The 985,039-nt window shown below is 40.4% G+C and overlaps 3 protein-coding genes and 2 long non-coding RNA genes across 10 annotated transcripts; 4 read left to right on the forward strand and 1 right to left on the reverse strand.

Annotated features, from left to right (window-relative positions):
- The first annotated feature begins 12,420 nt into the window (after nucleotides 1-12,420).
- LOC120756363 (BEN domain-containing protein 5-like) lies at nucleotides 12,421-900,069 on the forward strand. Of its 5 annotated transcripts, none has more exons than XM_040072626.2 (13): nucleotides 12,421-12,490; nucleotides 29,918-30,040; nucleotides 59,404-59,528; nucleotides 230,555-230,649; nucleotides 365,993-366,209; nucleotides 481,086-481,125; nucleotides 689,600-689,689; nucleotides 718,325-718,439; nucleotides 753,430-753,541; nucleotides 805,077-805,229; nucleotides 819,572-819,734; nucleotides 888,479-888,575; nucleotides 899,926-900,069. In XM_040072626.2, exons 2-13 carry the CDS (start codon nucleotides 29,926-29,928, stop codon nucleotides 900,047-900,049), a joined length of 1,446 nt encoding a protein of 481 aa, XP_039928560.1. In that variant the 5' UTR covers nucleotides 12,421-12,490; nucleotides 29,918-29,925; the 3' UTR covers nucleotides 900,050-900,069. The 5 variants fall into 5 exon arrangements, with proteins under 5 accessions (XP_039928560.1, XP_039928558.1, XP_039928559.1 ...); XM_040072624.2 differs by lacking the exon at nucleotides 12,421-12,490 and adding an exon at nucleotides 12,878-12,914; XM_040072625.2 differs by lacking the exon at nucleotides 12,421-12,490 and adding an exon at nucleotides 12,878-12,914 and having other exon boundaries at nucleotides 481,089-481,125.
- On the forward strand, nucleotides 121,647-126,336 carry LOC120756364 (uncharacterized). Its single transcript, XR_005702132.2, has 3 exons — nucleotides 121,647-121,796; nucleotides 122,083-122,111; nucleotides 125,962-126,336. It is a non-coding gene; the product is annotated as an uncharacterized LOC120756364 (long non-coding RNA).
- On the forward strand, nucleotides 576,000-611,179 carry LOC120756365 (uncharacterized). 2 transcript variants are annotated; one of them, XR_005702133.2, is made up of 3 exons: nucleotides 576,000-576,106; nucleotides 576,598-576,697; nucleotides 610,964-611,179. It is a non-coding gene; the product is annotated as an uncharacterized LOC120756365 (long non-coding RNA). The 2 variants fall into 2 exon arrangements; XR_005702134.2 differs by lacking the exon at nucleotides 576,000-576,106 and adding an exon at nucleotides 576,329-576,504.
- Nucleotides 900,070-923,918: 23,849 nt separating the features above from the next.
- On the forward strand, nucleotides 923,919-965,774 carry SPATA6 (spermatogenesis associated 6). The gene is made up of 13 exons (XM_040073037.2): nucleotides 923,919-924,051; nucleotides 928,660-928,797; nucleotides 930,145-930,193; nucleotides 930,937-930,978; nucleotides 932,334-932,458; nucleotides 936,612-936,692; nucleotides 938,524-938,802; nucleotides 940,402-940,489; nucleotides 942,065-942,105; nucleotides 943,199-943,374; nucleotides 952,476-952,575; nucleotides 956,069-956,136; nucleotides 959,753-965,774. Exons 1-13 carry the CDS (start codon nucleotides 924,004-924,006, stop codon nucleotides 959,931-959,933), a joined length of 1,416 nt encoding a protein of 471 aa, XP_039928971.1. The 5' UTR covers nucleotides 923,919-924,003; the 3' UTR covers nucleotides 959,934-965,774.
- Nucleotides 965,775-971,492: 5,718 nt separating this feature from the next.
- SLC5A9 (solute carrier family 5 member 9) lies at nucleotides 971,493-984,765 on the reverse strand. The gene is made up of 10 exons (XM_040073038.1): nucleotides 984,627-984,765; nucleotides 983,973-984,053; nucleotides 982,998-983,203; nucleotides 982,048-982,183; nucleotides 981,097-981,204; nucleotides 980,766-980,916; nucleotides 979,549-979,717; nucleotides 978,807-979,022; nucleotides 973,185-973,332; nucleotides 971,493-971,701 (listed from the first exon to the last, which is right to left on the reverse strand). Exons 1-10 carry the CDS (start codon nucleotides 984,763-984,765, stop codon nucleotides 971,493-971,495), a joined length of 1,563 nt encoding a protein of 520 aa, XP_039928972.1.
- Between the last annotated feature and the right edge of the window lie 274 nt (nucleotides 984,766-985,039).

Below are 985,039 nucleotides of genomic sequence, written 5' to 3' on the forward strand. Positions count from 1 at the left end.
CAATTATTGATCTCCACATGCTACTGGGGAAGTTTTCCAAGATTAGTGACAGCTGGGAAATCACTGGCATTTTAAAATTATATATCAGTGATTCACTTTTTTGGCATTTAGTATTGCATTATGGCAATGAACAGGCTAGATGTGTATTTAAAAAACCAAAATGCTTTTAGAATTTTAGTATTTTTTGACTGAGCTACATTACAGATGAAAATTTCTTGATACAATTCAAAATAATGGGTTTGTTTATTAAAGATATATACCCATTAAAAAGTTAGAATGAGGAAAATGGTTGTTTGTTTGAATATAATTCTGCTTTCTCATCAACAGCATCTCCTGAGTTTCTTTGATTCATACCTGATTACTTTAATGACTAAACTAGGTTTATCATTAGTGATACAGCTCTCAGTTACATTTTATTCTGGAATTATTTGCAAGAGAGAGGTTTGGTTTCAAGTCATTGTCCTGTATAAGATTGCCAAAACCTCTGGTCAGTCACTGAACTGTCATAATTTGGGAGGGGAAGCTGGGTGCTTGCCCACAAAAGGGCACAGGTACGTGGAAGGAAAATGTTCATAATGTATTAGATAACACAATGCTAAAATACCTCTTTGCTGGAGAATAAAAAGCGTGTGGTGATTCCAAGCTTCTTCTGTGCTGCTGGGCAGGAAGGACTTCATATTAACACAGTGATTCCTCTGGCTGATGAGGGATCTGCTCTGACGCATTCTGAAGGATGTTGCATATGCCTTGGCTGGGAAAATGATGTTTTCTTTGTACTGGTCGAGGATAGAAAAGAAGGGGAAATGGTGGGAGTGGTGACTCGGGTGATCTTTAGAGGAAAAAAATAATGCAAATAGGAATTGAAGATGAGCTCTGCATACTTCCAGGTTTGAAAATAGTCATAGTTTGTAGTCCACTGTCTCAGGTTTCTGCACTGCAAAAATATGTTTTAATATAGATTTTAAAAACTGCCTAATGAGATTAGCTGGCTAATGTTTTGATGTAAAAAGTATGTCATAGAAAATGACAATCTGAATTGGGAGAGAAAAACAAACATAACAAACAATAAGCTGATTTGAGCTAAGAACTTTGAGCACAGACTAAATTGTTTAAGATATAGCTGATTTTATTTTAATTCCATGACAGCATCATTTCATCCACTGTCTGTCTTGACATGAGTCCTGTAAAGGTTTGTATTTTGCCTTCTCAGCATCTTTTAGGGAATGATTTGTGATTAGGAGTGCAGACTATTTCAAATGCCTCTTAAAATATGTGGTATTGCAAACAACGGATATAAAATGAGATTCACACACATAGCTTTGCTGGTGGCCAAGAACTGCGTTGCAATATGCCGGAAATCCAAACATCCTCCTACTCCCAGAGCCTTGCTGACAGATCTACAACAACTTCTTTCTCTTGAAAAAGCTACTTACAGAATCAGAATAAGAAAGAGAGAAGCCTGCTTATTCTGAGAAAGTAAAGTGAAATGGGAGTTTAAAGATTCCTCATCAATATGAAAATCACATTTCTTCTTGAAAATTTTACAGTTTCAAGTAACATCTAGACTATCTAAAATCCTCCCAAAAACTAGAGAGGGGAATATCATGTCTGAAAAGCAACAACAGCAAGCTCTTAGGATTTAGTGTCATTGTTGTCTAGTGTAGCCTTCTAGGCCAACAAATCATTGGGCTTCTGCCTTAGTCTAGGGGTGTGTATCAATGGAACTTGGTGCAGCTCAGCAGATCCTCCTTTCTTGAAAAACCATTTAAGAAGGCAAACACAGGGGAATACAAAAACAAGTAACTTTTCCAGGGATGTGTATTTTAAACAGCATATTTTGCAAGAAAAGCTGTTGTTAGATGCTACATATTTTAATTAGCTGTTTAGAAAATCAAGTTTGCAGTGTTCATTAATTAGTAGACATTGACTTATTCCACATGTATTATGGCACAGTGAATCTTATTAAGATAAATGTTTCTCTCTGAAGAGATGACAAAAAAATCCACTATCATTTGTTTGCTTACCAGATTGCTGACCATCAATATGGCTGCTATTTAAAATGATGAATTTTAGTCACATATTTAATTAGCTAATAGCTGATCTCACTGTAGGGTCTTGATCCTCCTTACATGTGTTCTTTCATCCTGAAAAAGTCTTTGGTTATATATTGTTTTTGAAGTTTTCGTTTGAAATTGTCCTTGCTACTTTCAAACCTAAAATGCAATAAATTAAATTATTAAAAGTAAAAATTCTTGTGAAAACATTTAAGGTTTTCAGTATAGTTTTAAGCTTACTGCTCATTTTAATATATTGCTAGAGCCTATGAATGTAAAAAAAAATTACATGTTTTTAACGCTAGGTTTTCCACTTGCTGCAGGTGTTTAGTTTGTGAGAAAATTATGCGCACTTTAAAAGGCTATAAACTAACTTAAGATGTCAGTGCATTTGTCTGTCACTGCTCAGCCTGCAGCCTTCTCACAGAATTCACATTATTTGAGGGCCATGGTTTGAAAGTGTAGCAAATGCACTGTAGCCTATACTGTGTCATGATAACCATTTAAAAAAAAAAAAAAAAAAAAAAAAAAAGAAGAGCTTTAAAGGTGTTCACATAAAAGACAAAGCTCCTGTGGGTGTCACTGGTTTGGAAGAGGGCTCTTCATGGGAGAGTCTCTGTTTCAGTTGTTCATCATATGTGACAAATGGTGCTTCTTAATCCCACAGATTATGTTAGTGCCTGGAATGGCATTCAAGGGCAAACATGCCTCTCTCTTCACAGAAGATGACATTCTGAGTCACATGGATTGGGAGTCATACAAAGAGCAGGGATTTGGCCTCAATGATCCTTATGGTACCTTCCAACTTGAGATGTCCTATGGTTCTGTATGATTTCCCTCTAAACCTCACATTTTCCTTCCCATTTTGCAGCATTAAGTCATTCCAACAGTACAAGGATGATAAGGAAGAAGGAAGATAATAAATCAGAATTTTCTTTGTTATGGAGACTGTCTTTGAAGGGATTGCAATGGCAGGTATTGTGCTGCCAAGGAGAAAGGATGCTGGAAATTCTGCAGAAGGCTCAGGCTTGTCTGTGAATAACCTGGAGGCAACCTGGGGAGGTGAGGTAAAGCCAGGCTGTGGCCATTGCAGAAGGTCTGAAGAAGTTCTGCAATATGATTTTGTAGCTACACAGATGTGTACCTGCCATGGAATTTGCATTAGTTCAAACTATATATGTAACTATCACCAAAACTTGTGAGTGAGCTTTCTTCGAAAGGACATTTTGAAATAATACATGGTCAATGATACGAGTTCCTAGAGGAACTCTTATGGGCCAGATGGCTCAAAATCAAGAGAATTTGTTCGCTGAAACGAAAGAGCATGAGGGTGCCTAGAGCTTGGTGGTGGAGGGTCACATAAGACACCACCAGACAGGGTGGGATACCCATCAGGCTGGTTTTGCCACTGCCGGTTTCCTCACAAACACTGAACAGCAATCAAGCATCAATCTCTATCAAAAAATGGCTATGTTACTTAAAGACAAAGTATTCTCTGACCTCTGGAGTATGTAATTACAAAAAGAAGGGCATAATTGACTTTTTGGATATGCAATTATTTGTTCTCGCAGTTGTCCCATAACAGCGTGGATTACATCAACCTTACATTTTAGGCAGGAAAACTCAGTTACCTTAGCCCTGCTGTTTAATTAGTGTTTACAGCTGGACATTGCTTGTATCCCAGTAAATGTTGCCTAAGTGAAGACTTCCCCTTAACTAGTTATACCGGATGCTTTTCTGTGAAGGTCCTAATTAAATATCATCTTATGTTTCCTTTAGTTGTGCCTCTTGTGTGGATCTCTGTCAGAGTGCCATGCCACGCTGGGACACTTTACCCACATTTCTGTTGCTTTCTGGTTCGCTGGCTGGCTGCAGCTGCTTCCCATAAAAGCTCTCGCTTTCTGTATGGGAGGAAGGTCGTGATGGGCAAGGCTGGGACTTGGGAATCCAAATCAGTTTCTTGCGCTATAGCAGAATCCTTAAGTGATTGCTAAGTCACACATGACCCCATCAGGATGGTGTAACTTGAGCTGGCTGATGGGGTCACTGCTATAGTGTCCAATCCTGCAGACTCCACCACAGAATTTTAAGCAAAGCTGGAATTTACTTGGAAGCCCTCCACTACAGACATTGTCAAGGTGCAGACACTGTGCCTGGTTTATGAGCAGCTCTGCCCCTAATTACAATTTTTGCTCAGTTTCAGGAATGGTCAAGATTAGTTGTCCTGGCCAGTGCTGTGCCCTCTCCTTAGTGTGACCCTCAGTACTGAGTTTCCCTTCTCCCATATAATGGAACATTACTTTCTGGCAGGTAAGATTTTAAGCACTTTTCTGTTCCAGGTACTTGTTCTAAGATCTGAGTCTTAAGTTGTCACTACTTTTATGTGTGCTCAAAATATGAAATGAAAATCAGCTTCCTTTCTCTGGTACAGCAGCCGCCCTCCTAAATGAGTCAATGAGTTCCCAAATGTAGTATTTCAATGCCACATGAAAAAGTATGGAGTGAGAGATGTATTAGTGGGAACACTGTCTCAGTGCCAATCCTTATGGGTCAGAGGATTATGAAATAAAGTAGCCCATCTGTGCTTCACCAAATATCTTCATTTAGAAGATAAACATGGTAATGTAACCACATTTCTTACTGTGTACTTTCTTCATCCAAACTTCAAGTGATTCTAATTTCATATTAGTGTCTTAATTTTTAAATTGTCCTTGATTTCAAGATGGATTAGTTAGTAATTACATTAAATTATTTCTGCAGATTCTGATCAGATACATATATACCCATTCATGTCCTTAAGATCTTAATTTGAAGAGTTTTTTAACATCTGTAGGGTCAGGTTGCAGTGAGGAGCAGAAAGTTTGCAGGCTGGAAGGGTCACTGAAGCTTTAGAATGCAGAAAATATTATGGATACAAACCTTAAAAAGTTCATGTAATTTTTTCGACAGACTCAAGGTTCAAGGTTGGGGACAGATAATTGGCTGTGATTATGTCTTACTGGATATTCACTTCTCAGCACTGCTATTATAACAAGGGAAACAATTTTGGTAATCATGGTGTTCAGGAATATCCAGAATTTTGCATTACTTGGACAAAATGGAGAGATTAAAGAAAAGATGCAGCGTGTTTCATGTCTCCAAACACACAAGATAATGATTTTAAAATGTTACTGTGAATGTGGCTTTGGTGTAATGATTCCCTAGCACCACTAAAGCCAGGTCTCTGCCTATCTCACCATAGTCAGGCTGGTGGGGAACACTAGTGGACCATCATCAGAAATGCCATTGTCCTTAGGAGCATAATGATATTTTTCTCTTGAATTCTCATTATTTTGCCATAGCAGGTATTACTTAGGATTAGATTCACTGAACAACTCTATGTTTTGTATTCTTGAGGGAAGGTTGTTTGCCTTGGTAGGTCCCATATTTTGCTTTATTCTGTATGCTGGATTCCACAGAGAATGGGTCTGACATGTTCTTATCCCTTTCCTAAGCTGATGGAGTGCTGCTATGGGCTTGAGTTTTCCTTCTTGTACTATTATTAAAGGCAAATGTTGATAACATTTTGCATTACAAGGACTTGTTTTGGTGGCACTGAAGGGCTTATGGAGTAAGGGCAGCAATGTTCTAGTGAAGGCGAAAGGTGAACCAGGACCTCAAGGGCTGACAGTCTCGAGCCATTAAGTGCATTGGACTCAAGCCCTCACAACAACTTAGCCACCAAAGGCAATCAGCCTGCAGCCCCTGAGTTCGTTCCTTGGATTCCTAAAAGGAATAAATCCATCATGGTTCATCCACGTGGATAACATTGGCATAGCTCTCCTCCACTCCTGTCTGAGTACTTGTAGGACTTGTAGATGATAGGAGCAAAAGAGAGTTCCTTGCCACTTAGTGTGAGAAAAAAATGCTAGGGAAGACAAGTGCATATTAGGGTGAGCCAACTGTTTACCATGATCTGCTAACAAATGTGAAAACTAAAAATGGCCTTTCTGCACTGGGATTTTATCGTGTATTAGTTGCCATGTGTTAGTGAACATAAGCTTATTGCAGTCTCAAGTAAATTCCTGCCATTTCAGTTTACCTCCTCTCTCCCAGCTGCTACATCTAGTGATTGTCTCTCAGAGATTTGCTGCTCCTTTTTCTGTGCCACTGGAACCTTGAAAAATCATGGATTTATTTTATAAGTATGGAATTTAGCACGGTTTCTAAATTCATTTTGAATTCTCCTTTTCTCTGAAGAATTAAATTTCAGTTGAGGGCCAAGTAATCCTTTCAAGACAGCAAACAATTGTCAATCTGAAATTAAGTTCTCACTCTCTCATTTCTCCAGATATTCATTGGCTACATTAAAATAATTTTATCAGAGTAGATACTGAAAAGGATTAAAAGATAGCAGAGAACTGTAAAGTTTATAGATTATAAAAATGCAATGCATAAAAAAAAGACATGGGACTGAGTCTGGACAATGTCCATAATAATATTGAAATAAAAAGCTAATACCTGTATATTAAATATTTCCAGTAAGTATATTAAAGCATCACACAAGCATATATTTTAATTTCTGAGTTTAGGTGTAGTAATCTTTGCCACCAGGGCTGGATCAGGATCCTGTAGACCCTTTGGGAATGCCTGTCAAGTTACAGACCTTGTTTAGCAGCTACACAATTAGAACCCCCTGGAAAGCGCTTACCCCACTGAGGGCTTCCAGGGAATTCCAGGGTTCCGGTGTAGAAGAACTCTTTGGGCTCCTCTAAGTGGCACAGAATTCTAGCTTAGCATTATTCTTTGGGTTTGAAATTCTAAACTGTCTTGATCACATGCTCAAATCCCAGAACTGACTTAGCCCTTCACCTTTCCCAGATAAAGTGCACTTTTATCATGTATGTGTGTATACCTTTCTGATGGGAACTTAAAAATGAAGGTTATTTCCTGAAAAGAATTTCAAAGCCTCAGTTTTTTAATAGCAAGGGTTTATTCATGGCCTTGGGTAACATTTCTTTTTCCATTCTGCACCCAGGTGGCTGGCACTGACCTTCCTTCCCTTTCCTAGTCAAACGCAGGGTGGAAGTGCACTCTGGCAGCCAAGCCCGTGTCAGCCCTGCCTGGCTTAGAGGAACACTGAAAGAGCAGGGATGTGCACCTCTTGGTGATCCTCAGCTTTTACAAGCCCAGAAGTGCTTGTGGAAGAGCGGAAAAGCAAGGTAGCGTTCCAGACCCCGGAGGCACAAGTTCTTCACCTTCCCTACAGTTGTTGTTTTCAGCCTGGGTTTCTTTGGGTCGACAGTGTCTCTGTAATTACACAATATTGATGCACATCTGTGAGAACAAACCGTTAGAAACAAACAGTTCAAAATATCTATAAGATATAGAATTAAAAAAAATATTTTCAGATGTGAAGTGAGATGATGCTTCGCCTGCATGGGCACAAATTGATCCAACTTTTGTGATGATAGTGTAACTGGTTTCGTATCAGTTATCTCAGCATAACTTTTTGATTATTTCTGAAATCATGCACAGAATGAGGGGAGATTCAGTTTGACCTTTCCAGACTTGCTGCATTTTAATTTTTCCTATGCTTAGAAGTAATAAAGAAAAAAACCTCAGCAGGTAATATTATTTTTGTATAAAGCTCTCTAATTATACTAGGCATGTTCAGAATACATTAAAGATACTGTCCTGACACAAAAAAATTTACAGTGTGCTTTTAGATATTACATAACTAATGAGAGCAATAAATGCTAGGAGAACGAATGGATCAAGGTTACAATAATAAGATTATAGGATTCCTCCACTTTGTGTGCATAGTTTAAAATTCACTTCAATTTTGCTACCTCAGTCTGGGCTTTGGTTTTTCATTTTGGCTTTTTCTTTCTTTATCTGATTTAATTTTCTCTCTGAATCCACCAGACCATAACAACCTGGCTAAAAAACTCTGACCAGACTTTTGATTTTCTTTCTTTTTTTCCCTTCTTTTTAAATTTGGATTGTGCCTGCTCTGCTTGCACAGCCACCATTAATGCCCTGTTTGTATCAGAACCATTTTTATGGCCTTCTCTTTGACAGCAGTCACAGTTGAAATGTACTTGAATGCTTCCACTACTTTATACATGGGGAAAGGGATGCAAAAAAAGAGTAATTATGTGATTTCTACATGATTACACCTGGATTCTTAGATCCCCACGTGTAAGACCCACGACATGCACCATGCATGTGGTGTGTGAAATGCATGCAAAACTCGTGCTAATGCTCCATCATCTCCTTCTCATCCCGCCTAAAGAGTCACTTACAAACGATTTGTGAAAAATCAATAATGCACCTTACTGGCGTTTTTGTAATGTATAAGAAAGGGCATTTTTTTGCCAATTTTTTAAACACTGAAAATATCAGGATTGTAAAATTGGATTTTTATTGATTTTCTTGGAAGATCTTTGGGGTTTCAACAGACATGTATTGACAGCAGCCACCTCTAGCTGAATCAGAAGTATTGAAAGTATAACACAAATCATTCGATCTTCAACATATTTGAATTATCCTCAGATTAAAAAAAAACCAAAAAAAACCCACAAAAGACCAGGAATCTTTTTTCCTTTCAAGTCTTTGCTCTTGTGTTATGCTCTTTCCTATGTTCTTTAATCACCACAGCCTTGCAGGCTGCAAACTAAAGATAAACAAACAATAGAATATCTAATGTTTCAAATACAAGCACAGATTAAAAAAGTAAAGCATACTCCTCAAGTCCTTATAGATTATAAATAAGTAGAGAAATGGCATAAATCTGTATTTAGAAAAAGAATTCATTTCTCAATATTTGTAATGAAGGGAGTTGTCAGTCACATTAATTTTTATGTAAATTTACCTAAGCTGATGAATCATAACTGAAATATTGTCTAATCTTCCTGGTTTTGGCCAGCATTTCCATTTCTATTTCGATTGCCTCAATTTATTTTTGTTTGCTTACATAACGAGTTTTAAGGGCCCATCCCAGGACCCATAATGAGCAGAGTGAAAAGAGGGGCTGCTTCAAGGCACTGCCAGTCCCACACGAGCAGTGGCTGCCCAACGCATCAGACCAGTCCCCATGACAGACACTCAGCTTGGCACACAGCTGACGATTCATTATCATTCCTTCAGTAGACATCACAGCGGAGGAGATTTTTAGGGAGGGGTTTGAAGAAGGAAAATTAGCTGAGTGGGAGTGCGAAGCAGCAGCGAGGGAAAGCATGAAGGTGCTGGTTTGAAAATGTAACAAGTAGAGAGTTATTACTGAATGAAATGTGTGGGGGGAAGCCGTTGGTTTCTCCATAGGCTATTAAAAGATGATGGGGTGGGAATAAGCTGCAAAGAGCCACAGAAGTGAGGCAGCTTTTGCTTGCCAAGATTGCAGAAGGGGGCGGGGAATGCGCTGGAAGAAGGAATGGGGCTGAAGCAGCAAATGTGAGGATAATCGGGGCACCAGTGTCTTGTAAAAGTGTTCTGCTATTCTTTGTTGTTTTGTAATGTCCAAAATCAGATTGTTGAGGCCAAAGGCCTCTGTACCAATGACCACCCCAACATGTTCTCAGGTGCTCTAAAAATGCACAAATACAAATAAGCAACTGCTTTTCCTGAAAACCATTTCCCTTATTCTTCAGCCCTGATTTGAGTTATACCATTCAGTTATCTCTCCATTTCCGAAAGAACTTTCTATATGAACTTTCTAGTTCTCTCTTGTCAAATTATCTTACTGTTTTTGGAAAGGCTGCATATCATCTATATTTAACGCCACTTCAGCTTGGTGAGGTGACTATAACATAGCATTAAACTCAGACTAAAAAAATGCATGTGGCATTTCTAGGTTTTTCAAGTGTGTTAACTCAGAAGAGAAAATTTGACTGGAAAAAGTGCTTTCCCCCAAACGTCTCTGATTTCAATAGAACTTCTTACAGGTATTTGAGTTGAGTTAATCGGCTGGCAATTCAATGCAAAAGGCCTTTGGATTCGTATTTGTGGTCACCATAGAAGCGAGTCTCAGAGAAATGTGAATAAAGAGGTCACCCGAAGAACAGATATGGAAGGTCTCTCCACAGGCACTTAATTCTTAGAAATTTACAGATGAAAAATGCTATATGGGTATTAATAGATAGGAATGAAATATGGATGAGGGGACACTAAAGCTGGAATAGCAAGTAGAACAAAGGGAATAAGGGGATGTCGGGACATGGTAAGAAACCAGACTAGAGCTGCAAACTTGGACAGAAGTGTTTAAGATCTAAAAAAAGATAAAAAAAAGAAATATCAAATAAAGGAATGAAGAGATCAGTACTATGAGAAATTATTTGAAGGAGAGTTGGGATGGGACATGGCTACCAGGGAACATAAAGAAGAGAAAGATCAGAGTATATGTGACATATTCTCAAGAGGGAAGTCCCAGGATCATTTGCCCAGCAGTAAATAAGGAAGAGCAGAAAGCCTGGGTGATTTGCTGGCCTGGAGCAAGGCTGTAAGGGAAAGAACGTGTCTGTGGGGGTGTGTGCACTTAGTGTAGCTCACTGTCAGCAGCGAGACAAATCCACCTTTTTAGTATGCGAGTGACCACCTATAGTTTATAAAGACTGCAGAGGGGAAAGTCTAGAAAACATTTTAACAGAGCTTGGATCTAGATGGCCTCCCACATTCTTCTGTGCAAGGGTGTATCTTCTAACCCCATCACAAAGCCTCCTTGGTATACCACTTCAGACAGGTTATTTCATCATGGAACAGGACTGTGGCAAAGTAACATTCAATTGTCTTATATAATACTAAAGTAAGATACTGAGAGCGAAGAGAAATAGATAAAGGAAAGAAGCCTAAGTGCCACTGAAAGAGAAAGGAAACAGTAAAGGAAGTGAAACCATGAAAATAAATGCTGCAAAAATAACCAGAGAACTAACAACTGAAAGAAGAATGAACAAGGCTGCAAAAAGGAGCAGGCTTTCTCTTTTCCAGGGAGAAAGGAAGCAACTGACCCCAGAGAGAAATCTAAGCATGTAGAACCTGTAGGTATTATCCCTGTGAGTGTTGTTAAGAGGAGCTGAACTGGACCAGAAAAGGCACATACTAAGTAGGAAGACAAAGAAGTAAAGTGATGTTTAAATAACAGAACTTAGATGGAGAAAGATACAATTTTACATGCCTTAATTTTTAATCCTGGATTGTTTCCCTGACTAGTCACTGGTCACTAGGAATTAATTACATTAATTTCCTAGATCTAAGGAAGCAAACAGCTGAGTGTGTGCATAACCATAAACACAGTCCTGCCTGTTCCCATTGCTTAGCATTGCTTGTGTACTCCCTGTTTCAGAGTTTTAACAGCCACCTGGTTCGGGGTGCATTCAGCCCCACGTCTGCCTGTGTATGCACATAAACACGAGTCTTGATGCTTGTGCTTGTAACATTGTGCTCTTCCCGTGGTCAGCCCCGCTTCCGAGAGGCTGGAGTTGTCTGCGCAGAGGATGCACAATGGAGCTTGCGCCTCAGCGTTAGTGAGACACACACGATCACACCCCCAGCCTGCCGGGTCCCCCGGGACCCACACACATAATTAGCCCCTGTGCAGCAGAGCCTTCATCGCCGTGTTTGCCACATGGTGAGTGTCACCCAGCGGGCCCGCGAACACGCGCACACAGAAGCCCTCCCGTCCCCAGCACTGCATTTGCCATATGGTCAGGCTCACCTGCTGGGGCTGGGGCAAGGAGACAGACGGGCAACACTCACACACATAATGAAGCTCCCCACTGGGCTGCCTTAAGAAATTAAAAAAAATATATAAAATAAAAGTTGACATAACTGCCACATGACCAGACTCACCTGCTGAGTCTTGGGGCAGGGTGGGGCAGTCACGCACACATGAATTGCCATCTCTGCTAGTGCTGCACCTCAGTGCATGAGGCTGGAATTGGAGCAGGAGCGATGTGCTCCTGGGGCGACAGAGACCCTGAACCCCACAGGCTGCCGGCCCCTCTGCCCCTGCTGAGCTATGTGGAGGGGGACACACACCTCCGTTAACACCTATCGGACAATAGGAAGAATTTCTTCACAGAAAGGATGGTTAGACGTGGGAATGGACCGCACAGGGAGGCGATGGAGTCGCCGTCCCTGAAGGTGTTAAACGAGACTGGACGTGGCACTTGGTGCCGTGGTCTAGTTGACATAGTGGTGTTTGCCCTTAGATTGGACTCGATGATCTCCAAAGTTTTTTTTCCAACCTGATATTCTGTGATAACGAGCCTCTCCTCCTCAGCGCCCTGTGAGCACCTCAGGCTCACACCGACTCCCACGGGCAGGCACGAGCCCCGGGAGGAGCTCCGGTACCGGCACAGCCCCATCCTCCGGGGCGCAGTGACGGCAATTTGCCAAGGTGGCGGGCAGCCACCAGGGAGCGGAAAACGAGCCCTCCTTTCCCCGTCCGTGCAGCGCCGGTAAACAGCGGCCGCGGGAGGCGGGGTGGGGCGGGACGGGCGCGGCTGTGCGGGAGGGAGCCGTGCTGCGTGAGGGGCGGGCGGCCGGCGCCGCTCCCCTCACGCCCCGCCCGCCACCGCCGCGGCGGCCGCGGGGCTGGGCGAGGATGGGAGCGGACGCCGCTTCTCGCGCAGGCTGTCCCCGGGCAGACGCTCCCGGGCAGAGCTCTCTCCGGGCAGGATGAGCCCGGGCAGCCGCTCGCAGGGAAGGCTCTCCCCGGGCAGGCTGTCCCCGGGGAGGACCGTCAGCCTCGCCGCCATGTCGGGGGGGCGCGGGGCTCCCCCATGGCCGTGACGCGCGTTGCCATGGCGACGGCCGGGCGGCGTTGGGGGGGTGGCGGGATGACAACAAATATGGCGGAGAGGAGCAGGACGGCAGAGACGGGTCAGTGCCAGCCGCAGTCGCCTGGGCGGGGGGAGAGGGGAAGCCCCCCTTCTCCAGGGGCTTCTGGCGGTAGAGGGGTCCTGGCTCGCAGCGGACTGCGGAGACAGAGCCCTTCTCCTAGGGGAGACGGGGGGGAGCACCTCTGGCCGAGAGCACTGAGGTGATGAAGGGACCGCGGCAGAGGCTCCTGCCCGGGGAGCTGTGACGAAGGGCAAAGCCCCTTCCCTTGGGGGATGACGAGAGTCTTCCCAGGGACAAGGTGGTTGTGGGGAAAGCTCCTTCAGGCAGGTAGAGAGGGAAGAGCCCCCCGCGTTCCAGGCCTGCCTGAGCGGGACTCACTGACCGCTGTGGGGTGGAAGGTGTGAGGGCCAGAGGCCGGCTCACCCGGCCGGCGCTGCGGGGCTGAGCGCCGGCGGGGCAGAGGAGGAGGCAGATGGTGGGGCAGCCTGCACCGTGCTCCATCCTCCCGCACAGGGGCAAAGGTGGCGGTGGCCAAGAGCAGAGCAAACCGGAGGCGCAGAGGAGCTCCCCTTACACAAGAAAGAACCTCCTGCGTGAATTAACATGAAAAAGTAATACGTGAAGACACAGGTCTGGAACTGAAACTGCAGCACAAGGCTGGTAGCTTGCGGGTTGACCTGCAGGTGCTGATTGACCTGTCTGGGAGGTGTAAGGTACCCGGAGGCTGCAGAGGGACAGCTGGCAGCACACCTGACAGCTCCCATCCCTTACACTGTTACTGAGGATTTCTTTAAGGAAGGTGCCAAATGTTATTCTTCCTGTTCAGGATGTATTAACAATGGCTTTTACTGTGTATGTGTGATAAGTTTGTGAAACTGAAGTTTTATGTCTCCTCATAAATGATAAGGACCCTCTAGGTATAGTGGTCTTTCCTGTTGTAACAAAACACTGTTAAGGCCTTTTCCAATCCATGTGAAAATGAAAGCCCTCAAAATATATTATAAAAATTAGAGATGCAAATATTTGGAAGATAGAACAAAGGTGACAGTATTCCTGAATATTTAATCTCCCGCAGTACCATACATAAATTATCTGGGTTCCTGAACCAGGAGTTCATTTTCCAAGCCTGCTGTGTTAGCTGCTGCACCTCTGCTTTTCAGCCTCAGAAGTGGCTCCAAATAAATATGCATTACCCATAGAACTTGATCTTAGATTTTTGGGCCAGTTAAGGGGAAGAAAAGGGATAAGTATGTCAAACGCTGTTGTGTTCTGGGAAATGATACTACAGAGTCTAAATCTAAATGGATTGTCCATGTGATTCTTGAACTCCCTTTGTTCACCCACACTGTTTAGGAACCCATGGAAAAACACTATGAAGTTTATAGTGTGTTGAACTTGTCCATGAGGCAGGTGATTACTTTCATCCTCTGCACTCTGTAACACTGCTAACACAGGTGATCAGCTCTGCCTGAGGTGTGAATCAGGAACAAATCTCCAGTGGCCGTTGGACTTGGTCAACTTTCCTGCCTACCCCCTGTGCCTGTGCCTTTGTCAGTAACTTCAACATGGAATGCAACTTTCATACTATTTCCAGATTACCCTCCATTGTGTTCTCTGCTGTGTTAGTTAAACGTGCAACTTCACAGTATTTACTTTTGAATTTTAACCTTACCCAGAACTTCTTCCACTTCTGACCTTTGCAGCTGACTAATCAATGATTTTCTCATAAATGTGTTTCAGCTTCTACCGAATTCATGTTTAGTTGCATGTCTTAGTACATGTCTGCTTGAGTTATACAATGTTTGTCTGGCCATTTTGCAAGTTTAATTTGCAGGTCCTGCTGTTTTGGAGAAAGCAGAAAAGGAATTAAAAACACAAAGATAGGGAAAAGACCCAGAACCATCAGAGAAGAGGAAGCAAGCTTGTGGTCTTGGCCCACTTTAAAGAAAGGTCATGGAAACTGGGCTGTGGGAAAAAAAAATGGGGTGATTTGGATTTTTTCTGACTGTCAGCTGACACTAAGTCGACAGTCAGGTTCTTTCCATGGGAAATCCCTCAGAGAATCTTTTTTCCTTCCCTTTACTGCTGGGTGATGCTGACACTGTTGTTGAGCACATCACTGGGGAATGTTCGTGCTGCATCCTCACTGCTTAGTGTGTGAGCAGTCTTTGGGAGATATAGGAATGTAGGTCTGGAACCTGCATTTTGCACAAATGCAAGGAGCATAAAGCCATGACAGAAGGACTGAACGTTGTTCAAACCATATAAATCAAATTAGCCTGTATGAGTATGTTATACTTGCTGGATTTTTTTTTTTTTTTTTTTTAAAAACAACAAAATCATGTTTTTAGTCATGGACCAGAAAACACAAGTAATAACTCTCATCATCATATCTTCCCATCTTGAAATACTGATTGTTATTTGCAATTTTTGCATAAGGAAACTGTGTTACAGAGAAGCTGAAGGTAACTTATTCATGCTTTATAGCAGCACAGATTGCTGTGATGGACCATTCTTTACTGATTTAGTTCAGAACCCAGGTTTGACAGGAGTCAATGTCAGAAAAAAAGCCAGTGTGCACTTAGAGATAAGGGATTAGAAAAATTAGGTTTCTTCCTAAAAGTTATCTGACAGTGAATTTTGCACATCTAGGATGCTTATGACCGCTGTAAACTCTTAGATTTGAAAATACACCGTGTCAAGACATTTTCTAAATTAATTATACTTTATGGAAAATACATCTTTTTATAGTGCAAGATTTTTTTCATTTCAGTTTTATTAGCATCTCTTTCTATTATAGCGAAGTAAATATCTTAATATGTCTTATACTGTAATTATTCTTACTCTTTCCCTACATATTTTCATATTCCATTCCTTTTCTCTGTAGAAGGCTTTTTTCTGTTTTGGCAAGTTTTTAACCTTTTAAGGTTTTTTTTTTTTTTTTTTTTTAATTATTATTATTATTAGGGAGGGGGATTAGGACACACAGAATTGCACAAAGCATTTCAGAAGAGGGGTTTCCATCAGCTTTTATTCTGCTGTTAGGATCAGCATTATTCTCTACATCATGGTTTCAGCCAATCTCTATTTCATGTAAAATTGAGACTTAATATGGAAGGTAGATTATCTCACACCTGTCTAGTACCGAGTTCTTATTCTGCTGCTATCCTCACTGGACTAGGCAGACATCTGCTCTAATCCATTAAAATAGTTTCTGTATTCTGATGTTTGGTTCGAGTGCTGCAAATCAGCTCACTTTACTCTGAATTAATAATTTTCCCATTGTAGTTGGCTCCTTAGTACTACCTGCTTTCTTGAAAGTGTTTAAATCTGCTTTTTTCAGCAAACTCTGAATTTGTGTGCCTCCTGTTTGGTTTTCCAGGCTGAAACCTGCATGTCTCAAGCTGGGAATCCAACTCAAAAGCAATGTAAATCTCCACAAATGAAGTCTGCAGGAGGATGAAAGTGATTGAGTCTAGTTGGTTACTCTCAGGTGCTTCTTGCTTTGACTTCCAGTTGTTCTACTCAGCTGACCTTGCTGTCATAAACCTCTGGAAGATACAGTATACAGGAAAACAACCAGTTTAGTTAAGTTTCATGAAAACCAGATGAATGTTGTTTTTCCAGTTCTGTAGCAAAGAGGACATTTTAGCTTCACTAAAGGTTTAGGAGAAGGTCGTAGTAAGTACAGAGTGCCCGTATTTGCTAAGTTTTTTGACCCATGAACCAGATGAAAGTGTTTTCCAATTTATGATTTCACTAGTTATCTCATTTTCCCCAGGTTTCTTTTCAAGGCATCTGTATTACCTTCAGAGGACTTGGATCTGGAGACCTGAATTATCGAAGGGTGCAGGTTATCTCTGAGTTCTGTAACAGTTTTCTATCTGAGGCAACTGCATATTAGCCTGGATTGACAGTTCTAATATGTGTTATTCCACAGTTGCTAGTCATTTTGTGAATATTAGTATTTCTGGTATTTCATTGTGTCATCATCACTAAAACCATAGTGAAAGCAAGAAGAGGCATTTACTCACAGTTCTGGACAGGATATAAATAAATATCTTCAGACCAAAAATCCTGGTTATCGGAATGAACAGGCTTCCCAGCTGAATGTGGAGTTTTTAATGTTTATTTACAAGTCACAGTCGGTACCTTGCAGAGTGGTGTTGAGTCACCTTTTATGGTAAGAATGGTTGGAATGTTCAAAGTGTTCACAGCCCTGCTGTGACCTGGCTTCAGGGAGGAAATCTGCAAAATTCTGTTGAATGCTCAAGCCCCACCCAAAGTTTGTCTAGTAATTAGTGTTCCTAAAACACTTAGTGTTGAGCTCATTATTTCAGAGATCTGCACGTGAAGGGGCCAGTAGAACAGCTGTGTAAATTCGGCAGTGCTTTCTAATTGATTTTAATATGATAGTGCTGAGCTGGATTGTTTTGAAGATAGCTTTTCATTATTCTTTCAAAAAGGAATAGTTATTATTTTAAAAATATTTAATCACATATGGTATGACAACATTCTAGTGTCGGGAACATAACTGCTTTCTTTTCAGTGGCCTTAATTGTTAAATAAAAAACTAAATAAGAACATAATTTACTTGTCTTTATGTATAGGCTTTTTTGATAACAAATTCATCAGCTTTATCATGAGGAAATTTAAAATAGGAGAGATCAGCTAATTACTTTAATAATATTATTATTTAATCTTGGTCATTAAAATAACACTGCACATCAGTGGTACTTCTGATTCTCCAGGTAAACTTAATTTCTTCAATTGAATTAATTTTTCCTAAATGATTTTTGAATTTTAAAGTGTATACAAACAACAGAGCTTATTTTGTAATATGCACAACTAACCTGTAAGCATAGCAGTATTCCAGTGTTTGGGTAGAGACATTGCAGCCTTCGTGCTGAAAGGGATGGGCCCACTGTATCCTCCTGTCAACACGAGAGGCTTCCAGCATCAGTGGAAAACTGTGTGGGGCTGGGCCCAGCCTTGCAGATGTTCACACAGCAGAAAGAGCTGTTTGCAGTTGTTTATAAAATGGTGCAGGATGGATTTGTAAACAAATCTAAAACGGGGTTTGTTCAATAAAGGTATTTGCCAGAACTTAGCAATTCCATTGGTACATTTCAGCCAAAGCAATTGGAAGTCCAGGGGACATTAGAGAAAGGTTTCTTAGTAATTCTGAGTCCCTTTGTAAGACTATTTCAGTTTTAACTGTGTAAGTTGAAATATTAATTTAAGTGGTATACAGAAATTAACTCTACTTGCTGCAGAAAGATACTGTATTGATCATTAGACTCTGTTGCCAGTAGGCTGCTATTCAAGAAATTTCCAACATGTTTCAGTTATCCAGTGGAAAAAAAATCTCCACTAGAAAAATTCATCGAAGAAGAGCTGCTAATATATTTTTGGTACTTAAAGCTTTGATCATATTTTTGTTACATAATTTGCCATATAAGGAGACCTGAGAAATACTAATGAAGGCTTTATACAGCCAGAAGATATAATTTCAGAAAAAGAAAGAAACAGGAATGTGTTGGGTGTTGCAGTTGCCATTTTTAAATGGTTTACCATTTCCTAGCCATATTTCATACATTTTTTTCTTTGACGAATAATCAAAGCTTTGAAAAGTTACTTACCTCAAGCCTCCCAACATTTTTTCTTTCAGTGAAGTTCAAAGCACCCTATTAATTACTAGCGCTTGTGAGAGGAGGCTTTTGAATTTGTAAAAAGTAAAATGAGACATATTGAGAATTTTAATAGGTTTTATACTGAAATTTGTAAAACAGAAGTTTCTGCAAGTTTCTGTAGTGTGGCTGTCATTGCTTTTAGTAGGCAAAAGTCTCATGCAAAAGACCAGATTAACCTCAGAATGCATTTATGTGGCCTACATAGCGTTTTTGTTTTTTTAAGTGGAGCTATATAGACTTAATGCTCAATAAAATAGGTTTTTAAAATCATCTCCCTGTATTACAATGAAACCAGCTTGATCTCCACATGGGGCCACAAACAGGAGTGGGACACTCAGATCTGCAGCACCAGCCCGTCCTCCAGATGAGACACCTCACACAATGGCTGTCAGCTGCCACAGAAGAGATGGACAACTTGTCTACACTGGGAAATTTTCCTTCTTCCTCTTCCTCTTTCCTCCACAACACCTGTTTAGGGCCAGAAGTCACAGAGAAAAATGGCTGAATAGTCATCATTACCTTTTTTTAACTTTTTAAATGAAGATGTCTGGTAACTTGGTAACAGAAAGCAGCAACCCCTGGATAAAAGAAGTGCTGGGGGACACAGAGGGGAGTTTGTGCAGCTATTTCCTGCTGATGCCGCTGAGATGCAGCCGTGCTGCTTTTCTCACAGCAGTGCTGCTGGATGTAGAGCAGCTCCAGCACAGCCACCTAGGTGTGTGCATGGGGCTACATCACTCCTGTTTCTGGAGGATTGATCGTGCTGCCCTTTTCCAGAATGGTAGGAATCTACAGAAACCAGCTTAGATTTCTCAAGTGATCCCCCAAGGTAGTTGGCATGCAGAGCCTTGATGCAGAATTGCCATGTTTAGGTTGCATTCTACCTGAGATAATAAGTTCTTCTGGGCTCAAGCTGTGTCTGCCATTAATCTATAATAGAAGTAAACCAATTTACAATTAATTGAAGTTGGTTATGGGTACACATCAATGTATCCCATATCCCAGCTTCCTTGTCGCATTGTCCCCACAACTCATTTTCTTGACTTTGCCACAGAGGCGAAGCCTGCCATTTAAGAAGTGCTGTATTTGTTAACTTTGGATTTTCACATATTTTTTGAAGTAATTTTACTATTTGTGTGTTGAAATGGTTTGGAAAACTGCTCTACCAAAATAGTAATGACTTCCATTTCATTTTGTCACAGACTTTCAAACTCAGGATATGGACTTCAGTATTAAATCCAGGGCTCTCATTCTGCAAAAATTTGGCAATGAATTTGATGCATTTTTGTATAGTAAATGATTTTTGTGATTGGTTCTGTTTTAGGATAAGTAATGTATAAAGGTTAGAGACTAAAATTTACATGTTCTGATACATATATTTTCTAATATACGTATGTATGCCTGTTCTATCAGTATGGTAAACTAGCTGATTTCATAGTTTCATTATGTCAAAAATCAAACAGAGAAAAGGGGATGGAGGAAAAAGTCATTGTCTTATATTATTAGTGTTAGATGATTAAGCTCTCTAATGATTCCATTTACCTACTAATTCACAGAGCTGTTTATTTAGCAGTGGATCTCAGAATCATGAGTGAAAACTGGCAAGATTTTCCTTTTACATTTTACTTCATAAGCACCTTGAAAAATGTGTTGAATTTCAATCTCCACAAAAGCAAGTGGAACATCAGTTCCCGTGAATCACCTGAGCAGAGCAGCAGGAATCCATTGCAGAGAGCCCTTTTGGATTCATTGCAGCTCTGCTGATGTGTTTTCATTTGCAATAAGCAGCAGAGTCACTTTGTGATTGCAGACAACTTCAGTGCTGGGAAGCCTGGCAATGACCATCAGGTTTCATGCATATAAAATGCAGATGAGGTAGTACGATGTGTTTGATTAATGAAAAATTCCTCAAACAACCTATACAAATCTAAAAGCAGCAGCATTATTTCATGGAACTGTCCATGTGAAATGGGATTGTGAGATAAACTTGCCTCTGTACTACTTATTTACACCCAAAGCCTGTGGTGCTCCAGAATTGCAGATGTTTTGTAACTAGGCACAATACCACTATATCTGCTGGTTATTTTATTTCTGAATGGTACAAATAAACAGTAATTTGATCTCAGAGCTTTCCCTGTGTAAACCTTCTTGAGGGTGGAATTTTTGGCTTGTGTTCTGAATATTTGAAATATTTTGTATGCATTTCATATTCCCATAAATATTGTATCAACTTAGTATTTGTGTAGTTAAAAAACCTGCTGAATATGCTGTATTAGTTAATAGCATTCTGTGTAGTTTTATTCTTGTTATGTTGCTGATGCAAGACAGTTAATAGATCGTTTGTTTTTGCTGACATTTTTATGTTGGAAAATGGGCATTTTGAAACAATATTTAAATACTTTTTTGCTATATGATACTTTGTGAATAAAATAAAACTGCAGTGATCTAATTGTTTGAAAAGAAATACTAGATTATGTTATTAAATAAAGGGGATATGAGTGGACAGTGCTTGGATCAAAGAAATTCACAGTGGTTTAAAATACTACTTTTTGGAATAGACTGTTTTGGAAAGTAGGGGGAAATGCTATTCTAAATGAAGAAGTTAAAGGAGTTGTTTCAATGAGTAATTATAACTATGGCAGTAATTAATAGTGTAATTGTTTTCAACAACCTGGGGGAACAAATTATTTTAGAAGTAGTACTAAAATCCCCGTATTATTTTAAATATGCAATAGTGAAGAAGAGCGTAACTCAAAAGTAAAGAAACTGTGGCTGAAAGTACTGCTGGCTTAACTGGCAGAAGACATCCCTACATCCCTAAACAACAGGTGAATAGGAAGCAAGAGCCAAGGAAAATAACAGTTTAACCCAAAGAAGGATACATGAATGGTATGTAATAACCATCATGGAAATTTTCTGTGTGCTGAGCTTGCCCAGTGTGCTGTTATCTCACTCATGATGAAAGCCCAAGCAGCTGCAGTGACCACCTTTCTTCCAGTCACTTGGGAAATACAAGATCTTGAGGAGAGAGATGGTGCTGTGTAAAGCTGCTGGTGTGTTTCCCCACAGGATTTCGTACCTGCCCTGGAGTCTTCATGGAAGGCCCAGTTTCCCATGGATCAAGATTCACTACCACCATAATTATGTTAGTGGTTGAGTCAGAAATTGAAGTCTCCTGAACACTTGAATGAATGATACTTACAAAAATATATATATTTTAAATTGGACAGGTGCATCTGCAAGAAATTTACAGCAGTTGCACTTATGACAAAATTAAAATAGTTGTTAATAGTGGGTTTGGTGTAGTGCCACAGCAGACCTGTGTTGAGGCTCACCAGGATGATTGCTTGTGAAGGAAAACTGAGAATGAGATAAAAGCCCTATCCAAATTAGAAAGCACGGCTGTATTCCCTCAGTGCTAACCCTGGAATAACATCAGTGATCCAGCTTGCTAGCTCAGCATCACAGCTATGCTGTCTCCCTTTGGCCGTCCTGGGATTCAGCAGATAAGCTCATGCTTCCACACTATGGCATAGACAGCTCTTTAAATATAAATTTGGAAAGTTCCTGTTCAATCAGCATAGTTAGACATGAAAAGTGCTAGGAATCTGGCATGACTAGACTAATTTTCATAAACAGAAAAAGTGCATTTTATATGTTCCATACTTGTCCTTGCTGATATTCTTGAAAGACTTCCATGGTACTTCATATGCTATTTTTAGGAGTTGTCTTTTGTGGATGAACATTTTGAATGTGATAGTCAAGACTGAGGAGTCTGAAAATTAGGACAAGAAATAAACCTTTGGCCTTTTGCAAAAGCTGAAATCAACCTACTTCTCTGTTATATCAAGAATATTTATTACCTAGTGAGTCTTTTTCAGTTTCCCAGTGGAGAATCAGTTGGTCCTCAAGAAAGGAGATGCACAAAGTTGTCAACTTAGAGAGATTAAACTTTGTTAGTCACCAAAGGCTGTATAATCTTGGGTCAGGGTCATTGCATCGGTTGCTACGTATAAGATGCTTTAGTTGTATTTAGCTTGGCTCAATGTGAGTTATCTTTAGTTTAGAAATTTATTTTGTCATGACTTCTTCCAGTTATGCTGTCAAGTTTAAGTGGGATAACGTGCTTTTGTTAAATCAGTTCCTCACTCCCAGGGCAGCTGTTGAAAAATGGGTACATACATATTATCCAGGAGTATATATGGATGTGTACACAGCATATATCCATGAATCTCTCCCTTTCCTTCCACTTCTATCCTCCCTCACATATAACACAAACCCAGGCATATAAAAGCTGATTTGTTTCAGTATTAAATAGCATGGGAAATATTTACAGCATTTTAGGGTGGCACCAGCAAATACTAGTAACTTCAACCACTACTGTCTTTTTCCAGTGTTGTGAGTAATATTAGCTTTTACCCTTACCTGAAATTTCCTCCACTACAATTCAAACCCTGCAATTGCCTTCCTGCTTGACTCGGTATTTTTTGCAGATCACATGCCCTCCTTGTCTTTGGGAAATCAGTTGCATACAAATTTCAGAAAGATATGGGATGCTATTGGAAGAGTTTCACTTCTCAAAGTTCTGTAGTACCACACAAGGGATCAGCTTTAAGTCTTCAGTTCTCTTCCTCCCTCAGAATCCCTAGACACGGAATTTCCCCTGGAATGGTAGGAACAGCCCCCCAATTTTTTTTCTCGACCCAGAACTTGAATTCCCATGTGCTCTTCAACTGGTGTTTCCAGCATCTCCTCTCATTCACATGCAGACCTGATTCTCTGAGCCGTCCCTTATTTCCCAGAAAGGGTGGACTTGCTGATACTTTTTTGCAGATGCAAGTCTGAGGACTAGGTCAACTTAATAGCTATTCTCTTTTCTCTGCTAGCTGGGGTTTCATATTATGTACTATATTTTTGTTTACAGTTTATATGTTTTATGCTTTTGTTTGATGTGTTTTTTTTTTACTTAAGTATTGCTACTATAGCAACTGTTGCATCCTGTGATACCTTTGATGTTATTGAGATACCAAATACTTGTTAAAAAATAAATCTATATATCATGAAATTCACTGATCCTTACAATGTTTTTAAATAAACATAATTTCAGTCAATTTATTTGATACATCTGTATTTTCCATTCTTTTTATTTTTTATTTGTGGTAGAATTTTAGTTTAGAGCTCATAAGTGCAGTAAAAAGAGTAATGATTTTTTTTTTTCTTGCTTACTGAGTTCAAAGCATTAATTGCTTTTAAAAATTTCATTAGAAAAATCTGTTCATAGCTTGTTGGACACTTTGGATTTCACTAAAGTGATACAAAAAAAATTTCCATTGCCATTTGTCTCTAATGTGATCTTTTGGAATAGCCCACACTGACATAATAAATGAATAATCTTGAAGTAAAGCTTTTAGGTTGAAGATTGGAAACAAATACGACATATGAAACAAGTGCAAGTCCACACAAGCTGACTTTTCTTCTTTTTCTATAAACTCATAAGACAATGCCAGCCCCTGAGAGTGAGGAGTTATGGTGCAGAGCAGTATCCATCTGCCAGGTATCTTCAGTTGAATGTTCTTTGCTGGATTTTGAGCAGGAGCTATAATTGACCTTGTGTTGATAGTTATATCTGTGTGTGGATCTGGTGTTTTTGAAAGGACCATATAGTGGAGATTTCTCATCACCTTTTCATGCTTGACCAGCCTGGTGGTCAATGCTTTGTTTTGGGCTAAGGCACCTCATGTACATTTTCGTCCCTACTTGCCCTGGGCTTTCTGCTTAGTATGTTGCAGGCAAAGTCCTCTTTGTGGTACCACTGAGCCTTTTGTAGTCACCCCACGTGTCACCAGCTTTAGTGCTCATTTTGCTTTACATTTTTGCATACAAAAACAAGATTTTCCACCCTGAGCTTTGACTCAGACACGTATTCCACACCTTCTGCTAGAGTAAAGGAGTTTGGTTATGTGCATCTAAAGAGGCATGAGGTATTTAGATCTACTTCTGCTTCTAACCCAAAATAAAATTAATGGTGGATTAACTAAGGAGTTGTGTTAGGAAGAGTGAGAAGTAATATTGTCTGGTAGCCTCTGAAGAAACAGAAACGTGTGCAATAAAATTAAAGACCCACACCATAAATTTTGTTTCCTTCCTATTGTGCAACCAACCCCAAGCTCTTTCAAGTCCATGGCAGTAAGATTGCAGTTTATTTCTCCTGACTATTTTCACAACCTATGCAAATCTCAGAATCTGCCTGATAATCTCTGCTAAACTACAGTTCATCTTTACTTTGCTTGTTTTCTTGAATATGAATATCATCTTACGCTTTGGAGACAGACTTAGCAAGCGGTCTGTTGGTCAAACCGTGGGAGGAAAATAATTGAAGAGACAATTGCTGTAAAGCTGCTTTATCTCAAATTTGGTTTTTAAATGACAACAGATTGTTACTATTTTTTAGAACTAGACCAAGCTATAGGACAATGCCTTCTTGTGGTAACCAACATTTTCCTTGTTTTGCTGGACCTTTGAGATAGGTAATGGTGACGGAATGGGCACAGTATGTGAAGCAGCAGGTGTGGCTGCTGCCATGCTGGGTATTGTCTCAAACCCTGGGATTTACAGTCTAAACATATTTTTTCCCTCTCTTTTCAGATCACAGTGCCTGTGATTTAAGTATATTTCAGATTGACAGCACTCTGCACTCTGGGTCATGCCCAAGCCTTGCTTCGGGATACATGGCTGTGAAGATCAAAATGACAGTTGTGTTTTCTTCTTTTTCTTAGCATTTTTAAGTCAGTGGAGCTGGAATTCCAAGTTCCTGTAGGATTTATAAGATGGCTACGGAGTATTCAGAAGTCATAGCAGAAATAGCTTCTCTTCCTGAATATCAGTGTTTCTGAAGTTTCTGAAGCCTCAGGACAATGATATACAAGTTTTTATTTAAAAAAAAAAAAAAAAAAAAAAAAAAAAAAAGAAAAAAGGAAAAAAAAAGAAAAGTCAAAGAATAAGAGAACGTAATCAGCTAGTGAGACTATAGACTTGTGCTAAATGCTATAATTTAAAAGAATTTTGCTAAAATGACATTGTTTTCAGATTTGTGGAACAGACACTGTTATTGGCATAACTTCTATAAGTGCTACTTAGCCAAAGTGTGAGTTGAGCAGTGTTCATCTGGAGATTTGGTATGTTTTGGAGCTAACAGGAGTTGCTGTTGGTCATCTGAATGATTTTTTTTTTTTTTTTTTTTTTTTTTTTTTTTTTTTTTTTTTTCTGCAAACTGTACTGACAGTTCAGATTCACTTCTTTGTGTGGGTTTCTTGAAGCTTTTCTAAGATACCTGGAAACTTTTCCTGGCCCCTGGATGATAGGAATCTGGTGATTAGATTGTTATACCATAGCTGTTTCCAGCAGCAAAATGTATCCTAGTTTCATTCTAGAATGAGGATTTCATAAGAGAATGCAGGGTATCTTGATGACATTTGTAATTAAAGAAAGATTTCTACAAAGTTGCCTTGCAGTTGTTGTAGATTTTGGTGTTCCGTCACCTTTCTAATTGGCTGTCATTGTTAGGCAGTAAGTGTGATTAGAAGAATTATGCAGGCAAATTCCTGCTATATTTTTCCATGTCTGTTTTAATGTAGCTGTGCTCTCCTACCTAATGTAGCATGAGGGTAGCTGCAGGCTGCTAACTCCGTGGGTTTTCATGTTTGGCACTTCTGGAAGATGTGCTCATTGTTTACACAATTCTAAGAGTCACTGTTACTTTCTAAAGAGGTACCTTCCTCTAGAAACTACTGTGTTTAAAGAAAATGTACTTAAATTAACATGAAGTTTATTGTAGCAAATATTGATTTCATCTTTTCCTAAATGAAAAAAACTGTTGGCTTTACTCTTTGAATTTAAGAAGGGCAAAGAAACTCTGGAAATTTCCAAACTCTCCCTCCCATGAATCCCAGTCTTCTGGAACTGATTCTATTCATTTTCACTTGTTTGATGTGAAATATATCCACAATGACAATAGTGATGAATGCAGATACCAGAAGACTCTGTCCAGGTTTTATTTTAAAGCCTTATATACTTGCAGAGATTTCAGGCACCTACAGATTTTATACCTGATAGAAAATTACCATTAAAGTTTAATACTGCAGTAAAAGTAAATCCTAGGGATTTGCTGGAGCCTCCTGTAGTCTAAGCTATGAAGAATTAGAATAAAATAGCTATGTGTCTTACAACCCATAAGAAAAATAATTGACAAAATAAGAAGTACATTCTGTGACAATTTCTTTTCTAGGTTTTGCCTTTGCTTGTTTTATCTAACCTTTTTTTCAAAGGAGAATCTGGTCTCCTTAAGTGGAATGTGCAGGATGTACTTCAGTTAATTCTCTTCTTTCCCTTTCAGTTTGTTTCTGATTGAAGAACTATTTTCCTTCCCCACAAGGTTCTGTCATACATCTTTGCCTCCAGCCAGGAAAATCTGCTTAGGGCTCCCCAGTTGAGAGGACAGGATCTCTTTACTGGCTGGAGGACTGGAGCCCAGGGTAGCTGTTTTCTCCATCCAAGGGTGGTGATGTATTCCCAGCACCACTCTGCATCTGCTGAACAGACAGACATGAAGCCATGTTTTATAATGAACTCACACAGGCTCCTTTTCGGGCAGTGGTCTCGCCTTTTCTTTATCACCCAAGGGGAGCATGCCAGAAGGGACATGTGGTGCTGTTGTGCTATTTAATGTGAAGTTCAAAGACAGCAGTTTTGCATGTTTAGAGATTAAAGATAATATACCTCAAAATATAGCGTCAGTGTGTTCTGAATATTCTAAGTACTGTGGAATAAAGAACACGCTAGGAGAGAAATACTGTTAAATGACTATGAATTACAGGCTATTTGATGATTTTATTCTCATTTCTGGAGGGCTACATTAGGTCAGGAGGAGCAGATGGAAAGTTTTTGCTGGGACACAGTTACTTGACAGCTTCCTTCTGCATTGTGTAAAGACTCCATTGGCAGATTTTCTAAATTGCCAGGGAGATGTAACTCTCTCTTCTGCCTGCTTTTTCTCCACTGTTTTATGGTAGCAGTGCTACAAATGTATTCCTTTCTAGTTTCTTCATCTTTAAGTGGTGTTTCCCAGTTCTCTTTTACAATTTCTAAGAGTCCTATTCCTTTTAGCTGAGACATGAAAGGAAACGTTTACCAAGATGAGTTCGGTCTTCAAACAGCTCTGCTCAGGTGACTCCCTGCATCCCATTCTTTCACTTTGGTCCCTGGCAGCTCAGGCACTCATGATGATTTGCAGGTTTTCCACTAATTTTTCTTTGTATCCTTGATTCCACAACGTTTGATTACAAGTGACCAACTTGACTAATCTTAACTGCAAAAAGTAATTATTAATCCAACTCAGGTAAAACTGAGCAAGTGGTTTTCCTCTGGCAGCTTGCACAATGCAGAGGGGTGAATTTTAGCAACGGGCAGGATCACAGCCGTGCAGATGCACAGATGCCCCATCCAGGCCTCAGTTTGCCTCTGATGTTCCCAGGCTTTAAGCAAATTGTATCAGGATGTGGTGAAAAACATCCAGCTACAATATCCTAAGTAGCAATTATACACTTAAAGAAAACAATTTAAATGCCACATAATGGTGTCTGTGGGTAATTATTCAGTCTAAAACAAATAACCCAGAGGTTACAAATAATAATTTTGCTAAAGAAATACTATCATGCATTATTCAAAATCTACATTTTTATATTTTGATAAAGTAAGAAAAGGTCTAAATTCTGTTTGTTCTGCTGTACTACTTCCCAAACAGAGTAAGCTTCAAGTTTCTTTCTGGGAAAGACTGGGGATTCATATGCCAAATATTCACCTGGATTTGCATATTTTTTAATGTGGGATTTATGTACCTGGGAAAATATGGGGTATATGATAGAAAGCCTGACAGACCCTTTAACTATGGTGTCACTAATACATTGCTATAATTTGTTACCTCAGCTAAGGTGTTTTGCCTCAAGAGGTGGAATACTTTTATGTATGGAAAGGTCACTTTTAATTAATAAGCTGTTTTCATCATTCAGGGACAATATGAATTGCTTGTAAAATTTGTGCGAAATAGTTTTCAATATAAAAATAAAACAAATTGAGCTTTATGTCACATTTATCATCCCCCACAACCCATTTAAATGTCAAAAAAATCAGTACAGACCAAAAGTCTATTTCTAGAAGCCTTAGTAGCCCTATTTATCAGAGTGAAATAAGATATTATCATCCCATTATCCCATCACATGCCTTCTGCACTTGAAGCCATACCATTTCTTCATTTTCTATAATACAGAAGATAGTTTTTCTCTTGTTAAATATTTCTTGTCCAAGCTGTAAGGAGTGAAGAAAGTGTTGAGTGCTTCTTTCACTATAATATAAATGTATAATATAATAAACAATTATTTATTTGCTTTCTTGTACATGTCTCAAATAAAAAAAATCCCTATTTGGAAACATATTTTGCAGACTGCAGTTTTTTATTATAATTTTACTGTAAGGATAAAGCTTTCAATGTATTCACTACTGATTTATTTTGACAAAAATCATGCCATTGTGTGGAAAAATTATTTTCTTACGTATTTTACCCTGAAATGAATGCTGCATTAAAAAACCAACAACAAACAAACAAACAAACAAAAAACCCAAACCAAACCAACAACCCCCCCCCCCCCCCCCCCAAAAAAAAAAACCTCTATTCAAGTTTTTTTTCTGAGTTTTGTTTCCTAACAAGGAGGGCTCAGATAATCACATGGCTCTATGAGTGTTTGTCTCTTCCTTATAATAATTTTAAAATTTCAGATATGAGTGGGATTGAACAGTCTCAAAGGTTCTAAGTTCATATAAGTTGCATGAAAATAGGCAGCAGGATAGAGGAAAAAGATCCCATTAATGCTGATAGAGAGGAAAATGTTTCTGAGGGTTGTGATAAAGAAGCTGATGAGGAGTTCAATTTTGCGGAATCCAGCAAGATCTAGAGCTAGAGAGTTCCTGTTGAAAGAAGTAGATTTGGCTAAATATCAGACTAATGCATTTCAGAGGGTTCAGCCACCGGTCATAAACATGCAAGAAACCAGGCTGGGTGGTTTGTTCCATGGAGAGGCTTTAACAGATGATGCCATTATTATATCCAAATTCTTATATACACTTTGAAAAGAAAGAATTCATTTACTGGTGCAGATGTTAAATGGTGCCAATTTTACTTTGTGTAGGAATGCATGGGGGAGTAGCCTTCTACTTTTTTTAAAATATATATATATATATATATTTTTTTTTTTTGTGCTCATTTTTTTTTTTTTTTTCCCCCCACTTTTACTGCAACAGGCAGTGCCATGGGGAGCGATGATATCATAGCAGGGAACGTGAGCAAGTACATTGTTCTCCCAGCTGGTTACTGTGGACAGCCTAAAAAAGGACATCTTATATTTGATGCCTGTTTTGAAAGTGGTGAGTATTTTCAGCATTATGGTGACCTAGTTGCCAATATATTAACACTTTCAACTCTATCACTCATCTTTTTATAAATTGTCTTAATTCTAAGGAAGACTTAAATTAAATACTACTTAAATTTAGCTGATTCCCTTCAGTCTCAGTATGACTTCAAATCAGACCTCAAATGTCAAAAAGGTTGCTGTTGCTTACAATAAGAATTTCATCAGGTCCGTCTTTAACCACGTGTGGATACATAACTGGATTTTATTCTGTCGTAATTTATGTGGTAGTATTTATGTATTTATGATGTAGTATATAAAATATGTTATTTAATAATTTAATTTAGAAGTTTACCGGGGCAGTTAACCCAGTAAAGTGCCAAGCCCATCCTCGCATGATTAGACAATTTTAAAAATGTGTATGTGCTGTGTTTAAATATATTACTTTGGGTTTCTTGAAGCCTGATCCTGCATTGCTGAGGTTAATGTAAGTTTTGCCTCTGATGTCAATAGGAAAACTAAACTTCAGGAAGCTACTGGAAATGGAAAGAGAAAGTATTTTTTACAGGAGTTATACAAGACATTAATTTAAAGAGTAGTTTTAATTGCTTATATGTATGTGGAATATGTAAGTAGATATATCCATGAAAATATAGCATTGTTTAAATTTTTGTGTTACACATGTGTGTCATATCAGTTTTTTAGCTTAATTCTATTATTACTGGCTTTCAGACCTAAAGAGCACTGCTAAACACCATATGTAGGAAAGACATTTGGCAGGATAAACTACAGTGTTCAGCATGGTTTATGTGAGAGGTGCTGGTAATGCCAAAACTGCTCCAGTGTCTTGTAAAATGAGCTTTTTATGAAGAGTTACATCCCTTAGGGTAGAATACTGGCTGCCAGTTCCTGGATAAATATTAAATTGAGTTCTTTAAATCCTGTGATTACATTAGGTAAAAAATGCAAATGATGCAGTGAATAATAAAGAGTATTTTTTAAGGTGTGTCTCTGAAGGTTCAGACAATAGTTCTGTATTTTTAAAAATACTTTGGGTGCTATTTCATAATAGTTATGTGGGTTTTTTTGCATTTTTGTATAAGAAAATGGCTTACAAAATGAATCATGGCCAAGCTGGGAAATTTACTTTATTGTGCTAAACTTCTCTGCAATGAAAAAGATCAGTAGCAGTCATCAAATTATTTGTGAAGTATTGTGAGTCATTGCGTGATGGTTTAATTCCAGTTTTTGAACAATGGAATTAATTATATTTTAAAATTAAAACATTTATTCAGTTCAAAGGTAATGTTCATACTTTGAATACTGTGGTAATAATAGAATGTGATAGAAGCAGGTGCTATTTGAAATACTGTGTTTATTTACATTGTAGCATGATGAGGCTGTGATGTTGCTTTGCATATTCAGACACTTCCAAAGCACAAATATGAATGAAATTAATACCTTCATTTACTTTCTCATGATGACAATGTATTAGCAAGAATGAGAGTAATCTTGTGTACACTTCATATGTAAATTCACTTTATCTTTTGTTCTGTGTCAGCCAAGTAATTGCTTAGAGTACCTTTACTGGTCAAAGCAAATTAACTGATATTGAATAACTTATGAAGCTGTTATTAATGTTGAAATCTACCCTATCCTAAAGTCCAAATGGTAGGATACAACATTTGTAAGATTGGTAAAACTGACCCCGCTTGCAGAACTGCCCCCATCTCTGGGGTCCCCACAACAAGAAATACATGGAGCTGCTGGGAGGGTCCAGAGGAGACCACAAACACGCTCTGAGTGGTGGAGCACCTCTCCTATGGAGACAGGCTGGGAATACTGGGCTTGTCTGTTCTGGAGAAAGCTCTGTGATCTTTTTGTGGCCTCTCATTATGTAAAGGGGGCCTGTAAAAAAGGTGGAGAGAGTCTTTTCCCCAAGGCCTGTGGGGACAGGGCAGGGAGAAAGGAGTTTAAACTCCTGCTGTAAGAGAGGGTAGATTTGGTTGGCTATGAGGAAGAAATTGTTTACAATGAGGCTGGCGAGGCACAGGGTGCCCGGAGGAGCTGTGGCTGCCCCATCCCTGCAAGTGTTCAAGGCCAGGTTGGACTCTGAGAAACCTGGGACAGTGGAAGGTGGCTCTGCCCCAGGCAGGGGAGGTGGAACTAAATGATATTTATGATCCATTCCAACCCAAGGCATTCTATGATTCTAAAATAGAAATTGTGTTAAATGTAATTCCATAAGTGGCTTTTCTTCCTTTGGCTGCATTCTTTATTTTCTTGAAAGGTCTGGTAGATAGAACTGAATGTTTCCTACTAGACTTATTTTTCAATGACTGTTTTATATTGTGGAAATGGAAGTAAACTGATGTCAGAACAGAGAAAGGGTATTAAAGTTGTAGAAATCAGGAAAAATATTTATACATGCAGAATATATGCTATTTAATGCAGTTTCATTTTTGTAATTGCTATCATTATTGTATTAAATAGCATTGAAAAGTATGAATTTTTCTGAGAGAGAGGTGTGTTTTTATGTAGTCTGAAAACCAATGTCCAGCTTGCTGTTTTGAAGTGCCGTGCTTTCAGAAAATCATAAAAATAGAATGGGGCATTGGGGTTTCTTTTTAGCCCATTCTGTTTTAGAGAGGCAAAATAAACTATTTTTCCATTCCTGACAGATGTTTATCTTTTTCAGAAACTTTCAGTGAGTTTCAATGAGAAAGCAGCAATCCATTCTAACACTGCAATTTACTCAATAGAAGAAACATTTTCTTTCTATGTAGAAATGTTCTTACCAAAAAGGCATTAATTCTTGTCCAGTCCTACAGGCACAGAAAGCAGATTATTCCTTTCTTCTTTGACTTAATAGAAAGCTGCTATCATATCTTTCCTTGGCCTTTCCCTCCTCAGGTTAAATAACTGCTATTTTTTTCAATGGTTCCTTAGTGCTCACATTTTCTAAATTTTCTCTCATTCTTTATTTCCTCTGGCCTATCTCCAGCTGTTTTGTGCCTTTCTTGATTGGCAGTGGTCCAAGGTGAGCATGATACTCAGATAAGCTGGTGCCAGTCCTATGTAGAGTTTATTACATGGCATGCCTTGTGATCTATTTACTTCTGCAATGTGACAGTGCAATCTTTTTCACAAAAGCATGGTACTGTTGACTTCTATAAAACTTGGGAACCCTTATACTGTCCTGGTCCTTTTCAGAAGGAGCTAAACAAGCTGGTGGCTTGCACTTTACTTACCCCTAATGAATCTATTACTAGGGAAAAAAATCATTGCTGTAAAATTAATGCAATTACTGAAAATGAAGAATGGTGCCTGAGCCCTTTATCATATGGATAAATGGATGGAGGAGTAAAGAGGAGGGAGAATTATCAACTTGTAAGTATGTCAGGAATTTGTGTTTCCTATAGTTCAAGCTAGTGTTCTGCTTGGAATCTTCCTTGTTATCTTTATTAATATTTAAAAAAATATATGCAGCCAAAAGAAACTTCTTACATTGATTTATCATTAGCATAAAATAAAATGATGAAAATTCAGCTTTCTTGCGTATCACACCATACTTTTTGGATAATTTCAGTTTTTGTAAGAAACATGAGTTAGTTTCAGGGAAGAATGGAAGCACAGCTACCTATGCACAGTACAAATTTAAAGGGAATAAATGCCACATCTGAAATGTACACATTTGGTCAGTTGTAATTCTGTTTCCTAATATTCATTAATGCATTAAATTGCTAACACAGTTTCAGTTTAGCAGCAATGCACAACTGTACAAGTGTTCACCTCTCATCCTTCCTACCCCTAAATGGGAATTTTGCAGAATATAATGCTCTGGGTAAAAGGATGTATACGTTTCTGCTATGCAAAGAAGTCCTTCTTGATTGAGAAAGGCCCAGGTTTTGATATTAACATATTCTTCAGGGAATCTGGCATTTCATACTCAAGGTGAGTTGGTATTACAGCCATTTTATCTAAATTACTTCAGAGTTTAGTTTAGCCAGCTGCTCCTGCTGTCTCCTGTTGCCTTAGTGCCTGTGATTTCTGATGGCATCCATTAAGTCAGCAGCCTATTTTGCATTGTGGCTACGAGCTGATTTATCTGCTTAGTCATTTTAACTGTAAGAGCTCTTTTTGGAGATGATACCTCCAGTGCTGGAAGCCAGTTGTTTTTCTGGGAGCTTACAAATCTGCAGTAGCCTTGCTTCTGCATGAGGTCACAGATTTTTAGTTAATTTAACGTGATACATGAGAAGCTTTTTACATGTATTTTGCAAAGTGAACAAAGGAAACATAAATCAAATGACTCAGCCCTTAAAAAAGCTCCCACATTTTTTCTCATTGTGCAAAGGCTGTCTCCTTGTTGTAGCCACAAGTTGCCTTCCTGGCTCCATCACCTTGGAGTGATTCCGAGGTGGGCTCTGGTTGTTCTCCAACTTTTGCCTCCCTGGGCACTCCATGAAGAGAACTGACAGATGAAAAACTTGGGCTGACACTGCCAGGTGTGGCTTTGATGCAGAAAAATGCTGGGGAAGTTGAAATGTTGTTCCTTTTTCCTGGTGTCACTGGGTTGCCACTCCCCAGGGATGTGTGGGTTGGTGGCTCTGGGCTGTGCATGCTCCAGGGTGCATCCCAGTCCTTCTGCCTGACCTGGGATGTCACAGGGAAAAATGAGAGGGAGCTGAAGCCAGGCTGCAGACTGTGATGTGTTGTGGGGATGGTTAAAAACCCCAAGCTCAACAGTTTCTGCTGCTTGTGGCTCAAATTGCTTGTTTTATAATTACTTTTGAGAATTGAAGGAGCAGTGTTGGCTCACAGAGGTTCGTAAATTTCAGCATTCACACTGTTAAACACAGGGGCTTTTAATAAGGCTTTGAAAATATATATTTTGGCTTGTTAGTCAAATATAATGCTGTTTAACTGTTAAAAAATACTGTGTTTTTTGAAATTAGAAATGAAGCTGCTGTCTGCTTTTATTCTCATTTCAACCAAAAAGTGGAACTCCGCCAAGAGTCATTAAATCTTCTATCCTTTGGATGAATTCTTATTTTTTATGAAAAAATGTTATGATTGGGTAATTTCTGTATTGTGGTTTATGTTCAAAAGGTTGTAATTAAAGTTTTGTAAAATTTTAGATTCAATCTCAATTACTGTAAGCCTCAAATTATGTTAACTGCTGTACCACCACCTTGCACTGAAAATGATTCGCAAACATTAGTTTGTCTTTTCCTACAGCAGGTTTGTAAAATATTTTGCATTAGAAACCTGATAAAAAATTCAGTGCTGATGGGTTGCAAATGATATTAATCAGCTGGAAAAAGTTAAAACTTACAATGTATTAAGAGATCTCATATGACTGAGAAGCACCCTCATATCATTTTAGTTAAGGTTTTAAATATCTTTCTATATTTCAAAAATAGGATAATGTACTTATAAAACACTTTGCACAACACTCAAAATTGCAATAAGTGATTGTAATTCCGCTGATCTCATTGTAACCACTTACAGGCGTGAAATAGGCCATTGAGCTTTACCATGAAAGATATCTTCTGAACAAAAGCACAGATTATATAGGATGGATTGCCCTTTGGGGGTGCTTGTGTCCCAGTTGTTGAGACTTGACATGTAACTCTAGACAGCTAAAATTAGGGGTGATTAATCTTAGCTGTGATTAGTAAAATAATGTAAAATTTGATTTACAAAGTATTTTCTGAAATGGACGTTTTTGTTTGCAAAAAGTTTAAAAATGAAAACTAAGACAACACAGATGATGATAGTGTTACGTATCTTGTTCAAAGAAAAACTGAAATCCAACCAAGGATATAGTTGTATTTTTGCTGTCTAACATAGGATGGTAATGTGCTTCCAAAATTATTAAACAATCTGACCCTCTGTGTGTTTATGTTTAAGTGAACAGAAAAACCCTTCTTCTCTTTGATTTCAGTAGCCCTGTAATGATATCCTGGAACAGGAATAAAGCAATACAGGCAAGTGTCATAATGGCACATCAGTAGAAACAGAAAGTGCAAAAATTGTGTAAGGATACTTCCTTTCAGTGCAAACACTTTTAGTAGTAGGCAAAACTGTGTTTTGGAGCAAAAACTAGCTGATATTCCAAATTTCCTATATTATAATCTCTCATGTATATCTGGAATCACTAAGTCAGGTGAAACTGTTTCAGCTTTCACTTCTACAAGGATGCCCATCTGTAAAGTAGAAACAAAGGAATTGAAAGTCACTGTTATTTCAGTAATGATGTCTGTTTTCAGCCAGCTTTTGGGGCTTCAAGGTGTTTCTGATTAATGAAACATTTTGGTTATTTCCTTATTTTTTGACAGTAGTTTATGCCACATTTCACAGGAAGACATGAAGTGGTTATTGCTGCCAGTAGGGATAATTTAGCAAATGTTTCCCATTTCTGAACATATCTGTTCCCAATTCAGAGCAGTGTATCAGAGTATCAATACCTTTCGTCTACTGCAAGTTAAAAGTCAGAAAGAAAGTAAGAGAAAAAGATTGATTTTAATTTTTTTTGTGTTTTAATGATGACACTAGGCATAGATTAATGGATGTAGCATGCACAGAGTGCTATCAGTTAACATATATGACATTACTCAGATGTCTCAAACTCCGGAAAAAGCACGTGAATGATTTATGGAATTGATATTAATCTCTTTCCAGTAAATGCATTACTAAAGTTACATGGGAAATTGATGTTACTGCTGTGATGCCAAATGAATTTCTTTCTTGCTAGGTCAGCATTGCAAATGGAACTAAATATTAACCTTTTAAATATCTAAACAGATACAGTATGGAAGACATTTTTACAAATGGGGAGTGCTTGGTGTCAATGTGATACCAGCCAACACATATGGCATTAGTCTGATAGCTTGAGGGAAGTAGATATTAACGACCTATGGAACTAATGAAAATGCAGGAAGTATCACTGTAACAATGAGAGTAAAGAATTAGGATGTTAATTGCAGTTGTTGTGCCGATTATGATTTTCACTGTCAGTTTACCATATGATTCTCACACTACCTTCTTCAGGACCAATTCTTTCCTCCCTCTTACCACGTGTTTGCATTTCCTCAGCTGGTATTAAAGCACATGTGTTGATTTGCTCTTTGACTGACCCAAAAAGGACCAGAATAAGCAACTGGAAACAAAAGCAGCAATGTCTGTGATCAGATATTGTAAGCTCACAGCAGATTTTCAACAGCCTCAGTACAAGAAACAGCTGAATACAGTATGGATCCCTAGTATGGAAAAGAGGCAGCTGAGGAATTAAATATTAAAGGTCTGTAAAATCATGATATCTTGTTAAAATAGTGTTTCCCTGTCTGTTCTCTTTGTACTAAAACTAAGGGCCATCAAAGGAAACTAGCAGTTAATATGTTGAAAGCAAACAAGGGAGAATGGTTCCTTACATGTTGTTTAATTAAACTGTGGAACTTCTTCCTGCAGGACATCCTGGTTGCTAAAGCTTGACATGTGTCACGCTTTCAATAAAAAAACTGACTGACAAGCCCAGGAAAGAGGAATCAGTTGAGAGCTACTAAACACTGGCACCATTTCTGGCTCAGAAGGTTCATAAACTGTGCATTGTAAATTAGGGAATTACACTGGGAGATGTCTTCAAATGATTTTTTTTTCTTATACTCTTCTTGGGGATCTATTTCTGGCAGTTACTGAGCTGGACCTTGATCTCACCTGATAGATACATTAAATGGTTAATTGCTTAGTACATTTAATAATATTCTAATATTTTCTAAAAACAGATTAGGGGTTATAGTTGCAAGCCATGAACATAGTGCAAAACTATACTTTGATCAAATAATAGGAAGGAAAATCTTAACAGTTCTTGTCTCCATTCATACTATTTTCTTAGGAGGACTGTGGCTGAAGATGATATTGTTGAGAAACAGACCTGATGCAGATCCATTCTTAAGATTTTGCACATTCATGGTACTTAATTTCCATCAGATTTAAAAGTTTTCATAGGCTTTCATAAGCTTCTTCTGTGACAGAGAAAAAAGAATTAAAAAAGACCCTCAACAACAATGATGCTTTATATAAAGATGGCTAAGAAATTTTTGAGAATAAGCAAAAGGATTTTCCTTCATATCAGGTTCTGAGATAAATTTCCCAGTTTCCATTTTTCTGGCTCTGTTCAAAATTTTCCATCTGGAAAAATGATAGAGGGAAATACAAGAAAGAATAGCAATGTCCCTGCCAGTGTGAAGGAACATTACATTACACTGAACAAATATCCTTATCTGAATGTACAATCACTGAAATAAATGCAGCTGTGTTTATTTCAGCATAATCAGATATATTTGAATATAAAATCATTGACATAAATGCAGCTGTGTTTATTTCAAACTGCACATGTTAATATGAACATGAATGTGACATCAGTTAATCACTCGGGAATGTATAGAGGTATGTATATATAGTGACACAATGGAAGCGTGGGACAGTTGAAAGTATGAAGGAAAAAATGCCTAGATGAGTTTGCACTGTTCCTAAAGAATTTTTAACACCATTGGAAGTAACTAATGAGGAGATGCAAAATTCTTCTTGTGTACCATCCCTGGATTTGAATAAATCTGTGGTTAATCTACAGAATAACAGGTGACCTCTGCCTCAGTTACTGACTAAGGAAATAATTGCTTTGAATAATTGCTTCTTAAAATAGAGAACTGTGTTAGTTTTAAGTGATTGGTAGGTCCAGGTCAATCTCTTATGATGGGCACAGTGCAGACCTTAACTGTACCTTTGGTTTTTATCTGATTTTGAGCCTTTGAAAGAGCTGCCAACCACCCTTCCCAAATTTCATCTTGCCGGGTTCTCAAACCCAGAGAAAATACAGTGTAGAGTGGTGCCAGTGGAAAAATTTTGGTATTGTTTATTTCAGGAATGCTATTCCTGAAAGTAGTACTCTGTTCACTGTCCTGTTTATATGCTTAGCCTCTGTCTTTTGAAATCAGAGCCCTTCAGAACTAGAAGAAATTGAAGAAATTGAAGGGTTCTTTACTCTGCTTATGCAGATGGTGCTATAGAGACTATCACAAGGAGTGGCTGTACTCAGAATAAAAGAGTATGTGGCATCAGAACAGTAAATATTTTGGAGCTAAGAGGTATTGGAAAGGCTTTATTTTCATCTTGGGAGAACGCTGGAATATTCTGCTTGACTAAAGAGTGTTATTTTGTTCAGTTAGTTCAGTAACCTGTAATATTATCCCTGTTTTGCAGAAGACAGGAACACAAAGGCCCTGGTTCTTGACTGCCTAGTGCCTTTTGTAGTGAATTTCAGCTGTGTGAAATGAGTACAAAATGGCTGAGGAACGTTAGGAGCGCTTTGCATCAGATCCTCGTGAGCCAAATTCAGACTGAAATGTAGGAAATTTCATATCTTGTACTATGTCTACTAGATTTGATCAAATAGGGATGCTATGAAGATTAGGGGAACAGAAGGAAAGGGACTAAAGCAGAGAAGAACCATTGGAAATGTTCATGTGAGCCCCTGCCCTGAAAGGGCCACTGGCTATGGGCACAGTGGTGCTGAGCTGCTGCTTCTCTGTCACTGTGTGACCACAACATGTGCTGCTGTTGGCTCAGGACAGGGCTCAGGAAGCCCCACCTGTGAGAACAATGTTCCTTGTACTTCCCTCCCAGCCTCAGATACAGGAATACCTTCCACAGAATCACAGGATGGTTGGAAGGGACCACAGTGGGTTGCCTTGTCCCACCTTCCTGCTCAAGCACGTGGCACAGGGTTGTGTGCACACAGTTCTGGAATATTTCCAGTGAGGGAGATTCCACACCCTGTCTGGGCATTCTGTTCCAATGCTCAGTCACTGCACAGGAAAACTCTTCCTGGTGTCTGGGTGGAATTTCCTGGGCATCAGTTTCTGCCCATTCCTCTGGTGCCATTGCTGGGCACCGCCCAGCAGAGCCTGGTGCTTGCTCTGATCCCTCCCTGCAGACACTGGCTGACCGGGATGAGGGCCCCTCTCAGCCATCTCTTCCTAGGAGTGAACAGGCCCACCTTCCTTGCTCTTTCCTCTTAAATCCTGTCCTTTTTGTGGTCATGTTTGATTTTTTTTCCCAGTGGGCTGAAGACACTGGCACTGGCTGTCCAGAGGGGCTGTGGAGTCTCCATCCACAGAGGTGTTCAAATCCTAGGTGGATGCAGTTCAGAGCAGCCTCCTCCTGCTGACCCTCTTCTAGGACTAGACAATCTCCAGAAATCCCTAAGAGATCACTAAAAGATAACCACTTTATCTTTTTTTTTTTTTTTTTTTTTTTTCTTTCCCTGAAATTAGAATACACTTCAGATAGATTCTGTTCTTGTTGTTCTTTAAATCACTTAAAAATTCTCAACTGCCTGCTGTTCCAAAGTTAACAAGCCAAATTAAGATCTTTGCTTGTTTGAGCTGCCACTCTAATGCAAGAAGAGACAAAACGCTGTGAAATAAACAGTGGTCTGTACTTTTGAAAGAATACTGGCTGGAAAACATACTTCAGAAGAGGTGTTTCATAAACAAAAAGTATTTTTATTCTTGGATGGATACTATCTGATTTCAGGAGGGAATATTTTAGAGTTTTCTGCTGAGCCTAACAGGAATTTGGATACGTTATTAGGTGGGAAGCAGAATATTTTGGATGCATGCAGAGCTTCATTTTGCATTTATCGATGCTATTTAGTAACCTAATTGCCTTCTAGGTTCACCCTTTAGCATGCTAATTTTGATTTAGTGTTTGTATTTTTGAAAACAAACTGGGAACAAACCATAAATTATCACCGTGTGTTCTTTAGACAGCTACTGGAATTCCAGTATCTTCTACAATAACATAATGTGAAGGTAAACTACCATAATATATTAAGGGTTATTATTATATTCAAACAGTTTCTGGTTGAATCACATCTCTTTCTCTCTCATCGGAAACTGTAGCTTTTCCATAAGAAGGATAATTTATTCTGTTTTGTTTTTTTTTTTTTTTTTAATCAGTTTGAATTTTTTTGCTGCTACTGTACTATGTTATGAAGAATTCATTTTTAGTAGCCTTTTTTAAGATTGTAAGTGAATGTCATATTTCTGATGTGAAAAACTTTTAAACCTTTATCATGGATGCAATATAAAATATGGAGAGCTAAGAAACAGTACATCTAGGGTTTTTCCTTTTAGCATTTTGGTGGTCAGCTTAAAAAATTATGTTCACAGTGAGTTTTTTGAATGATTGACTAAGAATTTTTTTGTCACTTGCGTTCCTTTTTGGTCTTTCTTCCTTGAAGTTTTTATTATATTAGGATCCAATTATATAAGACTTTACATATATATTTCATATTACTGTTAAGTTGTATAATGAAACATCTTCAATGCAACATAAAACTGCCCATGTACCTGCACTGGGCTAATGGCCTCTTGTGTAGTTACAGTTAAATTAGATTGTTCAGCAGTGTTAGCACAACCCCAAATGTCTTGAGATTGGATGAATACTGGGAGGGTGATTTTGCTCTGGAGTTTTGTGCTATTACAGCTGCATTGCTGTCAGAATACCAGATTGTTGTGCCTGAGCTTGCTGGGGTGCTGGATTGTAGATGTGCTCCTTACTAAAAGTGAAGTTAAGACAAGGAATAGGGCAGTAATGCTATAATTAATTTGTGCTTTCATCTGAAAAATAAAAGCTGATGGCAAGTTGGAACTTGACTTCTGGTTATCACTGCATGCATTTTTGGTGACCCTTCTGTTTCAGAATCTTCAGGATGATTCTCACTCATCCTAGACGCTTCTTATCCTCTTATTTGATTATCTCTATGCTATCCTGCCTGTTATTTCTCTTTCCTCCCTGCATTTGTGTAAATGTTATTGCTAATGTATCTTCTTTTCTATGTTGACAGAATGTTGAGCCTCACTTCTTGAGCCTGTACATTAACTGCTGTATCAAATTAAACCTTGCTATTATCATCTCTAGGACTCCATGTTATTGGTCTCTCATTAGCATTTGTTTTGTTTTTCCATTATTCCCGTCTGTGTGCTCTTCTTTATCCTTTTAGATTTAGTGATCAATTTATTTCCTTCCCTCATATTTGCGTTTCATTTTCATCAGTAAACATTTTGTCCATTTTATTTTAGTCAAGGTTTCCCATTTTCATGACTTCCTCTACCAATATCCCTCCTTGAAAGATATTTGTAAATCTGCCTTTCCAAAATGCTTCCTATTTTTTTTTGTTGTTTTAAAATGTTTTAATTTGTATTTATATATATTTAACATTTAAAGGAACTGGGATCCAGAGCTGTTGTCCTGATGTTTGGTTTTTATTTGTCCTTATTCAGTCTTCATGCTCTTTTGGACAAGAAATGTTTCTTGCCCAAAACTCTGACTTCAGCCCTGCACTCTAAATATTCTCTCTAGCACGGGGGATCTGTGTTGACAGATGCCAAATCTTCAGTGCCTGGTCCAGGCCAGAAATCAGTGGAAAAATTTCTGCATAACTACAATTTCTGTTGGTTTTGGGTCAGACCATAAGCTTGTGAAACTTTCTATGAATGGTCATGTGGCAAGTGGACAAATGCTCTGTCACTCAGAAGGTCAGTGAGAGTGAATGCCAGAGGAATCAGAACTGATTAGATTGCAGGAAAAGAAGAACATTCTCAGTGATTATGAGGAGTTTCAATTAGAAGTGTCTGTCCCATATATCTGCAGGGTCACAATGACACCTAGATACTTCTTAGGATGTGAATACATGACTTCCAAGACCTCTGATTTTATTTTCTATTTAGAATGTTAGCCTGGTTAATCATAGTTTATACTTATAGTCCTTTACTGCAGGAGATCACTGTGTACTTTACAAGGTACTTTTGTTTTCATTTTAGAGTTCCAGAAATCTAAGGCTCCCAGAAGTTCAGAGCTTCAGTGGTACACAGTAGAATCACCATTTGAAGCATTTTGACATTATCTTCTTTGAAGCACACTAATTGGATTTAAGCCCACACCTTTGATTACTCTTTAAGACTGAACAAAGTGTGTGTCATCCTGAATCACGGTGGATAAGAAGGACTTGCCTTTGTAGGGATGCTATTTTATAGCCCGCCATGCTTCAACAGATATTAGGAATAATAGATACTATTTCAGATAGAATGTAACAATAACTGATATTATTTCAGCAATACAGGGAAACTTAAATACTGTTGGAAAAATTGTGTTAGGTTATCTCCTCTGACTCAGACTAATGAAGAATGAACCAGCTGAGTAAAGAAAGAGAAGGAAGAACAAGCATTATCTTTTGCAACCTATTCAGTTTTGGCTGATTTAACCTAGATGAGGAGAAAAGCAATATTGTGTTCTTTGACAGTACTGTAACAAGCTTTGCTAACTGATAATAATAACTGGAAGACATATGTTAGATTGTTGGTTCTTCTGAGAAAGGAAGAATGCTGAAATCAGAAAGTTCTATTATTGTAATTTGATAATTGTGATTTGGTCTCTTTTATCCATGACTTCATAGTGAGAGCAAATATAGGCTACTGTATTTTAACAAAATAAAATTCCTTAGGGTATGAACTAGAAAATGTGGAGAAAATTCAGTGTTGGCTAATTAATATGCAATCCAAAGTAATTTTACTGTGGATGTTACACTGAAAAGATAATGTTTGCAAATTGTTTCCATTCTTGCTGAAAGATTTCAACACCAAGAAAATATAACCAAATAAAATAAACTTCTTTATTAGCAGGGTTCTTAATTAACCTGTCTAGTCCTATAAAATTATCTTACCCCCTAAAAATTATTAGCTAATCATTCCTCCATGATTATTAATATTGTTTGCTGGGTGATATTGGAGGAATGTCCTGGTGTGGTTTGGTGTCAAATGCCTTGCAGAGGAAGGTGGGGGCTCAGTTCCCTGTGAGAGCAGTGGGCAGTGTCACTGTCCTGTGGTGTGACACCCTTGCAATGCAGCGTGCTCTAGGTGAGGTCTGGGGGTGTGGGTTCCATTCCAGGGTGTTCTAGGCATTGATGAGCAGCAAAATGCAGCAGCAAATGCAAAAATAACGAGAGAAAGGGGAAAATAGAGACGCAAATATCCATGTGACTCTGGAATCCCTGGTTCTGTACACCGAGGCCAGCTGCCTCAGCCTGTATAGAACTGACTTTTGCAGGTGAAGTTTTATATGAACTTAAAAAAAAAAAAAAATTACTTTGCTGTCAAAAAAACCCTTTTTTTTTTTTTTTTTTAAATGAAAAGCTGCTAGCCCTTTTTGTTTCCTGATGTCCCCTATTTATATACTTCTTTGTAGAAGAGTTTATAAACTGATATTTACAATATCCCTGCTGTCCTAGTAATTGTAAAAAGCTGCCCACCTCTTTGGAGTTGGAAGTCTTTTAAATTCTAATTATAATTCCCCAAGTATGAGCTATTTCCATCTTTAGAGGGGACAGTGAGACTGCCATGTTTCTTGTGAGTCTGGAATGTTCTAAAGCCAAAGGTCCTGCTGTTGCTGACTGCCTTTCACATCAGCAGTGTGACAGAAAGTCATCTTTCAGTCACAGGGATAATGTTTTCCTGTCAGTGTGGTAAAAAATATGAAAATGAATAGACAGACTTTATAAAAGTTCCTGGTTTTGAAGACTGACTTTTGAAAAAGCAGGTCTATTTGGATAAAAATAGTGACATTTGTTAACTTCTTTAAGTGAAAATTTTCATTATGGATAGTAACATGTAAAAATTTTTTTACTAACATATTAAATATCTTATTTTTTACTTCCAAGCAAATAAACGAAAGAAATGCAGGTTATTGAGGTCAACGTACTACAATATTATTAAAATTAGGAACCACAAATAATTACTTGCTTCTTAAGGTGATAATTGTTTTGTTATACAAGTCCTTGTCCAGCGTTTCATAATGTATTAAGACTTTCCAATGCATTTAATAAGAAGAAGATTTTTGTGTGTTATAATGAGTGAATGTGTTGTAAAGCTCATACATATAGATTCAAACTGAAAATTAGAATTAGCCATATTATTTAAAGAAATAATTTTCATTAACCCCTTTATTTACTAGTTAATGTGCATTATGTTCTAAAGAGCTCATATCAGCAGCTTCTTACATTGTCAGGGTATACTATTAGAAGCAAAACATAATATGAAACAAAAGTAGCATGTTTTGTTATTTTTAATGGGAAAGTTTTTATATTTCTTTAAATTGAAGAATTTGAAGAAATAAATTCTTATGTAGAAGTAAATTAGCACCCCTCTTTAGAAATTCAGCCTAATCTTGAATAGAAATAGTACTGCAGTGTGTGTATGTCCCTGCCTTTGAAGAGGCAAAGCAACATTGGATCTGTATAATTGATGAAGGTCACTTCATGCCCATGAGACACAATAATACAGCTCAACAATCACTCTAAGGTTATTTAGGTACTAATTGCTTTAGAAAGACTGATTTGTTTTCTGGGTTCATATAATAATTCACGAGAAAATTTTGTCTATTTTGAAAATCTTCATATTTCCTTATTTTTAGATTTCTTTTTTTTCTCTCTTTCTGGAAAAATATGTTCCTACCAAACACAAACCCAGTGAGAAAAAAAATTGAGATAAAGTCAAATAAAAGAAAATTTGATTTTAATCCGCTTAATTGGAATCCTAAATCAAGCTTAAGTGGGCGTCTTGGTAGGCCAGGAACTTGTGCATATCAAAGGAATATTAGAAGAGCAGAAAAAGTGAGTATGTGATTTGCTTTAAAATCATAGTTTCCTCCACATTTTGTGAGATTCAGATAAAGGTGAAAAGTAATAGCAGAAGCACAGTGGGCAGGGGAGTTCTGTTTTGATTTTTGTTCCTTCATTCTTTGTCATTTTGAGTTTTCTGTATTTAAAAGCCAATTAATCTAGTTTATTATATAGCAAAAAAAGCCTGCTTTTTGTTTAAAAGCTTTATTGGCTTTTTGGAATACTCACTTATAAGAAAAAGATCTAGGCAGTTCAATTTCAATAATATGTCTGACTCAGATTCTCATCCCATCCATCTTAAATCAATTTTCTTTCTCTAATCACCTGCACGCCCTCGTCACAGCTCTCAGGTTTGCTTTGCTTGTATGGGAGTTTGCAAATTGCACTTTTTAGATACCTGTATGTCTGAAATACAAGGGAAATTACATTTCTTTTGTGCCTCAGGCACAGGGGGCTGTGTCCAGGAGGAAACTTGACTGCTCCCTACCTGAACCAATGTGAGAAGCTCGATGTTAGTGAACAAAATTGTGAGATTGTAGGAGGATGGAGAAAAGCAATGCTCTCTCTTGGTCACACTGGTGCTCTTCAGCCTGTTGCTTAGCAGACCAATTCCACATGTCTCCAAATATGTGGAACTGAATTACTTCTGATCATTATATCATTATTGCAACGTGAAATTTTGGGAACATGTGACAGATGTGCAAACAACCACACCCTCCAAACAACCCTCCAAACATTCCTTTGAAAGTAGTTTGGTGTTTGCATGGTTCGGGACAGGATGTTAACAGCTTGGCTCTGCAGAGAAAATATTCTTAAAACCCAAAATCTCATAAAGGAAAGTTTCGCAATTTTAATGGACATAGCGATGTATTTGAAGGTAGAGATATACAAATACAAATGTCTACACATACATGTGTACTTTATAGATGTGAATGTGAATTTTCATGAAAGTTCCTGTTTGTATGGATGTAACTACTTTAAAAGTACTCTCATCTGATTAAGATTAGCATTTAATGTTAATACAGGGAATTGTAAAAGGTGCATCTATTGTAGAATACAAATTTTCATTGCTGGCTGCCACTTTATAGCAGTCTTCCCTTCAACTTCCTACCTTGCCCTCTCCTTGCCCTTCTCTCTCCCCATGTTTTAGGCATCATTTTCTGATGAAATCCTCATTTTTTGTTAACATGGGGAGTAAAATAATATGTTGATGGCTTGGATATCTGTTGGTGTTCTGATGATCCGTGAATAGAGAGTGATGTGCTGTCACTCTCTCCATAACTGTCCAAGGTTGAGAATTCTATTACATCTTTCAAAATGTCTCTTTTCACTTTCATCTGAAAATGAAAATAAGTTGAATAAAATCCAGTTTACATTTAAGCTGGGCTGCATAGGCACTTCTGTGTATAAAATCAAACTTGATTTCCTGAGGACTTTTTTCTGTTAATACAACTTTTTTTCCCCTGCTTTATGACAATTATCATATATGGGCGCCTTTTTTTTTTTTTATTATTTTTTTTTATTTTTTTTTTTTTTTTAATTTAACTGCCACCGTTTGAAGTGAGAGCATTAAGTTAAATTAATTTGACTTTGCTTGGCAAACGGCGATAGTAGCACTTTAACAGCTGTTTGCTTTCCTGGATTGTCCTTGGTGCTGAAATTGCTTTTGTATCTAAACAGCAAAATGTGTTTATAGGGCTACAGAATATGGAGATAAATTTAGCCTGTCAAACAGATATTATTGGGGCTTTTTTTGTGCTGTTTTTTGGGAGTGGATCCTGACTACAGTGCTTTAATTCCAAGCTGTGTGTGCCTTTGGACATCTTACAGGACTGTTGTGGAGCTTTTCTCTTTGATTTATGACCTTGCCTGTATGGACTTCTGATCAGATTTTATTCTCATTTAGTGCAAGAGGGGCTAATTATGAAAGTGACAAAGATTCTTTCATTGTGCTAAAGCTTTTTGAATGACAAAAGGGGGCTTTAAATTAAAATGAACTTTAACAAGGCATTTTCACATTGAAGTAATACACACTTCTACCACTGATAGAGTAATTCATTTTCAACTCTTTCTGATTCTATAAACACATTGTCTCACAAGATCAGTAATTTTTTACCTCTCAGGCTAATGAAGAGTGGATGGTAGACCAATGAATTCTCTTTTTGCAGAACTGTTTTGACATTCTTAATTTTTTCTTAAATATCAAAGAAAGGACAAAGAGCTGTGATTTTATTGCATTAATATTAATAATCATTTATCTGCCAGAAAAACATTTAAATATCACTTGACATTTGCAGAGAAAGATTAATGTTTAATTTACTACAAACATAGAAATACTTTGAAGGAAAAGGAAATGCTTCTCAATTCAGCAAAATAAAATATAAAAAAAAAACCCAACACCAAACCCCCAACAAAATTAAGAGAGACATTCAGATATAAAAGACCATTGTAACCATAGCAGTAATCAAAAACATATTGGTGCCATCTAAAATGTCAATATTTAAATTATCACTTCTGATTGAAAAAAATAACATCAACGAGCTAGTTTTTCAAGGTCTAATTTAAGCTTTAACTAAACAAGGATAAATGAGGGTAAGCAGTTTTCTGTTACACCCATGTGGGTACAGTTACAAAGGCGTGTATAAATTCTAGCAGCATTATAAAAACAAACCAACATAATGTAGTTATGATATGAATAGTAGTGGCATTTCATAAACATTGGTGAATCTGAAAGTCAAGGGGGGTTTCCAGAACAGGCTGATATCTGGAGGAAAGGAAAATAGCAAGACACAGGTGTCAGAAAATTAAATAAGTGAAAATACAGGAGCAAGTTCCATTACCTACAGAAGGATCAAAATGCTGTGTAATAAAGAGAAGAGTAGAGAAATCACCTTGTTCTACAAAAGGCTGTCAGAGTGGGAGCTACAGAGAAGGAGGAGATGAGCAGAAAAGTTGTGTATCAGTCTGATGAAATGGCTAAAAATGTACCCAGGCTGCAGGAAAGTCTATCTGTAAATTTTATCATGGAGATTATATGGTAAGATACCACTTTTAGGCAATGAAATGATGGGATTAATGTATTGAAGGGAATAAAATTTCTAGCCCCCAAACTGTTTTTGTGACTGGATTGATAATGGCATAGAGAATCAAATTCAGTTTTATAATAAACTAAAATAAGACTGATTTTTCTGCAAAAGCTGTATGTAGAACATGTTATTCACATTCAGTATTTGTATGGAAAGTCTATCCTTGCAGTACCTTTTTCCAAGGATTTTTTTTTTAATAAGATAAAGAAAGTTTTGGCTATAAACCCAATAATTTATTAGTTAAAGAAGGTTCTTATCCAGGATCCATCTCATAAAGCAGGAGTCTTTTTTCAGGCAATACCTAGAGCTTTTCCATTAATACTCTTTAATAAAGAAACTTCTGTTTTTATTTACAACTCTGGTGACTTTTGAGAGGTGCTTGATAATATAATAAATATAATATAATATAATATAATATAATATAATATAATATAATATAATATAATATAATATAATATAATATAATATAATATAATATAACTATAGGTCTCTGATTAAGGTTTCCATATATTAATTTTTTATTCAGGTGCCAGTGTGTAGTTATACTTTGGAAGGCTTCCCCTGGAAAAAATGGTGATTCTGTGTATAAGGCACCAAACTAGGCCAAATGCAGAATTACAGCATTACTGTGCAATAGTAAATCAATAAGAATATCCTCTCTTGTAGGATGAAAGCACTTCCTTGTCCTTTGCATGACAAGAATTCTCAGGGTCTTTGCAAAATGATGAATATATTGAGTAGGAAGCATTACATAAGGAGGACTACTGTGATGCGCTAAAGAATAAAGAAAATGCAGCTTTTAATTTTTTGAGCCATTTTTAATCCTTTTTTTGCACACCTTTGCTGTTAGGCAAAGTCGGGCAAAAAAATGTGGATGTTTTACATCGGAGGTTGTGGGAGAGCAACAGATTTCAGTGGTGTACACTGAGCCTCACCCCTAACCGAGTCAGTATTTGGAAGATGTTTCTGTCTGTGACACAGCAGTGATGGTACATCCCACAGTGGTACCGCAGTTCCTCTCCCCTCATCTGCCTTGGCTGGTGGTTGCTTCCGTGGTTAAGGCTGCAGACGTGGTGATAATTTATTTATTAACTTATCAATTATTTATTTAGGATAGCACCCATTATATGCTAAGTGACTTCCAAACAGAAATTTCCCCAAATGCTTTTCCTTTAAGAGCTCTGCTCTGAAAGATGTGGCACAAGCGCAACCGTGAGAGACCCATTTTGGGAGCACACGCTTTGTTAGAGAAAGCTGAGTTTCGTGACACTAATGCAAAACCTCTTTGTATTCTGATTTTCCTTTAACAAAGGTTCGCTGCTGTGGATAAATAACTGCCCATCTGTCATTGGAGGCCTTTGGGGAATTGATAAAGAAGGAGCAGAGAAATCTGTTTTTCTGGGGATTTGGTGGATTTGGTGTAGTGGGTGTGTGATGGCCATCTTAGGGCACAGACCCCTGATTTTTAAACACTCTTGACACTCCCTATTAAGTTGCTGCTTTACCACTGCCAGTTTGTGTGCTTACATGATTTTGTGACTTTTTGGAGCATTTGTCCTGCAGTCTTGGGCTCTGCTGATATTTCTGTAATTTATGAGGGTCACAGATGTAGGAGAAGGAGTCAAGAGACTGACTCCATTTTATTCATCCTTTACAATTTCCCTACACAGTGAACATTGACATTTTATTCTTTCCAGCACTAGGTTTTTTAGGTCCTTTAACTGAAAGCATTAATTTTTATTGAAAAGGGCAATTTTGAAATAAGGCTCTTTGGCTGCAAGTGATTAAATATCAATCTCATTTGATCAAAGCTATCGAATTCTTTCAGCAAGATTGTATTGTATAATTTCTTAATACATATGTAAGCCTGCTGTTTGCACAATGGTCTTTGTAGTATTTTGGGATATCTGTTACTTGTATATTGTGCTATTTTGCTCATAGTGGTTGTTGAGAAATCATGATCACTAAATATTCAGGAATACTTGTTGCTGCTTTTCACTGTGCATCACCATTAAGACTGCTCTACTTAATGAACATAAAAAGTCAGAAAATGAACAGAAAAAGACAGTTCTAGCTGCTTGTGTTGTTTTTCTAAATGGTATTGTTTACTCTTCTGGACTCTAAAAGAAAGTTGCTAGTGATGTCGTTAGGTGGCCTTTGGGATTAACACATGCTAGAACTTTATAGTTACTTATAATGTGACATCTCTGTAACTGTATCCTCATTGCAGGAGGAACCTCAAGCCTACTTAATAAATTTTAATCCCTCTATTCCCCTTTCCCCTTTGCCCAGACATCATTCAAACACCTGTGACCAAGAGAAGTATTTTTTTCAGACTGGAAAAACTCATCCCAAAGCTATCCATTGGCAGCACTGTCTAGACTCCTAGACTATGAGAATCTTTTTGTAACTTTTTAGTAAAATAAATCATGGCATTGGCCACCTCAACCTCCTTCTTTTAAATTCAACAAATAGATTTAAGGTTGATTATGATTCTCTCATTTTTCAACCAGTTCTTCTTTCTTAAAGGTTTTCAATTCCCTTAATTTTCTGTGTGGAAGACAATTCTGCCTCCTACTCCAATTCAGATAAAAGTTTTAATTTATAAAACTCCTGTGGGTGTTTTAGACTAGGCCACACATCATTAATATTTCTGCAATTCAACTCAATACAAAGGAATTAAAGATTTGCTCATTACACTTGTTTCGGACCACTGAGAAGTAGTAACTGTGCTCCCCAAGCCTATGGGCAGAGTTCCCCCAGGAAATGGATCCAGTGCACCTTACTTATGTCACTTGGGAGGAAAAGTATTGGAGAGAGAACTCTGACTGTGATCCTGAAAAGGTGTGGAAAATCAGACCAGGCTCTCATTGTTATAAATTAAGATCAACACCAAAAGAAACCAATAAACCAATAGAGATCCATAACTTATATACCTCCCAACCCAAATCCATACAATTTATTTTAATGCTTTTTACATAGATAAACAGGAAAAGTGTAAAGCTAGAATTTCCATGTGCTCTCAGTCACAATTAGATTTTTTCCCACTGTCTGCTTACAATAAAAGCTCAATCAGAATTTCTCGGCTACATCCTGATCTACCATTTGCAGAGATGGAACCTGGCCTTTTACCAGCTGCTTTTACCAGTCATTGTTCCCATACAATCTTTTTCTCAAAAACTACTGATTTACTGTTATTTGGAGGTCACTATTGATAGAAACTTAAACCATTATGGAAAAAAAACCTACTTAACAGAGGAGGCAAGATAGAAAAGAGACTGCAAATCAGTTCTGAAGCATTAAGCTTTTGGAACCATGTACTTTTGAAATGCTTTGCCTATTTGATATTCTTGACCATTTTTCGAAGGGAATCTGGATTTTGACCAAAAGTGGAGTCATGAGCATTGATATGATTTTAACTGAAACATCAGGTTTTTAAAAGAATGCTATATTTCTGAAGAGTACTGAGAGATTTTCTGCAGAACAATGATTTAACTGTGATAGCAAAGATATTACTTTGTGTTGCAGAGTTTGATATGTGCAATTTTAATAATTTACCCTATAATTTACAGATGTTGTATGTGTGGTTTTTATGGAATTGTCTTATTTTTTCAAATCATGCTTTGTAGTTTCAGGTATCTTGAGCTGACATATGCTCTGGGCACGAATCTAGGAGATGATGCAAAAACTGTCATGGGTTTTCAGAGATCATCCCTATTTCATTTGATTTTTTTTTCCTATTTAGAAATCAAATACTATTTAGAAGTTCTTTAGGACTTATTGCCAAACTATTTTTTATGAATTCTTTTTACAGGCAAAGACCATAAAGCAAGTGGGAATTTACATCTGATATTCCTAGATGCGCTCCTTTCAGAAGATATCTAATCTTTCACTCGAGAGAAGTTTTTACTGATTTCAGTCCCTGTAGTTCCTGTTCCATTTAGAACATATCGATAAAATTTCTTTGCATTATCATCTCAATGTGTTTTATCATCTATAAGGATGAATTCCATCGAGATTATTCCATATTCAACATTTTACCTTATTTTGGGAAATATAGAGTTGCATGAAATATAGATTAATACTGTTTGGCTATCTTGGACTTGATCCCAGGTTCTACTGCTGAAAATGATGTATATTCCAATCTGTTCCTTGGTTGTTTTTGTTTAAAGAATTTGTATAGATTGAAATGCAGCTGAAAGTGTATTAGTGATTTTCTATTGCTTACTTGTCAAGATTTTTATTGTGTGGATGAAAAATAGCATTTCAAAACCTGGCAGCATATTGACAAAAACAGAAGAGCACTTTGTGTAATTCTCATTTGAAAAACTACCTCTTTTAGAGACAGAGATTGCCTCAGCTACTTCCATTCATATGTATCTTGATCAATAGATTTATTGATAGCTTTTAGCCAAGATTTAATTCTTTTTTTTTCTCAGTTCACCGTGGTGCTCACTTTTTTGAATTAAGAAACTAGAATTAGGCTCCTAAGAGCAAGGCATACAATATGCAAGTGCTCTAGGTGTAAAAGGAGGCATTTGACCTTTTGTTGCTAATCTGTGACAGGTGCAGGCTATTTTCTTCCAAATGGTGTTAATTTTCATGTGCAAATCCACCCCCTGAAACCTGCATTCTATATATCCACCACAGGGGAATTGGTGGTCATCATGAGTACTGTAATGGACAGCTGAGAGGGATAATCACTGATATTTCAGCACATTTACGCTCGCGACTCAGTCGGGTTTAGTGCACTTCTGTTTTCACTGCTTATTAGGGAGGCTGAAGTTAGTTATTCATGGCCGGACAAAAAAAAAAAGTGTCTGAGAAAGTTCATGTGCCGGGAACAGCACATTGTTACAAATTAGTTTCCTTTACCATTTCTGGCAAACTCATTACAAAGTAATCGCGCCCTGCGCTGAAGTGCACTTCCTCGGGGACCAATAACTGTAAATAAGCAGGGCTGCAAGCTGGCTGATAAGTTGTTGTTCTGAAGATAACGCTCCTTTTTAGCAGAGTATTTGACCTTTTTCTTTATATTGCCTCAGGCTTGTCTAAGACCCTCAAGGTCTGTTTTTCATCTTAAAAATTCTCTGTAGGCAAGCACAATGTGCGGTTTAAGAAGATTTTAGGATTGGTTAACATATCTATATTTTCTTTTCGAGCATTTTTATGATAATTGTTAGAATGTTTAGTAACTTTAGCTAGCACTTTCTTAAGCAGGTTTTCTTTCTTTGTGTAAAGTACACTTTTTATTGATGTAGGAAGCAATATACATTAATATTTTATGAGTACTAAGTGTATGTTGCATGATTAATAAATTGTATCATTGGGCTTTTTTCTGACTTTTAAAGAAACTTGAAACATGCTATTGACCCCTTCCAATTCACATTTTGAGAGCATTGCACTAAACATTACTCTGTAAAGCAATTTAAGCAAATATAATTAAGAATTTCAGCTTGAATGATTAAAGGAAAGTATGTCTCCTCTTTTCTCAGTATGCTAAGAGTATTGAACAGAACTGTGACTGAAAATTGAGCGTGTCTTAAAAACAAACCCCAAGGCTAAGTGAAAGTCAGTTTATAGACATTTGGGAATTTGATTTCTTACCATCAGTTTAAAAAGATCTGTGCTAATATCTCTGTAAAGTAAAATAATAATAGAAAAAAACTCCATAACTAATTTCAGAGTGCATAGGAGAGAAAATCCAAAATGTTTTGCAAGGTGCTAGCTACCGTAATAAATTACTTGTTTTAAGATATATTCAGAAAGTAATCTGACATCCAGATGTGCACCCAAATTATTAAAAATAAATTAAACAAGAATTGTCTTAGAGTGCCAGCCAGTTCAGATTTTATTGCTCATAATGTTGTTGGGCTTTTTCCCCCTTGCAGGTCACGTTACTCAATCAGTTCATTAATCACACATGTACCTTAAATAACATTAGTATCTTCTGTTTTATAATGTTAACCCCCAAAGATAATGCTAATCACAAGATATGGAGAGATGACGCTCTGGAGAATGCTGTATTCCCTCATATATACAACTTCTGTGTTTATGGAATGGAGTGGTGATGAGTTCATGTGGACATGAACTCCAAGTGAAGTAAAGGAAAACTGACGTTTTAGTGGTGTGAGGCTTTTTTCCTCTGATTTTAGAAGAATATGCTTAACCAATGAGGTTGTGAACAGACTCTCTTACTGATATCACAAATGACCAGACTAACAATGTACACAGAACGAGAATTGTGCACATGAAGGGTCATACAGTAGTTGTACCATGACTGAAAACTGTTGGTAGGTACATTACACAAAATTGGTGCTATCTGGCTTCCTCTTACATTTGTCACAATTTCCGCAGAAACTGTTGGCTGCAGGTACTGCTAAGTACAGTGTATGCATTGTGGAATTGCACAGAAATCCCTGGGATACAGGAGGAACTTGCTGCCTACCCACTTATTAAATAGTTTTTTCTCTTGCTATATATTTAGCAAAAAGGCAAGAAAAAAATTTATGGAACCTTTTACAGATATAAAAAAAATCAGTTTAGAGGTGGTTTGCACTTAAGAAAAAATTATTTGCAGTGTTAAAATGGATTAATATGTAAATGGAATGGTGTAATCAATGTTTTCATTCCTGTTCTATAGTTTCTAATGCATGTCACTCTGATATCTGTGGTATTGGAATAGAATTCTCATCCATTAGAATAAATGATTTCCCATGATTACAGCATTTTGAAGGCAGGACAAAAAGCTGTTCAGTTTATTTATGAGATTAACATTGGGAAGTTTATATCCTTTCTTGGACACCAAGAAATGTTTTTTGCTGGCATTATCAGTTTTTCTACAAAGCATCTCTTAAAGCGAGGAGGTGTTTTGTTCCTACAGTTCCTGGCTTCTTTGTACCAAAACTGCTGTCTTGTTTAATGACATTGCTATGTGGGCTGAAATTAGGCTGACAGATTGTGAGCAAAGGCTGTGATATTACAAACAATAGTCTATTGAGCATGAGGAACTTGTTGAATTAGTTACCGAAGGCATTAGTGCTCAGTCCAGCCTCTTTAGCATCTGGAAGACAGAGAAGAAATAGTGGGCTAATGAAATGGCCAAATGACACCAAACTGCAAAGGGCTGCAGGTGACAATGGCAGCTGATGTGTGCCTGTTAAGAGGCAAAATCTAATAATAAACTGATAAACTCACAAAAGGAAAAGTAGTGCATTAGGAGAAATGGGAGCATTCAAATCAAGAGAGAAAATCATGTTGGGGTTCCTGAGGAATCAAGCACACAAATGATTAAATTTTAAGGTCTCTCCTGGACTTGAGATGGGTTTTCCAGAGCAGACTGGGTGGTAGTGGCTTCAGCACACCAGCTCTTCACCATCCATGATTCCTTTGACATCAGTACAATTCTCCAGTGCTAGTTTAGGGATCCTGAGGATTCTGGGTGGGTCATCTGTTCGCCATCCAGTTCAGGTTAGCTTGATGTTGAAAAAGAAACTGAAATGTGCAAAAGGTCAAAGTCAAGGTCTCATTTTGCTCTGTTTTAATTATTCACTTAATAATCTTTTCGTTTCTTATGCCTTGCAGTACAAGTTTTTGATGGTCTTTGAACTTTAAATATGAATTTAATTGCTTCTGTGTCCTTCTTTGGGAGTAATTCCATCAAAATTTGCACCTCTGCTCTGTGCTGCTGATAACTTAATCCATATCTGGAATTGCTGGGATTGCTGGGAGGCATGTATGTTAGTTTATTAGTTTACAAGATGGACCTAGCCCACCATCTGTGTTCATCCAGCCAGCTGCCTTAACCCTAGAGAATCTGCCAGGATGTGCACAGCTCAGACTGAAGTGAACCCACACACCAGACTTCGTCCAGAGAGATCTAAATCTGTGACCTGTGATGCAGCTGGAATCTAAACTTTTGGGATGTATACCTTGGACTACCTAAATCCTGAAACATCCAAGGAATATTATTATCCCAGCTATGTCATTTATGCATGACATTTAATAAAAAACCCAGCAAAACAAAGTCACTTAATTAAAGGTCTTACAATGCAATAGCTTGGTTTTACCATTCTTATTTACTTTGGAGAATTATCTGTAGGAAATTGTAGTTTATGTTAAGGTTTGGGTTCATTTGTTAGTAAGGGATGGGTCTGACCCCTGTGGCAGAATATGCACTTAGATGTGTCAGGGACTTCAGCTAAAGCCAGGAGTTGTGGGAAGCTGCCTTTGCCCACTCAGTGCTCTCTCAGCCACGCTCCTCACCACGACAGAGGTGAAAATAAGATGAAAAAGCTCATGGGTCCAGGTGCAGACAGGGAGGGTGCTCACCAATGGCCTGCAAAACACTCTGCTGTGGGGAGATTAATTTATTGCCATAGTAAAAATCAGAGAAATGAAAACAATGCCTTCTCCCTGCCCTTCCCTGTTTCCCAGGATCAACTTCCCCATGCAAATGGGGGAAGTTGAGTGGTGCAAGGGGCTGAAGGCTGATCCTTCCTTGCTCCCCTGCTCCACCCTGGCCCTTTCCCTTCCCAGGGCCACAGTCCTGTCAGGAGCACCTGCTCCACCCTGGGTCCTCTGTGGGTCACTGCTCCTCCAGGAGACACCAACCTGCTCCACCCTGGGTCCTCTGTGGGTCACTGCTCCTCCAAGGGGCACCAACCTGCTCCACCCTGGATCCTCTGTGAGTCAATGCTCCTCCAGAAGACATCCACCTGCTCCAGCCTCTCCCCACAGGACACAGAGGCGTCTCTGTCCTGGCTCCCAGAGCACCCCCTTCCCTCCTCCTCCTCGTTCTTCGGTTCTCCTCAGGCTGCCTCGCCCCTCTGTCTGTGTAGGGTTTTGCCCTTCACTGGACACATTTTCACCACCTGGGCTGAGGGGCTGGGCTGTGCCATGGGTAGGGCCATCCTGGAGCCATCTGTGAGTGTCAGGAACAGGCTGGAATGGGCAGGGGCAGCGCGGCCTCTCCAAGAGCCGGGCCTGCGGCCCCACTGCCAGCACCTGGGCACCGACACCCGCCACGGCAGGTGACATTATTTATGTTTGGCAGAGGCGTTCTGGCTTTGCAATAGAGCTGGTTTTCAAATATTTCCGATGCCAAATGTCTCCTTGAGGCGAGCCCTCAGGAACAGATTGAGAGCGTGGAGCAGATTTCTGCAGAGGGAAGCAGCGGAGAGAATTTTCTTCTGAAAAGAAGGATGTGGGTAGAAAGTAGAGGATAACATTAAAAATCGAGAAGATTAAATATGTTCCATTAGTAAAGCCAGAAACAATTTAGGATAAGGTAGAAATTCTGGAACTTTATTGATAAACAGAATTAAAAATGTCTTTTTCCTCCTGCTTTTCCAGCCCAGAGCAGCAGATCAGCTGAAATTTGCTGCTCATGCTGGTATTGAGCAACGTGTTGCCAGAGAACAGTCCTATTGACTGCAGAGGGACTTGCTGATGAGGGAATTGTTTAGCTCAAATATCCTTATAAATACACATTAGAACCCAACAGTATATTCTCAACCCAAAAATACATATCTAACCCCCAAAATATATTTGAAACCATAAACACAGGTTTTCAGTGCTACTTTTTGTAAAGAAAAATAATTTAGCATGTGAGCTAAAGCATGGTCCTGTCTTACAAGACCTGATGAGATGGGTTTTGGATAGATAAGGAAAATTTAAAGTCTTATTTTTGTAATATATAAATGAAATGGACAGTCTAAACCCTGTATCTAAAAATCTTGGCACACTTCAAAGGAAAAATGCCATTTTAGCAATTTAAAAGCACTTAGTGAGTTTTCCCAGTGCTGAACTTCATTTCTATAGCCAGTGTGGTTGCCTGCTGAATAATGCCATAGGGGACAATGTAGCTCTGACTATATTTAAAAATACTATTCCATGAAATTCACTAGGAAAAAGCTGAAGCAAAAATCTCATTTGTGTCTTTGGAAGGAGGTGATAGTGGCTGTAAATGTTGAAGGAAAAGGATTGAGATGGTTTTTGAATCACAGAGGAGATGAAGGCTGGACCATCTGTGGGGAGAGAGGGATGCTTAGAGCAACAGCCAGGGAGGCCAGGGGGAAATCTGGGGACTCTTTAATGTTACAGGGATTTGAACAAGAGCAGCAATTGGAAAGAAAGAAATCCTAACAGGTGGGGACTAAAAGATGTGCAGAGACATCATTAGAAAAGTGAAAAAAAAAAAAGAAAAAGGGAAACATTTAAAAGGGTGTTAGGACACATAATTGGAGTGTTCAGATAAGAGGAGACAAAAGGTCAATTTGATTGAATAATAAAAATCTGTGTTGTCTTCTCTTTGGTGTATTCATATGCATGTAGTTTAGTGCTATATATTTTATCTTATGACTACAATTATGCCTTTAAAAATAATTCTGAATTGTCTTTAAAAAATAATTCTGAACTGTTGTAAGGCCTATTATATTTGTATATTTTAACCAACGGAGGTAGAAGCTTTAAAAACTTTTCTCAGTGTTGTTCCTGGAGAGTTGATCAGGCATTCATTAAAACACATCCTGTTTCATTTGTTCTTGGTAGGGAACCTTGGCCGGGTGGACCACGTCACAGAGTTTGAGTATGACCTCTTCATTAGGCCAGACACCTGCAACCCACGCTTTCGAGTCTGGTTCAACTTCACTGTGGAAAACGTGAAGGAATCACAGGTAAGTGATAATAAATTAGTTGGTAGGATTGCTTCAAAAATTGCTTACTCCAGAATATGTTTTCTTTAACAAAAAAAGATGACAGGCAGGGTTCGCAACTAAAAATTTCTTTAAAACATATCTTTGTTCTTTGAATTTTTCTAAATAAAAGCAAGTATCAGCAGGAGTGTGTATGACCATGCTTTTCGGATATCCAAGACAGGACTTCATTGCAAAGACAACAGAATTTTTGCAAACTAACAGAACTGGTATTAATAATGGCTGCCATTTATTTGTGCTTTTGCATTCCAACCAGATATGTGTGTTAATATAAGAAAAAGAAATCCATCATAGCTGTTCAAATATTATCACTCAAACCTTCATTTAATATGTGTAGAACAATGGGGTACCTTTGCAAACAGGCATTTCCCTAGTGACTTGTAGCAGAGGAGTTGCTTGCCAACATGTCCCTTGTGAAAGAGGAGGTTTAAATGCGATGCAAATTGATAGGCAACTGTTTCACTTACTTTTAAATAAAGTTTTTTTGCAGTAAAGATGTCCCTTGAGAAAGAAACTTCCTTGCTCTATTTTTTCACTGGTATACTTATAAAAGTTATATACTAGCTTCCACACTGAAAAAAAATAATTAAAAAAAGATTTAATTTCACTTTTCACATGCGCCTTGAATTTTGTTCTGATGGCGTGACTTAGTTTATCAGAATCAGTCTGTCATTTTTACTTAATGGAAATAAAGCATATTTAGTAAGAGAAAAAGACTGTAGAAGTTTGATATTTGTATTCCTACGAGACTAATATCTTAATATCCAGCACTGTATCATTCCTGTTACAACTGGAAATCATGAAATTGTTTATCTGTCATCCTGGAGCCTGATACTTTATCAGACAGACCCTTTCCCCTGCTGTGCCTTACTCAACTATGATCAAATTATATAGTCATGAGATGAATGGGAATCTGTCTCAAGGAGGCAAAGAGATCGGGTAGAAAGATACAATATATATCTAGTGCTTACAGGATATTTGTTTTCATGGTTGTCTACATGAAAGAGAATGGTTCCACTATTAAGTTTGACTTGTGAGGTCTGTTTTTGTAATGTGTGCTCCTATAATCTTTTTCTCATCTCTCCAATTTCCGTTAAAATGAGACCTGCCTGGACGTAATCTAGTCTGGAACCCTTTTTAGGTCTTTGTACTACAGGCCATGGGCAGCATTAGTCATTGCAGCTCAGCTATATTAAATGAAAGTTAGAAGTTGCTACATCAAACATACTGTGTAATGTAATCTGTTTTCTGCATTTTGATTATTTTATTTTATGCTTTACTGGAAAACAGTGCCAAGGAAGCCCAAACTTTTCAGTATTGCTTGAAAATGTTGCACTAATAGAAATACGAAGGACCTTTGATAACATTATGTGTAGAAGTAGATATTTTAATAGCTCTCTATAAATCATTACCTGGATAATATTGTATTTATTTTTGACGTATGGTATAATTAATGTGTGAAGAAGGCACATCTGTACATTTATATCTTTTAGGTCTGGTTTCAGACGTTTGAATAAGGACTCACAAAGAGTAGCTACTTTTGTTTTTATATTATTTATTAGTGCAGTATTTTGTGTTAATAATCTACTGATAAATGAAAAGAAAGACCAATTAGACATTCCAGTTAATCTTATCATCCATGCATTATTGTTCTATAAGAAAATAGGTTCTTTGCATTCTGATTTTAATTTTCTTAAGCCGTGGAGCTTCCATTTCTTATGTCTCAGAACTGTTTTATAGACTCCTCTCACTTATAATGTTGCTTGATTTTTAGCCTAAAGCTTTCCTTTATTTAATCCCACAATTCCCAGTTGCAATTCTGCTTAGTAATAACTCCTCTTGGTACAAATAAATCCTCATCATCCCTGACTAACATTTATATTTCTGTAAATTATAACATTCCTCATCATTTGTGTCTCAACCTAGCTATTATGTTTGGTTCTTTCAGCCGTGTATTCAATAGACCACTTTACCTTTTAAGTATTTTTCCGCTTTGGGGGTCTTTGGACTTTCATCATAAGTGAATCTTTGAGTCCTTTGATAATTAGCCCAGTTTCCTAAGGAGGCAAAGCTTATACGGTCACAGTGTCTACTTGCTAGCCTAGGTTTTTGTATGGCTGCTGATCCCTCTCCTCTCTTTTCCCCTTCAATAGCTTCTTAACTCTTGGCCAGTTTCAGCACCACTGGACAGGAATTCCTGTAAGTTTCGGGAAAACAGGCTACCAGATGGGCAAGAGACCCATTAGTGTTCCCACTGGCAGACAGGCTATAGTATGAGATCATTTCTTATTAAACATCAGAGAATCCACAGAGGAGATGAATAGGAGAAAGTACTCATTGGAATTTGCATTTTTAAGATACCAGAGAATCCAACCATGAAATCCAAATCCATAGCATTTAGTAATTTTGCTTCTTGCAGAACTTCTTGTTTTTATTATTATTCTTCCTCTTCCAGTTCCTTCAATATTTTCTTTATAGTGCGGAACTAAAATTTAATGGATAATTCTGAGTATGCTAATCCCAATTTACAGAGAAGGGGCTCGAGTCCCTTTGCTCTGTTACTGCCTCACTATAGACAGCTGGAAATTGCAGCAGCCTTTTGTTGCTGTATCACTATGGAAACTCAGGCCTAATTTGTTTTTCCCTATCATACAGAAGTCTTTTTCAGAGTGATTGCTTCCTTGCTCCTGTTACGTATGTTTGAGGTTACTGTTGTGCTTCATAGGTAATAGAGCTAAGCTCTGTAGTATGCCAGTGACAGCCCTAATATTTCCAGAATTATTTTTAGAATTTTATTATAAACTTGGTTTATTTGCTGTTTACTTTCTGATGTTGAAGAAGAACCAAGAGACTTTTTTTTTTTTTTTTAATTTGGAAGTTGGTAGATTAATTTCTTCCTCCTTATGACTTGGACTTCTACATCAGACCTTTTATGTTGTCAGTTTTATTTTATACGTTTTTCACGAGGAAAGAAGATTTTAAAAAGTAGCTAATGCTTTATATTTATGATGGCAATGAACCATCATGTAAGATTCCTGCAAGGTATAAAATTTGATCTTTTGGTCTCTTTATATTGTTTTTGACTTGCAAGTCAGTTGGACTGAAAAGATCTGAGCTATGATTCTTTCCTGTTACTTGTTTGGTGAATTCAATTAACACCAATATTGGAAAAGAGAAAAAGAAACTGATATGTTATATGTAAGGGAAACACAGGGACTTTTATGATTTACACATATCCATGAAAGGGAGAGTGAAGGAAATAGGATTTGCTGTGGAACACATGGTCTCATGGGCAAAGCCTCCAATTTCTCTAATTATATACGTGTCGCAGGCTGCTCTCTATTCCTGATAATGCTCTTTACTGGGCAGAGTTTGCTTCCTATTCACTTCAGCCATGGCCCTTAAAACACCATCAACGATTTTGCTAAATTCCTTCTCTGTGCAGCCGGAAATTGGATGAACAAATTTCATCTCCCAATTGCATTTCAAGTATTTTAAATATACAGTGCTTCAGGTGCAAGATTACCTCTGAGCTAGAATGGCTTTAATGCTATTACTAGCAACAGTGATTCATTTGAGCTTTTTGGGAAAAAAAAGAGAAATATGTGTACGTGCGATAAATTATAAAAAATATGCTGGTATACCAATATTGGAGGATTTTACAGGTGAAGAGAATGATTATTGTTTTTGAGGGCCATAGCCAGAAATTCTTCTCAAGTACTTGACACTCACGGTTCCAGATACTGTAACTACACTGGGGAAAGATGATCTTTGTCCTGGAAAATTTAATTTTGAGCATTTTGAGAAAAGATAAGAGTTAAATACAAGAAAGCGATGAAAGGATTAAAAGTATTTGAGGATTTTTTATTTAACACACAGCAGCCATATTATACCACTAAGTAATGCACATCTAGGCCTCATGACAAATTCTGTGTGTGTGTGTACCCTGAGCAGCTCTGCTGTCTGATGAATCATGTTGAGAAATGGTATTTTCACTGAGATTAAAAAAAGAACTTCCAACAGAAGGGGTTTCCTAATAGTGCCAAATTTTGTTCTGTAAGTGTTGATAAACACATTTGGAGTTCTTCATCACAAAGGTACTGACAAAATATACCAAGAAGGATAGAGGAGAAGAATGGATATTTGGCAGCTAAGACTTGATCATTACTTACAGTTAATAAATCAATCCAGATTGAGGTTAAAATCAAAGAACCAAATGTTATTTACTTCAAAAGCTTTCTCTCTGTTACTTCAGTTGCTGTTGCACTGAAACTAGAATTTTGACTCATGATTTTTTTTTTTTTTTTGGGTTTATGTGTGGGTATGGATCAGGAAAAAGGATAGCCTGTTTTTCAGAAATTGAAACAGGATGCCCAGGTAAGACAGAGATTGTCATAGCTGGACATTATTATGAATGCATGGAACTGTCATTGTGGAATTTTCTTTTTTTTTTTTTTCCTACACTGTTTTGTAAAATATAAAAGGCTGTAAGATATCTGTTGTCTTTAATTGATTAGATATTCAGGGAAAATTTGTTTTTGACAGTGGATTTTATATGTTCAGGCCTCTTTTTACTGTCCTAAAAAACGTCAGTGATCCTTAGCAGACAACTGCTTCTTTATGATGTTACAGCTGTGATTGTTTAAAGATATGAGTGATATGTGTATACGGAGAGATAATGTCTCTCTTTGTACCAACTGACACGTTTTGGAGAAGCAGGGGGGAAAAAAGAAAAGCAGCCATCATTTGAGGTACTCAACCTTTTTTTTTGACCTAAGAACTCATTCTGTGCAGTTAATTCCTGCCGAAGCTGCATCCAAAGTAAGATGGAGTGAATATGACATCAAAAGCAGGCTAAATTTGGAAACAGGCTACCTTTTTACTTTCTTCTTAAGCAGACATGCTTTGCTCTACTGTCATTTGGGGATTTAAGTTACTGGTATCAAGATGCTTTATAATGTCTTACACTCTTTCCAGCTTCTCATTTGAGAAGACAGATATTTTCTTTACTGTGCTTTAAAGGCTATATTGCCTTTACCTAGCTTTGGAAAATGCATATGTAAAAGGGCATGTTTTTATGAAAGAGTACAGATATGAAATTTTGAAGTGAGTACATTTGAAGTGAATGGATAAAGTGTTTTTTGCAACAATTCCTAACCAACCTTAAATGCATAATTTCTTTAGTGTGCTTCATTGCAGATAGCTTCTTAATAAATTAGGTAAATATCACTCATTTATTAATAATTTACCTTAGTAGTTTATTAATCCTCTTCTGGTCAGCTCCTGTAATCTCTCTAAATAGCTGTTTATAATGATTTGCAAGGAGAATCACTAGATTATTTGAATTTTCAGTGTTTAGGAAGCCCCAAGTTGTTACCCATTTTTTTGTACTCTTATGTGAATTTTTAGCATGCTAGAAAGAGACGTCCAACTCTTCCTGTATTTTGGTATTTTAGTCACCATTTGCACAGGTAGGCAAAACCTGATTTTTTTTCATGTCCCAATTTTGTTTTGTAATATGAGTTTTTTTTGTTTCCTTGCTTTTGATACTTTTCTTGAAAACCATTTATATTTAAGAGGTTAAATGGGTATCAGTAACCCAGCTGACACTACCAGCTCTCGTTCCCATTTTGACTTCAAGATGTAACTGTGAGTAGCATCATTGCTATAACTTTTCATTCACTGCTTACTGTAGTGATTTAGTATTGATTTAGTTGGAGCAGTATCAAATTTTTATTTGTTTCATATGTGAGTGAAATTTTCCCTTTTCTCTTAGCTAGCAAATAGTGGATTTTGGTTCTTGTGGCTGAACATGGTCAAGATTTAAACTTTGACATGCATCTAAGGCTGCTGGGTTTGTCAGTCATTATCATTCATCATTATCATGTTATATCATACCATGATTTATTTTCCCTTGGAGAAAAGCAAATACTGCATAAAGGTTGAAGTTATAATCATTTTTTCTAAGATTAAAGAGGAGACAAAGTAGTCTTGGCACATTTTCATCAGGAAAAATCACATAAAAGAAGTTAATCTGAATTAGAGAATGGTTTCAGTGAAAGTTCTTTGGTGTTCACTAGCAAATATGACAACAGTTGAGCAAAATAAGAGTTATGTATTTGTATCCTTTGGGATTCCTTTTGGATTTTCGAAGCAGCAGAAGTCTGGACTTAAAGTTGGTTTTTGTTTAATCCGATGACATCCCTGTGTATGACTGTGTTGCACTGCATATCCTCCACTGGCCAAGTTCCTTAAAGCTGTATTTGTGTGCATATGTATATTTTATATATAAAATGTATATAAATCCATGTCCATCTGCCTAGAAAACACGAGAGGCTGAGGAGGGTGCATTTGGATAATATCTTTTTAGTAACAGCTTTACTACAGGGTAAGCAGATAATTTGAGTAGCGCATGCCTTTCAACTTGAAAATAAATGGGAAAAGAAGGATTGGAGGAAGGATGATGCAAATTTTGTAAGACCTTGTGGTACTGTAGCATCTGGTGATATGTGTCTGTTAGGGAAGGGGTTGAATTATCTGAAATCTGTATTAAAAATCAAAATTATTTCAAAAGAGCCTTTGTATTTTTAAAAGTAGTTTTACTGATCCCTGTGTTGGAAAGTGGTACAATTTTATCATAAGTCAAAAGTGCATAGGGTTAGATGATACCTATAGCAGTTGAAGTAATCATTTACTTACTGAGGAAGCCATATGAAATGATAATTAAATAAGAAACAGTGATGACATTTAAAATAGATTGCATATGCGTCTCAACATTTAAAAAAAGAAAAATAAATTGAACATACTGCAGTTTTGAAGAAAAAGAATGTTACCATTTTGGAAACTTGTGCCTATATTGGTCATGTATAAAATTAGATTTATAAATTATTATTCTTCCAAGTTGGAATCCTTTCGAGTACGTTTAATTTTATTTTGGATCAATAATTCAGTTGTGCTTGGAATAGATTGAGGGTGCATGTGAAACTCTGTTAAGTGCAATATCGTGTGCATCTTCATGAAATTATCCAAAGCTGTCAGGATGGGTGTCATCCTTTGAAAAGTAATGAATGCAGGTAGGTTGGTAAGCACAGGAAATAGTCAGCATTACCAGAACAACATCTGTCCCGGTGAAATACTCACTGTTGGCAAGGCAGTATTAAATTCATAAACTTTTTCTGTTCCAGGTGTCTGTAAGAACATTTCAGCTGCCAGTGTTCAGTAATTATTGCACACATACTGTATGCTTCAGATTTAACACTGCCTTTTGCCTACAGGAAACTAATGGCCAGGTGTGTTTAATTTCCTATGATGGTGGCACCTGTCACTCAAAATGTCAAAAATACATTATAGATGCCATCAACAAAATCAGCGCAGTGATGATCTTGATGTCAGTGATGTGACATGCTTACTTTTCTTTCAATTTAAAACTTTTTTGATTTCTGATTAAATATTCCCTTTTTTAGTTCCAGAGAGAATTGTCTTCCATGCAAATTTGGTTTCATTTTCCTTCTGTTACTGAAGAGTCTTTATATTAGAATGTGGAAGCATACACTGAAGAAGTGAAGATGAAATGTTTTGAACTTTCCTGCTTTCAGATTTTTTTTTAATCTTTTTAATTCAGAGTAATTTTTAATTTTTAATATTCAGAATAATCTGTCTCCCATTGATTTCAGAGGGAGCAAAGTTCCTACAATGTTAAGTGCTGCAGAGAAGTTCCATCGTGATCTCAATTAAATATTTTGTTCCTTTGCTATACTGTTTGTAAGTATGTGCTTAGTTTATCAAACTCTGCAGTTATCACACATTAAGATATTCACTTTCAATTTTTTTAGGGAGCAAATAAAATTAAAGTGCCAAGATTTGTAGCTACATTTCTTTTTATTTTGTTTGTTTGTTTTTGCTGTTAATTGAAACTGGAAAACTGTATAAGTTAACTGAGATATTACACTATATATAGTTAAATTATTACGTTTCTTCCAGCAAAGTGTATTTTAATTTATCCATTGAAGAAGCTGTGAAATACTCTGTAAAATGACTGTGCAATTTTTTTTTGCTTTGGGAAGTTAAGGAAAATGAACACTGGATTTATAAACTGACTCTCAACATAGAGCTGCTGTATTTTATATACAAAAAGCAGAATGATCAGCTGGGTGGTTCTGATGATTGAGTACAGTTCCCCTAATTTAGGATATGACCTTTACACCCTGGATAGGCAACATCTGCTGTTACCACAGCTCAGGATGGCTCTGGCAATTTTTTTTTTTTTTTTTTTTGATGATTTGAGAAGCTCCATGGAAGCTTCTAATTTTCATAGTAGCACTACCATGATGAACTGTGGCTCATTACTGTAAACTGATGGCAGCTGTTAATACTATTACAGGCAGAGACTTTTTATTTAAGGGAAACATTAGCCAGTAACTGGTAGATTTCTGACACAGTATTACATGAGGCTTCCTGTTAGGAAGGAGAGCAAAGAGAAATGGATTTGAACCCATTAGTATCAGAATTACGTGTCAAAAAGCTAGAGCAGAGTTCAATTTATTTCTGCAATAACGTGTAAGCTAGAGATTGACTTGACAATTATTTTACCTTACATTGCTCTGGTTGTTCTGAGATGACTATTCCAACATCAAATCATCTTGTTTGGACATCTTTTACAGAATAACATGATAGTCTAAATATGCATTATGTTATGTAGGAACTAAAACTCGGCAGGTATTTTCGAGTAGAAATGAGTGTTTTATTACTCCTTTTACTAGAGGATGTATATACAGTGGAACACATTCAGCATAGATTTAAAACAACTGCATGTATTTGTGCTAAATCTAGTGCATGTTGTTGAATGGCGTTTACATTGTAATAGAAAGGATAATCTTTCTGAAGCTTTTAGTGGCTTGGTATAAGGAATACAAATAATCTGCCCCAAAATACTTGTTTTCTCTAAGCCAGTCATTGAACAGGGTTGTGGCCTCTGTTTAGCAGTCTCTTTTTTCCCCTAATAATTTTCCAAGGTAGGAGACAACAAATTGGACAACTACTTCTTTATTATAATTTTCAACTTAGAGAAGAGCATTATTACCGAAATTTTTGCCCACTTAATATATGTATGGTCCTGCTGAACATCAAAGTCTGTGAGTTCAGAGCCTTAACCTTGAACATTGTAACAAGCTTTTATTGGAGTGGCGGTTTTTCCTGTCTTGAACTGATGGTCCTCTACAGGACACTTATTTAATTTCTAATTGTGTAGCATAATTTTTGAAGGGTGTTGTATTCATTGTCCCTCTGAAAATTCTCATGGAGCTTTGAAGAACATAAAAGTAATATTTCACACCAATGTGAGGATTCTCCCAGCGGGTTTTCCTTTCCCTTTGCATGGTTCCACGCAGGACCGTGTCACGCTCAGGGGTGATGCAGGGAAGCAGCTTTGCAGCTTTGCAGCTTGTTGTGTGTTTGTGTTCGGATCTTCTGTGAACTCTGTGGGCAAAACTAATCCCACAATCAGAGCACTACAGAGTATTGTGGGGTCCATGGCAGGGCATTTCCTGGCCCGGCAAATTCGACAGTGATGCCGAGTACCTCCAGTGTTAGGTTTAGAATCGCCTCAATAGCCAGATTAAACCTAATGTCCTTCCTGGCAGGCATGTGGAATGGCAATTCCATGGCTTTGGAATATCCAGGATGAAACTACAATAGCTGTTCCTCATGGATCCTCTCTTCCCTATGGCTGCAGAAGGTTTTCTTTGGGTTTTCAGAGGTTAATATAGCTACCTACCTAGGTCAATTGTTATGTTATGTGGAGTTATATATATTTATTTTATTGATTTAAAGCCTGTTCATTATAAAAATCAGCCTATAAAAAGAGATGGCACGTATGCAGGAAGATAATTTTTTTTTTTTTTTTTTTCACCAGGAATTTCTCATGCAAATACAAATGAATTTTCCAAATGTAAATGTTTGGCTAGATTATTCTTCAGAGACACATATTGATTTCTGTTGTCACCCTTCAGTGAGATTTAGTGTAGGTTACTGGGAAATCCTTTCTAAGCACATACTGAAAAAAATGTAAAATATGATTTCCTTGACAGTTAGTGAAAAGAGACAGGGTAGATGTTAACAAATTAACTGTGTTTATTCCATCCTCACCAGTTTAGGAGTCTTTCGGCTTCTGAAAAATCAGCTCGTTTGATGCTTAGAGAATACGGGTCCATATTGCACTGGGTGAGCTCGAAAGCACATTTTGAAATTCATAGCTTAGCAAGAGGGAAGCTTTGCATTTCCTGATTTTCCTTTGCAGATCTAAATGTGGAGTTGTGGCTCTCTCGCCAGAGTGGGAAATACTGTATAATTTTGCAGTTTAGGCTATTCTATAATGCAAGTAGTATGACTCTCATGGAAATCTGTGTGTGATGGCCAAGCTTAATCCTGAAATGTGTTTCATTCAGCTTTCTAATAAACCTGAAATTCATAAATTTCTGTGTGTTATAGTGGGTTTGATAATTATGGATTATAATAATTTTATACTTCAGTGCTTAAAATCAAATATTATTCTACAAATACTTTTTATTTTTTTCTTTTCATTTTTTCATTTTTCTTTTCATTTTTTCTTTGTTATTTAAAGACTGCAAAATGCTTTCAGTAGTACCAGTGTAACCTATGAAGAATTTTTTTATAACAATATAATTTTATATCTATCTAAACAAGTTATTTTAAAATTTATATAATATTTTTATGTCTTAAAAGGACTGTTAGATATAAGTGTCGAACAGCTTGTTATGATTCAGTCATGATAAATATCAAGTTTCCCTAAAAATTAATAAAAAAAAATATTATTTCAACAGCTACAAAACCTGATCAATTTCTGCTTTCTTGGCATTGTGGTATTGTTGACCTCCATTAATTCACTTTCTAAATGATTTAAAAACTATTAATGTCATGTCAGTTGTAAGGTACGGTCAATACATGTTATGTTTTAAAAATACATTTTAATATATAGATGAGACGACAATGTTGCAGTAAATTACTGTATTTTAATAAGATTTCTATAGTAATTTCTATGCACTCCTTTGCTCATTTTGTAGATAATAATAAATGTAAGAGTTGGATGGAAAATTCAGCTTCTGTTGTTTCAAGGGAACAGTGATGCTTGGGTTTGTACATAATTAGTAGTGAAACTACAAATATTAAAATTATACAATGATGTAGATGTATTTTCTCCAAACATTTGGGAGCATTTTGAATTCAGAGTTGGTTTGTTTTTTTTTTTTAATGATCTCTCTCTCTGATGTACTTCAAGGAAGAAAAGCAGAAAGAATTTTGGAAAAAAATTAATCTTTGTGGTAAAACTGGCTTTATAAAAAGCCAAACAAGCAGAGGCATTTTAACATAATTTTCTCCTGGCTTAAACAATCTTAATTTTATCACTTTGCCAAACTGTGTTCCTTTGCATGAAGTATGTGCAGGAGATACTTCTGAATTTGCATTTTCATTAGATTTAGCATTCAGCACCTAATGCCATAAATTTGTTTTTGAAACTCTTTAATTCCCCTGAGTGTTCCAACATATTGAATGCTATTTGCTTTGTATTATGTTGGCAGCAAATCTGCAGTGAAAATGCTGTCAATATATATTCATAGCTAACATTGTTAACTAAAAGCAATATTGTTTTTCTATTGTAAGCTGTCACAAATGTTTGGCACCCTGTTGTGTAAGCCAAAAAAATGTCAAAGAAAGAAAAGGATATTTTTGAAGAAAAGTGCAGTGATAGTGTCAAGTTTTCTGTATTAAAATACATTCCTTGTTTGTATAGACCTTTACAATTTATGAAGTTGTGTTTTGTAGTAATGTAAAGTTAGAATACTGTGAGAAGATGCAGGCTGTTACAGATATTATATTAAATGAGAGGAGCGCATGAGTAAATGATACAGCCATTTCACTTTGTGTGTAATGCAATGCTTATCAGGCTGTAAAATGTATTCTACTAAACCCAAAGATTATTTTATTAATAGATGTGCTATATGTATGTGGAAAATGAATGAAAAATATTTTGCATTTTTTCCTGGTTTTGAAGATGAAGTGTATAATCAAGAAGAACAAATGCAGAGTTTTGAACATTCTCCTAGGGAGTATCCTTATCTCTGTGTAAGAAATACTGATTTTGTTTATTTAAATTGTGTATTCCTTTTCCCAATCATTCATTCTTTTCTAATGGATTTTTTTTTTTGGTATCTGCATACTATTATAAGAATGTCTTAGAGTATCTTAGAGGACTTCTGTGGGGAGAAATGAAAAAAGAAAAATTCTGTCTGCCGTGCAAATAACTAATACATAATAAATACCCATAAGCTAAAATAAGACAAGTGGCATCTTTTGTGCTGCTCTTGCAAGTGTTTTAACCCAGAGAACTTGTAACCTAAGCCATGTAAATGGAAACTTCTGGATAAGGTACTTGAGGCACACCCAAGGCTGCAGGTTGGGTTCCTCTGAAATCAGCGGAGTTCAGCTGGTGGCAATGGAGAGTGCTGAGAAAAATCAGTGTTTCAGCCCCACACACGGCTCTCACTGAAGTACCAGAGCTTCACAAAGATACAGATTTCCAATCTCTCATCTCACCAAGGTAAAACTTTTCTATATTCACCTAGGTGAAAATATTAATCTGTGCATAGTGAAGGACTGGCAGCCCCACAAATGTTGTCATTCATTATGACAAATGGTGTCATGCTCTAGAAAACTTGCTGAATCATAATGTATTGAATTTAGGAAACTTTTTTGATAAACCTTTAATGGATTTGGACATTGGTCAGTATAGTTTAAAAACGCCCAAACCTTAAATATTTTGATCTATGACTCAAGAACCATCATTGGTAAATTTGTTTGAACACTCTTTTTTTCGTAAGGCAATGTATTGGTGACACATATTAACGTCTGTCATCTTTTGTGGTAGTGGCACAAGTTGTGAATGCACACTGCCTGATCATGCAGATGCCAATAAAAAGTCCTTTTTTTCCTTGCAGCTGATTTCACCCCTCTATTTCAAAATAACCTCTGCTTTCTGCACTGATATTTGCTCTGCTAGGGGAATACAGGTGCCACAAGTGATTTTACAAGGTCCCTGTTATGGACTCGCTATTTTCAAACATTTTCTAAGAAGTGCAAAATAACCCAAGTTTCCATTGACTTTAGTGACATTTCAGTATTATTAGCACTTTGGAAAGTTGGCCTTTATATTACTTGGCACCAATCCCTATAAATTCTCTCATGTGCTTTCAAGTAAAATTGCATAAACCTTCAGAGCTAAGTCTCCCACTACTGTCCAAATAAATTTTTTCCTGCTTTTTAACCCCAAATATTCTTTCCTAATTTTCATAAAGAAGAAGAAACTAATAAAAAAATGTGAAATTCATTTGAGGTATGGAATTACTCTCTGGGTCTTTGACTGGCATTATGTAACAGGATCAGGGATGTTCATTAATGTTCTAGGTGAATGTCCAGTACATTCAAGTCTAAGAGAGAATGTGTCTTGCCCCTTTATTCATTCTTTTCTAGATTATTCCAGGAACTTGCGCATGATTGAGTGTAATGTGTATCTGGAGAGGCAATATGCTTGGACAATTACATTCACAGGTGAATAATATTTTTTAAACACAATAAAAAAGACTTTAACAGTTTCTGAAATGGCTCACAAGATAGGAATGGCTGTTAAAGAACAGGAGACAGTACTGCATCCTGCAGACAATTGACAAAATGGAGTAGCAGTTTTCATCCTTAATTTGATTCTTTTTCCTCAGTGGCAGAGGGATGCACAGTCTTTCTTACACTGTTTATCTTATTTTGGCATAACAGATTTAATCATGACTATATCCATTTTCCACAAAGTGTCTTGTGTCTTGAATCATGGAATATTTAAATCTTTTACAGGTGTGGGATAACTGTTCATCTTATCCTACCGGAAAGCTTTGGATTTCTGTGCATTGTGGAAGAACGTACCTTTCCCCAGTTTTCAGAAATGTTTATGAAGCTTTATAAAGTGCTGTGTCTTCTATCTGGCAGTTAGATTTCTATCAGTTCTTGCTATTGTTAGGGTTCCTTTTTATTACTTACTTTATTATATATTGTACAGGAGGACCTACATTGCCATTTTACTTTTTTTGCTGTTGTTTTGTTAGGCATAAATTTGATGCTGTGGGAGGAATGAAGATGTGCAAACCTGGTTATTAATCATGCTCAAATCTTTTTCATATGTGTGTCTCGAAACACTTCTTTTCCTTCTATTACCCTTATATGAAATAAAATTGTATTTTTCTTTTTTATGCTTGAGAGTTTTCACTGGATAAAAATGCAGGCTGTTGCTTTTTCCCCCTTGCAGAAGTGATGTCACAAAAAGGAGCAGGATACTCCTAACTTTTTCCCTTAGCCCAAATTATGCTCATCCCTGCTGAGGAATTTAGGTGGAGGACTCCTTCAAGATGTGTTACCTGCTTTTTCTTCTAGCAGGAGCGACTCAGAATTCTCTTGAGGGTGGCTATTGCAATGACAGTGGAACACAAAGACAGAGAAATTAATAAAGTAAATAGGAAAGACAGTAAATATAGACCAGACCATCCTCATTTACTGTTAGAAATAAGAGAGGAACAGTATTAAGGCACATAGATGAGACAAACCAGCACTTATCCATGGTGAAATCTATAAAATGTCTTCGATTGCTCAAGGGATCTTTAGATATAGCATTATTTTCTCTATCTTATGGATGACTTGACCACCTTCACTATGAATTTTTCATGATTTTCCTGACCCAGCAGCTCTTGCCTGTGGAGAGAGTAATACAGTATTGATTTGGGTGTTAGGTTTCTGCCTTTTTTGCCATAACAGGATTTTTGTAGCCTAGAAACCTCAATCCCTGATTACTCATTAGAGACTTGAACAACTTTTCTTAGATCTGGAATGTAAAAGAAGAATCACTTGGTTACTTTTGTCGTAGGTAGCCTTTGTAGTGGAATTTCTGCTCATCTTGGTAATGAGTGTTGTTATTAAGTTTTCCTGATTGAATGGGCTCTACTAGGCCTTCAGATTGCAAAAATACTGCTGCCTGCTAACAATTAGTGTGTTTGCAGCAGAATTACACTGGTGAATGTGTTTATTTAGCAGCATATTGCAAACCAGTGAAATAAGTAAGGGTCTGTCCTCCTGCATTCATCCTGGCATTGATGTCTTGGTGACTTATTTCCTGTGCCTCTTGGGCATATTAGAAAATTGAAAAGAGGCCATGATGTTGCTATTTCTCATTTAAACTGTTGTGTTTTTTTTTTTTAAAATAAAAAATCCATATCTTACATCCTCTGAAAACTTACTCTCAGCATTGCCATGGAAACAAGATTTTTAAAAGAGACAACTGAAATTTAGCAGCAGTTTTTATTTCTTTGTGATTCATACTTCATAAAAATGCAAATGTCACACTAATACATGTTTTACCTTAATATTTTATACTACCATTTTGTCTTAATTGGTCTAATGTTTTTCCTAATTAAATGTTGAGCTTTTTTGAATGATTTTAAAACTGTACTGTGGACCTATCAAGCTTTAAATTTTGACTGTGTGACACACAATTTAAGACACTGTCATAGAGGAAAATCAATCATTTCAACCTGTAGTCACAGGCACAACAAAAGATTTAAAAGATTTAAAAAGCCTTTTGTCCTGACTGGAAATTTCTTGGCCTCTATAATCTTAATTTCTAGTGAAGTATCACAGCAAATAGCTTTTAATCATTTATATTCCTTTGTTTTTCACTTTATTTTCTCTAACTGTGCGAAGTTGTTTAGAGGATAAATTACTGCTGTGCTAAATAAGGCTTTTATTCATAGTTCCCATAAGAGGAGTGTTGTGTTTATGCAAAGCTACAGTGTGTGCATTGGTTTACGTACATACTTGCATCAACATGTGTAAATAAACTACATTAATTTAACATTTTATTTGTCTGTAAACATGCAGCAGTCGATAACGTTAGCTCAAACACAAAAAAGATATCTGGCGTTCTCTCCTGAGTGCTGCTTGGTCAGGCCTCATAGAACATGCAACATTTTGCCTTTTATAAATGAAAGTTAATATGATTAGAGCACCTGACTGAGGGTGGACCCAATCCCCTTGTCCAGATCATCAACGAATGGATGAAACCCCAACACTGACCCTTGGGGGAAACCACTTGTGAACTGGGTGTAACCCCACTCACCAGCCCCTCTGGGCTTCAGACTGGGACATCCACTGAAAGCCAGTGTGTTTTTCACAATTCTCTCGTCTCTGAAGCCACTGCACCTTGTGACATTGGAAAGAAAAGAAAATGGTGTGCACCACATACACTACTGGCCTCAGTGTGAAATTGTTATTACTCACGGCTCGAGCAGTATGGATCATAGAGCCCTCAGTGCTGAGCTGTAAATGAACTGTATTGCCTCCTTTTATTGCATTTTTAAGAATGTTTTCAACAGGTAAATCAAGCAGGAGATTCTTGTGAAGTTGTACTATACTGTAGGGGAAAAAAGTGTAGTCATAGAGAAAATACAGAAACATGGGAAGGCTTCTGCCCTGATGAATTTGGCTTTTTTAATTAAAAAACTATTTTCAAATAATTTTATACCCGTTACCCTAAAATTTGCTTTGTAGATGCTGAAGATTTATTGGTGTATATATTGTCCACACTCTACGAGTACCTTGTTCTGATTAAGGGCATCATGGATGCACGTTGAATGATGAAAAGAGCCTGAAACTGTATTTGAAGCTCAGTTTTATGCAAATTTTCACTGAGATTAAACAATATTAAGCATTTATGATTAAGTTTTGGGTAAGTAACTTATCTCATGAGGCAGTGATTGCATGTATTTGACCACACAATAAAATCAGTAGAAAATTATTTTTGATATATTTGTAGTGCTTAGAGCAAGTGAAAAAAAAGTATTTTTATCACTGAACTTGTCAATTATTTAAATACATTAACCTATTAAAAGAATGTATCATCATTGCCTATGCTACAAATGCATTTAAAATCCTAGAAACATGTTGGTCAGGTTCCCAGGGCTGCCCACTCAGATTTAGCTGAGTGTGTATAAAAGCTTTCCTTTGTAAACATAGCAGGTCCTGCAGTTTGAGCAGTGTGTTTGCCCATTTTTGCATGCTCAACTTCCTTGCAGCCTTCTGAAGAACAATGCTTGACATTCTGGATGGGTGGTACTTAAGAGGAGAAAAGACAAAATTCTTCAAAATATCATAATATTGAGGGGCATGCAGACACACAAATGAAACAGTAGTGGAGTGTCAAACGAATGCATTTGAAAAGTAATTACATCTGACTTTTATACTGAAACAAACAAACACAATTGTTCAACAATATCTTTCTCCACAGACTCGGTTGCCAGTGTATTAATAATCCCACATAATTGACACTATCTCTATTCATATTATGTGTACTGTACTATTTGCAATCTTCAGTTTTTCCTTTTTTTTCCTCTCTCTGAAGATGAGCAATATCTTTTTCAAGTTAACGAGATTCCTCTTTTACTTAAACAAGATGCATATTCACTATCTTTCAGTTGTTTTAAAGTATAATTGCTATGAATGTGTTCAACAGTTTGACTTTGTTTCTTCAAATTGAGTGAATTAATTAAAAATCGGTGTTTGCCCAAAAAAGAGTGAATGAGCACACTCAGTGCTTGATGTCAGAAATCAGACTGTAAATGAGCATAATTATGTTTCACCTTCCTATTTAGTCATTTGTGTGGGCATAAACATTTAGTTGTTTGCTATATTATTTCTTAAACAGTTTCATTTACACTTTGGTTTTTTAAGGAGAGAGGGAAGGTAAAAGAAAAGTTAATGACTAGATAATGATTTCTTTCTGAAAGGCTGAGCATCACTTCTAATATTCAATTTGCAGAACATCAGGGTAGAAAATACTTCTCTGATTTTTTTTTGCTAACTGTGCATTATTTAGAAAGAAATTCTCACCACAGAAAGTGAGAGATCATTTTGGCTTCAGGTGCCAGGTTGTTATTCTGACAGAAAATTATGGTATGGTGTAAGCAACGTGATATGCAAAGGTGTTTTCTATCTGTATTGTACAATATACTGCTTTAAAGCAAATGATGGTGGCTGCCATTTTGTTTAAAATAATCCATATTATAGAGTCGAAACAGCGTGACTTTTTTCCTTAAATTTACATAGCCAACAAAATAGCCTTTTTCTATTTTGACTGCCTGCAGAATGGAAAATGAAATGCAGTTCAACCAGCACATTGCTTGTTATAATTTTGCTTTTTGTGGGGTTGTTTTTCTTGTCCCTAGAGAAACCCAGCATTATATTCATGAGTTGGATAGGCTTATTTAATAGTAAGCAGTTGCTTAGTCTTCATGAAGGATTCCATGACCCAACAGTGCAATCAGATAGGAGAATAAATTGGCATTTCTATATAGGAATATTGTCTTACTACTGAATCAAAACCCCCCTGTGATTATTGTGTGTTTTTTTATATACATCAAATAAAAAGTCCTAAATGTGAAGAAGGATGTTATATCAGTTCATTCTAGGCTGAGACAAATTAACTAAGACGATGAACAGAAAAATGTGCAACTGAAGATTTCATTTTTAAAAGGTTAAAATTAGAGAAAGAAGGGAATGTAGGACAAAATGAGAGGTTAGTAGTCAGTGGTTGAATATCCCACTGCCATCCTGTCTGCTGCATGAAATATACAGAAAAAATGCAGTGCTGGACAGGAAGAGAGTTTCTGTTGTAGACAGTTGAATTCCCTACCATTATAAATTCCTAAATTTGGCCAGCTATCCTTTAAAATGGAGCATTTCTTTAGCAAACCTGTTTGAGATGTTAGTCCTCTGAAAGTTTGAGGCCCTCTAGTTTCTTAACTACATGCACTAATAAACACTTAATGCTCGTTTGTTGTTTTGGCAATATTATTCTTTAGACTAACCATCAATTCTGCCTCCCTGCTGTTCATTCCTGTTACAATTTATCGAGAACAGTCTTACCCATTTCCATCTGAAAGTGAGGGATGCTTTTGTGTGTACCCAAATAGTCACAAGAGTTTGCCAGTTCAAGTTCATGTGCCTGCATTTACTGGCTCACATAAAATACCAGGTGCAAATTTTCAGTTTCTTTTAGAGCACTGGAACCTCAAGGTTGGAATAACAGTGTCAGGACTGCACGAAGAACTCCCTGTGCCAAACATGCTCTTTGATCAATACATTAATTCTCCACTTCCATTAATATTAACTGTAATATCCCAATCATAAGATATAAATAAGAAAGTAATGAGGATAAATTGTGACCTCTTATTTTCCTTGGATAGCCCCCGAGCAGTAAAGCACTGGAAGAAATAGATCTGTAAGGCTGGTTACCAAAGAAGTGTTTTTTCAGGTTTCAGGTTATTACTCAGCAGGAATTTTATCAAATATGGGAAATCAGTGGAATGTTTTTCTTTCTCATAATACTGTTTCAATTGACAACACAGATGCATTTTAAGCATTTACAACTGTTCTTAATCTTCTGCTAAAATTCCTGAAAGTCTCTCTTTTACACTGTAGTGCAATGCAACTCGCTAGAACCATTTTGTTCCTGCAGAAAGGTGACCTCAGGAACTCAGAAAAGGTTGAGTGTGATAATTTTGTAACAATTACCAGAATTTTCCCTTGACTGGTTAACAGCTTGTCATGGATTAGTAAGTAGAATGTTGATGGTTAAAGGTAAATATGAGAAGAGATGCGTGAATAGTAAATATAAATAGTGCAGTGCTTGTTAGGTGCCATGTTAGACAATGAAAAATTATGTTTTTAATGACATGAGACGCAAATCACACAATGTAAGATACCACAGCCTGAAAACTGGTATTTCTGTCCACCTTGCCATCATGAAGGATGTATGACCTCAACATCTTTAGTTCAAAAGATAAAGTTTTAAAAGATAGTTACTTTGTGAATATCTGTTCTGCTGCCCAAGGATACAATTTAATGTTCAGTTTGTATATATGGTTTGCTTGGGAAAGGGTGAATCAAAAATGCGCTAAAGGAAAACACTTGACTCACCAAAATTGTTGGCTAAATTTTACCTGTGTTCTCGTAATAAAGAAAATTAAAAATTTTGGTATAAATGTAGCCGTTATTTACATGACCTTTGAGGCTTTAATAGAAATACAGTAACCAAAGATGCATAAGTCAGAGCCAAACATACCTATAACAAAATAGATTCAAAATTAGAGAGAAAACTCCAGTTTATGCAGCAGCAGATCTATAATAATAGAGCTTGATGATAGCAGTTGATAATGTTAATCATAACTTGATAATAATAGGTAGTATCTTATACCACACTGAAATGTTACATATTTCTGGTATCATTCATCCTTTTTTTCTCCAAGACTGAAATGCACTTTTTTAATGATAGTGTTCAGTGATAAAGTGATGATTATTTTGCCATATTTTGCCAGTTTTATTTTTTTTTTCCTGTGGCAAAGGTCAGAAATTCCTCAATTTGCTCGAAAAGGAAAGTATTATTTTAGTTGGAGCTTTGATGGTGAAGAATAGGTGTTCTGCAATAATGAATTGTACTGAGATGATTTGAAATCTACATTCTTTCTTATTTTAAATAATTCCTTTGATGTAATACTTATGGAATGATTTTCTGAAATAAATTTTCTTTTACGACATTAATGGTGGGAATTCCCTCAAATTCACAGGATCTTCATAATTTTAGCCCACAGAAATCAGTCGGATCTCATATGAAAAGTGTGAGAGGTACCCTGTAATAGTTACAGACTTTCTATGCAGAGGAAAGGAATTTTTCAGGATCATAACTTAAATCCAGAAGTTTATGCTAGTTGGATATGGCATTATTAATGGCAATTAATAAATATATATATATATTTTTTTTTTTTCCTAAAAAAATCCTCCCCAACTGTCAGGAAAGTATCAGAAAATACAAAAAAGCAAACTCTATAAATACAGTAATTAAGTAAGGGTAAGAGAATTACCTTGGAAAGCATCCTGGAAAGCCTTATGGAATAATGGGACAAAGTCTGAGGAGACAGTGAGGAAACAGGGACCACAGGGAGCAGTGATTTATGCATTTCCTCATGAACATGTGTAACTACCATCGAGTTCCTGTCAGAATAATTAGCAGCAAAAGCAGCAACACCAACAATAAATGAACAGCAAGAAAATGCAACAGAACACTCTATTAGGTGGCTTCCTAATATTAATTATTTCTTCAAAATTTTATATTAGCGTAAAGCAACGTATGTAATATGGTACATAGAAATTCTGAAGTGAAAAGGGAAAAAAAAATATTATTTCCATTGGGTAGAATGTAAAAGTTAATATAATATGTGGGAAGTAGAATGAAAAATCACTGAATATACACAAACAAAAAATAATTACAACCAAGATGAAACTGCTCATTAAAGAACTGCCAGGTTTGGTGATAAGTCTAATTTTATTTGACAATTTCATAAATGATATGGGGGAGGAATAGACCTTGAATTACATTCTTAGATTGTACTAAATTGGAAAGTGCTGTATATTAATGAGGACAATAATACTTCAAAGGTACTGGAAGGTTTTAGAAATGTGAATATAAGGTAATAACATTATTTCAGTTTGGTTAGAAAATGAGAGTATGAAAAGGAGAAGCCCTGAAAAGAAAATTAAACCATAAAGAAAATGTTGACCATATTTTTAAAAACTGAAAAATAGAGACTTTAGAAACAAATAGCGATACATTTGCTGAACTAAAGCTATTGGTGATTTAAAAGAGAGGGTTTTATTACTTTTCAAGATTGCATTCCTTTTGAAAAATCTTCTTGCAATGTAAAAATATTTTCTTAGATACTCTCATTGTCTTTCATGATGCAAATTACAAATATATGTGTGTGTGTGTGTGTGTGTGTGTGACATTACAGAGCAATTTTTTCTCCAAATTTGAGGGGTTGTTTACATCTGCAGAAATATATTCCCAGACATGATGCTATCCTGACTAACATTCTGTAGAGATTTGTACCTTGATTAATTTTACAATGAATAAGTCTAGTCCAGGTAAATAATACAAAGTTATGAAGTATGTGTGCCTTTGTAGGATTGTCTGCAAACTGCTGTCTGCAAAAATAGACTGATAATTTGTCTGCAGATATATTAATGCAGAGTTTTAAGTATTAATGCTCTCATGCATGAACTTTTCCAATCTTTCTTTTAGAAAGTTAAAAAAGAGTGGGCAGACTATGGGATGACATTGTAGAATCCTGTAACACACTTGTAATAAGAAATAAAGTAATTTTTATTATGGTATGAGCTGATTTATGAAGCTTGCATTTCAGTGCTATGTTACATTAGTAATAATTTAAGAAATCATTAGAAATTAAAAAAAAAATAAAGAAACTTAGCTAAAGGATTAAATAATACCAAATTACATACTGCATTTCAATTTACTCAATTAAAATAAATTATCACATTCTGCTTTTATTAAAGGAACACTTATATTATTGGTTTACTTATTTTATTGTTCTGAACACTGACTTCTCTAAAGACATTATCTTACTAAAAATTATTCTCTTATATCTGTTTCTCATGTTCTTGTTATATTTTGCTGCTCCTAACTTCCTATTTGCCATCTCCAAAGTGTTCCATATTTTAATCCAGCTCACATATTGCAGTGATGTTCTGAAGTTGCACGAATTTTGCTCAGTGATCCTGATCCTGCAAAAAATTACGGGTGTGTTTGGCTCAAGGATGAGAGATTCCTAGTTAATATGGTAGTTGGTGCACTAGGTAACCTCAGTCAAGCTCTAAAACACCAACTTTAAGTCCCAGTCTTTACTGTCTACATCCTAATGGACTCCTTGCTTTATTTTTCCACCTCATGTCCATGGAGACTTTTCAGTCTGTTCTCTATCTGTCCATCCCTCTGCCTCATGTAAACACAGATGTGGGTCCCTTGTTTTATGAAGGGACACTGTGGTAAAGTTCCTTGTCAGTCTACAATAATTGTATTATATTCAGCAAACCATTTCACAGAATCATGGAATCATACAGAATTTTAAGGGTTACGATGGGCCTTAAAGATCATCCAGCCCCAACCTCCCTGCCATGGGCAGGGACAGCTCCCACTGGACCAGGGTGCTCATCCAACCTGGCCTTGAACACTGCCAGGGCTGGGGCATCCACAGCTTCTCTGGTCAGCCTGTGCCAGGGCCTCCCCATCCTCAGAAAATCCCCCCTCTTTCAATTTGTACCCATTACTCCTGTTCTATCACTACAGTTACTGACCCAGAGCCCCTCTCTGGCTTCCATTTAGTTCTCCTTCAATCACAGCAACCATTGGAGCATTGTGTGTCATTCATGTCCCAGGTCTGTCTATCTGTGGGTAAAAAAAAATGATGTCAGTCCCGTTTTCTCTTGCTGCTTCTAGAGTATTCTAGGTTTCCTTTTATTTGCATTACAAGAACGTCAGACCAACAATTTAGTAGTTTCCTCAGTGGAACACGGCTTTCATCTGTTTCTTGGTATCTTCAGGAGTTTTCTCATAATCTGATCAAACCAATGAAACAATATGACAATGGGAAGTGTGGCCATTAAAGGCAAGGATCAGGCTAGATTTTATTTATCCCATAGAGAAATTTCAGCAGCACAACTGAGGTGAGGTATTTACAGTGTGAACTGTAAATTTTAGTAGCTAATCCCGTGAAACTGTCATAAAGAGGAATTCATTAATTGCAAAACACAAAGGGTGAGAAATGGTAGAGTGTATGAGCTGATCAGCTGTGGCTGTGAGACATCAATATAATGTATTTATTAAAATAATCTTGAATATACATTAAGTGAATGTAACATGAGTATCGCCAAAGGCATCATTAGGACCTACAGTCTCCAATTCATGGAGTGTTAAAAGGAATTGAGAAAGGAACCAGTGCAGATAAAGCTCCTTACAATTACTGATAAGTGGAAAGCCTATCTTACAAGAAATGACTGATGCTTTCTTTACCTAATATCCATAAATTGTGAAAAAATTGTCCCAGTTGTTTCAGTTGCTAATTATCTTCATTAACAGGATATTCTGTATTTCTTGTGTGTATTTGTTGACTTTCAGCTTTAAACCATTGGGTATCATTATGCCTTTTTCTGTTAGAGAAAATAGCTGTTTATAACTGTCTGGAATTTTCCAGTAAACTTCAGCCACGTCATGGCTTAATAAAAATGAAATTGCTTAAGTCTCTTTTTAATTCTTTTTTTTTCTTGTTTGATTAATGAAGGAAGATGGATAACTTGCTGCTCATATTGTGCTGTCAAAATTGCAGAAAAATTCCAATCTCTATGCAGGAATTGTGTCTGTATAGCTACACTTCTGACTTGTGAAAATAGAAATGGATGTTTGATTTCATGCAGTTGGGCATGTTTACTGAGTCCTTAAATTCTGGGCAAAGAGCATGCAAGGCCTTTATAACTTTATAAAAAAATATTATGGTCTCAAAGTTTTGGATCATATTTATATTACATGACCTAAACTTTAAGGGAAGATGTTAAAATATAATTATATTCTCATTTGCATATTAAGCGTGTTTACAGATATCCATATTGTTTCTCCCACCAAATGGCACTAAAGTTAGCATGGCTTAGTGTATTGGGATTTTAGAATTGCAGGACTATTCATTCCAAAGCAGTTTTGTGCAAATTCTCTTATATCCCAGCTCATGTCAGTAAATCAGTTGATTATTCTTTAATTAGTAATGCCAGAAGGACTGCTGATGGAGATGTTATTCTCTGAAGGTGCAGATAAACTCGAGATTCTGATCTCTGGTGAACATTAAAGCTTCTAGGACCCTTTTCAAAGATAAAAGTATTGACTAAATATATTGACTAGATTGCATTTTGGTTTTTGTTTCTCATCTCATGGTTTCCTACTGTTAGATAAGGTAGGTTGTGTTTCATGTGCTGAGCGCATACATTAGTAATGCTGCACTGCTACAGTTAGAAAGTTACACTCAAAATAAATGTCAGTCAAACAGCTTTTTTATAAAACAGCTTAATTTTGTGAGGCTTAATTAGATTCCTGTATTTCACATTACAGAGGTATATTCTACAGCATTTTATCCAGGACACTGGGAGACAAATTCTCCTTCTAACCAGATTTGGAATACTTGTTGTCTGTCATTCTTGTCTGAGTATTTTTCTACAATACTACCATACACATTAATTTCACAGGAAAAAGATTTTCCATTTAAAAGCCCCTCTGATTCTGCTCCAACATGTTATGGAAACCTTACACATATGAAATGAAAAGTTACAGAAGCTTTGGTTCTAAAACAGATGGGGAAAAAAAGAAAATGCATTCTAATAACACAATTCTCCAGAAAAACAAGGTCTACTTTTTGTATTAAATAGTTTAACTCCAGGTATATAAGTGCCTGTAAATATATAGGAGCCCAGAACTGCATCTTTACCTATAATCTGAGTGTGGAATAAATAAGGAAAGTGCAGAAAATTTACTCTTCACAAAAAAGTTTTATGTCTTTAACTTTCTCAGCAACAATTTTTGTTAAAATACTGGCACACTGTGGTGATTTTCACAGAATGTTCTCAGGTGGTAGCAAAATTAGTGGCAAATTTCCAATGGAAAAGAAGCCCACCCAAATACCAGCTCTTTGCCACGACCAGAGACTGATCTCCAAGGTTGCTACACTTAGATTAGTGCGGAAGTGCACATTGAAAAATTGTGAATAAAAATACTCAGTATAAAAATTGCTGGCAGAGCAAGAGCTATTTCTATTTGTTTGTGTATACCAATCACAGAAATATTAACTGTACAAAGGTAGCTTGGAATATGGGACCAGTCTACGTATTTCAGGCAGCTGGTGTGGTTTCTCTTCAGTATAGACAGGCACACAGGGAAGCAGAGGAAGTCTTTTATCACTCCACTAAGTGTGTCCAACACTGAAGCTGAAAACTTTTGCTTTATTTAGCAGAAATAGCAACTCACATGGTCTTTTTAGGCCAGCATCTGTTAGAAGAAACCAAATAATGCTGTCATGGTCATAAAGCCAGTGCTAGGGTATCTAGCATTCACAGGACACAAAATTCCATAATTCAGGACTTCAGGAGGGCTTCACCCTCACCCCAGCAGTAATTTTATCCTATTTCCACGGTCATCTGGTTCCAAAGATAACTTTAAAGAAACACCAAAGAAGAAGGTGAGAAATATTTATATTGCATAGCTGTGTCTTTCCTGTGCTGGGCAGGAAGTCTTATGGATACATGGATTAACCTCCTCTTTAAATGTGGAGGTGACTGGGTTTATTCAGCCTTGGATGATAGAAAACTTTAAATTGTTGAAACTTCCATCCTTCTGCCTAGTTAAAAATAAAGAGTGGTAGAAACATTTAAAAACCACAGCATATCCAGAAAGAAAATGGATCCTTTAGCTGAATATTAGAATTTATTTGGCTGCCTCTTTGAGGAGGGCGGCTCCAAGGGGCCATTTCAACATGATAAAGGACAGATAAAGGTCACAGCTCAGGGAAATTACCTACCACACTGGACATAGAAGACTGAAGAACATAAGTGGTTACGCCTTACTTGGTCTTGTATGACGCATGAAATTCATTTTTTTATAACCATTGCCAGAAAAGCTTTTTAAACTTTGAGTCATGATTGGGAAGTATGTACAGTTTGGTAAACTGTTCACAATAGATTACTTCTAAGGTTTGTTTGTAACTTGAATAACTTCTTTTTTCCCCCAATGTGGCTGTTCTAACTTCATCAGACAGATTAAAGCAGAAGTTACTGAGCAGAAGTTCTAGACTGAGGACAAGCAGACCCACCCTTAAGCCTGACAGAAAAACATGAGCTCAAAATTAGTGACCCTAACAAATACTTTTCTCACATTGCTTTGAAACATCAAAAAAGACTTCTTAAATTTCTTTAACTAAAATTTCTTTAACTAAAACTAAAACTGACAATATGATCAGAAGAATGAAGATCATATATACTTGCTATGGTTACTTTGTTAAAGGAACAAAGAAGGAAAAAAAAAAAAATCATCTTTCTCCCAATTAACTATTTATAAGATTTCCTGGAAATGACAAACTATTAACTTTGAATAGGGAGGATGTCCATAAGATTTGCCAGGCAGAACTAACATGCCTGTGGGGTTTTCTTTTGAGGTCAGACTCTGGAAAGCTGTGCTCCTGGAGAGTCGTGTGTATACATCACATACTTTGAGTATTCCCACTGAAGTCAATATAGAGGTATCCTTGTGCCAGAGGACCACAGGATAATAAGTTTGCAAGTCTGTAGAGATAATTAAATATCTGAACCTGTGATTGACTTCTTATATAAGAACTTAATATGTGTAAGAAAAAAAATAAGGAGGCTGGAACATAGCATAGTTGTGTAATTCATAGTTACTTGATCATACTTCTTTTACCTTTCTAAAAATCTTTTGTTTTTCTTTAGCATTTCCTGTTTAAATAATCCTTTTTGTTTGCTCTTTTCTGTTTGCAGTGTAATCCATTTCATTTTCACTTTTCTTCCCTCAAGCATTTGTGAGCTCTCTTCTACCTTTTTCCTCTTTGACCTGGTCTAACAACTGTGTCCTAGCCTATTTCTCAGCTAAGTGAGGCTCAAGGGTATTTGAATTCAATTTGGGGCCATCTCTACTCTGACAACAATGTTGCTCAGGTAATACCATTAGGTCTCTAAGATACTGTACGAGGCAACAGAACATGGCTAATAAATTTCATTTCTTTTCTGGACAAAGTAACTGTGCATTGGTGTAACTGATGTTCAAGGGAAGGATTCTGTTATTTATACATTCCAAGCACTGTGTGATGTTCTGCAAAATGCTCATTTGACTGTTCTTTTTCAAAATTGATCCCCCATAAGAGAAGAAGATTTTTTTTCCCTCCATGATTCATTTAAACTTGACACATCTTGTGAATGCTGAAGCACTAGGGAGGGTATTTTTTCCCCATCTCTGTTCTTACCAGACGTCTTCTGCTTGTCTCTGAAGACGAAAGATTCCCCACAGTAAACTCTAAAAGCAGTGTGATTCTTTTTGTTTAACAAAAGAGAGTTAGTGGTAGAATGCTTTTAAAGTTTTGCTTATGGTTAGGAGGTAGATAGATGGGTTAACTTTGCTCTTTTTATAAAACAATTCTGAAGTGAAACAGTTCTGTGAAATCAAATAGATACTGAACTATAAATTCAACAACAAAGTCTGTACAGTTTTAAAATAGGAGTATTTTGTAAGTTTTATGGTTGGAGAAGAAATGGTAGTTGCAGTATAATCTTGGTTTGGCAGGGCTTTTGTCCCTGTTACTAATATTATTGTCATTAACAAATGATATCATTAAAAAATTATATCATTAGCAAAATGTGTGTATAGATGAGATTATGTTATAGCTGATACAATATTTCTTTGAAAGCTTATCCAGAGAATGATTTAATGCTTCACAGTCAAAGCTGTGGAAAAACCTATTGGGTGGGACCCCATGGAATTCTCTTCCTCATTAGACTTAGATGGAATTAAATTTCTATATTCTAGGACAGATTTTTAAGACAAAAAATTAGAATTCAAAGTGATCTTTCACTTGGAGAGAGGGAAAAGTATTCTGGATTGTATAAGCAGAAGCATAGCCTAGAACACTTGTGGAATAGTTTTTTAGCTTTTCACAGCATGAGCAAGGACAAACTGCATCCTGTTTCGCATAATTCACTTTCAGGAAACTGTAGACTGGAGGAAACTGAAAGACGAGCTGAAATGATGATCAGAAATGTCACAGGTGATACGCAATGAAAAATGGGAGAACTTAAGCTTATCAGGAAGGAATATTGAGATAGAACAAAACAATTTTGGGTATGTGTGGTCTCTTGTGATTTGGGCAGTAAGTAACGAACTGTTGTAGCACATTGGAAGTGCTGAGGGAGAATTCAGAGTAGGTATTAGGTAGAGGCATTTTGGTGTAAAGGCAGAGAGATGAAATGACATTCCTAGGAAAGTTATGGTCATTAGATATCTACAACACGGATTTGACAGGAAGCTGCCCACACTGCCAAATTATTTTGTATGGTGGTGAGCTGAAGGAAATGACATCTGAAGCTATTTACCTTAGAACTATGCCTGTTTTGTTGGTAAATCAAACTTTAATTCATGTTACATTTGTACTAGCTGGAAAAAAGCAGAATCTAGATTTACATCTTGATTAACTCCTTTACCTTCTCATTACCTGGGGGAAATTAAATAGTTTGCATTAGAATTGGCTTGCATATAGAACAATGTAAAATATTGACAATGAAATATGTAGAAACAGGATAGTGCAACCATACTTGCATTCAAATTAGCATCCTTTCACATGCTCCTTTTGATAAATGATAATAATAAGGATTAGTTTAGAAACCTTAATTCACAGGTGGAAACCAAATTTACCCAAGTAGTTGAATTAAACAATTTGCTTTAGGGTAAGTTATACGTTTCAGGATTAGGATAGTTCAGAAGGAATCCTGCTAAACTCTGTAACTTAGCAATGAGTTATTTATTATATTTATCATATTTAACTAGGTGTGCCCATTGTTAGTGTAAATCTTGTTGGAAGGGATGAGGGTGCTTTACTGGATAAAGGCCAGGATAGGTTTCATCCTGGTTGGACTCCATCATATTTGGTCAAAAAGCTTCATTTGTTACTTTCTATCTACTCAAAATTATGGTGTATGATCAGCTTTGAGATGAGCAAAGCATAATTAGGTCTTGAAAATAACGGTGCTAGACATGTGAACCCAAAACTTGGGAATAAGAGAATTGTGTGCTCAGATTCCCTCTTGCCAAAGCTATCTAAAACTTTACTCCAGTTTCACTAATTAGTATAAGAAGACAGTAGTACATACTGTATTCTGTAAGTACTATAGAAATGCATGTAAAATACTACATGCATCATAGATACTGCTATTAATATTTGTTAAATTACTTTTTTCTTACTCATTATTTATTTTGCACGAGCACCTCCAATTTGGAACTGTTAGAGCTGCTTGTCACTCATTAGATTTGAGATAATAACTGTAATGATGTAAAATGCCTAAATGCTGCTAGGGTTTTTAGTGAAATTAACAACTTCATGGAAGTTGGCTGCATATAACATAAAAGAAACAGAATATCCTATAAAATCCTTATGACTGTGGGCATCTAAATTAAGGCTGTTGGCAGAAAGATGAAGTTTGAGCGCATACATGTATATCTATTGATTTAAATGGGTCTTACTGCCAAGGCATTACAAATGAGACTGTCAGTGTTGCAGCAGAGTAAATCAGCAGTATCAGGCAGAGCAAAGAGACAGACAAAATTATTAATGGATACATCTCTAAGAGCTAATTTAACTCAGTTTTCTTTCATTGTTAAATAAGAAAAAAGTTCAACCTCTAATTGTGAGTAAGCATGATGTATTACTTTTAAACTGTCATTAAAAATGAATCAAATTTAGGGAACACTTTTCTTGGGTAAATATATTGCTATTACATAGATTTTTTTTTAAAAAAAGTGTCTTCTGGGGGGCCTCTTTGCCAAAAGTATGAGTTTTATGTAAAGTATTCTACAAGAAATGTGTTTGTCCAACTCAGAGTAACACCTGTGTCTTATCTGTTTCTTATGCCTTTTTCTTTTTCCTTCTCTCTGTTTTCAGGACTCATCTTCAATTAGTCTTTCTAGATTCATACCCTTCTTTTCCTTTCACTCTTTCTCTTTGATTTTAGATAATTTTAATTCTCTCTCTCCTTTGCTTTTTCCCCACTGCTCCAGGTTATATATATATTTTAAGTGACAGCAGCATACCATCTAATTGCTTTCTAGGTAAGGGAGAAGGGAAAAAAATAGAAAAATTTTGAAACAGATCTACTAACCTTGAAATAATTTTCAGAAAAATGCAGCTGTTATGTTTTTAACCATACAATAATACACACACTTTCATTACGGTAAATTCTCAGGGCTGTACTTGAACTATTTTTGTGAACTGGCTTTTTATCTTTAGATGATTTTTTTTCCCTTTAAAAATGGGATTTTGCTCTCAGTTGATGAGATTGGAAGTATTAAACTACTGTTGTCCTTGATTCCTTTTGCTGTTTCTTCATAGTCCAAATTGCCCTTCATGCAGAGCTGAGCTTGTAATATGTACTCTAGATGCTGAGTAAATGCTTTCCCTGACTGTCCCTGGCTTACTCACTCAGCCACTCTGAGTCACCTTCAAAACATCGAGATTATGTGTGTATACACTGTAATAAATAACCACCTGCACTGAGGTAATGCAAATTGAATTTGTTGAAAAATGGCCTATTATATTAAAATTTATGTTTCTATTATAATTTTTATTGTATGGAACAAATTCGTCCTGTGTAAAATTACTGAGAAATAAGAACTGTGTCCATATATAGGAAGGCTTATCTTTTCTTGGGAACTATTTAATAATGGATTCTTACCCTACACATGTCTACTGCATCTTCTTAAGAGCACAGAGCTGGATTTTGTCATTCCTAAAACAGATCAAGGAACTTAGTCATGATGTACTCTTTATATATATCCTAAACAGAGATAATAAGTGATTTGGTTTCTTTTTATACTCTAACCAGTTCTTTCTTAAATGTTGTCAAAAGATAGAAAATACACCAAAAACATATTCATTCAAGGGATTTTAAGACAAAATCCAGCTACATGGCATCTGCACATGGTGGGAATGAGGGTGAGATGTGGTGAGAACAGAAGGACTTTTTAATACACAGTTCTGAAGCTGACACAACTCTGGTGCTTTTATTGGACTGAAACAAGTTAATGACCTGTATAACAAACAGTTATTTTCCTGAATGGAAAAAAATAAACATTAAAGAAGAAAATTTGAAATCAATTGATAAGTATGCAGGCACTAAATTAGCCTTATTTCATGCAAATTCAGCTTTATTGAATTCATATCACCATCCATAAAAGCTGCCTCTGCTGTTCAAAGTAATACCCAGTATATCTCAATTAGCAATGTGTTCACTTTTCATCCAAGCTGGCTAGCAGAATGAAGCTAAAAGCTAAATAGATTAACTATTAAAAAAAAAAAAAAAAAAAAAAAAAAAAAAAAAAAAAAAAAAAAAAAGGCAAGAAAAATCTGAGAACAAAAAGAGAAGTTAAAAATATTTTTATTTCTGATTGTAACTTAAAAATTGCCAGTAGAATGGACAAAATCAAAATAACATTCAACAGTGAGTATTCCTAAGTTTGGTAGAATATATATTTCTTTCTAATCTTTTACTCTTTTGGGACGGGACACTAACTCTCTGTATTTTAACTCTCTTTTCTTCTGTATTTTGTGAGTTAATCAGTTCAATACCGAGACATTCTTCTTAATTAATTGATCATGGCTGGATTTAAGTATAAGAAACTATGTGGCATTATTTTTTTTAATCACATGTAAAAGCACAACGTGAAAGACAATCCTTGGCGTTCGAACAACATATGCAACAGATGCTTAATGTAGTGTATTTAAACCTGAATTTGTTTTTAAACATAGCCTAAAATCTACACGATGTATTGTGGAAATTCATGGACTAAAAATACACTATAAATCCTCCAGGCTGGGTGATGTTTCAGAGTTATTGTCTCCATTGATACCTTCATTCTTAAATCCCAAATTTCATTTCAGGCTTTTTCTGCTGCAGTCTGAATATGACATTAACATTTTTTTTTCCTCCTTTACTCACTAATAGAAATTGTGACTATCATGAATGGAGGGACCATATGCTGCTTTGAAAAGGCAGCAGGGACCATGGAGGCAGTTTATAAATGATCTGAGTAAGAAATGAACAGAGGCCAATTAAGCTAGTTAGGAGGCCGAAGGTTTTGGAAAGCGAGGATACTAAATTTGGTTCCTTTCAAAATTGATAGAAGATAGAATTAAAAATTAGTGCAATTATTTTCTGTCTTTTTGCCTAATAATTCTTTTGTCACTCACCACAACATAGCATGGTTTCTTTTCTCTTTTTAATGTGGGACACAGATTTTAACACTGGAAGTTGTTGCGTGTGAGTGAAATTACCAGGATAGGAGTGGTGGCCACTCACAATATGGCTTTTGTCACTGAGGAAAGTCTGTGCACTAAATAATGCATGCTCAATTACCACATTAATCAGGCTGGTCAAAACAGGTGATCCAGCGAATATCTTTGTGCCCACTGCCTTTTAATGCTATTCACCCATGTATCTATTATAACTATTCATTTAACACCACAGGTGTGCTCAGTGCTTTGCATAAAACATGGAGATGAAGGTTCCTTTCTTACAGAATTTAAATTCAAAGTATCCGGTACTGGATGGTAATAAAAAGCAGGAAAATCTGAGTGTGTGTTTGTGTTTTTTTTTTTTTTTTTTTTTTTTTTTTCCCCACACTTTAGTTAATTTTTTGATTTTTATTTAGCTTTGGAGAGATATTTTGGGAATATGTTTTAAGCTTTTTTTTTAGAGTTTCTGGAAAGTATCCAATTAGTGAGAAAAGAGGATGTAGCCAAGGAAGGGTTTCCACATGTAAAGGGTGGAATGAAAAAGTGCCACAGAGTGCAAAGGGACAATTTGAATACCAAAAGCCTGCAGGTAAAGTCACAAATGGCTTATTATAATTACATTTCTTTTGTAAATGCCAAAAAGAAATAGTAAATCCAGTATTAATTATATAGAGAGACAAGAATGAGAAAGATGTAGTGCCAACTTAAATGCAAAGGGGAAAATTATATTTACAGTTGGGAAGACATCTATTTTGAAATAATGAAAACTCCAGGAAAGAACCAAACAAAACCAAACCAAAACAAAACAAAAAAAAGAAGAAGATTCTCCCAGGGAACATCTAAATACTGTTAGAAAATCTCAGAGGTTTACACATAGCAAATATGTTTAAAAACAAAAGTTTTGATTCCACTGACAACTGCCTCAACACTGCAATGCGTGAAGGGGTGTGAATTGGGGTCATTATTTTGTTTACTGCTTTGTGGTTACAGTCATGAAAATATTCCATTATTCTCTTTTCCTCTCTTGTAAAACTGGTTTTTCCTTCTTGGCACAGATGATGAGGCAACGTGACCAGACTTCTGTGCATGGCCACAGTGGCTGGGGCTAACCAGCACTTTTGTTGTTTCCTTGTGCTTTCCCACGTGTCTGCCTTGATCTTAATGCTTAAAACTCCTTCAACCAACACCATTTCTCCCTTCTGATTTTGGGCACAATCCAGGAAAAGTAAAAAAGAAACTGATCAAGGCCTGAAACTCCCAAACATGAGGATAATACCAGCAGTACACAACTGTAGGAAAATAATGTGAAGAATGTAGATTTCTGCCTGGAAGAATGAGACAACCTAACATGGTGTATCTGAAGTACTGCATATCTGAATATCTCAAAGCACTTCACGGATTATTGTGATTCATTGTAATTGCATCATGATATTGCCATTATGTTGCAGTCATGTTATCATTTCCGTAATAAACATTTATCTTAGGAATGCTTGTGTGCACCACATAATTAGTTCTGGAATAAAGAGTGCTAAACATGAGGTGTGATTCATTAGGAGAATGATAGAATTTGATTTTTAAATTCTAACAATTTATTTTAACTGTTACTTGTTGAAAGTGAAAACAAACTGAAGTTCCGTTAATTGCAAAACTGATACAAAACAAGCTAATTAATGATTGAAAGCTAATACGTATTTAGATATTAGCACAATTAGTTATTGTTCAGTTTTCATTTCATGTCACTATAAAATTTAATTACCAGGTCTGCTCTATTTATGATTTCAAGTAGAACAGTTTAATCTAGAATCTTAAATAAGAAAACCCTTTATTCACCAAAATATAGCCAAGGATAACAATTCACTCAATACATTATTGCCTGAATCTGACTGTATCACTCCAAAAGAAGTTTTGCTATGAAGCATTAATAAAAATAATTAAAAAAAACCCCTCGCCTGCTATTGAGATGCCAGCCATACAAGAGGAAGCAGTAAGCCTTCATTAAAAAAAAAAAAAAAAAAAAAAAAAATCACTTTAGCTTAAAAGCAAAATGTACTCTGTTGCAAGCTAATCACTTAATTATTCTATTCTGCACAACTTTTGCCTTCTGAGGTTTGTCTGCATAAGCCAGTGATCTAACTCTAACTTAATTAGCTTGGTTAGTAGAAGAACTATGGTCACATTAACTCCAAATATGTTTATAAAGCCCTGAGTTATGTGTGAGAACAGTGCCCAGAGGTTCTGAGATTTGGGGTGTTGTTCACTTCTTGTAAGGATGATATATAAACCCAAACCAAACAAACAAAATCCAGAAATCCCTATGAGAAGTAAGTGAAAACTATTAGGCTTTCTTTGCTCCCAGCCCTTGAGAACTTCAGAAAAGATCATATAATGTGATCCTTGTGATGTGGTACATAAAAATGTGATGTGTAATATAAAAAGTTTTGTTTCCAGACTAGAGAATTAATAATTCTCAAAAATTAATCCTATAAAAGTAAGAATAGTAGAATGAAGATCCACTTTCAGAGCTAAATTTCCAGGTTTACCATGTCAACTCTCAAGAAGCCTGTGGCTTTAGTGGTATCCTAACAGTGGAATGGGAGCGTTTCATCTCTAAGAACAGAAATTCAGTAGGAAATAAGCTATAGGTGATTCATATCTGCAGAGCCATGGCCAGACTTCAAACATGCCGAAGGACAGACCTACATCACTGAGTAAAAAGCAATAATTCTGGAAGGAGCAATTGGAATTCACAGCCTTAGAAGCTCACCACCAGGACAGTGGTTCCTACTTTTCCTGCTCTGAAAAATGTGTTCTTGTTGTTCTCTGTAGCAGGTGAAAGGTGGATCTGCATCTGTTCATGCTTGAGTCAACAGGGACCTCAGGCACCTCCTTTCTGGTTCAATGTTTAGCAGGTATTGTATGAAAAATTGTTGACATTGCCTCCTTTTTAATTACTGTTCAAAATTAATGCCCCTGTAACAAAGGCTGATGCCCTCCCTGAATCCTGGAAGGGAGTCCATGTGGAGATTTTAGGTACAGTTCTGTCTGGTTCCTGATCCCACAGTACTTGGAATAGAGCTGGTGATCCAAATGCTTGGGGAAAACTGTTCTGGGATTTTATACCTTGAGAATATTCAGGTGCCTACATAACTTTTCAGCCAAAGAGGAGAGTGTACCAAGTTTCAGCAGCTGGTATTTCCTCTGACTTGAATTTTGGATTTAAATGTGGGTTTAGTCACCAAAGTCTGCCTAAGTACTTTGTCTATGTTTCTGGGAAAATGAACCTAAACCGCTTTTGTTATAAATTAGCTTAAATGATCAGCTGTTTTTACAGAAGTGTGTTGGTAATTGGACAAAAGGTCAAAAACGTTTTAAAATAACACAGTGTCTACAGTTTATTCTTGAAGCTTAGGTCCATTTATTTAGACCTAATTTCTTAGACATATACCCAGGACAAGGAGCACCCCCAAGATTACCTCAGCCCTGCTGATGGAGTACTTTGCCAAAAACAGAAAAGGGAGAAAAACCCATAGAATTTCTTAATGTTTCAGACCAACTACAAATTTCATATTAATCCAGTAGAACAACTTGTTCTTAGATCACACACCAATTTCTTTTTTTGGGAGGTAAAACTGTTAAACGTGTCATTTTTGTGATCTCAGGTGTCTGAGGTCAGTGCAACTGAGTGTAGATTGAACAAACTGATTGACATGCCTTTCCCCCCTGCAGCCTTTGGCAGTCTATTTTTGAATAGTGTGAAAGTTGAAGTACATTTACTCTTTGGTTAAGTGTGTAGTGTCCTATTTGGTGTGTTTTTACTGAGCTGCCTGAATTTCATATCAGCTTGTAATTGCACACTAAGTGTAATTACATAATCCTTTTCATCAATAAGAATATTTCAGAACAAGGAGACCAGCAAATATACATATATATATATATATATATATATGTATATTTTGTATCATATTGTGTTAATTTTTGTGGATTTTTTTTTACTTTTGTGATTCTTTTCCCTAGGGTACTCTTTTTTCAGGTTCTAATGGTATGCAGAATGGGTTTTTTTGTAAAGGTAATATGATAAGAAAATAAATTTTAAGGTTAAACCCGAAGTTCAAGGTAAAGTTATTTTGAAGAAGATGTTGTATTGATATTAATGGGATTTGTGTGGTCGGATTGTGTACAAATGATGAAATCCCAAGAGAGTTAATTAGACAGAAGATCGTCATAGTATAATCACAGTATCTAGCATGATAGAGTTTAAGAAATGTTTCAATAATGGTGTTACTTTTATACATTAAAAAGCTTCCTTCAACTGAATTACTGCATGTATGCACTAGTACACACACTAATATGCAGTGTATATGCCCATATATATGTTAATTGCTGATCTGTATAGTAAAGAAAGATATATATGCAGCATTTAGATCAGTTTGCACTCGGGAGAAGATTTCTGTAGATGGTGAATCACAACTGAGCTTGATTCCCTTCTGCCTGATCAAAATATAACTCCTGTAACGAGCACATTTCTCAGTATGCACCGGAAAAATGATAGCTTGTGTTTGTGAAGACTTTTAAGGACAAAAAGGATCTATGGGGAATGCAAGGAAGTGACCCAGTTATTTTCAACACCTACAAAAGGCATCAAATAATGGCCAGTTTTTTGCAAAGAATGTTCTTTTCAAAATTAACACCTATCAGCAATAACATTTTTCTACAGTGCTGGTAGTTATTGTAGTTTTTGTCTGTAGATTTTAAAAGTAGTCAAAATTATGCCTTTATAGGAAAAATAACTATCAGCTCTTTACCAGTGATTATAGGTTAGTCACATTAGAACAGAATAAACATTAGAAATATGATCAGGAAATGCCCTATCCAAATATTTTTTGTCTGAATGTAAGTCTACCCTGTATTCATATTAAAACTCTGCCCACTTTTCTGAAAAGATTAGATCATATATTCTTCAAAGTGATAAATGGCTGTTTACTATAGGTAACAGCAGGCTTTATTTCTTAGAGTATTTTTTTAGCATAAAATGACACATGGTCATAATGCCAACTATCTACTTTGTTCAAAGCTTTTCAGTGTTATTTTCTCTAAATAAATCACTAAAGCATTTTAAATGAAATGACTAGAGGCTACCAGTTTATTTTCATGGTTTTCATAGGAGTCCTACACTTAAGGCTAAACTTTAATTACTGTGTAGGTGCTTAAGTACCATAGGAAACTTGGGTTTAGTTCAAAATTATTTTACACTTGTTCTAGGCATAGCTGTTTGTAATTAATCCTCTGATTCGAGGTCTTGAGCCTTTATATGATAATTTAGAGTGTTTCAGCATATTTTGCTACAGAATGTAACTGCTACCATTCCTAATTCTATGCAATTAATTTAAAATTTGTTTTGTTGTTAATAAAATGAAACCTTAGTCCCAGTTCAATCCTTGACAGAGAAGAACATTCTCAGAAGCATCTGCACTTCAGCTGTGCCTCATGCACTTTGAAAACAGGGGGACAGACTGTGTGTCTTGTCCAGGTGAGTATTCCCATGGTCCATGTAAATCACATTTTCTGTATCCTTCTTGTCTTATTCCATAGTATCTGCTTTTTTGGAGCTGGAAGAAGAGAAGGGGCAAAGATACAAGAACTCTCTGTTGTGTCAGCCAAAATAACTAGATTTGATACAGAGGAATGAAAATGCAACAATTTCTATGGAACGATCTCTGATTTTAATTTATTTAAGTCTAGAGAGGTGTGGAAGCTGTGATAAAAGGTAACTGAATCATCTACTTGGCAGGGAATAAGATAAACTCATCAATGGCCAATATGTGTTTATCAAAATCTGACTGGAGAGTCCAGGGTCAGATTTATACCTTAGACACACCAAATTTCATAATAAAAGAGAATAAAACAATTAAATTAATAGCAAGTTGTTTTGGACATTATGTCAGACTAGTAAATACTTTGACATGTTTGAAAGACATTATTAATATATTTTTTGTAAAGCAGCAGTTAATATTACTTACTGTACCACAGTAGTCAGACAGGTGATGATCAAATAAAGCTTGGTAGGTTTGAAGTTTGAAATCAAGTGGTTTTTCTCCTGTGTATTTTCCTCCTATTTTTTTTAATACTAAGAGGAAAATAACCTCGTCTTTGGAGTTGGTGTCTGAATCTGAATATTTTTTGTCCAAGGAAATTTTTACTGAGATGTGAATTTCTCACTGGAAGTAGTACTCAAATTTTTGAATATAGGACTTACTTTTTTTTTTTTTCCCCTTTATTTGTGTATTCCTACATGACTTCAGCAAAAACCAGCTTTCTTCAGTGGCAGGTAGTTTTTCAGCTTTTAGATCTACAGTGTTTGACATCATTACCATGATTTGAATGAAAACATAAAACACAGGAAGTTCATAGTGATAAAGAACTGAGCAAGCAATAAATAATGGAAGGGATAGGTGTTCATGTCCGTCTAGATGAAAGAATTTTGACATAGAAAAAAGGACCTTGAAAAACCAGAGACTGAATCAAGTTTCTTTATGAGTAGAATGTACAAGGTCTAGAAAATATAAGGTCTGGCTAAAATAGAAATGCTCTAGAGAAGAGCCACAAGAATGAGTAAAATATTAGGAAACAAAAATTTTGATAATGGGACTTTTAATTCAGTAAATAAAAGTATAAATAGAATGACTGGAAATTGAAACTGAGATTATTTATAAGTGTTAGGTTAATTAATGTTGGAATGATTTACCATAGACTGGTTCATTCTCTGTCAGTGGCAACTGATGGATATTTTCACTCTAAAATATATACTTTAATTCAATAGAGAATTAGTACATGCTTTTATTACAAAGAGGTTAGATTAAATTATCACTGTGATCCCTTCAGGCCTTTAATCTATAAATTTATGGAATTCCCTAGCTGCTTTGGTTGTTCTGTTGCACTGAGACCCTGCTGATGGCCACTGCATCTAAATTCATTCTAATTTCAGTATGGCCAAACTAATGTCAATCTATTGAAACATATATCTACAGCTTATCTCTATTATAAATTCCGGATTGAATTGTTTTTCTTTCAGTAAAATACACAACAATGCTTATTTCAGGACCCCCCTCCCCTCCAAGTTACAAATACTGTCAGACACTGTCAAGATGAAGTGATCATCCTGGGGATTCTGGGAAGTCATTCACCAAACCCAGGCTGTGTGCCTGCCTGAGATGAAGTACCTGTATGAATAGAAAGTCTGTCCTGGGCAAATGCCAAAAATAAAAGCGTGTCATTGTATGAAAAGAATGGAAATGAAGCTTTCAGGACTACAAGCTCTCAAACTTGAGAATAAGAAATGTTTAATCAGTAGTAAAAAGACTGTTAGATTCTTCTCTTCAGCATTCCTCTCTAGCTTCTTCCACAGGAATGTTTAATATATTTTGCCTAAAATTTTCCAGACATGTTAATTTTGTTGGAGTTATAGGCAACTCCAAAGCTGGTTGAAGGAAGACCATTAAAAATCAGTGATTAACAGCACACCTATCTATCCCACCCGTGTATCAACGTATTAGAAAAACATCATTCTCATTCTTGACTAAATGCTGAAACTCTTCAGAAAATGAGAAGTTTTCTTTGAATTCATTACTATTATTAGTTCATTACTATTAATAGTAATAATTTCTTTAGCTAAGAGCTGCTCCATTGTGATACTGGGTATCTGATAATAGTGTTTTGTTATTGTTGACGCTTGCATTCAGCATTGCCATATTATACTCTCTTAAATTTGCAGTTCTTTCAAGAGCAGTGCTGATGTAGGAGATTCCTCAGTCTTTATTTGTTGCCAGTCAGCCAGGGAATGAATCAGCCTCATTTGCCCAAGACTAGAACTCTCCTTTCTGAAGTCTGTTCAGCTCTTTTACCTGAGTTATGTTTTGCAGTTTTATTCAGCAGAGACTGAAGTGTTGCAGAGTAGTTTTCCATGAAAGGAAACAAAAGATCCTACATGGGTCTTTTAGTTAAATGTTCACTTATATACCTTTTATTACCTTGTGTTATGCACAAACACTTTTATGACATTTAAAAACACTTAGAGGAATTCCTATTACACTAAAGGTTGTAGCGGTTTTGGTGTCACTACGCAGAAGAAGAAATTAAAACAGCTGATTTTCGGTTCTTTTGTGCCCTGACTTCTGACTTAATTTGAACCTGTTGGGAAAGTTGATGTAAAAACGGACCAGCCCAGACATAAATTCACTCATCAGCATTTTACCATAAAGACAGACTTTAATAGACAAGACTAATGATAATTTACTTGCCCGTCAAAAGAATTTCTCACGCCAAGCAGTGGACAATTAGGGCTTTGCAAGTCTGATTTAAGGTTAGTTATTGTGAATTCTTTCACTTTTTAAAGTTCTATGACATTCTTTGTCTTATTTTTAAACATCCAATGTTTGAAGCAATTTCTGCATTTGAAAATTGCTTTTCTCTGTAGTTGTTTTTATCTTCTGAATGGAAGCTGTTGACTTCTGTATTAATGTCCTACTGAACACATTAAGAGTATTTTTCAAGACTGTTCAAGTTGCTAAGAAAATATCCATGGAAAATGGAGAAGTTCTTCTTTTTAAAACTCCCCTGAACATAAAATTTTTGAAATCCTCTATTTTTATTTTGTTAGTCATTTGATACAACAGGGTCTGGTGAAGAGAAAACTGTAGAACTTGTTGGCTGACATAGCTGATCTCTTGGTAATGGCTGCAATATAAAAGTATTACTACTATATTATCAGAAAGTCACATTCTGAAAATTTGGACCTGAGTTTATTGCCGTGTGATGAAATTGTGATTCATCACAGGCTCACTGGCATGAAAATGATCAAAATGTTTTCATGCCTCCTTTCTGCAAAGATTTAATTTTCAAACAGTTTTATTTCATAACTAGTGTGAAATATCCATAGTAGTGGTTGGTGGTGGCTGAACTAAAATTACCAGTTCTTACTGGGGAAATACACCAGAAAAATTTGCTTGGATCTTTTGACTAAGCGTCCTTGTAAATCCTAAAACTCATCTCACTTAAGGTTTAGATCTCCGGTCTAGATTAGGTGTCTAAACACCTCCCGTGCTTCTCACCCCACTCAAGTCACTCTGAAGGGCTTTTCATCCCATTTTAAAGCTGCTTGTGAGAGGGAGTGGGGTGATGGATGGCTCTGTAGAAGTGCCCACCTCTTTCCATTCCTCCAATCCCGGGCTTTTGTTCAGCCTGTGTCCAAGCCTTGCCAGTTCTTCCCATGGCATCTGTCACAACTGTTCCTTCCTTTCTATACATGCTCCTGGAACTCTTATTCCACACTTCTTCCAACATTTGGGCATATGGGAGATGAAGGCTGAATTAAAGAACCCATGCTGTCCTATGCTCACGCCTTACACGAGTTCATTTGACCAAGAGCCTCATTAAACCAAGCCCTAGTGGATCCACTGCTCTGTGGAGATTCCCGTATCCTCTGCCCTAGGAGAGAGCATGTCAGTGTTCTGCTTTGTCTTCTGTCACTGGTGTGTGTATAATCCCAGCGAGGAGTTAAACTCCTCTTCCCTGAGCCGCTTTTGCAATAGGCTGCCCACATCTTAGCCAATAAGAGAAAGCTTTTATTTATAAGCTTGATGCCAGCATCTGAACAACTTGGAAGGACTAAAATATCTCCTCAAACCCTCAGATACAAATCGTGCAACAATGAAAAATTCCCCAAAGTATGAAGTTAGTCATTTTGCTATTAAGTGCTATTTATGTAAAGGACAGAAGACTGACTTTCTGGAAGGACTAACATCTTCTTGACAGGTACAATTGGCTGAGTTTGTCTATTCCTTACCTTAATGGATGACACCTGTAAAAAAAGTAAATCTATTTTTAATGGGATAGTCCCTAAATGACCCAATTTCAGGAAGAGTGCGCTTTCATGAATATTTATTTAATATGAAAACACTAAAGTAAACAAGAAACTACATGCTATAAATAAAAAGAGCCCAGAGGGTCAAACAGTGATAGACTGTATGATATGAAAGCTAATTTTGTGTTGCTTTATGCACTATGTTAGCAAAACAGATCCCAGTGTGTGGCTGCTACTCGCGATGGCAGTCAGCAGGTCTTTGTTACCTTTGCACAGGCAGCTTCTGTGCTCTGGGAAGGGCTTGAAGCAGATACCATGTTTTAAACATATATCCTCCTATGTTTTCTGTAAAATAACCCTCCAATATTCTTCTGTCCTTCTTTAAAATTCTTAACATTCCCTGTCAGTATGGGTTGCCATTCCAATTTAGAACGTGTTTATATGGGAGGTGCTTTTGAGAGGGCATGCAGAGACAAGTCCCTGGTTATCCTCCAGATTCTTGTTAGTCGATTTAATTCCATCTAGGTCTTCCTGCTTAGTGCAGACTTTTCTTTTTTTTTCCTGTGGCAAAACAATAGCTGGTGTTCTATAGGGTGTCCTTAGGAGGTGAAACTAATGGCACTGGACAGCATTTGGGGATATGCAATTATTATGTTCCAAACACTTATAAATGTATTGACAAAATAATTGGCAGAGTGTATCTAGTCTTATTCAACTCTCACCCCCATCAAATGAGTTATGTAGGCCCACTGTGTCACGTTTATATTTTTCTTAGGCTGGACATTTTTGTGTGCAGTTTATTTCTAAATATATTGTATCACTAGGGTCTGAAGGTGAAAAGGACCTCGAAGTAGGCCACTAAGTGCTGTCATCATATGCAGTAGAACTGGATGTGTACTCTGTGTGTACTGTGCTTACCCAGGACAGGAAGTGATCCAGGTAATGAGAGAAGCACCACTGGAGCAGAATGAAAAATCCCACTTGGATATTCATGCCTTTTTCAAAGGCAAGTTCAGAATAATTTAACAAAACAATTATTTTATTAAACATTATCATAAACCTGTATTGTAGCCAGAAAGCCAACATATCGAATCTCTTTATCTTTGCTTGAATTATAAGCAATTATATTAGAGAGATTGCTATAAAATGTTATGTTTTAATGTAAATTTTTCTCTTTTTTTGTGTATCTAAGTGCCAATATGCCTCATACATGACCAGTATTTAATATAAAGCTTTATTCATTCAAACACATGTAATTAATATTTTTCTGTGTTTTCTTAATAAGAATAATATACCTTCACTAATGGAATCCTCAGCATTTGAGGCTGGGAAACATGTGATATCACTTTTTTATTTTTTTTAAAGCAACACCAAATCGTCACTCTTTTGGATTTAAAAAAAATACCAGTTTGAATGACAACATTTATAGGAAGTGTGTGAGAACTGCTTTCCTACACAGAGACAAGCTATAGCCAAACCATCTGGTTCCAGTGAGGCAGTAACTTGTGAACCTTCTAAATTCTTGTCGGTTCTCTATAGCTGACTGTCCTGTGAAACTTTCCTTGCAGTAAACAAGATATTTCCAATTAGCGTTTCATTGGTAACCTGCCGTATGCAAGCTCAAGTTCTCCACAGTATTTATGGGAAGCCACTCTCCACAGAGTCTGGCTGGAGCCACTCATGGGAGATTTGTTTTCTCCTTGTTGGGGACCTATTCCTAGTCCAGGTTATTTTAGTAACCACATAAAGAAAGAAATCTTGTCATTTTTGTCTTACCTTGAGGATAGAGAGTGTTTTACGCACTGTTCTCCACATTTTTAAAATTGCAGGAGGTGCAGGGAGAACACACATTTTAAGAGCTGGAGAAAATGCTTTATAGTGGGAGATTTTAATACCTCAATCTGTTTATCTTATCTAAAGAAGATTGATAGGTAACATGATTACAGTGTGCAAGTAAATTCACAGGAAGAAAATATGGGGTATTAAAAATATTCAAGCACAGAACCTTGGAAGAAACTAAGGCTGGAATCTTAAACCAGATAAAAACAAGTTGGAGTGAGGTGCAAATACTGATCAGAATAATTGTCTGCTGGAGCAAACTCTGAAATTGAGGCTCTGTGTCCTGTGGTACTCTATGCCCTGGCTAAAACCATGTCGTTGTACTAAATAGGAGGGTGAGTGGCACATTTAATGACCTATGAGCTGTAGGAAGCTATCTTAAGCATTTTATGAATCCTTCTGTCCTTCCCCTTTATTAAAGCTATAAAATGCCAAAATTCTCTTCTGTTGGAGACATATTGAGCCCAAATGCTGAGTTTGTAAAAAACACTTATGCACATGCTGAACCTTAATGGATTCCAAGATGCTCAAAACACACACACACATGCACACACAAAAAAGGAATTACGGAATTTATAATTTGCCAGGACTTTTAATATTATTTTCACATGACATTTTACAGCAACGATTCTCATGCTGAGGTTCACTGCTAGTCTGCTCACCTCTTACAGCTGGGCATTTGCAGGAAGCATTGTTTCTTTGTTTTCCCCTAGCAACATCCATTAAAAGAAAAGACAAAATACTCTTTAACTTCACTGAAGTCAAAGGCAAAACTCCAACAAGCTGCGACAGGGCTAAGATTTCACCTTAATATTTAGCTGATACTTCTGTCTTGAGATGTGCAATGCTCGTACTTCTCACAAAGATTTTAAGATTTTCTAGCTTTGCGGATGGAGGGCCTTGGACTGCACAGTTGTGAATGAAAGGAAGGGTAGATTATGAGATTATCTCTGAGAATAAAAGATGGATTGCTATGAAAAATATTATGGGATTTTATTTTGCAGTATCAGAGATTATACTTATTGTAATTTTATTGTTATAAGGTCAAGGTAGCATGTTAAAATGTAGGACCAGATAAGAATAAATTTTACGTTGGAATGTTTGCTATGTCTCCATGCACATTATGAATATTTTTATTTTTTAAAAATCAACAAAATAAGAGAATTACTTTTTCTTATTTTCCTAGTGTACAACTTTTTCGTAGACTGCTGCCAGTTTTTTCATTTTCAAGTCCCTTTTCCCCATCCTTTCTGTCGTACATGCTAATCCCCCTTTTTATAACACCGTCTCTGAGTGATTCATTTGTGACAGTCACAGAAGCATGCACTCCAACACCCACACGCAGGTAAATCTGCTGCGGTGATATATTTTAATTACAGATTTAGTCAGAAGTAATTAAGGTTTTATGTCACAGGAATAGCGGAGAGTTTTAAAAATTCATGTGGTTTCAGTCTTTGTGAGCGCGCAGTTTGTGACACAATGGCTTGCAAAACAGGAACGATCCCTTAGTGCTGTTAGATTAATTAATAGAAAGAGAATAAACTTAATGGGGCTAGAAAAGTGCAAAAAATTGTGGTTTTTCCACTGTATATCACACAGATGGAATGGTCGTCCTGGGATTGCGGCGGGGGACAGTAATTGCATTTTAATTACAGTGCTGATGGCTTCTGCTTCCTACCAGATGGAAGGCCCTTTTAAAATAGAGGCACAATAGCAAGCCTCTGCTTATTTTCTCTTCTGATGCTGGCTAACATATAGTGACACAAGACAACAGCTATTATGGTATGGTTTGATCAGGAAGACTTTATTCAGTGCTATAATACTTCATAGTAGGAAGAAAATCCATTCTCTGCCAATATTAAAAAGGCTTTTCTTCTGTCTAGAAACTAAAATGGAAATATGCAGGGAACTACCTACTACTTTTATTAGTAACAATCATAGTTAATCACGTTGTTGCTAGGTTGATAATATTTATAGAAGGAAAGAGAGATAACTGAGACTTCCTTTGTTTAGAATGCTTAGCAAAGATGGTTCTCAGGATGGCACTGTGCAGAACAAGGAGCAGGTTAGATTGAAGTTAAAAGATGCAAAGATTACTTTGTGATGTCCTTTATTTTACAGATATTATTGGGAGTTAGCAAACATAAAAGTGCTGATTATTGAGAAACTGATGTTGCAGAGAAGGGTCAGATCTGTAAATAGTGTGAAAATTACATTCAGAGCCATTAAATTACATTAAGAAGCATACCTTTGTAGATGCACATACAGTATTCATAAGTGAATAAATGAATTATATTTAATAATATTTCACCTTTTGTCATAGTTTAACTGCTTCATATATTAGTTTACTTCAGCAAGATGCCCTTCCAATGTCATTGCATCTTTGAGACAATTGCCTCTGTTATTTTTTTATTGTAAAGATGTATATCAGAATCTTTTATCTGTGCTTTGAGTCTTAAAAAAGTGCAGGTACCAATAAATAAATTTGCTTCATAGTTAATGTATAACTGATTTATTAAGCAAATTCTTTGTGCCAAGGGTCACTCTCTGCAATTTTTACGGAAGAAATGCAGAGGTTACTCTGCTTCAATGGTACTATTATTTAATACTTGTAATAATTAATAAAAATTAGCACATTGTAGCTCAGAAAGATGTGACTTTTAGTGCTGTGCTACCAGCAACTCAGCTGCCTCTTGGGCAGTTTCCAATTAACCCACTGGAGCCATCTCTGTGTTGTCAAGGATGTGCTCAAAAAACCCTCTGAGCTAGCAGCCCAAGGTTCATCCTTGGAGAGTGGGAAGCTGGAGAGGACCTTGGAAGAGTCCAGACAAAGGATTTGGATTGTCCCTTCTCTGATTCTCTGGAATTTGTATACAGGTAATAGTGGGGTGTCTCCAGCTGGATTATTCTTCATTAAAATATATTTCCATAAGTGTTTATGCAAACAGTATTTTTGCAGGCCATTAACACACCCATAAATTTCTTTCATAACAAATTTAAGTCTAATTTTTTACTGCTACGTCCAAAGGATCACTTTGATTATTACATTAAAGGTTCAAAAAAATGAATTAAAAGGCAAAGAAGTGAAAATCCAAGGGAAATGTTTAGTGCTTTCCTCACTTGGGTTTTCATGAGATTGTAATCAGTTAATATTTTGTAATCAGTTAAAGTGAGAGGGCCTGCAAACCCTTTGAAAGAAAGTCTAAGTGTTCTGATTATCTTGACAGAACTGCATGAATGATTCGGTAACAAGGAGACCAAAGTGTTACTTTTAGGAAGGAAAAATAAACCTTGAGTACAAAACATAAAGTCACTGATTAGGGAGTTGCACTATCTGAAAGTAGGAGAGCAATAGAGAAATAAAAACTGAATTTGAATTATTGCAATTGAATGGCAAAAGAGGACATATTTTTCTGTGATGTGTGATTAGGAGGGTTGTGTTTAAGACATGAGATAATTACAATTTCCCTCAGGCTGGTGATGTTGAAATGGATAAAATCTCTCTGCCTTCAATTCAAGAATGATAGAGGTAACTTCGTGATAGTTTGGAGGAGTGCAGTCTAAAGATACAGTAAACAATAGTTCTTCATGTCTTCATGTCATAGAATTTTACCCACAGCAAAAGATTTAAATTTGGTTGTAAAGAGCTTTTCTAACTACAGAGTTAGTGAATGGAACAGACTGTCTGGGTTGTGAAGCCTCTTTCATTAGAGATTTGGATAAAAATATTCTCATAGTAAGGGATGTGCGATCAAGATGAAATCACAGGGATGTGAATGGTAAATGTCTGAGTAGTTTTGGTCTTTGTCAGTGTTTATCACAGTTTTCTCTTATGTTCCTGCAATTACCCCTCATGGTTCCTTTCAGCTCTTCTTTCCTGTGATTCTTGGATGTTTGGTCTTGTGCTTTTTCTCTACTTACCTCTGTGTTTTTTAATTTCTGTAAAAATGTAGATCAACAACAGCAAAAGCAAGTTTCGTATGGGACAAAACCCGTTCTTAAAATCAGATATGCAATTTTCAAGTAATGAAAATTAGGTTTTCATTGAGAATTTATGAAAGTTCTATAAAGTCTGAGTTTCATGTTGGAGCAGCTTAAAATGTGTATGCAAAATGTTTTTTACTTCACATTCAGTTCAGAGGAGAGCTCATTTATTGAAGTCAAGAGAAAAACTGAAAAAGTAATAAAGAAATGGCAATAATTATCTAAGGCCATGGTGCAGCAGGCAAATTTATACCTGCTGAAAGGTATAAATAGGTGTGCTGACATCAAATTTAGTGAATCGCTTGGTTAAATGCTCTCCTGGGTAAGAATTGATTAAATAATACCTAAGATTGGGAAAGGTACTTGGTAATGCCCTGTAAATATTTAAACATAAGGGAGAGTGTTTTGAGACAGTATGGCAAACTATTAAAAACTAATGGAGGGAAATAAAATGCCAACTTTGTGCAATTTCAGGAAGATAAAATATCCAAATACACTTGAGAATGAAGATTTGACCATGAGATCAATACACTTTACAATAGTTTTCCAAGACTAGTGGTGCATAAAAATGTAAAGGTCATAGTACGAGGTCAGAAAGAATGTCTCTCTATAACAATCTCTTGTGGGCACCAGCAGATGCTTAAATTAGAAAATAAAAGTAGGTGAGACTAAATAGCTACACTAATTAACATGTAAAAACCAGAAACAAACATTAGTAGAACGCACCATTGTAAAACAATGCAGCATTAATTATTGCAATGGGGAATGAGTTGTTTTTTCTTTCTCCAATTTCAAAACATCTGTCTTAGGAAATGTGATTTCATCATGATGAAAAACCATCAAAATTATCTGGAGTGGCTAAGAACCTCCCAGCATCAAGTATTCCTTCCTTATTTAAAGAGGTTTTTACAGGTATATTAGTTCAGGCATTAGAGTTATAAAAATTCTCTCACTCTTATGCACAGTCTAGGGAGGACGAAGACAGCTTTAAGCCTTCAAGAATTATTATACAGTTCTTTGTGTGAAATTTGCTATTGGCCATCACAGCACTTGTAAGCACTTCATACAATGAATGTCTGAGGTTTTCAGTACCTCTGGGCTGAAAAAATTACCATACTCTGGCCTCTAATTTTCAAAATATAAAATGATATTTCCTGTTATTCTAAGGTAGGGTGCTCTAGCACAAGAAATATTTAGATTCCAAAGGATGGTGGCAACATTAACAAAGATGCTGGACATTTGTATAAAAGATCTATTTTAATATTTCTATTGTGTTTCAAGTAATAAATAGCAGAAGATTAATCTATCTAGCATAGTAGTAGGTGCTATAAAAATTAGTAAAAAGAAACAAATATTTGACATGTGTATATCCGTATTTAGGCAAATTGACGATTTCTGGCACTGTTATAAAATTCTACACTGTAGGGAAAGTTTGCCAGCAAGGAACAGAAGGAGTATTGACTTTTCACTATAGTGACATTTCTGTCAAATTAATTATAAACTTGGGAAATATTAATCTAATTGAAATAATACTGCTAAAAGAAAAATCAGTTAGGTTTTTTTTTTTCCCCCTGACAGTTCAGTGGTTCACAGAACTTGAAGGACATGAATACAAGAGTATTTGAGAAAATAATTGCTAGTATTATAGTCATTTGCATGAATATTATTGAAAAGTATTAAAATGTCTATTCATGTCTATTAAATGTCTGTTCATGTCTATTAAAACTCCAGCTGACAGCAATGGAAGAAATTTATCTTTTAATAAAGAATAATAAATAAAGAATTAAGTAAAATAACAAAGAAAATAATGAGCAAAGCAGTCATGAAGAAATACTCATATGGTCCTTATTAATTTATTATCAAACACATATTGGTCAGAAATCTATCATGTTGTAAATTTTTCATGATACAAAAAGTGGCAATAACCAAATGAAAATGACATTCACCTGCCTATCACGTGTGTTTTTGCCAAACTAAAGAAAGACTGTTTTAAAATAGATTACATCATTTAAATTAAAGAAAATATGACATACTGAAGGATTCTATATAGTTTTGCACTGCAGGAAGGGTAGACACTCTTTGCCAGGTTGGAGGTAGATGCATAAACCCAATTCCTGCTCTGCTACACTGGGTTAAATCCAGGCCAAAAGCCAAAACCTGAGGGAAAGTTGGGGAGTTGGTGGGTGCTCAGCATTTATGAGTACAGGATTTAAGTGTAGAGTGGCATAAAGCACAACAGACACACAGAAATTGAAAGACTTTGACAAAAAGTCAGTGACAGCACCTTCTTTGTACCTTTGTGCCTTTAGTGAAGGCAATGATCTGAAAAATTCCGAACTGGGTTCTTGATGTGGTTTTCTTTGCAGGTGCAGAAATTAAATTTGGTGCATCTGAAAAGTGTAACAATGAGAGTTCTTGAATCAAAAATGTTCTCTTGAGTATTTGTGGCATTGTCTGGTTTACATGTGAACACTGACTTAGCAGGGTCCTGGAAGTGACTAAAGCAGTCTTTGTCACCTTATTTTGTATTGGTTGTCTAAACAGTGGCCTTATAGGCACTGAGAAAGGATGTTGTTTAGACTGAGTTTAATAAGTGGTTGATTCTTGAAGCAGATATTTTACTTATTCACCACACTTGGACCTTTAGAAGAGTTGTTAACTGATTTATATGGCATGATACAAACAAATATAACCGAATTGTTATCTGAAGGACGTGGCGTGATCTCCTTCTTTTGCCAATGCCATACACAATTTACTGACGGTTTCTTGGGGGATAGACTGAAATCTTTCTCTGCACCATGAGAAAACTACAGAGCTCCTCAGTGACTGTCACTGCATATTCATTTCCATCCAAGCCATGCATATGTTAGGTTACAGTTCTGCAAGAGGACTGCCGTGTGCGCTGCAGTGCTCAGCGTCGGTCCCAGCACTGCTCCTCTTGGTATATCCTCCTTGTTGGACACTCCCAAGGAAAAGAGAAGGGCAGAGGAAGGAAACCTCTGGGAAGCCCCAGTGCCACAGGGTCAGCACAACAGGGCTTCCAGACCTGGATCCTTCTGCATCAGGGCACCTTTGGATCCATGAAAAGGGGACACGGATTTAATTTTAAACAGATGCTGGGTGTGGTAAGCAGTAACAATTCCTACTTTTTTCGACAAGTGGTCTGAAAATGGTTTGAAGTCTAACGTCTTAATGTACAAAAAATCCTGACAGGTCCTGTTGTTGGGTCAAGGCTGCTTTGGGCCTGAAAAACTGGTTGGCTGACTCTTAAATATTGGAATGGGCTTTCTGTGTTGCAACGGTATTAGATTCAGGGAGGGTTGAGGTATCTAGAACCTGACTCATTTCTCTGCAGATTCTGTATCTCACCATGTGAAAAAAATTTGTACCACTAGTGAAAACAGCATGAAGCTTGTTTTTTGTTAGATTTACAAGATGGAAAATAATTGGTGCTGCTTTAGTATTAACAACTTTCTCCTGAGAGACAGTTAGTATTCACAGGAAAAAATTGCTTTTTCTGCCTTTGAGTAGGTGGGTAATACTAAAGCAATTTAGGTCTGGTTGTTAAGTAGAGAATAAAATTAACCCCACTTTAAATTCTTTGCCATATTCCGGAGTTGGATGTTGGAAGCAGAGCTCTTTTGCAACACTGCCATGCTGTGACTGAGATCTGAACTCACCCTTCCTTTACCACAAGTCTTGTTAATCTGGGTTTTCTAAAAATATAAATGTGCTTGATTATCTATCCCTGTTCAGACTTAGCTTTCTGCAGTCTTTCCTAAACTGCAGTTCTTGCTGTGGAAGGGCTTTGTCTGTGTAAAGATGCAAAGTGGTTGGGAATGGGATGGTTTTAAACGTTAGTGATACCTCCGGATGGCATGTTATAGAGCTGTATTCCAATTGTGTGGCAATTAGATCAAACACTTGGTGGTTTGGCATAAAATTTGGTTACCAAATTTGTTTTCTCATTGTGTGCATAAAATGTATGGCTGTGCTATGACTACTTGTTTACTTTTATTGTCTTCATCTCATAGTTAAGATAGTGTGCTATTCAGAAATGTCTCTCTTTTCTAGAAATGTATTTATTTAGGTGTTCATTTGCAAGTTCTCTGTATGTTGATCCATCACCAAAGCAGGCAACCCTTGTGTAAATGCAGCCTATATAAATAATACTGTAAATATATAGAACACATTTATCAGATAGTAGCTAAATGAACCCTGCATAATAAGAAAATGATAAACTACTTTGTATTAATTGCTAAAAGCAGTGATTCTATTTGACAGAGCACTGAACTGAAACTTAGGAGATCATATTCACTGGCCAGAGCAAATTTGCTCATCAACTTGCATCATTTTCCACATCTGTATAATGGGAAAAATATTATTGACTTGGTTTTTAAAGCAGTTTCAGGATTTAATACTGAATCATGCTGTATATGAGATATGTATTGTTTATAATCTGCTGAACAGAGAAATACGAAACCAAAGTGACAGTTTGTGTCTAGAAACTATTTGGAGTAAGGATTTGCAAGGAGAGAGAACTCCAGATTTATGGCCTTTAAAAAGCACTGATAAAATGTGGTGTGTCTAAATGGGGAAATCACTGACAACAGGGACTGCACAGGAACAATGTCCACGATAAGACAAAGAGAGAGGACTGGAGCTCTGTATCTAAGTTGATTTTGATTTATTCTTCAGTCCACACAAGAAGTATTCCATTATATACACCACATTTAACTTCCATACAGCTTCTGGAAGTTTTAACTGTTGACTATATGTTGATTTACTTCTGGCAGATAATTCCAGTGTGCATGTTTGTATTGCAAACACAGGGGTTATGTTGCTCCTTTGAGAAACAGAGTGATCTATTCTGCACAGATTTAGTTCCTAACCCAGGGATTTCCTGGACTGTACATGAGTTCCCTACCACTCATTCAAATGTCCCAGCCCATTCAGTCAGGGTGGTTGTTTAGCACATCTCAAGGGGCTTCATGAACACAGACAAAGTGGAAATTATGGTTATGGAAGGCTGTGTAAGTTCTCTTTCCTGCCCAAAACAGCTTCCTTATGCTTTGACACTTCCTGTTTGAATTCTGCTCTTCCTTAGTTTCCCAAGGCCTTTTATATACCAATCCATCATATCAACAGTTTTCTGGTGTAATTGAATGAAAATATATTCATGGAGGTCAGCTTCTTGAAATACAAAATTGGAGAAATATAAACTGATTACAGTTCCTCTTAAACCAAAATAAAATTCTCCCTACAGTTTCTCTAGAGTGTATGCCTCTTTCAATTTTTGTTATGGTTGATTTATCAATATTTTCTTGGAAAATTCTTAAAGGTATTTATTAAAAACAATTCTTCAGAAAATAATTTAATGATTCTTTATAGAGAAAACTCTATTCAGTCACACTTTTTTTGGGCATGGACCTGTTTTTATCTCAAAGACTCCAGATGCATTTACACTTCATGGCCATATGTGTTTCTTTATAGACTGCTTCTGTTCTTGAATATATTTTCTTCCCATTAAATACTATTTATTACCATGAATGCTTGTAGAGGAGCTTTTCAACTATGAGGAGTATATAAGGAAAGAGAAGCAAAAAAATTACTATTACTATTACAACACAAATGATAATTTTTCGATGCACATCCATAATAAAATACGTAAAAAAAGGTGACTTTTTGTGTGTGAGGAGCAGTCTACAAACTTAGCCTTCATTACACCATTGTGTCTACAACAATGTTGCAGCAAGATGTTCATTTAGTGTTTATGCAGAAGAAAATTTTTACCAATTAAGTTGTAGCCAGGGTCAGTGAGATGAAAGAAAAATGTGAGAGAAATACTTAGTATTAAATAGAAGTTGTAAGCACAAGTCTACAGTCTTATCACAGTTCAGCTTGTATTTAATTTCTTCCCCTCTTATTTTTGGAATAGTAAGTTATTTGATACCAGGTACCTTGGTTCATGTCCTATATCCAAATATATCAACACTTTTTTCGTGGCATTTGACATAGTTCTGGAATCAAAGAGTGAACCTCAGTATTTCAGCATTTATTAGGGATTACTGTGTATATGTGATGAATTTTGTCTTGCTGGATAGAGTGATGAATATTTCAGTCAATATGCTTATGAGATAGGTTATTCACATGCACTGGTTCATATGCAGGACTATAATTTCAAGCTAATTTCTTGACTTCACTGCATTAAAATTCTCAACCACAGTGTTTCATTAGTGAGTTTATTGCCCTAATAAGTTTCAGTGAACCCCAGGAAAAGAATAGAAACTGTCATAAGTAGATTTTAAAAGTTTAGATGTAAAAATCTGTAGTTAAAATATCTAATTATTGTAGTACTATGTGCCTTGCAGACACTGTAAGGGGTGTAGAGAAGTGAATTTAAGGTAGTGCCGTAGAAAAGACTGATATTCCCTTCACAGGGGTTCCAAGTGATACATCCATTATTATTAGAAATAAGCTGGGGTCAAATTTTCAGAGCAGTCTAGCTCATCAAGGGCTGAGAAAAAAAATCTATATCTTATTTCTGAATAAAATTAACACATCCTTACTCATTATTGCCAAAGTGAAGTCTGGAAGGGAGAGGACAATACGATGCCACCTCCTGAGAGGAAGCACAAATCTAAAATGACCTCTTAGACTTAGGAAGTGCAGAATTTTTTCTGTTTAGGGACCTGCCTGGAAGAATCCCATGGGTTACAGCCCTGGAGGAAAGAGGAGTCCTGGAGAGATGGTTGGTTTTAAAGGAATCACCCATCCTGATGAGAAAGGAATCAGATAAAGACAACAGAGTCCTGCACGGATGGACAAGTTGGTCCTGAAAAAGCTCGAATATGAAAAGAAAATGCACAAGAGGTGGAAGAAGGGTAGGTGACCTGGAAAAAGTCCAGGAAACATGCAGGGACAGGGTTAAGAAGGTCAAAGCCCACCTGGATTTGGATTTGTCCAGGAATTTGGAGGGAAACTGGAAACTTATCTGTAAGTAACTCATCTGCAAAAGGAAGAAAAGAGAAACTGTGGGTTCACTGCCAAGTAAGAGAGGTGTTGTGGTGATACAAGATTCAGGGAAGGACTAGGAATTTTGACCAACTTCTCAGTGTTTGTGGGTCAGACTGCTTTTCAAGACTCTCGGTTACCTGAGGCCAACATAAAGTCTGGAGCATGGAACTCTTAAGCTTGATGGAGGAGGATGAAGTGAAGGAAAATCTAAAAGAGTAGATTTTCAGGGAAGTGTGTCTAATCCATGTGCATAAACATCTGTTGGGAGCTGCAAAGAGGACAGAGCTGGTGTTGAGGAGCACACACTTTGCAGACCGAGATTCAGACTGAGCTCCGGCTGCGAGCCCGAGGGAAGAGGCTGTGAACTGCCAGCCTTTGGTTAACAAGGGGCACAAGGTGACACCATCCCGGTGAGTGGGGAGCAGAGCACTCAGGAGGGAGAATCGGACTGCTATGGGGAGACTGTGAGGGTATAATTTATTATTAATTTTTTTTTTTTTTTTTACTCTAAGTCTGATGGAACACTGAAATGACTTGCCCTGAGAGGGTATGAAGTGTCTGTCTCTGAAGATATTAAAAGCTTGTCAGGACATGGTCCTGAGCAGCCTGCTTCAGTTCACACTGCTCAAGCAAGAACGTTGGACAAGGCAACCTGCAGAGGTCTCTTCCAAGCTCAACTTTTCTGTGATTTTGTGAATACAAAAGAAAGTGTTTTTGCATCAGAAAGAGCAGTATTTAAGCATTTCCCAACTAACAAATCCCTTAATCAAAGAAAATGGACTATTATTCTTTTGTAAATGCTCACCCAGAAAAAGAAAAAGGGCTGTTCTTAAGAACATTAACTGATGACCTCTTCTTTCTTTATTGTAATTTGTGATAATATGGGATGGTGTTAATGCCTTGAAAATGACTGCATTGTAAGAATGCTTTGCAATAATGCTTTGCATAATTTTATGCTTTAAACTTTAAGCAGTAGTGGAGGTTTTGTTTCAGTTCACTCACATACATAATTTGCATGAATGTCATGAAATAAATACTAGTAAATACTAAATATATTCTTCCCCTGCTCTTCAAAGCACAGCTTCCCTTCTGCACATGCTCTACCTGGCATGTTATCTCTTCCTAGAAACATTATTAACATGAACAAAAAATTGATATGATCAGTAATCACAATAAATTATTTGATTAGTCTTTAATATAGATTACATTGAGTCACGTACAGTTACATTTCCAATAATAAACATTTATAGCAATTATTTATATGAAATATCCATACTGTGTTCCCATACTGCATTTTTCATTAGGTTCCCCACAGAGATGAGACAGTAAACAGAAAATTCAAAAATTCATAACATTTTTTATTAGAAAGCATTCAAGGACCTTCAGCATTCTGACTATGTTAAAACACTCTGTCAGCTCTCTGTGAGGTTACTAAGATTAATTGCCTTTTCTGTGATTCAGAGAGCTCCAAATGTACTTAGTCTGAATGTGAATTTTCTGTATGTTCATGCTTGTTGCACAACAGTAAAATATAAGCTATTTTGCAATATGCATACATTTCAAAGTTTATAATAAATCCTAATGTTTTCATAGCACCTTAAATAAAAGCTGGGGACAGGGAATGAAACAGGGAAGCCAGTGGATGGTGAGGGAGTCCAATTTCCTCTTCCCTTTTTCCTGTGGTGCATATGGTAGCTTCTTTTTGTAACTGTGGACCTGAGAAATTGCATGTGAATAATTCTAAGAGGAGGGATCTCTGTTTTTTTTTTCCTTAGCATCTATATGTTGGTCCTGATGCCAATTTCAGCATACAGAAACTGAAGAGAGGATTCTTGCTTTGCTTGCAGGCATCTAACTTGCTTGTTTTACAAGTTGAAGAAATATGGGTATGAATAATAGAAATCTAGAAGATATTAATGGTTTTTAATTAATCTCACTTAAAGTTAATTTTTTAATATATTTTTACGAATATTTACACATTACAAATATCTTGGCACACAATTTCAGGGACATTTTGGTTCTTGACTCTTTGAAATAAATGCGAATTAGGAAGTCAGCAAGTCTTTGCAAAGCTAGCTTTAAATCCTCAATAATTTTTATATGGTGGGATAAAAACAATAACCACAGAAAGTGAAACAGCCAGGCCAAAATTTGCTTTTATTTATCTCCTGTGCAGTAAAAGTGAAGAAATTGGATAGCGGTCAAGCCTTTAATTCTTTTAAGTCATAAAAAGTACATGAGCTGATGAAGACTGCAGAAAAAATCCACGAAGTAGTTGTATTAGAACTGACTGAATGCCGGGCCTTGTGCTTGAACCATTGGTCATATTTCCTCATTCAAATTATGGAAGTACTGCCATTAATTAATTCAATTACTTGGCATCTCAGTCTGGAGGCTGGGAACAAGGAAGCCCCAGCTGGGTCTGTAGATGCCATTGCTGAATTGCCAAAGGCTTTTTTGCCATTTCATTTTTTTGAGGCCTGATAAGGTAAAGCTTCTACTCCCTTGAAAACTTGCAATCAGTAATAGACCAATGTTTTAGTGTAATAATAGGAGGAATTGGGCTTTGCGTGTTTGTGTCAATGTATTACACATAACACCAGCCCTTGCAGAGTCCTGCAGTATTTGCTGTTAAGAGTCACCAATTACTCCTGGTTGTTCCACAGTGAAGTGCAATATTTTCCCCTCTGTACCTAGTTTAGGCACTGAGAACAAGATTGCATTTGTGGCAGAAGCTGGTGGGTGATTCACTAGAGATGGAGGCAAGGGAGAAGCTTTCCTCTCTTTTTCAGAGGCTGCACTTGTGATCATCTGAGCCTGGTTTAATCTCAGACCTGGTCAGGCCAAGCAGTGCAATCTCCAGAAATAGGTGAAAGTGAGCCTGGCTCTATTTCTGGCAGTGCATCTTGGAGAAAGGTGGTTAGAAAGTTCATCTACAAACTGGCTTTTGCTGTTTCAGATGCAGGCAGGAAGAGCCTAGCTTGTCATTTAAACACAAGGCCATGTTTACCTGGCTAGCAGTAAGACTAATTATAATTTTAATAGTAATTTAAACAATTAGGTATGGACATCGCTGACAGAAAATAGACACAGAGATCTGTAACACTGTATTTGTCACCCTTTTCTACCATATGGGTATCCTCTGAAAACCAGCAGAAGATGGCTTATGGTAGTCAAGGGTTACTCTTCACAATGTAAAGCACTGGAGAAAAAAAAAAAAAATTAAAGCAAAGTTATTTCTTTGAAACATAGTGGGAGTGCAAAGGAGGAAACTTCCTGTTGTGCTGAGATGCTGTGAAATGCATCACATTTCAAAACGCTGCCATCTTTTCTATACTTTAAACCCACCATACCTACTAAAAAAAGAATGCAAAAGTTCCAGTACCTCACATATATAAGTTAGGCTGCCTGCGGTTTTAATTTGACTGTATGATGGGATTCTGCTTTTTCCCACCAGGGAGGAAAAGGTTAAACAGTTGGTTTTGAGAGATGATTACTTGGAAGTCATAACAGCACCGGGAGAGTAGGGAATTTACAAGCAGATGATACAAATAAAGGGTGGGGAAGGCAGAGGATTAGAAGTGCGGAGTGTTCTGCTTTTACAGTTTTTACAGTGAAAGTTTAGTGACTTTTTTGAGACTGTGAGGGCTCAGGGATGGTGGGAACTCTTGCAGAGATAAGACAATATTCTCTCTTGTTAATGGTGACTCACTTGAGGATTATGATTAAAAGCCCATAATTGATAAAAGGAAAAGATATGTGAAATATAGATAGGACAAGCACTGGATACAGACTGCGCCTCTGAAAATTGTGAGGATGGGTTCTGGACTGCTGTGGAGCTGGAGGGTTGCAATGCTGTGGGCTGCCCAAACAGCATGCACTGCTCTACAATCTTTAAATACGTAATCTCACATTGCTTTCACATAAGAGATAAGAATTTAATGAGCAGTGATCCAGTATTTTGTTTTATCGCGTTCAGTGTGTGGTCCCAGGCTGCAGTATAGGCTGTTTACTATACGCTGTTTAAATGCTGTGCTGAAGGCAGAATAATTAACTTCCTCATGGGCTTTTCTATAGCACTCATTGTGGTGAGATTGGAGTGTCTTACAATGTGAAATAAATTGCCACCTTAATGCATGTTTGTTGAGGAGAGACTGCTTCTGCTCTCAGGCACAGACAAATGTCAGGCATATTGTGTGTGCCCGGTTTGAAACATCTGAGACTTGATTTTTGTGCGTACTCGCCGGTATACAATACTCCATTTGATGTAGAGTTCCTATTTGCTCCAGTTGCAGCTGAGACTATTCAACCATTCCACAGCTCTCCAATCGAAAAGCTGAAGTAAATAGGGAGCACCTGTGAGAATCTCCCCTTTGAGCTGCTTTCAGCATGTTTGAAATTTCTGGTAGAGAAAAGTGTTATGTAGCTGTACTTTTATATAAGTGGGATCTTGTGTGCTCCCCTTGTAGTGTTTAGACTTAGATGCAGAGGTTTACAATGCTCTGAGGAGCCAAATGTTTGCAATTATTTATCATCTCTGCTAAGCTGCGACACGTGAGTAAAATGATAGAAAAACTTTCAAAATCGCTCAACAATGTATACTCCCATTTTCAAAAGCGCATAACTTGTTGGTGAGCTTAGGTGCTTTCAGAAAATTGCTTTCTCTTTTATTCCATAATAAAGATGATGAAATAATAACTATATCACTGTTATAGGACAAAAATTCTAATTTGAAAGTGAGCGCTCTGCATGTAACTTTCATCAACACTCCAAAATTTAGTTGAAAGCTATTAAAGAAGCATTTCTGAATTAAATAAATGCAATATATCTGCCTTGTGAACAATGTATAATGATAATTTATCTATTATGTAACTAAGCTGAATCTTTAGAGAAAAGGAATGCTTCTTGAGAAAACATCATTTACTTTATTGCTGCTAGCAGCATCAGAAATTTTCAGTCTTTTATTCTCACCTAGAACACTCAAGCAAATCAGCTTTTCTGAGAGAGGAGAATGCTTACTTGACTTAGAAAAATAAGTTTATGGCTTGAAAGTGAATGTTTCACACCATTTTAAACTCTGCATTAGACATGTGCTACAGAGTGAAGACCTAATGATACAGGCCACCAGGAGTATAGCAACACTGTAGTGTTTAAAACTGATTATTTCTTAAATTGCTGTGTGTAATCGAGTGTATTAACATTGATTACTGCTGACAGCCTAATAGAAAGAAGATATAAAAAAATGCTTCAAAAAGATGCATAGCAAAGGATAAAATAGTACAGGCAATACCACTTGTGAAGCTGAAGAGCATTTTCATAATTAGTGACTAATTTGTATGATGCATAATGCAACAATGTGCTTGATTTTAATTCTCTTTATATAGTTTCTTTTTTTTCCTCTATTCCTAATTTCATGTGCTTGTCATTGCCCTTAAATACTTCTATTTGCTGTAATACTTCTCTGAGGTATTTGAAGAATATGCTAATATAAATTGTAATGTTTTATCATGAAATAAATAAATTGCATTACCATAATGCTCAGTTTGAACCAGCTTTTGACTGTGAACTGACCTGAGATCTCCAAATTCACTTTTGCATTATCTTTCAGAGGCTGTGGTACTGATCTGACTATCCTTTGTACTTTTAGTCTCTTAAACTTTTGAAATGCAATCAGCAACTTGGCTGTACAGTGTAGTTACTTTAAAGCTTTTCAGAAAAATATAATTCATCTGCTTTATTACATGACATCAATCTTGCATTTTTATCTTTTAATGATAAACTGTGTTTATTCAAAATATATCTCCTGAAAATATATCTGATCGTCATTCAAAGATCTCAGCCATTGGAGAAAAGAATTGCTAAGTTCAGTAATATCGTCCAACCTTTGGTTTTTAAATTAAAAGATTAATGGTACAGGTTCTTAAGAACTGTCTGGCCAGTTAAACGTCTAAAAAGCACTTAGAACGAAGTATTTCCTGTCCTTTGGAAAGGTTTAACATACTGTATTTCAGTCACTTCTCTGCCCTTGCCTGCGCTGGCAAAGTTGTGTGTGAAATTTCATCGTGAAGCAGCACCAACTCCTTGAGAGTGAGTGTGGGACAGGTCCCCTATGCTGGTTCTGTAGTGGAAGAAGCTGCCTTGGATAAATGTGGGAGAACAGACAGAGGTGGTGCTGAAGGCAATCTTGCCCCTAATGTGTTGCAGCTGTGGTAATTACCAACGAGTGGGAACAGCCTTGCCCTCGCATCTGTGGGTAATAAAAGAGTGAGTTGGGTGGTAGAGTAGTTAGTTGGAGTCTGCTTGTTGTGCTGTGAGGAAGGGACAGGAGGTTGTGCCAGGGATAGAAAAGGTAAGGTATTGTACATGGGTCAGACAGGGTGAGGCTGCTGTGCCAGGAACTCAGCGAGCTGGAACTGCAGAAGAAAGAGAAAAAGAACCAGAGCTGTGTAGGGTTCTTCACAGGACTGCAGCTTAGCAAAGGTATGGAAGACGTTTTAAATAACATGGGACTGCAATGTAGAGAAGGTAACAAGGTCAGGTAACAATTTCATGTAATGAGGTACTGATACTTGAGGTGCCCTGAAGTTTTTAAGGAAGCACTCTTGAATACTGTGGCCATCTCGACAATGATGATGACAGATAAAGGCCAAAGTATAATTTAAAGCTGTTTATGTATAGAGCTAATGTGCTGTAATTCATACTCTGTGAAATGGCACTTGGACTATGCCTGTATTTAGCCTTTTTTTTTTTTTTTTTTTTTTCCTAGGCACTGAACTCCAGCAGTTTTGCTGTAAGGTACTTTCAAATCATTTTGGGAATTCACTATTCAACAACTTTAGAGCAGGAAGACTAGAATTATGTACAGACCAAACATCAGGCTTTCCAATGTCTAAAGTGGGATTAACATTGTAGTTCTTATTTTATTCTTTATTTTCTTGCTTAGGAATTCAAGAGTCAATTTTTCCCCTTTGCAGTACTCTAGGGAGTTCCAATGTTGAACTGCTCATTCAGTATGAACTGGGCATTTCCTACATCTCCCATTTCTGATAGTGTACTTAGCAAAAAGTTTGTTCCTTATGATTGTTTTTACAGGTTAAAAAAATAAATTGTGATTTAATAAATGATATAAGGCAGAATAGGTGTTTCAGTTCACTTCTGTAGCTGCCTGTCCTCTGCATTATTTGCTTGCAGGTTTTATTAGCAGACTGAATTCTTGCATTCAGATGAACATGTTCCCTGTCAGGTTGCACATTAATCCCTCCAATGCTTTTGTAAAAGAGCTGATGAGTTTCACAGAGTAGTTTCCAGTGGGGAATCACTACCAAGTCACCTGGCTCCCAGTGCATCTCATATGTGTTTTGCTGATAATCTGTGAAGCTAATCTGTAAATTACTTACATGCAGTATGGGTTGAAATAGTTTTAAAACCTATATTACATGTGAGATGAACACAATCAACCTCACTTTAAAATAATAAAAACCTTTTACAAGCCCCTTTTCAATAAAATAATTTTGACTTTGTTTTCTCCTTAAATTCTTTATCAATTGAATCCCCTGTCAGCTTTTTCCTCTAACCTCCTCAGGACTGATGGGGTGAACTGGGGTAATCTGCCTTGCCCCTTATTAATATTTTCATGGCCTTCTAAGACTGTAAGAACTTATATTTTATCTCCCTAGTACTTTATTGAAAGCAGCAACCAGTGGCAGATCACTCCAGCATCTCTTTAGTCTACTGGTCATAAGCTTTTTCAGAGCAAAAAAGATTACCCAAAGTTCCTACAGTTGAACACTAAAGCACAAAATATCTGAATCATTCAGATAGATTTAAGCAAAACTGTACAAAATCCCAGACTGGTCTCAGATTGCCTGGCCGTCATGGGTTTTTTCAGCAGTGTCCTCTGTGACATTCAGGACTGATTCCAGCCCCAAATTTCCTTATGGTTTTCTCTGCTACAGGAAAATAGAGTGCTTTCCAGAAACTCCATCCAAGATAACAAATGCCTGTCATGTGTTCTGCTATCTCTAAATCTGCATTTACAAGATTTATAAGAGGCAATTGTTAATTTTGTTTGCTGCAGCCAGCTTGCTGAAAGAGAAATGGACAAGAAAGGAAATAAATTCAGTATTTGTTGCAGAGTAAAGAAAGTGCAGGAAAGTACGTTTTCACCAGTCTTTTATCATTGAGTTTGCTGTGCTCTGGCCTCAGCATCATTTATTCCTGTCCTGGCAGTGATCAGTCTTCTTTTTAGACACCATTAAATTCATCGTGTCTTTTGCTCCTTACAGACCATTAGGAAATTGCTATAGAATTGCAGTTTATAATATTACTTACCCATGCAATCCCTGCTAAAAAGTTATCTTCATACACAGAGTGAACATCTTGACTCTGCGTTAATGGCAAAATCATAATTCCGTTTAAGTAGTGAAAGGATTTTTCTATAAATCTTAATTCGTTGTCAGGCCCTTCCTTGAGTTTTAAAGGAAGAGGAGAAGATGGTCCCCCTAATGAAATTGAATTGGCTTTTTTGCCTTTTTTTTTTTTTTTTTTCCCCCTGGTTCAGATGGAAATTGTAATTGCTGTTGGCCACTCTTGAACGTATTTGTTTTTCTGAAATATTCACAATTACAGTGGGAAGAGGATTGCTGCAGCAACGCTGTGTTTCCCAAAGGTTGGTTTAGGGAGTCAGCCTGCAGAGGAAACTGAGCAGGAATTTTAGCCCTAACTCTTGACTTTCCCCCTCGTGACTCCTCCTTTCTTTTGTGTTTATACCCCTGTTGTGAGAGTATTGATCCAGTCTGTTAGGCCAGTGCAGGGGGCAAATTTCAGTAAGATGTGGAATTCATTGAGTGAGAGGGGGAGGGATGTATGGGGGAAAACCTGAGCAGCCGAGTTGTATTCCTAGATTTTGCCATAGGAAATTTAAATATCAGTAGGTGGCAATTCATATTCTCACTGGAAAAAAGTTGGATTTATTAAATTATCTCAGGTATAATCACTGATTTCTCATTACTGCTGGCATATTGCACTCTTAGGGCTTGAAATGCTATTCCTTTATCTCTGTTCTCTGAAAAAATATATATTTTTTTAAGGAAAAAAAGATGTGTATCCCATATTAAGTGCTGGACGTGTATTATAGTACACTTATAATAGAACAGAATTTTATTTTAAACAGTGCCTTTCTTAAAATTATTTTGGAGATCCTGAATGAGTCAAACTCCGTAATTCAGTGCTGCACAAGCTCTCTGAGTCACTTTGTGTATTCTTGACAAGAGCCCAAGCAGAATGCTGATTGTCAGAACTGCACTGGCAAGGGGATGCTTTCCAGTGTTCCAAGATTCCTCTCGTGCTCCCAGTTTGGAGCAGCTGAAGTGTCTTTGAGCACACCTGAGGAGTCACCTGCTGAGTCTGCGACTGAAATTAGCCAAGCCTGGTTTTTATGGCACAACCTGCCAGTGCTGTTCCTGCCAGTTCTTTCCCCAGCACTTTCCCCCTCTGCATGTTTCTGTTTTATTTTGGCATTGATCCTGCAGCTCTACTCAGACACGCTCCTAGGAGCCCACACAATGTGAGGTAGGTGCAGCAAATTGCACAATCAAGTCCATTAAATAGAATTGCGCTCCCATAACAAAATCTGACAGCTGTCATTTAAAGCGGAGAATTCCCTTCCCCAGCAAGCATATTTTATTCTGAGACAACAGCAAAGAAGGCATTCTCCAATCAAAAAAGACAGAAAAATAGAAACTATAATGTGGGTTATTTAAATCTAGCTTAGTCATCTGAGCAAATAAATGGCTTGGATATGAACTGATTTGTGTGGTTGGTGCCACGAAGGGAGAGAAGGCAATTTCTAACAACTGATCCACACTTCTGTGGAACTGAATTTTTAAAGTAAAATGGACTTTAGAATTTTATTTTAATTATTCCATCTGGTTCAAACCGAAACTCTTCTAGACTGAAAACTCTGTGCAGCATAGGCTTAAATTTCTATGTGACCATTTGTGCTGTGTTTGGATTATTGGGACATGTTCCAGCACTGAGCTGTGCCTGATTATCTTCCAGAAAATACAAGATAATCATAGGTAGAACACAGAAAGTGAACTTTCCTCTGGGTTTTGGACCTATAGAGTCAGTAAATATAGAAATTCTGGTGCTCACACAGCAAAACTCGAAAGTGGACTTCTAAGAATAGTTTTCATTCCTTCCTGTGTCTTTGATGAATAACCATTGTGAAATGCAGATGATACAGGTAATTCTGCATATATGCCTATGAATTTGATGGAAGTCAGCAGGCCAAAATATGGCTAGCAAGATAAATTCTTAGTAGTTAGACAATGTAAAAGAAATGAGTATGTGTATAGCTCTGGCAAGTTTGGTAAACGTGATAATACAGTAGGCCAAAAGGATATGTGTGTGCAAATTGCCAAAAGTATAAAAAACCTCAAGTACAACTTCTTCAAATGGAAGCAGAAAACTTGTCAGGTGCTCTGTAGACTGAAAAATATTTGCCTTAGATTCCTTAGGTCTTTGGAGCTCTCACTGGATTAAGCTTTCTGTTGTGTTCTATAAAAAAAATGGAATTATTTCTTCTACTCTTCAAAATTTACCTCAAAAATCATCAAGTAAAGCTGTTCTAATTTAATTGTAGAACTTCATGGGATCTGTGTTAGAACTGTGCTGCACAAAGACTGCTTCTGCTGATAGAAGAAAATAACGTACTCCTATGGCTACTTTGAGAATCATAATGGGCTTCAATGCGTGTTGGAATCTCTGAATAAAAGAAAAGGTGCCTGTGCTACTGGTGCACCATAACACATCTATTTAAGAGCTGGGTTTTACTCTGGTCCTCTGTGCTGGGGTAATTTTTGCCTGAGTAGAGAAAAAAAAGTTTTTGATAGGTGATACAAAGAACTGACTGAAAATTGGAGCTTTCATATACTTGGAGACCACACTCTGATATGGAAATTGGAATATGAATTGATGAGTGTTAGGAACAGAAATACCCAAGTTACAGAACTTAAAGAACCATAGGCTTTGTTGAAAAATAATTTATTTAATAATAAAACATTGGCTCTCTGAGATTAGGAAGAACCATTTTGATGTAGTTTATTTTTAAGAGATTCACTTCTTCCAGCTGCGTATTTGTTCCTGTCACTCTCCTCAATATTAAATTTCATGTCTCTAAATGGTATGAGTTCATTTTATTTTCCTCAGTCAGAGACTTTAATGCTTATTTTATTGATTCATGCTAAAAAAGGGAAACAATGAGGAGCTTCTTCAGGATACTTGAAATCTGATCAATTTTTTTTATTTTAAATTGGAAATATAATATACCTATTACTCCAGGATATGTGTCTCTAAATGCAAGTGGTTGCAGCATACATATTAATTTCCTGTTGTATTTGAGTGTACAGGCTCAGCATCCATATTTTATAAATGCTGACACCCTAAAGTTAAGTAGGCTAACATGGCAGTTTTGAAGTAGTAATTTATGTTGCAAATAAGGCATTATTGAAGTCAAATAAGTGTTTTACAACTCGTGTTATCGTGCACATATTTCAAATACTTGGTGCAATGTTTGTAAGTACAGCTCCAAGACATGACAGGGCTGAATTCCTGTCACTTTCTGTCCAGTACTAATTTTAATCTTGTACATAGGATTAATGTGCACATAGTTAATAGATGAGTGACAAAACAAGGTTGAGAGGGCAAACAGAAAGGGATTTTTTTAGACATTGTCTTAGGAATGTTGAAACATATTTCTACCTTTGTTTTGATTTTAGTCGCTAAGAGAAAGAACATTTAAAAATGAAAAGATATCTTTATGTGTCATTAGTAATAAACCAGGGAGGAGTACTTGGTTAATGGAGAAGAACTCAACTCCTAATTTCTGCTTCTTACAATAATTTCTGCAAGGTGAAATGACATATGCCTGTTTTCTGTTCCAAAGTAATTTCTATTTTATACTGAAAGCATGAAAAGAAATCCATGAAGATTTTGGGAGAGTAGAAGATGATATTTAGATTTCAGTTTATTTTTTGATTAACAGACTGGATGTACATATAAGAGTTACAAATGAGTAAGGGAAGAACGGAGAAGTTCATTAAGTGCCAAAATTCACAATTGTTTCTGCCTGTCTGGATGTAGAAAGTAGATGAGATTTTCTCAAAATGACCTCACTAAGAGCTGAAAGCTGTTGTTGGCTTTTGAAGGGTCCTGGTTCCCCTCGTTTGGTTGCAGTTTCTGGTGGTGTTCCAGGAAGGGAGGAGGATGTGCCTGCGAGGAGGGCAGAGCCCAGCCACACCTGGGAGGGTGGTCAGCTGGGCAGGGGAAACACTAGTTTTTGCTAAATTTAGGTGTCCCATAGGGAGGGGAGGGGGTGTCAAGGCTGTATCATACAAAATAAGGGAGAATTCCAGAGAGAGAGTCTCTGGAAACTTCATATAATGGACTCCTAAGTGTCTACCTTTTTTTTTTCACTTGGGACATGGGATTGCATAATATCACATATATCTATGATGTTCATTTTTGAGGACTATTATGCAAAAAGCTGTTGTTTCACGCTTTTTTTTTCTTCTAATACTCTGCATCTTAGTTCTGAGAGTAACACATTTTACAGATTGCTCTAATGCTAAAGCTCTATTCTAAAAGCATCAGAGTTTGAGAATGTTCGAAGTATCTTTCATTGTATCATGAGACCAGGGTGCTTTTTATTACATATTCCTACTCCCTCCATAAATTCCTGCAGACCTTTTTTTTTTTTTTTAACAGCATCCTTTATGTGTTTCCATGCAGCTGCCCACCTTCTTTCATGCTGTTCCCTGTGCTTGTTTCATACTCCTCCATGAGCTCCCTTCAGCCAGGTGCTCCAGGTCCTCTCAAGAAATGAGACAATCCCTGCTGTGAAATTTGCACTTGTTCCTGAGAGCTGGACAGCCATGGTGCTTCCTTTGTTAATGGGGTTTTATGACTACTTTAGTAATAGAGAGTACTTTTAATTTTCTTTTAAAATGCAACAGCCATAAATAATTGAAGGTTAAGTAAAGGTATTATTTTTAGACAGGTTCTTCGTCATGTAGGACCTGGAGTTCTCTATTTATATCAATTAATGACAGTGTTAGTACGTAAAAAGGAGTGCAAAGACTATAGTGTCCTATTCTGTTTTTGGTTCTAAAATACCGTCCAGCTATTGCAAGAGGACCACAGAGAGGAATGACTAAGAGTCACACTCTTAGAACACTTCTCTTATTAAACTTTTAATAAGAACATCAGTAATTTGCACTAATGACTTCTATTTGTATTAGAGGAGACCAAACTATAAATTAGGAAGTAAATGAATACATGGAATAAATATCTCAGAGATACTGCATTATGTTGTGTACTTTATTCTGTAATTGAAAATGGTATTTTAATTTTAATTAAATTAATTTAATTAATAATGATGATCATGCAATGGAATGTGTTTTGGAGTATGCCTTAGAAAAGAAATTCCAGCGGGATAACTGTCCTTCAGCACAAAAGGACAGGGCAAGGACCATTTTTTGACCTTTGTGGCTTTCAGCACTTGATATCCTAAGTTTGTTTCTGTAAGTGAAGAGAATTATTTCTTAGAAACACAGCAGACAGTTGTTTGTTGTTTTTTTTTTCCTGGAATATGTGCAATTCTGTCAAACTACTGTAAAAAATTCTGTTTGCATTTTGCAGAAGTACCCAAGGAAGACTTTTTTTAAAAGCAAATAATTTGTTCTCCTGTATTTTCTATTTTCACACTCTTTTGCATGATTGTTTTATTCTATAACATTGTATTTCCTTATTGTTAGAAAACAAAGTATAGTAATGGAATTGCAACTGTCAGGAATACATTTATTGGCAGGAATAGTAAAAAGTCAACTTTTCCTTCTGAGAAATAACATTTCTAAGTCCCACAACTGTTTCAGCATCTTGCTGTGTGGCTGATACAATGAGCCTTCCTAAGATTAAGAAAAGCTATAAAAAACACTGGAGGGTTTTCTTTGTTTTGTGTTTGTATTTTGAATAATAGGTGGCAAGACATGTTTGACATAAGACTGCAGAATGATTAAGGATTTGGAGTGCAGCTGTGCTGATGATATTTGGCAGCTTTATTGACACATTGTGTTGCCTCAGGCTGATGGTTTCTGCAGTTTTCCAGTCATTTCTTGCAGCCTGTTTAGGGAGAAAGCACTTAGGCCTGCTTATGAGCTGGGTTTGTCTCCAGCCTGTGTCTCTCACAGCTTGCAGTGATGAACCAAAGCAAATGGCTCTGTTGGAGAGGAGGAACATGAGACCCCAAGCTGGGCCTCTTTTCATTAATACATTACATGATTTACATTAATATCAGTTTTATTAGGTCAAATGTTTCTCTATGAAATGGTCAGATTTCAATTTCAGTTTATCTGATCATTTTCCTTCACAATTCTTGTCCAAATTTCATTGAAACTAATTTTAAATGCATATTTGAGCTGCAAAAGAGATGTTATTCTGCCCAGATATGGTTATTGGGATCATTGCCCTAAAGTTCTTGTAACATTTGCAGAGCGAGTTCTGGTGCAGTCCATCAGAGGTGTGACTTGCCTGGACGGTTCCAGGACAGTCTGTTCCCTGCACTGCTGTTCCATGGCTTTCCTCAGGTGTGACCTAACACAATCTGTGCTGCTGCTTCTTACTGTGCCTGTGCTCAGACCTTCCTGCCTGGTCACAGCAGAAATAATATTGAATTAATAAGGGTATTTGCTGTGAAGAAATGGTTTGATGTGCTAGTAATTGTTTTCCTGGCTGTCTGATACACCTCGTCCGCGTGAGTCTGGTGATCCCTGGCTGTCCTTGCTATGTGAGACCCTTATGGGGTGGGAAATAGCCCTGTGTTTGCACTTCGGACTCCTGTGGCTCTGCTGATCACGAGGCCATTACTGAACCATGGAGACCACTTTTAAAAATAGTCGTTTTGTGCCATGAGGCACAGGCAAGTGCCATGTTCAATAGAAATCACAACAACTTGGAAAACTGCTGTTGCTGGAAGATATGCAACTGATCCTGAGGTGAGATTGTGTCATTAGATATATAGTTCATATTAAACATCTCATCATTGCTGCTCTAGAAAAAGGTTTTTACTCAGTGGTTACAAATAAAAATGTCAGCCTGGCAGGAGTTTGAAGCTTTTTTCATTCCCTTAACTTTGCACCGCTTAAAGTAAATGTTCATTCTGGTGTCCTGGCTTTATGAGTGATTTTGAGGCCTCTAATTTTGCTCTGATCTGAATTTTAGAAAGGCAGCTGTACACTGATGAGTGCCAGTTCTCACTGAGCTTCCCAGTGTCCCTGGAATGTTCTGATCTTTAATGTGTGTAAGTGTGCAGTCACCTGTGACTGAACCTTCACCTTTCCCTCTTCATTGGCATGTGGGTTATCCCTTAGGTGGGGAAGAATTTCACTGGAGGTAACTTTGTGTTCCTGCATCTAATTCTTGCTGTTTGAAGGCTCTTACAGGAGTTTTTGCAACCTCAGACTTTTGTGATAACTTCTTGAGGTGAATCCGAGCACACTTTGCTTAATCTCAAAACTTCTTTTTGTGGTATAATCCAAGTATCAAATTATCTTTCAGAAACATTTCTAATCCAGAAACCAAGATGTGAATTTATTTGTAAAGTTTCCTTAGAATTTTTTTTAAATGAAGTCTTCACTGAGTAACTTCCAGAGAGGAATGAAAACAATAGATATAGTGAATTTTCTCCATCCACTTTTAGCATATTAAAAAAATACACAAAACATATTGAAACTGATCACAAATGGAAGTTTATTGTCAATACCAATCAGGGTTTAAAATGTTTTAAGTTCCCCAAAACACAGATTACATTAGATAGTTTAAACTTGGCTGAAAACTTCTTAAAAAATATCTCAAAATGCTTATGCTTCAATCAGAAGTTTTACATATTTTCTAGATTTATTTAAGGTTTTTTTGTTGTTGTTTTATATCCTTGACCACACTTAATGCTAAAGGCTTGGAAGTATTTGCTGCAGAGAATTTTGTCACTTTTTTCGTTATGTAGCTGATTTTAACATGCAAAGAAAAGTTAGGTGACTTTTTTGATGTCATTTGTCCCTCAAACTGCAAGTAAACAGTTCATACTCTTAACTGCCTAATAAAAAAACAAAATAAACAAAAAATCCCAGCTCAACAAAACCAAATAATTCCCTCTCTCCCCTAAACCAGAAAAAAAATGCTAAAATGAAGTGTAATAGACTCAAACTAAAAATCCATTTCCAAATCAGACATCAACTCTCTGGTCAAATGACATTTCTTACATTCCATTATATTAAAGGATGAAAGATTTGCCTCAGTTTTTCCTCATCTGATTGAAATCTGACTTTGTGGTGACACCCTCACCATGAACTTTCTCTGCAGTCAGTCTGCTTGGAGGAATTAGATGTAAGATTAATTAGATTTGAGGTTAAGAAACCACCTAGTATAAGGCATTCCCAGAGCAGAAGCCTGCAATGTTATAGAATAGATTAACTTAAACAATTTTACTTTATTTAGTAGAAACACCCCCATTCCTGCCAAAAACATTATTTGGAATAAATTTATTTCAGCACTTAAAGAAATGAAAATTATTATTTGAATAAATAATTTTTAGTCCATCTCAAGTCTTGAGAAGGTACAGCTCAAATTTCTTATGTAACTGGATTACCTAGGAACTGAAATGTAATCCCTGTAATTATTTTCCTTCTCATTTCTAATATCCCTTCTTGTTTTATTCAACATGTGAAGTGGCATGTACATTTGGGCTTTTTTTCAGGACTAAAAAAAACCTTCAAAACCTGAATTTGTTCTGTAGTATGTCACTTGTAGAGTTTGGGATATTTGAAAGTTTAGAAATCATTAAAATAATAGCTTCAAATAAGTAGCTACTTATTAAATCTCACTAAACAGAATGAAATTAGGTCTTTTTAACAACACCAAATATTGGTTAACTTGAAAATAATGATCTGATCCAGTCACAAGCTGCTGACCAAACTGAGAGGAGCTTTTTCTCTACCATTAGAAAGATGGTTGTGTCACAGCCACTGTAATTGTAGACTGTAATGAAAACTCTTCTGAGATTTGAAACTGGTTTTTGTTAAGATTGAGTGTGAAGAACTGTGGAAATAGTTTATATAAACTCTAACATACTTTGACAACAGTGGAGGCTTTAATAACTGTGTGCTTTGCTGACAGGAGTGAAAACCTCACACGTGTATGTTCCACAACATCCTATATTGCTGATGTTTTGACCAGTTAATTGTATTTTTAAAATTATTTCACGTATTTAGTCAAGATAAATACCCTTAATTTACAATCTTCAGGCAGTTCTGTGCTCTGATCCTTCAGAGCACTGTGAGTGGTGTACCTCACAAATACTTTCCTGTGCTTCCACAGTGAAATTATTGGTAATTTCTGGTTTCATATTTCTTTCATGGGACAAAATGAGCATTACAAACATGCTTTTTCAGGGATTAATGCTTTTACTCAATAATGTCCGTATCCTCATGAGTCCTCAGCAACTGAGACAGAAGAAAGGGAAAGGCTGAGGTTTGTTTGCTGTGTGGTTGCATAATTATTGTGTGACTAATGGGAAGAATTGTGCTCAGTAGGACTCATTTCACAAAAATTGGACTTTTATACAATTTGTTTACTCAGACTGAGTTAACTTGCCCTGACTTTAATGTTTGCCTGAAAAGCTATTATTTCTTCTCTTAGTACTGCCAGTTACTATATTACAGTTATTACAATGTGTGCCTTATGTATTTTTATGGTGTCAGTCAACATTATGGAAAGTTATCTGCGAAGATTTTAAACCTAGAGCATTCTGCCTGAGGGACTGCAGGAAGACTGATGGCCATATCTTTGGAAGGTCATTAAGAGGATTTCAAGGATTAAACCCCTTCTTTTTGTCTGGGTGGAGATTAGTGGAGGAACCTGCACCAGTGGGCATTTGGTGTAATCAAACCTGACTGTGGAGCTCCCTTTGTGTTGTGGAGGCAGCTGGACAAAAGGGAGCTTAGTGCTGAGCCTGACCCAGCCAGAACAGGCTGTGTACAGGCAGGACTGACACATTCTGAAAGAAAAAAAAACAAAAAAGGAGGGCAGGCCTTGGGGAGGAAAGTCTGTGGTCAAGCAGGAGACAAAAGACGTTGTTATGTGCAGATATAGAATCTGTGAGGATGGGCAGAGAGTGGATAGAAAGATTAAAAATAGCAGTGGTTTAGTTCATTTTCAAGTGAGATGCTCATCTGTAGCCTACCCATTTTACAAATTTAGATATCTTGTAAACAGGACAGTGTGCTGCGGTTACATGAACAGCACAGGAGAAATCTCAGGAGCAAATGAGATACTGTTTTTTCTGGTTATTGCCTCAGTAAGGACTGAAGTGCAAAGGGCATCTGTGGTGGCTGGGGAGAGGGAGAATGTTTGCCAGATCAGGAGTTTTGTGCAGGAAACTATGGAAAGAAGTGCTAGAAGGTCATGGGAAGGTCTTTAAAATCAGAATAATCTGGGAATAAAGAGGTCAGCTATGGTACTGAACACAAAGGACTCAACATGGCTGTAAAAACACCGAGTGGTTTAGGTTGGAAGGGACCTTTGAAGACCTAATTCCAGCCCTGTGCCATGGGCAGGGACACATTCCCCCAGGTTATGTTTCTCCTCTCCAGTGCTGATCTCCCGTGATGGGGGTTAAGCAGGGAGAGGCTCTGCAGTGCCTGTGCTCCCAGAGGTGTGTGCTGGAGTGGTCTTTTGGTTCTCCTTGTGATCTCTGCCTATTGGTGAAAACATGTACAAGAGAAAAAAAGAAGCACCTCCCCTTTCTGAGGCACCTTCCCCAATCTGCAGCTGTGTACAGTTTCTGAAATAAAAGTCCATTTCACAAAGAAGGTTGAGTATCTCAAGTTTTTCTCTGGTACAATCTAACTTGAAATATCTTCCTCTTCAGTCACTCGACTCTCTACAAATTGGCTTGAAACAGTTGGAAAAGTTTTTATTTAATATCCTAGTAAAATGTTTCTATTTGGAGTTACTAGGTGAAACCTCTGTCATCTTGTTTTCAGATTTTTAATGTTTGTGCTGTTCTTTGTGAATTTAATACTGAAGGTCCCTTAGACTTCTGTATCTGGGGAGTTCTGACATCTGGATTACAGTAATATAACTCCCAACATATGTTGACTCCTTTGTTAACATATTTTGCATGTTTGCTGCTGCTGCACCTTTACCTAAAGCTTAGACACCTTAGGCCTGAAAAAGACAACATTTTAAATGGAGTGTGGCTCCATTTCTTGCTGAAGCTGGACCAGGGATTTGTAGTGCTGGCCATTTGGCTGAAGGTCACAGTGGAGAGACTGAGGAATGTGGTTTATAGGTTTGTCTTTTTAGGCTGTCCAGAACAGATTAGCCTTGGCTTTGTGTTCTGACATGGAATGAGAGCTTTAGAAAACTTGGAATTCATATCTGTGAAGGAATTCTTAATTATCTTTTACCTAGAAATGTTTTTTATTTTAAATGTATTGTAAAAAAAAAACCCAACCCCCTCACTTTCAGAGAACTATTTTATGATGATACTGGTAACCTGATGCTGGTAGTAGTGCTGCTAATACTTAACACCATTAAAAATAAGTCCATCCATCTTCAGAATAAATGTGGTTTTTCACTTGAGTATTGTCTCAAATAATATGTGCAGTTTCAGCTCATAATGCAACAATCAAAGTTCCGGTGAAAGGTTATCAAAGGTGACAGATCTATTCACATGATTTTCTAATTGAAATCAATATAATCTGTCTGTGTGCTCTCCGTAATGTTCAATGAAAAATATCCCCAGCCGTAGGTGGGATGAGTAAATGACTAAGATTCTCAAATATTCCTCATTTTAGAGGATGCATTTTTCTTTGTTTACTTAAGACCAAAATCTATCAGCTAAATAATCATTCCAAACAGATGCTGTTTATTTATTCTTTCTTTTTCTACTGTTTTCTCATATTTATGTATAAGAAGCTTTACTACTATCTAAAAACTCATAATCTATGAAACCGATGAGAATGGAAAAATTCTCAAGGGGTGAAAAAAGCTACTGTAACAGAAATATTTGTCTCATTTTAGAATTCAGCATCCAAATTCACTGCCATCATACTTCAATAAAAGTGAATTTATGTGAGATGTGAACTAATTTATATTATCACAATCAGAAATTACTGAACTATTACCCATAAATCTGATTTAAACTGGATGATTATATAAAAGGGTGAATATTTCTTCTTCGCATATCAGAATTTTTTATATTCTATATAAAAGAATATGTAATGATTGTTTACTAAAAAGGCTTTCAATGGAACATAGGAACACTGAAGAGGAAACTAATGTTTCATCTGTGCCAGTCCTGCATTGCTGCAGGTGGCTGATGGGGCAGTAAGTTTTTAAACTTCATCTTAAAACTCGTTATTTTGCTTTTACTGGAACACTGTCCCAGAGATTGACTTATCTGAAAATTAGAACTTTTGAAAAGTCTATTATGAATGGTTTAAATTAATATATTCTTAAGTATTCTTGATAACAACTCCCGTGGTTTATGGATGAACAGAATTATAGAAGAGGTGGGGTTCCTCTGAGAACCAGCTTCCTCCCCAAAACAGGGCCAACTTAAAAGCTGCTTCAAGTTGTTCCTGGCCTTGTCACATCTGTTTAGATGAGGCTTTGGTTTGATTTGTTTTTCTCTATCCTGTAAGTTGTTGCACTTATTTCAGCTGGACTAATACTTGTAGGATGTGACATAAAACTCCCTGATTATGACTGACTGGGTTTTGAAGAAATGTCTTCTCTCCATTATGCCTCTCTTAATCTGGCTTTATAGAATAGCAATTGGTTGGTGTGTGTGTTTTGCTATTAAAAATCATGAAGTGTGAGGGTTTTTTTTCTCTAGTTAGTTAAGATGTGGATTTTCCTTATGCATTTGACTTTGAGCTACCTCACCAAACACAGATCTATGTATGTTGCACAGCCTCTAATGAGGTTTGTGACACCAAATGATTGTCTGATGCATCCATAAATTTGATGAGAGTTTCAGGCGGAATTGATGCAGGACTATTGTTTTAAAATAGCAATGATGCTTTTGACCAGCAGCCTCCAGATATAAATATATCCATATCAATATATTATTTTTGTCCATATTTATATATGGATATAAATAATGGATTTTAGAGCAACCACAGTCTGTTCCATTGTCTGATCTATTGATTTTATTTATAATTATTTTCTGAGGCTCTTTAATGTATACATGGAGTGGAAATAAAGTAGTGTCAATGAAATTAGTATTACTTTAGCCATTTTATGCTGGCTTTTTCTTTTCCCATGCAGTATGTAAAAACATTTTAAAAGAAAATAAATACTAGAGAAGCAAAGGTCTTTCATACATTTGGAATACACCAAAGTGCTTGCTGGAAGAATGATAGAATTTAAGGTGTAATTGAAAAATAAAATGGAAGATACTTTCCATAGAATAGATAGGAAATAATGTTCATGACTTTGGAGTATACAAAGCAATAAAAGGCTTTCACGGGTGATTAAATGCTGAAACGAAGCTAAGATGTTTGATCACTGTGCAAGTAATTTATTTCAACACTATGAAACATGATTCCTATTATAAGACAAGATAAAAGAAGATACAACAATATTTTTCTTCTCTTGTGAAGGTCGGGTAAAACAATTAATAATGGGGGGACCAGATGGCTCAAGGGACAGGCAGTGGGCTCAGGATTGTTCTTTTAAATGTGGAACATATCAGTAGTAAACAACCTTTGGTATCTTCTGTTTTCCTACCATATGCAAAGCAAGGCGATTTTATCGGCGCCTTTCTCTTGGAAAGTGTTTGCAGCCTCGAAAGTCACTCTTGTGGTTGGCACACTTGATCCTCTTTCAGCAAAAAGACTAAAGAATACATTGACAGTGTCAACTGGGAGTGAAGGAAATGAATTTATGAACTCAGATTTGTGGAATTAGGTGTGCACAGTTGCCCACATATATTTGCAGACTAACAGACCATGTGTAAACACAGATGTATTCCAGGCTTCGGTTCATCTCACTTAAAATTTTTTGGCTCATATCCTGTTTTCTTTTGGGGATTTAACTGCTTGAAAGTAGTCTTTTATACAATTGAGTATCCAAATACCTGAATTGTGAAATACAATAACATGATGCCACCACCATAAACCATGTGGCTTGATTGACAGAAAGATTAATAGCTTTATAAGTAAATGTATTTGGGGGGGTTGCAAATCAAACAGTAGAAAAGTTAAAATTCCAAAGCCTCTTGTCATTATAGATGCTGGCAAAAGTTTAAGAATTTTTTTAATACTGTCTATTTTATATAATTTCTACTACCAAAGAGCTCTCTTGTTGAAATTTCCAAGTCATAAGAATCTCTCCCATGTCAGTAATCAGGACTGTGTGTGGAATCGTAATGGGCAGTTTTGTACTCACTCATGTTGCTACTGTACTGTTAATTATTCTGCTATATTTGCATACATAAATATCTCTAGTCAGTAAAAATGTTCATTTATGAGAAATTGTATCAGAAGGCTTAACAGATTTCCTCCACCTAATACTTTAATGGGGTAAAGAAAGACTTTTGCTTGGTTTTGTGCAGTTTATCATATTTTAGTTTGCTTGCACTTTCATTGCAGACATCCTCAGGTTATAAATATTGTGTTTCTCTGACTTTTCTTATCAGTTGAAGAGCACATTTTGCATGTCAAAACCAAACTTTTTTATTTTAAAAAGGAGGATTTTCTCCAAAGCAACAAGCCTTGACACTGACAGTAAGAAGCATTTAACAAAAAAACAACAAAAAACCCAACAACAAAAACAAAAAAAATACAAAACAAAACCAAAAAAAACCCACACAAAAAAACAACACCCCACAAAAAAAACCAACTAAAACCCAAGAAGATTGCTTAGTCCAGAAGAGTTTTATTGAGCAGATTATAATGTCTTGTTGTAATGGGAAAGTTTTGCTTAACCCAGAGTTCTGTGTTTGGAGTAACTTCTACTTTGTTCATCTTGCTTATCCTGGTAATTATCAGAGCCCAAACTGTAGTAAATAATTCCATGTTTCTTGTCTATTTCACACCTTGGATTTGGTTAACACTTCTGCTGCTACTGCAGCATTAGCTGTTCTAGATGAGTCATGGAGTAAAAAACTTTGAGGTGGAATAAACTCAGTCTCTGTGGATGAGACCCCAAGATCTGTTCCCTTCTATAAAATCCCAAATGCAAGAAATTCATGGTTCAGTCTTAACCTTGGCAGGACAAAGTGATTTATTTTCTGCCTTTTCAGGTCTACCTGGTGCTTTTAGTTGTGTTTGTATATTTCTTAATTTTCTGTCTCCTCTGACTTTGGCAAACGATCTTTACATTGTGCAGCAGTGACAGGTCCTCTTGGAAGATGACTGATGTATTTTGCCTTATTGTATCTCAATGATTTAATTTTTTTTCCATGTTAAACTGCTTTGAGTGAAGGATGGCAGAGTGAAATGTTGGAGTAGTGAATGCAGGCTTACTTCTGGTGTGCAGCAATATTGCTGAATTCTACTGCCATTTTCTGAGTGTGCAGTGCTGGCATTCAGTACAAAGCATTACCCCTGTAATTCTTATGAAATATTGAACAAACTTAGCCATATGAAAATATTCAAACTGTCTGCAACAACTTTACTGAAAGGTTAAACCCCATCTTTAATGCAGTTTTCACTTTTCCTGAAGGCTGAGATAAAAGTAGAAAGGGCAGTTTTCTTGATTCAGTTCACATGGCAACATGTTTATAAACACTTGCTTCTGAACAGAAACAATTATATTTGAAAAAACAAAAAGCATTTTATTGTCATGTACCCTTTGGGGAAAAAAAAAAAAAAAAATCTGTTGCTTAATAACAGTACCATAATTTTCTTAGGAAAATGTAGGAAAAATGCAATGTCTATCAATTGATAGAGGTGAATAATCACACATCTGATATAATAACACCTCAGAGAGAATCTGGATGATGGGATCCGTGTTTCCTTAATGCAGATTTTGTTACTTGGTCATCTACCTGAAGTATCTTTCAGGGCAGCAGATTATGTTAGGGAAATGACCACATAGGCAGCTGCCCTTGACTTGGGAGGGTGGATTTGCACCCCCTGCACAGAGGTTTGGAGTTTCCACAAAAACCTTGGGAAGAGCAGGGACTCACTCGTAGCCACTTGCATGAAATACCACAAGTCCAAACTTTCCTATCGTCCTGAAGTATCAGAGCAGAAACTGTAGAAGAGGGAAATCCTCACTGATAAAATATTGCTGGGAAGGGGAAAATCTGAAGGCTGTAATGTAGCATTTGATGGTTTGATTGTGTTGGACTTGCAGGTGCCGGGATCTGCTTTCACCTGGGAATCTCAGGGATTCCACAAGCAAGGGATCCTCACACACTGCCCGTGGCTTTCAGGGAAGCAGTGAGCCCTGCAATGTTCTTTTGCAACAACTCTGATTTAGCCAGTTAGAGGTCTAATGCCACATTCAGGTTCCTGTGGTAGATGAGTATTTCAGCTAATTTTAGTGCTCAAGGACATCTCTGCTTTCAGTTCTTCCTTCCAGCCTCTAAACAAAGATGACATTCATACTTGGGGAGTTCTGACATTCAGATTTATTACAAAATTCTAATTGGAAATGACTGTTTCTCAAGGAAAAGTAAAACCCACAAAAGAAATAAGTAAAGAGGATAACAGTGCAGTACTGTGATGGTTTAATTAATGTTAGGCTAACCTTAGGATGTCGCAAATGTCATTTTCTATTGGCTGCATGGGGACTGAGCTGGGTTTTTGCCCACAGCAATGTGCAGGCAGTGGGCAGAGCACTCAGAGTGTTCTGCCTGAGGATCATGCTGCAGTTCTCCAGTGCCTCCTCTTCTTTTCCCAACACCCTATGGCTCAATAGACATTTTGTTTTCTTCCTTTTCTGCTCTTGCTGTTTCCCAGTAGTTGCCCATGGCTAATCCAGAGGCTGACATTGGCATGGAAACAAGTTTGAGTACCTGATAGAAGTAGGTGTGTTTAATTAGAATATCAGGGTTAGCTGGTATTAGTTTTTAATTTTTTTATTTTTGTCTTACAGACAAAAATATTATATTTGCATATGTCTTGTACCTAATAATATTTCTTAGCACTTTTAGAACATTTGCAATTTTCACAACACTGTGCAAACATTGTTTCATTTATCCTACCTGTCTCCTGCAATGCACATATTGAAGTGGCATCTCGCATGAAAGCTTGGATCCTCTGGGCCTTCCTTTATGCTTTGCCCCTTGCCCTCAGAGATATTTACCACAGTCCTCCAAAAATCTGTTAATTTCGAGGAAGAAAACTGAGATGATGCACGAATATTTTCATCTTCCCACCTTAATCCTGATGCTTTACATGCTTTGCAATGTGCTTTCCCTCCTATCTCTATTTCTGATGTATTTTCTTCCCACGTGAAACCCAAACCTAATCTCTGATACTGCAAGTTGATATTGCACCTCTTCAAACTTCAACTCTAAACTCTGAGTTAATGCAAAAACCTGCTCAATATTTCTTCTGGTGCAGCGCTGCCTCTAAGACATGGGGAGGATGACAAGGCATTCTTTTCTCTTTTTTTCTGGGGGAAGGCAAGCTGCCACAAGAATCTCTGTGGATCAATAAAGCACAATTTATGTAAATCGCAGCAGCTGTCTCCCTTAAATTAAACAAATGGAGCTGGTCCAGCACACAGTACTTCAGTGGCCCTTTCCATTTTGGGCTTGCTGAAAGTTTCCCTGAGCAACTGAGAACTCTACTCTTGCTTCACCTCGGGACTCTGGCAAGTTAAGAAGTGCAATTGCCTGTTTTTCTCTCATTATCTGCAGCTTAGGTCGGAGAGTACCTTCTGCGCTATCATTTGGATTAATTAATTCACATTTTCCTGTGCTGTGTTGCCGTTCTATCCATAAAACCAGGTCTCCAAACCACTGTAAAGATAATACAATATACATGTCATTTCATTTACATTACTCTTAGGGTCCCTACCAGGCACTGACATCATATTTGCAACACTTATTCATATATTCAGTTTGAAATCTCATATTTGGTTTTAAGATAATCATATTTTCATGAAAGTACACACAACTTCAGTTCCGTCTTAGCTCAGTAAAATTATTTATCATACTGTTATTGGAATAGAAATTATTGGAACAGTACTGGAAACTTGCCAGCTAACAAATACTGAAGCTGTGAGGTATTCAGTCATTTTACATAATATGCTAAGGTAAATTCATATAGAATTTTCTTGCAAATTGTAGTAGTTTTCCACTTATTTTTTCCCAACTGGAGATGTTTGAGGAAAAGATTTAAATGTTTTTATGAAATGCTAAAAAAGAATTTAATGTGGAAAGAGAATAAATGTAAAGGCTTACTTAGCTGTTCCTTAGATAAATGAGTGGAATACAAGGGAGAAGGTCTGTGATATGTCTGGAGAAAATAATTTTTCTGAGCATTTCCAGGCTCCAAGTGACTGTTTTGGCTTTTCTGGATCCCAACCCTCCCCTCTCTCTCTCTCTTTTTTTTTTTTTCCTCTTCTCTGTTCCCCCCTGTTGATAGCTTTCTGTGTCAGATTGCTTCTAAGGATGCTCTTTATAGATCAACTGTATAGATCTTTATAGATCAACATACCGCTTGCAGTATGTCATTCTTGGGGTCCCTTTGAACAGTTAATTTTTGGGTTTCAGACACTAAAGGGACTTGGAATATGTTAGAATGACCTTACAATCTTCTCGAGCTGGCGATCCTCAACTCAACCTGCAAATCTCTGCAGTCTCCTGGTAACAGCTTGTACGGAGCTCAGACTTGCAGAGTCCAGGATCTGAGATAAACCTTTCCACAAGCCCATCCTTTCCTGCCCTGTGTGGGCAAGATCCTGTGATTAACAAATACCTTGGGAAGCAGGAACAAGTTTGCTCATCCTGCCTGGGGCAGATCATTTCTAGTAAGCAGTGGGGATGTTTTTTATCTGTGGACACCAATGAACGCATGGACAAGGAGGGATAGATGGCTCATGTCGACGACTAAGTGTGACCTTCGAAGTCAGCCTTAACTGACACTGTAGGCATAGATTAAAAAAAACCTAAGGAATATGTTATAAAATATCTTAAACTTAATATGTCTTGAAAGCAACATTGACAAATGCAAGAACATAGGAAAAGGGAAGATGGGATGCACAAGTCTTAGAATCAAGGGCTCTACTATGGCAGAAAATATCATAAGGTCCTTTTAGTTTAAATTCCGTCTTAAAATAAACTTAGATTTTTCCAGTAATTACTTAGAGTGATTATATATATATTTTTTCTTTCAGAACAAAATCATGAATAATGAAATAGAAATGCATGGAAATGTTAATAAAACTAACAGTAAAATTGCATTTCTGTTTAATATAAATGTATGTAGCCAACAAAGGGAAAAAACATTGATTATTCTTATATAATCTCAAATAGTTATTAAGGTGCTGAACCTTTTAATAAAGAACTAGATTATTTTTAGAGCCAACGCAAAGTAACAAAACCCCTTTAACAAATTATCCTTAGGAGATTGTTAGAGTTTTAATCGGTTTCTTGTACTTAAACTCATTTTCCCAGCATGATGTACACTATCTGTGGGAGCTTTTCATAAGAAATTCACACTATGATTAAGGCACCAGCTATTTCAAGTGAAAACATTGTGAAATGTTACTATTGTTTGGGCAGTTGGAACTGAAATGATTGAGTGAAGGATGATAGTTATGCTGCAGGCTAATTACATGGCTAATGTCTTTGCTTTACATATCAATAGATGCTTCTAGAGATGAGCAATAACTGAGACTCCATTATCAGTCCAATACAATGCACTTAAATTAGCCACCATTTATGAATACTGTTAAAATAAGAGCTGGCTAGTGCTTAGTGCCGTTGCACTTGACATGTTTTTTGTTACCAGTGTGTAGATGCTGGATATGGTATACAGGGGAGTTTTGACATAGTCAGAGAAGATGTTTTTACAACATTTTGCTGTTAACTACATATTGATTAAAATCACAGGATTTTTCAACGAGGTAAGAGATCAAAAAAGGCCATCAGAACAAAGGACAAATGGCATTAGAGGTAATTGTTGCCTTTGCAAATGTGGTATAAATTGTGACATCGGTGAGAGGTTTCACAGCCAAACAATGAAGTTCAGTGGAGCAATGCTAATGGGTTCTCTGCCTCAACTTTTCATCACAGAATATTTCAAGCTGACCGAATTTTCAGCTTTAAAGTCAAAATGAAAGGCATCATCCCATGTCTGAAAGTGCTTGCTGTAGGTTTTCATGGATACTTAAGGAGTTATTGTACTTGGTGAAAGGCTTAACACAGATTTTGTGTTAAGCAAGATATTGTCTCTTTGGCATTGCCTCTGAGTTCAGTGTGTGTGGGAAAAACCACAGGAATGTCATGCAGGCAGCACGTGGATTAAAAAGAATTAGGTTTTGCTGACAATATGCCTCTTCTAAGTGGCAGCTTAAGTGTTTAAAAGCAAAGATTAAAAAGGTGGGATTAATTATTAATTCCTGCTAATCACAGAGTTCTTATTAGGCTGCTGTCCCCTCTTCTGTGTTTGGGCAGCACGGTGCTCCTCATATGGGACAATTCCCATCTTTTGACAGTAACGCTGCAGCCCGGTGAAATCCAGAACTGATTGATGTCTGGTGGCAGCAGGCTTTTGTCACCTATTTACACAGCACCTATTCCCCAATAATGTACAGTCTATAGACCAAACTATCAATCTTCAATACAAATATAGTTTATGCAGTGCCGTATAGCTGTGTAAGCTGGAAAGAACATGAAGCATACAGTCACGTTTCAAAATGCTTTTTACAGCAAATTCTCAGAAAAAATATTAACTAATTAAATGGAATCAATTTATAGCAAATGCTGAAATTCACTAGACTTCAACTCCTTGCCTTAAAAGTTTGAAAAAAAATAATAGAAATGGAAGCATCTCAGATGTGTTTGAAGAATGAGGCTTGAGTGTTTTCATTGCTGTCCCTGACTCTGGGCAGAAAAAGGTGCACATAAGGGAGACTAATCAAAATAATTGCTCTGTGGAATGGAACAAAGCTAGGGAAGGTATACTGGTGGCATACACAAATGATAGACAAGTACTGTGAACCTTTCCTTGAGAAAAGAGCTGCTGTACATGTTGTTTATGCATTATTGTTGAGTTGAAATCTTCATTTAAGACTGCTGGAGCAGAATGATGATTAAATCATCTTAAAAAGATAGTAAAATACTTTTATATATTAAAATATTAAAAATTAATTTTAGTATAAAATTTTAATATATTTAGTATATTTGATTAATTGTGGTATTGTGTGCTTTTTACAGCAAAGCTTAGTAATGTTAAATGCTCATTTTTATAATCATCTTGTTTCACTTATGGGAGTTGATATGAATATCTACTGATTTCATTCTGTTTTCTTTTCCCATCAGTTGTTTTGTTTTTAATCAGTTTTGTGTCATGCTTATAGATAAATATAGCTTGTGAATGTAAGCTTACTTGCTGTCTAGGATGCCTAGACCACAGCAACTCCTCTTGAATACAAAATTGCAAGTACAGGATGCATCCTTTACCTCATGCCTGAGTCTCAGGTAGCACGGTAAATGTGAATAACCTGTGGTGTAAGTGTCAATGTAGGAGTAAACACAGAAATATTCCTTAACCACCTGCATTTTGTAGGCACACAACTGCACATCGCAATTGAGTTACTTTTCTGTTTTGCCTAGAAATCTATGCAAAGGGAAAGCTCACTACTTTTATTTGACTTGTCAAGAAAGGTAGAACAAGTTTGAACCTCTACAATTGAATTCCTAGTAAAGGAAGATTATCCATACATTTTTTCCCATAGTTCAGGTAGAAGATGAACATTCCAGAGTACTTAAAATCCTGCCTTAAGTGCAGATAAGTATTTTCTCCATTTCCGTGTAGCATAGTTTAAACCAGATATTAAGATCTTATTTCAGTTTGCAGATGTCTCATGTCACCTGAGACAATACTGAAAGATATTCCTTCATTAATGGATGTCCAACTTGCTTTTATTTTATTTCTTTCCTTTTCACAAATGGCAATACAGCCTGTACTGATCATCTCTGAAACCTGTACAGATTTTCTTTGCTCACAAAATTAGAATATATGAGTAAATGACCTCTACAGTCTGTTGGATGTGGAGGTGCCTCATTGCTAGTTAAATGTGATTATTGATTCTCTTTGTTTATCTCATATCTGGTAAGATTACCAACTTCTGTTAAATCGACATAAAAAAATATTTGTGGCCACTCTTTTATGTGCTTCACAACCTTTGTTATCTACATTTAGTTTCTTCTCTGTTTTCCTAGTAAAATTAATTACTGGATGGGCTCCAGGATCCACTCTTGGAAAGGTTTAATGTTTTTACTTCATCATGGATACGACAGTGAATGTAACAGTGAAACATGTAATAAAGTTTCAGATAGTTTCAAAGCTGGGAACATTGTGCATTGTCAGGATAATTGAGCAGAAATTTATCTATCTGGCTACATAATGCAACTCCACATATATAGGTTTTCTTTACCTGTGCCCATTACATTTACAATTGCATTCCTTTGTATCCTTTCCCGCACTTAAGGAAATTGTCCCCACCAACATGTTATGCAGCTGTGAGTAAATTCCTGGCATGGACAAGCATTTTGGATTATCTGAAATATTTTTGAAAAGTAATGAATTCAATATGAAGCTTAAATTTGTCTGAATTGATTTTCTGACAACATTACCAATGATGTGCATGATATAAGTTTTTAGTTATCATTTTGTTATTGTCGTTCCCGTGTGACCCATATGTGGCGAGCATTATTGTTGGTTGTCTGGTAAGCAATTTTTGGTGCTCATTTTCCTTTAGTTCTTGTGTCTTTTATAGGGGATACTTTAAGTTCAACAACACATTAAATTTTGCACAGACAAAAAATTCAAGTGCTGTATTATAGTCTCCAGATATTCCCATCCAGTCTGTGAAGAACAAGCATGGATAATGATGTCTATCCTCATTCTGTGCGTGTAGGTAAAAATTCCTCATATTCATGGCAGAAGTAGTCATGGTGTTCCAGCTCAGAGGTGAGTGTACTTAGGTCAGTTTACCTCTGCCTGTTTATTAATCCGAAAATTTGCTGATTCTGTTAAGAGCTACCCAGATACCAGAATTTGACTTAGTCTACCAGCTTTGAGGATCACTTCTATTTTATTTATTTATTTATTTATATATATATATATATATATTTTTTTTTAAATATTGCCACTGGACAACGTAAGATTCCCTTAGCTGTAGCAGAGGCTCCATCCCAACAAACTGATTCAAGGGATGTTCCCTGGATGGTTTCCCGTGAGAAGAGGTTCAGTCTTTGCTGTGTGACAGAGCAATGGAGAAAGCTCCTGGCCATTGCTGGCTGAAGCATCCATTTAATGACAGACACCAGCACAGCAGTGCTTTGCATGAACAAGCAAGGAAGTGTCACATCAGCTCTTTAATGCAAAGGGCTGATTTGTCTGGGGAACTGCCGTGTTTTCCCACAGAATAACAATATCTGTGATTGATCTCCTCTCCTTTGGAAGTACATTGGCAAGGGCTATTGGCAAACATTTCTCACAAAGTCTGGAGTGGACAGTCAAGGGTTTGATCTTTGTGCCTGCACTGGATCAATGGAATTGGCTATTCAAATGTCATAAGGTCTTTCTTGCATTTCTTACATTTGTAATGCTCCAGAGCAAGCCAAACTGTGTAGGCTTTTATGGGAATACTTTTCAGCAGAATTAAGATCTGACTCTTGTCAGGGTTAGCTGCAATTTTTTGACTGCCAGTGTTTGTACTCACTGCTCTCAGCCCTCTAAGCTGAATGAATCCAAGACCCTCAACATTTCTTTGTATTTTAAATTCTTCAACATCTTAATCATTGTGGTGGCCTCCTGTTGGATCACTGGTGGGTTTTCAGTGTGTGTATGACCTGGGGAGGATAAAAACTTATCTTATTGCTCATGTCTATTCAGTGCTGGGTAGAGTGGAGTGTTTATTTCTCATTTAATTACACATTTTAAGGGATCTTGTTTATTGCCTAAAGCTATGTACTGTTGTTGTTGCCTAAGCATTAACTGACATGTTCTAATGTGAATATTTCTTGTGAGTAGATCTTGAAGGTGCTTATGTATTAGAAATATCTGAAGAAATATTATTGCCACCTTACAGATGGGGAGCTGAGCCATTCCATGGCAAAATGATTTTTGAAAGGTCATCTCACACGCTCAGTCCGGGAAGCATGCAGGTATTGGCTCTCCCTTGAGTGTCACAGAGAAAAGGTGCTAAGCCATATGAGAAATCAACCAGTCTGATGATTCTTTATAAAAAAAATACATTTTTAAAACTGACAGATATACATGGTAGAAAAGCCTGAGATCACAAATTGATTCTTTTGCTTCTGGTGCAGGTTACTAGATGAGTTCCAATCATACCAGATTGACTTTATCCTGTACCTGTGCTTATAAACCAAATATTTAAAAAATCATACTATCAAAGTATCATCCTTCTCAAAACACCATATTCTAGTATCTAAGAAATCTGCTGTGACAATTTAACAGTTGCTGCCAGCCTTGCCTGTGTCTTAAGGGTGTATACAGTGTATTCCAAAAACTGCATTGGTTCAAGATTAACTCCTGCTTTTCTAATATACAGAGATAGACAGAAAAACCAAAGAGGAAGAAAGAAAGAAAGAAATGTCCCCACACAGTACTTCCTGTGATTGACTGTGAAACTTCAGTTGGAATTATCAATGTCAGTTTGGTGAATTACTCCACTTAAAATAGAAACAGGTCACATGGATTATAATAAGATTCTAAATGCTTTGGAGACAAGTGCTGAATGGAGCTTCACCCTACAGAAATACACTTGTCTACCAAGAAATAATGAGTTTCAGATTGACCAGAACTCCCGGACAGCAGCACTGTGCATATGAGTGTGGAACATGCCAAACACTATGGGTGCCACTCTACAGCACACTGCGTTCTTTGTAGCCTGGTTCTGTGACTTGTAGCCACATTCTATTGCTCCCTGAACTGATGGAATATGAAAACCAAGCCCAGTGTTAGGTCTGTCTTGCGCTTTTCTCCCCACTGTACAATTCCCAGTGCAACATAAAAGATTTACATTGGTAATTTGGGTGAGTGGCTGTAGTTCACAAGATTATTTCAGAAGTATTTCCCTAGGTCTTCTCTGTATTTTTTTGTCTCTCCTCCAAGCTCTGATGACCAAGAGGCATAAAATGTCCACTCAGCTCCATTTTTAATCTGAGCCACATTTTCTGATACACACGTAATTTAGTCATCATCATCAAGAGGCGCTCTTCTCACAAAAGAATTTACCATTATAGTGGAAAAACTATTGTAAGTGTGATGAGAGACTATGACCATCATGCACAGAAGGACAAATTACTACTTACTTAAGCAAGTTGAACAGAATTTAGATTAAGGAGAGGAGAATAGCAACAGGAAATTACTACTGAGAGTGATCATATGAGGAAAAATACTTGGTGAAAATTATTTTCATTAAATATAAATGCGTTAGACTCAGCAAGATGTAAATAAGACTTCCCAAATGAAGTCAGCTTGCAATGATTGAACCAAATAAATATACAGTAGTATGCCTTTCTGATTAATCTGATTTAAATGCAAACTAAATAGCCATAAAAGTGAATATTTTTTAGAAATCTCCACTCTAAAAGTAAGTTTTATCTGACCAGACTACAGTTTTAGGAAGTATGTTTTCAAAATATGATAATATTTCTTATATTTCAAGTTTATTGAAACTGCTTCCTGGAGGAAAAAAGAAGGCCATTTTTTGTAACTTCAAACCAATTGGTTTGTTTTCAGTGCATGAAAATTGGAGGAAACACTGTGGGAAGGATTTGAGATGTGCCTCATTCAGCTGTTTTAGGGTCCTGTTAAAGTCTCATTTGACAGGGAGAATCCATCTTCTAAGCAAATTAGGGATTGTGAGCAGTTGTGTGTTTGGTTTTTTTTTTTTTTTATTAACAGACGTACTGATAAAATTAGGGTAGGAGGGAATGAATGAAATATTAAACGTGGAAGTGTTTTGGGGGTTTTGAGGGTCAAAAACTTGCTAATGTCCCACCCAGGTACCCCACTTGGCTGAAAAAGAGATGCCAACTCTTTCTTCAGAATCTCTCTTACACCGCCACCAGAGCAGCCCTCCCTGTGTCTTCTCCCCTAGCTGGAATCACGGAATTGCTTCAAATCATTAAGTGGGTTAATTTAGTCATGTGAAATACAGAATTCCTGTGGCAATCCCTGACTCCCCTGCTGCTGTCCCAGGACAGAGGCTGAAGCAGGCACCTCTTATTCAAATGTAGCAATATTACTTCTATTTTGACAGCCTTCCCTCAAAGCTCCACATTTTCTTTATATTTACTTAAAAATGCTCTCAGCAAAACTACCACATGTATGTCCAGTGCCAGCTATTATTTGGAATCCATTACAAAACCAACATATCAATAAATACTGGCTTTCTTTAGTCATAGTTATAAGATCCGATCATGATAGCTCTGCTTACCAGATCCTGGGAAGTGAACTGCCCTCTCAGTATTTAAGGGGAGTCCCAACCCTCTGATTTATTATCTTTTGGCTGCCAGAGGCAGCCCTGAGGGCAACATCACCTCCCCAGACAGATGATATTTACCTGTAATCTCAGGCTTCAGCCCAAGATTGGGGTGTTGGTACAGCTACAAGTGCAGTTGCTTCTTCTGAAGAATTGATACTAAATAGATGAAAGAAGGACTGTGGAGACAGGTTTTCTGTGGGCAGGTTGCAAAATGACAGAATCATTGACAGAATGTGGCAAAGGTATCATTTTCCTCATATAGAAAAAAAAAAAGCGCAAAAATCAGCCCAATGCTGTCTTCAAAAAGAAGTACAGAGATTAAAGGAGAAAGAATCAGTGTTTCCATTTTGCCATTACAGAGATACATGCACAAGGCTGTTTTGTCAGGAAGCCTGTATTATTATATTTTGTGTTTTGTTATATGTGTCTACGTGGTAGAAGCAGAGGAAAGTTTTGTGGCTCTTTCATACTTAAAGCAGAAATATAATCATGGGTCCAGAGTCATATTTCTGCACTTCAAAAACTTACTAAAAATCTCTATTTTATGAATATTTTTAGTCTGTGTGAAACTGTAATGTAATTATTGAATTGTCTCTTTGCAGCTATTTATAATATCCTGTCTTTCGGCCTGAAAAATCCATGTGTTTGAAGGGATTTAGGTCTTCAGGGATGTCAGCCGTGACTGGAGCTTAAAGAGATATCTATCTGTTTTTAATTACTCTACCCCTAGGCTTGCACATCTGAGTATTGTGGGACAGGACACGGAGTTATTTCTTTCCCTAAGTAAGAAGTGCAAGACATGTTGATATTTTTGGTTTTGTTTTCCCCAAGAATTGACAAAAGATAAACATTTCCACAAAAGAGCACAGAAGAGAGGCAGGAGGAAGGATGTAATACTAAACATGGTGCTTGGTAGCAGTATTTATCACTAGTTCCTTCTGAGTGTGCTAAACGCTTTAATATCAATTAAACAGGTTTTGTTGTAGGGATGATAATTTTTGTATTAAGAAACTGCTTTTCATCCAGCATTTCATAGTACTTTACAATTTCATCTAGCATTTCATAGTACTCTACAACATTGGGAAATACACTTTCTTGCCACAGATGCTGTATTTACAGCTGGGGGTTCTGTCCACTCAAAGTTGAACGCACGGATAATGGATAGCAAATTTGGAAGAGTGTCACTTGATTGCTGCTTATCTACTCTTTTTCACAAGAGAGGTACTTTAAAAAAAATACTTTTGTGTACAGTAACATACTTTTAAGGCACACTGTAACTTCAGAGCCTGCATGAGCTGATGAGAGTGCTTAAAAAGTTTTTATGTCTTACTTTTTTGGGTGGCTTTGCTCAGTCTTTCCAGGAAAGTCTTGTCTTTTTGTGCTCAGAGAGGGCTTTAGGGCATAATGTTACAAAAATTTTTCCTGAATAAAATAGTCCTGCCCACTGTTATAGTGAACCATGAAATAAACTGTCTTCCAATTGAATGTCTTGAACTACAGAGTCCATTCCTTGGTTGCATTTTTTTTTTTTTTTCAGTTTTCATCTATATGTTCAGTGGTGTTTAAAAACAATGAGGTTACATTTATGGTACTCTGTAAGGCATGAAAGGCTTTCCTAAGAGGGAAGACAGTTCTGCAATGAACAGCATAACTCCCAAACGCTTAAAATATTCCTATGTTTAATGTCTGATCTGACGCGCGTGCATAAAATTAATAATTGCTTGAATTGTGAACAATGAAAATACAGGGCAAATTACAACATAACAAAGGCAAACGATGCAAGTGAAAGTATCAGCTGGAAGAATAATAGCTTTATTTGACAGTGTTTTGACATCATTGATGTACTGTTGTCACTGGAGACTTTCCTTTCTGTGTTTGTGATATACTATTTCAATCCATATTATCCCAATAGAATCACAAACATTGAAAAGATCTGATGTGTGATAGTCTCTTACTAATATGTGAGTTGACATGTTGATTGTTCTTTCATATCTGGGACTTTTGAGAATTCTCTTTAAATACAATTCGCCAATACTAATAAAAGATGCACAGTTGACAAAGGGGGTACAGGTGTTTTGAAAGTGATTAGCATGTAAAAAAGAAAAGTAGCTTCTCCACTCCATTTTGTGGAAAGTAAAAAGTAAAAGTAAACCAAGTGCATTATTAATGGTATCTACAATAGTTCCTGTGTTAAGCTAATGACAAGTTTATTATCCTCATTGAATAGACCAATAATGCTAACCTAGATGCAAGAGACCTCTTGAAATCTAAAACTTTAAGGTTTCTATTTTTGGGAAATGCACATAATGATTATAATTATTCCTGATTTTTTATACAGCTCTCAGTGAGTGTTTTTTCCCAACAGGCAGACACTCATCAGAACAAGCAGGTCTGGGGGAAAAGGGAAACACAAAAGCAGTGGGAAAATATTCCTTAGGAAAATGTAAAAAAATTAACAGTTACTGCAACTCTCAGCCAAATGGATTGACCAGTCCAGGAGATGTCTGTGCAAGCCCACAGGTTCGACCTGGCAGTGTTTGGTGGTCTGCAGCTCAGGTGTGTTTGCAAGTGAAGAAGGAATCCTCCTCTACTGTTTTGCTGTGCCACTTCCCTTTTGCTCTCCCTCCTTGCTTGTGTGCAGTGTGAAGCACGATTTCCCCACCACAGCAGGCGGGCTGGGACTCGGTGTAACAACTGTATCAGGCTTGTTAAGATTTCTCTGATCACACAGTCAGTAAATTTGTCTGTTTAGACCTGGATGCAGTGATGTGGAAGAAGTCTCTTGGAGAATCATGGGATGAACAGAACTTCCAAGGCCACGTCTGCTTCCACCACTTGTGAAAGCAGTGAGAAGGAGGAGATATTGGTGGAAGAATTTGGTGTAGAACAGCCACCTGAACACAGCCCATTATTCTTTTGCTAATCTGTCCTGCTGTCGCCTGTAATCTCATCTCGGGAGCACAAAAGTGCTGAGATGTGATAAAGCAGGAAAGAAAGATGAAGTGTTCTTTCTTTCCCACAAAGCCTGGTGAGTAAGGACTCTTCAGGTTTTTTATACAACATTGGTTGAATGTGAGAAAACATGGGTCTGAGTTTGAGAAGAACACACTGACAGGAATTTTCATATGCAGTGATAAAATTTTTAGGGTTTTCTTCCTTGCAACAAATGTGTATCTCTAGGTCATAAAGAAATAGTCTTCTTGAAGCTGCTGTGTCTTGGGCTTCGCTTCAGATACTTTTGTTCATCCCTGCCAAAAGCTGCTTCTTTGTCTTCCCTGTATGGATTAAGGTATCAGTGTATCTAGCTGGAGACGAACAAGATGATTTGGTTTGCTCCCTACAATTTGTCTCTGGAAAATGGGCTCCATTTCTTCATTTAGTTCACTAGTTACTATGTTTCTGGTAAATATTTCAATCCTAGGCATAAAGCAGCAGATGGGAATAAAAATTGTGGGTGCCAGGATGTGTGGGAGAGAAAAGGACTGTTAAATTATGAAAGGGAATGCAGTATTCAAGGAGAATAGTCTTTGTGGGAAAAGAGGTGGACTGGACAAAGCCAAGGGCAGGGCTTAGAATGCACAGTGAGAATGAAGAAAGATAAAATAACTGTGAAGAAAGAGGGAACGACAGATTCCAAAAGTCATTTGTATGAAGTTCTCTGTGATGCTGTGGAGGAAAGAGGAAGCGCCGTGCAGACGAGAAAGCAAACAGTGGGTGGGGAACTGGAGAACTGTGCTAATGCTCCTAATCTGCTTCTCGTGTCCTTGGTTGTTCTCAGTGAGTTTCTCTCTCTGACTCTCTTCCATGGAGATGTGCAGACAATGTTTATTTCAGAGACTGAGCCTCACAGATTAGGATGGGTTAGGTTATTTAACCCAGCACTCATAGTAAGACAGGTTTCTACAACTTCACTTCTCAGATGGTTAGAAATAGTCAACTAATTCTCAGTCTAAATTTAATCATGGCTGTTTTCTTCTTATTCTTGCTTGGGGTTTTCTTCAGTATAAATGCTTTTCTTCCTTCCTTAAATGACAGTTTCCCTGATATATTTTATATGCACAGGTTTTAATTCTGCCTTTTTCTCATCTAAGCAGCCCCCAGTGTACCCTGAGTGGAGGAGGTTGTGCCCACCCTTGTGGCCGCCCCACATGAGCTCCCCCATGGCCAGCAGTGCGTGTTCACTGCAGCATCCACCCAGTCCACTGCCTTTCCACAGCTTGTCCCTTGGTAAAGCTCTTCCTCTTGACAGTTCCTGACACCCCCTGTATAATGGAAATAAAGCAGGAGCTGACAGTTTGCAACATTATAAATAAATAACTCACACTGTGAGTGATACACAAATGTTTCATTCCTTTCAATTGTAGAAGATGAGGCTTTTAGAGTATGTTACCACTGGCATTTTTGCCTGTAACAAGGGGCTTAGACTGCAGGCTAGGGAATGTTAAGTAAATTTCTCAAGCTCTAATGCCATCTATTTTTTTAAACAATGTTGAATTGGAACTGGTGGCCTTGTCATCGTAGAAGTAGAAAATTTTATTTTACTGTTTCCTCTAGCTGTATTAGCAAAAGGTTTGTTGTGAAAATGGGCAAAAAAATGCACCCATGTTAAATACATGGTTTTATGCCCAGTTAATGAAAATACCTCCAGCAATCAGGAGCCACTTAATTGACAATAAACAATATCTGATAATATGCCTTTCTGTTCCTTCACGTCAGCAGTTATATCATATTAAAGAAGTAGCATGTAGAACTACCTATGCAGAATAATTCTAGTTTGCAATCCCAAAATTTTCCTCTGCCTTTTTTTTTAATGACAACCTCTTATTCTTCTCAGAGTATTATTGCAAGCTGCTTTAAGCACCCTATCATTAATCCTGAAATATGTATATATCTTCCTGCATTGTTAGTCAGATGAATGTGCTGTAGCTCTTATGATCACCTGAAGAAAATTACAACTCTGTGAGAAATATTTATATTGTAAATTTTCAAAATATTAGATGATCTCAAGTCCAAATATATAATTGCCTTCTATTACAGATAGAAAAGAATGTGATTTAAAAAGAAAAGTACTTCCAGGAACTGGCAAGCAAATGGTGTCTAAATTTCACTCAATTTACATGATCTTTTAAATCTTTCAAGCCATCCAATGTCTGAAGTTTGGTAGTTTGGTAGTTACCTGAGATTTTGGCACTCAAGTTCTTTCTGTGTCGTAAGTCCTTTGCCTGCCAGAGCCGCCAAAACCATTCCCGGGCACTCTAAGCACAACCCACGCTCTGGAGATCAGTGCTCAGTCCATGATTCTTTAACTAAATTTATAATGGAGGGTGTATCTCCTCTGGCCTCTTTCCTGGAGTGATCCTAGAGGAACGAGTGTCCTTTCCATACTGCTGGTGTTTAAGGTCTGCCCTTGTTCCTAAGCTCCCCTGGTTTCAGTGGCCTCCCCAGGGGTTGTCGCCCTGCTGGCCATTGCTAAAGCACATGCCCTTTTCCCAAGACTATTTTAGGGAATTTCTTCTTGGATCTGAGGTTCATATCCCTGCTCCTTAGCTGTGAGGAGCTTTGTCACAGGGCCAAAACCTCTTGGTGGTTCCATGCATTGACTGCCTTTTAAATTCCAGGTGAAAAAAGTGTGCCCAGCTTTTCCAGGTGTCTGCTGTGATCCAGACATCGCAACAGGGACTCCTGGACACTGGCTGCATCTCGCAGCGCTTTGTTTGTAGCTGCTAAACTGAACCAGAAAAGACCATTGCAATTGTAGTCTGTACTCTCCAAAAATCCTTTCTCTACATGGACAGATGGTAAAATTGTTCTGTTGCTGTCTTGTAAACTGCCCTTAATCTCTTCTGTAAATGATAAAAAAAAAAAACCCCAAACCAAACCCTTCTATCTGAAAGTTTTCCTTGGTACACGGAAGAGTTCCCAAACTTGTAACCAAGAATTAAATAAGTAAACGCTCTGATATGCGTTTACAATGTATTAGAAGATGTAGTGATGCTTTTTTTACTAATTTGATAAAGAAAACTTAATGAAAAAAAGAAACATTGCAGTTTTAACTTTTCTGTGATGTAATAGATCTGTTCAAATCTAGCAGGTTTTTTTATACCTTTTATTGAGACAAATCCCAAAATCCTTATTCTTTCCTTCCTTGGGACAATCTCCTTTTAACTTCAGTGAGATAATAAGGCTTATGCTGCTTTGTAAAGTACTTTGAGATCTATGGTGAACAAGATTTAAATATTATTGAAAGGGAAATTTGATTGAGTTTAAATTAAATAAGGAACTTCAGGATTCAGTTTATGGAGATTGCTCTTTTTATTGTTTTTTGTTTTGTTTTTTTTTTACCACATGGTTCTTTATGCATTCATAACTTCAGCTTTATGCATCCATTCTTCAACTTTGGCTGCAGTAGTGAATTGCTCTGCCTTGTAGGAGGGTGTAGGAGAGACACTTGTGGCTGGCCTTGGAGCAAGGATATCTTCCTGCTCTTGTACACAATCTGGCACTTCATGGATACATTTGCTAGCAGAATTACTTGTTTAAATAATTTACTTTGACATGTGGCTGCAGCATTACAAGGAAAATACAGATTCTTTATTTCAGCTGAAGTAAAACCTGCCTCACAGCAGAGTTTGTTCTATTAGCTGGGGCCGGCAGGGTCAGAACTTTAATGTAGGAGCCCAATAAGGTAGATTACAAGTAATTTTAGTTTCTGAACTTGGTCAAATTCATGAAACGTGAATAATGTTGCTTATATAAATGAAATTTCATGAAGATACAGGCATATGTTTTGAGAGAAAATGATAAATGAAGCGGAAGTAAGAATGGAAAAAGTGTAATCATATCAGTTTCCTATTGACTTTTATTGAATTAGTCATATCCGCTACTTAAGTGTTTTGTAATCTACTAAAAATGCTTTTATAGTGTAGAAATTTCATTTTATGAATTTCACATAATGCAATCAAAGCACTTAGACTAGCATCTTCATGGTAAGAAATTTCATCCACATTATTTTGCAGTTCTTTTTGATGAAAGGTAATACCTCTAATGCTATACGGAAGTATCTTGACAGAAAATACCAGAGTCATATAATAGCATAGAATTCATTGTTTGCCTGTGTTCTGGGATGAGAAAATCAACTTGTGAAAGAAATGCTGAGTTTTATCTAGCATTGGAATATACCTTGACGCAAAGAGGATCTACTTCCATGTCCTTGAAGCTCATGGAAGTCCTGTCATTGACTTAAAGTAAAATCTGCTTGACACTGAAACAAATTATGTGATTTTTTTTTTTTTTTTTTTTTCCCCATGGCCACACAGATCTGGATCATACACTACAGAAATGTTGATAGTGCCAGTCATTTGGAGAGGATGAGGAGGAGAGTGAGTGTGAGGGTGTGTTGCAGGTCGAGTGCAGTAGCCAAAGAGCTCTGTTGTAACTTGGGAGGCAAAGGGTGCACTGGTAACCCAGTGAAGTGGGACTTCTGTCCAAACCCCATTTTCTCTCACATTGGTGAGGGATTTCCTCATGTAGGCTAAGTCAATATAATTTGTTTTACATCTCCTGCCTTACTGGTACTGCACTGCCTGCTGATTATTGTATTCCATGTCAGAACGAATGAGGGGGACTCACTTAAAAGGGAAAATTTTGAATTCACTTGAAAATGGTTCTCTTCCATGTTGCCCTAATGTAAAAATAGTGAAATTTAATAAGTGATGAGACTAGATTTCATTGGGTTACACAGATCCAAGCTGGAAGGCACTAGAAAGTCTATATATACCTGCCCGGCTGTTGTTAGAAGCCTTCCATTTCTGCTCTCTAGCCCAGCCCTTTTGGGAAGTGCTGGTCTGAAGACTTGGGCTTTGAGGTACAAGAGTTCTTGCCAATGAATATTTGAGAATTTCCAGGCACATTATGTGTCTGATCATTTCAGGCTGTACCTTTGCAATATTTGTGGAGGCTGCAGCTCAAACTATGCTGGATTCTTGTATGCTCATTTGCCAGAATTTGGTCAGGGGTTGCTGCCAAGCCTGAACTGCAGGCAGGCAAATGATATAAGACACTTTATTTCTGTCTGTCATTGTATCCATCACAAACATGGTTGACTGGGTCAGAATTCCTCCTCTAGGCACTGCCTGAGGAGGCTGCTGGGTTTGGCTGCTACAGCAGATCTCTGTGGGCTGACTTCCTAAACCATCCTGTCCCAGTTGTGGCTTCCATGTAGGAAAAACATCTGATTTCCTAAAATGTTCTGGGTCCAGTAGCTGTGTAATGACTCTTTGGAGGTCACATACAACTGTCAAAGCCCTCTTTCCTCTTGTTTTTGTGGTGATGTTTGGTGTTTTTTAATTTTTTTAAATTTTTTTTTCTTTTTAAATCTGCTTTGAATGAAGCAAAAGGTACAAGATGTCAATATTTAATGGAAAAAGCAGGAACTTGTTAGTATTGTCAAAAACTAAGATGAAAAAGGGAAAAAACGTGATTTTGTGGGGTCAATGTCACCTCTTTTAGGTTTGCAGGATGAGGTGACAAGGGGAGCTTTGTGTGGTGGTGCTTAATATTTGCATGAGGGAAAGCTTGGTTTCTGAAGTCTCTGTGCATGACTTGAGCCACCTGAGAGCAAAATAGGAAACAGATCATCTGGAGCAGATATAATTTGAAGGATCCTCCATCTTTTTGTGAGGAGGTCCAGAAGCAAAGATATTGTTCCAGAACTAAGGCTAATATAATTTCTTGTGGGCTGCTCTACATTTTATTCCAAAGTAGTGCTTCTCCCTATCTTTAATTAATATCTATTTAAACACTATATTTAAATATTTAAATACTGTATTTAAATTCAAATAATTAAGATATTTGAATAAATTCAAATCCAAGTATTTAATGTACTTAAATAATACCTTTATTTGCTGAAACCAAGTTTTATCTCAAATTTTAGGGAATCTATTTAGCCCACAAGAAACTAATTTCTTATTTCTCCAAGACTTCCATCTGGAATGAATACAAATAGGAAGACATCTTGAAATGAGAAAAAGTTTACCTTTGTGTACCCAAAGCAATGGGTATTTTACGCTCAAATGGAATTTTTTCATCCACAAAGCAGGGAGCTGAGTGCACCCATGAGCACTTAAACTTGTGAATAGAGTTTAGGAAACCAGCTGCTGTGTTGAATTCCTGGAGCTCAAAGTTTTAACACATCAACACGCACCAATGAAGCGCATCTGTAAAAGTTTTGTTTAGTTTTTCAACTGATGAAATTTGGGACCATTGTAGTGCTAATATACAAAAAGAATCCAAATGGAAAGGTACATCAACTTTATTCCAGGACTCGTTCAAACTAGTAAGAGTCATTCCATTGACTTGGATGGACACTGGATTGAACACAGAATGGTTTTTTTTGTTTAAATAAACAAGAAACATATGGCAGACAGCTGATTCTCTTCCTGTTTGTTCAGTTAACAGCTTCTTGTGAATCACTACATTTGTTATTAGTATATAGATTAGGGATGAGATTAAATAGTCTTCAAATTGCCCACCCAAGTTTGTTCAATTCTTGGAGGCAAACTGAGTAAATTAAACCCTGAGATTGGTGACCAAGATATCTTAATTCAGAGTATTTGTCCTTCCACATCTAAGCTGCTTTCCAGAGACTGAGGCTTTCTCCTCCCCCAGTTAAATTCAGTTACTGAATCATTGGAGGCGTTTGAAAAGAATGGCTGAAAACTCAAAAATAAAAATGCATAATATGTATTATTTAGCAAATATTTATTTAGCTCCTACTAATGCAATTGCTTTTATTCATGTTGTTCGCTGCAGGTGCAATACATCTCTTTTTCTTGTATCTGCAAAACATTAAAGACTTCTCCCTATGAAGAACACTTATTCTTTTATTCTTTTCTTGCCTTTGGCTGCTGTTACAATATGGCATTGGTGGCTGATTGTCTTCTGCTGGAATACATTGTGATTTGCTGCCACGTTTCGATGTCTCCTGGAATCTGTAATCCCCTGGCTGAGCAGTGGCGGTGGCTGTAGGCGAGCGCGCACCGCGCCCTGACCGAGTGCTGTTCTAGGTGGGTGTTTCGGCAGGGCAGCAGCAGCTGTTATCTCCCTCCAACCTGGTGCAGCGTATTAACTATGAGAGCAGTAAACTGAGGCCTGCCTTTAACCATTTTTATTCATGGTTTGTCCCCATTTTGCGTTTGTGCTGTCGGGAGATTATTGGCTTTTTCCTAGAACTGCCTCATATCTCAGCTTTGCTTTCTTTTCTCTTGTGCTCTCCTCTATTGATGTTTTTCGTGTTTTGTTGATGCTCTTTCCTCCCTCAATCATTTCTTTTTTATTCTCCATTTCATTCCTGCAGCTCAGTGCTGTTGAGGAAGAGGCTGTACCTTTTGTCTGGCTGTATGTGTCATGCCAGCTTAACCTACTTCCTATTTAACTTCTGCATCTCCAGTCTCCTGTCATGCTCCCGCTGTCCCTTGTCCAAACTCTGCCTTCCTTCTCCTCCCGAGCAGCCTCTCAGACAGGCCGTGTTTCTGGCTGAGTATTCCATGCAGTGTGTGCAGAGAGCAGACCTCTGCCTGCCACAGCTCCCAGCACCACCTGCCTCATCCTCAGATGACCAAATCCCCTTTGATGTACCAGAGTGGAGGGGCGAAGTTTTACACAAGTTATACACACAGACCTCCTCTCTGCCTTCCGTCACTGCTATTTATCATATTGCTCACACGTGGATGGAAGCATTTCCCTTTTATGTTAAGCCTGGGCTATGCAAAGGCACTGGAAAGCACTGCTGTAACTTGTGGCATCTGCGAGGTATTTTTAAAAGTTTGAGTTATTACCACAGTTAAATAAACCAGGGTAGTGATGAGGAGGAATAAAGTGAAAGTGGCTGTAGCAGCTGCATGTTTCTGGTAGGGAAAAAGATAACATGGGAATTATGTCTTAAAGCTTATTGGGGTAAAATGTGTTCAGCTGCAATACCTGAGGCATGGACATCGTGGTGCACACCTTTGAAATGTATACATGATCTGCCAAGGGTCTTTGCTTTGTCTTTGCCCTGTCCAAGTCATGTGCGACACGTGGCTGCAAAAAGAAGTTTTGGATAGGAATAAGGCACAGGAAGTTGGGGAGAAGTGTGCCAAATAGTAAAGTTAAATCACTTACCTACTTAAAAGTCTGGTTCCACCCTTTAGTATGGCTTCAGTGATGATATTTAAGTCAGCAGGGTGATTTGTGCTGATACCACTTCAGTCTGAGACACGATGAAGAGCCTGGTCTAATAGGAGAAATGTGAATGTATATAATTTGGTTTGTGGTTTTACTTGGCTTGTAAATATATTAATCATTCAGCAGATCCATTGTGACTAAAAATGAAGATTTGTACACATAGATTCCTCCCTGCAGCCACAGTTTATGTTTGCATCTGTGAAATGTGCACCCCTGGCGTGGACCTGGGTTAATTTTTTTTTTTATGCTTCTCAGAATGGAAATGTAAATGCTAATTGAAATATTTATTATATTCTGCTTTGTTTTCATCCTAAAATTGCACCCACTTAGGCAGGAGTTAGGCTTTGTTGAAAATTTGCTGTATCAGGCAGTGTAAATTTTTAAAGGATGTATGTTTTTCTTTTCACTATGAAGTGCAAGTTATTAAATTTACCAGAATATAGATAATCTGAAGAGATGAGGGGAGTGTATTTCTCTCCTTCCTGTCCATATTGATTTGTTGGAGCTGTGATCACTCTTATTTCCTTTATAAAAATTATAAACTCCATTTTGTCTGTGCATAGCATCCCTGTTACTGCTATGCTCAGAATCTCCAGCAGGAGCTCTGTGCAGACTGAGGTGAAATTTAGCCTGATGCATTGGCATATATTACAGTAGATTAAACCTTACTGCTTACATCATCATCATCATCAATTTTAGTTGGTCATTTCAACAATTTTTTTCCTCTGACAGAGTGGTTTAGGTCAGAATTTCAAGCCATGTCTTTGTTAACAACAGTAAAATAGGTATAAATCTTGCATTCAAGCAAGTGCATACTCTTGTATACATTATAAAATATGCTAATGTATTTATAAAGCTCCAAGAGGGTGTTTAAATGACATTTTATGAATTTAGCAGCAAGTGGAGCTTCTCCAAGTGAAGGTAGTGGTTGTACTGGTTTTGATTTTTGCCACAAGTTTTTATTTGGAGAGAATCTGAGTCTGGAGAGAGGAAAAGGAGAGTTCAAATTAAAAAGTAAAAATAAATTGCAAACCACCGATCTATTCCAGTGGCTTAGGAGTGTTGTATCTCCCTAACTCCCTTCTTTTCTGGGATGCCTGTTTAAAACTGGACAACAGTGTTCTTCTGCTCTGACTCCTGCCTACAGCAGTGATCACAAGCATCTTGTCACCTTCCATCCCTCTCCATCTGTCCATGTTCCCCTTGTCTTGCAGATGGTGAGCTGTCTAGGGCAGGAGCTGGGGTTTTGTTCTCTGCTTACACAGCATTTAGTGAACAGCACTTGGCACAATGGAGTCCTGGTCAATGACAAAAGCTGTGAAGTTTTATGATGATGAAGCAGGTAAAATTGTCAACTTCATATCCGTTAGAAACTTTAGTTATGTAAATAACCAGTTTACCCCGGAGTTTTTTCAAATATTTTACATTGCTGAATTATTTACGGTAAACACATTGTCTTACTACTCAGCATAAATTTGAAAGATAATTTTAGCAAGGAAAGAAAATATTCATGAAGAGATACCAGAGGAAGAAATAAAAGTGATAAATTAATGAAAATACACTGGTAATGGCAGCGGTCCAGATGAGAAATATCTCATCTGAGGGTTCACTTGGTGTTGTAAGGATGATGTTGCTGTATATATTGTGTCCTGCATTTGCCCACTTTTGTGATCCATGTACAGCTTGGGAATAGTGGAGAACAAGGACATTCTGAATGAAAAGACTGCGGGAAAAAATTACCTTGAAGAACAGTGGGCAGTGAGAAGCAGGATCAAAATAGTGCTGCTGGGAGGCGTTAATACCGTCTGAAGTTTCACTGGGAGCTGTAGGAGCAAGGGGAAAGAAATCAGGGGCGTTTGGGGTGTAATAACAATGAATAACCTTTAAAGAATTGCTACAAGATAGAGGTAGCAGGAGCAGACAGGAGAGTCCTGAAGCAAGAGGCCGTTCCTAGCAAGGTGTGCCATTTTTGACTGCAGAAAACTACAGGCTTGCCTGAGGGAGAGGTCCCTCATGGAACGGGGAAAGGTTGTAACAAGATCTTTCTATACTGTAAATATCATATGTCACCTCCACACTGGGTCTTTTCTCCGCTAGTTTATGTAGACTGAAATGTCAACAACACACTTCTGCTCAGTTTCATGTCACTTGCACAAAATCAACTATTGCTAAGAAATACTGGATTATGTGTGTTTGGCTAAAAATAACCCAGAAGATGATGGCTCTGGCAATGGCCCCAGAATCTAGTTTTTAATGCAGACATACTTTTATTTCAATGGTTTACAAAGACAAAAAACTTATGCATTTTGAAAAAACAAACAAGCAAACAAAAAAACCACATTATGGCAGGAATTGCATGCTCATTATACATTCATTATATGCTCATATACATATATATATAATACATAGTGATTATATATATTCATATATACTCATTATGTATTATAAACTCATTTATATTGTAATAATTTGGGACATAATCTTTATTCCTGCAGGGGTGGAGACAAAGAAAGGCATGTTTACCAAGCAAAAAACATGGATAATAAGTTTGTACAAATAATGAGGAGTTTTCAGTAAGCACAACTACCTGAAAAATGCTGTGGGTGTGGGTACACAACTGAGCTTTGCTTTTTTGTCATATACAGCACCAAAATCTAATCTCCTGGACTCTGAGAACTGTTCTTGCTTTTATATGATTATGCTGGATTCTTGCATGAGTATTCTGTTTACTTTGACAGTAATATTAACAAGGAGGTGGCAGCACTGATGGTGGCCATGAAGGCTTTCTGTTCAGAAGGATGTTTTCCAAGAGGCAGGATTATCCTTGGTCTCAGTAAGAGTACAGAAGTTGTTTCAGATAGTTTTTGCTCCTGGGGCATGGAAGACTTCAGAGGATACCCACCTTCAAGGCACCATTTCCCCAATGCTCTGCAAATCTGGCTGGAGCTGAGCCTATTTATATTTGTGTGTGTTTGTGATTCTGTGCTCCACCACATTTCTAAAGAGTTTGAATACCCAGAGAAAACATCTGCCTCTGGAAACAAATGAAAAATATCATCTGTGCTGTGTTAGTCATAGAAATATCTTTTTCTTTAGTTGCTGGACAAAATTCTTTCCTGAGAAATGTCAAGCATTGAAGTTATTGAGTTTACTGAATTTCCAATCAAATTAGCTTTTGATTTTGGTGAGGTACAGCACGGAGTACTTTTTTATTTTGCAATCAAATATTCCTTAAAATTAGTGCAATGGATGGATTTTAGTTTCATAAAATTAGTTTCAGGAGGTTTCTGTGCAATTGCACTGTCCAGACAGCTAATAAGTGCTAGTGGTTTGTTTGTATGTTTGTCTTTCTCCTTATTTCCCAGTGGACTGGTAGCAAAATTTTAGCCAAGATAGAATCTCAGGAATTTTGACAGTCCAAATGGTGAATAATACATCTTTTTATCACTCTCACGTGCTTTAAGTGATGCATGATGCCTTTAGAGACTGTAGAGAGCAGTTTCACCTCTGCACCCTTGAAGGCCAGGAATTTGCTGTCCTGCAATCCTTTCATGACGGGTGAATCCTGCACAGCAAGTCCTCACTGTGCAGGGATTTTCAGTGGCATCCATGCTTGGGAACATGGAATATGTGACTGGCTGAGCTGTGGTGTCAGGTTCCTTGGTCTGCCATCAGCCCAGTGAGGCAGTAGTTCCGTTCCAGCCCTGCTCTCGAGAAAATCGTGTGAAGTTAAAACAGGGAGCTGACAATGCGACATTGAAACCTCCCAGCGAATTCTGCTGCTCTGGCAATGTGTTGTCTCACATTGTGCCTTTCCAGTCGTCTTACACATCTGGGGTATTTGGGCATGCTTTGGAGAAACTTGACAAAACTCTTTGCATGTACGAAGAGCAGCGGACCTTGATAAAGGTGTGTAGAAGGGAAATGTTTGATTTGTAGAGATGCTGCCCTCTCTGTTGGGGACTACAACCAAGGAGAATCTCTTCATGCCCCTAAACTTGAAAGGAGGAGTGACGCTGCACTACAGAACTGGCAGATTAAAGCCACTGCCATGAGTGCAGGGGGCACATGTGTGACACAGGGAGCTACCAGTGTCCTGTGAACATTTCCCTGATTTCTCAGGGAGCCTTTTATGCTGTCTCTTCATGTATAGACACAAAGAAAACTCCATGAGGGGATTTAAACTGTAAGGAATGACTGGACCTCAAAAATTTACACTAATAGGGGAGTAGAGGGGATTTTTTAATATTAGTCTAGGGAGGTATTTAGGTTTTAGGTATCACTGCAGACTGCTCTGGATTTTGTTGTTGGTTCATGGGAATCTCAGTTGTCACAAGGGGCTGCTGAAGAATTAATAGGCTATTGTTTTTTTCTCGTAGGGCTTACTTTTTTTGTCTTTAAATTAAGGAATGAGAAAAGGCATTACACTCATGCTTTGCTTTTTCCTTCAGTGAAATGTGGAAGTTCCAAAATGGAAGTGTAACTATTTTGTGTCTGGGAAGATTTGTTTAAAAACTGTGTTATGATTAATATAAATGATCTATACCATTCCTCTCTTGGTTACGAATTGTTCACAAATTTTCAGAGTCAAAGAAACTGGAAACAATGGATCAGTAAGATTATTACCTTTATTTCTGGGCTATACTTACCTATCAGTATTTTTTTTGAACTTTTCTTAAAGTATCTCTATGGCTGGAGACAGAGGTGTGGAGAAGACAAAGTTCTTTGGAGCTGAAAGAGTAGGTTCTGTTCCAGGTGACCCTTGATCTGGAGTTCTTGGGATCCTCCTGCTTTTATCTATCCTTCAAAATAAGGAGGGTAAATTTTGTTAGATCTATGGGAAGATCTCAGCTACATATGGAGATATCTCTTTCCCTCTAATCCTCTGCCAAGCAATGCCGAAGGGATGCGTCTATCATTAAGCACTAAAAAATGTTTTTGGATCATCATCAGGTAAAAGACTTGGAGAAACCTGGGAATACACCAAAGGTCAGAGCTCAAATATTTGTGTAACTTCACAGTTGACTTGAAGATGGATTAATCCAGTGGTAACAAGCAGCACTGTATGCCAGATTTATAAAGGAAAGAAAGAATGTGCAGAGTCACCCTCCCATTGTGAAGAAGCAGCTCAGCTATGAAAGCAGCAGATTTAGCAATGTATATCTCATATTTCAACTCGCTGGAAGATGCATTGCTATTTTGGGATTATATGAGGAAGCAGTATTTTCATCAGTTCCCAAACTGATGGTGAAAGGAATTAAGTTCAAGTGAATATTCAAGTAGTTATACGAAGCACCCAAGTGGACATTAGAGGAATGGGGTCATCCATCATTAAATCATTTGCATTAGAGGAACCAGAAAAATTGTCCTTGTTTGGGGCCTCTTTTGCGCACTCGCACACCCAGAATTCTGGGTCTTTTTCTACATAGGCTGATTAATTCACCAGCTCAATTCACAGCCAGTTGCTGGCTCTGAGCCACTAATAATGGATTGCCTATGCAGTAGCCTTCAAAGAGAAAAGGAAAATAAATTTTTATTACCACAGCAATTTTGGCTCTGCTATGAAAATGCATTTTTACGATCTTTTGTTCTGTGCCCGAGCAGAATGCTTTGTCATCAGGAGGTTGTAGTAATAAAGACATGGTAGGCAAAGTAGGACGGCTGTGGGGTTTTAACTGCCCTGGGGTTTTACCCCCATGGATATGACATCATCTCTGTGGGTGCTGAGGGCCAAAAGACTCTGAAGTAAAAATCTGAAAATACTCATTTTATTTTATGGGAGGCAATTAGCCTCTGACAAAAAAATGGGTGAAATTGTCCCCAAAGAGGATGACACATGGATACCTTGAATAAATCTATTCATACCCTTTCCTCCTTCTCTGCCACTGATGAATATTCAGTATAAAATCTGCCAAAACCAGCCTGTTCACGTGATGTCAAACTAACAAATCAGGAAATCAGAAAATATCTGTATTATTTCTAAGTTACTAGTCCTCTGTGGTTTCTTTTTTGTTCAGACTTTGCATGTGAAGCAAAATAATTTGTATTTTTCATATGTAATTGCCTATGAGTTATCCTGAAAGGGACGATGTGATTAAATTTCCAAAATATTTTCTTTTTCTCTTCCTGACAACTGTTAATACGAAACAACTATTAATGGGAAATATGAGTCCAAACTGGGACCACAGGTGACTATTCTTCCTCACTTGTAACACTCTGCTCACTAAGGCAAAGCTATTTAATTGGTTCCTAAGCACCTAATTTTTATGAGTGGGGCTTAAGTGGTGAAATATAGGAAAGCACATTTCCTTGTGCTTGCTATCAGCACAGAGGAATATAAATGTAGTTCAAAGAAAATCCTAGAAAGCTTCCTAAATTATTCCTTCTTTGGAAAATGGAAAGCATTATCCTGTAATCTTTATTTTTATCAGAGAACAAAGGATTTTTTTTTGGGAAAAACACAATACTCATTTCTGATTACTTTCAGTGAGAGTTTCACAGAGGTGGGAAGGAGGAAGATGTGACTTTTTTTTTGTGGAGGGGAGTTTTGACATTAATGCTTAAAATCTGAGACATGAGTGCTATGGTGTAAAACGCAGTGACTTCTTACTGAGAAACTGAACTTGATATTGTGTCCCTGTTTTCTTCATCCCATTGATTGTAAAACTTGTAATCAGAGGCTCTGATTGACTTTGTATGCAAAGATGTGAAATATTTCTGTAAAGTAAGGCAAAGCAGTGTTTTGTGCTTCCTAAACACCTGCTGACAAACAGGAATATTAAACAATAACACTACTTTTGTCCCCCAGGCAAGATTTATGATCTTTGTGGGTTTATTTGGATGAGTCTTTTTTTCCCTCTCTTTGAATGAACATTAAAATAAAAGGAATGTTTTTCTAGTTAGTTCATTGTCTTTAGGAAGCAACGTAATATAAACTAAAATTATGTCTCTTTTCTCTTGAAACGCAAAACTTTTATGAAGTCTTTATATTGGTCTCTTTTGTTTCTATCTTATTTTCATAAAAACAATTGTTTGCAGTATTCTGATGATTGTAGGTGTAAAAGTCAAATTACACCAGGCTGATATGGATAAAGTCTACAAAATATAAAAAAAAAGTAAGATATTTTATTGAACAATGTCATTACAGTTTTTATTTCTGAAAAGAAAGAAAAAGGGTAAATTGGAATGCCTAGATAAAAAAGTATTTTAGCTCTTATATTTATTTATTATATCTATTATATTAAAAAAAAATCTATCCATGAAGACTTTATTTAATGATTGTAATGGTTTAGCATAATATCCTGGCCCATGGTTCTGTGTTGGTGGTGTCATCGCTGCAGCACAGATACTTGTAGTAAAAATAATCAGAGTTGTGGAAGGCAGAGTTGTTTTTGGTTTTTTTTTTAATATATTTGACATGACTTTTACATGCTGGTTTGTTAATGGTAGCCTTTAAAATATGAGGATGCTTGCATTAAAGGTTCAAACATGTGCATTGATTTCTATATACATTGTGCATACAAATTAAATGGGAGGTGTTTCCATCTACCACTGATGGGAGATGGTGCCTTGATGTCCTCACCCCTGGCAGCTGAGATAAAGAAGAGTTTATGGCTTATAATAAAAGCTTATGCTAATGAATGAACTTCAGTACTTGAAGGTGCTAAATCCACTTGCCAAAAAAAGTGTCATAAAACTCTTCTTTCTCCAGCCAAAGAGAAGTGATAGAACAACTGAAAAATTAACCATCATTTTTTAAAAGCACTTTATCCGCACACGCTACGCATAAAAGTTACAGCACAAATCTTTTCAATGTTTTTTCTGTTAAGTGGTTATGTATCTATGGCACAATTTTCTTTCTAAAAAGCTCAAAAAGCCCACAACCTTTGGTGAGGTATTTCAGCTCTTGATTCTCTCTTATGCATTTGTAGCTTAATCTGCCTCAAAGGTCTTGTTCATTTCAGTGTGTGCAATGAATTATTCTCTTCCAGTGTGCTGTGTACTGCCATGTCTGACCCCCCAGTGCAAGGATAAAAGCATCCAGCAGCACTGTTTTCTTAAAAATGGTCATTTTCATGTTTTATACACCAAAAAGTGCTATAACACCTTCTTATAAATAACGTGATTTTTTTTTTTTTTTTTTCCTGGTAATTTTAAAAGAGAAAGCAAAGTAAACTCTGGGTGCCATCTGGTAGGATATAGGAGCTGCAGGTAAGCACACTAATAATACTTAATGCTGCTGCAACATGCTGTGTTTTCAGCACTGTAGGCATCAAGTGATGAATTCTCAGAACATTTCCTGTGCTCAAGGTAAATGTTACTAATCTCTTTCAGGAATCTTCTTGGTCTTGCTGAGAATAATACCTGTGTGCTTACCAGCCCTGGAACCCCTAAAATCAGCTTAATATTGTGTTTGCTGAAGTTTGTTCTTTCTCTGCCCAGCCCTACTTTTTCCTGCCAGTTTTCCCCAGCTCAGACTCTGATTCTTCTGAGAAGCCCCAGTGGAAAAAAAAGCCCCTGACAAAATTAGTGACTTTTCTTTTTTTTCTCCTGAGAGAACAGAGTGAACACAAGGAAGTGTTCACCTCCTGTCACGGTGTAAAGAAGGGCAGATTTCCTTACTACTGTCTAGATGTTTGCCCATAGAAACAATAAATGCTGTTCTGTGCAGGTTTTTATCACAATAAATATGCAGACATATTTGCCAGGCTGGAATCCCTGCATGTTGCTAAGTTCATATTAGCTAAAAGAGACAGGCAGCAGTAAGTGTAATATATTGTCACAATTAATGTTCTAGCCTGTGACCATGTTTAATTAATTATTTGCATCACACTAGCAGTATGTTTAGTGTATAATTAATTAGCCCAGAAACAGAGTAAGGAAGAACTGATGGTGAAAAGGTTCCTGGCATATCATAGTTAGGCTTGTTCGTTCTGTCTTTCTTCACTGTGGAAGCCCTTGAGGTGTTTTTGCTTTAAAGTAAACAAAATGGATTCCTATGCATTTGCTGAAGAAATTAATGTATCATTTGGTCTGTGTGGGACATGGCATTAGTCTCAAGTTAGTGCAAGATGTGTAAGACAAGAGCATGAATTTTTTTTTTTTTTTTTTTTAATCTCTGTATTACCTCTTAGGCAGGAAAAGCATCAGCTCCAGTTCGGTATCTGTCAATGCTCCAAGTGGATGTGTTACATTTTTCTCACTTCCCAACATGACAGACATTGGGACTGTGGCTGTGCCTTGGTCTTTCTAGTTCTGGCAGCTGAATTCTAATACTTTGCTCGGGGCTCTCTGTGACAAGCACACTCTTTGGTGAGGATGTGAGGAGCTTCCTCTGCCTTGGCACTTGAAAGCGCTGCGGAGGCAGCTCTGCTGCTGCTCCCTGGGGCAGGTGGGCAGGGGAGCAGGCCATGCCCTTGCCTCTGTCTCTAGCCCTTGACCTTTGTGTCAGTTTGCTGGAGCTGGTGGAACTAGGGGAGCAGGCTGCACCCTTTCCAGAGATGTAAGCCAGGGCACAGTTTTAAAGACCTGAGGTAGGGAATCAGCACAGCACAGCACTGACACCTCCCCCCAGGAGTGCTGAGCACACACCTGGCACCTGACACAGGTGAGCTTTAGGGCTGTAATGTGGGAAAACAGACCATTGTGGGAAGCTGTGGAATGAAAAATACATCTAAGCTGAAAGCATAAATACGAAGGCTTGAACATCCATGTGAATTCTAGTGCAACAGGACCACCAGAACCAAGGGAAATCACCTCTTTACAATGTGCTGTGAAAGTTTTTGCTCTATCAACAACTGGATCCAAGAAAGCGAAATGCTGATTTCACTCTTTCCATTGCGTTCCACTGGGTTTAAATGGCTTTCAAATCAGAGTCACCAGTGTATGAGTGAGTCTGTGGTGGTGCCAAAGAGCTGCACAGGCATGAAATGTGACATCAGAACAATGCAGTGCCCAAGATTCCTACTGTAAATGCCACCTGGATTTGTAACTTCTTCCATGCTGCTGAAATCACAACAATAGCATTAACAATTTAAGTCAGGCATAAGTTTTTCTGTCTCTGAGATCAGAGACACTACAATAAATAGTGATCACTACAATAGTTACACTCTCTAAATACAGATAATTAGAGGCTGTGACATAATTCTCTTCTCCTTAGACCTAAAAGCAGTTATGAGTAAAGCTGTTGCAGCAATTGGTTAGTCCAGAGAGCTAAGAGAATGCATTGTGCCTACAGTGAGATCCTTGACTTGCATTAATTTGGGTGGCAGGATCTTTATGTTACTCATTACTTCTTAGGGTTTTAGTGGTTTTTTTTTTTTTTTTTTTTTTTTTTTTTTTTAAATTTTAACTTAAATTGCACAGTCTCATGGCAACAGTTATTTGGAGGTGAACATCAGCAGATGTAGGGAACAGTTGTGGTAATGTCTAAACGGTAGGCAGGAGTGGAACAGGAATGCCAAATTTTAAGAATTTTCTCATTTTTTTTTCAGTGTTTGGGGAATAAAGGAATCTATGCTATCTACTTTGCTTATAATTCACTAAAATGGGTCAATGCTTGAGCTAGCAGTTGCTCTGAAATTACAATGACTGACTGTAATTAAGAACTAATTTGTAGTCATAAAAAAGCCAGATAAGGGGCTATCCACTTCATGAGAAATGAATATAATCAGGATAACTGGCACAGCTGGTGGCCATAGTCTGTCCTCAGTGAGCACACACAATTCCCATAATTCATAATAGGACTTATGTATCTGCCTCAGAAGGTGGATACTTAAGAAAATTTCCTTTAGATTTGAAGCATAAAAACTGACAGAGTGTGGGGACAGGGCTTAGGGAACACAGCGCAACCATTTATTAACTATACAACATTAGCATTTTGATAGGTGTCGTGTAAATGAATTGCGTAGATTTCTTTTGGTCTGCTAGAAAATGTCAGGTTTGTTCCAGAGGAGCTGTATCGAAGCTGAATGTGCCATTTTATAAATGTGAGCAGGAATTGACTTAAACTGAAGCCATTCCTTAGTTGTATTTGAATTCGTTGACTTCTTTTCCTTGATATCACAGGCAGAGCTAGCAGCACTACCCTGTAACCTATTCATTTGTGATATTCAACTAACTTCTGTATGAAAACAATCAGCTTTAGCTTTACTGCAGAAAAATATATCTATAAAACCCTGTTAACTGTTTTCCATATGCAAAACAGCAATATGACCCCTTTGACTTAGCACTTATTCTACAGAAATAAGCAATTGCCATTTGGCTCTATTCGCTTTGTACTTTGTTTCACACTTTCTTAAGATGTATCAGCAGACTTTTAATTATCCTGCAAATGATTCTATTAAGCATTCTCCTTGCATATTAAATGCAGAAGACATTGTTTTGAGCTTCCTTTTCCTCCTGTGAATAGAATGTGGGCAGACATAGAAAAATCAAATTATTTTACTAAATGAAAACAACCTGAGCAGAAGAAATCATTTTGAATAATGACAGCTTGGGTGAGAGTGTCACCATTTTCTATCAGTTTGCTCTGCATCACATAGGAGCTCACTTGATGGAATGTTAAAAAAAAATGTGTCTAGTAAAAATAAGCTGTGACAGTCTCTAAGTAAATGTAATAAATCAGGAGGATTTTCAAAGGGAATAAAAAGTGTCATTTATGATGGTTACAGCTTATACGCCCACTATGATTCCTGTACTGGTACAGTTTATACTCTCCCATGGTAGATAAAATTATTACTTGATCTGTCAAAATGGAGTGACAAAATTTTTGTGGGTAGACAGCTTATTTAAGAATAGTAAAGTTCTATTGTGTGTTTGCTATCCTGACTCAAAGTACTGTAGAAAACAAGAAATGGGGGAAAGCAATTATTGCTCAGAAAGTTGGAATAAAATTGGGAAAAAAAAAGGTTAACAGCAAAAGTCTTAATGTTTTACCCATAGGAATCTGGAGCAATAGTAAACATGCTGTCATCTGAGAAGTGATTATTTCAGTACCCTGTGAGACCTAAATTCAAGCAGATTTCCTGTGCTATAGTGAATTGATAATTCTCAGAAAAAGTCTTTGCTCTGCTGGAGGTGGCCTGGATTAATCACTGAGTTCCAGGTGTTCCCTGGAACGGGATTAATTCTGAGAACTGACTGTGGTTCCATGGTGCTGGCTCAGATTTGCCAGACACCCATATGTGACGAGGAAATTCAGAGACATGGAATATTTACGCAACCTCAAGCACTGAATCATTGTCACTTACTGAAGTTCTGTTTCTCTAATTTTTGAGCACATAATCAAGAATTTGCCTAGTCATGGTGTGCAACTGCTCACATAGGTAAAGCCATCCAGTACTGGAAAGCTTTTAAAACCAGCTGAAAATGCCTTATGGCCAGAACTAAAGTCAGCAAGTTATCAGAAGTAAATAAAGTGCCTATGTTTTGACAGTAGGAAGGAGTACTTAGCCTTTGGGATGGGTTGTGAAGGAATGTATTGAATCTGTCATTACTTAAAGCCTTTAAATTTTGATTCAGAATCTTTCTAACTCCCTAAACTCACCATGAGCTACTGCTGAAACCTGAATAAAGGCCAGGAATACTCTTCTGTACCCTTTTTTCTCTGCTTGCACATTTTGAAAGAAATGTTGTGGAGTTATACTTGCAGTGCTAAATGTGGAGTTGGAGCTCTGTGCTCTGTTAGAAATGGCATTTAGAAGATGAATGCATTTGCATATTTTCTGAAGAAGTGATCACAGTTGAAATCAAAGGATGATTCCAACATGAGGAATAAGCCCCATATTTCAAAATTGCTCCTAATTCCCAGTAACCAGATCCCACTGGACTGCTGAGACTCCAAGTGCTCAAGGAAGGAGCATGGCTCTAAAAATTCTGTCGTGACTTATCTATAGTGATTAGAACTTCTCCTTCACTGACAGAACAACTCCTTTCTCTCTGCTATGGCTACTTCTTGAAGCTGTTTTCGATTCACACAGTTTCCTAGAGCATTCACTGAGCTTTGGTAAAGGAAAAAGGGGAGTTGGAGGAGAGGAAGCAATCTGAATTGGGAAACTATTCCCTCCACATCAGATGAAGGACAAGCTGTAAAGTGAGTGTCTGGATTTTCCAAAATACTTAGTGAGATGCTGCTTTGGGTCTAACCTTAGTGAGGATAAGCTTGTTTTCAGGGATGTCAGCTTGCTCCTACTGCTCGTATAGCTGAAAGAATGTTTGTGGCAAGTAGAGTCAAACCGAACTTCTCCCCCTAAAAAGGGGCATTCTAGGAAAAAGAAAACGTTCCCTTGTACCAACTGGAAAGTCAGCATAGTGTAGTCTCACTGGGTGGACAGCAAAATTCATGACAAAAATAAGCAGAGGACATCAAACGCACCATAGATTTATTTTTTTTTTCCCAAGAGCAGTGTCTTCTAAATATAGATTATAGTAATTTACTTTCAAACAACTCATTTTCAGCATCTGACATGTTCATTAACCCCAGGTAGAAAAATTATTGTGGTGCATTAATTTTTCACCAATGAAGACATTAGTCATATTTGCAAGTATCATTAGTGTCTGCCACCGAGGTGGAAAAGTCTTACTGTCTCTCTCCAAATGGAGGATGCATTAGAATGTTAACTAGGGTCTGCTGAGTTCCGTGGGTTATCAACCCTTGCACGCTTTTATGCATTGAATTTTAATTAGACTTTTCTAAAAGTACATCATTAAAAGACATGTTTTATATGTGAATGGGAGAGATACGTAATCCTTTGGTAAAATAAGGCAAAACGTACAAGGATTTAGTGTAAGGATTCTGATAGTTCTTCTGACAGTATGAAAGGTACAAGTTCGTATATTAAACTGTGTGTGTGCTCAGCAATTATAAGAAGGAAATGAGATCAGAGGTATTAGAGTCCACTGGGGGGGAAGGGAAGGTTTCAAAGGTGCTAACAACAGCAGGTATGTGAGGTCAGAGAGACTTGGGTGTTTTTCTTCCCACTCTGTCGTGATAAATCCCTTACACAGTGCATTCCTAAAATAAAGGCTAAGTATGGGAAAATGCATCTGAACGATTGGCTCCTATCTTAGATGCTTTTCTGTACATTATTTCTACTAGATGCTCACAAAGTCTTTTATTTTATCAAATCTTTATTTAAATAGTTTTGCTCTGGATTTATCTATGACCTATTTTTTTAATCCTTCACGGAATAGTCCTTCTTCTAGCTTTTGTTAAAGACATGATGAAAAGGAGACCAAGTTGAAGCAGTGTTGCTGTAGTTAAATTTTTCACATTAAAAAAATGCTCAAATTTTATTCCCTGAAATATAAGGCTGTATATTTGTACAGTGGATAATATTTTAGAACATTGTTTATATAGGTAGAAGAGTGAATGTGTGTCTTACTGATTAATATGACTAAATCTTGGTCAGAAGCCAAGGGGAGCTGACATTCCCTTTATTAGTACTTTAAAGACTTGTATCAATTATTCTCTATTTCCCCAATTCCATCCCTTTTTACTTTCAATGTCCAATTTCCACTTAAATGAAAGAAGGCATGAATGAGCTCCGTGCAGAACCTGCTGAGAACAGTCAGAAAGTTCACTAACGGGAGTAACATAATGTGGTGGAAGCCATACCTGATTCTCTTCTTCCCCCAGACTACTCCAGTTTGTTTTTGCATCTTTCCTGACGCTTTTTTGGTATATTAAAAGTAAGTCTGGCAAAAAAAAAAAAAAAGAAGAGAAAAACCATCAAAAGAACCAACTATTTATAATTTGAAGTTATTTTCTGACTAATCTGTCTATCATTGGTACAAGTGGGTTTTGTCTTGCATTGCTTTAAAAGTAGGTGTCTTGTCTAAGTGTATCTTTTCTCCATCAGCAGAGTCAGGGGAAAGAAACAGTCACTTCCAAAGGCAATGCTCATTTTTCAGAGTCACAGAAAGCAACTAGATTCCTGGGCACAGGATTTCATCAGTAGCATGACCAGGGTAAGGTTGGAGCATCTCTGGAACTGCCCAGCTCCATGTTGACAAGAACAGGAGGGAGAACCAGCTTGGCCTTGAGCAGTCATGGGTTTTAAATGTTTACTTTATAGTTATTGTTATCCAGGGGTGCCTGGAGAATCCTTTCACTGGATCCTTTCACACATCAAAACCACAGGCATCACCAAGTGATGTATCAACATACCTCGTTAAATAAGAAATAATTTATTTTTGCCTAATTGGAAGATTGCCCTATTAGAGAGTGAGGCAGTCCATAGTTTCCTCTATTGCAGGAAAAGAGTGGAACATTACCTTCTAGGGCACTCCTGTCTTCTCTCTGTATGACTTCTATTGAATTTTTAGCTGGTGAACATTTGGATTAGCATGAGGAATGCCTAAATGTTAAATGGTGTAGCATTTAGGAATCTGATGGGAAACTGATATAAACCTTGTCTTCAAGAAGAGAATAAACTGTGAATTCATCCTCTCTTATTAAAATCCTCTGTTATTAGGTTTGTAACTTATTAATGTTTTGCCACCCCTGTAAAGTATGTCAGATCTTTCTGATTACACAGAAGATTTTTTTCTTTTCCTGGTAGTGTAGGTGGTAGTATACAATGTGAAATTCCATGAGATTCTCCAGGGAGATAAAATATTAGAATTGGTAATGCAGTTTGAAAATGAAGGCAGGAATGTCCTTTGAGCCTCATGTACCAAAATAAAAGTAAACTTATTAGAACTTCGTTGCATTACTCATCAACTCGCCCTGATTCTAAAAACTTGGTTTAAATAGTATTTAGTCTTTTTACCTATTTTTTAAAAAAATAAAGGTAGTAAGTCTCATTACTGATTATATTAGTAATGGAAACTTTGGTTCATGCTTCTATTAATTATTGAACATTTGAGCGGTCATTTGATCGCTTCACAATATGAGTAGTTGAATAGCTACAGATGTTGGTTGCTTAATTTCAGTGTTACAATTCAGATTTTCTGAACATAATTGTAAGTCCATATATGAAGCCTTTGTGTAACCATTCTTATCAGTAGAGTTTTCCTATGGAATAATTTTCTAGGAACTAGAAAGCTCACTGTATATTTAGCCAATGTACAATTTAATGGCACCTAATGTTACTTTTCTGGCATTTACGCTATACAAAAGCTATTTGTTGCATTTTCATTTGTTTGCCTTTGAGCTTGGCCATAGAAAGTTATTTTCATCTCAAGATAGTTGTATTATTTAAGCACTTTTTGTTTTGATGGAAATTACTTTTGTAGGCAGAAATTTACCGCTTTGGCTGCGATCAGGGCCGCAGCTCAGTCTGTAACATTCACTGCTGACATGCCTATTTCCTACCTGTCAGAATGAAATACTAATGGTAGGTCCTATGAATTCTGACATTGCTTTCTTATTTTTTATAACCAAGGTCACTTTGCTTCAAGTTTACATTTGGCATGCAAATAGCGATGAAACGGCAAAAAGGTTTATTTTCTTTTTTCTCCTGCAGCAAATTTGTGTTGATTGTGTCCTATTTTAATATATTTTCAGTTTAAAGAATAAAACATTGGAAAAATTTAAGTAGATAGATAAGGCATTTACTTGTTGGAAAGCAGCAAAAGGTGGTTTTTCATCTTTATTAAAAACTTGCTAAATCAGGCTGGCTAATCAGCTAGTTCTTTTCTCAGCTATATTATTGCATTCATGTTTAAATGAAGCATTTGAAAGGTGTTTAAGGACTATTGTCTAACCCTTACAGCATTTCTGTTCACAAAAGAGTCTAAAGGAAACTTTAGTCTCGGTAGGAAACTGAAGCGATGGTCTTTTAGGGTAAAAGACATTGCATTTCCCTTGAATGCACCAAGGCAGGCTTGCATTTCAATTCCCAATGAATATTTGTTCTTTAATCATAATTTTCACTATTGTCTGCCTGGAATAATTTCATTTTTTTTTTCAATGCTCACGAGCAGGAAGCCACGTTTATGGCTCTGAAGAGTGGAAGAATTGCACCCCAGGAAAGCAGTGCCCTTGTTTTATCTGCTTGGGTGCAGGGCAGGCAAAGCTTCTCACTGCCCGGCTAGTGCCCTGCACCAGCCCCTGGTGGGTTCTCTCTGGGTAGCCCCAGAGAAGTGACTCAGCTTAAAGTCATTATTTTTGGGGAGAGCTTTCTGGCTATGACATGTTTTTAATTGCAGTGCTCATGATCTTACAATGAGATCAATCTGTTACACTGCGATATTTTTGTGTCTTTTTTTTTTTTTTTTTTTTTTTTTTTTTTTTTTCATTTCTTTACCCAACTGGAATAAGCTTTTTTTGGTTGTTTTTTTTTTTTTTTTTTTTTTAGCACTGCTCTGACAAAAACATTCTCATAAGTTGGGACAATAAGCAGGTTTTGTGTAACAATCTTTTTACTTATTTCAAAACTATGAAATGCTGTATTTCCATTGTTAAGAAATGCCAGTAAAAGGAGTAGTTTTCGTGCCATAAAACAAGCTGCTCTTGTGATGGAAACTCAGCAGCACAGTGCTTGGAATTAGAGTCTATTGAGCATCAAAATATACCTTAATAAACCACTTCCTAGGTCGTTTTTGAAAGGGAAGGGTGTGATTTCTAGACTTCTTTGCAGTGCACTCTATCTTAGATCTATTGCACTTTGCAGCAGTAAATTGATGGAATGATGCAGAACACCAGTCTCTTTGGGACACCCAGAAAGAAACAGGAGGCTCTGTATACTGATGTGTGACATAATTTTTGTAATTTTATCCGTATTGGAGAAATTTCCTTATTGTGTTTTAAATTGTTAGATTTTATTTTTGTTAGTATCAAAAGATATTTCATGAACTGGAGGAGGCAGAGCAAGAAGATCCTGTTACTCTCGTCCCTTTTCTTTTGGAAGTCACTGGGACTTTGTGCTGCTTTACAGAATCAGCTTTGCAACGCTGTGCAAGTTTGGTTACTGAGCCAGGCAGGGTTTTTCAGCAGACATTTTGGTCTAGGAAATAGCTTGATTGCTTCAAAATCAAAATTTGCTTTGGTACATTGAGATTTCCCTGCTGTCAGCAATGGGGGGAAGTATTTGTGGTGAAAGAGCGCAGAGTTGAAGGACACAGAGTCTGGGATCTGCCCTCAAGTTTGCAGCTGGTGTTTGAACAGCCTTCATCAAGATCCTGAGTGTCCCCCTTCCCAAAGTGTATTTTGTAGGTGTATTTTGTAATGTTGGAAGACACTGAAGTCCTACGATAGGATGTAAAATGGTATTTTTTTCCTAAGAAAAAATTGTAGAGCCCAGTCTTTTCTGTGCTATTTCATTGTGTGCAAGGGATTTTTTCATCGTATCTGATTTCTGTTTCCCTTAGTTCAGAGTCTCCATCTAGTTAATCTAAAAATAAGTAAGAAGCTGAAAGTAAAGCTGAAGTAAGCCTTCTGGACTGTGCTTACCTCTGTTTTCTAGCCAGAAGTGCATTATTAGATTTGTTTCTACGTCTGTGTATGAAGTGGTTAAGTCTATAATACATCCATAGTTTTAAAATGCCATCTCTCCTGAAGGAAAGCTATCTTTTTTCTTGTCTTTCCTAACTTTTTTTTTATCATTTTCTTTTTTGGGGTGTGGGGAAGTCTGAGCTCAGTGTCATTCAATGGCAGTAGCCTTACAGGGTGAGAAAATCCATGGAAGGCATAGAAAGAATCTTTGTTCAAGAAAACAAAACTCTACTTATTTGCCTTTTGAGTAGTAACACAAATGCTTCTATTGTAATCTGTGTACCTGGAATTGTATCTTTTCCTCTCAGACAGAAAGAAATGGATTTATTTATCTAATCTGCCAATCTAACCTGTGCAGTTCTGATGTAGACATTTACCAGAGGTCTGAGCACTGTTTGTGCTGCTCTGATTTATAGAGGGTTCTCACTGATATGTGGCCTTGATGTTCCTCCTTTTCTGTATTTTAGCTGTTGGTGGGTGTCTTTTGATTGTTATTTGTTAAGTCTTGTTACTGCATGGTTCTAATTATAGTTCCCATTATTTTTAGGGAAATGCTGAAATACAAGCTCAAAAGGGGCTTTAGAAGTGCTCAGATGAGAATTGGAGATGTGATAAGCACTCGTCAATAGGCTACTGGGGTTTTTCATTTACCATTATTCAAGTAATAATTAGAATATTTAGATGCTAAGTACATATCTGAGGGAGAAAATCAAATGGAAAGGATTGTGGCTTTTTAATGTATATATAAATAGAATATAATTCAGATCTTCACTTGTGTGGATTGACACACCGTGTAGAGTTATGTGTATTTTGCCTTTGTTTTGCAGAGCTGTTCTTTACAGGAAGTACTGCATGCTTTTTATAGTAAATGAAGCTGCTAAATATGGATTATGTAGGAGTAGAATTGGTGAAAGACCTGCAGAATGGCTCTGTATTTAAATCCAAAAAGAAAAAGGCACAGTCTAAATTCTCATAGAATGGACAGTCTAAATCATTGCTTCAACATTCAATCAATCATTGATGATAGTCAATTGTCAGAAGAACTTTTTGAAAGAAACAGCATAAAAGGAAGGAGACTTAGTCATGAAAATAGGTGGGACTATAACATTGAATAAAAGGTAAATAGGAAGTAAAATGAAACATATTCTAGAAATACCTGGAGAAGTTGTCATTATGTGTATGTCAGAATCCAGGTGAAAGCATTCCCAGCTTCCTGTGTTTCAGGACTTGGAAGGCTGCCTGAAAGCCATTCAGTTATCTGTGGTGACAAAATGTCTAACTTTGCAAGGATGACTCCAATTCCTTTGCCATTTCTTCACAAGCATTGGAAGCAGCAGAGATGCCTCTTCTACATGGGTAGTAAGACCGACAATTTGCTATGTTTTAAATCCCTGTCTCACAAAACATTTTGTTTTTGTAGCTGAAGTCTTGCTCTCTCATGACTATTGACTCTCCATGGAGCTAATTCTGCAGTAAATATTTTTTCCTTTACCAATGTAAACGTTCCTGATTTCTTATGCATTTCACCCCCCTCTCTCTATGCCTGGTCATCCTCCCTATAGATCCCTTCTGTTTGGATAACTGTGCATCAGATGGCAAATAGTTGACTGCTGGTTTACATGTTGCGGGGATCAATCCTTCACTGATAGGGCAATAGACTGGATGACCTAAGATATGTCTTTCATCTCTATTTTTTCTCTGCAAAATGCAAGTGGGCGTGCAAATCCCAGCTCTTTGCCAAAGCCATCTGCTCAAAAATATTATACAAACAGACAAGGAGGGTTTAAATTAATTGCAACTTTTGTGTCTTTATGAAAATTATTCTTTGCCACTGCAGTCATGTATCTGGGCTTCCTCTAGTTGTGTCACCTTTTAAAATCAAAAAATCTCCTCTGAGCACAAGCTTGAAGGCTTTGGGTATTTTTTGGAGGTTTTTGGATGTCCCCGGTCCGCTTTCTCTGGAAACAAGCGATTTCTCTGATTGCCAATCAGTTCAATGCACTCACTGTACAAAGACTGCGCATATTTTTCCTACAATATCCGAGACAGAAATAGGAAAAGGTCTAAGCTAATTTTTTTTATTATTTTTTATTAAATTGTTGCCTTTTTCTTGCTTTTTCACCTTAAAAGGCCTGTCTCTTGGGAAGAGCTAGGATTCACATCAATATAAATTTTGGGTTTGGTGCAGGAAACTCTACTTGCATAAGATGGTATTTTGTCTGTGTTAATAGGAACTTCATTTCACGTGGGCTGGAGAAATTGGACTGAACATAACCTGCTTCTAGGGCCTCCCAGCAAACCAGAGACTGGTCCTTCTGAACTTCCATGGGCTCCTCTTTCTCTTAGAGTTGGCTGTGCCTGTTTCCGATTTCCTGATTTTATCACGGAATGCTTCCAGAGCGATGTGGGATGAGTGACGCTGTCCCCTCTTTTGTCCCTCCAGCTGTCCTGGGCAGCCCTTCTCCATCCCAAGCTCTGCAGCAGCCAGATGAGGAGGGAATCCTCCCCCCGTGCAGCAGGTCACCGAGCTCAGCTCCCAGGCTGTGCCGTGTTACTGCCGGCTTTTTGGGTGACAGATGGAAAGCCATAAGCTTTGTCACTAAGTGTTGCCTGAGCCAGTAACAGTTGTATGTGCAGTTCAGGGTGCTGGTGTATTCAAAGTTCTGTTTGTGTGTTTTGGTTGTGTTTGTGTGATATTGTAAAAAGGGGGAAAAAAAAGGGATTAATCTCTTAGCTGGTTAAAGAGAACTCCCCTCAAAAATAGTTTAGAGGAAAAGAAAAGCTGTTTATATTTATTTTTTAATAGGAGTTTTCAGCTTGTTTGGTTTTATTCCCCTTTCTTTTCCTTTTGACCAACCCTTTATGGCTTTTACCTTTTCAAGTGGTAACTGTAAAAATATTTTTAACCATGTATTATTTTAGAGGCATTAGCTCCAGAGAAACTCCGTATCTAAATGAAAATCTCACTGTTGGCTCAATATTTGTCAGCTGAGTTTGATCACACTTTCAGCACTCTCCGAAGTAATTACATTATTTTTCTGTTCCATGAGTCTGTATTTCAGCATGTAGAGATCTTTTGCTATCAAAAGTTCTTTTGGAATGGTTAAATTACCTGTGGTCATTATGGATATCCACGCTGCCATTGACTCAGTCCTTAGTCTCAGAGAGGCTGAACAGTGCTAAAATCCGACCTTAGAGCAGGATATGTGAATATTTCCTTAGAATGTGTGAGGCTGGTTCATCAGAGAAAACAACCAACATATTAAGCTAATTATTGGACAATTTTTAGCATTGTATTAGTACATAATTAACAGTTTTGTAACTAGCTTAATAAACAAACAACAATTAAACTTCCACATATGGCTTACTTTGCAAAGTTACACCGTCATGCAGAACTAATGGGTTTGCCGCCACATGTTAGGAACAATTCTGTTATACTTTAGTGAACCTGGTGGTTTGTCTGTTGCAGGAATAGCTTTACATTCTTATCAATGTCAAATAAAGTATTGGCTACGGGTTGCATTTTATTGCCTTTTACCAGACACCTTGCTTTGGGATTTGCAGAGAATTTTAGGGTCAGTGTGAGCACTTTTGTCTTATGTTTTAATGAAGAAAATTAACTGAATTTGAAGAGGAGTCGCTTCCCTGTTTGCCATCTTAGTGATAAAAATGAGATATGATCCTTATCTTCTGCAGGCCCCATGTCAGTCAAATATTACTCAGCTTGGACATCCAAAAGGCGAAGGAATCAATCGAGGTTTTCATGGCTGGAAACTGTTTTAAGAGCAACAGAGTGGTGTGGCTGGAATGGCACGAGGGGCAGGGCTGTTGGTATCCAAATTGTGAACGAGTCCATCTTTGTTCCTAGGCACAGGGAATGTTTTCTGCTTGCACCGCTTGTAATGCAAGTTACGATGGCCAGGTAGATGTGGCTGAAGAAGGGACAGACATTTCTCTCACTAAAGCCATTGTAGGTAAAAACGAAATACTGCACAGCTGTTTGCTCCCCCAGGAGTCCTGTCCCTATGTGGGACATGTTAGAAGGCTGGACACACTCTTCTGGGAACCAGCACAGGCAGTTTTTGCATTAAATGTGCTGTTTTCTGAAGTTGCAGCCCTGGTTGGAATCTGCATCTGCTGAGATTGCAGGCCAGGGCCAGCTGTGAGCGCCTGCAAATGCTGCAGTGGCAGCCTAATGAAAATATTTGTGTGCATTTCATATGTGTGACTAAGGGCTGATGCACCAAAACCCCTGAAATTCAGGAATTTCTGTGTCTTTATTCTCTTTTTGGTCATAAAATAAATAAAATCAGGGATTTGTGTAGATACACAGATTTTAATGCATTTGAAATGCATTTCGATGGATTCTTCCTTAAACCAGTGACAATCACTTTCTTGTCTCTTTTGCTGTTCTTGAAAAAGTTGAATTATTTTGAAAAAGGAAACTTGTCATGAAGGGAGATTTGGTTTGTGTTATTTCATGTGCAAACTTCAGCTTTACCTTTACAACTTCCCTGTGCTGTTTTATGCCTTATGACATTTGTCAGATCTATTTTTGTTTCATAATGCAGGCTTTATTCTTGTACACTTCTGACTGTATGTCATCCCTCTACATGAAAGAGAGCTGGACAGAGGTTAGGATGTTATCTTTTCAAGGCTAATTAAGTTCCAGCATAATCATTACACATACCTTATATTTTCTTGTTGAATACAAAACTTGCTTTGAGCAGGAGCTTGGCTGAGATAACCTCCCAAGGTTGCTTCTGACCTGAATTATTCTGATTCTATAAAAACAACAGTTGAAAGTGTGTGTTTACTGTAGAAAGAGAAGTTTCATTGCCTAAAATTCTGTTTTTGAGAAGTCGGAGTTCATTGTAGAACATTCTGACTCGTGGTAACAGAAAATGAGATTTCCCAGAAGAAAACTGTAACTCTAACGTGGACACAGCTAAATACATGCTTAAAATTCCCATCATCCAGCCTCTGGGACCTGCATCCTGCAGAAAATAACCTGTCCTCCTCAAGGCCATGTAGCTCTCAGATGGCAAACATGTTTTTCTAAAACAGAGGCCTTGCCTTTTAAGAAAAAGGATTGAAATGAGGTGGAAGACTATAATTTAAAAACTAAAGTCTCCACAGTTGCAGGTTGTGGAGAACTCACGCTGTATAAATTTTTTAGAACACCAATATTTCAGTGGCTGAGTTGATGGATGAACTTGGCAGCCTGTCCTCAAACGATCTGGGATTTTTAGAAAAACAAAAAACAACACCCTTAATGCCAGGCTTTAAATTGTATTTAATAAAAAATAGAGCTGTTTGCAATGTGCTTATTTTGCTTTTTTAGCTATGAGGCCTGTTGCTGTGTTCAGCCATTAAATTCTACCTCATTCTGTCAATATCCTGGGTTGGAGAGACAATAAGCCACCCTGGCTGCCTTCAGGAGGATGCAGACTTAGGAGAGGAAAACCAGCTGCAACTTAGCCATGACTCTCCGAACTGTTTCTTCTCTGTGTTTGGCTGATCATGCTTATTCTCTCATTTGATCTTGAGAAATGAAAAACTAATTTAAACATGATCCAAACTTCCTCATGGGACCAGATCACAGAGTTATGTGAGCACACTGTTCATATTCAGCCACTAAGGAAGACGCGAGCTTACATCTGGGGTGGGTAAAAGGTTTTGTATGCTTAAACTTCTCTGTGTGAAGTCAAAAGAGATAATCCCAGAGAAGCGGGCAGGAAAGGCAAGGGAATATGAGTAAGATATGAAGAGATCATGGCCTCTGTTCTTCACAGAATAATTTCCATTTCATTTTCTAAAGCCTCCAAAGAAGCAGGTCATCTGGCCTCTACATCTGACAGAATACATATAGGAGGGCTCTGCCTCCAAATCCAAGCCCTTGCCCACTATTTGTTGTTTCCTGTTCACAAGATTCCACAGACCTGCTTATATGCAAATAATTAAAGGTCTGTCTAAAGATGTGTAATGCCAATTAGGATAAGACTACAATTATTGAACTTCACTCTATCTTTTGAAGTTTCTGTTGCCTTTAAGACTGGGACATGCAAGAGAAAAGTGCATGAAGCAATGCTTTAGTAAATATGCAGGAAATTTAAACTCACTAAACTGGTGTTTGATTGTGAATCCAGCTGTGTAGTGCTTTCTTTTTTTCTTAAGTTGTTCTGAGTCACAGGCAGTTTCAATATAAAAATATACACATCAGGCTAAAAATCCACATGCTTTCTTCACTGCACCAAGTTTTAATATGTCAAATTTTGTGCAGTCAGTCAAGCTACATAGCTTTATTTACTGGAGAATACTGAAAGCTAGCTCTCCATGTCAGAACTCAGAAATAATTAAATGAAAAATAGTTTGACAGAGGGTTGGAGTAAGAAGAAAGCAATTTAATTTCTTTCCAGCTTAGGTTTCATGCTCAGTTAATTACAGAATCGTGGAATCACAGAATAATTGAGGTTGGGAAGGACCTCAGGAGATCTCTAGTCCAGCCTCCTTCTCAAAGCAGAGCCAGCTGTGAAATCAGACCAAGTTGCTCAGAGCTTTATCCAGTCAGATTTTGAAAACCTCCAAGGAAAACAATAGCACAACCTCTCTGTGCTGTCCTCATGGGAAACAAGTTTCTCCTTCTATGCCATCAGATCTGCTCTAATTTCAATTTGTATAAGTTGTTGCTCATCCTGCTGGGATGCAGCACTGTGAGAGCCTGGTGTCTCTTCTGTGGAGGCCTTTGTAGGCTCTGGTGTCTCTTGTCCAGACTGAGCAAGCCCTGTCCCTCCAACCCCAGAGCAAGTGCTTCATGCCACAGCCATTCTAGTGGCCCTCTGCTCTACTTGCTCCAGAGAATCAAGGCCTCTTGTATCTGAAGGGCAAAACTAGACAAGGGCTGAGAGGAGAGGAATAATTGCTTCGCTACCTCCCCTGGCCATTCTTCTGTTCATGTATCCAAGGGTGCTGCTGTCCTTTGCTGCTAGGGCTCGTGCTTGGCTCGTGTGAAAATTGTTCTCTCCCCAGCCAGGCATGAAACTTGTTCTCTTCCTAGCCCTCTGGCACGGTAAGGGTTTGCAGGACTTTGCATTTCTCCTTGCTGAGTTTCCTAAAGTTCCTGCCTGCCCTTTTCTCCAGCCTGAGTGGTAGCCCTGCCCTTGGACATGTCTGGTCCTTTCCTTCTACAAAATATTGCCATGCATTTCTAGTAGAGCCATATCTGCTGTATTTATTATAGTAGAAATAAAACCACACAATTTAGACTCAGTGTTTTGACAGTATAAATTTTTGTTTATATCATAGCTGTAAAGATGTGGAACAGAAAGCTTAATAAAATTTAACTAAATCATACCGACAGTTAAAATACATAAAAAATGTCTTTGTGTGCCAAATACCTATTTTACTTTGGTTTGATTTTAATTCATACCTCATGATGTCCACATTCGATTACATTTGGACCCTCTGTGTTGGCCTTGCTCTTGGAAAAAGGTAGATGCACTCCTGTCTGTTTCCTGAGTGTGATAATATGTCAGCATGTTGGCTGTAAAATGCGTGGTGATATCCATTTGTAAAATGGATATGAAAACTCTAAAAAACAGTGGCTTGGTGCAGTGTCCCGTGGGGCTGGAAAAAGAAGCCAAATCACAAGTCCCATTCCACTGCCCAGGCGTTAGATTAATACTCTTTCTGGCAGCTATTTAATTCAGAATAGATTTAGATCAGAACTTTTGTTTGAACACAGTGGCCATTTAATCATGCCAAAATGTTTCCACTGTTCCCATTTTTTCTTTCATTACATTGTGTGCTAAAGAAATTATAATCAGCAAAGCACGAGAATTATCACCTGGCTATCCTGAATCATAATGAAGTACTGTGTGGCATTTTACTGTTCCAGTTCCTGATTTGTGGTCAAATTTGATATGCAGCATACTGAATTCACATTATTGTGTAAATATTCTCATTATAAGCTATAATTTGCTTTTGATCTGAAAAGGTCATAAACATGCCATCAGTTATTTCATAGTAGTATATAACGATTCTCTGGGTTTTTTCTCCACTCGGAATGGGAGGTATCTGCAGGAACTGTATGGTAATGCCTGGTAAATGTTGACTTTTATCAATGGCTTGTGTTAGCTTCACGCCTTCAACTCCTACATATTATAGCAGTGATTGCTGTTTCTGTTTTATTCTATGGTGGTTTAGTATTATGCTGGATATACTACTTTGCATAATGTTATCAAATTCCTACTATTAGCCTTGGAAAATATTCAGCTCAGATTCCAAACTGTTCTGAAATAATGGTAAGTTTAAATCTAATTTGTAGTCAGTCATTCAAGGTCCATAAAGGATTGTCAACCATCAATTTCATGTATCCTTAATTCTGTTTTGAAAAACAAACATTTGAATTTTATCTTTTTCCGGTCCTATCCAAAGACTGTTTTTTACTTTTTCTTGCCTTGCTATTCCTTTTGTTCCTGTCACAATCTCTCCATGAAATCAGAGTAATGACTGTGGTGCAGAAGCTTTTCTGAGAAAGCACCTTAGCATCTCATGCGACTTAGGGGAGGAATTGGTACTCATACTGAGCCAGAAGGGAAAAGATGTAACAGGTGACTTCTTTCTCACTTAAAGTCTTGGTGTTAGGGGAGGTGGCAAGTCCGCAAGAACAGGAAATAACATTTTTATTATTTCAGTTCAAGTTATTGCAAATTATAGGTGGCTGCTGTTTGGCATTGCCCCAAATCTGAATAGGTGCTTTATAATAAAGTAGAAATGCAGTACAGGAAACATTATTAAATGTAGAGCATCTTTGGGGCACGGCAGAGGCATAGATCCTTCGTTTGGGTTGCACAGTTCACTTCAATTTAATTAGCCACCAACACTGCATTTCTCTGCTTGGAGATGATACTGTAAGATTAAACAGAAAGCAGGCACTGCCAAGGGCTGCCTAAAGCTACCTGCAGTTCAGGATTTGGCAAAACTGACGAGCACTCTGAATTCCACCCTTTGGGCTGGAGAGGAAGGACGTGGACTGGTATGGGAACAGAAATGCCAGGTGGCACAGAGCTGAATCCCATCCAGTGAATTCCTGATGGAATGTTGTGAGTTCAGTGATGACACTGCCCAAACTGGGACAGCAACCTGAGCCCCAGGGTTTACATTTAACAATACCCCCAAGTCAAACTTCTCAGCCAGGCTCTGAAGCTGGTTTACGGGTGGCTTTTGGGGGCTGCATGTTATCTGACAGCCCTTTCACTTTGGTCTTGTTGCTTGTACTTTGTCAGAGCAATCTGCAGGAAAACTCAGAACTATCAATAATCCAGAATTATGAAATAATTTATTACTGACTTGCAATTTTATTTTGTGACTTTGCTGTCTGTCTGGTGAGGAACATCTTCAGTATTTAAGGAGTTTTTCTGAAGAACATCACATAATTTGGCTTTAATTAATTTACACATAGGAACATTAATAAACCCAAGTTCTAGATGAGGAATGACTGAACTGGTGTCTGAAGTCAGTGTCCCAAATTGACTTGAATTGTTAGGTTAGCTGAATACATGGGTGCTGTCTTACAAGTCTTCTACTCAGACATTTCATTACATGCCCTTCAAAATGTAAAGGGAGGTGATGAGCAAGGATTTTAGTGTTACCTGAACTCTCTTCATACACAGCAGCAATTGACTGATGCACTTTTTTCCTACCATTTTATACACAAAGGAGCAACACTTACTTTCCTTTTTCAGAGTATGTTGAAAAGCATTTTTTGTGCCTAAAGACAGCTGCTTTTATGGAAGTTTTCCCTACAGCCTCAGAAATTTGATGGAATCTTCAGGGATGTGCTGTGGATTTAATATTACCAACACTGAATTTACTCCAGCCAAAGGTGTTTTAAAATCAAAAGCAAATACATATCTAAGAAAAGTGCCTCAGTAACAGTTCCTTCCTGAATTAAAACACATTTTCAAGATTTTCTTTACTGGGAATTTCAGTCTTTTGATGGTGGGGGAGTGGGTGTATTTACCATAGAAGTCATAGCTGAAATTCCAAGACTGTATTTGCTGTTTGTTGTCCAGGAATTTAGTAATAATGGAGATCACTCAGAAAAAGCCCAAATTTTTCTGGCAGACTCCCTTGGCATCATTTTGTCTGGAAAATCTTCATATGGCTCATAAAAATTCATTTATTTCCACTATTGCCTCATGTGATAGAAAATAACCCACGTAAAATCCTTATCCTCAGATGTTTGTTATATATATGGGTAAGAAAGCCTTATAGTTCCCATGGCTGTTGTTCATTATTTTAACCTCAACACAGAAATCAGTTAACAAAGAACAGTAACTTTTTTTCCCATACTTTTATTCAGAAAAAGAAACAAATTATCTCCCTCATTTACATTTATATTTAATCCATGAGACATCTTGTCTTCTTTTTTTTTCTTTTTTTTTTTTTTTTCTGTGGAGCAGGGAACAGATTTGTGTCCAGATAGATAGTTAACCAGGATCTGCCTTTGAAGGCCTATTAATTAAAATGTGGATATCTGCCTTCCTGAGTCTATTTAAATATGCCTTAAATATGTCAGCCTGAAGACTTACTCTTTTGCTGTTATACAAATAGCATTAGAAATAATAAAAATAATCATTTGTTAGACTTTTGTATAACTAACAATGTAGGAACCACCAATTTTTGTAACCTTTTCCTGTGAATGCCTTTTAGCGATTTCGTAACACTGAAGAGAAGCATGTTAGTAAAATGCATTGTTGTTGGTTTTTCTCTATTTATTTTCAGTGATGGATTTGGTTGTAGAAGTCCTTAATATGTCAAGCTCTTTCTAAAACAGGTGCCTGCTTTTGCTGAAAAGACTCATGATGCCAAGAACTGAGGAGCAGGATCGTGTCAAAATATCCCAAAGTCAGCAGGAAATTCCTTTCTACTTAGAGGACCTGTACAAAGCTCAACATTTCAACAGTGCCTCATTTAATTCGGGATACAAATGAGGATTAAATACTGCCTGGGATTACACGTAGAGCTTGCAAAGTCCAAGAAGAGGGAAAACTGAAAAAAAAAAAAAAAAGGTTTTATATAGGAACAAAATTGAAGCTGGGAGTAAGTTCTATTCAGGATAAAAGAAGGTGGTAAAATTTGTTAAAAGCAGCCCCCTTTCTTTATGTTTAAACATGCTGGTCAATATTTCAACCTGACTGAAGTCAGGAGCAAGCTCCCACTGGCATCAGTGGAGCCAGGATTTCACTCTCTGGCTGGGGGAAGCCGTAGATCTTCTTTATTTCTCCCTTTCTTTAGCGCTCAGGCTCCAAGGAGCTATTTGCTTTATGTTTGCCTTTGCCCATGGGACATCTGCTTTTCCTTTCAGGAGGTAGAGATCAGTCCCTCCCTGGAAAGAAGCTTGGAGCTTCCCCTCTGGGTGTGTGTGGAGGTGCACACAAGAAATGGCGATTTTTCCTTCTATCCTTTGTGATTATGTCAGGGGAAGATGTTTATGTGCTACTTTTATTTGGGTTTTTGTTAAGGATGTGATGTTCCCTTTTTACATCAGTCACCAGACTACAGATTGTTCTGCCAAGTGGCAGAGCCCAGCAGAAACCACCTGTGCAGGGAGCCCGTGGTGGTCACTGTGCAAAAGTCACAGAGGAAAGTGGCTTGGGAGCAAAACGTTTGGTTTTGGTTAATTCATTACATTAGCAATTCTTTAAAAAAAAATCACTTGTGGAGGCCAACTCCCTCAAAGTGTTAAAGACCTCTCAGTTCCTTTAAAGGCAATGCTTCCTCTATTATCAAAACCAAAATTCTGTGCTTTTTAAACTTACCTTTCATTAACTTTTTTGGCTTCTTGCTCTTTCCCTTTCCACCCCTTCTTGATCATTCTTCTTCACGATGTCAATTTTTATTTTTTTTTTTTAATTCCTCACTTAACATTTGGGTTGTGCATGATGTTGCCTTTCTGTTTAGGAAATAGGAAGCAGTCAGTATTCCACAGCTGCAAAGTTACTGCTATCTTGAGGCTGAGACGGAAACAGACAGAGAGCTTTAGTCTGTTTAAATGGAGATTAAAATTTTATGTAGCAATTAATGGTTAACTGGGGGTAAATGATCCAAAATTACCCAGCAGGGTCTTTGTTGAACAGAAACACTGCTTAATGTGCCTTGTTTACTAACAAACTGATGATGAGTGAGAAGACATTTCTTCTAGTATTCTGTCAGGTCTGTTTAGAAGCCAGGATGTGCTCCTGTGGAACAGCTCAATAGAGACCTGATAAATCTGTGCCAGTTGCAATAACATGCATCATTCAAAAAAGTCAGCTCCCTGACTTCTGGACGTGACAGGGAATGTGGGGAGAACCAGATATTTGCTTGGCAGTTTCATCACTCAGGACTTTTCTGTCTACAAAAGCAGTTTTCATTCACCTTCTGGGCACCAAAAACAATGTACATGCTGGTTTAAACCTGGGATGAAACCCCCAGTTGGAAGAAGAAATTTCTTTTGATGCTCCCTCCTTGACTTAATGTTTCAGGCTGAGTAGGATAAATCAGGCTGCATCCTGGTGCTGAGCTGTGGGAATGAAAGAAAATATGAGGATAGGAAGGTATGTCAGCAGGCTGCCCCTCCTGAAAGTGGAAAGAAGGGGGAGTTTGTGAAATATTCTTCTAAACAAACTGTTTTGTTTGGAAAAGCTTGCATTAATGGACATTCATGACTTGAGATTATTGTAGATGTCTAACTATACTACAGTTCAGACACCTTTAGAAGGACATAATTTTGTATAAAGTCTATGGATATAAATATTGGTACTGTAAATACTGGAAGAGGTGAGTTTTGCCAGAAAGTGGTCCAGATCCCCTAAGTCAAATGCTAACATTTAGAGATGATGATGACCTGGTTGTTGTTTACCACTTCCTCTAACGTAGTAAAGTAAGTTACATTTACATTTCCTCTAAATAGGAGGTCTTTTCTTCCCCGCTTAAGCTTAAATACAGTCCTGTGACTTTAGTTCAGCTGATGAAATAGTAGAATTTTCCCCCAGCACACACTTTCCACAGCAATCCTCCAAAGTTATCCACAATAGAAGACTCCAAGCAAGTAAGAGCAGGAGTTGAGTCAACTGCAATGCATTAAATGTACAAATAGTGAGAATTAAAATCCTATTTGCAACATGTGTCCCAAAAGGTTTAAAGATTACTCTGTAAGGAAGAGTGGGAAGGCAAATGTCTCTCAATGCATTTTATATATGCTACCTGTGACAAATGTTTCATAGACTTGAGGAATGGAAGAGAAAATAATCCTGGGGAGGGAAGCAAATTGCTGCTTGGTTTTCAGTACTTGTAGATCTACTTAAAAATTAAAACGGGCAATATATGATCAGCACTTCAGCTTACGTGACAATAACTACCAGAAATTTTCTGTAAAAATTAGGTTCCCATAAATCCTGGTAAAAAATTGCAAATAGCCACTGATACAAAATCTGAGCGTGGGCAGATTACACTGCAAGGCGACGAGCCATTTTGCATTTGCTGGCAGGAGCTGGCATCTGTTTTTAGATGTAACATCCTCAGTGTAGCTGAAGAGCCTCTCAGAGAGAACGTTGCTGGGAAGAGCTCCAAGCAAAGACAAAGCCAGGTTTGCAAGATGTGGAAGTGAGCTGGTGTTAGACTTCCACCACTCAGCAAGACCTGCTCTGTGTGTAGTGAGCTCAGCGAGGTACAGAACTGGCTCAGGTTTGGCAGAAACAAGAGTCACTTGAGTTTGAGGTTGTCATGATCTTTTTCCAAACAGCTCATTACATTTGCAGCTTCCAGGTGGGCTGGATGATAATCTTTGGTCTTTATTATTGCTTCTTGGGATTTTCCCCTGATGTCCCTCAGCTTGACTGTGCATGACGGTTCTGGCATTGTCTTGGGCAAATCGAGAACTGGCAGAGCAGTGCCTGAGCTAAGGAATCAGAACTTATTCTACATGGTGCCTTTTCTGGCACCACACTGTTAAACTGCTCAGAAAGACATGATAACACTTCCTTTTTTTTGGCCTCGTTGCCTTGATCCAGCACTCACATGCTGAGGTGGGACTGTCAGAGCCCTGACAGCTGGCATGATGACACACATACACATATCTCTAGAGCTTATTTTTCAAACTAACTCCTCAAAGGGCTCGAGGATGTGAATGACAGTGTCTGCCAGGCTCCACTGTACCTGAGTCAGCACCAGCTGTCTTCTGCCAGAGAGCTATCCATGATTGTTTATTCTTCTACAGGCTTTGCTGTGTGCAGTGCGTGGTTCACCTTGTGCCTGTGCCCTGGCAGAGCCAGCTCATGAAAAGTCAATTTGGAATAAAATGGGTAATATATTTATTATTGCTGCGTATTCAACTGGTAATAAACCTGTCTTAATCCTTGAGAGATATTTCAGTAAGATGACTCTTTGGAAGGATCTTGTTTAAGCAATGCGTCATTCACAGAGATGCAAAAGGTCTGGAGAAGCCACCTCTCTAATCACACTGGAGTCAGCAGCCACTCACAGCAGCAGCCGAGCACTGACAAGGTCCTGCCTGACAGCCACAAATAATTCTCTCATTTGGAAAATGGTCATTATTTTGACATGTCCAAGAAGTCATGGTCAGCTGTGTGTCAGCTGCTGGAGGCCTGGGCAGGCATTAGCCAGGCCTTGAAAAGTAGGTGAGGGAAAAGAGACACCACGAGTTGTGCCGTTAAAAGACCACACACATGTTAGGGGTTATTATCTGCTTTTCACATGACCTACCGTTTATGGGAAACCTTTTCTGGGATCATGGCATTTAAAATCAGAAGGAGTTGTGGGAATATTTTCTGTGGGAAGGGTGGTAATTCTGAAATTCTAGCAAGAACATCACTGACCTGGAGTTCAGACATTCCACTGTAGGCATTTGTGATTTCTCATCTGGTGAGGTTTTTTTTATTTGGGAGAGGAGGTTTCTGATGGTGTCTGTTGTATCTAACATCCAGGGCCTTCCAGCCTTTGCAGAGCTCTCTATATGGTTGATTTGAAAGCCTGGCTATGCTGTGACTTTAGTCTTTGATACTTCTGTAAGCTTCTACAGATGCAGTTTCAGCTTATTTATTTTTCTGGCTGACCCACACTAACAAAATACAACAGTACTTTTAGGAATGTTAACTTTCTGGGGGCTTTTGCAGCCATTTATTGACAGTAGGGGATCCCCCTCCCTTTTTTCTTTTCCTTTTGGACATTCTCTGGCAAGGTCCAAAGGGAGGCATATCACGCAAATAAGATTTTTGCCATTACAGTAATTAAGAAGAGACTGTAACTAAAAAGCATTGATGAGTTGGTTCATTGCAGTGATAGGGCTCTGAGACTCCTACACGCTTAGACTTCAGCATCCAAGCAGTAAAAAACCAGTTTAGAATTAAAGGTTTTACAGAAGAAACAAATCGGCATCAATAACTTTTCATATCCTTGTGAAGCATTGGTATTTTTTCTTATAAAAAATGACATCTTGAATGTAATAATATCTCCTTTTTATCCTATAGCATGTGATGAAGGCAGTTTGTAGTTGCTGTGTGGTGGGACTTTGCCGAAGTAAATCCACTGTATCTTGGATCCCACTTGCTTTTATTCTAAATGCATTTCCAAAGAATAGGTTTTTTTAAAAAAGTCACTTAAAAGCATGTGATCAATATTTCTTTGATTCTAACTGCCTGATACTGATTTAGGTAGTTATTTTTATCTGAAACTCTTCAATCTGCCCATACAACCTAGAAAAATGGCATTTTTGATCGGGCAGTTTCACCTTGGAAAATAAATGGAAGTCCACAACAATACTGGGAACACATTTGCTGAGCTGCAAGAATTCTTTCCTGGCTGTAGACTGTCCATAAAGAAAGTATCTAATTGTACTAGACACACTTTGGAAACTTTCCCAGAGGAGTAATAGATAAGTTAACGGAGCACTTTTTAATTTTGCAAAGTGCACTCTTCCTTATAATTTACTTAATATAGAAATTTAATGTACTGCAGTTTACTGAACAAATTACATTTAAAGTATTTCAGAGTTAAGTTGAAAGCTCTGCTTTGGTAGCCAGTTGGACTTTATTATTTGATTATCCAGATAAGGACAAGCAGTAACAAAGTTCTCTGTCTTAAGTGGTTCCAGGGATTATCTCTCAACCATTACCACTGTTAAATGCAGATTTTAAATTCCCAGGGAAAAAAAAAACCCACAAAAAACCACAAAACAACAAAAAAGATACAGTAGTCCTTTCTTGCCTCTGCGCTAGTTAATGCTTAGTTTCCATTTGACCTAAGTCTGAGAGGATTTTGTATCTGTTCCATAACAGCTTTTATAAATGAACTATAACTTCACTGAATAAAACCCTAAAGTAGTAAGAAAATACAAGGATGCTAGAAATTATATGGGCAAAACCAAATTTCCTCTTTGTGTGTTACTGCAGCCCAGCAAACTGAGGTTCTTTTCCATTTATTTGCCTGAAACATGACAACAAGCACAATCCTGGATTAGAAGTAACAGCATATATTTTCATTAAGCCTTTGCCACAGACCCATGATTCATCATGAGTGATACTTCTGTCCTGCCCTCCTGTAGGGCAATCATCTAATGTAACCCCCTCCCCTTCCATTTGCTTTTAAAATTATGTTAGGGTTTTGTTATCAGACAACAGGTCAAATGAGTGTTTGTACTTGGAATGACATAGACTGTGGCATAAATTATCCCAGGCTCCAAAGCAGCTCATTAAAGAATTTCATCTGGTACATGATTGAGCTGTACCCGTCTTCTGTGTCAGAAGTAGAACTGTGATCATAAAATCCTTTTCATGGAGGTTTTTGCCTTGGGATGGGCGCATAGATCACTTGGAGGAGAGAATTCTTTAAACTTTAGGACAAGCTGATGCAGAGAGTAGAATTCAGAACTGTTCTTGAAAATCTTAGTGACTGAGGAGATGCACTGCTGTGTACTTCACTGTTTAAATTTTCCTGTGGTTTCTCTGTCAGGAGGAGCTGTAGGAAAAGAGGGCACCAAAGAAAAGGAAGTATCCCTGAACCTTATGGTGTCTGCTGCTGGTGTGTTCTGCAGATGGGAGTTTGAAGAACTTGATGGCCTATGGGGGAGGGTGGGATGAGGGAAATACATGGCAACAGACTACAGCAGCAGACATCAATGAAACCAGGCCATCACATTAAACATGGAACAACTTTCTAGTCAAATTGCCAGGCACATCACAGATTCTGCAATGAGGTGGAGTCTGAGAATCATCAGACTGAAGAATGGTTCAGACATTCCCAGCTGGGAACTTCCAAAAAAGCCTACACTGCAGTGGCAATGCCTCAAAATATCACCTGCTCTCAGAGGGTCTCACCAGTACTGTTCCTCTGTTCAGTTTCAGCAGTTCACTGATGGTTAACCTGGTGATCTTGGCTTAACACAGAGCCAATCTGGATGAAAAGAATGTTTCTGCAACTGAAATGGGGAGAGGTTGTGTAGTGCTTCATATCTGCCCTGTGCGTGTGTCCCTCCATGCAAGATGTGGGATCTCTGAAGGAATTTTAGTAGACATCTCTCCCTGTGGTGTGTCAGAAAATTCTAGTGATGAAATCCATTTCATGCTGCTGTGGTCCAGGGGGAAAAAAAGGTGAACAAATGTCCTTCATCAACAAAAAACTGAACTATGTTAGGGCAACCTCTCTTCCTAATCCTCGCTGCAATCCACGTTGTGCTAATGGAAGACGTTCAGCTCAGTTGATCTTTTAGGCAGCCTTTGATATATTTCCTTGTGAATACCCTCAGAAAACAAAGCTTGGAGTTGGATGGTAATTGACTTTGTTTTATCAAGGTAGGTAAGGAAGCTGAAAGAGAATTCACTATTAGACAGTCTATTGCATTCTTGAAGAAGAAAGAAAATGTCAAATTGGGCCAAGGGAGGATTTGTCACTCCTACATCTCTTTTACCAGTTGGGAAAACAGAGATGAAATGGCTAAGAATTGGACAATCATTTTTTTTATGAAGACCTGTCAAATTTTTGAAGTGAAATCAAGTAGTTTCCTGGCTGGTAGAGGGACATGGCTTGTGTATTAATAAGCATTCCAAACATAAATGATCATGGAAGCAGATAGGCAGGATTTTCTTGGCACTTGGATCTGGGCAGTACTGCTGTCTGTGGACAGGCTGATGATGCGTCTCAGAGTTTGAATAGCTCTTTGGTGTGAGACTTGGTGGCTGCAGGTGAAGAAAAAAGTTTGCTTCATCTGGCATATAGCCTCAAGATAATATCAGAAAAATATTTTATGCTTCTGCCTCTTTGAAAAATGTATAAGTGCCGTTCGTGTTTAGTGAAAACACACAAATGGATAAATGGGTAAATGGCCTCATGAGATTCTCGTTCAATTAATGGATGATTTCTGCTACACAAAGATTTTTATTAACATTGTGATTACTGAGAATAATTAGTCATAGAAGTCTATACTATCATCAAGTTAAAGAACATGACTGGATCTAATTAAAGCTAATGTGAGGAATTGGGTACTGCATTTTGACTAGGGTGGCAATGCAAAATCCCATGCTCCTGTGAAGTATGAGCTTCAGTGACATCCTGTGGTCAGGACTCACTTTGTTGCCTTGAAAGAAGGCATTTCCAAAACCTAGGCATGAAGCCATCCTGCTTTCTGAAAATCACATGCGAGCATGTGAGCACGTGGCGATGGCACCTTGTCCACAGTGACCTCCTGGGAACCTCAGGGTGACAAACTCGGCTTCTTTATGGGTCACGAGGTGGTTCTTCAATTCAAGGAGAAACAAAGGCTCTTCTGCAAGACCACAGAATAGCCAGCTGGGGAAAAGCAGCAGCCAGTATTCTAATGATTCCTCAGAAATGTGATTTTATTGTTGGAATGCTGGAAGTAATTTCTGCCCACAGTTGTGGATTGAGATAGAAACGTAGTTAGACACAGCAAGTTGTTATTATTCACAGACACGAAGAAGATATTTAAGGTAAAGATCATCATTAATTTCCCTGTAATGACTAAAGCTTTATATTCCCAGAGGCCTGCACCTTCTTAGATGAAATACCTGCCAAGCTTTGGCTCACACAGGGTTTTCTGCTTTCTCAATGGAACTCTGCTTGTATGTCTTTCAGGAAACAAAGATCTGGTGATGCAGATACAATGCACATGAATTTGCTATAACAGAAGTGGGATGAGCAGGTACACAGATTATTCAGATAAAATCACTATCAACAACCGAAATTAAACATTAAACCTTTTTTTTTTTTTTTTTTTTTTTTTTTTTTTTTTTTTTTTTTTTAGGTTGCAAAGGCTTATTTTTATTTTATCTCTATTTTTTACCTCTATCAAAATGTAGTAAAAGACAGTCTCCTGCCTGTTGGGAAGAAATAAGTAAGATTTATAGGGAATTATCTCACAAATAAGCCAAAATGTAGATTAAGTGGGCGGATTGACTTTTTGTTTAACAACTCATATTCCAAGCCATTATCCCCAATGAGTTTTACTGCAAGGGAAAGGAAATTCCTGTATCTCAGTTAAGGTGATAGAAAAATAATAATTTAAAAAAAATTGGGTGAGTGTTTGTTGATTCTTTCAGTTTTTTCCCTTTGATGTGCACATAACTATCAATTATTTTGTAGGTGAATAGTGGAAGTCATTTAATGAAACCAGCTTTAATAGTTTTCCAAAGATAATTACATGTGCATCTAAAGAAGATTGACTTCTACATTTAACTTTTACATGAACATTTTTCTTTACATTTCAAGAATACAATGTTGGGACTGGCAATTTAAAAGAATTTTCTATAATTTTGTGTAGGTTGCTACTGCTGCTGGGTGTTAGCAAGTGCATCTCTAATATGCATTTAGAAGTTTTGAGAAACAGAATTTTTAAACATTTTGTCTCTTTTCTAAACAACAATTGTTGCCATCAGCTATTTTTTCTCCCATGCTTTTCTCACAGATTTCCAAGAAAAAAAATATTTTCAACTTCTGTGTATGAAGACAGAAAGGTCTGAAAGACAGACTTGGATATCTAGAAATACCACTCATCTCATGACTATTTGGTATTAAAATCTATGTGAAAGTGGTGGAATGCAGGGTGAACAGATTTGAAAGCTCACAACCCAGCAAATTCTAAAAATCTGCTTGCTCTTTGTTTAGATGGAAATTTCAGAGACTTGATACCTCATCAACTGTGAGATAAGCTGGAGGTGTGAAACAGCTCAGTCTCTCTACCTCTTTTCCTTTTTTTGTTACAACTCCTCCTTATTTTATTCAGGTGCATTTGCAGTCAGAAGACTCTTATCATATGTGTGCTTATAGTTGAAAATGACACACCTGCCCAGTATCTATGGTAACAAAGGCTCTCTTCAATCTCAGACTTCTTGGTGCTCTCTTCTGCCTTCTTATCCTCTGGAAGGATAGATAATAAAAAACCATTTGTGACAGTTTGTTTTAATTTCTACTACCATTTATAAATTTTCTGTAATAATCCAGACATCTTGTTTCTATAAGCTTTTCTCCATGATTACAGAGGATTGGTCTTTTGTGGTGAAGCATGGTTTTTGTTTTTCTCCTTGGGAATATGATTAAAAATGCAAGGAACGGTAAAATGAACACTGTCTTTTAGAAAAGAATGGTGATGAGAGAGTTATGTATAACAAGTAGAATACCTAAAACTGCATCAAAGAATTTTGCTTCTAACATAAGAAACTGCAGATCTTCAGGGAAATACTTTATTCAAAGTGATAAATAAACTCTAGTCCATTTTTTATTATGGAGGACCGATCCAATGTACTAAGCTCTTTTCTGCTGTTGATGAAAAGGCAACTCACAGTATCAGCTTGGATCACTCTGCAATGAATCAATACTTCACAGAAAATAATTGGATTAATAAATTTCTCTTTATTTATAAACCCTGACAATTAAAAAAAAAAAAAAAGAAGAAAACATAAGGTCTGTTTTTCCTCTTAAACCTCTCGCTCTTTCCAGACTTATAAGTACAGCCAGTATTAGCTGAAGGAAAGGGCTTCAGTACCATCTGTTTTGCCTTGTTCTGAGATGCTTTCAGTGAAATCAGAAGACAGCCTGAGCATATTTTAAGTGGTATTGTTTGTACGTTCTTTTAAATCAAGGTGAAGAGACAAGTCCCCCTGTGGAGTTCAAGAATCACTTAGCAAACCAGATCCTTGTCAGAAAACATAACAATATTCTTTCTTTATAGTGCACTCTATTCAAGGCTGCCTTTCATACGACTACCCGTGACATAAGGCTGCTATTCTTCAGTTCCTCCTGCTCTCCTATTTCTCATTTGACAAGCACCTTCCAACAAGTGCAAAACCCTTCACTTCTAAGAACAGGCTTTCTATTAAACTGTGATGTAATCCTCGCTATGCCCTACTTACAAAACCTCACAGGCCTAATATACTTCCTGAAGGTCTCTGGGTCAGATTTTCTCCCCAGGAACATCCATGTAAATCTCAGTTCTCTGGAGTTACTACAGATTTACACAGTGCTCTGCTCTATTCAGTACATAATTCCTTAACCACTGCATCATTTTAATATGACAGTTAGGAACGTGATAATTTACTATTTTGTTCTCATTACGGCTCATCAAATTTGGATATACAGTATGCTGGGATTTGTGTGAGGGCTTAAGGAGAGAAACAAAATTACTGAAAGGCATGTTTTAATCCGAGCCTGTAAAGAGTTTTGCGAATGAAGGTGAATAACTTGGATACAGCTTTGAAAAAAAAAATGTGTGCAGGGATTTAAAGACTAATATGGTCAAGGCAACAGACTTGGGAGAATAAACTTTTTGCAGCAGTTTCTTGAACAGCTCTGGTCTAAGCAAAGGCACAGACATTCAGAAATGACCTGCTAAGGGGTGTTGTGACATTAAAAATGCAAAATAATGTTGAGAGGATTCAAATCTGCAAAACCCCTTAAACCTAGAAGCTGAAACACTCAGCTCAGTAGTGTAAGGAAAATTTGGAGTCTGCTCCCTGTTTGAATACAAGGCAGTAGCCATATCCAGTGGAGATTTTCCTGAGATTTCCCGTGTTCTTAGGACTAAGTTCTAATTGATTTCAGTTAGTTAGTTTCTTAAGGCTAAAGAAAGCTATGAAAACATCAGACCTGCTCACCTGATTAAGCTGATAACATTTTTGTTCAGCTGTCTGTCTGGGGAATCGGTTATTTTCACATCTCTGTTAAACAAATTGTGTCTTTTATTTCTCTCCCACCAACTAAATCAGCCTTCCCCATTGCAGATTGTTCTCCAGGTGTGGGCAGTGGCTCTGGGGGAAAGGGTTAGGGCTGGACTGTGCCTGTGTGTGGTTGGGTGTGCTGGGACACTTCTCAGCTGGACCTGCTGGAGGGAATCCGTTGCTGACAGGCAGAAATGAGAGTTCACCATGTCAGGGTTGGAGCTCTGTCTCAGGTGATGCTGCTTCCCTCTCTCTGGTAAGAAATTCACCTCACACAGAGGCTGTTGAATGCAGGATGAAATGAAATTTTGTTGGCCACCTTTGAGGAAAACTCTCTTTTCTTCTGTTCAGCCTGTTCTTTGGATGTGACCAATGTTGATTACCACCTGATGCTTAATGTCTGGAATTTGCTGACCTTTAAATGGTCAGCCTTCATGTGGAGGCTGACCTTCAGGGCTGAAGAGCAGAGCTTTGTGCACTTAGTGGTAGGTGAACATGATGCATACATATATAAAAATATAAAGAAAATAGAGAGTGCGTATTATCACTGTCCTTTAATTTCTACTTTTGTACTACAGAGTCCATAGAGGGTAGTGATAGCAGGGAGGAGAGGTCAAAAATATTAATAGGATCATTTAATGTTCTAAAAGAATTCTGTTTTTCAAGGTTATTCTAATATCCTAGTCAATAGTAATATCATCACTGTGTCTTCACGTAATCAAGTTATGCTTAATAAAATATAGTGCTGAATTCTCAAATTTAAAATGAAGATGGAATAGGAGGGGAAGATTGTGATAAAGAAAGTTGTCATCATCATTTTATCAAATAACTTCTACTGAACAATAGTAAGGCTCCACATAGGTTCAGTGGCCTTGCTGCACAGAGGTCACCCAGAGATAGCATGTCCTTCCCTGTCACTGTTTCAGTTGTTCCAACTGTTCCCATTTTCTTACAGAGCTGGCAAGCAGTGTTGAATCCATGGGATTTGCTGCTTGGAGGGAAAAAAATTCCCTTTATTCAAAGTACAAAATCATAAAATAGCAGGGTATGGAAGGGAGCTTGGTGGGAACCATTTTGTGAGCAATGAGTTTAGATGAGATTATTTAGCACCCTGACCAATTGTATCTTGAAAACTTCCAGTGAGGGGGACTCACCCATGCCCTGGGGGGGGGAAATGAAACATGAAGAGCTATTCAGTTTTCCCTAGCTCTGAAATGTAGGTGTAAATACATTTTCTTAGGAAAGCTGTTTGGGAGAAACTCCCTCCTTTCTTACTTGGTCACTTTCTACATCCAAACAAGGCAGCAATCCACAAGGGAATTTCTATAGAAGATGAAAATGAGTGGGGAAGAAGCCAAAGGCTCAGAGAACAAAGGAAATTATTTCTAAGGGGAAGAGAATGTGATTGCTCAGGAAATAATTGCACTTGTTACTTAATAAATAGTGTTTCTTCTATTTGTTATGTGGCTAGAACTTGTTTGGTGTCTATGAGGAAATAATTGATTTGACTTCTAACACACACTTAATGAGTTATAGAATAGCTTAGAAATCTTCACATTGCGAATGGGATTGTTTTTACAGCTGATTTGTGAAATTCATGAAGATGGGCCCAGAGTTCAAACCCAAAAGTGGACTCCTCCCACATCCAAGGTTTATATGGATTATTCCTCATGCTCAGCCCACTTGTAGTGATCAGCTGGAAGCTCCAAGATGAAATTTTTCTTTCTAAGCTTAGGGGTGTTTGAGACCGTGGTGCTGTTGTGAGGTTTCCTTTGAAATTCTGTTTTACGAGTGGTTTCATGGTGATTGACAATATCACATCCTATCACATAGGAGAAAATGAGGGCACTCTGACTGCAGTTTGGTTCACGCTACATTTCTGATTGATGCACTCAGAACCATGACTTTAAGCATCACTCTATGATTTTATAGTGGTTTATTAACATGCAAAAGCACATGTGTGAGTGGCTTCTTTTGATTGTTATTTTTAGGGTTTGTTTGTTTGTTTTTTTAACAGCTTGGAAACCATGACATGCCCTGAGTACTTCTGTATTTTTACTCTACTTTCAGCCTTGTCACTTTAAAAAGAATTGGTAAAAAAGTCTCTTTTGCAGTCTCAAGGGTTTGAAACTTACTGGAGAGAAATGTGACTGTGGTCAGTTACCAGATTGTGAGTAAATGCTGATTCATTTAAAAGTAAAAGAAAATAACCTTTTCTCCTTAACTTCAAATGTGAGGGAAAAACTGGATATGGAGACTTTAAAGCAAAGGGTGCTTTTTTTATTTTCTCTCCACCCCATAGCTGATCAAGGCTGATTTGTAACTGATAGTCTGTACATTTTGTGAAGTATCTATAAAGACTGAGGTTGCTTTTGCAACATTTGATAAGAGCCTCTGTGGGAAACAGATAAACAGGAAAATTATTTTTTCTATCTCGATCGAGTATTAATATGTTGCACATTTCATAGATGTAACACATCTCTATAATGAAATACTTTCAACCACAAGACCAGATTGTGCCAATAAAAGGAAACCTCTTTTTAATGGAACTAATAGATTGAAATGCTGGGGGTTTTGTTCCCTTCATTTTAAATGAAGCCAAACATAATCTAAGTGGGGATACAGAGAGTTGAGGAGACGGACTGAAGGAACCAATGTTTTCAGCATATGGCTACTATAAATACTGTCAATGCCATTTTTACCCGCTTCCTGTGATTTTCTTTCATTGTTGTAGCATTCAAAGACCTGCAGACAGTTGTGCCCACACTGCTCAGACCCAGGGTAGGGACAGCTCACATTTCCTGTCTCCAAAGGTGTGGGATTATCCAGTCAGTGGGAACAAATGCAGGCAATAGAAAGGCACCACATATTTGCAGCTGTGGGGGACATTCTATATTTTCGACCAATTTAGGAAATAATGGACTTTTCCATCACTTGAAATCTTTATTCAGCCTAATATCTTTCCTAATAATACATCATTCCATCAAATATTTGAGGCTTGATGAGAGTTATGAGGTGGTGATATATGCACTGTGTAGGCTAGGCAATAATTTAAAATGCAAAAGCAAAGCTAGTACTTGTGTTCACAATCTCAATATATCACCCTTCTGTAACTGCTTTTTCTTCAGAACAACCAAAATATTCTTTTGGGTAGGATGAGGGCCAGAAAGGAATGCAGTAGTCCAGCTGGTGGGTAACAGATAACAAGATCATAAAAATTAAAGTTATACTTTGTGTAATTAGGAAGTTTGCTTATTCTATCATTAATTGTGCAGCTGTTTAATTTAAATATAATCTGATTGTAAGTGTTAAAGTTTACTCCAAGCTGAATGTTACTGTTTTCCCTGCAGTCTGCAGCATTTTGCCAGGGAAATATAAAACCTGGAAATAAAAGGAAAACAGTATTTTTTGTTTGCAAAATTACATGTTATGCCTATCTATAATTTTTTTTTTTTAATAAAAGGGACTTGAAGTAATGCAATTATTTCTACTGGGAAAGCCTCTCAGGAGCAAGTTATACACAGTAATTATGATTTTAGACTGAGCTGACATCTTTACTAAGTTCTGTGTTATCTTACCCTATATTAAGTATGTTCGGTTTTTGAAGTGGGTGTTTCAAATGTCTGCTCTTAATTATCACTGTGTAACTGAAGAGAAGTACAAACTCACAGCCCCATAAATGTGAAGGCTGTTTTGATTTGGTTTGTTTTGATATTGTTTTTCACATATAAATCATATGGCCACATCTGCGACTGAAATGGAGATAAGCCTCCTGGTGTTATCTTATTTCTTAATTGTAGGCTCTCATCTTCCAGGGAGAGTGTTGACTTGGTCCTTCCCTTATCTTGCCCTCCTCTGCTGTTTACTTGCTTATTTACTGGCAAAGCTGCTTATATTTTAAACCTATCTAGGCACAGCAAGCCTTAAAAATGCATGTCAGATTCGTTTTAATTCAGAAACAATTTTGTTTAGCAGCACATGTAGGCTTGCTCCAATTTCCTATTTCCCTTTTTCCTATTTCACGCTAGAGTCATAGAAATGCCTCCTCCAGATAACAGAAGGAGGCAGGTGTTATTGAGAATAGGGGCTTTTTTTGTGAAAAAGTGGAACCATTATTAAAAATACTTTCAGATAAATGTCAGTCTTTATGCTTCCTGATATTTAACACATATTTCAACTTTTTCTACTTGTGTGTCTCCGGTGTGAGAAACTCTTTGAAAGGAGGCAGTCAGATACAAACCAGAGCTGCTTCTCCTTGGATGCTGCTAGTGCTGAAGTCCCAGGCTGAGAAAGCCTCGCAGGATTTTGGATCTAAGCTCACATTTTTCATCTGACTGCAGTATTATTAGGGATAAAATCCTGTTGCTTTTCCTCTGGTCAGATGCTCTTTCACCTTGGCAGTTATCAGGAGCCTCCCCCTTGATCATTGCACAGTCGCCTGTGCCACTTCCTTTGCAGATATACTTCCAACCTTAGGAAGTAGATACATGTGGGTTGTTTTTTTTTTTTTTTTTTCCCATTGGTGGAAAAGCTAGAAATTGGAGTGTTTGAAGCAGGAAGGATTGATGAGATAGGGGCAGCAATAGGAGAAAGCTGATGGATGCATTGGCAATCAAGGTTCTCTTTCCTCTCTTTTTCGATCTTGTTTGTCCATTATCAGGGCTACGCAAGTAGCTGTCTCTATAAATAGTGTTTCCTTTAATGTTGCAGCTTTCAGATATTAATTAGTTAAGAAGAATTAACTAGGGGAAGACAGGTCAGTGCTGCCATTTTAGTTCTGGCAATGGAAAAATGGGGTCCACAGGTCTTACGATTTACCTCGAGGTTAGAAAGGTGCCAGTGTCAGACTCAGGGCTGTGAGCTGGGATCCTGTTGAAGTGCCCAACAGCCACAGCTGTTGAGAAAACCTTTTCCCTGCCACATTATCCTGATTAATCCTCTCCTGCTTGGTCTTCCATGTGGGAGCAGCGTCCCAGAGTCCTGGTATCCCTTTCTGTGAATCTTTTGAAGGTAGTTTTCTCAATTTTCTGCAGCTGTTCTATCCTGTCACAGTTATTTCGTGAGTAAGTAGAAAGCATATTTTGCATCTCGTTTAAATGTGCCAGATAAAATGGGGAAATAAGAAATGCAGGTGGATTAAAAAGTAAAGGTTTAACCTTGCAGACAGTGCTGAAGAGAATCTTCCAGATGTGATAAATCCGTGTCTTTAGATGATTTATGTTGCAGTTAGCTGTGCATCCAGGCAGAGAAAAATTAATAGAACAGAACCAAAAAGTTTTGGAAAACAAACAGGATATAAAAGTATTTGGAAACATAGAAACTGTTCTTCACCACAACAGTAATTTTAAACAATTCAGTCCTGGTAATCAAGACTGTTCTGAGAAGAAAAAGCAAATTCAGAGGACTCCAGACCTAGAGAAGCAGCAGGAATTTTCAGAGGTTTAAAAGGACTCTTTCCTCAAATATTGCTGAATATTTTCCTAGATAAATTTATAGGAAATGATGCATTTTGCTGAAATTTCTCTCAACTTATATATAGGATGAGTAGAAGAGTCAAATAAGAATAATCTCATCTGTGAGTTTCTGAATAACCTAAAAATATGCTCTTAGAGGATAAATAGAAATTTCAGAAATAGAAGTTAGAGCGCAGTGCCTTCCATTTCTAAGGCAGATGTCTGTGACACAGACACTAAATTCAGAGATCCATTCTGTCTGATTTCAGAAACACTTAAGAGCATCGTGTTGCTGTGTATCTGCTAGACCAACTGCAGCAAATAACTAACAAAGAATTCTGTGTTATGTTGGATACGGTGATTTTTTTCCCATTTCTCCTTGCAACTGCAAAGTTATCTAGCATTTATTTTTCTGTAATTTTCTGTTACATTTAGAAACCCCAAATTTTTTAGATTTATTCCTATCTGATTCTTTTCAAGTTCGGATTTGTCAAATGTTTAGGGAATTAAAAAAAAAAAAAAGACTGGACAATGTGCAATAAATATTCTGGATTACTGAGGTTTGTTCTTGGTTTTTTTTTTTTGTTGTTGTTTTTTTTTTTTTTTTTTTTTTTTTTTTTTTTTTTTTTTTTTTTTTTTCTCTCTAGTAACATCCTCTTCCTTAATTTCTTTATATTTTATATTTGTCTTTCTAATTAAAGTAGATAAAAAAATCAAGCCAAACATTTCCCTAATGGATAGAAATAATAGGCTGGCATAATTAATTTTAAGAATTTAGATATATTCTTTGCATACAGCCTTCTCTGTGAGTAGCTGTGGTCACTGCATATGGTTTGCATTGTGAAGACCACCATTTAAAACTGTTCTAATAAAGCTCCATTTCAATTGCAAGTTATTTTCATTGTCTGATATTTTTAATGTGCTCTCCAGTAGGCCAGTTTGCCTGAAATTTTAGTCCTTTTTTTAAAGTTTGTATGAAAAAAGAGACACTGTCCCAGGGGCAACAGGATGCCTAAAGTAAGATTTAATAAGAATTAACAAGGAATCACCTGTCAGAGCTTTCTTGTGCAAAGCAGAAGCCTGCAGGCAGAGCACTCCATGCACTGTGGGGTTATTCTTCCCCTCCTCTTGAACCCCAAAATTCTGTGGCTCAAACTGCCTCGCTTCTCTTGTCTAGACAGAGTTTTACCTGGGTTTATCCAAGGAGCTTTTCCTCAAGCCTCCTGGTACATATAGCAATGATACTCTGGAGCCTGCAGCCATACAGAACCTGTGATAAAACGAATGAGACAGTAGGTATGGCCCTGGGAATTTCCCACACTCTAAAGCACACAGGCAGGTAGGTGTAAACCCTGGAGAGAACACTTGGGGAGGCTTCTGCAAATGAATCCTACCGGCCTTGTGCCACTTCACTTAAAACGCCTTTCCAGTGGGAATAACATTAGAACTGGTATTTTCACCCAGACTGGAAGCTTCTGTTTAAAGTGTTATTGTGCATTCTTTTCCTTAGTAGCACCTCGAGCTATTTATATTTCATTGAATTTAATAGTTTGTTTTCATGCGGCGGCAGATTTGCCAAATAGTTCATTTAAAAAGTATTAAAAAGTTGCTGGGGTTGAGGAAGCATTGTGGGAGCTGGATTCTTCATGGCTTGAAGAAATGTAATGTTTTTTGACTATAAGGTAGAATTGCTATGTGTTTGTGCTAAAATTATCCCCAGTGAAACAGTTAATAATAGAAACATCAGAGAGATAAAAAGTGCAGTTCACACCTTTTAGAGTTATCACCTCTACCTGTTTGTAGGAGGATATAACACTGTGTTGGGTTATATTCTCTTATTGTTAAGTTGTTAAAAGTCACAAAGGAGGAATACTTTAATGTGATCATTCTGTGTGGGTTTGTGGGTTTTTTTTTTTTTTTTTTTTTTTTTTTTTTTTTTTTTTGGTGAAGTGACAGAATCACAAAGTGCTAAAATGCTAAGATTAGGGAAAAAACAACAGGCTGAGATGACTGGATTAAACCCTAGACTATAGTACAGAGACAGCTTTAATTACAACCTCTTCCTTTAACATTTCCCTCTCCCTATTTCTTTTTGGATGGCTTTAGGAGAGTAATTTTAAGGTAACTTAGAAATGTGCCTAAGTCCTGCCTTTTGGGACTAAAAGTTTTGCAGCACCTCCTGCAGTACAGGACCACCCACCATGGGACTCCCATTTGCATCTTTGCATTGTTTTGCAGATAGGACTAAACCTGTTTTTTCATTAATTAGCTTGTAAGCTTTTGTGGCAGGGACCAACTCATTGTTATGTCTCTGTGCAATGCTGAGTCCAATGGGATCATTGCTTATTATTCATATCAGAGGCAGCTTAAGGCTTGTCAGCTGCGTAGGCAAAATTGAATTTTGCTGCCCCTGGGAGGGTTGGCACGGGTGGAAAGGTTTTTCCAGGGGATATGGCAGAGGGTACATGGAGGGCTTTCATTGTTGGGAGTGTCAATATATGTGAAATGATTGTGGGTTGTGTGGGGATACTGCAGAATAAACTACGTTAGCTCTTTTCTCCAGCTGGGGAAAAAATAATTAAAAGCTTGGTTGAAAAGGTATATTCTTCTCCATGGCACCTGAGATTTCCAAACTACAATATCATTTTTTTTAATACTTTTTTAGCCCTATATGTCTATTTTATTACTTTGAAGAGGGAAGTGAAAGTGTCTCAGAAATAACAGGTAATATAAAAGGTAGAGTGTGACCAAATGTTTTGAACTTTGAGAGCGTGTTATCCTCTGCAGCGGATAATGCTACTGTTCACTTTCAGAGGCACTAGACCGGCTGCAGACTAACAGAAAAGATGAATAAATATTTGATTTTAGTTATTGCCTCTATTATGCATAATGTAGCAATGTAATTGTTACTTGTAGGTGTATAACAGAAGTCCTGATCATTTCTTCTTGGAATATTATTGATACCTCAGTTGATCAGCCTTTAAAACATGAAAAAGGTGAGACAAGGCCATGACACAAATATATTTATATCCTGAAGAAACAGAGGTCCTAAAAATGTTTTATCTACAAAACTTTTTTTAGTGGAATATCAAGTGAAGATTTCTCAATTTTAATCTTATAATTCTGTGAGAATAGAAAAGATGGGCATGACTCAGAGTTGGTTGAATGTTACTTTGGTTTCTTTCACAGTGCTTCAAAACTTCTTCTGTTTCTCATGCTGTCTACAATCTGATCATTCCTCAGCTTTGAAATAATTCCTTAGTTAATGGATAGGTTACAGCATTATATTTTCAACAAGTTCTGTCAAAAATGCAGCTCACATGAAAACAAATCATGATGGAACTGAAAGGAAGCAAAAGGATTTAGTCAGTAAAATGTATTTCCTTTCTGAGAACTACCATGATCTGTAGATCTCCATGCATACTTTTGGAGTCTTCAGCTAGAAAATTGCCAATGTTGAAATCCTTTACTTCTCCATTACTTAAATTTTGCAGAATTTTTAATCTGTTTTCATTTTCAAATACGTCAAGAGAAAAGGCCGTTCATTGAGGAATGTACAAAAAAGGCTTTATGAGTTTATTAAAGAAAAGGTGAATGTGAGAGTTTAAAAAATTCCCTTAAATCTGATCTAAGTAACATATTCAAGCTTCAAGTAACTACATTTGACACCTGATAACAGTAGAATCGCACATCTTAGAGAAAATCCTGATGTGCCAAATAAAATGCTGTTTACCTGGGTTATGTATTCCAAAGTTTTCTCCTTGTGTCTTCCCTAGGGTGCCACCCAAGAGGATGAGGTTTCTTACCTCTCCTTACATAGAAACGTCCCCAGCTCTTGGAGCCAAACTGTGACCTCCCTCTGTGGCATTGCTCTCCACAAACTGGGATTCCAGCTGTCCTCATTATTTTAGTTTCCACTGCCTGTTTGTTTTTATGAACGTGAGTCAGCCTGTGCCAAGCCACACACTCATGCAAAATGGTGCCAGAGAAACCCTGGTGGAGTGGTGTAGGAGAACAACTCAGCTTCCAAGGTGCTACAATTTATTCTGGGGTGCTAAGAGTTACTCAACATAGAAAATGTTCTCTTTCTGATATAAAAAAGAATTTGGAGAGGGTTGGAGAATGACAGAGAAAAGATGACCTTTTCCAAAAGCACCCACTCTCATCTTGCAAATTTGAGAATACAGTAAGCGTCAAATGAATTCTGGGTCTTAAACTTGTGAGGGAGAAGCATTTTAATTTCTACTTAATAGATGGGGTATGTGTGTTACACAGACTATAATCAAAGAAAACTGGTAAATGTGAGCCTTTTGCCTGGTTGGAACATATCAATGGATTAGAGGGAAAACATGCTGTACTTGAAATTTTGGGGAAATGGAAATGAATTTGGCTTTGAGTTTCATATGGCTCCCTTGAGAGATTGTTCATGCAGTATTTTGTGCATTAATGTCTTGTGGAGTGGTAAGAAGTTTGCTTTTCTTTTTGGAAACTCCTTTTAAACTCATTTTTGTTGCAGATATTAATTACCAGTATTTAATAGATTACATGCATGAAGAAGAATATATTTCTTTTACTCTCTCATTCCCTCTTACGTTTTTATATACTGTGGGCCGATATCCATACATAAGATATTTTTTAATATCACACAGCTACCAATAAAAGTTCCACATTCTTACAAGCTGGAAGATAACAATATTAGAATCATGTTATAAAATTATAAAAAAGGGTTCATGCCACATTTATTTGTACACGTTTATACTCTTGGTATAAGAAAAATAAATGAAATCATTGGAAGTAAAGTAATATTTAATTTAATACGGTTCCAACTTTTCTATGGAGGTGATTCTCTTGATAGTGAGATTCAAACTCTTATCTCTGCTCTATGGCTTTGGACATTGCCTTCTATTTGGCAGCAAATGAGAAATTTCAGAGTAAACAGCTACAAGCAAGCAAATATTGTAGACAAACTCAGTTGCTACTGCAGTTCTTCTGTGTAAAAGCTTCTGAGATATGATTAAAGTTGAAACCTAAATGGAGATAAAACAAATAGGCCTAAGCTAAGTCCAAAAGGTAAAGCAGAAGAGGTCTATTTATTTTTAGGTAATGAGATTACAGTTTAAATTGCATTTCATCTCATTAAGGGACTGTTAACGTCTGTTGCCTCTTTTTCTGACATTAAGTTACCATATACCACAGATTCCAGCTAATGACTTTTTGAGGGAGACATTTAGGACATTTCCTAGGAGAGGTTATATTCATTTTTCTACTCCAGGAAAAGATTGAAAAATTTTTTGAACATACCAGCGAGTTAATTTATCTGATTAAGGATTAATTGTGATAATACAGTCCCAGTGATTAGGTACCTTCAATGTAAAATTTGACTTTGTCTATTACAGATCTCTAGATTAAAGATCCTGATAGTCCTTGACCTGGTAGTGACCCCATGTTTGAAAGTAATTTTTTTGAGTAAGGTGGGGACAATTGTATTTATGGCCAAGTTCTGGAACCTCAGTTTGTGCTGATCTGATTTTTGTTTCAGATAATTTTTTTTCTGTAAAATTAATACAACTTCTGGGGTACCATAAAAGTGGTCAAATCCCTTTATGCAAGTGTTGTGCTGAAAGGCACATTCTGCTCCCAGGTCAAAGCTGCTTGGTTTTCTAAAACCTAGGAGAAGTAAACTTTTATGTATTGAAGTTCAGAAAAATTAAACAGACCTTCTGATACTTTGTGTGGGAGTGAACCATGCAGTTTAAACACTTATTAATCCCTTTTTAAGTGCTGTGACAGAATTCTGTCACAACAGGCTGAAGCAAGAACGTAATTTATTGTTAATAGCAGCTGAAACCATCCATGGTTTCCTGGTGAGTACTTCTGTACAGTGAACACAAAAATAAAAACACATAACAAATGATAGGACCTTCAATATATTCTGGGGAATCCAGGGGTGGTAGCAGGACATCATGCAAAGGCGCTGAGCTGAACTTTGCCATCATTCCTCAGATCCTATTTTTCTAGGGAGCAGAGTTTTTGTTTTTCTGTAGTCTGTATATTTTTCTTTGGATTTACCCATTGAGAATTATCCCATAATAAAATGATTATCCATTAATGAAGCTGAGGGAAGTGAGAGAGTACTGAGACAATAGCAAATTGGTTAATAACCCCACCAAATTTGTATTAATTGTCTGTGAGTGCAAAACCTGCTGTTTAAAAGAAACAGAACGCAACTACTCAACATAAAAAGTGAATTTAAAGTTAAAAAAAAGGTCAAGGAGGAAATCTCCATGTGAATATTACCTCATTTGTATGCACCCACTTTCATATTTTGTAAATTCTAAACCACAAAAACGTTTCCTCCCTCGTCATAGGAACTTATGAGGGACAAACCTTTATTTCTACCTCCCATGTATTTCACATGATGAAATAAACAGATCAGTGTCAGCCTTTGGCTTGGCTGGGCTATATTTAGGGGTTAGAGGGAAAATCTTTCTGCATTATTTAGAGTTTTTGAGAAGTGTTCTGGTTTTGTTTGAATCTGATGTTAAAGGCAGTGATGAGGATGATATCTGATAATGGTTTCCTCGGGGCTGCTGAATCTGTTTTTAGTGTTGTCCATGGTCTGGGGTGGAACAGGCTCCATTTCACTGTGTGTGTGGTGCAGCCCTGCGTAGTGAGCTGAGCAGAGCTGATGTGTAATTGAAAGGAACAGCTTTGTGACTGAGAGTAATGGAGATTAATTAATGTATTGTTATTGCTGGAGAGCTGTTTGTGGGAAATTTTTCAGTTATTTTGAATACAATAGAAATATGGGAGACTGGGTTATAATTGGCATGGGTTTGAAGGATGTCCCAGTTTATCTTCTCTCACGGTTGCATTTTTTTCTCCCAAAATTGTTCATTTTTCCAGGCCAGATGTTTCTTTCTGTATTTAGTTTTAGTAAATGGTTTAAAATTTTGACATCAAAATCTGTCAGTAATTTTTCAGTAATTTTCCCCTACGTATGCCAGGACTGCAATGGCTGGACCAATAGGATTTGTTCAAGCAAGGATTTCAACCTGGACAAATAATGTAGCTTTAGCATATTCCCCAAATCCCATTATCCTTAAATTATTCTCTTTGTTTGTGTTACAAATACTGTGCAGTTTGAAATACTTGTACAGTAATAAAAATGCCCAAGATTAATATAAGTATTAGAATTTTTCAGTGATTAGTTCAATTTTTAATTTAAAATACTAAGAGAAAAAAAAAGAACGGTGGGTTTTTTTAATTATTATTTTGAACAAATAGCATGTAAAGGATGACTGCCGCAATAGTAGTAAAAGGCAGGAAGCTATATCATTGCTAATCAATCTGGAGAGCTCTGTCTCTTACAGATGTCAATACAAAGTTAAGTGCTAAAATAATTGTAGTGTAGGCTTTCTCATAATTACTGTTGTTCATTTGGTGTGTTGTGCAAAAAAAAGAAGAAAAGTGGAATTTGCTTTGCAGTCAGCAGCCTCAAATCTCTAAGGAGAAAGAAAAAGATAGCAGAAGGCTGATAGTCATCCATCATCCCTGACAATTTCACAGCCTAGAATAACTTGACAGAGACCCAGAACAAAATGTTGTTGAGAATTGAATGCTGCTAAGCTGAGTGAATTGACTTTCTGATGTCAAAGCAGGACCTGCTTGAAGTGGCTGATGATTTTCCTTTTCTGACTTCAGAAACACTGATACCTAAAATGCCTTGCGGTATGAGTGGGCAAATTTGCAGCCTGAGGAACTGTTTTAAAACTTTCTAGATCCTTTTAAAGAATTTATGTGGTGATTCTGGTCAGCAAGTGTGTGGGTGAGTAGCACACCTACTGTTAAAGAGTATTTGATCATTACATTCCTCAGAGAGCAGGAATAAGGAGTCAGAATTTTTCCCAATTGTCCTGAAGCACAAAATTTTTCAAGACCTGATTCATTTCATCTAAAATTGTCTTTGGTGCTGTGCCAACCCCTCATTTAGGAGCCTTGAGAAGGTAGGCTTAGTTTGTCTGTGTGCAGAACGTGGGGTTAAATTTGCTATATTCGAATCCACGTAATTATTTCTTATTTTTAAGTTAAATTTTTTTTTCGATTTTATTTAGAGTAGGTGCAAAATTTCTTCATGATAACATCAGAATGATATAAGTTATTACAGTCTTTATTTAAGTATTATTGTTATACGAAAGAGATAATTTTTTGCAGCTATTTATTTAGAAAAAATATTATATTGGAAATGTTCCTAAATTATTATAATTAGGCATTTATTTACCAATAAATATTGCCAGTTTTATCTACCATTCAAAGACTAACCTTTTAAATTGCTTACAGCCATTAAATTGTATGAAGAACACAAACTGCAGGGTTTAAATGGAAAGAGTTCTCATTTCGTAAAAGACACATTGTGTCTTAGAAGTGTAAAAGAAATAGAATGTAAATAGGATGTGTGGGCTAAGCATGCCATCCCTGATCAATAATGCAAAAGGTTTAGCAGGTTTATTTGTAAACCTAACAGCACAGATTTAGTCAGAATGGGGCCTTGTACAGTACATGCAGGTATTTAAAGGTTAGGAACAAGGAATTTCATTAGTCTGGCAAATCCTCTGCTGTCATTCCCCAAACTCTGAATTATTTCCAAATGTATTCTCACTTTTTTTTTTTTTTTTTTTTTTTTTTTTTTTTTTTTTTTTTTTTTTTTTTTTTTTTTTAAACTAATGGCTGTGTTACCAATAGAGAGCTTTATTGCTAATTTAACTCCATCACAAATTGGCACAAGGAGCAAAGATTTTCAAGGCGCCTTGATTCCCAGTAATGATATTATAGCAACTATCTTTATGTTAATGTAGTTATAGCTGGTATAAAAAGGTTACAGTACCAAGCCTGCTAGTCTACAACATTTTATCTGTTCCCAGTTTGCTTAAAAAACAGTAAAGCATGATGTCTAATAGACTGAGGCATAGATCTGGTATTTTACAGCATCCACTGCAACCTGAAAGCAGCACTGAGGGACATAAACCTGAAAATTGGCAAACCACTTTTACTGCATCTTTGTGCTAAAATAAAAACCAAACAAACAACCCCTTTTGTAGCAGAGCGTGGTCCTTTCCCTCTCCTTCCTCTCTGCCTTCCCTTTCCATCATCACAATGAAGAAAGAAAACCTTAAGCCTTGCTAAGAGTTAAAGAATAACATATTGATAGAGTAAAAAGCCAGACATTCTCCCATTTGAAATGTACAGTTGTTTTCTGCATTTGTCTGGAGATCTTACCTAAAATATAGACGATCCAAGAAGAGGTTTCTAGGGATAAAATAGCTCTCATTGTCACATACTCCTCAAAAGTTATTTCTTCAAGTGATGTAAAATATTTTGCCTCTCATTTATCCTGTTCTTTTTTCAATAAATCAAATATTAGAACTTTGTTGAAGACAGTGTTCAGTGGAGCTCTCGTGTACTTTTTCTGACAGCTATGTTGGGACTGGGTAGGTATGTACATTTCTGTGGTGTAGAAACATGGCAGGATCTTTTTTTTACAGGGACTAAATGTTTAAAAGAATGGAGATATTTGAATTTTTATATGAATGTCAAAAAAGGAATATTTGCGGTTTTAATAATTCATTGTTTTCGTGTACTTTCTAGTTGTAGGTTGTAAAACAGAAGTTTGTTTGCAGATTGCAGAGTTTCTACAAATGCTTTTCAAGTGATCTGAGGTTGTCATCTGTCTGACAAAGACATTTTGTTTGAGATATTCATCATTTTGTGACGTTTGTGTTTTGTTTACACTGCTTCAGTAATTCACTTCTGGGACTAAAACTTGCTTTTGAGGTTTAGGCACACTGCAGGATGCCAAAAAAGCATCAGATTCGTCTGTATTTGAAAGCTTTTGGGCCATCAAGAGATCAAAAGCTGCCAGAATCAAACCTGAGATCTGCCATTATAAATAAGGCACTGACAATTCTTATTGTGAGAGGTCGTCCCAGGGGTGAAAGAAGCAAAGAGAAATGAATTGCCCTGACTCTTTCCTAAGAAAAATCTGGCTATGCAATGGTGTCTTTCTTTGGGAAACTTGTGTGTGTATTAGAAAATGGAGGCTGCCATAACATGTACTGGTGCTGAAATAACCATTTTAGCTCAATTAAAAATCCCTTAAAAGAAACTTTAAAATCTTTTTGTGATCAGCAATACTAAATTCTGGGGACCAGATCTGCCCTGGTTTCAAACTATGATTTACTCAGCTAACCTGGTATTTATATACAGAAATTTATAAAATGCAAAGAAAACATTTTTATAAATATTGAAACAGATCTTTTCGATTTACCAGGCCATTTCTCTGGTTTACGTTTCATGCATATATAAAGGATCATAATTCTTTGCCAATCCTATCCTATAAAACAGGTCTCAGCAGAAGTAACTAACTAGAGTAATTCAACATGTTTACCAGGGGTTGTGTTTGTAATGCAACTTTCTTTCCCAGCTGTGTTTTAGCAATTTTTTTTTTAAAATGATATACGTGCTGTTAATGTGATTAAAACCTTGAAGCTATTTACAAGAGGCTTTGTATATGTTTATATCTGAATGTCTTTCCATTCTTGTGCTTGTTTGCTGTTGGTAAGGACATAATGCAGAGCTACTACAGTTATCACATTGAAACTCAGCAATAAGATCGTCCAAGCAAACGTCTAGAACAATGTTATTTCAAGGCAATCTATAAGAATTGTTCAATAAAGAAAATGTTCCTTATATGTATAATTCAGCTTTATCTTTATTGATTTGTTCATATTTTTAATAGGCTTTAGAATTGTCAGTGTTCTAGTAAAATATCCTGTAATCTGGTTTATTGTTAGGGTAATAGAGTTACAAACTTGGACAAAATTTTAATCTATCCTGCAAGGCAGTTGCTTTTTGCTTCCTATAGGAATGCTTTTAAAGTCAATTCCTTGGGGAAGAAAAGGCTCAAAGCATGTGCCGTGAGGAACAATTATGAGAAGAGGAATTGTTCTTTCCAAGAGAGGGAACCTGACTGCCGCTCGTTTTTGGAAGATGGGCATTTTTTAACACGGAGAAATCTTCACGGCACATTTTTACGTCAGTGTTTCATAGGAGCTGGCGTGGTACAGACAAATAAAAAACACTATTAGAAGTTCCTTTAGGCACAGGGAAAGCACAAGGGCTGCTTGCTGTGGGAGGTCTGTTCATCTCCAGGCTCCCATGTGAGGCTGTGACAGGTCACCAGCGCAGTGCTGTCGCTGTCACCCGGGGAGGGAAGGTCCCCATCTCGGGGACCCTTTGGTGACAAAGTTTGCCACAGAGCGTGGATGACTCAGCTCTACCACCCCGGGGATCTCAGCAGCTGGGGTGAGGCTGGACTGTTTAGATTTCTTTGATTTATGCCGAGGAAATCCCTAATGATCCAGAACTAGGGCAGTGCTGAGCCGTGTATTTCACCCTCTTGAGATGCACAGTGTGCTGCTCTTGCAGCTGACATCCCAAATCTGAATCACCATTTTATTTCTCACAGTCACGTTTACAGCTTCGGTCTCAATTCCTGGCATATCTAAAGTTCCTGTTGAATCCAGTGTCAGGCGCATAATGGCCACAGAAAAGCTTTCTCCCCTGCAATGGGAATTTGTGTTTTGGTGACAGAGCGCTGTTTCAATTTTGTGGGAAACTCCTCATTATTTTTAAGGTCATATTAGCATTTTTTATTTATTGAAAGTCTTCTCCTGCCACTGCATGAATTTTTTTTTTTTTGTTTGTATTTTCCTGCCTCCCTGGTGGTAAGTGGGTTCCTTCCCCTCCCCAGGCTTGGCCATCAAAATAATATTTGCAGACTTTTGCCTCTGTGATTCTTGGTTACAGGCTGGCTTTCAGAGCAGTGCTCATGAGGCGATATAACTATGGATATAAGTAAAATCAAGGGAAAACTTATCCTATGCATTGCAGTAAAAATAAGAATAAACTGCATTAGTGTTCTGGAAAGCTCAGGGCTTAAATGGCACTCTGGGAAATGAGAGATGATCAGCTGTGATTACTTTGTAAGGGAACTGAGGAATGCCTTGGATCTTTGGTTGCAAATTTTTTTTTTTTTTTTTTTTTGCTAATAAGTTGCATCTTCTGCCATTACAATTTTTAAACTCCGGGAAATCTAAAAGGAATTATATTTACATATGGTTTCCAAAAAAACTCTTGAGTCCTTTCCAAAATGAAAAAATTGAACAACATAAAGTGTGAAAGATCTTTTTGCAGCATTACGGTTAATATTGAGATGTTGTATTAAAATACTGAGTTATGAGAAGCAGTGTTATCAATTTTCACATTTCCCCAGAAGGTTTTTCAGCAACTTTGAATATTCCATCAACCTGGCATATTAAAGAGTGCAGAATTTACCTGTTAAAATGCACAGAGCATTCGTAGTGGCCTCATAGCAGCCTGCTGTTACTGTTGCTTTGCAGAAGAATAAAGTGACCATTTAGAGATGATGTTTTCTCTAAAGGAGGGCACTTCGCAGCAGATTTCTGCTCTACCTTCTGGAAGTGATCTGAAGGAAAATCAGATTTGTATCATATTGAAAGGGGCTTTGGCCATATATGATACAATTTTTTTAGAAAGATTTTCAGCACTGTACCGTATTTATATCTTTTTGGAGTCTTGTTTTGGATGGAAAATTACCAGAATTTGTGCTGAGACTTGCTTAGTATCTGAGCAATATTTCTTATAACTCAATATAATAGTTTCAGCAAAGTACCAAATACTCAGTATTTCAAAGCCAATAAAGATGAGCGATCCATTTCCAAATTAATTTTATTCGTACAGCAGATTGATTTACATAAACTAACAAAACAATATTACACTTAAAGTTGATCTGTAACAGTAATAAAAATGTTTCTGCATCCCAAAGCTGCAGAAACATCACTTCCAATCTACAGTGATCACTTACAGAGGACAAATTTTTTGTATGGGTTTTTTGGCAAACCCAGCCTCTATCTCCTGTAATTCTAGGCTGTTTTAAATCCTGAATCAGAAATCCACCCATATTCAGCCGGAAAATGTGAATCTTTGCTTAACTTTAGGCCTCTAGGAACACTTAAAGTGGGACTAAATAGTTACGCGTTTGAGAGCTTTTCTGAACGCAGATTTTTTTATCCACATTTTAAGCTCAGGCAGGGCAAAATTACCTCTGACATTTGAAAGCAAAAGGATCTGACTGACTGGACTGCAGTTATGCTGCTCACTCCAGTAATGAGAATTTGCTATTGTTGGGCTTTTTTTCCCCTTTCCAGCAACAGGGAGGAATGCCAGAGGGGAATGACACCTGTGTTACACAAATACAGCACAGGGCACCTTGTTTTAAGACACTTAACTTTGCTATTGAAATCCTCCCTGCTCCTTTGTTTAGCTCTTCTGTTCATGACACTGCCAAAACATGTTTATTCCACATGCTGTGAATCACCTTTGCAAACAGACAGAGATCAGCATTTGAATCTAACATTCAGCATTTCAGCTTCAGAATGGGATTTTCAAAGCTTTGAGTACAATTCATAGATCCCCTTACTATTAGGGCTGGTTAAGGCAGTTCTGAGGTCTTATTCTAAATGTCAAATAGGTACACAAAAAATAGCAGGAATTAAATCAGATTTCCTTCTACTTACCCTTGGGTTTTCTTTTGAAGCACAAAACTTTGAATAGTCTGTTAGTACATGAGTTAGACTCTCGGAGTAGAATTCTAAGCAGTGAAAATTGAAAATACAAGAAGTAGAGCTGAAGAACTGTAGAAACCGTGAGCAATTTTTTTTTTTTTTTTTTTCAAATCAATACTGCAAGCTCGTGGTTGTCAGTGCTAAGATTCCAATGTACACTAACACATCGATTACATTTTCTTATAGAAATCAGTGAATTGTGTGAATGTTGCAATATTGCAAAAGGATTCAGCTATAAAGAGTAGAAAAAACCCCCAGTATTTGAACCCTGCTATGTAGAAATAGAAGGAATTATTAATTTTGCAAAGGAAAACTTGAGGGTACATTGTATAACAATATCACTTATTTTCATGAAATTGATAGTGTATAGTTTATATTTTCCCTCAAAAAACTTTTTTTTTCTTTTTTTTTTTCTTTTTTTTTTTTTTTTCTTTTCATCAGCACTGCAGCTACTCCAGTAAGGATCTGATTCAAATTCTGTATAAATATAAAGCAGCAGTACAATATGGGAAACCTTTATTCTATTACTATTCAGGGCTGTGCATGGAAGAACATGGAAAGTTCAAAGGTTTCATTATAATAGCTACTAAAATGCTTGAATTAAAGAAAATAAAGGGAAAACCAAGGACCTCCATGAGTAACCTGTACACAAAGCCCATCTGTGCCTAGTTACTGGAGGAATAAATAGAGAGGGTTTAAGTTTGCAAGGCTATGATCCCAGTAACATGACCAAGACCACTGGCAGTGATAACCAGGGGTTGTACATATCAAAATGTCATTGTTTTGTAACCCATCAGGGAACATTGAGGCAAATACATCGGTGCTGCTTTTTGAGCCCTCCCATATATCCTGTCTTGCCTTTTATGTGTTATCACCTCCTTCTTTTTCCCCACAGAATTTTCCCACAAGCTCCAGACAAATATTAGCTGTTAACTTTGAAAAATGCCAGCTGCAAAAATACAAAGTAAACAATTGCTGGAAAAGCTTCATCCAAATCTCTCCCTTAACAGGGCTTTCTTTATCTTCCTCACAGGGTCCTACACTTGAAAAGGCTTTTTCATTCTCATTTTCCAGCCTGGGTATCAGATGGATTTCTGCCTTTCTGTTTGCATGCTATTTAAATCGTGATTATTACCTTCTGTGTGCTTAGAGGTTGAGGAAAATCATGATCCATACAAATATCAGTGCCACTCTGTGATTGTTCGTGCCACTGTCACCTGCTGCCTTGCAGTATTTTGGGTGAGAGTGTTCAGCACTCCACCTGCATGCTTGAAGCTCTGCATCCCTTTGGTGTCCATCACCAGGGTCTAATTTGTTGGCAAGTGTACCCCTTGTTGGGAAGAGAGGATTTGGTTCTGCATCATGGGCTGATTTGAACTTTATGGGGGGCCCAGAAGAGCAGTCTGTGCAGAGTGTGGAGAATGCTCCCACGTGAACTTAGTGCCACTTCACGCTCTGCTCTTCAGGACACACTTTATGCCAGTGCTCATAAACATGGGTTCTTACCGCAGTTCCTATATGTGGTGACTTTTTCTGGCCCTTTGCTTTTCCAGACAGATGTCATGGTTTGAAGCCTGCAGTGGGCCCTGCACTGTGAAGGGGATTTGGACTAGAAAACATTTCATTGCTAGCGTGATCTTTTTGTACCGCCAATACATGCTATTATTGTAACTATTTCAAATCCTACAAAACTTTGTAGCATTTCTTCTCACTGGCTAAATAATTTCTATTAGGAAAAGGAAAATGTAAGTCTTTTCAGCTGCTTCCTCTTGAGGGATGTAAGATATCCGCAATTTTTGCTAACATGTTCCAGAACAGCCAGCTGTTACTATCCACCTGCAGCCATAATATTGATTGAAAAGAATATAGAACCTAAACATGGGTAGCTTCTGTAATTATGCAGAATGAGTTTAATACATGATGCTACTTCAAATGTCATCTGGCAGTGGCTGCAATGTGGCATGGAATCTATTAGGAAATAATTTAGCTGGTTGAGAAAGTCTCAGAGGAAGACCATGCACTGTTTTATTGTATTACTGATTCCTGAAAATGTTCGTGGATATGGAAAAAGGCAATGACAAGACCAATAGGGCTCAGGCACCTGTCAGTTATCAAATAAAAAGTTGCTCACACATCCCTGTAGCTCTGCAATTTCCCAGCAATGGAACTAGAAGTGGCTCCTTTGCCAAAGCCTGCATATGTATTAAGAGATAGGAAATGATAAAAGAACTGGTTTTTTCCCCCCAAGCTGATTAAATAAAGATGCCTTTGTTATTTTTGAAAAAAAATTGACCTTTTGTGACAAAGAATGGGAAAAAAAAAAAAATGGCAGGAAGGTTTCAGCTTCAAACCTGTTTTAAATAACTCTATAGCCTGGTTATATGCCCTGTCAGGACTTGTGCCATTTTCTTTTTGATGAATCAACACAATCCAATATATGTCTTGTGACACATTTGCAATTCTATTGGAGATTTTGGCCCAAGGGAGCAAGGAACAGGAGTCAGTCTAATTACACAACTGCTGGCTTTCCAAATGGACATTTCTGAGTTTTCAATTGAAAGTGTCAGATTATTGATGTTCAGATGAAAACTTAAAACAGAAAGCTGACTTATGATTGCAAGAGAAACAGTATTGTTATTCTATTCACTGAAAAAGTTGCTGTTTTTCCAAAGAAAGTTGAGTCGGGAAAACTTGGAGTGACTCTTGCTCTCATAATTTTCAAGTCCAACAGGTCACACAGGGAAGCCAGGTTAGTGGTCAGCCCACAGCATGGCATTAAACAGGGAGTAGCAATTCCTCTGTAAATCCTTTTGAAAGCTTACTGCTGGAACAGAATCTTGTCCACAGTTTCCCCCTTCCATAGAACTCAGTGAGGTAAAAGTAAAATTCCAAGTGGGGAAGGAAGACTGGCTGGCACAGGTCTTACACCTTCTGTGGGTCTATGCCTAAGCATATTAGTTTGAGGGCAAGGAGAGAGCTGCCAAAAAGGGCAGATAACCAGGCAAATGCCCAAACAAGTAATTATTTTTAAAAGTATTTTTTGCCATTGACACACAGTTAAACCTGAAAAACACTCATACTCAAAACACTCAAAGGGTACTGGGCTAGCATCAAACCCAGGAATATTTCCCACACACAGACAATAAAGGTTAAACTAATTCAGTAGTTAGCAAAGCATTGTATCAGAGGTCTTGCTGTATAAAAATCCTTTGGGTCTCATTTTAATGTTGCTCTTTGCAGCATCCCAGACTTCAGCATTCCTCTCTTTCAAGTAGTTAAGTGAAGATCTCTACCAAGGGAAAAACACTAATAATTCACAATCTGTAATACATTTGCTGTGTCACTTTCCTAAAATTTTCTTGTGTTGTAAAGACTCGACAGTTTACAGTTAACAAGACACAGGTGCAGCTGATGAGCCAGGCTGGTGGAGCTCTCAGTGGTTCCCAGCATCCTCCCCCATCTGAAAGTGAGAATTTATGTTCCCCTCCTGAGCATCAGCAGGTTTTGAAAGCTCCTTAGCTGAAGAGAAAAAGGCTAAATGCTGTCAATATTAAAAACTTTTCCATTTGAAAGGACAAATGTTCCTATAAAGGGAAAAGAAAAGCATGGGTTATTTTAAAATGTTAGCAGTAATGAATGATTTAAATTTGAAAAGGTCAGAAAAATGCTATTTGTACATTCTCATTGGGGATTTTCCACAGACCTGACTGTTATATTACTTGTTTTCTTCAGCATTGATAACAGTTGCAGGTGACACTTTTTCTTTCCATTTGGAAGTCCCTCCAGTGTAATTTATTTTTGTACCGCTTTGTGTAAGGTGCTTTGTCAGAAAAGATCCTAAAGACCTTCTGACTCAAGTACCAAAGTACAGCACTTTTTTTGGTGAGCAAGCAGCAATCCTGTGTTGCCACTTTCTCACATTCATAAATGATATCTCAGGATTTCACAAGTCATAGGGTTGGTTCATTTTTCTTTCATTCTGTTTTGTTTTCTTTCTCTCCTTCTGAAATAGATCTTTAAAGAGATGAAAATTTACATCTTTACTTTTTTTAAGAAAAGAAGGAAGGAAAGGATAACCAATATTCTTGACAAGGCAAGAACACAACTCAAAAAAAAAGGTGCAGGTTTCAGGAATTCCCAAAACATTGTCATATCTAAAGAACCTACAGGAGAGGAAAACTAAATATCAAGCAGTGTAAGCAAGGCAGAGTCCCATGGCATCCATCACCTTCGGGTCTTCAATGTTCATTCAAAGCACAAAAAGCTCATACTTAATTTCAGCTGAAAGGTCTTAGTAGTAATACTTAGTGCCCAGTTCTCTTATTTTGGCTGGGTAAATGAAGAAATTGTTCATGACTGACTTCAAACAATTGGTACTTTGGTAGCTCATACTGGTAGCACTCAGCATTGTTCACTGAGTTGAAATTATTATGCTATTAATATTAAATATAATATATAATTTTAAATATAATATATATGTATGTTACATCAATACTAAGAAGGCCTGACACTTCCTACTGCAAACCCTATTTTCAGTTAGTTAAAACTTCTCATACTGGTAATGGTTTGACACAAAATTTTCCGCGCCAGGTGTCTGCCTCAGGCAGAATTTTCTGGTGTTCTTTGGTGTGTTTGTTGGTTTTATTTTTTTCCCTTTTAATGCCAGCCAGAGCTGCACAATTATTTCTGTGAGCAGCCGGCCAGGGAAAACCATGTAAAATAACCTTGGGAGCCTTTTTGAAAGGACCTAGCGTGTCCTTTTCCTGGGGGAAGGAACTTAACCTTTGTCAAAGGTGTGACTTTTTTTTGGACACCTGCTTCAGTAGGAAAATCTGCTGGGAGCTGGGCGAGCCCTGTGCTCCCACCAGCCTGTTGGAATATGGTGCTCAGTACAACCCCATCCACTCTCACTGCCTTCAGCTCCAAACCAAACCCACCCTGCTGTGCTCTTGCCCCCCCAAACAGCCGTCAGCTCCTTCCAGCTCCAGTCAGGAAAACTGCTGGCAAAAAGTAAAAAAAAGTGACATTTTTTAGCCACCTTTTATTCATGGTTCTTCTTTATCTTGCTCATGTTAAACACACTGAACATCAATACCTGTTTGTGCTTTTAATTCCTGAACTAAGTCTGCAAAGGACTATAAGGAAAACTAGACATAATCAGTAAGGCTAGAGTAAGTACCAAGCTTTTCCTTTGTTTTCTGTCCAAATGGTTTTATCAGCAAGATACCTTCAAATTCAGACTTCCTGCCCAAGTTATGGAAAGAGGTCCTCCTCCTTCTTCTCACAGTGGGCCGAACATGCCTGCCTTGTCTCATGTTCTCCAGCATCTGTCTCAGATTTGGCAGCCCAAGCATGGAGCCCAAGACTGCAGCAGTTGTCTTCCCTCATGCTGTGAAGCCACAACACTTCCTGGTGCAGCCCCAAAAGCATGGTTTGACTTGGTGTTGTCCTGAGAAGCTTTTCTGCCCCTTGCCTCTTCCACCTAACCAGGCTGCAGATCAGTTTGTCAAAACAGTGCAATAGATTTAAGATTTTTTCCTGAATCTTAAAGTGAAAGCACAGAATTAATTTCTGGTACAGCATCAGTTGGAATATTGCTTCTTTTAGTGATAGTCATGCATTCTCAAGTACCCAACAAGTATTTTTATTGTAAAAATTTCCACCATTTTTTTTCTGTATTGATGCTCTGGAGACCAGAACAATTTCTTGGGAATTTTAAGTACGTTTAATCAAATTTTATTTTTTTAGCTTGACATTTCTTAAATTCTTGAATACTCATTTTGGAGTATTGCTTATAAGATGACAATTTTGTACATCTCTGTAACTCAGATAATCATTCAGAATAGTGATAATTTTCTTGCAAAAAAGCATTTTAACATGCACAGTTTGTTTCTAGTCCTTTTGCTCTTTACGTTGCATAACTGGTGTGTTAAAGGATTTAAGTATAGACAGAAATTAGACTAAAAATTAGATTTGTTCAGCAGAACTTTGATTGCTGTATCACAGCCTTTTATGATAGCATTCAGTTCAAAGCTGTTTGCATACCTTATTGAGCAAGCTGCATATTTTTCCAGCGTGTGTATCCAGTGTGCATCCCGTAGTCATTACATTTTTGCACACTTCACTGGCTGAGCTGCATGGACTATTTTAACTATCACCAGGAATACTTGACGGAGTTCAGCTGCTCATTTGAGTGCTTCGGTTTGTGTGCTTTATTACTTCAGTGGTGTGTGTTGATAAAGTTCTGTTCTGTGCTGTTAAATTTTTGGTTCTGCCAATCTAACTCGGTGCCATGCTGGGGGAATTGCACGCGTTGCTAACTGCTCGCTCCGCGGCGAGCAGGAGTGCTCAAAACGCTATAATCTGCAGTGTTTTGTTAAATGAGCTGCATATTTTTGTTTTTATATACATTGCTTACCCAGTTGTGTACATTTGCCCAACTCATTATACAAAATAAGCTTGATTGGAATAAGAACATTCTCTACCAGCTGTCTGCTCTGAGTCAGTATGTAACAAAATTAGCAACTTTCCCTTTCCAACAGTGACATGATTGCATCCAAAGTTTAAGGCAATTGGTTTGGAGATCTTGTTTGTTTCATTCACTCCATGCAAACATCAAGATTAACAAACCAATTTGTTGCAACTTAATTTGTTTTCAAAAATATGAACAGAGTTAAGTAACAGAGGAAAATCGGAGCATTCTAATAAAAGGAAATGCTTCCATGTAGAGCATAAAGCATTTAGAGACCTAAATACCATTCTCTAACTTGAAGCCATCCATTGTGAACTTTAAGAAGACTGAAAATAACTAGAGACCTCCCAAGGTGGATATTTCATCAGATAAGCAGTATCCTAAATACTTAAAATTACAAACATAACCTTCTGTAAATTAAGCGCATTCTTCCATCCAGAGTTCTAAAAATAAATTCATCTCATGACCATTAGAAAAATCGCGAAATACATGATAACTCTTGTGCAGGGATGTGTAGTTTCCTCACTACCTTTGGTGCAAAACTGAATTACCACCTTCAAGAAAGTGATTTTCTCAACTTGCTAGTTTTTCATGTCAGTTCTAGTCAAATCTACAGGTTATTTTTAGATTTTGCTTTTACTGATTTGCAAAATTTGCCACATAGAGAAGTATGTACTCCCATTCACAAAATCTTTAGCACTACCTTACCTCAAAAAAAATTCCTTAACTTTTCTTGAGTACAGAGCTACTTTGGGCTATGCAGTTTACCTGGCTTCCTACCTGCCCCATATAAAAGGATAAATGTACCTGGTTTCTGTGTGTGTCCCACTGCTGATTCCTTTCACTTTAATCTTATCACTCCCTGTTGCCTGAGCAGACTTCCTGGAAGGTCCAGATTCATTTTTTGCAAAGTTTTACATATGAAAGCTTAATTGATCTTATTGTTTTAGTCAAAAATTGTTTGATTTTTAAACAGTGGTCAATCAGTTCTTAGGTTTCTCGTGGACAATTAAGAAGGGTGCCAAGATTACAATAGTTGTTCTAAAAGAAAAGCATGAATATAATTTTTAGTGGTTTGTCTTCACTTCTACCTTTAAAAAACAAATGTAAAGAGAAACGTAGAAATTGAATGTATCAATATATTGTGGACTGTTTTATAAAAACTAATTTAGACTTTGTATTTTATTTTGTTGGAGTACATCAATGCTGGATATCAAAAGAGTACAACAAATGAGGGATACAGCATTTACCATCTGAAAAGTCAGTGTACTCCATGAGATGAGCTAGATCCAATTTAGACTTTCTTAACAGAGACAGAATAAGTAATTTTGTATGAAATGACTTGAAGCAGACAGATGGTAAAGAAAAAGGTTTTGTTTCTGTTTTCTCTTGTCTTCCCTCTGCATTAATTTGCTTTTAGTATCAGTACATTACCCTTAAAGATCTAAATTTTGCCTCTTCCCTTGACCTGTTAAATATCACCTACAATTTCCCCAGTTTTAGTTTAAACTAAGATCAGATATAGAACATTTTCTTCTTATGTCTCATATTCAAACAACTGATGGCTAAGTGCAATTTCTGCGTAGGTATCGTGTACACTTTTTGCATAGGAAAATTCTTCCTTTTGCCAGGGGAGAGGAAGAGAAATATTGGGGGGAAAAAAATCAAATTTTTTTTTTTTTTTTTTGCTTCTGCTGCTGCTACTGCTGTGTGAAGGCTAAGAAGGATGGAGGATCAAGTGCACCCTTGTTCAATTAGCAGATGACACCAGCTTGGATGGGAACATTGATCTGCTGAAAGGCAGGAAGGCTCTGCACAGGGATATGGACAGGATGACAAATTGTATGAGGTTCAACAAGGCCAAGTGCCAGGTCCAGCCTTTGGGCCACAACAGCCCCTGCAGTGGTCCAGAATGGGGCAGAGTGGCTGGAAAACTGCCCGGGGAAAAATGCCCTGGGAGTGCTGGTCGACAGGGGCTGAAGGTGAGCCAGCTGTGCCCAGGTGGCAGCAAGGCCGGTGGCACCTGGATTGTACCAGCAATGGTGTGGCAGCAGGAGCAGGGCAGTGACTGTCCCCCTGTGCTGGGCACTGGTGAGGCCACACCGCGAGTGCTGTGTCCAGTTCTGGGCCCCTCGTGACAGGACTGACATCGAGGGGCTGGAGCGAGTCCAGAGCAGGGCAATAGAGCTGGGGCAGGGCCTGGAGCACAAATCTGGAACAGCTGAGGGACATGAGGGGGCTTATCCTGGAGAAAAGGAGGCTCAGGTGTGACCTCACAACCACCTGGAAGGAGATTGTAGCAGGGAGGGAGTCACTCTCCCCAATAACAAGCAATAGGACAAGAGGTTTTACTAGAGGTTTTAGATTGCATATTAGGAAATAATTCTTTGCTGAAAGGTTAAGGATTGGAATTGTCTGCTTGGGAAGTGGTTGTCTTCTCCAGAGGGATGGAGATGTGGTGCTCAGGGACATGGTTTAGTCATGGACTTGGCAGTGCTGGATTAATGGTTGGACTTGATCTTGGAAGTCTTTTCCAACTTCAGCTATTCTGTGATTTTATGAAGCAGTTAGAAGGTTTTCACAAGGAATCCTTACCCCATGTCCTGGCTTTCTATCCAGCTCTGTAATGTTAACTGCAGCATACTGGACTTGCTCTGCTTATTTTTTCATCTGGGTAGGATTCGTACTGAAAAATCAGTATGCTAAATTAAAAACATATATTTCATATGTATCTGTGAAGTGTAAAACAACACGGACATTTTAAATACTTGGAACAGACAGGATATCCATTATCTGAGGTCTATGGAGAATAACAATAATTCATGAGGTACACATCTATTTCATATATTATCTTTATGTATGTTTATTCATCTTGTATAGACAACACTTATAGAAACTCTTTCAGAATTTATACCTGATCTCTTCTCTTTTCCTCTTTTTCCCCTCCAGAGAGTAATTTTCAATGTTGTCAACTTCAGTAAAACAAAAAGCCTCTACAGAGATGGGATGGCACCAATGGTGAAATCCACAAGCCGACCAAAATGGTGAGTTATTCTCTCAAAGAATTAATGAGATTAAAGGTGCTTTACTTGGCACTTGCACCAAAGACCTTATGGTTGATGAGCACTTTTACCTGAGATCTTGAGAACCTTGACACAGCAGTGTTGTGAGGACAGGCTCTCTTTGTCAATGGGAATTCTGGAGACACCCTGTAGTGCCTTGTTTCAAGTGGCATGACTGAAGTGATGTCTGTTTGAGCAAACTGAGCAGTCAGGGCTTGGGGAAAATTGTTTTTCAGCAACCATCCAGCTCTTAGGACAGTAATTGTTCCATTTTTGATGTGCATTAATCTCCCCAAAAAAAACCCTGCAGTTATGGGAGATGGACTGGGGATAGTTTGGAAAGGCTGCTTGGAATCATTCTGCCTGTTTTGGGGTTGCTGGATTTTGGGGGAGGAATGTGAGCTCTGCCACATGAGTTGACTTCACGTGAATGAGCAGTGCCCAGTCTAAGACAGAGGGAGGCCAAACAACCTCAACATCAGCTGCATAAAATGTACAAAATGGGATGTCATGTGCATATTAAACATGTGAATACCCATATAGATTGTACATTTTCTCAAAGCAAATGTAATGAAACATCTACTGTGAATAATAATATGTAAATCTAGTGAGTCTGAATGCATGCAAGACTCCCAAGAATTATATGATTTGCCTTTGCCAGGAGACTTGTTTGAATATGGATAGTGAGGTTAGGCCAGAGGTGTACGGTAAGTTATTCTTGTCAGCCTTCACAGCTGCTACTTTTTATTGGTTAATTAGTAATACATTTGATCAAGCCGGACGTTATTTGCGCTTTATAAATATAATTTTCTTAAATGCTTCAACTGTCACAAATTTTCCACTCACAAGATGGAAATGGTGGTCATAAGATTGTTCTCATTGTGTGGCTTCCTCTTCGTATGACCAGCAGAATGGATATTTGGCTTTTTGTCTGGATGATAAGGTTATATGGACAAAAGAACGGTCTCTCAGTACAGTTAGTGCTTTGAGTCAATTCTAGCTCAATAGGAACATGTAATAACATCGAAAATTAATTAAAAAAATCCATTGCATTTAGTATTTTTGTAGCAAAAGTCATGTTAATTGTGTTTACTATTTAACTTCAGAAAAATCTTTTGGGGCATTGCAGGGCCACATTTATCAAGCATATTTTATTCATTTTTCAAAACCTTTTCCTTCTCTCACTGGGTTCTGGTATTTGCAGCTAAGTGTATTGTGTTTTAAGTTTATCTATAAATCAGATATTGCTTTCATACAAATTTTATGCCTTTGTTTTCAAATTAAAGTGTAAATCTTACAAAACAATGCAAAATGGACTTTTTTTTTTTTTTAGAACATAGAGGCTCCTTCACTATTTTTAAAGCAGATTTCTCTTCCATTTCCCCGGAGACCTATTTATTTTTGTGTTTTATATTTTTAGAGGATGTATTTTGCTCCCATGAAAGCAAGGAATGAATAACATTGCCTGAAGCCAGGCACAGTGTAGGCAGCAGGTGCTGAGCAGCTTCCTTTTACAGGGCTACTACCGCACTTTAATCCTGTTTCAAAAATTCAAGATGTAATTTTTTTTTCTTTAAAAATATGATTATTCTATTAAGATATTTTTATTTTTTTCTAATAGTCTGCATATGAAAACATCTTGCTCTGCTTTGAAGGTGCACATTAATTCATACTGTTATCAGGGACCTTAGTGATATTGGGGTCTACTCAGTATAATTTTCTGTCTTGATGTTAATAGGATTTATGCATGTGTTTTCCAAGTGGGAAAACATATATATTATTTTTGGATGTATGAGCTCTATCAGGGCTGTCTTCCATTTGGATTATGCCTTTCACAGTTACCTCTGTATCTGTTTCCATGGCATTCTAGTGCAACCTGTAAACAAAATTTTCTCTTTCTCTGCTTGCTGAAATGGGATTTACCAGTACTTGCGGCTGCTATTGCAGCACACAGGTGGCTGTGGTCCTCAAACATGAGCAGGGCGATATCCAGCTGCATTGATTGGATCCTGTTTGATGTTTTGTTAGTCTTGTAAGCAATATTGGATCATTCAATGCTGCAAAAGTGCTGAGCTTTACATGAGGGGAGGAAGGTGTGGCAGGAAACGATTGAAACTCTCCACCTCGTATTAGGGTTTGTGTCAGCATGGCAGTTCAGTGGACACAGTGTAATTAAATTAGTAAATGATATATTAATTACAAAAAGCTGAAGAAACGCTAAAGGTTTTAAAATCCAGTTAAAAGGAAGATTACCAGTAGCCATGGGCTACAAATACTCTGTAGCTCAGGCTTCATCTCTGAACTCCTCTGTATGAAATATTTGAGGAATTAATCAGTACTGTGCCTGCCTGTGGAGGCACTTGTTCCATACCAAAATTCACCCAGCTTCCTCTGGGCACTCTGATAGGCACAACTCTGTGTCACACATAACTATTCCACTCCCTTTTTTAGATACTCAGTTTTGATTATCTAAATAAATAAAATAATAAATAAAAAACCAGGCACAGATAAAGTGCCTGTTTTACTTTTTTTCTTCATTTGAAAGATATAGGTACATTATCCCTCTTAATAACAGTTCTGGCTTTTTGATTTAAATGAGAAACTTCCTACTGTATTCAGGCTAGAATTTGACCGCATTGCTCACAAACCCCTGCATATCAAAAGTAGATTGGCCTCCAGAGATTGTGAATTTTAAATATTTGTTTTGAATGTGGTTATGCAAACATGGCTCCAAGCCTTGCAACACTTTGTGAGTTTGATTCCTGACTCTGGAACAAATTGCTACCAAGTGCTCTTGAAGTAGGGAGTGTGTCAAACAGAGATCAACATTTTTGACCTGTATTCTCTTGCCCTGTGGGGTAAGATCTTTAAATGCAGACAGCATCAAAGTTCAGCTCTGTGTTACTGATGTAAATGGAGTATATCACTGTCATCAAAGCACTCTATGTGGACGCAGATGTTCTGGAGTTGACATATTCTTCTCTTTTGAAGTAAGGCCAAATATTTCCAGTAATGAGCTACTGGAAAAGAGGAAGCAACAGGGATATCCTTGAGGGATAAGGAAAAATATAGGTTTCACTGTAAAGAAAAAGATTTCTGGGGGAAAAAAAAATTAACAGCCTGAAAAAAAAATTCTGATTAAAATGGTCTACATGTTTTCCCCACATGTGGTCATGGACATTAAAGAGTAAAGCACTGTACCAGTTGTATCAAATTTCACTGCATGGAAGCACAGCTCACATATAGAAATATAGCAGTGTGTCACACCTTGTGACATCAATTGCTTTCCATAGCAGACTGGACAAGATAAACCTCAAGATTTTTTTACAAACCAAGGAAATGGGCTGTGTCACTTTAACATTTTTCTTAAAATTAACTGTTTTTTCAGCTATATTGCACCAAGACTTTAGAGAATTGGAGGGGATTTTAAAATCAAAAATTACTATATATAAATTTTTAATATAAAACCGCGGTATCATAGAGACCTGTTCTGATTTGCCTGTGTCTGTTTTTCCTGTTTAGTGGAGTTGAATAATTTGAAGGGAGATGTATTTGAGGAAATTGAATTTTGGCTGTGTTTATGGACTTTATACTGTAATCCTATTTTTCTTTGCTGCTTGATTTAAGTGCAACATTATTTTTTTGCAGTTTCTTAATCATGATTTCACACTGAGAGCTCTGTCTTTGGAAGTAAGGGTAGCAAAGCCTGCCATGTGGGCATAGCAGTGGAAGACTATCTAAGTACATATACTGTACTTTTATATTGATTGCACAAAGTTTTACAAGTTTCTCAAAGTTAAATAGAAGAGTGAGTTGTTCGAGAGGCAGCAGATTTTCCAAATGATGAAGTGAGCAAATATTCCCTTTGGGCAGAGAACAGCTATAACTCTTGATTATTCAGTGTGAGCATTGCCTCATCGGGGACATTAGTTTTTCAAATTGTGCTAATCTTTTAAAAGTAACAACTGGCCACTCATCACCTTAGGTATTTCAGCAAGATCATGTGCAAAACTCTAATTAGTATTTATAGAACAGCAACTCCTCCCAGTAGAATAGTAGTGGTAGCTGGCAAATATCTGGTTGACACCTGTTAAGTCTTTAGACATCCATTGTATTTTATTCTGCATTTCAAATGAGCAGAGAGCAGTAGGTGAAGTCCCCATAATTAAGGGATAAAGGATAATAAATAACATAGCTCTTGAGTGGATGAACACAAGGTTAAAGGCTGTGCTGCAGTTTTGATGCTGTATTTCAGAAACTGTTTGTAAGTAATAATGCTAGCTAAAATATTATTGAGCCTTCAGCATACGGAGGATTTATGTCTAGATCTAAATGTGCTTTGTTTATAATGTCAGATTTCAAACTGCTTCTTGGCAAGGCAGTTGCTTTCTTCCCTGTCTTTTATCTCACTCAGCATTGATGGCTTTTAACCGGGTAGCTCCCTTCCCCAGGAAGCACTCTGCTACCTCTGCTGCCACAACATCTACTGCTAAATGCTCACAACACATTGCTTCTGAAGTGTTTTTCTTTTCCAGCAAACCTGGAAGCACAGAAAAACTTCTGGGTAATTAATTCAAATTTGAATCTGTATGTATCTTGGTAAATATTGTCATGATGAGGAATTTTGGTAGACATCAAGAAAAGCAATGTAAGTTTTATGAACAATACTCCCATATGTTCCATTCATCAGAAGGGGACAAGTCTGAGAAAATCTGAATTTTGAGCAGCTAAAATGTGTTGCTTCTTGCCAAGTTTCTTTAACATTTGTGTCTACAATGCAGTGTTACAATCACTACCATGTCTACCAGGCTGCATTATACATTCTGAGACTTTCAGCAGCATTTTTAGTATGTATTTATATATCTTTAGCCATAAGATAAGCTGTTTGTGAAATGAGCTGTCATTTGTGGTGAAACAGTTTGAGAATAAAGCACTAAATATATATATAGCTTGCTAATCTGAAAGACTAAAATTGCCTACTATAAAATATATAGCAGCTAGGACTAGTGATAACATCACCTGAATTTAGGTAAAGAAGATGAACAAGCTGTTATCGTTACCTGATTCCTTCCTTGGCCTATTTTACAACTTTGGCTGCTCTTGGAGGTTTGTTCTTTTGTCAGCTCTATAATGTCATGTGTGCTTTTGCTCCTGCTTTCCTGAGGGATGTGGTGAGAGTGCTTTTGGAGGTTTAGGAGCAAGTCCTGTGGCACAGGTGGGTGTTGATGCGGTCCTTGCCAGGTGCAGCTCCAGCTCCTCAGAGCTGCTCCCTCTCTTCTCCTGGTACAGCTCTGCACAGGAGAACCAGGCTGGGAGAGAGCCCAGGGGAAACCCAAACTTTCAAGGAAGAGAAAGAGGACTTAGTCTTGGTCTGGGTCATGGCAGAGATGCAAAATCAGCTGCATAGCTCCAACCACAGGAGCAAGAAGGGAGCTGGGAATAAGGGGCTGAAGCAGGGACAAGGGAATGGGAGTAGCAGCTCCCAAAAAAAAGCCTTGGGAATTGTCTGTGGAACCACAGCCTTCATTTCAATAACTTGTAACATTTTATTTAGAGAAAACAGGGAGAAAGGCATTTCAGTATCAACCTTTTGAAATCCCACCTTGAGTGAAAAGGAGAAGTAGTTTTGTCTTTGTCTTAGTGCAGCTGTTTGGAAGAAAATAAGATCTTTTTAGACAGGTTTCAGGTTGGCATGTATATTAAAGTGAAACAGGTAAATAAAAGTTTGTGTGAATCTTGTGAAATAACAAAAGAAACAGTTCTAAGCTCTCTACAAAACTGTAAAAGAAACACACTCTCTTCCTCTTTCCCAGCTCAGCAAAGGTGGTTATTCCTGGAAGTATAGAGGAGGTTCCATACCACTGTTATTAACAACAACTTTTGTGGAAATAGAGGTTATATTCTGCTGAAACAATGTATGATTCAGATCCCAAAATTAATGTGTTTATGGTGTAGATTAACTGGGATTTTTTTGTATCAAGAAAGTAAGCTACACTTTATTGGAGGGCTACTTCACTGGAAATTTAAGATGGAATTATGTTGGAGAAAATTAATAACAAGGAAATTAATATAAAAGAAGGCAAATGAGTTTTAGGATTCAAAGAGACAATCATAAAGAAGTTCCAAAGGCTGCTATGTCATCATGAAAAACCCTGGCTGTTTTGTACGTATGTGTGTCTTTCCTCATCATTTATCTAACTGATCTCCTATAAATCAATTTATTTAGATTACAGCAGAGTCAAAAGGCCCCAGCCAGGATCAAGACTTATTGTGCTTAGTGCTGTGGAAACATACAAACAGACAAAGTCTTTTTCTGAAGCTGTGAAAATTTTATGATTGATTTCAGTAAGAGCAAAGTTAGGCCAATACTGAGCACTTCTGAAAATTCCGTCCTTAAAGATTTATTCCAAGCTGTAACTGTTTAAAAAATGACATACTGCTTACATAAGAGTCTAAATATTTGATGGTTATAGTATTTACATCTAAAACACCAGAGGCTATGTGCTTTAATACCTCAATCTGTTTCCCATATACTCTGTCAACATGAGTTCCCCGCATTGATTGAGGGCACTCTGTGATCCCTAAGGTTGTATTCATGAAAGGTTACCCTTGGTGCTACTTTATTCATGAAAGGTTTGAAGCACAGAGGAAACAAATGGGTTTGCTCCTGTTAGGTGCATTTTTGTCATCTATAAATACTTAATTACTGGGGTTCTGATGAGAAATTCAAAAAATCTTAAAAGCGTACAGTTTGCGTGAAAATAGCTCCCCTATCACTGGTGCAAACCACAATGAAATTTGCAGTTGGGAGATTTTGTGGCAGTTTAAAACAACTGAATTGTAGGTTTTTCCCACTACAGTCCATGGTTTTGAGTTTAATGGCTGCAAAATATGACCAGAGCTGTGCATTATATCCCATCCTGAAACAGGTCATTCTCTCTCCTCAGGTGGTGGGCATTTGGTGGAACTGATTGCATGAAAAGTGTTCACAGAACTGGGTCCCTAACCTTGGCAGGTTTAACTAAAAGTACATAAAATTGAAGCTTTTTCCCCCCAAAATGAGTCTGTAAGTTAGATAAATATGGGCAGCACTGAGCTCAAAGTGGAGTCAAACTACCAAGAGGACATTGCAGCTTTTCATTGCAATTTTATACTTTGGACTAATGGAGTGAAGCAGAATGAAAATCACCTCTGTTAAGAATGGCATTTATCAGCTGTAAGTACTTAGTAGTAAGAGCTCTACACAGACAAAGCTGAGTGTCACCAAGAAATGTACTTGAAAATCAGACTGTTAACACAAGACTACACAAATAAGAGCCAAAAACTGTAATCAGAAAATGTAACATCTTTTTAAGAATCTTTTAATGGTCTGAAGAGTGCTAGACAAGTTGAATTTAACAAGATGTAATAACCTATGACACAATATAATTGAGAATGCACCAGGACACAGCACAGTCAGGTTAAATTTTGGCTTTCCTTCACTTAGCCTTGCAACTTTAAAGATCTTTCAACACAGGGTTTTAAAAATACATAGTACTGTTTAAATTTACATTTGACATAAAAGCATAGAATGTGCAATACATCAGAAATACAATTCTAAGCAAAGTTAGGGCTGAAACATCCAGCCTAATAATTTAAAATGTTTGTTTTAATCATTAACAACAAAGTTTTTATTAATTTGCTGTGAAGAAACAATTTTTAGTGCAGAGGAAAAGGTGCAAACTTCTGATAAAAGTGAGACCATTATCAGGCGCTTGCCTTATATTCAAAGTGCCATGGTAAAAGTCAAAGCAATGAGCTCAATTTCTCATTTAATAGAACATAAAATAGAAGACAAAAACATTTTGCTGTACTGTGGAAATTGAGAACTGTAGAGAAAATAAGCAGTAAATAAGTACGGCAAGTGATAATGCAGGAACAGAACATTAAAATAATAGGTGCTGTATATTGAACTTGGACTCATGGGATTCAATGGTTGTATACAAACCCAAAAGATAAAACCTGATTTTTATGCTGAGACTACTAGGGATAAGTTATGAATTAACTTCTGTATGATATGGCACAGGTTTGAGAGAATTAAAATTTAATGATTATACAATAGGGATAAGATTTTTCCTGTATCTCTAGATGCTGAGGCAGTGGTTAAAGTTTGTTTTTTAAACTCCTTCAAGTAGGATTATTGAATTCCAGCTTGTAAGTGAAACTTCATCTTCCTGCTTCACTATATTAAGCATCTCTGAGATTGAAAACCTAGCAAGAGCTCTCCTAGTGTGATTAGAAAGTATCCAATATTTTTTGGCAGCAAATACTAATTCCAATCATTCTGTCTGGTACTGCTCAGGCAGCATGAGGATAACTGGCTGTCAGATGCTTTGGGTAATGGAAAGGTGAGGCTCTAGGCTCTCAGTGGAAAGCTGGCAGCTTTGCTGACGGTTCCCTGCCTCTGGAAAATCAGAGTGCTGCTGGGGAGGGGATGGGCTGTGCTGGGTGGGTGGTCTGGGCAGCGCTGTTTCTTGGCTGGAACAGCATTCCCTTGGAAAACATGGATCTTTAGTACAGGTTTGAAGGACACTGCACCTTCATTACCACCCTCAGACACTCCGCTTTCTTGCAGGTTTCCCTGCAAGAAGCAGCCAAGCAGGTCTGGCTGGGATGCAGGGCTGGTTTATCTTTAGGGGCTCCCGGGGTATCGGGCAGCTGCTCTGGGGCATTTCCCCAGCACCTGTGGTGGCATTCCCAGGCTGGACATGGCCACAGCAGAGAGCAGTGCAGCAGAGCGAGCAGTGCAGGTGGATGAAGGAGAGCAGTGTAGATGGGTGCAGATGAGCAGCGCAGGTGCCCACCCCTGGGTGCAGGAGAGCAGTGCAGGTGGGTGCAGGAAGAGTAGGAGAGCAGTGCAAGAGGGTGAGCAGTGGAGGTGGATGCAGGAGAGCAGGTGAGCAGTGCAGGTGAGCAGTGCAGGAGAGCAGTGCAGGTGGTTGAGCAGTGCAGGAGAGCAGTGCAGGTGGGTGCAGGAGAGTGGGAGAGCAGTGCAGGTGGGTGAAGGACAACTGTGCAGGTGCCCACCCCTGTGTGCAGGTGAGCAGTGCAGGTGGGAGAGCAGTGCAGGTGAGCCGTGCAGGTGCCCACCCCTGGGTGCAGGGCTGTACCTGCTGCAGGTGTTTCAGAGCAGCCCCTCGGGACGGCCCCTCTGCCCCACAGCCGGCAGGGATTCCAGAGCTCCCACACCGCAGCAGCAGCGTGTGAGCCCTTACCTGATTTTATCTTTTAACAACGGGTGTGTGAGAACTGTTTAAAATGTTGGCAAAGAAGCCACAAAATATTTATTTGAGCTGGACTGCTTTGTTTGAAAAAAAGTGCCCTGTGCCCTGCCCTGGGGGCACTCCCCTCAGGGGCTGCCTTGTGCCCTTTTCTAGGCTTATTCTCTGTTTTTTCCCATTCTGTGCTCTTGCACAGACACCTCCAAGCCCTGTGAGAGGCTGGCATCCATGGTGAGAGGCTGTGGGACTGGCTGGCACACACTGTACCTGTAGGTGTGTGAGCAAGGTCTGGGTGCTCACCCCGCTGCCATCTGCCCCAAAACATGTGGCTAAAGGAATGGTGTCATGAGACATGAAAGTGTCCTCTCAGCAGCTCAAGGATTAGGCTTTTATTAAGGATTGCTTGTTAATTCATTAGGGGCTTGCATCGAGTAACTGGACTTGTAGTAAAATGACATGAAATGGTAAAATTAGTAGCTTCTCCAATAAGGAATTGCTAGTGAGATTGAGGAAGAAAATGGTGTTTCTGTTTGCTTTTTGTTGGAAGGCGTTACTTTTTTTTAGCCTTTCTGAGGTGCTGCTGTAAAAAAGCACTGAATTCATTCTGTGGAGAATTCTTTTGGAATTGTTTATTGGAAATATGTGATACCATTTACAAAATTTTTAGTCAGGGACATTTCAGCTCGAGACAAAGAGATTCAAATTAAAGGGATAGATTTACAATAGAAAGAAATTGAGGAATATCCAAGTTAAAATAACTTATTGTGCCTTTTAATATTTGATAAAATCCTCTCCTAATATTTTTCCTAGTGGAGTTAAAAACCACCAGTACCTCATGACTTCACAACCAGAAGTGATATAATAATTTAGCTTTGATAAGAAAAAGAATTTTTTTTCCCATCTGCTGTAGTACTGGATACTTTAATGTTATTATGGTTGTTTTTTAAATGTCATTCAGTCAATGAAGGGGAGTCTTGTCGCATGTGTATTTTTCTGTGTAGTTTTTTTATTAAACATGATTCCCTGGGCTCTCTTGAGGAACTGTCTCTATCCTGGGGGTACTGGTGGAAAGGATTGTGATGCAAATCCTGCCCAGGAAGTGTTTGGCTTGTTTCAACTCTGTGAACTTGAGGAATGACTCAGCCAGGGGAAAAGTGCTGCTGCATGTGCAGTCAGACGGGCTTTACCTTCAGGAGCAGCTTCTGTAGCTAAAAGCAAAGTAAGTCAAGATAAGCAGGGAAGGAAACACACTCAGATTCACCGAGTGTTAACCCCTGCAGGGAAAAGGCTGATTCTTGCTTTGAAAGGAGGGAGGAGGAAAAAAAAAAAAAAAAAAAAAAAAAAAAAAAAAAAAAAAAAGAGAAATACTGTGTGTGTACCTGGTGAAATGAAGGGGAATTGATTTAGGTGGCAATGATGGATATAAATATAGTTTTCTGTATAAGTTAAAAAAGAAACAAACAAGCAACAAACCCTGCGCTGTATGTCACGTTGTTCAAGAATACACCTTCGTGTTAACTGTCACATTCTTGCCTGAAATCTGGGGTTTTTAAAACCAGAAAATTATTTGCAATCAGAGAATGTTCACTTGGAGGAAATTTCCACGAGAGTGGAAATTTCCCAGCTGATGTGAGGTACCTGTAAATCAGAAGTTAACATCTGTGATCTGTGTGGCTGCAGTCTTTGACAAGAGTCTCAGAGTACAGGAAAGTGAACAGGGCATTCTGGATTTGTCATTTCTAATACTCATCAACTTGTTTCTGTGTGCTATGAAAGAACAGAATCCAATAACCTAAATGAATCATAGATGTCTGGGGTGGGTGTGTTGGTATTTTCACATGGAGGATGCTTCTTCAGTTTGTTTCCTTTCCTTTTCTTTTCTTTTGGCAAAGAATTCCAAGTTTGCTCTAAGGAACGTAACTGAGTAGAGGAAGTGAAGGAGTGTATACAAATGGCAGGAAAATAGTAGCCTGGAGGAAAATGTGTGACTGTGCCTGGGACCTCTGGATACTAAAAGTAAAGAAGGAAATAAATTACATGTTGACTGCATGCTCTTCTATATAGGAGAGAAAAAGCCAACTTAACCGTAACCAAGGACGGAAAACTGTATTTTAGCTCTTAGCAGCTGCTGCACAACAGAACAGAGTGTTTGCATTCACAGTACTGCCACTGTGTGGTTTCCCCTGAAATTCTGCAGGTGAGGAAAGCTCTTGAGCAAATTATCGACGCTCAAAGCAGCACATAGGTATGGGAAGGAGAGTGATGGCAGTGAGAATGGCACGGTGCATTTCCAAAGGTTTGCTTTTTCAGTTTTGGTTTTGATTTCAGTTTGCCTTCCTTGAAGGAGGGATTTCACGCTTGAAATGTTTCTGTCCTCCAAATATAGGTTTTCAGCACAACCTGACATTTCAATATCTTAATATTTATGGCTGAAACTGAAGGTTTCCTTTTGTTCTTTGTTTCAAAGGTTGGTACAGAATCTTAGGTCCAAACCAAACTTGTTATTAGAGTTTCTTTTGAAGGTTTTAGTTCTTGGGAAGTAGAGTGCAATGAAATAAAGCTATCCACTGAGAGAATCTTGTGCTAACATAAGTAAAGGCTGTTTGTAGCTTTAATTTAACATGTAATTAATAAAAGCTATCTCTCTTGAAGCCACCAAAAAAGTGAATTAATGTTTAGAAAACCTTCTGGTAAGTGAAGCTGAGATACTTTACAGCAGATGCACAACATTTACAAGTATCACTAATATGATCTGCCTGACAGCATGAGCCACATGCATGAGAGCTTAATGGTCACTAATGCCTCAATAAAAGCTATTTATTGGGGTATATTTTTAAAGATATACCTTTAAGTACAGATACTTGATATTTTGAGTTCCAGTTTCAAAATGTGCTTCTGTACTCATTTCTCATGTTGGTATCCTACCATTTTTGCATTGGCAAGGCATTATAAACAATTAAAAATATCAAAAAACACTCTGACCCTAAGTGAAACAATACAGATATTGTAGTAAAGCTTTTTTAATATATATATATATATATATATATATAATGAAGGTCAACTGTATTAAAATATAGATGCATAAATATATATATAATTACTATTCTAGTGCTAAAGAGACTTTAATTTAGAGAGTTTTTGAAGAGTACTCATTTTTTACTTTCACTTTGTGCCAGATTCTGCTGTATTTATTCCACCTTAATTCCAAATTAAACAGCTGTAATTTTGAAATGCTGGTCGACTACTCTTTCTTCCTGCCTATAAGACTGCAACACAGTAAAATGTCTCCTAATTTTTCCTGTTATATCTAAATGTGACTATATATGCCAGAGTCAGAAAATCTGGAAGGTAATGATGAGCTGCAGTGTCTCTGATGTGGTTTGACTTCTCTCTTCCTCCTGTTTAATACTGGATCTCCTTGAATGTGAGATGTGAGCTTCAGGAAGCTGTGCCTTGGAAACAAGTGTGTTACAGCTGTGAAAATTCAGCGGTGTTCAGGGGCTGGTCATGGATGCAGTTACACCACAGTAACAATAGAATAATTGTGAAGCTTTTTTATTTATTTCTTTATTTTTGTTTTGTTTTGTTTTGCAAAAGAGGAAAGATTTTATTGAGTAATGATGACATCTGTAGGAAATAAAGAATGGAAAAAACATGGTTCTTGAAATGATGGCACCAGACATGGGTTCCACAACAGAGATGAACCCCAGTCCAGTAGCTAAAAGCTGCCTTGGGTGTGGGTAGAGATGAAAACAGCTGTCATGGATGGATAAAATGAAAATCAGCTGAGGTGGAAGGAGAGATTTAAATGTAACTCATAGTGACTTGGTAGGTTTTGAAGGGTTAGGGTGATCTTGGCTAAGTTTTTGGGGTGTGAGGCTGACTTTGGAAATTCAAAAGCAAAATGGTTGTAATGTTTTGCTGTTTTCTGCTCAGAGTCCCATCCAAAGATAAGAGATCTAAGAAGTATTTATGATCACATTTTACAGGAGGAGAGATAAAGGCAAAAGATAATAGATTTTTTTTCAAGGTCATTGTAAGGAGCAGCTTAGGCACAACCTCAGAATTTTTTCATTCTATTTGTTACTCAGTTTAGTGATCTAGTAATAATCTAGTGCCAAATTTACTACATTATACTATTACATTTTTACCTTAAAATTTCATGCTGTACATAGGTGGCTGTAAACAGGTCCAACTTGGGTTCTGGGGCTTACTTGTGATTTTTTTTTTTTTTTTTTTCTGTAGATTTATTTGTTTAAACTCCAGAGAAATCTTGAGAGTTTCTATGATTTCAGGCTTCAGAAAGTGATTTTCTCTTTTTTTTTTTTTTCAGTAGCATGCTACTGGTCCTAGTAGATTTAGCACACCTTATTAGTTATAAAAGAAAATTTATACTCATTTATTGCCATCTGAGAGCTAGAATTTTCCTCTCATGGTATTTACATAAAAGTTATCTCTTGCTAGATTGCTGAAAAAAGAAATCACCCTTCATAACCTCAGAATACTTGCATTTTATTTTTTTTTAATGTTTTAAGGCAGTCTAAAAATACATCCAGACACTCCAAGCTAAGCAACAGAAAGGCTTCCCATAAGTTCCAGAACAATTAAACTCAGTGCTCCCTTCTAAATAAACCATGGGCTGGCTCAGGAGAGCCAGCAAGAGGCAGCCTCTTTAGCCCCACTGTTTGCACAAAGTTCTGCTGGAGCCCTGCACGGGTTCGAAGTTTTCCTCAGGTCCAGCTGCCCAAAAAGACACCTGCACATGGTTTTAAATTTAGCTTTTAGAAGTTTTTCCAACTAAGTTTGAACCGCTGAAATGAAGGTTTGTAACACTTAGGTTGTCGTACCCTTTGTGCAAGTGGTGCCCTTTATAATGTGGCGTATTAAATATTTAACATAGTTTGCAGCAGATAAAAAGCAATTTTGTTTAATTTTTCCTAAATATTAATGCTATCAGGTACCTTAATCCTTTCATTATAACAAAAATTTGTTCAAGCTCATTCTTATTAAACATTTTCTAATTTATGAGTGATATGGATGTTTTTCTTCTGATCCTAATAATTAAGGCCAAAATGCTATTGTAAAGAAAAAAATGTGAGAGCTGGGAGGGGGCGTCTTCACTGGAATATTGGGAAGAATTACAGGCTAGAAAAAAATCTTTATTTTACCCAAGGATACCAAAGACAATGTCTATCTCTCAGGTATTCCAGCTCAAAGTTTTGGGTCAGTTGCCAAGGAATGAAATGAAATACCTGCAAAAAACACTCAGTGAAATGACCTGGAAAATAATGTATAAAGAGGTTGCCAGTCACTTCTGAGCAAAGACCATTCTTCCATCTCTATCTCTGAACTGCAGAAAAAAAAAATAAAATTCCTGAATTGGAATTAGGTTCAAATCAACTTTTCTCTGCATCCCAGAACAAAAATGTAGTCAGCAATTATTTATAATGCTAATTAAAGACCTGTTCTGACAAGGTTACTGGAGGCTGAAAGCCCTCGATACGACAGCAAATGTTTTCTAAAACCACCCATTGGCATTCAGAGACAGTAAAATGGTAGGGAAAGGGTAGGAACAAAGAGAAAGAAACAGTTGTAAGGAAATATTGTTTAGAAATTGAATATATTTAGGTGATGTTATACTTACTACAAGCAGATTGATGTGGCTTCACTAATTGCAGTAAAACTACAGCTGACAAAAAGGGGGACTGTGGCTCATTTTTGCAGTGGGCCCAATACCTCTAGGTTATTTGGGTTTTTTTCTTACATTATGTTTCTTCTTGTTTTCCTTCTTTCTCCCATCTAATTCTCATTTATGCATTCTCACAAAAGGGCATTCATTAATTTGCTTTAAAACTATATTTTTTATTATTATGCAGCTTTTCTTTCCTCATGGAATGACTGTTTTTAATTTTCAATATCCACGGCTTTTCAGTTGAACTGAAGAAATATTGCTAATTTGCTTATATGCAAAGAACTTTATTGCTTTCTTGGTAGATGGACTTTTTTTTTTTTTTTTTTTTTTTTTTACAAAACAGTTTATTTTTAATAGTAAGCTGCTTAAAACAGTCTTTGCATAATTCTTGGGTCTGCTGAATCCCATGTTGGTTGATTTTCTGAGCCAATATTACTCATGCATAGAACAATTATATAGATATTTCTGTTGGGAAAATAAAGAATGAACTTACAAGATAAATAAGTGAGTTTAGTGGCTGTGGGGTTTGTGGATAAAATAGGTCAGTACTTATTTTCGCATCAGGAAAAACCTGGAGAAACAACTGGATTTACCTGGAGTCATTTTTAGATTTAAATCAGTGTAAGGTAGGCTCCTTTCCTCCATTATATTGTAAGATTTTGTGGTCTCAGGTGAAGCATTCACTTTATTTTGAGAGTTTGATCGAAGTCGAAGTTGAGCACATTTTTAAGTTCCTTGATGGATGTAGACTTCTCCCAAATGCCAGAAATGCACAGGTGGTCATCAAGCATGAATCCCACTTGCTTCTGTTCCTAAGGGCTGTGTCCCAAACGTCATTTGCCTGGGTGGGATCAGCACCCATGTGTGATGAGCAGCTGCCTGAGGTCAATCTAAAGGCAGATGGAGAGGGGATTGTAGCTAAAGTCAAACTCTCCAAGGATGGGAAAGCTCTTTTATTTTAGAAAATGGTTCTGGATCATATGCTCCCTGTGGAAAATTGTGGTAGCATATAAAAATCCCCCTCAATTCACTCCCCTCAGTGGACAGCTGGAACACTATTCTCTTCTACACTTGCATTCCTGCCAAGATATGTTGTGAATACACCTGCAGCTTCTCTTCAGCTGTACCAGGTACTGAAGATTCTGTTGTGCTGCCTTCCTGGTGTCCTCAGAAAACACGGGGAAGTTCCAGGTTTAGTCTCATAGGCTGAACAGCACTGACATTTGTCTTAGAAGCTGCCACGAATCTTGGCCTAGGATAACAAACCGAGACAGGCTGGTCACGAGTAGTGAAGTTCAAGGTGAAAGAAGACAGTTCCCCAGCAGGGTTTGCATTCTGGTCTCTTTTACTGGAACAGATTGGAAGAGTGAGGAGCCTCACTGTCCTCCATAAAGAAATGGAAAAGTTCTGTCAGCAATTGTGGTGAAAACCAGTAATAAACAAGAGGAGAGAACAGAAAGTATAAAGAAGAGATCTGTAATAGTAGGAGAAGCTGTAAGAGAAAGAAGGAAACATCCTAACAAATCACCACTCCTAACAGAAACATGATGCAAACCAGAACACTTGCCTCTGCAAAACTGAATCTATATTGTACAGGATCCAGACCATGTTCTGTGTAGTCACAGTAGAGACAGACAAGTGAACAATCATTTATATTTTCTTCAAGGGAAGTGAAGACTTAAGTCTAAAGGTTAAATAAGGATTTTTTTTTTTTTTAAATGGCCTAACTAAATAATTATGGTACTTTCTTTTTTTTTTTTTTTTTTTTTTTTTTTGGCACTAATAGATGGACCTCCATACAAGAGGTTGAATCTGGTAAATCTCAGTGACTTCCAAATGTACTTGGCAAGCTTAGAGGAGAAAAGTGATAGTGAAGGGGAAGGAATAAGTCGACATTAATGTTACATGCCTACATACTAACTTGGCTTAAAGTAGATATGGAAATTGAGGTCTAAAATATCTCAATATCGTTAGAGGAGGCAGATTTTTAATGTTTTTCAAATAAAAAAGGTTCTTTCAGTTCATGAAGACCTATAAAAATGTAACTGTACTCTTCATGTAATTGAAACGTTAATTTCACCAACCTTTCCTTTCCATAGAATGCTTGAATGTCTCTTATATGCGTCTCTCTTCACAAATATCAAGTTTAAAAGAATTTTTCTTGAACCTGTGAAGATTTCTTGAGTTGCAGCAAAACAGGTTGTTACAAAACCCACAGCTCTGTACGTGAAAAATATTGAAGTTCTATTTTAAGTATTGCTTGGCATATCAAAAACTTTACACTGGTAATTGCATTGTCAATCATGTAGTGTCCCATTGCTAAAGAAATAGGTTCAAATCCAGCCATTCTTTATTTTCCAATGGCTAAAAAAAAAAAAGAGTTTAATAATGAGAAAATAATACAAATTGTTCCCTTCAAGAATGACACTGGTTATATTACACAACAAAATTATCATAAGCAACAGTTAGATCATGAATTATGCTTGAAATATCTGCATTTTCCAGCTTCTTGCAGCCTTTTTAAAAAAACACTTTGAGCTACGCAAATGCCCACTGCGTATCGCTTGAAACCTGCAGAAGGTTTGTAGTCGGTACGAGCTGATGTGCTGTTGTTCTCTGTTTGCAAGCTGTTTAATGTTAAAAGTTCTGCTGAAACTGTCAGTAGAAAGACTATGAATAATTTCAAAGACCCTCCCAGGCTTATCTGTTCACTTGCTTCCAGCTTGCTGCTTTTAGTAATGAAACTATAGGTGCTGCCTGGCTGCTGGAAAAGTGACTTTGAAGCAGTTTCATCACAGCTGTGTAAGACTGAGATGGTGCCTGCACTGCTGGATCAATTATCACTCATTCCTTGTAGCAGTGATACTTGTTTTTCACCAGAGTGATGAAAAAATATTCAGTACATGTGGATGAATGCACTGTGGCCCCTGGATGGTTGATGAAATCCAACATTTCCTCCTAAAGCTTGTAGGGTTGCTGCTTTCTGCAGGATGTGTTTGCATGTGCTTCTATGTATGATTCATTTGCGTGCTGTTTTAAAAAGTCTGATTCTCTTTGGAGCATGTAAAAGCCATTAGTTGATGGAAATTTTGAAATACCGGTCGATCTCGTAAGATATTTGCCACTATCTTGCAAAAATCCTTATGCTTTTAATAACCTGGTTTCATCAAAACTTGAAATAGATGACAGATTTGTTCTGTTGTTGATGGGAGTCTAGCAAGAAACAGGAATGTGGTGATTAGGAGTCTATATTTCCCATAACCACCCATTATATATTTGGTATTCAAATCTGTGAGGTTTTTTTGTCATTTTGGTTGATGGTCTCTCTTTTCAGTTTGGGTTTTTTTCCTTTATTTGTTTGTTTCTTTCTTTAGTTTTATTTATTTATTTATCTATTTATTTATTCATTTTGGGGAGGGGTTTGTGTTCTTTTTTTTCTCTCTGAAATCACTTTGCGGGGAGTTGTATTACTCAAAGAAATACTTCAAATAAGAAAAAAATTTAAATGGTGAAAGACAAATATTTTAGAAAGCTCTTGGTGGTTTTAGGTAATAGTTCAGTGAAAAAAAGAACCACTATTTAGGTGGACTGCTTCCTTTTCTGTGATAGGGTAGTGCAGTAAAAGGTGATCTACAGTTGCAGAGTCTCTACTTCTCATACTTAATTATGGTACCATGGTAACATCAGAATTAGACACAGAAAATGGGGTAAGCAGCCTGGTAGAACATGATCAAGAGCGCACAAACAATGTATTACAGGGAATCTATTGGAGAAATTATTGACAAATATCGTAGGGTTCTGGGAAGGAACATTGCAGAGCTCTTTGGAGAACAGCTAGAGTAGGGAGGGAATCTGTCTGTAGGAAATGTGGAAGCTGTTGGAAGAACACATTGTCTGGGCTGGTGAGAGGAGTGTGGAACATGACACTGCTACTCCAGAGGGGTGGTGGCATTCTAGGTTGGAAAGAAGTAGAAACCAGTTGGCTTTTGGAATCCGTGAGAGGTGTGATATCTTCTAGATGTAAAGAAACAATAAATCACTACTGCTCTGCCTGTGTGCTCAACCGGCAGGGTCCTAATTAGGTCCTTTCAGTGATTTTTGTGTCTGTCTGAAAGCAGAGTGTAGGCTTGTGTGTTCTAAGTGTTGTTTAGGGTCGTCAGACAGAGGCAGTCACAAGCATTGCTGGCAGTGCAGGAAAGGCACAGGAAAGGCTTTGATAGACTGTAATCTGTAAAAGGAGGGATAAAACTACAGAGAATATATGACTCCAAATCAAAAACATCTGATGATCCTGGTGTCTCAGGTCAATATTCCTGTCTGGGAATTCAGCAGTCCAAGATTATAAACCTGGGATCATAGGAAATGAAATTAATGCAAAATTGCAGGCATGACTGGATGTGAGACATTAAATAGTGTAGATCACAACACAGACTGTTGTATTTTCATTTTTGACTGCTTTTGTTTCTCACAGGAGGTGTTTGTGCACATTGTTTCAGAGGGTTTGTGTACACAGTGTGAATTTACTACAACAATGTTGTTGATTTTTGTTCCCCAGCTGCTATGGGTAACATGGGTATCCTTGTACCACCTGTGCACCAGGAGGTCCTTCCTTCCTTCAGCTGATTGCAGATTACAGGTTTGGATGTTATAAAATTAACCTTATGATCTGATTTGGTTATTCTCAAATCAACCTTTTGACCCCCATGTCAAAATTGTTGCAGCTGAACGTGTATGAGCATGTGAGGATTAAAGCGTTGGGAATGCTATCCTACCATTTAATATCAAAGCCAGCCTGGAAGACATTGCTTATGAAATTGATTGATCTTTCTGTTGTGAGGAAATGATAAGGTTGTGAGACACAGACAGTATAAAAGATGTTTTGTGCAGAGCAAATGCGTTAAGTACAGTGCCCACTCCTACACTGGTTATTGCTTTGCTGGTGTGACAGATTGAGGGACAAGAATGCAGGAGCTCCATCCCTCCAGGGCCACAGAGGAAGATGAGTAGCATCCAAGGTGCTCAGGGGGCTGGTTGATATCCTCTGCCACTGCCAATTGCCTTGGAATGGAAACGGAAGCAGTGAGTTTCTTGTTGACTGGAGAAAGACAAATGTTGATCCCGTCTTCAAAATGGGCAAGAGGTCTACTTGGGGAGGCACAGGGCAGATGAACGTGCTTTGGGCCCTGCATGGAGCAGGTTCTCTTGGAAGACATCTCTGGGCCTGGGAAGTGGAAGGCATTTGGATGCTTAATCAACCTGATTGCCTTCTGTGATAGGATAAATGGATTTGTGGATGATGGGAAAGTTGTTATTTACCTCAGCTTTAGCAAGGTTCTTGATATGGCCCTTGAGGATATTTTTGTGTTGGTCCGAGCACATGGTCAATTAAACAGCTTCAGGTATCAACTCAGGTATCTAAATGTAAAAAGAGACTCCCAAAATATCTAAGGGAGTTCAGTTAGTAGTGTTCAGGGAATGATTCAAAATTATTCAGAATGTTTTCAAGTGATAAAGTCAACTACTGTTTGCAAGGCTGCAAAGCATAAGCAGTACTTGAATCTTATTTATTAGGAAGGCCATACAATTTCTTTTTTATATGCATAGAGCTCAAGCCAACAGAAGATAATGAAGAGTATGCATTAAAACTTCAGTAACTGTGTTTGTTTAATAATAATACCATTACATTTAAGCTCCTAGTTTTTGTCCCTCTTTATTAGTAAACAATTACTGATTTTGTTGTTCATTCTTGGTAATACCAGGCTGTGAACTGGGAGGGCTAGAGGGGAAGTTACATGTGCTGTCCTGATCAAGGGTGTGAGCGGTGGCCAGTGGGAAGGTGACAGGCATTGATGATCTGGGCAGGTTTCCTCCCTCCCTGTACAGCAGCTCAGCAACATGCAAAAAATTTACTTTCTGCACAGGGTTTCTTCCACATCAGTCTGCTACAACCAGATGCTTCAGGTAAAATGCAACATGGGGATGGGGATCAAGTCAAACATCGAAACAGCTTCTTTGTCACCTTTTCCTGGAGTTGTGCATGTAATTCATCATTAAATGGAGTTAACAGTACTCTAAAGCTGATATTTCAGCACATTTACAGCAAGGATCTACAGCACCCATAGGCTTGGCAAAGGCTGAGAAGCATTATGGGTTTGGGATATGGGAATTTGAAATACTGTGTTTACTTTTTACTTCCGTTCTTCCTCGTACTTATGGGAGCACTGGTGATGAGAGAAGCTTGGCCTACGTTTACTCTGTGAAATAGTGATGTGTTTGTGCTTTGCAAGTCATTGCAAATAACGTTGGTGTAATAGAAGATGTAATAGTAAGCAGAATGTGGCCTGTCTTAAGACACTACTTCCTGGAGAGCTGCAATAAAAGCAGTTTCATTTAAATGAAGACACATGTGGATCCAGTTAAGAAGTAACTGGTAACTGATTTAGCCTTATTAGATGAATAAAATAACACCTGGTTTGCTGGACCTCAGAAAAAAGAATAAATAAAAGATTGATGAATATTGTAATATCTTTCCTAAAAATGCAAAAGCTGGGGAATACAAAGGTGAAAAGAGCACGCAGTGATTAAAAGGATTTAAAGTCTACAGGAGATTACACGGAACCATTCTGGAATGTGTGTGTATGTGCTGAGTCACTGGCAGAGGAGATGATGAACACTCCTGCCCACTCCAGGGGCTGCTCCAGCCACTGCCAGAGCTGTCCCCAGCCCTGGGGCTGTCACTCATCCAAGCCACCAACCCCTGCCCTGCTCACGCTGCTGGTGGCTCACAGCTGCTCAGCGCAGCGTGTGGAATCAGTACCTGACAAGTGCAAACATCCACGCTCAGATGGCAGGGCCCAGGGATATTGTGGGAGATTGTATCCTCATTATGTAAACTGTATTTTCTCTTCTTGAACATACCCAGGGTTGTCTCCTAGCTTCCTGTCAGTTTGGATTTTTTTTTTTTTTTTTCTTCTTAAAAGTTTGAATTTGGATGTATTTTGAGATGTTTTGGCATGAAAGATCCAGCATAAATACAGAACTTAAAATGAAAAGCTGCATGAATATAAGCTATTACAATACTATAAATGATTTATCTTGAATTAGACCCAGAAAAAAAGATGTGATAGAGCTGAAGCATATAACATCAATGAGAAGGCAATCCCTAGCTCTGCATCTCTCTGAGTTGTTACAATCTGATTTTTCTCTTTTTCCTTTAAATTGCATTAGCAATTCCAGATAGACGCTCAGTCTCCAAAAGAAAGGCCCTTGACATTAAGTGTACTGAAAGGTCATTGAACAGTCATAGCTTTCTTTTAATTTTAAATGCATTTATCCAAGAAAACGCAGCACTGATACAACATCTGCTTTTCAAAGGGACTCTGCCTTTTAGCTGAGCTGACTGAGGCTTACAGAGGTCAATTGAAATGCCTAAGGTCACTCAGAGTGTCAGAGTAAGGGATGAGTATCTGGAAAACACACTGAAACAGCAATCTACCTTTTTTTCTTTCTTTTTTTTTTTTCCCCAGAAATTACAGGATTCTCCTTTAAACTTCTGGGTAAACAGTGGTATGGTTCTGAAAAAAAAGGGAATGTTAAAGATGGTGACTCCTGCTGTGTTGATTACTATTGATACTGTGAGTTATTTGTAGAGGATTCTAAAAATTCCTGTCTAGAAAAATGATCAAGTTACATATTGCAAAAGCAACAAATACTGTGAAGGCAGAAGGCTGTGACAGGGTTCACTGCATTGTTGCCACATACACACTGCTTTTTCAAACTTGTTTTTTTAATAATTTTTCTGTGATTGACTTCAATTAGATGGCACTGTCTAAACTGGCTGATGAGCACACTTATAAGATCAGAGCTATTTTGGGAATGAAAGATCCTTTCCCCCCCGTCATTGAGCAGTGAAGTAGGATGCAGTGATGACTGTGATTAGCAGAATACATGCATTCACACGAGGGAGAAATGCTACCCTGAGGATGAAGTACAGTTTTAGCCTTGGAAATCTGCACAAAAGTGTCTGCAATGTTGTGGTGATATCTTTCACTTTCGTGGCTTTTGACCCTCTGACTGTAGACATTTTGTAAACTTTCACCCAAATTAGTAAGTGCTGCCATAACTAAAGGGAAGAAAATACAGGCGATTTGTTTTAGATGGGTGTTTGGCAGTAGTGAATTCTGTTGAGGAGATGTGTAGCATGTCAACACATTTGTGTAAAGAACTCTGAAGAATTGCTATGAATTAAAAGTAATTTATGGACAGTGATTGTAATTCTGCCTTCTGTACATGCCTCAATCTCCCATTGACTTACATTAACAAGGATGTTTGAGATTTTCAAGGAATGCAAGTTATAAAACTTAGTGTCTAAAAGAAGGGCAGCTGTGGGATAAGTTATAGGAAGCAATCTTAACGATTAACAAATTTATTTAAAGATTGCCAAGGGCAAAAGGAAGGAACTATCTTCCAAGTTGTATAGTTGAAAGATAGCATGACTGTCTTTCACCTTCATTGCTGACAAAAAGAGCATTTCTATACTCTGATGGCAAAATGGGAATTTACAGAGCCTATCTTTGTAAGGTCAGATGGGAAGGGAGAATATGAAGAGGAATACATGGGAAGTACAGCTATGCTTTTATTATTACAGCATACTGAAGAATGATCAAAAGAAATGTGACCTTCTCTGAAGGTGATTGATGCATTCATTGCTGGCTTTAACTTTTTCTGCCAATATTCTGATGATTCATTTGCCATTTGATCTCCCAAAGGGTTATTTTTCACAGAAAATAGAGTGGATGTTAAAAATCTTGTTTGGGGTTCCTCACCCACCCCACCCTCCCAACCACTTGGGAAACAACCTGGTTACGGGGGAAGAAAAACCCAAATCATTATTTCTCAGAACGATTCTAATGTTATTTCATGTGATACTTTATAATCTTGTTGAACATTGCATTTCTCTGTATTGACTTTACATTGTCCAGTAAAAGCTCTGGCTGGAATATTTTTTTCTGCTTCCTAACTGCACGTACCATGTCTGAAAAATGATTTTGCTGAAGTAAAATACAAACTGATCAATCACACAAACAAGACAAAACTCCCACAGAGCACATGGGAAAAAGAACAAATATTATTTTTGTCTGTCTAGTTAGAATTTTGCATATGCTCGAATGTATCTGTCAGGTTTTAATCTTTTAGAAGATTAAGAAAAATATAAATAAATATATATGGAGAGAGTTCTGATAAGTACAATAGCAGCATTGTTTTTCATGGATTTGGGGTGCTGAAACAATTCACAAGGGGCAAAGCAGACCGAGTTGTCTTATGTTGTTCCCTGCAAATGAAGATAAATGCCCTGTTCTTTATCACTCTGGGTTACATTCCCGAGAGAAGGATTTTTAAAATGAATGTTTAACTTTCTATTCTTTTTCCCCCTTAGTTGTATATGTATTTAAATTATAAAGGAAGTATTTTAGGACTGCTGTTAAAACTGGGCTCCAGCTATGTTAGGCCCTGAAATTTTGTGGCTATCCTGAAAAAGACAAAAAAAGAGAAAAAAATATCCTAATCCTTCTAGAATACGTAGACCTGTTGGGACTAAAATTTCAGAATGTGATTGTAACGTGTTTATTGGAACAAAAACAATAAAGAGACCATAACTTATCCTTTTTTTTTTTTTTTCCATAGTTAAGATTTGTAAGAAAATAGAAAATAAGTTTCAGTACTTTATTCACCATGTGGAACTGCACTGCTGGTTTTCTCTTGTCTCCAGTGAAGTGGTATCTCCTTAACACAGTTTAAGTAGTGAAATTCCTTCCTGGTGTTTGATTCCTGTGTTTTCTTATAAACATTTCAAGACATCTATGTCTTTGCTTGAAGGGGTATCCATTAAAAGCAATGGACAGTCCAAATTTTAAGCAGGTCCAAAAAAATATTGAGTGAGATTCTAGGGACAGCTAAAATACATGAATCTGCCTGAGCTGCTCTGAAAATCCATCTTGAATGATTATGCAAAGTCCAAACCATCTCTATAAAAAAAACCAAACAACCAACCTCACCAATTATCTAGACTATACAATTATCTGTTTCTCTGCTCTTCCACCTCTGCCTAGACCTGTGAAACTCTTTACACTGGATTTGAGCCCTTGAAGTAAATGTAGTTTAAAGAACAGAAGAACCCTGATGATGGAAAGCAGGAACGAGGTGAAAGAGTTGTCCTGTCCATTGGGATGTGTCCATGGTGTGGACTCTGAGTGAGGCTTCACTATGGGAATTTATCCAGGCAGCTCCAAACCACAGGCCTGGCTGGGTGGTCTTTGGAGAAGGGAGAGCAGGTTCCACTTAGTTTACAGAAAGAATCTGAAGTGGGATGGAAGAGATGTCAGGCCCTGATGTGGAAGGGTGGAATGTAGAGAGCTTTGTGGAAGCACAAAAATGTTTTCTGGTGGAGGACATTTATGAGACAACTTGCATGCGTGTTTGAACTCTTGTGGGTGTTAACTCCAAACCTCAAATATGTTCAGGAATGCCTAACAAAATAAGTTTCAGATTAAAAAAAAATTGCTCAGACTTGTTAATATTTGATGGTAGAAATTCATCTGTGTCTCCATTCATGTGTGACCCACTTTGTATCCTTTTGGGAAATATGTATGGGAAAGCCAAGAAATTGTACATGGTTCTTCTCATTAGTGTATACACTGAAAATCTGCAGCTTGGGAAAACAATTTTTTTTCCTTCCCTGTAGACCCCAGGGACATAGGCTTTAAAACTTTCTGCTTCTCTGAGATTTGTGTAGATCCAAGCATCCAACAAGGTCAGGAAGTGTCCCTGTGCCCTCGCTGTAACTGCAGAAGTTCTGCCTCTCCCTGCCCCAGGGGAGACTTGCAGCACCAGGTGCTTCCATCTAGTTTGTGTCTCCAGGGTGCTCTTCAGAGAATTTGCCAGTGAAGATAAAAGAACAAATACTACTTGTGGAAGTATTTGTCCTCCTCTGGCTGGAGGAGGGAACATTTGGCAGCCTACCTGTCCTGTGCCTGTGGCCAAACTCCTCCCAGCTGCAAATCTCCAGCCCTGCAGAGAGCCTTCTGCAGAGCCCAGCTGGCTGAGCCACAGGGCAGCTCCCTTCTGTTCCTGAGCAGAGGTGGAGAGGACTGGATGCAGAGGCTTCTGCAGATCTGTGTGATTTACAACCAGCACAGCAAAGAAGTGTCTCTCTATACAATAACCTTTGGTTTTGTAGAGCTGGCTAAAACACAGTCAATTGAATGTGAAAGAAGCTAATTAAGAAACAGTAGACCAAAGTAGTCATCACTGTAATTTCTTTGGGTTCAGTGAGCTTATTGCATGGATGAATTTTATTGGAGATGTTATTACTAATACAGAAAGTATGTGCGAAGTTAGGAGTTATGAAGTCAAAGCTGTAATTCACCTGAGAATACAGTTTTTGATTTTCAAAGAAGACTGAAAAGAGTTAAACATAAAACTTCTACTTTATTTCTGTTGCATTTGGGTACTTAATCTTCTTGAACTTTTAAAAATATCCTACCTAGTGAGCCAGTTGCTTAGCTTCTGTGGAGTTCCCAGAGTGCTAGGTGATATGCCAAGAAAGCTCTTGCATTTGTATTTCTCTGAATGTAAGTAGTCTGAATTTTTAGCATACTTGCTCAGTCAGAAAAGGATGGAAGAAGCTGCTTTGTGCAACTGTTTCTATTCCTGCACTTTCCATTTAAGTGGCACTGTAGATTTTTGTACCCTTTTCACACCGAGAAGGCAGAGTTCTTCTTTTCAGGCTAACTGGTTTGTCTCTCTTTTGGTTTTCTGTCTAACTACATTCATTTATGGTATTCCAGAAATGTATTTCATGGGTGCCTCACAAATAGAAAATTGAACTCTGCCCATGAGCTGCTGTTCTGTGCTGTGAGCCTGAAGGACCTGTTGGCTTCTCAGAGTTTTTGCCTAATTGAGAGGAGCCTCAAGTGCACTGAGGTGATGCATCCCGCTGTAATCTTCACCAGAATAAGTCTCCTATAATGAAACATACTGGGACAGAAAGAATAACCTTGGTGTTCACAGCTTTGGCTCAGATCAGACCTGGAAATTTTAATTGGGGTTTAGATCTGCTTAGGTTTGGAAACTGAAACGACTTTGAAATCTTTGGAAATTTGGTGTCTAATTACCTCTTGGGGTTCTGGGACTGAGTGATTTACTTAAGGTCACAAATGGAGTAGAAACAGAAACTGAGCAGAGAATTCCCAAATCCCAGTCCTTTGCCATTTATCCTTGACTAATCCGCTATCTTGTGATCTAGGTTTCACTTCAGCCAGCTGCCTTCATCAAGTTGTTGGTGTCATCCTACCCTGGGACAGCTGGCCGGAGTTTAATGCAGAAGAAAGTGTCATCTGCATATCCTTGTTTATAGCCGTGGCATTATGGGATGCCCACTGGCAGCTCGGCACAGACTATAAAATGGGAAAGAACAGTGTCGGTGGATCTCAAAGGAAAACAGTTTCTGATCAGAGATTTCAGAGTCTGGAACAAGGATCGAAACTGCCAGAATTAAGTGCTGTTTATTTAGATAATAAAGGTAGGAGCCAGGAAATTTAATCTCACAAAAAACATCTGCATTTCAGTGGTATACATGCAATGGAGATATCTAGGAGAATGAATTAAGAATATGTCCACAGGTTTCTCTGCCCTCTGCCATTCCTCACTTTTTTTTTTTTTTTTTTTTTTGTTCTGCTTGGCTAGGGAAGACTTGGAATGATTTGCAAGGAAATACTTTTAAAGAAATATTATAAGTAATGAAATGTTAAAAAAAAATCCAAAGTATTGAAAGAATGACTTTTAAGTATTTAAAATCCAACCCTGATATTTAAAAAGAAAATGCTAAGTAATAAAGGGGATGAATTTCCACACAGCATACTGCACAGGAAATTTGCACATGCAACCTTTTATTTGTTTAATGGATTTTCTGTGAACATCTCCCATTAAATGTTTGTAAAACTTCAGCCTAAGAAATTTAGCTATGGAAGTAAAAGCATTTATATTCATTAAATGAGCGCAGACTTTTTGCTCATGATTTGGGTGGAATTTAAAATGATTAATGCAGCTTAAAGTAGTTAGGTGATAGGAATTTTCTAAAACATTTTATCTGCATCTAATAAGCCCTCTTGGGGATACAAGAGCTTATGATGCATATAAGGAAATTTAGAATCAGTTTATTAAAAACACATTTCCACTTACTTTATTGGTGTTCTTCCATTGTATCTAAAGGCTTCCAGGTATTTAACTATCTCGTGAAGCCAGTCCATAGAGAATAGAGAATATAAACACCTATATCCAAGAGACCCAGCCTTTTATTTCAGACATGGGAGTTGCAGCTGACAAAAGGTGAAATGAATCCAGGAATATGTTATAGCTGAAGTCCAGGAAACCCTTCACAGGAACTGAAAATATATTAAAGTGAATTTTTCTAGTGAGGAGGTCTTAAGCAGTATTCTGTAAAATTTTAAATATAAAAAAACTGCATTCCAGTCAGACTGTAGTCTCAAATTAAGCCTTTTAAGTGGCTTTGTGGTAAAGCAGCACTAAAAATACTGAATGTAGCTGTTTATTCAAACTTTCTAGAGAAGGGAAATTCAAATTTGTTTAAAATTCAATTAAGGACTTTTCCAAGTTTTTGACTGACTTTGTAGCGATAGAGAAATCAGTGTGGATGACAGTAATAAATCATTTACCGCATTCATGGCGCAAATTAAAAGTGGTACTCTTGGTGCTTTAGATCCCTGCTAAATCAGCCTCTGCAAAGTCACCATCGGCAGCATTCAAAGCCAAGGCCCTGTTGGATGGAAAATCAGTGCAGTGGTGTCTCAGTTATCCCGGGGTAGACTCTGCAGGTGATGGATGGGAACCAGGCTGCAGGTACTGAGACACTCAGTCCTGCTCGGGATGAGTCAGTCTGGCGCTGCTGTGAGCAGTGATGATACCGGCGCTGCTGATAGCTGGGGAGCTTTGACTCAGCTTTGTCACTGACCTCTCTGTGCACCATTTTCTCCTGCCATGTCCTTCTGCAGCCTGATTTACAGGGGGAGAGGGACTACAGGCAGTAAGGTGGCAAGTTAAGCATTTGTTAATCCAGTTTGTTGAATATCTGTCATGTCTGTTGTGCATTTCTGACCTGCCAGGTATCGTTTCTCTGAATTTCTTTGAAGAATTGATTTTACTGAGTTAGAGAAGCCAAAATTTTAGAGTTGGAGGGTAAAAAGCATGAATGAAATGAGTAGCTGTTCCACAGAATTTGAAATATGTATCAGTCTCTGGTTTCATGTAGGAGGTCTATGCCTGTAGTAGAAACTCTTTCCCAGCATAACATTCTGATGGAGTTGCTGCACTTCATGCTGGTCTGTAGATTTAAATTATGAGTATTCAAGTGAGCTCTTCCAATAGCAGGGATGTAACTGGTGCTTATGCACAGCCGTTGCAGTGATGCTGGCAGAAATCTGTAGCCTTGACACAGCCTGAAACTCAGTTCACCTCAGCTCTTCCAGCCAGTCTCCTTCTCCTCACAAGGACTCACTTTAATGCGGCTATAAATTTTTTAAAGGAACATTCTGAACTGAATGCCACAGCAAATAAACCATTGTGATAGCACACAGTGATGCTTCGCTTCTCAAGGAATGATGAAAAAATAGAATAATTTCTTCTTTGTTAATATGTGCTCTGTGCTCAAAACAGGAAAAACAACTGATATGTTCAGCTCTTTGGTTTTTTACTGCTGGGTGAATTAGGAAAGAACAGGACAAAATTGGCAAGGTGGCAGGATTCCGCCTGTTGATCCTCCCTGTTTCAGGCCTCACTGGCTCAGGGGCGCAGCAATGTGCTGCCCACCTGGCTGTTTGAGGTGGTGTTCAGCCTCTGCTGTGTTGGCTGCCCAGGCAGCAGGGCGGGGTGTTTGCAGACTCAGTTGTTCAGGCTGATTTTGGGATGTGACAGTGAAGTCTGAAATTCTTCTGGACCTGTCATGACATGGATGGATGTTTATAGATAGGATAAACAGAGAATTTAAACTCCTGGAGGCAGGGCAGGAGACACAGGCTCTGAATACTTACTCCACTAAGGGCTCTTCTGATTATTCAGTCAAAACACAGAAATAACGAATTTCAGGTAATTCCTTCTTAGTTGCTATTTGTTTGGTGTTCAGTGGCCTACTTTAGGCATAGCATCTGTTTAACAGATAATCCTATGCAGAACAGAATTTTTCTACTCTTAAATTCAAGGTCATGGAGGTGTTTGTTTCTAAAGATTTATTGAAAGGCCATCCACTCTTTGGGCAGAGAAATTTCTACCCTCTTTACTGCTGTCAAACTGTGTGATTCTAAATGTCTCCTTGAAATATATACTGCCTATTTCTTTGTAGGTACAGATACTTTTAAAAGCTGTCTTAAAATAGGTGCAGATTGAAGAAATTGTCTGCCATCAGATGAGTAAGACTTGGCGGAGCTTCTCTCTTCCTTTCATCTACATATGCACACCTCTACAGTGATAAAAATATCCTTTTTAAAACCTGCAAGGATCCACTCTTACTCTTAAAAATGCCTGGCTCTTGTGGGGCAGTTGTGACTCTTTGTAGCAGTGTAAGGTATAATGTGTGTAGTTCTGCTTCTGGTGGGAACGTCTCTGCAGGCAGACTAAAGAGTAAAGGCTGAACCAAAATTAATCCACTTTAATCTCCTGCCATGCTGGACACAAGGACATTGTTGAGGTTTGGTTGATGAATTCTGGTCCTTACTTTTGAAGTTACAGGAAATGGAATCTGCTGGCTTGAGGAAGAGTGATGATTACATAGGAGTAGAAACAGCATGCCCCATACTAAGACTCATATTCCCAACTCCAAATGCTCCTTTTCTTTGCATTCCAACATCCCAGATGGCAGATCTCCTTAGCACAGTTTAAAATTTTCAGCTTACTGAAACTGGTTTATTTATTTATTTTTTTTGTCTTCTTTTCACCATCTTGTCACTTAAGACTTCTTTGTTTAATGAGTATCTCCAGGGTCACATCAGGGAATGAGCTGACAGGATGAATGACGGTGTACACGGACAGGATGAGAGATTCCACACCAGTTTTCAACCTCGTTGGCACACAGTCCATAGCATCTCTAACAAAAAGGAGTCATAGCTCTCCAGATGTTTCAATTATTGTTTTAATTTCTTTGCTCTCTTCGCTACTCCATCACAGCTTGGGATGTGGCTCTGATTATCTTTGTTGTAGCATTTTAATAATAAAAAACAATGCCCTGAATTCTGTTCTGTAGAACAGTTAAAACAGCCAAAGGGAGAAAGTTTACCCATCGTGGACTTTGACTTTTTTCTTGGTCATCTGGATTCAAATAGAACAAGCAGACAGTCATTTCAGATATTCTAATAGCCACCAATCTGTGACTATTTTCCTCGGATAAAAGGATTGTAATTTTTTAGTCTAGAGACATCATTAGTGATTTCATCAAATCTAATGAAAAGCAGGCATTTGTTTTAACTGAGTAGTGGTTTAGCTGAGCTCTAGAAACACAGATATAGCTGCTGCAATTTACTTTCAGGAACACTTGAGGCTGAGGTCAATGGTGTCCTGCATTATTTCTTGGAAAGTCAGCAATGTGTACAACCTCTTTTGCTAAAAAGCCTCAAGGTTCTTTCTGTACAAGTAAGAATTATTTAGTCTTAGTATTCTAATGACATTCCTCCAAAAAATTCCCTCGAAGTTCCAATTAATTATCGTCTTCACTTCCTCTTCTGATGAGCTGTCACGTCATGTTGTTTCTGTGAAATGCCTGATAGCCACTTCAGATGCAAGACTCTGTATTTTGCTTGGGAACGAAGCCTTGCTGTGGGTAAAGGGTCAGATCCACCACCAGCATGTGTCAGTGTGATGTGCTGATTATAGGGAAGGTATTTTATATATAGCAATGATGAAACTGAGTCTAAATATTCATGCTTAGGGTATGAAATGAGGTGTGAGTTTTCCCTCCTTCCACCATATTATCTGTGGTATTCTGCACTCTGAAAGCTCTGTTCTTATACTGCAATCACTGTGCCCAGTGTCTTTCCTCAGTAACATGAGGGAAAAGCAGAGAAAAACCTTGTGTGGTAAGGTAATGATTGCAGCACATACACTGCTTACAAAATTGAAGAAGGGGTTTGGATACACCACTGAAGTGCATATCTGCAATTCAGCTGTACTGATGTTGCCAAGATATTCCTGTTGTTGGCTGCTGTTGAAATGGAAACTTAAAAATTCAATAAGAAGAGAGCTTTCATTCTTCTTTAGAGAAATGGGTGAAACATTTCTGTTTTTAAAAAAACCCAAACAAATCAGAAGTTTGGTGTTTTAGTTATTTAAAAATCCTTCAAAATGGGGCTTAGTAAGAGACATTAGGTAGATTTTAAGGAATATTACAAATATTTACCTGGCTGTTTGGTTTATAACTATAACTTCTTCCAAAGGATCACAAAATATGAGTGACGGAGATGATCAAAATACCTGGATGCTGGAAACTCTGTGTAGCTTTAGGAAATAACCTCACAGAATCAATATTGCAGTGTGCTGAAAATGTGCTGGAAAGTGAGTCACCATCTTGAATTTCAAATGTAGGAAGAGTAAATTATAAAATCAGTGTGTATTATAGAAGTATCTTTTTTTTCCACAAGCCACAGCACAAGGTGCACATTGTTTCAAGATGCTGATACGTTAAATAGGTATCATTTCTTTTCATATTAGTGTTTTCCTCAGCAATTCTTTGTGACATGACAATACATTCAGTTGAAGGAAAGAGTGGAGAAGAGAGGTTGTAGTGGGAGATACTCTTTTCTCTGTCTTTCACCTGCATATTGATAAGCTGGCGTTGAGGTATGTTTCCTGTTTGTTTGCAATTGCAAATTCTTACTAAATTGCAGTGGAACATCTTGTCTGCATTTTATAAATTCACAGCCACTCTACTTAAATACAGTTCTCACCCACACAGAGTTTCATTTGCACAAAAGTCATAGCAGCAGAATATCAGCAATTCCCACGGAAATGACAGCCTAAGCCTTTAGTTCATAATATTGAAAAATTTCCCTAACTTGCAACGTTTCCTGAGGGAATGTCAGAGTTGGCATACATTTCTGCTGCTTTTCTCTAATTTTTAACCTCTTATTACAAATGAAAGCTTGTAGGGCTTTTTAACAGGTGGTTTTTGCCTGGGAGTACATGACAGAAGTAGAAAGCCAGAGAACTGTGATAAAAATTAAACTCAGCAAATCTAACTAGTTCTAGTGAGAATGCAGTAGGGAGTTACAAATCCTCAGTGAAAAGAGCTAAAGATTGCTTAATTAAACATGGTTGCAGAATTAGATTTAACTTTAAACTTGAAATTTAAATGAATTTCTTTGGTGAGGAAACAGTGACTTCTTGAATGTCATCCTAGAATTTAAATCAAAGTCGTTGCTTATTTCACACAGAAGATTTCAAAATCCTGAAGAATAGGCTTTTATCACTATATTTATAAATTGTCTATAAAGAAATATTAAGTGATGATTAGAGATTATAACCCAGGATAAAAACCCCAAAGAAAAGGAATTAACATCTTTGTGGGCTCTGAGTACTCAGTCACTGCACTGATTTGAACAGGAAATTTTAACATAAATCAGGTTTTCAAAACCTTGTGTGACAGCAGATTTCACAGAAGATCTTGAAGGCCCTTTGAATCTGTGACCAAGGATTTATAAATGCCAGTTAAAAGCAGTGGAAATACTATTAGGAAAGGAGGTAGAGACAAATTAGTCTTGATGAAAGGTTTTGGGCAAGTATCTGAAAATAAAATTGGTGTCATTTGTCCAAAGGGTTGAATTTATGATTTGTTGTTTGCTTTGCAACTCAGAAACAATAGATTCCCCTACAAATGAAATTTCTACCTGTTACCTTTTAGCTTATCTGGTAGATTTCAGAAATGAATCAAATGGCACTAATTGAACTTAGAGGAATAACCCATTGACTTCATGGTCAACCCCCAGGAGTTGTATTGTGGGTACAAGGTAAGCAGGACTAATTCAGCTTTGAGTATCTTGCCACTGTCACCTGAGCATCTTTGACAATTTTCACCTGTCCAGAGTTTTATTAATGCGAATCTCTGCCTCGTTTTCATCAAAGACTGTGACAAAAAGTTTTAAGGCATCGGGATTCATGGTTTCAGAGGTCCTTGGCATAGATCTTCCAGCAAAGGGCCCTGAGGCACTTCATCTGAAAATGCAAAAGTGATGCTGACTGGGGATGTGGCAAGGCCAAGGTGCCTTAGGGATATGATGGTTCAGTGCTTCAGCAGGACAGCTTCCCTTGGATGATGCCAATTAAGCTGTAGCTGTCATTTAAAGTTGCTGTCTTCTGGATCGCACCTCCTGTGCACAAGCAGGAATCAATCAGTCTCTGGTGCTGTGTTATAAATAAAAATGAAGGTTCCTGGTTTTGTAAATGTAAAAAAAGTCCCCAAAACAACATGTACTCAAATGTTGGTCGTTTCCAATAGTGGAAATTATTTCTTGGGCTCTTTCAGGAGATATTGAAGTCTGTCATCTCAGAAGTTTCATGTGCCAGATGAATTAAACTAAAGCGACCACTTAAACACCTTCATAAGACCGTGATTTATTTTTAAATTCAAGCAGTGTTATATAAATAAACAAGCATGTAAAAAGCTATAGTGTAATCAGGTTTTTTGTTTCGTAATAGGTTTATACAAATTATGAATACCAGAGTTTTAATAATTGGACTTTTAATTATCTACTATAGTGAAGAGTGATGTAAAATTACTAATAGCTCTGCTAATTAATATGGGGATTCAATGGTTGTTAATTAAGGGCAAATGGGACAGGGCTAACACAATCCCCTTTTGACTATGATGAATAAAAAGTCAAACCAATAGCTTATTTCCAAATTAACATGATTGATAAAAAGTTAACTCTGAGCACAAGTCATTCATGCTAAGGGGGCTGCAATTTTAATGTTTAGATGATAAAAAAGAAAGGAATGTGGCTATAGGCCTTGAAATAAAGGGAAAGCTGAAAAAAGCTTCAAGGGGCTAAACTACAGATTTGTAGTTCAAATATGTGTAGTTTCAAATATGTGACTTTGTGCACCATGAGGCTTTTCAGATCACTTTCATTCCTCACAGATTTAAATAAAGCTGACACATGAATGACTAGCCATCTGTAATATATTCCAGGAAAATTATCATTATTTGACTTTCCTTTCTGTTTATCAGATATTCTGAACAGCACTTTACACACTTTAAAAAAAAAAAAAAAAAAGAAAAAGGACGTGTTGAGGGGAGAGGAGCACCTTGCCAGCAGCTGGTTTATCAGCCTGTCTCTGTGATCGTTGCAGCCTATCCCCTTCTCATTGCTTTCTGCTCATTACTTGCTTTCCTGCATGTGGCTAAACGTTTGAAACTCGTGTTTAAAATATTCATGAAGTCAAATCTGGGTGTGTATGTCTAGAAAAACCTCCAAGACAGAATCCAGAATGTTTGGGGTTGTGCTTACGTGACACAGATAGTGTGGGATGTATTGAGAGTTTTCATGCAGTATGTGAGGTCTGGAGTTTGATTTCTCCTTTGCTGAAGGAGGTCAAACCTTGCATTTCCCATGATGAATGAGTACCAAGGTAAAGACTGCTTTGTTTTGGGATTGTTTCTGCTTGTTCTGCTGTGGAAACGTGGTGTAACAGGAGCAGTGAAAACCTAGGACAAGAAGTCAGATGTATAAATGTGGTTTCATGATCAAATATTTAAGGCAAGTTTGAGCCTATCTGGAAAAACAAAAATTCAAAACGTTGAAAGCTATAATTGAAACATGCTGAAACTAGAGGAAAAACAGGAAAACATTTTGATCTTTATGAGACAGAGATGTATGTACGCTGCTTGACATAGAGTGAGTGTAATTTGCATAGTTGAATATGAATTTAAGAACTTGGGATTGGAAGGAATCTCCTGAAACCATATCGCTTGGTCCTCTTCTATCTCAGGCAATTATTTCACATAAAATTTTCACAATCTATCACATTCCAAATTAAAAGAAGCATTTTTTTTCTACCTTTGGATGCTGAGTCTGTGCTTTGGTTCTCTGATGGTTAGAAGCCTCCTAATCCCTAGGCTAAATTTATTCATGACTGGTTTATTCTGATTTTGTTCATGACCATTTGTTTCTGTTCCAGCTCTGATTTTTAGCTTGATTTTCCCCCTTGAACAAATATTTCTGTCTACAGGCTTTTTTGACTTTCCAAATGAGGCAATCATATTAGACCCCTGTTATTTGATAGTATGGCCCTTCCTAATTCCTGTATTATACTTCCCTGCATCTTTTCCAACTCCCTTCTGTACACAGGAACCCAGGACCTTGTCAGTGCTTTAAGCAGTCCTGGGAGTACTTTTTTAAGCTCCTTGGGAAATGAACTGATTGATGTATCCTAACTGTGATCATATTTGCCATTTTTCTGAAGTCTATTCTATACATATCATCCTAAATGTCTTTTTCTTCATCCCCTTTTCAATGTCCTGCAGTTCAGGTTCACAATTTTTAGTCTCCAGTTACATTCCCTTCACTGCACTGAATTTCATCCTACCTCTTGCTTTACTCCTTAAGGTTTTTCTTTGTATGTGATATCCCAGTCTTTTATTTCAACATTGTCTCCTTTTTGTTTATTAGGAAATTTCATTTTATTCTTAACTTTTTTGATCAATATTATTATGAAAATATTGATTGTTCTACTAACTTTCACTTTGATAAGGGTAGAGCTTGTTTTTTTTTTAATTTAAGAATTTGGTAAAAAATATCTGTGGGGAGTGATCTTCCCTGGGCTTTGTATTTCAGTAATGTCATAATAAGTTACATTTCTTAAGTCAACACGTGCTGTGTTGTTGTGAAAAGATATTTTTCATGATACAGGGCAGGAACTATGTCATGTGCAGTTTGGTTTTTTGAATGTTTAGCTTTTATTACTGCCAATACATAACAGTACATATATGAAAAGTTATATTAGCAATAACACTTTCTTTAATTAATTTTTCCATGAATGAATTCCTATTAGAAATTCATTCTTACTACACTGTATTATGTTGTGATGCACTTTGGTAAAATTAACTCAAAGAGCTGCTCTTTGCAATTTTAATATTCCACTGGGTTTTCCATTCTAGAAAACTCATTATTATACATGTACAAAGCTGAAAAGAAACAAGAGAGAGGCATATTGTGTGAATAACAGTCAGGGAAAAGAGACAGCTGGCATGATAATTTTCTAATAAAGCTTAGAAAAGGCTGCTGTGTCTTGAAAAAAATGAGAGTTTTAATTTGAGTATTCCTTTTGTTTGGATTTGCTTTGTACTAAAAAGTTCTGAATCCTATTCACACCTTTTATGAATATTAACTGAAAAACAAATATATCTTGTCAAGCCCTTCTACTTGGTAGCTGCAAAAGAATCAGCGGTGTGTATCCAGCGGGGGATGGTATTTCTTGTTCCTCTTATCCACTTATTCTCCCCCAACCAGACTGTGCAGTTTGGATCTTGATAAATAGAGATTTTTCTGAATCATGGACAACTTATTAACACATGGAGCCTTTAACTATCTGTGTGCCAAACGGCAACCTCTAAGAAATGCTTGTACCTTTTTTAATTCCTAAAACATTTAAGATCCTGACCTTTAGAGGCTGTGCCTAAAAGCTCACTAGTGGGAGGCTAGGAAGATTCTAGACAACAGTCATAGAAATTAAACATTTCACTTCTGACCTTTGAAGCCACTCAAATCTTGTTATTTGTAAGTAAAGCTTTAATTTTTTTTCAGATATGACATTTTTAAAGACTACGTGCTACTTTTTTACAGAATTTAAACCAGATTATTTTAAAAAACGTACTAAGTATTTACATTTAATTAGAAAACTCAAACACACAGCTTAGAGAGGCAAATTAAGGTGAAATTTAAATTAGTATGAGGGAGAAAAGTTAATTCTTTAAAGAGAAAACTGAAACACCAATTCTGTGCTTGCTGCTACCTTTCAGCAGAGGGTGGCCAAGACATCAGGTAGCCTTCCCTAATCTGTGTTTCTGACTGGTTCCTTGCATTTTGTAAGGCTTTTAGAAATGTAAGAAATGTGGTTTTGAGCACAGTATCATAGCAGTGTTTTAAAAACGTACTAGTCCTGTAAAATATCTTCTGTTATTCCTTGGCTTGATGTATTGTTCTAATGTGTTGCCCTGATATTAGATTATCCTAACTCATCTCTATTTTCATCCATTCATCCTTTTTATACAATATAATGTTATTTGCATTAATGAAGTTACTGCTAATTTATGTCACAGTGAGAAAGGAATCAGGCTCGTTATATCTGGTATCACAGTTCATGAGAGAATCAGTTAATTGCATTCCATTAGTAATTAACATAGAGGAATATGAAATACTAATGTTTTGTAAACTGCACATGTAATGGCCCTTATTCTCAGTAACCACAGGGCTGCAGGTGACAGAGAAACAAAGGTCTCCACCTATAGATGGGACCTTTGCTGCTCTTAAATGAAAACCACCGACAATAGTTTTCTGAAACCACAGCATATAGTCACGGACCATGTGCTGCTGCTACCAAACTGGAGACATTTATCTGACATTTGGTTTAATTATTACACATAATATTAATTGGTCCCTTTATTTTTTAAGTAGGTTGAGGTTGGTTAATTTAATTTCTTTAAATTTTCGTCAGCTTTTTCAGTACTCGAAACATTTAAACTCATTTATTTGTTCAACCTCCTCTCGTGAACTGTGTGTAGCACAGCGGGTTGCTGTCGCTGGGTTCAGGTTCTCAGAACCCTACCTGTACTCAGGGTTGTTTCATCAGTGCTACAGGTGGGAGGATATAGCAAAAGGGTCAATTTTAACCATGCTCCTGCTCTACTGGAGGCAGAGATTGAGTGACCCAGCAGGAAGAAATCCTCATGATAAAGTCGAGGGAGTTCAGGTTAAGAAATCTTTCAATTTAAATTAAACAGTGTGGGCTCTGTTCTGTTAGGAGTGTTTGGAAGCTCCCTGCTAAGAGCCAAAACCCACAGGTACATGAGGTAAACACCGGGCCTTCTTTCCCATTTCTTGTGGAATTGATGCATACAGCTTCCCCATGTAGACAAAGAACTTTTCATTACATTTCTAAATGCTATTCACATGTATTTTAAATTTGTTTAGCCACACCTATTCCTTCATTTCATTCAGTCTACTGGAGCAAATGTTTTAATTGTGCTATGATGATACAAGGTTTTATGGCATTGTGAAAGACTTGAGTTTTATGTGGAAGAGCACTGGGAATTTGGACACAAGCCTGCTGATGGGGTGGCTTTGCTGTTTAGAAAGTCATGCCTGGATGTCTTCAAGAGATTTTTTTTTTTTTTTTTTTTTGCCTGCTCATTGTTTCAGTAGTATTTATCTGTGAATCTACTTTGTGGCTGGTCTTGGATAGGCATTTCTTCCATTCATGGGTGTTGAGATGTCTCTTTCAGCCCTAGATCCATTCCCATGTCCATCCTTTTTTCTTGGTCTTTCATTCTCAGCCATTTCCTCATTGCTGCACAAAACAAATCCCCAGACATTTTGTGTGCATTTCAAACTGATCCACTAAATAGATGACACTTTTAAAATACAGCGTATACAGTCTAGCTGTGAAATGGAGAGTGTTTTGCAAAATCAGTGAGCAATTAAATTTCATTTCTTTCCTGGTGGGGGCTATGTACAAGTCCTTTCAGTGTCAGAATATATTAAAAAAAAAAAAAAAATCAGCAGCCTCTGGGAGGATCTAATCCGCTCGATCAAGATGTAACAAATTAACCCATTAGTCTCAGTTTCATTTCCTGCTGTTGTAACTGGCGTTGTGTCATCTCCCATTGATAGGTCTGATGAACTCCTTACGTGGGAAGGCTGAGACCACAGGAGGGATCAAAGTATTTGCTGCCAGAGCTGGTTCTGGAATCATTTGAGATTTTACTACCATTTTCATGACAGAGCAGTGAGGGATCTTGGCTGTTGCACACTTGAAATATGGGGGGCTCAGAGCTTTCTTCTTCAGGATTTCTCATCTGGGAAACATCTTTATATATAATAAGTATAAGCTCTTCTCCCATGTCCTCCTTTAGTGACAATGGGTGAGGCTGGGCCAAAAATGGAAAGTCCTGGCTGGATATTGAATTGTGCTTAACATGTCAGAGAAAGCACGTGTAGCTGCAGTAATAGTGCACACAGAGTATTTCCTCACCACTTCATGGCTTCGCTGTTTGCGGCTGCTGCTGTAAAATCTGGGTGTGAAGTGTGTATTTAAACAGTGTTTCTTTATTTTCCCCAACTAATTTTAGTCTTTGACTTTGAATGACAGTTTATTTGTAAATTAGGAATAAGTGCGAGTGGGAAGGAATGGATAGCCCAGGTGATAGGTAACAGATAGAGAGCCTTTCACTTGTAGCTTGCCAGTTCAAATTTGGCTCGGGTCTGTATTGACAGAAATTCATTATCATCTGATGGTTGTTTGGGAGTCTGTATGAAAGGAACTGATGGTATTCACATTCAAAAAAACAACAACAAAAAACAAAACCTGTCACAATTACATTCTTTTTGGCAGCTTCTGTGAGCGTGAGGATGAACTTCCCTCTGACATCTTAAAGCAGTCTTTCCAGATAAGGCTTCAGGCGAATTGGCAGGACGATGTGGAAATTTGCAGACTCTGTCCAAGTTTTATCTATCCTTTGTCTAATCAAGGCATCCTAAGCCTGTAAATGATGAGAAACAAAAGTGGCTTCTATGTGGCCTCTATCTTTTGCTCTTTCAGGTGCCCAATATGCAATTGCTAGCCTCTGATTACCAGAGAATACCAAGCATCCCCAGCAGCTGAAAAGAGATAATTTGGATGAGCCACTCTAGCTTTAAACATATTCATCTGAGAGATTTGCCCTTGGGCAAATGTAAGTCTGCCAGACAGTCAGAAATATAATGGAGTCATTTTTGTCCCTTAGCCTTGTCTGCGGTTTGGCAAAATTAACTGCTAAATGCCAACAAACTGCCAAAATCTCGCAGCAAAGGTAGAGACCAAATCTCTCAGCAGAGCATTTTCTGAGTGTGGTGATATTTAACTTAATTGGGAAAGTGCAGTATGTCAATATGAACTTTTCCCACCCCCCTATCTGTCTCGCTCTGAGGCAGTCATACCATTTCATTTTAGCAATACAGAAACCTTCAACCACCAAAGGATGTGCCAGCCAAAAAACATCACTGCCAACAATTATATGCTAGATGTGTGTGGGCAATAACATATGCACTTAAAAGGACTGAAAAAAGAAGGTATGCATGGTTCTTAGCATTTTATCTTGAGTTTCAGTGTCTCCCTAAAATTAGAATTAATTTCAAACAGCAAAAAGTCTCTGGAAACAGAACATGTAGGAGCCCTATGATGAGACAGGAGATTTTCAGACCACAGTTTTCTTACTTTTACAAGGGAAAGCATAAGCAGAACTGTCTTCATTACTCTTTTAAATAATTAATGCTTTCAGTATATTTTCAGCATTGATTATCTGACCAGTTGTTAATGGACAAAGCTAGAGTACCTTATGGTATTTTTTAAATTTGTACTTGAAATTTCTAATAACCCAAGCATATGTTGATACCCACGTAGGTGCAAAAAGTAGGATTTTAGTGGTGACTGGAGTGTGACATGACTCATCGCCAACATATAAAAAATAGGCAAGATGTATTATAAAGGCAGACTTAATGCAAAAAACAAAAAATAGCAAGTGTGCAGGATACTTCTGTGCATGTATAGGAGTGAAAGCGAGGAGATTCAAAAGGTCTTTGATCTACAGGGGCATTTTCTATTGCATTTCTAAATATATATCTCTGTTTATCCAGCATTAACTGCATTCCCTTCTGTCTGTTGAAAGTCAAATTTGGGCCAATTTATATTTTTGGTCATTCAAGACCTAGTTAAAATATATATTTTAATACCTCCCACTTCTGCCTTCTTAGACAATTAGGGAGTCACCCTTTAAATTAGTACTGGGGCCAGGAGAGGAGGAATGAAATAACATAGGCCCAGTTTTTACTTTATGAGAATAAAAAGACTTATTCTTGTCTACACCTGTACACTTCTTAGTGTGGCTTTTGTGGCTCAGATGACTGTCTCATTTCATGGAACTATTATATACTACACCCGGTGAAGAAGGTGGACTGATGCCTTGGAATTACTCATACAAAGAATGTAAATATATCCATGTGGGCCTTGTCTTTCTCTTCTGAGTACTCAAAAATTCATCCTCTGCGCTCAGCTGGGGTATACTTTATATTTATTAAAGCCAAAGGATGCTCTGTGGAGTGCTGTGTATGTTTTTTAACATCTATTTTCATAAAACGTGACTACCCTTGGCACAGGTACAGAGAAGGTCAGGGAAGTAAAGAGCAATAATACAGAAGAGCTTTTTTGTTTATTTCAGTAAAGCGAAGTGGGAGAAAGGGTAAAATTTACCCCAGTAATAAAATTTAGGATTCGTATCCAAGAGGAAAAGCTGGCATTAAACTAAAACCACATGGGTAACACTGTCAATGAATAAATTTAGACTGGAAATTAGAAGATTTCTGAATACTGGAGAGAGAGGTTTTGAAACAGCTGTCCAATAACAGGAGAAATAATTCTACCTCGTATTTTGAGACAGTTATGAAATGACATAAATTATGTGTCACCTTTAGTTGTTAGAAACCTAATGAATCAAAAGCTATTTCTAGTCTAGGCCCAAGACAGGAGAAGCAGAAATTCTTACACCTGAATTCTTCTGGATGAACAGATTAATCAACAGGTAGATTTTTTTTTTCTTTTTTTTTTTTTTCTTTTTTTTTTTTTCTTTTTTCCTATCTTGTATGGGTCTTTCTCAGTAGAATAAGAATTATCCAGGAAAAATGTTTGAGATCTTGTCACACGAAAGGTTCCTGACAGCCTCAGTTCTGTAGGCAGAGACAGCCTTTGCTATCTTGTTCTGGCTGTGCTTGAGCTCCCCAGCTGCAGAGCTCGGGAGCAGGTTTCCTTCAGGAGCATCACTGGTTCTGGCACCTGAACATCAGGAGTCCTGGAGGAACTATTGGCCACTTGTTTGTTGTTGTATGAGAGGTGTAGGCATGGACATTCTGTCTGTATTTCCTTCTTCCTCTGGCAATGTAATCAAACATAGATATTCTGTAAAAATAACACACTATTTGCCTGGGTTTAGCTCTGGTTTTAATGCCAGGGTAATTTTTAGCTATAAGCATAGTACAGAATCCAAACTAATAATCAGCGCTCAAATGCTGTGTAATTATCTATCATGTTTGAAGGTTTAGCTTGTGCTGTCGATGGTTTTACATTTTTAAATGTGATATTTTTTGTGCTTGATTATTTCTGCTTCCCCCTTTTTTTTTTTTTTCTGCTAGTATATACAAAATGGAGATTTTACATTTTACTTTTGCTTTTCTTCTACTGTTGATTCATGCTTTTAAAAGTAGTCTACCTTTCTAACTTATAGACCTATGGCAGAGATTAATAAACTTCATATAGTGCTTACTATTACAACTATAATTAAAGCCAAATTATATTCAGGTTGTGTCCATGTATTGTGGTTTGAGAGAATCACTATGCCAAAGACTTTACAAATTATGCAATTTGTTCTGTTGCTAGTAAAACTGCAGCTACAAATATATTCCTTGAACATTTGACTTTTAATCTTAGTCTATTAAGAGGTTTGTTAGCCTCATGCCTGAGTAACACTGAGCATCAGTCACATAACTGAGACTTATTGATAAACGTCTAAACCTGTAAATAAAATGTGCCTGCTGTTCTACTCTGCTGGCTTTGATTGGAAATGCAACATTTCCCCAGATGTTTCACTCACAGGATCACCAGTATTTTGTGGTGAACAAACAATAAATGTTTGAAAATAGCTCTAGTAAAATGTCAGTGCTATCACAGTCACGGTATTAATCAGAAAACCAACGTTTACATGTGTGTCACTTTATGCAAAACTCATTTTAAATGATGAATCTGATCAGTGATCATTTTATTACCTAGATCTTCATCATCAGGGTTGCACATGGTGCTTATCTGAAAAACAGTAAAGTTCTGGTTTGTTTCACCTGGTACCTGACCAGCGCAAGTCCTGCTGCAGGTGCTGATGATATGGACATCTCTCAGCCCTCTTGTCCCTGAAAAACAGAGCTCTGCTGGCTGAGTAGGGCAGGGTTTTCCCAGTGCCTGGCCCTGTGAGAGGAGAAGGGCAGCGATGTCAGGCTGTGCTGCAGGTTTTTTTCCCCCTGGGACCTTCCCAGATGACACATCCCCAGCTGCAAGCGGAGAGCCCTGGGCCTGCCTCTGGCTCCGTGGCTTTCTTTGCTGCCAAAGGTGAGCAGTTGTCTCAGTGCCAGTGCAGATGGCTGAGGAAATCAGCTTAGCTCTCCGTGGTTTGTGCATTTGGTTATACATTCTAGCTTGATGAAGTTCTGTAATTCTTGTGCTGGAATGTCGTTAGCCAGAAGTACTGAATTTATTTAGTTTTATACTGACCACAAGGTCACGGACAGCAAGGTAGCCACTTTAGCCAAGTTGATTCCTCCCAGTCGTGGCCAACTGTGTTAGAATTTTGTAGTTAAACAAATCTGAGTAGAGTGAAAGGGAAGATCATTTCTTCACTTCCATTCCATGGGGACCCTTTATTCCTTCGTCCTGCTGGTTTCTATTTTGAAAATAAATTGGAAAAATCTTTTAGAGTAAAGACTTTAGAATATAAAGCCTTGGAGACTTTCCAGTTTGAGAGAGAAGCGTAGCTTTATTTGCCTTTAAATAATAAAGTTTATTTTTTTCTGTTTAAGTATTTATAACAAGTGAGACTGGGGTTTACAGTATGCAGTGAGGAATTCCATTTTCCTGAATGCCCTATTACTTTTTAATTGCTTTATGTTTTTAAAAAATGATAATATAAAATGCTTAATCATTCAGATTAATGAAACAATCTATGTAGAACTTTCTATGAAGTTTGGTTTATATGCTATATATCTGAGTAGCAGCTGTACATCTCATGGCCAACCTTTTATTCTGAAAATTGAAGAGGAAAATAAAATCTGTGTTGTCTGAAGAAATGCCCTATACTTGCCCTGAATTTTTACAATGGTGCTTTCCTCCTTGTGTATTAATGTTTCTGAATTCTTCAGTATCAAAACCACTTTTTCATTGACTATATTTTTTGTATTAATCGGGCAGTCTCAAAGCAATTCATTAACTTTAATTAAATTTTTATATTACCTAAAAAGTGACTTTTAAAAAGTGGTAATGGGGGAATACGGGAATCAAGAGGTCATTTCACAAGATTATTACTACCCTGAAGTGATGCTGAGATTTAGCTTTTGGTTCCTCTACCTTTGGTCTAAATTTAGCAGATGAAAACAACCAAACTTGAAATGTCAGAAATCAAAATATGTCACTCGAACTAGCAGAGTTCAGAAATAAAATATTTGCAATCTTAAAGAGCATTGCAGTGATTTGGTTTTTAAAGAAGTATCATACTGAAATGCCCAAAACAATTAAGATTTTCTGATCAGTGCTTGAAGTTGCTGTGCTTATAAACAGATATGTAAATCTGTTTGGCCAGTGGACAATTGTTGATAAAAATAAGCCCCGAAATATCAGTAATAACATAGGTAAATCGTGGGTTCAAGTGATTTCCTCACACAATAGTCGTGTATAATCACTGGAAAGGAAAAAGGAAAAAATTGGAGTGGGGTTGCATAGACTGAAGAGCATTCTGTATACAGAGGATTTCGGCTTTTTTTTAATCTCTGGCTCAGACTCCTTTTCTGATCTGTGTGTTGTTTCTCCAGTAGTGAAGCTGGAATCACAGCTCCAGTTTCTCTCTAAAGCCAGTGTCTGTGCAGCAAGCACGAGGTCTGGATAATCACAGTGTATTGCTCATGACTCATCAGTGTTTTAATGCAAAGGTGATTATTGATGAGATCTTTGTGCTCTTGGCTAGTAATTTCCTTAAAGCTTACGTGTTATGCGCATCCCCGTCTTCGTGACCAGATCCCAAAAATATTTTTGCTGACAGCTTAAGCCGGGCTCTGATTTACTAGTGCACTGGTGCTATGTGTGTGGGGTTAAGTTTTAGAACCATATCTCTGGTGGATGATACACAGGAAACAAAATCAATGTCAGTTTGAATGCTGATTTAACCCACTGATTTCCACCCTGGACTCCAGAGCAAATTGATGGGCATTGCCTTTCTGAGCTAGGAAATAATTTTGTGACCATTTTAATGCAGATTTCCCATTTTTAAAGGGGGGGATGCCCACCTGTATTTCTTTTCTTTTTTTCTGCCACGAGAAAGTGACGTGTGCCAGGAGGTGTGGGGCTGCCCTTCAATCTGATGATCGACATCTGTTTAGCACCTTGCTCTTGCTGAACTCAGGTTTTGGTGGCAGTCACAAGGTGGGCACTGTGAACTCCCAGATATGCCACATCTCCCTGCTGCTGTGCAGCGTCTGACACTGCTGTGTGGGCCACGGGCTGCTCACCCCTCACCTAAAACCCGCCGCTGTTCTCATCAGCGCTTTTCGCACAGAGCATCTTGAACGTTTCCGAACCTCAATCCGCAGGTCGCCAATGAAAGGGTGCTCTGAAAAAAAATCTTCCTTTTGTTAATGCTTGTCCTTTATATATTAAAAAAAGAAAAAAGAAAAAAAAAAAAAAAGGAAATAATACCGTCTTGATTAGCATTCAGTTCCAAGGGGACCCAGGCCCCGAGCGGAACGGGAACAGAGTGATTCAGCCGGCACAGAGCGGGCGCGGCGTGGGGAGGCTTTCGCAGCGCCTGCCTGCAGTAGGGAGAGGAGCCTCGCTGCAGAGAGAACAGATGCATTTCACAGTCGCCCGCCAAAGGGAGTATATTATGCTCCCTTTTTAAACTTTCCCAAACACACACCATCTGTTTCGCACTAGATACTTACAGGGTTTGATCAAATTAGAAGTCATACTGAAAGGAAAAACTAAGGTTAGCATGGACAGCTTTCTTAAAGCTGCAGAAGTTGCAGTTCTGTTCCATTAAAGCCTGAGTATTAACCTCGGTAAGCTGGGTAAAACATTGCTGCTTAGTGGCGCTGCCAATTGCATTTGTTCACTTATCTAGTCTCAATCAGAGTAACATTTGCAGAAGCAAAATTGAGAAAATATCCTATAAAATGACAGCAGGAGGAAACAAGAATGGTGGACATGGAGTGGCTGATAAAATTGAGTTAAAAGTACTGAAACAGATGTTGGCTGTTTGAGAATAGCTCCCATTAGCTATGCCTGACTGCAGAAACAACCTCTGCGAACACTGGAGTTCAAAAATCTTCTGTCACAGGATGGAAGGCTCTAGTCCCTAAATTTGGGCTAGGGAAGTCACCTAGTAATTGTACAGCAGCAATACAAATGAAACTGAGACAAATGCAGGAACCAACATATTGTGATAGAGTAAGAATAGTCTTAGAGGTCGGAAAGGTAGGTTAAAAAGAAAAAGAACAATGAAGGCTTACAGATCTCACAGGTTTTGTCCCTGTTTCAGTTCTAAGGTTGTGATTTGCAAAGGTGTTTTGTTCTTGTTTCAGCATGGCAAAATGTGGCTTGCATAGCTAAGGCACTGAGGCTCGAGGAAAATCCATCACTTCTGAGCACAAAGCTTAGGCTGTTTGGGGTGTGTCTCTTTTTAAGAGCTGCGCTTGAGGTTTAGTTTAAGATCTCGGAGCTAAGTGGCTTGAACCAAATCCAAAGGAATTTTCCTGCCTGTCCTTAACCCCTGCTCTGAGCTCCCTGGCAGGGCTGAGTGCCAGTTTTACCTCTGCTGCAATTGTTACACGTAAACTGCTGTGATGCTATAGACAGTGGATAAACCAGGTGGGCACTTCTAAGCCCTGCCCAGATCCTGGGCCTCAGCTACTGGTGGAGAAATGTTGGACAGGTCATCTCCTTGTCCTGAGACAAACAGTGGGAAACCCGAGATATGAATGCGGAGAAATCCTTATCAAAAAACTTTGTTTTAGCTGTGTCAAAATTGTTGTGGTTAAATCTGAGACACAGTCACAAAGAACATATATCACAAATTATCTTGTTTTGTTAAGTGTTGTTTGGCTTATTTGAGACAATTCTAAAATAGAACTATAGGCATATAAAACAATTCTAAAATAATGCCAGAATGCCATAGAAAAGGTTGTGTTGAAGAATATTTCTAAGACATCTTGCAACATGAAGTAGAGGAATCTTTTTTTTTTTTAACACCCAAGATCCAGTTATTTCAAAGATGTTCATTTTGCTTCAAAGTAAAATCTTTTTATGATGGTGCTGTAGTTAACTGCCAGATGTGGATAATTATTTAAGCCAAACATCCAAACTCTTTGAAGTTCATTCATAAATTCTCATTGCAACCATTCATTTAATATCTACTTCAGTAAAGGGAGACCTAGTTTAAGGAATGCTTTTAAGTCATGTTTATAAAGGCCCCTTGGGCACGAGACGGACAGATTTGGTGGGCAAATTTGTAACATTATTTTGATTTGTCACTCTGTTAGAATATTACCTACTTCTTTCTCCTTCTTCCCAAAATAGACAGGCACAAGACATCTTACTAGTTTGGGCTTTTCTTTTCATTACGTATGTAGAACTTGACATAAAACCAACAGATACAAAGGAGATTGTTCCTCTGTTCACTACCCTTCTGAAACCAGGAAGCATTGCAATTTCCCATGTGACATCTTGATTACATTCCTTTGGAAGATAGCATTTTTCTAAAAATTATTTTGCTTTTTAAAGATCATTTCACAAGCCTACACTGACATTCCACATGAGCGGAATGCGATACTGCCAAACCAGATAATCTATACCAAAAAGTCTTGACAAGATCTGCTCAGAGGACTTTGAAAGCAGAGCTGCGGGGGTTACTCGTGGCCTGTGGGCTAAGGGAATTTAGACAAGCAATGTTGCCAGGATACTCTTTGCTGATTAGGAATTAATTTCAGATCCTCGCTCCCATGATAAATTTTGTGCACTTCCACATAGGTATGATCTAGAATATATAAATAGTACAGTGACACCATGGAAAAAGGGATTGGCGAAAGGACTGCGCACATCTGTCAAATTTTTATCTTTACCTTGAATTATTTTTGAATTAACCTTTCTTTTAATCTACAAGCTTCTTGCTTGAGGCAAAACAGTCTTTACTTCACAAAACCATCTGCCTGGTTTCAAGACTTTCATGTCCATGGACAGACCTTGAATAAGGCACCATGTAGCGGTAGGCAATTTGACAGGAGCTTTGACAAATTGAAGATAAATTACATGAACATAAAGAACATACCATTGAGTGCTGAGTGATATACTAATTATATTTTTGTGCTTTATGAGTGAGAGACAGCTAAAACTGAAGGTAAAGTCACCAGTCCCACTAGTTGGGAGGTGCACTGAGAGCACTGCATACTTCGTCAGACAATCTGGAAGTTTGAGTTCAAGGCTTTCAGAAGAAGAAACCGGCATTTATCAAGGGTAAAACTTTGTCTTCAATTTTTGTATATCTCAAGAAAAGGAAATGTATTGAGACTAAAGTAGGTTCCCTATCAGGCAGTGGTAGCTGCATAACGAATACTCTACTCCCATTGCTGATAGTGTTACCACTTTTTAATACCATTAAAACTAAAATCACCTAGCTTGCGCAGCAGTGAAACCCAGCCTAAAATCTAGTGCAAAATACGTAAATTATCCTTATGTTTGTCATGGAATGATAAAGTATTCTGAGTTGGAAAGAATCCACAAGGATCACTGAAGTCCATCTCCTGGCCCTGCACACGTCAGCCCCAATAGCCCCACCACGTGTCTGAGAGGTGTTGTCCAAACACTGAATGTCTTGGGAGGGTGTGCTGTAGAGTTTCTGGAGGTTAGGGAAGAAAATTCAGTGTTTGTGGATTTTTATCAGAGCTAAATAGCAGACAACCCCTCCTACTCTTTTTCCAGAACAAGTGTGGCATTAGTGAGACCATACCCAGTGTGAGATGCCATGGTAGCTCTTGGGAATTCAGTGGGACATCAGAAGCAACTGGTAATGGACAGGAAGTGTCTGAACTGACAAATAAAGGTTGCAGCACAGCAGTAAACAGAGCATATTTATAATATTCACATCATGCATCCTTTCCAGCTAGCAAGTATTTTGTTATATTTGTACTGCACCTTACACAGTGAGGCCTCAGTCTGTAATAGGAGCTTCTAAGTACACATAAATAACAGTGTTTCTGTTGCTCACTGAGCAAATCTAACTAAGAATGCTTTCTTCAGAAATGCAATATGGGGTGAACAGACCATGAAAACTGTCACTGGGCTTTTTTCTATAATCTATCAGGTTTTATGTGCTGTTCCTGTAGTACTGGGTTTAGCTGTAACGTCTCACAGGGGCACTTTTCAAAGATACACCCTGTTTTTATTTGCAATTAGAGCTGTTATCACTCTCCTTAAATAATGCATTTCATAATTTAAAGCAGACAGGGAAAGCTACACAAACATGGACCTAAGTGTATCTCTACAACACTGCTGCAAGGAAGTTTAAAATTATGATATTGTTGTTACTTTCATTGCTAAATCAATGTACCAAATACAGTAATCAAATTTTAGACAGCGGTTACTAAAGGAGTTTCCACTGAAAATTGCTTGCAGTGTTTGGCATTATGAGTTTGTTTATAATCTACTAAGCAGTTGGCAAACATTAAAGATACACCTATTTTTACGACGTCTTCCAAGTAGAATATTTCTACCAGATCTTTAAATTTCACAAGCCACTGCTATTAATTTATGAAAAAAGATAACGATGGAGTAAAATGAAAAGAAAATGAAGATTCGCTCCTAAGTATACCTGCAGTCAGTGTGGTATACAGATCCTTTTCCAAAGGTTGCTAGGGACAAGGAGGATTCTTTCATTGTTTTCACGGAGATTTGGATTTTATCCACTGAGAAAAGTTAGAAACTCTGTGTTTAGAAATGTTGCAAGGTCCTGCAAAAGATCAAAGGAGAAAAGAATTAGTTGGAATCCTATCTTGTCTCCAGGACACAATGAGGGCCTTTAAAAAAATATAATTCCATTGAAATGCCAAAAACTTCTGAGAAAGTGGAAATCTAGATGTAAATAATTTGAAGTACTTCTTACCTATCTTGATGACAATTCCAAGTATAACCTTCACTTAGAGAGGAGAGAATACAAACAGAGAATTATTAAAATATGAATAAAATATCAAAGACTAGACTCCTCGTCTGCTCACAAGTGTCTCATCTTTGTTTTAAAGAGTTTACATTCATTTAAATATATATTTTATAATATATTGATTCAGGGTCAAATTTTGTAATGCTTACCTGAACCTCATTTCCACGCTCAGTGTTTAGCAATGTCAAGCAGGGATTTTTTATTTATTTATTTTTTTACTTAAAAAAATATTTGGTGTTTGGCTTAGAACTTTCTTCCTAGGGTTTTATGAAATATATTGAACTGATCGGTGTTCCCTTAAGGCAATATTTCAAATACTATTTTAGAAAGCATCCATAGCAGCAGACAGACAACACACTTTTCAGTACACATAATTTATTGGTTTCCTTCCTTAGTAATTGCCCCTTGGATCTTACAGCTTCGATGTAAAATCCCAAGGCCCTCTAATAGAGGTCACTCAGTGATTTCCACAGACTTCGGCTGAGATAGCTTAAGCCATGTTTACCTATTTTGCAAACAAATTATATCCTGCTCTGTGGATATTTATCTGCACTTACAGAAATGGATCAGTAAATAGAATAAGACCTCCCAGAATTCGTGTTTCTCAGGAAAATGTATCCTGATTTGCTGAGACAATCCTGGATTCTCAGCTACCAAAGCAGTTTAATCAGGCAAATGAGCAAAATTCCCTTCAAGAGCAGGACAAAAGGAGTTGAAACAGAATTTGGGCAGAAGTCATACTGAAGTCAGTGAACTTTATTTTAGTAACTGCTAAGTAAGAAGGGTTTGGGAAAAGGAGCCTAGGAGTCAGTTCCATATGTGACAGAAAAAATTGTGCTTAATTACCATATTCAAATATTGCATTGCTATCAAATCTAGATTGCAGGGTATGGGAGTGGTAAACACCTGTCTGGTATTTAAGCTTTTTTAAATTACTTCCCTTTCACTCTTTTAAAGTTAATGTGATCACAGTGTTCTTATTTGCTGTGCAGCAGCATTGCCATGTAGATCTGCCTTTTGCTGCTGTGGGTTGTGATGGGGAATGAGTCTCTGTCCCCTGCCCTTCATCCTGTCACAGAGCTGGGAACTGCTGTGGCCCCTCATTAGGCGAACATGGCATCTGCTGGCCCCAGATGCCCATCACTGGAAGGATTTTTTTTCTCAAGGTAACATATGGATTTTACCATCCCTGTGTGCTTTACTTGCTCCTTTCTGTGTCTCTCTGCTTCTCCACGAGAAGCTGAGACAGTATTAATGTTATTTTCCCAGTGGCTTCTTGTCCTCTTTTGTCTCGTTTTGTATGTACCAGTCCACACTTTGTTTAAATTTCTATTTATGAATATGTGGAGTGTTCTTTAGTAGTTGGAAATGTTCTAGCAAAAATGTACAGGATCTTCATAGCAAACCATGCCCGGTAAAGCATGTTACTCCTCTCTTACAGCATCCTGGGATATTGAATATGGCAAAATAGAGCACTCTCTTCACTTTGTCATAGCACTGCATCAGTTTATGCTGGATATGAATGTGCCCTGGAGAAAGCAGATACAAGCAACAGCTGAGAATAGCTAGGAGGGCATACAAGCAAGGCAAATCACAGAGAATTGATGTAAAGGGCTGCCCTACTGATCTAAGAATAGTCACCTAATAGGCTGCCACATTTGTGGAGTCACAGTAGAAGAGTGTGACATATGTGGAAAGGTATCTTTCTGAAATAAGTTAGAGGCAAATTTTTCTAGAATAATTTGTTTGTTGGAAAGTTTTGCTGAGTGCAGACCAATTCCTTTGGAAGTGCCATCTCTGCCGCTACAGTGCTGTATTTTAACAAGTCTCACTTTTGTTACAGCTGTGAACCTTTCATAGTTTCTTTGTCCTTAGGATGTCAGACATGAAAGGGAGGCAGTGTCATGCTGTTCATGAATTCTAGGTGCCTTGATCCTTGATCACTTTGTTAAATCATTAGAGGGAGGTCCCTCTGGGAATTATCAAAAGTCTCTGAAGAGTCACTTATGAAAATGAATGTACCTCTCACATAACATATATCACTTCCAATCCTGTCTCGAGTCTGGCTTCTCTCTGAAATGTTTTTGAATGTTAATCAGTAATCAGGGCACAGATTGGCACATGCTGCTGGGCTTTGAAGCTATTCCTATCGTATGATTTGTCACATCCTTAGTAGTACTTTGCATGATTTCCATACATATCCTATTAGACTTTCTTGCTTAAGGACTTTAGATTTCAGCAAAATACTTGACAGCACCCAACTGTTGGACATTCTTGAGAGTTTCACATTAGCCAAGTACAAGGTGCCACTTGACAGCTCCAATTGACTAGAGGATTGAGAAGTGGGTTATATTGCTCATCTCTGTTGTAACATCTCTGCTGGATGGCTTTTCCAAATGTCAGGGCATATCTGTGCTTCCCAGGCTGGATGCTGTGAGATTGCACCCCAGCTATTCTTCCCATTTGTGTGACAGGAGATATCCCAGCATTATTTGCTGTGTAGAGTTCAGCACTGCTGCTCCCCCAGGGTGGGCAACTAGTTTCATTATGATGTAAATCTTCTTCTCTCAAAGAAAGTGTGTAGATCACAGGAATGATTTATTGTTAGTTGATGTTTCTGTGTAAGCACTGCTTGGCAATAACTAAAACATACCTGTGCTATCAAAACTGTTTTCAGCAAAACCCAAAATATAGCTCCATACTGGCTGCTATGAAAAAAACCTACTCTGTCACAGTTAAAACCAGCACAGTGTATTTAAAATTCCTTAAGGAAATGTTTAAATACCATTAAAATTAGAAAAATCCTTTTCTCTGGTCTAGTTATCATCATTCATCCTGGGCAGGATCTCTGCAGGTGGTTTTCCTTTTTTGTTTGTTTGTTTGTTATTGGTTGTTTGGTTTTTTGTGTGTGTATTTTTCTTTTTTTTTTTTTTTTGTGGGGGGAATTTTTTTAAAAAAATTATTTTTAGATTTTGTTGTTAGGGGTTTTTTCGGCAGGGGTGGGGCGGGGGTGTTGTTCATGGTTTTAAACTGACGGACAGTAGGTTTAGAATGGATAGCAGGAAGTAATTCTTCATAGGGCAGGCTCTGAGCAACCTGGTTTAGTGCAAGGTGTTGGTGCCCATGGCAGGGGTTTTGGAACTAGGTGATTTTGAGGTCCTGTCCAACATAAACCATTCTATGATGTAAGAAATAAGTGGCAATTCAGACATAATTAAGGAAGGAAAAAATTTCTTGTCCTATTTTCAGCAGTGTATTTTTGAAATTTCAATTTTAATTTTTAGATTTGTTTTGGACTTTTATACCGATCTTTAATCACATACAAATGAAGGAACAGTTGAGACTACCAGCTGTAGATTAGTGTTTGTGATGATTCTAACATAACTGAGAAATCAAATTAGTTTTTAGCAAAGTCTAAATTTTAGCAGTTTTTCATTATGTTTACAGAAACCATTTACTCTCACTTCCTGTGTGTATGTATGCATGCATGGGGTTTCAAAATATTTCTAGAACAGAAACTGAACTTTTTGTTATTAATATGACTGCCTGAAGGGAATTAAAAATATCTTTATGAAGCAGTGGGGAAAACATTAAATGTTGATTAGATAGCATTTGATTCTTTATAAGATTGGGATGGCAGGGAGAAGAGCCAAAATGTGAAAATTATTTTGAATTAATTGCTGTATCTGATCTAATATCAATCATGTGTCACTTGTTTTGCCTACTGTCAAAACATCTGGAGAACCTCTTAACTTTTAAAATCAGTTTTTTATTGTGGTCTACATGACCACTAAACAGATCAGACCTAGAATATCCTACAATATTCTGCTTCTTTTGCTGGAGAAGCCTCTGGTAGGTGCCTCTCTAGTCATCCCCTGCAGGAATGTGAGCAAATAATATAGAAAGAGGAAATACAGAAACACTTGCAATGGGGTTAGCTGAGCTCTTAGTGAGGAGCACAGTTGCTTTATTTTTGTGCTGGGCTAGCCAGAAGCTGAAAAGGGAATGTGTGGTACCATTTCCTATCACAGTTGGATAAGGAGAATGCCTTCCACAGTTGGGTAAGAGGCATTTACTGAAGAAATTATTCTGTAAGGGAATAACTAATGGGAAACAGACCTGCAGTGGACATAAGAAATATCTAAAGATGCTCTTGGGAGAAAGTTTCAGCTATGCAATGTTAGCAGATACAATTATAGAGGATTGTGAAACCACATCTGCCAACCGAAATAACTGGCAGTGAACAAAAGATGATGAGTGAAAGAAAATAACCATTGGCATGGTTGTGAAATGAATTATCTAGTCATTTTCAGCATCTGTAACAAAAAGCACATTCCTATTTTATTTGTGGGAGCACAAGATAAGTTCAAATCTGATGTTACAGCAGTGAATGAATTTGCAAAATTCAATATTATAACTTTACAACATTTTAAGACATTTGAAAATCAGGTGTATTTGTGTAGTGTCTAGAATTGCAAAGAAATAAGATTTGTATAATCTGGAACAGGTTTTCATTTCTCCTTCATTCCCTGGAGTATATATTGAAGAATGATGACTGGTGCATAATTTTATGTCACTGGCTAAGCCTGACCTGACTCTGTCAAACAGTCAGGGTCACTTTCTCTACTTGAAGAACCAGTTTCCTCACAAAGAAATAAAACAACACACAAGCCTTCCAATAAGACCTTACCTTTGTAAGCACGGTAGTTTTCTTCATGTCATAAATGACATACAATTGTCTGAGATGAACGGGACCACTGGTAATACAGGTCTTCCAGAAGTATTTATGGAGAGAGAGACCGTCCAGAGGTGTGAATGATGGCAAAGCCAACTTAATTTGCCTGCAAATGCAAGCATTTGACCTCCGTGGGCAGTTGTACTGGAGCAGCACATGTAAAACAAAAAGAACTGAGGAAGGTCAAATTAGTTCATCGACCACGTGGTGTCTCCAAGAATGGCACCACTTCCCTGAGTATTCTACCTGCAAATGAGCCATCTTCTGTGAACTACTTGCCACCAACAGGCTGGCTAAGTCAAGATTTAAACATCATTTATGACATCAGAAGCAAATATGTGCTAGGAAAAACAGGTTCTCTGCCAGGCTAGAGCTTAATCTCATGAGCGTGTCTCTTTCACAGAGAAGTGAAACACATGAGCAAGCTTTCCTAAATTACACACTAATCTACTTTTCAGTGACTTTAAAATTTATTACTGAAAGTACAAATAGCTGTCAGCTTGGAACTAATTAAAATGTTAGGATTAACCTAAGGTGTACTGTTGCTCAGGCTTTCAGCAAATGAGAAAGACTTAGAAAAGATAAATGGATGTTTAACTGGCAGTGTCATAGAATAGAGTTCTCAATGCAAGTGAAATATCTGATGACTTCAGTGAAGGAATGGATTTGTTAGCAACAACTAGAAGTTTGCAGAAGTTAGGTGCGTCATGTAATGTACCACATTACCTGAAGTGATGATGTTTTTAAGAGTTGGACTGGGAATCTGATTCTTCTGATCTATAAAAGCAAATGTAACTTAAACATGCCACTTTTTACCAGCTGCGGTAGCTGAGGATCCCTTCACCCCTACCTGATGGATATGGAATAATTATTTCATCTAAATGGACTATATGTAAAAACATAATGACACACCAATCTATAAACCCAGAGGAATTATTATGCCAGCCCAGTTGCCTCCATGCACACGCCCAGGGGTGTGGATGTTGTACAGCCTTGGTTTGCACACCCCGTGGCACACAGGCAGAACACCAGAGCTGGTATTTGTGTCCGGCTCGTGGGCAGATCAGAGGCACTTCCAGCTGGCTGCAGCATGGTGCTCCTGGGGCAGGGACTGTGGGGTGTGGGAATATCCTCCTTGGAGACAAGGGTGTGCAGGGCCTGAAATTGCAATGTCATTCTGGTCTCTGGCTGCAAACCCAGCTCTGATATTTCCTGTGGAGTCCATAAGCCATTCGGAGCAAATCCCAGCTTCAAACAGTTTCTTGGCCACTTGTTTTTCCTTCTTTCCTTTAATTCCTTCGGTTTAAATCTTCTACTTTCAAAATGTTTCCTCCTCCACAGAACTTTATCATGGGGAAGGCAGAAATCAGGAGTATGAGAGGAAAACCTTCTGGCTTATTTTCCAGATCAGCAACTGAACCTAGGAGGAAAACATGATGACTGCTACAAATCAGAACACGAATCTTGGGGGAGTTTAGCTGAGATTTTACAAAATTGTACAGAGAGGAGCAAATTGTGATGATATGAGAGTTTTTAATCTGGACAGAGTTCATGCAACAGTCAAAGGAACATCTAAGTCCAAACATTCAGTGTGGGAAGCTTTGGCTTAAATCATGAGCTTCTGAAATCATGAGCGACTGAAAACCATTCTTCGTGAGTTATGATTCAGAAAGCTTGAAAAGAAGAAGCTGTCAATCATGTCTTTAATTTAGCTAGTTTTGCAGCTAGGGGAAACCTAGCACAGTACCTTTTAAATCAATTATTACTTTCATTTAATGATTTGGCCCCATTGGCAGCTCAATTGCTTTTACCTCTGCAATATGTAGCTATCACATTTTGCTTATGTTAAACCTTTTTTTTTTAATATTTTAATTTTGAAAACATTAAATGTTTATTCTCTGTTTCTGCCTTGAAGTCATCATGCTCCATTGATGTCATAATTTCTATGGAGAAAAATAAGTAAAACATAATGGTTTCAGATGATGACAAAAACAGAGGAACAAATGAAATTCCTAAAATCAAAGGACTTGCAGAAAATTTACGCAAGAAAACAGAAAAATCTGGGGTTTATACAGAGCAGCATTTAAACTAAAATCCTTCTCAAAGTTTTCCATTAACTGTGGGTCTTAAATTTCATGTACTAACTGCCTGGATGCATGTGGCAAAAAAGTAATTGGGTAATAACTTATGAGCATCTGCAATGCATTTGAGAAAACAAGTCAGTCCTTGTTGGTCTGAGGGGCAGTGTGAACAAAGTGAAAGTTCTACATTTTGTCTAGAAAGATGGGCAGTTGAACTTCACTTTCCACTATTGTATTACCACAATGGAGCTATCATTCAGCCAGCCAGACACATTAACCAAGCAACCCATAAATTCCACAAGATCTTGCAATTGTACTTTTCAGCTTTTTACTTCTTTTAGCATTCCTAAAAGTTATTACTCTTTCCCTGGCATCTTCCCACATATATAAAGGTTCTGTCAGCTTTGACCTTCACCATGGACTTTTACCAGGTGCTTTCTATCACTTTCTGAAGTCGCTCTGCATATGCACTCTGGAGCTGTCATCAGTCAAATTGTGTCACCCTGCACCGTTCCCATCTACTGCCTGGTGTCATTCTGGCACTGAAGGTTTCAAAAAATACATATTTGACTTATACTGACCCAAGTTTTAAATCCACACTTGGAAAAAGCCCTGGTATAAATTATCTATTGTGATAGTTGGCATCTCTGTGACAAGAAGGACTTTGTCACCCCTAGCCAACCCCCTTTCTCTGCTTTCTGGAAGTGATGAGCCTCAGGACCAAATGGACCCTAGTAGGGAAACAGCCCGTGATTAGTGCTTCATCATGTTCCCACATCTGCTGCCTTGTCACTTCTGTGAATTCTGTCACATGCCTGGGGAAGGAGGGCTGTTGTGACCCTTCAGTAAAACAATTGATTCCCTTTACTGTGTTACATGACTGTGACTTCTGAGCAGTTTCCTAAAAGGGCAATGCAAGAAATATTATTATGAAAGCAAGCAAATGTGTGCTGCCCTTATTGCCAGCCCTGGTGTGGATGGGTCAGAAGTCATTCCATCAAAAAAAAAAAATCACAACGTTGACTGAAAAATTGTGAGACTGAAACATTACTAATTCTATGAAGAAAAAGCTTGCTCTTGGGGAAAAGTGGGAATATGGAGAGCCTGAAAGGGAGACATAACTTCTAGAAAGACAGGGTACCATCACCACAGTGCCTTCCCACTAGATCCCAAACACTCAAGTTCCTCTGTGGGTCTCAGAAATCTCATTAGCTCCCTTTTTTCTTTCCTTACTCTTTGCAAAAGTGAGGGCAATGGGTAATTTAAATTCAGCTGAAGGGGCTTAGTACCTGCCTCAGTGCCCTGTGAGTGTGTCCTTTCATTGGAACCTTGCAATGAGAAGCTGTGCTGAATTTGAATTCTGAATAGCTCTGTTTCCACTCCCAAAACTACTGTTGTCCTTCCTTCTGCACAGCTTTAGGCAGTCATGTGGTGTTAGAGCCTTTCTCAAGTGTGGGAGACCTGGCTCCAGCTCCTGTTTTTATGTGAGTAAAATCAGGGTCTCATTCCTTAACTGGGTCTCCAATCTAGAGGAAGCAAAGGGAGGATAATCTCAGCTATCAGAGCACCTCACACAATGAGACTGAATGTCTGATGGCCACCTTGTTGCTCTGTGCCGTCACAGAGCAGCAGGATAGCCTGGTTTCCAATGATTTTGTTCTAATGTAATCATACTTCAGCATGAAAAGTAAACTGCTTTTTGGGAGCGTATAGGGGGATGAAGACTCCCACTACAGCTGAGTGTTTTCTGGGGATTGGGGCTGACAAATTTTGGTTCTCTTTCCTTTCCTTCCTCTTGCAGCCAAATCAACAGAGAGGACTGAGAGCCTCTTCTCCCAGTTCTGTTACTCTTTAGCATAAGTGGCTGAAGTGCTTTGAGGCCTTTGCAGCTGAAGTGAACAACTTGTGCAGCTGTGTTCTGCTACCCAGACACTCATCTGAGCCCTTCTGGAGCAGAGTGTGAGTTTGGAGCACATGCATAAGCAATAATGCATTAGCAATTGCTTAATAACTTATTAGAGTCTGGCTTCTGTTGAGACACCAGGGAAAAGCTACAGCCAATTAGTTGTAAGAGGGCGGTGGAACAAAGTTAAACTTTAAATTATTGCTGGAAAGGTGAGCTGATAAACTTTAGACTAAACTAGTGTATCAGCACTACAATGGAACTATCAGCTTTGTATAAAACATTAGTTTGACAATTCAGTGCTTTGATTGTGCTAGATATAACCACATTCATTTGTTTAATTAAACAATCTAGTCTTCTCTTGGTATGGGTCATTTTAAAAAATGTTAAAAATAAAATTAAACACATAATTAATCTGACGAGATAAAGACCCTTGCACAGCAAGTGGAAGGCAGTTAATTTATAAGGAGCCTGGTCCCTGAAGGCTGTGTAGTTTATTAAAGTTACTGAGGCAGAGATGTGATAAAATATTTTATGTAGTGCTTTAAAGGCTAAATTGCTCTGACACTTTTAAAGTCCATGGGATATAGTCAATTAGGATGTCTTGTTATCATGTTTTTTCCTCATAAAATAATCTAAACAAAATCCGTGGTTATGCTAATAATTTCTTAAAGTTCCCAGATTAACCTTTTCGCAAATACTTTACTGTGGTGCATGTAATGGCCCTCACTGGTCACTCTGGTCATAATGAAACCCATCTGAAACATCATATCTCTCCCAAAATGCTGAAGTGGAGATTGCCAGGGATTTAGGTTAGAAACTTGGTCAAATTAAAAAAAAAAAAAAAGCCACCTGGTCCTGCAGGTTTCCAGGTCCAAGGTTTGAAAAGTAGCTGTATGAGTGGAAAATATTGGTCTTGCCTTAGGTGTCTGGATCTGGAGGAATTCTGGTTCGGTATTTTCCAATACTTTCATTTGGATTTGAAAATAAAGCACACTAAAATGCCCACGACAAAATGTGCATTAGATAATTAAATAAGCACTCACATTTACAACCTGGATTCTTGAAGAATTAGAAATATATTTTAAAAGGTGGTTGCGGTATTCAAATTTTCGTTTTCCATGTTTGGGACTATGCAAATGTGTCAGCTTTATCTCTGATATGTCTGAGGGCTGAAGGGTTATTTCTCCTATGTTTTCTAATGGGATATTTCCAATTTTTTTTGCTACTGCCTTTTAGCAGTTATAAGTCAAGTCTGTTCTTGATCTTTATCAAGGTCACAAGTGCAGCTACTAAATTTCTGTTGGACTTCAAAGAGTTTTTTATGTAACCCTCAGGCTTCTAAAACAAACAGGAAGAGGGGGAAAAACCAAAGGATAACAAGCTGTATTCAGGAGAAAGCTAAGGAAAGGCACAATAGGATGAAGAAAAAGGGACATAACCCAAAACTTACGAAATCTCCTTGTTTTAAATGGACAAAGATTTTGAAAAGGATGCGTTACTTTGTAAAAGAGACTGGGTGAGGTCAGTCCTTGGCTTTCATACTCCTGGTCATCTCTCCCCCTCAAAATATTTCTTTTTCGTCTGACAAAGTTTCTCTGAGCCCTGTATCTGTCATGCAGTGCAGTGTGATGGAGTTGGAATGCGGTCTCTACTTGAAATTTACTGAAGCATGGGACATGCTTATTTTAGCTATGTTCACAAACAGCTAAAAAAAACCCCACAAGTTTATTTTTAATCACCTTCATTAGAAAATATCTGATCAAACAGATATTTTTCTCTGGATTTTGTGCTGTCTGTGTTTCAGAAGCACAATTTGAATTGAAGTTGTAAATTTCTAGGGGTTTGAAGAGTTGTCTGTAGCACTGCGGTTTGCAGCTGTCAAAGCCATGATGAAGAACTGCAGCCAAATGGTCCCTTATGAAATATCCTTATCCAGAGAGAGGGAGTGACAGGGGTTGGCTGCTCAGACATGGGTGACTGTTTGTTCTGCAAGCAATCTATAGCTTTACATATTTTTTTTCTGAAACTTTTCATCCTTCATGTTTTAAAATTGATACCAAGTCAACTGTGCCTAAAATTTCACTACTACACAGAGATTCTAGATTTGCTTCTTACACATGTTTTAGGGCAGGCCTATCCAACACTGAAAAGAGAATGGGAGACAGAAATTCCATCCTTATCTTTTAAGGGAAAAAAGATGGCATGTGAATGCATTGACAATATTAATGTAGATCTCCTGCCAGGCCTTATAGACTGTCTCCTTCCAGATTTTGGAGATCTGCATTGCAGATCTGAGGGCCAGCCTCAGATCATAGGAAAATAGCTAGCAATAAGTGATTCCCAAATGAATTTTTTGCTGTGTCTGCACATTATTCAGCTTTCTAAACTTCTATTACTTTTGACTGTAGGTCAGTTTTGATTTATCATTTCAACTATAGTTACTATGTGAATATAAAAGGAATAAGAAATTTTCCTCTTTGTTATTTCAGTGTGATCAAGAAAAGCTCCTTTTAACTGAAACTTTTTCACAAGTTAATTATATTCAAATATTCTGTGAGGTTGAATCTACTAACCCATAAACACAATATTTGAGAAAAAAGATTAATATACCATGGTTTAAAATTTTGTGTGCAGGACAAACATTATTATAAGTAAATTTCCTTTTGTTTAGCACAGAGATTTTGGAAGCATTGGAAGTTCATGCTTGAATGCTTTTGTGTTTTTTCATAAAAATTACTTTTGCAGATGAAACTAAATATTCAGTGGCTGAAAGTAAAGGGAGAAATTTGGTTCGCTGTGGGATAATGAAAACTGAAAAACAATTATGTTGCTGCAATCAAGATCTCAGCTACAAATAACTAATTTCAGTTCTTTTCCACTGCTCCAAAATATACTGCTTATTGTTCTTAAAATATTTATACGTCTTTGAATTATTTACCGAACAAAGGACGCTTGCACTCCTTTAACATAGAAGGAGATGAAAGATTATTTCGTGTCAACATAACTGAAGACAATAATAAATCCATAATGTAAATAATATGCCTGGAAAAAGAGCTGTGTATTATTAGTGTGTGTGTGACTGGATTGCTACTGGGCTTTACTTATGGAAATACTTTTTCTAGCAGAGTGGAAACACTTGGTTTGAGTGAACAAAGTAATCAAGAAAAACTCTTCTGCAGTTGGATTCTTTTAGAGAGATACTTGAGTAGTCACCTTGTACTAGTTTTAGATTTGATTGCTCAGAAGACTTGAGGATATGGAAACCAGCATACAATGAATTAATTTCAATTTGTTTTCCCATTTCTGTAGAGGTGGATTTGCAATATTAATGTGAGCAACGAGAATTCTGACCTTTTCTGTCGTTGTGTTGAGGAATGGGATATTAGGAAGAAATTCTTTACTGTGAGAGTGGAGAGACATTGGCACAGGTGTCCCAGAGAAGCTGTGGTGCCCCGTACCTGGAATGTTCCAGGCCAGGCTGGAAGGGGCTCTGAGTGACTCGGGACAGTGGGTGATGTCCCTGCCCATGGCAGGGGGCTGGGAAGAGATGGTGTTAAGGTATCTTCCAACCCAGCCCATCCCAGGAATAGTGTCTTAGCTTTTCCATTCCTGTCTGGCCATGGGCCCTTGTCCTGTCATTCTTAATTTCTTCACTAAATTCCTCCATGAATTTTCACTAATAATGTCTGCTTTATTTCAAGTATACTGAAAAACAACGCTCACTCAACCTGCGATGAAAAGCATCCCTGTAGGACAAAAATTAGATGGAAGCAGGATATTATTTTTTCACATATACCTAAAACATTTTTGCCTTTTCCATGTTTTTGCTTCCCTTGTTTCCTTCATGAAAATCTGACCCAGTTAATCTAATACTTTGTATCTTCAGGCTCATGTATAAAAAAAATTAGCTCTATTTTTAATGCAAAGCACAAGTACAATTCTGTACATATTTCCAAAGATGGACAATATCCAACATAGAATTTGACACTGTGGAACAGAGCAGGAGTCTTGCCAGCCATCAGTCTCTGAGAACTGACAGTTTAAAATAATTCAAAGGCGCCCAAGAAATACATTTCCCACATGGCAGTTTCTTTCTAGCCCCAGCAATTATGTCTGACTATTGAAATTTTGAAATGAGGGGCAAAAGGAAAAGACAGGATAAATGATAAAAGAGGGAGGGGATAATGGTCACAAATGTTCTCCTTGCATTTCCTCCAGAAAGGCACATGAATGGAGCCTCAGAGCGTTTCCTGCTGCCATTGAAACCAATTAGATGTTTTGCATTAACTTCAGTAAGAGCAAATGCAGGCCCCTGGAGATAAATATTTCTGTCAATATAGCAAAAAACCTGTTTCATTTCAGGTCATAATGTAGACAGAGATGTGATTTTGTCTTCTAATCTGGTGTAGGATTTATATAATTGAAGGAGAAAGTCACTTTAATCCTTGGGTTAAAATGATTATATTTTGTCTTCTAAAAAAAAAAAAAAAAAAACCCACACGGGAATTGTTCTGTTATAAAACTATTGAGATTCTTTCCTGTACTAAAAGAACAATCATCTGATCTTTGCAATTACTGATTTATGTAGTCAAAGAGTCTCTGAAGCATATTCTGTTGTTTCTATTTTAGGAAGAACAGATACTTTCATGATGCTGCCAAAAATTTTTCGCTTTTTTTGGGGATCTAAAATTTGAAATGCAGTAGACCTCTACTACAACGCTTTATCATTCAAGTTGTCCTTTTAAAACAGTGAGAGTAAAGATCATCTCCAAGAATTAGAGTAGAAAGCATAGATCTGTGAGAAAAGGTCTCTATAAGAGTTGGGAAGTTTAGTAATTTGAGGGTTTCTGCTCAGTTGTTTTGAATATCCAATATAGATAAAGCTTTTTCATCAATAAATTCTACTTGGCTTTAAATGAAAATATGTTCCAGAAATGGTTACATTTGTGATTTTTTTTTTTGTTTGTTTGTTTGTTTCATTTCTCTGCCACCTCCCTGCATGGGAATCTGATCCATGCTTGAGTTGTTGATTTATTTATTTTTAATGGTAAACCATCAAACAGCTGATCATTCAAGTGTAAAAGTTTTCACATGGCAATGGAAGAATTCATTAGAGAATTGGAGGGTGTATATGGATAGTAATTTTTTTCACTCTGGAGAAACAGTTACCACTATAAACATATAAATAAGTTATTTCCCTGCTGAAATAAATCTGAAGTCTCAATTCTGTCTATTGACAATTTATTACATTTGATTTTAGATATCCTCCTAATGATGTGATTTATTTAATAATGTACATATTTAACATCTGTGAAACTGAACAAAAAAGTCATCTGAAGATGGCAGAAATATAAACAAATGTATTTTTTCACTTTCAATGAACAAACTGTGCTTGATTGAGGTTTTGAAAAAATTATTTGTGAAAAAAATTTTAAAGTGGGTGAAAAATCAGAAAGTATGAAAACAAAAACTGACCCACAGTATAATTATGCAAATATTTGTTTTGTAGAAATCCTGCATTGTTTTCCTCACCAAAGACAATCCAGTTTTTTTTCCCAAGGGGAAATAGATAATTGGAAATTCCTTGTGACTGTGAGCAGAAAATAAAATGATTCCCATTGGTTTTGTTTGCCCACTAATAAATAACACCAAGGCAACTGATCACCCTGTTAAAACAATTCCTTAAAATATAAACAAAGCTAGAAACATTTGGGAGTTTTTTTGTTCAGTTGCCAGAGTTTCCAAGACCCAAAGAGGCTGCCACAGAGGACCCAAAGAGGACCTTTGTCTGGAAATTGGTTCCAGAGGGACTGGAAGCTGGGAAGTCTAGGAAATACCACAGTCCTGCCGACCTGGGAGCAACCAGGAGCAAGGAGCTTAACACCAGGCTGGTCTTTGAGCTGGGAGGCATGGGCAAGAGTTCTCCAGGATTACACCTGAGTTTTGCTGAATGTTTAGAACTGGAACTATTTCTTCAAAGTGTCTTTATTTCAATATTCAGCTAAAATAATATCTGAGATTTTCTTTGCAGAGGTGTATTCAGAGGTCTAAGTGGGGATGGGGCATGGAGTGGACCCTCCATGAAAAGATTATTTTTATGAAGTAAGCTGGAATAAATCCATGCTGTGACCTCCTTGGACAGATGGGGCAAGCACCTTAACAAATGCTGGAGCAATTTCTGTCATTCAAAGTTGATGGGACAAACAGCCCACTCTAAAAATGTGTCCGGAGGATGCTGATGTACACACAGATAATCTGCCTCATTTTGCTTGACAAAAGAAAAACAGAGTGTGAGTATCTGCAGAATAAAATAGCAGATAAATTCAGTCTAGGTAAATGTCAGGTGGTGCACATGAGAGAAAAAAAAAAAAAAAATCCTTACTGCCTAGATCTATAATGATGTCTTGTGATCTTATCCTCTGTATTCTGGGGTAAGACATTCCAGTGACAGTAGGTAAGTCCCTGAGGGTGTCAGTTCTGTGCTCAGTAATGTTTAGAAGACAAATCAAATGTTAGAAATCCTTAGAAAATAAATTTTAAAATAAATTGAGAATATCAGTATTATGTTTTATGAAAATCCATGATCTGCCTCCAACTAGACACTGAAGTTTTTGCCACCCTACAGACCTCCCTCCTCCCCAGTCTCCAGAAGGCTGCAAGAGAACTGAAGTAGGCCCCATGAAAGGTCTAAAAGATAAGCAAAGCATGGAAAATCTTCTGTATTAGGAATGATTAAATAAATGAGGATCTTTCAGTCTGGAAAAGGGAGGGCTGATGGAGACTGTGGTAGCAGGCTGTAAAATGATAAAGTGCAGATAAGTCTCAGTTGTTCACATTTTCTTCACAGTATCTTGCCCAAGAGCCAGGGGAAATCAAATGAAGGTAGCAGGAGCCAGATTTAAAAGAAATAAAAAGAGGCAGATCTCATGTAGTGGGTAGGTGATCTCACCAAAAGATTGATGGGCACTAAAATTCTCTATTGGTCTAAGGGAGAATGGTCAAGTTCATGGAGGAGAAATTCACTCAGTTTTAGCTGAACACATGGATATCATGTCAGGAAATCCCTAAATTGAGAATAAGTGAAACCTGGGTGAATATTAGGAGAAATAATGATTTATGCTTATCCTGGTTTTATACTTTTCATCACTTATCCACTTATGGCCATTGTTGGAGGTGGAACACTGTGCTAGAGGAGTTTCTGGTCTCAGTATGGCTATTTTTATGTTCTCAACTGCTTTTCAAATGTATCTGAATTTTCAAATTTACCTGAGGAACAGTGTACTCTTGTTAAAAAAACAAAACAAAACAAAACAAAACAAACAAAACAACAGGTCATACTTGGAACCTGAAGTATGAATCTAAAATACAATTTCTGACCTTGATGTGAACTTTTAAATCTCTATGGGAACAGAAATTCCCCAGTGGTAAATATATCATTATAATTAAATAACACTGTGCCTGAAGTGTTTGGGAATATAACCCCAAACTATTCAACACTGATTTCCTTTTACCAGTTCCTGCTTGCTTGCAATGCTTTTTCAAGAACTCTACACAGAATGAAGTAAAGGGATAAGCAGTTGGTTCAAAATTATCATGTAAAGAAGTACGAAAAATGGACAGTAGATTAATGAGCATATATTCAGAAATTTACGCCAATAACCAGTCAAGCCTCCATCAGGAGTTACATGTAAGCAAACAAATTTCACCATATCTGATAGGCCAGGTGCCTCTAGGAGAATTTGATTGAAACTTTTGAATGGGGCACTGCTCCCTTTAACTTCACTGCTTCCTGCTCTGGCGTGTTTATTTTCATTTTTCTATTAAAAAGCTTTAGGAAAAATGCATTCAGAAATGCTCACGAAAGTAAATCCAGAACTCCATGTTATTCTTATGATTTGACACAGGCAAAAAATCTGGGGGAGCAGAAATGTTGGTAATAATCTTTGTGACGTGTTTTATGAACTGGTTATGATTGTTTTGTAATTGCATTGTATGAAATTCAGGAATGATTCTTATAAGTTTTGAGAACTTGAAAATTACAGTGAGGACTGTGTGAGTGTTAAGCAATATATGTAACTGTGAACAGGAAAGTGAAAATTCAAAAAAAATCTTTCCAAAAAGCTTTCCCAAAGCTGCTTTAATACTGAAACAAAGGATGTGGAAGGCGCGGCATTTCTCTTTCCTTGCCATCATGTGCAGTGCAGTAGGGCTGCACTGGATGTAACCAGTGTGTGAGAGCAGAGCTGCTCATGCAGCCATGGAACTCCTGCTGAGCTCTTCCTGGAGTTTGCCCACCTGGAGATTCCTGCTGTGATTCTCAGCAGTAGCCAAAAATGACGTATAGGGAGCTGGCCACGGCCCTTCTCTATCTGCCCATCTCTTCTGGCCACTAAGTGCTCGTAAACACAGTTTTAAACAGAGTGCAGGGAGACGGTTGTTTTTCTCTGAAAGTGAGTGCAACATATTCTTTAAGAATGATATGAGCTACAAAGAGGAGAAAGGGAAAATATTTGTGATCATGAATGGAATTGGCAGTGGAACAACCTCTTTTAGCAACATAACTTCCCTTTCTTAATGCATCAGGCTCCAATTCATGGAACAACCCCTGGCACTTAGCAGGACATCAGAGGCGGATACCACACAGGCTGTCTGCTCCCGCCTGGCCGCTCGGGTGAGGCCAGGCTCTCTGATAAGACAGACCTGTGTGGGAGCCTTCATACCAAATCTGGGAGTGTTTTATGGAGGAAAAGGTGGCACAGTCCACAGTTCATATTGCACATTTTTGTAGAAACTGCTACGCCAGGAAACAAAACTATAAATATTTCAAGCGCCTTTAATCCATAGCCTGTTACTTATTTCTCTATTATCCTATGATGCTAGATGATCATAAGGTAAAGAGTCACTATATAATCCTATTATATCCACACTCTCTTTCAACATTCACTGCTTTAGACAATTGTGTAATTACTTTTCATTCATTTCCACCACTTATTATGGAAACCTTTTCTCTCTACATCCTTGAAGCATTGCATCCCATAGGTATGATGGGATATCTTGTGCTAAGAATAATTTTCCCCTGTAAAGCTTTTGAAGCATTATAGAATCTCATTTTTTCTAATCAGCACTCTAGTTTCTCGTGGGCTAAAATTAGGCTTCCTGTCTCTGGCATGCGAGGCGTCAGCGTGTGTGACCTTCAAGCTGCCATCCGGCCTTGAAGTGCAATTTTTGCATCGGGAAATCTAGAGGCAGCAGCTTTACCCTTTTTTTGCAGCAGCAGCAGCAGCAAGATCATCAGAAACAGTCAACTGAGCAGCAAGTGCAGGGATATCACTCCCGGGAAGCCATGTTACGGTGATGCACAGAGAGCTCTCTCCAGAGCTGAGGCACCCACGGAAAACGGGCTGATCCTCCAGCGCTCTCTGTGCCTTCCCGCAAGGTGACCAGCCCGGAGGGTTTGCATGAATATTAATGGATAAGCTATAGAATGATGAAGAATCAATACTTTAATCTGCATAAGGATAATGTGCATTCCTTATGCATTGTAAAGCTGCTGCACTACAGCGTCTGAATTTCACTCGTACGATAAACTCATCTGCGAGCTCTCTCTCCTTCTGAATTATGCATGCCTTCCATAGCCTGTTGCCTGCAACAGATTTATGACAATCTCATTGCACCTATGCAAATCTTTTTTGGTTTTAAGCATCAAGCACTTAATGTCTTTACTGAGGGAGAAAAAATCATTGCGCAGGAGTGGATGCAAAAAGGTTTTATTGCTCACACTGTGTGCTGCTCTTCCTAACTTTCGTATTAGTTCCACATTGTATCTGGTCAGTTAAATGACCGTTTTTGCCATGCTCTCAGCACTTTGTACACTGCAGCTACAGCACAATATTCCTTGTACTCTTTTTCTCTCACGTACTGAGCACAGCAGCTGATAATAACAGAACTGAAGTTACAGCTTGGAAATCACCATTTTAGGTGATTTTAATTATGATGGATGAAGGAGAAAAATGGCAAAAACATGCTTTCAGTAGTACTGAGCAAATATGACATGGAGCTGATACACAGAGCTTATATTACAGATCTGTCAAATTACCCAAGGATGATTTGGGTAGCTGGCGGATTCCCAGCTCATCAGCTCAGTAGCACAGGCAACACATGCTGGTTAGTTTTGCTCGGGCTTGACATATAAATTTCTGACCATCACCAGAGCAGCTTTAATTGATAATGGACATCTAATTCGAAAATAAGTGTGTTCCCCTTTAAATGGTAGCTGTCACATCACATCACGTCACATCACATATGTCACGTCATGTCCCATTAAATCACATTATATGCTGGCATGATGCAAGATAGCATGATGAGGGGCTAATGGGACGTGACAGCTAATACCTGCTAACAGTTTGAGTGGTGGGTATCAGGTCTGAATGGGTGCCAGGCTTCAGCTGGGTGTTTGTGAGACAGAGCACAGTCTTTGCCCAAAGATTGAGCTTTTCCTCGTGGGTAACTTTAGCCGCTGTCCAGCTCCAAATTTAAAACTAGTGTTGGTATATTTTGTTTTTTTGTAGAGTGACTTATGACACCTTAAGGGACATGCTAAGGGGGAGATTAAAGACTGTCAGAAAGCATGCAGAAATTTACATGGATTTAATTTCTCAGCTCCTGACTGACTTTAGGTGCCAAAGTACTGTGGGGATTTGCCTAATATGAAAAATGAATTTACAAATTGGACGAAGCCCTGCTTAACGCAAGAAAGTTCAGCTGAGTGATCTACTAGAAAACACTCAATAATCTGCAGAATCTGTGATACTGTTTTAATGATCAGGTTAAGTTTCCACACGGTGTTTGTACAGCCCCCTCTGGGATCTCCACAGGTTAAATTACAGTATATGCAAGAGTGAGTTATGACTTGAGTAAAGGCAACAGGGAAAGCACAGTATGTGCAGCTTCCATTTTTCATTTCTTGCACTACATTTGCAGCAATGTCAGTAACACAGACCTTGGGGAATCAGAGTCATTGCCAAATCACAGGGGAAATTTCTCATGTAGCTCTTCCCAAATATTGATAGTTAGGCAATCTTTGAAACTTGCTATGTAAAGATTTCTTTCACTTGTAGACTGCAGGGATGCAAAGGTTTCTAAGCTAAACATAAAGCAAGATAAAAAGTCTCCTAATTGGTGAGGTTTTGCCTCAGGATTTTTGTTGTTGCTTTCTACTCTAAGACTCATTAAAACCCTGAATAATTCCTGTGTCCTGTGTTACGTATTTAAAGAACTGATTGAGTTGTGGGGTGGCTTTCTCCCCAGTACATTCTGTTTGAATCTTAATTTAACGGGAAAAGAAGACCAGTCCTGTTTTGGAATTGCTAGGGCATAATCATTTACACTATAATTTTAAAATCTGGAAAAGTCTGCATCAATCATACATGTGTAGTAACAGCTGGGGTAACTGTTTCAGGGTGCCTTATTATTATGAAACATTAGGATTGTGTGTCCATTTGTAATCCTTCCATTCCCTGCACCATATCTGTCATATCCTCCACTTCATGGAGTGCATCAGTCTTGCAACAGGTGAGTCCTTCCGAATGCTCTTAAATCCTGGTGTCCTTGGGTACTTTAGGAAGAGTTAGCGTGGTCATTATACTGAGAATAACCATTTTCCAGCTAATTAAATTGATTCTGATAACTCTCAAAATGTCAAGACTTCAGCTTTCTGGAATCGCTCATGGGAGATGCTAAATTGACAGTGATCATTAATTATAGATTTTCACCTCTTGCTGGGGTTTACTGTAATGGGGTCTGTTTAAGATTACCTTTGGAGAGTTACTTGGATCTGCAGCATGTGCAGCGAGCAGCAGGACCAGCTTCCTGCTGTAGGGTAGATGTGTTTCAGCCTTGAGCAAACTCCATGTGAAATTTCAGAGACACTATTTGTTCTTTTCCTTGTAGGCTGTGTGGGATTAGGCTCACAAATCGCTGATTTTAGAGTTACTGAACTCTAGCCTGCCTTAAAATCAATGTGACTTGAAGGGACAGTGGCAGGAGGGGTAATTCAGGTGCTGCCTGGGCACAGGATGAGAATGGCATCAGTGTTTTAGGACATTGGTGTGCCAGAAGCCAAGGCTTCATTCCTATATCATTGAAAAGGTGGCCATCAGTGCAGGGGCTACCTTGCTGCTCTATTCAGATGGGGTAAATTCCGCTTCAGCCTCTGGATCTTGTGTTTCCCTTTGACTTACCCTCCTTGGCAGCTGGAGCCAGCAAAGATATAATTCCAGGTGCAGTGGCTGGGATGGAGCTTGGGCTACCTGCAGAGAGCACAGATGTAGGTGCCTGAGAAGCTGAGTGTTTTTGGTAAAACCTGCACATCTCTCACCTTTTGGTGACCTGCCGAGGTCTGTGCACTGCACAAGGTACCTGGTTTGGATTGAACACTTTATCAGTGTCTCTTTACTTCAGAGGTTTTTCTCCTATTGAGCATGGCTTCTATAATTTGTAAATTTAATCCAGTTATTTATTTATTTTCATTTTTAATTTGTTGTGTTCCTAGAGATTGTGGTTTGTGGATGCCTCAGATAACTGAAAATATGTTATCACAACTGTTGTGTTACAGCATAAACAAAGAATAAGAGAACAGTGACTTGCTATTTTTAATATGTAATATTTTTTAATATATTGGATTTTAAATATTTGATTAAAAACATAAATACTGATAGGGTTTTTTTCCAGACTGTAATGCAGATGTGGAGGCTGTATAATATTTGACTTTACCAGTAGAAATACTGACATACTGTTCTGGTTTATATCACCAGCTATGTTTTATCTGTCCAGTCCCTGGTATATATTTTTTCTTAGTCACCACAACTCCACAAAAGCTTGCCATCCCTCATCCCCACTCTTATCTGCTCCTGTACAACTAAATCCCACTCCTTGCTGTGAATTAGATTTGTCTGTCCCATCACCCTTTGCTGCAGACACTGAAACAACTGGTTCAGGATTGTCACTTCAGTTCTGGCTTTTATGCATTTCCTGTTTGAATGGACTTCTTCTCCCTGATCTGTATGTTATAATTCTGCTATTAAAATAGGGCTAGTCATCTGAATTTGTTATTTTCTTCCAATCCTTACTAGGCCCTCCACAATTCATTCCTAGTTTTTCTTATCCTACAAATGAATTTACTTTGAATACAGATAAATACGCAAGATATACATTAATATATGGAACTTAACCACTGATTGAGTAATTTTTGGGGAGCTGTTTCTATTGTATGGTGATTTAGACTTGTAAGTGATTTACCAGGCAAATCCTCCTGCCCTTGGCACTCATGCAAAATAATAATGCGAAACACTTCTCTTAATTTCAGTGGCATTACAGTACTCTGTGGGTAAGAAGAGCTGAGGTTGGCCTGCTGAATCATTCTAGCAGAGTTGTTTTGAAGGTGATTTGGTCTGCCTCAAAGTCAGCAGTCTGTGAGAGGCCCCATTGCCCCTCGTACCTGGCTTTCCCGTGGCGTCTCGTTTGTAATTTTGTCTTAACTGGTTTTGTGTCCCTACAGCAGCCTGGGATCCGGTTCAAAAAGAGGGTTGGTTTTTCTGTCAGTCTCTGTGCTGAGATAAGTACTAGGAAAGTGAGGATTTGGGGCCAAATGGCCTTTTTCTGTTCTGATGCAAATTCATGTTCTTCATCAAAATTACCGCGGGTCCTAGGGAGATAACTGCGTGCGAAGGATCGCGGTAGCAGTGGGATGGTGATGAATGCCAATGACTGCCGGTAGTAAAAGCCCCAGGTGATGCGGATTTGTGCAGCATGCAAGGGTTTTGTCTCCACATTCATGCCAGGGATCACCAGGAGCTCAGGTGCTTTCGCTGTGACTGGCTAAAACACCAAAATTATTAGCAGAAGAGTGTGGTATGTAGGGTGTGTTGTAATTATAAATACTTTTGTACTTCAGTTCTAAACCACAAAATATTGGTGTTTGCTTTAATGGTTTGCTACGCTGTAGTTTGTGATTTTTTTTTCCTTCTTCAGACATATAAGGTCATAAATGAGTTACAAAACTGTTGTTCCAAAATTGAAGGGGTTGATGTGTCTGTTCAGCAACTTAGGGGGTTCTGTTCCAGCAGCATCAATGTGATATCAGATTTTAACATGAGGTGTATCATTTCATCATAAAGGACCTAATTCCTAAGTGTGAAACTGCTTCCAGTATTGGTTCCAATTTACTCTACAACAGCATTTTCAGTGCTGGCTGAAGGCTCAGTAAGAGGGGGGAAATAACCCCAGAATGATGCATCAAATTACAATATAATTCACTGGAAAAGGAGTCATGCAATGGGCTTTTTATTTTAGATATCTTCCAGTAGTGCCACTGGTTTTAACTATGGAGAACCTCAACTTAAGTGCTATTACTTTTCCCTTAAAACAAGGCTTTTGTTTGAACAGCATTAACAAATGTAAATTATCTATGAGTGTCCTAGTACTTCAGGTTTTTTGGTGTAACTTCCCCACAGAATACATAAGGGTCTGTGTTTTGCCATCTTGATAGAAAGAGACCTAGGATCTATTTACTTATTTATTTTACTTCGAAAAACTGGTGGTTTTGCATTTTCTACATGTCCCAGACGGTGCCACTATCTTGCTTGTCTCTTGCCCCTGGGGGACTGTTTGCCACCACTGCATCGAGATCAAGAAGTGTCCTCCACCCTCTTGCTGGGTGTGACAAAGGACCCACTGGGAACAGTGGTTCTGCCAAAGGACTAACTGGGAACTGTGGTTCCACCTGCTGTGGAACCTGGCCTGTGCTTGGGATTTGTGGATTCAGGAGCTGTGGATTCAGGGAACACCCAGCTTTGCTCCCGTTGCCCAAGGTGGGGCAGTTGCACTTCTCCAGGCAGGATGAAAATCTCTGTTTTACCTCTGCTTCTCACAGAATGCAGTGAAACTGCTCTGAATGTAACATGGAAAAGTATGGGAACACAGGAATACAACCCAAATGACTGCTTGTGATGAATCCATGCGCTAATTTGCTGATTGCCCCTTCTGCAGAGTGTGCTGTAAGTCAGGAGGTCATGTATTGAGCACCAAAGAGAAAAAGTATGGCGCAGCTGCACATCAGTAACAGTGTGCTGCCTTTTTTTCCCCTCAATGTTGCTTGAATTCCATAGAAAATACAAACAACGAGGATTTTGCTATGCAATGAAAAATTCATTATTTTGCATATACAGAAAGTATAGGTCAAGATTTAAAAATTCATCTGTTTAATTTTGCAGGCTTGCTGCTATTTTGATATGCCCTTTATTTTTCTACCCATTGTGCTTGTCCACGCTTTCCCATGTGCTGTGTATGGTACAAGTGTGGACCAGAATGTTACTGGGCATCTGTGCAAAACTGCAGACTCTTAAACACAGCTGCTGGAGGTTTTCCAACTTCTATTATTGGTCACATGCAGAGAATGACAGTAGGGGGCAAAGCACCTCATGCAATCTTGTGTTGATTCACACGTTTGTGCATTAAAAATTTGTCTTTAAATGCTGGGGTTTTGTTGACTAGAACAGAGTCATCCTCCTAGAATTATGTATCTGTAGTCACCAACAAGAACATCCTGAAAATCAGTGATTTATTCCTGTGCTCCTTTTTTATGTTTCAGCTGTAAAGCCCTGGCTACGATGCTAATACTTGTACACGTGTCACGGTGCAACATGAAATTGCTGTAAGATGTTCTGTCAGTTTAAGTTGTTTAAATTAGCTGGTAGTAGTGACTGTATTGTCAGCTGATCCCAGAAAAACTGAAAGTATAAACACAGTCAAGTTTAAGAACATTTTTTTACGTTGGCTGCTTGGCAATATAGTGCAGTATATATATGAACATGTGTTCTTACATGCACGAAACTTGTAAGAAGAAGTGATTAAAAATCCAAGTGTATAATGAGAGTTGAGAACGGTTCCTCTATGGGGGATGTCAAGGGAATGGTCTGCTTCTAGAATGAAGCACACAAAGCATACGTCTAGGGAGGAATACTTGACAATTCTGCTGCCACCTCTTGATCGGATCCTGTAGTTACAAGTGCTGGTTGAAAATTTCATCCAAAATATCAAAGCTGAAAAAAAGTGTAGATACAGATACATCTATAGAGGAATAATTATTTAATGTACTGACGCTATAATTTTAGCTGAGCAGGTGGCCATCTTAGGCTCTGCAGTTGATGTACGGTTTTATTAAGCAGTTTTGTTCAAACTGTATAATAACTTATACATTTAAAATGAGAGGGCTGATAAAAATGATAAATAACTAATGAATTGCAGCTATGTTCTATTCATTTTTTCAGCTTATCAGGTCTTTACTGCAATGCCTTTTTATTAAATGTAGCTTAAATCAGGGCTGCTGACCTTCTCTGTCATTAAAGCGACCTGGCTCCCTTGCTCTCTGCTACTCCTTTCCAAGGGGCTGCTTGGAGATTCCTCAAGTGTCTGCAAGTCATCTCTTGGGACTGAAATGTCAGCATCTCCTCTCCTGTGAATGCCTTCTGAATGTCTCCTATATCCAGGGTGCCTGTGTGTGTCAGATTGTGTGATGGGGCTCATTTTGGATGAACACACCTCCTGGCAGGGGAGTAATGCCTCGTTTTTAAGCAGATGTTGTGCACTTCCAAGCACATGATAGTGTGTGGTTCTCACGTGCTGTGCCGAAGCTTTAGATAGCTCACCCACACCAGAAATTTGAGTAGGGCCTGCTTGGTTTGTGAAAGCATCCTGTGAGGGTGGACAGAGTGCCCACAGGAGCGTGGGTTGGTTTTTTGGGTTTTTTGGCCTTTAAATAACAGATTCTGGGCTTGAACTGGGGTGGAAAGTATGATTGCCAGGTCTTGTGCTCATTCCTTGGTTAATCTTCAGTATTTCCCTATATTTCTTCTCCATAAAGCAGAGCCTGCAGTGCCAGAAACATGTTTTAGAATTAGTTCTTCAGGGACCAAATAGTCTAATGCTATGCTGTGGCAGCCACATAAATAACCATAATAATTAGAAAAAGAAAACTTAAAAAATGTTGGTTCTAAGAATAACATGAATATTTGGATCTGTTGCCAGTAGGGAGATATTAAATTATTACACTATGAAGATAATTTTGTAACAAATGAACAATCTTCTTCACAGTGAAATTTCTTATTATGAAAATATGAACCTATGCTTTACTGAAAGGCCTTCGCTTTGGCCTTTTACACGGGCCAAACTTGCTGCTGCCATGGGAGAGTGTTATCCTGGCAATACAGAGGTTTAAACTTGCTAGAGAGCTACTATATCTTTATCAAGTTTACATTTATGTAGGATTGAATCAGTGAAGGGGTTAACTTTGAGGCTGATCGTTTCCTTGGGCTTAGATTAGTGTTTAGAGGGGAAGGTGGAGGCAGGGCTGGTTGAGAGCAGTGTGGTTACAGGAAAGGTTTGAGGGGGCTACCACCAAGGGGGACACGTTTGAGCCAATGACCCACACTTGAGATGTCTGTTGGCATGTCAACAAGCAGAAATGTATAATTTCCAATTTCGGCTAAGAATGGGAAGTAAGGATCTTGGAGTGCTGGAAGTTGTTAGTCAGGAGTGAATAGCAAGAGCCATGACTTTGTGGGAAAATCATTTGAGAGGGAAGACATGGTCCCTCTTGGAGGCAGGCCAGTTCTGGAACACTGCAGCAGCAGGGACACTGGAGTGGGTGAGCAGAGCCCAGAACTCCTCACTGTGGTCAGCATTATGGATAAGGAGTATTATTGTTAACAAACATTAAACTCTTGTCAAAGCCAAGGGCTGAAAGCAGGGATGAAATGCAGGGAGGGAGTTCTAGAACAAGCTGGAGAAATCTGAGAACAAGAGGTAGAATCTGGTTTAGATGACCTTTTGTTTTCAGGGCAAATTTTACCACAGTACATGAGAAATCAGGTTCATAATTTGCAATAATGGCTGATGCACCTGACTGGTAATAGTCCAAGCAAAAGCATAATACACAGAAGTGCTCAATTATTTCATAAGACTGCCTTGTGAACAGATTTTGCTCATTTGCAGCTGAGTTGTTTGTGCTTCTGTTTATCTCTGATACCCATTACACTTCCATTTATAGTGTGACAGTGTTTGGCTATATCTGATTCTCACCAACTCAAGGCAATTAAAACTGCTGGCCCAGTGTCACTTGTCTCAAAACATGCTCAAGCATAGTATGACTACTACAGCTTTCCTCTAGGACTGAAATTTGTGCATTTAAAAGCTTCAGCAACAGTATGGAATAGGCTGATTAATAAAAGGATTGGGTAAGTGGAAAGAAGATGAAAAATTACTGTGGTGTTATCACCTCTGTGTGACGGTACCTGCATGGAGGTGAAACAATACAGAGCTCATTTTGGCAGAGTGTTGACCCAAGTGATGTGTGTGCACCAATTTCACCACAGCATATTCACCCCCTGGTAGTTGTCCCCTGTAATAAACCAAACACCTTAAAAGACAGCAAGGTAGACTGCTAAAGTTCATAGCTACCAGCTACCAGTTTGTAAATGCACAGAGGTTTGTTGTTTATCACAGAGGGAAGGCAAGTTGGAAGGTGGGTGATGAAGCTGAGACACAAATGTATAGAGCTTGGATTTTTTTATTTTTTTTATTTTTTTAAAAAATTTTTATTGAAGAATGGTTTGTGTGAGAAATGAATGACACAGCCCAGAAATGTTGGCTGCTTCAAGGTGAAGTAGGTCAGCTGGGAGAAACCCTGACCACAAGCAAATCTGTCAACTCTGGGGAGGCAGCTATTACCACATCCTTCTGTGCTTTTTTAATGTCTTTTGTCCTTCTGTCCATTTCCTGTTATTCACCCTTTTCTCACACACTGGTTTAGTTGTGGCAGGTCTGAAGGTCTCAAACCAATTGTGAGAGGAGATGGAACAGGCTCCCCATGGAAGTGGTGGAGTCACTGAAATATTCAAAAATGAGCAGATGTGGCACTTTGCAATATGGTTTAGTGGGCACAGTGGTGTTTTCTTGAAGGCTGGAATTGATGATCTTGGAGTCTTTTGCATCCTTAGTGCCTACATGATCCTACCACAGGGTGCCTGGGCCCTATGATGGAACATAATTCTGAGAGCTACCATCAGGGGAATGGTATCCCCAAAAGCTTGTTTGCAACAGCTGAATTGAGTAATGGTCTGTAATCTCCAGAACATGCAAAGAAAGGTTTTTCTTATCTGCTTCACAATGACAGCTGCCTGCACACAGGAAATAAATAGTGTTATTCATTAAGTGTGGTAGTGGTGAACCTTGTTGGTATCTGGTGCCAAATATATTTTGCTTTCTAATTGATTATCATTGGTGCTGGCCCAATTTGGCACCTGCTCCAAATGCTTTGCTATTGCTAGGAAAGGTAAAAGTCAACATCTTAATATGGAAAGGGTTGGGAGGGTGACATAATGTTGACATCTGATTTTATAGCCACAACTATGAATAAATTGGACTTTTCAGAATATTTCCTTGAAGCACCTGTTCAGCAAAACCTGTAGGATTATGGTTAACTTTATCAATTTCAATGTTATTTAGGGGTTTGTGTGTTCTTTTGTGCAGTTGGATTGAAAGGGGTTGTGTCTTTTGTTATGGACGTTCAGTGTAGCAAAGCACCCATATCAGGAAAAGAGCAAATGCCTGGCCTGTGCTTGCACTTCTTTAACAGCTGCCAAAAATTAATGATTTGGGACATTCCAACCTCTAGCATTTAATACAAATTTCAGATACCAGTGAGACCAGACTGTACTGATGACAAAACAACCTGGCCTAAAATTGTCTAGCTTTAATGGAACAATCAGAACTCTTACTTGTGGCAAAGTTTCTGGTTTTGTCTAATGGGTAAAAATGTGTCCAGTGAAATATCTCATTATGGTAGTTGTCTGTTGCAACCTTTCATTCTTTCAATATATAAAGATGAGCTAGACAGTAGGGTAAATGCACTGCCTGAACAAACATTTTACTGTTTTTGGAACTTTCTTTTTCTCCAGATCTGTATTTAATATCAAAATCTTACTGCTTGTTATTTAATACTATTACATATAATTTGGTTTTTTTTTCTGCAACCAATTTTTTTGCCCCACCTGTCTTAATGGAATAACATTAGGCATGTTTCTCCCACATGTTCATTAATGAAAGGTCTCAGAGCCTTCACATTCAAATAATTTAGTTCAGTAGATGATGACTCAGATGTATAAACAACTTGTTTCTTTTCTCACAGTTACCAGCTGCCAGGCCATAATAGGATTACTCTCTTGGATGTTTCATCTGAGCTTACACCCCACTCTGGCAAAATAGTCATATCATTTACACTATACTTAATTTCTGAGAATGCAGTTGCTACATGAGTCATTATAAACTGAAACTCTTGCTTTAGGACCTCTATTGCTGTTGCCATATCTTTTTTTGGGGATACGAGTGTGTGTGATCCAGTGAGGCAATATGTCAGCTGCTTCAGATGATGAAACCACCTCAAGGTTAAGGCTGAGCTTTTGATTCCTTTTTTTCAGCATGGAATTTCTTTTTATTATGAAGTATTAGCAAAGGCTCAGAGTAAAAGTCTCTTCTGACTGCATTTTTGTTGAGAGGAGGGCAGCACAGCCTGGGTCACATCCGATGTTCCAAATCTCATCTGTCACACTTGTCATTAGTCACCTACACCATCTCCTTCTTAGAAGTAATAATGAAGTCACTGCTATCTTGGTAACAGAGACATCTTACTCAACTCGGAAGAGAGAGGAAAGGAGCCTCTCTTTCCACTTTTTCACTCTCTATAAGAAACTTCTCCCAAATTCAGCCCTACTCTGTCTGCCTCTCCATCACCAAGCAAGCAGGAGGTCTCAGCTGAATTCTGGAAATTGCATGCTTATTCCCAAAGGCTCCATGTTCCCTTACAAAGCTTCATTTCGAAGTGCCAAAGACAAAAGTGGGTATTCTGAGACAACTGTGCCCCAAAGCCCACTGGCTAATTAGGCATTGGCAGACACTGGTAATGGAAGCTGCCTCTCCAATATCCCTGAGCAGAGTAATATGATTCTGCTGAAGATTTGAGTTGTTGCTTTTTCGGGAGGAGATCAGATATTCTTGCTGGATGAGATGTGATCAAAATATTTTGTTTCTCTTACTCTAGTAATTTAATTCTTGAAATGTAATGTGAGCCCTTTTTCTTGGAGCATCACATCCAAATTGACATAATCTGTCTGAACAGAAACTACCAGTTATTTCACAAAAAGCACAAAGAACTTATGACTCCAGTTTTATTGATTAGGGAGAAAAATATCTACTTTAACCTGTTCTTAGAAATTTTGTTTGAATTATATGCTTGGCAAGCAAGCATTGTGTTTTTACCATCTTAAACTTCTCATTAACCCATAGAGAATTGCAGACATTATTCTCAAATATCACTGCAAATTTTCTTTTGTAATAATGGCCAGAGATCTGTGATTTGCAAATCTATGTTGTTTATCTGGTTGTTGTATGTGAAAAAAAATAAGATAAATGGTGAGCTCCTGGGTTCTTAATTTTCTGGTTTAGGTTACATGAAGAATAGATTTAAATAAAGAACTATAAAGGGAAAGGATGAAAAATTTTAATACCCTGTTATCCCCCTCCCAGGCTCAGAGAGCAGCAGTGAAGTGTCCCCTGGTTTAGGCAGAGCAGAATGCCAGTGCAGGGAACAGCCCCCCAGGAGGCTGGGCCTTACAAAGCCTGACTCAATACAGTAAGATGGGTTTTCCTGGGAATGACTTGAGGTGATTATTGTGGTTCCAGAGTGCTGAACTGGGAAAGAAGTATATCTTCTGCTTAACACAAAGAATTAGCTCTGGCCATAGGTGATGGAGAACCTATCAGTCTCTAAAAGGAGGCAACTGGAACCTGAATCCCAGATTTATTACACATGATTTTGATATTGTGGTATTAACAAGTGAATTATCATTGCTGTGTTGATAGAAGTGTGTGAGCAGTCAACATCACTGATGAGCTGCCTTTTCAGGACATAAATACATGCCTGAAATAAAAATTGGCACCCACAGTGTTGGATACTGAAATTATGTTGGGCTCCAGCATCATCCTTGTACATGTAGTTTGCTCACAGTAAGTGGGGTAGAAAACCAGGACTACCTGGTTTTACTGCTATCTTGGCAAAAGATGCAATCCTGACCAGCTGTATCTCCATTTGGAGGGGTGACTTCTGAATAAGGAATGATTGGGAGAATCAGCAGCTACTAGGGCTGGACACATGGCTGAAATAACTGTGGGAATGCATTGGAGAAGTCTGTGTGGATGGGCTGCACAGGTGTGAGAACACATTCTCGAGTTGTTACCACACTCTCAAGGTGCACCATATGCTTTCTGTAGGTGCTTAGCCAAGAGTGCTGGCACAGCTCTGAGAAGAACATGGATACATGGGGAGGGGTTCACGTGTAGGTTGTAGAGGAACCACAGCCAGCAGCTCCTGTGGTGTCCTGCTGCTCATGTGCGTGTCAGGTGTGTGAAGAGTCACTGAAGTGGAGATGTACCCCAGGAGGAAGGTGTGGATGCCTCTGTGCAACAAATCAGTTTGACCTCACCCTTGCTGCTTGCTGACCAGCTCCAGTGTAAGGGTTTGAGCACTGATCAGGCATCCTGGGTGGACTTCCTTTTCTATTTTCTGGTCATTTTATGCTTTGTTAAAACCTTAAAGCACCATCTCCTGCCCCTTCTGAAGCAGGAAAAGTATGCCCTGCAAGGAAGTGTGTTGTAAAAGAAACTTAATGTATCTTCCTCGTAAGTGTCATGGTTTAGCCCCAACAACTAAGAGCCATCTAGCTGCTCATTCATATTCCCCAGTGGGATGGGGAAGAGAATTGGATAGATAAAGGAAGAAAACTTGTGGGTTGAGGCAAGAGCATTTTAATAATTTAAATAATAATAATAATAATAATAACAACAATATCATTGCTATACCCAAAATAAAGTACAAAAGACAGAAGCTTAAAAGACCTTGACAAATATAAATACTGTTCAGCAACAACTGAAACATCAATGTTAGCAATATTGTTCTCATCCTAAATCCAAACCAAAATATTATAGCAGCTACTAGGAATAAAATTAACTCTATCCCACCCAAACCCAGCACAAACACTAATGACTGTTGCTGTAATTAAGAAAATGGTATAGACTGTTGTTGTACAATAGCAATCTCCTGCTGCTGCATAAGTGTTGAAGAATTTATTTTCCAAGCAGGAGACATTGATCCTGTGGCAGTGTTCTGTTGCCTTAACATTGTTTACATAAAAAAGGAAAAATGATTGATGTAATCATTTAATTTATAGTGCTAAGAAGTGTCAGTTGCTCACTCCAGCAGTATTGATCTAAGGTGTTCTGACTGGCTGATGCATCAGGCCTTTCAAAGTTTCGGGTAATTGGAGACCAAAGTAAAAGTACAGTTTGATAAACATGATGTTTCCCAGTTAGTGTTGTGCCATTGATTGCACTTTCCCATAAAATGGCATGGCCAGTGAGTGACTACTTGTTATGAAATTACAGTTTTTGAGAGGCATCACAAGGTGTAAGAAAGCAGCTTAAACAAACAAACAAACAAATTTAATAAAATACTGGGGTATTTGAGTACAGTTCCTCCTGACAATTCTTTTAAATTGGTTGTGCTTGCTTTCCCTTTAGTTGTAAATATCCACCTGGGAAGATTAATTTTCAGAAATAAGATATTAAGGCCACAAAGCTGGGGAAGGGTCTGGAGCTGTGAGGAGCAGCTGAGGGAGCTGGGGATGTTTATCCTGGAGGAAAGGAGGCTCAGGAGGGACCTTATCACTCTCCACAGCTCCCCCAAAGGAGGTTGTAGTGAGGTGAGGGTTGGTCTCTTCTCCCAGTTAAGAAGTGACACGACAAGAGGAAATGGCCTCAGGTGGCACCAGGGGAAGTGTAGATTCGACACCAGGAAAAAAAAAAAAATCTCAGAGAGGGCTGCCAAGCATTAGAACAGGTTACCCAGAAAAATGGTGGAGTTGCAATCCTTGGAAGTGTTCAAAAAATGTGTGGATATGGAACTCGAGGACATGGTTTAATGGTGAACATTAACTGTTGGACCTGATGATTTTAAAGGCCTTTTCCAACATTAACAATTCCATTATTCTATGAGTTTGTTAATTCCTTTTTTTTTTTTTTTTTAAATCTTTAGTTCATATATATGTTTTTGTAAATATAATCAAGGTCTTTTCTTGAGGTTATATGGGTATCCATAATATAGCAAGAAGGAAAAATGATTAACATTAGAAGAATATGCAATATTATATCAAGAAAGAGTTTTAAAACATGAAAAAGAAAATGTAAACATTTTTAAGGGTTTCAAAGGAGTAGCCTTTAGTATTTGTAAATTTAAATTAGTGGGATCTAAAATTAGTGAAAACACTATTCAGATTAAGTTTATGTTTGAATGCAGATGTGTGGGAGCATTAACCTTCACAAAGTTCTAAATATATTTGAAAAGAAAACCCACCAAAACTAATTATACACCATTTTACTTCCCACCAGTTTCCCTGAAGAATGAAGAAATTGCCCTCTTTAGGTCCTTTTCTACAGTTTATACCATTAAAATACATCTTTCTTCTGCACAACGGGAAACACTGAAAGCCTGGTTTAAATTTTTGGGAAACTCCTTTTATTTTTGATCCTTTGAAATTGTAATGTTAATACATTTTCAATTAAATAGGAACAACTCTCCGTGCATCTCAGCATGAAACACAAAGGGATTTTGGGACCCTTCCAATTACTAGGAATTGAAGATTTTTCTTAATTATTTAACTTTTACAGTATTTCTTTTTATTTAAAATTGAAGTTATGCTGTGGGGCTCCTTCTAACATGTAAAGGAATATGACAGCATTCTGTTTGCCCTTTCAAGTAATTTGTTATATAAAGTCTGAATTTTAAGGCAGATCTTTTTCTGTAATGTTCTTTTGCTTTTACCATCTGCATTGCTGTCCAAGATGAAAGCTTTTGTTTATTCCTGCAGGAAAGACGAGGGCTGAATCAAAACTACGATAAATCTATGTTCAGTTTTTTCATCTGTGAATAAATATGTTAATTTGATTGCCACAAAATGGCTTTGACATCTCACCAACCATTTTGGGTAGTCAGGGTCCTTTGTGCAATATCCTCTCTCTGACACTGTAATACAAAGTGTTGATGAGTGAGAAAAAGGTGTTTCGTGCGTTACCATGTCTAAATATTCCTTCAGGTGACAAAAGTTCAGAGATAACCTCGGGCTGACAGACATGGGCTGAGTGTTCCCTGGCTGTGAATAGCAGAGCACGGGGAGAGCAGCTAACGCTTAAATGCAGGTGACAGCATCAGTAACAAATCGTTATATTTGACTGATACCATTTAGCAGTTCCTGCTTTCCATCACTCTCATGGAGGACACAACGCACTAATAACACCCAGTATGGACTTTTCACTTGGTGCTCTTAAAATGCTGTTTCGTTAAAGAGCTGCCACCTACTCAGCTGAGTAAAGCTGGAGGTTCGGGGTGCTGGACTCACCTGACTCCTCAGGTGGTGGCAGGAGGTGAAAAGTGATGGATTGTCCTACCTCCCACTCCTTGAATTATTTTCCTGCAAATGGGAAAACACAATGTTTTCACTCTCCTTGTTTTTTCCCCTCACCTTAGATGTATTCTGTTGTGTTAGAGAGATAACGAGGATTCAGTTCTAGTCATCGTGGTGACAAGTGTGTCCCTGTCTCTGAAAATGGTATCTGTTGCTGCAATCAAAGGAAGACAGCATGCAAATTAGTTTTATGTCTCGTAAAAAAAAGTCTGAGAGTTTTATTTATCATCTCCTCATATGTTAATTTTTAAAAAATCCCCCAAACTGAAGGAAAAAAGAGACATAAAGCAGTGATATCTACACTTGCTCACAGTAGCATTTATCCCCACTTTGTTTTGCATAGCAATATGTCTCAGGGGATCCTGGGGCTGTGTCATCTTCTTAACCACTCCTTCATTGAGAGTACAGGTAAATTGTTTCCAAAGTTGCGTTTCTTCACTGTTACTTTAAATCTTTGTGTACAGCCAGTAGCAAGGAGTTTGATTTTCAATTGCAAAGCTGCACTACCTGCAGCAAAATCAGTATACAAAAATCTGTAGGTGCTCTATAATGGATTTATCCTTCTGGTCTTAGACAACTTGGAGTGAAAATCATGACAGCAGTTTGGAGCTTTGACATTTTTTAGGCTGTGTAATTGATATCAGTGGTTTTAGGGATTCTCAATGTGGAAGTTAATGTTTATCACATTTAGTAGTAAAGTTTATCACAGTGTATATCCCATTCTCCACTCAGAGCAAGGAAAATACCATAGATACACTTCACAAAGACAAATGTTTCTGATATTTTAAAACACCCCTACTTGTTTTTGTTGAATGGAAAATGCTGGGGTAATTTGGAATTCAGGGCACTTTGTGTTTAGCAGCATGTTTCACATATTCTTTTAATTAAAGGAAAGTGGCAGTATCTGAATTATGGGGTGGCAGATTGTGGACTGTGTGGATTTTGCGTTCAGATATCCTGTCTTGACCAGATCTGTATCCTGCTCCCATCATTGGGCATTTCAGGTTCCAGCCAAGTATAAAAGCTTGTTAAGTGTGATGGGCAGCTCAAGTAAAATTTCATTCGTACCTGTTTTATTCCTCTGTTTCAATTTTTGGGAATAATTATCAGTTTCTTCCCTTCTTTCACAAAGGTGGTATTGTGTCAGGCAGGATTGGGTGCCCTCATTCCTTGCTCAAACGTGGCGTTCATGCGTCATTTGTACAACGTGTTTTTCTTGTCCTCATAGAAATACCTGAAAAGATATAAGTTTCTGGGCACTAATTATATGGAAATGCAATCTGTGGTATTTTATAGTTGCTTTTATGTTCAACTCAGCAACAATAATTTCTTTTTCTAAAAGTTTATATTATTTTGTGGTTTGGGTTTTTTTGTGCCCAACGAAGAGGTAATTTTTGAAGCTAAACTTCAATTAAGAATGATTGAGGTCATTTGGAAGATGATAATAGACAAAACTAATTGTTAAATACAAATGTTCTGTGAAGACTTTGGTCTTTAATAAAAATTTCTACCCTAAAGAGTTATTTTTAAAGATGGGTTACTGTATTTTTATAGATCCTATGTACTGAATATCCTTGAGTTACTCTTGAGAGCTTTCACTGATGACAGTTTGGTTTAATTTAGCTACTACTACAAAGAGATTAGGTTGTCAAGAAGATACTATTGGAGGTTTACGGATTGCTGAAATCCTTCTGAAATGAAAAGTAATATACACTGTAACTTTCTTTGATAGTTCTTTCATGAAGAAACTGGATAAAAATCAACCACAAGGGAACTTTTTTATTTTCTGAAAAAAAGAGAGAAAAAAAATCTTCTCATGTTTAGCAGTTAATGAAAACTAAAAAAAAAAAGACCTCCAAGCCCCCCCAATCTAAAAGAAAAAACACATTTTTATTTATTTCTTTCACTATAAAGCCATCTAAACGTCTGCCACTGTGTGTAGACTGATAGTTGAAGGTATCCTCCTATCTAAATATCATTTTACTTTTTGTTCTATCTACACATATTGGATCCCTCAGGTCTTTGCTCAGTTAATTTCAATGTAGTCATAGATATAAAGTCAAGCCTGAACCACAGAAGCATATTTTTCTAAAAATGGTGTTTGTCAAATGTAATGGACCCCACGTTAATGGGAATATACCAGAAAAGTCTTTTGGATTTAAAACTTGCTCAAATTTTCGATTATCAGTGCTATATAGTTCTGTTTAATGCTTTCACAGAATCACAGAATCACTGGGTTGGAAGAGACCTTCAAGACCACAGAGTCCAACCCATGCCCTAACACCTCAATTAACCATGGCACTGAGTGCCACATCCAGTCATTTTTTAAGCGCTTCCAGGGATGGTGACTCCACCACCTCCCCAGGGAAACCATTCCAGTACTTTATTACCCTTTCTGTAAAAACTTTTTCCTAATATCCAACCTGTATTTCCCTCGGTGCAGCCTGAGACTGTGTCCTCTCGTTCTGTCAGCTGCTACCTGGAGAAAGAGACCAACCCCCAGCTGGCTACAACCACCCTTCAGGAAGTTGTAGAGAGTGACAAGGTCACCTCTGAGTCTCCTTTTCTCCAAGATGAACAACCCCAGCTCCCTCAGCTGTTCCCCCAGGTCTTGTGTCCCAAGCTCCTCACCAGCCTCGTTGCCCTCCTCTGGATGTGCTCAAGCGTTCATGACTATGAAATCATTTTAAAAACATTAATGCCATATTTCTGAGGCATAATGTTTTATTTTTGCTATTTCTAGGCATAATAATAGTAAATATTTTGAGTATGGCTGAATTTTACCTTTTAGCTTTATTTTTGCTGCTTAAATTTATGTGAAGAAATGAGTCATTGTCCCAGTGCTAAAATAAGCATAATCCTTGATCTCCCATAAGGAGACTTTGATTCAGAGTAATCTATTATACTTTGTTTGCAATTAACTAATCCTCCACGAAATAGTTTATTCTGTTCTTCTACTTCAAATGACATTTTATTGTGCTGGATATGAATTCAGATTAGCTGCAATTTTCCAATGTAAAACCTTTACAAGAGACAGTTGTAATTAATTTGACCTCCCAGGTTGGCCTTGCACTCGGACTGTCTTTGGAAGTTGCAAATATGTAAACTGAGCTCATTGCCCATGTAAATAGAATTTATTTTCTTTTAATGCAATTGTAGAAAGACACTGCCAAGTTGGAGGGTTACTGAAAGCATGAACTTGCAATTTCTGACAATTTTTTATAGCCTCTGGTGTTTTATCTGGTTTGGGCAGTGTTTTGAAAGCTATTTCATAGAAAATTGTTTACAGCACTTTGTCTCTTTTCCTCTGAATAGCTGTGAATCTTTAGCTGTATGTGCTGTTAGCCATCTTGTGCAGTGAGTTGCGTTACCTTGTAAACATTTTGCTTTATCCTGTGAATTTTGGCAGATTGGTCTCAAACAGCTATAATTCGGTTGGCATAGTTTCAAGCAGACTGAATCATAAATGGCTACAGAGAGTTTTCATTTTATGTAAGAATGTGTGGAATTTGTCCATGTAATCCCCAATAACCTAATTTCCTCGTGCCATGGTTCTCCTGCTCCCTTGTCTCAAATGGAGCTCATATGCTGCTAAAAGGCAACAAAACAGGACAGTAGTTCTGGGCAATCATGGTAGAGGGGAAGCTCTCTGTGTTTTTCAGTTTGACAGTTCTTTTCCTGTGAATAATTCTGAGATTATTGTGTTTTGGTCATGCTCAGAAACTAGTTTAAATTGGGGATTTTCTTATGCTCTCCAGAGTAACAACAACCAAATGTTGGACTTCCAGTTTGTACCCAACATTCCTCCACGTAAGAAACTTCACTTCGTGTGAATTTACAGATCAAAGACAAGCATCAGAATGCTGGTTAATTTGAAAGTAGCAGCAGCAGCATCAAGCCTGAAAGAATAAACTCAACCCATCATAGAGCCATTTCTGGTTTTCTCACTGGCTATTTACTGTAAAATGGAACAGTCTGTAAGTTTCCTAACCTGTAAAATGGCATGGGGTACTTTAAGCCTATGTTTTGTTTTCTAATACAATATTTGACCTTGATCTATTCAGTCTGAGCAGCAGCATTTGAAGCCTTTGTAGGTTGCAGTTCAGGGGACTGGAGGAAGCATTGTAGAATTCAGCAGCTGATGCAAGAGCTGTCTCTGATTTAAACCCCTAAATGACACAGGAGATGCTTGAGAAATTCTTTATTGTAACTGGAACATAAAATGAGCTTTCTTCCTACATAGGGCAAATCCCAAATCTCTCTGGAACTGTAATTGACTCAGAATGTGATTAATGTAACTTAATTGTCTTGACTGTACATACATCAGGCACATCACCACCATCTGAGTCCAGGGTGCATTGAATCGCTGTCTAATTTCCAAAGGCACTTTAAAGGATGTCATCCTCTTTGTCTAGACACTGACACCTTTTAAGATGAGGAATACCACGTTCTGAAGTCCGTGTTGCACCTTGTTTATACCAAAGATCTGATCGCTGCCTACAATACATTAGGCACATCAGAATGGCATTTTCATTCATCTGTTCCTATCTGAACTGTCACTTGCAGAAAAATTGAGGAGACTGACAAAACCTTCTTCCTTTTCAACCTGAAATGAAAAAATGTATTAAAAATATTATCCGTTAATGGACAGTAGCACATGACAATAAATTGCAAAGCTGCTCTCTGATACAGTCTAAAAGAATAAGGCAGAAGTGCAGTCGATTCACTTAGTATTTCTGTGCATAAGTTCAGCCAGAAAGTTTGAAACTAAAAAGCCATTTTTATATAACTGGTGATTTAGCTGCCTGTCCCTCCCTCTTCCAGGTCATTAAGTAGGTGGTGCTGTGTTTTTGTTTGGTTTTAATATGTCTGTGCAATAAAAATATAATAGATTTCAATTTTTTTATCCATTTGCTCCTGAAATGGAGTATAAATGAATTGCACTATGAGGTGTAGAGCAGTATAGGGATCCAAAGAGGTGACAATATCAGCATATGAATTCAAATGTATACACGTGTATACATTTAAAAGGACATCTCGATTTTGACAGAAAGCATTTAAGACATGAAATTCATGGCTACAACTGAAATGTACCATATGTCCTCCAGCACTTAGACACAAAGAGCACATTAGCAGAGTAATTAAAGGGCACCCTGTTGTGGCTAGGTGGTGGAAGACATATGGTGTAGCATGAGTAACCATGAATTTTTAAGTTTATATTGTTTTTGATCGTAACCTTGTTCTTTGTATTTAATATTCTGTCATTTCTATGCATGACTATATGTTTCACTTGTGTTGGAGGTCTCCATTTCAGCACAGAGGTCTAAGTCTGCCAGCCTAACTAATGCTTTTTTTTTTTTTTTTTTTTTTTTTTTTTTTTTTTTTTTTTTTTTGTGAATTTCTTATTTTAATACAAAATGACTTAAAATGTTGAAGTCACAGAACACGGAATTCATGATAAAGGGGACAGCCCATGAGTTCATAGCTTTCTTCTCTTTCACACTTGCACTTCCTTCTCACCAGTGCAAAAGACCCCAGGAGACATGGAGGCTCTTGAAAAACATGGATTGTTGCAGCCAGATTCTTCAGATTCCACCTTCTCTGGAAAACAGGGCAATTCTTTTGCATCTTTGTCACTCATAGCAAATATGGCGCTGCAAAAATTCAGCTGAGAGGTTTTTTTGTACATCCGATGATGTACAAAGTGAGATAGGATCTACTTTGCCTGGCTTCAGGTGAAAGATTTCCAGCTGGAACAGAGCAAACCCATTGATTTATCTGTAAATGTGTTATTCAGGGGCTCAGAGCCGTGTAAGTCACTTTATTTACATAGATGAATTTCTAAACATAGCCATCCTCTGGAAATGCAAGTATCTGGTAGGGATATAAAATCAGGGTATAAATAAGCCTTTTGCCTTTAAGCAAACAGAACATCTCTGAAAGTTTTGTTCTAAGACAGTGAAATTAAATAGCTGCCTCAGCATGAGCTGTTAGTTGAAACCAGGCTTTGGCCTTGCTTTTTCACTGGGATGTTGCTGATCAATGTGAAACTTGAGGCTGACCTTGGGCAAAGAGCAATGAGGCGATGAGCACCGGTCTGGATTTGGGTCTACCAAGATGCAAATCTAAGGATGATGCTCTTTGCTGCTGAGATCCTTGAAACTCCAAGGTATGGTGAGGGCACTGATCCAGTTCAATACCGACATTCCCTGGCAACCCAAGTTGTTGATGTGTGTGCATGAGTGCTGAGCCACATCTGTGCCAATTGCACATCAAATTTGGCAGATATTCTCTCACCACTTCTGGCAATATTTTTCTCCCTCTTATTCTCAAGAATTAAAGCTTTTGGAATGCAGGGCCCTTCACAGATCTTTGAAGTCCAAGAAAGTAATATATTTTTAAAACAGTATTACTTTTCATCAAATACTTAAAGGTTCGTAGTACCATTTACATCAGGTGACCCACAATATTTCTTTTTATCCAGAGAAGATCTCTTGTAAAATAAATGTACATTGCAGGCAGTGGAGCGTGGAAACTCACTTAGAGTCATCAGGCTGGAGGCAGGGATTTAGTCATTCTCCCAGGACATGGAAAACACAAATTTGGTTCCATCAGACTGTTCAGAGATTTGAATCCACTGCCTCCCACTCCCAGTGTGAGTAATCCAACCATCACGCTGCTACAAAAAAGTGAGGCATCAGCACCAAAGAGTATAGTCCTGACCAAATCTGACTGTTCAAGTGCCTCTGGGAGGCTTTAGAGATGTTGTTGTATGCTAAAATCAGCTCCTGCAGGCTCAGCTCACAAAATTAAGGCCTAACTCCTGAGCTTTTGACTCCTTACAGAGTTTTTTGTGTCTTCAATATTAGCTTGCCCAAGAAAATCAGTGGATTGGTGGTTTTCAGATGCATCAATGGACCAGGTTCAAGTTCCATGGCCCAATTTCTTCCTGCTCCATTTGGACAGGGCTCTTAGCACTCATTGCAGCAGGAATTGAGAGCAGCTCACCCCAAAAAAGATAGCCTGCATCTTGAGAGTTGGACAATTTTAGCAGAGATGCACTTGGGCAAAGGAACTAATTGAACAAGTGTTTGGCACTCCACAGTAGTGCTCAGCCCTACACTCCAGTGAAGGTGGGACTTTGTTCTTTAATTTCATTGCAGTCTTGACTATTATTGTGTTAGGTGCCTAATCAGCGCTGCATTAACTGTTCAGAAACAAAAGAAGAGAGGGAGATTTCCTGTATTTCACAGACAATAAACCAATTTTCTCTATGCAACATCCTTCTGCATGTGGTAGTGCTGTGAGCCTCATGCTGTGTATTGTAATGGAGGTTGAACTAGGGAAAGTTTTCTAACTGTTATATTGCTATTCATTCAGTTACCTTTCCTGATTTTTTTTTTTTCCTTTTCTTTTGAGTGGGTGTTTAACTCACTATCTCAAATAGATAAATGTTTAATTTAACTGTGAGGTATTTTTTTGTGGAAATTAAACACTCACATGGTCCTAGAACAATTATAGTCTGTAATGTCTGGGTAATGCAATGTAGCCAACTGTAACCTTTAATTAGGTTTGCCGTCAGAACATTGCCAAGTGAGATCTGAATTCAGACACATGTCCAGATCTCCTTCTTGGCATCTACTTTTAATATCTGTGAGAGCTTATTTTTAGCTTGTTATGCTGTTAGCCCTACACGCTCCATTACTGTTAAAAGAAGTTGTACAGGAAGAGTTTCATTTCTAAAGGGTTGTTTTACAAAATGACTTTTCTGGAATCAGAATTTCCTTAGATGTCAATTTTTATTCATTTAATCTCGAGTGCTAATAAAAAGAAATGTGTGCATTAACAACAACAACAACAGAATTATAATCCTTTAGCCTTCTTAATGAGAAGAGACTTTTCTTGGGGTCTTTTTGTCTCATTCTTTTTGGATTCTCAGACAGAAAAAATCTAAATGTAAGCTCTTCTGGGCTTGGAGTCTCATTTCTCTTGGTGCAGCACTTGACTGTTTGTCTCTGTTCAGAACATGTCTTGAAGAGAAAAGAACTATCATGAAGTGTTTATGAAGTGTTTTAACTGAATGAAGTGTTTGGAAAATGGAAGAGAAAATAATGGATCTTTATTTATTTTTTTTTAAACAAATATTTCTTCAGGTTTCACTGGCTCACAGTTCCCTCTGTTCAGGGTGGAATTTTGGTGAGATTCATGAAGTTATTGAAGATGTGTAAGACACTGGCTCAAGTAGCTTTTTGGCTTTGCCAAAGCTAAAACCTTGAAGCAGAGCCTGTTTTACCACACACAGGAGCAGCCATGGCCAGGCTCTTGGCTCCTATGAAAATGCCTTGTGCTCATTTCCTGGACTGGATTTGTTTAAATAAGTATTAATTTGGTGGAAGTGTCACTGTAGTCTCTCCGCAGTATCTAGCCATTGATCAATGATCTTCTCTTGTGTGTTTATCCCGGCACACCTTTATTTTCTGTAAAAAGCAGCTTTGAAATATTTTGACCCATGCATAGGTGTATATATAAAGTGCAGTATTTCAAGTCAAAGAAACAGTTTTTCATAATTCATCATAGGAAACAACCTCTTAAGATGTTTGTCTTTATGTCAAACTACCTGCCTTTTACTCCTTAGTGATTCATAGCTCTCCTCAGCAGTGAATTTTCTTTTTCCTACTATATTATATTACATTGAGCTTGATTTGTAGACAGGAATATATTCTTGATAATCAATATTCTTCTGATTCAGGAATTGCCTGGGATGTATCTCTGTCTTGTACCTTCCATCATAGGCTGCTCTTGAACAGAAACCCTCTGACTTCACGTGTTGTCCTGTTCTCTTGCTCCTTCTGTTTTTTTGTTCCCTATCTCCTCCTTACTCAAGACTGTGCTGGGTTTTTTGAAAGATCTTTTTGCTAATTTTTTTTTTTTTTTTTTTTAAGATTAGTCACCACAAACCAGCAGTTTGTAAATAATTTGTGTCTAAACGCATAAAAATAGAAAAACTAAAATAGATAACTCCAGGGATAATGCTATGTAAAACCCAGGTCCCTGTTGAACGTATAAGGCAGTGGTCAAGGTTGTGTTAGTTGCATATTTTGCTGATCCCGTAGTATAGCCAGGCAGAAATAAAGCACAAAGATATCTTCAGGATGTCCCTTTGGTTTAATGAAGAAATATGCTGATGCCCTGCAATGTTTCATCTTTAATATTTAATCAAGGACATGAAATCTGAAAAACGAGAAGTGTTTTGTTCAGGGAAGTTTATTTTAGAAGCTACGCTTTTGCTTTAAAAAACACATTTTTTCCTCCTTCTAATTTTTTTTCATTGAAAATGATTGTGGGGGTGAGTCAGAATCTTATGGGAAAAATAATCACGCTGAAATGACAACAAAGCTTACTTTGTCTTGTAGTGGTGGCAAATTTCAGCACTCTTGAATTCCAATGCTGACTTTACCATTTTCCCAAACTCCATTTAAAGAAGTATAAAAGACTACTTTCATTTAGTAATGAGATGTGATTGAAAAATGTATCCTTGTTAGATTATCATCACTGGGACATAGAAAAAAAAAATTAGTGCAAGTATTCATATCTCTGATTTCTTTCGATGCTGTTATTCAATGGCAGTATTCAACCTACTTGCAAATGTGAGGAAATGTATGTCAGAAGATTCAAACCTTTCAAACTCAGGTTCATTTTCCTCCACTGCTGTTTGATTTAAATCAATTCCTGAAAGGTACTTTTAATTCCTTTGTATCCTTTGGAGTAATGATGTAAGCTGTCAGGGAGCCACCAGCATTAAAGAAGCAAAATAACACCTGCTTTAAACAGAATCCCAGAAATCCAACAGAAACTTTACAGCTGGCATTAAGGATTCAATTGGAATTGTTCAATGAAGATGTTAGCAGGTGATGTATTTTTAGACAATGCGTCACTTTAACCTTCTTAGGGCAGCTGTTTTTACAAAACAAGGGGGGGAAAAGCATTGTAAATCAAAGTCTGTTTGGCAATTCATGGGTGACTGGTAACTGAGGACACAGCTCAGGTGCCTGAACTCTTTCTTAGGGTTGCATTCTTTAAAAAGGATGGGTCTATTCCCAGACATAGAAAAGTTGCATCAGGAGTGCTCTGGAAGGTGTCCAGTCTCATCTGCTGTCCTGTGTCCACCATATTTGCCTTCTTTTTTTATAGTTCAGGGAGTTCCTAGAGAGGAAGAGTAGCTGTAGGAACACAGCCATAATTTTACTGTAGACTTCTGATTTTTTCCACCTTTTTTAAACTGCAAGGGGGAGAAGTGGTGATGAACAAATACTTTTAATTATCCTTTAGAAGAGAGCTGTGGTCCTGCAATGTGTATTTCATATGTTTGTATTTAATTCTTCTAGACATCAAAATATGAAGCATTGCTGAGGGGATACGTGTGGGAATATATTTAACACTGGAGGGGATATAGAAACCTCTGCTAGGCTTACACTAATGCAGGGTGGTTTACCCAGATCTGTGTTTCGCCATCATCTACCTCAGATGTTTTATCTCAGCAAATGAAGCTCAAATTCAGGATACGTTGCCAACAGGATTCTGATAAGATTTGCAGATGTACAGAGGAAGGACTTGGAAATGGTTTTTATTGAGTATTGAAGGCCTGGGCAGCATTTAAGAAAGCTCTGACTGAGTCCAGGTGGTGTTCAACTATAATTTCAATCTAAGACTGAAGTTTTTGCCCTCCAAGTCTTCTCTAAATATTAATTTCCTTGCATGTATTTAGGAAGCAAGTCAGATACTGCAAGTGAGCAGTAACGGTAAAATATTGGAACAACTGCAATATACTATTTTTTTTTTTAACCATCTATTTATAGAATGCTTTCTGCTCTAAGGATTAGGGGAATAAAAGCTGGGATTTTTCTGTTCCTTGATGAGTGTTATTGAAGCATATTTGCTAACACAGTTTGACATACAATATATTTCAGTACTTATGGTACCTTATGGTATGGTACTCCTGGTACAGTACCTTATGGCATTTTATTTAATGTTTGTGAGGTTTTCTGATTGCCTCCCAGATAATTTATTTTTATTGGCAACTGGCTTTGTGCCCTTGTATGGAAATAAAGCTGAAACAGGGTGTTTTTTAACAACTACAGAATTTCCAAACCATTTTAAAATAATAATACCTTGTTTAGCTGTTTTGGCTAACAGATTTGCCTCTAATCACTTGAAAAGTAGGGAAATTCTTATCTTGAATACTTACGTGCTATGAAATTAAGATAAAACCAATCAGATACCATAGAAATTTTCTTCGCTTGGAATTTCAAGAATCTAATGCTCCCACAGTCATTTTCAGGCTGCATGGATCCAAAAGAGCATTTTTTTTCTGTTTAGGCCATGAAGGATGGACCCATCTCTCAGCTCAAGATATAAACCTTCTTTCTTGCTGAGCATTGATAAAATGTTTCATAGTTATCTTCCTGCCTTTTGTTTATATGCTGTGGCATACACCTCTCCCCTATAGCTCCCATTTGTTTGCTGCCAAATATAATTGCAAATCCCAGAGACTTCAGCAGCTCTGGCTTTACAGAACCCTATTTTAATCACGGTTAAAATCTAATATGAAAGAACATCCACATTGCATTTTCTTTGTGTAGCATTATGCCTTACTTGATGATGAAAGAGAGATGACTTCTCAGATAAAGACAATATGGAAGGTACTTTCTCACATAAAAATACACCACAGTTATCCCTATTTTAGTTAATAAAATACTTGCAGCATCACAAATAGGACTATTACGATTTTCCTTTAACTGAAAACACACTATAAATTTGTAAAGCCAACTAAAGACCCTTTCTTCAGCAGATGTTTTGCAGTTTCATCACTGATTTTAATTAAAAAGCATGTGCCTACTATTGTGTTTTGTATGGTCCAGTCACGTATCTGGGTCACTTTTTAAACTCCTTCACGCCTGAGGAGCAGATGGTTTGAAAAGCGAGCCTTACTGCAACAAAATCCAACATCTCCCTGCTTTCATTGTTCAGAGCCCTGCTCTTGTTTCTTTAGCTGGGCTCCCTAATGCTCCTCCCAGCCAACTTTTAATTTGCTCAAACTGGCTCATTTCTTTTGCTTGTCTTGGAGAAACTGTATTGGAAACCATATCAGAAACCATATCAAACCAGCTTAGCTCTGCTCTAAAATATTGCTTCATTTTTATTATTATGTTTTTCTGTTTTTCTTTTTGTAACACACAAAGCAAAAAATTCTCTAGTAATTCTCCGTTTTACTCACTGCATCCCAAATTATTGGCCAGATTCATAATGAGTCTGAAGAAGGATGGAAGTAGGTAAAAACAGGTGAACAGACAGGAAAAAACAAAAAAGGGAAACTAAATCAATACTACTCAAAGTAATAAAATGTGTATCTTGGAGACAATGGGTTAAATGTTGGAATAAAAAGAGGTATCTTATGTTTCCCTCATTCTAAATATACTTTAAATGCCAAAATAATCTTCTGTTCTGTCCTTACAAATTGACTCCAATTTGTTAGTCAAAGACTGTAATGAAATGACTCAAACCATAGTCTTGTTCCACTAAGCAGTTTGCTACAGCTTTTTTTTTTATTAATTATATTCAGACTGCAAGAACTGTCAGAATGTTAAAATTCCTAGGGATAGTTTGCCAACATCTATCACTAGATTAGAAACAGCTCTGCAAAACCTTCAACAAAGCAAATAATATTCCATCATAAAATCAATACGACTAAGCATTGTCAGCATAGTGCTGACAGTTCCAACTAAAACAATTTATAATTTTTGAAGAAGATGTGTTGTAAATAGAATCTAAGAGGTCTGTGAAAGATGTGGCCAGTAAACAGAACCCAAATGCAAACATTTTACTGCTGGTATGTGTGTGTGAGCCCTGCTTGGCCTCTATATTTACCCAAATTATCCCTACCACAAATTCTGAGTTGAGTGGATTGAGTTTGTCTTTCATGAAAGTACTCATCACCTTGCTGGTTCCATTGGCTGTGCACTAGAAAGGGTCCAAGGGCCTATTTCCTCTCCTTTGCTGGAATACCTGCTTCTAGGAGCACTGAAAAAGCCAGGGGAATAAACCAATATCTGCCCTCATAAGAATGCAGAGAGCACTACTCTTCTGGCTGCTGAGAATATCATGTACCACCATGGTCATCTGGTACTGCTTCTCACAGAGAACAGATTTTAGAGTAACACTCATAAATTCTGCAGTGAGCTCAAAATGTTGGTCTGAGTTACAGTGTATCTCCCAGAAAATCTCCTAGTCTTGATTTATGGATGTCAGGTAATTGAGGGTGATTAACAGGATCTTTTAAGATTTATTTTTAATTTTTTTTCCTTTTTGATGATCAATAATCCTCATGTTTAAAAATGCACATGCCGTTCTTGGTTTGAATTACTTTAGTTCCTGCTTTCAGTCTCAGGCCTTCACTAGCCCTTATTACAGCTGAGGTTACAAATGCTCCTGCCTTCTAAATGTCACCCCCAAACCTGGGCAGCTTTTTGGGCTGTTACAGCTGCCCGAGCATGACTGTGCCATCTCCCAGCCTGCAGTGCCCATCTGAGTGTAACTACACTCTGCAGCATCAGCAGAGACTCTACTGCAGACATGCCCTTTCACTGAGCCACAGATGAAATATGATTCTCTTCCAAACTTCCATTATTACAACTTTTTTTTTTTTCTTGAAGGGTTGCTATCAAAACTTTATTCTGTCTGATGGTGCAGACCTGAACTCATTGCGTGTGAGGGACCTGTATCTGTTTTTGTCCACTGAATGTCTAATTACCACATTTAGTGTTTCATCCTACCCAGTGTCTCCTTATTCTAAAGTAAAATATTTGCTGACTCTTTTTATGTTATGTCCTACAGAACTTGCGTTTGCCAAATGCAGAGACAGTTTTGAGTTAGATGGACCACTGATCTAACCCAAAATGACATTCCTTATATTAAAATATGAATACCCCGATGATTTCTCCGTGTCATTATTCTCAAATAATGTATTCTGTGTATTCTGCATATGTTACCCAGCATATCACCATGTTTTCTTTCAGTCCAGTTTTCTTTTTTATTCATAAAGCTGCCAGAGAAGGGTAAATTTACAAGGGGCCCACACTAGAAATATTTCATGGAGTGATTCCTCATGTTCAGAAGCCTTTCTGGCTCCATCAATGTAGTCAATTTAATTAAAGAAAATGGAGGTTCATGACATTTGGATAGTGCTGTTTTCATTCCAAATATTGTGAGAGCGGAAGCCAAATACTTTGTGAAGCCTGAAGCAGGGGATGTTGATAGAGTGCCTGTCATTGCCCTGCAAAGAAGAGATCCTCACCCCAGGGTGTACCCAACTAGCCACAGAAGTGAGAACAGTAAAATTGCTTCCATGTGATCCTCTCCCTCACCTCTAGCCTTCCTGAGAAGTGGGAAATATTCTGTTGGAGGTGTCAGTACTGTGATAAAGCACATTCCCAGGACCCAAGTTAGGATCTCTGTAGCCTTATTGTTTCCTCAGCAATCTCTTAAATGGGATAACTTTGTTTTGTGTAGTTGCCCTGTTATCTTTATGAAAATGTAATTTTATTTCTTTGAAATTATCTATGCTCTGCAAATCCTATTGTTTGTTAGTAATCATCATCTGTTTTTCTTCCTTCCTGATTTTTGCATATCTCTACATTTGTCTGTGGATTGTACATGAGATGAAAAGGTCATATTTTGAATCTCTTTGCACTTCGACTCTTTTTTTAATACCTGCATCGATTTCATTATATTTATCCTCAGAATCTATTTGTGTTCATCACTCATCATTGGACATCAGTTTGGATGAATCCTTGATCTGTCCTAATGTAGTAGTTTTTACACAAGCACACCTTCTCTGTGTATTTTTTTGTCCTGGTAATACACGCCATTGGGCATGAATCCTCTTCTGGAGGACTAAATATTTGCAAAGGTGTTACTCCTTGAAGGTTCGTCCAGATTCTAGAAAGAAGTGTGACGAGCCGTTCTGTGAGAAATCCATGCTCCTGTTTGGATTTTGAGCGTAACTGTGTGCAGTTGTAATAATTTCCTTCTGAAACTTAAAGGCTTGGTTTTCGAAGTGTCTTTGAACAAACAGTTGGGAGCAATGATTTGCCAAACTGTAATTAAAAGGAAATAGACTAATTCTGAGAAGTGTAAACAATGTGCTGAAGATAACAAAAATAGGGTCCTTAAACTGATCAGTCGTGAGCCCGGAACAGGACTTGAGTGCGAGGGATTTAATTGCTGGGGTGAGACCCAGCATATCACAGGACTATGCATTTAGTGTCCTGCAGCAACATGTGCAGTTTCTATGGGTTTGCCAACAAATTCATGTAATTTTTTGTCCTCAGCTGCATCAGCTCCCTGTTGCTCGTTAACATACTTTGCCAGGAAATTCATGGCATTTTTAGGTCTTCAGCTGTGCATTAATCAACTCCCTGTTGCTAGCTAGCATACCTTCTTTTTCCTCTCTGTGATAACAGTTTTTTGCTTTACAAATAAAATCTGAAAGTAAAAGCTTGACCTACCTAAAACTAGTGTCAAAACATCCTTTTTCTTAGAAGCAAAGCATGTGGATTCCTTACAATGCTGTTCTCAGAACAGCTCTGCTTTATATAGAAGCTGTTATATTGAATCTGAGAACTGTGGGGCCATATTTTCATACTGAACCCTCATCTCATTTTTTTTAGCAATTGCCTTTGATCTTCGTTTTTTTGGTTAACAGCTCCCAGAGGTTTAATGTATTTTCATTAATCTAAGAAAGCCCATAAGATGCCAGAATTGGAAGCAGGGAAGTGTTATTGGAAGGATGAGGGAGAGGATCCTCCTTTTCCCTTCAGCACTGGTGGGACACATCAGGAATGCTGTGCCCAATTCTGGGCTCCCCAGTCCCAGATAGATGTGGAGAGCTCACTCTCCCTAAGGAGATTCAAGGACTGGAGCATCTCTCACTTGGGAAGATGCTGACACAGCTGGCTCTTTAGCCTGGAGGAGAGAAGGCTCAAGGGGAATATTATCAACCTCCATAAATACCTGATGTCCCAGACCAGACAAGGCAGAGCCAGTTAAATTCCAGCTGGTGCCCAGTGACAGGATGAGGCAAAGGACACAAATGGAAATGCAGGAAACTCCATTTAAGTGTAGGGAAAAGCTTTTTTAATGATAAGGGTGGTCCAACACTGTAACAGGTTGCCCAGAGAGGTTGTAGAGTGTCCATTCAGGGAGTTATTTATGTCTCACTGAGAACATTCCTGAGGAACCTGCAGTAGCTGACCCTGCTCCAAGGCAGGCTTGGGCTAAACAATCTCCAGAGGTCCCTTCCAACCTTATCCATTCTGTGTTTCTTAAAAAATCTGCGAAGGAAAATGAATGAGAAGCAGAAGATTTTCTTGGTTAGACTAACAGCTTGCTATTTAACTTAAAATATGTACAGTCACTTTTGTCTGAATCACTTTTATAATTATTTTGATATATTTTGTCATGTATTATAATTTTGAAATATTGGCTCATTCAGAGACAATTTTTTTTTGTTTCAAAAATGTGTCTTTTTGTAATATTTCTAGGATGTGTAATGAAAACATGAAAGAGAAAATTTGCATGTGTAGTTTCTAAATGTCTTTTATATTTCTTTACACTATGAAAGAAATCTAATTATCTTATAAAGATATACCTATCAATAAATTATTTTTTTCTGAATAAAACTGTCAGATACCTATAAAATGTTTCTCTCATAATTTATTTCGGAGTTTAATTTTTTTAATATACAATTGTTAAACACGAATGCTGGGCTTTGCAGGATTTTTAAAACTTCAAATGCATCAATGTAGTAATATAAAAAATTGAGGAATTTTTCTAGGCCCCTTTTTGGCATGAAGGTAGTGGGGCTTTCTAATAAGACAGTTTCTGCAGCTTATTTCAAAAACTGCAGACTTTTGCCTGGAAATGTAATTTTATGGTCAGTTTCTGGGTAGGCACAGGTATAGTTTGACATTGGATTTCTTGGTAAGCTGTTGGTGAGAGGTTCTTTTAGTCATTTCCCATCTCTCTGTTTCCTTTCTGCTCTATTTCTGCATCTGTTTTACAGCTCAAGTTATAAACTGACAAGTGAGGTGGTTTAAAGGCTATGGGGTATTTTTAAGCCTTTTTTTTTAAGCCATGAGATCACTTGACTGGTTAGTTTAGGGTCCAGTCCTACTAACTCATGGAATAATGATCTCCTCCATTTGATCATGTAGGCTGATAAGTCATGGATCACACTTTTATGTTAATTTTTTCTATTTTCCTGTAAACTGTGAAACTCTGCGTACGTGTGAGCCTGTACGGATCTCTCAGTAATCTGCTCTGAAGAGGAAAAAAAAAAATGTATTCCAATCATTCATTTTTTATTAATGTGCAGAAATCCATCATTCATGTTCACGTCTGCAATTTGTTAGCCATGTTGAGTCAAAGCGACCATGGGAAGTGCTAGGACATGGTCAAGCCTCATTAAAGGGAGGAAGTTTAGCACCCTGTGTAATGGCACCTTTTCAGTGAATGGGTTTTCCCATTTATTTCTATATTCTTGTTTCTGTCTGTCAGTGGTAGTAAAACTACTTGAAATTCTTTCTGTAGCACATTTCTTTTTTGCTTCAGTAAAAATTGGATATTTTTTCCATGGTCAAAATGAGAAATTTGCACACTTGCTGACTGGGGAACATGTAAGGCAAGGTATGCTCACACTTTGTGAGCACTACTTTGTAAGCACACACTTATCCACTCAAGATAAAATTTTCTTTTTCTACACCATCATATTTTGAGAGAACATAACATTTGTTTTACTTTTGACATTTCTGATTTAGAATTTGTGTGGGCCTTTTTTTCATCTTAATCTGAAATTTTGTTTCAACTTCTTTTTTAAGAAAGAAGAGAAATGCAAGTCAAGATATTAACCTTTTTAGTTAATAATGATGTTCTCACAGAGTTATTACTGACTGTATAATCGAAACAGTGTCAAAACCTGACAAGAAAAATGATCTGACCAACAAAGGGTTCCCCTTGTGCTCCCCTTGTAAAGCCTTTTGTCTTGTGAAGAAGAAAGGCCATTCAGGGCATTTTTTTCTCTTTTTGTATTCATCCGTTTAGAAATTCTACACGTGACTGCTTGCAGACCAAATTTAGGATTTGGTTTATAAACCTTGGTGTACCCAGGCCTGCAGTACTTTGGTGGGGGGGGGAAAAGCATGTTTGGCAAGACTGATGATAACAATTTAGCAATCATAGTGTTATAGAAATCACAGGTTTTAAGTTTCTTTTGCTTGTAATGCAGTGATTGCTTATCTTGCTCTGAAACGCTGTGTGCCCTATGTGTCTGCAGTGCACAAAACTGTACCAGAAAAGAAATCCTTGGAGAGGGAGAGATCCAGCTGGGGGGGAGACTTGCTTTCTGCCTTAGACTGTGTAGTATTTTGTCCTGTAACAGGAATTGTATTGGTGTGAAGATGGTATTTCTGAAAGTATTGGCTAGACTAAGTTTTATCATCTTATTTTCAGACTTTTGGAATGCATAAAGTAACAAATATTACATCTTTGGTATAAGTGTATCCTAAACTCTTGGAAGTACATTCTCCTCCAGCCTGAGCACAACCATGAAGTCCACAATCTCCAATTTCAGGGAAATACTGACAAAAGAAAGAGAAATGACAACAACTACCATTATTCTTGATTATTGTTATTCACACCTGCAAGTCTTCTGGGGTTGTGAAGGTGAACTAAGGGGGACTGTAGTAATTTTTGGAGCATAATAATGGGGAGTACTGTTATCTCTATTCTTTTTCCAGGTCACTGTCTAAGCCATTCCAAATACCTTCAGAATGCCTGGATTTGCGTACTAATTAGTCTGAATCAAATATTCATCATATCCCTGTTGATGGGATTGGTTGGAGATCTGATTAACCTTCAAGTGGCTCACTGGCTAAACACAGGTTCTTGTCTAGCTGATGGGATAATTTCCCTGCTACATATATTTCTTGTTCCTCCAACATGAAATTATTGCAGAGATGCCCAACCTGAGCCTTCTTTGACCTTAGTTAGGCACAATATAAAAATCTAAAAGAGAGCAAAGCCATCATTTTATTAATAGAAGAAAGAATGAGCCCTATTATTAAATGAAAGGAAGACTTCTTTTGAGCGAAAGGATGAGGCTATGAGAATGCCGGAGGTGTTTTCATGTCTTATTCTTATAAACCCATTACTATGGTTCACCAAGATTCATCTTTGAAGGTTATGATCAGGTTACAATAGAAAGAAAGCTGTGTGGAAATAAAAGTGAATTTGCACGTGGTGCGTGGGGGGAGCAGGTTGTTCCCGTTAACCATTCTGAGCCCATCCCGAGGCATTCACTGCACTGCAGTCGGGCCTTTCCTTAAAATCCATAGCCAAGGTTGCTGCAGAGCTCTCTTCAAATATCCAAAAATGGAGAAACACTCAGTGTAAAGTTGTGCATAAAATCTTTTGTGTGCTCTTGAGCAAATACGATTTCTATAAAGCTTAGCAAAACCCAAGCAACAATGCACAATCTGTTCAATAAAATCATTACAAACATTGTATTGGTGTAGCAGCAACCTGCACTTATCAAGAAGATGTTCCTAAAACAATAAGTTGCTTTCAATAAACGAGTCTTTAATATCTCTAAGCATTAGAATATTTAATTTCAATTTTGGTGTTGTGATGGGGAAGGTAAATTAACTTGTGAAATTAATCATTTTATTTTTAATGAAAAAATATAAATACAGAAGCAATTTTCTATCTATAATATGACTTGAGGGGATGATGATTTATATTTAAAACACTATTCTCCTGGAATTTCTGCTACTATTTGAGATAATTTAATTTGTGTCATTTGCATATGAAAATATGCAGTGAACTAGCAGCAAAATAACCTTTATACAATTCTATAATAGCATAAAATACAGTACATTACACTTTCAGTTATTAAGAATAAAAATACTCCATCCAATTTTGCAAAGAAAATACTTCACATAGTTAAAAACCCACACAGAACTTGTATCAGATCTTTGCAATTTGTCTTGCTTTGTTATCAGCCAAAGATCTGAATTAGCTGAAGGTATTTCCACGTATTTTATCTTGCTTTTTCTTTTTAATTAGCTTCCTGAGGCAGAGATGCATCCTGTATTTTGCATTCTTCCCAGTAAGGTCATCTTCACAACAGCTCACAGAGCCTGCCAGGGACGGGCAGGACAGAAGGGTTGAACCTGTGTGTAATGCTCCTATTACCTGTTATTATTCTCCCACTGAATAGGCATTTTCTCCAACAGCAGTTCTTCCCTGTCATAGGAATATCTTGCTAATAAATCAGCAGTGAGCATTCCTCATTAATGCTGGGTCTATTACTGACGTTGAAGACTCTCATCAATAGCTGATTATTGTCATCAGCTGCAGGAGGACTGGGCTCTGCTTCTTTCCCATCTTTATTTTGTCTCTACTAGAGGTACATCCATTGTGGTAAATGGATTCAGAGTAGTGAGATTTCATCTGAACTCAGCTGAGATGAGGAAATTATCAAAAATATATTGCTGGAGACACTGAGGAAAATCCTTTCCTGCCTGACCCTTGTATGATATGGGAATGTTGTGTAGATTTCTAAATACCCTTAAAGTTGCTCCATAGCTTCTCCCAAATTCATCCCTACTTAAATGTATTGCATAATGTGTGAGAATTTTTAAATGTATTCCAGTTTACCCTTTCATCTCTGGTTAAGCAAACAATCCCAGGTCACCTGAAGTGCACGTTGGCATTCTGTCCAAAATGCCATTTTTCCTCTTACTCTTTTAATTTATTACTATTTTAAATTATTTCTGCATTCTGATAGCCAGCTTCTCTAATCATTCCTTATCATACTTCTTGTTTCCTCTAGTTGCTGCCCTGATAACAAAAGCCAGGCTTACCCTGTTGACTCAGATCCTGCCATGGCTGGATCTTGCCCCTTCATCCCCAGGAGGCAGCTGCAGGTTTTTGACTCCCCTCAGCAGTCTGCCATGCAGCCCTTCTCCACCATATTTATTAAAAACACCCACTTTCCAAAGGGTTGGCACGCTCCACCTGTGTTTACAGAAATTTTCCCTGAGCATTTGGCCTACATTTTAATTGGCTTCTGGAATGTTATTTTTTTTTTTAATACATCTTTCTGAGGTACTCTAGCAGCATCTCTTCCTTAGTGACAGCAGGGAAATTTTGGTGAAGGCCAAGACGCAGCAGTGTGAGACGAGGAATTACTTCCTGCTCCTCTGGCTCTGAGTGGGACCGTCTCCAGACATGCAGCCCAAAGCAGCAGAGGAGAACTTCCTCCTTGTTTAACCCCACTGCCTGTGAGGGCTGGCACGGGGTGAGGTTTGGCTGCTGTTGATTTCCTGAGATGGTTGTGAGTTCCTGTAGAAAGCTGGAGCTACCCCTTGATCGCTGCCCATGCTCCTTGCAGCAACTTTTTAATTCTATTTAAATACACCAAAAAGAATGGTTTTCCTTTAAAGATTGTTTTTTCCGCTCTCCACACTTTATAATCCTGAACTGGCTTCATTCCTCCTTTGGACCTTTCCTCTGGAGGTGTCACTTACAATATTTGTGATCTCTGATGGAGCCAAGCTGGGTCTTCTCGGAGGGCCACTGCTCTTTAGTGTCCTCTAAGGCTACCCAGTGCTATGGCTGGAAAGACAGCTTTGTGCACAATTTCAGTCATGTTGCTTACTTTTAAAATTCTTATGTTTTCTTTTTAGGTACCTATATATTTTGCAAATTAAATCTTGGTGCGTATCAAAATGAGTTTGGATTTTTTTTAGGACATTTTATTCTAAGTCAAAACAGTGTTTCTTCTGTGAGAATTGAGGGTTTTTTTCTTCTTCTGGATGAAATGTGTTTTGAATAGTTTCATTCGTTCTGAAGTTGCACTTTTACATATGTACTCCAACTGTAAATAAAAATGGTAAGATTCTAGTTGAGTGCCTCATAACTGTTAATAAACACACCTGTTCTCTCTAGTCTGTAAGTCCTACACACTAGAATGAAGAATACCATTCAAGAAGGAAACAGCACAGACTCAAGAGTTTATTTAAAAGAATAATCCTGAAAGACTGAACAGACACATACAGATCAGTATAATTACAATAAAAAGCACTACTTTTTTTCCCCATTGTCAAGATAAAATGCAAAAAGATATGCTAACTCTATTCTGATGTTGATTTTATCTTACAGAAGTGTTTAATTTTATGGCAAGGACAGTTGAGCTCTGCAAAGAGAAATGGATCAAGCAACCTTCTTCTTTTTCAACTTTGGGCAAAAATGCCCACCAAAACAAAAGCTCTATTAAAAGACTAATTAGCTTAATTCTCCTCTCTTTTATGCAAATACATATACACATCTCAAAAAATGCATTATCTCTTTAAAAATTATTTTTCAAAGGGATGTTAGTCTTTCAAAAATGAAAAATTAAGTATCATCTTCTATATACTTCATGGAAAGAGCTAGACTTTCCCTACACAAGTAATGCAGGTCTGTATGGGATCTATGCTATCACTGTAGATAGTGAAGGAATTCTTACATTATGTAATAAAGATTTTCTACAGAAAAAAAAAAAGTCTTTAATGGATCAGCAATCCCATAGCAACAGGGATCCCCCCTCTGAGTGACTTGTATCAATTTTACAGGTTAATCGGGGTGAGGTCAGAAAATTCCCATTGGAAGGACCTAGTGAAGACAAAAACCTCTTTCCCTCTTTCTGTGGTGTGCCTTTAGTAAAACCTGAACAAGCTTGAATAGTTTAGAAATCTGAAAAGCTCGCCAAAAAGGATGAGTAGTTTTACACCCAGTCACAAATTTGCCACCTCTTGAGAAAACTCTCAGAGCCAGCTGCCCCTTGTATCTTTGTCATCTCATGGTTTTAGACAGTTCTGGGTCAAAAGACTTTTTTCACACCCTGGGCAGGTGGCCTTTGCAGGGCCCATGATGTCCACAAACCTTGTCACTAAAGAGATTAGAAATCAAAATGATTTGTTTTTCCCTGAGTTGTCCCTCTTTGATGTTCATTGCCTTATAGGCCAGGACTGCAATTTCATAGATTTATTGGTCAGAGCGTACAAAACTGTGTGTGATTGCCAAATCCAGCACCTGAGAGTTCTCTTTTTTTATCAAAAAAGCTTACCTGTTCTTCTTCATGCCTCGGGTATAAAATTTCCTTCTCATCTAAGTCTTATGGATTGCTGTAAGATATGTGTTTTGTTTTAATACTTATTGTGAATCTCTTTTGTGCATTGATCTTTATGTCTTTATGTGTATGGTTTGGAATTATTGTGACTAGCAGATTTCCTGAGGACAAAAACTGAAATCCAGGTTTATGTACTGGCCTCCAGAGTCTAAGCACACTTTTATCTGAGCTGCATCAGCGCCCAGGGATCTCACTGTAATGCAACATTTTGAAAGATCCTACGCAGTCAGATGAAGGACAGTGGGTCCTTTTTGATAAATGTACAAAAACCCCACGTGTAGCTTCTTGAGTGAGAATATCAACAAACCAAAGCTTTTTTTTTTTTTTTTTCCCACCCTTGTTTCCTTCAAGAATGGCATCAGGCAGCAGGATTCAACAAGGTTGCCAATAGTTGTGGAATGATTTCCATCTGTGGCCCTTCTTTAGCTGCCAGATGTTGATGGCCAGGGCAGCGTGGTGGGGAATACGGAATGTTCTCTGTGTTTTTAGGGACAGTGGAGCTGTTTGAGAAGAGATGACAAAACATAACCGGCGTGCTCTGAAAGGCTTGTAGTATCACACAGATACTTTCAGTGTCACATATCTGGCATTTACTGGAATACCTATTCTAATGGATGTCACTCACCAGCCAGTTCATGTGTCACCAAGCGACTCTTGTTGCCAGTTCTGTTCCAAAAGCTACTGCCTGCTGCTCTATTCTAGGTGATGGTAGGAAAAAGAATATTTTAATGCTACTGAAAAGTACAATTATTATTAAACACCATCCATGGGATGGTATTTATTGTCATAGAAATTCCAGGTAGATCAAATCCTTCAAAATCCTGGTGGCAGGCCGAATCTGCTGCTTGCTCACTGTTCAAATACAGGTTATGTAGGAACTTTATGCTCCCTGAGGAGTGTGCCACCAAGCTATCCCTTGTTTTCTCATGAACACTGCTGGGATGAGCAGGCCAGGTGAAGGCATCATAGTGAGTCAGTTTACTAAACAACTGAGACTCAAAGAGCAGAAATTGAGAGTGTGGGTATACTTCCTCACAGATATAGTGTGATATTGCTTGAATTTTCTGCATAAAAATGTTACACGTGCTCCTCATCAGTGCAGGCAAGCACAGATCAGAAGATAAAAGGAGTTTTTCCATCCCGTGGAGGTTACTGCATTTATTGTTTGAGGCTTTTGAGGAGAGTCACCAAAGCAGTAGCTGCAGCCCTGCCCATGTCCCCGCTGGCAATGCCACCTTTGTGCACTCCCAGTCCTTCCAGCCAAATAAATGAATCTGGCCATCTGTATTTACACTCATTGTCTCACCAGCTCCCAGAAAGCTCCTTTATTGCTTATGTATACAGTACTTTAATGATATGGAAATTCACTAGTCACAACTTTAATGAACAACTTTTCTTGTATTCAAATGAATAAGATGCTGATGGCTGTTTCTTTGTACACAGCAAATGGTACTTCTATAAAAGCCACAGTAAATCAACAGCATAAGCTGATTTAATTACTAATTTGTTGCAATGGCTATTCCCATACCTGGCATAACACTGTATATTCAATTATCTTTCACCCTAATGCAGGTATGCTTTTGGATTACATCTCTAAATAGGAAAACAGGTTTTGAATTTTTCTGTTTGTTTTTTTTTTTTTTTTTGTTGTTGTTGTTGTTGTTTTGCTTTTTTTGTGGGGGGCTGTAGTTCTTTTCCTTTCCTCTTTTTCTTTGCAGCTGGTAAAACTAGCAGCAACTAGCATGTGTCTAGTGATTAAGACTTTTTCTCTTTGTAATTGTCAGATTGATTGGGACAATTGAATGATAATGAAAAACAGCTTGTTCCCTCATTTCCAGAGGTGACACTTTCTGCATAATACTGCAAAATATAACAAAAGGGTTTTCTTGGACGCTGCTTAAAGTTAATTGACAGCATCTGTTGTTTGGAACAACGGAGAGAAATAGCATTCCCTTGGCTCTTGGTCACGTTACTCAGGATTAGGCACTGTCAGGCCAGCTGATATCTGAATACACTGTATCTATCCACAGGGTCTTAGCTGGGCTTTCTGTTACATCAAGGTTCCCTTTTGTGCGCAGCTGAGTTTAAAAAAAAAAAAAAAATAGTTATAGCTCATTAACTTAACGATAAATTTCCCAAAAAGCCTGTGGTCTTTATTTATTAAAAAAAAAAAAAAAAGAAAAAAAAAAGAAAAAAAAACAGAGCCAAGTTAGAATAATCAGTGGGATATGGAAATAATGGAACAGTTAGTTATGAACTTTTAGTGTTTTTTTTTAAAGCATCTTTTAAATAAAAAAAGCTAACAACAGCTCTCCACTGCTATTTTATATCTTCTAGGGATCTATATATCTATAATAGCAGTAAACACTGCAGGCATGGGGATGGTTTCTTTTGGCAGATAAAATGCTAAATAGTTTTGAGAGCATGTGAAATAAATTTTGTTTCTACAATTGCCATATTAAAAAAAAAAAAATATATATAGCTTAATTTTGCTCTTAGAGGGGCTGTCTGTGTTCTGAGAGCCTGGCTACCATTAAATATGCACATCCTTTTATCTTTTGGCAAACTTTTGCTTTCAGTGCGGCTCTTTAGTCAGATGTGCATTTTTCTTTATGAGATTTAATATTTCTCTTTTAGAACATTGATCAGTGTCCAAAGTCACTTAAGACCAGCAGAAAAATCAATAGTGAGCGTGGATTGGCTGACTTGGAGCTGCTGCTGCAGCTGATCACCAAGAAAGCAGGGATTTGATTTGATTTTGCATTTTCCAGTCATTCCCTTTCTCTGTACTGTCTGTCAGTAAACTTCAAAATTGCTGATTTGAAAATAAATGAACACATGTTACTGTTTGAATCCATTTCTTTTACTTTTGGTTTTTTTTGGTCCTTAACACAAAAAGGCAAACACAAATATTAGCATGATTGTTGCTTACATGGCTGCAGGTGTGTGGCGAACTCCAAGCTGAACTCAAGGTCAGATAATTTATGATGTAAACTCTTGAAATTAAGATTTGTATTTACATGAAGGGTTCATCAACCAACATATGTTAATGAGCCAGTTTTGTCATGTTATTCTGGCAAGTAATTTGACATTTTGCTGTAATACTCTTATATTGAGCTCGGTATCATTGACAGTCAGATATTGAACTGATTGTAGTCAGGACCAAGAAAATATTTCATATTCTCTGCTATAATGTACAATATGTTATAATGTAAGATTTTCTCTATAGTGTAAAATGTAACAAATTGCCTTTTTTTTTTTTTTTTTTTTTTTTTATTCTGAACTCTTTAGATACTGGTACAATTACTGATTTGAAACAGAACTATATTTTTGCTGGAGTTTCTTCTTCTATTTAAGTATGATAATGCACCGTATTATGTTGTTTGTGTTTATAAATAATGCTTTGGAGAGAAAAGGTAGTAAAAATGCTCCATGTTATAATAAAATACAGAATAGTCATACTGTGTTAAATTAGCTGTTTTAAAATTATGCTTATGCCTTTAAAATATTTCTGGGTTTATATGTTTATACATGTATATATGTGGCTATTGCTGCGTAGCATTTATTATTTATAATATTTATAATTAATAAGCTTCTATTAATGCTTATTTCATATTTATTACTAGGAGTAACTATACCAAACCTGTGTTTTGCTGTTTCAGAGCTATGAAAAAGAACTCATGTAAAGATCATGCTCTTTTTAATATCAACTGAGTTTTAGCACTTGTCATAATATAGCTGATGCAATATCCACTTTTCTGTGCTAACACCTCAGCAACAGATCTAAATTATGTTTTAAAGAGAAACTGTAAAGATTTTAAACAGCCCTACTAAACTGGTGATGCTACTACAATACTGAGAAAACTAGATTCAGAATGATATAATTTGAAAGTCCTTAATGTAATTGAAAAATACCTTAATGCCATAAATACCGGTATGAAAGTTCAGGAAATGTGTTTCTCTCCTACTTCTCTTTTGGACTGGTTAGGGCTGATCTCAGCAGTGTCAGTAATTATTATTCTGATGACTTGCCCCTGAAAGGCACTGTCTTGTACCTGTGGGGACAGAGAATCCATTTGCCTGGCGCCGGGGAGTCGGAGGCGCAGGCTGGCGCCAGCCAAGAGAAGGGAAAGATGATTAATATGTCTTATAGATTCACTGTCTCTTCACTTGTCCTAGACCTGCCAGTAATTCCACTCCCCTGTGGTTCCACCTTGATCACAGATAATGGAGGCAGATTGAAAGTTTGAAGACACAAGCCTTTCTCTCCTCCTGATCTGACATTACTCACCCAGGCTAAATGAGCTGTACAACCACCGGCACCTGCCTATGGGAAGGCATCTCAGTGCACTTAGCAGTAATGCTGCAATAAAGCAGCAACTCTACTCTAATTAACCACGTTCCCTTTCTTCCCTTTTTTCCCTTCTCCCTTTTTTAAAAATTTCTTTTCCTTTTTGCCTGCACAGCAGGCTGCCATTAGCAAAGCTATGATATTGCAATGGAAACAGTAACATAAGTATTCCTGCACCTCTGAAATATATTACAACCTCCCTTTCCCTTTTATTTCTTTGCAGTAATAGTATAATGCAAGGTTATTTTGTACCAGCAAGGTAGCTGTTGCATTCTAAGGAGTGGAATTATGAATGGAAAAATAACCCCAAGAAGAACATCAGTTAAAAATTTTCTTACATAGGTGTGTATCTTTTTAAAGTTAAACCCCTGTTATTTACTAAATTTTTCCCTGGCTAAACTGGACTTTGTAAGACAAATGTCAAAGGATAATCTCACAAGACTGTCTTTGCAAAACTTCTAGCAGAAGCATGTACATGTGTATTGGTAAGAAAATTTATTTCAGAGACAATACTGCAAAAGCAGAAAACAGAGTAGTCACTTTCAAGGGGTGTTTTAGATGATGTCACAGCATACAGTAAATTACAACATGCATCTTGCATATACCCAGTTTGCATCTTCCTTTTAGATAAATGCCTTATTCTGAATTGGACGGTTAGAGACAAAATGTCCTTTTTTCTTTCCAAAATCAGACTGAGCAGAACATATAAAAAGGTTTTACAGTGGGAAAAGACAATGTCTTATGCAGTCTCCAGAGAGATAAGTCATAACAAGAACTTCTGAACATAAGCTTTTTATGTGTGCCCATGAAGTATTTTGCTCTGCAGTTCACTGTGAGCGATTGAGCATTTAAAAAAAAGATATCTGGTATTTTTAAGTGTCTTTGATATTTTGGGTGAAAGCCTGACAGTCCTTAGTGGGCGAAGTAAGTTTCATATACCTTTGGCTTGTTTGGATTCTGAAGGTTTGTAAAAGCAGATCTGTGTTGTTTGGGCAGTGTATGACTCCCTAAATTAAGTTAAACACACTGTTGTATATAATTGCACTTCTAATAGGGATACTCCAAGAATCCATACATAGTGAAATGTATTCTGGTTAAAATAACAGATCTGTATCTTCTGAATATTAAAGAACACTAGGTCTAGCTAGAGAGCTAAATTCCAGAAATTGGCAGACAGCCCACTTTCATATAAGCAGTGATACCATTTTTAGGTATCTAGGGTATTATTATGAGTAAGGAAAGAAAGAGGAATAAATAAACAGAGTAGCCAAAAATATTTTCAAATACAATATAAGCAGGAGTATAAATCTTAAGAGTCATGTTCCTTTAGCAGAAAAACTCTAGTTACCGTATAAAATAGGAAATGTTTACGTACTACGAGGTAATAGGGAGTAATTTTGTCAGCAGAAAAGGATGCTAGATCTATTTAAAAATAAAAAAAAGAAATTCTCTGTGTCATTGCTCACCGCATGTTGCCACTGGGGTGATATCAGTTTGGGGGTGACCTTTGAACTTCCAATTCCTGGTCCTGCTAGCTGGCTTCTTGAAGGGATTAGCTAATGCAGCATCAGGGGCAACCATATTAACAAGGAGAGAGAATTGGGGTTTTTGTGAGAAAAAACATGACTCATTCAAATGGAAATTCTGGGCTCAGAAGTTGTGAAGGTCTCCAAGCTGGTTATGGGTAAAGGCTGATTTATCATAACAAATAATGGGGGAAAGTTTTAATGATCTTTCAAGGGAAAAATCCTAATTTTAGAATAAAGAAAAAAAAGCCGTAGCGTATTAGAATTTCATAATTTAGTCCATGATCCTTTAAAACCTTCATAGTCATGATCCCTAAGGAACTGTCAAACAGGTATAAGTCAACTTTTACTGGTCTCCTAGGATCAAGGACTTTATGTCCTAAAGATTCACACTAGAGTTTACAATAAACTACAGAACCTGTGGAAAAAGCTAATATCTTAAAAAAAAAAAAATATTAAGAGGAGAAAAAGGTACCTAAATCTTTCAAATTTTTTTTTTTTTTTTTTAGTGAAGTTACTTCTAAAATGTCATAAAGCAGCACATGAGAACATTTCAAGGCTGAAAGCAGGTCTTCTACAGTCCTTTCCATGACTTCAGCTGTGGAAGTGCCCTGTCTTTTCAGCAGGATCAGCTGGTGACATGTGTGTTCACAGGGGCAGTCACTGATTTGCAAGAGTCCCCCCTGCAAACCCTTGTGGGCTATTAAGAAACAACTTGTCCTTTGCTTGTCGTGTTGGATGTAGAGCCTTGTGTGAAGATGCTTTCTTTTTTGGCAAAGGATTGGGTAACTGACTTTCTTTTCCTCATTGAATCTGTATAGATGATGGGTAAAAAAAATGAAAAGCCAAATGTGTTTTCAACATCTGAGTAATTTATCATGGTATACTTTGGCATCTTATTGCTGGTGTAACTAGAAAAATCACAGTATGGCATTTGTTGGGCTGGCCACTATAAACTCTTACTTGTGGGCATAATACTTACTGCCATGAGTAGTCTCTCTGATTTGCTGTTTACCACTCTGATTTAGAGCAGTGCTGCTAATGATAGCAAGCATTACACCTGCTGGTAAATTATTTCAGATTTGGCATTTTTAATACTGGATGTTGGAAGACTAGATGTTGAGTTTAGATGTATAATTTTGTACACAGTGCCACCTGGAGAATTTGGGAATAAGGTTTTGAATATTGAATTATTTTTTTTTTTCTTCAGTTTTACTTCATATTTATTTTAGCTCTGTGGAACTATTAATGAGCTTTCTTGAAGTCTGCTGTGTTTTGGTACTGTTACCATTAGGTGTTGTAACATTCTGCCAGTTGTCTGGCCTAGAAGATAGACCTTCAAAAGAACTTGGTTAGAATCGAGCCTGATTCCAGTTATTGAAACCCAAGTATAGATGTGAAGTTGTTGAAGTTCCTTCAGAGCTGCTGTCTAGTTTTGTAAGTTCACAAATATTTCTGGTCTCTACGTTCCTCTGTTTTGACTTCTGAATTTCTTGGATGCTTAAAGACCTATCTGGATGCATCCACACATTCGTCAGTTGTGATAATGTCGGGAACCAAGTCCTAGTTTTTGGCTTCTGCCAAGACTTGTAAATTGAGAATTCTTCAGCCTGTTCTGGGCCTGATCTGATGGGTAGGATCAGGTCACAGAGAACTTTCCAGGCTTTGCAGAAAACGAGTATATATAAGGTAGGTGGAGAAAGTATCTTTGCTGGGCTGCTGAAAGTTTTCTTATCCAAAACATCTCCAAATTCCCCTCACGTAAAATGGACCGTGTATGTAAGAACAGAGACATTTCCTGGCCAAGCCAAGCCAGCAGCAGACTGCTTAGTCCCTGCCCTGATGGGACAGCTCTTGGGCAGAGGTGAGAGTCATGGCGCGTCTCCTTCAAGCTGGGCAGGTGTCCTGAGTGCTGTTAACTGCTGATACAGTGTCTAACAAATGACACTGCCACTGTCACCAGGGTCTGAATGACCTGACTGGATAAACCTCTTGAAAAACCTGGTCTGATCTCATAGCTGACCTTGGCTTGAGAAGAAATTTGGATTTGATGACCTTTTGAGGTCCCTTCCAACCTGAATTATCCTGTGATCATAGAGCAGGATCGTCCTGATCCTGGGCATTTCCTGCTGCCTCACATTCAGAGATATCTGACTCTTTACCTATATCGGGCAGGCAGCAGATAAACTTTATTTAGACTCGAGAATCTGTTGAAGATTTAGCTCTAAACTAGCAGCCAATGTTCTAAGGAAGAATCTCCCCTCCATAGACCCTTTGGTGTTTCAGCTGCACAAAGTACAGTGGAAGATGAAGAAATGTTCAGTTTTCCTGGCTCGTTTCAGCTCTTAAAGTAAATCTGTCCCTGCACTGAGCAAACATAGGCCTAGATGTTAGGGAAGTCTTGTTCAGCTTATGGTTTATATCAAGGTCATAAGAAATTTTTAGTCTATGCATATTTTCATCGTGAATCATCATGGTTTTGAACAAGTGTTGTTTTAAGAGCTTGACTTTATAGTTTTACAAATGCTTTGTAGTGGTGAGAGTCACAGGATAATATCTCTAATTTTGGAAGAATATAATGGAAAACATAAAACCACAATAAACAAATAAAAAGCACTATGAAAAATTAATGGGTTTAGTATTTTCGATCATTTCCCCCTCTAATTTAAAATACAATTTTCAAAGGTTCTGCAGGAGATTGACTCCCACTCTGTAAACAAGGTACTCAAATAGAGAATTTTCATATTCTTTGCATGTATCGTCTTGATATTCAACTTTGTCCAAAGATCTTATCATTCCTCAAGAGCACTCCACAACTGAGCTAAGTTGGTGAAGCTTTTATAACACAGTACTATCATCAGATGATCCTATTTTTAAACACAATTGAAATCAAAGAGCTGGTAGATGACCTGGTGTTTAAAAAACATGAATCTTAGTGAGTATAATGCACTCTTTCAAAGATGATCAAGTGCACCAAAAGCTACTTTCATTCATCACTAGAGCAAGTTTGGGCATTTTTTTGGTCCTCTAGAATCCCAACACAACAGCATTCCGTAACCATGGATCAGAGAAAAAAAAAATTACATTAGGTTTTGAAATAATTGGTGAATTTTCATGTCTAGCAGAAATGTGGAGCTGGTATGAGGGTTTCAATTTATTTATTTATATATATATATATATATATATATATATATATATATTTATTTTTTTTTTTTTTACTTTTTCTCTCCAAAGAAATAGCAGGTTTAATTTACTTACAGGTTTTCCAAGGTGTAGTAAGAGACAGAGATGACAGAGATTCTTGTCCAGAGTTTCTCCAGCCCTACTATCCCTTCCTATCTGTCTCCTCATGGCGGAACTGGACTGATAAGAGCTGCTCAGTAAAAGGGCGCAGCTGTTAGCTCAGAAATGAGCTTCCTTCATCTTCCAGTGTTGCCAACTCTAATTATGCCGACATAATTTCCCTCGGAAGAACATTCTGCTAGCAGTTGTAGGATGCTCTCACAAAGAGGTTTGTTCTCGTCATTTCAGTGATGTGTGGCAAGAAGAGGAACAGAGAAGAGGGGTCAGAAATTGGCATTCTCTCTTTCTCACCCTGCAGTTGGGTTACGAGACAAGGTAGAATTTACCTGCATTTATAATCAGTGTGGTTCTAGGACTCATTCATTTCTGTCCATGATTTTTTTTATGCAGAAGAGGAACATATGGTCCTGACTCCCTCACTTGTTCTGAGAAGAATGGCAAAGCAGAAAATCTAAACTGCTCCAAGTCAAAGCCTTTCATAAATTAAGGGTTTTATATTCTACCTTTTCTCTTAATGGCTCAGAATTTTCCTTCCTGTGTGATGTTTTGGTGTGTTTAGTGGCTACATGTGAGCGCGGTGACATTTATGTGAAGTGAATCTATTAAATTCTTTATAATGAATAGCATGTAACTGTAAAACATATACAGTTTTCTCATTTTGCCCTCCTCTGGGAGACTACGACAACATTTTGGCAAGTAGGAGTAAACAGCTTTGTGTTGGCATGCAGTAAATTAAACTGAGTAATTAAAATCAATAGCAAAACACTAGCTAGGCAGAAAGGTCATATAACACAACAGAAAACTGTTGGGTAGCATATTGCAGGAAATCAAAATAAATTTCTGAACTTTTCATTATTCTTTACATGCCTGAAACTGGTCTTAAAAGGCTGTTGAGATACAGTGAGGTATTGACAGAGACAGGGTCATTCTCTGAGGTGGAATAAAATGTTTTAATACTAATATATGAGATTTTTCAGGGTAAAAAATCTGGCAGACACAGCAGAAAATAGAAGAAAATACTTAAATTTAACTACTTTAATATAAACTTCGGTTTGTTTAGGTTGGCCTAGTGTATAACATAGTAATGTCTGCAAGTGCTGAAGTCACTCGTCTCTGTCAGTGAAGGTGTAATTTGTAAATTTAATGTTGATGTTCTCCTGGCCAGCTTGAATGTGGCCTAGCAATTTTGGGGATAGTCCAGGTTTGAAGCTACATGTAAGGACTTTACTCAGATTATCAGGTTCCTCTGACAGATAACAATTCTGATTTTTGGATACTGTTCCAAATCATTGCAGGTCTCTTACGACCATGGCATCCCAAAGGAAGTCTGTGGTGGGGTTTTGCATTTTTTTGCTGATGAAATGTGTTACGGTGGTGGAAGGAGGTGGGAGGAAATCATGAGACACGATTCCAGGAAAAGTGGAGATGTAAGATGAGTCACTTAGAGTGTTTGCTTGGGAGAGACCAAAAAGGAATCAAAGGCACAACTAACCTGTAACAAGTATGCTCAGCCATGAAGTGGGTACGAGCTAAATGTAAAATATTTTATGAAATGAACTGTCTGAGTTGAGAAAAGCAGAAAGCTTTAAGGCCCATGAGCTCTTCTGGCTGGGTGTGTTTGCTTTTCCCTGTTCAATCTGTTGTTCTAATAGGCAATGCTATGTGCCTTTCTTATCTCTCTCAAATTTGCCAGCTCCATTAGCTCTGTCTCAGGCAACTGTCAGAGAGATCTTGTGTCACCATTCAGGAGGTATGAAATGTTGCACTTATGAGCCTTCATTTGGGTGTTCGTTTTTGGATTCACAGCATTTCTCCTGCTCAGTTTTGAAGCGCTTTTCCAAATCCTGGGACACTGTGTTGCTGTAACAGCTATTGGCTGATCACAGGGTTTTGGGGGTTATATGGTAAGTTACAGCATGTTTATCTGGCAGATCAGAGGCTTCAGCCAGTGAGGCACCGGAGAGACAGTTGTGAAACAAAAGCACTGGGTTATGCTTGGTGTGTGCAGTTTCTATTTATTCCTGAGGTCATTCAATTTCCCTTCTGATGTTCGTAATTTCAATTTAAGACAATACTTTTTTTTTTTTTAATGCTTTCATTTATATTGTCTGTTTTGAATTTAATAGTAGCATTTTTAAAATAATAACAGTGCTAGGCAGTTTTTGTGCCTGCTGTCTGCAATAGCTGCGTCTCGTCACTTAAAGCCATGCTGCATTCTAGCCAACACATGCTAGGAACTGGCTGAGAGGACAGAGCAAACTGACCTGTCGTTGAAAGCTGGGTTCAGACTTGGTTTGCTTGAGTTATGAAAATGCCTTGGCCTTTTAGCCCATTCCCCTGGGAGTGTGATGTGTCCACATGCTGCAGCAGCACGGGACAAACACAAAGCAGGCACCTCCTGATGGGAGACCCCAGCGACCCGTGCAGCAGCAGCTCTGCAGCCCACGTTATCTGCATCAGCAGTGCTGTGTGGGACATGGATTAGATCTGCTCTAAGTGCTTTAACCAGCCAGGCCCTCATGCTTAATGGGCATCCAGTTTAATGATTCTGAGATAGAGATTCATAAAGGAATATGAGCATGATCACATCCAGTTGGAAATGTTATAAACCATAATATAATTTTTCTCCCAGTTCTAATCCAGGTAAATCTGAAGAACTTTTAGAGGTTTTTCATTTTAATTTTTACTGCTGTGGGGCTTAAACTAATACATACCTGTGTTTTTATATATACAAATAGTGTATGAAACTACACAGAAATAGTTTTTTTCTTCTGTTTTCATGTTTTAGTGTCGTATGTGGGCTTCCAGTTTTAAAGTCAGCTGTTAACTTTTAAGGCCTTTCAGCATATATTTTTCCCGTGTTTGAATTTTTATAGTCATTAATGGAATAGGAAATGGCATTTACCTTCCTGCCTCTTAATGCTAAACCCTAATTTATGAATCCTACTTAAACCTGTGGTTCATGTTCAGCAGGACTGTGCATCTGCTTAAAGCTAAGCTAATGTACAGCTGTAAGAAAATGAGTCTGATGCAAATTCTTCGACAAAGATTTCAAACCTGTGGGCTAAGTAATAGCTTGATGTATTTTTTAAAATTAATTGTGTGTGTATGTGTATTGAATTTTCTCTGCTATTTCAGTGAAAATACCATACATTTTATCTTCAGTATTACATGGCTAAATATCCTAAGATGCTGGCAATAATAGTGAACACACACCTGTGTTTGGATATGTAACACCTCTGTGCCTTCTGGTCCCATCTAAAGACCAGAGGGACAATGTTTAATATATGGCATTGCCTGGAAAAGCAACACATAAGAAATTGTCACTCCTGCTTGAAAGCCTTTAAATATTTAAGGTTATTACAAACTAAATTTTCACCATTTGTGTGCTTAAACTGATAGCTGTGTGCATTATTTGTCAAGTACTCTTACAAAAATTTCCTACAAGTATTTTGACAAATGTCCTGTCATTCTCTTGGAAATACACAATATATGGAGCATTTTGAAGATGATTTGCTTATAAAAGTTTTTGTATTCCATATGTTGCTTTTTCTTTTTTTCTCTCATTTCAACAAAAATATTACTGCTTCTTGACACAGTTTGGAAGATTTTTAGATGCTTTGTTTCAACACCTCAGCCTTATTGCAGTAAAGACTGCTGTTTTTAACAAAAGTGCCAGTCCTATAAAGTCTTTCTTATCCAAAATTAGTTAGTACTTGGACCAAACCTTTAGAAATGTGAAGCAGATGAGTTCCTCGGAGAAATGTAAAATAATCCCCAGGAAACCTTACATCAAGTGTAAATAATATGCAATGATAGTCCTACTGTCTTTTCTGTAGGTGTTAATGTTTTGTATGCAGGGTGGTCTAGCATGGTGAAGGTAATAGCAGGGTAAAAACCTGAAAGAAACTGAGGAGCTTTACTGCTCCTTACTAATATTTCATTTGGAAAACAGAAAGACAAAGCTGATGGAATTGGTCGTATTTTGCTTTGCATAAAGCTTTTCACATCCTTCCATGTATGACATAATGTTTGAATTGTATTTTACAGTTGTTGGTGCCTATCGGTTCAGGAAATGCTGAGAAACACAGAAGGCTACCCGATCATCTTAGATTCTTTCGGGTTTTCCTGTTTTTTAATTTTATCATTGGAGTCTGTGATCTAAGACTTGCTTTTATGGTTTTCTCTGCCCAATTTTTCCTCACCTGAAATCTACGAGCACCACATATATTTCACAGTACTAAGAATATGTGGTGATTGGCCTGGACTAGCAAGCAGTGCAGCATCTGCTTAGATTATCTCATTGATTAGGCCCTGGAAGTGCTAACATTTGAACAATGATTTTAAGAATAACCTCTCTGGAGCCTTGCAGTGTGTGCCTAGAAATCATTGGAGGCATAGTTTTCACAGGTGCATATCTGTCACTTGGAACTCGAACTGTCTGTTTTAAACCTCCATTCCTCTTCCCAGAGCTTCCAGAAGATTTAGCTCAGAGAACCTTTGAGGGGTGAAGAGCAAGGAGGGTCTCCTCTAGTTTGATTACATTTCCTGAGAGCACAGAAAAAATGCTTTTGCTGACCAGATATCACCACTGTGTTTTGGTGGTGGCTTTTAGACAACTACCTCATATACAACTCATACCATCCTCTTGCAGGGTATCAGCCTCCCTGCTGACCTGGGAGCGGTGTGTATGTTCTCTCACCGTGTCTTAGAACAGTCTGAAGAGGAAGGAAAGCGTCTCGAACTTTGTCAGCTGCAGGAGAATGTGAAGAGTCTTTCAAGGCTAAATAGAACTTGGTGTAATTTAACAACATGTATCCTACGTTTCCCTTCCCCTTGCTATCATGTCTAGTTATATTGCAGGAGAGGGTAAAGGAGGTAATGCTCTTGTAGTCTAAACAAACTCAGCACGGTGAAATGGGGCAGTACTTTTAAATATGCATAAGGATTGCAGTTGCTCCATTTTGTGACACTGACTGTTCAGGTAGAGGGAAAAAAAGCAAAACAACAAACCACAGAGTTTTCCCCAAATGAATATTTTTTAAAGGGCTATCAAGAAAAATGATGCTGTAACTATTATTGTGAAAAATTGGAATGGCCTGGGTGATATCACATATACAGTTTGGAAAAACAAGATTAGTGTAACACACCATTTTTCAATTTCTCCTGTCTTCAGCAGCTCCAACCATTGCAGCATCTCATTTTTTTAACTTTGTGTCTGGGATGAGAGATCCCATGTGTGTGCAATGGTTTCTGACTGCCCAGTCCCCCCTGCTCCCAGCTTTTTCCCTCTGCTGTCATGTTTCCATGTGTGCTGTAAATAAGGAGTGACCGAGAGAGCAGGATACTTCGTCTCCTCTTAGATCAATACTACTCTGGGGGTCAGCAGCTAGGAATGTTTGAGAAGAGGGAAGGAGGCAATTGTCTTTTATTTCCCCTGCGGACTGAGGCCAGCACCTTTGCGTTGGGTCCATCTCTGTTACCTGAAGAAGAAAGCCTGCTTAGGTTATTTCTGAACCAGCATCAGCTGGCGAAAAGACCAATGTGAATAAGATGGCAAAGAATTTAAGTAGCAAGAAAATCTTAGAATGTTTTTTCCTCTCTGAAATAAGGATTTTATTCTCTGGGTGGCCATCTGGGTGGTGTTTTTTCTTAGGGCTCGGTGGGGAGAGGGATTGAGGTCAGCATGTATTGGAGGTGGGGGGCCCAGGGTGTTTGCAAAGCCATAGCTCTTGGTCCATGAGCCAGAGCTTTGAAGTCTTATTTCACCCATTTTCATCTTTCAAGAAAAGGGCTTGCTATGTTTGTTGTTCCCTTCTGACTGGGAAAACCGAGGCATTTCCTTCCAGGCTTCTTTTTTATTTTCTCTGCTGCGTGTTTAATGCAACAGCTCTGAGTGCTGTCTCCAGAAGGGATAACTAAAGGACACAAAAGGCAGGGCTTCCCAGCACAATACATGTTTAGCCCTGAAAATGCAGTATTGCCATTGCTAACAGGCCACATGCTGGCACAGGGGATAAATGGGAGACCTACAGCCTCTCCTTGTAGCAGAGAAATGCAAGCACCTTAGGAGATGGGTACTCTGCAACGCTCTCGAGAGCAGGAGGATGTTATAAAGTAGTTTTTCAATGGAGGGAGGTGAAAGGAGGGAATTTGAAGGAGTTTATGAAGGAGAATGGAGAATAAAATTTGTGTACGTGCAAGATGTGTAGCCTGGGGAAGAAATGAAAACTTTGAGATGCTGAATTTAAATTATTTTGCTCTCACATTGTCATGTCTTGTACATGTTTTAAAATTATGTGTTTTCACACAAAGAAATCAGGTGGTTCTACAGCATAAATCAGTCTTTATAGCAAACAAGGAGGCACCTATCTTAGACCTGCTCTTTTCTGGAAATAAAGATGAGGCCCTATCAGAGATTGAGAAGACGGAGCAAATTGATTAATTAAAAAGTAGTAAATCATCAGTCCCACATGATTTATGTATAAAAGAATTCTGAGGAAGATTAGGAATGAATTAGCTGAACTGCTAACAAAGATATGCACTCTCATTAAAACCAAGCTCTTTTCCAGAGGGTTGGAAAGTGTCTGGGGTTTATCCTATATTTAGACCAGTAAGCATTGCATCTGCACATCACAAATGGTCGAAACAGGAATTTAAAAGGGAATAATAAAACACCTGGAAGATCGTGATGTGAGAGACTTTAATGAGAACAGGTTCAGCAAAGGAAAACCATGTCTCACATGCCCACATTGCTTAGAACTCTGTGGATGTGCCCATAAAAAGGAATTAGAATAAGCATTCTGGATCAGATCAAAATTCCCTCTAGCCTAGCATCCTGCCTCTGTCAGTGCCCTGTCACAGCCACACAGGAAAAAGAGAGGAATAAAAAGAGTTAGATAACCCTTTTCCTCTGGACTTGATTGACAGCAACAAAGGCCATGTCTGAATTTAAGGTGTTCATCTGCTGATATCCTGACATCATCCCTTTCCCAGAAACCAGTCCTGAACTCACTGGTGCTCAGAGAGAACTTCCCCTACTCACAAAAATGAATTGGGTAAAATAAACAATGTTTTCCTGAAAAGGATCAAAGAGAACTCTGAGAGGTTGGATGTTTGGAGTAGCAATAACCAGTTCCTGAGGTGTAACTGGACCCGTGGTATTTTTGTCTAGTGGGTTGTTTTGTCAGCTGTTCTTCCCTTCCCCAGCTGAACATTTCCTTGCAGGCCACACTTAGTGCTTCTGCAGCCCACAGCTTTGGGTGCTCTGCAGTCCATGGTGGTCTCACCCACTGTTCCCATCAGCTCCCACCCCTCTGCTGACTCCTTTTGTTGTTTCAACCCTTGGAAAAGCAGGCGCAGTGCTGAGAACCAGGCACAGGCTCTCAGCTCTTGAAAGGTGTAAACAGCTTCTGGCACTTGCATGTCATGCAGAAGGCTTTAAGCCAAGACTCCTTTTCCTGCCCTCCCCACCCCCCCCCCCCCCCCCCCCTTTTTTTTTTTTTTAAGGTATAACCTTTGTATTTTGTTGCTATATACTGTTCCTGGATGGACTCACATGGACAGTAGGTTGACGTGGGCTTTTCCACGTTTTCTCCTTGTGATGAAGTAATTCTCTTTGTAACAAAAAAAATATGATTTTACTTAGATGTATAGTTCCAATATGTGCCATAGAAAGGTGTTTCTGGCTTTCTCACCAACCTTTCCAGTTTATCTCCCTTCGATTGCCTTAGATCCCAAGGTGCACTTTCCCCCTGGGAACTCCTGGGAATGTTTCCTCACCTTTAGGTTTCTGCTCCCAGGCTCATGAGACGAGCTGCCTGACATAATGTATTTTGACTTTTTAAAAGCATGTGACAAAGTCTGTCACAAGACACTGCTGCAAAGGCTAAGTAGTCACATATGGTGACGGGGCAAGTATCCCCATAGATCAAAATCCGACAAGGAAACAAAAAGGCAGAGGGCTAAGTGGTCAGTTTTCATCCTAGTAAAAGGCCAGCAGCTGTGTTTCTTAAAGTTAGCTATCAGGTCACATGCTAAATATCTTTATTAATGATCTCAGGAGAGAAAGGTGAAGGATTGGGTGGTAACATTTACAAATGACATGTAATTACTTAAGCAATTTAAGCCTGTAGCACGCTGTTGCAAACTTCTGGGTGATCCAGCAAGAAGGTTCATTCCTGATAAATGAGAAGTTAGTCTGTGGAGGAAACTACACAAAAACATTATCCTCTGACTAAAGGGAAAAACCCTGAACATTGCTGTTGGCAGTTCCACAGCAGAAGTCATTTGAGATGCTGTTATGGTAGAAGAAGTGAACAAGGTGCTAGAAGGCGTAAGAAATGGGGCATTAAAAATGAATTACAGAACTCGGTCTTCATTGTGTGTAGACAGATGAGAGGATAAAGCAAAATATCATGGGGAAGTTTGCCCAGCTAACAAAGTCTGATCCATGATGACAATTTCCTGTTTTCTTTTGTCTTTATCCTGCTCATACATCATCTACTATCAGAGATGCACTGATCTCTATCAGGAATAATATACTTTGGGAAGGCAAAGGCTTCCAGAGGCTTTGAGATCTTGCTAAGGACAGTTCTGTATCGACCAAGCTACACTCGGCAAAAACCTCTTTCCTGTCTGTTCTCTTTCCTTCGGTAGTTACTTAAAATTCACATCTAAATGGCATAAATTAAAAATCTCCACTTTGTATTTGGACTGTTGAAATCATCAACATTTTAAACATGGATTTCAGAATTCATATGTTACTGAAAAGCTTCTTCAAGTTGGGGGTCTTATGAGACTTATAAATTATTCTTGCATAGAGAAGTCACCTGAGACTAACCTAAATGAAGTTAACATAGATTTTTAAAATTATTCTTGCAGAAGAACAGGGAGTGGTGGGAATAGATGAACAGATGGGAAAGGGAGAAGAGGAGACTGAAGAAAAGGCTAATTAGGTAATTGAGGCTAAGAGGCTATTAGAGCTGACCCAGTGGTCTACTGGTAGAGCAGTTCAGGGACTTGAATTTGGGATTGAGGTTGGTCCCTCATTCCCAGGCCAACACATGCTCCAAACATCATAAGGAATCAGTTTCACAGCCTGTATCACCCTGTAAGTAGGTGTTTTCCAGTCAACATAATCTGGAGGGATTGTATGTCGGATTACAGTGGAGACAGGAAAGAACTACGGAGTAAAATGCTAAATTTGGTCATTAAGGTGTTAAATTATTATGCTAATGGATAAATTGTTTGGTGGAATTCTTTGAAATTCATTTGAATTGTCTGCTGAAAAAAAAAAAATAGAAAAAAAATTGAATTAAATGTGCTTTGAAGAGATTCTTAGTAAAAATTAGCTATTTCTTACCAAGCAGCCTTTCCTGAAATTTGTCCAGGTCATGATTCTCTCAAGCATGACTTTTCTTTCCAGAGATAGACAAAGCAAAGGCCTAAAAGGGCATTTATTTTAAGTCATTCCATTACCTTCTTCCTGGCCCATTTGTAGCTGGTGTGCTCATGGTGTGCCCATCTTGTCCCCTTCTCTGTCTCCTGACCTACCTTCTTCTCCAATCCAGTCAGCGATACACATTCTTCTGGACTTTATTTGCTTATTTTCTCCCTGATGTCAGTATATTCAAAATGTCTTCTGAAGTTGTCAGGGGAGTTGCTCTTTAATGGCCAGAGAGTCTGGTATAGGTCAAAGCCACGACAGGAGTTGTGCTGGAACATTTCTTGTCCTTGCCTTTTTCTGGTACAGTGTTATTTATGCTGACTTTATTATTTTAAATTTTTCCACTGTTTCTCAATTTCTTCAAAATATTTTTTTTTCTTTTCTACATTGCAAATTTAGAGCCACAATGGTCTACAGTTACTCCTTTACTTCCCTTGTCCCCTACCTTACTCAATGATTCTTATCACAAATTCTCATGTGCCAATTATAATATTTTTTAATTTTATTTTTAATCTTTTAAATTTTATTTTTAATCTGTATTTGGTTTTTTTCTCCCAGTAGCTGCATTCCAGGACATAAGCACTGCATCCTTCTCTTGCACTCATGATATCTTCGCATGTATGGTTAACTAGTGTTTTTGTGGAAAGTTGGCTTTTCTCCTTCTCTCTTTTTTTTTTTTTTTTTTTTTTTTTTTTTTTTTTTTTTTTTTTTTTTTTTTTTGTCATCTACAAATGCAGCATTGGAATATTTCTATTGAAACAATCCGTGGCTGGAATACCTGTGGTCAGTAGGCAAATCATATTTTGACAGAAGAAAAAATCAGCACCATTCATTATCCCTGCAGTTTAAAAGAGAGTTTCTGTAGAATAATTGCAGTATTGGAGCTGCTGCTTCAGAGGAAAGCCACCGCAGTTTAAGATTTAGCGACTGGACAGAATAAACAAAAGATGGAGGGGGGAGTATAGCTTTGGCTCTGAGGGTAGGCAGGAGGGAGGAAGAAGGGAAATTGACTGCTTGTCTACTGGAAATCCCACTTGTACCTGCTCCTGGCAGAAGATTTTGGATTTTGCTGTCAGCTCACAGCTGCTCTCAGACATATTAGAGGTTTTTGTCAAAAGAGTGACAAATTTTGACCTTTGCAGACAAATTTCATGTTTAGGGAAGATAGACATGTGAGGAATAATAGAAGGCATTGAATGAAACCTTCTCTCACAAAAACAAATCGAGGTTTGGAGAAGCTGAAGCAACATTTTTCTCCATTTGAGTGTTGCCCTGTCTCATATGAAGTTGCCTAAAATGAATTCCATAGTTTAAAAAATTATTTCTTGCCAGTTTATACTTTATCAGCACTCCCTTTCATTCTCCTAATTCTGGCAAACTGAAGGATGGTGACTTCATTTTTGCCAGCAGAACGTGGGGGCAAGTTTTCAGAATTGCTTCATATCTTATAATCATGACCCTTCCCCGCTTTTTCCCCATGCTTCCCACATGGTACCCCCTAAATTCTAAGTTCTTAGACTCCCAGCACCCTTTCCTCAATGTTTCTTGTCTCTCTTAAGAGTAATGACTCCCTCTGATTCTCTCTGGTTTTAGGTAGAATAGGTTTCTTTATGTTTTTGTTATTGTAGGACCTGCAAGTCTGGCCTGTTGTACCACATTTGTGTAAGGTATTTTGCAAACAGAGGACCAGGGACATTTCCCATTGCTGTGTTTCTGTTTATTGTTTCTCTTCACCACAGAGTTTTCCTTGTCAGAACGCTGCACTGTGTTGAATACACAGTTTGGATAAGAACCTTTCTTAGCAAGTTCCTCCTGAATACATCCGAAGTATAAAATCTGGGAAATAATTTTCATAGCATTTGCTCACAAAAATCGGATTCAAGGTTTTGGCTTTCAAGTAGTAAGAAAGGAGTAATGTGTATTCAGGATATTCTGTTACCTTAGCATCAGGTAATGAGACTGATTCTTCTGATGTGCTGGTCTCATTAAAAAAAAAAAAAATTGACTAACACTTATACAGGTACCCAATACTGTGGTTATTATAAAGATTTAACATGCTAGCTCACTCTCTCTCTTAAAAAAACCCAAACAAACAAAAGCTTTATGAATTAATGGAATTTAATGGAATTTTAGAGAGAGAAAAAAAAAAAAGGTTAAAATTGCAGTGTTTTCTCCTTGAAGTTGTAAAGAATGAAGAGACTTTACAAGCAATCTTTGTATCGTTCATTATTATTTGAATTTCCTAACAGTTTTGATAGAGGTTGGTTAATAGTTTCAATTAAAAAATGAGAGCTGCATTCTTAATATGTAGAGTTTCTGACTTTTATGAAATTGAATTACATAATATTTTGATTTTTATGCTTAAGAAGAAATCAGGCACTGTTAGAGGTGGGAAACCATGAGATATGAAAATATTTGGGGAACATTGTAATACAGAGTAGGAAGAATAATAGCAGGACTTGTTTTGCAGTGTCTGAAACTGAGTTAGCTGTGCCAAAACCCATTCAGTTGCCTGCAAAAAATATTTAACACCATCTGACATATTCACTGTCACTCCATGCTCTGTGAATCAAACATAAAATTATGTGCAAGAAAAAAAACCCCTACAAACTTATTTTGTCACAAGTAAGCTAAGAATTTTGAAGACGGTCAGCTCCAGTTGTCAACAAGAATAAGCAAGAAGAAAAATAATGGCTTAGACTAACAGAGAAAAAAGTCAGGAAGGCCTTCAGCTGGAAAGGGCTGCCTCCCAGAAGAGGAGTTTGCAGCACATGATTTACATCCTTAGGTTTTGTCCAAAGTTTGTTGGATTTCTCGCAGGTAGTAACTGGGGACATCCAGCTTTTGAACTAAAATTTAAGCACTCAGAAAGGGTGGCCAGATCCAGTGTTTAGGACAACATCAGTAAATACCTGGAGGTTATTTTTCAAAGTTGAATCTGAACCAGGTTTTGGGTCAGTGGGCTTATTTCTGTCTGAGCTCGTGACTCAGGCCCACCCCTTTGAGTTCTGTAGGCAGGCTTGGAAATTTGTAAATTTGTTCAGTAGCATCCCCATCCATGCAAACTGATGGCAATTGGAAATGATCACCACAGTGTGTCACCACAGCTAATGCTGCACCACAACTCGAGCATTTCTCTACAAGTCAGATCCTGTAATTTTTCTTTTGGCCATCCATTTTTTAACAGCACCTGCAGTTTTTTGTTTTTCCTCCAAAGATCATCATTTTACTTTGAATTCTTACTGACTGTGATATGTCTAACCCGATCCTGTGGAGGCAAGGAACTGAATAATTACTTTATGAGTGCCATATTAACAGCAGTCCAAAGTCTATTTATGCTGCTCATTAAAGTCATTGGGAATTTGGCTGGGCCAGTGCTCCCTGCTTCGGTCATGCAATAGGGAGAGGAAAGCATTCCAAAAATTGTTATTTTGTAATTACTTGTGCTGTGGTGCCACAAGAGGATTTGGTTTACACCTTTCTATGTTTAAAACTTAGATGCCACAGAGCAGTACCACCAGTACCCCCAGTGTTTGTCATCCAATGCATTGATTAACTCCCAAATGGAAATAAGAACAAAGTAGCACCAAAAAAAAAAAAAAAAAAGAGAGAGAGAGAGAGAGAGAGAGAGCAGGACAGATAACAAAGTAATAAAGTTTGGTTTTAAAGTTAAAATCTTAGAGTTGAAGTTAAAATTATGTTTGCATTAGAAATATAATCAGGGTAAAATTTTTGAAGTTCTAAATTATACCTGTTACTGCTTCTCGTACTCCTGGTACTCCAAGGAATAAAATCTTGGGGCTTCTAAAATCATCATGTTTTTGTTTCTGGATAAGGACTAGAATTTTAATTTATATTTTTTGTACACTGACAAATTTGATCCTATTGCACACTACCAAAAGAGAGCAGATGTCCTGACTCCAGACTGTAGCAAACAGACAGGAACAGGCAAGCACACTCACACTTGGAGCAACAAATCCACCGGGTTGGGAGGGCTGCCTTGTCAGATAGGAGGAGAAGATGCTCAAAAGCTCAAGCTTTTGGCACTGGATTATAAGCATCAAAATAGAGAGAAACTCTCCATTTCTGTGCTTCCTTCTTCCCTGGACAGAAAGAGTTTTGTGTTTAAGACTGGGCATTCTGAATTTGTGTCAAACTGATGTCAATATCAAGCTTAGTTTCTTTAAATGCATCTGGAAAAGAGACTGGAAATGAGTTGTTTGCACGTTATTCTCTGTGGCTGTGCTTGGAATGGGGATGGTTCTCCTTTAACTAACCACTCAGGAGCTCAGAGATCCAGGCAGTTGTGTATCAATTAGCAGGATGCATTGCTGAGCATGAGCTGCTGCCTGGAAATGCAAAGGGACAAATCAGAGCATTGGGGTTTCCACCATCATTTTGCCTTCCTGCCTCTAACTACAAATCAGCTTCATTGTGACTCACAACGTAAGAAGTTGGTGCATTTCTGCAGATCCACGATAAGATATTTTTCTTTAGTAAGAAATGCAGTTAGACTCTGCATTCTGAATCTGTTCCTGCCAGGCCCTAGATGCATTAGTATTCCACTGGCAGCTGCCTGTAGGTAGGAATATTGTTTTTGTCCATAACCAGAGGGAACAATCAGACTAAGCTGTTCCCCAGCTATAAACCAGCCAAAGTAATTGGGTTTAATTTTAATTTTTGTAATAGCTTTAAATTAATAGGAGCAGCTGCTGCCACAGTGTGTGGGTGTCCTTTTCCAGAAGGCATAGAACAAAAAAGGGAAAGAGTAAACAATAGTGTGTCTAGGACACAAAGGTTAATTCAAGAACTGAGCAATGTCTTTTCGTTATCAAAAACTCAGTTGGTGATATCTAGCACTTTGTCTCTTTTCTTTCCTTTTCTTTCCCTTTTTTCTTTTCTTCTTTAATTCCCTGATAAGATCTCAATCTGATTAAGCTCCTGTGTGTAAAGATGTGTTGTTGGTATCTAAACGCTAACTCTTTCTCTATATGACTCACAAATAGATTAGCAGTGACAAAGTGCTAGGAGAGATAAAAATAGATTAGCAGTGACAGGAGTACTATTATAATTATTTTTGGAAGATATGGTTTGAATTAAGAGTTTGGGCACTTTTTGCCCTGAGAGGGTGAATTTAAACCTAGGAACTGAGGATGGTTTCTGCTGTTGTGTCAGACACCAGATAGTGAAATGTCAATACCAGATGTCCTAGACATCAAGATTAGCCATAATAGCCAAATGCAGCCATAAAGTGATGTGTCAAAGTGGATAATAAAACAGATGCTTGGCTTTTATAATGAAGGGGAAAGGGAATGAAATATCAAAAGTGCCTTTAATACATTAACAAAGTTGTCTTCAACTTGCTTAAAAGTAGAAAGTTATTGAACCAAGGAGAACTATGTGTCATTTAAGCATTAGCTACCAGTAGATGAATTTCAATTAGCATTAGCCTTTCTAAAATTCTGAATTTCCTCCTATTGGTCTAATTTTACATGAAATTTTTATAGCACAAAGTGAGGCTTGTCCTTTATTATTCTTCCCATGCTAATTTGGAAACAAATAAAGTTCAACAACTCAGCAACGTACTATTTAAACTTGCATTACAGTTTGAGGACTGGGAGCTGGAATACATTTACCACTGCCATATCATCTGCTTGATTTGAGATCAAATGAGGGATATCCTATAGCACTCCAGAGTAAGGCTGAATGATAGAAATATGTTAAGATACTGAAGAAAACCATTAGGTAAGAGTGCTGCATGCAGATGGCTGGCGGCATTTTTTCCCTACTGATACTTTAAAAAAAAAAAAAAAAGTTTTTCTCTCTTTTATATTTGCATGTTAAATATAATTTCCAGATCTTAGCAGTCCTTTAATATCATTGAGGCCAACTTTTATCCTGGCACTTCCAATGCTGTCCCTAAAACACGTCCCCAAGTGCCACACCTACACATCCTTTAAAGACCTCCAGGAATGGTGACTCCACCATGTGCCTGGACAGCCTCATCCAATGCTTGACAACATCTTCATTGAAGAAATATTTCCTGATATCCAATCTAAATTTGAGGTGTTGCCTCACCAGTGCTGAGTACAGGGGGGGGCAATCACCATTGCTGGCACAAGCCAGGTGCCACTGGCCTTCCTCCCCACCTGGGCACAGCTGGCTCACGTTCAGTCATGATGGTGAAGTTATGGAGGCCCTGAATGTTCAAGAACAGGGCACTAAAAAGGGCAGATAAATTCTTTTTATGAGTGTGATTAAGTGCATCACTGGTTCTTTATTTTGCTTTCTCAAGATCTCAATTCCTTTCTGTTTCTCTTTGTAGATCCTGAGTCTTGCTCAGGTCAGACTCATTAACTGCTGCTAATTGGCAAACATGTACCTGTATATAGTGAGAGGGTTTTGTCCTCTAATTCATATTGGCAATGAGAGGCCAAAGCCGAGGCTGTGCAGCAGACCAGCTTCTCGGAATGATTACATAGAGACACATTACTGGTGCTATGTCTGTAAATCTTGTTATGTTCTTCCCTCACCATGATCTCAGTTTAGCTGAGATCTGCTTCAATCATTAGATGAGACCTGTTTATAAGGCTGTGTAATTGAATCAGGTAGAGTCTGCAGGACCATAGCATTTTGTTGCCAAACATGACTGTTAAGTTACTTACATCAAGTTGCAAATGCATGGCATGATTGAAGACTATTCCTGTCTGAATGAAGCTAGAAATTCCGCCTAGGAAATGAACAAAGCATACAAACAAAAATAGCAAATGTCTCTCCTCCATGGAACAAGTTTTTGCCCCACCTCTGAAATATTACTTATTTTTCTTGAAAAGCAAGAAAATAATTGAAGTGTGAGAGATTGCAGGCAGATATTTGTTATTCCTCAAAGAGATACCAACTTGATAAAAATGACATAAATGTCTTTATTATAATTATTTCCCATCATGCATATTCATTTCTATCTTGTTAGATAAACCAGAAGTATTGAGGAGGGCAGTCATCCAATTTGGAAAGGGAACAAATACTCTTTCCTCCTTTGCTTTCTATTTTAAGACCTGGTTATTTTCCCATGCCTGAAGTTTTTTTGTATGATTTTTAGATTGTTTGTTTGTTTTTTATCCTCAAGAATTTATCTTTTGTCCTGTTTGTTGGCTAGATGTTGATATGTATCCTGACTATTAAGGATATCTATCTAATCTATCTATCTATCTATCTATCTATCTATCTATCTATCTATCTATCTATCTATCTATCTATCTATCTACCTATGTGTGTATATATATATATATAAAGATGTTCTGAATTTCAGTAATAATTTTTTCAGTGTGGCCCTATACCGACATCCCTTCATTAGTTGTGCCTCCTCTCTGTGCTGGTGAATTGAACTTGTAAGAAAGGGTGTAGGTTTGGCTGGAGCCTGTGTTTGAGTTATGAGTGGTGTTACGAGGTTGCAGCAGCCTGATGGTGGAGTAGAGGATATTTGGACATTCTTTTCACTTTGTGGGAACGAGTTTCCCTGGTTGTATGATGCTTTCCCTGCTGTGGCACTGGGGCAGAGCTGCAGTCCCTGTGGTGACAGTGGCACTGGAGCTGTCACAGCCCTGGTCTGCACAAGTGCTCCCAAACACCATCTCTGGGATCTCCTCACCAGCTCTTGAGCTGTTCAAGCTGTTCCACTTCATTTACTTGGGAGAAAATCTGCATCTCACGCTGCCCTTTTGGTTCAGATTTCTTATGTCCGTGTAGATGTGCATCAATTAATACACATCCACACATGTTTTGTGATTTTCAGGCAAAGAATCCCCTCCAAAAACGTGTATTACTACCGCTGCCCGGACCACAGGAAGAACTATGTCATGTCCTTTGCTTTTTGCTTTGACCGAGAGGACGACACTTACCAGTTTGCCTACTGCTACCCCTACACCTACACTCGCCTTCAGCACTACCTGGACAACCTCCAGAGGAGGAACATGGAATATTTCTGCAGGGAACTGCTGGGGCTCAGCGTGGTGAGTACCAGGCACTCTTGCCAGCCAGCAGGCTTTGTTAAGGATATCAGTCCTTAAATGCTTCCAGATAATCATTCATCATCCTTGCTAAAGTACCCACAAACATGTATTTGTTTTCTTGCTGTCAATGACACAGGAGGAAGTGTACCTGCATGGTGAAATTTACACAAATGCTGATTTAATTTCACATAAAATATTTCCTTTGCAATAGTCAAGGCAATGCTAGATTCCCATGTAGGATCAGTTCACCTCTAAAGACTTTAAAAGATGAACCTGAAACAGCTTTATTGGAGAAATGTGATTTTTAGAGTACTCTGACCATTTGTCTTTCTGCAAGAGCTTTTCTGTTCAGAAAGAAATATGGGGTTTTTGACCCAGAAGATAATCTTTCTTGATAAAATAATGCAAAACATACACAAACCAGCTACTTTATTTTATCTTAAAAATTCATGCTTTGGTGATTTGCAATTAGAAGGGATTTAGTGGTCTCAGTATGGATCCTAATGGCCACATAAAATGGAGTGTCATAGTTCTTCTGGAGCAGGAAAGAGGGTTAATGGTGAGGCTGAACTTCTGTTCACTTTGCTATAATCTTCCTCTGAAATGTTGCCTGTCCAGGGGATTTGGCAAGTATGACTCAGCCACTCCCATGTCAACTCAGAAATCATCAGATTAAAAAATAATAGCTCAAATAGCTATTTTTTTTTCTTTTAACTTTTACTTTCTCAGACTTTATAATGCACTTATACCACACTCTTCATCTTTTCTCAGAGATTTGATTTGGTCTAAACTTGTAGTGTGTGTTTCAGAATGAGAAAGCTCTGAAGGCTGCTGATCCCAGCAGCAGGGGCTTCGAAAAGAAACCCATCATATATTGTGAACATCAAAATGAAGTCATATGTATACCCTGCACTGAAACAAACAAACAAAACGTTTCCATCATTAAAGCAGGCCATTGAGATTGCTGTGGTGCCATAAAACTTGGAGGAAAAAATTAATTTACAGGCGAATTAACAAAAGAAGTAATTTTTTAACCCTATTTTTAGGTGAAGTACAGTTCTTGTTCTAAAGATGACTATTGCATACCCATGAACTGGCATTAATTATTAATCATTCCAATTAGGGGGACAAACAATTATAAGGGAAAGGGGTATTAAAAAATAGAAAAGTAAAATCTGCAGAGGCTGGGCAGAAAGAGCACTATCATCTTAATGTGTGTAGGCTTTAATTATTAATCTTAGAGGACAGAACTGTCATTAATTCTATAATGAAACTGAATTTGTTTCCTTTCACTCTGAAACTAGTGTATAAACAGTCACATTTGCATATTCATCAAACCTCTGATCTGACTGATTAAAAAACAGAGATGGAAGGATTTGTCTTTTATCTTCATTTTGACAGACAGAGCTATACTCCTAAATCTTGTTAACATTGTGCTTCCAGTAGTTGCTAAATATTATTTTTCATATTTCATCACACTAAACAAAGAGATGCCACTCAAAATGTGGCAGGAAATGTGCTGTGTATAAGTCCTGCTTTTATATCTATATGTACACACACAGTATGTTTTGCAGAAATTGATATGGTAACATTTTGCAGCTCACCAAGCTGTATAAAAAAGCTTCTGAATCAGGCTCATGCTGTAATCTTTGTGAGCAACATTACAATCTCAGAGCATTTCTGGCTTTTCTCCACACTCAACTGTCCTAGAACAGCTTGGTAATTTAATGTCTTTGCTGAGCTTGAATAGACAATTTCCATAAGTTCTCCGAGAGTTAAATATTTTAACATAGAGCTTTGTTGCTATCATACATCTTTAAATGGTGAAAAACAGGATCCTTCATTCTTCACTGCACAGTGCTTCATAAAAGCAGAAGCTGGCTGTACTTTGGAGAATTGCGTGCCATATAGGATAGATTTAGAGCTAAGAAAGTGAGCTCTGTCCCTGCCCTGGCCCCTTATGTAAGATAAGAGGAATCAGATTGGCATAAAGAGGCCCTTAGAAGCTCTATTCTTGGCCAAGGGACGATACCCTTGGTAGCACATGGGGAAAGGTGGTTTAAAGATGCCGTCTGAGGACAAACTCTCGAGTCCTCATGCTGGGCACGGAGCTGAGGAGGGAGAACATGGAAGGGGAAGGCTGCAGCACATCTGTCGAGCTGCCATGTAGCTGCTGGTCCCCTCGGGTTCATTCCAGGGAAATTTTACAGCCCCCTGCTGCAGGTCTGTGATTGTGGGGATGGGGAAGTGTTATAAAAAAATTCACTTCTCCTGGATTACGTGGTTTTGAGCTGTGTCTCTTGGAGATGGCAGAATCTCATCACAGATCTTTGGAGCTGTTTTTTAATTTTTTTTTTTCCTTTGTTGTGGAAAAGTGAAACTCAAGTCACAAGAAGCCATGCTTAGAGGATTATTCCTGGAGGCTTTCTGAGTGCACATTTTGCTGCATATAATGTTTTCAAGGCAATCTAATTCCTAATCTAATTTCATATCTTCTCTAAAGAAAATACTCTGCCTCTGTTAACTCCTGAAACACTATCACTAATTCTATGAAAATTGAAAGTGAAATATTGATATGGGACATGTAATTGTCATTAGGATGCAGAATGGCAAAATGGTTCAGAGCCAAATGGCAAAGTTTCCCATTCCCATTTAAATGGATAACTTAGCTGTACTATTTCTGACCTTTTAATGTTTATATTCTTTACTTCAGAGAGCTATCCCACATTCTAGATGTGCCAAATGTTCTTGAAAATACTCTCTCCTGCAAGTGAGCTGAGATGGTCACTCGGGTACCATTTAAACTGCTGTTTTCATTCTGCTGTTATTGGCCTTGGGTAACTTCAGATTTTCTTTGGTTTACCCCAACAGATCAGAAGTTCAAAATCTGTGAGCACTTTTTTAAATTGTGGAATTGCTTTTTTGCATATTATTGATATGTCTCTCCTCTCAGCAAATACTATGCAATATTTCACTGCACTACATAATTAAAAATAATTTTTGTATTTCTGTGAAAATATAAGTGCAGGCACATTTTACATTTACAGTACCTATTTTTTCATACTTATTCAGTCTCAGTGCAATAGCTATGTATGTAGCATTATAGCAAATTTTTCAGAGCTGGCAAAATTTTGGAATTTGTTGTGATTTGGAGCTGGTATCTCAAATTGCCTGTGTGTGCTTGAAGTGTGTGGACAATTGACGAGACCTGTGCCTCCACCAGTATTCCACGGATATACGTAATAAATTAAATGAGTTTTGGACAGCCTGGCTCAACTCCTACAGCCCACTTTACAAATTGACACTGGCTGGGCGTTATTTTCATGACTCACTCCAAAGAGAACCAGGATTAATCAGAGCCTGATACTTCCTTTCACGCCATTAGGCAATGGTGCTTCCAAATTACACTTGAGGAGAATTGTGGCTGCACATACAAACCACGAGCCTCAAAGGGACTTGCACAGTACACAGGGACCGGAATATAGAATTCTGTTAAATTAAATATTAAACATATATATTTTAAAACAAGAAGGCAGTATGTCTAATGTAGGGCTCTGTAAATGAGCTGATCTCTTAAGTCAGATACAGAATTGAGGGACACAGAGTGCTTCCTTCTGACTCCACACCACTTTGGGGTGTGCTTTTAATTTACATGAGTTACTCCTGATTCATGCTGGTACCAGAGAGAGCAGAATGATGCCCTAAGACTGTGAAACTGCACACCAGATGTCACATTGCCGGTTCGTTGATCAAATTTCCTTTATTTACTGACTAAATGACTTCGTACCCTGGTAAAAATACTTGATCGGTTCTACCGTTTTCTACTGGTCCATTTTTAACTGCTCAGTTATGAACGTTTTAAAGCATGAAGCAAAGAAAATAGGCCGTTTTTCTAAGGTTAAATTTCCCATTTCTGCATTCAACTCTAGGTTATGTAATAACAGCTCTGTAAGAGAAAAGTATACTCTTGGTCTTTGAAAAAAAAAAAATAGAACTTACAGGCTTCTGTGTAATGTAAGGTACCTTTGAAATCCTGTTGGTGTCAGATACTGTATTTTCCAATGGATTTGGCTGTAACTAGGTTGAAATGTCATGTAAATGTAATTTGTGGCAATTTACTTGGCCAGAAAAAGGCCACAGAAATAGTGCTTAGGAAAAGTAAATCCCCCTTCTCATTTCTCAGTAGTGTAAAAGTGCAGCTCTGTATGTGTTCAGGACATTCTCTTTAGTCACTGGTGTATTTTTTACTCCTATAGTACTGCTGTTCCCAAAACATTCATAATATGGATGTCATCCCAACACTATATGTGAGATTTTAAATGTTCCTACAGCTATTTTCTTAGCTGGATTGGATATCAGCAGAAGTAGAGTTGAACCTAAAAATAACACCACCAGCAGTTTTTTCCAAAATAAAATATGATTTATAGCATATAATAGCACAGTGTGCTACCAAGGAAATTATATAAATAACATGAAAAATTACAGGGGACTATTCTATACCATCAGTTTTAAGGAAAATTTCTTTTTAGAATTAAAAGGGAGCTCTGGGAGATAACCTGGCCTGTGGGAATTGCAGAGTAGGAAGGACAGGTGAAATGATGTTAGTGTTGAGTGTTGCCATCTGTCTGTAGGGTATATACAAGGGTTCATGGTAAAAGCAAGAAATACTTTGGTTTACATTGGCAGCAATTTATAGGTTTTGAAAAAAATCAAATTCAATAAAATCATCATTTTCATGTAATATTATGTGAGATTACTAAATGCATAATTCTTGAATTACAGAAAGAATGCTGCTCGATGAAGTAAAATAATTTCTAGAAGGATTTGCATTAAGTGCTCTTTTCTAACTATGAGGAAAGAAATCTTAAATTGTGAAGAAGGATTCAAATCTTAAGTCCATTTTGCAGCTCATATTTTATAATTACCACTCTCCATTAAAAAAAAAAAAATAATAAGTCTTGGAAAAAACGTTTCACCAAAAAAGAAGCTTTGAGCACAAAAAGTCCATTGAGGTAAGAAATCATTTGAAGGAAAAAAAAAAAAAAAAAAAGTTATGATCTTTTTTTTCAAAAGAAAAAACCTTCTGAAAGAAATTACAGTAAATGAATTATGTGTGGCAAAGTTAGTCTATGCAAACTGTTTCCATACACAGGTCCCAAGCTTCACCCTTTCATCTTGTAGCCACTCAGAGAAACCTTTCGAAAGTCAGTGACCTTTCTGAAGTTTTCACTGGACTTTTTGTAGCTGTTCAGGTTGGCCTTTTGCTTCATGGCTCTTCCCATTTCCAAGTCAGACTCTTCATCTCACCTTTACTCCACACTTGTCCTTCATCTGACTTGCCCTTTCTTTGCCTCAAATCTAACCTTCCCTTTTCTTCCCATTTAGTTTATAGTCTCCTAAGCTAGCTAGAAGAAAGAAGCTGTGGTATTTGTTTTCTGCTCCTATGTTACTTATCCTGCTTTGTTCTTTCCTATTCATTCCCCTTATCTTTTTGAGTTGTGAAGGGCAAATCCAAAATAGCTGTGAGGTCTTTTAAATACCAGCACCGCACAAGGAAGTCATATTCTCCTCTATGCACTCGATATCCCAGCTCAGTGCCATTTCATATCCTGGTCTAGGACTTGTCTTCCTTGTTCTTCTGTGCTCCCTATCCATGCCTTAACACGTACTCCCACATTTCCAGAAATGCTGGAATAATATGATGCTTGCCCAGGCTTCAGCCTGGAAAGGGAAACTAATGATGTAGTCAGATGTCCTGAAATGGCTGAACCCAGGTGCAGGAAGGCATTTCAGGGTCTGACTCCTTTTCTCATTGAAATGGCAAATTTCAAGTAAAAGGCAGATTTTACTCTTTCCAGTCTTTCTCAGCACTTTCTCCTACTTGGTTGAGTGCCACAAAGCTCCATGGGGTAACTTTAATCCCAGTGGGAAACCTACTGATTTTGTCCACACAAAGAGTTCAACCTCAGATTTAGGCAGTTGCCTTTAGTTACTGTACCCGAAGCTTCTGGGCATATGAGGAACATATTTTTACTTTCCATGTTCAGTGCTGACTAGAATCCCTGTTTTTTAGTTGCTGCTTGGGAACTAACATAGCACAACCAATTAATATAATCTCATAAAACCCTCTAAGCCTGGGGTCCTATGTGCACACTATCATAAAGCTTTTCCATGGTTTAAAATTTATTTAGTTGCCCTGCAGGCCATGAGTGTATTTTGAGGGTATGTAGGGCCCTTAGAATCCTGAGAAAACCCAAGAATGCCTTCAGTCCTCTTTCACTTCCATTTCCAGAAATTTGTTTTCCCTGCTTTGTAGCACAGCATTAAGCAATAATTACCATGTTGATAGGGATGCTGAATGTACTCCCACGGAGGGGAAATCGTGCTATGTGGAGCTATTAACTACATTTGCCCCGTAGCACTTCACTGCTTTGACTCTGCTGGGATTTTGGCTATGTTTGAGTTGGTTTCTGTTTAGATCTCCTGAGTGGTGACTGTGTAATGCATCTGTGGGGCTGGAGTGGTATTTTAATCTTTATTCTTTGACTGTAGACCCAGATGATGGTTAGCCTGGCTCACATTACCTGTAGGGCTGAAACTTTGGGATTGAAGGCTTATTTAACAATTTCAAAGTCTGCTCAGTCCAAAGGATTTGGATTTATGCCTTTTAATTTAACTAAAGAAAGAACTATTTATTGATTTAACTTTATACCAGCTCAAGAATGTAAGTATAATATATTAAAATCTCTAAATACCTCAGGCAAAATCTTGTTCACATAATTTATGTAAACTGAGCATTGTGGCTCTGATCCAGCAAAACACTTAAGTGTAGATTTAAACTTAAGCATGTTAAATAGACATGTTGAAGTCACTGGCACAGTTCATGACATCAAGTTTAATGTGTCCTTGAGCTCCAAGGTCAAAACAATCAGCACTTAGGCCTGGTGCCCTAATGTTTTTGTATAACTTGTATTATTGCTATAACAACATGACTAAAGGCAAAAAATAATAATACCTCCCCCCTTTTTTTGCACTTCTCTATAAATATGCTGAATGCCTGCGTGTAAAGTGAATCCTGCCATTGCTCAGCAATCTTTTTTGTTTTTTAGCAGTGTATGACTAAGGTGTGCATTTGAGGCCTTCTGCATAAGAGATTTGTGCTAATCCTGGAGTTCTTTGTCTTTGCCATGCACATGTTCAGTAAGACTTTATCTCTTTTGTCCTTAAGCCATGAAAGCTAAAAGCTGGCTCTAAGAAGACTTCTGCCTGTATGGCAGAAGGGATTTGGGGAGATATCATATAGAAATGAGAAAATAAAGACATAAGAACATATTTTGATGCAGATTATAAGATGATAGAGACCAAGGCAGTGTAGCTCAGGTGGCCCCAGCTGGCTGAGTGCATCCTTACTGTTGACCCAAGTATTTGAAGATACATACTTGAAGAGAGGAAGTAAGTCTCATGAAAATATAATACATGTAAGGATGCACAGCTGAGAGATATTATGTGTAGCCTGTGATGTTTCTGATTTCAGTGTGATTTTAATGATCCTTACTTTTCTGCACTGTTAGCAAAGTATTTTTGAATCAAAGAATAGTGCAATGATGAAGCACATCAAACTTACATGTACGGGAGGCTAGTGCCCTCCTTATTTTAAGACATCGTGTTGCATTCAAACATATTTTATTTCAGAAGATTATGATATTCCTGGAAAGGACAAAGAAAGAGTGTTTTCATAGAAAAAGCCTGCTGCTGTTGAAGTGCTGCTATTATCCACAAATACTGAAAGCAATATTTATCTTTGTTTTGAAGACAAAATGACATACAAATAACATGAGGAGACAGGAGCTTTTTAATGCAAACCAGTGGGTACTTAATTGGAAACTGTTTTCTTCACTTCTTAGGAAATATAAGATACAGCTTAAAGCCTTTTTATTACTCTTTAAAAGAGATCTTACATGGCAACCAGTCATATTGGTACATGAAAAGAACTGCAGTCTCTGATAAAGATCCTCTTTTTCATGTTTTCAAACAGCAGCTGAGCACCATACTGTGGCAGCAGAGAACAATCTGAGAAAATGAACACAGATTGAAAAGGCCCCAGTTACATGACATTTCCAGTGGAAAGGGAAAAAGCCAGCCTTAGGTCCACAGTCAAATATTTTCACTCAGAATTCCCTAAAATTGTGGACATGCCTTCCTACAGAAGGTGTGTTTTTCTGAACCATCTTTTTGGATGTTCTAATAAATATGTAACATGGAAGAAGACAAAGGAGAGATACCATCCATTTCAGGAGTTTTCATGAGTATGCATGAAAGAAAAATCTGTTTTAGAAATCATTTTCCTCACATTTATTTTTTAATTTTTCATTAATTGCATCCAGTTTTGCACTTAGTCCTAATTAGTTAAAAATTTGGATGGCTATTACTTTGTCAAAATCTGACAACTTCAGGATTTTATAATACATATTCTTTTCTTCATTTAGGTTTTCTGCATCATGGTGGTTTATAATAACACATTAATATCAATCATTCTATTTTAAATCAGCTTCTTAATTCATTAGTAACAGCTGCATATTGTTAAAAGTTGTTTGTTTTTCCTCCCCCTCTTTAAAAAAACCCAAAACTTTGTTGCTTAGAATTAAAATATTAACTAGTTTTTCCATATTTATGAATGCTGCACTGTTCTCAGCATGGAATAAAGGAAAATCTCATGCCTGTCTTTAAAGAAAAACTTTTTTTTTTTTTTTTTTTTTTTTAAACTTCTGACAGCCTCCAAAATATTACATAAATATCAGTGAGTTAAGGTTCATAACATTCTTCTGAATGCAGTGTCATTTTACAGGAGAATGAGACTATTGCAGAAACATGGACTGCTTGGAAGCAGCCTTGGGAAAGCTTGGGGCGCTCATTTTCAGAGGTCAGCCGCAGTAACCAGTTAATTTAGATAGAGTTCAGCACGGGACCGAGTGTCGCAGTCCCTGTCAGGACCCTGGACAGTGCATCCGATCCGGCTTTCCGAGTCACTCGCTGCGTGTTTTCACATTCACTACTACAAAAGCTGAAAACACAAACTTCTCTTTTCAGAGCTCCTGATACACAAAACTGAACCCCAGCTTCTGACATTTACACCCCAAAAGTAAGTTTAGTGTTTTGGAAACCAGTCCCTATCTGTAGCTGCTGAGCTCTTCGAATTATGGCTGTGGTTTTCGGGAAAAGAGCTGTAAATGGAGTCTGCTATTTTGCACAGTTTATGTGATTCAAGACCTCAAGTCTGTTTTTCTTATTTGCCTTCCGAGAATGAAAAATAGCCTGTAATGTGTTATGTCTGATGGGAAATTTATAGGAATGTCAGAGATGACTGATTAAAGGCACTTTATAGATTAACAGATGACGACTAAAACAGAGGTTGATGGTACTGTGGTGAAAAAAGAGGAGGTATTTTGGCAATACAGTGAGATCCATCAAGACTTGTCTGAGACCTAGACATAGATATTAATCCAAACAATGAATATTTCAAAATCTGAAAGGTACTGTGTAGAACAAGAATAGTGTTGCTGCATACAACAGGGTGCTCTGCAGCACTGCATATTCTTTGTCTCCCATGAGTGGAGATAAGATACTCTCCTTGTTGCCTTTTTCTTCCTCTCTAAAGCTTTAGGAAATGGTCCAAATCTTTGACATGTTCTAGGTAATCAAGTTATCACCATAAATTACTTTGCTATCTTCTGTGTGGGGACCAGCTATCTCTTACGAGAATTAATGATATAGAGGTTCCTAGAGAATTTATAAAAGGTTTTGGGATGGGTTGTTTCCTGTTTTGGTTTTTCCTTTAAATTGTAGTGGCCTCTTTATGGAGAGTCCAGATAATTTCTGTCCTTGCTCTCAAGAGAACAAACTGCTCAGAATGTGAGCTCAGGAAAACACAATATGTGTTCCAAAGGTGTACTTTTCTGCTGCTGTAATCATCCTTACAAGATACTGTGGCAGCACCAGATTTGCCTTCAGCTCCAGCTGATTTTGAAATCCTTCAGGGCTTTAGGAACAAAACTGCATATATACTCTAAATTTCTTTTATAGAAATAGATAAGATTTTGTAACAGCAAATAGTACTGCAGAGCTGAACAAAATTGTCCTCCTTTAAGTGAGACTTGGATGCACTCAGACCAAATAAGATTGTAGACTCATACTACATGGACTCATAGGAAAACAGGGGAAAAGGTATTACATTCCCCATGGTCAAACAGAATTCTTGTCCATCTTGGCTGAAACTCCCATTAGCCATGGCAACCAAGGAGGGAAATACACAGCAACAGATAACATTTAATTTAATGCTGACAAAGAGGTGGGATGCATTGATCTGTTTGGAAGAAAACTTCATTCTTTTTCATTCCTATAATTCAGATTTTCTCATTACTGGACACAGATGGCAAAATATAATTTTATTAACTATGACCATTTGTTTTGTGGTTCATCAATTAAATTGCAGAGATTACAGAGACTGGTTCATGCCAGCCATTAACAGAAACAAGTTAGTAGCTAGAGCTATACTGCAAATGGCTATAGATGTTGCATACAGTGCTTCAAGATCATTTGTTGCTATGACAATAATGGAGCAGAATGACTGTGGTCTCTGAAATCTCAGATTTTTCATCTTCCCAGAGAAATACAGGCAAATACAAACTCTTCTTTTTAGAGACCTGGACTTCCTTTAGAACTACAATGAATTTATGTGTGTTACAATGCAATGAATTTATATATGCCACGCTCTCTCTCTGCTCATTGGAAAGTTAAATCAGAAAAAAAAGGAAAAATCAATGTATTGCAAAGCTGCTGGACAACAACTGCTTCCTCTTCTATGTACTATAAAGTCAGTATGAACCCTCAGGTAGTACCAAGGAAAGTAAACTGATGGTTCCTGTAGCAGCCATCTCCAGAATCTCCTGTACCAGCCAAACAAATTTTTGGTTGAAGTGAATGATAACTGCATGTCAAAACCTTTCCTGTTCTCATCTGTCTTTCCTTATTAGATAAGAACTGCAGCTGTGTCATTTTTTAACAAATTGGATTCTAGAAATTATTTCCACTCCAGTTTCATGTAATGGCACAAATTTCCTGACATGCTTGATCTGAAAACTTACTCGGAAAGAAAGAAGTTCTCTCCTGCAACTGGGGACCACAGGGTAATTTCTCCATAATCCCTTTTTTAAAATAACCTAGGGGAGTGACCCTTTTTATGTCTGAGTATTTTTTGAAGTGCAGATAAGCTTTCTTTTCTTTTCTACAGTCACAAATGATTCACTTTTCATGCAATAGGGCTGAATCACAACAAGCGGCTTAGAAAGACCTGGGACTGATGATGGTTAACATCCCTAAAATACTAATTCACAAAAGATTCCTTCTTTGATTAGCTTCAGAAGTTGGTCCATCTGCTAGAAAGTACACACATAGAGTGTGAACTCTGGCAGCAGCACACACAGTATGATTTATTGGAAAACTTCAACAGGACATGTGTCTTTAACACAACAGGGAACCCATGTGCACAGACAGTTCTGAACACTGGCCTTTTCTGGGAATTGTATTGTGTGGAAATTTACTAGAAATCACAAAGGTGTTTCAACGTATTCTTTCTTTGATTCAAAAAACCTATAATGATGATAAGGCTAGGATCCCAGACGAACGCATAACAGAAATGTGTTGTGATAGTAAACCTCTGGAACTGATCACACGTCATCAGATCTCCCTGGCTGCACTTAACACTGGTGGCAGATGTATTTCAGCAGTGATCATGGATAGAATTCCTTACAGCAGCTTCATACCGCATTCTGTGTGCTGGGAATACCCATCTGCACCCCTGGCTGCAGCCAACATGAGCAAAAAATTTTACAGGTTTTGTTCCAGGGACAGTCCACATTTCTCTCTTGGAGACACCTTCACCCTGTCAGATCTGCGTAAACTGATTGTTACTCAAATGATCCCAAGTTCTGAAAGCCTGGAACAATTCAACTGTTAATAGCTGACATGTAGCCAAGATTGGGTTTTTTTCAGAAGTCCATTACATCTCAAAGCATTACGTGTAGATATATCCTGATTTCAAAAGATCACATTCATTACAAGTTGAAACATCATGACTAACAATAAACTGGAATCCTGGAATCTATCATAATGGCATTAATTTATATAAGGAAACAGATGTGATAATTCTCACATTTTCTATCTTCCAATCAACACCATTTGAAATATTTAATGTTTTAATGTTGCTAATTTTGGACAGCCTCTCCTTTTTTTTTTTTTTTTTTTTTTTTTTCCCCCCCTCTCATTTTTAATCGACAGAGCATCTGAAAGTGCCACAGTCAAGCTGAGTATTTCATAATTCTGCATTCAGTTTCTGTAGAATTGGTTAAAGGCCTTTTCATTTTACTATTATCAAAGCTACTTCCATTGCCTCTCTCATTTTTCATGACACCTGCACTGGAGCATCAGTCACAAACTCCTTACCTTCCCCATGTCCAAGCTGCCTTCCTTAGGAGGACAGTGTCAGTGACAGAGGCAGCAGGACAAGATCTGTTATCTCACTTCTCCTGAGCTATGCCTCATTACAATAAAGATTACATCTTGATGGCTTTTTTGTTGTTTCACAATTAACCAAATTATTATCTCTGTCTTTTCCTAAGCTTCCTGCTAGTTTTGAGGATATAACTAATTTCTAAGATTCCAGGAAATCTTTAGAGATCTACTTTCACACAACTAGAAAATTCAGGAATCATCTTGATTCCTTGGCTGTTTAGGAGGTTTTAACACAGGTCTCCACTCTCAAAAAAATCACAGAAGCCACAAAAGAAACACAGACATTAAGTTATTCAGTAGTGCCTTGTGACTATATTCCGACTGTTGGGTAAATCAGTGAGGGGCCTGTTGGAGTATTTAACATCCTTTATGTGGTGAGGATTGTCTTCTTTGGATTTCTTTGCATAGAACAGTTCTGACATAGTTTCTTCTTCAGCAGAGCAAAGACTAATTTGTTTAATTTACTGTTTGGGAGTTTCTCACAGCGGCATGCACACAGAGGCAACCATGCATAAGAAATATTTAAGTTATGTACAAAGAAACTTCTTTTTCCTGTAAAATCACCTTGCACCTTCCTGCACCATGTGTTTATATAATTTAAGGTGGAAGAAAAGACAGGAGCTCCAGAGTCATGGCCAGCAGTGAAAGCAGGGAAAAACAAGACAATTCTTTGAGAAAAACAGATGAGATCATGTGGTTACCAGGAGGTCCATGTGGATGTTTTCAGTGGCTGTTTGTCTTTCCGTGTCACGGCTGAGCCTGTGGTGACACACAGCCTTTGTGTTTGCCTAACATTCTGAAGACACTTATGATAAATAGGGTCATGTAATGATGATGCCTTACCAGATTTGGGAATATGTATTGCTGCCATTACTTCAGAGGTCAGTTTTAGCTTTTTTTCAATCTAGGGTGCAGTCATCTTCAATCACACTGTAAATTTTGGGAAAATGTTTGTGATGAAATTTGGGAGATGTCTGTGAAAAATATGCAGAACCATTTGCTGGGGTTTTTTTCCATGTATAGGTAGTGTTTGAGGTAAGGTTTTCTTTTTGTATTACAGATTAATGTAAAATACAAGAGCCTTAGAGCAACTGTGTAAATCAAAGAACTTGGATGTGTCCACGTTTTTGTAAACAGGAGAGAAATGCACAATACTTTCCTTGATTCTGAGAATAGATGATAATGTGGGTCATGGCAATAGTTTCAAAGGCAATTTTTAATATTTTATTGTCCATAATCCTCTGCAAGTGAGCCAAGAAATGCACTCAGGAGTGTCTTCATTCTGCTTGAAGTCATCCTCAAGTTTCTACTACACTGAGAGAGCTCTCACAGGAAAGGTAGTGCTTCAGAAATTGTAAAATTTATACATAGTGTTGCATTTTCAGAATGGATATCCAGCCCCTACTAATCTGCAGTTTATTAATTTAAGACATCTGTTTTAATAAGTTGCCAAATAGGATTATTTCCCTCATCTGTTTTGGAGACCTCTGAGCATTTCTTGGAAAAATTGAAGTGGTAAAGAGGAGCTGCTGGAATTCAGGGCTGCTAGAAAGGGGAAATATCTTATAGCCACATAATCCAAATATCTAAAAAGAACTTGCTTAAATCTATCTGCCATTGTTAAAATTCTGTGTTCCTTGTAAGTACCTACTTGTTCAGGAAAGAGAAGTGTGTGCATTTGGTTTTGTCCATCAGAGAGCTCAGAGACAGAATAATGTTCAATCATGATGTTAATCCCAGCACCACAGTTTCTACTGAAGTGACTCTATAGAGGATTTATTCTCCCATCTATGCAGGTGAACAAAGAATTCTTTTAATGGGTGGTGCATATACTGTTGTAGAAGAATAGACTCCTTTGTATTAAAATTACATGCCTGGGATTTTAACATAAAAACTGAAAAATCCCGCTGTGTAAAACTGACTTAAACTCAATTTCCCTCTCCTCCTTTTACAATGTCAAGATGCCTGAGTGCTCAAGTGACTGAATAAGTACTAAATATTTAATGCATGGAGGTTACATTAACCGAGTCTTTGATCTGAAACTTCTTAAAAACATCTTAAAAGCCCTTCAAAAACCGGTTAGTATTTCATTACAGTCACTTAAAATAGATTTATTTTATCAAAACATCCTGTCAGAAACCCCAAAGCTGTGATTAATAACCTGCAGCATTTTGACTAAAGCATCTCCTAATACTGGTTTCATAGTGTATCAACAGATTGCCTGTTGTGGGTAAGAAATCACCAGCCCGATTGCCTGTGTCAGGTGTTCAGAGTGTTCAGAGTGTGTCTGCCGAGAGTTTGAGCAGGTATGCACAATGGAATCCACGCTGGGATTCAGTGCGCTTGCTGTTACTCAAATAGAACGTCTCTCATGTAATTCTGAGATTAAATTAACTTTTTTTTTTTTTTTTTTCCCTTTGTGAAATAAATTTATTAGGGCAGTCTCGTACAGATGTTTTTGTATAGTAACATTTAGAAGCATTTGGGCAACGTGAGAAATGGGATAGATCAATAATTTATATCATCCTGGGAAACTCCAGCATGTTTTTAATCTGTGCAGCATAATGTGAGAGCATCTCTGGCTGTGTCAAGGCTCTGCCCTTTACATTGTTTTTGTTGCTCGGAGGTAACAGACTGCAGTGTGAGACTGTGACTATCTGCTGGGTCTGTATAAGAGGGAAGTATGCACAGCAGCAGGTTTCTATATAATTAATTTCTACTGCATCCAGCAGACCTTCTGTGCAAGAGCTTGTCCCACCCAAATCTATCCTTACCCTTTGTTGTAGATTTCCTTCTCACTGGCTTTGCGCGCCTCCAGATCCCACTCTGAAATTCCCACTGTTGTTTTCATAACACAAGATGTTGTGTCCTAACACAACACGAACACGAAACTTGGGATCTTAAATGATTAATCACAGACCACCTGGTCACTCTGGTGCTGAATTTTAAAATGTGCTTCTGGTTCAGGAGGTTTTAGCTCGTGCCCATCATTTCTACTTCTTAACTTATACCTGCTTAACCAATGGAAAGAAACTGAAACAATCAGTTTGGTAATTGTTCTGTTTCCTTCTCCTCAGTAATCAGTAGATTAAAGCAAACCATTAAGTGTATTGTAGGATAATAAAGGAAATTAAACGCTAGGTTCTGAGCTCACTGCATGTGCACACGGAGTCACTTGCCATTATTTTCTCAAAACAAGTGATAAGGATTTCTTCTCGAGTCTCCCACAGCATTAGCAAACGGCACATGGGTGAACCCTCATGAACCACTTTGAAAACACATTCCTTGTTTCTTCAGGGAAATGTGCTTTTGTCAGTGTACACCTTGTGTTGAAGATGTTTTGCATATAAAAACCACGTGGAGATTGAGTCCTGTTATATAAAGCAAAGCTGGCTTTCTGTGGAGCTCTTTGTAGTACCAACATTAAAAGGGTTGTTATAAATAAGAGTGGAATATAATTATAAATGCCCTTCTGAGGAAAAAAAAAATCCTTGATTACCTTTGAATTCTTTTGCCCTTTAAAAAGGTTATATTTAACTGGTTCAGTTTCTTACTTGATGTTTCAGTTTCCCAAGGGAAATCAACCTCCAGTACGAACTGTTTCAATTGGGTTACATGACTTTACTTTGTGTCTTGCATTTGTTAACAGACAGGTTATATAACACTGCAGGCTAAATATACATTGCTCTGTTTTCAGCTACCTCTGGTACTACTGTGTTCAGAGGGATGACCAGAGAAGTGGGAAGTGGCTTTCAAAAGTTCTGCTGGAATTAACCCCTCCTGCTAATAACAAGAACTGCTCGGAAGTAGAGACTTCATGAGCAGTGTGAGGTTACAGATCATAAACTATAAAATATATTTAATATTTTGATGTGCTACCTATCATCCTTGAGGTTTTGTTTTGTTTTTTTTTTTTAATGACTAAAAAGAAGTGGGTCAAATTCTGCCCTTATTCCCAATGGCATATAATCTGTTCCACTACTGACTGGAACAGAATTTCCTTGAGTTGCTGATGTTGTAACTGAGAAAGTAATTGGAGTGCATGGGTGCTGCTCCACTGACAAGCAGGAGGCTCAACTCTAGGGGGACCTTTTCCATTTCTAGGTAGTTTGGTCTTGAACAGCTTTAGATTCATTATTCTCATATTTCCATCAAGTAATGCTTTCCTGGTAGAGCAGGAGATGAAAGGACCTTTTAAAAAATATCAATAACAAAGAAAGAAAGGAAAGGAAAAGGGGTTTCATCCTGGCTTTTTTTTTTTTTCTTCAGTCACTGATCAATAGCAGCATGAGAGAGTCGTATTTAGAGAAGAAAGGCAAGCAAGCAAGAATCTTAACTAACTAGCAGGAAGTTGATTGTAGCATGCTGGTGTTCAGGCAGCTGATAAGAGAGGAGGAAACATTTATGCTGAGAATCAGCAAAAACAGGAACATGTTTTACCACATGCCTATTTCATTTCACAAGTCCAACATGCTGCACATAAGCTTTGGAGATAAATTTAGAATGGTTCTGTTAATTGCATAGCATTAAATTTGGAATGGGATGAACAATGAGCTACGGCAAATGATATTTTGATTCACAGTACAACAGTGTTTGTATTTGAGATTTATGGCAGAAGTAAGGATCAATTACTGTATAGATTGGCACCAATCCCTATGTCCCTTGTGGTGTAGGATGGCACACTGGGGATATCCCCCAGTCCTTGTCCTGGCAGCCAATTCCTTGCAATAGGAATGATGTATATGGTGTCATAATTTTTACCTACAGAAATTCAGGGAGCTCAGTTAAAGTTTGCTGTGTTTCATTGTTGTGCTGTCTATATATGACTGAAAAAGGATCTGGGCTAAGACAATGCTTGCATTTTAGAACTGGAAAAAAACTTTATGCCCTTTTTTTCTGCGTTGAATTGATTTTTTCCCCCACCTTTTTCTTGGTATTTATTAAAAATGCATATTCTACACAGAATTATTCCTAGAGTTTTTTTGAGCACTGCTGAGTAAGCCAAACTAAATATATATTTCTTTAGAGGCATCAGTGCTCCTGGCAGACCCCATTATTTTTGCAGTCACTCACTGATTGGATTTTTTAAATAAAGCTTTTGTGTTCCTCTTAGTTTTAGGTTAAAAAAAAATTAAAACAATTATTTTGAGTTACAATATGTAATAAAAGAACAAATAAACAAAAAAAAAATCTTTATAGAACACTTTTTTTCTATCTTCTCCAAGTTTATTCCTTTTCTTCACTGAGAACATATCTTGCCTTGCCTTAAGTTTAAATAATGTTGTTTAAGAGTCAGAAATAAATCCACCTCTACCTTCTCCATTCTGGTTTCCTCTGTGCCTGAATTTATTCTATGTTCAGTGAAGTCAGACTTCTAAGAGAGCTGAGAATTTTGAATTATATTTGCAGCTCTGGAGTGGTTGTATGTATTTTTAGCAAAATGCTGGCATGCTTTGTAGGATTTTTCTTTTCCTGTGGTTCTGTTAATATTTGCACAGGAAGTTTGAATTAGAATGATGAAATATTCACTTTGATGCATAATGATTTGATCCCCTTCACTGCCGCATTCTTCACAGCTGGGTTTTTTTGCTCACGCTATTTTGCATATGAACATTTATCAGGCAATAAATTGATTTTCCTGTCTACTATTCTCATCTCCTTAAACCTGCACATTCCTGCAGTGTTGATTCTGCTGTTCCTTACTTGTCCTATGCATAATTTCTTAGTCACGACTAACTTCAGTTATGACACATTTTGTAATTCTTACAAAATTATTGTAACATTTTAAAGTGTGCTTGCTCAATGCTCGTTCTTCAGATAAGCTGTTTAGTACTCTTTATCATTGGGAAGTTATTTTAGCTCTTTGGGTTCTGAGTAATTTTTTTTTTTTTTTTTTTTAATTCGACAAACTGTTGTAACAACTGTGGTTTTGCCCAAGAAACATTTCAGTACTTAAAAGACTGACCTGTAATCTTTTATACAGGACAAAGATTTACTGAAATGTGGTAAGGCTGTTACCACAAAACCTTAGCTGGCAATTATTTTCTTGCATGTGCCATCTCTGTGTGGCTGCTGCTCTGGATTGCATTTGATCCTGTTTCCTTCTCAGCTGACGAGGGGCCAGTGGGAACCTGACTTGACAAAAATGTTCCCCTGCCTCTCTTTTTGCATAGCTGTTCCTTGAATCAACATCAGAGCAGCAAAGATTCAGTGTGATTAAGGCTTTCTCTCTTGCACCAGCCTCCAAAGACAATTACTTGTCCAAGTTCAGTAGGTGCCCTGAAGGTCTGCAGCAGCACTGTGTCTTTATTGCCTTTAGCTTCTCCCCAGCTCTTCCTGCTGTGTCAGCTGAAGCGTTTACAACTCACCCTCTCTGCTACTCAGCATCACCCAAAATCAATCTTGGCCTCCTCTTCCCCACTTTGATTTGCTGTCTTCGCACACTGTGTACCCTGGTATGTAAATTGCTTCTTTAGTTTCCATCAAGCTTTTTTGGTGTTTGGAAGCAAAATCCTGTAATTTTTTTTCAGAAGTAGCTAGTATGATTTGCATTTGTTTGACTTTGCCTAAAATCATGGGATGTCACAAATAATTCAGGGCAATAACTTGGGAGCAGGAGCTCTTAGCCATTCATGTTCTTCATCATCATTAATATAGCACTAACATTCAACCTGCAGCCAGGGCAATAGCTTGTATACTCTGTTATCTGTGTGTGTGTGCAGATCCCCTAAACCTCCTAACGCAAAATAATTCTATTTGTGGGCATATGGGAGTTAAACTTCCTTTCCCTTACAATTTTCATTAGGCAGAGGCTTACTGGTACCATGGCAGAATGCTCAAGTAAGCATTATAATGTTGAATAAAGGTCAACACACTGGAATTTGAAACCATTAATCCTTTTGCTCCTAAAGCAGGCAAAACTTTTACAGACTAAATAAGGCATTAAATAGTAGACTCTTAAAGTTCTGAAAAGGAAAAACATATCTTCAAATTACCCATTTAGAGTTCTAGAGCTTTTTATTTTCTGTTGTTTGAGCAAAATATGTTTTGAGGGTTTGGAGAAGAAATGTGGTTTTTAATTATAATTTTTTCATTTCCCAACTTTGCGTTGGGAAGGATATTTCTGAGTTCATAGAGCTATGGAAAAGAACCCCAGTGTATGAAAATACCATATCACAGTGGAGACAATGCCATTTCAGGTTGCAATACCACTCCATGGATGTAGGGACCCTCCTGTTCAGATGAAAAGGAGTTCAGGCTCACTTTAAATTAATTCCTGGGCTTTGAACAATTGTGGGATCCCTCTAGGACATGGCAGACAGTTAAATTAAACCTGTATTGCCTTGGGTTGAACTTTTAACCTATGTATGACTGAAGTCTGTCTTTTGGGAAAGCATCCAGTCTTGATTTCAAGGCATCAGGAAGCAAGGCATCTACTGCTTCCTTTGGTAATCTGTTCCAGTGTCTGATTACTCACAATGTTAGAAACATAAATCTAATTTTTGAGTTGAATTAATCTTGGATTATGCAATTTTTTTTTTTCCCCTCTGGTAGCTTTTTCCCTCTGGTAGCTAATTTTTTACTACAAGATTAAGAAATCATTTTCTTCCATTGGGGGATAGTTAACCTAGATGTATCTTCATGTACGTGTTTCATCTACACACTTATTTGGATTTTTTACTTTTATCCCTACCAGATGGGTAGTTCCTTTTATTCATAAATGTATACTTCCATATCTCCTTGCATTTAGACCACAGAGTTTGAAGTGGTCCAAATAACACAGTGACAGATAATATCTTGAAATGAGACTCAAGTACAACGATGTGTTGCATTACCATCATAGTAGTTGAGTCTCATTTCAAGATATTCTATGCAGCCCTTAAGTATTTTCTGTGGCTTCTTGCTGTGTCTGTATCAGTTTCTCAATATCTTTTTTTAAAATATAAGTACTAAATTTTCATCTTTTTTTTCAGCTTTATAAAATACTTTATTAGGAAAAAAATAGATATTTAATTCTACTCACTGCTCCCAAACATCCTGTGCAAGGGACATCTCAGTAGGGGTTGTGGAATCACACGAGTGGGAAGGACCTTTGGGTAATCTAGATCACCCTTTTAGTGTGGAAAGAACCACATTTATTTTGGAGAGATTTCTGACAGCTTTTTCCAGGAGTATTCCAGAACTTCCACAGGCAATCCGTCTTCCCTACTGTTTATTGCTTCTTGCTGCATGACAGTTTTTTTCCTAAAATCTAGCCTCAGTCTCCCTGGCTGCTCTTTAAGCCATTTATGTCTTGCCCTATCTAACATCAGCACAAAGAGCAGTTTACCAGTTTTGTGATTTGGGGTTTTTTCTCCTTTTTTTTTTTTTTTTTTTTTTTTTTTTTTTTTTTTTTTTTTTTTTAAAAAAAAAAAAAACAAAAAAAACCCCTCAATTCTTACTTGTGTTTTCTAAATCATATATTTCTTCTGAGTTATCACAAGTTGGTCCTCGCTTTTTAGAGGTGAATTTCATAAGACTGGATCAAATAATGCAGCTGCAGCTTTCCTGGTGCTGAGTAGAAAGATTCTTCTGTGTCAAGCAAAGTAGAACTAATTTATCCATTGCAGTAGGACATTCATCTTTACTGGAGCAGTGTGATATTGTTGATGGATTATCCAGCTTGTGATCCACAGTAAGTTTTAATTTTCTACAGAATGGCTACCAATGTCAGTGGTTCTCCATCCCAAGTAGTTAATTTTTCTTGGCGCAATGAAGTACTTTACATTTATCCCTACTGAACAAGCACTGTGGCTTCCAAATCAGATCTTTAAATTCATCAAGTTTTCTCTGAATTCTGGTCATTATAAATCCAATGTATTTATAATGCCTCTGAGAAGGATATTGTCACAGCGAGTGTGTACGTGATGTTCAGGGTCATTAATCGTTCCAGGTCATTTATCAAAATCTTAATGTTACCAGACTTAGGAGGGCTTCATCCAGATTGTCACTTGAGGTAACTTTTCATGTCAATAGGAACATTGCTAATCACACCCCAAGTATGTTTTTATGAATCAGTGTTGCAGCCACTTTATACTATTTTCATCTGAATCATGCCTCCATGGTTTGCTTAGAAGATTGATACATGGAAGAGGATCAAAAAGAGTCCAAAGTACAAATGACATCTGATCCTTTTCCTCTATCCACGAGGCCTGTTACCTTATCGGGGAAGAAAATTAGATTGCTCTGACATGATTGTTGTTGACAAATCCATGTTGGATGTTATACATGTTCTCATTACCTTCCAGGCACTTACAAAGAGTTGGGCTATTTGTTTCAGTATTTTTCCATGAATTGAAGATAAGCTGATTAGCTTACAACTGTCAGGCTTGCCTTTTTCTTCAAAATACTTTTTAAAGGTAGACATTACACTGGCCCTTTTCTAGGACTTGCAGTTTATCCACTGTCCTTTTTAAGTTCTCAAAGATAAGCCCTGATGACTTTGAGATTCCCATTTAGCTCTATAAGTACTGGTGGATGAAGTTCATTAGACTCAGCCTGTTTAAAAACATCCACCTTATCTAAGTACTCTGAATATTGTACTTACATATTTGAGGCTCAAGTCTGTCCCTTTTTCAGTGATATTAATTGTGATGGATACATTATTGTCCCTGACCTTAGAGTAAAGACTGAGGTGAAAAAAATAGATATTCATTAGTCTTTTGGCATCATCCATCATGTTTCACTTCTTCCTTAAGGAGCAGGGTAGCCTTTTTCTTGATATCCCTCTTACTCGTGTGCCTATAAAGTGGTTTTTGTTACCCTCGATGTCTCTTCATGTACGTGTCTTATCTACACAATTATTTGGATTTTTTACTTTTATCCCTAGCAGATGGCTAGTTCCTTTCCATTGTTCTACCAGCCCTCATCCTGTAGGTATTTTTATTCATAAATGTATACTTCTATGTTTCCTTGCATCCAGACCACAGAGTTTGAAGTGGCCCAAATAACACAGTGACCAGTTTTCTATGATTAACCTGCTCCTCACCGTCCATCACCTCTCCAGCTGTCTGTTGACCACAGATGACAGCTGTAGTGCATCTACCTGTTCTTTTAGATGCTCAATTCAGAGACTGGACAGTGTTAGGTAATACATATTTTTGGGGATTTCCATCAAAAACATCTACATTACATGTTAATTCTTTAATTAGTACTTCTAGGGAATTTTCATCAATTAACAGTTAATGCACTGAACATACACTTTATTGAATTGATGGAATTAACTGTTTTTAAATCGTAGTGACAACTGGTAGTAAGTCAAAAGCTCAATGAAGTTATTGCTGCAGACATAAGTTGCATTTCTTGTCTGTACTGAGATTTTCAATTTTATAGAAATGGAAGTCACCTTTCCAGAAGCAGAAGTTAGGGGAATAGGAAGGGTAGAATTAAGAAAGAGTGGATTAGGATGAGTAAATGGCTAATATAGAGATAGACAAAACCATCCATCTTATCCATAACAGATTGCAGAACTTTATTTGTGACGTGGGGGAAACCCAAAGACAAGACAAGAAAATACCCATCTCTGTGCAGCTTCCTTCCAGCTGTAAAAGTCCTTAATGTCTGTCCTGCTGGTTTTCCTATTCCTCTAAGTTGCTCTGATAAAGGGGTGCAAAGTTCCTCAAAGTTAATATTGTTGCACTTACACACACAGTTTGCCACAGGGAAACCCCTGGGCTTGTTCCCACCCTTGGATCTGCTCGGTGCTTTGTAAGGAGGCTCCATTGTCTTGGTGATCACACTTTATAACGCAGAGCTATTGCTTCTGACGTTTATATTGACTGAAGGGCAGCTTCACCCAGGCCCGGGATTGCTCATAGATCAAAGACAGATTTGCCAGCTGTCACCAGCCCTGCCCAATGTAATGAGATGCATTGGCAATTATGGTACTAAATGCCCTGTGATTGTTTATAGATCATTTTTTGATTTAACCAATTGAAGAAGCTATAATATCACTGTGATACAACAAATATAAAGAGGGAATAAAAGATTTGATTAATATTGTGAACTAATGAGATAGGCTATTTGCTCACAAGGAAACCTGAAGGTTAGTCGTTCATACTCCAACAAAAATCAGACTTTGTGAGATCATATTATCGTTAATTGAAGAAGGCAAATTCTAAGGATGATGCCATGTGTAGCCTTGTTTATTATACGAGTGGAGCTAATTTGGCAGTTTGGATTCCCTCGTGTAGAAATGTATTTCTCTCCATATTTGGAAGATGGCAGTGAATGTGGCTCTGTCTCGTTTCATTACTTTAGACTTTACTCTGTTCCATTTCAGTCTGCAGCAGAAACTGCTTCTGAAATGGGATTATTGACCCCTGCCATTGATCATGCTGCCCCAGTATACGCGTGTGTGTGTGCACAGTTAGCACTGCTATCAAAATATGTACATCTGAAGGTAAAAATAATACATGATCTGCAGGGTAAACAATATCTGAGGATCTTCCCATTCTCCTTCTTTTTTAACACCCTCTCCCCCTTTTTTTTTTCTGAGGCTAGCTTAGTCCATCAGTAGGATGAAAGGAAAAATTGCTGCACTTGTGTTAAATTTCCCCTGGGAAAGTAAATTATGGACAAGCCTCCAAGGACAACCCAGAAAGAAAGGGATAAGATATTGATGCACACTGTACCTCTCACTCTTCCTTGTCCCACAATTGAGCACTCCTTCAATGAAAAGTTACGAGTTCCTTGTTAAATTGAATTTCTCTTCTCCTTGTCTCACAATTTATTGTGACGCTGAAAATTTTATAACTTGGTGAAAAGTGGCAGCAGCCCCATTTGTCCCCACAAAAGGCTATCCAGGTTTGAATAGGTTTTGAAACAGAGCTATGAATGCTCACCCTTAAAGACAGATAGTCATGCCAGTTCCCAGCTTATTACAGAAAATTTTTTACTTACTGTATTTTTTCATCCACTTTAAGTGTTATATTTTTGGGGGTGCACAGGGAAAGAAGGGAGGGCTATGGGTGGAATATCAGCATGGAAGAGGAACATTTGGAATGGTGAGTATCCGTGTGCCAGCATCACTGCAACGATCACCTGCTGATTTCTTTAAAGAAGTACTGATAAACCTTGTCTCCGAAATTTCATGCTGTAACATTTCGGTGGTCACCAAAACCTCCAGGGTCAGTTTTAAAGTGAGACTTCAAAGATTAATTTCTAAGCCTGTTCACGGATGCTTTGGGTTTGATTCCTAGGTTGATAAGAATTCTGCTTGTTTTTACTCCACCAAGTAAAATCTGTGTCTTTTTCTCAATATGTATTTTAATAGAGGACAGGAGATAGAATACTTTAGATTTAAACTTTGTTGGATTTGATCATGATGTCTCTTTTCCGGGAGACACAATATATGGCACCTCTTGTATCAAATCTAAATGTTGAAAAGAAATTGCCTTTTTCCCCCAGTAGCTTTCTCTGCAGTCATGCAGGGTGCTTAATTCTGGTGAAAGGGAAAGCAGGAAGACTGACATGCTACATGACATTCCAGTTATGGAAGTAAAAAAAATGTTAGCAGATTGACAGGCCAGTAAAAATACACAGAAGGTTTTTCTCCTTTCCAAGGATGCATGTGAGGGAATGTGAGAGAGGAAAAGGCTGGGGAGGGTGAAATATAATTACATATAGGCACGCACATATAAGCCTATATGCACAGGCAAACATTAATCAACAGGTAATTATGTATGTTCAAAACATACATGTTTTGTCTTAATGTTGGCCAAAATGGTGCCATTTTCAATACTCACCATCACACCTTAGACTGTTTTTGTTATTGGGGTGACGAACTGGGAAGAACTTCTGTGTGAGTTGCTGCAAAGCAGTTAAATGATAGAATATTTACATTGTACTTCAGGTTTGGTGTGTTGGTTTGAGCTTATCACATGAAAGACATGGGGTGGTTTGGATGAGCTTCCTCAGGATGACTGCTAGTCTGAAGGTGTAGAGATTTAAGAAAATTATGCCAGACTCAAGTTAAGTTGTGGCTTCCTTTCATATGGGAGAAGGTTAAGGATTTTTTTGTTTTGTTTTGTTTGGTTCCCCCCCCTCCCCCCAAAAACGTATTTCCTCCATTTGCAAAATCCCCAAGGCCCATTTGACATTTTTCTAAGAACGCCATGTAGTCTGGCCTATAACAAACTATTTCTGCATGTACTGTTTGCTTGTACAAATCAGCCAGCTTAGGTATTTCTGATAGCACTTTTTTAGTGACTTTTCTTAAGCAGGTGGTTTTCTAGGTAGAAGAAAGAAATGAGGAGGAATCCCATAAATGCTTTCTATTGCCCTTTGGTGCAAATAACAAGAGAAGGCAGCTCTGCCTTGGGTATGTAGCATAATTTACAGCTTTACCACAAATCAGTCATTTGCACATGGCCCCTTGTGACGTGTGATACACGGAATGGAGGCACCAAGGGAAATGTCACCCCATTGCTGGATATCCCTTCCATTCGCTCTTTCACATCCTCTTCTCCTCAGGAAGCTGTTTCATTGCCAGTTTTCATGGTTTAACCCCAACCAGGAGACAAAGCACCGCATGCTTATTGTCTCTGTCCCCCGTGGTGGGATGGGGAAAGAGAAGAGAGAGAGTGAGAAAATAAAGAGATAAAGACAGTTTAATAGGTAAAGCAAAAACCACAGACACAAGCAAAACAAAACAAGGAGTTACTCCCCACTTCCTTCAGGATGTTCAGCCATCCACAGGGAAGCAGGGCTCCATCACATCTCATGGTTACTGGGCAAAACAAACCCTATCACTCTGAAAATCCTCCCCCACCTTCCTCTTTCTTTGCCCAACTTTATAGGCTGAGCATGAGGCCATATAGTCTGGAATATCCAGAGAGAGGTTGTAAAATTGGGTACATGTGTGCATTGTGAGAGAGACAAGGCACAACTGCTAGATAGGAGAATTTTGAGAACAGTGCCCTAAATTATTAGAAATAACACTTCTGTTTGGAGTCTGTAAAAAATACAAGGACAATCTTTAAAATTACTGAATACACTGTTCAAATATTCCTTCCAAGCATACTTGGAAATGTTGGACTGCCAATAACAAATAGTAAATACCTCTAGTGATGCATCCCTTATGATTGCTCCTTCCAGTTAAATGTAAATTTATGAAGAAGATAAATATTTTAACTATTACAGTATAACACTATATATTGTATATTTGCATATTTGATACATTAGACACTGACATTTGTAGTTTGTATGTCTATTTTACTGTGAATAAAGAGAAAAGAAGAATTTGAATTCTACTGCCATATGTTTAAGGTTTGTCTCAGGGTTGAGGTGTGGTGATTTTTTTTTTTTTTTGTTTTGTTTTGTTTTGTTTTTATTTTGTTTTATTTTTCAGCTTGCTATACTCTGGTTCATTCTTTTGCTACAACTGTTTTGTTGAAATGTTGGTAGTTTATCAAGGAACTCTTTGAAGATGGCGTATTTTATGTTCATATGTACTTGTGTGTATGCAACCAAAACCTTGGGAATGAACAATTCCTTCCCTGCTTAGAACCTGCAAAAGTCCCCATGACCAGGTGGAGTAAGGATCACTTGAATTTGCTGCTGCCTCAGTTTTTTACCTGGGTTTGGAAGAACTTCTGTTTACTCCCTCCTCTTTGCAACTTTTGGGAGAGCAATTCCTCCTGGCTTTGTTCAGATTGTGTGGTTAATCAAAGAATAATATTTAGTCCATAGTAGTGCTTAACATGCCCTGCAGGGTGAGGGATATATGTGCAAAAGCTTAAAGGAGAAAGAAATCCAGCAGTTCTTGCACAAATGGTGTTGTTCCTACCTACTTTTTCAGCCCTTTTTCCTAGTGCTTCTCCCTCAGAATGTTTGATGGTTTTCCAGGGAGGTTGAGGTTGAGAGGAGATGCTGTACCATGTGCAATTTTCCTTTATGGTGGTAGGACTTGTTTATTTCAAGGTATTTCTGCTCCTTGTCAAAGATCTCAGTGGCTGCTTTTCAGGTTTTGACTGTGTGCACACTCCCAGAATCGTGTCTATCTGAATGCTATGACTCAGAGAAAAACAGTTAAAGAACTGTTTTTGCGTGCGCTCTCTTGCACTGTTAAAGTGAATAAATTTTGTCATTGATTTCAAAAGCATTTCCAGGTATCAGCTTCCAGACTTGCCTATGGGTGATTATCACATGCTTTATCTCTCTTTACAGATACTGCTCTGTGACAAAAGTTCTAAGGAAATACCAATTTTTTTTTTTTTTTCTGTATTATTCTGTTGGCACCAGGTATAAGAATTCCTGTGAGAATTTGTCAGTTGTCAGGAGTTCTCAGTTCTACTGGACTTTCACAAGAACTGCAGGTATTTAACATCACCAGACCTGGAGAAAATTGTCACCAGTAAGCTCCTGAAAGATGAGAAAATAGTGACAAAGTTTGAGTACTTTGTGATTACAGTTTTGGTCTTATTTTTAAAGTTCCTGTATCTGAAAATATATATTTAGGCATAAACACAAAGTTAGATTTTGTGCACTGCACCAGTGTGTTCCACAAAGTAGCTGGAGATCCATCAAAGTACAGATGGAATGTCATCCAGGGCTACTTTAGCAGGAGAGTTAATGTGCTGTGCCATTGTGTGCATAGAAAAAACAAGGTCTTAAATGCAGTGGTCAGGCTATTCTGTACCTCTGCTAATAACTAGAATTACTCTATTTCAGCAAATTGAAAAAATGCATTTAATTCTCCAGAAAACTATTTTCTTTGTCATCAGCAATGCCAAGTCTCCCTTTGCCTGACTGGGTTAAGAGCCAAACTGCTCAGCTCTGTCAAAACTCAGGCAATTCTGAGTGGGTGCCAAAGCAGAACTTGCTAGTCTCTAGTCAGCTTTACAGCCACAAAATGCTGAATGAATGGGATACAAGTGGCAGCTGAGGTTCACAACTCAGGATTGCAGCTCTGGGTTTCTCTACCAAAATTCCCCCTGATTTCAATTTTATGTCTTCAAGTCCTTTTTTTAGACAGAGTCCCAAGCGATGTAGCTGACATTCCTGTCAGAATATAAGCTCTGTCGAGGCGAGATTGTTTCTTTCATTTAAAATGGCATACACACATATATGACTGAAAAGTCTGAACAGATTATTTCTGTGAGGGTATTCTTGAGGGCCAATATGATCATTCATCTTTTAAACAATAACAGTGTGAATATTTATTCTCAAAGGATTTCTTCACTGTACAGCAATTGCACAGTTCTGTTTCCTGATCAAATCTGAAATAGATATGCAATAGACTTCCGTGATGCAATTTACATTCAGTATTCAACTGTGATCTTAGAGCCAACTTTTGAGCATCTTTGTGCTCCATTGTCCCATGGCACACACTCTCTGTGTCAAATCCTTTGTTGGCTTGCAGTCTCTTAGGCTGCACACTTTGGCAGCCTGGGCATACACGGTAGGAGAGGAATATCTAGGTGACTTAGTGTCTGCATTCCCTGCTGCAGAGTGTAGCTGTACACTAAATATTACCAATGCAGTGGCTTGAGAGTCTGCCAGGAGCTGAGACAGACCCATGGTGAGTCCCAGGATTGTTGTTCTAAGAGTACAGAGAACCCAGAAAGTTCTGTCTACTTCTCTCGTTGCCAGGTGAATTGTATGTGCCACTATCAGCATCTTGAAAATATCCATTCACATCTTAGTTGCCAAATCAAGTGGATGTCACTGTAATCAGCTCTGTGTTTACCCTAAACAATGTGTGTCCTTATTAGTGCCTTTTCAGTCCCCTCAGACATGCTGATATTGATTGGATAAACACGGACGATAATCTCGATTAGCAATAAGCCATGACACACACACATCCTGTAACCTTGCTGCCACTGTCAAAAATGCTGCAAGATTCCATTTGCATTCATTGCTTGGATGGGAACCTCACAGGGTGGTTTTCTCAATCTGTCTCTAGATCTCCTTGAGTGCTGCGTGTACTGATCTGATTCCTCTGGGTTGGAGTTCAGAGGACTGTCCTTTGTATTTCTGTTGTGCTTTCCACAAAAGTATCTCAAAGTGGTGTTATCATAAACATTAACCAAGACAGCAACCATTTAGCCACACACAGCCTCAGCTTCCTGGTCAGGGCAGAACAGAGTTTTATATCCAAATGGAATTGCAGGAGCAAGTTGAGACAGGGAGAAAGAACCAGGCTGGGAGTTTGGCTGGGACACATTCCGTTACAGCCCTGGATTGCTTAATTAGGAGAACAGTCAGGACAGTGATTCTTGCACTGCAGATAAAGGATTAGGTGTTGTACTTTCTAACACCGTTTCACAGGCTAAGTTCTGACTTACCTAGTCATTGGAAAATCATGACCTGTTGAGTCATAAATGTCTTAAAAGAAAGGTTTGTTTACTTGTATTTTCAGTTCCATGATGTTCATATTACTCTCTCAGTAGGCTTTGCGTGAACAAATAAAAAGATTTCTGGTTTGGCCAAAAGATGTTGGAAACGGTTCAAATAAAGTGCCTCCATTTTATTTATTTATTTATTTATTTTCCCCTGGAATAGCACACAAAATATCCACACATCAAATTTTGAGCTGACTACATGAGCTCTGTTCACTTCTTCCTCATGTGGGAAGCACTCCCATCCATAAATGACCAGTTGGATGGCTGAGGCAGAATGACAGAGCAAATATGATCTGTTTTCTTTGACTTCACTATTTGCTTTCTGCCTACCTTTCATAATTTCTTCATGCAGGCAAAAATATTTTGTGAAGCATAAAACCCTGTGGCAAATGCTAATCTAACCAACAATCAAGAGAATAATTGTTTTGCAGGGAATATTCTCATTCTGTAATAGAGAACAAAAGCCTTGCAATTAAGACAACAGAGCATTAATAACACACATTTATCATTCTATATGAGCTTATTATTTCCAGTCCTTTGCAAATAGTTCTAATTTATGTACCACTCCTTACAAAACTGTATGTTAATGTGATCTGCATTGCTGTGTTTGTATCTAGAAATATTTTTAGCTTCTTGCATTATAAAGTTCTCTGGATTCCTTGAAGGAGAGTGCACAACCTTGAAATTCATGAAACATACCCTTAACTTAGGCTTTCTAGCCTAATACTCCCTACTCCCCTCTTCCTTGAGGTCTAAGGGCTGGATTATAGTTTCCTTCTAAACTGAACCAAATCCTTTCATTTTCAACTCGGTATTATCCAGCTTCTTCCTCTTACCCAGCTCATTTTGCCCTTCATTCTCAGACATTTCATCTCTCATTTCTCAGCTGGCTGTTTATGCTTAGCTGTTCTGGCAGTCCCATGCTCCTACAGGAGAATCTGTGCCTTTTCCTACACCACCCCATGTGTCTGGGCTATTTTTCCTTTCTTGGTCAATCCAGATAAGTTTCCATAGTTGGTTCTCATGCATAATTCCAATGTTACCTTCTCCTTTGGTCCCTGAGACAGATGAATTTACTGGGAATGGAGCCATGGCTTCATACTGGTGTCTGTTGGTTGAAGAACCACTGGCTGAATTCAGAGGGGAGAATAACTTGCATGTGTTAAAGTGCCATCACTGCTACTCTGCAGATGTGAGTACTTAATACAGAATTCTTACCAAAAATGTGGCTTTGTTCCATTTTAGCCACAGTCCGTATGCTTTCCACATGCACCATTCCCCAGTAGGTATTTTGTGTGTAGAAAGCTGAGTGGGGGTCGAATTGTTCAAATATTAGTGGAATTTACTCTTCATAATCTCTTTAGCAATGTATATTTTTTGTTTTGTAAATGCTGAGGACTTGAGTGTCAAAAGAGTATTTAAAAATATTGTAAAATCATACATATGAATGTGGCTTGTTTATAACTAATTTTTTGTCTTTCTGTGGCTGTTGCAGTCTAATGCAATTCTCTGGCTAAGATTAAGGGAGTGAGTATGTGAATAAATTAGTGATATTTAAACAGAGGTGTTAATTTGCAATGCGTGAGCTGCTCCATAGTAACTGCTTGTATGTGTGCTCTGACCTGGTGATAAATGGAAGATGCTGTCAGCTTACACCATTGAAGTTAGTCCAAAGAGAACAACTCTTTTCTTCAGAATGACTTGTCTTTTCCCGTTAGAGGGTATTTTCAGAGAGCTGATCATGAAGGAGTGCTGCTACAGACAATGTAGAAGATAACAAAAGATAGAAAATGGAGTCAGAAGCATGAGAAAAATATTTGCTTATTGGATATAGAATAACATTCATCATAAATTAAATGAGATAATTTTCCCAGCATGGTTATTGGTTTTGCAGAGTGGAAAGTGTGTAGCATCTTTGAGATCAAGCCCTTTTATGTGATCTTCCTTCCACTTGTTGCTGGCATTGTTTAGGATTCAGTTGTTCAGATGTCTTTCTAGGATTGCTTTAGATACCCTTGAGTAGCTGAGGCATTTACACTGGGATAGCAAATGGGGCAGAGACCCCAGGATACCAACACCATCCCAAAATGCAGAGGAAGGCTCTTGAAGTTACACGAAGTAATATATGAAATATATGAATTTGTATCAGAGAGTTCTATTGGAAATTTTTCATTGCTAAGTTGTTTGTTTTGTTCAGTTATCAGCATATCAGAAGAATTCACTACTTTTCTTAACCAGTATTTGTCAGCCATTTGTGGACTGAGGATACAGGCAGCCTTCTATTAGAAAGAGTTATTAAAGTAAAAAGGACTTTTTCACAATCACTAATAATTACATTTTAAATATTTAATGTTCTAACTTGGATTCCCAGACCAGCTTTATCTAACTTCAGCCCCCGTGCAAACCCCTTTGTCTTTACCAGGATGCACGGTGAATTACAGGTGGGTCATTAGACTTTCCTACACAATGGGAATTATTTATGCAGCTGTCCTGTCCTGGTTTTCATCACTTATCACTAACTATGCACATATTCATTATTTCCTACATTCTTACGGCAAAAGAATGTGGAGGTTAGATATGGTCCCACAACAGAAATTGCAAAGAATGAAGATATGCAAGGGAAAGTCAAAGACTTCAGAATATGATATTAAATTTTTATCAATATAACCACTCGGAGGAAAAAAATTAACTCAAAGAATAAAGGGTTATGCCTCTAGAGACACAAGTTCTGTATCCATATAGAGAAGGAAAGAGAAGGACAGAAGCAAAGGGTTTATATGTTTTTGTTTCATTTCTTGGGAGGTTTTTTGTAGCTTGGAAGACTGAGTTCAAATTTGGGTTTGACGGAGATAAATATAGCAAATATATTTTTGACTTTTCCTTTCCCAAACCAAAACAAATGTTTTGCTCCAGGGTATTTTTGGAATGTACAATAAATCAGTAGAAAAAAGAAAAAAAATTAAACACCATCAGAGTGTTCTTAAACATCCATTGCCAGAGAATAATGATATTCTAATGCTGCCACATAATGTAAAAGGAAAATAAGACTTACTTACTTAGGGTAAGTAGCTTTTGAGATAAATTTGATATATTTATTTTGGAGGGAAGAGAGAGGATCATATGAGATTGTTTTATTTTATTGATTTGAATTTATGAGAGCTAATAATTTCTGCATCATTATAGGAACGTGACATGACGTAGTTATTTTTTTGTGCCCCTCGGAAGCAGATATTGAAACTTGGGTGGAGACAGATCCTTCCTCCATTGAACCAATGGCAGGGGGTTGCAAATGAGGTTTTGGCTCCTTTTTTTGGTTGGTTGGATTTTTATTTAGACCAGCTCCAAGAACTCATTAGACAACTGTGTGTCCTTTCATTCAGCCCCCTCTAGTCTAACCAAAATGTTTGATAAAGATTGTGTATGTTAGAATGTGGATTTTTCCATACATCTTTTATCTGAGAGGATGTAATTTTTTTTACATTGCAGGCACATTGCTGATTTGGTCTGTTGTTATAACCATCACATTTCTGGTTAAAGGAAATAGAACAGGCTTCACTAGGAGCTCTCACACTGTTGGGATCTGGAATCATTGCAAATTAAATGGCGTTATGTAAGTTTGCCCTTCAGAAATTTGCTTTGGGAATTTCTAAATCCAAATAAAAAAGTCCTTTGTTGCCAGTTAATGGAAAAGTTGCCACCAAATGATATAAAGTACATGCTGTTAGGTATTAGTGCACAGGCTCCACAATGTTACTAGGGGGCTAGAAAAGCTGGATTAGCTATCTTTTGGGAATTAATTTGTTTATATCGCTAAGTACGTGGTCAGCCGTACAGCAGTGTGATTAGCTGCCATGGATTTCTGTTGGCACAGGATCACTTTTTACTCTGTCATGTAATTATTGTATTTTGGACAGGTTAGCAAAGGAGAATTCTTAGCCTGTAGTTACTCTCCACTATCTTTTAGGGGGAAAAAAAAAAGTAATACCTCTTTCCACTTTTATAATCTCCAATTACAGCAAGTGTTCTCTATCTCAGAAAATATATAAAGACCAGATTTTGCCCTCTGGATGCCTGCAACTTAGTGGTCAATCTGTAAAGCTCCTGTTAAGTAACAGAGTGACTTCTCAGTATTTTTTTGTCCTTCATCTCTGTTCCATTTTAAGGATAAGGATCTAAGTATCTGAGTAGAAGCAAAATGAACTACAAAATGAGCCATAGCTGATACTTTTGTTCTCTGAAGTCTGGATTAGTATAACTTTGTTTGGTTTTCTCCCGTATTATGGGCAATTTGTCAAGCAGATAACATTAGTAGAATTGTAGTTTTAAAACACTTCTGATCACAATCTATTTGTGTGCAATAGGAATGTGAACAAAGTTGTAAATTGGTTATTACCCTGAGTGCAATTTCAATATTAAAAAAAATCCTTCTCAAAGTGAGACAAAACTGAGAACTTAAATCAATGAGAAGGTGTGTGCTGGCTGTTACAAGCATAAGGTCTCGTTGGTTTCTATGTTATTTTCTGTGAAGGATAAGAAGGATCACAGCCCATTCTCTTGCTAAATAATGGATCCTGAATTACTGAACCTGCTCTGTCCCAGTGTATGAACTGCCTGCAGTAGCCTGGGGCTTGTTTCCTGCAGCAGGAGGAGGGAAAGCAAGGACAAAATTGTCATTGATGGTTGGCCAAACTCTCATCTCTAACAACATAGTGTCAGGGACACTATGTTGGAGACTAAAGCTTTATATATGTCTAATTTGACCTTGCCGTGTGTTGTGCACAAAACCAGGTCCTCTCGGGTGTGAATTGTAATCCTCTTTAAAAGGACAAGGTGACATCTGAGGAACAAAGATATGGATGTTAATGTGGGACCTACACACACATTGAATCATTTATTTATTACCAAGCACTGAGTGGAGTATCCTGAATATATGGTGTCCAGGGCTGCCTGAATTCTATAGCATATTGTGTGTACAGTATTCTGCGCAGCCTGGCAAATGTTAGTGAATTCAGTAGCACTTCTGTGGCAGTAATGACATGTAACCATCTGTGATTTCGCACCTGCAGAAGCCAGTGTCAGCTGTTGAAGCTCAGCAGCCCTGGCTTTGCATGAATTTATTGCCAAAAAAACTCGCTCATTTACTAGCCACGGAATTCAGATAACCCCTTCAGTGAACTTGGAGCTCTTGCACATTATGTGGCAAAACAACAGTTCAGAGAGAAAATCTCTACCAGGGTGCCTTTCTCAGTAAATACTCTTTGTGCACTGCAGTGCTTTTATAGAGTGAGTAAGAAGTTTGCATAAAACTGATATCACTGCTGGTCCTGGGACACTGCTTAGTGCTCCCACTGGTACTGTGGCCTTTTCATGCAGGTGCCGGATGAATGCACCAGGGAGAAAAGCTCCCCTCGGAAATGTAGAAAGGGAAAAGGTAAACAGAGGCACAGAATGGTGAGCTGGCATTACAGGTTGTACTGCAGAACCATGGAGAATTCAAGATTAAAATCTTTCTCTCCATTTTCCCACCAGTGCCTTAAACACTGCTTTATACCATCTGTCATGAAAATGAACAGGATTGGCTGCTTTCTTCAGATTCTGCTAGCAGGCACTCACATGAAATGATTTTATATAACTAACTGCAGAATAAATAAAAACTTTGTTTATTCTACTAGCAAGAGTAGTTCTATTAAATGGGAACAGATATCAGCTGTTTCTTACCAGAATGTGTGCTGAGCTTGGTATTTCTCACACGACTACCCAGATTCATCACAGATGACATTGTATTACTTTCTATACTCTTTTACAAAAGATTCTTATGGAGATATACAGACTTTATGGCTGGCAAAAACACCATCATCCTTTCCACTTGAGTCCTGCTGCATAGGCAAAATAGGCAATGAGGGGAGGAAAAGGGCCGTGGGATGATGAAACATGACACATGGCAGATCATTCAGTCTCTATGCATACTTACAAGGGCTTTAGATTTTAAGGTGGATAAAAAAAAGTATTTTAATGTCTTGCTAACATTTCCCATCTTCAAAACCTGTTTGTTTTGTCTAGAAAAGTTTTTGCCACGAGGAACATGAAGAGGTTATTTTAAACCAAAATTTTCTCAAGTTTCAAATTTTTCCAATGTGCTAATAAAGTCACATCATATAAATTCCAAAGTATTCTTTATCTCCAGTGGGACAATTAAAAAGGTTCAAAGGCAATTATAATTTTTGAGTAGTGAATGAATCAAAAAATGTTAGTTGCAAAAATTGGCCTAACGTAATGGCAGTTTCCTACATGATGACAAATGTAATAGCTTTGCGCAACTTACTGACATCAGATAAATGATCATTTTTCCTAATTCCTGCTATTATGTGATCTAAAGAAGAAACATAGATTTCCAAGAACACGCAAAATGAATGAATGATTTTCTTTATCGTGGAGACTGGGGGGAAATCAATTTGTTTAATAATAGTTGGGTAAAAAATGATAATGGTTTAAATTATGTTAGTCACAGCCTTTGAAGCTGTGCTATTTCAGCTGCAGAACAGGAAATGATCTATGGCCTTTGGAGGAGCAGACAATGTAGAAGGGAAGAGCCAAGAAAAAGACACATCACGCTGGGAAAACTCCAGGAGAACTCATGGAAAGTTAATTATAAAGAATCCACACTAACTTATTTAAATCTATATCTGTTTCTTTAACCCTAATTAGGTTGTTTGCAGTGCAAGATCTTACATGTAGAGCTATTAAAAATACGAGGAGTTTTGTAAACCTGTCAAAAGGGGAACAGCCCCTTAGCTTTTAGAATTAGGAAAATAAGTCCCTTGTCTTGTCTGCTAGAGTATCAATGCGTTTAGAGAGTATGCTAATAGACCACGAGCTTGGAGGCTTAATTAGTAGCTAACCCAGTTGATGAAAAGACTCATTACTAACCCCTAAGAACTGGATCCTATTGACAATTTGTTCCTAGTACCATAAGTTATAACTAAAACTTTTTTCTGTAGTTATTACCAAGCTTCTTCTTTTCTTCTCGAAGTAAAGATCCTAATGGATGTAATAAGTATTTATAGCTTAAACAATAACAGTGCATAACCTCTAGAATCAATGTAATTAAGGGAAATCAATAATGATAGCAAAATCTCAATGTGTCAGGATTTAGCCAGGAGCTGGTAGGACCAGGACCATGCAACATGTCTTCAAATTGAATTTTTTCTCTGCTTATGGTATGGTGGCCATTGTTTTGCAAGTGGCTGTATAGGTAAAATGAAAACCATACTGTGGTACTGTGAATGTATTTATTTGGTAGAAATAACACAATGACTTTCCATACTGAATTTATTGTATTAAAACTGCGCAAGAGCCGAAGATCTCTGCTGAGGGAAGTCAAAGGTCTATGTAGCTTGCATTCTGAACACAACATTCCTATAATAATTCATCTTTTTAAGGAAGGCTTGGAACAACAAGGTTTTAAATACTTCAGCAATCTTAATGTTTGCTGCTAGGTTTTCTTCTGTATGTAATAGTTCTACTGTTATTGAATTTAGACAATGTTGCTGTAGGGAGTTTTCTGGAGCTACTTGCTGCATCTCACTCTGTGTCCTGGCCTTTTTGTTTCTTTCCATTCTCCAAAGTCTACTTCTTAACTTTTTTAATGCGTACTTTTCATGTTCTGTGCCATTTTGTACCGTGTTTTAAGTCACTGAAGAGCTTGGGATTTCCCCAAGTTTGTCTCTCACTAAAATGGGCACACTTCTTGCATGCTGCCATAAATTGCACTTGTGTCATTAATAGTTTTACACTAGCTACCTGTGCTATCTTACCCTGCAGCTCACTGAAGTTACTGGTCTTGAAAGTAGCCCTTTATTTTTCTTTATTTCACTCTTCTCTGCCTTTCCATTCTCAAAAGATATCATCTGATCGGTGCCTCCTTTCACTCCCCTCTTTGTTTCTGTAGGTTTTAATCAGACCCCAGACAAATTTTCATGCACAATTTCTCCAAATCTCGATGCTTAAAAAAGCTGTGGTGAGGTTTATTAGTTGTTTAACGCTTCCTATTCCTACTGCTTATTTCCTACAAGCCTTGCATTAGCATATACATTCATCTCACACCCACTGTTGTTTTTTGGCTTGAACGTAATGAGATTCCTGGAAAGAAAACCATCATCTGAGTGCTCAACTCCTTTCTGGTAGTTCCTAGAATTTCATGTCAATCTATATGAGTACACAATTGGACAAGGCCAGGCAAAAAGGATAGATTTGGAAGTTATTATTTTTCATGACTAATATACACAATAATTGCAGTAACCTAATTGAGATGGATAAAAAAGAAATTACATGGGGCTGTTTTTTTTAGAGGCAGAAAAGAAACCTTTGCTGCTGATTCCTGTGTAGGCATTGACTTTCAGGAGTAACTAAGTAGCAATGTCATCCCTTCTTCCTCTTGTGTCTTCTACAATGGCTTTTGTGTAACAAGATCAAAGGTTAAGTTGAATCAATTATCACCCACTTTTTGTCCTTTCCTTAAATACTTCTTAGTCACTTGCTCTGAAAAGGAAGTCAAGAGGCAAACCGCTGAATTTATTCCTAGGTGCCATGTAACAATTGGAGGGTAAATCCTTTCCTCATATTTTAAGCCTTCCCCAGCCCTTTACCAGAAGAGAGCATTGAGGTTGTTCTCTAAGTCATAGTTATTTCAGATGAATAGCGCTCAAACAGGATATAAAAATAACACTCTGAAAGATAATGAGGTAACCAGAAAAAGTTAAGGCAATGCAGTTGAAACAAGTGATCCTAAAAAATTGGACAAAATTTTTTCTTGATATGACTCGTGTAACTCATCAGACTGCTAAATATCCAGGTTTTCTTTTAAGCATCGTCAATATTTGCAGAAATAAAATTAATAAGCTTCTAACTAACACATAAGCATCATTAATATAAAACAGATCTAGCACAATAAATTCAGCGGGGCAATTGCAGGGCAGAATTACAAAGTACCTTGTATTTATTACCTATACAGGTATTTAACATGTCTGCTAAGTAAGACTATATCAAGTTTTCAACAAGAAGGTGCAATGAGAGATACAACCCAGAAAAATGCTCTCTTCTTAACACTGTCAACATGCACTCTGAATGAACACCAAAATAAATAGTTTCATGAGACCTTTCAATTTTTTAATAAGTCAAAATACACTTTTCTGACAGTATAATTGCTTTTCATACTGGGCCTTAAATCTCCACTACTATAAAAGAATAATGCTACAGTAGATCATTTGTGAAAACTTAATGAAAACTGAGTTAGTGAACCTCGGCGTCAGTAGACCTTGAAATTCACTTTCAAAAACTAATTTGCAGTAAATGTATGAGAAACATATTTAGACATGATAAACTTTCAGTCCTCTGTTAGCTAGGTGTAGAAGTTTATCTTGATTAACTATTTTTTCTTTTAATTAATTGTTCATGGAGGTAGCCAAAACGTTGTGGGTTACATGTCCACTAGTGACACTCATCCAACAGGAGCAAATTTATTAATGTTTTCTTAGCTTGCCTAAATAATGTAATATACCAAATTGTGGTGTTTCAGTAGCCTTTGATTTCTGTATCTTATTGATTACTGAAGATCCATAGGGTATCTTGATTATAATTTCTACAAGTCAAAAATATAAACCGTGTTGGAAAACAGTAAGAATTTAGAAGCTCTAAGCACTAATTTTATGTAAACATAAATGCTTCACACTGCCATCAGCCTGTATGTGAAATTGTAATAAACACAGTTAAGAGATCTTTCACATTCTGGCTTCAACATTCTGCTTCCCCTGGAGCCCTTGTGATGGAGGGAAATGAGAAAGGAGTTGCACTGGTTTCTCTGGAAGATCCATTGATAAAGCCCACGATTTCAGTACACCAATCTATTTTCCATTAAACAGGAACAGGTTAGCTCAGAAATGTTTGTGCTCATGAGTTCTGCAGCAATGTACCCTCTCAAATGAGCTTCCTACTTCTGAAAGTGAAATGCACTTTATTTAAAAAAAAATTATGAAAAGTGCAATTTCAACTCTTATCTCAATTTTCTAGTGCTCAAAGTGAAATAACTCTAGCCTGGAGATGTCTGACTCTCTGACTGGCAACTGGGCACAAGTTTTCTGTGTTTTTCTCTAACTGCTAATTCCTCAGCTCCTTCCAGGACTTGCCTCAGCTGCCCCTGCAAATTGCAAAGCATGGAGTGAAGGCTTTTGCTGGTGTCAGAGGGATTTATCTCCGGTTCACTGGGAATGGGCTGCAGATGGGTTATATGGGCTTTAACATGATAAAGTTCCTGTTCTTGGAATAAAAATGATGCTTAGAAGATGCCACTGTGATTAACTACTTATTTCAGCTTTCAAAAATCTTTTTTGTAGTATATGAGAAAAATTTAAGGTCAAAAGACCCTGGAACTCCGTGTTTACAGTCCAATAGGTTTCCATGGCAAACTTTCTGTGCATTTGCTTTCTCAACAGCTTTTCTAAATGTAGGAGGGTGCAATCATTGGATTAGCAGAGGAAGAGAAGGAAAGCACAGATATGTGAGTTTTGTTACAAGAAAATCAAGTTCTGTTTAGCTTGGCTCGCTGATAAACAGAAATTATTAGATTTTATTGTCTGATCCATTGTAAAGCTTTCAGTTCTGATAATAATAAATAATGGTGAACAGTTACACAGCCATTGTCATCAATAACTCAGCCCTGCCTAAAGATGGATAATATATATTTAGCCTGATTTTAAAGATGGAGTAAACAAGATGAATGCTTTTCCTGTGGTCAAAAAGGAAGATAATATAAAGAGTAAGTTGTTTCTCAGACCCATTCCTCATCCACAAAGTCTTCATTAGTTTCTTGGTTAAAGCTGAAATGTGCTCTAAGGTACTTCGGCATGTCCAGGTGCAATAGGTGATTTCTTGTTCTGCTGTAACTCCTTGCATCTATATCAGTTAACTTGAAATCCACTGATAACACCTAAACTTTTATAATAATCTACTTAGTATTGTGGCTTAAATTTCTACTGAAAAATTTCTTTCTGAATGACGGCTGGCAGCTCTTCCACCATCAGAGCAGGAGCACAGTGACCAATGAGAGCCTTGTGTCCCTGTCTCACTACAGTGCTGGGGTGGGGTGGTTTGTAGCCCAGTGATCCATTCCTGTTCCCATTGAAGTCAGTGACAAAATTCCATTGTATTGAGAGGCATGAGGACCTGATTCCTGGGTCCAGGCCCAAAATGTATGTGAATATGTTTACCTTTAATGTAAAGTTCCTCCTCCCTATCCCTGCATGCCTTTAAGGAGGTGAATAGAGTCTGGTTTAGTGAAATGAAGCTGAACCATCCCTGAGTAAAGTGCTTACTATTTACAACAATAAAGCATTGCGGGTCCAAGTCATTGCTTTGTAATAATAAAGGAAAGAAAAGTGCACACGAACACATTACTTGCCAAATCATCCAAGACTGGAGTGTTCCTTTCTCTTTCTTAATTGGATAGATAATGCCCTAATCTGTTTGGTATTGTTTCACTTTTATCTATCAGTTGTTTAAAAATTCTGAAACAAGGTTATCACTAAAGCTCAGATTTGCCCAGCTTTGTAGTCCAAATGGAAATAATTTACTGAGAATGCTTTTCCAATCACTGTTCTTTAAGTGGAAATAAATGACACAGATCAGCCGCAGTTTTTGTAAAACTTTGCAGCGTGAGGTATGTCATGGTGATAAAGTGGGTATGATGGAGTAGGATGTGTTTGAAATATCAGCAGGATGCTATGGTGGCCTCCCTTCTCAGGCTGCCATGGAACTCTCCTGTCAGCCTTTGCCCACTGCTGTGTGTGTGAAGCAAAATTACTTGTGTTGTGAACTTTGAGTGAACATTACAGTTTTTAAAATTTTTTTAGTGGTTTATAAAAATATATGTGAAATAGGTATGCTTTCTTTACTGTTGAAAAGTCTGATAACAGAAGAACAACTTCTTTCTCACAAACCAGAGTTAAGTTCATGGAAAGAGAAAAAAAAATGTAGCTAAGTTCCTCATTTTAGACTGATTTATCTAAAAGTACTTTTTTAAAAAAATGCTTCCAAATTATAAGCATTCCTCAAAAAAAAAAAAAAAAAAAAAAAAAAAAAAAAGGTGGGGGAGATAGTCTGTCAATAATATACTTTTATCTACTGATATTGAGACAGCACATCATAAATTTATGCATCAATCAATCAAACATCTAGAACCATCTGAGTTTTACAAAGCTGAAGACGCTCCAGTGGCATTTTATTTCCCATCATTTGCACTTGAGTGGGTGCTGCCTCACTCAGTAGGAATCCTGTGTCTCAATTCAAGCAAAGGACCAGCCTTTGACCTCATTGTTCTTGGTTTCCAGAAGCATGTGGAAGAAAGACCTTCTCAGCATGCACAAAGTAAAACAAATTAAAACCACAGTGGGATTAAAGTAATGCCTCTTATTGATTTCACCCATTTGAGTACAGATCCAAAGTATAAAATTGAAATAGTTTAATTATTTGGTCAGCAATCCATCACAGCAAAGAAATGGGATTATATGCTTAATCATAGAGATATTTGCTGTCAAGAGTAGGTGTAAACTGCAAAAGGTGAGATGAAGAATGAGAGCTTTACTATGACGAATATTGGTTGGCACATTCCTTGGTGGCACAGAAGAGGGATAATGCAGTATATATTGCTTTTTAATCTTTTCATTTCTAAAAGAGCAACAAACCTGGCATTTATACAGCGCCCTTAAATTGCATTTTCAGAGCTTATCAAACAGTTGAATATGCAAAGCATCATTTTATGGTTACCTGCTTCTCCTGCTCTCAGGTTCAGAGTTATTGACAAGCCTCCTGACGTCCAGGGCATTTCTCCATGGTTCTTTGACACATATAATGGTGACACATCCTGGAAATCCTTCCAGACAGCAACAGCCATGACATGCAAAGCTGGCCTTTAGTTGGTTTCTCTTGCTATTTGACCTGGGATTTAAAGCCTTTAGACATGGCATATCTCAGATTTAGAGTAAGAGACCAGGGTAGGACTCAGTGTGACTGGCAATAGGGAGGAAAGCAGTGCCTGCACTTGGATCCAAACTGTGTCAGTGTGATTCTGGATACAAAAAAACTTTCAGTCCTAACTTAAGCTGTCTGAATCATCCTTCCAGAACCAGGAGCATGGTTTGCAGGTGTGGAAATTAGGCAGCTTGGTTCTTAAAATAAGATGTGTGAATATGGCCTAAGTGCCTTAAAGGCAACTCATTTTTGTTCATCACTGCTAATTGCTAAGTGAATTTCAAGGTTCTCATTGTGCTAATTACAGGATAGCAAGAAATCCCGGAATGAATCTCTGTGAATACAGAGAGCAGTGCTGTCACTGTACGCCTCAGTCTTTAATTATGATACAATTACAATGGGATTGCCTAATTTTGAAAGTTTGGATTTTAAGGGGGAAGAAATTAGACCCAGTTCCTGTCCCTTATGTAGCAGTAAGGAAAACTACTGTTGTGTGCCAGCCTTGTAGCAGGCTGACTCATCCTTCAGATGATCAGCTTCGTTACAGATGAGGACAGATGAATCCAGTGTGGAGGTGGTGTTTGGCTCACATAAGAGCTCCACACCTCTGCAAATCTTCTTCTCTCTGTGGCCTACATCCACTGATGTACATAAATAGATGGGTAACTCTTATTCCAGGATTAGTTCTACCGAAGTTGGAAAACACAAAGCATTTTGTTTTCTCTGCTGTAAGAAGCACACACAGAAGAACAATTTTGCAAAACAACCTGCTTTGCATTGGAATGGAGGGAATCATAAATTTTGATTGATGTGGAGAAGATGTTTCCAAGAATTCAAAGAAATGGTCTGTGACCATTGGTTCCCACAGGCACATGTGCAAACACAGTTGAGTAAGGTAAATAAAATACTGACCACAGATATTACTGACATGGCAAATTATTTTTTTTCAATTTGTTCAGGGATCTTTTATTTATAGGAAGTTACAGCTACATTTCTCAGTAAGTCAGTAGCCTGTGGGTCAATTAAAATGATGCCATTAGGTTAATGTGGCAAAGAGAAAGAATCACTGCAAAAATAAAGTAGATTCTAACATATTCTGTGACAATAATGAGGCCTGATCTATATTCCCCGTTTTGAGCAGCTGAGTAATAAACCTTGTTGAGACTTTGCTTGATTGATAGATGGCTTCTATCCAGTGACTCCAGATAAGACAGTAGGGAAAAAGCAGCACAAAAACAAAAGGGAAAAAAACCCCCTGATCTCAGGCTGTTACGGTCTGATGGCTCAACGTGCTACTGGTGTCTGCCAGCATATTGATTCTTCACATTTGATAGCAGTAAACTGGCACTTTTACCAGCTGAAAGGATTGGATCAGGAGTGACAGAGCAGAGGGAGTCAGTGCCTAGTTTCTGTAGCTTCAGGGCAAACAAATTGCATGGCAGCGATTTACTTTTGATAGGGATAAAGGAGCCGAGTGAAGTTGACCATTGGTTACTCACCTCGTGTTTTACAGGAAAACCTTTGAATGATTTTCTGTTGTTGTTACTCAGGTTTACAGAGATATTATAATTCAGAATGGACTCACAGTGTTCTCTGTGTGAGTGTTATCAGCAAGTTCACCAGATGTGTGTATTCCTGTGGTACTGCTTGGGCAGAGAAATGTTGTAAATCAGTATTTTTATATATAAATGAAACACAATCAGCTGTATGTTCTACACACAAAGTACTGGCTGTGTTTGAAAGTACCACAAAAATGGTTAATGGTTTACCAAGCAGACCTCACAAATAATTTACAGGATGAATTTTGTTCAAATTTCTACTGCATTAATTTGGATTCTGTCTCCCTACACATATACCTCCTTTTTGCAGCATTGGGTGTCCTATGCATGGAGAGAGAACAGAATATTACTGAGAGTATCTGCTGCGTAAATGGCACATTAGTTTATGTTCAGGACCTGTATTAGATACGAATGAAACTCTTAAAACACATTGATTTGTACCGGGTTTTTTTGTGTGCATGATTTTAATTGGGTGAATGTTGCTTGGAAAATGTGTTTAGATATTTCATACTAGAAACTGTACCGTGTTATTTACAAGGGGTCATTCCTGTTCCTGGATTTTAAGAGGAAATATCCTTGTCCTCCAATTATATATCATGATTAGCATTAACACTGAAGATCTTTGAATTCCTCCCAGCTTTCCCCATGAATAGTCGAGTTTGCTGCTTAGGAATGTATTGTACTCTTGGATGTGTAGTTGAGGAAGATGTGATCAGGTCAGAGACATATCTGGAAAAATGCTGTTCAGACAACATTCCTCAGACATTGCAAATAGTCAGATTTTACTCTAAAGGAGTAGTATCTAGCAGAGTGCAGGGAATAATGTGGGAATGTTACAGAAGGCTGTATTTCCTGTGTGTGGGTTAAAGATTTAATCCTTTATGTAAGATGAAAGGCACGGTAGGTTTCTGAAAGGGTATATGCATTCACTGAGCCAGAGAATAATTATAGCACAGTGAGTTATAAAATTGATGTTTCTGTGTTCAGTTTCATTGTCTTGTTGTAGCCTGTGTCTTAATGGAATAATTATCCCTCCATTAGTGTGTTTACTCTGGGAGGTGGAGTAGTACCTGCTTTCATTTATCTGACTTGTTTTTTAACTCTTTTATGAAACTTGCTTTTTATGAAATAATTTGATTGTGAAATTTCCATTTCCTAGATGAATAAAAGGTAAGGGAAAGAAGGAATAGGTACTTCAGATTTGATCTGTATCCGGTTTTTATTGGATCTATTCAGGATTCAGATTTCTGTAGTGTTGCCGATATGAGTATTTAAAGGTAAAATTGTGAGGGAAATTGTATATTTAAATTGGTCTACGTGTTGTTATAAACACTAGCTTGTTTTTCTCGCCACATCCCATCTCTCACTGACTCAGTCACCTGATGTTCCTTGACCAGGTGCTGGGTTTCCTGCTGTCAGTCTCAGCAATTGGTGTCTGATGTTTCAGTCTGTCTCTGCCTTGGAACGCTTTGAGGGCTTTGGACCTTGTTGAGATGATTGCTCTCTCCCCTCTGTCCATCCTTCCAGGAGAAATGCCATCAGAGTGAGATTGTCAAAACAGCTGCCCGAGCATTGATTCAAGGAATGCAGGCAAGGCTTCAAATGAGCTGTAAGAGCAGCAGATCTAAAAGGCTGGAGCATTGGTCTGCTTATCCAGCAGCACCAGCTCCACTCCTTTTTCTGTATAAGTATGTGTGATAAAAAGATGCAAAGAATTCTAACCTCATTCCATCTTCTTGCAGATTTCTTCCATTTCTTTGTACCTGCTCTTTCTGTTCCTTATTTCTGGCTGCTGGCTATATTTAGTGTTGGTGTCACAGCCAGTCTGTGAATCCTACAGGAATGAAAATTTCCTTTCCTACATGGAATGAAATAAAGACTTACAACCAGCTCACGCTGTACCAGTTGCTCTAAACCAACTCTAGGTTTTTTGCACACAGTTCTAACACACTGCACTGACAACTTTATTAATATTGACATTAATTTTGCAGATTTCAGTTGCGTGCTAAGATGAGGGGTTTCATGTGAGACTAGATCATGTAAAAGAAGATTACACAAGGGGAAACATTGATTGCTTTTCCAAGCATTCATTTCTGCTGGAGAGTGAGTCTTTGGTGCCTGCTGTACATCAGAAGCAGTGTTCCTTGCCCTGTCAATAGAAAATGTCCACAGCATGGTTTACTGTGGGGCTGGAAGAGCATAGATGAGCGATGCCTCTCACACTTTCCAAGGCACTCTTTGGAGGAGCACACAGGTGAGCTGGGCTCCCTCCTGGGACTTTTCCCTTCTTTGCACATCCACCATTTTGCAGATACAAGAGTGCGCAGTGTGAAGGAGGCTTAAATACAGCATTTGATTTAATTATATATCGTTATACTTCCTCTAAAATAGGCAGGGTGTTGATAAAGAAGGAAGCATACATTCCATTATTTCTTTAAATAACAAGAATGAACTCTTCAGCTCAAGTGAAAGCAGACCATATGCCTTCCCTTTGGGTATCCCTTGGCACTGAGGTTCTGGCATCACAGTCCTTCGTGTAGAAGCCAGCAAAAGATGTTTAATGGCTTTCAGACTCCGAAATGAGTTCTGCGGCCATGTGTGTCCCTCTCCAGTTGTCTGAGGAGATGAGCTTGAATTACAGCTCAGCCACTGCTGCCAAGTACTTTCCATTATTCCAGCAGACCAGGTTGCCAAGCAGGATTTATGGTCCTTTTAACTCAATATCAGGCAATGGAGCAGCATTGTGTGATACAGGCTGTATACCAGATATTCTTATCAATGGAACAGGACTCTCTAGAATCAGGGAGATAATCAAGTCTGTAACTCTCACATTGGTAATTGGCACCACTCGGAACACAGTTAAATAAAAAATACAAACTAGGAGAGCGGAAGAAATGACTTTGTTTTTGCTGTTGATTAAGTTACTATGCAGATCATACAAATTGCTTTCACATTAAGATTTTCTAACCTCCTTCCTTGCCCTCTGTCCATGAAGTTTTGAATATGCCTGCAATACTGTAGCTCTTTTGATTGGGCACAATTTTGATAATTACAATTGAATATTATTTTTAATCAGTTGTGAATGGAGACAAAGCTGGGGTTTGTGTTGCTACTAGTGATGAAACTGAATATATTAAGCTTTATTTTTCATTCCTATGATCAAAGAGATAGTTATGTTATAGAAGTAAACATTTACATTCAGATGTAAAAGAACAATTTTTTTTCTGTGATATTCATAGTTTGAGACTCAGTTTTAGCACAAACCAGAAACCTATCTTTCCAGTTATTTATAGCCAGGGAAAAAAAAAGAAAATCATTTTAGAGTGGTCTACATATATTTTCAGAAAAGATAAGCTATATAACTGCCTGTGCTGTTGTATCTCTACTAATTTGAATATAATGAGCAAACTCTCACCTCACAAAAATTGGGTCCTGGGGGTTAACATATTAGCTTTTTATCTCCAGTGCTATAAAAAATGTTATTGCCTTGCAGCTAATTATATTAAATAGTTACAGATATAAAATACATTGGAATAGTAGTTTAATAAGCAGACAAAAATAAATGGCATTGCAGCTATAATTTTCTTGATTCTATTTTTCCCAAATATTACTGATTTAGAAGATGTTTTGAATGTCCTTGACAGGGATACAAGTATCCCTGCTGGCCTTTAGTGTAAGCTCAAAAACAACATCTGTAAACCACAGGTAAATTAGAACATGGCTTATGTCAGTGTGATTGCAGTATCTTTGTACAGCTAAATAAAAATAAGAAACAATAAAACAAAGAGCAACGTTTGCTCTTTACTGCTCACCATGAAGTATTCAAATATTGGAGCAAATTATTCTCGAATGATAAGTAATGCTGGTGGATTTTACTGGGCATTGGACTTGCCTTTCAAAAAGAGTTTATGCAGTGAATCCCTTAAAAAACTATTTCTTTTCCTTGTCTGTGCTAGACACAAGATTCAATATCCTATATGGTATATATGAACGTTCTCAGATTCCAAAAAATCCCTTTAATGGCATATCTGGTGCTCACTATCATGAATACATGTATGTTTTCCCTCTTCTATTTCATCTTGAGAAAGAACGCAGTGCATTTATGTTATGAGGCAATCTAACTAATGGTTAAATTAGTGGTATTCAGAGGATACCAACTAAAGCTAAATTTGTATTGATGTTTACAGTTTCCATTAGATTCCTGGATGACTAAAGAAACCAGTTATTAAGCTGATATAATGAGACCTGATATCCTTATGTTATTCTACCATCTCAGACTGTGCTGAGAGAAGCCATCTCAAGTTCTGATAAAAAGAATCCACAGAAAATACTGATCCAGCTGTACCAAACTATGAGATAAATAAAACATGACTTGAGCAAACCTATACTGGAAGCTCAACTGCTTCCTCACAGCGTTGTCAGTCTGTTAGTGTGTTCATGGTTTGCTAGTAACTCCATCTTCAAATCTGTTCCTCTGGTTGGCTTTAGCTGGGTTTAAACTTAAAGAAACCCTAAAACAACCCACAAAGAAAGACTGCTTCTTCTTCACTTTATTAGGAAGGGCTCCAGAGCTGCTGCTTTCTCTCTGCCCCTTTCTCTGTACCAGTGGTGAGCTGCATGTATAAGGTTCCATTAGATGTTTGCCACCGTGGCTGTGGGGAGTGAATGCCTCAGACGTTTTTTGTGGAATGCCTTTGTCTGTCCTAAGTTGCATCCATTTGACTTATTTGCTGGTATTTTTATTTGAAGCAGTAGAAAAAATGGGGTTCTGGTAATGTACACAGGAGCTGAAAAGGACAGTTTTTAGTGAGGAAGTATTTTGGGGATTTTCCTCTTTGGAGGAATTAGGATGTATACCTCTATATCAGCACTCCTCAGAAATGTAGGACTTTATTTCTCAGTTCCATTGAGCCATTTTAGTCTTTATGTCAGCTTCAATTTCCCTTCCAGAGGAGTTTTACTGGTTAAAGGATGTCCTATTAAAGGTGATCAAGTGGAGGTTACATCACCTGCCTTTAGATTTTGGAAAGTGTTATGAATTTCTCCCTGGCAGTTTTCTTCTTTTCCCCCCTCTGCCTTCCAGCACATGGATTGCACCTTCCTGGAGCACTTGTGAGTGCCTGGAGCACAGGCATTCAATGCTGGGCATTGCAGGGATGGGATCATTTCCATCCTGGTGCCCATTCACAGGCAGAGATCCTTATGTGAACGGAGTCCCATTCCCACCATGGCAGGTTTTTGGGAAGACTGGGCCTGTGGAGCTCTCTGGCTTTGTGCAACCTGTTCATTGTGCTCCTTTGACACAAGGGCTGCTTTGGTTTGTGTAATTTTACAAGCTACTGAAGCAGGACCTATTGATATTTAAAAAATAATTAAAGCAGTCAGAGTATTGAGTATTAAAATGCTGCCTTTATGCAGTATCTACTTTTTATATTACAGCATAAGATTTTCACTCTACTTTTGCTATTATGAATCCATTACATGTAAATGAATGAATACTATTGTTAATAACCATTTACAGCATACAGTGTTAAAGCTCCAAAGGAGCTATTAGAGTTTACTGTATGCTGTGAATATATATGAAGAACAATACACAGACCTCAGCTAAACCATAATGAGTGCATTGACATAACATCAGCTCTGAAAAGAATTGAGGACTCCATAGCACGTGAACGGCAAAACAAAGAAATTCAAGGTCCAGAGTCTTCTTCTTTAAATCACCCAGCCCCAGGGTTGTGTGGTGGGTATCACTGCTGGTAGCAGTTGTGCAGTGCTGCTGGTACTGGAGTGTGCCATGATTGCCTCTTGTAGCACTCAGTTCCCTGTGTCGCCTCCTGTGCTGCTGGGGTGGCCCCCACATTTGGGATATCCTGCACATCAGCATGCAGAGTGTACAGGGACATTCATAGCTTCTCTGGGCTGGAATATTTCAGGTAGAACACAGCCCAGGCTCTGTGCACATCGGTGCATTTTTGTCACGAGAGTGTGATGTGTCTCTGTAGCAAAGTTAGAGATGTGGTAACACTTTCAGTGCAGATCTCAGTAAGTCCAAACACGCAATATATGTACTCCAAACCACTGCAATATGAATTCCTTCTGCTTCTAAGACAAATCTGGAGACAATTTCTTTAGAGGTGAGATAGCTTTTGACTCTTTGTTGGTTTGTTCTAACGCTCCAGTGACAAACTTTATGGTACTGTCTCATTACCGGAGTGGAAGGGAACAGCTCAGAGGGAGCAACAAGAGCCCACAAATTGCTTCAGTTTTTACATCCATTAGCCTGACCAAGGACTTCCAGTTCCTACTTTTTCAATTATATTTTGTGTTTTAGTTTATTGCTTTTGATTGCTGCATTAATCTGTTCTGGAGGAAATGTACTCTAATTCTTCGTGTTCATTGACCACACTTAGGAATTACTGGAAATGGAAACTTAAATGGCTGTCCCAATTTGGTGCTAATTTCAATACCCTTGGCTTTTTATGTTCATTTTTAAAACTTTTCTCCTTGGTGATGTTTTACTGACTTCCCAAAATATGAACCAGATTATTGCTAGCTGGCACAGACTTTCATGATGAAGGTCACTAAGGTCATCCTTTAATTTTAGATTCCTCTGAGCCAGGTGAATCTTCTGAAAGTTTCCTGAGAGCCAGGAGCACTACCTAACAAGCAATCCTTGTGAAGTTAGAATTCTTGCTTTTCTGAAATGCAGGTGGAAGGCAAGCAGAAAGCAAAGTTTTGATCTTTGGAATCCAAACACAATTCTCAAAACATAGACAGCTGGTAATGCTGCCTAGAATTTTCTGACTGTCCACGGCTTTGTCCTGTAGAACTCAGTCCTGAACTCAGGTGGCTTGGTAAAGGCAATGGTGACATTATGTTTGAAGTTTTAAGAACTGATTTTCTGTCACATGGAGAAAGGGAAATTCTTCCTCTCATGAGGTCAGAACATGAATTAAACTAATTAAGCCAAAGAAAGGATAATAAAATGCCCATATGAATGGGGAAAAAAAAAAAAAAAAAAGAAAACCAAAAAGAAATATTGCCTCTGATGTCAGGTATAAACTTCTTCAGGCCAGAACATGAATGAAATGGAGGGGCCCTGCAGCAAAGCTGCTTTTCTGTTTGAGCATTAGTTTAAATAAAAAGGTAACAAATGTGCAGACAGAGACTTTCCATATTGGCCATTTATTTTTAATCAGTGAAACATCTAAATAGCAAATTCATGGTAGGTCTGTTCTTTGCATTTTTCCTCAGCTGTATTGAAGGCGATCAATTGAAACTTCTCCCCTCTGTAGTGTATATTTCTGGTGGAGCGCAGTCCTCCATGGAGAGTTTGTAAAGTGAAGCTTTCTGAAACACACAGAGCCATCGAGGGCACTGTTAGAGACCAGCAGCGTTACCAGCCTTGTGCTGTGCTGGTACCCACAGGGTTCTAACAAGTAGCCTGCCTGATATCCTCAGAAAAATAAACACCCTAAAGCTCATACTCTCTCTCTTCTTAGCTCATCTCTAGTCCGAGAGTAGTCGTCTGTCTTTTTGGTATCTGTTTTCTAAGCACGTCTCCTTTAATTAGGTCCTGTGCTCTTCTCAGATTTGTTTCTTTGCCAATATTAAACAGTTTTCTGTATAGCGAGCAGATTCCAAGGCAGATGTCCAATCTTTTTGGATTTTGCTCACTGATTGTAATAAATTTATTACTTCTTCCATGCAAACATGGAGCAAAATTCTTTTGTTGAGCAACAGACCTACACTGAGTGTCTGTAAAACCACATCAACACAGCAGGAGCTCAGGAGCATTAGTGGTAATAACTTCCTCTGAGGCATTCCCATGTATTTTACTTCAGGTTTCTTGTGTTTTTCCTCTCTTCCATTTCTTTGACCAAGAACTTGGCTCAAGCTTAAACTTCGTGTTATATGCACTCCATTCAAAAATGTTCAAGGAAACTTGTTTAGGAAACTCCTCCAAAAATTCAAGCTACTCTCAGTTTAGAGTGTAAATGAAGTATATTTCAAGAAAAAGTTAGAACTAGCAAAGGGTAGATTTAATTTGACTTAACTTTGGTTCATTGGAGATGAGTCTATCAAAAGATTTACTGTTAGACACAGAACAAGATTTTGTTTGTTTCAGATACCAAAAAACCATGCTCAGGCTAGGCAGGAAGAATCAGGCTCCTGACTGTTATTCTGCTCTCTTTAAGAACTTCAAAAAGGAATAAGCAGAGAATAAGTGCCTGATTCTCTTTGAAGCTGGTGTCATCTGAAGAGGTGTGTTCCCAGGGGTGCAGGCTGCACATCTGTACCTTGAAGGAGTTTCTGCAGACCCATCAGCCAGTGCTGTGCCTGTCAGCTCTCTGAATTGTACCTGTTTTTTACATATTATAAGGTCACATTCTATGTTCTTTATAAAAGACATGTGAGGAAAAAAATCCTGAACTATGATTGGAGGAATCTATTTTTCTAAATAGATAGAACCATTGTGAAAATCGTCTTCAATTTATGCCTTATTTATTCATCATAAGTCCTTTCTTACGCATCTTGACTCTATGCTGACTCTGTCAGACCTGCTGGCCACACGTGGGGTCATTCCCAATGTATGTGCAGTGGTTTGACTGGCTTTGTTTCCAGGCTTTGGAGCACCACCATTCCCAGGGCCACCGCTCTCCTTAGCGCTGACCGTGCTCAAAGGGTCCCTTGTGCAAACCCACAAATCCAATGGGCCTGCCTGAAGGGAAAAAGTTACACATGGGGCGAGCGTTCCGGACCCTGCTGAGCCCAACCAGGTTGTGTTGCTGTCTGGTAATTAACTTCCCGAAAGAAAGAAAACTGAAATGTGTCATTTAGGCCATTCTGTGCATTGCTTGTGCATACTGGAAAGGAGAACAAAGTACATGCTCTTAACAGCTAACAGGAAGAGCATTTGTTTGTTTTCTCTTTGCCCCTGTTAAGGCACTCTCAACATGCCAGAGCTGAGAACCTTTAATTTATCACCTTCCTGTGCTCGGGGCTGTATTACACTCATTGCTTAAGCTAATGCAGGTGGTCGTGCCCTGCCTTGCAGCTGTTTTTGCTGTTCCTGATGGTTGCTGTTCAGGTTTTTTTGCTCTGCTCCTGTTTCTTAGACATAGAAATTGATGCTTCAGTTTATTCCATTTACATTAATCAGTCTTTATCATTTTATTGCCACTTCTCTGCTGTGTCTCTAAAGGAAGAGCAATGTTTATTCCCTTTGCCCAGCAAGGTTTGACACTGATTCTCTGTGCTACAATTGTTCTTTGTTTCTTTATAATGTGGCTTCATCTATTGTTTACAGTGTATTTATGAGCAGCAGAGACTTGATGTCTTTTAGAACAAAATGCCTTCCTTCTTTCTAAAAGTCTCCTTGTGTTTTTGTAAAGCACTAAGCATCCTGGTGGTGTTCAAAAAGCGGTCATGATTATGAGCACAAAAGAGAGGAAGAAAATAGTCTAAAAATGGTTCCTCTCACTCGGCAAATCCCCTCTCTCTGGATTCTGAGCTGTTGGATGGTAGTGACACAGAAAGCTTCTGGTAATCTTTATTGCACCTGTTCACGCTGCAAAGTCAATATAACTCTGAGGGCTTAGGCTGGATTGCACTTTGATCACACATGTTGGTATCTATAGCTCCAATCTGGAAAGGAGCTGCTGCGTGTAGACTACAATATTAATTATCAATTAAGTAATCTAGGGGCTCAGCTCTGTTTTCAGACATTATTTAGGTACCTCAGGACCCAAAATCTCTTGGCATTTTCACAGCAGTGGGATTTTACAGAGATTTTTTTTTTTTTGAAGGTAGTAATTGTAGTCATGTGGTGAAAGCATTTTGTTTACAAATAACTCACACAGAATTAGGGCTGGGTACCCCCATAGCAGAAATTGTGTAGTGGTCATTAACAGGAAGGACTGTGGTTGTATTTATGTTAAATTACACTGAAGAAAGTAATAGCAAATTCCAGCCATTCCCATGCAAATAGATGAAGGGTGAAATTAAAATTTTGCTGAAAATAATATGCTAATATGGAAATTAAGGTCATTAAATGAAAGGGAGTATGAAGAAACAAAACAATCAACTTGATAATAATTTTTTTAATACTAAAAGTTACAGCTTGAACACTCAAAGGGTTTTTCAGACATGGAATGTGAACTGCTTGCATTTTCATGAGGCCAACTTTAAAATAATGTCCTTACTGATTAGCACAGTGAGCATCATTGCATTTAATTAGGTAATGACCTCTGCTTAGTGAATGTTATAAACTAGAGTGAAATTTGAAAAGTGGTACAATAGCAAGCTGCAGTAATCACGTTTCTATTGGTATTGCCAATTGAAGATCATGAATGATAAACATTAAACCACAACATGTAAACAGTTTTTTCCCTGCAGAATTTAGGCTCAGACTGATCACTTGTCTCTCTTAATATGATTTGTCCTGGCTATTGGAAACAAGGACTCCTCCCTCCCCCGATATCTCTTCTAATGTAATTAGCATCTAGTCAATAATGTTCAGCATTTCATTTTACCGCTTTAATTAACAAATTCAATTTGTTCAAACCGCTGTGAAAACAAATTAAAAGCCCAGTGAATAAAAACCTTAGTGCCAGAGATGTGTCTAAGGTGTTCACCAACCTTTCCTCTGCTAAAAAATCATCTGTGGTTTCTTTTTCCCTGTGAAGATGATGGGGATTTACAAAACTTGGTCTGATTTTTTTTCCACTGGAGCAGGTTCAGATTCTTTGTGGCAGGGTTTGTCTGGGTTTTCAGTTCTGAGAGAGATGGTTTCACACCAAATGCCAAGTCCAAGGAACACAGCAAGGCTGCCTGGTCATGGTGCAGACGCTGTAAATATTGAACATTTAAGCATTTCCGAAGGTTCCTCACCTCGGCTCTTGCTCTGCCTCTCCCAGTCTGCAGTAACAGGTACGAGAGAGATTTTTGGTGCAAATGCAGCAGAGTCTGTACAGCCACAGCTGCCTCCATAGCAGCCTGCGTGTGGCCAGGACAGAGCTGCTGCTTTCTGCTTCAGCTTTGAGGAAGTGGAGTCTCCTGAGGCTGCAGCACTGCCTACCCATGTTGGTCTCAGCCTCTCCTGTCACCACCTGGGAAGCCACCAAGGCTGTGACAGCCCCTCTGTCCCACGTTACCGTGCTTTCCTTTTAGATTTTTCCCCCCAGTTTCTTTCATAGATGACAGCATTTATTGTACAAACATTGTCAGAGCTCTGAAAAGGTTGAAACAATACAGATTGAGTTTAATAACTACTGTAAATGTCCCGCAAACTTGGTCAACAGAGCAGCGTGTATTTGTATGCACAATAAACACAAACACAGGCAACCCCCATACGGCTGTTTGGAGGTCGGCCTTCCCTTCCCAAAGAAGGTCACTGGCAACTGTGGGCTTTCTGCCAACATGCAACATTTAGCTTTGCAATATTCATGCAATGGCTTTTTAATATTTACAGCTTTAGATTTGACACAGCTCTCCTTACGTATTTTGATTGCTTTGGCTTTTTCCAAGACCTTCCCGAGGCGGCTGTTTGAGAAACACATTTAAGCGAGTAAATGTTAGCTACTGAGCAGGGCTGGGGTTGGAAATTGAGGCTGCTGAGGTAAGTGTCGCACTTCCACCAGCCAGAGGGGCTCAGGATGTATTTTGCAGACCAACATGGAAGCAGTGGACAGTGCATGCAGGCTCCCTGTAGTGCTGCTTTGAATGGCAGCTATGCTGTGTAACACGCCCTGAAGTTTAAGCTGTGAGTTCTTTCTTCCTCAGCTGCGGATGCAGTTTGAGTGTCTCTCCTTTATTTACCACTGTATAATGTGTCTAACTGCAATATCATAGAATCAAAGTCACAGAGTGGTTTGGGTTGGGAGGGATCTTGGAGATCACCTCATCCCACACCCTGCCATGGGCAGGGGCACATTACACTAGAGCAGTTTCCTCAAAGCCCCATCCAACCTGGTCTTGGGCGTTTCCAGGGATGCAGCGTCCCCAGCTTCACTGGGCAACCCAATCCTGTTCCTAAACCACTGAATATCCATATATCAATCAGATATAATTTCTCTTTGAGAGATTTAGTGAAAATTGGCTAGTGGGTGCAGTGATGGTAGAGAAGACTGACAGATTAATAGGGATTTTTACATAAACCTAATTTTTCAGGAAGCCAGGCTGAAAAGACCTTCAGTTTGCTGTGTTTCCCCTTGTAGTGCCCTGTAGATGATTTGTTATTTCTCAGTTTGGGACTGTGTAGCATTTACTACTCCACTGAGCTCATATCCACTTTTATATGCTCTGAAGTTCATAACACTACAATTGACCATAATATTTGAATTTTTTTTAATATAATCACTCCTAAAATTGATCTAGTATTAGTTAGAACTTTACCTGTTCGTTGCTGTACAAGAAAAATGGTAGTATTTGCTGCAAGCTGAGGTCTGAAGGAAGTGAACCAAGTCTGGAGGAAGTGAACCACTGAAACCTGATACCTTGAGATGAATGAGAATATGAAGTGAAAAGCATGATTATGTATTAATGTAAACAAACAGATGCAGGAGCCTTCTGAGATCTTCAGAAGGGTGTGTTTAGAAAATAAATGTTCATATTGTCCACTAATTTCTTCTTGGTGGATTCACCCATCCCTATCTTTCATTTAAAATTGACATTAAAATATTTAGCGACACATACTGGCGGTGTTGCCTGAGCAAATCTGTGTCTAGTGATTGCCTCTCTGCTTGGTTATGTATAGCTCATGCCTCTCTGTCTCTCTCAGTTTCCTTTATTTTCTCTTCTCCTTTTTTTTTTTTTTTTTTTTTCCCAAATGTAACCTCATGCCAAATGGTATAAATTATCCAACCATCTGTCCCCCTTCTTCAAAACCCTGAGGGAAAATAGATCTGAAGTGTAGCTCATTTTTGCCAAAAATGCCAGTTGTAATAGATCCTGACTTTTGTGTCCACTCATCTTATAACTGGTGAGAAATCCCGTAGCCTTGAATTTTTGGTAGCTATATCAGACCCTTTATTTAGCAGGTGGCCAGTATTGCCCCAGCTCAGAGATGGCAGCAGCTCCTGGATCTTCTGGTTTTAATCTCACCTGTGACCAGTAGAGGAGCTCCCCCTGCCTGTTACTTCTACAGCATTTTTAAGTGGATGAACCATTCATATTTTCCAGATATTTTCTATTTCTAAATAATTTCATGTAGTTATATATCTGCCCTCCCACCCCCCAATTTTCTGTCTTGTAAAATAATAATAAGGAAACTGATTTTCCTGCGTGAGTCAATTTGCACATCAAGCAGCCTTTACATTATTCCCCTGTCTGCTGAGTTTCTGTGCCATGTTTCGCTGTCTCACGTTCAGCTTTCCTCTACTCTGTCTTTCTGACTTGTCAGCTGAAGCTGAAATGCTAATTGAAATCGAATGGGCCTGTCAACTGTGCTGCTCTCCCCTGGTGTGCTGAGCTGGTCTGTTCACTAACTGGAAGGATCCAAAGCTCAGGGAAGATGCTCTTGCTCCCCACAGCATCACATCGTGCAACGAGCCAAACTTGTAGTCCTGTGTAAACTTCCTGGCATCCTCCAAAGCCATGTCTATAAACCAATCCTCCATTTAACCCCTTCCAAAATGAGTGTGAGTGAAGGCAGCTGACCTTGGGACATTTCTGAAGTCCGGGAAATTTCTTCTTTTTAGCCTGAGTTGTTGTTAAATGGGGAACTCATCAGCTATGCTTCCACCTTGCTCTCTAATATATTGCCTCGTCTTCTGATTGAAGAGATAAAGAGAATCAGATCTGAGATTAGGAGAGCTTCAAATGTAGAGAACCTTCAAAGATACCTAGCCCTGGTGCCATGATGATTTATATATTATCATTAGAGCTCTGCAGCTGAGGTGAACTTAACTACGTGGTCTTCCATACCTCATACATAAAAACCTTTTATCTTTCAAAGAGATCCATATGACTCTTACACCAGTCTTCAAAATCTATACAAGGTGCTAAAGAGCCCTTTTGCATTGGGGAACTTGAAGGAAGAGGTAAAGCACATTATTTATTTCTCCTTATTAATAATGGCTCTCATATTAGGTGAGAGCTTTATTACTGGGATTGTAGCCAATATTTCCTCACCGTTGTGTTAATTTTATGTAGCGCTACATGAATAATATACCATCAACAGTGCACTCCCAGAATTTCCATCAGTTTGAACCTCACCTATTCACATTGCTGTGCCAATGCATTTATGCCTTCAGTCATCCAGTGAAGTATTATTGCAGTTGTGCATGGGAACACAGATGTTTATGACTTTCACTTCTGTCAAGCTGGCACTGTGATAGGTGCCCAGTCATGATAAACACAAGTATATAAGCAAGCACAGAGAAATTCGTATGCATTTTGGTATGTGAAACCCTGGTATTCTTTGAAAATATTTCCTTTGACTCTGTAGAAAGTAGGTTAGCTGGAACTGTTTACCTTCCTACAGAAAGAATTTCCAGATAGCAATTTTTAGTAAAACAAAATTTTTAGTCTTTGAGCTTATCTCAGTGTGACAGCTCTTCCATTTCAGACAGATTAAGATCTTTTCCAAAGTACTCTGGGTTGGTGGCTATCCAAGCATATGACATTAGGCAAAAATGAAGGATAGATATTGAAAGATGAGTTTTAGCACTCAGGTGTTTGATAGTTTTTTTTCTAAAGGGACTGGTTTCTGAAATAAATTTTATGTTTTAACTAAGCACACGTAGATGTTCTTTCAGCAGAACTGTTTAACCCTGGTATCCCACAGATCCGTTTACTGTGTCCCCTAGCCCCAGCATAACCCCACCTCTTCCCCTTTTCACAAGATATGCTCCAGGAGATCCTCTGGGTGGAAGAAAAAAGAAGAAGAAAAAAAAAACCCCATGTCTTATCTTGAGTTTTATGTTCAAGTTGGCTATCAGGTATTGTTGCCAAATAAAAGGTCTGGAAAATGTAGACCTTGATGCCAGAGGGACACTATGTTGGATCATTGCCTTTGCTTGCCTCCAGACTTCAGGAGGAAATTACTAATTATTGAGACTTCAGTTCTTTCAAATGTCACTGACCATCAGGTTCAAAAGCAATTTTGTATGATCTGGATTATACCAACAGACAAACTGATAATTCTGCCTTGCTTCCACAGAAGGCCAGCATTTCCTGCAAAGACTGTATTTAATGCTTGCTCCAAGTGTTAATCCAGCAAGATATGTAGAATCAGGTTGCCTTTAGTTTAATATCTGTAAAACAAAGATAATGGTGCACCTCAAAGGTGAATTGTCAAGATCAATCCATTAATTTTTATAAAGTTACTTTCAGCTTCTGAGGTAGAAAGCTCTAAAACAATGCAAAGTATTATTCATACTATTATTATTTTATGAGTCATAACAAGACATTTCTTCCTCTTCATAAGAATTCCAATAAGATCTCCTTTCTTTATCAAACTGAGACAATGTTTTAAGTTCTCTTATTTCCTCGGAAACGCACTACAGTTGCTGGAGTTGCTAGTACATTTTAAAGAAAATGACTCAATGTCCAATTCCTTTTTTGTTCTTAACTGTGTTGATTTATAACCCTAATCTGACAGACACCCAAAGATTGATACCTTCCAATTACCTCTGGTTTGTAATGTCAACTTAATAATCTTGCAATTTCTACAAGCTCAGGTTGATAACTGCTGTGCTGAAGCTGGATAATTTGCTGATTTTTTTGGTCTTACAGCTTTGGAGAGATCCATAATAAAGCATAAAAAAAAAAGAAAAAAAAAAAAAGAAAAAAAAAAGAGAGAGAGATAGAGAACTGATTACATCTAATTGATGTTTTACGAAGCTATCTGTTCTAATAACTTCAGCCTGGGTAGGAAACAACACAAGTGTGTTAAATACATTAAAAAGTACAGATGCAGAGTTCCACGCACAAGATGATCATTCCAAATCAAATGCATTAGCATAAATGCAGAAATCTTAGCTTGCTGCTTGCCTAACCAGTGCCAGATTGGAGTGACTTTTAGCTATCACTCAGAGGCAGAGGAAGGTGTTAAGAACATGTTTAAATGAGAAGATGATGGCAGCTCTACAAATTTTGACAGTCAGTTTATCTGAGGCACAAGTTCCTTGCTCTTTGTTCTTCACCAGCTCCCGAGGGGCTTGATTTTGAGAAGTGCTGAGCACTTGCAGCTTCTATTGACTTCAAGTGGAGTTTTAAGTGTTCTGCACTTGTGAAAATCATGCCCAACTGGATTAACACAAAGAGGTTTTTCTTTCAACATCGGCCAGAAATCTCTTTTCGTCCTACCTGACGTTTTCAGCAAAACACAGTTACCATTTCCTAGCAGGCAAAATTGTGTTATTTTTTTTATGTATTTCAGTTCCTCAGTGTCTTAGTGAATATATGTTAGGCTTTATTATGCATTTGTACCGTTTCTCACAGAGTCAAAGAAATAAGAGATGGAAAAGACCTGCTAGGTCAGCTGTTCCACATCTTCAGTAGTACAGCATTGTTCCTTTCAATAAGTTTTCTTGTGTTTTGTCCTTTCTAAATACAGGAGAGTTCTTTGGTGGTGGTTTTTTTTTTTTTTTTTTTTTTTTACAGTGACAAAGGCTGCACAAGAATTTATTTTTCCTTCAAAAATAATACCTATATTTGGAAAGAAAAAAGAGTATTTTTAATCTTCCCTGAAAACTGAGAAAGATATTTCTTTTGATTTGACAGGCAGAAGCAGTTGCTGTCATTATAAATAGGGGTGTAAATGCAGGATGCCTTGCAGATTATATTTTGATTAAACCCCCCCAAACCCATGACTGCATAACAAAGGAAATCTTTGTCTTTCTTAATTTCTGCTCTTTTGTTGTTTCATGGCCTCTGTCTCTCATGATTTCTGGACATTTCTCCACTTTAGTTTGTGACCAGGGAGGCAAAACACCCCAAAGAATAGATTCAACAGTGTGTTTTAGTTCCACAATCAAATATATATCTTTGGCCACCCTCTTCCGGAGAAGTCATTGCAATAGACATAATGGGCCATAATTCTGCCATTAAATCCAGCCTGATGATAGGAAGAAGTGTAGTCATTCCAGTAATAAAACTGACTGCCCAGTACAATATGGGCTTTCTCCCTCCCCATCTGCATTAAATATAATTATTGGAAGAACAATCTCTGGATGCATTTCAATAAAATACTTTCTCATAGTACTGTTTTCTAGAGCAAAATAATTTGTTGTCTGTGCTAAATGCCTTATGAGAAAAACTGTCATGTGAAATTTTTATTTAGAGACTGAATCTCTCTAAAGTTTTTTGATATGAAGATAATATTCATGTTCTTTAAATTTTCATTGTCATATCTATTAAGATATACTACCTGATGATTTCTGCTTTTATTATTATTATTATTAAAATGACTGACTAAAAACTGAAGGAGGAAGATAACCTTTAATTTATACTCCTTCTCAAGAAGAGGTATTTTTATAGTTACATTCAGGTCATTTTTTTTTTTTTTTTCCCCCTGTGGATCATCTATACTATTAAATGGGGTTTTATTCCGATTCAGGAGACACTTCATCTTTAAACCTGTACTTACATTAACTTTTGTACATGGTTGCCCAGGCAACAATGTAATTGCATGAAACAATGGCATTCTCCTATGTACCATTTATGGCAAGTTTGCATTTGAAAAAACTTCTTGTCTTATCATCAAAGCAGAATTTGTAACCTTCTGACAGCTGGAGGAATGTTCAGGGGCCTTGATTCATATTCATTTTCCCTTGTAATTTTAATGGGTACCATCACCTTTCATTTTCAGGGTGTTTCTTTGTTCCCCCCTATGATAGTCATTGTTTTAAATGAAAATTCTAGAGCAAGCAAAAGAGACTGGTTAAAAAATAGCTCCCAGAAAAGGCTGCCAGTACCATTTTTTTCCAGCTTGTAGCCTGTGAAATTGCCACTCTTTAATTGATCTTCTATAAGCTTATCTTTCCGGTGAGATGTACCATTATTGTGCATTAATCAGTGCCTCCAGACATTATCACTGAGGTAACCAAGAGCTAATCAAGCAAGAATGGAGCTGGCAGACGCCAGGATGTCACGGGTGCCTTGCTGTGTACCAAGTCTGTCAGAGTTGTGGCTTCCAGAGGAACCTGTTTTCGCAGAGCTGCAGACTTTGTGTAACCTTGTCATAGCAAAGGAAGAAGGGGAAAAGCATTCTGAATAGCAAATATTTGAGCCATGCAGGGAAACAGAGCTCCTGGAATTCTCTGGATGGCAAAAATCAAAGTTACTCTCCACTAATAACAACAACAACAACAACAACAACAGCAACGCTATTTAGGAATAAACAAAATTGTTGACAAGTTGATTCATTTTTAAATAGCTTCCTAGGGAAGAGAATCAAGCCAAGCAGATTTATGGTGGAAAAATATTCGAAATTTATTAATCAGTCATTTCAAAGTGCCACTAGAAATTGCATTCCTGCTTTGTAATTGATTTTATTTTATACTTGCTCATCTAGAAAAAAAGACCCAAAACAACCACAAGCCACTGAGTTTTCCTGATCGTAATTCCTGACAGCTAAATACCACATTATGAAAATAACAGTACAGAAAAACAACGTAGATGTGTACCAGATTCATTTAATCAATTTAACTAAAACTATGCTCATTCTTGCTGAAATGCCTGTGCGATGCTTTTTTTGTCAGTTGACAAAATCTGTGATTTGGGATAGAATGGAGCCTAAACTGTGTAGGGAAGCAGCTGGATCTTTGTGGCATAGGTTCTGCCATGTGAGACAAGTTCCAACCAATGGCATGTCAGTGCTGTTTCTTTCTTGTTGGCACATTGATGCCTCCGTGGCATCAAATTCAAAAATTTCCTCCTTCTTTTTTGCTGGGGGTAGTAGAGAAACCACTCCAGAGCTGGCATCGACCCTGGTGCAGAGCTGACATCCATTTGTGGGATTTACCCCAAAGATATTCAAGGACTTGGGACCAACAAGTGCACCATGATTGTATCCCTTCCTAGATTCACTAAAACCAGAAAACAGAGTGAGAACAAGGCTTTTCCCTTAAACACAGGGTAAAAACCAGAGCCTGCGGTTGGTTACCCAGAACTTCCAAGCTTGGTGTTTCTGATCCCCTTGTCTGCAGCCCAAAGCAGCAGCCAGGTTTTCTCCCCACACATTTGTAACTCACTGATTTTCATGTGACTTCCATTCGCACTGGAGGAAAAGAACTATTTTTGGCAGACATAGCAAACAAAGTCACTGCCATGCAGTATGACTTCTGCAGCTTTTTTCCTTCTGATTTTGATAAGTCACTATATTTTGCATGCTCCATTTTCTTCCCAGTTCCCAAGAAATTGTATATTAAAGAAATGCAGTGTGAAAGCATTAATAAGCAGATTTTGCATAGTTTTCACTTTGTAATTCCACTGACTTTTGTTGATGTGTTCCAAATATAAACAGGTAACAGATCAAAATTTGCCCACTGAATACATACACAGTAAATGTAAAACACTGAACCAAATTGCCTGCTGGCGTACATCCATTGACAAAAAGGAGTTTTGCCAGAAGGTAGTTTGGCTCATTATAGCTAGTAATTTGAGTATTAATAAGTGGAAAAATATTACTAATCGTTGCTAAGCTTTATTGATGACATTCTCAAAACTCTATTACTTCCCTAAGGTGAACCTGTCAGTTCTGCCTTCCACCTGTGTTGGATTTCAGTGAGGATTGTTGATGGTTTGCAAGGCCAAGGTCATTAATGAAGATGTTTTCTGTTGGGTGGGAGGGAAGGATCGGTTTTGTTTAATTAAAAAACCCCATGAAATAGAAATACTGCAGCGGGATAAATGTTTCCCTTTCTGAATATAAACATCTTGGCATCACCTCACTGTTTATTTTCAAAAACTGCCTAAGTTTTGCTTCCATATTTATCTAACAGCAGGGGATCATTACCCTGTGACAAAGTTCTATTCCACTGACATTATCTCTTAATTAGAATTCATCCTTTTCTAGATCTACGTAGTCAGCCTGTAGTTCCCACAAGCCCCATAAAGCAATGTACATTTTTGGAGGCAGAGGGAAGAGGGAAGGTCTCACAGATCATTAAGAGCTGTTTAATAAGCAGCCTGGTTTGGAGAAGGCTGCTTTTATTCTACATGGGCATAACTATGCAGAATTGCTGAGGAGGGCCAGTCTCTGCTCGCCCTTACATCATGCCAAGTGACTTGGAGTGATGTGCCAGGCCAGGAAGGAGGGCACTGCTACAGAGGAGAAAATAAATTGCTTGTCTTCCTTAGGAGACAAGGAGAGGAATGGGCTCAGGGCTGTAATCACGCCACTCTTGGAAGGTTGTGCTGGGGATGGAGGTAAAGAGCAGAGCTGTAAGGTGCTCTGCAGTGCATTGGGAATGTGCTCTGGAATTGCAGTCGTGAATGGCATCATTTCTATCACCAGGGAAGGTCACTGCTGTCCCCCTTTTGTAAAGATGAAGGCACTTGCAGCTCCTAAGGCATCTTTCCCTTCTCTCAGGAAGAGTGATTCTGTGAGTCCCCTCACAACAGCAGACACCAGAATTACTTGTTTGTGTGTAAAATGACAACAACAACAACAAGAAAATATTAATGTAGAGATGTTAAGGCCCTTGCTCCTGCATTGTGACCTGTGGTAATCTATAGCAGTTACTTCTGAAAACCTTTTCATGTTTGAGCAGAAAGATCTGAATGAGAATACTAAAGCCGAAATCACAAATAGAAATTCATGGCTCTATTTCCGTGTCCTCTGTTTCGGTGGGTAGAGATGTGAGTAGTTCTTCCTACTGGTGTGTGGACACACTGCATCTCCTGAACTAATTAGCATCTCATCCTGGGTGTGCCTGTATGACTGAGAGCTGCAAAGCTTGGCAAAGGTGATGGAACACCCAGCAGCTGCTATATCGTGTCTTTACCCAGTGTATTGCAACAAAAATCACAGCAAACAGACAAAAAAATCTACAGAAAACAATGGGTATCCACAGGGTAGCAAGAATAGTGCCTGCTACTGGAGTAGTACCACGTAAAAATCCACTGTGAAACTGTGTAACCAGGTGTAACAGAGACCAAAAATACAGAAACGTTCCCTTAAGATCAGCTCCTTGAATGCTTGTAAAGAAAAGCTGGAGTTCTAATTGCCTAACAAGTTTCCCAGAATATTATAGCATATGCTTCAGCATTAAATTATTTCATTTTAGCAATTGCAAGGAGACCAAAGGGAGTAACCTTACAGCTGTGTGCAACAAGGCTGTGGGGCTTTTTCACATTTTCTTCCAAAATACAAGCTATTAGACATTGTTAAGGAAAGAACAATGGGGAAGATCGGTCCATGAGATTCATTAATTGTGGCAATTCCTAAGCTGGCATGATTTTTTGAAATAGTTTCCTGATAATGTTTTGCTATGGAGTAGCTCAGGAGGATAAAAGAAATTTCCCTTAGGAGTCCAGAGTCTGTAAATTAGCCCATGTACAATATCACTTAATGTTTTAAAGTGATTTTCCCAGTTCTTCTTTACACATTATTGTCATCTTCACTTAGCCCCTGTAAACTTGCTCAGATGTTCAAACTCTCTTTCTGTCCAAAGATGCAAAAAAGAAAAAAGCCATAAAAAATACAAAAGAAAACTCCCCAGAAGTTTATTACATCCAGGACGTGGCATCTAATTGAAAAGTTTGCTAAATTTATTTAATGATGTGCTGCTACTGAGAGCTGTTATAACTTCATTGCATTGAATTTTGCAATACGATTCTCCATTGTCAAATACTTCCTTTATCCTCATTAAGGCTATGATTCATGATAATATTACATCATCTAGACAAGTTCCTGAAGCAGTGTTTTATTATTATTTGTTAATTTACGAAGCATAGTTTCACTGCATCATCATACTTTATAACAATAAGGAAGGATAGAATATTAAACACTAAATGCATCAGATATTTTGGGATAAGTCAGTTTATAGGAGACAGCATGTGCAAGGAGACAAAGGAGAGGGATTACATGCCGTTCAGGAACATCTGACAGTTTTCCCAAATGGAGTCTCTCCTTTTACATGGGCTCACATTCCTTTCAGTTCTTTGTCAGTGTGTTGCTAGGTATTTAATGTGAGGGTTCACATGTCTTGCAGAATCCTTTGATTCTGCAGACTTCAAGGATTCTTCAGCCATCCTGGCTCTTTTCTGTGGCTTATAGAATCACAGAATAATGGAATGGTTGGGGTAGGAAAAGCCCTAAAAGCTCAGCTGATCCCAAGCCCCCTGCCACAGGCAGGGGTGGCACTCACTGGATCAGGTTTTTAGGGTCTGATCCAGCCTGGCCTTGGAGACCAAACTCAACCTCTGCTCCTCAGAGGATCTCTGCTGCACCATCCAAACTAACCCCGTTGTGGATGAGGCCAGGGCATTTCTCTGTTAGCAGGACGGGGACAGAGCAGTGCAGGGTGGGCCTGGACCCAGTCTGACAGGGTGAAAATGTTGGATGGGCAGAGGAAGAGCATTGAGATTTGCGGCAGAGGAATGCGCTGCTCCTCCTCCGGCTTGGCTGACACGACTGGGAAAGGCAAGGCCCTCCACGTTCCTGCTGGAGACACTCCTGGGGAGCCCAAAGCTCCTCTGCCAATTCTTTATTTTGTGGATGAGGAAGCAATTTGGAGTGAAAAACTTTTAAGTTAAAGTTTGGTGCCTTTCCTGTGATTCTTGAAGAAAGGTATGAATTTCCCAAGAGGAAGTCAGTTACCCTCCTCTGCATGTGTCTTCCTCTATTTTCTCACTGAATTTAAATCAAGATTTGTTTTTGAAGAAACACAATCACAGAATGATGTGGAATTTGGTTTTTTTTTTTTTTAATTTTATTTCCGCCCCCCCCTTTTTTTTTTTTTTTTTAATAAAGATAAAAATCTTACAAATAGAGGGAACTGGCTGATTTGAACCCAAACACATCAGTGTCATAGAAATCTTCATCCAGAATTCACTACTTGAAAATATGTATCCAAATGATATACAAAATAGCACAAAAATCATTCTCACATATGGAAACTTAATGGATCTTCCAAGAAAAGAGCTGTACTAGCTTTGATCTTGTATGATGCATTTTGCTTTTATTTAAGGGAGGGAAATCTAAGTTTCTTAGCAAGTATTGAGGTCTGTGACTGTGTATTCATCACACAATGCCAAACAGCAAAGTGCTTACAAAAAGTACTGCACTGAACATAGTGATATTTGTCTCCTTTCAAACACTGGCTGCTCCTAAATTTTTCCAATTCCATTTGTTATGAAAGAGAAGTATTAAAAGCCCAGATTTTTTTTTTTTTCTCCCTGTTTTGAAGTTCCCCTTTAATGGTCATTATTTTCTTGCTTTTGTCCTTTTTTTCCCCCTTGCAATTTTGCTGTGAGTGATTCTCTCTGTCATCTTGCCGTAAATTGATTAATACTGCCCACTGATGCAGTGCACCACATGGCTAATATATCAGTTAAATGGAAACAGCAAACACCACCTGCTCCTTCAGGCAAATGGCACTTTGGAAAATGGAATGTGTAATCAATAGAATTAAACCTTAAGCAAAGCACTGCAAACAAATCCAGGGGCAAGGTCTTCGTAACTATGTGGTATGAAAGGTTTCTCCATTTCCCCCCCACTTTTTTTTTTTTTTTTTTTTGAATCTCTTTAGCTTCCTTTCAGTCTATCAATTATTCTCTCCATGTGATATACAGTATTATCACTATAACTGTTGTCATACAGCTTGATACTGCTTGGATCAAAGGTGATTTTTCTTATATGAGAGGTTTTAGATGGGTCTGCTTCCCGTTGTCTGTTGGAGATACACAGGCCCTATTCTTGTCAATGGCAGTGATAGGTAATAGGATAAATCCTTCCCATTGATGGTGAGATAAATGCTGCCTGAATTTAACTTTCAAATCTGCTAGAGACTGCTTAGCATTATGGCATTTTCCTTGTTGTGAGCACTTTAAGGATTTGAAGAGCAGATACAAAAGACACACAGGGGCTTTCAGCTGATGTTGGAATGATCTTCCCCTACTAAATATTTTTTAGAAACAGCAACTCAGCTTTACTTCCCCAATGGAAGAATGAAATTTTAAGATGGTTTTTTACAGGGAAGGGCAATAAATACAGAGGATTGAAATAAGAATTTATGCAATTTGCACACAAGGAGAGAAGAGGATAATCTGTGCCTGAGATCGTTTGAAAGTAACATTCAGCTCTTTGGGAAGGCGAATCATCACTTCGGAGACCTTAGGCTGCCTAACAGTGTCTAATAACTGTTTTAGTTCAGCAAAGAAATGAGGAAAATGAACTCTGCCCTTACAGGTAGCCTCCCACAGATGAGAGAAGGCTCCCAGCACACCTTCCACGTCCGAGTAGTGCCAATGGCTGTAGACACCCCATAAATCTGCAGACAAAAGCTCACGCAAAGCTCCTCTCACGCCACATTCCACGCCAGTAAATCGCTACCCTTGACGGAGCCGTGTTTGTTTGGATTTTGCCCCAGATAAAGCCTGTCAAAAACACGGATCAGGCCGATCATTAGCGCGCACACCACCGCCTGACAAGCAAGGAGCCAACTCCAGCCGCATGAAAATAGCCCAGGTCTATCTCACGCCCGCTTCTAACAACTCACAGCAGACTCCATTCTCTGTTTGTGGTGGAGCAGTAATTACGTTCTCGCTGGCAGCGTGTCGGGTTTGGTTGCCAGGGCCCGAGCGCCGTGTAGCAAGTGTTTTGGTAATGAATAAAGACGGCAATCAGCAGCAACCTGAGAGCTCGCTGAATGAGACAATCTGGCGGGCACTGAGGGGGTCCTGCTGGCTCGCTCAGATGGGCAGCAGGCAGGGATGAGATAATTGATAGGAAAGGGTAATGAAAGGAAAGGAAGTGGGGGGCGGGGGGGAGAGGAGAGAACGGATTTAGAAAATAGACAAAGACTTTGACCTTAAAGCTAATAGGCTACTTAGGATATTATTTTATAAAGACCAGGATAAAATGAGCTGGCAGCTGAATGTCAGCATAAAATAATCCTTTGTGTGTGTGTGTGTGTGTGTGTGTGTGTGTGCGTGCACATGCACATTTGGTGGGCTGGGGAGGAAGGAAATCCCCATGTGCAGATCTCAGATGATTTCTAGGAAATGATAGAAGCGACAGGAATGGTTATCCATAGGATCCATAGGATTGCAGTGTCCTCTTACCTACACAGCCCTGCTGGAACATTTTGGAGTCAGGGAGAAATTCAAGGCAAGGGAGAGATACGACCTAGACAAATGCATGTAAAAATGGAAGGGTTTCATATTTCAGAAAATTGAGTCCTCATTTGAGATGTATTGCATTCAATAAAAGAGTTTCAGAGATTTTTGAAGACCTTGAACTATCCTTGCTTTGAAAAACTGTGTGAATATTTTTCTTGCCATCATCAAAATTATGAAAACCATATTAAAAAAACCCCAGCACATATTCAGTTGTATAACCTGGAAAAGGAGTGATTTTAAGAGTAACAAATGAAGTTTTATATACCTTTCTTTGCAAATAAAGAATTTTCTTAGGTGGAACGCCTGCAATGTAATTATTCATTTAGCCTTCACAGGCCCAGGAAGAAAAAATACCCAGAAAAAATCCATAGTCACAGAAAACAAACTCCTTCCAAGACACAAGAGGCACATTTATTTTTCGAGAGCTCTTTCCCTGTAATTTTGCATCTTTCTGACATCAGGCATGCTTCCTCCCAGCCTCGTGGGCATAGGAAAAAAAAAATCACATTTTTGCATTGTTGTTTCCCTGAAGATAGATGGATAGATAGATATTTTAAGAATGGGCACAGATTTCAAGGAAGATAAGATTAGAAGATGGCAGTCTGAACCAAGTGGAAATATTTTATACTTGTTTTCATCCTCTCCTTACTTTAGCCATGTATTTTTGCTTAATATGGACCAGCCTGTCAGAGCCAGGCCCTTGAAGATTTCCTCTTCAGCAATCTATCTGTTCCTTTGTTTGCTTTTCTTTTTATTGTTTAAACACTTTATGGGTTTTAACAGAGGTCATCTTTCCTGGATACTCAGGTAAGATTCCAGGAAGGTTTTTGGTAGTTTACTGATTGTTAAATAGCATAGGAGTGTGGGATTTGCTGTGTCACGTGGACTGGAATCTCTTCAGTTCTGATAATTCAGATCATCTTGATCTGAGGAAGTGCTTTGATAGGAAACCTCAGTATTGGACATGGACTTTGAAGGGCATATTCCTGGTGATTCAGTAACTAATGCTCCTCTTCTGAACTTCCTCTGAAAAAGTTGTTATAAAGTGCACAGCTGTGCTGGATGTTCTCGGCTTTGGACAGAAGGAAGCAGCACTTTGGGATGTTTGCTATTGAAAATGTGCTATGCTAGTGAGGACTTACCCCCAAACACAGCTTTTCCCTGCCCAAATTTCAAACAGAAATGGCATTCTTCACTTTCTGGGATTCTGAAAAATTTCATGCTGTGCTGCTGTGTAGAGTTCATCAGTGCACTGCTTTCTCAGAAATATGGGAACATGTTGGTGATAAAAGAAATTACTTCATGTAGAGTTTTACAAAGTGCTCAGGGATCCTTTTGATAAAAGATATTATACCAGACATTATGATAGGTAGTACTTAATAATACCTGTCATATTGTGACTTTCTCAAACACTTTTATTCTGCTTGGAGCAGTCTCAGGAAACTGTGTTTTACCCAATTTACCGTAATTGTGATGTGACCCAGATTGTAGCCTTCTCCTTCCCAAGACCTTTGGAAATATATTATAGATGCTCTCCATGACCTTTCCTGAAAGCTTTTTAATTGAAATGTTGTCATGCATCTTCCATATTTAAGGTAATTTCATATTTTGATGGCCTTCAAGCACAAGCTAAAGGAATATTGCAAAGAGGGAGAAGGGTAATGGAGTTGATTTTTATGTGTACCCTGTTTAGGGCTTTGCTGATCCTGCCAGAATGCTGCTAGAATCATCTCCAGCTTACCAAGGTGCAAACCCAAACTACACACAGAGAGAAGATGACTTGTTGCAATACAGTATCATAAAGAGTATTTGCTTTTGCTGCTCCATCTTTTGCTCTCTGGAGTGTAGGAGAGGTTGTGACAAATTTCTGTATTATTATTTTTGTAATTCTCACTTTGGTCGGTATTTGTGCAGTGCTTAGCATTAAAAAGTACTGTTTTCTTGTTAGGACATTATGGCACTATAAATTATTATTGCTAAAAAATGTAATATTTGTGGCTTGGAAAAATCAGGTTTATGCCTTGATTAAAATTATTGTCCAAAAGTTTATATTTGGTTGACTGAATGCCTGGGTGGAGGCTTTTGAGCTCTACAAACTTTTACATTGCAATCTTGTAATCTGTGAGGTAGTTCAAATATATTTTCTTAGGAATGTGTATCCAAAAATATTGGCTGGGGCTCTAGATTGGGTGAGTAATATTTAAACAAGAGGAGAGAAAGCTACATATTTAGCAGTGGCTTCATTTCAAAATAAATATTCAAGCCTATTTTCTTTTGTAGATAACAGAGAGGACTATAAAAATCAGCACAATAAGTAGGGAAAAGAGTAGGGAAAAGTGCCTTTTCTGTAGGCAGGGTTTTTTTAGATAGTAAATTTTGATATTCCATCACAAAAAAAGTCAGACCATCACAAAATTCAGAAAATAATGTTATCTATTCTAGTAGGGCAAAATGCTGTTTTAGAGTCCAGAACTGAATCTATTCATGGTACAGCTTCTGTTGAATTGGGGTTTCCAGCAGTTTCGTCTCATGTCCTTCCACAGGTGAAGAACCACAGAATATGCAGAAAAGATCAGTCACTGCAGATAAAAAAATCTGCAGTGTTGCTCGGACAAAAGAATTATTCATTGGGCCAGATCCTCTGTTGTGTGGTTTTCCTCAGCTGTATTGAGTTCATTGACTGATTTTTATTGACCTTATTTCTTTGACTTCATCGTGGGCATTCTGATTTACATCAGCTCAGGATCTGGCTCTTGATACTTAATTTGCACAGTAAATTTCCGAAAGTCTTTTGAAATGGAATCTGCAGTGTAGTTAATGAGAGCTGATGCTTAACGTGGATCCTTTCCCAATAGCCTGTTATGTGGCACTAAACATAATGGGCCAAGTACTGATTTCACATTTTTTGCCAGATTCCTATTGACCCCAACAGGAGTTTCATGTGAGAAACGATAGCAGGATATATCCTATTCTTTCCTGAGAAGGTCAGTGTTCTGATAAAAGTGGATGAAGCTGTCTTTTTCATAGCTGTCAAGCAACTTGGCTTAATGTAGTGATGGAATCTCACCATGATATTAGAAAGCTGGCATGCCTGCCTTGGTGCACCACATTGCTGCTGACCGTGAGTCCTTGTCCTTGCTTTATGGGATGGCTGAAATTCAGACCTTCTGAATGAGATATTAGTTACTGGAAGTGTGAGCAGCTCCAGTCAGAGGAAAATGTATGCCTCTCACACCAACGTTTGTTAACCATTTATATTCAGAGTTGTATTAATTCTTTGCTGAGTTCTCACTCCCGTGTTTCCTGTTCTGTGCGTGGTGAAGGAAGGTCTTGAGTAGATTTTTGGATGTCAGGTAATAATATTTACAGTTCAGACACTGAACAGCAGCAGCTGACAGAGAAAAATCAATCCATTGCTGGTCACTCAACATTTGTTCTACCTCTGGCAAAGAATAAACAAAATATCCTCTGAATTTGCTATAGCTGTTATTTATTATATTACAGTTCCATGGCACTTCCAGTTTCAGTCTGTGAGTTTTTTCTGCCTCTTGATCTCCCAATTTGCTTCAAGTGTGCTTGGCTAATGCTGTTTTGACTGCTTTGTGTTACCCTGCAAGGAGACTGCTTGTCCACATAAACCACCAGAGGAGGGTAGAAGAGTATAAAATCAGAGCCATTAAAAGTTTTTTGTGCTGCTTTGACACTGCAGGGTGGCTCAGTGTGCTGCTCCAAGCTGGAAGAGCAGTACCCCTGTCACCTCCAGCTATGGCTTCCTCTCTAAGAACTGAAACTTGAACTCTTTGGATGTCTCTCTCCTTTCTTCCCTCCCAGTCTTCCCATTTTCCCTTCCAGCCCCTTGGCCTGCAGTCATTGCTCCCTCTCCCTGTGGATCTGCAGCTTGGCCCCTTGCCTCAGTGGGGAAAGCCTCAGGCTCGTTTGTCCCCATTTGGTGTCTTTTTGGCCCAGTCTTTATCATGACTCTGTATAAAAGCCTGGTTGTTTTTCCAAGCCACTTTTCCAAGGACTTTGATGCACGTCATATGTTCCTTCTAAAGGGGCAGAAGATTCAGATGTTTTTGTCCTGATGGTTCTTGGTCTCCTTTAGTTTGTAGTTCAGCTTCTAAAATGCTGGGTCAAGAGAACCCTTCACATGAGCTCTTGGAAGAATGACACACATGTGGGGAAAAGGCTGTGGAGTGCCTTCTGTGACATTTATAATTCTTTATCTTGTTACCCAGCAGGACAGGAAAGGTCAGTAACTATTAGTTAACTTTTTTTTTTTTTTTTTTTTTAAAGAATGTATTTGGGGATGCCACTTATCACTTCTGGCCAAAAATATCATTAATCTTGGTATCTCAGCCTGAGAACTGGAGAAGTGATGGCCAGTTTTGTATTATTGTCTCCCGAGCAGAATTGACATTATTTGCTTTTATGTATGTGAACAGCTGGTACCTGCTACAAGCACAACTTCCCTCATGTAAGTGGTGGATGAGGAGCACCATCCTCATCATCATGGCCTTGGATCAGGCTCATCTTGCCCACTTCACCAACACTACAGTGAGGGCAGAACACTGTGAATATATTTCCCTACCTTCATGAATAGAAATATATATGCAAATTATCTATCTATCTATCTATCTATCTATCTATCTATCTATCTATCTATCTATCTATCTATCTATCTATATCTCATATATGAATAGAAATGGCTAAAGGGAAAGTTTCCCCTCATGCCATTGGGGAGTGGGAGAAGGCAAAGAAGGTGACTAGGTGACTTTAGGTCAGTTTTGTCCCTTGTTTTCACTGATGATCCAAAGTCCTTTGCATGCTTTGCCTTTCTTTACAGAACAAGGAGTTTTCCTTAGAGAATGCTGATGGAAAATGGGAGTAGATGTTGTTAGCGAGCTGTGATAGCTATTGGCTGTCTGGTTTGGATTAAGGTATTGGCCTGCCTCTGCAGATGTCTACAGCCCTAACTGATCCCTTTTTTAGCATTTTGCTGAGATTTTCTCTAAGCTAGGAGCTTGATCTGGGGCTTTCTTGGTAATCAGTGAAGAAAAAGGCACTTCCAAAGTGAATTTGATCTTCGGTTGGCTCAAGTGCTTTCTGGAGGTGTTTGTCTCTCTCCCTTAGCTGTTTAGGTTGCTTAGGGTGACTTAACTCCTAAATAAGGTGTATCAATTCAGTTACAAAGGAGTGTGATCTCCTTAACCTAATCCAGGGATGAATGGATCTAAAGCAGTGTGAAAGAGAGGGCACCAGGTTTTCTTTCCTGGAAAGGAACCCTGATTTTGGGAAGTACTTCTGAAGTACTCTGTATTTTTTTTTTTCTTTCTTTTTTTTTTCTTTTTTTTCCTTCCCCTTTGAGATGTGTGCTCTAAGGTGTAGTGTGTCCCCAGGCTTTCTCAGGAAGAGAGGAACGGCAGGAGTGTTTGAGGAGTGGTCCTGTTTGGGTAAGACCTGATTTCTGACAAGCCTTGTATTGCTTTATTATTTTAAAAGAAGGCTGGTGAAGTGAATAGCACAGAGGTTTCTGTCTAGGCTTCCTTTTTGGGAAACAATGATCCCATCAGACTGCCAGTATGACTCATGCTGGGTGTTTGAATCATTTTTATTGCACTGCTGATGATGGCTTGGAAAAGTCAAGTTTTGGTCATCAATTCATTCTACATCTTTTATATTGACTGACTCTTGTATATCAGAAACATGGCCAGTTAGACACTTTTATGAGTCCAAGGAAAGATGTTCTGTGTAAATAACATATAGTCAAGAATAAAAAGCCAAATGTGCACATAGGACCTGATAATGGGAAAGTATGAAGGCTTTAAAGCTGTATTTTGTTTGCAGTATACTAAATCAGAGAACTGGATAAAGAGATTGCTCAGCTGACAGAAATAAATGTTATGATAAAGGATTGAAAACTTTGAATATTACATAGAGCCACCTAGATTCTGAAACAGCTAAGAACAGACCATTTCAGGGGCAAAAGATTACTAAAATGCTGACCAAAAAGCCCCCAGACACAAGTACTAAGCCTCTCCTTTCCCCTTCTTTGTTTCTTTTCTGTCCTGAACTGTTTTCCAAATATTTCCATCCTGGTTGTACAGAAGGTTGGGGTGGAGAGGTAGGGAATCAATTATATTATTTTAAAGTAGGTTTTTAATAGCCTGGCAATGGTTTTACTGCTTAGGCAGCAGCATAGGTTTGCTGTAGCTTTTCACAGGATTTATTTTTCTCTTTATAGCTCTTTCTTTGCCCATATTGCAACTATTTAACACCTCTCTCTACAAGTCTCCCACCTGATTTCTTTATAAGTCTCAGCTACCCTTTACAACTTAAATTTTCTTTTACCTTGAAACCTTGACTGAAAAGGTTTGAGAGTATCAGGTGAATATGTGTTTGGGAGCTGAGAGAAAACAAAAAGAGTGATTTCCCCTCAAAGTTCTGCAGATGCTGTGTGACCTGTCAGAGATACAGGGCAAAGGGACCTCCATGTGGGATGAGCACCAGAAGAATTAATGCGGGAACTGATGAAGTGTCCTTTTTTCCTAACACCACTCTGATTTACAACCGGTTCTGTTTAGAAGCAGAAAGTAGTTAAATTTGTGGGGTTAGACCTGAAAGATCTCATGGCTCCTTTTGCAAAAGGATGCTAAAATGTATTCTGTTTAAACACCTCAAATGCCTATATATAAATACTATATTTGAGGCTTTTTATCTCAACAAAAGCGAAATATCAGAATGCTTGCCCTTTCCAATGAAGAAGTTTTTCCAACTTTGGCAGTGCCTTAACCACTACATTAGACTGTGTTTTAAAATCTCAGTAACAAGCCTCAAGTAATGCTCCAAGAAAAACCCTGCAGTAGAGTCTGAGTGTGTTTATCTCATTTCACATTAGTTAAGGGTAAGGCTTGATGTAGTCCCATTATAATCAGTGGGACTACTCCCATTAGTATGGCAAGCAGGATTTGGCCCTTTGTTTGTGATTACACATTCTCTGCCTGGTCTGTTAGACTGAAGGGTATAATAAAATTAAACTATTGGATTAGAATGGTAATTTCAAAACACAAATCAGCAAGGGAACATGATTACATTTGCTTTTGGAGGATAAAGAGAAACATTCCTATTTCTCTCTTGGTGTATCTAGGCTGCCTAATGGAAGTAATTGTGTGTATCCAGAACAAGAATGTGAAAAACTGCAGAAATAGGGAGAGAGAAATGTGCTCCTAAAAGGAAGCAGAACCCCCCCCCCCCCAAATTCTTCTGATTCTTTTTGATGTGTAGATGAGCAAACGTTTCTAAAAGCTACCAAAATCATCAAGGGCTGCTCCTGAACAGATTTTATCTGTACAGGACTGAGAGTAGTTTTTTCAGTTTAAAAAGCTCTCTTTATCCAAAAAAATAAACCACCTTTTTGTTTTCTTGATGATCTAGGATGGTGACTACAACATGATGTGCTCTGGAAGGGACATTACTTACAGTTCCATTTGGTGTTAGGAACTTAAAAGTCCATCCATCCCTCTTTTCCTCCAGAAGATGATGGGAGCACGGTTTGCAAAACAAATGCCCTCATTGAGCAGTTTGCTGCTAAACCTGGTGTGCAGTGCTAGGAGTTGGCTTCCACAGGGCATCTTGGAAATTATTGAAAATTGCCTTATTGAATTATGCACATTTTGGATCCATCTCCAAGCAATTTGTGTTTCAGCCTCTACAAAATTCTTTGAAACATAACAAATTAAGCTTCTGTGTTTTCTGTCAGGATAAATTGCATAAACCTCATTTAACAGACAAGCAGAACTGAGGCCACAAATGATTCAAGCTCTTCCATCTGCACTTGGGTATCCACCGCCCTTTCAGCCCTAAGAGAACCATTTTTCCATTGTATTTCTGGTTTCCATTCCTCTCACCATTGATCCCTGACACTTCAGATTCTTTTGCACAATAATAGACTCCAGTATCCTTCCTCAGTAACGCCCTAAAAACATGTCATATTACATTTTTTGCTCAACTTATCTCTTTTTATTTTTAAACCTGCCATGTAAAGGTGCGATCTGCACATCTTTCAGAGAGCACTTACTTTTGCAGAGCAATACAGAAACATCAGAAAGGCCCTGCTGAGGCAGGCAGGTGTCAGTCTAACTCAGGGCACTGTTCCCCACAGTGGCAGCAAGAGATGCTCAATAAAGAGGGTGGATCAGGCTGGCCACTGCTTGCAGTCCCTTCCCTTCTCAACCTCTCAGCAGCCACCAGCATTGAGTTAGGGATATTAAAAAATACATCCTCACCTATCCACTTTGGGATCTGCTTGTGGACCTGATGTCCCTGGAGTTCTTTTAAACTTGCCAGTGCTATCTGTCCCCATGGCCTCCTGTGCCTACAAATTCCAGAAGTTCAGTGCCTGCTATTTAAACACTATAATCTTGTCTGGTTTAACCCTGTGTTTCACTAGTTTCAGTAAGAATAATGGCACCTGGTTTTAATTGGGAGATTTGCTGGGTAACAACTCTGCTTTCTGATCCCATATTATCTGCAAGCTCCAGTATTTTGTAACCCTATATCCCATCTTACAGACTTCTCTACAAGCTGAAAAATAATAAGCATTTTCAAAGTCTCCTCATTATGCAGCTTCTTCATCATCTTACTCATTTGTGACCCTTCTCTGTACCCTCTCTCCTTCTGCTGTGTCATAGATGGATAGAAATGTAGAATCAGAGAGTGGTTTGGGTTGGAGGGGACCTTTAAAGGCCATCTCGTCCAAACCTCTGCAATGAATAGGGAGATCCTCAACTGGATCAGGCTTTTCAAAGCCCTGTCCAACCTCAGCCTGATTGTTTCCAGGGATGGGGAATCCATGACCTCTGTGGGCACCTTGTGCCAATGTTTTACCACCCTCACTGTAAAAAATGTCATTCCTTATATCTAGTTTGAATTGATTCCTTTTAGTTGCAATTTTTTCCCTTTTGGTTTCCCCTTTGTCCTGCTGTTACAGGCCCTGCCAAAAACTCCATCCCCACCTTTCTTACAGGCCCCCAGTAAGTACTGAAAGCACAAGAGCTTTCATTTCTCCGGGCTGACCAACATCAGCTCTGTCAGCCTTTCCTCATAGGAGGGGTGATCCATTCTCCTGATCATCTTCGTGTTCTTCTCAGGCTGGTCCACATCCTCCTCACGTGCCAGAGCTGGATGCAGTACTCCATGTGTCCTTCCTAGAATGCAGGAACCAAACAGGATTCGAAACACTCATGCTCACGAGGGTGTGTACAGCAGTGAAATCATTCTGGCTTGTATACCACAGCTTTCCTGGTGGTTCCCAACATCCTGTCAGAGATTTTTTTCGCTGACGTTGTAGCAAATACAAGTGGGCAGTGAATATTTGACATGTTGTTTTTCTCAACACAGAGGGTGAGGAATGGAAAGATGTAGTTCACTTAAGCTTTAAATTTTTCAGGATGGAGTCTTTAAATAATCATTTGAACACAAGCTACAAACTGAGCCGTTTGACATTTTTCTAGTTTTTTTACAGGTCAGGGATTTTTCTCTGCTCACAGTTTAAGAAAGCGACAGAAATGTAGTTGCAATGGTGATTAGGATGGTTTATGGTTAATGCCAGAGGTTTATGGATAGGAATGTCCAATACAGTAGGTTATCTTTAGTCTGCCCAAAGCAGCTTCTGTGTGGTTTATTCTTGTTGTTTTTCAAATTAACTGGTACTGAAATGGGACCAAGATTTAAGAAAGTGAACAGAGAACAGGTAGAAAATGTCAACTCCATTAAAATGATACTCAAATATTTTAAAGGCTCTGCCATTCCAGTGGCCTATGGAAGGCATATCAAAATCTTTGCAGGCCAAATAAAATGACAAGTATCTCCCCTCTGCCTGATCTGCTTGCAGCTGTTGCAGCCTTTTGGTGTGATTTACTTACAGCATGGGCATTTAGTAAAGGCAGAGAGACAAAGGACTGTAGGATTAACCAGAGAGGTGGGTGGAGCAAAGGGGACCCTGCACCAGCCCTTCCCCAGACCTAGAGCGTCCAGGATGTGCCCCTGGGACTTGCCTGGAGAGGCAAGAAGAGATCTGAGCTCCCTTGCAGAGAGCTGGCCTTCCCATAGCAAATGAAATTCGTGTTGTTTCACCCTGCTGGGAGCCCTGAATAATTTGCTCATGGTTCTTGCCTGACCTAAGCAAGCAGGACTAGGTCCAGAACAAACACAGACCAAAAAGACAAAATGTTGTCTCTCAGTGGTTCACAGGGCATGTTAAAGGGATGACCATATTTTTCAGCCTCTCAGAAATCAGAATTGCCCAGAGATCCACATTCTACCCTAATGGAGCTGTACATATACTAAGGAGGAGGGTAGAAAAGAATATCCCAATCTCTGTTCAAAATTGAGTAAATTTGCTGACTTTTTTTTTAATATAAAGAATGCTGAAAGTACATTTTAATAATCTAATATGTTGCTGAGAAAATAAAAGAGGACTATTTAAAAATATATTTATTCTCATGGCAGCCCCTTTGAGACTGTCAAGTGTCCTCAGGTGAAGCTGTATAACAGAGACACACAATTGTCTCCCCTACTTGCTAACGACTCCCAGTGAAATCCATCCTTCAATTTCTTTGTCACCAAGAGAAGTAGGTAGTTAGTAATTAAACACATTGAAAAGAGAAAACGAACAGAAAATATTAATTAAGGATTAGGTACAGCTTATTTAACTGAACACGTGCAAATACTGTAGGAAGGAAACATGGAGCTGCTATACAGAAAACGACCTACAGAGTTTGCTCTTCTAAAGACTCACAGGGAATCGCGATGAAGGAAATGAACACATCCTTTAGAAACTGGTGGGGCTTCTTCCCAATAGACCTCTGGAATTTATAGTAATATCTTTTTAAACACAGAATGGTGAAACTTATGTTTCCATGCCGTGTTTTAAGTTGGAAAGATATGTCATTACTTACAGAAAATGGAAGAGAGAGCTTGAAAGTCTCTTAAAACCATATTGGGACAACATTTTGGTGTTGTATGAAACAGCAGTTCAAGCAAGGGTAACTGATTCAAACAAGATATAAACCAATCTCACCTCGCTATAACCCATAGCATTCCCTAAGTCCTTCTGGAAAGAGCCAGTGTTAAAGGAAAAAAATTTCTTTTTATGATACCTGATATAGACAAATTTAAAAAGCTCACAGTAAAAGCCTATCATCGAAATCTTCAAGTTTTGTGAAGTTTCAAGGAAGGCAATGCCCTCTGAGCCAGGAGGGGGTGGGGAGTGGCAGGAGGAAGCACTACCTTGTGCTCATCTACCAAAAAAAAAAAAAAAATTGCTCAGCTCTATCTGACAAACAGACCTGAATATGAAAACTGCCACAATATTTCAGTCCAGCAAGGCACCAGTGGAGTTAATGCATTTCAGCTGCATAAACTACAAATATATATAACATGGCATGTATAGAAAGGCCACTGAATCTTTAAAGGGAAACAGGCAGAGCTAATAGGTTTCTTTGAATATAAACATCAGTATATATTTTCGTGACTCAACTCAGCATATTCTATATGGGTTGTAATTTTAAAATTAGTGGTTGAAGGGAGAGATAAGCACCATCAATAAATTAAACTGTAACCCAGCGGTTTAGTCATGAAAGGTTAAAATAAACTTGCTTGATTGATTATGAATTTTAAACAGTTTTTCTTCAATGTAATCAGTGCTCTACCAATGTCATTGCTCATTAAAGAAAAGATTTTCATTCCAACATTTGATTGAGGATGTTTTTTCTCATTTGCATTTTGCTTTCTACCGAGTAAGCATCTTGCCTTCAGAATTATTAGATTTTTTTCCCCCCTTGTCTGTCCATAAAAGCCGTAAAGTGGGATGGAGCAGTGATTTAGAGGGATACTACATAAAGATTGAATGAAGATATTGACTACAGGCCCTAATGCAAACAGGACTGTCTGATGGACTGCCTTTGACAGGATGATGGAAGGGAGCCTTGTGGCCTACTTAGCTGCCCTTCTAATTGGCCTTTATGAATATTTAATGAAATCAAGATGAAATTCAATCAGAGCTTTTACCTGCTGAATCTTAGGGAAAAAAAGCAGGATATTATTAGATTTTCCTAGCCCTTGTATACAATAAAACTGTACTGAAATGTCTGTGTGTTAGTCAGGTGGCTGAGATATGCTTTTTATCCAGGGACTTGGTTTCTTCCAAAGGAATTAACCTTTTTACCACAAAAAGCAGCACGATTTTCCATTTGCATGCATCACTGGTATTTTATTACCGGCATAGTATAATGTTTAAGCCATGAACAAGCAACAGCTATTCCCTTTGAAAACACAGCCTTAGCAAATTCTTAGTCTATGCCAATTTGAAGCCTTTTAGGGAACTTTGAGGTCATATAATAGTTTCAGAACTACATAATGCTGTAGTCTAATATTTTGTGCCACATTGGTTGATTTATGAGAGAGAATTTGCACGATCTCATTTCTCAAACATAATCTAGGTTGCATCAATAACATTAAATTATAGCAATGAGGTATAAAACAGTCTGACAGGCTCCTGCTGTAGTACACTCTTACATTCATTTAAATGTAGATTTTGTTTTTCTGAGTAGAATGCCAGAAAAGCTTTTCATAGGAGCACAATGGACAGATTAATCTATAAATGGTAAATTCAACAGCGAAGGAGGTTTTCCCCATTTTTAGTTTTGTGAATTTTATCTTTCTCCCCCAAGATAAGCTGTTTATTCACAGTATGCTGCTTTTATGCATTTTCAGTATCTTTTTTTTTTTTTTTTTTTTTGGACAGGAAGGAGTTTGGTACTTAGAGATAAACACAGCACGTTAATACTAAGCAATGTATGAGTAAAACCTTACAGATGTGACTAAATAAGAACATTTCAGTATCATTATTTAAAGGCTTGCTTTCTCTAAATAAAACCAGTTTTGTGGGCATCAGGGATGCTCCCTTGGGTGTCTAATGATGATGTCACCACCTATAGAACACATACTTGAAAAACAGACAGGTGCAGGTGCATGGATGAATGGATACCTGGCTTCCCTCCGTTTGTAGGTACTTGTAACTCTCCCCAGACACATCTATAAATGGTGCAGTCTTTAGGATTATTTTTACAGCTCTGTGCATGTGGACAGCGTGGTAAGCTCACAGGTTCTGTGACAAGCCTCTAGCACGGTGCCTTTACATCCGTGTGACTGGGCAAATATCAGCAATACCAGTAAATAATGAAATAACATTCATTCTGGGGGACACCACAGGCCTGTGCATTCCAGCTTCTTTCTCCAGCAGTGCCCACCCAGGGGCCAGTTCTCAGGGGGAAGTTACGAGAGTGGATCCCTGATCCTACTGAATTTCCACCACTGGTCACTGTCCCAGTGTGCCCTGTGGGGCAGGGCTTCTTGAGGGCCCTCACAGGGACTTTGTGGGCTGCTGTAGGAGCTATAAATAGTCAGAACATTAAAAAAAAATAGGAAAAAAGAGAGTGATAAATGTTACAAGGAAACTGAACAGAGGGGCAGCACTGGTGTTTCTGTTGGTGTCTCCCTGAGCTGCACCTGGATGTGCAAACACCTGACTCTGGCTTTGCTCTGGTGACCTGGGCTGACACCAAACACGCCTGCACACAAGGAAGCAGCTACAAAAGCACGAGGTTAACAGAGATGTGCCAGCACTTTCCTGTTCAGCTCTCACACTGAGGGCTCATACTTTATCTTCTAATTGCATTTTTTTCTTCTCCCCTTCAGTGGCGTATGAGCTGTGACTCTTGGGAGCTGGGAATTCATAAGCAGGATCTGAATTCACAGAGAAAAAGCAGTTCTCCCCAAAGCCTCATTCCTTCAGGTAGCTCTTTACCCAGGGGACAGTCATCCAGTGTAAACAGCAGCCCACACCCTGATGACTAAAACCATCTTAGAAGCAAACTAAATGAAGTTATATCCGCATATTTTGCTTTCTGAGTCTTCTCAGTGTATACAAAAAATTGAGGGATGGATAAGAGGGTGAATGCTTATGCATGTATCTGCATGCATGAATGCTGAGCTAAGGAAAATAAACGTGACAATCTTTCAGAGGCTAAAGACTTTGTATAAAGGCAAGTACAGAACTGGCAATCAGAGTATAAGGCTCTCCACATCAGCCTTAATTTTGATTTATGTCAGCTGTACACATGGATGAGATATTTCAGCCCACTGGTAGGAGTAGTGTGTTCTTTACATCTTATTGTCCAAAGCCTTTTTTTAAATCTCTCCATATAGAAGGCGTAGGCAGCAATTATCTTTTCAAACATCTGAGAAGAGAGAATTCACCAGACACAGTACCTTCTGCAGTGTTTCTCAGTAACCACTCAAATTATTTGTGAAGCTTTGTTTAAATGGACTGTGAATATTCATGTCACAGATTTGCTTTCAGTAGATTGAACACATCAGTTTGTCTTCAGATCAAACAGATATGCAGTGGATTTCCACACAGAGACTGAATTGCTTATTTAAACACAACTTTTAGTGGTGATAATTAAAGAGAAAAGAGGGTTTTGTGTAAAGATGGTCAAAACAAAGAAAATTTTGATGCACACACAGAGCAGTGCTTAGAAAGAGCAGCCTACTTGCTTTCTCAGAAACAAGATATGGATAGCCTTTGGACCATGAAAGCCATGACAATGAATGATAAGTTTTTGAATGTTTTAGGACTGCCTCTGTTAAATTCAAAATGCACATCCCTTTGTAACATCTCACTTGTCTGAACTTGATGTCTTGGACTTTCATCCAGCTTTCACTCTTTTTTGATCCCCTGGCAGTGACCTCAGCAGGACTAAGGCAGGATATAATTTACAAAGGGAATTGTATGGTCTGAGGCTGATAATTAAGTTTTTGTTCAAGTCAAATTCAGCTCTTCATAGGGAAAGAACATCCTTCCTGATGTTGATCAGAAATGAAACCAGATGCTTTAGATTTGGGGAGGATTGCTGGCAGTAGTGGAAGTGACATGAAGGTGCTAAAAGTACATCTGCACATCCCAAAAAGTCCGAGATGAGTGAAGACTGTCCTGCTTTGGGCTTAGCAGAATTCAAATAGAAAATTTATTTGTGATATTTCTCTATGTATTTCTTTTCTCATTACTTCCTGGCAGAAACTTCAGTTACTTGAGAAACCACTGGTGTCTAGAAATGATAGATTTGATCTGAATCTTTTCACCCAGGGCAGAAGTTCGAGTTGCTAATTATTTTGTGGCTAGTTACCAGTGTGCGAACAGACAATAGAAATCAGAAGGGGCATTACCTGTTGTTATAGAAAAATTACTATTTGCTAACACTTCTGAAACCCTACAGACTTAAAAAGAAATTGGTATTACTTGCTTCTTCAGCTGTAGATTTAGAGACTGAGTAGATTGGGGAGTTACTTTAGAGGCCCTGGCAAGGCTAGGACTGGATCTGGAGCAGAGGCTTGGAGCTACAGCATCATTTATGTGCCTTCCAACCCAAACCTGTGATTCTGTGGCTGTCCTCTTTCTCTCTGCCCAGCATGGGCTTGGCGTGAGAGGTTTTAGGGGTCAGGTGAGGTGCAGATGGAGTCACCAGACAGCCAAGGGCAATGCATTTCCCAGGACAGGAAGCAGCAACAGCAGCACAGAGGTTGCAGAAGGCACATTTCAGTACTCATCACAGGATCCAGATGTGCTTTAACACCCTGTTTGACTGAATGAGCCTAAACCAATTTCAGCAGTGCTTCTTCTGCAAAATGATTAGAATGTTACTTTGTCTCAGTGTTTAAAATATGATAAATTTAGGTACTATATGTGCATACAGATAATAGATGCCTCATCCTTCCAAAGTTAATGTGCCTTTTTCCTCTGTTGAAGGGATCTTTGTTCCTTTATTTACAAAACTGAGAAGTCAGCAGTGTCAACTTCTTAGCTATTGGAGCTGAGATACAGCCTCCTGGGATCTGCTCCCAGTTGTGTCACTGCTTCTCTCTGTCACCTCAGGTAAATCACTCTTACCTCACCCCAACCACTTGTAAAAGAGTAACCACACCAAATCAGAGCAACTTCATCCTGTAACCAGTAATGAGCTGTAACAAACAATTGAGAGTTCCTAAAGTGGGCAGCCATGGAATTATATATTATGGCCTGATTTCTTCCTAAAATACCAGAAAATGGTTAAAGTCTTACTCTAAGCAAAGAGCTAATTCCTTTACTTCTTTCTACCCAAAAGTACCCATTAATATTCTCATTAGATGTAGAAATCAAATAATCCTTAAATCATACTAAATCTTTCTTTACTGGTTTGTGCTAGAGTGTTTCAGAGATTAGCTATGCATATTGTAAGAATTATTCATATAATGTTTCAAATGTTCAGCCCTTCTGTTTCATTGAACTGTCCTTGTCTCCTGCCACTTAATAGTGGTAAATGTCAGTCAGATTAATTCTTTTACACCATTACTTACTGTCTGTGTCCTTTTTCCCTCTAAAAGAGGAGGCCCAAACCTTTGCTGTATGCTCTGAGCTGTGTGCCCACAACACTCATTTCATCTCTTTCAAAGAGTTAACACTCTTTGAGATACAGTGACCAGAATTTAATGCAGCAGGTAAAGAAATATTTTTAAGGTCTGGAGTACTATCTGGAGTCCGATTATCAACTCCAATCTTTATGCTTTACTGAACTGCTGTGCAGTTCACTCCATGTAATACATTTTCAGATCATTTGAGGATAGATACTACCCAGAAGCAAAGAACTGTGAGAGTATTATCTGGTACTTTGTACATCCAAGAAGCAAATTCCATTTCCTGGATCAGACAGAAATGAAACCAATATCCAAGCCACTGTATTATCTGTATACAAATTCAGAATGCTCTGATCTCTCACCCTAAGAACATGACACGAGATCTTTCCTTAACTGTTGCGGTATTAAGTTGATTAAAGATATTTTATCTAAGACTATCTCTGGAGTCCAAAGCTCAGCAGTTAGAGCTTTTGCCCAACTTCATTTACTTTAATCCTGCTGTTCCAATAGAACTTCAGCAGAGGGTCTTCTCTTTCTCACATTTTGTAGAAAATAGAGCTGAGCTGTGAAACAGCATTTTATCCCAGCAATTCAACCCCAGTCCAGTTCATTTGATTCCAGTCAAAATTGCATTGAACAGTGATCAGCAAACATTTCTAAAAACCAAGCAGTAAGCAGCAAATAGAGCATGAAGCCAATAAAGAGGATGTTTTCCCTGTGCATTGGATCAGAGAGAGATTTTTACAGAACTTTGTGGGTAGGTTCTTCACCTACACCTTTCTTCACATACACCTTTCTTCAGCAAACAAGGAGTGAAAGAAAGCGTATGACAACTGCACAAACAGAGCTCATCAAGTTGAAGAATTATCACAGCAGTCTGAGAACTGAAGTGAAACACAGTTTGAAATGAGATATGGGACCTTCAGCTGGTATAAATCAGCTAATGCTATAACACCTGAAGAGTTGGACAAATATCCTTGGACTAGAATAGGATAAAAAAATTTGTGCAGAGTTTCCAGCAAACTGGATTTCTTCACAGAAGCTATTACTGCAAAAAGAAAAGGACAATTAAAGGGGAGGAGTGGCATGTTAGTATTAATAATGCAATATAATACAATAAATATAAATTAATCCCAGAATATAGGCTATAAATGTTTCATTGCCACAAATCTAAGAAGTAGGATGCATTTCAACCAGAATGCAAAGGAAAAACAATTACACAGATGCATGTACATTATTGCATTGCAAGGAAGTAAATGAAAACCATAAATTGTTACTAAATAGCTACAATTCTCCCCCCCCCTTTATTTGTTTGTTTGTTTGTTTGTTTTGTTTTGTCAGGAATAAGGACTGTGTTCATGTCCCAAAGGAAGGCAAATATGTATTAGTCAGACTGCTGGTTCAGGACTGAAGCCTATGACAGTATTTTTAATAAAATACAGAGTATTTAATATCCGCTTTTTTGTGTCTGCACAACTATTGCCAGCAGGCAAAAAAAGCAACAGTAAGGGAAAAGAAAACAGTGAAAAAATCTTTCCTGATTGCTAAAAATGGTATGAAAATATAGGCAGGACATAATAGAGACAGTGCTTGCATGCAAGTGACTGGAGTGAATTGCACCTGTACTGTGAGACAGTTAAACCTTGAAAAAGTCTTAACAAGACCAGCATTATCTCACAGGAGATGGAGCATTTGCAAGATCTAAAACCAAAACCAGTTTCAGCCTGCAGGCCCCTTTGGAGCCTGGACTGTGCAATTACAGGTACTGCAGATGGTGGAAAGCTGAAGGCACTATTTATTTTTTTGGTGGCAGACCAAAAGTACTCACAAGGATTTAAAAAAAAAAAAAGAAAAAAGAAAAGAAAAAAATGGCCTCTTATTTGCTTCGGTCTCTGTGTGCCCTCCACAGCACATTCTGTGGCTGCTTGGAAATGGACAGGTTTTCAGAAAACTGACTCCAAGTTCAAGGGCCAAATTCTCTGTTGGCACAACTCCACCAGCACTAATGGTGTTACGCCAGCAGAAAATTTGGCTCCGAATGCTGTCTGATCAACTGGTCTGTCCATAGACTCCAAGAAGTCCAGAAATTTTCAGCACGGTTTAACTCAGGGTAGCAAGAAGCAAGCATGGGCCGTGGTTTTCATCGTATAATCTAGATTAGAGGTGCTGCAGGGTATGGAGTAAAACCACATTTATCTGTGTTACTAACCATTCCCCGTTGGGGAACTTGGCTCAGATTTGTAGGAGCTACGGAGTTTAGTAGCCAAATGCTATTTCTATTCCCTCAAAATAGAGCCCAGAAAATCCCAGTCCCTGGAGCTCCTTATTGCACCGTGGATGTCTCTTCACATGACGTTCCAAGTTAGTCAAAACCAACACTGGGCGCTGTGGTAGGGTGGGCAATATGCAGGAGTGCTCTTTCCATTTCAGGCTATGTTGCCAGACTCATTTATTTCAGAAATACTGCTTCACTTTGTTCAGGGTTTTTAAGGAAAATGCTTGTTGGCTCTCAATACTGATAGATGATTCAACAATTGGTATTTGTCACTTCAGTGTGCATTTTGTCTCCTTTCAGATAGGTTTAATGAGATGGGTTAGCTTCTGTTTTAATTTGGTGATCATAAAATGTACTTCTTACATAATTAAAATAAGAATTGACAAATATATTAAAAAATGGCCATTTACAGATTTATAGACAGTAACTGGAACCAGTTTAATTGGCTGGCAGTGCCTGTTTTAGTTTGCTGGATACAAATGGATGTGAACCTCCTTAACGTAGAGTAAACAAGTCCTCCAATATAACTGACATTGGATATTTACTTGGAGAGACATTCTGATTTCAAAATTATTCTCAACAAATACGGTTGTTTCCAGATAATTGAGACTGCAAGTTGCCACCCATACTGTTTGTTTTGTTCTGCCTACAGGTTCCTCATTGAAGAATGCAGCCTATCTAGATTGATAATCTTTCCCCAGACCTTTTAGAGAAATCCTGTTTCCTTTCCTGGCTTCAGTGCTGTCCAGATTTTCAGTTCTATCTCCCATTTCTATGGAATCTCTGAGCTCAGTTTTCTTCACAGAAGCAGAATAAAGTTTTGTTTGTTTTTGTTTTGGGGTTTTTTACTGCTACAGCCACAGGCTTAGAACATAATTTATGGGAGCATTGGTAACCCTCTCTCCAGCTAAAAGCAGGCACTGCTTCCCTCACAGTGTTCATACTGATGTGGGCAGAAACTCCAAAGGCCTCTTTACTAGAAGGGCTGATGTGAGAAAAGAAAACTCAGTGGTTTTCACGAGCAAGCCAGAGCTGGCACGCTCCCAACAAATGCTTTCACTGGCACTGGTGCCCCATAAACACTGAATTCGTTTTCTCATACCAGGCTATTTATGATTCTCATGTGAGGCATGACAGCCATTCATCTTTCTCACAGGACAAGCAAACAGGGCAAGACCAGCGCTAACACTGAGCATGTTGTTACCATTACTCAGAAGTAGATTTATTGGCATTGTATCTTTCAAAGTAACAGGAGGTAGCTCAAAGCCTTCCTCTACAGCAGCTGTTTAATAAAACTACTCTGCTGTAGTTGCTTTCATATTTTAATCCCAAATTAACCATGGTAGGCTGAAAGAGGAGAAGTAGCACTACAGGGAATAGAGAGTTTCATGGACAGCAATGAGATGGAGAGCTGATTTCATACCTTGCAGCTACAGCCAATTTTGTTGACACTCTGTCTAGCACTATAGGGATCCAATTCTGCATTCCCTCCCTCAGCCAAGGCTGCTCTTTATTTCTGAAACATATCTGTGACTCTAGGAGAACATGCTAATGTGTTGTCTTACTGGGGAGAATTATTCTTGTCTGACCTTAGCAATTAGAGTTGGATTTCTTCAGGAATACATGAAGACAAAAAAACCCCCCCACATCTACAGGGCACTGTACTCCATCCTGAGCTTGTTGTTTACAATAGATGAGACTAACAGTCCTTTGAAGGGGCCTGTTTCTCTTATTTTAAAAAAATCCCAGTTGGCCAGTTCAGCTTTGATGCATATCCTGTAAAGATAAGTGAGTGTGACTTGACAGACTGCCATTTTCAAAACATGTCTATACCGAGAAAGTTCTTCTTTAAACTTAGTGTTTGAGAGAATATAGATGGTCCAGCAATACAGAAATCCTACTGACTTTAGGAAGGCACAAATCCTCAATTTGTATGGTTCCCCTTCGGGTGTTTATCTACCTTCGCCTCCAGCTACATAAATTACAACTAGTTTTGTGGTAGCATTTGTATTTTACTGATATCTAGTATCTCCGAGCTTATTTTCCTAATATTTCTTCTTTTTAGTATAATAACCCAGCAAAAGTTAATATTGGTTTCTGCAGAAAAACTCCATGATGGAGATACAGAACTTTTGGGTGAAAATGAGAGATTGCTTTTGCATTAGCTGAATTAGCTGAAACTCCTGTTCAGTACAGCAAAGTCACTTCATCCCTGGATTTCTTGCAGGGGTTTAATTTGCAAAGAAGCTTTCCCACCCCAGCCATTATATGGAAAAAAAATTAACACTGTGCCTGTCATTGCTCTGGAGCTGCTCCCAAGCAGGTTGTTTTCTTCGGATACAAGTGCAAGCATAACCAACACCTAATCCTACCAGTCGAGTCATGGGCTGGTTTCTATCAGTTTCTGGAAGCTGGATATACACCTGTGTACATGTATTTGTTTGGGTTTATGATTTTACCTCTCTCCTGGGTCAATCCTGACTGCTCAGTGTGATGGAGCTGTTTTCTTTTACCTTTTTTGTTACTTGTTCTGGTGAAAGCAGAGCAACACGTGAGGCTCACATTGAGCATGCATGGATCTGATGACTGGAAGGTTACAGCTCACCCTGTCAGAGTTCACTCCTCTCTCTTGTTCTCCACTCAAGTGTTTTTCCCTCAAAGCTGCAGAATTGGCATGATGGATCCACCTTCACACACCTTTGTCCAAAGTTTTGCTAGTTACTGAGTTTACAAACTTATGCTGTGTTTGTAGCACACCTATATTCCAGTACAGCAGCTTGGGTTTTTCCTTTCTTTCTTTTGGGGGGAGGTTTTTCCTTTTTTTTTTTTAATCACTAACAAATTGTTTGTGCAAGATCTGCATATGCATCTCAACTTTTCTTCTTGCCTGTGCATCCAAGGGGCACAAATGAGCCCCTACCCCCAATGCTGAGCAGGTCCCATGCAGCAATTGTTAGATGCTGGTGCTAATGAATACAACTATCTGGCACAGGCAGCAGCGCTGGATTTCAAGCTGCTGGAGGTGATGACTTTAGAGGCACAGAAAGAAGATCAGAAATTACAAAAATACCTCCATTCCGGACTGTTGGGAAGGGCTCTTGTTTCTTTCATGCCTAATTCAAAGAATTTACCCCGTTGGATGTGTGGCAATGTTTGTATCAAGAGTTCTTCCTGTTCCTTCAGGAGTCTCAATGCCTTACATTTCTTCAGATGTGTTCTTCAAGCTTTGTCTTCTCAAATAGCTGAAGTTAATTGGATTTCAGAGAATAAACAGAACAAAATGTTCAACCCTTAACCTCCTTCCGTTTTGTTATCTCTCACAGAAGTTATGTCCATTAATGCTATTCAGAAAATCAGCCTTCAAGAATGGTATTATTTACAAGGTTATATTTAGTACCATTTGAAATTCATCTGACTTGTTTTGCTTGTTAGTTCTGCTTATGTAATGTGGTTTAAGTATTTCAAAACTCCTTTCCCTATTTTTAGATTTTTCTTACTCTATAGCATATCTTGCTAAAGGGACTTAAACTAGAAATGGAAGTTTCTGCCTCCTTTCATTACTACTGTGTTGAGAATCTTCCTACGAAGATTAAGTTTAAAATACCTAATCCAGAAAGAAGCATCAGCAGCTGGATGGCTCAGGGAAGTAGCTGTCCTCCTGTGCCTTCCAGTCTTTACAAACTTTAGGGCGAAATTAATTTCATCTGATGACAAACCTTAGTTAAGACCTTGTTTGAGCTGCCAGTTTAGGCTCTTTCTTAATTGCTGGTGTGTGCAAGGAAGCTCTAAAAGATGATTCACTCTCCCCTAAGACATTTATCCAAGAGAAGTAAAAAATTTCATCTCATACAAGGGATTGTATCCACCCATTGAAATTAAAGAGAGACAAGATAACTACTTTAGATGATTAGTTTCTAAATATCCAAAGCTGTGAACTTCAGTCAGTCCTGTGACACACGGAGCATTCACGTACAATATTACAAAAGTTGCTCACAATGCAAATGTGTGCACCATTATGCAAATCAGCGCACCAAATTGTTTCTGAGCAAGAAACGCAGCTAAGCTTCACTTGGGCTGCCTCAATAATACCGAGTTTTCAGTGGCTTTGGCATGGCAGCAACTTTGGAGGGAGAAGTTCAAGATGCAGACTTATCCCAGTCTTGGGAGCTTTGGTCTCCAGTGGGCATTTGTCACTTGCTGAGCATTGTTTTCTACACGTGTAGAATTGACTCTCAAGATGAACAGAAGAAAAAGTATCAATTCCTGAACCATGCTGGGGAATCTTGGCTCTAATGTGTCGAGCCTGAGTGTCAGGCTGAGGCACCATGAGAGGCTGATCACCTCAGGATGGCTGCAGGTGCTGAGGGTGGCCCAGAGCAGGGGCCTCAGGTGCTCTGAACTGCCCCAAATTGTCCTTGCACTACTGAAAATGCAGCTAAAAGTGAGCCCCTAGAGCCAGATGCGGTCAGTGCAGCTGGGCTCCAGTTCCAACAGTGATTGGATTCATCATTTTGCGTTTCTGTTCTGAAATTGCTTCTAGTTTACGATCTAGGGGTACAAATTTCAAGACGTTGTGTGTCTTGCTTCTAGACACTTTCTGAAGATGCAGGTCTAGATCCATTTATGACAAGTGAGTATTTCTCCTGCAGTCTTTCAGAAGTATAAGGACAATTTATAAAATGTTTATTAAAAGTAGGTGCTTTTTTCCCCCCTTTTCATGCCCAAGAAAATTCTTATTATTCAATCTCTTTGAGTAAGTATTTTAAAAATAACCTGGTTGTAATATATTCTATGTGTACTTGGGATCAAATGCAATTTCTTCTTGGAGATTTATATGTAATTATTTTATCCAGGCTCCTTCCCCCTTTAGCAATCTTAACGGTGCCCAAGGTTACTTTAGACCAACACTGATAAAATTCATTCTCTGATTAAAAAATAGTCTGATATCAAAACTCTATGTACACTGTAGACTTCCATTGTTATAGAGTCCTTATTGTCTTGGGTTCATAGGCTGCAGTCTTTGGAATATTGTATTACTATACAGCTTTCTGTATTCTCTTTCCCTCTCTGCATTTTAAAGAGTGTTCATAAACCATCATTTTATTGATGCCATTTGAATACTCAAAATTTGCAAATTCCTCTAAAAGCAGTGGATACCAGGAACACAGCTATTGCTCAAAGACTTCCTTTGAGGTTCTCTGGTTTTTAGCAAAGAGAAAACCAAAAAACCCCTATTATTTTAGAATTGTCTCTCCTTTAAAACACATGAAAATATCCTCCTATCTGTTCTTGCTGTTACATTTATTAAGGAAACCATATAACGTCTAGAAGAGGTAAAGCACAGTGTGAGGTTAATTCCTTTAGATGGTAAAGTAGTAACTTGCTGAAGATTACACAAGAAATTGATGGCAAACCCAATAACGGATAACTGATATTTTAGACATGGTATCATCTACTGCTGATATAATGAGCCCAAAGTGTCCTGTGAGAGAAGAAGGATCTTGTTCTACAGTGAGAAGATAAAAAGAGCAAGGACTGTTTCTGTTATTTTCTGTCACTAAATCAGGATTCTATTCAAGCTGCATTGTTATTAAATTTGAATGAAACAAATTTTTAAAAACTGTAATTTTTTTTTTCTTGGAATTTAATGAATCATCACTTAACCAGCCCAGCCCACAAAAGAACAACCACTGTTTTAACAACATTGGGAAGGAAGCAGTTGAATGATATTACAGATTTAAAGGATTGAAATTGCAGGTCTGGAATTTTAGCAGCTTTCAGCACCACTAATACCTTTATTGAGATTTAATGTGTGAGCACACTAGAGACAGAATGTGCAAAGAGAATAATCCTGTCCCAGAGAAAAGGACCAAATAAAACTTATCAAAAAGTTGTTGAATTTCTAAAATGGCCAGCGTGTGCTGAGCTCCCTGTTGAATGGATGAAGTGGGTCATAAAAAATTCCCTTCCTACAAAAATACTCATACCCAGGGAACAGAAAACTTGCGTCAAAATGTTTTGTTGCTACTGAACAGATCCATGGAGGGGGAATTACATGTTGAATGCATTGAGAAAGGGACTGGACGCTCCCACAGCAGTGCAATGCTGCAAGCTGGGCCGGTCCCAGCATCTCTGGTTGTGCAGTGGGGTCTTCCCAAACCCTTGGGACCAAAGCTCTTTCTAGGAAATGAGGAAGGTGGCAGGAAGAATGGGGTGCTGGAAAAACACAGCAATTTTCTAGCAGGCAGAAGGGCTGAGGAAAGCAAGCAGCTATTGTTAGAGAAGGGAGCAGCAACAGTCAGCAGGAGACTGAGAAGCAGTAATCACTGCTAAATCACTGGAAGATGTCCCCACTAAGCAGAATTGCCACCCCTGCTAACCAGCAACCATTGACATTAAATATTGTGGAGCTGAGCTCGGCTCTCTCAGAGGCATGCTGATTAAAAATGCCCTGATGAAATGGTGTGTACAGTAAGAAGTGGTACTTAGTATTTTGTCTTCATAATGCTTTAAATTGCTCTGTATCCCCACAAGGTATTTTGCCATTCTCCATTAAAAATGGGCAACCGAGTTTCAGAAGCACAGAGCTACTGCAGGGCTCCACTGACTTAATTTTGGATTTGAGGATGCTCAGATAATTTTTGAAAGTTCACCCTGTTTGATAGGCAATAGTGATTTCTTTTTCTTTATCATATCTGTTTTCAAACTCTGACAGTGTCTCTAAGTTAGGCTTAATACTTCTTGCTTAACATAGATTAGAAGTTATATAAAAGACCAGAAACTGTTCCTCCCACATCAGTGCGAAATATTATGGTTCATTATTTTGCCCATGCTGATTTATGATTTCACAGCAGTAGCTCCATAAAGCTCTAGAATGTATTTTTCACATCATAAAAGCACACTGTTTTGAAATTCTTTGTATTTTAGGACAATTTAATGAAGTAGTTAAAAATTATTCCAGATTGAAAATGTTTTCTGCAATCAAGGAAAAAAAAAAATCTGGTACAATATAGGAAAGCAATTAAAAAAAAAAAAAAAAAGAGGAAGAAAGAAAACAAAACAGCTCACTCCTGATCTTAGAAAGATGCTTCTGAAAAAGAGTTGCTCAGTGGGAGAGTTTTCCTTTTTCTTTCCTACTCTCCCAGATGCTTGTGACGTGCCCGGTAGTAATGTCACTTTATTTGTACATTGGGGAACTTTTGAGGGAAATTGAAAAATAAATAAATAATGCTCTTTTTATTACTGAAGAAGGTCACATTTTGATTTTGCCTGGCAAATATTTTGAAACAGTGTGGGCCAGGGATGGTCCTTTATTTCAGATATTTCAGGGCTTTTATCTAACATTGCAGTATCCAGAAATCTTTCATGTTAAGTGAATGTCTGCAGCAATAGCTGTAACTTTTTTGAGAGAAATGAAGATTTTCCCCTTTAAGCAACGAGAAGTCTGCTTGGGCTAAGATGCTGGGGAATGGTCTTGTTTGTTTGCTCCCTTTATTTTTAATTAATATCTTAGATTTGGAGAAGCTTGTGGAATCCACATGGTGAAGGGGACATCTAGAGCCTGGTACAAAACTTCTCCTTTGAATGGTCCAAGAAAAACCTCTAAGACCCAAAGCAGTATTGAGAATCCTAAGGAGGAGCTGTCTCTCTTCAAAGCCACCTGTGTTTTGTTTCTCTTGAATCTGCAGAGAACTCCCTGAGGCTTCAAAAGAGAGACAGGCAAGGGGAAAACATCCCACATCCTCCCCATCACTTGACTCCTCACAATGTTATAGAGAAGCCGCCTCGGGAAGAGCAGTGCTGGAAATCAATATTTGATCAGATCTGCTGGTGTTTACTGACATAAAAGAATATTTCATAGAATCACTGAGGTTGGAAGGGACCTTGGGAGATCATCTAATGGATGCTTAATGTCAATAAGTGTTTTCTAATCCGGTTGGCCCTTCTCCATATGCAGGAAGGGGAGCTGTGGCTGCAGGCGATGACAGGGCTCCTGAGGAGCCCGTGGCGACTGCTCCCAGTGCTGGGAGAGAAGCACGGGTTGGAAAGCTCAGCACCCTCGGTGCCACTGGAATAACTGGGTTTAGAGCTCAGCTTCCTGGATTTTACATGATATTCATGTGAGGTGCACAGCAAAATTCTTCTGCCCCAATACCAGGGTTTGTCCTAATGGTTGGCAGTGCAGAGAAAATTCCATGTAATGAACTGAGGTGAAACACGAAGCTGTAGCCATGATGAGGGAAATCTTGGTAAAATGGGCAGTAATCTTCAAGGTGGTTATTATCACATTGCCTTAGTAAGACCCCTCTCCAGCTCTGGAATTCTTGTGCAGCTGTTGTCAAATTTCACAGCTTACAAACACTCGGTTCAGTACCTGGATGTTTGAAAAGCACATTTTACTCTTGCATAAAACCCTCTTTTCATTATTTATTTATTACTACTAACTGCAGATCCTGTTCCAGGAAAGAGATGAATATGCCCACCCCCCCACCACGATTCTTCTATTTTGAGAGCTTGTTGATATGCAGTTTGCAGGTGGCTCAGAAGGTGACTCATGTAGAGTGTTTCTTCTGTCTCTCAAAAAGGCCAGTGGCCTCTGACCAGGTTTTGGCTGCACCCCTCACACAGCTGATGAACACCATTGCTGCTGCAGAGTCACCTGAATTCCAGAGTAACCATTTCATTTATTTATTTTTGTCTTGAAAACCCAGTCATTACTACTGAGCTTCTACTTGGAGTGATGCTCTGTATTTTGAGACAACACTTGAGACCATTTGTAAGCAGTGAAGATACATTAGATTTTTTTAAAAATTATTTTTAGGCATTCATAGTGTTTCTTGTGACTGTGTTTATATTTGCTTACTAGTAATGATTGCAGTAGATTGTAATATGCTCCTGTAGTACTTAGTCATATTCTAGGTATATTTCTATAAGTACATTACACATTATTATCTGAATATATCTTCTCTGCAGTCAAAGCTGCATTGCCAGCTTGGGTAGAAATATCCAGTCTGGCTTCAAACTTTCTTGAGAACACCGGGGGAGCAGAATGGATCTCAGAATGGGCTGGAGAACTCACTAATATCAGGATAGCATTTTCTCCAACAGGTTACAAATTATACTGTTCTGATGCTGTTGAGAATGGGGAATAATTCATCTCTCAGAGCTATCACTGCATATTTGTTATCATGTATTGCTATAGATAGGTGATTTCCATAACCCTATTCATACCCCATGGAGTGGAAACGAGTTTATCAAGGCATCTGTAATGAATATGTGAATGCTGTGGGGAGGGGTGAGACAGGACAGTGCTGAAAACAAAGGGAAAAAAGACAAATACTCTAAGCTTTGGATGGTAAAATGCCAAATGATAACAGAATATTACATGTTTTGTTACCAGAGGTTTTCTATGAGTTGCTTAATATTGGGGAAAGAAATAGATAAGCACATGTGAGGGTGCTAGGATGATGAGAAATAAAGCAGAAAATAAAAAAATAAAAGGTTTGAAGAAGCAGAAAGTTGCTTGAAAACTGATTTTATAAAATAAGTAAGACACCTTAAGGGATCAAAATGGCTGTTGAAAGCAGAGCAGCAAATAGGAACCTTTCAGGGAGGTTTTCCTACATGCCCAGATCTTGGTGGCTGTTTTCTCATCCCTGTGCCATTGCTCAGGAGAAGGCTGCTGGGTGTTCGGACACTCAGACAGGGCTGCTGTGCCTGCACAGTAAATCCAAAATGTCTGACGTGCACTGCTCCTACTGCAGGGAAATAACTGTACATTACAGGCTGCTTTGGAGGATGGGATTGCTTTTTTTCCAATTCATTGAACAAATGTGTTAAAAGAACTAAAATGTGATGCTTTTGTGTTTTACCAAAACTGCAGGGAAATCACATTTTTTCCCCCCCCCTTTCTTGTCATCAACATATTTTCTTTATTCATGTAACAGTAGGTGTCATTTTTCTTTAATTATGCCCAGCTATCATATGTTGCTTTTATTTGTTGAGGATGTTAGTTTCAGGGAAAATAATTTAGACACTTCCATTTTTCAGGCAACAATACACTAAATCCTGTGCTTACAAATTGCAATTAGATAAGAATTCTTCTTTCCACAATCAAATGTGGCAGTTTCTTACTGGAAAGTAATGATGAATCAAACTTACGGCGTAAAACGGGGAGATCAAAGCATTCAACGAAAATGTAATGAAGAAAATACACTTTTATGGCTTGGCATTTTAAATGTCCTCTGTTATATATCACCGTGGCAGCATACAATGGTATAAGTCTTTCTTTAGGAATGAATACAGATTAACACAGCCCCGTTTTCTCTGCCAGAATTTCCTTCCTCTGATGATATTTCTCTTCCCCCCACCTCCCCCCACATGCAGACCCCTCTCTCCCCACCCTCAGACCTAAAAGTATTTTAAACATGTTTAGCCTGTCAACAAGCCTTTGCTAAAGGTTTTTGTAGCCTTTGGTAATGACTTCTAATTTACGTGACTAATTATCCCGGGATAAATAGAGATGAGGTGCTTTAGGACAAGGCTAATCTGCATGTCTGCTGGAAGCTTGAATGGTGCATTTTATAAAGATACAAAACCCAGCAACTCAGCGAAATTAAGGCTGTGACAAAAGGCAGGCAAATTCAAAATGAAGGCAAACACTTCTCTTCCTGAGCTGCTGCAAGAAAAGCTCTGATGGCATGTGATGGAGAGAAGCATCACTCCAGATTCTGGAGGTTATTCAAGTCCATACTGAAGCCTGGCCAGATTTTCCCTATACTGTTTGTACACATGTATTTTCATACAGAATTGTATCATCATTTGCCTGTCTTCATCACCCACCTTTTTGCATTTGTGTTGCCTTTATTCTTTAAATCCTCGTGGTTCTCCATCTATGCCCACCTCGCTCCGGTTCACAGCACAGGATAACCAGGCAGTGATGTGTGTAATTGTGTGTAAACGTACAGCAAAGGACAACCTGCACAAAAAAACTTATTCTAACACCTCAACACTGCGTGATGTTCTCCCAGACAGGGCAAACTTATGCTGGTAAAAGGGGGAAAGAACAAAAGAAAAGCAACAAAGCAGCCTTTTTGCTGAGCTGGGCATGTCGGTTTTCTGAAGAGCTCTTGAATTTAGAACTTGACCTCCACAGCACTATGTAGAGTAACGCATAAGTACTTTAGGTGGTTTAGCCTCATTTTCAGAAGTGATTTGAGGTGTCAGACTTCTTAGCATGCTTTTCAAAGCCAGTTGCAGGTGGGTCTAGGGCTGCTCTAAGGCAGAGGGGCTGGATTCAGACCTGCTCTGCACATCTCAGAGCTCTCAGCTCCTCCTGCCCAGCCTCACATTTACAGCCATGGTCAGCTCTCACCTGCCAGGTTAGGGATGGGCAATGCTTGATTGTCTCAATCATGTGGCCATGCCTTCCATCCTTACTGGCCACCTTGCTGAGCTCCTTGAGCCTTCTTAGTCCAGGATGTTAGAAAAGGCCACAATTCCAGGATGCGCAAAATGTAAAACCCACAATTTTTCTTTAGGAATGTACCCAAAATGCTGCCTTGCTTGCAGAAATTGCTTTTTGGAAACATGATGTCTAACTCTTTTAGGAGCCTACAATGCAGTGCTTAAGATATCCAGAGCTAAGTTGCCCAGAGCAGGGAGAATGACAGATTACTCAATTCCCTTTTCAATTACTTAACCACAGGATCATCATTCTACTTCACTCAAATTGTGGTATATTGATTTCTGTTGTGACTCAAAAGATTTTAATTTTTAATAAAAAGTTAGCATGATATTTCTCTTTATGTGTATAAATCCAGAATATTCTGCCTTTTGAAGACAGGATATTTAAACTGAAAGACCCCATAATACCTGTCATGTTTATAAGGAGCTCTCCCTGAGTTCACACAGCCAGAACCCCCTTGCTCGATTCCCCACAGGACAGCAGTAACACAAAAGCCTTTGAGGCCTAGATAAGACAATTGTAGGATAATCAACTTCCACATTTCAATAACCCTCACTAAAAGTTGCTAAAAAAGCTTCCATTGTTAAAAAAAAAAAAAAAAAAAAAAAATCAGTTTCATAATATCAGGTGATGTAAATTACAGAGAAGCAGAGGGAAAAAGTTATCCAAAGTCTTTCCTATCTTTTATTAAATATATATATATATATATATATATGCGCGCCTATAAGGCCAAATTAATATGAATGGGTCTGAGATTTTAGTACAATACTAAAGAACTTGCCTTAAATTTCCTGAAGGTTGTGCATACTGACCCCAAACTCCATTTTACTGAGAAATGTGGTAACAGCTCAGGTGAACAGGTTTTCCTCTCGTGGACATCCCAAGTCCTTGCCAGTGCAGCCCACACTCAGGGCAGAGCCCCTTCCCAAGCCATCAGCAGCTCTTAGAAATCCTGTGTCCAGGTAAAAAAATCTTCTGTACCAGCATTCCCAATAGTGATAAAAAAATTTCTAGATGCTTTTCCGTTTGACAGCTTCCGTGGAAAAGCTGCACTGTGAAACTTGTCCTGAGGAAATTTCTTGGGGACCTTCTGTACTTTCTGGCACACTTCCCAGGAAGGGACTAATCAGAAAAAGCCATTTTTCACACTTGTTCTTTGGCCTGTCCTCTGTGACCTATTTTCTTGACTAATCCTGTGATTTTTATCCCAGCCAATGCCAAACCGCTTTTGTTTCTGCCTGCTCCTGGCCAGTCCTATATTTCTTAGCCCCCAGCAAGATTTTGCTCCCAGGAAAATGTGGAATTTTGAGTGGTTCCTCTTGCTCCAAGTACTCTTCAGAATCAAGGGACAGTATAAGTAACTCTAAAATTCAAGAGCAGCAGCATTTTTTGTATTGCTAAATGAAGACTTTTGGGCAGCTGAGGTCTTCCCTGGAAGATAAAATACAATCAGGCCATGAGTGATGCGAGGTTTGTACTCCTGGAAGCAAAGAACCCCTTGTGAAAAGCTTTTCATGATGAGCTGCAAAGCTTTTATTTTGTTGCCAAAAGAGGGAGCCCTCACAGAATTCTCTCTGCTTTAGCAATAGTTTTGATTTTGGGATCTGCTCTCTAAAAAAAGCTCTGATTTTTTTTTTTTTTTTTTCTGAAAAATTTTGAGTCCTTTTAGGTTTAGAATAAATTTATGGCGCAGGTCATGTGAGCTGTGAGTTTTGCCCTCTTAGGTTTCAATGACCTCAGGGTACAAAGAGAGAAAATAAGCTTTTCGTTTTCAGAATTATTCAGCTGGCTATCAATAAGTACACAATGCAGCTTCATTAAATACCATATTTTGGCATTCTAGTGTCAGAAATAATAATTCAGCTAAACTGAACAATGCTTGCCAGGCACAGAACTTGTTTTAAATAGTACATGATATTGTGTGTTGCAATTTGGTTTCCATGTTGCCTTCTGTTTATGTGAGCTGGAATTGCCCAAACTGGACAAGCCTAAAACGCCTCTTAGCCACCACAGAATAATATTTTTATTCTGAAATATTCTGAAATTCTGAATGTTTGAGACAGGTGAGTAGGATCTCTCCAGTTTGACCGAGGATATAAAAGATAAATTAGAGCCGGGTTTATTTGTAATCGCTTGTAGAATGCAATCCAATAAATTTTGGAGGGGTTTTAAGAATTATGCAACTTGCTACTGATTTTCATCCGTGGATTAGGTTCAAAGCAGAAAGAGAAAATACAGGCACTTTTATTAGTGTTTATCTGCACAGGCAAAGCCTTTGTCTTGAGTTTTGCAAGAGCCTGCAACAACAAACAATAAGTTTACCAGAGAGACTCAGTGAGTATTGATTCATGGTTCACCCTTACCTCCTTCTGTGCTTGAACTGGTTAAAGGAAACTCTGGCAAGAGAAATTGCAAGTATTTTAGCTGATCTCTGCCATCTTTTCTGAACCTGTACTGTTCCCTAGACTAGTTCCCATTTGAAGAATTTATTTTCAGTGTAATGGTTCCTCTGGCTCTGCGGCTCCAATGCCCCATTTGGTATTTTCTCTGTTTTGCACAGCAGCCCTCTCTTCCTTTGCGATGTAGTCTGAGTGGATATGACAGTCCAGCCTTTCTTATCTCCCCCAAATCAAAGCCAAACTTGCAAAACAAAGTGAATAATTGGCCAGTAGGATTTAAAAAAATTACTTTTATGTGATGATTTGTGATGTTTTGCCTTGTTTTTTGGGTTTTTTTTGATACAAAATCAGAGGCTCCAATCTGACCTGTTTTAGTGAGATTTTGATGCTTAGAATCATTCTCAAAAATTCATTACTGCCTAAAAATTATTTAGGTGTCTAATTCACTTGGAGATCAGGTGTTGAAAAATGTCACATCCTTTCTCTTGGCAAGAACTGGAATGTGATATAGCAGGATTGTTAAATCAGAGCAAAATCCCATTTTAAATGCATATTTCTGATTTGTTGTTAATCAATACTGTGTTAGGGTTGCTGTGGATTATTGTACCCTAGTTGTGGTGAGATTCAGAATTAGTGCAAGGAGTAGATAGGAAGGTTCACTTTTAGATGATCACTTCTTTTTCTCTTTTCCATTATGTTCTTGTTGTTGTTTTGAACACTATTAGCATTCCCAATGTACAGAAACACAGGGGAGACTTAAGGCAGCAGATAAGCTGATTGCAATCAAATTACATGATAAAACAGAAAAATAAACCCAGAAATAATTTTAGGCATTTTATTTAAAAAAAAAAAAAATCAAAACCCATTCAGAGTTAAGATTGAAATGGCCAAAATGGGTGTTTCTGACATTTTATGGATGTTCTGCATAGGTAGTGTGCCTCCAAATATTGGATGCTCTGATATACCATATGTGCTGCAATTCCTAAGCAATACAGCAGATGTTTTAGGTGATCAATTCAGAACTCACTGGCTTTGTTTAGCTCTCCTCATTCCCAATTTTATATGATGTGAATGTGCCTGTCATCATAAGTAGAGGAACAGTTCCATATTTAAAAATCCGTGCATGATTCAAAGTTGACACAGTAGCAATACTAAAACACTCTCCAACCTAGAAAATCTCACGTTCCTCAGAGTCCAAAACACCTAGGTAGGGAAAGCCAAGGCTAGTAGAACTTAGCTTTGTGTGGCTTGAATCAAAACTTAACTATTCTTTTGAGTTTAGGTTTATTGCACGATGCAGATGAAAGCTGACAGTTCTGATTTCTTTGCTGATCAGTGGGCTGGGCGAGCTGGTTTGTTTGCTTATTTGGTTTTAAGAAAAATTTCATCTTATTTCTGTGTAATCTGCTCCAAAGCCATCTTCCTAATGGCACATTTCTATCTTCAGTTCTCTTAACAATTTCTTCTCTGCTGCTCCTTGCTTTGCCAGTTCCTTCTATGCAAAGTGCCTTTGCTGCCCTAAGATCAGTTTCTTTTTTTTTTTTTTTTTAAACAGTAATCCCTAATGATTTTACTTAGTTTTCTGCTCATGTGGGCTGGAAATCTATTCAGGCTTCATTAAAATGCTCATTTGAAAATACTGACTCTATTCTATTGTCTGAACCATTTAGTTTATTTATTTAGGGATAAAAAAGACGTGAACTCTCATATTTTTTTCCAGTTGTAAATTAGCACAGATATGCTTCTGGTGGCTCAAATAGCAGAGAGACTTTCTTCTGGAGTGGTCTGTGGGGAATAAACTTTTCTCTGGGGAGGCTGGGACTGGAGAGGGCAAAGCTGAGCTGGGCTCCTGCATCTCCTCCATAACCCAAACCTGAAAAACCGTGGCGAGAGGAGCAGCATTTCAGAAGGAAAAATGTTCTCTGTCTTCAGTGCCCAAAAGAAAGATTTCAGCTCACCGAAAACAAGAATGAATCTGACACCTAATTTTGCCACTATAAATTGGAACATTTACATTTGTGTTGGTCTTTCAAAAAAATTTTTTTTAGAAAACCCCTGAAATATTGCTGTCTGACACAATAGAGTTCAGGCTAAGAACAAGGATAAATTTTCCTGGCATTTTCACCTGTGGAAACTTTGTTCACCTTTCCTGCGACTGTGAAATTGATTTGAAATGATGGACTGATGCTTCCTTCTGTGTTATTCTTGACATACTACAGCTTTTTTGCTAACTGAAAAATAGGTACTCTTTGGGGAAGCAAATTGCTTTTCCTAACACAGTGTATAATGCTGTTGTAAACATCTAGATAATTAATTTTTAATGTTAATGCTCAATGGATGTTTGGAAACCGCTTGGATTTCTTCTAAAAAAAATGAAGAATGTAAATAAGGGCAATGGTAGCAATTAAAACACAGAACTATCTATTTCTAAAAAAAAAAAAAAAAGGAAACTTCAGAGTGACTCACAAATCATAGTTAAACATCCACATTTCAAATTACCCAGAGAAACCAGAGAAACATATTTTCTGTGCAGCCCAAAGGACTGCTTTGCAGTGTCTCATGACAGAGTTACCACATCCTTGATTAAATGTTTGTTACTCCTGAGCAAATCTCAGCTTCTGTCTTGTGGGGATCTGGTTCTGAGGGGCACAATCTGCCCTCAGTCTCACCAGGGCAGCTGAGGAAACTCAGCCTTTGGCTGGGCTGAACCTTGGAGCATCTCCACATTTGTGATGCCAAAAATTATCAGTTTTGTGTTAAAAATGGTTAATAGGGCATTTGGTTCGCTTCTCTCTTCCACCAGCTCCTCATGCTCAGAGTAGTCCCCAGTTTGCCAACCACCAGATTTTTCACAAGTGTGTGCTCGGGGATTTTTAACCACCATTAGATATACATCAGGTAGCAGGTCCCCAGAGAATTGCTTATGGAACAACTGTAGAAGAGAGATAATTTGAACCAGTTAGCAGTGAGGGTAATGAAATGAAGGTTTCAGACCTCTTATCTCTGTTCAGCTGACAGGACAAACATTGTCTCCTATTTTATTAGTCAGAATAACCTGACATGGACTGAGGAGAGGTGCAAACTTGTAATATCTGGATGGCCTCATTTTCTTACACAGGTCTCCATTCCAGGCTGCTCTCAGGCAACCTAACTCAGCTCAGTGATTTGATGAACCAAACTTTTATTTTCTCCTTCGATATAACATATTATTTACAACATATATAACTCTCTTCGGCTGCTATGAATAAAAATCCTCCTGGAATGGTTTTCACAGATTAAAGCACCTGGGTGAAGGATTTGGGTTTAAAATACCAAATTTAATAACTAAGATAAAACTGTCCCAATTGAGATGTATAGAGTGAAAAGCTGCCTTGGCTCCAGTAGCCTCCATTTGACTATTTTATGTACAATTCTAGAGGCACCACCCATCGATTAAACAGGAATTACACTAGATAGTGTACAAAGGCAGAGTGACCCTGGGAGTGGCTGTAGGGAGTCCCAGAGCTGCCCTGGTAGTCCCTAGGAATTTTGATAGCAGTTCCAGCCTGAATGTACCTTTTTTTCACAAGCTGAGTGGCTTGAGATGCTCAGCTGCAGGAATTAGTAATAATTTTAGCACATTTTGTAGGAAAGTACAATGACATTACTTCAGAAACAAATGAGGAAGTGATGGGTCTGTTTGGAAAGTCAGATTGTTCCTTTCACCTTCAGAAGAGCCCACGTTCATTTGTGCCATTTGACTTCTCCAGACAGTGCTGTCGTGGGCTGTAATTAAATAGGCAGGTTTTGGGAGAACAAAGATTGGGATGCTCTGAATCATTTGTTGAAGTGAATATGACAAGCAGTGGTCTGGTTTGGAAAAAAAAAAAAAAAAAAATTTGAGCATTAGACAAACAAACTCACTGCCGTGGATTGTGAAAGGAAACAGACTCAAACTGAAATTAGATGAAAAGCTTGAAATTAGATGAGACTAAAATAGTTGGACATATAAATTTATATATTTTTCCATACATAATAGATACTAATTTGACATTTTACTGCAATTTTTATCATACTGCCTTGACTTATATACAGTGATTAAGAGACATTACACAATATGTGGGGTTGGGGAGGGATTTTCAACAGTCCTCCTAGTTTAGATGTGAAAACATGGAGTTATTCCCCCTTCCCTCCTGCCTGTCCCTGTTGCAGAAGTCTTTGGCTGTTGTGGTGCCGTGACAGCCAGGGCAGAGCTTGGAGGGTTGGAGTCAGTCACTCTTTCAGTGAGAAATCCTGATGTTTCAGAAATTTTCACATCTTCAGAATCCTGGGTGGTTTTTTGTTTTTGTTTTTTTTTTTTTTTTTGGTTTTTTTTTTCCCCTCATCTTCTCCTAGAATTCCTTTTTTTTCCAAACCAGTGATGCCTTTGAACCCAAGTCAGTCTTCTCCCCGCCAGTGTTCAGGCTATTCTGGCATGTTGGCAGTTTATTAAAATTAGTATTAGTTCACAGGGAAAGAATGGAAAACTGCTACTAAACTGCTACTAGTTAGTAGCTAAGCTGCTTAGGTCAGACATGAATTTTGCAACTTAAATCTCAATTTGAATAAATATTTATTTAGGTATAGGCAGCAAAAGAATGTTTGGGAGAAACGATCTGTGGGTTCAGTGCTCAGTTTCAAGGTCCCGATGGGCCAGAGCACGGAGCTGAACGCCTGAATTTGTGTCTTCCTCATGAGGTAATCACAGGCTCCTGCAATTGCATGTTTAGTTTAAAAACTGCCTGGGTCGGGGGTTAATCTGTCCTGTCTGTAACCTAAACCAGCCCACAGACAATGGCTGGTCAGTCAATATCCCATACTGGTATAGGCAGATACGCTTTGTTTCTAATTAAACATTCATTGAACACTGTTGCTTCTCTTTCCCCCCCTTCCCCCAACAAATGTTGAACTTTCAAAGTTCATAATTCCTTTCACAAATGCTGCCCTTTTCCTTGGTAAAGCTTAATGTAAGACAGGAATCACAGCTAAAGAATGGCAAGGCAGTGCCTAAAGGGATGTAGTGGATTTTGGTTGTTAATGGCACTGTGTGGGGTCTGTACAGTTTTTCTTGCCCTTGTTTACTCGATTTTTCAAAATAAAAAAATCTTAAATAGAAGAGTTTATTAACTCCTGCTGCTTACTATGTACTTTAAAACATAATCCGTTGTTTGTGGCATTACAATAATCTCTATAGGCATTAAGTAATTGATGTCACAAGCACAGGATTATAACCACAGCTCTGCAATTTACATAGTAATACAAGAAACTGTGAAAAACCTGCATGGCAGTGTTTCACCAAAACAAACCCCTTAGAGTGCTGAGTTAAATTGTGGAATGAGTAGATCCTGAACCCTTGCTATGTAAGTACATTTAAAACATGCACAAGCCACCGTTTGGTTTTTTTTAGTGCCGTTAAAAAAAGGCTTGATCCCAATCTGGATGTGGGGCCAGACCATGGAGAAATACACCTCTTCTCTTCCTTCATTTCTTGCAGGCCCAGAGCTTTTGGAAAAGAGCAGAACAAAGGTATTGGCTACATCATCCATTCTTTTCCCTCAGTCAAGAGGCTTTCTGTTGTCATAACTTTTATTGGCGAAGTTAGGGACCAGTCCATTCCGAGGCAGTTCCTTCCTCCTGCCTTTCCAGAGAGGAGATGGCCTTAACAACTTTTTGTTGTGATTGTTAATATTATGGTGAACAGAGCAGTGCCTTTTTTTGGATTCCTAGTGGTTCACTATGAATCTGGTGACTGCTTTATGAGTGCTGCATATGTAAGTAAGGCAACCTATAGAGGAAGAACCTGTAGATGTCAGGAATATGTGGAAGAGACCATGAGTTTGTGGGGCCCATAAAGCTGAGAGTGCCCATTGTCAGTGATCTCACTGTGCAGCCGCTGAGGGAGCTCAGCCTTCCATGGCTTGGGCAATGATCTACAGCTTTTGGTAGGAGCCTGATCACCAAGGGGCTGCAGCCCTCTGCTACTGCCTTGGGATATACTGACTGTGTGCTAAAAAAAATGGCTTTTCCACCTTTTCTTAGCCTTTTTGTTGTATTAATGCTCATTCTATACAGCTCTGGAGCACAACAGGACTGTAAGGATATGATGTGTGGATCTTCTTTTCTTGAGACAAATAGTTCAAGGGGGAAGAAGGAGAAGTCTCAGCTACTTGTTTGGCAGAGCTTTGGGAAAGTAGGAAGGGACCATGCATCACTGGTTTTGAGAAAGAAATAGGCAAGTGTCAGATGTTAAGTAGGAGAGTATGTGCACTGGAAGAATGAGTAAAGTAGCTTAAAGGTTTTACATTGTCTTTCATTATTTGGACTTGGTTTTGATTCTAAACCAGAATCGAGTTACCACATATTGCAGCGATCAAATATCTGCAGAGGTCACTGTCAAAATGGTTTAAAATGCTCATAATAGTTCTTAGCATGAGTGATAACATATCCCAAACCACTTTATAAATGTTCTTCCACACCTATATTATCAATAATTGATTCCACAGGGTAGGCTACAGCAGAGGCAATTTGCTAAAATCCCAGTCAAGTGTCAACAAGCTGACTGGTTCATTTTATCATTATACCAGGAAACGTCAGCAGCTAATCATAAAGGAAGCACAAAATGTGAGATCTTGTTTCATTATGTGAACAAAAGCCTGTGATTTCAGCATGGAAAGAAAAGATTATTGCTCAGCATCATGTGGAAAAAAAGGAAAAGACAGTTTTAAGTCATCAAATTATCCATTTTTACAGGATTTGAATTAGCAGTTTTTTTGTTTCATTACTTAAATCAAGAGTTTCTCTTTGCAGGTAACTCTTGCACTCTGAAGGGAAGGAGGCACAAGTAGTGAAACTTACATTTGAGGACCCAGGCACTAGGCAAATATGAATGCTCACTTTTTTCCCAACACCTTCCTTCATCAAAACCTTCCTTAGAAAATTTATCCAGACATTTATCAGCCCTCAATATTTTCCAACCTGTCCAACAACAGGTGGCCACAAGGAAGGATGGGATGCAGCCTTTAACCTTCCCATCCTGCGCATTTTCCCTCCAGTGCAAACCATGGGCAGTCACATCGTGCCACCCAGCTGTGCCAAGCTGCACACCTGGGATCTCTTTGATCCTTTTCTGAACTCCTGGGTTCTTTCATGCCATATTGTGAAAGGACAGGTTTCCAAAGCATTGCCGTTACAGAGTGTGGCAATCGTAAAGGCTACAAAAACATAAAATGCACCCTTCAGCACATCCTCAGCTTTATTTGTGATAAGATACACTGGTTTCAATTACTCTTGTGTCAACACAGTTTACAGAAAAGAAACACTAGTTTTGAAGTCGAAAAGAAAAGGCGCCACTAGTGACAACTTGTGGCAAAGTTTCCTGGGAAAAAAAAAATAACATTGTGCACTTCATTTCAATCTTAAACCCCCTGCACAGTAAATTGAAGGTGGTGAGGGACAGACACATGTTCAAAACACACATTAGGGTGGAGAAATCAATAGCAGGGACCAGGCTGGGTAAAATACATTTTGGAAGACAAAGTCCTTGTGAGGTCCCAGGGAGTCAATTCCAGCTTCCTGTGAGGGGGCTGTGGCAGGAGCTGTTAGTGAGTGGGCAGCCTGGTGTTGGGTTCACAGCTGCAGCAAAAACTGCCCACAGAGTGAAGGCAGTGAAAGGCACAAACCCAACAGGAGCTTTCTAGAGCTGAAGCTGATCTCAGCTCTGGGCTGAGGAGTTCCATATGGAGACAGAGCAAGGTGGGAATAGATGGTCTCGCTGTTTATGAAAACCTCTGCTTGGGTGTGGATGGCTGGGAAGCTGAAGGGGCTTCCAGCATCATGTGTGGAATAGATCCCTGAGTAGCTGCTGCCGGTTCCATCCCCACTTACCTGCACTGCTGGCTGTTGGGCCCTTGGAGATGATGTGCTGGGACAGAAGGCAGGGATAAGGATATTTTTTGGATCATGGCTGGAGGAGGAGTAGGAAGATGACTTTATAATTGCTTTTTTATCACTCTTTCTGACTATATTGACTTAATACTTGACACAGCTTTGGCTGGCAAGTAAGGCCCAGATACATTCAGAATTAGATATGACGAGGCTCATTCTTACATGAGACGAAAATCATCGGTTGCTACAGAAACAGCTCCATATCAGTCTCGTGGGGCATCTTTGCATCTGGCTTTTTTTCCCTTCTCTTTTGCTAATCTGTAGATAAGAGTCAAAGCAAGTGCAGCACATCCCACATCTATATAAAAGGTTGGAGGAACTCTGCAGAGAGCAAAGTGTGAAAGAACATCTCATAGATAAGCTAAACTTAAATGAATGAGTTAATTTACACTTCTCCCTGCAATTTTTTTCCCCTAGTTTTGCAACTCTTGCTAAGTTAATTGAGGTGAAAATTAAATGACACCAGTCAGCAAATATTTTAAAGACCTCAAAAACCAAGGAAGAGAAAGGAGGTACTTAGAAGAGGAGCTACTAAGAAACAGGAAAAAATCTGAGGGGTGAGTTAGAATCCGTGTCGAGAAAATTGCAGACTCACTTTCAGGCAAGTTGTTTGACTTGATAAATTCAGGAATTAGTTAAAAGTAAGTGTATATTATGGGTGAACAGGGACACATTCTGTACACTGCAGACCAGCTCACCAGCGACGTTCTTCAACTGGTTTCCTAAAATGTAATGAATTCTTGATGCTTAGTAGATTAATATTTATTGAGTGAATCAATGCTTAATTTATTAAAAAATTGCCTTCCTTGTATTTTAATATGATTTATTACTCATCAGTGCTTATTGCATTAATTAAAGATTGTGTTAATTTTGTGGAAGCGAACACGATCTGCTGCGGGTTTGCTCTGAGCCCCAGTGCACTGTAGGGCCTGTGCCTCTGGGTAGTGCCAGCGATGGAAACTGCTCCAGGTGGGAAGCAGGATGGATCATCAGTGGCCTCGTCCTACCCTTGGGATCTCAAATAGCCAGCAGAGTGGAAAAGAGGATGCTGCCCCTTATGGGCAGGACAGGATCACAGCAGCAGCGATGCTGCGATGCTGCAGGGAATACTTCTGTTTGCCTTATAAATTTTGGCTGACGCTCTGGGGATCATTTTTGTGTCTTTCATGGAATGTCCCTTTGTCAACGTGGGTGAAGAAATGCAGCCTTAGAGACATGGGAAGCTGTCACCACTTTCCCGACCAGAGACGACACTCACTGCATTTCAGGGCTCACACTGTGAGAAATCCTTGGGACAATGGGTTGCCTGAAGATTGGGATGGTCCCAAACATCTCAGCAGGGGCAGGTGTTTGAGGAGTGGAAAATTCCTAAAGGCAGAACAAAAGCAGCCAGACATCTTGTGAGCTGAGTCTTTCAAGAAATCTGTCAGAACAGGGAGAGGGTGATCATGCTGGAGGGGGGCCACAGCTGCAATTTGCATCTTTCAGCACTGAAGAAAGAAGCAAATACATAAAGCCCCACAGCCATGATTCTTCTGATGAAATTATTTTATTAATGGGTGTGACATTTGTAATGTCTCTCTCTTTAAATTCAAATACTGCTGTTTTTATAGCTACTCATAAGTGAGTCTGTCTGGTTGTTTTTTTTTTTTTTTTTTTTTTTTTTTTTTTAAAATCCATCTAGTTACTAGGCTGCTTGCATCCAGCTGAGCCCTGGAAACGGCAGAGCTAGCCCTGAGATCTGAGGGCAGGCAGGAATTTCCGGAAAGTGATTGTGTCCATAATTAGGGCATTTCTGCATGTTTAAATGCACGTTTCTGGAATGCATTTTGCTGTTTGCTTCTCTCCAGAGCTGGGGTGAGTGTACACAAACTTCCCTTGACGAGCAAAATCAGAGAAACCTCTTCAAGGTCCAGTGAAGGTCAGAGCTGAGAATTTTTTTCCTCCCTCTGTCACCAGGCAGGCAGGAACCACCGAGCTCCAGCCTGGAGCACTTGGGTGGAGCCAGTGCCAAGAACCTGGTGGCATTTCAAATCCCTTGCAGCAGTTAGGTGTTAGATGCAAAAGATCAGGGCTGCTCCACTTAAAGTCAGAGAAATAACTTCAGCTTAAAGTTCAACATATACACAAAGATTTCCTAGATCTGGAGTTAATTTGTTTTTTCCAAGGTCAGCTCGAAGGCAGTATTCAAACAGGAAAGAAAGTTACAAACTGAACATTTGACTTGTAATAATTTCATTTTATTTCCCATTTGTTTGACCTGTCCTATATGCTTTTGTTTTCCTGATGTATCAAGCTAAGCTATTTTGGTTTTTTATTTAACATTTATTTTTACCCCATTTAACAGACTCAAGTCAGTACTGGGGGCCAGTTGGGCTGCATGCCTTTCTCTCTGTTCCTTATCTTTACATTTTCAAACTTCCTTTGATACAGGATATTTATATTCCACCTTTTTTCCTAGTTAGAGGCTTTCACAGAGTATAGGTTTTGGATATATATTTTCTGCTCTAGCTGTTTGTTAGATGCACAGCATTTGGAGTTCCAGTTGTGCTGAGAAATGTAAGCAAAGCTTTTGGCCCAGTGGGGGCTAGGCTCTGGCATTTCACAGTTTTGTACATACGAATGAGGATTAAGGTGCAGGTTCTATATAAAATTTAGCTCGTTAGGAGATGTTTTGTCTCACGGCTCCCATGGGGAAGGTGCGTCCTGTGCTCACACACAGGATTTCTTACTCTGCTATGCTTTTTCCAGGAAAGGAGGGGGGTGAGCGGGTGACACAAGGCAGCAGCAGGGTATTCTGCTCCCTTTTACCCTGGCACACCTGGAAAGAGGTTTGGCAAACACTGGCCCCAGTATTTTAAACTAAAGCAAATGTGCTCAAGCAAACTGCTAAGGTCACGCTCAGGATCACTTAGCAGAGTTAAGAGAACAAGGAGTACCTCTGGAAAAAAGATAGGAATTTTCTCTGAAATACATTTTGCGCTGTGCCAGAGGTAAGGAACTGAAGGCCAGGAAGATTTCAGAAAATGTGTTTTTCCCAGCCTGACACCCCACTTGGCTTCCCAGCAAGCTGAATTTGCTGTTGTGCCCAACACAGCTCGAGCGTATTCAGTGGATGACCAACTGTGTCCATGCACTTCAGAGAGTGAAACTTTACCACAGAGAAATGATGGGTTTGGAAAGGAGTTTCATCAGTCATGATTTCCAAGGAAGAGCGCTCAGGGTAGGGAATACCAAGTCAATGTTTCCTCCTCAAGGACTTCCAGCTGTCACATAGGGAATACAGTGAGTGCAGTGATGAGAATTAGATTGGAAGATCAATAGGGCTGACAATAAATGAAAGTAACACAGACATTATTGAGCAAATTAGGAGAGAGAAATTAAACTGGACAGTATAATCTTCAATACCTGCTAGACACACTGATGTTGGGCAAAGTTAGGAAGAAGACAGTAAGTTGGAAAAGGCTATGATAAAGGGGCAGTAGCAGTCTGTCCATGAGATGGAGAAAGCCCTGCCTGTGGTAGAAAGCTCTCAGCCCACAGAAAAGTGTAAAAAGATCATAGTGGTCCAGGAGCATCTGGATTTAAGTGGCAAGCTACAGAGAGGCAGTGGTAGAGAGATCACCTAAGACTGGGAACATGGAGTTGGCAGCAGCACTGGCTACATGTTATGGGAAAAGGGAACCTCGGGTGAACCCCACCATCACACAGGCTTTGGTGGGATAGCTTGCTCCAGGCCAAAAGTTTTCCTAACTTCTAGTACGGGTTTGTTTACCCTGTGAAGGTTTGCAGCCATTCCAGAAACCAGTCCTCTGTGTAAATTTGATCATTTGCCATAACAGCTCCCTGTATTTTGCTATCTGTACATGTATCCAGTGATGACCAAATCTGGCAAGCTTTTGGTGCGGGGGATATCCGGTGGCAACGAGATCCATGGGCTGACTGCGCTCAGCATGAAAAGAAGCTTTCCTTTTATCAGTCTTGAGTTTGTCTAGATCCTCTTACTTGTCTTTGAAAGGTTCACCCCAAGGCGGTATAATTGTGTTTGATCACGTACAGGCATTGAGTCGGTGATTGATATGAATAAAGAACTTAGAGCTGCTTGTCCTGGTTCCATGTCTTCTTCCCTGTGGAATCAGAAATCACTTTTATAAATATATCGGTCCATCTGTGCTTCCAGCTATCCATTTCAAGTGTATGTTCCAAAAGAGAAATAGTAACACTTCATGAGTGCAAATAAAAACACATTAAAAGGACTGAGGAAGGGGTTTTTTCTCCCTCATAAAGTACACGTGGATCCCTTCCAAAAGAGTTACCACGAGCTATGTAACTTGTAATTAATCCCGCTGTAAATGTCAGAACACTTACTTTGCAGGTCTAAGCTGACCCACTAAAATTAGTCCCCTTTTAACAATTCCTTTTATAATTTGTTTTTCAGCAGAAACGGCGGCTTGACCTCCTGACGATAACCAGCCCCGGTAAGTGAGCTCTGCCGCGCCGCTCTCTCCTCTTTTCTTAAAGAGATGGTTGTCTGAATGTGTTTTTTTTCCCCCGTCTCTGACATGCAAAATGAAAAACACTGTTCCCCAGAAAATCTTTCACCTAATAACAAGTGACAGCTATATTGTGCTTGGCAAAGCCCCGGGCAGTTATCCGTTCACAGAGATGCCTCTTCAGACCTTTACTCTATGAATTGGAGTGCTGATATTTCTTTAAGCCTCCTGGGGTTACAGTTAGTGGTATATCTGCAGGGCAGATGCCCTCAAATTCAAAGAGTGTGTTCAAGTATCACAGAAATGCAAGCTTGGCTTTCCTTGGTGGCAAAAGGGAGCAGTCTGGGGAGTTGGGAGATGGTGACGCTCCGCGTGTGTGGAAGGAGACACAAGGTCCAGGCTCAGGGCTGAGAGTACCAAAGTGGGTTAGAAAATATCGAGGTAGAATTAAAATGTCTTAAATTATCTGCTTCGTGATGGCTTTTGTCATTTGCCTGTTGAGGAGATAAACCAATATTTGTTCCTATTGGGAAAGTGTGGGGCTCTGGCAAGAGTGAGTTTTGTAGGTCTCAGCACCGTGGTAGAAATGCAGGTTTGGTCCAGTTGTGTCCCTCTGTGATCTCAGCCCTTAAGGCTGAGTGGCTTTTAATTCATTCCTGTTTGCCTGGCCCACTTTCTTTCCATCAGCTGCTACAGAAGTTTGCTGCCCACCAGCTTCAGATGAAGTCCCACTCAAATAGTGCCACATTTCGGTTAACTTTGTTCATTTTTCAGATGTGCGCACGAATTAAGCTTTCAGGTGGGCTTTAACTGGGACTAATGAATTCTGGCCTCAACTGGTATTAATGTGTTAGCAGAGTGAACAGGTGTTATGGGAAGTGAACAAAATGGGACACACATTTGCTTGGATAACAATTTTGCATCAATAATTGTTCTGACACTCTAAATGTAGATATAATCTGTGACATGGTTTCTCCTTCACTAACCTTGTTAAAATAATAAGAATTAAAATAAGGAGGAGGAACACTTTGTTGGGACAGATGTTTGAGGCTATTGGCAATTGCATCACATTTTTGCATGTTCACTTTTCACGCAGTTTGCAATTATGTTAATGTATGCTCAGGGCACTTGCTGATAAAAGCAACAATACAGTGTGATACAGCCATTGTCACTATTCTAACTGTAACTTCAAGGACAAACATGGCACATTTTTCATTTTTTCATATCTTCAGCATTCTCTGTTTCTAGAGGAAAAAGAAAAAAAAGGATCTCTGAAGGTCTTAATCATGGCACAACTCAGATCTTGGATAAGGGCACCAAAGTCCACAGGCACTTTTTGAATAAGAGAAAAAGAGGGTTGGGGACCAGAATGATTTAATATGAGACTTTTTTGTAAAACAAACTTATGATACCTTTCTCATAATTTCTGATACAGTATTCACTGTAAAAGGGTTGATTGGGTTGAGTTTGTGCATAGATGTGATCAGTAAGTAGGTGTAGCTTCAGATTTCTGTTTAATAAAGCATTCTAAATGAACACAGAAATTAGTTAGAAGGATTTTCAATAACGGTGTAGGTAGGCATACTGCACTAAAAGTGTGTGTGGGGGGGGGTTGTGGAAACTGTCTGTAACATGTACCTTTTCTGAAATACATGTTTTACCCTTTGCTGTTTAACCAGAAATCTACCATAACTGGATACACGGGGGGAAAAATAATGCTTGTTCATGATTACATAATAATGTGCCTGTAGTTTTGCCTTCAGTAGAGGCATTTTCAAAAGAAGCTTGGTGCTGGATCAGGCCAAACTTACCAAAGAGCCTAAAGCTGCGATTTTTCAAAGGGGTTGAAATTCCTCAATTCCTACTAGGATTGGAAAATGTCAGCCTGTGGATTAAAGGGTCTAGTTTCAGCCCTACAAATACAAAAATAAAATAAAATAAATCATAGCCTTGGGGCTTTTATCTGTCTTTGGAGACTGCTACTTTAAAATATTTAATTCTTTGAGTCCTAGCTCTAAGATCTGACATTGACAGTCTGCTTTTACAAAGTCGTGATATCGGTTATGATGGCTGAGATCAGCCATAATCACTGTCAACCCTTAATTTACTGATTCAAATGAGGGGCTGAGCTGTTTAGTTGCACCTGCCAATCCACTGGGACTTGTTTCTGTTCTCCACCTTGCCGCAGGCAGGCAGCCTTTGCTTTTGGCAGAGGTCACACAGCTTTAGTTAGAGTTGTGAAAGTCCTCTGTGTCCCACAAGGGGTGTCGGCCACCAAAACCCTATTGCTTAATTGTAAGAATAGACAAAGGGCTTCAAAAGAAAAGGTGACCTCTGAGATTTGCACCTCTGTCACAATGAATATCATCTCTCCTTCTTGTGTGTCTGTGTGAAGCTCTTGAACCAGTTTTTCTACCTTTAGTCGAGAATCGATGGTGATCCCTTGCAGATAGTACAACAGCTGTTCTCCGTGTTCTACTAAAACAATTTCCAAAATCTGATCAGCCAATTAATGAGATTAATTGCAAGGTAAAATCATGCCATTAATATAAGTTAAGTGTTGTTGAGACTCAGGTGCCAAAACATTTAAAGAGAGTTTATGGAATCACGGAAACCTTAACGTCGTCTCCTGGCAGTCACACTGCTGCCCTTGGCCATGGCTGTTGCATGCTGTTCCTCAGGAATCAATGCAGGGTCAGAATTTGTGCCAGTTTGTTGTTCCCTGAACCTCACCCCTGCCCATGCTGTGCTGAATCCAGACCGAGAGGAACCCAGCGCTGCCTCTTGCCCTGCTCCGCGTGGCTTCCAACACTCCAGTAATGTGTGCTTGGCTTCCTGAAACCTGGCTGAACAGGTTCTGGCCTTAAAAGCACATCTGTATGTTAAACTGGATGTGTATAGACCATTAATCTATACCCTGGACTGAGGGAAGTCTGGGCAAAAGTGAAAATATTTAAAGAAACAGGAAGAAATAGAGATGGCTGGAGCTGCAGCTCCAACTGCACAGTTTGTATGCAACATGCAGGGCTCACCTCTTCCAGCACTCTAATGAAGCAGGTATGGAAAGCTTCACACAGTGCCCCAAACTGGAGGAAGTCTTTGCTTTGCTGTGGATCTCCAGAAACAGCCAGACACAAATGATGCATAAGCTGGGAGCAAGCCAGACTCCCTCGTGCTCAAATATATTCCTTTGAAGTAACTGAGACCCCTGTAAAATGTGGAGGGGAGCTCACCGCTCTGCCTTGCTGCTGAGTAGCTGGAGGAATGTTAAGTTAAATTTATCAATGCTCTCGCCACACTCCTTTCTTCTTGCCCCTTGACATGTGAGGTACAATTAAGAGTGCAGCTGCACAGTTCAGGGTGCCCGAGTCAGAGCTGATGTGCGCAGTGGGGTGGGGGAAGGATGTTAAAAATTCATTAGGAGCTGGCAGGGACATGCTGGCAGGGAGTGGGACATAATGAGATTTAAGTTTTGGTAATTTAAATTTTCTTTAAACCCAGATTTACCTATGAATTGGATCCAAAACATTTCCTTAATGCTCTTCTAGTTGTCTTTGAGGTTTAGGACCAAAGCTTGAGGTAGTTTAATTTGGCCTTGTTGCACAAAGGAGAGGAGGATTTGCCCTTCATTTCTCTGTGATCATGTTCTAGTAGCACTTTGAATACGCACATGCAATCACATCACATTTTGTGGTAACCACTCAATAGCTGCAAATAAGATACCCCTGTTTCCATAGCTTTTCCATGGAGACACAGCTTTTTGCATCTCCTGTGTTTATGATAATAATACAGCTTTCCAATTTCTCTTCTCAGTAAGGTAAGTTCCTCTCCCACTGAAGTATTTTTTAATTATTGATACCATAAATGGAAGTGTGTTGGAAACTATTGGCTTTGAAAATAGCTAACATGTGATATTATCCAAGAACCATCAGGAAAATTCTTTTGAAATTCTCTTTGATTCAGCCATCCTCAGGGCTTTATCCTTCTCTACCAGTCTCTCTACTGCCAATTTAAAATAACATTCTCTTGAAATCAGAGCAATGTCAGGAGAAATTCATCAGCACCGTAGGTGCATGTTTCCCAGATGTATATAAACCTACTACATTTGGCAGCAGTAAATTGATTGCATTTAAAAAACCTGGGGTAGTTGAATATTCCATAGTGTCCAGCTTGGCTACAGCACAGAATATAAAGTAATTTTTTTAAGTTTCTTTCAGCTCCGTTTTAGATGAAAAAAATAGGAAGTGCTGAGTCCATAATTCCTGGCTTTTGATTTACTTAGATTTTCCTAATGTGTAAACCACATCAGGGCTTTACAGGCAAGGACAAGAGTAAAATAATCCTAATCTCCACCAAGATTTGGTCAGAAATGTTAATGGTCTGTACATGCTTCCTCCTAATATTCAAGCTCTTACACTTTTAAACAGGGAAAAAAAGCTTGATTTTAAAAGTATTTATCAGTCTGATCTATGTGGTGAAATATTCTCCCCCCTTTAATATCATCAGTGCTGCATGCTCTAAAAATGTCTCTATTTCATTAATTTGTGATATACTGCTACCCTGAATTCTTTTAAGGTGGCTTTAGCTTCTGCCATACATATTTTACTGCTTTGAATTATAGATATAGGACTGTTGCCTAGTTAATTTCCTCTGGTTAGGAAAATATATTTCTGCTCTCCTGGCATTGCATAAAGTGATATGTGGGATTTGCTATATTTTTTAGCTGATTAAGTTTTGCATTTCTACATATTACTGCTTATGAGACCTCAAGTAAAAGTATGTAAAGGAAGGAGAAGTTTTATAGTATATTTCAAAGTTTCATTTAACTATAAATTCCACCACTAAGCCCTGCTACAAGACTTTTCCATTACCTTCCTGGATAGTCTGGCTATCAACTTCTTTCTAATTGAAGCATGAAAATAATATGAACTCAAAGTCATGAAGCTATAAGACAGGTATTAGTAAAAATGATACCAACTAATAAAATGTGACAGAAAGTTGTTTGCTGCTAAAACTCGGGGACTTTTTTTTTTTTTTTTTTTTTTTTTTTTTGGCAAGTTCTTATTAATTAATGGCACATTGATTTTGGTCTAAGTATGTGTCAAAGGATGACACTGAAGATTTTAAACAGCCTAAGATAACTACTGCTCACGTTTGTTAGTGAAGCTGCACTCGCTCTTTTACTTGCAAAGCTGGTGGAGAAATTACTTAGAATTCTAGTAATAATTGAGTCTTTTAATGCTCAGTGAATTATTTCCCATACCACTGGGTATTAATCCACCCATTTGCCCACAATAATATGAGATAACCAGGGGAGTCAGAATCTCACTGCTCAGCAAGGCAATAGACCCCAAATGGTTTGTCTGAACCCACAGTACAAGAATTTCCCTACCATAAAAATGAAATATAAATGCTAAAATCTCGGCTCAAAGTGAAATTCCCGTGTTGTCTGCCATAGCTGAACCATAAAGCTACAGGAAGAAGTTTGTTCCAGACTTGATGAAACTTTAGCAAGATGATTGTACTAACAGAGAGCAGAAGGAAGACGTGGCCTCTTTTTCCTTTTTTCATGCCATTAGGTTGGCTTCAGCTGTCCTGAGGCTAATTAGGAAATTTTACTACGTCCAATTTCTCATCTTCACAGCATCTGAAGAGCTGTAAGAGTTTCCATTTGCTGTGATAAGGAGGAATAATATTGTTGCTTGTAATTATTCATTCAGATCCGTACCTTCCTAATTCTCTGTTATACATCTGCATTTGGCAGAATGATAAGTGCAGAGATGCCTCCTGCTCCACTCTTTTCCCTTCCCTCATACCATGTCGCAAGAGGGTAAGTCCTCCCTGATCCTTCTGCCTGTCCCCTGACCTGTCTCCACCTGTGTCCCCAGTCGCCCACATCCATCTCAAATATCCCAGTTTTGAGTTCTACTGAAATGATACTTTTTTGATTCAGTAACGAAACCAGAACTTTATACCCATTTGGTTGTAGAATGTTTACTTTTAGAAAGGCTGTTTCATCCCCGCCTTTGCATTTAAAAAAGTGACCTTTTTTTTGGATACATGTAGAGGGACTGATATTTGCAAAGTCGAAATAAGACTGCAGAGAAGATATTCTAAAGGCTAATCCATTACTTTTGAAGAAAAATATCAAGCTTTACCACAATCCCTTATTATTATTCTGGGTCACCATGGTGTTTCCATGCACCTTGGCATGTCCCTTTAATTGGATCCTTGCATGGGAAGGTCCGGCACAGTTGCATTGAAAGCTGACATTTCTAACTAACTGACCTTTTCAGGCCCGGTGACACTCCTATAATGATTATCCTGCAGCATTGTTTGGACACAATACCACATACTTCACAGCACATAAAGAATATGTTCTTTGAGAACTATTCAAAATGCCCAATCTCAAGTTAGCAAAATGAGAAAATTGGGTGCAAACATTCATCAGAGTGTTATTGTGCAGGTATCGATTTGAATGCCCTTTCATTTCTCTGGGAAAAAGTGTTGTATTATGGAGCTCTAAATTAACTTCTGTTCTGTTTTTTTCCCCCAGTAAGTATAAAAAGGTCAAATTCATTCATAAGGCTGAATAGATTTGCAGGATATAAGCAATAAGATAGCAATCAACCTTCAAATAACCTTTAAAGAGACAGTATCTTTTCTTATGAACAGTAATTGATCTGCTCATTAAGTCACTGGGTACTCTTTGGGGCTCACCTGGGCAAAAATGTGTAAGACCTGTGACGAAATGATGTCAGCTACAGCAAAGCAGGAACAAACCCTCACGTGGAAATCTGAATATTTTACAGGTTTTGAGGGGTGTAAAGTTGATGAGAGGATTGATATTGCAACGTGATTTCCTTGACTTTACTGTTATAAGGGTGAGTGGAAATGGCGTAGAAAAGACCTCGAAGTGTGAATTTGGTACTTGTGAGGATGACAATCATAGCATGTTCATACCTGAAGCCTGGTTACATTTTCAGCTTTCTTTCGGATTTCGCAGCTGATGTGAGAGGGTGACACTGCCTCTGCTCAGCCCATGTACAGGGGGAGCACATATAGGGGACCCCCGCTACACATGGGATACGGCCGGGCGTTGGTTTTTTGTTAAATCCAGTCAGATTGTCAAATAATGTCTTTCTGTGCTCCATGAGGGCTTTGGGGATGCGTGTAGGGGTTAATCACCTCTGCCTGCACTGACATAAAACCCACGTGCAGCCTGTTGCAGCACTGACTCCCTGGGTGCTGCCTCCAGTCCCGGGCTGTGGCTCTGCAGCTCCTCTTGTGCAGGCAGGAGCTGCTGAAGGACTGCTGGAATTTTCTTCAAGGGAACAGCATCTAGCCAGGGACTCGCTCAGAGTGCTGGGATTGCCAGTTTAAGATAGCAATCAGAAGATTAGTGTTCTGACCATGTCCATATTTCATTTCTGCATGTAAATCCACGTTATGTTTTTAGTATTATTTTTATGAATCGTGCAGAGGCTGAGGACTATCTGTGCATAATTGATTACAGCGAGTTGTCTTGGTTCTTATCTTTGATCAGAATTTTCAGAAGCAGCAAGTATCCCAGGTGACAAGGCTTGTTATGCTGTAAATGTTTGCACACAATACTTTTCTGTTTTACTTCACATCTCACTCATTCAGAGGGACTGAAAATGAGCAAGTCTGTGCACAAGTGTATTGTGCTTCTCTTTTTGTGTATGCTCAGGGAAAACTTAAAATAGAACCTTTTCTTCTCATAAACCCCTTATTTCTTCCGTATCAGATTTTTTAGAAACAATGGAAAGCGTTCTACTTTTTAAATGAAATTTTAATTTTCAAGGTCACCTGTCACTCTTTGCTTAGGCGCATTTCTTCTTGCTGAGTGACCTGAACAAGACTAACTGGAAATCAGTGTATTAAATATCTAGAAGGCAGCAGGGGATTATATTGACACTACAAAATAGAACCCAGTGCAGAAATGCATGAGCCAGCAGAGCCCTGAACAGCAGAGCTGTGCTCCAGCCTCACCAGTGTGGGGACAGATGCCTCCAAGCCCCCTTACTCGGGTGCTGTGCCAGAGCCAGATAAGCCCCAAGCCTTTTTTTCACTGGCTTGAGGGTGCTGTCATTCCAGTGCAGCTGAATTGCACCTAGGCCTGAATCTTAGCTTGTGTCTTTTTGGTTTTTTTTAACCTAGCGAGGCACATGCAGCAACTGTGCTCCATTTCTATTTTAGCAGCACCTATGTGCCCCAGTCCACAGGGGTGTCATCCTGCTGGATGCAGTGACACCAAGCTGCTCCTGAATAGTTGGCAACTTAAGTAGGCAAAATTCGGTGGTTGTGGATGGGAAGCATGGGAAGAGAATGTCAAAAATAAAAGGTTATTTTCATAGAATGGTGTCTCTTTGCTCCCCCTTTCCTCCGATCTCTGATGTAGCAGAAAATGGCAATACCAGTGGTGATTATACAGTAACAAGGAGTGGGACTGAGAAAGAGGGGAGCTGGAACTGCACAAAGGGCTTTTCCTAAGCTCATTTGTTTCTAAGGATTGCCAGTGGGCTCTTTTTTTTTTTTTTTTTTTTTTTTTTTTTTTTTTTTTTTTTTTTTGTATGCAGAACATTTCTGTTAAAGCAGTCAGCCAAGGTCACAGGGAAACCTACAAGAAAGGATAACCCAGAGCCCTTATTATTATTTTGAGCTTGTAACAAAGGAATTTTTAGTAGAGATTTGAATGGGGAAGGTGTGCTGGCTCTGTGAATTCAGGCTGTAAGTGCAGCATAAACCATGGGGGAAAAGAGACTTGTTCATCACACAGCTCAGTGCAGCTTTGGAGGGAGTCATTTGAGCTGCTGCTAAATGAGATAACGTGAGCACTGTTAGGCAGTAGTAGCACTGCAGTGTCCTTAAGAAGCGGGTTAAAGGAAGGTGAAATACTGTTTTAACACCACAGGTCTGCTCCTGACGTTGCACAGGACCGTGCACTGGGCTGCGAAGATGCTGTGAGTGCCAGGGCAGAGAGTGCTGCCAGAGGAGCCAGGCAGAGAGGAAGGGGCACAGGGCAGAGAGGGTAAAGGGAGAGGCAACACAGTCACAATTCTGGGCCCATATGAATCAAAATGAAATAACTGTTTTCAAAAGATCTAGGAGATGGCAGGAGATTGTGTTATTCTTGATGCTTTATTATATTACCTGCCCTGTTGCACAGCTGCATCCCTTGTCCTTATCCTCTGGGGACTACTGGAGGGAGGAAAGGATTAGCTGTAGAGATCCTGGTTTTCGTGCCCATCCTCCAGGAAGCCTCACAGCGATGCAAAACTCTGCTGTGCTGCTACCTATCCCCTTTGCTGACGCCACCTCCCTTCCTGTGAGGGTGTAGGGCCCGTGGCTGGAGGCTAAAGGAACCCTCAGTCAGATCTGCTGCACGTTTGTTTTGGGATCTGATCCAGAGCACTTAAATTGCAGCTGACTTGGACCAAACCCCTAATTCTTGTCAAAGGCTGGACAAACCCGACAGCGAGAGCAACTTCACGCCGATCCTGAGCAGAACACCCATAACTCCAGGGGACGGGCTCAGGTTTTGTTATCCAAGCACTCAAAAATCTTTCTATATATGGAAAACTTTCCTAAATGGCCTCGTTTGGGCTCTGGGCTGGACCAGCAGCAGCAGCCCAACCAAGCAAGGCAATTCCCACCTCTGGGGGACCCCTCTGCCGGGGCGCTGGTATTCAAGCAGGCTGCATGGCCTCTTATGGCATCCCAAAAAACCGCTTCCTCTGGAAGCAGGAGCCATGGAGTTCTCAGCCAGCGTCAGCAGAGCTGCCAGGCTGCAGTGGTGCTGCTCATAAATACAACCCGTGGAGATGTCAGGCTGCCCTGGGAGTGAGCTCTCCCGGCAGCCCGGGCGGCTCGGCCGCGGCGCTCAGGAATTAACTGCGGCGGTATTACTCTCTTAAGGCTTCGTGTTATGGTTCTGTTTTCTTCACCTCCAACCCCACAATGGATTATGGCCATACTTTCTCTTATAACTAAATGCTCTTCTGTCCTTTGACAAAACAGATTTGTGTCTTTTCATAGCTTTCTGTAGAGGGCTAATAATACATGGGAAAGCTTTACTGCCCACAGGAGAGTTTGCCTGGCCGTAATAATAAGAAATGCTGTTGAAAAGTCATGATCAATGTTAATTCAGTTATTTTTCATTTTCTCTTTTTTTTTTTTTCCATAATGAAATCTTCTACTTTATGCATTTTATCCAGTGCTACCCTATGAATTGCTGGTTGGAGAGAGGGGTCATCGGTTATAAAAATGAGTTCTTGCTGTTTGTCCTCATATGAAAATAACAGCAATATTTTGAAATGATGAATTTAAGGGAGAGAGAAAAAAGGTGGAATCTTGGATTTACAAAAGATGTAAATATTGTTTTCCAGGTTTTATGGTTCCCAGATGCCTCCTCTAATTGCATAGCTAACCCTGAGTTTATTAAGTTATTTTCCAGAGTCAAACTCATTTGTAAACATGTCAGAATAAAAACTAAATTTAAAAAACAAAACCTTTGGATTAGAATTCTGGAGTGATAAACAAACTAATTTAGAATGTATTTGCATGTAATTTACATGTGCCAAAATAGGATTGCATGTGGTTTGTAAATACAGGTCTTGAATCTATTTAACTTTACAGAATAGCACAGAAGAAATTAATTGTAGCTCAAAAAAAAAAAAAAAAAAAAAAAAAGGTTAAAATAATAAAAAGATGGCTTAAAATGGCCCATGTTTGAATGTGATTCAATGTGCAGAAACTGGTGAGGAGAGATAAGCACGCAGGGAAAACTGTAAATTCTAGCAGCAACATCTGTAGTAGTTAGAATACTGTGTTTTATAGCAATACCTTACTTCCCCCCACGGACATTACCATGGCACACAGCATATTTATTATTCACTTTCTGCAAGAGATGTTTGCCTAGCACAGCCTTAAAAATAAAGTCTGTTTCCTTTCTTTTAATGCTCACTTACTCAAAGATGATGTGAGCTTCCACCTGAAGCCTCTCAGCCAGTTTGACCTGTAGGCTTTGGCTCAAGATAACAATTTGTAATTATCTGGGTTATTGCAGTGCTACCAAAGGATCCATCAGCAGGTAAATCCTCTGCTGGATGCAGTCCCCAATCTGGAAAAGACCTGAATTCTTCATGTTTTTCCCACCTGAAATACATCATAGAAAGGCTTGCACTGGAAGGGATGGTAAAAATCATCATGTTCCACCCCCTGGCACGTGCAGGGAGGACACCTCTCCCCTGCATCAGGTTCCCCAGGGCCTGAGGATGTCAAAAGGCAGAGTGGAGCACATGGTACCACCCCATCTCTGCCTGCTGTTTCCTAAATACACAGGCTGGAGGGAAATACCAGATCTGAGGCAGAGGGAGTGCCAGCAGCCTTGAGACTTAGCAGGTCTTGCTTTAGTTCCTTGGCCTCTGCTCCCGCTGTCAGTGCTGAAATGTATTTGTGTTCTGGGCCTTGGGATTAAAGCAGCTGCGTTTTGAGGGAAGAGGAAACGGTCTCTGGATAGAAAGGGATTGAGTAAATGCAAATGTAAGCACTGAGTTTAATAGTACTGGATTGCATTGCTGGAGTTACGGGGGAAAGAATAATTTATTCACTATAAAAAATACATGTAATGCATGTTTTCAGGCTTGTCTTCTAATGCCATTGAACATCCCTTCCTGTATTCACAGCACAGCAGCCTGGAGCTTAAAAGTGGCAGCAAAGTGGTCCTGCAATCTCTGCTGTAAGAGGGTCTTGGAAAGCTGGTCAGTGTTCAATCTCACTTTTTTTCCAGACTTTGCTGAGAATAAATAGAAATGTAAGGATTTCTCCTCTGAATCCTGGGATATTTTTCTTAACTGGATTAGTTTCATATATTTTATTTTATTTTTACACGAAGAGGAGGGAAAAAGAGTGGGGAAAAGCATACTTTATGGGATAGGAGGCAGTGCTTTGTGGTGTATTTGTTATTCAGCATTTTGTTTGAGCACCATGGAAGAATATTGTCAAGGAGGACGTCAGGAACCTTTCCATACATTTTTCAGGTCATAATACTTCTATTTCAATGTGAGATAAATGTTGCTAAATATTTTCTTGTATTTCTTATCATTTCATCTCTGGAAGAAATTAATTGTAGCTTGAAGAAAAGGGGCTTATTTCCCACTTGGCTGTGAGCCATTTTGTATATCTGCTTTAAATGTTAATTATTAATTAGGATATAATCTATTTAAATCTATTTAGCTGTCTGTTTCTTCCAAAGAAGGCAGCTGGATGAAACAAGAAACATGCATCATTATAGAGATGATAAATTAGGCTTATATCCCAGGAGCAGACAGTTCCTCAACACCCAGGCTGAGATATAGCAGGGAGTGGAGGAGCCTCCCAGCCTTGTCCACTTGGTGCTGGATACAGAGTGAGGATACCAAGATGGACTTTATAAATAAATTATTGTAGTAAGGGAACATCATTCCTGTAACATTCATTCTAAGGGAGTTATTGTTGCTGGGGAATGGATTTAGTGGGAGGTTGAGTGTTTTTAAGTTGTATTGGAAAGTGGGAAGCTGGAAAAACAATAGCAGGTGATAAAAGAAGAAAAAAAATATTCCAATAAGTTATGGTAAAAATAACTCTTTTCTATCCCAGGTGAGGCAGATCCCTTCTATGAGCATCAGTGAAGCTGCAGCACTTGTATGTCGTACAAAGTCTAAATGAATTTGCTGTTTTGGGAGAGTGAAGTTGGGATATGGATCTTTATGGACATGAATGGCATCTTGGCAGAAAATGTCACGGCTGCCTTAATATCCGAGTCCTGAAGATGAAATGTGAGGCTGGCAATTAGCACCAATGACCAGCTGTGAAAACAGCAGTTTCTCTCATTTATTTGAATTCTATTTTTGTTCAAATATTTACATATTTTATCTCCTATTTTTTGCAAACTTTATATCAACAGCAAAGGAGACAGTTTGGATTAAATTTAGTATATTTGTGTATTTAGGTCTTTCTTTATTTGCCAAGTTAAATGCAAAATAGAGCCCTTGTTTATGTGAACAGAGCATATATGGACTTACCTATAGGAACAGTTGAAAACCTGGGCATTAGATTGCACAGCTCATCAGTGTAGCTTCAAAACTTTCTCAGCAAACAGCTGAGGGACTTGGGAAATCTGCAGCATGTTCCTGGAACTTAAAACCATTGTGTCACCTGAGACAGCTCCATGGGTCACAGATCAGTGGCTGGGAAAGCCAGAACATTTTCTCCCGTGTTTTATTTGTATTCATTGTTCAAAGATGATCAGTTCCAGAAAGAAACACCCTGTCCATGCTGGTATTACCTGCAGAAAATTGCCCCACTGGAGCACAGACTCACGGCTCAGCTCAGATGCACGTGCAGATGCTGTGGAGTTACAAATATGTCTGTGGTACCGAAAATAATATGGCTTTTATGGTTTATTTTATTTTATTTTTTTAATTTTATTTTATTTTATTTTATTGTAACTGAGACTGTTGTGTGCTCTCGTGACACAGAGAAGGCAGACACAACTGAACTTTTGTTCTGTCCAGGACTTGGGCAGGCAGCTCAGGCAGATGGTCCATTTAGGATCCAGAGCCAGAATACTGGCATATTCATGATTTCCCTCAAATGTGGCTGGCAAGAGAAACATTCAGCAGCGATGGACTTACCTTGGACAAAGAAATCCAGAAAGGCACTCCATGCACACAGGATTGCATTTCATGAAACAGAAGCTGAAAGCTCCTTAAGACAAAATGGATGCTGTGCCCCAAATTTCTGTGCAGTTTTCTTGACCTGGGGAGTTTCTACCCCTCAGGAGTTACATCCCAGAGCCTCTGCAAACATCTGCTCAGAGCACAGAAGCAGTCAAAAATGCAGAGTGTTTGATATCAGCAAAACTAAAGAATGAATTAGATATAACAATGCACGGCTCACAAAATAGGTATCAGAGCCAGCAGAGGTACTCTGAAAGACAATGGGGATGATCAGTAAAATGACTTCATCTGGGAAGAAATCAAGTAGAACTGTGATTTTTTTTTCCCTGTAAGATCTGCCACTGTGGAATGGAGCTTGAACTGAGTTTCTAAAGTTTATGGTTTTTTTTTTTCCATGCTTTTTTTCCCCCATGCTTTTATTTACCATTAAATATGCTGCATCCACTGCTGCATAACTGTTTTGAGCCACATGATGGTGGATAAATACAGTAATAAATACGAGTTACTACTGGCCCAAGGATCATAACAAATTTATATTCATTAAGGGAGAATAGAAAGCTGTACTATGGTGTGTTTGAGAAAGACTAAATTCCCACAGCTGTAGAAATTTCTTAGGAAATATTTGAACAGAAAATACTTTTCTGTTCTTTTTCCGTGTGGGTTTTGTTGTTGTGTTGGGGTGGTTTTTTTGGTAAGAAAATGTATTAATTGTGTATCTCCAAAGCCACATCCCTTGACATGAAAGAAAACAAATTTAGCTAAAAAATCCGTTATGGTTCAGTGATACAATGAAGAAAGCATTTAAAATTAATAGCAAGTGTTTAGCCTTAATAGGAAAAGGGGACATAAATAGCTTTCAAGTATAAATAGGAGAAGGGGAAGAAAAGAAAGAAAGAAAAAAGAAAATAAAAGACATGAAGGAAAAACCCATGTGGGCAAAACTTTAAGTTCTAGTTTAGTGTATTTTCTGGGATCTCCTTAATTCTAAATAAACTAAAACTCAGGCTTTAGTTCAAAGTGATGATGTTCAAAAGGCTGATGTGCCTGCTAAGAGTTTCTTTTAGTTTCTGTCACCTTGGAGTAAAATACTTTCAAGTCCAGTAATAACAGAGAGGGATTTTGTTGGGGATAAACACTCTTAAATCAGTACAGGAGTTCCAGAGGAGCTGGGATCACCTCAGACCCAAAGCTCTGCTGAATGAACGTGTCTTGGAAATGGGGTTTGCCATTTTATTGTGCAAACACTCAGAAAGGCAGCTCATGTGACTCAGGTTAGCACAGACTGGTATTCTCACAACAACCCCCAGGAAACTAATTAAAGGGCTGATGAAGGTTTAGTTAGCAAAAGTGAATTACTAATGAAAGGCAGTCAGTGTTTTGGGAGAAAAAGGATTTGTCAAACAATTCTTTTTGGCCTTTGACTATATCACGTGTATGGTTGATGAAGTTGCATAAACTTTTTAAGGTATTCTATTTAGTGCCTTAAAACTTTTTAATAGTATAGAATGCATTAAATAGGTTAAATTTCAGTCAGCTGGCACATCTCACACATCACTCATCATGGGAGAGCCTCACTTGAATGGGGCTCTCATTAATGGGTCCCTTTCACAGCAGTGGGCCCAATGCAACCTCTAATGAAGACTTGTCAGTGATTAAAATATCAGAGTTGAGTGGTAAAAGAAGATGTGCAAAGGTTTGTCACACAGTACAGCCTTGGTCTCCTGACTGGCTGGATCCTTCACACAAAATGATGCATTTCAGCATAGATAAACCCCCTAGGTTTCTGCTGCTTAAAGCCAGGAATGCAGCCAAAGCCTGTTTGGTGCAGCAGTATTGACCAAAAGAATTTGGGATTGTGTTTGTCTGGTAATAAAGTTGAATGAAGCCTGAAAATATCTATATTCAAACAATTTTTTTTTTTTAATGGAATATACACAGATCAGAATGTCAAAATTGTATCTTGAAATATTTTATACCTCAACACGTGCTATTCTGGTTTCCACTTACAAAGAAAAGGCACTGAAGTATCAGAATTTGAGAAATCATTTTAAATTATAAGACTTTAAACCTCGTTTAGGTCACCAAAAGTGAGACAGGGAGATGCTGTAATACATTCAAAGGCAGGCTCTGAGTCTACTGATAGCATTTGTGTATTTGTTTTTTAAAACAGACAATTTCCAAATCCTGTATGTAATTTGTTTTTTGTAGTGCAGCCTTTCATGCGCATGCCTGTTTGTGCTACACAAATGGGAGAGCTATAATCCAAAGTTTTAATGGGAATTTGTGTGTCCCAGGGCACACGCAAAATCAGAGGTCAATTTAAAACAATTACATATTTGCAGCAAAGAACTGTCAAAAGGTATTTTGTCTGTCTCTTACAATCAGGACCAGAATCCCATGGCAACAGACAAAGGTCTCTTGTATGGGCTGATATGAAACTTGAAGCAGAGTATTTACAGTAATAGTAACTGCACTGGGTGGGGCATGAGCTGGACTGGTGTTCTCCAAGGCTGCCTGAAATTATGTGGACTTGCTGTGGAGGGATGGAATCATTGCTTGCCTGGGTTTAGAATCAAGTAGGTGGATAATTTACAGCTTTGGTTTTTTTTTAGAATCTCTCTGTAGTGCTCAGACAGTGTTGAAATGGGCAGAGCACCGGAGATGGATTCCTGGGAAGATCTGCCCTTTAGTCAGAGGAGATAAACATATCCAAGTGCTACCAGGGTGTGATCACAGCAGAGAGTTATGCCAGTGGAGAGCACTAGAGTTAGAAAAGCTACCAAGGAGAAGTGGTAACAGTCAGAGTTTAATAGAATATGTCAAGTTTTAGAACAGAGTCTATGTAATTCCAACACAAGAGCAGAATTCACAAGTCAGCTCCCAAACACTCAGTGCCTTTTTTTCCTGGCTTCAAGGTGACCAATTGCACCATGTAAACCAGGTAAAGTATTTCATGCTGTGCTAAGCAAGACAGACAGAGACAAGAGAACAGGGGAGTAAAGCACAAAAATTCATCTGCTGAAGTGCTCTGAAGTTAATCGATCTACATGGACAAATGAGATGATGCAAAAAACCCCCAAAATGGCTGGATCAGGCACAACATTGAGCAGTCTACCAAAAATGACATTTCTATTGTACTTCCCTCCTCTTCCACTTTGAGTGTCCAGTGTAATGAACTACCCCTGGAAATCTTTTGGCTAATTTGCAACGTCCCAGAAAAGTAAAAGCTATTGGAAACATGGAGAATAAGGAATGAACAGAGCAGATCTTCTTCTGAAAAAAACCCCCATATTACTCTTATTTCGTATGTGAAACTCTGACAGTCTCACAAAAGTTAAAGATCAAACTGGAAGTGGGGAGCTCACATTGCGAAAATAATAATGTGGAAGAAAATCACTTGCATGGGGCTGAACATCACTTTTCCACTTACCTTTCTATTTGCGTGGTTGGAAGTTTGTGTTTCCCCTTAACAAGGCAAAAGAATTTAATGGCTTTATATTGTTTGGAGTGGAGTGAGTGCCTGCAGGCTTGCTTGATGAGCAAAGTGACATCCTGAGGAAACGTACAGCAAATTGCAAACAAAAGCCTTATTAGTAGTGGCAGTTACCTCCTGGAATAGGATTGATTTGAAATCCCTGTAAGGATAGTGCTCTCCTCGCTCAGCCAACTTGACAAATAAGAGCATTTCTTAGGAGTTCATATTCAAGTTGTGGTGGAGGTAATAGAATTTAACTTTCAGATTCAAAACAATTAAAGCAATGTACTGAACATCACTGTGCCTGAGAGATTTATTTTAAAAGTTACACATACTGCCCTTTTCTATTCCAAATGCAATAAAAAAAACCTGCTTTTTTTTTTCTGCACATCCTTAGAGTGGTTATGAAGAGCAACTGGAATTCAAAGATTGGGGATGCTCCCAAAGAACAAGAGCATTCATTGTGGGAATCCATGTTTTTTTTCTCAGCTTGTAAACCCAGAAAATCATTTTGATCCATCTTCTGCCATACTCTGGAACATGACAGGAAGAATGTTGAGATAGTCTGGACTATTTGACAACAGCAATGTGAAGCAGCAGACATGTTATTTTGCTAAGTGTTTTTCAAAAAAAAAAAAAAAACCAACAAAAAAACCCTCATATGTGAACAGTGTAATAACAGCCTTGACAGGAATCAAAACAATCTGCAGTATTTGTTTTATTTCCCATCAGCCAGTACTTATGTCACTGCAACAAGAAGTGAAAAGTACCAAAATGTTCATTCCTCTTTGCCCCATGCAGCTGAAATATCTGAAAACATTTACGTTGAGCATGCAAAGAAACTCTGGAGTGGAGACAATTGAGATAAACACTCGGAGTTAATCCCAGCTCCTGTTGCTCAAATTGTGTTTAGATTAGCAGATTGTATGGACTGACAGAACTGGATTTTTTTGGAGCAGAACATTTGGCACTGAAGACATGTCCATACCTACTCTGTGCATTCCTGAGGTTTTCCCATTGGATCAGCTCTAGCCTGCTCCTGTGGCTGGAATGCCTGTTGGTGATTAGAGCACATCTTCTAATTAAATTTCATCCAAGGGGAATCCATTCTGTGTGCTCTGGGATTGCTCTGTGATGTGAACCAAAGCATGAGACGCACAGATATTCATAAGACAGGCTTCAAAACTTAAAATGCTTAGGATGTCTTATGGAGGAAATAAATGTTTCATTAAGTTACTAGTTGTCAAACATGTCTCTGCCAAATTATTTTTAACTCAGGGCACCATCAAAATGCACTCAAATTGAATTGATTTCAGTATTGTTTAATTTAGTGAGAGAAAAATCACTGTTAACAAAGTAAAATAGCAGCTGTTATTGCAATGCATCATGTGGAAAGGCAAGACAAGCATCTAAGCATTTGCTGGTTTATGTTTTGAACAATATTTAGTAGTTGTTACCTTTACTGCTGGAAGGTTGGACTTCTGCATTTGATAAGCAAAATGATGTTGCCGTTGAATGTGAAACCATTCAGAAATGCTAATTAATGCTTCTCTTGCTGAAATATGTGCTCATGTCCTGAATTCTTTTACCTGGAAGTACATTTTACTATTTTACCATTTTAAAAAGGCCAGTAATAATCAGAATGGACAAATGACATGAGAATAACAGCCTCATTTGCCTTCTAAGAATTTACACGTTGTTACCTTGCAATTTGGCTGCAAGCCTTGAAAGTTGCATACAATATTTAAGGCTTCAGCCTGCCATGAGGTCTGTATGGTAAAAACCTGTTGTGGGCGGGTCCTTGAGCATCCAGCAGCAGTCTCTCTCTCTTAAAACAGGCAAAACAAGTTTCTAAGTTGTTTTTTTTTCAGTTTTGTTTTGAATTTATATCACACTTTTATATGCTGTATTTGCTATAGCCTACTATGAAAACCTTGAAGAATTGTCACATTTCATGCCCCAGGGCTTGATACACAGTGTCCCAGCATACTACAGCTCTCCGCTGCCAAATGCGTTTTTCCTCTTGGGAAAGGGTTGGCATGGGTTGGTGCTGGAAAGGAGGCAGGAGGTGGAGTCTGTTCCCAAATGTTAATACTTTGTTTTGGTGGAACTCACAGTAATCAATTGATCTCACTGCAAGAACGATTCGATAAGTATCCTTGATACTATCTTGGCTTCTTCTCTGTGAATAACTTTTAGAGGTTTCACTTTTATGAAGCACTTTTTTCTCCCCTTAAACTCGTGTGAATTCTTACTGAACAGTTGGAAAGTATTTTTTGTTTTGCCTGCAATGGGGGAAATGGTAAAAAAATTGACCAGGGAGTGGATTGCATACAATGAAAAGTGGGGGGGTTTTACGCTGTGTTATTCATTCATCTGTTTAGTTTTAATTCCCTAAATGGTCTGTAAGAAGAGCATCCAGTTGACAGAAGCCTGAAGTAAAGCCAAATGAGAGATTGATTTACCCCAGAAATACTGCTCTGTTTAGCAGATTTGCTTGTAAGACTTTTCACTCGGTAGCAGTCTTTTGCTAGTTGGTATAAACAAGGTCCAGCTTCCAGGGTTACGCTGCATTTGAATAAGGGCTCTAGACTTTTACATACTGGATATCAGCTTTTAGAATGTGAAGACCTCATTCAATGACACACCAAAGTCACTGTCTTCTGAAAAAGCTGGTACATTAAAAACCTCTGAGAACATTTCTTCAGTTTCATCACAGCATTGGTCTTTTCTTCTCAGTGGCAGACTTGAAAAATTTGACAGGGTAACCTAACACTTCCAGCATGGTGTTAGAAGAAAGATGCTCCTGTGCATAAGAAATAGAAATAACATTACATAAACCATACTTCTTATCCATAATTCTTCTGGGGTCTGGGTTATTCTCTGAATTTTAAAGGAGAGTATGCTGAATGCTGACAAACAATTAAATTATGGCTACCTTCGTAATGTCTCTTCTAGGCTCTGTTTCTAAAACACACCCTCTGGTTCTTCTCTTATAATTGGATGGATGTGCAGAGAGCCAGGCACTCCAGAAATTTCCAGCAGTGGAGTTTGGTGTGTTCATGCCCAGAACAGACACTACGAGGCCCTGGCAGAGCAAGCATGTCCCAGTGCGCCTCCACTCCTCCCTGAAGGAGACAAGCTGGAGGAGGAAGAGGACAACCCAGCCTTTGTGCCCATTCAGCCCCTGGCCTTTTCCCCCGAGGCTGTCAGCAAGGGTGTTAATTAGTGTCAACTGTGACAGCCAGGAATAGGACCTGTGCCACAAAAGCATTTGCTAAACTACTCTGCCAGCAAACAGCCCACAGATGGACATGACTTTCATTCACCACCAGCCTGTGCTCTGAAGTCATGGCAGACCCAAAAAAGTTGCCTAGTTGCCTAATTTACTGCTACTCCCCATGGACTCTGCACCCCTCCTATATTCCTTTGTTTTGGAAGAAATACAGGAAGGCAGAAGTTCGCATGTTTCATTTTCCAGTCTCAGTCCTTTCCCTCCCTGTGGCAGACTGCTCTGTAAGTGCTTCAGTATCGATGAGGATATTTTCTCAAAAGCGTCTGAGGCTTCTCTTTCTCAGGGATCAAAAGAAGGAATAATCTGGATTTTTGCAAATGGATACGTGACAACACTGATGTCACATCATCGGAGAATTGCAGCACGTGCTTCATCTGCTTCAGAGGCTATTCTAATACTAATGTGCTTTTGCACCTTAAAAAAGTCCATGACCTGAATACCAATAGGAAATACAGTATGATTTTGCTACTTGGTTGTTGAGAAATGATAGGTTTTCTGGCCTACCCTGGATTTTCATGTCCTAGTTTAGCTTCACTCTTGTCCATTTTTTTTCTCTTTACTGTTTTCTGCAATCTCTGGCACCGTCATTTCAATCCATTGATTCTTTGGGATCACCAGATACTGAGGTCTCATTTGTCCTCCTCTCCACCTGTTTGAATGGCAATCAGAGGCCCCAGCTGCCAAGCTCTGCAATATTCTGCTCAGTTGAGGATTGTGGTTGGCATCAATGCACATTTCATTTAGTTATGCTGGCAGCTTTCACACTACCACTGGGCTTGCTATAGGTGCAGACACAAGTGTTTTGGTCATTTATTCCTTTCACATAGTCTAAAAACACGTAAAAAATGTGCCCAGGCAAGTTGTTCCTCCATCCAAATTTCCTTTATTAAAAAGGCATGCCATTTCAAGGTGGAGGCATGCAATCCTGCTCCTCACTTGGCATCACATCCCCGTGCTGGCGGAGATGTTTGTGCTGCCCTTGGCATTCCTCAGCTCTGTTTTTCTCTATCACTCTTGGGGTGGCTTTGGCAGCTGCACAGGCCAGATGCAAAGCTCTCGCCTCTTTTCCAGCAGAGGCATGTGAGGTCTGTGTAAAAAGCTTTCTGGCAGAGGCTCTGCATTTTGCCTGGCTCTGCTTTGCCTCCCCAAGATTTGCCCCTCACCCTCTCTTCGTGTACCATCTTCTGATCCACAAACCAGTGTGAGGAATTCAGCTGCACGGGCCGGGGGTTTGGAGAGGAAGCAGCTCACCTAAGGCACACAAAGAGCCCTATTAGTGCCTGTGTCTGCTCCATTTCTGATGTATAAACAGTTACTTTGACATTTAATGAATTTGTCATCTTATATCTTGGAAGCACAGCAGCACCATGCACTCCTTTAGAATAAGCAGTTCTCTCAGCAGAAAGATTAATAATGCCTCCTTGCAAGTACGGGTTTCCTGGTCTTTAATAAGTAGTGAGTTCATACTACAAATTTTCCCCTGATGAAGACACTTTAATAGTCTCTTTCTCCTTGAATGGTCTGCCTGTTTTCATTAAAAGTGAAGGAACCTCTGATTTTGCAGGCTACTACCCTTTGTCTAAGAGCTTGAAATTGTTCAACAGGTTCAAGAGTTACTGTAAGCGTGCATAGTACAGGCAAATCCACCCCCCCACCCCCCAACCTAACAAAATACAGCTTTCTTTAATCTGTCGAAATAGTCAGCAAAAATTCGAACAGGAAGAATGCTTTTTCTGACCTCTGCCAAGCTGATACCGTCCTGCAGCATTTGTACTGGCAAAAAGCAATACCCTCCAGGATTTCTCGCCAATGTTAGTTTTGGCTAAATGTTCCTCTTGTTAACAAATAATAAAGATCCACCTTCTGAAGATTTTGACAAAGTTAGTGAATTTGACAGCCTGACACTTTATTTTAGGACATTTTGCTTAAATAACCATGAAAAGTGCTGTCTTCACTTACTGTACCTGTGAAACCTTGTGCTCCTACTAGAATTCAGGACTTAAAAGTTCATTTATAAAGCCATGCCATAGTGGCAAAGGAGATGTAGCTGGCCAGCAGGTCCCCTGTCCTTGCATGGGGAGAGCATTTGGAAAAGTGGGGAATTTTCCACAACCTGATGGCTGTCTCTCTTGTGAGCATAAGAAAGGCTTGATGGCTGCTCTCTTCTGTCTGTAAAATGACTTCTTGTTCTTGACACTTGGGATTTGCGTTGCTGGAAATCTTTCCATGTTTAAGTTGGTTATTCACAAATGCTAATGGTGGTGATATTAGCAGTATAGTTTGTAGATTGTCACTTCATGGTCTCAGTCTTTATGTAGGAATTGGGGATTTTTCATCTGTTATGATTAACTGGCAGAGTTATACTGAGTGACTCCCACAATGTCACTCAGTGTCGCATTCAGGAACAGGATGTGGGAGTCGTGGCCTCTGTCCCAGACCTCTGCCCAGCAAACTGTGTCCCAGGAGTACGTTTCTGCTCTTTCCACTTGCATTTTTGTAAAGATTTTTGCTCCGCCTTACCTGCCGCATTTTTGTAGTTGCAGACATTTATAAGCCCATCACAGAAGAATTTAAGTGTCACAGCATTAAATGAAAGGTAAACCCTTGACTCTAAATAAATAGTGAATACTCATCACCATCTGCTTTACAGTTAGAAGTGTTGCTCTTGCTGAAGCTTTGATGAAAAACGGATTGATTTTTATCAAGAAGATTCCTGATGGGATCAAAAGCGCTGTCACAGAAAGGTCAGATCCAGGATGCCTCACCTAAGGGTGCTGGCCAGGAGGATGATTTGGGCGACCATCAGTGGAGCAGTGCATCCAAAGCATCCAGAAACCTTCACCAGGTGCATCAGAAGGCTGCCACAGGGGATGCTGGGAACTTTGGACTGGATGGTGATCAAGAAACCTTTCATTTAGGACAGCACTTTTACTGCACACAAAGATCACAGGAAAATCGAGCCACTGCGTTTGGTGTTCTGAGGTCGCTGAGTTGCTACATCACCAAGGACTTCATAGTTAATAACCAGCACTTCAGCTTGCACCTGGAATGAGACTGGCAGCCAGCAGGAGCCCAAGAGCAGGTGCAATATGCTCTTGTCCATTTACTCATCCTCTGTGGCAGGCAGCCACCTCCTGCACCAGCTGAAGCTGCCAGATGTCCTTGGGGTCAGTCCCACATCACACACATTGCAGCAGTCAAGAGTTTTACTTGCTGCCTGCTTTTGTTGACTGTTCCCTGCCAGGGTCACTACCTGAGCCTGTCAGTAAAAAACTCCCAGTGTAATTCTGTGTGTCTCCGAGGGAATGCCCTCAGGATGGAGGGGGCTTGTTTTGAGGTTGAAGTCTCCTATTGCATGTTAAATTTTTAGTTTTCTCCATCTGATGAGATAGCACATTAGCTGTCATGGATGTCTTTTTAGATCATTATTTTTTGTGAATCATTTTCCCATCCTGCATTTTATCCATAGGAACAGCAAACTTCCCTTTATTAAGAAGGGGATTTCCCTTAAGTCTCTTCAAAATGATATATAACATTCTGTAATTATTAACAACTTCTCTTTGTCTTAGCCACCAAGCCCAGCAGTGCTCCCTTCCCAGCTGAATTGGCAGAACTCTCAGTGTGACACTATTGCCATTCAGCTCAGGTGTTTTCCCTAATGGCAGCAGTAAGCTCAGGTAACACCCCAGCCCCAGCTGCCTGAACTCACAGGTTATAATTTCCTGAGATAACCTCAGATCCTGGTGTTTGCCTGCTTCAGGAGACAGTGAAGAACATCAAACGTGACTTCATAAACATCACAAATGTTTATTTACAATTCTAAATGAGGTACATGTTTAAACGTTTTGTGGGCAGGAAGCAGTCTTGATCACTGGTTGACATTTTTAAGAAAAATTATTACTGCAAGATGAAATTGGCCATTCTCCTTATGCCAAGCAAATTGGAATAATGTTTGTTTATAAGAAACAAAGGAAAGAATGGAGACTATTGAGTGACCAATTTTGCATTAATATTTTATGATGTTTGCATTATTTTTCACAGTGATCCTGCATATCCTGATTTTTAACAATTTTCCTCTTTTGTTTTGACTCTTTTTCAAATTGTTGCTGAAAGGGTAGACTTAAGGTTGCTGTGTGTGCGGTGTAATTCTCTACTAGCTCCCAGCCTCCCAGCCTTAATTTGTCTTTTTCTGGCCTTTTAGTGCTTGATTTTGCAGTAAAGTTTGGTTTTGTTTGGTTTTTTTTTTTGTTTCCTTTAATTGTTTGGAGGTTTCTTTTTGTAATTGTTTGGAGGTTTTGTTTTTGGTTTTTTTGTTTGTTTGTTTGGTTGGTTTTTTTCAATAGCTGTGCAAATTGTTACAGGGTTTTGTTTGCCCTTAAACTCTACTTTTTTTTTTTTTTTTTTTTTTTTCCCCTCTATGATAATATGAAGTGTTTTCTCTGATGGCAACAATGCCCCTTTTCGTGTAGTCTCAGGTTTAAAGTGTATCAGGCTGCGGTGTATTTGTTTGTACTTTAATAATATGCACATCCCCTCTGTGCCAGTGCTGCTGTTTCCCTGACGGTAACCAAGAGTGCCGTGAGTCCTCATTCACCAATCCTTCTCTCCCCCTAAATGTCACAGCTGTCAGCAAAGGAGTGATGTAAAAAATATTAGAACAACGTTTTCTAGATTCTTCTGTGATCTGCTGCTACTTTCTCTCATGCAGCAAGTGATGGGAATCATTCAGCAGGGACAGCTTAGAAAATGATAGCAGCTGAGTAAATCTGACTCATAGAACTAAATATCATGGATCAAATGGGCTTGTGCCAAACTTTCCCACCGGATTTACTGTAAGACTCTGACCCTTGTAGTATTACAAAAGTGGGTCACATTTTCTGTGCTTGTACAGTAGGTCTTTTGACATTTTGCCAATGCCAGTATGCACTATCAAAGGTTTTATCATCAGTTGCCAAAGAGATAACCACAAGTTTTGAATTCCAATAAAGACTATAATTGAATGTCCTGTGCCTCAAGAAAATAACACAGTTCATGTTACACCTCTGTGCTGCCATGAGGGAGTTTGGCACTGGGACTTGGCTGGAACCTAGATGGAAAAGGTGAAAACATCCAAGACAAGAGAATTTTATCCTTGTGGATTAGGAGACATTTCAGTGCTGTCTCAGACATCTGTACCACTAGTCTGAAGCCGTGCTGTTGTGTCCAGATGGGCTGCCCTGGAAATAAGGGATGTGGCTCAAAAGGGAGCTTTTCTTCTCTCTTTTCTCCCCTCAAGTACTAGTAGCCCAGTCCAGGTCTTGGCCACTCACCTCTCACTCTTACTCCCCTGCCACATCTTTTATAGGCTTTCCCCTAATTTTAATTACAGAGATTTTGTGATCCTCCTGTTTCTTTCCTTTTTGCTGGTTGGTTGCAGTTCCCAGCCCTAAAGATCCAACACCCATTTTTCTCAAAGCAGTAATGGTTCTCTTCTCCTCAGCCCCTCTAGTGAGGCACAGCTGATGAAATTTGCATTGCTGCAGTCTGGCTTTCACCTGACTATGAGCCTGCATCTTTCTGTCTTTTCCATCTTGTCCACTCTGTTCTGTCTCAGAGGCTCCTCAAGTTTGAGAACCTGGAGTTCTCAGCACAGTCACTTTTCCCCCTTACAACGTTAGTGGCATGACAGCTTGTCATCAGAGAAGTATTTATAGCATTGTGAACTGCTTCACAACCCCAGGGAGGAGACAGGAAAACCGAGAGCTGGGGATAAACCAGTGCTGGGTGTCCATCACCCACTGCAGGTCTCAGTTCACCCAAGGCAATGGTCAAGTGATGCCAGAGCTACAGGACAGCTTAATGGTGTGACAGCCAATGTTGCAATTGTAGAAGCTTGACTTTTTTCCAAAATGAAACAAAATCGAGTCTTCTAAACTGGCGATAATCCTCCTTATATTACCAGGGTGATAGTGGAGGGATCGTTTGTCTGCGGGTGTGCTGTGTAACCTCAGACCGGTTGCATGCCAGACCCAGCCTCCCTTCCAGCTCTTATAACTCTTAATTCTGGCAGCACAGAAGTTAATAGTTTAGGAAAATTTTGCTTTTTTAATAATTAAGTCTGTAGAAGGTAGAAATCAACAGTACAGTGCGTTTTCCCAGCAGAGACCGTAAATTAATTAGGAGCAATTTGCTGTCAGAAACAATTTCCATAATTTTAAGTAAAAAAGCAGAAAACCCGTTTTTATCCTGAAGTGATTTAACTCCTGTGATGATGAATTATGTGAAATTGCAATTTACCTGCGCCTGGCTCCTGGTACCCAGAATAAAGTGGGTGAAAATCAGGTGGTGGTTTCTACTGCAGGGGCAGAATTTCTGAGAGTGATGCCCTCTCTCTCCACCGTTTAGATCTTGACCTTTTCATAACAGAATTGTCTTTGACACTTGCAAATTCCTGTCAGGAGATAATGAACAAATTGCAGTGCTAATCGAACACAGGCCTTTTGTAGGCTTTTGCCTGATAGTCACGCACCAAAGGTCACAGTCTAACTAATGAGGGCTTTGGGTGATACCTACACAATATGTGGGCCTTTCTGAAAGGCCAAAATTTATGGGTGCCACTTGGGGACAATTCAGCTATCACAAGCATCTTAGAAGTACAGGAAAGGATGATCCATCCATCACTAAAACCCCATTATTGGGCTTAAACACTCAGCCTAATATGCATAATTGCCAGACCTTGGGCTCCTCAAAAAGGCCCCAGTGTCATTATGATAGATCCTCCTCCCTGTTTACCAGGAAGAATGAACATGAGATGGTCCATTGTGGCATTTAGTATTTCAGGCCATCAGGATTTTAGGGTGATTTGCAGATATAAAGTCACTGGGATGCTGATTTAAATGAAGGGAACATTTGCAGAATCATAAATTTGTCCTGTGAAGTCTATTATGTGGATACCTTTCTGCAGCTGATAAGCATTAAAAAATTTACTGCTGCACACTTGCATTTTCTCCTCCTTTTTTTTTTTTTTTTTTTTTTTTTTTTTTTTTTGGTGGCCTTTTCAGGTGTGAATACATTTATTACATTTATTTCATTCTTTGATGTTGCACAATTAAAGCAGTCTGACCTCTAGCTGCCAAAGGTTTCACCAAAATACATCATGGAATCTGTGCCTTCCAGAGCAATGGAATCTGCCTGATCATTAGTTCTTGCTTTAAAGTGACATGTGCACTTGATTACAGCCGCTCCAAAATATACAGGAATTATAGGCTAGAGGTGAAAAGACACTTTTTAAAGATAAATTAGGGTACTAGCCTCAAAATCTGCAAGTTACCTGCAGGATTTTAAGCCAGCCTGGAGCGCATTGACGCAGCAGTGCTGCTCAGCCCCTTCCCCGGGGTGCTGGCACCAGATGTCAGCCTCAGCAATGGCATTTGGGCTGGTGTCCCTGCGTTCCCATGGCACTCATCTTGGTGCCATTCCCTGTCGCACAGAGGTCTGAGGCACTGCCATGTGCAGCTCCAGAGCTGCTGCATTTCGGCGCTGGGGGAAGCGATCCCCGCCTGGAGTTGATCTCTGCTTGGCTCGCACTCGGGGATTCTGTGGGATGGAAGGTGCGACAGAAATGGATGCTGTATAAATATTTTGGAGTTCTAGAAATACAGGCTACAGAAAAAGCTCGGCTCAGAACTGACAGTGTAATCAGAATCTGCAGTTCACACCACAGCGACGGCGCCTTGTGCGGCGCAGTCTGCTTAGCACTACCCAGCACCACTGTACCCTTCCAGATCTTCAAAGGAGCATTGAGATGTGAGGTTTGTGAGTCTGCGTACTCCTGTTCCCTCATATGGACTGAAAAATAGCTTTTCTTTTCTTTCCCCATTAAATGATTACCTTGAAAGTGTTTACCTGCCAATTCAAACTCCCACCAGATGAGAATTTCTGTTTCCGCACCGCAATTCTTGCTAAATGTCTGGGTAGCTCACAGAACTGCTGAAAGGCATTCAAGACACCCCCTCCTGGTCATCCACTGAACGCACTAATTTATTTTTAAATGAGCTTGCAAGTCCTATTTGTGTTATGCATGTGTTTATTTATACGTTTGGAAATAAGTGCTCATTTGAAGTTAGAGTCTGAGATGGTGACGTGAGACATCTCTTTCAAATCATCTCAGCACGTGCATCAGACACCAGGTCCAGATACGGTAATTTTGGACACATTGCAGTGTCCATGCAGTGAGAAACATCTTGTGTAACAGGCCTTGCACAAGATCAAAAGCTGAATGACTCCAGGGTCTGTCTGTCCTTAAAGCTTTGTTTTGGGCTGGGATGTTTTGTCATCCAGTCTGTCAGTGAGTGTTTTGTTCTGAGTTGCTTTGCAATCTCCCCTCCAAGTAAGTCCTGGAGCCACTGCTCGTCCTGCTCACAGTGACAGCACCTGAGAGACCTCTTGTGAGATGTGCTGAATGACACGCATGACTCAGTTGCAGCAGGAGGCATGAGAGAAAAAATCAGAGATATTTTTGCACTTTGCTTCGCATCTTCTACTTTGTGGAACCTTGCACTTTTGAGGGAAATTGTCTGCTATGAACTGTACAGCCCATTTCAAAGCACACAGTCAGCTCTTTCCCATATAACATCCAGCATAAACCCTCAGAATCCCCCTTGTGTGTATAACTTGAGTCAAAGAGAAACTTTTTTCCTATTTTGGCAAGGTATGCACTGGTCAAGGTGTGATCTTGTTTCAAAATAAATATATAAAATCAACATGCAATCGGAAGAATCTCTGCATCTGTCACACACAGCATAGGTTCATTAGGTATTCCAAAAACTCTCAGAGAATATATACTCTATTTAAAAATAAATATACATAGTATTGGATGCATAATACCTTGATGTTTATAGTTTGGACCACTTGGGCATTGTTTAGATATAATCTCTCTAGATATAATATTTCTAATCTTGAAAGCGATCAGCTGGTCTGACTCCTTATGGCATTCTTTGCTACTGAAAGCCATGACCAAAAGTATAACAGGAAAATCTGTCTCTTCTGCATCTACCCTCCCCCTCAAGGTCTTCCTTTCAGTCTTCCAAGTGTACAGAGCTACACCAGAGCTGTTGTTAGATTGACAGCTTCTGGGTTTAACCTCAATTTCCAGTTAGAGGTTTCTTTAGGCACAATGACTTGAGTTTCTAGATCAGTAAGTGACTTAGGATAAAGAATTTGATTGCTTTTTGCCAGAATTAGGCCAGGATTTGGAGAGTTCCCTGTGGCTCAGACCTGCCCTCTGCAAATTGCTGTTTCCTCCTCCTTGTCGTGCTCCTGGTGCTGGACATCAGGATGGCTGCACCACTGGGCTTCTCTGGGCTGCTCTTCCTTGAGCTGAGTGCAGTACATGAGAGCTACACCTCATCTGCTATCCCCAAGTGATTCTCTAACCTCTAACCACGCGTTCCTATGTTCATTCCATATGAAATGACTTCTTTTTGGGGGATATTTTGATGCACCCTAATCTGGATATAGCCTTGACATAATGTTCCTGCAGCCTTTCAGTAAAAGACTGCTGAAGTACTTCAGAAGAAATTTTTAGGAAGTTTTTCAGGGTGCAGTCCTGAGCCTACTGGTGAACAGCTTGGGCAAATCACTCCAAAAAACTCCTCATTGATGAGCCAAAATAATAATAAACACATTGTCTTCACAGTTGTTAAATCTATTTCTGTAAGGTGGGGCTTTTATTGAGGTGTTTTTTTTGTTTGTTTTGTTTGTTACCTTCTTCCACGTAAGTCTGACTTGCTGTTAAGCATCTGAAACTATTATTGCCATGGAATAGGAGACAGCTTCATGCCTCAGGCCACCAGGAACACGCTGATCTCTGATGCAGATGTACAGGAGGAAATGTGTGAACTCCTGCCACGTGAAGGTGTTAAACTTTATCAAACGGACTCTCCTGTAACTTCTTGGAGACCATCAGTACAGAGATAAATTGCATCTGAGCTTTCGAGTGGTTGCTCCAGTGGGATTTAAGCAGTAGGGTCCTGTGATGGTTCCACCCGAATTTGCCTGGAAACAGCAGGTGGGTATTGGTTTCCTATATGGACTGGGCATTTGTCCATAATAATGTAAAATATAATGTGTTCTTAGCCTCGTCATATAACTAAGAATGGAGTTTAGTTAAAATAATTCCCAGACCGGGAAGATGAATGGAACTAGCACTTTTGTGGCTGGGACAGAGACTCAGTGAAGGCAAATCATGAATTTAGCAGTGTCCTATATATTAAACATTTTGTAAAAGATCGGAGCTAGGGGAACAAATAATCCAAGCAAATTAGGAAAATTCCTTGTGTTGCTTGGGGGGTGGGGAGAGGAGATATTGTTTGGCTTGGATCCAAGAAAGTGTTTAAAAGCATGTTAAACTTTAATGAGGTATATAGTCTCATCTCTGTGGTGCTGAACATTTAGGCTTAATTTTAGGCACATGCTTAAATTCTTTGCCAAATTGGGGTCTAAAAAAGAGTTATGTTTTTTGCATTGGAGAAGCAGGGATGATATCACGTGACTTCTATATTTAATCACAACTACTGAAGGCAGCTGGGATTTTGAATACAGAATACTTAAAGCAAACTGTTCTTGATCAATCCATAGAGAAATACTCAGAGGGAGAAAAAATATATACAGTAAATTTGAATAATGAACAGTTTTGAGGAAATTGCAATCTGCTTGCAGACATTTGGAGAGCAGAAAAGAAGCTAAATTTGTTGAGTAAGTTTCTTGCTGTGATCTATTCTCTTGGCTCTAATTAGAGAGAAGTGAGCAGTAAGGGAACCCAGAAAATGAGGCTGCTGTGGACTGAAGTGCCCAGAGAGAAGAGTTTAAGTTGGAAGGGGCTTTTTAAAGCGGATTATTTTCCCCCAAGTATTCTTTAAATAGGAGGGGAAACTATAAACAATCGGCTTTGATGCCTGACAAATATGACAGAAAACATTTGTGTTTTCTTTAGAATTCAAACCTTTAAGTTTACTGTAGGAGTTAACTATGTCAGTTAACAGCTGACAACTTCATAATTTTTAGTGTTATAGTCCATTATGATATCACCAAAGAATCTTCATTGGCTGCTTCAGCTCAGACTTGCTCATTAGCAGCATTTAGGTCACAATGCAGGAAATCATTCTATCTTTGAAGACTTTACATGACTGATGGTGATCTGAGAAGCACTAAAATATAACAACTGTCACTATTGTTTCTTCCAAACAAAGCTTCCAGACATCAGATGGAAGGTCATATCCGGAAACCTTAAATTGAAACGCTTCCTTGATCAGGCTGCCCCTCACTTTGTAGCAGGTCCACAGGGACAGTCTCTCAACACAACAAAACTCACTCTTTGTAGAAATAGGAAAACTCATTTGTGGAGGGCAGAACTTTCTCAGGCTGGTGGTGAAACAAATCCAGGAACCAAACAGGAACACAAGATGATCACATCTCTGTCTGCTCCAAGCTCAGGTCACCTTTCTTTAACCCTAATTTCTTTAGTACAAAATACAGAGTGGCAGTGACTTTTTATATTAAAAAAATAAACAACAAAGCCCCAAAAAACCCAAACCAATCATTCTGCAAAGTAATTAAGGGAGTAAATGGAACCTCTTCTCTCTTATCACCAGTACTGTTGGGGTTGGAACTAGATGTTCATTAAGGTCGCTCCCATTCTAAGATTCTATGATTAGCAACCTACTGAACCCATGGAAAGTCAGCTTTTGGATCATTTTTTATGTCTCTTGTACTAGGGAGGAGAGTTAGGAGCTCCTACTTTGAAAATGGAATGTGCCTGTTACATTTCATTTCTTAAAAATATTTTAAAAATATTTTTACCATGTTTTTAATCTTTGCTGTGCACTTGAAGCATACATGGCAGGCTGAGTGCTGTTTAACTGTTTCCGTGTCTGCTGTTAAACATAGATTCCATTCCAAATTTCCATCATTTGCAGTCTTTCTTTCCATGATCACCATTTGGAATTCTCATACAGAAGTCCTTATAAGCAATCAACTTTGATGCTTGACAAATATGACAGAAAACATTTGTGTTTTCTTTGGAATTCAAACCTTTAAAATTTGAATTCCAAAGGAAAAAAGTTGAAGTTCTTATAAACAATTCTTTTGGACGTGATTGCAGTACATGTGTCTTAATATGGCAGCTGGGTAAAAAATACAGCTGAAACAGTTTATCCCCATGCATTTATAAGACAAAAACCCTCTGCCTGGAATTCCTAGAGTTCCTTCAGATTTGTCACAAGCAGAACTGATGGACTTTAGTTCAATAGTTTTCTGTTAGCTTCTAGCAGAGGAAGAAGTGTCCACTCTAGATTGAACAGTGAACGGCAGCACCTCATTCCGTCCTATTTTCTCTCTCTACCAATGACATCCTTGTTCGTGCCGCTCAGATCCATGTTTTTTCCCCTTGATTTCATTCATTCTATTGCAGCCTTGCAGGATTTTTCTCAGGCTACAACAGCTTGTTGAAAGGTGTTTATAATAACAATTACACCTACTCCAATCACTAAAGTGTAATCTTTATCTTAATCAAAAAACAAAAACAAACAAAAAACCCCCCACAACAACAACCAAAAAAACAACAAAGAAAAGGACAGGGGAGGGCAGAAGATAAAAATATACATCACAAACTACTCCAAAGTTCTGCTTGAGTTATTTTTCAATTACAGCAGGTGAAGCAGAATGAAATTGTTACAGCCATTTATTGATTGTGTTACTATCCATTAAGGTACAACAGAAGAAGTCCATCATATTGTGTAACAACTTAACTATTTAAAATAACAAAGGCTTCCTATTGTTTCCCTTTTTGGCCATTATCCTGACAAATACATTCCACTTCAATGCTGGAAATCAAATTCAGGAATCATAATGAAGAAATTCTGTATTCAAGGTGACATTATTTCTTCTCCTAGCTATTGAAATTCTTCAGCTTTTTCATTGAAAAATAACTGAAGCAGAACAAAGGTAATGAAATATTTTAATTATATTAATGACGTTTTACTGAAGCTGGCTTCTTCCTGAAGAGTGGGCATATATAACTGTAAGGAGAGATTCCATCAGTGGGTAGACAATTAACAGGTAATGCTGTCACAGGAGAAATTTTAGCTGCTATGAACTATTCAGGTGCCTGAATGACAAACCCTCTTGAAGTTTTGCGGTGAAGAGCAAAGTTTATCACCTCTCTAAGGTGGGTGGCTGCTCTGTGCTGGGGAGGGAGCCAGTGGAGTTGTGCAATGAAGGGCAGATTTAGTGAGTGGTGTTGTAGATGTTGGTGAGAGCAGGCTGGACGTGAGCTCTCTATCGGAGTGTCACTGCAGCTAAACAGCAGCAGCCCATGTCCAGCGCCTGATGAAGAACCATATGGTCTTGCGCTGCTAAAATTTCCCTCTGAAGAGTCTCTCTGCGTCTTATTGGCAGCCCAGTGGGAAAGGTTTTCTGGACCTCTTTGGGACTGTGGTAAAAATGGAGCCGCACAGAGAAGGGAAGTTATTCGCGCGCCAAGGAGAAATCCTGCCCCTGGCAATGCTGGCTGGCACTGCTCAGGGAGAGGGATGGGAGGGCAGGGCTGTGCACAGGGTCACTTCTTGCAGGCTCCAGCCGCATGTGCTGCACGGGATCAAACCACAGACATGTCGGGCCTTCAGTTTGTTTCATGTTTATTTTCATGAGTTCTTGCTTTCACCCACATACCAGCTTAAATTTCCTACTCATAAGAGAAACAAAATCTTAGGGAAAATGAAGATGACAAATAAGATCCCTGTCTACTTCCACCAATGCCAAAAAAGAAATTACTGAGACAGGAGCCAGAGCCCTTTCCTCCATAGTATTGACCATGCTTTAACCTTGCTGCCACTTCTCTTCCCATTTTCAGTTGTCAGATCACTCTTCCCCAGCACTGATAATCTCGTGGTGTTGCAGCAACTGTTAACATGAAATATCCACTGCCTGTTGCTGTAACCACTTCTCTCTTTGAACCCATTCACTACATATAAACTTCAAGTTTCTTGTAGCTTCCTTCAAGTAAATTAGACTTTCTATTTTGAATTCCCATTTAAAGACAAAGCAAAGTTGGCATTTGTGGCTTTCTTGTAGAGTTATTTTTCTCCTAAAATCCCTAATGACCATTTTTGGGGTTTCAAATCATTGTAAAGTTTTGGTGCCAATTCCTGTGTCCTGCCCCACTGTCACTGTGGGTTTGTGTTCTTGCAGCTCTCAGATGTCTTTTATTTGACATGTACAGTAAATACCTGTCAGACCCCTGAAGTTGTTTCATCAAACAAACCCCTTGATCTCCATAATTGATGCTGAAATGCTCAATATGAACACCAGTTGTGTGTGTCAGTGTGTTTTAGGATCAGCTTGAGCAGTGTTTTTGTAGGGTTGTGCTCCTGCCCTTGTGCAGTCTGGTCAAGGGTGCACTGAGCGAAAAAGGAGCTGCACATCAGGACTGGGTTAACATTCACTGCCCTTTGTGCTTTCAGATGTCTGTGGTATTTCCTTTCTGAGCATATAAAGAGGTTTAAAATTAATATAAAATACCTCAAAACCTTACTGTGTGCATATGTTATTTCTTAATATACCTCTAGGGCGGAGAGGCAAAAAGGGCACCTACACAGCCCTCTTTGGGTCTCCCAAAAGTGCAGTGCAAGTACTTCTGAGTTACCTGGTGATGAAGCACTAGGCCATGGATTTCCTTGTTTCCCTGGACAAGCAGCTACCACATGGCTGTGTTGTGTGGTTGCTCGTCAGGGGTTAATTTTGTTCTCCAAGCACATTTGGGAGTGTGTTCAGGCAGCACACAAAGTGAAGGCTGGGAATCAAAGCAAGTGGGCTATCTCCTCCCACAGATCTCACAGCAGAATTTAGGAGCTGAACGATGCAACATGTGCATAAAAGCTTGATAATGTTTTTAAAACATATCACTTGAAATATGTTAACGCATATGTTCCGTCATTTAGAACTCTTTCATAATACATAATTTGGCCCTTTAGTTTTACACCCAGCTCATTATGGCTCATGTGCAAAGAGAAACATTCTCAAAAATTTCTCCTGGTCTTTCCCCAACACTGGCGTGACCTTTCTTTCCCACCTTGTGCAGTCCCTTTTCTCTCTTGGCATCTCACTTTCCAGCTCTTCCTGAGCCATTTCCAGTCTGGTGGCAGCTTATCCCATCAGTGTTTCAAGCATGGCTGAAAGCTGCAGGCTGCCTAAAGGAGGATTCAGCTCGCTCTCATTTCAAAAGTTTAAAGGTTTCCCTCAGTTGAAATTTGCCCGATTGTCTGTCTGTGAATAATTGTTTCTTTTGAAGCATCAGATTATTTATTTATTTACTTACTTACTTATTTAAATTTATTTGTATCAAGATTAGATAAACAGGATAACAGAACTCCATTGTTAGAGGAATTGTTATGAAACAGGCAAATTTCATGGTACAGAAAGGTTTAAATTCAGGGAAGAGTGTACATGCCCATGCACAAGACCTGTGTGCCATTTTAATTTCTCAGTCCTAGTAGGATAATAAGCCAATAGGCAGAATGGTATTTTCATTTAAATACTGCAAGACAATCAGACAAATCATTGCACAGAAATTCCCTGGATAAGGGCAAGGTAGTGCTTTCCGTACCATATTTTCAGTTAAATAAAATAATGTCCTTTGCATAGGGCTGTAAATTGGTCTTGAGCACAGCTCCAGGTGGAATTTCTCCCTCTTCCCAAGGATCACACCCTGCAGGCTCACACCCAGCCCTCCTGTGGGCATGCATATTACAATGCTGATTTTGAAAAGTTGCCAGTTACTCAGATGTATGGATTCTTCAAATTAGCCTCTTTCCTGACTTCTGAATTTTGTACAATTTCGCTCTCAATAGTTCCCTTTCAAGGTCAAAAGCAATTTCTGCACTTCTAGGAATGTTCTGCTTGCAGGAATTTTTGATGTTCCTACAGTTCATGATTTTTACTAGAAATTTGTCTCAGGAGATAGGGGGTGATCAGATGATGCTGAGCAATACCCACAGGGAGCTGCCTTCCTGATCTGTCTCATCTTTGCATAAAGTGGGGTAGAAGCTCCTATTTTAATTATGACTGACTTCCCTCTGCACAAGGGTCCTGAAGCCTGAGTCAGGAGATTTTAAAATGCCAGCTGCTGATCACGAGAAGGACTGAGGTGCTCACTCACTCTCTTGAACATCTGAGAGTTGCCTGTTGTTGTTACCTGGTACAGAAATATGAGAATCCAGGGAAGAAAGAACAATGGTACCCCACGGCATGAACTGGTAGCATTGAAAAGCTGAAAACTGGATTGAGATAGGAAAGAAGCTTCCACATGAAACCTTTATTTTCTTGTGGTTAGCAGTCTGTTTTCAGAGTTTGGGTCTTTCTGGGTTTGCCTTTCATTTTGTTTTCAGATCAACAATATCGATGTGGTGGACTTTTAAAACTTATTTACATTTCCATTTCCTCACTTTTCTTTCTTGCTCCCCACCTTTAGTTGCTGCATATTCTAAAGGTATATAAACAGACAGAAAACGCGAATGGAACTCAGAATGGTAAACCCATAATTTTTTAGAAGTTTTATGTTTAAATAGCTCAAAAATCTGCCTCACAGTACCTTTTCTGTTCTGTTCAAAGAAAAATATAGGAAACACCTCAGTTCTTGAAGTAAATTAAGTCTATATTTTGGTAAGCCAGTAAGCACATCAGCTTATTCTTTTTTTTTTTTTTTTTTCTTTTTTTTTTCTTTTTTTTTTCCCCACAACATATGGGGCTTTCTCTTTATTGTCTTTCCCTAATTTTCAGTACTTTCCTTTGAGCCTTTGTCAGCAAAGGCATACGCTCCCCTCTGTGGTTTGTACTTCTTCAGAAAAACAGTAGGTGAATTTGAGTAATTTCCTCTTGCGAGAATGTATTCGGTTTGAGAGTTTAGGTGAATTATATTCTGCTGATTAGCGAGGCAAGTGCTGTGCTCCATCTGCTAGAGAATGGGAATGGGATATTTATAACGTGATGGATGTTACTGTTGGGTGGCTCTGCAGAGCTCCAGAGCGATTTGCCCGGGCTGTGGGCTGCTCCCTTTGGCTTGTTTCAAACAGGACGTGCTGCCTTGGGGACAGGTGGTGCAGCTGCAGGGCTGGGGCTTGGTGCAAGAACCACTGATAATGCCCAACAGCAGCAAAGTCAAGGGACACCACCCTTTTCAACAAGAAATTCAGGAAAAGAAATGATTTCTCAGTTATATGGGACTATTCAATGTTAGGTTATTATTCCCCCCCTGCCCCCCTCAGAGCAATTAGAGAACGTGCATTTGAAATTCCTTCTGCGTTCATTGTGCTCTGTCTAACAGGATGCTTCTATTGCCCTCATTTGCTCTGAATTGCACATCTATATTTGTATAAATCCTCTAGATTTTACACCTTTCCCCTTCCCAGGAATGGGTAGGTGTTTCAGTGCTGTTGTTAGGGCACCTTCCCAAATGCATTCCTTCATTTCAGGAAGTGGAATGAACACCTGGAAACACTGCTGTTCACTGCTTAACACGCTTTCCCTCCCAATATGACCAGAGCAAGTAATTCTCAGCTCCCAGAGACGACAGAGTTAAAATAAACTAAGAAGCCTCAAAGAGCCCCCCCAAACTCAGAATTAATTCAGTGGAATTGCACAAGGATGTCTTAGTACTGAACCATGTTGAAATCTGCTGCTCTTTACAAGTCAAAGGGACATATCCTGCTCTGAAGTAAGGCACTTGTTTTTCTTAAGGTCATACAAAACAAAGCATATTATTTGAACAAATGTCAGAATAATGTCTGTAATGAAATATACTATTTACTCGCTTTCAGCATTTGAACTGTGACAAATCTGGAAAGGAAATCAACAGTTACTGCTCTTGTTAAATAGTCCTTTTAATATTACGAGTAAGTTTACATTGCTGGGCCCATGTGTACTTTAATGATTCCTGGAAGTACGATGACTTGGCCCAAAGGAAAGCACAAACCTAATACTTTATTTTGTGTGAATTAAATGCAGCTAATTAAAGTGTAGGAAAATTAAAAAGAATTAGGCAAAATAAAAGCACTGCTGTAAAGCTTTTATTAAACACTTATACCGTGCATAAGGAATGTGCAGGAAAAAATGAGCCACTGATTCATTTCTGAGAGCTGCTGACTGCAGCCTCCTGGCTGGGGAGTGAGGCACCATCTTTCACGTCTTACCTACCCCTGGGTCAGAACTCACTCAGGTTTGGCCCCCTGGGCTTTCAGAAGGGTGTTGTGAATGAAATGATCCAATCTGAAAGGGGGATTTGACTTTCCACACAATAGAACGACCCCTGCACAAGTGGATCAAGTTACCTACTGACAATGTTATGGATAACACACGTGCTCTGCCACTTTGGATGATGCTAATTGAACATTTGCTTTCTTCTCAGTAGAAGTTAAGATCTCATAACCCACCCAGATGCCACTGAGGTGAGTGAAACAGGAATAGATCCTACATGGGAATAATAAATAAAGATTCACAATGCCAGGGAATTTCATGATGATCAAATTTCCAAGCAGAGGAGGTTACACTTCACTCACTCTGAATTTTCAAAACATGTTTGCCTCCATCATTTCTTTCTCTGGACTTATATTTTTGTGCTTTCTTAGAAAAGTATTTTTAAGAAGTTATTTGCATGAAGGACGTGTGGGTAGAGTTGTGCTCAGATTAAGGGCTGGCAGGGATCTGATGGACAGACGTGCCTGCACACACCGAGAAGTGTAACCAAGAAAGACCAAGTGACCTCCTGGATTAGAGCAGCACACTGGGCGCTGTTGCTGGGAGTCAAACACCCCAGTTTGATTTGGATGTCAAGGAACTTCATTCAGGAGTCAGGTGTTGCCTAATAACCTGGAGAGGCTTTTTATTTTCATGGAGGTGTGAGACTACAAGCTCAGAGAAGACAACACCTGGGTAAGCTCGAGGAAAGGAATGCCGATCTTGAAGGATTTGTGGCATTTCAGATGGACAGCTGGTTTCAGAATAGTTACTGGGAAAGACAGAGAAAGAAATGTATTCAAACTTTGTACCATCTGTTCCCCTGAGAAATAGGAAAAGTCAAAGAGGACATAGCAGAATCTCAGGACTGTAAAAAAAACAAAGCAAATAAATAGGGGAAGAGGAGTTAAAAGTATATGAAGCCAAAGTTGACTTGATTTTGTTGAGAGAAAATGTGGAATAATGCTAGGATTGAAATATTTCTTTATGACGTAAGACCTAAATATTTCAGTTTTTGAAAACAAAATCTGGTATTATTGTCTTCAGGACACCTCACTTCTATCTTCTTTAATTTTTTTTTTTCCCTCATTTGTTTGTTACAACTCAGAAATAAAATTCTTGAGATGCCAATGTTTCAAATGCTGTGGGAATCCTGGATGGCATCCAGCTTTTGCTGCTTTTATTGTACCATGGGTTCCACAGAAGGGCTATATCGCTCTTCCAACACAGTATGGGTTTTATGAACAAGAATTCCATCTCCTGGCTTTGTTAGTGAGTCTGGAGTCTTCCCTAAATGTTTGGCTGTTCTGTCCACGCCCAGCAGAACTCTGGGTTGCTTGTGATGAGGATGACCACTCCTAAGGGGGCTAATGCTAGGGATAACAATGTCCAAGAGTGGGCTTAGCATTCACAGTGAAATACACACCAAGAAATATCACACAATGCACCAGTTTTATATATTTAGGGTCATTTTCTGTTCTTGCTTATGCCTTCATATCTCTTATTTTCAGGTCATTTAAATAAGAGACATGTGGTGGGACTCTATCATTTAAGCAAAATTGGTATTCTGCCATCCATGAAATTGCATGGACACCTTCAACTTATCCCAAAGTGCAAATTATGTGTATTTCTCTCCCTTAAAAAGTCAATGTGAAAAAATGCTTAAAAATATGGGACACAAAAAAAAAAAAAAACAAACCCAAAAAAACCAAAAAAAACCAAACACCTTAAAAAGGTTTGGGTTTTGTTTTCTTTTTTTTTCCCCCCCTTCAGGGTTCATCTTGGTTTTTCCAGCTTTTCTCTCCCTCCTTCACAGCAAATATACGGAGTTGGGTAGCTGTTGACTAAATAAAAGGAATAGTCGACACATCTGACAGCAATTCATTATCTCAGTCCACATGGCTGTATTCCTCCTGTTTGCCCCTGCTGGAGCAGCCTCTCTTTTCTGAGGTACGCCCGTACTTCCCACGGGAGCCAGCCTGGGATGCGTTTCCAGGCCGTGACTGGTGTGACCACACTGCTAAGCTGTCTTTCACTGCACAGCCTGCAGTGTGCAAAGGAGCCTGTTTAACTGCTCTGCCCGATGGTTATGTGACAATGCCCTCCCATGCTGCAGGATGTGCAGGGCCATGTGCCACAGCGACGCGTTTGGGTTTGCTGCGGGCAAAATGCAGGAGCAAATATCTCTCTGTCATACTTTTGGTGTCCCCTGAAACGCCAAGTGTCTGGGCTCAGGAATGCACGGTATAATTCTGGAATTTTGCAAGAAGAGTGAAGCCGGAAGTTGTTTTCTTTGGGTTAGCACCCTTACATTATCCTAACCAGAGATGGTGCCACAAAGTCTTGGACAGTTGTCCTGGGAGATTCCTGGGTTGCCTCTGGCCCAACCCAAGCCAAGAAAACACACACCATGCTTGGGGGGGTGTTTCTGTAACCTTGAGGGACAGAGGCTCCCCATCCCCATCCTGCAGTCTCAGGTCAGAGCAGTCTACTGATGTCTGAACTAAACTGAGCCTGCTGAACTAAACAGTCCATTGCTTCTACCCCTTCCACAATACAGAATAAACCATTCCTTTCCTTTTCCACAACAGGCTTTCAAAAACCTGAAGTCTACTTTCTTTAAGACCAAACAACCCCACTCCTTCCAGCCATTTTCTGTGTGTCACCTCCGTTCAAGTCATTGCTCTGCCCAGGACTCCCTGCAGTTTCTTCACTGCTCCAGCTAAGGCCATATAAAAGCTGAAGAGCAGGCAGATCAAATCCTGTATTTCATATTTGCCTCATTTGTAAAGTCTGATGCTGCTGACTTGGGTTGAGTTTCTTATTTAAGATATGTCACAGTTTCTTGCAAAATCTCTCTCTCAGGTCGTCTTCTAGCTCGTATTTGTTCAGTTAGGTATTCCTTATGTATAAGCTTGTCCTTATTGATCTGTCACCATTTTTTCATCAGGCTCTTTCTTCAATTTGTCATGCTCATTCTGAATTTTAATCCTGTCCTACTTTTTTTTTTTTTTTTTTTTTTTTTTTTTTTTTTTTTTTTGGTGGTATTTTCAAGTCAATACCAGTGAAAGAATCCCTGAAAATGATGAAGGGGGAGGAACAGGACACTCAGTCTGGATAACTTATTTCCTGATTCTGTAATTTATTATGAATTGTTTGGTGTCCATGAAAGACTGTTAGTAAGCTGATGCCTAAACTATCAGTAAGATGTATGTATACCTATTATTTCCTAAGGTACATTGTTTATGAAGTATTGAACTGTTATGAAAAATTATAAAACATTGAAGCTGAAGTTGGCAAAAGTTGGCAAAATACCAGCATGGGTAGACATTCTGGGTTCAGCAGTGTGAGCAATCAGAATAACACTGTTTGCAAGCCTGGAGAGCAGAGAGAGCAGTTAAAGCTTACAGAAAAGTTAGTCCCCATCTTCAAATTTACGTTACTATTTGAAAGATGGTGAACATTTGCATTTTAATCTGAAGTAACAGCAGCCTGGCTCCCCAAGATAAGAAGATAGTGATTCAATTAGTTAATGTGTGCGCCTCCACTTAGAAATACTAGCCTGGCTTTTAATGATGTAACACCTTCCTTCATTTCTTCATGTAAGGTGACTTGTTTCTGCCTGCAGGGTTAAGATGTAAAATGGGATCTTTTAATAATCCCAAAAGGCAGGACCTGCCTGCTCTATGCCATCGAGGAAAGCTTGATTTGCTCTTCTGGGCCCGCTCCAGGTCTTGAGGATGGGGCAAGTTGGATTAGATTTTAACAAGGTAGAATAAGATGAATACATAACAAGACCTCATCCCGTCCTTATGTCGATTGAATGTGCTGTAGTTGTTCCAAGCCTCCTTGCTTCACCAGCTTTTCAAACTGCTGTTCACATACTGTTGGCTAAAAATGAATGAGGAAAAATACATTTCCTTACTGCTTGTGCCTCAATTTATGACTATTGAGCCTCCAACTTCCAGTTATGATCTGTCTCATATATGTAATAACACATTTTCTGCAGGTGATGAGGTTGCTGTAACTTGTGATGAAGTGCAGGCAGCAGTTTGGTTTATTTTGTAATGCTTCTTTGTGTGTACCTGAAAATGGGTCATTTTTCTCCTGCAAGAATCACAACAGGTATCTCTGCAGGGGGACAGACAGCAGCTGAACCACACAGGGAAGGAGGGATGCTGCCGGCAGCTTTACTCCGATTAAACTATTTTGCTGCAGCTGGAACAAACCTACCCAGATGCGGGCTCCAGGCTCACTAGGTGGAAATTGTTCCCAGGAATAAATAAAAACAGTGATGATGAAGATTGCCTCTTTAACACACACAGAGGGGGAATGGAAATTTGTCACTTATGGGTTCTGCTTTGGGGATGGCGGAGATTGTTTCCTTGCGTGACCTTTATAACAAGAAGTGTCAGACTTCATCCTGTACGTATCAGACTAGTGTGACATTGGATATTAATCCTGATGGAAAAGGATTATGTGATTTTCACAGGCACTCAGATAGATTATCCTTTCTGGCCTGGCTGGAAGGTAGCAAGTGTTCCTCTCTGCAGATGCTGGCTGGGAGCAGAGCGTTCCCCGGAGAGCAGTACCAGAATAACCAAGCAGAGGCAGCAGCTCTGGCTACTGAACTTTCTTTTCACTTTCCGTTCCTTTCTGCTGTTCAAACGTGTTGCTTTGAGGACTTGGCCCTTTGAGCAGGGGCAGTGGCATGGATGGAAATGGTGCAGACATTGAAAAGTCTCTCTGTTAACAAGCTCTTTGAAACACTGAGTAGAAATACCTGAAGGAACTTTTGGAGTAGCATCACATTTAAAAAGATGTCCTTTTGTTTCTGGATGTCCATTCTTACATTGAAGTTCTGCCCAACATTTTGACAAAATAATTATTTTGTCCTTAGCTCTGTGAAGAATTGCTAATTTTGATGTTTCACAGTATCATGTTAAGCCATGAAATGTCTGCTGGGTTTCACACTGGATAATAAGAGAACCAGTCATGTTTTGCCCGCTTTGGTACTCACTTCCTACTGCATCTCTCCCAGGGACTATTCCCCCACCTTTCACCCCTCCAAGTTGCCTCACTGAACTTGCTTGCAACCACTTGCTGAAGCCTTTATAATTTACATCACTTTCTTTTTCTTCTGTGGTGTTTATAGACTCAAGCATTAAAAAAAATACATGAGCAAATTTATATTTTAAGCTCTTCTATATTTGCCTCCTGATTTCTGAGAAACTTCGTACAGAGTATTTTCCCAGGCTTTCCAGAATCATACTCTTACTCTTTCCTGAAGTAGGTAAGGTCAGCTTCTCCTCAGAAATATACATTTTTCCTTGGTGCCTTGGCAGGAACCTCACAGACTGGACACCTGGCTTTCAGACAAGCCAAGGAAAGAAAAATGAGAAAAAAATCCCTCCCTCTGTGATGTGAAAGCAGAACCATTTGCACGCCGTGTCAGTAGCTTCTGCTTGTTAGACCTGCAAACTTTCCAGTGAAAAATGATCTGAAAATAAATGTGCAGTGAGTCATTTTTTTCCTTCCCTGAGTTGTACCTTTAATTAATCTCAATCAGTTTACAAAATCCATTTTTACTCAGATTTAAAAAGCATGCACTCTGACAAATAAATCTTGTACCAAGTGCACAGTGTTTGTGATTGTTCCTGCTCAAGACCCGTCAGCAAATGTATCATTACTAATTGCCCAAGTTTCAACAAATCAAAAACTGTAGTTATATGTTAAGGAAGGAGTTGAGCTCTTAAATTACTGTATCAGCTTTAAACTGCTTTAGTGCATCACATGGGAGCATGTCAGCTTCAATTCAGAAGTAATAATCCAAAGAGTTGTCAATAATTGAGGACAGTATACACAGGCTTATTTATTTTAATCCAGTTAGGCTTGTTCTTTTGATTTGGTTTGGTTTTATTTTTTCCTTTATCCTCAAATCCCGTTTGGACCTAAGAGACCAGTATATAAGCAGCAGGTGAAGGTCATTAAAAAAAATCAGTCTATTTACTTCAGTGAAATCCAGGCTCAACTCAGGATATTTCATGCAAATGACAAACAAAACCAAAAAAAAAAAAAAAAAAAACCAAAAAAAACCCAAAAAACCCTGCTGATAGAAATGCGATTCAGAGGATGTGCTTTATTGCAAAAAGTGAAAAAGTGCAACTATTCTACCTCCCTTGTCTCTGCAGGAGGGCTTTATATTTCATGATTGACTTGCTGTGAGCACTGCCCGTTTGTAGCCTTGCTGTGTTCTGACCTGTTGCCAGTCCTGGGTTTGTTTGTACCTGTCATCCCATGTTTATGGAAGTTCATGTTGCTGCAGAGTGAAGAGTAATAACCCTTCAGCTGCAGTGTTACAATTATTCTGAACTACCTTGAGATCTCAATCCCTTTCTCATTTGGTTTATTCTTTAAAAAGTAAGATAGAAGACAAGTGTTCATTCCTGCTCTTAAAAGGGACGTGTTTGTGGCTTCAAGTTGTATTTTGAAATAATTTGAAAATATTCTTCTTTTTGTAGTTTTTACATCTTTGCCAGACATACTTCTCTTTAGTGTGTCGTCCCAAAGTTGCTGTACATAGTCTGTGTAATCCAAAAGACCCCCACCTCTCAAGTGCTAATAGCCTTTAAAAAAAAATCATTTTGGGAACTATAAAATCTTCAGAATAAGGTCTCCAATATTTAGAGGGTCTGCACCTGAAGGTATATCTTTAATATTCAACAGGCAAGGATTTTTTTATGGGAAACTAAGGTAAAGCCAGCCCTGTGTGGTGTGACACTGTTGGGAAGGCTCTCATTCCCACTGGGCATACCAAGAGCCTTAACACAAACCTGAGAATAGTCAGCAGCCCCTTTCTCAGTTACACTGTGCTGTAAAAATAGTCACCCAGACCAGCAACCAGAAATTTGACCTTATAATGCTCTACACTAAAGCTAATCATTGTTACATTAATCTTGCTTTCTCGCTTTATTCTGTCCCTGGATCGTTGCATGCTAATGGTAATTTTTGGGGGGGATTTTTATTGCATGTGGGAGGATATGAGTTGGCCAAGACCAGCCACTGTGGCAAGAACTCTCCCTAGACTCAGGCCTTTACTAATACAGGGGCAGAGGAGAAGAGAGAATTGCTCTGGTTTTGGGTGGGGATGAAAAGAGATTGATTTTATCATTGTGGATGTTTATCACTGGAAATGATTTTTAACGTGTCTTAGAATTCTTACCTGCCCATGATATAGAATAGAGATAAAGTAAATAAAAGGCAATAAATATTCAGGCCGTGCTATTGCTGAGTGACAGTTGATGCTTTCGGTGGGTTGTATGTATCCATCAGTGATAACCTGCAAATAATTCATTATAGCGTGCCTTCTGAAATGATGAGACTTTGTTAAGCAACATTCAGCTAATGAAATAGCACACCTTAGGCAAAACACCTCCAACATGTGCCACTCATCACTGCCAAAGACTAAAATCACTCTCTACAAATGAGACAAGTGAATAGCAGTTACATGTTGTGCCAGGGAACAGCATATTCCTTTCAATTCAAGGGCATTCCATCTCAGGGTGCTCACTACATGAGCTACTTTTATATGGTATTTGTAAGGTTGCTTCATTGCATGACTCACACCACAGACTCTCTTGCCAAACCAGCACAAGATCAGGAACCTGACACTTTGCTGTAATCAGGGCGTTTTATGAGACTTTTTTGTGGACGTCACCTTCTGTATGCTGCCTTTGGAGCAACAACTACCACCAAAGTGCAATGGATTGCTAAGAATCACTTCTCCTGCTGCTCACAACTAAGCCTCTTGCTCTTTGAATCCTTTTATTGCTTCCCCATCTTTTCAATATTAACGCTGAGCCTTCTGTCCCTGCTGGCTAAATCCCCCTAATCCAAATCTTGTCTTTAGTACATCTCTGCTATTATCTCCTGTATCCCTTCCACGTCATGCACCCCTCCCATCTCAACTTCATCATCATTACAACATAAATACCTGATGCCTTCCTGACACCCAAATTTTGTCTTCCTTCTTTAAGCTTATTTCTGAGGGCACCCACTACCTGTTCTTGCACCTCTTACCTGCGTCATCTCATAGCCAGCCTGTTGTCCCGGACTGATTCTCAAGTCTGAAAGTGTCAACCCTCTAAATCTCTGTCTGCAAAAGCACAGTCAGATAGAAAATGTTGTGGTCTGAATACCTTTGTTAGTCATATATGTGAATCAGAGCTTTTTGTCTGGCCATGTGAGTTTCTGGTAGCTTCAGTGGGCTTACTCATGATAGTAAATGCTACTTTCAATAGTAGGCATTTGCAGGATCATCCTCTGTGATTATAATCCCTTTTAGATGGGGAATGTGTCAGCATTTTATAAAGGGATGTAAAGATGTGTGTGGCCTGTACAAAGTCTCCATAATTAATGTTGCTCCATCAGTTGATTACAGGAATTTACAGGCTGCACTATTATAATACAATAGCCTGTTGGAATTTAATGTTTATGAAGAAAGGATAGAAACAAAAAAGGGGAAAATTTGTTCAAATGTTCCTTGATGTGGTTGCTGTTTCTGTGGATAAAATGCCTACCTGTTTAGGGATGCTGTTAGCAATAGAGAGACATCCCTGTGGAGGTTTTTTTCCTAAATTCTAGCTTCTGTCTCAGGGTTGCATTTTCCCCAGTCTGTGTGTATGATATTTGGGATTTATAAGCTGTTTCTCTGCGAACTTTGTGTGAGCATCACATTGTTGAGCTCTTTGAGAGATTGAAAGAAACTGAGAATGAAGCTCAAAGGACAATTCTCCCTTACGCAATCTAGAAAACAATTCCCTAAAATATTACATCAGCTGCTGGCAGCTGTAGGTTTGCCTGCCTGCTAATTTACTATCACAAGTGTTCCAGAATCCTTTGTAATCCAGCCATTGCTATTTATGTTTGTAATGATTTATTTAAGGTCTCTGTATATGTCAGCATAAAGTCATCAAAAAAAGCAAAATGAAGATTAGTTGGCTGGAAGCGCACAGAATGGAGAAGAATAACCTAACAATGGAATTGAGATAAAGCTTAGACACAGTAAATAACTAAAAAAAAATAAAGGGCAATCGCTTTATTTTCAACTCATCATATAGGAGCCAGAGCCTGTGATTTTGGCACCAAGCTGTTCCCATCACAGGCTATTAGGAGCAGGGAAACAGGTGTCTGGTGGCCAGGGAAGGAAATGAGAAGCCGTGACACCTGAATTGAGATCATAGACCTGCTCCTGCCTTTGTGTCTAGGGAAAAGGCATTAACTGCTTGATGGCTCAGTTCCTCAGCAGGCTGCAGTGGCACCCAGTTCTCAGCCGTTAAAACTTTTTACTTATTTAGGTGTGGGTTTTTGGTTTTTTTTTTTTTTTTTTTTTTCTTTTTTTTGTGAGAACTGTAATGATGCAAGGCAACTTTATTATGTTCAGTGGAAAATGCAAAGTTAAGGAAAAATGCTGAAGGATTGTGTAGTGGAGCGCAACACTTTTAGAGCTGAGTCTCTAGGTCATTCTGAGGCAGGGATTTGAGTAGTGTCCCTTAGGATTTGCTGTTATATATGCTGAAATGATCAATCAAGGATAAAAAATGGACTGTTCTCATCTCATAGATCATTTCACAGTGAAACAGTTAAACTCCTGGCTGCTTTCTGAAAAACAGAGATCTGCATTAATAAGGTGACCTTATCAGAGCCACCCCTGGGGGGAAGGGAGGGAGAAAAAAGGTTCTAGAAAGAAAGCGAATCCTATTGTTAATCTTTTTTTTCAGGGAGGCTTGGCTACCTGAATGCAAATTACTTTATATTTAAATTGTGTGAAAGCACGGACGGTTTGTGTCTACAGCTGACAGTAATTTCATTAGCTGCCTTGTGCAGCCTCGCAAATGGTTTCTGGTGTTAACTTTCCTTGGATTCGTTTTCTTTGTTCTTAGCAGATCTTACAACGGTGATCATTTTGATTAATGTATTCAGCGCTGCTTTACTCCTGATTCATGTTTTTTGCAGCAGTCAGTGTTCTGGCCTGGGTAAGGTGAGACTCTGAGGTGGCTTTAGTTTTCCTCCAGCAGTGTTGATCTGATGGGCTGTTCTCCAGCTGGAGAGGAGCATGGAGGCTGCTGTGATGCATTTTGCATGGTAGTGACCCCAAACACGAGTACAAGCAGGTTTCAATCATCAGATGTAGGACTGTTGCAGCCACATCCTGCTGTGACAGCAGATGGGTGCTGTGCATGGGATCTGTGGGATTGTTATATCATCTTTGTAGCTCTGTGAGCCTCTTGCGATTAGGTATGCTGGCTTTGGGCCTCTGTTCACACAGGTTTGTGGGTCAGAGTGGTTCACTACATCCCAAAATTAAGAGTTTCTGTTCTTGTCTGTTTAAAAAAGCTACCACAAAAACTGAGGTGTTAATCTGGGGGTGAAGGAGAAGGTGTAGGTTAAAACTTTTGTCCTATCCTTCAGCCACACCAACACCACGTGTCCAGTCTGTGCAACATATCTGAGAAACCAATAATCACTTCAGGAGAGAATGGTCCTTCCTACCCCTAAACTGATGGGCGATCTGTCATCTGGAGGTGCTGGCCTTCCATTGATCCAAAAGACGAGCTTCATCAAGCCACTCAAGTTTCAGTAAAGTTGAGGCTTAGGGTAGATCCTGTCAATCCAGCCTCCTGATCTAGACAGAAGAGCATCATCAAGGTTTACTCACCAATGTAAAAACCAGTCACAGGAATTGTTCAATTAATTGTCCCCGATGCACATCGATCTGCAGGCAAGTTGCCAGAGGCGTGCAAGCTCTTACTATCCTTTCCCTCCTTTCTTCTTTATTTCTTTTACTCAGACTACATTTGTCTTCTTTTCAGAACTTTTTGGCATTAGTTGTTGCAATCAATCTGCTGTTCCCTGCTGACGCCTCTTATTGCATTGGTTTTTCACGCTCTTTCATTGGCGCCTCAAGCATTACATTGCTCTTCAATCCTAAAATCGAGTCCTGAAATACAAACACCTCAGGGACCTGGGCCTGAGTTTCCTCACAAGTCACTTGTCTCCATTACCCTCCCTGAGAGTCACAGCTTCACGAATTATGGCAAGATCCCAGGACAAAACACTTGAGATACAAAGGCAGGGCTTCAACAGTAAAATCAGAAAATGTTCAGGCCCAGCCACCTCTATAAAACATCACTCTGAAACTGCTCTTCATATGCAGGGGAAATGAACTCCTCAGAACGGGTTTTACTTCCTCATGAATATTTTCAAGACATTTCCCGTTTTTACAAGAAATCCAACATACAAAGGGTTTTATGAGAACTGTTTGTGAAAATAGGAAACTTGGGGGTTTTTGGGTTCAGAGCCTTGATTTTTTTTATCTTGATTTTACATGGTCAACTATAGAAAGAAGAAAGGAAAGGTTTTTATGGGTCTGTAAGGGAGGCTCTGAGAGAAAGCAGTGGAAAGGTAGATTATCTTTTGCTTCACAAGTCCAAGTATTTTCCCTGCTCTCTCTTCTGCTTCACAGCAATAAATATAATAGGATTTTTTTCAGCCTTTATTCTTGGACTTATTTCTTAGTAGATGTTTAATTTAAAAAAGTGAAAGACAAAAGCGGGGATAGATGGGAATGAGTATCAAGGAAGAACAGGGACACTTGAAACTCAAGGGAAAGGGAAAAACAGAGTAACTCAAGTTAGGTCAAGATTTGTTCATTTTCTTTTAAACTGTACTTGGAAGCAAAAATCTTTAGACAAATATTTGTAGATAAAATTCCATCTAACTGCTTTTTCACACAAAATTCTCACAAATCATTAGTCTGGTCCATAACTAGACAGCTCTTCCAGCTGATCTGGCAAAAAATATTCTGATCTCCTTGTCCCTGATAACACTGAAATCAAGTAGGTGCCCAACATGTAAAATATTAGAGAAACAAATACCTTCTCCTGCCTCATTTTGCTTTACATAGTTTTTACGCTAAATGGTAGACTTTCTGAACACTGCGACAGAGAGCTGTTAGTTGTGAACAAAAATTTCAATGTTTTGGGTTGAGATTTAGCTTAATGCATGAAACCTACATCCTTGCTGTCACGCAATCTCCATTTTCCCACTTTTACAATATTGTTGGCATATGTCTCCAGCTGTCTGTTGCTGACATAGAATTGCTTGTGATTATCTGATGCTGAGCTGTTCCGCTCTGTTTTTGTGGTTTTAATCTCTCCAACAATACCTGAACATGCTCTGCAGATCGTGATTATTGGGGCAGAATACAGCTGTCTTTGAAATTTATTGTCCCACACAGAAAATTGGAAATCCTTAGGATCTTTATATTTGGATTGAATGCGAACTGCACTTCTTTCTGATTTCATAATTTAACATTGCAGACTGTTGACTTATTGACTACAGCGTTAGCATTTTCCAGATTGGCAGACAAATTGCCTTGTAGGAGTGTCTATGCATATTTATACATCATCCAAAGGTTAAATGATAGAATATATTTTAATTGCCTAGAGATAACTTTGCAAATTATATCGCTGGTACCAAAACTTCTAAATTTAAAAGATGAAAGTTATATAGTGAAACCCATATTCTTTTCCAAGTAAATAAACCACTCAGCAGTACTGATTACTGACAGTCTTCCACTGATGTTAATTAAATAGTATCTCAAAGACATAGCTGCCATTTTAGGCAAAATTTTAAGACAGGGAGAATTCTAGTTTTCTTCTTAGTCTTCCTAAGCAGGACATTTATATTGACTGTGTTGTTTGCAAAAGGACCACAATCAAATACACACCCAAATGCAAAACAATTAAAGCAAGGCTTTAAAAAAATGTAAACATTTTTTTCCACTTTCATTTGCCTTAAAATCTGAAGGTTTAAAAAACTAAATCCCCAAAGAAGCTCAAACATGTCATGTGCTGCAAGAGCACCAAATACACTCACTGAGAATATTTTTCAGAGGAAACATAACCTTGGAGCTATTTGAGTATTTAAGAGAGAGTCTAATTGCTACTTACATTTTTTACTTCCCACTTCAGCAATACTTTTCTCTCTAGAATACAGACCCCTAAAGAAATTACTGAGGAATAACAAGTGTTCTGCAAATTTGCTGATTTACAGTGACTGTTCTTATATATGTGCTCTTAAAATAAGCTCCTGCACATGGATTGGGGCAATCCAAGGCATAAATACAGGCTGGGCAGAGAATGGATTAAGAGCAGCCCTGAAAAAAGGATTTGAGGATGTTGGTTAATGAGAAGCTCAACATGACCCAGCCATGTGTGCCTGCAGCCCAGAAAACCAAACCTATCAAGAGCAGCACGGTCAGCAGGTCAAGGGAGGTGATTTTAGATAATCTTTAAGGTCCTTTCCAACCCAAAATGTTCTGCGATTCTGTGAACATGAGTAAATTGAAAGCAGTTTGCTCTCAGTGGAAGAAATACATGACCCAGCAGTAGCTTGGTTACTTGCTGTGCTTTCACCTTTACAAGTGATCAGTAAGAACTCATCTGGAGTGTAATGCATTGAGCATGAGACTGGGAGACAGATGCATTCCTCTCCTGGGGGTTTTGACTAGAAGAAATTATGTGTGTTTAGGTGAAGAAAAAGATTGTACAAGTGGAGGTGCAGAGTGGGAGGGCTGAACCCCTTCAGGGAAATGGGGGAACCGAATCCAGGCACCTCACCAGCCAGGCAAGAGTCCCAACGAGGAGCTTATCCATTAAAAATGGGAGACATCACTGTGGTGATCTCCTGGTTCTTGTTGGTGGATTTTGAAAGAAATCTCCCTTGGACTAGTTTTGAAAGTAGTTTTGTATCTGCACCTACCAGGTGTGAGAATTTCAGGCCGTTAAAATAAGAGGATGGAGGGGTCTTTTTTCCGTCTTCGCTCCAGAGCAAGATGGGAGTTACAACACTCTGTGCTCCATGGTTTATATGGATGGGGTTTGGCACCTTCCACAGTGAGCACAGATGGTATTTGAGATCTTGTACTCAGACAGCCCTGCAGGGTAAGCAACAACTCTGTGGGTTTTCTTGGATTGTAAAGCTGCATATAGACATCTGAGGTCCACCAGAGTCCTTGCTGGGTCCAGCCTCTCTTTGAGTTCACTTTGCTATGTGATGTAGGGGCAAGAATGGCTACTGTCCTTGTTCTTTTGGTCAACAAAAAAATCCCCAAAAAAACTAAACCCATGAGAGCTGTCAGGATTGACTTTAGTGAGTTTTGGAGAGACTGTGAAAATGCCCTGGGAGTGCTGGTCAACAGGGGCTGAACATGAGCCAGCTGTGCCCAGGTGGGCAGCAAGGCCGGTGGCACCTGGATTGTACCAGCAATGGTGTGGCAGCAGGAGCAGGGCAGTGACTGTCCCCCTGTGCTGGGCACTGGTGAGGCCACACCGCGAGTGCTGTGTCCAGTTCTGGGCCCCTCGTGACAGGACTGACATCGAGGGGCTGGAGCGAGTCCAGAGCAGAGCAATAGAGCTGGGGCAGGGCCTGGAGCACAAATCTGGAACAGCTGAGGGACCTGAGGGGGCTCAGCCTGGAGAAAAGGAGGCTCAGGGGAGACCTTAACAATCCTTAAAACTACCATAAAGGAGATTGTAGCCAGGTGGGGTTGGTCACTACCCCCTAGTAACAAGCAATAGGACAAAACAAAACAGCCTCAAGCTGCACCAGGGAAGGCTGAGACTGGATATCAGGAAAAATTTCTTCCCTGAAAGGGTTGTCAAGCCCTGGAACTGGCTGCCAAAGGAAGTGGTGGAGTCACCATCCCTGGAGACAGTTAAAAGAGGTGCACATGTGGTGCTCAGGGATATGGTTAAATGGTAGGCTTGGCAGTGACGGGTTAATGGCTGGAATTGACGATCTTAAAGGTCTTTTCCAACCTAAATGATTCCATGATTCTGTGATTCTATGTAGTGCCTCCAGGTGAGAGGCATGACAGATAATGGTGTCTACTGAACTGTCATTACTTCTTGAGAAATGTGTCAATTCATCACTTCTCATCAGTGAAAATTTACCTAAAGCATTATTAGCTTGATTCCCAATCAGTTAACTATTGAAAGCAGAATCCTGAGCTACTGCACTAGGCTGATTCCTTTTAGCCCTTAAACAAAACTCATACTTCCTTGGCTTTGTGGTCTTTTCTCTTGCATTTTTGGATAAAAGTTGAAGGTATGCCTTATATTTATATTCCCTAAATACTGTGACATACTCTCAGTAGTGCCCCCTTTTGCTTCTAGTAAAATCCCCACCTATCTTATCTTTTCTATTTTATTACCTTTTATATGTACTGGTAAATAATAAGAGAGGGAATTTGGAGAATATAGGTAATCTGAAAGAAATTCCCTATGTATCATATCAGAGAATTTCAAAGATTATAGAAATATTTACAGGGCCCAGCGAGTCAATTTTTAGTCCAAGATTTAACAAAGAGCAAACCCTGTTTGCTCTCACTGTTCTGGAAGGACCGGTTTTGCATTACTTTCTGTCTTCAGAACAGTAAAACTACTTCTGATGAATTTAGCAAAGTATGTATGCTGCAGTGCCCCAGACACTTTCTTATTTTTCTTGACGTTATTTTTTCATCAATTTGGACTGTGTAGTATCTGCAGAGAGTGCATGTTCCAAATATTGGATTGCTGTATTTTTGCATACAAATCTTGTAAAGGAAAAGAAATACCAGACTGTGTGTACAAGCATCAAAATCTGATTATATGCAGGATTCTAATCTTAATATCACACCATCCTCACTGAAAAGCGTTGCAAGAATATTCCAATTCATATTCTGAATGGTGTGTTTCTCTGCAGTCATCTTGCAGATTTCTTATTCCTACCAGGAGAAAATCAGTATACTGAACTGAATAAAAATGTATACATTAAATTGCTTATTCAAATGTCCACCTTTGATGTTTGCAGAGAATTCAAGCAGGAAGCAATGTAACCCAAGCTTTGTTTTATTGATACAAGAGGCTAATGTGAGTTACAAAACAGAAAAGAATGAGAAGTTGCTTAATACACTGGGAATGTGGAAAAAATGCAGATTTCAGTTATTAGCTTTCACAGCTGTATTTGCATAGAAATATACTAACGGCTGGGTGACATTTCATGCATGAACTTGATAGAGCATCCTTAAAAATATTCATGTTAGAAGAGTATTTAAAGGGAACCTCGAACATTCCCGTCTTTGTTTAAAAAAAACCCAGACCCTGGTTTCCCTAGGGTATTCCAGTGCAAGGTATTTCTTCAGGAAACAAAGCTTTCTTTGTTATGAGGAATTCTGGGACTAGCCTAGGAAGGGCCCTTCCTTCTGATCCCACTTTAAAAAAAGATCCTGATTCCCCTGAATGTTAAATATTATTGAACAATAGATGTTGCTCAGGCTTTTGTGGAAAATACCAGCAAAGCAAGAAGACCTTTGAGGTTTAAAACCCCTTTTGGATTATCAGTTTCCTATGCCATTTTCTATTTTGAGGGAACACCTTCCTTGTAAGTGGGACAAAGATGAATGCCAATCATCTACGCTGTGTGAGATAAAAGAAGTTACTCTGCTTTGAAAAACTGGAACAGTACTTGGAGGGGTCTATCACAGTTACCCCATTGTATGAATTTTTGGGAGTTGGGTCACAGCAACTCCTTCCAATTCACGTTTGCTTGTTATGTGTTGGTTTTGTTTTGGTGGTTTTTTGGTTGTTGTTTGTTTGTTTGTTTGTTTTTTAATTCACCTATAGAGCAGACTAGGTGCAGCTTCATTTGTAACTCATAAATGATAAAGATGTCTGGTTTTACTTAGAGTGGAGAGGTTCAGAGAGCACAGTGAAGGATTTTAGATCAGGGAACTCTTTCACTTGCCAGCAGTTTCAGCTTTTATTTTCTGTTCTTTTAATTTAAACATGATTATTAACAATACACAGCTGAGGAAGGCACTTTTCTGAAATATTCCAAGGATTATTCCTGCTCTGTTATCTCCCTTTCACCTTCCACAACAGGATTTTACGTGCTCACATTAGTTGATGTTCTTCAGAAGAGCAGCTGGTCCATCTCTGATTGTGACTTTCATTAGAAGTAGAAAACTCTACCTTCTGAAGTCGTGAGATGTGAGCACTAAGTCCTGGGAACATTTTCTAAAAACTCACTTTATAATGAAATATAACCAGCCTTGAAAGGGATTAGAAGGAATATGACAGAAGTTTAAATTAAAAAGCACTGCATCGTGAAAACATCTCTTTAAGCAGTTTTGACTATGCCTTCACTCAATCCAATTTCTGCAGCTGCTGATTGTCCAGAACCCTCCAAAACAGCAAGAACCATCTCTGGTGTCTGTCCAGACTCATGCTAAAATCAGATCTCTAAAGGAAAGTGGGAGTATGTGGAGGTACCTTTTTGGAAAAAATACGGTCTTGCATTTTTAGTACCTGACCTCCTTTCCTTCTGTGTCTATCCCACATTACTCGTGTGAACCTCTCAAGAAGAATAAGGCTCTGCAGGAAAGGGCTGCAGGATGATTTTCCCTGTCAGTATGAGACATAAATGCTCATTCAAGACAGAACAGTGCTGTACAGACATGGAAATAGAAAACCAAAATGAAAATATTATGAAAAAGGGTCATTAATACCATCTTAGAGGATCTGTCTAAACCATAACATAATCACGGGCAGTGTCTAGTAATGATATTTTACACTGAAGCCCAAAGGTTACAGGAATACTTTAGTCTTTTCCAAAAGAAAGTCACTTTTTCATCTGGAGTACAGAAAGAATCAAATTCTTGCGGTGGTGCAAAATCTATGTACGTAAAGCTACTTTTAGAGTCATATTAGTAAAACGCCTGTCAAAAGCCAGGGGAAAGTCTGGTTTATAATAGGAAAGGGCAAATCTCAAATAAAATTTCCAGTTAGAGTGAAAATATATAGGCTGAAGCCATCAGTGGATGGTAGTAGCAATAAAGATCATTTGGGCTGCAAGAGCAATATCGTCTCTGGAGCAGTTTTTGCAGCAGGTGGCAATGGCACCTGAAGGACGCGTTTTACAGGTGAGTCCATGCACGAGTCAGCTCACACAGAGCCTTCCCTACTTTCAGGAAAGGAGTTTATAGCATGGAAAACAGCATTTTGCCAGGGAGCAGGAGATGGTATTTAGCAAGATTTGGCACAGTGTACATGAGGGTAGGAGCTGAAAGCCATGACGTTTGGGAGTCATTCGCAGCTCCCAGACAAGGCTGAGGGAGGGTGGTGCCGAGGAGAGATGGTGCCGAATGGCAGCCTCCCCTGGTTCCGGTTGACTTTCTGTGTGCACATTTAACCTGTAATTTGGAAGAGGAAAATACGGTCTGGCACACATTCCTGAAGGGTTGCCAATCCCAGATCTATCCATTTCATAGCCTGCCAGAATGGGGAAGATAAGTACCTTACAGACCAGTATCCACAGCAACAGACACCAGAATTTTATATTTTTAATACATATAAAAACCCAAAGAAAATAATTACTTTTTCATTTTCCAATTTTATAATAGTAATAATGACCTTTAGGTCAGGAATTTTCAGCAGTTAATGACCGTCTGGCTTTTTCTTTGGTCCTTGGTTTCTCCAGCCAGTCATTAACAGTGAGAAAAGTGCCTTCTCCCATGGTCACTTTGGCTTAATCGTTAGCTCTTCTTGCTACAGAATGCACCAGCTGGGAAATAAGTGTCTCCTATGTGAATGGATCCATAAAATGTTTCTTGGGTTTCATTTCTTTGAAAGAATATTCTGTGAGGGTGTGAGAGTTTACTGTAAAAGATGATTGAGTATTATCCACAGCTCTGAGAAAAGTTAGATCACTCTGAGGAATTGGGACCGAGGATGGTTAAAGGCCATAGATTTCAAAAGATTAAATCTTCAGAATTTATCTGTGTAATCTATGTTCCCCTACTCTTGGTAAATGGAGTGCTTTGGAATTATATATGGACACAAATATTTTCTTATCTTCTAGGATCACACAGGAACAGGACCCTTTTGTTTGTTTATTTGTTTGTATTTTTATATGTAATCACTGTGATGCTGAAAGCACAGAGTGGCAGCAGTGTCTCAAGAGTTAACATGTATTTTAAAATATAAAGGGGAACAATCCTTTGGAATGCTTACCCTGCTCCATCTGGATAGCAGATTCCCTCCTTCCAACCACCCTCTCTCTCAAAACACCTAGAAAATGTACATGACTTTGTTCAGAGGAAAATTCATTTATGCATGGAAATGGCTTTGTTTTGCACTTCACTGTAAGACAAAAAATTCAAACCATGGAATGGAGGTATCTTCTGATCACTTTATTGATCATATTTTTCACAAAAATTAGCCAGATTGTGAGTATATTGTATGCCTGAATGTACATAAACCTTTTAACAGTCTGCAGTTCTTGTGCAGTTAGCTGAGTACTTCTTTAACCTGTATGACTTTTAATGCCATTGTTCCAATACAGTGTTACCCAAAAAATTGTGAATATCACTTTCCTTCAAGGTATATATGAGCTTGAAACTAAATGTGTAAGAAATGGACTATTTAGAGGACAAATAAATCCACAAGAAAACAAGAGTTTTCTAAGCCACATATTCAATGTGTAGGGATTCCTAGTAGTAGTCCAATGTATGGTTACTGCTGAAGTCAGGTAGTAGTGAAGCATCTCCACTGGCAGAGTAAAAGAAAATGGGAATTTCTTCTGTAGCAGATTTAGTCAATATGGTGTCCTTTGAGAATTTGGTACTAAATATGGAATAATGTGAATGATGAGCCTAATTTTAATGGGTTTTTTTGTGAAAAGAGATTTAGCATCTGCATAACTTTTACTGGAACTATTAACTTTTCATTTTGTATCTTTAAGTGAAAACACAGAGTGCACATGAAAGCTGCGGACATCCGCTTTTGCTTGAATACTTTTCTTACTTTTCAAGAAAAATAAAACCAGCAAAATATAAGGAGTGTTCCAAGAAAGAGCCACTTAGGAGTCCCACAAGGGCTGGGACTGTGCTTTGTGGTTTCTCCACTCTTGGAGTGACAGTATTACTTTCTAAGCTGAGGCTTCATTTGCATTTTGAAAGTACAATTTACTTCACAGCAGGGCTGTGCTGTTTCTAAAAGGCTGGACTGGCTCGAGGATTTAAATCCAGTGAGGTTCCTGTAATTCCCGTAACAATGAGTTTTAAAATCTACACCTTTGAAATAGCTCTGCACCTTTAAACTTCAAGCTCAGCTCCATGTTAAAGCAGCTGGCTAACCATTAGAAGAAATGGGAAAGGTCCAAAACACAGGAGTGACAAGTGACTTGTGTTTTCTTCGCTGCTTTAATGGATTTCTCCTCAGCTTCACAGCTAACCAGTGCAGATTATTTATAGATTTTAAAGCCAGAAATTAACACTGTTCCTTGTAGGCAGAAGAAAAAATGTATGGGATCATTATTAATTCTTCAGCATTATAATGCCTTCTGGCTCAACATGTGTGCAAGGGACCAAGAGTAAACATGCATTTATCATCATCCCAACCCTTATCTGTCCCAGAAATGTCCTTCAGTGGAGAACTGTGAAAGAGCCTGCCTAAAGGATTTAAGACCTTCTATTTTTTTGCTGCTGATAAAAAAAAATCTTTAATCTTCGCTGTAATTGAACATTCAAATGTAAAACACTGCAAACACCAGTTTAGAGTGTTCCTTTTTCCCAAAAAACCCCAACCAACCAAAAAACCCACTATGGTGCTAGTTGCCTTCATATGAAGCCTTTGGGTTTTCTTTCATTGGGACAAATTACCTGGGTGTCCTTGGTACCCAGAGAGATCTCCCCACTTCCAACTCAAACTAATTTTGGAGTCCTGACATTCTCTTTGTTTCCTTTTATTTCCAGTTTCACCATTGCTCTGAGTTCCTTTCCCTTGACAGCAACCTTACATACCCCTAATAGAATTCAGCTGTGGAGGGAACACAATCCTGGCAGGAGGCAGTCTACCCAATCCCTTGCTGTCCACTGAACTTAGTAGTGCAAAATTGTCCTTCACATAATTTTAACAGTGTCCATGGAGTATTTCCAGCAATCAGCCTGTCCTGTCATCTCTCTGCAGCTCCCTGTACCCCACTGTAACACGAGGTAGAGGAGACAGCAGTGCTACAGCAGCTGGTATTGTTTGATCAGCAACACAATCCTTGCTGGAATTTCATTTCCCTTGCAGACTCGCTACTAGAATACATTTGTCATCCATACTTTGTAGCAGACTTATATTTGCCTGTAATTACACACCAGTCTGGCAATACTTTTTTGTTAACATAATGTACTGCCATTTAAATCCCCAATCTTAAACTGGAGTATTTGCAAAACTCTGTAATTGCTAAAATAATAAAGCTGCCATTACTGTATGGGAAGTTTACAGCTTGTTGGTGAAACACTTACATTGGCTTAAATACACCTGTATGGATTCCTTATGCTTTCATGTGCTGATAAGGACACAGATTTCTGCTGGGCACAACAAAAAGTTTCAGGCACTGTCACAGGATGGCTGAGGCTGGAAGAGGCCTCAGGAGCTCACCTAACCCAGGCCCTGCTCAAGGGGTTGCCCAAGACCGTGTCCAGATGCTTTTGAGTTACCTCCAACGATGGCAACTCCAGAAGCTCTCTGGAAACCTGTGCCAGTGCTCAGTCAAAACTGAACTTCATGTTTTTCAGCTTATGGTCTGTCCCCATGTAGGAGGAAGTCTATAAAAGACAACCAGGAAAAACAAGTTCGGTGTGGTTTTACTCAGTGCAACGGGCACAGATCGTACTGCAAATGCCTAGGGATATGAAAACCTGTGAAGACGATATAGTTTGGCTTCATTTAGTGTGGGTGTTTTGCAAACAAAAAACTGGTGATGCCCCTCTCTCGTACTCTTTCTGTGATTTTTTTTTTCCCCCCTATTTTCACATTAAATAGTTCTCCCTATGTGATTGTTCTGTTCCTAATAGAAATAGCAGTAAGAGTTTGCTCCAAACCATAAGCAATGTTGCCACATTACCCTTTCCATATGTGTAGCTCTAAACACCCATACTCGGTAGCTAAGGGTCTCCAAAAGTTTGGGAATTTGTGCTAAAATTTGCGCCATCTCTAACCCTTGTTCGACACACCTGCACAGCCTTTCTCAGCTCTCTCTGCTCATTTGGGGGATGATGGGGGAGCTTTGTGCTCTTGCAGTAACCCCCAGGGCACGGAATGGAGTGCAGGTGGTTCTGCATTACCATGAGGATCTCCATGTAAAAGCTGATGCTGGAGTGCTGTTTCCAAGTGGCAGATGAGTGTGGGGTTTGTGTCGTGCTGTCTGGCTGGGAAGGATCCACTCTCCTCACCCATGTCCCCCCTGCCCCTTTTCCCTGCTCTCTCTGGCTCTGCCCCAGCCATCAGAACAAATCCCACTGCATGTCACCCCTCTGTTCCCCTCCAAAGGTGACCACCAAGTTGATCAGAGCGATGGAGCACCCCTCCAAGGAGGAAAGACTGAGAGAATCAGCATTGTTCAGCCTGGAAAAGGCTTCAAGGTGACCTTATTATGGTCTTGCAGCACCTGAAAGGGACTTTAAGATGAGGAGAAACTTTTATAACAAGAACATGTAGTGACAGGACAAGGGGGAACAGCTTCAAATCGAGAGTGTAGGTTTAGATTGACCATCAGGAAACAATTCTTTAAGGTGGTGAGGCCCTGGTACAGGTTATCCAGGGAAGTCATGGACGCCCCGTCCCTGGAAGTGTTCAAGGCCAGGTTGGACGGGGCTTGGAGCAACCTGGGATAGCGGACGGTGTCCCTGCCCGTGGCAGCAGGGTTGGAACGACACGATATTTAAGGTCTCTTCCTACACAAACCACTCCACCATTCTCTGGAACAAAGCCTATTTCTACGGCACGCGTGTACAGTTTTCAACCTGGGGGCAAAAAAGAGCTTCCCGAGGCTTTTCCTGGGGCCGAGCTCGAGCACGGGCGCCCGCCGGGCTCAGGCCACGGCCGAGGGTCGGGATGCGGGATCCCCGTCCCCGGCGCAGGTGCCGGTGCGGTGCGGGCCGTGTGTCCCGCAGGGTAGCGGCAGCACGGCGGCGGGGCCCTGGCCGTCCCGGGGCCGTGCGGGGCCGCGGGCGGGGCGTTGTTAGCGGCGGGCACCCAGCGGGGCCGCGGCCGCTCCCGCTCCCCCCGCCCGGGCCCGCCCCGCTCGCGTCGCTCCGCGCTGGATTGCTCGCGCCTGGCCGGCGCCGTCTGGGGCCCGGCGGGCGGTGCGGCCAGGCCCGCTCAGCCGAGCGCAGAGGCGGCCGCAGGAACAATACGGCGGCGGGCGCGGAGCCGCGCGGCCGCCCCGCACCATGTACGCGTTCGTGCGGTTCCTGGAGGACAACGTGTGCTACGCGCTGCCCGTGTCCCGCGTGCGGGACTTCAGCCCCACCTCCCAGCAGGACTTCGACAACCAGAAGGTCTACACCGTGTACCGCAACCCCGAGGAGGCGGCGGACGAGGACGACGAGAGCCCCGGCGAGTGGGGCGACCGCCTGCTGCTGCACAAGGCCCAGATCCTGGCGCTGGCAGGTGAGGGCGGGCCGGGCCGCGGGGGCGATGCCGCCCCTGCCCGCTGAGGGAGGGCGGGAGGGGAGGGGGCGGCCCGGGGCGGGCGGGGGGCGCGGGGCCGGGGGTGGGGAGGGGCAGCTCCGAGCGGCCCCGGGACCGGGGAGGGGGCCCAAGGGTCGGTTTCCAAAATACCCGCGAGCCCCGTGATGCGCCCGGCGGTACTCGGGGCGGGGGGGGTGGGGTGTGTGGGGGGGGTGTGTGGACCGTGGAAACTTACCAAAAAAAAAAAAAAAAAAAAGGAAAAGTTTATGTTTTCGTCTACGGCTTAATTATAGTGCCTGGAGTCATTTGTGTACCTTTGCAGTTGTTGGCCAGATTTTGAGGGGTGCTGTTTTATGTCCGCTTTGTTAGTTTAAGTGACTTCACAAATTGGAAGGCAATAGTGGAAGCAGACCTTCAGGTACTGCTCTTGTTAAGCGTCGGCTGACTACATTTGGTTTGTTTCATGTTTAAAGATAACAAATGTTTCCAAGCTAAGAGGACCAATTCAGGCGTATACTGGGAAGTAAGCCCCTATTTTGGCCATTTGAAGGTGTTCGGCCCCTGTGAGATAGTACTGTGGGTACATTGCCCCCAGATAGCGACTCTTTGGCAGTGTTTCCTTGAAGATTGTGTGTAGTTACCTCGCTGCCATAGTCATAGTTGACATGGCAAGGAAGTTTGGTGGTTGTAGCAAATTGCTGGTTAGGGTGGACTTGCCCAATAGGCTTTTGAAAGACTGTAATGACCATTTGAAAGGTCAGTCTGGGTAGCAAAGAGGACACTGGGTTCTTACCCTGACTTTTATAGTTTGGGTAAAGTACTGGTTATGTTTATTTCCCCGAATATGGAATGGGTGTAAAAAACCGTCTTTTGTTTAGTATGGAGCTCTTAAAAGGCGGTGTTGAGTTCTGATGTCTAAACAGAGTAACTTGGAGTTAAAGTCATGTAGAACTGGTATTTTTCTAATTTTATTTTTGAAAGTTAACAGTTCCTAAGCCAGTTTAGCCTGGCGGTGGCCCAGTTTGTCCCTGGCTCAGCCACTGACTTTTGCCGTTTTCCTTTTTCTAGTATTTGCCATAAACTGATATCTCAGAAGAACCAGGGACAGCCAAACTTGAGTTCCCTGCAAGGCTTTTCCAGTTTTTGAGTATCTGCAACTCCAGAATTTCAGGGGAGCTAGTTAGGCCATCTAGCAGAAGAGTGGATTCTCCTGCTGGGTTTTTGTCGTCCTGTGCCAGCCCATGCTTTGTGTGTTCTGTCTGTGGCAGAGGAGTGTGTGTGAAGTGTTTCTTGCAGGTTCCCTGTTAGATCCGTGGAAGAGAACAATCTCAGTGTCTGGGGTTTGCACAGCCTCGTCCCAAAGGCAGCTGCCCATTGGACTTCACCTTCCTCTGTCCCACTGGGGAGCTGCAGTTGCAGTGCCCTTTCAGTTCCTCCTGTCTGTCTCATCATAGCTAAAGTGAAAAATTTAGAAATAGACCCTGTACTCACATGTTGAAGCCACCAGGTTTCCTCAGTTTTCCAGCAGTGAGTGCTTATTTTTGCCAGTGCCCTTGTTCCAGGCAGAGCCTGTGTCTGCTCTCCTGAATTTTTCTGCACAGTTTCTCTTTGTTTCATGTCTCTTGAACCAGAACAAACCAATATATTCTGTTTCCTCTAGAGAACAGGACTTGTTACCTGTATTAGTGATTTGCACTAATTGCTCTCCAGAGATGTTAATTTCTACAGGAAATTCTCCTGTTGAGCCAGGAACACAAGGAAACACCCAGCTATCTTTATTACAGCTGTCACATCTCAATATATTCCAACTAGATCTGTGTTTTGCATTCTTGGAAAACTTCTCACCTGAACACCAAATGAGTCTTTATTTCTGTGCTTCTTTCCACTCGTAAAAATACCTTAGGAGAATTCAACAGAAGTTGTATACAGAGGATCACTTAATTTCTGAAATTGTCATTTCTCCCCAAAATGTTAATATTGGTGTTTGTTTTTTATTGTGGTTGAGAATCTTGGAGAGAAAACTTGGCCTTCTATGAAGACATCATAGTACAATTCTTGGTTTATAGTGACCAGCTCCGATTATGACAATTTTTTGTGGCAGACATTGCAAGTATAGTGGTATACAAACTGCTTATTTAGTTAAAAATAATTTTGCAAGTCTGCAATAATGTTTCTCATACCAGTACAGAACTTTTAATTCTAAAGATTTCCAGCCCATCTTAGTAATAAGGTAATTAATGTGTATAAAGTTGGTTTTAGATTTAAAATATACATAGCTGATTTTGAATTTTTGGAAGGAACCCTTACCTGAACAAACCATACATCAATGACTTTAAGGTTTTACTGCTTTGGTCCAAGAATTCCCCAGTAGGAAGAGGTTTCAGGATCAAAGTTACGCTACAGATATTAAATTAAACCAACAACAAAAGAGAATAGGAGGGGAAAATGGGGGTTTTTGAGCCTGCAAAATGTTCTTTTACAATTTGAATGGTGACCAATTTTCTTGCACATAAAGCTGCTCAAGTAAGCAAAGTTCTAGCTTTTTATATATATTTTCATGATCAAACGCTGTCCATGCAGTGGAAATTAATCGTATTTTGAGAAACAGATCCATTTGTTTTTCCTTTCTCGCAACATGAAAAAAGGAAGGAACACAGATACAAGACATATACTAATGTGTTTTGTTTTTTTTCTTTTGAAAAGAGTTTTCCTTTCCTGTTATGTCTAAAGAAATTTAGATGCCTTTCAAACTTTTACCCTTGTAATGTAGAAATTCACACAGGCCTAAGTACAGGTTTATGCCCATAATGCACAGCTCTATTGGAGCACTGGTTGTGTAAAGAGTTGATAAAACAATTGTCCTCTTCTGAGAGAGTCTGGAAGCAATTCTTTGATCCTTTGTGCTGAGCTTGGATGGTTGAAAGCCAATGCAATTGTGAGGGATGTTGTTGTTACAGAGCAGAGAGCACTGCTGTAAAGGCATCGTTTGTTTAAAAAGGAAAAATAAAAGAGGGAAGTGTGTTGAGACATGCTCAGAGCATCAGGTAATTGTGACAGATTTGGTATATCGTGGAGATGAAAGCTGTTGTCTTTTATTCTGTGGTGAGTAGTTTGTGATAGTGTCAGAGAAGAGTTGTAGATGAGCTCTGAGCAGCTGTGCCTTCCCTTGTGTCCATGTGTGCGTGATAGGGAGCTGCTGAGACTGCTGGGATGTGTTGGCCTTGGAACTTCCCACTTTTTCAAAAGTTAACCAAAGACTAGGGCTCAAACCAGAAAGGTTGACCTGACTGAGTTCTAGACCTTCCATCCACAGAAGGCATATTAAAGTGAATATCCCTTGCCTTAACAAGTTCAACACCTGGCTACCAGCAGCTGATGCTCTGTACTAATAAAGGAATAATTTTACTTTCCTCTTGAATGGAAAATAGACCTCAGCAGATTGGAGTTTGACTACAGAGCAGTTTCTTGAGGTGACGTTAGCTGGTCTGTCTTGTTGAGAATACAAAAATAGCAGACAGCTTTTCAGGGAGAGTTTGAGTCTTCCTGATCATCCACACCCATCCTTTTCTCTTCTTTTCTGTCCTCTCCTCAAAATGCTCCAAAGCTGTTTTTTTCTGGTCCCTTTCCTTGACACACATATGCCACTTGCAGCTTTTCCACACTTGTCTAATAGTCACTAGCAGGATGTTATCTCTGAGCATATGCACCTTATAGCAGCATGATCTTTAGATGACTCCATTGGAGCTTCTTCTTTCTTTTCTACGTGATGAATGGTAGGTGGAATGAATTGAGTTTCAGGGCCTTCTAAAAGTTCCCTACTTCAGGCTGTTTGTTAACAAGTTAATAATGACTGTCTTCTACAAGGAGATGTTCTTTCCTGACTACAGTAAATAATTGTGCTCTCTAGTTGCTGCCCTCAACATTTCCCACCCACACTTTCATAGCAAGCATATACCCATCATATTCTCACAGCAGGTTCTTAGCTGCCCCAGCAAATGTGTTAATACCTAGAGCATCCCTATCCTTTCTTGCCCCTTTATAAAGTGTTACACTCCACTTTTTATTGGAGTAGGTTATGTGATTTTTAGTTTTAAGAGCCCGTGTAGCTCATAGTGAGATACTACTGTGTATTTCAGAAGGATGTAAAATCTCTGCTCGTAGAAAAATTTTTAATTAAATGATTCTCGGACCGAGTTTTGAGTAAAGTTGAGAGTGTTTCAACTTCTTAGTGTGTATCCAAGCTTCTTTGCTATGAAAAGTTCATGGAGGAAAAGACCCTTTGTCAAATTCTGGAATACATGAAAAATTTGCAATATGAGATTTTAGATTATATTAAGAATATATGAAATTTAGGTCAGGAAGTCATCTTGATGTGTAACATTTAAGTCCAGGCTTTTATTGGTATTTCTGTAGTCTTGGGCTTCTCCATGGATTTTTCCTCTTCGCATCATTCTGACAGCTTGGGGAGTTGGAGTACGTAAAGCAGGTCCTGGCTGTGGCCATTGTCCCCGTGCCCCATCCCATGTTCCTGGATGCTCCTCCACATGTCCCATTTCCTTTCCCAGGGCAGTCCCTAGGGTGAATGAACCATTGTGGTAGGGACAGCTGACTCTCTGTTCCCAGGAGTCTCTGGGCCTGTCCCCTGCTGGGATACATTGCTTGGATGGTGTGCGACAAGACCTGGGCAGAAATGACACCAGGAAAAACGTCTGAGCACCTGCAGATGCTTCTCAGGTGATACCAAGGGTTGTCCTGAGTAAAGAACTACCAAGAAGAGGTTGTAAGAAACCTCCCAGTAGTTTCTGGTAGTGGTTCCTCACAGGCTCTTTTTAATTTGTTTGATTTTTCCTGGGCTGGTTTGGGGGTATTTGGGATGAGCTTTTGTGTCCCTGCCCTTGAGCAGCAAGTCCAGCTGTCCCTAACTGTGGTGTCACCTCCTGTGCCTGTGCAGGTCTTGCTGTGCTGAAGGCCCACTCCAGTCAGGGAGAGAAACTAAGCCCAGCAGCTTAGGCAGTGCTGAAATAACCTTGTTCAGAATAGCATTTTTACTTTTCAAATTTATATTTTTTATATTTTTACTGTGATATTTGATGTACATGGCCTACTTTGTAACCGTAGCCAACGTGCTACTGCTGCGTTTTTACCTTTTCAGCCGGGAAAAAGAGCTGGTTGTATGCAGAGGTTCAGAAATAATTTTATGTAACAGAGTAACTAACTACTTCACACTCCTAAATATAGTCCTGAACACAAGCGTGGCAGTATTCATGAAAAATATTTAAAGCTAAATTTCACACTCATTTTGTATTTGGTCCGTTTCTGGTTTATTTTTAACTCAGGTAAGATGAAGGGTGGAGGATTTTTTTCCCTTCTTCTACATTCTAGTGTAGGACCATATCTGAGGTACGAAGGCACAATTTTGTGGGGTCTTTTTGGTGTCATTTCTGTTTGTCCAGTGTTGAAGCTTTATTATGGCACATTTGACACAGCTAAATGGCAGCAACAAAAAACATTTGGAACTTTTAAAACTGTGACAGCTAAGTTGTGGTTTGGAGTAACCCTTTTAAGAGTGATGATGTCATCATCATGCTAAAATGCCAGTAAAAATTAATTTAAAAGCTGGGATTTTTCTGTGCAAGAAGATTTTGCAGTTATATTTAATGTCCTCCTTTCCTGTATTACCCTGCTTATTCTGAATATACATTTTTTTTCTTTGCTTGTCTTTAACCCTTCTCCAACCTTTGACTGACCTGCTTGTTCCTTAGTCACATTTGCTTTTTGCTTCACGTTAGTAGTCAGAAATCATTAATTTATTTTTGTAACATAAAGACATACAGTTGACCTACAGTATTGTTGTCTTTTGTGGCCTTAGTATGTATGTTGCACCACTTAACACCAGTTATGCTTGTAAATGTTGTATAAGCTCAGCTAGCATACAGTAAAAACATGAAATTCAGGATTTTAATAAAATTGACTTCAAAGATGGTATGGTTATGGTAGCTATGGTAACTAAAACTAATTAAAATATGCTAAAATTTGCAGAGGAGTGAAAAGGAAAAAAAAGTAAGTTAAGGTTTTGTTTTCATAATGTAACAGTAAAACATTTTTTCCAGTGTATTACCTAAGTGCCAGTCAGTGAATTATTTGTGTTTTTTAAAGAATTCATTTAAAATAGTAGAGGCTGAACCACATTGTGATTTTTGTATGGAAACTGATAAAATGCCTAAATCTACCCGCTATTCCCATAATATGAGTTTACTCTTTGGGCAAAGATGTTGTGGAGGCTTCCTGGAGTGCTCTCTGTAGGCTCCTGCCTTACCTGCTGGATGGCTCATGGACAGCATCTCCAGAGCTTTGTGGCCTGTGTGATCATCAAATCATCACAGGGTTTGGTCCTAATGTAATTGTACAGTCTAATACAGACGGACTGGTGAGGGCAGCCAGGTTGACAAATTATAGCTGCCATTGGGATTGATGATCTCTTTAAATGAACTTTTGAACTCCTAAAGAAATGCATTGCTTTTGTTATAAATGTTTTTTGTAAAGATTCTATCATGCTCTGGTTTTTGAAAAGTGATGCCCGTAGTTGAGTTTCATGTGTAGGTGCAGAGGAAAGATTTAAAGGATGGCATTTTCACGTCCTGCTTGTTTTCAGGGTTTCTTTTTAATTTAATGGTAATGCTGTATTAGTGTGCTTGTTTCAGAAAGGATTAAAAGAGTTGTTCCATAATAGCTGTAATCCTTTGTGTTTGACATGTGTGGAGTATTGTACAAATATTAACAAATCTGTACAACACTTCAGTGGGCTAGATGGGGACAGTAAGATGAAAAGTTTGAATTGTTCAAGGTCAGTATTTAAGTAAATATTGAATCCAGGATTAAAACTGTCCTCAGTCTTGTAGAGAGCATGATTTCCTGTTTCTCAGCATAGTCTTTTCTTAACTTGATTGTCCAGCTCCATGTATTTGTGCTGCAGCCAAGTTCTAGTACCATTAAAAGTTAAATGGAAGGGAGAGTTTTGTTGGCAAAGAATAAGGACTGGTTTTAGTTGTATTAGTTTCAGCTGTGTTGCCTTTGGTTAATTAGGGTCTTAATGAGATTTTATATTCACTTCTGAACTGAAAAATAGATTCCATATTAATAATGGAAATTATTGAAGAAAATCCATGGAAGTTTTTCTTGCAGCAGAAGTCTGATGTTTCCGGGCTGATACTCAAGACTGTAGATCTGAACAATCTGCTGATAAGTGAGCACATGCAAAAGGAGAATGTTACAAAACGCTTGAGTGTCTTCATGTGCATTAGAAATTTGGCTACAAATAGGTGGCCATATCAATAGCTCTCACTCCTAGCAGAATTAGGCTGGGTATCTCTGTTGTTCCATTAGAAGAAAAACCTCAACATTATTTGCTTCAGTAGCTGGTATGGAAGGTTGTGTTTTTAGTTTTAGTTTATTTTGGTTTTTGCAAGTGCAGCAGCAGGAGCCATGCTCTGTGCATTTACTTGTGTTGCTGTATTAAATATTAATGAGCAAGAGCCAGTCTTGATCTAGGACTTCAGAGATGACTTAAGAGGTTTATATAATCTGTGCTCTGCTTCTGTAGGATTTTGGCTCCTTAATCTTTCTCTCCCTTCTTTAGTGCCTTTGTATGAAGCAGGTGTGGCTTTCTCTCCATCATTAGTGAACAGTCTTTGGTTCAGGCTCCTGGCACATCATCCTTCTCACCCATCATCTCTAAACCTGTCAAGCAGTGGTTTAAGACCTTTCTATCTTGCCTTTCCCCAGTTTGATTAAGAATTATTTTCACTCTGTTTCCTACTCTTTAGACTTTATTGAAATTCACTTACAAGATTTAGCAGCCTTTTGGGCCAGTTCCTCAAGTGTGTGTCTTCACCTTCCTGTGCTTATCAGCCCTGCCTGTCACAGTGCTGCTTGATGTGTTGTTCTTCCCTGACTTCTCTGCTCACTTTTCTTTGTGCTCTGCAGTCAGCCTTCCAGTCACTCACTTGTGTGTTGCTGTCATTTGCTCTTTCTGGCGAAGTGCTGCAGAACTACCTAGTTCTTAAAATTTTGGGAGTGATACAAGCCCAGATGATAGCATCTCTCAGCTCTGCCTTTTTAGTGCTAGCTTTTCTCACTTGCATTTTTTTGTCAGCTTCCCTTTCTGACACCCTTAGCAGAAATAATTTTCAGTTTATGCTTAGGATGTCCCAACATATTTTCCTACAATTTTTGTCCATTTGCCTTGAATCTAGAGTCAAGAGGGGGATTAATCTCATTTGTCATTTCCAACCCAAAATCTTGCTGTCTTATACATACTCCTCATCACTTTGTTGCTTACACTCAGCTCTACCTTTCTGTCCAACTAAATATACTTCTGAAGTGCTTTCACTGTGCCCAGTGTTTATTTCTGGAATCTTTTTCTCTGTCCTTCCAATAAAGCTTTCCTCTAGCCTGCGGGGAAAAAAAAAAAAAAAAAAAAAAAAAAAAAAAAAAAAAAAAAAAAAAAAAAAAAAGAACAAAACAATATAGTAAATTTTACTACCCAAGTCCTGTATTGACTGTGCCAGCAGCTAGTTGGCCTCTCTTTTGCACGCTTCTCCCTTTTTTAGCTGCATTGATTTTGGTGGCACCTGTCCTCTTCAAATAGCTGCTGCATTTCTGCTGCTGTCTGTTGGCCTGTGTTTGTTACTGTCATTCTCAGTTTCTTCTTTGGAAGTGGTTGTAATCTCAGTGTACTCTTAGCTCAGGCATGTTTTATATGAGGTACATTTCTTTTTGCTTAGTGTCCTGAATATCTTCTGAACCTGCAGGATCTTTCATTTCCTGAAATAGCATCTCTTCTTCCTGGTCAAGTTCTCCTTTAATGTTTGCATTAAATTAGCTAAGAAAGTAATTTATAGGTGTGGTTTGGTTTTGTTTTTTTTTTCCCCAGCTTCAAATAAGCTAAGGTGGCTTTTTTAAAATTATCATGCTGTTTTCCTTCTCAGTCACAGCAGTACTGAATATTGTTTATTTGTGTGTAAGTGGCACTTAGGAATCCATGCCCCGTTGTGCTTGGGGTGTTTGCTTTAAAGCACCGCATAACCTTTGGTTATGGGATCTTTGCTTTGGTTCTCATGCATCTTTTGCTTTTGCTGATCTGTAAGCAGTGCACAGCCAGCCCAGGCAGGTGATTTTGCCTTCTCTCTAGAAGTGACCTGGCTGAATCAGTACCAAACCAGTTCAGTGCAGCAGTGTGTGGGGAATCTTGTGCAGGTGTTGTCCATATGTGCTGGGTACATGCCTGGAAATGGGAAGGCTGAGGGTAAGTTTTTTTCATCTGTCAGCATATCATTTTTCACAAGCAGTGGAATTTTTTTGAAGGCTTAGGGGAAGGACGAATTCTGTTCAAGGTTCTTTCATTTTATTACTATAAGATTTATAGCATTGCCAAGCCCTTCTTTGGACTGATACCAGACCTGCCATCCCTCATCTATTTGGAGTGCAGAACTCTCTTCCTTTATTTTTCCAGCTTTTATTCCGCAGATGAAAAAATCAGCATTTGAACTCCTTTTTGCAGGGATTAGTTTGTTCAGTCCTTATTTCTAAATTGGAAAGTAAGAACTGCTTTAAGGAGACTTTGAGATTTTCATAGTTTTATTTTACATCCCACAATGGGGTTTTCAGTTTTAGAGCACTAACATATTTCTCCTTGGATTTAACCAACTCCCTGCCCTATTAAAGTTGCTTTCTCTGCCTCAGTTCTGTTCCACTCTAGACTTGAAGCTGTTACCTTTTGGACTGGATCCACCCATCCTGACACTGAAATGAGGGCCTCATTGAAGAAAGCATTCCAGGAACAGTTTATCCTTTGCTAGCTGACTGAGATTTTCTAATGCAGGGTTGGCTTTTCTTTCTTTGAGCGCCGCTGAGGCCAAATGTGTTCCCAGGCACTGTGAATTCAGTTCACTTTTTTGTGACTGCCCCTTCAGCTCTGGGAGAAGCCTGGAGGGGAGAGACGCTGTCATGTGCTCTGGCTCTTGAGCCCTGTGCTTCAGTACTGTGAGGAGTTGAGTGCCAAGATCTCTCCAAGTCTGACCTTTTCCAGGAGTACAGTTGTTCCAGCATGCTTTGCTCTTTATCTTGCATCACAGAATACCAGGTTCTCTGTGAACAAAAGCAATTGTTCCTAATTTACATGTGTCTTTCAGAATGTCCCTTCCTAAAGAACAGAGGGAATCCATTCTTGTATCCTGCATTCCACCCTGCATATTTTGTTACGAGTGCCTAATTAAGTGTGTTAAGTGCTAGTTCTCAGTAATTGATATCGCTGAACCACTCATTGCATATCTGGGGAAAACAATAGACACAACTTCGTAACAAGCTGATCATAGCCACCTAGGGAAAGGTGTAATTTTTAACTTTAGGAAGGTTTAAATGACTGAGAACAAAGTCCAGACAAATGATTTGAGTCGTTACAAAATGAGGCTCTGAGCTGCAATGCTTTTCGGCTGCCCTTCTCTCTCTTCTGTAGCCTCAGGCATTGAAATGCAGCTTGTCCATATATTTGGTTCCTATCCTGGTTTTCTTCTGGCTCAAAATCACAGGTGTGTTATTTTTTGCTGGATTCTTCTTTTGTAGCTGTCTTTTGTTTACTGCCACAACAAGAGACAGAATCCTAAGGAGAACTGCTGTAAATGCATGTTCATGTTTCTTCTACCCTTCCCCCAGTCTCTACTCCTTGCCTCCCACCCCTTCCTAAATTCCATTAATATTTACAGACAAAGAGCCAGAACTCCAGAACTCCAGCATTAATCTCAAATTCAGAATGAGATTTTTCTGGCTCTATCTGTAGCTAATGCAGAAGACAACAGAGGTTAGAAATGCACTTAAAAAAAAAAAAAAAAAAAAGAACAAAAGGCCTTTTCATATTCAACACACTGGATGGATTGTATTAGGTGTAAAAAAGCTTTCAAAGACCAGACCATATGTAAAAAAATATGTATTATTGTTGGAAGGCAGAGGAACATTTATTTGCTTACTGACTACACTGAAAGTTCCTGAGCTTTAACTTATATAAACTCATTGTTTCTTCAAATTTTGTGTGTGGAGAAAACAGTTCCTTTCTTCATCTTACTGGTTCATGTACAGATAAGCAGTAAAACCAAAAAGTCAAATGAACAGAAAGAGAACTGTGTTGATAGTTACATGCCGGCAATGTACAAACTAAGCATTTGTAAGGAGATGTATAAACAAACTTCAAAACCAGTGAAGTTTTGCAAACACAGATTTCATAGGCAAACTGAAATTGAGTGGAGGGTGAAGAGAATGAAGAATTCAGATAATTTGCATTTGTTTTCTTTGACCCCAAACCAAGTATTTTCTTTCATTTTTGTTGTTAAGTGCATAGAATGTGTTATTAACCTTTATGAATTGACTTTAAAAGCCAAATTCAAATATAAATATTACTGTTCTTCCAAATGGTTCTTGTTTTAATTGTTGGTTTATTCACTGGAAAGTATTTGCTGACTTCTGTAGTCTGCACTGGCACTTACTCCTCTGTGATCCCTGTCCTTGATTGTTTCAAGGGTCACTTTTCCCTGCCATGGGGAGGATGGCTCATGTCCCTGTCCACTTGGTGTGGGGTTCTTGCTTCTGGTGACCTCAATGAGTTGTCAGCAGACAAATTTGTTATCTGTGTCAAGTAATAGACTGTATCCATCTGGTTGTGAGGCCAGGGGTTATTTTAGAGGACAGAAACTGAATTCTTTAAATGAAGAAGGAGGTAATCTCATGTCCTGTGGAAGGTGGTTTGGAGCAGTCTGGAGAAGCTAGCTCTGCAGTATCCGTGTGCTGCTCTTCCTCCAAGGAACTGAGAGAACATACTTTAGCAAAGGATTCCTCAATGTATCCAATACCCCAGAATACATGAACACAGAAAACGTTGGTGGTTTTATTTTTTTGCCCTTTTCCATATGGATTCATTTATTCTTAAATTCCAAGAAAATACCAGTACCCATCAGTCTATCCTTTAGTCTGGAAGTTTGTATTATTTGTTTTTTTGGGAAGGGCTCCCTTACTTTCTTCTCATCTCTCCGGCATTAGAATTGGCTTAAACCACTTTTCTGATGAACCTACATTTTCCAGATAAATGAAAACATAGGGGTTTATTTTTCAAAACTGAAACAGTTGGATTGCCTTTTTGTTTTACTGGGATAAGCATCCACAATGCTCTGGGGAATGGAGAATGATCTAAAATAAGCCTAACTGTTTTTTGTTGTTTATCTGTTTCTTTTTGCATCTGTCTTAGTATTTATTGCTACCATCTGCGTTTCATTTCAGGTTGTCTAATGTCTCATTCTGCATGTTCTTTGCCTATTCTTTTTACATAGCCTAGGGCTGTAATATCACCATTTGCCTACAAGAGATCCATTTCTATCTGTAGCAAAATGAATTGCATTCATCTGTGTAATTCATTTCTAATGAATGCCTTGCTCCTCATTAAACAGTGATTTACCTTTGTTTCCCTTTCCTGCACTGTCAACACGAACCATTTTGAGGTCCTGTGGAGAGATGCTAATTTGAGAAAGCAAAAGTCAATGCAACTAAGCACTCACGGGGGCCATCCTCCCTGGCACTTTCAAAAATATTCATGGGACGCTTTGCAGGATACAGTTTGCAGGTGGATAAGAAGACTTAAATTGTTTTCCTGTTCATAAGCTCTAACAATTTGAATGCATTTCTCCTTGACACTGTCAAGAGCAGGTGAATCTTTTCAGACCTTGTCTGTTCTGCAAGAATTTTGCCTATCACAGGCACATTTTGGGAGACTGTACTCTTGGTTTACTGTCCCCTCTCTACCTTTTCAGGAATATTGAAATATTTTGAATATGTTTTCAGATTAATATTTTTGAATATCTAATTTTGAGATCTGTAAAAATGTTAAAGACTTGAAAATACTTCAATTTTTTTCCTGAGATGCAAAGATTCATGTAAATATTTATTTGTTTGCTAATAGTATCTAAAGGAAAAGAATGAATGCCATTAATTAAGGAAATAGGGTTGTGTAGTAATTTTGTTACAGATTTGGTTCTTATGCAACTTTTGTGTAATGCACTTTGAAGCTCTCCAGCAACATTCCCTTTTCCAGCCTTGCACTTTGCAGAACAGCAGAATCTGCCATGTGTGCAAATAGATCTGTGCTGCTGACAGATGATGGTTGGAGTATGAGATGAATTACCAAGTTTATTTTCACTTTAACCCTAAGCAGAGTTTGAACTGCAGAAATGGATTATGAATATGAAAATACCGTTGGTAAACATAATTTAAAGCAATACAGATTTTTTCAGGAAGTTTTATTTACAGCCTCTTCAACTCTTACTTTGGTGATAGTACAAGCCACTCACCAATACTTTTGGTTTCTTGAATTTAGCTTGGCATTTTTCAGTATTTATTCGTGTGTTGGGCCAGACTGATCCTCAGTTGAAACTCTAGAACTGCCAGTAGGCATCAGTGGATTTACACCATGGACTAATTTGATCATGGTATTATGAGGGGATTGGAGCATGGGAGGTTGGGTTTTTGTAACTGGGTTTGCCTAAGTCATGTAGTTTTTGGAAGTAAGAACACTGATTAATGTAACAAAACCTTATTTTTAATATACATTTTAGAGGACAAAACTGACCTTGAGAACAGTGTGATGCAGAAGAAAATTAAAATCCCCAAACTCTCTCTCAATCACATAGAAGAAGCTGGGGAGGTTACAGATTATGGAGAAGAAGATGTGGAGCTTAGACACAGTAAGGTACTGAAGTCTTTCTGGTTTTGTTTTTTTTCCCTTTTTAAATCTTTTTTACAAGTGCTTGGGGCATGTGCAAACATCCTAGCTTAAGAATTCCAGGCTTGCTTTTGATCGCCTTAAAGCAGTGTGTTTGGTGAAATTGGGTCACATTGTGTGTGGAGGTGGGGCATGGGTTTTCAAAACCTGATTTAAGTGCAATCAAATGTTTTCCTGTGTATACTGTCTGCACAGTGTAACTGCATCCGAGATTGGTGCAACAATGCTCATCCACTTTGGCCCAGAGTGCCTAAAAGTCACTGGAAGCTGACTGTCCCAGCTGTTCTTGGTGGCATTTGTGACATACTGCTCACTGCTTGTGTGCAGTTGGGAGGGGTGCTCTGAGACTGCTCAGCTACAGCAGTGACTGAGAGGAAGAATTGACAAGACTGTATCACTCCATTGTAACTCCTAGTTGCCTTTTTAGGTTCAAATGCCAGAAGCCCAATATGGAAATGTATTTTTCTTTTGGTATCATATTAATTCTTTAAAAGTCTGCAAACCTTCAGAATGAGATCTGCTCTTCATGTGTTTTGCAGCTGCAGGAGTGATATTAGTACATTTCCTCGTGGTGGGCCAGGGCCTTTTTTTTTTTTTAATTGTTGAATTATTTTTTAGAACATGAATGCAGCAGGTGTAACGTCAAATAATTTTGTTTTCTGCCACGTTTCTCATGGCTATTGTGGTATGGGAATTTGATAGTGTCAGCTTCTCACCTCTAATCTTTGAGCTACATTTGCTTCCCTTGCAGTTGCTTGGAAGTTCAAATGCCTTTTCATATTTGGCCAGTAAAACTTAGTGGCTTTACCTGTACTGTCACATATTAATCCCACTATCCAGGCCCCAGGAAAGTGGTGTGATTTAATTTGTAGAGTTTGTGCAGATGACTGAAGGTAAAATTCCACTGAGAGTTCCCAGGACCTGAAGCCTCTGCAATGCAGTACTAATATAGAAGGAATCAGTTGATAAGGAAGATGAAGCTAGATGATATATTCTGTCTCCAGCTTCAGTGTTTTCAAATCCCTTTCAGTGTTTGCTGATAGTGTTAACTCAGTCACTTGCATCAGGCAGTTGGGTGAATGTGCTGTAGGGACAGTCAGAGAAGGTTTTGTCTCTCAAAGTGTGGGAAGGCCAAGCCCTCAGTTCACAGAACAGCTTTGTGCCTAGGCTGCTTTCACCTTTTTCACAGGTGACAAATGGAGCACACAGTGGGTTCTTTCTCTTGCTTATCAGAAAATCAATTGCTGTCAGAATTCTGAATGTTAAGGGTAAATGTTAAGGAAAAAGAGATCTAGATCCACTTTTTTTAAAAGAAATTAATGATACAGAATCAAGTGACCTATATACACTGCCTTTGTAGGTGTTGCACAAATGCAGGAAGGCCTTTAACCACCTCAGAAGTTTGTACATGCATTTAGCTGAGCTACAATTGCATGTTAGTTATGCTGTATATTATATCCATAAGAACCTGTTAGGCATAATATTTTTGCAGACTGGCTTTGTCTTAGTTTTCTGGAAAACAAGAATATTAACACTTCACAAGACTGTAGAATTTTCATAATGTCTTACTGCTCTCCTAATTTATTTGTTTTTTATTGTTACGTGCAGAGACAAGATGGAAGGAAACAGAGTGAAGGTACACACAAAAGCATTGAAGCAGTTGTTGCTCGCCTTGAAAAACAGAACGGGATGAGTCTCAGTAATACTTCCAGCCCTGAGGAGGCTTTTATGGAGGCTACAGAAGGCATGAACAATATGGACGATGCTGTAGTTCCTCGGATTCTCTATGAGGAATTGCTGAGGAGTTACCAGCAGCAACAGGAAGAAATGAGACACATTCAACAGGAGCTTGAGAGAACGCGGAGGCAGCTTGTGCAACAGGCAAAGAAGCTAAAGGAGTATGGAGCACTCGTGTCAGAAATGAAAGAGCTCAGAGACTTGAACAGGAGGCTCCAGGATGTACTGCTCCTAAGACTAGGTAGTGGTAAGTGCCGGACTTAAGTGGGACTAGTTTGAATGAATTTTGCAGGTGTGATCAATAGTAATGGAAATGTATTTGAAGAATAGCGGTGGTTGTTAAACTGGACATTTAATGTTAAAAGGGTTTTCTGCTGTGGCTGTACAATATGTGTCGGATTTGTATGCTATGTACGTCTGGGGTTTTCTTTGAAAACTAGAGGTCTTTGTGCTGGTATGGCTGAATCAGAGTTCCATTTTAAGCAGCTGTATTATAAAGAGTCTCTGACCTTCCAATATATGCTGAAAAAGTTAATAAAGTGTCATCTGCAAAATATACCAATATGTTCCAATTAAAAAAAAAAAAAAAAAAAAAAAAAAAGAAAAGAAAAGGTGCTGGAATGAATAGTTGGGCTAAAATGAATTTATCTTTTGCAGTTAGGGATTTTGTTTATTGTTATGTGACTGTTACCTTCCATTTCCTGACCCCTCTTCCCATTAGTAGCTTATTAGAATGTAATATATTCATATTTTAGCAGTGGCTTTAAACAGCCATGCTATTTTAAAAACTATGGATTGTTAAAGCATAATTTTAAAAACTTTATATTAGTGTCCCGTTTATCAACACTTGTGGCAAAATGCAGGTTTTTGTAATTTGGATTTCAGTTTTAAATATATTGGGTCAATTGCTCCTTTGTTTGGGTTTATAACAATTATTTAAGCATTATGTTGGAATAAATGGGAAAAAAGACTAAATAAAAAGTACATCCTTTTCACTGAAGATGGTACCCTTGGAATACCTTCAAAAATTTGACTAATTACATTTATTTGTGATTAGAATGTGGTTCTGTGTTGAAGATTTGCTCGGTGACTGAAACTCGGTTGAATTCTATGCATCCAAACTTAGCATGCCGTTCTTACGTCTGCCTTTGTGTATCTGGAAACTTAATTTTTTGCATGTCAATTGGATATTGGCTCTTCTCCTGGACTGGAACGAGTGCATGCAATTTGCATGTGGGTCTGAGTTACGCTCACCTACAGAGCTGGGCCTGAGAGAGCATGTGCCTGTGCTGTAGCATGTGTTCAGGTGTGCCCACACCCTTGGAGCCAGGTTCTTGGAGTGCCCCACAACCTAAACTGGGTGTCTGATTGTCAATGCTCATCATTGTTACACTGTGCATAATTAAAATGTTGTTACTTACCATAAACATTCTAGTTACCTTTTAAATAAAACTAAATAGGCAAGGTTGCTGCAGCCTGAAAAACACAATGTGGTTGGCAGGAGATTCCGCTGAGCTTTCTAAAATTTTCCTTGGATGGAAAGATGTTTCTTCATCTGCAAGTAGTTAGCTGGAATTTATGGGAATGGAGCAGGAGCCAGATGTTGGTAGGCAATGGGGCTGAACAGCTTAAAGTACCAATTTAGTTGGTAGACTTGACAGCAGTTGGAGTGGTGAGACCAGCAGTGAAATGAAGACAGCTACTGAATTCTGTCTCTTTTCTTTCACTTTAAGAAAAAGAAGATGCATTTTTTTGCTTTAGCAAAATAAAGAAACCTTAGGAGAAAATAAAAATAAAAATAAAAAAAACCCCCCACTGATTCTTCTCTTAACATTGGTCATGAATTTTTATTGTATGTATCAATCTGACAACTGAAAACAAATCCCAATTACATTGAAGACAAGTTCTTTAAATTTAATCGCATACCTGGAAAAATATCAGCTATATGACACTTCCAGAAAAAATCCCCTGTTACCATTACTTGTAAGGAACATTGGATGGTAAAGGTAGAATTTGGCCGTGCTGGCTTTGTCCTTCACAGGGTTTCTACTTCCTAAGACTCAGTGTATTAACTTTCGCTTACTCTGTTGTTTTTGCTTGTAGCCTCATTCACAGCAGAGAAACAATCATGTTCTAGAAAGATCAATACAAAACTTATGAATAATTAGCAAGGGAGACATCTTCAACATGTTCTAAATTAGAAAGTCTGATGACAGTATGAAAAAGTACTACTTTTAATCAAGAATAGATACGTAAAGACTTTTTAGTCTTCCTTACTTTTCCAGCTTATAAATGAGGTGTGTTTGGGTATGTGAATAATCTCTGAAAATTGTTCTGAAAATAAATTACATCCTGAATTCATCTGCAGTTGCAGTGATCTCTTAAATCTAGAGTTTCAAATTACATGTAATTTGTGTTACACTGCACTTCTAGCAGGCTGGACTTAATGCAAACTAATTGCATTTCTGTTTCACCTTAGAGACTTGTGATTTCTTTGCATGAGATGACAGCTGGTTTGTGCTGATGAATTGCAGCTGTGGGAAATGCGTGCCTGTTGCCATTTTAAACTTGCAGATCAAATATAGAACAGCCTCTTGAGCTAACGTGCAGTCGAGTAGTCAGTCTCCTAATTTCCCATCAACGTGCTGAATTCAGTGAGGAGCTGGAAGTCAATGTATTGTACTTGAGACCCAGGCCTTCAGCTCTGCTGCTAAACTGGAGCCACTTTTGTGGCAGGAGAGAGGAGATTCATCTTCCTCTTGGTGACACCGAATTGCTCTTTGTCACCAAAGAGCCTTGGAAGCAGCTGTGGCAAATGACAGTAGTGAAATCAGTACTGATCCATGTAGAAATGCTTAATATCATCTTTATGATATAGTATATTATACTTTTAGTATATTATGTCCTAGCAGATCCCTTCCCAGGGGAGGCAGGCATTTCACCAGGGCTCCTGGGGACCAGAGCAGTGGAAAAATGTGATGACTGTTGTGGAAAAGATTTTGGTGTCCCTCTTGAGCTCCTGGAATAATGTGTGCAGCCTCTTGCCTTGCCCACTTGGGGAACTGGAAGCCCTGCAACTGTAGGCCGTTGCAGTTTGTTTTATTGCACCTGAAAGCACACCTAATCGGCCCTCTTTTTATCAATAGAGAGTAAGATAATTTAAAGAATTAAATAACTGACTCTCCCCTGCAGGGACTTTAAATAGCCCTCAGATTGCAAAAGGAGGATTTCAGTAACTTCTTAAAAAGCAGCTGTCTGAGGGGCAAGATTTGTGCAGTTTCCTGTGGCTGGAAATGTGGTCAGAATTACTGAAGTTGTATAGGGATAATGCTTGGGTGTTTTTAGCTCCCTGATAATTTCTTCATTTTTATGTTACATTGCTGAGAATTAGTGTTGCTCCAAAGTCAGGGAGTATATTCACATTCCTTCAGAAACATAGATTCATCAGCACATGCACACAGACTCCCAAGGTTTTATTTTTAATCCCAGTTTAATTTCAGTGATCCAGTTTACAGTGTCTTGGGACTGACACCAGAGTAGGGAGAATGAAATGGTTTTTGTGTCTTACCACATGTCAGGAATTACTGTTTTTCAGCTTTTCTATATTTGTTTGGATTTTTGATGTTAAAAAAAAAGTAGGGCCAAGGTTTCTTGTTACCACTTCTCAGACTTGTGTTGTTTTGTTTCAGATTCTGGTAGATCATGTGCAAAAACTTTCTGCTTACAAATGTATGCTGACCACTTTATCAGTCAATTTATTTTTACTTTCTTACTGATTTTAGGAGTAGTCTAAGATGCATTTTTGAGGTAAAGGGAAGCCTTCTACCTTTTTATCCTGATTTGAATTTGCTGGCCTCTCGGATATATAAAAAAAAAGTCAGAAGGAGAAAGATTTTGCAATAAAACATTTGTTTCCTTCTTGCATTCTGAAAATCGTCTTTTTTCCCCTTGATTCCTATTACATTAGTGCTGTCATTGTTAAGCATTTAGATAGAGGTATGTATTTTTACATTTCCCATTCATCATCTTTCAAATGAGATGCAGAGAGGGGGAACTTGGAGCATGGTGAATGGGGCACATTGCTCTGTTGGCAGGCAGGCAGGAGTGCACGTTGCATGTGCAATTCACAGCATGCGGGGTTGAAAATGCAGAGTTCAGTGGTTGTGGAAGTGGTTGTGGGGACTGCCTGGTTAGAGGCAGGTTTCTGTTTGGGAATCAAAAATCAGGATATATAAAAGAGATTTTAAAGGCTTTCTTCTGGTGACTTCTAAGCAAGTACTAAAACATGAATTGGAGCAGAGGTTTTCTGACCTGCGAGAGCTGTAGTTGTGGACTTTAATCAACTTTTTCCTTGGGGAAGCTCCAGAAACCAAATTCCAGCTGTGTCAATATATGACTAAAAACAGTAAAAGACTTCTAAATAGGCACTAGTAAAAGTGTTTAAAGGGAAATAAACGTTTCCTGGTAGGAAGAGGGTGGTTAGGCTTAGGTGTCTTCCTTGAAGCGGCTTTCAAAGTATAAGAAAATAGCCCTTTGTTGAAGAAAGTTTTCTTAAATTAACAGCTTCAGAGATGACTTCTTAAGGTCGCACTGGCAATTACATCTCTGCATCTGCTTGTTCAGTTGTGCCCATGCTGAGGGCAGGCTTTTGGGTGCTTTAACCAGGCTGGGTCTTCCCCCAGTCTGAATCAGTTTTACAGTCTCAGGTTTAAGAAGTTCAGTTTTTCTTGGCTGTACCGTTGGATATTCACGGTACTAGAGGTGCTTACTAAGATCACTTGAAATTATAATGCAAACGGGATGTTTTGGTGATTTCTCTTTTTGTGCCATGCTTGCACTGGGGCTGGCTCTTAAGACCCTCTTGTTGGTGGCACTGCAGCGTAGGATTGTCTGAGTTGCCAAGACAACTTTTAGTCGTTGGTGAGCATGGAGTGGCAGCCAGCTGAGAACATTTAGCTGGCTGTGTAGGTGTAGAGTAAGCTATAGGATAAATGTCAAATGCTGACAACGGAGGAAGCGCTGCTATTGCTGTATAATAATCTCTAAATCAAACTGCACAAAGTAGGAGGGATGAACGCTGTGCTTGTTCCAGGCACAGGAACTATTTAAGATGCGTGACTAAGACCTGAGTTGTCGTGCCAGCGTGACTTGCAGACTTGGATCTGTTCAGGGCTGGGTCTGTGTGCACAAACACGGAGCAGGGAGATGAAGGGTGACCTGATGATTGAGTGGTCACTGGCTGAAGATGTCAGGGCAGGGCTGCAGAGTGGTGCAGTGCTCTCAGCACCAGCCTGCTACAATCTAGCACTGACAAGTGGGTGAGTTTATCATTAGAGTTCTGGTCGTTCTGGGTATTTCCGTGGTGCTCAGAGTTTTAGCTGGCAACTTTGCTGTGCTGTGGAGCCACCGGCCCTGCATGGAACTTCAGTGCCTGCTGGAGCTTCTTGGGATCCTAGAGCCACACACCAAGAGACACTGAGAGGCTTGGGGCCATGGCCTAGACTTCTGGTGGAACCCCTGCAATGAATGGAGTCATGAAACCCAGTTCACAGATTGCTTTTAGTTTCTTCTTCTGTCCTTTTAGGAATGTTTTAAAACATGGATCTGGAAAAGAGAAGTTCATGACTGACAAAATAATTATCCCCCTTTTAAGTCTGAAACATATGCTTAGTAGTATTCCATTGTTTAATTTGTGCATAATTTTTGTTGATTGCATTAAAAATAAAAATCTGTGTTGGATGGATTGGACAATCAAAATTGTAATTTATGTGGGCTTTTTTAACCTTTGATATTCTTTCTTTGCATGATACTTCAGCATAAGGAACCTAAGTCTGTTTCCTTCATAGCATTTCTGCAGATCCTCTCTATTTTTATACACCTCTGTTATATATAAAGAGATTTTGGATTTCTATAAAATTTGTAATTCTGTGTGGATAATTTATATAATTATCGCAGTAAATTATGCAGATTCCTATGCAACTATATAGCAATTCTTATTTGAAGAATTACTATTGTTGCTTTTGGTTTATAATTTCAGTGTCATTTTAACATAATTTCCTTAGTGTGCATTGAAGAAATCTTACCCATATCTGTAATTGTCCTTATGCTTTAGGAATAAAATTAAACACTTAAATTAAAATTAAACATTTTAATGTTTATAAAGCAGGAATACTTATCCTGCTTTTAGTTACTGATGTTCAGAAGTAGGAATTTGGTTTAGATTACTTCTAACTTTAAAATGAACATGACTAATATGCTATTTTATGCTAATCATGGGTGATGAAGGGATTGATTTCATGTTCTCTGGGATAGCAGACAGCTCTCTTTTCTTAACTGTCTAGGACCTGCCATTGAGGTTGAAAAAGTAAAACCTGAATCAATTGAACCCGAACCTGAGGTACAGAAGACCTTCAGTGAGGAAGCAAATACATCAACGTACTACCCTGCCCCTGTTCCAGTAATGGACAAGTATATTCTCGAGAATGGAAAGGTATTTTATATGAAATATAGCATGAGTAATTTTTAAATGTCCATCTGGTGATGTTCTTGTGGAATTTTCATGGTTGTGGGGGTTTTGCATGGTAGCAGCTTGTACAAGCTTCCTCGGTTTTCACAAAGGTTTGCTGTTATGCTGAGGAGAATTGTGGAGTTACACGGATGTGAAGAGCATAGAAAAGTATCCTCAGTGGTGAGAGCATTGAATGCTGTGCAACATGAGGAATATAGTTATTAAATATGCATGGACATGCGAATTGACATAGTCTTCAGTTGGTGACATCCATAAATACACCAAATATTGACCAAAGTCAGTAACCCTTATTATAAAGTTACATGAGTCTACTTAACCAAAATACTTCTTCCTAAAAGGTTTTTAATGTTTGTAATATGCTGTAGTCATATTGCAGAGAAGCCCTCATGTTTGGGTTGGAGTGCAGGAGGTAATTATGAACCTTGGAAGGGAAATGGTCTCCCTTGATGCTGGTAGGAGCATTGCCACTGAATTGAGCTGATGTCGTGCTACTTTCCAGAGACTTTGTGAAGTTGCTGAAATACCATCTAGCCCTAGTTTGCCAGAACCTGACTGAGAGCTTTTCAGGTTTCAGCGTGTTTAACACATTAACTGCTCATCTACCTAGGTCTGCTTTTACAGCTGTTTTCATTATCATTAGATAAACTTGATGTTTCTTATACAAAACTGTAAGTTCTTCGGAATTGCCTGTGCAGATCCTGTTTCTTGGTGTATAGTGATGTATTTGGTACCGTAATCTGAGAACTCTTAGGGAGGAAACATCCATTCCAGCTTTGCTGTCCACTGGAATTACTGGTGGAACATAGCATGAAACTGCATTTTCAGATTTGTTTTAGAAGACGGGCTGCACAATGTCTGTCCCTCTTGAAGATGAATTCAACACAGATCATTGAGGACAGAATATTTATGAGAAATATAGGATCTTGACAGTTTGACAGGTATTTGATTCAGATAGCTTTTCTTGCCTAGTATATTTCAATATGTCATTTGTTTGATGATTTTGTGTAAGTTTGTGCAATGAGTACTTAGGGTGTATTAGTGTGCGAGTTTTCTTTACCTCCTTCTCTTCCACTTAAGGTCTCTGGGATAGGGCACATCCTTTAGCATTCATACACAGCTTCTCCTGCACCCTTTTTTCATCTGTCAGCTTCTTGGCACTTCTTTTGCTGAAGTTTTCTGTCTTTACAGCTATTAGTATCTCTTTAGTTTCCTTTTTGTAATTTTGGTTCTTGGTTTGCCTATTTACTGGGTCTACAGCCACCTCAGATACCGAAAATGTGAACTAATAATGTATTTGGAGTGTTGGAGGTTAGCAGTTTTCCTTATTTATGGCTTTATTTCTGTATTCCTTTTTAGATATGCACCACTAGAGTAGTTGAAATACTTTTTTTACAAATCTTACCCTTTGTGGCAACAGATTTGATCTTAGTAGGATTCTTTCAAAGCAGATAAATCTCTTCCCTCCAGAGGGGGAAAGCCGAGTCACTGAAAAAGAGCCTATGGCATTCATTTAAAAAAAGAGAAAGAAGAAGAAAGAAAAAAAAAAAAAAGAGTTCATCTTCTGAGACACATTTTAGATCTGTTGCAGATGTTAGCACAGCCACGCTGGTGAGCGTTGCTTTGAATTCGCTGCTGTCTCTGTTGCATTGTGCTTGAATGTTGATCCTGCAGTTGCTGAAATTGGGAGTAAATTTCCCATTGATTTCATCAAGACAAGAGGCTGGCTCATGGGGCAGCTCTTCCAGCAAGAAGGGAATATCTTCTGAGTGTGGAGTACAGTAAGCTTTCCAGAGCTTTGGGATTGATAGGAAGCAGTACTGGGGCTGTTGTAGAGAAGTAAACTGAGACATGGGCAGATTGAATTCCTCACCGTAACAGTGCTAGAAATAGAAAAACGGAGACGTAAGATTGCTGTGGCTGTGGCTGTCTGTCACATAGTTGCTGTTGCCATAGGTGTTTCATACCAGCAATTGCTTTTTTAATAAATGAAGCATGTTAAAAGAAGGGATGATCTGTCTGAAGCATAAATATTAAAACTAGTTCCTGTAACTTGTTCTTTTCTTTTGAGTAACTTCAAGCTAATGAATAATGTAGTAGTTTAAGAGACTAAATAATCTTTGGCAAAGGCAAACTCTAATTTTGGCAGAGGAATTGGATTTTTGATCAAATACATCAGTCCTTACAACTAATGTAATACAGACACCCAAAATTCACTATGTCACAACATTTCTAATCTTAGTTATTTTCTAGGTAACTTTCAGACATTTTCCTGGAGAACTTTTCCAAGATCTAACAAGAAATAAGTTAATTAGAAAATGTACTGGGATTATTTTCTGAGCGCAGACTGCTCACTCCTCATTGAAGTTGCCTTACAAAATGTATAGAGAACACCAAAAGAGTGTGCCTTTTAAAAATCATTTAGGAAGAGGCTCAGTAACAGAGTAAAAGTAAAAAAAAGGGGAGTGTTTGTGTTGTGGTTATTACTAGTTTAATTTCCATCCATGCAGACTTGTGAAAAGCTTCTTAGAATCCCTTTAGTGTAGAAGATTCGGCAGAAGAGGCAGCTTGCTGCATGGTTTTATGCTTTAAGGAAGGTAGAGTTTTCTTTTTTTGTTTTTTAATATAGCATAGCTTGTAGCCATACCAGTCATATTACTCTATTTAAAGTTTTTAAACATCTAGTTGCTTTTGAAGGATGCTGTTGTCGTAAAAAATTTCTTGGGGTTATAGTCCTCATTAATAATTAAAACAGGTTTCCATTTAAAGGAAAAATGGAATTCAGTTGAATACAGGCAGTAAAATGTTGGGTATATAAAATTTTACAGGAGCTTTGTCCAATTTTCATTTCATTTAATGGGACTTCTGTGATACTGCTCAGATGTGTATGAGTAGCAGGCACAGTTTATGTAAAGCCAGATGAAATGAGTAAAACCACAGAAAGCTAAGGACAGAGCAGTTAAGGCAAACAGTCTTCTTATGCAGTTTTGCTATGGGATTTTGTTGGCACGATTTTTTTTTTATCATAAGGAGGTAGAAAGTTTTTTTTTTTAAGTGTTACAGAAAGAACATCCATTGGACTAGATCTAATCAAAGCTAGATTTTGGATGTGTAGCAATCCAGTTGTTTGGTATGTTGCACTTGCGCAGATTTGTCTGGAGGTAAGTGCAGTGAGCTCTGATCAGCATTTGGGAGGTGTAGATCACACCTTAGCTTGTTACGATGAGAGCAGGTGTGTGTCCCAGTGAGTGAAGTCCATCATCACGTGAGTGGAGCTTGCTGAGTGCAGAGGGAGTTCAGAAGTCTGCAGTGTACTCCAGGAACTGGAGCATGGACCTAGAGGGTACAAAGGATTCGTGGTTCCACGCAGGGCCAGTGTGTGTGTCCTGGTTGAGCTTGTGTCAGACTTCTGGTTACTTGTGCAGTTACCTCCGTGCTGTTGCTTGAAGGTGTCCTGAGTGTCAGGACTATCAGCTCAAACACGTGGCAGCCTGGAGATGGTGCTCAGATTCTTGTCCTGCATTGTCTTAAGACTGGAGCACTGGGAATCTTGGGGCAGAGACATAGAGTAGCCCTGTGGGAGACAGCCAAGCACAGTCAGTGCTGAGCAAGGCTAATAGGCAAAACCAGACTTGAGCATCTTCCTTTTGGAGACTGCCCAGTGGCTTCACACTGCATTTCCCAGTACCCATATTATCCTGCTTTACTACTTCAGTGAAATACCTTGACTTCCCATTGTTCGGATAATGGAAAGTTTATGATATTGCTGCAATGGGTCATTGCCTACCCACAAAACAGTATTCATGTGTTGCATTTACATTGATTGTACATGATAGACACACTTTGTGTTAGATCTGGAAGTTTTACAAAGCTTCCAAACTCTCATGGCTTATATTGAAATTGGAGCTCTCAAAATCCTTTCTCCTCTTCCAGTTGATTTAAACAATCAGGCTGGGTCTTGCCAGCAGGTACAGAATACAACTTAGGAAGTAATTCCCTCTTTGCTGCGTCTGGAATATGCTTTGGTAAATCCTGTTTTAGCTGAAGGAAAGTGGTTCATCTTGCTCCTGAATTAGGCTGGTGCAACTGCTTGGTTTATATTCTCTGCATAATTTTATAATTTTATAATACTGGATGTGTTCACTGTTTCCTTCTTCGATCTCTGTTCCTGACCACAGTCTTTCAGGAGAGAGGTTATGTGGGGGGGAGAAGTAGAGATTACTAAAAGGAACTATTTTACATATTGAGGTTGACTTGAACTCCCTGACCCACAAAGTTGGAAAAGTTTCAGAGTTAGGCAAAATGGATTTGTTCAGCCCTAATTACTGTTATTTTAGTTCCTAATATTAATGTTCCTACAGCACTTGGATACTGTTGTGTGCTACATACCATAGATAAGTTGTTATTATTACTACCTTCTAGGTCCATCTTGGCAGTGGAATTTGGGTAGATGAGGAGAAATGGCACCAGCTGCAAGTAACACAAGGAGATTCAAAGTATACAAAAAATCTAGCGGTTATGATTTGGGGAACAGATGTTCTCAAGAACAGAAGTGTCACAGGAGTTGCAACCAAAAAAAAGAAAGATGCCGTTCCCAAGCCACCTCTCTCACCTCACAAATTAAGCATTGTCAGAGGTAGGTTATTTGAAAACTTTTGCTTCCTGCTTTGGAGTTTAACCATTAATCACCGAGTTGAAAGATGCTTCTTTTCAGCTCATTTAAAATTAACTGATTAAAAACTGTAATTCAGATTGCTATTGCATTGTGAAGTGTATACGTACCCAGGAGCAGTAAAGCACATTGCAATAGCTGTGCACAGTGCAGGCCTCCACAGCTGAGGAGTTGTACATTGACTTCAGTAAGGTTTGAAAAGGTCATGACTTCAGACCACTTGCAGGGCAGGACTCTGAGCCTGGAGAACAACATGTTGTTCTAGAATTCATTTATAACACGCTGATTTTTTAAAGTGCATATATTCCTTTAAACAAGACTGAGAGTAGCTTTACCACATTCTCTTATCCAGAACATAAACCAGCTCTGGCATGAGGCACAGAAACCATTATAGCTGTGACTATAAAAATACGCATACCTTCAAAGGCCAGAAAGAATAGTTTTACCCTTTTAAGTGAAGAAAATGGAAATAGTAAAAATTAATTGTTGCACTTGAATTGAAATTTGGACAGGAAGTGTAAATCGCTGACCTCATTTGGTAGGGAAAATTGCAGTGATACTTTCAGTAACTGCAAGCCTGAGTCCATGTGTGTAGTACTTTGAGAGAGAGGAGGCCTTCTCCTTTATTTAAATTGAATGGTGAATTTCAGTCCCTTTGTATCATCATGCCTGTGTTGCATCATTTCTGTCTCTCTTGGTATTTCAGGCTTCTTTTTAAGTGAGAACTGAGTTGGTTCCTCATGGAATACATACTGAAATTGGATTTTTAGGTTTTGTGTCCATACTAAATTGCAGTAGGGCTGAAAGAAACCTCCCCATTTGGTAGAGCTTCATTATTCTGCATTTCCTGTTCTTAGCTGCTATGTGCTCTTAACTGTGAACTCATTAAGAGGTGTTGTAATCGGCCATGAAAGTACCATGTTTTGGAGTGAGAAATACGATTCCTCTCTGAGTGTGTGCGTGTGTCTGTGTCTGTGTTGTGTGGGGAAAAGTTGGAAACTTACCTCTGTACTGTCATCTTTCTTAGTTTATAAGAAATGAGTAAAAGACATGGGGCTTTTTTCACTAATCTGCTTTAAGGTTATATGTGGAGGTGGAAGCTGTTCCATGCTGATTTTCTAGTTCTGTCTGGGGTCTTCAGGTACAATCCTTACACGTGTAGCGGAGCAATGATGTACTGGCCACATAAGGAATCCACTCTGTGGCGGTGGCTCCCCTTGTCAGCTCCAAATGGGAAGCAGAACTGGTTGCCCTGGTGTGCATTTACAAACACGCAGCAAAAAGGGGCTATTTTCCACTGGCCCATTGCAGTGTGGTTTCTAGTTTCCCTCCTGGAGGCTTTTGTTCCTCAACGCTGCTGGCAGGGTTGTTTCTGTGAGAATTTCCTCTTCTACTTCTGTCAGGGCCATTCTGTGTTGCTCGAGCCATTTAAATGACAGCTTTCATCTAACTCCCCTTGTTGTGACTACAGTGAGTTTGGGAGTCTGCTCCAACAGGTCCAAGATGAGAGGTAGATGGGGCCCTTCCCTTTCTTCTCTTCCATACCTTTACACTCATCAGAAATTCAGCTCTTCCCTATTTCCTCGTTTTTCTGTGTTTTCTGTCATAACTTCTGCTTCAAGCCTCAACCCTCATTTGAATTCTACTGTTACATGCCCTGGTTTTCCATGTTCCTCTTTTTAGTGTTTCTTTCACCTTGTCTCTGATTCCCCTTTTGTTAGACTCCAGCCTGAACAATCTCCTCTTGAACCAGTTAAACTGCATGGCCAGTGTTGCAGGTGTCAGGCTGCGTGTATCAGTGGGACTGGGTAGCTCATATCCATGATTTTCCATGTTGTCCTGTCCTTTGCGTCAGTGTTAGCAGCTCTTGCCCCACCATGGAGAAGAAAGCAAAACAAAACAAAAAAATGAAGAGCAAGGGGACAAATTCGTGAAATGTGAGGGAGTTTTCCATAGCCAGTGATTTGGATCAGGCATCCCAAAAAGTAGTGAAGCTCCTGGTTAGCCTTTGAGGTCTACTTGAATCTTTGGGGTTCAGCAGTACGAAGGAGTGTCTGTGTGCTCCTGTAAAGCCAAAAGACAAAGGGAGCAGAACCCCCAAATTAATCTCTGAAGCGCTAAGCCAGTATCCTTATGCAAGTACTAAGCTACTATTTCTGCACCCCTTCACAGAACTGGAAGAGATGGAGAGGAAAAAACTGTGATCAAGGATTTATATGGGTCACACTGACTTTTAGAATTACAGCTTTTGAATGAGTTCTGTCAAGTGATTCTTGGCTTGGCTGTGTGGCTAAAGGGACAACGCAGCCTGTCTTTCCCTGGGAGTTCACCTTACTGGGTGTATCTGCCTGGGAGTGTTCCTGACACTGCTGTAGGGCCAGCTTTTGTCCTGCAAACACACTGCCTTTCTTCAGGCTCTCAGTGATATGCCTCTTCTTAGGTGTCGTATTTCCAATCATAGTTTATGGATGATCAGCATTTCAGCTATTAGGCTGCATGCTGGTTAATTTCATTTATTTTATATTCAGTACGTCTTACAACATAAAATTCACATTGCTTTAGATGTTCTCATCATTTTGTGGACACAGACTAACTTATTTAAAATAGATTTTTGAACGACAACATTAGCTCTTAATGTGTCTGATATCTCTATAGCTTCTTAAAAATCCCCACTGTGTAGTATGTAATAAGGAAATGATAAAAAGTATGATGGATGTGCACTGTTATAAACCTTGTTAATGCAAAATAACCTTTTATAAAACTTCTCAGAGGTTTCCAAATGAACTACAAAGTATGCATAGTACTTAATTTTCATAACTTTTTAATATGGTGCATTAGGAATGTTGTAAACCACGTTAATTAAGCAATAATCTCTATGGCTTTCTGTATATGAAGCAATAAACAGCTAATGGAATAGATCACTAGGCAAAGCAGAACAGAGTTTGTTTAACCAGTCTAGGAAGCCTACACAACAAAATTCTTCGGTCTGTTTATGAAAACTAAAAAACCCCAAACCTGCCTGTCACTAAGGAGTTCTGTGTGTTGCACCATTTCAGGTTTCAGTAACCTCTGCAGGACTCTGGCACCAAACTACCAAATCTGGGAAGAAAAATTGTCTCAACTTCCAGTGCCCACATTTGCTTTTGCAATTATTACTATTGCTTGCTTTTTGTATTCCAAATAATGTGTATTTCACAAAGCGAATTGTTCAAACATGCAAGGAGGTGGCACTTGTCCCAAAAAATCCGCCAGTGAAAGTGAAATAAGCCCAGGGACAGGGCAGCTGATAAAGACACAGACATGAATGTATGTAGAAGAGATGTAAACAATGAAATAAATGAGTTGCAGTGTTCTCGCGCTGGTTACTGCTTCTCTTCCCAAGCACTGTCATTTCCTTACCCTCTTGGAGGGGAAGGTGGGAGTGACTCACTGTGGATACAGCTCTGGTGGGACACTTCACCTGGGAAGAGACTAAATTTGCTGTGGAGATTCAGATAGGTGCAGGAGTCAGAGAGGCAAGACTGACACTGTGAAAGGCTGGGTTTAGCCTGTATGGAAAGCCTATTAATGTAGTCACAGCATAACTGGAAGTTGGTCATGCCACTGATTCAAGCCTGGTGACGAATTTTGACTTTAACAAGATAGTTGGTGGATCAAAGAAAGCTTCTCTTGTCTTGCAACAAATATACACAGTGCTTACTCACTGCTGTCTCTTGAGTAGTTAGCCCAACTCAGGGCTATATTGTTTTCTAAAAATATCCTAATGACTCTTTCCTTTTTTTTTCTCCCCAGAATGCTTGTATGATAGAATAGCACAAGAAACTGTGGATGAAACGGAAATTGCACAGAGACTCTCCAAAGTCAACAAGTACATCTGTGAAAAAATCATGGATATCAATAAATCATGTAAAAATGAAGAAAGGAGGGAAATTGCAAAATACAATTTGCAATAAATTTTGGATTTTTAATAAAGTCTTAGTGTTTTACTTAAGTGTTGGTTTTTGATTTGTGTGGCATTTTTGCTGATGGGAGAAGCTGAATCTGAAGCATTGCTCTCTTCCTATAACTGATTTGTTTTTTGAGCGGTTCTGTCATGGTGTAAACTGCTTTTAAGTAATGTAAGATATATTGTAAGTTCACTCACAATGAAAACTGAAGTCTCCAAGGTTTCTCCAGCGAGTTGCAGTTTGTTACCTGCGGCTGTACAAAGGTTGTGGTTCTGCGGACACCGACCCATTTGCCCTGCATTGAGTTTTACTGGAGTTAGTGGATCTCAGCTGCAGTAAAACATCTGCTTAGAAGGAAGAACTGTACAAAATTCACTTTGCTATTGAAAAGGGTTTTTATTGTATTTTACGAAGTGTTTTTTCTGAAATGAAGTTGCAGTCATTCAATTTTTAAAAATCTTTGTTTTGATCTCTAACAATATATTTGATCAAAAGTACACAAAGAACGTTTCTTTTTCAGTTATCTTGTAGGTAGATCACTATTACCATCACAGTTAAAATAAACAAAAACCAAACAATAAACAACAAAGAACCCAAAACTGTAAGTTGTAAAATCATGACAATTCATTTTAATAAATAAATCTAAAAGCAGTTATTTTTCAGGGACCAAGACACTTCAGATTTCTGGTTGTGGTACAAAGTTCCTCAGTGTGTCCATACTATTGTTCTTGAAATATTACTTTTTAGTGTATTTGTACTTTGAAACAATTTAAAAATTGCCGCACTATGGCAAGAGTATGTACAGTAGAAAATTTAGTACAATTTTGTTGGGGTCCATAATTTAAAAATGGACACTTTTAGCACAAATTTTAATTACAAATAAAAATAATTTTCTACATTGAAGTTAGACTTGCGATGCAAAGTTTTTAGAAATAATTTTTCATCTGAACTATTTGTTATTGTCTGTAAGTGAAACAACCTGAAGTCTCTTTTCGTGAAGGATTTAGAGATAACTTGAGGTCTGGATTGATGAATTTTGAGGGTTTGTTATATTAGTGATCTCGATTAACCTTCCATTTATTTTGTGCTCACAGATGTGATTATATGCCTTTCAGCCTGCCTGTTCCCAAGTGTCAGGATTTGTTTCTTTTCTACCACTGCAATTCTGTTTCCTGTAGTTTTGAAAAACTTCCCATTTCTATCACTTTCCTTAGCACTCATCCACCCTGACATGAAGCCTTTTTCAGTGTCCTGTAAATGTTGATAATTTGGAAAGGAACAGGCTGCTGGAGTACACTTCCATGCCTGGAAATATTTAAATGATGAAAGGTATAGATACTGGGGACATGGTTTAGTGATGGGATTGGCAGTGCTGGGTGAATGCCTGGACCTGATGATCTTAAAGGTATTTTCCAACTTAAATGGTTCCATAATTCTTTAAAGGGCTGGGTGGGTGGAATAAAAAATGGAGGAGAGAGGAGGAGGAGGTGTGCTAGAACTGCCGTGCCTCTCTTGGAAGAGGTGGGGCAAACAACAGGTTGTTTCTCCCTGTACATCACTTGTATGTAAATAATGTCTTAACTCCTATCTAAGTGTTTGCTTTATGCTTTCTAAAGTCCTCTTTGATGGTTGCCTTACACCAACCTCATGCTGTGCTGCCAAATGGGAACACCCCACTTTCACCACTGGTGTCCCTGCATTCCTGTCCCATCCCTTAACCTTGCACGTGTGATTGAACAGGTGTGTCAGGTCCCACTGATTTCCAGGGCTCATTTCACAACAGCTGCTTCCCATAGGATGTAGCCAGAGCTTTCCTGATGAGGGGTGGAAAGAGTAGGAGTGTGTTTTTCCAGTGTCTTATGAGTGCCCTGAAGTTTCTTTGAGCAGCCTTCCTTGTCTCCTGCTAATATCAAAAGTGTTCTTAGGTAGTGTTTAATGAAGTGCATAAATGTTTATGCTTCCTAATTTGGGATACTAAATAGCAAATTAGTGTTTTAAAATGTTAGTGCATGTATCCTTTTATTAATTAAAAAGAACAAAATAGAGATAACACTGAAAAAACATTTAAACAGCAAGTTCCCCCTTTTCAAGCAGACTTACGAGTGTAGGGTTGTTTTTTGGATTTTTTTTTAAGTGATGCTAAGGCAACCCACTATTTTGTGGGAAACGTCCATAATTTCCTTAATCTTTTATGGCTTTAGTACGAATGTATCTCCATTGTAACAGATTCTTTAATGAGAAAAGCTGTACTTCTTAGAATATAAGCCTATTTGAGACAGCATTTTATAAAACCTGGAAAAAGCAGATTAGAATTTAATTAGAGGTAGGACTCCAGCCTGGGCCCCAAAAATCAGAGGTGTTAATTCCTTCTGCAAAACCAGCATCATCTTTCTAAAGCTTCTCCTCGTCCCATCAGATGTTAATACTGCATTTTGCCAAAGAATTTAAAAGTTCTCCTTGGGCACAGCATCTTTGAAACCTTCATTAAGTTTATCCTGGAGATTTCATCAGCCCAGGTTAGTTTTTATCTGAGTTCAAGTGGGGTATTTGGGTGACACAAAAAAGTTCAGTTTCCTTTGAAATGTAGTATTGGTGGGGTCTAAGGAATGTGTCCCTTAGACTGGGCAAGCGGCATTTAATGTGTCACTCAAAACTTTGTTGTATCATATTAAAGGAATAGGACATAAAGGTAGAACACCTCTTTATTATATTACAACTTGAACTAAATCCTTGGATACTGGAAATAATTTTTTTCGCTAATAATAAGCCATTTTTCTGCACTGTGGTTGTATGGCAGCATGCTGGGGGCTCTGCAGGAGGTAATGGGTGTGTGAATGACATTTCATACTTGCATTTGGTCATTACCCTTGTTTTTCCCTCCCCATGAGCCAGTATCAAGGTTGTACAATTGTTTGCCAGTGTGTCTGCTTGAAGTAGGGAAATAAGCTGTGGTTAGGTGTTCCAGCAATACCCAAGAAAAATAGGAACTTTAATGGGGTGTGCTTTTCCGCACTGCAAAACTGATGTATAAATTAACTGTGAGTTTCATTTCATTTTCCTACACTGCATTTATGGCCAGGGCTGTTCTTGTTGGTACATTAATTCTTCCATAATTGTGCCTGCCTGTACACAGTTTGCTTTGTTCATATTGCGTCTGCTGTGAATCTACCATGGGAAACTTTATAGAAAATAGTCCCTACTAACTTTTTGCTGCTCTAGGGTAACTTCATACCTGTACATCATGAGAAACAGGAGACAGTTTTGACAGAAAACGAAGAAGGTTTTATTATACATTGTAATGCCCCTTGTTCCTCATTCTGAGGTTTGTGCTGTGCCATTACCTCATACTGTAAACCTGGATTTGTAAGGATCAGAAAGACACGGATTTAAGAGGAAGTGACTGTTTACTCTTTTTTAAATCAAAGCAGGATGGAGGTATTGCTGTTATATGAATAATCTGATATTCTGTTGCCACACATTGCTGTTGTAATTTGTGATATTCATGATCTGATCCATATTAAAATGCCTCTGGCACACTTGCAAGGAAGCAAGATTAGAGTTAACAAAAAGGGCTTTGTTTTCTATTAGTGATTTTATAAGGAATATGAGCTGTTGTGTTAAAGGAAAGAATCCTACCAGGGGCTTTAATACCTGAGTCAGGAAATCTAGCCTCTCAATTGAAAAAAAGAAAGCTAGTATTTATTAGAGAGGGGGGGAAATTGCTGTTCCAGAACAGGTTTGGATTTACTGGTACTTTATAGAGATGGGAGTTCTTTTTAAAAAATAGTAAAATAATTAAGTCAAAGTTGAACTCTAAGTAGGAATTCAAGGTTGCATTGGTTAGCTGTTGTTGGTTGTCAAAAGCAGGTGCATTCTCCCTGTGGGAGGTCACTTCTTTGCACCTTACCTTTGATGTTGTATCTGAGAGATTACTGTGATGGCTGCTTTGTTGTTTTAAGCAGAGATTATTGTCCTCTTGAAAGTTTTAAGTAGCAATAAATTGAACTTTTTGGGATTTAGTGAAATTGTAAAGATAATTCTACTTCATACTTCCAGAATCTATAGACTTTTAAAAATTAAAGCTAAGTGCAGGTCATTGTTAAAATGATACAATCTTGATGCAGAACCTCAGAGAATTGTGTGAATTGGGAACATTGTGTATTAGCTGCAGCTTCACTGTGTCTTAGCTGTGTTCATAGCTCTTGAGAGCACCAAATCAGGCTGGTTTCAGAAAGGGGAAACAAGGTTCTGTCACATGGAGCCATACTGAGGATTATTTCAATATTCCATCTTTTTGACATGAGAATTCTCTTCTGAAAGAGACAAAGCCACAACTTGTGCCTCCTCAGCATGAGGTGGTAGCTTTCTCCATACTCTTGAAAATATTTGTCATTCTGTGCGTGCCTTTAGTCTCGGATTGATGAAGTCATAACATCAATTGCTCAGACTTTATTGGTGTCATTTTTTTCATTATAACAGTGTGGAACTCTGAAATGATTCATACAACACCGAGGCAATAAAAGCGTTATGAAGTGCAATCATTGCATGTTTCATGCTCAATAGCTAATTTTTAATTTCACCATCTTGGATATTTTTTCATCCCCTCAGGGTTCCTAGATAGGAAAAGAGAATCATTTGGACTTGGAAAACAGGAACAGTGATTCAAGAAGGAATTAATTTATGTGGTTGTTCATCTGTTTTATTTTTGCAATTATTTCTTCTGTTTATGTTTGAACAATACCTTTCATTCCGTGCGTCAGATACCCTCTTGTCCTGCAGTGAAATCGTGGTCCTGTGGTTGTGAGATCATTTGTTTACCATAAAGAGGAAAATACCTCATGACATCAGATGAAGTTGCATTATGGCTGTATCAGAACAAAGGTGAAAGTGAGTCTGGGAGGGGAGGAAGAAGCTGAGCCTTAAAGGATTTTTTTCTGTGCTGCCTTCTGGCTAGAAAACTTCTTCCTACAAAGGAAATAGTTTCCTCCACATTTAGCAGAATATCAGCTTTATGTTCCTTGTTTATTGATAGTAAAGCCTTAATGGAACTAAAGTCTTTATGAATATATATGTTTATTGCATCAGGCTACCTGCTGTCATGCTGAATTTTGGTCTTTGGTGATTTGAAATTAAAAAGTCACAGAAAATTTCCTGAACAACCCAAGAGAGATGTAGGCTGGGGGTGATTTAGCTTTTATTGTAATATAACAATTGCTGAGAGTTCTGTGAAATAGAAGATAAGAAATGATGTGTGTTGGTGCTTGTGTATCCTTTATAGTTGGCCTGAGCTTTCATGCTTTTGGAGTGGAGAGGGGTGCAGGTTTCATGGGATAGGCTGATTATCAGAGAATTGGCTGTGAGCACCCTTTGGTGTTCACCCTGCTGAATGTGAACAATGTCCTGGGACAGCAGCAGAGGGAATGTGCCTTGACAGTGCCATATCACACTGGTACCAGCCCTTTCCACAGGAGACTCAGATGAAAAAGCTTTTATGGGAGTTTCATATCCTTTATACTCAAATATATCTTTAATGTCAGCCCAAATGTTTATATAGATCTTATTGAATTGTAGTTTAGTTTAAAAAAAATGTGCTTTCATGTGTTTCTCATGTAATTAACTGAGTATCAGTGTTCTGGGAGGCGTCTTTCTCAATGTTTCAGCTGGGGTATTAAGCCACTGATACTTGAAAATAGTCCATTTGGTCATTTTGGTTTTGTGAGCTAGATAAACTATGATTTTACCTTTTCTTATGGAGTCCTGTGAAGGATTTATGGAAGTACCTTTAGAGAACAATTCTCAAAATGGGATGGAAGGATGGATGAAAGGTGGATGGGTCAAAACGTTGCCTCCAGGTTAATGTTCTGTGTTTTCATTTCTTTAAGAGTCTTAGCTTATGAAAAATGAAAACTGTGTAAAGTAGGATTTTGCTTTCTTTTCCTGCACTGTATATTAAAATTCTTTGACACTTACTGGTTTCTTTACATTTGCAGGGACACTTTCATCTTCCAGGGCCAAGTTCTGCTTTTTGCTGTAGATCCTTACAGGAATAAGCAATCAAGGGTGTGCCATTTGGGGTTAAACGAGGCTGAAGGTGCTGTTGTAGGATCATCTCTCCTTTGGAGGACAAAGCAGGGAGCCACCCTCCTTGCTAGGACTGGGAAGGACAACCTTGAGGGTTGGCTTCTCTTTAGGTATTATCCCCTAATGCAGCTCATCCAAGAAAGGTTGTTTATTGCCATTTTGGTGGATATGTACAACTTCTGCTCTGGGGCTTTCCTGAACTTGCAAATTAACTGAGATTCACTGATCCAGCCTGATGTGGAGGAGAATCCTAAATCTGATGGTGCAGGAAGGCAAAGAAGACATTGTAGAAGGGTCAGGTAGGCTTTTTCCCTTTCCCACAGAGAGCTAGTATGTGCAGTTGAGGTGAAGTCAGTAGCCAAACAGAAAATCCCAAGCAGCTTAGCTGGCATTTAAAGTTTCAAGCAGTGAAAAGTTATATTAATTTTAAAAAGTCCAATGACTCTTAACCTTCCCAGAATTTAACCTTTAAGAAGTGGCAAAATCAGCATTTTCTTCTGCAGCCGGCGATCTCTATCTAGTGCACATACACAGCTGTATGTGTACAGGTGTGATGTGCCATTATTCTGTGTAAATCTGTCTGTGCCATGTAAATCCACAACTTGATAATGTTCTGGATGGTCCCCAGCCCTGCCTGTGTCCCTGGTCTTCCTTTTTCCGTGCTGTTCCTTCTCCAAATGGGAGTCTGTCCTCTGTGCTTGCCTCAGAGGGACAAGATGGGAGCGTTTCATGATTCCTGCCTTGCAAGTTGTCAGCAGGGCTCTAAAGTGAAATTCCTGCTTGTTATTCCTGGGGGTGACTGACACAGAATTAGAGCGTTTCCTTGGGAGGTCTGGTAGTGCTGCTGTCACCCTAAGGCAGACTTTGCCATTCAGGGACTTCACACAGCAGCGTTTTCTTGTTGGGTTTTTTGTTTTGGTATGTTTTTTTCTTCTGCCCTGCCAATGCCTAGGTTGTAACAAAGCAAATTTCATTCTCCTGTGAATGTCTTTAAGTGATGACATGGAATAAGTAAATCTTTCAGCAGTATCTCTTAAAAACATTCATTTCTCAAAGGTTCCCCTGCTTTTGCAGAGAGAGGGTCAGTCGCCTGGAAGTTTCCCACCTAATGGCAGCACCCAGATGAGTGGTGGAAAGCACTGGGCACCCTGACAGGATTATTCTGATCTATGTCTTTAATCTGCCCTCTGTTACTTCCTTTTCCCAGCTGCTGTGTGAAAGCAGCCACCTGGTGAACTGGGAAAAAGGAGCCATTCCCAGTTCTATGGTCTAAGTGTGGTCCTTGATAAGGATGCTTTTAGCTGTGCCTAAAGGTGTGCGGGCTGTGGTGGCTGCTGGGCCATTCCATGAGCTGGTGTGGCTCCCTGCAGAGCACATCACAAAAACTTCACTCAGCTGCTCCCTTGAAAAGAAACCTTGGCTGGACCACAACAATGCTGTTCAGAAAATCAAACATTCTTGAGAATCCATCAAAGTGTTGAAATCCATCTTTTCCTTGAGTAGTTTATTCCAGTGCTTAGAGTTACCCTCGCTGCTCAACTTGTGCCTTATTTCTCTGTGAGTCTTTCTGGCTTAACTTCTTGTTCTGGCTCTTGGTTTGCCCATCTTAATATCTTCCCCCAGTATTTCTGCAGCTCATGAACACCGCAATAGACTGAGTGCCTTCACTGTCTTACCTCCACAGATTTTCTAGGTCATGACTGACTCATTTTTGTAATACTTTTCCTTTATGCCTACTCAAACTCATTTTAGATTTATGGAAATATTTTCTATAGGAGTGTTTGGTTTAGTTAATGTGATACAATCTGGTGGTTTAGGACATGTGTCACTTCGTATTAGAATGTGATCTACAACAGTAATTTCATTTTGTGGGCCAACCTTAATTTAATTTTGTAGAAATAAACCCTTGATATTATTTGATTCTTAACCAGTTGATGTCCCAGTGTATTTCCCTTTTTAGTCTATTACTGTCCTGGAAATGTTCTTCTTCAGATGAGTGTTTCTCTCTAGTACACTCTCCTCTTTGGTTCTGTACCACTCACATGCCAGTGAGGAGACACAGCACGTTCTTCCTGCTCTCCCAGCTGCTTATTCCTGTACTCACAGCTGGGCCAGGCTGTGAAGGGCAGCAGGTGAACAGAGTTCCACAGAAAATAGGACACTGAAGTAATAAAACTTAGAAGAAAAGGAAGCCAGAGCCATTCCTGTAGAACGTGTCTTTGGGATACTTACAGGGTTTTTCTTGTCTGAAGATGCCTTTGAATTGCTGAAGAATGGTGAAGAGAAGTCACCATTATTTTGTGATACTTTCTTAGAACTGGGTAGGGTATCCTTGCAGACAAACTTCAACTTTAGTGGAATTACTTCACTCTGGAGCCTCCAGCCAAGTCCCATGAAGGAATCAGACCTGGCAGAAGAGCTTGCTGTGCCTCAGCCCTTGCTGTGTCTGCTGTGGTAAAATAAAGGCTGCTTTGGGTAGGACTTACACACATTTTGTTTGACCATTCCTGCTAAATGATCAATATCCTCTCTTAACCTCAGAGATGAGATGAGGAACTGCCAAGCTTCTCCACTGAGATGGTTTAATGAAAATTGTTCTTTGCCAGAATTGTGAAGGTCAAAACCAGCTTAAATATGTAAACAGATATTCTATCAAGGTAAAGTAAAAAAACTTACAATTAATCTCTTCTAAGAAGTCTCTTCCTCCCTTTGAGAATTCTGAATAGTGCTAGACAAGGTTCTTCTAAATTTCCTTCATCATCTCTCTGAAGATTCCCTGTTAATTAACTTAGTCATTTATAAATGTTATGAAATCATGTTGACTTATTTCTATTTGTAAAGGCACCAGGAAATTTGTGTACCGCACCCTTTGAAAAGTAATTAATGTTTCACTCCTAAATGACTATTGATGGTTTTGTGCTTCCTATTGATTTGAAATTAATACCTCTGCCAATTTCAAGCTCACATGTTTCCAAAGAATGGACTGGACATCAGTGCTGAGCTGATCTAGTTAAAATGATGACCTCAAAAAAAAACCCCAAACAAACAAAAAACTCCCACCAAAACAACAACAACAACAACAACAAACAAAACAAACAAACAAAAAAAACCCCACCCCAAACCAACTGGTAAAAGTTCTACCTGCTCTGGGCTTCCTCCCTCTCTCAGCTGGTGGAAGGTGGCCCTTTCCCATGTGGTTTGGGAGGGGTTGGATAGGTTTTAACTAACTAGTGGCTTAATGATGGGAGGAGTAAGATCAGAGCAGTTTAACTGCATGTTGTAATACCAAGGACAGAAACCGATTGATGCCCTTGCCCCAGTGATGCAGGATTGTTAAACACTCTGGGCAAGGCTTTGGTGATATTTTGCAGGGTTATGGGTGGTGCAGAAGTTGCTCTCGAGGTCTCCTTGCTTACCTGACTAGTCCGATTTCCTGTTCTGGAGCTCAGGTACAACCTATACCTGAGAGGTTTCACTTCTGTGGTGCAAGATGTTGCTGGGTTTTCATGCTCTGTGTGTGAGAGGTTTGCCTCTCACCTGTGGTGAGACCCAGAGAGCCCCACTGGCTCCGCTCCCGAGGGCAGCTCAGCTGCAGCAGCTGGTCAGGCTGCAGAGTTTGCTGAATGCACTCAGGGTGGGTGGAACTTCGTGTGCAGCCCCTCTGGCCCACAGCTCAGGGAACCTGCATGGCATTCTCTTCCGTGAGCAAGGATATACAGGCAGTTCCACAGGAGTTGGGGATCTTCTATTGCTGGGTAGCAAACTCTTTTCTGCTCTGGGAAACCAGCTTTAGTGGAGTTTTTTTAGCAGAGGGGTTGGTTTGTTGGCCAGTGTTGCCTCTGTTCTGCATGTGAGACTCGCCTATTTGTACTGTCAGTTACCCCAAGTGTAATTACTGGAAGAATCAGATATGGTGTGATTAAAGGGATTCATATTTGTTATTTGAGGGTTTTCTCTGTATTAAATATTTCAGCAAAATTTCAGTAACCGGTGACCTCTTTTGAGAAGTGACTCATTGCATTTTAAAGGCTTTATAACCAAGTCATCCCTTCTTGTCAGGGACATGGAAGATGAATAGATCGTTCCTGCCTGCGATTTCCAGTCCCAGGGGAAGCCCCTTTTCACTGCCTGTGGTGATGCTCACCTGCATCACTGCTTTTAATTGCCTGCAGGCTCCTGCAGGACGGCCTGTGTCCCCTCTGGCATGACCTACATCCTTGCACAGCCATGAATCCCTCAGCACTGGTTAGTAGAGCCTGAGCACAGGACAGAAAGTCCTGTTGTTGCTAATCCCTCACTGACTCCCAGTGCTGGAAGCTATGTGACAATCTCTTGTTTGCCTGGATTCATCTGGCATTATTTTACCTGTAGAAGGATACAAATGGATTTTCTGTATTAAAGATGATGGTAGGAAATGTGGGTGGTGTCTTGAGCGTTATGGATACTGGGTGTATTACACTGAAACCCAGGGAAGGATGCATTAAAAAGAGCACAGCACCTTGTCAAGCCAGGAATTCATACATCATGATATGTATATGTGTTTTTTCCTTAAAAGAGGGAGTAAATAGTGAAATAATCATTCCAGCTGTAGCCTGAATTTCCTTGCTGCAGGTCACATCAAACTGTATGGACGTGTCAGATAGTTCAGGTTAATTTGGAAGGCTTGGGTTGGTGGAGGAATAAGATGGTGATATTTTGGTTGAGTTAAAGTAAACATTACAGTCTGCTATGGAAAGGAAGAATTTATAAGATGTAAGGGATTTCTTGCTCATTTTGGAAAGTTCTCCAAGAATATCTGTTCCACTATTCTGCAGCACTGGAGGTGTCTGGACCTGTAACACGGGATTGGAGTTACTGGTCCTGTGCTGTTGAAATGCCATTTTTCCACAGGTTCATCATTCCAATTTTGCTTTTTCTACACTAATGGCAAATAAACTAAGAACATTGTTCTCCAGGACTTGATTATTTTGTTTACCTCCACCCAGCTTCCAGTTTGAATTTACTCATGAGCAGCAGTCTATTTATTTGTTCTTGAGCAAATATTGCTGCCAAGTTTGAGCAGCTATTTTTTGTTTCCTGTCTTTGAAGAGTTTATGAGAGATCATATCCACTTTACCTTTGCTAGGCTGACCTGTCTTTTAAATTTTTCTTGGGAGATACACTCACCAATTAATCTGCTGTTATCCTGCTCAGTGTCTCCTGCACTTGTCCGATCTTTCTCCATCAGTGGTGCTTTTGTGCTGAGTTTTATCTTGGGTGGTAACAGTACATCTTTCAGAGACATTATCTTTCCAGAAATGCCTTTCTCTAGAAATATCTTCATGGCTTTGTCATGCTGAGGGCTCATAATTCAGCTGCAATCAATGGCTCTGCTGAGGTTGTTATCCTTCCTTTGAGTTAATGTATACCAGACTTCCTATCACTGTAGGAACTTGCTGTCAAACTTAATCTCACCTCCATTATTCCACTTCTGAAAGTCATCTGGAGGGATCTCTACATCCCATCTGATATTTCTCTGTTGCCACACTGATATTACCTCCCAGTGTGGTGGCATTACTTTGTCTCTCTAGAGTCTGTCCTTAACCAGTGCATAAATGAAAACTGCCTTTGCTTTTATGTAGATTTGTACCCATTCTAAAACTGTTTGTAAACATTTAATGAAGCCTCAAGTTTTCCCAGTAGAGCAAGTATTTTCCCTTCCAGTAAATGACTGACAGTTCTCAGAAACAGGGAGCTGGTGACTTGTTCAGCATCACGCCTTGAGTCAGAAATGAGCACTGATGACACAATCCCAATCCTCTCTTCTAAAAGTCAAATAACACTGTATGCTCTTTATCAGATAACCATCCAAAGGCTTTTATAAAATGGGGATGTCAGTGAAAACTTGTAGCTGGGATCTGAAAAGCCATCTGGAAGATAAATTTGATGGGAACTGAGTTTTCAAGGTTCTTAGGTAGCTTCAAATAATGACACTTGGATGTTTTGGACACGGATGTTTTGATGGATCTGATTTCTAGGGTACTTTACCTGCACTTTTCCATGGTACAGTTGCAGTGTCAGACTGAGCTTCACCATTGCTTTGTGTATTTATTAGACATGAATAGCTCAGGTGAGCTGATGGCATGTAATGCCACACTTATCTGTATTTGCTGTTTCAGTGGCACTTGCCTTCAGGACTTGTGGCAAGATTTATTCGGAACTTTCTAACTCTTGAGCTGCGTGCATAATATCCCTGAAAAAAACCACCCCAAATGCCCGTGTTGTTCGCTGATGCCCCCAATTCTCGTTGCTCTTGTTGTGTTTATTGTGCAGGTTAATCTCAAAGCATGGAGTGATTGTGAGTTTAAGCAATAGTGTGGAGTGAAATCTCCTCAGCAGCCGAATTACAAGGGAGTGCATTCCTGAGAAAGCGAGCGCTGAGCTTCGCATCCAGCTGTGTAACACGGCACCTCCCTTGTAGCTGGGATTAGTCTAATTCCCTCTGCTGCCTCAGCACCACCTTGCCTTGCTCCACTTCCCCGGCATCCCAAACACCAAACACCTTCCCACAGAAGCTGCTACTTTGGGATTTGCACACAGTTTTACCTGCCCATGCTCTGCAGCCGCCCTCCTGCCCCTGAGCCAGGGAGGAAGCTCCAGCTGAAATGTTCTTAACGTAAAAAAAAAAAAAAAAAAAAACCCAAAAAACCAAACCAAATGAAAACAAAACAAACAAACAAAAAACCAAAAAAACAAAACCAAACCCAAAACAACAAACACAAACCCAGGGCAAATTACCTTTTTTTGTTTGTTTTGGGTACAGGGCAAGACTATACCAGTTGTGTACAAAGGTTGAGAAGAGTGTTTAGCCCCAGATAGGACAGTCTTTTGATGACAAAAGTTCAATCTTGCAATTAAATTGCTGCAGTTTACAAATCATAGCTTTGTGTTTGTGTGTGAGAGCAATTGCTCTACAGTGGGTGCAAACCTGAACCCTCTCTCTCTGTAAGCCAAAAGAAGTCAAACTACTTCAGGGTTTTGCTGTGGAAGGGCACAGAAGGGGGATCACTTTGGTTCCCACATGGCCAGAACAGGAGTCTGAGTGCTGCTCTGGCTGAGCTGGATACCAAGGTTTAGAGTAAAATGTGTTGCAGGGTTTCCGCTGGCAAAAAGTGGGGTTTGTTCCCTCATTTCCCATTGTTTCCCTTGCAACCAGAAAAACCCCAAATTAGCTTTGTTTGTGGGAATACACCAAATCACATACCTGTGCTGGTTCACAGGTCCTTGGGCAACAAAAAAATAGACAAGAAGTTGCCTCTTTTTGCTTTTTATTTTATCTCTGGACCGCATTCCAAAGCGTAATCGAATCCTGAAGCCCCAGTCTGAGGATCTTGTTGCGTGCACTGCTCTGTGCATGCTCTCCGTGGCTCTGCCCTGTCCAGCCCTTGGAGTGGGACGTGGTGCAGAGCAGCTCTGAACTCCTATTAGAGGCAACGGGAACCTTTCCAATGGGTCACAAACCAAGCCCACGGGGAAGGAATCTGCCCTCTGCACAGTAGCAGCCCTGTTGCTCAAGCTCAGGGCGGATACAGTGAGTGTGAGGTGGCCTTGAGAGGAAGTTTCTTTGGTGAGATGTCCTAGTATGGGGTGTTTGCATAGCTGGGCATTGTAAAAAGGATTTCTCGGGAGGAGCTTTTAATCTTTCCCGAAGTGGAGTTGTGCAAACACCGTTCTGACATCAGTCACACTGACGACACGTGTACACAGAGTAGCAGTCACTCCTTAAATATGGGAATCACAAGTATGTGTTGACAGAAAAATATATTTAAGCAGTTTCCAGTGCGTGCTGTAATAAGTAAACCAGCCATTGTATTCCACAGAGTTGCATGCTTTAAATGCCTAACCATAGAGAACAACCCAAAGTGAATCACAGTAATAGAAAAGGAAGTGTTTACATCTCTCAAAACCTTCTGTACAATAATCAATCCTTCTTTATAAATTCGATTTCGGCAAATTTGAATCCGAATGAGATGCAGTTTGAAACACAGGCTTTCCCGGTAAGGTACAGCTCGGTGTGTAATCTTTTGCAGGTGGCTGTTATTAGTTTATTGTTTGTATTTCTGTATTGCTTAGCAACCCCCATCCTGGAGCAGGACCTGGCTGCTGCGAGTGCTCTGCTAACACTGATGGAATGGATGGCTGCTGCCTGGGAGAACGCACTGTTTTGTAGTCAAGCCAAAAGTAAACTAATGGTTTCTCATTCTGTCCTATCCGAATGGGAAGTGTTGAGGCCCAGCTGATATTTAGCAATGGGATTATAACCCTTGAATTACTGCATCAACACAAATATTTGGGGGCCCTGTCAAGCATGCAGGCTCGAGTGGGTGTAGTTTTCCCATGTTTTGTGCCCTGATGGCCAAAGCAGGCTGGATTGCTGCTCCCCGCATAACCATTTGCTGACGGAGTTACTCAGGCGAGCAAATAACCACTCATGCTTTGTGCGTCCCTGTGATTAAAGAGGAGCAGCCTTCCCTGCATTGCTAAGCACTTACTAACACCTCCTGTGCCCGTGGCACAGCACCTGGGTCTCTCAGACAGCCAGGGCACATATGTAAGTCAACACTTGCGGAGCTGTTCCCGAGTCCTCATCTCACGTCTGAAGCAGAGATGTCTTGATGCTTCAAGGGTTTGTAGAAATCAGTAATATCTCCGTTTGAGACCTGGAAAGTTGGGAAAGGTAGACTAACTTTTAGTCTCAAAGCCCTTTCATCAGCAAATTCCTCACAGCTCCAGCACAGCCGTGCCTGAGTGCTCCGGAGTAGGGATTTGCTGCTGGAGAGCAGAGGAGCCACTGATCATTGGCAGCTTGTGTTTGATAATCATGGCCAAGCTCTTAAATAGTGAAGTTCATACTTGTGCTTCAAACTCTCCCCTCGCCCTGCAGCAGCCCTGCCTGCCTTGGACAGTGGAGAGGATGCAGTGCACCCTTTAGACAGGAAACCTGATTGTCTAGCACTGGAAGGGGGTTTGGGTGCTAAACTGGTAAAAACTAAAACTTGAATGGTATTTAAATACCCCGGGGGGGTCCTTTGGAGCTGTTTCTGGCGCTGTACTAGGGTGTGTTTGGCTCAGACATGGTGAGAATAATATTCTGCTCCGTGACAGTGCCCAGATGCCACGCAGGACCAGGCCATGGCCAAGGCTCTGCACAGCTGTCTCAGGGTGTCAGTGGTGTTTTTAATAGCAGATCCTTGTGCCCAGAGGTCACACAGGGGAGCCATGTGAAAGGCCTTTGCATCGAGAGGTTAAAAACAACTTATGTTAATTCTGGGCTCCAGCCAAAGGTACCCAGCTGTTTAGCTGAGACTGGGAGCTGACAGACCAAAAAAAGGGCACACACAATTAAAATGTCACTCTCTGGAGAGACAGAGAGAGAGAAAGGGGTAGCTGTCAATGAAACCAAAGTGATGCAGGCCTGACTGCAGGAAATGGTGTGGGAGGAGTGGCCCAAGTGTGAACACTGTGGGCATGAGCTCTGTTTCCCCCCAGGTGCCCTGGAGATGAGACAAACCTTCCTGTGATGTCCTGCTGGGTGCGGGGATGCTCATGGGAGCAAAGGACATCCTAAGCTTTAGCTGCTGGAGTCGGTGTGGCTGCAGTGTTGCTAATTGAACTTTACATTGGTGACTAAGGATGACAAATACCTCATGCAGAATTCACCTTTGTTGCAGGGAAGCAGTTGCAAGCAAAACATTTTAAAAAATGTTCCCTTTATGTTGGTTCCCAAGGCCATGAGCTTCTATATTTCATTTCTCCAGATATTGTCCTGCTTGACTCAGCCCTTTTGTACACAGCCTTTCTGCATTTCTAAATAGTGTCCTATTCACAGGTCTATTATTGCTCTGTAAATGCCAAATATTTGGACTCTGAATGCAATGTCCCATGCTTCTTGTTTGAGTCTTCTCCAATGTTATTCTCCCTTCCTCTTTTCTGCCCACAAAACTCACACTGCTGAATGGAAGCACGTTTTGTTGTGTACTTCTCCTTTCAGGGCTTTAACAAGTTGAGCAAACTTGCTGAGCAAACTCTCTGGCCAAATACAAAGCAATTTGTCTTCAAACTTTCCCAGCAGAAAGATGGAAACTGGGAAACTGGTGAAATATCCGTTTGGATCAGCCTCCTCTGTCAATAGATGGTTCTGCTGAGAGCTTTCTGTGCCCTGCCCCTTCAGCAGCTCTTCTCACAGCAGCTGTTTCTCAACTGCTGTCCTAAAAAAATGACACCTTCTTCAGCTTGACATCATTGCCAGTGGTTGAAAATCCAAACCACCTATTTTTCTGAGCTTGTCCCACATTGTTCTACCTGGCAAGACACTGGTAGTGTTATGTTTGGCTGGAGTGCAAATTGAATGGTGTCATGTGCAAGCCAGTCCAACAGGTCAAAGGAAGGAAAGTTTAATATCAGTTTAGGGGGGAAAAAAACCCAACAAACATCATCTCATTTTCTATCTTTATAGTCCTCCAAATCATCCATGATAGTGATGTAAAGCAGCAGACATCAATCTTTTCCCTAATAAAAAGAAGCATAGGTTGTCAAAAGTAATTTACCTTTTAAAGGATCCTGAAGTGTGAAAACGTAAGTACTTTACACAGGAATAGAGATGAACAAAAGGTAGGAAATATTTTTCATAGATGCCTGATGAAGTCTGATTTTTTGTGGCCTCATCAGATTTTTTTCTATTGAGAAAAGAAGGGTAATTTCAAGATCCAAATCCAGCTTAGCTGTGAAATGAGGCCAAAAAAAAAAAAAAAAAAAAAAGTTGTATCTATCTTTCTGAATGAAGGGGGGAAATTACCTTCCTGCAAAATAATCTAAAAGTAATGCTTATTTTGTGCTTGTGTGCTCATAGCTCACAAAACCCTTTCACAAAAGAACTTGCCTTCCTTTCACCAGGGACCTGGAAACAGAGAAGTTTTGCAGCAAAGGTTTTCTAAACTTGTTGCCTTTGTCGCTTTCAGAGCTATGAATCCTATTCCTCCTCCTTCCCAGTGTAGTTTCCTGTCCATTGGAAAAATCTGTTCTATTATATACATCATTCTTCTACCCTACCTGAAATGCTAATTTAAAGCAAATTTCTATTTATTGCCTTTTTTTTTTTTTTTTTTTTTTTTTTTTTTTTTTTTTTTTTTGGTGGGGTTTGGGTTTTTTTTTTTTTTTTGGGGGGGGGGTTGGTTCAGTAGTATTATTTTTATTATTAGCAATTAAAGCATTAGCCCCAGGTTTAAAGTTTTTTCCCCCAGCAGACTGCTATTCTGCCCAAAGCTTTCCCCTATTGTAAGACTAAAAAATCCCCATGAACCCTCAGTGACTGCAATTTGTGGAGATTTCTGTTTTTCTGCACGTCTGGAATTGCCACAGACAGACATTTCTGCCTTTGCATGTGTGAGCAAATGACAGGAGTCAGAAGCTGATCAGCCTAATGCCATCTGACAATGGGGGTGTGGATTTTACAGCACTGAAATCAGTGAACTACTCAAAGTTGCTCCACCAGCTTAGAGCGTACTAAGCCAAAAGAGACTTGTGGAAGCTGGGACATGCCTCCCAAAGAGGGGAGATGCTGCCCAGCTTTGCCTCTTTGGGGTCAGCTGCGGCCGGATGCGGAGCAGGGAGGGAGAGGAGGAGGAAGGGAGCAGTGCCTCTGGCTGCTCTGAGGCTGCCAGCTTTGTCCTGCTTCTTTCAGGGTGATAGTTTTCACTCTGGTGCTGTGAGCTGGTGAAATTGGCCTGATGTGGGGAGTAGGGCTCCCCTGTTATCGGCTGTGGGAGTGGGCATGATATTCCATGGCACTGTGCTGGCTCTGGTGTCACTTTTCCCAGACATCAGCTCATCAGAGACGACACCTCTGTCCTGCACAGCTCTGTAGGAATGGTTGTCCCCTCGTGTGCTGCTTGGAAAACACAGTAACGTGGTTTGGTTACGTAGAGGAAAACTTTTTTGCCTTTCATTCTCTGCGTGGCCTTTTGATATTGATAGCTGACAGATTTCCACTTCTTTGCATTTTTTATCTGCTTGGTGTATGCCATTTGTTATCTCTTTTGTATATGACAACAGCGTAAGGCTTTTGTTGTACAAATTTTTAATAAAAAAAAAGCAAAAATATTTGAAAGCTAAAGCGGATATTACTTTTCCCACGGAGTATGCAACTTTCTTTTGATAGCCCAGACATCTTGATAGAGTGTGTTGGAAGCCAGGCACTGTGTTCAGAAAATATTTGGATGTTTGGTGGTGGGACTATTTTTTTGTAAAACGAGCGTTTTACTCTCAGAGACGTTGTGAGAAGCGGGTATAATTCCAGTCAGTGCTGACAGGTGGCATTCAGCCTTTGGTTCAGTGCTGAGCTCTTTCAGAACCCCACTGCTTGGTGTCTGGCTTCCTTCTGTCAGGAGGGTAGAGGGGCAGATGAGGCAGGGGAGGTGTGCAGGCTGTGGGGTGGAGCGCTGTGGCAGAAAGGAACCCCATCCTTCATCCCGTGGGATGGGGGCTCAGAAAACACCTCCTGCCAGGGCTGTGGGCATCTGCTGGCGAGGCAGGGCCCGAGAGGCGGGGGAAGGAAGCTCCTCCGGCAGCAAGGGACGGGGTTACCTGGGATCAGAGCCCTCAGTGGCGGTGCCAGCAGTGCCGGCCAAAGCCCTGGCACGGCTCTCAGAGGTCTCCTGATGGTTTGGAGAGGCTCTGGAAGTGGAGGCCCGACGCCGTGGGAAGGGCAGGCCCGGCCGGCGCTGGCCGAGCGCTGAACTCCCGTGAACTCGTCTTTCTCACTCTGATGTTTGTCGTAGAGGCCCGGGGCTAGAACTTTGCCGTGGCATTTCACCTCCTGGCCCGCAGCCCATCGCGATGCCGGTGCCTCCCCTTGCACAACGGAGCCTTGTTATGAATGACGGGAGAAAGTGCCATTGCAGGTCTGCTGCTGCCGGGGGCACTCCCCAAAACAACTCACAGCAACACCCTGTGTCTAAAAAAAACCAGGCACCGCATGAATTCGCAGAGCCCTTGGTGCGCTGATGCTACAGCAAGATTTGGTCCTGCACATGGCCCACTTACAGCCTGGGAATGTTTTCAGCTCTGCTGTTTTTTTTCACCTAGAGATCCTTGCTTTTCCCTGTGCTGTCCAGTTTTTAAAAGGAAAGGAAATAAAAAGGCACAAAAAGAAGGCTTCTCTCTAGCTGTGGCTTCTGTCCTTGCATAAATCCCTCTGTCATGATTTCCACATTGGCCTGGTCTTGCATGTCCTTGTTACTTTGCCTTTCTGTGGGGTATTCCCAGTTCTCACACTCCCTGCCCTTAGCAGCTGAGGTCGATCTAATGCACACCCATCTTTGTGCACCCCTTTCCCTGTTTCCTTACTGATGATCCTCAGGAAGGCGCCTTTACTTTACAAACAGAAAATGATGAACAGGAAGGAAATAATGAACTTGAAAGGAGAAGTGTTGAAGGGTTGAAGCAGTAGTTTTCGCTACTGCTCGTAGTGAAAGATTTTCCAGTGGCTTAGCTCAGGTCGAGCCACGGTGACATGAAGGACCTGCCAGTGGGAGAGCTCGAAAGTGTTCTTCCTTTGTAAACAGACTGCTGAAACTCCTCACTGCAATGTGTTTATGCCCTCTGTCAGAGACAGGTATCTGCCCACGTAACCCTTGGCACTGATCACAAGATCTGGGTCTGCTTATCAGCTGTGCTCTGGGAGGGCTGGGAGGGAGCACAGTGGAGATCAGGGTGCTGAGAGGCTCTCGCTGGGCACATCAAGGGCTTCACCTGGCTGTGCTGAGCCTATTGAGGCGTCACAAGGGTTTGCTGAGCTTATTGAGACTTCACAAGGGTGTGCTGAGCTTCACCTGGCTGTGCTGAGCTCATTGAGGCTTCACCTGGGTGTGCTGCCCAGGCCCCATGCTCAGGGCAGTGCGGGATGCCCTTCCTGGATCCCACGAGGTGTGGCAGCAGGGTATGGACAGCTCCAAGGAGCTGAGAGCATCCCAGTGCGGGATGCTGGATCCAGTGTAAGAGCTGCGTTCACCCCCCACTTAGTGACAGTCTTTCTTATCTCATGGCACTGCTCCTGAACAAAATGATGCACTGCTGGAACACTCCCCGCCAGTGCACCTTTTTTTCTACAGGATGCCCATTTTTTGCACCTTTTAAGCTTCAAGTAGTGCGGCGTAATCAAGATTTAGCACACGCATCACGTGTGCTGACTGACTTAGAGCATGGGGTGTAATCCAAGTGCTGCACCTCAAGTTATGAATTTGCTAATTAGCACCTCTCCTTGGCATAGACTTCTGGTTAGTGAGGAAATCCTGCAACCTTTCTGCCTGGAATTGCTCTTTAAACAGGGATGCTAATATTTATGGACCCTGATGGTCGTGCCGATTCGCTAGTTAATGTTTTCAAAGCGCTTTGAAGATGAAAAATGCTGAGTATTATTGGCCTTTTATCTAAAAAAGACATTTTAAAACATGGAGCTAGGGAAAGATCTGCATAAATTAACACGTGTTGATTATGCTCTATCTTTCCTTTTCATCTGAATGTATTAAGTAGCAAGAGAACTGTGAGAATTTGTATCTTTCCTTTTCATCTGAATTTATTAAACAGGAAAAGGACTCTGTGCATTAGTAATCTAATTTGAACATCAAACCAAAACCAAAATTCTTCTTAATCCATCTCTCAGATCTCTCACCAGCAGCAGAGTTTTCTCGCATATCTCAGGTTAAGAATGAAGTCTCAGGCTCAGGTATTGGTGCTTTCTGGATTGACAGGACTGCAATACAGAATGATTTTTCCAGTTCAGCCTGGAGGGCCAGTAACCACTCCACTTTGCAGTGAAAAAAATGATGAGCATCAGTCAAACCCAAGTTTGCTCACCCAAATCAGTAATGTTGAACCAGGCAGCTTTCACTGATTTGGGGAGGGAGCTCTGCCTTAGAAACTCCTGTGATTTTCTTGCCATTTAACAGAGTAACATTAGTTCAGCCATTTGAATGTTTTTCTTCAGTAAATGTACACAATAATGATAACTTTTTTACTTCGTGAAATTTTATTCACTCTTGCAAGATCTTTTTAATTGTGAAGTGCAACATAGTATTACATTGTGATCTGTTAAATTTTTTGCTTTCAAAATCAGAAATTGCTAATTTCAATAGAGGGTATATAGCACAAAAGCAAGTGAAAGATTCTCTCTTGGCTTCGTGATTTGAGACAAGTTGCAGCTGAAAAATCTTTTTTTCCCTCTCCAATTTCTAATCCCAAGGTGAAGGAAGTTACAGATATTCCGTTAAAACCTTTGTGGAATTTTAAACTTTCTCAATGATAGATTACAGCAAGATGTGGGGGAAGGAGACAGGCTCCTGATGAGCTGGGAGAGGAAAGACAAAATCCCAGCTACTTGGGGAGAAGTTCCAGAAGTCAGGATCTCTCCAACTTGATGCTGATTTCAGCTGCGGATAGATATTTCATTTTATGCAGCCACCACATGAAATGAGAAAAAAAATCGAAGTGTTGTGCTTTGCTGCTTTTGTTTTGAAGTGTTGCAGATCTAAAAAAAAAAAAGGAAAAACACCCAATCCACCAACACAAAACAAGAATTTAACCTTTGAAATTTACCAATAACCTTTCACCCGGACATCATTGCCACTGGTCTCCTCAGAGCCAGGAACAGCTGCTGCAGACATGGTCCCCATGATGGTCCCTTAGGATGAGTGGCTGAAACAAGCAGCCAGAACATCATCCCAGAGTCCTCACCCTCGCTTTCCTGCGTTTGAGACCTTCAGGTGGCAACACAACCCCTAATCTCCTGTTAGCAATGAGATATTTCTCTGGCAGTGACACTCAGATGTGGAATACGTGTATATGTGTACATTTGCTGTGCTGTCAGGTTTTTTCTTCTTCTTCTTCTTTTTTTTTTTTTTTTTTTTTTTTTTCCCTTAGTTTTAAAATAATCTCCTCTTTGTGCTGTGGTGAATTGCTCTGGATGGAGGTACCGCCATACTGTGGAATAAAAATTAAGCCTCATCTTTTTAACAGAAATGAAAGTCCTTGGTAGTCACTGGAGTAGCTCTGAAGCTCATCTGCCAGTCAGCTTGGTGTTGAAGTAATTAAAGAGGTCAGGCACAAATATATCGTGTACCTGGAGCTTTGCCAGCCTCTTTCTCCCATCTCTTATCATGCCCGTCCATTTGGGATTCTTCCACAGGCTTTCTTATATTCATCGTGTAGATTAGTGGTCTGCAACTATTAATAACAAACTTTGATGCTACAGAGTGGGAATTGCTTGAATAAACAATTTCACAAGTAAATGGAGTCACAGCTCTGAACCAAGAGAGCTCCAAACTTCTTTTAATTTACAAAGGTCAAAAAGTAAATGGGATTGTTGCTTGGGGAGGTAACTTGAGGAGAACATGCAGTGTTCCCTCACAACAAAGGGATGAAGGGCAAAAAATTTGATTGACTTCTGCAGTTTGGTTTTAATTGGCTTTATTTCTACCATCACCAGCACAGCAAGCAACCCGTGTGAGCAGAGGGATGCTGGTTGTTAAAGGTGCATTTTTTTGCATTTTTTACCTTTTCAGAGCAGTTCAGTACAAATTTTCCACAAAGGATAAGCAGGAGAGTTTGCTCCAGAAAGCAGGAGACAGGCAGTGGGGCGGGAACTGCTGAAGGAGTGAGTCTGGGTCACTGGTTTCTGCTTGGGCTTCCTGAACATCTTTTTTCCAGATGCTCTGCAGCTGCGTCTGAGAAAGCAATTTTATTTTGTTTATTTACTTGTAGTCTGGATTATTTGTGTGGAGGAGCAGAGCGCCATTTCCAGGCATTTTTAATTGCAGGAGACTGTCACTTGCAGTAGGGTTTACTGAGCATTTCCTGAGAGATTTAGCAGGATATTGGGAGATCAGTTAAGTGTCTGTAAAACATCTGACTGCTCACTCTGGATTTACCCACAGCAGTCCTCGGTTGCCAGTGGAGACTGCCAGGATATTTCTGCCTGTTTTCCAGCCCCTTCCCTCCTGCCCCAGCTGCCCCTGGGGGTGGGATGGGGTGGGCAGACACTGCTGCTCCTCTGCCAGCCCGTGTCTGTGCAGACACGAGGTGAGGGACTGGGCAAAAATGTGGAGAAGGCCCAGTTTAATGGAAGTGTCACAGAGCAGTTGGGATTGCTGGAGAGGCACAGTGAGCACAGACCAAGCTTCCTTAGAGCTCAGCTGCTGGTGGAATCATTTAATCCCAGGATTATTTTTGCTCAGAGCTGTTGGGAATGATGGGGAAGTCAATCACTGACTTCCCTCCTTGCCGAGACGGCTTCCCACCAATTCATCCAACCTCAACATGAGTCAGTGATCAGAAACTTTTCTCCAGTAGAATCCCTGACAGTATTGCAGAAAGCTGCTCCTCCTCCACGCCTTGTGGTTACTAATCAGGAGAATTTGACTCTGCATCCTCTTCTGCATCCTCCCCTCTTTATTCTCACATAGCTCTGCCTTCAGCAGCTGAGCAGGAGCCGCCAGCTGACCCACCCGGGGTGTCAACGAGTGTCACCCTCAGCAGTCAGCAGGTCCTGGGGCAGGTGCAGAGGTCAGGCACGGAGCCTCAGCTCCCCCTGCCCAAGGAGAGGCCGTGCCCGTCCCCACCGTGCAGCCTGACCCCTCCTGCTGTGCTTCCTGGGGGCCGCACGTGGCCCTGACGGCATCTCCGTGATTGCCGAGCGAGCTGTGGCGTATCCTGTGTGCCCTTCCCATGGATCATTAACGGCGGCGCAGGTGGCGGCGCCTGAGACGTTTCCCCTAAGTCACAGCACGTAACACAAAATGAAGTGACACTTTTAGGTGGTGGCACACGTAGCTTCAGGTGTTTGTTTAATATTCAGCGTTCGTGCTCGGTGAGAACTGGGATGTGAGCTTTCAAATGTTGCTCCATGGCTGTGCATCACTGCACTTTTTTGTTGTTGTTGTTGTTTTTTCCTTTTCAAGGGCCTGACAGATGGTGATGTTCAGATTAAAAGTAATTTCTTTATTAAGCCAACGCCCACGTTGTTAGTGATTTTTAACCAGAACTTCATTTGTTGAAACAAACTGTTGTGCACCTAAAGTGTTGGAAAAGGATTTAGACAGGAGGGCTTAAGAGAAATTCAGTGTCTGAAGAGCAAGTAGTGATAGTCACACCCTGAGCCCGGTTGATCCAGAGTCCGTGTCTTTGGTGTTGTGAGTGAGACCTCAAAGGTACCTCAGAGCTTTCCTTTCTGAAGTGCTCTGATTTTCATATTCCTAAATGAGGAAAATGATCCTGAAATTAACAATGGGAATTCTGGACAGACTGAAAACGGGCTGATTTTCCTATACCATTCTCCAGCCAGGCGTTCCACTGTACTGACCATGGATGCATTGTATGGGATAGGTGTTAGAGGCAAGGAGGAAAGAAAGGCCAGAACACTCAAGTTTCCAAATTACATCTGGGAGTTGGGCCAGCTTCTGAGCTGTGGGCCTCCTGAAGAGGTACTTTACCTTAAATCATGTCTCTCAGCAAGCAGGGGTTCCCAGTAGGGTGATGGTGGGCAGGAGATGGAGAATCAGAGACAGGAACGGAGGTTTGCTGTTGGTTGGGGTGCAATCCAAAGCCTTTAGAGTCCATCCCAGCCTGTATGGAGCTGTGGATACAGTCCTGGAAGTCACTTCTGCCTCTGGCTGGTTCCCTGTGTTCCCATACTCATATCTAATAGTTCTCAGGCAGTTTCTGGAGGAAATCAAAATTCCCTGCAGGTCCTATGGGCAGTGGCCAGTGTGGTTCCCTGTCACAGGAGTCTCCTGCCGCACCCTGGTCTGACGGCACAGGCTGTGGCTCAGGGCTGCTTTTGGGTTTCTGTACAAGGGAGATGGATGCTGGGACCATCTGTAACATCAGACCCATTTTATGGCTAAAAACATAGTAACTGGTTGGTTAGCTTCAAGTTTTCCGCTTAGCACTGTGCTGTAACATGGCCTTCTTGGAAATAAAAATATCAGTCAAAGAAAACCAAATTTTACTTTTTTTTTTTTTTTTCTCTCATCTAAGTTCCTATGGGAAGGTAGATAAACCTTCAAAAAAAGAAAATGCACTCTCACTAAAATTATTCTGCTTTTGGGGTCACGTTTTAATCAAAACCATACCTGCCTTCAGGAAAAAAAAAAAAAAAAAAGTAAAACTGATTGAATTTAATAACTAAAGGAACATAAACTGTCTGCTTTGAAATGTATAATCTCACATGACATTTATTTCATAATGTGATCAAATCATATATGTTGTTATGGGGACAGTCTTTATTAAAAATGCCATTTATTTTAACAAGTGCAATAAAAAGAAACCCATATTTTTTATTGTGGTAGAGGAGAAAATTGCTATTAGTCTGCTTTCAGCTAAATGAAAACATCTTTCAAGATTTGTTCAAAAATATTTAAATAAAGTGCTATGGAATTTATTCATTTGCTGCCTTCCAGCACGGATTAAATTATCTTAAATACAATAAATGATATAGAAGAATTTGTTTTGGTTAGGGATATCCTTTGCTGATGAAGAATGAGATCATTTAAACATAACATTTTAATATAGGGCTGTAATTATGTCATTGAAAGCCCCAGTTTGATCTTAGTGAAGCACAGAGTGAGCTCTGCAGCTGCAGCCAGAGCTTCTGAAAGGCACCAGGGGGGAGCTGCTGGGACATGTCCCCGTGAAAAAGGGAGGGACTGGGAGACCCCCAAGCACATCTGCTTCCAGTGAGGTCAAATTCATGGCCTGACCCTGTGCAGGGATGGATTCCTTACCCCGTGCAATGGTGGTGAGGAAGAGGATGAGCACAGCTCTTGCTCTTCACAGGAGTTCATGGAGCAGGTGCCTCACTGTTGTGCAGTGACAGCCAGATGTGTCCAAAGCTTGGGGACGCTGCTTTGGTTGTGGCTCCCTCCTCACTTCCCTGGAGCAGAGCGTTTCCACCGTGGCTCCAGCTTGATGGCTCTGTGCCACAGCTTCCCTGCATCTGAATCCCCTGATTTCCCAGTCCCTCGGTCCAAATCCCACATCACAGTTTCTGGAATATCTGATCTGGAAGGGGAGGAAGGATGGGACCAGGCTAGCCCTCGACTGGGGGAGCTCCTGGGAGCACTGGGGTTGGGATGTCTCCCCCTTGTCCTATCCAGCTGGTCTCTGCCCTACAGACTGGCTCTTCTCTCCCCTCACTCCAGCCTGAATAACACCAGAACCAGGGAAAATGCACTGTTTTGCTTTATTACAGCTGTCAGATTTGCAGATAAAAGTTATGTGAAGATGGACTTCACCATTAATTAAAATTCCAGAAGCCAGACTAAAAGATAATAAATATAACTTGGTTCACTTTGGGAATAATGCTCACCTGAAAACGTTGAAGACTGGACTTTATTAGGAAGTTGGGCAGGATCATGATGGAATTAGACTTTATTCACCACCTCACAAGTAAGACTTAGGGCCCTAACGAGTCGATAATTAGCCTAATGCCATGAGAACCACTGAAAAGCTAAAATGTGTGTGGCAACTTAATGGGAGGAAGGGCCTTTGTTACAGACTGGACAATGCAGTCTGATGGTTCCTTCTGCTTTTCAAATTCTGTGGGGATAAAAGCCCCCTTCTATTAGTCATTACTTCTGCAGCTTTTTGGTGCTTTTCCCTTAAGAAGCCATGGCAAGACCTGGAAAAAGACAGTCAGTTTTATTTCAAACAAAATTCCATTTACGGTATGTGAAAAGTGGAAGATAATCGGTGGCTGTGCTTTTTCTGTGATGTTTTCTTGCAGAAGTATTTGAAGTTTCTAACCATGTAACTTGTAGCCATACAGCTTGTAGCCAAATAGCTGTTAAAGAAAGGATCTTCCTACCCTTCCTGCTGAATTTGAACATTATTTGACCATTATTAACCTAAAGCACCCACAACAGCAGCTGTTTCCCTCCCACCTGAGACTTCCCTGGAAGTACATGCTCATGTTTTGTTTGCTTGTGTGGTTTTTTAGCTTTTTTTTTTTGTTTTTTTTTTTTTTTTTTTTTTTTTAATTGTTTGTTTGTTTTAGTTGTTTTGTGGCTGCTTTATCCAGTGTGGTGTTTATGCTGTCCCAAAAGCAATAGGGCTCAGCTTGGCTTTCTATTGACTTCCTGGGATTTCTCTAGCAGTGCTCTGTGAGGTTTGCTCTGACAGTCCCTGCAGTCTCTTGGAGCACAGAGGGACATGGATTGACTTGATTCTTGGCATAGAAATTAATCATGGGTGGCGTCAGAGACTTCAGGATGAAATGTTACAACCAAGCTTCTTTCTGAAGTACCTAAGAAAATGCTGAACCGTTTGGGCCTGAAAGTCAATGAATACTTAATGCAGTTCCATGGCAGCAAGTGATGTTTAGGTCAACAGTGTTCAACCAAACAAAAATGTGTCTCTCTCATCTGAAAATCCAGAGGTTTAAGGATCAGTCTCAGTTAAGTATAGCTCCCAGTGTTGTTTACTCCATACCTAACTAGCATAGATCTGTTACAGATGGAGAACTAGGTCTAGATATGATAAACAAATTGGTGGTTACATCCATCCCAGAGCTTTTCCTGTTTCCCAAAAGGAAATAAGATTATTAGTCATCAAAGGTGCTGCTTTTGCCCTATATTTTATCTATGTGTTTTATCTGTGTGTTTCAAGAAATAAAAAGCATGGTAGAAATACTCTTTGAAAGTAGAAAAGTACCAGCGATGCTGAGTGATGCCCTGCAGTGGAAGCATTTTAAAGTGAATCATGGTTGTGGAACTGGTTTACCTAAACTCATTTGAAATCAGCAGAGTGACAGGCCCAGCACATTAAGTGATGAAGGATTGCTCCGTGACGCCGTTCGAGGCACCAGGTTGGACTCTGTGCAATCATTTCCTTCTAAATTGGTTGTAGTCCCCTTTCAAATTGTCAGAGTAGTTTTCTTCTGCTTCGTTGCACTTGAGAAGCAGGTGTACAGCAAGCTGCTCGGGCTCGTTTGATCCACACGCTGCTGTTCAATGGAGAGAGCAAATCAGACTGGAAGGGATTTCTGGTGTGGCTGCTCCGTGGCTGGATTAACGACGGGGAGCTGCTGCAGCCCGGGCAGGAGGACGTCTCCAATGCTGTCTTTCCTAGGGCATGTTAAAGAAGACAGTGATAAATTTAGCTCCTCAGTGCCAAGAATGGCAAGTGTCACTGTGACACTTGAATGCAAAATGTATGAAGTCAGCCGTCTCTGCATGAAACATCAATTTATTGGTTTTGGAGCACAGAGTGGTCTAGTTCTTGAAGTACAGGAGATTTCATTTGATCTAGCTCCAAATTTGGGAGTTTCCACAGGCCTGTTTCCCATCAGCCCTCCCTCAGGTTCTCCCATCTGAGAATGCGGGGGAAAGAACAATTTGGCAAGGCTGTGTGGCACAACTCACAGAAATATTTTTGGTTTCTTGCATGCAGAATGATGGGCAGATATCACTTTTGTCAAACTGTTCCCGTGCTCTCTTGCTACACTGGGCAATAACACAAAAGGTGCCAACGTGCCCTCTGTGTTTGTTTCCTACAGAGGTTCTTTTGCAAGGATGAGCTCTGGCTTATTTGAAAATTCACCTGAGGTTTAGGCCATAGGTTGTGAAACAAAATGAGAATGGAACGAGAACATTTCTTGTCGAATGGATTTGTGCTCTCTCATAATGAGAAAATCAGCATCCTGCAAAATGAATTTGCAGAGAAATTCCTTGGAGCTGTTCCCTACCTTGATCCCAGTGAAAGCTTAGCCTGATTTAAGGAAAGGGCACCCAGGCAGTAATTTGAATAGCACCTCTTCAAAGCTTCCTTCATCACTGAGCCTTACAGGGCGCCTCAAAATTATGACAGGAGGTGTACAAAGCATCCGCGCGCATCGAGCGTGGTCATGCAGGGTGAGTGGTGATATCCCTGAGCCTTTTCACTTGTCACTTGTCTCAGTGACAGCCTCGGTGCAGAGGAAACTCCCCCTGCCTTTGGAGGAACCTGACAGAAGCCATGGCTCCTGATGCAGCCGGATTCCAGAAGAGATGTGCACAACAGTGATGGACCTCTTTATCTCCTCTTTCTGTGTAGCAACCTGGCACAAAATGTTCCTTGAGCATCTCTCTCCTCCGAGAAGACTCGCTTAGCTTAAATGCATGTACATAATATTTGGATTTTTATTTTTACTTTTTTGCAAACTGCGTGGCAGTCCCAGGTTAGGAAGCCTTCCATTGCTCTGCAGCACCAGGATTTTCTTATGCTGTTTCCTGCTAGTGGCCTTCCCTGGTGAGGCTTCCTTTCTCTCACACTTTATACAAATATAAAACGTGGGAAAGAAACAAAATGACACATAATCCTTGACACAGAACAAAATAGGGCTGGAATTTCCTTTAAAATCCCTCTACCCACAGATCCTGTGAATTGCGATGGCACAAAATTGTTAAATTGCTTTACATTTGGGAAAACTCAGTTCATAAAAAATTGCTAACAATTTATTTTTGTACTTCATGGTTGACATCCTTCTCTCTCTCTCTCTCTCTCTTTCTCTTTTTTCTCCTCTCCTCTCACTCTCTCTGCTGGTAACATGCTGGTTTTTTTCTCTGCATGTCTGCTGAGATTCCAAGAAAAACCCAAGTGTGTCATACAACATTGCTTTCTGATTTGCAAGTTAAATAGTTTACATAGGCAAAAATGTGGAGCAATTGGAATATTCCCTACCCAAACACTTAGGGACTCAAACTGCACATTTTAGCCTGGCAGGCCTCCACTGATATTTTTAGCTAGAAAAAAAAAAAGAAAGCATTCTGAAGTAACAAGGAAAGACAGATCAGAATCTAGGAAAACCCCCCCCCCAAAAAGTTAAAGCACTATGGGACATGTTTTGTGAATGTTGCAGGTTTGGTGTTAGTTTACATCTTGTTCTGTGTGCTCAGGAGTGCAGCACATGTACTCTCTGAAAGTTGAAGCCCTTCTGAAATGACTCTTCCCAAGATGGGGTTAGCCTTCTTGCTGATTGATTTAGTCTTTTGGAAACAGGCAAACCATCAGGAGCTTTCTGCTCAGAGAGATTAGCATTCATAGCCTGCTGTTTTTTAATTAAAAAAGCCATTTAAATACAAGGGTTGGGGTTTCTGCCAGCAACCATTAAAAATACTTGTTTTGTAATTATCCCCCAACCCCTTTTTCTATTTAATTTTTTTTTCTTTTTTTCTTTTTTTTTTTTTTTTCTCTGAAGTCCTTGGCAGATTCTCACTGTTCCTTCTACCTGCTCTTGTGGCTCTGCACCTCCCACCAAGGTTAGCAGCTGGCTGCAAATCCCCTGCCAGCCCTGCTGCAAGCAGCTGGCAGGAGGTGTGGGGAGGATGTGTTCAACATCCGTTTTCCAGCGCCTGAGCTCATCCTCTGCCTCCTGCTTGGAGGATTAGGGGCACCAACCCAGCTTTGTCACCACGGCAGGACCTCGGGGATCCCCCTGTGCAAACGTGGCTCTGTTTGCACACACAGGAAGGGCACCTGCTGGAGGTGGCACACCCCCTGGGTGGAAACTAAAATAGGTCTCAGCTGGTCTGGCAGGCAGTGAACACGGTGTATCTGTGCTGTGTGTCCCTCTGCTTGTCCCTTGTGTGGAGATTGGCCCATGGGAGCTGTCCAGACAACCTCACCAAGGTGGTCTGTTCGTGGTGGTTTCCAGTCAAAGGTTGATGGTCTTGGAGGTCTTTTAATGATTCCCTGTAGGGCTTGGCTGAACGTTCTGTATCGCCAGGTTCCACAGCCACTCTGGGTCCCTCCAGGTGTTCTGCATCTGGGGGATTTGTAGTTGTAGATATGTAATATATATATATATATTCAGGCACATGTGTGCTCACTGAAGATGTGGTGACCAGCCTGAGCCATGGCTGCCTTTTCATTGCTTCTGAGGAGTTTACATCTAATGATTTTTGAATTCTTAAGTCTTCTTGGACTATGGCCTTGGACTAATGCAGAAACCCACAATATAAACATCATAAGTAGCAGCATTGTTTGCACACAAAACCTCTAACATTTTTACTGCTCTGGAGCGCTGTGTGGGGCTGTATAATTCAATGGGGGGGAAGAGAAAATTGCTATTTTGGCATCTGATAGGTGCCTGCCAGGTTTTCAGTCCATTTTCATTTAATGTAAGAGTCTCACCTGTGAAGTTCCAGTCTGTCCTGATCCTGTTTTGGCCCTTCTGCTCCCTCAGCCCGTTGCCATCCTCAGCTCCATCTCCTCCCCCTGCATCTGCAACCTCCTTGGAGGGTGTTTCATTGCTGATACCCCCACACACATCCTTCAAACTGCTCAAACCGTGGAGGCAACACTGTGTGTGGCTGGCTTGCCTTGGTGCTGCAAAATGGGGAGGGAAAGTTCAGGTTTGGTCTCCCCTGATATAAACAAAAGTTTTATAACCCCTCTTGGCTGCTGCCTCGGTCTCCTGGCTGGTGCAAGCTCCCTTTTCCTTCTGTTTTTTGCTGCCTTTTCGCTGCCTTTTCCTTCTCCCTAGCTGCAGTCCTCTGGTTCAGTGTTACTGGTTTGAAAATTGCGTGTGATGATAGTGCTTTTGACAAAATATTCTGCAGCTAGGAACAATTCCTTGGGGCTGCCTGCTGGTATTAGGTTTAAGGCCTAACCTCCGCCAGCAAATATTTAGCACCAGAATGATCTCGATTTCATCTGGCTGAAAACATCCCACTGTGGTCCTCGAACCACAAGAAATTTTCCCCCCAACAAATTCAGATGGTTGTATTCTACACAAATTGATAGCCAAATAAAGGACCAGCCCCTCATCTGCTTCTAAATGCATACTTCTTGATTTTCCCTTAATTTTTGATGGCAGTTTTCAGTTGTATTCTCCAGATAAAAATGATCCACGTGCTATTTTACAAATATGCAAATACCACTCTCATCTGACTTACAGACTGCACAAGAGCTTAGTAAAAAGTGTTTTAGAAATATTAAAGGCTCATGAATGTCTCTATTCAAATCAGTGCTTAAAATTATCTTCAATTTGTGGTGGAAATGGAGTAAGACTAGAGAAGAATATTTTTGAAATCCCACTTGAGGTGGGATTACGTAAGTTATGAGATATCTGCTATCCAGTGTAAAGCCCATGGAGATGTTTTCATTCCAGGAGGGTTTTTTTTTTGAACCAGTATTTCCCCTGCCCTGGTGTAGGCCAGTGATAACAACCACCACCTTGCACTTGCAGCATAAATGTCAGCAAAAGAACTTGTTAAAAAAAATCCCTGCACATTGATTTTCTTGTTTGTATTTTCATTTTCTTTGATGGTCACTAAGTGGATGAGTGCAAACTCTTAGCCTGAGGGCTACAGAGGCATTAGAGCAGCGGCAGAGAGGGCCAAGAAAGGCAGGTGGCACTTCCTTGGTCCCTGCGTGGTGCCAGGCTGGCAGGGAGCAATGTGAGCACCCAGCTCTGCCTCCAGTGACTTCTTCCAGCGGTCACAGGACAAGCTGCAGAGCAGGGGAAGGGATTCACCTCAGCCTCAGACCAAAAGTGGTCATAAAAACATTTCTATGACTGAGGCTGAGAGAGCATCACACAGAGCCAGCAGGGCTGCCAGTCCTCTCCGTAGTTTGAGACCCTCTAGGTCCCGTGAAGTTTTCCCCCAAAGAGGTCTTCCCACATCGTTCTCCAGCTCTCTCTGCAAGGACAAGGACACCAGCAAACTCCTCCCTCCCTCCCTCCATTTCCTTCTGCCTCCATGCAGAGCCCTCTGAGAGAGCAGCTGGCCCACGGCACATCGCCCCATCAGCCTGTGCCTGCCCACCCAGCCCAGAAGCGACAGTCCGGGCTTGGCTGGTGGCATCCAAACCACCAAACCACGACACACTGGGGGCCTCCAGCAGTGTCCTGGGCTCTGCTCCCATCCACACAGGGTGGCCATTCCCACACTGACCCAAAAGGCCACGTGCTGGTTGTAAACCTGCAAAATGTAATGTAAACGTGTATTTTGCTTCTTTCTTCAGCACTTGCTTCTTCCATACCCAGCAAGGAGATTTTCTTAGTGACCCACTCCCTGAGCCAGGCCAAGCTTTCTTATGCCAAAGAGACAGAGCAGAAGTTTACTCCTGTCCTAGCAGAGGTTAGTCCTGCTCTTGGGGTTATTGCAACAAGGAATAAGATCTGCATTCGGACAACAAAGGCCAGCAGTAACCAGACGGTGAAGTACAGATTTTGACTCATGATTCAGAGTTTATAGAAGTAGCTGTGCCTGCCAGATCGCACCTGTTTAAAGCAGCTGGAATGGCTCTTAAGGTTCTTTATTCTTAGCACTATTTTGCTGTCAGGAAACAGCCATGAAAGCCAATAGCAAAGCGTGTGTCTGATCTCATCTCCTTTCAGAGCTGATTCTCAGATAGGATGAAGGCTTTTTGCTGCTTTTGGTTACTAGATAAGCTCACATGCTGAGAGCTCTGGGTGGATCTGAAGGATCAAACCCTGTTTATAATTCATCTGTGCTCAAGGTGAGGCTATGTGATAGAATTTCCATTTTTATAAGTTTTCTTTCTTTAGAAAAAGAAAAAAAAAGAAAGAAAGAAAAGAAGAAATGGAAATACACCAAAGAGATTTGTTCAAAGAGCCCCACCTTAGGAAATGGCAGAATGAAGTTGGTTTTGGTCTCTTTTCTGAACTCTGGCAGGATGGTGTTAATAACTTTCTTTTAATGTAGATTTTGAGCATGCAATACATGCAGAGAGGGGAGTGTACTGTGTTTAACTTGTCTGTAAATGCCAGATCTTACAAAGCACAAAAGTCAGACTTATGTGGGCTGACAATGGCTAAAATTCTCTTCTTTCCTTGTGTCAGTTACAGTTTGAGTTCAGGGCGGTTGCACAGAATTTCAGATGTTGGCTGAAGATGCACATTGCAGGGGGCTGGACCAGATGACCTTTAAAGGTCCCTTTCAACCCAAACTAGTTTATGATCCTATGATTCCAGGTTTACAGAAGTGCTTTATTAATCTTCTCATGCAAAAGGCAAAGTTGATCATTATATGAAAAGTGCCATTTGAAGGGAATTTCTGGTTGGACCAAGAGAAGGATCAGTTTGTGAGGTGTTGCCAACATTTCTTCTCTTAGTCTGGGGTTTCTCAGACCCAAAAACATTCTGGGATTTCCATTTAGGCCTGGAGAAACCCCATATGGCCTATGAGGAGTGAGAGGTAGTGCAGCTTACTGTGAAGAACAAAAGATGCTCATGAAAAATAATGCACTGGTGCCATATCTTAGCACCTTGTGGAAGATCCTGTCACCACCCAAATGATTTTCCTGTACAACAAAATTCTGGGGAAAGTTGCCAGCTCCTGTTATACTGAGCAATGTAGTATGAACACTTTTTTTTTCCTCACTGCAAACATTTTTGTGTAATTTGAGACACTGATCTGTCTGAAAGCTATTGATGGTTTCTGTGCCGTCTCATGGGAAGAGCGAAGCAGTATTTTAAGTGATATAGTCATGTAATATCTTTGTTTAAAAACATAAAAATCTAACTGCCTTAACACTCCACCGCATAATTCCGCAGGACATGTGAAGCACGGCACGCTGCCGCACTTAGTCTGTGAAGGATTCCCTTGTCACTGTCAAAATTGTTTTAGAAGTCTAAATTAATGCATAGCACTGCATTTATTAAAATGTGAAATAATCATAAATTTTTCATTCTTTGTACACTTAAGCTAATTTTCACATAAATGAAGCACTTGGCAGCTGAAATTCCACATATGGCTGACAGTGATGTTTGATGTCAGAACAATGCCCTGAGCTCCATGCAAATTAAACATACTTTAATTATTCGGGATATCCATTCTTCTTTTACAGTGTGTCTAAGCAGAATATTAAAAGGAATTTTAAGTGTAATGTATTGTCAGCAGCTGACTCCATCAGCCAGGGTGAATCCTCTTGCCTCTTCTGCTGCTGAAAGGGACGTGACCCAAAGTGAAAATCAGAAAGAGCACGAGAGAAAGTAAAACTTTTCTTCAGCTTCAGACACTGTCTGGCTTAAGGGGAACAGACGAGACTCCCCCTCCAGCAGTGACCTTGGTGGCCACAGGACAGAGCAGAGGAGGCTCTCCAGGGCAGGGAGCCGAGCCAGAGGCACATGTTGCTTTTGGAATGGGGACTCTGGAATGGGAACTCTGGAATGGAAACTTGAGCTCTCTCTGTCGCATTCATCCTGGGCACCAGGTTTCGGTTCCCTGTGACAAAACCACTGGGTTTCCATGACAGTGATGTTGTCATTGCTTGGGCAATTCCATGGTTGGCAGTAATTGCAATCCCAACCACGCTCCTGGCACACTGTGCTGGGGTGATCTGGAGCGGTGCACTTTTCTCACTGTTTTACAAAGATATTTAAGAGGTAAAGATCTGGGCATCCCTGAGTTTCAGTTTCTCCTTTAGCACTATCTTGTTGTGTGATCAGCATCTTTATGCCAAATGTTTTCACAGTGATCTAAAGGCAGATATCTGGACCCCGAATTTCATGGGTGTGTTTAGGTGCCTTTAGTTTTCCCTCAAGAAAATGAACTGAATTAAATCATCTTAAGAATCCCAATTTTTCTGTCAGTTTAAAAATGTTTAAATATTGACTGGAAAAAAAAAAAAAAAAAGAAAGAAAAAAGAAATTGGGCCTGGTATCTCTAGGGCATGGTTTGAAGTGTACCCCAGCCCTTCACTCCCTTTGAAACTGAGGGGTGTTGGCCTGAGCTCCCAGTTAAATATCAGATTTCTAAGTAACAGAGGCACTTTAACAGACAAAAATAAACAAAGCCTACTAGGCTCCAGTTTAGGCAAATGAGAAGTTTTTCTTAACTTTGGCTAAGTGCTACCACACAACCTGGAGTGGAGAAACTTTCTGAAAAGTGGGATCATGCGTACCTCAGGGTCTTGTGCAGATGATTTGGGCCAGCTCTCTGCAGTGATCTGAAGTCCTAAGACAGAACAAGCAATAAATAATTCTTTATCACATCTGTTGTCATAGGATTGCTTATATACATTGACTATTGTTTAAGAGCATTGCTTTGCTAGGCTGCTTAGAATTTATCTGCACTTTTAGTAGAACTTGTGATTATTTTTAGACATGAGTACATTGGTGTTAAGAAGCTGAAAGCAAAATAAATGTAATAAGTGAGGATTTATGGTCTTCAATTATCAATTCTTTAAAAAAAAAAAAAAAACCAGAAAAAAAATAGTTTGAATGAGAAAAAAATCACCCCCAGTGGAAATTAAAAGGGGTGTTCCAAAATACAAAGGGTGTTTTGCTGAATTTCATCAGAACCCCCTGATTCTTCACTGTATTTATTTAATAAAGTGGGTGACCTGAAAAATCAATCAGGCTTCTACTTTCCTTGGGATTATTGTCCCTTTTGCATAAAAGGAAGACCCTTTTGCTGACTATAACCTGTGTAAAACTTTACCAACATGTTCAGATGTTTTGTTTTTCTGAAGGTGGGAGGATCCAGTGCTCACGATCACAGGCATTTGACTCAGTTCTTGGTCTTGAAACAGGGACAAAGCCTTGAATCCCACTTGTTGCTCCTGGGTGGTTGGTTTTTTTGTGCTTTTGTTTGTTTGTTTGTTTGTTTGTTTGTTTAAATCATCTGTCCTCTGGGTAAATTTAAATCTCTGACCCCCTCTAGCTGCTGGATAAAAGAGCTCCTTGACTCCTTGCCTTCCTACCCTCCACTGCAGAGATGAATGGTGAAGTTCTGAGAAGGTTGGAGCAGGAAAAACTAAGGAAGATTTTGGGCCCAGAGGAAGAGGAGATGAGAATGAAGACATGGAGTCAGTGGACCTTAATGGCTCAAAAGTCAAAAAGTAGCTAATAAGCTTCTAGATTATATGGGGGAGTCACTTCATGCAGTTTTTCAATCATCTTATTTTCTCTGAAAGGCTTTGGGTTTAGAAATGTGGATGTAAGCACTCCAGTAACTTCTGGCTCCCTAAACCTTGCTCCCAAGGGTTTCATGCGGAGGATCAGCTATTAAAAATGTACTGAGGCACCGTTAAAGATGAGAAATAAAAAAATTCTGACACTTTAAAAGTACTTTTTTTTTTTTTTTTCCCTCTTAACTTTTACTGTTTCAGCTTCAGGAGTGAAAGCTTCAGTGCACTTACTAGGTTCCCAGTTAATGAGATCTTGAAACAGGGGTGTTGTGCTTTGCTTTCCCCTGGCTCATCACACCGCCTTCTCTTTGGAGAGTGGCCACAGAGTGAAGATGAGGAAAGAAGAGTGCAAGACTCATTATGTGCTCATTAGTTGTTGTGAGCAGATAGATACTGAACTGGCTTTTTTTCAGCTCAGTCCTTCCCCCGTGTGCTTTCCAAGATTTGCTTTTTTTGGCACCTTCAGACGTGGTGGGTAGTGTGCTGTTCACAGGCAAACTGTGCTTGCAAACTTTTGTCAGGCACCTCAAAATGCAGATATAAAACTTTTGGAGATTGTTTCCTTTCTTGTTTTAAGAACCTCTGCCACCTTCTCTGTTCTTGTTCCTGCAATAAGGCAAGAGCTAGGAAATAACGTGGACCGTCAGATCAGGTTGCAGCAAGAAGTTTGCAGTTAAGTAATGTTGACAAGTACCACTACAGGACATGAAAACTCTGCCTAAAGGAGAATCCTTATTTCTTGTTCCTCCCTGTGGGGTTTGCAATAAGTGATGAGACTGGACTAGAAGGTATGGGAAAAACAGGCCTCTGTTTTGGGAGGAAGGTGAGAGTTAAGGGCATTCAGACAGGGCAACTGGTCTTAAACTGTCAAAAGATAGAAATACTTCAGAATACCTGAGCATTGCACTAAGCTGCAGAAATACTGAGTAACCCTCTCTTCTCAGTAGGGTGTTTCATATATTCTCATTTATAAAGTGAACCATTCCTCAAGTAGCCATCAACTCCTTAGAATTAGATGTGTATTGGGTTGGTTTCTGTGTGTGTGCATGTGTATTCTTTTTCAAGCTGCTGAGCATGAGTCTGGTTTTAGAGACGTTGGTCCAAGGTAGTGTGGGAAAACAGGGGCAGCTTCATAAAAGAGGTGGCAGAAAAGCAACCAAAGAATTGTGAGTTTGTCCAACTCTTAGGAGAAGTTAAAGACGTGGGCTGAGTTTGGCTACAGTGTTAACCCTGGGTGCCCATAAATGCAGAACTCTGAAGGAGTCTATTCGTAGATGAAAGAGAAAAGTGAAGCCAAAGGCAACATCTGCGCAGAGCAGCAGGGCCCATGGAAACAGAACTCCTGCACATGTCCCCTCTGAAGAAAGCCCAGCTAAACGTGGCACTTGCTCAGGTGATGAGACAGAGCCCTCCTGGGCAGTTCTCGAGGCTGATGGACCTGTGCCCTGTCAGCAGCCTGGGACAGGCCAGGCCAGCGCTCCGAGAGATGTCCCTCCCTTTCCCACACGCGCCCGCCACGCTCCTTATCGCTTCAACCCAAAGCAGAGGTTTCAGCAAATAAATAACCCTTTTGCTCTGCCTGAAGGTTAATAAGGTTAGTGCTGGGAAACAATGAGGCCTGAGCAAATTGGTTCTGCGCTGACTTGTAAGGGTTTAACAAGCGCTCGGTGGAGGCAGCAGGGGATGGGTTGGGGCTGTTACTGAAGAGATTGCGCCAGCCTAATGAATTGGTGCTCACAGCAGATACTGTTGGGGATGTGGCATCTAAAGATGGATGGGATTGCATCCCTAGGCTTTCCTGGCTTGAGCTGTGTCCCTCCTCTCGCTGCTGCTGCTGCACATCACTAATCATTCCATTAAAGTCCAAGAGCAGTGTCATGAAATTAAAGAAAGGCCTGTAAATGTGGCAGGATAACTCATAGTGCCCCTTAGCTCCTCACAGTAAGAACTACTCAAGTGATTTGGAGAAGGCTGGGGGATAGATTTCAAGTGTTGAGGGGGGAATTGCTCTTTTTCTGTTGCTTTTCTTATATCTAGGGGAGGTGAGAAGGAATAACAGGGAGGTCAGGATATGTAGGCATATCAAAGACAAGTTTTCATAGCATATTCTCATCAGCTGAAATGTGACCTCCTGCATTGACTGGTTGAAAAACTTTGTGAAAAAGAACATCCAGCTCTTCCCTTGTGAACATTTGCACAGGAAGGGAGGGATTTGTTCTTAACTAGGAGAAAAAAAGAAAACAAAATAGAAAAAAAACCCAACAAACCAACCAACCAACCAACCAAAAAAAAAAACCAAAAACCAAAAAACAACAACAAAAAAAAAAAAAAATCAAAAAAACCCCAAGCCCCAAAAAACAAAAAAAACCCAACAAAAACAAAAACAAACAAACAAAAAACAACAAAAAAACCCCAAACAAACAAAGAAAGCACCATGAGCCAAAAGGACCATTTATCATGTTAAAAAAATATACTTTCATTTTTACACAAAACTTAGCAAAACACTTTTGATGCCTTAATAGGAAAACCAGCAAGGGTCCGGGATGTTGCATCCTTGGGACTAGGCAGCAGCAGTGACAGGGACTGCTGCAGTGACAGTTGTCCTTCAAAAACAAGCAAAAGGCCTTCAAAAAAGGCAAAAGGCATGTCCTTGGTTTTGTCAAACCCACCACCATTTGGCCATTTTTCTAAAATGAGTGGAATTCCTCCCTTGGTGGGCTTCTGACTGCTGCTCAATAGGATTAAATTAGAACTGGGATTCTTCTAAGAAAAAGCCTGGAATCAATTGCAGTATTGACACTATTCCAGAAAAGAGAGAGCGCCAACATGAATTCAATAAGCTTCAAATAAGGCCCAGTGTCTTTCACTGCTAAATGGTTTCTGAAGAAAAAAAGAGGTTTTTTCCTTTTCTAGGTCTTTAATAAATCTTTCTTCTCATAGTCTTCTGTGATCTCTGGAACAGTTAAATGTATTGCATGACTGACTCATCCTGTCCTGTGTATCTGCATTAAGTCTGGCACATGCAGACGATGTTTGCAAATATGGGGGCTGGAGGACTGAGCCAGGTAAAGCAATTTAACTGTCTAAAAATGCTTGTGAGCGCTTTGTCAAACTTTCAAAGGCTCTAACATGGCTGAATTAATTAGTAGGAATTAGATGACTTGAAAAATCTCCTTTGGTCTCTTGTCCGTATCCTTAGGTCTGTGAGAAGTAATAAATGTTTCAGGATCTGTACCAAAAGGTCTGTGGCAGTCTAAAGAAAATACCCATTGACTTCTGTGTCTTGGACCAGACTTAGATAACTGGAGGAGGAGCTGGGAAGGATGTGTGTGTTGGATAGGATGTGCTGTAGGCCCTGCACATCCATCATCTGGGTTAATGAATATTGAACCAGAATATAGTTCAAAACCAGAACTTGAATCCAGCATATGGAACTGAAAATTTTAATGTTTGGTGTACAAGGTTAGGATGAGTTGGCTGAGAGAGGGAATGAAATGGGCTGAGTGCATTCCAGGATCTGGTTGTTTGCCCACTGTATTTATACTGAAATTTCTAGCATCACTCTGGTTTTCTTACCATTACTAATGTTGATGTAGGACAATTTACAGTGCCTTTCAGGATGGCAATTAAAGAAGCCAACAACCACACAGTCAATTAGTGGGGAAACAACAATCAATAGAACATACAATGAGGCCTAACTAGCAGGAAAACAATTAAGACACTGGAGATAAAACAATGACCAGTGACAAGTGCTAAATCTCTTGCCAGGAGTGTAGGTGAGAGGAATAAGCTTGGACCCTAAGGATTGCTAGGTTCTTCCCTCAGCCTTGCTACTGACACACCCCATGGCCTTTGCCATATCCATTAGGACCTAAATTATTTGCACCATAGTGTAAATCTTCAGTTCCTTCAGGAGCCGAAGGAGCAATGGGAATTTGAGCCTTCACATTCCTGCGAGCTCCGTTTTGATGTTGTAGGTGCTGCCTGGTCAGCCATAACCTCCTGGTGCCAATGGTTGTTCTCACCTGCCCTCAGGGCCATTCAAAACTGTGGAGGTGAACTTCAAAAACCACAGAGCTGATTTTTCAGGGTGTGAAGACTTTTGGACTCTTTGCTTTGGCCCAGTTTATCAGCATCAGTTTTCTGTGAGTTTTATTGTGGGGCTTCTAAGGAAGGCCATTTCTCCAAATTCCATTGGGTATACAAAGAGCAAGAGAAATGCCCTTGGGCTGGCATTGGGCCTCCATGGCCGTGGAGAGAGGTGCTGCCTGTTGAGTCTGACAACGCTCATAAGTGTTTGCTGAAACAGGAATCATACGGCAAATTGTGCAAGTATTGCCAAGACAAAAAGATTTAATGCTCTGCGTGTCTGCCAAAGGCATCCCGGACCCAGCGGGGTAGTGATGCTCTGAGGGCTGATCTTTTAACAGCAGTATCCGTGTCTGCCTGACGGATCTCTTGTGGTCTTGAAGGGCAATAGATAGGTTTAATGTGCAACAGCAACAGAACTCTGTTTCCTTTCTCTTTGGTGCATTAGTGGTGTCATTCCTAAGTGTTCCTCAGTTACCCTGCCAAACTGTACGAGTGAAAAGTGCAGAAGTTCATGAATAAGTTATAACCTGAACCCTATTAATAGTCCCACTGATGATATGTTACGGCAATCCTCAGGCTTCTCCCCCACCCTCCATCTTAACTCTTACTCTGCCTGTCAGGAGCTGGGCTGTGAAAAGCCTTCCCAATAGTGCTGTGAGAGCTGATTGCCCTTCTGTGGATGTTGGTGAGCTGCAGACCGCACACGTGAGACTGCTTTGCTCTCCTTCAAGGCACCTCCTCCCTAGGTGTTGTCAGAGCCGCTGGTCTTCGTTCAGAGTCAGTGAGGGTGGGATTTTGAAATGAAACCTCCACGTTTCATTCCTGTTACTGCTGAAAGACAGCTGGTGCCAGGTTTGCTTCCTCTCAGCCAGGGTGGTTAGTGGTGTTTGCTGAGGTTAATGTTTAAAGCCATTGGGATAAATAAGAGGTGTCAGGGGGTGTTTGTGGAGCACGGCTGAGACAACTTCATTCAGGAGACAGCAGAATATGTCACTTCCACAAAACCATTCATCTTCTGGGTTCAAAATGTTTGTTATTAAGGACAAGATGGGTTGGAAAAATGTTACCTGGGCTTAAAGAAGTGCTTTCCTTGAGATTACAGAGGGGCTTTCATTCTATGATGCCAGTGACATGTACAAGATGTTCTTTGCTGCTGAATTGAGCTGCTGAGCTGATCAGGTCTCTACCCTTCTCAAGACCATAGAACACCTTCACCCCTGCTCCAGCAACGCCCTTCCTCATTCCCTCTGCAGGCACAGGCTTTATTCCTCCATCCCTGTTCCACCTGCACCATTTATTTCCTCCATTCCATCTCCAAGAGCAAACTCTTGACATGAGCCAAAAATAAGGCTTTTTAAATGATTGCAAGCTCGATCTTCATATTTACCCACATCAGGGTAATTTCATGGAGTTGGAGTGCAAATTTGTCAGGTGCTACTTCATCTTTGCCAACCTCGGCCTCAATGCAGGGCCAGACCAGCAGGACTACGCTTGAGTGGGTTACAACCATGATGTAATTCAGCAAATTAAGCTTTTATTGGTATTGCTGGTTTTGAGCTTGAACAGCTTTGCAAACTTTTAGAGAAAATGTTTTTGAAGACCACTCTCAGAGGTGGGGACTGAAAATTTCCATATCCCACATGCACTTGTGCAGCCCAGAAATATTCAGCGGTTGAAAAAGGATCCTTACTGCCATTACTGAAGACAATACCTGCGCTGAGGTGAGCCTGTGCCATGCCGGAACCTGCTGAGAACAACATGTAGATCTGCAGATAGGGGACCAGGGAACTGATATGTAATAAGAAATTGTTCATGGAAGAGTTTATGAAAGTGTGGTGATCCCAAACTATCCAAACCCTCTAAAAAAACTGGTTAGAATAACTTTGTAATTACTTTCTATACATAACCTCAGACTTCCCAACTGTATGTGTTGTGTGAACAAAATTGAACTTTGTTTCTCCCTTATTTACATAAAAAAAGATTAATTCTAATTTTATGGGAGAACAAGAGATTGTTCGTTACTGATAAAGTTGCATTAAAGCTCTATCTAGACTTACAGAAGGGAAAGTGGGGAATTTATCCAATGTTTTAAAACTCATGCCCCACAGATTTTCCAGCACCATGGAGAAAAGCTTTATAAACCAGCTCAGATAGATGGAAGGCTGTAATAGGTTTTCAGCTGAAGGCATTGCTGAGATATTACAGTGATAGTCATGTTAGAAAAGATGATAGATGAGATGCAGCCCCACTGGAGGGGGCATGTGTGCACTGACTGCTGAATGCTCTGTGCACATAGAGATACAGCTCTGGAGCCATCACTTAGCAGCTCTGAAATGTCTGTACAATTTTTTGTGCTGTAATTTTGTATTGTTCATAAATATTCATAGGTACCGCTGCTTTTCTTGATCTCATTTTAGTGAAGCAGCACAGTCTGTTGGTTAGGGAAGGAAGCTTGGAGGCAGCCAGAGCTCCAGAATTCTGCCCAAATGCCACTGGATTCCAGGGTGGCTGTAAACCAGGCACTTAACCTCATCATGCGACGGTTTTCCTATATGCAGATTAGCTATCACGCAAAAAAGTGTCCTCCTTGCAGGGGAGTGGGAGGCATTAATTAATGCCTGCAGAATGACGCGAGCCCCTCCACTGAAAGGTGCTCCAGAAGTGCGAATGGATTATCGTTATTACGATGCTTATCCACACTGAGCCACACTGAAGTGAAATGCTCTGCTTTTATTACCTATCCTGGGGCTTGGATCAGCATCAGTGGTGGCACATCTCTGCAGTTGGGAAGTGTTTCTCCCATTCACTGCATTTTGGGCAGGTCCCACCTTATCAAGCCCAGCAAAGGTGGGGACCAGAGCATCAGCTGGTTAAAGTGATGGGGGGAAGGGCAGGGAGAGTGGAAGTCCCATGCTTTTGAGGAAAATCGGCATTGAAGTCCTGGGGACATTATGTTAATGGCATTACTCAATTTCTGGAAGCAATGCTGATTAAATATTCATTGACTTTGATTATACTGAAATTAGGAGTAAAGCGTGAACTCAAATTGAGTGGAATAATGGCAGTGTAAATAATGCATACTTTCTAAATTGAAAACACCAGCTTGTGCTCTGCTCCCCCTCTCCCCGCCCCCTCGGTTTGTCATTGTGCCATTTGTTTAGGAGACGATTATACTGATGTGTGCATATCCAGCTATCATTTTTACCAGCTGGGAAAAAATGTGAAATTAAAGGTTTTCTACATTGTTTGCTTTTCCCTGCTCTTGGAAAACAGAAGTAAATACAGTGCAACAAAGACTAAGCTTGTTTTGGGAGAAGGGGTTAGAGGCTGCTGCTCAGCCTCAGTCCTCTGCATCTCTCCTAAAGGATGAGAAAGCCTGATGGCAATTGGGCCCTTGGAGAAAGAGGCCAGGAAGAAATCACTGTGGGAGATGCAGGGCACAAAGGGAATAGGGTTGGTCTGCTGTAAAGGTGACAGATGGTGACTTGGCTCAGTGCTCTGGTCCACTGGAGACTCCATGTGTGACCTGGGGGACAACATCTGTCCTGTCCTAGGTGTGTGCTGGAGCCTAAATCATGACTGCTCATGGGGAGCAGCCTCTGAGGGGGCTTTGGGCAGGGATGACAGACAGTGAGAAGTCTCCTCCTGGCACATCCCACCCAGCTGCTGCCCTTTTCTCTGGATGAAGCTGGATCTTGCTGAGCCCCCCGGTCCTGCTGCAGTGCATGCCTTGCACTGGAGAACATCCAGCACTGCCCTGCAAGCAGCTGTGCAAGGTCACCCTCAGGAACTCCCATCCCTCCTGTCCTCTCTGTAGAGAGGGGTAAGAACAAGGCCAGGCTTGATCCTCCACTCTCACTGGAGATGAAGGATCCTTTACTCCTACCCTAAATCACTCTGGTTGCTGAGGATCCCGACTGACTCTGGGTCTGCAGTGCTCATGTGGGCCAAACTGCCCTGTTCCAGACTTCTCACATTTCAGTTACCAAAAATGCATCTTTTTCAGCTTTTAGCAAGGTGATGTTCCAATGGCATATTTTTAAAAAACTCTTTTTAAAATCAGAAGCATATTATTTTTAATACAATACATGATGTAGAAATTGCAGGGGGGCTCTTTTGGCAGGGTTGCCAATCAGGCGGGGGGAACAGGGAACTGCGTGGGTTCCGTGGGCTTGGGACTGCACGCTCTGGAAACCAAACCCGTAGTTTTTCAAAGTTCACATGCTGATTGCAAAGAAAAAGCCCATTAAAGAGCAAATCGTTTAAGGCACAGCCTTCCTTCAAGCCCCAGGGAACTTGCTTTCTGTGACAGCATGATGGAAGGGTTTCTCAGTCATACTCAGCTTTTCCCTGTGCGGCAGGGCTCATTGCTACCTGAGATTTACTCTATTGTGAAGTCCTCACCAGAAAATCGCGGGGGCAGGAGTTCTGTCTAGATCTGCCTGTGCTCCTTGCTGGCAGAGGGGTGCTTGCCCCCAGCCCATCCTGCCTGGAGAACACTCGGTGGCTGAGGGAGCAGGGCTGGCTGGCACGAGGATGACGCTGCTGCAGTGCTCACGAGGCTGCAGCGTAGCTGCAAACACCACGGGCACTTGGACCCATTCAGGAATGGCTCTGCTTTCCATCCATGAGTATTCCTGCCTTCCCTTTGGTGTGTGTTGCCTTCCCCAGCACCCAAGGCTGTGAAGGTACCGAGACTGTTGCAGTTCCCAGATACCTGAATCTGCCCTGCTCTTGCTCCTTTCCCAGAGTGTCTGATTTCCTTCTAGGTCTTGCAGAAGATGTTTATCCTTGGTCCGTGTTTCTGCCACCTTTGATCTGGATCAAGGCTCTTTCTGTGGCTGTGGAATAACTCCACTGCTAAGCCATGACCTTTATGAGCTGTGTGATGCATGCACGTTTCTGTTCCCAAATCTCTTCCTCTTCTGGAGCTGTTCTTGCAGATGTGGGCTGTCACTCCCTGTGGTTCCTGCATGGGAGCTGAAAGGGTGGCACATCTGTATTCCAGAGGCAGGGATTAGGAGGGGTCTCTGGTATCTCTCTGTCCTCCAGCCGCTTGGAGGGCAGGACACAGGGACAGGCAGGGACCCTTCTCTGCACTGCCACTGCCCATGACCAGCAGGCTGCTGGATTGGCTTCAGCTGCCTGGTGCTGCTGGGGAAGGAGGAATGCCCTCCATCTCTTATGATAAATTTATGCCTGGAGTGATTTACTTAATCCACCTGCCATACCGTGAAAGCCAGTGTGAGGACCTGTGTGCCCTGCTAAGGTTCATGGACTCCTGCTTTTGTTCCCTCCTAACCTATGAGGAGTGGTGGGATTTTGGAGTCGCTCTAATTAGATTTTATCTTTTCCAGCCCTCTTTTCCAAGGACTTGCTTTTTTTCCCTTCTCTTCTGACCTCTCAGTCACATTTAAATAGCTGCAGATGAGGTAAGTAGTGATAGTTCTGCTTTTGCTTTGGCTTTTTTTAATGACCAGAAATTCTCAGTCAGAGGAGGAGACTGTGGGGCATTTTGCACTAGAGATTCTTCTGTTCTGTGAAATATCTTTTATTAAAACTGTTATTCACAAATCAAAGCAAAGTCACCACCTGATTAAAACTTGATAGGATTAATTTCTTTCCAGGCCGAATTAATTTAATGGCATAAGCATAAAAATTTGTCTTTTTCCTCCTTAGGAGTCTCATTAATTTTACCACCGCGCCACAACACCATTTCATAGAAATATCTGGATTTGCAGAAAGTTAGCAAAGTGCTTTTTGGTATGCAGAATGATAAACAAATGGGGAGGAATTTGCACAGATGTTAAGCACAGATTTGTGTTTCAAGCTGAATGGTTGTGCAGTGGCCATGGTTTTCTGTTCTCTGTAAAGGGCAGAATTTTATCCGTAGCCTTAAGAGTGTCTTAAGCTTATTTGAATTTTTTTTTAATGAAATATTGAAAATGAGATCATCCCACCTGAATAGCTGGCCAGGCTCAATGTTGCCATTTAGCAATAATTATCCGACTTGTCTGTTAAAGTATATTAGGGCAAACCTCCAAGAATAACTTGATGTTAGGAAAATAGGATAAATTTTAGACAGATAGATGTTGGAGGATTTTTAACTAAAAAGATGGGAAATGTGTGCTTCCACCAGAGTACAGTCTACCTGAGGAACTCATGGCCATGCTTTGAAATGGATTGGGTAGATAGATGATGGATGTCTGTCACTGAAGTCTTGGTTGTTCCTAAATTTTCTCCTGATTCCAGTTAGCACCTCTGGGACAGGTTACATAGGTAACAGGTGAGCAGGAACTGCAAAACAACCTAAATTTCATGATGTTTCCCAGTGCCATGCACTCCTCTGAGACATTTGGTCAGGCTTACGGCTAAACACAGCTTTCCTGGACAGATGTGTTGACAGCAGGGTTTTCTCTCCCAGACTGGGAAGTCACAACATTACCTATAGTGTCCTGGATAAAGTCTGTGCTCTGAACAAACATCCCAGGAGCCTAAATGCAAATTGCTGGATCACAGGATATCACAGCACTTGGGTGATTGTTTCCAAAAAAAGTTAAGAGTCTGTTTCTTCCCTTTTCTTTTTTAAAAAAATCTCTTCGCAGCCTGGCACAACGCACACGTACTTAATAATCTATGCTTCTCTCTATGTAAATAATTAATCAGAAAAGGAAAATAATATAAATCCTAGCTATCATATTGGTATTAAAATTGTAGGAGCATTAGTGCATCCAATAAGTATTGTTTCTGTAATTAGATAACCTTTCTGGGCTGTATCAGCACTCAGAATAAGGAACACATGAACATCTGCTTGGAGGCACCATGGAAGGAAGGAGGAAGCTTTGTTTTATTTGGAGACATGGATTTCCTTGCAGAGAGAAGGAATTAGCCCAGCACAGGAGATCATTTGTGCCCCTTTCACCTCCCTAAGAGCTGCCTGCATAGTGGTTGAAGCCTGCCTTAGCTAATCCAAGGTGAGGATCTCCAGGATCCATCTCAGCCCCGGCCACACGTCCCTGTGTGTCACTTCGGGTGTAACATCCTCCAGGCTTGTGCTTGCTCTGTAAGAGCCATTTCCACAGCCTGATGTGGTGAGGCAGAGGGGATGAACAGCTGAGGTGAGCAACTGGGGACCTGCCAAATCTCTTCCCTCTATTTTTGGGGGTTTTTGCCTTGAGGGCAGAGCTTTCAGTCTGCGAGGAGATGGGTGGGAGAGGGAGCACACTGCCATCACTGAACCCTCGACTGTGACTTAAACCCAAGTGGGTTGGGTAAATTTGGGTAAATATTCACTCTGTCCCCACTGTGTCACCTGCATCACGCCTGTCAGATCAAAGGTGCATATTAGCAGCATCTTAATATTGGAAGGACACAAATTCATGACCATGAAGTGGTTTTTTTTCACCTAAATGATACATTCCTTTTTTTCTGAAATGCTGATAAAACCCCACCGAGAATATCTGTAAGAGTGGCATTCTCAGTAATACCAAATAATCAGGTTTTTGCTTGCAGTTTGAAGTCTTAGTGCTCGTGGCAGACAACCAAGCTTTTGTATCTGGGTACAACTATAAAATAATCATGCAGATAATTCATCCTTTTGAAAACTCTGTGTGAGAGGTTTTTTTTTTTTTACGATGTGTTTGCTAGGCAACTTGAGCTCTCCCTGCAGGACATACACGGGCTGTACCTGGCTTTTTCTCCTCTGGAGACATTGTCATACTCTAGATTATGTATGGGAAGATATCTGGCTCTGTCACCACCCTCATTACTGCATATTCTTTTCCATATGGCAAAGCTAACATATGGTTAGTGGAAATTAGGGGATTTCTATTGCCCAAGTCCAGAACTGGATTAGAACGGATGGTGCTGTCCAGGGCAGAGACATATGAACAGATGCTTTAGGAGCATCTTATTTAGCACTCGTCAGATTTATGCGGTGCAGGAGTAAATTCTACTAACTTGAAAGTACAAAGCTTCCCCACTGATTAATTTTAACTGGATTTTTCCAAGGAGCCTGAACTGATTAGGTATCAATCCCATTACATTTTAATGGGAACTGGACACTTTTCATTAATAGGTCCTTTTGAAAATCTATCACTTAGAGATCAATCAGTGGAATAATTGAAATTGGGCCATATCTTAGTTAACAATTAGTTGAGGTTTGGGGCCTTTTTTTCCCAGTATCTAAATCACTCTTAAATGATTTGGAAAAACCCTCTCTGTGTGTGCTGGCACAGTGGGCGAGTTTCACAGCCTCTGTTCTCATTACACATTACTGCTGGACACAATTAAAATCCCAGACAAACTCAACCCCAGCAGGGCAATGATTGCACAATTTTGCAATGCTTTAAAGGATATTTCTAAACCAGCCAAACCCCCAGTGCTGGTGGAGAGGATGGTCCTTATCTCCCCTCTTCCTTCACTGCTGTGTCAAAGTCTGGGACCTGTAGTTCTCTAGGGCTGCTGGACAGATGTCTTACGTCCATGCCCAGCCCTTTGCAAGCTTTCATCCATGTGCAGATGAGTTTTTGCTGTTGCAAATGAAGACTGAAAAAATATTTCTTCTTCAGTATTTAAAAAAAAAAAAAAAAAAAAAAAAATCTGCCTGTAGTAATGTTTCCAGAGTGGCTTCATTTTCCTTTGAAACATCTGATGGATGAAGCCGGTCAATCATCAAGAAGCCAGCTAATGTTATTATACAGGATGAGGACTCCAAATCAAAAATAAATTATCCTGCAGCTGCTCCTGAGTTCTCCAGCGTGTCCTACCACAAGGATGCTCCTGGTACAAATGTTTCTATGGGCAACATGTGCTGCTCTGATAGCACTCATTAGCTCTCTGCACTGCAAGCTCAGAGCTTCTGCCAGTCAGGTTAATGCTGAGTTATGGAGAATCTCCTTTCCTGCAGGGGCCCTGCACTGGGTACCCTGGCCCACGGGGGTGCAGATTTCCCACTTGTAAATCCCTCCATCTCAGCCACATTGGGAGCAGTTACATATGCATTTTGTAGGCATATTTGCTGGATATGAACCACTGGAATTATTTAGTCATCCGTTCGCATTGGCTGATGAGCTAATTTTCAGCACAGAAATCCATATATATGTGGGATTTTATTTGCTGTTGGTAAATGTTTCCTCTATATTGATGTTTAAAATAAAATTAATACTAATATTGGATGGAGGTGGTAATGATTTAATTGCTCCTTGATTGAATTGTTACAAGAGGAAATGAACTGTGGTGTATAATGTGTTGAAGTTAAAATAGAGTTGTATGAGTTAATTTTATATTGCTATCAATTTTGTAACTGTAATGCGTCTTTCCAAATTGCTCTTTTCAATGACTCTTGATGCCTAACCTGGAACATTTCATTTGTTAATTTCTTGATCTTGTGTCTATTGTCTTTTTTGCCTTCTGAGGTTGTGGTTCTGCGCTTTTCCTTATTTTCCCCAGTCCTAATCCAGAAGTGATTTTTTTTTTTTTTTTTTTTTTTTTTAGCTGATTATAAGAAGCTAACGGTAAAACACACATTTAAAAGATTCTTAAGATTTATAATTCATATCTCTCAAGAGCCCAGGGGACTGTAAGCAGAAGGTGTTCAAGGAAGAAGATGCTGGTTTGCCGCACCTGTGACTCAGCAGCTCGCGTTGCCAATTTCCATTTCGCTCTGCCAATTCACGCAATGGCTTAAACACGTAGCCGGAGGCTAAAGAGGGGTAGGAAGAGGGTGAAGGGGTTGATTAGGGTGTGTGGGGTGTGTCTGCAGGTTGAATACAATGTTATCTCTACGCAGCCGTTCTAGGTGCGAAGTTGTAATTTGTTAAGAGGAAAACTTGAGTCTTGGCTGCCAAATTGGGACCGCGCCCTGTAACCAGGGGCATCTCCGTATCCCCGCTGCCAGCAGGAGCTCTGGCTTTGATCCTGGCCCTGGAAGGTCTTCTGGCGGCAGAGAACACCCCGCTGCTCAGTGCTGGTGTGTTTGTGCCATCCCGGTTTGAGCGCGGAGAGCGGCGCATCCTGCAGGTGGGTCAGGACCGCGGCTGTCACCGCCCGTGCTGAGGTGTGAACGTGAGCCGCGGTCTTGCTGATGAGCAAATCTGCATTTTCCTAACTCAAACTCCCTGATAAGTCCATTAGCCTTGAACCTCGCTCTCCCTCATCCCTCCCCTTTCCCGCCGTACAATGCAGGCAGTCTTTCCTCGTGGCGCTGAAAATTATTTCCTTGTTTTAAATCTCAGTTTGAAAATGTCAAAGTTCAGGTTTTGGAGAGAGGAGTCTGGGTGCTAAAAGCAAGAATGTTCTTTTTAATTAGAGTTATGCCCTCGAGCAGTGAGAAACCATTATGTTTTTATTCTTCCTATGTACTTGCTCCAAAACCTTTTACATGATCACACTAAAAGGTAAGTGCAAATGAGTAAGCAGCGAAAGGAGTAAAGCAGATTCATAAAAAAAAAATAAAAAAAGACCAAAACTGCACTTGCTAGTTTGTATTTATGAAATAACTGACACTTTAGATTATGCTGTTTCTGGAGATGAGGTATTAGAAGAGAGCATTGTGCTTTGGGGGTGTGTCTGGAGCTAGGCTCTGTTTGTATGACATTTTTAAGCATTATCAGTTACTTGCTAAGAGAGGTGATGTGATGCTTCAGCCAGGGAGGCTGAGGAAGATGCAGCTGTGCTTTTCCGGGGCCTGACACAGCCCTGAGTGCACCAGGGAGTGGGATGCTCCCGTGGGTGTCCAGGGCTTCTCTCTTCCCCTGGCATTGTGACCAGAGAGAGGAATCATTTACTCCTTGTCTCGGTTTACCGCTGAGTGGGCTTTAAACCTTAATGATCACAATGAATTTTGGGAATGAGGACATTATATTACTGGTGTAAGTTACTGGGATGCAAAAGAAAAGTGAGGCATTTGGGAGGGGAAGCAGTGGCTGGAAACAAGAAACAAACCAACCACAGACTTCGAGATGTCTTTTTTTTTTTTTTTTTTTTTTTTTTTTTTTTTTTTTTTTTTTTGTCCTCCTTCTGGTGGGTGGGTAAAAAAATGTATTTATGTTTATGGCTTTTGCCGTGGGTCTGTATCCCCTTTGGCGTGTGCTTGACCTGGAAGAGCCAGGACTATCTCATGCTTGGAGCTCCCGAGCTGCAGCTGAGGGTGGCAATAACCATGTGTGAGCTCCTGTCCCAAAGCTCATGTCACTCAGTCCTGTGGTTCCTTCCCAAATTGTCCGTGCTCTGCCTGAGCACCAAGAGCCTGGCTCTGGAGAAGCACCAGGCTAGAAAACTGACGGAGCTTTCCCCCATAACCACCCAATCCAGCTGTGCACACAGGCTCTGTGCCAGCTGCTCCCTGGCAGAGGTGCCCGTATGCACGAACAAGACAGATCCCCTAACACACCCACTTGCAGATAGAGTCCTGCATGAATTATATTCATGTATGACATGAAAGACACATCAGCCAACGTGTGAAACCCTGACAGGCAGGAAACTTTGAGATAAGAGAGGGGGGAATAAAAAAAAAAAGAAATCTCACCTTTTCTGTCTTATGTTTTTCCTGATAGATTTTCTTGCTGTGAGTGTTATAAAGGAGGATGTTATTTAATACAAGATACAAAAATAGGAAGGTGTTATCGTGGAGAGGAAGGGACTTTGTTTACCCCGTTCTGTCTTTGCCACAAGGTTGTTCTCTGTCTGGAAGTGTGTGGGGGAAAAGATCTTGTTTTCAGAGGTGTCTGGGGCTCTGTTTTCTTTCTGAGGTGTATGTTTTAACGTGGGACAGTGCAAGGCTCTAAACGGAGCTGCCTTGTGGGGCTGTAACCCTCAGGCAGGGAATGGTGCCCACTGTGAAATTATTCTGCAAATCCCGAAATAGAGGAGGAGGTGGTAGCTGCAGCTGTGTGTTTATCTCTCAGTGCATTGGGTGGTGAGAATCCAAGTCCAGGGCTGGTATCCCTGAATGTGGCTTAAATGCATGGCAGAGCCTGTTGACCCAAGAGCCAAGCGCTGCCCACGCAGGCAGCACAAATGCAGGGACATCTGAGGGCAGCAGGAGCGTGTGCCTGGCCCTGGCACCTGGAGACCAACTGGGACAGGTGCCTCTGGACAGCACTGTCGGGTGCAGTGTGGTGGGAACAGGGAATTCTTGCTGGAATACCTGTTTGCACAGCCAAACTGGCTGGAGGCTGCCAGCACGGTCTGGTCATAAAGCAGGATACTGCTGTTGGGGATTCCCCCTGACATTAAGGGGACCTGCAGGCGGTCCCTGCTGAACAGAGGCTGCATTTCCAGTGGCCTTTAGGCTCCCTCTGTGCCCGTGGGAGGCTGGTGGTGGTGCTGGAGGGGATGGACCCAGCCCTGGCAGCACCTCTGGCTGCCCTGGCTTGGGCAGCAAACAGCTGAGACGAGGCTTCTGGGTTATAGTAGCTGCTTTTCCAGCATCCACTGAACTAAATCATCTCATTAGAGGGATGCCTGGAAGAGAGGCATCATGGCTGTAGTTCTGCTTTGGGCCTGAGGTCTGAACAGCAGATGTGCCTTGTATCCAGGAGCTTGTATGTGTCCAAGAGCAGATTTTCTCTTATGGGTGAGAACTCGGGAGGATGAAAGGGACCAGGAGGAGAGTGATTTAATGGAGCACTGAAAAAAGTCTGACTAAAGGAAGCAGACTTCTGTTTAGCTTTGTTTTTCCTCTTGCTTTTGCTGGTTCATTAAAAACTGTTTTATTTACTTTAAAGGTTTTATATTTATTCCCACCACAAAGGATGGAGTGAGGGAGGGCAGAGAAATCAAAAAGAAACATTTTGTTAGCAGTTGCTGTCTGTTTAGATGCTAGCTTTCTTCAGGGAAAATCTCAACTGGCATGCTAGCTTGTTGAGTATTGAATAATAAATAATGAGGTGCAAGGTGGACAGATGGGTGATGGATGAGTTTTGCAAAGCTTAGAGAGGAGAGTTTTCTTTTACTGTTGTTTTGAGTTTTTTTGTTTTTTTTTTTAAGCCCGATTCAAACAAAACAGAAATAGATTATCAGCTGAAAAAAAAAAATCTACATTATCCCATTTTAATGGAGTTTAATTTCAAATACATTGAGGAAAAGAAAATTTGTCTTATTTAATGTAATTGTGTCTTCATGTGCAGGATGCCAGGGATCCTTGAGCTGCTCTAGTGGGCCAGGTTTGTGTCATTCTCCCAGGTGTTAAAACATGAAGCAGAGGATGTTCACTCAAGGTGCTCTCCCTTAGTGACTCTGTCTTCATTTCCTTTTTTATTCTCCTCAGTAATGAACCACTTGAGTCTGGAAATAAGTCTTGGGCTGCGTATGGCAGTGCAGTAATAAGTGGGAATGTGCATCTCTTTAGTTTGACAGGGACCATTTCTGGTGAAGGTGTTTATTGTAGGCTCCTGTTTCCCAAGGTGCTGGCAAGATGCCTCTGCTATCTGTGATTCACACAGATTAAAATCCTGGTAGATACCAGGATTTTATGGCCTGGATTTTCGCATACCCCATCCTGGAAGAGATTGAAAATGGACTCTAAATCAGCCTGTAAAGGGCCAGGGGATGTTTTCTGTGACACAGAAAGCTGAGAACATATGTTGTACCCGTGTTGGGCTGCCTGGGTGTCCCTGCATCCCACTCCCAGCTGGTTCCCTGCCAGGACATGGGGCAGCTGTGGTGTGCTAGGAGCAGCTCAGCTGAGAGGGGTGTGCAGCAGGAGGAAGCTCCTCTGACTCTCTTGTTCTGCTGGGATATCTCTCCTGGCTCTTTTCCACTAGGCTGAAGTGTTTGCTGCTTCCCTGGGGGCCTTCAGGAGTCAAAGATAAGTTAAATGAATGAAATGTGATGGCCTAAATAGGAGCTCAAGGTTCACGATCAAAATCCCACTAATGATGCTGCCAAGGTGTCCTCTCCGCTCTCCCAGGTGAATTCCTTCCCCAGGCAGGAACGGCAGCTCTCTGCAGGAGATGCAGCTGCTGCCTCCTCGAAAAGTCTCCCTGGAGGCATCAGCCCTGGTCCTTGGTCTGGGCTCAGTCCCAGGCTGGGCTGCTTTAATCTGTGCTCTCTGTGCACATTCGTGAGCTGGTTCCACTGCAGTGACCCCGGGGATCCCCAGGCACACGGGGGATGAAAGGGAAGAACTCTGATTTGGGGGTTTTGTGCAGCCCACCACCCCTGGGGCTGAGGGGCACTGAACTGAAAGGGGGGTGCTTGATCAAACTCTTCACTGGGGGAGCTGGCCTGCTGCTGAGAGCCCCCAGCTTCTCCTCTCCTCTTGCTGCTGGCACCTGCCAATTTCACCCTGGAGTTATCAGGGCACTCGGACCTTGGGTGACCTCTCTGAAATGCCCGTGCAAACTGCACAGGAGAACTTCTCATCTTTCAATTAAAAAGCCAGCTATAGAAAAGGCTGTCTCAGCTGCTCTGCCTTGATAAGAAGGGAAAGCTTTACAACTTGCTGTCAAGTCATAACTCCTTCGTGCACACACAGGTCTGCTCTGCCAAAAGCAGGCGGAAGTGCAGAAAGAAAACCTCCCATCAGTTTCATCTCTTTATTGAAAACTATCTTGTCTGACAGTGAGTCTTTTGAAGATAGATGTTTTCCACCTGTAGAACTCACCTAGGACTGTCAGCATCCCATCCCTGTTACCTGAGGACTTTCCTGCATTCCTTCATTGAGTCTTGCTGTCTGAGATTGCCTCTCTGCTTCTGCCTATTGAAATATGAAAAATAAAATAAAAAACCTCAGGCCTTAAGTGCACGGGTCTGGCTGTTAATCACAAACATATTGGTGCTTAGGCATCAACAGCTTAATCATCCACAATTTATCCAATGCTGGGAGGACACAGTGTTAAAGTTGATGGCAACAAAAGAATTCCTACAAGTGTTTCTCCACTTGTGAGCATTTAGGATGAAGGGAAGTAACTGCCTTAGGCTATGCTAAAAAAACTTGTCTTGGACGTGGGTTACTGATCAGGAATTTCTATTATTTGAACAATGCTTCTAATCAGCTGAAATAGCAAGTGCTGTGTCAGAGGATTATTCTAGGAAATGAGTATTACGTTTGATTATAACATTGATTTCACACTTATTAAATCCTAGCCAAAGAAGGTGTTAAAGAATATTATTTCTGCCCAGAAGTGTTTTGTTACAGGCAGCATTTGTGCTTGCTAAGCCTTCTCTTAAGCTGGTGGTTATCCATTAAGAACAGTGCTCATTGCCTGAAGGGAGGACACTGGTATGTTTTGCTGAAAAAAGGGAAGCCCAGACATTTAAAAGAGGTTTTATATGCTTCCTTGAGGTGCCTGTGCAGAGGTACACAAATCATAGGATCAGTTAGGTTGGGAAGGATCTTTAACTGCTAACTCAGCACTGCCAAGTCTACCACTAAACCATGACCCTTAGCACCACATTTACATCTCTCTTAAAACTCTCCAGTGATGGTGTCTCCACCACTTTCCTGAGCAGCCTGTTCCAATGCTTGACAACCCTTTCACTGAGGACATTTTCCTTCTGTCCATCCTAAACCTTCCCTGGCACGACTTGAGGCCATCCCCTCTTGTCCTATTGTCACTTGAGAGAGGACATTGAGCCTCACATTTCAGGGAGGCGTAGAGAGTGATAAGGTCCTCCCTGAGCCTCTCCTTTTCCAGGCTAAACAGCCCCAGCTCCCTCAGCTGCTCCTCGCAGGGTGTGTGCTCCACACATCACTGGCTTTGCTGCTCTTCATGTGCACATCTGCCTGTGATGAGGATGGTGCTCCTGTCTGCCCAGCGGCAAGGGACATTTATTTTTTCTTTTTCACTGGTTTGGAAAACTTGTGTAATTATTTAGTAATTATTTACTGGGAGAGTTTGGCCTTTTGATGTGTTTGAACCTGGGGGCCTGAACCAGGCTCAGGGGATGGGAGGGGAAGCGTGCTCCCGAAGGAAGAGGGAAAAGAAATTAGTGATCCTGGGTCAAATAAGCAACTAGACACTGTTTCTTTGATATTGTTTGTAGAAATGTAGTACAGTTAATATTGAGGTTATTTATTTGTGAGTCTCCTCTTTAGCACTCCTGTGAGTGTCACTTGGTGCCGTCTAATTCCCTGTCCCACCAAACCTGTGAAATCTCAGACAATAAGAGGTTAACTAGCTCCTTCCTACCCACCAGCTAAAGGCTATGTGCTGCAAAAAAGGGACACCAGGAACCTGGAATGTGGTGGTCTCCTTCTGAGTCAGCTAATCAATAAGCATTAATCTATTATGCCAATTAAATGCTTAGAGAAGGTGAAGCACTATGTAAGTGCCAGGTGTTGTGGGAAGCCTGGGGTCACTGCAGTGCCAAAGGTGCTGTCTGATGGATGGGAGATTAAACAGAAGCCTCCACTACAACCGCTCATTAATGATTCTGTAGCATTTTTCATGACAGAAATCTTCCCTGGGAATTAAAGGGGAGCTGATCAAAATCTGAACTTTTTTTTTTTTTTTTTAGCTTCTGGTCAGTTAAAATTGGATGCAATGCTGAAAAGCAGTATGAGCTATGAAAAACACTAACCTGAAGGTAACAGATGGTAAAAGAATAATGATAGATCCAGTCAACAATAATTTCCTGTCCTATAATTTTTCCTGGCTGGGGCACTGTGCTGCATGCTGAAAGGCTGAGCTAATTTCCGGACCGTACCGTGGGCTTTCTGTATGATGAGATCAGATCATATAGGCCCACGCTCATCATTTGGGATGCCTGGCTTGATTCCCCTGGGAAGATTTTGAGCTGCTTGCTCTTCCAGCACTTGCACTGACGGTGCCTGGGGCTGGACCTGGTCCCCAGGCCTCGCAGAGAGCTTGCAGCTCCGTGTGCCAGCAGCCAGCTCAGCAGTGCTGGGCAGCACCCAAGTGCTCTGGAGGTTGGATCCTTTGTGATTTGGCCATCACAGAGAGGAGAACCTGAGCCAAATCCCACTCTAGGTCTAACCCAGTCTTTGGCCACAGAGGGATACTTCCAACCAAACCAGTGCCGAGCCCCCAAAAGTGAAGTCATCTGGAGTTAATGCTCTTTGTAGGCTGGAGGAGGAATGAAAACCCCACCTCCTCTGCAGCTGCAGAATGTGGCTAAGTTCATTAAGTTCATTTATTATGTAATGATGAGCTGTACTATTGAAAGGCCTGTAAATAAGCAAACCATCTACAGATGGCCACTTAACAGGCTGTGCTTCCAGGCTGTAGAACCTGACCCCACGCACAGATGTTGCTTTCCTCGAGCAGCTGCGCCGTGCAGTTCTGCTTCCTGCCAAGGAAACCCTCCCTACCTGCTCCAGCTCCATCTCAGGTTCTGGAAAGCTGTGTTCCCTCCGTGCCTCACCCCTGTTCCCGAGGTGCTCTCATTTCCCCAGTTTGCTGTGTGGAGGAGCAGGCTGTGGTGCCTGTCATCCTTTGCGTGCGCGTTGTCTTTGTGCCAGCTCGCATCCCGAGGAGCTGCAAAGTGGCACCCGCGTTCCCTGTCTCACAGCAGGCGTGTTTTGCATTTACTGACACATGGGGAGTGACTGACTAATACGAACATGAAAACAATTCTGACAGAACAAGGGCTTGGTGCAGGGTAGAGGGGGAGAAGAAAAAAATATATCCAGGAGAACAGAGCGTGTTCAGCATATGCTATTGCCTTCACCAGTTCAATAAATATTTATTGTATTTCTTATAATTGAGTTTCTCCACTGTAGACCTAAATGGGAGAGGGTGTAAGAAGTTTAGGCAGATGGCCTTTAGAAAAAAAAGAAGAAATAAACAAAGATTCCCTACCCAAGCATGTCAGCAGAGGTTTCTTACAATATAAATGAGAAAATGTACCAAAAGAAATTTCTCCCAGGAGTGAAGAGAAGGGGAGGGAGAAAAACAATAGAAAAAGCAAAGGAAATGCAACCCCCCAGCCTTCTCTCCGCCTTGGCTTGGGACTTGGGGTGTGCATGTACATGGGATCCTTCATCCAGCAAATCTTGATATCAGATGAAGCCTTTCATCACCAGAGCTTTTAAACACTTATAAAAAAAATATAAATCTGTGGTTAGGAAAAGGCAGCAACCAGGGTCATAGCAACAGACCGTCCGAATCAATTAAAGATGAGATGGTAGAAAAACTACTTGATCTGCTGGGAATAAATCTGAAAATCCATAGGTCTCATGTTGGCTCCTTGTTCTGCTGGATAGCTTTTCCCTGGTCACCTCTCCTTCATTTCCACAGCTGACTGCTGGACGTGATTTTTTTTTTTTTTTTTTTTTTTTTTTTTTTTGTCTACCCACTTTGCTTGCCTTGGTTGAGCTGTTAAAGCCTTGGATTTAACGAGAATCTTCAGGCTGTTTGGAATTTGTCATTTTTAATGCTACTTTTTGGCAGAAGCATCCATGTTCTGTGACATTTCCCTTTAATTTAGAGCCACTTTGGAGCATCTGTAAATGGTCATGAAATAGGAATTTTAATTGTTTTAATTATATTTCTATCTTCCCCAGCCCCCTCTCTCCAATGGACCTCTTTTACATTGCATCAGGGAGAATTTTCTTCCCCCCAATACATTTTTCAGATACTGACATCTGGAGACATTCATCAAAGAATAACTTCTGCTAGGAACCAAAAATCCATTAATGAAGCTGGAACTATTTGCATAGCAGAAATTACACTTAATAACCTTTAAGGGGAGAACTCCTGTGATTGATGTAGAATACAATTATAGTTAATGGTCAGGGTGCAGGGGTGTTCAAGCCTGTTGTTTTTCATATCTGCTCTCCATTTGTGGCACTCTGGGGCCAGTGCCCCTTTGCAGGGCAGGGGAACTGGGGTGACCCCACTGAAGGGCATCCTCTGGGGTGCACATTCCTCCTCAAAGTTCTCCTGACCAGGGGAGAAAGGCACTGAATGTGCAGCAGAGAGCTGAGCTGGTCTGTAGCACCTGTGCCATTCTCCATGGCCTGGATGTGGGGGTACAATGGCATTTCTTTAGGGTCTGCTGGGAAAAAAAGCCATCAGTAAGGACTGCTGCGCTAGGAAGGGGCAAAAGTGTAAGGTTTGCTTCTGATGTGAGTGTCTAAACCCAGCTGCTTCTGCCCCCCTCTATGCGTAGGATGCAGGGAAACCCCAGGAGGAAAAGGTTGCCTTCGTGGCCATGGATTTGAGAGGTTTCTTGGAAAGGTCGTGTGTTTGGTGTGTTCTGCGAGGATGGGTTAATGGAGCTGGCAAAGAGCCCAGGAGTCCCCTGGGAACGGGAACACGCGAAGGTGACGGATGCCGAGGGTGCCCAGAGCGAGTCAGGGCTGGCTTTGTGAAAAGAAGAGATTTTGCACTAGGAAAAGAGACTTTGCACCAGCGGAGGAGGCAGCTGGGAATGGGACCTGTGTGCCCTCCTCCTACCCCGTGCCTCAGAAAGGAGCTGGGCTTGCTCTCCGTCCTCCCTGCTGCTGCCCCATCCCACCTGGAGCAGGTCAGCTCAGCTCCCTGCTGGGGGAGGGCAGCGTCCAGCACGGAGCCAAGTGACAAGGGGATAACTTGGAAAGTCTCCAATTCATCTGGTGTGCCTGTGTGAGCAAGCGAGAAGGTTGCGCTCTGGATTTGTGGCGGATTTTGATCCTTTGTGGTGAAGCCGGCGATATTCCTGCAATTTGGGGTTCATCGCATCCAGTGCAAAGAGTTAGTGCTGGGGCTGTTGTTCCCATGTCCAAGCAGGGTTAGTGCTGAGGTCTTTCAGTCCTTTTAAGAACTATCTCAGGACATCTAATTACGCCGCTACCGAGCTATCCCTTTGCAATCTCTACTCTTTCTGCCCTCCAGACCCTGCTCATTTTGTTTTCATTTTCCAGCACTAGGGTCCTGCCCTCTGGCCAGAGAAACAAAAAAAAATTAATTCTGATTCAACATAAAGGTAAAGGTGTAGTGTTATCTCCTGCGTTCGAGGTGAAGGCAAAGGGCTGAGCTCTGGGGAAGCAGGTGGATATTTCAGAGTCTGTGTGTAGGAGCAAAACAGAGCCTGCAGAAAAACAAGCCTGTATAGAGGAACCTGAACTATTATGGGGGCCTCCTGTTTGGTACAGCTAGCCACTCAACCACCTCCATTTCTGCCTGAGAAAGATCAGTCCTAAATTCTGCTTTTTTAAAGCATGCAAAATGGCGAGCGAGCCGTGAGGGTGGGTGTGCTCTGTGAGCAGCACTGAAGAACAAATTCTTCCCTCTGTCACAGAATTCTGGGAGCAGAGACATTTGTGTTCCATTGCCTGCCTGGGCTGGACCCTGGGCTACTTGGTTCAAGGCACAGTCCTGCCCAGGCAGGTGTGGAGACCAGGTCCCTTCTCCCCACAGTTGTGGCAAATGTGCTGCGTAGGGGGATGATAAAGTTCTGTATTCCTCTAAGGATTTCCGGATTACGGAGTTTGTTTTTCTGTTTTTAAAGGGATGAAAGTTTCTAAGCTGATTTTTCATTCAGATGTCTAACTGATAGCGGTGACAGTGGAGGAAATCAAAGGAGGGAATTATTGTCTGTGCATCTCAGTTAGTCATTCTCGTGGCTGCCTTTATCTGCCAGAACATTTCTGTTCCTTAAAGCCACGCTTAACATAAACATAAAACCTTTTTGGCAGGTGGGCTCTGTGCTGGTACTTGGATTTTTGGATTTCTCTGTGACAGATGGAGTCTTTGTCCCTTTCAGATCTGGGGCTTTGCACTTACATTCTGTTTTCAACTGCCTCTTTATTTATTACTCATCAAAGGGAAACAGCATAAAGGAAGCAGGAAAAAAAGAATACTTAGTATTTTCTGAGGAGAAAAAAATACATTAAGACCTTCCATCAATACTTCACGAGCTTGGGGCAGTATTAGTATGTTTTTTTAAGCTGATTTCCTTGAACCAAAGCATGATTCACTATCACAGGAAGGCTTGCAATTTAGAGCTGCAGGATTCTGTGTGCTGAAGAATTTGCCCTAAGAAACTACTGGTAATGATAGGGGGAAAATGGCTTTGCATCCTCGTAGGTGGTGTCCACCATGTTTAAAATTTTAGCGCTGCCAGTGCTTATCTATCCATAACATAACCTGAAAAATGTCCTGGTACAGACTTGCCCAGGCTGAAGAGGGTTTCAAAGAGAAGGGGCTTCTTGCTGTACGGTCTGTTTGCCAGTGCCTGCTCTTTAGTCGTGCCTGTAATTGAACTGTGAGCACTCTCTGTGCTGGTCTTGCCAACCTCAGATGAATGCGAGGCCTGGAGGGGCCACTTGACATCCAGACTCTTCATAACCATGGAAATTTAGACTTGACATTTAGGGCATGGCCTGGGCTTCAGTGGGAGCCAGGCGATGCCTGCAGCTCTGGCTGAATCAAAAGGTGTGAAAAAGGCAGGGCACAGATCTTCCTTCTGCTCTCCCTCCCTCCTTCCCTGCTTCAGACCCGATTTCATATTCCAGACATCCCTGCACCTGGTGCCTCCACAGTGTGAGTGGGAGTTCAGCGGGGAAGTCGCAGAGCAGCCTCGTCCAGGAGGCAGAGCGAGCCCAGCCTGGACAGGAGAGCAGCCCCTCCTCTCCTGGGCGCCTGCTGTGATGTTTTCATTTGCCACCCCCACAGAAAATAAACACAGCTTAGGCTGCTGGCCAGCGCAGCCAGATCTCCCCCAGAAAGAAAATCAGCTCACCGGCTGAAAGGCGATCGAAGATAGGAAACAGGAGCAGAAATCAAGATCCTATTCAAAAGAGAGCCTGTGCATGATTATTCTTTGTCTTACCGCTCCTTGAGGAAGTTTGGAGGACGTTAATGACTTGTCTTTCACTCGGAGAGATCCCAGAGCAAATTGTACACTGCACACAGTGTGACAAACCCATTCTGCAGTCAAAGGCATGCCTGGGCCAGTCTGGGGCGTGTTTCATTTGTGCTACTGTGCCATTAGGTGGCACGAAAATAATGATTTGTCAAGCTCCCACTTTAGCACTGGGCTTGAGCTAACCCATGAGCCTGGGAGAGCTGCTGGCCTTCCCCTGTTCAGCTGAGGCTGGAGCCTGTGTGGAGCTCAGCCACCCCAAAGGCAGGGGTGGGTCGGTGCCTCTGAGAGTTTATTCTGGGTTTGTGATGATGGGGTGCAGCAAACTAGGGGGCAGTTTTTCCACTCAATGCTGAAAGGCAGCTATCTCCAGGGAAAACGTGTTTGCTTTTAACCAAGGTGTTTAGAATTAGTGGCAAATAAGTAGAGATTTGGTAGACGTTAGCAAAGATAAATTAGAGTTGCTCAGCAGTTATTCTCCAGAGTTGGATTATTTCTGGAAATAATTGATTAAGGCTTTGGTCTTGAGTTTTCTCTAAAATCCTATTCTTTCTTCTCTCCCTTTTCACTTCAGTCTGATCAGAGGAGTGGGCTGTGGTGAAGAGAACCAGCAGAACTGTTTTTCCTTAGTCCATGTTTGAATTTCAAAGATTGTCTCCAGTGGTCAGACTGATCCAGCTGGAGGCCCCAGCCCAGGAGCTCTGGTCGGATCACAGGCAGAGACTGTGAGAGGAACAAGTGGATTGAGTATCAAGGGTTTCCTCAAAACAAATCTCACTTCCATAGATAACTGAGTAGATCTCCTCTGTGCACATTCCAGTTTTGGGAACTTAAGAGACACACTTTAATGTGCTTCAGTTTACCTCCAATTAACTTTAATACATCCTTTTTTTTTGAGCTCTTGGGAATGGAACCCATGCCAGATTGGTTGTCTTAATTTCTTAAAAAAGAAAAAAAAGAGAGAAAAATGCGAGGCTCACGCTAGTTGTACCAAATTCTTTAAAAAAAGAGCATTCAAGTGAACTATTAAATGTTCACCTCTATGAAAATAAGGCTCTATGTGCAAAGTGGAGAGCCTGACAAGTGATTATTGCTTTCTGTGCAACGAAATTGCCTTGAAGTAACTTGGGAAAAAAATATCTGAAACCCTCTCACTTTAAGCCATTCATTTGGAAGGGTCTAATGAGTAATATTAAATGGTCCTACCAGAAAAACACATTCTGGGGGAAGCCACTGCCATTCCATTTGCATTGAGACTAGGATGCATTAGACATGACTGCAGTTCTTTTTGCCCACAGAAGCATAAACTCTCCTTGGAGTGAAAAGAGCGGAGGGAAATTGTGATTTATGTGTTTATGAAGTTGGCCTAAGTGATGCCATTTTGCACAGATGCTCCATTTCGTAAAAGAGAAGAGTTTGCATACAGCGTTTCCTTTCTCTTGCTCCCCCCACATTTCAAGATACAGGGATGCCTGTGTGCTCAGAGCTCTGACTGCTGCACTGTGCTCCTGTGGGCAAGGGAGGCTGAGACATAAAGGAATGATGCTGAATTAAAACAAGAAACAAGGTGCTGCAGGTACAGAGCTTCTCAGGGATGCAGTTAAAATGGACAGAAACCTGTTGGGCTTGGATTCTTCCAACATGGGAGCGTTGAAGTATAATCAGCTGAGCAGTTTCACAGTCTGGGAGCACAAGTGTGCCAAAACACTGAGCATGAGCAAGATGGAAACTGGAGGACCAGTAGCAGAAGTGTCCCTTGTCTTTGACTGAAGTTGTTTTGCCAGCAAAAAGTTATTCTTATTGCTTTGTAACTCTTTAACCTGGCAATAAAGTCTCCCATCTAACAAGAACTCTTATTATTACCGCCTGATCACCTAAAATTGCTGTGCAACAGGAGAACACCTAATAGCCAGAGCGTTATCCCCACAGAAGGAAATGATCCATTAGCAAAATGCTATAAACTGGCAGGCAGGAGGGCAGCTAAGCATTTTGACCCTATTAGCCTGGAGATAGCAAACCTAGTAATCCTAAATGTGATTGCCTCAGAGATAAGTTTAATTACTGAAAATGCTAGAACTGCAGAAAGCCTGCAAAAATCCATCTTTCTTTGGGAGCAAAAGGAAGCAATGAGGTAGTCTAGCAGCTAGAAAAGGGGACAAAGAGCCCAATAGTTCATCCGTTTCATCCTTATGTAATGCTAACACATAAAATCTAACAACTCTCTCCAAGAGGTTATAGGGTGCCCTCTTGAATAAGTAATTTCTGCTGCTTTTTCCTTTCCTTTATCATCTGGGTGAGGCCCTCAGTTCTGAATCTGTGAGATATGTTGTGTCCCATCCTTGCAGTTAGAGGGTGCAGAGAAAGTGTGGCCACAGAGCCATGGGCCAGGAAAGTGAATTCCATGAGCAAAATTCTACAGTGCTATTAATTGTGGCTGTGACAGGAGTTCATGGAAGTTTCATTGTGTGAGGCAGGGAAACTTCTCAGAAACCAAAGTTTTGTCCTTCAGAAAGTTTTAGTACCAAGCATAATGGCTATTAATTTGATCAAGAATCCAAGTGGGGATGTCAAATATATGGGTGGTTTGTGACATTCCTCTGACAGTTGATCCTTCTGGGCATGAAGACCAAAGAAGGCAATTCATACTGCAGCTGGGGTCTGGAGGCAGTGGTTTTGGGGGACAGGCAGTTTGCTGTCCAAGTCTTGTGTCCTCAGACCTGGTTCAGTTCTTCAGGGGCAGTGAAGGGTAGTTCATACATTTGACTATACAAGCCATAAATAACTGTGCCTATACCCAGTTGTAGACTTACAGAATGTTTTTTTTCACAGCACTGTCCCCCTTTCTGTGAAAGCAGAAGTATTCTAGATTATCATTCATTTAGGTTGTTGCTGCTGGTAGTTGACCGGTAGCTGATGGCTACTCTAAATAAAAAGGCTATTTGCACTGCATGAACTTGTTACAGAAAATTCCATTATCAACAGCTAAGAGAAATGCCAGGAAAGCCAAAGGCTTTGCCAGGTGGCAGTCCAAGCAGTGACACATCTTGTATTTATGGTGACAATACACCTTTGGCATTACTGCCTGCTTTTAGCGTGTGGCTGACAAAGTGGCTCTGTTGTAGAACAGTCAAAGTTATCTCAGTGAAGTCTTAATAATCTCCACCATGTCTCCAAAGAGAAGCGTCATTCTAGGAACATAGCCATGGACAGAGGTAGAAGGAAACTCTTGGCATCAAGTGGAAGTTTAAGGCAGTGATTCCTGCCTTTTTTTCCTCATCTTTCTCAGGGGTAAAATTAAGACTTAAAATCCAGAAGTCAGATGCATCAAATAATGTCCTCTTCAGTGCCAGTTGCACCGTGCCGTGCTTTGGGAAATAATAATCTCTTTCCTGGAAGGGTTTGGCACATTGTGCGTGGGCCCCATGTGTTCACCGGCTGGTGTGAGGAGAGCTGGAGATCAGCTTTCTGAGAGTACTGGTTGTGTGAGGGGCTGAGAGCCCCGAGTGCAGGTGTTTGTACCTATTGTGGTATGTCAGAGCGCCTGTCAGGGAAGACACTCAGCAGAAGTTCCACAGATGTGTCCTCGGAGCCTTGTTAGTTTAATGCTTAAAACCTTTCCAGCTAATCTGGGGGAAGCAAAGCACAATTGAATCTACAGGTGGGGACTCAGGCAGCTCAAGCCAGGAAAAGACAACGTTCCCTCCCTGGGAGGAGGTGTGGGGAGATCCTGGAAGCCAGCTCTCCAGTCTTAGGGGCTGGAAACAAACCCAGCTCTCCTGCTTAGCTGAAAGCCACCGAGGACCTTGCGGCTGTTATTCCAGACGTGATCAGGTGGGCAGGAAAAGTTAAACTTCAGGGCGCTGTTGTGTGCGTTACCTGACCCGAATGGTTCGCAAAACAGTCCCTGTGACTGAGGAGAAATAATTGTGCTCTTTAGCAGCTCAATAGCAGAGTATATCAATCATGTGGAAAAACCCCCTACCCTACCCACTAATTGAAACAGGAGTTGATTAGCAGCGGGCGCAGCACCCGCTGTCGTGGCAGGGAAAATGGTTGTTAAGGAATCACTTGGAAAGGACTGGCATTGCTGATGAGCTGAAGGAAGAGCTGTGCCCTGATGTCACTGCAGGAGATGGGCTGATGAACTGAGACTAAAAGGGGTGACCCCCACTGCTGGTGGAGAGGCAGCAGCCTCCACCAGTGGTTTGCTTTCCTCTTCCCCTTCCCAGGCTTTGGAGTGCTCTTGCGTGGGGCTGCTTGGGAAGAGCCTCCAGCAAGTCTGAGACTTCAAAAGACCAGATGTGAGAATTTTGTTCTAATGCACCGGCACTAAGCTCAGGGTCATTGGTAATATCTTGAAGAAATAACAAGTGATTGTGTAAATATGTGTCCCTCAGCTGTCTGCTTCTGTTAGACGGTGCTGGGTATTTTATCTCAGATTAATCATGCATTCTGACAGTAGCTGGAGTGGCATTTTCTGCTAAACTTATCCCTTTAATTAAATGTAGATGCTCCATCTTCAGGCTGACAGTCTCAGGACACCTGTTTAATTTTTTAATTGGGGCCAGTGCTTTGCCTGTTCGTTGTGCTTTTTTCCTTTTTGCATCTCCTCATCCCCACACATGCTCACAAAATGTACCAGACAGAGCTACAGATATTGAACAGGACAGGCTGGGCTGACAGCTAAGGTCACTCCAGCAAAGAGCCAGAGTGCTTGTGTGCTTGAACTGAGAGTGCTGCTGTGTCTGTTAAATGCAGATTGACAGAAGTGTCCAAGGGACAACCTCTCTTTTCCATAGGAAGCATTTAATTACTGCTTTGCATTCTGTGGAAATGCTCACAAGTTTCTGCACTCAGATCTCTCTGAATCGTGATGCGTCTGATCACAATTTTCTTTCACTTCCATCCAGCCTGCCTGAAATGTGTTTGAGAGAGATTTTTGTGAGGGATTTGGAGAATTAAAATGGCCTTTTTGATCCTCTTAGAATACCAAAACAACGAGTGGGTGAGCTGCTCTTTTCTTGTGAAAATCTAGATGTATGTGCCTTTGCTCTGTGCAATTTCAAAAGGCTGGTTTGGAAATATTGTCTTGTTTAGTGATTATGTTCTGAAGTGTTTTATGCCTCATTCCTCCAAATGGAGGATTTGGCATTTTCTTTACTTTTCTTTGGATTCATAGAGCTTTTCTGAAGTCTAGAAAGATACATATATATTATTTTGGTTTTGAAGAATACACTTGGCATTTTTAGCACCTTTCCAGCAATGGATCTTTGAAGACCTCACAAATGAGCAGTCTGGTAGTGGGAGGTGTGCCTGACCATGGCAGGGGAGAGAGTTTGAACAAGATGATCTCTTAGATGACCCAAATCATTCTATTAATCCATTATTGCAATTAAGGTATAAGTTACTTCAGGTCTGATTTGCTACAAGGCTGCCTTGCTTTGTGGAAGAGGCTGAAGGGTCTTCCTATCCTTCCTGCCCTCTGTAAACATCATTCTTAGTAAACGTCTTTTCTGGGTGCTCCAGCTCAGTAAGGAAGGGAAGCACAGCTCTTTCTGCTCATTTTGCACCTGTTTTTACAGAGCAATTTGCGAGGTAGCAGCTGTCAGATGGCTTCTCGCGGAAATGAGGCCTGGAATATTACACCACTTATTCAATTGACTTGGGTCAGGGTACAGCAGGGCTGCTTGCACAGCTAATTCCCATTGCTGTACCTTGCACCCCACTTGTGTCACTGATGTTTTGGCAGGAAATCCTTTCTGGAACAAAGGAGCTTCTTGGTGCTGGTGTTTTGTAAGACAGAAGTGTTGCTCAGAATTCCTCCCCATCACCTCGTTTGTGGCAGTCTGCCAGCCTGCAATCCCATCTCTAGTGCGTTGGTTCACATGGGCTGCCCCACAGGCACCTTTGTGCGATGACACTCTTCTGTCCTGGTGCTGGCAGTAAGATGGAGGTGTCACTCTACTTTTTATTTGTGACAAATGGCTGTGAACTGTTGGAACACCTGTATTTTATAAGTCTCTGATGTGCGCCTACTCTGTTGAAGCACTTTGCCTTACCTGGGCTGGACTCACTGGTACAGCAGGATTTCTCCAAAGTCAGAAGCCCGTTCCTAAAATTGCACCCAAAAGGTGCATTTCAGGCACATACAGCCCCAGTTTGGGATCCTACCTCAGGCTGGAGAGATGGGAAATCTTTCAGTGCCTGTCAGAGGACAGGGCTGGAGAGGGCTGTTGCAGAGGAGATGTATCATGCTACAGGGAGGGAGAGACTTCCAGGTACTTTATTGTTAGATGGAAGTTGGGAAGGGGGTGCTAAGGGACTACTTGGGGTTATTCTCAATTTTGGGAAACATTCTGCCTCCTAGATACTAATCCTCAAGTATTCGTCCTATAGTACATTCCATTATAGAATCCTAAAGTACATTCCAGTCCTAAACTGGTGAAGGGTTGACAGGGGGTGAAAGGCTCTCCCTCACTGCTCCTCTCTTGCCCCATGGCCTTTTAAATAGCACTCTCAGGAGCAAAGGGTTGCTATTGGCACAGCAGCACAGTGCCTGGAGACAGTTTTCCCAGATGTACTTGAGCTCTGTGTGCTTCCTGGGGGAGCAGACTTTGTGATCAATGCCCTATCATGTACAGGAACCCATTTATTTTCAGCAAGTTTATTGTTATTATTTTGCTGGTTTAGATTGTTTCGAAACAGCTATACTCGAGGACTTTTGAGCCTTTTCTCTTTGCATTAATGTCCTCCCTTCCAGAAGAAGGCTTGACAAGAAAGAGAAATTTGACTTCTTGCACCGAAACTTACCTTAACAAATAGAGGGACGCTAATCCTGTCTTTGGTTCCTTTCTGTGTTGTTTTCGCAGTTCTGTTTTTTCCTGGAACATGCAGCACATCGAGAAAACTCGGTGGGGGCTTAGAGAGGGGACCAGAAGGGGCAGTGGGTGCTGCTTACTGACCGGGCAAGGCTCAGAGCATGCACTGAGTATCTCAGTGTGAAGAGTTACAGTGAAGTCCTGAGGGTGAAACACAAAACCTGACAAATGGAGATTCTTGTTTAAAGAGCTGACAGCCTCCTCCAGGTGCTGTGCTGACAGGGCTCCAAGGCAAAGCAAACTCGTTAGGTATGGTTGTCTGGGTCTTGCCCATGCCCCTTCCTCTCCAGGGCTGGACTCTTTGCTGGTGTAGACAAGTCACAGCAATTAAAAGGAGTCTTGCTCTGGCTCTGGATCTTTCCACCCCGATTCAGACCACTGAACCACTGCAGAGTATGAACATTGTACAGGGCTGCTCCCCAGTCTGGCACTCGTGGCAGGATTTGATGTGGAAGTTCATACTAAAACCCTGCTGTTTAAAAAATACTTTACCTTTTACCCCTCTCCTCTGGGATTTGCCCATAAATGGCTGGTGTCTGATAGCCTGATAGCATTTGTGAATGAGTTGGTCACAGTCCAATCCTTAATAGCCATCTGTATTTCCCTGCATCAGTCCACAATCCAGCTTGGTTGGTCTGATTAGCAAAGCCCCAGAGAGGCCCCTGGCTAAATATCACAGTGAGCAAACCTCAGCCTCCAGCTCTGGGCTGGGCCCATCACACCAAGAGGCAAAGGGATGCTTTTTTTTTTTTTAGCCACTGATGATGCTGTTTTGTCAGAGTCTCTGTTTCTCATCCAAATTGTTTTGGGCCAGGTTCCGATTCCCTTAAGTCTGGCTCCATCATAGCTTAGTTTGCCCGTAGCCATACCAGTGAAAATAATTAAAGAGTAAAGGATTACTTGGTGTGAAGAAAGGTGGAAGAATTGGACCCTTGATTAAAGCACTAAAAATAGCAAAACAGAGTTTCAAAGAAGATGTAATTACTTCTTTTATCTGCCCAGCTCTTATCATTTGTGACAGTTACTGGATGTTTCTTGGTGTGTTTTCAGACCTGTGACTTGATTGCATATTGCAGAGCCTTTTATGCGGCTCCTGAACATCGCAGCAATCTCTGCTTAAACAAATGTAACAATGGCAGTCAGGTACCCATCGCATTTGCTATTTTTGCCCTGTCAACTCATCCTTTCAAAAGACACAATCTGAAATCAGTTTCTTCCATATTTATTCTCCATCAGTGAACTCCCAGATCAGATTTGCTCAGGTTTAAAGCCAAAACAAGGTTTCTGTGCTGAATGCTCAGCCTGGCATCTAAAACTCAAGCTGTGTTCTCCCTGCCGCGCACGTCACCGTGTCAGCAGTCACGGTGCTGGAACCAGCCCTTCACTGGCAATTTTGCTGGAGGTACAGGCCATGGGGAAAAAAAAAAAAAAAAATTTGCTCTCTGATCTACGCAAAATTTGCTATCAGAAAACTGAATATGTATTAAGCCAAACTTCTTTTTCCTTTGCAACGCTGGGCAAACTCCGATGTTTTTGGAGACGCTTCAGGATTGTGCAGGTGCTGTGGAGGGGAGCGTGGGACCATGGGCATGGGAAAGGCTTTGAAGGCAGCAGTGGGTGGTACCACGGCATCCTTTAACTGATGTTGCCCTTCTGTTTAAGAGCAAACAAAGGAATACCTCCTTCAGTGTTTAGTCTGTATTGTTTCTTGGTGCAGCCCATTACAGAGACAAATGGGTGTACAGTAGCCCGCAGTACTGTCCCATGTGCTGTGGCTGAGAGATAAATGACAGCTTGACAATTTCCTGTGTGTTTTCTCAGCAAGGCTCTTTTTAATTGTTAGAAGGTTTTCTCTTCTTCCATTAGTGTGATGTCATTAGAGTGCAGCTCATGGGATTTTACACTAAATTTTTCATGCTGGGAAGCAGAAGTGGTTCTGTGGTGGTGCGCCTTTTTTTTTTTTTTTTTTTTTTTTTTTTTTTTTTTTTTTTTTTTTTTTTTTTTTTTTTCCCTCCTCTTGTCATGGTTTTGATTAGGAATTCAACTGATCTCTGTCCAGAAGAGCCTTTATCAAAATGCAGCTAGGGAATTAATAAGTAAAAAGTACACGAAAACTTTTTGTCAGAGTTACAACAATAAGCATCCCTAAAGCTTCTTAGTCTTCTGTCTGTCTCTCAGCCCTCTTAACTTGAACAGGGAAATAAATTAATATTCTATTAAGAAAGTTTTGCTTTCTTCTTGTTGAGTTGATCTTGGCTTGAATGACCTGCTGTGTGCACGGGAAGTTGTCAGGGATCTTGTGAGGAATAAACTGCGTTTTGGATACTCGGGATTGTTTTCTGTTCATTGCAATACCTTTATTCCTCTCCAAGTTTCAGTATTATGGATAGTTGGAAGACCTTTGGCAGAGGCAGCATGGCAGTTAGTTAGAAAGTCAGATCTATTTTCTGAAAATATAAAAAGTCCAAATGTCAGCGTAGTTTCTGTGTGTTCTTACCACTGAACCAGTTGAGCAATCTAATTTTCCCCCCCTCTAAGGTTAAATCAAACTATGCTTATTTATTTCAAAGGACAAATGTTCCCCCCAGTTCCTTTCTCTGGGGCTAGACTTGAAGTGTGCAATCTATGGGAGGCCATCTGCCAGTGCAGGGAACGTGAGCAGAAATCTCTTTCCCTTAATGAATGAGTTGACTTGCCGTTAATATTGTTGATTGGTTTCCTGACAAAATATTGCCGTGCTCAACAGAGAGCTGCCTTGTCTTCCATCCAGGAGCTGCTTATCAGCGCTGACAAAACAAGCTCCTTCATTGTAGGTTTTCAGAGGATTGTGAAATTTCTCAAAGCAAGTGGCAAGAGGTGACTTCTTTTCTCTTTTTTTTTTTTTGTTTCTTCAAGTCTGTGCATGCCAAAGTCTTGACAAGGTGAAGCCCTGTGCAGTGTATTTGTTGGCATATTTCCTTGCCCTTCTGAAAGTCTGTTTTGATTGTGTTGGTTTTCTGCTTTGTACCTTCGAGCAACAACTCAACTTTAACAATACATGTGAGAAACTCCACAGAGTTACTTTTATGTGATGGCTGGCTTGGAAACAACCCTTTTCAGTGACTTACACCCCTACTTCCAGCTGCCAGCTAAGATATATAGTGCTTACTCCACTGGATAGCAGTTATACAAATTGTTCTTGTGTGGGCAGCACCTGTCAAATCCTAAACCCAAGTACTCAGCTTGGAGCCCTAAAGACTGTATTCCCATGATTTGTTTTTATTCCTCCTTTCTGTAGTGTGTAATCATAACTTCTGGAGCCACCGATTGCTATCAGCTAACCAAATCTGACAGGAAAATGGTAGCCTCAAAGGTGAACCTCTAAAGTCTCTGTGGAAGATGGCTGATGGAGCACTTCCACGACAGTGTCCTCTGCCCAGATTGAAAATGTCAGCGTGGACTTAGCTGCCCTTAGATAAAGAACAGCTTTCTCTTTGAGAAAAGACCTGCGTGGGAGAGCTTTTGGGCAGGCTTGGCTGCAGGAGGGGTATTGGAGAAAGGTTATGCCATCTTGGTTGTCTGTTTTGGTCGGTGATGAGGTGGGAGCCTGCTGGGAGGGAGTATTCCTCCTGTGTCTGCAGAGGTCCTGATGTGACCTGCAGGCTGCAGCCTTTGCTCTGTGTGGGTTTAAAGTCCAGCTGCTGAGGTGCTCCTGTGAGGGTGGTGGGCTTGCTCAGACTTGGCTCTTCTCTCTTCGAGTGCCTCCATCAAATTTTCCCATGCAGGGTTTTTTGGGAGCAGCAGGCAAATTCTGACAGACTTGGAAGGTCCATTCAGCTGCCACTCAGTCCTAATTCAAGCCACACTCAGCTTTTCCAGGAGAAGAACTGGGCTGGGAGCTTGGGGTTGACAGGCTCTTTAGTGTGTGTTTCCCAGCATCTAAAGCTGTACCCTAAAGCAAGGAGCAAGGACTGCTGAGCCAAGGACTTGAGAAGGGCAAGAGGAGAGCAGAGATTTTCCCAAATCCCTAAAGTTTTCATTTGGGGTTGGTTCTCAACTGTTTGCCTGTCTTTCTCCTTGCATTTGAGATCTAAAATGTTGGGAAATGGTGCTGTTTTGCTTTTGGAATGGCAGTTTAACTCTCCTGTAATCCTCAGCTTTTGTGTCTCAGTGGCAGTAACAGGAATCTGGAAGAAGCTGTGGTTTGACGCCCAAGGAATTTCGGAATTGCTATACTACATCATCCCTCCTGATTGCAAAAGCTATTACTGTCCTTCAAAATAAGCCTTGTTCCCTTCTCCCTGTCACCCCAATTTGCGTCTTCTCTGTGCTGGACTGTGCCCAGATCAATATTCTCCGAACACTTTGATTCTCACATGTGCTGCAAAATCTGTAGCCGCTGAAGTGTTTGGGTGTAATTAGAGAGGCCTCCTGTGACTGCTCACCTGCTTGTGGCTATTACAGAGCACATTTCCTTGCTGTCTATCCTGGCATGTCCCCATACTTTGTTGGATACTCGGAGATGAAATCTGGTTTTCACTTCATTAAGTGACTCTGAAACATGGACACAAACCAAAGCCCAGGCAGATGACAGTCTTGATTGTGCTATGTATATTTTTTCACTTCTTTGAGTGGATGAGTTTGTAGCTTTCATAATGATGTTTGGCTGGTGTCTGAATGGGGCTGAGGTGGCAGATTGCCCGAAGCGCTGTGACTGATCTAGAATGAGCTGGGAGCCTCCACATCCTGGGGAAAGTGAGACTTGGCAGGCACCATGTCCCATCTCCTAATGTCCTTGGCTTCAGGAATTTCTCATTTCTTTAGCAGAGAAGCCCAGTCAGGCCCAGCACGCCGTGAAACAAATCTGCTGCAGATGAAAATGGTATTCTTGTTTCTTAGCAGATCCCATTTAAATGGCAGCATGAGCCTGGAGATCATCTGCTGCGTGCACTCTTTGTTCTGAGCTTGTACAGACGGGTGATTTGCATGGCCATCGTTTCCAAAAGTGTCATCTGCCTCAGACCAGATGTTCACCCTTCCTCCACTGAGACTCTGCACTTTTCTTCTTGTTCCTCACTCTTGAAATAAATCTCCTGCAGACATTGTCATCCAGATTGAAACTAGGCTGTCTCCCTTTGAGTGGCACACATCCAGCTAATATCAGGGCAGTTAATCTTGCTGAACCCTCCTCATGACAAATTCTGTTCTTGGGCCACCAGTCCCTCCCAACATCCTTTTTTCAGGCCTTTGCACACCCAGGTGTAAGATGGGGGTAAGGGTCACCACAACCTATTGACCCCCAGCTAGAGGAGCATTTAAAGCCTGCATGTGAAGCTCGGTGTCCTGCAGGAATTATTCTTTCCCACTGTCAAATCGGCATGGATGCTTGCCAAAGTCAGCTGCAGATTGACACGGGGGGCTGGGGACAGCAGCAGCCCCCATAAAGGGGGTGGGTGTGGTGTTATGGGATCATGTAAACATATGTATCACCATCCTCCATGAGGATGAGACTAGGATATGGTCTATTTTATATCATTAACATACAAAAAAGAAGTTTCTGGCTATATAATATCTTTTTACCAGCTGTCCTGATACCATGAAAGCATCTCCAGTTTGTTTTTGTTCCTTATGTTTCTTTTCCTGTATTTAATTCTGCCTTTGAAGTTCCCAATTCTTCCTGCAAAAGTGAAACCAGCAGTCACACACCGAGAAAAGACTCTGAGATCTTGAGTTGCTAAAAATGTACAACATGTTGCACAGTAAAAGGAAATCTTCCTCTCCTTTCTGTACCCATATGCCCACCAAACATTTCTGTAATGTAAAGTTGGACAGAAATTTCTATTCAAAATTCCCTTTCTCTGACTGAATAGGGCATGTAATCCTGACGGTTGGATTACTTCCACTTATGATGCAGTCTTTGAAGATTTATTGTTCTTTAAACATTTATTGGATGCTACATTTGAATTTGATACACTTTTTTTTTCTTTTTTTTTTTTTTTTGGTAAATTGCACAAATCCTGTGCATTGCTTTTGTGCCTTTCTTTTTCTGTAACATGAGTCAAATGATGCAAGTAATTATAATTATAAGGAAATGAAAGGTTGCCTGGCGTTTATTAGACCCTGACAGTGTGGTCTGTGCCTCGTGGAACAGGAAATAAGAGTCCCTCCTTCAGTGAGCTGAGCGGGGCAGTGAGTATTACACCCAAGCAAGGTCTGGTGAATCAGACCACCAAAGCTTGGTCTTAAAGCTGTTTGTTACAATTTGTTGGTGAGTTTATTTGAAAGGTCTCACCAAAGCCATGTCTGTCCAGAGACACAAATGGAAGGAGTGTGGACAGGCACGTAAGAAATAGCAGATTTTATACATGGGTGGAAGGTGAGACTTCCACAACAGTGAGCAAAAAAGAGAAGCTGGTTGGGAGCTTGGAAGGGAGCACAGTAAGGAAAGGGGGAGGATGAATTCTTGGGGAGATGTGAGTGGGAGGCAGAAGCTTGGATTTAGAGTGGCAGGTGAGATGAAGCCAGTGGTGTGATTGAAAAATGGGATTGGGTACAAGTGCTTGCAGGAAAAAGCATAATTGCAGAGGAAGTGCATTGGGCAGACAGAAAGAAAGTGAAAAGCAAAAAGCACCAAGGCTGGGCTGTGGATGGACATGAGTTAGATCAGTCCTGGATTCCCAAAAACAAGGCCTGAAGTTGCACTGAGCAAATAAGAAGTGAGCAAAAGCAGATGGCAGAGTGATTTGAGTCCCTGAAGACAAACAGGAGAGTTCAGTGCTCAGCAATTTCAGTATTCCTGACAAAACATTAAATAAGTCTTTCAAACTAGTGTGGTTTCTTTTGTTTTTTGTTTTGTTTGGTGTCTCCCCCCTCCCCTCCCCCCCCCTCCTTATTTTCTTTATTTTGGAGTGCACAGCATGGCTGAGTTTACAGTGGTGGACTTGTACCTGACCTGGGAGGTGGAGCTGGGCCAGGGTTGTTGGCCCACTTTAAGGTGCTGGGCAGAGTGTGCTGTTCCAAAGCATGGATTTGGGCTCTCCCTTAGATCCCCTTCCCTCAGTCCTCAGGGACCTGGCCTTAACGCAGGAAATGCAGAGTAAATAAAACAGCAGTATAGGTAGATGGAGAGCCAGTGCAAAGCCTGCAGCCTGCTTTGCAGGCACTTGGATGTAACTCCTGCACGGAGCTGGCAGCTGGGGCTGCACTTGACAGAGCAGTGCCTGCCAAGATTAGAGTTTCTTCTTTCCTAGTTGTATTTTTCTCAGAGGCTAATTTGCATAATGTAATGCAGTAATGGGGTGCTGACATGTGGCGTGGTTGAGTTCAGCTCTGGGATGGCTTATTTGCATCAATGCCCATCAGCTGGTGCTGGCAACTGTTTTTTTTTTTTTTTATTTAAAAAGGGAATCTCCCATGTCTCCTTGCTATACCTGCCAGCTAATCAGTCGGAGATGGGGCATCAGATCCCTGTCTCTTCTTGTAGTGTCTCTGGATTAAGACTTGGAGATGATAACTCTCAGGAGAGCCAGACACTGCAGCCCAGCTGGATAATTTCCCTGATCTGCTTGTTGATGTGTTTTTGAGATGGCTGCAGCGTCAATGAAGTGAGCTGATGCATGTGCCAAATTCCTATTGAACTTGTCCTGCTCGTTGCCTCCTCGCACCCATTCCCAGCCCCCGTCCTGTGCGCAGTGAGTCCCTGTGCTAACACAGCTCCCTGCAGTGCTTGCACACTGCTGCTCGCTGAGATGGTTTCACGGGTTTCCCAAACCCCTCACAGCTGAAGAAGCTGGTGGCCTGGCCCTTCTGGCCCCTGCAGGGAGGGTCCCCAGAGGCTGAATGCATGGTGGCATTCTCTGGATGGACAATGGTGAGTGGCACATTCAGCTGTAGCTATGAAATGGGGGAGTAGAGCTGACTGCCAAACCTAGAGAGGAATTTTTTTTTAACAACTGGAACGTGGAGCTTATGCTTGCAGAGCTGGGAGTGCCAGGTGAGCTATGAATTAATGTGTAAAAAGCCCTGGGAAAGTTCACAATTGTGTACGTTGTTATGAAGTCGATACCCAAGTTATGTTGGGTCTATTGAGCTGGATACATTTTGTGATCCTTTGATTGCCCTTTAAGCTTTCCTTCCCCTCCAGCGTGATTTCCTGTTTCTTTTCTCTATCCTCTCATCCTCCAGCACAGTAACCACACCTTGGTGTATTGCTTCACTCACTGTGAGCTAAATAGGGACAAGTTTTACAGATGCTGAGATTAAACGGGGTCTTCTGGAGCGTTTCAAGAGGGGCCAGGCCCCTTGAGCAGACTGAAAAGTGTCCAGGATTGCATATGGGCAGCAGATTCTGAGGGCTGATGCGAAGGCTGAGCAGTCCCTCCATGTGTCAGCTGCCTGCAAGTGGCTGTAAAAACAATCCACCACAGAATGGGAAAAGGTTGCAAACATATGGAATCACTTATTTGGCTACCTTTGAGCTGGAAAAGAAAATAAAGCTGTGTAATTTACCCAAAGTGTGCGTAGGATACAGTGCCTTTTTTTTTTTTTTTTTTTTTTGAGAGCTCTTTTAGTGTTTAGCGCTAGGGAAGGATGTGTTTGCTAGGGGCCTTTTCAGAGCAGGCAGGAGGCACTGCCAGGTGAAGCTCCAGCTAGTTTCTGTACCCCCAAGGTGACTGGGATGAGGTAAATAACCTGCTGCTTGGGACTCAGACACTGTGTGTTGTTTGGTTTTGCTTTGGCAAGGAAGGACAGAAAAAAAATTGGAAGATGCGGGAGGTTATTATAGGCAGCCACACTTTGATCGTTTGCTAGCCAAGTACGGTCTTGAATCCTGGCTGCATCAGGTTGGGATTGTCCATGGTAAACCTGCTTGGCTTTATTGCCTTTTTTATGGCAGTCTGTGTCTCTGAAGGTGGCACTCCTTCCTCTTGGGCTGAATTGCCCAGAGTCCAAACCATGGGTGAGGGCTTTCTCTTTCAGCCCTGGAGCTGGAAGATGAAACATCCTTGGAGAAGGTCAAAAGAAGGGCTAGAGAGGAAAGTGGGAAAGCAGACATCATTAAGTGCCCCTTTGATCCTGGCTTTTCTTTCATGATCGTCTGGAGTGGAGGAGGGAACTGATCCAAGCAATCCTTTCCCAGTTCTTGACTGGTGCTTGCTAACTTGCAATTTCTTTTTACAGTCGCCACTTTAAAATGAGTATTTGCATAAACAGGCATGAGCTGGACCAAAGCAACCACAAAAGAAAAGCTGGTTGGAAGCTGTTTCTGGTAGCACTGTCTGCAAACAAAACAAGATGTGCAGCACAAAACCTATTAACTCGATTTGCTGTATTTATGCTTTGTGTGTTCAGGAGCAGCATGTTGCTATGGGCCATCGTGTAATCCAAATTGCCTTGCAGGGGCTCAGAGGTTTAAACCATTCCAGAAGTTTCACAGCACTTTCTTCCCTCCAGAGGCCACCTGGCAGCACTGCAGATTTCCACATGTGATTTTCATCTAAGGTCTTCCCCAGCTATATATAAATCATGGCAGAGAAATCATCAGAGGATGCTAGGAACTTTGAAAAAAGTCCTTTGGGGCTGGGATGTAAACAGGCCTTTCCTGATGGGATTTCATTTATGTTTCTTTGACGCTAAATTCTTCCCATGGCTACACTAGGCTGTTCTTAAAATAAATGGCTTAAAACTAGTTTTGGGACTGTTTTTTTTTTTTTTTTTTTGTATAAATGCTCTTTCATGTTAGAGCTACACTGGGTCAGCTCTGCCTGAAAGGTTGAGACTCTATTTCAGGTATTACTCAGAAAGTATCCATTAGTGTTTTGTCCATGACAGGAATGCCTGGGAAGTTTACATGTGGTTGCTCTGAGAAGGGGGAAATGGTGGCTTGTCTGGCTAAAGACACAAAAGGGGGAACTTTTTTTGGTAACAGTACTTTAGAGTCACCCACCACACTGATGTAAGTGTCCATCAGTGGGGTGGCGGGTGCAACTGCTTTTGAGTACGTTTGGGTTAGCAAGAAAAATAATGGAAGTGTGGTGTTGCTTTTATTTTATTTATTTTATTTTTTTTTTTAGCTGGAGGTTGGAGTCAGAAATTTCTGCTGCCATGGCACACCATGTGTTACTACCCCAGCTGACAGAATAGGTGCATGTGCAATTATTCCTGAGGTCAAGCATGAGAGAACTGTTTTGTTAGCATTGGCTCAGATGTTGTAGACCAGGAACTCACACACATTCTGCAGAATTTGTCATAACTGCATGGGTTTTGGCCCAAACCTTGTCATCCATTAATTCGTGGCTCAGGAGAAATCTTTTAGCAGTCACCTACTCTCAATACCCAGTACCAAAGACTGGTGGCTGATCAAAGGCCTGGGGTGTTTTGTTTTTCCTTCAAGTACTAAAAACTACTTTTATTTTTGGTGCCTGATGTCAGTGGTGGGTAGAAGGGATTAATTCCTTCTGAACTAAGAGGGCTTTAAAAAAAAAAAATGCAGCAGGTGGATGATGTAATGCTGCTCCAGCTTTCCTTTAATGCAGGAGAGTGGAATGTAATTGCATCAAGTAGTGGTTTTGAAATATCAGATGCCCATTAGTGCATAATTAGGGAGTTAATGATGTGTTGCCAAACATGTGGTGACCTCTTTTTCTCCGCCAAACTTGGAGACACTGTTGCTTATTGCATTAGTTTCTTGGAAAATGTGTTCCACTGGCTGTATCCACTGGGCTTACCTCCGAGAGTTACTGGAAGTAGATTGAAGGTCTTTGTAATGCTGAAAATGTCATCCCGGGTACACCTGGGCCCAGCAAGTCTGGGCTACCTTGAAACACAAAGAGTAGAAAAGCAAAAGGTTGAAATGGAAGAGCAAAAGGGAAATTTGGAGCACTCCATGGAAAGGAGTGAGTGAAATTCCTACAAAACCGTCTCCAGTGGGATGTAAGGACCTAGCACCCAGTCCTTCCAATGCTTTTCTGTGGTACATACAGAGTACGTGATTGCCTGAGGGAATAGTTACAGATTTTTCTTGATCTTTTATTCACCCAAGACTCACCCGCTTGGGAAACTCAGATTATTCACCAAAGAAAGTCTCTTGCAATAAGCTTGAATCCAAATGTGGACATTTTAATTGAAAATGGTTGCTGATAAGAAAGGAACGGTCCTTTGTTCATTTCTGACATAGTATATTATGTTAGGTCAAGTTCCTTTTAGATCCGTGTTAACGAGGTGTCTGCACTGATGATTAAAAATAATAATTAAAAGATTGTTCCCTTTAGCTACAAAATCTCTATCTGTTTGGACAGCAAGTGTTGTCCAGGGTGAGCAATCGCACGTTCCGTCAGAACCAATCTTGGTGTTTGGTCATGAGCTGACAAATAGCTTTGTGCACATTGTAATATTATTCCAGGAGTGATACTGGCCTTGGAAATGCTTCATGCTAAATGGAAGATGCAGTACAGATGTCAATGGCTAAAGTAAAATACCTACAAATTTCCTTATGATTTGGCAAGCTACAGTTTAGGGGCTTTTTAAGATAGCCAGGTGAACTTTTGAATGAAAGCATTTTTGTCTCAAATCAAGCTTGGATTACTTTGACCTGTAACTATGTGGCATATCTTTGTACTGCTGAGCTCCTTTCCTTTGTCATGTTCAAATATTCTGCTTGTAACTTCTCCCTTTGTTTCGATCACCAACTCTCATTGCCCTGTTTTCTTCCATGCCAGCTTTCACACAGATCTTCCTTCATCTCCTGGAAGATTAAGTGATCTATGTCTCCCTTGTCCTGTTCTTTTTGGATATAGCATGTTTCTCCCATGAAAAATGATGCCTGCTTCCTCATAAAGATGAGTTGTGTTATGCTCTGCTCTGGATGGTCTTACAGTGTTACTTTTAAAAAAGTTGCATTTGCTAGAGACGAGTTAAGATTTACAGCTGTACAAGAAATATGTCTTGGTTTGCTCAGTCTGAAAGGTCCTGAGTTGTAGCATGCTGCAAAAGCTACTGCTCATTTTAAATATCTATTGGGCCAAATTCCTGGCTTGCCTAATTCTGTAAACTCTGTATGTCGATGCTTGCTTGGACCATGTTCTTATTTGCTTCAGCTTATTACTTGCAGCATCAAACTGTAAGTCAAGTTTTAGAGTGACTCAGAATTCTTCTGTTTGCTGAAGTGGTTGGGATTATAGCTGATTTCACCACCTCTGAAATTCACTCTTGGTGCTGAGCACAATATAATCATAGAAAAATACAAGATAAAGCTTTGCCAGTTCTTCACTTGAGGTTTGAGGGGCAGGGGAAGATCTATAAAAAAATTAGAGATTCTAAAATAAATTCCAGAGGAACACAGAGGTACTTGGGAATTAGAAAGTGACACCTTCTTTGCAATGGCAACAATAAATATTTGGTAAACATAAGGGGAAAGAGAAGAAAACCTTCTTGTCCCTAGCTTAAGCAAATCTTGCTGGATGTTTATCTGCTGAAGAATTTATTCTAGTGAACTGCGATTGGTTTGTGTGGAAGCATTGGCTGCTGTGAGGTTGTCAAGGTTCCCATGACCTGCTGAGCCTTGCAGGGGGAAGCGCAGGTCCCACAGTTTAGCTCTGCTTGGGGATTAGCTGTGCCCTGCATGGGCGTGAAACACCTTGACTTGGCCACATTCAGTTTTGAGATTAGTCCTTCTAAAGTGGAGTGCTGGAGTAGAAAATCCAGACGATTTTTTTCTATCTGAATTTTTCTGTGATTCCTCTACTGGTTCGAGGAGAAAATGTTTTCTCCAATAATGCTGGCCTGTGTGAATTCTGTTCCGTTCTGAAGAAATGCCTTTGCTGGGAGAGTGGATTTTTATATGTTCTCCTTTTGTTTTGATATTTATTTGAGCTGGTAGAGAGGGCAGACAGAATGTCAGGAATTGATGAATGTCAGGAACTGATGAATTTAAAGAAAGCTAAAAGAATAATCCTTTAAAGTAGGCAGAAAGTGGTGTCACCATTTGACAATTTAGGACCTTAAAAATGCTTCCCATTTTGAGCTAGGTGAAGTTATGAGATCATAAACAATCAGGCTTGTTTTCGGTTGAGCTGGGCAAGGAAGGATTTTCTGTAACTTTTTTTGAGAACAAGTCAGCTAAAATATGCCTTTTTTATTTCTAACCCTATTTCCCTTTCCCCACTTTAACTGTAAACCAGTCAAATAGAGAAATGCAGATAAGGTAGGCATGAAGAACAAGTACAAGACTTGGGAAGACTGCCTTAACTTTGAAATTCAAATTGTGTTAAAATTAATTCCTTTCCAGCAAAACACTCATTTGAATTAATTGGTGTATTACTTTATTTTATTTTCCCACATAATACAATTTATTTTAAGCTTCCTATTTGTTTAAAGATCTTATCTTTGATTGATGGCTGGGATATTCCATAAGTAAGCAGGATTTTTTTCTGAGATGAAAGTGTAGTAAAGGAAGCCAAGGAATCATACCATCATACCTTTGCCTGCTCTTTAAAAGACTATTTTTAATCTTGACATCCTAAATAACTGTTTAAATCATCTATAAGAAGAAATATATCAATACCATGATCTTATATTAAAAAAACCCCACCAGATGTGACTGGCAGAGTATGTGTATTTATAGCTTCTCTATTGCTGCTGTAATCTACATTCATTTCTCTGTGACTCCAGAGTTGTACAAGCAAGACTGCATCTCTTAAAAGCATTTGAATGATTACTTGTTCATGTCAGTGTGTGTAGTGATGCAAAGGAAAATTCTTTTCCTTTCCTCCATTAATATACCCTGTAAAAAAAATTGCTTTGTTCTTCATCGTACGTATTAATTCTGTAGAAAATCTGTGATCTCTTATGGCCCTGGATGAACTGTCTTCTTCTTTTTTTTTTTTTTTTTTTCTATTTTTCCTAGATGCCTTTTTAGAAATGGAAAAAAAAAAAAAAAAAGCACTTTAAGTTTTTCTGTAGCAAAAGATGCTGCCAAGTGTTACGAGCAGTTCAATTAGAATATGCTTATTTTAGAAGGCTGCTTAAAACAGGCTTACCAGTAGGAAAAATTGGTGCAAACTCTGCTTTTTAGAAGTGGTGCACCTGGGTTCTGATACATTATGCTCACGTGAAGAGGACAGAACTGGGTCTTTTTGGAGCACCCATTTAGCTGTCGGCAAGTGATTAAGTGGCACTTGAATAGGTTCTGCAATATGTGGAAAAGTCTGATCTTTGGCTTCTTAAACTAGGAACTGCAAAGTAATAATGAAGGAAGGAACTACGTGGAATGCAGTTAATAACATTTTGGGTTTGCAATTTTCCCTCTTGTTTTATTTTAGACTGAAAACAAACTGCATCCGTAGTGAATCGGGATGATCAGCTACCTAGAGATATGTTATTTCCATTAAAGGTTTCTACTGCAGTATCTTTTTAGAAACTCCTTTTTAAGTTTTCTTTAGAATGAAAATGTGCTGACAGTCACAGAGTTAAAAAAAAAAAAAAAAATCCTTTCCCCACTATATTTTTCCCAGAGGATTATTTTTATTACCGATGTGCATGAATTAAAGTAGGATGCAGTAGCTAGATCAGGCATTAATACAACTCTTCAGTGTAACATTTCAGCTCTAAGATTAATCTAAATCTACCCAGGCATCTAAAAGCAAATGAGAGGAAGTAGGAAATGAAGGCAGGGGAAAAAAAGAAAAGGAAGAGGAGATCTATCTTGGGACCATGATTTATATAGTTTTCCGGGATTATACTGCAATCTGTGAGCACTGAAATAGTCACTGGATTCTGTAGAAATACAACCCAAAACTTTACTTTAAGTGCCAAAAAATAGCCTTTTCAGAAAAGCCAGCCTAGTTGGGTTGTTTGTGTTCCACAAAAGCAGGACAGCGACTTGTTTGTTCTTCATCCCCTTTTCCACGGCACATAGGTGATGTGCTAGGCAAGGCTGGGCATTGCTATTTTTCTTGGGGCAGGAAGATTTGGAGACCTCTTGTTGAAATCTGCAGAGACAAAGGGGAAGGACAAGATGTCAAGGTCACTAAAACTTGACTTTTCTTCTCGTATTATTAATTGTCAGAGCCTAAGTCCTTGTCTCTTATTTTTCCCCTTTCCCTTCTCCTTGTGCCTTTTAAAACATGTAGAAAATTAGAAATAATTTTGGGGGGTTTTGGTGGTTTCAAGATCTATTATAGTCTGGGCCCTGGGAACCCTGAGGCAGACTCCTACTGCTCTAAGTTCTTTTTTTCTCCTGCTCAGGCTGGTGTGCTGAGATAGCAGGGAATGCTGTCACTGCCTGTTCCCACACAAATGGGCAGTGCTCAATGTGACAGTGTCCCACCTGCACTGGGGGCCTCCAGACAAAAATTAATAAAGAATGAAGGTGATAGCAATTTTTTTTGACAGTCACAGCTGATCAAATAAACTCCTACCATGCTTAAAAATTAACAACAGCAGCAACAAAAAAAATCCATTTGAAAGGCAAAATTGGGCACACAGCACCTGCCCTGATTTTTTTTTTTTTTCATTTTCTAAAGTAGCACATCTCTTTGCTGACGCCTGACTGCAGTGACTCATCATAGGAGGATAAATCAGCCATGTAGAGTAATGCAGCGTGACTGATTTAGCCAGCTCTGATGCAGCATGATGAGGGTAACTTGAACCAGGAATTTCAGCTCTTTTCCCTCCTCTCCCAGCCTAAGAACAAAGGGAAAGTTAAACCATCTTTGCAGCAGTCAAGTATCTTGCTTCAGAGCAAAGCTTTTTGTTTGTTTTCTGTCAACTGAGAGTCTTGTGCGCAAGAAATAAACATTAAGATCTTGAACCATAACTGTGGAGGGATGTGCAGGCAGAGCTTGTTAAAAAACATCTGAGTTTAACAATTCTTGAGTGCCTTCTTCATCTAGGACACTTATCCAAATGTGTGGGGAGGGGTTTTGAGGGCCATTCCTTAAAATATTGCCTTGTGTGGTGTAATACACATAGAATATAGCCAGGTTTTATAAGCTCACACAGAAGGAGCTTATAAAAGGCAAAGTGTGCCTGACCTTATGGGACCTGACCAAATTCTATGTGCCCATCCAGTTATTCAGCATCAGCTGAGCCCTTCTGGCTGCCTCTGGCCACTTCTCGTGCCCTTCTGGTCAGAAGCAGCAACATCATCCTGCCCAAACACCTCTGGCTGATATTTAAGCACAGACAATTTGTTTCATGAAGTGAGCCGCACTGAACCACAGGAACTGTCCCAGGTGAGACACCCCTCAGGACCAAGGAATTTGATCATGGGTCTGAGCTTTCATTCTTGGATGCCCTGCACGTTTATGCTGAGGCAGTGAAAGTTGGATTTATACCCCAGCCACTGAAATTCAGACCAGACCACAGTGCAGAATGTCAGCCAAATGGTGCATTTTGAGATGGAATGGAGGAGGAGTAGGCTTAGAGGGGAAAGGAGGGCATGTGTTCTCATTTTTGGAAAAATCAAGTGGGTTCAAGTTCTGCTGAACAGGAGTGGCCGTATTTTGCAAAGGGGAAATAATCCTGTTCAAGAATATAATTGGCCTGTTAGAAATAACCAGCGTCACTTGAAAGTGGATCCTAAAATGGAAGAACAGAAAATAGAAAGGTAGCAAGAATGAGCTTTTCTAAACACTTGTTTCTCCAGATGTTTGGCTGAATCACGTCAGTGAAGCAAGTGTGAGTGGCTTTTACTGTTCTTTCCAAATTTAGATATTAGGGTAATGATGAGGAACTCTGCTTACACAGTCTTTTCTCCCTTGAATATGATCCCTTGCATCTCTTCTTACTGATTATCAGTGATGTAGGAGCCTTGCAACAAAGGCTTTTTGTGCAGGTAATCTTTCAATCAGCGTGAAGTGCTGGCCTGTGTATACATACATATACAGGTATAAAAATATATATTCTTTTCCTTTTAAGACAAAAGATGGACTGAAGAAAGTGGGTTTAACTTCACAATTGCCTTAAATCCTACCTGGGATCAGCTACTGAGCCCAGAAAAATCAATTGTCAACCCTTAGTCCAAGGGAACATCTTGAGAAATGAAATCTGATTTTACTTTTTTTTTACTATTTCCAAGAATTTTGATATGAAAGAAAATATTTCAGCCTTTGAATTCAATAAATAACCTCCTCCAACTGCACATGAAAAGGAAAAATCCATTATGGTATATACACATACCTTTTTTCCCTTATTGATGTTCTGTGGGGTGTAGATGAATGGGGACACCTGTTTCTGCACAAGAAGTGCTGATTCAAATCCCTCTTTTGTGCTGGTTCCCATGTGTTGGTTTTGAAAAACTTACTGATTGCACCTTTTCTCAGTGTTTGTTTCACAATACCACCTCAAGAGTTTTAGTTATTAATAAAATAATGATTATGAGCTACACATCGCTCTGCACCCTGAAGAATGTTTCTGCAGAGCCAGAACTCTTCAATTCAACTGCATCCTGATAGACGCAGTGGTTGTCAGTGCAGCTCATTGCAGATTCTTTTGTAGGGGACAAACTGTAAATGTCACTTTTGTCATAATTTTGTATAAGATGTATGACGTTAGTTCCTTAAGTGACCTGGAAGAAAAACAACATCAGAAATTCTGATTTTTTTTTTTTTTTTTTTTAATGACCCAAGTAAGTGGGAAGCAGAATTGTGTAGTGAACAGTGAGGAACTCAGGCAAATTTTCCCTTCACTTGGAGTCAGTCTTTGTTAGGCTTACTGACTGACCACCACAGAAATCTGCACGGAATCCAGAAGAAATACCTGAAACTGCCTCTTTGTGCTGAAGGGTAGGGTCCAATTACTGTGTTCAATAGCAAGATATGAACTTAGGGCAGGAAAACAGGATGCCATAACCAAGACAGTTGCAGGGAGGGCAGGAGAGGTGAGGGATTCGTGTGTGGGTTGGGGTTCTGCTCATGGGAGAGGGGGTTTGCAGACACAGGATGGGAAAAATGGTACATTTAGCAAGGCAGTTGTTCAGAAACTGCATAAGGACAAATTGCAAGACTTCAGCAATTTGTTTATTAAACATAATATTTGAATAAGCTGCACTGATTTTTTTTTTTCATTCAATTAATATTTTCTTTGTTTTCTTCAGTTTGTATTTTTGTGCATACTTAAAACGTTACTCCCCTGTGTAGCTGCTTTAAAATCTGGTTTATCTCAGATTTTAAGTGTTTTACTCCTGTTTTGTTTTAAAGTTTAAGCAGCACTTTATTAAGCAATTCACTTTTCTTCATCATCACCTACAAAAATATGAAATATCTTTACATATTTATATTGTATTTGTCCCCAAGCCTGTTGGCTACTTTACAAGCATACTTAGTTCACGAGAGTTAAGTGAAATATTAAACACAAATGTGAGAAATGGCTGCTCTGTGCAAGTTTAGGGATGGTTCTGTGCTGTTCTTTTCTGGTATTAAGCACAATTGTTCTGCCTCAGTCAAACACTGAGTTCATGCTTGCACTGCAGCCCTGCCACTACTGAGAAGTTAATAGTGAGTGGTGCTCTTCATTGTCTTCCTCCTCAGTGGAAATCCTGTTATTTATGCCTCTTCCCGGGGGCCTGGGGTTAGATCTGGGGTTTAACTCTGTTGGGAGGTGATAGATGATCTGTTGTTTTCTTCAGCAAGAACAAATTTAAGCCTGAAACTCTTGTCAGGTCCACTTTTTCCAGCCTCCTCCAACACAATGACTTTCCAGCCCGAGGCCATCTTCCTCCCCACTGCCGCTCCTATAGGAGGCATGAATTTTATTTTGAAGCCCGTGATGACTTTCTTTAATAGCTGAAGGTGTTTATAAAGCTATTTTGAGTCAGGGGTGATGTGTTTGTGCAGCATTGCATGGAATATCGTGGGTTGGAGGTATATATATCGTGGTACTCTGGAGATCACATCCCCTGTGCCCCAGCCAAGGCTGGGTTTGGTTTCCAGCTCATGAACTCTGTGTCCTTGGATAAGCTGTTGAACAGTCTGTGTCCTCCTATGTGTATGAGAATGCTTATCTCACAGGTAGGGATTAATCAGTGTTTGAAAAGTAATTTGAGATCCTTGATGAAAATCGCTGTGTAAAAGAAAACATGTGACCGCGCAGGAGCATCTTGGAGATTGTGATCACCCCATTTCCTTTCCTTTGGGGACAAAGTGGAGAGAGGGTTCTTAAAGCAGGGGGAAGCATGCTTCTGTATGTGTGTTTCTTTGCAGCACAAAGAGGAGCTGCTCCTAAACCCTGGGTGTGTTTATCTTGCGTGTGCCCTTCTGTGGTTTCAGTTATCTTCGCAGGAAAATGACTGCTCTGGCTCCCGAGACCTCTTTAAGTGAACATGACCCAAGTTAGTTCACAGCCACCATCCTTTACAGGGCTTAATCAATAAGCCCTGAAAGTAAACTAATCTTCATTTACTTTCGGAAGCCACTGGAGGAAAAGAGGAATTGTCAGATAAAGCTGGGGATCAGCATTCCTACCTTCAAGGCCAGGGGTCAGATATTAGTACACAGGGAGATTGTAAATACAGCTTGGTCCGACAGATGCTAAAATGAATATGGTGGAAAATTATGCCTCCAGGGGACATCACTTTAATGCATGAAATCACTGATAAGCAGCTTCTTTATTACCAAAAGAATGAATTTAAAAACCATATATAATTTGTCTTCGTGCTGAAGAGAGTGAGGGAAGAGAGTGGACTATTAGATGGAGATAAGTAGCTCACTGGAATAATGTATTCATATTGGGCTGTTTACTGGAGGATGGGAAAGCAAGATGTCCCAGGTAAAATACAAATCTGATGGAGTTTTAGCATGGTTTTCTTCCTATTAAGGAAAGTTTTCTCTGTACAAACTTGATTCCCAGTATGGTGTTGTTAGCAGTTAAATGTGGAATTACAGAGATTCTGCATCATGGATTACATTGTGTGATGATGCAAATGAGCAAAACTGTAGGTGCCTTCCCAGCTTCATTGCAGAATATGTCTCCTAGCTTTAGAAATGTGTTTTTTGAAGTGTACACGTCATCTCCATATGAAAAAACAGGCTTGGAATGCTGGAGGATCTGCCTTTGCAAAATAAACCTTGTATGTGGCCACAATAAACAGAGGGCTGATGGCATTGGCAGGATCTCATGTGGTAATCAGTCTAAACCCCACTGCGTTTGATGATAACCCCACTCTTACACCTCAACTTTTCTTAATTTCGTTGTTCTTCTCACTTCTTTGAAATTGTGAAGCATTTGAATGAGGAAAGAATATTGTAACTGTGTCTGTTCTCATAGGCCTGGGCCCTAGGATAATAAAAACAGGGTTTCTTATTGAAAGAAGAAAGTCCATTTAATAGTTTCTTCCCTATTTTTATTATATTTGGTTTTAAATCGATGAAGGTGATGGTGGATATGCATTAGCTTTAGTGTTGGCAGAGAGAGGATGCTACTTGTTTGGCCAGAAATCAGGTGAATGTTGGAATGGACATTTGCTACATACAAAGTAGAATCAGAATTTCTTTTCTGTACTGAGAATATGTGTTCTGTGCACTTATGTTGAAGAAAATGCCAAACTTTCAAATATTCTCCTTGAATGTTACAATTTTTTGGTGATCTTAGGAGGCGTAACCCTCTGATTTTGTCTGAAAAAGCTGTGTGTGGCCTTGCACTGTACATATTATTTTTGAAAATTGAGAATAGCCTCCTCATTAATTATGAGAAAACTCGGCATAGTGAAATTGATGATTCAATAGCAATTTAATTTTGTCCGTGTATACTTTTGAATGTGCTGCCTGCAAATGTCCCTTTTTGTCCACCATCTTGCTTGGCTGGAACATCACTTCATTAGGAATTCCTGCCAGGAAAAATCATTACATGGAGGGCCTTCATGCAGCTTTTCATTGGGTGAATAATTGTGTTCTTAGAGGACTTATCTGATTTGAAGGCCAAGACTTTCTTGTAATACAGACTATATAAAAGTAGTGTAAATCACGGTGAGAGATTAAACGATGCATTTAAATGTACTCTAAGAAAGAAAGAAAGAAGCTGCAGTATAGTCAAATCTTTTGATTGTTCACCAGCAAATTACCCATGTTATTTAGGAATCATCTTGATAGTAATCTTTTGAAAACCCTTTTGCACATTGGTGATCTCGTCCTACTTCTTAAATTCACCTTTCAAAAATATACATCTTAAAAACAGTGACTGATTTATCGAATTTAAATGTGCTTCACCTTATCAATTTCTTTTGCTGAGCCAACTTTGTTATTTCCTCTTCTCATCCCAGTTCTGTGGATAATTGACAACTGATGATAAGCTTTACAGAGGAGATTAGGATAACATTATGTTTCATTAGTTTGGAGTAATACAGAAGTGCCTAACCATGGATAAAAGACAATGGTGCAGCTCTTGGCCTGCAGAATGTGCAGTGTGTGAGGTGAACAAAAGGTTGCACATAAAAGCAGAATTATAGCTATATTTATGCAGGATTACAGAAATATAAATTACTTGCAACCTTTTTCTCCATCAGTTTTCCCAACCTGATAAAACTTGTCTTTTGCTGATGTACAGAAACTGATCCCTGTACCCTCCTTATTTTCCTTTCCTATTCCTTCCCTTCCTATCTCCTCTGCCATGAACATGTTATTCTAGCAGCAGACTGGAGAATATTGGTGTTTATGTGCACTTATTTCAGGAGAAATGGTCTTGAAAACAAGAAAAGACTTTTTAAGAAATAGTGAGATGAGTTGAGCAGCAAAAAATCTTCCCCAGAGAGAGATTTGTTAGTAATTCTTAGAAATCTTTGTTTCTGGAAATTTGCTGTCTCTAGTTTACCTGAACTGATCAGATTTTAGGCTTAGATTATTAAGGGCCAGTTTTAAGTCTTTGCATCCTGTAATCTCTTAAAGGCCATTAATATAGGCCATTCTGTTTCATTTAAAACAGTTCAAAGGAGAAAGCAATAAAGATGTTTCTGTCTAGCTCTTGATATTCTGGAGACTGATCAGTACCTGAGGCCTTGACTGCTGCTGCAAATTCTGTAAATATTTGTTGTGACTTTTTAGTGTTGCTGTAGCAATTCACAATTGGTAATTATGTATTCTGTCATTCTGAACCGTTCAAGCAATTCATCCTTAAAAACAACCCACATCAAAAACCCCACCCAAACCCCTAAAAACAAACCCCAACAACCTGAAAAGAAATACAAAACATAGGAGATAAAGTAAACAAAGGCTTTTTGAGTATAGCAGTTGAGGCAGTGAAAGAATGAAAACATGTCATGAGCAGGCAGATGTATCTAAATGCCCTCTAGTCATTGTCATGGGAACTTCAGCAGGTTTTGGCCTTAAAAGCTAAAGATGGTTTGCATTTATCTCATTTCTCTGGATGCAAATTAGGTTTCTGACAGTTTGAAATCTCTGCAAAAAGCCTTGAAGGGCAAAAGTGGTTTTATCGCAGTAAAAGTTAATGTGAGAACCCTTTGGATTTCTGCTTGTGCAGATCCTAAAATGGGTGTGAGCTCTTGAGTCAAGAGCCCTTTGCCTACAGGTTTGGGGTTGGGGCTGTTCATTTGGAGTTTTATCATTACTATTTTATCTTTGAGCTGATATCAAGGCTTCAATGGGTGGTTGATCTCTTTGTTTTGGAGCTCCTGAATAACTGGAAAAATTGCTCCCTCCTGAATCTGTCCTGAAAATAAGGCTGTTTTCTTCCCTGTGACCAGCTTCAGAAAGTTGATTATCCGGGTTCTGCCACTGTGGAATCAACCTTGGGAAGAGCTTATGAAGTTATAATTAGGTTTCTCTCTGCTAAGCTTCAAAATGTACAACTTCCATGAATATATTTGCAGTACTTTTTTGCCTGGTATCTGATTCCTGCCAAGTTCTTGCCTTGAATTTAAGACATCTGTAGGTAGAAAGAGACAGGAGAGCACTTTAACTTAGATGGACAAGAACATATTATGGGAGACATATTTGTGCTCTCAAAGCTCAGCCACCGGTCACCTGTGAACAGATTCCCCTTGGTCACAGCTGAGAAAGGGCAGCACACTCTACTAATGGAGATAGGCAGGGAAGGGTGTTTTTTGTTGTTGTTAGTCTTATTCCGAGTGTTTTTTCCTCATAATTTTAGTTTCTTGGAAAGACAAAATGACCCAAGGAAACATTCATGGGAGTTCAGGGCATTGATGCACTGGATTTTCATCCGTTGAGACCTAACTTCAAATGCTTGCGTGACTTTGAGATGAAAATGAGCTCTTACCTGTCTGCTCTGGTACTGGATTTTGCACTTTTGTTAAAAAAAGCTGCAAGTTTTGCCTTGACTGGCTGCTGGCAGGTTTACAAAAGGAGACTTACTGCTCCTCAGGTGTTTGCAGTGATGGATGCTGTGCCAGTACTGCAGGAGCCAGTGGTCAGGAGAAAGGTGAAATGTCAGAATCAATCTGTTTTGAAAAAAGACACTTTCTGAGGGAGGCTGGCTTGCACTGAATTTTTAACAACACATTCTTCTTTCCTTTCCTTATATGCATCTGAACATAACTTTATTCAGCTAGGAGAGATCCTCTTGTCTCCCTCATCTCCATCAATGCAGAGTTGGATTTCAGCAGCAGGCAAACTGGTGTTTACCATGGCAATGCTTGCCATGTTGACAGTGCTGAGTGATTCTTAAGTGTTCAGTAAATCAGTGAAATTTTCTGAACAGTGGGAAGTTTTGATGTCATTAACAAAAGATGCATGTTAACTAGCAGCTGCAAATTAATTAGAAAAAATAAATTAGAAGGGTTTTTTTTTGTTTTGTTTTGTTTTTTTAATTCCTCCTTTCTGCTTCATGCTGTGTGAAGCAGTCAGTCTAAAGCAAGGATATCCAATGAACCCAAATGTCCAGAGCTGCTTTTAGGATCTGAATATTCCAATTTTCCTGACATTCAGTTTTATGTCCTGCACTGGCTGCCTCTAGAATATTATGGGTCAGGGCATTGCCTGCCTTGCAGTGGTTTTCATTGTCAGTTTTCCTAATGTGCTCATCTGGGGAATGTCTGAAGCCCTCTCAGTTCTGTGCCAGCCCGGACCAGCTCACATCCATCTGAGCAGGGTCCAGCCTTGCCAAATGGCCTTCACTGTGCTGAGGATCCCATCCAAAACCAGGCAAATGGTGTTGGGGAAGTCAAGGCAAGCAGCATTAAGTGTGTAATGATACCGATTAATGAGTGCTTGCCTCATGTGTTGGAATACAGGGATTAATTTCATAAACCTGTTAGGGTTGTGTTTAGAGCAATAGCATCCTACTTTCTTTTAAAGGGAAACAATCTTACTTTTTTCCATTTGCTGCTTCTAGCAGCGTCAGCTTCTTTAATTATTGCTATTTAATTATGTCTTAGCATTTGAACTCTCCTCATTAACCTTCATCAGACTGAGACACCTAGGATAATGCAGTGGCAAAGCCAACATCTTGTGTAATTTTTTTTTTCCTCCCTCCACCCCCTTCCCAAATCTCTGGAATTCATTAATTGAATGTTAGAGCATCTGGGCCACTTGAGTATTCGAATCATGCAGGAACATGGGTAGTGTTAGCCTGCTATGGCTCAATAAACCTCTCATTCTCTTGTTCACGGTTCATTTGAATTTTGCAGAAAACTCTGGAAAAAAAATGATGAGGCATTCAAATAAAAATGGTGCAGATAATGGTAGGAGGAGATGAGGAACTCAGACAAATGTTTACCCCAAGTACTGTGTGTATGTGGCACTGTCATCCCTTTAATTGAAAAAGAGAATGAGCTTTAGACCAGAAACCCACAAGCCAGGCTCTATTCCTGTGTGACCTTCAGCTGTCAGTGGAGCTGTCCTCTCTATCTGAAAGCAGTTTTTGTTTTATGCTGCTAAAGTAGCAGAGCCTAATTTCTCATTTGACAAGTGCTCTAAGATCCTGTGAGGAAAGGTATAATAAAAGTGCAAAATAAAACTATATGTGGCAGTATTACTCCTGATTCTAATGGATTTTAGTGGGATCTTTAATCCCTTTATCTACCATGAATAGATGCATTGTCTATAAAAGAAGCTTTAAGCTCTTTCACTTCACTTTGGTAACACCTTGGCAATGCAAATACGCCTTTGGAGTGTGTCTTATGATACTGGAAAATGAAAGTGCAGGAATAAAGTGTAATGACTGTGATGGGGGTTCTTTAAGGTGGCTGCTGGACCTAAACAAGACTTCTGCAGTTTCCCCCCATTTCTTTGCTCTCCACACCACAAAGACAAAGCTTTTGCTGCCTTTTCTCCCAAGACAGAATATTCCCAGGTCCTGGCTGGGTTTAGGCAGTCATGGAATAGCCTATAGCCTGTCACACCTGACAGAGCTACATCTCAGAGCTGAGGTTTTACCCAGATCCCTCAGCTGTAGAACTCCTGTGTGAAGCAGAAGCAGGATGAAGCGTTCACACTGAGAATAGCCGGTGGTAAGGATGGATGTGCTTGTGATAGGAGAGGGCTGACCTTTATTTCACAGAGGGAAATAAAGACTAAATAGAGACTAAACTATAGATTTGTCATAACTTAGGATGAGCATTTATCTGAGCAGCACAGGCTGGAGTCTCCACACTCTCCTGGCAGTCAGTGCAAGAGGACTGGGAGCTCCGAACCATGCCTGGTCCCACCAACGCTTGCTGTGCTCTCTGGAGGTGCTTGGCTCATTACTTAAACACTTTAAGCCAGGTGGGATGAATCCTGGTTGAAAGCCAAGGTACAGGATGGCAGTTAGGTGCCTGGTTCCTCCTTATCGTCTAAATCCCGTGGATTCAAAAAGGACAGAGCTTTTAGAATATCCTGCTGGATGTGTTCCTGCTTAATCTCTTCCCTGCAGCCTCAGTACTTCCTTTGTCAGGCTTTGCCCTCCTGTGCTTTCCCAGGGAGCCAGAAGAACTCTCCATTCCTCTGCCTGAGGCTACGATTGACCTTTTTTTACTTTTTTTTTTTTTTTTTCCATGTAACATCCCTCGCTACTGCTGGCAAAGGAGCTCTCCCCCCGGCTGGGCTCTGTGCAGCCTGACTGCTGTGACTGAGGTACAAACCTTGCCATTGTCAGCGCAGGAAAGGGGTTCAAGGATTCCACCTCGAGTGGGAGAGGAGAGTTCTCCGTCGAGTTTAGGATCTGAGTCGCTGTGCCTGACCTAGATATAGTGAGACTTCAGGGGAAGGGTTGTGTTGTGCCCTGCAGTGGTCACATCGGGCTGTCACCACTCAAGTTGAGTGTCACTGTGCTGGCACTCCAGCAGCTCATATCTGCTGCAGAAGTAGCATCCCCACTGAGGCTGTCACTGCTTTGTTATTTCTTGCTGAATTAAGTACTGCTTTCGATTTTCCAAGGGCTGGTCCTTCCTCTCCCAGTCCTTCATGGCTGGGAGTCTGGAATAGATGCTTATTTTTTCCTCTCCTCTTTACTGTTTGCATTCTGCATTTGCTGAGCTTCAGTTACAGTCTGTCCTCATCCATAGAAAATCGAGTGAAACTTCCTCTCGAGAAACCTTTGACCTTGTCTCTTTATGGAGATCTTGATTACCCCAAACAAGGCATCCAAAACCAGGCTGTTTCACTGCTTTCCTTTTGTTAAGAGCTTGATACTTTTTTTGCCCGTCATGCAGAAGTAGTTTTCTTTACTCATCTTGTCCTTTTTTACCTCTTTCCTTGTCTGAAGCTGAAGTGGAAAAGAGGAGTAGAAGAGCCATAAACAGTGCAGAGAAAATGACAGACTGCTCTGTGTCACTGACTCTGCAGAGCAGGTCACCAGGCAGAGACATCAGCCTCTTATTGCCTATGCTCAGTGTTTCATGTTTATTTGCCTTTACTCTTATGTATCTGATGTAGAGACATGCATATTTTTGACAATGGCCAGCCAATAAGTCCACATTTGTCAGAGAGAAAATGAGATAATCGTCATGTGGCCTGCTATTACTGGGAGGGCAGATTAGATTTGCTGAAAAAAGGTGGCATTTTGTGGTTACTTTTATGCTCTGTAAATACTGAAAGAGACAGATTGAAGAGATTACTTGACAAAAAATTCCGTTTCAAGTCACTGGGGAAGCAGGTAACCTTCAGATCTGAGTTTTGCATAAGAATGCAATGGGAGAGGGAGGATTTATATTAAGCGTGCCAGCTTCTTATAAAAAAAAAAAAGAAACAACACTGCTGCTCTCCATCAACCTTTTCTCCCTGCTTGTTTTCTCCTTCCCACCCACCTTGTCCCTTGGCAGTGCCATTAGAGATGAGCCAGTGACTCGGGGCCATTCCTTAGCTGAGGCAAGTAGTCACAGTTGCAGTGGCTCCAGTGGAGCGGGAACGATTTATACCGGCTGAAGGATGGTCCCTCATGGCTTCAGCCTTACCCAGAAGGGTTTTTTGTTTTTTGCTTTTTTTTTTATCAGCAGTACTGGGATTTCTGTTTGGTTTTCTGAGGTGACAGAGGTCGCTTGTGAAGTTTTGCACCTGTATCCAAAGTTTGAGGCCGTTCATGACGGGGGTAGTCACGCCTTCCAGAATTGTTCTGAATCAAAATTTGAGTAAACCGGTTTAGGGAGACAGGTTGGCTTCTGATTGAAAAAGTTGACAGATGTTTTAAAATAAACAAGCAAACTAACACAAACCTTTGTATTATCCAGACCATGTGCCATCAAATCGGGTTTTTATTCTCCTGTTTATGCTTAGACTGTGGAAGAAGGGAGCTAATCTGCCACTATTGTGACAGCCTTTGAGGAGGACTGTGGTTTTATGCAGGGCATAGCCCAGAGCACCTCCTGTTTCTTTAGCAAGGAAACAACACAGCCGCTGTAAAAATGCTTTAATAATATTGATTGCTTTCATGCAAAATGAAAAAGGAGTCTATTGCATAATAACTATTTGCAAACTTTTGGGTGACACTTGAGTAGAAATGGGAACTTCTGGATACCTGTTAATCCAAGCATCAACACTGTGCCTGTCTTTGCACTTGAGCTGTGCACCCACGTGGGACTATTTCACGAGCAGTAAATGAAATTGGAATGTGGTCCATCATGCTACCCACAATAAAAAATAAATGGAGCCAATTAGAGTAAAATAATGATGTGTCAAGCTCAGATGTGTAGCTATCCAAATATCCACCAAACAATATGTTTATTTTAGTAAAGATTCAAGGATGATCTTTGACCGCTGTTTTAATTAGGTTTAAATGAAAATTAATTTTAAGTTCCATCTGTGACTCTGGTGCATTTACTTTTCCAGCTACTTCAAGTGATTGCCCATATTCCCAGATTTGTCATATTTGACTTTTTAACCCTGTGAAATGAAGCATGAGGTCCTATGGCGCTGATCACAAACCTGATGCAGGAAGCTATGTGAAATCCCAACTTTGGCTTTCCTTTGGTAGTCACAGACACTCCAAGTGGTGGAATACTCATGGCTGTACTGGTTGAGCACACAGGAGAATCACAGATCTATTGAGGGCAATGGCACAATTATCTTTTCATCCACAATTTCATGCTTGGGGGAAATACTACTTACCTGAAAGGGCTGAGGATGCTGAAATAGCACAGGCAGCTCAACCAGGGAAAGGGAACTGTGAGATTTAGCAGGCTCTTGTTTGGGCTGCAGGTCTGGTGAAACCTACAGCAACTCCCTCCACTGGTTATGAGGAATCAGTGTTCCACCGCAGACCTTCAGACTGTCTCTTTCCGTCGGTGTTGTCTCAATTCCAAAGCAGGAGATGACCCCTTTTTTGTTTGTGGTGGTGTCTGGGTCCTTTGTTATCTGCACCTCCTTGCAGAGACAGCCTCTCTGCAGAGCTGGCTGTCCAAACACGAGATAAGTAGGAGATCTCATGAGAAGTCAGGTATTTATATCTGCCCTACTCTCTTCTGCTGTCACAGTACTTTTTCACATAACTCCTGGGCCCACCTGTTGTTGTAATAGAAGACTTCTATGGTTTGCATTGCCTCAACTCAGTGATCAGCTTGGTTCCTAATTAAAAAAGTCTTTTTTTTTTTTTTTTGTTTTAGATTGTGGAAATTTAACTTTGCCCAGGCTCTGCACACAAATAGAACAACTGCTGTTGAGCTTGTCAGCCCTGGCAGTGTCCTGTTGAGAGGCCTCCTGGTGTCAAGTGCACTTGCCTTCTCGATATGAAAAGGAATTTATATTTGTAATGAATATTCATACAAGAAAGACATGGGTGATCTGCAGATAAAACAAAGGTTTTTAGCCTCACAAGAGCAGTGCTGTGAGAATTAGTATGGAGGGAATCTTAACTGGCAAAATTCAGCCTATCCCATCACAGGGGCCAATGGGTGCAATTCTGCCCGAACTGATGGAGTGGCTTTCATTTACCCCAACAGTGAATTTGTCACCTACCCAGCCAGACCTAATACTTTTTGACATGAACAGATGAGAGGATCAGTCTATTAATGCAGAAGATTTAGTAGCAATTTGGTGAGTTTTCCCCATCTCTGACATTTCAGAATGGAGCCTAGCGATGCAGCAGTTTAGCACAAACAACCTGACTGCATGGGGACATTTCTTTTCCTCTCTTTCTGATGCCTTTTCCAGGCTTGGCATTCTCAGTGTGGATGACTTGAGACTGTAGGGTCCCTTTTCAACCTACAGGCTTTGCCACAGCTGTTAAGCCTCCCTTGTGAAGCAGGAGTTCTACAAGGGCACAGGTTAGTCAGTTTTTCAAAGCTCAAAATAATCCTGTTTCCCTGGTTCCTCAGAAGATGTTGTGTTTAAAAAAAAATAAAATAAAAAAAATTACACATTTTAATAGAAATACTTTTCCTTCATTAAATTAAATCTCTAAAGCCCAATAGCATTTTCAGTGCTTATATGAAAATGCCAGTGGGGATTTGAGATTAAAAGCGGTATTTTTGTACAAGTCAATGAAGATCTCAATAGGAAAGAACACTCTTCAAATATAAATTCCTCCAGTATCGAGAAAGACAGATTTTCTACTTAGGTCCTTGATAATACTTTTGCCAGCCTTGCTATGAAACTCTGTTTTCACGTATCTGATATAAGGCTGTTACACATTTGCTCTCCATTTAATGAAATCTTATTAATAGTGCCTTTTTTATTATAGAGATATGCCAAGCTACTCAGATTTAATTCATGTTTAACAGTAAACATGAGGTACTGTGATCCATTTATATGCAACTCAGGTTCTCTTTTTCTATCAAAAAAAAGATTGAATGGCATATTAAAAATGGAACTAAAATATATCTACTATTGATTTATATTGGAATAATCTTGGATGTATGTTGCCATGAAAGGCTGCTTTCATATGTGGCCCACACCTAGAGGAGTAAGAAAGGAATACAACAACAAAAAAATCCCAGGAAAGATTTTTTGATGGTTTGTTATATGATTTTTTTTCCCCTCTTCTGATGTCTTCTCTCCATTCAAGGAAAAAAATACCACCTTAAAAACCTGAGATCTGCATTTTTGTAGATAAAATACTGCATGATCAAGGTGCAGATTTTGGGAAAGCACTTTCCAGATTGTTTTACAGAGAAGAGAAAAAACAGACGTAATTTGGCTTTAGTAATAAATGCAAGGAGATGTAAAGGTTTAATTTGATTTAAGGATCTCAAAGCAAAGTATAAAACCAGATTATCATTACTAGTGCCTTCAAAATGGAGGATAATAAAGCAAAAGTTGTGAAAATGGACATAAAAAAAAAAAAAAAAAAGTAGGGCGGGTATATACAATTCCTATAACAATTTTCTTCATAGAATAGTCTGGGTTGGAAAGACCTTAAAGATGATCTCATTCCAGTCCCCTGCCGTGACCAGGGACACCTTCCACTGGACCAGAGCTCAGAGCTCTATCCAACCTGGCCTTGGACACTTCCAGGGATGGGGCAGCCACAGCTTCTCCGGGCAACCTGTGCCTCACACCCTCAGTTTGGAAGGTACCAGATCTGCTGCTTCAAATAGCCATCAGTTTTTCTGTAGTCATCTGTGCTCCCATAAAAAGCCCAAAATAAGGGTTGAAAAGCCCCAGTTAACTCAAGGCAGTCAAGCAGAATGTGCTCAAGGACAGTCTCTGGATTCTGCCTCTGTTTTCAATTCACATCTGCTGTCAGCCCTGGGAAGGTCCTCTCACTCTGGCCTCCCTCCTGAAGTTATGCAGGCAAGTCAGGGGAGAGCTGGGATAGGAAAACAATATTTTAACACACCCCCTGTAATTTTAGTTTTTCCAAACTGTGTTCTAAAATTGAGCCTTGAGAGAATCCCAGTCTCCAGACTTTGGTGATGGGAAGAGGTGCTTATGTCTTCATGCTGAAGCTACTTTTCTTTGTTGTATAAGTCAATATTCACTGGATTAGCTGTTGTGCAAGAGCAATCACAATCTTGTAATCTTCTATTCAGGGTGTCAGTGCGGAAGGAGGGAAAATCAGAATTCTGGTTCATGTGCTATTTAATGCTATGTACTTTGAAAAATGAAAAAAAAAAAACACCTCTCCAGTCTAATGTGTTTAGGACACTCTTGGAAGTGCAAATGTGGTATCAGACATCTTCAGCCTAAGGAAGGGGTTTTGCCTGCAGACTTTCCTAATGCTGAGCAGATCTTAGCCAATAAGTGTTGAAAACTCAGAGATTGTTGCCACTAATTTTTTACCTCTGTGATTTTTGTGGTGTTCTTCTCTTAGGGACAATTCAGAAATATCTATTAAAACTAGCAGGAGAGGCAGAGGTATATGGATTTCTGGGAGACTTGGCTGAAGGAAGAACTGTGGTTGCCTATGGATACTGACATCTCCTGAACTAGGTGACAGCTGAATGCAGTTTTTGAAGATCTAAACTATGGACTTAAATGGGATTTAGGCTACTTTAGTGGCTAAATCTGTTTGCGGATTTATTCCTGAATGTCTTTTGAAAGGTTACTCATGAGTTCGGTGGAAGAGCAACAGAAAAAACACAGGATTTTTGACTTCTCTCCTCATATTCAGACAGTGCTACATTATGTGTTTGATAGAGGACAGCGACCTTCAGAAAGTTTTCCATCACTTTTGACGCTTTCTCAAAACTAGGACAGTGGTCTGGGCTCAGTCCTGATAACTTCTAAAAAGCCTCTCCAGGGTTCAGTCCTAAATATCGTCATTGTGGATATGTCTGGTTTGAAAGCTTAAATTCTGCAGTGATGAGAAAAATCTGCTTGAATTTAATGGCATGGAAGCTCTCTTTCTTCTTTCTGTGCCTTGGAAATGTGCAGGGCTACATTAAACCAACACTCTGGAAACAAAACCCCTTAAATCCACTCTGGCTTTTGCATGCGCTCGGTATGGTAATAACTGTGGCTAATGGGAAGATAGCTTCCACAATTATTATAATCAATAGATTGGGAATGCAAAGATAAGGCAAATTAGGACTAATCTGTTCTGTTTCTTCTAAATCAGTTCATAAACTGAGAAGACAGTGCAAGCACTGACTTAGATATTTATTCAAATCTAGATTTTGTGTCGCATACTCCTAAGGACAACAGGGTTACCTCTTGTTTTTCCGCTTCTCTGGAAAATTTAATCCCTGTTAATTTTTCTTTTCACTGAAAAAGCTCCAAATCTCTCCAATATTTTTGACTGGAGAACAGTATGGTTGGGTAACACACGGCTTTCATCAGAGGTCTGGGTAAGACCAGGATGTGTCCTCCCAGCCTGGTGGGGCCAGGGAGGTGTGGGGAGTTGGGGTACAGATGTTTTGCTGGTGGTTGTGCCAATCACTCAGTGATCTGTGCTGGGTGAGCAGGCTAACCCATATTGCTTCAAGGATTCATCACCTGAATGGGCTTGAAACTGCTTTTCTCTTACCGACAAAGCGCTGCCTGAAAAATACCTTTTCTGTAGCCTGAGGGGTATTTGGGAAGAATTACCAAATCCTGTACGGCTGGGGGACACTTAGCACAAACTGGGATGTGTCATGTTGTATTCACTGATTTTCAGCTCTGTGAGGAACCCCAAGGTTGGCTGTTGGCTCTGAAGCCTACCTTTGATAAAGGGAAGTACTGCTGGATTCCAGCTCAGCTGAAGATCATTAGCATTCTCCTGCTGTATTACATGCAGATTTTCTTGGCTCACAAGAATAGCATTACATGGAGTATGCATCCTGTATCAGCAAAAGAAATGCATGCATGCAGAGATATAGCCAAGGTTTATAGGCTTATTAGAAGACTTATAAACAGTCCTCTCCTCTGCCTCCTCTGCCCCTATTTCCCACTGACATTCCCCCTGGCTGCGTTTTCCCTTCTTCACCCTTATTTACTTTCAACAGATTGGGGTGAAAAGGTCTGGTTTTTTTTTTTACTTTAAATAACTTAAAATCAGCGGTAGAGTCTTTGATCTATCACCACCCTGTATTGGCTGGCCCTCGGGTGCACAGAGAGTGTTTGGGAGTAAATATAAATTCAGTTGTGTATCCATGGCTCAGGAATTCAAATGCCAGGTGGCAGAATTCCTTATAGTGAGGGGATGTGGATGCAGTCCTCCCTCAAACAGGAAGGGCTGAGCAGCCAAAACTGTATTAAATGACGTAGGCATGCATGTTGAAATTCTCCCTATACTTGCTCAGGAATTTTTGTACCATACAGGATATGTAAACAGAGCTCTGTTAGCACCAGGGTGATATGGGATAATGCACAGGATGGGGGAGCTGAGGAACTTAGAAAAATGGATTAATCTTTTCCACTCCCCCTTTAATTAGTCTTTTTTTCAATTTAAATCAGGATGGGAGTGGAGGTGGGGAAACAGCACTGCTTCTGCAGATGCGGCAAGATGCCTACAGTGGAAACGCCTTTGGAAGAGATGAGAGAAGCCCATTTCAGCTGTAGGCCTTGGGATGTGGTGATAGAAAAGCAGGCTCAGAGGTGGCAGCAATTGCTTGCCAGCAGCCTGCTCTAAAGGGGACCCTAAGTGCTTTGGTCCTGCTAAAGCTGGGTGCATGGCAAGGGAGCCATGTGATTCTGGAGATGTGTTCACTGCAATCATTGCTCCTTTACGTGGAAAAGCTGTTTCAGGCTCAAACCACCTTCGACACTGCCCTTCTGTCGTTCCAAAATGCATCAAGTGACCAGAACTTAGAGATGCCTTGAAGTTCTGAGGACAATGATAAGGCATCTGAAAGCAGTCCTGTATGATCCAGGTCATGTTCTTCCATAAGTCTTTTTATTCAGAGAGCTGTTCAAACTACATTAGGAAAGCAGTGAGATGCGCAGGTGCTGTGATGGTTGATGTGGTCTGAAATGGCAGTGGACTCGATGAGGCAGGCAGAGACTGGTGGCCAGGGAAGTTACTAATATCTCACAAATTGATTTTTCTTTCTTGTTTTGCCATTTTCATAGGTGTTGCATGGTCTGTGTAGCATGTACAGCTGACACCTTTGATGGTCTGGGTGGATAAACAAACCCCAACTGAACTGCAAGTGGCAAAGTCCTGGGCTTTCTTTTGGCACTGTGTAGTTCCTCAAGTTCAAACTACTTAATTAAAGAGTAGTCAACAACGTGTCAATGCTGATGGAAGAAATGACACTGTCTCAGGCATCCCTCTGTGATGTCAACTGCTGTCTGAAAATATTTTTTTGCTTCTTATTTTTTTTTTTTTTTTTGCTAAATATGCCCATTGTGCACACTGACTCACACTTTTTATTAATGAGAAATGTAAGGCTTTAAAAAAACAATTGCACTGTAGCCTCATTACTATGAAAAATCCATTACGTAGAAGCCATTTGTCAAAGACAACTGTTTAGTTGCTTTAATTTACATATTTATCAAGTTTGATTGGAATGTAATGACTTTGACTTTCTTCATTTTCTTTTAACCTTTCTAACCCTCTTTCCATGAAAAGGGTGCTTTGGTTTGTTTTATGGGAAAGGGCAAAACATAATTCAATTTACATCGACTATCAAACATACTTATCTATGTTCTGAATAATTGGATTTATTTTTTTTTCTGCATTGGAAATGAGTTGTATTTCCATGCTTTTACGTGGAAACTAATGTGGGGTCTTATTAATCCATGAAGTTTTGTTATTTCTACCATGGGATCTAGCTGGAAAATAGCACAAGAGTGTCTAACTAAGATTATGAGTGTCAAGATGTGCAGTCAGTATTGGATCTCCATAATTCTTGTACTTGAAGGCTGAGAGTGGATGGGTTTCCAGTAAAATCACATGTTTTATTATGGGTGATTAATTTGCATCTGATGCTGGGGATGTTTTGACCCATTCCCAACTAGAAGTATTAAATTCCCTTGGCCACAGACTGGTATCCAGGAGGCTCCTGAGGACACTGATCCCCACAAGCATCTTACATTCCTCTGAGCTGCTGTAAGACAGGCAGAGGTGATGAGAAATTGCTCCAGCAGCTGATACTGGGCATTGTTAAAGTTAAGAAATATGGCACTGCTTGTTTGCAACTGGCCCCAAGTGAAGAAATCCCTTCCCTGTGCTATGGAGAAGGCTACAGGATATGATTTGGTGGCTGCAAAAATGACAGGTGAAGAGCGGGATGCCAGCTCTCCTCTGAGCTCTGGAGCATGAGAATTGAACAGATCTGTGGTTTGCCTGTGTGTGGAAGTTCATCTGGAGGGGTCAGTCAGTTCCTCTGGAGTAGTCCATGGCCCAAGCAAAAGCTAGAAAAACACGTTAAAAGTTAAATAATTTTAAAAATATATAAACACCAAGGGAAGGAGCAAGTGACAAATAGAATGAAATTCAGCAAAAAGAAACTGCTGGCTAAATACCAAGAAAAATACCCTCAGGTTGAGAGAAGGGAATAATTTTCTACAGAAATTGGGTGCTGACCATGTAAGGATGGTCTAGATGAGCTAAAAGGTCCTTCCCAGATCAACTGTGAAAGGGAACACAGATATTTCAGTGCCTAACTTTGAGAGCTAGTGAATATAAAGCAGCAGGTGGCCAGCCACAAGCATAACCTACGTGACAAAAAAATGATCTGCTACAGAAGCTGTGGCATGCAGTTCGTCAGCCCCTTTTCTGTCCTCTGCTGCTTCACAGCATCTCCCACTTGACATTCCTATCTTTGACTTGTCCCATCCTTTAAATAAATGATGACTGAGAGTGATCCCCTTGAGCTTCAACTTGGAGCGTGTTTTTATTAATTTATTTCTCGCTGTGCTGGATTTCTCCCCCTCCACTTTTAAAGGCTCCTTTGACTTTAATTAAAATTCTCCATAGGCTTATTGCCTTGAGAGAGAGTGTGTGAGTGTGTATAAATTGGTTTTAACAGTTTGCTGACTAGATAGGTTTTACAAGGCTCTCACAGCCTTTCAGTGTGTGTCTAGTGCAGGCAACAAAATGTGTTTTCCCTTATGCCCCATGCTGTATTGATTGACTGCGCCTCTGGAATTTATTGCTAACTAATGACGGGACAAAAAGGACAATTAGGATCGGTGGACACTTTTGTGCACATGAAGTTAATGTGGTGCTTAGAGGGAGCTTTGAGAAGGATCACGTCCGTGAGAGGAGCTGTTCTCAGTTTGTTGCAAGGCGGGGGGCTGAGGCAGCAGGTTGGCTGGGGAAGGAGAAGGTTTTAAGTGTCCAGGTGGAATTCAAACATCTTCATGGTAATTGTTCTTGCAAGGGAGGGGAAAATGTCATAAGCATCATCTGAATAAGAATGGCAGCTTGCTTAGTTGTTGGCCCTTAAGGAGAACCAACGTGCCCTGTCTCCAGGCATGCATCTCACCGCTTTCCTTTGAAGGAAACGACGAGGCTGTGGCAGGACATTCTCCTGCCAGACTCTGGGATTTATGATGTGGGTCCAATATTCTCAGTGCACTTCTGTCTGAGGTCATGTCTGTGACACTTGCTGGTGCTGGAGTCAGTTGTCAGTGAATGGAGTGCACACATCTAAGCAAAGCTGATTTAGGGCTGTTGACTCCTCCCAAGCCACAGACTCCCTGACATCACGTCCCTGTGATTAAAATCTGCCAAGAACTAATGAACAAAAACAGGGGGCTGAGAAAAGGGAGCCTTTCCCACCCCATCTTTGCTATCCTGCTTACACGAAGAGCAGGTTTCTCACCCTGATTTGAAACCGATGTCTAACATTACAGTAAAGAAGGATTTGCTCCTGGCTGCCTTAGTGGTGTGTGTACTTCAGCCCTAAGGGTAGTCTGCACCCCCCACCTTGCTGAATTCAAGTCAAATATTGCAAGTTTTGAATTTGGTGTGTAAGACCCTCTACTGAGCATCTTAATTTTTTTGATTTCAGGTAAGAGGTGAATATGAAAAGAGATTCAATTCACTGGTGTCTATTTCTTGCCTGTGGGCTCAAGCCTCTCTCCAAACAGAGTGCTTCCCAGAGAGGTCAGTGTCACATTCTGAGGAGCATGGCTTTTCATGAATCTCATTTCAGCAGGTTGCTTTTTATTGACCGCCAGCTCAGCTACAGAGGAGCTCACAGTCATAGTTCAGTAAAGGCCAGAACCCCTTGCAGAACACCCTGCACATCTTGCTTGGAATCACTGCTTTCAAGGTTTTGTACACTGAAGGTTTTACTCCTCCTAACCCTGTCAGCCCTTGTCCTTCTGCCCAGGGAGGATCTGATGCAACACATAAATCAGAAAAATAACCACCCCCTGTGTCCTGTAATTGATCATGTCCCCACTTCTTTTCAATGGGTGTTTAGGAAGAATGAGAGAGAGAAGGGTTCATGTTGTTCGGGTCAGTGTCAAAAAGGTGGAACACAGGAGATTAATCGGTGACAGTGTTGGTTGTGTTGCTTCACTGCTCCTCCAGGTTTGAGACTTCAGCCCAGCAGGCTGAAACTTTGGTCACTTTTCAGTTTTTTACCTCCCAGAGAGAGACCTGAGTAGGTCTCTGGCTTTGTCCACTATTTCATGCTGCTCCAATTTTTCTTTTTTCCTAATTCTCTTCCTGTTATACTTTTTGCCTGTTTCTTAAGTGAATATCATGAGACCTAGCCCCAGTGAATGGAGCTTTTCTAGTTACAGCTTCCTAGAAACATATTTCCTGATTTTTGCATGTTGTGTTGCAGCTGGTTCCTTCCCTACTTTTTTTATCCATTGGCGTTGAGAAGTTAGAGATGCTGGACTCACAGATTCTGGAGTTACATCTCATGGTAGCTATAAATATCATTTTCAGCACTGCCTTCCTTGGAAAAATCCATGATGAGCACAAGGATGTGGCTGTGCATCTCAAAGAAACTAGAAGAGTTTTGAGAATAGCTGTACTGGGACTCTAAGTCCTGTTTTGAAGTGCACATGGTTTTGCTCAGTTTTTATATGGGTAAGTCTGAGCACTAGAGGTAATCACAGGCAAAGCCACAGGAAAAGTGGAAAAAACCCTAAAATGGATCAAAGGTGTCCTGGGTGCTCCTGTAACTGCTGGACTACTCTGTGAGGGGCTGGTAATTCCCTCTTTTCTACTTTGGCTGGAATTCTGACATAAATTATTCTCTTATCTTTAAGTCCATGCCTACTTATGGGAAACAAATATGGCCGTAGCCCTCTCCACTGGAGAGAGCTGATAGAGGATTGCTTTTTAACAGGTCCTAGCATCATCTTTTGAATCCCTGGATTTTAAAGACAGACTGGAAAGGTACCCATGTAATGTAGTATTTCAGGTGGAAATGTCTTGCATCTGAATATTTTAGTTCTATCCCTTTGTAAAAAGTGAAGGCTACCGAGATGGTGAGAATTCCAGAGGGATGATAACTCTGAACAGAGAGAGCAAGAAAGACACCAGTCAATATTGATTCCTTCCCAAAGGATGAGGTCTGCTTCCTCTGGGGCAGCGGGCAGCTCCTGAGTGTTTCCATCTCCTCACTGTTAAGGGGCTGTGGAGCTCAGTAAAGAGAACCCTGTGGAATGGCTGAAGATCATGGCTGCTGTCAAAGGTGGTGACTGGAGAAGTGCTGCTGCATATGTAAGATTTTTAGAGAGAGATAAATAGGATGTGCTTTGGTTTATTCAGTTTGTAATTTATTGTTGACCATTGCAAGGAAAAAACCAAAATGTGAGTACTGTAGATCAGAGTTCATGTATTCAAATACAGATGGGTGAGTTCTGAGACAATGTTGTTTAAGGAAATGGCATTGAAAGACACTCAAGTGAACTGAAGACTTCAGCAAATCATGTCTAGAATGTTTTTTTTTCTTGTTTTTTTGTGTTTTTTTTTTTTTTTTTTTTTTTTTTTTTTTCCCCCCCTGAAGGTAAACTTTACTTTCTTGTTCTATATCATCTGAAGGACACATGCATTTTCTGGGATTTTGGGAATAATTTCTGGGGTTCTGGGATTAGACATCAAATTTAACAAGATGATGTATAGCTTTGAGGAGACACATTTGATGTACCATTTAGCCTTCCCATAATTTACTGTGTGCCTCCGGTCTCTGGAGGGCAAGGGGTTGATCTACACTCCATCCTGACTTTATAAATAGCAAAGCAGAAGAGGGAAAAAGAAAGGCTGGGGACCTGCCTGCTAAACTGTTATGATATGACAGTGATGCAGGTAGGTGACATTAAATGCTACCGTCTGCATCCTTAATTGTGAGTTGTCATCACCTTGGCCGTTTGAGGACGAATAATGTGCTGTTCATATTCCAGATTTCTATTCTTATTCATAGGACTGTATGTTCCAATGCTCAAATGCATATGTAGCATTTAAAAACAAAACCTCAGGTTTTTAGGAGTGTTTTTTGGAGGTCTTTTTTCAGTGGAGTTGAGGAGGGAGGAAAGATGTGAGTGTACCTTGACTGGTTTTGCGTGCAGTTAATTTTCCTGCCTGGAAAGCGTAGTGAGCTGCCAGTATCAGAAAGCCCAAATGGAAAAATGGTTGCTTACAAGATGTAATGAAGATTAGAAACAAGCAAATGGGGCTGGGAGGTAAGGGGGCTCTTGCTCTGTAGTCATTTGCCATTTCTGATTTTGCAAATAGCTCTGCAGTGTTGCTCGATCTGTGCTTCAGCGTAATTTTACCAGGAGATATTTCTGGCCTTTTGCTTCACAGTCACATTCCCTTTGCTGGGCTATTAAGTTGAAAATGCAGTCAAGTATTAACATCAAAACTGTTTATGTAACCTCCCACCACATGGAACCCCTCCAAAATACCCTGCAACCTTTCGAGGGAAGGGGAAGGAGAGGACGAAAACCAAGAGCTGGTTAGAAATAGTGCCTGCTCTGAGATGTAAATAGGCCAATTCCTTTCAATGAAAAGAAATCAGGCTGTTGACACACGTCTGTCTACTTAAACTGTCACCAAAGTTCACTCCGGTGCATTCCAGCCAGGCTCCAGGCCATTAGGGATGCACAAGGCATTGTTACAGGGGACTGAGAGGGAAGAGGAGAGAGGGACAAAGGTATCTTGGAAGGAACATCATACTGGTACTACATTTTCAGATTCCTGGTGGCACTGACAAGCCTTGATAACTCTGTCAGCATCTGCCTGCAGAACACTGAGTCCCACTTTCCTACCTGTCCCTGTTTGTCCCAATAGGATGCTCACACATGGCAAAAGTCTAAAGGTTCCTTTTCACCATTTTCTGCTGAAATATATTTAATTTGCTTGGAACAAGAGCAAACCCAAATCCCAGGGCCTCTGAATAAGGGGGAGTTATGGAGGGGGAATACAATTAATGTCTTAATCCTGTGTCACCCTTTCTTTGAGACTCTGCGCTACATTAAATTGATTTTGCAAATGAAAGCTAAAAGCTAAGCAAAAGCCACCAATCTATTTTGCCTAAAGATGATTTTAGTGCTCTTTATGTTCCCCTAAATGACAAACCAATTTGTTACCTGCCTACATAAACATTTGCCTATATTAGCCCCAGAAATGTTTTATTTTTATTAGCCCAAACTTTATCTTTTTATGAAGACACAGGGGCCCAATAAAATTAGTGTGCAAATATAATACCCAATTTGCATTTTTCCATGGTCAGCAGAAAAGCTGAGTAAAATCAATTTGATATTAGGTCAGCATATACATCAATAAAGCATACGCTCACACAGGACCATTGTAATGGTTCCTGTAATTTCTATGCTGCCAGGGTAAAGAGATTAAATAATATTAAATGCTCCAAAATAGCTTTACTTTGAAGAAGAATGTAAAAAGAAAGAGAGACTTTGGCATAAAACGGGCAATAAAGGATAATAGTTGCACAATCTCGAACTTTAAAACATTGTGACAATGATCTCGGAGGCAGGCTTCCTGCAAAACGGCCCCAATTCAGCCCCGCTCTCATGCCAAAATTATAGTTAAGCACATTTTTGAGCACGGTACAAGTCGGTCAAACAAATCATGTACTTAAGCACCTGACAGGATCAAGGACAGAGCCTGAATGAAAATCCAAAACTTGGAAGGTTTTGGACGCAGTTTCGAGCATTACGTGCAGGACCTTTGCTGAGCAGATGGTCCATGCACAAAGGAGGCTTTGCTGAAAAAAGACTAGGCAGGACAGACTGAAGGTGGTGGGAGGTGAGAGGAGTCTGTGAGCAGTGGGGGTTCCCTGCAGCAGTGCTACCCCATCACAGGCCTGACCTTCCATGGCTTTTGCATGGGAGACAAAGTACTGCTGCCCCCCATTTTGGGTAAAACTACACGGGAATAGGTGTCAGACTTGCAAAACCTGTAGTCCAGTTTTGCTCATCACTCTGTGGTACAAATGGCATCATTTTGACCTTCTGTCCCACTTGGCTTCTTTGTACTGCTCAATCCAACTATAAGAAGGTGAGAAAGAAAATCTGACCTCACCAAGTCCAGTGGGATTTGGTAGTGACCAAAACCGCTGTTCCTTTGCACTCCTGCATTGCTGGGATGCACGCTCTTACCTGAAATGACATTTGTGGCCAGAAGGAGCAAAAATAAATGGGATTAGGCTCTGATCTGGTCTCTTAGGAAAAGCCAGAGTACACTAAATGCTGTTTTGATTTGATTTGCTAAAGCAGGTTAATGCGGTGGAGACGAGGCACTTGGGGCAGCACCGGCGTTCGTTTCCGACACAGATGTTCCAGCTTTGTTGGACACGAATGAGCCGAGGTGGCACAGAAGAGTGTAATGCAATGGAGTTGTTTTGATTTCCTCTGTGGAGTCTTTAACTCTCAGGGTTTTGAATAAAAAATGCTGGCAACAGCCCACCTCATACTGCAAAGTACCTGAGACAGGATGACAATATGGAATTCATTTGCAATGGATAACTTTCCATTAAAAAGTGTGTGGGTATATGAATCGAATCGTTATTTGGCCATATGTTTTTAGGATGATAGATTCCCATGGATCAGAGCCTTCTGGTCTTTCAGAAATTACAAGATTTTTCTAGTACCTTTCTCAACTTTGAAGTGCTCTGCAAAGGAGTGAAATTCACTCCCACATTCTCCTGATGGGCACCAGCCTAAAGGCTTTCTGGACCAGACTTCTAGGGTCAGATCTCTCATCCTTAGTGCTGATTTGTGAACTTGAATCATTAGCTACATCATGGCTGCAAGACCTAAAGAAACCACAAATCCGCAGTCGACTCTGGTCGGACAAGGTGGCAGAAACGATCCTGGATGTTGAGGAGTGATATTCTACCTCCATTCTGATATAATGCCTCATCTTGGTGGTGCAAACAGAATTCCATAAATTTAATATTTCTGCATGAAATTTCTAGATACTTGCCATTAAGCTGCTATATACAAATACTGTCATTTTCATGTTTTTAGAGTAGCATAAAAATGAAAATTGAATGAAAATGGCTAAGTGAATTTCCTGCCTTCCTGTGAAGGTTTAGAATTTGATCAGACTCTCTGTAAGTAGAAAATGCTTTCTGTGCAACCCTGCTTTAGTTGCAGTAGCATAATAAGCAACTAGGAGTGGAAATTGCTGTTTCCTGGGTGAGAGCTGAGGGAGTGCTGCCAGTGGGGTTGTTTTAAGTGATTGGCTTGAACATGCCAAAGCTTTAGAGGGGAAGGAACGTGGGTTGAGGGCCAAACCACCCGAGTGATATTCAGAGTCAGAGCTCTGAGCTGTGTGCTTGCAGCTCATAGAGTTTCATTTCAGTATGAAATTTGCATGGTGTGTGCCGCTACTGTGGAGCTGCAGAGCCAGAGTAGATGTTGAGGTTGGTGCTGTTGTTCTGAATAGCATCTCAGACCTTCACAGCTTTGCTCAGGAGTGTTCTCCTCTGAGCAGAGGCAGGGTGGCAGTGGGTGAGTCGCAGGGACACCGGGGTGTAGCACACACTGACAGGTTGTTTATATCTCAGTCATTAGTCAAGGCAAATACTATCCACGATGATGACAGTGGTAGCCTTCAAAGGGAAGAGAAAACGTTAATTTCAATCTTCAAGATACTTTCCAGAACAGAAAATGAAAATGGGACCATTCCAGACATGTCTACTTTTATTTCATTTCTTTCCAAGAAAACCTGTTTTTTTTCAGAGAGTTTTGCTTCTCAGATTCACTTCTATGGTGTTCAGAAGAGTAAAATGGTACCACAGCAGATTTCTCTGCATTTCCACAAATCTCAAAGCTGTGGCTAAATGGAGTGTGCCTTTCTGTCATTTTGCTTAAGTGCTTTTGGCATCTACTAAGCAAAGCTATACACTTCTAATCGTCTTAATTTTGATTGATCTTTTCAATCCTGAAGTAGAAAATAGGATGTATTTCTAATGTAACATTTAAATGAAAAAATGAAACGGTGTTTTGTAGTTACTTAATGGGTTAACCTTGGTTAGCAGCCAGATGCCCACACAGATGCTCCCTCTTGTCCAGGACAGGGGGAGAAAATAAAAAGGAAAGGCTCATGGTCAAGAGAAGGACGGGGATATCATTCACAAATTGCCATTTTGGGCAAAGCAGACTTGACTTGTGGGGATTTTAATTTATTGTCAAGTAAAATTGACTTGCATAGTGAAAATTATTGATTATAATAATGATTCTAATTAGGGTTAAGAAGTATAGATAACAACTTAGTAATTGAGGACAAACAAAGCCAAAGCCACAAAACACCCCAAACCAACCCTCTGTCCAAAAGATTCCTCACAACTGCTGTTCCAAAGAGTGGCAGTCTTGTTGCTGAGCATCACATCTGTGCTGAGCCACGGCCCCTTCAATGCAATGCTGGTTTTCCAAGAGGGGAGGAAAACTCATCTCCTCTTGCAGAAGTGATCCCAGCCTTCTCCCTTTGTTCTTTAAAGTTGGTTTGCTGATTTATCTCCTTCCTCCCACACTACTTAATGTTAATGCAAATGGTGTGGGATGGTCATCGACTTCTAGCTGATGGGGTTGTGCTCCTTTTTGCTGCCTCCAACTTTTCTTCTGCCAAGAGAATTGACTCCACCAGCTGCTGGGTTTGGCAGAGACTTTCTTTCTTATATTTCTTTGCCTCCAGGGTTCAAAAACATCAGAGAATGGTGAAGTTGGTATAAGAAAGAACAAATGAATGGCTGAGTTATGGGGAGAGCAGCGGCAGGACTTTGAGATGCTAAGGAAATAAAAGAAGAAAACCTGCTGCAATTGTCTCCTGAGAGCAGCAAAAAACATATTGATTATTCCTATGATTCTGTAAGGTGTGATTTGCCATGGGGAAAATGGAGCATTTCCAAGAATTTGGGAAATTAAAAAGAATTAACTAAGGTATGGTCTTGAGGACTCTCACACGTCTTTGAAAATAAAAGTCTGACTTTGGAGATGTGTGCAATACACCTACCTAATTTAAAAAAAAAAAAAAAAAAAAAAAAGGAGCTCAGATTTAGTTTCCAGTCTGTAAACTTTTTACTTCAAAACAAAGATTTAAACTGTCTCTAGCAATTGGAGCCTGCTGTGCTTAGCATTACCCCTGCTGTGTGTGTTCAGGTTGAGATAAGACATCTAACTGAGATCCTGACCTCTTATGGTCTTTAAAATTCCCAGAACCCATTTTGAAAGAGCATAATTTTGATAAATTCAGTCACAGCACAAACAAAGAAAAGATCCTGGTTGACCCATGTAGTTTATGGCTGAAGCAGGTGGCCAAGGTGGTGTGGTTTAAAAATTGAGGGATTAACCCATGTTAAATTCAGCATAGTTGGGATCTAAATCTGCCTTCCAGCTATCTGTAATCTGAAGGGCAAATGGCACATTTTCATGCCCTCACTGGAGAAGGTTCCTGGATTTAATCTTGGTCTCTTTTCTATACTTTTTTTTTTTTTTAAACTTTTCTTTCCGTTAGAGCAGATGCAATCCCAAACACTTAACAGATTTTAAAAAAATCACCTCTAAATCATACAGAGCAAAGCCTAATAAATATAATTTGTAGCACTTTGCCATTGCCTGGCACAGTTAAGGCTTGTACCAAGTGTAATGCAGGGTGCAATTGGCTTTACCTTGACTGGAGCCCCACTGCTATTGCTGTGGCCCAGGGAGACATTTATCACGAGTGAGAGCGCAATTACAGCGCAGTTAAACTCGCTGCAGTAAATCTTGGGGGTTTAAGAAAAGAGCTAAATTTGTTGTTGCAGGTTTGGCTGCATGTCATTAGTCTTGCAGCCCTTGTGCAGTCTGGGAAGGAGACCTGGTGGTGTTTTTTGTTTTTTTTTTAATTTCCCAAAATCTTAGAAATGCTGCCTCTTTTGTTAGGGATTGTGCTTGTTTATAACAATTTTAATAAAAGGATGTGTTTCAAAAATTAACACTTTGCTTCTACATCTGGGGCACAGTTTAATGATCTTCATTTCTCTCTTTTTCCCCCTCTGCCCCTTGCCCCTTTCTGCTGCAGCAAACCTGCGTCCAGGGGCTGAACAGAAAGTGGTGTTCATCACTGCACGGGTCCATCCTGGGGAAACGCCCTCTTCCTTCGTCTGCCAAGGTGAGTGTCTGCACCAAGGTGGCACATCTGGTGGGATCTGATTTCCTGCTGGTGCACGTGTTTGGTGTGGATAGCTTTGCCTCTCAAAGGGGATGTGACACCTTTCCACAGCGAAGATATCAGCAGAATCTCTCCCCCAGCACCCAGCTGCTTGTCTTCCTTGAGGCCATAGGGAGAGATTGTCCCCAAGTCTTGTGAATGTTTGATGAACGTGGTCAGAAAGGGACAGAATTGGGCTCTGAAGGTATTTGGGAAGAATGGGACTGTGATACTCATGTGAAATATAGTTGTGAAAAGGTCCTTTTCTTAGAGATTTCCCAGTCCATTTTTCTGGGGTTTATTCTGTTAACTGCTTTTTTTTTCTTGATGTGTACTATCTCCAGCTTCTTTTCCATCACAAAGCAATGACCCTAGCTCTCCAGTTGAATTTTAAGAGGCCTCTCTTTGTCTGAAGCTGCTGCTCTGAGGAACACAGCTCCCAGTGGCTGACAGCTGTTTCCTGCACAAAGCATTCTTGCTAAAAATAGAAAGCAAATTGCCCAGCTTGTATTTATAAAGAGTTGTAAATCTCAGGCTCGTGGGTACAAATAAATAAATAACCCTGGCACGCCTCCATATAACTTCATTGTATAGGTCTGAAATATTGTACTTACGCATGTGACTGTCTGCGGCAGTGAAGTGTTGATGGTGTAAATCAAAGCAGCTCCCCTGGAGCCAGGGCAATTTGGTAATTCACTGCAGCAGCTTGGACCTGGCCCTGCTGAGCCGATGAGTTGCATCAATCAAACATATGCAGAGTTTATTCTGCTGTCTGCTCGTGGTGCCGCAGACTCCACTGCCATTGGCTCTGCTGGCACCCAAAGACCTCGGTGGGGAGGGTCTGGCACACGTTCGTGGTCTTCTCTGTGTGCTCCTCACCCTGGCAAGGTGCTGTGTCTGGCATCTCTGTGAGGCACGAGGTCAGCAGCTGCCCCTTCTGCTGCCCCAGCCCCGTGGGCTCGCAGCACACTCTCCTTGCTGGCCTGGAGTAGCAAAGGTAAAACCCTTCCTCTAATAAAACAATGCCTCAGACTGAGAGCAGGAAAACTCAGCGAGTTTCCCACCTCCTGCCGTGCCACAGTCAATGCAGGGCATTATAGCACGCATGATGTTTGTTAATGAATATGGATTTTTAATTGGCTGCTTTGATTCTGTTTGTGGCTGCTGGCATAGCCCTGTGAAATGAAAGCTGAGGCGTGCTGCTGAGGTGGTGCTTTGTAAATGATGTTATTTTATTTTGATAATGGAGAGTTTATTCAAAAGGGAAAAAAAAAAAAAAAAAGGATGTGTAAAAGCGGGTGGCATGCTCAGCCTGATGAAACAGCTAGATAGAAGTCATGCTCTGACTGTCTCACAGAAACTTTGTGCTTTGTAAGAAAAAAAGCAAAAAAACCCCAAAGAAGACACAAACCAACAAACAAAAAGCAGGAGATACAATAAAAATAACGAGGAGGTATCAAGGTATCAGTTTTGGAGAAGCACGCGAGAAACTTGCTGTGGCTGCAGCTATAGCTCATGCTTGACTCCTTTGGGAGTGCCTGGGTCCACAGGCACTGGGCTCTGCCCTGAGCACCTGCCCCGTGCAGGAGCAGCTGCCTCTTGTGCAGAACTAGCATCCAGACAAGTAGAAATGTCAAATATTTCAAGGCCATTGCAAGCATTGCTTCTAGTGCTGCCAAATATGAAATTGGGTACTTGCTCCATCTTTGGAAACTTTTGTGTGGGAGGATCAAAAGGAGGGATAAAAAAGATTCCTCTGGCAGTCAGGTTGAGGGCACACTTAGGAATTTTATTTCTGGAGTCTCAGGAAGCTTTTTTGGCATAGTTAGGTGTTGCAGATTTTATGTCCAGATGCCAGCTCAGTACATATGGAACATGTCAGGATTATTTTATTTTCTTGGTGGAGAGGTTTCTTCTTGAATGTTTGATGATGCTCACCACCTGGAGTATTAAGATCTGGAAACTGATCCCAAAGATTCCCCAGAAGCAAGCAGTAACTCCTGGATGGAAGACCAGCACTGTGACTGCCCAACCTTGGAGGATCAGTCCACAGGGGAATAGAAAATGAGCTAAAAGCTATATATTTTTTGTTTTTCATTTTTTTCCCATTGATCTTTGGTTTTATTCAGTTCAGTCACTGTCTTCTTTAAAGCGTGAAAATAATATCTGGCTCCTTACTCATTTTTCTACCTGTCTTTGAGCTGGCCAGTTCCCTTCCTGACCTCTCTGGCCTGCTCTCTGCTGAGGGATTTTTAGCTGTATACTCCAAACAGCAGCTTCCTGTGGCCTGACACAAGCTACCTATTACAGCCCCTGGTGGTTTTTTGTGTGTGTGTGTGTGTTTTGTTTTGGTTTTTTTTTTTCTGACTAGCCAAGGCCCCTGAGAAGCAAATTTTCTAGCTTTAATGCATCAGTAGATGCTTGTGGCTGTCTTTTGATCCTTTGCCCTTCACTTTACCCACATATTATGAATCTAAGCAAGGGTTTTGTGTTCCTGGGGGGCATGGAAAACTTGTCTCTCTGTTCAGGATTGTTTCTCTGTCATTCTTCTTCATATTCTACTATGAGGAATCCACTGAAAACTAAGTTTTGGATACAAAATACCCTTCATTCCTGCAAATGTGCAAGCATTTTAAACTTGGATACACATTTCTGTCACCTTCCAACAGTGGAGTGCTTGCAGCAGGAGCCCGACCTCTTTGGAATCATCAGGCACCTCATCCAGCAGTTACAAACAAATGCTGTAATATTTCACACATGGCGCAGCCGCTGAGCTGCAGTTCAGTCCCCTAAAAGGCAGACAAAACCCTGACGGGCCTCTTCATAGAAAGATGGGTTAAGAACATTTTGTTTCTGTCTTGGTCTTTTAAGTGTTAGTACAGTGGTTAGCCTTTTTGGGAAGTTGTCCTGGTGGTTCTTAACTGCTTGTGGTGGAGCTCAGGGCTTGAAATGGAGACCCAGTCATCAGAGAGTGCATTCAGAATATTCACATTCTTTTCACATCCAAAGGTGGGGTGGTGTTCTCCTCCTCAGATGGTGATGGTCACCATGGGCATTGATGTTTGCACCACTTTTAGGGATGAATAAGTAGGAGTAGGGTCCAGGATTAAGAGGATTTGTTTTCACTTTTGTCATGGGGTGACTGTGTATCCCCAATCGTCTGTTGGGTGCAGGGGGGAGGGCAAGCGCGGTTTGTTTTTCCCCAGGAAAACCCTGCTCATCGGAGTGACCTTGAAGCGGGGGAGTTGGAACACGGCAAGACAAAAGAAGCTCTGTTGTTTTTTGCCCCGGCAGTTAGTTAGTTTAGTGCTAGCATAGTTAGACGCTGTAGAATAGCTGAAGCTTTTTGCTTTTTTTTCTTTTTCTTTTTTTGTCCTTTTTTCCTTCCTTTTTGCTTTTTTTGTCCTCTCCTCGGAACTGTTCCAACCTCTCCGGACTAAGGACCTGGGGAAGCACCGGGGGCCTCCACAGGGGACCCACCCCACCAAGACCAGCCCTGCACATCTCCTTTTCTCCCAGCGTCAGCAGAGACGGAGCGGTGGAGCACAGTGACGACCCTCGAGGAGACTTTCTTTAAGTTTGTTATCCCTCCGTAAGCGGCACGAAGCTCTTGTCATCGGGTATTGTGCTGGGAGTGCTTTGCCTGTTTAATAAACAGGTTTTTTCCACTTCTCTCTGAGGAAATCTTTTTTCCCGAACCAGTTGGAGGAGGGGAGGGCGGCCTGTGGGAGGGTTTCTCCCAAAATCTGCCTGAAACCACCACAAACTTATTGGCGCCCATACGTGGGGCACGAGAGAGTGGAAAAACCCTGTACTGATTAATATTTAGCAGTCAGTAATTATGCTGTTTGACCTCATGTCTCTTGGGATGGGGGCCTTGCTGTGTTTTGGATCCTTAGGCTTCTTTGAGGTCTTAATACCTTTGTGGTCCTTAGGTTTATTTGCATATCCAGAGATAGCCCCAATATTGTCACTAATACGCAGTTTTTACAGCAGAGGGACACGGATTAGAGTAGCTATTGGCCTTGGTTTAATCATAATCATTTGTAGGAAGTTTATAAAGGTGCTGAGATCTTTTCCTACTATGTATGGGTCATGGTTATGGTTATTCACCCTGTTTGTGGGAAGAGGAGCAGAGGATGAAGCGTTGCAGTCTTTTGTTTCCTTCTTCTCCTCTGAATCGGTTAAATCATTGCTGGAGAATGTTGAGTTTCCCCTGAGTGTTAAAGAGACCATCTTTCTGGTATGTCATCTGGTAAGCCTCCTCTATACAGTCTGCAGCTTCTCTAGAATATGGGCTGAGATTTCTAGAGAGGCTGATAAAACTCCTGACCCAGGCAGAGGAAATCCTGAGTGGTGTGGAGAATGGGAGGATATGGGCCAACTCCTCAAGGAATTCTCTGACCCTGTAGTCTGGGATTTTCCACGGGAACAAATTCAGAATCCAGTGGAGTTGGGGAAATACCTGAAAGAGAGGTACCATGATGGCTCTAAGGGGGAGAAGATGGCTGCAGTAAGCTGGGCCCTGGCATATGCTTATCGCACATTGCTAGAGACTGTAGGGCAGCAGACAGAGGCAGGGGGGAAGGGATACAAATCAACAGCCACCCCAGTCACTCAGGCTACAGTCAACACCCCAGTTATGAAGCCAGCAGCTAGACTAGAACCTGAACCTGAGTTGGCAGCTAAAGCAGACAGTAAGCCTAAGCCCCTGGCAGTTGCTCCGGCAAAGAAGCATACAGTCAAAACCGATCGACCAGTGGACGATGATGACCCAAGAGAAGGACCTTCACCAAAATCAGAAGCCAAAGCTTCTAGCGCAGGATCAGAAGCAAATATTGATTCCTTTTCCCTGAAGGACCTTCGGGGCCTAAGAAAAGATTACCGCCGACAACCTGACGAATCTATAATTAGTTGGTTAGTCCGTCTTTGGGATGCTGCAGGCGAGGCTACAATTCTGGATGGCACTGAAGCGAGGCATCTGGGATCCCTGTCACATGATCCAGTCATCGACCAGGAGATGATGAGAGAGGCTAGTCCTTGCAGTCTCTGGATACGGGTCCTAGGAAGTGTGGCAGAAAGATACTTGTGTGCAGATGATCTCTATATGCAGCAAACCCCATGGAAGACCATAGAACAAGGGATTCAACGCTTGAGAGAAATGGCAGTGGCAGAGATGGTTTTCTCAGATGATATAAACACTAGGAACCCAGACTTGGTATCATGTACATCTGTGATGTGGCGAAAACTTATACGACTCGGGCCATTAGAATACGCTTCTGCTTTAGCAGTAATGAAGCGGGAGGACATGGAGGAAACAGTGCTTGATATGGCAAAGAAGCTCCGAGCATATGCAGATGCTGTGCATGGCCCAACACATGCCAGGATCGCAGCTGTAGAAACACGTCTACAGAAACTGGAGGATAAGATAGATGAGAACCATAAGAAACTCAGGGAGGAGATTAGAGAGGACCTTCTCCAAATCTCAGCAGTGCAGATCAGAGGTTCTGGTAGCCAACGTAGACGCTCCCCGGCTAGGGAGAGAGGATACACTCCACGTGCTGAGCTGTGGTTCTTCCTGCGGGACTGTGGAGAAAATATGAACAGATGGGATGGAAAATCTACGGCTGCCCTGGCACAACGGGTGCGTGAATTGAAGGAAGTTAAGACTCAAAGAGGGAGTTCCACCAAAAGGGAAGCGGCTCCAGTTGCCCGTAGCCGAACTGCCAGGTATGATGACGATGACATGTCCGACCCCCTTGAAGGAACCTCTAAGACATATGCTCAAGGAAAGAAGGATAACCAGGCTTAGAGGGGCCCTGCCTCTAGCCAGGTAGAGGCTAGGGAAAACCGTGTATTTTGGACTGTGTGGATTCGTTGGCCTGGCACGTCAGAACCACAAAAATACGAGGCCTTGGTTGACACTGGTGCGCAGTGCACATTACTTCCATCAAGACATGTGGGGGAAGAATCTGTTTCCATTGCTGGGGTGACAGGGGGTTCACAAGATTTTACTTTGGTGGAGGCTGATGTGAGCCTGACTGGAAATGAGTGGAAGAGACACCCTATTGTTACTGGCCCAGAAGCTCCATGCATTTTGGGCATAGACTTCCTCCGAAATGGGTATTTCAAAGACCCAAAGGGATTTAGGTGGGCATTCGGGATAGCAGTCGTGGAGACAGAGGGTGTTAAGCAGTTGAATACCTTGCCTGGACTATCAGAGAACCCATCTGCTGTAGGTCTTCTGAAGGTGGAAGAGCAACAAGTGCCAATTGCCACTTCAATAGTGCATCGCCGACAGTATAGAACAACTCGAGATGCTGTGATCCCCATCCACAAGATGATCCGTGAGCTGGAGAGCCAAGGGGTGGTCAGCAAAACCCACTCACCCTTCAACAGCCCCATCTGGCCTGTGCGCAAGTCTGACGGAGAATGGAGATTGACTGTGGACTACCGTGCCTTGAACGAAGTGACTCCACCATTGAGCCTCTGCATACAATAGATGGAGATAAAGTCCCAGTGGTGCATGCCAGAGGTCTGTTAGGGAAGACAGTGTGGATCAAGTCTGCCTCAAGTTCAGACAAACCCATTCGTGGGGTTGTCTTTGCTCAGGGACCAGGTTGCACATGGTGGATAATGCAGAAAGATGGAACAACACGATGTGTACCTCAGGGAGATCTGATTGTTGGGTGAAAATCATTTACAAACATCACTGTCTGCTGAATGTTATTGCCATTGTCTGTACTTTAAACCACGCAGAATGAAATAGAAGGAAATGTGTAAGTGAGAGGGTATTGCTTGTATTCTTTTTTTTCTGTGGGGAGAATGGATGGAAGTTTTATGTGGAATATATATATTGGTTCTGTCTGTAAGTCAACGATATGGGGATAAGGGGTGGAAGATGTCATGGGGTGACTGTGTATCCCCAATCGTCTGTTGGGTGCAGGGGGGAGGGCAAGCGCGGTTTGTTTTTCCCCAGGAAAACCCTGCTCATCGGAGTGACCTTGAAGCGGGGGAGTTGGAACACGGCAAGACAAAAGAAGCTCTGTTGTTTTTTGCCCCGGCAGTTAGTTAGTTTAGTGCTAGCATAGTTAGACGCTGTAGAATAGCTGAAGCTTTTTGCTTTTTTTTCTTTTTCTTTTTTTGTCCTTTTTTCCTTCCTTTTTGCTTTTTTTGTCCTCTCCTCGGAACTGTTCCAACCTCTCCGGACTAAGGACCTGGGGAAGCACCGGGGGCCTCCACAGGGGACCCACCCCACCAAGACCAGCCCTGCACATCTCCTTTTCTCCCAGCGTCAGCAGAGACGGAGCGGTGGAGCACAGTGACGACCCTCGAGGAGACTTTCTTTAAGTTTGTTATCCCTCCGTAAGCGGCACGAAGCTCTTGTCATCGGGTATTGTGCTGGGAGTGCTTTGCCTGTTTAATAAACAGGTTTTTTCCACTTCTCTCTGAGGAAATCTTTTTTCCCGAACCAGTTGGAGGAGGGGAGGGCGGCCTGTGGGAGGGTTTCTCCCAAAATCTGCCTGAAACCACCACAACTTTGCTCTTATAGACCATTTTCTAACCAACTGGAATCACTGCTGCTCCTGAAGGACTTTTGTAGTGAGCACAAAGCACTGAAAATTCATCTTATAGCCTGAACTCATCTCCCTTGGGCTGTTCAGATTTCTGAGGGATTTTTTCTGAAGTTGTGGGTTTAGATTATTTTCCTTTCTCAGATATTTTTCCTCATTTTTCTCCCCCACAGTGTTTTCATTTAAGAAAATGTGTTTTCTCTTCCGTACTTTACTGCAAAGGCAGATAAACTAACTCTTACAGATGTCAGGTAACAGTGTGCACTAATGTGTGTAAAATCTGTGCAAGCCTCTACCCTCTAAACACAGGCCATAAGGCAGCTTTTGAAAGGCTTGGATTTGATCCAGGATCTGGCAATAGGAGTATTTTTAGCCCTCAATATTCTCAGTCTTATTTTCTTTCCTATATTTGCTACATTTTATTGTCCTTGTGGGAGAAAAGCAACTGTCCCTCACTATTCACATACACAGAAAGTTGTAGGAGACAAGTTTATCCTGTATGCTCTGACTTTTGCCAGCAGTCAGTAATTCCAAGGTTAACCATGTCTAGATGTACCAAGACGTGTTTTACTCATTGATTTAGCATGTTCTATTTGTGGGATGTCATTTTTTGATTTGCCAGTGTGGCACCCACCGTGCCATCGAAATGCAGCAATGAAAATTTGTACCCTAAGCCTCTAATAGGGTTTTCCAGGCTGGGATGCCAGAATGGAAAGCCCAGTGCCATACAGGAGGGAGAGGAAGCCCACAGCTGGGCTTGAAGTTGCTGGGCATCTTGGGTTCAGTGTAATTTGACCTGGAGCTGACCTTGAATCTTATGGGCTGAAAAGGGAACAGCCATTAAAAAGAAAATATAAGAAAAACAGACACCTGGCACTCTTTTCCATAAGAAACAGAGCAAAAATTACTTTTCAATCAATCTTTTTTTTTTTCTTTTATAGCTGCTTAAATGAATGCTCCCTCTTGCTTCACCTTAAATCAGATGATCTGAAATGAAGAAACAGATTACACTGGGCAAGGTCTCTTGATTTTTCTGTTTGCATTCTCCGCCTGTATTTTTAACCTTCACCCTCTTGCCAGCAGAGGGCAGGGAAAAAAAATCTGAAAACTTGTACAAATTTTGATTCTAAATTTAAAGAATGGAATAGCAGGCAACAGACTGCCTGAAAACAAGTCTCCCAGCAGCTGTCTCTCAAGTTCTGATGTTGCACTATAACTCACTGGGCTAGTGGGTAATTGAACTTGCTCTCTATGTCACCAGGATGCTCCAGGTGCTATGAAGGATTTAAGTCCTGGACAGATTCCAAAGTGGCCTCTTAAAACTGTTTTCTAGCTCATTTAGCGGAGGCAGTGCCTTCAAATTCATTGAATTTGATCCTGCAGGAGATGTGAGGGAGTTACTAGGAGAGAGAAGTTGCTAAAACAGAGTAAATGTGACTTGGGTGGGGCTTTTTTCATGGTGTTATGGGGTTTGTTTGTTTTGTTATTTGTTCGGGATTTGTTTGTGGTTTTTATTTGTTGTGGGAAAGACAGTCAAAACTGTGAGAAGGGTCTTTTTAAGGCCTGTTTCTTCTACTTGGAATTTTACCCAAACTCTGTCTCTTCTTATGAAGAAAGAGGAGGAATACACTGTCAGGGTTAAAAGCTGCTTTTCTGTTTCTTTTGTTAAGGATGAATCTTTTGAGCATTAGGACATAAGTGATAGTAACTTGAAGGCCAGGACATGTTTTACATGCAAGTGTAAATTCAGTCTTTACATGTGAAATGAACCTTTCTGGAGTGGCAGAGGTGATGACCTTTCTTAGCTGTCTCCAGGGTATAAATTTCTCCTAAGGGAAAGAAACTCAATTCTGTAGTCACTGGTATAAGATGCTTTTGGTAACAGTAGCTGTACTGGAGAAAAAAGCACTGCGCCTAGAAATTCCTGTGGTGGTAATGACTGGGTCCTCAGAAGCTTGGGGACATCATCTGCCAGATTTCCTATCAGATTGAATGTGTATCTGAATAAATGCATGGTTTGCATCCCACTTTATCTGTTTTATTCTTCTGTCTAGTGAGCCAATTCAACCTTCTTTCCAAGCTATGCTTCCTACCAGAGGAGAAAACAAAATACGATTCCATAGGGAGTAGGAATCCTATAAATGCATGTTTGTTGTATTGCTGTCAAGTCTCACTTCTGTCTTCTCTGCCAAATGGAAGAGAATGGAAGCAAACACTTATGCTGTCCTGGCTACTTCTAGACTACAAGTGAATTCCTCCATATGTATAAAGGCTTAGTCTGCAATTCCTCTTTGGGTGTGTTTGTGAGGCATCTCTGGGTGCAGGAGGGGGCCCTGCCATGGCCATGCAACCAAGGAATGAGTGCTCCCAGGTTCAGGAATGCCTTTTTTTTGGGAGCCTTTTCTAGTGTTTTTCTTTGTGGGCTGCGTTGCTAAGACTGAAGAGAACCGAGCAGCACAGAAGCTCCACTTTAAGGATATTTTTTCCTACTCTCTTGCCGCCCCAAAAGTGTAAAGACACAAGGCTTCCATTCCCTTTCAATGCTTATTGTATCCTATGGAAATCTTTTCTGGCTGCACTCCCTAGGAAAGTGCATCCCCTAGTGCAGAGTTCCACCCTCGAGGTGACTGTTCATGGTCCAAAGAAGAGCAGAGTCTTTCCACAAAGTGAGTGGTGCTCTGCACCCAGACAGTGACACGCACAAGTTGTGCCAGGGGAGGGTGGGAACACTCCTGTGCTTTCAGAGCAGCTCAGCTCTTCGGAGCAGTGAGGGAACGTGGTGAGCAGGAGCTGCAGTTCGTGGTCTCTTTTCCAGGAGTTCAGGAAACCAAATGATGAGAAACAAACAAAAGTAACCAAATTCAACAGCCCAACCATAAAATGAGCTGCAGGGCTCTCTTAAAGTTGTAAAATTGCGTTCATCCTTCCCACCAAGACTTTTTTTTCTTTAAGTGCATAGCTCCTAAGCGTTAATACAAGTAGAAATACGCTTCTCCCTGACTTCTAAAGCAACATGAAAAACACTTTTGTCTGTCCCTTGTAAATCTCCTGGATGAGATTTTAGTGTGAAGTATCCCAGGAAAGAAAAAGGTTGTTCTGAGAATAATAAAGCATCTATATTGGAGTAATGGAAATAAAAGCTCCTTTTAGAGTTGTGTTGATGTAAATAGACCATTAGAGGAATTCCTGCTACCCAGTATGACATTGGCTGTTACCAGATACCACAGGCTTTGAATCAATGCACTGTGGTGTCAGGCAGGTACCAGAGGTTATGCACATGGTTCTTGAGCTGGAAGAAATTTATAATGCGTTTGAATTTCTCTGGCTATAGGGTTACATGATTCACTCACTTACGTGTGTTTTCTGGAGCTCCTGCACAGAGGAGAAGGTGTGATGGTGGCAGGGTGTGGAGAGGGATTGTGCATGGGCTGGGTGTTGTTGTTTGCAACAGCAGAGACACTCCCAGAATTCTGGAGAGTCCTGTCCCCAAGGGAGGAGCTGTGTCATCTGTGGCTGTTCTGTGGCTGAGGCATCTCACCCCACCAACAGCAAAGGTTGCTGTCCCACCTCTTCCACTCAACCTGCAGTAGCAGGACAGAAAGTTGGTCTGGTCAGGCAGGCTCACCCCTCTCCAGCCCAGCCCTGTGTGCTCAGCTTTCTGCTTCCAGTAACTCCTCATCCCTGGGACAGCAAGGGAAACTTTGCCTGTGCAGCTAAGAAATGTCAAGTGGCTTTGTTTGATTGGGTTTGCCCTTTGCCCAGAGCAGGCCTTTGATTGCCTCTGCTTAACTAATCCTCTTTACAGTAATCACAGAGCTAAAGGAACCCTTGGTCTTTAAGGGGGAGAATTGAGAAAGGCTTCACTGTAGAACAGCAAACAAATTTTTTTGTCTCCATGTGAGATTGCCCAATTAATCTCTTGAACATTCTGGTTTCGCAATGTTTCTTGACTGCTCATACTTTTTGGATAACACTGGCTTAAAGATCATTTCCTCCCAGCCCTACCAACCTCCCTCTAGGGCAAAGCACATCATATTTGTACACACTGTGGCACTTTGCTGATGTCTGAGGATAGGAAAAAGAGAAAATATTGATTCACCTGGATTTCATGATCACTTGGCTTTCCTTAATACAGCCTGTTTTTCCCACTAAAAATTGCAGCCTGAGTGGATTCTGAAGGTGCTTATCCAGGTCTGCTCACTTATCAGGGTTGTTTTCTGTGTTTATTGCTCTGTACGGCCATGGGCAGCAAGACCTACACTTGTAGGGAGCAGCATTGCCCCCAGGTACCAGATCTTCTCTGGGCCAAGGCAGGAAATAAATATGCGAAACTCAAGGTGTAAAAAACACAGGAAGTTTGGTGTTGTGTTTAGATCTCATTTGCATGGCTCTGTTATTAATGGCACAGAAAGGGCTCTGATAAGTGACCATCGTTGCTGTCAGGGAATCAAAGCTGGGCTAAGTCCTTTCAGTTCAGTGCAGCAGTGTGTGAGGGCTGTGCTGATCAAGCTGCAGGTCAGGATTCACAATTAGGAGTCTCTTTTAGTTTTTATAATTTAAGCCCTTTCCATTCTCCTTCAGCAGTGCCCCAGCTCTTCCTTGCAACTGATATTAATCTTGCTGGTCTACTGTTTCCATCTTTGTCTTCTGACCCTTTGTTCTTTGCCTGCCCTAGCTGGGTTCAGCTGAATTGATTTTTTTGTTGTTGTTGTTTTCCTTTTGTTTTCAGTCCCTTTGTCTCCGAGGTGCCCTGCACTTACCTTCCTGCTCCTTCTGCTTTGCTCTGAGGAGCCAGCATTCATGAGTGACTGGGACTTGGCCGCTACAAACTTTCTTTTGACACAAGGGCACCAGGATTAAATTTTCCCTCTGCCCCTGCACAGATTGCTCACCTGCTCCTCGGGTGCCTGCTGCATTGTGTACATGTTTATAAGAGCCGTGTCACCCTGACTTCTCCAGCTTACAGAGAAAAGGGTGCAAAGTTGTTTGGAGGGCAAGAAGAAGGGTCTTGGGATGAAAGCAGGTTTCTGCTCCAGACAGCAGCCCTGCAGATGCTGGCTTTGCTCTTCCAATGCAGTCTGGCTGCTCTTCACTCTGAGGAGGGAAGGAAAGGGTAATGGGGCACATTCATTATAATTTTACCTAAGAAGAAACGTAGGCACAAACGGCTTCGCTGGGACCCTAATGCAGGCACAAACTTCTGTTAAACACTTTGTAGGCAGGAAGGGTAAATTTAGGGGAGTTTAGAACAGTGACAAAGAGGTCTCTATGAAGTCACTCTCACCAGGAAGGTTGGTTCCTTTGTGACTGATGTCACCCCTAAGTGGCAATTTCCAGATGTGCCCGATGGTGTTAGTTCAAGGGTCAAATGGCTTGGTACATGTTCCACAAATTGTAACACACTCCTGGTATCTGTGCTCTGACTTGGTGGTTATGGTTTTAGTCTTTGCTGCTGCTAGATGCAAAAGATAGTTGGAGATGGAGGATATAATTTATTTGTATTTTTTTTTTTCCTAATGCCACTGGTTTTCAAAGAGTGCTTAATTATAAATTTCATACAAGCTCACTTATTTTTCTCCTATTTTCCCTTTCTCTCTTTTTTTTTCTTGTTTTTTTAACTTTTTTGTCACTTTATCACTGATGGAAAACAGATGTGGCGGGAAAGGGAAAGAACAGAGACAGCAAAGATCTGTGGTCAGTTAAAAGAGGAGGAAAGGAGAAGTCTGTAGGTCTTCTTATGTGAAATTTTTTTTTGAAATTATGAAAGTTATTTTAAAATTTTCAGCCAGTGGTACAGTCTGTAGGCAAAATGTTAAAAAGATGGATGTGCTTTATATTATTGGCAAGCATAAGCCAAACCTTTGGGTGACTACAGGAAAGGCGTGACACAGACAATGACAAAAGGGCAAGTTCTGGTTCACCACAGCCTCCACCTACCCAAAAGGAGCATCCCTGAGAGTTTTCAATTTTCATGGTTAATAAATTTTGACTGCTGTGATGATTTTAGTATGACACTGATCAGCTTCGTGTCCTGTTCCCTTAGAAACCCTGGTGCTTGGAGTCATAACAACAAAGAGAGAACAGGAGGGTGTGTAATTCCCAGCTAGAGGAGAAGCATTCAGTCTCAGTGAGCTCTTCCTGCCTTCCATCAAATGGGACGTGGTCTGTCAGAGGGTCAACAGTAGAACAGAAAAATGCTGTGACCCAGCTTTGGCCCAGGTGCTATCTTTCAAAAGATGGGTGTGTCACTCATTCCTTGGGAGAAGCAGGGAACAGAGCTGGAAACCTGTTGGAGCTGCACCCCTAGTTCCCTGCAGGAGGGTTGCTGCCCTGGAGACAGCAGATCACTGGGATCTCAGTTTGTCCAGCGTGTTCTGTGTCACTTCTCCCTTCTGAAGTCTGGCTCCTTCATGCAGTAAAAGGGGCTGTTTATTAAAGTTAGGTTCACCTTTAAGATCTTAAAATTCAGTCTGACTATTCAAGGTAGAAAGACAGTCCTCACCCCCGGTTGCATGTGAACTCTGATTTTTCTTCCTGGCAATTTTCCTAATGGCCAAGGATATGAGGGAAATAGCACCTTGACACCAGCTGATGTGGTCACAGTGCTGCCAGAGTTTAAATCCATCATTGCAAAGTGCTTGGGGAGAGCTTCTATCTGGGGCTTGCTGGCACTTGAGATTTCATTTGCATCTGAGGCAGACTGTGAATGTAGAGCGCAAGAGAACATTTCTCTAGCAATTCTTATTCTGGAACAGGAGCATCTTATGCCTTCTTAGTTTAATATGCTTCAGAGTTGATTTTGCAATAAGACTGTCTCCAAACAGAGTTCTTTAGGAAATGGTGGAGGTTTTAGCTACTTCTTCCTAAAACAGCAACAACAAACCTCTTCAATCCTGGGAGGCTTCCTGTAGTTTATATCCTTCTGACTTCTCCCTGATGCCCCTCAGATGAAAACATTTATACCCTCCTGGAGAATTTAACTTCTTCACAAGGAGAGTTGTCAGTTGCCTGTGGGGGGTCCTAATCGTGTGAGAAAATTCTGCTGATAATTCCCTTTCCAGTGGTAATTGCCATCACCTTTAGGATCTGCAATGCATCTTCATTTTCAAGCAAAATTTTCTCAGGAGTGGAGGTAGGGCCTTATGCCACATTCTGCTGCTTAGCAGCCAGGAGTGCATCTGCACTGGCAGAGAGTGCAGAGAGTGACCCTAATTTATTTCTGTGGAGCTTTTTCTTGCCTGGATGTCATGCAGTGTAAATAAAAGAACAGATCCATCTCCACTGATGAGGGGCAGAGCAGAGCTTTTGCAATTTCTTTCTTCATGTAGGGACATGGTCTTTTTTTTTTTTTTTTCTTTTTTTTTTTTTTTACTTTTTTTTTTCTTTTTTCTTTTTTCTTTTTTTTTTTTTTCCTATAAGACAAAAAAATAAACCACAGGGAAAAAAAGCTTTTTCCTGCTAGAGCCTAATGTAAGCAGCTATCCAACCAGTCCCCTCCAGTACCACTGAAAGCAACTTGCAGATACGCAACTTTCATCTCCAAGTCAAGGAGAGGAAGTTCATATGCAGACAGCATTTTCTTGGCCATCAGATCTTCCCTGAGGATTAGGTTTTTGTTTAATAAATAACTCCTTTTCTCTCTCTCTTTTTTTTTTTTAAATTTTATTTTCCCCAGAAATAGTTCAGGTGTCACATAGAGCCCCTGCTTTGTTTGCCTGTCGAAACTGAAGCTACAGACTTTGCTGTGCAAATGGACTTCCGTGTTTCATTTCAGTTTTAACTATCCTTTGACACTGATTAGGACAGCTCAACCTCTACTACTTTGACACCATCTGTCAAGGGGGACATGAGTACAGATCTGCTTTAGTCTGGTTTTGCTCATTTGGTACTTTTGGATGTCTTTGAGAGTTAAACCCAGAGCAGGCAGGAAGCTCCCACTGGCTTCAGGGGACAGGTAACCACCTCTGAGGAAAATCGCTCTTGCCTTTCTCATGCCCAGAAGGTAACCACAGGAGAGCGTAAAACAGCAACAACAAACTCTTCATTGACAGGATTCTCCCTCTCTGACTCAGGAATCTGATGGCTGTCCATTTTAGAACTGCTGCCCCACTGGTGAGGGCAGCCTTGCACGGCGCCTGCAGACTTTGTGCAGGCCTTTGCCTCGCTGGGGAGAGAAGAAACTGCCTTGTACCTTTTCAGTTTATTTGAGCAGAAGGATGGGAAAATCCTGTAAAAGTGAAGCAGTATAACCTGCAAACCCAGTAAAGTGGAAATCGATGAAGCAGCCAAAAGGTGCCATTACAGCTGGTTTAGCGTAAGTTCTTGTGTATCAAGAGTTACAAAGCCATCTGGTTGTCCATCCCCGCAGGGGAAATGAGGGCAAATGGCTGTGTAGGTTCCTCCTGCCAGGCAAAGCTGCCAGCTGCCATTGTTTGGATCTGGGGAGTGTATGGATGTGCCACTTATGAATGGCAAAACCACATCTCCAGCAGAAGTGAGCAGCTGGGGTTCAGTCCTGAGGAGGGGACACCTCAGCTCTTCTCTTCAGCCAAGTGGGTTAAAGTTCTGAGCTGAAGCACAAGGAAGAGCTCCTTTCCCACGCTCCAGTTTTCTTCTGAGGCCAGTGCCTATGTCCTCTTGAGATCCAGAGCATTAGGGCACCACATCACCCATGGGGGCACCCAGTGTGCCCTTGGTCCTTCCTGGCAGTACATGATCCACTTCCATCCCAGCAGTGGGTGGCACCCGGAATCTGTCCAGCTGAGGAGCCCACTTGTGATGTGGCCAGTAGCAAATGTCTACAGGCTGTTGAAGATAAAGGCGAATTAAAAGAGATACCCCCAATACACTCTCCCAACACCCTACAGGTGAAGGGAACTGAAAAGGATAGGTGTGAATGAGTGATGCTGTGCAGGGCCCCTCTGGTCAGTGTGTGTGTGCCTGCCTGAATCAAGCCTGCTGCCTCTGGGTCTTTGCTTGGCCGAGCAAACGTGTTTGCAGATGCTGGGAACCATTTTTAGAGTGTGTTTAAATATACATATTTTTTTCATTGCTTCCCTCTCGTTATTTATGTAATGCCCTTTCCCTTTTTCACTGTGTATTAGATTTTCGTATGTAAATGTATTTTCCGTCTGCCTCCAGAGAAATCCACCTTTTGCCTTCCCTGCTTCCAACGCATTCCTTGCTTGGGCTAATCTATCCATCTTCAGGCTTCTGTAGCTGTTGTTGCAAGCAGAGTTAATGCTGTGAGAGCTCAGTGTGGCTGCTGCTTGTGTTCACTGGGCTGCAGAGCAGCACTCTGTGACAGGCCCAGGGGAGGTGTTGGGTAAAACTGCTCCAGCCCTCTGCTCCCAGTGCCCTTTGTTGAACCAAGCACACTGGAATCCCAAAGGTTCCTGATTCCCAAAGAGAGGCACCTGCTGCCAGGTTATGGAAAGGTAACTCTGGCCATATAGGAAGTGTTCTGAGTCTGGGGAGACAATTCAACAAAAGGCTTGAGAGGAGAAGGTTCATCCTCTTTGGCTGTTCCTTGCAACTTTTAGTGGTTTTCCAAGTAGAGCTAAGTCTGCTTAGGCCTCTTTGTGTCCATCAAAGTTTATTTTTATCACTTTTATAGCTCTACTGGGAATCTTTTCCCCAGTGCAGGCAACTTTGGAAAATTTACACTTGTGGTGCAGTCTTCTCGCTGGCCCTGGAAAGGTTTCTGACCTCCACGTCTGCAGTTGTCATGATGGGGAAGAAAGCAGTCATCTCCCAGGCCCTTGGGAGCTCAGCCTGGTCCTGGGTGAGGCAGCAACACTGTAATAATGATGCAGTTTCTCTATTCCCCCTGCAAGACCCTTACAGCTCTGAATAGCAAAGGGGAGAATGAAGAGATTTTCTGTTCCTGTTTTTTTTTTACCTCCTTGCTGGTGCTGTGTGAGCTGTTGGTGGACAGCTGAAACTCCCCTTCAGGGCCATGGTGAAAAGTCTGGTGTTTTGTGAGTTGACAAGGATAGTAGGAAACAGTACAGCGCTGCCTGTGTTAATTCTGACAGGGTAAATGCCTGCTTGGATCTGGTTCATGCATTCTGGATTTTACTCCCCTTGTGTTTATTTTTTCCCCCCTTTGCAATCAAGCCTCTGTTCTGGGTTGTCTCTTGTCTTGCACATCAGCGAAGGTGGAATCTTCTGCATATTTCACTTCAACTCTAAGGCTGAAATCCTAGCTTTATTTAACACTAGTTAATTCTGTAAAAATTGAGGGCCATAATGCAGTGAATATTTTTTGAGCTGACTGCGGGACTCACACTCATGGGAAGGACAGATTTTGAATAATAATGACCAAGAACATCATACTCTGAGGTAACATCTTGAGACTGATTCTGATAAATCCCAAGTAATTCATTAATGAAACAAGATCATCTGATCCTTGCAGTGTTTCTCCAGGAACCCTTTTGTTTTTCCCCAGGTGGAAATGAGCCATCATCCAGGGGGTATTGGTAGGCTCATTTTGATGCAGAGAGAACTCCAAACTCCTTACAGCATATTAAGAAAATTAAAGAAAGGAAAGCCAGCCAACAAAGCCACCCACTCAGTCTGTGCTGTGCACTGAATTTAGGAACCCTTCAGGCAATCCTGCAGCAGAAGCTGTGTGCTCCTGCCAATACCTCCCCTCTTTGTCAGCCTGACAGGTTCTTTCAAGTCAATTCCACAGGTCTTTGCTGTTGCATCCGTTCTGCTGGAGGACTGCACAACTGCCCCTGGGCCCAGGGAGATTAGTCTGTGGGTAAGCAAGCAACATCAGCCATCAGGGTAATTAAGGGGCTGAGATGGGCTCATCACTGCGGAGGGCAGGAGACAGTCTGCTTCCCTCTGTGCAGGTTTGCACTTTTTACTAGACAAATCCAGCCCTGGCCTCATTCTGGTCTTCTAAATTTGTCTACTCCTTTGAAGCTTGTGGGTATCCCATTGCTGCAAGGAACAGGAAAGGCAGACACTGTGAAATAACCCAATGTTCCACCTGGGCTCGTGGTGCTGCTGGAGAGAGCACGAGTCCCCCGCTCATGGAATGAGGGAAATGGGGCCACCAACACCCCACTGCAGCTCTGATCAAGTGTGCAAGCAGCCTGCTGCTGCTGCAAACACGCCAGCTTGAATATAGTGGGTTTTTCCTTGTCCTATGTCTTTTCTTAAAGTCTGAAAAGATGCACAATCCAATTCATTGGCATCAAAATGAGTCCCGAGGCCATAAATTGCTGTGTCCAACAAATAAGAGAATGGGTCAAACTTTGGTTAATTTGGGGTTTCCAGCTGTAAAACTGCCAAAGCATCAGAGCAAGGTCTTAAGGCACGTTAGAAGACAATTTTATCAAAACAAGACTAGATGAATATATGACCTAGGCCATCTTTTGTAACAAGATCTTTTGTGTGGTCTCATCATCTACTCAAATCTGTTTAGTAATTTGATTTTTTTGGCTTTCCAGACAGGATCAGGCTTTGGGTAGAATAAAATATCTAGAAAATTTTAAAGTAGGAACTAGACTTGTCCTCACAAAAAATTGCTTAATTTTTCTTTTTTTTTTTTTTCCCCCCCTGACATTTTTTTTAACAGGCAAAATTAAATGCCACATTTTGCCCTCTCCAGGTAATCCTGTGAGGTTCTGAGAACCAGCTGTAGTTCATGGAACACTTTGTGTGCTCCTTTCTGTGCTTACTTGTTTGAAAGAAAAGAAAACAGCAGAAGCAAGAGTACTCAGGGCTGCAATTCTAAACTGACCAGCAATACTTGTCTCTGTCACCAAAAGTCTTTCCATCTTGACCTCTACAGGGCTGTTTTTCAAAAATACTTATCTTTATGGGAGAATGGTCTGGGGTTGTGCTGTCAGTGGCACAGACCTCTCTAGTGACAGCTGAGTAAGAACAGAAAAGTTTCAGAATTCTCAACACCTAGCATTTTGTGGCCACTTGCCATGTTTCCAACCCCAATCGGCTCCAGTGAGCTTTCACGAGTTTGTTTGGAAAATCCATCTGCTGGTTTTGGCCCCAGAGATGCCAGTTTTGCTGCCCTGCAAATCTGGCCATTGCTATCTCAAGTTGAGCACACTAAGATAGCAGACTCTGGTAGCAACTTGCCAAAAATCAGCAGTGCTAGAGACTAAGATCAGGCATTCTGGCTCCTGGTCCCACAACTCAGTCACTGGGAATGCCAACTTTAATTATGTTTTACTGGCAATGTATGTCTTTTCAGCACTGAATTGGGATGTTGTGCTCCAGCCAAGCACCAGCAGCCGCATATCCTTCAAAGCAGATGTGAATCTTTTTATGAAGAAAGAGCAACAGCTCATAAAAATACATAGGAAATCCCAAACACTCATCACTTAGCAACTTTCTGCACTGAAATGATTGTACTTCTAGACTGCAGATTTGTGACTGACTATTCCAGTCACATCCATTTCACTGTGTATTCTCTCTGTTTGAAGTACATCTGGAGTGTCAGGGTCTGGAACTCTTCGGTGTTCTGAGGCCTTGTTTGCATGGTCTAAATCTAGAAGTCTCTCAAAAATGTTAGGATAGTGCACACGAAAGGCAGTGGTATAAATGTACTTCCTTTATGTGGAGTATCCATAATAAATTTAAAAATTTCCATCCCAGTCAGTCCTGTCCAATCAGCAGGCACATTAAAATGGGAAACAAGGTCTGCCTCATGGTATCATATGGTCAGTTTTCTTACCCAGGAGTCCCAGAATATTTCACCATGGCACAGTTTTCCCAAACTTTCATGGAAGTTGCAATCTCAATAGATGCCAAATGTCATTTGAGGCTGAGATGGCAGAAATTTCTCCTGTATCCTTACAATGGTGTGAGAAGGATTTTTATTACTACATAATTTTGGAAAGTAATTGAAATGTGTGGGCACCAGAATGGCCAGAGTGATTTCATCACCGAGCTGTGATGCAGCAGCACAACGGGCACTCACTGTCCCCACACCCTGTGAGCTGCTGGCTGTCATCTGTGATGATGTCATCTGTGAATGATGGCTGTCACACACCTGTGGTCCTCCACCAGAGCCTTCATCCCCCTCAGTTAGACCATTACATGCAAAAGAAGATATCTGGGAGACCTGGAAGGATGGAGGTCTTGGCTGGGCTGCCCTGACTTGGGTCAGCAACTGACAGAGCATTTTCTTTCTCATATTGACAGAACCCAGCTACGAGGTTCCTGACTGCTGCTCCCACTGCTTCACAGGGATTTGTGTTCCAGCCACACCAAATTCCAGATTAATAGCTTGTGAAACCCTGGGCTAACTGGAGGAGAGAGGGAGGGAATGGTCAGGGATGATGGTTTTTTAAAACCTTCTTTAAATCAATTAGTGTCTGTGCTTACCATGCACATTAAAATTGGAGAAAATCCACAGTGCCTTGCTCTGCCATTTGAAGTATTTGTTGCCAGTCATTCTCAATTCCTTTGCATGCAGCCCCTCCAGCAGAAGTGTGGTTTTCTCTGGAGCTGACATTAACACTGTTCCACTGGGCTGGCAAAATGCGGTGAGGATTGTGTTCCCTGGGAGTCTGGCTGTTTTCCATTTATTTCACTGCTCTGGAAACAGGCCTAGCTGTAATGGCCTAACATATCTTAAAACAGGAAAATTACTAATTCAAGTCAGTGAGCATATTTTCATTTTAAAAGAGTAACAAATTAAATAAACTCCCTGCGTTTTGCATTTGAGACCTCAGTGTTTCATCTGCTGTAATCTAATTCACCCATTCATTTCCTGCACATTCATTTTATCCCATTATTTGAGATTTCCTTTGCTTTTAATCCTGTGTTTTGAAGAGACCAAGAGTTACAGCAAAGAATAGATGAGAGACTAAACGGTAAATAAAAGAACAAACATGCCATAATATAGCTTGATGTGTTTCTAATCAATCTGCTTATTGCAGCTGGATCCTTAGTTAGGTGTGCAACTTTTCTGACACAGGTTGATTAAAACTTCTTCAAAAATAGGTGAAGTGGGGATCTGTGTGCAGTTCACCAGATACTAACTGTTAGTTTGGTTTTTAGTTTGATTTTTTTTTTTTTTTTTTTTTTTTTTTTTTTACAATAGCAATGATGGTTGCAGGTTTAAAAAAACAACTGAAATGACCATGGGGACCTATAGGCTTTCTTGGGAGTGCTTTTAAGCAACTAAACTCATGCAACAAGATCGTACTTAGCTTTGAAATATTTACCTGTCTAGCTGGGGACAAATTGCTGCGTGATCAAAAGGTTTGATAGTCCGAGAGAATCAATCAGCCTTTCTCTTTCTGTACCCTTCAGAAATAATGTAACCAGGGACGTCCTTCTTGGAGCTTTCTCAGCTGCCTGGGTTGGCTCTGATGTGTTTTGTCGTGGGCAATTGTTGTTTAGCTGTTGTTTCCCTTGAGACCTTCCTGTCCACAGGAACCACTGGGGAAAATTGTTCACTTCTCTGCATTTTCAAAAAAACTTGATTGTTTTTCATCATGTGCCACCTGTGGGCCTGTGCAGGTCCCCTCCGAGCCTTTCCTGGGGGAGGTCTGAAGGAAGTCTGAACATCAGCAGAGGAAGCAGGAGAAGAGTCTGACCTGAAAAGTGATGGATGCTCACTCAGGTTTTGTGCAAGGTGCTGCATCCCTCTGAGAACAAGCACTCTTGCCCTCCTTTGCCTTGCTCCTGGGTGTGCTGAGGATGGCCAGAGAGGGGGTTCATGGAAAGCACACACTGTACTGGATCTTCCCAGTCTCAGCTGCAGGAACTATGAGAGAGAGGCATGTGCATGCAGATATACACCATCTTGGGCATTTGGAAACTGGTGATGGGGTTCAGACATCAAACTTTCCTTCATCAAACACTGTACATAGGTGCCTGTTTTAGTTTTGCAGTGCCTCTTCAGTAGTCGTATTAGCTTTTATAATTTTGATGAAATAAACCTTGGTTTTGCCATGGGTCCCAAAGGGACCTTTGGAAAGATAAAGCAGCCTATTACCAAAGCATTCAAGATCTATAGATTCTTTCTGGATTGATGTTAGCGTCACCCCTCTTCACCCCTTCTCCTGCCCAAGAAACATGTGTCTAAAAAAGTGTGAAATACTACAAACAAAACACAGTGGAGTTTTTCAATCTGTTTTTCCCCATTAGGAGGAGGAGCAAAACTGTAAGAAGGGGCAGAGCCAGCATCTGTGATCATCTTGTGCATATAGACCTCTCTGTGATGATCTTTCGTAGGAATAATTTTGGTGACAGCACGATGTTAGCTCATGTTAGTAACCCCACCATGAGTCAGCTCTGCTTGTTCATCACCCTTCACATGCTTTTATATTTTGTTCTTGATGTTGTGCTGAATATTGAACCACTTCAGACGAAGGCATGTCTGGACCATTTCGCCTGTTGGGCGCTGCTGGGGGCTGCACTGAAGGAGCAGATGTGTGTTCTCTGGAGCACACTCTGGCACAGCGTTGCTGTAACCTGCGCTGGGCAGGGTTCAGTGGCAGTGTCACACCTTTCCCACCGTGCTGGGGTGGAGAAGAGGGTCCATCTGTCTCTTTCATATTTTGTTTTGTTTTGTTTTGTTTTTTTTCCTGCAGTCCCATGAGACGGGGCAAAAGCTGAACAGACGAGGGCCCTGTTGCTGAAGGAGAAACATTTTGCAGGCAAATGGTGGCACAATGAAGGCTTGCTGTCATTTATTCCATGTATTGTTTTTGTTTTTTGGGGACAGAATGTTGTAACTGCTTGGCCATTATCACCTTCTTTTTCACTGTCACATTAAAAAAACTCTCCTAAAAGCCCAGCCCAATATCTTTGCTTTCTTACTCTCCACTGAAACATAACGATAGTGTCATTCACATTGGATTCAGTCTCCGGTAACAGCATATTTCAATAGTTCCCTCAGCATAAGTATTTGGGACTCCTTTACATTTATTTTCCATAGATCCTGTGGTTGTTAGAGCCCAATTGTCACATTCTCTTTAAACTTCAGGCTGTGGTGAGCTGAGTGAAAGATACCAGCAGCTACTCAGCATTAGGAAATGGGTCTGAAAACATAAATCACTTCCTTCTTGGCGTATACGAGATACAGTGCAGGGTAAGTTTGCATTAGCAGTTGCCATATTGCATTAGGATCTGTGCTGATTAGATTTTCACTAATAGGAGCAGGGCAAATGTATTATATAGTTGCACAATTAAATATATTGTCAGACTGAGGGTGAAAGGATAGAGTAATGGAAAAAGCAGGGGACAAGGCTGGCTTTTCTTTGGAAGGAGCAAATGTGGAGAGGTCATGTTAGAGCCAGCAGGAAGTTTAAATAGAGTTTAAGTAGGGTTGGTGGGGAAATGTCTTGACAGAACAGTGGAAGTGACATGTTATGGAAGAGTGAATGATTAATTTGCTTGAGAAAAACCAGCAGATAATTTGAGCTGGATTGGGCTGGGCAGAAAGATGCCACAGGACTTAACATTGGAGCAGATGAGAGGTGCTGAGCTGCAGGAGGCAGGAAAAATTGAAAAAGTGCATTCAGCCCTGAGAAAGAATAATGATAAAGAAGTGACTCAGAGTAGAAGAGGCTTGGTCCAGATCTAGTGCAGTTTCAGTGGAACTCGGTTTAACAAGAAATCACTTTTTTAACAGTCTGACACTATTAAGTCATGTGGCTCTGTCTCTAATTCTTGCAGATGTGAGTATTGTTTTCTCTTTTCCTTGTTTTCAATTCTTTCTTCCCTTTCGCTTGCAACTATGAAAAGCTCCTTGAAGTCAATGTAAAGACTTTGGTGGATTTTTAGTGGACTGTGGATAAGCCTCTTCTTGTGTCATGGTTGAATGCTGATTTCTGAGCTGTTTTGGTTCCAGGCAGCATCCATAATTGCACATTATTATTTGAAATATAAATATTTTAATTGCTTTCCAGAAAGCTTGAGAGGAAAATAATCCATATTTTGCTTCTTCTAATTGGAGAACTCTTCCACACGGTAATGTGTCTCAGTAGGCCCATTCTATCACATTCTCTATTTCAGTTTGAAGTCTCTTGAAGAGTTAATTCTTTCTATTTTCCTTGATCTCCAGCCACAGAGGTTTATGTTTTTAAATAATGCTTGTCTTATTTTTCATAGCTGAATGTGACTGATTCCGATTGGATTATTTCCTTTGACCCAAACTGGGGCTACAGTTTGAAGATCCAACCAATCTGTGGGCAGCCCTTTTTTTTTTTTTTTTTTTTTTTTATTTAAAAAAAGAATAATTGGCAGACCAATTAATCTGCTCATCTGTGAAAAGAAAATTTATGGCAATAAGTAGTTCTATTTCCAGAAGTCATTCTCTAAAGTAACATTACAGTGGCCTTGTTTACTTCATGCCCCGCAACACGATCCAGTGCTTCAACAGTAGCACAGGTCAATTAGTGGACAATTTAAGCAATTATTAGCCACTAACAAGGGTGACTGGCATCATTACCCTTCCTGTTTACCAGCAAACTGTTATTTTAATACAAAGATCAACAAATAAATTAGGGCATCTGTTGTATTGCCATGTCTGCCTTGAAGTAAATGATATTAAATGGGCTTTGGTTGCTGCCAAATTCTTAACCCCGGCCTAATGAGATACACTGATATGTCTCTTGCTGATTACAGAAGCTGTAAAATTTACTTTGTATTGATTTATTAACAGGAGGGCCAAGTTTCAGCAATGGGCTTTTTAAAAATAATCTGATATCTATCTTTTTATTTTAAACATTATTGATCTGGACTATTTCAGTTCAGACAGTCCAGAACTGTTAGGTTCCTCTGAAAGACAGAGCTATTTCCCAGTCGTATTGATTATTTGGATACTTACAATAATTTTAGGGTGAGGTTTGTGTGTGTAAATGTATGCTTTTGTCTCATGCTCTTCTCGTGCTCCTTAGAACTGCCTCTACCTCCAGGTTAGAACTCTGAGCGTTATTTTAACTCATGCTTGGCATTTTTACAATGGGGTAAAAAGCCTTCTTCAGGCTTAACTGCTAAGTAAGAAAATCAAGTCATTCTCCTTTTGATGGGTAACTTGGCTGCAGGTAGATTGGGGTGCCTGGGGAAATGCTGGGTCGTGTTTGACACCAAGCTCTGGGTGCCCAAGGTCGGGCTCCTTTAGCTGGGTGCAGCAGTGGATCAGGCACAGCAGAGCCTCACCCGCTGCATGTTTATGTGCAGCCTTCCACACCACTGCACGTCCTTTCTCGTGGAACAGTGATTGCCTGCTGAAGCTGAAAACTGCAGCTTCCCGTTGCCAAGGTGCTCCTGCCAAGCTCTGTGAGCGAGGCTGCATCAATAACAGGGTCGAAATGAGCAGAACCTGGACAGGCCTCTTCACTGGCACAGTGACAGCCACAGCAAAGCCCTGAGAGTTTGGGCTCTTGGGTCACCTCCTGAAAGAAGAGCAGCTCTCTTACCTCTGAGGTGCTCACAGTCCTCCCTGCTGCCTGCCTGGTGTGCTTCCAAGGCCTTTTGTGAAGCAGTGATCCACAGTGCACACGGTGCAATAATTGTGCTGGTTTTATTTCAGCTTGAAGGGTCTTATCAAATCTGGGATAAAACTCTTCTGGACACGCTGATTTCTGAATAGTTATATCCTCCAAGTGTTTTAGAAAACACAAACTGATGTGATGTTGGAGTCTAGTTGAGTTGAGTTGCAAGCTCTTTTAAACTAAAACCAGCGGAGTGTCTTGAGAAACCATGGACCAAGTGAGGGGTTGTTTCCCTTCAAGTGGTTTTGAGCCCTCCAGGTGCGAGTACTGTGGATTATGTTTCAGACACTGCCAGGAAACAGTCAGAGCAGCAGTTTAACATAGCTAAGCTTTTCGTGTTTGCATACAGTTAGGAAATCTGGTTATTCAGGATCCAACTGTGTCCCCGTCGTTCCTTCGTGTTCTTGCTGTTGGATAATGAACGGAAGTCACAACACCAGCCAAAAGGCAGATCGATGTTCGGTTTCCTTCATTGGGAGGAGGTTATTGCAGGAACGTTTCCTGAGCAATATCATTATGTATATGCTAATTTGCCTCAGAAATTCAGGTTTAGCTTCTTCTCAAGTGGAAGACCTGGTTACAGAAAGTTCTTCTCTCGTCTTCAGGATTTGTCACTGAGACATGAAAAAATTGCTGATGTTTAGAGTCAGCTATACCTTGATCATCTCAGACATTTCAGAAGCCTCATCTTTCTCCATGTGCCTCAGAATTCATTCTAGCAGAAGCCTAGGTTCAGACTTTCTCGTATTTGAAATGCAAAGTGGGCCTTAAGAAATTAGTTAAATGAAAGAGTCAAGCAGAATGTGAGATTTTGGTCTCATCTTTAATGTATGTTTCAGCCGAGCTGTAAACAAGTGCATTTAACCTGGCATGAACTTGGGGTTTAAGGGTTTTTTGATACTTTGAATCACTAAAAATCAGGTCTGAAGTCAGCTAGTTAGCCCAGGCCATCCCTTCTATGCTGAGTTGTTTCTTGTTGTAGCTTTGCCCTGTCCAGTGTTAAATGTTTCTGATGATGGGATTCCACTCTTACCCTGGAGAGACAATTCCACACTCTAATAGAGCTCACCATTACTGAAATTTTACTGATGAGCAGCCTTAATTTTTCTCTGCTTAATTTTATCCTTCTACTAGACCGGAGTGATTGATTTATTCTGGGGAAATTCAGTAAATGGTTCCTGCTTCACAGGATGGACCTTACAATAAATAGCAAATTGTCAGGACCTATCTGTGGGTGTCCTGAGATTACACAGGAACTCAATTTATCTCAACATTAATTCCCTGGAAGCCATTTCTGTCAGTACAATCTCAGTGGTGGGATGAACAGCGAATTTAACATCCAGATTCCTGCCCCAGCACCAACCCTGGGCTGAGGCAGTGTTCAGCAGCTCCCCGAGCACGAGGCCAAGAGGAAGGAGCTCTGGTGCTGTGATGTGACCTGAGGAATTGCATTTAGGATCTGCTTCCCCATCACTTGCCTGGGTTCCACATTAAAGGAGCTGATGAGGTGCAGTTACCCCTGGTTTTTATGAGTGTAAAAGAAGTGAAGAATATGACCTTATAAATTCCAGTCCACCAGTGGCAAAACATTCCTGTTCCCAGTGCACATGTTATGCAACTCTCCCAATTCATCTGAGGCATTTTACACCTCTTTATGCATGCACATGATCTGAAATCTGTGTTCACACATCAAGGGTCTGGGTGTATGCTGGAGTGAATTGGAGATTGTCACCGAGACACACAAAGAAATCACACGCAGACAAGAGATTTTTGCAGAGGTTCCTCTGATCCAGCTCCCAGCTGAAAGAGCGGAGAGAAGAGCGCCCCTTTGTTTATTCTTTTACTTTTTATACATTTCTGGGTCTAGCAGAAGATTGGTTTTTTTGGGGTTTCCACCCCTCAGCCTCAGTGGCCAGACGAATTGTCAGTTACAATTGTTTTCAGGTTAGAAATATGCAAACAAAAGACAGAGAATGAAAAACAAAGGATTTGTTTATATTACTTCTGTGGGAAAGGTAGAAAACTGCTATAATATTCTAGAGTAACTAAAAGATCTGACTCCATTTATGAAAATCAAAAGGCTAATAAAGAAACTCAGAAAAACCAGGGTAACAGGAGATGTCTCATCTCAACAAATTTCCACTCACAAGGTGAGCTGGAGTGTGAGCCCTGGGCAGGCTGGGTGTGAGGGGTATCTTCATTTCTCCTCTCAGGAGCAGAAAGGTTTTGTTATCGTGGCTCAGCTGATGAGCAGTAACTTCTCCCTCTGTGGACACTTGACAGTGCCTGGTAATGCAGCCGTGATGTACTTGCATTATGAGGCCAGATTAGGGTATTTCTCCTTAAAGTTCCTGGAGTTTTAAGCAGGTATCAGGTGCTATGTGATTGTTTTGATGGAAGCAGGAGCAGAGCCAGGAAGCAGGAGAAATCATCATTCTAATATTTTATATGTGAAATTTCAGGTAGATGTCTGGAGATCATTGATGTCATAGATCCCCCTCTTCAAATTCCTTTTTAAATTTTTTTCTCAGGTATAATTGATTTCCTCGTGAGCCACCATCCGATTGCAAAAGTGCTGAGAGACCACCTGGTCTTCAAGATCGCCCCCATGCTCAATCCTGATGGAGTTTACCTGGGAAATTACAGGTATGGTGTGGGGAATGAATCTGTGTATTGTTATATTTGCCTTGTACTGTTTTGTCATTGAATCTTGTATGGCTTGTTTCAATTTATTCAATTGAACTGTTTCAATTCATACCTCTTAAACTGGAGATTCTCACTTGGCTCTGTGTTGCCTGAAATTCCCACCTATGAAAGGGGAAAATAGCAATTTTTTTGCTTCAGGAGGCAGAGAGCAACTCTCTAAGACAGCAGGGTACCTGCTCTACGAGCCTCCTCTAGGTGTGGGAGTTAATGTCAGCTTAGAGTTAGACCCTAGCTGTGTTTCATAAAGGCACTCATTATGCTGCTCATCAGCCCCTATGTAAATGTGTCAGTCAATCACAGCTCCCTTAAACTACCCAGATCATCCATTAAAGTCACAGATTTCGCTGTGTTATTGTACTGTAATAGATAGGGATACATGGAATGGAATAATCATTCCACCCTATGCTAATTTCGCTCCATTTTAGTATTTGAATTACTACTTTACCACCTCCTCTGCTGAGATCGTATTCAGACAATCTTTTGTTTTCCCTAAAATTGTTTTTCTCTTAATGCATTTATTTACAAAATAAATGTGCTGCTGGAGATGATAATGAAAAGCAGTTGATTAGCTGATGATTTGTTTGTGGGGGCAATTACATGTGCCACACAGTTCTCAGGAGAAGCCCCTGAGAAATGAAATATACTGCATGTGGTTTTGCTTACCGTGCAAGACTAAATAACACAATCCACTTTGTAGCCAGGCTACCTTGAGCTGTGATCTAATTAGGTGTTGCATTGCTAAGCAGAATAAGGCTGGGTTATTGTATGGGTGAGGAGACACTGAGGAAGGAGACAGAAGGTGCAGAAAATGGGGCTGCTGGCAGCTCTTTGTTGAGGAAACAGCCTCAAGTTGTGCCAGGGGAGTTTTAGATTAAGTATTGGGAAAAAAAAATCTTTACTCAAAGGGCGGTCAGGCATTGGAACAGGCTGCCCAAGGCAGTGGTGGAATCACTTTCCCTGGAAGTGATAAATGTGTGGATGTGGTGCTTAGGGACATGGTTTAGCATGGTATAATGGCTGGACCTCAGTGGTTTTAGAGGTCTTCTCCAGCATTGATGACACTGATACCTCTGCTCCTTATCCCTCCTTTTCTTTGCTCGTTGTCAAACTGGAGCAGCAGGGAGCTGTGGGGGTGATTTCAACAGTGGTTCTGTGTGCACGAAGTGGAACTTCGAAAATAGGTGATGTCCTTGCAGTGATACTCACCCAGCTCTTGGCAAATCCCAAATCAGATGGTGACACTGCACTGATGGCGTCTGACAGCACCAGGAATTTATCAGAATGTGTCACCATACAGGAATAAAGCCCCCAAATGGCTCTAGAATCTGACACTACAACACTCTCTTCCGGGTGCCTTGCACATAAGCAAACTCCAGTAGCAATTAAACAGCTTTTGTTTTCCCCATAAGTTCACTTGCCCTGCACTGTTATTTATAGTTTTTGAGAGACATGCAGCTTTTTATAGGCATTCATATGGCTCAGAACTTGAAAAGCCTTTTGGGAACCCAGGTAGTGGGAAAGGGCATGTGAATTAATTTGGAATTGCTGAGCTTGATGGTGTACTCTTGGTTTAACTTTCCATGGTATGCAGGATTTTCAACCCTCCTGAACTAAAGAGAATTTTAATGAGCTAGTTGAAAAAACATTTGATTTACTTGCAATCCTTCACTGTATTTACAAATGGCCTAATGTAACTAATAACTTTAAAAACAAGGATAATAAGCAAAATGTTACTTATTATCTTGAGAAGAATATTAAAAAGCCTAGTAATGTGCTAGCATTGCAGTTAACTAGTGCTGAGTGAATAATTTACAGCAAACACCTTATTTCCCGCTAATACAAAATCCACAAGCACATCACAATTTATTTTCTTGAATCTACTGGATGAATTTCTAAAAAAATCTCTAAGGATCACTTGCTCGTATTTGAAAATTTAACTCTGGGGCTTCTCGGCGATTGGCTGGAAAACTCTGCTTCATCTCTTTTGGTCTTTGTTCGGATTAGCACATAAATAGGACTTTCAGAAGTCTTCCACGTAGTGGGGTCTAACACAGATCTCTTGGCTGGGGATAACCCCCTGCTTTTGCAAACGGATGCCACATGCAGCAAGAGCAGTTTTAGGCATTTGAACTTCTTCCTGTTATCTCCCTCTCTCTCAAAGCAGCAGCTGGTGACTATTTCTTTGGTTCACTGAAGGTTCACATTCAGAGCTATGCAAGCTAAGATAATGAAATGGGTAATTAAACCTCATGCTTGAGTTTGTAAATTGATCTCCTGCCAGTGTGAGAGAGGTTTTTCTTTTACCCCACTGGTGCACAGCCTTGCACAAGTGGCAAAGTGCACTGTTGGATGCACTTGGCTGTCCTCTGGAACCCCAGGCACAGTGGGCACCATTAGGAGCCTGAGTGTGTCAGCAGCTCCTGGAGAAAGGAGAACCAGTCCATCCCATCCTGACATCAGGACAGGAACCAACCACGCACTAAGCCAGGCTGATATGGAAACAGCTAGCTGGTGAAATTTTGTTCATTGCCATTTTTGTGGATGCAGGACTGACTGAGGGCATGAGCCCTGTGCTCTCCTCCAAAATCCTCCTTCCTTTGTTGTTATGAACTGAGGTTTAGGAGCTTAACCCAAATTTGCAATGATGCCACCAAGAATTGCCACAAACTGGAGCTCATTCTCAAGAGAAAAGAAAAAATGAGCAGTGGCTGTGACTTGGATGTGGTGAAATGCTCATCACCAGCAACAAGTGAGTTTAGTACTGCGACTATAAACCACAAACTCACCTGTGAGGAAAGTTGTTTATATGTTGCATGTATATTCAGGTGGCTCTAAAAAAAATGGCCTTGGAAATGAATGTCAGAGCTCAGTGCATCAGGATGCATGGAAATGGGATGCTAAACTTCACTGATTTATTCAATTTTATGCAAGAGTTTAAGAATGTGTGGACCTATACAATTAGGAATGAAAAGATAAGGTGCCTTGTGGGATGTACAGGGGTGATTAGGCAGCTCCTTTAATTCAGAATATTTAGAAAGTCTATACACAATTTGAACAAAAGTTGTGGGTTTTTTTCCTTAAACTTTTTTTCAGTGGAAAAAACCCCCTCAAAGTCCTTTTCTTGCTGCATGAATGTTCACAGCTCCTCCTGAAATAGAGAATATGATAGGTACCTGCTGCTCACTGGGGCCAAAGATGCAGAGTCTTTCCCCCAAAACAGGAAGACAGGCTTCACTCTTTTCTTGAAGTCTTTAAAGCGTGGTATTATTACACTTCTAAGTGTAACTAGCTTTGCAATTACAGTGTATAGATGATATGCTGCATGGGCTTGTTCATTAAATTGCCCAGGAAGATGTCATTGTTTAACCCAAGTAAAACAGAGAGTCTTCAGTTTTCACTCCCATTTCTAGCTGACAGCTTGTCCTCAGCTCTCACCTGAATACAAAGACCCTTTTTGCTGGGGGTAGTGCATGACTTGATCTTTTGCTTTATTTAAAAAAAACGTGGCACAAAAATAAAAATATTTGTGAGTTTCTCCCTAACACTGATCTCACCCTCTCTGATGGATTGAGCTGTGAAACAGCTTTAGGAAATGAAGGAAAACGAGTGCAATGGAAGAGAGATTTCTCGACTTTTCTCCCTCTGTTTGCAATACAACATTATCATATTGCCATCCCCAGGGAGGAGGGGGGTAGACTAAGAGAGAAAAAAAAAAGTGTTTTTGATTTAAAAGTCGTGCATCCCCAGGCTTGGCCTGAACTTTCCTTTATCGAGGATTTGTTCTTAAGCTGGCATTCCGCAGCTGAATGCTGAAATGTGTCCCTGCAGGCAAGATGACTGTACCACACTGTCTTAGATTAGTTCCAATTTGTCAGCCTCACCTTTCAGAGGCAAAATCCTACACTGGCACCAAAAGGGATGTGTTGCTTAGTCTGGGAAGCTCTTCACTGAGGTATCCCAGAAATGCCATGACAAGGCAGATGGAATATCCTGACCGTGTCCTCAAGGCTCTGCCTCATGACCCAGTGAGTGTTCCCATTCCTTGACTTTTCTGTGTTCCTTCTCTGGGGGATCTGTGACAGTATCAGCCTTGGATAAATTAAAGCCATGAATTAGCTGAAATGTTCTGAAATACCACCACTGCTGTGTCCTTCTAGCCTAGATTGTAGGGACTGAAAGAATTTGCGGGAGTGGGGAGGAGAGGGTGCACTGATTCCAATCCTTTCTCATTTCACTATCAGCGACAATGTTTTTGAACTCAACACAGTCCTTACTTCTTACTTGTGTAAGGGGTTAACAAATTAATTTGTTGGACTGAAAGGAGACCAGCCCTACCCAGACTGGAACACCAAATTCACCATAAACAGTGTCAGTGTCCATATGAAAGCTGTGTTGGGATTTCATGTTTTGAGCAAAAGGTGTATTTTTGTCTCAAATGTAGTTTTGTAAAGACTTAAATAGTTTGTAGAAGAGAGTCAAATTTAGCAAACTGTTCCATGTGAAAAGAAGAGAAAGCTTGAGAAACATTTTAAATTATTCATATAGAGGACAGTCTTTCATTTTTGTTTGTTAATGGCACAATTTGTTTAAAAGTGACCTTTTCTAAACATTCCTTTTGAAAGATTTGAAATAAAATCAGAAATTGAGGCTTTGGATCAGGTGAAATATTTCAAGATTATCCCAAACATGTTTTTCTGGACTTTATTTCTGTGACTCTAGAAAGAGTCTAAAATTACATGTTCACATGTAATTCATAAGGGTTCTTTAACAGTAAAGGCACGTGTGGACTTTATACAAATTATTTTATTATTTATGTCCCTTTTAGGGGGACTGGATATGCCAGGTGGTTCTTACTATCACTTATTTAGTTGTAATACACAGCTCCACACATGCAGACAATCATTTGCTTTTCTTTTCATTATTTTTCACCTATTTTTCTGGCAGAGAAGGCTTTTCCCCCCCCCCCCCCCTTAACTTCATTTAATACATGTGAAATTCATGCATTTCCTTAAACTGAAAAACAGAGTATCCATCTCAGATGACAAGATGAAGTTCTCAATGGAGTTTATTTTTCCTAATTAGGTGTTTGTCATTGTGTATTCTATATAGCAACATATAAGTAAACAATCATGGACCTTTTGAATAAATTTATTGGTTTTATTTATGTTACTGGGCATAAAAAAATCTATAATTACCAGGTACAGCAGCAATATAACTGGTATTTAATGACAATTACTTTTTGTTACCATAGAAATGAGTCCAAAGTAGTTACCTATAATTTCTCATTTCCAAACCTCACACATGTTGTATTGCAGTATTACCATAGTAATTGCCTATTAGTCATCATAAAATAAGCAGTTACCCAGAAGATATCAGGATAGTGTGAAATTTCTCATCTTACTCAAAACTTGCTGCACATGCCACTTCTCGTCGTCCTTTAGTGGGATTTTTTGCCTGAAGGACAAGAACGCCCCTTGTGCTTTAACCCAAGTGAAGGAGGGATGTGGCTGAGAGAGGATTATACTCTATAAACACAACGAGCCAGGAGAAGCATGCTCCCTCCTCAGAAAACACAGAACTATTTCTCATTACTGAAAACCAGGGATTTCTCCAGCCCATGAAATGGAGGTTTATTCCTTGCTGTGCATTTCCTATTTTTATTTTTTTCCTATTCAGTTGTGACCAAAGCAGAGGCTGCACTCCTTGGGGAGGTCTGGGAGCCCAGCCATGTGTGTCAGACCCCACAAGCCCAGGATCCACCAATGCAGCCATGGTGCAGAATGCTTCCTGCACTTCCCCTCTACAGTCCCTCTTACACCTTGCTTGACTTTTTAATTTAGATTGCATGTTACTGAGGCCAGTGAGTGTCCCTCTGAGCCTGCCTAGATCACATCTGATATCAGCTGGGAATGGCCATTTCCATGTATCACCTTCTCCCAAGAGGTTGGAGGAGAGGTAGAAGCACGGTAGAAGCTTTCTCCTCCCCCAGCCCTTGCTGGGCATTGAAGATGGGTCAGGAAGCTTCTCTTGTGTCTTCCTCTCACATCCAGCATGTCCCAGCTCATATATTGTGCCAGGCTGGGACTCTGGGAAGCAAATTCAGGGCTGGATGCACAGCTGTGACCCAGGTGTGCCCCGGGCAGCAGCAATGGAAAAGCCCAGAGAGCAGCAGAGTTATCTCTGGCCCTTATATCACCTGGTTGTAGCACTGCCATTCCTCTCCTACCTGAAAATTTTCGGTCCATCATGGCTTTTATTGCCCAGAGAGTGATCCTGTCACCACAGGATGACTACAGGGGTTGCTGCTTTGCTCACATTACTTAAAAAAATCTCACTTGTAAAAAAAAAAAGTTGTCAACCTTTATCTTAAAACAAATACCAGGTTTGCAAAAGGGTTCCTATCTACTGCCGTGGAAATGCTCTTTATATTGATGTGGTAACTGCTCATTTAAACCATATTACAGCTCCCGAGTATTTTTCAGTTGCTATTGATGTGACAAATTCTCTTGCACAGAGGACTGCACCAATCAATAGAGTCAGTATATGTGCTTTAACAACAAAGCCACATGCCTTGGGGTTCCAGTTGAATCTGAACATTTTAGTAGCATTAAATAAAGCTATATTTATTTTGCTTTTGGTACAAGGAAAAAAAAAAATCCCAACCCAACCTAATTTAATACAACTTGTTGGAAAGGTTTGAAGGCAGCATTATGGGCCATTTCCACATGTGATGAATACCTAACTAGTGTCAGAGCTGCTATTTTGTTTTTGTAAGAGAATTCTTCTCTTTTAGTTAGATTGATCTGGAACTACAGAGTAGCCTTTTATTTTTAGACAAGCGGGGAGAGAAGTCATAACAAGAAATACTGAAATCATAGCTTTTTTTATAGCCGCCACTATTCCACTGAGAATGAGACACGATGTCCTTAAAGAGACAGGGCTATTTATTTTCCATTTAAATAGCACCATTTGTGATTATTACCTTTGAGCCATTATGCAGAGAATAAGCACCCAGCTCATGAATCCCAGCCAAGTGAATCAAAGTTTTGTACCTAAGTGCCATTTATGGCACATTTCTGTAAGTTGGTGTAGGAGCCTATTCTTGACCTTCACTGACTTTATTTCTTTTGCATATCTTTATATTTCAGAATATATTTGTAATTAACAGGGGTATTAAAATCAGTTTGGTTGAAATATTTGTTTCCTTTCTCTTCTCTCTGAATAGCTGATCTTAGGTCTGAATAATCCCATCTGGGTTTCTTAGATTTACTTTCAGTTAAGTAACTAAATGTATTTGGCGTTCTTCTCTTTTTTAATTTCCTCTATAAATCTGGCTTGTATCTCTGGTGGCTGGAGTTATGTTCATAGCAGCAAACAAAGGACCAAATTCTCCAGTGGGTTTTTCCTTTGGGTTGGCTGCCTTGCTTTGCTTTTGTGTTTTATTTGGGTTTTTTTTTTATTGTGTTTCTAATTTTGCCAATAACTTAGTAAACTTCTGCAAACATGCTGTGGATCTTTGTTTTGGTTTACCCTTGAGAGAGGGGAGTGTTGGTGCAGTGGCAAAGGGCAGGAGGGATGTCCTTTGGGTGCTTCTCCCAAGAGGAGAAGGTCTGTGATAAGGTGTAGGCGTCACCAGTGGGGACAACCCCCATTCCAGTTCCTGTTTGTCTCCTCCGTTCCCCCAGACAAGATTTGCGGTGCTCTCGCTTTGCAGAACGTCCAGCTCAGGGAGGTGCCCACAAGTGGCGCTTGCAATGAGCACTGTGACTCAGGAGCATGCGTTGATTCTCTCTGGGCTTTCCTCCCCTCCTGCCCTGACCCTTGTTTGGTTTTCCCTCCCTAACACAGTTACTGGCCCAAGACAAAGGTGTGGCTCCTTGCAGAAGGCAAGAGCAGCTGGGGAGCTCAGTGGGAACCCTGCTGACTTTGTGCTGTGTTTGCCTTGCCAGCAGCATCAGGGAGTTCTCAACACACCTGGGAGCAAACCCCAGACCCTGGAGTGTTGATGAGATTGAGCTCCACTCCAACCCTCTGTTCTCCTGTCCTGGCAAGAAGGAGCTGCATCCATCCCTGAGGATATCCACACTGTTGAGGCTATAAACAGGGATTCAAGCTGTCCTTGAAGTTGTCCAAGCTCTAGTTATAAAGTTGAGTTTTTCCCTAGGAACATTCTGCATCCTCCATTCTACCCCATCTTCAGGAGTTACTTTGGAAGAGATGTCTCTGTCCTGACTCCTGGTGAGGAATACAGAGTCACTTAAGTAGCTGGCAGTAGTTCCTGAATTCCTGGAGAAGGCTTGGGGACCTTATTGCTGCCTTTCAAAACTTCAAGGGGGCTTATAAAGAGGTGGGAACAGGCTTTTTAGCAGGGCCCGTAGCAACAAAACAACTGGTGATGGGCTTAAAACAAAGGAAAGTAGATTCACACTGGATATAATGAAAAAAATTTTAGGGTGAGGGTGGTGAAACACAGGCACAGGTTCCCTGAAGAGGTGGTAAAAGCCTTGTCCCTGAAAACTTTCAAGGCCAGGTTGGACAGGGCTCTGAGCAACCTGATCTAGTTAAAAATCACCCTGCTCTTTGCAGAGCAGTTGGACTAGATGCCTTTAAAAGGTCCCTTCCAGCCTGAACTGTTCTATGATTCTGTGACTCTCAAAGAGCTGAAACCCCTCTCTCAGCTGGTGCATGGAGCAGAGACAGGCTAATTCTGTATTTTAGCTTTACAGGTTACACTCCAGTGCTTGTTTGTGCCAGCAGGGATTGTCTTTGCAGCAATTAAGTGAAAAATGGAAACTGCAAGTCAAGAGGGGAATTTTTTTCCTTAACTCTAGAAATTACCAATTAGAGGTCAAATTCTGCCTTCATGACAGCACCTACTGCCCTTCTGGGTGAGCAGCCTAGAGAGGAAGAGTGAGGAAGGTGTTTTGCCTGTTTTCTGTGGACACAGGAAGGCCCAGCTTGTGATTAGTGTGTATCCCAGTTTCAGACTCTTCCACTCTAAGCAGCATCTCAGAATTTTTTTCAATATTTTCTCACTTTCACTCTCCCATTTTGGCAATATCTGTTCACCTACACAGATTCACCAGCTGCCAGAGCAGACAGTAGAGGGATTGACTTTTCCCAAAGACCTTTCTGGACAGACATCCTGGAATTTTTTTAAGTTGTACCCATTTCACAAGATCGCCAGCAACTGCTGATCACTCCCATGATCTCTGCAAGACCCTCTTTCCTTGTAGCCATAATTATATATAATATAATAATATAGTTATAATCCTATACAAGAGAGGGGTTCAATACTCTAAATTTGGAAAGAATTTATCAACTGGCAGTAGAAAAGTCCTGTCTTCCTATTTCAACTGTGTGGGTGGGGAGGGGGAAATACCATCCAAGTTATTAGGAAAAACAATTGCAGCCTAAGGGAATGTTTGTTTAGGTTCCACTTCTGTTGTTTTTTTTTTTTCCTAGGTGACAGCTGTTCTTTTATTTTTTTATTTTTAAAACTGCAGCACTTAAAATGATGGCAGCCTGCTGTTTAATTTATAATATTGGTCCTAAGGGCAGCGTCGTGTAACGTCAAAACAATCCTGAGACAAAGCTAAATAATAGGCATTTGTTATCTAAACCAATATTGTATTAATAAAACAAGATTAAAGAATATGAGGATGTGCAGCACTTCTGAGGAGTGTAAAGGCAGATACCTGCCCAAAGCTTTCACTCATGTCTTGGTCAGCACATTAACTCCCAGACACTGCAATCTCTTTGTGGTTTGGAAGTGCCTTGTGAAGCATCTCTAAGTGGTTCAGAGTTGTGATGTTTCATTTTCTGTTTGGAGAAGAAACCATTTTTCTTGGCTTAATTCTCATAGGGGAAGTGTCACAAAGGAAACATGTTTAAATATTGAGTTTAAGGAGCTTGCAAGGTGTCGAGCTCTTGAAAACTAGTCCTGGTGCTCATTTGAAAATTTAGGTTGTGGTTGTAAAGAAAACTTTAGCTACTAGTACACAATGCTTTTCTGCTGAAGCTCAGAGAGTTGGGAGAATGCTGTTCCACATCTGCTTTAAGCTCAGGAAAATGTGTTCCGGTTACCCAGAGGGGCAGTTCTGCTCTGTTTTCCCTCCTGGCTGTGCATCCCTGCCATCTCCTTTTTGCTAGGACTGGTGCTTGTGTGGCAGTGCTGTAAGCTAGAAAAATACTGATCCCACAGAAAACCAACCTGCAAAACAGTTCTCACTTGTCTCCCAGTGCAGCGGGAAAAGTGGGATCCAGACAGAAGAGAGGAATGAGCAGAGAGGGATCCCTTTTTTTGTGGCAGCTTGGGTGGATGGACATAAAGCAATTCTGAAGCCAGAGCATAAATTGTAGGTGGCTGTTGTGCAGTGATCCTGGGGCTCTTGGAAATGAAAGACAGTGGCAGACAGTGATTTCTTGGAATGGGTTTTGGTGTGTTCAAAAGCTACCATGTCTATATGATCTCTTTTTTAGGATTATTATTTCCTAATAGCAGCAAACGATTATTTATACTATTTGGTAATAAACTGGGGACTTGGTACATCCATTTAAGGAAACATTGGCTTTTTGGTGTCAGAAGCTGAAAATGAGCTGTTTCCATGCCACTGCTATGTACCCATGGTGAAAAACTCTCCACAAACCCCTTTTCTCTCTGCTCCCTATAAATACAGAAGCCATCATAGCTATGCTGACATGGCAGAGGGATCAATTAATCTCACAGCAGATTCCTCCTCTGCCCCTCCTGGGGCCAGGCAGAGGGGAGATGTCGGGGTGGGCTGGGAGCAGGGAGATGTGACAGCTGAGGGACAGCTGATGGCTTTGCCTGGTTGGTGCCCGGGAGCTGGAGGAAGAACTCTCTGCCAACAGGGAGGAGTTGGGATCCCAAAACATTTACAAAAGGGGATGGTGGGATTTCTGGACATGCGGCATCCAGCCACAAAAGCATTGTCTGTCTCTGCCTGTGTGAGTGGGACAGGGATTGTGCCTCCTTGCCCCATCTCAGGCCAGGAAGGATGGACATTGCTGGAGGTGCAGGTGACTTAGCATGCAGCTCCTCAGGGGAGAGCCGTGCTGATCTTGGGCTGTACAGATCATAAACCTGCTGCCTCATGTGCTGCCTGTGCCTGGAATGCTAATGCTGCTCTGCCTCTCCTTACTGCCATTGCCACGGAGCTGACGTGCTGGAGAGATTAGATAATGATAATGGATAGGGAAGGGGAGTTTCTGTCTCTTTAACCAGAATAGGAACAATAAATCCTGTCAGTTTGTAGAGAACAGCTGGATTTCTAACAACACTGGAATGTTGCTGTGGTGGGTGGGGGTGGGTTTAGCTGCCCCCTCCCTTTATCACTGCCATTCTGGCATCCAAATGCTGGCAAAGGACTGGAGCGTCCCAACACCCAGTGCAGTGTTTACTCTGCCAGCTCAGCTGAAGCTTGGAAAAGCCTGACCCCTCTAAGGTGCCTCTACATCATGGCCAGGGAAAGAAAAGGATGCAGGGGTCTTGCCTGTGGTTCTCCAGGTAACAGCTGAATGAAAGAATGAGTTTTTCTTGTTTACAAGACCAATCTCTACTCTTAGAGTAGGCTGAGCTGTGATTTGATCTTCTGCAAAGCAGCGAGCGAGGTGCATCATGGAAGAGTTTACAGTAAGGTTGTATCTTTGGCACTCCCAAGAACCAAAAGAAGGATATCACAGAAGTGGCCAAAGCCTCTCGGACTGGTTGTATTTTGCATTGTTAATGACAGACTTTGTACATTAGTTTGAATAGAAATAGGTCAGCAAGGGAGCCTGAATGCTGAGATGGTCAATAATGGGTTGACACCGCTGTGCTGACCAGAAGCCATAATCCTGTTCTGCTAGGTACTATATAAGTATATCATAAATGATCCTCACTCTCCCAAAGTGCTTTCAGAGCTAAGAGTATGGCACAGCAGGGGGACAAGGCAATCAAGCAAGCTGTTATAGTAGGGGAAGACAGAGCACTAAATATAATAGGATGAATAGTGGTCGGTTTTTTCCCTCTTTTACGTTTCCTTTTCCCCCTCTGGTCAGTGAAAGGGAACACAATAGCAAACTATACAATCAGGCTGAATTACCTTCATGTATCAACTGAGAGTAGGACTACTCTAAATTTGGTGAACCCAAGGAAGGAGCTTTCAGTGACAAAATACATTTGAAAAGGATGGTTGACCCAAAAGGTGTGTTTCTTCAGAATAGATTACTTTTAGATGTTCTCCTCTTCTTTACTCCTTGGGAAAAACTGTGGAGCTCTACTCAGCTCCCAGTTCAATCATCAAGTACATTCTAGCTGCACAATTGCTGTTATTCTGCTGCAGCTGAGCAGTATAATGGTTCTACCCATTGTTTTACATCTGGATTAAATTGTTGTTTTGTGCATCTGGAGATAGGTTTGTTCAGTAGGTTTTGAAAATCCACAGATGTTCAAGGCCCAGCCAATCTTTTGGCAGTGCTTGCTAGGGAGGAAGCTACACAGTGAGAATATATATCCCATGAAAGCACTCCCAGCAAGTTTTGTACCCCAGCAGTTGTCCTTGGATCTTCTGCCTGCTCTTCCAAGTTTGAAAAGAATCAATTAACAAACTGCCTGTCAGCCTTCTTTACTTTCTGCTCTGCCTTTGCTAATCCTCCGTACATTTTCAGCTGGGAAAACTCTTTGGTTTTAGTTCTTCCAGTCGGCCTTACTTTTGCTCCTGCTCTTGATGTGCAAGGAGAGCTGGTGCTGGCATGGATTTGTTCTTGACATCTCCATCTTGCTGATGCTGCGCTAACTCGTGTAGGAGAGCGACAGGCCACAAGCAGGAGGAGATAACGCTGTTATCAGTGTGGGTGAGAGGCGAGTGCAATCCTGGCAGACAGTTCTTCCTCCTTACGTTGGTCACCTTTTCAATTACAGATCTGATCTGCTAAAGTTTTGTCATTCTCATTCGAGTTTCTGTTAATGAAATGCATTTAACTGTCAGCTCTTGTTAGCAGCAACAACACAGCTGAGGATTCATAAATTCCCATGGAAGTCAAATGACTGCTACCTTAGAAGAACTGAGTCAAGAAATGAGGGTTTGTTTTTTTTTTTTCTTTTAATCTTGAAGCTGGAGAAGGAGACAACCACAGCTTGCTTGATCAGACAAGCAAATTACTTTGAACAATGAATTTACCTAAGACTTATTTCTGATTCAAGTATGAAAAAATATTCTGTTTCTTAGAATCCTGGGGGTTTGGGTCCATCTAATCATTCAGTTTTCCTCTGTGTTTCTTGGATCTATCTCAAATAATTGCTTACTGCCCAGAATATTCAAAAATTCAGCTTTCCAAAAGCCAGTTAGACAAGCGCATTGTGTTTGGCACAGGTTTGTCCTGTGCTAAAGACCAGCTAGAAGAGTTTTGGAAAAACTGTTCTATGATGAAACAGTCCTAGTCTTGTCATAGAACAAGCTTAGTTTGAGCTTAGGAGGAGCTTTGTTTAGTTTAGCAGAGAGCAGCAAGGGAATGAAAGATCTGGGGCCGAGCGGTGGGAACCCATTGGTCTGTGCTCTGAGTACATACATGAGGAACATAAACATGGAGTTACAGGAAAGGTACTTTTCATTGCAATAGGGGAGGGCATGGCAGAGCTGAATGTCTTGAAACAGCTTCTTAAGAAAGGGAGACTCCAGTCTTTAAAGGGACATGGTTGTATTTTCCCTGATTGACTTCTTTTGTTTGAAAAAAAAAAAAAAATTGCTTAAAATATCTCTCTGGGGTTTTGTTTGGTTTCTTGTATTTTATTGGTTTGGGTTTTTTGGGTTTTTTTTGGTGGGGTGGTTCATTTTTCTGTGAATGAAAATGGCTTCAAAAAAGGTCCTTGTGTGTGAATGCTAGATCAGCAAACATGATCACAGTAACCTCTTTCTGGATTGAAAATGTATGATTTTCAAACTATTGTGTAGGGCTCATAGTTTTCTTTTGCAATAAGCCCATATGCCAAATGATTTCTTGGTCTTTCTTAGAGTTAAAGGATTATTTGACTGGAAAAATTGGACATAGTGCATATAAACTAAGTCATTCCATCTAATTGAAGTATTCTATGAGTTCTGGGGAGAATTTCTTCCTTTCAAATGACAAATTCCATTAGAATCAATGAAAGCTAGAGGCTTTTTCTTTCAACTGTGCAGTGCAGAGGGGGTTTGTGGTTTGGTATCATGTAAGCTTAATAGGGTAAGGAAGAAACATCACAAAATAAAATGTTATACTTCCTCAGAAAATCCATTTAACTTTGCTGATGCCTCCCTGAACACTTGCCTTAAGCAGAAGCTGTCAGACTTGAAGCTGTGTAAACCCTATAATTGTTCCAGGTCTGCAGAAGCAGGAGAAAAGTCAGCTTTGACCATTTGACCATTGCTGGCATGAGTAGACATAGTTTGCACCTGCCTGTTCCTTGGTGACAAGTTCATTATAGACATGGTGCTTTATTTAAGGTCAAACATGAAAAAGAGTTTTTTTGTTTGTTTGTTTGTTTGTTTTTATTATTATAAAGATACAATCTCTAACCTGTAAAATAAAAGGCTAATAAATGGAATTTAGAACAATTATTTAAGTTGGATACAGGCCATGACTGAGTGCTGTCGTGAACAAAGAAAAGAATGTGGCCACATCCTTAATAATGGATCTCTCAGACAGTCCATGTTTTTTTTTCTCTAGCCTTGGAAACAATAAAGTATTTTCCTATATCTGAGGGCATAACTTGTATTAAACTCTGAGCTTTTAAATGGTCTCAATGTGACTTAGACCAGTGGTGAAGGTGAAAGTTAGTACTGAGTTCTGTCAAGAACGGAGTATTTTGCTTTTGGTCATCTTAACTAAAGCTGTATAGCTGAAGAAGTTACCTTGCAAATTAGAATTACTGCCAATGACAAAATGCAGTGAAAATGCCAAGTGGTCATTTACATAGTTGGAATTACTTTAATATAACTGGTTGGTAGTAATAGCTTTGTTTTATACCAGTCCATGTCTCTTAAATCTACTTTCAGAACACCCCAGGGAAGATGGTGCCTGGCCATCAGTTCTGTGCCCTTCCCAAGCTCCTGTGCCTTTCTTACTCCATCCTGTTGGAGCTGGATGTGGCTCAGGTACCTGGCTGTACCTCCTGCTCTACTCTTGAGGAAGGCTTTAGGTCTGCCCTGGATTTGGGAGTTTGTGGCTTTTGTTAGCAATTTGTGATCCTCAGCTGCTGAAGTTTAAGTTGCTGAGCCTGAGATGTGTGACTTCTGGAGTCCAGATGAAGAGTGTTTAGCAGCTTTTAATTTTACAGGTCCTTTATAGCACCTCTCAAATCAGAGAGTGAAATGGTCTCGAAATGTTTGGTTTTGGAATTTAGAGTGTGGCATTTTACTGGTGCCATGGAAAGGCTCTGCAGTCATTTGTGTTGTAAATGAAGTAGAGGGGCAAGTGGATTTTTAGATGGATGAGGTTTCCTCTTCTGATACACTTTTATGGCCTGTTTGGCATTTCTCATCTCCCACAGCTCCTGTCACTGGATTTTGTTCCTTTGCATGAGTGAGCCTAAGAGGAAGAGTGGGCGTAAACCAGCTGCAAGTAAAATTTCCCAAAGGGTTGACTGCAGGCATTAATGCACCAGTGTTGGGACCAGAGCAGCTGCCTCTGTCCTGTTAGCTGAGGATCTGGTTTGGGGCAGGATGGGGCATCTCAGGACACACAGAATATAAGGAATGGAATTCTGAGAAGTGTGTTCAGCTGCAGGATACACTTATGCCTTGATGTACTTTCTCTCTTTTTATTTTTTTTTCTATTTTCTCTGGAGACTGTTACAATTCTCCCAAGAACATCATGAAATCCTGGGTTTCTAGCGCTGTTTATTAAGAAAAAGAAAAAAGAAAAAAAAAAAAAGCAGAAATATTTGGTGTATATAGTTTAAGATGGTTCCCTTTCTTTAAAACATTGTTTGCTAAACAGGACTTTTCTGTGGATTATCAATTAAAAGAATCCAAATTCAGCTTTTTGGTAAGGTCAGGTTTCTATAACTAGCTCTGTAATTCTTCTTCAGCACATGAATGTAGTTCTACATGAGGTTGTATTTCTGGAAGCAGTTGATGCTACAAGTGAGATCCGGGGTGTCCCTGCAAGAAATTACTAGATCTGTAAGTAACAACAGCTGCATGTTTTAAGGCTGCACTGCAGACTCCTTCTAGTTGTCCTAAAAGATCACTGAGTTGTTTTTAGAACTTGCTTTACCCTGAATTAAAATAAGAAAGCAAGAAAAAAAAAACTTCAGAGGTGGTTTAATTAAATGGGCATTCGCCTGTCTAGCACACCTCTGCAACTACAGTGAGTGGGAGTCACAGTCCTCTAATCTTCTAAAAAAGCTGAAGAACAGGCCTTTAGGATACAGGAGGAAGAAAGTGCTGTCATTTGCTTTTTTTTATCTCTAAAATACTGAATGCTCTGCCCAGAGATTAGGAGTGAAGGTCTGGCTTTAGTGCTGTAATACCTAATTGAATCACGAGCGTTGGTGTAGTCCTGAGAGAGGACTTAGCACAAATTCTCATACTGATTTTGGCATTTCAATTACCTTTCAAGCAATGACACTTGCTTTAATTTGAGTACCTGGACTGCAGCTACTCTGGGACACATTTTTAAAGGTAACTTGTGCCTAGTTCCCCTTTATTCCAGCAACTTTTCACGGGACAGAATCTGCTAACAAGAAATTCAGTGTTTGGTACCCTATGACTGGGAGACAGGACCTGATCCAGCAGGAAATCACAGAAGATTAACATTAGTGAAAATTTCTGTGGCAATCATTGACTTGAGAGGAGACAGAGCACAGGAGAGCTTTGGGAATGACTGTGAGGAGCAGAACCATGATGACATTTGATACTCTGGGCATGAGCAGAGCCAGAGTGTAGGAGCTGAAATCTGCTCTGAGTACAGCTAACGGGGAGAAGGGCCTTCTCTCTCTCTCCTTGCTCATTAGTCTGTGTTGGGGTGATTTGTGTGCTGATTTCTCATCCCTGGCTGATGTCCCACTGCCACTGCTGTGTTTGCCACTATTTGATGTGGAAACACAGAGTGCAGTGAGTGTTAGATACCTTTTATTTATGTGACACCCTCCTGAGCATTGGGGACTACACTCAGATACTGGAAGAGCTTGTTTGGGCCACTGGGCTAACCTTGGGCTCTCACCTAGACAACAAACCTGGCTCTGCTTTGGGAGGTTCAAAACTGGGATATGAGAAAGAGATGCAAAGATCTGCCTGAGGTCTGGAAAACGTATCTTGTAGAACAAGATAAAGGAGATAATTTTGTTTAATGCAGGAAGCAGACAGCACCATCACGCCCATGTTCAGTCAGAGGGGCAAGGCAGGCGTTGACAACTTTAGCAGAGGAGGATATGGCAAAAATATTTGGCTTTCAAATAGGAAAATAAATGTTTCAAATGGGGAAACAAGCTGCCAATGCAAATATCAGACTGTCATCTCATGAGGACTTGCAGGTGGAGACCAAAGGTTTTCTTCCCTCATAGGGGTGATTGTAGAAGTTTGTTGGTATCAAATTGTCCATTGTTTTAAAAAGTCAGCCTAGATAAAAAAAAGAGCCTCCCCTGACTTTTCATAGTATGTGGATATCCTGAAGTTCAATTTTCTGGGCTAGTTTTCTGGGCTAGTTTTCTGGTCCAGTTCTGCATAACTGTCTAAAGCTTTCCCCCAGGAGTGTGCTCTACTCCCCAAAAGGTAATTGTATTTTGCAGTACTTGGCACTCTGCTGACCAGGACTTCCTTCAGTACAAACCCACATTAAGCAGAAATAGAAAACTTATGGGAAGAATGATACAAAGCTTAAACTGCAATAATTATATTCACTTTTGTCAGAGTACTGCTATAACAAGAAATAAAAATGGAACAACATTTACTTTATCCTTTTTCAGGGGCTGATAATGTGGCCATATTAAAAAATAATCTTTGGTTTAATGTTCCATATTACCTTCATTAGCTTTCTTTACATTTCTTGTTTTATAAACCTTTAAATTGAAGGTGGGGCAGGGGAGAATGAAAAGAAAGACATATTTTGGAGGAAAAAGAGCAAAGGAAAATTTTCTCCCAAGCATTATGCATTCCTCTACAGCATTAAGGATGCTGCTGCCACTCCATATTGTGGCTCCTTGAATTGCATGTAAATCTTTGGTTGAAGAGCTTTTCACACAAAGTTTTTCTTTGGAAGCCTCATTTCATTCAATTAACTTTTCTGTATCTTTGAAGTCCAGCCAAGATCAGTAAGACAGTGGCTGCTTCTTTCTAGGAAGTGACATAAGTAGCACAGAAGTAACATAGGGTAACAAAGCTCTTTTAATTTTTTTTTTTAACTGTAAAAGAGGAAGGGTGGATTTGAGAACCCTCAGGTTCCGATACCACTTGGTTTCATTTTCAGTGGTCTTTTGCTGTGTGCATGAATTGCACCTATTAATGTGCTCTTTTAGATTTATTCACTCTGTAGCGGTGCTTTGCATGCTTGCATTGTTAAAAGAGATGAAAGAAACTTGTACGCAAACTTCTCAGATACAGAGCAGTATCCATCCAAGAAAAGATGGGTCAGTGAGCCAAAGCTTCTATTGTCTTCCCCACAGGGTAGACTCCCAAAAGTTAACCTAATTATGGAGAGCACTGAGGCCATGGGGTTAACAGCTGTTCAGGAAGAAGCAGCGAGCTCCTCTAGGAGCTCAGGTTGGATGTTGGAAAGAGTTCCTCGTGGGAGCATACAGGGAAATTGCTGTGCACGTGTGTGTGTGTGTGTGCATAGAATTCAGAACGAAGGGTTTGGGCACAGCAGCTCCAAGGATGGAAGTAGGTCAGTCGGTTTAGTGCTCTCTACGTGTTCCTCCTCTGTGACAGCTCCGAGGAGCAGTTGGAAGGCAGCCTGGGATTTCATTTAGAAGCGTGAACCAGAAGAAAAGGAAAAAGAGAAAGGAGGGGGTCATTTTGCTTGTTTTGATGCCCATGTGTCCCATTTTCAATTATCCCTCTCATCCACTCTCACTGGTATACAGTGAGATGCGTACAAATGAGCCATGAGAGAATTTCAAAGGTTTGGATGCTCCATTCGAAAAAACTCAGTGGAAAAAATGATGCACCTCATTGGGTTGTAAAACTTGACTTGAAATTGGTTGAGGACAAAATTTCCCTTGGGGTTTTAGTATTTTGAAAAGCCTGAAGGATTTTGTGTACCTGATTAGGGAATGACTGTCTTCTTGTTGTCAGATCTTGCCCTATAGATTCTGGACTTTGCTTAGTAGGTATAATACCATCTACACTTGAAATACATCTTTGAATGATGCAAGTTGGATTAGTTTTGTTTAGTCTTGGCCATCTAAAAGTTAGTCATCTGTTCTAGACTGGTGGCTTAGAGCTGGCTGTGGTCAGTGGGACGTCCCCAGGAGGCATTTTGTATCATCCACAGTAAATGGGCTAAGCTGCCATTTAAGCAGATTTCTGTAACCCTGTTAACTTGGGGCTGGGGTTGGAGTGAGATTTACCCTGCCTCTCTTAAGCTACTTAACAAGAGTCCAGAGATCAGCTCTCCATCTGCTGTAAATTTACTGATATCCACGCATACAGTTGTCAACATTTGTACCAATTTACACTGACTGTGGATCAGGCCCTCTGGATTTTTTTTTTTTTTTTTTTAATTTATTCTTCTAAGAAAGTGTAATCATACCAGATGCAGGTATCTAGGATCTAATTTGGGCTCAATATCCATACATGAATGGTCAATCTGATTAGCAGTGAAGTGTTCAAAAACATGGGAACTGCTGCAGCAGACTAAACCAACATTCTTACATTGATTACTGATCTACTGCTCTTTTATGTCTTCCCCCATGCCCCCGGTCCCCCTGTGATGTGAATCCAAATCTTTTGCTGTCATTTGTGTCTACAAGTGTCAGGTAATGTCTAGACTGCATTTTGGCCAGGGCTGTCTATTGCTCTATGTAGAACTCTTTTTAACCTCTTATGTTCAAAAGTTTCTCAACTTTTTCTCATGCCCTCAAGCATGAGTTCAGGCAGCATGGCACAGTGCAGAAAGACACAGACAGGGCTAAAGAGGTTTTTGTGATATCAGATTTTGTCTCAAAGGTTGATGATCCTCCTTTGCTGAGCACTGTGGCCACAGTAATGACTGCAGACAGTCCAGAAAGAGCCTACCTTGGCAGATTAAAGTCCTGACTTATATCAGGAGCTGTGGGGAAGTCAGAAGAGCTATGAACACAAATTTGGAGAGAGAGGATTTTTTTTGTTTGAGAATTGTCCCAATTATTGTCCTGATCAGCTCAGGTGCAAGCCACCTTTCAGTTTTCAGTGATAGGCTTGTGTATGGTTCGTTACTGTAAAGCAGTTTCAAATTTTTCTGAAGGAGAAAAAAGTTGGTAATTGGCCTTTTTTCTGCTTTGTATCTTCTGTGAACCTCTGTCTGATAGTCATCTTGTCAAAGCTGTCAGCAGAAGTAAAAAGCAAACAGAATTTTTAGCCCAAATAATGTATTTGTAAGTTTTTCAGTTAAGATTGGATGTTGCATTCTGTGGATTGGGGAAGGTGTCTTGTGCGCAAGCAAGGCTCTCTGAGTTTACCTATTTACCTCCCCATACAGACCAGTTAAGCTCTTCTTCTACACTGGAGAGAGCATCAACACCAATTTTTTTTTTCCTTAGCTTGGTTAAACTTGCCTGTCCCAACCTAGGGGAAATTGTTTTTTCATATCTGAAGGTAATTTTGCTAACCTGGCAATCTGCGTCTGCTTGGCGAGTGTCATTTGCTGTTTAGTTGTGCCTCCATAATTACCTGTGAGAAAACAGGGGCGAATTTGGAATTGGGTTATTTTCTGATAAATAAGGCTTAGTAAGATATCTGAAGTCCTTATACCAGTATCTTGAATCTTAAATATTCAGATTTATTTCTTGTGAGGAGACATGTGGTTTGCACACACAGTTTACGGCTAAAGGTCTGCCTGGACTTGTTGCGGCAGTGACCTTGGTCAGAACAATGGTGTTTCCTTTCCCAGCTGTAACCCAGCAAGGATGCATGCAGTCAAAATTAACCAAATATTTTGCTGTGTATTCCAGGGAGGGAGGCTTTATTTACTTTTTTGTGGAATCCTGATTTCTATTTATGACTCTGTCAGACAAGTGCAGAATGGTCTTGGCTGATTCACTCAATCCCCCTCTGCTCCTCGGTCTTAGTTGCAAAGTGAAACTAATTCTGTGCACCTGCCTCACTGAACCGTTGGGGGACATTCCATTAATGCCTGTGAAATGCTTCAAGAAACTCCCTGAAAAGCAAAGCAGAGATGTCTGAATTTTAGGGGATTTGGTAACAGCTCCTGAGGTACAAAGTCTTTGGTTCTGGAAACGAAGAAAACTGTTTCTAATTGCAATGTCTGAATGCGAAATCTCCATCCCTAGTCACAGGTTATGTGGATTTGTTCACAGTTTGACCTCTATTAACGTTGGATACCTAGAAATAACCCAAATATCCCTGTCACAGCGTGAAAGAGTCTGTCTGTTTGATCAGGTATTGCATTCTTGGGGCCTGAGGGGAACATAACACATCAGTACATCTGTTAGCTACAGCGTGTGTCTCTACAAGGGTGGGGAAAATGGGCAGCCCAAGCTGCTGGACATGATCACAGTGGCCAGGATAGTGGGGATGGCATGCATTTATGCTTTCTACCTAGCTGGGATTTAGTACACAGTTAATTCCTTTAAAGGCAATTTTGACTTTTTTAGATGCATTTAATCTCTTTTTTCTTTCCCATCCTTTTCCTACAGAGAAATGTTTCTTCAGGGTTTGGGGGTTTTTGTGCTGTTTGTTAGAACACGATCCTTTTGCCTCTGGCACTAGCATATGGATTTTCTATTTGTGTGACAAACAAGATAGCAGTTTACTTAGGAATTCTTGTTCCACCTGTTGCTCAAGATCCCCAGCTTTAGATCTCACTCTTTAGTTGGAAATGTTTTCAGGCATCCACTGTGACACTTGATGATGTTACAAGAAATGTAAGAATTCAACCTGTGAGCTGCATAATTTCAAGTGGCTGTCCAGATAGCAGATCTTTCTTTTCTGTGGATTTTCCTATCACCTTGCATTGTGCTAAACAATAATGCTAATCCATTCAATCACCTTGAATATTTTGCTAATCTGTACTTATCCCGTGAAACGATCTTCAGTAGTTAGATAGGAAATGCAAGCTGAGACCAGGCAAATACAAAGCGATTGTGATGTTCTTTTTCTTTTGAAGGAAGCATTTGATGCCATCTCTCTTAAATGCACATTCTTTCTGATTTGATCTCATGTTATTGATAATCATGGGCTATTTTTGTGCCCTGCTTTTGTTTAGGAGCCATCACAAATCAGTCTCATGAATCTTGCTTCCTGTCCTGTGGCCATTGGCATTAGCACATTTCTCTGCTCTGTGGCAATGACTTTTGCATGTTATTCTTGTATTTAATGTGCTTTGTTGGATATTTTGCTCAGAATGTTTTGTGGTGTTTTAACCTGTGGGGTTTAGAGGATTTTATGGTGTTATTTATCTCAGTTCATGTATCTTTCATTCCTTCATTAGCATATGCTAAGGAAGAAGGTGCAGTAAATGGAAGAAGACAACTGTGTCCTTCATTTGAATAAAACATATGTTTGTGTAAGAAGTTAATAACAAATCATGTAGGGACATGGTCTAATTTTTGAAAGGATGTTTTAGGAAAAAAAATTGTGCTATCTTCCTCCGTCTGGATTTTCATCTGCCTTCTCATCATTTCTAATCCTATTGCCAAAGCTGCTTTCTCAACTTTAAAATCTTTCTGGAATTAAGTGGCTTCTGGATCTTGACAATGCAACATTTTGATGCATGTGTTTGTCACATCCTGATTAGATTGGTATAACTCCTGCTCTCCCAGGTCCCTCTCAAAACTCAATTCATAAACCAGAGTTTCATACAAGATGCTTCCACTAGGGTGATGAAACAGAGAAATTCAATCATACCACGCATAGGTTATCCATTTTCCAGAGGCTGATGGGATAGATTGGATTTTCAGAGCTCTTCTGGGCTGTTTTGTTTTGTTTTCTTTTGTTTTCTCTGCTTCTGTTCTTGTCTTCAAGGCTTCAATAAATTCTCTTTTAAAGTGGAGAAAGTAATTTCCATCTCTTCTTTTCCTGGCCATGAAATGACTCTTTCCATGGGCTTTGACTTCAGGTGAACCATTTAAATTTTATCATCCTCGAATTTGTTTACCTCCACACTCTTTTTCAAGCCCATGCATGGACTGAGTGACCCATTTGTGGTTTATTTTATTACTTCTTCCTTTTAAGCTTTGGATAGAGATACCACAACTTTCTTGGCAGGCATTTAGGTCAAACCAGTGTAGAGGAATTGTTTGATTCTGAAGGTGGGGAATTGTTCTTTTCCCTGTGTGCTTCCAATAATCACATTTCGTGAGCCTTACAAACATGGATGGGGCCTTGCATTTTTCTGTCAGAAGGCAGCAAGAACCAACTTCTGAACGACTCAAAGGTGGGAGCACTGGATGCCAAAATCAAAGAACTAACTGTGTGCACAGTGGAAGTCACAGCACTCAGATCCTGAACAAACCAGGTAGCAGCTCAGCTGTGCAGCTTCCTTTCTTGCTGGCCAAATACTGAAGTACTTTTCAGCATGGAATGTGACTGGAGGGATTGATTTCTGAGCCCTGTCAGGAGGAAGAGATTGTGTAAGTGCTAAAACCGCCACAACGTGCACAGTTAATCATTGTTTTATGATGTTTATATGGTGTGGGATACAACAAGCTATTGGATAGATCAGCTGGGAAGATGAACTTTCTTCCTTTGTCCATTTACACAGCTCAAGTGAATGCTTACAAGAACCTGTAACAGAAGCAAACCATCTCTCTAATCACTTCATATTCACTATAAGATCACTGCACTCCCTGTTGCTAAAAGGTGTAGAAATGGGACACTGTCTCAGAGGAGTGTTTTGAGTTTTAGTCCCATATCAGCTTGGATGCAGGCAGAGGATGAATATATGAAAAATAAAAGAGGCGAAAATATAAAATTTAAATAGACTTTGCAGGATCATAACGAGAATTAGCTCAGTGTGAGCTCTTTAGAAGCTATTTCTGCATCTTCCTCTAGAAAGTTATTAGGCTGTTCTTATTTTTTCAAAATCTATTGACTCATTCCAAATTTTGATGGAGATTTTAAAAGCTCATCTTTGTCAAGAAGACAACAACATTTGACAGAGCTGGCTTATTTTTGACAATCTGGGAGGGTGGCAGTGGATGAAGAGAATTGTTTTTGCAGACTCACTGAATGGATCAGGAAAGTTTCATCTTTGCTTCAAACTCTCTCCCAAGGCTGTAAACAGTTTTTGAAATGTTCTCTTTGCTCCAGGCTCCCTCGTTCTCAGTCTCCCTGTGTGTCTTGAGGACAATGTCAGTACCCCCCTCCCACCTCTATATTTTGAGGATGAATTGTTTCATGTTTGTTTATGCTAAGCCATGAAAGCTTGAAATTGAAATTTGTTTGCTCCTTTGCTTCCCGTTCATATATGTTCTCATTCACTGTACACTTTTGCCATAGGATTTTATCTCAAGGGTGCTGAACTGTGGGAGGCTGCGAATATGCAGGAGGAAACATAACATAATTCTGTGAGCCTGTGAGGTTACCTGTCCCACAGTGGGGTTCTCTGGTGTCTACTGAGATACGAGCAGCAAGTGAAACTTTCCATGTGCCTGAGACTTGCATAGAATTTTGAAGAAAAAGTGTTTAATGTAGCTCTCTGGAGGTCTTCAGTCGTTTCTCAAAGCAGGACTAACTTCAGTGTTGTGTTGGTTATTTAGGGCTTTTTACAGGCAAGATTTGAAAATCTCCATGGATAAAAAGTCATAACATGGGAACTTTCCCTCCTCATTTGAGTTCTCTGCTGCCTAATTAAAATTGACTTCATTATATGATCTTTTCAATGGAGATTGAAAGCTGTGGATGTCCCATCCCTGAAAATGCTCAAGGCCAGGCTGGATGGAGCTTTGAGGAACCTGGTCTAGTGAAAGGTGTTGGAACTAAATGGTCTTTAAGGTCTCTTCCAACCCAAATCCTTCCATGATCAGCTTCCACCTGAACTCTTCCCTGGTCTTTCTGTATAACAATTACCAGAAGATTTTGTTTTCCCTGGTGTTTCATCCTCACCACTTTTCTTCAGCTGTTACACCCCTTTAGTAATGGTTGCATTCTTTTATACATCTCAGAAAAGAGTATAATAATAAATTTTTCTGACAACTTTTACACCCATTTGGGCCTATTTTTGAGGCATAACAAAAAAACCCCAAAAAACAACAACAAAAAAACCCCAAACAAACAAACAAAACCAACCAACCAACCAACCAAAAAAACCCAAACCAAAACAAAATAGCTCTGAATCCCTGAAGGTTTAAATTTTTCAGCTTTAACATTCTCATCAGGATTCTCAAACTAATCTATCATTGCACCATTATTTATTGCAATGAGATGTTTCAGTGCTCTGGAACCAAAATGTGTGGTTTCAGCTTGGCTTGGTATCAAATCACATTCTGCTGGTGTGTTGCAGTGATTGATAGAAGCTACACTTTGAGTGCTTTACATTCCCATTCTTCTGCATCCAACAAGCATCCAAACCAGACAACTGACCCCCGTCCCATGGGGTGGCACCAAATCCCCTCACACGTGGCTTTGAGTTAGGAAGGGGAGGCGTCATGGAGTGTGATGACAAATGTCACTTTGCCGGGTACATTCCCTTCTGGGGTGCACAGTGTGCCCAACTGCTGGAATTGTGGAAAATTTAAAGCCTAAATAATTTGAGGTAGGAATTGGAAATGGACCAGAAACCACCATGCTGTCGAATAGTTCCTCATTCTCTGTGTTGTTTGGGCTGAGGCAACACCACACAGAGAAGCTCAGGTGGTAAAATTCTGCCCTTTAAATTAACAAGTGATTGGGAAAGAACTGAGCCTGATTTAACTCCCTTCTAAAACATCTGGGCTTTTTATTGATTGCAATCAGAGACAGAGCAGGGCTTTACAGCTTCTTTGCCATCTTCTGAAATGTTATGTGACAAACAAGACACCGGTATTATTTCTGCGATGAAATGTTTGTCAGTTTATCATAGCAGTGATTCTGGAAAGAACATTCACAACATTCTCAGTTTCCAGTGGACTTTGCAAAAATGAAATAATCTGGAGGGTTTTTTGTTTGGGTTTAGATGTTTTGGTTATTGGTTTGGGGTTTTGTTAACTGATTTAGCCACATTATGCCTTTGTTAAAGCAGAGTAGTCACCAGGCAGGTGTTAAAAACTAATAGAATAAGGTTGATCTTCTCTCTTTAATTAGACAGCAATATGTAACACACCCAGTGGGGCAGATAACCTTGAAATTTAAAGTGAGAATAAAGACAGATTTGAGAGAAAAATATTTTTAGTTACAGGTGGTAAAAGGTAGAATAAACAAGAGGGAATGTTCACTGATGTAACAGCACAACCCTACACAATCTCTTTTCTCCACCCAAACCCTTAGAGAATGCTTCTCAAAAACTGCACTGGGATATCTTATGCTTATCTGATATGCTCTTACAGCCATTGCAGGATTGGTTAAGTACAAACTTGTGCAATCATGTTGGAAATGAACCTCAACAGAATTTAGGATCTGTCAGAAAACCTTTCCTTGATTCCATGGATCACTTAATCTCCATCTGTAGAACCCAATATATCCCAGTTCCATATAGGTAAAACCTTACAAAGCGAAGGCCTTGTAAAATCATGGCTCAGGTCTGCTACTTTGGCTAAGCAGAAAAGGACTGTGGGAAAGAGACTCAGCTGAACTAGAGCTAGAAAAACAAGTTATGAAACCATCTCATGTTCACATCGTGGCGTATGGTGGCTGATTGAATTATGCTTGTTATGATTTAAAACTGTGTAGCTGATAACTGGCTAATGGCTTAAAAAGGCCAGGTTTTTGGAATGTAGGGCTCTCCTTTGCACCTGCCTGGGGACCCTGTGTCACTACAGACCCTCACCTCACATATCCCCATCAATGTAGCACCAAAATACTTTATAATCCCTCATGTATTTCCTCTCAAAACACCATGGAGGATTTATAATTATTTTTACAAGTGAAGAACTGAGGCATTGCAGTTTCGACCCAGGTTAGAGAAGAGGCAATGACAGGACAGTCTCATGGTGTCATGGGATTTTGTTCAGGTCTTTGCATACAACTGTAAAACTTGCAATTAGTTGTGGTAAAGTGAGTGTTTGGCTGATGGACATGTCCCTGCCTCAAACTTCTGATGACATTTACACCTGCTAGTCAGTGCAGCAGGAGCAGGCTGCTTGCAGACCACGTGTATGGGAGCTCAGGGAAAGTAAAAAGGGCCTTCCCTCCCACCAACCCCAAATAAACACGTCCTTATAAACGCAAAAAGTAATTTTCAAGCCTAACAATTTGTAGATGCAGCAAGACTACGCAGCAATACTATTAATATTCTGGTTATGTTTGGGAGTGAGAAATGCCTAAGTGTGTCAGAGCCTATTAGCAAACACTATAAAAAAAAGGGAGCCAGCAGCCGAGCTCTGGTGATGTTAGGGTTCAGCCAGAACTTTGCCAGTCCTGTGCTGCTTCCCTGTGTGCCAGCACACACCTTCTTGGCAGTTTGGGATCAGGTCAAACCCTTCTCCAAGCGGATATCCAAGAGGAAAAGGCCTTTGTAATGATGGAGATGGACGATTTCTGACTGAGTTCTGGTGTGGCCTGTGAGGATGTCCTGTCTGGAAAGTCTGGTACTGTGTGATGTAGCAAAGTAATAATTCAATTCCATCCAGGAGAGTAAAGGAAGTATCAGGTACAGTGCTAACCCCGACCACCACATATTAGAGCAGGTTCTCAGACACAGCTGAATGCAGCAGCATCAGGATACTAAGCCAAGAAAAATGGCTGAATTAAGGTATAACTGAAACCCACCCCAAACTCATTCATGATTCAGTAATACCTTACCATTTTATAGTAATCTCTGACTGCTCTAATTCTACAAAGTTGGATGTTTCTAATATTCTGTCCACTCACAATGTCATTTTTTGTCGTATTTGGAGACGCCTTCAGCGCAGTCAGCTTCAGCTCAAATCAGAGTTAGATGCTGGACATGTAATATGCTGCGTAAACCCAAGATCTCCTAAAAACAGTCCTGTCCTTGGCCTCTCAGATAGAATGGTTCAAATTAGTGGCTGTCTCTTATGTAAGCCAAATTTTGTCCCAATTGCTCTTCTAAGAACTGGAGACAATGTGGTCCCCTCTTGTACCAGTGCTGTTGGGAAAATTAGTCCATCAGTGCTTATAAAGCAGTTGTCTCCTGCAGTGCTGAGCACTTTAGAAAAGCCATGAAGAACTGAATAGCTCTGTCCTTGGAGCAGGCTTCGAGTAGCATGCAGTAAGCAGGAGCCTAGGGTTGCATATTGAACAATGGGGAAGAGCCAAAATATTGAACAGTCCACTCATTAGTGAACAGTGAGGATCCTGTGCACAGAATGAAGTGAGAGCCTGTGGAAACACTGATTTCCACCCAGCCTGCCCCTCCAGGAGTGGAGACAGACCAAAAAAAAAATGCAGATGGTTTAAAGAAGGGTTGCTTATCTGAAGGGAAACTTTTGTTAGGAAGCAGAATTAGGAGGTTGTGGAGTAGTCTCAAGTAGGTAGGGCAGGAGGGCCTAGAGGAGTTTGACTTGTTGACAGGGTGGGAGTCCAGTAAATCAAGCACATGCTGAAATTCTCTTTCTCAGTGTTTTGCAGCTTGTGATCCATGAGCAGGTGGCTTTGGACAACATCAGAAAAGAAAGTTTATATAATACTGCATTGTGGGCTACATATGTGAGCATTCTGAAGTTCCTGTGCCTACAGGGGAAATATTTTGGGATCCAAAAGTTGGAGGAAAAAAATAAAAGAAATCCTGTCTCCTGTGTCATTAAGTCAGTGATGTGTTTGGTTTTGAAAAGGCCAAACAATGAATCAGGCTTTAAAATGGAAGCACTGTAGGTGTTGCCAGCAACTTGTTTAAAACACCTGAGTGCCCAAGACTGGCGTGGCAGTGACTCAGCTCCAGCTGGGAGCAGGAGTCTGAGAAAGCCTTCCCAGGGCAGGACAGACGGGACTGGCTCCTGCAGGCTTCATTTGGAGAGATCCACACACAGGGACAGGCTCTTCCCAGAGGAGAGCTTTGCTAAACTGGGCTTGCATCCCAGGGGCAGTGCTGGAAAAACCCCGTCCCAGTGAAAATTGGGCTGCGCACAATGCAGATGTGAAAATATACACAGAGTCCTGTGACAGCTGCAGGGATGAGCTGCACTAGGGAGGGGATCCTACCCTCTGACACCCCAGGCAGACTCACAGCGTGGAGTTCTCCCATCTGCAGGATGGGCTTTTATTTCCAGCAGGCTGCTTTGTGCCCAGGAATCCTTCTGGCATTACTGAGGACCTGGGGTGTGCAAGGAGAGTTAAGGCAAGAATTGAGACATATCCTGAAGATCAGAGCGTGCCCATGTCAGGAGGGGATGAGCCTCTTCCTTGGTGTGTGTGCCTGTGACACCTATTACCAGCCCTGAGAAATGCATGTATTCATCAGAAGGAGAAAATATCCCTTTGTGTTTATTCTTATTTAACATTGTTTACACAGAAAATGGAGAAACACATCTTTAACCGTCATGTACGATTTAAAATTATGTCAGTACACCAGGCAGTGCTCATTCTGCAAACATCTACTCCACCGTGTGGTGTCTGGGAGCTAATGCTGCTCAGCCTGCTCTGCCTGGAGCACACTGCAGTGCTTCTGTTAAATAGCCTTTGTGAAGGTTTCCAGAGCTCTAAATTAAAAATGCAGAAAGCTGGGGAGGAGGAGACCGTTTTCAGAGCAGGGGTTCTCTGTAGCTGGAGCTAGGATGTCTTGCTGCCTAATTGCTTTAGAATATGTGGGCTTGAATGAATCCTTTCTAATGAATAATAGGCAAATGCATAAATCGCAAACCCCAAGCACCCAAACGGTGAAACACACGCTAATGAAGACCTGACTTGGCTGGCAGGTGTGGAGCTGATTTGTAAAACGCCGTGGACGCACCAGTTTTGAAATGATATTTGTGAAAAGAAGCGAGTCTTCTGCGCGCTGCCCTTGCCTCTGTGCCCTGCTGCCGGGCACCTGCTCCTGCTCTGTGCCATCCATCCCTGGTGCAGCCTCACGGCAGTGCCCGCCACCGCTCTGCCTTCGAGGACGGGCAGCAAGAGACACCAATGACCCTCTGTCTGCCCTCTCACTGCAATGAGGCTGAGAGGAGGGGAAACGGGGAGTGCTCCCCCTTCCTTCATTCCCCACTGCCTTTCCAGTTTCATATCCTAACCCTGTTGGTGGAGCTGTTTGTGGGTTGGAAGTCCCTGGCTTTGTGCGTGGAGATTATCCGGAGATTCACCTGGTGCTGATCCAATGAGACAACGCAGCTTCACAGGGCTGAAGGGAAGAGTGCAGGGTTCCTTTTGTAATAAATCACACGGCGTGAAAAAGGATTTCTTTACCTCCTTTTCTCCATTATTCTCCATATCTCACCTTGTGTCTGTTAGGAAGAGACTTAGACTCACACCGTAGGAAAAACGAGCAGGGCAGGGAGAGCTGAAGGTAAAGGAAGGCAGAGTTCCTGGAGGTTTCTATCACTTGGAGATTCCAGGAGGAAGAGGCACAACCTGAAAGAATAGGAAGAAGGCCTGAAAAATAAACCCAGCATCAGCCTTGGTACTAAATCCTTCCTCAGGATGCTGTCACTAAAACAGCTGCAAAAGCAATCCTTAAAAGCAGTGATGAGTTCAGTTCCAGAGGCAAAGGGGTTCTGTCAAGAGAACTGCCCAGCAAGCTGGGTGCTGGTCTGAACATCTTTGGTTTTACTGAGTTGAGCTGGTAACCTCTTCAGATCTGGCTGCCTCCCAAGTAGGGAGGGATGAATACTGCAAAATGTTTCAGTTTCCAGTGCAATTTTGAAACTCATTTGCTTTGACTGAATTTGCACTGTGTTTATGTAAATTTATAAACACTGTAATAAATTTATCTACTTACAGAAAACAGAAATTTTAGAAAAAGGCTGGTAAACATTGGTGAAACACAAATTCTAATTCAACAAGAATATTCACAGAACCTGATTTAAATGAACATTCAGTCACAAAGCAGAAACACAGCATGTGGTCTGTGTATCTAGTGAGCATAATCCAAAATTCAAACAATGGTTATCAGCTTCAGTGCTTTAAATTACACACGTCATTTTTTGTGGCTGCAGTGACTATGTGACCAAACCCCAGGTTTTTACAGTAGGAATGAAGACCAAAATCAGGTAATAGCTGCAGGTTGGTACTTTGCTTGTAGCCCACCCATTCCGACTATGCTTTTTCCTAACCTGGGAGTGTCTGTGCCAGCACATCATTCTCATCAGGCTCCGTGGAACTGTGACCTGCCACATTCATGAGAGCATTCATGGGCATGGCCATTAAGCCTCATGGAATGGGGTACCCTCCAGTGCCATTGTTCCAGCCCTCACTAATTGTGACGCTGCTTTTGTCTTCTCTTGCACCTCTTGGAGTCTGTAATGCTTCCTGAATTTTTGTCTTCTGTGTCCCTCTTCTAAGATCATCCTAAAACAGTCCTTTGATATAATGTATGTTCCCGCCCCCGCTTTGTTATTTTTTACTGAACACATTAGTTTATTTACAGCACAAAATGAATCTAATCTTTACAGGGCAGATTTGGAGGCACTTTCTAAATTAGGGAAACACAGCCATGTGAGGAACTGCATTGAAGCAAATGACAACACTTGCACTCTGAGTAGAAGAGCTGCTCTCAAATATTGAGAGATTATGTTTTATTTTAAAACACACTTGTTTCCCACCGTAGAGCTTCTGTTCCCAGGGCATATCTGTATTTCTACTTTGCCTATCCAGTGTTTGAAGCATCAGGCAGTTAAGTAGTGGAACCAGCAGCAAAGTGTTCCAGACTTAGCTGGCTTAAGACTGGGAGGGTGAATTAAAAAGCAGTGTAAGATGCAGTTTTTAAGTTGTCCTGTCCAAGCTCTTGCATTGGAGGCATTAGGCATGGAGGGAGATCACATCAGCTGGGTGCAAGGCAATAAAATGAATACAGGAGCTGTAACAGGCACGCGGGAGACTCTTGCCGCGGGTTTTGGTCATGTCCTGATACACGTGAGCTTTGGGAGACAGTTCTACATGTAATAGAGTCAATGATCAAATCTGAAGTAGCAAGGAACACAACTTGATGTTTCCTTAGAGAGGCCAGGACTCTGCAGCAGATGAATAAAGAGGAAATGTGGTAGATACAAATTTGTCTTTAGGCAAAAAGGGAAGAAAAAAACTTGAAAACTGGAAGCGGGGAGAAAATATTACACTGTTTCCAGACTGGAAAGAAATAGTAATGCCTACATCAGAAAGTTAATTAATTGTTGTTACATTGATAAATATGTGATATACTACATCAAAGACTAGCTAAATGATATTTGGAAATTAATTTGGATTCCTATTAAACAGAGCTCAGAGGAGCTTCCCAAATGAATAACTTGTTTGCTAAGCATTGCTTCCTTCTGTTTATAAAGTCTTTTCAAGAAAAGACAACTATTTTCCACTGTTCTTGTTGCTTTAAATGAACTACGAGATTAAACACTTACCAGACGCTCCTGACACATCCAAATACTGCAAATTGCAATGCCTTATTGAGGATCTTACAAAAATTAGGTGTTGCTTACCTGTTCTCTCTATGGGGATGACTTAGATAAAGTTATCTAAAAAGTCCCAAACCCCAAATCTAATATGGGCAGTATGCTCATTTTTTCTAGTGTTAAACATTATTAAAAAAAATGTAAATGTGACATATTAACTATATAAATATAGGTTCATATTCTGAGCTCTTAAGAAAGTTTTTGTACAGCAAGAATGTTGTTTTCTTGGGAACTGTGCCAAAATACAGTAAAACTCGTGACAGATTCTGCTTTTATTAAATGAAAATCTCATTCCTGTCATTCTGCTCTTCTGCCAGTTTTATCCTGGTGTAATTCCACCTACATCTCTGGAAGTACTTCTGTTTTTTATTAATGTCTATGAGTTCAAAGGAAGATAGGATTTAGTAGAGCTGAGCGCAGAGAGTTTGCATGCAGACAAAAAGAAGAGCAAGAGAGAAATCTGACACAATATGCTGTAGATTGGGACGGCAGCAACTTTCAGAGTTATCTGTGGAATTGTACTTGTTTAAAATGCTCAGGGAAAGAAAAAAGTCCATTTGGTTGCTATACAAGCAGAGAAGTGGCCACCACAACAAGGAGGTGGCTTCTGCACCCCAGCAAGCCACCCAGGTCAGCAGTGATGGAGCTGCAGAGCTGCAGTTGGGTGTTGATGGATGGGTCGTATAAGCCCAAGGGGAAAAGGAGCTCCGGCTTGCTTAGATACCCACAAGAATTTTCACAAAAGAATATCCCATTAACTTTGTATCCTTTGGTTCATAGGAAACTATTTATTCATCAGATTTGGAAATTAATTTCATCCTCTGGTTTCATCCCCTCACTTTTTTAAGTATTTCACCTCTCTTAGTTTTATTTTCCCTTCTCTTTGCCAATTAAACCTGTGTTTTGGGTCTTCAGATTCTTAGAATTTTTTTGTCGAAGGATAGCTCTGCTGGACTGAATCTCTATTGTTTGCATAGGTGTGTTTAAAAGATTAAGGCTGAACAGACATTCTTGTAATAGACATGGGATCAATGAAAGCTCTTCTTTTCCCAAGAAGCTTTAAGGCTTAGCAGCGAGGTTGATTTTTTTGTTTGTTTGTTTGTTTTAACTATAGAAGAAGTTGCATCTCTGCCGGGGCTTCTATTATTTGGGTGATCTTCCACAGAATTCCTGAGCAAGAATTTATCCAACTCATCCCAAACTTAGCTTGAGATGACAAAGTTCTCTTCCTGCATGTATCAGTAGTCAAAGATTCTCTAGGTGATCTCTGCAGTAGGCAAGGGACCTTATTTCCCCCTTCTCCTACTTGTGCCACTTCCGGCTTCTTAATTTCTTTTTCAAATTTTCAATTTTAGTGCTCACTCTATCGAAAGCCTCCTGAGTTTCAGTGGGGCCTCACAAAGAATTTGGATACGACTCTGTGGGGCTGTGAGCAGCATAATCCAATTCAGGAGAGTGTCCTGGGAGGGATCTGAGCCAGGACCGGAAGGAGAAGCCAAGGTGGCATCCATGCTCCAACACCTACAGGATTTGAAGGCCAATAAGCATTTTAACTTGGTGATTTGGCTGGCTAACTTCTGTGTAGGCAATTGCAAGAGGGGAAGAGACCGGGCCCTGGGTTAGTAGAATGATGACATTCACGCTTCAAATCCCTCAAGCACAACCTTACTGGCCATTGATTACGATGCTCTGAACAGCCCTGCTGAGCCAAAGCCTGACTGGGGACAAGCTGAAGGTCCAGTTTGGGGGTGAATAGCTGCAGCCCCTCAGCCAGAGCAAAGAGAAGGGAACCTCCAAGGTCAGGCAAGGCTGTTCCAGGGCCAGCCTGCCAAGCTGGGGAAAGGGAAAGGATTCAGTGAGCACAAGTTGTGGGAGGGAAGAAGGCTGAATGACCAAAGCTCTTTCATTTGATATTCTGCTTATTTCTGAAAGGTGTTGTTGCTGCAGCCTTTCCTCTGGGGAGCGTTTGCTTTGTCTCCCCCATGAGAATAGCATTTAACTACTTCAGCTGCAGAATACAACCCTAATTCTTCAGCTGACCCGAGGAGAGGCTGCAGCCCACCTAAGTCCTCCTGTTTTGTGTGTGTGTGTGTCTGCGTGCAGGTGCTCCCTGATGGGGTTTGATCTGAACCGGCACTGGGCAAATCCCTCTCCGTGGGCTCATCCCACCCTGCACGGAGTGAAGGAGCTCATCATCGACATGTACAACAACCCGGTGAGTGGGGACAGCAGCTGCTGAGCCACCCCTTGTGCTGAGGGACCCACCCCCGGCTGCAGGAGATCAGGGAGCAGCTGTGCCTTTTGCCACAGGAACCATCAGAAGTGGAGAAAGCGAGTGAAGCTAAGTTCAGCTCAGATTAACAATGAAATAATCCAGGAAGCAGGGCCTGAATTCAGTCGAGATGCTCTCGTGCTCTGAGCTGGATTCAAAACAGCAGGCCCCCCAAATTGAATTAGGGAATGGCAGCGATGCTTTATCCGGGGCTCTGGCGGTGGTGGCTGTGTGCTGTGCAGTGCAGGAGGGGGAGAATATTTGCAAATGTTATATAGACGCGCACGCACACACTCGTGCTCACTCAGAGAAGCAGAGGTGTTCTTGAAGGTGAAATCTTGGCTAATCAGAGGAGATGGATTGCGGAGAATATGGAGAAGAGGAGTGGGAGGGAGGCAGACAGCTATTGAATGTTTGACATCAAAGCGCAGAAGGATTATTGAACGTGGCACCTAAGAAAAACTGCTGGGAAAAAAAATGGAGATGGGTAGGAAAAAATCACTACCAAAAAATAAGAGGAGATTTTATAGATTATTATTTTTTTCATTATGGGATTCCTGGTATTTGCCCTTTCTTTTTGCTTCTCACAATGGAGAGGGAATTCGAATCTTTAAGTCCCTGAAGTTTTGGTAATTTTTCCTTTTGTTTTTTCTTTCTTTCCTTTTTGTTTCTGTGAAAAAAGACCTGGCTTGCCTTGCTAATAAAGAAAGAGGATTCTTACCCCCAGCTACATCATGTATAGGATAAGACTTCCTTTAATTTAACTCCTGGTTTTCCCAATACATCTTAATTGGACTTTTTATCTTCCAGTAATACCTGTACAGAGGTTTTAGGTACAAGGAAGATAGGTTAACAGATCAGATCCTTACATACGGGCTGGAATCCAATTCCATTAAAATATTTTCTTAGACTGCTAATTGTTTGGCAAGGAATTTTTCTTTCTATTCAGTTTCTACAGCACCTTGCACTGTGCATTGTGCCCCTGACCAAGGATCGTAAGCTCTGCTAAAGCGATGATGGAAAGGCACAGAAAGGAGCTTTGGAGCCAGCCTGGTCTTTCCTCTGTTTTCTACCCCAAAAGACAAGAGTTCTCCTTCTAGATGATGGAGAGAGCATGCAGACTTCTTTGAGAAGAGGTTTTTTTCCAAGAATGAAGAGGTCTTTAGACTTTACAAGAAAGTTGGGTGTAGGGAAATGCTTGTAGCCAGTAAGGCAACAAATCCTGGCACTATTTAAAATCACTGTCAGTAAAGGAAAGCTATTCTTGGAGGTAGGGGGAAGTTCTTTTCAGCTTCATCCCATTCTAAGGAAGCTTTGAAAATTCTGGTAGCTTCCAGCTGTCCTTTGTGTGAAGAATGAAGCAATTTGCTTTGGTGGCTAAAATGAAAAATCAAAATAACTGTTTGGTGAGAGCTGGTCTAAAATGGATTTTTTTTTTTTTTCCCCTCCATCTTTTTGTCTCCCACTCTACCCAGTGATCAACCTGAGATGAACCACTTCCAGTTAATTTCTTTCTGAGGGGAAGAAAACTGAGCATTTTAAACACAAGTGTAACATTTCATTTTCAAGGTTATTTAAATTTAAAAAAGAAAAATACTTTTTTAGATTTATTTTCTTTTATTAATACTAGCAAAATTCAGGTTGCTCTTCAGAATTCCATTTCTTAGTAAATTAGCTACCCACCAAAAACCCTTGTCATCACCAGCCTTTCTGGTAGTTTCAAGGATGCTCAGCAATGCAGTGCAATGCAGTATAGGGGATTTCTGTTATTTTCAGGCAATACCAGATTCTTAGTTTGTTATTTTCAGACAATACCAGATTCTTAGTTGTCACTAGATGGACATGAAAAGAACAACACTCACACAGTCACGTTGTCAGAGCAAAAGAAGAGCACGTTTATTTCTTGACCTCGATTTATGTAGATTCTGGACAATGATCAGGAACTGGAGAATGAGGTTGTCACCTCTCCGACCCCACTGGTCAAACTAGAAGTCCATCAGTTGTCCCTCCTCCAGAGAGGAATGTGAAAACAATCACTTTATTTATGTTACAATCCGTGAGAAGACTCCACTACAAAAATGCAAACATCAGAAGGCTGAAAATATCAGGGTGACACTTAGTCCCTCTGAACCCAGTAACATTGGTATGAAAAGGCCACATCCAAAGTGCTGGGACAGAAGGTGGAGACAGCTGCTCCAGAGGCATGGGACTGTCCATGCACCATCCTGCTTCAGCAGTGACTGCATTTGTTAAGTTATGAGTGCCAGAATAAAGCCTGCTTTGAATCCCTTCAGGTAGCTAAAAATTTTAGGTGCCTTTCAGGGGCAAAGCGTTACTTTCAGATGACTAATACATGATAGAGGGCTGGCTGCATGCACAGGTGACCTGCTGCAGGAGGGCTGGTGTCAAACTGCGTCACATCAGGCATTTTGCATTTGAACGTGTCTGTCCTGCCACCCTCCTCCTCACCTGAAGTCTTCCCACACTGGGGAATATGAAATGAAATAAAATGCAAAATCCAATTCCCTGAGAAATTACATAATAAAAAAAAATAACCTTCATCCCTCCCATTGCAGACAAGATCTGCCATGAAGGGCTGTCCACAGAAGACTGGATTGTTTGAAGCAAGAGCAAGTTTGGCTTCGTGTTGCCATTGCAGAACAGCTCAGTGCAGGACTTTTAGATGTATTCATTGCCTTAAATCACTTAAGGAAAATTAGCTGCCATAAGACTATAAAACCATGTTTTAAATATTGCTGCATAGGAGGATTTTTCTTCTGCTCTGCAGTATGGGAGATAAGCTCTTTCCTTTGAAAAAAAAGTTCATTCTGGAGCAGAGAGGATGAGTGACACAGAAATAAGTGAAGTGGGTATGAGGCACACACACAATGCCACAGCTACAGTGATTGCAGCACTGAGTGTTCCAAGGCTGAGTGTTTGCTGTAGTTACTGTATAAAAATAATCCAAAGCACTTGTGGTTCACTGTTCTGGGTTTTACAAAGTGTGCTTATTTTATTTTTAAAGTGTTTCAGATTCTGTAAGGGCCATATCATCCTTAGGAATGGATGGGTCAAGAAATGAGAGAACAATAGGAAGCTTTTGATCTCCATGGCACTGATTTTGACACAGTAACTCTGATGATCAGTGTCATCATGTTGACCTACATGGAGAGAGGGGATATTCTCAGCTGTTCCCAGTGGTATCAGCTTTGCAGATGAGACTGTAGTGATAGTCTCCTCTGGATCATGTGCTGTTGGCTGGGGATATTTCTGCTCCCAAATACCTTTCCCTGCCCTTATGTGAACCAGGAATGTCTTCCCACCACTCCACCAGATGAAACCTGTTGATGGTTTCCCTCTCTGTGCTGGAGCAGATAGCAGAATTATCTCAGAACATGAATGCATTGTTTAAACCAATCCAGCTGACTCTTGTTTGGAGCATGTTAAATCATGTTCATAAAGGCCACTCCAGAACTCTTTAAAAACAGATTTAGTGAGTGCACTCAGGTTGTGCACTCAGCCCCCTCGATAAGAGCATTGTGATACAGCCTTTACTCACGGGGCTCGTGTTATCCTCCCATCCAGACCCCTGCCTCCTCCAGGTGGAAAACTCCCACATACTCAGCAGCTACTCAGTGTTTTACCTACAAGTGCTCATTGTGCAGCCTTGTCCTGTGTTCACTGTCACTATGCAGACCCTGCTCTGAAGATAGAACTATTAATCTCCTCATAGGCTCTTTTGTTCTGCTCATTGCTATAACCTGGGAGCATTGCAGAAGTGTGGATTTATTTTTTTTTTAATTTTATTTTTTTTATTTTTTTTTATTTTTTTATGTTGGGGACCCCTGTGAGAGACAAATGTTTCATCCTTGTGTGGTTAGGGAACAGTTGTGATCATACTTACTTATTTGTGATAGATGGTTTAAGATGCCTGGAATCAGATTTGTTTCATGACATCCAGCAAAGATTGATACCTTCACTGTCTTGCTTCTGCAAGGAAGATTGGGATAGACTGTTTCCGTCATTTGGTTTTCCTAGGACCTAGGAGACAAGGAATAGGCAGTGTCTGACCACTTAGAATGAATCTGTTTCAAGTTCTTTGCTCCTCCCAAGTGGAGATGCAGTCATGGGATTCAGAGCTCCCAGGCATGTTCACTTCAACACTGGACTTTATGTTCTTTCTTCCGTGTTTCTTCTGTTCTGCCTGTTTACCATCTCCTGTTGAATTGAAGCTGGAGTCCTACAAGACAAATATTGCCTTTGCTAGATGCTGTTCCCCTTGTGCCCTAAGTGAGCTGGAGACCCATCCAAAACAACAGAAAAACCACTTCCCTGGGATGTGCTCCTTAATTATCATCTCCTTCTTCATGCACACATAGACTAAAATTTAAATTATTTCTGCATAAGTGGCTTTTCTGTATTCACTCCTGACTTTGGAGTGCTTGATGTTGCAGCCCTTGCGTACTTTTAATGCTATTCTGGGTGAAAGTTTTCAGTGATTCAATGCAAAGTGAAAGCCCCAGCATGCTAAACTCTGAGTCATCTGCTGGGCTGGAACCTTTAGATCCGCCACACAGACATCTGCCACAAGGGCTGATGAATTAGCTGACAGAGGATGGCAATCTGCTGTTGCTGTGGACAGGAAAGAGGGAGGGAAGGAGCCTGTGGGCTTCAGGGGTATCTGCTGACAACAGCATTACTAATAAGAAAGGATGAGTAAACATAATACTGTAGGCATGGGTAGGGTGGTACTTAAGGGTGAATGACACCTTTTATGTTTTTAAGATCCTGTGTGCAGGCTCAGACTAGAACAAAATTATTATTTTCCATTCCTCCTGTCTCTGAGGAGGCCTTGCTTTTGATCCAGGTAGGCCTGAGTGGGCAAGCAGTAAGAGTACAGGGGAATTAGCCTGGTAAGTCAATGTAAACTGGATCCTTCAGCAGATGACTGTGTTCCTCTTCAGAAAGAGAATATATTTCCTTCATTCCAAAGTTACTGAATGCACAGTTCCTCTGGGTCTGTGCTATCATCTCTCCTCAGGCCTTTCTTTAGAGGCTGATGGGTGTCCTCCTAGGGCTGTCTTCCCACAGAACATCCTGCACCTCACTGCTGCAGGAGGACAGCAGAGAGAGCTTGTTTTGGGAAAAAAGGCCTGATCTCTGATTTCCAGCTTGAGGCTGATGAGCCCTGACAATAGCAAACATTTGAAGGTGAATGTTGAGTGGTGTATGAAGCAGGTGAGCTCCCAGATGAAGGGAAACACGTTGTCTCCCTCCTCTGTAACTTGTTAGAGACTGTCCTGTCCAGCCAGGTGGTTTCTCTAGGTTTCCCCATTGCCAAGGAGCACAATCTCTTTCTCTTGCTGTGCTCACAGACTTCCTTTCCATCTTCTGTTTCTGCCATTCTGGTTCTGTGTTTCCATTGCTGTCAGGAGGTTGCAGACCACTGCAGACCACTTCCCAGTTCTTTCAAGGATGCAGTTTGGGTGTAGATGCTTGATGAAGTCCCTCCGTCACTGTCCCTCTTTTTGCTGCTCTGTTTCAGACCCTGTTTAAGGCACCCACTGCCAATGCTGCTATTCAGCTGACATCTTTTCTCAGCCTCCAGTAGCACCATTTAGAGTGTCCTGTCAAGGAGAGGAGCTGTGGCTGTGCAGGAGCCATGGTCCAAGTGTGGAGTTGTGGGACTGCTCTGCATGCAGCACACCCAACCCCCCTCTTTCTCCTTTATCTTCAACATTTGCAGTGAAACAAATCAGGATTTTTTTTTTCCTCTTATCCCTGTCATATTTTGAGAGAAGAATTCTGGTTTTATGGAAATCTAAGTCACAAAATATAGAGTCCTAGAGTCCTGAAACTGCTACTTTGCAGGTTGTGACTATCCCCAGTGGCAGCATTGCTTCAGTGACCTCACATCCTCACTTGGGCAGTGCCACATTCCTCACCAGACACCTCCACATTTAGGAAGATGCAGCTGGTCTCCAAGATGCATGTGCTTTGCTGGAGAGTGACATAAATTTCATTTTTGTCAGTCCTGTAAAGTGTGTCAATCTTAGAGGGCCTGCTTCCGCTCATCTCATGAAATGATGTTGTTAGTATTACCATCAATGTGATACTGGATAGTTGACAAGTAAAGTATAACAACAGATTCTGCAAGGTTTTCACATCAAAACTGTACATTTAGGCTTCTTATGCTATAAGCCCTCAGGTAGCATTTTCTAATCTAACATTTGAATGACTGCAAGCAATTGTTTTCTCTTCAAAAATTCTTTTCCCTTATCATCTGCCCTGCTCCTGTTATAAATTGGAGCAGCAAACTTGAAAATATTTCACTGGAAAATTATAAGCTTATTCTCATTCTAGGTGAAGCCAGTTTGGATGTCAATAAATGTTTGGAAAGGCTCTGGGTTGGGGCTTGGTGATGCTCAGAACTCACTTGGAGCCAAACAGTTCAGCCGGGGTCTGCATCATCTGCTGTGAGGAGTCATAGCAGATTAACACAGGGTAATGCAATCTGTAGCATCACGCACTACCTGGCTCCATTTGCTGTTAGCAGAGCCCTTACACTTCTTTCCCCTGCTAAGCAGCTCAATAGTAATGAATAATCATCTTGAACTTAATATTGAATTTTAATAACCCACTGGGAAGTGGTGCTCAGAGAGTCCCTCAGACATCCTGGGTTGTCGTTTGTACCTGATGGTTTTCACTCCAACACCAAACAGCCATTGCCAGGCATCGTCTTTTGCCAACAATCCTCAGGATAATATAGTACATGTTATTCTGAGTTCTTCTTGTTGGCCATGCTGCCTCTTATTTCTCTCCTCCTGAAACTAGAAGAGGGATCTCCTCTGCTCATGCAGTGATTTCAGCTGTGACAGCCCTGTGGCCACTTGCTATGGCAATGTTTGTGTTTGTGCCATTCTGTTGATACTTCAGAAGTGCCCTGTACCACTTCTCTTCTGCAAGTCCATGTTGACTGAAGTGTAATTTGGGATATTTTAAAAGAAACCTTCTTATTTCAGTTTTCTGTTGAGCAGAAGTAAAGACAACCCTTCTCTCAGTGCTGTAATTTAGCAGTGTGATGCACCCGTCATTGCCTGATCCCACAGCTTGTGCTTAGGATTTTGACTCTATTTCACACCTTCCTGTTGGACCAACATAATCAGAGTTAGTAATGCTCTAGCTAACCTTCTACTTCGTGTAGGCTGTTTAAAGATATTCCCATTAAACTCTTCTCATTGTTAAATAAGGATAATCTTGGTATCTGCTGACAGAAGCAAAGGTGGTGTGCAAGAACAGTTTGTTAGCTATGACATTTTCTGATAAGCAATCTTGTGAGAGCAACAGTTCAGAGAAACTCCGCAGTTCCTTTCATGCAATTTTAACAATTCTGCTTCCTGGAGTAAGCATTCTCTCTTGATCTAATAGTATGTTCTCTGTTTATATCTGGTGAAACAGCTTCTGATCTTAGCAACTTTCTTCCCACAGTCCTTTAAACACACACAATATTCAAAGAAACTTGTAAATAGCAGAGCTGTTTTTACACTAGAACAGTTTATTTGCGGGAGATGCTGACTCTTTGCCACTGGAGGGTTTTATGACAGGTATTTATTGGAAAGAGGTTTGGAAAGAGTTAATTCCCTTTTGAGGCAGTTGAATACACTCAATAAACTCTACAGATTTCCTTCTCGTCTCCAATTAATCTATGATTTTTGTCCCTCCCTTTTGATTTGTTTTCAACATGTAAATCTTCATAAATATAAATGTGTATATAAAAGTGAATAGATAATTTCTCTGGTAACTTTTAGGAATCATTGACAGTGTTAGATGAAGTTCCACCTGCAAGTGGTGAACTCCTCGTTACAGTGATAGTCAAGGAAGGTAGTGTTATTCAGGCCAACCAGTGCCAATAGTCTTATTTTTTGCTAAGTAAAATTTATATTTTGAAATTACAAATCACATTTCATCTGAACTAGGCAGGCTTTTTTGGCTGGTTTTGTTTTGTTTTGATCACACTTGCATGTTCACAATCTAGCTCTGGATGATGCTCCACTGTATTTTTGTCAAACACTCCAGACTCTCCAAGAAACAATTCTGAAATGTGTCTACAGCTACCAAATTTCTCTCTGTTTATACTCAGTCATTGTGCTAATCATATCATAGTAGTAATCTCTGACACGAGTTGTGGTTTCTTTGCTTGACTGGGTTTTGGGGTTTTTTTGCTGTTCCTTTTAGTAATGTTTTTATCTAGAATAGGAATAGTTTCAGTTTAAACCAATAACACAAAGAGGAGCGAAACGTTTTAAACCCAGAGACTAAAATTTTCTTTTTTCCAACACTATAGTGGCCAGTTTTCATTTGTGCCTGACGCTTCTAAGCTGTTATTCTCCATGATACTCGAACACCTGCATGGAGCACTGCAGACAGATTAGTCTGTGGTTCACTATCACGTTTCTAGATAAGTGTCCCTTTGCTCATCTCTGATATTCTCACAGGTTGTGTTAATTCTTGCATCCCGTGGCGTGGGGTGTCTGTGCGTAGCACCATCTGGTGCTGTAAACATCTGAACCAGTTTGGGTTTTTTTTTCAGGAGTTTGCCATTCTGAGGAATCTCCCTGCTGCTGCTTTTTGTTTGGGGCAGACATGTTAGTTATGACCTCCACTTTGCCGTGATCTACTGTACACCTTATCTTTTCTTCCAGGTGTTTTATTGCTATTGCACGGAACTTATGTTGTTGCTTTCTTAGTTTTAGCTCAGCATCTCAGTCTCTTTCCACGGCTCTTTAGGGCCTTTAGTCAAACTCTTCTCTTTTACCTTGGATCAAAATATTATCCATCATAGCTTTAGTATCCTCTCTACCATCAAAACATGGTTGTATTTTCCTGGGATGTGCCTAGGGGGCTGAACAAAACTCAAATATCCCTCTGAGGGAATAGTGTCTCCTAAAATAGTTTTTTGAAGATGTACAGCCATGTTCTCTATTTTTCTGGGGGCATCTGCCAGCACCCTGCTGATGAATCAGAGCCATCTCTTCAAAAATTTACCCCTTGCCAATGGTGGAAAATATTCCCTTTATATAATACACTTTTTTTTTTTTTTTTTTTTTTTTTTTTTTTTTTTTTTTTTTTTGACTGAGTGTACAAGGGGGGTTCAGTTTGGATTCTTTTCTCCTTCTCTTGCATCTTTTTTCCTGTTTATACATTCTGAAATTCTTAGTGTGATGTTACCAAATTCCTCTTATCTATGTTGGGGAGAGAGGGTTTTGGATTTTTTAAGTGACATTAATCAGGGAGTGGCTGATGTCCAGTGTTGCATTGAGAGTTTCCTCAAGTCTGGGAGATATCATTAAGCTCCTCCTCGGTAATTCTGGTTTCATGTTTCTCCTCCCCTTCTCAGTTTTTCAGTGAGACACGAGAGTTTGAGATTTATTTTTTTTAGCCACTTATGAAAAGCTCCCCCTTTGTGTCTGCTCCTTCCCCAAGTGCTTCTTTAAAGTGGGTCAGAGCCAGGGTCGCTGACGAGTCTGCTTCAGAGTTTGCATTTGAACTGCTGAGCACTGAGGAGAATGAGCTCCTGCACAATGCAGCACTCAATTCCTGCTGCCTCTTGCCAGAGCTTCTTAGAGTCAGGGCTTCTCACAGGATGCAAGTGGAAATGCCTGGAATGAGCTGATCCATTTTATTTTTCCCACTTCAGAAGGTGTTGGGATCATGCCCTTTGTTCAATTTTCCTGGGATTGCATTTGCCTTTTAAGACACAGGGGCAAAGTCACTGCCAGGGCTTTTTTATTTAATACAAAAGAGCTCTTAGTATTCAAAAATGATTTAGAGACAGCTGGCCAAGTGTTTGACCTAACTATATCTGTTCATGCTATTCTACTGGTGCAAGATAGCAGTAATAGAGCCAGTGGACAATTAGCCCAATGTATGCAATGAAGATGGGTAAAGTGAAATGCTGATTTCAAATGAGAATATTGACATAATAGCATCTCAATCAGGGAGCGCTGGAATAGCAGCGTAAAATTATGCACTAATAACAGAGGAAACCAAGCCAGCAGAGGAGTGGCATTTTAGTTCAAAGAAAGATCAGAAGCAAAAAAGAAAAAAAAAAAAAAAGAAAAAAAAAAAAAAAAAAAAAAAAGAAGGCAGGGAGTGGAATTGTATCAACAAGTACTGAAAAATCTCACCATCACTGTGCATTAAAATTTCATGCCAAAATAGGATGTTAGCACTAAGCATCTTTAGTGTCATGCTCAGAATTACCACAGAAGCAATGAGGACTCGAAGAATGTAATGATAGAGCCTGATTAAAGGTCATGATTAAAGTTGATGTAGAAACCACATTTATACACTTTAAAAATGACATCTTCTGGAAGCAAGAAATCAAAGAGTCTGAAAGAGAAGGGCAATTTTTTTTTAATTTATCCCTTAGTAAGAATTAAGTCTTGATTGAAGATGTATCTGTCATAGAAACATTTCATAATAATAAATGTAAACATGCTCAAATTCGTAATTCCTGGTGGAATATGAAAACCAAAAAGACCTTAGAATGGCAGATACATCTGAAAGGAGGCCAACATAAAATGGAAAAGAAGTCTGAAAGCAGCAGATAAAACAGAACAAAATAACACTTTGGGGTGACATGGCAGCTATCTAAAATCACCATTTTAGGATGTATCTTTGCAGCTTTACCATTAGAGGGTAAGTGTGTTACCCCTATTTGAAAAACTCCACAACTTTATAAGAGGTTGCATGAGAAGTTAGCAAAGTGGATTATTAGACTGAAGAAGGTCATCAGCATTAAAGGACACACTTTGAAATCTTGCCCAAATGAACTAAAGAGAAAAAGGACCCCAGTGCACTCTGGCAAGTTAAATGCAAACCCATAATAATAGCGGACAAAAACAATTTTGAAGAATAACTTGCTAAAGGCATAAAAACTAATAATAAAAACTTTTTCAAACACATCAGAGGCAAGAAGCCTGCCTGAAGGTCTATAAGGTTGATAGATGATCAAGATGTAAAAGAAGTGCTCAAGGAAAATAAGGTCTTTGCAGGAAAGCTAAATGAGTTATTTGCTTTGGTGCTCACAGTGAGGAGCCTAAAGGGAATTCCCAAATTAGGGCTGCTCTTTATGGGGGACAAGTCAGATAACATGGATAACAGTGGTTTAATGGGAGTTTTCCTTTTTGAAAGCAGAATTTTAACATCTGCTAGCCTTTTTTGGGGGGTTTGACAAGCACGAAGATAAAGCAAATCAACCTGTTGCCTGTTTTGAATGTCTGAAAAGCACTGACAAATTTCTAACCAAATGATTTTAAAGGGGTCAAGAATCCAAGTCTCAGATAACACAAGCTTTTTGGGCTCATTTATGCTTTTACTTGCATCATTTGCTCAAATGTCCCATGCTGCCCACATCCAGGGATCTCTGCAAGGCTGTTCTTCCATGAGCTTGTGCGTGGCAAAGAAAACACAGCTCCTGCCACTGCTCTCTGACAGACCCTTGTAGTATCCCTGATTGAAGTAGGAGAGGTTTGGTGGCTGGATTGGCACTGTCAGGTTTGTGGACAACCAGTGGTGGTTGTTCTGCCTAAAAGAGAGCTCTGTTCTGTCCTGTGTACCTCTGTGTTCCTGTGATTCTGGTGCTTGGGGAGATCTGAATCTTAGTGGAGTTACTTTGCAGTGCCATAAAAAAAAAAAAAAAAAAAAAAAAGTGAAACTGTTTTGATGGGAAACATCTACATACTATATGATTTCCCTGGGTAAAAGATCATTATCCTCAGGGGAGGCCATTATATTGTCTTTGTGACAATATGCAGAGGTGTAGGATAGGTCCTACCTACTGATTTCTTGGCTTTTGCCATTCCAAAATAGTAATCCCAGATAATCCTGTAGACAGGATTCTCCCCTGCTTATTTCCAGCTTGTGCCTGTTTATTGTGCCAACCAGAGCCCGTGCCTGAGAACAGGAATCCTGTGAGAAAAAGAGAGCGACTGCCTAACAGCTGAAAGGAAGGTAACTAATGGATCCAGTGGAGGTATTTAGGCAGATAGGCTTTAGTTACAGACTGGGTGACTAGAGCTGAATGAATAATACTGTTTCCCTTCTGCAAAGTAAAATAGATATCCTTTGTGATTCCAAGTTGCCAGGATCTTTTCCTTTTGCAAACTCATCCTATGAGGATTATAATGAAGAAGAGCTGCTTCCAGCGTTGTTATTTTCCTGAAAAACTGCTCTTTTAGTTTCATAGGCATCAAAAAAATAGCTTAATGCTGGTAGCATTACTAGCTGGCTTTTGCAGGCAGCAACCCTGTAGTTTTGCATATGTTTTCTTGATCTAGAGCCCAGTTTAAGCTGTTGAATGGGGTCTGTGTCTCTAATGTTCCCTAAGTGCAATTATGAAAAGAAATTGCTTATTTGAATCATTAATCAGTCTCTGGATGGCTGCAAGTTCTTATATTTCATGGCTGGTTTCCATGATGTATGTGACCTATTCATAGCATTGCTCAAGCTGCACTGGAACAAGACTTAATTCCTATTCTTGTTAAGGCTTTTTTGCTGACTCCGTTCACTAGTTTATGCTTAGAAACTCTCCCAAACCCAGAGGACCACTATATGCAAACCTGCTGGAAAGGCTCCTCAGAGAAGAAAACCAAATTAGTAGCTTAAATCTTTCAAGTCGGTGTTACACGACAGATCGATGTTTCCTATGTAGATGCATTCAGTCATCTCTTCAGAATCTGATTACTGTATGCCTTGTGAAAAATCCAATTAAAATTAATGTATTAATTAACAGAAGTTTAATTTTCTTCTTGTCAGGAGATACATCATGATGTTGGAATTTTATCACATCAAAGTTAGCAATACTCCCCATCTTGAAAGTATTTTGAAAGCTTCTACTTGCTGTCTTCTGCAGAGCTGACACCAGTGGATCAATAGGTTTTTAAAAGCAGACAGGAATCACCGTGATAATCTAGTCTGACTTACAAAGTACTAAATATCATCCATCATGGTTTTCCTAAATGGGCATCAAAGTCTGAGCTTCCCCAACTTCTGGTGGCTTAGCTGTTAGAGAAAATGACTGATCTAAAAGAGCTTAGAGGATTTATCTCACAAGAGCATCTGGAATATCAAATCTTTCTCCAAATATCTTCAAAACTCCATTCCTGCACTGGTTAGGTGATTTTCTTTAAATGAATTATTTTCTCAAAAAAAAAAAAAAAAAAAAAAAAAAAAAAAAAAAAAAAAAAAAAAAAAAAGAAGAAGAAGAAGAGAGAATTATTTCTTTTTCTCTTCAGTACATCTACCTTCTGGGAACTGACACATAGGAAACTGCAGTGTAGAGCTGGGTCATTTTGATGGCCTGAGCTGCAGAATCTGACCATACTTCTTGTGATAAATCTGCCTGAGCATGCCAAAAGCCAGGGATACTCCAAGGTGTGAGCTGCCTCCTTCATCTCTGTGGGGCTTGTACGTGTTCCAGGGTGACTCCTTTAGAGACAATGCTGATAATAATTTCATTGTTTCTCAAGACATAGGAAGGATCACATTACAAAGACTGATAATCCTTGATTCACATAAATGTACGTCTGGGAGATACAGAGAGTTGCTTGAGCATAAACAGCAAAATTTAAGTTAACACACGCCATGGAGCATATGAGCAGGGAAAAAAAATCAACAATGTGTTTGATATTGCTGAAAAGGCAGCTCAGCAAAATAACATGCGCGCCAAGTTTGTAAAAGCAGTGCAGCTTTGCTCCCTCCTTGGTCCTGGTGTTTGTGTTTGGTTTATAGAATCACAGGACACTTAGGTTTGGGAAGGACCTCCAGAGATCACCCAGCCCCCCTCCAAGGAGGGTCACCTGGAGTGGGTTACACAGGAACATGTCCAGGTGGGTTTGGAATGTCTCCAGAGAGGGAAATCCATAACCTCCCCGGGCAGCCTGTCCCAGTGCTCTGCCCAGCTCAGCGTGCAGAATTTCTTGCTCATGTTGAGGCTGACACCACTGGCCCTCCTTGGCCACAAGGACACTGCCAGCTCATGGTTGAGGTAGACAACAACCCTTTATATGTGCTGATGTACAGAATTTAATGGGGGCTTTTGGTAGTTTTGGTGCTTTTGCCCTATTAACAACACTGCATAATACATAATGCTACTAGTATTGTCATTTGGTTTGGTTAAATAGGTTGTTGCTTTAAATCTTTTTATTTATGGGCTGTCCTCTGAAAGTTCTGTTTTTGACTGTGAGAATATCTTGCGTTTAGGTTTTGATTTTCAATAGCACCCTCTGAAATAGGATCCTGTCCTGTCTCATTATATCTTGAAGACAAACCTCCAAAGTTTAAACGCAAGTTAGGAATCAGTTCATGCCCTACTGAAATGTAGTCACCTCTGGAAAAGACCCCATCAGCAGAGCACTATTTGAAGGCTGTTTACTTAGATGTACATCAAGAAAAATCTATTTCTGTTCTGAGTCCAGCTAACTATTGCTTTGTATTTTTTTTGAAAATAAACTGCCTTCATCTCAGTATTGGTCTTCTGCTAGGGAATTTGTGGTGGTTTATGACTTCCCCCCAAAAGGATATTCACTGTAGAATTAAATCTCAGCAGGAGCAGATTTAATCCTCCCTGATGACTTGTAGTCTACGGAAACGTTATTGCCTGTGCTTGGTTGGTGAGTCTGCCCTTCAGGAACTGGATGTTCTCCTCTTGCTGCAGTTAACTCATGCGATAGAGACAGCTTTTTATTCTGTTTATGTCCCTTGATAATGGCTGTATTGATCTGGCCTGATGTAAGCAAAGGTTCACAGTTCGCCCAATGTTGCTAGGGGTACCAGACTATTACTGCCACCAGCAGACACATTCCATCATCCCTCAGCCTCGGCGTGTGAAAGCTGGAGCAGCAGGATGCCACATGTTGGCGACTCAGGAAAATGGCATGTGTCAGAACCTGGCATATGTCAGGCTTGGATGCTGCTAAAATGAGAGTATATTTTTTTTTTGTCATTTTTGTTTTGACTGCCAAGCAATGCAGGAACGTTTAAAGGTTAGACTAATTTTCACTTGCTGGGAAACACGAGTCACAATGACAACGGTGTGCAAGACCACCTATGGATTTTGTTTTCAAATAACTGAGCATTCCATTCTTTTAAAAAAAATTATCAAAGTGGCTAAAGGCGCCCTGAGCCAGGAGTAAGAAGGGGGAGGAAGGTAGGATGTTGTCCAGCCTGACAGCTCTGGGCAAATTACTTCATCATCTCCTTGCCTGTTCAGTTCAACAACTAGAAAGCAAAAGCCAGGAGAAAAGGTTTTGAGCCTGAGTTTTTACTTGAGGCAACTCCAAGTAGAGCTGCAGGAGTGAGAACTGCTGAATCTCCTAATACTGCTAATTCCGCTCTTTGTTTAGAAAACAATTTAAGTCTGTGATTTTCCTAGCACAACCCCCCGATTGTCCGTGGAAATAAATAATATTCCAGCTCTGCAGTGATGAATATGTCTCACCATGACAGAACACTTTGACCTGTTTTAGTCTATTTTTAAAAGCAAGAGGCCTGACAGCATAGCTGGGAAGGGGTGGTGGTGAGAAGACAGGATTAACTACTACATCAGTAGGTTGGGTTTTTTTCCCCCAGAGTCCAAGGTGGAGGATAGATTAGCAGATTTAAAACAAAAATTGTTTTCATCTTTTTTCCTTCTCCTTGAGAGGTGGAAAATGCTGGTTGTTTGATCCCATCTCATCTTGGTTGTAGTCTCTTAATTCTATTCTCCAAGTGGCGTGTTTACCTCCTAACAAGATCAGAGGAAGGGAGGGAGTAAACTGCTCAGTTGTCCTCTAGAGACCCTTGGAAAAGATGATTTGGAGTGGGTTGCCAGGAGAAGTGGTGCAACAAGCCCTGTCCAACCCAGCCTATTTACAGTTGTCATTGCACTGGATTGTTCTCTGCAAAACCAAATATTTAGCAGTTGTTGTGTGTTAGTCAAACTTAGATATGCCGCTGTTGTATAAGGTGGGACTCTGGACAGAGTGTTTGCAAATGACTCTTGGTTTCAGCAGTGTCGTAATAGCAAAGGGCAACGAAAACTGATATCATAGCAGACATTGTGATTTTATGTTATTAGTGAAAATAACTTCAAATGCAGATTGCCAGATCTGAAACACAGAAATGCATCCCAGTACAGCAATATTTCAGTTTTCAGTCTTGTTTTGAGTGTTCCAGTATCTTCTGTTGGAGTCAGTGGAAGCTGTAAATGATCACTGTGACTGCTTTTAGCCATGCAGATTGATTTATCACCTGAACCATTCATATCTGTGCACTGAGAGCAGTGGAGAAAGTGTATGTATGTGTGTCCGTACATATATTACACCTACAGTACGTTTTATGCATTGTTTTCCTGTTGATTATGTATTTTGCAAAGGAATTTATCTGCATCTTTTCCCTGTGCAGTTCAGAAGTATGATTGGATGTGGCTGTGCTGCAGTTCAGGGAGAGGCTGGAGCATTTGCTGTAAGATTGGGAGCCATTTACCAGGCTGTTACAAAAGCCGAGGTCTGCACTGGGTGCCCAGGCCCAGAACGCCAGGGAGAAGCTGCCATCTGGCTTTGCAGGCTGGCCAGCATCAAAAGGGTCTGTGCTAACTGGAGCACAGCCCCTCATCAGCTGTGGGGAGCCATCCTGCAGGAACCTGGAGACTGACTGGAAGAACTGACAGGAATTTTCCTTCCCTCGCTTGTGTGATGCAGGGTTGGATGGAGTGCACTGCCAGCTGCCACCCTCGTACAGGAAGCTGTAGAGAGAATAAAGCTGCACTTGGGCTCGCTGTACCCCAAATAATTTTGTTAATAACTAAGTCAATGTCCTCTTGAACCACACTGGGACTTGATGGCGTATTTTAGGATTTTTATCCTTTGGACTGGAAATGATAGAACAGGCTGCAGAGAGAGCATATTGGATTATCTCCTCCTAAGTGCAGATTTCACCTCACCATGGATTTCTTCAGGTTGGTAGAGTTGTAGTAATGCACAGGTGAAGCAATTTCGCTGTATGAAAGGCTGTCACTTTAATAAACAAAATTACTTCTGGTAAGCAAGCAAGTGAATGCTGTTTAAATGTCTCTGAGCTTTATTACTTTAGTACCAGTAAATTCCATTCATTTTAACTTTCCTCTGCTCATATGAACTAATTGTGTAGCCTGAACTTTTCTCACAGTGCCACTCAGTCCTTTTGCATTAAATTTAAAGGAGAGGAGGAGGGTGAAATACAAAAATTCGGAAGGCAAAGTGACTTATGTTTAAAAACTAAGAGTCTGGAAAGAGCCAATTTGGCTGTAACAGTCTGACACCAGAAACTGTATTTGCAAAAGAAAGATATTTTTAAGATGATCTACTTTTTTCTCCTCATTCTCAATATCTTTAAAAATGCATCTGGTAATGGCTTTCAGAAACAGCTCTCGGACAGGATACGTATGAAAAACCTTGCTGAAATTTTGCTGAAGGTACAAAAGGACAAATATTCAGCCAGACAAATGGAGACAGAAGGGCACAGGGAGGATGTTAGCTTTCCCCTGAACTCCTTGTAGCAGTAAGCAGTTTAAAGTAATTTTGAATAACCTCATGGAATATGAGTGAAAACAGCTTCACTGTACATCGGGCAATAACTGAGCAGGCTTGACATATTTTGTGAGTTGACACCCTTGAATGTAATAAAGTGCATGGATTGAATTTAGGAGCAAAATAAATAACACACAGGTTATTAAACTCCCTGTGTTATTCATGACCATCTTGCATTTAGCAAAACTTTCCATTCTGAAGTCTGCTGCAAGCTGCCATGGAAAATCTAGTCCGTCCCCAGGGAATGCCACAGCAGGCACATGGCTGGTTTTAGAGGATACTGAGCCTTGCTGAGGCATTAAGGTGATGTGCTAAGAGCACAAAACCTTCTAATAAACAGCTCATTACACTCAGGGGAGCTGCTGATTATTCTCATGGTATTATAGGAAGGTGTGACCAGTCTTCCTCTCCAATGTCCAGCCAAACGATGAGGAATCTTGAGACAAAAATCTCCACTTGTCTGTTTTTAAAAGTGTGTCAGAAGGAAAAATCAGTGACAAATTTTGCTTGAGGGGCTGCCTGGTGCCAAGTGCCCTCCAGGTATTCAGTCACCTGGCAGCAGCACTTCACTGTTTGAAGCGATCTTAGAGGTATGTGCGAGGGATAGATAAGAGTGCTTGGGAAGAAATGGCATTTACTCTGAATAGAGATGGATCTGCAGCCTCCCTACTGGCATGTAATCCTTCCTGCTCTGGGGTTTTTTCAATCAGCCTTAGGAGATCTCCTTTTAAATCTGGCTGTCATTCAGACGGATTTGGCCACTGCAGCGGTGCCAGGGCCACAGCCAGCTGTGCAGCACACTGCTGTCCCCACCACAGCACAGTGAGCCATCACTTTCTGTGTTAAGCTGCGCCTACAAAGGGAACAGGGAGGTGAGCATAACTCGAGGGGATTGGAGAGAGCAGTCCTGAATCCAATGAAGTATATTCCTTTGCTAGAAGTATTGGGCATGTCGTGGATAGCTGAGCCCATGCAAGGAAAATTAATTACTGTTGTTGCCAAACCTGCCTATTTTGTGATTTGGTCAGATTCTGTCCCCTTGTTAACCGTGTGTAAACTTCAAACCATAGAGTTGGCACATTTGGGCAGACAGAACATTTCAGCTCCCCACGTTTTCCTTTTTTATTAATCAGTGGTTTAAAAGCTAGTCAAAGTTTCCTGTCCATCTCACTCTGGACCAGGGGCTGGGTTCACCCACCCAAGAGCAGTTCGTAAGCCTTGACAGCAGGAGGAGGAAGGGGATCTCATCTTCCTTTGGCAAAGGAAGGAGCTGATCTCTTTTGCTGTAGGTGGTTCATAGGCTTGAAAATGACTCTTCACTGGTGCAACAAATGTTTTGCTTTGTGCCAGGAACTGGCCTGTCCCTTTGGACACTGGATGAGCAGATGCCTAATTAGCCTATTATTTACCCTGGTTGAGATCACTGAATTTTGATGAAAGCGACTTTACTTTAATCATTGATTCGTGACACAGATGCTCGTATCATGCATTAGGCTGTTTAACCTTCCACAAATATAGTTGTCCCACGCACCCTTTTATAAATATCCTGGCAACTGCCCTCTCTTCCAGCATTCTCTGTGAGGGGGAAGCTTGGGAGCTCCCAGATTGGTCCTTAGTGCTGATAATGTGAATATTGAATGCAAGCAGAACACATTGATAGCTTTTAGGGAGGGAAGGGATCCCTGTGCTGAGGTGAAAATCCTGAAAATCCTTGCTCTGAATCCTGCCATGCACTGTCAGCCTGGAAAGCTGAGCCAGGGCATCCCAGAGAACAGGTCTCTCAGGAGATCCCTGTATTTCTGGGGCAGGAGTGCAGCTGTAAACATAGGAGATGACTTAGTTGGAGATGAGGCCGCTCCAGATTTCCTTTCTATGGCCCCCAGTGTGGTTGTGTCAGACCCCACCACCCTGACTTGTTTATTTTCTTCTCTGGAATGAGTACTGGAGAGTCCTGGAGAAGGGGCAGTGCTGCTTTGAGGAAATAGCTGCTCCCCGTAGTCTCTTTCTTTTCTTGGTCTCCACTTCTGGAGTGACCATACTATCCTACCTGAAAGCCTGAGCATAAAATGAGAGATTTCCGTGTCAGAGAGAAATCCCTCTGTGGTGATGAGCAGGGCTGTGAACTTATGGGCTGGGCTTCACTGCATCCATGCAGGATGGTTTCACTGGAGGGGATCCTTAACAGCTGTTCAAATCTGATGTATGCAGGTGCCAAACTTCTGCAGAAAGTGTTGCAGAACAATTCCTTGATGCTGTCTGAAGGCCTGAAACTTTCAAAGAAACCTCTTCCTCAGTGATGCCAGGCTCCCCCAGATATCCTGAACTCAGGAGTGGATTGTCACAAATACCCTTCAAGAGGTGTCAGTAGGAAAGCAGACCCTTTTGAAAAGGCCTTTTCAAATGCATTTTTAATCCACCCTTTTGCACCCATCTCTCCAAGACACACTGTTCCTCATCTGCTCCCTGCCTTATCAGTTTCCTGTTGCACATCCAGAGGTTGGAGAAGTGAGGAGCCCAAAGAGGCAGAGCTCTAAAAAGGAGCTGGATAAACATCGATTTTGTTTTAAAATCTGAATAATGGTTGGGTCTGTACTGCTGGAAAGAGAAAAGGAGTTAAAGATTTGCTCTCTGTTTGGTGTGATAAATGGCAAATTCTGTGTAATACCAATGATGGATGTAGCCTGAAAGGTCAGGGGAATTCCCAGCACAGGGTCTGACCTTTATTTTACTCAGTTCTCTGCACTGAGTTTAGAATAAATTCACCAGTTAGAAAGAATCTACCACTGGAGGTTTTGTCTTTGTGTTTTATTTTTGAATGAGCTCTTTAAATTCTTCTCAGGGATTTTTTTTTTTTTCTGTGTGTGTGTGTTTTAGTTTTTCATTGTTGTTGTTTGGGGTTTGTGGTTTGTGGTTTCTGTAGGTTTTTGTTTTTTTAGTAGCAGAGGGAGGTGAAGAGAAGGGAACACATTTTTAAAATTATTTGGAAGATTTGAGAGGCCAAACAAAGAAGAGACACTTTCTTTTTTGGAGCTTTGAGATTAGTCATGCTGCTGCCTGTTTTGGAAAAGTGTTGATACAATAGAGAGCGCAATCTCGTGTTAATATGTATGGACTGATATAGCTTTCTCTATGCTGCATAAATCCTTCCAACTGCAATAAATTGGAAATGTTTTATTCTGAGAAGAGCGATTATCAGAATTCAGCATATTTCTCCCCCTACCTGTCACCTAACTCTGTGGTCTCTTCCAGATCTTTTTTGACTTGCGTAGGCCTCAAAGAGAAAAGGATTTATTTAGTGCTGACCAAAGGTTTAGCAGTGTAAGTTTACAGAAATAAGTTAAGGGGAAAAATTCCCCTAATATGGGGGGTTTTTTTAGGCTTCTGGAGTAGTCTTCCAATTAAAATGGAAAAAGGGACTCATTGTTCTAAATGCCTGAAAACTGGCACAGCGAAATTCTTTGGATATTTGCTGTCAGGACCATGGCCCACCATGCAGTTCTGTGGAGATCACTAAAGGGTATTTCTAGTAGGAGATCCTGAGTGAGGGGCTGTGCAGTGGTGAAGGATTTGTCACTGGAGCAACTCAGGATCTTGTGTGGGCACTGGGGGGCCCAGCCCCCACTGATACCCACTGTGAGCTGGATGTCAGTGTTTGTAACCCAGCCTGGCTTGGAAACTGCACTGGATTCTCTGGGACTGATGCACAGCAGCAGCTGAAGTCACCCAGAGAGGACAGAAAGGCAGCACAGAGCTGAAAATGTTGCATATCCAGGGAAATGACTGTGACTGTGTGGGTTAAATTAAGAGCAGCCCTTTCTCAGGGCATCAAGCGTGCCCTGCACACTGTTGCACAGCGATGCCTGCGTGCAGCACCTGCGGGTTCTGCAGCTAAAATCACCGCACGAAAATACAGAAAAGATTTTCTGGACTGCACAGCTTCTGGGAGATGTTAAGGTCTTCTTGTGGGATGAGGTGTAATGCTACTGTGGCTGCCACAGTTTCAGAATAGAAAACCCCCAAGGTTTTGGGGAGAAGAGGTAATAATTTTCCTTAGCCCAGCTGGTATTGTTGGAGAAGTGAGACAAGTTTGTCATTGTTTTGTGACACAGACTCTCTGCCAGGCAGTCACATCTTATGAATCACATTTGGCCCCCAGAGAGCTAGGCTGGATTTTCACCTGGGAAATACAGATTCCTAAAATTCTATTTAAATTATGTGTATGCTGGTTTTATAACCAGGAGTTCATAACAATTTGTTCCACAGTTTTAGGGACTATTGAGTGTAGCTAACATCTTCCCCACATAGTTTGGTGCTTGTGAAATAGGATGAAAGGACAATTTTTTAAGAATAAGTCCCATAGGTGGCAAAGGTGAAGAGCCCATAACATCTGCTGGAATTTATTGGCTTTTGCTCTTGGACAGATCCTTGAATCCCCTGAGAGAACTGTGGTTTCTCTACCCAGTCTTACTCTAAGGAGTTTCTAACAATTCAAAGCCTCTGAACATACTGAACATACCCAGAAGAGCAACCCAGCCCTAGAGAACCCAACAGCCTCACCAGTTTTGAAGCATTCATAATGAAGAACATTCTGTTTTCTAGATTTAAATTTCAGTTTTCTGTAACTGGGTGTTAACTCTTTGCACGCTCAGGAGAGTTTGTCTCTCAGGAGAAACCCCCTTCATAATTCCACTGCAAAGCACCTGAAAACCAGGAAGAATTGCAAAAAAGCCCCTTCCCTTTTCTGTGGGTTAATATCTCATTTATCTTTCAAATTACTTCAGAAACACCCCTCTGAGCACTGTAGATGATACCCACTTTCAGTTTGTACCATCCAACAGACATCATTCCCAGAAAACACTGGGTTGGCCTATTTCCAAGAAAACTATGTTGAAAATATGATAAGTGAAATATATTAAAAAAAAAAAAAGAAGAAAAAAAAAGAATTCCTGCCTTTTGCATATGGCAGTTCCTGGAAAGAATTAACTTTGACCAGTTAATCAGTACTAACATTTATTACTCAAAATGTTATCCCTCTTGATTTGACAGGCTTGTTTTGGATAATTTGTCAAAGACGACAAAAAGGCTCATATGTCTCTCGCTCATTTTGACCTTTCTTACTATTAGGAAATTAATTTCAGAACTGAAACAAATGTATTAGTGTTGTCATTAAAAAAAAAAAAAGAAAAAAGAAAAAAAAGAAAAAGATGAATAAATTGTCTTCAAGCTGTTTCTCCATATTAATCCATCACACTGTAACATGATCGGTTTTTGACACGTTACATCTTACCAAGATACTCTCGACATTCGCACCAGCTCTTATTAAATACTGCACATAAATTCCAAGTGCTGGAAGTTATTGATGGGAAAGGGTGAATAATAGAGAGTATGCATACGGGAAACACGGGGAGGAGAGAAGGGTTTTCTTTAGTTAAAAGGTTTGTCTGAACGTGGGTTTATGATTGTCAAGGGTAAAAACAAAGCAAATACTCAGTTTCTCCCTTGATAGTGTTTTATCTTGTAACTCACACAGAAGGAATAAATAAAAACTTCCAATCAGTAGGTTGTTTTACTTAGAATTGTTAGCTTTTCTTTTTGTTCTGCTTAGTGGAAACAAGTTTTAATCCAGTCAGGTTTAAAAAACCAAACAAACATGCTTTTTCCTTGTTGTTGTTGCTGTGGTTGCAACATTTGTTTTCCTCTATTTCATTTTAATATTTGCTGCTGTTTACCCATGATTTCCATCACATCCTCCCCCTAAATTGCCTGTAGCTCTTGGAAACGTGTTGGTAGGAGCCTTACTGAGTAACAGTCGTGAGCGATTCCTTTGATCCTTTCAGTTATATATCAAAGCAAGCATTTGAGCTATATGGACAAATTAAATGATGCACTACTCTGAGACACAAAGAACTGCAGACTTGCTAAGCACTGGTGGCTGTCAAGCACAGTCACTGGGTAGTGTTGGATTGGAGTCACAGTTGTTAATGAGGGCTTAAGCCCGGCCAAGGTTGAATCCAGGTGAAATCTGAACAGACACTCAAATATTTGGATGCACGTTCAGAAGAAATTTTATTTAGTTGTGCTCTTTGTATTGGTAAGCCTGCAAATCTGGGCTTCACAGCTTTGGGAAACTTTGTTAAGTGTCATGATGCAGGAAAGAATGGGGATCACACGAAGATACTGTTGAGATGCCTTTTTATCCAACACACTTAGCATGTGATGGGCTCTGGCTTTACATTTATCATGTAACCATATTATTGAACCTTAACAGTCTCTTTGATTTGTGAATTCCAGCTTTCCAACAGATCCATTTAATGTGTGGAGTTTAAATCTATGGTTCATGGGTAGACTGGAGCAAAAGGGTCACATCAGCCACGTTTTAAATACCATGTGGGTAAATCAATCAAGTATTATCACATCAGACCAGCCACATCTATTATTTTGCAGAGATGAGTTCAGCAAAGTGCCAGTTATGCTCTGTGGACAGTTATGTTTATACAGCCATCAGCAGCTGCTGCTTCCCATTTCCATAGCTTAAATGGAAGGCAGACTTGTGAAACTAAAGGACACATTTTATTACCATCGGTGCTGCCGTTGTCTCGTACGGCGAGGTCAGAATGAAGGAAAATGCTGAGAATGATTTTTAATGAAGGGGATAAAACCTTGACAAAGGGAAGGGGGTTGCACAGGAGTGGAGCATCTGTTTGCACAGGGACATTGTGGCATTAACAGGGCAGGGAGGAGGGTGGGTGTGCCAGGCTGTTTCACCTCCCTGTTGTGTGTGTGTGTTTCTCTCCCACCAGCCCCAACCTCATAATTTGGCATTTGTCTTGAATCCTGATATTGTTCTGGTCATGCAGAGGAAGGAAAGACCATGTGCTATAAAGAACTGATCATTTTTCTGTCTGTGTGAATCAGTCAAAGGTATGTGTTGGATATATAGACCACTGGAGCCAGGAACCTTCTCCTGGCTGAGCATCTCTCTCTCCTGAGGATATATGGTTGAAAAATTTGCTGGTGGTTTCCAGTAAGACCAAATGCATTGAGCTCTGTGTATTTTCTGGAAGATGAAGTCAGTCTGAGTTGTGGGTACACATTGCTTTCTGAAAGTCAACCCCATCTCAAATCCATATCACCACAATCACCATGGGGAAATGCAGATAATTGTGAGTCACCTGGGCTGGCTTTTGGGTAGATTTGTAATTTCTGTACCAACTTGAAAGACAGACACGAACACTGTTAGATTAACCAGTCCACCCCCACAGCCAGCTGAGTTGTTTCTTACCCTACTGTATTTGGTTTTTTTAAAATAAAAACCTTTGCTCAGTTCTAACAGCTATTTTCTGTACTGATGAAGAAAGCCACCATCACATTGAAGTTGCATTTACTGAAATATTCAGTGGTCACAAAGGTACAATTTTGTGTAGAATGCACAATGCTTTGTACCACCTTTTTTTTTTTTTTTTTTCCCCTTTTTCCTGAAAAACCATGTGCTTTGCCGTTGCACCTTTTTATCTGGAAAGGCTCAGGCAGCAGCATTTCACCCAGCTCTCTTGTTCTGGAGGACATGGGCTGCTTGCACCTACTCCCTCTGTCAGAGGCAGAGTTCCAGTTGATAGCAATCAAAATGTGATGGACATATCTTTCCTCCAGGCTTCCTGTGGTGGTTGGCTGAGGCACTCACATCCTATTGAACACACCAGGAAAGCATCAGCTGGGCCTGAGTCCTCACCCACCTCACAGGTGAGCCACCACTTCAGCGAGTCAGGGCAATGGACCAATGGAGAAAAACCAATGGGTTTGCAATGTGATCAGTGTGACCCTGAGTTCCATGAAAACCCTGTGGTTATTACAGCCAGTGGCTAGGGTTTATGGATCCCTCAATGCTGTTTCTTGGGGTCTCAGTTTTCTCCCATCATGGCTGTGACCCTGAGGGATATTCCATAGTTCCTTTTCTGCAATGTAAGACCATTTAAACCCCGCAATCTGTCCCTTTCTCATGCCACAGATCTGTTGTGGTAGAGAATAAGTAGGGGTTCCACTCAAAATTAATCTCTTTTTCATCAGATCTTCTCAGAACAGAGGATCTTTGATTAGAGGAATGGAAAAAGATGATGGTTCTCAGGTTTCAGGAAAGAGTTTGGTAGGGAAAGATAAAGCTGGCAGAAGAGATTTGCCAATCAAAGAAACCGTTAGAGTCCAGTTCAGTTGATGGCCTGCGGATGGAATTTGTCAGCACTTCCATTCCACCTTCTCTGCTTTCCTGGAAACAAACAACACTCCATCGGACAGATCCCACCCCTCGGATCTGTGCTTGTAAGTGGGGTTTGCTGCATCCACAGAGATAGAAGGAATGAGAAGAGTATGAAAGCCTCTGGTATTCAAGGGAAGGAAGGAGAGGTGGCTCAAGCCCAGACGTGCCTCTGGATGGGGCTGGGGAACCTTTTCTACCTTATCTTGGATGCCCTTGGTTGCTGGTAGCACTGTGGGTATGTAACGAGGGACAAGGAGCAGCTGCCATGTTGATGAGGGGCTGAGATCTGCTCCCTGCAGTTCTTATGCAGGAATCGCCTGCATTTTTAATTTATTTTTCTTATCATGTGCTTTTCATCCAGCAGCATTCAAGTAGTATTTGTGGGCATGTGTTACTCCTTGAGATTTTTTGCACAGGGCCTGTGGGACTCTCTCCCCAGTGCCTCCTCAAGTCATTTCTGACTGTCCTGGAGATGTAAAACCCCAAAATAACATCCTTCCTTGCCCTTCCCCAACAGCATAAAGCTGAGGAAAATTGAGGTTGGAGTCGAGACTCAAACTCATTGCTCAGACCCCTGTATGCTGAACAGAAATAGAAGATATTACTCAATTATTTCCCCAGCTGTGCATACATCCTTCATGCAGGTGGTTTCTCTATTTGCACCGAGCAGACAGCTGAAATGTTCAGCCCCCCAAGCCACAGAAAAGGCTAGCTGTTCCTTTAAAACATCTGTACAGTGACTTTCCTTTTCCCTTGATCCTGCTTCTCGCTGCCATCTTCCTAACAAGGGAGTTGTTACCCAAAGACTTGTTATCCCTCTCTCTGCTGATGACTTGCTTGACAGCTCTGTCTGTATGTAAATTAACTTTTCTTTTTTTCCTTTATTTTTTATCCAGAGGCATCTTGGTTTTGGCAGTCTCATCAAAAAAGCATATTCTGTTTTAAATTACCCCCAGTTCTCTAAAATGCCTCCCACACCACACTTAAAAATCATTCTTTCGTCTTCTGATTGGGAATTTCAGCAACACTTAAGTCTTAAAATAAATGGCTTGTTTGTGGTTGAATGCTTCCCTCATGCAACACCTTTTGTTATTAATATCTGCACATCTGTTTGTTTAATTATTTGATCTCCTGCATGAAACCAAAAGTCATAATTTTTTTAGAACCTGATGCAAGCTGATCAAAGAAAATCTTCTAATTTGGGGTCACAGCAGCTTTCATTCCTTTGCCTTTTGGGCACTGTTCCAATGTCAGTCACTTATCATAAATAATCAGTTTCATCAGGTTGCTGCAGAGATTCAGCCCATTGCAGAGGGTAAATCTGGCCTTAACTCCAGGCTGAAAGTGGCCTTTCAAAACTAATTTGGGGATTTACAAAACGACAGACAGGCTCTCCTCACGCGCTGAGTTGCTGCTCCTTGTTGCTGGTCGGGTGTTTTTTTTTTAATTGCCTAGTTAATATAATCTGACACACTTCTAATGGCCCGCTGGTGAGTTCAATAGGGTAGTGGTTTTCATCAGGTGCTGGTAATAGGGTAAAGGAGCTTGGTTTAAAACCTGTTGAAGACGCAGCAATCTTTTTTGAAAGCTCACTGTTAGCAGCTCTTCTGGAGTCTGTGCTAAAGGATATTAATGTCAGGAGCTGCTTTGCTACCAGAGGCTCCAGCTGAGTCCTGCCTGCTCTTGTGTCCCTTTGGAAAGCAAGGAACAGCCAGCCCTTGTGACAAGTTCTAAGCTGGGGCTTTGGGATGTAGAATTTCCCGTTCTACATGGGGCAGAATAAACCAGGTTCCAGAGGAAAAGCTCCACCGGGTGTCCTAGAAACACTGAAGGGTTTGGTGTGTGAACCACCAGCTCCCAGCCTGAGAGCAGGGCTGGATGGGTGTCTTTGGGGAGAGGTTTTTCAGGGAAGAAAATCTCCAGCTGTAGAGAGCATGCCTGGGGTGAGAGAACCAGTAGGTTGTATGTTTGGAAGAACAGGTAACAACTAACCACTTACACTCTGTTCTCTTGAGCCCAAGCCCATTCTGATAATCATGACCATTTAGGGTATTGAAATTTTTCCGCCTCTCCTGTTGGACAGCTATATAAACACTGGTGCAAAGAAATGACCATTTTTAAATTCCCCAAATACCCCCAGCAGCCACTCTTGGCTTTATTTGTGATGAAGGAAAAGCCTGTAATGATGGGTGAAAAGTATAAAGTCCCAGTGAAAAGGAAGGGTTTTCTTAAGCTGTGGTTTCTCGTAGAAATATATTGCTTCTTCCAAAATGTTAGACAGACCTGGGGTGGTTTCCCATTTGTGCACAATTTTAATTTCCTGTTCTGCATTTTGCCTCAATTCTTATGGTGGTTTTGCTTAAGAAATTTAAGCATTCATTGAAATTTCTTCTGCTTGACACTCTGTTTTGGAGTGAAAACCTGCAATAATTCTGCCTTTCCCTATGCCGTGAACTCGCCTTCTTGCATACCTGAAGGGAGGCAAACATCACAAGCTGTCAGCCCTTCTTTGCCTTTGCAAATAGGGATGGATCAAAGCTGTGGGTTTATTTAGTTTCAAAATATATAGTTTGGCTGCTGACTGGTTCATGTGCTTTGAAGCACAAGCTCACTTCTAATTGCTCTCCATCTTTATTGAAGTGGTCAGCGTTTTTCCAAGAGTCTTTTGATTTTCATGATTTCTTGGCACAAGTATTAATAACTGAACCACCACGAATGCCCTGACCTGTGCCATGCCTTTTTTCTATGGTCTCTACATTTTCTGCCTGAGGGACATCATGAGATAAGGGCCCCACAACATGAGGCATGATGTGGAGTTTAGCCCTGCAATTTTTATTGCAGATGGCCCACACATACTGCACATGAAGTTTTACCCATGTAACTACCCTAGGGGCAAAAGAAAAAAGGAAATAGCCAGAGCTCTAGTTTCCAAATGGTAAAGGGAGCAAGGACATTTGAACTGGCTGTTTCACAAATTTTTCTGCATGGGTGTGGTGCTGGTCAGTCCCCCCTCTGTCACAGCACCAAGTTTGCTGTGAAGCGCACCAGAGTGATGTTTTCATTTCGGCAGGAGTGTGGGCAGTGGGGACCACCCAAAGGTGCTCTTGCACACAGTGAGCTTTAGGGCTGCCTTGTCTGTCCTGGGACAGCTGAGATCCAAGAACAAAGATACCAATTTCCCTCCATGTTGAGAATGCATCTCTTTCCTCCTCTGCTTCGCACTGAGGCGAGGGAACCTTGCTCGTGCCCTCGTATCACATCGCTATCCCTTTTATTTTCTTTGTGATCACCGCTGGAAATTTTGTCCGATTAGAAGAAACTTTTACCTCTATTAAGCCCCCGAATCTCCATCAAGCATCTGATAGACTGGGCCCTAACGGCAGCCGCTTTACTTCTTTTCAGGCCCCATCCATCAGGCTGACAGTGACTGCCGATGGGCCAGTCATATTGTCTATATTTCATACACAAACATCAGGCCTGCTGACAGCACTTTGCACACTCGGAAATTGCTTTTGCTGTGAGCTGAATTTCAACTAGAGCTTTTTTGCTGGCTCCATCTCTCAGTGTTTATGACCCTCAGGAGCAGAGGAACTGCTGTGAATAGATAATGCTGAAAGCACTCTTGTAGCACAGAAGGTTTCATGTCTGAAGTATTTAATGTTTACAGCAAATTTGGTGTTTGTTAATTTGCATTTTTATTCTTTCCTTAAAGAACTGTCACCTTATTCTTCCGCCTGTCCTTTGTACAGATGTGTGGCAATTTGTGCTGGGGGAGCAGAGCTGATGGTGTGGGGGGAGAGAGGAGAGGAGGTGTTAAGGGGTTGGAAGAAGGCTGGGTAGAGTTACAAAATGCTCCACGGCTTAGGCAGCAATCCTGATTAATGCTGCTTCAGAGGATGGGGAAGGAAGGGCTTCCAAGCTGTGTGGAGCTACCCTTTTGCTCTACATTGAAATAACTTTGACAGACTACCTATAATCAGCTTAAAAATCAAAGACGTTAGCATACAGGAAAAAAAAGACTTTAACCTGGAATGAATGGTATCTGCTGGTCCTTTCAGAGAACAGACAAATTATTTTCATTACTGGAAAGAGAGATCCCTGCTAATAAAACACCCCTCCCAGCAGCTGGATTGTATTTCTTGTGGGAACAGGAATACTTCTGCTGGAGCCCAATCATTGTGTTTCCACAATTAGGTGGTTTTGCAGGTGGTACACAAGGGGCTGTGGGTGTTAGTGGGCAGCCCTGAGTCTTTATCTATACCACTGCCAATGTTCTCACAGGAAGAAATGTGTTTATTCTCACCTGTATGTTTGATCCAGCTACCCTCCAGAAAGTGTGTGCTGGGAGTCACTCAGGAGCGGACGAGGAGGAAATAAAGATGGCTCTTTAGAAAGCTGTGCAGCAGCTTCAGATGAACTACGGAGGTCACATAGATTAACCTACCCCTACCAAAAGTTCCCCAGGCAATCAGTGCTCTGGCTGGCCAGGCAGTTTTATAAGGACTGTAAAGAATGTACAGAGACATATCCCTGTAAAACCAGCTCTTACCTGGAAGCTCAATGAGCCATCAAATTCAGAAGAGCAACCATTTCTTGGGAAAATGTAATGTTAAGTGTCTCAAAATTAAACTCCAGGCCAGTATATTTTGGTGTGCAGCTAGAGTAACCTATGTTCAAGTAACACTAAGGATAAATTGTCAGAGCAAAATTCTCACATTAAAAGGGAAAAGAAAAAAAACAAAACAAACCATCCAGCCCTCAGACTTTCCCAAGTATCAGGAACAGCTTATTACATGTAGTTGAAACACAAAGGTTTTTGAAGTGTTACTTCTTTTAGTTGTTCTAATGTGTGTTGTTTCTTTTTCCTTTGGTTATTTTTTCCAGCCTGGAGAGAGCTGGAGATTTGACTAGCTGGTTTGCATATGTGCAATAGATTTTATTGTCGTGCTCTAGCTCAGTGATCTTCTGTTTGGGTTGCAAACTATAAAGGGTAACATTTAATCTCTGTGTTCCTTTTTGCCAGGCCTGAATGACATTTGTGTTACTGATTTTTTGGGGGCTTTTTTTTTTTTCTCTACCCTTTTACATTTTGATTTTTAAATGGAAACTTAATGTTGTGCCTCTAACTTCCTGACAGGGTTAAAGAATGACACTTCTATTTCAAAAATAATTTGACTATCTGAAAACTGATTTTCAAGAGACAGTATTTTATTGATGATATGTTGTATGACCTTTTGCATCATTATTGCTGAGATACGAGGATAGAAGGAGAATTTCCTGCATTGATTGAACCTTAGGTATGAAATATTAAATACAAAGCAGGGGTAATTTCTTAAGTAAACAGCATCTTTTCAAATAACATTTTTCTGGATGTTCCTTTTACCAATAATTCTTGCACTTCCACCCTGGAGTACGAGAAAAGGGTGTTGTGTTTAAGTGTGTGTAATGGCAGGCTATATATGGTACAGCAGTTCCTGTTCTGAGCAACATCCCATTGAATTTGCACTACTGTGCACTATGGAAAAGTGTCTTCCATGAGGAGGTGGAGATTCATGGAGATCAGACAAACTGGATTCTGCACTGCCCATTATATGAGTGAGAGCTGAGGGGAGCTGGGTGATTTGTTGAAGGTCAAATGCCAAGCCCGTGTTAGAACCGAGAAATCAATGCACATGTCATTTCATGAGATGGAAGCTGCTGCCCCTTTTGTTTCTGCTGGCTGGGGAGCAGTGGAAGTTCCCAAAAGTATTCCCCTGTATTTCTGAAGTACTCCCGGTAGCAGAAGTATTAGGAAGCAACAATCTTCAATGTGTGATAAATGAGCACAGTGACTCGGGGCCCAACCGGAGAAATCCAAAAAAATATCAGAGCACTGGGAGCTATGTTCCCAGGCAGCTGACACTGCATCCTTATATCCAGTCGAGTGGAATGGAGCCAAAATTATGCCTTCGTGTTGGAATGAAGCAAGGCTCCCAGTGTTAAGCAAAGCAAGGTTCTCAGTGTTAAGTACAACAAACAGCAAGATCGTTGAACAGCTTCCCTGAAAACCAGCTTCTTTCTGTTTCCTGTGCCTGCATTGATCAGTGGTAGAAGATGGACTTGACTACGAAGGCTTCCCATCCCCTAAACTAAATACTTAGCCAGAAGTAGATGAGAGATGAGTGACCTCCCCTCTCCATGTCATTTTTGTAGTTACAACCTCCACCTTCACTCTGCTTGAAAACAGGTGGAAGAGGTTTCAGTTCAGCACCTGGAGCCTCTCCCTACCCCTCCAAAGCAAGAGCAGCAGCATAATGGACAGAAATCGAAAGTATTGGTTGGCTTTTCCTCGCATCCTTCGTGACCTTGGGCAGGTTTTTTTCCCCTGGGCTTTGGTTGCTAGGCTGCGGTGTGACCCTGCCCGCTGAGTCAATTGGTGAAGTGCTTTAGGACCAGCTAGAAAGGGCCACGGGAGCACAGGCATGCTGAACAGCAGCCACAGCTGTCTGTGGTGCTGACTGAGCCTTGTCCCACTGGGAACACGGTGGGGGTGGCCTGTAGCACATGGAACAGTAGATGGATAGATTGGGAGCCCATCATGGGAGCGTCTCTATGACTTCACCACAGGAAATCTGACAGAGCTCTCTGAGCTCTCTCTAGCTGCAGTGTGAAGGAGGAGGAAGCATGGACAGTGATTATACCATGTAAGTTATGATGGGCCTGACTGAGGAAGACGGAGGTGCAACCACTTCTCTCTCTGATAGATCTGCACACAGCTCTTAGAACACAAGTGTGTGTGAAGCAGCAAAACATGAGCTCGATTATGGGTTTTATCAACTTTCAAGCTCCTCAGAGAGGAATAGGTGACTTTTGGGGGTCATGGGGTCTTTCAGATGTGGCTTTCTGCCACACTAGGCAGCATGGTAGTCAAAGGCAATAGAATATCCTCCAGATCCCCTTTGATGTAGAGGAAGCGTGGCAGGTTCCACCTTGGCAGGGAATCTCATTAGCTGTTGCTGGGAGGAAGGAACACAGTCAAGAAGCTACTCAGACTCCCTCTTTTCCCTCTCATCATGTTAGCCATTGGGAGGCAATTTTCTTTTGTTGTTTTATGATCCTTAGAGATGAGTCGATGATCACAGCTTTGTTTTTTGACTAAGAAGAAAAAAAGGTTTGAGAGGTGTGTTGTTCCCCCCCTACCTTCCCTGGTATTTGAAAACTATTTTCCTATGCCCTGTTTTGATAATAACGATACCTATATTATTTATATGAAATACTGTGACACCCCAAACAAGCTGTGTTCTGTTTATGAACACTGGAACTTCATAGCTCCTCTTCCCCTTCAAGCATTTCTGTGTATACAGTTTATCTTTAGCATTAAATAAAAAAAAAAAAAATTAAATCTCCTGAGAAAATTTCAATGAGGCTTTTTATGTCATACACTTCAACACTTCCATTTTAATTGAATCATTCCTAATCAGTTGAGTTTGCTTAGCAAGTATGTGTGGGTGACATTTTTTCCCATAGATAAAATAAGACTTTGTTTCCATGTCAAGGGGGTTAAGTAAAATTTGCCACATCATTATTAGTATTTATATTTGCTTGATGATTCTATAGCATATGACAATAAGTTGGTTATGGAAGGGAGGTCTTAAAGTTGTGCAGTTCCCATTTTTTTTTCCCCTGGAGCATTCCTCATTATTGATACGTTCATACAGTTAAGATTTACATCATTGATTAGTGTGATTTAGAGTGTCACAGCTTCGCATTCTTTCAGCCTTTCTAGCAAAGCAAGCAATTTGAAGTCATTGCATGTGATACAAGATTTCAAAGCAGTAATTCAGCTGCAGCGTTATGTTTGATCCAGTGTTTACTGCTGTAACAACTGGCAGTTTATAAACTTAGAGATTAAAATGATGAGAGATCTAGAAACTCCTATAAACCCTAATGAAGAAGTAGTGTGTGAACACCTGTGATTGTTTCGTGCAGATTTTTCAGCATGCTTGGGTATTTGAGGGTGTTCATTGATGTGTGCCCAGCCCATAAAGTGTAGACCAGTTATCCAAGTTATCCAGGGAGAGCTCAGAGTTGGAGGGTTTGTTCATGTCTGACTCACAGATAATTTTACGCAATCTGAGTATCTGCCTATCTGCAGTACATCTCTGCTCAAAGTGTGAAAGTGAGCTGCAGTTTTTATTTCCTCCAAGCCAGATAGTTATTTAGATTATCACTGGGTGTCGTGTCATGTAGGGCTTAACAGTGCCACAGAACATCACTGTCAGAAACAAGACACTGCAGTGGATGGACTTCAGGTCAGACTGTGTCAAGCAATCTTTAAATCCCCAACCATGTTCTTGCTGCTCAGGAACTGGATTGGACCTTTTTGATTCTACCACTGGACTCAGATCTTTCATAGCCCCGAATTGTCATAGTAGAAGTTTTTAAAGTTTGTCTCAGCTGGAGCTATTTCCCTGTCTTATCAGACATTACATTACTGCTGTTCCCAGAGAGCCAAAATTTCCCCAGGTCCTTCCATGCAGCCTATCCGTAACATACCTGTTGACATGAAAACAGAAGTTTAAAAAAATGTAATTCATAAGAAAAGTCTAATTATTTGTGACATTTCATCCATCATGTCCTAAGCTTCTCCAGAGGAAAGTAGTAACATTTCGTCTCCTTGACAGCAAACAACACACTGACGAACTGAAAAATGTTCTGCTATATTTCAAGCTGTAGTAAACTGAGTAAAGAGCAAGTACAAAATAAATAGCCAGAGTAAAGAGCAGGAACCCACATAAGTAGGGGGCAGAAGCTTGGCGAGCTTTCTAAAATATTTCTCTTGGGTTAAAATACAAAACAATCCTTCAAAAATAACCAGAACATTTCAGGGTAAGCTATAGCAGTGCCGCTGAGCCCAGACTGCGTTGACTTTCCTGACCACTCCTGGGGGAGGAGGTGCCTTGGGCAGCTGTGGCAGCACAGTGCAGTTCATGGAGACCTGCAGCTCCTGAGAGAGGACAGCTTTACACAGGTTTTTAGGATATCCCCCAACTCCCCACCTCCAACATCTCAGGACTGCAAAAGGAGAGCTTCTGTTATCTAAAGGGAAGAGCAAGTCCAGGAAGCCTGGCCTCCTAATTGCTTTATTTTGAAGATGATGCCTAAGCTCCTGAAGCATTTCTGTCAGGTCATACCCAAACTGACTTTGCCTCTGAAAGCTCTCTCTGGGACATGCCAAGTTCCCTACACTGGCTTGCTTTCTTTCTCTCTCCCCCATCAGGCTTAGATCAAGTTTTGGTCACCATCTGTTCATGGATGACCCCTCTCTTTCTTCATGGCCCCTTTAGTCTTGCTTTTATCCATCTGGATGTCTCTGCTCCAGAACCTGCAGGTCTCTCCTGCCTCAGCAAAAGGAGAATCTCTGTCAGTAACCCAGATTCCTACACATTTGGATATTAACTCACTGTTTTCCTGGGATCCCAGAGATCTCACGTCTGGGAAACACGCACCGAAGGAGTGGGAAGGTCATCTGTGCTGGCACATCCAGCTCCTCAGCTGGTTTCCAAACCCTTATTGGCATCCTCTTGGCAGATCTCACGTTCTTTGTCATTTAAACAAAGCAATGTGCAACATCCCAAAGTAGGATATCAATCAAATCTTCCACCTGAGAAGTCTAATGATGAATAATAATGAGTTGGAGGTTTTGGAAGTAGTTTGGATGTGCTTTATGTTTTGATCTTTTATTTTGGAAGAAAACCTTTCATGCAGAAGCTCCAGCACAGTACTTCTCCTTTTAACTCTGAAGGGCTGAGATTGTTCTCTAAGGAAAAGATGAGTCTATGCAGCCATTCCTAGGCTTTCACAGAGTAGAGGCCCTTTCATTTTCATTCTTTTTCTTCTTTTTCCTTTTCTGTTATGCGCACACACACACACACACAAACTCAGGAGTACATGATGAGCCGAGCTGTATTTTCTGTTTATTGCCACCAGGTTAATAACAGTAATGGTGCGAGGAGAAAATGAAGTGTTATGTAAAATCCTGCATTGCAGATTTTGGTGCTGATGCAAAGAGCTCAATAAAGTGTAACACTTTAATCATGGAGATAAAAATCACACAGCAGCTTCACAGTCTTCCAAGATGCAGAGCCTTAAGACAAAATAGAAGCAGGAGAGAAAGAGAAACTGACAATATTATTAAGTCTCAGAAAACACAGGCAAGAAAAAAAAAAAAAACAAACTTTTTTTCTTTTTGATGCTTTGATTCAGTCTTTATATACACAAGATAAAAAACTGAAAGATGTGTGCATATTAATTTCCTGGTACTAAGAGAGTAAAATGCCACAGCTTCATACACAACCCAGTGTCATTTACTGGAATCTGGAGAGCCCTTCAAAACAAAGCAAAAAATGCCCTCTCCACAAAGAACAGAACCTATTAACCAGAAGAAAAAGAGACAAAAGGGGAAAAAAAAAAAAAAAAAAAAAAAGCAAAAGCCAACTCTCAGAACATGGTACGATGATATCTGTTGGTTTTTCCAGGTGGGTCAGCTGCCCAGCACAGTTTTAGCTATGGTGGTTTGAATATGAATTCTTCATGCTGGCACAGAAGAGGAATCAGGCTTGGATGGTGCTTTGCTTCTCTTTGCTGTTACTGTCCTTTATGTCTCTGCTTCCCAGCTGCAGATTAAGATTGTAATGTTGTCAAATCACTGCACATAAAGTTATAGGTTGTTGGCTTGTGGGGTTATTTTGGCATGGGTAGAGGAAAAGGAAGAGTTATGTGAGGAAAGTCTCTCCTGTGCAGGGAAATTTGGGGATGTAAAGATATGGAGTACTCTGCTAAAATTTTGAGGCAGTGCTAAGGACTGTGTACCTTCAGGCTGGACCTTTTTCCATGAGGGACCTGACTACAGTTGTGTGCTGAGTTTGTTCTACTTTGAATAATATTTCTAAAAGTCCTTTTCCCCACAAATTGGTTACTTGAAAAGAATACAAGAGTATTTTTTGTTGCAAAGAACACAAAAAATTCTGGAATACCTAGTTTAAATAAAAGTGCTTCAGGTAACTCAGAGAAGTGTCACATAGAGCCAGTGGCCCCCTAGCCACCCCAGAAGAAGCTTCTTCACAGCAGAGAAGCCATTCCAGAGAAGTTCTGCATTCAGCATGAGATGTAGTTCTGCTTTAGTTGGTGCCTGGCCCTTTGGGACTAGCTGCCACAGCTTGGAGGAGCACAGCAGCTGGCTGAGCCCTGTCCAGCCCTCAGCAGGATGAGCTGGAGGAAGGGGTCAGTGTTTTATCTTTACTGGCCCTGTTCTGTCCCAAGGCTCACACGTCTGCAGCCAGTTAGCACTGCCTGTTTTGATATATTACATAGCTCTTCCCCTGGGTAAGAGTCAAGGTTAATTCAAGGGCATGCTAATTCTTGCTAGGTCTTGAAGGTAACCCGGGAGGTTTAATGTTTCCACGAGCTGTGATAACCATGTGCCAAGTTTAGGACCACTGATTGAAAAGCTGCTACAGAGGCAGAGTCAGGAGTGTGTTTTAGTGGCCTTTGGTATCTGATAAACTCTGTCATCACTGCTTACCTATGATATGCACACCATAAAGAGTGCCTGATTACATGGCTGGCTTTAGCCAAAGAACATGAAAAGCTGACATTTTATATTACTTTATATCCCCTTGTCCAGCTGAGTTCGCTTGTGCGGAATTAACAGATGTCAGATTTGGACATTGTGGGCATGGATGCCACAAGAAATGCGTGAATAAACCAACCCTTGTGCAGTGTTGTTAGAACAGGTCATGGCAGGAAATGGCAAAGAAAGGGAACGTTTCATTGCATCCTGTGATATTTTCAGGAGAACTCAGGGCTGAATCAAGCTGTATCACTTGGAGGCTGAAATCCTAAGGGTTGCCTGAAGTAAAAGTCTCCTGCTTTTTTGCTGTGATAAGTCTGTGTCCAGAAACAGCATTACAGCAGCTATAGTAATGGCATAATGATGTCAGCACTAACTTAATGGTCTGCTTCATATTTGGGGTAAAGGATGCTGGCCCATGGGTTTAAGGAGGTGTGTTTGGGAAAGGAGGCATTGTTCATCCATTTATTGTGCAGATTCCTCACATTATTTGGATTAGTACCACACTGATACCAGTCAAGTCAGTGCTCCAGATACTCCCAGATGCTCCTGGTTGTTTGAGGAGAAAACTGACACAGGTTTTTTATAGGGTGTGATGTCTGTCCTGTTGGCTCAGTTAAAACCCTTTTAATTTAAAGGATAAGGCTTAACTTCAGAATCCATTGCTTTAACATATTCCATTCTCTTGTATTTGTTTCTTAATGTTTTTAAGTTGGGAACTGCTAGAAAATCTGTCAGCATTTTTTGCTTAAACAATGGATTCTCATGCAGTTTGTGAGAGTAACAGAGAAGGAAAGTCTCCAAAGGCAGAGGGACCAATGAGATGATGGGTGAACATCAGAATACACGTCTCAGTAGCGATGTGGTTGGGATAGCTTCTGGCCCTGGGAGACTAGAAGCACTCTTTGCAGCTTTAAAAAGAGTGAGTCAGTAATTTCATGGTGCTGGGTACAGAGTGATAGCACATTTGCCTCTCAGGCATTTAGATTTTGTGGCCGTGTCTTTTCCAAACAGTTACTGTTCCTGGGGATTTTTGGGGTGTGTGGGGGTTTTTTTTGTTTGGTGGTTTTTTTTTTTTTTTTTTTTTGCCCCCCCCCCCTTTTTTTTTTCTTTTTATCTGTTTTTTTTGGGGGGTGGGGGGGTGGGGGGGAGGTGGTTGGTATCTTTTTGATTTGTTGGTGTGGTTCTATAGATGCATTTCATCCAGTATAAGACACGAGAAACTGTTAAAAACTTTTAAAATCAGACCCTGCAATGGGCTGGTTGGATCTGTTGTTGACCCTTGTTTTAAAAAACATGAGGTTAGTATTTTGCCTTTGTGTCATTTTAACACTCTGGATCAGCTCTATGTTAGCAAAGGCCAGAGAGGAGAAATCCAACCCAAAACTGAATGAGCTGCTACTGCACCTTTCCACGGACTAAGATGGCATTTTCTGAGCATGTTGCTTGCACTTGTACTTGTTTGATAGACTCCCTGCTTAAAATCAGTAATTATTTTCCTGGCCAGGAAGGAAACAAGAAAAAAGAAAAGAAAAGAAAAAAATTAAAGGAAGGTAATTGGTAGCAAGCTTTAAGGGTCATCACAGTATTTGCATCCACTTTGATATTTTACAATGGCTTTAATGTCATGCAATTATGGACTCGTTTTAAGTCTTCTCATTTTCCCTTACAAGCAGACCACCTCACATTTTAAACATCTGCAGTAGTTCTAGCAATGAAACCAGGGCTATTGTAGCACTGCAATCTCTAAAATTGAAGTGGTTTTGGATTGGATAGTGATCCACTGTACATCTGGAAATGTAGTTGCTGCCTTCAGGGAGCTGTATTTGGTGTAATTTCCTCCTTGGGAACAGGACACAATGGGATCACAGCTTCTCCTGGTCTCAGCTGTTGAGCAAATCTGTGTCAGGCTTAGCAGCCAGTGCTCTTTTCCCCTTGATCGCCTGGGCTTTGGTCTTTGCTGAGTTGGACATTGTTCACTAAATGAATAGCTCTCAGAATGCAAAGTTCACCTGTTATCCATCCATTTAGGAAAATTGAGAGTTTTTAATCTTTTGTACTCTGCATTCAAGAGATGAGAGAGAGAAAAAAAACCAGCTAAATGTCTCCATTTAAATGTAAATTTTGACTTTTCAAGTCTGACTAAGTAGGGTGTTTGTTTTTATAAACTATATATATATATATATATATAAATATATATAAAAATAAAAGCCATGGAATTGAAAGAACAAAGCCTTGCTCTTGTTGATATTTTTTTCCCAAATAGTAATCTTTGCTCTCATCATGCTACATACTTTTTATTTTGTTGTTTCTCTTTGCTTTAAAACTAATTTTGCTGTGAGAACAAGAACAGAAGATCATTAGGAGGAAATACTCTGGCACTGGCTTGTGCAGAGAAAACATGCCATCTGCCTAATGTGCTTCATCTTGTGTCAGTCTAAGATGTGTTGTTTGGGTTTAACATGCCAATCACTAGCCTAGAAAGAGAGCAGGCAGCAGCTCTGCCACACATCCCAGCCAGGGCTCCAAATCCTTCCTGCTTTTCGGGGGTACAGGGACATGATACAGGCCACAAGATTTTGGACAGAAGCTGCATCACCTACCATGTCCTTGCATGAGGCTCCAAGGGGCATTTGTGCAGGGTACAGAATTAGTTTGGGTTATATTTTTGGGCCTTCATCATATCACAGTCTAGGAGGCAAAATCAAAGACCCAGCATCCAAATGGGTTTTTTTTGGGGGGTCTGGCTGGTGCACCATCAGTGGCCAGCTTCAGGTATAGGATAGGACCACCTTCAGCAGATGTTTCCTCTTCCAGTGACAGCAGTCTTTTCTGATAGATGGATGTGCATGTCTCAGCTGGGTGAATGTAGCTGGTCATATTTTGTTACACAGTGTGTAATAAAGACTTTAGCTTATTTTTTTTATTATTAAGAAAAGACATTGGCAGACAGCTTTAAATGTCTGCCTAAGGACAAAATGAACTGAGTTTTGTAGATAGCTGGAGGTTTTTTTTCCTTAATAAATAAATAAATGGAAAGATTTTTATGTTGATAATAAAAATAACTAATGCAGAGCTTCTTCCCCTAGTGCCTGGAGACATGGACAGATGTGGGATTTTGAAGGGATAAAGAATTGAAATCTCCTGGCAGGTAGTTGCTATGAAAATGCCTATCCTTCCTGCTTCTTATTACAGACCAATATTCAGCAAATGAAGAGTCTCTGAGAAAGTTAATGATGACAGGATCAGGTTCCAACCATCAGAGATAGCAGCAAACTCCTTCCTTCAGAGAAATCCAAAGTTAAAGTATAGCTCTGGACTTTCTCCGACTCACAGTGTGGTGTGTGGGAGTGTGGAGGGGAGGAAACTATCAGGGAAACTATGGAAAAACACAGCAAGTTCACCAGAAGTTTGCTTTTCCAAAGTTTTGTGCAAGACTTTGCCGTGCTGCTGTTGCGAGGGGCTGCTTTCTGCCTTGCTGTGCGGTCTGTGGTTAGCATAAGAGGGTAAACCTCGTCTTCTCACTTTTATCCTCCTGATTCTCTTCCTCAGCCCACTGCAGAGGGAGTGAGTGGCTCTGTGGGGCTCATCTGCCAGGGAGGGTTAAAACACAGTATTGTTCACAACGCTCAACCTGAAAACCACCGGTGATGATGCAACATTTAGGAGAGCAAAGATTAAGTGTTGATCTGATTGATTGACAGTTCAAATTGCTTTGTTGTCCATTACAGACAGCTGTGACAGATACCGAGGAGAAGGATGAAAACAAGTTCAAAACATTTGTACTTAAAGATGCATTTTCACCACAGACATCCTTATAAAGGTGAATATATATGCATATAGAGGAAAAAACATGCAGAAACTGCTTAAATATCTCAGCCAACCATTGATCATGTGGGTCAGCCGCTGCTGGCTGTCTAGCATGGGAAATACACTTCTTCTGAGTCCTACCATACTTTGTTAGCTATGCCCTGGTGGGTCCTCTTGAGATTGTCACTTATTTTCTGCAGTGCTGAGCTGAATCTTGAGTCCCTGATCTTCTGCAAGAACTGAATATTCTTTCTGTTTGAAACAGTAAAAGATAGTGGTCCCCAGGATGTGCTTGCATGGGAGACATTGTCTTTGAGATGTTGTGACTACTTACAGGCACAGGTACCTGTCCTGCTGTTTGACAGGAAGAGCACAAGGTGACATCACCTGCAGTAATACCACAGAACCACAGAATGGTTTGGTTCAAAAGGGACCTTAAATTTCATCTTGTTCCCATACCCTGCCATGGGCAGGGACACCTTCCACCGGACCAGGTTGCTCAGGGCCCCATCCAACCTGGCCTTGAACACTCCCAGGGATGGGGCAGCCACAGCTTCTCTGGGCAACTTGTGCAAGCGTCTCACCACCAATCAGTAAAGAATTTTTTCCTAGTATTTAATCAAAACCTTCTCTTTTTAAGTTTAAGAGCCATTCTCCCTTGTCCTTGCACTACACATCCTTGTCAGAAGTCCCTCTCCAACTTTCTTGTCATCCTAGGGAGGTATTGGAAGGTGCTATAAGGCCTAAAAATATTATAAGGCTTTTCTTCTCCAGGCTGAGCAACCCCAGCTCTCTCAGCCACTCTTCATAGGAGAGGTGCTCCATCCCTCTGAGCATCCTCATGGTCTTCTCTGGACTTGCTCCTGCAGTTCTGTGTAATTTTTTATGTTGGGGGCCCCAGAACTGTGCAGAGCATTCCGTGTGAGATCCCAAGAGCAGGGTACAGGGGGAGGATCACGTCCCTTGACTGCTGGCCACACTGCTTTTGGTGTAGCCCAGGACACCTATTGGCCAAGTAGGAGTAGGGGAATAGTGGAGAAAAAAGTTTCAGATACGACTGATGCTGATAAAACGCCCTGGAAAAGGCATGATATGTTGTGCTTTCAGTTGTAACGGCAGACCCTTCCACAGTGTCCATCACATTTTAGCTTTTATAGCACTGTGCAGACCATAAATACTGCTAGATGTAAAGCTCAGAGAAAACATTCCACAGTTTGGTACAAAATGTTATGCTGAGCTATCTCTGAGTAGGACAAAGCCAAGAAAACCTGTTCTTCCCATTGTGGATGAATCACAAGTCAGCAAGACAATGCCTGGGTCAATTCTGTTTTGTATTTGCATGCCTCCCCTCAGCATTTATGTCTGCTGTATAGTCCCTAATCTCTTTTGGTGTCATTGTGTTCCTGTTTATCAGCTTTCACTTTTATCTCTTCCCTGGTGTGCTTGCTGCTCACCCTGAGTACAAGGAAGGAAAAGAAAGGCCCAACCTGCAAGGGAACAGAATAAGACTAATGACCGTGGACAGCTTCTGCCTGCGGCCAGGCTGTGCCAGGAGGGTGAACAGGAATTGGTTTGGCTTCCAGCTGTCAGTCCCCTGGCAAAGCACGGGCACAATGTCCATCCACAGCTTTCCTGTCTTCTCAAGCACGTGCACGCCCACCTAACCTTTGAATGACACGTAGTGTTGTTCCCTTCCACCTGACTGAGCAGGTTTGGAGTTCCCATCCACGGATGGATTTTTGCTTCTTACTCCACGCAGATCTATGTAAAATAAAAGCAATCCTTACAGGTCCTCTAATAGGTCCAACTAATCAAATTTTCTGGGTATGTTCTGAGTAGGTGGGAAAAGACACTCGGGGGCCTGTTTAAAATAATTTACATCTGTAAAATGGACCTTTCCCTTTGACGTCCAGCTTAGAGTTCCCATTATTTCAGGGCTTGTTGAGCTGAAAGCTTTATATAGGTCAGGATCTACTTTAGAGTAATTTGTCTAATCTCTTTTTGGAGATTTAGTTTAAACTGTAGGAATACACATACTTTTCACCACAAATCAACACCTTACCTTTTTAAGAACCACAGAAGTCTCATTCTGCAGCATAAATCAAGGTCTAATTGGAAAATAAGAACAGTGATGCTACATCAAACCCAAGGTCTATTTGGCTCAGAATCTTAGTGCAGATGCTAAGGGATAGGCTAAGAAGAGAGCAAGGCTTCTGATAATGTGTAATTTGGGGATTTTCTGTTCAAGGAGTTGTGTTCACTGCTTTGAGTGTAATAACATAATTTTTCTTCAAATTTATCTAATTGATCTTTCTATTCACCTGTGTTTTGGCCAAAATCTGGTGGCAGTGAGTGCTGCAGTATAAGCTAATTTATAAAACACTTAATTTTGTTTGCCTTTGGTCTTCTGCCTGATGACTTTATATTCTGCCAGGTGCTACTTATTTAGTAAGAAATAGTGAATAATGGTATATATTATTTGAGAGACTAGAGAAACCGGTAGTTAAAGAGTTTGATTTGCCTACACACAATTTGTCCAACTGCAACTGTTCCTAGGAAATTAGGGGACAGGGAGCCATAACTCCTAGCCATTGTTTTTAGTCTACCACTCTTTGCCTTTGTAATTAGAGGAGAGGCAGGCAATGTCTTTGGGCCTTATTTATGTACTTGTAAAGTCTCTGCTCCTTGGTCCGAGGGTTCTGCAGAGGTATAATTAAAAGTTAGTGGTAAAACACAAAGCTATTAATGCTGCTATGAAGTGAATAGTTGAACAGGAATTCTTGACCTTAATATAGTTGCAGGCATATAAGCAGCAATTAATGGTGCCTGAAGATATTAAATGTCTTGTGTATTGTCACACACCAAGCAAGTGTCTGTCTAAGGAACAGCACCAAGGCATGCTAAAACCTTCAATGCAACTACTGGGAGCATTTCAGCTGAGAGAACCTTCACAACCAGACCAGAGCTAAATTTAATTATCCGGTGAAACATGGCCATTTAGATATTCCTGTTTCATAACCTAATTTTCCTGTTTTAATTATAAGAGAATAAGTAACAGTTACTGCCTCAGATTCTTTCTGCTTTTCCTTTGCTCTCGCTTTTCCTCTTGCTTTCTTTCTGTTATTCATTCATTCTCTTTTAAGGTAGGATTTCTTCCCTCTTCTAGAAAGCTGTCAAATCCTTTCCCACTTGTCTTTTCTGAAGAGCCCTCTTTCTGTAGAGCCAATGCTGTTCAGTAGCAGAGGAGTGAGCAAGGTAGGATTTCTAAAGCTTGTTCTCTGGGTCATCTGGTGGTGGCACACAAGTGGTGTTTGAGATGGGCAGAGCCAAGTAAAACCAGCGAAGCTTGGAGTGAGGTAATGCCCCTAGACCCTGTTCAGTCCCACTGCTTTTTTCTAGCAATCCAGGCAAAGAAATATTTCAGAACTTGTGAGGGTCAAAAAGCAATGGTGCTGAGTGTACGTGCAGGTTTGCTTCATATGAGGGACAGAGGAAGGAAGAGACAGAACAAGGAGTGTCCTTCAGACTCACAGTTTTGGCTTGAGGTCAGACCCTAAATCCATAAGAATGTATTTTCTGGTTCATAATCATTTAGGGTAAAAATTATACAAGAATTGTCCATGCAGCAGAGCCAAAAGTCTTGTCTAAACTTGATCTGGGCCTTAACAGTGTCTCTTTGGCACCTTTCTAATTTAATATGCATTTGAACAGAAGTGGCTTCTTGATAGAGCCTTTCACCTCCAGGTCACCCTTTCAAATCCAATTCAGGCCTGTCATGACCAAATGTTGCTGCCATCTGACGGCTCTTCTGTGTCCTGTGTGAATTGCTGGCTCCAGTCCAGGGGCTGGTGGACAGGTGCCTGAATTGCAAAAAGCGCCAGAGCTGACACTAACTGGATGTCTCTGCAGAGGGGGTCAGGGTGAATCAGCCTGGCAGACGAATTAACACTTAGCTTGTACGGACTGTGATGCTCTGTATCTTCAAAGTGCTTTGCAGACGTCAGCCAACCCTCAGGAGATGCTGTTATCTGCACCGGCAGGTGAGAGAAGCAAGCAGATAACAAGTCAGGATCAGAATATGCATGTTGCTGACCTCCCACTCTGAGGCCAGGACTCTGAGTTTAGCTCCTTTTGGGGTGACTGATGGGCACAGAAGAGCTATATTCAGGTTCCTGTTCTTCAAGGGATAAAAGCATCCCTTACTTTTTAAGGCAGGCAGGAAAGCAGTACTGATGGGCTTCCATCCTTTCGCTGAACCAAAGAACAACAGAGGTCTCTTCTCCATTCACTTTGAGGTTCTGGGTCATGTCAGGTTACTCCTGCCATCAGGAGGTATCTTTATTTGCCATGAAACAGAGTTGGTAGATAGTTACAATTGAACAGCAATTGGGTTGGAGTGGTTCATTCTGAGAGACACCAGCTCCTGCAATATCATTGAAATGTTCTGAAAAAAAAATGCTTGAAGTGTTATGAAGAACTGCTGGAAGGCCATGCAGAGTTCGTGGCACATCAGTGTTTGCAAGCTGCTTCTGCAGGACACTTAAAAGGCACCTTCAGACTGTAAAGCTGTCTACAGAAAAAGCAAAATTGTCTTTTGTGCTTCGTATCAGTGAGAACACGAGTGGTTCTAAACTGGCACATTCCTCTCTCTGGAAGCAAGATGAGGAAACTTTTTTTTTTTTTTTTTTTCCCCATAAGGCTTTTAAAAATAGTAACTCCCTTTCCTACTATTAATTTCTTGTGTAAGTAATTGCTGTTGTTGCCATGGTGTTTACAGAGGTGAATGAGCAGGTGGTCCGTGAGATGATGAATGGAAGGAGAAAGATGTTGTCCCTATGGTTACAAAAGAGGAGTGCTATAAATCTGAAATAGTGCCTCTAATAAGGTGTGGCTTGCATTGTCTGAAAAAACTGAGGATGATTCTGTAGGACTAACTTGTCAAAAGTTGTATAATGGATAGCAGACAAAAATGTGGAAGTCTTTAATGGATTTTTGGGGTTGGGGGAAATATGGGGAAAAGGTAGAGGTAAAAAAAGTAATTTGGGTAAAACTCATCTTACCAGGCATCCAAATCCAGGCATTTCAAGCTTGAAAATGTGTACTATATCCAGACAGTTTGAATCTCACCTCATGTTCCCTTAGAAAGTCAGAAGGAGGCAAGTGTCACACATCTCCAAAGAATATTCAGAGCGCTGGGCAGAATTCAGTCGGGCTGAGAAGGGGAGGAGTGATGCTTTGTAGCTGAATGTTGACTGTTTGCCCTGTGATGCTGAATGGTCAGTTTCCCTTCATTTTCCTAAGGAGCACACTGTGCTCCTGTGTTTTCTGCTGTCACCACTGCAAGTGTTGCCAAAACAACTAATCCTGATGTAACAATGTGTTTATGTCAAAAGGGATGTCTTGGAGACACATGCAAAGTTTTCTTTTGAGAGATTCTTTTGAGGAATTTTTCTTCTGAGAGATACCTGAGGAAGCCTCAAAAGCCATTCTTCTGGGAATTTCTGAATGTCTTCTGTATGAAAAGGGGCAAACTCCTTCTGCTGAGCCAGCTGTTGAATGATCATTTACTCTAAACAGTGGTTTAGCAGCAAGAGTACAAAGTCTGCGTGGAGGCTCTTCTCTTCCTTGCAACAAATGACAGTCCATGGTTTTAGCAGCTCGTATACAACATTGCAAGGAGTTTATCCCTTCCTCTATATGAAATATTGGAGTGGAGAAGGCTTTTGGATGCCTCTGTCTCTAAACCTGTTGCTATGCCCAAGAATTAATAAAATCCATATTGAAGTGACAGCTGGTGGACAGAGCTGGCTTCTTCCTGCATCACTTGTCTCTCTAGTGGCTCATGTTCTGGGCTCAATGCACATTTATCCTTTTATTACGGCATTTATGGGCTTCTATTTATTTATTTATTAAACCTCTGTTTTCTTTAGAATCATAATTGCACTGTTCAAAGTCTAAGTTTGGTCATATCAGTACTAGCTAATAACATAGTTCTTTCCTTTTACTCTTTAGTTACTGCCCTTCCAAAGGGATTCAGTGAAGGAAATAAAAATGCAGACAAGTGAGAAGATGTTTTCTGAACCAGCTTCTGTACTACTTTAACTATTTCCTCTCTTGAAAATGAGAGTTGTTTTTCTTAGTTCATAATTTCTTTCATTTTCACCATCCCCTAATTTATATGTACATTTCTCAAGCTGGCAGAAACTTCAGACTGACTCAGTAGAGCAGTGGAAAGTGCGTGTCACAACAACAGGGATTCAAATGAACTTCAGAGCAGAAATACATTTGCTTGTTTATTTATGCTGGGTTTATATGGTAAGTGGCAAGAAGAGATAAAAAACCATTCTTTTCAAGGGAGAGAATCTTGTTTTCCAAAGAAGTGGGGTTCAATCATTGTCAGTGTAGTGAGTGATTTCTGTTTTGAGACCCAGAGAAAAGAAAGACCAAGCCTGCCTTTGTTTTCTGGCACTCTGTAACCTGGGTCATCCAGGTAATTACAGCTTTACTTAAGAAACAGTGTGAGAGAGGAAAACTCTGCCACTGCTTTAAGCACAAAGAAAAGATACTTGAGAGAATTAAATTGCATGATGACTTTTATAAAGCATCTGAACAATTTTGCATTCCACCTCTAAAGCAGAAAATGATGAGTTTAATATCATATTGTAGGATGTGCCTGGTAAGTCTCTCAGAAGGCAGCTGTGGCATCTAGAGCTATTTGAGCCTAGTTATTCATTATTTTCTGCACAAAGGCTAAAGAAAATGTGACTGTGAGACTTTGAACCATGTCTAAATTTATCTCCCCTCTCACTCGCAGGTGCTGCAGCAATAGAAGCCCTAATGGGGGTGGGTTGTGGTGTGTAGATACTGGCAGATACCCCTGGGGTATGACAGCAGATAGCAGTGGGTTAAGTGTGTTTGCATGTGCTCATGTAAATGCAAACATACGTTTATTTACTTCATTCTCCCACTAAAGTTCTCCTACCTCCAAGAGAAACAATTTCAGAAGGTCACCCCTCTGCTGACTTTGCTGAAACTGCCATCAGTAGGTCACATTACGTATTTCATAAAATGCTAATTCTGTGATCCTAACCTGAGTTGCTGGAGATAAGTAATTATTGCAAAATCTTCCAGAGAACCTCAAATGAAATATAAAACTTTATTCCTTTGTTTAAATTTGATGTGTGGCAGTGGGGGAAACAGTTCTTACATGTAAAGCACCTATGAATATGTATAACTCTAAAGAGGATCAAGAAATACCATTATTGTTCAAGAGCATAGCATAGTCCTTGTGAAGCTTGTGTGCAAACAAGTTTTCTGCTGCTTGGTCTACTACTTGAGGCAGGAGGTGGCAAACTTTTAATGTCCCAGTGACTGAGCTGTTATTGACCATTTTAAGGCCACAACAACTTTGTGTCTGGGAATAAGAGGACTTTTTCCATTAGGATCTCATGTCTTATATCAACAATACATTGGATTGTTTTGTTCTGTAATGGAGAATGCTCAACACATCTCCCTTTGATAAAATAATGAATATGAGGAGGAGAAATGTCAAACAGCGAAATGCTGCTCTGCTCACACACAGCGGTGTCTGGAAGTAGTACATCTAACTGGCAATTACTCTAGCTATGTTTAAAAACATGCTGAATAGGATGGACAGTTGCAAGTTTGGACTAAATTTAGTGCACAGGAATATGAGAAATTGAGATTTTTATACGTTCAATTGGAGGCTAAGGAATGAAGACCAGAAAAAAATCCCGGCTGAATAGACATTGTGGGCTAACTTAAGAAATTACTTTTTAATTATCTTGAAACAGATGACTTGAAAAATGTTTTTGAACACTTGTTTGGGTGATGAGCTACCTCTTTAATGTCACAACTTCCAAATAAGGGAACTGGAATCTTAGTCTTTAGGTGAAGGTGATATCTGTGAAGGACACTGTCCCCTCACATATAACCATTGCAGCCAGATTATTTGAAAATGGTTTTGATGAACAGGAAAGATCTTCAAGGAAATTTCAGCACACCAGGAGATTTTCTAATATTCTCTGTGACACTAACACCAACAATTTTTTTGACTGAGGGTCCTACGAGGGTTTAGAAAATACCCCAGTGACTCTGTGTTAGACTGGATAACTTGATAATTTAATACTAAGCTGAGGGTCAGGTCACTCTTGTTCTGCAGGTGAATTTCTTGCTGGGTAGTTTATGGAAAATTATTTTAGTAATCTGTGTCTCTGCATCTCTGTTTGTGGACACCTTCTTTTGGAAACAACTTGAAAGCTATGAATGAGTAAGTACCACAAATCCTGCAGTTTACACCAGCAATATTATTTGTCTCAAGTCACAAATTATTCTAGTCTATTGTTATATATCTCACTGTGCTTCTCGATTACTTTATGTTAGCAACTATGTTCTTATAAAGAATTCTGTCTGCGTGTTCTAAAATAAGTATGACTTAGGTCACTGACTTCTGTGTGAAGGACATTCATGCTTTACAAATACCCAGTTTAACTAGATTATCTGCTCACTTCATCAAATCACTGTTTTGAGACTCTACAACATGTTCTGTTTTATGGTGATATGCCAGCGTGCATCTGATCTCATCAAATTCTGTTTGTGATGGGGAAATTTCCTCATGAAAATAGTATTACTTAATCTTGGTTTTTAATTTCTGTATGCTTGGAGAGGAAGAAAATCCTGTGTGGTGTTTCATCTTGTCAGTGCTAATCTTTCTCCTCAGTGCTGTATCTCCAAATAGCAGATGTGTGCTTTATTGCAGGGCTGGTCCTCCGTAGCACAGCAGAATGTTTTGGCAGGAGCAAACAATTTATTGTGTTAGAGTCAAACACAATCAAATGTTCCCTTTCCTATGAAGCATGGTCAGATATTGATATTGCATTAGCTAACATTTTAACATAGCAGAGGCTTAATAAGATACATTATTACTCTCTCTAGGCTGTTTAATTAAACTAAACAGTCGCTGTGTATTATACATTGGTTTTCTGCCAGGGGAAAGTAAATCTGTATTATATTATTTTCACATACCAAATGATGTTCTCCCCCCATCAGAAGGGCTGACACTGCTGTGACATGAACTGCACAATCCAGCCTGCCTTCCTGTTACACTGAGAACACAGCTCAGTGTTCCCCAGCAGCCAGAGCAAGCTTTGTGTGCAGCAGAGACTTGTGGCTGCAGAGCTTCCTGCTGTATTTCAGTATGAGGATAAGCATCATCAGCATCGTGCTGCCAACAGAGCTCTTCTCCATCCCTCTGTCGAGGCAGGGACATCTGAGCTCTGGGCACCAGGACAGCTCCAATAGCCCCATGCTGGCCAGGTGACAGGGATGGGCTTGTCACGGCATTTGTTCAGGCCCAGAAGCTGTAAGAGTTTGGGGAACCTGGGTAATTCAGCGGCATCTGCTCTGGTATCACTCTTTAGTGCTGGACAGTGCCGTGACTGCTGCTGATGGCGCTGTGTGCAGTGATCCAGGTGAATGTTCCCTCTTTCCCACTCATGCCATGGGAAGGGTGTGGGGAGAGCAGGCACTTCTGTGCTAGAGGGTCTTTTGAAGTAAGAGTTGGTGCGGAATCCTGTAGGGAGCTGCAAGCAGAGAGGCATTCCAGGCACTTGCTTTGGAGAACTATTCTGTTGAGTTACTGCTAGAAAGCAGAGGAAGACAAAACATTTGCAGTATTTCTCCTTATAGACAGAAATAAACTGCACAGGAACTGCTGCAGGTTTTTTTACACATTTTTGAGCCTGTTTCACCTGGCAGAAGGGAATATCTGCATAACTCAATGCAGAACTGTGCAGAGATGGCAAAGCTATGCCCAAATAATTGCGCTCTAGAACTGGAGGGTGCATATTTTTATCACTGGCAGTAAGCCTTGCATCACAATGAAGGATGTTTTAGCTCTATTTTGTACAGTGTCCTGTGCAAATTGTTCCAATATTCTCAAAAATAGGTAAACAAATGTCTGTCATGGTCCTCTGTTGTATTTCACATGTCCTCATGGAGAGGCAGGAATGGTTGGATGCCTCACAGTGAAATCTTTAGCGTGGCTCCCTGATGCTGGCACCATGGATGGGTTCAAGAATGGCAGGACTGGATTTATGGGAGGCTTCACCTGCATAACTCAGTTATGATTTATGTCGTGATGAATGTTTTGTTGTTGTCGTTGTTTTCCCTCAACAGAAGATTAACCTGGAGTTCTATATCGACATCCATGCCCACTCCACCATGATGAATGGCTTCATGTATGGGAACATCTTTGAAGATGAGGAAAGATTTCAGCGACAGGCTGTTTTTCCCAAGCTACTCTGTCAGAATGCTGAAGACTTCTCGTATGTAAGTCATGCTTTTCTTAATTATTTTTCCTAGTTTTTTTTTTATTTTTCACCTTTATTATAAATCTCTGGCTTTATTTGATTGAGTGACCTTTATTTCAGTATGAATAAAAGGCTACTTAAAAATTTTATGATTAGCTACCATCTTCCCTCTCCCTTATACAGCAGTGGTAAGTTGTGGTCTTATATACGTCATCGGACACGTGAACAAAAGCAGGTTTTTCATCCTCTGTTTAATAACCTTTGGTTGTGAATTACTGGCACATCCTGTTTCTCTCAGATCTTTTGTGTTTTGATCAACGGAATCAACTTTATTGTTCCATTGTTTATATTAATTTGTCAAAGATTTTATTTGTACACTCTAAATAATAATATGCAAATAACAAATAGAAATGAAATTAATCAGCTTGAAGGAAAAGGTTAGATAACATCTGTTGAAAGTTGTGGCAATGTAAGCTTTTGAAAATCTTTGATGTTACTGTAGAAAACCATTCTGCAAGAGGATTTACAATTGCCCAGTACTTACAATGTGGAGAGTGGGAAAGGGTAAGTTGGGTTCAAGGAACAGCTTGTTCTTACCCAAAGAGACCTCAGTGATTGAGTTTCTGGCGTGCATCTGGTTGTTTCAAAAACACATTACGGGTAAGGGGCATTCACAGATCATAGCAATGAGAACCTGCAATTGATGGGAGTTGAGAGGTTCTGTGCTCAAGTGTGGGATTTCTCTCCGCTACTGTGCGAGTTTAAGTGTTCCTCTTAGCACAAGCCTTGGTTGACAACGGAAAAATCTTTGAGAAGATGATGCAGAAAATGGAAGCCAATAGCTAAATAAACAGCACAGTCTCTCCCTTTGGACTCCCGGAGTTCCACCTAGGTGCTACTGGCACTGGGCTCATCCAGCTTCCCCCTGACATCCTAATGGTCTCTTGAGATGGAAGCTTTTCCCCTGCAGTCCATCCAGGCCATTCTTCCCAGGGCAGCTGAGCAGATAAAAGTGTTGGGAAAAGGGACAGCCACAAAGTGTCTGACAGGTTTGAAGTGAGGATGTGTCCCCAGGTAGGAAGGTTTGATTTCTTGTTTCCAGTTCCAGCCGTGTGGGTTATGTGACTCATTGGAAATATCAGGTAAAGAGAGGAAAGGAATCCAAAATGGGGGGAGAAAAAAAATCTGCTGAAGACTTAAAATAGTGTATGTAAATACGCCCTACTGCCTGCTCAAAGGGTAGGGGGGAAGTGCATCGTTAACATTACCAGGCTGGTGTTTGAAAGTGTGGGAATGGACCACTGTTGTTACTAATGAATTTTCCAAAGCTTCAGGAGGTCTCATTTACATTGTATGCTGCTGCAGCCATTTGTTGGGATTATAATACTTCAACAGCAGCACTTCAAGTGAAAACTGGCGGCTGCATGAAGTGTTGTCCATAATTGACTAGCTCCATGTCTTCACACAGCACAGAGACAATGTTCCATTATGTTATCCATTGACAGTATCATTGAAAAGATTACTCTCCTTAAAGCATCTGTCAACCTTGATTGATTTACAAGGGACAAAGCACTGAAAAGGTTTGAAGTGCGGGTACAATTTTTGCCACCGTTTAGCATACATAATGGTTCTCCTTTGATGTCAAAAGCTCATCTTCTATTAATAATGCAGAGGGCTTTTGAATGCAGGCTACTTGTATGGAGTTCCACACTAATAACCTACTCGCTGTGAAATGGGATTCACTTTGGAGAAGCAGTCATTTGGGTTTTACATGTTCGGAATGAATCCCAACTCAAAGGGATTTCTTTCAGTGCTCTGCATGATTGCAGCTGAGCCCTGCACGGGTTAGGGAAGGCAGGCAAATCTCCTAGTCTGCTGCTCCAGCCAAGAATCTGGCAGGAATCACGCAGCCAGATGCAAAGGAGCATGAACAACAAGCCTAGGATGATGCGATCAAATGCCTTGTGCCGTTTTGTCTGGCAACCTTCTATTAATATACTTTAGAGTGCATTTCATGCCTGGGCTGCTTTCTTCACCTGTCATTTCCAATAGGCCTTTTTATTTAAATGACAGTATCCAAGGGAGATTGGTGATTAGAGTAGGGGATGGATAGGGGATTTGTACCCACACGCTGGTTATGGGACCAAAGGAGAGTCACCCGGTATCTCTGTGCCCTGTCTGCTGGGCGAAACACGTGACCCCAGAGCTCTCTGGAAGGCTGAGTGTGGTTCACAGGAATAAGTTGTGAAAGGGGCCAGAAATTCCTCATTTGTACATTACTTCAGAAAACAGAGGCCTGCCTTTGGTTTAGCTGTCAGTGTGTGAAAAGGAAAGTGAAAGAAGGGCCAGGATGTTTTGAGAAGGGCCAGGATGTTTTGAGAAGGGCCAGGATGTTTTGCTCCCATATAAATACATGAGACATTCTTGGGCAGCTCTCTAGGCAAAAGGGACAAAATCTGTAAGGAAAACATTTTATATTTTCAATGTTTAAGAAGGATATTTTTAAACACTGGGAAGTAAATGTAATCCACATGAAAGCTCTAACAGTGAAAGCTGGCATGCTCCTTTGAAAGGCTGACTCATTGCGTTTTAGGAGCAGCTGTTGACACCATGTCTGAGTGCACCACACATCAGCTATGGCTTGGAGTAGTTGCAGTTTTTGTAGGGATGTTCTTCATTTGACCTTTCTTGTTTGGGAGAGTGGATTAGTCATAAGGACCAGACACAAGCATTCAAGCATTTCAAGAACCTGCTAGTCTTAGGGGTGGCTAATTTTGACCTTTGTGACAGTATGAGAGGAGACCATCTGTTCTCTCTAGTTCATTTGAAAGAAACAACTTCAGCCATTCTTGGGATTGCTTTTCTTTTCAGTTAAAGAAAAAGACCAACCAGAGGTACTTGGTCTGATCTGATCAGTTTGTTGTTTTTTTTCCCTTTGGACTCTGAACTGGTGGCACTGGGGATGCATTTGAGTTCTCATTTCATTTTCTCGTATTCAACTTCCCAGAAAAGGACTTTCCTTAGAAACACTGTGTGTTCTACCTTTGTGTGCCAGGGTTATCCAAAGACCTGGATAAAAACTTGGGGTCCCATTATGCTGGGTAACTGCTGAGGAAGTCCACAACCCTAAAAGCTTCCAGTCATGCTGAGAAAGAGATAGAAAGTGGGTAAGAGATTATTTGCTTGAAGAAGTTGGAGAATAAAACTCAGACGTCCCAAGTGCCATTCTTGTTTCTTTGTCAGCAGTTCCCTGTTTTATATCATGCTCAAGAGTGAAGTCTCTAGACAGCAACCTGCCCAGTTTCCTTTAGGGAAGCATGTTGTTAACTCCAGTGCCATAACACTGTGACCTAAACACACGTTCTAGAGACTATCATTGTCTCAGCAATATGAGGAGATGCAGATATGGAATGATTTGCACCTAGTACTTTTTGTGGTGGTTTGTTTGGTTGCTTGTTTTTAGTTTGGATATCAAACACAGAGCAATGAAGAAAAACATTTTAATCTCTTTACATCTCTTGCTGCCTTTCTTTGATCCACAAACTCCAGGTCTGCTGTCCTCATTTTCATTGCGTTACCCCCATCCAAGCTTTATTAGGGAAGATGTGTTTGTTCCAGCAAACCTCCTTCCTTCTATCTGTGGCAGCCTCTCTGGGCTGTTATGATTTACCCTGCTGGATTCCTCCCTCTGAAGGCAGTAGTGGTGCAAGTGCCTGAGGCAGTAATACGAACATTGAATGATCAAATCCCAATAATCTCTTCTGAAATAACAAAAAAACCCCAGCTTATGTTGCATATGGCTGGACAAGGAAGGGGAAGTAGAAGTAGAAATGTTGTCTGGAATTTATCCTGAAGTAAAATCCATACTTACATCACCACTTCCTAAGTGCCTCTCTGCTCTTTTGGGGTAAAAACAACAACAACAACAACAACACCACCACCACAACAACAAAAAACCCTACAAAACTCTGGTCCCCAAAAGGCAAAAGCTGGCTGCGTTCAGGTGTTTTGGTTTTTTTTTTAACATCATGCAAGCTTAACAGATCTACTCAAAAATCTCTTAAAACCTGAGCACAACAAATGATCCTGCCTCCTTTTTTTTTGTAGTCTTGTACCAAGGCATATCCAGGAAGACAAATACAGCTATTATATACTTTAGCACCCCTCTGGGATGCATTTCTGCTTGCTGCTTCTTGGATGTGTTGCTCCATAAATTTATTTATTTAATTTTATTTATTTGTTGTTTGTTTGTTTGTTTGTTTGTTTGTTTGTTCTGGAGGCTGGGTGAGCCAAGGCGGGAAAGGTGTTTTTGGTGGCACAGGGAACAGACTGTAGAGTCTGTCCTTCTCACTGTTACAGGCTTTGGTCTCACAAGGACTCTGCCTTTTGGAGAGTCTCAGTGAAATGAAATTGTTCCATTGTGCTGTGCTGCACCAGTTCACCCCTCTTTGTATACGGAGGATTGAATTTGTATTGAAAAGAAAAGGAGGGGGAGGAAGAGTTGGAACAAATGGATTTTCTTTCAGTACCTTCTTGCTTTGTTGTTCGTGTATATAGGAGTCGACAGCCCCTTCTCTGTCCCCACGCAGGTAGAAATTTAGAATGTACACAGAAGAAACAAGTTTTCATAGCAATTTTATGGTGTATTTTCAAAGACCATCATTACTCTTGCCTAATGTCAGCTCGCTGGGAGCGGGTGACAGCCTCCCAGGGCAGCAGCAATGAAAGGAGCTCCTGTAGATTCTCCTGCAAGCTGCCTCTCCTGCAGAGCACCACAAATTCCCTCAGATGGGACAAAGTGTGCTGTGAAGGAAGGACAGGAGGGTAGTTAAGAACTGGACACCAGCCCCCCTGGCAGGATATCTTTCTGGGTATCACCTTTTTAACGTGATATTTTAACGTATGCATAACACAACTCTGGCTCAGAGAACTGTCCTGGAGCAGGGAGAGAGCCAAGAAGTGTGAGCAATGGGCTGCCCTGGGTTGCTCTGGAAGCATCATCCTGTCCCACCTTAGGAAGGTTGTGATCCCCTGATTTAGGCCTGCAAGAGAGGAGAACTTCTCTTTGCCACGGAGCAAACCCCTTTTTCTGCAGACTATTCAAAGCATCTGGGTGCATGTTGGCTGTATTTCCCTTTTTGCTCCTCATTGTCGTAGTTTTCTGTCATTTGTATAAATGATTATGAAAACACTCCCAGGAGGCTATGCTCACGCTCATAAAAGTATTGTAAAAAGAAGCATTGCAGGCTATTGCTAGAGGCTATTTTATTGTATATTTTGAGGAAATGTCTCGTTTTCTACTGACAAATGGAGAAAGTGAGAGCTCCAGAGACTTGAGTTACTTTCTAAACAGTGTGATTATTCTGTAGAGCTTAGACTAGGAAATGCCACCATTGGCATCTTTGGGGGGGATGTGCTCTGAGGAGCAGAGTCAGCTTTAGTATAAAAACCAGGGGGGCAAAGCAGACCCTTCCTTCATTATTAACCTGCAGCATTTTCAGACCCCCTATTTGTGTATATCACTGGTCACAGCTTGGGCTGGCTCTCAAAAGGGAGGTAAGTTCTAGAGTAGCTCTGGTTCATGGGTGACAGGATAATGTCTGAGTAGCTGACATCGTCACTTGTGGCTAAGTAAACTTCTGACCATGGGGAGCTGCAGACTCACTGAAGGAGGAGCTGATAGGACCTGAGGAAGGATCTTTTCGGATACAAAAACATGAGTGTGTGTGTGTTCAGGATGGCAGATCCAGTAGCAAGGAACTCTGAGGTTTGCTTTCAGGATGGGGTGGAATCTGCCTCCTCCCCTTGTTTTTTCCAAGTAGGCTGTGATGGGCTGCCCAGCTCCATAGGGAAACCCTGGTCTGGCTCTGTGAAGGTCTCAGGCCATTGCCACAGTGCTTTGTTTGGCTGCAGATGTTGTTTAAGGAGCTCTCTCTCAGAAGAGCTGCTGGTTTGATTTGGATTCCAGTCGTGTTAGCTGCTGTGCTAAAGCCAGCAAACTCAATAAACAACTCCAGAGCTATAGCACCGGGGGAGGTGGGAGCTGCAATCAGCTCAGGTGCATGTGGGGAAGGATTCCGGGGGATGTGAAATGCAGGCCAAATCCCTGCACTGGTGCTGCCAGGGTGGCTGGTTCAAGGTGCAGAGACCTCCATCAGTCCTGGAGCGGTACAGCAGAGCACAGATATTAATGAGCAGTAAAAAGTGCAGCTATTGTACTTCTCACATTTGAACAGCTGAAACCCTGAAGCATGAAAGCCAGTTACTTCTCTAGCTGCAGAATTTCTTAAAAAAGAAAAAGGAACTAATTTGGTACTTTTGGTCTTGAGGCATAAACTGAGAGCTCATAAAGCTCCCTCCTTCCAACCTCTCTACTAATGACCATGCAAATATGTGTTTTTATCAGGAAACTTAAGCAGGCATGACTGAAAGACACTTGGGAGGGGAAAGGATCTGGTATTCCTTCACTGCACATTAGAGGGATAATGAAGCCCCTCAGGGAGCAGGTGTGTGTGTGGTGGCAATGTACCTTTAAACTGTTATTTCTCTGAGGAGACTTGCACTTTAAAGCCTGAGAATGTGGTGCTAGGCAGGTTCTGCTCATGGTACTCCTACAGCAGTGATGCTACCTCTAAGAGAGGTTGACTGCTCTCTGCTTTCCACTGAGCAGGGGGAAGAAGGCAAGAAGAAACAGGGAGGAGAATGATTAAAAATCTCTTAGGACTCGAGGCTATTTGGTCTTCAAGTTTCAGGTATTCTCACATTCTTGGTGCAAGTCCAATTGTTCCAGGTCTCTTCTGCATGCCTTTCCTCAGATTTCTGCAAATCAAACTCTAGACCAGAGAATATTGCCCAGCTAAGCCCAAACTTTGCTGCCCACCTCAGTGTTTCCTACCAGGCACAGAAGTTACAAAGCAAAATGCTGTCAACTGCAGAGCCTTCTGCGAGAGTGAGTGAGCCCTGTTCACAGGAATATCAGTCTAATCTGCCTGTCCATAAGGGATCTGGAAAAGCTTCAAACAATGGAATTCTTCTTTGGAATTATCCTGAACTTTTCTAAACCTCCTCTTCCCAGATTTCAGCAGTCACAATTGATTTTGAGATTAAATACATTTTCTTCCTGTGCATCAGAAACACGGCTAAGCTGCAAGGTGAGATGAATCGTGGAGTAATTTTGAGCTCTGTTCCCATTTCATCACACCTCTGCTCCCAGAATCTTTCCTCTTTGCCTGCTCCCTCCTTCAGATCAGCTGTCTGCTTTGGGGATTGATGCTGACTGGAGCTTGTCAAATAAATTGGAAGAAACATGCCTGGTAGCAGCCTCCCAAATGCCGGGATGTTCAAGTCTCCAGACCCAGCTGGCATGGAGCTGATGATAGTCTATCACAAAAAAAACCAAAACCAAAAACCAAAAAACCCCAAACAACACCGACACATTTACGTTACAGTCTATTGATAGAGTTAATGGAGCTGGTGAGAGGTAGGTGTGATGAGAGAGTCAAGTTGGCTTTTGAAGGGACAAGTTTGCTCAGTGTTTTCAGAGAAGTAAGGAGGTTAAGTTTTGCTTGTGAGACAGTTTGGCAGGGTCAAGGAAGTGACAGCTGGACACATCATGGCAGGAATCAGCTGTGTCCACACAAGAAAGCAAAATGCCAGTTGCACCCTTGTAAATCTCCCTGTGCAGGGGCAAACAGGGGAGCCACAGTTTGTAATACTGCTATTTGCTACCTTCTGTGTTAGAGATTCCAAAGCCAGTGCATTTCTGTGCCCTTTCTCAAACTTTTGCAGACTTCAATAAAGCCTTCTAGAAAATGAGAGTGAGCGAGTTATGGCTGATACTGTAAAACTGCTCTCTGAGATGGATTTGACACTGTCTGGGCTCCAGTCCATTTCCCAATGGCACGGCTATTCTTCCTTGATGACAAGTGTGCCATTCCTCTTTTCTAGAGCACTAACTTTTTTATTAACACTTTCTTTTTAACACTGAGTTCGGGGCTCATAGAGGTCAGACCTGCTTTGGAAAAAAAACCCCCTTTCTCTTCATCTATAAGAGTGGCATCAGCAGACAGCTCTGGTGATGTTGTAAATGAGTCTTGATTACACTTGGCCATTGCTGGTGTTGATCGCTGAAGAACATGAAACAACTTGTATGCATAATCCCTGTTTACCCCAGCAGGTAAAGTGTTTATTCCTTAACTATAGAATGAGCAAAGTGTAGGCAGTTTTACGTGGTTTGGAATGGGATTTTTTAGGAGTAGTTAGGCTCAGCTGTGAAACACAGTTATGGAACTGGCATAGGCTTACCCAGCATTTTTTTAACTATATATTGCAATATGAAACCATTCTCTAGTCATGAATCCTCTTAGTGTTTTTGTCTCTGCTTTTCTCCAGGAAAGATTTCCAACATAGTTTTCTGATTTTTGCGCATGAAGTTGTACATGCTACATCCTTTTGTAGAATGCTTCTTGGACCTATATCATCTATAAATATCAGCAACTTTAGGGAAGACCTCTTTATTCTGAGTTTCATGCAGATACTTCGTTTGTGAGGAGAAGGGATCATCTGGGAATCATTCATGTGCTCACTAGAGCTCAGATTTTTGAAGATATGTGCAATTTGCTGTTTCCTTCCACAGGCACATCCATAATCAGTTGTGTTGCAGGAGATGTGAACAGCTGGTAAAATCTCTCTCTTGGATTTCAGGAACCTCCCTGGACCTTGCTATGCCAGAAATTCATCTTCTGCATTCTGTCAAAGTCTGTGACCAGATTTCTGCCTGGTTGGCATTTTTCTGAATGTTTTGTACTTTTTATTTTCTTTTCTTGCTGGATTGTGGAAACACCTTAGGATTGGTCAGAAATGATGTGCAGTCCATATCCTGGATCCCATGTTAGGAGCCTGGCAAGGTCTGACTTGTACTGTCATACCTTGCTCCTTTTTTCTTAACATGTTGAGCAATTCCAGAAGATGACAAAGATTAATTTCCCAAAGAGTCCTGGATTAGAAGGTCCCTTTGTCCTGCCATCCTTGAAAGGTACAATGAAGCTCCCATCCATCACTGCCTGGGCACAGCCTGCTTGACATTTCCTCCCTTTTTGTTATACCTTCTGCCACTCGAAAGTGGATCCAGTTTTACTGATATTTGCCTTCAATTCCTCTTTTTGTGTAGCCTGAGGTTTTCTGATGCTGAAGCAAGACAAGTTCCCTCTGAGGTCACACAAACACTGAGGAGAGGTCCCACCAGCTGAAGCTCCCACCATGCAAGGCCACTCATATTCCAAGCCCATCAGAGCTACAAAGGGTGGCCTGGGGCAAATTCTGTCCCAGATGTATGAGAAATCTCCTTCTTTGCCTTTTGGAGCCACTCTTGTGACTGACAGAGGCATGCAGAGGTAATCAGCACCCTGCCTAATTTGTGAGCGTGGACTGCCCAGGGCATTCATTCCAGTGGTTGTTAGCGGGAAGATGGAACAGTGCTGAGCAGCCAAGAGTATCCCTCAGCCCTGTGGGAGCTGCCCAATCTGCTGAGCTCACAAACTGGCTACCAGGGGGCTGAATTCATTGAGGAGACACACTGTGGGGCAGAGTGTCCTTACCAGCCAAGAGACAGGGATTCTGGCACTTCGACGGGTCTGACCAAGGGATAAGGTATTTTTCTGCTTTGAAATCACTCCAGATTTTTTTTTTTTTTTTTCTTTCTTTCTCATTTCCTTCCATGCATCTTTATCTGCTGCAACATTTGAATAAGGACCAGTTGGGTCACAAATGTCTCTGTGCTGCTTGGCTGTTCACTGCCATTCCCAGTGGGGAATCTGGCCACATAGTTTCACACTCAGCATAGCTTGGGGAGGAGGAATGAAGTCTGCTAGGGAGGCCTGGGAAAGCTGCCCACTAATGCCTGATGTGTAGAGAGAGGGTCAGCACACCTTGAGGGTCCCAAATGTGTTAGAAATCTGCTTTTCTGGTGAGTTTCTTCCCACCAGAAAGAAAGGGAATCCTTCGCTCTTCCTTCTATGCTCTTTTAACACCGGATTTCTTGGCAGCTTCTAATTCTGTGGATAGCTATTTGTTCACTGAATTTTCCCACACCAGCTGGGAAGCAAAGTCCTTCCGCGAGCTTTAATGTATCTGTGTGTTTTAATAATGCATTACTGTTGATTTTATACAAATATCACTATTTAAGAACTTCAAAGTCTTTGGTGTTCCCCCCACCCACCAGACTGTACTTCTTCTCTCTGCTGCTGTTGTTAACACTCCTATGCGTTTCAGCCTTGGAGAAATAAATATTTGTTTAGCTGTTCTCCTGCTGTGCCTGCTCAGTGCCTTTGTTTAATGATGACTTCAGTTTAGCTTTGCAAAGGGGTTTAGGGAAATAGATTCTCCCAGAAAAGCAAGAGACTCATTTGCAGACAACTTTCCCTGTGTTCGCGACCTCCTCTTGCCATCCCCACAAGTTTTTTCCCTGGATTAGGGTTTGATTAAATAAATGTGCATGGGCAAAACTTCAAGATCAGCTGTGGTGAGGAGTCAAAGTTTTGCCTGGTGTGGGGTTTCTTTTGTTTGTTTGTTTTTGGTTTTGATTTTTTTGTTGTTGTGGGTTTTTTTTCCCCCCCCTACTCCATTTATCTTGACCTAAAACAGTGAATAGAAGGTTAGACTCAACAAGTACCTGCTGCTCTTTCTCGTCATTACCTAAGTTTTCTTTAATCTGTAATTTTCTTTTTCTCTTATAAAATATGAAATATATATTGGCTTATAACAATTGCTCTAGAGCCAGGCCCAAGCTGCTGTTCCAAAACTTGTATTTGACATGTTCTACCCCAACCTTCTTGAGTCAAATGAGAGATTTTACCTTTTACTCAACACACCAAGTTGGTCTATGCCATTAGATATTTTTTCAAAATGAGGACAATGATAACGTTTAAAATCTACATTTGTGCACCTAAATGAAGGGTCAGCTTTTTATTCCTGAAAATTCAGTACCACTTGGCAAAGAAATTAACAGAGGATTTTATTAATGCCTTTGCACTTTCAAGTAATTTTGTACAGCTGAAACTGAAACTCTTCTATTAAACAAACACCCAAAAATACATACACAAAAAAAGGAACACAACCCTATGCTCCCCCAAAGCAAAACCCAAAGCCCCAAGCCCCATGAAACAGCATTATAAAAATGCAATATCTAAAAAGTTCTAAATTTTGGCAGGGGTTTTTTGTTTGGTTGGGGTTTTTTTTTGCCATTTATGTTACTCTCTTGATAATATTTAAACTACTTTTGCTTCACTTTTGAAAAGCAACAAATATAATTTTGCCAATAACTAGATTCAACTTCTGCTAGAAAGCAAAAATCACTTCAGTGAAGTAATGCATCAGATTCTCTCTTCATGTATTCCAGCTGACAAGGCTTTAGCCTGATGCAGATTTTTTTTAATGATGTTTTAGTGCATGACCTAGCACTTGTGTGGCTGAGTTTCATCTGACTACAATCACTCTGGCCCTCAAAGTCATCCCACTACTTTTTCTATTTGTATGATATTCAGAACCTCCTCCATAATGATGATTCATTCCACAGTGTGTCATCAGCAAATTTTGTTGGCATGGTTCTCCTTTACCGTGCCAAAAACTGTGATGAAAATATTATGTAAGATTTATCTCAAGAATCATCTATTAGGAATTCTACTCATAACTTTCTTTTAGCCTGATTAAGATAATGGGAAATAGGGAGAGGATTTCACGTGCAAACTGTATCCCAAAAACACGAACTGTACTCAGCAGATAGTTGTACAATTTGTTTTTAAACATAGTTGATGAGATTCCATAACTCACAAATGTTCCATATCAGTAACTGAGTCTCCTACTCACTGAAGTACTTCCATCCCTAATGTCTTGCCTGAGTCACCTCCTCCCACATTTTTCTTGTTTTTCCTTGTTTGCCAAATACAGCCTCAGAATTAGCTTAGTCCCTTTATGAGTGATGCCTCTGCACACAAAGCCCAATATCCTGTCCTGACACATTTGCTGTCCTGTTCCTTTGCGGTGTTTCCATCAGCTGTTGATGCTCTCATGCATTAAAAGTTCCACTGCAGGCATTTGTTTGAGCACGAAGCAACATCCGCTAAAGTTGAATTTCACTTGGCTCAGGAAGCAATCCCCAGAGCATGATCGTCTTCCTCTGTTTCTGAAATTTAACTGAGGACAAATCTTTCCCCAGTTTCAGGATCTCAGTAGTCTTTTGAAGGTTTCTTTTGCAGGAAGCCAGAGATAATTTCCTCTCATTGACCTCTTTAAGTGTTTCATCTCATATATCAAATTAACAGTTAATTTTCCCAACATTCCTTATGAGTGTTTTACTCCCTCTCCCATAAATATTCAGAATATCCGGCAGGCTTCTGCCATGTAATTTGGCAGAAATTATATGTTATCTAATAGGAGAATGCATTCTGTGTACAAATTGCCATAAAGTTAAATATTATGTTACCAAAAAGACAAGAAGTTGCATTTGGAAACACCTATATATAATGCTAATAAGAAATGCAATTCCATTTTATTCTAATTGAGGTGGAAAACCTTCCTTTTTACAACATGAGAGAGATTTCAAGACATTCAGAATGTTAATAAACCCACGGGTATTTCTACTTTTTATATCTCCTGGCATACAGTATTTATCAAGAATCGTTGCTCATTTCAGTATTAGCCTCATTTTCTCAGTCTAGAGAAGTGCAACATTTTGAACCATTGCATCTCATTTCTTAAACACAAAGGAAATTTAATTTTTCCCAGTTTTGGTAAGAGATGGATTTCATAAATATTCACCTTGAGTTAGCTAGAAAAGGCAGCAGCCCTAAGGCTCCATAGGAGGATGCTGGACAGCTCAAAGAATCCACCACGAGCATAACGAGTGAATAATGAGCTGTGTTTAGGGTCCTTTGTGTTTCACTGGCAACATAAAACTCTTACAGCAGGAGATACTACGACGTTTTATACAACAGATCCAAGTTGGATCATTTTCTTGGGGTTGTCACTACCTCGTGCTGAGCCCAGATTGGCTCAGTCTAATGGTTATGAGATTTCTAAATAGAGTCTGAAAATCAAAATGAAATCAGAATCCATTTTTCTGTCTAGTTGGTAGGAACAAGCTCTGAGACTTCAATCAACCTGAGGATGAGCTGCCCTTTAGTCTCCAGATGTCATGCCTTCAAAGGAGAGCTAAAACTCATTTATGGAAATACTTGGAGTCCTCCCCTCCACCCCTCAAATGAATAGTCATAAAGCTGTAAGGTTCTTAAAGCCAGATCTTCAGTAATAGCACAAAATACTGCCTTTTATACTGTGCTGCTAGTGCTGTAGAATAGTGAGGTAGATTTTTCTACCCACAGAGCAGCACCCCGTTAACATTTAAGTTAGTGAAGTGGAAATTTCTGTGACCTAATTTAAGAACCAGTCAAATGTCTTAGGTGAGAAAGTTTCACCAAAATGTAAATACCGCTGTATTTCTGCTTTGATTAAGAGTCCAGGTGAAGGGGTGGAGGGAATGGTTATGATACAGGGGAACGCAGTGGAGACAAAGGAATCCAGTATCCAGGCAATGGTATAGCTTAACTCCTGAGCATGGGGGATCTGGAAGGCTCACTTCCAACTCATGCACGTGACAGCCTTGCTTTGTGTTATCCGAGAGGGAAGAGGAAAAGCTGATATTAATGGTGAACCCAGATGAATTCTGTGATAGTCTGCGATGCATCATTTATAGCCTGTGTGCCAGAACTGTGCTTCCCCCCATGATCAAAAAACAGAGCAGTGTGAATGAGATTTGGCAAAGTGAGCGAAGCTGCTCTCTCTTTGAAGAGACTTCTTCCCTTGCTCTGATGCCTTGAGAAGTCTGACCTAGATCAGAGATTGGACAGAGCTAGAGAATAAAGTAGGTATTGATTGAAAGGCCTTTAGGATATACCTTGGGCAGGACAGAGGAGCCTGACCAGGGCTACACCCAAGGTAGATTTAAAATGGTCACAAAATGGCTGACCGGTCACAAGGTCTCACATTTTTATAAGTTTTGGTCCATTTGCATCTTGGGGCCCAATTGTCCAACCACAGCTTCAGGTTGTGAGGTCCCATCCTTCTTGTTTCTCTCTTCAGTCCACTGTTGTTTGTGCTTTTGGGCCTGAAAGTTGTACTTGTTCTCCTTGTTCTTCAGCAGGAAAAGGTTTTGTTAACTACTCTGTGAAGAGAGCTGACTAACACTTAATATGAGACTCAGAACTACACCCCTAGGCAGCACAGAATCTGAAAAACATGACAGCTAAAACTTAAGGCACCAGCTGCACTCCTGAACTCTCCTCTTGTCCTGTGTTCTTGCTCCTGCAGTCCAGTACGTCATTCAACAGGGATGCTGTGAAAGCTGGGACAGGCCGGCGCTTCCTTGGCGGGCTCTTAAATGACACATCCTACTGCTACACTCTGGAGGTCTCGTTCTACAGCTACATTTTGGGTGGAACTGCTTCTGCCGTGCCCTACACCGAGGAAGCCTGTATCCTTTTGAAATCCATCCTCTTGCACCACACGTGAACCAGGCACTTAAGGTAAATACTTCTGTCTCCATAAGAGTTTGCTGAGATAGAAACACACACAAGTGGAAATGTGAGTCTGCTCCTGATGCTTTAATTTCCCTCATATTGATTCTCCATACCGTGGAAATTCAAGAAGAAAAAGACATTAGATCAAATAAGCCATTTCCCTCTTGTAGGAGATTGTCTCACACACTTGTTATAGAAGCTAGTTCTGGAGGGTCTGTGATCCATTCCCTTCCACAGTTTTCTATTTCTTTCTTCATTTCTCTCCTTATTCCCTCATTAGCCCTGTGTTTGTGTTATTGTTTTAATAGCAAGTGGAGAGTGCATCTTTGGTACTGAGTGAAATATCTCCTCTGCCTTTGAACTGCAGCCAAGGGGATCCATTAGGTTCTGCAGCTGCCTCGAGGACAAATCTTCAGTGCCAGTTGACAAAGAAATGGAAGTCAAATTGTGAAAACAAAACCATCAAAGTTGTTGGCATTTCTGAGTGCTCAGATAGAAGCGGTGTCTCATTCCTCAAAAAACACATATCCATCTGGCTATCTCAATGTATCACCAATTTGTAGAATTGTTCTGACTGGTCTTATGATCTGCTTTTATGTTTTTCTTTTCCTTTTTGTCACCATGCTCAATCAAACACCCAGTGCCCATACTTCAATGCTGGGTGTTATTTCATTTTGTCATTCTATCTTGGCAGCTTTAGAAATTTCCACAGGCTTAGAAACACTGCAGAGGGAGAGAGATTAGCTGTGACTGCCTATTTACCTCTCTGCTGCATTTTGGAAGTTGGGAGTAGCAAGGGAGAAATTTTAATATGAGACATAATTCTTCACCATCCATGTATATGGGCTCTCAGTGTGGGAATAAGAGCAAGAAACAGAGAGCAGGGAAAGGAGCTGTTTGTCATTTGGGCTTTTCTAGTTTGACTTCTCCACTGAAAGTGAGATCTGGGGGAAGGAGGGAGATGAATGTATTAAAGTCACTTGCCAGGCTTGAGCATTTGGAATAGAAGCTCTTTTTTTTGCCCAGTAAAGTCAACTGAAGGAAAAGCTCCTTGCAACATTCACAAATGCAGTATATCTTGCCGCTGTGGGGGGAAAAAAAAAAAAAAAAAAAAAAAAAAAAAAGACAAACAAACAAAGCCAAAACCACCCCCCACTTGTTACTGTTAGGTTTAGGTATTTATTTTCTTAAGTTGGTTTTTTGGTGTTTCAAGAACCTGTGCCTTAGTTTTACATTTAATTTTCTTTCTCACTTTGTGCTCATTGTGCTGAAAATTCTCTTCCTTGTTTATCAAGAACAGTTTTTACAGTGAGGAGTGGAAAGAGCCCCTATACACATGATGCAGTGGCTCTCTCTCCCAGAACACCGAGTCCATTTTTGCCTCGGCTAGCTTGAGAGAGAAAGCACACCAGAAGGAATTTTCCTTTCAGGGCCTTAAAGATCCCAGGGAGGCTGCAAACGTTTTTTTTTTAGATAGAGCAGGCATCAATCCATGGCAAAAGGGAAGAGTCTGCCCTCGGTCCGGGGGGGATCATGGCTTTATTCTGGGGTCCTGCCCCCGCAGAGTCCGGAGCTCAGTCCGGTCGCCGCCCCTGTCCTGGTCCCAAGGGCAAGAGAGAGCCCCATGTTGTCCCAGGGCTTTTACCCAGGGCGGGAAGGGGCTAGAGGCAGGGACAAGCCGCTCCCCAATCAGGGATAAGGTGGGAGTGGAACAGAGTTGGATTACATTCCAGTGTGGGAGGATGGGTGGAGAGAGGGAGCAGGGACAAACCTCATGATACACGGTGGTGCAGAAGAAACCATTACAAAACCCAATATAAAAATGAAATACAATATAAGCCCAAATAATGCACTAAAACAACATGAGATCATGATTCCCTTGGATATGTGTTCCTTCATGACTGGTAGGTCAGACTGCCTTGGTTTTCTTTACTGTACAGATTTCTGGTTCATGCTTCACATAGCAGAGGTGTCGCCTGTGGGGTCCAACATCTCCATTTGCTTGGCTTGCCTTGCCTGCTGCAGGCAGAGATGCTCCATCCCCTGTTCATTCCACCAGCAGCTGGGGTACAGAAAAGAGGCTCCAGATCAGAGAATCTTCTTGGAGCTGGCATGGGGAAAGCTTAGGCAGCAGCTTGGTTCCTGCAGTTAGGGTTTCACCCAGCTGAGTGGAAAAGGAGGGGAAACGGGTTTTGGTTGGCCTGCCAGACAGCAAGCAGGGGAGGCTCTTTGCCCGTGGAGTATGCTCCACTGGCATTTTGCCCTGGAAGGTTTATTATTTCCCTTCCAATGTAGGAATTCCATCCTACAGAGTACTGTCTATGAGATCTTTTCCTCATGTGTGCAGTTCTCTAGTTAGTGAAAGAAACGGAGCTGTTTGAAATCGTCTCTAGACTGGTCTGATCCAGCACAGGAGTAGCCTCTGGATTTATGCACATCCTGTGCTGGCAGGGGAGGAAGTTTCACATCACCGAAGTGCCTATGACCGAAAGTAAAACAATCACAGAACATTCACATTTAGCCTGAACAGCCCTTCCAAGCTATTTGCAAGTCAGTGATTAATTAATGCTCGGGTTTTTTAATGGACCTGAACCAAAGACACAGGCAGTCAGTTCACATTGGCCTCCAAGGACAGGGCTGTTTCTATTAACTATCTACATACATGCAGGCAGCAACTCAAGCAAATAAATGAAGAAAATACAGCGAGCCCAAGAACTGTGAATTGATAGTGCAAGTATTCTGGAGATCTGCCTTTAGAGATGTATTTCTCAAAACTCCCTTCATCCCACTGTGATGTTATTTGGTTGTGTGAGCCTTTTTTCCTTTCTTTTTCTTTCCCTTTCCTTTTCTTCTTTCAGTTTTGTCCTTTTTCCCTTTCCCTTTCCTTTCAATGGAAACAGGATCAGAGAGGCTAGGATTGGTCAAATTGTTGGCTTAAGTGCAGACTGCGATTCAGACTCAAATTCAGGTCACCCATGACCATGAAAAGAGACTACAAAGTGGATCACTGTTGAGGTTCAAAACCAAGACAATCACACATCCAGAACCAGCCATACTGGCTCCTTTTAGGGAACAAAACCAATTAGGATCTCCAGATTCTGCAAAATATTAATTTAGCCTAGTGTTGTTCCTGCTGACAGGTAAGAAAACCGAACAAACTATGAATTGACTTTGTGGTAAATAATAATACCTGTCAGCTTCTTTTCTTCACAGCATTTGTGGCAAATAAGATCACAGTACTACTTCCTTTCATGCCATTATATAAGTGGATTAGGTTTGTTGGTGGGTTTTTTATCTCTTCATGTTCTACAGGCTTTACATGCTAACTCTGATCCATACAAACCTCTGCGTGACAGTAACAGGTATATTTTTACATTGGGTGAGATGATCCATTTTTTTTTCAGATTTGTGTGCTGACTGAAACATACTTTGTAATTTTTGAGATAAGTGGATACTTTACATGCATGAAAATGGAAGACAGACCTTCAGTCTAAGTGTTTGAATTCTTACCATTAGTGTGAACAGTAACTTTTTTCAGCAAGGAAAGAAAGAAAGAAAGAAAGAAAGAAAGAAAGAAAGAAAGAAAGAAAGAAAGAAAGAAAGAAAGAAAGAAAGAAAGAAAGAAAGAAAGAAAGAAAGAAAGAAAGAAAGAAAGAAAGAAAGAAAGAAAGAAAGAAAGAATGAAAGAAAGAAAAAGAAAGAAAATATGAGAAGGTATCATAGAGGTGGAAATCTGTTTCAAATTACTCCAGTTAGCATGATAGAATGTTCTAAATGAATTGGTTCAGGATTTAGAGGATGACACCTGGAATGTTCTAAAAACAATCTGGCTACTGAGGCTGCACTATTGAAATGAAATCCTGGAGGGAAGGCTCTTCCTTCAGCCCGTGCTAGGTGTGTATGTTTGGGGCATATATGGTGGGATAACATAATGAAGAGTGTTGAGTTTCTGGCCTTTTCTAACACAGAGAATTAACATGATTTGCATCAACGTCTCAGGCCTAGATTGGCATGACATCACTAATGGCTACTGCTGGAGTTCCTCTTGTATTTTCATCCAGCAAACAAAGCACTTAGACATTCCTGCAGAGCTGTGTGTGTGCCTGCTAGGTGTGTGTCTAACAGACACACACCTGGAGTGTGAGAAACGTCAGGGATGTGTTCTCCAGGCTCTGCAGAAAACCCCACGATAACACATGCTGCAGATAACAGTGAATGGACTCTGTTTCAAAGGCATAATAAGAGGATTGTAGGCTTGTCTGTTACTTGCCTGGAAGTGGACAGAGAAATGTTTAAAACCCTTCTAGCACATGCACACATTTGGTGGTAACTGATTAAAAAAGGCAGCACAACAACAGTTAGCTCAGCAGCAGGTGAAGGAGCTTTAAAATGAGCTGATATGCTTCCATTAAATTCCATGTTTTACTCGGCATTTAAAGGGCTTATGACACGAGGCTTGTAAACTGCTCTGTAACACTCCCAGCTCAGCTGCTGAGCTGTCTCGATTCACTCCAGCCTTGGAGCTGGGCAGGGAACAAGGGCTAAAAGAGGGGGAGGCAGGATGAATCCCCAGCTGCAGGGCTGAGCCCTGCTCTGACAGAACACCCAGAATTGGTGTTTTCCAGTCTCCCACTACAGCTGTGAACAGCAGCCATCACAGCCTGACCTGAGAGCAGCCAGCAAAGGAGTCTCACATCAACAGCTTTAAAATCTATTTGGTTCATTTTTTAGAGTGTTTGAGCTGGATTCTCGCTGCAAAGGAAGCAGCCCATAACAGAGAAATAAAAGGTTTTACTCTTCCACATGAGCCCTGAGGCAGGAAGGCAGAGATGATGGAGACCTGGCAGGAACTGGTACAACTGTAGCTGTAGGGGAGAATAATCATCGAGATGGGTGGGCATCACAAATGTCAGTATGTCCATGGCTTTTTTGGTGTATTTTTATCTTAATTGCAAGCTTCCTCCAAGTGGAGAAGGACCCCATCCAAAGGTGCACTGCTGAACTCTCTCTTGTTTGTGGGCATAGAGGTGTATTTATGTGGTTACAGCCACAGAATGAAGGCTTGGATTGATTAGAACCTCTTCAGATACCTAACGGGAGCTCACATCCTGGACTCTCGACTCAGAGGCCACTGGGTTCATCCTTATTCTTAACTTCAAGCAAAGTATTTGCCTGCTGCTTGACTGGGGACTTGAGAAGTTAAATCCCCGAAGGAAACAGTAATTTGTTACATCCAGATTCCTTTTAAGGAGTACTTGGATCTCAGTAAATGCCTGTCCTGGGGAAAAGGAATCTGTATGCAAACTACAATTCCAGTAAAAGCATCTATAACTTTTAGAGCTTCATGTACCTGCCAGTCCCCTAGGGCAAGTGTACGTGGTTATTTTGGGCTTTTTTACATTTATTTTTTTGGCAACTGCCTGTCCTGATCCTCCTGTCTCTGTTAGTGATATCCTTAAGAAAAGATCCTCATGAGACAGATCATGGCCCTTGAAGGTTCATTCCCAGCCAGTAAAGGCAACATTACTAGCAAAAGCCAATGAGGTATGAAAAGCTGTGCTGATAAAGCTGAGGGAGCTCTGGAGAGGTTATACAGTGTGGCTTAGGCTTGAACTTCACTTAGAGGTTCTTGCCAAGATGATTTCAAAGTAAATCAGGGAAAGGCATCCAAAGGTCTTCTGCTAAGCCCATAGAAACAGGCTCCTTTCTGTGTGTTGCAAAAGGTGGCATTAATCCTAACCCTGCAGATTTTTCTAAGAGTGACCTCCTTGCACATCTTCTCTCCAGTGCTTGGTTGTTTCCTAGTACCACATTTAGGGCTGATTTGGAGGAGAAGAAACAAAATCCTCTTTTCAGCTCCCCAGTCCGTGTGAACATGTCAAGGTTTACAGCCACAATTTCAAATGCTCTTAATATTACTGGAAGCATAGAGTTAAATTATAGAGTTGTAAAGTTACTTTATAGTGATAATGCTGTCAAGCATCAATATCTCTGCCCCAGGGCACCATGGAAACTCAGTTAATGATATAAGAAGCTGATATTTTTCAGGGTTGCAGCTGTTGGCTCATACCCAGAAGGAATCTGTGTGTTTGTTCATATCGGGTATATACAGTGGGACCTGCTCAAGGAAAATTAAGAAACAGTGAAAGTCTGTTTAATGAAGTGCAGTGGAATGAAAGTACAAAGCAGTACATGGTGTTGCAGTATGCACACCTCACTCTCTCAGAGGGCTCAATGCAGTGGACAATGCTGCACAAAAATACTTCTCTTCTGTAAGAGAGGTTGTTTTGTGGGGGGGAGAGTTTATATTTGGGTGTAGAATTGTTTATCTAGTTGCCTGTAGCAGTGGCTGCATCAATCTATGCAAATGCTGTCTGGGAATAAGTATCAGTAGAGAAATGGAAATTTAGGGAAGTGACTACAGTCAACTTTGGAATATGCATAATTTTTCTAATGTGTTCCTTAGGATCTGTATATCAAAGTGCTTTGATAGCCTCAGATGAAAGTTGTTATAAAAGTGGAAAGTGTATTAGAAAGGTGCTTTTTTTATTTTAAAGATTTTTTTTTTTTCTTTAATGTAGAATATCAGTCTTGGAACACATCTTCAAAATGATTCCATTTAACCATATGATTCCAGTTACCTTTTCCTTCCTCTTGTGTATGCATATTTCTTTCCCAGGGATACCGAAGTACAGGCGAGAGAACAGACAGTGGTTGTGGGATGAAAATGTAAGCAGGATGCATATTCAGACTTACAGAAATGCCCTCAAGTCAGTTTCAGACATGAATACAGGAGTTTGCCTTCTTTGAAGCGAAGGAAGCCTTGAGTAGCTGTGAGCCTGAATTTGGACAGGTTGACTTGAGAACCGTCAATATTTACAACTGTATTCAGCCACTGAGAGCTTGTGGACAGCTGGAGCATGAGCGTCTTAGAGAGACATGTGCAAATACCATCCCTGCACCCCAGCAGCTGTCCTCAACTCAGCAGGTGCTCCTCAGCCTAGGCAGGGCTGTGTCCAGTGGCATGGGAAGGCTGATCCTTATAAGCCCAGCTCTAAAAATGGTCTTATCCAATGCAGCCTTTGGGGTTTCTGTTGAGACACTGAATGCTACTGGTGCCAAACTGTCATTGAGGTTTTGCTCACTGAAAGCCTCATTGGTGCCTTCTGCTCAAGCTCTCAATGATTCTTAGTCTGCGAGCACAAAACTCTCTAATTCAAAAAGGTTTTGATGGTAGTATATTTAAAAAAAACCCCAAACATAAAATTTCCCAGCTAATAATAAGCATCTTAATAATATAATAATCATCATAATAATAAGCATAACATTTTTCTATTAGTATTTCTTTTGTACACAGGAAAAAATAGCTCAGACCAAGCACAAGTTAAGCTTTTGCTTAAAGGCTGGAAGGTGAAGTAGATCACATGAGTGATTGTGGATAATATAAAGAGAGGAAAGCTCTCTCCAGCCGCTGCTGCTATCCTTCTTGGAACTGGCTTTCCTGGATTTGAATGCCTCTGTTACGAACTTTCTTTTCCTTAAACTTGTATTTTTCCTTTTTCTTAGAAGCAACTTGGACAAAACTAAGCATATAGAACTGATATGAGGCTCTTGGGTGCTCAGAACACCATACAAATGCTATTAGATCCGTAGTTAAAATAATTCTTTGGTAAATGTTAAATTCCTATTAGTAACACTTGCTAAACTTAAGTGCAAAGGAAAGGGCAAGGCTAATCTGAAAGGCAATGGAGAGCAGGGCTTAAAAGATATTAACAATTTGTTGGAAATGTCTGAGGGGAGTGGTTATTATAACCAAACAGTAATGTCTGTGAGTTGGAGACTTAGGTTAGGAAAGGGCTTTAGACAGTGCTGTGCTTTGAAGCTTTCCCAAATGTCATTGGGATTGAAGAGGAAAAAAAGCCATTGAGAATGAGGTGTTTTTTAAAAAAGCAAATAAACAGCCAAATTGCAGTGTCACTGGGAGACGACTCTCCTTTTCCTGCCAGCCTGTGGTGGTGTTTGTGTGTCTCCATGTTTGTCTTCTTTTTCCTCTTCTCTATGTCTCTTCAAATCTGGCTGAGCCTTCTCCCCTGTGTGTGTCTGGTCTGTGTTCTCACCATCTCATTGGCATTTAGGTCATTACCCCTATCCCAGGCCTTTCTGTCACCTCATGGGGCTTTTTTTCAGGAGGTGTTTCACTACTCAAACCCACCCAGTTTCGTGGTTTTGTTCACTTTTCACTGTCTTTCACCCAAACTACTCCTCCTTTCTTTCATATTTTGCTACTGTCAGCTTGATTACTGTTAATTAAAGGGAATTCTAGGGTGGGAGCAGAAGCTCTTTTTCAACTACTGCTTCTTTAGTCTCAAATACCAATGCTCTGAGAGGAGATCAGAGATGACTTTTAGGAAACTGCAAAAAACAAGTGTCTTTCTGTCAGTGTGTCTTTCTCAGATGCTTGACCAATTGCAACTGCATTTGACAGTGATAAAAGTCTCAGAGATATTACATTCCTATGAGTTTCATGAAAAATAGCTGGCTGAATGAGCAGAGAGACCACAATTAATCTCTCCAGTAGGGACAGCTGAAAGTCTATTGTTAGAAACCAGAGGACAGTAGGCATGAAAGTCACAGGAAACAGATCCAACATCTCCTTTTCTGTCTGAGCATGCCCCTGGTGAGTCAAGACTTCACTTTCCTTTTCACTCTACACTTTAACCCCTAAAATTTGTGAAAACCCTAACAAAGAATATCTTGTGGCATTCTGGAAAGCAGATTGCACCTTCCTCATCAAACCTCTGCTAAAAGAGGCCAGAAACTGGACTGTCAGGATTCAGTCCACAGGTGATGAGAATATCCATCCAAGCCAAGGCCAGTACAGGCCAACCCAAGCCAGCTGTATTTCTTGTCACCTAGAGGTGAAACTTTGTCCACAGTTCAGAAAAACAAAGCCTGAACATGTCTCAGGCAGAAACTAAAGATAACCTGCAGCTTTGATATAGTGTTCAGAAACCCTTGTGTTTTGATAAGAGCAAGGGTGGGTCTGATTCTCTCATGTCTCATCTCTGAAGAAGAGAACAGCCAAATCAGCTCAGATCAAAACCAGTCCTCTGTAGTGTCTTGTCTCTGACAGAGGTCAAAATAAGGTGCCTGAGAAGAATTTAATAACAGAATAAGCATGTAACTATTTTCCCTGCATATTCTTTGGCTTCCAGCAATTAGTGGATGGGGGACCCCAGAGCCAGAGTTTTTAGAATAATGATACCATTTAGGTTGGAACAGAGCTCTGAGATCATCAAGTCCAACCCGTAACCCACCACAGCTAAGCCCACCACCAAACTATGTCTCCAGGTGCCACATCCACGTGTCCTTTAAATCCTTCCAGGAACAGTGACTTCATCACTTCCCTGGGCAGCCTGTTCCAGGGCCTTACGACCCTTTCTGTGAAGACGTTTCCTAGTGTCCAACCTAACCTCCTCCGGCACAACTTGAGGCCATTTTCTCTAGTTCTATCACTTGTTACTTGGGAGAAGAGGCCAAAACCCACGCGTTGATTATATCTGAGATAACAGTCAATGGATGTGTCTCCCATGAACCTGTATGCATTTTTAGCATCCATAGCATTCCTTGTTATGGATTTCCCTAGCTTACTAATAACTTGTTTGCTTTAAGGCTGCCACCAGCAGGTTTTATTTTGTGATTCTTACGTGTTACCCTGGGAGCAGCATTGACCATCAGCCACCTGTATTTCACATTTGAAATTTCACAGCTTACTTACCCTGTACATCAAAGGCAGAAAAATATTACCAGATCAGGTAGCCATGTCTAGAGCTGGCTTGTCATCTTGCATTTTTTTCTCTGGTTATACACAACTGTTTGAGTTGCCAAGTAATGGAGAATTGACTCCAGTGACTCCAGTGGTATTTGTTGTGTGATTTTTATTTGCATTCAGGATGAATTGCACTCTGGTCACATGAGCAGCAGGTATAAGAACCAAATGAAAACTAATGCTTTCAGTTTCAGAGTACAGACTATAGACATCATGTGTTCAGTTCCTGATGCACTTAACACTGTGCTTGCTCTCCCGTCCTCTTGGTTTTTCTCCCAGTACTTAGGAGGGATTCAAAGCTTCATTTAAACTAACTGAATTTCTGTTCAGCATAGACTGGAATTTTTGATCACTTGGTTAAAAGAATCTGGCAACTGATGCCTATTGGAGGGCTTACATTTTTGAAAACGGCAATATCCCAAATGCCTTGCTTTGTGTCATTATGATTGGTGTGCAGCAAATCAACTTCTGGATAACGTGCTCCCACAGTCAGATTGCATTCAAGATTCGGTCAGGCTGGTTATTTCTTTTTCTGAAACTAAGTAATCCCTGTTAAACCAGCAATCATCATCTGATGCCATACAAATGATAGGTGACAATCCATTCATCTTTTCTCCATCACCCAGTCCCTCAAGAGATCCAGTATGAATGTTAACTGCTCTTGATCTCTCATGTAGCAAAGAGGATCTGCAGGGCAGTGGAGTGTCATATGTAGCAAAAGCTTGCACTGGACAGCCTTCTCTAGATGTTTGGCTGGAGCAATATTGGGAGGACATGTGAAAAGTGAGATCTCTTCCCACCACACCAGTACATGACAGATCTCAATATTGCTTTCAATAAATCCTTAAATATGCTGTTCGAGTGGAATGCAGCTGGTTTAATCAAGATAAGGAATGGAAATGGCTCAGAGGCACCAAGTGTCTTCCCGGTGTTTTTCTAGAGGAGAGGCAGCTGGACTGCCAACACTACGTAGAATCAGGATTGAATGATGCTGCCAGCCCAAGGGGAGAGAGTTTCCAGTACTTCAGTCCCATTATTCCTCTTTTCAAGCCTTTTGATCATTGCGTTTCTGTGAATTTCTTCAGGGTCAGCTGAGCGGCTGGTCCTGCTGTCAGAACACAGCTTCAGGCTCTTTCTCTCTTCCTGTGCAGCAGTGATGCCTCCACTTGAGAAGATGCCCATAGCTCTGCCTGTTAGCACTCTCACAATCTCATATTCTCGCTGTAATACTGTGAAGATTTGAGACTGGGCTATTCCTGGGCCAACAGGGTTATCATCCTGGTGTTCCTTCTTCTTTATTTAATGATTCTTCTTTGCACCACATCCCTCACGTTTCTGCCAAGCAGATTTTGTTGCATTGACTTTCTTTCCAAAGCCTGCCCAGAAGGACAGCTTTCCTTCAGCCAGGACACAGAAAGGGCCTGTGTCTCTAGAACCATCAATATTTTTCTTGAGATGATAAATGAGCTGCCAATAAACCGAGGCAGCTGCCAGATCCATCTGAGAAACAGACCTTCAGACCCAATTTATCCGTGCTTGGTTTATTCATGCGTCTGGAAACTTTTGGGATGCAAACAGAGGGCTAACCACTCTGAGGCAGCCTCTTAGAATTAGATGGTATAGACTGATGCAGTGGGAACTTATGGGCTGGTTCAGATACATTAGCTATTACTTTGTGGTCGCCTATCTCAAACAAGAAAATGGCTTCATATTTGTCATAGGGTACATCACAGAAAAGGAACAAAGCTTTCAAAACAAGACCTAAATTGTCATACTTGCTGTATCATTCAGTTTGTTATTCTTCATCTCCTCTGGCCTTTCCTTTAATTCAGGGTTTTGCATAATCTGTGAAATTTTGTTGTCAGGAGTTTTCTAAGGAGATGAGGCATGGCTGATTACGTTGTGCCTGGAGGGATGGGAGCAGTTTTTGTGCTTCAGTGAGTAAGGTTTGTAGGGAGACCAGTCTGGTTTTGAACCAGATGACACAGGTGGGAAAAGCAGGCAGCCTCTGTGTTTAGGGTGCTTTTGCTGGGCAGCAGGCGCTTGTGTGTTTCATATACATTCACCCCAAACCTTCTGCCTTCTGACCTTGTTTTGTGGTGGGTTTTTTTTGTGGGGTTTTTTTTTGTGTGTGTTTTTTTGTTTTGTTTTTGGTTTGTTTGTTTGTTTGTTTGTTTGTTTCTAACAACGACAGTTCTTAGCAGTATTAAATCTGGGCAAGTTTGATGACAGCAGGCAGCTGAGCAAAGGAAAGGGACTCAAGAAATGCTTCTGCTGAGGGCAAGGCTGGAGGGAGTGTAAATGTTACTGCACTCCAGAGGGTCTGTCTGGGGAGGTGACCACAAAAAGCTCCATCAAGGAGAGGATTTCAGCCGGCACATGATCCGTATTGCTGGAGAAACCCAGCTTAGGGACCTGCGCGATGCAGGAGCTGCCGCTCTTTGCTGGCGAGGGGACTGGAGGAAGCCCCGAGGCAGGAAAAGCAGCGAGGAGAGCACTCGGTGCCGGCTGTGGGAGCAGCAGCCCGCTCCCGCTGGCGCATCCCCGTGTCCGTGCCGCAGGCGCGGCTGGTCCTGCCGGAGCGCGTCTCCGCTTGCTGGAGCTCAAGTGCCCTCTTCTGGCACCGACCGTGCCGTCCCTCCGGGCAGCCGGCTGAGAGCAGGACACGTTTTCCTGACGGTTTCGAAAATCGGGAACAAAGCAGGTTTTTTCTCCCTTTGCTTCCCCTCTGTCCGGGCTGCCCTGGTGGCAGTCGCGGTTGGAGGATATGGAGCATCCCTTTTGTAGCAGCCTGGCCAAGCCAAGCTTTCCTGTGACACGGGGCTGTGAGGAGACTGTGTTTGCATCTGAGCTGACGAAATAAAGATACTTTTATTTTCTTTTGTCTTTTCCCCCCTGACTTATCTGCTGTAAATCTGTAACTATCTTGATTTACACCAGCCGAGATTGGGGTGGCCTTTTCCTGCTCATGTTCTCTGCTCTCTGTTGTATAAATCCTCTCTTGGCAATTCCTGACCTGTTGATGCCAATAGTTTTCACTGTGAATCCCAATGAGATCTAGATTCGACCTCTATCGATTACCAAGAGATATCTGGTCATGGAATGAGGGGAGAGGGGAATGTGCAGCAGCTGTCAGAGGAGTGCCCATCCTGGTTGAGAAAGGAAAGTTTGGATACACTTGCTGATGTCAGTTCAAGGTTAGCAGTATACAGCAAAGCAACTGCATCTGTCTGCAGAGGCACTTAAAATCAGCCTTAAGAAAAAGGAGTTTCCCGCACTGCTTTATCACATCAGTTACCATCAGAGGCCGTCGCATGTGCTTTGGATTTTTCTCTATGTTTAAGGAACATTTTAAGCCATAATTGATTATAGCTGAATTTGTGTTACAAAGCAGGTCAGGACATTTATGCTATGAGACAAGGCCGAGCCTGATTCCCATTTAGATGCTTTACAGCAGAAGGGTAGTGGTTTTTTCCCCTGGTTACAAGCGGTGTCTCAGCTTTCGAGTGCAATGCTGTATTAATAATTCTGTACTTACTGTAAGCCCTCTGAATGCAAATCCCTCGCACGCGAGCTGGATTGGCATGAAGCACTTTGGGAAGCACACACACAATTTATGCTGCCCTCGACTGCCTTCATGAGGAGTAAAAGGAGCTGGAGTGAAGATTGCCACATTTTGCAAAGCGCCGAGCTGGAAGTGAAAATCCAGCTTCTCCCTTCAAGGTGAAAAGGACATAGGAGAGCCTGGTGGTTTTGGTCTGCCTGAGGATCTTCCTGCAGTGACCCCTGCTCTGTTATATGCACTTTTAAACTGTCATATGCTGGCATTGTTTTTTCCTGGTCACTTCACTATTAATTTAGTAAGGTCTCAGAGCTGAGGCTCAGGAAATGTGACTGCTAATAATGTGATTTTATTTCGACTTTGTGCCTGTGTTTCATCTTGCTTTATTTCTCAGTGCTGGGTGCTTAGATGGAACTTAGGCAGAGATGGTCTGTTGCTGCAGACAAGTGCAGCATCCTTGCAACGATGTCAACCAAACCCAGGAGTGCAGGGACAGGGTAAGACCATGTGCCCCGAAATGAGAGGAGACAAGCTCAGTTTCCAGCCAATACAAGCTGAGATATTAAAGCAGTTAACATGAACGTAATTGAAGAACATAGACAATACTCAAAATTTACCTGATGACTTTCAAAGCGATTACCTGAAATATGACAAAAGGATAAAGTGGATATGGTCATCTGCTAACATCTCACTTTAAGGCTGCTGCTCTGCATAGGAGAATTTGTATGTGTGAGTGTACACATGCATTAGATATGCACATATAGCAGGACTTTTTTTCTTAAGTACGTTCTCAGGATTCATGAAGGAAATGAATGATGACAGCAGGAGAAACTTGCAGGCCTCTCTTTGTATGGGGAAGCTCCAAGCCAGCATTGCAGTGAACAAAGGTGCTCCTCTATCAGGCCTCTGCAGACAGAGCTGGAACTGGAGCAGCCCAGAGTAATGGTGCTGAGAAGTTGGTACAATAACAAGGCAGAGCAAAGCAGAGCCTAACAGGATGACAGCACGAGGCACCAAAAATAGGTGGCTTTTGTATGACTATAATAGCACCACCTGCTTTCAGAACGTTAGTAATCCTGTAAATGTGTCCATTCCAGTGAATATCCTTGAGGGAGTTGACACAGAAATCCATAGAAACGAGGCACTGAATCTGAGCAGAGAAAAGGGAGAAGAGCAGGGATGCTGAAAGGAGCTGCTGGCGGGGGAAAGGAGCAGCCTGGGATTGCGTGTGCCGGTGTGCATGGGGTAGCAGAGAAGTTTGCATGCTCTTGAAGGGAAAAATTTGTTTCCTCCTCATCAAACCCCAGCCCCTGCTGCTTTCTTTGATTTTTCTCTAGCGGGGCCAATCTAGGCACTCGGTGATGATAAATAACCCGGTACCACAAGGTGACATGCACAGTGACACGGTAATACGGAGAGAAAGAGAAGAACCCAGAGGGACATTGTTTCTGTCATTTATTTCCCCGGTGTGCTCCGCAGCTCAGGCAGGTTGGGAACCCCATGCACGGCTCCGTGAGCGGCCTGGCGAGGGGCCCGAGGGGAGCCGGGCAAACCTCGCTGGCACAAGCAGCCCCTGAAAACGCTGTGCTTTCCCTGCGAGCTTTGTCTGCTCTGACCTTGGTAGGATGCCTCAGCCCTGTTTTGATTGAAGGCCTTCTGGGACCTCGTGTTTGACCCGAGGCGAAGGGGTCGCTCTCCGTGTCACGGTGTGACGATACCTGCGCTCGGCTGTGACTCGGCCGTGTCCCCCCGCCTGGCCTGGGGGTGAGCACACCACCTCCCTCCCTCCCTCCGTGCCTCCCTGCCTTTCCTGGTTAGCAGCTTTCGCCTCTGCCATCATAACAGGGTTTGTTTGTTCGTTTTTAACGTTGCATTTCTGTGCCGTTTCCTGGATTTTTGTCGAAGCAAGCTGAGAGCAGGAGCGATGTTGCGCTGACGCGTGCAGAGCATCAGCGGGGCTGAGCCCCCGGCTCCCCCGAGCAGGGTGCTGTGTTTGGGCTCACAGAACAGCAGCTTGTCGCTCTCTGTTGGACCAACAGAAGGAAAGGGAATAAAAAAAAAAAAAAACCCAAAAACAATTTGCCAGAGGGTTTTCTGGCCATTTACTGGCGACTGGGAATGTTGAGATGTGGGGATGTGAATCTGTTTGTGGCTCTGTGAAGAGCTGTGCAGCCTCGGTGCCTGTCTTTTCCTCTCCCAGTTTTTTTCTTGGATGAAAATGCAGGACAGGAGAAATGGCGTTGTCTAGACAATGACACAGTGCTAGGACACAGTCTAGTGAGATAAAAGGAAAATGGAACAGGCATACAGAGCAAAGTGATTTGCCTAAATCTGCACAACCAGATCTCCTGACTCCTTCACTCTCCCTCCTGTGGCTTCTCCTTAGGAGATGAAGTTGATTGATTGAAATTGCCCTTTTTACTGATTACCATTTTAATAATCTAACCAGCTATGTCAGAAATCCAGCGTGAGGGGTGGTTTTCTTGATGCAGTCTGTTTGTTACTTGCATTTCTCACAGGTGGGCACCAAAATCAGACTAGTTGGGTACTCTTTTTATTTACATTTAGGTTTGTGTCCTTGTCATTCAGGTATAGTATGGTGTTACTGCTGCAGCTGCATTCTCACATGACAGGGAAATATTCTTGTTACAAGGAAATGAAAATTAAAACCAAAAATGTCCCACTCCCCACCTATCCCAGGGGGAAAAAAACCCTGAACACAACATCAACAGAAAGCCCAACAAACCAAACTTCAAAAAAAAATTTTGATCTCATAGGTCTTGGGTAAAATCTCTTTGCATATGCATGCATGCTTCATCTCCTTGGCAATTGTCATCCTGTGTACAATTCCTGTTTTTTGAGTGTAGGATGGGAACTATTGCTGTCTTTTGCTTTGACATTTCTGTTTCCTCACCACCCTCTTTGCCTTTTGTTAGTTGCTGCTCATGCCACATCTGACTGGTTTTCAGTGTTGATAGGGAGTCTTTGCCTTTGAGTTTTACACAACTCACACTTAACTGACCACCCCATTCCTTTGAGGTTTTAAATAGGTGAATAACAACCCAGCTTCATGCCCCAGGGTACTGATTCTTGATGGGTTTTCCCACATGCTGTCAGCCTGAAAATAAATAATACCTGCACGAAAAAGGGACTAAAATCATGCTAAATCTGCTCTTTTTGCTGAGAGCCAAACGGGCTAGTGGCTGGAATGCAAGAAGAAAGGATATTCCTATTCCCTGCTCATTTGGCTGACAGCGTAATCACTCAGAGTAATAAATCTTCATTGGAAACTTAGATGAAAATGGAAAAGAAATGAGAGTGCTTTCAGAGAAGAAGCTGGGAGGGGGCTTTTGTCTCTGCTGAAGTGCAGCCTCAGAGGGAGAGGAAAAGGGCTACAGAAGCCTGGGTGCAGAATGGCTCTTAGTGCCCAGGGCTGTGCCTGCTGGCTTGTCCCCCTCAGCCCCATCATCCCCACAGTCCTGACCTGTGCCCTCTGCTCCCCGTAGCCCCAGGTTTGAGGAGCAGGGATGTCTGTGTGCCAAATGCACCTGAGCAGCATGAAGGGGCACAAATATGGGCCAGGAATAAGTGGTAGAGATCTAGAGCAGCTGGCTGCCTGCTGTGCTTGCTCTGTAACCCTTCAGGAGCCAGCACTTTCCCTCAGCCTCATGAGCAAACAAGGACAAAAAAAAGCAACCACAGAGCTGAAACATTTTATTTCCCCCACTGGGCCTGCCAATTAACCCTGTCAGGAGCTGGAAACCCACAGTGGGCACATCAGCAGACAAGGAGCTGCGGAGGGGGAGTGCTGGATGCAGGGATGCAATCACCTCCCCACAGCCCTGGAAGAGCTGAGCTGTGGTGCAAGGACAGTGGGAGCCAGTTTGCAGGCACCTTCATGCTTCAGAAACCACTGCAGGGCAAACAGAGATGCTGAGCACCAGCTCCTGGTGGGAATTCTGTCTCCTCACTCTCTGGCTGCTGTGTGTCTGTCTCTGTAAATGCCACTGTTCTTTCTCATCCTCATCCTCCAGCTGTGTGATCTGTGTTGGCTTTGCAATATGTTTGGGGATGCTGAACGGGCTGGAAGTGAGAAGGAGGCAGCAAACACTTACCCCTCCCAGAGCTCCCTGTCTGCGACTCATACTGCTCCTGATCTGCTTTGGTGCTTGGGTCTTTGTGTTTGAGAAAGCTGTTTGCCTCTTCCTTTGCTCCAGACAGTGGAAAGTCTGAGCTGGACTTAGAGTAGTGCTAACTGTGTGATGCACAGGATGAAGCACAGACCACACAGGATATGTTTTATTTGTTCCCTTTGTCAACTGCACCAAGGGATGTGTAAAAAGCTAGGGCAAGATGAGAGACAGTGAGCAGAGCAGGGCATCCTTCATTGTGAGGATGGTGAAGAGGTGACTGTACACGGGGGCTGTTTGGCACCTTGGGTGCAAGTGTGCTGAAGTTACTTGGCTAATTTCCTCCCGCTTCACCTGTTGTGTTCCTGCTGAAATCATCAAAGTGGCACCAAAGATGAAATCTGTCCCACAGTCACGTCTGTAGCTTTTGGATCAACTCTGGCAACAAAGCAGAGAAGCAGGCATGGTGCTTAATTAGCATTGCTTTTATTCCTTTCTGCAGAAAGCAATCTTTCTTGCCACTTGTTACTTTCTTTGGGAATAAAAATCCGGCGTTGCCCCATCTGCTGTGGGACTGTCACTGTGGTCCCGCATGTGGTCACGGGTGAGACCAGCCCTGTGACCCCTTTTGTCTCCCTGGCCTCACACCTCATCCCACACACCTGCCAGCTCCCTGGTCCTCTCACTGCTAGCTGCCTTTCTCGTGCCTTTGGCCAGTGCTGGCTGTGAGGGGGTGGCACACAGCCTCGGCAGAGAAAGCTGGAGTGGCTGTGAGGAAGAGCACAAATGGAAAAAGAGGGGCTGTTTTGGAGCTGAGTGATGCACAGTTAATATTCTGACTCTCGGGCCATGAAATCGATCTTCCAGGTGAATTTGTGGCCTCTTGAAGTCATTTTGGGCACGACACGCACCTCAAATGGAACGGGCTGCGGCTCTTGACGTCAGTAAATGCTTTCTGCCCTGCAAAAAGAGCACTGCTTGGATTTCATCTTGTTTTTACACCTTCACTTCTCCTTGTAAGGCTCATTGTCACCAACGGGCCTGGTGTCATCCAACTGCGGCAGTGAGACCAACACTCTGTGCTGCAGAAATTCCCAGAGCACAACACTCAGCAGCTGCCAAAGCTTTCTGCTGGCACCTGCTCAAGGCAAGAGAGAGAGAAATATCACTTTGTGAGCCTGCTTTCATTGCTGCCCACCAGGAGCCAGCAGGGACAGCACTTTGCTCCTCTGCTTGAGAGACACACGGGTTAGATGAGTGAGGCAGCCACCTTGAGCCTTTGTGGCCTTTTCAACAACTCACGTCCCCTTTTTCTCATCCCACTTTTTCTCAGCTGCCCCATATCACTGTTCCCTGGAAGGCTGGCACAGAATGGTATTTTGCTGTGCTTTTCTTCTGCTGTTTCTCACCTGCCAAAGTCCTTCATTTAAATGTCACAAGTCTAATTATTTTGGGTATGAAAGCTGGCGATGGCTGCATTTGGGCAAACAACAAAAGGATCCTTACAGCAAGGCAGGAAGGAAGATCAGATGTTTCTGGTGGTTATGGGGACAACTCTCACCAACTTTCTTCATGCAGCTTCATTCCCTTCGAATTCATGCGTGTCTGCTGTCTCCCTGTCTTTCCATCTAAACTGAGATAACAAATATAGTAAATCCCTTCTTTATGGACGAAATTCTGCAAGTTGAGAATATCAGCCCTTGTGCCTCTCACTTTTCCAGCCAGCTCAGCTCTGAGCAGTGGAGCAGACAGTTTGAATGACAAGAGGAGGCATCCTTAATCCAGACATTACACAAAGTGCAGTGGGAGGAAAGAGTGAATGTAGAGCTTGTCACAGCCCTGCAGTGAACAGGACAAACTGCCTGGAAGGCACAGAAACAGTGCAGGGAGCACATTGTGCTGGTCTTTGCCTACTTGGAGCTAAACAGGGACTTTCTGCCAGCAAGGGTGTGGGTGTTTGTACCTGCCTGGTGCTGCTTTGCTGGCTGCTGTGCTGGCTTGGGCACCTGACATGGGCACACAGTGTGTGTGAAGTTCCCCGCCAAACAAGGTCATCCTTTCCCTGGTTCTCCAACGAGCAGCAGGAGCAGGATTGTACCCAGCCTGCAAAGCTGGCTGGGATGGCTTCCCCTTCCTCCTGCAGCAGCAAATTGTCAGGGAGACCTGAGAAAGACATGGAGGCCCGAGTGCTGTGAGTGAGCTGGGCAGCTTCTTGCCCATCTTCCCTTAAACCTGCCGGGTCTCTCTTCTTCTCATTCCCTGCTGTGCATCCCACGTTCTCCCCTGGTCTGCAGGCTAAACAAAGTTTATGTGCTCTGGCTCTGCCACGTCCTCTCTTTTGAATGCTGTCAAGTTCTTAATTTCCTTGGGTTTTGTCAGCAAGGAGCCCCCCAGGTCTCCAGTGTATGTGGGGAAGCAATCCCTGAGCAAGCCCTCCATGACAGGTCCAGTCCTGCCTGGTCTGGGCTCTCTATAGCACTGCATACTCTGCCAAAGCTTCAGCTTAACTGAAAAGATATAAAACTGAATTAAACTGGGAGGTGTATAACTTCATCACCACAAAATGGCTCTACCATGCCTAGATATAGTATGAAGAAATATTTTCTTATATTTATTTTAATTGTGTTAGGGAAAAGATATTTCCCTCCTAGGAAAGTGGTAGAGACTGCATAGAAATGGGAAATAAATGTTCTTTTCCAGTGCAGAGAATGTAGCCACACAGACAGCTGGCGTGCAGCAGAAAATTCAGGCAATGAAACTACCCAAACTTGTTTCTGTGTCCCACTAGGATGAAATGCACAAAAACGTAATAAAAGGAATCATGATTTAGCAGTTAAGAGTGAATCAGATAAAAAAAACCTCTTTCTTCCTAGTGCTATTTGCTGCACATGGCAGAATACGTGGAGGTTAATTATATTTCAAAGTCGGTGCTCTTTAGGGATGGGCCAGTTTATTAGGAGAGGCTGGAATTGTTAAAGACAGATTTTTTATGCATCAAAACAGTTCATATGAGGCTCAAGGCTTGGCTGCTCTGACCTCAGGCAACACTATGCACTTTGATAAAGCTTTTAGAGGCAATAAAGTTTTACTGAATAGTACTAAAGATGAATCAAACTGGGAGACATAAGGCAGAGGAAATTCTGAAGTATTCACCCAATTTTTGCAGTCAGAGCATCAAGAACTTTCTGATCCAGAGGATGTATCAGGCTATCTTTGATAGCCACTCATCTGCCTGTGATTCCCAATTTAGTATCTAAATATTAATTACCGTGTTGACTCAAAGGTTAGGAATCTCTAACGAACATAAAAATGTAAGATGATACAATAGCTTAAAAGGAAATAAAAGACAACAATATTTTTTTCATTAGCTCTTTCCATAAGAGAGAGAAAGAAATAAATGTATAAGCAATAAAAGGAACAATATTTTTTGACGGTTATTTTCTTGACCTCATATGGAAGGCTGGCTTGGCAAGATGAACACCCAGGATTTTGGAGGGCAAATCTAATGCTTTTCTTCCAGTCCTGCTCTGGTACAAGAGCAGTGCTGCTCCTCCTCTGGTTCAGAATGCCACTGGATGGCCAATGCCCCCCAGCCTTGGACTGTGTCTCTGTGGGGGCATTTTCCATGTTCTGCATGCCCTGCAGCAGAGGCATGTGCATCCCCTTGTGACTATAAGAGCGACACCAGGTCAAGAAAAGGCTGAGGTTCTCAAAATGAGAAGCATCTCTTTTGAAATTATGTTTGGGAATCACTGGGATCTGCTTTAATCAGGGTGGTGTGGAGAGGTGGGGACTCTGATATAATTTATGTTGTCCTAGGAATGGCAGTGGTAGGATACCTTGGTTAACCAATGGCAAAATACAATGCCTGACATCCATTATTCTCCTTTTTTTTTTTTTTTTTTTTTTTTTTTTTTTTTTTTTTTTTTTTTTTTTTTTTTTCCCCCTAATGTCGTCTTGCTTGCTGTTTTATGATTGATTTTTTTTTTAGGGAGAAAAGGTTTCCATCCTGTCTGGATGTCTCCCTGGCTGTGAGACACATTTCTGTGCAAATCACCTTACCTGCTTTCTAAACTTTGGGGTGTAGAAATCTCTCACAGTGGGAGGGGGACACTGGTACCATTCTGCAGGTCCTGTGGGCCAGAGTTATTTAGTTTGGGGTAAGAAACATAATGTCTTGTTGGCTGTTGGGCTCAAGGAGATGACATGCATAAAAAGATTCAAAATGGAGTTCAGCTGCACAATCGTTACATGCTGACAATGCTGCTAGCATTTAACTTAGAGTAGCTAATACAATGCTGTAACACATAGTTGGTGATTGATAGACTACCCCAAAAGGGGCTGATAAGGAGTTCTCGCTGTGTACATAGTGTTCTGTTGTTCCTGGGCTGATGCAATGTGCATTGAAGTGAGGAACAAAATTACTATGAGCTGAACATTGAAAGATCAAACCTTTGTGAAGATTAGATCCTAAGTCTACACTGACTAAACCTTGCTTTTTATTGTCTCTGAAAAGTTGTATAATCTCAGGGAAGAAGATAGGAATGGCTCTGAATTCCTATTTTTGTCCATTTTATGATTGCTTGCTCTGAACTGAAGGGAAAAAAATGAAACGTTTCCTTGACTACCGCACTTGTGATGTCATCTGTGTTGTATTTTTTATTCCCTCCCTTTTAGGTTCCTTTCTGAACTCATCCCCTTTATAGCCTACAGTAGTCCTATAGGTTTTCCTGCTGCTCATTTCACTATTACAGCATGGATCACTTCTCTGTATCTAGGTCAGCCATGGCTGTGTAGTATATTTGCCAAAGCAATGTGCAGTCTGCTCTTAATGTCTGAACTACAGTATTCCAAAAGGTTACTTTCTATTGCTTTTATGAAGATGGACAACAGTCTGGGAAGTTTTGTCTTTAAAATAAGTCGATTCTGCCTCTTTTTCAGTTTTAGGCTTGATCTTTGTAGCCTGCCCTGTGCTGCGGTGTGATCACTTGGCTATGCTGGCTTGGGCAGGGTTAGAACTTGTGTAATAGCTCTCGCTCAAAACTGGGCTCTCACTGCCTTATCTCCTCACACCTCTCACATCCTGATCATTTGGAGAAGCCCCTGTTGCAAAACATTTGGGTACGACTGGAATCAATCTTGAGGCAATGACAAAACCATCTTCTCCCTAAGACTTGGCTTTTGTTTTGGACATTGTAATTTCTGCACTCTAGGGCTGCTCATGTAACACAGGAGTGAAATTTCCAAGGCCAAGCAGGCCTTGCCAGAAGTAACTCAGAAGTCACCCAGAATTAGCTGTAGCTCCTTTCCATCTGGCTCACACAAAGGATACTGCATTCACTTATAGCAAGGTCTTGCCTGTGCTTAGGCTTTGCAGAGTATCAGCTATGCAGGTGTTTTTGCCAGCTAAAGACTTTGCAGTAGAGATGTGATAATAGATGCAGGTTCATTTTGCTGATTTTGGGGCATTATCTTTAAGCAACGTGAATGTGGCTTTTTTTTTTTTTTTCCCCTTTCTGTTCACCTTGATTTCTTTCCTAGCTTAAAAATGCATTACATGGCTCTGCCACCTGGCTTCTGTGTGAAAAAGTCTGCTGGCTTCCTGCTGTAGCCATTTTAGCCTCCCCTTGCTAAAGTTCAAAGCAATTCCCATTTTGTCCTGAGATCTTGCAAATAAATTGTATTGCTTTTGCATTTGTCAACATTAGGAGCTATTTGCTGCACCTTGTCCAAATTATCCAGCAAAGCTGAGGACTCTGTAGAATTTCTTTGCTTGCTTTTTTCCTTCCCTCTCCGTGTCCACTTCCCCAATTCTGTGTTGTCAGCAGGCTTAACCAGTTTGCAGTCAGCTTCTCGGAGCCATTTATATAAATTAGGCTTAGCAGGGGTTCCGAGGATCGTGTGGCGATGAACATTACTTTGCATTTGTTGACTTGACTTTTCTTTTGCCGTATGTTGACCCAGTTCTAGAGCAGATCTAAATGGTTGGGCATTTCCTGGCGGCGTTTCTCGCGTCCATTACACCACCCCACTGGCAACCGCAGGAACCCTGAGAACGACCTGGCTTGGGGTCATTTACACTGCCTAAAACTGGAGCAGGCAGGGGCATATTCACTGACCTAATTCAGCAGGCCTCATCGTTTAGGTCTCTTAATTAACAGTGACTCTGCTTTGCTGGTTCTGTAGCCTGATCACTATCTGTTCTCATTTGCTACGCTAACTCCTTGCAAAATTTCTGCTGAATTTGCAGCTTTCTGTGGAGTATTTAGCCTGGCTGCCTAAATAAGCCACAATAAATTGTAGGATGTGTACCTTGCTCTTTGATTTACTTCCCTCTCCTTCCCAGCCAAGGAATCTTTTAAAAATTTTTTGTCATCGTTTCTTAACCTTAAAAAATTAAAGTACTTGGATGGAGATCAAAAGCCCGTACTTGTCTTCAAGATACTTTGTAGTGACTCTAGTAGCCAGAAATACTTTGCCCCGTGCTCTCGAGAATCCCATGTGCAGCTCCATTTCTCCAGGACAAGCTCTCTGTGGTGGCAGCAGCCCACGTCACCCATGAGCACCACTGGGCCCTCCGGAACCCTCTCTGGGCTGGGAAGAGTCCACAACCCCTCATTTCACCTCATCTGGTTTCTGAATGTGTTTGAGAAGGCAACAGGGAGCCTGGCACAAATTGACCTCTGCCTCTCATTTCCTTGCCCGTAAGGAGAAAGATGATCATTAAAATGATTTCTTTTAGGGCTCATTTAGCCCATTGTTTGTAACACGTGCTGTGGTGCTTCTGGCTGCTCCAAGCTGTATCTAGCAGAGCTCCCAGGAGAGAGAGAAAATCATGGATGTGCCCCCAGGTCCACTAAATTTGACTGAGTTGATCATGTCTCTGTTTTTTACAGCTTGTCCAAGACTTTTAATGTTTTAACTTAATAGGAATGGACTGGTCCTATTCTCTCAGCTTCAGGGCCTTTACTCGCTATCAGTTTGGAGCAGCTGCATTTATATACTTCTGGGTTTAAGGGAGAGAAAACTCCTCTTGGAGCTCTCCATGGGATTGAATATTTCCATGTAAATTGTATCTGAGGGCATTTTTTTGCCCAGTAATTTTAAGGACAGTACACTGAAATTAGACTGACATGATGTTTTTAGAAAGGCTTTTAGAAACTCCAGCATCTTTCCATCCTGCCTCCCTGTTCCAGCTGTTGAGCAGGCAGGAGACTGAAGCAAGTGAGATTCCTGCTTTTTGACAGAGACAGCATTTTCTAGCCTATGGATGCCACAGCATCTAGCTACTGTTTGCCAGCCTTCCATGTCACCAGTACAGATTTGTGATGTGTGCACAGCTCAAGCAAAGCAAGAGAGCTGCAGAACTGGTTTTGCTGCAGTGTTGGAATAAACACTGTACAGTTGTGCTTTTTTCCATCCAGCATCTGAAAACAAGAATCCTACCCTTATTCTTCCAAGCAAAATGGCTCATGCAGGTTCATTGCCTTCTCCAAGGCAAGGATTGGCAAGGTAAGGCAAGGCAGACAGCCTGCCCTCCTCCTATGCCCCAAGACTGGGTTTCCAGTGAGACAATCAGCATGTTTCATTCCTCCAGGGAAAAGACAGCCAGGACTGTATTTCAGAACACTGGGAGCCTCTTGAAAAGGTGAGGCCCCTTCTGTTAGTGCCGTAATGGAAGTGAAGCCTAAAGAGAAGAAATGTGACCATTTCAGGGGCACAAAGTCATTGTATTTCTGCTGTTACATTCTGGGAACAAAAATAGCAGGGACAGGTCCCAGCTGCCGGCCACAGCATGTTTGAAAAGGTTATCAAGACATTATAGCATGTAAACAGCAGAGCTATTAGCTCTGGGCTGTGAAAAGTTTCTAACCTTCACCGCAAAAACCTTAAATTATTTTTGAAGTGTTAATGAAAGTCAGCTCGCCAAAGATGGATGTGGAGCATGGAATTGCATTAGACAAATGGCAGGAACATTTTAATAGTTATTGCTTTGAGAGCCCCCCTCTGAGAGGATCCAAGGGGGTTGGAGACCAGACACTTTCAGGAGCCTTTTTTTTTTCACGGGGGTAAACAGTGTGTGGTTTATATCGAGCGATTTACAGAGGCACACAGATATTGTGTGTTTGTTTAGCACGTGTTTAGGAATTTTTCTTACCTCCTCCAAAATCTTGGAACTGCCTAGAGGCTCAAGGGTGTTTAGCATGGCTTTAAATCTCCTGCTACCCTGTTCAGCAAGGGAGGTGATGGTACATAGGTGTAGGCTGCCCTGTTGTGGAACTTCCTCTGGAATGGGTGGGAAACAGCCACCGGCAGAGCCTGGGTGCCATCCAAGCAAATTAGCAACCCCCCACCCAGTTCAGCAGGGCAAAGTTCCTCCTGTCTTTATTTTATGTGTGCGTGCTACTGAACAGATATATATAGAGATATTGACATCTATAGATACATCTATATACATTTACATATGCACCCTGGTGCATAGTACTTATCTGTGTATATGCATATGTGTTTTGTGCAATTGTATATAATTCAATTACTTAATTGCTAATTAACTCTAATAGGCACTTGGAGAGAAAAGCTGCACAGAGTGTGCCCTTCATCCAGAAGTGCCTGTGTGAGCTGCCCCCTTTCCACTGCACATGCAGACAGAGTCTAACACAGCAGCATCACCCCGAGCCCGACTCACACAGCACAAAATGCAGCCTAAACCACAGGGATTCCGTGGGCAATATTTAGGCTGGGAGAGATAAACTTTTAAAGATTAAGGTGTCTTGACCTGTTACAAAGGTTCTCTTCTACCCTCAGTCATACTGTGACTGTGTGCATAGGTTTTCCCAATTTAGTTTCTATTAGGAAAGCTGAGTCTTGCTGAGGCCTTTTGATTCCATGGGGAATTTTTACAAATGCTCGCTTGGGCCACAGGGGTATAGTGAGTGCATAATTTGCTGCAGGATTGGAGCCAGGGGAGCCCTGTGTTGCGTTGGCACAACTGTGTGGTGCCCTGGAGTACCTGCTAATGTTTCATGTTACAAGATCAGGAAAAGAGGTGAAAGTGCAGACTGCATCTGTATTTAAACACTGTGTTAACTGTGAGCAGGGACAGATTGCAGCTGAGTCTCCTGCATTGAGCAGCACCAGGCCTGGGTGAGGTTCTTACCTCATCATTTGGGCTCCTTCCCCGAGATCCATTTGATGCTTTTTGCTTCTCTTGGACAATTTTGCAGACCCAATTTTATATGAAATACTTCTCTTTCTTCCAGTCGCCTTTTATTGTCAGGTCAGATATTTCCCCCCTCCTCCCCTTTTTGCAACAAGGGGGAGAAGCAACCCTTTCCCCAGCTCCATAACCATTTCATGCATAATAACGTTTTAGGCTTTTATGACTCTGTTGAGACAAAGCAGGCTCTGATGAATTTCAATTCAGCACAGAATCGACCATGCTACAGTATCCAGTCATACAGAGAAGAAAACCTCTCTCCAGTTCTGAAACAGGTTGAAAGACCAGCAACTGCGATTGTAATACCAGAGTCAATAAAGCTTAAAGCTCTGTCTGGCTTCCCCACTAAGGAAGGTGAAACAAAATCTTCCTACCCCCTACAAATCAATTTTGAAGCCATTGCACGGTGATGACGTTCATCGGCGTTTTCGCTGCATGAATGTGGGCTCATTTCTGTGCTGGGTCTGTTCAGTTAAAGGGACCCCAGCAGCCCAGACAGGCTTTGTAAATGAGTTAATTTCTGCATCCCTTCCTAATTCTTGCTTCAATGCTTTTGAACTTTTACATTTACGTGTTCTTTGTTATTTTGTTTTTTTTTTAATTCTCTCCCCGGTTTCCCTGTGCTTGCAAGAAAAGCTTGAAGTGAAGGGAATGCACCAGTGAAGCTGGAATCTAGCCCTGCCAGGTGTATTTGGGAGTCTTTTAAATCTTTTTGAGTCTATTTTTAGGTCTGCATACAGCTGCATTATTAAGGTCTTCTCTCCAACTGTGAAGCCTACAATTGCATTTTTAAATGAATGCTGGGGAAATCTCAAGTAATCATACAGATCCCAGAGCCTAGACTTCTACAGGAGATACCGTAGACCTGAAGAAACCTGCAATTCTTTGTAAACCTGTCTTCACAGCCTGGGAGGAAGAGGAGTTGGATGAGGCGGCAGATCTCTTTCAGACTGTGTGTGCTGCATGAGTGGCCAAATTTCTGACCCAAGCCAGTGAGGTCCCAGCTGCACAAGTCCTCTCATGGACTCTGCCACCACGCAGCTCCCGCACCTCTGGCTGTCAGGACACATGGAGGGGGTTTGCTGGGGACAGGGCCTCTTGCCAGGTCTGAGTATTTCAGCACTCAGGGCATAGACAGAGGGATGGGAAGGGACAGTGATGACTTTAGGTGCCTTACACATATTTTTCATTTACCATTTAAGCAAAAGAGGAAGAGTGACTTTGGCTCTCAAGGTAACTCATCTGAATGTGTTTGTGACTGCGGAAGAGATATTTTACTGATCCACTGAATGGTGCAGTTCCTTATGGAGTGTGAGGGTATGGCAACCACCTGGGAGAAGCTACCTTGGACTTCAGGCTCTCTTTCTGCAGAGGACTTTTCCCAGCCTGTACCTGGGCTTGTCCTACCTCTGCAGTGTCTGGTTCAGTGACGGTGTTCTTTGTTGTTTTTTTTTTTTCATCCTTGCTGATCCCTCATGCACTCTCATTGTTCCACTGCATTTTCCTTCTCTGTGGAAAGCACTGCGACAGTTTTCCAGTGTAGCTCTGTGAAGTCAGATATGTGCAGAGCCTGCTTTGATCAGCCAGGCATTAAATTCACATCCAGGCTAAGCAAAACCCTCCCTGTAATTATACTTGGAATTTGAAATTAAGGTAATATCCTTCTAAAGAAAGTGGCATGGAAAACGTTTGTACAAGAGACTCAGGCAGCCAGCAGCAACAGCTTTGAGTTGGATTTGCCTGGAAAGTTTCCTATAGCTACTTGGAGTACCACACAAGCTTCCAAGGAGAAAAAGTTGGGGAAAATTCAGTGGAGGCTTCGTATTTTTCTTTAGACAGCAGCTGAATAGAAACTGTTTTCTTAAAACATTTCCTTACTTTGAGTCTTTTTCCTGTGAAATGCTACCATGGTTAACATGGGATGAGTTCTCCTCCTCACCAGTAGTTACATAAAGAGTTTTCTGCCCCTTGGACCTCTCCTGAGAGTTGACTAATGTATTTCAGGAAATGTCATAGCGCACTTCTGAGGCAAGGGATGATGCTTATTACTGTACTTAAAATAGATGAACTGAGGCAAAAGACGGGTGAAGGTTTTTAGAGGCATTTAAAATACAGATAAGTCTCTCCCAAGACTTTATAAAACACCTAGGGTTTGAACCTATTTTAATTCCAGCAGTGTCCTAGGAATTCTGATTGCTTTTTAACTGCTTGTGGAGGTTTTAGCTCTGTTTTTGCATCTGACCCAAAGGAATCTGTGAGACAACATTTTAGGTTCAAAAAAAAAAAACCCCACGTGGGCCACCCAGACATCTGGGTCACATATCTATTGCCTTCATGTACTGTTGGATGCTAGGAAACTTTCCCTTATTTTGTGCCATGCAAAGAAGGGACAGTAGCACGATGGAATTCCTGAGCCCAGGAATGCCCTCTGCTGCAAGGAAAAGTTGCTTTTCACATGGCGAGCCCTTGATTCAGCACCTCACGCAGGCACTTTGTCAGTTCAAATTGAGCTTAGAGCATCTCAGCTGAGGAGAATTTGGCACCACCACATCTTCTTCCAGTGCATCATTTCATGGTTACTGTTTGGAGCGGGGAGAGAAAGAGATTTTAAGAAATTAAATTAAAGGAATAATAAAATTACACAAAAAGTTTCCTGAAGGGTTTAGATGTGCTGCTCTTGGCAATATAGCTTCCTTTTCTGTATAATCCTTGCTTTTCAGCTTTTGCAAGGGGCAAAATCTGTCCCGCAGGGTAAATTTTCCACCCCACTTGTATCCAAACCTCTCGTCTCTATTGACATTCATGTCTTCAATTCAATCCCAAATTGCAGAGGCATAAGCCTCCATTTAGTGATGGTGAAGCTAAAAAGGTTTTGGGAATTGGTTTAGCTTAGCTGAAACGTATCAAACCTTCTCCCAAATGATTAGTTCTGGAGCTACTCAGGAGAACATGTTTTCCTAAGGAGTGTTTATGTCACTGTGTATTTATTAATATCAGAAATGCCTTGGGTCCCACCCCATCTCTTTTTATGGTTTCCTTTTGTCTTTGTTTTCTGACATCAGCATGGATGTGCAAAGTCACTTTGCTAAATGCGAAACATAACTGAATGTTTTCAGGCTTGGCAATTCTTGTGAGGGAAAAAAAAAAAAAAAAAAAAAGGAAAGAATGAAAGTGAAGGAGCTGTTTTGATTATGAAGCCAAAGCAACCCTAGCAAAGGATGTTCCACTCCTGAACTTGTTTTTTGGCAGAGCCTCATCTTCACATCTGAGCAACCCAACACTGCAACACTGAGAGAGGAGGGAAAATGGTTTGTGGATTTGAACTGGTTTAGTGAACTCTCAGAACAGGTGGTTGTCCCCTCCCAACTGTTTGTCTGGAGTCTGACATGTCTGTGCTGACTTGGGTCAGCCTGAGGAATCGATGTTGCTCAAAGACAGAGTTGGTCTTTCAGCCTACAGTGCTGCCACAAATCTGTTTACCAGTGTAATTTGTTCTGAAACACTGGAGAACCCAATGAAACTGTGCTGCTGAAACACTCACAGGGCTGGGAAGGGGCCTGAGCACAAATGTGGCTTAGCAGAGCCACGCTGTGATTGTGTCATGATGACATCACTACCAATATCATTTGGTCTCAGCCTTGGCCCAGCAGGCTGTGATTTTGTACAGTGCTAATCCTATTACCTACCTACTTTCCTTCCCTATTTCTGCTACCACACAGCAGACTCCAGCACTTTGGAGGAACAGCCTGTGCTTGGCAGCATTTCACCATATTCCCTGACCCCCACCTCCTTCCTTGGGATCACCAGGTAATACCAGCATGCATTAGAATCATTAAGGTATTAATATTTAACAGTATTAGAGCTGGAATCAAAAACACCACTGGGCTGCAGTGGGCAATAAATCATCATCAACCTCTTTATTTTGTTTGTGTTTCCATAGAGAGATGGGAGCATCACGAAAACAAATTCAAAAGGTTTCATTAGTTTTTATTTCATATGCTAGGGACTTGCCTGCATTGATGCAGTGGGAGACCCCCAATGCAATCAGGAAGCCTCACTGAGTCCAGGAGGGGGGTGTGCTTACAAGCCACCATAATCCAGAGGAAGCCTGGAGTGTTCCAGATATTAGAGCAGGACTTGATGTGTCTGTGTCTGCTGCTCTCCATGGATAGGAGGTGTGGCAGAGCAGAAATTGCTCTGGAAAGTAATTATTAAACAGTTTCTGCTGATCCATCTGAACAGCACCGTTTACTCTGAGGCAGTCACAGCGGTGGGACTAACTCAGGGCCCTCCTCTGCCAGCGGTTAACTTTCCTGTCAAGCAGAGCAGAGATTCCCTGGAAGCGTGGTGTCCTGCCCACCTTTCCCGTGGTGGGCACTTGTCCCTGCTCAGAACTGCCTGTTTCCACACTGCCCGTCCATGCTGTCTCACCCCATCTTCCCAGGAGAGATGTGCTTCTCACACACAGGGCACGTGGGGATTTGAAATCTGGGAGGTATCCTGGAGATGGAAAACCCTGTGTGCCTTTCCCTGCTCTGTAACAATGGCAGCTGTGACTTTGCTCTAATCAGAGCAGTTTTTTCTGGCTGGCAGTGTGAAAGCACCGAGCTGTCTGTCTAGCCATCACTCCGAGCCTGGTTAAATTAATATTAGCTCGGAGAAATAGGTAATTATTTTCCTTGTTTATTTGGTTGCACCTATAATTATTGCTTTACCTGGTGGGAGCCATGAGCTGTTGTAATTATGCTTCGTTAAAATGCTGATTAATAACGGCTTGCTTCTGAAAGGTGTGCTGTGGGACCTACTTTTCCCTGGCTACACTTATTAATTGTAATGTAGATCTATGTACCTATCTATTAACTCCAAGTTAATATACATCGAAATGATGCTAAGATCAGACTTCAGCACCTGACTTAGACTCACTAGGGCTAGGAAGTCCAGATCTCAAGGTGTTTTTCCTGGTCAAACAAAGACTCTTTCTGGCTGTGAATCCACTGCACATTTCCAAACACTTCTAGAAACAAGGTGAAAGAAATGGTGTAAATGTGCCCTAAATAAAGAGTAGCATTTCAGAGCCCCTAAACAATAACCTTTATGCTCATGAATTTCAGACTGCTCTAGAGAGGAAGGTGAATATTCTTTCCATTTTATATATCAGGAACGTGAGTTTTGGAAAACGATCCATTAGAGTACATAATACATAGATTATATGTGTTTATTTATGAGTACAGGCTTTATTAATGTTGAATTAGCCAAACCTTACTGCTCAAGCTTGAGGCTGAGAAGCAGGATTTCAGCTAAAACCTGACTTCTCCATCTATCTGGTAACTTTTGCAGTGTTATTTTAAGATACCTGCTTCTACCTTTGCATTCTCTTTTGTACATGAGCTCTGTTAGCAAGAGCAGGACATGAAAAATCTTGAATCATCTTGATCAAAATACCACTTTCTCCTTTGAGGCAGAACCCGAATGTGCCTTTAATAATTTGATAGCAACTGTTCTTTCTGCAACAGCAGAACAACACTTAAAGTGCCACACAATTTGAATAATGAAATTTTGTTACCTGTATGCATATGTGCTGCAGAGAATGTCCTGCCTTAGTGTCAGCTAAGCTAAATGGTACAGAGATTTAAGATATGTTTGGGAGGGGAGAGTTAAAGATAGGTATTTCTTGTGTTATTGAGTGATTTGGTGACTCATTATTTTAAAATGGAGATTTATTATTTTAAAAGAAATAATATAAATGTTTCTATCATATCACCCTCTTTCCTAAGGAAACCTGCCCTTGAGGTTTGAATCCTGCAAGGCTGGTAAGCGTCCTGACAGTTGCCAACCAGAAATGAATATAGATTCTTTCTTTCCCTTTTTTAACACCTGTTCCATTGTGAAAATAATGCAGGCAGACTTTGATTTGAGAATTCCTTGGTCCCAAAGCAGTGAAGGAATTCATAGATAAGGTTCCCATTTGGGCCATTTCTAATAACATGCATTAATCAACTATACTGTTCAGAGAAATTTTTTGCTTTGTCTGGGTTTCCTAAAGGTCTTCTTTCTCCTAATTTTTCTTGAGTGAATGGTGATAGCTCAACCCAACCAGTACAGTGTCCAGCCACAACAAAGCACCCTTTAATAATTACCCATTCTTTAGACTTCATATCAAAACCTGCAGCATATGAGGAGTTCTGTCTGTACAGAAAAAAAAGGAGCTGTTGATGCCAATGAGTGTGTTAAGGATGATTGAGTAGGTGAGACCAGCCAGAGCTTAATATAAGTGAGGCAAAGATTCAGTCTATAAGTCCATGAGATTGAGTCTATACATCTTCATTAGTGCTTTATGCCTTAAAACATGGTAATGGCTTCAAGAGTGAGCACTGTATTTGTGCATTACCTTTTTTCACCTCTAAACACCTTTTTTATACCTACTTTGCTTTGACCAGAACTGATACTGGGATCATTTACTGGGCTCATGTAGACAATGGTCCCAGCTTTTGTATGTTCCCTGTTCTTGGCTTCAGTTAGATTTGGCCATGCACTTAGAACCTGTTCTGCTCATGGGTTGTCTCATTCAATGCAATCTGATTAACTGCAGTTGTATGGCAGGTTTGATACAGGAGCTAGAAATTAGGCCTGGGGAGAGAAAAGATTCCCTCCTGTCATAAATAATCCATTTTCCATCAGCCTGATCATCTTTTGATTCAAGTCCATTGGCTTTCAGGATTTCTCTTTTTTTCTCAGACCTGAAGAAAGGATATTATGGGTAGAATCAACTGCTTTGTAGTGTGTATTTTACCCTCAGCCTCTTCTAAGTATAGATTTCATTTTGTGACACCCAGAACAGTGAAGTCTTCAGAAACCTCTGGTAGAAATGCTGATAGTTTGAAAGTCAGCTATGTACCCAAGAGGAAATGGAGCTGGAAGACCCTGTGATGGGGAGGTGTGGGGCAGTGTGTGCACATACAGGGAGGAAAAAGCTTTGTTTTCAGATGTGGAACACTGTTCTTCCAGGTGTGAGCTGTACTGAACAGCTCAGTTCTGCGTGGAGGTTGCTTAAAGTAAATCAGTGATTTACTGCCATTATTATGAAATGTCATAATCTTTGTCATAATCTTCTCGCCATGCCCACAGGAGATGATGGTTTGATTCCAGAGCTCAGGCACCACTTTGTGTTGTTTTGATTAGAAACTAAGTTTGAGCTGGTCTAGAACCTAGAAAGAAACATGGCAAATGAAGAGGAAGTTTGTGTTGAACTTGGACCTTGCTCATTTCCCAGTGGACTTAACCTCTAAAACAGAGGTGATGCAAGATCTCAACAAGTAGAGGGTGTTGTGGATATACCTTTAAAGCTTAATTTCGTAACTTGAATTCTGTAGTTAAGACAAGAATCCTGATGCAATCAGTCAGGCATTCCCATCCCCTGGAAGAAGGGGGTTTTCAGAAGTGGGAATGATGATATAAGATACATGGTAAACTTTGGGATTGCCAGGAGGTTTGGGGTTAGAGTGTCTGTCTGTTGGGAGCCTTGCCATTTTTCTGTTTCCTGCATAAAGGGAATGGTGGTGAGAAAGGGATCTTTTCATTTCCCTTTCTAAGAAAATATTCATATCAGCCAACACATCTAATTGCAGACCAGCTGATGTCACTTGTGGGGCTGGCTTTAATTTTCCTATTAATCTCTTAAAAACTAGCAAAAGCCCTTTCACCTGCTAGCTCAGTTTGGGAAGGATGTGGTGCTACTCACAATCCTTTCCAGCTATGGTACAAAGTATTCGGAAAAATTGACACCGTACATTTTATGGGGCTAGCTTATTCTGTTCCTTCTTGTCCCTCCTCCTCCCCCACCCCAGGGTTTTTTTTTTAGATTCTGATTATACAAATGAATCATGTGAGTGTTCCCTGCAATGCCACTAATTGATGGGATGCTATACAATTGCATTGCAATAACAAAACACTTTCAGCCTCTGAGAGATTAGTTGCATTGGCCTGGGATTAAGAAACCTTTGAAATCCTGAATCTAAATTACCATTCTTTTGACTGCTGTTTGTGACGCTAATTAGCTGTGTTAATTGGATGTTTTGATACTTGAAGAGCAGAGCAATCCAAATTTTCTTTCTTTTTTTTTTTTTTTTGAAAGCCAAAATTATTAATGACTTTGGCAAGGGAGCCAGAGTTTATTTTAATGCTGTACACTTCCATATTCTCCTTTTTGTTTTAGGTTGGTATTTTTGTTGGTTTTTAATGTTGCTATTATTATTTTTTTAAGCACTATGAGTGAGTAATCAGCGTAGGAGTGAATAGTAAATGTTTGAATGTGCTTTCCAACCGAGAGCTCTGATGCATCGCTGTCTCCAAATTATTGAACTGCTGGAGAGAAAATACATCCAAGCCAACATCATTTGTATTGTTGGAGAAGTGGGGCAATAAAGGGGGAAAAGTGTGAAACAGACAAAGAAAATTAATGTGAATCCATTTAGATAGAGGAGCTTCTTTTATAATGGCATGGTAGGTGATCTGAAAGGAGCTCAAATTTACTTTCTCCTGGATTGTTGCGTACTTGCTGTTCTTGCGTCAGGAGCCATTCTGGCTCCCCAAGCTCTGGACCCAGAAAGCAATTTGTGTAAATAATCACATGGGTGTTCAGGAAGGGTTAGAAATCTTTCACCTCATAGGACCAGACCTCAGTATTTGCTTTCAACCGCTGCTCCTATCTTTAGACTTTATGGTCTTGATTCAGTTCCCACAGAGAGAACTTGGCAATGCCCTTCTCTTGTTTCTAAGTTTAAAAGAAGTAAGAGTCAGACCCAACCATTAACAATGTATATGAACTAGAGGAACTGTGTCATGCTTTTCTTTGAACCCAGGCCATGCTGGCTTGGTATTTTGGAAGCAGAGACATTTGTGGGCTGCACCTTACAGTTTAGGTGTGGGGTGATGGGATGATATCCTGACCCTTGGGTGCCACCAAGGCTCCAGCCACCTAGGGCCAGGTCTGAACGTCTCTTATGGAGGCATCCGAGGCATTTGGCTCTTTTCTCCTGCTCTCTCACAGCCATATTTCTCCCACAGGCACAGAATTCACTCAGTTGCATTTGTTGTTGTTGTTGGGTTTTTAGTTCTAGTTTCAAAAGTGTTGTCTGAAGATTTGCATCCAGTTGGCGCACCATCTGGATGGGACAGGACAGAGAGACTCAGCTGCCTCTAAAAAAAAAAAAAAAAAACCTGGAAAACATTCCAAACCTTAATGTGTAATTACAGTGTGAAACAACAAAACCCAGGTTCCGCCAGCTTCTTGGCAGCTCCGTGCTTTGGCCCTAAGGAAATTCATCTTCCCGGGGAATTCAGGGAGTCAGCTCCTGGGTGAGCAAGAGGAGCGAGACATGGTAGGAAGCTGATGGATTTGATCTCTAGGGCAGGACTGGGTTTGTTTCTCATGGCTTTCAGTCTCCATCTGTCAGTGGATTCATGTGCTGACACTGACAACTGCTTTAGAGTTGCCTCCTGGCTTGGTGGCAGCCTGCTGGTGGGAGGGCAGAGGACAGGACTGCAGCATGTGAAATGTCTCCAGGGGAGGCTGGGAGCCATGCAGAAGGGAAATGGAGCCAGGTTCAGATGTCTGCAGCCGAAACACTTCCAAAGCAGGATAAACAATACAACATTTCAGTTTTTTCACCATGAAGAATAATTAGCATCTTGTTTCCAAACAGTTTCCCAAAAATAACATGAATGCAGGAAGGGCATCAAAACTGTTCTAGAAGCATTGAGCTTACATTTGAAATCCTTTTGCAAAATTGTTTTTTAAGGGCAACTTCTTCCATCCCTCTCATGGCAGCCAAGGCAGGTCCATGACAGACTAATACTTCTGAGGGTCAGCTGGGGATGTGCCAACAGTGGAGGGCCATACCTGCTTGAGGAACTCTGGATCTGTCTGGCCTTCCTAACTCCTTTTGATCTCAAAGGAAGTCCCCTAATAACATCACTGTGGTTTAAGGGGGTGTAATTGCCAACACCTTACAAAAGACTTGCTCTTTCCCCATCATCATTGCAGGCCAGGTTTGGCCACAAGTGATAAGGCTGTGTAGGAACCCAGCTCTGAATGACTTTAGAGCTCAGCTCCATTCCCCAAATGGCAGCTCAAGGGTTTGCAGTGTTTCAGAGGGCTCAGCCCCTGCAGACCTTGTGGCCCTCGCTTCTGACATTTGGTATTTTGGGTGAATGAATCACCTACAATTCACAAAGGAAGAAGTGACAGCATCTGAAACCCTGTCCTCCCTTGCTTGTCTGGAGAAACGTCCTGTGCAGGACTTTGAAAATGATGCCCTACAGTGCACTCATTTTCAATCAGACCTTGCTTTGCAAATGGTGCTACATCTGAAATCCATGGAATGTGCTCGATGCAAACATTTGCAAGCCTAGCTTTCTCCTGAGAAGAATATGCCTTCCTCCTAATTAAGGCTAGTCTACCCAGCTATTCCCACTGCTGGCTGCCAGCAATAATGCCCATTGTAGTGTGGGTGGAAAATATGCAGTTTTCAAATCTCATTTATTCCATATAGTATTAGATTCTCTCATGAACAGGCTGCTCATTCTCTGTGAAGAAAACAAGCCAAAATGCTCTGGGAACAATGTGGTCTCTGCCCACACTTACGAGGAGATGAGGGGACATTTACCTCAGCATCCCTTCTCCTCGTCAAGCTCTACTGCTTCTGACTCCCACAGCCTGCACCTTTTTTTTCCTAATAGTTTCCCCTATCCCTAGTCATCCCACCACATCTGATTTGGTGGATTATTTGACTTTGCAGGTTATCTGAGGATTTATTTTCCCAGGCTGGTACTCTTAAATGGGTGTGAATTATCTGATATGGGGATTATACACATGAACATAAAGTAGAGGCTGACATGGGGCATCCCAGCCCACTCCGAAATGCTCTCTGTACACATGATGATTATTAGCAACTCATTTCACAGTAGCCCCTTCAAGCCATCACCATTGATTCAAACTAATGATCCAAGAAGGAGTGTCACTGGTGTTTCCTGGGGCCAGCCAGGCCCAGCAGTGGCTGAGGTTTTCATACAAAATCTCTGAACATCCATGTCTTTTACTGTTCCTTGGTGAGACTGGGGTCATTTGGTGAGAAAGAGGGATCAGAACACCCAAATTTAAAATTTCAAATGATTGATCCTTACACTAAGTGCCTGGCTAAGTCTTACATCTAACTGGTGTTTTGAAGTACTGCTTAATTTTTTCCTCTATGCCTCAATATGCTAGAAGGAGTTGGCAGAGATTCCTGCTTAAACAGACCCAGAGGCTGGACTGCAACTGAAATTGATTTGACTGATAAGAAGGGCACCAAGCCTGCTAAAATATGGGATTCTAATAAGAGAAGATCCCTCACTAAGAAGCCATTCTTTCTGCTGTTTTACACCCCTGTGTTGGCTGTGGATATCACAGGGATATTGTTGTTTTCTGGGAAAGCAGATGACAAAAGCTGTGTCATAACCTTAGCTCTGATTAGAAAAGAACACACACTTCAGGAACAGCCACAGAAGCTGTAGGCCGGGAATAATCAATAATTGCTCTTTTGGCAAATAGATGACCCTGTGGACTCACAACAAAGATTTATGGAAGGCAATGTGTTTTTCTTATGAAAAAGAACAACAAGGGATAAAATGGCTGTTCCAGAAGTATCCTCAGTATATAACAGTGGCTGATTTACACTGAAATTCTCTCCTTTCCTTGTGGTCTGTTCTTGCGGAGTATGATGAAAGGCAGGCTGAAAGTGCTGTGGGAAGGGTTTGTGTGCACCCTCTTACACAACAGGTCTGGTGATGCTGTGACAGCTGCCAGTGGATCCCATTTTACAGCATGTGCAAGCACATCAACTGGTTAACGAGAGAAAATTAACTCAGGGGCTGTAAAGAGAGGAATGGATATTAGGCATAAAGTAGCAGAAAGCCCTCTTGATGGGAGGCTGGAGTTTTGAACCTTCCTTCTGACCTAGAAGAGCACAGAAGGCTAAAAATAAGCAACTCTGCTCTGAAAACACTAAGCAGGTCCCTCTCCTAAAACTGGTGTGGTCTGAGAAGAAGGGAAGTTTCCTGTTTTTATTTGGTATTGAATTCCAAAGTTGGCTGTCCTAACAGATACAGCTGAGCAGGGGGAATCATCTGGTTCTGTTACCCGAATGAAAATGTTAGACAACCTATTTGCAGTGAACACTGAAATCCTGTGAATTTTGAGCCATGAAATGTGGATCCCTCAAACACATACTAAAGTACTGAAGGTGGCTGAAAATGGCCAAAGCAAAAGATTGCAAAATGTGAAGAAATATTCATGGGCATTTGTTTGCATTACCCTCTGATCTCTGTGAAGAAGCCCTTTATATTTCATTTTGAAATCCTCCGACAGTGTGAATATCTGTGCTTTAATTTAGTTTGCTCTACCTCCCAGGAAGCTCTATTTCCAATAGTCATTTGAACTCCAAATCCTAGCCCAATTGACCTTGTCTCACCTGACAAGTCACAGTTGCTATTGTTTTAGTACCTGTCTCGGTGCCCAAAAATGTACGTGTTTGTACAAGGGTATGACTCGCCGTTCTACTAAATGAAGCACTACAAATAATAACAATAGTAGTTCTCACTCTGAAGGAGCTTTATAGCCATCTCTGACTCCAGCCCCACGATGGCTCTGTGCAGCGTGAGGCCAGGACTGATCGCTCTTTGGTTCATGTTGAAAGGCCCAGGTTTTCTTCCCTGTGCGAACTGGAGCTCCACTTGTGCTAAGGATGGTGCTGGTGCTCAGGGATGGAGTCTGAGATGCAGCACAGACAAAGTGGGGAATAAAAGGGTTTAATGCTTTGATTTACAAGGATAGGGACTAGAACACAGGCAGAAAAAAGTATGTGTCTGTGGAATTGTGCCCTTTCACGAGAGGAGCCCCATACTTCAAGCTGCAGTGGGAGCTCCTTTCAGACATGACAAAGCCTGATGTGGCAGAGGACAGGACAAGCTCTCCTGTTCCATGAGCTCACACTTCCTGGTGAGCAAGACCACAGTGAGACTGGGGAAATAAAATAAACCACCTGTGGGCCAAACTGACCTCATTATACTCCTTCTACAGAAAAGTGGCGGATTATACATTAGCTCTGTTTCTGCACTGCCACACACACAGATACAGCAAAATTTAATCTGTTGTAGGGATGATTCTGGTGAGCTGAGGTGGGGTTACACTGAGCACCTGGGATTTTCTGCATCTCCACCCAGTGCACAGCCCCCTTTGGAAGTCAGGCCCTGTGTGAGTTGCCCAAGGTCTCCTGGGAAGTGGGTGGCAGTGGTAGGAACCAAACCTGATTTACCCAAGTCTCCCAGGTTACTGACCTGCCCCAGCACTGCTTTCTGTTCTAAGGGTGATCTCCTGACCAGAGATGGAAAAGAAATGCGTTCCGATCTATTCATCTATACCAGCTTTATCCAAAACATATTTAGCATGTGTTTAACTTGAAATAGTAATGCTATTCCACATAGGAGTGTATTGATTTGCAGGGAGGGAATGGTACTGTCAGAATATGGAGCTTTTATCCCGTGGACTTATTTTCTGCAAGATGTCAGGCTGTGTAATCCTGCAAAGCTATGAGCCTGGCTGCCATTGGAGAAGGCTGACAGTTTTTCAGCATTTTTTTTAAGATCTACCATCCCCCATGAGCATTTGTTCTCTCTGTGTGTAGGTGGATTGATTGCTAGGTAGCTCAGTAAATAGGTTGGGAAAATAATACTTAATTGACTTGATATTACAGGTGACTTGAAGGAGTTGGGAAAACAATGTCAATTAAACAGTGCAAACATATATATATATATGTATGTCTGTGGATAATGTTTTTCAGTGCTTTTGAAGGCAGAAACGCCAATGATTTGAAATGCTATTCAGGTCAGTAATGTATTTAATTGTTTGTGTATGTGTGTGTGTAAGTGGTAAATGGAACTAAAGGGGTGGTTTAATCAATAGCTTTTCCATAAATCTCATCTGAAACAGAACCCATCTCAGCAGATGTTGATGGCTGAATTTCTAAGACAGAAAGAGACCTCTGTCAGATGTTACCTGTGATTCTGGACCTCTTGTGTGCTCAGATTTCTGTATGGAACAGCTCACAGATGAATACAGAAAAGTGTGCTCTCTAATACCAGCAGTGCTTCGGATCACTTCAGCTGATTGAATATTGCATGAGGCAGCTCCTGGGCATCTTTATAGTATTTTCTTAGAACTGCCTGGGCTGTAGTAGGACTCTGCAATCCAAATAACACAGCAGCCTGGCTGTCCACAAAACATCTATCATTTGCTCCTTACTAAATATGTATTTGTGCTAATTTAGCATTCATGACATCTCATAACAGACCAGGATCCCACTGTGCTAAGTGCCGTATGAACGCCGAGCAAAATCTGCCCTGCAGAGCCCGCAGCCCAAGCCTCCATTAGCACCAGTGAAGATGCCTCTGCTGGTGACAGCAAACTAAGTATGCCCATTTCTTTTTAGTGGAGTTTGTTGGCTCCCAGGTTTTGTTAGTAAATCACTCGTAAATGCACGCTCACTTGTTATTTATCAGCATTTGCTGAGTGCTCTAGACAAAAAATTACCAACATCCAGCTTGTTAGAGAGCTGCTCACAGTTGACTCTTTGTTGTGTAATGGAGCAAAATAGTCATATGAGGTATCTGTTCTCCCATCTGCACAGTGTTAGTTCCATTACAGACTTATTTTAGGCAGAATAATCAGGCTTTTTGCTCATCTTAATTGCCTGAGTTACAATACTGCTCAGGACTCAAGAGGAAACAGGAGCCCTATTGAGCGATGCCAGATACAAACAGTAAGAGAAAGACCATCCTTGCTGGGAAGGCTGTTCAATTTAGATGGACAAATGTATTATGGGAGAAGAAAAAGGCAGGTGCAAAGTGAGATAGGAAGTAAATTGCACAGCTAAAGCAGAACTATGTTTCATGCCTGCCAAGTCAGTGCCATTTCCTCCCAGCCGCTGTCTGGAATTTGAAATCTCAGCTGCATCGCTGAAGAATGCACTGGCCCTACACATTATAATGACAACAAATAAATAAATATAGACAAACTCCTAGTAAGCTAGCAAAAAATAAACCTGAAACTTTCATTTGAGAGCATAATGACCACTCAAGAGTTGTTAGTATGCATTTCAGTTAACTCTACCTGTTAACTCAATTAGTCATGGAAGAACTAAAAAATAAGATCTCCTTTGGTAGTTCTAGGACCAGCTACTGCCCACAACTCATGGAGAACCTGAACCCTTCTGTGATTTTAAAAGATCTCTTGACCTCTGGCCCTGCTGTTGCCTCTTCTTTTTTGAGGTTTTCAGAAGCAGGTAAAAGGCCTGACATGAGAAAAAATGCATCTCTAGGTCCCTCAGACGGTATCCATGTATAATTATGCATGTTTAGATTAAACACATCTTTTTGGGGGATGCTTACCTGATTAATCAATGTTTTTCATATCACCTGAGTTTCTGTCACCTTCAGTAACACAACAAAACATTCTTTACAAAAGCATCTTTTGTGGAAATCGAAATGGCAAGTAGTATTTTCACAGCAGACCACACAGTGATGAGTTGCATTTGCCCGTTGCTTATTAAATGGTAAAGCTTCAAGCTGGCCTCAAGTTATCCCACCTGCTCCTTGGTATAAATCAACACTGCAATAAGCTACTCTCACACTGATAAAAAAAATGTCCCCGCTTCTGAGGCATCTCTGAATGAAAGCATTGGCTCTGAAAATGGCTGGTTACAATCAGATTGAGTGAAAATTGGAGTATAATAAAATACTGAAATTACATCTTCCTTGCTTCCTTTTATGCATGTCAGGAGCGAGTCAACACACTGTATTTGCTGGGTGCTTTTCCTGTCTCTGTCAGTACAGTGATATGTTAGAGAGATGAGGATACAGAGATTTTTTAGCTTCTGTGCAGTATAAAGCTACTGAAATAGCTCAAGAAATGTTTCCCTGAGTGCCTGCACCAAGCAGGAGAAACAAACACCAGTCAAAATTGCTCCGAGGGCCATTGACTCTGTATATCCCCAGGGTAAACCAAATGTTTGCTTGGGTTCAAAATATCTGCAAAACACCTTCTTTTTGCTCTCTTTATTTCATGTTCTGGTAGAAACCAGAAGTAGGAATGACCATAAATATCTAAGAAAATCCCCTCTGTGCCCCTAGAGAAGTGGGACACCGCAGCAGTTGCTTTTTTAGGAGTTTCCGTGAATCCAAAACGTTGAGGGAAGACCATCCTTTCTCTTCCCCACACCCCTCCACTGAGCTGTTCTGACCACACAGAATTAAGGGTTTTTTAATTCATATGCCCTTGGTTTATATCATGTGTAATACCAAAAGCTGACATTAGTGTTTGGAGTTCTAGCAAATACCTCTCTTAGCCAAATTGTGATGCAGATGTGATGATCTTTTATCTCTCTGAACTTCTTATGCAGACTTATTGTTTGTCATTCTTGTCTTAAAGGGGGTTTATTTTGTGGTAATGTATGCTGCTAAGCAAATACTCATATTTTGATGCAGAGGTAGCCCTTTATTAGTCATGACTAAAAGTCTGGAACATTTTGGATCACTTGAGAAAAGAAATATTAGTGCTTTTTGTAAGATTATTTCAGTTCACATGTTTTTTCTTGGAGGAGAAAGGGTGTAAAATGTACGGTGTGGAATTTCAGAGAATGCTGTGAAATTTAGAGGCATCACCTGACTCAAAGGAAAACATGTCTAAATCCCTGTACCAAATCCCATAACACTCTGTTGTCAGGCTTTTGGGAGACTTGTTTAAGCCCAAAGATAGAGGCATCTAAATGAAGAAACTTAAAAATCAGAGAAACCTATCAGTTTAATTATATCAGAAAAGAAATTGTTGGGGTTTTTTTTTTTTTCCTTGCTCATTTTGCTTTTATACAGCTGTTTTTCTAAAATCACTCTTTAGGTAATGTTCATTTCTTAAGAGAATTTAATGTCTCTTTCCTTCCAAACTTTTCTTATTTAGTGGCACATCTGTCTCTGTTCTACAAAAGAGAAAATGTTTTGGCCTTCTACCTAAGGGGTTAAACACCAAGACCTGGACACCAAGAGGAGCAGCTCAGGTCTGTCCACTGGTGGCCTCCCATTTCTTAGAATCATCTTTATTTAGCCAGTAAAATTCTGGATGCAGAGTCACAGAGGTCTGAGCAATATCAGAAAGTGGGAATTGTCTTTAAGGGTTCTACCAGTCTGTCCCAGTCTGGCAGAGATGTGTCCTGAGGGTTCTGCTGATCATCTAATTCATGCATTCACTCTGAGACATTTATTCATGCATTGCACAGAAATTTAAACAGAGCTTTACTTTGTCTCTCATTCATTTCTGATCTACTACAAGCACAAAATACTGAGCAAGAAGGGCATTTCCTCTCCCCTTTGGATTCACAGCTCTTTGTGCATTATAGTTGCAGACAGCAGGAGCATGAGTGAGGAGTTTCTGACCATATTTTTCCAGTGGACATTCTCTGCAGTTGTGCTTTTCTTCTCTGTGATTAGAATTAATTTTTGCTGCTTCCCCTCTGCAGTGTGAAAGAGAGGAAAGCTGAAGGTATCTGTCAGTGGTGATTGAAAACAAAATGAGAAAACATGGAAAAGAGGACAGAACTGGTTTCAGAGGCCAATGGATGTTGAGTGAATAGTTGTGCTACTTGCTAAAGAAATTTCTGTCAGTTCTGTGTGTCCCCCTCCCCCTGAAATCAATAACACATCAAGCAGTTAGTCCCCTGAGCTGCACAGTGTGCACACAGCATGGAGATAAAAGCAGATAAGAAACTGCTTTTGCATGGAAAGTAAATGTCTCGACACAGGACGTTTTTGATATATTTGTAAATTCAATCCCATTTGCTTACTTTATTTATTTATTTATGTATTTACTTTGTATTTTTACTTTTGGTGTGTATTAGTTTTCCTTGTTCCCAGAGTGCTTCAGCATGCCATACAGAACAGTGCCACTTGTGTCCCAGTGAGCTGCTATTTCCATATAAAAAAGTAGAGTGTTTTACAGTCAAGCAGATATTTTTAACACTGGGGAATATAAACTGCACTATGTATTTGTAGAGGCTGCTCAGTGCAAGCACTTCCACTTGAGAAGATCAAACAAATTGGAGAAATGTTCGGAAAAAAAATGAAAGAGAGGGAGGATGCAATTCAGTGAAAGCAAAGCAGGAATTTATACATGAGCAGGAGGAGTTGGCTGTATGGATTGAGGCAGGAGGCAAACTAGTGATGAAAAGGGTTTGGGAACTATCACCAGCATGAAATAAATTCTGTTGTGGGGAGAAATCAGCATTTTCTCATGGAAATAGGGGCTGGAATGAGCCCTCTGCTTTCTGCAGCATTTGTTGAGGCCACAGTCAGGGCACAGAGGTTAGTTCTGGATTTTTTTTTTATTTTTATCCCCACTCCCAAAAATGTGGGTCAGGAGGAGAGTAACTGCAGAAACAACTGGAGACCTGGAAAACAATATTTGAGAAGAAAGGTCAGTAGAACTCAGGGTCCTTTAGCACGGGAACAAATCAGGCAGAGGGAGAGCAGGATGAAGTGCCAAGTATCCTGTGTCATGGGACCAGCTCAGGACCAGCAGAGAGGGGAGAAAGCTGCTTGTTGAAATCCCAGCCCCATCTTGCACAAGAGCTGACTGGTCCTGAAGTTTCCCATGCAGCTCCAAACCAGGCAAGGCTGTGCTCCATGCCTAAGAGCTGATAGACCCACAGCCCCAATTGCTGGCTCTGTTTATCTTTCTGAGTGTGGTGCAAATCCTAGTTATTAAAAATCAAGAACAGAAAATCCAATTCTAGATGTAATATCAGTCCAGACCCAATTTTGAGTAGGTGAAATAAACTAACTTCAGACACCAACAGATAGTTGACTGCTGCACAGTAAAACAACACAATTTAGTACAATTTTCCACAGTTGACATATGTTGATCGATACAGGACTCAGAATTTAACAGGCATAGAATTTCAATTAAACTGAATTACCGAAGAGTATAGTCATCACCGTGCTGGGGAAGAGGTGCTTTAGCAAATGAGACAGACAATCACACTTTTTGCATAGAATCACAATTATTTGGGTTGGAAGGGACCCTAAAGACCACCTCATGCCAACCCCCTGACATGGGCAGGGACACCTTTAGCCTAGACCAGGTTGCTCAGAGCCCCATCCAGCCTGACCTTGCCATGCTGTCCTTAATTAAAAAGTGGGTGCTATCTTTCAAAATTAACTGTTAACAAAACCGTGTCATTAATTTCTTTTTAATTTCATTTTTCTCTCTCACCTTTCCCAGCCCTCTTGGGCCTTTGTAAAGGTCAAGCACTGGTTGTTTCTAAACTGATGGGTGCTTTGTTCCACAGGTGGGCACAAGGCAAGATAAGCAAGCACAAGCCCAAGTGGGCAAATTCCATTTTGCTCACCTCGGTGTGCGGCTTGGCCAAGCCAGTGGAGCACATGGATGAAAGGGCTTGTGAAGATGCAGAACAGCCCTGCTGCTCACTGAAATGCATTTATGTGAACGCGCCCCCCACAGATTCCCTCCTGTAGTTGCTCCTCATGCCAACAGCGATGTCTTGAGTTCAGACCTCACTTCACGGTTTTGTTTGCCCCAGTGTCTGCTGGCTGGGTCACGAAATTGTCACTAGCACTGACAGAGAGAATTCCCCTGTTGGCACTTGAAGGTGCTGCTATTCTTCACAGAGAACAACAGCTTGTTTCAGTGAGGTCCATGAGTGGATTTTGACTGAGGTTAAGAGTAGATCAACACAGCCACAAGTGACTGAATTCTGAGCTTGGGAAACTTGCATCATCAACAGCATCCTCCAGCCATGGCAGAAACGTTTGCCCAAGCTGAATGAGAATGTAGCACATTGAGAGAGAGAGAGAGACTGCTATCTACCCTGCTGCAGCTGGGTGCTTCAGGAGGATTCCTCCTGGATACTAGCAGGCAGGTTTAAGTTTCCCTGAAGGAGCAGGTGCTTTCAGCTGCTTCCAGCTTGTTTTGCTCTGGAGAGCTGCTGAGTGCAGGCTGTGTTTTTGAGAGCACAATACTCTCAAATGTAGTCGGTGTGAGATGGTTTCTGTGTTCCTGGGCACTTCACTGAAACATCCATTACCAGCCAGGTCACCAGGGTGTAGGGAAAGGCTCTAACTGTGCATTCAGAGGTGACCCAGCGTCTCTAAGTCTCAGCAGGTCTGACTGTGCTGTATTTGAAAGCTCCGGAGAGTGGCTGTGAGATACTGTGAATGGTGTGACATATACAAGGAATTGCTTTTATATCTTCTGATGAGAATGTTTCCCATGTGTGTGAATTTAGTGCTGGATTAACAGCCCCAAAAAACTGTATCCACGGGAGAGCTTACCCACACCACTGTGCCTCAGCCCTCATCTGGTGGAACCAGATTTAGAGGTGAAAAGTAAAGACCTCTCAATGGCCCACTGAGTGCCTTTTTATTCCGTGAAAACATGCAACAAAGCTGCCAACCCCTTCAGCAGGTTTTCTCTTGTGGACACATTTCCACTGGCCTGAGACCACCACGTTCCCTTCAGCTGCACGCTGCACATCGTGGATTTGCTTTTTCCAATGATATCTGCTCCAAGCTGACCTTCTCCAGCATTTTGTAGTGCCATCCTGACCTTCTTGTCCCTTCTAAAGCCCAAGCCCATGTTCAGACATGTTTATCACCTTCTTGTTCATGTCCATTTGGAGACAGACCATCTTCGCCTGCAGCCTTGGGTGTTTTATGGAAAGTAAGCCTTGAGTTTGTCTCTCTGTATGCAGGTGAGCCTTCTGCAGTTCTAGGATCTCCTCTCCATTTCTTGATGCTGGTCATCTGGCAGGGAATATTGTTCAGATCCATAAGAAGGCCTTTAGCATCTCTCTGATTCCTTTGCATACAAATCTTCCTGTACCCAAGTGATCCTGGCAGTGTCTTCAGTTTAAATAACTCTGCTGTCTTTTCTCTCTCACATGCTTTCTCAGTGGACTCCTCCTCCTTGAAAATTTAGGGTCTGATTCTTCTCATTTAGAGGTTACTTGACATTTCCATCACGCTGTACTTGTAGCTCTTCCTACTAAATATCATTAAATTCACGTCTCTGTGGCTGAGGACACCTCTTATTTACCCAAGAGTCCTCAAATCCCTGCATTCGCAAGCACAGTAATTACATACTGTTTTCCTGTTGCCCCTGTCAGGTTCAGAGCCAGACTACTGGCACAGGGGCTGTGCTCCATGCAGAGCAGCTCACTCCTGTCTCAGCTGCTCCACAGGACAAAGCCTATAGAAGCAGCACAAAATTTAACCTGCACCAGGTGCTCTCTTGTTCACGCTGAGTTTCTGTCTTTCTATGGCTCTGTCAGGTATCAGGATCTACTTGCATCCTTTTCTGGGTTGAAAAATCACATTTTTTAGAAGTATCCATGACTACTGTGAAAGTGGTAAATCTTTCTGAACAGGGACCCAGTGAAACTGTTCTGGATTCCACAGCGGTCTCGTGGCATGAGACCATATTCAGGTCACACACAGTTCAGGCAAGCTGTGGTTTCTGTCAGCTCAGGAGCAGCACGGGCTGGGCTGCAGGGTAAATAAAGTCTGGTGGCTCTCAGGTGCCACCTGTTAGGTGTGTGTGGCAGTGGAGCCGTGGCAGTGACTCCATCACGGCTCTGATGCAGGTCAGATCACTTGAGGGAAGTGAAGCTTTGGAATATGCATAGAGATTAAAATGTTCGCTCGTTTGGACTCTAGCTAGAGAAATATATATTAAAAAAAAAAAAAAATTATCAATGTACATAAAGGCATAAGCCAATTCTTCAAAATTCTGGTTTTCCTGCTGGTGTGTGGGGACATTTATTAATAAGACTGGGTAGGATTAGTGAATCTCCCATGCTTCACTGGAATATCAACTGCATTTATAGGACTTCCCAAAGAGGACAGTTCTCATATAGATCAAATTCTGTCTGGACCAAGTAGGGCCTTGCTCATTTTACAGACTGCCTATAAACAGCACTGTTAATTTCTTGTTGGCTTTGGGGGTTTTTGTTTTGTTTGTTTGGGGTTTTTAAAATTATTCTTTCAGGAATTAGTATTATTTCTTTTGCTGTCACTAACACTTCTGTCTGTGTGAAATAAATCGAGAGGAAACACAGTCACTCTCCACAGCATTGCTCTTTTCCTGCTTTCCGCAGTACCTGCTAATTAAATGGTTGGTTTGTTACATTTCCCCTGTTGTTTGAAATATATTTGTGGAGGAAAAAAAAAAAAAAAAAAGAACCAACAAAAAAGAAATCCCAGCCTGGCCACAAAGACCCAAACCCTTGCTCAGAGAGTCAGGGCCATGTGGCCCGTTGGAGATGTCATCTTCTGGGTTTCAGATTTAAGGTTTTTCTTTCCCACAGGAGTGCATACACAGTCATACTCAGTACTTGACTTAGAGATGGATGACCCCAAAAATGATGCTGTGAGGCAAGGAAGGAGCTGAGGTGCTGGCAGAGCAGAGCAGGGCTAACGCTTGCGGATGATCCTCTGCCCTGTGCTAGCTCCAAAGATTACAACAGCTCTTTCTTTTCAAGTAATTGCTGCCTGGGTAGAAGCCTGATCCAGGGCCTGCTGGACACAGAGGAAAGCTTTCCGCTGGTCTGGGACTTGGATTCCCTCATCCTTTTGCTTGTGAGTTTCTATTAATAGAGAGCTCAGGAAAAAAGGAGCTTGATTTCCAGTTGGCAAATAGAGAAAACTGCCAATTGCTGGCCTGCAGGCACAGGTGAGGACAGAGCTGTGTAGGGGCAGCAAAAGTTGACTCTTGTTGGTAGCCAGCCCTGGAAAGGGTTTTTGGTAATGCTGGGCATAGCCAAGAAAGCTCAGCACACCAGGAATGGGCATTGTTGCTTTGGTCTAAAGGCTGACAATAAATAACAAGGTTTGACTTCCAAAGGGAGTGTTAAAACAGAATTGGATGGCAGTCCTGTACAAATTTTGTGTTTGCACACATTTGGCAAAGCCAAAGGCTGAGCCCTGAGGTCAGTGCACACTGATGAGAGAGGGGCCTTCCTTGGGGAGCACTTCTCCATTCTTGCAGAATTTACAAAAATCCATGGATGAGGTGAAAGGAAAGGATAAAACATGTGTATGCTTAAATCTGTGGTCCTCGAGTGAAGGGTATGTAAACATCCCGGAGTATTTTAAAAGTACAGAGGAATCATGTGCTCACTGAAATCGACAAAAGAGGAAACAGTTTTGTGTGGAGATGATGAATATTTCAAACAAGTCCATACTCTCCCTAACAATATCACCCACTCTCTTCTAAATGTTATTGTTGGATAAGCTTTGCCTCAAAATCCTTCAGAAATGTACCCCCAGGAATCTCTCCCTGGAAAACTGTCCTGCATTTCTGGAAGCACCAGGCTGTTCTTTCTGTCTTTGGCAACGGACTAAGAGAAAAGAAGGGTCCAGTATCTTCCTGACACCTTCATGCAACCTGAGGATACCCTTGGACATAACTAGGTTTTGAAACATTTTGATCATAAAAATTAAATGAAAGTGGGGGCTAAATCTTATTTCCCACTGCTGCTGCTCTGGCTCATCTCTGACACCGGTATTTGATGTATCTAATCAGCTGATCTTGCTGGAAAGGTTAGAAGTGAAGGATGTTCCTGTCTCTTACAGATTAGCAAAATGTTAGAGTAGCTTTGGCTTTATGAGACTTGAGGTAAATTGGCTTAGCCCAGCTAAGTGCAAACTCGCAGTTTGTTGGAGAGGTTACAGCCGTGGATGGAGAAGTTTCTTTTGGACGCGGTTTTGCTGTATAGACTTGAACTAAAGCACAGGGTATATTTTAAACTGCATACTGCCAAAATATCTTTAGGTTTTGGCAAGTAATCTGGCAAAAATCAAGATGCTTTACAAGATTTCTCTCATCTCACACTGTAGAAATCTTGCATGAGTGCAAATTCTCTGTCTTTTCCTCAATCCTGAGCGCCCTGGTATAGAATTAAGCTGAAGGCTGATTTTAGTGCTAGGATCTTGTGGGCCACGTAAACAATGGAAATCAGAGGCTTGTGCCTACCACAGATTCAATCCAGACCTTTTCCATTCTCCTCCCCAGGAGCCTCATCTCTTTTCCTTGCACAGCCAAACCAGACTGTCAAAAAGAAGTGCTCATAACCTTCCTCAAAATGTGGACTGTGGCCTTTTCCCATGTATTACTTCTTTTGTAAGATATATACGTGATTTTGCCCAGGGGTGTGTTCAGTGTCTCCAGGCAGGCTGGATATACAGAATCTGTCTGTCAGGATTTGAGGGCTAAATGCCGTGTGTCATTTCAGAGGTGGCTTCTCCTGAGTTGCCATCTGTCTCCAGATTGATCTTGCTGGGCCTCCAGCTGCAGATGGATTGACCCAACACACCTCAGAAAGTTGTGCTTTTCCCTCAGCACATTCCTGTGATGAGAGCCATCACTCAGCACAAAGAACAGGTTTTACTTAGCAAGAAACAAGACCTTAAGGAGGTTGTCACAAGCAGGAAGAATTCACCTAACCAACCTTCTAGCTTTAGCTGATCGACTTGGTTTTACCAGTTCCATTTCACTCCACCTATGAAATCCATCCTTTATCCCTCCATCCTAATTTCAGTCTCCATAATCTCCACTACACCCCCTGGAGTAAGACTTCCAGAGGAGTTAGAGGATGGGAGGAGAAGCAGGTTTTTTCCAGGTAATATCCTTTCAGCCTGTGAGACAGAACAGAGCTGCCACCAACTCCTGATAATGACAGGCAGATTCACAATCAAACTGGCCTATTGCTATTACCATGGGGAAACTGAGTCAGAGACATCACAGCCAATATTTTACCTGAAAAACATGTCTGACTTCTTAAGAGCCTTCCTTTGGCTTTAGGGGCCAAAGTCAATGCCCATATATAAATAACTTGGCTCCTCTGTCCTCACTTGACACCAGGCTGGACAGTCTAGGCATAAAAGCAGGGTGTTCTCTCTCCCAGTTCTGTGCTCTGGCAGTTGTAATGCCTCCCACCTCATGAGATTTCATGGAAACTACCCTTTTCCACCATGCCTCAGTCTCCCTCTCTGTAAAAGAGGGAGCCTGCTCTCTTTGGAAAGAAGGTGCAGAAGCAGTCAGTCACTTAAGCCTTAAAAGTGGAACAAGGAGGTGGAGGTACCCCTAGTTACAGTTTGGGCAGCCTGTGTGACCTTTGCTTTTAGCAGTGCTACAGGACGTGTCCCCTTGCAAAGCCCCAGAGGGTCTCCTGCAAAGCTTTTTGTCACCTGGACCCTGTGAGAGCTGATCTGTCTCCACGCAAGATCCTCATCACTCATCGAGCTTTTAATTCCTTGGAGAGGCAGGAGAGACAATATTCAGCAGCTGGTTATTTCTTCCTTTCCCTCAGTCCCTCACACTGAGTGTCAGTTTAAAAAAAAAAAAAAAAAAAAAAAATTGCAGAGAACTGGCCATTAGCAAGGAAAACAGTTTAGGGAAGAGACTAAATAAAAATGCAGTCAATTATCTCTCACCGTGCCCAGGTGTGTGGGTGCAGTCAATTTTCAAAGTCATCGAGAATTTTAGATGAGAAAAGGGAAGCTGTTCATGGCAAATTGCAAGTGTTGGGGGAAGGGGGGAGGGAGAAGGAGAGAGAAAGCAGAGAGGGGAGCGAAGGAGAGATTAATTTCCCTCTTGAGTGAGAAGTGTGTTTGAGACAGACAGATGGGCTGTAAATACTCCGAACCAAGGACAGGAGCTGAGACAAGGGAAAGGCTGGTGATTGAAGTGTGACTGTGATGGAAGTAGTATGTTTCCTAGCCAAGGTGACTGGTTTTGTTCTGAAAGGGGGAGATTTCTGAGACGTGGCTGCCGCACTTCACATCAACCTGGACCAGGACAGCATATTTAGACTTGATAAGTGATACCCAGGTCCCGGTGGGGTTTTCCTTAAGGGTCAGCTTCAACTGCCTGCCTTGTAAGGGAAGTCTAAAGGGGGAGAAGGGAGGGGAAGGAAGAAAAAAAAGAGGGAGGGGGGAGGGAAAGGGAGGAAGGAAGAAAGGAAGGAAGGAAGAAAGGGAAAGACGGTCTTCTTTCCTCGTTAAAATTATTGAGCTGTCTACAAGTGGTGAGCGAGGGGAGCATGTGACCGGCAGTTAATCACATTGCTGTGAAATGTGACTGCTGCTGATAATAGGATCTTTCCTTCACTAGAATTTCTGTTTCAGAAGTAGTGATTTTCACAAAGAAAAGAGGTTGAGGGAGATATCATTTCAGATCTTGCAGAGCCTGTGTACATTTCCTTTAGGGAGAAAAACCTCCTTTTTCCTTTTCCGCTCAGCATCCCTGTTTGTATTACTGCTATCACCATCAAATTTTCATTTTCACAGCACAGCTTCATGGAGGACAAATGTAGCCTAGCTCCAGTTTGCCTGCTAGCAGATTAGATCCCATTTAGTCATAAAGTTAACCAACCTTCTTCCAATCAATTAATCCCTAGGACCCTTAATTTATTGATGCCCCAGTCTATGCTAGCCGTCAGAAAGACGAACAACTTGTTTCAAAATGAACTGGTCTCACTTTCTTCCAAGATGCAGGAATTATATGCGGATGGTAGTAAATAAGCATTTAGAAATCCCCTCTGTACAATCAAAGGCAACAGAGGCTCAGAGGAGAATAAAGGGGATTTCAGCATCCATGAAAAACACTGCAGTAAAGGAACTGGGCTCTTGGGACAGGAATAGCAGGGCTCTGGAGCCACTGTAGGCTCAGCTGAGTTGGCTTCTTCAGTCATAAATTCATCTAATGTTCATCAGGTTACTGCAAGAGACAGAGGGAAATGAAAGAGTGGTGGATCTAGACACATTGGCACTTTCAGAATTTGCTTGCCAGAATCTCTTCATTCCTTTTTGGGGAGCCTGGATTAATTTCACCCTTGTTCTCTGGGTTTTTGACTGAATTTACCAGTTAATCCAACATGAAACTTCTACAAAGCACACTGAAATAAGCAGAAGTCTCTCTGTTGGATTCCCTGGCTCGTAGATCAGGTGTTGCTAAAGCAGATGCTTCAGTCAGAGCTAATTAGAGTTTATCTGGTTGCATAAAAGAGACAATATTGTAGCACTAAAACCATTGAAATGCTGAGTTTGTTTCCACTGGCAAGGTCCTACTTTTTATTTTCTTTCCATATCTGAAACAGTAGTTGATACTAACATATGCTCTTTTTTGGAAACAATGGTTTGGAAAACAAAAAACACAGTCATTTTGTTATTAAAAATAAAATAAATAAAATAATAAAAAAAAAAATTGAAGTCAACTCAAGTGTTTCTTCTGGGCAGTCTGGCATACTCTGACAAATGATCTGCAAACAGACGCACATTTTCTCAGCTACATCAGCTCAAAATTACTTTGCCAAGCAGTTCTTGGGTGGCTGCTCAGTTGCTGGCTGTTCCTCATGGAAGCCATGCTTTGACAGGGGATCTGCTTCCAGTGGGCTCTCCTCTCCTTTGGTCTGTTTCCTTGTGCCTGCATTTGCTGAACCTGAGACAACTCCGTGGTTGTGAGAGCTGAACCAGCACTGCACTTATTTCCTGGGAACAGTGAGGAAGGCAGTGTACAGCAAGTACAAATATAGTTGGGGCAAAGGGATTTTCTCCTAGAAAATCCTTGTGGAAATATTTTTGATGCTAGTCCCTGGTCTTCTCACCACACCATGTGTCTACCCTGTCTCCTCTCGTGCAAGCATCAGCTCGATCAAGGACAGGCGTGTTCCTAAGCACCAAGTGAGGACATGGCTCCTTTTCCTGCTTGTGCTGCTGCATTTCCTCAATGGGGTTGAGAACATCACATCCCCTTTTGCACTTTGGTTTTAGTCTGTGTCAGATGGAGGGGCCCAGCAGATTTTGAAAGGATTCTGCTATTGGCAGGTATTGTTCAATTTGTTGTGGTGACCAGCTTTTTACACCTCATAAGTTCTAGATTAATTTTTGGTTTGGTTTGGGAACACCACTTTAAAGGACATGCTGCAGCAAATGTTGATTCCTGCCTCAGGACTTGAAGTTGTTCTTGTGTGATGTTCCCTGAGGTGCTGGTAGGCATTCCAGGCAACAGGGAAGGGAAATTGGTTCTGAAAAGGGCTGAGCCATCTTTGTCCTGTTCTGTGCCCGAGGAATTCAGGGTGGTTTAACTTATCTGTTCAGCTCAGGGACAGCTCCTCGCTGCAGGAGCAACACTGCTCCTCATGCAGGGAGAAGGGGCTCATCCCTTGGTGTAAATCTTCTAATTCTTCCTCTGGACACTGGCTGGTGACAAAGACAGGCTGTTGGAGTAGGTCAGGCTTGGTCTGAACGGGCTTGGTATTTCTTGTGAAAGAATCTTTTATTCCAGTTCTATGTGGATTTTTTTCCAGACAGGCCAGAAAATCCCTGTCCTTTTTGTGCTTTCTCTGCTCTTTGTCAGCTAGAATAGCTGAGGTATATTTCTCTTTTAGCTCCTTCAGTCCCTGCGAAGCCATGTACAGAGCAAGGACTGATTTCCCGCACCATCTTACTAAATGAATGGTTGGTTATTTAACCAGAACACAGTCCCAAAAATACCAACTCCCCCAGCCATTGCTAAGCCCTTGCAGCATGATCCAGCTGCCCTCCCTTCAGGTTTCCAGCATGTCCAAGGTAGACCTGGGGGTCCTATTTGAATGCAGTTCAAGACACGTAATTCTGCCTCATTTCCAGCCTCACCAATTCCTTCCCAGCCTGTCATCTCTTGTCCCCTATTCCTGGTCCCTACAACCTGCACCCCAATTGCAGATGCTGCTTACTCCCCTTGTTTGCCTTAAACTCCTCCCTGTGCCCTACCAGCTTGTTTTCACAGGCAGTGTATTTATTGCGGGCTGGCACACGCCAGCGCTTGGACATACATTCAATTATCTTTGAACAATTTCCATTTACTCTGGTTTTGCTCTTTTCTCTTTCAGTTTCACTGAACACTGCCTGGATTTTCTCAGAGCTTTTTCAACTGCAACACAGCCTGTTTGTGTTTTCCGTGCTTTTTTTTTTTTTTTTTTTCTTTCTTTCTTTCATTTTTTTTTTCCTTTCCACATTTTCCATGTTTTAGTTAAGCTCCCTCACTAAACTCTGGTGACTATTCCTCCACTGCTGTCCTTTCTGTACATTTGCACTGAAAAGGGTCCAAGTTTAACCTCAGTGTGTTAAATGCTCCCTTCAACTGGAAGGAAATCAATGGTGCAGGCAGATTGGGATTTTACCTACTCTCCCATACTAAAATGTATTTCTTTTTGCTGTACAGCAATCTCCCCCTTTCTTGTGGTTTTACTATCACCTGGTTTTCCATTAAAACTTTTATGCCAATGGAGTGCACTGTGGGGAGTATAAGAGTAATTTCTGCTGACTGTCAGCTGAAGTGTTCTCAGGTATGGAATCTGGCCTGAGAGCACGCCTACAGCTCAGACTTGCTGCTTTCCACTGGCAGTTCTCCCTTCCATCTTGCTGGTAAAACAGGGCTGTAATAGGACCAACCCTTTCATAAAATCCCTTATATTTTTGTAACAGAAACATTTGGATTTGCTATCCACAAAGAAATGGGATAATGCTAGCAAAGAAAGGTTTTGATTGTCCATCTCTGCAATCATCCAGACTGGATGACTCTGTTGAAAAAATGACTCAGTCAAAATCTTCAGGAGCAGGGAAGTATCTGCAGCACAGAGGGACTCAAGTTTTTTTTAAAGAATGGTTAAAAGTATGGTTTTAAAGAATGTTTTTAAAGAATGTTTCTCCTGGTTTAGGCACAGGAGAAATAGCATGAGGTAAGCTGTGCAGGGGCAGGTGAGGCTGGAGTTTGAGTGCTTCTCATCATAGTTCAAGTGGCCCTGTAATGCACCACGGGTACTTCTGTGACTGCAGCAGATACCAGCCTGTCATACAGCAAAGGGCTCCTCGCCACAGTGGGGGCTCTCCCTGCACTGGCATCCCTTGATTTAATGAAATTCTGGTCCTCTGGATGAGAACCTGTGGAGATACCATGAAATTTAGGAAAGAAGGTGTCAGAGGATGATCTACCACCATGAGAACAGGAGCCACTTGTCTGAGCTGTCTCCTTCACAGCTCCAATAGCAACAGGCAGTGGTGTGAGCTATCACAAAGGTACCTTCTTTAGATGCTTTTCTTCCACCCACCCACCAACAGTTTGTGAGCACAGCCATGAGACAGAGACCTTTAGCCTTTCTCCCGTGAGTACCTGGGTATCGCTTACTTAGTGGGCACGGAGCTAATTGAAGGGTGCTTAATGCCATCAAGCATTGGGATGTATTTATATTTTTAACTACATGTAAGTGATTATCAACATTATAAATAATTACAGTCTGCCTCCCAGCCCCTCTGCTCCAGCCCACCCTGCTAATTGCAGCGCTTAGATCTCAACGAGCTCATTATGTTTTGTCGATATTCAGCTCTTTGGCTGGCTCACTTCGGAGGGACCGGGGGGACGCACATGGGAGCTAAAGATTGGAAATGCCAAGCTCCCGGGGATTTGAGTTAGCGATCATCGCTGCTTCATCTCTATGCACAATTTATTCAGCACTCCACCTTCCCTAATAAATTATAGATCCCTCAAAGGGAAGCTCTGCCAAGAGATTGGCAATTGCCTTGCTCGTGGGGGAGCCCGTTCTGTGAGGTATTGAGCGTCCCTGACATCTGGTCTTGGCAGGACTGGATCCCTCCTGCCCTTCCCCTCCGCCCGTCTCTTCCGCCCCTTTTGGGAAGCATTAACCTTTTCACTGTGATGTATGCGAAAGGGCGACAGTCAGCAGTGGCAGCTCCTAATGGATTCTGTTTGTCTGGTTGTTTGTTTGTCTGAACTGCCTGCAATGCTGTCCAGACCTCTTGGAAAAGCAAGCCCAGAGCGCAACCAATGTTTTAATTAGCAGCAAAAGGTGGAGAGGGCTTTTAAAGAAGAGCAGTGTTTGAATTCAGAAGTTAAGAGCAGATGAATGTGGGACAGGGGACTTGGGATTCCATCAGGCTGAAGACAGTGGTGTCCTTAAAAAGGAGCTGAATTTTCAATCTCAGGGCAGAGTGGTGAATGGTGAGCTGGTTAGAGTGGTCTTTGGGGGCTTGTGGGCTACAGAGAGGTGATTTTGTGCCCCTTCACTCTTCTTCCTGGAAATGCAAAAGGAGCAGAGAGGCTTGTTGTAAATGCCTTATTAAGGACTGAGAAAAAACCTGGTGGAGAGTGCTCCTACAGAGCAAGATCTGAGCCTAAGGAACTGAGATGCAGGGCAACCTTTTGCTGACTCCTCCATCCTCAAAAAGGTTCAGCTCTCCTTTCCCCTGGCCTCATAGCTGTTTTCCCTAATTCTGTCTTAAGATGTAGATGCCACTTCATCTCCAGGAGATATTTTTTCTAGTGCTTCACTACTCTTATCACTAGAAAGCTTCCCCCAAGTCTAATCTTAATCTATTTTATTGTAAATTAAGGCTATTGCGTCTTGTCCCATCACCAGCAGATGCTGAAAAGTTCATCCTGTTCTACAGCAGCCTTTACTTATTTGCACATTCTCTATCACTATTCCATGGCCCAAAGTCCAGAAATCTTTCCAGCTTTTCTTCCCTGGACTTTCTGTACTGATCAGTCTTTTTTCACACCCTTGAAGTATCCACACAATGAGGCTGAAATTAAAGCAACCTCAGGAGCTTTGTGGCCCTACAGCAGGCAAATGCTGCTCCCCACAAGAGCCTGGGATGCAGCTGGGAACTTGTCAAAGCAGCTTTGCAGTGACCAGAGGTGCTGCTCACTGAAGAGACAGCCCCAGCCCTCTGCATTAGGGCCAGAGCTGCAGCAAACATCCTTTGGCATCCGTGGGTGGACATTCCCCAGTGATGACATGTGAACACCAGAGCCAGGAGAGGCTCAGAGAGGGAGGAGCTCTCTCCAGGTCTCACAGAGGTTGATGCTGCTGTGTCACCGGAGCTGGGGATCAGTGAGACTCCTCCAGGATGGTACTGGAACTTGTGAACAGAGGCAAACAGCGCTCCCAGAATTATTTCCTGTTAGTAATGTGGAAATAGAGATAGGCAGCACAAGCAGAGAGTGAGACTGTGCCAACAGCAAAATAGGAGAGGTTTAATAGGAGAAGAGTCACATAAAATAATTTGACCAGAGGCTGCTGATTGAATTACAGCCACGAGCATGTTGCTATGAAGCCCCTTTTCACCAAGGATGGCAGTGGCTGTAAAGCTGGCCCAACAGTCAATGCTCAATTCCCTCACAAAGACTTCCTCTGTGATGCCCCTTTTAAAATTCAAGGGCCACTCCTACGCTGACTGTACAGTAAGACACTGCCAGCTGTTCCAGGAAAGCTGGTTGTTGTGACAATGACAGGAGATGGTGGATCTGAAGTTTGGCAATGGCTTGTTCCCATCAGAGAAACACGGGGAAGAGACAGGCAGTGGAGAAGGGGAGAGCTGCAGACCTTTCCAGCATCTTTTTGTGGACACAGCCCTGCTGCTGCAAGCAGCCCTTCCCCAGGGGACATGATGTAGGAAAACAACCCAGCTTGAGTGAGAAACTGTTTGAGAAAGGACTTTGTGACAGCAGTCAGAGGAGTGTTATTTGTGGCAGGGACTATATATAACTATATTTGTGTGTGTGTAGATTAAATATATATATATATGTGTGTGTGTATGCAGAGTGCCTTATCACTGCATTCCAGCTTGAATGTAAAACACAAAGGAAATATCAAAGGATTTAGAAAAAGCTAAATTTATCTGGGAGTGGGAATTAGCAAAGAGGCAATTAATTTAGGAGTGGGTGAGATTATAGCAATATTTTACTTCTTCCCTACAAAGACAAAAATATCATTAGTTGCTCTACCTACCAGTAATAGCTCTAATCCTCCTCTTACCTTCCAGCACCACCTCTCTGGAGTGACCACCTGTGCTGAGGTGCGTCCAGCTGATGTGGCAGAGCTCTGCCCAGCTCATGTGCATCCCTGCTTTGGGGAGGAAGCCCCCCTCGTGCAGATAACCTAGGTGTGGGATGAACCCTTCAGTCTGAGGGAGCAGCGAAGGCAGAAATGAGGTCCTGGCACTCATGGCCTGATGGCCCTTCCTTCCAGCATTACTTCATTTAGCTCTGCTTGTCCTCTCACCCTTTAGTGCCGCTCACTCCAAACACCCAACGAGCCCTTCAGCACTGAGCCATCCCTGGCTCTGGAGCGTCTCTGCCAGCCCAGCCCAGCCCAGCCCAGCCCGGTCCTTGCAGAGGGGACAGGAGCCCTATTTTTGCTTGGGCCAGGCACAGCTCCCACTGCAAAGCCAGTCCCTGGATCTTCTTTGTGCTCCGGCAGCCCTGGAGACACTCCGCTGCCAGCAGAGCTCTGGGCTGCCTGCAGCCTGCCCAACAGTGCCTTATGCTGAATCAATACTTGCAGATACTGGAGATAACTCAGGGAGAGAAATACATTAATGTAGACAAGGAAACAAAGATAATGATATTTTTTTTTCTTCCCCCCCCCCCCCTTTTTTTTTTTCTTCTTCCTTCCCTTCTCCCTTAGAATAAAATTTTTGTTTCTACTCCCCCCCATCCTCATCTCTATCATCTGCACTTAGCAGAGCTCCAGACTCTTGAATTATTTCACGGTTTTCAATAAAGCATTAAATCTTTTTTTAAAAAACTGCTTGTTTTAATTGAAAAAATTTCAATCAATCAATTCACCCCTTCTCTACCCTCTTGCCTTCCTCCCCTCCCCCAAACAGACCCATTTGCAGTAAATAATCTGTAGCCAGACTTTCTGCTCTAAAGAAATAAATAATTCTGAATTTGCTGAATCCCGCCTGATCTCCCAGCTTTAAATCACTGCACTTTGTACTGAGCTCAGCTGAAATGCTGAACACACTGAAGCATGACTATTACTTGGAGACTGCAAGTGTTTTTAAAGGCACAGCCTCCGAGGCCATGGGCCTTTTTCCTCTCAGGACAGATTGAGAGAGGAGCTAAGCCAATTCCTGAGGATAAGTGGTCCCTTCCCTGCATTTGGCCCACTACAAATGCAGATAGTGCCTTGTTTTAACAAAGACTGGCTGAAAGCAGGATAAATCCAATGTGTCTCTGAGCAAGCTCTTAAGAGGTATCTTGAGTTAGACCATCTCACAGCCACCAGGCTCAGTCCTTTTTCAGCTGGGTGACCTCAGGTAGGTTTCAGGAGGTCGTCTACATCTGCTCAGACACTGGAGAGCCGACACCCCTGCTCCCATGTGCAAATAGTTCCACTTGGACACAGCAGAGCCTGTGGTAACCCAGAGAGGGAAGGAAGGTCCCCTAAAATCCCAGCGAATCCTGCAATCCCTGCCAGCATTCTTCAATTCTCTTTATCTTTACTCAAAAGTTTTAAACCCAGGCTTTTGTCACAAGGGAACACTCGAGTTTCTTAGTTCCTCCTGTTTCTTTGTCAATCTCATTTCTTAATTTCTTCTTTTTAGGATTGCTCTTGTCAAAGCTATTGACTATGCCCTGTCTGACAATGGAAGCTGCATCCGAAGAGGGAAAATGCAGCACACAACAGATTACAGATGCCTGGTTGTGATTTATACAACTCATGAGCTTCCAGCAATTTAGAGATGAGAAACGGTTTATCCACACTTTGGTGTGTCGAAACACTCTTTCTTCCATTTATCTTGAAACTGATTTTGTTTGGGTGGTAGTAAATGTTATGCCCAAAGCTGTGGGTGGAATGTCTAATGGGAACTTCCAGACCTGGAAGAACAGGGATCATCATGTTTCTGAGCTGAGATGTGAGGGACTAAGAGGATCCCCAAAGAGTTCAGCTTATTGTTTTCCAGCGTATTTTGGGGGGTTTAATTACAATTGGAAAGTATTGTACTGTTCTTGCACTTCCAGCCAAGCTGAAAACAACTATTAAGGCTTTGTTTTTCATGCTGTTTTTCCCCCATGCATTTGAGAACATTCATCAGTGATAGAAGAATGTTGTGAATGCTGGATTTTTCACTTGGAAATTTCTTTCCCTGTCCTCATCCTTTCTCAGTACATCAGAGAGAATCAGCTCTGTAATTTTCATTGACTGTGTAAAGAGCTGAGGTCAGCTAATCCACAAGGGCTCCTTCGCAGAGCTGGCAAGTAACCAGAATTAAACAATAGCAAAGATCAGAAACGTTAAAATCACAAAAGAGACTCATCCTATGTTTTCCTGCTACTCTTATTAAAGGTCCATCAGACATTAATGTGAGACCAGTAAATCCAGACCCAAATTAATATTGGGACAGTTTGATAGAAGCTGTTACAATCAGGTTTTACATGCATGATTTTAACAGTATACCCATTTACGAAGCAATGCTGATGCAACATTTTAATGAATTAAAATGTACTTATGCTGAAGTTCATTCTTTCAGGGCCTTTTTCTTTTTCAGCTGTGAGCTTGACTCTGACCTCTGTTCCTCAGAAAGCCTCATCAGGAATTAACAATGCCAAGATATTTAATAAACCATTTTCTTTGGTCACTTTATAGCTTAGGCCAGATTACCACTTACAGGAGGGACCATTTCCATCTCCCACTGGTGTAAAATGAGAAAAATGTCACTTGCATGGAACAATGTGAAGATGACATGAGGACAGTGGAGCAGCAGTCAGAGGTGTCCCTGTAAAACCATGCTCACAGCTCTAGGAAAAGCACTTGGATTCAGAGGTAAAATGGGCTGTGGCCCCGTGGCACTCCCAGTGTTACTTTGGTGGTGTCTGAGACATCTCAGCCCTCGCTGTTTCTGTGCTTTCTTGAATTTCCTGTACCTGTTTGTGTGTCTGCAATCTTGTGTAGAGTCAGATGCTCCCTTCTCATGGCCACACGAGTGGCAGCCACCCTGCAGCTCAGTGTCACGGGCAGGTTTCCAGCAGCAGCAGCAGCATGTGTCCAGTTGGGCACCTCCTTCACAGGAGCCCAGTCTCACGAGCTGCAGGGTTGGGGCACACTGGTGCTCCCCCGCACTCTGCTGCCCCTTGATGCGGCACCGTGGCAGGGCCAGGAGCCCTTGGCTCTGTCCAGCCACGGGCTCCTGTGCAGCACCTCCACCTTGTCTGTTCCCCGTGTCCAGGTGTTGGCTGGGCTCTGCCTGTTTCAGCTCAGTTCGTGAGGACAAAGGCGATGGCTGATATTGAAATGAGTTCATGGGAAACACAGCGTGGTCCTTGAGCACAGTCCCTCTGGCAGAGATAAAACAGTGCTCTCCAAGATACCTGTTCTCCAATCTCCTCTTTCAGAGCAGGAGAGAAAATTACAGGCCCCTGATTACTCAGGGAGAAGAGCGCACAACTCCCATCTTGGTAATTTCTTCCACCACAATCAAGCACTTCAGGAAAAGGGCCTGAAAGCCTGAAATAGTCGGTCAGGGATCTTTCTGCCTGGTTCCTTCCCTGACAGCACACGAGGAATAAAAATGAAGGCTCGTCATTGCTGTTACCTTTTGCTTCCAAAAGCGACTGTCCCATTTGGGATCAGGAGCTGTTGGGAATGAAAATGCTCTCCATGGGGAAAGTCCCTTCGCTATTTCCAGGCTGGCAGTTCAGGGCATTTATAGATTTTAATGCTGGATGATCTGGCTGCATTTCTTGAGTTTGACCTGCTGAGTACCATGAGAGGGTCCCCAGTAATTCCCACATTGAGCTTGGTTCTTACCCTGGAGCTATGGAAAACCCAATCTCCTCCCCACATTCCTGTTTTAGAAGCTTCCTCCTTCGATAAAGATTTTGAAATATGTAACCAGCTGTGCTAGGCATTGGGAACATTTTTTTCCTTGGAAAGAGTCCCAGGGAAGGATGCATCCATCAGCACCCAGACTTGCACCATGTTAAATGCGGTGAAAATCCTTGGAATAGCCCCTCTCCCCTCCTTCCTTCACCACCAGGTCTCTATTTTGCCCCAGTCACACTTTCCATGGAGGGGGCCCCTCATGAGATGAGATACGGGCAGCATCTGTCTATTAGAGAGCAGTGCCAGCACTGTGAAACAAAATCAGTAAGTAACTGGTGAAAACAGCTCTGCTAAAATAGAGGACTAGCTCTGATCAGGCTTGGCATGATATAACATGGAGGTTTAAAGCCCTGTAATGCCATTTTCCATTAGAGCTCTTGTTCGAGTCAGGAAGGGGTTTGATCCATTGATGGAAGCTGTTATAAACGGACGAGAAAACCTCATCCATATTTCTCTTGAGATTGTATGAAGCTGACAGTATGCTCGCTGACCACAGTCATCTGGGACTCTCCCAAACAAAATAACCCTCTTTTCATAAATAACAGGATCATTGTTGTGGTGGGCTGAGATTTGCTGTAAAATTCAGTTGTGTCAAACAAAGAGCTTCTTCTGGTTTTTAATTTGAGCTATTAAAAAGATTCATCTTTCTCTTTGTTCTCATTTTCCTTATCCTCTTTCTCCCTTTTTTTTTTTTTTTTTTTTTTTTCTTCTTCCTCTGTCTGTCTTCAGGATAACTTAAAGCTGTTTGTCTGAAACAAAAGACTTGTGTGGGTCTGGTCAGTGGTGCCTCTGGACTGAATGGTCACATTTCAAATCCTACTTAGGACTAAACTTGGATGAATTCCATAAGCTAATAACCCAGCGCAGTGTTTCAAATTGATGGAGGTGCCGTCCTCTAGATGAGACATAAAACCAGAGATCCAATCTGCTTGGCAGAGACCCCACAGGACTTATCAAAGATGAGTGGGGGCTGCTAACTGTTTTGCCCTTGTCAAATCCTTACCACCATCACGGTTTCTCTTCCTGTTCCAAAGCAATGACACTGGACCTTATGAAAATGAGATGGTGAATTTGAAGGAGCCATCCTTTTTTCTAATTATTTAAAGCAGTTTGCAGTGTCTGGCAGACTGAGGAAAGAGAGATAATCCACTCACTTGAAAGTGGAATGACCCTGAATTTCAAAAAGCAAAACAAAAGCGAGCGAATGGTGCCACCATGCTCTGCAGCAGTGACATTATTAAAGGATCAGCGAGCTATTAAAGCAGCAACATTTAGTACCTCCCCTAATGACTTGTACTGCTAACTGGTTACCAAATTGAGATTTTTATTGCCTCCATGCACAGACAGAACAAGGCTCTGTCTGCGCTTCCAGAGGCTCGAGCTTAAGCAGACTGTTCACAATAGGCTCAATGAATCGTGTCAGCTGAAAACTCGTAATGGCTTGTGAGAGTCCCCCACTCCTCTGTCCTCCTTTCTTAGCAGGGCCGGAAGCTTTGGGTTGTGGGGCATGGTAGGGATCATAAACATACGGGATTTTGCAGAGCCCAGCACAATTCTTGAACCTCCTAACATCTGTGAAATTTGGCAGAGTTGTGCATAAACAGACTGTCCTGAAATCTCCCCAGATCTGCTGACGCCATTCACACAGTGAATGCTGTGAGAAGGGCATTTGCAGGAGGGACACTGGTTTCCACTTCCAGGTAGAAATATGGAGCACGGAAGAATGATTCTGTGGAGGAGAAAGAGAAATGAGAGGGAGCTAGAGACATGAGTGAAGGTGAAGACACGCCCAGCTGTTTCCATCGTGACTCTCCCAAATACATTTTATCTTGTATGAGCTGAGCTCTCATGATGGGAATAGCTGGGAAATGGCCTTCTGTCAAGTGCAGTTGAGGCTAGGACGGGAGCTCCTGTGGGCTCACAGCATGTGTGATTGCAGAAAGGAAGCTGGTTAAAAACCACCCAACCAACCAAACCACTCAGCAGGGGTGGGTTTGGGATGCAGTAGCTGTTATTTACATGCTCAGGATACACTGTAAGCCAAAGTGGAGTTTGAGCCTTCCGTGCACCAGAGATAAATGCAAATGTTATTGCTTTAATTTGTTTTCCTCTACTGGTTCTGCACACACGTACTGCCAGCGCTTGCTGAGGGAGTCACGCCAGCTCGTGCCCAGGCTGGACAGCCACAGGGAGAGACCAATGCTGCTGCTCCTGGTTTTATGTATCAGGTGCCTGATTTCCATGACAGAAACTGCTCATCCCTTGCGGAAGTGACAGGTAGAGCAGAGGGGGCAGGATGGCTGGAGAGACTTGTATTAGAACATGCACATTTTTTATCCCATGCTGGTTTGAGTCTCTTTTCATCATTGCTGACTGCAAGTTATTCCCATTTTGTGACTTTTCAGCGGACGCATGTGGCACTGCAATTACAGTTTCTTCACGCTCTCCATCTGTCTGTGTGTCCATGCTCTAAAAAATGCCCTTACCCTCCTTAGCAATATTAGCAGACAGGTCTCTACGTGGGTTGCAAAATATGTTCAGAACTGCAGGAAAAATGGGGTGAAGTGGCCTGAGAGACCCTTTTATGTTTCCTTACCCAAACTTCATGCAGTTACGCCTAAACCAGTTACACCTAAACCATTCATGTCTGCTGTAGGTTTGACCTGTTGTTGAAAACCTCTGGTCTGGAGATTTCCCAACGTGCTAAGGTAGGTCATTCCAGTGGTTAGCTGTCCTAAGCTTCAGAAAACTGTTCCTAAGATCTGAGCTCAGCAGGGGAACTGGATTCCAACAGGTCAGGGTTAAGGAAGAGTTGTAAGGCCAAGCTTGTGGAGCCACTTCCCTGGCTGCACCCACTGCCATCCAAGGGCTCCCTGCCCCAGGACAGCGGGTCAGGTGCTTCCCCGCGTGCAAACAAAAGAGACAAAGAAAAGGGCAGCAGGGACACTTCTGGCAGAGCAGCTTTCTGAGATTGCCACTGACAAAATGTCCTAGAGACTTTGCTGAGTCCAATTACCACTTTATGTCTTTAAAGTGACGAATAAATGAAAGAAACAAGATCAAGCCATGCTAGTCTTCTCAATCCCTTAAGTGTCTGACAGCCCTTTCCCCTTCTTCCTCACTTCCTCAGACTACTCTGAACTCCTAACCTTTGCCACCGCTTTGAGTCCACATCCACAGCAACCAAACTACCCCCAGCCATCTCCAAATTCTAGAAACAATCACAAAATGCTTTCAGAGCAACACTTCCCTCCCTCAAATGGCTAAACTTCAGGCTGTCTCCAACGTTCTGAGCCTTCCTGCATGCAGGGCTGGTCCCGGCCAGCAGTGATGGAAGGCTCTGCGAGGGGAGCTCGCTGGACACTGCCACAGCCGGGGAACAGACGCTGCTGATCCACACAGACAGTGCTGGTCCACACAGCTGCCTCTCCCTGCCCATGCAGACAACAGCCAGGAGCACCAGCTGCTGCAGCTCTGCCCTGCTGCTGGCCAGGAGAACGGAGGTGCCCACAGCACAAGCGGTATTAGAATCACAGGGAGCGTGTCAGGACAGACCCTGAGGAGGGACAGACCCACAGAACCATCCCCAGGCACAGCAGTGGGAGCTGGAAAAGCAGAGCAAGATCGTTGGAGAGAAAAGCAGTGTCAGGAGTCATCCTCAGCTGCTAGACCTGAGTGCAGCACTAGCAGAGCTGGATCTCTGCAGAAGTAAAGACTGTCACGTCGGTTTGACCTTCCTTATAAATAAATAAATAAACGATAAAGAGATCTCACAGCGATGCATGAACCTGATGTCTCATGCTCACTTGTTCTGATGTGTCTAATGTAAGTGGGCGGGTAATAAAAGCTTCATTTAGAAGCCAGTGTTTTCAACGGCGCTGCTGGAAGCCCCTGGGATGCTGCACTTCTGGAATTTTCCTCTAATGGAAACATCAGCAGATAACTGTTGATAAGGCAGAACATGCACACATGCACACAGAACAACCCAGCAATGGTTTATCTTCCTGAACTGATGGATGCAAAGGTCTCTGCAGACTCCCCAGGTTCTGTACCCCTCTCAGCAGCCCTGCTGGAATGCTCCTCCTGGAGCACCATGTGGTTATTGCAGCCTGCATAGGCACCAGTTCAAAACAGGCAGATAAAGGAGCCTTCAGCTCTCACAGCAGAGCTGTGGATCATGGAGTCCACTGGATATCTCCCAGCTGGATATCACCCTGTAGATGATAAAGAGATGCTGCTCTGTAACAGGCAAACTTAATGGTGACCTTTTACGTGAGCAGCAGATTCACCCCATGGACATGTTGTCTGGGATATTGTTTTCCAATGCAATCCACAGGTTATTTAAGTTCTTTGTAAGCAGCTGACTCTTCAGGAAGGTCTGGTTCCTGTGCCCCTGAGGTCTCCGTGGCAGCTTTGATGTGCAGCACCTGCCTAATGCTGGGTTTAGGGGTCAGCTGAAGGAGAAATCATGGCTAGTGAGGAGAGAAGACACACCAGAGTTACTGCTGAACTTGTTAAGGTAACCTACTGTCCTTCCAGGTCAGTGCTAAAATCACCATTTCAGGTCCTGAGTACGACGCAGGGAAAGAGCAGTGAATTCTCCCACGACACTCTGGGGGTCAGAACTAAAGGTGTGGAGGGCTACAGCATTAATCCCAACCTCCAGTACACTGGTCCATGGCAGGTTCACACCACGGCACAGCTGACCTTGTATCCTGGATACAGAAACACTGCCTGGATCCACGCATTTCAAGGTAATTATTTTCCTTGAATGTGGAAATTGGAGGGCCCCTTTTGTCTAGTGTATTATTTCATGAGAATCACAGGGATCTGCAGCCAGGCATGGGGGAAAGGGAGATTCTTTCCTCCTGTCTGTGTTTTTATGCAGCATCTGCCTGAGAAAACAAGAAGCAAACAAGATGACCCCCACCTTATCTGCCTGCATAAGTAATTTTGACCTGAAGCCTGAGCTCTGTGGGATGGTTGATGTAAAACTTGCTCGTGCATTAAATAGCAATAACTTACCTTTAGACTCTGCATTGTTATTATTATTTTATTAATCATTATTAATTATCATTATTAATTATTTCTAATGGTTTAAAAAAAATGCTCCTTGATTAAAAAACCTCACAGATATGAAGCTTGGAAGAAATGTGGCCAGGACATTCTTGGATTACTACAGGCTGAACTCCTTGGTGGAGGGACCACGAGCACCTACTCCTAAAACTCGGTAGGTCAGAAAGCAATTTCTCTTGCTTTAGCTGGGCTGCTTTTTTAATGCTTTTCATGACTAAACTTCCGTGCTACTGCATTATGGCTTTAATAATAAGTGCTAGTCCAACTGTGCTTATTTTATTGAAATTCCATTTGGAAATAAAGCATTTATGATCGGGAAAGATACCTGGTTTATGTCTGAAAAAATATTCAGAGGATTTTGGAGATATCGATATCTTTCCTGAATTCTGTCTGCTGTACACCAATCTCACACCAGTATCTTTAATGGACTTACCCTTCATTTATCTCCTGAGAGCGAATCAGACCCGCTTTTATTTCGCAAAGTTTTAATTCTGGAAATGAAAACTTTTTCAGCGCTCCAGGGAGTTACTGGCAAGCCTGTGCTGAGGCAGAGTTCTCCAGCTCCCCTTGGAGCTGCTGCAGTGCTGGCAGGCAATGGCAGGTTCCTCCTGCCAGCCCAGCTGGACACTTTCCCTGGGGATCCCCTCTCGCTCTGTGCCCTTGCTCCTGTTTCACAACCAGCTCAGTGGGTGTTAGTCCAAAAGGAAGTGGGGTGTGAAGTCAGGCACTGGTGAGCAAGGCACAAAGGCATGAAATGCCCAAGCTTGGGTCCCTGCAGCACTGATGGTTCTTCTCTGGTGCTGGCCAACTGCGTCCTTTCAGTGTCCCTTAGCTTGTGTGAGGAGCAGGAGAGATACCACCAAACTGCTTATGGAGAACCAGCATCCCTTGAGCTGGAAAAGCTGTGTAGCAACATGAAGAGAGGAGCAGAGCAGCAACAAGACCGCCTGTTTCATGGGAAGCATCATATTCAGTATTTGCCTCTGTTCTGAGAAAACAGCAAATTGCCTCCAAACTAAAAAATTTCAGTTAAATGCATTTGGATCAATAGGAGTGTTTCATTTGGGTTTCAACTCTTAACAGCACAACAAAATATAGTTTATATTTTGCAATGGAAAAAGCAATTCCAAATTGGCAAGGGAGGCAGTTGAGCCTTGAGATTTACCCGTTCCTTCTACCCACCTTTTTCCTCCCTTAAAAGAGCAGCTGTGGGAACGTTCCTTGTTGGCGACGGAACACTTTCCCACTGAAGATTTTCTAGTGATGTGTAAGATGGATGTTACAAATATCAGCCCAGACCAGAGAGCAAATGCTGGAGTTCCTCCTGCAGCCTTTAAAAATCCCCTCATTGCAGTCATTCTGGCAGTTCCTTATATATGTGGTCAGAGCCAGGCTGCCTGTGTTAGGCCTGGTTTGAGCCCATCTCCCTTTTCTGTTTGTGATCTTGACACCACACTTTAGTCTGGCTCAAGGAGGATTGTCAGCACTGCCGTTCTGAATGCTCTTATCTGTAGAGACCTGCAGGGTTAGCAGAGAAAAAGCATCCAGCATCTTCCTCTCCTCCGGAAATTGAATGTATCATTTCTCTCAGACTCCCAGGGGCCACAGCCTCCACGGCTAAAAACCCACAACTATTACTGAACCTAATTACCACCTGACAGCAAAGTGCTTTTCCATAGCATCATTCAGTTACCTCATCAAAAGGAATGTTTTTTTGCTTTCTTCATTTTAAATTAAAGAACCACTGACAGTGGTAACTGAAGCATTTTAATCTCATCAAATATCCATGTCCATCTCTATAGAGACAGCCACGCCAGCAGGGAAAGATACACATCTCTAATCAGGTTGCACAGAGCAAATTTTTCTTGTTCCCCCACCAGAGCTAAATGCGGTGAGGGATCTTTTGTTTGGAGGGTGCTACCTCACAGTAAAATCCTAAATACGGTCAATGTTCAGCCCTAAGCCAATAGATGTTTAAGGAATAGATTTTTAAAGATTCATGTTGTTAATTTCCTGATGGATTTCAAATACCGGCTTTTCCCTGTAAGTAGATAAATGCCTTCTATTTGTATCCTGGGCTTTGTCACCTGACATTTGATCAGAGACTTTATATCTATATATACACCTAAAATGTACATCGATGAAATGAAATTGTTCTTCGAGGCTGCTGTGTTAACTGCAATCCTCTCCAAAAGGAATTCTTGCAAACTGCTGGGAAACAGAAGGGAGATGGCTGTGGCTTTAAATACGCCTTGGCTAGGCAGTGGCACTAGGAAAGGACTGGAATATGTAAAATGATACTAAATATCTGTGTAATCAGGAGTAATTATATGGCACGGTTATTAGTGGAAACAGGACATGTTGTGCCCACAGTTTATGAAAATATATTAAAACATTACTGTATTTCACATAGTCATTGAAAGAAAGCTGCAGAGTTAATAAACGTGTAAGGGACAACTAATTGCCTGCTTTGTCCCAGACTGGGACATGCAAAACAATTTCTGTTTGAGGGAATTAGTGCAGCCAAAATGTGTTAGAATGACAGGCCTAGAAATAGCAACAACCTGCAACACTTCCAGAACGCGTCTGACCATAAGGAAGGAAACGTTTATGTTGGAATCACCATGTTTTGGAGAAGGAAATTAAGGCAAAAAAAGGAGAGGTGGACCTGGAGGTCAGAAATAGGGCTGGTACCTAAATTCAGGCACCTTTACAAGAGCTTTGTCCATGCAGTCATGCATGGACAGACAACAGCCATCCTACAGCATAGGCAATGCAGGAAGTTCAGTGGGAATGGAATCAGGATCATCTGGAGTAAGAGGCAACAACTGATGCAACAGCTCTGGTTACAGGACAAGACTGAGGCTGGAGATGGGGCACACTCTGCTGCCAAAAATGCAGCTTACTTCAAGGGTCAAGAGAAATAACTGTACCTGTATTCTGTGTATAATGTAATTATGTGCCCATAAGTGAATCCAACTTGTTGGCTGGACCTGTGGTTAAATTCCACTTGTCCTTGCCTATGGGAGCTCAAATGCCAACTGTAGATCAACAAAACACAGAATCACAGATTGGTCTGGGTTGGAAGGGGCTTGAAAGATCATCCAGTTCCATCCCCTAGACGGTGAACCTTCCACTAGACCAGCCCCATTCAACTTGGCCTTGAACACTTCCAGGGCCGGGGAATCCACAGCTTTCCTGGGCTACCTCTTCCAGTGATGGAGCTGAGCCCAGCTCATCCAGCTCTTCCCAGAACCCTTCAGCCCCTTCCCTCTGGCTGAGCTTCCTCCAGCATCCCCCCAGTTCCCCTCGGAGTGAGCCCAGTGACCACAGAGCTTCCCACAGCCTGTGAAGGAAGGTCAGGTTTCAAGCAGAAACCCCAGTGTGTCCTGCTGTCCTCACGGCAGGGAGACCCTGTGATCCCAAACAAGCACCCAGTTCACAAAGATAATGTCTGCTGTTATCAGCATTCTAAGAAATTATTTTTCTGAAGGTGATGTGTCTGCAGCAAGGTAGGAAAGCATCAATGACTCAGATGCGGAAGGCCAGAAGGTTAGAATATTTTGCTCTGTGAGCTAATGAATTAAAAGCCTTGCTGAAAGTGCTGGATGCTCTTTGGAGTGACAAGCCAGCAGGCCCATGAATTCCTAGCAGGGCAAGAGAGAGCTCTGTGCTGCCTGCAGAAGCTGCTGGAGAAGAGAGCACTGCCACTTGGCTGTGCTTTAGAGAGGCTCAGAGAGCCTGTGCTGGACACCAAGACAGCTCTCTGAGGGTGGGTTAAGTGGGCACAGAGCAGGAGAGAGCAGTGCAGAAAGGGGCTGTTGGACAGCAGTGAAGGTTCATGCCCTTCCTCTCCTCTTGCTCCTTTTCTAAGCTGTTCAGTGACCAGAGAGTTCCACTCCCAGTGCACTCACTGGAAACCATTTGAGTGGAGCTCCCTTTGATGCTGCCAGTGGCACAGGGAGCTCTTCCTCCTACTGAGTCTCTGTCCTGTTCTCACCTCTTTCTACTTGTGCCAGAGGAAAGGTGAAGATTTCTCGGGCTGAAAGTGTGAAATGTCCTCCTCTGAAAGAAGGTTGGTAAAAGGTGAAAAATTTGTAAGAGATGAAGAGACAGGAGAGTACAGCTGTTACAGGGAATGACTAAGGTGGAAAAACAGAATTTTTGGTCAAAAATTCACAAATGCCAGTCAGCTTGCACTGCCTGAAGCTCATCCCTTTGCCCTTATCAGCATTTCTCTGTTCTTTCATTCTGGCTCCCTGGCTGCAACAAAGCCCTGCTCCAGCACAGCATCAGCAGAGGAGATCTTCCCTCTTTAGACCACTGACTTTTTTCTCTGAGAGCCACCAGGTTCATGTTAGTCATATTCTGGACACATTGAATTTCAAATTCTAGATGTCCTGAGTGTTTAAACAGCTCTGGCAGAGGTTAGGGAAGATGGGCTTTGAACAGAGACAGTGCGGGTATCCTGAAAAATCCCACCTGGGCCTTGCTGGTGGAACATCCTGCAGCTCATGTCTGCCCCATATTTTCCTGCAGGTAAAACCCAGGTGCTCTGCTCACAGAAGTGTTGCAAAAGAAATTCCCTCCTATGTGGGAATCTTACAGTTGCTGCACTGATACACATGAGAGAAAAGCCCAGGAGAAGATGAATAATTCTAAGAGCGGAGATTTGATGGCATGTGGCAAATAATGCCTGGGGCCACACACTGAATGAAAAAAGGACAGAACAAAATATTGACTGGCCCTTCATTAATTGCCGTCTGTCCATCGTGCCCTGAATGAAGCAGCAGCCTTGTTGAAGAAAAAGTAGGCTGTGATGAGGTAATTAAAGACCCCATCAGAAGGCATATCTGCCAGGAGGTTGAATTAAAATTGCTCTGACAGCCTTTATTCTGGCAATTCCTCCTTTTGCTGCTTGACTTTGCAGCTGTAATGATGATGTATGAGAGCACAGCTGCATCTCCAACAGGCTGGATCTGCCCACGGGACCGTCCCACCATCCTCAGAAGCCACGGGCACTGTCTTCTGCACCACACGGGGTGGGGATGGGGAAAGCCTTTGTGTGTGGGCACAGGCTGACCAAAGGTAGCTCCTTCTGCCTGGACAACTCATTTTGAGCCCCATCCCAACACTGAGCAGCTGTGCCCAGAGGCTGTGTGTGTGTGTGTGTGTGGGCTGACAGGCTCTGGTACCATCCCAGGGATGTGCTGCTCTCTGGCATGTGCTGAGTGCGGGTCCTTCTGCCCCGCTGGGTCTGGAATGTTCTCCCCAGTTCACCTCTACCTGTGGTTCAGAGAAACTCCTCTCTACACTTTCAAGCTCAGGATTTTTGAGGTTTCACCTGAATCTGGTTGTGCTTTCCTTGACCTGGCCATGACTGATGTGAGAGCTGGGAGTGAAGCCACCTCCCTGCTTTACTCCCAAAAGGCTGTTTCCATCCCCAGCTCACTTGTCCCAAACTTAAATTATTGTCTTGTTGTCTTTTCTCCCACCATTCTCAGTGGCTAAGAGGAGAACAGAGTATAATAAACAGAAAAAAAACATTCTAGACCAAATGTGAAAGATCAGCAAAACCTCTTACAGTTTGTAGAGGAGGGAGGAAATGGAATGAGGGCAGCAAAATAGAAAAGAGTCAAACATCTTTGATTTGATTTCCAAATCTGTAAATTGTATTAGAAATGGGAGCACTACTAAACTTTAAAGGCAAATTATATGTTTTACCTGAAAAACTAATTTGGGGGGGTTCCCCCATTCTTTTTTAGTAATTATAATCTGACAGCTCATTCCCACACACATCTGCAGGTTTTGTGCAACTCTTGATGCTTGTAGCTGTCACTAAAGAACACCTTCCAGGTGTTTTGAACAGTGACATTTGCATGGGTTCAGTGAAAAGGATTCATTTACAGAGTTTAGAGATGAGCAGTGCTTGGCCAGCTCCCAGCAGAAGCTTCACCAAAATTCCTCATTACAACAATTAGCTTCTCAAACACTTGGGAACGAGGCTGCCAGCTGCAGGGATTTTATCCTGGATTTAAGCACGTGCACACTAGAGCACATGCAAATACATGTCCAGCTTGGTCCTGCTCTTGGAGACAACCTGAACAGAGGGAGTGTAAAAATACTTCAGGATGGGGAGCTGGTGTGCCTGATGGGGGGCCCAGTAGGCAAAAATAATCTGCATTATTGTATGAAGTAGACTGGGTTCACTTTAACGATCCCTTTCCAAATGAAGAAATGAAGGTACTGTCAGCTGTTTTAATTTAATTTACTCCACCTTAATTTACTTTTTGGAAATGAGCTAAATGAATAAATTGAATTATGGCTACTTTAACTCTGAAGGAGCATATCACATAAGAGCTTGCTGTGGTTTCACTAATCAGCTTTGCATTTAAGCCCTAAATGTATTTAGATTAGCTCTCACAGGCATCCTCACATAGGTATGCCTGCAGGTACCCACCTACTTTCCTTTTCCTTCCCTGGTCTTGTTGCTCTGAAGAAGCCAGGGCTCAATAAGCAGATTTACAGCATTTGTGTTACTTCATGAATCACCCTGGCCTGGGATTTTCCTGCTCTGAAAGCAGAGCCAGGGACCTGTGTGAAGGGTGGGTTGACATGGATAATGTCTGATGCACACAGCATGTTAATCCCAGTATCATGCTGGTAAGTTGAACGAGCTCAAGAGACTGCCATTTTCTGCTACATCTCATCAGGTGAGGGCAATCCATTATTGTCCTGCTGCTCCTTAGGAAATGGGAGGACAGGAGCCAAGACAAAACCCATTCCTAGGCTCTCTGCAGCTGCCAGCTCCAGCATCAGCAAAGGTCCACAAGGGTGGCTGTGTGTGAGCCACGTGAGCTGCTTGTAATTATGGCTCCTTTTCTTATGTGATAGTGTGGCTCCAGCTATAAACTAATTATTCCTGCCTCTGGGCACTGTCTCCTGGATAAAGCAGATGTGTCTTGCTGCACTGACCTGGGGAGGGAGGCCAGGAACTGAGGGATGGATGGCAAGCAGCAGGATCCCTTCTGCGGTGGAGGGAGAGACATATGGACAGCCTCTAACATCTGCCTTCTCTACAAAGCAGGATGGGCCAGCACTCAGGAGGGCACAGCCATAGGATATGGACCTGATGAGATCTCCAGGTAGTGCTGGGATTCTCCACACACCACTTTAGTGGGGTTTGTATGGCCCAGAAGTCACAGTGTGCTGTAATGGACGGGTGGGCACCCGACAAACATGACTACCTGCTCACTTACTGGAAACAGGTGCTGGTGACTGCTTGGAAAAAAAAGAAAAATCAAGCCTGTGGTAATGGCTGAGGATTTCTGACCTTTGCTCTAACATTTCAAATTTGTTTTTATTGCTTCTAATTGGCCCTGCTTTGGAGCATGCACATTATCTAACTGTCAGGGCACTGGCTGTCATTATCTGCTGGGTCATTTGGTTTGTGTTCTTTACGATTGAAACTTGTCAGGCATTCCCAGAAAATACTGTGCTCCCCTTGCAAGTGTCAAACATGGTGCTGCTTAATTGTGCATCCCTGAGAGTGAAGCACTGGGACTGATCAGGCATTGATTGTTTAGCTGTGATGGATGCAATGGAAACGTGTCTCCTCTGTATGGAGGGGAAAGTGTAAAAATTAGATCAGCAGCAACACGACAGCAGCCAGACTTCTTAGTTTCAGGGATCAGAGGTTACCCATTTTCCAGACTTGATGACTCATTTTTGATGCCACTCACATGGCTTAGAAAACTTTATTTTTACCTCCCTTTGCAACTTAAACACCAATTCTCTTCTATTTTGACTTTCCTTAATACACGAGCCACAAAGTCACTAGTTCAAATGTTCCCCACCTCACCTTGCTTCATGAGATGGAAACAAAAGTCAAGAAATGTGCGTGTGAAAGAGCTCAAAATGTCACAGCAGCACAAATGTGCCTCCACTGCTGGCTCTGTAAACCTCAACTCATCCAAAACATCAGCCCAGTTTGAAAGTCTGCTTCCTTAAAATTCATTTCAAGGCTTTTAGGATTTGCTAGCAATTATAAATCCAGATACAGTAATTTTGGATGTGAACTTGTACACTACATTCAGAGCAGGTGTGTACAGGGCTTGTCCTCCTGTGGATGGGCTGGGAGAGCTACAGGCAGCAATAGCAACATCCCCAGTTTTGCAGAGTAAAAAGTTTTGCTGGGAACACCAGGATGTTAGACCTCAATGTGAATTATGCATCTGCTGTATTTAGATAGAAGCAATTTTCCTGTTGAAATCAGAGGTTGGCATTTTTTTTCCCATGGGGTTCTGTAACTCAAAATTGTGTTGAGATCAAGCATGTAGCAGAGGCTTTTTTAGCTGCAAAGGTGAATGTATTCAGATTATTCAAGTGGTGATTTCTTGGATGTACAATTAGTTGAGTGAGAGATGTGGTATAAATTTGGTATTGTAATTGCTATGCCTCTGAGATTTCAATTTGCAAAACAGTTTGCATGGCTGCAAGATTAACTGTTGTCTGTGCGATGAACATGTAGCAGAGCTGTGGTTTGATTGTGACTGTCAACTGGCTGGATGTCCAAAAAAAGCACTTTGTCACAAGTACCTGATGTGAACAGAGTGGTTGATTGTCACGATGCTTCCGTTCAGTGGATGGCTGAAAAAGGCCAGTATCTAAAAACCTCGCATCTAAGTGCTGTTGGCATGACAGGATTTCCTTTTCCTGTGTTAACCAAATCGGGAACAAGGAAGTTTAAGACCCATTTTTATCCTCTTTGCATATTTTGCATTATGTTGATTCCTTCACTTGCATAGAGGAGCACGGGAATGACACTCAGCAGTGCTGCTCCAGTGACTGGGCTGCAGAGAAATGGGGGTCTGCATGGAAGCCCGGGCAGGAGCTGAGCCCTGCCTGCCCATCCGGTGCTGGCTGTGCCCTGGGAGTGGGCAGGAAGGCTGTCAGCAGCGACATGGGCAGTGCTGATGCAGCCCCAGGGCAAGGGATGGGCTGGCTGGCTTTCTGATGCTTTTCATGAGTCTCTGGTTCACAGCTCCTGCTGGGTTTGGGTCTCCAGTGTTGTCTAGGAACATGTCAATGTAATTATCCACAGAACCAGAGAAACTGCTTGTTCTCACTTCACTGTGCCTTTCAGGTCTCCCTCCCAGGGTCCCAATTTATTTATTTTTGTTTCAATGTTTATCTCTTCAAAATACCACTATGCCTTAGGTTGGTGATTGAACTGTAGAGAAGCAGTAAATGCTGAACTGGTGGCAGCTGTGGCAGTGGGGAGGAGGGGAGGGCAGGTGGATGTAAAGTCCTCTAAGCCCTGGGCCCCATCAGCAACAACATTATTACAATTTTTGAAAAATGTATATTAAAACATATCTCTGCAAATAAAAACAGAGGCACTGAAAACACACACACACTTGTGTGGTGAGGAAGGCAGGCTTCTCTGTGTCACTACAGAGAGGCCCAGTTCCTTGGGGTGACTCAGGGTGCAGGGATCAAGAAACTGGGGTTTCATCAGCTCTTTTCCGTTCTTCCCAGGTGTGCTGTGTGACCTTTGGTAGGTCACTTCACTTCTGACGTGTGACACAGATGTGTGACAGACAGCTCCCCTCCCTCCCAGTGTCCGAGTCTCAGTAGGGTTTGGTACAGCAGCAGCACCAGCCTGCCCAGGGCCAGCAGCTGCCCTGGGGAATACAAATAACTGACCTTAGAGGGAGCAGACAGAGCTCAAAGAGCATACCAGGCACAAGGAGAGGGCCTTCTCATTTGTGTCCTGCCACAGCAGGGAAAATGAACAAAATTGGCAAGGCATGGCTGAAGGGGCCAAAAGCTGCCTGAGGAGCACCCTGAAGGGTCACTGGAGCCCCTTGCTGGTGGGAGCAACACTGACAGCACAGTTTGATTACCTTCCTCGAGATGGGAATGGATAGTTGTCTGTACAAAGGAGGAGCTGTCTGAAGGTGTATCTGCAGGGGATGGTGATGCTGATGGCTGCTCAGAGATGGTGCTGCTCTGGGGTGAATGTGGAGGGACCCCACTCTCCACTGGAATTCCTCAGGCAGGCTTATAGGGCAGCCAAAGATGGTTCCTCTGGCTCATGGTCCCAGTGTTTGTCTCAGAGACAGCTTTTCAGTCCCAGAGAGAGCCACCAGTGCTGGCAGGGGCTGTGAAGTGAAGGTCCCTGCTCTGGGGTAGCCTGGCTGAGCCTCCCTGAATGAGGGATGGTGCTGCAGGACCCACACCCTCTGCAATTCAGTCTCTCATCAAGTGAAGCCTTTGGACACAACAGCCTGAGTTGTGACCCTTTTTCCCCAGGCCTGGCTCTGTCCAGACAGACAGAGGGCTGAGGCTTCTGGTCACTTGTGCCCATTTTGCTGTGACCAGTGTGTCAGGATCTGGAGGGAGGAGCAGCAGGGAGAGTGGTGGGCTGTGAGGTGGAGGGCAAGTGAATAGAACAGAAATGTTACAGAATTAACTGATAATAGAGATTTACTTTTCCTTAAAGTAGCAAAAATTCATCATGCACACTGTAAACACACACACAGAGGAGTGTTTTGTCTGGGAAACAAGTAGTGAGGCTTATTCAGGTCCTTATCAGGAACTGAAGTGTTACAAAGCAAGTCTTTCCCCCAGATAAGCTGTGGGAAGCTGGGGAGCTGGTTCTGTGGTGCTGGGTTGTGAAAAGCTCAGTTCTTAGCCTGTGAACTCCTGGGGCATCACTGCAAAAAGTACTCTGTATTTATCACAACCTTGCTCCTTTGGAGACCAGCTATAAAACTCCCACAGCTCTGCTGGGGCTGCAGCCTGAAAGGGGCACTGGAAACTCCAAACTACACTGGCAACTGAAATTTGGCATGTGTTAGATAATTGGAGTTAGATAACTGGAGTTATGGGCACAGGGAAAGAGCAGTGTCACATCTTTGTGGGTCCTTTGAAGGCACTGGTCTGGATGCTAGAAGCGCTGGCATCATGTGCTGGGTGTTCCCTGGCCACAGTCAGAGTCTGTCCCCAAAGACTGACCCAGCTGTGAACACCCCTGGCAGTGGGGGCAATCCAGCTGGGAGCAGATGCGTGAACCCAGACATCCTGTGAATGGTACGTGCCCCAGAAGGAAATATTCACAGTGAGAGGACGGCTGTTCATGAGCAGAAATGAAGGGAAACATTTCAGATGTATGGGAACCTTGGTAGGAGGAAACCATGGGAAGTGCTCCACCCAAAGAGAAGTAATGGGACCCTTCTCTTGGAGAGCTCAGAGCTAGCACAAAGCCCTTGAAGCCTCCTGGAAGGACTAACCCTGCTCTGGCCAGAGAGAGCTGGGACTAGCTGGTCTTTAACCACCTCTAATTTGTCTTGAGCTGCCAAAACCTTCCTTACAGACGCACTTCACTGCGAGATTTCACACACGGCTTCTGCTCAGAGCGCACCTCGCGCACCATTACCTGCTGCTGCAACACCGCAGTGTCTGACAACACCTGTCCTCTCTCTCTCTTCCTTTGGCAGGAAGGACAACGTGCCAAACTATAAATGCACTGCCCAGCGGGGCCCTGGGAACAGCCATGCTGGGGGCAAACCCGAGAAGAGGAGCCAGGCGCATCTGAAGGACCCAGCTCTCTCCACACGCTGAGGAGAGGAGAGGAGAGGAGAGGAGAGGAGAGGAGAGGAGAGGAGAGGAGAGGAGAGGAGAGGAGAGGAGAGGAGAGGAGAGGAGAGGAGAGGAGAGGAGAGGAGAGGAGAGGAGAGGAGAGGAGAGGAGAGGAGAGGAGAGGAGAGCTGTAGGGCAAAGCAGAGGAACACGTCGCAGTCAGGAATCGATGATGTTTCTCTTTTTTTTTTTTCCCAGACAAGTATTTCTAAGATAACAAATAGTCCAAGGAGCAAAGAGGGAGAGGGAAATTAGCTAGAAATTTTACTATTGATTTTTTTTTTTTTAATTTATAGATGGTGAATCAATTTCAGGGCTTTTTTTTTTTTTTTTTTTTTTTTTTTCCTATCTGTGGGAAAAGAAAAAAAGAGTGAACTGATAGATTTGCAGAAATCATTTGCAGTGGCTGAAAAGCTATTTGTTAAAATGAGAAAGCCTCTCCTTCCTCCCCCAGACCCCTTCTCTCTCTTTAAAGGGGTAATCCACACAATGAGCTAACGAGGGAGTCCCGGCTCCTCTACTGCACCATGTGATGTCTCCCCTTTTAGTGTCAGGCTCAGAAGCCCTTAGCCTACTGCATGTGCTAGTCCTGTTAGCTTGCATTAAGAGAGCCTGATAAATAGCTTCTGGGAGCCAGGCAGGTGCTCCTCAGTGTGCAGTTTATCATCCACTGCATGGCTGGGTTTTTGCTCTTCTATCAGACCATTTGAGGAGAGGGGTCATGTGAGAAATGGGACTGTCAGGCTGCAAGCATGAAACTTGCTGCAAGACCTGTCCAAAAGGCAGGGACAGTGGTCCTCCATCAAAAACTGTTTGGGGTCTAGAAAGACCAGACTTGCCAACAGACTGAGGCAGTGTGAGTGAGGAGTTCTGCTGAAAGAGGTGAACAAACAGAAACCCCAAGTAAAACCTCAGCACCTCCCCATTACATGGACAGCATGCAAAATCTCTGCTCAAAGCACTGTCACTAGGCAGTCTTGTCTCCTGCAATGTGTGGCTCCCTGAAACATCTGACCTTGATTCTCAAACTGGAGACAAAAAGAGGGTGACCCAGAGTGCAGTCTGAATGTCTCCCAGGGGATGGAAAGGGAGAATATACTCAGAAGTGCTTCCTCTTAACCCATCAGAAGCCTTGGGAAGCAGCTTCTCTTCAGTCTTCTGCCAGGAGCTGGGCTGGAATGGTGGCTTGAGGGAGAGAAGGTGCCAAGACCCAGTAGGAAAGAGAGGGAAAAGATGAATGAGACTGAGGGTGAGAAAGATGAGTGAAACATGACTGAAAAAGCTCCTGTTGGTGTGGGGTGGCCCTGAAGAAATATGAACCCCAGACACTGGTCCTTAGTAAAAGAAATCTGTTGGTTGTCCCTCTCCTCTTTCCCAGGACAGGAATGCCATGATCCAGGAACAGAGTCAGGCTGAGCTGGGTCCCACATGCCAGTGGACCTCCTGGGAGCCACTGGCACATGGTTTCCATCCAGTTTGTATTACTGCAGCCAGAAAGAGTGAGCAGATATGAGTAAGGACAAAAGCTTGGCTCTGCATGCTTCTGAAGAAGGACAAGCTACTCAGGATCTGCCAAAACTTGAGCTGAATGCATCTGTGCATTAGCCATCCATTAGCTGGGCTTTCCTTCGTTGCTCTCTGACAAGGGGAACTTGCTTGAAAGCAAGAAGGAGGTATCCAACTAGAAGGAAAATGATTTAAGACACTGAGCAAACCTGTTGCCATCAGTATTTCAAGGTGAGAGGGTTAAACTGTGTACATTTTTTGGGAAAATAAAATGCCTTCATATGATGAATTCCAAGCCATCCAAAAGGCACAGTGCTGGCTCTGTGTCTCCAAAAGCAGAGTAATGAATAGCAGTGACAGTGTGATAATTAAAATGACCTCTTGGAGATATGGATTAGAAGGTAAGCAGAGGGGGGATAAGTTCTCCTTTGAATTAATCTAGTCCTAATTTATGACTATCATTGGGTTTTATAGGGTTTTAGCGGAAGAGTTTCAAGTTCTTTCCCATGTTCATTGCAAAAACATTTGCATAATTCCTCATTATTTATTTTTGGATGTTTCTATATATACATACATACATACATACATATATATATAATGAGAGAGTTTCAATATTTGCTTAGCCGCTAAAAAGCCTACTCTAGAAATATGAATAAAGTGATAAAAGCAGCTGTGGAATGAGTGTGTTGTTTCATTTCAATTTCTTCCTCCTCTCAGGCTCCCAGATCACTTCCAAACCAAGACGGCTGGATTCTGGGAAGCCCTGGTGCTGCCCTGCTATCGGCTGTCAGAGGTTTCCTCTGTCACACTTGTACAAGTCAGTCTTCTAAGTTTAGATTTAATAACTGGATTTTCCTGAAAATCACTGTCTCCACGTCTGACTTGTCTTGTGCACATGTATCTGCCCCACAGCCTGAAATCTGTAGGTCTTAGGACAGACCTAAAGTAGATTGCTCATCTCTGCCAGAGATGCTGCCTTTCTGCTGAGATATCCCAACCTTTCAGTGGCACAGACAGCACAGATTGGAGACAGTTACCCATATGGGGAATGATGACATCCCATTTGTCAAGTCCCATGGTGCTAACCTTCTTCCCATCCTCTCCACCTGCCTAGCAATGCTGTAACATCCAAACATAAGGTTATCTGCCAACAGCATCTGCCTTGCTCTTCAGCCGGGCAGCAAGCCCATCCTGGAACCCATCCTCCTCATCCTTGTTCCAGAATGTCATATTCAAACTCTTCACTCTTGCCTCCCATTTCATTCCTCTTTCAGTTTGTCTCTGGCACCTTCTGGCTAAGCCACAGTTGCCACTACCCAATTTTTCCATGCTGAGATCCCAATCATATCTGCCCCGAAGCCCATAGGCAGAGCTGACTTAATGGTGCTTTCCTCAGAGACCCACAGCAGCTTTCAGGGTTCTCCAAAAACTGTGTTTCTTGAAAGCTCTCCCTGACCAGCTGGGGATGGGAGCCTGAGCCTTTCTTTCACTGGGGGTCTCTGCTAGCTTACCTAAGGGTTGTTCACACATCCCATTCTTTGTGGAGAATAGCATGGGAGCTGAAAATAGGAGGCCTTTTGTTCCCAGCCTCTAGTTCCCTTTCCTCCTATGTGAGTGCTGTGTTCTCCTCCTCCACCTGAGCAGGCAGACCCTGTTTAGAACCTATTCCTGGCCTGCCATGAGCCTCTTCTTCCTGGAGATGATCAGATGTAAGTAATGCATGTGAACTCCCAACAGTAATTCCTTATTAGTCACTTGTGTCAGGTCCAAGGTGAGGTGACACTAGAGATTCTGACAGGTTCAGAGGCCAAAACTAGGCTTTTACTTGGACAGAATGGTATTTACTCTTAAGAATAAAGGCACATGTTTATCTGAACACGAGTGGAGGGCTTTTCTTGTGGGGAGACCAGTGGCCCATTGCAAAGCCCTCCCTGTCTCTTCACATTCCCTGCCTGGGGAGCTGCAGGGCCCTCCCTTGGAGCAGTACCAATGCATTTGCCTCCCTCTGTACAGGACTGGGCGATGAATATTAAAATGCTGAAATTAACTTGTTTTCCATGCATTCTTCTCTCCTGACAAGAAAATCCCACTACAAACCCCTGCATGGGCAGTGTAACTGCACCAAATTAGACCCTCGCTGTGAGGGGATTATATATTCTGATTGGGGCTGAGTTTGCAATTATTCTTTCTGCCACACCAAAGACCTGGTCTGCAGAGTTGCAAACCAGTTATAGGAACATGAAATGCTTTGACTTCTTCACTAGGGAAACATTAATCCAATCACAGGTTATGTCCATTACAGACTATGGCAATATTGTATACAGGAATTCCCAGGAGAAGGTTCTACAAAAATTGGAATCTCTCTATAACCATGTTATGAGATTTACTGGTGTGGATAAAATGGGCAGAGTTAAAATTACCAGGCTGCCTATCTCTAAAAGACAGGTGAAGTCTGCTGGCTATCATTGCTTCACAATATTACAAATGGAAAAGCCCTGAAGTAATTGAATAACACATCTGCTGAAAAATCCTTGTGAACTGCTATAACCTAAAGATAGACTGCGAGGAAACAATGTAGGTACAGCACCCGGTTAAAAGGAAAAAGATGCTTTCCTTACCTGGTGCAGGAAGATAATCACAAATGCAGGTACGGATTGTCTCTTTGCCTCCTAGACTACGTGTATTTATATGTGTGTGCTCTATATATTTACGTGTTGTGTGTTTGTGTCTACCTACCTCTTTCTTTGCACATAAAAATAAGTTAAACCAGGTTCCTCAGCAGCCAGAGGAATGGTGCTGGGTGGGAATGATATATACGCAGAGCTCACTCTGTTTCTTTTGACACTGGAGGTTGCTGAAAACAACTGGCTTGGATGGCAAAGGAGCTGGTTTCCATCCGCTTAGAGCCTCTCTGTCCTTGTGCAGAAAAAAAGATTTCAAAGCACTTTGCGAGAGTTGATGGAGGTTTTCCCTGTGCTTTAGTATCAGTATTCAGTGATCTATAACCACAGTTTAACAGCAAAGAGCAAGTTCCCTGGCTCCCCGCAAGCCCAGGGCTCCAAGAGCTGTGTACAGATGGAGCTGCTGTGGCCAGGGCAGCTCAGGGGGAGCACGGGCACAGCCTGGCCACTGCCTCAACATCACCCTGCGAGGACAGCCCCACCACCCCCAGGCACGGACGGCACAGACAGACCAGCAGAGCGACCCAGCATCGCCTCGTCCCTTCTCTGGAGGTGAGTGCGCTACGGACCGGGCGTTCCTGGGATGAGAGGGGATTTCAGGACAGGGCAGCATGTCTCCTGTGTTTCTGCTGGGCGTGGAGGAGCTCCTCTCATTACTCATGTTCCTCCCCATCTGGTGGCTCTGAGCAGAGATCCAAGGGCAGCTGACATGGGCGCACTGCCGCAGCCTGGCTGTCAGGGGCTGTCACACCTGGTCAGTATGGGCAGGTGTGGTTTATTTCACACCTCATGCACCTCTCCATGGCAGACCAGCACACATGGAAGGATGAAACGCTTTTGGAGTGTATCTGAAGGGGTTTGAATCCTTCTGTGGAAGGAGGGGGGACTGGGAGCATCAGTACCGATGGGCCTGGGTATAAAAGGTATTTTTCTTTTTCATTAAGTCTTTCATCAAAAAAGTTCTTTATCATCAAAAATGTTTTAAAGAATCCAAATTTGTGAAGTATAAAAATGCTGCTTTTCCAGTCTTGAAATTTACTGTCTGGAAGCAGTGGAAACAGAAACCAGCCAAGTCAAACTGCACTACCAATAGCCTGCATATCTGAAGCAAAGTTTTATTACAAGCTGGTGTTTGGAAGAAAAGAGAACTAGAGCAAGTTACGCCATTGGGGATGAAATCTTTCTAACAGCCATAAGGGAGTCAATATCCTGCTGTGATTACCTGTTATGTACACAAAATTATCCTGGGTACAAAGAGTCCCCTGTTCATTTTGCATTTTAGGGTTGTTACCCCTGATACTTTCAACCACAGCAGCTTGAACAAATGCTGAGGATTCGTCCTCTTTCCCCTTGGGTGCCAGGTGAAGGCAGGGAGTTTTTGGGGTTGCCCCATGCACGTACTGCTAAGATTGATGAGGATTGTTCTGTAGCATTTAGGGCCCATTTTAAGGCTGGATTAATAAATTTCTAGAGGTATGATTATTTTAGGCCCTGAGCATTACCCTTGCTGTGTGATGCCCCTTCCAGAGCTGCCACGAGCATTAAATCTGCTCGCTGGTGTTCGCATATCTGAAGGCAGAGCACAGCCCTGCAGGGAGACAGCAGGCTCTTGGTGGGGATGTTGTTTTCTGGCAAATTCGTGTTGTACTTAGCACTTAATCACTTCTGTGTCCCCTAAGGCAGATTTCTTTTCCCTCTCAGTCGGTCACAGCCCTGTCACACTCCCAAAGAGTTTGAGCAGCTGATGCTGAGTCACCAAGTGGAAAACACAAAGTATGTCTGAGGAGGCTTGACAAAGAAGTAGGAAGAAGAGGGTAGGAAAAAGGTGGAGAAGCACAGTTCAACTTTAGCTGAGGAAACTGGTTAGGGCATAGAAGTGCTCTTCTGCATGGGAGTCTTGGGTCTCCTCCTTTTCTCCCTGTTTTGGCATGGGAATGTGGATGTCACAGAGCTTGTGATTCAGCCTTGAGGGGCTGAACCTTTGGTCTTTTTAGGTGAAGAAGCATTTTGCTATTTTTAATAAAGCCAGGCCTTTACCCTGGAAATCTTGACTGCAACTTTTAGCTCTTCTATGGATCAGGTATTGCAAGATTTAGGATAAAGTGAGGAATATTCATCTCTGTGATTAATGTCTGCCATCCAAACCCCCACAATTTTTACCTCATACTAATGTTGCTTTATATATAATATTTTCCATGTGAGGAAACACCCATTTCTCACATGGTGGCCCAAGGCTCAGGCAGATGAAGTGAGCTGAAGCAGGACAGAAGTGGGTCACAGAGCCAGTGAGGGAAGTGAATGAGGCTCCAAGACTGAGTCACAGCCAGCTGAGTGATGGCCATGGGTGCTTGGCTGAATCACCACAGATGCTCCCAAGGCAGTGTTGGCAGAGAGTAAACAGTAATTAATAATGACTGTTAAACGCAGACATTTCATACCTCTCAGCCTTGAAATGGCAGATGGATATTTGCAAATTCTTCCTTTTTACTCACTCTCACACTCCATGTTCAGTAGACTCCATTCCTGAACTGAGCTGTCATTCAGCCATCCTGAAACTTCCCAAGCCATTCATCTGAGGATTTTTGCCTGAAATGGCTGTAAACATCAGAGTCCCCACATTATCTTTTAGTTCTAAGTCCATGATATAATGGGGAAATCTCTGAGATGAGAGCTTGTGTGGAAAGCCACACCGAGAAATACCCTAGAACCCTCCATGGCATTTGCTGCAATCAGTGCAGTGCCACCTTTTGGGGTTAATTTTGCTTGCTCAGAATATATTTGATAAAAAAATCAAGATTTCCTAAGCATCCTCACTCAACTTCATCAAATTTCACTCTTATTACATGCATGTAGCCCAGCATAAGCTCCAAAACGTTAAAAAAAAACCCAAAAAAAACACCAAAACAAAACCAAACCAAACCTACTTCATTTAGGTATTGCAGATAGGTTCCAAGATGGTGAGGTGACGAGGTGACCTGGAGTAGTTTGTACAAAAATAATGGTCATAACCAAGTTCTCCCTCTCCAAGTTCAATCTGGAGCACTTGGTATTTGAATGACGTTATTTGCTGGTGCAATGTCATTTTTAAACAACTTACACTATACTTTCCAAATTTGTATTTGGATTTAAAACAGCCCATGTGTAGGTTGGATTTAAAAAAAAAAAAAAAAGAAAAAGGAGATTTTTCTTGATTTAGAAAAAGGGTGACAATCTGCACAGTATGAGGGCAGAGGTGGAAACCCAGCCCTGTTCTGAGTGAGGATGCATGCAGCATGGGACATGCCAGGTCAAAAGGAGGGCATGTTCTGGGAAGGGGAACATGTATTTGGAAATCACCAAGGGCCATCAGAACAGCCAGTGCTGTCCAGGGTAAATCTGCCTGAATTTTGTTCCGATCTCCTCACCATTTCGGTACCCAGATGCCTGCCCTTGGCTGTCCCAAAGAATCTTCTCCTGCCCTTGGGAAGATGGGAGTGCTGTGTGCTCCTGGACAGGGCATTAACCAGAGGAGCCAAACACAGCTAACCCCTTGTTACTGCCTGCCACAAACTTAACCAAACCCAACAGGAAGAAGAAGGATGATGGTCTGGTGAAACCCACACATGGACAGAGCCAGGGCTGCTCACCATGAACTGGGAATTTCTCCACCCCATCTGGACCAGTTCTGGCATCAGGAAAGCAGTTCAGTCACAAACCAAGCCACAAGGCCATCACTCATCAGCACGTGGCACTGATGCTACTGCAGAACAGCAGGGAAGGTTCTATCCCCATCAACTTTTAAATCATCAAGCTAATAAGTACCCTGGATGATAAGATGTAATCTTTTAAATGCAGTATGGATTTCTTCCCTGAATTATGCATGATAACATCTTTAGGCAAGACAGTTGTTTTTTTTTCTCCTGGAAGAGAAATCTTGTGGTGGTGGTAATCACTTTTTTACAACAGGCTCACCTGGGAAAGGCTCCCTATTGCTGGGCAATTTCTCCTAACTTCCTAGGGCTCTTGGATGGTGCCAGAGCATCTCCAGGCGATGTGAGGCTGTTAAACCCACTGGCTCAGCAGTCTGGTACTGGTCTCCAAGCAAAAGTAGCGTGTTGAGGAAAATCAAGAGGGGCAAAAAAGAATGAACAATGAGATTTCAAAGGACAAAATCAAATTACATCTGGTCACATGCACCCCCTGTCTAGGCCTCACTGGTTCCTTAGGGAGGTGTGGGGACCACATGCTGCACAAGAGGCAACGGGCACAAATTAAAACAAATATACGAAATTCCATCTGAACATAAAACATTCATTTTAACTATGAGGGTGGTCAAATGCTGGAGCAGGCTATGGAGTCTCTATCCTTGCAGATATCCCAAACCCAGCCAGATATAGCCTTGGGCAATCCCATGTAGGTACCTCAGCCTGAGCGGAGGGGATGGACAAAGTGATCTCAAGACCATTTCCAACATCATCCATTCTGTGGTTCTGTTTCCTGTTTCTTATACATGGTTTTGTCAATTTTACTGGCCATTTCGCAGCAATTACACCATTTTGCAGGGTAATAATATCAATATTTAGCTCTCGTGCAGTATTTTTCCCTCCTTGATCTGCAGTTCACAATCCCCATTGATCAGCTGGGGAACTGGGGCACTCAGAAACCAAGGGATTTGCCTAAAGACATTCAGGAAAGTGTGGGCAGAGAGACCAAATCTCCAAAGTGTCACCTCCCCTTCCCGGACCAGCACTGCCACTGCAATGCCTGTGGTATTTCCAGGGAAATGCCTGGTGTACCAAGAGACCAGTGACAGCGCTGGATGAAGGCACTGGAGGCAGCACTCTGTTCACAGATGCAGCACTTGGACTGCAAATCCCAGCAAAGGAAAGATGTTTCTGTGTTTTTCCAGGGAGCAGTGGCGCGGGCAGCCCTGCTCCGCTGAGCTCAGCTGAACCACAAGCAGGCAAGCTGGTGCTCTAATGGAACTGTATCCATGACTGGTAAAAAAAGGCTTTACCCACCAGTGATTCAAGCTACAGGTCAGGTTTCTGTGCATCACATGACTTTTTTTGTTGCTGTTTTTTCCCCCAGTGTCCTGGTATCAGATCTGGCCAAGTTTCAATGCATAAAAACCAAAACATTTTTTCTTAATAGCACAAGTATTGCCAATCCTTAGAGACTGATGTTTGTGATATCATAAAAATTACTTTACTAAAACTGTCATTGATATGGTTTTACATCTCAAGGTATTTTGATTTATAGGCAAGTAAACCTTAAAAAAAATAAATTCTGATTTATCTTATGGATAGTGAAAACCAGACAGAAGAGCATATGTGTGTGCATGTCTACAGACACACTGAGCTCTCCTCTAAGTAAATACTTGCTTAAATTCCAGGTCCTAACAAACAGGAGTGATCTTGTTACTCCTTTGGTGAGCTGAATAAATACGTGGACTGTGTTTGTATGGAGTAGAGGAAGCCGGCAATGGCCATTTATGGACGATTAATCACAGCCATGTATTCTTCATTTCCTATTTACGGGTGATACAGTGGGCTGAATTCTAATCAGCTCTCTCTATTGCAGGGTTTCATGTTTCTGCTTTCAGCAGTTAACACTTTATAGATAGCTGAAATTAAATGAGCAGAATGGCTATGGATTGGGATCACACTCTGGTCCTAGCAATGACTTTGCCTATTGCTTTCAGAGAAGGAACAAAACATTGTCTCCTGTGTGGACTCCTGGGAAGTTATGTTGGAAATGGGTGCAGATAACAACACCTCCTAACAGTGAGCCGAGCCCAACTAAAACCAGTTCTGAACCCAGATACTCACTTTCTCTACCTAATACAGTTATGAAAACTGATGCAAAACAGAACAAAATGCTACGACTGGCATGCAGAGAACATTCCTATTTGGAGGTGTTTTGCAGCTGTTCAAGTGGGACAGTGGTAAGCAAGTGGAAAATGCAAGTTCAGCCTTGTGCCTCACTCATCAGCAATTCCTCCTACAGCAGGAATGCCTACAAATGAACACAGAGTTTTAATGCTTTCTGAACATGTCACATGGTAGGAAAAGCAGGCTTAATGGTCAAAACTGGAAACTACCCCTGCCTGGAGGGGCAATGCTGCCCTTCCTGGCCTCTGACTCTGGTGTAGTTGTAGTTCCAAGGAATGGCAGACCAAGTGCTCCAAAGTTTCAGGCAAAGCCCAGGAAGGCTCAGTTAAGGATTGTTGCAGGAATGATTCCTCCATTCTTTCTTGTTTTTTATTTTAATAACGCAGTACGTCAGAACGCTCTTCAGCAGAGACACAGTTTTCACCCCTTTGTTCAAGGAGTGAAGAATAATTAACAGAACCGGAACCTCTTCTCCTTGCACGATGCTCGGTTTGACCTTTCCAGTACTACAGTGGTATTAAGATAAGAATCATGTAGTGTACCCTGACCTCAGTCACACCACAGCACATCTGAATTTGGAGCCAGTCCACTCAAGTAATTAGAATTGACTGGGACTCAGACTGGTGCGCGCAGTATTTGATATTTCTGGCATTTATAGCGCAGGCAGTCGGTGGGATCCATTACCTCACCCACACCTGCCCTCGGCGTGCCGCTCACAATGTGTTTATTACGCGTGGCACTAATCGCACAGCAGGAGGCTAAATTGGAGAGCTTTTAAAAGGCAAATTGGCCTTTTACATCACCTGATTTGGGAAGGGGGCCAGATTGCTCTGGATGATTTAGATACCTAACTCAATCAATGAGTATGAGGCATCGAAATGCCTTTAGGGAAAAAAAACAAAACAAAACAAAAACAAACAAAAAAACCCCCCCACCAAACCCAAAAAACCCTGCAGTCCCTAATCTTTAAATTTCATCTTTAATTTTGGAGTGAAATTGGTGCTTAGAAAATATATCTCAGGAAGGGCAGGGAAAGAAGAATCCATTGAGCAAAAGTGAAATCTCACTGAGCCAGAGGCTGTCATCAACCAAAGAGGAGATGGGAAATTAGCACACAGCTCAGGCTGGCTCACTTGCAGACATACACTGACAAAATCCATGCAAGCAGATGATGCCATCCAGCCCCTAAAAATCTAAAGTCCTTTAAAATTAGGGCCCTAGGTGAGAGATACTTTTCCAGGCATTAAGACTCTGGCAGCCAAACCAAAGTACAAGATCAAGAAAATAAATTTGAAGGACTTACGTTATTACAGATAACACTTCTTCTTCCAGATAGCCACGCTTCAGTTAAACTCACTGAACCAAAGGCCACATTGCAATTCACTTGGGAAAAACAGCTTGGCCTAAGATATGATACAGGACAAGAAAAATTAATAATTTTGAGACGTATCATCATAGGAAGAATGTGATTGGGACTCTTGAGATCTCCTCCTGGGCTACCATTTAAGGCCCAACCTTCTTGGTGGTGCTTGGATCCAGTTCCCACAGCCTAGCACAGGAACAGGCCTCTGAAAAGAAAGCAGCACTATATTCTGCCATATGCAGTGGACCAAGCGGAGGAGAGCCAAAGTGGGTGAGGCAGTGGGTGTTACTCAACAGTGGGAAGAATTTAAATTATTTTCAAGAAATGACAATTTAGTCCACAAAGGGGCTTGGGGACATGGAGGCTTGAAAGATGTGGAGGCAAAATAATAGAGCTTTACTTTAAAGTCAGCTTGAAACTGCAGAAAACCACTCTGAAATTACCTGCTGGCTTCGTGTTATCCTTGTGTTGGGAAGGAGATACTTCAGCTGTCTGTCCTGGGGCCAGTGAAAGATCTCAGCCTTCAGAGCTGCCAGTACTCAGCACTGCAGGTAAGTTGTGACAAGTAAGATGGGATTTACTGGGGAAAAAGTGCCATTGAAGTGCAGTAATGGAGGTAAGAAAGACTTTCCTCCTGGACACGCAAACAGGATTTCCTCCTCACTTGACCAGCCTGAGAAAAGATACGTTGCTCATTTGGACACATTTATCTGAGTCCAAGTAAGAACACACCTGTGTGTGCATGGGCAGTCTGGGGTTAACCAAAGATTTCTGTCAGCTTCCAAGCACGGCCAGTTTGTCCTCTGCTACACCTAGGAAATGTGAACAGCATGGAAATTAAGATCTACTCCTCATGAGCAATAACTTAGCTCTTTTATGTAACATGCTGTAATGAAGAATATTAAAGCTGCCTTCACAATTTCCAAGTCCAATTCTTTTTCATTTTGTCAGGAATTAAACTTTCAGATCCCAAATGCAGCTTTAAAATCTCAGTTTGTAGGTCAAAAAACATCAGAGATGTTTGCAAAAACTTCCTCCTCGCCACAGGCTTTGTCCACAGACATAGCTCAATGAAATGGGACTCCAATGATGGATGCAGATCAGTGACCCACAGTTTGACCCTTCCAAGCCCTAGGACCACAATCCAATGGATGTGAGAACCCACAGCAGGGGGATCCAGCTAGCAGAATATGTACAGGCCAGTCTTAGTGGAGGAAAGCTTCATACAGTTGCTCTTGTTACTCCATCTTACGGTACTAGAGTAGTTACTTGATCTTTAAGAGCTGGACCATACAAGATACAAAGCAAGCCAGCAAAACTCTTGACAATACTCAGGCAAATGAATATTAAATTCAGGTGAGTATTTGATTGCCCAGTGTGGCAGGCAGAGGGCTCAAACAACAGGGAAGGTTGGAGTCAGTCACTACAGCATCTGCTTGGGTTGGGAGGATCCTTATACTAATTCCCTTCTCTGACGTACAAAGTATTTTTTTCATTTTTATATATAATTTCTATCTACATCAGTGTTCACAAACATCAAAACTAGCTAAGAATAGACTAAAATCTGAGTTAGTCCAAGTCACCAGGTCAGTGAAGACACAGTTCAAGACGGCAGCATCATGGTCTGTGCCCATGTCTCAACTGGAAAGAAGTCAGAGAAGGAACTGTACATTCAGTCTGCTGGGGTTTGTGCTCCATCAGGCTTTTGCAAGTCATGGCAGTGTAAGTGTGGTCCCCAAACACCAGCTTTTTGGAAGTGGAAGCTACTGCCAGGGCAACTTTTTGGAAGCAGCAAAGTTGCAGCTTTAGATTTATGTCCTTTTTTATTTTATGATCACAGCTAATTGAAAAAAAAAAAAATAATAGACACATATACAGATCCAAAACTTTATCAGAAAAGAAACATTTTAGTTTAATTATGCCACTGTGTTGTGTATGACACAAAGCCCACTGAAATCTGAATATTTGATGATCTCTGGAATTTGACTAAGAGCTCTTCAGCCTTAGGGAGAAACTTGACAATTACTAATCTACATATGCTGACAATATCAGGGGCCCCATGAGGGTCTTTAATTGCTCTGTAAACTTCAAACTGGAGTGTTCTTCAGTAGGACAAAACAAGATGCTGCATTCCAGCTAAAGAAGAGTGGTAGTTGACATGTTTATTAAATACCCCCAGGCCCCGAAGGACTGCAAGGTGGAAGGTTCTCCGAATAGAAGAAGTTATAAACGCAGCATCCAATTTATTCCAGACAGAATAATTAAGCATTAATGCTCAGGTGCAGCTACAGCACAATTGGTCCAGGAACACTTTCTGGATTTCCACAACTCCAAACTGTTTTTCCATTCTCTTGTTTCCATGGCCCATTTTGATATATTTGATTAAGCTTTGTGACAGAGCACAGGAAATGTCTGCATGATGTGAACAAAAGTGGGCAGTGGGTTCTATAAGGTGCTGACCTGACCTTTTTCAAAAGCAAAACATGTGACATTTTCCTTACTATTGCTTAATTGGAGGCAGTGAGTTTTGTCCATGTATCTGGAAGGGGATGGACTTTCGTCCTCCAAGATACCTTCAATACAACACCTGAATTTTTTGCCAGAAATTTTAGTAGGTCTGGCTCAAATCACAGCTGCGGGAAAATGGATCATTTCATAGGAGAACTGATAGTTTCCTATTCTTTCCCTTTAATTTACAGCTTGACACAAGCCCACACTTTGATGCTGAAGGTTACATGTGTGTTATGGCCGGAACAGAAGGTTATTCTAGCTCATTCTCCTGTTGCTGTATTGACTTTGATGTTTACCTTGTATGTTGTCAACATAATCACCAAGCAAATTCTGATTGCTTCATTTCTCATTTGATTTCTATTTCAGGAACGTGTCAAGTTATCCTCCCACTGCTGTGAGGGTTCATTACCTCTGCTGAACTGGCCATAACTTGTGGAGAAAGAAATAACATCAACCCCTCCAGAAGCCACCTAAAACAGCAGCACTGATCTTGAGAGGGCTTCTACAAAGTGTTGTGTCATTTTTGGGTAGCAGAAGGAACAGACAGAGCTTGGATCACAACCCAATGGGATGTACAGCACTTCCCAATAGGGGAGCACCTTGCCTTGCAATGAAACTGATCAGGAAATAATAGGATGGAGTAAATCTAGAAGGTCCAAGTGCCAGCTTCATTCTGGGCTCTAACAACACAATTCAAACCTTTCCATTTGGGATGGGAGAGTGTTATCGACACAACACGTTAAACAACCTTAACTCCAGTGAGCAATGGCACCAGTAAAACACTTGTTTATTAGCAGAATGCATCTGATCTCAAAGGCCTGCATGACAAGTTCATTACATATCAATTTAATTAGCTGATTTACATTTAATTTACATTTCAATTAATGTCTTTAGCAACAAAACGTTGCCTTAATAGGGTAATTGCCTATTAGGCAATATGTAAAAGAATAAATAGTTGCATTCTGAGGAAGAATTCCTATTTTCAATTTTTTATTACCATAAATAACCTAAATAATTATTGCTCTTAAGGGGCCACGTCCTAGCTCCCTTCTGGGCCTAATTATAAAGACTTAGTACCTCATTAGGCAAAATGGTTTCAGAGTCACAGAAAAACATTACTCTAATCGTGACTCATTAGTTTCAACAAAAGAGGGGAAAACTGAAAAGTCGGCAAATTTTGCCATATTAGTCTTGTGGTTCATAAGCAGTGGAATATTTGAGAAGTGGCTCTTACAGCTGTGTAGGCATTTCTGTCACAAAGTCCTTTTTTCAGAGGGTTTTTTTCTTGTGTAACTTTGATCATTATAAGAGAGTCATGTCCAACTGGAAAGCCTGGCACGTGCACCCCTGCTGCGGAGCAAGAGCTTGAGCAAACTTTTGGGTTTCTATTCCCTGGAATTTACCTTTTCCCCTCATGACCATGAGCATGGGTGGCTTGGTTTGAGGCTGTAATGCAGTGTTCATCTTCCACCATGTCAGAAGAGGTGTTTTCATCACCATAATATATTCCAATGCATTGAAAATGGACGAATGATTTATAGGTTTCATTTGAATTCAATGGTGTTTTATCACAGTGTAAAATTTACTGCAGGCTTGGGTGTGACCAAACTGCGACTTTAAGGCTTTTAGTGTTGGCTCTACTTATTTAAAGTGCTCATCTCATATATGTTCACTCTGATAGTTTAAATTTGTTAAAAAAAAACATGGAAGGTTTGACGTAGTGCTAGTGGGGTTTATGCTACGTTAGGCATCGCCTCTCTGTGCTAAGCTAACGTTACACTGGATCCAGAATCCTCTGTTCCTCTGGCAGCCAGTGTAAAGCCAACACTAGAGCACCAAGCTGGCACAAAGCTTGGTGTCAGAAGCGTATCAGAAGCTCTGGCTGATTTGATGGACGTGTCTGTGCTTCGTTTGGATGAAGTTCATTCTGCTGGAGATTCAGTGGTGCAGAGATTCAGAACTGATGAGTGGAACTAAGGGCACTGATTGCAGTTGCTTAAAATTATGCCATGGGAGGAAATAAAAAGGGACTAGTTAAGATATTGTTTAGCCAAATAATAAATAATTAATGTTCTAGGAATACATACAGCTTTTAAAATGAAAATGTTTAAATAATGAGAAAACAACCTTTTCATATAGTGTTAGTTTTCTCATTAACCTTTAATGATGATTCATATGTAAAAGAAACACAAACAGAGCTAGAAATAGGATTGTTAATTATAGCATTGTACAGCCTCTGAGAACAGATAATCGGCGGAGGTTCTCCTTTTTCCTCTTTTTTATTTTTCCTTTCCTTTTTTTCCCTTTTTTAGTGACTACGTGTTAGTGTCCTCATTTTACAGGGAGTAAAATTGGCAACACAAAAATGTTAAGGGATGTTTAATATCTCTGAGCTGTAAGGAAAGCCCCTACCCTTACACTCCAGACATCCTGCTCTAATGTTTACTGAAGTCAACGTCTCTTGTGGATTTTGGAACTCATCTTGAACCCCAAGATCTTCAGGCCACTCCTGATTGTCCCATACTGTGCCAGCTCCTCACCTGGTGTAACTCACCCAACTCTGGAGGCAATTCATCTGCACTCTGTGTTTGGGCAAATTTGTTGCCAGAGACTGGGCAAGTTCTAGTTCCTTAGTATATCAATTTCCTATAACAAGGTGCTGTGTGTATATACCATTAAGACAGTGAAAAAGAAAACAGGTAGGAGTCACTTTCTTATAATGGCAAATGCACTCTTTCACTAAGAAAACAGTGCTAGAGAGAGAAAGAGAGAGGGGGGGAGAGAGAGGCTTCCACTTCCAAAAAAAGTCTTATTACCTTCAAAAGTTAATTACTCAGGATTCAGATGAATCTTCTGCTGTTCTTCATTTTATTTTTGCCCCTACACCTGATGGATCTGGAATTCTCTTTTGAGCTGCTAACCCAAAAGCTCATTTAAACCCTTCCCTACTTTCCCATGTCTCTGATTAACACTAATCCACTCTACCCTTTCTTTTCCTACAGCTTCTTATGTTCCTTGCTGCAGCCTGCAAGAATTCTAATTGGCACCTGCTCTTCTTTGTGGGTTTCCATTTTTTTTTTTTTTTTCTTTCTTCCTGCTCCATTTTTTCTGTGTCGCTATCTGGGCCGCTCTATACCATCCTGTTACACTTTTTAGCCCAGATCTGCCTAGTGCTGTAAAGGATTTGATGATTTTCTTTAGGAGGAACTCTAATAATAGTCACAATCCTGCCCCTTTACAAATCTTCTTACAATGAAAAAGAAAATGTTCTGCCCTCCAAAGTGAATTCCATTGAAAACCAAATGTTCTTGTCATAAAAAAAAAAAAAAAAAAAAAAAAAAAAAAAAAAAAAAAAAAAAAAAAAAAAAAAAAAAATCCCTCTCTGTCCCTGATGGATTGGAGACATTTTAAAGGAGCAATGTTATAATTTATGGGGAATTTGAGCATAGATCTCAGAGCTTCCTATTAGAAACTGGAACTTCAGTTATTATTTCAAAACAGCATTTCAGTTTTTTTCTCTAATATATAAAGCTGCGATTTGTAACAGGAAAACAAGTCAGCTAGAAAGTCCTTGAGGTGCTCTAGTGACTTTGCTGTTGTCAATCAAAATAACAGGGAAGATGCTCAAACACTGCTACTTTAATGGGCAGAGGGGCAAAACTCCTGACACTGCAGAGGCTTTTGGAAAACAAGTTCCTGATGCCATCTGAGCTGGGTGAGGCTGGCACAAGCGGGACCTTTATCTGGATGTGATGGATTTTGAGCTTTAACTGCCGTTCCAGGTGCCCTGTGCCAAAACTGTGACCTCTCAGCCCCTATTCAGCTGCTGCCTCAGCCTTGTTGCCCAGAGGTGAAGCTTTTCCCCTTGCAGATTCAGAAGCCTCAAAAAATGGCATTCCCTGCCACCCTCCAGCAGCTCCCTGAGCAGTGCCAGGTACTGCAGGGCACGGGCTCCAGGGCAAATCGTTCAGAGCCCTCTACCCTCATCTCTGCTCAGTAAGCAGTGCTTTACCATTAGTTGTTAAAATGCTGTACTGAGTCACAACATTCACACACAGATCATACTGTTAGACCATTAGGGCAGCGTCCTGTACACCACAGGCCATTAAATACTGTTGTCAATCTTCTTTTTGTTTGGCTAAAATATGTTTTGTTTCAACAAAAGCATTTCTTTTCTCAGTTTCTCATTTTCCTTTGGTATTTTCAGGAAATAGAGAATTCACTTTCAATTTGATAGCCTGTTCCAGTGGTTACTCCCTTTCTCTGTTGCAATATAATGCCAAATATCTAATTCAATTTTTTTCTAGCTTCAGCCTCTAGCAACTGCTTCTTGCTATGCCTTTCCCAGTTAAATTAAATATCCATATAGTATTCTGGGTTTTCCAACACAAAGGTACTATCTGCTGTAATCAAGCCACAGCTTTTGGCTTTCTGCTCAGGCCACTGGACTCTTGCTGCTGCAGCCAGAGTCAATGTGGCTGACTTTCTATCAGCAAAGAATCTTCCCTACAGAGCACTTTTGGGCACTACCAAGCTGCTCAGAGCTATTGCAGGACAAGAGTCATTGTCTCTGGGATGGCAGAAGAACAGACAAGAATAGTGAGTCATTTTTGCTTCCTCCATGACCATTGTCTTGAGTTGATTTGCCAAGCCAAAAATGTTCTTTTCTTTGCTTTTTAAATACCAAGCTGTACATACATAAGGAATAAAAAGCTCTAATTTATTCTGTGAAAAGTGTTCATCAAGTGAGAGACAGGACTCTGGGAAAAGATTAAGAGCTTACATTTTTCATTTGACTTATTTCACATAAAATTTCATAGAGGATAAAATGATGGGAGGCAAAGAAGCAATGATATTTCTGTTTTATCTCTTTCTAAGGACCATAAATCTTTCTGAAGTATCATTAATTATAGCAGCACCATTCACAACGCTATTGTTAAGGGTCTATCAGCAGTCCCATCATAAAGCCCTATTTTCAGGGGTTTATAACTTGGTTAGAAGAATTTTGTTTCTGGCAAAAACTTTGCTGGGGCAATGTCTCCATCTAAGACAATTTATTTTAAATGTAAAGCACAAAGAAAAAATGTTAGCTCTTTTGAACCAAGTAAGGAAGAGACTTGAAACTTTCTGGGGTACAAAGCTAATGCTGTCTTGGCTGATTGAATTTGTGCCATCTGTGAATTCCTAAGACTGCATTCAAAGAAGTTATCTCTTAGATGAGTTTAGGTGATTTCTTTACAACACAAGTTTCCAATTACTACAACTGAATTCAAGATCCAGAATATTCCTCTAGCGGCTGCAATCAAATCAGGTTTGATTTCTTTAGCTGCAGTCAGTTGAGAAAGAATTTAGCAGACCTGGCAAACAGCTTACATGTTGAGAAAACTTCGGTGTCTTTAGACAGCTTGCCTTTTTTTTTGTCACAGGCAGGATACACATCAAGAGTGAGTGAAGCTAATGCTCACATGCACCCAAGTGAGTATTGACTTAGCAGCAATATGGAGGAATTGCTCTGTCGTGGCTGACCCACAGTGAAATGCTAAAGAGGCACCGAGCTCCTCCAGATGTACAGTGAAAATGCTCTGCAAAAGGCACTGGTGAGACTGGGAGGGCATGGCGAAGAAAGGTCACTGCTTCACCCGCATAAAAACATGAGCAGGTGGCCTTTTGCCTGTAGCAACTCGTAGATTCATCAAGAAAGCCAAGAGCTCTGCCCAGCTGTGTCTTTGCACATCGGGAAAGAGCAAGACGCTCAATACGACGGGATCAACAAAATCATTGTGGCCTTTTTCAAAAGCAATAGATATTAATGAATGGGAACTTCTGGGCAACTTTTTCTCCTGATTTAAAGTAGAAAATGTATTTTGTGAGGATTGTGCTGACACCCTCAGGTAATCTCCATCCTCTGTCTTCATCAATAATCTAGCACTCTACCTTTTCCTGTTACATTACTGTCTGCAGTAATGTAATTCACTTTGGTCCCCTTAGATCCTATTAGAATCTCTCACATCACAAAATTCTTCCAGCTCTGCTCTGTAGTGTTCTGGGATTATTTAGTCTTAACTTCTGCTGCCTATTTTCCTCTACAACAATTCTTTGCACAGGGACTGACTTTTGTGGATTGTACATTTAACCTCATAGCAAGTCAGAAGATCAAAATTCATCCATGGGGATATTGTCCAGTGGGGTCCCCAGGGCACCCTAATTCTGTTTGAAACACTGTTGAATGTATCTTGTGATAACAAGTTCCACTATCTAAAGTATCTTCTTCTATCAGTTTTAATTTTGCTGTCTTTTAATTTCACTGCACGTGTCCTTTGAAAGGATAAATAGGCCTGGGCAAAGAGAATAACTTATTTCTACATATTAGTCAATCCCTTATGTACCTCCTTTGTATTACGTCTTATTTTTCTTCTTTGTAAAGTAAAACAGTCTTAATATTTTGTTTGCTTGGCTTTGTAATGTAGAAATCTTAGCATATCCTGTAATTTATTGCTGTTATTCGAGCAGATGCCTTCCTGGAATTCTCCTCAGTTATTAATGGAAAGTTAGTCATGTTCGGTGATGATACCTAAAGAACAGGCTTGACATGCAGGAACAGAGATGTCTCCTCTGGCTGCCCAGGCTACATCAGGCGCTTAAAGTAGGCAGAAATGGACCTCTGAAAATGTTCCTAAGAACTGTAGCAGAGGGTGGCAAAATGTGGAAAACTCCTTTATTCCTTTCACTCTGATTGCCAGGATGACTGTGAAATACCACTTTTCACCTGTGTTCTGCTTGCTAAGAAATGAAGAAAACCATTCCTGGCTTCTTAGCTGAAAGTGAGCCTCTGACAAGCTCAGTGATGTTAGTCTGTGATCTCCAGCCTGATCTGATCTAATTCTGTATAACCCTAGTATTTCTTAGATTCTGAACTGTACAATACCCAGAGTTTGGAAATCTGATTCTCCATATTTCAATGTACTGAAACTCCTGATGCCTCACCATCACAAGAACTGCAATATTATGATATAAATCTTGTGGCAATTATCTTAAACCAGCACAACCTCAATCTTTCGACAGTTACTTCTAGTTTGCAGTGGTAGAAATAAGAGCAAAATTGAGTATCTTGATGACATCACAGCTCTTCTGTAGCAGCCATGTTGGAGGGCCCAGAAGACAGGAAAAGCTGAAGCCCATAACTGGAGGAGATTGTAAAAAAAAAAAAAAAAAAAAAAAAAAAAAAAAACAAAACAAACAAACAAACAAAAAACACACAAAAAACCCCACAACGCAGAGCAGTCATTCAGAGTCTTTTAATACATGGAACTAAGTATAAGTAGTGTTACAAAAAGATTTACTGCCGTAAAAGCAAAGGAATTCATGGCTTGCACAGCAGGGAAACTTTACAGCAGCTAAAATCTCAGGTCTATTACAGAAGCAAGCACTTATTTTTGGTTTTGGTTAACATTTTTTTCTTACTAGAAATGAATTTTTACTAGAAGCTGGGGTTTTCCCTCATTGTCCCCTGGATTCCTGCAGTGCAAATGCAAGTGTAAATCATGCATTTAACAAAAATGAGAAGGTCCAGCTGGGTGTCGCACTGCTGCAGAAAGGGCTGGAGAGGAAAGCACTGCAGCAGCAGCAGCCTTTCTTTCCAAGGCCCAGCAGGGCAAAGGGGCAGAAACTCTGCAGACCAGAAGGTCTGCCAAGGAAAAGCACTGAAATTCATCACTGGCTTATCACTTTGGAGAAGCTTTCTGTCCTGCCTTGTGCTCCTTTTTCAAGGGCTATAAAGTACTTCTGTTCCAGGGCACTGCACATGGATATTAAATTCTCATCACAAACATGATACCATTCTTGATTCCAGCATAATATCTATCTTCTTTTCTTATATGGCCACACTTACGATAATATCTCATATTTCACAATCTTTAACACATTATTTATCCCTCCAAAAAGCATGTATATGAGTGGTAGCTGAAAATAAGCAATAAACCACTTTAATACTGTTACCATCTGAAGCTATGGATCTGTGAGAATTTTCTTCTCATTAACTCTGGAATGCTATTCATAAATTTGAGACTGATAATGCTTAGAAAATTATTTTATCCAAGAGTAAGCCTCTTCTTAATAGATGTACTAGAAGACTACAGAAAATTTTCCAGGTCCTAAACACAGAATCCATTGCTAAGACAAAAAAATAACCCCAAAAAACCACCAAACCAAAACAACCCAAGCCACACCCTAAAAAAGACCCAAACCCCACCTAAATAGAAACAAACAAAAAACCTCCTCCCACACCTTAGAGCTGTTACAAAAGTCACTTTAATGAAAACATGGCCTGCCTTTCCAATTTTTTATTTATTTTAAAAGATTGGCATGAAGTGTTAGTAGTGATATTTAATCCATCTATAGATTTTGCTTTTGTCTGCACTGGCATATTATGTTCTTGGCTACTTCCTTTAAAAAAAAAAAAAAAAAAAAAAAAAAGCGGGGGGGGGGGTGAGACTGTTTCTTTCCAGATCACTTAGCATGATTTTTATTTGAAACTGTAAAATTAAAATAAAGCCAAGGGATACATTTGAGCCACTGCTTTCTTTTGGAAGCAATTAAAATTTTCTGTCCTCTCTACAACCGTACTTGTGAACTCAGAAAGAATATTTAAAGCCTGAAATCCCCTCACGGTCTGAGGCTGAAACAACTTGCACTTGCCAAGACAGAAAATCAGACTATTTTGGTGTTGGATAGGATTGTAAATACACTGAAAACAACTGAGCAGCAGATACATTGGGGAATATCCTTGATACGACCAAAATGGTGAAGATCAAGGAAATAAATCTGAGTTAGTGCGAGGGTAGGAATAAACAGACAGTTTCAGATATGAGCGTGCAGACAAGTCTTCAAAGATGGCACCACTCAGAATAAACCCTGTGCACTGTGTCACACCCACAGAGGACACTGAAATGGGATACCTGAGTCAAAAGGGCCCAGATGCCTACAACACATCAAAATTGCATCAAAAGACAAAAGGAAAACAAACAAAACAAAACAAAACAAAAGCATGGAAATCCAGTGCTTTTTAGCTATTTGAGCCTGGAGCTGTATAAAACTTGGTTGAGACCCCTCTGCTGAAGATTCTCTCTGCACCTTTCTGCAGGAGGACCAAGAAGCTGGAGGAATCCGACACATCCCGAGCTTCACATTCCTCCTGGATGCTCCAAAGCAGCACTGTCCTTGCCTGTGACCCATCTGGTTCCCTTCCCCACACTGGACTCTTGTGCTTTCACACCAGGCCTCCAAAACCCGTCACTGTCACTGTCCGACCTTCAGGAGGCAGAGCCTGGAAATTGTATTTTATCTACTATTTTATCACTTTTGATACACTCCAGCACCCCCCCAGCAGCTCCACAAGACCTTGTGGGGAGTGCCAGGACGAGCCAGCCTGAGCTCGGGAAGTGGGAAGGTGGAAGAAGCAGAGAAGGTTGTGGGATGAGCAGGGATGAGGGACAGGATTAGCGACAGGACAAGAGGACGTACTCTTAAAGTGTGCCAGCGGACGTTTAGGTTGGAAATTATGAAGAATTTATTCACGGAAAGGATGATTAAACACTGGAACGGGCAGCCCACGGCGGCGTCGTGGAGCCAACAGCCCCCGGAGGCGTTTAAGGAGAGACGGGACCTGCCGTAATCTAACTGAGACAGTGGTGTTCGGCCCTAGGTTGGACACACCGACCTCAGAGACCTTTTCCAACCTAAGTAATTCTGTGAGGCCCTTTGAAGAACACCAAGGCGCTGAGTGGAAGGTGACACGGGATCCCAGGAGACTCTTGTGGGCAGGCCCAGCACTGCCTCTCATCATCGCAGCGCGATGGCGCCGAGCCCGGGGCGGGGCGGGGACGGGGAGGGGAGGGAGGGGGAAGCCGCCCCCGAGGAGGGCGGAGCGGCCGCGCCCCGGTTACCGTGACAACGGCGTCGGCCGAGCCCGAGCGGCCCGGACCTGGCAGGCCCCGCTGCCCGCCCATGCCGCGGAAAGCGCTGCGCTGCGTCCTGCAGCTGGAGCTCCGCTCGGTGAGTGCCCGGGCCGCCCTCCCCGCCCGCCTCAGCCGGGCCGCGGCCGGCAGGAGAAGCCGCGCTTGGCTCTTCCGGCATCGCTTCCCGCCCCGCGTTCCTCTGCCGGCCGCCGCCCCGCGCTCCCGGCCCGGCCGATCTTCTGGGGGGCTGCTCCGGGCCGTGCTGCCGAGCGGGGGCCGCGATCCGTCCGGAGATCCAGCCGCTGTGTGTGGGCATCCTCCGGCAGCCGGTCCCCGCTCCCCCGCGTTGGTGTTGGCAGCCGCCGTGCCCCCCCGCAGCTCCCGTTTTCCTGTGGAAAAGTTGTGGGGCGTGTTTGTCCCTGTACCCCGGCCCTTCCGCTGGTGTTAGCAGCAACCGTGCCTCTTTAGAGTTCTCATTTTCCTGTGGAAAATGTGTTTTTTAAAAACACACTGATTCTTGGGAAGCTGTAGGGTGTAGGGAAAATCACTCTCGGTCCCAGGAAAGAGCGGCTTGGTCGTGGCAAATGCCGCCCTGTGAAGGACAGGATGTGGCTCTGGGCAGCTCTGAGTACCTGGGCGTTACATGGCGGGGAGTGAGGTCAGAAAGTGTGAAAGTAGAAAGTTTTGACATTAATCACGTCAGGATTGTTCTCTTTGCACTTTGCGAAGTCTTGTGCTTATGTCCAAGCTGGGAACACAGCAAGGAGCTGTATCACTCTCCTGAAAACTTTTCAGAAGTAGCTGTGTTAGGCAGTGCCCTGTTACCCTGGAGCTGGTGGCTTCATATGCCTTGGTCCTGTAATCCAGAACAAGCACTGCCACACATACATCCGCTGCTGAGAGGAAAACACAAGATGTCATCCACAAAACTCTAGTGCAGAACCAGGAAGTATATACTGGGAAATTGCCCAGGTATTCCTGGTTGCTTAGCTACCCTCGTTCCCAAACTTGAGTGGCTGCTCTGAAGCAGAGCTGTGGATTTCCACACATGGATGGCGAGGGTGTCACCCTGGCGGTGCTGCTGTGCTGTCTCAACAGCTGGTGTTTGTCTCCACATGCCAAGGCTTGCTTGGTTCCTGGAGCAGAGCAATGTGCTTCCCTTTTCTGTTCCCAGTGCCTGTGAGCTGTTCGTGTGCCAGGAGGGAGTACAGGGAAGACATTTCCCCAGGGTAAGGTTTTCAGTCGTGAGGTATTTGATGTTTACCCTGCTCTCAAGGCTACAAATAAGAATGGAAAGAGACTAGTCTTACGCAAATGTCAACGCTGGCTTTTCACTTAAGGAATTATTTCTTTCCTTGGCCTTTGCTCACTTGATGTGTTTTTTGGGCAGCATTTCTTTCATTTCCCAGTCGATCTTTGTCAGCTGAAGCAGCCTGGTATTTTTGGCGGTATTTTGTGTGATGGACTCACCAGCCTTCTAACCATCTTAGGGATGGCAGCTACTCTTCCACTTTGAATTTGCATTGGTCAGAGTCAGAATTGAACTCTAAATTCCAAATGAGGTCTTGCTTTTGTCTTAGGTGAAATAGGGGGAAAAAAAAGTCCAACTTTCATCCTATATATCTTAATATGAGCCAGGGTCATTAAAAATGTTGAAAGACATGAATCCCAGTACACAGAGAGGAATATTTTTAATGGTAACCTCAGCTTGATACCTCCTGGTTTTTGCCCATTATTGATGCTGTCCTTTGGCCAGTTCTGTACCACCTTTGATACTAAATCCTCTACTAACTAGTCTTACTTTTTTCATCATAAATAATAATTTCTCATGATACTATATTATATCCTTTATCCAGAAAATGGATCTTCAGGAAAATGGAGAATTTTGCTTGATTGATCTGTTTTTATGGAGTGTGTCCTGCTGTTTTTTTTCTAGTGATGTTTTCATTCATATCTTTATTCTTTATTTTTGAATATTTAAATATTTTGATCAATGGGGTTATCAGTTTTCAGATCTCTCTGTCTCACATGGTCCTTGTCTTTGTTATTTTTCAGCAGATTCTACCTTCCCTATTTTCATTACATTTCATTTAAGAGAAATTACATTCTTTCACAACATGTGCTGAAGATGATTCAGCCTCCCGGTGGCTTCTTGGTCCAGGCCTAGTGCATGTTAAGTGACTTTCGTTTCCATCATTAAATTCTTTGAGTTGTCTTCTTTCTCCAGTGTTAAATTTTATTAAAAACAAGGCAAAATATTCAGTTGTGTTTGAGACATAGATTTGTTAGCTTTCACATCTTGGCTGATTTATAATACATCCGTTAATTCTCTCATTGTTTCCTTTATTTGTGACCAAAGTCTTGTCCAAATTTCTGATCTATTTTCCTGCCCTTTTCACAGTGTTCTGCATATATCCACACCCTCTTCAAAGTCTGTCCATTTGTGTCAGAAGTTCTGCTCTTTGTTGTTCCATTGCTTTAGGATACAGATGGATTTTGCTGCCTTTGACTAAATGAAATTCCAAGATCTTCTCTGATCTGAGTCCACCAGCTCTTTGGTTTGTCTTGCTGGTAGTTTTCTTCATTTCTCTCTCAAATGGAAGGCCCTGCTTAAAGTAGTTTTTTAGTTTGGTTTATCCTGCCATGGACAGTGTGTAATAAGTGCCCCAGAGGGTTAAGATCAGTAGAATTCTGTCCTTTTCCGTGAGCTTAATTCAGTGATTTCCTTATGGCTATTTGTGATGTCCCAGCAGTGGGGCTGGTACACATTTTCAATCCTCCTGGGAAATTTTCACAGAGATATCCAGGATAACACTGTCCTAGAAATTTCTCATTGTCCTTGGGGTTGCCTGGGAGGTCAGTTAATTGCAGCACTGATATCCCTCTTCCTTAGCTGATCCATAGATAACACCATTACCGTCCTTAAAATCTTCCCTTATCCTACTGGAGCATTCTGCAGCCAGACAAGAGCTTCGGTTTGTCTCCCAAGGGTTATGCAGCTCGGCATGTTACAGAATGGGTGTCATGAACTGCAGATATGCACGTGTCATTCCTTTTTGGAACTGCTTTAAAGTTACATGGCCACGTAAATTTGGTGTTCCAGCCCAGGAAATTATTTGTGCCTGTTTATCTCCAGGGTAGTAGAATCATGAGTTTCCACGTGTGCTGTCTCGGTGCACATGTTCATTTGTAAGAATTCCTTCTCTTTTTGCCAGAAAAAATGGCACCTGTTGTTGGCAGGTTTGCCCATTCCAGCATCTTCAGATCTCTTACTTTGCATCTCAATAAATAGGCAAACATTGGTTCCCTTCTCTAAGGTGAAAGGCACAAAACTCCAGTTAAAAATGGTTGCAAATTCTACAAAAATGTTGAAGACAAAAGTGAGAAGTAAAGCTGATATGACATGTAGTTTTGGGGTTCTTTCCTTGTATGAATGAAATCTGTCTCTCTCACTCCTGTTCACACTTGGAACTGCATGAGTGTCATACAAGCTGTTTAATGCTTGACAGACTGTTTCAGTTGGGTTATCCATTATTCTGGCACTTTCTTTGTAGATTTGAAGCCCTCATTTACATGGAGAGGAAACCCTTTTTTTTTCTTCTCAGTTATTTGTGAGTAGAAGAACTATTTTTTACCTTATACTTTATCTGTAGTGATTGATCACACATGGTTTTCATTTAGTTCTTCTACCTGTTTTCCTGCTGTTTATATAGTTTTCTTTTAAATCCAGTTAGGATTTCTCAAGTAAAGTGTTCTATTGGGAATAGGAGACTGTAACCAAACCACTTATTTTAATTCCCATCACTCTCCTCCTTTGTCTTCCTACCTGGCAGTTGAAAGCCTGAACACTTTCTCCAGAAACGTTATGTTGGAAGAGACAACCTTGTATTTCTAATACTGATATAAAAAATGAGCATGAGACCTTAAGTGAAAGGTGTCAATTCTCTGTCAGGGAAATAAATCCACATGGTTTGGAGAAAGTAGCAAATAGTTTTGCAATGAATTGTGTACATTCTTGCAATCAGAGTTTTAAAAACAGACCAATTTCTTACCTAAAGAATTTAGGAATTGTACAGAGACGGTTGAGAGATTTGTGGCAGTATTTGGCAGCCTAGCGAGAAGCCTTCCCTGCTCTGAGTTTAGAGATGGCCAGACTTCCCAGAGAAAGGAAGAAATGTGTCTGGTAGTAATGGAATAACAGTTGTTTTTTCTCGTTTACAGATAATTTGCAAATAAACTTGTCCTTTCTGGTGGCTGGACAGAGGATGGATGTCTAAGCACATAAATTTACCAGCTACATTCTGTAGTTAGGCTGAAGTTTGGGTGGGGTTCTGGGTGTTAGCATCATGTAGACTTCATTCTACATGAGTCTTCATAGAGAAGATGGTTATGCCTTACACAGTCAGTGCATGCCTTTAACTGTAATAACCTGGCCTTGGGTTTCAGTTTTGGTTGAAGACAATGGGGTGTGTTTACTTTAGTAAGAAAAATTTGGTCCTGGTTGTTTTAAAATGATGGTGTTTTTTCCTGGCCTGTCTGTACAAATAGAATTGCTTTAGAGAAGATTTTTTTCACTCTAGTCTGTTATATCCTGACTTTCACAAGTCAACCATTTCAATCTTGACTGTTTCATTTTTATCTTGAAAACAGCCATTACTTGTCTAGCTAAAGTTCAGTTTGTTTAATGAGTGTGCTACTCCTACAGATAACTTGTCCTGGAGTGGTGCTGAAAGACAAACAGGAACTTTATCTCAGTGTCTTTGTACTTGGGAAGTACAAAAAAACTGAATGTGTCCCTGCAGTGTTCCCACTCTTCTTTCAAGAAAGACTACTATTTGAAAAGGTAAGATATGTCAAGGGCTGATACAACCCAAATAAACCCCATCACAAATTCCACAAAAATTGTCTGCAAAACCCATGAACACAAATAATCATGCTGAGAGCTCCTGCTTCTCTTTAGCACAGAGAAGGAGTGTGCCTGTATTGTCCATATGGGGACTCAAGAATTATGTATACTGAAGATTCTAATGTATGATGAGACTTTCTAGGTGTTTGTTGATTCTTTTGTGAACCGTCCTTCTTCGGTGTCTGTTTCCCCGCTTTAAAAGGACTGGATGTTTTTGTTCTAAAAATTATGGCAAGGTGAAGAACAGAGACTATACAATATAGGAGAGGCAACTTAATTTAGTAGAAAGATAAAATAGCAGCTCAAGCCTTTTTGGTGACATCTTACTCCCTCTGAGATACTTTTTTCGTGGTTTGTCACTGGAATTCCCAGACTGGTACTCTGGCCCTATAATTTATAGTTGTTTATCACATATTCTGAGTCCCTACTAGCTTCATTATTAGTACCACAGGGATAATGAAACATGGTATCTTATAGATATGATCTGGCTTCTTCACTACCTATGAATAATAATACTTTGCCCTTTCTAGTTCTTTTCCTTTAAGCATTCCCCAGCACTTTGAAAACCAGGCTGAGTAAACTCGCTCAGAGTGGATAAGAAGTGGATAAGAAACAAACAGTGATAATTTCACTACCTATGAAGAGTAGAAAAGACCATCATTTTTAAAGGCAAACAACACAGACTTCTTAAGGGGAATGTACTGAATGCTGTTTTCAGGGTAATGTAGGGGACTTCTATCCAGTGCAACATCCTCTCCTATTCCTTGCTATCTATTCACACAGGATTCGGGTTAAAAAAAGCTTGAACAGGAGACTGAAAAGTCACCTCTGTGAAAATGAAGCTTAAAGCATTACTAATAAATTATAGAACATTGATCTATCAGAATTGGAGTACATTCAGCAATTCAATTTTATGTTTCTCTCTTGAAATTTACTTAGACAGTGCTTACCTTTACATCTTCAATTCTTCACAATAAATTATTTCTGTTATTTACATACAGAGAGGAAACTCTCTATGGATAGAAAGTATATGACAAGAACTGCTGGCTTTTAATTAATTTGATCATGTTCCAGATGATAATTTTAGTATCCTTTCTTTTTCCAGTGGGGATAGGACTCTTGACAACCATCTTGGCATGGAAGAGCATTGATTTGTGGGGTTGTTTTCCTTCTCTTTCCCCAGAGGTCCTTCTAAATACTTCGATTGTGACATTATTATTGTTATTATTATCATCATCATCATTATTATCATTAATAGTATCATTATTATTTTTTCTTTTTCAGACATTTGCTAATATAGTTGATCCTGGAGACCTTGTGAAGTTACTGGAGTGTACGTTCTGGTTTTTTATATACTATGTTGTATCCATTAATGCCATGCATATATGGGCTCTAAAGATGTTTTGGAGGTTTTAAGTATGTGATAGTTTTTCTATCAGGAGCCTGTTCTCTAAAAATCAAGTGGATAACCACTATTATCTAACAAAATGCCTCTAGAAATGTATGTTACTTGCTTTGGAATGGGAAGAGGGTAAAAAGTCATAAGTGGTTGAAAGTCCAGCTGATTATCTGGTAGTGGGTTCTTTTATATGGTCGTTTATTTGATTAGTTGTCAAATTACAGAAGGATAAACTTCCAATTTTTGTCAAATTATGCTTTAAATTTTTAAGAAGATTATGCCTTGCTACATGTGCATGATGAATTGTGGTGAGAAAACACTGACCCAAACTCAAACTGCAGGAATATGCACCCTCACATGGGAGTTATCTGTAAAGGGGGCAAAGCTTGAATAATCTTCTTTAAGAGGACCAACTTGGCAGCAGATAGAATTTACCAAGTTCTAAGTCAGATTCGCTGTTGTCATTTGTACCCTGCTAATGACATTGTGTTCATCTGTGATGTTTATGCAAGCTGCACTAAATTTTATCTTATTATTGATGTGGTGGAAACGGTGCAGTGATGTGCAGTGCTGTGAAGCATAAATCAGTGATCCATTGTTTTGGGGCTTTAACTATGGGAATTTTCATTTTAGTTTTTTTTTTTTTTAACTCGTGAAAAAACTTTTTTCTCTTCTAGTTGACACAGCAGTACTTGAACTAATACAGCTTGTTCCTCCAGGTATTGTATCAGTCTTTTCATAAATTATGCAGTTTAATAGGTGAATTTCTAGGACATTACCCATTACAGCACAATCACTTTTTCCAACACACAAACAACACTGAAAGCCCTTCAACAAATAGTCCTCTGAATAGAAAATGTTAATAGATCAAGAGGATCTCATTCTTGAAAGAGAATAATAACTGAATATTTAAATGTATCATACTCAGGCTTAGGAAAGTGATAATATTTTAAAAAAGGAAAATGAACTGAAATCATCCAGTGCATAATTATTAACTGCATCACAATTCACTTGCAGAGAGGCTGTCTGTGAAATTCAGAGTGCATAATCTTGTTCTCAGAGTGACACTTTTTTTCCTTCCGTTTTAATGGTGACCATTGGGAAAACTCTTATCCTCACTATAAGTGTTACAGGTCTCTTGGGATGTGTGAAGATAATAAATAGCGATTTGTCATACTTCTGTTATTGGTTTGTGTGATTATAAAAATCTATTTTAATGAAATTCAAGTGTTCCCATGAATAATGTAAATCTGCATTTTATTGGAAATAAAGTCAAGTTTTAAAGAGGACTCATTTGGAAACTGTGGTATTAAAAGCACTCTGTCACTTGTCCTTAATACTTTCAAGGAAAGTACTGCTTCTCTCAGGTGACTCACCAGACTGTTTACTTGAAGAAATGTAGTGAATGGGGAATTTTTTTTTTTTTTTTTTTTTGTGGGAAGGTAAAGGATCTTGCATAAGGAATTTATTTTCAGGGCTCAGACATAGGTGTGATACAGCCCAACATAAGCTAGCAAGATGGCTGCAATTGCACAAGTTACATTTTTTTAGAATATACATTCAAGGTTTTACCTCTAAAGAGAAGCTTTTTTTCATTAGAAGTAGCAAACCAGGGTATTGAGAAAACCTTGAAATAATTATTTTGCTGTTGCTTGTGTTTCTTTCTTACTGCTATTATTATTGTTCTGTAGTATGGAATGGTAGTTTTTCATAATGGATTGGCTGCCATTAAAAAGATACTGGTTTTTTCTAGGGCATGGAAGGGAAAGAAAGAAGAAAAGTACTGAAAAGTTACCTGAAGAAAACCTTTCATGTGCCTGTTATAGAACAGTTAACACAATCTTCTTTAATTTTTTTCCAGTAACATTGAAACATAGTTTCATAGTAGATTCTGCACATTTTTGCTGCTGATGTAACTTGATGAGGTTATTTGCTAGTGCTATAAGAGTTTTAGAGCCATGCTGTTAATTTGCAAAGTGCAGAATTTATCCTGGTTTCAACATGGCTCTGTGTGTGGTATCTGTGCTGTGTGGCTTTGTCTATTTTCCAATTAAAGTATGTATTTTCTTTTTAGTGGGAAAAGTTCTAGCTACATATGAAGAAAATACAAGAGATTTCCTGTTCCCTGACCCTAAGCTTACCCATGGGCACCGTGGTTTGGAGCGTGAGATTTTAATGAAGAGGTCCCCGTTTTTCACAGTGAGTGAATGTCTGTGGATTGTATTTATGACACACTCTGCTTCACTGAAGAAACCCCTTGAACTGCTTCAAATGAAAAGCGATTACTTCTGACAGATTTTGCCATTTTAAGGTGTTGAATGTACAAATCCACAGTTGAACTTCGGGGAAAGTATAATCTTTTTCCAAAATACTTCAAGAAATTATTTAATGTGGGAAAGTTAGTTTCCACTTGGTTTGCACTGTGGCACCATGACATGTCTCCATTCAGTTTAATCTCTGATGCAGCTGGTGGCTGAAGGGATGCAGGAGATGTTATATTTACTTCATGGTTCTCAACAGAAGCCATGTAACCCTCCTCCTTGGTCCCCTCTCCTAGCATTCTGGTACAGCAGCTAATTGGCAGAATGAGTGCAATGAATTAATGCTAATTTTCTGGAGATAAGGGCTCAAGTACTTATTAAATGAAAATGAATTCTTTTCACAGTGCCCTTTCATGAAGTTTGACTGTTGAATCTTAATTGTCAGCAGAATTACCCAGGAAGGCACTTTAAGGAGCATGGTGATGATGTGTTTTGAGGTTTTTGTGGAGTTTTACTGGTGGATTGTCAGGACATTTGGATAAGAACTCAATTACCCTGTCTGTTGTGGTTGGACTAAAAGCACGTGGGAGTAGGGAAATGCTGATTAAAGTTCTCTGGTATCTCTTAGCTGGTGTAGCCTTTCCCCTGAAAGGGCAACCTGGAAACTGCCCAGACCTTGCAATTAGAAGTGCTAATTTGGTATCTAATGCTGTGTTACATTTGAGTCAATTAGAGTTGTGATTTTGTGCTACAAAATGTCTGATTCTGCACTAGTTTTAACTGTCCCTGCAAAAACAGCCATTATTTTTTGGCTGTAGTATCTCTTTGATATGGCTCATCCCATGCATCATGGTGTGGCTCAAGAGATGGGGAGGGACTGTTTTGCTTTCATACTTCTCATAGAACACACTTATCTGGTGTTGAGAAAGAATAGGCAGGTAGGAATAAATGAGGAGGTATTAGCCAAATGTTTTTAGATTTTTTTAGTGAGTCTTCATAGAAGCAGAGCTGCTAGAGGAGTTTGATGGGTTTTGTCAAACTGAGTTCTTTAAAACAAAAATTATGTATTTTCCAATAAAGAGAAGGTGCCATAATTTGTGAGCTGTGATAAATTGTGGTCAGAGTAATTTGGATGTGTAGCTGATGAATGATGACAATGTAGTGGCTTTAAAAAGTTGACTGCTCTAAGACACAAACGTACTTCAGTGTCCTTGAGAGCAGCATAAACGAAATCCATCTCTGCCCTGGGACACGGACTGCAGAAGCCTTTGTTGCTCTATTCCACCTCCATAGCTTGAAAGTACAGTTTAAGAGAGGATTTTGGCATAGTGACCCCCTTTTCAGGAATAACGCAGAAGCTGTGTTTGATGGCATTGGAGGGAGACTCCCAAAAGGAACTTCTTGTTCCTCTCCTTGTTTACCAAATGGAATAACTATGAAAGGATTTTTACCTCCAGTGGAAATGCAGTCTCAAGTCCCTCAATCTCCCAGTGTTCCCCGAGCTTTACTGGCAAGTGTCTCTCACTAAGTCTGTCAGCACGAAGTGCTGGATGTGAATGCTGAGCAAAAGGAGGTGTTAAACAAGGTCGTGAGAACCCTCACATTATTCCTATGCTACTGAAGCCATGAAAGTTATTTATAGCCAGCTGAGATGTTGAAAATTTTTAAGCGGCAGCTTTGCTTCAGTGGCACTTTGATTCCCAGTAAATTTGTCTTTTATTAAAAAAATAAAGGTAGCAACAGTAAGGTTACGGTTGTGGAGTTCAGATAGGCAGTGACAAGCAGCGTCTGATTAACACTGCTAATCTGCCAGTTGGAAGGAATCCCAAGTTGAGAGGATCAGAACTCCTCCAGAAATCTGGCACTTGGCTGATAATGTCCCTGGCTAAATGTCTTACGAGGTTTACAAACTCAGTGTGCATACAAGAAATGCCTCGAGTTATCTCTCCTGGTCCAGTGTTGCCCAGCTGAGGCTCTTGCTGGCTCTTCTGTATTTCTCTGCAACCTTTGCCTTTCAGAATATGTTTATGCCTGGACTGTGGTAGTGATTTCTTACAAATGTTCTTATCTCCATTCCTCACCTTCGTGCAGTATTTGCCACATTACTTAAAACAGTTTCTTTTTAGCTATGCTATCTTCCATTAACAGGCTGGTGTTAGGCCTTCTGTTATATTCATATATACTTTTTTAAGCTAGTCAAAAGCACATATTAGACTTGTGTTCTTCTAAATATGAACCACCTTTATATTTTTTCTGTGATCAAATTGCTATTATGTCCCTTCTGCTTAATGATTCGTACAGAACTCTCAGGGCTGCAGACACCACTAAGCCAGAAGCAGAAGAGATCCCAAAAACTTTCCAGCTGGATTTTCATTGACAGATGTGTTTGGGGCTATATGATGGTCTTTACATAACTCTATGTTGAATATCCTACAGCAATCTCTGATTTGGGATATGCAGAAAACAGCAAATCCTCTGATAGCTTTGGCCTGTGAGTTGCTTTTGACATGTCCATGCCTGTGCATTCAAATGCCATCCCATATTCCATCTCCACAGATTATTTCTCTGAAGAAACCAGAGTTTGTGTCATTTTTTAGGTATGAACACTTAACAATTTTGTAATCATTTCCAGTGTCTGTAAGAGCAGTAGGTGCTCTATTGTTGCATTTTATAGTAGACTTACTAATTTTGATGTGTCCTTTTTAAAATTGTTGATAGCACTTGACAATTCATTAGTAATAAAAACGAGTTGATTAAAGATGATCAGGCTTAAAACCTCTTTTATATGCCATAACTTGACTTGATTGAATCCTGGACTCTGTTAATTGCTGTGACTGAGCTTCCTTGGCATTTTTGTAGTTTGATTTCCATAATCCATCCTGGGGCCAGATCATGATCCCTAATGGGAAATCAGTGTTTAGGCAGGTGGTAGAGGATAGTTTGGTTCATCAATAGACTTCACTCATGAAGTGAAGCGAATTCTTATGGATGTGCGACAGTCACAAACAGACGCAGCTCCTTTTCGCGTCTCAGTGATTTTGTGTGTTCATGTGCGCAAATGCCTGTGCACTGAGATGCCTCAGGCAGAAAATTCTGTCCCTGTTGAAAGAAGAGAGGGTAGAAATTTCTGGGGGCACTTGGTTCTCTTGGATTCTTCAGAGCTGTATGAGATGCACATAGATGATTGCCACTTGTTTATAGCATATGTGGCATTTAGTTCTTTTATGCCTTTTTAAATGCTGCTATTTGGGAAATAGTGCTTGTGTGTTGTAATCCCTGTCCTTTACACCCAGTAAATTTTAAATGCATTGGCCGATGCTCAGTGAATAGGAAGGCAATCGTTTTCTGAGGTGTTATGTTCCTAGCCATGGCTGCAGTAAAAGGTGAGTGGAACAGAAGCTGCCCATCATGTAAAAATGGAGGAACCTGCTGGCCATTACTGTGTGTGTGCTGTGCTTGATCAGAAGGCCCAGTTGGACCCCACTAATTCCAAGTCGGACAAACTAGGGCTGCCTCATGGGCAGGAGGGCATTGTCAGGGGGTGGAACATGGTTATGGAACAAGGGAGGCGTCCACAGAAATCAGACTACTCCAAAGATTACAGCATGAAGGGTATTCTTAGTCATACTGTTACAAAAGAATAGTTACTTGCAGTGTGATTGACTGATTAAACAAAATGTTTTTACAAAAGAGATGGCACAACTGAGACTGTTCTCAAACAAGTTTCCAAAGTTAGCATTAATGAAACTTCTAGAGCTTGACCGATTTTTTTATTGATGCCATATAGCATGGTATGAAAAATCTTTTAAAGTGCTTTTGATAAAAAAATGTATTAAAATAAAAGTCAGACCTTAATTGTTGTACGAAAGCAGCGTAATCATCTGTAATTGAATTGTCAGAAATGCAAATGTTAGCATCTTGACATTTACCATTGCTGTTCTGTCTTCTCTAATTATCTTTATTAAAGACTGAAATTAACAAAGGAAATGGCTGAAAATTAGGAATGGTTTGTTACATTAGGTGACATTTACCTCTTTGATACCCTTTATCTTGAGTTGGAGCTTGATGTTCAATTATTGTCTCTCTTCTAGGGAATTGCACCAAAATTGAGATTTTCTACAACCTCCCTTATTTCAGACAGCCTGTTAAGCTTAGGAAGGAGTCACATACAGGTTAGCACAATTTAATTGTTTGCAATTTAATTTCTAGATTTAATATTGATGGCCTTGATTCCAATTTTTGCATGTGCTGCTCACTTCAAACTTTCCTCATTCTTTTGTTGTGGTTAAAGCAGGTATCATGGGTGCTTGACAACTTGATTAAATTTTTAATCAAGTATGAGTAAAGAGTGGGTTTGGTGCATGACAGTAGATGCTGAGAGTTCCTTGAATCTGAAACAATTATCAGCTGCTGCATTCTGTGATCAGCTGAAGTGTCAATCCCTGGTGTACTTGTACATGGGAAGATGCCTTTTCACCATTGTTACTGACACTTAAAATTAAGGACAGTGAAAACTAGGTGAAGTTAGAGAAGGTACATTATTAAACCAAACCAGTTAACTTAATTGTTTTCCATAACCATATCATTGACAGTAATGGAAATGCAGATTTTTGTTGAAAAGGCTATCACCTCTGTTAATCTGGAAATGCTGCTTTTGCAGCAAGTAAAATTAAAGGTGAAGTAGCACTCTTCTCTGGTCTCACAGATTGGAATTTTGGTTTGGATTTCTGGCACAAGCTGTCATGTGAAGTTACTCTTACATCCTCCCTCTTTTGCTGTCCTATTGAAAAATGGTGCAGCATCATTGAATGGGAATGGTTGTCAGGAAGGCTTGTGTGCAAAGACACTTAGGTGACTTTGGTTAGTGGCATTGCTAATGACTTCAATGAGAAATTTCTTCCAATTTAGCAAATGAAATGTATCGAGACAGAAAAAGAATTTAAAATCAGTGAAAATTGTCATTGTCAGAAAAGTGGCTTCAGTGAAGGTGACTTGAATAAGGGCAATTTGATTTAAAATTTAAACTGTTCCTAAAAGTATCTATGAATGGCAGCTCAGATTTGCTTGTGTTGCAGTGAAGGTCCAGTTTCACAACTGGAGTAAGCCAGGAGCAGCACTCCCTGCTTCTGATGAAGCTGAGATTAGTCTTAGAGAATTAGGTCTGGCTTTGTGTGGGCCAGGTCCATGGTGTTACTCACTGTCAGCTGCACCAGTGGGAGTTCAGAGAAGGAGTGTTAGGAATGGTCTCTGTGCTGCCCAGTTCAGATTCTGTCAATACAAAACAAACACACGGCCTCAGGCTCACTGGTGTTGGGTGTAGAGGGAAGGGCTTGAAGGCAGGCTGCACGTTTTATTTCTGGGTTCCTCTGAACCAAAGCAGTACATGTAACATTCAGGTTTAGGGCTAACTAGCTCCAGCTTGAAAAAGAATATCTAACAGGAAGGGTATTATTTTTCTCAACTAAACTTTACACTTGAAAGAACTACTAAATTCACTATAATCCAAGAAAATATAAATTTTAGAGAATGTAGTTGGCACTTTTTTTGGAGCATTAGGTAACTCTAAATGCATATAATTTAAACTATTAAATAGGCTCCTATTTTAATTTATGTCTTGTATTTTAGAGGGTAGGAATTTTAAAATAAAAGCTTAAACAGATGAAAATATGCTTCAAATCTGTGTATGGCTAAATTAGGTAAACTTTGTATTAAGGGAACTTGTGAAAAAATTCAATTTAATTTTTACAATCTCCACTTACTCTGTGAGAAGGCTAGTTGTGTAATTATCTGACACTTAGGTAGTACTAAGTGTTTAACCTTCTTTTGGTTTCAGAGAAAATGGTAAACAGGTTGTTTTTTAAATTGCTGATTGATTATAGTTTTGTGAGGGGAACTTTAGCTGCCATGACATCTCTTTCTGGTAAAATCATTACTTCCTTGTTTGCGTTACATTCAGCGATTTTACGTGCTGTCAAATCAGATCATTTCTCTTCTTCGCTTCAGGCTGATACGAACTTGGTGCATCATACAACCCTAAACGGGAAAATGCACTCAAAGCCACCGAAGAACACCCCTCCTTCAGCTGGGAAGGGCCGGGAGGGCCCGGCAGCCAGGAGCTACGAGCAGCCCACCATCGCCTCCAAGTCGCGCTCGCCGTCCCCGTACACCAAGCGCCGCATGTGCCAGCTCTCCGAGGAGGCGAGGCAGAGGCTGGCCCACCTGAACCTGGGGCCTCACGAGTTCAGGAGAGACACTGACAAACCTCCCTTTGTGATCAGACGGGTTTGTATTGGCTCCAAGGCGCTTCCAGCTTAAGCTCAGTTTAAATATTGTTCTTTCACTAAGTGGCGCTCCAAAAATTCATTCAGCTCTTAGTTTCGATGAATAGTTTTTCCTCTCCTTAGCAGTCTGTCACAGAGTGATTTAAATATAAAATTAACTAAAATAAAATTTCTTTTATCTGCTTTAGTAACAGACAAAGATCAGATTCTTTCATGAGTATCTTGGTTAAATTCTCTGAGGCCCCGTTTCTTTTCTTCCAGTACACTAGACAGGATAATAGGTGTATAAATTCAGCTTGGAAGTAATTGATATTAGTATTAAAAATTCCTGAATAAGACTTTCAACAAAGAGTGTCTAGTCACATTATGAACCCTTGCACTTCCTCTCTTTCAACTTTTTTTTTTTTTTTTATGTTGGCATCCTGTGATCTTTGGAACACTTCCTTTGCTCAGAGCTACATCTCGAACACTTTGACTTAGAGTTCATAACATAAGGACATTTTGCCATAAATGAAAAATTGTCCTGAAATTAGGTACTTATTTAAAGAAATTGTGTGTAACTCTTCTAAAATGAAAGGGCTACGTTTCCCAGCCACCTGGAGGATCATACACTCATTTTTTCCCCCTCTTAATTTTTATTCTTGTTGCAACAATTCTGTGTTTTTAGAAAATCACTTTGAATTTGTAGGGGCAGAAATGAGATTGTTCATATTCTGTGCTGTGACACTATGATTTCTCTACAGTTCTGGGCACTTCTCACAGCCAGTTAGATAATCTAGTGATTAAATAGTTTGCTTCTGCCTTATCTTTTTACCTAGTATCTGTACTAATTAGTTAATAACATATTGTCAAAGTTTAGAATTTTTTCCCAAGATTTATTCTACATATAGCTATCTTTTAGAAATTCAAAATGGCCTGAATATGTCATTAATCATTCATCAATCTACTGTTTTCCTCAAATATTTTTCTTTTAACTCATTTTATTCAATTCTTCTGTTTTTTGATCTATAAGTGAAGTTCACAGTTTAATTATAGTATCATTAACACTGATTATTGATTTTCAATGCTTGGTTATGTTTGTACAAAAAAAAGGAGAAAGCTTGTCTCTTAATTCAGCATATCCTGACTGTCATGGCCTGTCTAGACTGAGAATTCTCATTTTAGGGCATCTGTACTGCTGAGAACTCTTTTGGCCTGGAGATTTTGTGTTACATGAAGATCAAAATTGGATTATACTAAATGTGACTTGTTAATTAGGAAGAGATTCAGATCTCTCTTAGTGAGATCTGAGCTGTTTAGAATAAATATGAGATACCGGGAATTGTTTAAAAAGACTGCAGACATTACAGATGATGGAGAAATTATCTGTATTTTCCCTTTCTTTGAACAATAGGATATTCAGGGTTTTCTAGACATTTCTGTGTACACACAGTAATGCTAATAATGCACATGAGCCAAGTGCTATGAAAATAGTCTAAAATAGTATTTAAATAAAGTAAAATATTTCAGAAAGTACTAGTTGTGATCTTACGGACAAGCCCAGAAAAACCAGCAGTTGATACATCTGATACTGAGCACTGTAACGGTATTTTTGCTTCAGGTTGGACAACCAAGTCCTGGTGCTAAACTTCATTCCTGGTGCTCCCCACGAGAAAGCACAGCAGAAACCTGGCCCAAGGCACTCCATGGTCAGTATTTTCTACTATATATCTCATTAATGCTTTTGATTTCTGCAGGAAGTAGTTTCATTTGGGCCTTTTTATCATTATTTTGGTTTTCTATTTGTTATGAATATGTCAGTCTGTGATGGAGGAAAAGCTGTTCCTCCTAGGAAAAGAAAGAATGCTGAATAAATTACTGCTTCAAAGGGTGCCCTTGAATAGTTCTTTACCTCATGAAGCTTGGGACATATTTCTACGTGATATGAAAATAGGAGGATAGAATTGCAAAGCTCAGATGAGTGCTCTGCTTCACTCCATATTTTTTGTTGACTTGGATGGTGGAGAAAATCTGCCCCATGGTTTGTGGGTGTGTTGATCAGGCTCGGAGTATTGATTATTTTGAAGTTCAGGAGCTCTGTTCCTTCAAAAATGAATAATGCTTATTTCAGCAGTATTTGTGAGTAGTGGATCAGTGACTTAGCATTGTTAATGAGCATCCAGGATGTGCTCCAATATGTGCTTCGGCATCATTTGATATCAGTAAGTGAGAGTTTAATAAGTGTGGGACCAGAAATTTAAGGAAACACCTTAAAACTGTGATTTTATTGCACATGTCTTACAATATGAGGATTTTAATGAGTCTCATCAGTATTTGTTTATGTGTGCTCTGCCTCATTTTTATTTCATTTCCTCACTAATTATAATTTGTTATACAGCAAATCATTATGAACGTGTTATTTTACATTTGTTCTTTGTCGTTGCACTGGGTGCTGGATTTTAAAGGTTTCACATCCCCTTTGGGAACAGATTTGCCAGTCTGTGGTAGCTGGATAATGGAACAGACCAGATGATCTGATACCATTGCACAGTTACGAAATGAGCTGCTGGTTTCTGGCCAGTATTTAGGAGACCAAAATCTGCCTTACTATTAATATCCAGAGGATTCTTTGGTCGCCTGCCTGTGTCTTGAGGCTTAACTGTAACTTCTGAAAAGGACAGATTGCTAGGATTAGAAATCTTAATGCAGACAGTACAGTTGAGTCCCTTTTTGCTTTTCCTGGGTCACAGTGTGAGGGTTCTTCAAACTGGTAGAGCAGATCAAGAAAGTAGATTTAATGTCAGTCCCTCGGGGATGAGGTGCATATTGATACTGGTGAAAAATCCTAACCCAGTATGGGCCTGAGAGTTTCTCCATGTGTTTCCCTGGGCTTTGTATTTGTGTCTGTGAAACAAGTGGTGAAGGAGGGAATACAGAGGTGATGGGAGGAGGGAGACGTGCTCACAAGTTTTGGGAATGGTAGACCTTGTTTCGATACTGATTTAAGCAACGAGCAGTGTAACAAAATGTGCCGCTTCTGTCTCTGCAGAAGATGGTGCCCACGCTGATTCATTATTGCAAACATTGTATTCCATTCAATGGGAAGTTGTGGTTTTCAGCTGAAGAAGGTGATTACTTGAAATATACTGAGGAGACAAAATAATAAATTGCTTTAGTTTTGTTTGTGAGGACAAATAGGATGCTTTGTAAAAGATCTAATAGAATTTAGGAAATGCAAATGTCTTTTTGATTTCTTGTGTCATGGACCTTTTTTCCTTCTCCAGATCTTTCTCCTCTCAACAGCTACAGACCCAAGAAAACTGAAGTGAGTACTTTGAAGTGTTTTTGCATGCACACTGTTTTGTGGGAAGTTCCAAGTTTCTTGGATTGCCTTGCATAGGTATTTTTGAAACTTTATCGACTGTAGTATCAAAAGCAAGAAAAAGAACATTTTAAATCTGATCTAGCTCAGTTGAGGCCTTTTGACAGATTATTTATGAACAGTAGAAGGAAACTTAGCACTCTTTAAAGATGCTTATGCCTGCACATAAGGGATTTGCTTTTCCTTGGCATTATGGCCTGCAGCAAGGCCATAGAGGAGCCTTTAAAGGCCATTTGCATTTTCATTACCAGTTATTCTGAGAGCATTCTTCATTCTGGAACTGTGTGCAGAGGTGGCACTGGTACAACTGGAAAGCCACTGTTGTGTTATTTCACATCCTTTCTTTTTCAGGTTTTAGCTTCTTTGTGTATTAAAAGAATCTAAAGATTAATGTCAAGCTTTTTTTTTGTTTTGGGAGGTTATATTCTTTATGTCCTCATTTAGTTGTTTTTTGCCTGCATTCCTGAAGTACTGTAAAAATTGTGGGTTTAGGCATCTAGTTTCATGTGCCCTCCTAGATTTCCTAACGCCTGGGAAAACTGATGATAATAGGGAGGAGGAAAGAAAAGGAATTATGAGACTAAACCTTGATAGAGATGTTAAGCACACTTTTGTCAGACTCTGAACTTTAATTACCAAGGACTGTGGTTCTGTGTACCATGTAAGTCTAATATATTGTGCTGCCTCTGTATTGTTCCATGGATTGTTTAGACTCTCAGGCATTATTCTGAATCTGTGAGATTCCTGGGAGGGGTAAGCCTTTAAGCTGTGCACCCAGAAAAGTTGATAAAAGGGCTGTTGCAGTAGAGTTTCACATAAGATGGTGTGTTAGTTACCAACAGATTCCTCTGAGACTTGTTGCTTTACTTTAGACCATGGTTTTTTGTATGAAATGAGGGTCCTTGCTCTTTCCCCAGCAGACAGATATTCCTGAATGAATATACAACCTTTAACCTTTTGGATTGAGAAATAAAAACATGAAAATTGTACGTCTTGATATTTGTAATAAATATTAGTTGGGTGGGGTATTTTTCAGGTGAAATCTACCAGTGTAAAAGGCTCAGACAGTTGTGCTGTTTGCAAGGAGGACGTGAGCCCAGCTCCCCCCAACAGAGAGTCCCGTTCTGCTCCTTCTTTGGAGCGTTCAGCAGCTCCAGCAGTTCAGGAGCCTTCTCTGAGTTCTGTGCTGAGTCGATCTTCTCTGAGGGAAAGGTAATGCCTTGGTTTTGATCATGACATTCTGGAGTTAGGAACGTGAGCTGATGATAGCAGTGCCTGCATGACTGTAGTTTGCATGTTTGGAGGGCTGAAGAGACTGAAAAATCTTCCTGCAACAGCAATGTTGTTGTTTGACTTTTCCTTTTGCTGTGTTTGCCATCACCTCTCTGCTTGATGATTACGATCCTAGTAACGTGGCAGTGAAAATCTCTGAAACAGTGACACCCCGCATTTTAGGATGCCAATGGTCATCTGGAGCAGAGAATGAATAATCATCACTGGAATGAATCATCACTGTTTCAGAGGTGATTGAAATCTCAGGAATGTAAATACAAATATGTAAAAATGGCAAGTAACCTTTACAGTAGGTACTTGGAAACCTTTTTTCCATCTGACTTCTCACGGGTGTTTTTGAGCATGTACTTGTCCTGTACTCAGATGTGTGACTGGTGTGTATAACTTTCTTGGCTAGCTTTAATCTACTCAGTGTGTTATTTTCCAATCTTTTTACTTTGTTGACATCATAAGATTTTGGTTTTGATATTTTGAGTTGAAGTGTGGACCTCTGCAATATTGTGTGTATATTAATTACTATATTTCAATTATATTTCTTAGCTATCTCCACTGACCCCGGTGGATTGGGTTGGGGACAATTACCCTTTGATTTAGTGGATTTCAGCCACTGGGTTAATATTTTGGGCCAGCTTCCCAGCTTCAGTGTCTTATGAGGGTGGGATGGAAGAAATTTCAAAAAAGCAACAGATGGTTTCATGCTTAAGCCCTCCAGTCCTTCAAGGAGATTGTTCCCTGCTTCCTGCTGAGTAGAACATGTTCTTGGTGCTTCTCTTGTACATTCAAGTAGCAAGTTACTGGTTGGCTCTCTGGCAGCAGCAGAACTGTATGCACAGCTAGGCCTGAGTAAGCAAAGAGGCAAAATAATTGGGAGAAACTAAGGATTAAACTGATGACCTGTCCTAAATGCTGAGGATGTGCTTTGGTGACCAGTTCACACTCTGTTACCGTTGGTGCCAATTAGTCAATGCTTGCAGGTTGCATTTTACAGCCTACGCACAGCCTAATGCTTGTTTCCAAAATAGAAAAACTGTCTCAGTTTTTTCTTTCAAAAGAAAAATGACAGATGGCAGGTGGGGACTGAATTTTTAATACTCACAAAGATCAAGTTGGTGTTTTAACATCTTCCTCTGCTTGAAAACTTGTTTGTTAGTTGTTCTGTGTAATAGTGTATCTTGAGAAGTGTTATGCAGAGATTAGAATGTATCTGGGTTTGAAGGAGGTTTCTTTGTCATCTTGTCTGCCTCCCCACTCTCCTCTGACAATGTTTGTGCATTAGTTACCCATATCTGGGGAAGAGATATTGTCATGGTAACTTTTTTATCCTTTTTTCAGCGGGACTCCTTTTGGAGAGGTTGGGGCTAAATTGTATACACATTTTATTTAGAGCTGATGGGGTGCCTTCTATTGATAGCAGGAAAGTCTTGTATGTTGTGAGCTGCTGTTACATGCATAGTAATTTAGTCGTCTGCCAGTTAAACTTGAACTTGTCTGAATGTTCTTGCTTTTTCTCTTTGTGAGCCTCTCTCCAGAAGAGATTTCCGATCTTGTGAAATTATGTTTTTTTCTTCTTATTAAAGCAAATGCTCTCAGCTCTTCAGAGCTGTAACATCTCTTTATGCAAAATATGTAACCATTTACTGCTCTCATCAGAAAAAAAAAATCAAAATGAGAAATAAAGGGCATAGTCCAAAAAAAAATTGATCTTTGTTTCATGCTGCTGAGATAACAATGGTTTTAGTTGATTGTGTACCAAGAGTTATACTTGGAATGACAAACATGGTTTAGAGGTCAGTGTTTGGAAATGCATGCAAACACTGCTGTTCAGATCATAGAAATACAGAGGAAATAAGTGCACTGAAAGTAAAGCAGTGTTAGTGTAATTGCAAGAATATGGAGTCTTATCTCGCAGTATTTGGTGTTTATTTCCTCAATTTCATTTTGAATTACAAAGACAAATTGCTTAGCATATCCAGGCTACTGTTTTTAATGCTAGTCAACCCACAGTCAACATGAAACTTGACTCCCCACCTCGACCTTTAGTTCCCTCTTTTCTCTTTCCTTTTTACAAAGTAGTGTGAAGTGACTGTCTGGCCTTCTTGGGAGTCCCTCCCAGAGCCCTGCTGTGTGGTTGTTAAACCACTGCAATACTTTGCAGTGAGACAGAAATTGGGGTCTTGTGCAAGGTCCTCTGAGCCCTTTTGTATCCTCCCTGGCAGTTTCCAGCCCCTTTCTTTGAGCCTGCTAGAGACACCACAAATCAGTCCTCTCCCCCTTTCCTCTGGGGTTTCAGTTAGAAGCAGAACTGTAAATAGATTTACTATTGAACAAGACAGCCTAGTTTTGAATATTGATTTTTCATACTTTCGTTTTACATTTTTCATAATGTACATTGTCTAAGGAAAGCATTTGCTAACATTGGAAGCTGGCACTCAGCAGTGATGTGGCCATACAACCCTTCAGAGGTCCCTTCTAGCCCTCACTATTCCATGATTCTGTGAGGTTTGCTTGCAGCTCCTGTGCAGAGCAGTGGCACTCGCAGACCCTCGAGTTCCTGCCCGTGGTGTGCCACACAGTGTGCCAGGGCAGTTGTTTGGTTGGTTGTGCAGAGATCCATGGCCTTTTGTGCAGAGAAGAGCATCCTGGCTGCTTTGGGAAAGAGCATTCATACTCTGTCCTTTCAGTGCTGCATCAGGAAAGCAAAATTGGAGTCCAGTCCTTGCTTTCATGGTGCACAGACGTCATCACACACTCCTCAGAGACAGGTTTTTTCTTGGGGACTTACAAGCTAAGCCTTCCTTGCAGCACTGAAACCTGCAGCAAAATACCTGTCAGAACGAAAAGGAGAAATAGTGCCATGGATTCCATAAGGTCAAGAAGTCCTTTGAACAGAGCTGTGTGCTGGCACAAGAAAAATCCTTTCCTCAAGAGACTACAACAATCATGGGAGTATTTGACTATTTCTGTTATGTGAGAGGCAAAGCTACTTCTCGTGCATTTGGGATCAAAGGATTCTTTTCCCTACTCTGGAAATAGCATGCTTCTGCTTTTGTTTCCAGATTGAAGTGCAGTTCGATAGCTTTTTTCATGTTCTCCTGGTTATGCTGCTGCTATGTGATCTTACCTGATATAAAATTTAACAAAAACCTAAGTTCTCTTTGAAGTGAGACAGAGGTTAAGTGTCTGGATCAGATGCCCTTCTGTAATACTCCTCTATTTTACTTCCATCTTTTTATACTCTCATTTTCCTAGTACTAGGGAAATTACAGCATGAAGTTAGATATTGGTAATGATAGATACAATGACAGGTGCTAATAGATATTAATGAAATACTAGATCCTGTGTGAAGTCCTTGAAAACACCAGTTACCAGAATTTTTGGCTTCAGTGATCTTGAAAATGATCATCCTGGGATCTTGGGGGTTATTTTTATTGCATTGCAAAAAGCAGATACAGGTGATTCACCTGATATTTTCAAGACTGGCATGCATCCTTAGACGGGGTTTGCTTGTGTGAGAGGGTATGTTTTAAGTTTTGAGAACTTCTGCTACAAAGTAGAACACTGAAAAATATTGCAGACTTCTTAGGAAAAAGCTTGCTCTCAGGAGAGGCTGCACCATGTCTGTTTCTAGCCATTTAAAAGTCATTATTTATGATTTTTGGAATTTACTTTGGGAGGAAGGTTTTGGGTTTATACCAATCTCACCTCTTGGGAAAGTTTACTTCTTTTGCATCGTTTAAATATTAACTTCTGAAATCAGCACTTGAAAATTAGTTATTTCATACTACATTCTGCAAAAGTGAGCAATACCTAAGCCTAGTTTCATATTTTTGACCAACATCTGTACTATTTGTCATCTTCATTGGTTGATTTTGCTGCAGCAGTAAGTAAATTTGAAATTGATTGCTGTCAGAGCCATTTTGTGTATAAATTAATAAATTCAGAGAAGATAGAAGGTAATGGAAAATCTTCCAAAGAGCATAAGGAGGTGCAGCCAATTTGTGACATACTAATGATTTAGTACCACAATGACTTCAACCTTTTGGGAGCAACTGCTCGGCTGGAGTATTGACTTTCACTGAAATTTCGGAAGCTGTCTGCCATTAAGTTTCACTTTTTACATGATGTATGTTGCCACAGTTTTAAGGGCTGGATATGAAAAGGAGGGGGGAAAAAAGCATTTGCTAAGGTAAGAACTCAGCACTGAACATGTCACAAATGCTTCAAGGCCCAACTATAAGCAGGGCTTTTGAAAGTGAGAGAGGCTACATAGAAGGCATGAGAAATTTTACCTTTTTTTTCATGTCCTGCTGAAGAGGGAGAGCAAATTGGTACACAGCTAACCTGTCAGCTTCTGCTTCCAAATATTTAGGCTTCTGTGCTCTGATTTAAGGCCCTGTCTGTGTGTGGTTGTTCCTGCTTTGTAGTAATATCCTGCCACTGTGAAAGCAGCCACCCTCCTCCTCTTCCAATGTTGTGAGAATGTAGGGGGTTTGTGTTGGTATAACTTCATTACCGTTCAGGCTTCTATGTACAAACAGCCTCTAAAACACTTCAGAGCTGCATCATAGCCATTGGTCACTTTAAGGAAAAGCAAACCAAAATTGTGTCCTTGACTAAACAGACCAGAAAAACCCTGAAGTGTCACCCAGCTTTTCTATTGTGCCCCCTTACAGACCAGCATGCACACTGCAAACCAGGTCCATCCTGCTGAATTACCACCTCGTGTCCTCTAAAATGAGAGTAAAACAATGACCTTTCCTACTATGAATGCTGAATAAATACCTGCACAGATACAAAATATGTGAGGTGGTTTTTTGTTTGGTTTTTTTTTTTAATTTCATAGTTAAATATTTTTGGTTTTGTTGAGACTCTCTCCTGTTCCACATGCAGATTGTGGTTTTTTCAAGTTATACTCAGCTTTAAGTGTTCTTACTCCCTCTTCCCCCCAATTACAGTAGTGTTCTCTGCAGTGGTGAATCTGCTACTACAGAACTTCATTGATTTCTGTCCTCTGATAGTTTGTCCTTGTCTGTGGTTTTGCTCAGCGTGAGGACTGTGTCTTTGAAGCTGATGAATTCTCGTGGAGGCCGCATGCACAGAATTGTTCCCGAGGCAGGGAGGTGCCGTGCTGGGGGAAGGAGTCACGAGAGCCACTGCAAACACTCTGCACAAGGCTCTGGCATTAATTCTGCTGATGTGAAATGTATTAATATCTCCTGCTGAAATGTGATATTAATGTTTTTGCTGCGTGCAAGTGGATGATTGGATTGTCTGACATTTAAAAATTCCTATTTATTACAGCTCTCAAGTTTGCAAGCTGCTGTTTGAGTAGAGTACATGGGTGGATGTATCCTGTTTGCATTTCTAATGGAGTATTTCATCCTAATAGATAAAATTTTACATGAAAATAATCTTTAGCACAAAATCTACGCTGTCTGTTTGGGTTCTTTTTATTTTTATTTTTTTCTTTTGTCAAGGTAGATGTTGTCTGTATGACCTTAAAAAAATCCTTATCTCATAAAAGAAAATAAATGCCTTTTAGTCACATTACAAGGGAAAATGGTTCTGTTTCCTTGATCGGACTCAACACAACATCTTTGAAATTAATCTTGAAAAGTTCTCTGATGGATCTGGCTTTTTCTAGGTCACTGAGCTATATTTCCAAAGTGTTTATACAATCTATTGGAATCAATAAACAATTTAAACTGATGTAACTGCAGAATGTTTGCAAGTCCCAGGGAAAATTGAAAGTATGACAAAGAATACAGCTGTACAAGTTTATTTCGTTTATCAGGACAAACAGTCATTGAAATGAAATGACTTTCCTTTAAACACTGCAATATGATAGTGACGCCTTAATCACATATATAAGTAGCTGGTCATTTTAAAGAGTTATTATTGGTGATTTTGGGCAAATGGAGTCCCTTTATTTATACTCTAAAAAGCTGTGCAATAAAGCCTGTTTTATAAAGTATTTCCAATAGGAGAGTTAGAATATCATAAAAAGGTTTCACTTCAGATTATAGTTGCTGTGTTTCAGGCATGATTTTATTTTAGTTTGCATTTCAGTTGGTAAATATTAACATTACTCTTTAAACGTGGATTAGACCCTATAGTTGTTGCTAAAATTAGACAATAAAAATGCTAGAAAAGCTAATTAAAAAGAAACTGATACCATTTTTAATCGCACTGAGGATTGTTGGGTTTTTTTGGTAAATGAAGTTTGGGGGTCTGTGTGAGGGGCCAACATTTGTTATACCACAGCGCACACTAGTGGATTGATCCATAAAACCACCTGGAGAAAGAATTTAATAGTTCTCGAATTAAGTACTTAAATCTTCTTCTTGCAGACATAGCCCTGTATTTTCTAACTGAATACAATAGCAAGCTGTGTTTTCTTTTTGTTCCCAAAAGTAAATACATTTATCTCCAAGGATACTTGTAAATTTATGATTAATAACAATGACCTGAAATCTTACATACGAATTTCATAAAATTTATTTCCCAAAGGCAATCTATTCCAACTTCTCAGAGCAAGCAACCTGAGTGTTGGAAGAACAGCAGCTGCTGTATAAATAAGGGAAAATGCCATGACTTCATGGCTCTATCTTTTATTTGTCAAATGGGAAATGACTCACTCTTACTGCATCTAGGATGCATATTTTTAAACATGCATTTCAGAGGTCCTTTAATATCAGTAAATGTTGTAAATTCTAATGGGAAGCCATAAGATGATAGTATCACTGCAGACCCTTTCCCTTATCAGTCTTCTTAAAAAAAAAAAAAAAAAGAAAAAGTGTTTTTTGGTTTTTTTTCAAAACACAGGTGGTAGAGCACGTGCATTGTAATGCAGTACATCAAATGGGGTTTGACTGCATTTGGGAAATGAACATTCCTTTCTGCTTAAGGGACTCAGACTTTTGTTTCTTTAAAGGCAATGCCTTTCTCCCCTAACAAAATTCTCATTTTACTTTCTTTTAGAAGAAGTTATGTGAAATCTTTTAGTGCAACAGATTGCTGGATTCTGGTATGCAAAAGACTTGTACAGCATGGATTTTCCATACGTGCTCTTGGGTTTGGAATTAATTGTAAAATTCTCAGCATAGTAATATGAATGCTGTAGTCAGCTTGGTGAAAATTTCTGCTTTTAGTGATCCAAGGATAAACAACAATAAAATCATTAGAAATGTGGAAATACATCCCCACATAGATTAGATGTTATATATTACCAATATTGTGTCATTTCTTGGCACCTTTTCCTGAAGAAAAATAGAAGCATTCTCAAGTAGATGAATTGATTTAAAGAAACTCATAAATAAGCTGAAAATACTGGTGCTGTTTAGAACAAAGAGATATTTTAGACATACAAACAACAATAAGTGAGTCCAAATAAGTTGCTTAGATAAAAGAAAATAGAGGAAGATTACTCAAAAGCAAAAGAACTGGTCACTTTCTAGTTATATTTCTGTCGCTGGTAATAAAAGGAATGATCCCAAAGACTGCAAAGAACTCTATACCCGGCCTGCAACCTTCAAGATAATTTGGCACTTCCCATTTTCAGAATCCTGCTTCTATTAATTTTTACATTACCAGGCTGCTTGTTTTGTACTGAAGCTTTCTCTGTGTACTTGGTTTGTTCTTTTTGAAATGAGCTGTGCAGTTCTTTCGCTGTATTGAAATTTCTGGAGGTTTGGTGAAGGTGAACCGAGCCAAGCACGATCAGACTGGGGATTTGAGAGTGAGACTGGATAATGCAGAGAATGTGATAACTTGGAGAGAGGAGAGCAGAAGAGCTGGCACTCCCAGTCCCTGTACAGAGCAAACTGTGGAATCTCAGGGTTCAGAGTCATGCTGTTTCTCCACTGCATCGAATTTGGGAAGCCAGCAAAGCATGTTGGTGTTCCTGGTGCTCCTGATCCAGCCAGGGAATGGCAGCTCGGTGCTGCTGTTGGCTGCTGCTCAGATTGCAGTGCCTGCTTTGCCAGTTCCCATCTCACCCAGTGACCCATGCTCACATTAGCATGATGCCACATCATGAGTTGTGATTTTCTTGGTGCGAAGTCAAGCTCCCAGAGCTTAGGCAACATTGAAATGAAGATGCACAGTCTTCATTTGGTGCTCTGTTTCTTTCCAGTGTGATGAGCTTATGTAAGTAAGCATTTCATAACTTTCCTCTTTCCTTCCACTGATGTCTCTTTTTTAAAAAAATACATTTTTTAATGTAACAACATGGTTGGCATGTAAATAATCCTATTCGTAAAATCTTAGTTGCCTCCCTTGAGAGACTGAGAATAACTATTGATACAAAAATTCTGCCAGCTTCTAAACTTGCTGAGAAGGTTGAGGGCTTTTTTTAGTGGAAAAAAAAAATCCAAAACATAACAAAGTAAAATATAAAAGCAGCAGTTTGTTTTAAAATACTCATACCAAGCAAGCTACCTAGCTTTTAATATTTAAAAAAAAAAAAAAAAAAAAAACCAACAACAACAAAAAAAACAAAAACAAAAACACCACCCTAAACAAACTTAAAATACAGTCCTTCTTGTGAAATAAAGACTGCAATTGCAAATTTTTGACTCCATCTGTTTTCTAATTTGCGTGCATTGGGGTTACCTTCCTTTTGATTTATTCCAATGAAAAGAACTTCATGTGTGCAATACTTCCTTTAAGAGAGGCAAATGAAACCTGATCACTTGGAGTAGTATAGCTTTTTTATTCTGTAGGGACCACACAAACATTACAGAAAATATTACTCAAGTTACAAAATCATCAACATTTTCTATGTTTTTCATTTTTCATCTTCTGTTGGTGTTGTGGCTGCATACTGTTTATGCACTGCTTTGAAATGTTTCTTTACTTGTACCCCAGAGGAGAATAAGAATCAAATCAAAACCTTGTGTGTGCTCCAAATAGAAGGAAGTAATGCATGCTTCATAATTAAAAGGAAAAAGAAATCTGTATCAATGAGTTTTTCAACCAGAAAATATTTCTTCACTTTGTTTTTTCTCTTCCTCTTGCAGATTTAGCACTGGCTGGCCTTCACCAGCAAATGGAGATGAGATCCATAAAAGAGTGAAAAATATTTTAAGGACGCACAGTGCTAGACAGCGCCTAATATTTGTAAGTTTGACTGCAAACTAAATCCTTTCTCTTCTCCAAAATGGCTGAAAAGGAGAACTGTACCTACAGTCTTGGATTGATTGTAGTGTTGTCCTTTGGGACAGCCTTGATTGTAGAAATATGGATTTGGTGTGTGAGCTCAACTGTTTCACACTGATTTCAGAAGCTTCCTTATCTTTTGCCTTTATGGGCAAGTGGTGCAGGCAACTCTCTCATGTCTCATTGAGAACAATTATATTGGAGTTTGGGGTTTTTTATATTCTGATTCTCCACTCCCAATTTAAGCAAAAAAATGTTACAGATGTGTAGAACATCAAGGCTTGACATGTGCAGCTGCACATCAGCAGCTGCAGGTATCCAGCTGTTTCTACAGCTAATATTATTCTTCAGATGTGTGGGTTTTTCCTTTAATTACCTGGCTTTCAATGAACAGAGCTCTTTGTCTAATGAGATTACACCTGGGAACAGAATATTTTAGCTTTGATGAAATTTTGAGGTGTGGTTTTAGAAAGGCAAATTTTTTTTCCTATTGTGACTTTGAGAAACACAGTTTCTCAGAAAAATACCAGCTGTACCAGCTGAATAAGAAGATTGTTCATCTGCAGAGAATTTGGAATCGTGAGTGTGAGATGAGGCAAAAGAAAGGTAGGATAAAAAGCTTGCAAGGATGAGAGATGATTATGATACAATGATCATGATGATGATTATGACATAAGCTGATGAGGTGCTCTGGCAATCTAATTCAGAAATGTTATTGGTGGGTTAGAAGAGACATAAGCCTCCCAAAGTGGAGAAAAGTATCTTTTTTTGGTTCAGTTTCTCTCTTAGAAAATGGAATGTTGACAGAAATCTGCTTTTGAATGTTGGTGCAAGTTTAAGTTGCTACTGTGTCCAGGTGTCCACCTTTCCCCTCAGCTGTAGTTCCCTGTATCAGTGGGAAGTGGGATAAAACGTGTGGGAGCCCTGATGTCCCCTTCTCACATTCCCCACAGCAAGGGCAGGAGCAGCACTGCTGTGCTGGCTGGAACGGAAACTCAGCAGAAGTGATCTTTGTTGTCTTGATCCACTCCTGCAAGATGGGTTGAAGAACATCTGTCTTCACTCCAAAGTCCTTATTTATTTATTTATTCATTCATGTCCCCAGATTTAGCCATGTTGGGCAGCTCATTGTCTCACCTCATTCTCACTTCATCTGATTATTTCCTCATTTCTATTCAATGTTCATTTTTAGCTTAGTTGTTGTGGGTTTTGTTTGTAACTCAGAAAAACCTTGGCTCAGGCATACTAAGACTGTTTGATTTAGCTCATGCTGTACCTCCCTGAGTTTTTATATGAATGTTACAATTTTGTGAGCTGCTGCCTCTCAAACAGAAGATGCCCATGACATTTTTCTGTGTTTCAGCCGCTCAGAATAGGTACAAATCATGTCAAATCCTCCCTTGGTGTTTCAATTAACTAAAGATAACAAACTGGATTTCCTGACAGTCCAGCACCTACATTTAATGAACGCTTGCACAGCCTGAACTATCTCCAGTGGTTCTTAACTGCTTTCCTCAAACAGTAGACCATGACTTTATGATAAGGAGCGTTGGATGATTGGTTACATGGTCTCTCCATACAGTCAAAAAGACTGCAACCATTGTGGTGGAATTCCTGAACTGTGGTACTTTCTGTTGGCTTTCTCTTGGTGCACCTTGTCGCTTCTAGAATCAAGCACTTGCTGAATCCTCACAGACGTTAGGAGACATGATACTTTGTCTTCTTCTGTTGGAAAATCTTGTGTTTCTGCCCTAAAAAATCCAGCTGTTTGGGGATTGGGTCTTTAATTACCAACCTAATCAAACCAGTGCTGGCAAAGGACCATATTTTTCTCACTCTGTTTTCTTCCACTGAGCAAAAGGAAGGGAAGGCTGCTACAGAGAGGTCTTGTGATGTTGGATAGTTGTGTAGAACTGGCTCATGAAAGCTATGCTAACAGCAGCTGACCTGATTAAAAAAAGAAAAAAAAAAATCAGTTCTCCTTGCAGTGAGTGCTGTGAAATACACCAGGATTGGCTGTGCTTCCCCACATGGCCCAAAATTGAAGCTGTAGTGGTGGCTGAGGTAAATGGGTCATCTTGAAAGTGAGGGAGTAGTAAAGCAAGTGTACTGGCAATGTGGTGAGCAGATTCTGGCTCCAGTCTAGATTCTCTTCAAACTTTGAAAGGTTAAAAAGCATCTTTTACTCTTTCATTCTAAAGAGCCTAATGCTAAATAACCATTCCCAGAAGCATACAGCTGTGTCTTCCAAAATTTCGTTTTCATAGTGCTTTGCAAAAATAGTGTGACTGGAGTTCTGCTGCAGATTCCTTGGGGTGTCCACTGTACCCTTCTGCTGTGACATTCTGACAATATTGTAATGTTCCCATCTTTTTTGCTTTCCAGAACATAATTTGCCTCTGGCAAATGCTGCAGTTTTATTTACCACTGTACCCCATTTCCTCTTCAGTGCTTTGTAGTCTGTGACTGCTGAAGGAGGAGAGCTCTCCTGTATACAAACACACTTATTACCTTGTGTTTCACCACAATAAATTCTCTCCGGTTTTTCCTCATCCATATGCTGCTGTTGAGCTTGCTCTGCATCTTATTGCCATCTACCACTATATTTATTGTCTTTTCTCCCAGTTCTGTGTTACCAGCAAGTGTGATTATTTTTACTGCAGTCTTTTTTCCAATTATTTCTCCTATAGCATGAAAGATGACTTTGTTTACTAATCCTTACAGCAATTGACTTGTGCTGAAAGCATCACTTAATATCACCCCTTAAGCAGGGTCTTTGCTCTTCAGAGTGGAGTGAACATGATTGTGTGTGCTAGAATTTCTACCATCACATCTCAGGTGAGCAACTGGCTCCCTCCACATGGGTGTTCTGCTTCTTTCTTACTTAAGAGGGCAAATTTGGGTTAATTAATGTCTAGATAGCATTTGGAAGGTAAAACTGCATTCTAGCAACTGAGAATACCTGACTGAAGGGTCATTAAGTGTATCAGATTTTTTTTAAAGTTCAGTAAGCATGTGCTCAACCTTGGATATGAAATTGAAGAACTGAGATGTGTGGAATGCTTCCGCCTTGTAAAACATGTGAAATGGATAACGTAGTAAGTTTTAGGTTCTTTTCCCCCTTTTCTGCAAGAAACACAAAAGCAGTAAGCAGTAGGTTTGCCAATGTGTTTATTGGGGTTTATTGAGGCTTCTGCTGCCTGCGTATTTCTCTAGATCTACACTGTCTAGAAATTCTTTCCAGTTTATTACCTGAAAATTATTAGTTGAATTATACTGAATTTAATTAAAAGTGTTTGTAAATGGCATTTGGCTCATTACACTTTGTCCCTTTCTCCCCCAAGAAATGTAAGCACTTTAATAGTCCTCTAAATGGAAAGAAAGTATTTTTGAAATGAGATCATTGTAATCAGAAACCAGGGTAATGAGAATTTGATTTCTGGCTTTTTTTTAGGATGATTTGCCTCAGACAAGAGAACCTTCAGTTAATCTGCCCTTAACCATGAGTGAGCTGCGGAGCAGGTATGGAGTTTTTCTCCTGACCAGGACAAAAGTCATACTCGATATTGCCCTTTACATTTAGCTAAAATTTTCTTTTTCCATTTTGAGCTTTGTCCTATATTGCACAGGGAAAAGGTTTTGGGAGGTGTTACTCATACAAAGCTTTCTCACCTAAAAGCAAAATAGAGTTAAATATAATTGTGCCTTTGATGTTGTTTGGCACTGTGTCAGTATAGTCTTCATAAAACACTGGGTCAGGTGTTTTGGTTATAAAAATGATTCTTGGGCAGAAGTTTTTGGAATTTGTCAACCAGAAAGCAAATGTCACTTTTAAAATAATCTCTTGGTTATTTTTTTTCTTAAAACTATGTGGAAAAGAGAGACATTTTCTAAAAAATACATCAAATTTGTACTGTACAGTTTAGTGATTGAGCATGACATTTCAGAACCTGTCTTGGAAAACTGAGAGCTTAAAAACCTGGTTTATGTTCATTAATTACTCTGTGTACTCCTCACATATATGACCAGGCTTTAATTTGAATAATTTACTTATAAGATACCAATTAAATTTATTTTGATGACTTCTGTAGTAGAAGTTACCAGTATTGATGTCCTATGTGTATCCACACAGTATTTTGTACAAGGTTTTGGGTACCTATTGGAGGAAAGATACTAAATATTGGAAATCTTTTATGGGCTCCTATGGCTTTTCTGTTTTTCTTTATATTAAGGGAGAAGTCCTAGAACTGTGGTGCTATATTTGAAAAGTGTTGCCATTAGAAAAGACTTTATTTTGATTATTAAATGTCACACACTATTTTCTAACAAAGGCACCCCAAATCACCTGTATACCCCTGAAAGGAGGATATTTCAATATGGGTACTATAACAAAATTCTACTTGAGTTTATAAGCTCCAGAAAGTTCATTTATGATTTGCTGTCTTCTTTAAAAATCCCTGTGATTTGTAATCCCCTCTGTGCAAGGGTTTACTCCAATTTCCGTATGGTTGTGAAGCTGCTGCTGCAGTTGTGACTCCTGTGCTCACTCCTGTATTCTGTGTAGTCTTTCTGCTCCCTTATCCTTAGTCCTGACAGCTGAGGCAATTAAACTGCGTAGGATGTGTTTGTGAGAGAGAAAGTGCAAGTTTTTGTTTTGAGGCAGCTTTGGGATTTGGAGATTTACGCCGAAACTTCAGATCATGAAAAAAAATGGAAAACAAACCCTAATACTCCAGAATCCTGAAGTGATGGGATTTGAAATGCGGCACTGGGGTTGGGAAAGGGCTGCTCCTTGGGTTTAGGGGCTGGCAGCACTGGGGGTGAGACGCAAAGGCCTCGAGGACAGTCAGATTGCTGAGTGTTTGCCACAGTGCTCGTAAACAGGATACAAGGACAGAGTTCATGGAAGGACAGGGTACTGTCGACCAAATGCTGGCAGTAAAGTAGATGGATGATTGAAAACCGCTGGGAGTAAGGAAAAGGTCCGTGTTTTGTGAAATATTTAGTATATGATTCACTCAGAAAAGAACTTCTGGGACTCTTAAAGGAGATGTATGAGGGAACAAAAGCATATGACAGGTATTTCAGAGCAGGGAGTTGCGTGCAGAAATCCTGCTGTTAATATGATTTGTGAGTGTAATTCCCAGATTGCTTAGCTCAGGTTGTCAGCTGGTTTCCAGTTGAGACAGGAGAGGGAATCTTCCCTAACTTGGATGTAGCTTTGGCCAGGTATTTCATGCACAAGGGCTGGCTAATGGAAATACATGAAAACACACACCCCTCCAATAAGAGAAGGGAAAATTAAGCCTTTTTATAAATCTTTGTCAGTACCTGAATAAGGAACTTGTTGAAGTTGCTGTTGATTTTTGAGTCTTCACTGCAATTAAGTGTTGGTTTTGAGTGTGTCTAGGTAAATTCAGCTTTTAGAAGAAAAGGCAAGCACAAGGCTGCTGCTGGAAATGGTTTCCAAGGAAAAGAGTGTCCGAGGTGTTTGTTGTATAGTTACAAGTGCTGTGCCTGCTAGTTGGCCTGAGAATTCTCCATCAGAAGTGAAGGTGCCACAAACTGCAGGAAGGAGGACGTGAAACTGCAGTTGTTGATGAGTCCCCAGGGTGTTGACTTGTCTGCATTTGACACAGGCCTGTATAACTGTGCTGCTGATTGTGGTTGGTTTCTTTGTGTCCAAGCTGTGAAGCACAATTAACGGGGGATGATAAACAGGTTTAAAATTGCTCCATGCCATTGACTGACTTGAAATGATGGAGCCTTTTTGAGTAAGTGTGAAAGTGGCCTTCCTCTCTTTTTAATACTGGAGCCACACAAGACGTCTTGTTTTATTTGGTGTAGGTTGGCATCACTCTAGTAATTGAATGTGAGGAGTTTAAAAGCAAAAGCTGTTCCTTCCTTTTTTTTTTTTTTTTTTTTTTTCTCCATGGGACAGTAGAAGCTTACAGCTGTGAATTTAGAAAACTGATCCTACATCTTCCTCTTCTCCCCCTTTTCTGTTCTTCCAATGAAAACCTTGTGTTTTGATGCAGCTGGATGCATGTATTCATGGATTTGGCATAAGGTTTCTTTCAATTTTGTCACATGTTAGCTGATGCTGGCTTGAGGATGGAGTCTTAAATGCTGGTTTGATTGCAGAAGACACTATCCTTAATAAATTACATGCATATAAGAAGCTGTAAAGCTTCCCTGGGAAATGTAATCCATTTCCTAACTGAAGATGGTCACCCTAAATTTCACATTTCCAGTTTCATTTCCTAGACAGTGGGCATTTACAAAAGCTGAAGATAAGTCAGTCCTAATTTTTAAGTGTCTTAAGTGCCTAAACCTCTGAGCAGATGTGAAAAATGTCATCTCAATTGTATTTTTTTCTGGTAATTTTTGATTCTTGTTTCATGCTTTATTACAGAGAAATTGCTCATTTAGTTATATGACACAAACCTTTGTTTTGAAAGTATCGAGAGGAAACAGATAGTCATGATGTCTAGATATAAACTATTCAGACTTGTCAGTGTTTTATAATGATTTGCAGAGTATAAATTTCACTTCACAGATCCAGGGAATAATTTCTCAAAGCAACTGAAAGATGAGCCTGTATTTGTGTTTAATATTAAAACAGTGACACAGAAGATGGGGTGGGGAAGGAACCCTGGATTGCCACTATATCAAAATGTGTTTGGTAGAAAACTTAATCCAAGATGTTTCCAATAGAGCACTTTACAGCTGAAACCACAGTAATATAATATCCCCCTGACAGATTATCTTCGTATTGAAATAGCTGCTTGTGGTTACAATTTCACCTTCAAAGGACACAAAAATCCTACTGTGTTGCTCTTGCCTACTCACACAGCCTGCAAAAATGCAGCAAAATTACTGCAGGTTCCCAGAAAACTAATTCTATTTGGGGAGCATTACAAAGTGTGCTCAGATAAGTGGGGGAGGATTTGTGGGGATGAATAACATGGTGGGGAGAGTTCCCTTAGAAGTAGCTGCAGTGCAGTTTTTATTTTGGTTTGTGGAAGGTAATCTGTGCTAAGCAGCCCTACATTGATATTTCTGCTCATTTTGTGCCGCTGATTCCTCTTCCATATCTTCATTTGATCATTGTTTCTTATCTTCTTTCCTCTGACAGTCTTCCAGCGCAGCGGAAGGCTCCTGCTCACTTGGATGATGGTGATGGTTGGTCTGGTCCTGCAGCTGTGTACAAAGAGAAGCCTCAAAGAGCAATCTTGGAGGAGACTCTCGCAAAAATTTATAGAAACATGTACCAAAAAACTGCTGGTGCTGTTTCAGACCACAAAACATATTCCTGAAAGCAGCTCACCTGAAAATGTGCAGTATACAGTATTTGTAACTAAACCTATTTTTATATTTGTACTCTGTTTTTTAAGGTGTCTTTATGGTTAGGTGTGAGCCTGATATTTCTGGGTCTGGGAGATTTTAGCCTGCTAGCAGCTGTTCACATTTTCCCAAGGAGAAATTTCTCAGACACAGAATTATCAGGCCCACAGTTAGGCAGGGTTTTGGAGAAATGGGGATTTGGCCAGGCCTGAAAATAGGAAATGATTAACATTCACCCCACCAAAAAAAGAAGAAAATAATCCCTAACAAAAAAATCCCCTCCACAGGGGATTTTAACATCAGTTAAGCGAGATGGTGTTGCTCCTTTGAGACTGAACTCTATAGTCATTTGAAGACTAATAGTCTGCTGGACATCGCTGTCTGACATCAACTCAGGTTTCAGCTGCAGGCAGTTCTTGTTAAGTATCTAAATCTCTTTAGCAACTTAAACACAATTGGTTGAAGAAGCAATCTGTCCTGGTGGTCAGAGAGGGTACCTAAAAGGGAAGGTGAATGTGAGTGTTGGTTTAAAAGTGACCTGCCTAGGACAAAGGGAATTGTTTTCTAGACAATCGCCTTTTGTTTATTTTGGAGAATGGCATAAACTCTGGTACTGTAGGACCCATAATCATGTATTTGAAGTGGGTTTGAGCACCTTTAGTCACAAGTGTTCTAATAATGTGAGTTTTTAAAAGAAAACCACCCAGCCCAGCAGCCTTTGTGTGAGATGAAAGGTCATCTTCACAAAGCCTTTGCATTTGAAAGCTTCCATGTTCTCCAGCCGTGACATTTGCCAATACACTTGTCATTTTAAAAATATGAATAAGAAAGGACTGTGCAGGGGGAAAGACCAGAGCTAGTCAGCAGGCTCCTTGTGTTCTGTACAGGCCTTCTGAAATTCCTGCATCACAATCCCACCTAATTTGGAGCCTGTCCTTCCCGGTCTGCTGGGATCCTGTTGGCAGCAATCACTTGGTTTTTGCTAAAGGCCACCAAATGTTCATCAGCAGTTCGTTGCTTTCCCCAGGGATGGAACCTTTTCAGCCTTGCACTGAGCAGATCCCACATTAGCAGACCAGGGCAAATTGCCCATCCATTGAAAAGCCGAATGTTTTAAAAGGGCAAGAGTGTCCATCTCCTGCTTCCCCCCAGAATGCGGAAAAAACAAACGCCTGTTCTGGCTGCCTCCCTCTCTGAGCAAACAGAGGCAGCTCCACCGATGCCATTTTACCTGTTGTGATTAGATAGAGGATAAAGCTAGCAGTACAGATGGCACAGCATATGACTGGAACCTGCCAGCATGCCTACATAAACAAAAAGTTGGTCTATTCTGCCTTCCCTCCTTTAATGCTGAGACAACATAATTGATTTGAGAAAGCAGTTGGTGAGCAATTCCGCTGGTGGGAGAGCACGTGGAGGGGCTGTGTGCTGCTGTTTCAGGCAAGGGCACTCTCAGAGGGGGTGTCTCACATACAAACATTTCTATTTCTTGTAACTGTTGGAGCAGTTGAAGTGGATTAACACTGATAACTTCTGTCCCTGCTGCCATTTAGCACATTAGTGCTTTCAGAGGGCATTAGTGGCACCGTCCCATGCTATGGAGAAGTGCCGAGTCACTCTGTGAGGTAGCAGGACACTTTTTTTTTTTTTTTTGCAGAAGGGAAAATTAAAACTTGCCCAAGCTGTGTCCCTCAAGGCATGGAGGCCATGGAGGGTTGTGCTACCAGGACCTGGTGTTCACTGGCCTCTCCAGTGACCCTATATTGGTCCACAAAGGAATAGTTTTCTTTCTGCCAAGAGGAGTAGCTGTATCGAAGTAGAACCTAAATAGGTGGGGCAGATTCTGAGAAATACTTTCCAAGATTTTGGTGTAAAATTAATCTCTTGAAACCTGAAGGTTTTTGCAGTTTCCTGCATGTGTTTGAGCCATAAGATTCAGTGTTCTCCTGGTATCCTGCAGTTTTCATTCAATATTCTTTGTGCATTCCCTCCCCAGTCTCGCAGCTGAGTAAAAGTTAGTCTTCTGAAGATTGGCTGCTCCCCTTTGGCCTGATCTGGCTCTGTGACATAGAAAACCTCTTTGATTTTTCCCTCCCCAGCAATCCAGCTGATTTAAGTCCCTGTTTGTTCAGTGTGTGAGAAGGCCTGAATGCTGAGGGATTGTTGGAGGGTTTTTCTGTATGTTTGATGAAGGACACAAGTTGCCGTGAACTGAAGACATAAGAGGATGAGAAAGGTTTGGGGCCACTATAAAAAGCAAGGTGGTGTTTACAAGGGGTCCAAGGAATGGCTGAAAGATATCTGATTCCCCTAGCTAAAAAAAAAGGAAGCATATGGTAATATGGCAACCTTCAGTTCTCATCAGAGATGAAAAATTTTTCAGCAAAGGTGAAAACTGGATGGGAGAAAAAAATGTCATCATTGAATTTTGACCATTATGAATATTCTCAGTGTAGCCTTCTTCCGCAGCATAAGATCAAATGGAGCAGACAGACTCTGAGTATCTTTGGCCCTGCTCCAGCTAGGAGGGAGATGTGTGTTCAATGTCTCTCTGAATCAGCTGCTGCAGGAGATGTTCCTCTCCTGGGCCAGAGTCATTCCACAGCTCACGCCACGATACAGCAAAGAGTGCTCTCTTCCAAGCACTGTGCTGGAAATCCAGTTTGGTAAATGGAAAACTTTCCTCTGGAATGTGACTTCAGACCCAGTTACTCTGACCTGTCCCTAAAATCTTCAATGCACTTTGTTTTCAGAACCATTCTCCCCTTCCCTGTTTGCTCAGGTGGCCCTGCCAGCACACACAGCTCCGAGCACCGCTGCTGCTCTGCCCCTGCAGCCTGGGAGAAGTGGAGGTTCAGGCACTGAACCAACACAGCAATAACTGTAATTGTTTAGTGCACCTTGCCTTCTAATACAATTTAAATCCCTTCTATCAAATGCAAATTTCTGGATTCCTGAGTGGAGCTTTAAATAGCATTTTCTGTGCTCATTCTTTATCTTTTGCCATCCACAAAGTTCTAGTGACAGTGGGATGGCATAATTCCACCTCCATCTTTTAGCTCGTAAAGGAAAGCTGCCTACTCAAATCTGGCAATAATGGGCCAGATGAGGAGTGAATTGGTGCTTTTCTGTGGAGTCTGTGTCTCTCTCTTGCTCTCCCCAAGTTATTATAACCCACGAGTGTTCTCACCAAAAGCTGTTCAGCATCTAGTGATGCTTTCAGGATGCAATCAGTGCAATATTTTAATCACTTTCAATTTAGTGAGTCAGACTCTGCTTCCTACTTGCTCCCTTCCATCTCTCCTATGAATAACTTGGTAGAGTTTAGGATCTTGGGCTGGCTTTAGACAAACTGCCTGCCTGTGTTTAGAAGAAATGCAAATCCTTGGCTGAGGAGCAACTGCTTTGGAAATCACTCAGTCATTGACCTGGTGTGAATTAAAGACAAAAACGTCAAACTCTTTAATGATTTGCCTTATCTAAGTTTCTGACTTAGAGGAAGAGAATCTTAAATTGCTCCACTGAGGATAAGAAGCATGTGGATGGCTGGAGTGATGGGAACAGGTAGGATAAGTAAGATAGATGGGGAACAGTGTTTATGTTACAAAGTTGAGCAGCTTGGGAAGTGATGAGGGCTGTTCTTTAGATTGTGCATCACATGTTTGAATTTTACTTCAGAGGCTGCCAAAATTATCAGGGGAGAACGTTATCTACCTAGAGATGCTGGAAATCTATTTTTGGGATAAAATAACAGAACATTTAGCTCGGCTCAGTATTAAATAGTCTTTTCCAAACTCCTTCTCATTGTTACCTCAGCTGTAAAATGGGGAGTTTGTGCTCTGTTGAAACTTAATTAAATGACTGAGAAGTGCTTTGGGATCTTGAGGTGAATGTTATTTTATGGAGGTGAAATTATTTTATGGAAGCCTGGCTGAAAAGTCCCATCTTATCTGCAGGTTACTAAAAAAGCTTTTTTTTAAATTTCACCAGGTTTATTATGTTTTAATCAGATGATTATTAAACAAATCTTAATCAGATTTAATAGATTTCTATCTTGATCAGAGAGGGCTAGAAAACATAATGAGGTGCTTTACTACATGTGCTCTTAGGAGCTAATCTTTGCAGCGGGCATCTTGCTCAGCTTCTGTATCCTGCGTGATCCAGGTTCATATCCTCACACTGATTGCTCTTATGATATCTTTTTAATCTTATTTTTGATACAAATTATATTTTTCATCCTGATGTCTTAGTGCTGTTTGCTCTGTGTAGCAACCAGCCGTGGTACCATCTCTCTCATCATTGATCTTCAGCCTCTCCCCAGGAACAAAGAGTGCAATGGAGAATTTTGTGTGGTGTGCCATGGGTTTGTCAGAGGGAGCTGGAAGAATCTCTGCCTTCCCACTCCATGTGCAAGGAATAACTTGGTACATTATTCTGCTCTTCCCAATTTTTAAGCTTAAAATGTTTGCTGAAACACTGAACTGTGCAACAAAATTCTCAGCCTTTTGGCAGTGGTCTCGTGCTGTATAAATCTGGTAATGTGGGATCTCTGGGTCATAGGAAAGGCCATGGTGTTAATTACTTCAGTGGTCATGGAGTGATCATTATCACGATGCTGAGAATTTCTCATGGGATTTGTTTAGTAAGGAGACTTTCAAATCAATGAAATTGAGCCTCTTGGTTCCAGTGAGAACACTTGGAGCTGAGAGAGGACAGCACTTCTAGGGCTGATCTCGATGAGCTGCCTCCCTGACAGAAGGGGTGTCTGCCTTAGGTGATGTCTCTGGGAGCAGCAGAGAATTGGTCTTTGCCCAGTTCCTTTCAGTTCCAACAAATGCAGCAGCATTGTGGGAAGTGATTGAAACCCCCAATATTCCTGTTTCCATTGCACAGGAGCTATAAGCACAAGCCCCCTTGATTACTCTTGGCTTCTTCTGCTTTCCCCGTGGAATTCAAAACATCATCAACCAAAGCCCTTCAAAGATGTGGCTGTAGCTCCTTTTATCAGTGCTGGCTTGCCAAAGGCGTGGGGTTTGTTCCCATTTTATCTTTGTGAGAGATTCTCTGAAGTCTGGTGATAATTTGTCTGGATGGCAGCATAAAGGAACTGTAATCTTTCTCTTTGCTTGATCTATGTGGAGATTGTGCGTTTTCTTCCTGTGCATTTCCCTTCAATTCTGGGTGATTGCCTCTGGCCCAGCAGAGAACTCCCTGCAGCCTGAGCAGTGGGATCTGAGCCACCTCCTCAGCCTCCTTGAGGAAAGGAGTTTGCTGCTGCAAAACAACATCCCTCCTGGGTCATAAGGATTTACTGATCTTGAGGAGACAAAAATTCTGTTCTGTGGCCAGGCCTTTGCATAACCCTGTGGAGCTGATGGCATGGAAGGAAGAGAGCTTCACACAGAGCAGGTTGGGAGGCTGGGAGGAGGACAGACTGGAGAGCGTTTGATGCCTGGCGTGCCATGAATTATGCACTTCTATACCGTGAATTATCGGTGTAGGAAATAGCCTGGGCAACTCCTCAGTAACAAAAGCACCATTTACATCACTGAGTGGTAGTGAATTCTAATGCTTGTATTTGTGTTGTTAGCCTGAGTGTAGCTCTAGGAACTGTTTCATTCAGGGTTCCAGTAGTAAACGCTTGCTAAGAGGTTGCTTTCCCTGCCTGCCTTGTTTTCACCACAGTCATCTAGTGTTTACATACATTTTAGCCTCTGTGCCATTTTTGAAGGCTTTATTTGTCTCATTTATGTTTCTGGTTTGGATAATACTTAAATATGAAATCCATCTGGGAAACATATTGTATATTCACGTCGAGGGGTAAAACCAGTTTTTAATTAAAATTTTATACAGCACTTGTATTTCACTTTGTCCTGTTTTATTATGAAACACTTCAATCTTCTTCCTAAAACACATATGTCTTGTGCGTTTCAAGATGTTCCTTGTTGCTCATGCAGAACCAGTTTGGGAGCTCTGTCAGCACAGTGCCATATGTTCTGGGCTTCATTTAGCTTCTCTGCCGTTTGTGGAGGCAGCAGATTGGATGGAATGCAGCTCAGCTCAGCTCCATTCTTCTCTTTGTAAACTTGTCAAGAGATAAAGCAGGGAGAAGGAAAACACTGAATAATACTCGAGTGAGTTGAATTATCAATAAGTTATGGGAACGTGGCCAATCAAAATTGAGGTTTCTCGTGCATTTGAGGATTTTCCCTAATTGCAGCTTTTGCAGAGCCTATAAATTGATGCATCCCTCGATGCTACCCGGTCTTACACCCAAAACCAGTACTGACGATTGAGATATAACCCAAGTCATTTGGAAATGACAAGCATGAAGTGCTCGATTTTGCATTGATCTGCTGGTTTAAATTAAAAAACTTTAAAAAAATTTAAAATTAGTAGATTTCACTGAATATTCTGAGCTGGAAGGGACCCATGAGAACCATCGAGGCCAGCTCTGAAGTGTGTGGCTCGTACAAGGATCTAACCCTGCCCTCGGTGGTGTTTGCACCAAGCTCTGACCCCAGGAGCAGGTGGACGTGTGGAGGGATCCTGCTCCTCTTTGGCGTCTTCTGGCTCTGTGGGGACAGCGCTCCATTCTTCTAAGTGCCTGGTACTGAAAAGAGGAAGCTAAAGAATGATGGTTCCCTCCTGCTAAAAAAAGCCACCCAAACCCACGAAAGTTCATTTTTTTTACCAATCCATTCCTGTTTCTTCCCTGCCCCCCATCATCCTGACCATGAACCAGTGGGTACCATCAGCCTTTAATCCATGGCTGGTGTGTAGGCACAGCCCAGCTGGTCACTCCTGCTATCCAGGGATTCCAGGCACTGCTCTGCTCTGCTCTGCCCTGCCCAGAGATTTCAGGACCACCAGAGTGGCTTTGACAGAGGACTGGTGTATTTCTGTGATGCTGTAACTACAGCTTAAAACCAGAACCAAACCCAAAAGAATAAGAAACTCAAGGAATCCATATTAGTCTGCTTCCCGTTTGCTGAGGTGTGAGGCTGGAGGGGAAGGGCACAAGCAGCTGCTTGATGTGGCTGTGGAGGAGTGGGGTGGGAAACTTCTGCAAGTCCTGACCTGAGGTCGGTCAGAAATCACCAGCTGGAGTGACATGAGTGTCAACCTGCTTGAAGTGACAGGCAGCTCAGCCCCTGGGGCTCTATTTACATATGTTTAAAACAAACAAAAGAAAGCTGCCTTTGTTCCCCAGGAAAATCTATTTACTCGGCATTCAACTCGTGTATAAGCTGGAACTTCTTTCACAGAAGTAGAAACAAAGCGACTGACATTTCTGCTTTGATGTGAGGCTGCAGCTAAGATTTGATTTTGAAATACGAGAGTAAACTGAAACTACCTCCAATTTAAAGGTGGATTTTTAATGACCTTAAAAGTTTTGAGAAGTTTTTTCCCCTTCCCTTAGGGACCAGAAAAAATTATAACAGTAATCTTACTCATAGCTGTAAGTCTACAGAGACAGTGGCTGCAGGTTAATGAAAAATTGACACTGCTACTTGCTGTGCTTCCAGCAGAATATTTTTTTTTCTTCAAACTGAAGTGAACTATTGCACTGTGTGAGCTGGTTATGAGTCTCACATATTAAACTCGATGCTGCTTTGGTGGAAGCCAGAGAAGCAAGTCACAGAACAGCATTTCTGTTTGGAACAGTTATTATCAGGGTTCTTAAAATGGTTACCCTGGTCCTTCCCACAGAAATAAAGAGATAAAGAATGAAAGAAATGATGAATTAAAGGTTGCTGGGTTAGTCTAAACCAGAGAGTGGCAGAGGAGCCATTCCCAATGATCTCCATGCCAATGCCTGATCTCCAATGCTCAAACCCCAGAGCAGGAGCTGGGTGTTTTGTGTGCAGATGCTCCTGTTTTGCACACACGTGTGCACTCTTCCACCCTGCTCCTTCCACCAGGACTCCTTGGGGGACACCGTGTGGCTTACAGTTGTTCAAGTGCCCTCTCCTGGAGCCTCTCTGCAGTTTTTTTTGGGGGACAGCTTGTTCCTGGGAATCAGAAATGGCACCAACTCGGCAGCCCAGGCTGACTTTGCTTCGGGCTCTGAGAGCTCAATGACTGTTTGTTGTCCTTGGTGTGGTGGTGCCATCTGGCCCTGCTTGGAGAGCAGGGCTGTGATCCTGCACAGCCTGGAATTCCATCTCCTGCTGATGAGATCCTGGGCTGTGCTGGAACGGCAGCACTGGCAGCTCGGTGCCAGCCTGTGGCAGATGGAACACGCTTCAATCACCCCCGAGAGCTGTGCTGGAGATGGACACACAGAGGTGTTGGAATTGCCTGTGAGACAAAGGGAGGGAAGGCATGAAGGTGGCTTCACATGATCCCAAGGCAGAAATTAAAGAGCCACTGGATGTCTACAGGCCTTCCTGCTGCCCTCTAAGGATTTTAGACCCCTACCAGTGAGAGTCGGAGGGGAATTCTGATAGGTTCTTTGGTGTATATTTATTATTGTTGTTATTTTGTTATTTTACTCAAAATAAGGGAAGGGGAATTTAGAAGAGATTGCAGAAGAAAGGAAACTGAACCACATAAATTCAGTGAATTTGTTTCTTTTTGTCTTGGGGAGCAAAAGTACAGAAGGGTGATAGCACTCAGCCCACATGTGCCCTTCTCTTCCTGAGAGCCCCACGAGCTTTACCCTGGTGGAGTTCCCTTCTGTAGGAGCACAGGGAGGACAGTGCTCCCTGCAGGAAAGAGAGCTGTGATCCTGGTTGGGACCCACTTTAACTGAGGAGCAGGGACCTCCAGCTGCAGTTCCCCTGGGCAGGTGCCCATCTGTGCATGACAGAGATGCTGTGGAAGCCTCCCCCTCCTTGTCCCAGAGCTCCAGTGCAAGGAAGCAGAGAATTCACAGCACCCTGTTTGCTTACTCTCCACCCTGCTAAAATGCCTGTGGTTTGATTCTTTTCCTTTGTAATAAACTGTGCCCACCACAGCGTATATTCTTTTAAATAACATTTTAAGATATTTTCCGGTAAATTAAAGTGATGACATGTTTGTAGGGCTCATTGTTAATTTCATTTCCTTTGGCTCAGCCAGCCAGATAAAATGCAATGTTATTAATCTTTGTTTAAAAGAAGATCCTTTGCCGAACAGTAATAAATGATCTTGATAGATTTGTCAGGAAAATGAATGATAATCATTTGCAGATAGACACAAGCCTAGTATGGAAGATTAATAAGAAAATATGTATTGGCATCATTAATAACATCTGCTGCCAATGCACTTGGATATTGGTTAGAGCCTGAGAGTGATGTGTTCTTGTTAGGACACCACAACTCATCTCCTGCTGCCACAACCAGCCTGCACATTGCTCCTGTTCAGCTGGAGTCTCATTTTTTGATTGATTTGGTTTTAATTTTTTTTCAGCTAATTACATTGTTTTCCTAGAAAACACAAGCAAAGGTCAAGATGTTTTGAGACAACATTGCTTTATTTCAATAAAACCCCTCCGACTTCCCCTCCCCAATCATTCTTTTCTCTTTTGTTTCACTTCAGCGCTTCAAAGCAGAGTAGTGGAGTAGAATAAGTTTACCATGAAATGTGTTCCTCCTGGGGGTGCACAGCTGGCTGCATCTGGCAGTGTGGGTGTCTCCACTCCTCAGGGCCAAGCTCAGAGATGCACTCACAGCTCTCAAAGTGCATTGTTTTGTTTAACCAACATCAACATCGTCATTTTAAGGGAAAAGTTTTCTTCAAGGCTCCATGGGGTGAGATGGGAAGAATTCATCACGTAACCAAAGATCAAAAGTATTTTGTCATTAAAATTTAAAAAAAAAAAAAAAGGGCTTAGTAAAATTCAGTTCTACTCTCTACAAAACTGAATGTTTCTTAGGGGAAAAAACCCAATCTCAAATGTTTAAAAAACAGCCCCAGTTTTCCTCATCCTGCTCGGTGTTGCTTTCCCGTGCTTTAAGGGGGCTTTAAGGGGATGTGTGGTCCAAAGAAAAGCCAATAAAGCCTTTGAGCTGAGAGCTGCTGAGGGTCTCTGTGTCCCAGGGTGAGGAGGTGAGAGCCCTGGTATTTCTAAATGCACTAAAAATATACCTGTTATTATTAGACATTTGCCAGCTATTAATCACTGCTGGTAACTTGATTTTCTCTAAATGTTTTGAGGCACCCTCTGATCTGGGCACTGCTTGCTTGAAACTGAATATTGGAAAGGCAAGAGCAGCTTTGTGTTCTGTGCTTCTTCCCGTGGGGATGGATAGGCAGCTCATGGCACTGGGAGCTCCCTTGTTCAGAGAAAATCTGATTTTTCCTCTTAGAATGAGCAAATGTTTTTACTGACCTGCATGAGGCCGGCACTGACCCCATCCTGTTCCATCCAAACCAAGGATAAGCAGGGAAATCATGGCCCAACTTCCCTGTGCCTGATGGAAGCAGAGCCTTGTTTCCTCCCTCCTTGCTGACTTATGACTCATTTTCTTCATCTTTGTGGTGCTGTGCCTCTCTGTGTGCCCTCACCTCCCCACACAGCCCATGGTGGCCTGGACCTGCCCTTTGGATGCAGGGCACATCCCAGTGGGCATTCTCAGCCTTCTCCAGGCACAGATGTTAACACTGGGTGCTGCTGTCTCTTCGTGGTTTCAAAGATTTTGGCTGTGCCCCGTGACGTGGTGGCACCGAGACGGATCAGAAAAGCCCAGACTTGCTCAAGAAAGTGAGAACCTGATCCAGGCCCCAAGGAAGGATAGTTCTTTTCCCTGCCACAGCCAGGTCGCTGCGGTCCCAGGGAGCCCTTTGTGTGTGAGAGCAGGACAGATCACCGCAATAACCCACAGTCAGGACTGGCTTGGTTACTCAGGCACCTTTATTGCTGGGAACGCTGTTAAGGGGCAGCATCAGCCCTGTGTGGGAACAGGCTCAGGCTGGTGTAAGGGCACCCCTCGTGCAGCAGAGGGGACAGGATGGGGCACTCGGGGAGCAGCAAGAGTCCCCTGTATCCACTGCTGATGCCAGCGAGGGGTGGGATGGAGGGGTCCCACACAGATTGTTGGGAGGCTGTGGGAGCCAGGGTTGTCACTGCTGGGTTAACCCAGTGGTCCCCAGCTGATCCCATCCAAATTTGGGCTGTATAAAAAAACACAGCTAGTGTTCAAGCCTCCTTAAACACTGTAAACCAGAACTCCTTCCCCTAAGCACAGCAGTGCAAAGTCAGCCCTGAGAGAGGCCCCAGCCACGCCACAGCTGGGCTTTCCAAAGCCTTTGCTCCTTGCTGGGCTCAGCTCTGCACCCTTAAACCTGAGCCCAAACCCCCTGACTTGTCCCACACATCCCCTGCATCCCAGGTGTGACCAGTGCTGAGCCTTGGTGACCCCTCAAGGAGAAACTGAGCCCCACAGTCATTCCCAGCAAGAGGTGCCTCCAGGGAGGGGAAGGGAAGGGCTGTGCTGCCGTGTGCCAGCGCCTCAGGGACAGTCACCAGGAGCTCTGTCACCTGGTGCTCCCAGCTTAGACTGGAAGGTGAGAGCAACCCAAGCCACGCAGTTCCTGAGCCCAGCTCAGGCGTAATACGCCCACAGGAAGACGTTGATGGCCAGCAGGAGAATGGCACTAACGTTGCACACGTGCTTCCACAGCGGCTTTTCCTCGATGCTGGTGAGTCTCTGCTCCAGGGCAGCTTTCTCCTCCTCGGACAGGCTGGGCGTGGGGCCGGTGGACAGACCACAGAACCACAAATACACCATTTTCCAGCAGGGAGGTTTGGCTGCTGCGAGAGAAGAACAAAAACACGGCTGTTGGAAGCTACTGGGACTCTTCCCTCCCTTCTGCCAATCGTATGGAGGTGCATCGGCCAGTCTGGAGGGGGTCTAGAGGGGCACCTTGCTTGGGAGATGCAAGATGATGGAAAGAAGGGAAAAGGAAAAGGAAAAGGAAAAGGAAAAGGAAAAGGAAAAGGAAAAGGAAAAGGAAAAGGAAAAGGAAAAGGAAAAGGGAAAAGGGAAAAGGGAAAAGGGAAAAGGGAACCTCTCCCCAGGCCGTGTACAACACAGCCTGATTGCAGTCGGTTGATTGCAACATGAATCACTCATTAGTTAATTAAGAAATCTCTTTCCCCCTTCTCCCCAAGCCAGATTCCAACCACTTTTAAAAATTCCTGACAGCATGTTGGTCCACTTAGAGATATCCCAGCTTGTGTATTACACATGGCATGCCAGGTGAAGTGTGTGTTTTAATTGTCAGTCCTGTGCTGTATTTAACTCACTGTTCTTTCCAAATATAACCTTTTTTTGAAATGCAGGATGTTACAGGGCCTTGAAAAAAACCCTCATTAAACTGTCAAATATATCTGTGTATCACATTTCCTTCCTCACCTCTGCTAATTACCAAAATACCCAGATATTTGTTTATAAAAATCTGTGCTAGTGAAGTGAACTAGGAATTGACAAGAAATAAGAAATTATGCTGGATAACTGCATTCAACTTAAACCCAAATTTACTCTATTGGGGAAGAAAAAAACAAGGGTTTTGTTTGGATGTTCATTTCTATTTGGCTTGGCTGTGATTGGTTCCAGTGTCCTTTGGGCTGACCAGCAAATGGAAGGAGTGAAGAAATCTTTTGTGTGTCTTTATTCTGAGGTTCCTGCTCTGTAACCTTCAAAGGTTAAGCTCAAAACAGGAAAGCTGCATTTTTTAATAGATTTGCAGAATAAAGCTCTGTCCACTCTGAAAAGAACTTGCCTATGTAGCATCTCCTGCCACTGTTCTGTCTCCTGACAATTCTCTCAGTTCTCTTTGCTCTGCCTCCCTTCCTATTAAATACCTCTGGTGGGACACTGAGCTATATAAGGTCTGAGTTTTAACCATGCCTTACATCCTAAGGGAAGAGGAAAAGATTCTTTTGGCATCATGGAAATGAGAAAAGCGAGGCCTGTGGGTTCATTCTAGACACCCACAAAGTGCACATCTCTGCTCCCAGGGTCTCTTGGCCCCCTCAGACTGTGCTGCTATTTTGGTGCTCTGTTTTTTCAGGAATGGCAGCTCTTCTGAGCCATTCAGAGGGATGTGACAGCAAGATATGTTGGGAGGACCAAGAACCACAACACTTTCATTTGTCACGTCCTTAAAACTGTGAATACAAACCCCAGCTCCAGTGAATGCGCCAGGTGGCTCCTCACAAACTTTAGGGATTTGCATGAGATCCTGGCTGTGCACTCCCAGGCACGTGAGTGTGTTTGTTCACAGATCCCTACCTGCCTCCTCCTTATCCCCTGAAGCTGCAGTTTCCACCAGGTCCTTCTCTCTGTCTTCTGGTTTGGTCTGTGCTGCTCCACTCATGCGGTTTTCCAGGTTTATGGTAGGTGCTTTTTTGTGCCTGGTCCACCACGTGAGGCTGTCCAGCTGCAAAGTGGAACAGAGAGAAACTGGTCACTGCCTGTGTGTCCCAGTGTGACCACCCAGACATGTCCCTCCTTGGGGGGCACAGGCCCAAGGTGGTGCTGAGTCCTGTTTGTGGTTATCTCCCACTTTCCCTCCTTTCCTTCCTGCACAGGAAGGAAACCACACCCTGGGTAAGAAGGTTGGCACCCTTCAGCCGGAGTTGAAAAGCTGAGAAAAAATGTGAAATAATCCAGTTTTCTCTCCTTCCATTTTTTTAAAATAACTTGTTCCATCTCTGTCTCTGAGGAGTAACCCTTTAGCAGACTTTGGAGAAGCAGCTTCCTTTTTGCAAGGCTCTTGTGATTGATCTGAAATAATGATGGTCTGCATCCAGAATGGCAGCCCTCCAACAGGGAAGGGTAATAAAATCGAATAAATAAAAATAAATCAAAAAAAAAAGAAGCTGAGATACCCTCTCTGGACACAGTCAGTCAAAGACAACTATTGTGGCCCCAGAAGACCTTTTTTAATTCCAGATTTCTCTGGTGGGCCAATACAAGACATTGTCTGTCCCTGCAGAAACCCACAAAGGATGATCAGTCCTCTTTACAAATGCCCAAATTCTGAAACTCTTATCCTAGAGCAAGCCTGAAAGTCTTCTCCCTGGAACGCAGGGATTGCACAGGAGACATCGAATTGCGAGCCTCAGTGGCCCTTTAGCAGCTGTGGGGGCATCACACACCCCAGGGGCTCAGGGATTTGGGGTTAAGCCAGGCCTGCTGCTGCTGCCCTTGGCATGCCCAGGATCTCAGCAGCTCTTCCTGAGCCCTGCCCCGGCCAGGCCAGCAGCAGGGACAGGCTCATCCATCCCTCCCTAAGGCAGCTGCCAGCTCCAGCACCTGCCCTCCCCTGCAGCCCACGCTGCCTGGCAGAGGGGCACGGGGGGACAGCGCAAAGCTGCGGTGGTGACAGCAGGGCAGGCAAAGTCACACACGTGCCCCGGGAGCAGCTGCCTCCCTGCTCCGCCCGTATGGAAATCATCTTCCCCAACGGGTCACTTACAAAGTAACGTGAGTTTAATTTTTTGAATTTTGCACACACAGATCCAGGCAGAAGCTTCCAGCTGACACAGAACGTTGCATAATTTCCAGAAGATTTATAGCTTTATTTAAATCATTTTCAACCAAGATGAGCACTGGGCAGGGCTAATCTTTCTTGTCATGAAGTGCTAAATTGCTTTGATTTGATGATCCTCATCTTTCTCGGGGATTCTTTTTTTTATTTTTCTTTTCTTTTTTTTTTTTAATCATTTAGGAAATATCACTGGAACATAGTAAAGTTTCAGGGTACTAAAGAATGAAAGGATTTCCGAAACTTTTTCCTTTTCTCTCTTCCTCTCCTGTGTCACTGAACCACTGTTTCTGCACATTGCAAGAGCTGGGGTGTACCCGGGGCTCGGACTCCACCAGAGGGAAGCAATTCCCAATGGAAAGCAGCACAGACACAGGGAACCTCGTGTCATCACCCCACTGACCCACCCAGGAGCTGGTGCCTCTTCCATGGCCAATGAAGCAAACCACCAGCCTGGAGAGCTCCTGGGGGAGCATCACAGCAGCGCTGCAGCTTTGAGCTCCGGTGGGTTTGGGCTGGCTGCGTTCCTTGGGATCCCCCTTTCTCCTCTTTGCCACTGGTGTGGGGCAGAGCAGCAGCTCCGTGGGGCCGTGGAGGCCTGGCTGTGGTTCCCTGGCACAGCCTCCCAAAGGGATGGGGAGGGGACACAGGTGGTGGCAGTGTCTTGGGTGCCTGGAGAAAGCTGGGAAATACTTAACTAAGAATTGCCTGTGTCAGCTTTACTGACTGGGAGTTGTGCTGTGTCCTGGGGAGCGCTGTGGCTCTGCTCCCACCTGCAGAGTCACCCCTGGGCATTGCTGGGGAGCCATGTGTCCCCCCTTAGTTTGCTGCTGCCAGCACCCGCAGATCTGAGCGTGTCTGGCTCTCAGTGCCACCAAGTGATGCTGTGGCAGCTGCAGATGCAGCAGCTCAGAGCTCCCAGGGTGGGCTCAGGCCAGCCCAGGTGGGCTTGGCGCTCCTCCTAAGCCGTGCACTGAGAGGAGCCACTGAAGCCAGGCCTCAAGACTCAGGGAAAACATCCCAACCCCGGAGTACAGCGGGGGGAATTGCCAATCCATCAGCCTGTCTGGGTGAGCCCTGACCCCCGGGGAGCTGACCTGCTGATGCAGCACTCAGTGCTTTGTGGGCAGTTCCCCTCCCTTTTCTCCCTCACAGTCTCCTTGGGCAAGGAAGTTTGAAAGAACTCAGCAAAGTTTTTCTTCTGTTGTTTGTAAACTAGAATAAATCCTTCTGTTCCAAAATGCCATCTGGCACCTGACAGTTGTGTTTCAGCTTCATAGTCTCAAATTTAATTGTAAGCTCTTTTGCAGGGTTTTCAAGGACAGTGTGACACAATATGGACTACCTACAATGAAGACATATGAACTCTGGAGCATACCAAACAAATTCCTTGCATACTTGTTTTCCAGCACAGCATCAATCACCACAGGGATGGGAGAGTGTCCAAAACAGCAGGAGAAAATGCTACAGCTTGCAGTTCTCAGATCGTAATTCATTTAAAGCCAGGAACATTAGCTGTACCACTCTAACATCAGATACAAATCTCTTTTCTCCTTTTGCCCATTTACTATCTCAGAAGCATTGAGATTCAATATTTAAAGTTGTCCAGTGTAGATCCTCAGCTGGTGCAAAGTGACATAACTGTGCTCAACAGCTGTTCCTGCTCTTTGAAGGCAATGGAGCTGTGGTGATTTACATCTGCTGAGGTATGATCTATCACTGTGTTTCCTCGGCTTTGTCTTTGCCGGCTTGTTTTTCTACTCTTTTCACTTGGCAAAACAAATGCTACAATTCCTAGCTCTCGCACCGTGTCTTTCATCATTCCATCTCCAAGCACTGCAGCTAAGGACGAGCAGAACCAGCCCCATGCGAGTCTTAGGCGAGAAATATCTGATGCTCAGGAAGGGAATTGATTAACTGGGAAGACCCAGAGGTTCAGAGATCCTCATGCAGGACACCAGCACAGTCAGTGTCACAGGGACACTTGGGCTCTTCACCACAGGTTTGCCCTCTTGCATGCCAAGTAAATAATGGCCAAACATAAAGGCCAGGTGCCAGTTTCCACCCAGACAGTCAGAGCCTGGCATATTCACCCTGATCTCCACCTCCTGCCCTTCCTTCCCCAAACACTTCTGGCCCTGAGCCAGCCCAGCACAGCCACAGACTCACTGGAGATGAGGGGGCAAACCATGAGAAACCGTGTCATCAGAAGTGATGGTCCAAACTCACACCTCTGCTCATGTCTAGGGCAAAACTGGGGGTGAATCTGACCCAGGAAAATGAAAAAGTTTGGTCTCAGTGCTGCCCATTCAGATTCACTCCAGACAGGCAGAAACCCAGCAGTGTTGTCTCCTACTTCAGCCAAACCCCACACCTTCCCTTTGGCTGCTCTCTGAGGAACAAGGACAGACATTTCTGGTTGAAATTGGGGATAAATAGTAGAAACTGAATGGAATCAGACGAGAGGAAATGGGGACAGACTCTCCCATTCCTACTGAGCTACGGAAAGAGGGAATGAGCTTCTGCTTAGTGGCAGAATTTCCTGGTAGTCTATCCCATTTTCCTTGTGGTGGGATGATGGTGAGGGGCAGGGGGAACACGGGATGGTCATCACAAATATCAGATGATTGATCTGGGTCTCTGTGCCCAGCCTTTCACTGCCACAGGGAGTATAATTCATTTCCATTCATTTTCTACAACAGAATTTCTTACACAGAGGTCAGGCACTGAGCTCAGCACTATGTGGGGTCCATGGCGTACCAAAAGGCTATCCTGGACATCCCTGTTGATAAAATTTCCCCCCAAAAGTCCAGCTGACGTTAGTTCCTGGCCAGTGGTGCCCTTCAGCAAGCTCTCCTCCCTCCGTGGCTCTGCAGAGGTACCTGAGGCAGGGCAGCCACCATCTCCCATCCTTTGTTCCTCTGGGATAACTGCACACAGCTGCTTCAGACAGAACCCTGCCCGCCCTGACCATACCCCTGGCTCTTTGAGGAACGTGTCAAATAAGGCCACTTACATCCAGCACCTATAAACTCACACATTTCAGTAGAAATACCACTGAAAATCTCCCCTGGGGAAATCTCTTAAGATCTCAACCTCTCTTTCTTTAGCTCTTTTATGGCTCCACGCTGAACTCCCCCTCTTGGCAGATGCTTTAAATGTTTTCATACTTCTGAGGTCAGACGAAAAAGCCTGTAGGTGCTGGGGCCAGTTTCTCCATCTCCTGAACTGCTGGTTTGATGCTCACTGTTCACCAGTGCTGTGTTAATGCATCTTCTCTTGCTGTTGCTGTGGGCAGGGAGCGCTGCATATGTTTAGCTATCACAGGTCAGATGATGAGTGGGAACTCATTAAACCACGGTAATTAATTGCTGGCAACCATCTGGCCACCCCTGAGCAGTCATGAACAACGTAAGCAGCAGAACTAATGGTGCCTCCTTGCCAGTATTTCTCTCTCCCATGTGGATCCTCTGATAGCTAATAAAAGCTGAGAGTTTATCTCCAAGCAGACACAAAGACAGCCTTTCTCCCCCCTCCTCTCCCCTATCTGAGCACCTGCTTTCATGTAATCTTTAGGAGCAGGGTGTCTTTGACACCCATAACATTCCATCAAACACTGATGGAGCTGGTTAATGCTTTACAAGTTATGGGGAAGAAACAGATTGATGCCATCACAGCATTTTCTCTCTCATGCACTTAAACAGGAAAAAATAGGTATTTTTAATCTATCCAGTAACCTTTGCTGAGAGGTAGGTGGCAGTTTTGTTATATTGGCAGCTGCTTTAAAACTTGGGACTGGGAAGAGTTGCTTCAAGGTTTTACAATATAAAACCTCCCAACTCTGCACCATTTTAATGTGCTAAGTAAAAGAAAGTTGCGCTTCCCTCAAAGTTATTAAATTTAATTGAGATCACGTTGGGACAAAATGTTATTTTCCTAAATGCCCATGTTGCAAAAAAAAAAAATTAATCTCGTTTGCCTGCAAGATTGATGCTGGCTCTGCTGAAACAGGCTAGATGCTACAATTAGATATATTTAATTCCTCCTCAGCAGTGCTCTGTAATGTGATTTCATCTCCTTCTCCTTCTTCTTTCCTTCCTATTCCAGTTATGATGGGCTGTGGTGTCTGCCCAGCTCTGGGCACAGCATGGGAACTCACACTCAATTTGAAGCACTCAGTGCTCAGCAGCGTTAACACTCTGTGGCCTGGGGAATAGGGAGAGCTGAGGAGCAAGGGCTCCCTGCCAGCAGATGCACTGCACACCATTTCTTAGCCACTGCAGGAACAGGAAAGGGCAAATCTCGGGGGCTTTTGGTGTGCAAATGCGGGCTCTGGGAAAAGGGCGTCACCGCAAGTCACTTACCTTCTCCTCAGGGATGGGTGGGGTGCAGAGACTGATGATGATGATGACAATGGCAGTGAGGGCACAGAGGATGAGGGCAAAGTAGAGGTAGTGCACGTCCTTCAGCACAGCTGGTCTCTTGTCCTCCTCCCCACAGGACGGGGCGGTGTAAACTAAATCCATGATCATCCGAACAGCACCAACAGCAAGCCCAGCCATGAGGCCCCAGAAAGCACCCTGAGAAAAGGCAAGCACAGAGAAAAGGTCACTGCAAATTACCTCTGGTTGTAGTTTTACCTCTCCTCTCCCTCTTTCCCAAAACTTTTTATGCCTGATGGAAATCCACACTGAGCTACATCAAAGGAGATGTTTTTTTCAGATAAAAGTCCTCATTTTCTCTCGCTGCCCTTGAACATGGAGCAAGCAGAGCACAAACAGCGTAAGAATCTCCTCCTAACAACACTCCTCCAATGAGACTTTGGCACATCGTCCCTAAATGGCAGAACAACTTCCCTTTCACGCTTTCAAATGGGACTGCCATAAAGTACCACTCACAGTGACTTCCTAGAAGCAAACCCACGCCCACTGGAGACTGGGCTAAGATCCGCTGATGCCTGCCAGGAGAGGCTGTCTAATTGTCACACTTGAGCTGGACTGACTCCAAGTTTAAAGAGTCTCAAAGGCTAAGCACTGAGGGAAGAGATATTTATTTATTTTATCAAATTAAATCCATGTATCAATTGGTTGTTGACACTTCACTTACAGGCTCATTAACCCTCTTCCAGAAGATTGCCAAGATGAAGAGGGCTGTGACTGGTGGGGACAGATAGCTGCCTATGGACTGAATGTAGTCAAAGAGTTTTCCACTGTTGGATGTCTGAATGACTGGGATCCAGAGAATGCTGATGACCACAAGGATGAGGATGAAGACTCTGAAAGAGAAGGATAAAATTGCATTAACTCTGTAGGTAGATTTGCAGCAAAACACACTCCCAGCTGCTCTTGGAATTTTCTAAGAAAAAAAATCCACAGATCACTCTCAAGAACCTTTCCTTGTGTACACAGGAAAAGAGAAAATTGTTCTCCCCATGTGAGCCTGGTGTGTCCTAAAGTGTGACATGCGCCTTGCTCTTGGACATGACAGAAAGAGGGAGCAGGTAGCTTGTGGAAGCAATCTTTCTGCCACCTTTCCAGGCAGGTAATGTGCTCAGTCTCTTGCCTTTGCCAAATTCCAACTCATTTGCTACTTATTAAAATGTGTTTGGGGTCTCAGGCGAATATTGTAACCTTCCTCTGCCTTTTCACTGTGTGCCAGAGGTTTGTCCATATTGCTGAGCAAGGGGTACTCGTCCTCTGCCCACTCTGCCAGAGTGAAGTGTGAGTTTGCCTGCAGCCTTCAGCCACGCCTCAGCAAAGTTTAGAGCATAATGCTCATCACTGGAGAGCAAATCCTCCTGAATGCGGCCTAAACTCCCCTGTCTGGAGGAGAGCTTTATATGCCCCCGATAAAACACAGCACCAAAGCTTATCTGCAAAGGACACTACAACTTATCACAGACAGAAAGCTGGGAGGCTCAGCGCTGTACTTTTCCTTGAAATAAAAAAAAAAGGGAAAAAAAAAAGAAGTAACTGCAACGTATCACTCCTGCCTAATGCTAAAATAACATTTTTTATAGACCTCTGGTGACAATGACTCAAGAGCACTTCTGGCTTTTCTAAAAGTTACATTTAAAGCAGTGTTTATAGTAAGTTTAGAGAGAAGAGAGGCAATTATCTGCTTTGCTCAGTGGAGCACTCAGAGTTTCTCCTTGACCAGGCCTATCGAAGATGAAGCTGGAAAACGCCATGCTCTTCCCCAAGCTGCGCTCCTGCTCTATATTGCAGGCACCAGATTTTTCTCGGTGAGTCCAGCCTGGAGGACATAAAAGCTGCACTCAGAACAGATGATGAGAGGAACGGGACATAAATAAATGCAAGGACCTTCCCACAATCATCAGCTCCTGCTCGGAGGCCTGCCTGCGGAACCGCTGCCAGATGTCGATAACGAAGAGGGTGCTGCTGCTGTTGAAAACGGAGGTGAGGGAACTCATCAGGGCTGCCATCATCACTGCAATCATCAAACCCCGGAGCCCTGGGGGACAAAAACACAGAAGGGGAATCAGGACTGGGCCTTAGGCCTTTGAGCACTGTTTTTTCCATCCTGCTGTCTGGTATCTGCAGCAAGATTTCCACATCCTTAGGATGGGTGAGGGCAGCCTGATCCCCCCGTGCAGAGCCTGGCTCAAGGCCAGCCCCACGTGGTGTTCCTCACCATCGGGCATGAGTTCAATCACCAGTTTGGGGTAGGCAATGTTGGAACAGCCCACGGCAGCTCCACAGACCCTTTTGCAGATCTCTGGGTCCACGCAGCCAACTTCATCTGTGGAACACAGGGAAACAACAAGGAATCAGAGCAAACCCCACTGAGTCATGACGAATCCTGATGCCTTGTGCAGTTTCATATAAATTCAGGGGTGGAACAGCTACAACGAGTGGAGCTGGAAAATGCTTTGTATCATATAATAGAGGTGAAACTTTGAGATGACATTTTGAAATTCTGTTCAGGATACAGCTAAAACTCTCCTGGATGTTGCATAACTGTAATCCTTGATGATTTGTCACTTGTGGGAACTGGACTGTTTCCATGAACCTGTCAGCTGGTTCCCAGGGATACTGGAGGCTCACCTACTCCTGCTTAGGAAATCTGGGAAAATAGGCTCTTTCCTCTGGGAGTGGTCCTTCCAACCAAGTTATTCTTCCTGGGAAGGGGATGGCTCTGGAGAAAACAGCAATGAGAGCTCCTTGGGCTATAAGGGAGGCTCATTTAGCCTAATCCACCAGGACCTAAAGAATCTGTGTGGTAGTTGCTGAAACTCTCCAAAATGCCTAATGGATGTAATCCATAGGGTCTGAAGGACAATCTCAGTGCTCCATGAATTTAATTTCACTGACTTCCTGCAGACAGAATGCAGTGTCCACAGCATGGAGGTATATGTCCCCAATGGCAAAGTATGCCCCTTAAGGCTACTCCTGGTGATTTCTGCCACTGTGGGAGAACTGGAGGTGGAGGGAGGGCTTGGGAAGACCACAGTGCAACAGGAATCTCCATGAACATGCCTGCAGGACAGCAGTTTCTAAGATGTAACAGTGCTGGCAGAGCTGTTTGTGATTAGTGGTCACAGCGGGTATGGAGCCTCATGTTACGGAAGATGGGAAAGCTTACCTGGGTAAAGAGCTCTGCTGATCATTCCCGGCATGACAATGAAAAACACAGGTAAGAGTTTCAGATATCCTGCAAACACTGATCCACCTTTGGCATGGGAGAGGTTCTTGGCAGAAAGAGCCCTCTGGACCATCACCTGCAACCAGTGCAGAAAGGGAGCAGAGAATGAAACAGAAGCACGGCAGAGAGAGCAGGATCCATTCCCTCTGTCTCTCCTTCCCAGGGATGACTTTCATCCCGCAGCATGCCAGTGTGTTTTTCATGCCAAGGACAGCTTTCCCACCTCGCTGACTGCAGCCTGCTGCCACCCCTCAGAGCTCAGTCCACAGGCTACAGGAGAGGGCAGCGTGGAAATTTCCTTTACAGGAATAATTTCACCCTTGACTGAAATGAAGCCACCTTGAGGGCTGGAGACAGCAGCTGTATGGCAGCAAGAGACATGGAATGAAGCAGACTCTGGGTGTTTTGGTAAAAGCTCAGTGGTGGTTTCGTAATTATCCCATCTGAAGGTACAGAAGCACCGTGTCTCGAGAAACAAACAGCTTTCCTTGTTTGTAGCTTGAAAAGGAATAAGGGACATGAGACATCTGGGAATATGAATGGAGAAATATTGTCTGGAGGTCTCCTCAAGGTCACAACACAGCCAGATCCAGATTCACATTCTTATATCCTTGTCATGCTAACTGCATGAAGACTCCCTGTACTCACCAGCCCACAGTGGGATAAAGATGGATGAAAACAACCTGTTCTCACTGCACTAAGAAGTGCATAAAATTAGCAGCTTGCTGAGAAGGTGGAAGGAGTGAGACATTCTTGTCTAGACCAGTAAAAAAAGTAGAAACTCCTGCACACTGAGGCGCAGTGAATTTTCAGCTCACAGATCCACAGACTGGGGAGTGGGCTGAAAATAACAGTGGTGGTTTGTCTGCTGGGGGAAAGATTTTATTTACCTGGTCAGTGCACCAGCACCAAACAGCCACCACAGTAAGACCAAATATAAGGCCGGGCCAGGGAAGGTCTCCTGTGATGGGATCCCTGAACAAATTAAAGGAATCTGCACGTGGGAGGTGACAGGTTGTGTTTGGGACCGTGATCTTTGGTATTGCTGTCCTGTATTTCTCCTGAAGTCCTTCATACCAGCCAACTTTTTCAAATCCTGTAAAGAAAATGCTAGTGATTTAAGGGTTGTTGAATCATGCAAAGTTATTATCTTATCTGAGTCTTGTGGTTACTTTTCTTTTATCTTCCTCTGATCTCCTTTACTTTTCATTTCACTCTTGCTTTTTGCTGTCAAAGTTTCTACAGAAGTCAGCTGGATTTTGCCCAGAGTCCTTGTGGTTTAAACAATACATTCTGGAAGAGTATCAATGCAGGAAAATCTCCATGATCCTAATCTCTGCAATGTCATCAACATCCAGTTTTTACTTATACACCCTCCAAAACTAGAGCTGGAAAGTATAACATGAAAAAATGTATACTTGGTTTAGATATTTCTGTTTGCCAAGAAGGCTTAAAACAAAGACTGATGATGGTCACTGCCTTGTTGATCTTTATTTTTTTGTAACACTCAGTTATACCCACATGAATCCACAGTAACTCCAGAAGTCAACAGTGGAAGTCATCAGGATTACTCTGAGTTGACATGGGCTTAATGAGAGCTGAATTTGGCTCTGAGAATGTGATGTTCCAAAGTTCTTTGGCAACTCCAGTGAAGTGAAGTTATCCAGAGCCTCACCTCCATACAGTTAGTGCAAACTATGGAGAAAGTACGATGGCTCGGAGAACGAGACTTGTGCTGGCACCACTTCTGTGTGTGGTTGAAACTCATTTCTGCACCACACATGGAAGTGTGAGGCACCCTGCTAAGGTCAAGTGTCCTTGGGACCGCTAAAGTGCTGTGTGGCGCTACTGCAGGCTCCCCTTACCTATGAACATGAGGACGAAAGCTCCCAGCACCATGATCACGGTCTGCAGCAGGTCTGTGTAGATCACAGCCGTCAAACCCCCTGCCAGGAGAACCAGAGACAGCGGTCAGTGTGTCACCATGCACAGGGAAACAGGTACCTCACCTGGGAAAACGCTTTCTTCAGCCCCAGCCCTGTGATTTCAGGACAGACCCACTGGGAGAAGCTGGCACTGAACTGGTCCCTTGGAGCCCACAGCTGTCACAGGCCCTCCCATGAGGAACAATGTGGAAGGTTTTCCACAATCATGGGAGAATTTGGAGACAGCTCAGAATCTTAACAGCTAAAGTTGCTAATTTTGCAGAGAGTGAATAAAATAGCAAATATGGGCAGTGGTAACTTCCTGCACAGAGGAAGCCAAGAGCCTCATGCAGTGTCAGAAAATACTCTCAGAACAGTGATGTTCCCCCCACACCACTTTCCCTTGGGCCAAGAGGGGAGAGGGGAAGAGTCAAAGCTCTCCAACAGGTGGGAGTGACAAGGCAGGTACTACCAGCAACTGGGGCAACCTCTCCCTCAGACCAGGACCTGAATGCTCTTTCCCCTCTGTAGGAAATGGGAAACTTATATACTAGGCTCTAGTTTACAATGTGTGCTTTAAAACCAGCTATTTACCAACAATGGTGTAGACACCAGTCACTGCTAGCAAAAGCACAGTGGACAAGTAGAGGTTCCAGCCCAAAGAGATTTGAATGAACAATGCTCCGGCAAAAATGTCAGCCTGGAATAAAAAAATCCAAGGGCAGTCTGGCATTAGTAGTGCTTCGTGCAAGTGAAATCTAATAAAGCAGCCTGCAGCCCTCTGCGGATGAGAGCACTGACAGGGGAGGACACCAGGAAGGTGAACTGGAAGGGGAGGAGAAGAGCTGTCGGAACTCTTGGCTCTGAACCTTGTTTTGCTGTAAGGAAAAACTTTCCTCCAGGTCAGAGCTTTCAGGGTCTGGGAGAGCAGGAGGGTGAAAATGAAAGTGCTACACCAAGGGACTAAAAAGTCATCAAAGTAAAGACCATCTTGAGTCGTAGAATCC

This window comes from Hirundo rustica, chromosome 9 (genome assembly GCF_015227805.2).
Source record: "Hirundo rustica isolate bHirRus1 chromosome 9, bHirRus1.pri.v3, whole genome shotgun sequence".
Taxonomy (NCBI): Eukaryota; Metazoa; Chordata; class Aves; order Passeriformes; family Hirundinidae; genus Hirundo; species Hirundo rustica.

What these genes read in the sequence shown, in the direction of transcription:
- LOC120756363 (XM_040072624.2), top strand. Translation starts at nt 12,884, where the DNA reads ATGGCGGAGAGGAGCAGGACGGCAGAGACGG. An exon ending in TGATGCCTGTTTTGAAAGTG is followed by an intron (nt 30,041 to 59,403) that starts GTGAGTATTTTC and finishes TGTTCTTGGTAG; the next exon opens with GGAACCTTGGCCGGGTGGAC. An exon ending in AAAACGTGAAGGAATCACAG is followed by an intron (nt 59,529 to 230,554) that starts GTAAGTGATAAT and finishes TTTCCCCTCCAG; the next exon opens with AGAGTAATTTTCAATGTTGT.
- SPATA6 (XM_040073037.2), top strand. Translation starts at nt 924,004, where the DNA reads ATGCCGCGGAAAGCGCTGCGCTGCGTCCTGCAGCTGGAGCTCCGCTCG. An exon ending in AAAGACTACTATTTGAAAAG is followed by an intron (nt 928,798 to 930,144) that starts GTAAGATATGTC and finishes TTTCTTTTTCAG; the next exon opens with ACATTTGCTAATATAGTTGA. An exon ending in CTGGCCCAAGGCACTCCATG is followed by an intron (nt 940,490 to 942,064) that starts GTCAGTATTTTC and finishes TTCCTTCTCCAG; the next exon opens with ATCTTTCTCCTCTCAACAGC.
- SLC5A9 (XM_040073038.1), bottom strand. Translation starts at nt 984,765, where the DNA reads ATGCCAGACTGCCCTTGGATTTTTTTATTCCAGGCTGACATTTTTGCC. An exon ending in TGGTGTCTACACCATTGTTG is followed by an intron (nt 984,054 to 984,626) that starts GTAAATAGCTGG and finishes TTCTCCTGGCAG; the next exon opens with GGGGTTTGACGGCTGTGATC. An exon ending in AGGGGATAAGGAGGAGGCAG is followed by an intron (nt 971,702 to 973,184) that starts GTAGGGATCTGT and finishes CTTCTCTCGCAG; the next exon opens with CAGCCAAACCTCCCTGCTGG.